This window comes from Callithrix jacchus, chromosome 1 (genome assembly GCF_049354715.1).
Source record: "Callithrix jacchus isolate 240 chromosome 1, calJac240_pri, whole genome shotgun sequence".
NCBI lineage: Eukaryota > Metazoa > Chordata > Mammalia > Primates > Cebidae > Callithrix > Callithrix jacchus.
In genome coordinates, this window is record NC_133502.1 from 147702204 (window position 1) to 148855636 (window position 1153433).

Sequence of the window (1153433 nt, forward strand, 5' to 3'; positions counted from 1 at the left end):
TATACACACCACAACATGGATGAAGGTTGGAAACATTATGCTAAGTGAAAGAAGCCAGACACAAAAGGCCACATACTGTATGATTTCATTTATATGAGATGCTCAGAAAAGGAAAATCCATAAACACACCAAGTTGATTAATGATTGCCATTGGCTTGTCGGGGAGGAGAGGGTAGAATGAGGAGTAACTGCTTAATAGGTATGGTATTTTCTTTGGGCTGATGAAAATGTTCTGGAACCAGATAGTGGTAATGGTTGCAAAACACTGTGAATACACTAATGGCCCTGCATTTTATACCTTAAAACGGTGAGTTTAATGTGAATTTTACCATAATGGTAATAATAAGAAGAAAAAAATCACTTCATGAATAAAGGAAAGTAACAGAGGCAAATTATTTCATTCATCTAACAGGATGGATGATGGAATATGAGTCTGAAAAGCTGTCAGTTACAATCAAACATTCTGATAATATATGGAATTAGAATGTTTATAACACTAGGAATAACAACTTACATTTGTTTCAGGTTTTGCAGTTTTGAACCAATTTCCAAGTGTATCATTTAATTAAACTCTTAGAAAAAAACTTGTGAGATAACCAGGGTAGACACAATTTCATGATTATCTCCACTTTAAAAATGAGAATAATGAGGTTCAGAAAAGTTAAGTCATTTTCCCAAAGCCACATAGCTACCAAATAGTAAAATGAGATTCTAAACCCATGCTTGCCTGTGCTTTTGACAATTTGGTTCCTCCAGCTCTCCTCAACCTTTTACATCTTTCCAGAAATCACAAGTGCTCCTGTGGTCAGACTCTGCAGGTAAGAAAAAATGTCATGTGTCTTCTCTTATGTCTGGAATGACATCATGTCAGTGTGGTCACACTAGGTACCTCAGTGAAAACACTAGGAAAAACTGTGTTTTCCTAATGTTATTACTTAAGCCGTGTTTTTCCTAGTATTATTACTTAATAAATGTACATTTTTGATAGTAAGAATGTTTCAAAATGTGGGATCAATGGCCAAAAAAAAGTATGTAAAGCTAGTAAATGAAAGTATAGATCTTGTCTAACTTCCTCATCTTACCAATGAGAAAACTCGGCACGAAGAGGTTAGTGGCTTATCTGAGATGACACAGAGTTAGTGTCAGAGGTAAGAATGAAACGCAAGGCTTTTAAATGCTCTATAAAAGCATGAGGTAGCCAGCCTTCCAGCAGAGTACCTCAGAAGAGATCATTTAGTTTATGTATTTAGCAATGCAAGAATAAGCCGACGTTTATTGTGAAGACAGAAAGAATTAGGGATTCAGTGGTAATAAACGACCTAAATGTTTAAAACTGGCCTCAAATGAATCCATTTTCTACCTTTTATTGTTTCCACTGTGCTGAAGCACAATGACACAGTGACTTTATAATTTTATCCAGGAGTGGCCAATTATCCAGAGCTCACCAGTCCTATTTTGTAAACACAGTTGGTAGCTGGGTGAATAATACAAGGCTGTAGTGTCATTTTCATGCACTGAGACACTTAAAGATCTTCCAGGCTGGGTTTCCCCAACCACAGTCAGCTGACGGCCAGGGAGGAATGTTTACTGCTCTGAGCAGGTGGACAACTCCACCTTCCTCCTCAGAGAGACACTTAGGCTTGGCTCCCTTCCCCTCTAAGTTAGGCTGAAGGTTTGCAATTGATGTTCCTAAGAAACAGCATTAGCCATCTTGGGGGAGAATACGCAAAAGAGGACCTGTTATAACAAAATTAATTTAGCAAAACTCCTCATTGTCTGCTTTGAGCTGGAAGGAAGACGTTCAAAATCATGTAAATTGAACCTTCACTCCCCCTATGAAGAAACTCAGGCCAGAGATTGGATGTGATGTGCCCAAAGTCACAGAGTCAAGATGTAGTAATCAAGACCAGCCTCAGATCCTTCAATACCTCTTGACATTCTCAGTCATTCTCTTCTAGATAAAATAACCATGATTTATAACACATCAATGCCACATTAGGCACTGAAAATACTACATATCCTGCACATTTCCTTGAGTATATCTGGACTCATATGTGCGAGGTCGTGGGTTTTTGTCCTATGCACCCCTATCTCTTAAGGACAAGTACAGGGCCTGTCTTATAGAAGGAGTGTGTGATCTGTTTGATGACAACATGGATAATGTGAATGAGACAGTGCTGGGTTATCTTGTGACACACCATCCTTTCCTTGGAGTGACAAGCCTTCTCTTCATGTCCCCTTTACATTCCTTTTTCCCACCTGCTGAGATTTTTCAAATCTCAATCAAAAGCTGCCTTCTATTATCGCTAGTGGAAAGGAAACTGCCAAAACTCTGACATCAGACAGCCTTGGAGCTGGGTGCTACCTTGACTATCCTAATGCATGACGCAGGCAAGTTACTTAAACTCTTTGAGGTTCCAATAACCCACTGTAAAAGAGTTAATAATATTGACCTCATTTAATTTTTCTGTTGAAAAAAGTAATATGGGTAAAATTCCCAACACAGCAATGTGCCACATAATAGCTTCTCTTTTTAAAGAAGTTTTTAATTAACAAGTAAAAAATACATATGTTTGTGGTGTACAACATGTTTTGATATATGTATACACTGTGGAATGGCTAAATTAAACTAAGTAACATATGCATTGCCTCACCTACTTTTGTGGTGAGAATACTCAGCTACCCTGTGAGCATTGTTCCAGAATACAATATATTGTTGTTAACTTTAGTCATCATGATGCATAACAGACCTCTTAAACTTATTCCTCCTGTCTAATGAAATTCTGTGCCCTTTGACCAACATCTCCTTAGTCTCCCCAACTCCAGTCGCTGGTAACCACCATTGTACTCTTGGTTTCTATGAGTTCAACATTTGTAGATTCCACACATAAGTGAGATCTTATGGTATCTGTCTTTCTGTGCCTGGCCTATTTCACTTAACATAATGTTCTCCAGGTTCATTCATGTTGTCACAAATGACAGCATTTCCTTCCTTTTTAGGGCTGAATAGTATTCTACTATGCATATACAGCACATTTTCTTTATCCATTCATCTCTTGATAGACGCTTAGGTTGATTCCATGGCTTGGCTATTGTACATAGTGCTGCAGTGAACATGGAAGTGCAGATATCTCTTCAACATACTGATTTCATGGACTTCGCATATAAATCTAGTAGCTTCTTAACAGATGTTAATTCCCTTCACCCAGGAGACTTCTTCTTCCTCAGGGTCCCACGGCTGTTTGCTTACTCTTCATGTGTTTATTATGTATCATTTCATAGATTATCAATGACCGTAGAATACTTCTGTCTTCCTGCTAGGACATAAACTTTCTTGAGGGCGTTACTAGATCAGACAAATCTTTGCCTTTCACCCACCATTATTTCCTACAGCATCTGAAACAATTCCTAGCATAAATCTGACACACAAAATTTATTTTTGTACAATTGGATTGGTTATACTGTAGTGTCTTTGTGTGGTGATGATGGGGCCTGGGGCATACTATAAAAGGCCTTTGTATTATTTGTCTGCAAATAACAACCCTCTGCTGATGTCTTATGTATTTCTTTATGTTATGGCTTCTATTTTTCCTCTAGGATTAGGTGGCTGGGTTTGGCAGTGACACCCTTTCATTGCTAGTGAGCATCTGAAGAGCTGAAGTCCTTCCAAGAGGGACAAAACTGCATTTCTTTGCTGTCTTGTCATGCTCCTACCAAGAGGAAGTGGTATTTCAGGGACAGCAGATGACAGGGTGACATCACCCTTCCCCGTCAGTGCTCATTTCGTTTCTTCAGTTTCAATGAAGACATGATAGAAAAGGTTGTTCCCTTATCATGGGGTTGCCTCCCCGTCTTAATTATTAGCGAAAATAAGGAAGGTTTCCCTCACCCTGCCCTTCATTATAGAGCTTCCCATTTCAGTCCTTACCTTTTGACCTGACTTTCTGGAAGAAGTAAGGGTCAGTAACTGAAACTCAAATCTTAAATTCATAGATCCTTCCTTCCATCATACATCCATATAATAAACTAAAGGAATAAAAGAACTGTAATTTTTTTAAAGAGTCAGGGTATTGAACCTTATACATTCCCAAGAAAATAATTAAGATTAACAAATGCCTGTAGAGTGTTATTACCAGGCAATATTTATGGAGCATTTATTTTGATCAAGTCACTGTGCTTTATGTTTGAGTATCTTGTTCACTACTTGACAACCCCTATGCAGAGGGTAGTATCAACAGAGAGGGTAAGTAATCTGCCCAAGATCCTATGGCTAGTAAGGAGCAGGGCTGAGATTTGGACCTGTGTTTGTCTCAAGAGGCTGCATTCATGATAATTACCTATGCTACCTCACCCATCTGTACCTGTTGCAGTAATAGAATGTGCTCAACCATTATGTTACTGCTACTGGGGCAGAGTAACATGCTCAAAGTCACCATGAGTCATGAGACGGTGATATGGAAGTAGATAATTCATATCCCCCTCCCTCAAGAAGAAGCTAACAATTTAAAAAAAATACATGCATACATATGTGTATGTACACACATGTATACATGTGCATTCTACATATAGAATGTGTGTGTATATATAGATATTATAATTATAATATGCAGTGACTTGATGGTATATTAATGCTACAAACAAAGGTCTATAGAAGCTCGAAAGAGGCAGAAATAAACTTTAAGTTGAAATCTGGGTAGTGGGGAGAACTGAATATCTAATCTACCAGAAGTTTTTCTAGGTTCTTTCACATGGGTTATCTTATATCATTTTACTTAACTACAAAATGCCTCTGTGTGATAAGTGGGTAATACAACCCCCATTTTACAGATGTGGAAAGCAGATCTCATGTAATAAGAGCAAACCCTACTTAGCATATACTAGATATTAGGCACTGTTCTAAACGTTCTGCATTTAATCTGCATAACTACATATAACTAGTGCAACTATACAGATGCAAAGACCATTTTTAAGATGAAGACCCTGAGGTCTAGAGTGCTTAAGTCATTTATTTAGGGTTTTATCACCAATAAGAGGTGACATCAGGTGGAGGGACTCCTGGGTCCTTGCTCTCAACCATCATGTCATTGATGCTGAGGCAGAGTGACATGCTAACAGTTGCCAGCTGAAAGGTGCAGAGCCAGGATTTGGCCCATGTCTGTCTGTCTTTAATAACCACAGTACTCTTTCTAAAAATGTATTATAAAATATTTTATGGCAGAAAAAGAGACTGGAAATGTAGGTTGGAATAAAGTGTCCTAAATGCCATAGCAATGAGTGAGAACTCAGTCTACGTCAAGGAATGCCCTCAAAAGCATTTTGAGCAGAAAATCAAAATGCAATATGTTTAAGTCTGCATTGAGGGAAAAAAAACTAACTAGAATGTACAGAATGAATCAGATGGAATGAGGCAAAAAATGACAGAACTTAGGAGGATGCTGCAATAGTCCCAGGAGGCATGAGGAAGGTCTGAGTAAGAAAAGGGTCACAATAAATAGAGAACGGTGGGGTGAGGGTATTCAAGACAATTTTTAGAGATGGCATTGGCAGGACTTATCCAACGTGCAGGAGAGGGACATGCCCAAGAAAAACCCAAAGTTTGTAATCTTGAGTGATTAAGACAAAGATGATGTTCTTAAATGATTTGGGTAATGTTGCCAGAGAAGAAATTTTAGACAGATTGAGTTTCTGGTACCTGTCAACCCCTTAGTGAAGCAAACCAGAAGACAGACATTATAGGAATTAAGAATTATTTAATACCCTAATAAGAATCTAGTAAGAATTAGTGTTCCAGACTCTGGCTTTCTAAGACACCTTCGGGTTGAAGAAATAAATCTGATCTTTGGAAGCGGTTTTAGCCAATAAAGGAGCAGTTACAGCCTGTGTTCTGCAACAGCACATGCAAAGGATGTCATTAAGAGGCACAGCATCCCCTTAGCCATACGAAGACATCCTAGAACCTTAAAGTTAAGGGAAACAGGTGGTAAATTGTGTGCACTTCCCCAAGTACCAGCTAGAATTCCAGAATAAGACCTTCTCTTAAGAATTTATGGCTGGGCGCGGTGGCTCAGGTCTGTAATCCCAGCACTTTGGGAGGCCGAGGCAGGTGGATCACCTGAGGTCAGAAGTTCAAGACCAGCATGATCAACATGGTAAAACCCCATCTCTACTACAAATACAAAAATTAGCTGGTTGTGGTGGTGCATGCCTGTAATCCCAGCTACTTGGGAGGCTGAGGCAGAAGAATTGCTTGAACCCAGGAGGCAGAGGTTGCAGTGAGTTGAGATCACGTCATTGCACTCCAGCCTGTGCAACATGAGCAAAACTCTGTCAAAAAAAAAAAAAAAAGAATTTCAACTGATGGGAAAATGTTTGGGATATAGTCACGTTAAGTGAAAAAAGCAGAGGAGAAAAAAGTAATATAGTGTTCCAAAAAGTTAACATATATGTATATGAATACACAGTCACGCACTGCATAACAGTGTTTTGGTCAACAATGGATCACATATACAACAGTAGTCCCATAAGATTATAATGGAGCTTAAAAATTCCTATCGCCCAGTAATGTCTCAATTATCCTGACCCTGTGTAGGCTTACGCTAATGTGTGTACTTGCATCTTAGTTTTCAACAAAAGAGTCTTAAAAGTAAAAACCAAAAAATACTTTAAATTTAAAAAGCTTATAGAATAAGGATACAAAAAAAGGAAATTTTTGTATAGCTGTATGTGTTTGTGTTTTAAGCTATTATTTCAAAAGAGGCATAAATTAAAAAAAAATACAAAGTCTATAAAGTAAAAAAGTTACACTAAGCTAAGGTTAATTTATTATTGAAGAAAGACCATTAAAAAAATAAATCTAGTGTAAGTATACTTAGCCTAAGTGTGCAATGTTTATAAAGTCTACAGTAGTGTACGGTGATGTCCGAGGCTTTCACATTCACTCACCACTCACCAACTCACCCAGAGCAACTTCCAATCCTGTAAGCTCCATTTATGGTAAGTGCCCTGTAGAAGTGTATCATTGTTTATCTTTTATGCTGTATTTTTACTGTACCTTTTCTACTATTGTGTTGCAATTGCCTAGAGTTTTCAGTTCAGTAACATGCTATACAGGTTTGTGGCCTAGGGGCAATGGTAGACCATAGGCCCTAGGTGTGTAATAGGCTATACCATGTAGGTTTGTGTAAGTATACTCTATGATGTTCACACAATGACAGAATCGCCCACAAACACATTTCTCAGAACATGTCCCTATTGTTAAGCCACACATGACTGCATATACATAAATATACAATATAAAATATATGTATACATATATTCTGATGCACATACATATTACACATACAAAAAACACTAGCAAAAACATACCAAAATATTAACAGAGGTCCTTCACTATTCAATTATTTATTGAGGACCTATAATATGCCAGGCATTATGTACTTCATTAGATATGGTGAGAAAAAATGGACTAAAATGAGTCCAGATCATTTTAGTCTTTTATAGTTGGCTAAGTCCTTGCTCTTAGTCATCATATTACTGTTTTGTGGGGATAAAGTAATGTGTCCAAAATTACTACCTAGAACGGAGCAGAGCCAGGATTTGGATCATGTCTGTCCATACCCAACTGACACCAATTCTTGTAGTGACTCACCATTATCAAGTGCTTCTAAGACATTCAACTTAGTTTTCATAGAAATCACTCTTTTTTGCACTTGTATTTCATTTACTTAGACAAAATATATAGTTAAATTCTATGATTACAATAACAAGTATAACTGTCATTTCCATATTTTTGAATGAACACAAGTGATTCTTGATGAGCAGGGACCCACATAGGGGAGCACGGGTGCCTGAGGCCACTGGCTGCCAGCATTCAGCATACCATGAGCATTGGTTGGCATAACTTAAAGAAGTAATCAAGAGTATATGTCAATCTAATAAGTCAAGTAAGTGGAAACTGATTAAAATAACATATACTGTGCCATATTTCTAGTCACACAACTTGAGATTGCCATAACATTAGGCAGTGAAATCACATTGATATCCCTGTCAGCTGAAACATCATTTTCATCATTATTATATCTACCTCTAAGTCACAATTTAGCACTTGTTTTGGGCTGAATTATGTGCCTCCAAAATGTATATGTTGAGGTGCTTAAACCCTAGCATCTCAGCATATGACTGTATTTGGAGAGACGACCTTTAAAGAGGTAATTAAGATAAAATAGGGTCACATGAGTTGGCCTTGATCCAGTATGACTGGTGCTTTTATAAGAAGAAGAAATTACGACACACACACATGCAGACTGAGGGGTGACCATGTGAGGACACAGCAAGGAGTTATTATCTACAAAGCCGAGTGAAGAGGCTTAGAAGAAACCAAACCTACTGACACCTGGATCTTGAACTTCTAGCCTCTAAAATTGTGAGAAAATACACGTGTATAGTTTAAGCTACCTGATCTTGGTTATTTTGTTATGGCAGCCCTGGCAAGCTAATACATTATCTTAATGACTGCCACATGTTCAGCACTCAAATATTGATGAAATGAGTAAGTGAATAAGAAACATATATTTCCCTCATCTTCAATGTTTGTAAGTAACCTTTGGGGATTCCTGCTACAGAAACTATAATAATAAGAAGAAGAAACCATATGTGTGTACTAATTATCCACCAGTTCTGAGATTTTAAGATAAGAGAGGATATCTTTTTTTTTTTTTTATCCATTCCTAACTCTTGATCCTAGGACTAGGTAAGGGATTTCTTAAAAGTTACAATTTAGGAACATGTTCAAATGACCAGAGTCAAAAATCCCAGTGCTATTAGAACATAGCCAGTCCTCAACTGCTTCTTGAAAGCCTTAAGTTTGCTTGTGCTGGGCAACCGAGCTCGTGGGGCTTTGCTGAGGTCCCTGGCGCACACAGACAAGGCTGGGATGTGAAAGGGCCAAGAAAGCTGTCAGGCAGCCAAGAAAACCTCCAGAGCCTTTGATATGTGGCATATGAGGTCATGGGAACCAAGGCTGAACTTTCTCCTTCCCTTCTCCCTAAAGACACGAATTAAGGTACCCAAAGAACCTGACATAGCACCTGGATATGCCCTTTGCAACATGAGCACAAAACTAAAAATGGTAAATTACCTGGATTGCTAATGCTAGCACAGAATGCCAGAGCCTGCCCAACCTTTGAGAATCCCTGGCCCAGCCTTCTGGTTTTGAAAGGAAGGAAATTGAGGCCCAGAAAGGGGAAAGGTCTATCCCTGCTCTTATCATCATCGTTTATTAAGCCTTTGCAGTATAAACCAAAGTTGAACATGTCAATCTTTTATATTGTTACTTTTTAAAGAGAATTTCCTCCCCAGTGTCCCTAATAAGCAACCACTAGTCTTTGTCCAAACACTTCTAGGAAAGGGTAACTCACTGTTCCTTGCGGCAGCTAAGTCATTTTTGAACAAATTAAATTGCAGTTTTTTTTAATTAAGCCCAAATCTGCCTCCCTGCATCTTCTACCAATTGGTTCTCATTATGCCTTCTTAAGTATTGTGAAATAAATCCAATTCTTCTTCTCCATAATGGCCTTCATATATTTTAAGATGAAGAGGACTTTTAACAGTATCTCACAGGTCATGGTTTCAGCTCTGTATTCATCCTTGCCACTAACGTCAACTGGTTTTAAACCTCAGAGAGTAGGTCAATGACACGGCAACAAACAGAAATGTAACATTCTAATAAATAAACTTTGGTCCTTTGATTTGGAATGAAATCATATGTGAATCACTCCTAAATGGTGGGAAAGGTGGAATGGGGTTGCTTACTCATAAAGAGAATCCTTCCTCCCAGTTACTTGACGTTCTATCTGAAACCCACTCCTTCCCTGAGTAACTCCTAGGTTTATTGCAGGAAGCCCTGACCAAGTCTTCCCTGGCTTCCTACCTGCATATTGGCCATTGCTCTGCCTGCCTCCTGCCATCTCAGCCCTGCCACTTTTGCCCTCAGTTCTCTAGTAGGTCTTGGACTGGATGGGTGGAAGGACAATCCATGAAGCCTTAAGCACCTGCCAAACTCCTTCCAAGGGAAGCAACCCCAACCTTTCTCTTGCTATTCTCCTCCCAATACATGTGAAATGAAACCAATATTTCTACCCTAATCCTGCTTTCTCTTGCTATTCCCCTCCCAATACACTTGAAGTGAAACCAGTACTTCTACCCTCAACAGAATTGACTGGAATAAAAACTAGTTATTGCTACGGATCTTCAATGAGCTGGACTCATAAAGACCAACTACCCAATAAACAGCTCTTTACTGAGGGAAACTTTCCCTTTACTGAGGGAAAGCTGATCCAACCAAATCTTTGTTGGAAAAAAAAAATGAGCCAAATAAACAGATAAATGGGGCCATCAGACCTTAGCAGTTCTCTTGAACTGCTTCTTATGACTGCACAGGAAATGTATACTGAAGAAATGGAAGCTGAGTGACTGAGTGCTTGACAAAGGGATATTAAGTATTTCTTACAGTAAACCTGCATGTCTAATATGGAAACTCAAGAGTGGAAGGTTTTTAAGTCTTTTTCCCCTATTCTCCCTCTCCCACCCTAAGTTGAAGGGCAAGATGTTTGCACAACTCTTCCTCCATATTTAGGATATTCATAACAGGGATTTGATCTTACCTTGCAAGTGAAATCTATGTTGGTTGGAATGTTTCATATGGACTCTAGATATGGTGAGGACATAAAAGGATTTAAAATTCTTTGAGGTTCAGGCAAGTCTGTATGATTGCAGATATCTTAAAAAACAAATAACTTGTTGAGAATTTCTTCAAGAAAGAAGTTATTGCCCCCACAAAAGTACATAATCAGAGCTTCCCCTCTGGACTCTTTCGTTGTGTTTATTTTGAGATGTGACAGGGAGGAGGGCTGGGTGGGCTTAAAGAGTGGAAAGAATAAGCCCTAACTCCAGAATCTTTTTCTTTTGCAGAAATAAATACCATGCTTTCCACCTCTACAGATATGGCTTATGCCAGATGTGTTCAGATGAGATCGGGTTTAGATAAAAGAAGTCACACAGCAAGTTAATTCAACAACTGTTCAAGGCACTGGAGATGTAGTGATGACTAGGACATGGTTCTTGCCTTCATAGACTTTATAATCAAATGATCATGTTGGTTCCTTCCATTGATTTTGCAAAGAGATGACTCTACAGAATGCAGCAAGGGAATAAAATAATCAGTCATACACTAAACATCTACAAGCACCTAGCCCTGGGTACCCACCATCAGGAGGGAGTAGTGTAAACAAGATACATAAAATGTAGACTCTGAGCTCCAAATCTCATTGGAAAAATAAGATACACATGGGAATTTTAGCTGCAAAGCTCACTGGAAAATAAGACACACATGGGAAAGTGCTGGCCCACAGGACAGTTTAAAATAAAGAGATTGAATGGCACAGATGTTGATAACTAGAAAATCCACAATAAAATGTTAAGTATAAGGTCCTGGCAACAAATTTTGAAGTCATTTAAGGAAAGATGAATATGGGGTGGACATATCAGCAAAGGTTGTATCAAGAAAGTGGTACTGAAATTAGGTCTCCAAAGACGAGTGAGGGATGGGGGACATTCTGGGCAGGAGTAAAGTCATGGAGGCAAAAAAAAAGAACCTGACAGTCACTTGCAGGGATAACGGAGGAGAACCAATTAAATAACCACAAATTGCGAATGTTATAAAACAAAGCCAAACAATTCAGATCACACCTAACAAACAAAATTATAATAGAAATACCATGTCTGCTCCCCAAACACATGCACATTCTAACACATTCTTGGAAAGAGTGCTGTAACGTTGATTTATATCTGACAGTCCAAGTAAAAAATGAAAGAGCTGCCAAATATGCCTATATAAATCCTAGTGATTTCACATGTTTTCATCCTATGAACTGAAGGCAGAAAAAGAGATTTAAGCCTTTGAGACAGCAGACAATAAAATGGTACCCTACTGAAGCTTCTCAGAGGAGCCACTAGAATCATATTTATCATGTCTAAGACTGACATTAATTCTAATGTGCAGACACTCTTCAGCATTCAGATGCACAATGTTAAATAACTCTTACCAAGTGAATTTATTGAGTTATATGGAAGTACACTGAGTTGTACAGAGGGACCTTATAACTGCAGTATTACACAGAATCAAACACTGAATCGGAGCCATGTTGAACTTCTTTTGTCAGCAGCCAGATAACTGACAAGACTCTCCTTCAAAATCTTCCTGGACAAAAGTGTTTCTTTTTGTTTGTGCTGTCAAACCCTTGGGCTGCAAATGCCTTGAGCAACTGATCAGAGCCAAAACTGTTACCTAAATAAGAGATGTTGGGCCATGCTTTTTGGTAACCCTGGCTGGCCCATGTAATGGAGTGATCCTGTCTTGGTGAGATTATAAGTCCACATCTCTAAATGTCAGATAAAAACATCATTACTGCTGCATCCTTGCCCTTATGAAGAACATCTACTGCCTCCTAGCCCTTATCTGAGAGCTCCAATTATTAGCTAACACTAATTTATTAGCAGCTAACACTGCTCTGATCAAACTCCCAGCCAGGCTACGAATGCCAGGCACATGGACCTCTGGGGCAGAGCCGAAATCTGCATTTTTAACAAGCATCCCTAGGTGTTGTTCTAAGGCAGTAGTTCCCTAAACTGCCTGATTATTAAAAGCATCTGGGGAGCAGTTTGAAAGTGCAGGTTCTCAGAACATACTCTAGACCTTCTGAATGGAATCTCCAACAGTTGGGAAATTGTGATGGAAGTCATGGATCATTATACTGTTCAGAATTGTTTATATAATCATGAAAGTGAAAAACAAAATAATAATGAAAGTGATAGAGCTTAGTGTTGGCGTCACTTCTCACTAATGGTTTGCTTCCTTTTATAAGAAAAGGAGAGGTAGGTAACCCATTATGTTTCCATTCTTGCCTTGGACACCAGGAAACCAAAAGCTGATAGTAACTCTTCCTGGCTTAGATTTCTAGGTATACTTATTTCTCTTTCCATATTGGGTCCTTTCATTAAGCATTTTAAAAGATATATAACCTCTAATTAAGTCACTAGAAGTAGCCAGAGCACAAATTCCAAATTGGTGCAATGTGAATTATTCAAAGTCAAGCTCTACCTTAAATCTCAGAAGGTCACCCTTTCTATTCAGCTTACAAATGTTGGTGAATTTTGCATTTCACAGCTCCACACCAATGGTGGGGCTTCCATCAACCTGCCTCATTGGAGAAATGACATAGGATGAAGGACCCAGAAGGGATGCTAAACTTGACAGAGTAGAAGAATCGGGGCCTTATTCCGTTAACCCAGAAATGAAGTGTTTGTCTCTCAACCCAATTATCTGTTAAGGAGAGATGGCTGTTAAGGAGTGAAAACAGGCCTGGACCTTCAGCCAGAGAACTAGGGCTTGAACCCTAACTCCATATAGCATTAGACAAGTCATTACCAGCAGAGGTCCAGTTTCCTCATTTGTGAAATGAGGGAATTGTAGAATGAAGCATTTTCTAAAATGCAAATCATTTAACAGCTAATAGAAATAGCTCAGAAATACTAAATAAAATATATTCAAATGTGATAACCAATCCATCATCTAAGGTGGCTTTCCTGTTCCTAAGGAAAAGAGGTTGATTTTTTTTTTCAGTCTAGAGTATTACATTGCGTTCTTTAAATAAAGGAAAACTTGCAAGAAAACAGTGGGCAGCATGGGGTGTTCAGCTGGGAAGAAGATGATGTTTAGGTTTACCTTGACTTTCTACTGAGCAGATAATGCTTGAAGCATTGTAGTTGATCCTTGACAGCTCACTGCAAGGGTTTTCAGATCTGCAGTGTGTCTAGTGTGTCCAAAAGAAGCCAAGCAGAGTAAGAAGGGACCTGGAAACCATGTCGCATTAAACGTAGCTAAAGGAACTTTGTACACATAGACTAGAGCAGACTCAAGGGACATATCCCTGTCTTCAGATGTAGATAATGACATAGGATTGTCATGTGAAAGAGGGAAATGTTTCCTTCAATGTGGATCTCCCACTATGTGAACGTTGCTGGAGACAAGATGTCAATTCAGGGGTAGAGGAATTTCAGAAAGGAGGACATTAAAAAGTGAAATGGTGAGCTGCTAGAATATCAGTTGTCAGATGTTTCAAAGTGGATCCTTGCCCTTGGTGAGAAGTTGGAATAGATAATATTTGAAATGTTCTGCCCGAAGATGCTACGAGCCAGTCCCTTCATCATTGACAGGCAAAAAGTTTTTCATCCTTGGAAACAAACTGAAATCTTTCTGCTAAAGAACCTAAACTTCACTTCAGGTAGTAGCAGTTGGTAGTTATCACTGAGAAAGCTTTGATTTAGAGACTGTAAACTCCTCATATGCCAACATCGTTGTTTTTCAACATCTTCTAAGTTTGATACTTCACCTTGATTACCAGGCTTCTCAGATCCGTGCTTGATCCAGCACCATCCTCCAACACCGCTTTCCTTGGCACCAAGCCAGAAATCCACTGCTGCCATTTGTGTTTTCATTTAGTAAATAAAGATCAGAAATGACTGCTGCTTTAATAGATTGAAAACTCAGGTCTGCAAATAAATATCTTGGGAGAATTAGAGAAGATTTGGAGAACAACAGTCAATCTCAATATAATTAAAAATAAGCTCTCACCTGCTACTAATTTCCTTCTTGTTTCTTTGCTAACAGAAATCTTTGTTTGAACAAAGAGGTAAAAGGCACAGTTAGAAGCTGTTTACACAGTGCAAATGAGAGTGCTAATTGTAGGAAGCCTGCATGTTAATGAGAAAGAGGTTATTTATCAGTGTGAAATTCTGAGTGCAATAAATTGCAGGTGATATTTCAGGAAACATTCATTTTCTAATGATTTCTTTTCACCTCCAACAGTAGCCCTAAATCAAAGTGTAGAGTGTTGTAATGAAATGAGAATTAGTCTGAAAGCCAGGAGATCTGGTTGTGGTTTACAGGCAGCTGTGTACCCTTGGATAAACTGCTTTGCCTCTCTGAGCTTTGGGCTCAATATCTGTGGAAATCAGACACATCTAGGTTTTCTTCCAGCCCTGGCCGTCACAGTATAACAAGTACTAGCAGGGTAACTAGGTCTACTGAGAAGTAAATTTCTCTTTCTTGGGATAGACTTTTGCTGTGCTGAAATCAACTTATAAAAATACATTCCTGGAAGGGGGCTGGCTTCCTAGTTTCCAGGTTTTCCCCTGCCCCAGCTGTTATGCTTTTATGCAGTTCTTTTTGAGGAACTTATTGAAGATCCCTGGAAGCAAGCCTCCGCAGCAGCATCAGAACATCACATGACTCCAGCTCAGTCCCTTTCACCAAGCTCTGAAGAACCTCCAGGCCTCTTGATGTTCTAGTGACTCATACATTCCACAGATATTCTCTGAGCACCCACACGGTGCACAGCACCAAGCTAAGCACTAGGAATACAGAATTCTGCAAGGCAAGTGTAGGTCATGCCCTCATGGAACTATCTAATGGGGAAAGTCAGATGTCAAACAAATAATTATCCAAATAACAGTGTGCTAAGTGCTGCGTGGCAAAAATGTGGGATGCTGTGATGGGGGACCTCCCTATACTGGAGGGTTAAGAGACACTTAACCCTTCAGTATAGGGAGTGATGTGTGCACTAATACCTACAGTAGACATAAGCTGGTCATAGAGAGAGGAAAGTATGGGCTGAGGAAACACTGTACATAAAGACCCTGGAGCCCAGCACACCCAAGGACTAGAAAGAAGGTGAGTGTGACCAGAGGACCTTGACTTAGCAGAGAATGAACAAATGGAAGCTGGAGAAGTAGGTACAGCCAACCTCTGTAGAATTCTAGAGGTCTCCTTAAGACTTTTGGACTCTGCCCCAAGGCAATCAGAAACTATTAATAGACTTTAAATGGGGCAAAGATATAATCAGACAGAGGAGTTGAATCAACCTCTCTCAATTGTGTCTAAGTTCAAATTTCCAAAGGACTTGGCAGCATTCTGAAACCCTCTTTCATTCCCTACCTAGGCTATATATGTATATATGTCAAGCCCCAAGAGCAAAGGGTATCCCACTGTATCCCAGAAAAATAAATCTACAAATAACACTTCGGTCACAATCCTGCAAGAGCCACTCTCAGAAGAAAGTCCAGCTTCTTTTATTAAGAAGCAGTTATCTGGGATTCAGAGACTTTAGGGGGCCCTCGACCCTCCCTCCTGACCTCCCTCTCAGGTGCACAAGGCAGGATCACAGGTACACAGAAAGGATTTCACTCCAAAGGGAAATACCAGGATGGAAGTGATCACAGCACAAAATGGGGCAGAAGCACAGGAAAGGGTATAGAAAGAAAAGATGTCTGCAAGCTCCAGCCAAGGTCAAATGGAGCTCTCAACTTCACTTCCAGAAGCCTCTGTGTAAACTGTTACCAGGCACTTGTGGGGGCAAATGCAGACCCCCCCCCAACTCCAGATCACTGGCCCTCATAAGTAGTGCAGTGCAGAGGGTCAACACATAGACCCTGAAGTCAGACCAACTGGCTTCAAATCCTGATGCCCCTTCTTTCTAGCTGTGTGAGCTCAAACAAATTGCCTCATCTAGTTTAGTCTCTGTTTCCTGGGATGTAAAATGGCCATCATTATCCTACCTACCTTGTAGGGTTGTTGGGAAGAATAAATGAGTTAAATTGTGAAAACTACTTAGAAACAATGCCCTCCTGGCACTTAGTAAGATCCAGATAATTGGTTTTTTGTTGTTGTTGTTGTTTTTTGGTTGTTGTTTTTTTGAGACGGAGTTTCGCTGTTGTTACCCAGACTGGAGTGCAATGGCGCGATCTCGGCTCACCGCAACCTCCTCCTCCTGGGTTCAAGCAATTCTCCTGCCTCAGCCTCCCAAGTAGCTGGGACTACAGGTGCGCACCACCATGCCCGGCTAATTTTTGTATTTTTAGTAGAGACGGGGTTTCACCTTGTTGACCAGGATGGTCTTGATCTCTTGACCTCGTGATCCACCCGCCTCGGCCTCCCAAAGTGCTGGGATTATAGGTGTGAGCCACCACGCCCGGCCCCAACCCAGATAATTGTTAACTATTATAACTAGTTAGAGTCTATAAGAATGGGCCTGCAAACCTGCATATTTAATAAGTTCCTTAAATGATTCTCAGGACCTCTCATTAATGCTTTACCTTCTTTCTGGGGATAGCTATGTGCCAGACCCTGGTCTATGCCCTGTATGTGTTTTCATTCATTTAGGCACATGAGGTGTTGATAACATTTCTCCACCTTATAGAAAGGACACAGAGGCATAGAGTGGTTGAGCACCTTGCCCAGGGTCAGATTCTGAAATTTTGGATACTCTTTAGGAACAGTGTTTTCCACCAGAATAGAGACTCAAGGGGCAGCCTCAGGGGACCTGGGCAGAGAGTGGCTGTGAGCAGCATCGGCACCTTCTGCCCAGTGGGAATAGGATGGGTTTGAGGAAGGGCTGAAGTGATCCCCAGAATATACTGCGCTTTTGCACAGTGATTCAGGGAGCCTGGGGGAAGGGCTCAGCCCTGCCATCACGCAGCTAACAGCTGCCCCCTTCTCTCCTTGCCTGCCCCAGTCCTCCAGCAGCCTGCATACCCTCTTTATGGCATGGAGCCCCCTGCATGGGGTGGCTGTTGATGAGCGTGCCAACCCCTTGAGGCTCCAGCTACATGACTGAAGTCTGGCTATGTCTGCAGAGCCAAGTACAGTGCCTGAATTGCGGGAGGCAATAAATGAAAGAACCATCAGGGGCAGAGCAAACCCCCAAATCAAAAGCGTTTCATCCTTCAAGTGGTCAAAAAGATAAGGCTGGCAGTCAGAGCCTTGCACTTCAGTTCCATCTCCTCTGTGTTCTGGCTGTGCAGATCTCAGCACATTACCTAACATCTCAGTGTCAGCTTCACCATCTGTAAATTGCCTATGATAATCATTCAAATGAGAAAAATTGATTTGAAAGGTACCTGCACATGATAAACTAATGCACAAAGACATGATCTTTGCTCTATGTGAATAGAGGCATGATAGTGACATGACATTAGATTGGGGTAAAGTTTGTTAAATGCCTAAGAGGTGCTACCTTCCTGGTCATTCCAGCAGACCTGCCCTCCTTTCTTTGTGCCCCACTCACCCTCTGCAGCCTTCATCGTAGCACCTGTGACTCTTTAGTGCATTTGTTAGTTCTCACCTGTTCCCTGCTCCAGCTGAGAGTAAAGCCTCTGAAGAAGCAGCCCTTTGGGTTCACTGTCCTCCAGGGGTAGCAATGGAATCTACCCTAACAGGCCAAGGCATGACCCCTGTGGGCAGTCTGCTCCTTTGGGACTGCCCCAGTGATTGTTTCAACCACAAGATCCTTGGTAAAAGGAATTGAAAATTCTTGCTTCTGATTAACAAGCCTCCCTTGCCATGTAAGTAAAGTTGTCAGTATATGAGGAGCAAATTGCTACACGGTGCAGTCTCAGCTCCAGACAACAAAAGCCAGGTCTCCTGTCATAGCCAAGCCTGACACTGGAGGGTCCATGATGGACACCTGATGAAGGTTTGTTAAATGAGTAAACGAATGATCCCTCCGAAAAGGGAGGCTTTCATTTCAGAAATTCTAGGAGTAAAATTTCACACCAATTACAATTCTCCTATGGACACGCAGATACAAGGCACAGGGGTACTTGTCGCAGTAGATGAATGTCCCCTATTCCTCATGAATCCTAGCAACAACGCTGTGGGGCAAAAACAGCCTTGGTCGGGCATACTCACCACTGTTCCCTGCCTGCCGCCCTGTGCCACTCACCCAACTCCCCAGCCTTTTTGTCTTCACAATTCATCCTTCAGCTCTGATCTGAACTCAAAGGTCAATTATCCTAGAAAGCCTTTTTGAATAAGGGTCCCAGGAAGTAGGATGCTCATATTCTTCCTAAGACGGTACAGCTGCCTATCAATCCATGGCAAAAGTACTGGTCTATAGTGGAGAAAGACAGACAGAGGGAAAGAGAGGTGCAATGGTTATCCCCAGGGTCATGTTTACCAAAGAAGAGAAGGTGAAATCCCTGTTGGACTCATCAGAATTAATTACTAGTCAACCATCAGGTTAACAGGCATAATAGCAAAGCAAGAAGAGTATCCAGGCAGGGTTAAAACCAGCTCTTCTGCAGACAAAGAAATGAACCAAGAGGCAATTTTCTGTGGCAACACACAGGAAAATTTCAGGTAGTTGCTGAGGAGGGGGGCAGGTGCACACAAGTCAGCCAGCTCATTGTGTAGCCAGAAGGGAAGATTTCTGTTTTGGTCCAGTTTTCCTTCCTATTGGAGGTGGGGAGCATGGGGTGCATGGTATAAAGGGTCTCCCCCACCCACCCAGAAGTCATAGTGAAGAGTCTTAAAAAAACACTTTTTCCATGCATAGTCAAAAATGCATCTGAGAATGAAACAAATAAGAAAATTATTTCAAAGAAGGACTTAAAACCAATGTCAGTAGTCTAAAAAACAGGGAAGAAAGGAATGAAACTTTCCCACCAATTTCAGCATGATGGGAAATTCCCAGTTTTTTTAAAAAGGCAAGAATCTATTTTTCTTGTGATGAATTCAGTGAGATCCAGGCAATAGAAAATAGAAAGAATCGTCCGAGTGTGGTGGCTCACACCTGTAATCCCAGCACTTTGGGAGGCCGAAGTGGGTGGATCACTTGAGGTCAGGAGTTCAAGACAAGCCTGGCCAACATGGCAAAACCCCGTCTCTACTAAAAATACAAAAATTAGCTGGGTGTGATGGTGCCTGCCTGTAGTCCCAGCTACTTGGGAGATTGAGACAGGAGAATGACTTGAACTCCAGAGGCGGAGGTTACAGTGAGCCGAGATGACACCACTATACTCCAGCCTAGGCAGCAAAGCGAGACTCCATCACAAAAAAAAAAAACAAACAAACAAAAAAAAAAAAAAAACAGAAGAAAGAAAATAGGAAGAATCTTGTTACCATCCTCACTTCACAGTCTGAGCATTTTAGGGTGGAAAGATCAAGGGCACTCAGACTGGACAGGCTTGGATAGGAATTATTGTCAAGTCATGCAACCAGAGGCAAATTAACTAACCTTTCTGAGCCTCCATTTTTTCATCCACGAAATGGGCAAAAAAATCTTGCAGATAGGGTTGTTATGAGATTTGAAAGATAATGACTAATGTTCTGCACTTGGCACAATGCCTATAAAATGGTAGGGCCTCATAAAATGTTCCAAGCCTTCCACCATTTCTATAGATTTACTCAAGAACAAAGAATTCAAAAAGAAATCTGGAGGATGATTTGGTTTCTGAGTAAAGGAAACTAAAAAACATGTGAAGTCATCTTGTCTTCTAATTAAAAGTTATGAATATTAATATCTTTTCTGACTCACCAAAGGCAGGGTAGAATCCCTCCCAGGTCCCCCTACAGCACCTTCATAACATCCCTCAATCACGGCCCTCGGGCCACTGGTTGAAATACTATCATTGTCCGCTGCTTGTCTCGATCATCTACTAAATTATCAAGTTCAGAACATGATCAGGGACAGTGTGTATCTACTTCATAGATATTTGCCCAGTCCTTTATACAGTGTCAGAGTAGTTGTTTAATTAATTAATCAACAGTAATTTGATTAATATTCATTGTTATTTGGGAGACACGGGTAGAATAAAAATATCTTGCAATAAAAATCTGGATTAAAACCAAAAGTGATATCCATAATGAAATTCAAGAGTAGACACAGAAATAAAAGATAGGTTTAGGGGTATGAAATTCCTTGACTTCAGGAAGGAAAGGAAAGATAATGTCTGACTGTCTTCTATTTGGTTTTTGTTTTGTTTTGTTTACCAAACACGACTTAAAGCAAAGCAACAAAAAAATATAAATAATAAATGAAGGGATATGGAATAAATTTATATAATCATAAAGTATAATATCAATATTATTTCCAGATAATATTGATTACCAGGCAAATGCACAAGTTCATTATTTACATTGGCAAAAGTTACAATTTACAATGAAAATATAACTTTCATAAACATTTATATGTCAATATTGCATTAATGCATGTAAAGCAAAAATTGTCAGAAATACAAAGAGAAAAATAAATGTGATTATATTCAGATGTGCTAACAAATCTGTCTTTGACAGATAAGTAAGAAAGTAACCAAAGATGTAAAGATGCTGGTTAATCTATTTATTAATATTGATTTGATCAACAAATTTAGAAAATGACAATTTGATATGAATGAACAGAAAATATAATTTCTTTCTCCATGTTTATCATAGCATATTATTCACAGTAGCCAAGATGTAGAAACAACCTAAGTGTCCAACAACAAACAAATGAATAAGGAAACTATAGTATATGGTTGAGCATCCCTAATTCAAAAATCTGACAAAAAATGCTCCAAAATTCAAAACTTTTGAGCACTGACATGCATCACAAGTGGAAAATTCCACACCTGACCTCATGTGATGGGTCATATATATTAGTTTAAATATTGTATAAAATTACCTTTAACCTAGTGATATGGTTTGGATATTTGTCCCTGCCCAAATCTCAGCTATATGCTAAATTGTAATCCCAATGCTAGGTGTGGCCTGATGGGAGATGTTTGGATCATGGGGGCGAATGTCTTACGGCCTGGTGCTGTCTTCATGTTAGTGAGTTCTCATAAGATTCAGTCATCTAAAAGTGTGTGGCACTTGCTCGCTCTCACTTGCTCTCTCTCTCTCTCTCTCTCGCTCGCTCCCTCTCTCTTTCTTCTTGTTCCTGCTTTTGCTGTGTGAAGTGTCTGCTCCTGCTTCACCTTTTGCTGTGTTTGGAAGCTTCCTGAGGCCTCCCCAGAAGCACATGCCATTATAAAGCCTGAAGAACCATGAGCCAATTAAATCTCTTTTCTTATAAATTACCCAGACTCAGGTATTTCTTTATAGCAATGCAAAAAGGAACTAATTCACCTAGGTATATACAGTGTATATGTAACATAAATGGGTTGTGTATTTAGACCTGAGTCCCATACTCAAGATACCTTATTCATGGATAGGCAAATGTTCCAAAATATGAAAAAAAATCTGAAATCCAAAACACTTCTTATCCCAAGCATTTCAGATAAGGGATACTCAACTTGTATACATACAATGGAATATTATTCAGGCATAAAAAAAGAATCTTGTCATTTTCCACAGGATGGATAAGCCTGGAAGATATTATGCTAAGTGAAATAAAGAAGACACAGAAAGAAAAATAATTTGCAAGATCTTACTTATATGTGGAATCTAAAAAAAAAAAAATCAAATATACAGAGATAGAAGACAAAACAGTGGTTACCAGGGGCAGAGGGTGGGAGAAAATGGAGAGATGTAGGTCAGAGGATACAAAGTAGCAGACACATAAGATGAACAAGTCTATAGAGCCATCATGCAATATGAAGACTATAGGTAACAAAATTGTACTGTATTTTGGATTCATGCCAAATGAGTATATTTCAGCTGCTCTTGCCACAAAAACAAAAACCAGTGAGTAATTATGTGAGAGGACTGATAAATATATTCATTTCCTTCACTATACTAACCTTTTTACTATCTATATGTATCTCATAACATCTTGTTGTATACATTAAATACATATAATGTATTTAAAAAATTTTTTTGATAAAAAAAGCTGGATACAGTGGCATGCACCTATAGTCCCAGCTACTCAGGAAGCTGAGGCAGGAGGATTGCTTGAGCCAGGAGTTGCAGACCACAGTGAGCTATGATAGCACCTGTGAGTAGCCACTGCATTCCAGCCTGGGCAACATAGTGAGACTCCATATCTATAAATAAATAAATAAATAATAATGCAAAGGTGCTGATGAAGCTATTAAAATTGATTTAATGTAAAAATTTATAAAATTGTATGATTTAATATGAACAATCAGGAAATATACTTTCTTTTCCAAGACCTATAAATTATTTACAATAATTTATCATAGAGTAGGAGAGAAAATTCAAAGTCCCAAAACCAAAGTTTCACAAGCTATATCCCTGAATGTAATGCAACAATATTAGAAATTAATAACAAAAGTTTGAAAGAAAAGTCCAACCACTTAGAAATGAAATTTTTAAAATTACTCTAGGAAACAACTTTTACAGAAGAACTATAAACTATAATTGCAAATCATTTTAAATAAAAAAATTTAAATTCTACATTAAAATGTATTTAAAATACCCTAACTATTTTCAGAAAACAGTGTATGGTCATAAATATTCCAATATTAAATAAGAAAGATATTAATGAATGAATGTCTTATTTAAAATCTAGAAAAAGGCTGGGCACAGTGGCTCATTCCTATAATCCCAGCACTTTGGGAGGCCAAGGCCAGTGGATCACCTGAGGTCAGGAGTTTGAGACCAGCCTGGCCAATATGGTGAAAAACATACTATTAAACATATGTCTCTACTAAACATACAAAAATTATCTGAGTATGATGGTACATGTCTATAATCGCAGTTACTCAGGAGGCTGAAGCAGGAGAATCACTTAAAACCAGGAAGTAGAGGTTGCAGTGAGCCAAGATCATGCCACTCACTGCACTCCAGCCTTGGAGACAAGAGCAAAACTCTGTCTCAAAAATAAATAAAGAAAAAGAAAAAGAAAATCTAGAAAAAGAACAATAGAATACTTTTTTAAATAAGAGAAAGGAATAAATATAAAATAACATGATAAAGATAAAGGAATAAAAAAGACTAAATGTCCAAGTTTCTAACGTATAATTAAGTAAGGGAGAATCCTAAGAAGATGGAAACAACAGTGGTAAGATCGTTTTTAGATATTCCCAAATTGTCACATAAAAACAAAGTAACTACATGGCAAAACCAAAATCTATAAAAAACATTTACAACAAGACTAGGTGACAAGTTATCTCCAGGAACCCCTAAATACAAGTGGTGGCACAAATCAACAAGAGTCAAGACCTGAGTATCACTGGTCCCCATGCAAGAGGGAGCAGAAGGATGCATCAGGGTGGACCCCAGAACAGGAGCCCTCTGAAGGAGTCAGAGGGTTTTTACTGGAAGATACAGTGGGCCAATTTAAGAGCAGCAGCTAAAGCTGGGAGAGACTTTGCTTCCTCCAACACCAGACAAATACAAAGAAGCCAAAGGGGTGGGAGGAGTCTCGCCTCTACGAAACAGGAGAAATGAGAAATGTAGGCATTTACAATGAAAATTTTTCTCTAAACTAAAAGATTAAAAATGTGAAAGAAATGAAACAATTTTTTTAAAAAACCAAATTACTTAAACTGATGCAAGAAAAAATTTTTTTTAATGAATGACTGAAGGAAGACCCATGACATAAATTAGTGTTCACGTTACTTGCTCTAAAAATGATACAGGCATGTATGGTTGTGATGGACAAATTCTTTCAGATTTCAAATAAACATAATTATTTTTCAATGTGTTAGAACAAAGTATATAAATAAATATAAACAAAAGTAGTCACACATACTTTGTTTTTTTTTGAGACAGAATCTCACTCTGTCACCCAGGCTGGAGTGCAGTGGCACAATCTTGGCTCACTGCAACCTCCGCCTCTTGGGTTCAAGAGATCCTCCTGCCACTGCCTTCTGAGTAACTGAGATTACAGGTGCATGTCACTACACCTGGCTAATTTTTGTATTTTCAGTAGAGAAGGGGTTTCACCACATTACCCAGGCTGGTCTTGAACTCCCAGCCTCAAGCAATCTACCTGCCTTGGCCTCCCAAAGTTCTGGGATTACATGCATGAGCCACCACATCTGGCTCACACATACATTTTTAAAAGCCTGTGGAATGAAATTATTTATGAACATGGATTTTAAAAACTCTAAATAACATACTTATAAACAAAATACAATATTATAGAAATCATTAGATCAAAAGATATCTGTGCTCATATGTTTATTGCAGCACTATTCACAATAGCAAAGATATGGAGTCGCCCTAAATGTCCCTCAACAGATGACTGGATAAAGAAAGTGTGTGTGTGTGTGTGTGTGTGTGTGTGTGTGTGTGTGTGTGTGTGTGTCTGTGAGAGAGAGAGAGAGAGAGAGAGAGAGAGAACATGGAATACTATTTAGTCATTACAAAGATTGAAATCATGTCATTTGTACCAACGTGAATGGAACTAGGGGCCAATACCTTAAGTGAAACAACTTAGACACAAAAAGACAAGTACTACATGCTCTCACTTATAAGCTGGAGCTAAATAACAGGAACACATGGACACAGAGTATGGAATTATAGACACTGGAGACTCAGAAGGGTAGGGGATGAAAGGGGGGATAGATGATGATAATTTACTTAAGGGGTACAATGTATATTATTCCAGTGATGGATATGCAAAAAGCCCTGACTTCACCACTATGTGATATATCTATGTAACAAAATTACAGTGGTATTCCATATATTTATACAAATTTAAAAAAGGAACAATAATAGATATCTAAGTAAGATTTAACCTAGGGACCGGGCGCGGTGGCTCACGCCTGTAATCCCAGCACTTTGGGAGGCCGAGGCGGGTGGATCACGAGGTCAAGAAATCGAGACCATCCTGGTCAACATGGTGAAACCCCATCTCTACTAAAAATACAAAAAATTAGCTGGGCACGGTGGCACGTGCCTGTAATCCCAGCTACTCAGGAGGCTGAGGCAGGAGAATTGCCTGAACCCAGGAGGCGGAACTGCGGTAAACCGAGATTGCGCCATTGCACTCCAGCCTGAGTAACAAAAGCGAAACTCCATCTCAAAAAAAAAAAAAGATTTAACCTAGGAAATCTAGTAAGGTAATTTATTCCACCAATAGGCCAAGAGAGAAAAAATACCTATATGATTGGCTTAATAGATGATAATAAGTAATTCATAAAATTCAGTATTTATTCCTCATTTTTAAAATTCCTCATAAATAAAAAAAATTCATCCTTAACATGATACTGTTTATCTTTCTAATATATACAAGTTCAGTTATTATGATCAAATACTGGAAATAGTCTCATTAATTAAAAAGTAAGATAAGTCTTCCCAGTATTACCACTATTATTCAAAATTATTCTGGAACTGCTTGTTAATGCAATAAGTAAAGAAAAGGAAAAAAGTTATAAATTTTGGAAGGAAAAATATTATTCCCTAATGTTGACATTATCTTCCTTAAAAATCTTACAAATTAAAAATAAAAATAGAGATAATTATCTCCTCCAAAGTGTTTTTCTAATTAAACAAACCAAAAAAAGGTGCTTAAAAGTGGTATAATTACATTTAAAAACAAAAAAGATACTCCATAAATAACCTCTATTCCTTCCTTCTCCAATGTATAGGATTAAGTTTTTTCTTAGCTCCAGGTCATAATTTAATTAAAGAGAGATTGATCTTTTGACCCTGACTCGATTTAAAAAAATAAAGATTTTCCTGTTTTTCTCATTATAAATAAACTACCTGTTCATTGTAGAAATTTTAGAAAAATACAGATGAGATTCACAGGTTCTAAGGACTGGGGGTGGGGAGTGGAGAAAATACAGATAAGAAGAATTAAGAAGCAAGTAAACATCACTCTCTAACCATGGAAAACCACTATTAATATTCTGAAATATATAAACCACATATCCAGTTTATTTATCTTTTTTTTTTTTTGAGACAGACTCTTGCTCTTGTTACCCAGGCTAGAGTACAGCGGCATGATCCCAGCTCACTGCAACCTCTGCCTCCCAGGTTCAAGTGATTCTTCTGCCTCAGCCTCCCAAGTAGCTGGGCTTACAGCTGTGCATCACCATGGCCAGCTAATTTTTGTATTTTTAGTAGAGACGGGATTTCACCATGTTGGCCAGGCTGGTCTTGAACTCCTAACCTCAGGTGATTCACCTGCCTTGACCTCTTAATGTGCTGGGATTAGAGGCATGAGCCACTATGCCCAGTCTTATCTATCTACGTCATATAATTATCCTCTCACCTTAACTTCTTTATCATATAAAAGTTAAAACTAAGTTTTCTTATTGCGGTAGGTTGACTAATAGTCCCCAAAGATACCTAGACCCTAATCCCTGGACACTGTGAATTTTAATTTATATGGCAAAAGGGACTTTGCAGATGTGATCAAGTTAAGGGTATTAGAATGGAAAGACTATCTTGATTTATTCAGATGGGCTCTAAGTATGATCAAAGGTGTCCTCATAAGATGATGACACAGAGAAGATGACACAAAAGAAGGTAATATAACAGTGTAACAACTGAAGCAATATGTGACCCAACAGAAGCTGAAACTATGTTTTTGGCTTTGGAAAAGTGAAAAGCCAAGGAATATAAGCTCCCAGTAGGAGCTGGAGAAGGCAAGGAAATGGGTTCGCCCCAAGAGCTTCCCGAGGGAGCAGACTCCTGCTGACACTTTGGTTTGGTCCAGTGCAACTGATTTTCAGACTTCTGACTTCCAGAGCTGTAAGAGAATATGTGTATGTGGTTTTAAATCACCAAGCTTGCCGTAACCTGTTACAGCAGCAATAGAAAACCAACACACTTATAAAATCATTTTTGATTAATAACTCAGGAGCAATATTGTATAGTTAGACACTGGTCTTGTACATTAAAAAAAGCAAACTGCAAAACATCCCCCTACTTTACCCCCAACAAAAGGTAGGTTTCCATGTGTAGTGTGATGGATCCCCCACCAAGTTACTTAACAGTGTATCTCTGCTGCCTAAACCATGAAGGCTGGGCAGTGAGTCAAGGCCATGGTGCCCAGATGAGAAGCAAATGACCCTGAGAACCCAAACATCCCAGAGAGTATCTGAGAACCTACCAAGGGAAACAGTCTCATCATTCACACACAGTAGGTAAAGAGCCAGAAAATTAGCTTTAATTTCCATCTCCATCCAGCTTAGAGATGGAAGGTGGCATGGATTTCTAGAGAGGTCTTGCTGCCATCCAGGAGTTCCCCCTATGTAAGTCCTAATAAATTCATCTGCTCATCAAGGTGGATGTGTCCAAGTCATTGTTTAGTTTCGTGGCTTCTTCCCAGTTTGGGCAGGATGTGTTTCAATCCCAAGTTTTTCTCATCACACCACAGCAAAGACCTCTGAATAGAATGAGGCTTTTGAGAAAGACCAGGTATTTAAATGTTTTAAAATAAATTTACAAGAAAGAAAGAAATAAAGGATAGATGATAGATAATACAACCCATAATAAACACAAAGAAGATGACATCAGGAAAAATAACTATCAGAAAGTAAATTTACAAGAAAGAAAGAAATAAAGGATAGATGATAGATAATACAACCCATAATAAACACAAAGAAGATGACATCAGGAAAAATAACTATCAGAAAGACTGAAATTGTGAATGAGATGAGACTTCTGGGGGAGGTTGGGAGTGAATAATGCTAGACAAAAATATCATTCCAAGGTGTGTTCTAAGCAAAATAAGAAGAACAAGGAAAGGACAGGCCAAGGGATGAGATGGATAGAGTGTCAACTAATGGATGACCTAGAAGTAGCAAGATCACTGAGCCAGTGTGGTTCCTTTCTTGTTTCACAAAAACTGTCTTCAGATAGAAATAGGAAGACAAAAGACTACAATGTGGAATTTATTGTGGTGTAAATACACAATGGAATACTATTTGGCTATATAAAAAAATGAATGAAATTCTGTCATTCCTGGAACGTGAATGAGCCTGGGGGACATTATAGGTAAAATAAGCCAGATACAGGAAGATAAATACTCCAAGTTCTCACTCATGTGTGAGAGCTGGGGGGAAAAAAAAGTTGAGTTCATAGAAGTAGAGAGTAGAACTGTGCTTATCAGAGGCTGGAAAGGGTAGGAGGGAGGGAGAATGGGAGAGACTGGTTAACAGAAACAAACTTACAGCTAGATGGGAGGAATACATTTTAGTGTTCTATTGCATTGTGGGGTGAATAGGGCTAACAATAATTAAGTGCATGTTTTCAAAAAGCTCGGAGAGGATTTTGAATGTTCACAATACAAAGAAATGAGAAATGCTTAAGGTTATGGACATGCTAATTGTCCTCCTTTGATCATTACAAATTGAATACATGTATCAAAATATCACTGTCTCATAAATATGTATAGTTATCCTGTGTCAACTAAAGAAAGGAAACAATGACGGACTGTATGTGATGATAAAGTGACATTAAGAGTTTCTAGTTACATTAAATCAATGCATTCATTCATTTAGTCAACAAATATTTACTTAGTGCCTAATATGTACCAGGCCCTGGCAACACCACAGAGGACAAAAACGCCAAGGTCTTATCTTCATGCAAGTTGTAGATCAGTGGGAGAGATGACATCACAAATAATCACATGAATATATCAGCACAAACTGTGATAAGCGGAGTGAAAAAAGGAAAAGATGACATGAGATTGTACTGAGAACTCACTTTAGACTGGGGGAGAAGTTGGGGGTGTCTAGGAAAGTTTCTCTTCAAAAGCAACATTCACTTCTATGAATGTCATCCAGCCCAGACAACTAGGTGAGGGACTAAAAGGACACCCAAGTGTGACTGCAGAAATATAGTCAGTATTCCTGAAACACACACAAAGAATATGAAAAGGTGGGAGATGGAAAAATATACCCTTTTCCAAAAGTGGAGGAAATGTGGATGCTGGGAACTACAGACTAAAAACAAAAAGCTATGAGCATGAGAAGACAAAGTGGCTTTACCAGTCAGTTCACGAAGAACAAGTCTTAGGAAGGAAGCTCATGCCGGCACCTACCCCTGCCTTCTGCTGAAGTCCACCAGCTCACTATGAATCTTTTATGTAGAGATAAGAGATTTGCGTCCTAAGATTTGCTGAGAAGTTTGGTATGTTTAGAGACTCAAAAACAACTCCACATAAAAAAATTCTTGCACCTTCCATTTGTTGCCTCTGGCTAAATGGGTTTTCAAATCTATGCTTACAGAAGGAACAGGTGTAATTGCTCTCTAAGGACACTGTTTCCACCAGAAACATTCTGCCATGATGCAGCCATGACTTATATCCTCGCTTATCTCCTGGAAAAGTAGAAAGGAAAAAAACCATATGGTGGTATAATTCCTGCTGGCCTGTGTTAGAACTGCATAGTGATCTTTCAACCTGTAGGTTATTTCACTTCCTTGCAGCTTTTGCTGTCACTGTTGTTATATATAGCAGCAGTCCCCACCTTTTTGGCACCAGGGACTGTTTTTGTGGAAGACAATTTTTCCATGGATGTTGGGGACAGGGGATGATTTCAGGATGAAACTGTTCCACCTCAGATCATCAGGCACTAGTTAGATTCTCCTATGGATTGTTCAACCTAGACCCCTCACATGCTCAGTTCACAACAGGATTAAGGCTCCTATGAAAATCTAGTACAGCTGCTGATCTGACAGGAGGCACAGCTGAGGCAGGAATGCTCCATCGCTGGCCACTCACCTCCTCCTGTGCAGCCAGTTCCTAACAGGCCATGGACAGGTACTGGTCTGCAGCCCGGGGGTTGGGGACCCCTGATATATATGATGGTTAATTTTACATGTCAATTTGACTGGGTCACAGGGTGCCCAGACATTTGGTTAAACATTATTTGCAGGTGTGTCTGTGAGGGTGTTTCTGGATAAGATTAGCATTTGAATCAGGACACTGAGCAAAGTACACTGCTGCCCTCCCCAGTGTGGGTGGGCCTCCCTCATCCACTGATGGCCTGAGTAGAACAAAATGGCAGAGGAAGGGAGAATTCACTCTCTGTCTCTACCTGACTGCTTAAGTGGGGACATGGTCTTCTGCTCCAGACTAGAACTATCACCTTCAAGCCTTCGGATTCAGAATGAAACTACACAACCAGCTTTCCTGAGTCTCCAGCTTGCCAATTTACCCTGCAGATTTTGAGACTTACCAGCCTCCATAATTGCATAAATAAATTCCTTATAATCTCTCTCTCTCTCCATATATATATTTATTCATACACACGTAATTTTAAAATATATGTTTAAAAATACATATGTTACATATGTTATATAATATTACACACATATAATATAAAGTATATCTAAAAATAATATCTATAAAATCTATTAGTTCAGTTTCTCTGGTGAATCCTAACTAATCCTACTTACTGTATTTTTATATGTACATTATATATATACAATATTATTCATATGCATATAAAATAATATATTTTACGTATATACAATATTATTCATATACATATAAAATAATATTCTCTTAGCCAGCACTGCCCAACAGAAATATATTGCAAGTCATAAGTAATTTTAAATCTTCTAGTAACTACATTTTAAAAAGTGAAATTAATTTTAATATTTTTATTTAACAATATATCAAAAATACATTTAAACATTAATTAACATAAAAAAACTATTAATGAAATATGTTGCAATCTTTTTTTACTTCTAAGTTGTCAAAATCTAGTGTGTTTATTACACTAACAGCACATCTCAGTTGGGAAAAGCCACATCTCAAATGCTCGGTAGCCACCTGTGGCTACAGGCGACCGTACTGGACAGCACAGTTTTAAACTTACTTTTATGTTCTAGAAAACTATAGGTGTCAGGTGTAGTAAAACATTTAAAGAAAAACATAAAATGGCATCTTCATAGGAGATTCAGTGTATAGGAAAGGTCAGGTTCATAGGGGACTACGGACCCCCACCAGGGCAAAGAAAGTTTCCTGTGACCTGGTGTGGCTTCAGGCAGTGCCACCACATTGGACAACAGCAGGAGATACCACTGATGTGGTAGAGCCAAGCAACTGTGGCAGTCCTGACTTAGGGGTTTGGATCAAGACAGGCTGCCCTGCCCTGCGCAAAAAGTGACCCATACACACAGTGCCTTGGTGCAAAGAAAACTCCACATTACTCACCTTTTTTAGGATTATTCCTTGCAAGAAGCAGTTGAAAAGCAACTTTCCCTCATACTGTTTATATTTTAAGCCATCATCAGCTAATAAGACATTTGTTTAGATTTCTTCATTTGATAGAATAGATTGGAACACCATTGTGTGGCAATATAGAGTTTCAAGTATTTTTCTGTCATTATTTATTTAATCTTAACATAACTGCGTATCATTGCACTGGAGAAAGGGACAAGAAATCAGTAAGTTTTATTGAGTGCACCAAATGATTTGACATCACTTAGTATAATTAAATTATTGAGATAGGAACTCTTATTAATACAGACCACACACACACACACTGAAATTTCTAACTTAGAGGGAGGAAAACGTTTGTTAGTTCATTAGCACATGTTAACATAGAAGAGTCATTAATAGTTTTTCCTTCCTGCCAGTGTTCAAACAACAGCTTTGGTAACCAAAGAGAAAGTTAAAAATCATTTAGAAAGCTCCTTTAGGAAAAGTGGGCAACATCATTTAGTCACTTTTACTTTCCTCAAGACTGTGGTTCTAAAGTGTTCACTCTCATGGAGCAGGTAAGAGTGGAAAGCACTGCCTGGCTGCTATATTAGTGAGTTAAAAAATACCTGTTTTCTCTTTGTCACCATTCCTTCATCACCTATTATTGGAGTGCTTAGACATTTTGACAAGGGTGTTATTTCAGCATGAAGCCTCACAAAAGGGAAGAAGAATATTTCAAAAACTAGGATGAAAACATCCAAGGTGATTATGCTTCTCATCTTGTTGAAATGAATTTATTTCCTTTTGGTATTTTGCTGTACGCACAAAAAAAAAAAAATCTCAATGAACAAGAGATTTATAAGCTCCCGTCTCCCCAAAAGATGAAAATCTTTAAAATCATACATTTACCCCTGTGGCTTGATTTAAGGAAAACAGAAACAAATGTTAAAAATTTAGTGTGAGAGCATTAGCTATGTAAGTGCTCTTGAATAGAAATTATATATGACATTTAAAAAGAAAGTCTAGTCAGTACAGTATAAGCACCATTTATTAAAACAGTTTTTACTACATGTATACATTGTCTCAATAATATCTGTACTTTCCCTTTGGGGATCAGTATATCTGGCTGCATTTGCACTGGGCATACACACACACACACACACACACAATTCTTAAGATATGCCTTTTGAAATTTTTTGCTGACTCAGGCCTGAGCAAGAAAGTAGTAAAGGATTGTCCAATGAGAGTAGCCCACAAGAACAGATAGATATGGAGAGTTCAAGACTAGCAACCTTAGGAAAACTGTGCCCAAAAGAGGAATGATGCTGTTAATGGGATGCAAAGCAGATGGGTCAAGCATCCCAAAAGTTAAATTTCAGTGGGTTGCCATAATAGCATAAATGGAAAGCCAGAAGAATGAGCAGTTCTCAAAATAGAATGAAATGAGACTAAATCTAGAACCGGGTGAATTAGTAGCCAATATGGGAACTGATCTGGTGAGCACAGCCAGTCTGACCTTCAGGCATGGCCTAACACCTGCTGCACTGAGGGCATGTCTTTTAGTGCAGCATTTCTCAAATGCTGGTCACTGGTGGGAGATTCCCCTGGGGACCTTGTTAAAGTGTAGAATCTGATTCTTCTGACTCAGTAGGTAGGATGTCAGGTGGAAATTCTGCATTTCCTAATGACCTCCCAGGTAATGCTGATGCTGCTAATCTAAGGGCTACGTTTTGGGTAGCAAGGAATTAGAGAGTAGAATCTTGTCATAAGTCAAGGATGACGACAGTGGAAATGCATTTTGTTACTCCCATCTTTGCTCTACCTAACCCTAACAGCTTTTAAAACAATTATTTTGATCAACACTCTTTAAGAATCATACATAGTAAACAATGTGTTAAGACTATAGTTGGACAAGTGCAAAGATCTGTTAGGCAATAAACATTCTGTGTCAAGGAGGTCATGTTGTATGGAAAAAGTAGAAGGACCCCTTTATACCCCTTCATGTTTCCGAAGTGACCTGGGGTACCATGATATAAAGACTGTCAAAGATAATGCCCACACAAGTCTTGAAAATGGCATCAGAAATTTAACTCTTTAAAGTGGCTTGATTCCAAGTCTCTGCTTAAGAGCAACTCCGAGTCGAAAGCAAAACAAGAAGAAAAAAATGTCAGGAGCAATGGTAGTCAGGCAGCCTGAGTTAAAATCTCCAAACCAACATCAACATCATCAAACCCAAGTCACAGAACTGAAAACTTTTACTGCCAATATTAATAAACCAATTATGCTAAGGCTGCTCTTCAACTTAAAAGAGGTTAGGAAAGCATATGGGGGTGATAGTCCCCTCTCCTTTGTCAATAAATCACCAAATAATAATAGCTCTTTTATTTCAGCATTTACTATGATCCAGGAGCAATAAGTGCTCCAGTGGTATTATCTTATTTAATCCTTATGTAGTAGGTATTGCTGTTAACCCCATTTATAGAAGAGGGATAAAGTTTCAGATAGATTGAGTAACCCACCATAAGTCATATAGCTAGTAAGAAATAAGCCGGGATTCCAAACAAACACTGGTTGGAATTTTTTCATAATAAAAAGAATTTTTAAAATTAAAAGACTACTTAATTCTAAAGGCAAAAACATAATTTAAAATTATCATAACCATATCTATTCAAGCTACTTCATGGAGTGTTTATGAAGCTGCAATGAAATAAAAGATTTGAAAGTGCTTGAAAAATATCAGCAGCTAAAACAAGAAATAAACACAGAAAGATAGAACAAGAGAGAGAAGCTAGCAAACAAAGGTGTTTTGTAAACTAGAGAGGATAATTTTAGTTGTTCATATGATTTATCATTACAAGGTTCCAAGACTGCAGAGTCAAGTCAAGGCCATAAACATAAATCAATGCATCTTCCAGCATTGGGAGATAAAAGACCTCTTTGAACTCTAAACTTCAACTTCTCTTGGCCTTGATATCACTCAGTGCTAATTCATATAAATAATGCCTAAATATGAGGAAGATTTTGTCCCTGTTCCTTAGGGAAATACCAGTGGCATTCTCGCTTTATCGCTCTCTCTCTCTCTCTCTCTCTCTCACACACACACACACACACACACACACACTCTCTCTCTCTCTCTCTCTCTCTCTCTCTCTCTCTCTCTCTCTCTCTCTTAGATCTAAGCCTAAACTTCCTCTTCTTATACAGGCAAAAAACTGAGATCTGAGATCCAGAGAATAGTAATAGGCCCGAAGCCTAACTAGACAATACAAGAATTAACATTTTAACCATCTGTTTGGTTCCATACTGCCTCTTCTTTAAAAAGGAAACTGCAAGTAGAATGGGCTGTACCTTCATTCATGGAAAAACATTGCTTTATTCATTTATCTTTTAATGCATGTTTGTCAGAGTTAGATACTATGTAAGTGCAGGATCACAAAGGTGAATGAGACATCATCTTTTCCCTCATAAAGCTAGAGTCTAAGACTCTATCTGTGCTGGGCATTATCTTAGCTATTTTGCAAATGCAAAGCTAAGTCAGATCAGTTCCTATCCTCCAGGAGCTATTGCCTAATGAGGAAGGTAAACATATAAAAAATTAAATTTACATTTACATAGACATGTGGGATCCTGAAGAATGGATAAAAGTGACTATAATGGACAACAATGTGTTGTATATTTCAAATAGCTAGAAAAGAGGACTTAAAATGTTCCCAAGACATAGAAATTATACTCAAGGTGATGGACACCCCAAATACCCTGACTTGATCATTACATCAGTCTATGCATGTAACGACATATCACATTTACCCCACAAAAGTATTATATATATGTATAAATGAATTTTAAAAATAGATAAAATTTTGGATAGGAAAGGATAAGATCAAAAGGATAAAGTGTAGAGTTCTAACAAGTTGAGAATTTATATTGTAAGCAATGGAAAACCACTGAAAGTTACTGAACATAGGAATGGAATCATGAACATAGGACTTAGGAAAGGTGGGTTGGAAAAAGGTGAGAAAAGAGAAAGGGAAACCAGTAAGAGAGGCTGTAAATACAATGTTCAGATGTGCAGTCCTGGCATATAGGACCTCACTGACAGTAGTGAAGGAACATGACCAGGACCTGGAAACTTTTGGTTGGGAGGCAAATGTGAGAAGAACTCAAAGAAAACCAGGATTTAGGCTTGTTATTTAGGAAAACAGCAATTCTACCAACATAATAGATTTAAGGAAAAAGACAATGGGTTTGGTGGAAGATGTGTAGACAATCACGTGGCTGTAATGAGATTCCTGAAAACAGACAAAAAATTAATAGAAATTTTATGAACCTAGTCCAGAGTTGAGTGTCCTACTAGCAAAATACATTTCCTTGGATAGGTGATTTTTCAAGTTATATTCTGGGACGTTTCAGGAGCTGGAGCCTTAAGCATTATACTATTACTGGGTTGCTCTTCTGGTGTTATCAATAATTTTTACTATTCATTTTATTCAATGTTTAAGAGTGCACACCATGCAACTGTCTCTGCAAAGCAGAACCAAGCTTCGTATTCATTTTGGGGTGGCTTCTAGGACCCTTTGGGCTATAATATCTTATTTTTGGGAATCTCTGCTCTGGATTAGACTGCTTTGCTGGAAACAACAACAAATTAAGAAGAGAATTCCCCTAATCCTCCCACCCCTGCTCCATCTACCCACACCTACAGCTCCAAAGCCTACCGTAAAGACTAACAAAAGAAATTCCAAGCCTTTCTAGTAAGGGATCTCAGAACTTGACTGATGAGGTTTCCATAACTTGAATTTAATTGATCCAGAATCCCTCCAACATGATTTAAGCTCATTCCCCTTTTACAAGGCTTCAATAAGACAGCTGATGCCCATTCATCTCTTCATGAGGAATCAACCATAAAGTCTCTACCTCTCAAGTCATGCTGTGCTCCAGGGAAGGTCTGACCTGCTCTCTTTATTCATGTCTTCATCAGTGGCCAACATTTCAGAGCACTTTCTACGTGTTAGAGTCTGTGCCAGAGACTGGGCAGATTCAAAGAAAATCAGATGCAGTTCCTGTTCCAGCACTTTACCTTCTAATATGGAAACCATGCAGTAAAATAACTACAGGAACGGAGAGAAAGTGCTCAGAGGCATAACAGAGAAGTATATATAAAGTGCTAAAGAAGTTAAAAAGGAAAAGGTTACTTTCATATGGGGGGAAAGGAAGTTCATGAGAGATTTTGTGGACAAAATGGCACTTCAGCTAGGCATGGAAAGATAAGAAGGTGAATATGTGGATTTGGAAAGGCGCAAAAATGGCCAATTCCATGGGCCAAAAGACAGAGAAGACCAGACTAGAGTGTCTGAGGGAGTATAGGACAGGAAAAAAGACCACTGAAAGGTGGCGTGTTCATGAGATCTGCATACTCATGGGAGAGACACAGTAAGTGAGAGAGAGAGAGAGAGAGAGAGAGAGAGAGAGAGAGAGAGAGAGAGAAAAGAAACTGTTTCTAGTCATACTCAGCATAGATTCTGCCCTAGCCCATAAGCATTTTTCTGTCTATCAACAGTCAACTGGATCTGGATTCAGGAGGAAGATACTTACAGGTTTTAATCTTAGACCTAGAAGAGGAAGTTGTTACCAAATAAAGGGTTGGGGGCCAGTTAAAACAAGGGAGCACAAGAGGAAGAGGTTTGCTCATACATAAGAGCAACACCATGGCAGAGCCCTTATGGTTTTATTTATGTAGCTACGTCAAGAGTCTGTTTAGATGAAACATTATCTTCTAAAATGAAGTCTTTCTTAGATCTTACACTTGGTAGCCACACATAGGGAGAATGTCAGTGCAGTCAATCTGACAGGAAAACAAGCAAACCACCTTAAAAAGTGAATATCAAAAACGGTCATTTCCCCCCACTCTTCTAAACTAAGTAGTGTGCCTGTAAGTTTCACCCTCAAAAAGAGAAAAAACACAGAACAATGAAATTAGGGAAGAGTCTGGCAACCAGATTAAAGACTCACGAGGGATAAAAAGTCCCCAAAATAAATGTGTTGGAAAACCCATTTTGCTAATCATGCCAAGAGCTGAGCCCCACTTGAAGTATTGAAGATGGGCAAACTTGCCTTATGTCATTTACAAGAGAGTACACCTAACAAATGCAAGCTTCCCTGGGAGAATCACAACTGTGCAATGGCATTTTTTGTTTGGTTCGTTAAACTGCTTTTTTGTGTGTGTTCTTTACTTGCAGAAGGAGCTTCTTTTTGGCAAGATATTGGATCCTTTCTTCACCTTTTGCTACTCTAAGCACAAAAGGGAAACAAAACACTTATTTAGAGTCAGAATTAAGAATAAACAGCTAGTATCTTGAACTTGGGTAAATTTGGTGAATATCTAAAATGCAGCAGGACTTAGTAAGAAATATGGATGAAGAGGTCTCATAAAAATAAACCACCTTTAGTAAAATAGACTCGGCTGCTAAAAAAAACACAGTTACATTTCCACTCAGCAACCAGACCATTTCTGACAAAATGATTCTACCTGGGAAATATTGTTGATCTCTGTTGAAATCAACACAGTTAAATAGGAGTGCTCCAAGTGACCCTTCCCTAGGGGCTGCAAGGCAGGTGTGAACCAGAAGAACTTTTCTCTGGCCTCTGTCCCACTAATTCAACTAATAGGAAGGATAGAGAAGAAAACAGATAACTTGTTTGGAGGAATGCACTGAATAAAGCTACGCAAGACCATACAAGTTTACATACATGGACATCTACCTTTCTGTAAGGAAATGGAGATTGGAGATGGAAAGTAGATCCCTTTTATCATATGAACCGGCTGAAGTCAAAAATAAAGGAAAAAAACCAAATAAAGGTGACCAGCAAAGGATCACAACATGTATTTTCATTTGAAATTACTAGAAAAGAAAGTTATAACCACTAAGAACAAATATAAGTTCCATAAAGGTTCAGAAGGCATGTTTAAAATGTTAGCACATACATACATACCTTATACACATTCACACACACACATACATACACAAACACTCATGGCAACTTGCCATTTTGAACACCTGTGATAACACGTCCACCCTGACTTTTTCCCTAGTAAATTGGCCTCTGTAGCCAGGAAAACCATATAATTAGTTGGAGAAGAGGGAGTCTCAGAAAAAAAGAAAAAGCATGCCTTGCTTCCTTAAACCTTTTACTGATGGACAATTGTAAACTCCCTCTTACTTTCTTCACCTGGTTGTGACTCCAGCAAACCTTGCATTGGCAGTGGCTCGTGGCCACTCCTCTGCTGTGTGAAGCCTATCTACAGCTGCATGTACTCCTTGTTTTTCATTTTGAACAACGAAAGGAACCATTGTATTTAAAGTCATTTGGAATGACATCCCTTAGGTTCTGAAGGAACTATAAAACTCACTCACATAAATTTGCTGGCTTTTCTGGCACTGGAAAGTCTAGATCTACAAATTACTTCATCAACAAAGCATAGCACCATCCCGGTACTCTTTTTCAACTACACTCATGCCAGTCCTGTGCCTGTGGTACTATGGGAAGGGAAGATGGAGTCTTCGAGAAGGCCTACACTTCTATTGAGACCTTGCTGAGACTTTATCTTTACTTCATATAACATTTCTCAACCTTCTGTTGGAAAGTACTACATCTTCCTGGTTTATTTATTTTAGAAATACTTTTGATCTTACAAAGCTCAAAGAATAAAAATCAACCTAACAGGTCCAAGGGAAAATAAACTGGTCAAATATTTTAATATAAAAGCTGCAACTTAATCCTCTAATAGCCAGGAAAGAGTCAGAAGATGGCAATCTTTGTGTTCCCTCTATGGAACACAAACATGCATAAGTTCACTAACAATAAGACAGTAGAAATCTCAAAACTTTTTTGATACAGGAAAAGGCCACAGATGTAAAATATCCTCACTCAGTATTATATCTAGCCAAGTATCTTGTAATATATTTATGTAACAGAAGAAGAAATATAGATTGGATGATTATGTAGTTGCCCAATAAGTCTTCTTTAAAGTACCTAGGTCAACAGGAGAGAGATCTCCATTGACGTAAAAGATTGTTTAGCTTCAACTCCTAATAGATTTCTTGGGCCTTACAAATGTAGTGTTACCATGGAGGGACAGGGATCTATGTTTACAAAACCACTACATCGTATCTTTCAAGGTTACTATATTAGTTTCACATTTTCTGTGCTTTTTTATGAAACTATTGAGTACCTAGCCTGTGATTTTCCCCTGGGAATTTGAGTACTCTCCCACTGGCTTCTTCAAGGTCCTGCCTACTGGAATCCATGCTGTTTTTACAATTAGCATGTTGACTCGCCCTTTCAATCTTCAGTTAAAATCCCTCTTGGCTAGGTCAGGTGAGGTGGCTCAAACCTGTAATCCCAGCACTTTGGGAGGCTGAGGTGGGCAGATCACTTGAGGTCAGGAGTTTGAGACCAGCCTGACTAAACATAGTAAAAGCCCATCTCTACTAAAAATACAAAAATTAGCCTGCTGTGGTGGTGTGCACCTGTGGTCCCAGCTACTCAGGAGGCTGAGGCAGGAGAATCACTTGAACCTGGGAGGTGGAGGCTGCAGTGTGCTGAGATGGCACCACTGCACTCTAGCCTGGGCAACAAGAGCAAACAACAACTATACACACACACACATACACATACACACACACACACACACATATTTCTTCTGGTCTGTATGAGAGCTTTTCAGTAACATTAATTTGAATCACTTTTGTAAGTTAAAAACATCAAGGCAACACATCAGTAATTTTACAGTTCTCCACAAAAACCACATCCAAACGTTTCCTGCTAGGAATTCATTGGAAATCATCACAATCAGGGGGAAATAATCAGTTTCTAGAAGTCTATGAAGACAATAAAGAAAAGCATTTGAAGTAGATATTACCAATAATGTTAGCTCTGAAAAAAAAAACATTAATTGGACAAAGTTCAATGAGCTTCAAGCACGTTTTCTCTGTCTCTTCACAGCTTTACCCCTGAAGATGAAGACACTCTTTCTGTTTGACACTGTTGAGGTCACTACTTTCATCAAACAACAATTTACTGTGTTGTACACTAATGTGAATGATTTTTTCTGTCCTTCCTTCTTTAAGGTTTCCTATAAACAGGGTAAAACAAAGAAATACTCTAAGAACTGAAAACATGCAAAAATAAAATAAATCACTGCATTAAAACTGTTAATAGAAATGTTACATGGAACACATCAAATAATATTATAAATGACACTATGCATAAAATATTGCATATCTGCATATGAAAGTAACTTCATAATTTGAAAAAAATATTTATTTATCTACTTCCATTTTCTTAAAAAATTGCCTTTTCTCAAAGAAAAGTATTCTTGTAATTAAAAATATATATATATCTCAGGTCTAGAATCAAGGTATTATAAATATGTGGTCACAAATCTAAATTATAATTCCTAAGATTCCACAGAGAGTTCTGAAAGACTTGAATTATTATAGGATTATTATAAAATTATAGAATGTGTCTTGCCATTAAAAATATCAAGTGCAACTTGCCCTTAATTTCTTAAAAAAAGAAAGAATTATGACCAGATGGAATAGAATATAAATATCCAAAATGCTAACCTATTTATAATATATGACCAGTAAGAAAGATGGGAAAGGGGAACTGAGAACATGTTGCCAAAAAGAAAAGTGACTAAAGGGAGATTTTGATAATTTTTACTAAGTTTCTGAATTTGATCGTTTTCATTAAGTTTCTGAACATTGAGAAGAAATGATGAAAGCCCAATTTAATGAATCTGTAGAAAACTTAAGAGTGAAAGATGAGAGGGAGGTAAGTGACTATCCACTTTCTTCTTAGAGTGCTCTATGTTCATAGTTCCATGTTTTAACACAGTAACATATTTTACATAAACACTATTAGAAGACTTAAAAATCCTGAACACAGAAACCAATGACAATTTCTCCAAGCCTGAATTCTGTTTCTACTGTTTTTTCTCATCTTCATATCTAAGAATCTATGACTTAAAGGTGACTAATTCATTGAGAAAAAAAATGAAGGTGAAAATAGTTGAGATTATTATATTACACCTTTAGCCTCCAATCATACATTCATTTTAGGCAGGTATTATTTCATCTTGCCTAGTTCTGTGAAATACTCTCATAAAAGTCCCCAACTCTCACCGTGTCTATCATAAATGTCCCTACTTCCTATATGCTCTCAGACATAATGGAAGAACTCCTTTTTTGAATATGTGACTCATACAGTTGTAACTTCACTTGCAGCATCAGTTTCAGTTTAAGTTCCCTTTATTGTTTCCTCCGAGGATATGGAAAGTTAGAAGCTATCCAACCATTTCAGACAGAAGAAATATGTATTGAACAGAATGATCAGTATTAGCTATGGGTAAAAATGTAAATTACCATATAAATTATTTATCTGCATGGTTGAATTTGTTTCCACTTAAATAAACAAGTCAACTATGGGCAGGACTCAGTGCAGAATGATTCCGAGAATTAAAAACAGGCGTTTATCTATTTGTCTGTTTTATTCTTGCTTCATTTCACAAGGTAAGCACAAAGAAATGCTTGTAATAAAACTGAAAAATATAAATTGAAAATAAAATAATAGGACAAAGTAAAATATAAATTAGAATGAGAAGTACAGGCCAGGAAGAAAATAAGCACACATGGGCAACTCCAATGCCCTCTCACAGTTATAGACTATAGAGTTCAGTCTGATCTTCCAGAATGTCACAGCAAAAGGAAAGCATTTAGTTATTATTCATGATGCTGAAATGCTGTTATCCTTCTGGAGAAGGAAAACTTTATTACTTACCTGTAATATAAATGTCTCAAAACGGGATTGGGTAACATGGTACAATGCCCTTAACCATGGTGCTGGTTATTTTCTGTTTGTTCCTCCACCCTGACTTTATTCTCTGCCTTTCTCTCTGTTCTGTGCCATAAGAGGCTTATCCTGCAGACCAGCTTTCCCAGGCTCCCTTGCTGGTTGGCTTCAGGTTGGGTTTTGCTGGAGACTGTAAGTCAGGACATGAGGGAGGGAGGAAAATTCCTTCCTTCCTTCTTCTCTGTTTTGGGCCCCACTTCTGTTAGAGGCTAAATTCCTTCAGGACCACAGCTATGTGGGGTGGCACTTCCCACGACTCCAATAGCCCTTCAGCTCTAAATTGTAATCCCTTACCACTTTGCTAAACTCTAGCTGCCTCTACACTTTTTGTTGATTCTCTTAACTCTGCCATCATTAAAGACTCTTCTTTTGAATAAATGGTGTCAATTTGTTTTCTTTCTGGGACCCAACTGATATACATGAGTTCCCATAGCAAAGTATATTTTAAAAGCCTGTTTCTCAAAAGAAAAGAAAGAGCATAACAATAGCCTTCACACATATCTCAATGAATGAAAACACCTCCAGAAGAACCAAGAAAATATTTTCCAAGTATACAAAAACTGGCCATCTAGAGCAGCAATATTCAATAGAACTCTCTGAGATAAGGGATATCTGTGTTGCCCAATATACTAGCCTTAATAGCTTTTGAAATGTGGTAGTAGGATTAAGAAACTAAATTTTTAATTTCATTTAATTTTGATTAATTTACATTTACATTTAAATAGCCACATGTGGCCAGTGGCTACCCTACTGCACAATGCAGGTCTACATTAATCCAAGGACAAAATCTAGAGACTAACTTAATATATAGTACAATAATTTTAAGTGAAACAACTCAGATACAGAAATACAGATACCGCATGTTCTCTCTTATAAGTGAGAGCTAAACAATGTTTACACATGGACATAGAGTATGAAATGAGACTATGAGGCTAGGAAAGGTCGGAGGGTCAAAGAGGGAGTTGGATGATGAGAAATTACTTAATGGGTACAATATACATTATTCAGGTGATGGATACTCTAAAAGCCCTTACTTTATTATGTAATCTATTCAGATAAAAAATCACACTTGTACCCCATAAATTTATAAAAATAAAAATAAAAAAACAAGTGAAGGAGTGTATAGTCTACTAGAGGGTTAAGAAAAGGCACTACTCAAAATAATATAAGGAAAATTAAGGTAAGTGCAATACAAAGAATTCAAATCCAAAAGAAGGAAGTACATACCAAATCACAGGAATCAAGAAAATCTTTGCAGACGATTTTTAATATGAGGTGAGCCCAGAAGGTCAAATAGATTTTGTATTAGTTTTCTATTTGTATTAATGAATTACCATTCACTTAGTAGCTTGAAAGCATATGCATTTCTTATTTATTTTCTTAAAGTTCTGTATGTTAGAAGTCCAATACGAGCCTCAATAGGCTGCAATCAAGATGCCAGTAGGACCATATTTCTTTCTGAAGGCTCTAGAGAAATATCCATTTCCTCACCTTTTCCAGCTTCTAGAGGCCACGTACATTCCTTGGTTTATGACTCCCTTCCTCCAACTTTAATGTCAGCAGCCTTCCATCTGTTTGTGTCTTTCTTCCCCTGGCACATGTCCCTCTGATCACATCCAAGAAAGGTTCTCTGCTTTTAAAAACCCATGTGATTAGATTGGGCCCACCAGATAATTTTTAAAAATCTTTCCATCTCAAGATCTCTAAACTATTCATACCTGCAAAGTTCCTTTTGCCATATAAAGTAACACATGAAGGTTGCAGGGATTAGGATGTAGACATCTTTGAGAGTCATTATTCTGCCTACAAAATATTTTAAACAGCAAGAGGTAGGAAATGAACAGGAAGAGATTGTAGGAGGAGGTGCAGGCCCAAGAAGGCAAGCTAGAAACCGTAACTATTAATAGCTCACCTGATCAGCCAGTGCCTTCTACTCCATCTATAAGACATACTATGATCCATGCTGGATACTCAGACTGGTAGGCTACTCTAGCACACCTGTTAACACTCGCTCCTGCCAGAAGAACTGTATGCTTACCAAAAACCACCTGTGTTTCTTTCTAAACCTATTTAGGTTAGTTGTATTTGTTACTGTTACACATAATTTAATTAAATAGTATAAAAACCAGTAGGACTGAGAAAAAAGAGAATATTTTCATGTAAACTAAATAGAATGGTTTAGAAGGACTCATTAAATGTAAGGTACAAAAAATTTTTGTTGACAATTTAGATTGGACAAGACGATGACAATGATTTTGGAGAAAATAGTAGAAATCTAAAAGGCTCTATAATCAGATTGTCTCTCAAATATGTTTCATGTATATTATGCATTATGGATTAAGTTTATACAAGAAGTATTATGAAGAACTTCAATCAGATGATCCATGTTTTAAAAATCACCGTTATCTCTTCCTCCTTTGAATGTGCAGTCATGTGTTTTCAGTTGGGGAAGGTTTAAGGTGTATATATGTATCATTTCTATACATTTTAACAATTTCCTTCTTTCAATGAATTTTTTCAATAATTTGATCAACTAAAAAAGTCACAAAAGAGGGCTTCTGTTGTATTTAAAAAGCAGAGATAATGCAATCATAGAAGTGGGATAGTGGAAGAAGAATACACGTCAATATAGGTTAAGCCAACATGGAGAAGGACCTCAAATGTCACCGTGAGGAAGTTGAATGTTGCAACAGGCAGCAAGGAAACAGCAAAGGTTGCTGTTTTGTTATTTGATGGGAAAGGTGTTGAGCATATCAATGGGCATGCTTAGCAATTAAAGCATTAAAGAGCATGTTTTACAAAATAATATGGCAAATAGTAGGCTTACTGCTTGTATATTCCATAGCCCAATTCATTTCTCCCCACAGCAGAGGCTGCTTGGGTCCTCTCCACAAGCTCCGCCTTATCCTTTTGGCTCTAGACCTGCACTGTGGAATACTGTAGCCACTGGCCACATGTGGCTATTGAGAACTTAACATGGCTAGTCCAAATTGAGAGGTGCTGTAAGTGTAAAACTCAGATTTAAAAGACTCAGTCCAAGAAAAAGAATGTAAAATACCTCATCAATAAATTTTATTAATTACCTGTTGAAATGATAATGTTTGGTATATACTGGATTAAACAAAACATATTAAAAATAATTTCACTTGTTCCTTTTTACTTTTTTCAATGTAGCTACTAGAAAAATCTAAAACTATATATGCAGCAGATATCTGTGGCTGACATTATATTTTTCTTCTGGACAACAAGGCTCTAGTCTACATCAATCCTAACATGAGACCAGAGGGTTAAACCACCCCATTTACCAGCCCTATCCTTTGGGACTTATATTCCTCTTACTGACTGTCTGATCTTAAACAGGATGTCTGTCACATTTTTCTTTCATCATCTTGGGACATGGTCTGATTTTCTTGATTTTCGCCCTATAAGGTGTAAGGCTCAACTTGCTAGCTCCATTGATTTGCCTTCCCTTGCAGTTTCCAGCCTTCCCAAAACCATGCTTTCAGGATGTTGACTGTTTTCTTCCTCTAGAGAAATGAAGACTGCCAGGAAGAGGAAGACCAAGAATGGGATATCAAATTTGGTGATTAGGGAATCAAAAGTGACCTTCAAGAGAATGACAGTATCAACTGATTGAGTGGAAAGCTGAACAGTTGTCAGAATTGAAACATCAATGATCTCATGGACAAAGACCAGAAGAACACAACAGCACCTAATCAAGTGGTAGAATAATGACGGCAGAAGCCTGTGCACATCCCTGAGCCAGTCCTCATCCACTGTTCTAACTAAAACTTCAAGGATAAATGGCCTCCTCCCTGTCATTTATTACTCCAAAGTGTAGCGTTACCAAGTAGACACTTAAAAAAAGGAGCACACAACTGAACAGTTAAGGATGACAGTGAGTTCAAAAAGAAAAAAGAAATAACATTGCAGCATTGGGACTGTCTTCAGAAGTGAAAAAGATGTCCTTGCAAATTGCTTCACCCTCAAAGCTGAGTATTCCCTGATTTATTGCCCAACGAAGGAACTGCCCAGATTTTTTCTAAAACCCTGGAGGGCAAGCTTTGTGTTCATGTTGCCTATGGACATGGCCTGGGAGACAAGCATTCCGACTCTTTTTTAGAGGCAGTTTTAATTCTCTTGGGCTGCTGGGCAATCTCAACAGAAAAAGTGTTAGTACATATAGGCATATGCATATCTGAGGTTATGTCCATAAGTATCTTATGTGTGTTTATGTGTATGGGCATATTAATATATATAATTCAATAGATACTTAAAAACATTGCACAAAAAAATCAAAATGGACAATTCACTATCAAAGTAATGACAATAAGGTCAGGTGGATAAATCTGTTTTGTTTTTCTTTTTTGTTAAAGTTCCTACAATGAACTGTATAATTTCTAGAGGTGGGTATTACCTCTTTTATTCTCATTCCAAGGTACATCACTGTATCTTGAAAAAAAAATGTTTTCTTCTGTTCCTCGGCCTTGCAAAGTACTCAAGGGCTTTGCTGTTATCATGTGGAACAATTTAAACCTTTAGCATTCCTGGTTCTCAAAGCAATCTTCCTAGTGACCACACTGAAGGCAGTATGGCGTAGTAAAAAAGGCTCCTAACAGTGAGTCAAAGAATGTGATTTTAAGCCAGAACTCTTCTAATTGTAAATGTAGGCAACACCTGTCATACCCCTGAGCCTATTTCCTCATCTGTAAAATAGGGTTAATAACCCTTGACCTGTTTTTCTCACAAGAGTTTAGAAAGAGTATGTGAGAATGAGCTCTATAAACTTAGAAGTACAAGGTAGAAGAATGAATAGCTATTATTATCACTAAAATTGTTACAGCATGTCTCCTGCTTAAGAGGCAGCTCCAGTGATGAGTTCTTCAGTACAGAGATGCAAGGAAAGAAAAATATAAGATTCTAACACCCACCTGTTCCATGACGTACTTCATTCATGAAATTCATGATGGAAATTTAAAATATTTTCTTAGATTTCCCATTAGAAATATATTGGCTTCAAAGAAGGTAAAAGTCAAGATGTAACAGAAATTTTTATTCTAATTTGTTCTGAAATATGAGTTTTCAATCATCATGATTCCTTAAATTAGAATGTATCCGCAAAAATAGATACAGGCAAGCAGTTTTTTCCTAAATTTTTTTCATGTAAGAGTATGCAGCCTGCTATGTAATGTCACACATTAAAATAACATTGGCATAGAGTAGGGGTAAGATCCTTTCTCTGGAAATAAGCATATGCTATTAAAATTATGTATCATTTGTAGCCAACTACTAGAAAAGACTCCACACTGAAGTGTTTCAGTTCAGGATTAATTTGGAGTATTGTGACATTGTGCTAAAAGCATAGGGCTAGGAGGCAAAAGACTCGGGTTCTACTTCCAGATATTTTACTAACTAAACTGGGGACTTGAATAAGGCATTTACTTCCATGAGCCTTAATTTTCTCATGTGTAAAATAGTGTAACACCACATGCCTACTTGCCTGTTTCATTAGGTCCTTATGAGGTTTGAAGTTTTAATAAAAATATCTCTGAAAAGAGCTGTGTCAACCACAATATGAGACACAGAAATAAAAAATTAAGAAATGTCCTTAAATGAGCTTTACATGCAAGTTCATAATATAGCTATTTTCCACAGTTTACCATATGTGTGACTTATGGAGACATGTTGGTAATTCTGCTTTTCATACAACTATCTTAATGATAAGATAATAATAACTTTGACCTTAATAATAAGCTAGATAAAGGAGAATCAAATATGCTTTTCATCTTATCATTCCTCTTCACTGATTTTGAAGAGAGCTCAGCTTCCCCAAATTACACAAACTTTGGATACTCTTACAAGGCTATATTTAGAGAAAGCCACCAATATTGCTCACATACTAAGGTAGAAAGAAAATCTAAACTAAGAAGTATTAATGTTTCATCCTAAAATTATAAAATAAGTAGGTATTGATAAGAAGACTATAAACAAGAATTTTCGTTTTAAAAATTCCTCAAACACAATTTACTTACAGGACTATAATAAGAATGCGAGAGCAGACAATATAGAAAATAGCCTTGAAAAAGCAATGTGTTTGCTAAATGCAGCAAAAGTAACTCTTAGAAGAAAGTTATAATGTCATGCATTTCATCATTTAAAAAATTAGAAAAAAATAGTTAAATATTTTAAGGGACAAAAAAAATCTGTCTTAGTCTTTTTTTGTGCTGCTGTAACAGTTTTGAGACTGGGCAATTTATAAAGAACAGAAATATATATGCTAATCGTTCTGGAGTCTGGGAAGTTCAATATCAAGGTGTTGGCATCTGGCAAGGGCCTTCCCTTCATTCTGCATCATCACATGACAGAAGGAAAAACAGAAAGGAGAGAGGAAGACAGAGAAGGGTTTGAACCACAAAGGACTCCAAATAGCCAAAACAATCTTGAGAAGCAAGAACAAACCTAGAGGCATCATACTTTCTAATTTCAAAATATATTGCAGAGCTACAGTAAGCAAAACAGTATGGCAGTGACTTAAAGTTAGAGACATAGACCCATGAAACCCAATAAAGAGCCCAGAGATATTCCATGAACCTATGGTCAATTGACTCTGACAAATAAGCCAAGAAAACACAATGAAAAGATAGTCTTTCAAAAACTGGGTCTGGAAAAACTGGATAGCCACATACAAAAAATGAGATTGAAACTTTATGTTGCATGACCCACAAAAATCAACTCAAAATGTATAAAGATTTAAATGTAAGATCGGAAATGGCAAAACTTGTAGAAAAAAACATAAGGAAAAGCTTCATCATATTGGTCTTGGTATAACATCAAAAGCACAGGGAATATAAACCAAAATAGAAAAGTGAAACTATATCAAACTAAAAATTTTCTGCACAGCAAATAAACAATCAATAGAGCAAAAAGTCAATATACAGAATGGAAGAACATATTTGCAAACCGTATATCTGATAAGAAACTCATGCAACTCAGTAGCAAAAATAATAATAATAATAATAGCTCAATTTGAAAATGGCCAAAGGAATTGAATAGTCATTTCTCCAAAGAAGACATAAATGGCAAACAGGCCTATGAAAGCATGCTGAATATCACTTAATCATCTGGCAAATGCAAATCAAAACCACAGTGAGAGATTACTTCATAGATGTTAGGACGGCTATTGTCAAAAACAAAAGATAAAAAGTGTTAGCAAGGATACAATTGTGCAACTATTACAGAAAACACTGTAGAGTTTCCTCAAAACATTAAAAATATAATGGAACTACCATTTGATCCAGTAATCCTACTTTTGAATATTTATCCAAAAATTGAAATCATGATGTTGAGAAGATATTTGTATTCTCATGATTATTGCAGCATTGTTCACAATAGTCAAGAAGTGAAAACAAACTGAATGTCTATTGACAGATGAATGAACAAAGAAAATGTAGTATATACACACAATGGAATATTGTTTAGCCTTAAAAAAGAAGAAAATCCTGCCATAAGCAACAAGATGGATTAACCTTAAGGACATTATGTTAAGTGAAATAAGCCAGTTACAGAGGACAAATACTGCATGATTATGCTTATTAATATATGAAATATCTAAAACAGTCAAACTCATAGAAGTGGAAAGTAGAATGGTGACTGTCAGGAGCTGAGAAAGGGGGAAAATGGGAAGTTCCTGTTGAATGGAAATAAGTTTTCAGTTATAGAAGATAAATAATTTCTAGAGGCAGATACAAATGTATTAATATCTAGAGATCTGTTGTACAACATTATGCCCATAGCTAACAACATTGTTCTATGCACTTAAAATTTCAGAGGGTAGATCTCATGTTAGGTATTCTTGCCACAATAATATACATATAGTTTATTATATACTATTTGTATATTATATTACATATAGTTTATTATAAACTATTTGTATATTACATATACTTATGAAGTGTGTGTGGATATAGATATACAGATATCGTCCCATAAGAACAAGGACTTTGTTTAGACACCATTATTCATCCCCTCGCCATGTAGAAGAGTCCCTGGTATATGAAAGACAATTCGAAACATTTTAAAGTAAGTTAATTAGCTTCTATGAGAAAAGAAGACAATCTCAACAAAAATAAGAAAATGAAAAAAATATAATTAAATAAGCATATCAGAAAATTGAATAGGAATATAATTAAAAAATAAAACCAAGATCTGAGTTGTTAAAAACAAACACCAAAAAATTTAATCAAGTAAAACACAAATAGAATAAAGATGAGAAAAAATACACAATCAAAATACAAAATAAAATGTGTGAATATACAGTTGTGTGAAAATGAATTTCATATAATGAATAATTCTTTTTATAAAATATGATAAAAACTGAAAAACAAATTAGAGAGAAAAATCAAAGAAAGCAGAGGGATTATATACTTTTATAGATAAGTTACCTAAAATGATCAGGGAATAATATCAGTATCATATAAACCACTTTGAACACTTTAAAAAATGGTAAAACAGTAAGTAAAATATGATCTAGGATGTAAATAACCTGAAAAATTACTATTTAAGAAGCTACAGCCAATTTTATTTATTAATATACATGCAAAATGGTTAAACAAAATGCAAGCAATTCAGCTATTTACAAAAAAACACACACACCAAGAACAAATGGAATTTGTCACAAGAATGTAAGGAATATTCAACATAAGAAAAATTATCAAAACAATATATAACATCAATAGTACAAATAATAAAAACCATATTTCAATAGGTGCCTAAAGGGTTACCAAGAAAACACCAGAAATTATTTAAAAGTTTTCAACAGAAAATATAAAAATAGAAAGATATTTCATTTAACTTCACAAATATGTTATTAAATCCTTACAATGTGGAAGAATACTCAATACAAATGAGTATCTACTTAAAATCCTGAACCAACATTCTAAGTAATTGAGAAAATACTAGAGGTGTCTCATTAAGAACAGAAACAAAATTTAAATGCCCATTTTCACTGTTTACTGATTAATGCTGCATTTCAGACTTACAAATCCAAAGACACTTGAAAATTTTAGATACCAGGGAGGAAAAATAAAATGTTACTTTCAGGCCATATTATTGTATACCTAGACAAAAATTACAACTCACTTATACAATTATCAAAGCTATTAAAAGAGTTCAACAAAGAATCAGTGATAAATCCATATAAATCCATTATATAAATCCATAGTATTTCCCTATTCCATTTCTTTATTATTAAATTGTATCATATTATTGTATACCTAGAAAAAAATTATAAATCACTTATAAAATTATCAAAGCTATTAAAAGAGTTCAGCAAAGAATCAGTGATAAATCCATATAAATCCATTATGTAAATCCATAGTATTTTCCTATTCCATTTCTTTATCATTAAATGTAGCCAGAAATTAAAATAAAAACAATTTATACCAACAACAAAAATGTAAAATAGAGATGTTTTAAAGGAATGCAAAATTTATGTTAAACTGTGAATAAAAATTCTGGAAAGGAAAGAATAAATATTATAAAGATGAAAATTCTTCACAGGTTAATCTATAAATTAAAGCAATTCAAAAGTGAATCTTAACTATTCCTTATATAACTTGAAAAAATTATTTTTAAATTCATTTGCAATGGAACTTCTTTTTTAAATTGAATCAAATTAGCAATCCCTGATGCAATTACTTCCAAAAACCCAATAAAATTACCAAGAAAGAGGAGAAGCCCAAAATTAAAAACAACTCACAAGACTGAGACATGTAGACAAGCTGGTTGCCAGAATCCAAAAGGAATTTTCACTATCTACAAGTCCTATGGAGCTGAATTGAGAGATAAAACCAGTGGTCCTTCTGCTTTACAAAAATAGTAAACATTTTTAGAAGCCCAAACAACAAATAAAATATAAAGACACTTGTCTCTCATTCATAATATTATCCCTGGCTCAGAAAACTAAGGTCAGGACCAACCAGATTGTTGAGTGGCCATCCCTTTGCTATTATGATATTTCTTTTCTATGACATTTCTTTCAACCTTCTCTTCTATCTATGCCATTCAGAGAAGGCACTTCTAGGAAAATATGGTTACAAAGGGAAAAGTTGTTATACTATAATTAAAAAAGCATAACTAGGCCAGGCGCAGTGGCTCACACCTGTAATCCTAGCAGTTTGGGAGGCCTAGGCAAGCAGATCATTTGCGGTCAGGAGTTCAACACCAGCCTGGCCAACATAGTGAAACCCTGTCTCTACTAAAAATACAAAAATTAGCCAGGTGTGGTGGTGGGTACCTGTAATCCCAGCTACTCCAGAGGCTGAGGCAGGAGAATCACTTGGACCCAGGAGGCAAAGTTTGCAGTTAGCTAAGATTGCGCCACTGCACTCCAGTCTGGGAGACAGAGCAAGACTCTGTCTAAAAAAATAAAAAAAGTATAACTGGCTGGAATGGAAATTCTCCTTCAGAAAAGGACTATAGGCAAGTGGGAAAAAAAAGAAAAAGAAAAAGCCCTGGTACAGCAAATTCATTTGGGGGAACAGAATATGTCATTTATTCCATTAGTTCAGAGTATCAGAAAACCAGAAAGAGAGAACAGAAGATAGCACGTCTGGTGAGCAGAAGCATAATATATGAATGCTGGAAAAAGACTAGAATTAGGCTCAGAATTGAATGCTACCAATCTAAGAAGGGATTTGGTATAGAAGACAGAAGAAGGAGAAGACATGCATTTCAATTTTGTAAATAACTCTTATAGATAACTATCTGATTTAAAAATGAGTAAATAACACACACACACACACACAAAACACAAGCCCTATGAAAAAGAATGCAGAAGAAGTGGGGAAGTCTATTATTCTAAAAATTAAAAGAAGAAGCAATTTTCTGCAGATAGTCTTTACAAGAGACAGAAGCCATTGTTAGAAACTTCTATGTGATATTTTTGTTCAGGTGAAAAAATTAGGTTTTACACAAGATGATCAGACAGCCATAAAAGGGGGGGGGAAGGAGACATGACAAAATAATGAGCGATAAATTTAGATCTTATCAAAACTATTAAGAAAATTGGCATATCCTCTTCCCACAAATGTTGCCTGGCCCAGTTGGTTTTGTGGGTGCATTTCGCCAAATTTTCAAGGAATAGATAATTTCTAACTCATACAGATTGTTTCAAAAATATAGAAAATGAGATAGAACTGTCTAAATCATTTTCTAAAACTAATATAATTGGATTTTCACAACTGGATAAGATCAGAACAAAAAATTAAACTTTTGGCCCCACTACCTCTGAAACTATAGATGTGACATTCTAAATGAAATATTAACTAACTGATTATATATTCTTACAAACTTTAACTACAAATATTAACTAACAAAATATATACTTAAAAACTATACATCATTATCATATGAATTTTTCCATAGGAATTCAAACAAAATATGTCATTGTAATTCACCATACCAAGTAACTAAAGGAAAAATAGCATATGAATATGTCAATGGATTTTTTTAAAGGATTTGGAAGCGACTGACCTCAAGAATGACTGAGTAAAGACATCTGAAAATTTGCTCCTTAAAAAAAGCAACAACAATAATTTAAAAAAAAAAAAACAGAAAAAAATATGAAAAATCAACCTGTGTAGAACATTGGAGAGTAACCAAAGACTTACAACAATCCAAGGACCATTTATTCAAGAAAAATGGCTGGGCTGGGTGCAGTGGCTCACACCTCTAATCCCATCACTTTGAGAGGCCGTAGGAGGACCACTTGAAATTAGGAGTGCTAGGAGGACCACTTGAAGCCAGGAGTGTGAGACCAGCCTGCGCAACATAGGGAGATCCTGTTTATACATAAAATTTAAAAATTCACCAGGCATGGTGGTGTTCACCTGTGGTCCCAGCTACTCAAGAGGCTGAACTGGGAGGATTGCTTGAGCCTAGGAGGTCAAGGCTGCAGTGGACTATGATTGTGCCACTGCACTCCAGCCTGCTAGACAGAGCAAGACCGTGTCTTGAAAAAAAGAAAGAAAAGAAAAATGGCTGAACCTCAATAAGAACAGTACATTTTGTGGTGTTTCCCCTGTCCTGTTTACATCTTCCACTCCCATGGTAGTCTTGAAAACCAATATCCTGACAATCACAGTAACTGTGAAAATCAGTATCCTAGCACTACTGGAGGGTACCAACAGGTTTGGAGCTTCCCAAAAGCCCAACTCCAGGGAATTGTTATTTAATATATCTAACAGTTTCCCTGGTAAACCTCATTTGCTGAACTCATCTTTATCTGACAAGATTCAGAATTTGCTAAGTGAGAACAATCTTTTCCTGAAGCATTTAGTGTTCATCATTTAACATTGCAGCTGCCTGTAGTATTGAGAAGAGTTGAGGCAAACAGAAATCTGGCCAAACAACATAAAAGTAAAATCTGAGGAATGAAATGTCCATAAGGGCTTTGAAAAGCTCCAACTGGATGCTTGAAAATCCAGAAAGCCACATGCATGTACAGAGCAATGCCCAGGAAAGACCTAAGAAAGTCCTGACCTCTGAACCTGAACATGAGGTTCTGTATAAGCAGAAAGTAAAGGCTAAGGTAGAGTTGTAAATTGCCTGGCTGAATGTTAAAGGCAGGCGTACCACACAGAGTCTCTCAACCAAGGCTGGAAATATTACTGACAAGCCATTTAAGTACTGTTCCATAATAGCTAATTATTAAGCTATCTAAGCAGAGGCTTCAGTGGCCACACCCAAGACAGAATATAGATTTTACAGAATTAGTTCGGGAAAGCCAGTAAACAATCAAACAGCAACAATGACAACAAAGAGCAACAACAAACTTTGGAGTGGGAATTGATTTCCAGAGTTGTTACATTACATTATTTTAAACAAATGCACAGTCCTCAACAAAAAATTATGAGACATGTAAAGAAAGTATGGCCCATACAGAGAATAAAAGAGCAGTCAATAGAAACTATCTTGAGGAAGCTCAGGGACTGAACTTTCTGGACAAAGACTTTACATTGGTTATTGTAAATCTGTTTAAAGACGTTTTTTAAAGCCATGTTAAAGAACTAAAGGAAAGTATGAGAAAATGCCTCCCCAAAGAGAGAATATCATTAAAGAAATATGATGAATTGTTTTTTAACACGAAGAGATGTGGGGTATAGGGTATATGAGTAATATCTAGGTCTTCAACTCAGTTTTTCTGTGAACCTAAAACCACTCTAAAAAGTTAATTTTGTAAAAAAAAAAAAAAAAAAGAAAGAAAGAAAAGAAATTCTGGCATTGGAAAATAAAGTAACTTAAAAGAAAATTTCACTAAAGGGTCTTAACAATACATTTGAGTTAGCAGAACAAATAACCAGTGAATTTGAAGTTTTGTCAACTGAGATAATCTAAGGAAATGAAAGAAAAAGAAATGAAGAAAAATAAAGAAATATTCAGAAACCTGTGGAACACCATCAAGCATAGCAACACATACAAAATGAGTCTTAGAAAAAGAGAAAAGGAAGCAGAAAGAATACTTGGAAAAATAATGGTCAAAAACAACAATCTAAACAAGAAACTCAGCAAAGTACAATTATGATCCACTCAAAGATATTCACACCAAGACATAGCATAATCAAACTGTCAAAAGTCAAAGACAGAGAGATCATCTTTAAAACAGCAAGAGGGAAGATATTTATCATATCCAATATATCCTCAATAAGATTAACAATTGATTTACTTTCAAAAACTAAGGAGAACAGAAGGCAATCAAATGACATAATTAAAGTGCTGAAAGAAAGACTGTAAACTGATTGCTGGTCCAAGATGGCTAACTAGATGCAGCCAGGAGGAACATCTCCCACTGCAGGACTGTGACATCAGGAAGACTGATGTACTCCCAGCAGATCTTCAAACATAAGGCACTGAGAGAGAATGGAGGGAGGACACAGATGCTAGGCTAAAGCGGGAGGAAGCTGGGAACCCTACATAAGGTTAACATGCCCTGGAACTCATTCCCATCTCTCAACAACAACTGCAGAAGGGGTGAGTTGAACAGGCAAAGAGCAACTCACCCTCACCATGGCCCTCTGAAATCCCGCCAGAAAGGGACCTCTTGTCCATTGCAGACACTTGCGTTGGCAGGAAGAGCTGCTTAGAGAAGTAGTAAAGGCAAAACGCCAGCCTGTTCAGAGCCCAGAGGGTTTGGTGCAGGAGTGTTTGTAGTGGAACACAGCCAGGGCCCCCCCACCTCCTAGGCTTGACTTACTCCCATAGAAGGCTTTAGCCCTAGGAGAGCTGTTGGATCTAAACTCTGCAGGGCAGTTTTGCCCATGAGATGGGCCAGTCCCAGTGGAAAATCCCCCAGTCTGTTGGTCTCTCCTGGTGCCCCAGCCTGACCATGCCTCTTGCAGTACAGCCTCCAGTTACCTCATGAAGGCTACATCATAGTTCCTGCACTTGAAGACTGGGTCTAACAGATAGAGAGCTCCAGCAGAGCAGCCCTGCATAGACACATCACCAGCCTACCCATGCCCTCCTCCCATTGTAGCCTCCTCCTTGCCTCTTGATCTGCATGCACTTGCCCACAGCCATTCCCCATATTGCTTTGCTGGCCCCTAAGTACACAGGCAGACCTTGTCTTACCTTCCTCACCAGCCCCACCAGTGAGCATGTACACATGCAGCCTGCCCCATGCCACTGCTGCCAGCATGAGTGCACCTCAACTTGTGCCCCACCCCTAACACTGCCATTGTTGTCAGAGTGTTGGCAAGTATGGAGCCCACCAGCCCTGCCTCCACCAGGACCCCTGGCACTACTTGACATTACTGCCAGCATGAAACAGGGCCCAGAAAACAATAGACCAGCACCCACCCTGAGCTGCCACCAGCACCCATGGGAACGTGCACAGAAGGCACATACAGTCCTGAGCCCACCAGCACCCCACCCCAGGGTGAGATAAAAAAGACTTGAGATACTAAAGAGATTAAGACACACAAAATCATTCAGAAGATCAATGTGTGAACACGCTTATAGTTGCTGGTGGGCCCCCTCTCCCTGAAGTCGGGCTGCCACTGCCACTGCTACAAATGCTTGCATAGAGGCTAACACCCTAGCACCCACTAGCACCCTACCACAGCAGACAAGTATGCACCCTACTGCACTGCTGCTGCCACTGCTGCTAGCACATGTGAAGGAGGATGAATCATGTTTCCACTGCCCTACAAAGTACTTGGCTGGCACCAGCCACGGGAGTGTTGTGAGCAGCAGTCTGGGAGTACCTCCGTTTCTCCAGTGCAGCAGGATCCTAACCTCAAGAAGATTAGAACAAAGCCAGGGGCCTGACACAAGTCCCGCAGAATTAGAGCATAAAGTCCAGAAGTTTTGAGCTCAACCTTGGCCTCCTAAAATCTTTCAGAAACAGTCAGTCAGTTGCACCCACCTCATACCACTAGTATACCCCCAAGGTTATCAACTAGGATAAAAGAGAAAAAAAAAACTCCATCCAAAGGACAGTAACTTCAAAGATTGAAGGAATACCTTGAATAAAGATGAATAAGAACCAGCACAAGAACTCTGACAACTGAAAAAGCCAGAGTATCTTCTTTACGCAAAATGACTGCACTACATCTCCAGCAAGGACTCTGAACTGGGCTGAAATGGATGAAATGACAAAAATAGAATTCCAAATATGGATAGGGAAGAAAATCATTGAGATGCAGGAGTATGCTGAAACCTAATCCAAGGATGATAAGAATCACAGTAAAACAACATAGGAGCTGACAGACAAAATAGCCAGTATAGAAAAGAACGTAACTGACTTGATAGAGCTGAAAAACACACTACAAGAATTTCATAAGGCAACTGCAATTATTAACAGCAGACTAGACCAAGTTGAGGAAAGAATCTCAGAGCTTCAAGACAGGCTTTCTTAAATAAGACAGTCAGGAAAGAATAGAGAAAAAAGAATGAAAGGGAATAAACAAAACCTCTGAGAAATATGGGGTTATATAAAGAGACCAAATCTACAACTCATGGTGTCCCTGAAAGAGCTGGAGAGAGTGTAAGCAACCTGGAAAACACACACCAGGATGTCACCCATGAGAACTTCCCCAACCAAGGTAGAGAGGCCAACATTCAAATTCAATAAATAGAGAGAACCACAGTAATATACTCCACAAAAAGATCATCCCCAAGACACACATTCATCAGATTCTCCAAGGTTAAAATGAAGAAAAAAATGTTAAAGGCAGCTAGAGATAAAGATCAGGTCATCTACAAAGGGAAGCCCATCAAACTAAGCAGACCTCTCAGCAGACACCCTGCAAGCCAGAAGAGATTGGGAGCCAGTAGTCAACATTTTTAAAGAAAAGAAATTCCAACCCAGAATTTCATATCTGGCCAAACTAAGCTTCAGAAATGAAGGAGAAATAAGATACTTTCAGGTAAGCAAATGCTGAGGAATTTCACTACCATGAGATCTGCCTTACAAGAGCTTCTGAAGAAAGCACTAAATATTGAAAGGAAAGATTGAAACAAGCCACTACAAAAACACACTTAAATACATAAACTAGTGACACTATTAAGTAACCACACAAACAAGTCTGCCTAATAACCATCTAACATCATGATGACAGGATCAAATCCACACATATGAATACTAACCTTGAGTGTAAATGGGCTAAATGCCCCAGTTAAAAGGCACATAGTAATAAGCTGGGTAAGGAACCAAGGCCCATCGGTATGCTGTCTTTGAGAAACCCATCTCACATGCAATGACACCCATAGGCTCAAAACAAATGGACAGAAAAATCTACCAAGAAAACGGAAAACAGAAAAAAGAGGTTTTTTTCAGGCAATCCTGCTGAAAAATCAATCCTGCTTTTTCAGAAGAATCAGACTTTAAACCAACAAAGATCAAAAAAGATAAAGGGCATTACATAATGGTAGAGAGTTCAATTCAACAAGAAGACTTAACTATCTTAAATATATATGCACCCAAGTGAGGAGCACTCAGATTCATAAAGCAAGTCCTTAGAGGCTTTCAAAGAGAACTAGACTCCCACACAATAATAATGGGAGACCACCACTCCACTAACAATATTAAACAGATCATTAAGGCAGATTCAACATTGGACCAAATGGATCTGATAGACCTTTACAGAATTCTCCACCCCAGAACAACAGAATATACATTCTTCTCATCTGCATATGGCACATACTCTAAAATTGACCACACGCTGTGACATAAAACACTCCTCAGCAAATGCAAAAGAACTAAAATTATACCACTCTCTCAGACCACAGTGCAATAAAAATAGAAATCAAGCCTAAGAAAATCACTCAAAACCATACAACTACATGGAAATTGAACCACAGGCTCCTGAATAACTTTGAAGTAAATAATGAAATTAAGGCAGAAATCAAACAGTTCTTTGAAATGAATGAAAACAAAGATACAATATACCAGAATCTCTGAGACACAGCTAAGGTAGTGGTAAGAGGGAAATTTATAGCACTAAATGCTCACATCAAACAGTTAGAAAGATGTCAGATCAACAACTTAACATCACAACTAAAAGAACTAGAGAGGCAAGAACAAACCAACCCCAAAGCAAACAGAAGATTAAAAATAACCAAAATCAGAACTAAACTGAAAGAGATTGAGACACAAAATATCATTCAGAAGATCAGTGAATCCAGGAGCTGGTTTTTGAAAAAAAGTAATAAGATAGATAGACCACTCACTAGAATAAATTAGAGAAAAGATACAAATAATAAACACAATCAGAAATGACAAAGAGAATATTACCAGTGACCCCACAGAAATACAAATAACCATCAGAGACTCCTTTGAACACCTCTATGCACACAAACTACAAAACCTAGAAGAGTTGGATAAATTCCTAGGCACGTACACCCTCCCAAGATTGAACCAGAAATAAATTGAATACCTGAACAGACCAATAATGATCTCCAAAATTGAATTGCCAAGGCAATCCTAAGCAAAAAGAACAAAGCTGAAGGCATCATGTTATCTGATTTCAAACTATACTCCAGGGCTATAGTAACCAACACAGCATGGTACAGATACAAAAACAGACACACAGACCAATGGAACAGAATAGACAGCCCAGAAATAAGGTCATACACCTACAATCATCTGATCCTCAACAAAGTTGACAAAAACAAGCAATAAGGAAATAACTACCCATTCAATATCTGACGCTGGGTAACTGGCTAGACATATATAGAAGACTAAAACTGGATCCCTTCTATAAACCATGTACAAAAATCAACTCAAAATGGATTAGATACTTAAATGTAAAACTGAAAACTATAAGAACCCTGGAAGATAGCCTATGCAGTACCACTCTGGATGCAGGAACAGGCAAAAATTTCATGACAAAGATGCCAAAAGCAATCACAACAAAAGCAAAAATTGATGAATGAGATATAATGAAACAAGAGCTTCTGCACAGCAAAAGAAACTACCAACTGAGTAAACAGACAACCTATCAAATGGGAGAACATATTGGCAAACTATGCATCTGACAGAGATCTAATATCCAGCATCTATAAGAATCTTGAACAAATTTACAAGAAAAAAACAACCCCATTAAAAAGTGGGCAAAGGGTATGAACAGACATTTTTCAAAAGAAGACATAAATGTAGCCAAAAAGCATGTGAAAAAATGCTGAATATCACTGATCATTAGAAAAATGAAAATCAAAACCACAATGAGATACCATCTCACACCAGTCAGAATGACTGTTACTAAAAAGTCAAAGAATAACAGATGCTGTTGAGGATGTGGAGAAAAAGCCACTCTTATACATCATTGGCAGGAGTGAAAATTAGTTCAACCATTGTCAAAAGCAGTATGGTGATTTCTTAAAGAGATAAAAACAGAACTGACATTCGACCCGGCAATCCCATTACTGGGTATACACCAAAAAAATATAAATAATCCTACCATAAAGACATATGCATGTGTATGTTCATTACAGCACTATTCACAATAGCAAAGACATAGAATGCCCATCAATGATGAACTGAATAAAGAAAATATGGTACATATACACCATGGAATACTATGCAGCTGTAAAAAAGAACAAGATCGTGTTCATTGCAGGAACATGGATAGAGCTGAAGGCCATTATCCTTAGCAAACTATTGCAGGAACAAAAGATCAAATACTGCATATTCTCACTTACAAGTTGGAGCTAAATTGTAAGAACACATGAACGCAAAGATGGGAATAACAGACACTGGGGCCTACTTGAGGGTACAGGATGGAAGGAGGGAAAGAAGAAGAAAAAAATATCTTTTGGGTACTAGGAAATGTACCTGGGTGATGAAATGATCTCTACAACAAACCCCTGTAACATGAGTGTACCTGTGTAACAAACCTGTACATGTAACCCTGATATAGGTTCAAACCTCCACATAGTTCACTAAAATAAATGTAAATAAATAAATAAAATGAATTATTTTACCCCATTAATTATAATTATTTCTAGACTCTAATTGATTTTGACTTTGTTTCTGTTAACTACTCTGAAAAAAAAAATACATTTGAACTAACATTTTTATCCTAAATGACTCATAGTTTTAATGTTATACTTATGAAGGTCCTCCTGATTATTTACAAGAAAAAATACTGTAACTCAATAATTCTACTTGCAGCAAAAATATCTTTCAAGAATAAAGGAGACATTAAGACACTCCCAGATAAACAAAAACAAAGAACTTGTCACTAGCAGAATTACTCTAGAAGAAATACTAAAGGGATTCAGTCCTTCACACTGAAATGATAGGACACTAGACTGTAACCACAAGAAGAAATAAATCACATAAAGTCGTAATATAAAAACTGTCAATTGGCTTATAAGATATAAAGAAGTAATTTGTATGATAATAATGCAAAGGAGTGAGAAGAGCAAAAAACTATATAAAAGAAAACTTTATATGCAATTGAAATTAAATTGATATTAATCCAAAGTAGATTGTTATAAATTAAAAAATTCTCCTCCATGTTTATTGCAGTGCTATTCATAATAACCAAGCTATAGAACAAAATTAAATGTCCATTGTGAATAAATAGATAAGGAAAATGTGGTATATATACACAATGGAACATTATTCAGCCATAAAAATAATAAAATCCTGTCATTTGTGCAACATGGATGGAATTAGAGGCCAGTATGTTAAGTAAAATAAGCCAAGCACAGAACGACAAATATTGCATGTTCTCACTAATATGTGGAAGCTAAAAAAGTTATCTCATAGAGATAGAGAGCATATTTAGTTACCAGAGGCTGAGAAGGGAAGAGGTGAGGGATGAAGAAAGGTTGGTTAAAAGTTACAAACATGAGCTCAGATAGAAGAAATAAGTTATATCTGTATAGTAGAGTGACTATAGTTAAAAACAATTTATTATATATTTCAAAATAGCTAGAAGAGATTTTAAATGTTCTCAACACAAAGAAATGATAAATGTTTGAGGTAATAGATATCCTAAGTATGTTTATTTGTCATTACATATTGTATGCATGTATCAAAATACCACCGTACCACATAAATATGTATGATTATCATGAATTAATCAAAAATTTTTAAATAAAAAGGGTAATTATAATCCTCAGGACAACAACTAAGAAAATAACTCAAAAAGTATATAGCAAAAGCAATGACAAGGGAATTAAAATAGCATAGCAGAAAATATCGAACACAAAAGTAGGAAGTAATAGAACAAAAGAGAAATAAAAAAGACAAGTTATATGGAAAAAAAGTAACAAAAAACCAGAAGTAACTCCTACCTTATGAGCAATTACTTGAATAGTAAGTGGATTAAATAGTCCAATCAAAAGGCAGAGATTGTTAAAATGGCTTAACAAAATAAGCCAACTATATGCTCTCCATAAGAAATAAAGTATAGATTCAAAGACACAGATAGACTAAAAGGAAAAGGATAGAAAATGATAAGCCATGCAAACAGTAACAAAAATAGAGCTGAAGTGACTGCAGTAATCCCAGAAAAAAAGGCCTTAAGTTCAAAATAATTAATAAAGATAAGATAAAATATCTTTAAATGAGATAAGGATCAATTAATCAGGTAGATATAGTTATTATAAACAGAGATGCACCTAACAACAAAATACATAAAGCAATAACTGACAAAATTTAAGGAAGAAATAGATAATTCAACAATATTAGTTGGAAAATAAAGTATTTCACTTTCAATAATGGATACAACAACTAGACATAAGAACAAAAAGGAAAGAGAGTATGATGGCAAATTTTATGTTATGTGTATTTTGCCGAAATTTTTTAAATTGGGGAAAAAATATTAAACAACACTATTAAACAACTAGATCTAACAGGTATCAAAAGAATACTCCACCCAACAACAGCAGAATACACATTAGTCTCAAGTCCATATGGAACATTCTTCAGGACGGGCCATATTTATGGCCACAAAAAAAGTCTCAATAAACTTAAAATTACTGAAATAATATGAAGTATGTTCTCTTACCACAACAGAATGAAATAGATAAACTATTTAGAACTAAAAATAGAATTCAGCAATGTTGTCAGAAACAAGACCATTGTATAAAAATCAGGAGCATTCCAGCACCAAATAGAAACTTTATTTTAAAATAATACATAGCAACAACAACAACAAAAATCTAAAAGGCCTTCTTGTGCCCAATCACCTCTGACTAGCACCCCACAGGCCCCACAGACTACAAGGGCCTCATGGGCTGTGACTACCTCCTCAATGCTGACCTTCTTCTTTATCCCGACTCCAAAGGTTCCACCAGCTCTGGATGCCTTCTCAGGGCCCAGACCTGCTTTCTTGGCCCCAGCCTTGGAACTCCCAAAGTTCTTTTTATCTAAAAGGAAAGGAAGAGGAGGGAAATTAAAGGAAGGGAAGATGGAAATTTCTTTAAGTAATATATGGTGATAAGAGCTCACTAAAAAAAAGACAGACAGAGAGAGAGAGAGAAAGAGAGAGATTTATGTATTGCTGAATTAAAATTGCTTCTGAATTTATACCTTTATTATGTTTCTTTTGAAAAGTAATTTTTAAAAGAGTAGGAGAAACTATAAGGAAAATGTATAAGACTTGGAGGGCTCCTGGTACCAACTTCTGTAATAGTTGGGACTCCTTTGCCAAAAGCTCAGAAAGCAACTTTCAGCATCTTAGGTATGCAAGAAAAAGTAATTAATTGGTTAAGCATCATAGATTCAATGAACCAAGTAATACACAGGCCTCCAGGGAGAATTAGAACCAAAACAGTTCCAAACATCTCATTGGCAAGGCATTGCAAATGGGCTGACTGAACTCCAACGACATTCCATCCTTGGAAGACTTCTCTCTAGATTCAGGATTACATAGATAGTCTGATTGGCCTATGTTGATTTCTATGCTGATCCCTTGGCCAGGAAGGCAGAGAAACACAGTTTTTAAGCGTCACTATTTAATAGCCATGGGACAACTTCTCAAAGGAAAAGGGATAACTTTACTAAAAGGGAAAAGATTTACTGGGTAGACAAAAGCAACAAATACCTGTCACATTTTTTATAACAGTAAATATGCTCACTCAAGGCAGAAGCCAACCCTCCTAGTGGTCAATTGCACACATCATCTATGAAAAGATCACAACCCAGAAGGCATAAGCAACTGCCATGGATCCTACGAATGAATAGATGATCAGAAGACCTCCCAATATTCTTGAAAATACTGAGCACTCATTCCTTATTCTCTCACTTATGACAAGCCAGAAAGAACTATATTTTCTGGACTTTCAGATGAATCCTATTCAAAATATTATTCACTGTGAGGCTATAATTATTAGTCCTTAACTTACTACTTACAAGAGCCCTCTTCTAAACTGTCATCTCTCTCACTGTTGTTTGGCTTAGGAAATTCCTGTAGCATCTGCCTTGACTTTGAACCTTTTTTTTTTTGTTGTTGTTGTTGTTGTTGTTGTTTTGAGGCAGATTTTCACACTTGTTACCCAGACTGGAGTGCAATGGTGCGATCTCGGCTCACCGCAACCTCCGCCTCCTGGGTTCAGGCAATTCTCCTGCCTCAGCCTCCTGAGTAGCTGGGATTACAGGCACGTGCCACTGTGCCCAGCTAACTTTTTGTATTTTTAGTAGAGACGGGGTTTCACCATGTTGACCAGGATGGTCTCGATCTCTTGACCTCATGATTCACCGCCTTGGCCTCCCAAAGTGCTGGGATTACAGGCTTGAGCCACCGTGCCCAGCCGACTTTGAACCTTTTCTGTTTCTCACCTTGTTTCTCTTATTCCCACTACATTGGTTAAAACAAAATTCCCCTTTCCTGCCCAGACGTATCAGACAGATACCACTAATAAGACCCTCTCTACTTACTGGCAAGAGCATATCAAAAACAACTAGACAGTTTTCCTAAAAGGAGACCATTAAGAAATAAATTCAGAACCTAAAGCAAACTTCTAGGTCTAATTCATTTGACCTAGACTTCTTCAATGAACATGCCAAGATCTTGACTGTTATGAATCAGTACTGGTAGATTAAAAGCCATTCATGCCACTCTACTGTTTAAAGCCCTTTGCCAGAAACAGAACAAAACTCAGACTCTTTAGACTGGCATCAAGTTTCTTCACACTTGCACTCTAAACTCTCCAGCCTCATCAACTACATCTCATGCATACTCCAGGCTCACTACACTATTTGTTATGGCCCAACATTGCATGCATTTCACACCTCTCTATCTTCCTACCTCCTGATCCTTTGGCTTAGCCTGTCCTTCATATACTACTTTGACCTAGAAATAATCTTCCCATCTTATATGATCTACTTTGTGTTATCTTTTCTTTATCAGTCATTTCCAGCAGGTTGCTTTCTCCTTCTTCCTTGTCATGCATGTTAATTTGAACATTCTCCTTGTTATTGCACTTGTACTGCTTACAGATCTGCCTTTGTCATCAGATTAGGAATCCCTTGAGGTCAGGCAATGAATTAAACTCACTCTTGAACTTCCAGCATCAAGCACAGTGGTTGGCACATAGTAAAGACTCACTATATATTTGAACAGCAAAGAACTTAATAAATCCAACCTGAGATAAGTTACCACTCAACAAGTTTTGGGGGATCCTAAACACCCTAATAAACCATGAAGGCACTAAACATTCTCAGAAATGAAAATGAACGAAAAAAAGTCGAATTTTTCAGTCTTTTATTTGACAAAATGTTGCCGATATAGACATTACATCTAAACAATAAGCTCCATACTCTAGCCACACTCAGAGATATCTGCGCAGCCTGACACCTCTCCCATAATTCTTTCTACTCACAAAGGAAAAAAAACACAGGATGTTTGGAGCCATTTCTCTATTCCCAGAAAATATACCCCATGCATGTCTTCTCTAATTACCATCTATTACGAGGTCAATTAATCATAGATCCACCGAGCTGGAATTATCGAGACCTTTTATACTTATTTTACAGGCAGAATAACTGGGCTTAAAGAGGTGAAATCACTTCCCCAGGGCCATAAAGCAAATCAGCAGAAGCACTAACCTAAGTCTGTTGCTTCCTAATCATCTTACCAAATATTCCTACAGAGATAAAAATTAATTCTCCCACCCACACATAAGCCTTGCAACCACCGGTTCACTTACAAATTATTCCAGGACAATTGTTAATAATTATTACTAAACATGAACAGATTTGGAAAATAAATTGTAAAATAACAGATAAACCTGCACACACAAGTACTGCCATTAGTACAAAACTCCATGACACAATTGACCAGTGTCTGACTTAATCAATAGAATCCTTTGGTTTGTTTGTGTCATATGTGTGTGCACATGTGCATATGTGATTTTTCCCTGGATTTCTATTAGCATTATACAAAAAGGGAAGTTGAAAATGTGTTCTATTGTTGCACAGACATGTGACTCTTGTCTAAATGGTATTAAAATTGTTCAGACATTGAAATGAAAGCAAATGTGCGTGTACCTATCACATTACGTAGGAAAACCAATGTAGGCTGAGTTGCATGCCACCAAATGCCCCACATGTGACAAACAGAGAAAGTGACATAATCCAAGTATTCAGCAAAAGCAGCCCACAGTAACAAATGCATCATTTCTGAAGAGGAAGAGAGAGCAGATGGCTCAGCAAGCAATTGTAGAACAGCCAGCTTCCCCCTCCGCACCTCCAAAACCAAACTGCCTCCCAGTATCTCATCCTAGGAACTGGAGAAATGCAGAGGCAAAACACTCAAGCACCGCAGTAGCAGTGGCCAGAGCAGGAGTCTCAGATCATATGCCCTAAGCTTGGACCCAGAGGACCTGAGTTCACAGCAAGATTTTGCATCTTGCTTTCTATGTTACCTTAAACGAGCTACTTAACTTCTTTAAATTTTATTTCCCCATCTATGCTATACAGAATCAGTAGGACTCCATAATGTTATAGGAGATATTGACATGAAAGTGCTTCATGAACTACAAAGTACTCAACAAATGTTAAACTTAATTAATTAAAATATACTGATTGGTTAGAACTAATAGAAGCCAACCTGAAACCCAATAGCATGTATCATACACAGTGTATGGAGAGCCCCAGTCCTAGTTGATCATAGCTTCACAGATCCTTTTCAAGAACGGTCAGTGAATTGTGGTTCTCTCTGCTAAAAAGTCATCATGACTATCCTTCTAACACAAGGGTAGGATAAATCGATTCCATTCATTCCTCATTCAACAAACATGTATTGAGCATCCACTATAAGCCATGCACTAGCTAAGTGACAAAAGATATGGTAGCTGAGGTTCTTTGGATGCTAATTTTTCTTAAAGATAATTATCCCTTTTTCTTTTATTGTTTTTGCTTAAAGGGCAAGTACATGGAAAGCAAAATAAATATTTAACTACTCAAGAAAGGCTAGAGTCAAATATTTCTGGATTATATGTTGCATCAGCCTAAGAAATAATAATGACTTACATTGCTAGTACTCAAAAAAAAAAAGCTACCATCGATGTTAACTGACTTAATTAATTATCACACTAGCCACATTAAGTAGGAATGATTTCCCACTCTTATGAAGCCTAAATGCAAATTGAATCTAAAACACTCTCCACTATACCATATAGTCTCTCACATTAGCACCAAGGTTCATCAGGTAGGAAGATAAAAGTATCTTCTGGCAAGATAAATCATAATTATTTTCAATACTCTAGGGTATATTGTTAAGGTAGAGAGATTCCAGGACTGCACTGTCCTCAAACAACTAAAATAACTGTTTAGAAAAAAACAGCTAAAACAAGCATTAGAAAAACCATAAAAGTGGGGGTAATTTCAATAATCCCTTTTGCTACTGTTTTAATCCCACACAGTACATTTATTTTATTTGTCTATTCACTGACCTTCTGCTAACTGCAGGAGAAACTCCCAAAAGCTGAGATTAGACCAAAATAGTAGAACACTACTAATAGGCGGATCAATAAAGTACTCTATTCTGTTTGCATAAATAGACATTCTGATGGCAATCCTTTGCTTTGATGGCAACCAAAATAGATTAACTGGACCTTTAATAGATGTATATAATAAGAACCACAGACAATATGCCCTGAAGATCGTCAATCTTGTATTCCAGCAGATGGTAGAAATGGAGGAAGGAGAAAAGGAAGGGGAAAAAACATTCCTGGAGCAGCTGTTGCATGTGGGTACCACACTAGGCACTTAACGTATTTTAACTCTTTGCAGTTTCATCCTAACCCCCTGGGTACAATTTTACAGATGAGGAAACAGAGGCTCAGAAAAATTAAGACCAGTCTGATCTCTTCACTTGGCCCTACATTATCTTTCAAAATACTGATGTGGAAAGGCCAGAGCACACATGCGTTATAGAGGAGCACCTTGGCTCCTGATATCCCTTAGAGAGGCCAGGACTTGTGTGTCATGATTCAGGGATTGGACTTGCTGCCAAAATCACAGATGGTACACTTGAGATCCCCTAGCCTATTACAGAGTAGTCCCCAAGAGAGGGAAAAATAAAGACGGAGCCTAAGAAACACAAAATTAAGGCTTATAGAGAGGGAAGGAGAAATACAAGATGTGAAAGAACAATGAAAGTGCAAATCCATGGCAGTCAAGGATGTGTTAAGAAAGAGTAGGTGGTCAAAATCTATGATGGTCAATAGAACAAAGGCTAAGAAGTGACGTCAAGTGTTAGGATAAAGTCTCTATTATCCTGCAAGACAAGAATGTCGGTAAAATTGGTGGAATTAACTTTTTTTTTGAGATGAAGTCTTGCTATCTTGCCCAGGCTGGAGTGCAGTGGCGTGATCTCAGCTCACTGCAACCTCCACCTCCCTGTTTCAAGCAATTCCCCTTCCTCAGCCTCCTGAGTAGCTGGGATTACAGGTGCTTGAAACCACAGCCAGCTAATTTTTCTGTATTTTTAGCAGAGATGGGGTTTCACAATGTTGGCCAGACTGATCTTGAACTACTAACCTCGGGCAATCCACTGGCCTCGGCCTCCCAAAGTGCTGGGATGACAGGCATGAGCCACAGTGCCCGGCCAGCATTAACTATTTTTTAATGATTATAAAACATGACAATGCATTTTATGATGGAAAATGGGTAAGCACATAAAAGTACCCTTGAACAATGTGGGGGTTAGGGGTACTAACATCCCCATACAGTCAAAAAGCCACATATAACTTTGGACTCCCCCAAAATTTAACTAGGTTAACTATGTTGACAAAAGCCTTACTGATAACATAAACAATTAACATGTATTTTTCATTTTATGTGTATTATATACTGAATTCTTATAATAAAGTAAGCTAGAGAGAACACATTATGAAGAAAATCATAAGGAAAATAATATATTTACTATTCATTAAGTGGAAGTGGATCTTCATAAAGGTCTTCATCCTAATCATCTTCATGTTAAGTAGGTTGAAAAGGAGGAGGAAGAAGAGGGGTCAGTCTTGCTTTTTCATGGGTGGCAGAAGTGGAAAAAAATCCACCTTTAAGTGAACCCACATAGTTCAGACCTGTGTTGTTCTAGAGTTAACTGTTAAAAGGTGGGGGCAGGTAAAATCACCATAATTCCACCCTGATATGATTGACCTCTTAAACAATTTTTAACATTTCAGCATATTTTCTGCTAATGCTCTTTTGGGAACTTTCTACACAGTTAAAATCATACTGACTATGTAATCTTATGCTATTTTTTTAGTTTAATATTGTCTTGAACATTTTCCCAAGTCTTTAAAAACTCCTATCACTGCTCAATCTTGAATGCCACTGAACCACAGACACTGAGGGTAAACTCAATGCTTTATTCTTTTTGTAGACATCTATAGAAATCAGCACAGTCATTTTCAGAACAGAGATATTTAAAAGAATTGTTGAATGGAATTGCAACACCAGTGCACTCTCATCTTCCCTTAATGTACCAGTCATCTGGTACTGCCCTGTGTCTATGGTTCATTTTATGATACACCGTGTTGGCTCTCATGGTGTTTTATATCATGTTTCAGGCTCTTCCTAACTAGACAGTTTGTGTCATGAGAAAAAGAAATTTATACCTTGAATTCCTCTTCTATCTTTTACTTCTTATCTTCACCAACAGTGCCTACCATAATGTTCCTTCCACAGAATATAATTTAATCTCATTACATTAAGGATGTATCTATAAAAATTCAAAGAGGCAGAATATGTTTTATTTAAACCAGTGATGCTTCTAGCACTAATAAAGACTTTACATGTTTTCCTAAAGCATAGCCCCTAGACTCAAATCCTCTCTATGTTTTCTTTCTCTTCCCTTCACAGTAGACTGTAACTGTACATACATATGTATAAATTAGAAACTATGACATTTGTGATCTTTTTTTGGAGGACCACTTTGTTGAAAAGAGATTACAGAGGGGAAAGAATGAAAACAGGAAGACCAATTAGTAGGCTATTGCAAAAATCCAGAATCTATTACTTCCAAGATCAGAGCTTCACGTGTAGAAGTCATAGGCAGACATAAGGAATGGGCTGCCTCAGGAGGCAGTGAGCTCTCTGCCACTGGGGGTGCACAAATAGAGAACCACTTGGCAAGGACATGGACAACGTTGGCCTTACAACCTGAAAGTCATTTCCAACATTAAGACTCCATGATCATTGCCTACAGTATCTCATACCCTCAACAGCCTAATAACCCCACAAACACCTTCACTCTTTATTTTTATTATACAAGCACAGTATAATCACCATAAAAAATCAGAAGTTAGAGATATCGGGTAAACAAAAAGAAAAGAAATAAAAATATAGTCCCACCATCCAGATATAGTCATAGGTAGGACCTAAGTATGTGTGTCCCTGTGTGTGTGTATCCCCTTCTATTACATTATCTTCAGATGTATCATTAAACACATGATAGAAAGCATGGGTCTTTCCCTAACCAAATAAGATTACCATCTTTATGGTAATTTATAATCTCCTTTTAAAATTCAATATATAATGAATATATTCCCCTGTCAATTTATAGTTCTTGCTAGACTCTGAAACTTCCTATAACAGCCTTGCAGTTATGAATGATGTAAATAAAATAGAAACTGGCAGGATACACATAGTCTTAGGAGATTTAGATAGTGAGATAATATTATTACTCGATGAGTGCCTCACACCTAGCTCTAAGGGGGATATTTGAACTGTCTTCCATTTTAATATTTCAGTCTTCTCCCAGTTTCAGCACTCTTCCCTCCATCATCATAACAAGCTACAGTCCATGTCAAGTGACAGGAACCTAATCAGAAGAGAGTGATGAAACATCTGTCATCCCAATTGAGCCTCAGAGGTCTCATCTTACCTTTCTCTTATAATGTCTCAGCATCTTATGATATTATAATCGTTATTCATCCCATAAGAGCTTAAAAGTTTCCAAATGTCTCAAGCTTATTCATCATCTTAGCACCAAGGGTAACATCTCAGTAGGTCCTCAGATGTAGCATCTGTAGATTCATTCAACAACAAATATTTATTGAGTATCTACTATGTGCCAGGTATCATACTCGACAATTGGGATAAAGCAGTAAACAAAAGATGAAAAATATCTGTCCTCATGAAGCCTTCATTCTTGTTGTAGGAAACAGACAATAAACACTAAGTTGGTTGTACGGTGATAGACGCTGTGGCAGAAATGAAAGTTAAAAAGGAGGATAAGTAGAGACATGAAGGAGGAAAGGAGACTGTAATTTTAAATAGCATGATCAGGAAAGTCCTATATAAAAAGGATGGCTTTAAAGCAAAGATCTGAAGTAGGGAGGGAGGGAGTCCCATGTATATTAAGGGAAGAGCATTCCAGGCAGTGGCCCTGAGGCAGGAAAGTACTTGGGCATGTTCCAGATACAGTATGGAGTGACATGTTGATACAGTATGGAGTGACATGTTGATCCAGTATGGAGGCCAATGTGGGTGGGACAGAATGAGGAAAAAAGTAATAGAAGATGAGGTTATCAGGGTAGCTGAAAGCAAGATCACACAGGACCTTGTGTATCACTGAAAATGTTGAATTTTTCTCTAAGGAAGGTGGAAACCATTGGTGAGTATTGAGCATGAGCGGGACATTATATGACTTGGGTTTTGAAGGACTCCTTTGTTCAAAGTAGATTATAGAAGGCAAAAGTGGAACCATGAAGACCAACTAGGAGGCTGGAAAAATCCAGGAAATTATGGCTTAGAGTCATGCAAGGGGTAAGAGGCAGCCAGATTCTACATAGGTTTTGAAGAAGCAGCCTCAGGATATGGTGACAGTTTTGACATGTGTTGTAAGAAAGAGAAGAGTTAAGGATGTCACCAAAATTTTGGCCCTGGAAACTGCAAGAATATAGTTATCACGTGCTGAAAAGGGAAGCATTTTGAAAAGAGTAGGTTTGCAGTGGAAGAAATTAGGAATTCAGCTTTGGACATTAGAGTTGATAAACCATCATAGAGGAGCTGTTGAATAAATAGATGGATCTGTTAGCCTGAGTCTTGGGGATTTTAGGTTAGAAAGTTGGGAGTTTATCAGCAGATAGATCAGGAATGTCTAAACTTTTAGCTTCCCTGGGCCACAATGGAAGAAGAAGAATTGTCTTGGGCCACACATAAAATACACTAACATTAATGATAGCTAATTGAGCTAACAAACAATCACCAAAAAAAAAATCTCATAATGTTTTAAGAAATTTGTGTTGGGCCACATTCAAAGCTGTCCTGGGCCAAATGCAGCCCATGGGCTATGGGTTGAACATACTTGATATAGATGGTATTGAGAACCACAGACTAGAAGAGATCCCCCAGATAGGAAGTGTAGATTAAAAAAAAAAATAGGTCCAAGAATAATAAATACTGGGAAGCCTGCCAGTATTTAGCGGTCAGAGCCCACGTAGAAGAAACAGAAAGCATGAGAAAACATCAAACAGATACTAACAAGCAAAAAATCTTTATGCAAACTTCAGGCAAGGTGGAATTGAAAAGTTCTAAGGAAGAGGAAAGTAAACAGCAGTTTGGTGATCTTGAGATGTGCAAGATGATACAAGACCGTAATAGTGTTTGATTCTGGAGAATGAAAGGTAAGAAGTATTAACCAGCGCAGATTTGATCCTTGCCATGTAATGGTGCTTCAGGACAGCACCATTAATTCCAGCTAAAGCCACTTCCAACAATATTCAACTATAATGTAAATTTAATAATCACATTATATCCCATTACATGAGTATTAAATAATTTATTTGAATAACTTCCTATTTCTGGACACTTATGTTTCTAAATCTCTTGGCTATTTAAATAATTTTTTTTGAGACAGTCTCACTCTGTGACCCAAGGCTGGAGTACAGTGGCACGATCTTGGCTCACTGCAGCCTCCACCTCTGGGTTCAAGCAATTCTCCTGCCTCAGCGTCCTGAGTAGCTGGGATTACAGGCATGTACCACCATGCCTGGCTAATTTTTGTATTTTTAGCAGAGAAAGTGTTTCACTATGTTGGCCAGGCTGGTCTTGAACTCTTGACCTCAAATGATCCACCCACCTCAGCCTCCCAAAATGCTGGGATTACAAGCTTGAGCCACTATGCCCAGCCTATTTTAAATATTTTTAATGAACATTCTTTTTTTTTTTTTTTTTTGAGACGGAGTTTTGCTCTTGTTACACAGGCTGGAGTGCAATGGCGCAATCTCGGCTCACCCCAACCTCCGCCTCCTGGGTTCGGGCAATTCTCCTGCCTCAGTCTCCCGAGTAGCTGGGATTACAGGCACGCACCACCGTGCCCAGCTAATTTTTTGTATTTTTAGTAGAGACGGGGTTTCACCATGTTGACCAGGATGGTCTCGATTTCTTGACCTTGTGATCCACCCACCTCAGCCTCCCAAAGTGCTGGGATTACAGGCGTGAGCCACCGCACCCGGCCCGTGAACATTCTTCTAACCACTCTTTTGCAGATATTATTATTTTTTTGAAATACTTTTTGTTAAGTATAACTACTAGACAGAAGGTGATATACTTTTTAAAAATGTATTTCCAGATTGGCCTTCATAAAGATGGTACCAATTTACATTCCTATTAATGGGGTATGAGTGTCTTTCCAAACCTTCTCCAATGCTAGTTTATTTTCCTCATTTGTAATTGTTAGAAAATCACATCTCTTTCTTTCTCTTTGAATTTCTTAATTATTGAATTAGATTTTGTTTTTCATATGCTTATCGGTCTTTGTGTTTCTTCTTTTCTAACTTGACCATTTTGATTTATGAGATTTTTTTATAAATTAATGATTTTATCATTTTGACTATCATATATGTTGCAGATATTTTTTCCCAGTTTACTTTTTGCCTTTTTATTTTGTTAATATCACTTTGGGTAGGATAGAGATTGCTAATTCTCATTTAGTTAAAAGTAGCCAATTTTTCCTTTATGATTTCTATTTTTATTTTTGGCATCACGGTTAGGAAGACTTTCTCACATCCAGCATTGTATAAATATTCACCGAAATTTTCTGCCATACCATTAAGATTGCACTGTTTTCATTTTAATCATTACCTCTCAGAAATTTATTTTAGGTGGGGTAGAGGTTCATTAGTCTTGTAAAAGTATCTGAAACATGTCTCAATCAATTTAAAGGTTTATTGTGCCAAGGTTAGGGGCCATGGCCTGTTACACAGCTTCAGGAGGTCTTGAGAACATGTGCCCAAGGTACTTGGGTTATAGTTTGGTTTTATACATTTTAGCAAGACAGAAGTTACAGGCAAAAACATAAATCAATACATGTAAGGTATACATGGGTTTGGCTCAGAAAGACAGGACATCTCAAAGTGGAGCAAGGGGATAGGAGGGGGTGGTGCAGGGCTTCCAGGTCATAGGTGGATTCAGAGATTATCTGATTGGCAATTCATTGAAATAACAGTTAAGCCCTGCATGAAGAGTTGAATTCAGCATAAAGAAATGCTTGAGTTTAGATAAGAGGGTTGTGGAAGCCAAGGTTCTTGTTATGTAGACGAAGCCTCCATGTAGCAGGGCACAGAGAGTATAAATGGTGACTATCTCTTATCAGACCTTAAAAGGTATCAGACTCTCCAGAAAAATCTCTAGAAAGGAGATTTTCTATAGAATGCAAATTTCTCCCATGAGAAACAGCGTTACAGAACCATTTCAGAATATGTCAAATAAACATATTTGAGGGTAAAATACTTTGATTTCTTTCAGGGCCTATTATCTTTCATATGATGCTATACCAGTAGCTATCAATGCTACTGACACCACAGACACAACACAAACTTATTTAGCACTTACTACATAAAAAGCTGAGTTATATAATTAAGCAGAAAAAGTTAAACAAGAGACAATTTCATGAACATTGATCAAAAAGTCTTCAGTGAAATATAGCAAGCTGAATTCAATAGTTAAAAAGATTACACACCATGGCAAGTTGGGATTTATTCCTGGAATGCTATTTGTTGTTTCAACACATGTAAGTCAATCAGTGTAATATACCTCATTAATAGAATGAAGAGAGAAAAACATGTGAATATCCCAATTGATGGAGAAAAAAATGATCTCACAAAATTCAACACTCTTGTGTGATAAAAACACTTGACAAACTAAAAATAGAAAGAAATTACCTTAACTTAATAAAGACCATATATGAAAAGCCCACCGCTAAGATCATATTCAATGGTGAAGGGCTAAAAGCTTTCCATTTAAGAGCAGGAATAAGACAAAGATGCCCACTTTTACCACTTCTATTCAACATGGTACTAGAAGTTCTAGCCAAAGCAATTAGACAAGAAAAATAAATAAAAGGCATAGAAATTGGAAAGAAGTAAAAGTATCTCTGTCTACAGAGGATATGATCTTATATACAGAAAACCCTAAAGACTACACCAAAAAAAAAAGAAAGAAAGAAAATCTGTTAGAACTAGTAAATAAATTCAGCAAAGTAGCAAGATACAAAGTGAAAACACAAAAATCAGTTGCATTTTTATACTGACAATGAACAATCTCAAAAGGAAATTACCAAAACAACCCCATTTACAATAGCATCAAAAAGTATAAGATCCTTATAAATTAAGCAAGGAAGGAAAGTCTTGTACAGTAAAAACGATAAAACATTGTAGAAAGAAATTAAAGAAGACATAAATAAATAAAAACATCTCATATTGATGGTTTGGAAGACTTAATATTGTTAAGATGGTAATTTCAAGTCATGTGTATTTTAACACAATTTCTAAGATTGGTGGAAAAGAGATACAATTTCTATACAATAACAATCTGAGATAGCAATTTACATACATTCCTTTTGGTAATTTCCTTTTGAGATTGTTCATTCCTTATTGATAAACTCAGTGATGTCCACAAAAAGTAAGCATTAGGTCTGAAATCAAAATAACTGGGTTCAAATTTTGGCTTACCAGGTGGACTTATATAAAGTTCTAACTTTCCCTCAGCATTAGTTTAAGTTTAATTATCCATTTAGTTAAAGTAATAATACCTACTTTCGAAGTTGCTTTACAAATTAAATTAAATAATATGCCAGACAGTATATAATATTGATGCTCAAGTTTTGTTAAAGAAAAAAATTAAAATAATTTCATACCTAAATAGATCACTTTTAAATCAAAGCAACATAACACTTATTATTGGGTATCATTAGGTAGGAGAGTTATGAGAAAAAAAAACTTCAGTCTAATGGAAAAATAGGCACAGAAGAGCAACAGTAGGTATGCATTTAACTTATATACAGTTGACCTTTAAACAACAGAGAGGTTAGGGGATCTTCATACAGGCTAAAATCCCATATGACTTTTGACTCCTCAAAAACTTAACTATGAAAAGCTTTCTGTTGACCAAACCCTTATTAGTACCATAAGCAGTTTATTAAATCATGTTTGTATGCTACATGTATTACATGGTGTATTCTGACAACAAAGGAACCTAGAAAAGAGACAATGCAATTCAGAAAATCATAAGAAAGAGAAAAAACATTTACAATACTGTACTGTATTTATCCATACCGTACATTTATGTCATCTGTTTATAAGATGAATCATCTGTCTGAAATGGTGAGTGACTGCAGCTGCAGACCTCAATCTAAGGTACATAAACTATTTCAGTTTTTCTTATATCTATAATCTAGGGTACATAACAAACTATTCCACTTTTTCTCCATGACTCTTCTCTGCTTCCTGCAAGCACTCACAGTATCACTAGTGGCTCTTGTATCAGTCCTACAGTGTTATTTCAGGTTCACAGTATTGCACTAAGTATGGTGGAAAATACATGAGAATCATGAGAGATCACCTTTTGCTGCAATTCACAATTTACTGAAGAGAGAATCTGCCCTTGCAGAGATAATTATTGTCACAAGGTGCTTTAAGTGGATATTTGTAACATTCGAGCTCACCGCAGTAGCAACAGGAGGTGTCTACAAAATTACTGCAGTAGTACCGTATATTGCTGTGAATTTTATGCAGCTATGGTTTAGTACTGTATCTTTACATTTCTTTGGACTATGAATGGTAACATGTACAGTCTGTTTGTATGCCTAAATTTCGGTAAATCTTAACTTCTTATTATAGATTTGTGAGTATTTTATGGTAGTAAATGATAAAATATGTACTATATGTATTTTATGCATCATGACATTCCTAATTTTTCTTAACTTTTTTGATATTTCTAAGCTACGCTGTTTGTGACTTTTTCAAATTGTCACAAATCTCAAAAGAATTTTCCAATACACTTATTGAAATAAATTCATATATAAGTGGATTAGTGCAGTTAAAATTCATGTTGTTCAAAGGTAAACTGCATATTTCTTTATTATTTTATATATACTATTTAAAATACATTTATTCATTTTTATATGCATATGTATGTGCATAATAAATAACAAGGTGTATACACATAAGACCATCCTAAGGCCTTTTTTGTTGTTGTTTTTTGTTTTGTTTTGTTTTGTTTTTTGGAGACAGAGTCTTGCTTTGTCACCAGGCTGGAGTGCAGTGACGCAATCTCAGCTCACTGCAACCTCCGCCTCCTGGGTTCAAGCAATTCTCCTGCCTCAGCCTCTCAAGTAGCTGGGACCACAGGCGTGTGCCACCACGCCCAACTAATTTTTGTATTTTTTAGTAGAGACAGGGTTTCACCATGGTCTCGATCTCTTGACCTTGTGATCTGCCCACCTCGGCCTCCCAAAGTGCTGGGATTACAGGCATGAGCCACTGCGCCCAGCTCATCCTAAGGTCTTGAGTGTTACCCCTTTATAGACAGAAGAATCAAGAAAGAATCTCAAGGAAGTCTTAATCTATTTAAAAAACCACAAATATGTAAAGGAACCTTTAAAGGAATCCTCAAGAATTCTAATAATTTATTTATTATGGTATACAAGATTAAGAGCATTCACTAGTGACTAATAAAAATAGTAAAATGCAACTGTGAATTGTTAGAAATTAAGTATAATTTAAGAGAGTATCCAATCAGAACTATATTATAATTAAGCTGGTAATATAGCTTTCAAGTATAGGAAAGATATGTAGACTTTTACAGAATATAAAAAAGGTACACAGACTTTACTAGAGTATAGAAAAGATATGCTAAGGGCTCAGTCTATGTCTGAGGGCAGAGTCAGTGCAAGGACACACCAGAGGCAATAAATCATCCTTAGCTGCCTCTGCATGCCCCAACCAGAAGCCACATGGGTGTCTGCTAAACAGAGCTCCCAAGGAAGAGAGGTGGAGGGGACAAGCTTAGGTGGCCATTTTACAATGGAATTCAATTATTGAGACCAGAGGGATGACTGACCAAATTTTCCACAGGTCTTTCAGCTGAGGAAATTTGCACTGAGATTACGAATATGATTTGCCAAATTAATTTCTTAGCCCTAAGGGAACCACATTATTTTAATCAGTTGGCCCATCTGTCCTAGAGATTTCTTGGAGAGAAACAGCAGACTTTGATTTATCAAGGAATTGTATGCTTATTGGTAGTCAAGCTTTTAGGGAACCTCTGGCCTTAGCTAGTGTCATAAGCTTCTGAGCTGCCCCTGTGAGATAAAATAAAAGCTGTCCTATGAAAACCATCACCCTTCTAGCAGAATCTGTGTGGGCAGCCTTCATCTGATTCTGTTCTATCTTCTAATATCTAGACACTTCACTGGTTCCTACTCTGGCTTTAGACCTTGGACTTGAGATTTCAGAGTCTTCTCCCTAACTCTACCCTTGATTAAAAAGCTGGAGTCCCCTCCTGTTTTTTCCAATCCCTGAACTTCCTTATCGTTGGTGACCCAAATCCTCATTCCAGACTAGGTGCAATCATCTTTCTGTTATCAATCCAGCACATCTCAGAATTTTCCCTCATTCAAGACCCAATAGCACCAAGAAAGAAAACCCAGCCAATTAAGTGCTCTCACACTGGGAAATGGGGAGATATAGTTGGGGACCATCTGTCCTTGTTGCTAACCCTCCATAGACCCTTTCCAAAAGCTTGTCCACCCACCACTAAAGACTTCCTTTATTCCGGTCATGGAGAAGTGAGTGACTGATTTTCCCCACTCCCATGACCCTGCCTCAACCTCAGTGACCTGGATCAAGAATAAGAAGAGAGAGTAGTGCCTGAATAATTACCTCACCTGAGACTCACAATCACCCTGTCAAGTACATATACATGTACAATCACATCATATGCACTTAAGAGCTGTTATGGTTTGGCCATGTACCCGCCCAAATCTCATCTTAAATTGTAGTTTCCATAATCCCTATTATGGGAGGGAACTAGAAGGAGGTAAGTGAGTCATGGGGGTGGTTATCTCCATGCTGTTCTTGTGATAATGAGTGAGTTCTCATGAGGTCTGATGGTTTTAAAAGGGGCTTTCCCCTCTTTTGCTCAGCCCTTCTCCTTGCTGCCACCATGAGTTCTTGTCCTGGAGATTTTTGAGTCCTCCTCAGCCATGTTTAGTGCAATACTGTGAACCTGAACCAAGTTTCCTGAGGTCTCCCCAGCCCTGCAGAACTGTGAGTTAATTAAACCTTTTTTTTTCTTTTAATAAATTACCCAGTCTTGGGTATTTCTTAATAGCAGTGTGAGAACGGACTAATACAGGAGCTAAGAAAAGCTTCCACTTTTAAATGAAATGTCTTACTCTCCAAAAAAGAACAGTGCTTATTGAAATAAATAAAAAGAGGATGGTTGTTTTAAATTCATATGACTAATGTTTAAAAAAAAAAGCTGGTAAGGAATACTAGGTAATCACATACACACAAGCTACCAACTAGGAACATTACAGTGTTATAACTACCATAATCTACTTCTCCTTCCCCATTTAGTCACTCGGAGTGGCAACTGTGAACTGGGGCTTTGCATATTGGAGGCCATTAGGAAAAGGAGCATGATTCATCATCTTCTGTTTGTGTTACTTTAGCTTAGTCCTTTGGGGGCAGATCTTCTGAGACTAAACTGATTTTTTTTCTTTAAATAACTTGTGTATTTTTTTTTAACTCTTGAAATTTCTGTCATTTCAGGGAAAGATACATAAAATCTTTGAGTGACAAGGGAACTTGGAGGTCACCTAGAACAATCTCTCATCCTCATCAAACTATCCTCTACAACATTGCTGGAAACTATCCAGCGATAAGAAGTTCATGACTCAAAGACCATTCTGATTTTTCAGATAGCTCTAATTATTGCCATGCTTTTCTTTTATATATTCCTATGTAATCAATCAGTAGTTTGTTAAATTTTTTCTTTTAGTCTTATCCAGGAGTGTATTAGTCTGTTCTCACATTGCTATAAGGAACTACCTGAGACTGGGTAATTTATAAAGAAAAGAGGTTTCATTGGCCCATGGTTCCACAGGCTATGCAGGAAGCATGGCTGGGGAGGCCTCAGGAAACTTACAATCATGGGGGAAAGCAAAGAGGAAAGAGGCACATCTCACATGGCCAGAGCAGGAGGAAAAGACAGAAGGGAAAGGTGCTACATACTTTTAAACAACCATATCTCACAATTATTCACTCACTATGATAAGAACAGCACCAAAGGGGAAATTTGCCCCCTTGATCCATTCACCTCCCACCAGACCCTACCTCCAACAGTGTGTATTAAATTTTGACATGAGATTTGAGCAGAGACAAAGACCCAAACCATATTATTCCACCCCTGACCCCTCCCGAATCTCATGTCATTCTCACACTTCCAAATATAATCATGTCTTTTCAACACATTATTGTCTCATCTGAGTTTGCAGGTATGGAAGCTCCTAGTATCCTTTTCAAATAATGTGCCTTGCATTCAGGGTGCCTCTGGTTTTGTCACTTGAGGATTCACTTTTTAGGTCAAATTCATAATTTTATATATTTATAGCTATTAAATTTTATCTTGTAGGCTTTAACCCAATATGGCAGATATCAAGACCCCTTAACCATTATTTACCGTCTTTTCCAAATTGTCATTATTCAAAAATGTGAGGAGTGTTTTCAATGACTTCATCTTTGATGATAATTCTGACTATCCAAGGATAAAACAAAGCAGTAGAGACATCAACCCTTTAATGAATGATCTTTGGAGAAGTTTTATAAACCAGCTGCTGAACTAGAGCCTAATGGTAAAAACAATTCCCAACAATCAGAGAGTTACATATCTTGATGACATTCCCAAGACCCCTAAACCACAACTGCCCATATACGCTTTTTACACAATAAAATATTTTGGCCTAAATAAAGGTATTTCATAAGAAGCAACCCTCAAAACTCACCATTGCATTTCATGTAAGGATGTACTGAGCAGATGGTTTACTGCATGACATAGGTCCTCTTTACAAGGACCCAACAGAAGCTTCTCTGCTCTCAGCGTTGTTTTTCTTTCTTATAGACACTTTTATTTATGATGTTTCCTCTTTGCTTTGACTGTTAGGAAGCCCATACCAACATCTGTAAACTACCTCTAGGAAGTGTACAAAGTACAGAATAACAGAATGTCATGGCATACATTTTATGAACCAACAACACACGCGGTTTCCTCTTATTTCCTTTAAACTTGTTTTTCCTTTACCCTAATTTTCTCACTTTTTTGCTTTATGCTATTAAATTTTATGTATTGTTAAAGCCATCAAAAATCTTTTTAGAACAAAGATAAAAATAGAAGATAGACAAACAATCCAGGCCACATTTTTCTAAAGATTTTATCCACAAGAATGTCATGAGCAATTTGGTTTGCTGCATCAAAATACACTATTTGTACAGCTTTAACATGATCCAAAGGACTTACAATGTTCATTTAATTTTTTTTTTAATTACAAATTACTGAAGCTGGAGTGTAATGGTGCAATCACAGCTTGCTGCAGCCTCAACTTCCCAGGCTCAAGTGATCCTCCCCGCTCAGCCTCCTGAGTAGCTGGGACTACAAGAACTCCACCACACCTGGCTTATTTATTTATTTATCTATTTATATTATTTGAGACAGACTCTCGCTGTGTTGCCAGGGTGGAGCACAGTGAAGCGACCTTGGCTCACTGCAAACTCCACCTCTCAAGCAATTCTCCTGCCTCTGCCTCCCAAGTAGCTAGGATTACAGGCATGTACCACCACGCCCAGCAAATTTTTGTATTTTCAGTAGAAACAGGGTGTCACCATGTTGGCCAGAATGATCTCGATCTCTTGACCCCATGATCCACCTGCCTCAGCCTCCCAAAGTGCTAGGATTACAGGTGTGAGTCACCCATGCCCAGCCAATTATTATTATTTTTTATTTTGTAGAGATGTTGTTCAGGCTCAATTATTTAAAAGGAGAAGGAAAATTAGGAAATACTTTGGTCCTAGTAGAACCATACCAGTTCCTGACAATTACTAAATTCTAATTAGTATTCTAAATGTTTACAAATCACAAGTATAGTTGCCATTTTTAGAATTTTTCCAGGGATTAATATCAAGCTGGATATCCAGGAATTAATATAAAGCTGTCCACTCTGTGAAGGGTGGCATACATATTTTATTTTTTCTTTAGAAATCTGGAATATTTGCTCATTCCAAGTATTCTGGAATTCCTCCTATTCTTTATGTCTTATTTAAAGATCACTGATAATAGCTGTGAATTATTAACTGCCACTACTCTCCGTATTCTGGGACAATTAAGAAATGTAATGAATTTTATATTTGAGCCCCAAAAAATTAGGCATCATTCTTTTGAGAATAAGGTTTAAAGTATGTTACAAGCTGTTCAAATGGTTAAATTACAATAATTAGTATTTTGTGCAAATAATTCTACCCCAAATATAAGCCTCAAAAGAGAGAAATGAGAGAGTTCAGGAAATTAAAATTTATTGATCACTTACTATGTATGAGTACCATACTAGGTGGTTTACATACCTAATTTCACATTTATAATAATCCTGTAAGGATCAAAAAGAATAACTGTTGGGTACTAGCCTTAGTACCTGGGTAATGAAATAATCTGTACAACAAACCCCTGTGAGACAAGTTTACCTATAACAAATCTGCACATGTATTCCTGAACCTAAAATAAAAGTTAAAGAAAAAATCTTATGACCTAAGTGATTGTGTTATTTTACAGATGAGAAAAGTTAAGTTTCAGGGAGGTTAAATAACTGCCTTAGATCACAAAGATAAATTATAAGGCTGGGTCTTGAACCCACAGCTCATGCTTTTTTCCCCATATCAGACATGTTGAAGTAACATAAAATGGTCAGCCATTTATAACCTTTTTTTGATTGGAAAATGACAGTCATGACGTTTATGCCTGTCTTGGTAATCTTGTTTCTTCAACACAAAAGTCAACTTGTAGCTAAGAAAACCTACATGAAAGAAGAGTTTTGTGTCCCTAACAAAAAAAAATTGCAAAGAAAATACACTTTCACCAGAGTACTACGAGGTAGTAAGGCTGTCCTACCAAAGGCTGAGGGGAAAATTCTCATAGTAAGAATGAGATATGGCTGGATGCAGTGGCTCACAGCTGTAGTCCTAGCACTTTGGGAGTCCAAGGCAGGTGGATTTTTTTGAGCTCAGGAGTTCAAGACCAGCCTGGGCAACATGGCAACACCCCATCTCTGCCAAAAAAAAAAATACCAAGAAGTTAGCTAGGTATGGTGGCATGCACTTATGCTCCCAGCTACTCAGGAGGCTGAGGTGGGAAAGTTGCTTGAGCCTGGGAGCCAAAGGTTACAATGAGCCAAAATGGTGCCACTGCACTCCAACCTGGGTGACACAGTGAGACCCTGACTCAGAAAAACTTTAAAAAAAGAGAATGAGATTTGTAATTATAAAAAAATAAGACAACATCCTTAGAGCAAAGTAGAGAAAAGAAAAAACAAAAGTTAGACCAGGCAATGACAGATCATTATCAGGCAATAGCAGATTATAATTAAAGTTTGGTTAAGAAAAAGGTGTCTATACTTAGCTACTTATATTTATTTAAATTTGCTTTAATTGCAGTTGAAGCCATAGTAGTAACATGTGTAGAAGAGACTGATCCAGGAGGCCAGGTTAGGCTCCTGGAATCTTTTTGATAAATCTCTCTAGCTGACTGTAGTACTCAACTCCAAGTGAGAAGTTGGAGCCGCTGAATGTATACATCGTGCTGTCCCAGCATCTGGAGCAAAGGAAAAAAGTCTTCTAAAGTTGAGATTATTAAATACTTAGTATATAAAGAACATATAATCTTCTGAAGAAGTAACTCATAAGAAAGAGTTTATAAATGTGTTGCTGATTAAAAAAAATGTGTTTCTCAAGAGTGTAAATTAATTCAACCATTGTGGAAGACAGTGTAGCAATTCCTCAAAGTCCTAAAGAAAGAAATACCATTTGACTCAGAAATCCCATTATTGGGTATATACCCAAAGGAATATAAATCATTCTATTATAAAGACATATGCATGCATATGTTCATTGCAGCACTATTCACAATAGCAAAGACATAGACATGAAATCAACCTAAATGCCCATCAATGATGGACTGAATAAAGAAAATGTGGTATATATACACCATGGAATACTATGCAGCCATTAAAAAGAATGAGATCATGTCCTTTGCAGGGACATGGATGGAGCTAGAGGCCGTTACCTTAGCAAACTAACACAGGAACAGAAAACCAAATACCGTGTGTTCTCACCTATAGGTGGGAGCTCACTGATGAGAGCACATGGACACATAGAGGGGAACAACCCACACTGGGTCCTATTGGAGGGTGGAAGATGGGAGGAGGTTAAGGGTGAGGATCAGGAAGAATAACTTATGAGTACTATGCTTAGTACCTGGGTGATGAAATAATCTGTACAACAAACCTTCTCAAAATACTTCTGTTTTGAGTTCAGGGGTATTTGTTATATAGGTAAACCTACAGAAGTATTTTGAGTTCATGTACATGTACATGTACCTCTGAACTCAAAATAGAAGTCAAAACAAATGCAGTTCTCAAATTTCCATCAGACACCAGAATATTTCCCAAATTCATTCAAGGTGTCTAATGCACACTTCTTAGTATATTAGTACTTAGGGAGACATAACTACAATGCAGTAAAAGAGGTTGTTTCTGTTGTATATGATATACATTGATTCCTTACGTAGAAGCATGCATACACCAAAAAGGGCAAACCATACAGGTAATTCTCCTTAACAGAAAGAGACCTTAAAAGCATTCAGCATTTTGTTCTCTTTTTGCCTCTTTCTTTCTATTCCAGCTACTCATAATCATATCTGCATTCAATCAGATTTAAACCTGTTGAGATTTCAGGAGCCCCAGCCTATGGAATCCTATCATGTGCCTTTCAGTCCCTAACCATAGAACCTAGTACCTGTCCTCTCCATTTACCTGGTAGCAGCTGTCACTACAAAAGCAATCGTCCTCATATTTTTCGTATCTACAACATACTAGCAGACACTGGGCTGAGCTCATTTCATAATTAATCTCAAACCTCCCAACAATCCTACAAGTTCCAGTAATTTTTCCAATTTAAATTTTAGGAAGCAAGGTCAGACAGCCAATAAGTGGCGAACCAGAACTGAAAACCAGGCAGATCCAACTCTAAAGCCTTGCTCTGTCCAGTAAGTCGCATTGCCCCCCTAATTACAAACAGTGTCCTCTTCCTCCTCAGTACCCACTTCCTTCTCTCCCTGATCTTTTCTGAGTTAAGCACCTTACACCACAGCATTATGTCTTAAATCAATCAGGAGACTTTTACTGTCACTCTGCAGTTCCAAGTAGCAGTAAACTTATCTCAAACTGGCCTGAACACGGAAGCAGCTTTATTTCATTTGCAGAACTAGAAAATCAAGAGGTATGGAAGCATTAAGCATGTTTTTCTCAGGGCTCCAGCTCCATTTCTCTGCTGTTCTGCTAGCTATGCTCGACTCCCTAAGTTGCCTTCAGAAGACAGTTAAAAAACAACTGTCTAATTGCTTATATCTGGGGAGAAGAAAGTACCACTTCAGAGAATCATCTGACAAAAGTACTAGGGTTCCCTCTGATGACCTCTCAAAGCAAGTGACAATGGCCGATGCCAATGATACGCTGTGGCTGCCTTAGGGCTATGTTCTCCAACTCGGAAACAGTTCCTGAACAAAACATTCTAGCAAGAGGAGTAAGATTACCTAGTTGGATTAGAACTATGGTTCTGTATATTAGCATCACCTGGTGATTTGTATGTACACTCCAATTATTTCCTGGCCACATCCCAGATCAATTCATCTCTAGAACTGGTAGCCTGGTGTTTATAATTTTGTTAAACTCCACAAGTAACTGGAATGTGCATCAGAGTTAGAAAAAACTGGCTTGATCACATTCCTGGAGTTAAGAGTGGGATCAATCCCACTCACACTACATGCACTCTTCCCGGGTGAAGTGAAATGGGTGGAATGGATGAAGGAGGGATAGTCTCAATATTCTGCAGCATTTACCATGCCTTCTTTTAAAATGGACTCTTTCCCACGAAACCATTAACTTCATGAAAATATAAAATGTGTCAGGTCTACCCACCATTGCACCTAGCAAGTACCTGGATGTAATGGTAAATATCCATTGAAACTTTGTAATGAATGAATGAATCGCAGACTCTGAATGAATTTAGGACTGGCTTTGCAAGCAAGCACTATTCTCCTTTAAATGACAGACATCCTCTTCAGATTAACCTCTCAGTGTCCACTGTCACTCACAGCTTAAAACTCTCAGGGATTCTCCCCTGCCTGCTTTATAACCTCCAGCTTCTTCACCATGTGTTAAAGGTTCCCCACAATTTATCCTTTATCTACTTCTCCATTGCCATCTCTGAGGATTACCTTCATTCAGAATACCTCATCTTTAGTAAATTCTTCTCAAATGCATTCTACTTATAAAAGTCTTGCTTTTCTTTCCCACATCATCAAGAATGGCTATAAAATAACCTTATTTTTATTCAAAAATTGAACCTAATGCTCTGTGCAAAGTGTCTTGGATCATATGAAGGATAATAATAACACCATAATAACAACGAACACTTTTTCAGCTCCTGCTAAAGCAAGCAACTTCCTCTCTTGTTCTATATTATGGTATTTTATGTGTTACATATTAACATGTTACAGTGTAACATACTAACACTGCAATGACCTTAGGAAATGGATATGTTTATTATCCTTAGTTTCCCAGATGGGAAAACTGAGGCACAAGGAGACTATGTGACTTATCCAAAGCCACACAATTAGTAAGTTGCAGACCCAGGATTTAAGCATGTTATATGACTTCAAACTCCAGGCACTTAACCATTACGACCTTGACAGGCAGGAAAAGAGCAAATAAGCTGGGACAGGGGGCTGGGTCATGATAGTGGCAGTGGGAATGAGGAGAAAGGGTCATCCACGTACTCACAGAGAGCTATCATAAAGGAAAGGCAAGCAGTGAAACCTCAATAATACCATAGCTTATAGCTGTATAATAAAAATGAACCCAAACTACCCTATTACAGGACAACAGAGAAATTTTGGCAGAGTATAGGTTCTCTTAAAAGATGGGCTCTTAAACAGAGATTTTTATGATCTGAAGATTAATAATATGTAAGGGACTTATCAGGAAAGGGTTTGAATATGAAGGTGGCCAGGGATCAGAGCCATGTAAGAATCTGAGGATTGTGGTTCCCCCATCCACTGTTTAATGGCTGAGTCAGGCTGAGGCTCAAAAAATAAAAAATTCAAAAACAGAATCATGGTCTCAGAGACCCAGCCCATGTGGCGTGCATCCTCTTAAGAGAGGCCCCTGGATTTCAGAAGCCTAGAAATGTGTGTAGAGAAATAAGGCAAAACACAGCAGGTGATGCCAGCTGGAACCTTCTCTGTTTTATTCATGCCTCACTGGCAGACGGCTGGTTCCCAGGAGGTGGCTGAATCTCACAAGGTTCAGATGTTAGAGGAAACAAATAACTAATTGTGCTGAACCTCAGCTTGGATTCATTCTGGGGTGTGGACAAGCGTTTGTGTCTCCAGAGACTGCAGTGAAGTGGAAATCATCTATTAGCCAGCTTGATCTGAACTGAACAGAATTGAACTGTTGACAAATCTGTGGGTGACTAGATGTTCTGTGTAAGTCAGGACAATCCTGAAAAATCATGGTCATTGTCAACCGAGGTCTATACATGAAAGGTATGGCATGTCCCCATTTCCCCCTGGAAACACATTATGCATCTCTCTAAACTTGTTTAAGTTTGGTTACATTTCTTATAGGAACTAGGCGTATTTTCATCTCTTATATTCTTATACCTAGGTGACTAACAAGTAAATTCCCTGCTCTGTCAAAGACTTCCCTTTTATATATTTTAAAACTATTTGATGCATCCAGCCTTGCCCTTCTATTCTAGTTCAATTCAGACATCAGAATTAGAACAACTGCTGAGTGCTCCCCTGTCTGCAAGATCTTATGCTCAGAGTTGGGCAGGTGAAGGAAAAAGAATTAAAAGGCTGGTTCTTCCCTTCAAGTAGCTCTCAAATCTTTGGGGATACAAACACAACTTTATATCATAGAAATCTATGACCATAGTGTAATGAAAATTACATAAGATCTCAAGTCATGGTTAGATTGCAGAGAGGTTTCCTAGAGGAGGCAACTCTCAGCTTGGTCTTGAAAGTGGAGTAAGATTTCAACAAGAAGAGAAAATGGTAGTTTGAATCCTCTGAGATTCCCTTAGAAACAAGGTGTGATATGAATAAATAAATAAATAAATATTCAAGTTGTAATATTTTCAGGGAATCTGTATGAAGACAGCCAGAAGGTAGTTAGCAGTTCCAGACTGTAATTACAGACATAGAAGCCACATGCCTATGACGATGAGCAAAACCATGGGATAGATAAGAACATGCCTAGAAAATTGGAAGAGAAGGCTGAGCAAAGAATCTCAGGGAACACCTAAGTGTAAGGCAGAGACAAAAGTGGAGCCGCTAACACAGGATAAGAGCAGTTGTCAGAACAGAAAACTGTCAGCATATCAACAGAGAAGGATTTCTGAAAACACATCAGATAGGATCAAGACTGAGGAGAGGCTATAGGATTTGATATTTAAGTAATTCTCAGCCTTCATAAGAGTAGTTTCAGTGGGGCAGTAAGTGTGAAATGCATCAAGACATGAAAGGGACTTGGGGGATGGTGTTAGGAGCTCCTCTTCTTCAGCAAGTGAGATAAAGGGAAGATGGCATCTTAAATGGAGAATTGGTGAAGAAAAGGATTTTCCTTTCAGCAAGTTAGGCACTACAGAAATTAGTTAAATCAAATGATTTCTCATCTTTTGTGGGTTTATAGTCCTAGAAAGATTTACAAGAGTGCCAAGATGGACAAGTTATACAAATGCATAGGTTATTTACGACATTATGTGTGAGTTACAGACTTATGATTTTGGTAGGTACAGTGGTGTTTTGTTTTATTTGTCCAGCCCTTTTGGGAAGAGCACACCTCTCCTGGTGGACTACATCTCCTCTAAGGGCAGCAGGGGCTACCAATCTCTAGTGCTTATACCCATACACACATACACACACACACACACACACACACACACACACACACACACACACACAGATACTGGACCAAGTGATGGGCATGGAGACAAACTAAGCCAATCAGAGTCTTACTAGGATTTTTCAAATAGCAGCAAGAGGAAGCAATGGAGACCCATTCAAAAGCAAAATTGAAACAAGAACATAGAAGCTGCTAATAGCTATGTTTTGAGCATAAAGGAAAAAATGAAGGGTCAGAGAATAAATCCAACACAGAATGAGAATCAAGGATAGTAGATAAAAAGAAACCAAGACCGCACTCCAAAGATCTGAGTCTCTGAGTCCAGAGATCCCTGAGACCCAGTTCTATCTTTGCCCATCTTGTATTTTCATGAGTCTTTCCTTTGAACTTCTCTTCTCATCTAAGCTAGATGGGCTTCTGTCACATATAATCAAGACTCCTCACTGTTAGGAAATTGGTAAAAGGTGACAAAGAATTTTTAGAAGTTATACTTTGAGATTTCCAAATGATGAAAATAATGTCAAGATTTTTTGTTTAGTTGACAGTTGTGAGTTGGAATTAAGATAACATAGCAAAGAGAAAATATGTCTTACTAGAAAACTTAGAGATAATATTAAGTATTTAACACTCACTAGAGGCACTCAGGAAATGTTTCACAGGCAGAATGGAGTGGGTTTATGTACCCAGACTTTGGAGTCAGACTGCCTTGGTTAGAAGCCTGGCTCCACCACCTACCAGTAGTGTGACCTTGGGAAAATTTGCTTTTTCAATGAGCAAATTGCCATTTTAGATTGCCATAGTATCCATTTTATATATTAATTCATCAATTTCTAGACATTTGAATTATTTCTACCCTTTGGCTGTGCTTCTCTAAGGAATTGTGTACAAGTTTTTGTTTTAATATCTCTTTTCAAATTTTGGTGTATGACTAGAGTAGAATTTCTTTGTGATATAGTAGTTGCGCATTTAACTTTTTGAGAAATCACCAACCAGTTTTCTATAGCGGCTGAACCATTTTGCATTCCCACCAGCAATGTAAAAGGATTCCAACTTCTCTATACCCTGGCCTACACTTATTATTTTCTGGTTTTTTGGTTGTTGCCATTGCTGTTTGTTTATCATTGCTTATAGCTATCCTAGTGGATGTAAAGCGGAAATTCATGTGGGTTTTTCTTATTTGCATTTCCCTAATGATTAATGATATTAAGCATATTTTCATGGGTCATTTGTATATAGTCTCTGGAAAAATATTTATTCAAGTCCTTTGCCTATTTTTAATTAGGTAGTTGTCTTGCTGTTGAATTGTAAGTGTTCTTTATATATTCCAGATACTGGACCCTTATCAGATACATAATTTGCAGACATTTTCTCCCACTCTGTGAGTCATCTTTTCACTTTCTTGATAGTGTCCTTTGATGAACAAAAGTTTTAAATTTTGATGATGGTCTATTTATCTATTTTTTCATTTGTTGCTTGTGCTTTTGTTGTCATATCAAGATAATACCACTGTCAAATCCATGGTCATGAAGATTTATGCCTATGTTTTCTTCTAAGAGTTTCATTATTTTTAGCTCTTATATATTTAGCTCTTGGTTTTTGATCAATTTCAATTGGTATGAGGGCTGTGGGCAAGTTTTTAACCTCTCTGTACTTCAGTTTTCTTATCTGTAAAATGAAGAAAACTATAGTGCCTACCTCATGGGATTTTGTGAGGATTAAATAAAGATGTATAAAGTGCTTAGAATGATATCTAGCATTCAATAAGTAAATATTCAATAGTGCTAATTATTATTTGTGTTGTTGATTGATTGTGGTATGAGATTAATCATCTGAATAAGAGCTCATTAAGGAGATATGAGGAGAAGCAAAAAATAAAATTTATATCTCTCATTAAAACATAAGATATGCAGTATGTTTTTCTTTTAAAAAGTTAGCCAGTATTATCAGTGTGGTAATAGATGTATAAAGTTTTTAAATAAAATGAGACACTGGTCTTTTTCCATCCTAAACTAATCAGAATATACTGGAATCTTGTGCCTATTTCTGAACACATTTACAAAGAAATTTTAAAACCCCAAGTCAAAGCCGGTAAAGCAAGAAAGAAGTAAGAAGCCTCAAAATGACTAAGTTTGGAAAACTGCAGACACAGCTGAACACAGAGGCAAATTTTCTGTGAAGCTGATGAAGCTGAAACTTCAAGGCCCTTCCATTGCATGAAATCCTCCAGAAGTTCAGCTTAATTTTCAATTTAATTTTGTATTTTTTAAATTATTTTTTTAAGGGAGACTCCAAATTGATAAACACTTTGAGACCAACAAAACCTGGATTGCCAGTGACCAACAATAAATAAAACTGCCACCATCTTTAAACATCATGAGCAGACTCAAAATAACTCCTTAGCATTGTAGATGGTTGAACCAAGGCTGGACTCATATGAGAGGATGACATAGAAGGGAATGAGTACCTGGGTGATGAAATAATCTGTACATCAAACCCCGTGACACAGTTTACCTATATAACAAAGCTGTGCATGTACCCCTGAACCTAAAAGTATTTTTTAAAAGAATGCAAAACAATAATGTGTATGTGCTAGAAAAGAAAAGAAAGGAAAAAAAGGCGGGGGAAATGAGTTAACAATCCACAACAGAATGAAGCCAACAGCCTGTAAGCTCCCTCTCAACACAATGGCTCCAACTTTTTAAAGTTCTGCCCCTCTTAAAAGGAACAATTCTTAAGGATTTGTTACTGATATTTTTAAATACAGTAGTTCTTAACCATTAAGATACATACATACATACATACATACATACATAGTAGATATCTAGCACACGATCTTGACATATGACTTCAATATGAAAAAAATGTAGATTTTTTAAAGTTACAAGTTCTAAGTCTGATTCTACTGCCAATCCATTCTATGTTCAGTTTTATTCTACCTTTTAAGGAATGATTCTTACTCTGTCAAGTGAAACAAACAAGTACCTGTCTGCCTGCATCCAGCAGCTTTAATTTTTTAATATAAAATTGATTTGTGTCCATTAAAGTATTTCTAAGGTTTTGGTATAATTGCTCTATTAGCTTTGTGAAATTAGTTGGAAAGTTAACCACCATTTATTAAAGTACAGTTTACACATAGGAATTGACCATTCACTAAAAGTAGTTTAAAAAAATTTGCCTATAAATCTATCTAGCCAAGGGCATTTCTGGGAGCTAGTTATCTGACAATTTTTATAATTTTTTAGTGATTACTGGATATTTTAAATTTTCTTATTTGAGGTAATTTTGGTAATAGAGCTTTTTCTTAAGAATCATTCATTTCATGCAGATTTTTAAAAAACGCTGATATAATATTATCCAATAATTATTTTAATATCTGTATATCTAATTTTTTCTTTTCCATGAATACACTTGCCAAAAGTTCATGCCTTTATTGTTTCTAAAATGGTAGCTCTTTAATTTATTAAGCAATTCTACAACTTTTCCATTTTATAATTTATTAGTGCTATTGTCAACCTTAATTTTTCTGAAATTTGAATGCATCTTTCAATGAATGCTGAAGAAATTTGGCAGTGGACAAGTAGAGATGTAAGTTGAGTCATAGGTGTAGTTGCCACATACATGTTAGGCTAGCTACGCATGCAAGTTGCGTTCATTCAGTTGTCACCTCAGATTATTTATTTGCATTGATAGCCCAACATGGGGTTAAATTTTAGCTTTAAAATAATTTCTTCAATTATATTTCTTAAAATGACCTAAAATATCATACCATGTGGCTGTATTGAAATGAAACTTTTTCTGTATGCAGATGATTTTTCATCTCATACAAGGCAATACAATTAAAGATGGTCAAAGTTGACAGATTTCTCACATAGATAATAGAGCTTCTAAAGCTAGGAATGGGGGTGTGACCAATTCTGGCTCTAGAGATGCTAATTGTGATCCAGCTATATGTATTTCAATTAAGGAAAAAAATTATTAGTTCGACCCAGTAGAAAAAGCAAGTAAACCTCTTTAAATATGATTTCAAATTAAGCTGTTAATTCTAAAGATGAATAGTAGTTATGGCCAGAAGAGCAGGAATGAAAAGCAGTGTGTCACAATGATGTGACACAAAACTGATGATTCCAAAAAGATATGCAGAAAGGTTTCAAACTTCTAGTGTGAAGAGACAGAAACTAAAAATTTGATTGCAATATTCAAAAAAAAGAAGGTAGTATGTAATTGCATTGATAAATATATAGCACTGTATATTTATTTGCAGATTACATGGTCGTATATGTAGAAAATTCTAAGAAATTTACCAAAAAAAAAACCCTACTAGAACTAGTAAGTGAATTTAACAAGGTCTTAGTATACTATGTAATATGCAGAGATTGATTATATTTCCATACGTATGCAATTTGGAAATTATAAAAGAAGACACATTGTAAATATGCAAAATCAATTATATTTTTATATAATAGCAATTTGGAAAAAATAAAATGATACATTTATAGGATCAAAAACATATAATGTTAACAAAATACGTGTAAGACTTCTCTCTATACAGTATACTGAAAAATACATCTAAGAGAAAATTTTACAGCTGTTAAATATATGGAAAAATAAATCATGATCATGGTTTGGAAGACCCAATATTGTTAAGATGTCAGTTCTCACCAAATTGCTATATAGGTATAATGCACTTCCAATCAAAAACCCATAGGCTTTTTTCCCCCAGGAAATTGACAAAGTGATTCTAAAATTTACATGGAATTACCATAAACCTAGAATAGCCAAAAATATCTTGAAAAGGTAGAACCAAGTTAGAAAAATTATAACTGATATCAAAACTCACTACAAAGCTACAAAATCAACAACTGTTTGTGGTGTTTGGTATAAGAATAGGAAAAAAGAAGATCAATTAAACAGGAAAGATCATGTATAAATAGAAATATATGTGTGTGGTCAGTTGATTTTAAACTGTGAAGGAAAATAATTGGGTTAAAAAATACTTTCTAACACTTGGTTAATAAAAAGTATATGACTGCAATAAACAAATTGAACTTCAACTCCTGCCTCACACCAAATATAAAAACTAATATGAAATAGATAATATGCCTAGAATTGAAAAGCAAAATAAAGCTTCTAGAATAAAATATACAATGTGTTTGCAACTTTGGCATAGGTAAACATACGGTACACAAAAAACACTAACCATATAATATTACTAAATTGAACTTTATTAAAATGAAAATTTATGCTTATCAAAAGACACGATTAAATAAATAAAAATGTAAGCCACAGACTGGGACAAATGTAAGCCATAGAAATGTAAAAAATATAAGCCACAGACTGGGAGATAATATGTCTAGAAGTAAAAAGCAAAATAAAGCTTCTAGAATAAAATATACAATGTGTTTGTAACTTTGGCATAGGTAAACATACAATACACAAAAAGCACTAATCATATAATATTACTAAATTGAACTTCATCAAAACAAAAATTTATGCTTATTAAAAGACACTTAAATTAAAATGCAAGCCATAGACTGGGAGAAATGTAAGCCATAGAAATGTAAGAAATGTAAGGCATATATGTTTGTGTGTGTGCTGTAATTATTTCAACACAAACATATATATAAATATATCTTTATATACATGTGTGTTGCAAATATTGTGTTGTAAATATTTACAACACACATATATATAATATATAAAATATATAACAATACACAACACACACATATATAAATAAATATATATGTGTGTGTTGTAAATACTGTATGTGTTATAATATTAGAGATATGTTCTGAATATATTCTATTTCATATGTATTATAATAGTATAGATATATCCAAAGTGTACTACGTTTCATATATATTACAGTATTGTAGATATAGACAGAATGTATAAAGAACATTTATAAATCAGTTATAAAATACATACAGGCATACCTTATTGTGTTGCACTCTGTTTTATTATGTTTTGCAGATATTGCATTTTTTACAAACTGAAGGTTTGTGGCAACCCTGCATGGAGCATGTCTATTGGCACAAATTTTTCAACATAATGTGCTCATCTCTGTGTCACATTTTAAGAATTCTCGTATTTCAAATTTTTTCATTCTTATTTTACTTATTATGGTGATATGTGACCATTCATTTTTGGTGTTACTATTATAATTGTTTTAGAGCACTATGAACCACACCCATATAAGACAGTGAATTTAATCAATAAAGGTTGTGTGTGCTTTGACTGCTCCACCAACCAGCCATTCCCCATCTTGTTCCCTTCTCATTCCCCAAAACAGCAATATTGTAATTAGGCCAAATAATAACCCTACACTAGTTTTTAAGTGTGCAAGTAAAAGAAGAGTCACATATCTCTCACTTTAAATCAAAAACTAGAAATCACTAAGCTTAGTAAGTAAAGCATACCAAAAGTCAAGACAGGCCAAAAGCTAGGATTTTTTATCTAAACAGTTAATCAAGTGGTGAAAGCAAAGGAAAAATTCTTGAAGTATATTAAAAGTGCTATTCCAGTGAACACTCAAATGATAGGAAAGCAAAACAGTCTTATTGATGATATGGAGATAGCGTTAGTAATCTGGATGGAAGATTAAACCAGCCACAGCATTAAGCCAAAACCTAATCCAAGGTAAGACCCTAACTCTCAATTCTATGAAGGCTGAGAAAGGGAAAGAAACGCAGAAGAAAAGTTTGAAGCTATCAGAGGTTTGTTCATGGGGTTTAAGGAAAGAAGCCATCTCCATAATGTAGAAGTGTAAGGTGAAGCAGCAAGTCCTGATGTTGAAGCTGCAGCAAGTTATCTGAAAGATTCAGCCAAGATAACTGATGAAAGTGGCTACACTAAACAACAGATTTTCAATGTAGACAAAACATCCTTCTATTGGAAGCAGATGACATCTAGGACTTTCATAGCTAGAAAAGAGGACTCAATGCCTGGCTCCAAAGCCTTAAAGGACAGGCTGAGACTATTGTTAGGGGCCAGTGCAACTGCTGACTTTAAGCTATAGCCAATGCTCATTTCCCATTCTGAAAGTCTTAGGTTCCTTAAGAATTATGCTAAATCTGCTCTGCCTGTGCTCTATAAATGGAACAACAAAGCCTGGATGACAACACATTTGGTTATAGCAAGATTTACTGAATATTTTAGGCCCACTGTTGAGACCTACTGCTTAGGAAAAAAAGATTTTGTCAAAATTCTTGAAGTATATTAAAATTGCTCATTGACAATGTGCCTGGTCACTTAAGAACTCTGATGATTAATGTTTTCTTCACGCCTTCTAACACAGCATCCATTCTGCAGCTGAGGGGTCAAGGAGTAATTTTTACTTACAAGTCTTATTAATTAAGAGATACATTTTCTAAGGTTATAGTGGCCATAGATAGTTATTCCTCTAGTTGAGCTGGGCAACATAAATTGAAAATTTTCTGGAAAGAATCACCATTTTAGATGTCATTAAGAATATTTGTGATTCATGAGAGAAGGTCAAAATATCAACATGCATAAGAGTTTGGAAGAAGTTGATTCCAACCTTTATAAATGACCTGGAGGGGTTCAGAACTTAAGTAATTAGAAGTGGAGTCCAAAGATCTGACTGAATCACAGCAATCTTATTACAAAACTAATGAATAAGGAGTTGTTTCTTACGGATGAACATAGAAAGTGATTTCTTGAGATTAAATCTACTTCTGATAAACATACTGTGAACATTGTTGAAATGACAACAAAGGATTTAGAATGTTGAATAAACTTAGCTGATAAAGCAGCAGCAGATTTTGAGAGGATTAACTTCAATTTTGAAAGAAGTTTTACTGTGAGTAAAATACTATCAAATAGCATCACGTCCTATAGAGAAATCTTGTAAAAGGAAGAGTCAATCAATGCAGCCAACTTTATTGTCTTATTTTAAGAAATTGCCACAGCCATCCAGGCTTCAGCAGCCACCACCCTAATCAGTCAGCAACAGTTAACATCAAGGCAAGATCCTCCATCAACAAAGAGATTTTGACTCAGTGAAGGCTAAGATGATTAGCATTTTTAACAATAAAGTATTTTTAATTAAGGCATGTAGATTTTTAGATATTATGCTTTTGTACATTTAATAGACCACAGTATAGTGTAAATGCAACTTTCACATGCATCGGAAAACCAAGAAACATGTGCATCTCACTTTATTGTAGGATCTAGAACCAAACCCACAATGTCTGACTTGTGCTTGTGAATAAAAATTGGAATTTAAAACTATATGAATAGCCAATAAGCACATGGAAATGTGTTCAACATCATTAGTCATCAAGAAAAATGTAAGTTATAACCATAATGGGATACCATATCACATCTATTAGGATTAAACATTTTTTTAAGTAAATAGCAAATGTTTGCAAAGATGTAGTACAGCTAAAATTCTCATTCACTCTGGAACAACTTTTGAAGATTGTCCATTCTTCATAAAGCTAAATAAATACCACAAATATATACATTGTCAAAGTACATCAAATTATACTTAATATCTGAATATCATATTGCATGTATAGCCTGACTCAGTACAAAATTTTTTAAAGTAATACTTAGCTAAATCTTTATAACTGAAAAGGCCTGAGTTTAGAAAGCTTGGAAAAATTATTCTAAGCAGTCTTCTGTCTAAAGTTATATTTTTAATTTCTTTTTTGCCAAAGGAATTATTTTGGGGATATCTTGTTTATGTGCAATTATTAATTTCTAGTTTTAGTGCACAGATCAAGAAATTAGTACACAAATCAAGAATGCAATTTGTGTAATTTCTGCTATTGATATCTATAAATATTTTTTCTTCCAAAGCTAATAAATTTCCATAAAGATCCAATTAACAGTTTAAAATAAGGAAGCCTGAAATATCCAAATAGAGAAAATAGATATTAAAAATGGAAAGATATAAAATAATAGAAATGAAACTAGAAAATGTTGGTTGTTACATTTTTTAATATAATCTGCCAATGATTAATTTTTCTTTATTTTTCAAATAAATTTCCTACTACATATTTCAAAGGAATATTATTTGGTCTGCTTAAATATATTTTCATTTGGAATTATGCCCTTATTGAAATAAAATAATTATTTTTAAGTTCTTTGTATCATATTGCTTTAAGTATAATTCCTACAAACAGAATTTAGTTGAATTTCATAGGGCTTTAAATAAATAATCTGAGAATTCAGATCTTTTAATATGTAATGTATCTCAATTATTTACAGCCAAGACTGGTACAGCAGATCTTTATTCATTCCTCTTGTTTTCTGTTTTCAAACTTTCTTACTGTTCCCTTTGCTTTGTAGCTTTTTTTAAGATGGGCTAGTTCTTTTTTTAATTGTAGCTATTTATATTTTTATTTTCAAAGAAGATTTCCTCTAGATAAAGGATTTTGTGATTAAAATACACTTGACTAAAACATATTTGGACATATCTCTACTTTAATCGGTTTCAAACCTAAGGCTAATCCTTTTCTAGCATAAGTTCTCCATTCTTTCCAGCAATTTTTTTCAATGAGGGCATGTATCTCTGAGTCTTTGCGTATTCAATTTAACTTTTTGTTGTTGTTATTTTACAAGTTACAGATGACTAGGCTGGGTATAAAAGCAGTACGTTATAACTTTGGTTCTCAAAACTCTATACAATACTCCATTTTCTTCTAAATTTAAGCTTTTACAGTAAAACCCAGAGAATAGCCAGATTTTTGTTATATTTTTAGGTAGATGTTTCTTCTGCTTAGATGCTTATGAAAGTTTTTTCTTATCATTATGAATTAAAATTGTTGCCAGGATACATCATTTTATGTGACTTTGTTCATTGATTTGTCTGGAACACAATGATTTTTTTCAATCTGGGTCTTACTTCTGCTCATGAATACTTTTCCTGCTATATCTTTAATTATTGCTTTTGTTCCATTTAAGTATTTTTTTCAGAAATGCCAATCATCCACATATGTACTCTTGGCTGTTTAATATTCATGTTTTTTGTATTCTATGGAGAAAGCCAGACAGTTCCCTAAAGTCCTCCAGTTCATGGATCCTCCACTAAATCCTGTCAGAGAAAAAGTGGTCTCCCTCTGTGTCTTCTAAACACTCTAATCCCCTGCAGTAAAGTTTTTTTCAAAGACTTCATGTGACTTTCCCCTCTTATTTAACTTGAATAATGTGAAATTTATTTTGATTCGGTGTTTATCAGGGCAGGAGAGTTCAAGTACTTTTGGCTCTACTTTATTTATTCGATGTGCCCACCATCTGGTCCAAGGCCCAGTGGTCTACATCAGCAGTCCCTAAACTTTTTGGCACCAGGGACCAGTTTTGTGAAAGAGATTTTCCGTGGATGGGGCAGGGGACAAGGGTGGGGTGGTCTCATGATGAAACTGTTCTACCTCAGATCATCAGGCATTAGATTCTCATAAGGAGCAGGCAACCTAGATCCCTTGCATGCACAGTTCACAATAGGGTTTGTGCTCCTATGAGAATCTAATGCTGCCATTTATCTGACAGGAGGCAGAGCTCAGGTGGTAATGCTCGCCTGCCAGCTGCTCACCTCCTGTTGTGCGGCGCAGTTCATAACAGGTCACAGATAGACACCAGTCCATGGCCTGGGGGTTAAAAACCCCTGGTCTACATGACTTCATCTAATGCACCTCTCTACTACGGAGGTTTCATTATGCTCCGTGAACAATCTGATTTTCTGACACTGTGAAACTGCAGTGTGCACAAGAATCTACAATTCCAAGTGTGCTGTTACCAGGTTTGTTTTGTTGTGGTAGTGGTAGTGATGGCAGTGGTGGTAGTAATAGTCGTGTTTTGGTTCCCAACCCAACCTATAAAAACTAAACCTGCAAGAAATTTTCCTCTGAAATGCAATATGCCTCCACCAGCCTTCCCGCCGGTGGCCAAAACTGACCTGACACCCAAGTTGTTTCCTGGGCATTTTAATTTCTCTGAATGAAGGATGCTATCACAACTTCCTCAGATTCACAAATAAATCCACATGGGTAAAAGCCCACCTGTCCAATTTTTAATTGGAGCCAACCCTGAGTCTCTGAGTCTGATAATGGATAGGCAACGAAGAGGACTCCATATCTTCCCTCCTCATTTCAAAGGGTTTCTATGTCATGTAAAGTTGTCTGTTATGCCACAGAAAGAGACCTGAGTAGGTTTGTCTCAATTTTTGCTTTTATAATCAGTATAGATTCTTCCTCAGTGTTGAAATTATGCTGGTCATTGCCTTTATTTTTATATTTCGATTATTATCTTTTTTTCTTTATTTTTATAGGCATTTTGTTAGGAAAATTGAGAAACATTTCACCAGGGGCTGCTAGCCAGGTTCCATTTTTAGCTGTAACTCCTATAGCTTCTTAATGAATAATTAAAACATGTTTGGGGAGGATATTCGACAACTAAATCAATGCTAGAGATTATTTGCTAAAGAAGTATAATCTGGCCATCTAAATGTGAAAAGAGAGAAAATGTTTTTCAAGAGAGAAATAAAATGCCTAACAACTGACTAATATGCCTAATAGAAATGATGACAAAGGATGGTATTCCTAAAATAAAAGGCTTATGCAGAGAGCTCAAGTTGCTCTCCACCCAAGCAGAATTAAGAGTACCATTCTGCAGATTTGGGATTAATGTCACCAGATCGAGTCCTAGCTATAATGCAGGCAATAATGTTTTGTAAAAAAGAACACCATGTGGCGGCCTTGCTAATCTTCTGGATGAGAATCAGTTGGAAGTTGGCAACACATATTGACATGCCTTGGACTAAAAGAAGTTCTTAACATGACACTGCAGTTTTTAGGGCTACTCACAATTAATATAAGAGACATGGTCAAATATAGTGTGGAATATGGGCAACTATAAAATTGTTGAATACTAAGCATTTAAGTCAAATGAAATCTTCAAAATTTGGAATAGTTCAAACAAAAGCCTAGGGGTAACTGGAGATCATAGTTGATGTCTATTTGGATGGAAAATAGGAAAAATGCTGCTAGAGGAGGGTCCATTTAAGGTTGAATTTAGCCATTATTTTTGAAAAGGATTAAGGTCTAAGTTCTTCAGTTCAAGAACGTAGAGAAATGGGTAGATAGCTAATTCTGGAAGCTGAAACTGCTACTACCAAGAATAAAATGTTCCCCCATGAGAAATACGAGCTCTCCATGTTTAGAGCCCTGAGTAAAGGAGGTCCAATCACCTTTTTGAGGTCAATGCTAATATCCTCAGCCTTCCAAGACAGTTTAACAACTCCAAATTCTTTACCAGCCAAATGAGCAAAAACTTAAGAGCTTGCCGTCAACATGGCTAAAGCTACAGCCTGATTTAACCTATTTTCCCAAGTAAGATGTATCATAAAGCAGGATAGGGATCCTAAAAGGGGATGGGAGCTGAGTGACTAAGACTGGAATAGGATCAGGAGGTGGGCAAAATGTTTTTAATAGCAAAACCTCACTACTCTGGCAGCACATCATAGGGAAACATCTTGTCTGAACTAGTCAGCCCTGCCCTTTCAATAGGAGGGGACCTGCTAATCCTTGGATAAAATTAATTTAGAACTAAAAGAGAATGTAGAGATTATCTAGTCTAGCCCCCTTGCTTGAGGACACTTGGGCCCTCAGAGATTAAAAGGCTTGCTGGGCTCACGTGGTAAATTAGTTGCAGAAGTGAAATTATAACTCAAAATCTCCTGATGCTCACTATGATGTTCTTCTTGCTCCTTTTATGGAAATTCTAAGAGAGGCATTATGACACGGTAAAAACAGAACTATTTTCAACCCTAAATTTTGAGTTCTAGTCTTCTCCACCCTAGTTTGAGTGGTAGCATCCTAGAAGCCAAGACTTTATACTCTGAATATCTGAGTATCATTTCCTGCCCTCATAGCATCCTACTATTTTCTTTAATTACACTAATAGGTTTAAAAACTTTTCTCAGAAAATATTAGTATAGTTTTTTTGTGGGGGGGAAGTATTTTTAATCTCTTATATTTTTTCTAGCTATTTGGACAGATTCTTCTTTTTTCATGTTTCTGTTCCATCTGCTACCCTAAGCAAGTATCCGCAAAATGACAGTAGCAATGAACAACTATGTGGGCAGCCAGGCTCTTGCAAACCCCTATCAGGGATGACTTTCTTACTGTCTCAGAAGGAGCTGATACAACTCAGCAGCAGCTTTTCTTGATGTTCTGAAATCTGCTTCCCTGAAATTTTTATTTTGACCTCCAAGAAGGCACCTTTTTCTCTTCCACACAATAGCACTGCTCATTTAATTCAACAAATATTCACACAAAGTCTGTATTTGCTAGGTTGCATTCTGTATTTTGGAACTATAAACCTGATATTGCAGAACACATAATCTATTCAGAAAGATAATCCTTAATCACTATCAAATATGATAATACATGCATATAATTTCCAGGGACATATAAATAATAAATACTAGACATTATGCTTATTAACTATTATACAGCTATTTCATCATTTTGTGTCCAAACTAAATCTCCACTTTCTTTAAGAATGCAACATAGAATGTGGCCTCTAGATCAGGGGTTGGCAAACTTTTTCTTTAACAGGCCAGATAGCAAATACTTAAGGTTTTGCAAACCATACTGTTTCTGCCACAACTACTCAAGCCTGCATTTCTAGCATGAAAGCAGCCATAGAGAATATGTAAATGATGGCTGTGGCTGTGTTCCATTAAAACTTTATTTATAAAAACAGGCAACTGGTTGCATTTGACCCACAGCCCATAGAGTGCTGACCTCTGCTTTAGATGCTTCACTCTCTTCACCACCCTCATTCAGTTTGACAATGGCCTTTTAAATTGGAAAGATACACATTTTTAGGGTCTTCCCTAAAGATGGCAGGACCATTATAAACTACAATAGTGTTATAAATACCATGAATAGGATACTATAAGCCAATTGCTATAGTTCAAGATGGTTATCTTTTAAAGTATGTAGAATTTTTACATTAATTTACCTTTAGTTTCAAATGTGCATTTAGGGATAGAATCATATTTTATTTTATTTGCTGCATCCCATTGTTGGCTTGTATTAATTTTGAGGTCACCCAGTAGTTCTGAAAGTAAAGACGAATATCTGAATGAAAAACATTAGTATTTAAAAATATGACAAATGAAAAAAGTAAATAGAAAACATGGAAGATAAAGTTGGGAAAGTCATACAGTAAACAGAACAAAAAGAAAAAGTGAGAGTATCAGTACAGAAGATCTAACATTTAGTTAATAATAGGAATTCCAAAATGAAAGAACAGAGAAAAGAGAAGAGAGGACATTATCAAAGAAATAAAGCAAGGGAATTTTCTAGAACTGAAGGAAATTGGACTCCACATTGAAATGGCCCATAATTTCTCAGCACAACACACACAGCACCTTCAACAGTCACAGCCCAAGTGGTTGGTTGAAGTATGAAGTTACTCATACAACCAATATTTATTGACCTGGGCCAGCACTGGTGATCCAGCACAGGCAGGAAACATGCAATCCCTGACTTTGAGAAGGCTAGAGGCTAATGGTGGGCCAACCCACTTCATGTCTCCCAGAGACTCTCTTCACTAAAAGACACATTTTCCCCCAGACTAAGAAGTGTTTAGCTCTTAGTAAATCATGATCCCGATCCAGATGATTGTCCTGAACATCATAACTGACAGCCGCACTCTTCATCCTGGAGGGGCTGGCAGAAACTTAACTTTCCTCCTCAAGGAGGATCTTCCTTGCCCCAATTCTCTGAAACAGGTTATATATAAATACTTGTGCATTCTTTGTGCAGTCCACCATGACAACCAACCTTCCCCCAGAGTTGGCATAATAGTAGAAATCATGTTGACCACAACAACAAACATGTGATGTACATTGGCATTCTCAAATCTCTTGATGAGATGTAAACAAGCAAATGAGGATAAATAGATATGTAAAATTCAGCTTAGCACTTTGCTGGCCTTTTTCATACATTAATTACCTTTACAATTTTGTGAAGCACATTTTTGTGACCATTTATATACAAAGTTCAAAAGGCTTTCAGTAACCTCCCCAGGGACTCACAGCTAGGGAATGGTGCAGTTGGAGTCACATTCGAGTCCTCCAACTCAAACCCCAAGTTCTTCCTTCCCTCGTACACACTCAAATGTACAATCAATATTCCTCTTAAACGCCCCTCACAAAAAACTTGTGTAAATCCACCTCTATCTTAAAATCACCTCCTAAATTAATCATTCGTAATCATGTATCACAAATTAATCTCTGAATTGATGCAATAGAACACTTGATATTACCAGGAAGCATATATGAAATACCAAGATCCTGATCTGAGGGAGACAACAAACTAACAGGAAACTCAAGGGGGCCAGACATGCACCAGAGTTCACACAGAGGACTCACGGATTGTCAGTTCTCACAGCACCTCAAATTTGGTCAATTATACACCCTCCCTGGACTTACTGGTCTTCATCTATAAAATGAAAGCTCTAAACTTATTCATCTGACTGCTGGGTTCCCTTCCAACTATAACATTTCTTCCAAAACTGCAGGACTTTAACTACATTTTATTAAGTTGTCGGTGCACATGAAAAATCGTTTAAACTTATTAGTAACCAAAAAGATAAATCAAGAAGTATATTTGTCTATCAAATTAGCAAATATTTTTAACTTTTAATATTTATTTAATTTCTAAGTAATATTGTTTACTGGGGGAGAATTAGAAATAGAGAACCAGCAAAGAAAAATCACCCTTATCCCTAACAGTCAAAAATAATTACCACTAACATTTTAATGCACATCTTTCGAAAACAACTTTATGTTATTCTTTCAATTTCATAACCAATTTACTCCTAAAAACATACTGTGACTATCTTTCCATTTCAATATAGAGCCATATCATCATTTTATGTGGTTGTATCATCATTTATTTAACCAGCTGCCTAGTATTAGATGTTGTTTGTTGCTATTTTGATGTTACAAACAGTGCAGAGGTGAACATCTGTGTACATACAGCTTGCCTGATTATTTCTTCAGGCTGAATTCCTAGAAGTGAAATTGCTGGTCTGCCTATATTTAAGGCTTATGGTGACTTTTGCCAAACTGTCTCCAGAAGTACATTTCACTCTCTCACCAGTCTCATCTGGACTTGCTATTTCCCATAGCTCCACTAACACAGGGTGTAATCATCTTAACTTTGCCAGATTGATAGGTATACCTGTTTAACTTGGAGTTCTTTGTTTATCAAAGAGTTAAACCTTTTGTACATGCTTACCAAACACTTTTACTTTTTTATGTGTGATTATTTTATCCTTTATCCATTTTTTTCTGTTGGGATATTAATGGCTGGTGAGGTGGAAATTATTACGTCCCCTTTGAATTTTTCGCATAAAGAAGAGTTGAAGGAAAAGTATATGTAGTCTGAGGAAAAGAAGCCTCTAGTCAGTTGTGATTATAAACCATAGACACTTAAAGAGCTGCTATTGATATAGGAGACCATGTAGGAAACAAAGTATACACTGTCATTTATTAGGTGTTAAAACATGAAAACTGGAATTTCTACAAACCAAATAGCTGGAGCCACCTTCAAGCTAGTCTGGATGTCATTAGAAGACAGTCTCTCATCCATCTCTCCTGTAGATATCTGGATAGACATGGAATTTTATCCACCGTACCCCAACTCACAGCCGGGGACTAGGGTCTGGGCTTACTTATACCCCAGATCTTCCCAGCTAAGCCCAGAAAATGAAGGATGAGTGGAAGCGAATTCTAGTCTTACCACATTCAAGGGCTGTTAGCCACAGCAGAATTGTACTCATATTTCCTATTACAAATAATACCACAGAACTCCCGGAGATATTGCAGGACAAATGAACCTTAACCACGAATTTTTATCAATGTTTTTTCAGAGGTCTTTGGCCCTGGTTTTAAGAAGTAGTATACCTCTTCAGGCTGGAATTCAATTCTACTCCCCAAGCATCTATCTTAAAATACAAGCCGTAGCTGTAAGTTGATGAGATCACTTAGACCAGTGGTATTTCAGCCATGTTCAAAGCTATATTTCTAAGAACAGAGTCTAATATTTTAAATCTGTACAATACCCTATAGCCCATAATAGCCACATTCAGCAGACAAGTTTCACAATCTCAGAGTTTCAAAACCAATGAAAGTCTCAAGAGTAGATTGTTGACCATAAAGGAAGTAGGAGCACAAAACTAGATCAGGTCCGTTCACACTTTAGGGAACATTTCAGAAATTAACCAGCATGAGCTGGGCACAATGGCTCATGCCTATAGTCCCAGTTTCTCAGGAGGCTGAGGCAGGAGGATTACTTGAGCTCAGGAGTTCAAGGCTGCAGTGGACCATGCCTGCACCCCTGCACTCCAGGCTGGGTGACAAAGAGAGACCCCATCTCTACAAAAAAAATTCATAAATAAATTGAAAGAAGAAATCATCCAGCAACTATGGGTGAAGGGGTCAAGAAGCTTAGAACTGCTGTTTCAGAAACAGAACATCACTCTAGTTGCCCATCATTGGTCTTTCAATTAGGAAAGGACATCTCATCTGCCTACATTCTTCCTCATATATGACCACAGACTGTGCCAAGACCCCAGCAGCGCTGACAGGCAGATGTGAGTAGCAGTCATTCTACCTTCTTACTAGTATCTCTACACAGGAATAAAGCTTGGACAGATACCTATGCTAGCTTATTTAAGAAGAATCTGACAAAGCCCTCCAATAGCTAGGCACCTAAGACACTATCATCCAAGTAATAGCAGCTAATAGTGATCCCCTCTTTACCCTCATCTCTTTACCCCAGTCTCCCAACCAGAGATAGCAAATCTGTCCATGCCAAAATAATGTACATTCATTGCAGCACTTCTAAAGCATAAAAAATTCTCCCATACAGGAAATTTTTCTGGCCTGCAGGTAAACATGACATTTCTCTACCTTCTCATTTAAGAAACACTAACACATTTGACTACTTCTTATTTTTAGATGCTATAAATAAAATCATAGGCAAAACTAAAATGCAAGCAACCAACTACAAAAATTATTTAAAGCAAATATGAAAGAGAAACATTTCATACCTTTGTTGTTTGAGAAACTAATGGGTAAAAAAAAGCACAAAGTCATAAAAAGACAATGAATCAAAGAGAAAATTCAACTACTATAAAACATGCGTGCACACACACACACACACACAAGCCATCAAAAATTTCCATTCAAAGAAAGCATATTTATTTTATTATTTGGTTTCCTAACGAAATGTTTTTTAATGATTTTTAGATTAGATCTGGCTACTACCTTCTTTAGGTCCTTCCCCAGCCCTAGATGTGAGTTCACATCAGCCCTTCAGAGCACATAGGTCCCAATAGGATAGACCAGGGATATCAGCTTCATTTTCTCTCTGAATGCCCCTTTTCTCTTTCTCTGGTATTTTTTTCATAATGAACACAGCCTAGGGAAAACAAGTCTGGAAATCAGATACCTCATACCTGGAAATATATTTGTTTTTTCATAAAGAAAAGCAATTCTAATTGTATAGCATAAAGCGAATGTATGAGATTGGGACGACGTGAACTGGTTTGCTAAGGATACAATTGAACTTGAATTACAAATTCACAAAATGTAAGCAACAATCATTGAAGAGTGTAGAAAATATACTGCTGACCTAGAAAACCCTGGCTTTCATACTTTCACAGCTTTTCAAAACACAAGAATCATTCACTAAATATTGACAAGAATTCTTAGGATAGAACAGAGAGAAAAGACAAATTTGTTCCTGCCCTTTGATGGATCTCTTAGCAGGTCAGTGGATTCTCTGACTAGCTGCTTTAATTAAACCCCAAGCAGCTGAGATCTGACCCCTAGAAATAAGGAAAGAGCTCCACAGACCAGAATGTATCCCAAGAAGAAACCTTGACTCTAGATAGAATAATCGGTTTAGAAAGAAGTGTTCATTCTAGGCAGGAATCATAGAATTTTAGATTGGAGAAGACTTAACAGGCTGTCTTAAGCTCAAAGTGCCTATGTAATGTACAAATGGATGAACATGCAGTTCTCCTGGGAATACACCACCTTACAACTGCTGAATAGAACTTTCTTTCATACCATATACTAACTTGAAATCTTCCTCCCTGTTTAACTTTAGACCTAGGTGGTGTTGCATACATCACTTGGAAATCTGTCCTGGTTGCTTCCATCTAATATTGGACCAGGTAATGTTGCTAATCTGAGTGTGACAGTATAAGGAGTGAATGGAACCTTGTGAGTGGGACTCCTTTTAATGTATCCCCACCCATCCTTTTTTCCTTCCCTCTGGCTCAGAGGAAGATGTTCTCCCTTCCATCAAAAGTTCCTCTTTCTATACGCACTCTATCCCAGTGGCTCTCAAATTTTAAGGTGAATCAGAATTGCCTGGAGAGCTTAATGAAACACAGAAGAGCAGTTACCATTCCAAGGTTTCTGATTCACTAGGTCTGGGATGTGGCTCAAGAATTTGTGTTGCTAAGTTCCCAGGTGATGCTGATGCTGCTGGTCCAGAAGCCACGCTCGAAAAACCACCACTCTGTGTTAGGGGTCAAAAACCTTCTGTCAAGGGCCAGACGGTAAATAGTTCAGACTTTGCAGGTGATATGTTCTCTGTTGCAACTACTCAACTCTGCCATTGTCATGTGAAAACAGACACAATACATAAATGAGTAGATACTCACTGTATTCCAATAAAACTTTAGTCACAAAAAATAGGCCATGGACCAGCACACGGGCGATCATTTACCAAACTCTGCCACAGACCCTTGCAGCTCAGAGTCCTGCTCTCATCCCTTCCCTTTACAGTCAAGTTTCTTAAACAAGTCAACACTCATTGTCTCTTCTATACTTCTCATGCTTTCTGCAACACCCATATTCCAGCTTCTGTACCTTCCATTCCACTGAAATTGCTCTCAGCAGTCACCATTGCTGTCATATGAGAGTTTTCGGTCCTTTTCTTAACTACACTTTTCTCTCGCAATGGTGATGTTGACCACTCTCGTCTTTTTCAGTTTCCTCTGTTGGCTTCTTTGACATCACTCTCTCCTCACTCCCAGCATACTTTTCTTTCTGCTGCTTCTGATTTTTTTCATTTCTCTGACCAGGAACAGCTTCACAGAAGTGAAACCAGTGCAGTGGCAGAAGACCCAGTGCTCAGAAGGGCCTCTGCTTGGAATTTAATGTTTTGTAGTCACTATCTTGAAATTCTTAATTTTATCTTTGAATTTCTGTTTTATAAGCAAAGTCCAGTGGGACAATGAAACATATGCTGGGCTTGGAGCCTCAGCTCATGTTCATCTTGTCTCCTACCATCTCCCAGAGGTGGGTTCTCGTACCTACTAGTATTCCCCCTTTGCATCCCTGGTCCTGCATGGTCTTCCCCTCCCCGCTCCATCTCATGAGTGCTGCCACCCTCTGCCCCTGGAAAGGGCCAGTGTAATATCCAAGGAGTTGAGTGCACATTTCATTCCTGCCTAACATTGGCAGCATTCTAGCACATGTGGCTGGTAATAAGGTGGGGTTGCATGTTGGCACATAAAAAATCTCTTAGCCACCCCCAAGCAGGTACTGAGCATGTTGTGACAGAGATTTAAAGATCCTTAAGGATCACCCATATGCCATAAGTTAGGGCAGCAGATCACGGATAGAGGAGATGCCCAGCTTGATTTCCCCAAACTTCACTGTTGGCCAGGGTATGGGCACCTGTGAGGGTCTCCACTGTCCCACAAGCATTCCTTTGGCCAGCCACATTGTTGAAGCATAGGAGGTCTCCTTTTTCTCCCAACCTTCCCGAGTCTGCCTTGAATTTGTCTCTTCCGTATAGCTCAAGGCACCCTCCAGAGATGAGCTATGAAATATAAATATTCTGATATTTGCATTAAAACTTGGCATTGCTAAAGGAAGCCAGTCACAAAAGACCACATATTGTATGATTCAATTTGTATTACATGTCCAGAATAGACAAAACTACAGAGACAGAAAATAGATTAATGGTTGCCTAGGACTAGGGAAGAGGATAACTGGGCTTGCTAATGAGTACAGGGGTGCTTTTTTTGGTGATGATGAAAATGTCCTAAAATTAATTTGTGGTTATGGTTGTACAACTCTGTGAACATACTAAAAACCACTGAACTGAGCATTTTAAATGGATGAATTTATTGTATGTAAATTTATGTCAATAAAACTGTTAAAAATTGGCATTGCACAATATAAAGATGAACAATAAAATTCAGCTAATAATTTAAAGTTTTAATTTTTCCTTATTCGGAATGATATTGAGTAGCAAACAAAACCACCATGATGGCAAGAGAGAGATCGTGGAAGAAGGAAAATAATTTGCAGCACACTTTTAACAGTACTTTTTTTCCCCTGCATTTTGAACAATGGATTTCATATTTTTATTTATATTAGCCCTGCCTCTGATCTCTTAAATACTGGTATTTTGCCTGGTATTCCATGGTTTTGCCTGAGCCTCTTTTTTTTTTTTTTTTTTTTCTTTTTGTACAATTTCCCCAGGCAGACTTATCCAAGCTACAACATGTTCCCTCATGATTCCTAAATTTAATCTCCAGCCCAGACCACCACTTCAGACACAAATATCTAAAGGTATATATCCAGCGAATAGCTCAAAATATACTTAAAACTCAATGTAAACTTGTAATCATAATCTCCTCCTTCTCTCCATTTTTCATTTTGTTGAAGGATATTACCAACCACTAAATTGCTAACACCAGAAATACTGGAGTTCTCTTGTTATTTCTTCCCATCTACTTTCATCCAATTACTCGGTGAATCCTATGAATTCTAAAACCAAATAAAGAGATTCTCAAACCCACCAGATTAGCAAAAATTATATCTGATAATATCAAGTGAGCAGTGGCAAGGATGTGATGCAACCAGCATTCTTACACATTGCTAGCAGAAGTATAAATTGGTATAACCACTTTGGAAAACAATTTGCCATTACCTGTGTATTTGAAGTGGTACACACCAACGACCCAACAGATCACTCATATATCATAAAGAAACTCTTGGACATTTGTAATAGAAACTATGTGATTAAAATATTATTTACAATAGCAAAAAACTAGAATTTGCCCAAATGTTTATTATGGACAGTAAGTTGTGGTGAATTCATATAATGAAATACTTGACAACCATAAAGATGAATACAAGACAATTACATAGAAAAAACATAGGGATTTAATATTGGGTGAAAAAAAATCACAGAAAAAATGTATTCACATTTTTAGTCCATTTAAATATAGATTAAAATATCCACTAACCTGTATGCTGCTTAGGAACACAACCAAATATAGTAAAACCACAAAGAGAACTAAGATACAATAAACATGAAATTTAGGAGGATGACCGCATGGCCTCTGGATGGGTAATGAAGAAGATGAGGTGGGAAAAAAGAACACAGAGGCCTTCAAAGATAATAGTAATGTTCTCTATCTTAAATTGAATGATAGGCATATGGGTGTTTATTTATGCTGATCTTGCATAATTTTTATAAATTTTTGTATATATATGCAACATTTAATGAACAGTTTTTTTCAAAAGAACATCTGCTGACATGTAAAAATACATGATATTCTGTTAAAATGATCTTTATAAATAATACAATGTAGTGACATGGAAACATGCTTTTGATATGTTATTTAAAAATTAGAATAAAAAATTATATATAAAAAATATGATTACAAAAACACACAAATTATAGTTATAAATGGACAAAAAGTGAGGGAAAATAAAGATATGATTTTTAGTTTTTCTTCTTTATTTCTATCTCCATTAATGTGGTCATAATTCTGTGTCAATAATAAAATGATATATTTAAAACCAAAAATTGATGCTCTAAACAGTTTTCCCACTAAAGCTATTTAGAACAGGGGCCAAATAACCAAGGTACCACCATTCACCTGGTGGCAACTTATCTCAACTGCAATGTAGTCAAGGGAAAAAAATCAATGTCTTGATTGCTGTATTTGTGAGCCTTGCTTTATATAACAACCAAAACATGCTTCATCAGCATATTTCATCCATATTACCTTTAACCATCATCCTTGCAGTCATAGAAACCCAGCACTAGACAGCTGAGAAAGCACAAGGCCACAAAATCTTCTTGAAGGCCAATTCTCCAATCCAGTGATCTCATTTTGTAAAAGGCATTGATAGTAGTTGTACAAAAAAGAAAGATTATGATCAATTTATTCTTTGTTACTAGGGGACAAAGAGAGGAGAATATGACTTAAGAAAGCTGTATCAGGTTCTATTTGATTTGCAACCAAAACTATTCTTACTATTTTACATTTAAGTGTCATGGATAATTCAAAGTCACTAGAGACACATAATCTCAATCACATTAAGAAATAATCTAAATGTTTTATAAAGTGATATAAAAAGGAAACTTGAGGAGTATTATTACTTCCAGTTGTACCTGCCCAAATATCTAAGTTTGCAAAAGAATAGAAAACGAAGTGCAAATTATTCATGTTGAATATGACTTTAAATCACAACTGAAGTGTTCATGCCATCAAACTTGGAAGAAAAAAATCAATACTGCTATATTGAAGTTAAGAATAAATTAGAGGCATGTAAAAGTCTGGAATAACAATATGCTATAAAAATTACTGATATAAAAATATGCCATTTAACAAATTTGATACTACAGAGGCATAAAATTCTACATAGAGTCTGGAAGCAACCATGTGAACATAAGGAGGTAGCTGGGGTAATGCCAACATGGTTAATTCAGAAAGAAACTCAAATTTATAACTGGTTAGGTTTAATTTCTGTTTTGAAGATAAATCACATGCCAGAAATCTATATGCTTCCATTTTTTCTACTGATATTTAAAGGTAAAAACTGGACAATATAAAAATATATATTTTCAGTAAATATTTTCCCTATTTTCTCCTTCAAATCTCATGAATATCTCAGTTCACACACATATGCGCGCACGCGCACACACACACACACACATATTTATATGCATACATCCTAAGTTAGATTTTCAGTAATGAATAATTCCAGGTTACCAGCTATAATGTAATATACAGGTAGAAGGCATTGTAATTGTTTAAAAACTAGTTGTATAATTTTGGTGTTTAAAAGAATGTTCAAAGATCTTTTAAGAAATTTATTTATGAAAAGTTGGAAAAGAAGCCTAAGTTGATTGACAGTTTGGAGTTTGTGTTTCCACCATCTGATCATAGCCAAAATGCAAATGTGATTAAGTTCTGAAAGACAGGAATTGCAAAGTGTCTGCAGCTTATTAGAATCTTCCCTCTAGGTACCATTCAGCAAGGGCATCAAAGGTAACCTCCCGGCTTATTGTATTAGGAGCCTCTTAGATTAGAGAAGGGGAAATATCTGGTTCATTGATGGAATTATTATTGAAAGATCAGATTCTGAATTCATGCCTGGGATCAACAGGAAAAAGGACTGAGGTGGTTTGTCTCATGGCATGGCATACAAGGAGAAAATGGTGGCAGAGGTGCCATATCTTTGTCCTAAGCAAATTCTGCAATTACCTGCATCATTAGGAGATGAAACACACTCACACACATATACACATACCTTTACAAGTACATTTCTTCATGCACATAAAAATTATAAAAATGCAAAGCTCAATGTGTATGATCATTCAACAAAGACATTCAGCAGCTGATTCAGAAAATCAATTTTTATGCATCCATTTGACAAACTGAGTCATAATTATATGTGCCACATGTTGTTCTAGGCACCTAAAGGTACAGAATAAGGAGAATTGGTCATGCTCCAATCTTATTCACAATCTAAAGTAAAAGATATAAAAATCATCTAGTGGAGGAATGTACAAAGTATTATGAAGACATAGAGGAAAAAAATAACTAACTCTTCCTAAAGGAACTCATAGAGTTTTCTCAGAAGAGATGACATTTGCTTTTGGTCTTGAAAGATAGATAAGCATTTGTCAGGTGAGAAGATTGGTAAATACATTCCATTCATCAATTAATCAACAAACAGGGTCTTTTAGTTTTGCCAGGATCTGTGCATGTTACTTAGAATAGAAACACATGCCAAATTGCACATTCCAGGAGATGTAGTCTAGCAGTTTAGAGGCAGGTGAGTAAGATCCCATAAAGAAACAGATTGGAGGGAATGGTAATGGAGATTACAATTCAAAGAAATACTACAGAAAGTTATCTTACTAAATGAAGAATATCTTTATAAATCACTCTCTTGTGAGTTCTATTTCCACATGGAATGTAAAAAGCTGGAAAAATATCTGTCCAAGCTTCACAACAATGAAGCCAGATAGACCACGAATCAGAGCTTTCCTTGAACTATCAGAGAGTTGCAATCATAGGCCAAGTAACCTGAATTCTAAGGAAAAATGGGCCCTTCAAGGACAGCCTGGCCATGACCTCTGGTTCACTGAGTGGAAGCACCAGAGGAAGAGACACTGGGTGGAACAGAAGTAAGTAAGAATTCAGCAGAAAAATTTAACTAATTGCAAAAGGTCAAATGTGACCTAGCTTTTACCTCTCTCAACTCATGGCAGCTACACTGCAACCATTTGAAATAATAGGCTTGGATAGTAAGGCAACAGCTTATTTCTTCAGGAATAGTTGGTTTTTCCAACCCCATCAGCCCCTGAATTTCTAGACTGTCTCTCTATTCGCTCTGTTTTTGCTCTCAAACCAGCTAATTCTTCCCTGATTTCAGCTCATTCTTGGAAGATATTGCTTAAAACAGCAAGTAAAAACCAAAACACACTAACACTCTGGCTCTTTGTAACCACTTCCCTTCAAGCACTCACATAAGAATCAAATAAATAATCTTGTGTTCACTGAACACAAGAAAAATTCTTCAAGTGGTAAAAAAAATGCTTATTGTGGTACTATAATAATTCATAAACCTTTATATATCTAAGAATCCCAATCTATTGCTATTTCAAAATCACTACTAATACTCAGAAAATAAAACAGAACTAAAAACAAAATAGAGAGTACAGAAATACAACCATATATGACTTTTGACAAAAACCAAAGCAATTCAATGGCAAAAGAAAAATCTCTTCAACAACTGGGTTGGAATAACTGGGTATCCATACCAAAAACAAAAACAAAAAAAAAGGAGAGGGAAAGAACCTTCATCCCTACCTCACACCACATACCAAAAAAAAAAAAATCCACAGGAGATGGGTTATGAGTTAAAAGTAAAGGTAAAACAACACAGTTACAAAGGGAAAAAAAGTGGGAGAAAAGTTTTACAATCTTGCAATGAGCAAACATTTTCCAAGAACATACAAAGCATGAGCCATAAAAGAAAAACACTGATAAATTGTACTACCTCAAATTGTAAAATATTTGCTTGTCAAGAAAATAAATCACAATCCACACACTGGGGAAAAAAATACTCACTAGATAGATAGATAGATAGATAGATCTGTCTAGTGAATATTTTATATAAAAAATATAAAATATATATCTATATATAATGAATATTTTATATATAAATATATAATATATATATCTCTGAAAAATATATTGCATACAGAACATACAAAGAAATTCTATAAATCAATAATAAAAAGACAAACCAATTTTTTAAATAAGACTTGAACAGACAGCCCACCAAAGAAGATATACAAATGGCCGACAAGCACATATAAAGATACTCAACATCATTAGTTATGAAGTTCATGCAAAGTAAAACAACATACACACATACAAACACATATACATGACCGCAATTTTTTTTAAAAGAAAAGGTTAACAACATCAAATATTAGAAAGAATGTGGAGCAATCCATTTATTGCTGGTAGGAGTGTAAAACGACGCAATAACTTTGGAAAATTGTTTAGTAGTTTCTTAAAGAGTTAAACATATAGCTACCCTGCAGCCTGGCAATTCTACTCCTAGGTATTTTCCCAAGAGAAATGAAAACCTATACTTACATAAAACCCTATATAAGAATGTTCATAGCAGCTTTATTCATAATAGCCAAAAACTAGAAAAAACCCAGATGAACGTCAACAGGCAAACGTGGTTTTTTTTTAACTGTGGCATATTCAAAGAATAGAATGTTACTCAGCAATAGAAAGAAAGAAACTACTGACATACACAACATGAATGAATCTCAAAAGTATTATGTCCGGTGAAAGAAACAAAACACAAAAGAATATATACTGCATGATTCCAGTCATAAGAAATTCTAGAATAAACTAAACGAATCTATACTGATAGAAATTAGATCAGCAGTTCATTAGGGGTGAGTATGGAAACTGAGTGGGAAGAAGCCTGAGGGAACATCATTTTGGGCTGATAAAAATATTTTGTGTCTTGATATGCAGTTATCAAAAGTGATTGAACTTGAAGATCTGAGCATTTCACTGTATATAAATTATACTTTGATTTTTTTAAAGGTGAATAAATGTTGTTGCTAAAGGATTAGACTTCAAGTAGTGCTTCCCAATATATAATTGCTAAGAATGTGAACTTTTCCAAAAGTCCTGGATCTGCACTGACATTTGACATACATGAAGCTTAATTCTCCTTTAATTTCAACGGACTTCCTATGCTTAGGTCAGAGGAGTGATCATCCTACCCATCTGAAATGTTCACCTCAAATCCTTGGGGCAGAGAGAAGTAGCATGTCAGAAGAAACTATGAAAACAGTGGGATAAATTTGGAATACTACAAAAAGAACAAACCCACCCTACTATGAGACTGTGGTTCAGAGCTAGTTCTCAAGGTGTAAATCACAAAAGGCAGCTACCAGAGGGTGATTCTTCACACGCACCCCTTCTGCGCACAGATGTGGAGGGACAATGAAGAAGTCTTGCCTTATGTTTTCAACTAACCATAAACTGAACAAGTTACCTAATTCACTGGCTTGAACTTTCTGTTTTGTCTTTACAGTAGTCAACTTGAATTTAATCTCGGCTGGATGAAACGACCTGAGCTTTGCTTTCTCAAAAGACTTCCCAAAGAGAGGAACACAATGACTTTCATTTAAATGCCTTGTTTCGCAAGTGCATTAAGTCATTGGCTCCCACCTCAAGTTGGTTTTACATCCAAGAAGAACCAATTTGGCCCATAATTCCTGACAGCAGCTGACACAAACTGAGCATACCACTACCATCTTAGAACCGAAGTCTCTGGGCAAACCTGTAAACGGATGAAAAAAGTTTCAGCAGAGGAAGTCAATAACTTCCTTTTTAATGTGCTTATTCAATGCTGAGACAAATGTTACTGGATTTTAGAGACACTTGGAATAAGAATGGAAGTTTGGTGTACTTGGTCACAGGAACACATTGCAACTTCTCAAACCTAGAAAAAAATTATTTATTAATTTTTTAGGAAAAAAACTATGTTTGGTGACTTTGTCAAAAGTCATTTGAGTGTATATATACATAGTTGTATTTCTATACTCTCTATTTTGTTTTTAGTCCTGTTTTATTTTCTGAGTGTTAGTAATGATTTTAATGGTTATAGTTAGATGATACACTAGGTCCTTGGTTTATTTATTTACAAAAGGATGGGTCTTACAGAATCTGATTCAAGACCACAATACTCACTAGTAAAAACTGCAACCTAAGTATAATTTCTCCAGTCGTGACTAGTGTATGCAGATATAAGAAGCCTCTAGCCTCCTGGCTAGAAGTGGCCATAAGCTTAATTTTTATTTATTCCTAAACAAAGATATATTTTTCGAGCAACCATGATATGATGACTTTGGTACACTTATGGTACACTGCAGTCCACGTAGTAATCTTCTTCCTGGTAGTATATCCTGATAGATACACTGTTATTTAATTCAGGGAAGTTTGTAAGAGGTTATAATTTTAAAACCATGTTTAGTGGCTAATTTTCTGATTTTTCTTGGCGTACTAATACCCTTCTACTTCTGTGGCCACTTGTTGGCATGTTGACATACTACATCAGTTCACGTTACCCAATTGTTCTACATAATTCAGCTCTGAGTCCATATTATATTGCTTCACTAACCCCTCTACTTATAGATTCCTCCAGTCATATTATTGAAACCACCAACAACTTTATTGACAGTTCTCAATCTTACAACTTCAATCCTTTTGTTGTTTTTAGTCCAACTGCTTACTAGATACATTTTCATTTGGATAACTCAACATACCCTCAACCCTGCATATCAAACCAGCACCACCTCCCGTTTCCCATAATATATGTTAATAGTAACACTAGGTAGGAAGACTCCCAAATCTAACACTTTACTTGCTGATTCACCTTTCTCCTTTCTTTATCTGCATCCCATCAGTCATCAAGCCCTGATAAGTCCTCTTCCATAATATTCTCTCCTCACTGCCATCCCTGTTGTCCAATTTGACAAGATTTCTCTCTTGGACTACTGTTAACAAGCTTGTACCAGTTTCCGTGAGTGTCCACTCCCCTCTATTCTCCACATAGCATTAAGAGTATCCATTTCAAAATGCAAAACCGAACATGTTAGCTCCTGATTTAAATGTCCAATATCTTCTTGTTGCTTCTGAAATGAAAACAAAGAACCCAGTATTATCTAACTCCTGCCTTTCCAGCCTCATGTCAGCCACTCTCTACCTTTATTGCCATATACTAAATCTCCTAGTGATCTTTTGCTTTTTAAATGCATGCTCCCTGCCGTGGGTCCTTTGCACATGCTGCTTCCACTGTCTGGAATGCTGTTGTCCCTTTCCTTACCTCCTTTTGCATAGCTTACTCCTATTCACCCTCCCAATCACAATTCGAACATCTGTTGTCATTGCTGTTGTTGTTGTTTTTCCAAAGAAGCCATCCCTGAGCTCTAACTGCACAAACCAGATCACATTCAAATTATGTTATACATTCTCATATCTTCTTATACTTTTCCTTTACAGAATCATCATATATATTTGTCTGATGAATGTCTGACTCCCTTACTGGTCTAAGAACTCTAAAATGGCAAGAATCATGCCTATTTGGCTCACTATTAAATCAGTAGTATAAAGCATAATGCCTTGCACTTATTAAACATTAAAAGAACATCTTTGAATTAATGAAAAAAGATTTTTATATTTGTCTCTCTTTTTTTATCTTCTCATTGTCACCACCATTGCTCTGACCCTTTTTAAGCTCATGTTTTGGTGACCAAAATACTATCTGGTCTTCTGTTCCCACTCTCTCTCTTTTTAAATTTAATCTGTACATTGCTAGATCAATCATCTCAAAATAATATTTTTATTGTGACCCTTTTCTGATTAAGAATCATTCATTGCCTACAGATTGAAATTGAAAATCCTTACTCTAATCTTCCTATCTCTCCTTGATCAGTTATTTGCCCATTTTTCCAGGTTTCTCTCTCTCTTATCTCTACAAAACTCTGCAACTCAGTTTCATTGATGTACACATTCAGGGCTTCCCCCAGACCACTGTACACGCTGTTATTGAACAAGCCCTGGGATGCCATTTGTATCAATGTCTATGTGAATTATGCAGGGCACAAATGATGCAACCAAATCGAGCAGCCCTGTGAACATCCTAAATTTGTTCTCTCTTGTTTACCACCTTTAATACAACTTTTGCTTTGTCTGGAATGCCTTCCTTTGGTCTCAACCCATCAAACTTTAACCTGTCTCCATAGTCCTTTCTTCTGCACCTAGCAGCAGTGATTTGTATTACTGGATTATTACATCTAATCTGTGCCATTCTCTTTATATATGCTATAGTCTTTATAAACTGGTTTTTAACTTTTGTTATGCATTTTAGTGTAAAGTAGTAGAAAGAAGACTGGAATTGGGGTCAGAAGTCATGCCTCGGTCTACTTGAATGGCAGCAAGGGCACTTCAGACAGCACAAATGGATGATCTCAGGTAAGTAAGTTGCTTAACTTGTCAGAGCCTTCATTTTGTCTGAAAAGTGAGAGTAACAGTAGCTCACAGGTTCTTGTAAGGATACTGCATGGCTTTAATCCACAGTCTAATGAGAGAAGAATGATTTGCTTGCAGGCGTTTTGAAAACAATGAAGCACTGTGATGACTAATCTTATGTGTCAACTTGACTGGGCTGTGGAATGCCCAGACACCTGGTTAAACTCTATTTTGGGGTGTGTCTGTGAGGTTGTTTCCAGAAGATACTAGCATTTTAATTGGTGAACTGAGTAAAGCAGATGGCCCTCCCCAATAGGAGTGGGCATCATCCAATCCATTAAGGACCTGAATAGAATGTAAAGGATGGAGAAAGTTCAATTTGCTCCCTACCTGACTGCTGGAGCTGGGCCATGTATCTTCTTCTGCCCTTGGGTTCCTGGATCTCAGACCTTCAGATTTAGACTGGAAGCCACACCAACAGCTCTTTAGCTCTCTTCCTGTAAGAACATTTACCTATCCCATTGGTTTACCTGAGTGTCCAGTTTGCACACAGCAGATTGTGGGATGTACTTATCCTCTGTAATTGCATATGCCAATTGCTATTAATAAATCTCATTTGTCTATGATATATGTACATAACCAATTATGACCTATTGGTTCTGTTTCTCCAGAGAACCCTGACTAATACCAGAACTATACAAAGTGCTTGCTGCTAGCTCATAATTGTCTTCCAATTAGACTAGAAGCTCCTTGCCTGAAAGGGGCAGTGTGTCACACCCCTAGGTGCCTCTCAGAGTGCCTAGCACAGTGTCCTCCACATGATAAGTGGTCAGTAAACATTTTCTGTATAAAGAATGATATCCTGGCAGCTGCAGACAACAGATGACCATAGCTCTGCTGCTCGTGGCTGCCATCCAGTCTGCTGTTGCTGTGTTTAATGCCTCCCTTTCCTGCTATACCCAACCCCCAGTCTGCAGATTCCAGGCCTGCATAGGCACCACATTCTCAATATGCAGCCATGAGCCTAGGAGCTATGTAATATGGAGTCAGTAGCTTCCGGGCAGTTTTCAGTTTTTCCACTTGAAGTACAGAATAGGAGCAATGACAACATGCTAGAACTAGAATTTCTGTGTGCGACGTTAGGTGCCACGGGAGTTGGTACCATGAGTTCTCTCAGAAGGTCATCCAATTCTCTGTGAGTTTTATGCCCCACAGAAGGTGAACAGGGTGGAAATCACACCTTAGTCTAATCAATGGGGAATGTCAGGAGTTCTTATGTAATCATGTGAGAATCTACATCATCAACAGAGCAGGACTGGGGATAAGAATGAGGGATGGAAAAAGCATCTAAATATACAACAAATTTCCTAAAATCTTAAAATTGAAAGAGACTTTTGGTGCCATTTAGGCCAAATTATAATCAAATTCAACATCTACTCTTAATATGTCTTGTGCCCTTTAATTAGACATTTCCAATGACAGGAAACTCACTGTCTAGGAAGACGGTCCATTGATAGACCAACTATAATTTTCATTTTAGAGTACATCTAATCTAAATGCTGATTTCAGATTATGAAACTGAGGCCTGAAAAGTTAAGAGACTTGAATCATACAGTAACATAAAGGCAGAGCTAGAACATGCTTCTGTCATCCTCTGCCCATAACAGAAAGCTACAGCACTTTCCCAACCCCATTCCATCTTTTACTCCTTCTCTTGTTCCTGGATCTGTCTCCAGAGCAACAGGAACTCTAATTCCTATTCCACATGACAGGCTTTCAAATTTTTCATGAGAGCCTTATTTCAGCTCCTGCATCTGTCTCCAAGAGAAGTCATATTCTCCATCCCAGTCCTTTCCATTTTCTCCACTTGGCATGAGTCCACACCCTGTACCACTTTCAGCACTCCATCTCCCACAAGGTATAGACACTTTTTAAATTGGAGACACCCAGAATTGAACACAAAATCTTGACAATGAAAACTACAGTGGGCTATGAATTTCCCTTGATCCTGGTCCCTCGCTTCTACCATTATACCCAAAGATTGCTTTACCTTTTTAGCAATATTGTGATTGCTATAATAATGACCTACCTAACACTTACTACATGCCAGGCATTGCTCTAAGTACTTTATATGTCTTAACTCATTTAATTCTTACAATTCCAACAATGTCAGTTGGAACTAATATTATCATTCTCATTTTACAGGTAAAGAAAATGAAACCGATTTTAAGAAACATACCCAAGATCATACAACTTGTAAATGACAGAGTCAGGGTTCCAACCCAGGCAGATGGCCCTAAAGCCCACAATCTTAATTTAATGCCAATGTGGACTTAATACAAAATAAACTTTTCTTAAAAAAATTATTTATTTTTTTCCTGGCTGAAGGGAGATCTTTCACAACCTGTAAATGGAGATATTTTGCTTTCTTTTGCACACATCCCTATTAAATTTCAGATTGGCAGTTTGGGTTTCTCCTTCTTCTCCTTTTAAACTTCTATTCTATATTTCAATATACTGGCTATTTTTCTCTAGGTTCCATCATCTTCCAATCTAATAATATGCTTTCTAGCTGTTCGTTTAAGTTGTCAACAAAAAAAATTATGAATAACCAAGGGCTTGGTGACATAACAACTTAATTGGTAGCAAAAAATAGTGTAGGGGTTGACCCCTTTTTGCTCTTCTTGTTTTGCCAACTATAAAACTACATAAATGTTCTAGTTTCTGGCCCATAATTCTTCATTTTATCAAAATAATATAATAGAGAAACTTAACAAACACTGCATGAAAATCAGGACATATTAAGGCTGCAGAATTTGCCCAACCTATGTGCCTATAATACCTTTCAAAAATGGAAAGGAATCTAGTATGGTCTTATTTGTTCTTTGGAAATCTATGTTACCTCCAAATTATTACAATTTGCAGTAAATTATCCAAAAGTCATTTGTTTAATGATTCATTTTAGAAATGATTCCTGAAGTTGCCATCAAGCTTACTGACCTTTAGTGTCCAATGTTGACCTTTTGCCCTTTTTTAAGTTTATTGGGACTAATAGGTCCTTCTTACTCAAACCCATATGCACATTCTTTTAGTACCATAGGTGGCTGGTCATCTGAACCTAGGAACTAAAACATATTTTCACAACTTCAGACACTTAAATCCAATTGCCTGCTTGACATCTTCATTTAGATATCTATGAGCCATTTCCAATTTAAAATGTCTTAACCAAAGCTTCTAATTTTACTTCATTCCAAAACCTGCTCCTCCCACAGTCTTCCTAATCTCAATAGACAACTAAGCCAATGGAGCTGTTCTTGATTCTTCTTCTCTTACATTCTGTAGGCAAATCCACCAGCAAAATCCTGTGGGCTCTGCCTTCAAAATATATCCAGAATCCAACCACTTCTCAACACCTCCACTGCTACATTCTAGTCCAAGCCAACTTCATCTCTCTTGAGGACTATTACGGTAGCCTCCTAATGGTATCTCTATTTCCACTCTTATTCTGTGTAGAGATGATATTGGTACCCTCAGTTGGGTCTCTTGGACTCCCTTTTATTAATTTGGTTGATGAGCCCCTTTTCCTGCCGCTGTGAATACCTCAAAGAGAATTGCCCTTGGGCAATGGAAGCCCCCACCTGCAGGTGCTTGGGATTTACATTGCCTATGCCTTTCCCCAGAGTCTTTACCCAATAACCAGGATGAGGGTAAAAAGCCCCTCTTGCTTGTCTCAACGTGGGAAAAACTCTACAGAATAACTTATGCTTCAGAACAAATCAGGCTGAAGTTACCCATCACCTGAAATCACATTCTTCCCCATCCTCTACCCTGTTCCCTTCAGAAATCATGCCCATTCCCATCTTAGGTTATACCTCTAGGGAACTAAGCCTAACATATTTTCCTTAGAGCAGCCAGGGTGATCCTGTCAAAATGTTCACATCATTCTTTTGTTCAAAACTCCCCATTCACTTCCCATCTCACTAAGGGAAAAAAAATCCAAAGTCTTTGCCATGGCCTATAAATATCTACAATTTCTTCCCAAGCTAACTTGTTAACTTCATCTCCTTTCACTCTCCCCTTCCTCCAAGCCACTCCACTCTAATTGGTCTCCTTGATATTCCTCAAAATGCTATGCAACCTCCTGCCTCAAAGCCTTTGTACCCAAGATAGCTCTTCCCCCAGATATCCAGTAGGCTTGCTCACTTCTTTCAAGTCTCTGTTCAAATGTCACTTATTACAGAGGCCTTCTCTAACCACTCTAGCAGAAAACAGCACACACATCTCACATCCTATCACTCCCTGTCCATGATCTATCTCCGTGTTCCCTCCATCCTCATGATCCTACCACGAGAATATATGTTCCCTGAAAACAGGAACACTGCCCTGTACACTCTTGTTTTCCCAGAACCTAGAACAGTATCTGGCATATGTCAGGCACTAAATATATTTGTTGAATTATTTAAGTAGACTTTCTTTTGACTTCCCGCAAACAAACCCCAAAAACACACACACCCAACAACTATCTTTGATTTCAAAGTCCGGTTAACAATATTCATTCTGTTTTTTTTTATAGCTTGGAAACATTACCTGTGACAGAGACAACAGAAGCAAAACAGAAGTTGAGTTGTTATGACGTTTTGCTGCAATCTGTTAATGAACACCTTTAAAAAAGAAAGAAAAAGAAATACGGATAATATGTGGAAGTCAAGAAACAATAGAGCGCTGCAATCCAGAAAGCTTGAGAATTGCACCGTTAGCTGAAATGGCTCATAGTCAAGTTGCTAGGCAGATAACTCCAAAATATGAAGCACAGTTGCTACCATTAGGAAAAACTAAAGAAATGAAATTTAAAGTTAAGAAAAACTTATGTAACGAAGACCATCAATATTTAAAATGAAAGAAAGCCCAATAATTATTCAATTAGATAAAAAGTCCTTTTTACTCACAGGGAGGGTTTTGTGATAGGTTCTTGAAATGGACAAAAGTAACAGAAGAATTTTGGATTCATGGCATTATAAGTTATAAGTGGACCATGGAAATGAAAGTAATGTCTACCCTATAATTTTTTAATGTACAAACTGACCCTTGTAACAGAAGTACTGATGGTATGAGAGGCAGGGGTTGATCCAGGAAGGAATGTCAGACCTCGCTCAGCTTAAACCACAACTCAAAAATCTAGTATAAAGCACTCCTTACTCCACAGCTTAGGACTTCACCTAACCCTATCCCTAAATACTCTTAATATTCCCTTATTTTTTACCAAAAAAAAAAAAACAAATAATAATTAATGCAAAGCATCATCAAAAGTCAGTCTGCACTGTGCATCTCTTAGCAAAGTGGCCTGCAGGCAGTATTCATTCTAGCGTGTGCAGTGATTCAAGGGAAAGGCTTGTGTTAAGCTTCGAACCCCAGGCCCCATAAATAAATAAATATACCCATATGTACCCCCAAATTTAAATTTTTTTTAAGTCACATATAAATTTCTTTTCAAAGCAAGGTATGTCTGTGGCTATATGTTTAGACTCATTTGGAAATAACATCAGATGTCTAAACTTGAGGCTGTTCTCAAATGTGAGACCTTGCTAATGCCACCCTCCTGATGACCACTGTGACTGGCCCTATCTGCCATCACTTTGAAAGTAACAAGAACAACTTCCCTGAACATATCCCTAGACTTGTGTACTGAAGGGGGAGTGCACCCAACATGCAAGTGGAATAAGAATAACAGGTGGGGGGCATGGGGAGGATAATTCAAAAGGCCAGCACTCTTTAATTGTACCCCTTTGTTCAAGGCAAAGCCTGTAGGTGAGGCTGACCCAGCCTAGGGAGAGAAAACTGTACCTACCAAGCCAGACCAGGTTGTGTTCATTACTCTCTGCAGTTGATGCCTCTTTTTTACCCCCATCCTGTACACGACCCCAATCCTACAGTCAAGCCCTGGTCTCCACTGAGTTACAAGACATTAAGAAAAGATGGGCAGCCGGGGTAATGACTACTGAGACTTCCTTGGAAGCACTGGACGGGGCAGGGTCATCCTCCTCAAGTGCCCATTGGCACTCGGGAAGGCTGGGATTTGGTTTCAGGAAGGGAGTCCCTCAGGTTCATTCTAGCTACCTAAATTAAAATTTTCTTTCTTTCATGCTCATCATGTTTTAATCAATAATCTGAATCTTCACAATCACTGACACTCACCCAAGAAAAGTTCTATATGAAAAGAGGTTCACCCTCTTTCTTTGGGCCTCATTCTCATGACCCTGAAAAAGTGGGATTGAAATTTACAATATTTGGCAGACCTTTGGAATTGGGATTGTTTTGTCCATCCATTTTCTCCGCAGGGAAAAATAAAAATCCTTTTTACACCTGAAGGCTTTCTGTTTCCCTGCCACTGTACCCTAGTAAAGCAGCATCTCCTTGGCAACCTGTGCCCAGAGTAAGAAGAGAATACACCCTGGCTGTCTGTGAGGAGAGGGGTCTCCAGACCTACTCCTTCCTCCTCCAAAATAGATGTTCTGGTGTTACTTTCTAACCCTAATGATGTGGATTTATTTAGCTACAATGTTATCATCTCCATTAAGCTGCAAGGAAGAGACAATTCTCTGCTTTTATTTATAACCTGAAGGGATTATTTTTGAGTTAAGGCTTTAAGAATTCAGATCTATCAGGAAAGAACAGCTTGTGTAATGAACTTCCTGTTTTCATCATATTTGGACACCGAGCCTCCTTGTTGCCTGTTATTATTACCCAGTTAATATGAACTGCCTGGAGTTTATTTTTAGCTGTGCTGACTCTATTGTAAGGATGGCATAACTGCTTTCAAAATGGGAAAATGTAATTACGGGATCTAACACTAAGTTGGGGATATTCTTAGGTCCCTTCACAAGGCAATGGCTTAAAAAATGAAAATAGACCATTTTAAATGGCTAAAGAAAACACAATTATTTGATCTAAAATAGCCCATTGATCCTTTTACAAACTAAACACTTACTTCAAAGAATAGAGTCCCATTTTTGTTTAAGTGACCTAAACGTACAAATTTATTTCCAAGTTCAGAGTAGCGGGAGGAGAGTGGGGAGAACTGGTGGAGAATAGAGAGGCAGGAAGAGTGTAAGCATTATTTACCAAAAGAGAGAAAGATTAGAATTGTGCTGAAAGTACCAAAACTCCTACAGGCGTTTGAGGGCTGGGGAATTTAAATCTCAGTTCTTCCTCATGTGCCATTCCACCATGTGCACAAAGTGCCTAAGTCAGCTGCTTGATGGGAATGAAGGGAGTCTAATGTCCAGTGAGCTGCAAAGGACCACTCTTCACATTTTCTGTGGCCGAGGCAGTCATTCATATGGGCCACCACCTCAATGTCCACCTCATCCATCATTCATTCATTCATTCATTCAACAAAAATTTATTGAGCACCCAAAACCTGCCAGACTCTGAAAATGAAATGGTAAATAAGATATCATCTTTGTTCTAAGTGTGATAACAATGGTAGAAAGAATTTCAGGGGGTTCTAGAAGCACAGAAAATAGGATACCTAACCCATCCTGGAAGGGATGGGGGACAGCTTCCTGGAAGAGGTGATGTCTCAAGTCAAGTCTAAGGTATAAGCTGGGCTTATCCTTGTATGCCAAGGAAGAAGCTGAGGCTGAGACCCAGGTGTGAAAAAGACTGTGGCAAGATCAGGTAGCCTCAGAGTATAAGAGGAGAATAAAGAAAACAAAAATTGAGGTGGTAGGTAGGAGCTTTGGAAAGTATCTTAAAGAGTTTTAGGTTTATTCTGATCATGGAGAAAGTTACTATACATTTCTAAGAGTGATAATTTACATTTCTAAGAGTGATAATATTTCAGGGTAGTTCCATCGAGGTGTGGTGCATACATACAGTGGAAAGTTACTCAGTCTTAAAACAGAAGGAATTCTGACATGTGCTCCAACATGGAGGAACCCTGAGAATATTATGCTAAGTGAAATAAGCCAGACATAAAAGGACAGATACTGTATCATTCCACTTATATGAGGTACCTATGGCAGTCAAATTCATAGCGGCAGAAAGTTGAATTGTGGTTGCCAGGGGCCAGGAGAGGGTAAAATAGGGGTTTATTATTTAATAAGTTCAGAGTTTCTGTTTGGGATGATGAAAAAAGTTCTGGAGATGGATGATGGTGATGGCTGCAAAACAATGGGGATGTACTTAATGCTTGTAAACTGCACTTCTCAATTTTAAAATTATTATATATATTTAAAATTATATTTTAATATAAAATTTTACATACAAATGTATTTCCAAGTTCAGAGCAGCAGGAGCAGGAGAGTGGAGAGAATTGGTGGAGAATAGAAGCAGGAAGGGTGTAAGCATTATTTACCAAAAGAGAGAAGGATTAGAATTGTGTGAAAATACCAAAACTCCTACAGGTGTTTGAGGGCTGGGGAATATAAATCTCAATGCCTTCCTCGTGTGCCACTGTAATATATATATACATGTGTGTGTAGATATATAATTGTACAGTGTGTGTGTGTGTGTGTGTGTGTGTGTGTGTGTGTATGATTCACTTGGGCAATAGCACAGGAAGACTTAGTAGCAATTAGAAGCCAGCCCTGTGGGAGAAGAAGCAATTAGGATTAAGTCCAGATTTCTGACCAGAAACTAGGTGAATGGTGATGAAACCAATCACTAGAAAGAGTGAGTGAGTGAAAAAAAGAAGTGTTCAATTTTTCAGACTCATTTAGAAAAGAGATAAAATGATTTTCTTTCAATAAGGAACAAAAGTATCACCGTGTCCATGGAATAAGAAAGATATAAGTAGAATGTAGTTAAACCTACAACCAAAATTCACGTTTCCTTTGTAAACCTTCACAAGACAGCAAACATGACCTCAGATAGGACGAGTGAAGCTCAAGGAGAATAAGGCTCAGAGACAGGATGAAGGATAGAGTGAGGTCAAGGTCCTGAGGATGGACCCAAGGTCAGGGGACAGCTGCAGCACATATTGCTTGGTAGTTTTTCAAGTGCTTTTACATTCAAACCAAGTCATTCACATGGCTGCATCCAGTGGACCCATCAAAATGTTCTGCTTCCTTCCCAAGTCACCACCCATCCCTCTCTTGAATGTTCCCTCCTTGCCAGTCTTCCAAGCCTACTCACTATTTTCCTCAGACGCTACACCCTTAGATGCCTCCATAATTTCTCATGCTCATGCCTCTGTCTTAAATGCCTTTCTCCTTTCTCCTGGGCCTAGAAAATTTCAACTTATTTTTCAAGATTCAATCATTTTGAGTCTGTAACCAACACTTTTTAATTGGCATTGGATACTATGTAGGTATAAATGCCATGAGATGTATAAAACACAATCTCTGCCCTTAAAGAGTCTATGTCAAAGCAGAGTGGGCAGATTCTGCATTGATAATTATAATAAACAGGGTACTAATGTAATTAGAATCTGGTAGCAAGTGGTATGAGAAACAGCAGAGGAAAATAAACTGCCCAGCTGGGTCAGGGAAGAGGATCATTAAAAAAGTTTTAACAGTTCAAATGGCACCTGACTCAGAAAGCCTTCCCAGCTTTCCCAAGAACTTAGCTGCTCTTTCCTCTCTGATCTCATGAAACTTTGTTTTGCCACTGTAAAGAATTTAGCACAGTGTACTATATTAGGTATTCAAGTGAACTTCTTGAGGTCATTGTCCTTCACTGAACTTTTCAGTGTTTAGTCCATAGTATGTGTTCAGTAAATGGGTTTGATGGATGGATGCATGGATGCATGGATGCATGGATGAATGCGCAGGAGGGTGGATGTATGGAGACTAATTATTAATGCTTTAACTTAACACTTTCTGTGGCAAGGAACTCATTGAACATCTGCTAATAATTTTCTGTGAAGTCTATAGACATAAATTAATGAAATTCTATCACTATTGGAAGTATTCTCTGAAAGAAGAAAAAGTAACTATCTTGGATGTTGTCTAATTCTTTGAAGTCACTAATGTATCATTCAGACATTTAGCACTCTAAAATATATTCTTAATACTCCAGTACCACAATATTTGACAGGTATACTTTATACTTGTCAGGTTGACTTTATACACAAGCAGAATCAGCCATCGGCAAAGGTGTGATGTCGGTAAATTTTCCTCTCCTCTTCATTTAACAACCTCCTCAACTCCAGACTCTCAGAATATCAAATATGAAACTGGTTCATTATTTCAGCCACATTAAAGTGTTAAGCTGGGCATGAGTTTCTCTTCTCAGTAGTGTTTATGCTTTAGAGAAGGAGGGATGCCTTGGAAACAAAATTATTCAACCAGCAAAGTATTTTTCTGAGTACTTGTTACACAAAAACTTGTGCCAAGTGCTTCAGGGATTACAAAGAGGATAAAACATGTTCCAGTCCTCAAGGGGTTTACAATCTAATTTAGGAGGAAGTCATAGACCATGAAATCTTAAAATACAAGAAAGAATATTCCTGATGATGCATTGGTACATGGAGTGTCTTGGTCCCTATGAAAAATACACAGAAACAAAAAGAAACGAATCTTAGAGGCCTTCAAGTCTAACTTCCACCCAATTCCCTCTACAATATTCTCAGCAACTCTCTAGTTGAATACTTTCAGCAATAAGAAACCCACTACTTTCGAAGAGAATCTTCCCTGTTATAGGAGAAAATGAAAACTCTCTGTTTGTAAACAGATATGTGTGCACATTTTATATATTTTTACATACGCATGCATGTGCATTTCTAGATATCTTAGACTGACCTGAAATCTGGCTTCCTGTAACTTCTTTTAACTCCAGAGAAATACAGGTGAAATTCACTAGCCTTTTCAGCACGAAAAGAGATATATTAGCCCTAGGATTTCTCTTCTTCATGCTAAACATCTCCAGTTCCTCAATGACTCTTTGTCTAATATAGTTTCCTGCCCTCGCCATCTCAGTCATCCTCTTTAAAATACATGTAATTTGTCAGTGACCCTTTTAAAATGTTGTACCACAAATATTATTCATCTCTAACTATATTACCATTAATATATTATATATATTAAATATGCAATAGATTTATAATAATATTAATATTAAATGTAACATTCATTTTGAGCTAATGTTTATATTATCAAACTACCTGCTAGTTATCACCACTTGGACATCTTGAACTTAATCTGTTCAAAACCAAGTTCTTGGCCGGGTGTGGTGGCTCACACCTATAATCCCAGCACTGTGGGAGGTCGAGGCAGGCGGATCACGAGGTCAGAAGATTGAGACCATCCCGGTCAACATGGTGAAACCCCGTCTCTACTAAAAACACAAAAATTAGCTGGGCATGGTGGCGCACACCTGTAGTCCCAGCTACTCGGGAGGCTGAGGCAGGAGAATTGCTTGAACCTGGGAGGCAGAGGTTACGGTGAGCCGAGATCACGCCGTTTCACTCCAGCCTGGGCAACAAGAGTGAAACTCCGTCTCAAAAAAAAAAAAACAAAACCAAGTTCTTGATCTTCCTCCCACAGCCTTTTTAAATGATAACTCCACCTTTTGTTTTCTCTGAAGGTCTTGCTCAAACCAAAACCTTTCCTTCATATCTTGTGTCCTAACAATCAGCTATCCCAGTGGCTCTACCTTCAAAATACATCCAGAATCTGCCCACTTCTTGCCAGCTCCACTACTACCATCTGTGCCCAGATGACCATTACCTTTTGCTTGGATTATTAAAGTAGCCTCCTGCCTAGGTTTCCTTCTCCCCCTCTTCCTTCATTCCCCTTCCACACTCTATTCTCCAAAAAGCAGCCAGAATGGTGCTTTTAAAACATAAGTCAGATCATACTATTCCTCTGCTCCAACTCTCTTAATTGTTTGCTCCCCATCTCGTTTTGAAAGCCCTTTAAAAGGCCTATATAATCTGGTGACCTCCATGGCCTCCCACTACTCTGCTCTCATACTCTCTTCCTGCCACACCTGTCTCCTTGCTTTCCTCAAACACAACGAACACACACCTGCTTTGGAGTTTTTGCACAAACTGTTCCCTCCACATGGAAACTTTTCCCGGAGAGACTCACATAGCTCCCTCCTTCCGATCTCTGCTCAGATGCCACCTGATCACACTGTTTAAAATAGCAAATTCCACCCCCACACCCAGTGCACCCTCTCTCTCCTTTACCTACCTGACTTTTCTCCATAGCACTGAATACCAACTGTCATACCATGTATTAATTATTTATTTATTATTGACTGTCTCCCCTACTAGACATAAACTCTGTAAGGGCAGAGAGTTCTGTCTGTTCTGTTTACTGATGTATGCTTGACACCTAAAGTGGTCCTTGGAAGATATTAGGCTCACATATTGAATGACTGAGATAATGAATCAGTGAATGAATAAATATATTCCAAACTAGTGAATGAATATATTCTCAATATGTTTGTAGGGGTGAGATCTACAAAAACAATTCTAACAATTGCTCACCCTATTCCTTCTACCTAACAAACCACCATAGTTTTACCTACCATCTTTCACTAATTTCTTCTTAGGATTTGGGCAAAGGGATTGGCTTAATTCAATTAGGAACCTTATGTCATAATTTCCTTAAATAGTGGAGCTGTCGATGCTATAATAAAATAGATCTCTTCAAGGCTTAAAAAAGTCTATGAAGAACATTCTTATCTAATTTTGAATTTTAATGAATAGTTATAACGATGAGTAATTAATTTCGATATTTATAGAAAATGAAATGCAATTTTTTTCTTTATGAAAATCTAGCACTTTAGGAACAACAAATTCTTGGAGAAAAAATTTTTGATGAGATCATTAAAATTGGAAGCATTGAACCTACATACCCATAACAGGCATAGCAAATGAATGGGCACCAAATGGCATCTTTCTCCCTACACCCAACTCTTTCTGAGAGTGTCAATTCCTCTGATATGTAAGAAACTGCCAGAGAGGCATACCAGGGAGAGTTAAGCACAAGTTTCCCAGCAGCTAAGGCATGAAGAAAACCCACAGTATGTCTATGTTACAAGCAAAGAGAAGCTAATGTTCTAAATCCAGAAGAAATTTATCATGTAATTTTTCATAATAGATTTTAGGTGATGTAAGACACAACATCGTTGGCAACAATAGTTACTTGCAAAAAATGCAAAATCATTGTTCCAATGGACAGTTCCTGTATTGATTTTCATAAAGGCTCAAAGTATAATACTAAAATTTTAACTCAGTGAGAGCATTTTTATTAGGAACAGAGGTAATCCAGTCCAGATATATTGCTTCCTGATACAATAGTCTTGTAGAGAGACTAGAAAAGAAAAATGGAGAGATGGCTTCTCCATTAAATTGTCTCTCTTCGATATTATATGTCGTAGGTGAGCCTTTGTCAAGCACATGGTTACGAGTCACTTCAAGATTGAATTCGCTGACAAGTGCTTGAAGTGCCAATAGTCTATGCTGTTGATTATCCATATGCTTTAAACACCAGATGTGCAGGAAGTGAAGCTGACATTCTGATGTCAAATTTTTAAGAACCTGACTTGTACTCTTGCCATTCTATTTCTACACAAAGGTAAGCTGCAGGGGCTCCTGCAGGTGATAGAGTATTTCCTCCAAAATGGAGTTTGAATCTTCTCACATACTTAAACAAACGTGCTTTTGAGGATCCTGAGTTTTTTACCATATTACAGAAGATGATTTGGGCCGAGACCTTTCTTAGGGCAGGTATAAGAGTCAACTTTTTCAATTATTTTTTTAAATAAAAACAACAAAACAATACACCTTCAATCAGCCTGGGCAACACAGTGAGACCCATCTCTACAAAAAAAAAAAAAAGTCAAAAATTTAGCTAGGCATGATGGTACCTGCCTGTAATACCAGCTACTTAGGAGGCTGAGATAGGAGGAGCACTTGATCCAGGAGGTTTGAGGCTGCAGTAAGCCAGCTGAGCAACAAAACAAGACCCTGTCTCAAAAAAAAAAAAAAAAAACCCACCCTGATTATAACCCCAGTTGAAGTAATACCTGGTATGACTGTCAGAATGAGTTAGCTGGGGTGAAAAAATGCTCCTATGCACCAGAATAAGTTGACTTCTTGGTTAAGGTTATCTGATATTATCAACTTAAATGTTGGGGAACATTTGCCAAAAGCAGCAATTTTATCTCTGATACAGTTGATGCTAAGCTGCTCTAACAATAATTAGTCAGAAGGTTCAGCTGCTCCTTTTATAGTATTGTTTATTACAAAACATTACAAAAACATTAGTAAAATTCAAAATAAAATAAAGGAAAATCCACCCAAAATTCTGCCATCCTACAAACCAAACTGTTTACATTTTTTCATGCTCCCTTTCAGTCCCTGTCCATATGCAGACAGAATTTTTATAGTTGTAATCATAGCACAAATACAATTTTGTATTCAGGTTTGTCTCAATTAGAGTTTTTTAAGCATTTTTATAGTCTACTCCATCATCTTTGTTTCTACTACTGGGAATGTTTTACCCCATCGTCCTTAGTGGCCTCCCATGGGATCCAAAGGGGTGTAAAAGGATAATAATCAACATAACTACCAAAAAAAGTTATTTTTAAATTCCCTCTTTAAGGGATGGAGTCCCCAGATTTAAAATTGTGTGGAAAGAATTTCTTTCACCCTTTGTTCCCCTAGCTGAAACCTTTATGAAAATGGTCAATTTCCCATCATCAGGCATGTTTCTGTTATCTTGAGAAAGAGCCTTTGCAGGAATTCCCAATTTACCTGGTTTGTTTTGAAGGCCTGCTTAGCATTTAGGACATAAGCATATAGAGACATCTTTTCCTCCATCTGCTATAAAAGATTTGTATAACTTGGAATTTACAAATTGTGGATACTAGATGCCAAATCCATATGATTGCGAAGTGGCATGTTCAACTGTCCAAATGCTGGGTACCTGGATGCGCCATTTTACATTTTAGTTTGGAGTTCTTTAGTCACTGGCTTCCACACCAGGCTGCACAGTGGACTGATCTGGAGGTAAAAAACACAAATCCCAGGACCCATCCTTGACCTTGTGAAGCAGAATCTCTGGGGTTCATCTACAGACCAATATTTGGTAACCATCGTACATCACAAAATATCAGTGGTCTCTTTTTCTTGATAATAGCTCTGATTAGTATGAGTTGTGGATTTTTATAGGGAGGGAAGGGAAAAGAACTGTAAGGATTGGAGAAGGGATAGTAACATGGAAGATGCAAGTGGCCTATATAAACTTCACTGAAAATTTTTTGAGCTAGGTAGGCCTGAGACATAAATCACCTGTTCCAATAATCCTGGCAAGCATCATGACGTCAATAGTCTCCTATGTTTTGATGAGCCAACCAACCTAATTTCAATCCTCTATACACAACCCTGGAAACCCAAGGGGCCATGGCCACAAAGGAAGAGGATGTCTGATGGTGATAATGTTGGAGTAGTATGTATTAAAAAAAAATCTTTTTAATCATAATGCTTTGATTCTTGAAACTTTCACTTTTAATTCTTATTAAAAGTGATGTTCTTACAATCTTCTATATTTGGATTTTTACAAGCATGGATTCATGTATTAATTGGGCAATTTTTTAAAAAAATTGAAGAGTGGGTTATACCCTTGCATGTATAAGGGTATTGCCATTTTTGGTCTGATAATTCTTTGCTGTATGGACTGTCCTGTGCATCATAGGATGTTTAGCAGCATCCTTGGCCTCTGCCCACTAGATACCAATGGTATTCTCTTTTTCCAGTTATGTCAACCAGAAAAATAGTCATTTTGAAATGTCAGAAGATTTTTTGTTTGGGAGTTTTGTTCTTTTGGTTGACATAACTGGAAGAGGAGAATACCACTGGTATCTAGTGGGCAGAGGTTAAGGATGCTGCTAAGCATCCTATGATGCACAGGATAGTCCACACAACAAAGAATTATCAGACCCAAAATGGCAATAGTGCCAAGGCTGAGGCACCCTGCTGTAACATGAAATAGTGAGCAGCAGATAGGAGCTAACCTGTTGAACCTGAGAGGCTTGTCAAAGCTAGAACATGGGCAGCCTTGGATTTTATATCAAGAAGCTTGGACTTTTTTTTCTTACTGTGGATGACAAAGAGCCAAAGAATGGAAATTATATGATAAAATTTAGGTTTTAAAGATACGTTATCACTCTGAGGGTACTCTGAAGGGTGCATCAGAGGAGGCCATGACTGGAGGCAGAGAAAGCCCTTGGGATGCTGTTATAAAAGCCCATAGAGAAACGCGAGAGCCTAAGCTAAAATAGCACAAGAAGAGATCAAGGGAGAGAACAAAGTCAACACATACTTAAGATGTAAAGGTCAGCAGGTGTTGGGAACTGCCTGGTTATGGGAAAGGCAGGGAGGATTGCAAGATAACTCCCAGATTTCTCTCTCAGATTATTGGATAGATAATGGTTGGAGTTACTGAATACAGGAAGAGAAGATGTATGGGAAAAAACATAATATATCTAGATGACAGTGCACAAAAGTCTCAGCTATTCTTCAGGAGAGATAAGATAGGTTAGAGAATCTACTCATTCAACAAACATTTTAATAGCAATTGTCAGCAGGGGATTTTTTACACTTAAAATTAGTGAGCTCCATATGCAAGCAAACTATTAGATAGAGTTTGCAATTTAAGAAGAAATCTGGTATTATTTTGAAGGGGGTCTCTAAGAGCCTTAATGCTTCTATAATTTCAGGAGATAAAAGGTTTCCCTTTTTGAATCTGGAGTCAACCACACTTAGAGTTCATCTTAAGAGAACCGTATCTGTGGTGTTAAGGTAAATAGATTGGCAAACCACTCAAGCAAGATTGAAATAATCCTGGCATCAGAGATTTTCTTCTGGAGCTCTTGTCAGTCTTGAAAGATTGGATTTTTTTTTTTTTTTTGAGTTGATGGAAATATTGGGTTCCAGCTATGGTCTCGAGACTACCGGAAACAACAAAATTCAGAGAGGTAGAGTAGAAATCGAGATACTTTGTTCAGTAATCAATCCATACCTGTGATTCTGAATTTCCATGTACTGAACTGAGACCAAAGAAGATAAGACCCCAAATCTGCACTGTTAGTGTCCCTGCAGTGGAGCCCAAAACATACCAGGATCTTTTGATGTAATTTAATTTTTGGAAAGGATATGCTGTGTTTAAAAGAATTACAACTTAATGAAGCTTTAGATGACTTGAGCTCAATTGTATTTGAGGTTATAACTTGACAATATGGCCCATAATTTTTTAAACTTATTTTTATTTTTTGATTTCTGATCTCTTTTATTAACAAGAAATAAAAGAAGTAGTTCTTGAAGAGTCCCATGACGTAGCAGTGTAACTACAATTTGTTAATATTACAAATAGTTATTAATGAGCCTTCCAAAGTAAAATATTGCTATATGTTCTCTTTTTTGACCCTTATCCTGTCAGTAGGCTAAATATGCGATTTTTTGTCATAAATTTATTTGTTCATTTTACTTTAACCTTATCCCTAAAATCTCACTGATTAATGTATAGGGACAGACATAAGGACCATTTTGAAAGTTCAGATTAAGTTTAAGGGGAAAATATTTATTTTCAACCATTCTAAAATGTCCAACTTAAGGATGTAGATAAGCCCTGAAGAGCTAATTCTTCAATCATCAATAATGCTGCCTCTGGTTGGAAATGTAAGTGAAAGGCCACAGACTTATCCCACAGCCTGCCATTTACCATTATTGGACTATGATTATAAATGAGTTTGACCAGATATTTTCCTCTTTGATTCAGACAGTTATTCCTGGAAAAGTGCCTTAAAAGGAAGAATCTGACAATTGCAGGTTTCTGATGGATGTAGTTCTCGTGGAACCGCTGCCAATCCAGGCATTCAAGTCCCCTGAAATTATGTCAGCTAATGAATACTTAGAAAACATAAAGTTCAGAAGGCTGTCAAATTATCGTACAATTTGAAATATCAGCATGCATGTGGTAGGAAAAACGTATATGTTAAAGCCCAGATCAGCTTTGCCAAGAGCTGGATTCATCTATAAATTCTATGAAGTCTGTAGATGCGATTTTTATTCACTCAAAAAGTGCCACCTATGTGCCGGCAACCATGTGAGAGGTTTTCACAATATATTTCCATTAATCTATACAACAGTCCTTTTAAATAGTCATTGTGGTTCTCCTTTAGAGAGGAAGAAGAACAGCAAGAGCCCAGAGTCATCCTTCTACTAATTGTTAGAGACAGGATTTAATCCAGGTCTTTTGACAATAAATATGTCTTTTTGTCATTATATTATTCTATCTTCTGCAATTCCAGATTCAAGAAATCAAGCTTAGCAGGTCAATCCGAGTTCACTATTTTCCTTCCCAATTTAGTTCCTTCTATTGAAAACCCACGAGCCCTCTTTTCTCCGCTCATGACCAAGCAATTGTCAAATCCTATCAATCCCACACTCAAAACCCTTGCTAATGTGGTGTGTGGTCCAGCATCCCTGGTACCGCCTGTCTCTTCTCATAAAGCCAGCATCTCAGGCCCTACCCAGACCTACTGAACCCAAATCTGCATTTCAGAAGATTCTTAGGTGACTTATGGGCACACTGAAAGTTGAAAAGCACATCTCTAGTTTAAGCCCTCTCCATCTCAGCTGCCACAATTATTCATCAGCCTCCCTATGTCTCTGAAGGGAAGTGTTTACTAATCCTCTAACTAGTCTACCCCACTATTATTCCCTCCTCAGTCCTTCACTACCCAATTCCTATTTGTAGAATTCCCATTTATAAACCACCAACAGATCAATTTCTCTAAAGAAAAGATTAAGCCACTCTCTGTAACTCCCAACCCCATCCCACCACCCATCTAAAAACCTTTCACTGGCTCCTCAGTGCCTTTGGGAAAAAAAAAATCATAATAGTTAACAAGTGCATACTTTGTGCAACATGTTTTATAAGCACCTCATGTGAACTCATTTACTCCTTACATCAACCTTATGAAATCGGTACCATTATTCTCTTCATTTTATTTTATATTTTTGGAGACAGGGTCTTGCTTTCTTGCTCAGGCTGGAGTGCAGTGTCACATCCCAGCTCACTGCAGCCTTGACTTGCAGGGCTCAAACAATCCTCCCACCTCAGTCTCTCAAGTAGCTGGGACTACACAGGCAGGCCACCATACCTGGCTAATTTTTATATTTTTTTGTAGAGATGGGGTTTCATCGTTTGCCAAGCTGGTCTCAAACTCCTGGCTCAAGCAATTTTCCTGCCTTGCTCGGCCTCCCAACATGCTGGAATTACAGGCATGAGCCACCCTTCCCAGCTTCCATTTTAAAGATGAGAAAACTGAAACTGGGGAAGGTTAAATAAGTTGTCCACACCAGGCACGGTGGTTTACACCTGTAATCCTGGCACTTTGGGAGCTCAAGGCAGGCAGATCCCACCTGAGTTCGGGAGTTCGAGACCAGCCTGACCAACATGGAGAAACCCCGTCTCTACTCAAACTACAAAATTAGCCTGGTGTAGTGGTGCATGCCTGTAATCCCAGCTACTTGAGAGGCTGAAACGGGAGAATCGCTTCAACCCGGGAGACAGAGGTTGCAGTGAACGAGATTGTGCCATTGCACTCCAGCCTTGGCAAGAGCGATACCCCATCTCAACAAATAAGTAAATAAATAAATAAGCAAATTTATTTCCAAGGTCCTTTAGGCAGTAAATGCTGGAAGCAGGATTAAGTCTCCAGCAAACTCCTTGTCGGGGGCAAGGTGGAGGAGGAGGCGTGAGGCTGATGTCCATATTTACATGAAAAAGGAAGAGGAGGTCTTAGTCAAAACCCTCTACCCCACTTTTTGCCAGGAATTTTGCTAAGCAGTTCCACTTGAGTCTCCCATTTTAATCTTACACCAAGCCTGCATCAGGTTTTGATGTTATCACTCCCATTTTCACAGATGAAACTAAGAATTAGAGAAAATTGAACCAAAGTTCAGTTAACTTCAAGACAATATACTTTCTACTATACAGCACTACTGTTCCTCCAAATTAGGAAGTGTCTGCTTCATCTCTGAGTGCCTTAATTTTCCTATCTCTTAAGACCAACAAAAATCTTATAAACAAAATTTTACTGTTTCCTTCAATTTAGAAGTAATCTTTCCTACCTCTGAAATATTAAGAGCTCTTGCTCCCATTTTTCTTTTAGCACTACTTTTTTTTTCTAGGTACCTTTACATATGTACACATATGTACATGTATGACAATGTTTGGAATACTGGCTCCGGCTTCCTCTCAGTAATGATGGTTATTATTCCTGAATTTTTAGAAAATTTTAGAATATTATTCTAAAGAGAAAAGTAAAATTAGAGCCATGATATTAACAAAATGTAATATGAACTCATGAACAGAAAAAATTATAAGTGTAATGGATAGTTGAAAAAAGAATTATTATCCTGGATAAGAAATAATTTGAGAAACAATAAAAATTAACATTTACTATTTAAATTTTTCCCATAAAATCAAGCAAAACCCTGTTATGAGTTGATTTCCATGCAAGATGTTTTCTACTAGCTCATCAGTTATTTCCTGTAACTTTATTTACATATTTCATTCTACTTTTTTTCCTGATAACCATTATGTTATAAACATTTCTTTTAGATGGCTCCATTCTGATAATAGTTCCAAAATTACCTTGACGTTAGTCCAGCCTTTTCTTACTACGTGGCATATTCCATCCCCACAAATAACCCACTTTATAGTAAATGGAAAATAAAGGGAGAGAAGGAGAGTTGGCTTAAGTATCTTTTTTGTTGTTGTTTTGTTTTTTATTTTTGAGACAAAGTCTCACTCTGTCACCAGGCTGGAATGCAGTGGAGCCATCTCAGCTCACTACAACCTCCACCTCCCAGGTTCAAGTGATTCTCCTGCCTCCGCCTCCCGAGTAGCTGGGACTACAGATGCACGCCACCACGCTAATTTTTGTATTTTTACTAGAGACAGGGTTTCGCCATGTTGGCCAGGATGTTCTTGATCTCTTGACATCATGATCCACTCACCTCAGCCTCCCAAAGTACTGAGGTTACAAGTGAGAGCCACCATGCCCAGACTTAAATATCTTTCTGAGGACTCCTTTTGTGATAGTTTCTGTAATACTAATAACCCTCTGGCAAGTGTGTTTAAATGTGTAACAGCAGCATTACTTCTCCAAAGCATATGTTTACATATATTGTCAACCAAATAATAACATGTATACTTTTGCTCTTCATCGTCTATGAATTACTACTGATCCCAGTAAAGAGCTTCACATTCTATAACCGAATACAATCTTATTACTCAATAACTTATTGGCAGCAACCGAAAAAGCTTTCATTTCCTCTTTCACTGATGCTGACTCCCACATCTAAATAAAGGTCAGACACAATTATTCCAGTAATTCTTTTCTTTTTTAAATGTGCTTCAAAAAAAGCAGAATTCTGGTGTCTATTTCCAAAAGTGTTTTAAGATTCACTTTAAGAGGGGGATACAGGATGCAGCTTTCAATCTGAATCCTTTCTAGGTAAGAGCATCCCACACTGGTTTCCATGGAATTCCCCTTAGGACAAACAATAAGACCTTTATTTTAAATCAAAGGAATACCCAAAAAGCCAAAACCAAACTTTAGATAGATTACAGGGTTTGTTTGTTTTCTATTCTGTTCCTAAGAGAATTGGAATTAAGTAGAAGTGTCATACATGCAGCACTGTAAACTCAAAAGAACCCTTGGAGTTCATATAATTTCACAATACAAGAATATACATCTCATGAGGGGAAGCACCTCCACTCTTTCGTTCACTGTAGATTTTCCAGCACCTGGCAGTCTCTAGCGTATAATATATGCCTAATAAATTCTTGCTGAATACATAAATAAACTCCCTTAACTTCACAAAGGCAAAAACTGGAGGCCAATGCCATTGAATTGTCAGTATAAAATGGAACAAATCCATCTTGAACAGGAGCTGGGTCAAATAAGGCTGAGACCTACTGGGCTGCATTCCCAGAGGGTTAAGGCATTCTAAGTCACAGGATGAGATAGGAGGTCAGCACAAAACACAGGTCATAAAGACCTTACTGATAAAACAGATTGTAGTAAAGAAGCTGGCCAAAAGCCACCAAAACCAATATGGCCACAAGAGTGACTTCTGGTCATCCTCACTATGACACTCCCATCAGCGCCATGACAGTTTACAAATGCCACAGCAACATCAGAAAGTTACCCTATATGATCTAAAAAAGGGAGGCATGAATAACCACCCCTTGATTAGCATATCAAGAAATAACCATAAAAATGGGCAACCAGCAGCCCTTGGGGCTGCACTCTATTGAGTAGCCAATCTTTTACTCCTTTACTTTCCTAGTAAACTTGCTTTCACTTTATTCTATGCACTTGCCCTGAATACTTTCTTGAACAAGATCCAAGAATCCTCTCTCGGGGTCTGGATCAGGACCCCTTTCCTGTAACAGAATGACCTAACCAAACCATACAGTGACTTTGTAGCCATCCTAGCACTAGAACTTCAGTCTACTATCTCTTACTTGGTATAATTTCTGCTGATTTCAACATAAGCAAATGCAGGTGTTGGGGTGGGAAGAGAAGTGAATGAAAAGGGAAAATAAAATAGAAATCTGGAGACGGTTTTCAAACACCCATGAGAAGTCACACAACAAAAAAATGAAGTCGTAAATAAGACTAAGAAGGAAGTACCTCAAAAAATAATTTTTAAAAGTAAAAACTCTTCCAAGCATAAACAAAAACTTCAACTGTTTGATGTCCAAAACAACAATTACAGGAGAAAACAAAAATCTGTTTTTAATAATAGAAAATTAGCCTATTCAGGAAAACAGGGAGGTCCACAAAACATAGCAGGTTGGTCATAAATGAAAACTAGATCTAATATCATTTGAGAAATACTTTGAAAAGGACCCCAAAAGCAATACGTCACTTTTTATAACACATTTTTTAAAAACAAAGTCGGCCAAAAAATCCGAATAACAATTTAATAATAAGGATTACAAGAGGAACACTCAGGAAGTTCAGATAGCAAATTGGGTAAATTAATCATTTCTCTTGGTCTTCATGGGGAAAACAATTACTACAGGGGAGATTCATGTATCATGAGTTTCTTTTGAAACATACAAGTCAGGTCTTCTATATTAAATAATGGTATATTAAATAATGGTACATCCCCATGAGTGAGCAGGAAAGAGGCAATGAGGTTTTAATGTGTGTGTAAAGCACATAATTATGCAACTGAGGGAAAAAATATCCTCAAGTTCATATTAAGACACTGTGTCAATGCAGGGAAAGGACACTGCCTCAACATACCAACGCCAAAAAAATCAATTAAAATGCTACTAAGCGGCATCAAGTAGAATATTGAAAAACAGGCAGAAATCTTGCCTACTTCTATTTAAAACTGTGGTTTATCCATTCTGGAAGAAACATACATTTCTGTCTACTGATGTTAAGAATAATATAATAGAACTGGACTAGAAATGGGAAAAAAAAAAAGGAAGGCCTAAAATAGCCAAGGAGATTATGGAACACAAGCCACAGTTTATGTGCTTGAAAGTTGTACTTAGGCTAGAAGTTACACAATCCCTCTAGGCAGCCTGTCTCAGTATGTGAATACGGGCAGCCTGTCTCAGTATGTGAATATGGCTACCAATTTACTAAGCACTTAATCATAGACCAAGCATTGTGCTAATCACTTTATATTCATTTTCTCATTTAAACTTCAAAATAATATTATCACCCCTTTACAGATAAAGACACTGAGGTTGTAGATAGGTTAAGTAATTTGTCCTATTTCACAAAGTAACTAAAAGCCTGAATATGACTTAATGCTAACCAAGCTTCTGGGTAAATATTTTACACACCATGTTACACTGCCTTCCCCACCCTCACTCCTACCCACTAATTGTACTCTGCTTCCCCACCATCCCTTGAGTGAGGCTAATCTAGTTTGCCTACATCTTGCCATGATATAACAAATTAAACAACTATAATTCTAAATATGTGCAAGAGAGACCATGTTTTTGTTTTTGTTTTTGTTTTTTTTGAGATGGAGTTTCGCTCTTGTTACCCAGCCTGGAGTGCAATGGCACCATCTCGGCTCACTGCAACCTCCACCTCCTGGGTTCAGGCAATTCTCCTGCCTCAGCCTCCTGAGTAGCTGGGATTACAGGCACGCACCACCGTGCCCAGCTAATTTTTTGTATTTTTAGTAGAGATGGGGTTTCACCATGTTGACCAGGATGGTCTCTATCTCTTGACCTCATGATCCACCCACTTCGGCCTCCCAAAGTGCTGGGATTACAGGCGTGAGCCACTGCGCCCGGCAGGAGAGACCATGTTTTATTCAACTTTGTGTCCCCAAACTCTAGCCATTCCTTAGCACAAGGTAAATGTTTGATAGATGTTTGGTAAATTGATGTGAGTTAAATAAATACAATGCATATTGTACAATACAGTAAACTTTTGACAAGAAACACAGTTGCTTGTGGATGGATACATGGAGCCTGTATTTTAAAAACTTAATTTCAAGCACGGCAACAGGCAAAGGTTAGACTTTTCTACAATCAACACACATTTGCTGTGACATAAAGGAATGGCCAGTGTAGTACTAGTAGGTATAGAACAGGATCAGTGGATCACAGAAAATCAGTGCATTAAGGAGGGTTCCATGTGACAAACAATGGTGACCAACTCTGGCTAATTACTGAAAAAATGAATTCATTGAAAACTACTGGATAATTCTCAGAATCATCACACAGCCTGAATAACTAGGCTCAAAATACAAGCAGGAAAATATAGGTAACCAGAACCCCTGCGAAGGCCACATGCCAGAAATGTGTGGTTAGATGCTGAGCTGTCACCACTGAACTTTGGGTGCCACACCTGAAACTGGCACCACCTGCGACTTGGGGAACGCTGCTAAAACTGCTGATACAACCACCTGTGGATACTGGATGCCACGGCTTGCACCATCACCTTAATAAAGTCTGAACTGTCCCTGCTTCTTTAGGTTAACTCCCTAAGGATTCGAATTCTTGGGCAGGAGAATCTATGGCTGAGGTTAGCAAACCTAAACTTAAGTTGTGAGGGAGAACAAATGCCTGATTTTTTTTGTTTGCTCTGTAATAAGGTGAGCCCTGCTTTTCCCCAAGATGCACCCAAGATTCCTCAGACATAGAAAGTAAATTGAGATGCTAAGGGATCACAACAGAAAGATATGTATTTATTACAACATCGTGATCTAAGAAAAGGATCTAGAACTAGGTTAGGATTAGTCTGCCAGCTAAGAAAGTTTCCAGAAATCTAGTATGGGAGCTACACCTCCAGGCTTACTCTGTTTAGCAGGAGGGATACATTACTGGAAAAGATAGGGCACACCGAATCAGCACTGTAGAGGGAGATTACCACTGGGATCCTGGGAAGGTGCATTTTCTACATTGTAAATTGGCGATTGTAGTTTTCATTCACTTCAGAGGCCCTGAAGTTTTGACATGCCTGTGGACATAATTTCTTACCACACCTTTAAGACATTTATTAGTTACTTCCTCCCAGGCTGCAATAATTGATGCATGGGATGCCCTTCATAACAGGGATGAGGATGGAGCCAGGCACAGTGGCCTGCAATCCCAGCACGTTGGGAGGCCAAAGTGGAAGGACCTCCTGAGCGCAGGATTTCAAGCTAGTGAGACTTTGGCTCTACAGGAAAAAACAAATTAATTAGATAATTAGCCAAGCATGGTGGTGCATGCCTGTAGTCCCAGCTACTTGGGAGACTGAGGCAGGAGGATTGTTTGAGCCCAACAAGTCAAGTCTAAAGTGGGCCATAATCATGCCACTGCACTCCAGCCTGGGCAACAGAATGAGACCCTGTCTCAAAAAAATACATACACACACACACACACACACACACACACACACACACAGAGAGAGAGAGAGAGAGAGAGAGAGTTCTTAGTATCAGGAGCTGTGCTATGGGCTTTACATGTACTAAATTATTTTATTCTCACAATAACCCTTTGAAGTAGATACGATGATCACATTCATTTTGTGGATGAGGAAAGTGAGGCAAAGAGGAAAGTTAACTTGCCTGAGGACACAGAGCAGCGCCCAGACTGGAACCAGGCAGTCTGCCTGGAGAACCCTACTCTCCATCACCTCTCTGTTGAAAGGATTTCCAGCAAGACTTAACAGACTGATGGTTTCATTTTTTCATTGATTTCCTTGATCAGATCACCCATTACAGAAAATTAGCATTTTACACATTCAGCCTAGTACATCTGTGGCTCCTCCAGCATTCCCACGTGCACATTTTTATCGGCCTTTATATGGATCAAACCAGGGAAATGGGTGGCAAGTCTCACTCACCACCTCTGGCTGGCTAAGCTTTTGATGGATCTCAATCTGCTGCACTTACTGATGGACTCTGAGAAGTATGTATATTACCATTGTCCTCAGCACTATAATGTATGTATGTTTATGCATATGTATTTTTGACATAAAAACATTTATGAGATAACCATCACTATATCAAATCAGCACTGCTTGAGGCAGCCCTAAATGAGGTGTACCTACATATTATTTGTAATTTATCATGTGGTGGTAATATAGTTGTGTTTAAGCTGGTTCCTTAATGAAATGCATTCAGTAATATATAATCAGTTCTCATTATACTTAATGTTCTTTTTTCCATTTTGCTACTTTTTTCAATATTTTATTATGAAAATTTTCAAACATAGAGAAAAAGTCAAAAGAACTCTATAGTGAACACTTATACACCTACCATGTGGATCTTACAATTAACGTGTTGCCATATTTGCTTTTATCACATATCTGTCCATCTATTTGCTTCTATCCATCCATCAATCCATCTTATTTTCTAATGCATTTCAAAGTAATTTGCAATACCAGAACATTTTCTCCCCAAATGCCTTGGCGTGCGTTTATCATTAACTAGAGTTTAACATTTGTTTATAGTTCCTTTTTAAGGCAAAATTTACATTCAGTGAAATGCAAAAATATGAAGTGCAATAGTTGATGAGTCTGACAAATGCATATCTGTATAACTCAACCCCTATCAAGTTACAGAACATTACCATCATCCCAGAAAGTTCCTTTGTGTTTCTTACCAGCTGATCCCAGCTCACATGACCACAGAGACAATCACTATTCTGATGTTTTTCACCATAGATTAGCTTTGTTTATTCTAGAACTTTATATAAGTGGAATCACAAAATATTTACTCTTTTGTATACTTTTTAAATTCAGCATAGCTTTTGAGTTTGGGGTTTGTTTTTATATTTTTCTCATGCTGTTGTATGTCTGAATGATTTGTCATTTTTATTGCTAGGTAGTATTTGTTGTTTGAATCTGGGTTGTTTCCAGTTTTCATTTATTATGAATAAAGCTGTTACAAACATTTTTGCACAGTGTTTTTTCCGTAGGCATATTTTTCATTTCACTTGAGTAAATACTTAGGAGTGGAATTTCTGGATCATAAATAAGTTGTATGCCTAATGATGTAAGAACTTTCAGACCATTTTCCAGAATGGCTAAACCATTTTACACATGTACCAACAATGACTAAGTGTGCTGGTTGCTCCACATCCTATTCAACATTAGGTAATACCAGACTTTTAAATTTCACCCTATTCTATTGGATATTAAATGTTAGCCCATGTGGTTTTAACTTGCATTCCACTGATGACTGATGAGATTGAACACATTTTCATGTCTTTATTATTGACCATTCATATATCTTCCTTTGTGAAATGTCTATTCAAATCTTTTACTCATATTTTTAGGTTGCTTTTCTTTTTATTATCATAATATATTTTATAAGCTCTAAGTTAAAAAATGCTTTCAAGTTCATAATGCAAAATACATGAACTGGGCTGCCCCAGGTCACATTTTGTCTTTATATTGGTACCTATATTAATAAAAATTTTAATTTCTCATTAAAGAAACTCAAACCCAATTTTTTTAAGACAAACACATTTAAGCCTCCTCCTCATAATGAACCTGTACATACAGTGGGTATATTTAGAAATTGAACTCCTAGGCAAATGTTAAACTCCTTGGTCTATGTACACATTTCTATAAAATAAGAATAGATACCTATATATATCACTTCCACCCATTCTACATCAGTGATTATAACCTTCTGATGATCCATTGTGTTTTCTAGGATCTCTGAACTTTAGAGTAAAAATTCCATATCTTTCCATTTTTTTCCAGACGAGACCCTGATCTCATCTTCTAAGGAACAAGTCTTCACTGATCTTGTATGTGAATTAGTTCTCCTAACAAACCTTCTAGGTATTTGTAAATCACCTCACTTAATCTACCTGACTTCCTAATTATATTGCTCACTTAGGACACTCAGTATATAACTCAGCAAAAGTGTTGTCAATGCAAATCCTTAATATTATAAGGACATAAATAAAATAATATTAATAATAAGCACAGAACATGTTATAAAGAAGAAGAGATGAGTAAAGTAGAATGCTTGGGATTCTTTAAGTTTCAAAATAACAGAAACCCAGATGGAATCAGATTAGTCAAAAAGGGAAATGTATTTGTTTGAATGCTATAAGAAGGGCAAGGCTACAACTGGACCTCAAGACAGGGACTTGAATATAAGCAGAAACCTGGATCCCACCAAGACTTCCTGTCTCCTCATTGCTTTTCTCTGCAAGTTTATTTTATTCTTTTAAATTTGCAAGCAGGTGATGAAGAAAATGGCTGCCTAGAGCTACCATTACCTCCAAAGAACAACAGATAATTCTTGCACTGGTTCCTAGTTCAAAAATCCAAACCATGAGTTCTGACCACCTTTTAGCCATCAACTGGGACCAGGTGTAATGTCTGTGGAAACATGGCAGCTCACATTCAAACAAACTGAATGGAGTGTTAGAAGGAGCATTTCTCAAAAGGAATGGAAGGAGAGTGAAACCTGTGAGGCAGACAAAATAATGGAGATTTGCTACAGATAGTATAGCCAGAGCCCCAAAATTAATCAGGCAGATGAAGGAGAATGAAGCTACAAAGGTAGAGAAGGACTGAGGGAAAAATGTAATGTGGGATGATAAGAGCAAAAGCCTATTTCTGTGGAGACAGAGCTCTCTCCATCGCCTTCTTTTAGATAAGATCTTTAAAAAATACGTAATACTAGTCCTAAAATGTTCTGTCTCCTCACTACCCACACCCAACAAAAACACTCGGTATAACACAGGGCAAATCCTAACCCCCTTCACTGACTATCGCTAGCCCATTTTTCTGCTGTTTCTCCTCAACTAATACGCCAAAATACCACACAAGATTTTATGTAGCCCAATAAGCCCAACCTTCCACTTTCTGACATAATTATAAGTAAACAAACAAAAACAAAGGAAGATAGTCACAAGTTTCAGACACATTATTTGCTTAAAACAAAGATAACCACCTTTGAGGTGGAATGAATTTATTTTTCAACAACACTGATGATTTGGAGAAAAAAAATGCAGGAATAGTTGAATCAAACAGAAATTAATTAATTAGGCTGACAGTGAGCTAAAACAGTAACTTACTCCACTCTAAGTGACTACATTAATTTTTTAACCAAAATAAATATATTTATGTGCTGACTCCAATAACGGTTTAATATTTGATTTTTTAAATGTGGTATTTCTACTGTGGTGTACATCCTCAATAGATGTTTGTTAAATAAGTGATGCAGGGTCCATGGAAACAGAGAGAAAGGAAAACATACCTCTTCCTTTAGGAACGATGTCAAGAAAAGCTTCGTGAGTTCATTAAGAGAACAAGGTGGGTAAAGAAACCGTAGATAACTAAAGACTGGAACAACATTGGCTGGGACAAGCCGGGAAATGCCAATTAGTTCACTACAATAAGAATGGAGAGGACAAATGGGAGACAGTGGTGAGAGATGCAGTAAGAAAAGTTGGCAGAGATCAAATCATAAAAGGTTTTATAAGTCATGCTAACAAATTAAATCTTCATTCTAAAAATGATGAGGAGCCTCTAAAGATGTTTAAGCTGAGAGTAGGGGAGAAAGGAAAAAATAATATTCGCTAGTTTTCACATCTTATAAAAATCATAGCAGATGTTGAATTTTGATTTTGAGTCATGAGAAAACAGATTGAAGACTTCTAGGCCAGAAGTTAAGGAGAGTAATTATAGGTGAGTATTATATTAACTTATGAGTTAAATGATGAAAGGCCTAAATTGAGACATCATGAAAGTATTTTGTCAGAATAAATGATAGGATTCGAATCTTGGAAATGAGGGAGATGAAGAGACGAGAAGTTCCTGGCTTCTAGTCTGGTAACTAGACTATGTTGGTGCCACTATCCAAGATCAAGAATATGAGAGAAGAAGGTTTATAAGGGGGTAGTAATTAGCTCAGTTTAGGATGTAGTGTGTCCCCCGAGATACATCCAGGTGAATCACCTGCCCAGGAGGCACTTGGAATTGTGTGTCTATCATTTGAGAGAAAGAACTGAGTAGAGAAAAAAATTTGGAACCACAAGCAGAAAGGTGGTGATTGAAGCTATGAATTTGCATGAGCCAATCTAAGGGAGCAAAAGAAATTTTTAAAAAAGGCTCTAAAACAGAAGCCTGAATTATGTCCAACTTATTTTTTCTTAAGCCTGTTTCTCAATAAGGTACTTATTTATAAAAATTTAAAATATAGAAAAATGCACCTCAACTGAAAAATTAGCATAGGACATAATGGGATAATTTGTTACATGAAAAATACAATACAGTACTCACATAGAAGGTGTGGTTAATTCACTTGGAAGAGGGTAACTACTTTCAACAGCACAACCCCCTCAAAGGATCTTGAGTCAAAACCCTCTACTTTCAGCTCAAGTGGGTAGTGGATGTGGGAAGACACAGACGGCATCTTCCACACAGATATTCTCACTGAAGGCCAAGTACTAACCACAGTATTTTTTGTACTGATGTCTAGATAGCTAGAGAGTGTCCTAAAAGCCCTTCTGAATGGCTGTGAGCCATTTGCCCAGGTCATGATGTGAGAAATGCCCTAAGTTAAAGGTAAGTAGCAGGGCTGCAAACAACAGCGGCAATGGAACAAAATGCCATGGGAGAGCAGCAAGTTGGGGCATGAGTTTCTTACAAGCCAGTAAGAAGGGTAGATCTCAGAATTTCCTGTAGTCTGCTAACGATGACTTGAATGATAGGCAGAATTATATAGCCGAAACATGGGCATGAGCATGAAGCTAACCACCCTTTTACTAGCATGATATACTTCTCTGACATGGCAAATCTCTGAAGGAAAAAATGAGCCCTCCCCCTTGGGTTCTCAGATAAACATTTTTCAGAGTTGGTCTAGATACACTGCAGGATGCTTATAAAACCTGTCCAAAGGAGGGAGTTATATGACAGTAAGTCAGAGAAGTAAATCATGTCACCCAAGAAGACTGTGATTCTTTAGTTCCAGCATTCATCCAACGGGTAATTCATTGGGTTTTGGAAGATGGCTGTGGAGTGCATATGCCAAATAGTCTTACCACCTATTAAGACTCATCGAAATATACCTGCAAGGATGGCATCTACATGCCACCTTTCTAGGAACAATGATAAAACTGTCATGGCTGTCAAATTTTGTAAAGACTTACATCCCATGTTCAAGAAAAACAGTGATAATGATGATACTCTACCACTTATTGAGTACCTCGTGTGCCAAACCCTATGCTGACAACCGTGCATGTATTAGTTAATTTAATTCTCACATCAGCCCTGTGGTAGATAAACAAGACTTCTAGCAACTTCTACAAGGTCACATCGTTAGAAAGTAGTAGTCAGAAATCACAGCCAGATCCTCCTGGCTCCAATGTCTGTGTTTTTCACTTTATATTATATATTGCCTTTTCTACTGAGAGCCAGTAAGTTGTATATGATGAGCATGCTGAAGTAACAGTTGTCTTGCCAGAAATGGTGAATACCACTCCCCCATTCTTTTTCTTATCAAAGTGAACCCATAGGAGATGATAGATCCTCCACCATAAGTACTGTCATATTTGAAAAGGACTTCGGTCTTGAGTTGAAAAGAAAGAACAGCCTTAGTTCGGTGGCAGCAGAAATGTTAGGCTCTATCAACATGCCATCCCAGTGAAGGGCACAGAACGTGGAGGCCAAGGTAGGTCTTCTGACTTCCCACATGAGAATTCTCACCTGTTTGCAGTAGAGTTGTTTAGAATTCCTGGCAGAGAGGAGGCAAATGGAATGGCACATAGCCAGGAACAACCAAATGTTGATGACGGAAGTGTGAAGTGACTTAAAACGTGTCTAGAGCATACTTAGGGAGAAGTTAAAGTAGCTTGAGCATCCAGTGAAAAGTAGACCCGAGCATTCTTGAGTAACTCTTTAGATACAGATTAAGGGGGATATTCTCTTCAGAATGTGGCCTCACAAATAAGGACACCCATGGACAATGTCTGAACTTTTGAGTCAGATAGAGAACCTGGCCTGCTAAAACAGAACTGCCCAATACTGCATCATGGAAGCTGGAGTCCTTGGCTAGGAATACCTCTGAAATGCAGAACACTCATTCTTAAACTGGGACTTAAAAGATGGTAAGGGTGGGAGACCCACTGCCCCAGTGGAATTACGAGTCTGGACTGCCAGCAGCAGTGGATATACATACATGCATACTTACACACCAGTAGAGATGGGTATACCACTAGTATTATATCCACCCTGAGTACAAAGTCTACAAATTCAGTCAAGTGTTAAAGATTTCAGTACTAGTTCAGTGTGAAGAGCTCTCCTGAGACTTCCTTGGAGTTGAGCCCAAGAAAACCTGAGTCATTCCATTCTACCTCCAGGGCGAGAGGCCGGAACAATCACTGACCCCCACCGCATGCTGAAGCCTATGGACCTTACTGATGGCATTCCCATCTGCTGTCACAGTGGGACAAAGAATACTGACAACTACAATGTGCTTTGGAAACACAAAATGTCTAATAAGACTTTCTTCTTTTTTTCTGGAATCACTTCTATTTAGTTTCAACAACAATATATGTGTGTGTGTGTGTGTGTGTGTGTGTGTGTGTGTGTGTGTGTATTATATATATATTATATATAGGGAGAATATTATTATTACCCTTGGCTAGAATATATATTATATTATATATATAAATATATAATTTATATATATTAATATATATATTATTATAAGCCTCATCTGTAAAATGATTTATAGAAATTTAAGGAACAGAGTCTTGAGATCTGGGAATATATATATAATAATATATATGATATAATATTATATATATAATAATATATATTATTATATATATTATGTTATATATATATATATATTCTAGCCAAGGGTAATAATAATATTCTCCCTAATATTGTGGCCATTGTTTGTTCTGTCTATGATTACTAATATTTTCTTCTTCTGCCTTTTAGTTTAGGTTCAGCAGGTACATGTGCAGTTTGTCACATGTGTAAATTGCGTGTCACTGGGGTTTGGTGTACAAATGATTTCATCACCTATGGTAAGCATAGTACCCAATAGGTAGGGTTTTTTTATCCTCCTCCTTCTCCCACCTTCCACTTTAAAGTAAGCCCCAGTGTCTATTTTTCCCCTCTTTGTGACCATTGTACTCCATGTTTATCTCTCACTTATAAGTGAGAACATACTGTATTCAGTTTTCTGTTCCTGCATTAATTTGTTTAGGATAATGGCCTCCAGCTGCATCCCTGTTGCTGCAAAGGACATGATTTCATTCATTTTTATGGCTGCATAGTATCCCATGGTGTATATGTACCACATATTCTTTATCTAGCCCACTCTTGATGGCCATCTAGGTTGATTCCATGTCTTTGCTATTGTGAATAGTGCTGTGATGAACTATGATTCCTTTGGTTATACATCCAGTAATAGGATTGCGGGATCAAATGGTTGTTCCGTTTCAAGTTCTTTGAAAAATCTCCAAATGGCTTTCCACAATGGCTGAACTATTTTACATTCCCACCAGCAGTGTGTAAGCATTCTCTTTTCTCTACAACTTCACCAACATCGGTTGTTTTTTGACATTTTAATAATAGCCATTCTGACTGATGTAAAATGGCATCTCATTGTGGTTTTGATTTGCATTTCTTTAATGATTAGTGATGTTGAGCTTTTTACCATATGTTTATTGGCCACATATGTCTTCTTTTGAAAAGTGTCTATTCATTGTAACTACTAAAATTGCACATGGAAATGACACAGAAGAGTTGTGATTATTTCATTTGTTCCCTAATGGTCACTACTGAAATTCAATATGAAGTTATTGTTTGATTTTGTCCACAAATAAATAAGAATATTATTTCACTCCTACCACCTTGGAAGGAATTCAGCCTTTCTTAGAGCTCTGCTGAAAAAATGAGTCCTCAGAAAGTCAAAGCCTCATCTGTAAGATGATTTATAGAAATTAAAGGAACAGAGTCTTGAGATCTGGGAATAAACTGAATACTTTTAAAAACAGTTTAAATAATGTTCTCATTCCATTACCAGAAATGATTGATTACTTCTGAATATGTAGTAATTTTCCAGATTATCTTCCACAACTGTAACTTTTACACTGAAAACTGGACTTTCATTATAGAATGGCACTGTAACAACTGAGTTTTCTTTGGCTAGTAAGTGAATTGACAGTTATTTTATATCAACCAGACTTCAAATACTTTTATGCAAAATCATAATTAGGTAAACATTTGACAAACTATTCTAACCCAGAACATATACTGGAGAGAATATTCCTGAATCATTTTTTCTGAAGCACTGACCGACTATCGCATTTGTTTAATATATATAGGCACTGATCTTTTGATTGGGTCGATTTTATATTTTCCAGGTTTAGTCAGATTTCAGACTTAATCAATTCCCTAAATTAACTTTATAATCAACTGTCATGTGTCTTTTCATTCAGAAAGGAGGGTAAAAGTTAGAACTCCAACAAACTTACAGTAAGTTGCTTAGCCACTCTGGAATTAAATTCCTTATTTGTAAAATCATGTAGGAGGAGGAGGGAGGAATTCTGTAAAATTCTATGAGTATTGCTAGAACTTGAAATCATTTTCATTTTCTTGATTCATCTTTCAACTTTTCATCTTTTTTGTCTCTTGATTACCACTCAAAAATCCTCTCATTTACCTCTTACTAATTCCCTTTTCCATTCCCTTCAGTGGCATTTCAAAACTTTCTCTTCCTCTAGGTTCCTAAAATCCCCAATCACAAGACTCCACTTCTAGTTTACTACTTTTCTGAGAAAACTGGAGCCATTTGAGGTGTTTTTCTTTCTACTTTCTGAATTCCTTCATACGGGATATTGTATTTTGCCTTGGAATCGTTGGCTCCAGGATGAAATAAATGTCTCTCCTTCTGTCAACTCATGTCCTTCACTTTTACTCTCAATCATGAACCCTCCCAAATCCTTACTTCCTTGCTCCTTCCATTCTCTTTCTTGAATCTTTGATTTCTCCAGACTAGTGATCACTTCTTCTGCCTCCTCATGTAGATGAAGTCTTTAAAAATAAACAAACAAACCAAACCTTCTCTGGACTCTGTCCCCTCCCACAAGTTTCCTCCTCTTATCATCCCTTCAAAACCCAAACTATTACAAGAGTGGTTTGCCTTTGCTTTCGACATTTCTTCACTAGCCCCTTACTCAAATTCTTTCTAGGATCACAAATAACCTTCTACACATCAAACCAACTTCATTCTCTCGAGCTTTCTACAGTGTTTAAAACTATTAATGGCCTTGTGCCTCCTGAAACCCTCCATTCCTGTGGTTTTCTTTTGACCGTGAACCATTCTGATTCTCCTGAGAATGTCCTGGCCATGCCTTCTCTGATTCTTCCTGACTCTCCTGCCCTGTCACACAAAGTCTTCACTGTGGTTTTAGCCTTAGTCCTTCTCTCTGCACTTCCTCAGTCTATCCATTCATGATCCACTTCTTTGGGACGCTATGGACACCTGAATCTCCTGTCCAAAAGTTCTCTCCCAAGCTCCGCGCGTACATCTCTATATGAAAGATAACTTCACCCATAATACTAGGGTTTCTTAAAGCCATAAACCTTATTTTATTCATTTTTGTACTTCAACCCCTCACCTCCACCATCCAGAGCCTAAAACAAGGTTTAGGAACTGAATAAACATTAATTAAGCTGAACAAAACAGTGCTTCCCACCAGCACATGAAACTCAGCCAACACAAAATTAACAGCAGTCTGGTCCTCCTGACTTTCCTATTTCTCTTTATAGGACTTTCCTATTTCTCCTACCAACTTCTAATCCCCAGAATTTAAAATCTGAGCTTTGACTTTGACTTGTTCTTTTCCCAGTCCTTTATAGCTAATAAATTATCATGTTATTGAACCTGCCTTCATTATATATTTTACATCTTTCCACTCATTTTACCTTCCTTCCATCATATCCTCAAAGCCTTAATTACCTCCCACATATTTTCTTGTAATAGCTTCCAGAATCAGTTCCTCCATTTCTCCTACATTGTACTACTAGATTAATCTTCATTTAATTTACTTCTCATATATTACTCCACACTTCAAAAATTGTTAATATTTATCCCTTGCCTAGGATTACAAACATGTTTCCTTAGCATCCAAATTTCTTCATAATATGGCCCCCAAAATGCCTATATGCTTGGAAGGACTAAAGATCTACTCAAGTTACCTCAAAAAGAAAAGACTTTCTTTGAGATAGTCTCACTCTGTGTCCAGGCTGGAGTACAGCAGCACAATTTTGGTTCACAGCAACCTCCATATCCTGGGTTAAGCGATTCTCTTGCCTTAGCCTCCCAAGTAGGTAGGACTACAGGTGCGCACCACCATGCCCAGCTAAGTTTTGTTTTTTTTAATAGAGATGGGGTTTTGCCAAATTGGCCAGGCTGGTCTTGAACTCCCGACCTCAGGTGATCTACCCTCAGTCTCCCAAAGTGCTGGGATTATAGGCATGAGCCACCATGCTGAGAATCTTCTTTTTTAAGAGACAGTCTTGCTATGTTGCCCTGGCTAGCCTCTAACTCCTGTACTCAAGATTCCCCTGTCTTAGCCTCCCCAAAAGATGGAACTACAGATGTGCACCACCACACCCAGGTAAGAAAATATTTAAACCACCCTCATTGATCAACTGATAACTGCCAGAAAACAAGACAGCTCTAAAACTCAACCACTCTCTCTTTCTATCCGTGTTGCTGCTTCTCCTTTCAGTTTCCCTTCTATTACCATGCTTCCTCTCTCATATTACCCTGCAGTTTCCCTTCTCTCATAGTTTCGGCTAACATCAAGCACAATGTGGTCACTCCCAATATCTTTTAAATCCTGACAACTCTCAACACTTCTTTGTAGTTTCTGCCCCCACTTCTAGTTGGTTCAGTCTCTTAAGTTACCAATTCCAAATGGCCCGTCTTTTCATGCTAGACCATAGAAATGTCACAGAACAGCCTCTGGATGCTGTGTACTTGGATCAGAAGCCCGCTCTATTCCAATCAACCGTGATCCAATCACATGGGGAATGGACAGGATAATAGGTTCAGAGAATAGACTCATTGGAAGCAGGGCTGTGGGCAGAAGAGATTCTTTGAGAAGAAGGTGGGGAAGAGCAAGCAACATTCAACACCTCCAAGGCATTACATTCTCCTGCGTATTCTCCTACATGCAAACATACTCCTTTCAAACTGGAATTGCTATCACCCAAACCCATTCCACAATTCATTATCCCATACCTTTGCTCACGCTGTTCTCTCGGCTTTGAGTAATCTCTACCCCCATCTTACCACCTCAAAATGTACTAGCCAAAGGTTGAGTGTATAAAAAAGTAATTCAGAAAACAGTTAATAAACAACACAAAAAGAAAGCGATTAAAAAATCATTTGAGCACAAGCAAAAAATAAAAATAATGTGGGATACTGGCAATTAAATTAGCAAAATAAATTTAGAATGATTAATGTACATTATGATGAGAGTTTTATTTCTTCCTATAAAATATAGCTAAAGGTAAATGCATTTAACTCATGTCAAAATTCCACAAAAGTGTCCAAATATAAATAAAAAGAAGATAACCACATCTAATATCAAGAACCTTGAAAATAATAACATCATATCAAGTAGTAGTGAGAATACAGTATGGGTGATGATATTGCAAAATAGTAGAAGCTCTTTGGAAAGCAATTTACCAATATGATTCATTTTGGAAAATACAGAAAAACCTAAACAGGAAAACCAAATTACTTTCCAATTTGATCATCTAGAGATGACTTTTAACATTTTGGTACATAGCATCCCATAGTCTTGTATTATATACATTTTTTTCTTGTTTTTCTTTTATAAACAAAGTTGGCATCAAGCTAGGTATATCATTAACTGTTTTTATTATCTTTTTTAACTCTGAATATCATGAACCTTTGCCTATGTCATTAACAGTCTTAGAAAAAACATTGCTTTTAATGGTTGCATAGTAATCTATTATATGAATGGGTGTTGATAGACTTTAACAAAAATTCCTAAAGCTAGACTTCAGATTCTGTCTTATTTTTCATTATTACTGAAAGACTGTAATGAACCTCCCTGTACGTAAATCTTTTGTGCACACTTCTGATTATTTTCTTGAATTCTCAGAGTACAAATATTTAAAAGAATTTTTTTAAAGTACTTCTAAATGTCAATTTAACCAAAACTGTGACCTAACAGTAGAATAAGAAAGGCAGGAAGGGAGAAGAAGGAATAGATAGTATAAGAAAACTCCCCAACCTAGCAAGACAGGCCAATATTCAAGTCCAGGAAACATAGAGAACACCACAAAGATATTCCTCAAGAAGAGCAACCCCAAGGCACATAATTGTCAGATTCACCAGGGTTGAAATGAAGGAGAAAATGCTAAGGGCAGCCAGAGAGAAAGGTCGGGTTACCCACAAAGGGAAGCCCACCAGACTCACAGCAGATTTCTTGGCAGAAACCCTACAAGACAGAAGAGAGTGGGGGCCAATATTCAACATCTTTAAAGAAAAGAACTTTCAACCCAGAATTTCATATCCAGCCAAAGTGAGCTTCATAAGTAAAGGAAAAATAAAATCCTTTGTGAATAAGCAAGTACTCAGAGACTTTGTCACCACCAGGCCTGCTTTACAAAAGCTCCTGAAAGAGGCACTACACATAGAAAAGAACAACCAGTACCAGCCACTCCAAAAACATGCCAAATGATAAACAGCATCAACAAAATGAAGAATCTGCATCAAGTAACGGGCAAAACAGCCAGCTAGCATCAAAATGGCAGTATCAAATTCACACATAACAATATTAAACCTAAATGTAAATGGGCTAAATGCACCAATCAAAAGACACAGACTGGCAAATTGGATAAAAAGCCAAAACCCATCAGTGTGCTGTATCCAGGAAACCCATCTCACATGCAAGGATACACAAAGGCTCAAAATAAAGGGATGGAGGAAGATTTACCAAGCAAACGGAGAGCAAAAAAAAGGCAGGAGTTGTAATTCTCGTCTCTGATAAAATAGTTTTTAAAGCAACAAAGATCAAAAGAGACAAAGAAGGACATTACATAATGGTAAAAGGATCAATGCAACAAGAAGAGCTAACGATCCTAAATATATACGGACCCAATACAGGAGCACCCAGATATATAAGGCAAGTTCTTAATGACTTACAAAGAGACTTAGACTCCCACACAATAATAGTGGGAGACTTTAACACTCCACTGTCAATATTAGACAGATCAACCAGACCGAAAATTAACAAGGATATCCAGGACCTGAACTCAGACCTGGAACAAGCAAACCTGATAGACATTTACAGAACTCTCCACCCCAGATCCACAGAATATACATTCTTCTCAGCACCACATTACATCTACTCTAAAATTGACCACATAGTCGGAAGTAAATCACTCCTCAGCAAATGCAAAAGAACGGGAATTATAACAAACAGTCTCTCAGACCACAGTGCAATCAAGTTAGAACTCAGAATTCAGAAACTAACTCAGAACCACACAGCTTCATGGAAACTGAACAATTGGCTCTTGAATGTTGACTGGATAAACAATGAAATGAAGGCAGAAATAAAGAAGCTCTTTGAAACCAACGAAAACGAAGACACAATATACCAGAATCTCTGGGAAACATTTAAAGCAGTCTCTAGAGGAAAATATATAGCAATAAGTGCCTACATGAGAAGAGTGGAGAGCTCCAAAATTGACACCCTATCATCAAAATTGAAAGAGCTAGAGGAGCAAGATCAAAAAAACTCAAAACCAGCAGAAGACAAGAAATAACTAAGATCAGAGCAGAACTGAAGGAGATAGAGACACGAAAAACCCTTCAAAAAATCAATAAATCCAGGAGCCGGTTTATTGAAAAGATAAACAAAATAGACAGACCACTAGCCAGATTAATTTAAAAAAAAGAGAGAGAGAATAACCAAATAGATGCAATAAAAAACGATAAAGGGGAAATCACCACAGATCCCACAGAAATTCAAACGATCATCAGAGAATATTACAAACAACTCTATGCACATAAACTAGTAAATCTGAAAGAAATTGATAAATTCCTGGACACTTGCATCCTCCCAAGCCTAAGCCAGGAAGAAGTCGAAACCATGAATAGACCAATAACAAGATCTGAAGTTGAGGTAGTAATTAAGAGCCTACCACACAAAAAAAGCCCGGGTCCAGATGGGTTCACAGCCGATTTCTACCAGACACACAAAGAAGAACTGTTACCATACCTCCTGAAACTATTCCAAATAATCCAAAAAGAGGTAATCCTTCCCAAATCATTTTATGAGGCCAACATCATTCTGATACCAAAACCCGGCAGAGACTCAACAAGAAAAGAAAACTTCAGGCCAATATCTATGATGAACATAGACACAAAAATCTTCAATAAAATACTGGCAAACCGATTGCAACAGCACATCAAAAAGCTTATCCACCATGATCAAGTAGGATTCATCCCGGGGATGCAAGGCTGGTTAAACATACACAAGTCTATAAACGTAATTCACCACATAAACAGAACCAAAACCAAAAACCACATGATTATCTCAATTGACGCAGAGAAGGCCTTTGACAAAATTCAACAGCCCTTTATGCTAAAAACCCTCAATAAACTCGGTATTGATGGAATGTATCTCAAAGTAATAAAAGCTATTTATGACAAACCAACAGCCAATATCATACTGAATGGGCAAAAACTGGAAGTATTCCCTTTGAAATCTGGCACTAGACAAGGATGCCCTCTCACCGCTCCTATTCAATATAGTACTGGAAGTTCTAGCCAGAGCAATTAGGCAAGAAAAAGAAATAAAGGGTATTCAAATAGGAAAGGAGGAAGCCAAATTGTCTCTATTTGCAGACGACATGATAGTATATCTAGAAGACCCCATCGTCTCAGCCCAAAATCTCCTGAATCCATAAGCAACTTCAGCAAAATCTCAGGATACAAAATCAATGTGTAAAATCACAAGCATTCCTATACAACAATAACAGACTTAAAGAAAGCCAAATCAAGAACGAACTGCCATTCACAATTGCTACAAAGAGAATAAAATGCCTAGGAATACAACTAACAAGGAATGTAAAGGACCGCTTCAAGGAGAACTACAAACCACTGCTCAACGAAATAAGAGAGGACACAAACAGATGGAGAAACATTCCATGTTCATGGTTAGGAAGAATCAATATCGTGAAAATGGCCATACTGCCCAAAGTAATTTACAGATTCAACGCTATCCCCATCAAGCTACCAATGATCTTCTTCACAGAACGGGAAAAAACTACCTTAAACTTCATGTGGAACCAAAAGAGAGCCCACAGAGCCAAGTCAATTCTAAGAAAAAGAACACAGCAGGAGGCATCACACTACCAGACTTCAAACTATACTACAAGGCTACAGTAATCAAAACAGCATGGTACTGGGACCAAAACAGAGATATAGCCCAATGGAACAGAACAGAGGCATTGGAGGCAACACAACATATCTACAACCATACAATCTTTGATAAACCTGACAAAAACAAGCAATGGGGAAAGGATTCCCTGTTTAATAAATGGTGTTGGGAAAACTGGATAGCTATGTGCAGAAAGCAGAAACTGGACCTCTTTCTGACACCTTACACTAAAATTAACTCCAGATGGATTAAAGACTTAAACATAAGACCTAACACCATAAAAACCCTAGAAGAAAATCTAGGCAAAACCATTCAGGACATAGGAGTAGGCAAGGACTTCATGACCAAAACACAAAAAGCATTGGCAACAAAACCAAAATAGACAAATGGGACCTAATCAAACTCCACAGCTTCTGCACGGCAAAAGAAACAGTCATTAGAGTGAATTGGCAACCAACAGAATGGAAAAAAAATTTTGCAGTTTACCCATCTGACAAAGGGCTGATATCCAGAATTTACAAAGAACTAAAACAGATTTACAAGAAAAAAACAAACAAGCCCATTCAAAAGTGGGCAAAGGATATGAACAGACACTTTACAAAAGAAGACATACATGAGGCCAACAAACATATGAAAAAATGCTCATTATCACTAATCATTAGAGAAATGCAAATCAAAACTACATTGAGATACCATCTCATGCCAATTAGAATGGCAATCATTAAAAAATCTGAAGACAACAGATGCTGGAGAGGATGTGGAGAAATAGGAACACGTTTACACTGCTGGTGAAAGTGTAAATTAGTTCAACCATTGTGGAAGACAGTGTGGTGATTCCCCAAGGACCTAGACATAGAAATTCCATTTGACCCAGCAATCCCATTACTGGGTATATATCCAAAGGATTATAAACCATTCTACTATAAGGACACATGCACATGAATGTTCTTTGCAGCACTGTTTACAATAGCAAAGACCTGGATTCAACTCAAATGCCCATCAATGATAGACTGGACAGGGAAAATGTGGCACATATACACCATGGAATATTATGCAGCCATCAAAAATGATGAGTTCATGTCCTTTGTAGGGACATGGATGAACCTGGAGAACATCATTCTCAGCAAACTGACACAAGAACAGAAAATGAAATACCGCATGTTCTCACTCATAGGCAGGTGTTGAACAATGAGAACACATGGACACAGTGAGGGGAGCACTACACACTGGGGTCTGTTGGGGGGAATAGGGGAGGGACAGCGGGGGTTGGGGAATTGGGCATAGATAGCATGGGGAGAAATACCAGATATAGGTGAAGGGGAGGAAGGCAGCAAATCACACTGCCACGTGTGTACCTATGCAACTATCTTGCATGTTCTTCACATGTACCCCAAAATCTAAAATGCAATAAAAAAAAAGAAAACTAAAGCCTCACTATCCATAGCAGAAAGTCGTTGGTGCATAAAATGAGTTTTAAAGTTAGTATGAGTCTGTTGTTTAGAAATAAGGAGATGAAAAACTTAATAAAGTAGAATAGGGAACAGGAATCAGGTATGGGAAAATATGCCACAGGACACTGCTGTATTCATTATAAGTCTTATTCATTTTAACTTTTTAAACTATGCATTTCTGTTGGTTTGATAAAGATGCAAATCAAATTAAAAATAAAAACCAGCAGTGTAATTCAGATATAAAATATAGCACATAAACAAGTTAGTTCAAGTGCTCACAATTCTCATAATTATGGAGGAAAAAAACATATATATAAGCTACAAAGATCTTAAATTGATAATTATTTGAATTTTTACAAAGGACCCTCTGTAAACAAAGCATGTGCATAGGTGCTGTGGGACATACAAATAAATACTTTATTTTTAATGGTTTCCAGAGATAAAACAACTATTATCAGCAGTAGAAATAGTCTCTCCACATGGCTCAGCTAAGTAATACTAGAAAATTGCCTATGCAGAAAATCTTCAAGTTTTCTCTCAAAAAATTATAAAAATAGAGGCAAGTTAACATACCAGCTATTCAAGGTAACGTTTAAGAAAGCAGTTAATTTTTCTTCAGAAAAACTCTTTCATTTTCCCACCTATTAGAGAACCATGCTATAGGCAGTCCTCACCAAAATAAAAAAATTAGAAAAATAACAGGAAAACTAGCATAGTGGGAACAAATGAAGAGTTGGAGATCTTTATTCTTGCCATTTGTACTTGATAAATGTTTAGTTCTTCTTAGCTCACTTCATTCCTGTACCAGGAAAAGAGAAGAAATTCTGTTACACCTCAGAATATTAGTACCTTCAGAAAAAAAAATCCCAATAGTGGCACCAGATCCAAATTATTCCCCACAATTTGGAGGGCACCTGTATAGTAAATAATGAATCAGGTGAGTCTCCACTACCCAAAACTTTGTTTCTGTCTCCTTCACATTGTCTCCAAGCAGTACACAAAATGGAGCTTTTAGAGCCAGACTCCTGTCTCTTGTTCTTTCCACACAGTCTCTTTCTGTCCTTTTCTTCTTCACTACTCCACATTTTTCCCTTAATATCTTCCTCTCATTTTCCACTTCTTTCTTTCCTCAAACCTCATTTCTGGGTTTTCTCTCTTTCTCTCCGACGACCTCACCCTCTCTCCAACCACATCCAAGAACTGAGGTGAAGAAGGAGAACATTTCTTGCTCTTCTTCTATTTCCCTACATAAAGAATAACTGTAAATTTTACCTCTGGGTAAAGGAAATCTGGTAATGAGGGCATCTAACAAAAAGCCAGCGGACATTTTAGGTATATCTCAGACTAAACTATGTGTAAGTTTATTGGAACTTCATGAACACTTTAAGCTTTGCATTTGGGTAACTACCGTTGGGGTACATTTATTTTTATTTTCAATGGTAAACTAAATGTATAATTGTGTTTTCTATTTCTACATTTATTATACTCCCTTTAAAAATGTTTTCTTTAATGACTATCATGTTACTTTAGCATCCACTCACATAATGCTGCCTTCCCAAGTCTTTACCAAAATCTTTGTCTTTACCAAATAATGGGTATTTGGAAGAGAAAGGTGAATGTTCCTTATCCTCATCCAAGTCTCTGTACTGATCAGCACAGGTCTCCATGCCAAGAAGTAAACATTATTATTTCAGTCCTTGGGAGCAGCTACATCCAAATATTATATGGAGGAAAATTCAAGCTCATGTTTAACATGGAACTTTGAACTCTGAAAAATGTGATTTAGAATCCTAACAAATCTGACTTTTGGAATGAACATTCTATCTTCCAGTCATAATGGAGATGTTACAAGAAGAACCTGCAAGGGGAAGATGATATTATTCTATTTGACGACTACATCAACTAAGAAATGGGAAAGGATGCCAAAAATAGTTGGCTAAAAAGTAATATGGCAAGTATTTAGACTGTACAAGCAAGTCTTCACAGAAAATCTAAATTTTAAAAAATTATATTCAAAATTATGCTTAAAGTATAGTAAATCCCAAAATACCACCTTAAGACAGTCATATAAATTAGGATGGCGCCCACGGGTCTAGGACTAAGGCAGAACCCATAGCCAATATTTGTCGTTGAATAGACAAACTGCTGAATAGAGTTAGTACAGAAATTTAGGATTAGAAAGTTCTATCCTCTACCAGAACAACTAGGTCAAACTGTTCCCACTAACAGGTTTTCCAATTCCTCTTCTGCAGTATCATGGGCTAACCAATTCATAATCAATTTTTTAAAACTGTAACAGGTCCACTATATGTTAATTATTGTGTTAGGGTGCTTAGGGTACTTTTGTGCCCTGCATGGTGAACAAAATATCAAAATTCTAAGTAAAGACAAAATTAGTATTGCCTCAGGCTCCAACATGGCTTGGCAAGGTGCTATTACTGGTTCTATCTTTATTTAAAATGTCACAATTTTGTTCATTGTGAATCTTTGTGTTGATTTTTTAAGTACTGCATTAACATGTTATTTAACCTAGATTACTGAGTTTTTCAGTTTCCCTTTAAATTTTACTCCCTAGGTGTGACAGTTAAGTTTATGTCTCAACTCAACTAGGCCATGGGGTGCCCAGATATCTGGTTAAACGTTATTTCTAGCTGTGTGTGAGAGGGTGTTTCTGGAAGAGATGAGCATTTAAATTGGTAGACTGAGTAAAACAAATTGTCCTTCCTAATATGGACAGGCCTTATGCAATCCACTGAGGGCCTGAATAAAACAAAAGGCCAAGTAAAGGAGAATTCTCTCTCTCTGCCTGACTACCTTCAAGCTGGGGCACCAGTCTCTTGCCTTCAGTTCAGACTCGAGCTTGGACTGAAACCTACACCATGGGCACTCCCGCTTCTCAAGCCTTCAGACTTGGACTGGAACTATCTACCATCAGCTCTCCTGGGTCCCCACCTTGCCAACTACAGATCTTGGGACTCCTCAACCTCCATAATTGCATGAGCCAAGTCCTAAAAATAGTCAATAACTAAGTGAGTAAGTAAGTAAATAAATAAATAAATCCAGTTGGTTCTATTTTCTGGAGAACCCTAACTACTACACTAGACAAGTGCCCCACTCTCTTCTTCCTAGTCTCTTAAAGTGATTTCTTTAGTTCACATGTTCCAGATGCAGCTATGAGATGCTAGAGTTTCCATCAGCCTGAGTCTTTGATGTACTAAGCCCCTTGCTAACCTATGATGGACAGGTGGCATAAGAGAGAAATAAAGTTTTGGTGAGTTAGGCCACTGGGATTTGGGGGCTAATTTGTTACCAAAATTGTAATAGTGGTTATTGTTGGATAGTATAATTGTGGGTGAAAAATTCTTCTGAAAAGGGCAGGTTTTGATCAAACCCTGCTCAGAGTTTACAGTATACAACAGGGATTGGAAAAGTTCTTCTGAAAGGCCAGGTAGTAAAATATTTTAGGCTTTGTGGGTCTTGTGGTCTCTGCTGCAACTCTTGAAACATACTATTGTAGCATTAAAACACCATAGACAATACTGAAATGAATGAGCGTGTTGTGTTTCAATAACACTTTATGATAAAAAATAGGCTGTTGGCTGGGCACAGTGGCTCACATCTGTAATCCCAGCATTTTGGGAGGGCAAGGCAGGCGGATCACCCGAGGTCAGGAATTCAAGTCCAGCCTGGCCAACTTGGTGAAACCCTGTCTCTACTAAAAATACAAAAATTAGCCGGGCATGGTGTCACATGCCTATAGTCCTAGCTAGTTGGGAGGCTGAGGCAGGAGAATCTGTTGAACTTGGGAGGTGGAAGTTGCAGTGAGCCAAGATTGCACCACTGCACTCCTGCCTGGCGCCTGGCGACAGAGCAAGACTCTGTCTCAAAAAAAAAAAAATCACACTAATATACAATTTTATTCCTCTATTTGCCCTTAAAATTATATCATATATGATATATGGTATATTATATCATAGGCTTTTCCCCATGCTATTACATCTCTTCATAAACATACATATAAAACCTTCTGCTCCTAAGTCATCATTTCAGGCTTTTCCTAAGTATTGTATATGCATTTTCTTATTTAATTTCTACAACTAGTTTATGAGAAAAATATAATAGTATTACCATTTACAGTCCTGAAAACAGAGGCTTAGTGAGCTTAAGCTATTAAGTGGCAGAGCTGGGACTCAGGGTTATCAGACTTCAAAGCCCATCCTCTTAGCCTATATGAGGATAAACTATAGAACTGTGGTCCAAGTGTGAGACACACCACTACTGCAATAGGTCATTAATCAGAAAGTGCATCACTGGAGTAAAAAAGGGTGCATCAAACTCCAAGGACCCGACTACTGCAATAGGTCATTAATCAGAAAGTGCATCACTGGAGTAAAAAAGGGTGCATCAAACTCCAAGGACCCATTATTGCCAGTAACATGTGGACAACAGAAACAATGGCATCAAAACCAATAGAAGGCTGATCAAATTTTCTAATTCTTTCTTTCTCTATGAGATATTTGGAAAGATAACTGGCCTCTTTGGCTTCATTAAGACAGCTGGATTCTTGGATCATCTTGGAGAGAAGCAGAATCTAGAAATACAATGGACTCTTACCAATCCAGAAATTTGGAGTTAAGCCAAGTTTCAATAGGAAAACAAAACAAAACAAAACAAAACAGAAGGATAGTAAACAGAGGGATCTTTTTAAAACTTAACTATAGCTATTCTGTCTTTATTTGATATGTATTCTCTATTTAAAGTAAGGATTAACATACAGGTTTCTATTGTATACAACCTTTAGTATTTTTTACATATTCATGTCTTGTCATGATAATCCTATAAATTGTAAGGCTCACTGTGTGTTATCACATATCTTAAAATTCATATTGAACTGAAGGATTTATATTAAAAACACTAGCTACCCAGGTGCAGTGGCTCACATCTATAATCCCAACGTTTTGGGAGGCCAAGACAGGCAGATCAGTTGAGCCCAGGAGTTTGAAACCAGCTTGGCCAACATGACAAAGCCCCATCTCTACTAAAAATGCAAACCATAGCTGGGCATGGTGGTGCATGCCTGTAATCCCAGCTACTTGGGAGGCTGAGGCATGAGAATTGCTTAAACCCAAAAGGTGGAGGTTGCAGTGAGCCAAGATTGTGCCACTGCACTCCAGTCTGGGTGACAGAGCAAGACTCCATCTCAAAAAAAAAAAAAAAAAAGCACTAGTAATAAAGTAGTTCAAATATTACCTCCCCAATTGTGTTATAAGATGGCAAACTAAACTACATCAAACTTACACCTGTCAAGTTTTGTTTTAGTAGTAAGTCCCTTTCTGGAGTAATCATAGAGCAGACAGACACATGAGAAATAAAAATGTATTAGCCTTCACAGTTCTAGAGGCTAGAAGCTTAAAATCAAGGTATCAACAGGACGATGCCCTTTGTGAAGGCTCTAGGAGAGGGTCCTTCCTTACCCCTTTCTAGCGTCTGGTTGTTGCCAGTCATCCGTGGCATTCTTCGGCTTGTAAACACATCCCTAATCTCTGCCTCTGCTTTCACATTGCATTCTTCTTGTCTTTATGTCCAAATTTCTCTCTTCTTATAAGGACACCAGTCATTCAACTAGGCCCCACCTTAATCAATCAAATACGACCTCATTTTAAATTGACTGGATGTCAAAGACCCTATTTCCAAATAAGGTCACATTTATAGGTATCTAGGGTTAGGATTTCAACATTTGGGGGAAGGTACACAGTTCAACCCACAACAGTGGGTATAAATGTCTTCATGTCTTCCTTGGGTGTACAGGTGAGGATGGCAGAAAGAGAAAGATCGCTCTCCACTAACTCTACTGGAAGTCTCTGTGTTGAATCTTGATAAATTTTTACCAATAGACTCTGATTTAAATACTCTTATCACAGAGTTAAACAGATAGTTTTCAGCTCTTGAGCAGGCTTTTGGTAGAAAAACTAGGCACATACACACCGTATTTAACAGTGTTCACCAATCAATCAATAAAAGGTGATCCAGGTTCAAACAAACTACCTTACAAACTAAATTTTAGCAACCAATTCATTTGAAATTTAGGAACTACCTATAATTTTGACCATTCTTCATTTTTCTCTCTTTTTTTCTAAGGGCAAAGAGTCTGTTATTTAATATATACTATTTATAGATGCTACTGGAATTTACAATAATCCCTGAACTCAATTGTTAGCAACTAGTACTAACAAATCCTAAGGAATGGTGATGAGGACGATAATGATGATTATGCTAATAATGACAGCAATAAATCTAAGCAGATATTTCTAAGAATGCAGTAGCCTTCTATTTTTATAAGTAACTTTGTAAAAGTAGATAAATACATTCAAGTGTTTATTATTTCTTACATAACAAGTATAGATAGAGATCTGGAGCTTATTTTTAAAATTTTTAAAAAAAAGAACCAAATCTCAAAATAAATATATTCAGTAGAGAGAGAACAATAGTCTTATAACAATGTAGCCTTTAGCAGAGCACCTTGGGGTGATGAATCATTGTACTTGATGATCTTAAACAAGTTTACATATAATTAGAGAGACATGGAAGTTAGGGGGCTGGTATTGCTGTTTTACCCAGAAACCTAGCACCAGACATTTAATAAACATTCAGAGATTGTACTCATATTATGTAAGGATTACAACTATCCTAACAGAAAAAAAATCTCTAGTTGAACTGTAAAATGATTTTTCACTTCCGATTCTGAGTCACTTATTGAAAATAGCAAGCCAAAAATAAAAGCACACAATCAGGAAAGGAATCAAGCTAATTTTGTTTTATATACACACACACACACACACACACACACACACACACACACTAAACACTTCATTTCCAGAGTAGCAGAAGTCCATTTTCTGTCACTCTCTTTCTCCCTGTCTTTATATACATAGAGAGAAAAATCTTAAGATATATACTTATACATACATTGCATATATAATGCATACATACTTATAATTTGAGTAAAGTTTGTAGGGAATATTCACAAATATGCAGTGATAATGTTTCTTTGTGTGCTTGTTTGTTTTTTGAGTTGGTGTCTCACTCTGTCAGGCAGGCTCCCAGGCTGGAGTGCAGTGGCATAATCTTGGATCACTGCAACCTCCACCTCCTGTGTTCAAGTGATTCTCCTGCCTCAGTCTCCCAGTAACTGAGATTACAGGCATGCGCCACTGTGCCTAGCTAATTTTTGTATTTTTAGTAGACATGGGTTTTGCCATGTTGGCCAGGTTAGTCTCAAACTCCTGACCCCAAGTGATCTGCCCACCTTGGCCTCCCAAAGGGCTGGGATTACAGATGTGAGCCACTGTGCCTCACCAGTTTTTAGCTTTATTATTAATACTTACTTTCTAGGGACCAAATTTCATTTAAAATTATCTAGTAGAAGAATCTTTGGGTTTATATGTTATTTGATACATACTACACTTTTATTCTAAAAAATTAAAATCAAGCAGAACTACCATTTCCCCAAATCCTGGCTGCTTATTACTAGTACCCTATACCTATTAGGCATAACCTTGCTTGATTTCAATATCTGGCTGTTCCTCTCTAATCTAAAGACTAGAATTGCCTACTACTTCAAACCCTCTATTCCTCAATCTCTAATCCTGAGTTCCCATCTATACTGCTTTTCTCTTGAGACTTGACGTGATTAAGACCTGATATTCTCAGTTTCAAGTGACATTCCTCCAGTGGAATAAAGTGCCAGGTAAGCACTTACCTTGGATCAAAGGAGCAAAGCAAAACCAAATGCTCCCTTACCAGAATCAACTATAATTGCAAGATTTGAATTTACCAAGTGATGCTTCAGCTCTGTCCAACCCTCTTCTTACTCATTTACCCTCTCTTCTGATCACTTCTTTACCATGGCCTAGGAACCCAACCACAGTTACATCTCCAAGGGGGACCATTCTTCCTGGGTTGCTTGGGTACTACTGCTCAGCCTACAACCCCCATGTTACTAGGCTTTGAAATAGGTTCTATCTATTTCCTCCATTCTGTTCTAAACCCACTGAAACAACCTCTGATACATAGATAAGAGTACAAAAACCTCTCTTCCCCATGAATTCTAGAAAATGCCAAAGCTCCAAAAATATATACCTATTTTTCCTTAAACCCCTATAGTTCTAAACAGCTCTATCCCTTCAGCTACCAATTCTAATTCCTAAATTTCATTTTGCCTGTTTTGCACAGAACCACTCTGTTGCTGTTACCATAACTCACCAAATCTTACAGGCACTGACTCCAATAAATATCATTTGTCCACAGAGCCCATAAATCAAGTATGAGCCAGATTTCCTAACCCATTTGGTATTCCTGCTTCTGTGGAATGAAAGAGGAGGTATAATGGTTTGGTGAATTGGTCAAGTCTGGAAAAATTAGTGCATGTCACACCAGGAAGGTAAGGAGCTAGTAGAAAATTCGGTACCACTTTGCAGAGAAATTTAAGAAACAACTCAGTTGCAATAAATATGATGACTGTATTTCTTTGGATCCCTTACATGTGAGAGACCAAGAATCCAAATGGAGGCAGAAATTGGATAGGATGGTCAAATCTCAAGAAAGCCATGATAGTCTTAGAGCACACCTCTATAAGCCTGAACCCCTGGCATGATCTAACAGTTGTAAAACTCAGCTTGAGTATCATTGGGCAAGCAGGACCTTTGCCTACAGATTAATTAGCGTACTCAAATGGACAAGGTCAGTTGATAAATAACATCTAGAGAATAATGCTAACTAAAGTATTTCTTCTCAAACAGGTCTGAAATTGCTTAAAATTGAAAATACATGCCATCTAAACATAGTCCTATATGTAGATAGACATATAATTGTTAAAGTGAAGAAATAAAATCTATTAGTGAAGTTATTACCAGTCTTTGCCATGTCCAATCTCATAGTTCTGGACACTTGCCTTGGCATGATGGATGGAGCTTATAATGGAAGAATTATATCCACCAACAAGCACTGTATCACAAACTTGATGCAAGAGCAACTTTTCTCACTTGAAAAATTCAATTATCTGACTTAGCAGCCACCAGTTTGTTGGGAGGGTAGTGTAGGAAGGGTATTACTCATTAAGAACAGATATGACATAATAACAACTACTGGCTCTACAAATGCTATAGAAACAGATTTTCCTTTTTAATTCACCTCTCCCTGCTAATGAAACTGAACATGATATGCATTATTTCTTGTCAACACTCGTGGTGTTGAGCTTTGGCCATATGTGGAAAGACTAATATTTATAAACAATGTTGAATGAGCTGTAACACCACTTGATAATTACATTCTGAAAACTGAGTTTATGCTAATGGATAACCATGATATCCAAAGAGATGCCTTGGGTAAATATACAACCCAGCAGTTCTCTGTTCACATCTCTACACTATGAGGCAAAAAAAAGAAAAAAAATCCCATTGATATTCTTGAAATCAACAACAGAAGTTACACATAAACAGTGCTTATTAAACATGAGTTTAATTTATGATAAAGATCACAAATTAGTGCAGAAAAGAAGTAATACACAATAAACAATGCTGTGATAAATGTGCACTATATCTGTATCTCATAAATAGATTTCAGATGAATAGTTACATGTAGAAATCAAACTTCATAATGCCTATAGGAATATATAAATAATTATATGTAAAAAATGTGCCATAGAAAAATGTTACAAAAGTAATCTTAAAAGTCTTGGAAGAGTTTTTGAAGTTTTTAAAGATTGATACATCTAACTCCATATAATTATCAAAGTTCCATATTCCCTAAAAGTGCAAAATCAAGAAGTCAAAGGCAAATGGGAACATATACAGCAAATATGGCTGAAAAGGAGTTGCTATATCCAGAGAATGCACAGATTAGTAAGAAAAAACCTAAAATCTCAATAAATAAATTGTAAGTGGCAGAAGTAGGTAAATTCACAAAGGGAAAAAGGCAAACAGCTTGTAAACATACTGAAAAATGTTAAATCCCACTTATTATCAAAAAATAATAATCTGAATGACTATTTTTTGCCTATCCAGTTAGCACTTTTTTTTTAAAGAATATTCAATTCTACTTCACCCCTACCAGAATTAGTAGAAACAGAGAAAATGCGACATGCTGGTCATAAGGGGAAAATATTTAAGGATCTCCTCTGGCAAAAGGAGAAACACCACAGGCAATTAACTACTGTCTCTCACACTCTAGGCAGTGATGTCAGAGGTGCTATTTTGTTTCCATCTACAATCCTAGGTCTCCTTCCTTCAGAAGCATGTTCTGAACCTTACATTACAAATCCATAACCATCAAGCCTTATCCATACTATACCTAATTGTAGTTTTCTACACTCTTTCACCTTAATACCTGATCTAGTGTCTCCCAGTCATTTCAATGGAGTCCTAACCTCTGCCGTCTGTTCCGAACTTGGCTCCTTTTCCTGCTTCCATGATATATGCTCCTTCTATGTAGTAGAATACCCAGTCTTGGCCTCCCATGCCCAACCTGACATGTTCCTATTCAAATTGTAGTACGGCATTATCTGTACCATAGCGATAATAAAAGTATCTAGCTCTATTGTATACTATCTATGATCTGGGAATCATGTTAAATGTTTTACATACATTATTCAGTTGAGTGTTTATAAGCCTCTAAGATGAGTAGGTACAAATATTTTTTATTTTACCTATGAAAGCTATGTTAAGAGACTTGCCCAGTCTCACACAGCTGCTGATTCCAACCCGAATCCATTTGACTTCAAAGTGCTCCCTACAGCCTCCCTGGGCAGAAGGGGCTTTTACTACATAGAACACAGCTGAAGGCCACAATTTAAGTTACAGAATAAATCTCTGTTATAACAATGTACATGTAAAGCCCTACTGTATTTATAGCATCTAGCTGTAGGGAAATCAAATATTTCCTGGAAAACAAGTCTGTACTGAAATAGACAGTCTTATTTTTCATAAACCCTATTATTTTCTATGGCTTTTCTAGAAATAGGAACTAAGAGATTAAAACAAAAACAAACAAAAAATGCCATATCATCCCATAATACTGAAAGGCTACTGACTGGCAGGAAAACATAGTCAACTATGCCCGGATGTTGAGTGGATCCTTTTCTATGCCTCCAGAACTGGCACAGGAGTTATAGATGAGGTCTACAAGCACTGGGTCTCTATATCTAAAGGGACAGACATATTCCCCCAGTGATTTCTAGTAGGTAAAACCAACCCTATCACTGACAGCCATTAACCCTAACTCACAGTCCACGTAATCTGCGGAGGCAGAGGAGAGTGGTAAGAGTCCCCAGCCTTGGATGAGTATAGTTTGGGCAGTAAGGAAATCTTTCCCCTCTCCCACAAAGCCAAATATGTTCAGGAGAAAGGGAATGCCCTCCTCCAGGAGAATGCCCTGCAGAGTTAGGGGTGGCTTTGAGACAGGGAGCCCATCAGCATCCCACTGCCCAGTGAGTAGAGCAGAGTGAAGCCCAGTGAGAGAGTTCTATGGAGGCCTTGGCCTGAAGATTGAGGCATACACTTGAACACGGAGATTTGTGCCCACTTTCACTCCAGATTTCTGAAGGCAAGAGGCTTATTGGAGTAGTCCTGGAGCAGCACATCAAGGACAAGGTATGGCTTAGTAATCCTGGGAAGAAAAGGGTGTGTGGCATCTCCACCCTGGCTTCACAACAGAAGCTATGGAAGAAAATCTCAGTGGTTTCCATCAATCTACAGCAAGGACTACAGAGCAGAGGAGGGACAAAAAGGGGTACCCAGATAGACAGGGCAAACAAGGTGGCAACCTACCTAAAAGGGGACTGAAGGTAGGGACCACAGTGGTGCTGCCCCCCTCTAAGAAAGCACTCATTGAGACAGGGGATCAGGTTGACCTGAACAAGAAACCATCATAAGGAAACCATTATATCATCAGAGTCCACCAGAAGCAGAGAGAACCAGAGTGATCAGAGTAAGACCAAGGGCACTATCCCACAACTGGCAGGTGGCCAAGTGTCTAAGAGTTTGTTATCTCCTCTCTCTACCCCTAACCTGCCCCAATCCTGGACAACCTACATGTGTAGAGAGAAAGGGAGGAGAGAAATCTCAAATGCAGTCTCGCTGTCTCTCTCCCCTTCTCTTTCTGCATACCCCCCTCCAATCCACTTTTTGGGTCCCTTGAGCAATAACTTAAGGGAAGAGTTTGAAATTGGATATGAATTTGGAATTTTAAACTGTATTGGATGGAACTTTGCTCATCAAAAATGACTGGATTGTCAGTGGTTGCTGGAAGTTAAGGAGGAGAAAGGAATGAACAGGTAAAGCACAGAGGATGTTTGGGGCTGTGAAAATACTCTGTATTATACAATATTGGTAGATAAATGTCATTTTATATTTGTCCAAATCCATAGAACGTATACCAAAAATAAACCTTAATGTAAACTATGGACTTTGGTTGATGATGTGTCAATGTAGGTTCATTGATTGTAACAAATGTACCACTTTAGTGAAAAATGTTGATAAGGAGGAAGCCATACATGTGTCAGGAAAGGAGACATATGGAAAATCATTGTACCTGCCTCTCAGTTTTGACATGAACCTAAAACTGCTCTAAAAAAAACAAAGTCTTGGCTGGGCATGGTGGCCACGCCTTTAATCCCAGCACTTTGGGAGGCTGAGGTGGGTGGATCACTTGAGGTCAGGAGTTTGAGACCAGCCTGGCCAACACAGTGAAACCCCATCTCTACTAAAGACACAAAACTTAGCCAGGTGTGGTGGTGGGCACCTGTAATCCTAGCTCTTCGGGAGGCTGAGGCACAAGAATCACTTGAACCCAGGAGGCAGAGGTTGCAGTGAGCTGAGATTGCGTCATTGCACTCCAGCCTGGGCCATAGAGCAAGACTCAGTCTCAAAAATAAAAATAATGCATAATAAATAAATAAATAAATAAATAAATAAATATTTTTTAAGTAATTTAAAACATGCCTGGCACATGGTTGGCACTCAATTAATATTTGTATAATAAATCAACATATTTTACAATTAATATTTGTAATAATAAAACATATACAATTAATATTTGTATAATAAATCGTCCATAAATAAAAGAATGGATGTCTTTTATGCAAAATTCAACCAAAAACAATAGTTTCAATAAAGTATTAACAACATTAAAGAAAAGGAATAAACTATTGATATATACAAAGTCTCTATCAGATTTTTAAAAAAAATTACATGCTGTATGATTCAATTTCTATAAAATTTTAGAAAATGCAAAGTGTTCTGTTGTAATAGAAAGCATATCAGTGTCTGGGGAAAGGGGTAAAGGGAGAAATGACAAAAGGGTACCAGGAAACTCGGAGGAATAGAAATGTTCATTATTTTTACATTAGTGATGGTTTCACAAGTGTAGACCTATTTCAAAAAACTGTATCCTTTAAATATGTGCAGTTTATTGTAATTCAACCATACCTCAATTAAAAGTTTAAAAATTAAATGATCAGAATGGTGGGTACCTACTTAAGATGCCAGGAAAAGGAGATTCTACAGAGTTTAGTAGGAAGAAGTAATGGGGGAAAAATTAGTTTCTTAATATATCCTAAGTTGTCCATAGACAGGTTACATTATAACACATTCTACTAGAAGGGCCTTTTTCAGAACCTTACCAAAAGTAACCCAGGTTAGAGGACAATGTGCAAGGATGGTTGGGGTGCACTCTAGTTTTCTAGTCTTCTTGTTTGAAAACTAAATTAGTTAATACAATTTCCCTTTCATGATATTCTGTCTGAAATCAAATCAAAGAAATAAGTCATATTTATGCATGGCAGATAAACCTGAAATGGGACCTACATCCCCCTTTCTTGTGAATCATCTTAATAACTGCAGAAAGCTGTGACCTGGTGTTTCCAGGAGAACCATCGCTCTGCTATGTAGATGAGTCATGAGAGACGTGGCCAAGGATGCTTGACAGCTTCAAACCACCTCCCATGGAGCTGGCCATTGTCTTTCTGTTCATTCTTATTCTTTTTTTTCTCTCATATTTCTTTCCAGAATTCATTCGTATTTGAATTACGAATTAGTATGATAAGAATATCCTACCTACTACCCTAAGAAAAAGACAATAAGAACTTTCAAAAATCACTGTAACTACAAAGTGATTCAACTATGTTTCCTACTTATAAAAGTAAAATGGATTTTTTTCCCTCTACCAGAAAACGGTCCAGATTCTCAACAGTCTCCAGTCTCAGTTTGATACCATAATTGCCATAAATAAATTTCTTACGCACTAAAACCAGTTTTGCCCTTTTCCCAGGAGGCTTTTGTAAAACTCAACATAAATTCAGCTATCTCATATGATGCAATTGTGATTTAGGAAAAGCAAAGACCATCATCAATACAGTTTCATCCTCCCACACCAACAGCCCAATCTAACTGCCGCCAAGTCCCCAAACCCTGAAACTCCCACCCACAAGCTGCCAAACCCTCTGGTTGCCCTATCACTGGCAGATGCTACGATGCTCTGTCAGTAAAAGGTTTGTGAGAAACTGAAAAGTGTACAAAATCAAACAGAATGCAGAGACATTTTTACTGAATTTAGTATTTCAGGATTCTAGAATACTTGATGTTTAAGAATTGAAAGATTTGAGGATCCATAGCCCTATGTTTCTATGTTTAGCAACTGCAAAATAGTTACTACCTGGTTACCCCAAAAGGAATGAGAGATGGCAGTTTGTGAAGACTTTGAACTTGCCCCATGCAAAGCATCATATACATACATCTCAGTAAATATAAAATAATTTCAGTCACTGGGAGGATTGCATCTGCCATGGTCATTATTCTACATTTAAGCAGTGCAATGAATACTCATTAAGTAGAGATGTCATTCTGCCTAGGGGGAAGCCATATTCCATGGTCATCACGCATAATAGATCGAGCTGTGCTCACAGTGGCCTAGTGACATAGCAAGCTGAAATGCCATAACCGTAGCCATGTTATTCCTGAAGAACTCACTAAGGTACTTCACCAAATCATGTAATTTTCATTTCATTCTGGAAAGCAGTCCTGATACTCTGAGCCCCTCATTTTACATATGGGAAAACTAAGGCCCAGGAATTAAATAATCAGACAGCAAGATGACCTAAAATCTAGACTTTTAAATTCCTAGCCTTGTACTCTCTCCACCCCCTTTCTCTGTTGCCTAGTATAATACAAACCCACTGTTTCCACCTTTCCCATCGAAGTTTCACTTCTGTGCTACTACCCATATACCTCAAATTGCCAAAGCTGCCTCGGATTTCTTGAGCTGAATGAACATCTCTTTTCCTGATTCTTAATGCAATCTTTGCTGGCACAGCACTGCCTTCTCCTGAATTTTGATGTGAACCTAAAACTGCTCTGAAAAAATAAAGTCTTTTAAAAAGTTAGCGGGCTGTGGTGGTGGACGCCTGTAATCCCAGCTACTCAGAAGGCTGAGACAAGAGAATCACTTGAACCTGGGAGGTGGAGGTTGCAGTGAGCTGGGCGACAGAGCAAGACTCCGTCAAAAAAAATAAAAAACGTACCTGGCATATGGTTGGCCCTCAATTAATATTTGTGAAATGAATCAATGAATAGGTGTCTCTTATGCAAAAATCAACCAAAAACAATAGTTTTATTTAATTAGTTTCAATAAAGTACTATCAGTATTTAAAAAAGGAATGACCTATTGATATATACAACTATAAGGACTTATCTCAAAATCATGATGGTAAATCAAAGTCTCATATTTTAAAAAATAGTACATGCTGTAGGATTCAGTTCTTTTATTTTTTCATAAGTTATTGAGGGTACAGGTGGTATTTGGTTACATGAGTAAGTTCTTTAGAGGTGATTTGTGAGATTTTGGTGCACCCATCACTCAAGCAGTATATGCTGAACCATATTTGTTGTCTTTTATCCCTCACCTCCCTACTATTCTTCCCCCCTGCCAAGTCCCCAAAGTCCATTGTATCATTCTTATGCCTTTGTGTCTTCATAGTTTAGCTCCCACATATCAGTAAGAACATACAATGTTTGGTTTTCCATTCCTGAGTTATATCACTTAGAATAATAATCTCCAATCTCGTCCAGGTCACTGAAAATGCTGTTAATTCATTCCTTTTATGGCTGCGTAGTATTCCATCATACATATATATCACAGTTTCTTTATCCACTTATTGAATGATGGGCATTTGGATTAGTTCCATGATTTTGCAATTGTGAATTGTGCTGCTATAAACATGTGTGTGTGCAAGTATCTTTTTCAAATAATGACTTTTTGCCCTTGGGGTAGATGTCCAGTGGTGGGATTGCTGGATCAAATGGTAGCTCTACTTTTAGTTGTATGATTCAATTTCTATAAAATTCTAGAAAATGCAAACTGCTCTATGGTAATTAGAAAGCTTATCAGTGTCTGGGGAAAGAGGTGAAAGGAGAAATGGATTACAAAGGGCATCAGGAAACTCAGAGGAATAGAAATGTTCATTATTTTGATAGTAGCAATGGCAGTGTTTAAGACCCTTCCCCTTAAACCTTGGGTTTCTTGTCCTTCATAACTGCTATCCTCTGCCTAGAATTTCACTCCACCCAACCCCAGCATCCCATTCTCTGATTCCTCAATCAATACTTACCCTGAAACCTTTTGTACTGCAGTATTATATTCACTTTTTGTTGCATTTCTATTCTATTGTACTGTAACAAATTACTACAAATACAGTAGCTTAAAACAACACAAATCTATTATTTTAGAGTCCTGTAGGTCAGAAACCCAGCATGGGTATCACTGAACTAAAAATCAAGGTGTCAGTAGGGCTGCATTCCCTTCTGGAAGCTTTGGAGAGAGTCGCTGACCTCCCTTGTCCAGATTCTAGAGGCCACCCACATTCTTTTCCTCCGTCTTCAAAATAGCAACATAACATCTCTCTGACCCTGCTCTATTATCACATCTCTTTGACTGTCTTCTTCTCCCTCTTCTGCTTTGAAGGCCACTTGTGATTACATTGCCCCCTTCCCCAGAACAACCCACAATAATCTCCTTATTTAAGGTTAGCTGATTAGCAACCTTAATTTCCCTTGCCCTGTAAACTAATATATTTACAGGCTCTGGAGATGAGGTAGTGAATATCTTTGGAGAGCCATAATTCTGTCTACACAAATGTCACTTCTCAATCCTTCCTCTTCCCTTCAGCACACCCTCCTCATCCCTACACACTCCCCATCCCTCATCTAGAGAAGAATGGATTCTGGATTGACTGAATCTCCAAATGATCAGTGGGGCCCATCTTGTCCCACCTACTCTCCTTAAAGGTCTGGGAGGACCACCAGCCAGGCCATTCCATAGTCTTCTATCTACATGAACTTCCGAGAAATAGGCAAGGCAGAAGACACCAGAACAAGGAAAACAAAGTTGGGACACGGTGTGGAATCCAAGGACCCAGAAAGACCAGTACACACTGCTATTGCTGAGGCTGGCCTTGGTCCTGATCAAACATAACGTGCATGCACAAGCCACTGAACATGTGTGTTGAGACTTCAACCAGAAATTCCTCAGGAACACCCTTCAGAAGTAAAATTGTAAGAATCAATTGCATTGTCAGATCATCTACATTTTGCTTTAGGAAAACAAAAAAGCCAAACTTAAGACAATTGTAAAATATGTCATGGAATCAGCCCTAGAGACCTAGTCACCACCTTGAAAGACTATTTTTTTTAATTTATTATACTTTAAGTTCTGGGATACATGTGCAGAATGTGCAGTTTTGTTACTTAGGTATACACACATGCCATGGTGGTTTGCTACACCCATCAACCCGTCATCTACACTAGGTATTTCTCCTGATGCTATCCCTCTCCTTGAGCCCCACCCTCTGAGAGGCCCCGGTGTGTGATGTTTCCCTCCCTGTGTCCATGTGTGTTCTCATTGTTCAACTCTCTCTTATGAGTGAGAACATGCAGTGTTTGGTTTTCTGTTCCTGTGTTAATTTGCTGGGAATTATGGTTTCCAGCTTCATCCATGTCCCTGCAAAGGACATGAACTCATTCTTTTTTATGGCTGCCACATATGTGTATATGTGCCACATTTTCTGTATCCAGTCTATCACTGAGGGGCATTTGGGTTGGTTCCAAGTCTTTGCTATTGTGAATAGTGCTGCAATAAACATACGTATATATGTGTCTTTATAGTAGAATCATTTATAATCCTTTGGGTATATACCAAGTAATGGGATTGCTAGGTCAAATTGTTTAAACTTCTAAACAAAGATTTAAGGGAAGTTACAGAGATAGATCAGGAAGGTCCCTCATGCCCTTCACCCAGTTCACCAATGGTTGTATACTACATAACTAAAGTACGATATCAAAATTAGGAAACTGACATTGCACAACATGTTTGTATAACTCTATGCCATAGACTTACATTTTTAAAAACATAACTGGACAAATGTATATTCTGACATCCACCACTCAATCAGAACCCTACAAAGATGGTAGCAGCACTCCATGAAACTTGTGGACTCACCTCCTACCAACAAGTCTAGATTTGGTGGCTTTTAAGGAGCAACATAACCTTAAGGTCAAGTAGTCAAGTATACAGTAAAGCACAGAGAATTTGACAAGAACCTACACCAGAGTTGTGAAACAAACATCACAGACTTCCCCTTTCCTGCTGGGAGCTCAGTCCTCATGGCACACCTGCTCAAATGCTCTTTAAACATTTTCATATGGTTTTCCTCAGTGTATGGGAACGCTTTAAACTTCAATGAGGCCAGTCATCTCAGAGAAGAGAGATAGGAGACAGCCGATTGAAATACCATCTCAGGACTTCATTTCTCTCCATCACAGGCAAGAACTCAAGAAAAATCCTCTGAAGCAGCCCCACAAAATACCAGAAAATATTAGACCTACAATGGCTCTTAGAAACTTTCTAGTTTGGTTCAATCCTTTTATTTACAGATGAGGAAACTGAAATCCAGGGAGTAGAGAGATAATCACTTAGTTGTAAGCTAGCTAGTGGCTGTTCTAAGATTAGAACCTGGGTCATCTAATCCTCAAGTTGGCACATTTCTTAGTAATGAAACCGCCTTTGCAAAAATTATAACTGAGGAAATTATGACAATGGAAGAGATCAGATCTAACCAACTTCATTTTGCTTCTAACCTTTAAGCTGCCCTTGTTCATTCCTGGGCATAGGCCGAACTAACCCCGGGAAAATTGATAATAGCCCTTTCCCCTTCGTTAAAAAAAAAATCCTTCTTCCTGGGGGCCAGCCTGCCTTTGCAGAACTAACAAATTAGCTACAAGATTAGAAATGATGGTTTAGGAGTTATTTGGACTCCAGCTTAAAGTCTGAACCTCTCCAAATTGCTCCTGGAAATAAAATCACTATTGTAAAACCTAAGATCCATGCTTGAGATATTTTGTAGACCCTACACTCAGTGTACCAGCTGACACCACCTAGAATGGTAATGTGGCTCAACCAGTTCTGTAATCACACCCAGGATCAGAAGACAGCAAGAAGTATTCACTTCGACCCCCTGTGATTCCATCTCCAATCTGAACAATCAGCACTCCCCACTTCCTGAGCCCCTAGCTGCCAAATTCTTCTTAAAAACTCTGATTCCCAAATGCCTGGGGAGACTGATTTGAGTAATAATAAAATTCCAGTCTCCTGAACAGCCAGCTCTGTGCAAATTATTCTTTCTTCATTGCAATTTCCCCATCTTGATAAATTAGCTCTGTCTAGGCAGTGGGCAAGATTAACCCGTTGGGCAGTTACAGTATCCATATTATCTATCTTCCAATATATGCTCCTGATATTTTAAAATGATTTTTATTGAAATTTCAAGAACATACATTTGAAATTAGCTAAAAAAGGGAATAACACTTTGAGATGCACAATGAATGTGCGTGAATGTGAGTGGGACAGAAATTGTTAAGAGACTGGTAATGAGACTATTGAAATTACCAAAGAATATATATCATGGTGGCTTCAACTCAAGTGATAGCAATACAACTAAAAAGAAGTAAAATAATTCAAGATATATTTTGGAAGTAGAATCAAAATCAGCTGAACTCTGCCATCTGGATCATCAGTTACAAAGTTCTCAGTCTTCCAGGAAAGTCTAAGCATTCAGTCTATGACCACAAAACCGACCAAAGGTGATTAAGAAAATTTGCCTTCGCTTTCACTGTCATTATTAGGACCCACCAACACCGCTTAGTTCAGACTGTTCCACTTGTCTTGGCAAAAAACACCTACTTCTTTCACACATTTTTAGAGTTAGCTTCTCCCATGCACTTAGACAGCTTCCCACCTAAAAAATTAACATGCATATTGTGCCCCAGGATTAGGCTCAATTGAGCACTTGGCATTGGAATATTGCCCATCTCTGTCTATATTCACTTTGCCCTATCTTTCTGTTAGATCTACTCACAAGTTCAAGTCAGCCCAGGTTTAGTTGCACATTAAGAGCTTATTACCCTGTGTTTCCAGAAAGGCAAAGCAGCAGCAGCAGCCCTACTGCTGATGTAAACATGGAATTATCTAGGCTGGTTCATGTATCTAACCCTGCCACCCAAGACCCTCCAGTTCCCTGAAGGACCTAGAATCCAACCCTGAAAACCTAACCTGTCAGCCAGGGGAACCTGAATTCTTGTCTAACATCTGCAACCGTGTCCTGAGACTGGCTTTCCACACCTCTCACTTTGTCTCCCACACTTCTCCCAGGATGGCAACCCAGACACGCACAGACACCCAGAATTATTGCTGACCCAAGACCCTTTTTTGCTCTCTCTGTGCTTCTCTTGGATTGGATACTGGACCAGGTGAGAGTTAGTTTTGCCACATTCCCCTAGGCTTAGTTTTGGTCTTCCCAGAGGGGAAAGAAGTCTTGATTTGTTTACTTATAATGACAAAGAAAAAAGAGAATGGGAAACTCTCAAGTACTGCTAATTGAAATGTAAAGGCATGCATCCACTCTGAAGAGAAATTCAGCAAAATCCTGAGAAGTTAAAGATGCATGTATGGCCGGGCACGGTGGCTCAAACCTGTAATTCCAGCACTTTGGGAGGCCGAGGTGGGTGGATCACGAGGTCAAGAGATCGAGACCATCCTGGTCAACATGGTGAAACCCCGTCTCAACTAAAAACACAAAAAATTAGCTGGGCATGGTGGCGCGTGCCTGTAATCCCAGCTACTCAGGAGGCTGAGGCAGGAGAATTGCCTGAACCCAGGAGGCGGAGGTTGCGGTGAGCCGAGATCGTGCCATTGCACTCCAGCCTGGGTAACAAGAGCGAAACTCCGTCTCAAAAAAAAAAAAAAAAAAAAAGATGCATGTATCCTGTAAACTTACTCCTAGGTATATGTTCCCAGAGAAATAAATGATATGGTCACAATAAATAAATAAATAATGTTCATAGCCACTTTCTTCTTAAATAGCAAAAATTTTAAATAATCCAAATATTCATTAGGCGAATGAATAAACAAACTGCGGTGCAGTTATAAAATAGAATATTACTCAACATTAAAAAAAAACTAATATACACAAAAACATTAATGGCTCTCAGAAATATTATGTTGAGCAAAAAACAAGACTAAAATGTACATACTGTGTGAGTCCACTTAAGAACCCACAAAACTAATCAAAGTAGTGGTTAACCCTGGAAGGATGTGGAGAGTGGGGCTTATGACTGGAATAGGACATAAAGGAATTTTCTAGGGTGATAAAAATACTCTATATTTGTATCTGGGTGGTGGTCACTTGGTCTTATACATGTGTGAAAAATCATCAGATTGTACAGTTACAATTTGTGTGTTTTACTGTATCTAAATTATACCCCAAAGGTATAAGACAAAAGCAAATAACATCAATATGTTATCAATATGTTTTAAATAGAAATAAGCAAAAGGAGTGAATACAATCATTCACTTCCTATTGTTCAAATATTACTAAGTGATTTTTGTAGTTATGTATTTTTTTAATTTTATAAATCACATTGCTTTTTAAATCAGCTCTTTTCTATTTAACATCATTATCATTTAATTGTTTTATAAGAAGTGATCCTCAAATTTTCTAGCAGGAGATATCTTTCCTGAAACAAATTTTTTTTTTTTTTTTTTTTTTTTTTTTTTTGAGACGGAGTTTTGCTCTTGTTACCCAGGCTGGTGTGCAATGGCGCGATCTCGGCTCACCGCAACCTCCGCCTCCTGGATTCAGGCAATTCTCCTGCCTCAGCCTCCTGAGTAGCTGGGATTACAGGCATGCGCCACCATGCCCAGTTAATTTTTTGTATTTTTAGTAGAGACGGGGTTTCACCATGTTGACCAGGATGGTCTCAATCTCTTGACCTTGTGATCCACCCGCCTCAGCCTCCCAAAGTGCTGGGATTACAGGCGTGAGCCACCGCGCCCGGCCATCTCCTGAAACAAAATTTTATGTGAGCCCCCAACATACAGATATTGTTGCAGTGAGAATGTACTTAGGAAATCATGCCTTCCTGCTCGTCCTTTTCTTTGTCTTCCTCTGGCAGCCTCTGAGCCATGATAATGATACCAAGTAGTCTGACAATCATTGTCTCAGTTTCATTTTTAAAGACTGGATTCCAGTTCATGCATGATCCACAATTTAACTCCGAGAGTAACAAAAATGTCAACATCTGAGTATTCGCAGCTTATTCTTTATTTTCCTCCACCTTTGAAGGAAATCCTGCAGTTGTCTGATGAGAATTGATTCCATTCACCCAACTCACCCCAAATATCCCTTAAAAGGGACTGTTTTGTCCAATCCAGTAATAAAGAATGTAATAAGGAATGTTTTAGGTGGTCTTTTTGACATGAGGCCAAAAAGACTTTGTGAGGTCTTACCCTAGAAAGGAAAAGAATTAGCAGCTAGAAAACAGATTCAGGAAATGGAAAGTTGAAGAGGAATAAGATAATGCTGGGTGCAAGAAATAATTTGATATAAATTTTGGGAAAAAGTAATGGAGAGAATTGGAAGCAGCAGCAAAGAACAGGAAAGATATTGAGAGTTAGGAATTTGACATTGTGAAGTACAGTTGAATAAGGAAAGTTCCAAAATGTATGCTTCTCCTCTTTTACTTTCCCATCAAAAATCAATTCTTCTTTATTCATTTATGAAGAAGTACATTTTGTATCATTGCTTGAATCTGATTGCATTTCCATGACTGAAAATTTTTAAGTTTTATTCTTAATTGACAAATGATAATTGTATATATGGGGTACAATGTGATGTTTCTATATATGTATACATTGTAGAAGAATTAAATCAAGGTAATTAATAAATTTATCACCTCATACATTAACCATCTTTGTGGCAAGAACATTTAAAATCTACTCTTTTAGCAATTTTGAAATACACATGGCATTATTAATTATTACAGTCACTATTCTGTGCTATAAATCACTAAAGCTCATTCCTACTAACTAAAAGTTTATACCCTTTGATCAATATGTCCCCTTTCCCCATCCACCTCTGTCTCCCAGGCCCTTCATAACCAGCATTCTACTCCTATGAGTTCAGCATTTTTAGATTCTATATGTGAGATCATACAGTGTTTGCCTTTCTATACCTGGCTTATTTCACTTAGCATAATGTCCTCCAGGTTCATTCATGTTTCCACAAATGACAGAATTTTTCTTTTTTAAGGCTGAACAGTATTCCATTGGCATATGTGCAATAGCATATTTTCATTATCAACTCATCTGATGATGGACACCTAGGTTGTTTTCACATCTCAGCTATTGTGAATAACACTACAATGAACAGGGGAGTGCAGACCTCTCTTAGCATACTGATTTCAGTTCCTTTGATTATATACCCAGAAGGGGACTGCTGGATCATATATAATTCTATTTTTAATTTTTTGAGGAACCTCCATAACATTTTCCAAAATGGTGATATTAATTTACATTTCTTCCAACAACATCCAGGGGTTCCCTTTTCTCCACATATTTGCCAACACTTATCTTTCATCTTTTTCATAACAGCTTTCTAACAAGTATAATGTGATAGCTCATTGTGGTTTTAATTTGCATTTCTCTGATGATGATGAGCATTTTTTGATACATCTGTTGGCTATGCAATGCTTTTTCTAAGTGTTAACTAGTGCTCACTCAACGCAATTTTTTATAATGCAGCATTTTTCCTACTGATTTAAAATGAATTTGTAACATAACTTTTTGTTTGTTAATGTTATACATACTTGTGACTGTTTCTAGACTTCTATTTCTATTCCCATGGTCTACCTCTCTATTTCTAAACCAGTTCTAAGTAGGACAAATAATTACAGCTTTGTGACATTTTAGTAACTTATAGGACAAGTCTCCCTTTATCACTTTTTAAAATATTTTGTTAGGTATATTTGAGTGTTTGTAACTCTAAACTTCAGAATCATGTTGCCAAATTTTAAACATCTGTCATTGGATTTTTGGTTACAATTTAATTTGTAGAGGAATTTAGAGAAAATTTACACTTTCACAATTTTGAGTCTTTTCATCCAGAAATATGATCTGTTTCTCCACATATCCAAATCTTCTCTTGTCCCTTAAAAAGTTTTGTTGCTTTCTTCATATGGTTCAGCACATTTTCTGCTAATTCTCAGGTTTCTGTATTTTTAATTGTGATTGTGTGAGGGATATTTTTTCCATTATATTCTCTAGCTGGTGTTTGTTTATTTCTAAGAATGCTACTACACACATACACACACACACACACACACAATACGTACATGTGCATATGCATATGTATGTATATGTGTGTACATACATACATAACCAGCAGCCTACAAAAAATTCATATTGGCCCTAAAACCTCTTCATTTTATTACCTTATGTATTCTAAATATTTTCTAGGTGATAATCATTGTGCCCTTTCTTTCAAATATTTATGCTTATTCTTAGTTTAAAATAATAACTAAGAACTGCCATAATAACGTTTAATATTTTCAGTGATATTTGGCACCTCTAATGGAATGCGCCTAAGGTTTCATCAAGTTAGATGTTTACTCTTAGTTTCTTACAAATAGTATGTTAAGAAAATCTACGTCTGATCCCATCTTACTGGCAGTTTGAATTAATTGAGAATATATTTTACTAAATGCCTTTCTGGCATCATGTTTTTTCCTCTTTTCGCTCATTAAATGTAGATAATTACATTAATAAATTTCATGTTTATCCAAAAATCCCGAACTAAACCCTACTATGATATACTTAATATAGTATAGAAATCAATTTTTATAATTCTATAGAATATTTACATCCATCTTCATAAGTGAGATTGATACAGTTGCATATGTGTGTTTGTGTGGGCATGCTAGTTTGGTCAGATTTGAATATCAGAATTATGCCTACTTCAGAAAGAAATGAATTGAGAAAATTTCTGTATATTTCTAATATTCCAAATATCTACTTAACAAAAGAGGTATCTCTTCCTCGAACATATTTTGGAATTATCCACAAAAATCATCAGTCTAACATTTTCTGGATAGAATAGATCTTCACCAATGTTTACAATTGCTTGTATAATTCCTGGTGTACACAGAGTTTGTTTAATTAATTTTATAAATTTGATTGTTTTTCCTTTGGAAAACCATCCATTCATCATGACTTTCAGATCCATTAAAGATGAGTGTTATGTTCATTTGCAATTTCTTATCTCCCTCATATCTGTGGTTTCATGCCCATTTCCAGTCTTATATTTTTCTTCTTTGATTTGCCTTATGCTTTATTTGATTTATCTCAACATATAAAATGGACTTATTATTCCATTCTCTGTGTTTACCAATTCTGTAATTTATGCATTTAATTTTGTTAGTTTTTAGAACCTATATTCTCAATTATATTTACTGTTCTTTTTTTTTTTTCTTCAACTTTTAGGCTCCAGGGTACATGTGCAGGATATGAAGGTTTGTTACACAGGTGTGCCATGGTACTTTGCTACATAGATCCTCATCACCTAAGTATTAAGCCCAGCATCCATCAGCTATTCTTCCTGATGCTCCCCCTCCCTCCACCCCACCCCGACAGGCCCCAGTGTGTGTTGTTCCCCACCATGTGCACATGTGTTGTCATTGTTCAGCTCCTGCTTATAAGTGAAAACATTTGGTGTTTGGTTTTCTGTTCCTGTGTTAGTTTGCAGAAGACAACAGCTTTCAGTTCCATCTATGTCTCTGCAAAGGACATGATTTCATTCTTTTTTATGGCTGCACAGTATTCCATGGTGTATATGTACCACATAGATCCTAATTTCTTTATTCATTCTTCTCATTTCTCATCTTTAATATCAAATAGGCTTTTTTAGAATTGCATTTTTTATTGATATATAATAGTTGTACATATTTTGGGAGTCCCTGTGATATTTTTATACCAGTATACCATGTGTAGTGATCAAATCAGGCTAACTGGGATATTTATCATGCAAACATTTATCCTTTCTTTGTGTTGGGAACGTTACAATTCTTCTCTCCTAGCTATTTTTAAATACACAAGTTATTATTAACCATAATAATTCTATTGTGCAATCGAACACCAGAACTTATTCCTCCTATCTAACTGTAGATAGATTCTCCTTATCTCACCTTAGCCAAATTCCCCTTATCTCCCTTACTCCTCAGCCTCTGGTAATCACCATTCTACTCTCTACCTCAGTGAACATACTCTTACATTTTTAGTAGTAATTTTCATTGTCATTAATGTATACATTTTTCTCTTGGCCCCAAAAAGTTATTTAGGACAGTGTTTGTTAAAATATTCAAGAGTTGGCCAGGTGCAGTGGCTAACGCCTGTAATCCCAGCACTTCGGGAGGCCCAGGCAGGTGGATCACAAGGTCAGGAGTTCGAGACCAGCCTGACCAACAAGGGGAAACCCAGTCTCTACTAAAAATACAAAAATTAGCCAGGCATGGTTGCAGGCACCTGTAATCCCAGCTACTCTGGAGGCTGAGGCAGGAGAATCGCTTGAACCCGGGAGGTGGAGGTTGCAGTGAGCAGAGATTGTGCTCCTGTACTCCAACCTATGTGACAGAGTGAGACTTCATCTCAAAAAACTAAAAAACAAAATAAAATATTCAAGAGTTTAGGGGCTTTTTACTCGTTTGTTAATCATCAATTTCAAATGTTTATAACACTGTTGGCAGAAACTGTGGCCTCTACATTTTCTGCTTTTGGAAATTAGTTTTCTATCTGGATTACTATATAATCACATTTTATAAATGTTTAATGTGGACACTGGGAAAGAATGTATATTGTCACTTTGTAGGTTATAGAGTTTAATATTTATCACTGATTTTTTCATTCAAATTGTATATATCCTCATTTCTTTATACTTATTCTGTTGATAATGGAGAGAGTTGTTCAGAAAGTTCTTGCAGTTACTGTGGTCATTGTAAATCCTTCCTGTATTTATAATAATTTTAAAAATATATTTCAGATAGAAACACTTCTAATGAAGTGTATATTTATCAATACAAAATGCATTACTGTTTCATTGCATGGAAAATGCTTTTGCCTTGAAATCTACCATGTCTGATAATAATATTGCTACCCATTTCTTTGTTCTTTACTATAATTTTTGCCCCAATTTGTATTTTTAACCTTCTTAGGTCATTGTTATAATGGCATATATAAAGCTGTTAGTTTTGTTTTTATGGAGGTAAAATATACATACTATGAAATGCCCAGTCTTAAGTATACAATTCAAGTTTTGATAAATGTATATACCCATGTAACCACTATCCTGATCAAGAGATCAAAATGTGCATCACTCCAAAGTTACCACATACTCCCATAGACAACCACTATTCTTTTTTTTTATTGCATTTTAGGTTTGGGGTACATGTGAAGAACATGCAAGATAGTTGCATAGGTACACACGTGGCAGTGTGATTTGCTGCCTTCCTCCCCTTCACCTATATCTGGCATTTCTCCCCATGCTATCTCTCCCCAACTCCCCACCCCACACTGTCCCTCCCCTATTTGCCCCCAACAGACCCCCGTGTGTGATGTTCCCCTCCTTATGTCCATGTGTTCTCATTGTTCAACACCCACCTATGAGTGAGAACATGCGGTATTTCATTTTCTGTTCTTGTGTCAGTTTGCTGAGAATGATGGTCTCCAGGTTTATCCATGTCCCTACAAAGGACATGAACTCATCATTTTTGATGGCTGCATAATATTCCATGGTGTATATGTGCCACATTTTCCCTGTCCAGTCTATCATCGATGGGCATTTGGGTTGGTTCCAGGTCTTTGCTATTGTAAACAGTGCTGCAATGAACATTCATGTGCATACATTCATATAGTAGAACGGTTTATAATCCTTTGGATATATACCCAGTAATGGGATTGCTGGGTCAAATGGAATTTCTATTTCTAGGTCCTTGAGGAATCGCCACACTGTCTTCCACAATGGTTGAATTAATTTACACTCTCAAAACACCAAGAGTATTGGCAACAAACACTGTTCTTACTTCTATCAACATAAATTTTGCTTGTTCTAGAGGTTTATATAAATAGAATTATTCAGTATGTCACTGGTTTCTTTCACTCAATATGTTTTAAAGATTTGCTCTTGTTTCTGCATATGTCAGTATTTCATCACTTTTTCTTCCTGAGTAGTCTTTTATATGAATTATACCACAATTTAACTTCCTGCTCACAGACACTTCCTCCCGGTTTGAGGTTAGTATGAATAAAGTTGCAGTGAACATTCTTATACATGTCTTTTTGTGGGTATACATCTTCATTTCTTTTGGATAAATACCTGGAAGTAGAATTTCTGGTTCACAGCATAGGTATATGATTAAGAGAAACTGCAAAAAATATTTTCCAAAGGGAGGTACAATTTTATAACCTCATCAGAAGCTTCTCTAATTTTAGCCTTTCTAGTGGGTGTAAAATGGTATCTCATGATTTTAATTTGCATTTTCCCAAAGACTAATGGTATTGAGCAATTTTACAAATAGCATATTGGCTATTTGTATATCTTCCTTGATGAGTTACATGCTCGAGTCTTTTGCTCATTTTCTATTGAGTTGTTTGTCTATTACTGATTTGTAGGAATCTTTATTCTGGACAAAAATCCTTTGTCTCCAATATATGTATTGCAAATATTTTCTCTCACTCTTTTCCTTTTCCATTTTTATGGTTACTTTTGATAAGCAAAATTTGTAATTTCAAGTCATCATTTTTTTCCTTTCTGTTTAATGTTATTTATGCCCTCAGAAATCTTTGCCTAACACAAATTTGTGAAGATATCCCCTTGCGTTTTCTTCTAGAAGCTTTATAGTTTTAACTTCACATTGGGGCCTATGACTCATCTCTGAGTACTTTGTGGGTTTTGGTGTTGTCTTATATAATTGTGTTACTCATTGCATTTTCCAATTGCTTGCTGCTAATTTATAAAAATACACTTTTTAAATTGACCTTGTATCCTACAGCCTTTCTAAATTCATTTATTAGTTATAGTTGTTTTGTAGATTCCTTAAGATTTTCTATGTAAAAAATCATGTCTGCGAGAAAGGTGGTTGTATTTTCTTTCCAAGCTTTATAGCTTTTATTAGGTTAGTGCAAAAGTAATTGTGGTTTTTGCTAAATTTTTTTCTCACCTCATTAGAACAGGCAGGACCTGCAGTACAATACAGAATAGAAGTAGTAAGAGAGCACATCCATACTTTGCTCTCAATCATGAGGGATTCCTTTCTGTTTAATGTTATTTATGCCCTCAGAAATCTTTGGCATAAATCTTTTTTTAACACAGAAATATTTCTGTGTTAAACATGATGCCATTATAAGATGTTTTGTAGATGTTTTTTGTCAGGTTAAAAAATTATTATTATGTATTATTATTATCTTTGCCTACAGACTGAATGTCACTCTGCCAACCAGGCTTACAAGCAATCAACCTTACTCAGCCTTCTGACTAGCTAAGACTACAGGCATGCACACCACCATGACTGGCAAACTTTTGTTTGTAGAGACAGGGCATTGCTACACTGGTCTCTAACTCCTGGCCTTACGTGATCTTCCTGCCTCAGACTCCCAAAGTACTAGGTGATATGGCTAGGCTTTGTGTCTCCACCCAAATCTCATCTTGAATTGCAATCCCCAGGTGTTGAGGGAGAGACCTGGTGGGAGGTGACTGGAGCTTGAGGGTGGTTTCCCCATGCCGTTCTCATGATAAGAGTGAGTTCTCATGATAGCTGACAGTTTTATAAGTGTTTGGTAGTTCCTCTCTTGCTCACTCTTCTTGCCTACCACCATGTAAGATGTGCCTGCTTCCCCTGGGTCAATTAAACCTCCTTCCTTTATAAAATACCCAGTCTCTGGTATTCCTTTATAGCAGTGTGAAAGCAGACTATTACACTAGGATGATAGGCATAAGCCATTGTACCTGGCCTCTTTCTATTCTTTATTTGCTGAATCAGGAATAGTTGAACTATTTCTGAACTTTTCTGAACTTATTAAGAGGACTCCATGGTTTCTCTCCTTTATTATGTAAATACATTAAATACATTAACTAGTTTTGGGATTAAACAATCTTGTACTCCTGGGATAAACCCCACTTAGTCATGATGTATTAACCTTTTCATATATTGCTGTATTCAACCTAATATTTCATTAAAGATTTTTGTGTCTATGATCATAAAGAATATTGACTAATTTTCTTTGCTTGAAATATTTTTCTCAAATTTTGGTATCTTGGTATGTTTGCCTCAAGGGGCTCCTCAATTTTCTGAATTTGCTTAACTTTCATATAATTACTTCTTTAATTGTTTGTGCCATTCACCAAAGAAACCATATGGACCTGGAGTTCTCTTCATGGGTTGCGGGGGGTGGGGGGGGGTGGTGGTTGTTTTTTTTAACCACAAATTCAAATTTTAAATAGATACAGGGCTATTCAGATTTTCTATTCCATCTTGCATTAGCTTAATTTGAAAACATGTCTAATTTACTGAATTTATTAGTATAAAATTTTCATAAAATTCCTTTTTTTTTTCTTTTTTGGAGATGGGGTTTCACTCTTGTTGCCCAGGCTGGAGTACAATGGTACAATCTTGGCTCACTGCAACCTCTGCCTACCAGTTTTAAGTGGTTCTCCTTCCTACCTCAGCCTCCTGAGTAGCTGAGATTACAGGCGTGTACCACCATGCCCAGCTAATTTTATACTTCTAGTAAAGATGGGGTTTCACCAAGTTGGTCAGGCTGGTTTCAAACTCCTGACCTCAAGTGATCCACCCTCCTCCACTTCCCAAAGTGCTGGGATTACAGGCATGAGCCACCATGCCTGGCCTCTCTTATTATTCTTTTAATGTTAGTACGATCTATAGTTATGTAACTTTCAATCCCATTTCTGTTTTCTCTTTCCTTATCAGTTTTGTTTGGGGTTCATCATGTTCACGATATTTTTTAAAAAACAAACTTTTGGCTTTGTTAATTTTCTCTATTGTCTTTTTTCTCTTTGGCTGCTTTCTGCCCTTATCTTTACTTATTTTGGGTTCAGTCGGTCTTCTTTTTCTAATTTCTTAAGAAAGTTTAGAGACAAAGCAGGCAGTGAGCAAGATTTGTGTATGAAGCATCCCAAAATCAAGCTTTAGTATCACCATCACTGGAAGTCTTGAAGACTACCTCCAGGTTGCAGTTGCACACGCTCATGCACACACACACACACACACACACACACACACACCATTTGCCTGAGCTTAGGAGCAAATGTTCATCTTTCCCACATTGACTGTTTCTGTTGCATATTGCAACACATTGTACAAGATCCAGGGCCAAAGTTCTGAAGGACCAGGTTCACTGCTTTGAACATGCCTAAAAAGTCCACTAGTGCATCATCATGGCCTAGACTAAACATGACTTTCGGGCAAAGATAAGGTTCTAAAGTTTAAATCTTTTTCACATTTCTAAAGGCTTTCCTAGGAAACCAGCGGGGAGGGGTTGTCTCAGAATCACCATCTACATAAATATGAGCTCTTTAGATATAAAGTTTACTTATTCTGGACCATGGGCCATAGATACCTTTCTTTAGCTGTAATTTTGTAGGTTTTAGCACCCTGATCAACAAGTGCTGTCACCCAATCTAAGCTAATAAAAAATTCTAAAATTTGAGTTGGTGGGAGAAAAGGTGTGTGAGCAGGTTGGGCTAAGAGGAAAATAAGGGAAGAAGACTGCTACAGTTTCAAATACAACTGATAATGTAAGAAAGAATTCAAAAATTGAAAAATAAGAGCTATTGAAAGTCTAAGGCAGAAGGACAACCTGAGTCCAGTACTTCAAGGACAACCTGGGCAACATAGTGAGAACCCATCTTTTAAAAAAATTAATTGGAAAATTAAAGAATTAGGTCTGTTGCCCTCCTGGTTGGAAGTCTGTAGAAGCCAATCATTTCCAAGGAGATTTTAAACCTAGAAAGTAAGTCAAAGCAATGAACTTGGGTTTTCTGGGTATCTTCTATTTTCCTCAGATTTTCTCCACATCTCCTTTCAGTAGCAAGTAGTATATCTTCTATGATTTATTAATTTCCTTTATGACCTTAAATTTGAGGAAACTTTTCCATTGTGAAGTAATGAAAATTGAAAAAAAAATGTGGAGGAATAACAGATACCATGAGATAGACCTGCCTTCAACCCAGACATTTCTTTTCGTATTTGTGAGGCCTCCCTCTAGTTTCTTTACTGCTCAGATCTTAACAGGGTAATGAAACAAACACAGAGGTTGTGGCAGCAGTGGAGGTGAAGGTGAAGCCTGCTTGCTAAGAACAATCTGCTCTCATTAGACATTTAAAGAAAGAAAGGTAATATTTTTGCACATTTTTCTGTAACTGAATATTAAGTTATTAAATATACAATGCATTTTGTCTTTCATCCTTTCAAAATGATTTCCTGAATGTCCACTATGTACCAGGCATTGTGCAAGGGATAAAAAGATCAAATGGTAAGCAAAGAAACTGAGAAAAGAAAGCTTAAAAACGGCTGCGAATGAAAACGGTGGGAATGGAGGATAAAAAGTTAATTGTTAGTGAGCTCCTTTATTACCAAAGACCCTTGAATCAGAAAAAAAAAAGGCAGTTATGCTGGATCTCTGCTGACATGAATGGCAGGGAGTGGTGTGTGTGTGTGTGTGTGTACACGCACACACGCGCGTATGTGTGTGTGTAGTAGGTTTTGGAGGAGATGAGGGAGCATAAGGAGAATACCTCAATTTCTGCCCAATAGAAGTGGGAGGATGGAATCACTGATGTTCCAGAAGCTAAGAAAGGAAAAAATGTAAATTATTTTCTTTACGCATGTGGTTTGCACAACATCCTCCAACATAAGACTCCCACTTGGGTCCTAAAGTTGGAAAAATCTGGGGAGTATAGAGAAGGGGAACAGAGCAACAAGAGTTGACACAGTATGCCAGATGTCAGCACTAGCAGACTGACTTCCAAAGGGGAGCTTTGTCAGATATTCTCCAGATGCATCGGTCATGTGCCTTATGAGCCTGGAACTAATGACATTTGTGTAAATTACAGAGATGTATTTCTCACATAACTCCCTGTGTGCAGCAGGGTAGCAAGGGAAGAGTTCTTTAAGTGGGGATAATCTGAAGAGCCTTTAAGAACTCCCTACTCCAAACAGTATTTCCCATGTTGACTCAAATTCTTCATTTTGTTTCACTGTTTCAGAACCAATCAATCTGTAATCATCTCACGGTAACTGCAGAGGCAGTTATAGCATGGTATAGTAATTAGAGTGTGAATTCTGAAATCAGATTGCCTTGTTCACCCTGGACTTCACCACAAATTGCTCATGTGACTTTGGAGCATGTGTCTTAATAATCACTGAGAATTATATTGACTGAGCGTGTAATCACGTAACAAGGATGGGGTTAAGCACTTTACATGCATTAACATGGTATCAGTCCTCTCAACTCCCTTTGAGGTGGGTATCATTATTATCATTATCATTATCATCTTATGGATGAGGGAACTGAGGCACATATCTAACTTTCGGATCCTGAACAAGTGGGGAAAGTGAAATTCAAACCAAAGCAGACTTAACTATTACAACACAGTCCCCTCATTTAAACCTTCTAAGCCATAATATCTACCTCACACAGTTGTTTAAAGAATTATGTTTAAGGTAATGCTTATAGATTTGATGGAGTGAAACGTGTTCAACATGATTACCGTTATTTCAGATAAATGAATTCTTTTAAAAATTGGAGGAGTATCCAGAAAATCCAATTCAACTTTATTAAGTGCTAAGGTGATACAGTGATAAGACTTGATTCTTGCCCTCAAGAAGCTCACAGAATTCAAGGCTTGATTACATTGCTCCACTACACAGAATCCTAACCATTCTACATTGCTTTCAGAAAGCTCACATCTCTAGGTTGGCACAAATGGCCCAACACAATTGCATGTTTCTTACTCTCTGGCTTCATCTCCTGCCACTTCCCTGTTCACAGTCCAGCTTGAGGCTTACCATTCTTCAGATATGCCATATATTTCACATTTCCCATGCCATTCCATCAATCTGAAAAACTCCCTTCCCTACGTCCATTTCCCCACCTTCAATATTCAACTCAATTCTCTGGAATTCCCCACCTCCGTATGCAACTCAACTTTCTGGAATTCCCCACCTCCTTCTAGATTAGCGGCTCCTTCTCTGTATTCCCACAGAATCCTCTGCACACACATTGCACTTATTACACTATACTGAAACTGCTTATCTGCTTCCTCCATTACCTGTGAGTTGCTCAACGGTAGACTTAGTGGTATTATCCTAGCTCCCAGAATGTATGTACACTAGACACTCAATAAATGTGTACAGAATGGAAGAACAAACTATAATTCGTGTTCTAATAGAGTATACAGGGTTTTTTTTTAGAGGCAGGGATCTTGCTGCTGCCTAGACTGGAGTGCAGTGGTACCATCACGGCTCACTGCAGCCTCAAACTCCTGGGCTCAAGCAATCCTCCCATCTCAGTCTCTTGAGTACTTGGGACTAGAGGCATACCACTACCGTATCTGGCTAATTGTCTAACTTTTCTTTTTGTAGAGAAAGGGTCTCACTTTGTTGCCCAGGCTGGTTGTAAACTTCTAGCCTCAAGCTATCCTCCTGCCTTGGCCTCTCAGTGTGCTGGGATTACAGGCATGGGCCACCACATCCAACAAGTATAATTTAATGAAAGAATGAGAAGAGAAAAAAATTGAGTGTCTATAATGACTTGACAAAGTTGGTTCTTTCTAGAGAACCAGAACCAATAGGAGAGAGATCGAGATAGACATAGATATAGATTGATGATGACGAACTGATTCACCTGACTATGGAGGCTAAGGAGTTCCATAATCTGCCATCTACATGCTGGAGACCCAGAAAAGGTTGTGGTTGTGTAATCTGTCTGGGTCCAAAGGCATAAGAACCAGAACTGACAGTGTAAGTTCTAGTTGAATTCCAAAAGCCTCAGAACTGAAGGGCAGAAAGTGTATGTCCCAATCCAAAGGCAGAAGACCCACAGGCAGGAGAAGACTCAAGCAATCGGGCAGAAAGGGAGAATTCTTCCTTTCTGCATCTTTTTGTTCTATTCATACCCTCAACTGATTGGCTAATGCCTATCCACATTGGGGATGGCAATGTGCTTCACTCCATCTACTGATTCAAACCTCTTGTGAAAACACCCACACAGACACACCCAGAAATAATGTTTAACTAGGTATCTGGGCGTCCTGTGGCCCAGGCAAGTTGACACATAAAATTTACCATCACAGAACTTCCATCAGTGGACACATGCAGAGGACCTCCAATAAAAAGAGAACCTCCAAATAAACAGGCCCTTGGAAAAAACTCCTGAGGTGTAAGCAGACACCTGTGACTACAGCATAAAGAAACACAAATGATAAGGACATAGTTGCAATAAAACAGAAGTACAGAGACCCCAAACCATCAAGTCTATTCTCAGGCAATGTCCAATTAAAAATCTTAGTGCTGCAAATAATTTGTTCAGCTCCCAATTCTTTTATTTGTATTTCTTCTCATTTACTACTAACTGATCCCTGATAACTTACATCTATGTGTGTGCAAGGAGAGGTCATAGCAAAAGGATAGAAATACAGAAAGGAAAATAGTAGGGAAATAAAAATAGGAGAAAACTATTCTAAATTATAATACCAAGCAGATAGGAGTGTATTCACCTGCACAGGAGCAGAGACCAGGTCATCAGCAGGCTGATGTTTTTTAACTTTTTCATTTCTTACTACATATATGTCTATAATAGACCCATGCTAACTTAGGATGCAAAGACAGATCCCTGGAAGCAACCAGTATCATTTTAGAAAAATGAAATCTTTGACCCATGGGACTTCAAACTCCACCTAATAAGCCAATGGCACTGTTAACAAGTCAGTGATATCTGGGGTATAATATTGAACACAGGCTACATCACACAAGAATAAAAAGTGCACACCTACTTTAGCTCATTGTGCCAGGCACGGTGGCTCACACTTGTAATCCCAGCACTTAGGGAGGCAGAAGCAGGAGGACAGCTTGAGCCCAAGAATTCAAGACCTGCCTGGGCAACATAGGGAGACCCTGTTCTCCACAAAAAGAGAAAAAAAATGATTAAAAAAAAAAAATAGCAAGTTGGAACTCATTGTGCTCCCTGGTTAAAGTGCCAATTCAGTATTTACTGCATACCTCTTAGAGGAAAGACACTGTTTTTGGCACAGAGAGGGACACCTAGATGAATTTGGTATGATTCAGGTCCACTAAGAACACAGAGAGTAGGTGAGCCAAATGTGTACATGATAATGTGATTCAGAGTGTGGTATGTGTGAAATCCAGCATGGAAGGAAAAAGAAGCTGTCCATTAAAATCTTAACAGGAGAAATGGAGGAAGTTTCATGTCAGGGCCAAAAAGAACTCCTAAGAAAAGTTTTCACTGTGTTTCTTCACCTTATAATTGTTTTAATTATAAAGTTAATACATGTTTACTATAAAAAATCCAAAAATACAAATAAGCAAAAAAAAGCACACAAACCACTGTATTTCTATACATCCCATTTCTTTATTTATAAAAACGAGACCATATCATACATAATTTTCAGTAAGCTGATTTTTAGGCAACAATATATTACAGCCATATTTCCAAGTTATTTATTATACTTCTACAGCTGACTTTTATATTTAAATAGGTGCACATCAAAAGGTATAAAAGAGTACACAGTAAAAGCCTGCCTTTCTCATCCCATGCTCCACGACTTTATACTTTTAACCAGAAGCAGACAGTTACATTTTTTGTGATCCTTCCAGTTTCTTGTGATCCCTCACAAATACTCTATGAATATATGAGCATACATATATATATTTCTCTTTTAAGTAAATGGTAGCTGTGAACACATAATTTTCTACCTTGCTTTTCTCTCCCCAGTTGGTACATATGACAATGCCTCTCAGTGGCTGCAGTGTTTCACTGCATGGATATACAATAATTTACTCAGTCCCCTTTGATGGACATTCAGAATGTTTCCAATTTAGACCCCTTTGATGGACATTCAGAATGCTTCCAATGTTTTACTCTTATAATATTGCTAGGTATATCCTCCAAATGTAAATACGCATATATTTGTGGGTATATCTGTAGGAAAAATTGCTGTAAGTGGAATTTTGAGGTCAAAGAACATGTATGTTTTAAAATTTGACAGATATTACACAGTGCCCTCCATTAAGGTGTTCCTAATTTCTACTCCTGCCAACTACAAATAAGACTTTTTCCACACCTGTGGCTGCCCAGCCGATGATGTTTTCAATTTCCCTCCCCTGGAACACACACCTTGCAGACAGGTAAGGTAAAGCATCTAGTTCTGGCTGATAGAATGTGAGAATGTGAACAGAAGTTATGTATGTAACATCCAGGCCAGGGTAACTGAGAAGAAAGTACGCATTCTCCACCCTATCTCTGCAATTCTATCAACTGTAAACAGAAGAATTTAAGGCCCTAGGGAATGGTGGATCCCTGTAATGGAAGGAGCCTAAGTCCCTTAGTCACCATACAGAAAAAAATAACTGTACCAATCAGATATATCCACAGTGGACTATTACATGAGGGAAGAATATATTTCTATTTTATTCAGTCACTGAAATGTTGGTATTTGTTGTAACATCTTGCTTTACCTTATTACACCAAGATACCCTTTTTCATATAAAACATCAGATCTATAGTTCTGAAGATACACTTAGGGAATGTTGCTCAAGTATTTCAAAATTAACTTTCAATGTTAACTATGATATTAAGAAAATAGCCTTCATTTCCTGGACTAACAAGAGCTGTTTTTTGTTCTTTAGTTTTTATCAAGAATAGGTAGTGATTTACCATACCTTTGCAATATTTGTGAAAATAATTCTAAGATTATTTCCTTTCATCTATTAGAGTGACATCTTACGTTAACATTTCCTAATGTTGAAATAGTCTCACGTTTCTAAAATAAACCATGTTTAGCTGTATATTTTATTTTGTATATGCTGTTGAATGCCAGGGAATATGTGGAACAAAATAATAGATTAAATAATTTTTAAACATGATTTGTAAATTTTAAATTTCAACTGAGGAAGTAAAAAGTACAAGAGACACTCCACAGAACAAATCTGTTATCCAGAAAACCAGGTGAGTGAGTATCACATTATCTAGAGCAAAAATAAAAAGAAATGGAATTCCTGAATGAAAAGATAAGAGAACTAGGCAGCAGGTCCAGGAGGTCTAATTGGAAATAAAAGGCGTTCAAAGAAAAGAACAAGGACCATAATGGGAAAAGTAATAATCAAAACATAATGCAAGAAAACTTCCCGTAGGAGGAGACCAGGATTATGAAATCAAAAGTACTCACTGAGTGCCAGACAGGGTAAATTTAAAAAGGGCATAAGCCTATATATATCCTAGTCAGATTTCTAATTTCTGAGGTTTAAAATAAAATGGAAGAAAGAAAGAACAGGTTATTTATAAACAAATGAGCATGAGGCTGTCATTGGACATGGTTAAGAACACAGGCACTGAAGCAAGACTACCTGGGTTCAGATTTTGGTGTGAACTTGTTACTTAACTTCTTTATGCTTCTGTAAAATAGGAAAAATGTTAGTATTTAGTTTCTCAAACTGGCTGGAAGCAACATGTGATATAATATATGAAAAAGCCAAACACATACAGTCAGTATACTTCCATCTGTTAACATCAAAAGCTGTATCAGCAAGTCAAAATTTTACACACTTTTGAGAAGACAAAAGTCCAAATCCTCCTCAGAACATAGCGTCCAGCACTGATAGTCTGAAGAACTGCACAACAGCCCCAACCTAACATCTCTAATGGTAGCTGAGCCCCATGCTAGTGAGAAGTGAACTGGTGGGCAGAAGGAATCTCATTGACTTATTTCAATTAACGTGAGCAGGACAAGGATAACAGTTTTTTGGCCTGGAGCTGAAGATTATTGGAGATGAAAAAAGCTGTAGCCCTGTCAGGGTAAATGGACACACAGTGGAGTCTCTTAAAGTCAGTAGGGACACGTTTACAATTAACAGACCTTATTACCATCTAGGACCCTCCATAAAGTAAATTGTAATGAGACTTGTGGCTGCCAGATTTGGATATAATAAGAAGTTATTTCATTCATACAACTAATGTTTTCTGAGCACATCTACCACGTGTCAGGAACTACATTGGGGATCTACATATATACAAGACATGCCAAGTCCCTCCCTCAAAGAGTTTACATACATTGATCATCTTAATTTATACGACAAATTAGAATGCCCATATAAGAAATGAATCATACTAAAATCATTAAAATCTCTCTCTCAAAAACACACACACAGAGAGATACCTTTTATCTCAATTACACAAGAAATGAAAAAGTCAACTTGTAATATTGTTAATAATGAAAAGTCAGCTGCTACTTAATTTAGTCCCATGTTTTATAGTTTGCAAATGTAAAAGTTGGCACAACAGCTTGGTAGAACTCTTAGTAATCACTTTAATTCTTCTTGCTGCCAAAGTAATCAGTGACTGCCTTTTGGAGAAAATATCCTATTTTCCACTTTATACTGATTTACTCCTTCTCTAGCTTGTGTTCAAAATATTTGACCTCTGAAAGTTTAGCAAGCACTTACTAAATACTTAGCACCAACCAGAAATATGTTTAAAGTTCCTTTTTACCTACTAGCTAAAAGTTCCCTAGCCCATTTGCCCATTTTCAAACAGAAGCATATCTCTTCAATCCAAAAGGAAAATAGAGCATTAAATGGCATATAATCAATTTAGTGGGTTGAATGGTGGCTCCTGAAAAGACATGTCCATGTCCCAATCCCTGGAACCTGTGAATGTTACTTTAGTTGAGAAAAAGGTCTTTGAAGATGTAATTAAGGATCTTCAGTTGAGATCAACTTGGATTACCCAGGTAAACCCTAAATCCAGTGACAAGTAGATTCTCTTAAAGTTAGTCCTTAGAAGAGAAAGGCAGAGACAGAGATTTGAGGCACACAGAAGAGAGGACACAGAACAGGAAAGGCTATAATGACCGCAGAGGCAGAGACTGGAATGAGGCAGCCACAAGTCAAGGAATGCCCATACACAACAGAAGCTGGAAGAGGCCAGGAACAGATTTCTCCCCCAAAGAGCCTCCAGAGGGAATGTGGCTCAGCCAACACTTTGATTTTGGACTCTGGCCTCCAGAAGAGTTAGAGCTAAATTTCTATTGCTTTAAGCCACCTAGTTTGTAATAATTTGTTACAGCAACCAACACAGTGAGCAGAAGTATTTTGGTAGGAAGCCCTAGGTTCAAGTCCCACTCCTGTCATTTAGTACTTATCTGCTCTTCAGTAAATCTGTTAGCTTCTCAGAACCTCCAAACCTATACTACTACCCTGAGTTCTTACAAGAATCAATGGAGAGTTTGTGAATGAAAACATTCAGATTATAAAATACCATACAAATATGAATTATTATTCTTATACTTTACCTAGAATCTCAAATGAGTTTGGAGCCTGGGCTCTTTATTCAAGTCCTTTTGTTGCAACCCTTTACACAAATTATATTTGCCTAATTTCAGCAGTGCCAAGATTATATCAATTATCATTATGTCAGAGACAGGGTCTTGCTCTCTCACACTAGAGTACAGTGGGGAAATCATAGCTCACTGCAGCCTCAAATTCCTGGGCTCCAGTGATCCTCCTGGCTCAGCCTTCCAAGTAGCTGGAAATATAGGCACTCACCACAACACTGGGCTTGCTATTTGTTTATTTATGAGTGAATGAAATGGCATGTCACTGTGTTGCCCAGGTTGGTCTGGAACTCTTGGCCTCAAGCAATCCTCCTGCCTCAGACTCCCAAATCTCTGGGATTACAGGTATGAGTCACCACAGGCTCTATATCAATTCTTAATATCAACCTTTATTTATAGAATTAAGCTGTCACTAACGTATACAGTATATCTTTAGTATTGGGATTTAATGAAGAAAGTCTCATGACCACTAACCTTATCATCTATTTTACTTCCCTCCAGATATCCTCTACTATTATCACATCGATTTAGTAGAGAGATCACCTAATTGGTTTCTTGGCCTCATTTACATTAACAAATCAGTTTTAACCAATTTACTTTCAATAATATCTGTGAATTCCTTAACATAATCATAATTCCTTCCCTAACTGATTTTAATTATTCCATACTGAAGTTTTCTCAGCTAAGAATGAGCCATGAATAACTCTTCTTCCTATTTCTGGTTTTCCCTAACAGGTGGATCCTGATCTACTGCCAGACCCAGTTCTTCTTTCCTGAAATAAATTATATTTATGAAATACAATAATAAATTAAGGTTATTAGCTCCACAAGTTATGTACAAAAATTAATTCTGTAACTCTATAATCTCACTTCATCCACACACAAATTTATATTGTCTTTTTTTTTTTTGAGACGGAGTTTCGCACTTGTTACCCAGGCTGGAGTGCAATGGCGCAATCTCGGCTCACCGCAACCTCCGCCTCCTGTGTTCAGGCAATTCTCCTGCCTCAGCCTCCCCAGTAGCTGGGATTACAGGTATGCGCCACCATGCCCAGCTAATTTTTTTGTATTTTTAGTAGAGACGGGGTTTCACCATGTTGACCAGGATGGTCTCCACCTCTTCACCTCGTGATCCACCCGCCTCGGCCTCCCAAAGTGCTGGGATTACAGGCATGAGCCACTGTGCCTGGCCCACAAGTTTATATTTTCTAGGGAATTTTTCCATTATGCCACCAACCATACTCCAAGTTATGGAATGGCTGGTCAACTGCAAGCTTCAATTTTTTTCCTTCAGGGTAAAGAAGTCTGACATTAAAAATAAAGAAGTGGCATGTTGATAATGCAGTCTTGTATAAGAATTTATTTTCTTATGCCTTTTAACCATTATTTTTTGTATTGAATTTGAATAGCATTCAAATCTTACTTAGATCTAACACAGAGTATCATGAAAATATTATTCTCTGAAAGTTTGCCTCTTCAGATATCTTTAAACAAACATAAAAGAATCTATCCCAAAAAGAGGTTGAAACAGTAGAAACTTCAATGGACTTTGAGATTTGCAAATGTAACAATCACAACCATTATCATTAACAACTTATATTTTTAAGACGAAATGTCCTTCAAGAATGCATTAGGTGGCTCAGTGGCTACTGCCTGTAATCCCAACATGTTGAGAATCCAAGGCGGGAGGATCCCTTAAGCCCAGGAGTTCAAGACCAGCCTGGGCAACACAGGGAGACCTCATCTCTACGAAAAGTGAATAAAATTAGCCCAGTGTGGTGGTGCACACCTGTAGTCTCAGCTACTTGGAAGGCTGAAGTGGGAGTATTGCTTGAGCCCAAGAGGTCAAGGCTCAGTGAACCAAAACTGCACCACTGCACTCCAACCTGGGCAACAGAGTGAGGCCTTATCTCAAAAAAACAAAGCATTAGGTGCTCCTTCTGAGCCACTGAAGTATGGGTAATATTATTTTAATATATTTAACTTCACTGCCTTTCCATAGGTTGCAATTAAATCATTCCCAAGATACAAGTTAAAACATCTGGTTCTTAGAATCACTAGTAGCAACTTCAAATCAAAACTTAGGAAATCCACAGCCATTATTTTGTATAAACATATATTAACCCTATGGCATTACCCACAACTTTAAATATTTATCCCCCTGTGAACGGGATTATAAAGGTACCTACTATATCATCTCAGACCAGTAAGAAGTTTAGCAACAACTGCCTCCTAATTTTCATGATCTCCACCTGGCCTATGTAAGTGTAAACTGTGAACTTCTTCCAACCACAGTAGCCCCTACATTTTTCAATCACTTTCACATGAGACTGCCAAGATACTAGTTATCCTGAGAAATGTGTTAAGTTTCCTGACAAGTAAAGCCTGAACTAAGATCTTCCTTAAGAAGTTTAACTCTACAACCTCAGAATTCTTAAGAAACTTAAAAAACATCCTCAGAAGTCATCCATTCCCCTCATCCATCTTAGCAACCAAGTGCAGAACCTGGCCCCTCGCCACTAGAGGGGGGTGTTTCTTCTGTTGGTTTCTCTTCCCCCTAATTTGGCTGACCAGAATTTCTGGTTGAACTAGAAATAAGCCTCAAGATCAACATCCTGACCTTTATTTTAATATCGTGTGGCCTTTTCCTTTTTTTCAGGCCTCAGTTAACACTAAAATATAAATTTCAATCCCTAATTATTTGTATTAGTATGTCCATATCATACTCCATTGCCTTTTACAGAGATTAACAAGCTACACAATTTAGACTTTGACATTAGTTCATTGAAGATAATCAGAAAATCCAACCAAGTTTGAGTATTTTCTTAAAGATTTTTTCATTTGCCAAGTTCATCTGAGTCACAATAATACTATTTTAAAAATTAGACATTAGTAACAAACTTTAAAGAAAATATATTAAAGAAACGCCCAAAATTTCAGTTAGCAAATGGTTAAGCCATAAGGAAGACTCAAATGTCCTGACTTCTAGACCATTTCTGGGTTCTATTATTCTATGCCATTCTTTTCTTCCTTTTTACCATACCATTCTAGAGCAAATAGGTGTATGATTACTTATGTAACTCACTATTGTTCCTGGAAAATACTATACAGCCCATCTGCTTAGAATAGTCTCCATTGGCCACAAAGTCAAGTCACATGTGAGGCGGAGTGGATGAAGGAGATAAGGGGAAAGAGTTGCTGAAGAGAGAGTGAAGAGAAGAAAATAAATCTATCAAACAATCTTGAGGTCAGGAATGGGACACAAAATATACAAAAGAGGGGACCAATATCTAAGCCATAAATCAGAATAAGAATCAGAAAAAAAAAGGAATGAACAACAAGTGGCAGCAGTCACACCACCAGATATTCGAACAACCCAAAAGGCTCCAGAAGAGATAGTGAGTGCTGTTTGATTCCTTGGGGCTTCCTGTGAAGAACCCTAGTCTAAGGCAAAGCCCTTAAGAAAAGACGGAGACAAGACCTGGCCAGTTAGAACCTGCATCCGCCTTATGAAGGCAGAAGACATGGGGAGGGAAGAGCCCCAACAAAAAGAAACCTATCCAAATAATATCAAATCCACCTGACGTGAATGTTTGGGACAAAGTAGGTATTTCTGGCTGCAAATAACAAATTCCCAGATCATGCTTACCTACACAATGAGGAACTGTATTATCTCACAGAACTGGAAGCTCAGAGGTAAAGCAGACCAAGTACAATACAATCAGCAGTTCAGGAAGGTCATCAAGGGCTCAGGTTTCTTCCATCTCTGTTCTGTCATCTAGATCAGCTGCACCCCAAAGCCAGTTTCCCTCATGGTCCCCAGATGGCTACAGCAATTCTAGTTACCATACACAAACATAAAATCACAGGGAAATGAGGCATCATCTCTTTTTCTCTCTGTTTAGGATCAAGAAATCCTTTCCCAGAAGCACTCCAGCCCTCTGCAGACTTCCTTCACATCTCATTGGCCAGAATAGGTTACAGGCCATTCCTAACTCTTCATTGCCAAGGGAAATGGGATTAACCATGACTGCTTAGACTAATCACCTGGAGTGGAATGAATACTGGGGAGTCAATCACCATGACCATACCATGGGCAATTTATAATGAGTATTATTATGACATTGTTTTCACTCCATAACAAATCTACAATGTGATTATGCTGCTTCCATGAGCTTAACTATGAGGCATGTGCTTTGCCTAAGATCCAGATAATTACTCTTTGCTCACATCCTATATTTTTCAACATAAACCTATTTATCAGATAAAAAACACTTTATTAAAACTTTCTCAGTCAGGACAGGCATGGTGGCTCATGCCTATAACCCCAGCACTTTGGGAGGCCAAGGTGCGAGGATCCCTTGAGCCCAGGAGTTCAAGACCAGCCTGGGAAACATAGGGAAACCAGCCTCTACAAAAAAAAAAAATTAGCCGGTTGTGCTGGATGTGCTGGCATATGTCTGTAGTCCAGCTATGTGAAGCCAGGAAGATCACTTGAGCAAGAGGGATCGCTTGAGCCAGGAGGTGGAGGATGTAAGGAGCCATGATCCTGCCACTGCACTCCAGCCTGGACAACAGATCAAGACCTTGTCTCAAAAAAAAAAAAAAAAAAGCCTTTCTTGGTCAATCCATTGTAAGAAAAAACAACAACTTTAATGTAACATTTCAGAAGCAAGAGTAGTAATTAGTTTGTCTCCCACAGCAACTACAGTGGATCCAGTCACCTAGAAGCCAACCTTGAGAAAGACTTAAAGCTGAGTCTGGATCCAGTGAGAAATGGTGCCTTGACTGATCAGTGACTCTACCACAAACTCAGGTTCAGGCACAACACATAGCACATATTTGCCAACCCTATTTTAGAGAAAATCTCCTAAGTAATTTCCCTCCACTGATAATGGGAGTTCTCTGCTGCGATGCCTCTTTATTCTTATTTTAATGAAGACCCAATATAATCCCTCCCAACTCTTCACTCTCCCCATCTGATTTGCATACATATACATATAACATATATCAAGCATGAACTCCAAACATTTTTTTATATATAACAGAGAGTTCCACAGGAATTCTGGAATCAGGCCTCTTTAGTAACCATAGAAAGGCTTGGCAGAATGGTTTCATTTACAAAGTGTCTCACTTAAAGCAGGCAGGGGGTCCTCAGGAGCCCAGGCTGGATGCAGGCCTGGGCAAGACTGAGGGAAAGAAGGGAAAAGAGAAAGGCATCTATTCCCAACTAAAGGTAGCCTGGCCCACAGTTGCACAAAGGAATCAAAATCTGATTCTGAACAAAAGTGACTAACCAATAACTGGAGAATGCTTTCATAAATTATGGCAAATTACAAACTGTAGGTAGAGTTTATGTGTATAAAATGCATTAAAAGGAGAGGGAGGAATAACAGTGGTTATTCCTGGGTCAATTAATTTACAGCTTTTTTTCTTTTTTCCTTCTATTCTTTATCTGTATTTTTGTGAATGTCCTGTACTGCACATCCAGTGCCTTTTTAATGAGGGGAAAAGAAAAATAATACAGGAAACATGTTTTTATCTTATCGCTGGGTGTTTTTTTGTTCCAATTAACCTCTTACTGCCTTTAAGATTACCCGTGTCCAACTATTCTCCTATTACCGGGGTAGCTAGGTTGCTTTAACGTTTTGAAATCATAAGCAGTAAAATGCTGCCATAACTGAAAGTTAACTTGGAACTATAAAAGAAAAAAACAGGAAAGTCCCTTAAAAATGGACCATAAGTATCTAATCATTATACACTAAAATTACCACCACTCAAAAACTATTAACAGGATATTCATTTTGATCAACTCATTGTTTTAACCAAATCACTGTTTCAATTAATAGCTGATTACCACAACAAATCAGTTAACCAGCTTACTTTCAACTAAATTGTACTTGGCCAAATTGCTTTTGGCCAAAGTAATTTTTAAGTCAAATTGGTACTGGACAAAGACCGTACTACCAGCATCAGGGAGAAAGTCTGAAGGCAAAGATAAGAAACAGGATCAAAAGGTAAAGCTCAATAATAAAGAATAGGCAAGATGGCCTAGGGCAATGGTTCAAAGTGGAAGGAATGCTTTTATCAAGTAGTTGTAAAACTAGCCCACATAACTTAAGAGAATGCTAGTAAGGAAAGGTATCAAGTAAATTCAGTTTCTTGGACACTCTCACCTAGTAGAACAAAGCTAGGGTGTTCCCCAGGTTCCACAGATGAAACAGCATCTGCCTGGGGTTCAAACATTTGGAAGAATGTTTCCAAAATCATTCACTCACAGCCTCACTTTCCAAGTAAATGAGTTCTGGAGCTGGCCATTCCATCATGGGGAATCCAATGCCACCTTTTTGGCATTTTATGGTTCCCATCTCAAATTACAGAAAGTAAAACCCCATGCTGTCAGACAGAGCAGAGGTAGCAGATGAGAGTAATTTGCATGGAGGAAAGCAACCCAAATTGGACTGCCTGTAGAGTAAGGGACCCAGGTAGTACACCTTTAGCTTCTGGAATAACTGGTCACCATGACTAGAGAGAGCCCAAAGACATCTCAAGTTTGAACAGTCTTCTAACGAACCTGATTGATTACAGTTAGGATTTCTTTTTAACCAGTTATTGCTGAATGGAAAATCCTGGAGAGCCTTCGGAGTAGCCTGTATTAATTCCAACATTAACTGGCTGTCAGGCTGCATGCGGTGTTGCTGAGGAAAGCAGGGAGGCAGCAGGGAGAAAGACATCTCTGCCACTGTAGAAGGTGTTCTACAAGAAGGAAAGCAGAGAATTGTATTCATATTCAGTCACAGCAGAGTAGGTGTGAAAAAAAAAGAAGAGATGAATCAGTCTTGTTTTGAGTAAGAAGCAAAATAGTATAGAGGTAGACTATTCACAAATGCTGTTGAGACAACTGCGTAGCCATTTGGAAAAAAACAAAGTTGGACCCATCTCTCATACCACACACCAGGAAAAATGGATCAAAAATTTAAATGTAAAATAGAAACCATAAAAGTAGTAAAGGCCGGCATGAGGGAATTCTTTCATAACCTTGGAGTGGAGCAGGTTTTTCTAACTATGACTAAATCCAGAAGTCATAAAAGACTGACAAATTCAAGTACATTTAAAAAAAAATCTACATAGCAAAAACATCGTAAGCAAAGTTGAAAGACAAATGACAAACTACGGGGTAATATGCTGCGACTCATATAACAAAGGGCAAATCTCCATATTATAAACAGCAACTACAAAGTGATTTTTAAACCACCCCCGCCTCCCAAAATAAGCAAAGGATATAAGAGAAACTTCACCAAAAGGAAATATAAATGTCTCTTAAGCATACGAAAAGATGTTCAAACTTACTCATGAGAGAAAGAAATTAAAGTTACACTAAGATAACATTTTCACCAACCAGACTGGAAAAAACCTAAGGTTAAATAATACATTGTTGGAAAGAATATGGGTAACCAGGCACTTGCCTATATTTCTAGTGGAGTGTAAACTCTACAACTTCTATGGAGAGTAATTTGGCAGTACCTGTCAAACTACTATGATATATACCCTCTGGCCCAGTAATTCAATTTCTAGGAATTTACCCTACAAATATATTTTCACAAGTATAAAATAATCTATATAACAAAAGCATTTATTGTAGCATTACTTGTAACTTGCATCCCTCAAGTTCTAGGAATTTACCCTACAAATATATTTACACAAATATCAAGTAATCTATATAACAAAAGTATTTATTGTATCATTACTTGACACAGCAAAAGACTGAAAACTTCCCAAACGTCCATCAATATGGGGCTGGCTAAATAATGATATATTCACAAAAGGACATGAAGAGATCTCCAAGATACATTATAAATGAAATATATCTCAGATATTTTTCCACTGTTAAGAACTCCAAGATAACACTGTTAAGTGAAAAAGATGTTCTCATGTGTCAGCTTCCATTTGTATAAAAAAGGAAAGGGAAACAGAATTTATATTTGTACCATTTTGGAAATGCACTAAAAAACTTTGGAAGGATATCTTGGCACTTTGGGAGGCTGAGGCAGGCAGATCATTTGAAGTCAGGAGTTTCAGACCAGCCTGACCAACATGGTAAAAACCCATCTCTATTAAAAATACAAAAATTAGCCAGATGTGATGGCATGAGCCTATAAACCCAGCTACTTAGGAGGCTGAGGCAGGAGAGTCACTTAAACCCAGGAAGCAGAAGCTGCAGTGAACCGGGACTGCACCACTACAGTCTAGCTTGGGCATCAGGGAGAGACTGTCTCAAAACAAAACAAAACAAAAACGACAACAACAACAACAAAAACCTCTGGAAGGATGGTCATTTAGTAGGGGACAAAAGTACACTTCTCATTTCTAAATGTTTTGTCATCTGAATCATGTAAATGTATTATCTTTTCAAAAATTAAATCTTAAAATGTTTAAGTAGATATAAGTTGAGTTCCTAGTCAATACCCTACATGTGAGCCTCTCAGTCTATGGGTGATAGATAGTAGACAAGTAACTATGAACTTAGAAGCCTTGAATAGTAGCATCCAGAACTGGAAAGCAAAGTGAGGACTACAGTTAGAAATCACATAATTAGAGGTGAGGAACTCACTGATGAATAGGTTATATATTCGCCCAGGCAGAGACAGTGAAGAAAAGAGAAAACAAAATCTTCTGAAAGTATCACAGCAAAAGTGGCATATCAAAATAAAGAGATAAGCCAGAGATTAATTCCTGAGGGTGTCTGGGATCAAAAGGTGAGGTATAACAATTCCTTAGGATACCTGAACTGGTTCTCAGTTCAAATACAGATGTCACAGAGTGCTGTAACTCAGGGGTTCTCCCCCAATCTGGGCAACTGGAAGTGTCCGTAGACTCAGTGCAATGGTGGAAGAGAGTAGTGCGGTAGCAGCAGCACAGCGATATATGTTCTTCTCTTATGTCTTCTCTGCTCGCCTCTCATGCCTAATCTCTGCGTGAAACTATCTCAGAAAAGTTCTAAGGCCATGTGGCTGGTTAAGATAAAGAAACAGAATATTTTTTTTTGGATAAAGCTTCCTGAAAACTGCTTTCGTTTATTCATCAAATACTTACAGAGCACCACTCTTCCTCTTAACACCTATTCTTAGCATGCCAAGAACTGCTAAGTACTCAATAAGTTCACCCCAAAGAAGATTCATCCCAAAGAATACATAGGTCCAAGATAATTGAAACAAAAAGATGTTTTTAAAGACATTGAGGGGCCGGGCATGGTGGCTCACGCCTGTAAGCCCAGCACTTTGGGAGGCCAAAGTGGGCTGATCACCTGAGATCAGCCTGTTTGAGATCAGCCTGACCAACATGGAGAAAACCCATCTCTACTAAAAATACAAAATTAGCTGGGCATGGTGGTGCATGCCTATAATCCCAGCTACTCGGGAGACTGAGGCAGGAGAACTGCTTGAACCTGAGAGGCAGAGGTTGTGGTGAGTTGAGATTGTGCCATTACATGCCAACCCAGGCAACAAAAATGAAACTCTGCCTCAAGAAAAAAAGACATTGAGACAATAGAAGCTATTCTCCAAAAATTTTTAATTGTGGAAAAGTCAATTCGACAACTATAAAAGGCCCTGGTAATTGGATCTCAAATTTTGTCCAGTTTATGCTATTGTTTTAAAAAATGAAACCAGTAATTTAACATGCAAATTTTCAGAAATTAGAAAAGTTAGGTAGTTTATTTCAATTTTACTAAACTTGAGTAGCAGAAATCTTAAAAATATGGCTTTCTATTCTCCTCACCACAATTGATAAAACAGGAAAACATAACTGGAAAAGGGAACTAATTGAGAACAGATGTCAGGGATGAATTTTTCCAGTAGTGAACTATAAACATGCAGAATACTGGAAAATGTATTATGGTAAAAAATCAGTATCAGTTACTAATTACATGATGTAAGGAGGAAACCAGATACCTAAATATGTACAACAGACATTTAAAGGATAAACCATGTTTTTACTATCCAAATCTAACTAAGATGACACCTCAACCTGCAATCTGCTAAAATTCAGATACTTCCAAATGCCTACAAAGTCAGCTCTTATTTATCCATAAGATGTATCCATCCACAAACTTAACAAGTTTGCAAATACTACCTACTGTATTCATCCTGGTTGTTTTGGCAAATTTTTTTTCAACTTAACACCTACTTGGTACTTTTCTTGTGACCTGCCTTCTCAACTATTTCACTTTCTCTATTTATTTACATTCTGAAAGGAGATACAGACTTGCAACCCCACCATCATCAAGCCTTCTCTACAAAGCAGCAGAAAAAGGACAGTTCTGCCTCCACTGCTACACTTAAGAAATGGTTTGTGCTTTGCATGCAGTGAGGATCAGAAAGGAACTGAAGAGGAGCAAACAACAGAATCCATTCCAATGAAAGTTTGCTAATTTGTATGAAGTCAATTTGTGACTCATCCATATTCAAATGAAGGCACAAAAACAAATTCCAAAGCTAAATATAAAATGACTTTTGGACTATCCAGGTTTCTGTTCATTTCTACTTCATAGACAGAAGGCTGTGATGCTGGCAGCATTAACTCTCTCAGGCCACCAAGACCCCACTCAGTGACTGTAGTTCTTTACCATGCAGGCCAAAGCAGTTTAATATAACTACTACTAAAAGCACACGTGTTGTATACAAGAGAGTTCGTAAGTCTCCTGGCCATAGCAACCACTTAGGAGACCAGGGCACAGCTGACCCATGATTCACAATATTTAACATGTCTAAAAAAGCATTCAACTTTAGAACTTGAAATTTCCTTAAAGATCATAAAGTGAGCCTAACACTATCATTTTACAAATAATATTTAGGCCCCCCAAAAGATGAATTTACCCAAGGCTGGGCACCTTCATGGCAGCAAAGCCAGACCCAGGTTTCTGAGAAGCAGTCTAGTGCTTTTTGTGACATCAGCATCTCACTGTTGGAGAATATGCTGAAGGAACTGAACTTGTAAATGTGAGGCAATCTTTTTGATTTTTTTTTTAGTGTTGAAATGATGGGAAAGGGTTATGCAGTTACATTGTAAAGAGGTATTTATTTCATCCATCAATTCTAGTTAAAAGGCAGATCTTGTTTCATAGGAATAAATAATATCCTGAATTGGTTTATCACATGAGTGATGACTTTTCTCCCCCAAATTATTGAGGTCTTCCAGAGTTTACCAATGATTAAGGAAAACATGACCAAGAAATAAACTATCTTTTTAACCAGATGGCATGCCTGTCTTGACTCTTATTATTTCTAATAAATGAAAACACATTATTTAATGAGATTTTAAAGTATTATTGGCACTTATACTGTTATGTAATCTTTCCATCTCAGGTTTCTACTTTTTTCTAAAATTTTCTACAATTTAAAAAGTCTTTCCTGATCTACTATATTATCTTATACTTATTAATATAAATTTTAATATTCAGTCACATAAACTTCTATCTAAAAATTCTAAAAAATCATAATTCCAAAATTGTTTTGCCCACTTTACTTCTACATAAGTAGCAAGCTAACCTATTTCAATATATTTTGGGAAACATAAGAAATTCAATAATTTTTATATTTAATCAGTTATACAAAAATTTCATGGTCCTCAATTTTCCAAACCTTAAAAATTTTTTTCCAAAGAAGTTGATATTAACATTTCCTAACCTACAGCATCTAGTCCATTAGTGAGAGAAAGCACCATAAGAGAAAGTACAAATAGAGGGGAAAGAGGTTAGAATAAGAGTCAAATCAAAAGTCTATCAGGAAAAAACAAATCATAGCAAATCTTCCTACGCAGATACAACAGGTACAAGCCAAACTGCCATTTTCTTGTTATCACCACGCAGCTGTCTGGGCTTGTGGCAGGCACTGTGGTAAGGTACATTCTATCCAGAGTATTAAAAGTTGAAGTAGGCCAGGCACAGTGGCTCATGCCTATAATCCCAGCACTTTGGGAGGCTGAGGCAGGTGGACTGCCTGAGCTCAGGAGTTTGGGACCAGCCTGGGCAACACAGTAAAATCCTGTCTCTACTAAAATACAAAAAATTAGCTGGGCATGGCAGCATGGGCCTGTAGTCTCAGCTACTCGGGAAGCTGAGAGAGAATTGCTTGAACCTGGGAGGTGGAGGTTGCAGTCAGCCGAGATTGTGCCACGGCACTCCAACCTAGGCAACAGAGCAAAACTGACTCAAAAAATATAAAAAGTTGAAGTAAAGAAAGCAAATAATATGCCCACTCATGCCAAAAATACCCTAATCCAGCTAGGCATGGCGGCTCAGGCCTGTTATTTCAGCACTCTGGGAGGCTCAGGCAAGTAGATCACTTGAGGTCAAGAGTTGGGAGACCAGCCTAGCCAATGTGATGAAAACCCCATCTCTACTAAAAATGTGAAAATTAGCCAGGCGTGGTGGCAGGCACCTGTAATCCCAGCTTCTCTGGAGGTTGAGGCAGGAGAATCACTTGAACACGGGAGGCCACGGTTGCAGTGAGCAGAGATCATGCCACTGCACTTCAGCCTGTGTGACAGAGTGAGACTAAAAAAACAAAACAAATAAAAATCCATATAATTTGTTACTTATGTCTATTCTGTATTCATATCCAAATTAAATGAGGCAATATTTTATTGATACAATCTATACTGAACATTCGTAGGTGCACTGGGATTTCAAAGATGTGTGAGGCATGCTTTTAAAGCTTACAGTTTGACAAGGGAATAGACCATGGACACAAGAGCACAAAAAGAAGGCAGAAATATAAGAACTTTGTGAGACTTTGTAAAGTACAATCTGAGTTCACTTCTTGAGCTAGTTTTAGAGGAGAGTACATTTCAATTAGTAGAGAAGAGAAAGGAGGGGATGCCATAAAAAGGAAAACTATGAACAAATGTGGGAAGTTGAAAGGACATTTGAAGAACAGTGAGAATACAAGTTTGACTAGGGCAGGGAAATTCTGTGGAAATAAAGTGGCGCTAGGTTTGACTTTGGAGAAAATATGCAGCTGCTGAAGACTTTTGAGGCCAAAAGTTATATAACAAAATCTAAATTTTAGGAAGACTAACCTGGCAATGATGAAACTGTTAAGGAATGGCAAGCATGTAGGTCAGACATAAACTTACTATAATGATTGCAGGTTACTGAACCAGGTACATCTTAAGTGTATAAATCAATGTCAGCTGAAGTTACTAAATTTTATATATGTACCTTAAAGATAGTATAGAATTTATTTCTACACTGATTCTAGAAAACTTGAACTTACAATTTTTTACTTTTCTTTCTTGTTTTCACCGTAGGTAACAACTTTTGGCTTAGAATTTTTATGTCACCATTCCTCACCCAATCTTTGCATTAACAAGAAATCATCCTCTTTATATTATCAGCAAAAGCAGTAAGATTTTATGTCATTACTTCATCAGAAGAGCATTTAGAGCAATTTAAAACAACTGCTTTATATCACATACGATGAGTTTCCCCCAAATTTCTTATTTTCTTTTTCTTTTCTTTCTTTCTTTTTTTTTTTTTTTTTGAGACAGAGTTTCGTTCGTTACCCAGGCTGGAGTGCAATGGCACGATCTCGGCTCACCACAACTTCTGCCTCCTGGGTCCAGGCAATTCTCCTGCCTCAGCCTCCTGAGTAGCTGGGATTACAGGCATGCACCACCATGCCCAGCTAATTTTTCATATTTTCAGTAGAGACGGGGGTTTCACCATGTTGACCAGGATGGTCTCGATCTCTTGACCTAGTGATCCACCTGCCTCGGCCTCCCAAAGTGCTGGGATATTTTATTTTCTAAGAAAAATAGTTCTTTCTTTTTTGCAGGCAGATTAGGCCTAAGAATCCAAAACAAAATGAAAGGTAACTATCCAGTGAATCTGTAATGGTTAATTTATAGAGTTCTTTAAGAGGCTGGTTGCAGTGAGCATCATGAAAGCAGAAACTTAACTTTGTGTATGTAAACTAACGACATATAATTGTCCCTCTTCTGTTATAGAAAAAGGACTGAACCAAGAAACTTTCCAACGTTTCACAAATTAAGGTAGTTTTATCTGATTTGATTTCCCAAAAGAAGAGATTAAAAAATCAATAAAATCTTAAAAATGAAATTTAGATTACTGAAAGTCACATTACATATGCCTTACAGAATATTATGCCTTATTTCTAATAAAGCTGACTTTTGAAAAGCTATAGAGCAGTAGATACTAATTCTAAAAAAAAAAAAAAAGAATCGAGAAAAACTATGTTTGGGTCACCTAAAGAACAGCACACGTTTAGGGATGTAGGATTCAGCAGAGGATGGTGTCTCCGTCTACAAGAGAGCTGTGTCTCTGCGTCCATAACGTTCCATTTGAGTTTTAAAAGGCTGCCACTTAGTGACCTCTCCAGCTGTCAATCCAGCTTCCTACCCAGAGAAGCACTGAGACAGGAACACTGCATTGGCTCAGGGAGGTCAGACAACAGTCCTCAATCTAACAGAGCAGTCCAGGATCAGAGATTGGCCACTTGATAGGAAGAAAAGGATGTAAAGGAAGAAACGGATGTAAAGGAGTAAGCATGTGAAAAAAAAAGGATGTAAAGGAAGGTGAAGGGGAGAAAGGAGAAGGATGAACAGAAGTAACCAAGATAGAGGTCCAGAAGACACACCCATTCGAGAGTAAACTTTAGAGGTTCTCAGCCAGGGAGAAGAGTTTTCTTTTAAAAAAAAAAAATTACGTAAACAAGGATACTGGTTTGAAACGGTCACTGGAGCCCAATTCATATGAACAATCTAGTAGCATTGTAACAACTCTGAGTTGTCATATGAAAGGCAAGGACCTTTCATATATGCTAACATTTAGAAAATGTAGTTTATTCAATAAATTCATTGAAAGATGTCACGTTTCCTAAAAACTGTACCTAATTTTAGGGTTCCTGCTTACAGTGACTGCAGTTCTGCATGAAAGTTTAAATTGAAGGGGGATTATGGGGAGTGAGGGAGGTGCACAACACAAATGAAATTTTTACAGCATGGAAATAAAAGTATTTTTAAATCTTCTTGGGAGTGAAGAGTTAGGCAAGAAGACGTGGAAACTGTCAAGTGCTTCTCTACACACCCACCCACCAGATACCATCGCAGCCGGCTGGGGGAGTCTCCCTCTTCTTGCCTGACAGCTTCACTTCTTTGAGGTCTGGAGCTGGTGATCACACTGGCCCGTCATGGTATTTTCAGTTAACAAAGCAGTTACTCAACAAGGGAAAAAGCCACAAAGGAGCAGAGCAGCTGCTGCGGCACCCGTGATGCAAGTGCAGGATAAGCCCCGGGCCGCCACCACCGCCTCGGCTCCTCCGTGACGTCCGGGAAGGGTATCCCCGGCACTCAGGAAGTGGTGGCCGCGGGCAGCTCCGCCCCCACGCAACTAGGGGCAGGCCGGGTGGCAGGACCGCCGGGCCTTCCGCAGGGCGGGCGGGGATCACCATCACCCCCCTCCTCGCACACACACGTGCACGAGCCGCGCGCCCGGCTGTAGCCCGCACCTCGCCCCGCTCACTCCTCACAGCCCGCGCGGGACTGAGAGAGCCGCCGGCGGCCCCCTGCTCTCCCACGGCTCGCACCCACTCACCCCGACCCCCGGCGCCGAGCCCGGCCACGCGTCGCCGGACAACAGACAGGGTCGAACCGAGTCCAAGATGGCGACTCCGCCCCCGCCCCCTTCGCACTCCCCGCGGGGTCAGGACGCCCCCTCACGCGACGGGCTCGCGCCCGAGGCCCGGCTAAAAATAGACAGGCCCGACTATATTTGGTTCGGCCGGATCCTAGCGCGGCCGCGCGCACCCCGCCCCGCCCCGCCCCGCGCGCCCTGCCCCGCCCCACGCGGCGCTGAATGGAGAAGGGGCGGGGGTGACCGAGGGGAACCTACTCCGCTATCTGCGGCGCGCGCCGGCGGCTGGGCCCGGCCAACCGCCGAATTTAGTAACATTGCCTGCGTCAATCACGCGCCTCGCGTGCGTCAGCGCCGCGCGGCTCCAGGTCCTGCTCCCCCCCCTCCAGTCTTTGAATGGATACAATGTAGCAGCGCCCTCCTTCCTTCCGAGGCTGGATTGGAACCCGCGGCTGTGCAGAGATTCGGTTGCTTTTGGCTGGGTCAACTTTCCGGGCATCCTCCCACGATCCTCTACGCACCACCCTGTCTGAATTGGAAGTGGAGGCGAAGAAATATATACATGCCATATTTATCTATATGTAGTTTCTTTTCAAGTTTCTGGTTCTAGCTCGAACCTTCTTCAATTCTAAAACGTGTGCTGTCTACAATCTAATCCTTTATCTCCCCTCCGCGCACCCCCTGCCCCCGCCACACGCAAACATTGGGACAAGTCAAAGATACAAAACGGTATTTGTGATTCAAGCGGACCACATGGGGACCACTCCGTCTGCATTGTTTCACTCAAATATTTTCTTCTCTGCAAAAATTCATTTCCGAAGGAGGTTTCGTTCATTCAGCAGCAACCTTTGGCACTAGAAGTCTTTAACTCTGATAAAGTTTGTTTTCATCAAGAAATTTACACTTAAATTTATCTTTTCCAGCAAGAAATTGCTCTCCCTTATACAGTCGCCTAGGCTTTCGGCACACCATTTCATGACAAATGTGTCCCAGGAGACCAAAGCAAATCCCCTAGCGAGGGACTGACTAATAAATCCTGTTGATTGATTTCGAAATGTTTAATTTGGGAGATGTGGGCAGAGGGCATCTACAACCATCAAAAAGTGAAAGTGCTAGTTGAAAGTTCCATTTCTGGCCCAGGACTGGGGAGGAGGAATGATTTGCAATAGTCAAACCCGCTCAGCTGTTCTACACGTGTGTTTGTTTTATACACATTGAGTAGTTTTTGCTGCAGCGCGCGTGTGGATGATGAATGTGCACTTCGCTGGGTTATAACGTGTCCAGTTAAACCCACGCTGTACGTGTAAAGAAATAAAACCTTATCCTCAGAGCCATCTGCATCCCTGTGTGAAACACGCACCCAGTAAATGATGGGGGGAGAGAGGATTAGCGTGGGCGCAGAGGACCGGAGAGAGGTAAACAGCTTTAGAACCTTTACAGGAGGAAAGTGCAACTGCACCTCAGGGCGTCTTCGGGCTGGTGCCAGACGCCTTCTGCATCGGCTGCCAGGTCACTCGGAGAAGCTAGCAGGCGGAGCCTTCCCTTTCGGAAGAGCTGTCCTCTCCCTTACCCCCTCGCCCTGGCTTGGTGCCTCGGGGCAGCCTCGGAGGCGTGCCAGCAGCAGTCCTCCAATTCTACTCCACCCGAGCCTGACAGCTGGGCGGTCCCGCCTGACCCGTGGGCAGGTCGCTGCACCTTCCCGCCGACGCATGCCCTGGCGAGCCGGTCCGCTGCAAAAGGGCTGGCACCGCGGGTCCGAGAAGCCCCCGGGCCGGGGCCGGCCGAGCGACGGAGTTTCCATTGTGTGGCCGTGCGACTGGCCGGGGAACGCGCGCGCGCGCGCGCACAAACACACACACCCTCCCTCGCACACGCGGAACCGGCTGGGCCAAGGGAGGGAGGAGGAGGGTGACGTAGCGTCCCATGGCGTCACATTGACGTCTCGCATTCCAGGCACTCTATGCAGAGGCCGCTAGGGCTCCTGTGGCATAAATGACGTGCCGAGAGAGCGAGCGAACGCGCAGCCGGGAGAGCGGAGTCTCCTGCCTCCCGCCCCCCACTCTTACAGCTCCTGCTCCTCCTCCGCTCCCCATACACAGACGCGCTCACACCCGCTCCCTCACTCTCACACACAGACACAAGCGCGCACACACGCTCCGCACACACACTTCACTCTCCCGCGCGCTCACACCCCTCTTGCCCTGAGCCCTCGCGGGTGCAGCGCGGCGCCGCAGCCGGACGCCCCTCTCGGGCTCACTTTGGAACGCTGACGGTGCTGGCGGTGGCCGTGGAGGTGGGAACAGCAGCGGCATCCTCCCCCTTGGTAGCAGCCCGAGCCAGGACGCCCGCGGAACCTCTCGGCTGTGCTCTCCCATGAGTCGGGATCGCAGCATCCCACACCAGTCGCTCACCGCCTCCGGGAGCCGCTGGGATTGTACACCGCAGCCCTTCCGGGACAGCAGCTGTGACTCCCCCCCAGTGCAGATTTCGGGACAGCTCTCTAGAAACTCGCTCTAAAGACGGAACCGCCACAGCACTCAAGTACGTATGAAATTCGCCCAGTTAATAAGGGGGCTTGTTTAAAAAGTTGGCTAGCTGGGAAGCGTCGCTCCTGAAATTGACAACTTTTGAGTGTGGGGTTCCCTCCCCCACCTCACTGCCAGGCTTTGGCTTTGCTAGCCTAGCGGCCCGTAGGTTCTGGTCTGAAACTTTTCCCCAGTAGTGGGCCCGCGGGGATCTCTGGAGCTCGTGGGATTCCTCCCCCCACTCGAAGAGGCGAAAAGCCTCTAACAAAGAGGAGGACCGGGATTTGAGCTGTAGCGGCTCCAGCAATGTAATTCAGGGTATTTCGGCTGTAGTTGTCATGGTAATGATGCTCTCGGCGGCGGCGGCGGCGGCAGCGGCAGGGAGTTGCAGCTCCGGTGATGAACGGCAGTAATTTTCCTGCCTTTTAAGTAGGATTGAAAATAAGAGCTCTGGTGGTCCAAGTTAATGTACCTAATCGTGGCACGGAGCTGGTTCTCTGGAAGGAAGCTTGGGAGGGAAGGGCCTAGGCAGAGGCGGCCAGAGTTTGCAGAGGCACTCGGAGGACCTCAGGAAAGAGGGCGTAATTGTAGGAATGTGGCTTATTGTATTGAAATGAGCCTGGGGTTCCACTAGGCACGTCTTCCTGGCGTCGCTGACTTGCGGGTTTACACTTTTCCTTTAGGAGGTAAATCGGGTGTAATTGCCGACTCCAGCGGCCTGACACGTGTGGGGACGGTGTCCCTCTCCTCCGGACCTTGGCTCTGTGTGGGAAAGGCATGCTTTACTTTTCACTGACAGAACTAGTGCTTTTGGAGAAGTTGCTCCAAGTGTTTTACTCTTAGTATAAATGAAAGTTCTCGGTGGTGAGACGAGAGCGGTCATGCGAGCGCAGGCTGCGGAGACTGACTTCCAAAGGCACCTCTCCAACCTGTTGGAAGCCTCGGAGCAGTGGCGAGGAAGAGCGCATCTATCCCTTTATTTCCAAGACCGTTCTTGGAGATTGTCTTTTATTTATTTATGCATCCGGATTCTCCAGAGGGAAGAGCTGCGAGGAGTTAGTAATCAGAAATATCAGGCTGTGATCACAGGGCCTTGGGGTGTCGGGAGAGAAGTACAGGGAGCCGTCAGTCATTGTCATTCCGTCGAGAGTCCAACGCCGGATCTCTTTTCCCACGATGGGGAAATATTTTACCGAGCCGAGTTGGGGCGTGAAAAAGCTGCCCAATGAGGCTAATGGGCACAATGAATGAAGTTACTTTATTCGAGTTATTTTATCTGAACAAGATGCTCGCAGTTAGTATCAAAGACTCCTTAAGCCATAGCAACCTCTACGCCCGCTCCCTCCCCCCGCACCCACCCACCCGGTTCCCTGGGACCCTGCGCTCACAGAAATTCTTCCCTGCGGCTTGTCTCGTTTCTCTCGGTCTTTCTGAGAATCTCAGTCTTTCCCTTTCTGTCGGTCTCTTCTCTGCTGCTATTGCCCCCGCCCAACCTCCGCCCCCGCTCCCCAGGGTTGGAAACTCCGCAGAGGAGCTCCGGTCACAATGGTGCGTTTCACGGTTTCCTCCACACACTCCACCACGGGGAGGGGAACACGGGGGTGTTCCTTTCGTCTGCCCACGAGAGAGAAAGGGGCTTTGACGGAGGTAGTTATTTCCTTCTAATTTACAACCCCAAGGCTCTGTGCTCTCGGCCCCGGCTGCCGCGAGCCGGAGCGGCAGAACGTGTTTCCAGGCGCTGAGGCTTTGCCTAGGTAACCGGCCGTTTGCAGGGCGGAGAGAGCGGCAGGGCGCTGGGCTGGGCTGGAGAAAAGGCGGTGTGGGACCCTCCTGCGAACGCTGGGCACTCGAGGGGAACACCTTCATTGGGGAGACGCGGCCCCCGCCCATCCGAGTTCAGAGGCTGCCCCTCAGAGAAAGACTCCGCTTGAAAGGCCCTCGGGGAATGCGGGGCAGGAATGCGGGGAGGGAATGCGGGCACCCACTGAAGAAGGGGCGGGTGGGGCATTGCTGGAGACCCCCATTGAAGATGCGGGAGACGGGAAGCACAGGCTGCTTCCGTGGGAAGATCCACTTCTACCGCACTACAGCGAGCGCAAGCTTTCCGAAGGAGCAGCTCCGGCTGGAGCTAGGGGTGGCAAGGGAATCCCCCATTTCCTGGCCGTCGAGGGTTTCCCGGACCTGGGGGCTCCGAGTCCCTTTCTCTCTTCCTGCAGGCAAGCCCCGGGCTCAGCGGCGCCAAGAGACGACCCTCGTGGCCCCGGGCACCTCAGAGGTTTTGGATTGGTTTGGTTTGGGGGTGTTTCGGTCCTTGTTCCCACCCTTCGAGCTGTGCCCACCAGGGACAAAGGGGGCGCTATAGGCCGGAGTTTGCGGCATCCAGATACTAACGTGAGGCCTTGCTGAGCTGCACTTTCAGCTACAAACTTTCGCAGCGGCTGTGCGTTGGTCCGGGAGCCGCGCTCGGCGCCCTCAGGAATGTGCCCCCTCTGGGCCGCTGGGTGGCCAGGAGCCTCCAAGCCGCCCACCCTCGGAGACACCGCCCTCTGGATGCAGGGTATCTGCCACCGCCCGCCCCATCAGCCGCGAACGCCGTCCGCTTCGTCCCCTAGATTCCAGCGCCAGCCTTGTCTTCGCTGCGTCCTTTTGTTTGCTTGACCCCTGGCCCTCGAAACTCGAGGCTAATAGAAGCGAAGCTCCATTAGCATTTAGAATGAAAAGCGCAGACTTTCTTAATTCCTCGGGGCATTCATGCATTCGTTCCGGACCTTGTGCATTTCCTATGCAACTTGTAAAATTTGTATTTGAGGGGTGGGGGCTGGCGGAGTTGGAAAATGTCTTTTTTCCGCTGGTGAACACTAACCGACCCCCGTATTCGGGAGGAGCTCCTTCCTCAAGTGTTCTGCTTTCTTCGGTTTTCCTGACTTGGCAAGCTCGGAATCAATTGTGGGAGCAGAGAGATCAATTTCTGGGCGATGACAGGCTGCGCGTTTTTTTAGCCTCGGTTCTGGTGCCACAAAACGGCGGTAGGCGCCGTGGGTTCGTACAACCTTTCCTCGGCTTCCCCAAGGCCGTGTGATAATACTTCTTGCTTAAGGGGACTTCTGTACCATTAATCACCCGTAATTTTATGATAATTCTTTGTAATTGATGTAGCATTTCTAGAGGTTCCCAACCAATTCCCCCAGTCCCCAATGCGCCCAGCCCGGGTCGTAGTGATCCATCCTGGTCTCACTGTGACTTATGTCCTCTCCAGAGCCCACTGCGGAAGAGCGCAGCCCGGCAAGCCCGGGCCCTGAGCCTGGACCCTCCGCAGTGCCGGGCAGCACTGCCTGCGCTTCGCCTCGCCGGACGTCCCCTCCTCCTACACTCTCAGCCTCTGCTGGAGAGACCCCCAGCCCCACCATTCAGCGCGCAAGATATCCTCCAGGTAGGTCCGAAGGCAGGACACCTTTCTCCTCCCTAGCTGAGGGAAGCCGGTGGGGGAACCACACACCCAGTGGGCAACATGGTCGACCTGCCCAGTGCCAGGACAGTGACTGGTGGCCAAGAATTTCACAGCACAGGTGGCTTCCTCACGGGAAGCTCCTCTGTATACAACACCCTGTTGCTACTGAGTAGAGCAGCCAGATTAAATTAAGTGTTGCATTGCTCAAAATTAATTTTCCTAAGAGAAATACAAATATGCCAATAGATTGGGGTATTTTATAGATTTTAATTTCATTTTGCTCTTCTTTTAGTGTAAACATGTAGGAGTTATGGAATCACTTAGAGCAATACTGGGCATTTTCATTTATATAAAACCCAAATCATTTGGGTGAAGAAGTTTGGATGATTGAAGCTCAGAGGGAAGGAGAAAAGCATTTGAACTGAAAACCAAAGAGTAAATTTGAGTTTGACCAAAGAACAGATTCTAGATTTGATTTGTACCACCTCTTTACAAATTTGTTAAAGGAATAGTAAGTGCCAAGCCTGTGTAGGCACCACAGATAATGTAGATAAATAGAATACAATCCCAGCAAGGTCATCTTCTAGCTAGAAACCTCAGAAAGACACAAATAAGAGCAATAGGAAGGGATTGGCAGGGAAGAATGACAGAAAAGACTAAGGGAGAAATCCTAGAGGTGCTGAAGTGAGGAGAACAGATGAAAGATCAGGCAGTGTTCTTTCTTTTAAATGATTAGCCTTTCATTTCATCCCAACAATTGGACCGCAAGATAAGTAAACCTTTGACTTCAAACTAGTGAGTGTATTTCTAAAGCACTGCTTGGAAAAGAAAGGCTTGAACTGGCCTCTCCTCATCACTGCTTCTTCCAACAGGCCCTCATCACCTTTTTTCAAGTCAAGATTTCATCCCATACACGCATGACTCAATCAGATTTGGAAATGTGGGTAAGAGAAAGATGTCAAAGGAAATGTGAAGTATTCACTTCTCTGTTAGTCACACCTTTTACACCATAGACTCCAAAGAGGCGTAAAGCACCTGGTTTTCCTTTGGCTCAGAAAAACCAACCACCAGAAACCGCCCCCCCACCCCCTGCCTTTTTTTTTTTAACCATTTATATTTAGCCATAAAGGAAAATAATTAGATATATCATCCACTATGTCCAATAATTCTCAGAGCCTTGTCACTCAGTTCAGCCTCTCTGAACAATGGGAAGCACCCTGGATACCAGCCACTTTGAAGGCAACATAGTCAAACTGGCGGAGATATCAAGTCTATTCAGAAACTGCTTTTTTTAAAAAATCATGGGTACTAATTATAATGTCACAAGGAAATACCTATACTAACTTGTCTATTATGATAGTTATAAACTGTTATCACAAAACAGCCACTTATATGTTTTATTAGTTACAATTGGGATATATATGTGTGTGTGTTTATATATATATGGGTGGGTGTTTTGTTGCAGCTGCTGATCTTTTTCTTTGCAGATGGTACAAACTCCCCCGAGTCCATTTCCTGGGCCTATGTCCCCACCTAGCTGACTGAAGTTATCAACAGGGGTCCAGTTTGTGCGGGCTGCTAGCCCTATTGGAGGAGTGGGGAGGGGGTGGGAGAAAGCAACCACAACATGTGTGGGCAGGCTCAACTGGCACTTACAAATTATTAGAATGTCAACTCTCTCCCTTGGCCACTAAATCTCTCACAGGGTAGCTCTTTTTTGACTAACTCAGGTTTACAAATCAATGTGTATGCCTTATGGGGAACCAATGGCCTCTTTCCCCAAAAATAAACCGACTGGCTCTCTCTTTGTCCTCCTAGGTTATAGCTGAGGAAGCCACTCCAATTAGTTTATCGGACTCAAAGCCACTGTTTAAAACCATGTCTGAACTTATGAGGAAAGACTTCAAGTTTCCCAAATCTGATGGATAGGACAGGGCAAGGGAAGGAAGATAGGTACAGAGGTCCACAGGAGGCTAGGTTTTGGCACCCCCTTGTCAGGAATTCAGCTTCCTTACTAGGGATGAAGAAAATAAGTGTGGGACTTTTTGTCTAAGCTACGAGATGGAGAGGATGTCAGTTCCTTTCTATTTCCCAGATTAGAGAGCAGTGAACCCATTGCTGCCTGTTAGCTAGACAACCAGGGTTAACTTACTTCTGAGAGACCCTTTTCTCTGTCCCTGCAGATATGCCCTGCGTCCAAGCCCAATATAGCCCTTCACCTCCAGGTTCCAGTTATGCCGCGCAGACATACAGCTCGGAATACACCACAGAGATCATGAACCCCGACTACACCAAGCTGACCATGGACCTTGGCGGCACTGAGATCACAGCCACCGCCACCACGTCCCTGCCCAGCTTCAGTACCTTCATGGAGGGCTACTCGAGCAACTACGAACTCAAGCCCTCCTGCGTGTACCAAATGCAGCCACGGCCCTTGATCAAAGTGGAGGAGGGGCGGGCGCACGGCTACCACCACCATCACCACCACCACCACCACCACCATCACCATCACCAGCAGCAGCAGCAGCCATCCATCCCTTCCGCCTCCAGCCCAGAAGACGAGGTGCTGCCCAGCACCTCCATGTATTTCAAGCAGTCCCCACCGTCCACCCCCACCACGCCGGCCTTCCCCCCGCAGGCGGGGGCGCTGTGGGACGACGCGCTGCCCACAGCTCCCGGCTGCCTCGCTCCGGGCCCGCTGCTCGACCCGCGAATGAAGGCGGTGCCCCCGGTGGCCGGCGCGCGCTTCTCGCCCTTCCACTTCAAGCCCTCGCCGCCGCACCCTCCCGCGCCCAGCCCGGCCGGCGGCCACCACCTCAGCTACGACCCGACGGCCGCCGCCGCACTCAGCCTGCCACTGGGAGCCGCAGCCGCCGCGGGCAGCCAGGCCGCCGCGCTCGAGAGCCACCCGTACGGGCTGCCGCTGGCCAAGAGGGCGGCCGCTCTGGCCTTCCCGCCGCTCGGCCTAACGCCTTCTACCGCGTCCAGCTTGTTGGGGGAGAGTCCCAGCCTGCCGTCGCCGCCGAACAGGAGCTCGTCGTCGGGCGAGGGCACGTGTGCCGTGTGCGGGGACAACGCCGCCTGCCAGCACTATGGAGTGCGCACATGCGAGGGCTGTAAGGGCTTCTTCAAGGTGAGCGCACGTTGCCCCCTCCCCTCTGCACCCAGCCCCCTTGCTGAAGGGAGCTTCTAAGTGTGCGGAGGAGCGTCCTGGTCGTTCCGGGTTTGAGCGCTGTAATGCGCACGCTGCGTTCCTACAGTTCTTCCTACTACCTTCACGTCCATTTTCTCAGGGGCTTGCCACCGAGGTCCATGTACAGCCAGCCACCCCAGATGGACTCCGGGGGTCCGTGAACGTCCTGGTCTGACACTGCCCTATGAACATTTTTCCGGAGAGCTCTCACCAGTCTTAAAAGAACCTGTGACTTAGAAAATGCAAAAACCTCATTGCTTTCTTTGTCTATCCAAGGTGTCTGAGGGGATAGGGTGTGTGTACCAAGCCCTGGACATTTGTGTCTCATTTAATCCTTACACTAAGAGCTGGTGGTGCTCTAGAGTCAGACACACCTAAGATTGAATTCTGGACTCACTAGCTCTTTTTAGTAACAGTGTTTTAAAGGTAGATATTAATTATCCTTGTTTTGTAGATGACGATGTTGAGATTTGGAGAAGTTAATCAGCTGCCTCAGGACACACCTTCAGAGAGGGAGATGGAGGCAGGATGCCAGCCCACGTTCGTTTGACCCCAAAGTCCACTCCCTTTACATAGTTCTGCAGCACTGGGAGACAGGGGCAGCTGTCTAGATGCATGTGAGGCAGCTTTTTCCACAGAAGATAGAACTTGGGGTTTTCCTGTCTTCTAGGAACCTTTTACTTCTGTACCACATACAGTGCCAGGCATAAACACAGTTCATTCCATCATAGGCCTAACAGAAATTTTACAGTGGGAGGACCTTCAGCCTCCCCCATATTTTACCTACTAGGAAGCTGAGGCCTGGAGGAACAGTGAAGCCTTACGTAGGCTGTAAGCAGTAATTTAGCTGCCCATGAGATGTTTCCAGCTGATTTCTCCTGACTCCTGAATCTTTCAGTGTTATTTCTGCCACTTAGGGAAAAGACCTTGCTCTTTTGCTGTGCCACCTTTTGCTATTGACTCCCAGACTTTAGCAGACACTTACTTCTGTGTCATCCTTCTCACTCCCCACACTACTGGTCATTATTTCAGGCATTTACAAACCCACACAAATTATTACCTATCCTCCAGCGCTGGACAGGGTAGAGAGAAAGAGAAGGGGGATGCTGATTGGGTAACTGGGATTTGAGAGGCCAATAGAATATATCTGGGAGCATAATGGAATTGGAGAGAGAAGAATCAAATAGAAGACCTTTATCTTTCACCTTCCAATTGTATCATGTTGGGCATGATATTTCATTCTAGGCCTGTTTCCCGATCAATGAATAAAATTCAGAGAAGAGCTGTGTATTCAATGAGATAAAAATACATATGAAAGTACTTTATAATCTTTAAAGGGCCATAAACAATAGCTCATTATTAAACAAAAGCTATAAAGTATTTGTAAAAATGCACATTTGTGGAGGGATAGCAACAGTTATTTTTGATCTTCAGATAGTAATCATGTCACTACCTGAAAGCTGCAGATAAATGAGAAAATGTCTGGAAAGACTGCAGTATGTTAAGTGCCCTATAGATATTTGGGATTATGATGTTTTAAATGCAGAATCTTGGCCATTTTATTTTATTTTTTAGCCACTTAGTTTAGCCATTTTTTGTCTTACTTTCTCAAGCTTTAACAGAACTACTTTCAAGTAACTTCATTCCTTTAGCAGATTTTATTTTTACAGGATTTCAGTGGAAAGTGCTGAAGGACAATGAAACTGGCAGCAGAAAGGGGGAAAAGAAAAAAATAATAATTATGAATAATCTACAAACATAATTATCCCTAAATAATTGAGAATTGACCAAAATACCAGAGTGGTAATACATTCTGAGTCTAGAAATGTCAATTAAGTGTTCCCCAACAGCTTCCCTTTTTACAGCAATCCCTTGAAAACAAATCTATACTTGAAAGGGTCAGGGCAAGATGGGGGAGAACCACCCCACAGATCTGTTAATTAAGGGAACCGGAGCGGGTTTTACCCAGTGGCTTTCTACCATTAAATTGAATTATTTAAAAATGTGACAGGAAGTGCAGTTAATGATAGGAATTCGGTGATTGAACCATAACGATCTCTCCCTGTCCTTAAACTGTGCACACACGCAAATGTCCTTAAACTGTGCACACACACAAATGTAGGGAAGGCTTCAGGGTATTGGGAAAATGTATACCTGAAGCAAAATGCCACCAGCACTCAAACTGGCACATAGCCTTGAGGATGACGGCAAGAAGTAGAGTGTTAGAAATTACTGCATGTTCAATGAAAGCTTTATTCAGGAAACACACGTTTCCTACCCTTACAGACTGCTAAGAATTTAAATGCTGGAACCTCATTAGTGTGTCTGTGTTTCAGAATTTTGCATTTTAAACTAAAATCACCTACCAAGGCAGGGAAAACATGTCTTAGACTTGAGATAGGTTGACATTGTTATGTTAAGTTTTATATAAGCAATCTAGAAACTATCCCCTAAAATGAAATTAAAAGGTAATAGGGTAAAACTGAAACATGGGGGTTAAGGATGACTGAAAGTAAAGGTTGAAAGCAAATCTAGATGTCTGAACACAAAATAGATCATGAAGCCCAAGTTACCTGGATTTCTTTCTTTCTTTTTTTTAATGCAGCCCAGGCTTCCCAAATAAATTCCAACTTTCTGCTCTATTAGGAGTTGTATAGATCCAGGTAATTTCTGAACATTTTCACCCTAAGTGGTAAAATACATTCATTTGCACAAATGTTTTCAATTTTAAAAGCAAGCACTTGTTTAAATTTGGAGGATGAAATATGTTTATATCTCCATGTATTATTTCCAAATTATATGGATTCTGAAAAACACAACATTATTTTTCTATCCAATCTCAAGTTTTATGATATTTTTTACAATATGGTTATTTTGGTGTCTATGTCAAAAGTCATTTATTAAATGACCTATTAATAGGAATTTTCACTGAAAATATATGGCTCTCATATTTCTTCCTTTGTCTTTTTTTTTAATTCCTTGGGGTTGTTTTCTTCCTTGGATATGATAATGATTTCTAATAACTACTTTTAAGATTTTGCTTTGAAAAATCAGAAATGGCCTGTTTATCATATATGGTCTTTAAAGATAAAATAAGCTATACAGGCTGATTATGTGAATTTTTTTTGCATTAAAATATTATTTCCTATATGTTTTAATCAGAAAAATCCTGATTTTGCTTTTTATGATTTCATCTCTGTTGGGTAACAAAGCCAGTTACTGTGATATTTGACTTATAATAGTGATAGCAAACAAAGTACATCCCAGATAATTTTGATTTTATTTTAATAAGGTCAGCAATAATCAGGGGAGTAGAACAAGTAGAAAATTGTTCCCAAAGGGATATTAAAAGTGGAGATAATCTAATTCTCCAAGGTATGATATGTTGACCTGGTAATTTCAGATATGATTTTATCATTCAGAGTTGGGTGTCTCCTGAGACTTGCTTTAGAACAATCCGAGATGATTTTCATTGTCAGCAGCTAACACTAATAAAATTGTTTTTCCTGCAGGCTAGCGTGTTAGGAAATTAAATTTATCGAATTATATGAATTGCACTGTCGCTTTTCACATTGTAATTAAAATACCTCTTGTCAGGTCCTACCTCTTTCCAGAAACTATCAGTTGACTATCTTGTATTATATTTTCTCAGAGAACAGTGCAGAAAAATGCAAAATATGTTTGCCTGGCAAATAAAAACTGCCCAGTAGACAAGAGACGTCGAAACCGATGTCAGTACTGTCGATTTCAGAAGTGTCTCAGTGTTGGAATGGTAAAAGAAGGTATGGTATAATGCTTTTTACCCAGTTTGCTAATTACATATTCTCAGAAATCACTGAAAAAAAAGTTAATATTTACACTGGGATGGTGAATTTTTCTTGTTCCTTTTTCCTTTCAACATTTTATCATATATATCTACATTTTTAAATAATTGAGGACTATTTTAATTTCTCAAAATTAATAGAGAACTTGTATACTTACATCTTTGCTCTATTTTAGAAGGAGACTTTTAGTGCTAATTCATTACCAAATGTAAATATGGGTGGCTTTTATGCTGCTTGCTTCAACTCTCATGAAATCATTGTGTGACTATTATTCCAAACTTATTCCACTTTTAAATAGTTGCTCTCATTAACAATTGCTCAGCTATAATGTGTTTTTATTCCCTTTTGCGATTTATGCTCATTTATAACATAATCTTCGAAAAATTTTTTTTCTCTCTTTTGGCATCAGTTGTCCGTACAGATAGTCTGAAAGGGAGGAGAGGTCGACTGCCTTCCAAACCAAAGAGCCCATTACAACAGGAACCTTCTCAGCCCTCTCCACCTTCTCCTCCAATCTGCATGATGAATGCCCTTGTCCGAGCTTTAACAGACTCAACAGCCAGAGATCTTGATTATTCCAGAGTAAGTTGTATGATTTCCTGCTTTCAAATGAATGATCAGGGTCTCTCTTTATGGCACTTGCAATAAGAGTTGATTGAATGATTTTGTGTCTGGCACCATGATAGGCAGTTTTCAAACCTTTTCTATATTTCTCACTTCATTTAGCAATTCAATGCATCCATTACGCCAAATAATTTTTGCCTTATTGAATCTCTAAATGCCTTAACAAATGACCCTGACAGTGCTGCACCTGTCATACACATTGTTGCAGGATGCCTGGTGTTTGTGCCAATGAAAATGTGCACAGGCGAACTACAATTTGTAGATTTCTCTCATGATCTAGACAAAGTGACTACTGTTTTTTTTTTTCATATTGTGTTCAAACCATCTGGGTGAGCCTCAAGTTATTCTTAAGTAGTGTATGCAATTGCATCAACATTGATTGACCTGCTGCTTATTCCGAGAGATTAGACCATTGATGGTGAGGAGCGAGCTCTGGCTGTGACATCAGATGTCAGGACGACTGGGATGGAACGCCACCTATGCTGCTTCCTGCCTGTGTCACCTGGTTCCTGCTTTGGGCTCTCTCCTTCCTACAATGGTGATGATTACAATATTTAACCCCAGAGGGGTATTGTGAACACCAGCCACACAAGAATGATGGTTGTAAAAACATTTTGAAGATTATAAATGACGATTGGTGTTGTTATAGTTAAGTCAACCAAAACATATCAACATTTTTATTTCCTATGAAATAAAATTTTTATTTCACTCACTAATAGAGTGAAATCCCATCAGTCTGAACTCTGCAAATCCCTCAGAATTTGGGTAACACAGAGAAAAGCCACAAGAAAGGATTTTCTGAGCAAATGAATAAATAGTTCTGTAAGGCAATTTATTTAAAGGACTTAGAAAAGCAAACTTCTAGTAAAACAGGGTCTCAATGAAGAGGGAAGGGAAGGAAAAAAAGTCTACAATTATTGAGCAGTTTCTATATGCTACACATTGTGGTGCATTGTCTCATTTTATCCTTTAAACCACCATGAACTGTAGGCATCATTATCCCTCCTACTTGAAGACAAAAAAATACTCAGAATCACAGCTTGTGCTCAGATAAAGAAATACCAGTCTAGAGGCCCCCAGTCAGTTGATCTGTCTTGGTGGCTACTACCAAACTGCTCTCCCCAGGTCTAATCAGTGTCTCAAGCTTCTGGTCTAATGGCTGGTAAAGAGTGAGTGTGTCCCTGCTATGTACCCTTCTCTTAGGTTGCAGTGTTGATAGAAATGATTAGTGTGCCTGCTGTGATCCTCTTTCCCTCTTCCCTACCCTCATTATAGGCTTCGAAGCCTCCTCTCTGCACCTGATCACAAAACATCATATGAGAAGCATGGTAGATCCTTAGCATCAAAGGTTGAGGACTCTTATTCTGATTATAAGTAGTGGCTCTTGACTAAAATCAAGTTTCAAATAATAGTGTAAGAGAATAAAGCAGAATAATAAGACTAAGTTAACAGTTTAGGCTTCTTTGGAATTATGTGGGCCTAGATGAAAATCCCAACACTGTCATTACTAGCCAAGTGACCTTGAGCAACTGATTATACCTTTTGATGCATGAGGGTAACAATAGTATCTACTTCCTGCGGTTGTTAGTGAAGATTAAATACAATTACACTTGTCAAAGCTTTAGCACAGTGCCCTGAATGTTATTTCCTTGGCCAAACTTTCTTACTCTGCCATTTGTTGAATGTCTTAATGAGCATGAACACTACACATCAGATATGCAGAACACTCTTAAGGTAAGTAGTATGATCTCTGTTTCACAGATAAGGAAATTTAAACTGGGAGAGGCTAAAGGGCTGAATTGCCAAAGGTCATGTAGCAAATATGCAGCAGAGATAGAATTAGGAGCCAAGTGTACTAGGAGCCAAGTATATTGAACCCAAAATCTGTGCTCCTAAATACCAAGCTTCACTGTCTCTCTGGTTCCAGTCAGAGTGGGTGCTAGAAAAGTATTCAGGAATGAAGAGTTATCCTCCCAGAAGCACCCTGGCCTCTCCATATGCAGTTCATCTCAATTAGTGAAGCTTCTTAGCACTGCCTAGGCTAAGGCTAGAGCACACAATTTGACATTGTTCCAGGGCATTTGAAAGCATGATAGATGGCCAGTTCAGATAATTTAGGCCTCAAAAGTGATTTTTTGGCCTCAAATTATCCAATTATCAGTCTACATGGCCTAATTAGTCATTCAATGGCAAACCCTTCCCAGCACTTTGAGTTGTCCCAGCTGGGAACTGTCTCCACACTGAAAAATCAATCTAGTGTGTTTGCTTGCCTTTGCACCATTCAGTCTGTTAGTCTAGAGTCATCATCTTCATCAACAAACATTTATCCAATTTAATTGTTAGCTTTGTCCAAAATAGCAGATTGACCATGCCAGAGTCTGGGTCACATTGGTACTACCTTTGGGGCCTGGCTCAATTTTGCAAAGCATATTTATTTTAATTGCATTATTTTGGAATCAGGTTGAACCTCATAACTTGGATTCCCCTGCTTTTAGATAGCATTACACAATTATCAAAAATTGGACCCAAATCAACTAAATTAAAAGACTTTTAAAAAATACAGTGAGTTTTCATCAGAAACTTGGATGAAAGCATAGGAGCATGCTGATCACATTTGCAGATGACAGAAAGCTGGGAGGGATCGCTAATATGATGGATGTCAGTATCAACATTCAGAGTGATCTCGACAGGTTGGAACAGGAAGGGCTGAAGCCATCACAAAGAAAGTTAACAAAAATAAATGTGAAGCTCGGCATTTAGAATTTAAACAAATGGGAGAGCCTTGGCTCCTCAGTGGTTCGTGTTAAGAAGATCTGGGGAGATTATTCCGTGTACACTCAATATGAACCAACAACATGTGTGGTAGAAGGGAGGGATGCTACATTACCTTCAGCTGCATTAGTAGAAGTATGGGACCAGACCCAAGTTGATGATGGTTGCATGGACTCTGTCCTGTCAGACTGTACTTCACAGATTGAGTCCGGTTCTAAGCTGGGATTCACTGTTTCTGGGAACTTGTAATAGATGATTGGGGGAAATGGAAATAAGTAGGCAGGAAGGGAAAAGATTTGGTGAAATTGGGCCACTCTTTTGCCCTATGGCAAAAAGAACTATTCTCCCAAAGACAGATCTAGAGAGAGAAAGAGTGGGGGGGCCTCTTCCTGCTCACTTGTCTAATGACAACTGTTTGCCATACTGGCTGCTGTGGAAGTGTGAGTTCATCAACACAAGGACGAATTAAGGTCATTTTAGTTTTAGCTTTTTGGGGAACTCCATACTGTTTCCCATAATGGCTATACTAATTTACATTCCCATCAGCAGTTTGAGAATTCCCCTTTCTCTACATCCTCAACAGCATTTTAGTCTTTTTATAATAATCATTCAAATTGGGGATACCTCCTTGTGGTTTGGATTTTCATTTTCCTGTTGGTTTGCGATTTTGAGAATTTTTAAACAAAAATTGGCTGTTGGCTATTTCTGTGTCTTCTTTTAAGAAATGTCTATTTAGGTTTTTTACCTATTTTTTAAACAATTCTTTTCTGCTATTGTGTTGAATTCCTCATATATTCTGGTTATTAATCCCTGTCAGATGGATAGTTTGTAAATTTTCTTCCATTCTGTAGGCTTTCACTTTTTAAATTATTTCCTTTGCTGACCATCACATATATTCTTAAATAATTTCACTTAAGGCATCAGCTCTGTGTGGTATAATTTATGGTTTAATTTTCTTAATACTGTCATTCACCAAAATTCAATTTCCATAATACCTTTTTTCTTAAAATTTTACATTTACAAATTCATAGAACTGGAGGTGATCTTTGGATTGTCTAATCCACCTCCCATATTTTAAGAAGAGTAAATTAAGGATTAAAGGGGTTAACTGGCTTGCCTAATGTCTGTGACAGAGTAGAGGACAAGATCCAGATCTCATCACTCAAAGTATTATGTTTCTATTTCATCATACTGCCACTTTTATTTAATGATGATGTACTATATTTTGAACATAGAAACTTTAAATTACGATAATATATATCCATTGGTTTTTTTTTTTAAGGCATACCGTTCTGAGGTGGATAAAATGAAAAACGAAACTCTCTGCTTCATTTATAGCTCCTTAGCAGTGTTTTAGTGTGTATCCATAATTTATTACATGCTAAATAAGAATTTGCCCTGTCAAGTTTGAGAGTTGATTTGAGCCCTACAATTTATTAAAGATGCTAGCTTCCCCCAATGAGTCAGGTCAATAGAAAAAGGAGGAAATGTGTTGCCGGCCCAGTATGTTTTAATCTTCATGTACCAGCATGTGTTCCTTTAAGGTAGTAAGTGAGCAGTTTTCTCTGTTTGTGGGAATGGGAGGTGGAGGGGTTTTCTTCCAAGTCACAGAGGGAATGAATGTTTTAGAGGCCAGAAAGAGCTCCTGAGTTCTGTGAAGCATTCCTGGCTCTGGGACCTTCACTTCTCCTTTGGGCCAAACTTCTCTCCCTTAAAAGTGAGCTCAGATGATTGTACATCAGTGCAGTCAAAATATGTCATGTTTGATTTGTCTCTCCTCAAAATGTTGCTATTCTCTGCCCCACAGTTGCTTTTAATTTAGCAATACAAGTCCGTATAGATACTGGGCTTGGCATCAGAGCCTGCATAATTACTAATGAGAAAACATACTTAGTGTCTTCATTAGTTGATCATTTCAAGTATTTTTCAGCATACCAGGATATTTTCTGGTAATCAGTGCCACTTAATGTAGTAACAGACTTGCAAATACGAGAGATACTGCCCAGGTAAAACCAGGCATCAGCAATGGCATTTAAATGTGTTAACAAGATAGCCTATGATACAATGTGACTTAAGAGAAGTTAGATCTAAAAGGTAAGCAGAATGAAACTGCAAAAGGAGTGGTTTCATAAAGCATCTCAGAAGACCCTCTCAAACTGTTAGCAATTTACTAGATGATTTCAGGCCAGTTCCTGTCCCTGTGTGGGCCACAGTTTCCTGATCCAAATGGTAAAGAGGTTAAACTAAATTCATTCCCATGATCTCCTCTAACCTTTATTCCCTGATCTTCTGTCCATAATATTAAGCTATAGATCCACTATGGGTACAGGTCAGCATTTCCTAAAACATGGTGCCCAGACTGCTTCTACCAGAAAGAGCTGGTGTATTTGCTTTAAAATGCAGATTCTCAGGCCACACCACTCAGACACACTGAAACAGAACTGGGAAGAAGGGGAGGCAGGCAAAAATCTGTATTTTAAAAGGTGCCATCGGATGATTCTTTGGCACACTAAGGTTTGAGAGCCATGGATATAGTTTATAATAACACCTCGATTTTACCTTGAATTTTCCAGCTTTTCCTGGGGTTGAGAAGGGATGAGCAATAGAGATATAAATTTTCTTGAAAGCAATTAATTCGTTTAGCAAATGTTGATTAAATGGCTACCTTGTAGTAGGCACTGTCCAGGGCAATGGACCCAGTGCTGAACAAGACAAAGCCTTATCCACATGAACCTTACATACTAGTAAAGGAGAAAAAGTAAACGAACATACAACTGCAGTGAGGTCATTGGTGGGAGGAGAGGAGTTTTTTGCTTTTTGCTTTTTGGAGTGAGGAGCATAGAATTAGATAAGAAAAGAAAAAATTGGAGGGAAAATAAAATATATTCATTGAGAATTGTTTTCATTGCCAATTTTTTAAATGTCACTTTTTAAAGTGTAAGAGTCTAAGCATATGCATACATAGTTTGACCTACACAATGATCACATCTAAAATTTTTAGAGCTATAAAGAATTGAGAAAACTAACATTTTAAGAAAAGGAAAAACGTGTCCTTAGCATAGGCTACATATTTAGCCAGGGCTGAAAGTGAAATAGAATAAATATTAGATTCCACTCTATTAAAGCCTCACATCACTAATTTTTGAGGGGTGGTATTTTCCATGGGTCTCACTTAATTTCTACACAGATATCTCATTTTGGGCCTGGGCTGTTGCTGAAGTCTGACTCGTATAGCTGTGCTACTGCCATATGAAACATGCAGACCCATTTTTGTTTAAATAATATCCATTGCTGTTGTTTGCAGCTCTAGATTCTCATTCTAGGTGCTTCAGAGAACCCTTTAGGCATTGGCTGTCAGTAAATGTAATACTGTGTCTTTGACTAGTGAGAAAGCCAGAGTTCTGACAAATGAATAACCCCTATAAGGCTGGAAAAAAATGAGCATTAACAGGAAAAAATTCCATTTAAAGATTTTTTTTTTGCATTTGACCTATGTTTGATTGTCATAATCAGTAAGCAAATATTTCTAGATTTTCTTTTTCAAACACTGAAACCCACTTAGCCCAGAGATAGCACAATCAATGTAGAGCAGCACAGAAGCAGAGCTGGGGGTCCAGTCCTTCTAACTCTAGGACCAGTATTCATTAAGTGAGGTTTTTCTAAACTGGTAGGCCAGGCAGAGAAAGAATAAAATGTTTTGCTCCATTCCTTTAAGTCTTTTCTCCAATAGAGGAGATTTTTCTTTTCCTCCAGCATTGGATGCTGACCCTCCAGTCACCCCCAAGTTACTGGTGGCTCAGGCTGAATTCAGTTTGGCTCCACAATTCTGAGACTTGGACCAAAACTACTGCAGGTGAAGCCCAGAGGATCTGGCTGGAGTCTGGCAGGCCCTGCTGGCTGGCTTTCCTTCTTGCTGTGCTCCATCAGAGAAAAGTACACACACAAGGTGGGCAGGGACTTCACTTCCCTGTGTGCAGGAGGCATGAAATGTGAGCCCAGTAGGGGCAGAAGCCTGCAGAGGACCCTGCGTGAATGCTATGTGCTCTGGTGGATTCTGAACAAATAATGGAAGCAGAGGAATTGTTGAGTTGTGAGCCATGGATTGAGGGGAGTCAGTGCAGGAGGTAGCTGTCATATCCATTCTCAGGGGAAACCATTCTTTAGTCTTTTTCTTTCCATTTAACCCACTATTTTAAAACAAAATAATGCTGAATCAGTGTCAAGTTCCAGGCAATAACATCATACCTGGTGTTATTTAGCAATATTTAGAATCATTTAATACAAGAGCCAGAAAGAATCTTAGGGATCAGCTAGTCCACTTGATTCCTGTTCCAGAGGCTTAAACTGACTCAGAGAGGTTAAGTGACTTGTCTAGAACTGTACAGCAAGTCAGTGCAGAGCCTGGATGAGGACCCCATGACCTGCTGCTCGGTCCAACATACTTTCCTTTACTCCCACTCATTTGGGAATTTCACAAGCAGCTCCCTCAGCTTTTGAAAGGAAGGATCTGCCCTGAATTTCATTCTGCTCTTGGAGAACGTATGGAATTATTAAATAGATTCATAAGTAAGGAGAAAGTAAAAAACAAAAAAGTTAATTCCCTTTTTCCCACTGTCTTCCAGTTAAGAGTCTGTATGCCAAAAGGAGGTAGTGGGAAGTGTCTATGACATAGGATCGTGACGCCATCCTTAAATATCCTTGGGAAGGAGAACTGCTTCCTTCTCCTGGACTTTGCTCCCATGATCTATGACATCACAGAATATTCAGGACTTCATAGAATCCCAGGCATTGGGTAGGATTGTTGGGAACAGAGGAGCCAGGGCTCTGAACTGAACCAGATGTTATAGGAGCTTAGAACATCAGGGCTGAAAATAAAAAACTTTCTACTTCAATCTATTTCATTTCATAAATATGGAAGCTGAGGGATGGTGATAATTTCAGATACCAAAAGTGTTTTCAATATCATCACTATATCACTTGTTAATCATGTACTATATATCAGGCCCTTCACATGTTATCAAATTTAATCATCACAACAAAATTTTGAGGAAGGCCAGGCAGTTCAAGACAGCCTAAGCAATATAGTAAGACACTGTCTCTACAAAAGATAGAAAAAATTAGATGGGTGTGGTGGTTCCTGCCTGTGGTCCCAGCTACCCAAGAGGCTGAGGTGGGAGGATCACTTGAGCTAGGGAAGTCAAGGCTGTAGTGAGCTGTGATCACACACCACTGTACCCCAGCCTGGGCAACAGAGCGAGACCCTGTCTCAAAAAATATTTTTTTTGAGGAAGGTATTATCCCCATTTTACAGAGAAGAAAACTGAGATTCAGAAAAGTAAAATGATGCTACGTTATTTCACATATTAGGGGCCAGAACAAAATTGAGATTAAAGTAGCTGGACTCTCTGATTTTTTTTAAGTTATTTAATACTGCTTCTTGGGAAAACACAAAAAAAGACCCAATTAAATAAGTGTCTCATTTCCTCACACTAGGTAGCTCCACAGTAAGCACCTAGTTGCTTATTAGCTGTTTCTCCTCCAACCAGGTTAGGGTATTACAGCAAACCTAAGCACTCTTCTGACTATTCTTTCATTGAAAAAATATTCAACAATTATTTATTAAGGTTTATGTGCCAGTCACTGTACTGTTGACAGAAACATAGGACCAATGAATACATACCTGGAGAGCTCCAATGAGAGTAAAACAAAATGCTTTTTAAAGATTTCATAGGCCGGACATGATGGCTAACACCTGTAATCCCAGCACTTTGGGAAGCCAAGGCAGGTGGATTACTTAAGTTCAGAATTTGGAGACCAGCTTGGCTAACAGGGTAAAACCCTGTCTCTACTAAAAATACAAAACTTAGCCACGCATGGTGGCACATGCCTGTAGTTCCAACTACTCGGGAGGCTGAGGCACAAGAATCTCTTGAACCTAGGAGGTGGAGGTTTCAGTGAGCCGAGATCTCAGCACTGCACTTGAGCCTGGGAAACAGGGCGAGACTCCGACTCAAAAAAAATATTTCATAAACGATCCCACCAGCTAGTAACATCAGAACATACTTAACAGCTAAGAGGGGTAAAACTTAAAATCACAGGGTCAGTGTAAGTCCTGGCTGTGCCACTATTGGTTGTGTAACTTGAGAAAGTCTCTTAGCTTCTCTGAGCCTCAGTTTTCTCATCTGTAAAATAAAGATTAAAATCCCTACCCCATGAGGATCAATTCAGAAAAGGGATGCAAAATGATACACAGCCATGTTAATGTGAAGGAAATGGTGTGCCTATTTACGTGAGTGTTTCTGCATAATCTCTTAAATCTTTATTGTTGTTGGCTGTCCCTTGATTAGTATCACTGTATCAATCTTCCTGCCTGCAGCAGAAAAGTCTTTCCACCAGTGATTAGAAACAAACCCTGGTTCTACCAGAATATTGGAAAGCTGGGTGAAGACTTTATTCCTACTTATATCTTCCTGCTCTTGGGACTCTAGATCAATGCTGTCCAAGAGACCTCCCCTCAATGATGGAAATATTCTATCCTACATTTGGCTGTTGAACACTTGAAATATCGCTAACCTGACTGAGGAACTGAATTTTTAATTTCATTTAATTTTTATTAACTTAAATAGCCACAAGTCCTGAGTCTGATGGCACACAGTTGTCTGGGTTCTGCCAAGAAGAGCTCCCCTTCCACCACTTCCTGGTTTGTTTTATCTCACAGATATCCATCAATAGCAAGCAAAAATCATCTTTCTCTTACTGTTTCTGTGATTCTCAAACTGTACTGTGTAAGATAATCACCTGGAGATCTTGATAAAACAGTTTGGTGGACCAGGCATGGTGTCTCATGCCTGTAATCCCAGTACTTTGGGAGGCTGAGACAGAAGAGTTGCTTAAGTCCAGGAGATCAAGACCAGCCTGAGCAACACAGTGATACCCACCCCCAACTCACACCCCCATTTCTACAAAAAAAATTTTTTTTAATGTTTGATGGGCCTACCCCAAGAGTTTCTAATTCAGTAGGTCTGTGGTAGGGCCTAAGATTGTCACTTCTTCTTCTTCTTCTTTTTTTTTTTTTGAGACAGAGTCTCACTCTGTTGCTCATGCTGGAGTGCAGTGGCATGATGTTGGCTCACTGCAACCTCTACCTCCCAGGTTCAAGTGATTCTCATGCCTTAGCCTCCTGAGTAGCTGGGATTATAGGCATATATCACCACACCCCATGAATTTTTGTATTTTTAGTGGAGATGGGGGGAGGGGTCTCACCAGGTTGGTCAGGCTGGTCTCGAACTCCTGACCTCAGGTGATCCACCCACCTCAGCCTCCCAAAGTGCTGGGATTACAGGCATGAGCACCGCACCTGGCCGAGATTGTCATTTCTAACACATTCCTGGGTGTTGCTGATGCTGCCAGTCAGGAGACCACACTTTGAGAACCACTGGGTTAATTTAGCATCTCATGGGGAGACAGCTGTGCTATAGTGAAATGAGCAGTAGATCTGGAGATCTACTTGGACACAAAATGCTGGGGCAGTAGTTGTCAACTGGGCTATCCCACTTTGGAGTCACCTGGGGAGCTAATTCTTAACCCCTAGGCTCCACCCCAGACCAATTAAATGAGAATCTCTTGGTGCAGGACCCAGACAAGAGTTGTTTCTTCAAGCTCCCCGGGTGATTGCACAGTCAAGGGTGAAAACCACTTTGCTAATTTGACTTAAGTAAATTTGTCTATTAAGTGATAACAATAAAATTTGCTGTATTTGTATCAGAGGGTCATTGTAAGAATTAGATGAGACTGTGAATGTGAAGGGGCTTTATAAACTGTGACACCTAAAAGGAAGAATTTAGGCATTGATGGTCTTGGAAGGGCCTGTTTGCAATTGATGCCATTATCCCCACTGAAGCAGGATAATGCTGCTCTCTCTGGTTTGCATTCTAGTACTGTCCCACTGACCAGGCTGCTGCAGGCACAGATGCTGAACACGTGCAACAATTCTACAACCTCCTGACAGCCTCCATTGATGTATCCAGAAGCTGGGCAGAAAAGATTCCGGGATTTACTGATCTCCCTAAAGAAGATCAGACATTACTTATTGAATCAGCCTTTTTGGAGCTGTTTGTCCTCAGACTTTCCATCAGGTAATTACTACTATTTTATCTTCAGTCTACTCTTTTCTTTGAAGAAGGCTGAAACCTTCTGTGTTTATAACTGAATCACTGGTGAAACGTTTTATCAAGAAGCAAATGGGAAATATGATCAGGCATTAAAAAAACTGAGCAGCGAGTCATGGAATGAGCACTAGGCTTGCCACTGGGACCCCTGGCTTCTAGTCCCAGTTCTGCTGTAGACTTGCTGTCACACCCTGAGCAGGTCATTTGCATGACCAGAAGTTCAATTCCCTCCTCCTTAAAAGGAAGAGGTTGGATTTGGTGATCTCTTGAAGTCCCCTGCAGCTCCCACATTCTATGATTCTGGAAGGATTCTCATGGTGCATAAGCTATTTCCTGGGAGCAAGTGTTTGCTTTGGAACATTGTATTTACCTCGTGGGTTTCTGTTTAACAAGTTACTATTCTAGCACACCTGAAGGGATCCTAAAGAGTTCCCACAGCTTCTCAATTCCCAGTTTTATTCCAAGAGAACACCCTTAGATTGAAAGATTTAGTCTATCCTGTCATACTCAGTGACACCACAAAAAGGAAAAGTGATTTTTTCAAAAAGATAGAACCTTGGATCTAAGCTTCTCTAGTAAGTTCCACATGTAGACTCTTTAAAGTTTATTTTATTACTGTTTTTATTTACATATAACTTGTTTAACTCATGTTCCTTGCTTCCTTTCAGTTATATATTTTTAGATGATACCGACTTTTAGCCAAATATGATCAGAAAAATTCATCTTTCCCCTCTTTCTCTTTCCTGCCATCCCCTCCCCAGTTTCATATTGTTACCAGAAACTCCTGTTTAACTTTTAAAGTGCAGATTGCCAGGCCTCATTGCCATATATTTTGGTTTGGTAGATTGTAGGAGAAGTCCAGAAGTCTGCATTTTTAACTCATGCTTTTAACTATTCTGATGCCAGTCGTCAGGGTCCATGTTTTAAACTCTGAGACTGAATCATTCTGTCCTGTCTATGCCTTCTGTCGAGGGATCAGTAGGAGAGATTGGGTGGAGTTACAACTAGAGTACCAGTAATACCTTAATTTGTAGCCACTCCAGTATACACCAGAGCTGAGCCAGCAATGTGACTGTCATCTATTAGACATGCAACAAAGGACTGAGTAGACTCTAAGCTCCATGCAGGTGGGTAGCGTATACGGCCTATTCACCAAGTTTTCTCCAGTGCCTGGCTCCAGGAATAACACATACTTCATGCTCATTAGACACTTGGCTGAGTGAAGGAATGAATGAAGCTGTTCATCCAAGAAGCACAAAGAGATATTTGACTTGTTAATACAACAGGCCAAGATAGATAAATACGTGGCAAGAGATTTGAAAGTTAAAGGAAATCTAAGATTAAAGGAAGGACCACATAGAATTCAGCCCATTACTTGTTATACCCAATACTTGTTGAACCATCCTGTGTACTGGGCACCATGCATGGACTTGCAAATCTTTTCTTTAATTCCCTCAACAATCTTAGGTGGTAGCAATTAGAATTTTTGTTTTATAATTAAGGAAAAAGAAGTCCAGAGAGATTTAAGAAGCACCCAAAGCCACACCCCTCAGTCTTGATGTCCCACTGGAAATTCCAGGGCATCGTTCAAGAAACAAGAAGGAGATGATGATGGACTTAATATAAACTACCAGGACAGATTTAGAAATAGCCCTCGCGGCCCCAATGTTAACAGCAGAGAAGGTAATAGAAAATAAGGACTTGTTTTACATTAGGCCACCCTTCTGTTTGTTATTGACTTCTGGCACTTGCAGGGACTTGGGTTTTTTGTTTTTGGTTTTGTTTATTTCTCTGAGACAGAGTCTTACTCTGTCACCTAGGCTGGAGTGCAGTGGCATGATCTCAGCTCACTGCAACCTACACCTCCTGCCTTTAAGCCATCCTCCTGCCTCAGGCTCCTGAGTAGCTAGGACTACAGGTGTGTGCCATCAAGCCTGGCTAACTTTTGTATTTTTAATAGAGATGGGATTTCACCATGTTGCCCTGGCTGATTTCAAACTCCTGATCTCAGGTGATCCACCCACCTTAGCCTCCCAAAGTGCTGGGATTATAGGCGTGAGACACTGCACCCGGCCAAGGACTTGGTATTTTTAAAGTCTGTACAATGGAATTGTAGTGTCTAGCCTCAGACCTTGGCAGTTTTTAACATTTAAGAAAATCAAGGACAAGCTCTGTCTCAGGAGCCCTGGAAGGAACAGTCTTATGGTCATTGCTGAGAGAGAGGGTGCACTGGGTTTCACTTCCGTAACCCATGAGTGCCTGCTCCCCCATGTCCTGTCCCAAGGAAAGCCAATAATTGATTCTAGTAATAAGACAGCCGGTGCCACAGCCCATATCTTCCCCTGGGCTGATGCTCACCAAAGATATTAGCATAGGCAAGTGGTTCATCCTGGAGAACATAGTCTTGTTCATTTCGGGTATCTGGGCATGCTTCATACCACCACACCAGGGTCCCAGTGCTGCTCCGTGGCTGTTTGGGTGCCTGTGTGTCATATGTTATCAAGTTGGACAGACTGGACAGACCTATTTAATGTCTCTCTTCCTCTCACCTGCCAGGTCAAACACTGCTGAAGATAAGTTTGTATTCTGCAATGGACTTGTCCTGCATCGACTTCAGTGCCTTCGTGGATTTGGGGAGTGGCTCGACTCTATTAAAGACTTTTCCTTAAATTTGCAGAGCCTGAACCTTGATATCCAAGCCTTAGCCTGCCTGTCAGCACTGAGCATGATCACAGGTAAGCACCACCTTGCCAGAATTGCATCTTCATTTCTCTCCTTCCCTTTGTTATGGTGGAGTCTGGCCTTGACCACCACATACACGAGAAAATGGGAAAATTACTACCATTTTTCCAAAATCTGGTAAGTTTAACCAAGTTTAAGCAAAGAAACAGGCATCTATAATGTGTCATCATAAACTTCTAGGAAAGAGAATCCCTAGTCTATTGAATTGTTATTGTCAACAAGCCCAATATATGAAAATCTAAGTTTACACCAGAGATCTGTGGACAGTGGGACTAGATGCATCAGGGTTTGTTTGTTTTGAGACAGGGTCTTGCTCTGTCATTCAGTCTGGAGAGCAGTGACACAATCATGGCTTGGTGTAGCCTTGACTTCCTGGGCTCAAGTGATCCTCCCATCTCAGCCTTCTGAGTAGTAGGGACTATAGGCACGTGCCACCAGACATACTTGGCTGTTTTGTAGCCCTGTTTCACTCTGTTGTCGAGACTTGTTCAAAGTTCTTTTTACAAAGCCTTTCCTGGGAAGATTACCTTAACCAGCCCATTCCTGTGGAGCAGAGGTGATGAGGCTTCCCCTCTCCCCAGTTCTTGGCTAGCAACCTAAAGTAAACCAAAAAAACTACAGACATATCAAATACAACTTGATTTAATAACTTTTGATTGGCATAGGACTGAGAAAAAGCAAAAATGGCTCAACTCAGTAGTTTTTTATTTTTTTAATGTTATTATCATTATTTTTGAGGTGGAGTCTCACTCCATTACCCAGGCTAGAGTGCAATGATGTGATCTCAGTTTACTGCAACCTCTGCCTCCTGGATTTAAGCAATTCTCCTGTCTCACCTTCCTGAGTAGCTGGGATTACAGGTGCCTGCTACCATACCTGGCTAATTTTTGTATCTGTAGTAGAGATGGGGTTCCATTATGCTGGTCTTGAACTCCTGACTTCAAATGATCTGCCTGCCTTGACCTCCCAAAGTGCTGGCATTCCTGGTGTGAGCCATCGTGCCCAGCCAACTCAACAGTTTTTTAACCACAGGCATAAAACATATTTGATTTATGCCTGTCTCCCTCTATACGTCTCTCTCTTTCTATCTTTTGGTAGATAAAGAATCCCAAGGTGGGGTGGGATGGAGGAAGGTGCATGTTGGGCAAGGGATGGAATACCATCTCCTTGTGCCCATGGAGGCCCTGGCCCCAGCTCCCTTTGCCCTTTCATCCTTTTAGAGGGTCCTGTTAGACTTCATTCTTTTCAGTCAGACTGGGGCCTGGGGAGGCGGTGACAGAGGGTGAGTGCTCCAGAAGTGGCCAAATGAAGGGCTCATCCTTGTCCTTTTGGTCAGACACAAGCATAGGCTTGGCTGTTGAACTGAGAGTTCAAGATCAGATTAATATGCTCTTGGCTGTAGAAAACATGTTTTTCAGGCAGACAGTGAGTTTCCAGAGCACCAAATGCATCCTCTGGTACAGATGGCCCCTTCTTTCTGTTTCACTGGAATATTGCATTGATTTGCCCAGGCATTGTTTACATGCATTTCTTGTGACATGTCTTTTTAGCTAAAGTTAGATGTGTCTGTGTGCCTTAAGAAGCTAGGCTGGTTCATCATTTGATGGTTAACATTGAAGGCAAAGACAAGTAAATGGTATGGTTGCAGTGAGGATTCAGACACTGGCTGTTTCTTCAGTATTCCTAATGAAAACTGACTTCCTTCTGGTCTTTGGTCCAGGATGAGAAACTCACTTTTTTTTTTTTTAAATGGGGCTGCTAGACTTCTAAGAGAGCCATTAACGAAACAAAAACCAAGGCAGTCTCAAAGAGTATGGATTTCATTTGGAGGGCTTTCAAATGGCATACCGGAGCATCTGAATAAAATAAACATATTTAAGGCACAAGCATATTACTACATCGGGACTGGAAGGAAACTGGTTCAAGGCTACCTTTGAACTAAAGCTCTTTAGCTCAATTTCAGCAATTCCTATGTCAGTTAAACATTCAAAACTAGAAAGTATGGAGTTTAGTTCATTTTTAAAAGACAAAAACAAAAAACTAGATCCAGCTTCGGATTCCTGTAAGTAAAGGCGTTCATTGCCTCATCTCTATGGGAATGAGTGTTGAGTCCAGTTAATCAGCAAATATTCCCTGACCTAGGCACTATGATGCATGTCATTAGGTTTTTCAGAGATGGTAACACATATCCCTAGAGGATAGAGACATGCAAAGTACTACATGTGATGCAAGGTGTTGAGTGCCACTGTGGAGACAAGGGAATGAGAGTCCAAAGTACTCAGAGACATCAGGTGGGGTGGTCCTCTAAGAAGAGATCACAGGAGCTGGTCCTTTGTAAATGTAGAAGATGTCTCTTGGCTAAAATGGAAAAAGTGAAGATCCAGGCATAAATAAACATTTGCCAAAAGCCATTGAAAATATGGCTACATTTCAAAAAGGAAACAGCTGAAAAATGGAATGACAGGAGATATGACTGGTCTGATAGGTCAGGGTGGGGTGGGACATGAAGAACCTTCCACACCTAGGTGAGGGGAGCAGAATTTATCTTGAGCATAACAAGGATCCACAAGTTTTGACCAAAGGAGCTTGATGGTCAGTTTTGCATTTTAGAAAGATTTACCCTGTCAAGTACATTTTGGGCACAGATTAGATTAGAATGGGGAAGAATCTAAGAGGAAAAAGGCCAGTCCAGGTGTGAGAGCCATGATTCAAGAGGAGGGCCCATCCCTGAAGCCCACACCTTCATTTCACTCTTTAAATGGAAATTGATAGAGATATAAGAGGCCAGGACATGTGGGTTCCAGGAAGACCCAACCCAGAGAGACTGGGCAGTTCAGTGCAGAGAATACAGAGTAGAAATTAGGAGAATGGTGGTGCCAGTCCTCTTTCTGCATCCCATTTGTTCTGTGCCCTGCAATTACAGCTCCTTAGCCCACTGCCCATTTATGTGGAGATTGGCTGTGGGAGGAGGCAGTTTGGCATGGCAGAAATAGCATGGACTTTGGAACTGAGCACTCCCACATTTTAATCTTTGGCCCCAAGTTTAATAAGTAGGTGCTATTGGGTAACATGTTTCAGTTCCCTGAAGTTCAGTTTCCCCACTTGTAAAATGAGGATAACCATGTCTATTCCATAGGGCAGCAGTGAGGTTTACAGAAAATTCAGTTGGCATTGTAACCAAACTGGATTCAGGTTAGGCAATTCTGAATTCACCTATGGTCCCCCTTGGAGTGATAGTGACAGATTCCCTCAAGTTAGGCATATGTCTTCCCCTACCCCTTGGAAACATCAAACTCAGTGGCATGAGGAAACAGGTGGTAGCTTCAGAAGGTAGTATATTTGGTGACAGTCACCTTGGATGCTTGAGAGAGTGGCTTAAAGGACAGTGATATTAAAGTAATTAAGCTGCACTTAACAAGCACTTACAATGGGCCAAGTGCTCTACAGCGGTGTCTTGGGGCCTCCTGGACCAGGTATCTCCTGTTCCTGCCCTCATTCCTGCTGTAGGTTTTAGCTTACAACAAGTTTTAGGCCTTCTTGTCTAATTTCTGGACCTTAAAACACTCTGTGATTTACTGGTTGAAAGTGGGTTTGATACGTGTGAAAATATCAGGAAATGTTAGAAAAGGCGATGCTTGGGAAACAGTATGCATTGCTGTGGATATTAATTTTCATTTGAATATGAGCTGCCATGGATCTAGACTTCTGAATAAGCTTCGTTGATGATAAAGGGTGACTGTGGAGTATCAGCTGGGCTATTTACATTAGAAAATTCATCCCAAAATTGTCTTTTCTTAAACCACAGAGGAGAGCTTATGAAAAGGAAATGGCATCTTAGAAGTTTAACTAGGCTTGCTTCCAGGAAAAGTATTAAGAATCTGGACAGTATTCGGTAGTTTGCACGAACATGGCTTTTTTTTTCTGATTCTTTTTTCTTTGTACTCCTCCTCTCTCTGTACACCCTCAAGAAAAACTAGGTGGTGAAGTGGGGCAGGAAATGGTTTCATTCAGATCACTCTCTTTTCCTGCAGTAAATAGGGGGTTTCCCCACAGTGGTTGGTTTTCAAACGTTTTTTAGATTCCCTATTTATCTACCCTAACCATTGCCTTTTGCCAGTGCTGCGTCTCTGAAGTAATGGAAGTGCTTTGAATCTGATGGGATACCAATGAGCTGATATCTGGTTGCAGTTCATGTTTATAACTGCAACCAAATATCAACCTGTTGATAAATAAGAAGCACCACCACCACCAAACAGAAAGTTAGTGTGGAATTTTTTTCATAAATATCCATTCATTAAATAAGCATTGAGGGCCTACTGTGTACCAAGCATTGTGACAGTCTCTAGTGATGCAAAGATGAGCTAGGCATGCATTCTTCTGCCAGGAATTGGGTAGTCTACTAGGAAGCCATAGATTATGATATATGAACTTGATGTATTAGTGATTAGTGCTTAGGTCCTGAAAAGGGACAGATGCAGTGTGATGGAAGTCCCGATTACTGCTAACTTTTCTGAGGTGAAGGAAGGTAGAAGTGTTGGTCATGACTGGCTTCCCAAAGAGGTAGCATCTAGACATGGGAAGATATACAGAACATTCCAGATGAAGGAAAGAGTATAGCAAGGGCATGACAGTTGAATGCCTCAGTGCAGTTAAGGGGTAAAACAATTACAGTGGAATTGCATGCATATGTTAAAATCACACATATGATTCAAGTAGCAAGAGGAGAAAAATTAAGAGTGCAGGCTGGCTTGGCGTGGTGGCTCAAGCCTGTAATCCCAGCACTTTGGGAGGCCAAGGTGGGTGGATCACGAGGTCAAGAGATCGAGACCATCGAGGTCAACACGGTGAAACCCTGTCTCTACTAAAAATACAAAAAATTAGACGGGCATGGTGGCGCGTGCCTGTAATCCCAGCTACTCAGGAGGCTGAGGCAGGAGAATTGCCTGAACCCAGGAGGTGGAGGTTGTGGTGAGCCGAGATGGCGCCATTGTACTCCAGCCTGGGTAGCAAGAGCAAAACTCCATCTCAAAAAAAAAAAAAAAAAAAAAGCGTGCAGGCTATTACATTTGATGACTGTATGTCCAGGAGTGAGCTTAACAGAGAAGATATGAATCCACTACTGGTCATGGTTTCTCTGCCTCTGGTGATGAGTGCTGAGAACATGTCTTATGCTTTTGGGAAAGTTAAAGGATTTTCAGGGATAAAACTAATTCTTTGTGATAATTCTGGCCTGATACGATGACCTAACCTCACAGCAAAATGCATTTCCTGTACAGAAATAGGGGAAATAAGATTGGAAAGGTAGTTTTGAACCAGATGGCAGAGGGAATCTTGAGCGCTCAAATGCCATTTTGCTGTTCCCCATGGCTTTCTTTTCCCTACTCAGGTCATCTGTCAGATGAGAAAATGACTCCTTTCTCTTCTGCCTGTCATCTTTTTCCTGGTCATGTTGAAACATGACCTCTAAGACTGAGGAGGCAGAAGGAGGGCAGAACTGAGGGCAGAAAGCAGTGACACAGTGACACAGCAGGACTAGACAGGTGGCTGACCATGCCACACCCTCTGCCATCTGTCTTTTCAGAGCTCCACTGCGCACTCTAAATGGTTACCTGGTTACCCCTGCTTTTGCATCAAATAAAGCTGTCAGCTACATTGCAAGGAAAACTAAATGTAAAATGTAGCAGGGCAGAATAGTTAAGAACCAAAAAGGTGGGAGAAGAGAGAGGCCACAGGATTTAGAGACTGGAGATCTGAGTTTAGGTCTTTACCCTGAAATGTGCTGTCTTTGCAATCTTGGACAAGTTCCTTACCCTCTCTGAATCTCTATTTCCTAGTTTATCACAGGGATAAAGATGTCTACTTGCAGGTTTCTTATAAAGATTGAATGAACTAATGTATACTATGCAGAGAAAAAAAATCAGACAAACCTTCATTGTTATTATTATATTATTTGTTTTACACACTTCCATGAAGAGCCAGCTGTCTTGCTAAGAATCCATGAAAGTGTTCATGCATCCCTGCCATTGAATATACACATTGTATTAAGGAATTTATTTGTGTCTTTCTTTACCAACTAGACTGTGGGGTTCTTAAGGACAGGGAGAGTCTTATTTAGCTTTAAAATTACTTTAGCATTTACAAGTATCTGGCATATGGCAAATATTCATTGAATGAATGGGCCAATTGTATCACAAAGTCTCCCAAGTTAGAAAAATCTGAATTAATTATTTTTCACCTACCACAGTTATCAGAAAAGTATGAAATCTTGAAAATTGCCTTACTTTGATTCAGATTACTTCAGTAAATATTTATTGAGCATCTACTGTGCACCAGACACAGTCCCTTACCCTCAAAGAGTCTGTGGTCTCACTGGAGAGAGAGACAGACACATACTCTACCAAATCAAAGATAGATTGAAAAGTACTATTTAAATCAGCCTCAACACAGACTGCCTACTGACTTGTGGCTCCCTGACCAGCATGGGCTCAATGTCTCTGGGACTGCCCATCAATAAAGGATGTTGTATATGACATGAGTGGTAGCAGCAAGGTGAATTCCCAGAGAAAGCTGTAGAGCTCAGAGCTGGGAGTTCTGTTTGTTGGTGTTTGAGTTACATATACCTCTCTCCAGGGGCCCACCTTTCCTTTCCCTTTGGCTGGAACCGTATTGTTGTCACCAAGTTAGCCTTTGCCCTAAGACCTGCTCAGACAGGGGAGTTACTTTTCCCCTTGGTGGGGCTCCTGATGGTTACTATCATTCCTTTCTTTATCCCCTACTCCTGCAAAGAAGAGAATTTGACATTTCTCATATAAGCCCAAGAGGCAGAATTGAAAAGTACGTATAGCATTGGTCTCCAACATTTTTGGCACCAGGAACTGGTTTCATGGAAGATAATTTTTACATGGACTGGGGTTGGGGGAATGGTTTCTGGATGATTCAAGTTCGTTACATTTATTGTGTACTTTATTTCTATTATTATTACATTGTAATATATAATTAAATAATTGTATAACTCACCATAATGTAGAATCAGTGGGAGCACTGAGCTCATTTTCCTACAACTAGAGGGTCCCATCTGGGGATGATGGGAGACCGTGACAGATCATCAGGCATTAGATTCTCATAAGGAGTGTGCAACCTAGATCCCTCACATGTGCAGTCCACAGTAGGATTCATGCTCCCATGAGAATCTAATGCCACCACTGATCTGACAGGAGGTGGAGCTCAGGCAGTAATGCAAATGATGGAGAGTGGCTGTAAATACAGACAAAGCTTTGCTTGCTTGCCTGCTGCTACCTCCTGCTGTGTGGCCCAGTTCCCAATAGGCCATGGACAGAAACCAATTGGGGACCCCTGATATGTAGAAAGGCAAATTTTAGCTCAGTATAAGAAAAGCTTTATCATTGAAAGAAACATTTGAAATTGGAATAAGCTGCCTTGAGGAATGAGTTCCTGCCTTGGGGAATGAGATGAGATGAACACTAGGTGTGGACTGAGTCGAGCATCTTATGAGGACTATGATTGACTAGAGCAGAGCTTCGCCACCATTCACCGCACCAGACATCTGATTGCATTGCAGATTCTGGTTAGGTAGGTCTAACAGCAGATACAGGAAGCATGGAGATCAGTCGAGAACTGCTAAAATGATCTAGATAGCACAGATATTGAAGATCCTGGTCCAGAGACTATGGGTATTGACAGGAAGATATAAATGCAAGGAACATCATAGAGATAAGAACTGAAGTGCTTGCAATGGATTAAATATGGTGGGTTAGGGGAAGGGATTGTTAGAGATGATTATGAGACTGATGGGAAAACCTGTAATATTAATAGACAAGCTCAGAGAAGTGGCAGATTTGAAGGGGAAGGTAATTACTTGAGTTTTAGATAGAGAGGATACTTGCAAATATTCACTAAGTGCTCACTATATGCTAGGCATGGTTCCAAATACTTGACATGTATTATTAACTTGTTTACTTCTCATCACAACCCATAGGGCAAGTGCCATTATTAGCACCATTTACAAATGTGGAAACAGACCCAAAGTCACCCAGTTAATAAGTGGTAGAGGCTGGGCACGGTGGCTCACGCTTGTAATCTCGGCACTTTGGGAGGCCAAAGCGGGCAGATAATGAGGTCAAGAGATCAAGACCAGCCTGGCTAACATGGTGAAACCCAGCCTCTACTAAAAATACAAAAATTAGCTGTGCATGGTGATATGCGCCTGTAGTCCCAGCTACTCGGGAGGCTAAGGCAGGAGAATTTCTTGAACCTGAGAGGCAGAGGTTGCACTAAGCCAAGATCACACCACTGCACTCCAGCCTGGGCAACAGAGAGAGACTCTGTCTCAAAAATAAATAAGTAAATAAATAAGTGGTAGAACTCAGATTTACAGCCAAGAAATCTAATTCCAAAGCTTTGATGTGGTAGGTTCTAGAGTTTGTAAAATTCTTTACTATTGTTAGCTTCTTAATAACTCCCAACCTGTATATTTGGTTCTTAGCAACTTACATTTTTAGTACTTATATAATCATTTTTATAGACCCTTGTTCCTCTATTTATGTGTCCACTAAACAGATATTGATTGGGTGTCTTTCATGTACTAGGCTTGGTGCTGGAGATACAATGTTGAGCAAATACAGTTCATGCTCCCATGGTGCTTACAATTAATAGGAGAAGAAAAATCATATAACATCTGGTTCCAAACTGTTATGTCCTGCAAAGGGAAAGATTGGAGTGCCAGAGGAGAACATGATCTAGACTGAGGGTAAATAGGGAAGCTTCCTTCAGGAAATATTTGATCTGAGATCCAAAGAATGAGTAGATCTTAACCAGATGAAGATGGGAAGACATGAGCACAGACGTAAATAGCTCTATTATTTCATTCCATCACTCTCTCCCCGACTCCTTCTTCCCTGGTTCCCCCTCACCCCCAACCCCTCTCTCTTGCTCTAAGCAGAGATGTCTATGCATGGATAGCTAAAATGCACAAGAATCCAATGTTCATACCACACAAAGATTAGGAGTGTGATCTGTTGTCTGTCGAGTCTCTAACCCCAGTGGTTATAACATTGCTTGCCACAGAATAGGTGCTCATAAACATTTGTTGAAAGAAGCAATTAGTTAATTTGGTGTATAGAAAATAGGAGAGAGTTACAGAAAGGCTAGTTAATCTCAGGATGAGAAACTTTCTAACAGTTAGAGACATCCAGAGATGGAAGGCAGCCTGTGAAAGAAGTATAATTAATAGGTATGGAGGGAAAGGAAAGACTTGGAGTGAAAGAAAATAGCCCCTTGCTAATTTTGACTATGGGCACATCATTTAATTGAGCCTTACCATCCATACATATTAATTAAAGATAATCTTTGTCCTGCCTAATTCACAGGATTGTTGTGAGAGTGAGATAAAATAATCTTAAGTAAAAGGGTATTATATAAAGTGCTATTAAATATATTTATATTATTATGGCATAATATTATAGTTAACTCCCAGTCCAGGCACTACCTGACACTCTCTTTATAGTAGCTTTTAGTAGAGATTCTTGTCTTAGATAGGAATTTGAACTAAATAACTCAAACTCTTTCTAATCTATCTATTAGAAAGATAGATTAGATGATGCATAATGATGATGCAAGAATGATGATGCATAAATTACTTAACCATTTCTGTATGTTATAAAGTTTTGACTATATAATGCCCAAGTTAATATACTGAAGCATTCTATGAAAATTATATAGATCAAAATGCAAGAAATACTAAGAAGTTTGTTTTGTTTAATGGTGGACAAAGACCGTAAGCTAAAATCTTCTGTGTATAATTCTCTAGGAAAGGGGATAGTCCAAATGTGTGATTACCCCCAGAATTTATGAACTCTGTATATCAGCTCCACAGTCATGTTTACCAAGCTACAAGAAGAAAGCAGATCCCTTTAACTAAAATGTCAGTGATTGGGTTTTAAGGGATTTCAAATTACTAGGGAAGGACCCAGACACTTGGTGACTCCCTAGTGATTTGAAAATCTTACTGGCTGCTGGCAGTAGTTTGCATGGAGACTGAATATTATCTCAGCCCTTTTGAAAAAGTAAAGAAGCTACAAATCCAGTGGCTGTTCAAAACAACAAAGAAGGGTTGAGGTGCCTTTGGCTTCTAATAGGAGTGTCTCTGAATTCCTCGAGGAATTCCAGGCCTAGAGTTGATCCAGCTGGCAGGAGGTATCGATCTCCACTTGAATTCACTGAATAAATAATGGTTGCCATAGTTATTGAGCAGTCGCAACTGGTTGGAGAGCAGGGAAAACTCTGCAGCACCTTCTGTGAGTTTGGCCATGAGAAAGTCTGGTTACAAGGTTCCACATTAGCCCCTTCCCCAAATCCAGCTAGCATATTGCTCAGTTACTGTATCCTGATGATGAATATGAGCTCTTGAATGTTATGTAAGACATGAGACACTGAAGGGAAAGGAAAGTTTAAATCAATGGACTGGTATTTATTCTGAGAAAGGCGTCTCTCCCTAGGTTATGAATCTAATTGGATATTTCTCAGTATTAATTCAATTTAGTATCAGCAAGGTGATGTTCGATCATGTTATAGCTACTCAAGGGCTTCACAAAGGACAAAATCCATCTTATTCTATTTTAACATTATTATGCAAAGAGCACAACCTGGACATTTTTAAAGGAAGGAAAAAGTTATCCCAAAACCCCATAGGTATTTTCATGTTTATATTTTCTCTATGTAAAGAAATAATTTTTGCATAGATGGAATCACAGCTTAGATAGTATTTAATATTCTGCTCTTTATTTAAACATTTTTTTCATTTTGCTTCATAGTCTTCATATTTGTTCTGTTTGACGTCTCCAGAATCTTCCCTTCTATATACCATCGTTTACTTAGCAGTTCCCCTATTCTTCAGCCCTTTGCCTTTTTCCAGTTTTTGTTTGATTGCTTTTGTTTTGTTTTGTCTTGGTAATAGATAATACTGAACGAAATGTCTCCATGTATACAGGTTTATTCTTCTGTTAAATGTTTCCTTTGGATAAATTCCCAAGAGTGGGATTACTTGGTCAGAGGCTATGAACGATTTATAGCTCTTGAAATTTACAGGCTGCTTTTTTGTTTTGGGGGAAAAATAAAACTTTTGGCGAACACTACTGCATGCAGGAATTCTCTTAAAATTCACTCTTAGGTGCTTCTTCTGAGACTGAAACATGGAGCCTATGCATTTTGTAAAGATAACCCGTAGGAGACAAGCCTGCACCTGCACTGATTAGCTAATTGCTTCTCAGGGAAAGCAAAATGATGCACTGCAAAGCTTGGGAATTAGGCCACTAATTGCCTTTTGTTAGACCTTGTAGTTGCCAGCCACTTGCCCACTGGCAAGCATTGTCTTTGGTGCGGGTTATTCCATGTGTGTAGCCCTCTACAGTTGACAGATCACTTTACCGTAACATTATCTTATTTGAGCCACAACAATCCATGGAGTTGGGTCTTAATATCATTGCAATTTTTCTTTTAATTTATTGCATAACATTGAAGACACAAAGGAAGAATACAGCAAAGGCTGTGTTTCTGCCACCCAATAATTCCGATTTTCCTATGAAGACATCGAGCCTTAGAGAAATTAGGTCACCTACCTAGTGACAGAACCAGAACTAGAACCCAGGTCTAACTCCAGGCCCAGTGCCCTTCTCTTTATAGCATATTGCATTGAGATAAGATGCCTGCAGCTTACAATCCATGGAGATGCCTCTGGCAATCTTCTTCTTGGTTGTATTTTCATATCATTATAACATATCAGGCCAGGTGCAGTGGTGCATGCCTATAATCCCAGCACTTTGCGAGGCTGAAATGGGTGGATCACTTGAGGCCAGGAGTTTGAGACCAGACTAGTTGACATGGTGAAACAGCGACCCTGTCGCTACTAAAAATACAAAAATTAGCTTGGTGTGGTGGCACATACTTCTATTCCCAACTACATGGCATGCTGAGGCAGGAGGATCATTTGAACTGAGGAGGTGGAAGTTGCAGTGAGCTGAGATTTTACCACTGCACTACAGCCTGAGCAACAGAGTGAGACTCTCTCAGACCAAAAAAAAGTAAGAAAGAAAAAGAAAATAACACATCAGAGCTGTTTTGGGACCTTACAGATAATTAAGTTCAACCTTCTCCTTTTACAGGGCCCCAAAGAGGGAAGAACTTCCCCAAATCATACACAACTAGCCAAGCTGAGGATAATGCAGATTTCCTAGTTCCAAGCCTCTTATTTGAGACAAGAGAAAAGTGTCTGGATAATTCTTTATTTTTCGGATTGGTTTTTGATTCAAGGAAATAAGTTTTCTAACAAAACCTTTCCAACTTAAAAAATTAATTTAGGGCCAGGCATAGTAGCTCATGCCTGTAATTTCAGCACTTTGGGAAGCTGAGGCAGGAGGATCACTTGAGCCCAGGAGTTCAAGACCAGCCTGGGTAACATAGTGAGGCCCTGCCTCTACAAAAAATAATTTAAAAAATCAGCCAGGTGTGGTGGTGCATACCTGTAGTCCTAGCTACTTGGGAGGCTAAGGCAGGAGGATCACTTGAGCCCAGGAGTTCAAGGCTACAGTGAACTATGATAGCACCATTGCACTGCAGCCCAGATAAAAAGACCTTGACTCGAAAAAAAATTAAATTAGTAAAAATTAGAAACTATTGCTTCATTTCCCATTAGAAGGATGTCTTCCATCCCTCAAGGTTCATAATTCTACATATAAATATAGTGAGAGAAGAAAAGTGAGATAACAGAGGCCAAGCTCCTCCCTTAGAAGTGAAGCTCTGAGGCCAGGCACAGTGGCTCACACCTGTAATCCCAATACTTTGGGGGGCGAAGGCAGGAGGATCACTTGCGGTCAGGAGTTCGAGACCAGCCTGTCCAATATGGCAAAATCCCGTCTCTACTGAAAATACCAAAAAATTAGCCAGGCATGTTGGTGCACACCTGTAGTCCTAGCTACTTGAAAGGGTAAGGCAGGAGAATTGCTTGAACCGGGGGTGGGAGGGGGGCAGTGGGGGAGCAGTAAGCCAAGATAGCACCACTGCACTCCAGCCTGGGCAACAGAGTAAGACTCTGTCTCAGAAAAAAAAAAGAAAGAAAGAAAGAGAAGAAAAGAGGCTCTGAAATGTAAACGTTGAGGGAGAGCACAGTGATTTGTTGTGGATGTCAGGCTCCCTTCCCGTTGCTCTGGAACAAGAGGCCGGTATTTGCCTCAGAATATTGGGTTCAAATCCGAGTTTTTAGCAGCTGAGTGACTTTGGGAGATTCATTTAACCTTATACATAAAATAGATGATAGTATTTGACGTGGAGATCACTTTACACATTGTTTTATAAAATATAAGATATTGGTATTTGTGTCTTGATACATTATAAAATGTCTGTATCACATCCTTCTGGGCTTCCTCCCCTTCTCTTTTCCATCTCCACAGCAGGAGGACATGTGTATTTTGTACAGAGTGCCAGGTATATGTCAATAGGGGTTTCAAGGGTGGGGGGACAAAACAAGGAAAAGAAAAGCTGAATTCTTCTCAATGCTGGTTAGCATAAAAACACAAGAATGCACTTTGCTCTGCTGAGTCTTGTCAGGCAGTCCTTGGATTAGCAAATGGAACTTACAGCCTCCCCACCTCCCTCAAGTGAATCTGTCAAGATAGAAACATGAATTCATTTGCCTGGATGTGTTTCTATGCCACTCTGAAAAATAGTTGCCTACTGACCATGCTTTCTGAGACCTAAGTAGGATAATGTGTGCAAAATAATAACCACCCTGCCATTTATTACACATGGCTGTGTGCCAGGAGCTGTGCTTCCCTTGTGTTACTTACCTAAGCTGGCTATTGCAGAAACCTTGAATTGAGTATCATCATTTTTTTCATCTCATAAGGAAATTTGTCCTCAGAAGTTAAGAGACTTACTCTAGGACGCACGCAAGTAAGTGTTGGGACTAGGATTCAAACCTTGGTGTTGTTTAATACCAAAGGCCATGAGCTACCTCTAAGAAGGAGGGCACTTCGATTGTAAAAAAAACTGGCAGAATGAGACACAGACCTCAATTAGGGATTCAAAGTGTCTTAAGATATATTTGCCTCCTAAACTTGCCTTTCTCTATCCCTCTGCAGAAAGACATGGGTTGAAAGAACCAAAGAGAGTCGAGGAGCTATGCAACAAGATCACAAGCAGTTTAAAAGACCACCAGAGTAAGGGACAGGCTCTGGAGCCCACCGAGTCCAAGGTCCTGAGTGCGCTGGTCGAACTGAGGAAGATCTGCACCCTGGGCCTCCAGCGCATCTTCTACCTGAAGCTGGAAGACTTGGTGTCTCCGCCTTCCATCATTGACAAGCTCTTCCTGGACACCCTACCTTTTTAATCAGGAACAGCCTGAGCTGCCTCCTCTCCTAGCACCTGCTTGCTACACAGCAAAGGGATACGTCTGGAAACCCATCATTTCCTGTCCTTCCTTAAGAGGAAAAGCAGCTCCTGTAGAAAGCAAAGACTTTTTTTTCTGGCTCTTTTCCTTACAACCTAAAACTTGCGTATTGTGTTGGGGTTGTGTTTTATATTTAGGCATTGGGGTATAGGGTTGGAGGGGGATATAGTTCATGAGGGTTTTCTAAGAAATTGCTAATGAAGCACTTTTGGACAACGCTATCCCAGCAGGAAAAAAAAACGGATAATATAACTGTTTTAAAACTCTTTCTGGGGAATTCAATTATAGTTGCTTTGTATTCAAAAACAAGAACAGCCAAGGGTTGTTCGCCAGGGTAGGATGTGTCTTAAAGACTGGTCCCTTGAAAATACACTTCCTGTATCAAAGGTATGTATGTGGTGCAAACAAGGCAGAAATTTCCTTTTAATTTCTTTCTTCCTTTAACGAATGGTGAAAGATGGAAGATTACCTACAAATCAGACATAGCAAAACAATAATGGCTGTTTGCTTCCATAAACAAGTGCAATTTTTTAAAGTGCTGTCTTACTAAGTCTTGTTTATTAACTCCTCGTTTATTCTATATGGAAATACAAAGGAGGCAGTCATGTTAGCAAGTGATACATGTTAATATTCCTAGCAGAGACTGGGTTCACCTTCCCTGTAGAACCCTTCTGAGGTATGGCCCATTCAAGACTTTTAGGCCATTCTTGATGGAACCAGATCCCTGCCCTGACTGTCCAGCTATCCTGAAAGCGGATCAGATTATAAACTGGATTACATGTAACTGTTTTGGTTGTGTTCTATCAACCCCACCAGAGTTCCCTAAACTTGCTTCAGTTATAGCAACTGACTGGTGTATTCATTCAGAAACCCCTTAAGTCACTGAGTATTTGATCCCTAGATAAGAACATGCAAATCAGTAGGAACTGGGTCATACAGGGTAAGCACCAGGGACAATAAGGATTTTTATAGATATAATTTAAATTTTGTTATTGGTTAAGGAGACAATTTTGGAGAGCAAGCAAATCTTCTTTTTAAAAAATAGTATGAATGTGAATACTAGAAAAGATTTAAAAAATAGTATGAGTGTGAGTACTAAGAGGATTAGTGGGCTGCGTTTCAACATTCCGTGTTCGTACTCCCTTTTGTATGTTTCTACTGTTAATGCCATATTATTATGAGATAATTTGTTGCATAGTGTCCTTATTTGTATAAACATTTGTATGCACGTTATATTGTAATAGCTTTGCCTGTATTTATTGCAAGACCACCAGCTCCTGGAAGCTGAGTTACAGAGTAATTAAATGAGGTGTTCACAGTGACTTGGATACACCAACTAGAAATTAAATAAGCAAATATATATATATATAAATATAGCAGGTTACATATATATATTTATAATGTGTCTTTTTATTAACCATTTGTATAATAAATGTCACTTCCCATGCCGTTATTTTATGGTTCATTTGCAGTGACTTTTAAGGCAGTACTGTTTAGCACTTTGATATTAAAATTTTGCTTATGTTTTGCTAAATTCGAATAATGTTTGAAGATTTCTAGGTCTAAAAGTCTTTATATTATATACTCTGTATCAAGTCAAAATATCTTTGGCCATTTTGCTAAGAAACAAACTTTGAATGTCAAACTGATGTCATAGTAGTTTTTGTTAGCTTTAAATCATTTTTGCTTTAGTCTTTTTAAAGGAAAAATAACAAAACTATGCTGTTTATATTGTCATTAAATTATACAATCAAACAAATGCCAAATGAATTGCCTAATTGCTGCAAAGTATAACCCAGATAGGAAATCATGTTTTTTTTCAAGAGTCATTCTAATATTTCATCATGTGTTAGGTTTATGTGTGCATTTATGAAAGATTATTTTTATATATCAAGATTATAGAACCTGGAATGTTAGCATTTTGAAATGTTAGATTTGGAAGGAGCCTGGCCTGTCAATTAGTCCAACCCCCTAAAATTCAGAGAGGAGCAAACTGGGGCCCATTGAAGGGTGAAGAGTTACTAAAGGTCAAACAGCTAGTAACAGAATCAAGACTAAGACCTAATTTACCTTTCGATAGTCTTTTTTTTTCTCACCTTACTCCATCTACATAAAATCAGGCTTTAAACATAACCACTAATATTTACATTTTACCTGAAGATAACCATGAGTAAAGTAGTACTTCTGCATTAATTTTTTGAGCTTATATGCAAACATAATAAATATTATTAAAATCAGGAAAGCTAACATTTCATACAAGATAGCTTCAGACCAAATTCAAATTGAATTTGAATAAATTAGAAATACTGTGCATACATAACCTTCTTGTGCACCATGAGTATTTGGAAAGTTAATCCTTGTTTTTGTCATGTCTATAAAGAAGAACAGAACAAAACAAAACAAAACAAAAACACAGCCCTAGAAAAATGCTGTTACTTTTTATTTTTACACCCATAGGATTTAAGGAAAAGATTTTTTAGCCATTATAATCTAGTGGTTGGAATGAATGAAGAAGCTTTTTTAGTAATAGGTCCAGATATGAGTGCTAAAAATAAAGATAATAGCATGTTCTTCTGTCCTCCATAGTTATTACAACTATGAGAGCCTCCCAAGTCATCTATCAATTAAACTCCCTTTTTTTTTTGTCTTAATGTTGCACATAAGTTTATACAGAGTTGATGACCACACTAGCACAGAAGAGGATAATATGTATTAAAGCAGGTGATTCCTCCCCTTGTGGGAGAGCTCTCTCAGTGTGAACATGCCTTCTGTGGGCAGAAATCAGGAAGCTACCAGCTGTTAATAGAGAGTGCCTTGCTTTTATTTCAGACAGCAGAGTTTTCCAAAGTTTCTCTGCTCCTCTAACAGCATTGCTCTTTAGTGTGTGTTAACCTGTGGTTTGAAAGAAATGCTCTTGTACATTAACAATGTAAATTTAAATGATTAAATTAAATTACATTTTATCAATGGCTACTGGTGTACTGAATACGCATGCCTCATTTAACAGTCTTCTCTTAATTATTATGTAATAGTATTTGCTGTGAACTCTTAAGCACATCCCCAAAATTGATTTTTAAAGGCTTAGTAATGCTGAAAAATTAATAGGATTTCTGAATTGAATATATATTAAACCTTAATGATTGGAAAGAAGGGCATTCTAAATTCAATAACCATTTATTGACTACTTCCTGGGGCAAACCACTGCTGAGTGCTTTGAGGACATACAAACATGCACAGTGTGTGAAACTCCCATTTTTCTTTCAACTGTATTATAATGTAACTGGAGCCAAAATTAGTTGGCTAAAAGTGTTTCTTACAGGTAAGGAGATTCACTTTTATATCAAGACAATATAATATTAATTGTTTGTGAACCAACATTTCCAAGAATCAGGGTTATAGTTCTCAAAGACAGATATGTGCTGTCTGCCTTTTTGTTTAAGCCATCACTACTACATTACTTAGAAACCCCTTCTTTGTGGACAATACAAATGCAACTTTCATTCAACTCTACCCAAAACATCATGTGTTCTGAATTAGTGCAAATATGCTTTTTGTGTGTTGATGGCTCAAAAGTGTGGGAGTTCTCATGACTTCATCAGTTCATGAATAAAGTATTGTCTGTGACATCTAAGTACAGATGAATAGATAAACAAAATGTGGTATATAAATACAGTGAAATATTATTCAGCATTAAATTATAAATATATTATTTGTGTACTATGCAGACACAGTGTTTAGATGTCACAGACAATACTTTATGCAAGCATTTGGTCCACAAGCCAAACACTTCCTTCTGCTTCTCAACAAGACCTTCATTATTTAACCATAAACTATGATTAGTAAGAAAAAATGACAGATAGAGTGGAGTGCCATCTGATATATGAATTCAAATACAGGTGCTTTTATCAATAAGAAACAACAAATATAAGTGCTTGGCTACAATAAAAAATAAGAGGAGAGGGTTAAGCTCCTCCTCGAGGGACAATAAGGACAAAGGTGTGGTTTGAATGGTGAGGGGGCCACGAAGGACAGGACTAAATATAGGGGCACTTGCCTATAGTTGAATTTCTATAGGTTAAATGCAAAGATAAACACAAAAAACTAATTTCTGACTTTAATTGTGGTAAAATACACATAAGATCTATCATCCTGTTTTTAAGTGTACAGTTCAGGAGTGTTAAGTACATCTACACTGTTAAGCAAGCAATTTCCAGAACTCTTTTTCATCTTGTAAAACTGAAAGTCTATACCTGTTAAACAACTCCCCATTCCCCCTTCTGCAACCCCTGGCAACCACCTTCTGTCTCCATAAATGTGACTACTCGTGTAAGTAAAACCATACAGAATTTGTATATTTGTAACTGGCTTATTTCACTTAGCATAATGTCCTCAGGTCCATCCATGTTGTATCACGTACCAGAATTTCCTTCCTTTTTAAGGCTAAATAATATTCCGTGGTATTTATATACTACATTTTGTTTATCCATTCATCTGTCATTGGCCATTTGGGTTGCTTCTACCTCTTGACTATTATGAATAATATTACTATAAACACGGATGTGCAAATATCTCTTCAAATCCTGCTTTCCATTATTTTGACTAATTGTTGATCTTTAAGCTTAAGTGTGATTTAAGTGCTTTTCAACAACAATCTTGATTTTATGTGGGTTTTTTTTTTGTCTTAGGCACTGATTTCAGAGCCTCCCCATTTCTGATTTCAGAGCCTGCCCCCAACCTCAGGAGGCAACTGAGGTTGCTCCATGAACAAGGCTGTTTACAAACCTTTGTTCCAGGGCTAGGCTGAAAACTGAAAGGACTAAAATCTAAGAGGCTTAAGTGGTTCACCATCTTGTCTGGACGTGCTTTTCTAAGAAGGCCCATCCTTTGCCCAACCAGTTGAAAATCCCATCAGTTTCAAAGGTTTTCGTGCCTTCTATTATTTACCATCCCTCCTTATGAACAAAATTCTTCACGAAATACTTCAGAAAAGTCTTCCTCAGGGTTGTCTCTGAGTTGAACTGTGACACTGACATAGGCAATGCTTGTTTTGTTTGGCTTTTGTTGCAAGTGCACTATCCTTCCTGTTCAGTTTTTCCATCTGTCTGACTCATTTTATGGCTCCATCAGTGAGCTGAGGGATTGTCAGCCCCTCTCTGATTACCTGCTGTGATGCTGGCCATCCCCTATGCTGGGCCTCTAAGGGTACTTGATTTGAGGGGAAGAGAAGAGAAACCTAATGTTACTAAACCAAACTCGGATCTGCTCACTCAGTGCACAGAAAAAGCCAAATACTGACACCAGGATTTGCAGTGACAGAAATAGAGGCATTTATTGCAGGGTGCCAAGCAAGGGGATCGGGCAATTAACGCTTAACACCCGAATTCCCTGATGGCTTACAAGCAAAGGTTTTTAAAGGCAGGGTATATTTCAGGAAAGCAGAAGTTACAAGCAAAATTGTAAGTCAAACATGGAGATTATACATTGTTTGGCCTGAAAAGGTGAGCTATCTTGAAGTGGTGGCTTTCAGGTCATTAGGTGGACTCAGAAATTCTTTGATTTGCAATTGGTTAAGGAAACAAAGTTTTGTCTAAAAACTTGGGGTCAGCAGAAAGGAAGGTTAAGGTTTGGCCTGTAGGTGTGACTCTTAACCAGGTAGAATGGTGGTCAGCATGTAACCTTCAGGTCCCCTTTATCTAAGGTCTCCCTGACAATGGTCAGCATTTTTCATTAGTGGGAGTCTCAGTTTCTAATAAACAACTCAAGAACATATGTTAAGATGTTATCTTTAAGTTTCTAGAGGAAACTAAAACACTTTGTGACTCTAACTTGCTTGAGATTACTGTTTATGCTACTCCCTGCTTATTTATTTCTCAGGGATATCTGGGTGCCTGGAATTTCCCTCGAAGAGATTCAAGATTTTTCTTTTATTTCCACCTAAGAAGGGCCCCTGATCTGTCTCACTAACATTTATTAAAAATCTATGGTGTGCGCCAGATATTCTAGTAAACCCTTTCATTTATGCTCTCATTTAATCGTTACTGCTTCTAGGAAGGAGGTGATATCCTTTGACTGAAAATGGGGAAAGAGGCCAGGAGAGGTTAAGTACATAGCAACAGGACCTCTCAGCTAGTAAGTGGATTTGAACACAAGTCAGTATGGCTCTACTGTCCCTGGCTGTGCTCGTGGAGCTGTGATTAGACCCCCTTTCCTTCCCAGAACACAGGGGTCATCTAATCTCAGTTCCTTGCTCATCAGCAATGGTAAAAACTCTACCAGAGCAACACAGCTACTATCCAATACTCTGACTCAGCTTCATCATTCCTGCCTGTCAAGTGTGTCACCTGTCTTGTGAATTCTTCAGACTTCTGGACTCAGCAGGTCCCCACCATTAGCTCCACGGTACTCAAAGCTTGCCCCTTACCAGCCTCAGTCCCACTGAGGTTTTTAATGACAAGGCCCTGCTCCATTTTTGAAATCCCTTTCTAGTGCTTTCATCTCTAAACACAAACATTCCCTATCCTCAGAGTGGGTTTCAGTCATTCAACCTCTTATAACTCTTTTCTGCTTCTGGCCAACCTCCCAATTTCCAGATGATTTAAAACTTCCACTCAAGCTCTGTAGTCCACCTCTTCCAAGTTGTTCTCCTTTAGACTCTACGACCACCTTTCTGGCCCCTTCTGGTTACTTACATAAAACCCACAAAACCATCACCCCCAGATCTGCCTTCTTTATCTCTGAGAAAAGATGATGGAACAAATGCATCTTTTCTCATTTGTTCTCATTGTACAAGGAAGCAGTCAATCCTTGTACATCTCACAGCTGTTCCCTTCTGGAAGCCTAGCCTCCATCTTACCCTTTGAATTTACATACCCACAAAAACACTTTCTACCTTTTGTTCCTAAAACCGTAGTTTCTTCCCCCAGCCCTTTCATTCCTTGCTTATTTTCTGCTGCCAGTTTTTAATCAATTGCTCAGAACTACATAAAGGTATTTTAAGTATAAACACACATACACATACACACACACACACACAATCCTAACATAGCTGCTTACCTGCTTCCTCATCCATATATAAATATTCAGGAGATTTTTCCTTATTACAAAAAAAAGGATACATGTATATATATATATATATATGTTTTTTTGTTTTGTTTTGTTTTTTGTTTTCCCCAGAGTCTTGCTGTGTCACCCAGGCTGGAGTACAGTGGCACAATCTCAGCTTACTACATCTTCCACCTCCCAGGTTCAAGCAATTCTCCTGCCTCAGCCTCCCAAGTAGCTGGGATTACAGGCACACACCACCACACCCACTAATTTTTGTAGTTTTAGTAGAGATGGGGGTTCACCATGTTGACCAGGCTGGTCTCAAACTCCTGACCTCATGGAGTTTGAGACAGGTTCTCACTCTGTCACCCAGGCTGAAGAGCAATGGTGCGATCATGGCTCACTGCAGCCTTGACCTTCTGAGCTCAAGTAATCATTATGCCTCAACCTCTCAAGTAGCTGGGACTACAGGCACAAGCAACAACTCTCACCTCATTTTTGTAATTTTTTTTAGGTGTGGTGGCTCATGCCTGTAATCCCAGCATATAAATATTTTATATATGTGAAAGAATAATGGAACAAAAAGAGCACAAAATAATTGTTAAATATTTTATACATGTGAAAGAATAATAGAACAAACATATTTGAGCTCACCACCCAACTCAAGAACTATAGGAATCTCTATGCCTCCCCAGTCCCCTTTCCCTCTTCCCTGCACCATTCTGAATTTGATTTATCATTATATATGTATATATTCTTAGACAATTTCTTGTTTAAAATTACATGTCTTTGAGTTTGTTTGTTTGTTTGTTTTGAGACAAAGTCTCACTCTGTTGTCCAAGCTGGAGTGCAGTTGGTACAATCTCAGCTCACTGCAACCTCCACCTCCCAGGTTCAAGTGATTCTCCCACCTCAGCCTCCTGAGTAGCTGGAACTACAGGCACACGCTGCCATGCCTGGCTTTGCATTTTTAGTAGTGACGAGGTTTCACTGTATTGGCCAGGCTGGTCTTGAACTCCTGACCTCATGATCCGCCTGCCTGAGCCTCCCAAAGTGCTGGGATTACGGGTGTGAGCCATCACACCCAGCCATCTTTGAGTTTTATATTTAGTATCATAAAGCATATATTCTTCTGCAACTTGTTTTATCTATGATGTTGTATAGCTTTAATTCATTAATTTTCTCTGCTCTGCAGTACCCCCCTTAATACACTATAATTTCTCTATTCATTTTCCTGTCAATGGATATTTGTTTTCAGGTTCTTGCTATTACTAGCTATGATGTTATGAAATTTCTGTACACATCTCCTAATAAACACAGGAAATAATTTCTCTAGGCTGGGATTTTTCAAAGTGTAGTTCTAAGATCAGCAGCATCAGCATCACCTGGGACCTTACTAATAATGCAGATTCTCAGGCCCCACCCCAGACCTACTGTTTCAGAAACTCTAAGGGAGGGCCCAGCAATCTGTGTTTTAGAAGCCCTCCAGGTAATTATGATGCATACCAAAATTTGAGACTCACAGCTGTAGGCCACCCAAGTAGAGGTTGTAGGATATGTGATATACATGTTGTTTCCTTTACTAGATATGTTAATTTTCTTCAAAAGCATTGCCCCAATTTACACTCTCACCAACGAAAGTTCCTACTGTTCTACATCTTTCCCAACACTTTGATTCATCAGAATTTTTTTTTTTTTGAGATGGGGTTTCACTCTTGTTGCCCAGGCTGGAGTGCAATGGCACGATCTAGGGTCACCGCAACCTCTGCCTACTGGGTTCAAGAGATTCTCCTGCCTCAGTCTCCCAAGTAGCTAGGGTTTCAGGCATGCACCATCATGCCCAGCTAATTTTTTTATTTTTAGTAGATATGAGGTTTCTCCATGTTGGTCAGACTGGTCTTGAACTCCCGACCTCAGGTAATCTGCCCATCACGGCTTCCCAAAGTGCTGGGATCACAGGCATCAGGTACTATGCCCGGCCCGGAATTTTTTATTATTATGGTTATAAAACAGCATCTTACTTTGCTTTATACCTCACTTTTTACAGAACAAAGTCCATATACTCAAAACAGCCCCCTTACTTTTCAGAACTAGCTTTCCTTTCCTTTCTTTTCCAGCTCCCCTACTTCTGAGATGGTGTAATTTCTACCATCTTGAGGGCTAGAAATTTGGGCACTATGTTTTATATGGCTCTCTCTCTTCCAGAAGGCATTGGACAGTAGCTAGTGTCTGGCTCCAGAGAGTGGTTCTATGTATGAAAATTTCAACTTAGAGAGAGTCACGGGTGGTATCATGATAGTTGATATTTTAGGAATGGTTTAGATGTAGGGTTGGTCTTGGAATATGTCTGATTTGTATTGTAACCCATAGGTTGCTGGGGCCTCTTTTCCTTAAGATCCAGAAGGGATTGTTTTAAACACTCTATTTTACAAACAGGGAAGTTGAAAGTCCTCCTCAAGATATCTGTAAATTCTGCCAATTTTTATGTTAGCTCTGGCTTCAGGCTCCCACTTCTCTTTGACATTATCTCTGTTAATTGATTATTTTTATTTTTATTTTTTGCTGTACTGCTAGTGTCATCTCTGCTTCTGGTGCTGCTCTGGAAGTAGAATTTAGATCTTTTCCAAAATTTCCACCCAAACATCATGAGTAAGACTTTCCCAGGTTCTAGAAACCTATCTTAAGTGATGGCTCATGACTCCTGCCCCTTCTTCTTCATCCCTCTCTTCATCCTTTCATCTGGAACATGGATGCAACTTTAGACTATGGAGATAAGAGTATCTCCTAAGAACTGTAGCAAAGGAAGTTGGAAGGAATCAGCCCTGAGGATTTTATGGAGCAGCCATATCTGAGCTGGACTGTGTATAAGTGGACTTCTCATGAGAAAAATAAACTCCTTGTTAAACCACTGTTATTTTTAGTTTTTCCATTACTCAAAGCTGAATTATATCCCAACTAAGACAGACAGGATGCAAGAAACATGGTTCATCTACAGCACAGGTGAAAAAAGTCAGGAGTGTCAAGGATTGTGACTCAGTGTGAATCACTCATGTTTTGAGGATACTAAAAAAGCCAAAGACATCTTAGGTCACAATTATTTGTTTATTTATTCATCCTTTGATTCATTCAACCTAGGTCCTGTGTTTCAGCTTCTTCATAGTCTCACAGGCCTAATGATGCCTGCCCTCTCAAGGTCTTAATTCTTCCTATCTTGTGGTTTTTCTCTTACAGGCTTCTAATTTCACTTTTTCCTCTAACCACCTCATCTAGTATTTTCCAGTTTCTATTCCTGAGAAAGAAAATCTGACTGGTATGGCTCAACTTGTCATGGGAGACCATGTTACAGATGCCTGGACAATCTGAGGATTAGGCATCCTTGAGTAGTCCCTGATCCAGTCAGCTGTGGTTGAGGAGGGATGCATTGGCCATTCAGAAAATACTGTGACTTGAATAATTTCACTCTGGAAGAGCTGAGAATATAAGGGCTCTATTACTGTAAAATCTAATATAGTAGGAAGCTTGACTTGACTCAAGGGGCCAATTGTGGAGGGCAGGTTTGGTAGAATTCTTTCTTGATTTCCTTACTGCCTAGTGCAATACCTGGTTCACTGGAAACCCTTAGAATATGCTTGTTGAGTGAATTCAAGTTAGATATTCATTGATGGGAGTAGGAGCTGGAAAACATGTCAAATTCCCAAGAGATTGTCTATGTCGTGACTTCCAAAATTGGTATCCAGAGCCAAAGTGTCAAGTTTCATCTTTTTCTCATCTTTAATGTAAAAGAAAGAGAGAGAGAGAGAGAAAAAAAAAAAATCAACACAACCCCAAGGAAGGTTTGTTTTTTCCTTTCCTTCAGAAAGCAGCTGTCAGTTTAACTTATCACAAAATACTGTCAGTGATGAGCATGACTGAAAATGCGTTTTATCTGTAATTAGAGAGATTACATTAAACACTATTATTTGCAGACACACATTGAATTAACCCTAATCGAGGCTAGCAAATAGTAGAGCCTGCCTATTTTTTGCCTCAAAATTTTTAGAAAATTGTGACAGTTGACACACAAGGGACAATGCTGACAAGATTTCTTTCCATCAAATGCCAGACAGTAATTGTAATTGCCTTTAAAAATGTTTTAAGCAGTTTCTTTAGTAAATCAGAAGTTGCCACAAATCATGCTGATAGTTTCTAAACATGGGGGTTGTTGACTGTGCATTCCAATATGAGTTTAATGAATTCATTTTCTGAGGAATTTAACTTTGCATCTGTTTTCAGGTGTAATTAATTCACTCTGATTAATGTGATTAGCATAGATATCAGTGGATTATACATGATGCCCTTTATTTATTCACTTATTTTTAATCTGCCATACTGTCCATTGGGAAATGTTAGAAGTGATTTTTGGGAAAACATCTTGCTGGTGGCTCTGATCACATTGGATTTCTGCAAAGCAGAATCCAGGAAGGAATTCACTGATTATTCACAACCTGTGCAGCAATGTACTCTTGTTTGAGAGACTTATTAAAGTTTACACAGTCCCTGCCTTTAAGGAGCTTATAATCCAGAGGAGATGAGACAAACATTCCAATGCAAGTCAGTCACAAGGAAGAATGACTGTCTTCAGATTCTTCATTCTCTCAGCACCCCTACCCCACTCTCTTAAAATAATGCTATGACTTAGGGTAAACTAATGCTTCCCATTCTCCTGAGCAGTCTTATTCATGGCTTCAATTACCACTTCCAAATCTGTATCTCCGATTCAGTCCCATTCTCTGAGTTCCAGACCTAGAGGCTCCAGATGCCTCCAGATACCTTCACGTGAATATTCCAAAAGTACTTCAAATTAAACACACCAGATCCAAATTCACGACCTCCTTCCAAACTTGCTCCTCCATTTGTTTCCCCAATCTCTGTAAATGGCTCCTCCATCTAATCATCCAGGCTAAATTACTACTATGAGTCTCAGGACAGAAAGGTCATTTATCTGTTAAGTCCTCAAACGTTAATGGTCACCTTTAATGTTCATTGGAATCATCTGAAAAGCTTATTAAAACAGTTTGTTGATATTCATGACCAGAGATTCTGATTTGGTGGTCTGAAGTAAGGTCCATTAATTTGTTGGGACAGGGACCACATTTGGAAAACCATTACTCTAGAGAGTGAAAAGAATGAAGGGACATTTCCATAAACCACTGTATTTGTCTGTTTTTACACTGCTATAAAGAATTATCTGAGACTGGATAATTTATGAAGAAAGGAGTTTTAAATGACTCACAGTTCTGCAGGCTTCACAGGAAGCATGGTTAAGCCTCAGGAAACTTACAATCATGGCAGAATGCAAACAGGAAGCAAGCATATCTTTACCATGATGGAGCAGGAGAGAGAGAGAGAGAAGGGGGAAGTGCCACACACTTTCAAACCACCAGATCTCATAAGAACCCACTCACTGTCATGAGAACAGCAAGGGGGAAGTTCACCCCACAATGCAATCACCTCCCACCAGGCCCCTCCCCCAAGGATTACAATTCAAGATGAGATTTGTGTGGGGACACAGAGCCAAATCATATCAGCCACCAAATCATTACTATGTGAATTATTCCTAGAGGATGAAGGCCCAGGAAACAAGTCTCCTCTGCGTAGAGCATCTCTGTATCACCCAGAGGCAATATGAATTAAAGAAACAGCTAGTGATTTAATTATTCCTTCGTCCATCATTTATGTATTGAGTCCCTACCTTATCCTGGACAAAGCATTGAACCAGACTCTGAGATATAATGCTGAGTAAAACCATGACACAATCCATGTTTACAGCCTAGTTTTAATAGGTGAGCTCAGGCAATTCTCTGAGCCTCAACTGTCTTATCTGTAAAACTGAAATAACAATACCATTGTATATAGACTTTATGACAGATAACAAATAGAAAACTGTGTCAAGTGCCTAGTTCAGTGCCTGGCACATTGATTCTCTAGATACTTAATGAATGGTAGTTAGTTCATATTATTTTTATGTTAGAATTATCCACTTTAAAGTGCTATGCAAGTACTAGTTGTTGTTATTATTTTTAGCATTATGTCATAGACTCCCTTAATGAACTTACCCAGGTAATGACTAGGTTTAAACAATTTTGAGAAAGGACCTCAAACAAGTGAAGACAAATTAGAATTTTGAGAGTTGTAGAACTCTCAGTTTCTTTCATTCTCTAAGATTATTAGGGCTTGTGTATTAATTGTAGTTTCCAAACTTTCCTCCAAAATACAATTTTTCCCACATTAGTATATTGTTTGATTAATTGTAAATCTTCCAGATAAATTGGAAGTGATGTAGAAGCCAAGAGGATTGACAAAATCTGATCCTCCCTACTAGATTCTAGGATTTCAAGCATCTCCTTGGAAGGGATACAGATATGGGGATACAAAAGAAGACTCCTCTTTGTTATCAGAAGTTCAATGAAGTATAGCCACACAATGGAATACTATAAAGTCTTTGAAAATAGCCTTGATTTGAATGTGTTGATATGAAAAAAAGTCAAAGATAAAAGGCATATTATACAGCAGTATGTATATCATTTTTGATTAAAGAAAAAGCAAAAGGATATTTGTGTGTATGCATATAGACAAATCCTGGAAGGATATACAGCTAATTGTTAACAAAATGTATTTCTCTGTGTCATAATTATGAATACTCTCCAAAAATTAATGAGTATTTTCTAGATTTTATTCAATGACTTAATATGACTAGTGTAATAAGCATTTAGAAAAGAGAAAGAATGAGTCCACAACCCCTACAAAGAAACTGTGGGTGCCCTCAGGCAATGTTAGAAAATCTTGTTACAGTATCACCCAGGGTTATTTAAAAATATCTAAATGGAAAGCCTGCCCCCAAGACTTTTGAACTAAATCAGAATCTCTGGGGCTGAAACAAAGGCTTCAGTTTTTTTTAAAGCTCCTGGGGTGTTTTCAATGTGTGGTCAAGGTTTTGAACCACTGCCTCAGGAGAGCTTTGCTTGCTTTTCCTTGCTCTTTGTAGGTCCCCTTGGGACCCTGGCTTATAGGGAGCCTCAGTGGATCCCCACAACCTAGCTAGTCCCAGGACAGACATCACTATTCCTTGACTCCCAATATCAACATAGTTTACTCAGTTTTCATAATAATTTTGATGTATATCAGAGATAGAAATTACTTTGGCCCCTGGACAGATACAGGGAGAAAAGGTGGAAAGAGGATAGGAGTTAGAATACCTGGGTTCTTACTGAGGTCTGTCATGCAATACCTGTGTGATCGTGTTACTTTTCTTTCTTTTTTTTTCCCCTTATTCTCAGTAGTGTGATGAAATGAACAGGTTACTTTTCTCTGAGGCTCAGATTCCTCATAGCTGCACCTCTTTTGGTTGCTATTAAAGTGAATCAAAATACCTGAAAAGAGTTTAGTAAAATTTAAAGTACTGTATACATATTATTATTTTTATAATAATATGAAGAATATGTTCAGGGGAATATGGTATCTGAGGAAACTTCAAGAAAGGTTGACTTAGTCTCCCACAGGTGACCTAGGCCTTTGGATGGACAGGGAGACCTAAGTTCAGAGATAATTAAATAAGGGGCAAATCCATGGGCTGAAACTAAAAGCAACTTGACAGGCCAAACATGAAATGCTTCTTTCTCAGAAATTCAGAGAAGAGACTCTGAGAAAGATCTTCCCTTTGCTTTTTTGATGGCTTCCAGGAATTTATCCCAAAGTGGTGATGTCCCAGAATAAATAGGTTTTCTTCTCATAATTAAGCCTGAGGTTCTGGGAATGGGCTGAGCCCAAGGCTGAATTCATTACTGAAATTGCTCACAATTTAATTCAGGACTCAGGGAGGTGATTCCTGCGTGTCCCTGGAAAAGAACCCTTGCATCTAGACAACAGTCTCCACGTGTCTGTAGATTGACTTTGAAATGGGAACATTTCCCCCTCTGCACTTAATTTACTCTCTAAAAAGAAAAGGCCATAAAAGGAACTTCACTACAACACTGTCTATAAAAAGAGCTCAGCATTAAGTGGGACCATCTGGGATATCATTCAACTTGGGTAGTGACTGAAGAAAGTTGAGTGTCCCTTAGGAATGGAGACCATGAATTTTTCATCTTTGTATCCTCTGCATGTCACATAATGCTGGGCCCAGAAAAGAGTACACAGTGAATCAATGCCTTGGAAGCTTCTCCTGCAGGCACAGTTCCTAGTGCATGGTGAAAATTAATAAATATTTGTGAAATGGACAGGATCATCACCAGGTCTAACACACAGAAAATGTCCACTATTGGGCAAATGTGTTTTCTTTTTGTTCATTATTTGTTTCAACTGCTCCCATAAAATTGATTTATTGCCCACATTCTCAAAGCAGGCAATAATCCATATAATAATATGGGTCTATACTGAAGATGAACCATAATGTATGTATGGTACCTTCTAATTGTATTATATAATTGGATCTGCACAACTTCAGGAAGAACTACTGCATCCTTCCAGGCAAGAGACAAAGGAAATCTAAACTAGGAAAGTGACAGTGGGAGGAAGACACGTGGGAGTTTTCAAACCTGATTTCTGGTTTGGAAACCTGAGTGGATGATGGTACTATTCACTAAGATATGAAGAAGGTACAGTTTTGATGGGAAATATGAGTTTAGTTATGAACATTCTGAGTTTAAGCACTTGTCTACCATCCAGGCAGAGGTGGAGGTCATTAGATATGAAAGTATGAAACTCAGAGGAGACATCTGGGTAGATAAATTTTCTCTCTTTCTCTCTCTCTCTTTTTAAGACAGGGTCTCATTCTGTTGCCCAGGCTGGAGTACAGTGGTGCAATCACAGCTCACTGCAGTCTCAATCTCCTGGGCTCAAGCTATTCTCTTGTTTCAGCCTCCTGTGTAGCTGGGACCACAGGCACATGTAACCACCTGCCTAAATTTTTCTTTTTTTGGATGGAATCCATTCTGTCTCCAGGCTGGAGTGCAGTGGCATGATCTTGGCTCACTGCAACCTCTGCCTCCTGGGTTCAAGCGATTCTGCTGCCCTCAGCCTCCCAAGTAGCTAGGACTACAGGCACCCGCCACCTCACCTAGCTAATTTTTGTATTTTCAGTAGAGATGGGGTTTCACCATGTTGGCCAGGATAGCCTTGATCCCTTGACTTCGTAATCCCCCCAACCTCGGCCTCCCAAAGTGCTGGTATTACAGGGGTTAGCTATTGTGCCCGGCCCAATTTTTAAATTTTTTATAAAGATGAGGTTTCATCATGTGGCCCAGGCTGGTCTCCAACTCCTGAGTTCAAGTCATCTGCCTGCCTTGGTCTCCCAAAGTGCTGAGATAACATGTGTGAGACACTGAGCCCTGCCAGTAGACATATTCTTGAGAGCCATCAGCATATGATAGTAATAGACATACAGAAATAATGAGTATGGGGGAAGAATGGTGAGAACAATTTTAAGGGGAAGGAGGTGGCAGAGACCCATAGCAGAGGATAGAGCAGAAAAATGAAAATGAACACAGCTAGCATGAAAGAAAAGAAGGTAATATAGGAGGAGACATGAGTTTAAAGGTGAGATTTTTTAAAGATGGAAAAGACATGTTTACATGCAAATGGGAGAGAAACAATAAGATGGACCCACTGGGCACCTCTGAATCTGTCCATCACCACATCTGACTACAGCAACCTTAAGACAGTAATGACAACAGCTTCACTTTTGCCTTTCAAAACTAACACAAGTTCCTCTCTTGGGCAATCATATAAAAAAATGGGATTCTAGGAAATTTAGTTCTCAGTTTATCCATGTTGACATAACACAATCCTGCACAATCCACCACTTGTCAACTTGGTATTCACATACACGTCTTGAACCATATTTAATTTCCAAATAAAAACAATTACAAAACCATGCCTCTAGATAAATTGATGCAACAAATGAGTTTTGTCACTCATCTGGCACTCAATTAAGTCTTTTAAAGGCATTGCAAAAATCTATCAGCACTGGTACTGGAGTATGCCTGTCTAATTCCAGGTATGGCTGAGGTGGGAGGATTGCTTGAGGCCAGATTTGAGACCAACCTGGGCAACAAAGGGAGACCCCCATCTCTAAAAAAAAAACATCTTCTTCTAGGTAGGGAGAAGACTATTCTCCCAGGTTAGATAAAAACTGGCACTGGGCTCATTCTCTATAAAATGAGTGCAGAAACAATGCTGTATGAGATACTATGATGACAAATAAAGGATTCAATAAGCACAATGCATTTCCTCTTCCAAGTAGAAATGGTCCAACATAATCAGCCTGAACTAGGTGGCCTGAAAAAAGGTGCTGTATCTCCAGTTGGCATTGGTGTTTGCTAATCACAGTTGGAGACTCAGCCATGGAGGTAACCAGACTGGCTTTGGTGTGAGAAAGTCTGTGTTGCTGGATAACCTTTGTCCCTACAGCCACAGCCTTTTATTTATGAGTGCATTGGGCAAGGACAAGAATGACTGGGGAAAGAGGATGACCAACATCTACAAAACAGGTCATCTTGTCTATCTTATTGGTAAGATCCTTCTATTGTAAGGCCACACTTTGGTGAGCTTTCACCTCAGATACAAATATTGTCATATTTTGTAATCATTTAGAGAGGTCTACCCCCATATCTCTTTTCCAGACCTCATTGCCTCCATTTTTACAACCATCTTTCTTCCAACTAAGTTCATAACCAATTAACCAAACCATTAGTCACATCTCATGGATTAATAGATCCATACTTTAGTCTTCTCTCCTTCCAGGCAAATTAACCAAATAAGTGCACTACCCATTGGAAATGTTTCCTTTCAACACTGTCCTTCATGGCCACACCTAAATAGGGCATTCAATGCAGCTTCTTTCAGCAAATTTGGTAGAAATATTTGTAAACAAGATACTATTTTTTCTTCTTTAATCAAACTGTTCATAGGGAGCATCCCATGAAGCCATATGTGCAGATTGAAAAAGGAGAGGCAAGGCAGAAGTAGGATTCATAGGAATCTGAGACATATGTTGATGCAATTGACTTATGTCTTCAGGACCTGGGTGAGCCTGATCTTGTGCATTTCACCACCACTTAATGATGAAGTGCTGCTGTGCACACTCAACATTATAGCTTGTTGAGTCTGACATCACCTACTTTGCAATGGGCAGCTCAGATTGTATGCTAACTTCTTGGTTCATGGTAAAGTATTTAGTCTCTGTTAGGGTCCAGTAGCAAGTCAGAAGCTGTATCTCAAAAGACGCATAGCAACTGGGAGAGGGGGACATAATTTTGCTCCAAAATTCCAAAAAGTCTGAATTATGATTCACTCAGAAAGCTTGCCATGTGCTTTATAATGCATCTCTGTCAAGATGCTCCAAGAACTATTGGATCTGCTGGGTCAGACAACTGCTTCTGGTGGTCTTTACTAATGGGCATTGAGAAAAAAGCATCTGCTACATTGATAGCTGCCAGAGGGTATGCTGTTTTGCTTCAGCCAGGAAACCATATTTGGAGTTGTAGCAGGGTAAGCAGTCAAGAACAAGATGTATTAACAAAGTGGAGGAAAGCAGAGCAGGACAAGTAGGAGCCCATTTGGAAACTCTGTGTCCATCCATCACATTTTACTATAATGACCTTCAGAGAATAATGGCTGCTGCCTACTTCTATCTTCCATATTTACGCACATTTCTCTTTTGGGCCAACCCTAACCCTGAGTCACAGGGTAAATGAATACTGGGAAACATTGTTCCCAGCTTAACCAAGTTGATCCAGCACAATACAGTACACTGGTTTTGTGCATTATTATTTTTTATTCATTCATATATATAGATTGTATTTATTTTTCACATGTATAATTTAGTTCGTAATTTAAAAAAAAGATTTTAATACCAATATAAAAGTTGACGTTTAGAAGCTCCCACAATGGAGATATGTGTAACAAAATTATTTATGAATGGAAAAAATTATGTTTTATGTATACCACTCTTCCCTCTTCTAAAGAGGGGACTCCTTTTCTAAGTGCTGAGATGGGTCGGAGAATGCAAACTGGAGAGAGAACTATGAGATGGGGGCAAGATGATGAAGATGACTTGGGATGAGAGGCTGAAGAAAAATGTTCATCTGGAGAATGATTATGGAAGAACAGGGAAAATTTTTGAAGAGACAAGAGAGCTGCTATCCATAATGGAAAATTGGGGAAAGAGCATATTTAAATGGAATTTTATTAAGTTTTAAAATATGATTTTGCAATATAAAACCTCTTCTACTATCTACATGGAATCTTCAGTAAAACATCCATTTCTCATCCACGCATGGAAGAGGTGGACTTATGCTGGAGATATGTCAAAGTGCTGAATGCAGTCTCAATAGCAGGCCTGGAGCAAGAGCTATGGCTGCTCCCAGGAAGTCTGCCACAGCTCAGTTACATTGGTGACTAAAACATTGCAAAATACTGTTATTAAAGAATGGTAAGCAGTTTCTGTCCTACAAAAAGGCACTTTGAGGCAGACTATCTTTATTTCAGAGGGCTAAATCTCTGGCCCTTTAAGTCATACAGATATGAAGCAAGCTTTTGCCTATTGTTCTTGGGAAGATCTGTGATGCAACCTAAAGTAGATATTTTAGCCTAAATGCTAAGTGACTGTGCTAAAATATAAATTGTCCTAGCTAGGTTTAGCAACCAGAATTATGCATCTGCAGGCTTTGTTGCTTCTTTGGGAGAAATGTTTATTTTCTCTGCTCAAAATTAAACTGGATGTTCTTCACCTAGAAGCAGTTGCTTATTTCTTGTGGAGATGTGTGTACCCTTATGTGCAGAAATGGGAAGTCGTCAGGAAGAGAAAGGCAGGGGAAACATTTAAGTAAGATCTTCACCTTATCCAATAGTCTTTTAAATGACTAGGCTTGGCTCAATGCATGCCCCTGCTTAATGTTCTAGACATGAGACATGTGGTTAAGAGCATGGGTTCTGGCTGGGCATGGTGGTTCAAGTCTGTAATCCCAGTGCTTTGAGAGGCTCAGGGAGAGGAGTCACTTGAGGCCAGGAGTTCAAGACTAGCCTTGACAATATTGCAAGACCCTACCTCTGAATAAAAAATAAAGAGCATAGGCTCTGGAGATATACTGCTGACATCCAAATTCCCCTCTACCATATACAAGGCATGTTGCCTCACTGTCTTTATTTTAAAATAGGAAGGAGGATAGTTGTTACTTTATAAGGTTGTTAAAAGGATTAAGGATCAAAAGGGGTATAGAGACAGTTTAGCACACTACTTGGCATACAGTAATATCTTCATAAATTTTAGATATTGTTATTATCTTGAAGTTCAGGCCGAATAACTTAGAAAATTATGATACTGGGTGTCAATGATAAATAACTGTCTTGTTGAAACCAGAAGGTGAGGCCACACTCCTGTGCATAGGTTGGAGTCTCTTTAGAGGAAGTAAAATTCCCACCACCACTCATCCCAAGAAAATGTGAATCCCAGGGGAAGCGGATGGAATGAGAAACTATAGATAATGTAAGAAACGGGCCAGAAATGAATGAGACAGAAATACTAGAATGCCAAGTCCCAAATTAGTAATGGGGCTTCTGGGGTGCCAAAAATAAAATTCTCAAAATCAGAATAGATGAAGGCTGCTTAAGCTCTGATTCAGGGAGATTCCGCAGGATGACAAGAAACTTATATATGAACTAGAAGAAAGTTGGGCTTTGTACCTATCTTGGGATACTTGCTCACAATTTGTGAGGAACTAAATAGAATACCATTTCTATTGTTCTTGCTATGTAACAAACCACTCTAAAACTTAGTGGCATAAAACAACAATCTTACTGTCCTCATGGTTTCTATAGATCACGAATATGGACAAAGCACAGCAAAGATGGCTTGTTTACCTTCTCTGATATCTGGGCCTCAGCTGGGAAGGCTTGAAGACTGGGAATGACTTGATGGCTAGGGTTGTGGTCATCTGGAGGTGTCTTTGCAGTTGATGCTGGCTGTGGCGGGGACTTCAGTTAGGCTGTCAGCTGGAAAAAAATACAGTGGCCTCTCCATGTAGTATCTCTGTATGAGTCAGTTTGGTCTTCCTCACAGCTTGATGGAAGTGAAACTTTATCACTTTTTATCAATCCACCTAAGTCACACCTAAGTGAAGTCACACAGCATCACTCCTTCCAAAGTCACAAGCCCACCCAGATTCTAGGGAAGAGAGTTTAGATTCCACCTCTTTATGAAAAGAGAACAGAAGTCATATTGTTAAAAAAAAAAAAGGCATGTGGAGTGGGAATTATTCTTTTGATCATCTCTGAAAAATATAATCTGTCTTAGATGAATGGTCCTATTGAATTTCTCTTTTGCCTGAACCTTGGGGAATTCTTCTTATGTCCCTCAACAGCTGGGACTCAAAAGCCAAATGAGTAAGATATTGCTGTATTTGGGAGTCCAACAGGACAGTATTTCTGTAAAAGTTCCATTGGGAAAGGTTGGCTGGACAGTATGTAATCACCAGGAATATTAAAATCTCACAAAACAGAGAGTTAAAGAATAGGAACAAAACAATTTTGGAAAAACCAAAAGCAATGGAAGCAGATCCTGCTTGGAGGAGCAATGCTGGCAGAATGAAGAATGGAGAGAAATGGCAGATTGATAAAGCCACAAAAGAAAAAAAATAATTTCTGTGAAATATAAATAAACTTTGGGCAAAATTAACCAATCTTCATTTAGAAGCTGGCAGAAAACTTTTTTCAGTTAGGGAGGCCATTAACTGAGAGAAATTATTTGTTGTCAATGTGTATTAACCCTAAGCATTCTATCATATTTGAAAGTGACAGCTCAAATGGGGATTAGACATGGCCCTTCCCTCCTTCCCGCCTTCTCGCCTTCCCTCCTTTCCTCCTTCCTTCCTTCCTTCCTTTGCTTCCCTCCCTCCCTCCCTCCTTCCCTCCCTCCTTCCTTTCCTCTTTCTGTCTCTCTATCCCTTTCTTTTTTTGAGAAGAGTCTCACTCTGTTGCCCAGGCTGGAGTGCAGTGACTTGATCTCAGCTCACTGCAACCTCTGCCTCTTGGGTTCAAGTGATTCTCCTACCTCAGTCTCCTGAGTAGCTGGGACTATAGGCATGCAACACCATGCCCAGCTAATTTTTTACATTTTTTTAAGTAGAGACAGTTTTCACCATGTTGGTCAGGCTGGTCTCGAACTCCTGACCTCAGGTGATCTGCCCATCTTAGCCTCCCAAAGTGCTGGGATTACAAGTGTGAGCCACCATGCCCAACCCTGACATGGACCATACTTCTAAGAGATGGTGATATCTCAGAACCACACAGTAATTTGCTATTATTACATCTTATATATTAGTTCATAGGTATAACACATTATTTATTATGCTAAGCTATTGTTATTTTTTAAATGTTATATCTTTTATTTATTACGTTAAATATTCAGCCTCCTAATCAGTATGTGTTATCTCTGAATCTAGGTGATACTTTCTGGAGTTTGTCAAACTATTTAGTCATCACTACTTGGAACATTTTAGCACCAGGTGGCAGCAGGATCTGAGGGCTGAGAAAAAATACTTGGGAGGGAACTAAATACCTAATTAAGGATGGTCAATATGGAGAAGCAATTGCATTACTTCCTACTCCCCATGGTTAGATATCTCTCTCTCTTTCTTTCTCTCTCTCTCTCTCTCTCTCTCACATTTTAGTGAGTGACGATTCAAATTGAGCATACATCCTATTCCACTCCCCACCAAACACTCACATGTACTCTTACAGACACAGAGAAGAACCAGCCAGCTAAGTGGAGTATGCTGAAAGTTAGCCTCAGAAAAGCAAGAATGAGGGTAGTCTAGCTCATAGTCAGCCATAGACACAAAAAGCAAGATAAACCCAATTGGAATCTGTTAGGAAAATCCAGGACCTAAAGAACAGAGACTAAGTTCAAACACCAATTCCAAAGGGCCAGAAGCAGAACCAAAGTCGGGTAGCAGAAAGAGACAAAGAGATGTCAAGCAAGAGCCAGTAAGACTCTCACTTTGGCCGGGCGTGGTGGCTCACGCCTCTAATCCCAGCACTTTGGGAGGTGGAGGCGGGCAGATCACAAGGTCAAGAGATCGAGACCATCCTTGCCATGATGAAACCCCGTCTCTACTAAAAATACAAAAATTAGCGGGGTGTGGTGGCACGCGCCTGTAGTCCCAGCTACTCAGAAGGCTGAGGCGGAAGAATCTCTTGAACCCAGGAGGCGGAAGTTGCAGTGAGCTGAGATTGCGCCACTGCACACCAACATGGCAACAGAGCAAGACTCTCTCTCAAAAAAAAAAAAAGACTCTCACTTTAACAGTGTTACCTTTAGAGGTCAGTGAGGGTATGTGCCTGGTTATTCTGAGCTGGCCTAGAGACAAAAGAAACTAGACTCAAGCTGTCTTCTTAAATGTATCCAAGTGTTGAACACATCACCTCTTCAAAATTCTCCATTCTATACAGGCTGGCTAAAGAACAGAGGCCTGGGAACCCTTTGCTGGTTTCACCCTGCCCTTGCTGGGTAATCCAAACTGGCTGTTTACAAGCTTGAGGTGACTCCCTCATCAGATGTGAGTGTAAGTGCTAATCTTGTCTTGCCAGAAGACATGGTAGTGATTTGAGATGGCAGTTCCAACTTGCTCTTATTTAAGAAGCAATGCCTTAGTCACTTCAGATTTTGTTTGGCTAGAGCCAGGTATTTAAGCTGTCAACCTAGATAGAGATGCAAATTTTTTAAACACAAATACGAAATCATTTCAAAGTTCATTAAACAGATGTTTTTAGTTGGAGAGTAACTAAAAATTGCCAAGCTACTTTATTTTCTGATGATTCCTTCATGATATAGTTCCAAATAGTATTTTTCAATAAGTATAATTTTGAAGCATTTTTTTTAGTGGGTGTTAGAGCTTTTAGGCATTTTCAGTCTGTTTTCTGGTTGCTGTAAAGGCCCAGGTTTCAGCCTTGAAACATGTATCAAATTCTCCAATTAGTTATCATTATTTAAAGAATTCCTAAAAAGTTTTAAATGAAGTCTATCATAATTTTTTTTTATTCCTGAAGCTTTCCACATAGCTGTATATTTCACTGCAAGGCTATAAAAATAGATTTTCATGTCATACATCTAAAGAAGAAACAACAGTCTTTGTTCCAAGGAGTATTTCACAAGATTTACAGGGTTAACAGGTGGAAGGATTCAGCATTTTGCCTCTAGGAAGAAAAGACCAATGGGGTACGGTGGCTCACACCTGTAATTCTGGCACTTTGGGAGGCCAAGGAGGGTCAGACCACTTGAGGTCAGGAGTTCAAAACCAGCCAGATCAACATGGTGAAACTCTGTCTCTACCGAAAATACAAAAAAAAAAAAAAATTAGCTCGATGTGGTGGAGGGCGCCTGTAATCCCAGGTACTCGGGAGGCTGAGGCAGGAGAATTGCTTGAACCCAGGAGGTGAAGGTTGTAGTGAGCCAAGATCGTGCCACTGCACTCCAATCTGGGCAAAAGAGCGAGACTCTGTCTCAAAACAACACAACACAACACAACAAAACAAAACAAAGCAAAACAAAAAAAACAAAAACAAGAAAGAAACCTATTGTTCAGTAACAGCCTCTTGAGAAGTGTCTGTGTTTATGACTGGCCTTATGAACCAAGAGGTGGACTGTCTCACGAAGCAGGCATTTGTGGACAACTAGCAACAAGATGGAGTCAAGGTACACTATGGAGAAGGGTTGCTAGGTGCCAAAAGAGGCCTCGAAGGGATAGTACCCTGGTGTGATCTCCATGTTCCAGGCACTATCCCTCAGGAACCTGATTCAGCAGCATAATGGTAGTGGATGATCTCTCCCTCTCTCCTATCCCCTCCTTCTCTCAGATGAACATCCACTAACAAGCTCTGAGGTATAAACCAGGAAGTTCATCTATTAACTTATAACTAGGGTCTCAGATCTTCCGATAAGTATATATATTTTTATCTACAGGCAGATCTATATAGAAAGTGAAATTACTATCAAAAGTCTGCTGCACATAAGCATAGACTCAGAACAAGGGGAGTTAGTGATTCAATTGAATCATAGTTTTATCTTGGATCTAGCCTCATGTACTTGTCTTAGTAAGGAAGAGGGCAGATTAAATCCCTCTCATTTCTTTATCTGGACTTGATCTAAAAGCTTTTCTAGTTCTGACTTTTACACTTAATTTCACTTGATTTCCAGTGTTTTCTGGTACAAATGGAAGCATAACAGGAACCCAAGAGGGTCAGACAAACCACAAGGACAGAGAACTGTGTCTTAAGATATGTAAGTAAGAAGAAAGAGTACCTTAACTACTTTGCCTGACTTCGGATCTCTAGACACAGATAAATTACACCATAATATGCAAGAAATACAGATACTATTAGGAATCCTCTGAGACATTTGGAGACATTATAGAGATGAGAAGAGGTACTTGAGCCCTAAAAACAAGCAAATGTTCTGATTTTCTAAATAAAGAAATAATCTGAGCCAGAAAAGACAGGAAAGTAAATCTCAGACAAATCTCTGACATAGTTTAGGTAGATTACTGAGCCCAGAAAAGAATGCAGTGATCTCCAGGAAGCAGCATGAGTTCACTACAGATGCCTCAGCCATACCATTTGGCCATTTACTGTTTACTTTTCAGACATATTTATTTCTTGGTTTGTCACATTTAAGATTGAGCCCATGTTTAAATAATAAAATCAACGGGATGATATTTTATTTCTTTGTTGTGAATCAGTTAATGTAGCAGCAATATTTGTTCATCAGAAGTCTGGGTTAAATCCTTTAGTGAGTCCATCCTGACCAGGTGCCACATGTGCCACTCTTCCTTTTGTAGTAGAACTGGAAGGCAAAATTTCAGTTTCAGTGAGACTATATTGCTTTTATTTGAAACATCTCTAAATTCCTCTCTCAGAATTTTCTTCTGAAGTTTACTTTTTTCCCCACAGGTAGAAAGTCATTGCCCTTTGAAGAATAGATTTTTACCTTTTTCAGAAACAGTCAGTTCTATCAGAAACAAAAAGAGATGAACTTTGATCAGCTAGTCAATTGAATGATGGGGTAGAGGGAAAGAGGAATGCAAAGATGAGGGTATACAAAACTGAAACAAAAATTTAGTTGTAGGTCTTGTAAACTGGCCCTGAAAGCAATTTTTTTAATGGATAAAAATGTACTTAATACTTTTACAATTCTTAAAAATTATCTTGTTTCCAAATGTTTAAAAATGTAAGTTTATGCCGGGTGCGGTGGCTCACGCCTGTAATCCCAGCACTTTGGGAGGCCGAGGCGGATGGATCACAAGGTCAAGAGATCGAGACCATTCTGGTCAACGTGGTGAAACCCCGTCTCTATTAAAAATAAAAAAAAATTAGCTGGGCATGGTGGCGTGTGCCTGTAATCCCAGCTACTCAGGAGGCTGAGGCAGGAGACCTGCCTGAACCTGGGAGGTGGAGGTTGCGGCGAGCCAAGATTGCACCATTGCACTCCAGCCTGGGTAACAAGAGCGAAACTCTGTCTCAAAAACAAAAAATGTAAGTTTAAAATGATAAGGCAGATTGAACATAGAAATACATACAGACTTTTCTATACCTTCCTTTCTTCTGATCTAGCAATGTAATCCAAGCATTGTAGGTAACTTTTAGTTACAGAACAGATTTCATTTCATTTCAAATGCATTTTGATATGTATGATTTTTTAAAATCAGGATAGCAGATTTTATCTTCTAATGTTCTGATAGGCTACAAATCGTAGCTCCTTTATTTAAACTTAGAATTTTAAAAATACACGGGAACAAAGATTTAGGTAGTTTTAAGTTTATATCTTTTGTTAAATTCTTTTGAAAACAGAATTCAAACTTTAAATGCAAACATATTGTTGCTGATACATTTACATCATATTTAAGTATTATGTTATACGTGACTTTAACAGAATTTTTAAAGTTAGGAGATCAGCAGTAATGTCAAAAAGTAACATCTGCAACATTACTTTTCCAAACCTCATCCATGCAAATTTCTCTGGGGACATTTCAAATAATCTTCACCAAAATTAACTAAATAAGAAATAAAAAATAAGAAATATTTTTCTATTTATAATTAATCTTTTTCCTGATTTACAAAACTACATATAATTCGACAACATTTTATAAAAGCAAGGGAAGGATTAAAAATAAAGTGAATGTAGGAAAAATTATCCAGGGCTGAAGCAGAGATTCACATTCATGCTTCGAAGTCATATGTACTTGGCTAAATTTAGCTTAGGCTTTCTAACAGTCATTGTCAAGAAGGAAACAATCAGTTCCATTATTCACATGTGTTTTTTTTTTAAAGCACTATTTAGAGGGGTACAACATTTTAGGTTCTCGAAGCCTGGGGCTTGAGGAACTCAATCATCTGCTAGACAAAGATATTTCCTGGTGGTAAACTGGTTAAAAGCTGAATTAAGTACTGTATTTTGTCAGGAGGGCCCAAACCATGTCATTCCTCTGCTCTAAAACCTTCAGTGGCTCTCTACTGCCTATACATTAACTATACATTTCTTAATCTGATATTTGAAGCCATCCTCAAAACCAAGTCAGGATGAACTCCCTAAAGGCAGATAGCATTTCTTACTCAATATTACTAGCATTGTAACAGGTCCAGTGACAGTGTAGGTGTCAATAGATGCTCAGAAACAACTCTTTTATACAGGGACTCTCAATCACCCAAGAAAATTGGCAGAAACTTCTCCAGTCCTCTTTTCTCTACCTGTAAGGCCTTCCCCTGCCAGCTCTTCCAGTTAAATGCTACCCAGTTTCTTCAAAATCAATAATATCCTCATCACCAATAGTGGCTACAATAACATCACTTTGCATTTGCATTGTGCTCTACAGCTCACAAGTGCAGACACAAAAAATCCAATTCTATTCTCATAATCAGTCTTGCTTTATAGTCAGGGCAGGGATCATGGTCCTGGCTCCACACTGCAGAAACCACATCTTGTACAATATCACATCCTTATTGAATGGGAGATACTATTTCCTTCTGATTTCCACAACAGGTCGTGGTCTCTTTCTCTTCTTCAAACCCTTGTGGCATTCAGTTTGTGCATCTCTTATCAAAATAACTCCATTCATTTTACATAGTCCTTTATAGTTTATAAAAAAGTTTATCATGAAAAATTCTTATATTTTTCATTTTTACAACTTCATTTAGAAAAAGAAATAATCCTCTCCTTACCATGAGGCCCCTGCTGCTTCCTCCGCTCTCTCTAAAACTATAAAAAGTAAAAGCTACCCAGTAGATTTCATCACCATCACTGCATTCATTTTATCATCTACCAAGAACAATAGAAACTAACATTTCCAAGGTTCCTACTCTCTGGAAGGTGCTGCCATAATTTTTAAATAGATAATACTGCTTCATTTTACTTCTTTGCCCTTAGATTGTTAAATTCTCTCTCTCTCACGCGCGCGCGCACGCACACACACACACACTCACACACTCACACACCCAGAAACGACCCTACCTAATCTGAAAATAAAGTATGTACTCCTTCTCTATGGAGGAGTACTTTGACAAATGGGGAAAGAGAAGAGGAGTAGTGGTGATGAAAAGGAACTTAAATCCTTTCTGCAACTCTGCTACAGTGACTGATTTAAGAACCAAGTCTAGCTGGAGTCCATCGGGGGATCCAGAATGTGTTGACAACAGCTGCCAGTTAGGGGAATTTCTAGTGAAGATATCCTCAGGCAGGAAAAGACTCCAGCAGAGAGGTTTTGATGAGGAGACTCTTCTTCTTTCACCTTGGTTCTGAGTGACAGCTCCAAACCAGAAAAAGGCTGGAGAACAGAACCAAAGTGGAAGCCACCACCAGAAATCTTTTGGGTCTGAGGACTGGAAAGTCCCTGTGCTAAGATGCAGCATTCCACAACTCCAGGGGTCGCTCTTCACATGCCCCATACTGTGCACATGGCCTTGGAGTTGTGCAACATGGGGTCCTCCTCAGAGTATCTGGCTCTATCCTCGCATTCCACTGACTGCAAGTCACAGGGGACATCCATGTGGAGACCCTCAAGGGACCAGGGAACTTCCAAGCTTTCATTACTCATTTGATGATTGGGTGCTTGGCGTTTTGATTTCAGTTCACTTTACGGCTTCCAGTAATTTCATGTTAAAGGTGTCTATGACACACACTGGGATTCTCTAGACATGCTAAAGAGGAACTCAAAGGTGCGTATCATGCCAATTGTATGATCCCTCCTATAGCGTGACTCAAGCTTCTGATGGCAAAGATTTCTCTGGAAAAAAGATCAACTTCATCCAGACTGTGTGGTCTCCATTCTTTTAGCTCTGCTTTTCTTTGAAAAGCATTACTTTTTGAGAAAAGCAAATTAAGACATTATTTTAACTTACATATGAGGCCCAGTGACAATTTCCCATCCACCTTTCAGGTTTGTAGTTCCCAGAACTGACTGTACCTTAGAATTACTTATAGAAAATATATTGACACCTGGTTTCTACCCTAGGACAGATAAGCCAAGGTCTCTGAAGGTGCGGCCCAGGCAACTACATCTTTTTTTTTTTTTTTTTTTTGAGACAGAGTCTCACACTGTTGCCCAGACTGGAGGAGAGTGGCATAATCTTGGCTTACTGCAACCTCCATCTCCTGGGTTCAAGTGATCTATCTGCCTCAGCTTCCTGAATAGCTGGGATTATAGGCACATGCCACCATGCCTGGCTAATTTTTTGTATTTTTAGTAGAGATGGGGTTTCACTACATTGGCCAGACTGGTCTTGAACTCCTGATCTCATGATCCACCCCCCTTGGCCTCCCAAAGTGCTGGGAGCAACTACATCTTTTAAAAGGTTTCTACGTGATTCATTGTGCTGTCAGGGTGGTGAACCTGCTGTGCCTTGGGTAGTTTTCTTATTCTTCCTCTGATCTCAACCTCAGTGATCTTCAGAAGGTTTGCTCAGCTGGAGAAACTCAGTTATGAAACTGGAGAGGACACCAATGAGATCAAAAAAAACAATGAGATGCACAGGTCATCTAAAACAAATATTTATCAAGTGCCACATTCCTGGTCACGTAGTAGGTGCTGAAAACACAAAATAATTATGACAAAGTCCCTGCCTTCGAAAAGTTTCTGCTCTAGCTGGAAAGACAGGTATGTGAATTACTGTAATATAGAGCAAAATTAAATCAAGGTATTATGGGAGCCCAGGATGGGGGAATAAGGGAAGGTTTTGGAAGAGAAAATACACTTGAGGTAGGTGTTCAAGGAGGAATAAAGTTCTGATCAGTGGAAAGGAGGCAGAAGGCATTGCAAAGAGAGATGTAGCTTGAGCAAAGGCATAGAGGCAAGAAAGTGGATGGGATATTAAGGAATTACAGGAACCTAGTTCAGAAAATAGTAGCCTATGAGGCTGGAGGTTTTTTTATTTTAATTATTACTTTCAAAATTTTTTGTAGAGATAGGGACTCATGTTGCCCAGGTGGGTCTCAAACTTCTGGGCTCAAGCAATCCTCCTGCCTCAGCTTCGCAAAGTGCTTGGATTATAGACATGAGCCACTGCACCTGGAGCGAGGCTGACGATTTAAATTTAAATGTGAAACCAGGCACATTGTTTCTATGATTGTACCTGTGAATAGCCACTGCAGTCCAGCCTGGGCAATACAGTGAGACCCTGTCTCTTAAAATGCTTTTGAAATTAAAAAAAAATTGGTGGAAGGCCTTAGAAGCCCTCATAAGTAATGTGTAGGTGTTATGAATTTGTGAGTCTATATGGCCTGTGTCTTAGATGGAGAGAATACAACAAAGATTCAAAATCAAATAGTGCCATGATAAGATCTGAAACAAATAGAAACAGGATCAATATGAACTTTGATAAATACATCTGAGGTAGTTACTCATCCTGTTCTCCAGCAGCCTTCTCTGTTTTTATGCTTTAGCACTTGTAGGTGCTAACCATGAGGCAGAAAGCTGCAGAAAAGCCACTTAAATTATTCATCCTAAATCAAGCTGGGTTTAAGAGTCTCCTCTTGCTGTTCCCACTACTCAGAGGGACCTGGATATACCACTGCTGCATTTTTTTCTGTGCCTTGTACATATGTTCTCTCTGTTCAGAATGCTATTTTTTCCCTTCTGTGATAATGCCCATGTACTGACTAAACTCTTAAGTTGCCAGCTGTGTGTGTCTTTCTATAGCATTTTTGTAGGGACAGCGAATATAACACTTATTGATTACATTATATTTAGCAACATGTCTGTCTTTCCCCCAAGACTGAACCCCTGGAAGACAGAAACAGGATCTTTTTAAACTTTCCATCACCAGGACTCAGCACAGTGGCTAACACGCTGGTTGTGCAGACTGAATGAATGAATGAAGGAGAAAGCACTTACCAGATGTTGGAAAGATTCAAACTTACCAATTATGTTCTTTAATGTTTAGGTATTGGGATTCAGGACATTTTTTTCCATATGTAAAACCATTTGCTCAGGTCAAAACACTTCTCTTCTAAAGTGTTCACTTATCTAAGCAAAATGACAGTTGCTGAACCTATCAATTTATTTCCATGAAACATGCAACATTTCTCTCTTTAGTACTCATCTGCCAAGGAAATATTAAAGTTAATGTATTGGGAAATACATTAATATAGGAAATATTAAAGTTAATAGCTAGAAATGTAAATATCACTCAAAAAGCACCTGAAAGCCACTGAAGCCTACAAAAGGGGAAAAGTTCCCGCAGGGCTATGACAATAGAATTTGGGCTTCCTGGGATAAGAAGAGAGAGGGTGGTGCTCTTTGTGAATTTTGATGATTTCATGGGCATTATCACAGTTCCTTAAATGTATTCCACTAGTTGGAGGATTAAAAGGTTTACTGGTGAGAGTGTCAGCTGTCAAAGGACAGAGGATAGAGTCTACAATCTTGTAAAAGAGAGCTCCAGCAGCTTCTCCAACAGGAATCTTGAAATATTTGTTATTTCAGGAATAATTTTGCCCTACTGTTATACTTCCTTGGTTCTTTAACAATCCTCTTGCCCCTGGAAGAAATAACAGGTTTAAGGAACTTAATTTTTGCACTGTTGCTCCCAAACTCTATTTGTGAGGTGCCTTGTCTATTTCTCCTTACATTTGTATTGGCTTTTGCCTCATGTATTTTGATGCTCTGTTGTTAGGTGTGTACACATTATGGATTGTTTTGTCTTCTTGGAGAATTGAATCATTTATCATTAGGTAACATGTTCTTCTTCATCCTTGATAATTTTCCTTGTTCTGAAGTCTACATTGTCTGAAATTAATAGAGCTACTCCAGCTTTCTTTTGAATAGTGTTAGCGTATATTATGCTGAATTGTGTCCCCTCTCCCAAATTTTTATTGTTGGAATTCTAATCCCTAATACCTCAGAGTGTGACTTGTATATTTGGATACAGGGTCTTTAAAGAGGCATAAAATTAAAATAAGATAATAAGAATGGGCCCTACTCCACTATGATTAGTGTCCTTATATGAAGAGGAAATCTGGACACAGACATGAACAGAGGGAAGCCTATGTTCTCAAGAGGGAGAAGATGGCCATCTACAAGCCAAGGAAAGAGGCTAAGAACAGTTCCTTCCTTCATGATCCTCAGAAAAAATTAATTCTGCCAACACCTTAATCTCAGATTTCTTTTTTTTTTTTTTTTTTGAGACAGAGTTTTGCTCTTGTTACCCAGGCTGGAGTGCAATGGCACAATCTCGGCTCACCACAACCTCCGCCTCCTGGGTTCAGGCAATTCTCCTGCCTCAGCCTCCTGAGTAGCTGGGATTACAGGCACGCACCATCATGCCCAGCTAATTTTTTGTTTTTTTAGTAGAGACGGGGTTTGACCATGTTGACCAGGATGGTCTCGATCTGTTGACCTCGTGATCCACCCGCCTCAGCCTCCCAAAGTGCTGGGATTATAGGCTTGAGCCACTAAGCCCAGCCTGATCTCAGATTTCTAACCTCCAGATTGAGAGAACATAAATTTCCCTTGTTTAAGCCACCTAATTTCTAGAACTTTCTTATGGAAGCCCTAGCAAATGAATACAACATGGTATCTCTTCATCTATCCCATTACTTTTAACTTTTTGTGTCTTTTTAGAGTGAGTTTCTTGTAGACAACATATGGGTCTTGTTTTTTATTGTGTGACAATCACACTGAACAACAAAAAAAAAGATATATTTGGACAATTCACACTTAAAGTGGCTATTGATGTATTTGGTTTAATATCCACATATTTCCAGTGTTTTTACTCATTGCACTTGTTGTTTCTTTTTGTTCCCCCTTTTTTCTCTTCTTTCGCATATCAATTACACTTCCTTTTGATTTTTTTTTAAGTAGTTGCCTTAGAGTTTCCAATATACATTCACAACTGATCTAAGTCTACTTTCAAATAACACAACGCCACTCTAGAGGTAGTGCAGTTACCTTACTCCCAATTCCTCCCTCCCAACTCTTCGAGCATTTATGCCATTCATTTGACTTATCCATATGCTATCATCACCAACTATATTATTACTGTCATTACTTTAAACAGAGAGCTGAAAGGTTTAAAGCATGGGAGGGGCAACAGGACACATACCAAATTACTGTACTAAAATGTAGACTAATGGATAAAAAAACCCAGAAAATCCACATTATAAGGTAGTCATTTGGAGGAAGAAGGCATTAAATCTAGAAATATTAGGAAAGGCCACATTTGGTATGAACATGGAAAGATCAGTAGGATTTGGACATGCATAGAGGAAAGAGCAATTGGTAGAGAATATCCCAGGTGGGAGGCAGAGGGTGGGGAAAGGATTGGGATTAAAAAACACTGAGAATTTCAATTTGGTTAGAACTAAAGATGTGTGATGGAGAGTAATTGGAAATAAAGTTAGGAAGCAAGGTTGGGCCCATGTGGAATTTCTATTAACCTGCATGTCTGTACATCTGTCATGTGATATTGACATTCATAATAATAACTAAGATACTACAAAACCCAAGGTGCTAAAGCAAAAAACTAAAATACTACAAAACCCAAAACTGCTAAAGTAAAAATAACATTTAATGTAATTTTAATGCTATTTGTTTACTGTGTTCTCATTGTAACCATAGTATAAAGTTCCGCTTTTGAGGAGGAGTTAGGTTGGTAAGGGACATAAATAAGAGTAATTAAAGTCAATGAACAAAGCAAAAATTGCATAGTCAAAATTATCCTTGAAAATTCTTTAAATTGTCCATAAGGTTCATTAAGCATGACTTTATAAATACTATTTTATACAATAATTATTAGGCACACTAAGTTGTAAGAATAACTAAACTAGATAATCTAAAGAACAAAAAGAGGGAGGGGAAAAAAGGGAATGAAATTTATAAGCACATTTCTGGGCATTTAAGTCACTCCATATATAAAATGATCATGAAATTCCTATGTAGTGAATGAGAGATAAGTGGAAAATCCTAGCATTCCTGATTATCTGCAGTGTTTACTCCTTTGGGTTTGAGATAAAGCCTTTTAACCTTACTATATATATATGAACAGACTGTTTGATGATGGTGTGTGTGGTGGCAGAGGACAATAAAGCAGACAGTGAGGTTTAAGTACTAAAGTCAGTGGATTCATTACATATATGTTTAAACTGATATAAGATAGTAGGAACATCAACTTTTGTGTCTACAATAGTTAGAATTCTCTTAGTGAAAGTAGTAGAAGTTCAAGAGAAAAAAAAATAGTAGAAGTTCATCTGAGCTAGTTAAAGCAATTAAAGAAAAATGAGGGATAGATTGGAGGGAGGTGGGGCCAGATGGCTGAATAGACACCTCCAGTGAACATCCCTCTGCCAGGAATAGCAAATTAAAAAACTATCCAAACAAGAAAGCCCCTTCATAAGAACCAAAAATCAGGTGAGTGATCACAGTACCTGGTTTAAACAACTTATCAAGGTCGGGCACTGAAGAGGGTAGGAAGGACAGTCTTGAATTGCTGAAACCACCCCTCCTTCATTCTCCAGCAGCAGCCATGTGGTGAGAAGAGAGAATGTGTATCCCTGGGGGAAGAAAAGCACAGTGATGGTGAGACTTTGCACTGGAACTCAGTACTGTCACAGTGGAAAGCAACGCAAGAAAGAATTCGGCTGACGCTCACAGAGCACCATTTAGACCAGCATTAGCCAGAGGGGGATCACCCATCCCAACAGTCAGAACCAGAGTTCCAGCAAGCCACACAACCATGGGCTAAAGTGCTCTAGTACTCTAAGTAAACTTGAAAGGCAGTCTAAGCAACAAGGACTGCATTTCCTGGGAGAGTCCTGGTACTGTGCTGGACTCAGAGCCAGTGGACCTGGGGTGCATGTGACCTAGTGAGACCTTAGCTGGGGTGGCCAAGGGAGTGCTTGTGTCAAAACTCCCTCAAGCCTGGGAAGCACAGCTTGCAGCTCCAAAAGAGACTCCTTCCTTCCACTTGAGGAGAGAAGAAGGAAGAGTAAAGAAGACTCTGTCTTGCAACTTGGATACCATCTCAGCCACAGTAGAACAGGGTACCAGGAAGAGTCCTGAGGCCCCCAAACCAGTTCTAGTTCCTGAACAACATTTCCAGACACACCGTGAGCCAGAAGGAGACCCTCTGCCTTGAAGAGAAGGACACAGTTCTGGCAGGATTCATCACTTGCTGACCAAAGAGCACCTGGGCCTTGAATAAACCCCACCAGCAGCAAGGCAGTACTCTCACAGGACTTGGGTGAGACTGCTAGCTTCAGGTGTGACCCAGCACCTTCCCAGCTGTAGTGGCTATGAAGAGAGACTCCTTTGGTTTAACAAAGGAGAGGAAAGAGTAAGCCTTGCAACTTGAGTACCAGCTTGGCCACAGTGGAGTAAAGCACCAAGTAGGCTCCTGGGGTCTCCGATTCCAGGCTTTGGCTCCTGGATGGCATTTAGATCAACCCTGGGCCAGAGGGGAGCACACTGCCCTCAAGAGAGACCCAGGCCTGATAGTATTCACTGCAAGCTGACTGAAGAGCCCTTGGGACTTGTGTAAACCAGGCAGTACTTGCCATAGGCCTGGGGCAGTGGTGGCCACAGGGAAAAACTCCTTCTGCTTAAGGAAAGGAGAGGTAAGAGTGGAAAGGACTTCATCTTGTGGCTTAGGTGCTAGCTCAGCCACAGTAGAATAAAGCACTAAGGAGCCAGGCTCTGGCTCCCAGATAGCATTTGTGGACCTGTCCTGGGCTGAGGGGAGCTTACAGTCCAGACAGGAAGGACACAGGCCTGGCTGGATTTGCCACCTGCTGACTGAAGAGCCCTTGAACCTTGAGGAAACACATGCAGGAGCCAGGCAGTGGCTGCTGCAGGCCTTGGGCGAGACCTAGCGCTGGGCAGACTACAGGTATAACCCAGCATAGTCCCAGTGGTGGTGGTCATGGGGGTGCTTGTGTCACTCCTCCCCTAGATCCAGGCAGCTCATCATGGAGAGACTCCATTTATGAAGAGAACGAGAGTCTCTGCCTGGTAATCCAGAGAATTCTCTCGGATCTTACCCAAGACCACCAAAGCAGTACATCTACAAGTCTCCAAGAATCACAGCATTACTGGGCCTAGAGTAACCCCTAATCCAGATATGCTTGCAGTGAACAGAGACTTAGATCACAACACTCAATTCCCTCTGAATACTCAGAAATCCTTCCCAAGAAGGATAGGTACAAACAAGCTCAGGCTGCAAAGACTGCAATAAACACTTAACTCTTCAATGCCCAGACATTGCTGAATATCCACAAGCATCGAGACCATCAAGGAAAACATGACCTCACTAAACAACATAAATAAGCCACCAATGACAAATCCTGGAGTGACAGAATTATGTAAACATTCAGACAGAGAATTCAAAATAGCTGTTTTGAGGAAGTACAACAAAATTCAAGATAACATACACATATAAAGAAGGAATTCAGAATCATATCAGATAAATTTAACAAAGAGATTGAAATAATGTTTAAAAACCAAACAGAAATTCTGGAGCTAAAAAATTCAACTGACATACTGAAGAAGGAATCAGAGTCTCTCAACAACAGAATTGATCAAGCAGAAGAAAGAATTAGTGAGCCTGAAGACAAGCTACTTGAAAATATACAGTCACAGGAGACAAAAGAAAAAAGAATAAAAAAGAAGAAAGCATGCCTACGAGATCTAGAAAATGGCCTCAAAAGGGCAAATCTAAGAGTTACTGCCTTTAAAGAGAAGATAGAGAGAGATTGGGGTAGAAAATTTATTTAAAAAGATAATAACAGAGAACATTCCAAACCTAGAGAAAGCTGTCAGCATTTAAGCACAAGAAGATTATAGAACACCAAGAAGATTTAACCCAAAGAATACTACTTCAAGGCATTTAATAATCAAACTCTCAAAGGTGAAGGAAGGAAAGAACCTTAAAAGCAGTAAAAGAAAAGAAGCAAATAACATACAAAAGAGCTCCAATATGTCTGGCAGCAGACTTCTCAGTGGAAACCTTATAGGTTTGACATGGCAGTGCATATGGCATGACAGAGTGGCATGACATATTTAAAGTGCTGAAGAAAAAAACTTTTATCCTAGAATAGTATATCCAGCAAAAATATCCTTCAGCCATGAAGAATAAATAGAGACCTTCCCAGACAAACAAAAGCTGAAGGATTTCATCAACACCAAACCTGTCCTACAAGAACTGCTAAAGGGAGTTCTTCAATCTGAAAGAAAAGGATGTTAACAAGTAGTAAGAAGTGATCTGAAGGTAAAAAACTCACTGGTAATAATAAGTAAACAGACAAAAACAGACTTTTTTTCTTAAGACAGGGTCTGGCTTTGTTGTCCACCCAGCATGGAGTACAGTGGTACTATTAATAACATAGCTCACTGCATCCTCAACTCCTGAGCTCAGGTGATCCTCCCACCTCAGCCTTCTAAGTGGCTGGGACCACAGGCCCATGCCACCATGCCTGGCTTATTTATTTAAAAAATTTTTTGTAGAGACAGGGTCTTGCCATATTGTCCAGGCTAGTCTCAAACACCTGGGCTCAAGCTGTTGAGACTGCCTGCTCAACATGGCCAAGACTGCCTTGGCCTCCCAAAGTGCTGGGGTTATAAGCATGAGCCACTGTCCCCAGCCAAACAACACTGTAATTGTGGTATGGAAGTTACTCATATCTTGAGCAGAAATACTAAAATATGAACCTATCAAAAATAATAATTACAACAACTTTTCAACAGACAGTATAATAAAATATAAATAGGAACAACAAAAAGTTAAAAAGCAAGCAGTTAAAGTGTAAAGCGAAGTGTAGAGTTTTTATTACACTTCTCTTTGCTTATTATTTTTACAACCAGTGTTGTCATCAGTTTAAAATAATGGGTTATCATGAGAACACATGGACACAGGGAGGGGAGCACTACACACTGGGGTCTGTTGAGGGGAATAGGGGAGGGACAGCAGGGGTGGGGAGTTGGGGAGAGAGAGCATGGGGAGAAATGCCAGATATAGGTGATGGGGAGGAAGGCAGCAAATCACACTGCCATGTGTGTACCTATGCAACTATCTTGCATGTTCTTCACATGTACCCCAAAACCTAAAATGCAATAAAAAAATAAAAAATAAAGAATAAAAAAATAAATAAAATAATGGGTTATAAGTTGTTATGTCTAAGCCTCATGAGAACTTCAAATTTAAAAACCTACAGCAGATACACAAAAAGTAAAAAGCATGAAATTAAAACATACCACCAGAGAAAATAATCTTTACAAAAAGGAAGGAAGGAAGGCAGGAAGGAAGGAAGAGAGGGAGAGAGGGAGCGAGGGAACAAGGGAAGGGAAGAAAGCACGCAGAGCAGGCAGGCAGGGAGGGAAGACCATAAAACAACCAGGAAACAAATTATAAAATGGCAGAAGTATGTCCTTATTTATCGATAGTAACATTTGATATAAATGGACTAAATAAAAAAGACATAGACTAATTGAACTAATTAAAAAAGATCCAATGATCTGTTGTCTACAAAAAAACACACTTTATCTGTAAAGACACAGGGACTGAAAATAAAGATATGGAAAAAATAGTCCATGTCAATTGAAACAAACAAACAAGCAACAACAACAACAACAAACAGAGCAGGAGCAGCCATATATATATATCTATATACCTATCTATCTATCTATTTTTTTTGAGACGGAGTCTTGCTCTGTTGCCTAGGCTATAGTGCAGTGGCATGATCTGTTTACTGCAACCTCTGCCCCACTGGGTTCAAGCAATTCTCCCACTTAGCCTCCTCAATAGCTGGGATTATAGGCATGTGCCACTGTGTCTGGCTAATTTTTGTATTTTCAGTAGAGACAGGGTTTAACCACGTTGGCCAGACTGGTCTTCAACTTCTGACCTCAAGTGATCCACCCGCCTCAGCCTCCCAAAGTGCTGGTATTACAAGCAGGAACAGCTATATGTTTATTAGACAAAAGATTTCAAAACAAACACTACAAAAAGAGACAAAGGTCAAGTCAAGTCTATAGGAGGCTCCCAACTTTCTCACATTTTCCTGTCTTCTTCTGAGCCCTCCAAACTGTTCCAGCCTCTGCCTGATACCCAGTTCCAAAGCCACTTCCACATCTTTGGGTATCTTTTCAGCAACACCCCACTCTACTGGTACCAATTTACTGCATTAGTCCATTTTCATGCTGCCAATAAGGACATACCTGAGACTGGGAAGAAGAGGTTTAATTGGACTTATAGTTCCACATGGCTGGGGAGGCCTCAGAATCATGGTGGGAGGTGAACAGCATTTCTGGCATGGCAGAGGCAAGAGAAAATGAGGAAGATGCAAAAGTGGATACAACCATCAAATTTCATGAGACTTATTCACTACCATGAGATTACGATGGGGGAAAGTGCCCTATCAATCAAATTATCTCCCATGATTCAAATTATCTCCCATCAGGTCCCCCCCCACAACATGCAGGAATTATGGGAGTATAATTTATAATGAGATTTGGATGCGGACACAGAGGCAAACCATATCAGTGGGGGAAGCTTCCTAGATAAGATGACTTTTGAGTCCAACAAAATAGTTATTTCTTTACTTTGGGGTGAGGGAAAGGGATGGGGAAAAGCAAGCAAAAAATGGCATTCTAAGAAGAAAGAGTAATAGTTGCAAAATCAATTTGGATTTTAAAAAATGTTTTATTATAGAAATCATAAAGAGGGCCTGGTGTGGTGGCACACGCCTATAATCTTAGCACTTTGGGAGGCTGCGGTAGAATTGCTTGAGCTCGGGAATTGCGGATTAGACTGGGCAACACAGGGAGTCCCAATTTCTAGAAGAAAAAAATTTAAAAATCAGCCCAGTGTAGTGGCATACACCTGTGGTTCCAGGTACTTGGGAGGCTGAGGAGGGGGCAGGTCAAGGCTGCAGTGAACCATGATCACCCCCACAGCACTCTAGTCTGAGTGACAAAGCAGGTCCCTGTCTCAAAAATAAATGAATGAAAGAAAGAAAGAAGAAGGGAAGGGGAGGGGAGGGGAGGAAGAAAGAAAATCATAATGGGATTTTGATAAATTTTTAAATTAGTTTGGTGGAAATGAACAACTTTACAATATTGAGTATTTTTTTATATACTCAAGTCTTTATTTGTATCCTTTATGGAAATATGGAAATCAAGTTAAAGTATAAATATTGTTGTTAGGTAAGATTTGAGTCTTACTCCTGTTATGCAGTATATGAGACTTGGACCTTGGTCAAGTTACTCTCTAAGCCTCAATTTCCTAGTTTGTACAATAGGGGTGATTGTAATGTCTTTGTGGGGTGCCATTAGTATTAAATAACATATTGCATGTAAAGTGCCTAACCAAGTGCTTTACACATCACATACAATCAAATAAAAAGCTACTTCTTCCCTCTTCCCTATAGTAAGCACTTATACAAACACATATTTACAGTATACAATTTGGTAACTTTAGACATATGTATACACATCCATACAACTACTACCACAATCAAGATAATGAACATTTCTATAACTCCTGAAGTTTCCTCATGCCCCTTTGTGATCCTTCCTTCCACCCCTATCCCTCATCTAGCTATTATTCTCAATTTTTCAAATAGGTCTCATAATTCCTTATAAACACAAACTTGATATTTGTTATTTTTGAAAGTAATCTTTCTCCCACTACATTTTAATTTTTATAAATTGTTGTTGCTGTTGTTTTTAGAGACAGGGTGTCAGTCTTTTGTCCAGGCTGGAGTGCAGTGGTGGGATCATAGCTCATTGCAGCCTCAAATGCCTGGGCTCAAGTGATCCTCCTGCCTCAGCCTCCTGAGTAGCTGGGACTATAGGCACATGCCACCATACCCAGCTACCTTTAATTTTTTTTTTAAGAAATGGGGTCTCACTGTGTTGGCCAGGTTGGTCTTGAATTTCTAGCCTCAAGCAATTCTCCCTCATTGGCCTCCCAAAGTGCTGGGATTACAGGTATGAGCCATCACACCTAGTCTTCTTCCCGCTACATTTTAAAATTGATGATTGTTGTTTAGGAGAGGTATTTTCTAGCCACCTTATTGAATTAATTTCAATTTGTTTCATGGATTTTCAAAGAAAGCAATCAATCATAATACCCTAAAAGAATTTTTTTTTAATTTTCTTTCCAACATACATACTTAATGTTTTATTTTGTTTGGTCTTGCTGGTTCAGTTAGAACTTCAGGAAAATGTTGGCCGGTAGTAGCAAGCCTGTGCCTAACAACTTGATAACCCAGAGTACAAGAAGAGGTTCACACACCATATGTTTGAATATTTAAAGATTATAAATCAAGCTAACCAACTGTTAGATTAAAAAGTTTTATCCAACTACATTGACACACCTAATTTATAGCAAACATACATATAACTACCTAGAAGCCCAGATCCAAATTTAGAATCTTTGAGTACCACACCTGATTTTGGACCTGAGGTAGCTTGCTCAGAACTTAACACAAATGATCTTTACCTCAAAAGATCTTATTTAACTAATCCTTGCGTGAAAAACATTTTCTCATGGTATTGCCTAACACTTTAATATTTCTCCTTAGAATCAAAATTTGATAAATACATTCTGGAGCTCAAACATCAGCATACATTATACCCCTAAAGAAAATCCAGATTGCTTGGTAGATTTGGTGCTTTATTTTAGAAATTGTCTTTCAAGGCTGATCTACAGGCCCCTAATCTTCCCTGTTCTACAATTTCTACCTCCTACTCTACTGAAAGACCCTAAGAACTGTGTTTCCTTAACTGTGGTTTGAATATCCCGATCACTTCTGAGACAATAAAATTAGTGAATACTTTCTAAGCAGGTTATCTGAATATTCACAGATATATTTTTAAAAGGGCTGGATCTGCATGTTAGGCCATGAAGAGAGGAGAACCTGTGACTTGGACAAGGCTTCAAAGCCAGCCACCTGCTTCTTCATGTGGTAGCAGCTGGTCTAACTGGAATAACTTGGGAAGGAAATTAGGACACCCAGTTGGAGTTCCAGCTCTGTCATAAGCTGGTTGAACTGGAGTGAGTCACTTAAAACTCTTTGTTAAACCCCAGAGTCATAATCTATAAAAGCGGGATAAAGACGTTTGCCTTAAGCCCTCCACCAGTTTTTGGAGGAAACCACAATTTGTCTGAGCTTTAATTTCTGCACCTGTTGCAATTAAGGTGACACTCCTGCCCTGTCCACTTCACAGGGCTTTTAGGAGCAGGATGGGGAGGCACAACCTTTCTGAGCTTCAGTTTCAAAACAGAGCTAAGAACACATGCCCAACCTGCAAATAAAATTCTAGGAAGAACAGAGGAAAACGGACAGGAAAACTGCAAAATGCAGTCGGATATACAAGCGTGAATTGTCTTAAACACAAGCAGACCTAAACGGCGTTTGTCCGTCTCTCTCCTCTTTCTTCGAGTCACAATCCCATAATGTAAATCATTTTGAAAAAGACTTTCGCTGTTCAGAGCGACGTCCGCCTTTGTACTCACCTGTTTGACCCGCGCACCCCGCCCGGCGGCCTCGCGGGGTGAGGCGGGGCGGAGTGGGGGGGTACATCCCAACCCACCCCTCGCGACGCCCCGCCCCGTCGCTCCTGCGCCTGCGCCGTGGGCACCTACCGGCCTCAAGCGCCCTGGCGGGAGGTAAGGGGCTCTCTGGAGGCCTCCTCTGGGGCCCGAGACCGGCTTGGTGGGCTGGGCGCCCTTGTGGCGCGCGCAAGAGGCGCTGGGCGGGAAGTGGGTATTGGATCAGAAGTGCGAGTGCCATGGTGGCTCCTCTTGTCTTTCAGAAGTGGCGGAGCCTCTCTCGGTTTCGTTTTTGGAAGCCTTATTAGAAGCTGGTATGGGGAGGCCTCAGACTGTGCGAGCGGGACGGCCTCCCGGGGTCGCCGGATGGAAAAGTTTCCCGGGCGCGTCCTGTTTCTGGCGCGCAGTGGGCCTCGGGTCTGCAGGGTCGCCGGCGTCTGGGTCTCGGGTGGATCCGCGCATCTGTTCGCTGGTGGGCGCGTTTGTTGTGTGTGGCCCAGGTGTCCCGTGGGTGACACTGCGAGGAATGAAGCGACGCTCGAGGGTAGTGAGTGGGGGACAGGGAGCCGGAGGCCGGAGCCCCCAGCCCGCCAGACCCAGAAGTGGTTCGCAGAAGGTTCCACAGCTGGCTTCCACCTTTTAACTATCCGAGGTTCAGAGAGGAGACCTTACAGTGCGATTAAGGGCGTTGACTTTCTCTTCAAATTCAGTACCTTTTCCATAAGTCAGAAACACAAAGCGGCGGGCCGGAAGAAATTGGGCGCCACCAGTATCCCGAAAAGTGGGACCTCTGGGCCACCCGAAAAGTGGGACCTCTGGGCCGATGGAAGGTGTTCATACCATAGTGCAATTATTAAAAGCAAGAAATTGATGTTAGTATAATACTATTAACTGAACTCCTGACCTTCTTCTGATTTCTTTTAATCCCCCTGTATGTAATGTCTTTTTTCTATTCCAGGATCTACTCATAAGACCCGACATTGCAGTTAGTTGTCTTGGGTCCTTGGGCTCCTCCAGGCTGTGGCAGTTCTCAGTCTTTTCCTGTCTTTACAGTGATAGTCTTTTTCTGTCTTTATACTCTTTCTGATCTTTACAGTTTTGAAGAGTGCTGGTCAATTATTTTGTAGAGTATCCCTCAAATGGGGTTTGTCCAATGTTCTCTCATGATTAGATTAAGGTTGTACATTTTTGTTAAGAACATAAAAGCGTATGTGCCCTTCTCAGTCCATCATATGAGCATAGCTGATATATATGACTTATTGCTTGTGAGGTTGATCTCGATCACTTGGTAAGAGGGTGTCTGCTGGGATTCTCCAATGTAAAGGTCTTATTTTTCTCCTTATAATTAATTGACATCTTAGGAAAAGCTTTTAAACTGTACACATATCCTGTTACTTCTCAGACTTTCCCTTGCTAAATTTCGCATCCATTGGTGGATCTTGCCTTCAACTTTATGACTATGGTGTTGTCATGAGGATTTCCTACTTTCCTCATTATTCATTGAAATTAATCTGTAAGGATGAGCTGCCCAGTTTCTCCCATTTGTTTATTTGTATTCTGTTATTAATCTGTATAGATGTGGACTCAGATATTTTTCTCTTGTTATCTTACGCTTGTGTTATTTATTTATTTATTTTGAGATGGAGTTTCGCTCTTGTTACCCAGGCTGGAGTGCAATGGCGCGATTTTGGCTCACCGCAGCCTCCGCCTCCTGGGTTCAGGCAATTCTCCTGCCTCAGCATCCTGAGTAGTTGGGATTACAGGCACGCGCCACCATGCCCAGCTAAATTTTTTTGTATTTTTAGTAGAGACGGGGTTTCACCATGTTGACCAGGATGGTCTTGATCTCTTGACCTCGTGATCCACCCGCCTTGGCCTCCCAAAGTGCTGGGATTACAGGTTTGAGCCACTGCGCCCGGTTCACGCTTGTGTTATTTTATGTATGAAATTGTTCCAGCTTTGATCATTGGGAGTTTTTTTTTTCAGGTTGCTTTCTGTAGCTTTTCATCATATTTCCATCCTTTTTTCTTTTTTGGAACTTCCTAATTTTCTTGTATCATATGATGATGGCCCAGGCTCATCTTGTGTTTTCCCTGCCTCAGCCCTGGTATCAGCCACTTCTCCGAGGACCTGTAGTTTCTTTTTTTGGAGAATAGTATTTAAACACAAAGATCTGTGCTCTAGGGATGCTCACTGCTACTAGGGTAACATTGCTTCCGGGGCCCCACAGAAGACACCAGTCTATACATATGCAAACCCATGCATACACAAAGATCTATATTTATCTATCCATATATATAGATATAGCTTTTTTTTTTTTTTTTTTTTTGAGACAGAGTCTTGCTCTGTTGCCCATATTGAGTGCAGTTGTGCGATCTCAGCTCACTGCAACCTCTGCCTCCTGGATTCAAGCAATTTTCCTGCCTCAGCCTCCCTGAGTAGCTGGGACTACAGGTGCACGCCACTACACCCAGATAATTTTTGTATTTTTAGTAGAGACGGGATTTCACCGTGTTGACCAGGATGATCTCCATCTCCTGACCTCATGATCTGCCAGCCTTGGCCTCCCAAAGTGCTGGGATTACAGCTGTGAGCCACTGCGCCTGGCCCCATGTATTTTTCAAAACAAGTTCATCCTAGTAGCTTTGCTTCTAGTCTAACACCACAGGGTTCATTCTAGTTTTGTCCCTTATTTTTAACTTCTTTATCTGACAGTGAGAAATCTGGCTCTTGCATTCTACAAAATATTTTTTTATTTCTTCAGTCCTAGTATGCACATAAAGTAATTTTAGGATTTCTGACCTACATTCCTGTGAGAAACACATTTACTAAATAGAGTATAGTGTGGTTCTTTTTGACTCTAGCCTTATAGTATTCAGTTAAAATATTGTTTTCTAAAGTGGCCTAGATTATTTTTCTGCACTTCTTTCAGCGTGGTTATGCTATTCATTTATAATACAGTTTGTTTTTATAATTTATATTCCATTTTGGAGGGAAAGAGTCCAAAGGCAGACTAAGTTCCATTGTTATGTGCTATGCATATTATGCTATTTGACTAGAGTAATAGAATTAGAAATGGTGAAGAAGGGACATGTGAAGAAATATTTTAGTTCATGCAGCATCTATTGAACAACAGGTATGTTCAAAAAACATTTTGATAGGAATGATGTAGATATAAAGATATCTCTCTGCAGTATAGAAGAAAACAAAAGAGGCAGTATGATAGATAGGGAATTGTTAATGTTCGACAAATAATTGATATATTCAACATGTAATAGTCTTTTATGAGTCAATAAGAGAAAGACATCCCCTGTAGTCAAACAGATGTGATGACATGAGCAGGCAATTCATGAAGGAAGAAATGAAATGGGTACAAAAAAATAGTGAGAAAGAATGAATAAAATCTAGTACTTGATAGCAGAACAGGGTGACTATAATAATTCAGTGGTGTATTTAAAAATAACTAAAAGTATAATTAGATTGTAACACAAGAATAAATGCTTGAGGTGATGGATACCTCATTTACTTTAATGTGATTATTACAAATTGTATGCTTGTATCAAAATAACTCATATCCCATAAATATATGTACCTACTATTATATACCCACAAAAATTAAAAATTAAAAAAAGAAATGCAAATGGGTGATAAATCCACACCATTAGTAATTTAAGGAATACAAACTAAAACAATAATGAGACATCGTTTTTTTTACCAATGACATGTCTAAGAATGATAATACTAAGTACATTGGTTGGAATATGGATAAATAGATATTGTGTTACGTTTCTGGTAGGAGCATAATAGGCATAACATTTTGTGGGATATGGAAATATGTATATTAAAAAACCTTGAAAAATCTGCTTAGTAATTCTATATCCAGATATTTATTTTTTATTTTTATGTTACTTCTTTCAATTACTACACAAGAATTTTACATATTTATAGGATTCATGTGATATTTTGATACATGCATACAAAGTATAATGATCAAATCAGGGCATTTGGGATATGTATCACCTCAAACATTTATTATTTCTTTGTGTTAGGAGCACTTCAGATCTTCTCTTGTAACTATTTTGAAATATGCAATAAATTATTGTTAACTATAGTCACCCCACTGTGTTATCAAACATGAGAAATGTATTCCTTCTATCTAACTGTATGTTTGTGCCCATTAACCAATTTCTCTTCATCCCTCCTGCCCTTTCAATCATTCTACTCTCTACCTCCAGGAGATCAACTTTTTTTTTTTTCTTTAGAAATGGGGATCTCACTATGTTGCTCAGGCTGGCTTCTAACTCCTGGGCTTAAGTGATCTTCCTACTAGCTGGGAGTACAGGCTAGGTGTTCCATCCATGTTGCCTATAAATAGCAGGATTTCCTTCTTTTTTTTAATGGCTGAACAGTATTTCATTGTGTATACATACCACATTTTCTTTTTCCATACATTCATTGACAGACACTTAGGTTGATTCCATATCTTGGGTATTGTGAATAGTGCTGCAGTAAACATGGACCTTCAGGTATTTCCTTAGTATACTGATTTTCTTTCCTTTGGATAAATAACCAGTAGTGGTATTGCTGGATCTTATAGTAGTTCTATTTTTAATTTTTTGAGAAGCTTCTGTACAGTTTTTCTTTCTTTTTTTTTTTTTTTTTTTTGAGACAGGATCTCACTCTGTTGTCTAGGCTGTAGTATCGTAGTAAGAACGCTGCTTCCTGCAGTCTCACACTTTGGGGCTCAAGGGATCTTCCCACCTCAGCCTAACAAGTAGCTGGAACTATAGGCACACATCACCACACCCAGCTAGTTTTTAATTTTTTCAGAGAGGCAGGGTCTTGCTTGTTGCCCAGGCTACCCTCAAATTCCTGGCCTCAAGTGATCCACCTGCCTCAGCCTCCTAAAGTGCTGGAATTACAGCTGTGAGCCACGGTACCCTGCTCATACTGTTTTTCATAATGGTTGTACTAATTTACATTCCTACCAACAATGTGTAAGAGCCCTGTTTCTCACCAGGCGCCATGGCTCACGCCTGTAATCCCAGCACTTTCGGAGGCCAAGGCGGGCAGATCACCTGAGGTCAGAAGTTCAAGACCAGCTTGGCCAACTTGGTGAAACTGTGTCTCTACTAAAAATACAAAAATTCGCTGGGCATGGTGGCACACACCTGTAATCCCAGCTACTCTGGAGGCTGAAGCAGGAGAATTGCTTGAACCTGGGAGGCAGAGGTTGCAGTGAGCCCCGATCATGCCACAGCACTCCATCCTGGGCAACAAGATCAAAACTCTGTATCCAAAAAAAAAAAGAGTCCTTTTTTTCTACATCCTCACCCTCACTAACATTTGTTATTTTTTTATCCTTTTGGTGATAGCCATGCTAACTGGGGTGAGATGTTATCTCATTGTGGTTTGATTTGCATTTCCTTGGTGATTAATGATGTTGAGCATTTAAAAAAATACTTTTAGGTCATTTGTATGTCTTCTTTTGTGAAATGTCTATTCAGCTTCTTTGCCAATTTTTTAATGAAACGATTTGTTTCTTTGCTGTTGAATTGCTTCAGTTTCTTATACATTCTAGGTATTAGTCCCTTGTTGGATGATTAGTTTGCAAATATTTTCTCCCTTTAAACAGGTTGTGTCTTTGTTGATTGTTTTAAGGAAATAATTATAGGTGACAATATGGATTTATGTATAAGCAGGGTAATTACACTGTAGTTTGTAATAGTGGACAATTGGAAACAACCTAATGGCCAACAGTAGCCAATTTGTAAAATTATGAAGCATCTACGTAATTATAGAAAATTATTTACAAGGAAACATTTTTATTATACTTCATCACACTATTCAAAATAAATGTTTTATTTTCTTTGTTGTTTCATCCACCCATTTATTCTATCCGGTAACAGTTTATTCTGTTCATTGCTTCTTGCTATTCTACTCTTTTGGGTTTATTTTCTTTATTGTTAAAATATTCCTTTTAGTAGTTCTTTTAATGAGGGGCTTGGTAATAAACTCTCTTAGTCTTTGTATGTCTGAAAATGATTATTTTGCTTTCATTCTTAATGATAATTTACCTGGGTATATACTAACTCTCAGCACTTTGAAGGTATTTCTGTCTTTTAATATCTTGCTGTTAAAAGCAAGATATTATTGCTTTACATCTTTTATCTCTCATTTGTTTTTTCTGATTCTTTTTCTTTAATGTTTTGTAATTTCCTTCCATATATTTAGGCAAAATTTTTTTTTAATTTATGCTACTTGAGGCTGATGTGCTTTTTCAGTTTGAGGTCTTACATTTTTATTCTCAGTATATTCTCTTTGAATAATTCCTGTTTATCATTTTCTTTGTTCTTTCTTTCTGGTACTAGTACTTGTTATTGAGCTTCTCATTTTATCCTTTATATCTTTTATCTTCTTTTTTATACTTTCCATCTTTTTATTCCTCTGTGTTCTGAGTGATTTCTTCCAACCAGTAATTGTCTCTTAGCTATATAGTTTACTGTTTAACACATCTTTGGAGATTTTCATTTCTAGAAGTTTTACTTGGTTTATATTCAGATTGGCCTCTTATTGTTTCATAATATATATTTTTTAAGGATTCCATTCTTTCCTTTATGTCTTTGGATATTTAAAAATATACTTACTTTAATTTCTTTTTAAAATTATTATCTTTAGTCCATTAGCTGTGAATTTTCCTGTTTGTTGGGTCTGTGGATGGTCTCTTTTGGTAATGAATTTCTCCATATGTCTCCAGTTCCCATTCACTGTTGCACTTGTTTTACCCTCTTTGTTTTTGTACCTGGAGATTTTCCTTTTTTACTTTGGAGCTTGTATCAAACATAAAACCAAGTTACTAATGGATAGGCATTGGAGGCAGTCTTTATAACCAACATGTCAAGATTTTCAGCTGTAAAAGAAAGGGGATAAATATTTAATGTTTTGGGGATGATAGATCTCTGAGAATCTCTTGAAACAATGGACTCTATTCTCCAAAATAAACTACATTAACTTTTTTTTCCCCCTTTTGGTAGAGATGAGATTTTGGCATGTTGCCCAGGCTGGTCTTGAACTGCTGGGCTCAAGCAGTCCTCCCGCCTTGGCCTCCCGAGTAGCTGGAATTACAGATGTGAGCCACTGTACCCAGCCCCTTCATTCACAATTTTTTATAAAGAGTCAGGGACTCCACAAAGTCTGTATGTGAATTCCTAGCTCTATGGACCCTGGACTAAGACAGCATAACTCAGCAGTATTAACATGCTCAAAATTTTTTAAAACATGGGAGAAGCTGTACCTAATGAAATGGCATGAAAGCATGGTGTACAATGGTGGCTTTCAAGCTTGGTTAAGCTGTGAAGCCCATTATTTATATAAGCTCTGACAAGCTCCAATTCATAAAATAGTAGTAAGTAAAGTTTCTGCAGTTGAATTAGGGGGTGGGATCCTGAAACCTGCTCTCCTCCAGCCCCTACTCTTGTACTCTGGCCCCAAATGCATACCCTTGGACTTTCTGGAATGCTAGTAGAAAACTATAGGTGAAGTGGAAAAAGTATTTCAATGTAATTTCAGAAAACATGGGTTCTTATTCCAGCTCTGTCACTGGTTATTTGACTCAGTTGTAGGCAGTACTAATCACTTTATTGAAAATGGAAGAGGCAATTTAAATCAATGAGAAGCGTTGCATATCATGTTATATTTGAAATTGTGTAATTACAAAGTTACATTATGATGACATTAGACATGAAGTTTAATACAAGCATCAATGTTAAGCCATTTGACAACTTTTTTAAAAAAAGTTATTCAATGTCCAAGATCGATCAGAAAATTAAAACTTGGACAGTACTCCTATTTTTTTTAAGTATTTATATACATACATACTTACATAGAAAAAGTCCTGGAGAGACATATGCCAAAATGTAGAGAGTTCATTTTGTACTCTTTGTAAAAGGTGAGGAGATGACTGTTGACTTTATTTTATTCCTCATTTATTTATATTGTTCTGAACATTCTAAAATATACATAATTTTTGTAAAGGGAAAAAGATTTAAGAATCAGTGGTTTTATAAAGAACCACTCAAGCTCAGCATTAAGTTGATACATATTTAGAATAAATTGTAAAACTAATTGTTGGCTTTTAAAAATAATAGAAACTGATAGCTAAACATTCTTAAAGAAATATTTTTCTTTTAGGTTTTTCTATATGAGTGGAGAAGACAGCTATTACCAGCGAAGTCATACAACATTTTTTTAGGATGTCTGAAGATGAAGAAAAAGTGAAATTACGCCGTCTAGAACCAGCTATTCAGAAATTCATTAAGATAGTAATCCCAACAGACCTGGAGAGGTTAAGAAAGCACCAGATAAATATTGAGAAGGTAAGCTGTTTCATTTACTACCACAAGAAATAGTTACATAGTCTGATTTATATTGGTTGTTCATTTCAGCTAAATTTAGAGTATTAGGTAAGTTGTTTTTTTTTTTTTTTTTTGAGACGGAGTTTCGCTCTTGTTACCCAGGCTGGAGTGCAATGGCGCCATCTCGGCTCACCGCAACCTCCGCCTCCTGGGTTCAGGCAATTCTCCTGCCTCAGCTTCCTGAGTAGCTGGGATTACAGGCACGTGCCACCATGCCCAGCTAATTTTTTTGTGTTTTTAGTAGAGACGGGGTTTCACAATGTTGATGAGGATGGTCTCGATCTCTTGACCTCGTGATCCACCCGCCTTGGCCTTCCAAAGTGCTGGGATTACAGGTGTGAGCCACCGCGCCTGGCCCAGTTTTTTTTTTTTTTTGAGACAGAGTCTCACTAGTCACCAAGCACCAGGCTGGAGTGCAGTGGCCAGACCTTGGCTCACTGCAACCTCCGCCTCCTGGGTTTAAGCAATTCTCCTGCCTCAGCCTCCCAAGTAGCTGGGACTACAGGCAGCGCCACCACACCCAGCTAATTCTTTTGTATTTTTAGTAGAGACGGGGTTTTACCATGTTGGCCAGGATGATCTCAATCTCTTGACCTTGTAAACCATCCGCCTCAGCCTCCCAAAGTGCTGGGATTACAGGCTTGAGCCACAGCACCCGGCCTAGATAAGAAATTTTGCTGAGACACCTAGCTCGTACTGATTTAGCAACATTATTCATTTTTTAGCTGTTTTTTCTGTTCTACATATATACCTTATATATATTCCTTTGTTCTAGGAAGGGATATAGGAATAGAGTCTATACTTTTTTGTTTGTTTGTTTAAGAGACAAGGTATTGCTCTGTTGCCCAGGCTGGAGTGCAGTGGCATGATCATCACCCACTGCAGCCTCAAACTTCTGGGCTCAGGCTATCCAAACACCATCATGCCTGGCTAACTTATTTTTATATTTTGGAGAGACAGGTTCTTGCTTTGTTGCCCAGGCTGGTCTTGAACTCCTGGCCTCAGGCTGTCCTCCTGTTTTGGCCTCCCAAAGTGTTGGGATTACAGGTGTGAGCCATTGTGCCTGGCCGAGTCTACATCTTTTTAATTGCACGTATTGAGGTTTTAGGCAGTTAGTAATGAAGATACAAACTGATTGACAATGCACTATAATGTAAAGGCAGAGAACTTTGACTGATGTACCTGCCTTAATTTCTTTCACCCCATGGCAAGTTTTTGAACTTTGAGTATGTGTCTTTCAGTAACTCGTATGCTCTTTAGGTGTACATATATTAAAGAAGTAAATCACTGGGAGATATGAGGGAATTCCCTTACTTCAGTGCTTCCCTTTGAGGAAAGCTCACAATTGAGAAATACTGCTTAGGTCAGTTGAGGAAATAGGTAGAGGGAAGATGAATTTATCTCAGAGACTATAGTGGAGGTTGCATAGAACCTGCCCTGGTCAGTAAAGTGGTTGTGGCATTTTTTGAAATAGCAAGTTTACTGAGTACTGAGCATTAATTGGCAAATTACACTGTCTTATTTGTTACGGGACAGGTCAGTGTTTTTGCTTGAAAAAGACCTTTCCCAGAATAAGTCTTAAGCTGCAGAACTTCATTTATTTATTTTTTCCTTTGAAGGTTGGGAGCGGTGAATATGGTCATTAAGCCTTTCAATATAAACATTCATTACTCAACTCAGTAGCTTATAAAAGTCAGAAGAGTGTACCTTTTTCTTCCATAGATACCATCTGTTTTCCTAGAATTCAAGTCCTTTTAAAAGTGGAGAAAATCAGTTCTGAGAATATTAAAATGAAAATTTTAATGCAAATATGTAAGTCTTTCTATAATTCAGGATTAGGATTTTGTCCTCCCTGGATTTCTTTCTTCGTTACTTACTGTGACTTCTAAGGATGGATAAAGAGTTGTTTAATAACTGGTTTCTTTTTAACATGAGAAGCAAATTAAGGCCATTTCTTACCTTTATTGTCCTCCTTTTCCTTTGAGGTTTGGCATATCTGTCTTAGATTTTCCTTTTCTTACGTTTATTCTATAAAAAAGTGCCCACTGTCAGTACCCACAGATCCTTGCTACATGTATCACCCAATCAGTCATCAATGGAAAATCCAGGTGGGTGGGGATAGAATGGTTATATTACTGATTTGATTAGTTGTACCATATGTCATAAGAAAATTATTCCAGAATTATATCCATCTACCGCTGCCAGGCATTTTTTCTTTAACATTTTATGAAATTGTTACTTACTGTGGAATTTTTAGACAGTATCAGAGTAATTATAATTTAGGTGATATCATCTGAAGCCAAACAGTTAAATTTATACTAACCTATGTTTTATTCCATGTCCTTGATCATGCCACTGTCTCTAGGATGTCTAATTTAATTATGAAAATGACTTTTTATCTATACAGAATTGAATAGCTTATTTTAATAGATACGTTTCGGCAATGTAAAAACATTTAAAAGCTGCAGGGCTCACTCTGGACAAAAGAGTTAAGAACTAAGTTTGGACTCCAGGTGTCTGACAGTGCCTCACTTTCAGAAAGGCATATTATTCTTGTGGAAAAGGTGTAGAAAGATAAAATATTTATTATGCTGGACATCAGTCATCCAATATGAATTTGAAAGAAGAAAGTCAGACTGAAGGGAAATTGAAGGTAAGCCTTAGTGGAGTGATTCTGCAACATCTGAAAACAATGAGAGTAGTGTGCTGTGGACACCTGGAGCCGTATTCCATAGGTCCTTCATTTTATTATACATGATAAACTTGATTAGAATGTAATCCTGAAATTTGAAGTGTTAGTATTCAGCTTTCTTGGCTAATGTAAGATAGACTAAAGCATTGTTAAAAGGAATGACAAGATAGTAAGCCTGGAACATAATTTTCTTTGTTTTTTATTGTAGGGATTTGGGGAAAAATTTACTGTGTAGCACATACTATATTAGTTATATGGATAAGGTACAAGAGGCAGAAAACCCAAAAATCATATATTAAATAAGACAGAGGTTTTTTGTTTTTGTTTTGCTTTTGTTTTTAATCTCATAGCAACAGAGGTAGTCAAGGGGTACAGTGGCCGCTCAGCAATCATCAAAGACCCATGCTCTTTTCATCTTGCTCTCCCATCCTCAACTTGGTTCTACGTTGTGTGTAAGATGGCTACTCCAGCACCAGCCATCACATCCACATACTGGCTGGATGGAATAACCAGAATCATACCTTTTTTAGGTTATTTTTTAATCTCAGTGCATTTGTTGTGTGTGTCTCTCTCTTTCTTTTAAATGGAGACATAGTCTCACTCTGTTGTCCAGGCTGGAGTGTAGTGGGGCAATCACAGCTTACAGTAATGTTACACTCCTGAGCTAAAGCGATCATCCGGTTTCATCTTCCTGAATAGCTAAGACTTCAGATGTGTTCTACCATGTCCAGCTAATTTTAAAATATTTTTGTAGAGACGGGGTTTCACTATGCTGCCCAGGCCCATCTCGTCTCAAAGCCTCTCAAATCACCTCAAGTGATTCTCCTGCATTGGCCTCTCAAAGTGCTAGGATTACAGACATAAACAACCATGCCTGGCCTCTGTTTTTAAAGAGAATTCTGTTTTCATTTCGTGGATGCAGTATCATAACATCTTTCTTTTTCTTTTTTTTTTTTTTTGAGTTTTCTTCTCCTTTGTCCTGTTTTTCCCAAGTCCCTTTTTCCTTTCTTTCTTCTCTCTCTCTTTCTTCTGTTTCAGCATATAATACTATATGCTTTTCTTGACTGGCTGTTGATATTTAAGAGTACTTATTGGAAGGTATGTGTGTAAATGTGTTTGTGTGTGTGTATGTGGGTAACAGGTTAGAGTAGGGGCTATGCTATCTGGAGGGGTAATAGGTGAGAATCTATTTTAATGGGAGAACCACTAGATATCAGTAACTCTAGGTCTTGTTAGCTGCTCAGTTTTAAGAAAGCAATCCTCCATCTCCTACCTGTTGGGGTGTGTTTATTTTTTCAGAGGTGATAGTTGTGGTAGGGATTGGGGTGGAGAGATTGGAGGGGTGGATTTATTATCAATTTTGTGACCAGCCTTGTAAGCCAGGGAAAGGAAAGCAGGTGAGAAGGCGAGCAGGTTCACCACCATTCAGAGATTTATTGTCCAGTCTTAATCTTCCTAGTTGTGGTATAGTAACGGATCCCTGCTTTAGCTGTGCTTGATGTCTAGAATCCTTAGCTTCTCTAGCCTCTCCAGAGGCTGTCTTCTCTAGTATTGTCTTGTGCAGTGATGGAATAGGGAGGTTGCTTGGAAAAGAATAGAGGGGATCTGGTGGACTACCTGTTCATTACATAAATTTTCAACCAATCCTTCTGCTTTTTGCCCCACCATACACTTCCGTCTGGTTACCTGGTAGCTGGTACCTTCAGTTACTTAGTCCTTCTGAGAAGTGTTCTGTCTGTGGCTTGCTTCTCATTGCCACTCTCCCCTGCCATACACCCCTTCTGTAGGCTTACATTTTAGCTTTCTTTGGTTTGCTGAGTCAGTTACAACATATCCATACTCTTTCTAGCTTCTAAAATGTTGTTGTTGGTTTTTTTTCGTTTGTTTTTTTTTTTGAGACGGAGTTTCGCTCTTGTTACCCAGGCTGGAGTTCAATGGCGCAATCTGGGCTCACCGCAACCTCTGCCTCCTGGGTTCAGGCAATTCTCCTGCCTCAGCCTCCTGAGTAGCTGGGATTACAGGCATGTGCCACCATGCCCAGCTAATTTTTTGTATCTTTAGTAGAGATGGGGTTTTACCATGTTGACCAGGATGGTCTGGATATCTTGACCTCATGATCCACCCGCCTCGGCCTCCCAAAGTGCTGGGATAACAGGCTTGAGCCACCACGCCTGGCCTTTTTTTGTTTTGTTTTTGGTTAGTTGATGTCTTCTGTTCTCATTATTCTTGTGAATTTATACTTTCTAAAGTTCTTTGTTGTCATTTAGTGGGGTTTTGGAAAAGAGCAGAGATGAATATTTGTGTTCAATCTGTCAGGTTTAATGAGAAGGGAGATTATTTATTATAGGAAATAAATGTTAGCTTTTCATAAGTATTTGTTGATGTTTGCTATTTCTTAGATTGCTAGCATTGAAGAATATGTAAAAGATAGATTTTTAATTTTCAAGAAGTTTGCAGTCCAGTTAAGGAAATAAGATAGGAAATATTCGAAGACTGATAAGAGGCAGCATATAATTAGGTATGAAAATGGATGGCATGGTCTATTGAACCAACATGAAATCTGAACTATATAGTATAAAATCAGACATAATCACTCTTATTTATTGTTAATCTGTGATTATAATGCAAGTCTTTTCCATTTCTCTTTTTAGTGTGTGAATATCTGCTTTGATCTTTTAATCACCTTTCCCAACCTCGTTCCTTTTTTTCTGACAGAACCCCATTCAGTTTCCTTCCTTTGTGTTTCAAGGTAGGCAAGCCTCAGCACAGGTGGTGAATGATGATGGTCTGATGAACGAGGGCATTCCAATCTTGCCAATGTTTGTTTACCAGGGAACAATAGACATATCCTGTAGTTCTAGCCAATTATACCTGAGGGAAAACCTGTTTGGGATATGGAAACTGGAAAGATTTTCCTACTCTTATGAAGATATACAGATATACATGGAAGGAAACAGTCCCCTTCTTCTTGGTCTTGTGTGTCTTCCTGTTGTATCTGGAACTGGAACCAATCCTCTTGCAGCCATTAGGGGACAAATCTGAGGACAAAAGCTCCTTATTGAAAGTAAAGCAGCAACGTAGAACTTGGACACTTGACTTTGTAAGCTTCTGAGCTAAACTAATGTAGAATTATCCTACTTCTAGACTGCTTTGTATGTGAGATAATAAATAACTTATTATTAAAAGCCATTTTAAATTTTGGGTTTCCTGTTGTTTGCAACCCAAAGCATAGTAATTGGCTAAAATTATGGCACTGCTTTAACCTACCTCTCTAGTGCCACCATGCAAAGAGACAACACCAAAAAGATGCTTTGTGAAAGTAGTGCTGTTTAGCAATGCTTGGTCTCAACTAAATTTCTTAGGACGTACTTGTAATTTTTTTCACACATATCATTAAATCATTTTAAGTTTTTTCTCCTCTTCAAACATTTGGATTGATAACTTTTAATAGTGTATCCTAATTTAGTTACAAAATCATGTAGGAAACATGAATTATTACTTATTTCTCTTGTAATTTGTTGTGATAAGAAATAAGGTCATCTAGTTCATCCTCCACTTGAAATAGTAATCTCTTCTAGTTTTCTTGACAAATGAAAAAATAATAACAGTGAAGGTAGTCGTTATTTTCATTTGCTGAGTGCTATGTTAGGTGTTTTTATATATCATAGCATTTAATCCTTATAGCATTGTTATAGGTTAGTTATTATTATTGCCTTCACTTTTTAGGTGGAGAAAGATTTAATTACTTGCTTGAGATCCCTGTGTTAGTAAATGTGTTAAACTTCTAATGTGCTTGAAATGTAGTGTGCTTCTGAAAAAAAGTGGGTTGAATGAATGAATATACATATGCATGTACAGAACCTAAGATTACATCAGTCATTTTAGAAGCCATTCTATACTGCCAGCTTTTTAAATTGACTTTGTAATCAACTAAATAAATTCCACAAGACTTTTTTTTAAAAATATGAACTACAGCTGTTGAACCAGATCATACCTATTTCTTATACTGGTGCAATTGCTCTTTTTAATTTAAATACTGGACTTTACAGTTATCATTGTTATATTTGTTATTATGTGGAATTGTGATCTTTCATCTATGTTAATCTTTCTAATTTATGTTATGTGTAATTTTGATAATTATGCATTCTTTGTTTTGAAGTCATTGATGAAAATGTTGGACAGGAAAGGGCCACAGCATGCTGGTATACTGTCACCATTTCTACATGTTCTCCCAAATCATCTCTCTAATTACCTAGTACAAAATTTTCTCCAAGACTCTCATTAAGATTTACAGCCTGCAGTGTTTTAAATATACTTTCTTTTGTGAAAATTGGGTCAATATTTGCAAGTCTCTAGGAACCTTACCAATTCTTCACAGACAAGCAGAAATATTTCTGTGATCACATTTGCAAGGTCTTTTGGTTCTCTCGAATGTAATTTCCCTGGGCCTGTTGACTTGGACTCATTTGAAGTATCTAGATTTGTTCTTAATCTTCCTTTGTTTTTATTTTCCTCTTAATCATTTTATTTTAGATTTTTATATTTGGAAGTTCATTTTCCTCAATAAAGAAGGAAAGTGGGAAAAATTTGGAGTCGAATAATTTTGCTTTCTCTTTTGCATCCATTGACAATAGCCACCCTATCATCTGTCACCTTTCAGACACTGTTTATTGCACAGCTCAATTGCTCCCTATTCCACATGTCCTGAAGATACCATCCCCAGTTAGATATAAACATACCACCTTTACACAGTCCTGGGCCACAGACCTTAAGGTTTATAGATTTAACATTCACATGTTTTTTGTTTTTGTTTTTGCCTTTCAGATTATTTATCTCCTGATCATCAAAGATTTTAATTTTTTATTTACCCAAAGGGGTCAGGAGTTAATCTGTGTATTGGAAGATGTGACTGTATCTGGCGAGGGTGGAAGGGTACAAAATATTGTGCAAATGAGGGATATTTACTGCCTTCCTGACTGTAGACTGAAGGAGGCAAGGACTTTGACATTTTCTCCAGTGCCTAGCTGTATTTCTAATGCCTGTCACATAGTACATGTTCAATAGGTATTGATTGAACTAATTAAAATTGTTCTTCTCTACTGTCAAACTATAACAACCAAAAAGGGCATATTCTTGCTGGATGAGAGCATCAAGGAGACAAGAAGGGAGCTGAAGATATGTCTCTCAAGTCATCCTCTCTCCCTTCTTTCCTTCCTTCCTTTTTTAACCTTATTGCACTGGCTGGGGCCTCCAGTAAGAAGCTGAGTAAGACTGGTGAGATCAGACAACCTTACCTTCTTCCCAATATTAGACAATGGTCTTTGACCACTAAGTATGATGTTAAGTGTAGGGTTTTTGTAGATGCTTGCTGTCAGATTGAGGACATTAACTTCTGTTTTTTAGTTTGCTGAGAGTTTTTATTAATGAATAAATATTCAATTTTGTCAAATGATTGTCTTAAATCTACCATGTTGCTATTTTTGTCTCTTTGTCCATCTGTTCTTTGTTCCCTTTTCCTTCTTTCCTTTGGATTAATATTTTTTATGATTCAATTTTTTTCTTTGGCTGGCTTATTATACCTCTTGGTTTTTTACTTTTATTTTTTAGTGGTTGCTTTATGGTTTAGAGTATACATCTTTAACATCAAAGTCTACCTTCAAGTAATATGTTTCATTTCAAATATGTTATAAAAAGCTTTTGATAATATACTTCCAGTTCCTCTCTTAGGGTCTTTATACCATGGTTGTTACACATTTTACTTCTGCATATATTGTCAACCCCATTTGTTGTTGTTATTTTTGCTTTACATTGTGTTATCTTTCAAAGAGATTGTAAAAATAAGGAAAAATATTTATATTTACATATATATCTGTATGTGCCATTTTCAGTGCTCTTTATTCTTTTGTGTAGAACCAGGTTTCTGTCAGGTATCTTGAAGAACTTTTTTAAACATTTCTTGTGCACACCTTTCTGCTGGTGATGAATTCTATCAGCTTTTTAATGTTTAAAAAATATATTTTGCTTTCTGCCTCCACTGCCGCCATGGCTCCCGTGAAAAAGCTTGTGGCAAAGGGGGGCAAAAAAAAGAAGCAGGTTCTGAAGTTCACTCTTGATTGCACCCACCCTGTAGAAGATGGAATCATGGATGCTGCCAATTTTGAGCAGTTTTTGCAAGAAAGGATCAAAGTGAACGGAAAAGCCGGGAACCTTGGTGGAGGGGTGGTGACCATCGAAAGGAGCAAGAGCAAGATCACCGTGACGTCTGAGGTGCCCTTCTCCAAAAGGTATTTGAAATATCTCACCAAAAAATATTTGAAGAAGAATAATCTACGTGATTGATTGCGCGTAGTTGCTAACAGCAAAGAGAGTTACGAATAACGTTACTTCCAGATTAACCAGGATGAAGAAGAGGAGGAAGACGAAGATTAAATTTCATTTATCTGGAATATTTTGTATGTGTTCTTGAATAAAACTTGGGAACCAAAATGGTGGTTTATCCTTGTATCTCTGCAGCGTGGATTTAACAGAAAATGGAAATCATAGTCAAAGGGCTTCCCTTGGTTCCCCACTCACTTATTTGTAACTTCTTTTTTTTTTTCTGCTTGAAGATTTCAATTCTCAAGATAATACCAGAGTAGGAGGGGGTGACTTGACTGAACTGACAGCCTTGGGGAGGCAGATGAGGGTGTGGAGGTGTGGGCTGAAGGGAGTGGCCGTTATTTTAAAAAGTGTGACAGTTGTATCTGTTGCTGTTGGCAAACAATGATTCAGGATAGGAGTGGGCTCCTCTCATTCATTAACAGAAAATGTGACATCTTTCTAAGATTCTCTGTGGGAAAAAGTGTCAATAAAATACGGGTTTTTGGGTCAAAAAATATATATATATATATTTTGTCTTTATTTAAAAAAAACTTTCTCTGGGTATAGAATTCTAGGTTGCATTTTCTATTGTTTTCAAATACTTTCAAGATGTCCTACTGTCTTCTGGCTTACATTGTTTCTCACAAGAAGTCTTCTGTCATTCTTATCTTTGTTTCTTGGTACTTTGTGTGTCTTTTTTCTCTCTGTTTTAAAATTTTATTCATTTATTTATTTTAATTTATTTTACTATAATGTGCATTAGTATAGTTTTCTTCATTTTTCTTGGATCTATGATTTTTATCATTTTTCTCAAATTTGGAAAAACTTTGGCTATTACATTTTCAAATTATTTTTCTCTCATGGAGTCTAGTTACATGTATTTCACATTGTTTTCATTTGGCCCATGACTTACTGATCTTTGCTCATTTATTTTCAACTTATTTTTCTTTGTGTGTTTCATTTCGGATAGTTTCTATTGCTGTGTCCTTAGGTTTACTGATCTACTACATTGTCTTATCTACATTTAAAAATGCTATTGCATTTTTAAATTTCAGGTATTTCTTAAAAAAAAACTATTAATTTAATATTTAAAAATATCTTTTATGTCTGTTCTTCTAATGTGCTTATATTTTCTTCTACCTTCTTGAATACATGGAACACATCATAATAACTGTTTTTAATATCCTTGTTTATTGATTTCATCATCTCTGTCATATCAGGGTCTATTTCTATTTATTGGTTTTTCTTATTGCAGATCATATTATTCTGCTTTTTTGCATGCATGGCAATTTTTTTTTTTTTTCGAGACCGAGTTTCGCTCTTGTTACCCAGGCTGGAGTGCAATGGCGCGATCTCAGCTCACTGCGCGATCTCAGCTCACCGCAACCTCTACCTCCTGGGTTCAGGCAATTCTCCTGCCTCAGCCTCCTGAGTAGCTGGGATTACAGGCACACACCACCATGCCCAGCTAATTTTTTGTGTGTTTTTAGTAGAGATGGGGGTTTTCACATGTTGACCAGGATGGTCTCGATCTCTTGACCTCGTGAACCACCTGCCTCGGCCTCCCAAAGTGCTGGGATTACAGGCTTGAGCCACCAGGCGATTATTTTTTATTGCTATTAATTTTAAAGAATTTTTGTTTTGTTTTGTTTTGTTTTGTTTTTGTTTTTTTGAGATGGAGTCTCACTCTCACCCAGGCTGGAGTGTAGTGGCATGATCTTGGCTCACTGCAGCCTCTGCCTCTCTGGTTTAAATGATTCTCCTGCCTCAGCCTCCCAAGTAGCTGGGACTACAGCTGTGTGCCACCACGCCCAGCTAATTTTTGTAATTTTTAAATAGAGATGGGGTTTCACCATATTGGCCAGGCTGGTCTTGAATTCCTGACCTTGTGATTTGCCCACCTTGGCCTCCCAGAGTGCTGGGATTACAGGCGTGACTCACCATGCCCAGCCTGTTGCATCATTCTTTACCAAATTTTAAGAATGTGCAGAACAAGGAATATAAAAATGCCCTAGAAATTTTTTTAGTGTTCTACTCTTATAATCTATATTTTCCAGGCATATGGGGCATATTCTTTCATATTTCTGTTTTTTCTAATTATTTATAGGTTGATTTTTTGGGGGGGATGTGTAAAGTATCAAAAGCATGTTTAGTGTATTCACATCTGCTAATATTTTAATTATTTGATTTTTAAATTTCAACTAAAAATAATATAGTTGGTGTTGATGTTTAAATTCCATGTAAATGTTTTGCTGTAATGTTATCACATATTCTAATGGTTTTTATCAAGTAAAAAAATTCCCATAATTATGTTCATATATTTTTTTGTATGATACTCTGAAAGCTATAAATTGCCTTGGTAAAAATTAAACATGTATATTAAAAGTTGAGTCTCATTTTTATTTACTCTGTAGTCTGTAGTTACAGTGTTACTTTTTTAAAATTCAGATTTTAGTTTTCAGTACTTAACACTATCATTGACAGACATGTACAATTCTTCATATACAGTAAGAATATCTTACGAACACTTTTTTTAAATATTCTTTTACATTCTCATTCTTTATATTTTCCGTCTCTAGGGAGTTTGCAACATAGAAAAAATACAGACTCTTTTTTTAGTAAAATAAAATAACCTGATCTAATGGGGGTTCTTTGGTTTGTTTTCAATTTCTGTAGTATTGTGTGCAATATTCTTAATAATTTCCTATTTGTATGTGTTTGGAAAGTTAATTACCACTACTACATCGCTATCTTTTCTAGCTGGTATGTTTAAATTTGGATAGGTGAGTGGGGGTTTTTGTGGTAATGGGAAATAACCCGGTAGTGATGAAAAATTTAATACCTCTCCCCTCTCTTTTATAGTATCAAAGGTGCAGAATCTGGGATAAGTTACATGAAGAGCATATCAATGCAGGACGTACAGTTCAGGTAAGGCTGTTATATTTTTTCTGCTAAATCAGTATGAAAAAGACAGTCTTTAGACAGTTTTGCTAAAATATTTCCTTTGCAGATGAATCCTTTTATACACATTATTTTTAGCAGAACTTGCTGAATCACATGTTATACATATTTTTAAGGTTTTGTTTTATTACCAAATTTTCCTCCAGAAATGACACGTTGACTTCTATACTCTCACAAGCAATGGATTTTCTAAAAACCTTTTAAATGCATTGCTTGTGAGTGTATATCATTGGTATTACCCATTTCTTAAATTTTTGATAATTGATAGGTTAAAATAATGCCACTTTGTTGTTTTAATCTGAATTTGTAAAAGCTCTGAAGGATGAATTTTTTTCACATGTCCTGGACAGTAATTTTTTTGTTGTTAATTGCCTGTTAATATATTTGTATATATTATATTATGTTGATGTCTTTTGTGAGAGCTCCTTGTAAGTTGAAAGATATTGATCTTCTGTCAATAATTAGTATTGCAGATATTCTTCACTAGTCATTTTCTAGGCTGGAGTGTGGTGGGGCTATCTTGGCTCACTGTAACCTCTGCCTCCTGGGTTCCAGCAATTCTCCTGCCTCAGCCTCCCAAGTAGCTGGGATTACAGGCACATGCCACCACGCCCAGCTAATTTTTATATTTTTGGTAGAGACAGGGTTTCACCATGTTGGTCAGGATGGTCTCCAATTCCTGACCTGGTGATCCACCCACCTCGGCCTCTCAAAGTGCTGGGATTACAGATATGAGCTACTGTACCCCACTGTTATTTGCTTTTTAAAAGTAAATTTTAATTATTTTAACATAATTTTTAAAAATAATATGTTTACATGGTTTTAAAAGCCAAATACAAATACAAGTTTTATAATATCCCATATTCTCCACTTGCAAGTCCTCCTACTTGGAACAAACCACTATTAATCCTTTTGACCATTCCCCCTGCAATTTACCACTTTATTACTAAATCACATGTGTAGACTGATATTTCTTGATTAATCAGGTTTAGATTTTTTTTTTTTTTGAGACAGAGTCTCACTCTGTTGCCAGGCTGGAGTGCCATGGCACCATCTCTGCCCACTGCAACTTCCACCTCCTGGGTTCAAGCAATTCTCCTGCCTCAGCCACCTGTGTAGCTGGGACTACAGGCGTGCTCCACCACGCCCAGATATTTTTTAGTAGAGACAGGATTTTACCATATTGGCCAGCATGGTCTCGATCTCTTGACCTTGTGATCCACCCGCCTTGGCCTTCCAAAGTGCTGGGATTACAGGCTTGAGCCATTGCGCCCAGTCTTCTACTTCTTTTCTTTTCTTTTTTTAGGGGGATGGGGGGTTGGAGTTTCGTTCTTGTTGCCCAGGCTGGAGCGCAATGGCACAATGTCGGCTCACAGCAACCCCCACTTCCCAGGTTCAAGCGATTATCCTGCCTCAGCCTCCCGAGTAGCTGGGATTATAGGTACATGCCACCACGTCCAGCTAATTTTGTATTTTCAGTAGAGATGGGGTTTCTCCACGTTGGTCCGGCTGGTCTCAAACTCCCAACCTCAGGTGATCTGCCCCCCTCGGTCTCCCAAAGTGCTGGGATTACAGGCGTGAGCCACCGCACCCGGCCTATTTATTTATTTATTTATTTAATTTCTTATTTTAGATGGAACTCTGGCTTCCCAGCTTGCTCTCCTACTCCCCTTCCCCTGTATAATTACATATATTACAATTTATGGTTAAGTTAATGTAATATAAACTCATACTGATTATGAAGATATTGTTTTCTGCTAAGTCAAACAGTGAAATATAGTACTGCCTTTTACTTTTTAAAAAGTTAGGCAGGGTGCGGTGGCTCACGCCTATAATCCCAGCACTTTGGGAGGCCAAGGCAGGTGGATCACGAGGTCAAGAGATCGAGACCATCCTGGTCAACACGGTGAAAACCCATCTCTACTAAAAATACAAAAAATTAGCTGGGCATGGTGGCGTGTGCCTGTAATCCCAGCTACTCAGGAGGCTGAGGCAGGAGAATTGCCTGAACCCAGGAGGTGGAGGTTGCAGTGAGCCGAGATTGCGCCATTGCACTCCAGCCTGGGTAACAAGAGCAAAACTCCGTCTTAAAAATAAATAAATAAATAAATAAAATAAAAAGTTAGTAATTGCCTCATTTTTTAGTAGCCTGGTGTTCTCTGTATCTGTGGTTAATTTTCTCTAAATGCTCTGCATCTCTGTCACATACTATCAATAATATTTCTTATATGCTCAAATGTATCAGTTCGATTCTTTAAAGATATTCTTCTAAACTCTTCTTCCCCTAGTTCCTATGTGGACTTCCTAGGCTTGTTGTACAACTCCTGTTCTGGGACTTTCCTTTGCTGCTTTTCTATGTTAAGTCTCTATTTTCCTAGGCATTATGTCTTCCTCATTTTTGGTTTATTCTATTTTTTTTTATTGGAGTAATCTTGCAGTAGCCCTCTAATTAAGGGTATCTTGGAGATAAATATAAGTAATTATATTTCTTAAAAATGCCTTTATTCTCCCCTGACATGTGATTGCTAATTTTGCTAGGTATAGAATTCTAGTTGGAATTCTCTTTCAATATTGAAGCCTTTCTATCTTTTTTGGGTTCTACTTTAAAAGAAGCTAGTATGATATGATTTTCCAGTCTATGTACAGGACCTGCTTTTGTTTTGTTTTGTTTTTTTCCTGTTTGGGAGGTTTTGAAATTAGTTCATCTCAGGTATTCTGAAATTTGATGATGATGTCACTGTGTTAGACTCTTTCTACAAACTCATGTTCTTTAGTTCTGGGTAATTTTCTTAGATTTTTCTTTGGTCATTTATTCTTCTGTGTTTAATCTCTGCTAATTTTTTTTTTTTTCTTTTTCTAAGGGTCAGCAAACTTTGGCTCAGAGGCTATGTCGGCCTTGTGTCCATTCCATTTGCTTACACATTTCTTTGGCTGCTTTCACACTGTAACAGCAGAGTTAAGTAGTTGCAGCAGAGACTGTATGGCCTACAAAGCCTGAGCTGTTTACTTATGGGGACTTTGCAGAAAAAAATTGCCTGTTCTATGGGATGTTGGAACTCTTGGGTTACTTGTCCGATTTTTGCTCTATTTTCTAAAAGATTCCCTCAGCTTTATCTTTAATGTTTTTCTTTGAATTCTTTTTTTCTGCTATTATGTTATTTAGTTTACAAGAGCTTTTTCTTATTCTCTTTTCCTTTCTTTATAGCATTTTGTCCATGGGTGTAATCGGTTTTTTTGTTTGTTTGTTTTTCTGAGATATTAAAAAGTGGATTGCTTATCTTCTGATGGACTTAAGGATGTTTGGGCAAGCTGGTATTTTCCTTAGGGATAAGTCTAAATATCAGTATCTGGAGATTGTTCTTATTTGGTTTTCTGAAGAAGAATCCTCATTTTCCCCCTAGGGCAGGTAAGCGCTTGTCTTACAGAGTTATAGAGGCAGATTAGATAAAGGCTTCTGGGCTTTCATTGTTCAGTACAGGCTTTCCACAGATCTCTGTTTTTTAGCCCTGTGCCTGCTGGTGTTTCTGAATCTAGAGTCAGTTGCTTCAAAGAATACACCTGTGGTCCTCTTGAATTTCAGAAATGTTATTATAGCTGCAGTATAGTGATTAAATTGGGATAGAATGAAATGAATTCAAGAGATCATTAGGAAGGGTTACAGAGGTCAAGAAATAGATGTTAGTAGCTTAGTGATAGTGGAGATGGAGGAAACAGATTGATTTGAAATTTAGGTGGAAATTTGACTTATCTCTCTGTATTTACTGCTTGCTAACTAGATTATAGACCTAATGAGCAGAGACTATGTCTCTACTATTTGTATATTCTGCAGCATCTGGTACCCAGCAAGATATGGTGATCATTGAATGGTACTGAGCATGTTAATGATTTAATGAGATTATTATGACTTAGATTTCTTACCATCTTCACTGTTTAATCTATCATTTATAAATCACATGATTTGCTTGAGACATTGGTTATGGTCAAAGTATTTGTTTACTGATTTTTTAAAATATGCATATATATTTACCATATTGACCTCCATCTGGCATAAAATATTTATGGGTGCTATTGAAGTAGTGAAATTGAAGCTATTATTAGATGTAGATATTTGCTTAGTTTTTTTCATGCCTGCTCCGAATTTTGGATATAGATTTCTTTGCTACTTAGTGTAAAAGTTATTTTGGGACAAATAATTTCATCAACAATTATCACAGATTTTCTAGATTTATCATCATTAGATTTACATAGTAAAAGCTATATTGTCACATTCATTATGGTATCTTGATAAAAAGAGGTTCTTAATTTAAATGTAGTTTAAGTTACCAGTCTTTTATGGTTCCTACTTTGGTGTCTTGTTCAAGAATTCCTCTCGTGGAGGAGTCAAGAATATATTTTTTTATATATTCAATTGAGTGATTTAAATATTTAGCTTTTAGCATTCAAGTTTTTAATCCATCTAGAATTGGTGGTATCAGGTAGACATAAATAAAATTTTATTCCATTTTGAAAATCACTTGTATGTCACTATTGCCTGATTTCTATGGTGCTACTTCTGAAGCATATTGTAATTCCATATGTCTCTGATCTTTATATTCTATTCCATTGGTCAGTCTATTTCTGCACCAAATTCCAAATTATCTTAATTATGACAGTTTTAAGATAAGGCTTGATATCTGATTGTGCAATAGTTCCACAGCATGCTTCCTTTTCAGGAGTATTTTGGCTATACTTGACTCTTTAGTCCTTCACATGAAATTCAGAATCAGCTTTTCAAAGCCCATACACAGTCTTTTTGGGAAGTTGAGAACTGCATTGGATTTATAGAAGAAATTGACATCTTCACAACATCTAGTTTTCCTACCTGTGAATATGGAATATTCTTGCATTTGTATTCGTCTTCTTTAGTATTTGGGAGACTTTACAGTTTTTTTACATATGGGTTATGGCAATTATACTTTCTAAAGATACTCACAAAAATATCCCCCATTCCACCTTGCTTCTCCTCCACCAATAGTTGGAGTCTAATTCCTCTTCTCTTGAATCTGGACAGAAGTAAAACTGCTTATTTGTTGACTTGTTATTAGTTTATTTTAAAACACATTGTAATTGCGTTATTTTTCCCATTTTTGTCACTTATCAAAGTATAAAATTAATATTTTACAAAGCTGAGTCTTCCTCTGCTCTCCTTCTCAAATACTTAATATTTAGTAACAACACTAATTGATCATAGAGGATTCTGAAAAGTACATCACAGTTTCTACCTTGAAGGAACTTACCTAGACAGGAATTCACAAAAAGTTAAATTAAATATTTAAACAGTAGTTTAAAACCTTAGTAAAAGTTAATATAAGTCAGAATATGATTGATTGACAATTGCATTATAGAGACCAGTAAATGATATAGTACCTGCTATCTGGATGCTGGATAAGGGGGTATTATCCTTATTTTCAGTTACTAGAAGGCTGAAGAGATTTAGTATTAGTTTAAGAAGTAGTAGGAAAGCAGTTTATCTGGCATAGCATCAGTGCTCTTAGTTGGCACTTAGTAAAATCTTTAATGAGAACCAATTCCATTGTTGTATTCTAGTGTTTTTATTTTAATCTGGAAACATTTTGAATAATCAGGTGGATAGGGACTCAAGTACTACACTTAGTACCTGTATAAGATGCTCATTAGATATTTGTTAAATAAATGGACGGAGACCTTTTTTCTATTGATTTTTACTCTTTTTGGTGATTTAGTTAATGCTTGTTAAGCGATATATATTCTTTTTGGTGACTTTTGATGTTGAAATAAGTGTGAAATCATGATACTAGTATCAGTGCCTTAAGTATAGTAGTTAGATAATGAAAATAAAGAATAGTCCAGATTTATTTTAATTAAATAGCTATGACTCTGGAGCCCTTAATTGTAAATTATATGCTGTCTAGAATGTGTTGACTCTGTTATTTAAATGTTTACCAGTGGACTTCTGCTCTGTGTTTGTAAAGAAATCAGATTAATTATTATGATACCAAATGTTTTCTGCTATACACAATTTGTTCTAAATTACATGTTGTAAAAACACAGTAGGAATCCTTAAATCAATATTTTAAAAAGGCGAATATATGCATAGCCACTCTTAATCATTAAATACATAATTAGCCATTTTTGAGAATTTTCAATTAACTTAAAATAATTACTTTTTACATTTATCAGTATTGATAAGTATATATTTGAATATATATTTTAATCTTTAGACAGAAGTTTTGGGACATTTCTGAAAGAAAGAGAAAAGCCATAAGTAGTTATAAAATTTAGTTTTAAAACTAAAGAGAACAAAAGAGAGAAGTTGTTTTTATTTTATTAAAAGTTTAGCTATAGTTTACAGTTCACTATTTGTACACTGCAAAACTTCTTAAATATTAAATTGATATGTATTCTTTTTTTTCTTTCTTTTTTTTTTAATTTTTTTTTTTTAAGAGAAGAAGAAGGGGAAAAAAAGAAAAAGAGGGAAAAAGGAATATTACTTCATTCCTAAAATGGGTTTCAATAATGGCCGATCAATATTTTGAGTGTTTAAAGTGGTTAATGCATATTTTATGTGTTTAAAATGGAGACCTCTATTGTGTTTATTTGTTCTGGCTCTGAGTTCAAAATTGATATGTATTCTTTTTAAAAAATTTTGGTCAGTGATTATAGACCCCTTGATTAACTGCTGGAGAGTTCTGAAAATTTCCAGAATTTTGTACAGTATGCTTTTCTGACCTGATTATTGGAAAAACAGAAGCATTTGAACATTTACTATATTCTAGATACTCTCTAGACACTGGGCATACAGCTGTGGGGATGGCAAGTGGAGAGAGAAGAGAGAGATTTTTTTTTAAAGTAAATAAATATGTAATATGTTAGATGATTATAAGTTCTATGAAGAAAAGTAAAGCAGGTTAAAGGGAACAAAGAATCACAGAAGGTGATGAGTGTTCTTTTAAGTAACTGGTGGTTGTGGAAGGCTTCTGATGACATTTGAGCAGAGAGCTAAAGGAAGTGAAGGCATAAACCATGGGAAATAGAGTTTTCCAGGCAGGGGGAAGTCTTGAGGTGAGAGGATGTGGCATAGTCAAGGAATAGTAAGGAGGTCAGTGTGGCTAGTGTGAGCAAGGAGAGTACAGGAGATGAAGTCAAAGAGATCAGCGGGTCAGATCGTGGAGAGCCTTGCAGGATGTGGTACATCAGAGTTGGTAGACAGCTTTTGGAAGGTTCTGAGCTTCTTCCACTCTGCATAAATATTTTGAAATTCATTTATTTTGTAATGTTTGTCAGTGTTTTATTCCTTTTTATCATTGAATACTATTTTGTTGTATGGCTATATGACTGTTTGACTATTACTAATAACGCTGCTATGAACATTTGGGTACAAATATTTGTGTGGACAAAGGATTTCATTTATTGTGAGTAAATACTTAGGAATGGAATGGCTGGAACATATAGTAGTTGTTTTTTAGGAAACTGCCAAATTGTTTTCCAAAATGATTATATCATTTTATATTCCCACCAGTTCCTCTGTTGTCCTTGCAAGCAGTTGATATAGTCAGTCTTTTAAATTTTGACCATTCTAATTAAGTCTGTAGTGGTATCTCATTATTTTAACCTTCATTTGCCTAATGACTAATGATGTTTCTGTTTTCTTTTGAATGGAGTATTTTTATCAATTTGAAATGAGTATTCCATTTTATCTCCTTGCCTAGCTAGGTATACCTCTGTTATTTTAGTGTTCCTTTAGGGTTTTTAGTTTACATCTTATCACAGTTTATTTGTAAGTGGTATTATTCTATTTCACATATGTTTAAGAAACTTAAAATACACCTCTCTTTCTCCTCTACTAGCCTATATGCTGTTGTTCTCATATATTTAATTTTATACATCATATACTCATAATATTTAACTAGCCATTTATTTTTTAAAGTGATTTAGATATTAAAGGAAAAAATCTTATATATGTACTGGTGTTGTTTCCATTTCTAGTGTGTTTAATGCTTTTATGCAGATCCATATTTCCATCTGGTATGGTTTTCCTGTTGCTGGAAAGGTTTCCCTTAACATTTCTGGGAGTGTGGTTCTGCTGTGACAAAACTTTTGAGTTTTTGTATATCTGAAAAGTTTTTATTTCACCATTGTTTTTAAAAGAAATTTTGCTGTATATACATTGACTTTTGTCTTTCAGCATTTTAAAGATGTTTAGCTGTCTTCTCACTTACATTGTTTCTGATGAGAAATCTGCGTAATTCTTATCTTTGTTCCTTTCTATGTAATGTGTCTCATTTCTCTCACTGCTTTTATGATTTTCCTTTAATCACTGGTTTTGGGCACTTTGATTATGATAGGCTTTGATGGCATTTTCTTCATGTCTTGTGTTTTGAATTTATTGAGCTTCTTGTTTTGGGCCTCTGTGTTTATTATTTGCATCAAATGTGGAAATTTTTTGGCCATTATTTCTTCATATATTTTTCTGTTCCCTCCCTTCTCTTCTTTTTCAAGGACTCCAGTTACACGTGTGTTAGATTGCTTAAAGTTATCTGACAGCTCACTGATGCTTATTTTAATTCTTTTTGATTCTTTTTTATCTGTGTGTTTTATTTTGGATAGTGTCTGTTGCCATGCCTTTATGTTTATTAGTCTTAGCAGTAGCAGTGTCTAATCTGCCACTAATCCATTCAATGTATTCTTCATCTCACATATTGTAGTTTTCCCCTCCAGAATTTTGATTTGAGTCTTTTTTTAATATCTTCTATGTCTCTTCTTAACTTTTTTGAATACATGAAATACAATTATAATAGCTATTTTAATATCTTTTTCTACTAATGCTAATATCTGTATCACTAGGTAAATTTCAATTCAGTAATTATTTTCCTCATTATGGGTGATGTTTTCCTGTTTCTTTGTTTCTAGTGATCTTTGATTGGGTTCCTTTTAGATTGTTAGGTGCTGGGTATTTTTATGTTTTTATAAGTCTTATGTTTCTATAAAATAATGAGCTTTGTTCTAGAATGTAGTTAAGTTGCTTGGAAACTGTTTGATCCTTTATGGTCTGACTCTTATGATTCATTAGGCTTAACTGCAGCCTGCTTAGTCTGTTGCTAATTATTTCTCCTTACCAGGGCAAAATGTTTTTGAGTGCTGTACCCAATTCCCGGTGAATTAAGAGTTTTCCTGTTTTGACTGGTGAAAACAGGTACTGTCTTCAGTGTTGAGTGAGTGCCAGGTACTAGTCCCTCTAACTTTTTCAGATGGTTCTCTCTCCAGCTTTTGGTAATTTCCTCACATACATGTTCTGATCAGTTCTTTGCTGAATTCTGATACTTAGTGACCTCTAAATACCGATGTATCGCTGATCCCTCTGCATATTTCCAGGGCTCGCTCACTCTGTGCTGCTCTCCCCTCTCCAATGTTCTGTTAAGAGAACTGTGCTCACCTTGGACAGAAACAGAAGTCATCTATTATTGTTTTGAAACTGCAAGTATAGTATACTTAACAATTTTCTTCTCTGGGATAAGAAAACATTAGGATTAAGAAACATTTCATGATCAAAATTTGAAACTAAATGAAAGAGCTAGAAATTGTTACTCCTGTAATAATTCACTGAAGAACATTCACTTGGCTTTTATAGAAATCTGATAAAGGCCAGGAGCAGTGGCTTATGCCTATAATGCCAACGTTTTTGGAGACCAAGGTGGATGGATCGCCTGAGCCCATGAGTTCAAGATCAGCTTGGGCAACATGGTGAAACTCTGTCTCTACAAAAAATACCAAAAAATTGGCCAGGCATGGTGGTGTGTGCCTGTAGTCCAGCTACTTGGGAGGCTAAGATGGGAAGATCTGTTGAGCCTGGGAGATTCAGATTGCAGTGAGCCATGATCATACCACTGTACTCCAGCCTGGGTGACAGAGTGAGACCCTGTCTTGAAGGAAGGAAGGAAGGAAGGGAGGGAGGGAGGGAGGGAGGGAGAGAGGGAGAGAGAGGGAGAAAAAGAGGGAAAGAGGAAAAGAGAGAGGGAGGGAAGAAGCTACCTGATAAGCCTCGCTTTTTCTTCATAATAGTGATGATGTGGGACTTGTTGAGGTCACAGATTTCTGGGATCCACATTATAGATTTTGATTCAGTAGATTTCAGACCACATTTGGAAAGATACTGCTTTGGAGAGTCTATCCCAATTTTGTAAGTATACAGATGTACAAAAGTAAAATCAGCCATGGAACTTGTAGATGTGAGATGTGACTTTCATGATTTTACTAGGAAAAATATAGAACACTTGAGCTATCTACTTTTCAATTTTTTTTAAAAAGGGGATGATTTAAGAGGGAGAAACAATAGAAAAGAGAGGGAATGAGGAGGAGAGTGGAGAAGCAAATGTAGTAGACTGGTTAGGAGAAAAGAAGAAATGATTAAGGAAAAGCAAAGCCAGGTAGAGAATGGAAAAGAAGATATAAGAGTAGATTCCAAAATGAATGCTATTAGGATATAAACTGCTTTAGGTTATTGTGAGCTTTAGAGGAATTTATAACTTAAATTTTGCCTTAAAATTCTTATGAGTTGATTAATCAGGATTTAGGATCCTTGACCTCTACTCTGATTGGTATAGGTTCTACAGAATCTCAGGGATGAAATTAAATCTGAAACATTATCAGTTGTAAGACATACTATTATTTTGTATACCTCTAAGACAGAAAAAGTACTGCCAGTTAACTATGCACAATTCTTTTTGCCATTTATTTTAAGATGCCTTTCAAATTTAGAGATGTTAAAATGTGGACAAGATACTGTGTTCTAAAATTGATGAAATGTAGTATTTAGAAGGCTGCTACCCTACTTCAGTCTTCCCAATCTATTCTTCCTATTTATTATGTTCTGTTTTCCCAGTATTATTTTTCAGAGACAGCACAAGTTTCTCCTCCTTTATGAAGCCTACCTGGATCCTTACTGTAAAATATGTTTCAAATTTCCTTTAAGCATGTTTCTTCTGCCCCTTTTGTTTTGAAAATGTCCCCTTAATAGAGAATCAAAAGCAAAATAGGAGTTACATAGTTCTGCTTTCTCTGCATCATCTGCTAACACTGTACCATCTGCCCCAAGCAGTAGGCCTGAACTTTGTTTCTTGTTCTTAATCTACATGTATTTTTTTAAGTCCTTTTTATTGTTCTTAACATTTTTCATCAGCCTCCGCTCATTCTGGGTTCTTACTTTACTTACAAGATACTTCTTGTTTCACAAGTCTCTTAAAATTCTGAACTTATCATAGCACACCTTACACAACAACCATATTGTATTCTTTAGATGCCACTTTCTTTTCTTTCTTATCAGATTAACTTTAATTTTTCTTATTTTTTATTTTTTGAGAAGCAGTCTTGCTCTTATCACCCAGGGTGGAGTGCAGCAGAATGATCTTGGCTCACTGCAATCTCCAACTCCTGGGTTCAAGTGATTCTCCTGCCTCAGCTTCCTGAGTAGCTGAGATTACAGGCGCCTGCCACCACACCTGGCTAATTTTTGTATTTTTAATAGTGATGGGCTTTCACCATGTTGGCCAGGCTGGTCTCTAACTCCTGACCTGAAGTGATCTGCTCGCCTTGGCCTCCAAGAAGCTGGGAATACAGGAGTGAACTTAACTTGTTTTTATAGTGTCAAAATTTTACTTTTTAGAAATGTTATCTCTTTTTCAAAAAACTTTATTACAGTATGATTTCTGCTATGGCATCATAGAGCTTTTTTCTTTAAACGTTATACAATTCACTTTCCTAAAGAATTGCTAATCCTAGTGTTCCTTCTAACGCTTGGGAACTTCAGGACGGTATCATGGTTTCTCGCTCATGCATCTCACTTCCACCTCACTATTTTATGCTTGTGTGTCAGAATTAATTCCAAAGGAGTAGTTCTTTTCATTATTTCTTCCACCTAATGAAAGATGGAATGTTTCATATGCTAATGACTTACACTTTTCTAGAGAAGAATTTTCATTGGTTTCTTGATAGTTGGAGATCCATGTTGTCGGACCACTACTTTGCCACTTTGAGGAAAGTATTAAGAAAGCATTCATTCTTTTACCATACTGATTGAATCGTACCATATACCAGGGACCAAACATGGCCTTGAAGATATATGACAAAGAAATTAGACACAGTCCCTATCTTAGAAACTTTACAGTTCATTTGAATTAATTAATTAACATCCAGTATGCTTCCACAATAAAATCCCCACTCAGTTTTACCCCTACTTAATGCTTTCAACCTTGTTTCTGTCCTAAGGTTAGTTGACCATACAGGTCAATATAATATTCTTTTCCAAAAGTATTATTTAAATTTTTTATTGTGAAATACAGCATGCATACTCTAAAAATGTCTAAAACATAAATATACACCTAAATTATTATACTGTGAATACTCATATACTACTCAGATCAAGAAATAGACAGTTGCTGGTATCCCAGAAGCCCATAGCCTCTTCCCAATTATAAGCACCTTTTCCCCTGCAAAAATAATCACTGTCTTGATTTATGTGGTAAATACTTTGTAACTTTTCTGTATAATTTTACTGCCAAAGTGTATTCTTAAGACTGTAATTTAATTTAGCCTATTTTTGAACATTATATAAATTGAGTTAAACAGAAGATATCTTTTGTGTTTGGCTTGTGATTTACCTGTATTTTTGCCTGTAACAATAGTTCATCTATTTTCATTGCTGTATATTTTCTATTTAATGAATATACTATAGTGTATCTATTGTACTACTTATGAACATTTGAGTTGTTCAATTTATATTATACCTATTATTAACATTTTAATGTATTTTTACAAATGTGCACATATTTCTGTTGAGTATATTCCTAGCACAGGAATTTTTAGTTCATTGTGCATACTTATTTTCAACTTTAGTAAGTAATGCCAAGCTGTTTTCCAAAACAGCAATGTTAATTTTACATTCCTTCCAGCAGTGAATACAGTCCTGTGGGTACCACATCCTTATCCATATCAGTGTTTAGCATTGTCAGACTTTAATTTTATTTGTTCTGGTGGGTAAGTTAATTGTGGTTTTAATTTAGATTTACCTGATTATTCATGAGATTGAGTAACTTTTCATTTGTTTGTTAGAAGTGCCCATGTAGCGTTCTTACCTACATTTCTATGGGTTTTTTGTGATTTTTAAATACTGATTTGTAAGACTTCTTTATATGTTCTGCTTATGACCCTTTGATTAGTTATATGTTTTACAGTTGTCTTTTGCCACGCAGTGGTTTACTTTTTCACTGTCTTAGTGGTGTCTCTTGATGACTAGAAGCTCCTTTAATTTAAATGTTATTAGTCTTTTATGGTTCGTGATTTTGTGCCATGTTTATTTTTGTTTTTATTTTTTAGAGACGGGGTCTCCCTTTGTCACCCAGGCTGGAGTGCAGTAGAGGGTTGTGCCATGTTTAAGAAATCTTTCCTACCTCAGGGTCACAAAGACATTCTTGTATTTTAAAGTGTTATTGTTTTGCCTTTCACATTTAAGTCTATAGTCCATCTGGTTGATTATTATATATGGTGTGAAGTGGTATATTCAGCTTTATTTTGTTTTTCATAAGGATACCCAAATTACTAAGCATAATGTTTTGAAAACTTCATTTTTTTACCCAGCATTACTCTGTAGTGCTACCTTTGTTATAAGTCAAGTGCATATATGTTTGGGTTGTTTCTGGACTGTTTCACTGTGTATTTGTCTATTCTTGCACTAATGCCATACTCTTTTAATTACTGTGGCTTTATAATGAGTTTTGGTATCTAATAGAGGAAGTTCTCCTACTTTCTTCTTCAGAAGTGATTTAGGTAGCCTCAGCCCTATGCATTTTCATATACATTTTAGAATCAGCTTATCAAGTTTCACCAAAACAACACAAATTTTTAATTAGTCTTTTGCAAATTTATTTGAATTTATTGAATCTATATTTATTTTTTGTTTGTTTGTTTGTTTGTTTTGAGACGGAGTCTGGCTCTGTCGCCCAGGCCCAGGCTGGACTGTGGAGATGCAATCTCAGCTCACTGCAAGCTGCACCTCCTGGGTTTGAGCTATTCTTCTGCCTCAGCCTTCCGAGTAGCTGGGATTACTGGCGCCTGCCATCATGCCCAGCTAATTTTTTTTTTCTTTTTTTTTTTTAGTCGGAGTCTCACTCTGTGTTGCCCAGGCTGGAGGGTAGTGGTGTGATCTTGGCTCACTGCAACCTCCGCCTCCCAGGTTCAAGCCATTCTCCTGCCTCAACCTCCCAAGTACCTGGGACTACAGACATGCACTACCACGCCCGGCTAATTTTTGTATTTTTTAGTAGAGACAGGGTTTCACCATGTTGGCCAGGCTGGTCTTGAACTCCTGACATCAAGTGATCTGCCCGCCTTGGACTCCCAAAGTGTTGAGATTACAGATGTGAGCCACCATGCCCAGCCAAATCTCTGTATTCAAATAAAAGTGACATCTTTGCAATATTGAATTTTTCAATCCATGACCATATTCTATCTATTCATTTTATTGTTTTGTCTTTTGTATGCTGCTAGTTTTAAATTGCTGGCATTTCTTTAGGATTTTAAAATCTTGTTTATAGTGCATGCAACTAGTCTAAATTTTTCTTTATTCTTAATCTTCTTGTTAAGTTTCGTGTCAAGGTTCTGCTGTCATAAAGAGTTAGATGATGGTCTTTTTCTGTACCTTTGAAGAATTTGTGTAATTTTCTTTAAATGTTTGGTAGAATTGGCCAGTAAAACTATCCATACTGGGTTCTTTGTTTGTTTGTATGTTTGTTTAGTTGGTTTTGGTTTTCTGTGGGGAATGTGGGGAGGAAGAGAGACTTCAAAATATACATTTAATTTCTTTAATAATTATACTACCATTTTGGTTTCTATTTCTTGTCAGTTTGATAAGTTACAGTCTTCTAATAATTTACTCCATCTAAGTTTTCTAATTTATTGGCATAATTTTTTTCAAAATCGCTTATTTTTAATTCTGCAAGATCAGTAGTAATGCCCCTTCTTCATTTCTGATTTTGGTTATGCCAAAATTTCTGATTTTGCCTTCTTTCTTTTTACAAATCACTTCTTAATGAGGTTTATCAATTTTGTGAGTCTTCCCAAAATCCAATTTTGGCTTTGTTAATCTAGTGTATGCTTGTATTTCTGTTTCATTAAATTTATGTTTACATCTTTATTATTTTCTCCTTTCTACTTTATTTTGCAATTGTTTTTGCTGTTTTTCTAGTTTCTTGAGATGGCTGTTCAATTTACTAGTTTTCAACTTTTTTCTTTTCTCACATATACATATATATATATGTATGTATGTATATATGAAGTTACAGCTATAAATTTCTATTCCTTTCGCTGCCTGTATGTTTAAATATGCATGAGTTTTCTTTTCATTCAGGTCCAAGCATTTTTTTTTTCCTTAAGATGAAATTTCTCTTATTGTTCAGGCTGGAGTGCAGCGGGTTCAAGAGATTCTATTGCCTCAGCCTGGGATTACAGTTGCCTGTCACCATGTCCAGATAATTTTTATATTTTTAGTAAAGACGGGGTTTCACCATGTTGGTCAGGCTGGTCTTGAACTCCTGACCTCAGGTGATCCATCTGCCTCTGCCTCCCAAAGTGCTGGGGTTACAGGCATGAGCCACTGCACCCAGCCAACATTTTTAATTTCGATTGTGATTTCTTCTTTGACTTGTGGGTTGTAGAGAAATATGTCTTTCTGCATTACTGAACATGAAATGTTTATAGATATATTTTATTAATGATTTTGAGTTTTACTTTTATTATGATCAGAATACATGGTCTGTATATCAGTGTCAATATTTTTGAAATTTGTCAAAACTTGCTTTAAGACTCAATATATAATTAATTTTTATAAATGTTCCCCATGTGTATTTGCATGTTTTTTATGTGTGTATTCTCACCTTGTTGGGTATAATGTTCTATGTAATTTATATCTAGTTTATGTTAAAGTTATTGTTCAAATCCTTTATACTAACTTATATCCTTTGTTCATTTGTTCTGTTAATTATTTAAAGGTGTTAAAGCCTTCCCTTGTGATTGTGGATTTGTTTAAATTTTTCTTTACAGTTCTTGTCCGTTTTTGCATTATATGTATCATGGGTATGTTATTAGGTACATTTAACTTTAAAGTTATTATATATTCCTGGTACAGATATTATAAAGTGGATTTTCTTTATTTTTAGTAATGTTTTGGCTTTAAAGTCTATTTTCTTCTGATACTGTTACAGCAGGTTTCTTTTAGGGAGGAGTTGTTAAAGTGGTTTGTCTTTTTGACCTTTTTACATTGAGCCGTTCCTTATGTTTTTGGTACATTACTTATGTTTTTTAAATTCAGTCTATAAATCTTTATTTTGTAACTGGAATATTTACTTCATTTTTATTCAGTGTAATTATTGATATATTTAGGTTTAAATCTTTCACCTTATGGTGTGGTTTCTATTTCTTACACATATTTTTAAAATATTCATACTTACTTTCTTTTGTATTGATCCCGTTTTTTTTAAAATTTATCCAATTTTCCCTTTCTAGTTTAGGAACTACATTTGGGCCTCTTCCATGGATTTCACCAACTGTGGAACAAAAATATTTTTTTAAAAAAATGGATAGTTGCATCTGTACTGACTTTTTTCCTTGTCACAATTCCCTATAAAAGTACATTATAGGAACAATCCAAGATGGCTGATCGCTAACATCTCGGGATTGCAGCTCCCAGTGAAAGCGCAGAGAACAAAGCAGAAGATTCTTTTTGTTGCTCACGGAGCAGAAGATTCCCAGTGGAGGCGCTGCACGGGTCACCAGTGCGACTCTTGTGGCTGGCGCAGTGGTTTTGCCGGCACCTCGGCGCGGCAGCTCTTGGTGCAGAGTAAACGGGACTGGTTCCCCTTCTGACAGACGTTTGGAGCTCCGGGAAGGCAGAGTCACCTATTACGGACTCAAGAAGGAAGCCAGACTGGAGATTCCCAGGCAGAAAAGCACCGTCAGTCTTAACGCCACTGTTTTGGCCCGCACAGTGGGTTTCTCATATTTCAGCCCTGAGAATTAACAACCTGGACGTCCACTCAGAGACCTAATTTGAAACTTGGTAATTACAAAGACGACAGGTGGATAAATTTACAATGATGGGAAGAAACCAGCGTAAAAAGGCTGAGAATACTCAAAATCAGAATGCCTCTCCCTCTAAAGAGGATCACAGTTCCTCATCAACAAGGGAACAAGACTTCATGGAGAACGAGCGCATCCCATTAACAGAATCAGGCTTCAGAAGATGGATAATAAGAAACTTCTGTGAGTTAAAAGAACATGTTGTAGCCCAATGTAAAGAAACTAAGAACTTTGAAAAATGGTTTGACGAAATCCTAATGAGAATAGACAACTTAGAGAGGAATACAAGTGAATTAATGGAACTGAAGAATACAATACGGGAACTCCGAGAAGTATGCACAGGTTTAAACACTCAAATTGTTCAAGCAGAAGAAAGGATATCAGAGGTCAAAGTCCAACGTAATGAAAGAAAACAAGAAGACAAGATTAGAGAAGAAAGGATATCAGAGGTCAAAGTCCAACGTAATGAAAGAAAACAAGAAGACAAGATTAGAGAAAAAAGGATAAAAAGGAATGAGCAAAGTCGCCAAGAAATGTGGGACTATGTGAAAAGACCAAATTTACATTTGATAGTTGTACCTGAATGCAACGGAGAGAATGAATCCAAGCTGGAAAATATTCTTCAGGATATTATTCAGGAAAATTTTCCTAACCTAGCAAAGCAGGACAATATTCAACCCCAGGTAATACAGAGAACACCACAAAGATATTTCTCAAGAAGAGCAACCCCAAGGCACATAATCGTTAGATTCACGAGGGTTGAAATGAAGGAGAAAATACTAAGGGCAGCCAGAGAGAAAGGTCAGGTTACCCACAAAGGGAAGCCTATCAGACTTACAGCAGATCTCTCAGCAGAAACTCTACAAGCCAGAAGAGAGTGGGGGCCAATATTCAACATCCTTAAAGAACAGAACTTTCAGGCCAGAATTTCATATCCAGCCAAACTAAGCTTCACAACTGAAGGAAAAATAAAATCTTTTATGAACAAGCAAGTACTCAGAGATTTTATTACCACCAGGCCTGCTTTACAAGAGCTTCTGAAAGAAGCATTACACATAGAAAGAAACAACCAGTATTAGTCTTTCTAAAAATATACCAAAAAGTAAAGAGCATCAACATAAAGAAGAATTTACATCAACGAATGGATAAAACAGCCAGTTAACATGAAATGGCAGTAATCCTAAATTTAAATCGACTAAATCCCCCAATCAAAAGATACAGCAAAACCCAACGGTATGCTACATTCAGACCCATTTCACATGCAAGGATACACAAAGACTCAAAACAAAGGAATGGAGAAAGATTTACCAACCAAATGGAGAGAGAGCAAAAATAAATAAATAAATAAAAAGTGGGAGTTGCAATTCTCATATCTGATAAAATAGATTTTAAAGCAACAAAGATATAGTGGTAAAAGGATCAGTGCAACAATAAGAGCTAACAATCCTAACACCCAGATATATAGAGACTTAGACTCCATGAGACAGAAAATTAATTAGGATATCCAGGACTCGAACTCAGATCCGGAACAAGTAAACTTAATAAATATTTATAGAGCTCTCCTCTTTAAATACACAAAATATATATTCTTGTCAATACCACATCACACCTACTCATAGGTTTAAATAAAATATTGATTGGCCATTATTAATACCCATTTTTTTAGAATAAAGCAACATTTCCATTCTCTCTTCCTCTTTTTCTTCCTCTTTCTTCCTCTCCTTCACTCCTTTTTTTTCTTTCCTTCTCTCTCAAAAAAAAAGTACAGTATAACAACTATTTATATAGTATTTACATTTTATTAGGTATTATAACTAATTTAGAGATGACTTAAAGTATACAGGAGGATATGCATAGGTTATATGCAAATACTATACCATTTATATAAGAGTTTATACATCTATGGACTTTTGGTATTTGCAAGGAATACCAAGGAATAAATGTATATATGTTTGCTAGAAATTACAGCATACCTCTTCGACTTCAAAGTACAGATAATACAGGTTCCTTAGACTTTTAGTTCCATGTATTCCCGGAAACTCAAATGCTATTTTAATATAAATATTTCTAAACCCCACAGACATTATTATTATTGTCTCAGTAGAGTTACTGGTCATTTGGATTTACCCACCTTTTATCTTGCTTTCATTTCTGTTCATTTCTCTTTGTATTTTTCAACTTTATATCTAGTATTAATGCAGCATATGGAACTTCAGATTGATAGTAATTTACTTTCTATACTTTGAATATATTGTTCAATTGCTGTTGAGAAGTCATATTATAATCTTATTATTTCTTTGCAAGAATCTCTTGTCTCTAGCTGCTTTTAGACATCTTTTCTCCCTCTTTTTCTCTCTTCTGGCTAGGTGTAGTTTTCCTTTTATTTATTCTTCTCAGGATTTGTTGACCTTGAATTGTGGATGGATGTTTTTCTTCAATTTTTTTGAAAATTCTCAGTCATTATCTATTCAAATTTATTTTTTCTTTTCTTCTGGGAGTCTAAGTAAATGTATATTGTACCTTTCTAACTATATCTTCTGTATTTCTTAACTTTTCTTCTATATTTTTTTACCTTCCTTGTTTCTTTTTTTATATAGTTTTAAATAGTTTCTTCAGATCTGTTTTCCAATTTACATCTTTCTTGAACTGGGCCTAATATGAAGCTAAACTCATTTATTAAATTCTTTTGGACACTATTTTAAAATTATAGAATATTCACTAAAAAACTATGTTGCTTTTTATAGTTTCCAATTGTCTGCTAAGCTTTATTTTTATATCTTTGAACAAAATAACTATAGTTTTATAGACTACATTTGCTCATTCCCACATTGCATGTCCTTTTGGATGTTTCTGTTGCCTGTTGTTTTTGCTGTTTCTTCCTCATGCTGCATATGTCCTCATGTGCTTAATAATCTTCGATTGATTGATGGACATTGTATTTGAAAAATTATGGAAATTATTTGAAGATAGGGATGATGTTATATTCCTCCAGAGACTTTCATTTGTTTTTCTAAGACCTTGGGTGCACTAACTTTCCAAGATTATCTTTATCCAATTTTAGAACTTAAGGTTTTTTTATGAACTACTCAAGACTGGAGGCCAGTCTATAGTTCATGCAAGAGCTGCTTTATTTTAGGATTACCTGTGTTCCTAGGGTGGAGCCCTGATGATCCCAACCTAAAGTACCAGAGTCCTTATACTTTGCAGGTCTTGGCATCAAATTTTAATCCAAGCTTGTGAGTTTGGACTCTGGTATACAAATACTCCCAAAGCAAAAGTGGCCCTGAGTTCAGGATTCACCTCTCTAGAATTCCATCTTTGCTCAATTCTTATCCTATAGTTACTATTTTGTTTGCTTTCTGATACTTTTGAAATTTTCTTTTCCTTTTGGTTTGTTTTGTGATTCGATTTTTGTTCAACATTTTAAGTATCCATTGGTGGGAAGGTTAGTCTGAATCACCTACTCTGCTATTTTCAGAAGCAGAAACACCTAACTTTATGTTCTTTACATATGGTTTTACCATCCTGTTCCCTTTATTGATTTTAGAGAGACTCTGTAGTTTTAGTAGCTCCTAACAACACATGACTGTTGAGCACTTAAAATGTAGCCAGTTTGAACTGAGATGTGCTGCGAATATAAAATATATACCATATTTCTAAGACTTACTACAAATAAAATATTGTATTAATAATTTTTATATATTTATTCATTTTTATTATTATATTTTAAGTTCTGAGATACATGTACAGAACATGCAGGTTCGTTACATAGGTATACACATGCCATAGTGGTTTGCTGCACCCATCACCTCATCATCTACATTAGATATTTCTTCTAAAACTATCCCTGCACTACCTCCCCACCCCCCAACAGGCCCTGGTGTATGATGTTCCCCTCCTGTGTCCATGTATTCTCATTGTTCAACTCCTACTTATAAGTGAGAATATGTGGCATTTAGTTTTCTGTTCTTTTGTTAGTTTGCTAAGAATGATGGTTTCCAACTTCATCCATGTCCCTCCAAAGGACATGAACTCATCCTTTTTTATAGCTGCATAGTATTCCGTGGTGCATGTATGCCACATTTTTTTTTATCCAGTCTATCACTGATGGGCATTTGGGTTGGTTCCAAGTCCTTGCTATTTTGAACAGCACTGTAATAAGCATGTCTCTTTATAGTAGAATGATTTATAATCCTTTGGGTATACATCAACTATGGGATTGCTGGGTCAAATAGTATTTCTGGTTCTACATCCTTGAGGAATTGCCACACTATCTTCCACAATGGTTGAATTGATTACACTTCCACCAACTGTGTAAAAGCGTTTCTGTTTCTCCACATCCTCTTCAGCATCTGTTGTTTCCTGACTTTTTAATGATCGCCATTTGAACTGGAGTGAGATGGTATCTCATTGTGGTTTTGATTTGCATTTCTCTAATGATTGGTGAGGATGAGCTTTTTTTCATATCTTTGCTGTCTGCATAAATGTCTTCCCTGTTTAATAAATGGTGTTGAGAAAACTGGTTAGCCATATGCAGAAAACTGAAACTGGACCCCTTCCTTACAACTTATACAAAAATTAACTCAAGATGGATTAAAGACTTAAATGTAAGACATAAAACTGTAAAAATCCTAGAAGAAAACCTAGGCAGTACCGTTCAGGACATAGGAATGGGCAAAGAGTTCATGACTAAAAAAGCAAAGGCAATGGCAATAAAAGCCAAAACTGATAAATGGGACCTAATTAAACTAAAGAGTTTCTGCACAGCAAAAGAAACTATCATCAGATTGAACAGGCAACCTATAGAATGGGAGAAAATGTTTGCAGTCTATCCATCTGATAAAGGGCTAATACCCAGAATCTACAAAGAACTTAAACAAATTTATAAGAAAAAAACAAAAAGTCCCATAAAACTGGGTGAAGGATATGAACAGACACTTCTTAAAAGAAGACATTTATTAATAGTTTTTTTTTTGTTTGTTTTGTCTTTTTTGTTTGTTTGGTTTTTTTGAGACAGAGTTTCACTCTTGTTACCCAGGCTGGAGTGCAATGGTGCGATCTTGGCTCACTGCAACCTCCACCTCCTGGGTTCAGGCAATTCTCCTGCCTCAGCCTCCCAAAGTGCTGGGATTCCAGGCTTGAGCCACTGCGCCCAGCCTATTAATAGTTTTTATAATCACATATTAAAATAGTATTTTAGCTGTATTAGGTTAAATAAAAATATTATTAAAATTAATTTCCCTTGTTTCTTTTTATTTACAGAGTTTTGCTATTGTTGCCCACGCTAGAGTGCAGTGGGGTGATCTGGGCTCACTGCAAGCTCCACCTCCTGGCTTCTAGTGATTCTCCTGCTTCAGCCTCCCTAGTAGCTGGGATTACAGGCACCCACCACCATGCCTAGCTTACTTTTTGTATTTTTAGTAGAGACAGGGTTTCACTATGTTGGCCAGGCTGGTCTCAAACTTCTGACCTCAGGCAATCCACCTGCCTCAGCCTCCCAACGGGCTGGGATTACATGCGTGAGCCACCGCACCTGGCTTTTTTTTACTTTTTTAATGTAAATTTTTAAATTTTTAAATTACATGTGTGGCTGTGTGTGTGATTTATATTATATTTCTGTTTGATGGTGTTTGCTATGTAATAAAGTAGTTAAGAACAAAAGATATGTGGCCTGGATTTGATTCTTGCCTATACCACTCACTAGCAATGTAATCTTGGGCTACTTTTTTTTTTTTTTTTTGAGATGGAGTTTCGCTGTTGTTACCCAGACTGGAGTGCAATGGCGTGATCTCAGCTTACCACAACCTCTGCCTTCTGGGTTCAGGCAATTTTCCTGCCTCAGCCTCCTGAGTAGCTGGAACTACAGGCTCGCACCACCATGTCCAGCTAATTTTTGTATTTTTAGTAGAGACAGGGTTTCGCCTTGTTGACCAGGATGGTCTCGATTTCTTGACCTCGTGATCCACCCGCCTCGGCCTCGCAAAGTACTGGGTTTATAGGCTTGAGCTACCTCGCCCGGCCTTGGGCTAATTTTTTGAACTTCTTGTTTTAATTATCTCTTCTGTAAAATGAGAATATAATCATATCCTTTTCAAAGATATGTTGTGAAGGGAAAAATAAAAGACGTAAAGCAGTCAACACAATGGATAACTTTAAGTGTTGATTAAAATTTAGCCATTATCGGGCCGGGCGCGGTGGCTCACGCCTATAATCCCAGCACTTTGGGAGGCCGAGGCGGGTGGATCAGGAGGTCAAGAGATTAAGACCATCCTGGTCAACATGGTGAAACCCCGTCTATACTAAAAATACAAAAAATTAGCTGGGCATGGTGGCGCGTACGTGTAATGCCAGCTACTCAGGATGCTGAGGCAGGAGAATTGCCTGAACCCCTGAGGCGGAGGTTGCGGTGAGCCGAGATCGCGCCATTGCACTCCAGACTGGGTAACAAGAGCGAAACTCCGTCTCAAAAAAAAAAGCCTTTATCTATGTTTTTGTTATTGTTGCTATTATTATAGTATCAGATTTTATACTTCAGTGCGCTTTTTCTTTCTCTCCCTCAAAACTCTATTACCCTATTACACATAGTAATAGAGTTCTTAGCTGGATACTGTAATCTGACTGGGGACAGGCATATATACAAATTGTATACGAGAGGAAGATGTCACAAACAAATGCTCATTAGGTTTGGCTGTAGAAAATTTTTAATGCTTCTCCAAGATAATATTCACTAAAATATTTCTGTAGACTGTGTGGCAACTATATAACCAAGCTTTATAATTGTGGTCCAGAAAATAATCACACAGCCAGGAAGTGATGGTGTGTTATAAACAGTTTTGTTCTGGGATTTGAGGCCTGGGCTGTCGTCCTAATTTTGCCACTGTGTTTGTCTAGACTCCAGTTTCCTTATTATAAAATTATGAGGTTAGATTAGATGCTCACCTAGGCCCCCTTTAAGGTTATATAATTTTAACGTATTAATACCTACATTTTCACATATTTTGAATCTACAGTTTAATTATCCTTAGGTTTTTCAGCTCATATTAGAATGCTAAGAGACTGAAGATAAGGTTATAGGTACAGAGTCATGGTAAGATAGAGGGACAATTTTTCACCCCCAAAAATCTTAAAAAATGCTTTAGGTTGTAACTAAATTAGTTTTTTTTTCTAGAATTGACTTTAATTTTACTACAGTAAAATGGAAATTTAGATTGTATTATATTAGGATAATATGTAGATAGGCATTATGATTGTAGTTTAGTTGGAAGATTTCTGGCCATATAGGAGTACCTGGGTTTTAACCCCAGTTTTGCCACTAGGTAACTAAATCCTAAACAGATTTTTTTGTTTTGCATTTTCCATATGTAATAATTTGGACTGTAATAATGTAACATCTCACTTAGAGTATACCTTTGAGAAATTAAAGAAATTAATGCTTATTGGTCTGTCTACCGTATAGGATTTACATTAACATTTGTGAAAATACTTTAGGGAAAATAATTTAAAATACATTAATAGACATATAACTTTTTTGAAACATCTTACTTTGATTATTCTTGCAAAATTGTTCTATTTAATCTTCAAGGGATAGTTTCTGGGTTTTCAAAGTATAGACCATTGAGAAAGAGAAAGCTCCCCAGTGTATTTTATGAAGCTAGCACAACCTTAAGCCTGTTAAAGTGAGTTTAAACCTAGTAAAGATAGTAGAAGTACACAGACTGTTTATGTGCACATACGTACACACACACACACACACACACACACGTGCTAAAGTTCCAAATAAAATACTAGCAAATGAATTCAGCATTGTATTTAAAAAGTATATATATTGACTAGAAAGGATTTATCCCAGGAATGTAAAGATGACTCTACACCACAAAATCTGTACATAATTCATTATAATAACATATCAGAGGAAAATTTATGACTAAGCCAGTAGGTACCTCTTCAGAAGAAGGAAAATCATTTGATAAAAATATGAACAACTTCATTCATAGAGAAGTGCAGAGTAAAGAACAGTGGGATAACATGCAGGACTGGCATCATGTGGAGAAATAGGCATTCATACTTTGGTACTAGTATGAATTGAACCTTTTTGGGAAAAAAAAACAACAATAGCTTCTGAAATAAAAATGCACATTATCATTTGAATATTCCAGTTTCTGGGAGTCTTTCCTACAAAAAATAACATGTTTATATTAGTATGTACTATAATGTTAATATATACTAATATAGTAAATTAGGACTTATTGCAAGGATATTTGTTTCATAGTTTGTAATAACTAAAAATTAGAAACAATGTGAATGACTGTTGATCACCAAAGGAATGATTAAATAAATTATTCCACACTTACACCATGGAATATAGTGCAACCATTGAGCAGGAGGGATATCCATGATAATACTGTTAAGTTGGGTATGGAATGACAAATTATAGATTACTGTGTATAATGTAATCCATTTTTTAAATAAAAAGTCTCCCTTTTTATATGTTAAATGTGTGAATGAGCCATGAGAAATGTGTGGGAGGATTGGGTTAAGAGAGCGGGTGGGATAAGTAAAGTGAGAAAATCATTTTTATTTCATATATTTCTGCATTGTTTGATTTATTGTGAAGAGGATTTATCTTTGTAATAATCACATTTAATGAAGGAAAAAATGCTAAATAAATTCAAAGTATGAGGATGTGGGTTCCAAAATTGCCAGATTTGGCCAGCCAGAGACATGGAAAATGTAAAAGTATTATGCTACACCTTCTATTGTGGAGGCATTTGTAATAATTTCCATCTGCAACTATTATATCATTACTTCTGAAAAGAAAGATATTTTATACTAAGACATGGTGGCATTAATGCTTTTTTTCTTTTATAGCAACTCCGATCCAATATCCGAGAAATTGAGAAACTTTGTTTGAAAGTCCGAAAGGATGACCTAGTACTTCTGAAGAGAATGATAGATCCTGTTAAAGAAGAAGCAGCAGCAGCAACAGCAGAATTTCTTCAACTCCATTTGGAATCTGTGGAAGAACTTAAGAAGCAATTTAATGATGAAGAAACTTTGATACAGCCTCCTTTGACCAGATCCATGACTGTTGGTGGTAACGTATTGTACTAAGTCTTCTTCTCAATTACAGTAATGCAGTTAATTAAAGCTCACCTCCTTGAGTAGATACTGAATTATCTATAGGTCTTCATGGATCATTCACTGTCCCAATATGCTGACTCCTTGAACCCTGATCAGTGTGCCTGGAAATGTGTACCCTGGATATTTTGCAGAATAAAAAATCTGAGGCTATGCTTATGGAGTGGGACTTCAGGGCAAATTCCCATTTGTCTATTTATTGAAGAGAAATTTAAATATATTTCCTAAGCATAATGTCATTCATGTCTGCAGAGTATTCTTTACTCCTTTCCAGGTACAGGGGTGACCTCTTCAGGCATACACATTTTTTCATAAGCATTCTGGTTTTCAGAGGGGATGTTAGATCTGTTTTTTAACCATGTTCTCTGAATAACTGACAACATTAAGAAATCTACAATGGGAGTCAAGCCATCATCCTCTGTGAAGTGATACTCTAAGGAACAGCTCTGTGAAATTTGTCATTACATCTCTTCTAAGGATGTAATTGATAATTGCCAATCATAGGATAATAACGTCTTTAACTCTGAAAATATTCTTGGCTTAATACATAGTAGTTCTTCAAAGTAGTTGATCTTTTTTTATCTTTTGGATATTGAATGGAAAAACTGATAAGGTTTTCCTACTTAAATTGTTTACTAGAAAGCTTACAGCCAAAATTTTTAGCCACAAAAGTCAAATATTTAAACCTATCCTAGCTTTGTTTTATAACTACTGCCCTTGTTTTCTTTTTTGTTCTATTTGTAATTTGTCTCATTTTCTTATATTTTATAAATTATTCTAAGCTACCTTTAATCCTATGGAAAAGATGAAGTATAAATAAGTAAATTACAAATTAGAATAGAATCTTAGAGATGTTACACCTGCCCATTTTTTCTCTTTTTATTTACTCAGAGCACTCCTGTACGACTCACTATCTCCAAAGCCATATTATTTTTAATTTTATATTTTTTATTTCCATGCTAATTTATCTCTCTATAACATTTATATATATTTATAAATGACATCTATATAAATGACATTTATTTCTCAGTCATTTATAGAGAGATAAAAACTGTTGGAAGAAACATTTAGGCCACTGTTCAGAGTTTCTGGGTAATCTTGCTTTTGTTGCAGCCTTAGTACCTAGCACAATGCCTGACACATGGTGGACCATTCATAAATGTTTTATAAACATAAATAAAAAATATCTTCTTAGAGACAATTTTATAATTTCACATGTGCTATAATCACCTCACTCTGTGGATAATAAGTACCCTAAATGTTTTTGAGAGAAGGAGATGCTAGCACTCAATCCTTGGTTGAAGAGTATTTGGAAAGAATGCTTTTTGATAGTTTGTAGTTACCATTTCATTATTCTGTTCACCCGTAGTTATTGTTGCCATATTGGTGAGGTTGAAGGCTGTTATTATCGCTTAGTGCAAACTGATGCTTTATGTGCACATGTAGAGAAACTGGGCTTTATAGTTCTGTGTGATTAAGGTCCCATCTTATGTACTCAGACATTGTAATAGTTGTGATGGTAGTAATAACTGTGAAGATAAGCTGGATTTTCTGGAAAGAGTAACTAGAATCAGTCTCTTTGCTGCATAGCTTTCAATTAAATATCTCTAGCAAATCTATTCAAACAAAAATTTTAAGTTCTATCTGAGCGTTTTCTCACAATATGATAATACTTGCTTTAATTTGCATTTTATTATGCATTATATGTGTTTCTACCAGTAGAACCGTTTGGGATCAACAACTTTGGGCTTATATATCATCAGAGGAATTGCGTGATTATTATCATTAATAGAAGAAGGCAGCTTACCCAGTTTACTGGCAATTAACTTTCTCTATAAGAAGCTGATTGGTGTAAAAAAAAAAAAAAAAAGAGTTGGGCAGGTTTTGAAGAAGTGTGTGCATAAAGGAAATGAAAACATTGGAGCAGAGCCAGAGAATGAGGGAGAAGAAATAGCAGTGAAATTGACTTCCCACTTCTCATGATTCTCAACCTTCTGAATTCACCAAATAGGCTACTAAAGGCCTAATTACTAGGAGAAAACTACAAAATTAAATCTCTGTAACTAGTATTGATTTGGTTGAGATAGTCATTCTATTAATAAAATCAATACCTAGGTTATACCTAAAACAGTGTATAGAATTTCAAATTCTGAATAGTCTGCTTATCATATGGTACTTTCACTATGAATCCATTGCGAACATAAAGCAATTTAAAAACTACTGTCTCACGAAGTGCCCGAGTATTTCACCAAATGTGAGAAACATTTCTACTATATTGCGTCAAATCCAGAAATATTATTAATAAATAATCAAGACGATGGGAAAGGAAATGAATAATTAAATGAAAGCAAGTAGCTAATTTACATAACACTTTAATAGTGGGGTAGGAATTGAGTTTGCTCCACATTTGGTCTTATTCTAGCTACAGACTGTTTTTGTTATTCTACATGTTTTTATTCTGTGCTCTCCAGTTTTTCCTTATCTTTGCTTTAGATACTCATTATAGTAGCAACAGACTATATGGAAAATCTGTTTTATTTCATAGAAGTTAAATGCATTAAGATACTTTTTACTTTACAAATTCAATCTGATTCAAATAAATTGGTTGGAAACATCAGCAGAGATTCAGGAGCAATGTTGCCACGTTTCCATGAGTAAGATCAAAAATAAAAAATAGTTTTTCATTTACAGATAGAAATAACAAGTAGAATAGGACATTTTATATTCTCTGGAGAATGAAAGAAGTGTATTAAGTTTTGGAAGAAGCTGTGATGATTTTGCTGTGTCTTTTGTCCATATTCTGAGAGTTCCTAAAGCAAATCTTCTCTGCAAGTCTTCTTGATCTGAGAAACTTCCTTCTGTCTCACTTGTGTGTCTGGTTTCATTTTTAGCATATTGCTTCCCACCAAGAGAAGTGAGGAGCCTACAAATCTGATTTGTATTTAGAAAGGTGATTCAAGTCGTTGAGTGAATCAATGGTTCTCTCCATTTTTGTCTTTCTTTACTCTCAGGACACACACTTCAGCAGTGCAAAAGGAACAGAATCATATTACATTTTAAACAAATATTCACAAAAGAAAAGAATCTAATCTTAAAGCTGCTGGGAACTTCAGACCAGCATATTGAATTTGATGAAATTTAGATTTTTATCACAGGTATATACATGCACTGAACAGTTTTGTGAAACATGTAAATGGTTTATATTATGTGATTCAAAAGATGTATTTTCTATTGGTTTTAACTTTTTTAAAGTCTTCATTTGCAGCTAAGTTAAGCCATGCTTAGAAGTAATTTTATTTGATAGATAGGCTTATGTAGATGATCAATAAATTAATTTCACTATTTTTAAACTATCAGAACTGGAAAACATTTCAGGAAAGCTTTTGAATTAATTTAGATTTATAATATAACTTTTCCTTATGTGGTGAAGTTTAGTGGAAATTTTTTATATATTATAATTCTTGGTAAAATGATTACTGTTCATGAAGTATGGAGAAAGAGGTAGAGAATATTTGGATATATGTAAAAGGGAAAAGTCTTATGTTATTTAGTTTATTTCTCACTTTGATGAAAGTGAGCCAGTTTTCTTAATGTTTGAGTTTACAGCCAACAATAAGGTTTTATAACCAGTTCTGGGTTTTAGAAAACAGTCATTAGTGATAGGCACTATGTTCTACTTGCCTTTATGTTTTCAGTTTGTGTGTGGGTTGGGAGTACCTGAGATGATTATGTTATATAAAACAGTTAACATTTTTTTGCTTCTGTGGACAAAGCTAAAGTTCTTCAGCCTTCTTTCCTGAAACTATAATCTATCTCAGTGTTTTGCCTTACCATGATTTGTAAAAGTTCAAAGTCAAAAGATCATGATTGAGGCAGTGATTTTAAATGCAAGCTGGAATAAATGAATTATGCAAGTTGTAGAAATTAAAAGGTTTGCTTTAATTGATTGTCATGTCTTGAACTGATTAGTGGGGTTTAGAATTTTAAGTTTACAGCAGGGTTTTTTAAATGGAAGACAACAGCCCTCTTTGTTCTAAGACTCTGTTTGAACTAAGATGCATACGTAGTTTGGTTTCAAGTTAGACGTAAATGACTTAAACATTTTTATTCTTTACTGAGGGAAATCTTTTATGTTTATTTAAAATGTCAAACATTTCCCATCCCTTATTTTTTTAGATTAAGTATGAATATATGATAACTTCTCCTCATTTTGTTGTGTACCCTCAAATACTTCATTTGAATCCTCTTTAATAGTACATAAATTATGGCTTTAAAAAAACCTTTAGAATGGGCATGATTATAAAGTTCCCCTTTATATTTGATTTGTTAATAATAATGAAGTTTTCATTATTCATTATAATGTATAAATACCTGGAAATATTAAATTGAAGAAAGGTAATAGAGTAATTCATTTATCTTGGTTGAAGTGAAAATGAGAGTGTCTTTATGGTGATAATGTATTGAGTAAATAACTAGTTCAAGCATTTGTAAAAAAAACATATAGAGCTTTCAAAATATTACCTATTTGCCATAACGTCTTAATGTAAAACTTACTCTATATCGGCTGCCTTTGCTCTTCCTTTAAGTTAAATAAATATATTCAGATAAGATTCAAAACATTGTCAGTCCTGATAAATCTACAAATTACTTTTTAGTCTACTGACTATGGCCTTCCTAAACAATTTAAACATTTTTTCCTGGAGAGATAAAGCATTAATAAGCTTTAAAGGTAAAATACTAACGCAGTTTTATAAAATACTGTTTCAATTATAGGTTTGGCTGAAAAGAACATTGAGAGAATAGGGACTTCGAGTTATAATTGCTTACTTTTAGGAGTAGATCAGGTGCCACATGTCATCATGGCATTTTTCTGCTTATAACTCTCCAACAGCTCTCCTTGGTGTGCCGATGAAGTCCAAAGTCTTTAACTGGTCTACAAGGCCCGTCCTGACCATCCATAGGCTTATACTTGTAATTTGTCTTTTACTTCTTGCTTTGTTACCATCAAACTGCTGATTTACATAGCTATATGGTTTCTTCCTTGAGGGCCTTTGTTCTTACTGGTTTTTATATCTAGAATGTATATTCTTCTTTTCGTTGCCTAGTAACCTCAAGTTTTTTAGAAAGGCTTCCCATAAACTACATACCATATCAAACTGGATCAGATGCCACCCATAGCTCTGAACTCTCATAAAATACTTATGTATCTATGTCTGATTCTAGATAGATACCAATGCAGTCTCCTATTGTTTTATGATTTTTTTTTGTATGTCTGGCTCTTCTAGAATATAAGTTTCTTGAGAATATATACTCTGTGTTAATTACTTTTTATCCCTGGTACCCTAAAACAATACTCAGTGGGTACTCAGAAAATCTAAGTGGTGTTTTGAACTTGAAGTGAAGGGGAGATAGTAACCTTCAGATCTCTTGTTTCCATTTCTACTGTCAATATCTTAGATCACCATCACTTTACACTGGATGTATTAGAAAGCCTTCAGACTGGTTTTTTACTCTCTAATTTTGTCACCTTTCAACTCCATCCTTAATGTGTTTTTGCACTGTGGCCATAGTTTCCTCTGTAAATGTAAAATCTGATTATGGCACCTTCTGTCTCCATCTATTTTTAATAATAATGTATTGATCTTTTGTGAAAAACAAAACTGTTTAACATAGTTTACAAATGCCATGAATAATCTCAAAGTAGATTTCCAGCCTTAGTTTTTGCTTTTCTCCTTATCATAGTCAGCTATACTAAACATTTCTCAGTCCCTAAGCTTATACACATACTGCTCTCTCTGAACTGAATACTCTTTGCTTATCCTTCCACCCCTGCTGCAGTTCACCTATATAGTAATTTCAGTTCATCCTCAGGCTTCAGCTTCAGAGCCTTCTCTGACCACTCTCCCCTCCAGCCTAGGTTAAATACCTCTCATCTGTACCCACCTAGCACTTTGTACTTACCAATATTACAGTTCTTATTAGACTATACTGACTGAACTTGATTATTAATATGTCTCTATCACACATTTTATGGTAAGATCTGTTAATAGTAGCAGCAGTAGTAACTAATTTATTGAGCACTTATACTTTGTGTATAACCCAGGTACTGTGCAAAGTAAATATCACCTTATTTTACAAATGACAAAAACCAGCTGAAGAGATGAAATACCTTCCCAAGGCAAACAGCTAATGAATAGCCAAATCAGAATTCTGACTCAAGTCTTTCTGACTAGGCCTAGGCTCCTAACCACTGTACTATGTTGCCTTCTCCAAACTTTTTATGGTTTGCCATTGTGTCTGCAGCACCTCACCACACTGATGGGCATGTAGTAAGCACTTAATAAATGTCAACTCAGTTAATGAATGATTGGTAAAACCAATATGAGGAAATAAAGACTTGAAGGTATATTTTAAAGTGTGAATTAATTTATTATCATAGCAGTGTTTAATGGGGAAAGAACTAGTAGGTTGATCCCTTTTTAAAACTCAAAAGAAGTAGAAGCAATGGTGGCATGGGCCAAAAGATTGACTCTGAGGAGAAGAGTAGTGACAAAAAGGACACATATGGTAAGAATATTTGGTGACAGTCTTATTGTTACCAATAGTGACTGATTTCCTTAATAAAAACACATTACTTTCTGGTTTTAAACACCTTCTGTATCTGTTATTTACTACTGAAATAGCCAAATAGAAGTTTAAGGATGAAAAGTATTAAACCTATTTATATAGGTATGTCTCCTTGGAACATTGGCCAAGTAGAATAGTTTTCCTTTGGTGCTGCTTCTACATCTGCCCTAGTTATTAAGATTGGATAGATGTTATTCATAGCCATACTTTAGATGACTGTATAAATTTAAAAAATGTATATGTGGGGCCAGGCGCAGTGGCTTATGCCTATAATCCCAGCACTTTGGGGGGCCAAGGCAGGCAGATCACGAGGTCAGAAGATTGAGACCACCCTGGCTAACATGGTAAAACCGTGTCTCTACTAAAGATACAAAAAATTAGCTCGGTGTCTTGGCGTGTGCCTCTAGTCCCAGCTACTCAGGAGGCTGAGGCAGGAGAATCGCTTGAACCTGGGAGGCAGAGGTTGCAGTGAGCCAAGATCACACCACTGCACTCCAGCCTGGGCGACAGAGCAAGACTCTGTCTCAAAAAATATGTGTACAGTGTGTGTAAGCTTGGTGTTGTGGCATACGCCTGTCATCCCAGCACTTTGGTAAGCTGAGACAGGAGGATCACTTGAGGCCAAGACCAGCTTGGGCAACATAGCAAGACTGTGTTTCAATTAAAAAAAAAAAAAATTCTTTTTAAGAAAAAAAAAAATGTGTTAACCCTAGGAGCAAGATGCCCCATGGATAAATCTTTTTCTTTTTTTTTTTTTTTTGAGACAGGATCTTGCTCTGTCACCTAGGCTGGAGTGTAGTGGCATGATCACCACTTACTGCAACCTCGACCTTCCAGGCTCAAGTGATCCCCCCATCTCAGCCTCCCAAGTAGCTGGGACTATAGGCGTGTGCCACTACACCTGGCTAATTTTTTAATTTCTTTGTAGAGATAAGGTCTCACTGTGTTGCCCAGTCTGGTCTTGAACTTCTGGGCTCAGGTGATCCTTCTGCCCCAACCTCCCAAAGTGCTGAGATTATAGGTGTGAGCCACTCCACTCAGCCAAACAATTCTATTTTTGTAGAATAATCAATTTCCTTTTAGCCTAAATTTAATTATGGCATTTTATGTGGCATTTGTTTTATGAAATCAATTTATGCTATCTCCTTTCTAACAAGGCAAATAAACTCTAAACATGGGGTTATTATGTTCATCCAGGAGCATTTCACACTACTGAAGCTGAAGCTAGTTCTCAGAGTTTGACTCAGATATATGCCTTACCTGAAATTCCTCAAGATCAAAATGCTGCAGAATCATGGGAAACCTTAGAAGCGGTATGTTAAAAAATATTTTCTTTTTGGTAGCTGTGAGGCATAAAAGTAACTTCCTCTCCCTTTCTTTTAAAGGACTTAATTGAACTTAGCCAACTGGTCACTGACTTCTCTCTCCTAGTGAATGTAAGTATATAACTGTTTGGATGCAGAATTGTTAGGTTATTAGAATGAGAAGCTTTTGTAGTTATTAGGCTTTTAATTAGAATTTTAATAGAACTTAAAATTTTTAAGACTGGTATTGAGCCATAGGTAGAAGTTTAACTGTTCTCAAATTCCAGATTAATTCAGTAAACATTTATTAGTCACTTGTTGTGTAAAGGCACTGTGTTAGATGCTTAACATTGAGGGTATATTCAGATTGAATGTAGAAATAAATGAAGCCCATTCTCTGCCTTTGAGGATTCTTTTTTGTTTGTTTGTTTTTAAGATGGAGTTTTTGAGACTCTGTTACCCAGGCTGGAGTGCAGTGGCATGATCTCGTCTAACTGCAACTTCCACCTCCCGGGTTCAAGCAATTCTTCTGCCTCAGTCTCCTGAGTAGCTGGGGCTACAGATGTGCACTACCATGGCTGGCTAATTTTTGCATTCTTAGTAGAGACAGGGTTTCACCATGTTGTTCAGGCTGGTCTCAAACTCCTGACCTCATGATCCCTCAGCCTCGGCCTCCCAAAATGCTGGGAATACAGGTGTTAGCCATCATGCCCCGCCGCCTTTGAGGATTCTAACAGTGAGTAGAAATAGGCCTGCACCCCAGAAACTGAGCTTTCAAGCATAATGACCAAATGCAAAAGCAAGAAGGAAGAGAAGTATTATTAGCTCCAAGGAAAAGCATTTAATTCCAAGGGAGAGAGGGAGGGGTCATGAGGTGGAAGCATTAAGTATAGCTTCACACAGGTAGACAGTATTTGTATGAGCCCTGAAAAATGAGTACATGTCCACAGGTGGGAGTTATGGGTATATTTGAGAAGCTGAACAAAGATATGGAGTAATGTATGGCCTGTTCCAGAATGACAAGTACTGCTGTATAACCAAAGTATAAGATACTATGGGCAAGATAGGAGGGTGAGGGCCAGATTGTGATGGCTTTGAATGCCATGCCAAAGAATTCGTACTTTACTTTGTAGGCATTAAGGAGCCTAATACGGATTCTTGAGCAGGTTAGAGTCGTGAAATATAGTCTGTGCTTCAGAAAGATCACTGTTGGCTTTGTTAATAATGGCCTAAGAGAGGAGGAGGTCATGGAAAAGATGACTGGCTAGGAAGCAATTCTAAGAGTTCACCTGGAGCAATGACAATACCAGTGTAAAGGTAAAGGACAGCCGGAAGATATTTCTGGGGGGACTTAGCAGAAATTGGTGGAAGATGGAGCCAAAGCTAAGGCATATCGCCTTTATTCTGCACAATTGGGTGTCATTGATACTGTTAACATAGATTAGGAAGCACAAAGTGGATTTGGTGGGAAAGACAGATTTTCCATCATTTTTCTAAACTGTTCCTATTTGTCTTTCCCAAGAGTTATGGGAAGGTAGGATGTATGAATACATGTGTGTATGTATATTTATCTATGTGTGTCCACACAGACATACCTGTTTCTGCTTGCAGTTCTGTCTAGGTTTAGTTCTTTGTTCTCCATTAAACCATGATTTTGGGGTCTTTCTTTGAGTTATGGTTTCCCTGAGATCTAGTTTTAAATGAGAAGTTCCTAGATCACACAATCACAATTGGAATGGGAAAAGCCTCAAGAGGCCAACTAATCTAATCTCTCTACTCTTGTCCCAACTTCTCAAATAAATGGTCTTCTAGCCTCTTTTGGAACAATTATAGCACAAGGATATTTGATACTTAAACCGTTATATTTGGAGTCTGTAACTCTTAGAAGAGTTAGGGTTAGAAGTGTCTACCCTATAATAACTTCTTTTTGGCATTTTTGGCCTCAAAACTACATACTGACCAAATTTTGTCTTATTTCCACGTGAAAGTTTTCAGGGTTTCGAAACTGTCATCCTTCCTCACTCTACCCAACCCCCACCATATTTTCTTCTCTTCAGAACCTTGCTTCTTTTACATTCCTTCTACAATATAATTTCTAGGCTTTTCAATACTGGCTCCTTACTCTGCTTATGTTCTATATGGTGGATATTTTCTTGAAATGTGTTACCTAAAATTGAATTCAGTAAATTGTTTGAATTGTTTTTGATGCCTCTAACTTCGAAGCACCAAAATGTTTGAAGTTTCTGGAGTAGGTTTCTGTGCAATATTAATATACTCACAAACAGAAGGAAGTAATAGAACAAGAATCCCCAAATATCTGTTGTTTCAGAATCAATATTTATTCAACTACTGTAAACTAATAATCTCTGAATCCAGTGCAGTTTGTAAAAATGTATACATGTATGGTTACACAAATATATACACTTGCCAAGTCATTGATCTGTACACATAAAATGTGTTTTAATGTATGTAAATTATACCTCAATAAAGCTGATTTTAAAAAACAAACTACACATGTACAAAGTTCTTACTTGATACAAACACATTTCTTTTCTTCTGGGTTAGGCACATAAAAGAAAAATTAAAGATTTGTGACCATTTGATAGTTACATGTTTGATCATATTATGTATGCAGCTCATAACCTCTAATCTAAGGGAGATTTGTGCAGGAAAACTCTGGCTGTAGCCATAGCTCTATACAAATGTCCTATTTATAATAATCTTTATCAGTACATGAGACAGAATGCTAATAAGCAAAAGCTCAAAGGAGAACCCCTGATTATTATTCCCAGGGTGACTAAGTTCTCATGACCACATGGTCAAGGATTCACAGAAGCTGTATTTAAGCACAGAAGGACCTGGGAACATAACCAGAGTGACCACATCCTTTCATTATTATCACATGGACGTGATAGCATCTAGGCAAATTAACCATGTATTTAAGGAATACTTTCTATGTACATAGCACTGTGCTAAACTCAATGAAGAATAGGAAAAAACATTTGAAAAAACCTACAAGATAGTAGTAATGGTTGCACAACATTGTGAAGGTGCTTATTGCTACTAAATTGTACACTTCAAAATGGTTAAAAAGGGAAATTTATGTTATATTTATTTTACCACTACAAAAAAAACTTACAAAGCCATTGACAGATCAAGGGTATGGTCCAATAAATGTTAATAAATTAATATCTACTAGGCATCCTGCTCTATTTTTCTGCAGACTTTGTTGTTCAAGTGCCCTCTTTTCTTCCTGTAACTTTGTAACTAGCTCTATTTCTAGTCATGGAGAATTTAAAGAACCCTGGGCCAATAGTTCAGTAACAACTCACCCTTGCTGCTAGTCAGTTTTGACTTCTACCTTTTGCCTTATTCCTATGGTTTTTGTAATACAGTTTTATTCTGGAAGCATAAAAACCGGTTGCAATGAATCAGATCAGATTCCTTCATTTGTTACCTTTGTGACCTTCAGGGTGTTATTTGACAACAGTGACCTTTATAACATTGATGGGGAGGACTAAGTGAGATAATGTGTGTTATTAAGTACTTTCTATTCTCTTCCCTTCCGCTGACCCCAACTGCATTCCCCCTTTTGTCCCTCCTTTATTTTGATTCCTTCTTTGGCTCCTTGCAAAAATTTTGCTTTTTCCACCACTGTTATCCTTCAGCATTTTAGTACTGGAATTCCTTCAGTTCTAAATCCTCTGATGAATCCTCTGATATCAACGTCCTACTTATTTACTCTGCTTATTGCCTACTTGAGGCCAGTATAATCATTTATTTTGCCAGTATGTCATAGTATTTGTAAGTTTGTTTGTGGGTCTTTTTGTTTACATGATTGCATATGATTAAGGAGTGTATAGAATATACCATAGGATTTTAGAACCAGAATAGCTCAATGTGAACTGGATTGGTCAAGATCTAAGATTAGAACTTGGCTTTGAAGGCTGGCTAGAATTTAGAGAGGAATAAATGGAAGTACATAGAGTTTTGGTATTACCCTCTTAATAAACTCATAGCTTTCCAAGAACCTTAAACTTTACAACTACTGTCAGAACTCTCTAAGGAAGACCATTGCTAATGATATAAATGGATTTGGGGATTAATTTGTTGAACGTATTACTGTTGCTTGACATGGAGGATGCTAGGCCTACAAGTGTCCCCAGCAGGCATTCAAGGACAAAACAATTCATTGGTTTTGAATTTATATTCCCAAATTGCATTCTGCTTGACAAGTATAATAAACCACAGTTTATACAGAAACTTAGGAACTCCTATAGCTGTTCATCAAGATTTGTTATTTTCAGGCCAATAGGGGGACTTAATTCAGTGTTCCTTAAAATGAAATCCATAGACATATTTTTAAAGTCATTTGAGATTTTTTTTTTTTCTGTAAAAGGGGGTCTATATATTACTCTAGCTTGAGAAACACTGCAGTGTAATGAGCAAAACATTTATATATAGTTCAGCTCATTGTTAAAGGAATACTGAGAACATATATGGGGTGCCACGGGTGCCAAACTATAAAATGTCAGTCATGGAATTTGAAGATTGTCAAATGTAGGAGGCCTAGGCAGATGAAAATAAACATGAGCAAATCAGAAGCAAAAACCTCAGGGGACATTGGTAGATAGAGGTGAGAACCACCATTAATGTCTGGAACTAGATTTCACAGGCTGGGTCAGGGTTGTATATGTATCTTTTGGTCCCACAAAAAGAGCCAAGGACATAGTGAACAGGTAGTGACACCATTCAGCTCTGCATGGAGTCTAGTTTGGCATTCTACTGATGATGATTGACAACTTTGTGACAACAGTTTGCTGCCTAACTGAAACCTTTGTGGGGGTCGTTGAGTCCTCCTTACTCAAGAAGCAGAATTTGAAGTCGCAAACCAAGCAAAACATGGACAAGAGAAAGGCAGATACGCACAATCGAAGGGTGCCTATTGATTCCAGGATAGGGGCTGTCTGCCCTCTGCCTCCTTCCTACACCCCAGCCCCATATTTTAGCATGCTTTCTGATGGCATGAATAAATACTTATAAATGTGGGCTAATCCCTAAGGTGGGATGAGCCTCATCAAATGCTGGTGATTGCAATAATGAGGAACTTTGTAGTTCAAATAATCGGTGATCTCAGGATTGGTTTTTTCTTGTGGTTGCGTCTTCAGTTATTCAAAATTATTTTGATGAAAAAATATTTAAATAATTTTTAAATTTTGCTTTAATTTTAAAAAAGTCATAGAAGTACAATATCCAACCCCCCTCCTTTTTTTTAAATATATCAGCAACTGCATCTGCAATATCCAACCCTTTTTTAAGGAAGGAATATTAAAAAGTATTTCCCTGAGGCTTTACTATCACACTTGGGGTACAGAAATGGCAATAATCCTGGCAGGCTCCTCCCTTTTGCTGGAATTATTTTAGGGCTGAAGGAAGGAAAACACATTGACTATTTTTCCTCTACTCTTCAACTCATCAACATATAACAGCTGATGATAAAGTTTTAAGCCTGTGATTTATCTGCTGGCATAGACTTTTCCAGGCAAGAATGGAAAGTGTTGGGGGTGTCCTAAATAGAAACAATGATAGGGTGTCAGAAATCTAGACAAGTTGTTTATTATTAGTGCTGGTACTTTTTCTTCTGTGAGTCAGAAAAAGAAAGCCGACTTAAATAAGTTTTGCTATTAAGGAAAATAAAAATTGAATGAATGCTAAAAGATATCTAATGTTTTAGTGCCATAGAATTTTCAAGCATCAAAATAAATAGTTAAATCTATTTTTTGATAGAAAGATGAGAGTTAACACTTCCTTAGGGAAATCAGGATGAGTTTTTCTATTTTTCCCCTCACACTTTCCAAAAACATTTTATCTCCACTTCAACTCTATGAAGGTATAAGTTTCATCATTCTCACTTGATAAATGAGAATACTGATAGCTAGAGAGCTTGAGTAATTTGTCTAAGGGTACATAGTGGCATTAGCTGAGATTTGAACACAGATTATCTCACTAAGGGTGGTGCCCTTGATCTGAGCACATATAGTAGTGGTTCTCAAAGTGAGAATTGTGGACTGGCAGCATCAGCATCACCTGGGAGCTTATTATCTCAGGCTTCATCTCAGGCCTACTGGATCAGAAACTCCAGGCACGGGGCCCAGCAATCTGTGTTTTAAGAAGACTAAGAACCATTGTTAAACTTGTCTCTGACAGAGACATTCAAAGGAAAACCAATAAGGAACTTCCTTAGAGATTGTGTTAGAGATGTCAAGATAGTGGTGGAGAATACTGGAATGAAGGGGTACCACGACTGTGAAGAAAGATATTTTATGTATGAGAAGGGAAGGAATATCAGTAATGCTAAGAGGAAACAAACGTGGGAAAAAATAGCTGTGTTGTTTGGGCTTCATGTTTTCAAATGAAATGATGGTTGGAATTAGAAAAGTGTTATTTGTATCTGCGTCAATATAAATGAATAGGTCAGTTATATAAGGGCAATCAAATACTTCAGGATTAAAGTTGAATTATTTCACCCTCATTGTAGGTGGCATCTGTCTAGGATCAAAGAGAGATTCTTTTTTTTTCCTGCCCATTAAAAAAAAATAGTCTGTAAACAGTTTGTGATTGTTGATTATATGTTGGCTTATACATTTGTTGTTTATACATTTGCTAAATTTCATCATACTATTCCATTAAAAGCAGTACCTGTTATATGTAAATTCTATCTAAAGTTGATTTAAAAATAGGAATGTGTTCCTACAGCAAGTGATGAATTCGTGTCACTGGAGGTGTCTAAGCAGAGCTTCAGTAACCACTTGTCAGGAATGTTATAGTAGGACTTCACACATCAGAGAGGAGAACTGACCCGACCTCAACATTCCTTCCACCCAGAGATTCCATGAGTCACAGTTGCTGTTGTGCCAGCACAGGTGTTGCCGTTTTATGTAGGATGCTTTATTAATATATTTGATCTGAAGCATTTTAAACTGTCATGATTTTACAATGTATTCAGATACACAGGTGTAAAACACAGAACAGTGAATTCATTCACTGATCCCTACTGCATGTTACAAATGGAAAGAGCTCATAGTAGATCAAACCATATTCTAGTCTTGCTCCTGAAACATAACAATTTGTATTTATTGGACCAAGGGCATTTTACTCCTAAGGTAAATGTGCCTGATTTAAACTGAATCTTCAAAGAAGCTAAATTAGGGAGGTGTTTTGGGGGTTTGATTTTTTGTTTTTTTCCATCAAACCCAATATGACGTGTAAATGCTTATTTGGACTTTTTTTCTTGTACGTAGATTCATCTGGAGAATAATATGTTTGTATGTTTGAGTGAATTTTAGTGTGAGATGCTTTTTGCTGTAAAGTTGCCACCCTTTTATTACCTAATAATTAAGACCCCCCCCCTTTTTCTTATGAAAGTTAATTTGTCCTTTTGACATGGTTTATCAGATGCTATTAATGAACCATATTAAGACGGCAAGGCTGCAGTACCCGGGGACCTGATTACAGGAATTAAAATAGTGTGTGTTGGCTCCCTGCTGCTCCCCAGCAGGACCGCTCACTCATAATTCCTTTGCATCTAGTCTCAGCAGGAGAAGATTGACAGCATTGCAGACCATGTCAACAGTGCCGCTGTGAATGTTGAAGAGGGAACCAAAAACTTGGGGAAGGTAAGATTCTGCTCCTGCTGACAAATCAATGGTACTTTGGCTCCCAGGAATCTCTAGTATTAACCCAATTGATCTGCTCTCTTCAACGTTCAGGGAACCAGCAATTAAGGAAATAAGGAAGAAATGACACATAGGTAGTGCAAGAAATCAATGTTGTAATATTCTACTCTAACATTCCTTCTATCAGGAGAGTAATTTCTTCAAAGAGAGAATAAACAGTAGCTGTGCTATAAGGCATTTGGTGTTTCCAGGGAATATTTGCAGAGGGTGAAAGTGTAAGTATGTGACAGCACACATGGAGTGGGACCATCTATTTTCCATAGGATGTTGCTTTTAACCCCAGGCACACAGCACAGAATAATCTCTGTGCAACATAAAAGCTTTGGGGGGAATCTGTGCCTGCCAAAACAGTTTAAATAAGCCAGCTAGATAGTTAGTGAATTGATTGTTTTGCAAGTAAAATCAATTTCCTAGCTCAGTTCTCTAAGTTCTGAGATCTGGAGCAATTGTAGTACCTGTGGAATACTTTCTGTTTCCCCCTACAAGTTCAGTCTGTAAGGTTAATTATGTACCAAGAGTTAAAGAGGCATTGCCAGGAGTAATGAGAGGAAAACGTACATCACCACAGGCAGATATTCTCAACTCAGTTTCTAAATTGAATTTTTTTTTTTTTACAGGCTGCAAAATACAAGCTGGCAGCTCTGCCTGTGGCAGGTGCACTCATCGGAGGAATGGTAGGGGGTCCTATTGGCCTCCTTGCAGGCTTCAAAGTGGCAGGAATTGCAGCTGCACTTGGTGGTGGGGTGTTGGGCTTCACAGGTGGAAAATTGATACAAAGAAAGAAACAGAAAATGATGGAGAAGCTCACTTCCAGCTGTCCAGATCTTCCCAGCCAAACTGACAAAAAATGCAGTTAAAAACCAAACTTCAATATTATTGGTGCCAACATGTCTCTCCTAATGAGGACCTTTGCTGCTGTTGGACACTCCATCACCTTTTGGAACACAAGTATATCAAGATAGTGGCTACTGATGTTCAAGTGGGATTGAAGTGTGATAAGCGGATATATTTTGTTGTTTGCTGGGGTGTTCATGGAGATGTTAGAGATTGAGGCCCTGGGCTGAGGGTGTATAATGTATATGTCAGGTAATGTTTGAAGACTGCCAAGGAGCAGATTTTCTCCCTGGAAATGTGAAAACTGAACCTATAACTCTGATAAGGACTTGAGATGTGTAGAAAGGTTGGGTTATGGAAGACTAGTTTCTTCCATAACCCTGAATTGGAGCCCTTAAGGCTAAGTGTAGATTACCGAGGTTTGTTAGAGAGAAAAGAGTAAGAGTTCAGGAGCCTTTGTTATCAGATGGGGAAATAAGGGCCTAGTGAGGATTACAGGTGAACTACATAGTGGAGTCAATTGGCGAACCCTATTGCAGTTTGGTCCAACTATGTTTTCTGGTGAAGGAAATTAATGATGTAAGAAAATGAAAGTGGCTCAACTTCTCTTCCAGATATCTTCATTTGTGACACTGGCTTCTGAACTCTTCCTCTGCCTCTCTTTAAATAAATAACACAGAATTTCAAGTGGTAGGAGACTTATGAAGCCAGTCATCAAGCTCGCTCTGTCAGCCTGTCTCCTAACACCTTAAAGATCTTGTGCCCTGTGCCATCCCTCCCTTGTCATTATGAAGTTCTTTGGTTTCTGGGGTGAATTCTACCCATGTATAATGAGGAATTCTCTCATAACACTTTTTGTCTTGTCTCTCATCTCTGTTCATCCCTTCCTATAACCTCTAGATAAAAAGAAAAGAAAAAAATTTCCAGATATTTTCAACATTGTTAGAGTTTGGGCTAAAATGAGCAAGGAGAAAAAAACACCAAGAACATTTCCTGGCATGTTCCAATTGTAAGGGCTGATGTATCTGCCAGATAGGGGGTCTCTGACTCAGTCTTCTTTTTAGCTGGTCTCTGGGGGGAGCTGAGAATTTACTTGCTACCTCACTTGTGTTACTACCATCCTTTTCCCCAGACATTTTATCTCCTATGCATTCCTTTGCTTTTTATAGCTGCTCTTTCTTCCCCAAAGTGGTGTTCCCATGCTTACTTTTATCACATTCTAGACAATGATAGACAAAGCCTCATGCAAGACTCAGACCCAGGGAAGGGTGTGGTGCTAATCTCAACACCTGACATTGACAGCAAGGATGGTTCAGACCAACCTTATGTCTATCTCAAACTGCAGAAAGACTTTAAATTTGGAAAAAAGAATTTAAGATTACAGGCAGCCTCCCTCTATACCCAACCTCATTTAAAATAGTAGGGAATCATCTTTTGCCTTAGTCTTTACTCTTTTCTGAGCACAGGAATGGGCACCTGCACCCCAGAAAGTGTGAGCTGTCTTTCTGACAGGAGCTAAGGATTATCAGGCCATTGGATGGTTTATCACTTCTTTCTGAGTTTACTTTTTTTTTTTTTGAGATGCAGTTTCGATATTGTTGCTCAGGCTGGAGTGAAATGGCATGATCTGAACTCACCACAACCTCCGCCTCCCAGGTTCAAGCAATTCTCCTGGCTCAGCCTCCAGAGCAGCTGGGATTACAGGCACCTGCCACCATGCCTGGCTAATATTTTGTATTTTTAGTAGAGATAGGGTTTCTCCATGTTGGTCAGGCTGGTCTCGAACTCCCGACCTCAGGTGATCCACCTGCCTCGGCCTTCCAAAGTGCTGGGATTACAGGAGTGAGCCACCGCTCCTGGCCTACTTTTAATAACTTATTGATTGCTGCCTTTCATGTCCCTGTCTAATCTAAAGAGACTTTCTCTTTCATACTTCTTGAATCTCACCAATAAATTCCAGTGAAACAGCACCATTTCTTAGTATCATTAAAAAACTAGAAAGTATGAAGTATTGCTCTCTGCTGCTATGTATCATTAACATAATAATACCAAGACGGAAATACTTTGAATAAGTGTCAGAGTCTGATCCAGTATCTGATATTGGACACCTGTGAGGCTGGGATAATTGCTTTTGAACTACACCTCTTCTCTAGTTTCTGGACCTTGCTCTGTCCCTTTAACACAGGATATTCAAACCTGAATGAGGATCAGAACTCACCCAGGCACTTAACTTAAAGCAAGATTCCTAAACTTCAGTTCCAGGGGTAATTCTGACATCACTAGTCCAGCATAGTCAGCTGAGATTATAAATATAAGAAACAGTTACATCAAGATTCAGCTGTGTCATTTAATTCTGAAATTGCCAGTATTCTACCCTTCTTCATCACTGCATATGACCCCACTCCTCCAACCCCAAATTGTCTATCCTTTCAGCCCACCAACTTAGCAGCAGCACTAGGGATTCATTATGAGGTCAGTCTGGTTTACACAAGGACCTGAAGGAGAAAGGAAGCCTGTATTTGAAGCTCTCACTTTGTGTTGGTATCTCTCATTTTTACTGAGCCAATGTGGAACACCACTGTTTGTATTTGTATAAGCCCTTGACTTTTACTGCTCATCACGATTGGAATATTACTCTAGTGGTCTTCACACATAGCCAAGTTATAGTCCTTTTAAAAAGTATCTCATTTCCCCATAATGGAACCTAATAGCCAACTTTTTCATAGAAATTGGTAGAAGAATTTGATCAACTATAAACAATAAAGTGTTTATAAGTAGTAGTTAGTACGATGCAGAAACCAATCTTAAAATTGAATTCAATGTTTTATCATATCCAATTAAATATCTTCTCCAATTCATGTGTAATTTTTACTACAACAAGTTAGAAAATAGGGAACTCTTTGATTAAGGTCTTATTTTGTGGGCCTTCATTTGGATAAAGGCAGCAATCCTAAGGCCTTTTTCCCATAATCTGAGAATTTCTCTGTAGAGCAGAGACTTTTAAGCCATTTGGCTGTAACCCACGGTAAAAAAAAATGCATTTATATCAAACCTTAGCATATGCTTAACAAACAATACTTACCCTTCTGAGGTTTTTTTATTGTTTCAGTTTTCAAAATATGCCAGTCGCAACCCACTAAATTGATTTAATAATCTGCCAATGGGTTGTAATCCTTAGCTTGAAAAAAAACAGGCTCACAAAAGAACTGATATTTCTTGAATACCTTCTGTTCACCAGACATTTTACGAGTAAGGAAACTGGCCTCAGAGAAATAATTTGCAGAGGTTTACTCATCTACAAAGGTGTGAAGCCAGGAATGTTAACTAGGTCTGTTGAGCTACAAAAACGGTTTTATGTCTCTCATACTATACTGCCCCTCTACAAAATTGAGATGGGGTTGGGTGCAGTGGTTCATGCCTGCAACCCCAGCACTTTGGGAAGCTGAGGCCAGAGGATCACTTGAGCCCAGGAGTCTGAGACCAGCCTGGGCAACATAGTGAGACTGTGTCTACAAAAAAAAAAAATTAAAAATTAGCTAGGTGTGGCATAGCACACACCTGTAGTCCCAGCTACATTGGAAGCTGAGGTGGGAGAATCACTTGAGCCCAAAAAAGGTGGGCCATCCATTCTGCTTTATTACTTTATTACTTTTTTTTTTTTTTTTTTTTGCCAAACAAGCTTTGAAATAACACATTCCATTCATTTGCATCTTTTAAAAAAAAACTTCTGATTCCTCACCAAGTGTCCAGCAGCCTCAAAAGTTTTTAATGATAGCTGTTGCAGACGTACATAGTGCTCAATTTGGCCCTTAAACTATAAAATCAAGAATATTTCAGTCCCACCTACCTGCCTACAAGTTTTCTTAAAGTTCACTGGTTATAAAAAGCACCATTGTTTAAACAGTTCTTTTTATGTAATTTAAAAATAAACTTGAATGCTTTTAAAACAGTTTATTATAACTCATAGATTAAATGATTATTATCCTTTAAAATGATACCCTTGGGAAATCAGATACTTACTGTAGTGACGCTAATACTAATGTTACTTAGACTAATTTTGAAACTATTTTTTCAGAATTGCCTCTAAAGACATTTTGCAAACCATCCCAGAAAAGGTGGTATGATGGTGCTTTGTAGAACTGGCCAGAGTTCCTGGAGGATTTTGAGGTTATACTGAAACAGAGTGCTGTACAGGGAGAATTCCATAAGTCCAAAAAACCTCCTTCTGTGGGCTGCCTGCCTGCCTGCCTTCCCTCCCTTAAGTGCTCTAAGTTGTTTGTACAGGAATAAGAACCAAATACTGGTAACATTGATCACAAGAAGATGAGGAAACCTATAAGTATATAATGTAGATATTTTCCTTCCATTAAAGTAGAGAAACCAAACCATGCTTTTTGTTAACCTTACATATGAAAGGTGTTTCTCAGGGTCCCCTTTGTCCTTTACTTCTGCCATATGAAATCTTACAAGGAAGGATGAAGGAAAGCCTGGGGAAAAAAGTTCTCCTGGGAAATGAGGTGTTTTCTTGTTATAAAGTAGAAAGTGTCTGTGGTTCACAGGTACTTATGAATGTTAGATAATATTCTTAAGTAATCAGAAGCCTAGTAAAAGGTAGGGGAGTTGTTTTTCCTCCAGCCTAAATTAATATTAAAAGTTTGGGGGTATTTTTTGTTTTTAAATTAACACCTTATTGTTTTTAACAAGTGGTTCTCACAATTTACATTCATTAATTTGATGCCCTTTTACAAAGAAACATCTTAGGTATTATAAACAATGTAAAGGACCCACATGGTATGTATCCACATTGCTACTCTCAAGTAGAAATGGTAGTTAAGAAATACATCTGTGCAATATTCAATTGAAAAACCATAAAAGCTGTCAAAGGCAAATGATTTGCTCCAGATCACAAAACTAGTTAGCACAAAAGCTAAGACTATAACCAGGATCTAAGAAAAAAATCCTGAAGGTAATATAAGTGAGTGTTATACCGTATCAAGTTACCTGCTAAGGCTTGTAATCTTTCAGACTAGCTTTAACATTCCAAATCAGGCAGTAGCTACAATGAAAAGAGAATTGGTTGGGAAATCCTGAGATCAGAGTTCTGCTTTGGCTTTGACTCTTATAGCAAGATTTTTTTTGAATCAGGGGCAGCTATCTCCTCCCATCCCAGTCATGAATCTTCCAACCTTAGTGGTCACCAGCTTGACTCCATTCCTTATATCTAGCCTGGTGCTGTCAATTCTCCATTAAATGTTAGTTGCATCCATTTCTAAATACATATCCATCACTCTAGTAAAAGACTTTTACGTCACACCTTGCACTTGATCTTCCCCCAACATTAAGTGGCTCAGTTCCTCATATCACAAGAATTAACCACCAAGTCCATCTTTCACTTTTCTACTGAAAAATTTTCAGTGACTCCCATTGAATACCAAATAAAGTTCAAATCCTTTAGATTGGCATTCACAGCTTTCTATGTTCTGGCTCCAGCTTTATCTCTTCAAACTCACTACTCACCATCTGACAATGCCACTAAAAATCCACAAGAGTGATTTTAAGGTTTATATATGGTGAAGGATCAAACTGGTAGTAAACCAGGTTTACATTTTTCTGGTCTAAAATTATTTCTATATTACTTCACTTTATTATAGTCAGCTGGGATTTATTTAAGCTCCTGGGCAAGCCTAAAACTTGTATCCTGAAGAAAATATTTTTTTCCACCAGAAGAAATTGCATTCAATTTCTTAACCTTCAAAACAATGTCAGTCTTGTCACCTGTGCATTTGGTGGCCAAAGCGCAAGTATTCTTCAGGAGCATAAATACTCCAGCCTTGAATGGACTACTGTCCAGCTCCTGTGAAAAACTTAGTATTTGAGAAAGATATTCAACAGTATGTGTTTTCTATATACTTCACAAGTAGTTGAGATTTTCTTGTATTAAGGTTAATCACTAAAAAGATGTTTACTTGGGTTTCATTAACCCTCCTTTAGATGTTTTACATTCTATTGTTAAACACTTGGTGTTAGCAAGGGTCAGCACAAGAAAAGGCTCAATGGCAAGAATTTCTGCAAATTCTGTAAAGCTTACTGAATTCATTTGTCATTTATTATGTTGCTGAGTGGTGCTTGAATAAGGAAACATGCAATAAATTTACTCACTCAACAAACATTTAACTGAATACCTGTTGTGTGTTGAGTGCTAGGGCCATACATAGAAAAATGCTAGACCTATAGAATCTACCCTTGTAAACCATTCAAATACCTAAAGCAAGTAAATCACAGTAAAACATGGTAAGTGCCCTAAGAGAGGAATGAACAAAGTAATAAGAGGGCACACAGAATGGAGGACAAACTCGGCTTGGAAAAGAAGGGGCAGGCTTTGTGGAACATGTAGTATTTGAGCAGTACCTAAAGAAGAATATGCCCGATTGAAGATGGAGTTATGGACAAAGGGCTCAAAACATAACATGGTGGGCTTACAGAAAACTAAGAAATTAAACACACCTGAGTGATGAAGCTGGTTGGATGGAAATACAAACCAGGGTGTTACCTATTTAAAATTTAATAATTCTTTGTTCATAGGAATTGATGTACTGCTTTCTGTCAGATAAGACTGTTATTCCTCCGAGTTCTTCATTTTGCCTTCTTGCCAGGGAAGTTAGTATTAAACCTCACATTTGGTGGAGTTCTTGGTATATTTGCCTTCCTTTCCCAAATACTGTGCTTTCTTCCCTCTCTGCTTATGAGATCCTCTGCTTAACACTGAATGCCCTCTTTGTTCCTGTCCTAATAGTCATTCTGTATTTATTGAAAACCCTCTGAGAAAAGTCATGAAATTTACTTCTTAGTGTCAAAGTCCTTCACAATCATTTTCCATCTCTACATGAATATTTCTTGACCACTGAAATTCAGTGGCTCCCATTTTCACTTATGGTTAATTCTGCAATGTTCTCCAACTTCAGAGAGGTAAAATTCTTTCACTGGTGATGGTGTGATCTCCCCAACTAGAATGTAAGCTGCTTTCAGGGCAGGGATCATATCATCTTCTTTGAGTACTTCTTGCCATGAAATACAGTGATGAGAAGGAAAAAAGAAACTACATTCCTGTTAATGACTGTTAGATGATGAGTGATGAGGTAATAACATGTGAGTTCTATCTTTTGGAGACATGTATTGAAATATGAAATCGCTTTCTAAGACATATCAAATCCTTGCTTAGTACCCACTTTTGTATATTAACAGGAATGAATGATGCAACAGAAGAAATCTAGACAACTCTAGGACTTGGAAATCATGAATTTAAATTTTCATAATTTGAAGGTGAAGATATTTCTATCTCTTTTTCCAATTAAAAGTCATGACTTGAAAGAGGATATAGGACCTGAATCACTGAAGAAATGCTGTGAGAAAATTTGGACTGATTTATCTTCCATCCTACCACAGGATTGCGAGGTCGGAATAGCAAGAATCCAAGAAGCATTGATAGTCTGACAGACTAGTATTGAAACAGGGTGCAGCAACAGGAATTTAATGGCTGTATCAAGCAAGCAGATATTGGCATTAGGCAAGGGCAGGACTGAAGAGATAAGCATTTGACAGGATTCGAACCTAGGTCTCTAATGTTAAGGTTCATATACTTATTACACCAAATAGCCTCTCAATGAGCTGTTAGGAATGAAAGGAAATCAAGTGGCATTTACTACTTCTCCATAATTCTCTGTCTTTCCTCTATAGGTTTTAATATTCATAACAGGTTGCTACTTAGCAGGGTACAATAGGGGTCAACAATTCAGGACATCCTTAACTCTTCCTCCTTCCTGCCTTGACACTTTGCTATCTCACAGAGTGGTTATGAGGATTAAAAGACAATTCTTGTCCAGTGCCTAGAATAGTGCCTGGCTTCTAGTAACTGCAAATGTTAGTTGCTGTTAGTTAGAATTGTTATTTTTTCCCAAAGTTTAAAGGAAATGAACATTAATTTTAAAAAGGTATGTACCTACAAGAATAGTGTTAGGGAGGCACCTAAAATGAGTGGAGACTTGAATACTAAGAATCCTTAAAATGATTTTTTTTAAAAAAGGCTTTATTAAGAATGATATCCAAACATGAAAATATGTAAGATCCAGTTAGAAGCAGGGTGGTCATACATCCCAGTTTGTCTAGGATAGTCCCAATTTACATCTGTTGTCCTGGTGAAACTATTACTAATGCTCCCTTTTCATCTCAGTGTCCTGGTTTGGATGAAAAAAATTACAATGGTCACCCTAGTTATAAGGGCAATGAAAGTAAGTGTGGCGTTACCAAAAACAAAGAGCATCTGTGTTTTAAAAGGATTGATCATTTCTAGGCCCAGATAAAAAACAAAATCCCGGGCCGGGCACGGTGGCTCAAGCCTGTAATCCCAGCACTTTGGGAGGCCGAGGCGGGTGGATCACGAGGTCAAGAGATGGAGAGCATCCTGGTCAACATGGTGAAACCCCGTCTCTACTAAAAATACAAAAAATTAGCTGGGCATGGTGGCGCGTGCCTGTAATCCCAGCTACTCAGGAGGCTGAGGCAGGAGAATTGCCTGAACCCAGGAGGCGGAGGTTGCGGTGAGCCGAGATTGCGCCATTGCACTCCAGCCTGGGTAACAAGAGCGAAACTTCGTCTCAAAAAAAAAAACAAAAAAAAAAAAAACAAAATTCCAATGTTAGTGGGAACATAAACATGCAAGTTAAAGCGCTACCAGTAATTGCAAGGAACAAGAAAATAGGAAATGTTCTAGAACACTGAGCTTGGGCAAAACGCTACATTTAAGGCGTAAAAGCTGGATTCCAGAAGCCACAGACCAGGAAATTTACGTTTGAATCCTGGAAAATTTCTGAAATGGACAGCTAATATTTTAAATCAAAAAGCCATGCTCATTCTGGACTCAGAATTGATAACCTGTTCTATTTCCTTGCTGTGTGCACAGCGAGGAATCCCATGTTCTAGTCCCCTTCCTGGGCAGTAGTTAGGGCAAGAAAACAAGGCATCAGTATTCTAAGAGTAAGCTAATCCTATCTAGGCCAGTTTACACAGGGCACCAAGGCAGTGGGAAAGCAGTTTCTTCCCTGGTAGTCATGCCAATAAGTAAAACACATGGGATATGCTATTATTACCTGAGAGGACCAGAGTTGTGAGAAAAATCACAGGTCGGCAATACCTAACAATACTTTTATTACAGTAAGATAGAATAATATTGACAGCCTCTATTAATCCTCGTAGAGAAGAGCCTGATGTGCTTAGGAAAGTATAGCTCTTTCTGAGCAAGAAAGCACTTCTTTTAGGAAGGCTCCCCTAATTCCCAAGACTGTGCACACCTCCATGTTCTCTGTGACTAACTCACATCCTAGCACCTACAACATTTCATTATAATCACCTTTTTACACATCTGTTTTGCTCCTTCACTCAACTTTGAGCTCCTTGATGGTAGGTGCCGTCTCCTGTTAGATCAGTGGACTGGAAACAATAGATAATGCTTGCCGAATGGTAAATGGTATTTGTAAACCATAACAGGGTTATTTTGTCAAGTCTGTTGCTCCATGAGGCTAAGCTAGGGGTCAGGTTCACCTCATAGCAAATGTGTGGAGTGCAGAAATTTTCCAGCACCTCTGCAGCACTCTGCATTACCCAAGAGGGTATTTAAGTGTCATTCTGAGAGTTATGTATCACTGGATTGGTGTGCACTGTTAAGATTTTAATCTATTCTAGACAGAAAATCTTAGGACCCCAAAGCCAGATTTAGATATAGGATTAAAGGTGACTAGATTCACCTAAAAACGTTTGTGATGGACAGAATCATCAGATAATTGAGATTTGCAGATTAACCAGTAGAACTCTTTCCACTTGTGGTGATGTTTTCTTGTTCTTTAATCATTTGCTCACATATTTATTATTTAATTTGGCTTTTTCACCATCAGAGATTTCCCGAGTACCTTCAGTGTCACAAGTGCTGGGATTACAAAGATAGACGAGTTCTTTTAGGGTATTCACATGTAGTGATAAGGAAGAGAGATACATGTATTTGTAACTCTGAATTAGACCGGGTACTCTAAAATCCACACAGGACTGCGGGACCACAGGGAGCAACAAGCATTATTAGGCATTGAAGGATGAATAGGAGGAATTTACTAAGCAAGGTGGGGGAAGGGGTATTTTAGAGAAGCAATCTGTAAGCTGCACTTTTTCTCCTCTGGTGACTCTAAAACCTATTGTTTAAGGGCAGGCCAGCCATTCCCTAACGCGTTCTTCAAGAGGGAACTTTGATGCTTGCTTCAACAAAAGGCTGGGTTTGAGTGATCACATGGATTCATACAGCTTTCCATTCTGATTTGGTACAATTAAATTAGCTAGGAAATAACTTTAAACTGAAAAAGCCAGCAACTTTGGTCATCTATATTCTGAGTAAAGTGTTTACAATATGATGTTATTTGTAACAGTAAATTAGTAAAAAGTCTCAAATATAGAAATTTTTATAAATATAATTTTATTACTTGGAAATACATACAAAAATTCAAACACAGCTAAAAAACAGTTGCTAAGCAGAGGTCCTATCCAACCTGCTTAATGAACACATAAACAGTTATTATCAGCATAAAACTTGAGTCCTGAAACAACTGTCTTCAGGGTCGTTAAATAATGGGTTTAAAAACAGGTAACTGTTTTGTTCTTTACACCTATTTAAATCTTTCCCCCAAATAGAGTACTAACATTTGTTTGGTTCATGAGGTTTTACTTTAGAAAAATAGCTAAAGCTATAGCTAATTATTTTGAAACCTGCAATACGTTTGCCCGTTTTCAGTCTTCTGTCACCTTTCTCCATGGTTTCTCAAAAATTCCCAATAGTTGTTAACAGAAAGCATTTGCAACCTCCAGCAGCTCTCTAGAATACAGAAGTGTGGGTCTAACAGCCTTGAAATCATTTAAGGTGGCAAGATTTTTTTTTGCTTTTCATTTTTGCAATTTCCTGTCATTTTATTTTGGTCCAGTGATATCTTCTTGTAAGAGAAAAAAAAACTGAGTTATTCTGCTCTTCCTGATTGTCAATCCGTTACAATACTTTATCCATTCTTTTTGCCCTTACTCAGGTTTTAAAAAGAAAAAAAAAGCCTTGACAACTTTAGCATTTTCTATAAATTTAAGCTTATTCTGAGCTTGAACATTTCAAATACTTTTATATTTCACTCTCCTCTCTGTAGTTTTGTCATGCCAGTTTTCCCCTCTTTTGCACATGATCTTTGGCAGCCTGGTTTTATCAGAGATGCTTTACATGCCCATTCTCTATCTTATTTCTCTAGGCTCTTTTAACTTACAAAAAAATAATTTTTAGAATGTCATTTAAAAGTTTTGATCCTTTTATGGTCCCCCTCACAATTTGCAAAACTGGAAAAGGTAGCTGGCTAAGAAGCAGAAAGGCCTCCTTTTGGTTTTGGGACTCAACTGTGTTCTTCAGTCTAGTCTTGCATCCCGTCTTCCTAGCTGAGGAGCCTGAGGCCCCCAAGTAGACTGGATAAACCAGGGAAGACTTCTACCTGTAGTGGTCTCTGGTTCATGGTTCAGAGGGGAACAAGCCTAAATTTGAGACTTGCTTCCACAGTATTCTTTCTGAAACTTAAAAGTGAACATACTTCCCTGCTTGCAGTCTGTTGATGGATCTCTGCTGCCTACAATATATGGTACAAACCCCTTAGTCTGGCACACAGGACCTGTGTGACCAGCTCCCATTTCTTTCCCTAGCTTCCTTTATCATTTCCTCCCAACCCCAAATGCCTTACTACAAGAACTTTTTTCTCTAATACGTTAGCCTGTTTCACACTTTTGCTCAGATTATTCCCTCAGCCAGATCCCTACCTCCTGAGAAAACCTATTCATCTTTTAAATGCTCAAAATATCCTCAAATCTCTGCTACTGAGTGCTCCCTTATGCCCTCATTAACCTTTACTTTCTTCTATCTTTACATCTATGTTAGTCATTGTTTACTAACAATGTCTATCCATCTGCCTGACGAGATTGTAAACAAGGGCAGAAAGTGTTTTATTCAGCGTCACATCTTTCATCATATACTACAACACCAAAAAAACTTGGACTGAATAAAGTCAGACTGAAATCTGCCTCCCTGTGACTTCCTCAAATCCTAGTTCAAGCCCTAGGATACAGATAGACAATGCCGGCCCTTGAAATATCTAAAGACTGTCCCAGTCCCAAGTCTTCTCCAAGCAAAACAGCCATAACACCCATGTTTTAAAAACCTCTTTTTATCCAAGCTGCCCTTTCATGGAGTGCACTTGAGCTTAATGACTTTTTATAAAATTAGGCACCAAGTCGTAATGAGTGAGTGCTGAGTCCCTCGGGTAAAAAAGTAACCACGGGCCTGGCGCGGTGGCTCAAGCCTGTAATCCCAGCACTTTGGGAGGCCAAGGCGGGTGGATCACGAGGTCAAGATATCGAGACCATCCTGGTCAACATGGAGAAACCCCGTCTCTACTAAAGATACAAAAAATTAGCTGGGCACGGTGGTGCGTGCCTGTAATCCCAACTACTCAGGACTCTGAGGCAGGAGAATTGCCTGAACCCAGGAGGCGGAGGTTGCAGTGACCTGAGATCGCGCCATTGCACTCCAGCCTGGGTAACAAGAGCGAAACTCCGTCTCAAAAAAAAAAAAAAAAAAAAAGTAACCACGGTCACTTTGCTTCATTCATTAAACAAATGCCTGATGGTGACTACTAAGTGTCCAGAAATTCTAGGCACTAGTGATGTAGACATTACATTTAGTTTCCTTGTCCTCAATGGCTTTACAGTCCAGAGTTATGGTCTGGCAGGGCCAGAGCCTATTAGTGGCAGGGCTAGAGCCTAAGTCCAACATGTATGAATGCTAAATCATACTTCCTCAAATCGACTCCCTTAACAGCCACTCTATTATCTTAGAACATAATGAACATGTACTCCTTGAGGTCTTTTTTATAATAACTACTCCCAAGCCACCTCTCTGCAACCTAACTCTTGAATTTATCTTTTGTTGATTATTTTTTTCAAACCCAATTACAGGATTACAATATTATTCCAGTTGATTGCATGTGCTGCTTTTGGTCCTGTGTGCTATCTTCAATATTTGTGAATTTCCATGCTGACCCTCACAGATCTGGTCCATCATCTAACCTGAGGACCATAACTCTAACTTCATTCAACTGATTGGTTAAAAGCAATGAAGATAACAGAACTAAGGCCCAACTGCTAGAAAGCTCCATCCTACTTTCTTAGTCACAATCTGGTACAATATGCTAAATATATCCCTTATCACCTTATTAACATTTATTATTCTGAATAAAACTATGTAAACTATAAATCATGCATAACTAGGAATTATAAGCTGGTTTTTAAAAATAACAATCATTAAATATCCATTATAAATATTCATTTTATTTTAAAAGAACTGGAAGATGTTACATATATTACATACTACATATAATGGCACATGTCAGCCTTTTAAGCTTAAAAATCATCTCTCCCCAAACTGGGATTGATTTATACCCAAGTATGAAATGACCCTTGGCCTATAGCACCAACCCAGGACCAGAGGAAAAGCCAATTTTGATCCTGTCTGTCCTCTGGCATTGGGCTTCCTGATACGACACTGAGGGTCTCCTCCCTCTGGTTTTAGTCCCTGGCAGTATTAAGGCCTGGCACAGGGACCCATCTTACTGTATGCTGCAGGCCTGGGAAATCAAGGAATCTAGAGGGGGTAGGGTCCTCTAACCATTTTATAACAGAAAAAAAAGTAAATATGTATGTTCCTTGTTTTTGATTTCTACAACTATAACAAGACTCTACAAGAAAGAAGCAGGTTAGAATTACTGAAATACAATTTATCTGCTGGTTTTTCCCTTTGGAAATTGAAGTCTCATAATAGGAGGAGCCTTAAAAGTCATCTAGTTCTGACTGGTAACCTGTTCCACTGTCACCTCCCTTTCCCAGCTTTACATATAATTCATTCAAAGTTTTAAATGCCATCCATATGCCACATTTTTAGACAAACACAGAAGCTTAGTAATACTTTTCACTTTCTTTTTCTTGGTTCATAAGGACAATTCCTGCCAAATGTTCTGTCTTATAATTCTCCTCCGCTTCAAAGTATGTTTAAGTTACACATTAAGAATCCAAAAAATACCACTATGGAATTTTCATAAGTAATATCCAACCAATCAGCAAAACACAGTACACAGTGTGAAAATTTTAATTTATTCCCCTCCCAAGTATCCAGAATGTATATCCCTTTAACTTTGAGAAATGAGATACTAAAAATACCAACAGAATTGATCGTAAGAAAAGAAAGAAAAGCACATACGACACAGAAACATCCCTAAGTCCTCCCTACCCTAGTAGTGCAAGTTAATGGTCAGTTTCTGGCAATGTCACCTTTCACTTGATTTATTAAAATTTTACAGGACAGATTTAAAGTGGATATAGGCTTCTGATTTTTATTTTTTTAACACTAGCAGTTTTTTGTTTGTTTGTTTTTTAAAGAGGCTATATTAAATGACAATGCATTTTGAGTCGGGGAGAAAAAAATTAAAAACCCAAAACTTCTTTCAGTTTATTCAAAATAAAAATACACATAGAATTATGAAAATATAGGTTTACTATTTCCACCATGTAGGTTGATGCTGCTGTTGAAAGGCTTACAAACTGTTTTTCAAGTTTTTAAAGCTCATCTCGATCCCTCAATAGAGTATACCTATATTCACTGGGTGCTAGTTTCTGGAAGGAGCTCTCAGGTGGACTGCTTGCTACATCTTGGGCTTGCTACAAAAGAAAGAATAAAACATTTTTATACCAATATAGTTTATGGTGCAATAATATTTTAATAATAGTATTCAATGAATGGTAGTTCCCCAATTATTTGCTTCTTAATCAAAAAAAGATAGCAACCATGTGCCAAAACAAGAGATTTAAGTGTGAAATCTTGCTTTCCCCATTTCAAATGCTCTTCTTCAGATTCTCCAGGGCAGGGTTTGCCACAGGGCCATTAACTGTGGACTTGTTTACATTTACTGAGGTGTGGTGGAAGGAACCAAAATACTGACACCTGGGTGCTTTCCTAGACTAGTCTGCAGAGGCAGCAGAACCTTAGGTTGGCCCAAACCCTTTCCTATTGTGCATGCCTGCTAAGAGAATTAACAGCACCCACTCTAGATATTGGCTTAGTTATCAATTACCAGGATACCAGAAGTTATTACAGCTTAGTTGAAATAAAGAGGAAAGCAAACAGTTCAATACTGAAATAAGTTTCTGTAGTATTTTACTTGTGTACCAAAAGTAGACAAAAATACACAGTGAAACAAGCTACTTCCAAGAGTTTTAAAGAATAGCCAGTGCAGTATATCCTCTATTTCTAAATTGTGAGCTCAAGAGCAGGCCTGATTGTTCTCCTCATTTTAATATCCCCTGTAGTTAACATAGGCACACAGTGCATATATTACATACTATATGTAATGGCACATTAATTCTAACAGGAAGCAATGTGTCTACAAACTATCATGTTCCTTTCACAATACATTTTTAATTTTTTTAGTGAGATATATGTTTGGATTAATAAGGCTGAAATTAATTATATTACTATAAAAGAAACATTTATTTGGTACCCTCTGTTAGTACACAAAGATGAACAAATATAAGTTCACTGTCTAATGAGAAAATTGAAACCAATCAGGATAATACAATAATGGTAAATTACATCTTTTCCTAATCTAATAAAGTATTATGCAGGCCTTCTTTTCTGAGGAAAATAATCACCTTTGGGTTATACAGCCAACAAGTTTGACTCCTACAGTTTCTTAATTATAAAACATCTGATCTCATTTTTAAAGGAAAAAGCATGATGTTGGATTCCTATAGAGAACTCTTGCCTCTGAACCTAATCTGACTCTTAAATAAGGTAAACAAAAATTCACTCAGTTTTTATTTTCCTTTTATTAACAGAAGTTCTACAGGCAAAATAATGGATTTAAGTTCCAAGCTTATGAAATAGAGGGTTTTCCCTCTCGGTATCATGGTAATATGCATGATAGAAATCATAATGCATCAAAATGCAAATTTAGGGCTGTTTAGTACAGTAGGAACAGAAATTACTTGTAACAGAAGTTACAAGGTAGAAATAGTAAAATTCTCAGGTTAAAAAAAAAACCATAAAATTTTGATGAAACAGTTGTCAAGTATTCTAAATTACAAATGGGAAAGCTGCATTAAACTGGAAAGTTTTGAGCATTATGAACAGTGTATTTGTCAAGGCTCTTAGAATGATTTAGCAAGAATAACAAATCATTACTTTCTTTATAGTGTGGTCAATCTTCCAGCCACAGAGTAAGGCTTGGACAATTATTGGAATCCACTGATTTCTTCACTGATTTATCTGCTTTAGATTCGTATTTCCTATTCCCATTTAAAGCCAAATGTATTTTAACCCTGTTATAGCCATATTCCACAGAGGTCACATTCAGAACACTTTTATATGATCAAGAAACCACATTATAATATTCTTTCAACTTTTCTGAGGACCTAACATTTTAAAAATTAATTTGAAAGGATAATTTCTACTCAGAATTTCTTTACAAAAATATTCAGAAGCTCAAGCTCAAGCTGATGTGAGAACTTCGGACCCTCTTCAAGGCTAACTGAAAAAGGAAAAAAAAAAAAAGAGTTCCCATTGAAAAAGAAATAGGAGTCCTACCTCTCCTGGGGCTGTATCAGTTGGGTCAGGTCCATGATGGAATTCTCTGTGCAGTTTTCCAGAATGTAAGTCAAATACGAATTGTTTGAGTTTTCCAGGAATTCTGAAACCACAGTCAAATAAAATTTAAACTGTTAAAACAGCCTTACCTCTATTTTACTAACTTCACAGTATTAATTTTGCTAACCTATGATCCCACCATCCTACCACAACTACTGTACACCAGGTGTGTGTCAAACATTTTTACACGGTTGTAAGCATAGTATCCAGATACTCAGTTTTGTTTTCCAATTCCTGTACTTGTTTCATAGAAAATTTTCCATGCTTATCATTAAGGCACATTATAGTCTATCAAGATGCTGTACCCTAAGTTACCTAACCATTTTTTCTTATTGGGCACTTATATATTTTCCTAAATTACATACATGTAACTAAAAAAACCTTTTGTTCTGCAACATCACAGTAAAAATAACAGGGCTCAATGGAAAAACAGTTAGGGGCTAACTACTTAAAACTATGCAGCTTTGTAACCAAAGTACCATTCTGAAGCTATAACAAAAATACTAGCACCATCCAATGTCCACCAGCATTGAAACCAAGTGTCCACCAGGTGATACTCTGCAGCCTTACATAAAGCTTGTGAGCCCTCTTTTGAGGTTCAGTTCCTTGAGGGCATTCACTAGACAGTAAAAACCGATTTCATAAAATTAACCGGAACCAAGGCATAGCATCTTCATGCTTTTCTCCTAAACGGGGAAATGTCTTCACGACTCCTTCAAACCACACATGCAACTTCATTGGATAGCTTAACATTGTGAAAAGCAAAGCACTTCTGAAGATCATTAAACTAGCTTTTATATACACTAAGAAAGGCACTTCCCCAGGACTCAGTTGTTTTGGAGGTCTTCATATACTCCTATGCCATTCTCTTTATGACAAAGCTTATTCTGATGGCTTCTGGACAATCTGAGGATAATGATATATGAAACGACACAACTTTGCTTTCTGTGGACATTATTCTCTTAATTACCAGTTATGTATGAGCACATATGCAGCACAGAAATATGCACTGTGGCAGAAAACACCATATTAAGCTAAGCAAATTTATATATCAGGCTTTCTTCTTTGAAGTATTTCCCTGAGTTGTATATAATAAAGTAGGATTACTGGGTTAACAAATAAGAGCTTTTCACCAAGTGTGAGCAAATTATACCTACAGAACATCATCGGTTTCTACCATCTGTTCACCTATTTGTTCTTTAAAGTCTTGCCAGCATGTTTGTCTTTTTAAAATTAAAATTGGTTTTGCTAATTCTATAAGGAAAAGAATACCTGCATTTTAATTTACAATTTCTTCAAAAATTAAGCATTTTTTCATTGCTTGTATTTACATTTCTGTTCATAGGAATTGTCTGCCTTCTAATTGAGATCTTGGTGCTTTAAAACTTATATATTTTAAATAGAAACACTTTTTTATTCTGTTACAAGAATTAAAATGCAGGTCCACATACACTTTAATTCCTTGGGTAGAATTTATTGACTTTTAAAACCATTATTTTTTTTTTTTGGTAGCAAAGAATAGCTGGCTTGTAGTTAGTATTACCAGTTTTTCTTTTTATCCTCTCCTGAGGTCCCGGAAGTGCTGTTTCTTCCCTTCAATAACTCCCACTGAGATGTACCAACCAAAAACTTCATTGTATACCCATTTTGGCTCCCCACTAGCTCCAATGCAACAGAGACCAGCAGGTGCCAAATGCACAGTTTACAAATACAAATGACTGTCAGGTAGCTGTATTGACAGAATGCCTCTGAAAGGTTCTCTGGTGCTGAAGTAATTGCACATGCACCAGAGATAAACATTGAGAGGAGATCAATTTAAATTTAATCTGACATCATCTGTCACCGACAGCAAGTGGTCAAATATATCCATTCAATCCATAGCATTGCAAATGGTCTATAGTGTTTAAGATAAAGCTTTTGCTAGTTTGTTTTATGAGGCCCAAAGATTATCACAACTAATACAGTATGAACTGCTTCTTCTAGTCAAGAAATAATTTATGAATGATTAAATCTTAAATGTGACAAATTCATTGAAAACACTCAAAACACATTTTTCCAAGTTGATTTTTTTCCCTTGTCAACAGATGAAAGAAAAAATTGTGTGCAAAAGGAAAAGATGAGAGATAGGATGAATCTGAATTGATGCAGTAGAAAAACAGATTATAAAACAGCTCTTATCCAGCTTGTGTCCAGAAACTAGCCATCATTATTAAGAAGTAACATTCAGTGAATCAACAATAAATTGTCAAGAAAACAGACAACGTGGTAATCTCCTAAGCAGGAAAATATATAAGCCCTTACCATAATAAATATTTTATATATATCACACTTTAGGGTAAAACTGTTCTAATTAGAACACCTAAGTGTTTCCCATCCTATAGTTACTTTTTTGTTTATTTACAATTCTTTATTTTTAGGTGAGTCAAAATTTTGACACAGTGAAATGCACAAATGTTAAGTGTATGAACAAACTTTGACAAATGCATACAAGGTAGTAAGTATTTTTATTTCCTAAAATTTATATACAGCAGAATTCACTTTTTTAGGCTTAAGTTTTATGAGTTTTAACATGTGCATAGCATTTGCTACCAGCTCTACAAACCAGGTACAGAACAATTCCAACACCCTTTTTAAGTCAGATCTTCCCCTTTCCCACAACCCCTAGCAACTGCTGACCTTCTGTGATGTCATTTGTACAAAATCACAGAACATGTAATTATAAGAATGGCTGTTTTTTCACTTAGCAAATTGCATTTGAGACTCATTCATCTATTTTTGTATTATAAAAAGATCTGTTCCTGTATTCATTGCTGGGTATATCCCATCAAGTAGATACACAATTAGTTTATTCATTCATCAATTCAAGGACATTCAAGTTCTTTCCAGATTCTGATGATTATCAGCAATACTACTGCAAACATTTGTGCACAAGTGTTTGTGTGAACTCTGTCTAGAACAAATACCAGGTTATATGGTAGGCATATGTCTAACTTTTAAAGAAACTGCCAAACTGTTTTCTAGAGTGGCTGTTTCATGCTGTAATCCACCAGCAATGTATAAAACTTACAGTTGTTCCACATCCTCATGAACACCTCATATTATCAGTAATTTAGGCATTCTAAAAAATATATAGTGACTAATGATGCTGAGCACCTTTCACGTGTGTTTATCTGCTATCCATATATCTTCTTCACATTCTATCAGTATCTTTCACAGAACAAAATTTTTAGTTTGATGAAGACCAATTTATCAATCTTTTTCTTTTATGGGTAGTGCTTCTGATACTGTAAGAACTCTGTGAAACCCCAGGTCATGAAGAGTTTCTCCTATGTTTGTTTCTAAGAGTCTTCTAGTTTTATCTTACATATAGGTGCATGATAAGTTCTAAGTTAACTTTTCATAGAAGGAAATTCTTTTTTGGTATGAGGACATTCAGTTGGTCTAGCACCATCTGTTGAAAAAACTATCCTTCCTCCACTGAATTGGCTTTTCACCTTTAAAAAAAAAATCAATTAACCGTATTTGTATGTCTATTTCTAGACACTCTCTCTCTTCTCTTCCATAGTTCTATGTACCTACTCTTTCACCGATACTACAGTGTATTAATTATCTTAGATTTATATTATGTCTTAACACCAGATAACATGAGTCCCCCAACTTTATTTCTTTTTTAAAAATGCTTTAGCTATTTGGTTTAACTTTTCCATATAAATTTTAGAATCTGGTTGTCTACAATGAGATTTTGACTGGGATCACATTAAATTTACTGGTCAATTTGACTGTATCAAGTGTTGTAATCCATGAATACACTATGCTTGTTTATTTTGGTTGTCTTTGATTTCCTTCACCAGCATTTTGTAACTTTCAACATACAGATCCTGCACATGTTTTGACTTATAACTAGGTGGTTTTTTTTACCCTTCCTTTTGGAGCTATTATAAATGGATTTTTATTAAAAAAAATCCTGGTTTCCAATTGTTCATTGTCCTTGTATAGAAACACAAGTGATGGTTTAAAAAGTTAACCTGTATGCTGCTCAAATCACCTATTAGTTCTAGGAGCTTTTTAATAGATTTGCTGGTAATTTCTACACAGACAATCATGTCATATACAAAGAAAGTTTTATTTATTTCATGTCTGAATGCCTTTCATTTAATTTCTTGTTCTATTGTACTTGCTAAGCCTTCCAGTACAATATGAAAAGAGGTGGTGAGATTGGACATCTTTGCCTAGTTCTCTATCATACAAGAAAGGCATTCGGTCCTTTATCATTAGATAATGACATTAGCTGTAGGTCCTATATAGATGCCCTTTAAAAGACTGAAGTTTCCTTTTTAAAAAATCTCCCCAATCTCCATAACCCCCAGCTTCTGGTAACAACCATTCTACTCTCTACCTCTATGAGTTCAACTTTTAGTACTCTGCATATGAGTGAGATCATGCAATATTTGTCTTTCAGTGCTTGGCTTATTTTACTTAACATACTGTTCCCTCCTGGTTCATTCATGTTGTTGCAGATGACAGTATCTCATTCTTTTTTAAGGTTGAATAGTATTCCAGAGTGTATATGTAGCACATTTTCTTTATCCATTCATCTGTAAACAGACATTTAGATTGATTCCACATCCTGCCTATTGTGAATAATGCTGCAGTAACATAGGAATGTAGATATTTCTTCAACATACTGATTTCGTATGTTTTAGATAGATACCCAGTAGTGGAATTGCTGGATCATAGGGTAGTTCTATTTTTATTTTTTTGAAGAAACTCTGTAGTGTTTTCCATGACTATACTAATCTACAATTCCACCAGCAGTGTGCAAGGGTTCCCCGTGTTTTGTTTTGTTTTTTTTTTTAACACATCCTCACCACCACTTTTGTCTCTTATAATAGTCACCTGCTATGGTCTGTATATGGTTGGTCTGTCTCCACCAAATCTCATTTGAAATTTTATTCCCAACATGGAGGTGCTGGTAGGTGGGACCTAATGAGAGGTATTTGGGTCACAGAGGCAGATCCCTCATGAATGGCTTGGTGCCATTCTCATGGTAGTTGAGTTCTAGCTCTAGTGAGATGGGATTAGTTTTGCTGGGATTGAATTAGTTCCTGTGAGTGGATTGTTACAAAGTTAGGACGCCCCTCAGGCTTGGCCTCTCTGCATGTGCCCACTTCCAATCTGACTTTCTCTGCCATCTTTTAAGGCAGCATAAAAGCCCTCACCAGAAGCTACACAGATGCAGGCGTCATGCTGCTTCTACAGCCTGCAGAACCATAAGCTAAATAAACCTCTTTTCTTTATAAATTACCCACCCTCAGGTATTCCTTTACGGCAAGACAAAGACACAATTCTTTTTTTTTCCCCCATAGGTTATTGGGAGTACAGGTGGTATTTGGTTACATCAGTAAGTTCCTTTAGCGGTGACTTGTAAGATTCTGGTGCACTCATCACCCAAGCAGTATACAATGCACCTTATTTTGTCTTTTATCCCTCACCTCCCCCTCCCACCATTCCCCCCAAGTCCCCAAAGTCCATTGTATCACTTACACCTTTGTGTCTTCATAGCTTAGCTCCCACGTATCAGTGAGAACTTACAATGTTTGGTTTTCCATTCCTGAGTTACTTCACTTAGAAAATAGTCTCCAATCTCATCTAGGTCACTACATATGCTGTTAATTATTTCCTTTTTATGGTTGAGCAGTATTCCATTGTATATATGTATCACAGTTTCTTTATCCACTTGTGGACTGATGGGCACCTGAGTTGGTTCCATGATTTTGCAATTGTGAATTGTACTGCTATAAACATGCATGTGAAGTATCTTGTTCATATAAATGACTTCTTTTCCTCTGGGTAGATACCCAGTAGTGGGATTGATGGATCAAATCGTAGTCCTATTTTTAGTTCTTTAAGGAATGGCCACGGTCTTCCATAGTGGTTGTACTAGTTTACATTTCTACCAGCAGTGTAGAAGTGTTCCCTGATCACTGCATCCACACCAACATCTACTATTTTTTTATTTTTTTACTATGGCCATTCTTGCAGAAGTAAGGTGGTATTGCATTGCAGTTTTGATCTGCACTTCCCTGCTCATTAGTGATGTTGAGCATTTTTTCATATGTTTGTTGACTATTTGAATATCTTCTTTTGAGAATTGTCTATTCATGTCCTTAGCCCACTTTTTGATGGGATTGTTTTTCTTACTGATTTGAGTTCGTTGTTGATTCTGGATATTAGTCCTTTGTCAGATGTATAGATTGTGAAGATTTTCTGTGGGTTGTCCAAGATACCATTCTAACATCTCTGATGATTAGTGATGTTGAGCACTTTTTCAGGTATCTATTGGCCACTTGTGTGTCTTCTTTTGAGAAATGTTTATTCAGATGCCTTACCCATTTTCAATCAGGTGGTTTTCTTACTATTGTTTGGATTCTTTATTTTTTGAGTATTAACCCCTCATCAGATGTACGGCTTGGAAATACTTTTTCCCATTCTGTAGGTTGTTTTTTTTCCATTTTGTAGATGATTTCCTTCACTGTGCCGAAGCTTTTTAGTTTGATGCAATCTGATTTTTCTATTTTTACTTTTATTGCTTGTGCTTTTGGGGTCCTATCCAAAAATTTGTGGCCCAGACTAATGTCATGAAGCTTTTCCCTGTTTTCTTCTACTACTCTTAAAATTCCAGGTCTTACGTTAATGTCTTTAATCTATTTTGGGATGATGTTTGTATATGGGGTGAGATAACGGTCTAACTTCATTCTTCTGCATGTGGATATCCAGTTTCCCCCGACTTTTCCCAGCTCCATTTATTGAAGAGATTCTCTTTTCCCTATTGTGTGTTCTTTGTACTTTTGTCAAAAATCAATTGACCATAACCAGGGTCTCTAGTTTGCCAGGATTTTGTTGAGGAATTTTGCATCTAAGTTCATGAAGGATATTACACTGTAATTTTCCTTTCTTGTAGTGTCCTAGTCTGGCTTTGAACGTGTTTAAAAGTGTTCTCTCAGGCTGGCACATGTCTATAATCCCAGTGCTTTGTAAGGCCCTAAGTGAGAGGATCACTTGAGGCCAGGCCAGGAACTTGAAACGAGCCTAGAAAACAGCAAGACTCCATCTCTACAAAAAGTAAAAAAAAAATTAGCTGGGCATGGTGGCACATGTAGTCCCACCTACTTGGGAGGCTTGAAGTGGGATTACCTCTGCAGTGAGTTATGATTGCACCACTGCACACCAGCCTGGGTGATAAAGCAAGATCCTATATATAAAAAAAAAAAAGTTTCTCCCTTCTTGAATTTTTCAGTAGTTTTAGAAGGAATGGTCATCAGTTCCCGGGCTTTTCTTTGATGGGAGACTTCATTACTGATTCAATCTCTTATTTGTTACTGGTTGCTATTGGTCTGTTCAGATTTTCTGTTTCATGATTCAGCCTTGGTAGACTATATGTATCTTGTATTTTCTTCTAGGTCATTAATTTGTTAACACATAATTATTCATTGTAGCCTCTTATCCTTTTGCATTTCTGTGGTATCAATTGTAATGTCTCCTCTTTCATTTCTTATTTTTTGAGTCTTCTCTCTTTTCTTCTAGCCAAAAGTTTTTAAATTTTATCTTTTATTATTATTATTATTATTATACTTTAAGTTCTGGGGTACATGTGCAGCATGTGCAGGTTTGTTACATAGTTATACACGTGCCATGGTGGTTTGCTGCATCCATCACCCCGTCATCTACATTAGGTATTTCTCCTAATGCTATCCCTCCCCTAGCCTATAGTTTTGTTAGTCTTTTCTATTGTTTTTCTTTTCTTTTTTGAGCCGGAGTTTCGCTCGTTACCCAGGCTAGAGTGCAGTGGCGCGATCTCAGCTCACCGCAACCTTCGCCTCCTGGGTTCAGGAAATTCTCCTGCCTCAGTCTCCTGAGTAGCTGGGATTACAGGCACGCGCTACTGTGCCCAGCTAATTTTTTATATTTTTAGTAGAGATGGGGTTTCACCATGTTGACCAGGATGGTCTCGATCGCTTGACCTCGTGATCCACCTGCCTCGGCCTCCCAAAGTGTTGGGATTACAGGCGTGAGCCAACGCGCCCGGCCTCTTTTCTATTGTTTTTCTAATCTCAATTTCATTTATTTCTTCTGATCTTCATTATTTCCTTCCTTCTGCTAAATTTGGACTTATTTCTTCTTTTTCTAGTTCCTTGCGATGTAATATTAGGTTGTTTGAGATCTTTCTTGTTTTCTGATGTAGGTGTTTACTGCTATAAAACTTCCTTCCTAAAACGATTTTTGCTGCTTCCCGTAAGTTTTGTTTGGTATGTTGTATTTCCATGTTCATTTTTCACAAGATAATTTAAAATTTCCCTTTTAATTTCTTCTTTGCTCCACTGGTTATTCAGGAACATGTTTAATTTCCATGTATTTGTGAATTTTCCAATTTACTCACTGTTAACAATTTCTAGTTTCATACCATTGAGGTCAGGAAAGATATTTGATACCATTTTAATCTTCTTAAATTTGGTAAGACTTGTTTGTAGCTTAACACGTGATCTATCCTGGAGAATGTTCCATGGGCACTTGAGAACAATGTGTGTCTTGCTTCAGCTGAATAGAATGTTCTATATATGTCTGTATGTTAGGTCCATTTCATCTAAAACAGTTTACGTCCAAAATTTCCCTATTTTTCTGTCTGGATGATCTGGCCATTGCTGAAAGCAGGGTATTGAAGTCCTCTACTATTACTGTGTTATAATCTCCTTTCATATATATTACTATTTTCTTTATATATTTTGGTGTTCCAATGTTGGGTGAATATATAATTACTATATTCTCTTGCTAAACTGACCCCTTTATCATTATATAATGACCTTGTTTTACAGTTTTTGATTTAAATGCTATATAATTATAGCTGCCCTGCTCTCTTTTGGTTTCCATATGTCCAGAATATCTTTTTGTCTCCCTTCACTTTTAATCTACCTGTGTCCCTTATAGGTGAAGTGAATCTCTTGTAGGCAATTTATAGTTGGGTATTGGTTTTTTATCCATTCAGCCACTCTACATCTTTTGGTTGGAGAATTTAAGCCATTTACATTCAAAATAATTACTGATGGGTAAAGACTTACTACTGCCATTTTGTTAACTGTTCACCAGTTGTTTTGTAGATCCTTTGTTGCTTTCTTCCTCTCTTTCTTTTCTTCCTTTGTGATTAGGTCATTTTTTTCTAATGATATGCTTTATTCCTTAATTTTTATCTTTTGTGTATTTACTAAAGTTTTTTGCTGTGTGGTTACCATAAAATATAATTATAATAGGGTTTTAAAAATTTTATTTTGTGTATTTTTTCGCTGTGTCCTGTGCTCATAACAGGTTATTTTAAGCTGATAAAAACTTTAATCACCTTTAAAAAAAAAAAAACCTACACTTTTACTCTACCCTCTTCACATTTTAAATCCTGGTGTCATAATTTACATCTTTTTATATTGTGTATCCCTAAAATCATTTTAGCTATTAATAGTTCTGTCTTTTATCCTTCATACCAAAGCCATAAGTGATTTATATACCACCATTACAGCTTAGAATATTGTCAATTTGACTGTATACTTACTTTCACCAGAGTTTTATACTTTCATATTTTCATTTTATTACTTACTGTCCTTTTCTTTCAGCCTGAAGAACTCCCTTTTAGCATTCCTTTTAAGACAGGTCTGATGGTAATGAACTCCTTCTGCTTCTGTTTGTCTGGGAAAGTCTTTAGCTCTCTTTCATTTCTGAAGGACAGCTTTGCTAGGTATTAATATAATATTGCTGGTTGGCAGTTTTCTTCCTTAAGCACTTTGAACATAATTGTCCCATTCTCTCTGGTCTATAAGGATTCTGCTGAGGAAACTGCTGCTAGCTATACTGGAACTCCTTTACAATTTATTTGCTTTTCTCTTGCTGCTTTCAGAATCATCTCTTTATCCTTGATTTTCAATAGTTTGATTATGTGTTGGTGTAGTCTTTGGCCTAAATCTGATCGGAGGTCTTTGACCTTCCTGTACCTAAGTACTTATACCTTTCCTCAGATTTGCAGTGATTTTTTTTTTAAATGAGCTTTCTACCCCTTTATTTCTCCTTTCTCCTTCATTTATTCCTATAACTTGAAATATTTCCTCTTTTAGTGCTGTAAGTCCATAAACTTCCTTCATTCTTTTTTTCTTCTTTGTATGCAAATAAGCTATATATTTGTTTTGTTTTTCAGCTCCAGAATTTGTTTAATTTTTAAGAAATATATAATTTCAATCTCTCTGGTAAACTCATTTTGATAACTTGTTTTCCTGATTTTATTGAATTGTTTCTCAGTATTTTCTTGAAGTTCATGGATCTTACTTTTTAAAACAATTATTTTGAATTCTTTGTCAGGCAGTTCATATATCTCCATTTCTTTGGGTCAGCTTATGGGAGATTATCGTGTTCTTTTAGTGTTATGTTTATGTCTCCTTGGTTTTTCATTTCTTGTTGCCTTATATTTATGTCTTGGCATTTGAAGATTTAGAGACTTATTCCAGTCTCTGAGTGGGTTTGTCTGGGAAAGCCCTTCACTAGTCAGTCCATTCAGGGATTCTAGTCCAGCTGCCTGGTATAGTCCATAGTTTGGCTTGCTCTTGAGTCTTCACACTGGCTGACCTAGTGCCTGGATCAGCAGGTGGGTGAGCTTGGTGCCTGGGTCCCATCAAGGTAAGCCTAAAACTTGGATACACTGGGGTGAACCTGTTGCCTGGTTCTGTGGAATGGGCCTGAGTCTAAGAGGGCTGGCCTGAAGCCTGGATCCACTAGGGCTGACCCGGAACTGGGGTGGGCCTTGAGCCTGAGTCTGCAGGGGCCAGCCAAACAGTGGGATGAGCCTGGTGCCTGGGTCTTCCTGGGTCTGCAGAGGTAATCCTTGGGTCTGCAGAGGTAATCCTGGAGCCTTAGTCAATGGAGACTGGCCTAGAACCAAGGCCTGCTAGGCTGAACTTGGACTCTGTGTCTACTGGACCAAACCTGTATCTTGGGTCCTTGGAGCCTGCAGCTGGCCTAGTACTGGGGCAGGTGTAGAATCAGGGTCTGTCAGAGCTGGGCTGGAATGTAGGGTCATGATTGCTGGCCTGGTGTCTGAAGCCATTGAGGCTGGTCAAAAGCCTAGAGCTGTGAAGTCTGGCTAGAGCCTGGGTTCACTTGTGTTGGCCTGAAGGCTGAGTGTGCAGGTGCTGGCCTGGAGGTCAGGTCTGCAAAGGCTGCCCTGGGTCCTGGGGCTTCAGGGGCCAGTCTGAAACCTGGGTCCACAGTATAGTCCTAGAGCTTAGGTCCATGGAGGCTGGTCCATCACTAGGATAAGCCTAAACCCTGGGTCTGTGGTGCTAGCCTGATGATCAGGGCTGTGGACAGCTGGTCTGGAGCCTGGAGCAACTGGGATTGGCCTGGTGCTGAAGTAGGTCCAGAGATTGAGTCTGCTAGGCAGGCCTGGAGCCTGTAGTTTTGGAATCCAGCTTGGGGCTTTGAGATCTAGCCTGGCACCATGGTTGGACTGAATGCTCAGTCCATGGGTACCAGCCTGGAGTCTGGGGCCGCAGAAGCCTTGCCAGCACTGGGTTTTATGAGGACAAGCCGAGTGTTAGGGTCTGAGGAAAAGTTCAGTGCTAACATCCTTCTCCTTCTCCCATATGAAGGGTATCTCTCTCTGCCCTACGCTGCCTGGGGTTGGGGAAAAGGTGGTGTAAGTAGTATGAATCTGTCCTTTTTAGCCTCTTCAGTGCATTACTTCTTTGCTACACTCAGATACTATAATCTCTGACATGGTTTCCTTAGCTCTCTTGAAGGTATTTTTGTGCATGGATATATGTTTAAATTCATGTATCTGTGTGGAGAAGAACATGGAAAGTCCTTTTCTGTCATCTTGCTGACATCCATTGAGATTAACTTTTATAATCAACTCTTAACTAGATTAATGAACAGTCTCCCAGATTTTATTTTGACCCCCTCAAATCTATTCTCCAAATTGCACCAGGAGTAATCTTTAAAAAACAATCTGATTATGTCACTCCCTGATTAAAACCTTTCAGTGATTTGTCATGGTTTTCAGGATAGAGTTAAAATTCCTTAACACAGCATATAAGAACTTCCAGAGTGAGTTCTCTTGACCTCATCCCTCAGCACTCACCCTTTCATTTATATTCACCAACAGCCCTTGAACATGTTCCTGCCAATGTCACCTTTCTCTAAGCCCTGTCTCCTTCTCACCTCTGGGCAAACTTTAGTACCTACCTTGGGCATCAATATTTCCAGAAATTCTGGATCATATAATATTCTGTTGATCTCCGTCAAAGCACTTATCCCTTAATAAAACATAATCGCCTGCTTGTCCCTTTCCTCCACTTGGTTTTGAGTTCTTTGAGGGCAGGGACCCAGTCTCAATAAACTTTAAACCCTTGGTTCTTAACACAATGTCTGTCATACAGAAGAGGTAGCTAAATAATTAATGAATTAATAGGTTGAGTGGTACCTTTCTGAGCACAGGTAAAGTAAGAACAACTAAGATTTGTTACCACTTTATGGTTTATAACATAATCATCATATCCCATTAATTTTTATAACAATCCCATTAGGTAAGTTGTATCATTGGCCATTTTTTATACACGAAGAAACAAGAACAGAGGAGTTAAGTGAATTTCCCAAGGCAGGACTCAATTCTAGGCTTCCTGCATAATTTTAGGATTTGGAATCTTCTATCAAACAATCACATCTCCACTGAAATATTTACAATTTAGTGGGGTAATTTCATTCTGCAATAGGACTACAAATCACCCTCTAACTGTGTAATTTAACCTTTTGAGATAAAAATGGCATTTAAATGAATTTTTAAAATGTCTAATTTGAATACTTGTATTGCTTAAATTTTTCATAAGAAACATTACATTTTAACCACTGTATTTAACATCTCACAAAGTTGACAAAAATTCAGTATCTGTAGTAGCTACAAAGTTTATACATATATTAATACTATAAATATCTGAGAATAAAATCAGAAAGCTTACCTATTCTTGGAACAGTTCATAGCTAGATGCCATAGAAATGCCTAGTAATAGCAAAATTCATTACTACTACTACTATTTTTGTTAGGTACAGTCATGAATGAAGAGCAATATTACCAATTTCCTTTACCCCAGCCTAAGGTTATAATCTATTTTTCTTTGATGTGCTTGGCAAAGACCAAACTCAATGAAGAGCTAATTTCTTGTAAGACATAAATTTTATTTGAGAGATTGACTCCCAAGCATTAATCATGAATCACCCAAGCATTCATTATCACTCCCAATCACTTAATGTTGGTATTTCTACAGGGGTATATCATAAATGGTCACAATTATACCACACTCTATAGTGAAAAAAAATCAGCAGTCACCCAAACCTCTCCCATCCAGTTAACAAAGTCTTACAGTTCCAACACAGGATTATTTAAAATATTCAAACAACTATTTTAAGTTCATTTTTGAGACACATATCAGTAATTTTTAAAAAACAAAATGAATACTTACAGTACATCTTTGAAGTCTCCAAACACATACATATGCCTAAAGCTGTCAATAGCGATGACAGGACAATCTGCTGGAGTTTTCTGTATGTGCAGAAGAGGATGTCTAAATTTGTCACAATCGGCATGTAAAAAGTTTATTGTACCTTTAAAAGAAATAGAATTCTGAGAGGTAGATTCATATTTTCTTGATTATATTTTCATAAAATTGCAAGGTTACGAAACTTGACATACTAAAAAAAAAAAAAAAAAACCTCAACATTCTTAAGCATAATATAGATCAGAAAAACTAAAACCTAAATATTATGACACCTAAAAGAGGTAGGCTTTTAGTGCTTAGAAATCATATTGACTTAACCCAAATTTGAAGGCGCTAATGAATTTTTTACTTTCCTTAAATGGGCAATCATTTACCTTGTAGATTACCAGGTTCTAGGCAGGAAGCTCAAATTGATATATGAGCCATTCTCATGGAACCATTTTCATTCCAGCCTATTCCAGTCATACTGGTTGATTTTTAGTCTAATTCAACCTGCAAAATAGCAGGTGACTAAAATGGGCAGTTCTATACAGTATCTTTAGTTTATTTTGTTTTACTTTCTTCCCTAAGTAAAGAGGAAAAGCTGGAGATAACTTAAATTCCATTAAATGCTTTGGAGAAATCCACAAACAACTACTCAACTTTCTTTCATTTAGAAATAAATGTTAATCAGACTGTTTAAGCTCTCTCAGCAATATCTCTGGGAATGGCCATTGGAAAGGGAGTCAGACAAGCAATGAAAGAAAGTACCCAGAACTAATATTCATTCATAACCCTGCTTTTCATGCTTATTTTTCTCTCCAAAATAGTAATAGTCCGAAAACAAACAAAAAACACTACTTCATATTATCTCTCTACTAATGCCTCCTTACCCTCACATTTGAATGTAAATGTTAAAATTAGTTTTCAACCCAAATATGTTTATCTGATTTGAAAGTAATGGGAGGGGAGAGGATGAAACGGGAAAAAAAGAGAGAAAGAAATGATGAAAATAAACACCTTAATCTGTCTACCTTTTTCACTTATTAATTGCCGAGCTACTTCATTCTGGAATATTTCTAAACTTTCTGTATCTTCTTTCATGTGAAAGAGTATGAGAAAAGGCAGTCCTTCTTCTGTCAATTCCTGTAGAGAGAAGCATTCAATAAGAATTATCAGGCTTCTCCATTCCATTGTAGCTATTTTCTAGGTAGGAACAATTTTGAACCCAACCCATGTAATGTAATAGCTGCAATATCCCAGGGAGGAAAGAAAGGCCCAGTGGTGTGAATAAACATTAGCATGAGCAGAAGATTGAATTTACTCCCCTCCCCACCCCAAGTACCCAGAAAGTCAGAGGACCCATAGGCCCTGCTTCGCTACAGACACTGATCTGGCTTAAAGAAACCACTGTCTATTAGCCAGTATGGGATATGAGGCTTTAGGGGTAGGCTGTTGAACTCATGACATATAGAGTTGAACTGTGCTGTTCTTTACCAAGGTGTTAATTTTAGGTAAACATGACTAATATTTTCAGTCTTCACAAGTAACACTGAAAACTGAGTATATCAGCAATAATAAATGTGATTTGCAAACTTATACTTATTCTAAGGTTGTGAAAACCATTACACTTCCATATAAAACTTACCCAAAGCTGAAGTGTTTTATTCACGGTAAAAGACAAAAATTCTTATTATTTTATTTTCAACTGATATACAATTAACATTATTAATACCTGACCCTATATATTTTTATATACCTCTTTATACACACACAAAAGCACCTTGAAAATTATAAAGTGCTATTAAAATTTTTAATGTTGTAATTGGAGAATATAATGGGTAGACATGGTTAAATGAAATGTGATATGTAGACAGGTTTAATCATTTATTCTCCCCAACAAATGCTAAGTTCTGACTTATCAGAAAAAGTCCAGAAAGGGTCTCATAACACAATTATTTTCATCAACTATCCTTTTGAGGATCTCTCCATACATTTAGGAACTACCTCAGCAGAAAGTACAAATGTCTTTTATTCTTAAAAAAACTGACACTGGGAGCTACTTTACAGAATTATGTTTTCTTCTGGTTATCATCTCCATGTTTCACTTGTATATAAGATCAATTATTAAGCCTCTTGTCACATTTATTTAAAAAAAAAAAACAACTAAGATACAATTAGCATACCATAAATTTCAGCATTGTTTTTTGGAGACAAAGTCTCACTCTGTCACCCAGGCTGGAGTACAGCCTTGACTTCCCCAGGCTCAGGTGATTCTCCCACCTCAGCCTCCCAAGTAGTGAGCACTACAGGCATGCATGACCATGCCCAGATCATTTTTGTTATTGTAGAGATGGGATTTTGCCATGTTGCCCAGGCTGGTCTCTAACTTCTGGGCTCAAGTAATCTGCCTGCCTCACCCTCCCAAAGTGCTGGAATTACAGGTATGAGGCAACACACCTAACCCACCATTTTTAGGTGTACAATTTTGTGGTTTTATGTTCACAAAGTTGTACAAACACCACCACTAATTCCAGAAGTTTTTTTTTTTTTTTTTTTTTTTGAGGCACAGTCTCACTCTGTTGCCAGGCTGGAGTGCAATGGCACGATTTTGGCTCACTGCAACCTCCACCTCCTGGATTCAAGCAATTCTCCTGCCTCAGCTTCCCAAGTAGCTGGGACCACAGGCATGTGCCACCATGCCAGCTAATTTTTTTGTATTTTTCGTAAAGGCAGGGATTCACCATGTTGGCCAGGATGGTCTGGATCTCCTGACCTCATGATCTGCCCGTCTCAGGCTCCCAAAGTGCTGGGATTACAGGTATAAGCCACCATACCTGGCCCCAGAACATTTTTTTATCACTTCAAAAAGAAACCCCATACCCATTAGTAGTGACTCCCATCTCCCCTCTCCCTACCCCCTGGCATCACATTAATCTTTTAGTAAGCTGACTTTTTCTTCCTCATCTTTTATCTCTTGGACTCACATTTTTTTCTTGCCCCATCCAGTAACTGATGCCAGTCTTAAGGGTTGTCTTTGGACTTCTCTGCTCTAGCCTGACAACTTCATGTAGTTCAACAGTTTCAATCACTACTTCTAACTGATCCCTTATCTGTGTCTATAAGCACAGCTCCAGTACAGAATTCAATCCTAGGTTTCCATCTGCCTGCTTAATATCCCCATTTCAAATTCTAAACAAGTACCTTAAATACTCAAAACTAATGCCTAGTCCCCTTCTCTCTAACCCCCTTCCTCTACCTCCCTATTTTCTTTAGTACTTCTACTGCTCTCTTAGCACTTTTCATTTCAGGATGTAATGCCTCTTCTCTAAAGTCATCTCTCATTCCAACCCATATCTGTCAAAGGAAAATTCTTTTTTCTGAACTCCAACAGCACTCCACATGAGTGGCCCTCATGTGGCATGAGCATGACTTTATGTTACGTTATCTGTACATATATTAAACTGAAAACCCCTTGAAAACAGACAATTTTATTTCATTAATCTTTTGCTCACAATCAGCATATGCCAATAAATAAACAAATGTTGCTCAATAGATGGTAATTTATGCCCCTTAGGCTTCCAATTTTACCTGTGTCCATACCAGCATATTCTTTACCAAACAGATATTAAAAGATTAAGAAGAACATCAAGACAACCAGATTTACAGGAAACAGATCTTTCCCTGCAGACTAAATGATTTATGGTGGTCGGTTACAACATAATAAATCTCAAGAATTATTAAATGTGCCGACAACCATAGCTTCGGAGGTACCCTGTCTCATTGTTTAAGATTTCCAGGTCTATACCTTTAAATCCTGTTTTAAAACTATCCCTGCAAGAACTGCCAGAGCAGGTGAATAGTCAGGACAAATTCTTAAAATTTCCTGGGCCTCTGAGGACTAAATGAGCAACTACAATTTTTTTTTTTTAAAAAAAACAGTGTAAGTAATCCAACTAAACATATCTGATGCCTACAGAAGTAAGAAAGCCAGGGACAGGCTGGGTGCAGCAGCTCACACCTATAATCCCAGCACTTTGGGAAGCTGAGGCGGGGTGGATCACCTCAGGTCAGGAGTTCAAGACCAGCTTGACCAACATGGTGAAACCCTGTCTCTATAAAAATACAAAAATTAGCTGGGCGTGTTGGTGGGCGCCTGTATCCCAGCTACTCAGCAGGCGGAGGCAGGAGAATCCCTTGAACCCAAGAGGCCAGAGGTTGCAGTAAGCCAAGATCATGCCATTGCACGCCAGTCTGGACGACAAGAGCAAAACTCCATCTCAAAAAAAAGAAAAGGAAAGGGAAACCAGGGTCATTCATTTGATAAACTGTAACAAGAAAGAGTCTAATCTACCCTCTCTTTCAAAACCAAGTTTAATATCAAAATAGAAAAGACTATAAACAATTCAAATATAAAGAAATAAATATTGTTTAAATGTTTACTTTGATTTAAACATTCTCCTTTACACTTGCTTATACTTAACTATTCCATTAATAAATTCTAAGTTAAAAAAAAAACATATGAATGTGTATTAAAAAGCAGAGGAAGCTTAAATCCCTCTCTTCTAGGCTTCTGGTACTATAAAACTATGACACACCACTGGCACCTTGTGGCCAAACACTCAAATTGTAGGAGCAGAATTCTGTGAAACGTCTTAGAGTCCACTTTATAATGTTATTAATGATAGGAAATAGTTGGAGGCAAGATGAGATTATGTATGCTAGGTCCAATCTATATGTCCAGTATTAAAAAGAAAAGAAGAGAATACAAAATTGAATGCATTGCTCATAGAAGGGTATTATTCAATGAAAAATGAGTATTATCTATATACTAGTGAATTTTTTTTGGCCTTGGAATGAAACATGGTTTGAAAGACGCTATTTGATCCAAACATTTGAACTCCTATACCTGAGCATCCAGTGTCTCATGAAAAGTATGACACATGATTAAAGATTGAAAGGCACCCAATCTGAGCATCATTATTCTTGCTGCTTTTGTCTGCTTAGACCGTCTCAAAAAACTACATACAAAACAACTACAATGACTCAAGATGCATCTTAAAGAATAATATGAGTTACTTGGAATCCAGAGAAATACTACTTTGAGAAGCAGGTTCAAAAACAACACTGAAAGAAGCAACAGAACATTACTGAACAACAACAAAAATACTCTGGTAACTAAGAATGGCCTCAAAATGTCAAGGTGTCACACAGAAGTAAAGGTTGAATCAGAAGTGTTTTGGATTTTGAAATATTTGCATTATTCTTACCAATTCAGCATCCCTGATCTAAAAATCTGAAATGCTCCAAGAGTATCATGTTGGTGTTCAAAAAAATTTGGATTCTGGAACATTTCAGATTTCAGATTTTCAAATTAGGAATACTCTCAGAAATTATAAAAAACTGGGGAAAAGGAAGTAGAATCAAAGAATTTTAGGAACAAAATAAACTAGAAAACTTGGTAAATCAACTTCATTGAACCAAAAAAAGAGACTTTCTAAGAAAAGTCTTGGAAAGAGACTGTGTTAGAATTTTCACTCAAGTCTTCTATGACTCAAAATTCCAAAATATTTTAAAATATAGCATTGCAATAAGATAATATCTAGTGCAAAGAGCCTGATAAGTTTATGATATTTAAGCTTGTAGGCTTAAAACTATATTAATCACATTTCACGAGAAGCCATTTTTAGAACGCTGATTTGAGAAATAGCTATTATAAACAAGTAGGATGTCCCAGTGGGGTATTCTGACATGTTTAACTGGATTCTGGCAGCACTAATCCTCTTTCCATGCAGACACTCAGCAAAGAGCCATTGTAAGATGATTTAGGTTTGCAATGATATGTCCAAGCAAACACACGCAGAGAATCTCATACAAACATTCATACATTTGATTTGAAATTGCTACAAGCTTATAAGGATTATTATTATTTCATGGTGGAAAAGGTAAACCAAAAATGTTCCATGGTGACATAAAAATACTAACATTTTTATGTGCTAAAATGCAAAGGCAACATTTAAATCAGGTAAAAAAAAAAGTTATAAAAAATTTTTAAATTCTGTTGGCATAGACTTCTGCTTACACAAAGACGAAGCAGATTCTTTTCTCTATCTCCCATGAAGTTCACCTAAAAATCCTGGACATTACATAACAAACATAAGGCCCTAAAAAGCTAATAAAAGAAAGCAGACTGGCTAAGGACTTAAGGACCCAAGAAATGGCATTCAGTTCCTTGGGTTTTCTTTTTGCCTTATATATCCCAGTCTAAGTGTTGGAAATGCCAGTGGACGCACAGCAAAAATACCCCAAGTATGCATTCTCAAGATGAAGAGGGGGCAAAGAACATTCTGGTTTGCTCACGATGGCCAGTCCCAAAAGTTAGGTATTGCTCTCTCTTCTGCAAGAAAGGGGAAAAGAGATACTAAGATCCAAAAGCTGGAAGCCTCTGGAAAGATTCAGGGAGAGTTTCAGGGAATCTTGGAGAGTTCACATACATTATCCCCAAATCTTAAAGCACTTACCAATATACATACACCCTTAGTAACAGACGGCATCAAATCTGAGATTATATTCCTTCTTAAAAACTCCAGGTTTTCAAACACCGCATGTTCTCACTCATAAGTGGGTGTTGAACAGTAAGCACACATGGACACAGGGAGGGGAACATCACACACTGGGGTCTGTTGATGGGTAGGGAGCTGGGGGAGGGACAGCAGGTGGTGGGGAGATTGGGGAGGGATAACATTAGGAGAAATACCTAATGTAGATGACGGTGGGGAGAGATGCAGCAAACCACCATGGCATGTGTACACCTATGTAACAATCTTGCAAGATCTGCACATGTACCCCAGAACTTAAAGTAAAATTAAACACACACACATACACACAAAGAACTCCAGGTTTGTTGGGTTACAATTAGATTAAGCTACAGTGCTAAAAATTGCATTCTGGAGTAATAGTGGATGTAATTTGGACTAATCTTACTACTGGGAAAATTAGAAAAACTAGAGTAATAATAATAATAATAATAAAACACCTTTTGAAGGCATCCAAGAGTTAAAAAAAAAAAAAAAAAGGAAAGAAATTATGGGCCAAGACTGGAATAGAAGGAAACCCAGAACATTAAGCATGGCTTTGAAGCTGCTTTTCTCCTAGACCATCTGTCTTTCCAGAAAAGGCAACTGATAGTGCTCAATCCCACTGATCATCAGGGAAATATAAATTAAAACCACAATGAGACTCTACTACACATACACCAAAATAGATTTAAAATGTAAATGGCTGATGTCAAATGTCAGTAAGAATGTGGAGCAATGTGAACTTTGATATTCTACTGGTAGGAATGTAAACTGCTACAACCATTTTGGGAAAACTTGTATCATCCACTAAAGTTGAATGTATATATGCCCTATGACTCAGCAATTCTATTCATAGGTATATATATCCAGTAGAAATCTGTGCATATATTCACCAAAAGACATATATAAGAATGTTCATAGCAGCATTATTCACAGTACTCAAAAACTGGAAGCAGTCTAAATGTCCACCAACAGTAGAATGGATACATTGTGTTATATTTATATAACGGAATTATATTCAGCATGAAAATGAATGAACTACAGCTTCATGCAATATGAATGAATTCCATGAAGTTGAGTGAAAGAAGCCAGGAACAAAAGGCATGATTCCATTTCAGGTTCAAAAACAGGAAAAACTTAAGACAGCCCTATTCAAAATAGCTGTGATGATTACGAAGATGGTAAATGGGGTAATGATTGAGAAGACAAGGGGTTTGGAAATATTTTATTTCTTGACCTATCTCAGGGATTGGCAAATTACAGCCATGTGTCTAATCAGACTTGCTGCCTGATTCCGTTTGGTCCACAAGCTAAAAATGGTCTTTACTTATTATTATATATTTTTTGAGATGGAGTCTCACTCTGTTGTCCAGAGTGCGGTTACTGGAGTGCAGTGACAGATCCCAGCTCACTGCAACCTCCACCACCTGGACTCAAGTCATTCTCCTGTCTCAGCCTCCCGAGTAGCTGGGATTACAGGCGCCCGCCACCATGCTGGCTAATTTTGTATTTTTAGTAGAGATGGGGTTTCACCATGTTAGCCAGGCTGATCTTGAACTCCCAGCCTCAGGTGAACTGCCTCCCTGGGCCTTCCAAACTGCTAGGATTACAGGTGTGAGCCACAGCATAGGGCCGTGGTCTTTACATTTTTAAATAATTGGGAAAAAAATGTAATATTTCATGTGAAAACTATGTGTCCAGAAATAAAACTTTATTGAAACACAGCCACATTTATTTGTTTACATATTGTCTTAAGGTTACCTTTGTGTCACAACTGCAAAGCTGAGTAGCTGCAACAGAGATTATATGACCTACAAAGCCTATCATATGACAAACCTGGCCCTTTGCTGAAAAAAATTGTCCACCTTCTCTCTGTCTTAGTTTGGGCTGCTATATTAAAGTACCATAAACTAGGTAGCTTATAAATAACAGAAGTTCGTTTCTCATCATTCTGGAGGCTGGAAGTCCAAAATAAGGGTGCCAGCATGGTCAGTTCTAGTGAGGGCTGTCTTCCAGGTTGCAGACTGCCTACTTCTCATTGTATCCTCACATGGTAGAAAGAGGGCTACAGAACTCTCTGAGGTCTCTTTTATGAGGTCACTAATACCATTCATGAGAAGGATTCATTCCTTAATACTACCACATTGGGGATTAGGATCTCAACATATGAATACTGGGACACACAAATATTTGTTCCACAACACTAAGTAGTGATTATATGGATATGTTTACTCTGTGATAATTTTGGGAGGTCAGATATTTCAACTGTGATTTATATACTTACAATTCTTTGAAATGTATATGCATACATATACATTTTACAAAGTTTTTAAAAACTTGCATTCTTAGGCTGTTGGTTTAAAAAAAAAAAAAAAAAAAAAAGACCTGAAATTGACTATATATCTAACAAAGTAAAGAAAGGAGAGAGGTCCTTACAGACATAACTCTTTGTACTTGTTCCTCTAGCCTCTTAGGTTTTGGAGTTTTGTTTTTGTGAGAGTTGTACACATTTTGATTGGCCTGATTTCAGATACATGGGATGACTGAGGTCAGGTACATGATCACTGATAACCGCTTTCATTATTTATAATGAAAAAGACAACATAACTGCCTTAAAAAAAAAAAACAGAAAAATCTTTTAGTGCCAAAGTATTATTCATTGTCTACAAATAATTGCAACTAAAATCAGCAAAGCATTGCTCCTAAAGCAGTGGTCCCCAACTTTTTTGGCACCAAAGCCCGGTTTCATGGAAGACAATTTTTCTACCAATTGGGGTGGGGGAATAGTTTGATTTTGGGATCAAACTATTCCACCTCAGATCATCAGGCATTAGTTAGATTCTCATAAGGAACATGCTACCTAGATCCCTCCATGTGCAGTTCACAACAGGGTTCACACTCATATAAGAATCTAATGCTGCCACTAATCTGACAGGAGGCAGAGCTCAGGCCATACTGCTCTCTCACTGGGCAGTCCTGTTCCTAGCAGGCCATGGACTGGTACTGGTCCGCTGCCCAGGGATTGAGGACCCTTGTTCTAAAGGACATCCACCTAAACAGAATCCTCAACCAACAGCTGGGTATCAGAATCACCTGAAAGGAATTTTCAAACTCATTTTCAAGGCTGTAGTGAACTGCTATTAATGGAAATGTAACAGAGGGATTCTGGGACAGCAAAGGTAAAGAATCACTGGCTTATATTACAGAAATAGCTATGATATAGTTATATACACTATATGATTCTTACAACTGATAACTCTGTTAACATAGTAAGACAGGTGGAGGAAGCTCGTGATTTCAGACATTTAAAGTAACAATACACGGTAGAAAGCTCATACCTCTCCATTTTCAAATGTTATTTCTCGGACAAGAGGAACACATTTATCTTGAATCCAATTGTAAGTCACATCAAAATTTGTCATAGCTCCCAAGTACACCATATCCGGAGCAGAATGCTATTACAAAACAGGAAAAAAAAATTAAATCTGACCTGTGCTCGTAAAAGTACATTGTATTTATTTATTTTTCTTTAAAGCAGGTCTCACTCTGTCACGCAGGCTGGAGTACAGTGACATGATCATGTCTCACTGTAGGCTTGACCTCCCAGGCTCAAGCAATTCTCCTACCTCAGCCTCCAAAGTAGCTGGGACTACAAGTGTGTGCCACCACGCCAAGCTAATTATTTTATTTTATGCAGAGATGGGGTCTTGTTATATTGCTCAGGCTAAAAAGTACATTCTTAAAACTATCCATGTACCCAGAAAATCTACTGGTGATACAGAAGAATCATAAATCATAGAACTTCCAAGAAAGAGAATCATAGGTGGTAAAAGGCAGATAATTCTGTGATTACCAGGGAGTTAATAATCCAACCTGTGACACCCAAGCCTATTGCTTTTCCTTGGATTTAGGTCAATTAACTCTTTATCAGTATCTTCACCAAAGGCAGGAAGGCAATTGCAAAGAAGAATTCTCCAAATGAATTAATTTAGCTACTCCTTAGAGTTGAAAATTTTAGAAATGTCTTCTTTCAGCAGAAAGTATGAATAGTGAAAAGGCCTTGAAAAATACAAGATGCTATATGAATGTAAGGCAAGACTATTACTTTTTTTTTTTTTTTTGAGACGGAGTTTCGCTCTTGTTACCCAGGCTGGAGTGCAATGGCGCGATCTCGGCTCACCGCAACCTCCGCCTCCTGGGTTCAGGCAATTCTCCTACCTCAGCCTCCTGAGTAGCTGGGATTACAGGCACGCACCACCATGCCCAGCTAATTTTTTTGTATTTTGAGTAGTGATGGGGTTTCAACATGTTGACCAGGATGGTCTCGATCTCTTGACCTCGTGATCCACCCACCTCAAGACTATTACTTTTATTACCTACATATCTTGTTCCACATTAACTCAAAATCATTATGAAGTGTCTAAAATGATAATAATAGCTAATATTATTGAGTAAACTTAATGTGTCTAAGCATGGTTCTAAGCATTTTACATGTGTTGATTTATTTAATCCTCCCAACATTCCTATAAAGCAGGTACTATTATTATCATCCCACTTTTACTAATTAGGAAAGTGAAGCAGAGAGAAGTGAAGAATCTTTCCCAGAGTAACATACCTAAGAAGGTGGCACATTTGATGTTCAAACCCAGTCTGATGCCACCAGAACCCATCCTCTGAACAACCACACTACATTGGGAGATATGTACTGGATTGACAATCTAGAGATGATGATACTAAGGTAAGCTACTCAAAGAAATGCGCTTGCAAAAAAAAATAGACAAACACCTAGGTGAATTCAAAATAGGATATTTTCTAAGCAAGAAATTGATTTATCTGACTGCATAAAAATTCAAAATCTCAGTGTCAAAACACCGTAAACATGAAAATGAAAGCTATGAATTGAAAAAATATCCATAAATTTCAATTTTTTTTGTATGTAAAAAAAATGGCAATGGCAGACCCTTGGGAAATTTGGGATAACACTATGACTTTTGCCTCTTATTTATGGCTACCATCACCTGGTAGGGCCTAAGCAGCTACTTAAAACTTCTTACCCCACAGGTTCAAAACAACCTAGCTGTTCCTTATTGTCTGGCAGGTACCTAGTAAATTTATACCCCAGAAGATCTGGGAGTTTGGTTTGTACAATATAGGTAGAAGTAACAATCACGGACAACTGGAGCATTTTTAAAATTTGGCTCCCAAACCGAATGCCAGAAAGGTAGAAAAGGCCTGAGAGTCAGGGGATCCCTATGCCAGCTCTGCCACTCTAATGCCTGTGTGACTTTAGACTTTTGTGGTTCCATCTTCATTCTGAAGGGTTTAGATTAGCATAAGATGATGCGTCAAAGGTACTTTCAATTCTAAAGTTCTATGATTCTATGAATATTAACACATTTAAAACTACATGTTATACATGTATTTAAATTATATCTTATCATACACATTAAGAAATAGCAACTTACCCCTGGTGGTTTGTAGATTATGTTGTCTCCACTGTATCTTTCTGGCTTTGAAACATCCCTATAGGAAAGGAGAAATAGTAATAAACCTGAATGACAGAATGCAATGTATGAATTACTGACAAATATATACTTATCAATAATCTTTCCTATTATAAGATTATGCAATACCAAGAAAAGCAAACATTTAAAGAAAATCTTTAATATGAGGCAGACTTTTTAATGGAAAATTTTAGTCAGTTGTTTTTGTGTTTTGTATAAGTTTAGATGGGGAGTTTTAGCACTAAAAGGTTGTGTTTGACCTCAGACTGTTGTCTAGCAACTAGGGATCAAGATCACTGGTTTGGTCACATGGACTAATTAAAAAAAAAAAAAACAGAAATAACCCACATCACTCAAATATAGTTCCATAAGTTGGCTCAGGCTAAAAAGTACTTTCTTAAAACTATCCATGAACCCAGAAAATCTACTGGTGATACAAAAGAATCATAAATAATAGATAATTTTTTCCATAAATCAAGTAATTTTTTGTTTATTTGTCCATTGTTATTTCCTAAACCTAGTACAGTATCTGGCAGCTGCTCAATAAACATTTGTAGAGTGACTACTACAACAGATTATTTTTGTAATCAATTATTTTTAGATTAATTGAATACTGATTTATCTCCAATTTCTAACTAGAGTAGTCCAGGAGATAGGGAAAAGGGCTGCTAACCTAGATTGATGACAGAAACAGAAGGAATGTGTTCCATTAATTAATTCATTCATTCAGTAACTATTTACTATGTGCTTCCTTTGTATCAGGTATGGTGTTGGCACTGAGTAAACAGGAGTGAAGAAAACTAACAAAACTCTCTCTCTCGTGGAGTTTACATTTTGGTGAGTAAAGATAGACTAACAAGTAGATATATTTATCTTGGGTGGTTACAAAAAAATACTATGAAGAAAGTAAGTGGAATAAGTAGATAAAGAATGACAAATTAAATGATGGTAATGCTACTTTATATAAGGTTATCAGGCAAAGACTTTCTGATGAGATGACATCTGGGAGAAGCACTTCCAGATACAGGAACAGTAAGGTCAAAGGCTCTGGTGCAGAAGTGTGCTTGCAGCATTTAATTAATATGGGTTGGGCATAGTGGCTCATGCCTGTAATCCCAGCAGTTTTGGAGGCAGATACAGGAAGATCACTTGAGGCCAGGAGTTCAAGACCATCCTGGGCAACACAGTGAGACCTGTTTGCTTCAAAAATAAAAAATAAGAAACTGATAATGCACACAATATAATATACAAACAAAATCTTTAAAAAGCATTAAAGCAAGGACAAATAATAAAGGTCAAAAAATGGAGAGGATATGCTGTGCCACAAATCTGGGCTCTACTCAAGATGGCAACTACAATTGAGCCTAACAGTCATGACCCAATGAAAAGAGAAATAATACTGCATGGAAGTCAAAGGATGGCTGAGATAACCTTCAATGAGGAGACAGGGTCAAGAACAGAACCACAAAAATGACTGCATCTTGAGAAAAAAAGAAGAAAAGGAGATAAAGTGAGAGAATTCAGACAGGTAAGGAGCAAACCAGGGGGTTCAAATTTAAGTGTTGACACAGCAAAAAATGGAAAAGATAGTTGACTATCATACCCTTCAGAGGAACTGAATAGTATTAAGATGTTTAAAAGGCCACTTGATTTGGTAATTAAGAAGTCATTTTGTGACTGTGCAGAGACAAGTTTCATTAGAGCAATGGAGGGTGAAAGTCAGCTTCCAAAAGGTTAAGGTTTTTTACTGATTAGAGTTTGAGAAAATCAAAGTAGCCAGGCATAAACTAATCTTTGGGAAAAAAAAGAATAAAAAGAAAAATGAGATTATAGCTTAAGAGATAGAAGAGGCAGGTCAGAAAAGAAAGAAGTGTGTTATCAGAAAAGGAAAGCAGTTCTTGAAAAGGGTCAGGTTGAAAACATAAGAAAGCAGGAACAATTGATGTATCAAAGCCCCAGAGGAGTTTGAAAGGACAGTTACAAGGACACCAGTGAAAAGGTTAGACTTAGAAAGAATTGTTCCTCTGAGACAGGGAAGGTGTAAGAAAAGGTGGTGGAGAGATGGAGATGAATGAAGACGATAAAACTCATGCTTAACAAGAAAAACAGTATATTGTTTCAGTGTGGTAACCCCACAGATTAGCATTTTGCCTGACAAAGGATAAGTGTTAAGAAATTAGTTGAATAAAAGCACGAATGAGTTAATTGTTAACTTGTCCATTTTTTCCCTCTTACCCACATTCTGAAATAGATAATACTACAGAAAGAAGAACAGACTTTTAAACCCTTAAAAAGAATTCAGAGACAGGTATACAGACTGCTTGGTCATTTTAAAAGGACAGAGGGTATAATCCTAGCACTTTAGGAGGCCGAGGCAGGCAGACTGCCTGAGCTCAGGAGTTTGAGACCAGCCTGGGCAACATGGTGAAACTACTAAAAATACAAAAATACAAAAATTGGCTGGGTGCGGTGGCGTATGCCTGTAGTCCCAGCTACTCGGGAGGATGAGGCAGGAGAATCGCTTGAACCTGGGAGGTGGAGGTTGCAGTGAGACGGTATCACGTCACTGTACTCCAGCCTGGGCAACAAGCAAGACTCCAGAAAAAAAAAAAAAAGGACTGAGATCATCTTTGGAGAGATCATCTTCAGAAAATGACCAAATACAACAGTAATTTAACATGTCAGCCAAACCAACCCATTAACATACTTTTAAGTAAGATACTTACCCAAATGCAGAAAGAAAGGCACAGTCATCATGCAAAATATTCGCTACTCGTTCAAAAACTCTATAGTTGTCTGAGTCCTTTTGCTCAAAATATCCAATGATATTTCTTTTGCTGCGCTGTAAAATAAAGTATCTAATTTTGCAAACATATATAGTTTTATAAACATGTTATTTCATTTACCCCTTATCTTAGTACCTAAATAGATCAAATTATTGTTCAAATGAAGTATGACTATAAATGCATAGTTTTTATTTTATTATTTTTTTTTGTTTCTTTGTATATTTAGTTTTTAAAACCTAGTCCAAAATGATTAAAGATTATATTAGGTTGAAAACAATCTTAACTGTAATAAATATAATTATAAACATTTCCATCTAGCATTTTAAATTTTTAAGAAATAGAGAACTATTTGATTAGTGACAATCTTTTCCTAAGTAAGAAGACTAATTCTAAAATGTGTTAAAACAATGTATCGATCATAACTTGTGACTGTCGAGAGACTTCTCCATGGCCCTCTCACACTCCTACCCATCTTACTAGGTATACCAAAAAAGGAGAGACCCTGACTACTCTCTATCCAGGCCATTTCTCAGAGTTGTGCTTGCAGCAAGCAACACTGAGATATGAGGTAATTCCTTCTGACAGGACAAACAGCAGGGTTACTACTTGCTCTGAAACGGTGAGCTCCCTAAACCCAGTGTCCCTCTCCTGTGACATTCCCTGCGTGTGCAATGGGTTATGTGTTGCCTCCATAGGATGTGGAGGGCAAGGAAACAAATGCAAACATGCTCACACTGCTTGCTGTGATGTGAGTAATAAAGTCTTTTGTCTCTGACCCAGAAGTCTCATGTCTTCTAATAGAATCCATGTAATGGTAATTGGTTCGCTTAACTTGCAAGTAGGGTAAAATCAAATCTCAAACCTGACACTGCTGATTGATGACTGTGTTAGTCACCAATGACAGTGATGAATAGTAACCAAACTCAATTGTTTTGCTTTTGTTGTTTTCTGTTATCTTTAAAACACTACAAAGAAAGGGGTGTGTTAAACTTATTATTATGAAGAAGCTCTTTTAGAGGACATTAAAACTTTAAAAAGAGCTAACACAAGAGTACAGGAGATACCTTGAAGGTCTCCACAAGAAAAATACAGAAGCTCTGGTTGTATATGCTTGACTTTAACTTCCATTTCTTTGTAATTGAGGCTTTTCTTTGTGCTCAATTAATTCAAATGAGTACAACTTTACTGTATGCAGTATCTTTTATCCAGAAGTTCAGTATAACATAAGCATTTCCCTTATGATTAATTCAAAAAAATTCAGCTCATTATGTATGTCAAATCCATTGCAATAAACTATAGGAGAATGTCCAGATTTTTTGTTTGCATTAGAATGTTTACATTAATCAGGCAGTGTTCATTTAATCTAGCAAAAGTTACAACTTACATCAAGAGTGGTGATTTCTGCTAAGTCCCGAATTTCTTGAATGGGGTCACTTTTTTGTTGCCTGATGTAATCTGCCAGTGCTTTCACTGATCGCTGACCCCTATATTCTCTCTTCATCATCATCCCATTACGAAACAATTTGAGGGTTGGATATTTGCTTATCCTGTATCTCTGGGCTATGTCAGCTAAAAGAATGAAAAAAGTTATTTACTTTCATATGTAGTCCGGGTGAGACCATTAGCCTAACAGCCAAAAACCCTACAGTTGCTTAGTGAGAACTTTTTGGTTCAAGTCATTCTTTTTCAATGAGAGAGAGAAAAAATATAATAATAATCATGACGGTTTACATTAGTTGAGAGACCAGAGTCTGGACTGGGTTTAAATCCTAATTTGTGACTTACTGGCCATGTGAACATATAAACTGCATAAACTCTCCATGCCTTGGTTTCTCATCTATTACATAAGAATAATCATTTCTACCACATAAGATTGTCTTAAGCATTAAATTAAGTAATACAACGCATGCCACAGTAAGCATGGCACATGAATAATGACTACAAAAAGCAGCAATAATAATAATGCCTTATGGGGTTCAACAGACATTAAAATACATGACAGCAGCATATAAACTGGGGAGGGGAGGTAAGCAGAAGGTGAATTACATTCTAAAGTCTTCGCATGGTCCAGGAAGAGACAGGCAAAAGTACTTACAATATTTTGATAAGGTTGTACTTTATTCTCTCTAGTATAAGCAACTTTATTCTCTCTAGTATAAGCAATCAAAAATACTAAGTATATTAGAGGTTAAAATGGAATATGAGCTCTCAGAAGGGAGGCTGGAGAAAAGATTATATAACATTTTGGCAAACTAAGTAACTAAGTCTAAATAACACTGGCATACTCCATGTGAATTTATAAAGTAGAAATCATGATTGATTACTAAAATTATTTAAACAGAAGACAACTATGAATAAACAATGAGAAGAACTGGTCATACTGAGATTGAGAATGCTTTATTCATCAAATCACAGAAATCTGAAATAAGACATTTTAATTTATACATAATTAACACAGACAATAATCTACTTTAGGAGCTGGTACTTCCTTGAAGCAGATGAACAAAAGATACATATCAACTATAAGCCCTTTTTCAACCCGATAAATTACTAGGAGAGACTATGTCTTTGGGGTGTTACAAAGATGATCGGTTCTATCACCTGAGCAAGGATTTAATGAGATTAAATTGGTACTACAAATTGAGAAATGAGAGAGTGGTACCATAAACAAGTAGCAGCCTTTTAAACAAAATAGAGACACCTGAAATAAGGCAAAAAGACTTGCAGTTGTCCTACTTACAATGATGAATAACCTGATAATCATTTAAAAAGAAACTTTGATTTTTTATTTTTTTTTTTAAGACAAGGTCTTGCTCTGTCACCAGGCTGGAGTTCAATGACACAATCAGAGCTCACTGCAGCCTTAACTTCCTAGACTTAAGCAATCATTCCACTTCAGCCTCCAGAGTAGCTCAGGCAACATGTGTATGCCACCATGCCTGGCTAATCTTAAATTTAAAAAAAAAAAAAAATATATATATATATATATATATATTTGTAAAGCTGAGATCTCACTATGTTGCCCAGGTCAGTAATGAATTCCTGAACTCAAGTGATCCTCCTGTCTCAGCCTCCCAAAACTGGGATTACAGCTGTGAACCACTGTGTCCAGCCATAAAATGAATTTTGGCATGATGTATAAACAAAAAGTTTTATAAAATTAGATCAAATAGCTCTACTGGCCAACACTACAGTGTTGCAGTCTTGAGAATGAAAAATGTCTTTTTAAAAGTTACTATTTTGGCCGGGCCCAGAGGCTCATGCCTGTACTCCCAGCACTTTGTGAGGCGGAGGCAAGTGGATCACTTGAGGTCAGGAGTTTATGAGACCAGCCTGGCCAACATGGCAAGACCATGTCTCTACCAAAAATACAAAAATGAGCCAGGCCTGGTGCACACGTCTGTAATCCCAGCTATACCTGGTGGCTGAGGCATAATAATCTCTTGAACCTGGGAGGCGGAGGTTGCAGTGAACCAAGATTGTACCACTACACTCTAGCCTGGGTGACAGTACGACCCTGCCTCAAAAAAAAAAAAAGTTACTATTTCTCCAAATGTCCATCAATAGGAGACTGGCTGAATAAAGTATGGTACCCATATAATGAAGTACTAGGCTGTAATATAAAAGAATAAAAAACATCTCTGTATGCTGCTAACGAGCAATCTTCAAGATATACTTAAGTTAAAAAAAAAAAAAAAGGCCAGGTGCAGAAGAGTGTGTACAGGTCAAATATGTTGTATAAGAAATATGAAGAAGAAACTTGGGGAAGAAATAGAAATACATACATATATACATGCACACATATTTACATGTATATATATGCTTGCTTATATAGTTGTCTCTCCCTCACTCACAAAAAAAAAAAAAAAAAAAAAAAAAACCACACCAATGGGAAAAAATGGTGGGTGGAGAGGTCAGGTATGAATTCCCTGACAATACTTTGTTTTTATAGTTTTGACTTTGGAACCATGGAAATGTTTAACATTAAAACAAAACAAAATTTAAAAAAATATTTAATACTGGCATTGTTATTCTGAAATTAATAAATACATGTGTGTTACAGATAAGGCACATGAGTAATCATGCTAATGCCATTAAGAATCAAGACTTTTTGAATTAATTGCTTTAATTTTCCAGGGCTTAAAAACAAAAAAGAATGAAGACTTTTGGCATAAGGAAAAAATATATAAAACTGAGATAATTAAGTAAAAACCCTATAATAATTTGAATTGAAAGTAATGGCATGACCTCAGGTTTTTCTCTTTCAAAAAATACACTTCTAAGCTCATTCCACTGACAGCTACTATCAGTAAGTTAGTGCCATTAAGTTTGAAGATTCATATAAAATGAAAGAATTCCCATGAAAATATAACTTATCAAAACTGACACTAGAAGACATGGAAGATATAAATGGCCCTAACATCATTGCCAGGTACAGTAACGAACACCCATAGCTCTGGCTATGCATAAGACTGAGGCAGGAGGATTGCTTGAGCCCAGGAGTTCAAGACTAGACTGGGCAACACGGCAAGACTCCATCTAAAAAAAATCCTAAAATTATTAAGGAACCCAAATCTAATTCAAAGCCTTTCCACAAGGAAAACTCCATTCCCAAACATCTTCACTAGTAAGTTCTACCAGACATTTAAGGAGCCAATAATGGCAATTTTACACAAACTATCCCAGAGAATACAAAAAGAGGGAACATTTCCCAACTAGTTTTCGAGCTCAACATAATCTTTATGGGAATCCTGACAAGAAAATTATGAGAAAAAAATAAGTATGTGTTAATCTTACTCAAGAACATAGATGTAAAACTTGAGAAATATTAACAAACTTAGCACTACATACAAAGGATAATACATCACAGTAAAGCTAGATTTAGTCTAGCACTTCAGTTTAAATTTTTGAAAACCAATTAATGTACATCACAACACTGACAGAATAAAAGAAAAACATTTAATACCTCTCAAAAGCAGAAAAACATTTGCTATCCATTCGTGCTTAAACACTCGTAGCAAATTAGGAATAGAACTTCTGAAAAAAGGATATTTAAATAAACAAATACCAAACAACTGAATGGTGATATACCAAAAGCTTTCATGCTAAGATCAAAAAAGAAAAAGAGATGTCTGCTATCCCTTCTATATAACACTGATTTGGAGTTCTTGGTCAAAATAACAAGAAAAAGAAAAGACTGGAAAGGAAGAAATGTCATTATTTGCAGATGATTTTATTGAGTTACAGAAAATATAAAAGGGAACCTACAAATGGATTTCCATTTCCAAACAGGATGTCGTGGGTAGGAGAAATGTATTGTTCCTATTGCAACAACTAAAAAAACCTTCAAATCTTATTTTTAAGATATCAGAAATCATGAAAGCAACAAAGACTAAAGGAACTGACATTCCAGGAAGGGAAGAACCAATCCTAGGGTAAGCAAAGATCACTGACTGTTTTCTTTCCTACAGGTTTCCTGTGTAATTGGTTTTGGAAAATAAGTCTGCAGTTGCAGATTCATGGCTGAGAATTATACCTGCATAGGCAGGAGAAATGTCTCCGGGGGACATTTGCTGAGCACTGGGGTGATATAGGAACCTGGGGAATTGGGTCACAAAGATGAAAAATCTCATATGGCCTCATGGTACTTAGGAGACAATGATGTCTACTTTGGAAAGGACCTGTAACCCTGTATCAAGACCATGTGCAGCCAAGACATTTGCCAGATTTTGAAGCCACATAGGCCAGGAAAAACCTACACACATACACATAAATTTTTAAGACAAACAGGAAGAAAGGTACTTGTGACATGTACTAGACACAACTGATTAATATACAGAATAAAGAATTAGCTTTAAAAAGACTACCAAAAAGATAAATTGGCTAACAATATCAGTTTATGAAAGAAACACAGATTAGCAATAAACATATTAAATATGTTCAGTTACAGAAAGTTACAAATTAAAACTCCCAGATAACATTTTGTCTTTCACACTGGTGAAAAATCAGTAATAATAACAATTTTTAAAACTAAAATTCAATAGTATGAAGCCCTATGAAAGTAAAATATTCCTACTAGGTTTAATTTAGGTCCAATATTCAATGTTAATAAAGGTAAACTAGCCTAGTTGGTGCTGAATTTGTCAAGAAGAAGTCAAAGAATCTTTTTAATATCCAGAGAATCTGGCAGAGAGGATATGAGATGGTCTCAGAAGGAAAAAAACTAGTCTAATAGAAAACATCTATTTTCCATTTGTGCCCTACGTACCAGTATGAAAATGGACAGCAAGATGCACTACCAGACACAATATAATGCTTTTAACTTTCTAAACTTGATGAATTCATGGGCACAATGAGAAAGCAGTGCTAATAGCAAGTATGCATAAACTAGGAGTAGAATAAAGTTAGAAACGCACTCTAGAAGGTCCTAAGTGCTAAGTTAATGGAGTTTTAATTTTATCCTGTTTGTGATAAGCAGCCACTGAGCTGTAAGAGCTGGGCTTTCAAAAAATTCACCTGGCAGTAGTAGAGAACCAGGGAGACTAGTAAGGAGGCTGCTGTAATAGTTGTGGCAAAAATCACAAGAGTCTATTAACAAAAATTATAACCTTTAGATTGCTTTAAAATTCTGGTTATGGACGGAAAAACATTTAAAATATTTGAAAACCAGTAAGGGATCCCATATTCATTTGCTTCGTTCTCAAAAACCATGGCAGCAGATATGCTGCATAATGCAGTGGCATTTAATTATTAAGAAGCAAAAATCTCAAAATTACGTTGATCAATAATCTCAGACATAATGCTGACTTTTTTTTTTTTTTAACAAGCTTTGGCCAAAAGTGATTTTAAGATAATTAGAATGTGACATTTTGACAATGTAACAAAGAATGACTTAAGGGGTATAATAAATGGGTTTTTTAAATTAACTGGATAGATCAAATGTTAAAATGGATGTCAGAGGAATTATACATCTCAGAAGGTTAACAGCTCACTGATTGGAAAATTAGCATGTATTTTTGCTCCAATGGTCACTTACTTTTCTTTGACGGGTCCTGCCTGCCCGCCTCACTAATGCCCAGCAGGGTTCCAAACGGGGAAACTGCCTCATGCTCTTGTTTCAGCAGCGTCTCTCCCTGCTGTGGATATCCATGACAGAAAATACAAAGAGGCAGAACATTTCAACAGGAAAGTCTTACTGTTCTTCTGGTTTTAGAAGAAGAACACTGCTGCCTATGTACCTCTTTCTATTCCCAAACTGCACCCCTCATAACAAACAACCAAACAAAAAAACCCCAAAAGACAAACATCCCCAAAAAAACAAAACAAAATACCTCAACAGAAAACTAATAAGCAAAACCTAGAAGCTCACTCAGAACTCAGGCTTAACTGCTTATATAAATTCTGTTCTATGCACATAAATTCTTCACTTCATATTTTCTTGTTCTTATTATGGTATTTATTTATAGTTCCTATAAAAAGCTTCTTGGTTTCCAATAAGTAAGGTTCAAGTTGCACTGGAAGACAGACAGGTAAAAGCAACTTAGGTATATGGGGGCATGTGCTACCTAATCAAGGACAATTACAAAGTACCGAGTGTGGGTCTGTTTGAAAGTTCTGCGCTGACCAGCAAACACATGAATGCCTCTTGCTTAGTGCCATACAGCCTATGGCCACTGGAGGTCAGCAGAGAACCTGGTCCCACCAGGGGCTAACTGATGGGACTTTCTAGATCCAAGACAGCAAGCATAACCACCAAAGAGAAAAATGAATTCTATTCCCAAAATTCCCCAAATGGTAAGACTGCAGAAGATGACATATAATGATTATCCACAGTTGAAGCAAGGCCATGATCTAATTGTGTGAATGTGCATATGCATGTGTACACATGTGTCTATGTGTGTTTAGAAGTTTTGGAAAACAAACATGTATAAAGAAGAAAACAAGACCCACTTCCAACCACCACTGGATAAAACCATTATTAACATTTTGGTTTATATTTTGGTAACTTTGAAGAAAAGTTGCTTAGGTAGCCAGATATATTTCAATTCAGAAAAAATAAACTCTGAGGTTAGTCAAATAGGAAAGTGATAGCATCAATACTTGCAGAAAGCGTTTAGCAGCTTGGGAGAAATTCCTAGAGAGAGTAGAGCATTACCAACACTCTTAATGGCATGGAGGTCAATATTGTATAGAAAAAATAAAACTCGACTCAGTTGAGAAATGATGCACAACAGTCAGTTTCTGAGTGTAAAGTTGTTTAGGAATTACTCGAACAAATTTATTTTCCTTTTAAGGCACACACATTAATGACACGATTTTTAAAAATCTATTTCTGAGTCTAAAATAGTTTTCACAATAGGTATAAAAAATTCTAAGTGCCCATATCTCTCACCATAAACAAAAATATAGGGGAAATGCTTCAGAACATTGGTCTGGGAAAAGATTTTAAGGATACGCTTTAAATGCACAGGCAAAATAAGCAAAAATAGGCAACTGAGATTACATCAAACTAAAAAGCTTCTATAGGGCAAAGGAAACACTCAACAGAGTGAAGAGTCAACCTGAGAATTAGTGGTGGAGATATCTGTAAACTTATCATCTGACAAGAGATTAATATCTAGAATACACAAGAAACACAAGTAACAGCAATAAAAAAAAAAACTCCAATTTTAAAAAGGGCATAGCACCTCAATAAACATTTCTCAAAAGACATACAAATGGCCAAAAAGTATATGAAAAAATGGTCAGTATTACTAATCATGTAGTTACATGCAAATTGAAACCACAATGAGATATCATCTCACCCCAGTTAGAATGGCTACTAACAAAAATATGAAAATAATAATGGAGAGGATCTGGAGAAAGGGAAACACTCATATGTTGTTAACGAGACTGTAAAGTAGTATAGCCACTACGGAAAACAGAATAGGGGTTCTCAAAAACTAAAAATAGAACTACTATATGATCCAGCAATTCCACTAGTGAGTATTTATCCAAAGAAAAGGAAATCAGTATAGCAAGGACATATCTGCACCCCCATGTTTACTGAAGCACTATTTACAACAGTCAAAATATGAAATCAACCTAAGTGGCCATCAGCAGATGAATGGATAATGAAAATGTAGTACATATAAGCAATAAAATACAACTCAGGGCTGCTCTGCCTATGGAGTAGCCATTCTTTTATTCTTTTACTTTCTTAACAAACTTGCTTTCACTTTATGGATTCGTCTCGAATTCTTTCTTGAATGAGATCCAAGAACCTTCTTTTGGGGTCTGGATCAGGACCCCTTTCCAGTAACATCCTCCTGGCGAACCATGGAGGGATGATACTGAGGAAACCCCCAAACCAAAAGGAAACAGACTGCAGCACCAATTGGCCAACTCTGGGTAAGCAGTAGGGTACCTGGGTAAAGGATGAGATTGGGTTAGAGTTCCAACTTAGGGGAGTTAGAGTATCTCCTAAAAGAGAGTGAATTAAAGGCCCCTCTTAATAAAAGGTGAAGAAATTTGATAGAATTGGGGTTCAAGGCCCAACTTAGGATAGTTAGAGTCCTTCCTAAGATTTAGGGAGTGAGAGGTCCCCCTCAGTAAAGTCCCTCTCAGCTAAAAATGGATTTGGCATTACGGGATGTTAACCCACTATTCTCTTGCCTTATACTCTTCACTGACAGCTGTGGGTGACAGGATTATGTACAGGATCACTGGACATGGCGAGCTTTTTTAATTCCCAAAAGGGGAAACTTGAGAGCTGATAAGACTGCAGGAAAACATCTCATTGCAACTGACAAGTGACTGTCTGAACTTCTGATTCAGTGTCGCTGCAATGAGGGGGTCTTTCTCTGGCCTCCCTGAGCTCCTTGCCTTCCCCACCTTGCAGGAAGCAATGCTTTTCTCCCTTTCCTATCTTTTCTGTTACTCAAGATGACAATCTTACCCAGGGACCACATAAGGGCAGAGGCTGGATTAAAGATGACAGGGCCTATCCAAGGGCAAGTTTGAGCCTTCCCAATTCCATATTGCATACTAAGCAGAGTGACTACTGTAACGAACCTGGTATACTTTGTGCTACAATTTTGTCTTTCCATATTGCTCTGTCATACAGAAGAATACCTTAGCACAGAACACTGGCTTAGGATCTCATAATCTCACTGTTTAAGCCAGCCTGGAAAACTGGTCAGTTACAAACGTTGCTGCAATTCCCTGGAAAAAAAAAGTTGTTTCTTTTTCATCTTGTTCTATGTCTTCGGGAGCTTGACCTCGTAAGAATAGGACAGTACTTTCTCTTGGTCTCTGCCACCCAGGGAACAGGAATTTTGGGGTCCATGTCACAGTTTGCTCAAAAAATTATCTTAAGCAGTTAAAAGCCTTTGCAAGCTCAAAGCTGACTGCTCTAGGCTCCTTCAGGGAAGAGCAATGGAAACTGCCTAGTGCTGTAGCTTAGTAGCTAAGGCTTTCTCTTTTCACAATGGTGGCACAGGTTCAGAGTTCAATTCCTGGCTTAGGGAATGAGTCCTACCTGGTTTGATATCTGCAAGGTCTTTTCCATTTGTTGACTCCCTTCCCCTCCACAAATAATCTTGAATTTTCCTTTCTCTGAGCACCTGGAAGGTTACCTTTGGTAAAGTTCAAAAGCCAGAAATACTGGCCACTTAGCCTGGCTAAAGTCAGGTGATAAGAAATTTAAAAAAAATTTTTTTTAAGAGTGCTATGGTTAAAAGTCAGCTTAATTAAAAGCAGATATTCAAGCTAAAACAGCCTGAGATTCCTTGAGAAAAACAGAGGTGGCACTACGGAACCTGTTTTGGGGAAAACCTCTGTGTTCCTCATGAAATCCTAGAAATTAGAAGCAGACAGATTCCTCTAGAAATCAAAGGATCTTAAGAGTCCTCTCAAAATCTAAGGCTCTGTTCTGTTTTGCATTGTGTTATCTGACATTTTTTACTTTGGAAGGTATCAGAAATTATTTTTAATTATGAGAGAACTAGGCATGAAATGTATTTTTGGGCATGGTTAATGGCAGACACAGATGTCTCCAACAGAGGTGTTCAAACCAGAATGACTCTGCACATTTGGATTAGAGAAGCATGCTCTTGACCCCTAAAGTATGGAATGTCCCCACACCCCACTGAGAGGGAACTCACCACCCTGAAGTAAAGAACATAGGGCTAACTGGCTTTGCCACCTACTGATTGTGCTCACTTCAGGGTCTTCACTTACTCTAGAGCCTTGAGTGAACATAGGTGGTTGCCAGGGTGTGGTTACAGCAGGCCTTGGGTGGGACTCAGTGCTGTGCTACCTCAGGTCTGACCCAGAGCAGTCCTAGTGGTGGTAGTCACAGGGGTGCTTGTGTCACTCCATCCCCAGCTCCAGTAGGTTCAGAACAGAGAAAGAGACTCTATTTGTTGGGAAGAAAGTAAGAGAACAAAAGTCTCTGTCTGGTAATCCAAAGAATTCTTCCAGAAGTGCAAGGCCATCAAGGTGGTACCTCTATGAGGCTGCAAGAACCACAGCACTACTGGGCTTGGGGTGCCCCCAATGCAGCTACAGCTTATATAACACCACCTGAGTCCTTATGAATACCTGCAGAGTCTTCTAAAAAAGCACAGACACAAACAGGATCAGACTGTGAAGACTACAATAAATACCTAACTCTTCAATTCCCAGAGACAGACAAACACCCACAAATATCAAGAACATCCAGGAAAACAACCTCAATAAATGAACCAAATAAGGCACCAGGAACCAATTCTGGTAAAATAGAGATAGGTGACTTTTCAAGCAGAGAATTCAAAATAACTGTTTTGAGGAAACTCAAAGAAACTACAGATAACACTGAGAAGGAATTCAGAATTCTATAAGATAAATTTAACAAAGAGATTGAAATTTTTTTAAAAAATCAAACTGAAATTTGGGAGCTAAAAAATCTGACATACTGTAGAATGAATCAGACTCTCTTAGTAGCAGAACTGATCAAGCAGAAAAAAGAATTAGTAAGCTTGGAGACAGGCTATTTAAAATACAGTCACAGGATACAAAAGACAAAAGAAAAATATATTATAATGAAGCATGCCTACAGGATCTAGAAAATCTGCAAACAGGAAAAATCTACTCTGGCCTTAAAGAGGAGGCAGAGAAACAGATAGAGGTAGAAAGTTTATTCAAAAGGATAATAACAAAGAACTTCCCAAACCTAGAGAAAATATCAATATCCAAGTATAATAAGGTAAGAGAACACCAAGCAGATTTAACCCAAAGAATACCACCTCAAGATATTTAATAATCAAACTTCCAAAGGTCAAAAGTTTCCAAAAAGATTCTAAATTCAGCAAGAGAAAAGAAACGAATAGCATAAAATGGAGCTCCAATACATTTGGCAGCAAACTTTTCAGTGGAAACCTTATGGGCCAGAAGAGAGTGGCATGACATATTGAAACTGCTGAAGGAAAAGAACTTTTATCCTAGAATAGTGTATCCAGCAAAAACATCCTTCAAATATCAAAGAGAAATAAAGACTTTCCCACACAAACAGAACCTGAGGGATTTCATCAACGGCAGATGTGTCTTTAAAGAAATGTTAAAGGGAGTACATTAATGAGAAAGAAAAGGACATTAGAAAACAACACAAAATCATATGAAAGTAAAAAAGTCACAAAGAGAAAACATTATAACAGTAATCATGGTGTGTCAATTACTCTTAAGTAGAAAGACTAAATGAGGAACCAATCAAAAATAATGACCACAACAACTTTTCAAGACATAAGAAGTATAAAAAGATATAAACAGAAACCACAAAAAAGTTAAAAAGCAGGGAGATGAAGTTAAAGTGTACAGTTTTTATTAGTTCTCTTTTTGCTTGTTCATTTGTTTATGCAAACAATGTTGTTAACAGCTTGAAATAGTAAGTTTTAAGAGTGTATCTGGAAGCCACATGGTAACCTCAAATCAACAAACAACAGATATACAAAAACCAAAAAGCGAGAAATTAAGTCATATCAACAGAGAAAATCACCCTCACTAAAAGGAAGACAGCAAAGAAGGAGGAGGTAGAGAAGACCACAAAATAACAAAGAAAATAACAAAGTGGAAGGTGTATGCCTTTACTCATCAGTAATAACTGAATACCAATGAACTAAACTCTTCCATCAAAAGACAGACTGGTGGAATGGATTTTCAAAAAACCAGACCCAAAGATCTGTTGCTTACAAAAAACACACTCTACCTGTAAAGACACACATGGACTGAAAATAAAGAAATGGAAAAAGATATTCCATACCAACAGAAACCAAAAAAGAACATCACTATACTCACAGCAGACAAAATAGATTTCAAGACAAAAACTATGAGACAAAGAAGGTCACTATATAACGAGAAAGGGGTCAGTTCAGCAAGAGGATACAACCGCAAATACAATGTATATACATATGTAATGCATGTAATACAATGTAAATATATATGCACTCAACACTGGGTGCAGATAAAGTATTATTAGAGCTAAAGAGAGACAGACCCCAATACAGTAATAGCTGGAGACTTAAATAGCCCACTTTCAGCCTTGGACAGATCTTCCAGACAGAAAATCAACAAGGAAACATCACACTTAACCTGCACTACAGACCAAATGGACCTAACAGATATTTATAGAACATTTCATCCAATGGCTGCCAAATACACATTCTTTTCCTCATCACATGGATCATTCTCAAGGATAAACTATATGTTAGGTTACAAAACAAGTCTTAAAACATTCAAAAAAACTGAAATTATCTCAAGCATCTTCTTTGACCACAGTGTAATAAAACTAGAAGTTGATAACAAGAGAAATCTTAGGAATTATGTTCCTGAATGACCAGTGGGTCAATGAAGAAATTAAGAAGGAAATTGAAAATTTTCTTGAAATAAATAATAATAGAAATACAACATACCAAAACCTATTGAGATTCAGCAAAAGTAGAACTAAGAGGGAAGTTTATGGCTATAAACGCCTACATCAAAAAATAAGAAAAAACTTCCAATAAACAACCTAATGATACCTCTTAAAGAATTAGAAAAGCAAGAATAAACAAAACCCAAAATTAGTAGAAGAAAAGAAATAAGATCAGAGCAGAAATAAATGAAATTGAAATGAAAAAGACAATACAAAAGCTCATATAAGAAAAAGTTGGTTTTTTAAGAAGTTTAATAAAGTTGCAAACCTTCAGCCAGACTATGAAAAAAAGAGAGAAGACCCAAATAAATAAAATAAGAAATGAAAAAGGAGACATTACAACGGATACCACTAAGGCTCATTAGCCACTACTATGAGCAACTATCTGCCAATAAATTGGAAAATCTAGAAGAAACAGACAAATTTCTAGACACATACAACCTACCCAGATTGAGCCATGAGGAAATCCAAAACCTGAACAGACCAATAACAAATAATGAGATCAAAGCCATGTAAGAAAGCTTCCTGCAAAGAAAAGCCCAGGACTTGATGGCTTCACTGCTGAATTATCCCAAACATTTAAGATAGAACTGATACCAATCCTATCAAAGTATTCCAAAAAACAAAGGAGGAGGGAATACTTCCAGACTCATTCTAGGAGGCCAGCATTATTCTGATACTAAAACCAAAGACACATCCACAAAAGGAAAACTACAGGCCAATATGCTTGATGAATATTAATGCAAAAATCTTCCACAAAATACTATCAAACCAAATTCAACAGTATATTAGAAAGATCATTAATCATGACCAAGTGGGATTTATCTCTGGGATGCAAGGATGATGGTTCAACATATGCAAATCAATCAATGTGATACATCATATCAAGAAAATGAAGAATAAAAATCATATGATCATTTCAATTGATGCTGAAAATGCATCTGATAAAATTCAACATTCCTTCATGATAAACACCCCCAACAAGCTATGCAGAAGAAGAATATACCTCAACTTTAAAAAGACCATATACAGTAGACCCACAGCTAATATCATACTGAATGGGGAAAAACTGAAAGCCTTTCCTCTTAAGATGTGGAATACAAGGATACCCACTGTCACTCTTATTCAACATAGTACAGAAGTCCTAGCTAGAGCAGTCAGATGAGAGAAAGATATAAAGGGCATTCAAATTAGAAAGGAAGAAGTCAAAATATCCTTGTTCATAAATCATATGATCTTATATTTTGAAAAACCTAAAGACCACCAAAAAACTATAAGAACTGATAAACAAATTCAATAAAGTTGTAGGATACAAAATCAACTTACAAAAATCAGTAGCATTTTTATATGCCCACAGTGAACAATCTAAAAAAATAAAAATGTAATCCCATTTATAATAGTTACAAATAAAATAAAATACCTAGGAATTAACCAATGAAAGATCTCCAGTGAAAATTATAAAATATAGATGGAAGAAACTGAAAAGGACAAAAAAGGGAAATAAATTCTATGTTTATGAATTGGAAGAATTGATATTGTGAAAATGTTATTACTACCAAAAGCAATCTACTTATTCAATGCAATCCCTATCAAAATACCAATGACATTCTTCACAGAAATAGAAAACCAATCCTAAAGTTCATATGAAGCCACAAAAGACACAGAATAGCCATAGTTATCCTAACAAAACTGGAAGAATTCCATCACCTGACTTCAAGTTATACTACAGAGGTATAATATTAGATTGGCAACAAAGTAAATGTAGTTTTTGCCATTAAAAAAAAAAAAGGGCAAGGCTGGGTGCGGTGGCTTATGCCTGTAATCCCAGCACTTTGGGAGGCTGGGGCGGGCGGATCATGAGGTCAAGAGATTGAGACTATCCTGGTCAACAGGGTGAACCCCCGCCTCTACTAAAAATACAAAAAACTTGGCTGGGTGTGGTGGCGCACACCTGTAGTCCCAGCTACACGGGAGGCTCAGGCAGGAGAGTTTCTTGAACTCTGGAGGCAGAGGTTGTGGTGAGCCAAGATCACGCCATTGCACTCCAGCCTGGGCAACAAGAGCAAAATTCCGTCTCGAAAAAAAATGGAGGGGGGGAGGCAAAAATCGCAATTTCTTTTGCACCAACCTATAACCATAACAGCATGGTACTGGCATAAAAAACAGGCACCTAGATCACTGCAACAGAAAACCCAGAAATAAATCCATCTATCTACAGGGAACACATTTTTGACAAAGGATCCGAGAACATACATAGGGGAAAGGACAGTCTCTTCAATAAATGGTACTGGAAGAACTGGATATCCATATGCAGAAGAATGAAACTAGACCCCTATCTCTTGCCATACACAAAAATCAAATCAAAATAGATTAACAACTTAAATCTCAGAGTTAAAACTATAAAACTACAAGAAAACATCAGGGAAACTATCCAGGATACTGGAGTGAGCAAAGACTTCTTAAGCAATTCCCCTTAGGCACAGGCAACTAAAGTAAATAAATGGACGAATGGGATCACATCAAGTTTTAAAAAGCTTTTGCACAGCAATGGAAACAATCAACAAAGTGAAGAGACAACCCATGGAACAAGAAGAGAAAATATTTGCCAACTACCCATCTGACAAGGGATTAATGACAAAAATATGTAAGAAACTCAAATAACTCTATACTCAAAAATGTAATAATTCAATTAAATAATGGGCAAAATATTTGAATAGACATTTCTCAAAGGAAATACAAATGGCAAACAGGTGTATGAAAAAGTGCACTACATCAATGATTATCAAAGAAATGCAAATCAAAACTGCAATGAGATATTATCTTACCCCACTTAAAAAATAGCTTTTATTCAAAAAACAGGCAATAAAAAATGCTGGTGAGTATAACGAGAAAAGGGAACTATATTGCACTATTGGTGGGAATGTATATTATAAAGAACAATACAACCACTATGGAGAACAGTTTGGAGGTACCGCAAAAAACTAAAAATAGAACAACCATATGATCCAACAATCCCACTGCTAAGTGTATACCCAAAGGAAAGGAAATCAGATCAGTATATCGAAGAGACATCTGCACTCCCATGTTTACTGCAGCACTATTCAAAATAGGCTAATTTGGAAGCAACCTCTGTGTCCATCAACAAGCAAATGGATAGAGAAAATGTACATACACTAACGGAGTACTATTAATCCATAAAAAAGAATGAGATTCTGCACATCCATGTGCAACAACATGGATGGAACTAGAGGTTACTGGGTTAACTGAAATAAGCCAGGCACAGAAAAACACTGCATGTTCTCACTTAACTGTGGGAGCTAAAAGTTAAAACAACTGAACTCATGAGATACAGCGTTAGAAGGATGGTTACCAGAGGGTGGAAATGGTAGTCGAGGGTGGGGGAGAGATGGTGAATGGGTACAAACAAGTAGTTAGAAAGAATACATAAGACATAGTATTTGCTAGCACAACAGAGTGACTATAGTAAAAAATAATTTAATTGTACTTTTAAAAGTAATTTAAACAGTATGATTTGATCCCAATCGTTTGAAAGATAACGGATAAATGCTTGAGGTAACAGATATCCTAATGTGACCCATAGGCACTTCAAAATATCTCTTGGCTGGGCACAGTGGCTCACACCTGTAATCCCAGAACTTTGGGAGGCTAAGGCGGGAGAATCACTTGAGGTCAGGAGGTTGAGACCAGCCTGGCCAACATGGTGAAACCCTATCTCTACTAAAACTACAAAAATGAGCTGGGTGTGGTGGCGCACACCTATAATCCCAGTTACTTTGGTAGCTGAGGAAACGAGAACCGCTTGAACACAGGAGGCAGAGGTCGCAGTGAGCTGAGAATGCGCCGCCACCGCACTGCAGCCTGAGAGACAGAGCAAGACTGTCTCAAAAAAAAAAAATCTTGTAATCCATAAAAATATATACCCTACTATGTACCCACAAAATCTAAATAAAAATAAATTACCTCTAGACAGGAGAAATAAGTTCTAGTGTTGTTCTACAGCACTGTAGGGTGACTACAGTTAATATTTTATTGTCTATTTTGGAGTACTAGAAGAGAAGTTTATCCTGATGTGACCATTAAACATTATATACATGTACTGAAATATTACACTGTATCTCATAAATATGTTTATCACATGTGAATTTAAAAATCTAAATGATAAGAAAGCTTTGTGTTGTAATTCATTTTTTCTTTGTTTTTTTCAGTTGTACCTAACATGGATAGAGAAAATGTACATATACATAATGGAGTACTATTAATACATAAAAAAGAATGAGATTCTGTCATGTGCAACAACATGGATGGAACTAGAGGTTACTGGGTTAAGTGAAATAAGCCAGGCACAGAAAAACACTGCATGTTCTCACTTAACTGTGAGAACATCATTGATTGCCTTACAATCAATGATGAGTTAGATCAGGCGAAATATGGCAGTAAATATTTATTTCATTCTTAGGAAATAATGAGATAACGATAGTGCCTACAAAACAGTTCACAAATGCTGGTACTGTTTATTATTCATTTATCTATCCATCTGTTCAACAATTACAACTGAACACCTACTATGCGCTAGATACCATGCCAGTGTGAGGAACAGAAGAGTAAAAACATAGGGTCTCTACCCTCACGGAGCCATTTTATCATTATTATTTTTATTATTAACATAACTACTGCTACTACTACTTCTAGTTGTTTTCAAAGGCTAGAATATTAAATGAAATTCTTTTAATGGACAGAATGGTATGAGCACATTAAATGAAAATCTTAAATGAATGAAAATGAAAAACTCAGAACAACCACACAGAGAACTGTGGGTCAGTTTCCAGGAGCCATCAAGTAACTCTAAGCATTCCTCAAAATGCTGACAAAGGCCTATTCAAAAAAAGTTTTTAAAAATTCAGTAATTGTGTTGAAGGTCGTCAGTGAAAATAAGCAAATTACAATTAACAATATCACAATACCCCTGTACAGGGCAGATTTCTAGCTTCTTACACACATTTTCTCAAAAACTCTAAGGCAGTAAGGCACTCCCATCTGCTTCTTCCTTAATCAATGACAAACTGTAGGTTCAGGATTTTAAAATACCATGTTTCTAAAAATTTGTAAAATTTCAAACTTATCAAAAAATAAAAATAAATCACCTAATTTTACCACATATGGTTACCACATGTCTTTTTCTCACTGCACACATACGAACACATACTTTTTATAGACAGTACTGAAATCAAGTTCAGTGATTCTTTAAGTGACATGTCCAATTGTATATGACTTATTAAGTCTGAGGCTTCTGGTCCTAGAACAAAGGATTCTACCTTAGAAGACTGGGCCACACAGTACAAAAACAATAATATCACATACAAGCAATTGTGTTTTTATTTATATAATGACCCATTAGAGAGTATTTAAATAGACTATTTTATAATCCGAAATAGGATATTTTAAGTTGTTTTTATTCAGAAATGGGCAAATTCTCTATTTCTATGGGGAATTTAATTTATCTTATTTTGACTTTCAAATAGCGTAGTTAGCTGATAAAAGCTATAGTGTCCTGGGTTCCAGTCTGGCTCCCTCCATTTACTATGCAGGCTTGGGAAATCACCTAGCCTCTCAGTATCTTTCAGCTTCTCCATTGGTAAAATGGTAACACAGTCCAACTCTCTGAAAGGTCAGTGTTCTTTCCTACCTCAGAAACTTCACATCTACTGCTAGTTCTGTCTAAAACACTCTTCTTCTCCTACTTTACTTGAAAATTCCTAATCTTCCTTCATTTTTATCATTTCCTCAAAAAGGTATTCCCTATTCCTGTAGACTAGGTCAGACTCATCATTTCGTAGCATTTAGTACCTTCTCTTCAGAATAGTTATCACAATACACAATTATGTATTGCTCTCTCTTGCCTTTCTGGGTGTGTTCAGTTCATGGCTATATCTATAGACCCTTCCATATAGCAGTACATAAGGTAGCCATAAACTTTTTTGTTGTTAAATGAATACTACTACTTAACTCGAGGTGTAATGAGTTGTGGTAAAGATAATTAAAATATGCAAAAGAACATGTCTAAATCCAAGTAAGCACTCAATAAATAGTAGGATTTTTTCCCCAGGCAATTTGACTAGAAACTTTTTACAGGAACTTTTCTAAGAAATAATACTGCGACTCCGGATAAAAGCTCTCAGTGAAGCAGTGAGCTGAAAGCAAGGCAGACAGACTGAAGTATTCAAGGGCAGGACACAGTAGGCTAACATAATACCAGAAAGGTGATTGATACGAACAAGACATCTGTGGGCATGATGATATCTTGATTCTGAGGCCACCTTCTGTCCTTGCCAGGAAGCTTCTTACAGATATTCTGCCTAACAAAAACTAATTCTAAAGCAACAAGTAGTTGCACTTGGTTGGAAAGAATGCTGTAAGGAAATAGAGACCACAAGAAGTAAAACATTTTATTTGCAAACAAACCTAACCGTCTAAGTAGAAAATCCTATGGACTCTATTTACAAAACTCACTGGAACTAATAAGTTTTAGTATACAGGGTCAATATTAAAAAAAAAAAATAGGGGGTCCAAAGTGGCTCCCGCCGGAGGTCATGGCGCTCACGAAGGCGAGGTCATCAGTTCAAGGCTAATCTGAGCAACCTCATAAAGCTCAAACTGATTGGCAAAAAAAAAGAAAAAAAAAAATTTTATTTCTATAAACTAGCAACAAAAAAACTAAAAATTAAAATTTAACAATCAATGCCATTTATAACAGCACCTCAAAATAAGACATACTTACTGAGAGATCTCACAAAAGATGTCCAAAACATGAGGAAAAAAATACCAGGTGAGCCCAAAATGAAGAACAGTCTACAAGATTCTTGAATACTACTATAACTATAAAGGTTGTGAAAAATAAAGGAAGACTGAGAAACAAACAGATCAGAGGTAAACAAGAAGACATTATGACTAAAAGTGATATCCTAGAAAAACAACAACAAAAAGACAAGTGGAAGAGGCATAAAATCTGAATAAAATCCATACTTTAATTAATGCACATGTACCAATGTTAGTTTCTTAGGCACTGACAAATATGCCATAGTAATACAAGGCATTGTGGTTAGGGTGAAATAGGCAAGGAATATAAAGGAAGTCTCTAATATTTTTGCAACTATAATCTACATATAATCTATAATTACTCCACCAATAAAGTTTATTCTTAAAGTATCATTTATAATAGCATCAAAAAAAAAAAAAGAAATACTTAGGAATAAATCTGACAAAGCTATCCAAGACATGCAGGCTGAAAAACCAAAAAACATTCCTGGGAGAGACTGCAAATGCCTAAGTAAATGGGGAGATATACAATCTTCATGGATTCAAAGACTCAGTATCATTAAAATAACCATTTTCCACAAATTGCCCTGAAGATTCAAAGTGAACCCAGTTAGAATCCCAGTAGCTTTTTATGTTGTCATTAAAAATTAACAAGTTGATTCTAAAAGTTAAATGGAAATCTAAAGCAACCAGAACTGCCAAACAACTCTGAAAAAAAAAGGACAAGGTGAAAGCTTTGCCTGACCAGACTTCAAGACTCTTCATAAGCTACAGTAATCTACAAAGTACTGGAATAAGCACAAACAGATCAACAGCACAGAAGAGAGAGAACAGAAATAGACCTACACATACAGTGACAGTTTATTTCCACGAAGATGCAACGACAGCGAAGAAAGGATAGTCTTTTCAACAAATAATGCCAGAATCCTATGCAAAAAAATGAACTCCAATTCATACACTGTGCCACATGTAAATGGATCACAGACCTATATATAAACCTTCATACTATCATATTTATAAAAGAAAACATAGCAGAATATCTTTGTGATCCTGTGTGGGGAAAAGACCTCTTAGATACAACATCAAAAGTACAATCCATTTAAAAAATTGATAGTGAGACTGCAGCAAAATTAAGAACATCTGCTTCAAAAGACACTCTTCAAGTTGGAGGTCTCATACTTCCTGATTTCAAAACATACTACAAGACTACAGTAATTAAAAAGTGAAACTGGCATAAAGATGGACCTACAGACCATGGAACAGACTAGAAAGTCCAGAAATAAACCCTCAAATATATAACAAAATGATTTTAGACAAGGATGCCAACACGATTCAATGAGGAAAGAACAGTCTCTTCAATAAATGGTGCTGCAAAATCTAAAGTACACATGCAAAATAATAAAGCTGGCCCTTACCTTGCACCATATACGAAAATTAACTGAAAATAAATGAAAGACCTGAATATAAGACCTAATGCCCTAAAACTCTCTAAATTCTCTAAACACTCTAAAACTCTTAGTAGAAAATATAGGAGAGTAAAGTTTCATGACATTAGATTGCAATTATTTCTTGGATATAACACCTAAAGCACAGTCACCCAATGTAAAAATACATAAGATAGACTATATTACAATTAAAAATTTCTATGAATCAAAAGACACAATCAACAGAGTGAAAAGGCAACGTACAGAACGAACAGGAGAAATTATCTACAAATCAGTATTTCCAGAATATACAAAGAACTCCTACAACTCAACATCAGCAACAAAAACCCAAATAACCCAATTTGATTTTAAAATGGGCAAAGGAGTTGAATAAATATTTCTCCAAGGAAGATATACAAATGACCAATAAGCATATAAAAAACACTGAGCATCACTAGTTATTAGGGAAATGTGAAACAAAACCACAATGAGCTATCATCTCACACACATTTAGTATGACTGCTATTAACAACAACAAAAAAACATAAAATAGAGTCCACACAGTGGCACACACCATAGTCCCAGCTACTCAGGAGACTGGGTGGGAGGATCCCTTGAGCCCTGGAGTTCAAGACCAGCCTAAGCAATGTAGTTAGACCTCATCTCTATTAAAACAACAACAACAAAAAGAAAATAAGAAATGCAGGTGAGGGTGTGGAGAAACTGGAACCCCTAGGTACTCCTAATGAAAATGTACATGAACTAGCAATTCCACTGCTGGATGTATATCCAAAAAAACTGGGAACTTCCTTTAAAGGTCTCAAAGAGGTATTTGCACACTTATGTTCATAGCACCATTATTCACAATAGCCAAGGGGCAGAAGCAATGCATGCCCTCTATGGATAATGATAAACAAATCATGGTATACATACCATGAAATATTATTCAGCCTTAAAAAGTAGCAAAATTCTGGCAAATGCTACAACATCAATGAACCTTGCAGACATTATGCTAAGTGAAATGTGACAGTTACAAAAAGACAGATACTGTATGATTCCACTTATGTGGAGTACCTAGAGTAATCACACTTGTAGAAACAGAAGATAGAATGATGGTCGCCAGGGGCTGAGGAGAAGGGGCAATGCAAGCTGTGGTTTAACGGGTATAGAGCTTCGGTTTTGCAAGATGAAAAACTGGGAGACTGGCTGCACAGCAATGTGAATACATTTAGCAGTATTAAATTGGCTGGACGCGGTGGCTCACTTTGGGAGGCCAATGCGGGCGATCACAAGGTCAAGAGATGGAGACCATCCTGGCCAACATGGTGAAACCCCATCTCCACTAAAAAACACAAAAATTAGCTGGGCGTGGTGGTGCGTGCCTATAGTCCCAGCTACTTGGGAGGCTAAGGCAGGAGAATCACTTGAACCCGGGAGGCGGAGGTTGCAGTGAGCCGAGATTGTGCCACTGCACTCCAGCTTGGCAACAGAGAGAGACTCTGTCTTAAAAAAAAAAAGTATTATGCAATTTAAAATAGTAGGATAGTCATTTTATGTGTAGTTTATAATTTTTAAAAAAATACACACAAGGGTAGAATGGCAGAAAACATCTGCAAATTACACATGTGAAAAAAGACTTGTATTCACAACATATAATAATTAACTCTCAAAATTCAGTAAGAGGGCAGGGCACAGTACTCAGGCTTGTAATCCCAGCACTTTCAGAGGCCCAGGCAGAACAATCACATTAGCCCAGGAGTTTGAGACCAGCCTGGGCAAGATAGGGAGACCTATCTCTAAAAAAAAATTTTTTTAATTAGCTGGGTGTGGTGGAACATGCCTGCGGTCCCAGCTACTTGGGAGGCTGAGGTGGGAAGGTCACTGCGGCCTGAAAAGTTGAGGCTGCAGTGAGCCAAGATTGCACCACTGCATTACAGCCTGGGTGACACAGTGAGACCCTGTCACAAATAAATAAACAAACAAACAAACAAATAAATCAATCTATCTCAATAAAAAAATAAACAACCCAATAAAAAATATGTAATATTTGAACAGGCACTTAATCACACATAATATGAATGTCATAGAAACGTGAAAATATTCTCAACATAATTAATAGAAAAATCCAAATTAAACCACAAGGAGATACCACTTCACATGTATTAGAATATGTAACATTAAATAGACTATCCCCACTCCAAGTGTTGACAAGAATATGGAACAACTAGAACTCTCATGTACTACTAGTGGATATGTAACATAGAAGAAATATCTTGGAAAACAGTTTGGCAGTTTATTTAAAAGTTAAACATGGACCTACCATGTGACCTAGCATTTCATATCTAGGTATTTTCTGAGTAAAAAGGAAAGCATATGTATAAAGACTTATATCTGAATGTTCATAACAGCTTTATTTGTAATAGCCAGCAAATAGAAACAACCCAAATGTCTGTCAGGAAGTGAACAGATGAATTGTGGTATATAGCCAAACAATAGAATGCCACCAAATAATACGGAATAATATATGCAACATGAAACAATCTCAAAATAAACATACTGAGTCCAAAAAAAAAAAAAACCTCATACTGTACGATTCACTTATATAAAATTCTAGAAAATGCAAACTAATCTGTAGTGATGGAAAGTAGTTGGTCTGTAAGGATGATGGAGATGGGGAGCAGAGGCAACAGACAGGGACCACAAAGGGACACAAGGAAAATTTTGGGGAATGGCAGATACGCTCAATATCTTGATTGTAGTGATGGTTTCATGGATATATACATGTATCAAAACCTATTAAATTATATAATTTAAATTTATGTATTATATATCAATTATATCTCAATACATCTCTTTTAAAAAGCTGCTTTAGGATTGAACAATCTATTTTTCAAAGCACTGATATGTATATGAGTTTATAAATTAAAGTTGTTTAAATGGTTAGAAAAAAAAAATTCAACCATAGAATAATCTGCCTAAAGGGCATTTCTTTTCAGAACACAAAATTCTTAAGGTTCTTCCAATTCAAAACCTCTACAGTCTAACTGGCACATATGAGGTGAACAAAAGTACAGTTTGTCTTACAATCTCTAAGGAGACTGTGGAAAATGTAAATACATTAATCAATAAAAATTTCATAACATCATTTCTTTAAAAGTGAAGAATTACATAGAAGAGAAAAAATATTCAGAGAGATGCATAATACCTCAGATAACTTTCAGGTGGACTGAAAAGCATCTGAACTGTGTTATTTGCTCCCACAAAAAGAAAGCTAACTAGCAATGATGTCATATTTTCTTCAAAAGTTATCTGTTTAAAAGATGGAATAAATGATATTTATGGTTCAAGGACATAAGTATTAAATTTTCTTCCCAATGACTGTAAGCTTTAGAGTATAATTTCGAATTTTATGGCTCAAATTCAGTAAAAATAGAAACTCTTATCTGTACTGTAATATCTAATTAAATACCTAAAGAATAGAAAGATTTGAAATGAGAACCCACACCAAAAACATCATATTCTCTGTTAATAAAAGGTTGGAGAAAAGATCTGGAAAGCAATGTAAAAATGCAGCCCATGCCTGTACTGACAACTTTTTATTGTTCCCTTTATCCTATCTAGTAATGAATCTCAGCAGGCAGAAATATGGGGTGTGGCTTAGAAGAAGTCTGTGAAATGATTTACTGTTGGAAAATGACTTTTTGCCTAGCCAAAGCTATATCGATAATTCCCAAAATGTTTGATCAGAAAAGAGCAAATGAAGGCATCTGGTCAGATCAGGATTCAGATTCTGGCTTGACTAGAGAGTGAGCTGTGTAACATTGATTAAGCCATTTCATATCCATTTCTCAACAGTAAAATGAAAAGTTAGGTGTGTATACACACATACTAATTTTAATCAGTAGGTTAAGTACAAAAAATAAAAAATTTGAAGAATGGGGGACAGTTCTGTATTCACGCCAACTTACCAATAACTAAATGCAAAAGCTTTTTGTGAGCAGTCTCTGTCTCCCAGAAACTGTCAGATGCTTGAGACACAGAGATTAATAAATTGTTTGGTCTCCTCTTAAAAGTAAGCATTAAAAAAGAAGAAAAAAAAATTCCTGCCCTGATGAACAGACAATGCAGCTGATAAGGCAACTAAGACACAATGAACCAGAACTACCAAATACAATGAGTTTAGTACGATGAGAGAGGAAAGTTCAAGGATAATGGGAGCGCACAGGAAGAAACACCAATGGCAAGATCACTAGCTCAAGTTAGAGAAATCTGTCATGTATACAAAAGACCATGAGGATTTTATAGAGAATGCTCCACTGTGACAAGCAAAATGCAAGAGGTTGGATTTTAAGAGTCTAAGCTCAGTTTTTTAAAACTTCTCATAATTATAATCAGTTGCTACAGTTAATTAGACCTCAAAAATAGCCTAAACCAATTTTCGCAGAATCTTTAAAAAACAGAAACACACAAAAATCTGAGACTATCTTATTCAAAATGACTATAAATGGTATTTTCACATGATTCTAAAACTAACAAATCCATTTTTCTTCTATTACTGTATTCCAATTTTATGTACTGATTTTGGTATTTGCTTTGGTAGAAAACATTGCTACTTTTGATCCCTATGCTTGACCTATTGTAATTTTTAAAATAACAACAAAAAAAAACCATCACACAAGCAAAATGGAAAGTAGTGTTATAAGTACATAAAAATTAAATTGTAACAATTTAACCAAGGTCACTAGAACCTTTTCGGTTCTGCACTTAAAGTAAAGTATTTTTAAAAAAAAGAAAAGAAAAAATGTGTTGTGGGCCTGTGTGTGGGATGGGACAGTTTCTTCTAGACTTCTTGTTGAGATACTTACAGTGCTGATCACAATCAACTCTGGCAAACACTACTTGATTTTCATTTGGAAATTCTTCCTTAATGACATCGGAAGCTTCCTCAAAAATTGGATGCAACATCTGACTGAAACGACACCTATACACAGAGAAGGATGCCAATTAGAAATGAAAAGCAGAAGTAATAAAATCTTATTTCAGTTATCACCCATTGACATTTGATATAGGTACAGTAAACAACTTTGTGAGATAATCACACACTTGATTTAATCAAGGACCCTGATGTCATTCAATGGAGATGAAGACAATTTTGAATTCAAAGATTGTATACGGATTCTAAGAATGTCTAATAGATTTTGGTTTTATTGATCTTAAGATAACTGCCAGTGTTACAAAGCACACAGCTAAGGATCTCTTGCAGAGGTCATAAAACAAGGCTGAAATAAGCCCTGTAAGAAGTACTATTAGGATTTGTAACTACTGAAGCTTGAACATGTATAAAAGAAATTGGCTTTCTCTATTTTATTAATTTTTAATGGAAGGCAGGGGCACAATCTCAGCTCACTGCACCCTCCACCTCCAGGGCTCAAGCAATCCTCCCACCTCAAAATAATGAAATTTGAGACTACTGAATAAAATCTTTTAACTGTATTTTGAATATCAATCTCATAGGCAAGTTAGCATACTAAGTAAGTTACATTAAAAGAATATATGGTATTTAATGAACTATTTCCCTTCAAAATTTATCCTTTGTTAAAATGGGCTTTTATATCAATAAACATACTAAATACAGTAAGTCCAGAAGCAAGTATTTTAAATCCTAACCAAGACTTCCTGTCTATATTTTCTTTTACTTTAAACACAATGCACAAGCCCCACAGTATTACTATTAACTTGTTACTTCTAACTGTCCCTTAATCAAGCCAAACATTTGACAAACACAGTCATGTGGTGTTTAATGACAGGAATACACTCTGAGAAACCATTAGACGATTTCTTCACTGTGTGAATATCATAAAGTATATTTACATAAACCTAGACAATATAGTCTAGCACGCACCTATACTATATGGTATACAGCCTCCTATTGCTCCTAGGCTACAAACCTGTACCACATGTTAATATACTAATTACTGTAGGCAATTGTAACATGATAGCATTTTTGTATCTAAATGTATCTAAACGCAGAAAAGGTACAGTAAAAAATATGGTATTAAATAATCTTATGTGACTTCCGTCATTGACCCAAACATCATTATGTTGTGCATGACTATGTGGCAGGTCATTAAAGGGGCACAGTAAGAAGGGGAAGAATCAGAATCAGCAAATAACCAGCTGGGTTACAATGGCCATTGTCTTACAGAAGAAGTATTAGGATATGTAAACAAATTGCTACTCTTGCTTCCAGAGCCGTTTTCCACCAAATTTACTTAAATAATGCCAGTGAACAGTTTAATCCACACGTAATTAGGTCATATGTATTAGCTATAATACAATAAAAATATTGGAAAGCCTGTGAAAGGGTGCAAACATTATACTTCCTCCCTATTTCTTCTTGTATATATCTCTTCTAACCCACTCACCTGACTTCCTAAGGAGATGTCCTAGAATATATCAAGGAGACACATCTGTATCTTCAATCTCTTGCTTTCAAGTGGCTCTTTCCTCTTAGCATTCTTAAATCTCTCCCATCAGGGATAAGTGGGTGGGGTCTGTGGACATCATGGACCGTGTCTTATTTGACTACGTATTCTAATAAGCATTTCGTTTATGTGTGTTAAATGAATAAACTGATAGAATGGAGGAACTGGAGCAGCTAGGACCCCAGGTTTGTGGGTTCTTACAGTTTGCTGAAAATAAGGTAGCTGGAGGGCAAGAGAATCAAAGAGTAGGGGCTGATTAATGGTTTCTTGAAAAATTTAGATCTGACATAGTAAAGAATGAGTGGGCAAGCCTCTTTATGGCTTAAGGGCAACGTAAAAAAAACACATCAAGGGTTTCTTTTCTCTAGATTGTCCAGTTTGCTACCCAGTAAGTATTTAAGCATGGTTTATGTTTAAAATAGGACCTGTCTTAATACAGGTTGAATGTCCCTAATCCGAAAATTCAAAATGTTTGAAAATCTAGAACAGTTTGAGGGCTGACAAGATGCTCAAAGGAAATGCTCATTGAAGCATTCTGGATTTCATATTTTTGGGGTTAGGGATGCTAAGCCAGTAAGTATAAAGCAAATATTCCCAAATCTGAAAAATTCCAAAATCTGAAACACTTCTGGTCCCAAGTATTTCAGATAAGGGATACTCAACCTGTACCAAAAGGCAAAAAGGGAAAATGAAATAAAAGTTGAATTCCAGTATTACTGTACCTTCATACACATATATCCATACACATGGAAATGATACATTTATAAAAGGACAAAAGGAACATCACAAAAGCAATGAATCTATTAAAAGGGCCTAAGGGTTATCTAAACCTAATCTCCAATCTAGTGCTTAAATCAATCTTTAAGAAATCTATCACATAGATAAATCTTTGCAGAGACATTTTGAGTACACTACTAATATGATCTAGTTAGAGAAAAAAATAAGCTTTGGAGTCAGACATACCTGAATTTAAATCCCAGTTCCACCACTTACTAGCCATATGACCTTTCTGAGCCTCAATTCCTCAACCTAAAATGGAAATTATAATACCTACCTGCAGAGTGGTTCTGAGCATTAAAAACAATGTAAGTAAAGAGTCTGGATGGAAATGGTTAATGGGTACAAAAATATAGTTAGAATGAATAAGATCTAGTAGGGTGACTACAGTAAACAGAAATTTATTATACATTTTAAAATAACTAAAAGAGTATAACTGGAATATTTGTAACATAAAGAAATGATGAATCCTTGAAGTGATGAATACCCCATTTACCCTGATGTAATTATTATTATTATTATTTTTTTTTTTTTTAGACAGAATCTCGCCCTGTCACCCAGGCTGAGACAGGGTGACATTCAGGCTGAAGTGCAATGGTGCAATCTTGGCTCACTGCAACCTCTGCCTCCTGAATTCAAGTGATTCCTGCCTCAGCCTGACAAGTAACTGGGACTACAGGCAGGCACTACCACGCCCAGCTAATTTTTGTATTTTTTAGGAGAGATGGGGTTTCACCATGTTGACCAGGATGGTCTCAATCTCTTGACCTCATGATCCACCCCCCTCGGCCTCCCAAAAGTGCTGGGATTATAGGTGTGAGCCACTGTGCCCCACCATGTGACTATTATATACTGTATACCTCTATCAAAATATCTCATGTACTCCATAAATATATATACCTACTATGTACCCATAAATATTAAATAACTTTAAAAAAATAGTCTGGCACAAAACAGCGTTATTAACCACCTACTATGGTATTTCTTGAGGAGTAGCAGTATTTTTAATCACCTCTACTACGGAATTATTAAACGGTGCCAAATCCCTAACTTCCAGGGGGAACTCAGAGTCTAGACTATGAAACCATACAGTATAAGTCTATGTCCTACAGCCAATTACCCAGTTAGTTCAGTTGTATAAAAGAGTATTAATTCATTAAGAAGATATTCTTTAGGTAATGTTTTCCCAAATAACTTAGTCCATGTTTCCAATTCAGCTTTTTCAACATACAGAATTTCTTGCAACATACAGAATCTCTCAGGAGAATGTCATTCTAGCTTTTCTTGAGACATCATCTAGTCAGGTAACCTTGGGAAAGTACTTCACTCCCCTGGATCTCAGTTTTCTTATTTTAAAATGGATTGGATTACACAATCTTCTACCAAATTTTGTGGCTATTAATAAATCTTGACAACCCTAATTTTACTTTGAAAAATGCTACCTTTGTTACATATTTTATAAATAGCATTTTCTCTGTGTATCGTCAACTTTTTACTAAAGTTTTTTAAGTAATGATACCATATATATATATTCATTCTGTAGATATTAGGTACTTATCAGCCACATATTAAGCAAAGTGCTTGGGGATTAATGTTAAAAATAAAACTATGGTAACCATTTTCACAAAGCAAACAATGTAGTAGAGAGTCACCAACTGGATTATAGCCTACAAGAGTTATGATTGGGTAAGTATGGGGTGTATGGAAAATATCAGAAGGGCCCCTTATCAGAGTCAAGAGTAGGAGTAAATGTATTGATCTAGGAAGACGACCTGGAGAAAATGGCATCTAATCTAAGACTTGAAATATTAGGACTTAACTAAGTAGAGAAGTGGGTGACAGAAGAATGATCCATCCAGGCAGGGGAAATATCATGCCTAGCAGTCCAGTGACGAAATACAGAATTTTACAGGAATTGAAAGAAGCTTAGTATAACGGAAGCAGATTGTGGAAGTGGAGAGAGATAAGACATAACAGCTGCAGAGGGCATAAGAGACCAGCTCGTAAAGGGCCTTCTGGGTCAAAGTAAAGGATTTAAACTTTAACCCAAAGGTAATGAAAACCCTTTGAGGGTTTTAAGAAGGGGTATTAACCAATCTTATTTACACTGTAAGAAAAAGAACTCTGGCTTACATCGTAGAGAGCAGAATGGAGATATGTAAGACTAGAGGCACAGAAAAAAAATAAGGAGACTGAGTAATGAATTCTAAGTAAATGACAGGACTATGGCCTGGAGTATGGTAGGTATTAAGCCTTAATGGGTCAGGTAAGATACAGAGTGTCTAGAAATAAAGATTATGCCAGTGTTTCAGAATCTTTCTAGCTAAATTTCCCTTATTCCTGTCTCCATGCCATATTCTGTAACATCTACTATACACCGAATTGTTCTAGACGCTGGGAATACTGAGTAAGCCATTATCTCTGCCCTCAAAGTTTGTTTGCTAGGGCACAAATAAGAAAAAACAAAACATTTAGTAAGGAAAAAAATAGTACATAGAGTACTATATAAACACAAAAGACAGACTCTGATTCAGCCCGGGGAAGGAGTAAAGGTATCCTAGAAGAGGCAGCAGATTGTATACATTTTAAAATGTCAACATTATTTTTCCTTCTAAACTTGCCATACCCAAATCATGACCTACAAACACTACCATCCTTCCAGTCAGGACAAATACAGAATCCCCTTTGAGTGGGGAGGGGTGGAAGGAGTCATATTTGAGTTTTGTGTTACTTGTTCTTAAGATATGAGATAACAGAATCAGCACTATTTCTTTCTTAAAACAGAAATCCTTACCAAATTAAACTGCTTTTTTGTGGATGAACCTTAATTGACTTTATGTATGGAATACTGTCTTGAAATAGAAAAAGCCTTCCCTTCCCCTTTCTAGCAAAGAAAAATTAACCTTTAGCAAGTAAAAACAAACACACACAAACCCAAATACTAAGATTACTTACCAGTCAGCATAAAAATTTACTAAAGCAACATCAGCATTGTCTGAAATTGAAAGACAAAACCAAATAAGTTATTTGTAATAATTTTGACACAATTAAAGATACAGTTTCATTATGATCTTGTCCATTATAAGGGTCCACTTAATAAAACACAGTAACTATTATCTCTCACTCAGAAACCTAGAGTCATGTACAGCTTATATAATTTATGGGAGACTTTTTCTCTTCTCCATCCATGCTTCATCTTTAAAAGATCACTGCAGCTTTTATTTTTTGGAGACTATGCTTCACTGTTGCCCAGGCTGGAGTGCAGTGGCATGATCAAAACTCACTGAAGCCTCAAACTCCTGGGTTGAAGTGATCCTCCTACCTCAGCCTCCCAAGTAGCTAGGACTACAGGCACACACCACCACACCTGGCTAATTTTTGTATCTTTTTGTAGAGACAGGGTCTGGTTATATTACACAGGCTGGTCTCGAACTCCTGGCCTCAAGCAACCTCCCAACTTAACCCTCCAAAGTGCTGGTATTACAGGCATGAGCCATCACACCAGACTTCCTTCATTGCATCTTAAATGAATTTAAAGCAAATGGGAAATGAAGTCCAGATAAGGCAAGTAAGCTACTATCATAAAAAGTAAAGAATAATCTGTATTTTTATTTTTTGATCTTCCATATCCATTAATAACTGAGAACTAGTTCTGCAAATAAAATCCCACATAATAGAAAAGACCTGTATAACTTAAGTTATTTCTAAACCTCACATATCCCACCTAGTTACAACAAGTAATCTCTACAATAGTGTTGCACAATACATCAATTTTTTGGTTCCCATCCATTCAACAGTTATTTCCTGCTGCAAAAATAACAGCATTATTTGCATATCGGGATGTAAAGACATGAGAAAGATGTAGTGCTTTTTGCCTAACCCTACGAGAGAAACTTAAACTCCTCAAGCACTCATGAAAATAAAACACAAAGATATTCTAGAATTTGAAAGATGACAGAAATGAGAATGACATGTGAGTTTCAATTCCTTTCTTCCCTTTTTACCTTCAAGTTACTTTTTATCCACTTGCTTATTTGCTCTAAAGCAGTGGTTCACAAACTGTGGTTCGTGGACCAGAAACACCAACATAACCTGGTAACTCACAGAAATGCAAATTCTTAGGTAGGGGTCTAGCAATTTCCTGGCAGTATGTATATTAATAAGTGTTCCAGGTGATTTTGATACATGCCCAAGTTTACGAAACCACTTCTCTAAAGAGACTCCATAAGACAGGAATAGACTTTTAGCATTTAAAGGTCCAGAAACATAATATATTACACTCAATGAATGTTGTAACTCCTTTTTTGTCTATTACTTTTGATTTTGTTATGTGCAAACCAGTACATAAAACAGAGGGTTAAAAAATCATTTATGCAAACTGTATATTTTCTTAAAGCTCCTAAGTTGTGATTTGCTATCAACCACATCTTCATCTTTCCTTTACTATTTTTAAAAAACAAGAAATGGTTTCCCTTAATTATATCTATAATCACATTGTCAGCAAACAAAGCATTCAGTAAAAAATTTATTAGGCCAAGTGTGGTGGCTCATGCCTGTAATCCCATCACTTTGGGAGGCCAAGACAAGAGGACTGCTTGAGGCCAGGAGTTCAAGACCAGCCTGGGCAACATAGCAAGACCATGTCACTACAAGAAAAGTTTAAAATTAGCTAGGTGCAGTGGAGCACACCTGTAGTCCTAGCTAACTTGGAAGGCTGAGGAAAGACGATTGCTTGAGCCCAGGGGTCAAGGATGGAGTGAGCAATAATATTATCATGCCACCACACTCCAGTCTGGGTGACAAAGCAAGATGCTTTTTCTAAAATAAAAAATGAAAAAAACTTACTGAACTTAACTGGACCAATGACAATGAAAGAGATCAGAGTAGGTGATCTAATTAAAGGGAAAAAAGAAAAAAAATGTCTTGGCTGTGTCCTAAGGTCATTAACATTTAGTAATACACAGTAAGAACTACTGGCCTCTAAGCAGGTTTATCAACACATTTCATGAATTGTTAAGAATGATATCTATATCAAGTCAAATAAAATAGACTAAAAGTAACAAAAAATGGTTTGATAATTCAGAAAGCCATGGAATTCATCAGAATGCAAGCTCTTCATCTGCACTAGGTAACTGAGATTTTACTTTTTGTATACGTAAACTAACTCTATATAGAGAAGAGTACACTTTAAAAATATTGAGGTACTTACTTAAAATTTCATCTATATTCTCTGTATCGAGACTTGTTATTTCAGTTGTTACAGGAGTAAAAACCCAAGTTACCTGAAAATTTAAAAAATGAGAAATTAATAAATGTGTCCACAAAAGGCAAATATGTAAAAGCAGAAAATCCAAAAATAAAGTTGATTCCACTTGTTCCTTAAAAAATTATCCATCAATTGAATGAAATCTTTATTGCCTAGTCTAACCTTTTACCAGATAAATGAAATAGAACAAATAAATATCAGCTTCTTAAGCCCAGAAATTGGTCAAATAAAACTTTCTATACTTTCAAATACAAAATAAATTGCTTCTAAACAATTAGGAAATCTGATAATATACATATCTTTTCAAATTAATACTTTTAAGAACTTTATAACATCACAAGAAATAATTTGTGAGATTATCAGTTTTTAAGGTATAAATATAAAAACCAAAGCCAAGTTTGCTGATTCTATCCTGCCATGTTTCTGAGAAGAAAATAATGAAGAATGCAAGAAAGATTTTTGCAAGTTATAAACCAAAAGCCCTTCCAGTATCATTTTCACTTACTGGTGATAACAATGTGTTACATGAGAGGCTACTAAAATAAGAATTGAACTGAAATCCAAAGTTCAAGTTTATCAAAGAAAATCTTAGCCTCTCATCTGCAAAACAAAGAAAATATAAAAATTTAAACTAAACTAGCAAATGTCTCCTCATTTCAAAAAGTAAAATTTAGCGTATTTTATTTTTAGTTTCCAACTTTAATCACTTGGTGTTTGCTCACTGGAGGGTTTTTTGTTTGAAATAGATTTCGTGTATAGAAATTCATTTACTAAATCATTGCTTTTTACTGAATGACAACTAATGTCAGGCTCTGATCAAAGACCTGAAGACTACTCTTTTGCCCACCCATTTCCTGAATACTTCAGCACTTGTAACAGACTCAAAACTTTTATAATTCACCAACAATTCAATGTAAATGCTATGGAGACACTGATGCTAGTATATTAATAAGCCCAGCTAATTAAAAAAATATTTCTATAGATTTATTATTTTCTTTTTTTTTTTTATTGCATTTTAGGTTTTGGGGTACATGTGCAGAGCATGCAATACAGTTGCATAGGTACACACATGGCAGTGTGTTTTGTTTGCTTTCTCCCCTTCACCCACATTTGGCATTTCTCCCCAGGCTATCCCTCCCCACCTCCCCCTCCCTCTGGCCCTCCCCTTTTCCCCCCTATAGACCCCAGTATTTAGTACTCCCCTCTCTGTGTCCATGTGTTCTCATTTTTCATCACCCGCCTATGAGTAAGAATATGCGGTGTTTCATTTTCTGTTTTTGTGTCAGTTTGCTGAGAATGATGTTCTCCAGATTCATCCATGTCCCTACAAACGACACGAACTCATCATTTCTGATTGCTGCATAATATTCCATGGTGTATATGTGCCACATTTTCCCAATCCAGTCTATCATGAATGGGCATTTGGGTTGGTTCCAGGTCTTTGCTATTGTAAACAGTGCTGCAATGAACATTCGTGTGCATGTGTCCTTATAGTAGAACGATTTATAGTCCTTTGGATATATACCCAGTAATGGGATTGCTGGGTCAAATGGAATTTCTATTTCTAAGGCCTTGAGGAATCGCTACACTGTCTTCCATAATGGTTGGACTAATTTACACTCCCACCAACAGTGTAAAAGTGTTCCTTTTTCTCCACATCCTCTCCAGCATCTGTTGTCTCCAGATTTTTTAATGATCGCCATTCTAACTGGCGTGAGATGGTATCTCAGTGTGGTTCTGATTTGCATCTCTCTGATGACCAGTGACGATGAGCATTTCTTCATATGATTGTTGGCCTCGTATATGTCTTCTTTCGTAAAGTGTCTGTTCATATCCTTTGCCCACTTTTGAATAGTCTTGTTTGTTTTTTTCCTGTAAATCTGTTTGAGTTCTTTGTAAATTCTGGATATCAGCCCTTTGTCAGATGGGTAAACTGCAAAAATTTTTTCCCATTCTGTTGGTTGCCGATTCACACTAGAGACTGTTTCTTTTGCTATGCAGAAGCTGTGGAGTTTCATTAGGTCCCATTTGTCTATTTTGGCTTTTGTTGCCAATGCTTTTGGTGTTTTGTTCATGAAGTCCTTGCCTACTCCTATGTCCTGGATGGTTTTGCCTAGATTTCCTTCTAGGGTTTTTATGGTGCCAGGTCTTATGTTTAAGTCTTTAATCCATCTGGAGTTAATTTTGGTGTAAGGTGTCAGGAAGGGGTCCAGTTTCTGCTTTCTGCACATGGCTAGCCAGTTTTCCCAGCACCATTTGTTGAACAGGGAATCCTTTCCCCATTGCTTGTTTTTGTTGGGTTTATCAAAGATTACATAGTTATAGATATGTTGTGTTGCCTCTGATGCCTCTGTTCTGTTCCATTGATCTATATCTCTGTTTTGGTACCAGTACCATGCTGTTTTGATTACTGTAGCCTTGTAGTATAGTTTGAATTCCGGTAGTGTGATGCCCCCCGCTGTGTTCTTTTTGCTTAGAATTGACTTGGCTATGCAGGCTCTATTTTGGTTCCATATGAAGTTCATGGTGGTTTTTTCCAGTTCTGTGAAGAAAGTCAATGGTAGCTTGATGGCTATAGCACTGATTCTGTAAATTACTTTGGGCAGTATAGCCATCTGTTTGTGTCCTCTCTGATTTCGTTGAGCAGTGGTTTGTAGTTTTCCTTGAAGAGGTCCTTGTGAGTTGTATTCCAAGGTATTTTATTCTTTTTGTAGCAATTGTGAATGGCAGTTCTTTCTTGATTTGGCTCTCTTTAAGTCTGTTATTGGTGTAGAGGAAGGCTTGTGATTTTTGCACATTGATTTTATATCCTGAGACTTTGCCGAAGTTGCTTATCAGTTTCAGGAGTTTTTGGGCTGAGGCGATGGGGTCTTCTAGGTATACTATCATGTCGTCTGCAAATAGAGACAATTTGGCTTCCACCTTTCCTATTTGAATACCCTTTATTTCTTTTTCTTGCCTGATTGCTCTGGCTAGAACTTCCAGTACCATATTGAATAGGAGTGGTGACAGAGGGCATCCTTGTCTAGTGCTGGATTTCAAAGGGAATGCTTCCAGTTTTTGCCCATTCAGTATGATATTGGCTGTTGGTCTGTCATAAATAGCTTTTATTACTTTGAGATACGTTCCATCGATACCGAGTTTATTGAGGGTTTTTAGCATAAAGGGCTGTTGAATTTTGTCAAATGCCTTCTCTGCATCAATTGAGATAATCATGTGGTTTTTGTTTTTGGTTCTGTTTAGATTTATTATTTTCTTAGGAAAGGCCTAACGATAACACTGAGTCTTATTTTTTTTTAATTACCATAATGGTATAGCCAATAACTATCATGTCTGTCAGCAACCAATAAATTACACTCTCCTAAAAGTAGGCTAAATAATTGTAAATCTCCACAAATATCTGACTTATTAACTAATTTCATTATTTCAGTGCCTCAAACATTAATTGGAAAGACCAGACTTCCCTCACTAGTCATTACTTACTATTGATGGGGTTTAGGACACATTACCCCAAAATATGGCACATTGGCATTTGAGAAAATGGCAGAAGCAAAAAGTTCTCTTTGACCTTCTGCCCTTCTCCCCTAAAACAGGTCATAAAATAATTCTGTGACAGTCTTCTAAAGGAGGTCATAAGACCCCTCTAACAGACCTAGCCTTTAGACCCTGAGAAAAGGAACATCCCAGTCTCTGAGGACACAGAGACACCAAGAAGAATCTGAACTAACAGTTCTCCCAGTTTATTACTGTTAGATCATACCCTCTCTGTCCAGTTGTACGTGGGTGCAACTGTCTACTCTTCATCAACCTATGCATAAAAATAAAGTTTTTCCCACTTCTTTGGGTTGTAATTTCTGAAGGCTCCCATGTCATGTAAAACTTCTATTAAATAAATTTGGATGCTTTTCTCTTATTAATCTATCTTTAATTTTATAGGGGTCTCAGATAGGAACCTAGAGATGGGTAAGAAATCCTTTCTACTCTATATTATGAATGTCTTAATAACAGATCCTGTCTTCATAAGCATCTGACCAGTTCTCGATAACAGTGGAACTCAATAATATTGGTAATAGCAAGATTTTACGCGTGTGTACTAAAGAAAAACTCAAGAAGGCAGAAAAATATTATCATAGAACAATGAAGTTGGCATTATCAAAGTCAGTCATTAAAGAACTCAATAAGGGGCAGAACGATCCAAGATGGCCGATCGCTAACATCCCGGGATTGCAGCTCTCAGGGAAGGCGCGGAGAACTAGAGGACGCCACACTTTCAGACAAAGTCTGGTCGCTCACGGAGCAGAAGATCCCCCAGTGGTGGAAACACACGGGTCACCAGCGCGACACTCGTGGTCGGCGCAGCGTTTCCGCCGGCACCTCGGCAGGGCAGCTCTCGGAGCAGAGTAAACGGGACCGGTTCCCCTTCTGACCGAGGTTTGGAGCCCCGGGAAGGCAGAGTTGCCTACTACGGACACAAGAAGGAAGCCCGACAGGAGAATCCTGGGCAGAAAAGCACCGTAAGTTTTAACGCCGCTGCTCTGGCCCTGGGAACTAACAACCTGGATGTCCACTCAAGAGACCTAATCTGAAAGTTGGTAATTTCAAAGACGGCAGGAGGATAAATTTACAATGACGGGAAGAAACCAGCGTAAAAAAGCTGAGAATACTCAAAGTCAGAACGCCTCTCCCTCTAAAGATGATCACAGTTCCACATCGACAATGGAACAAGGCTTGATGGAGAACGAGCGCCTCCTGATGACAGAATCACTCTTCAAGGAATGGATAATAACAAACTTCGGTGAGTTAAAAGAACATGTTGTAGCCCAACGTAAAGAAACTAGGAACTTTGAAAAAAGGTTTGATGAAATCCTATTGAGAATAGACAACTTAGAGAGGAGTATGAGTGAATTAATGGAACTGAAGAATACAATACAGGAACTCCGAGAAGTATGCACAGGTTTAAACAGTCGAATTGTCCAAGCAGAAGAAGGGATATCAGAGGTCAAAGTCCAACTTAATGAAATAAAACGTGAAGAAAAGATTAGAGAAAAAAGGATAAAAAGGAATGAGCAAAGTCTCCAAGAAATGTGGGACTATGTGAAAAGACCAAATTTACGTTTGATAGGTGTACCTGAATGTGACGGAGAGAATGAATCCAAGCTGGAAAATACCCTTCAGGATATTATTCAGGAAAATTTTCCTAAACTAGCAAAGCAGGTCAACATTCAACCCCAGGTAATACAGAGAACACCACAAAGATATTCCTCAAGAAGAGCAACCCCAAGGCACATAATCGTTAGATTCACCAGGGTTGAAACGAAGGAGAGGATACTAAGGGCAGCCAGAGAGAAAGATCGGATAACCCACAAAGGCAAGCCTATCAGACTTACAGCAGATCTCTCAGAAGAAACTCTACAGGCCAGAAGAGAGTGGGGGCTAATATTCAACATCCTCAAAGAACAGAACCTTCAGCCCAGAATTTCATATCCAGCCAAACTAAGCTTCACAACTGAAGGAAAAATAAAATCTTTTATGAACAAGCAAGAACTCAGAGATTTTATTACCACCAGGCCTGCTTTACAAGAGCTTCTGAAAGAAGCATTACACACAGAAAGAAACAACCAGTATTAGCCTTTCTAAAAATACACCAAAAAGTAAAGAGCACCAACATAAAGAAGAATTTACACCAACAAATGGATAAAACAGCCAGTCAACATCAAATGGCAGTAACCCTAAATTTAAATTGACTAAATTCCCAATCAAAAGACACAGCCAAAACCCAATGGCATGTTACATCCAGACCTGTTTCACATGCAAGGATACACAAAGACTCAAAACAAAGGGATGGAGAAAGATTTACCAACCAAATGGAGAGCAAAAATAAATAATAAATAAATAAAAAGCAGGAGTTGCAATTCTTGTATCGGATAAAATAAATTTTAAAGCAACAAAGATATAGTGGTAAAAGGATCAATGCAACAACAAGAGCTAACGATCCTAACACCCAGATAGGAGACTTAGATTCAATGAGACAGAAAATTAATAAGGATATCAAGGACTCGAACTCAGATCTGGAACAAGTAAACTTAATAAATATTTATAGAGCTCTCCACTTCAAATACACAAAATATACATTCTTGTCAATACCACATTACACCTACTCATAAGTTTAAATAAAACATTGATTGGCCATTATTAATACCCAATTTTTTTCAAAATAAAGCAATATTTCCATTTACTCTCCCTCTTTCTCTTCCTCTTTCTTCCTCTCCTTTACTTATTTTTTTTTTTTTTTTTCTTTCCTTCTCTCAAAAAAAAAGAAATCAACTTGTAAACCTCTAGATCCAGGTCGGCAATGTCTCTTTCATTGCTTGATTTCCTTTCTTCCCTTCCCTCCCTCCCTCCCCGCTTCCTCTCTTCCTTCCTTCCTTCATCCCTTCCTTCCTCCCTACCGTCCTTCTTCCCTTCCTTCCTGCCTTCCTCCCCCCTCCCAAAAAAAAAAAAAAAAAAAAAAAAAAGAACTCAATAAGGGTAAGTGGGATACCCATTCCGGAAACATCTCTCATTTCTTTGTGTTGGGAACACTCTAAATCTATTCTTCCAGTTATTCTGAAGTATTTTTGAAGAGTGAGTTATCATCTATCAAAATATGTAAAGAGAATATATGTTTAAAGTCTAAAGTTAATAGCTTTTTACTAGCTGGGCACAGTGGCTTACGCCTATAATTCCAGCACTTTGGGCGGCCAAGGCAGGAAGACCCCTTGAGGCCAGAAGTTCAAGACTAGGCTAGGCAACATAGCATGACCCTGTCTCCACTAAAAATTTAAAAATTAGCCAGGCATAGTGGCATATGCCTGTAGTCCTAGCTACTGGGGAGGCTGAGGCCACTGGATTACTTGAAACCAAAAGTTTAGAGTTTGCAGTGGGCTATCATTGTGCCACTGGCACTCCAGCATGGATGACAGAACAGAAACCTGTCAAACAAACAAACAAACAAAAGGCTGGGGAGGCGGGGCAGAAATTGTATGTACCTTGAAATACTTACATGGCAAAAACATTTACATGCTATGTAATGGCAAAAATGAGGCAACGATCAATTTGGTTGTATTAAACAGGTAACTATTTTAAAATACTGTGCTAATAAATATGCAAGTGATAAGACTGGTATTTTGCTAACAGTTGTGTTTGTTAAGAGGTCCCAAAGCAAGAAAACTGTCTCTGACCCAGTAATCTCGGCTCCCTGTAGGGTGTAAAGAAGGCAGTTTCCTGTTAGCTTATCATTAACGTTTCTATTAATATGCAGTATGAAGAGAAAGACGGTTGTTTATTTGAACTGTTAGTAAGCTCCACTAGTCTGACAAATTGTTTCTTTTCATGTCAGCCCTGGGCAGCAACAAGATTCTCCCGGGGAAACATTTTCATGTGTCAAATACTATAGTGCTTAAGTAAAATAAAGTATGACTCCAGACCATAAAGCTTTTGATAAGGATCATTAATTTTTTTCAATTTAGAATTGAATAAAACTTTTAAATTTATGTTAAAAACGAAACGAAGACTAATATGGAAATTTTCATAGATCTTAATAGTCATGAAGAATATAGTCTCTAATGATGAACTATTTAGACAACATATACAAATATATAGATAAGAACTTAGGAAGTATTTTACAACTTGGTCATTCGCTTCAGTTTATTAAGCTCATTTACTTGCCAAGAAAGCAGAGTAGAGTGGCATCTTTAAGACTGTATTACAATTGCCTACAATATTCACTGTATTAAGACACTATTAAGGTAACCTAAAAGTAATAGGCTATTATTTTTTGGTTATAGTAGGTGTGTAGTAGGCTATACCATCTAGGTTTGTGTAATTATATTCTATGACGTTTGCACAATGATAAAATTGCCTAATGACACATTTCTCAGAACATATCCCCATCATCAAGCATGACTATACTGTATCCTTGAAAATTGCTAAGAGATTAGATAATATTCTCACAACAAAAAAAGAGTATATGAGGTAAAAGATATGGTAATTAGCTTGACATAATCACTTAACCATATATATATACATATATCAAAATATCTCACTGTACATCATAAATATATACAATTTTTGTCAATTATACCCTAATGAAGCTGGGGAGCAGAATGAAGAGAATCATCCATAAATTACCACAAAACAGAGGAAGAATTATATTATGTTAGTGAATAAAAAGTCAACACTTTTTGTATGGTGCTATAATTTAAGGTTGTTAGTTCAGTCATGAAAATGAATAATTTGAGACTTTCAGGACTAGAGGCTAAAACATCAGGTAAAGAGGTTATCAAATATTACTTCAATTAATAAGATTCCTAATCCATAGAGGCATTAGCTAGGTGTCAAGTGTTGTCTTAAAATATCTTAGTAAATGAGTTTAGAAAACAAGAAGTATTTCTAGTGAGTTTGTTTATTTAAAGCTCACTATCTGAAAACCTTGATATTTAAAGTGTGGCCTCTGAAACTGCTGCACTGGTATCACCTAGAAGCTTGTGAGCAATAGAGAATACTAGTTCCCATCCCAGACCTACTGAATGAGAAGCTCCATTTTAATACGATCCTCAGTTGATTCCTATACACACTAAAGTTCAGTAACACTGTTTTGGAAAGCAGATTTTTACTCTAGGAGCAAGTGTGTAAATTCAGTTTAAACTCTGTACAATGTTTTTGGTCCTCGAATATGAACACAAGTACAAGTAAGACCCATTTGTGACAATGCATTGACATGCAAATTGCTGTGCTTTTAGCAAAATGTAGAATGAATCTGTAACCTATCAGAGGTACACTGATGCTAATTTTTTTTAAAGTATACTATCTTCTGTTCAAAAAATAGCTTTAACAGATATTTCAGCCTGAAATCACTGTCATAAAATACAAGCTTCAATAAGGGATGTTTTGTTTCCTGTGGCATTACTGTTCTCTGTTGGCAGTACATCTGCTAGGTATCCTGCTGTAAAGGCTTAGTGTATTTTTGCTAAATCTTTCATTTGCTTGCCTTTCTGTTGGGAGATTCTCAGATCCCCTTTTTTAAAAACTATGTCTCTCCTATAGCAAAAAATAAGCAATGTACCAGGCAACAGCTCTCTTCCATTTCTAATCTAGATTGACAAATCAGCCTACCATCTGTAGTCCCAGTGCCCTGGGACCCAGGCTGCTTCTCTTCCCTGGGGGCCACTTCTCTGACTCCAATCAGTCCACTCTTACTTTCAGTTTTGCATTAAGCTGGCAGGCAACAAAAGTATAAAGGTTTGCAGTTGGCTTCAAGGAGCTGGGAGATGTTGAAATGTCCCTAGAGAAAAGAAGCTGAAGCTGACAGGAACTAAAAGGGCCTTGAAGTTGGGTATCAATCAAGGCGTATCTCACACTATTCACATTCCCAGAAGAATTATAATGAACTAGAAGTTCAAAGAGAGGGGAAAAACAGGACTAAGTATAGAATAACACTGAGAAGCTACTTTAACCCTTAAATTGTTCAGTAGTACAACCTTCCTATAGCATCAGTGCAACCCATCTTGGTCATGTTGATAACCAATCTGCATTTATAAAGAAACACTTGAAGAATTATAAGATTTCTTCATTAAGTCAGTCAAAATATGGTGCAGAAATGTTTGAGAAAACAAATTCTCTGCCCCCAAAAAGTTCAAATATAGATAATACAAATTCTTAATCTCAAATTAAGGCCAGTAAAAACGATCACGGACAAATAAAGAGAAACAAATGTGTTGTAATTCATACTTTTTCTTGAATTTTAGTTATTTGATCACACATGAATTTCCATTAACAACTGTCGTGTTTCGTTCTTCAGTGTATTAAAATGGGATTAACTAATTTACCTGTAATAGGCAATAAATTTTTCTCTGACCTTTGAAGAGGATATTTTTGTTATAAAAAACTTTTCAGAGCTAGGGGTGAACTTCTCAACTTCTGTGTGGAAAAAATTATTCTCTTAAAATCACCACATTTTGCTCTTCCAAACTCAAACTTCTAGCAATGGTAGCACTAACAAAGCATGGGAACTAGAAGAAAAGTTAAGATAAGAATTGTGACCATTCTACTTTGTGCTGCACTGTAATTCTTACCCAGGATACTTTATGAGAGAAAGTTACCTTAAGAGAGTCTACACACATGTTGGTATCTTTTGTTCACTTACTCATTCCACAAATATTTCACTGAGTCATCGCAGTGTCTACATGCTAGACACCGAAAAACATAATGTTGCACATGGTTACACTAATTTTACAAACTTCATTTTTACATTAAAAATGAAAGAGGGAAAGAAGGTTATCTCATTCAAATATTTTAAGAGTCATCTATCATTCTTGCAAAGTCATTATGTATTCTCTAAAGAGGGTAACTGCTGGGCATTAAACAATGAGATTACTTGTATGTCAGTACTCTCTTTTTGCCCGGGCTTTTATGAAGCTTTAAATTAATTTTAGTGCAGAATGAATATATCAACACTGTTACTGAGCAATCTTTTAACATCACCAAAAGTGGGACAACCAAGTATTCTGCTTCTTGATGGGATGCAATACAAGACAGAAAGCACCACTTGTAAATATTCTTAACAAACAATTTGAACGTGATCTCAATCTAATCAAGCCCAAGAAACTAGTGTATAAGAAACACTGGCTACAGAGGAACATATAAAATGACACAATGAAAGAGGCAAGCTGCCATATCAGAATACAGGAAATTTTACAGAAAACAATGATAGCCTGTCTTCCTTTGGCCTCTAGCCAGAAGTGGACTCCAAGACAAGGAGTCAGTATTTGGGAGGTAAAGGAGGAAGAGAGAAGTGAGACAGAAACAGGAACACAGGCAATATACTATAGCTGGTGAGCTATAGTACTGACACTAAATTGGAAATACCAACGTTTTCACTTAACTGTTAAACAATTTTTCAAAGTTTATACTTGACAGATTGTGGTACCTCTAAATTATATAATTTTTTTTTTTCTGGAGACAAGGTCTTGCTCTGTCATCGAGGCTGAAGGACAGTGGCATTATCTTGGCTCACTGCAACCTCTACTTCCTGGGCTCTCATGATCTTCCCAAATCAGCCTCCCAAGTAGCTGAGACTACAGGCATATGCCACCACATCCAGCTAACATGTAATATTCTTTAGCCCTTTCACTAGCTGTTGCTGTTGGTACACACATTTTTACACTGCAAAGTATGAGGAAAATATCTCCTACATGTCAAAGAATGCCTTTATTTCATTACTAAACATGTGGCCCTGACTGTTTTTGGGTGAGTAAACAGGCTTCAAGGAAAAACTGTCTTCAGTGAAACCTTGGGTTATTTATTCACCATATTCACTTAGTTCATACCTTTGGTTACTTGTCTTCCACATTCACTTAGTTCCAGAATCACTCTCAGACTTCCTAGTTTCTTATTCTTAAGTAGAGTACTGTGTGCATTCTTGGGTAAAAATGTTTTTATTACCAAATCCCCTAATGATTCTATTACTATATACATCCAAAGTATTAATCCACTACTTACTTTAAAGATCTGTATTTTTTAGCCAGGTGCAGTAGCTCACGCCTGTAATCCCAGCACTTTGCAAGACCGAGGTGGGGCAGATTACCTGAGGTCAGCAGTTCGAGAGCAGCCTGGACAACATGGTGAAATCCTGTCTCTACTAAAAATACAAAAAATCGTCTGAGCATGGCTGCAGACACCTGTAATCCTAGCTACTCAGGATGCTGAGGCAGGAGAATCAATTGAACCCAGGAGGCGAAGGTTGCAGTGAGCTGAGATCATGCCATTGCACTCCAGCCTGGGCAACAAGAGAAAAACTTTGTCTCAAAAAAAAAATAATCTGTATTTTAAAAATTATATTGTTCTTTTCCAACTTGGACTTGGCAGAATGGCTCCCACAAAGAAGAGTGGTGAGAAGAAAACAGGCCATTCTGCCATCAGTGAGGTGGCGACCCAATACACCATCAACATTCACAAGCACATCCATGGAGTGGGCTTCAAGAAGCATACCCCTCAGACATTCAAAGAGATTTGGAAATTTGCCATGAAGGAAATAAGAACTTCAGATGTGTGCACTGATACCAGGCTCAACGCTGTTACTGAGCAATCTTTTAACATCACCAAACAGATTTGTCTCTCATTTGGTCTAAAATACCTTCAGTGACACTCTCAAAGCTTTCTTATATATTAAGGGTCACTAAGGTCAATCTTCATCACTACCATGTAGCAGTTCAGCTTTCTAAGCACTTTTACCAAAAAGCTAATCGGAGAATGACCTTGGTGTGTTAAAAGGAAATCTGAATTTAGGAATCTATCTCCTTTGCTCACGTCTGTCCTCACTTTTATACTTGCTGTGAGATGGAGGTACAGAAAGAAGAAATAAGCATTTGGCACAATTAGGAATATACTGTTTACTTTAATCCTCAATACAATTTGGGAGGTAGAGAGAGAACACCAACAAGCAGAGACAAAAGAAGATAACTAAAAAAAAAAAATTCTCTATCTTCTGGAGTTTTGAGGCAGTCAATCAACTTTAGAGGTAAGAAGGGCAATTTTCCAAGTCCCTAAGTCATCCAAAGCCTTAAAAACCTTGATTCCTTCTGATTTTTAGATTTTTACAACATGTATTAATTAAAATAATGGAGTATAAGATGTCCTTAATTTCCTAATGTTTGAACTTCATTCTGATTCTTTGAAATTGCCCACTGAATATATACCCATTTGGGATTTAATGAAGCAGTTGGCAAACATTGCAAGCAATTTTAAGTGGTGTCTGTGAGGGTGCTGCCAAAGGAGATTAACATTTGAGTCAGTGGATTGGGAAAGGCAGACTCACTCTTAATCTGGGTGGGCACCATCTCATCAGCTGGAGGGGTGGTCAGGATATAAACAGTCTTTTAGAAAAACATGAAAAAGCTAAACTGGTTAAGTCTCCCAGCCTACATCCTTGTCCAGTGCTGGATGCTTCCTGCCCTCAAGCACCAGACTCAAAGTTCTTCAGCTTTGGCACTGACTGGCTTCCTTGCTCCTCAGCTTGCAGACAGCCTATTGTAGGACCTTGTGATGATGTGATCATTATTAAGTCACATTATTAAGGACCTTGTGACTCCTTAATAAACTCCATATATGTATATCTTCTATTAGTTCTGTCTGTCTAGAGAACCCTGACTAATACAGATTTGGTACCAGGAGTGGTTCTAGAGGAACAGAGTATTAAGGATGGAGTTCTTTTGTTGGTTTTGGGGTTGCTAGAGTTGGCTGCTTAATATGATTAGACCCAAAAATGCTAAGGACTCTACCTCTAATAGTGTGGAGAACACTGATAGTCCTTGGCATGAACTATTTAGAGTTACGCAAATAAATGCATTTGACACTCCTGATTCACCGCTCATGAAAGGCAAGGAGTTTAGTGACTCTATACATAATACCTTTGACCATACATGGAGAGCCAAGTAACATAATAAAACTGATTAGTTGCTCCTAAGTTCATTGGACAAGCGATGAAAGAAAATAATGAACTCAGGGACTCTAACTCCCAGCTTCAGAAGCAGATACTGAGCCTCAAATCTTCTAAGATTGCCCTAAGTGAGAGTCTTATCCCCTGTAGAGAAAGAGCTGAAACTGTGGAAAATTAGACATAAGCCTTATCATACTAGTGACTGACCTGCAACAAAAGGTGCACTGATGGCCTTGTCAGGTGTCTACTGTTGAAGTGAGGGCATTGATTGGAAAAGAAAGGGATCCTGCAACTTGGAATGGGGACATGTGGGAGGACCGTGATGAAGCTGGGGACACTGGACTTGTAAACTCTGATGAACCTTTTTTTGCCAGACAAAACAGCTTCCCCATCTCCAATAGTGGCAACATCCCCTCTCTGACCCATGCTGCCATCAGCCTTTCCACCTTTGTCTGAGGAGATAAGCCCTGCACCGACTGAGACAATAGTGATGGCCTCCACTGAGGGAGCTGCTAGGCAAGGCAATGTTGATCCTCCTCAGGACCCACCTCGAACACCCCTGTTTGCTTCTAGACCTGTAACTAAAATCCTGGCAAGCCCCTAGAGGGGAGGTTCAGAGTATGACCCACAAGGACGTGGGTTCAGAGTATGACCCACAATATCGCACCCCTGGAGGGGCTGTAGAAATTAGTACCACCATGTAGGACTTGAAAGACGCAGAGGTGGTGATTCCCAGCACACCCCCATTCAACTGGCCTGTGCAGAAGGAAGACAGAGAGATCTTGGAGAATGACCGTGGATTATCGTAAGCTTAACCAAGCAGTGATTCCAACTGCAGTTGCTGTACCAGATGTGGTTTCACTGCTTGAGCAAATTAACACATCTCAAGGTACCTGGTATACAGCCATTCATTTGACAAATGCTTTTTTCTCCACTCTTGTTCATAAGGCCCATCAGAACCTATTTGTGTTCAGCTGGGAAGGCCAGCAATATACCTTTACTGTCCTATCTCGGGGGTATATCAACTCTCCGGCTTTGTGTCATAACCTTATTCGAAGAGACCTTGATCGCTTTTCGCTTCCACAAGATATCACACTGGTCCATTATATTGATGACATGTTAACTGGATCCAGTGAGCAAGAATTAGCAAACACACTTGATTTATTGGTGAGACATCTGCATGCTAGAGGATGGGAAACAAATCCAACTAAAATTCTGGGAACTTCTACCTCAGTAAAGTTTCTAGGGTTCCAGTGGCCTGTTGAGATATTCCTTCTAAGGTAAAGGATAAATTGCTGCATTTGACCCCTCCTACAACCAAGAAACAAACACAATGCCTAGAGGGCCTATTTGGATTCTGGAGGCAACACATTCCTCATTTGGATATGTTACTCCAGCCCACTTATCCAGTGACCCAAAAGGCTGCCAGTTTTGAGTGGAGTCCAGAACAGGAGAAGGCTCTGCAACAGGTCCAGGCTGTTGTGCAAGCTGCTCTGCCACTTGGGCCATATACCCCAGCAGATCCAATGGTGCTTGAGGTGTCAGTGGAAGATAAGGATGCTGTTTGGAGCCTTTGTCAGGTCCCCATAGGTGAATCACTGTATATTAAAGAGCATGCTCTAAATCATCATGAGATATACTTCAGATAAATCTAAAGATTTACATATTTCAAATGAAACCACACAAGTAGCCAAAAAAAAAAAATTACATAAGAATTACTTTCCAAATCTTGGAATGGGGAATACATTTCTAATTATGAATCATAACCCAAAGTCATAAAATAAAAGATTGATTAAACCAGACACAAGCACACTTATTATACAAAAGAACAATAAAAAGAATGAACAAAGAAACTGAGAAAACATATAAAAAAAAATTTCCCTAAAATAGAAAAAGCTCCTGCAAATGGATAAAGACAACCTCCCAATTAAAAAAAAAATGAACAAAGATGACGAACATATAATGTTATTCACTGTAATATTATTTGTAATAGCAAAAGATTGGAAACAACCTGAATATTCAAGTGGAGAGTAGATAAATTATAATGCAGCAATACAATGGAATTCTATGCCACTAAGAAAATTAAAATGAGGACATTCTCTACATAATAATAGGAAGATCTCCAAAATACATTATTATAGGAAAAAAGCAAGGTATATATAAAATAGACCACCAGAAGTCAGATGAGGGGTTGATAACAGCTATAGCAAAAAAATAAGAAGCCATGAGAAGGGTTGAAGGTACAATGAGTCAAAAACCATAAGACTTCAAATCTAGGTGACTGAGAACTGAAAGGGAAGACTATTTGAGAGAAAATAATTTCTGTGCAGTCACAGATCTACTTCAATTTCAGTAGTACATGCCTTGCTCCAGTCAATGAGAAAATAGCTGTCAGAAGATGAGATGCCTTCTACCAACTAGCATGTGAAATTTGGAAATTGTGTTTCACTACGTTTTTTACCCAGGACTAATGGACCAAGAGAGTAACACTGCCCAAGGCACTAATAAAAGCAGTAGCAGGTTCCCAGCTACTCCAACCTATAGAGATGCAATAGTGAAATTGAATAGTATATATGAATTAAAATGTTTGGATATCAAGATGTAATGGGAAGGGAGAAAAGCTCTAAGATAGTACATTAGAGAGTATCCACATTTATCTCCTTACTGTCTTCTGTCCCTTAAATGTAGATACTTTTCCCTTTCTCTGCCCAGTGCAAAAAGCCATATATATATATATATATATGGAGAGAGAGAGAGAGAGAGAGAGAGAGAGAAAGAGAGAGAGACATATGGATGGAACTACTGGAGCATAAAAGAACCAGAGAAAATAGCATATCAGAGAAGAATGAGGTGGTTAACAGTATGAAATGCTCTAAGAGTTTTACAGAAGAAGACTTACCAAAGGATATTATAATTTGTGATTAGGAAGCTACTGCAACCTAAGGAATACATCATAGTCACTTAAAAAAAGTTAAATCACGTATGATAGCTTCCAGTATGTCAGACAACAGGCTCTTCTATTTAGTTTTTCTATCTATACCCTTAAAAGTTTTCACAGATGCAAATCAAGCAAAACCACATTGACTCTGCCTGTCACCAACAGATAAAATTAGCCATCCCTTGTATGATGTGCCACTCTGGATTTATGCACAAGGGCATTAACAAACACCATTTCAGGATCTAAACATAAAGAGGATGGCTGTGTATGCTTTTAAATGATTTCCAACCAAATTTGTTTTGCTTTAATGGTATTGGTTTTAATTAGCTAAAATATCTGACTGATATGAATTACTTCAGTACCTGACAATGGGTTAAAAAACTGATCATAATACAAGAGTCCATATTTCTCTTAAAAGAAATTGTGCCCTGAAGATACCCTTGTTCCTTCTTTAAACTAAAAACAAACCATTTAAACAACCTGAACAAATTGCATTTAAAGCCATTAAGAAAACATTTCTTATCCTCCTTTTACAATATTCCAGAATATTTATTAACTAATGCTTCAAAGTAATGTTCAAAAATAAGTGACAGACTCTTAGAACATCATATCATATGGAACTATGGAAAAGCTCTCTGCTTATTTTCTTAAATACCACAATCCATTTTGCACCAGAAGAGCTAAAGATGATCTAAAGACACTAGATACTACTGTAGAAATGGGTAGTCCCCAAATAAAGTAAATTAAGAAAGGCATCAAACACCAAAAGCTAAGGCAACAAACACAATAGCTTTACCACAATTAGTTACTTCAGTCATACTAGCCAGGTGGTTTCTCTTGCCTCATGCTACAAATGAAGAAGAAAAACAGAACCCTATGATTATTTTGCTACGGGATATTAGATACTTCTCATAATTAAAAGCTGCTAAATTTATTAAGGGTTTATGCTATCATATATTTTAAAGCATTTTTTATTCAAGACAATAAGTAGTGTGTATCAAGGGAGTCTTTATAATTGTACTTATATTGTAGACTGGAAGATACAATTTCCCCTTCTCTTTTAACCAACTCCGCATCTTTCCAATGGGAGGTATATGTGTAACTATTAATGAGATCAGAAAAGCGAGACCATATAATGAGCTTTTCTTGATCCAAATTAAAATATCCATCATAATCGATCTCATCTGCCAACAGGTTCTCACCAAATACCTTCATTATAGTACTAAATTTAAATAGATTTGTTAAATCTCCCATTTTCATCAAGTCTATAAACAGATTAAGCTTAAGAGCCAAAACTTACTAAAAGTAATAAATACTACATATGCTTCTGTGTAAAAAACTTTATACTCCAATAGAAGCAATATTCCAGACCACAGAACTATGGTAACTATGGTGTATATAAGTTCAGCTTACAGGAGCAAATGAAACTACATTAACTAGCAATTTGAAATCTTCCACACTGGACAGATATAGTGGCTCACACCTGTAATCCCAGCACTTTAGGAGGCCAAGGTAGGTAGATCACCTGAGATCAGGAGTTCGAGACTAGCCTGGCCAACATGGTGAAACCTTGTCTCTACTAAAAATAGAAAATTAGCTGGGCATGGTGGTGCATGCCTGTAATCTCAGCTACCTGGGAAGCTGAGACAGGAGAACTGCTTGAACCTGGGAGGCGAAGTTTGCAGTGAGCCGAGATCACACCACTACAGTTCAGCCGGGGCAACAAGAGCAAAACTCCCTCTCAAAAAAAAAACCTTCCACAGTTAAACAGAATTTTTTTCTTTTAGTAACGAGAAATCTGCACTATAATCTACTCTTCCCTTACTAAATTCAACTAAAGAAAGATTATATATTTCTAAAGAATCATCATCATTTTCCATATACCTAGCCTATTACAACAGTCAGAGATATATTTTTTGAATGATTTTGAATGTTCAAGGTAATAGAAACAATGTTTTTCTATGTGGAGCAAATGATACCTTTCAAACAGCAAGGCATAAAGCATTTTTCCTCACTTTCATTTACCACTTAACAAGAATTTATTTGCTTTTGATTTAAAAGCTGAAATGCATATCCAGCTAGATTTTTATTTCTATCAACAATAATTATATTTGTCACTATTTTGATAAGACTATGCCATAACTTACCAAAGGAAAGAGACAAGTTAATAAACACTTTAAGAAACCACTAATATTTATAGGGAGGCCGAGGCAGGTGGATCACGAGGTAAAGAGATCGAGACCATCCTGGTCAACACGGTGAAACCCCGTCTCTACTACAAATACAAAAAATTAGCTGGGCACAGTGGTGCGTGCCTGTAATCCCAGCTACTCAGGAGGCTGAGGCAGGAGAATTGCCTGAACCCAAGAGGCTGAGGTTGTGGTGAGCCGAGATCGCGCCATTGCACTCCAGCCTGGGTAACAAGAGCGAAACTCCATCTCAAAAAAAAAAAAAAAAAAAAAAAAAAAAGAAACCACTAATATTTAGACTTAGACTTTTAAAAATTAAAAGCCTAACCCATTTACTCATTTCAGAGGGTCAAAAGATAACACAATCAGAGAAGGATGGTCAGCACGAGCACTATCCTCTTCTAAGGTGTTTCATTCTAAGTCATTTCACAATTACTTCATTCGCTTAACAACTTTTCCTTCTCTACTATTACATTACAAACAAGTATCTTCTACATGCCAGACATCATGCAAAGTCCTTCATATATATTATATCTTAATCTTACAATCTTGCAGAATAATTATTCCCACTTTTAAAAAAATTGATACTCAAAAAGATAAAGAAATTTACCTACTATCACAACAGCTAAAAAGAAAGGGAGCTAGGAATGAAGCAGGTCTTCTAGCTTCAAAGTCACTCTACCCTTCTAATATGGTCAGTTATCCTAGAAATCCAGACCACAGAACTACTTCCATAATTGATCAACTCTCCCTGAAAGGGAAATATACTGCATACCTAGCTTTCTGGGGAAAGAATCCACATAACAAACACATGTTTGAAGCATGCACAAATATTTTAACCTAATAGTATCTTCTATTTACGGTTCACAAACACACATATTATCTCTTTAAATCATCACAGCAACTCTGAACCTGAAGTAGGAATATTATCCCTATTTTATAAATGAAAAAAAAAAAGAACTTTGCAGTCTCTGGCATATAGTCAAAGGGAAACTATTTATTAAATGAATAAGATTCAAATAAGTGAAGTGACTTGGCCAAACTAATGATAGAACAGGATTCAAACCCTGATCACCTTTAATTCTAAAATCAATGAACTATACAACAAAACATAACTGCCTCCATAAGCTTTTTGCAAAATAAAAAAAAATTTTGTATAAAAATTATATAATTAAAATAGTTATAAAACAGAGCTTAGCTGATAACTTATTCACTTAACAGCCACATTTTTAAGCTGTTTTGTTGGTATAATGACAATGTAATTATTTGGATAAGAAGACCACAGACCACATGGTTAGAAGCTGGTCATGTGAACTCATCACATCAGTGCACAAAATTTTAATAGCATTGGACAGACAACTTGAAAGTTTCAAAAAAAGGGATATCTATTTAGTCATTCATTCATTCACTCAGTCCCTCGTCTTAACATTTATTGAGCACCTATTATATGGCAAAAACCAGAAAAGTTTAGGTCTCTATAATGTACTAGAGACGCATTCACATTCTCATGTTACCCCAGAACTAAGCAAGAGAGGTCTTTATCTCTGATGTGTAAGAAAATGTAAACTCAGAAAGGTTAAATAACTTTTTGAAGTTAAGTGGTCAAGCTAGGAGTTATTTCCAACTGATAGAATACATCTACGCATGTCGGTATCTTTTCTTTCTATATTTCTATGAGTCAGTAGTCTACCACTCTACACCAGGATTAAACAAAAAGGGCCCAATCTTACATTGTTCAAAATATACACAACTATTAAAAATCCATACACAAATATGCACAGAACAAAACTGAAAGGAAATACACTAAAATGTTATCAGTAGTTAGTATATGCATTTTTTTCTTCATTATGCTTTTCTGTACCATGAAAGTGACCACTTTCAGGAATCAAAACATATGTCAGGAAATATTTTGGTTTAACATTTTAAGTTACAACAACAGTATTTTTCACACTGCAAGTTGGGACCCCTCCCATAACACACAGAAAATCAAAACAATCAAGGCTACTCCCAACAGAGGCAAATGGAGCCAGGCTGAAGAGATCAGCAGTATCAGTCACCCTCTTAGAAGTTCTTCCCTACTGAGTCAGATCAGCAATTTTTAAAAAATAAAAGACAAACAGTATCAGTAAACAACATACATAGGGTAAGTACAGTTCTGCAAAATATGTTTTAGCTGTATGACTTCATCTTCCAATATGCTATGTCTTATTGACTTTATGATAACCACACTGCTCTCCTTGCTATTTCTTGAATATGCCTGGGACTCTCCCATATTAGGAGCTTTGCACTGACTAATGGCCCTGCCTGGAAGGCTCTTCCTCCCAGAAATCCAAATGACTAACTCCCTCACTTGCTTCAAGGCTCACTTGTCTAGGGATGCTAACAAACTACAGCACCCCTAATACACTCCCAATCCTTCTAACGTAAGCTCTACCTTTTCTTTTTCCACAGTACTTAAATTGTTATTGGCTGGACACGGTGGCTCACACCTGTAGTCCCAGCACTTTGGGAGGCCAAGGGAGGTGGATTACAAGGTCAGGAGTTTGAGACCAGCCTGGCCAATATGGGGAAATCCTGTTTCTACTAAAAAAAAAAAAAAATATATATATATATACACACACACACACACACACACACATACATACACACACACATTAGGTGGCTAGGCGCACACCTGTAATCCCAGCACTTTGGGAGGCTGAGGCAGGCAGATCACGAGGTCAGGAGTTCGAGACAAGCCTGGCCAATATGGCGAAACCTTGTCTGTACTAAAAAATATATAAAAATTAGCCAGGCAGGCAGGCATGGTGGCCTGTAATCTCAGCACTTTGGAGGCCAAGGCAGGTGGATTATGAGGTCAGATCAAGACCATCCTGGACAACATGATAAAACCCCGTATCCAATAAAAATACAAAAATTAGCCAGGCGTGGTGATGCATGCCTGTAATTCCAGCTACTCAGGAGGCTGAGGCAGAAGAATCCCTTGAACCAGGGAGTAGGAGATTGCAGCAAGCTGAGATTGTGCCACTGCACTCCAGCCTGGGCAACAGAGTAAGACTCCGTCTCAAAAAAAAAAAAAAAAAAAAAGAAAGAAAGAAAAGAAAAATTAGCCAGGTGCAGTGGCACACGCCTATTGTCCCAGTTACTTGGGAGGCTGAGGCAGGAGAATCTCTTGAACCTGGGAGGCAGAGGTTGCAGTAAGCCAAAATCAGGCCACTACATGCCAGCCTGGGTGACAGAGCAAGACTCCAGAAAAAAAAAAAAAATGATTGAGCACTTAATCTGTGATAAGGCATTGTATTAGAAACAGATCTACGAATGAGGAAAAAGTGATAATTTGGCCACTTTTTTTTCCATAAAATCGTAATAGTAGCATGGAATAACAACACCATTTAGGAGTCAGACATAATACCAGTATTACTCCTCAGAAGTTAATAGGAAGATAGAGATCTTAAGAAGAAAGAGGGGTGGTGAGTAGCAGAGCCAAGATTTTGGCCCAAATCCCTGATCCCTAAACTAAACATTCTTCTAAATATTTTCTCTTTAGTTTATATGTAGTCATCATTAAAAGAAAAACATACTTTGAATCTTCTAGAAGACATCCTAAAACCAGTGTATAGGTACAAATAAACAAACTGGATGATTTCTGAAACAAATAAGAATACATGCTTTAAAAACGTAGCACAGTCTTTTAAATTAGTTCCCTAAGTGGAAAATTCCAGAAATAAACACTTTATAAGTTTTAAATTGCATGCAGTTCTAAGTAGTGTGATGAAAGCTCACACCAGTTTGCTTCAGATTAAGTGAGATGTGAATCATCCTTGTGTCCAGCATATCCCCACTGCAGATACAACCCATCCCTTATCAACTGTAGTGGTACTGGAATCACAATACTTGTGTTCAAGAAACCCTTACTTTACTTAATAATTGCTGCAAAGTGCAAGAGTAGTGATACCGGCAATTAAGACACGCCCCGATGGCTCAAGCCTGTAATCCCAGCACTTTGGGAGGTCAGGGCAGGTAGATCACCTGAGGTCAGGAATTCAAGAGCAGCCTGGCCAACATGGCAAATCCCTATCTCTAACAAAAATACAAAAATTAGCTGGGCATAGTGGCAGACGCCTGTAATCCTAGCTATTTAGGAGGCTGAGGCAGAAGAATCGCTTGAACCCGGGAGGCGGAGGTTGCAGCGAGCCGAGATCACACAATGCACTCCAGCCTGGGCAACAGAGACTCCATCTCAAAAAATAAAGATATGCCAATGAGAAGCCATAAAGCACTTCCTTAAGTGAAAAGATGAAAGCTCCTGATGTTATATGGAAAGAAAATAAATCAAATGCTGAGGTGGCTAAGATCAAAGTTAAGAATGAATCTTTATTATGAAACTTTGAACAGTATATTTTATTATTAGTTACTATTGCAGATCTCTTATGGTGCCTGATTTATAAAGGAAACTTTATCATAGGTATGTATGTATAAGAAAAAACACAGTATATGTAGGGTTCAGTATAATCCACAATTTCAGGCATCTACTGAACATCTTGGAACATATCTCCTGTGGATGAGGAGAGACTACTGTAACTCTACAGAAAAATTAAGAGTCTCTGAAATTGTTAATTTCATTCAAAGGTTAAACTAAGAAAGAACTAAGTATTTTACAACATTGTAGTACTTTTGTTGTTAGCAGACTTCAAGACATCCTGTTAGAAATAGTATCCATTCCTATAGTAAAAATTTCTGCTATTTAGAAAGTTTGGGGAATGAATCCATTTAAGTAGCTGTTTTCTAAGAAATCATTTTGACTAGCAAAAAAAAAAAAAAGTAGCTCTTCTTTATTCTCAGCCCTTTCAGAGGTTAAATCATTACAAGAGTGAGCTTATCACCAGCTGACATTTTACTTTACTTGGGTCAGAACTCCAGTAATAAGTCAAAGGAACTGAAAATGTGCAGGTTTCTTCTCTCAAGGTAATGCCAAATCACAATACATATCTTACACCTGAAGCTGTTCGTAAGCAAGGAAATAAACTTCAATGATTAGTTGGCAATTTTTAAAAGCTGGCATTTCCCCTACATTATTTAAAACTTCAAATACAACAAAACAGGCCCGGCACAGTGGCTCACATCTATAATCCTAGCATTTTGGGAGGCTGAGGTGGGCAAATCACCTGAGGTCAGGAATTTGAGACCACCCTGGTCAACATGGTGAATCCCCTTCAGTACTAAAAATACAAAAATTAGCTGGGCATGGTAGCAGGTGCCTGTAATCCCAGCTACCTGGGAGGCTGAGGCAGAAGAATCGCTAGAACCAGGGAGGCAGAGGCTGCAGTGAGCCAAGATCATGCCACTGCACTCCAGCCTGCCAACAGTGAAACTTCATTTCAAAAAAAATACCACAAAACAGCTAAACAGCAGTCTTGTAAATATGAGTGCATCTTCTCTAAAGGACAAGAATTTTTAACTCTAACATTTTATTTTGTAGACGCATTCATAATCTATATTCCTAATGACCGTTTTTCTTTTTTTAAATTTTTAAAAATTTATTTTTCCCAGAAGAATGTCAAGCATGACCTAACAGCCTTTTTCTAAAGTCTCTTAAATCCACTCACCAAAGTTCCCACCACCAGACTGTAATAAACAAGAAACAGAAAGAGTATTGGCATTATAATACTCAGCCTACACTTTTCTTTAGCTCAAATAGTACTACAATGTTTTTCTGAGATGGTTTTCTTCTGCTTTTCTCTACTATATTATAACGTTTGTGTCTACAAATTCAGGTAACTTAAAATTAGAGTCCAATATAATGCTCAAAGTTCTACACAATCATGAAAAATCTCAGGGTTGTAAGAATTGCAGAGATGAATGTGGTGACCACAATATCACCAAGGATTCCCAAAGCAGTTAAAATTTGATTTCATTCTTTACAAGGACAGAATCAAGATCCACAGCATTACAGAAGAGACCTCTTCAAAGAGGCATTGTATTCCTCTCCCCTCTTGAATGAACTAATCTCAATGCTAGTTAGAATCCACTAAAGAACATGACTTTTATTTTTGCTAAGTTGGTAACAAACTGTTTTAATGAAGTTGGCCAAGGATTTGCCAGCTTCTTTGGAACCAAGTCTAACATCTGGCCATGCTAGCCAATCAGACAAGATGACTTCTTAAAATCACAACAATTTTAAAAAAAACAGATATTCTATTGATATGAAAGATTAATACAGTATTGAAAGGCACAGCCCTTTTCTTCATTCCATTCAGGACTGAAAATAGGCTGATCCATTTAACGATTCAAGGAAATATTCAAATTCATCTTTTTCTAAGACTACTCTGATTCCTCCATTGAGAAATAATTTGTTTCTTCCAAACATCCAAAGCAATACTTCTCAAACTTTTATGTGCATATGAATCACCTGGGTATATAAGTTCTTAAAGCGCAGGTTCTGATTCAGTAGGTCTGAAGTGAGGTGATCTAAAAGGTCTCTCATGATGCTGATGCCTGGGCTCACAACCACCCTTCTGAGTAGCAGGATTTATAATCCACTTCTACAAATACCTTTGGCATCCATTACCTTCCTTTTGATATTCTAATTATTTACACATATATCTTCTCTCCTTATTTGAATTACTCATTTCTTGAAGGCATGATATGCATCTCAATGATTTTTTTCTCCTCGATAGCAGATTGCAAATAGGCTTTCAAATGATAGGCAGAGAAGAAAAATAATAACAAAGATACAGATTAAGTTCCTGCAGCCTGAGCCACAGATGAGTTCCTCTCTATGGAATCAAAGTTAGGCTAAAAATCAATCAATGTTGCAGAATGTCAAAGTGTTTTTAATCACTTCCTGGGTTAGAAGAAATAGAGCACAGCAACAGTCAATATCACAAAAGCTGTGACCAAAGCATGCTAAGCATGCCCCGTACACACTTGCAACATGTTGACAAACTAGCAGATTTTTAAAGGAACTAGCCAATCAAATAAGTCTGTAATCAGGAGCTAAATGAATATTCTTTTGCAGTCTGTCTTATTTTTAAGACAGACTACACAAAGAATCACTGAATCATCAAATCCATGTGCTTACCTACCTTATAGACAAGAAAAATAGGTAGTTTAACCAAGGTTACGGTGGTTAAGTAAATGGAAGAGTTGGAACTTATATACATATAAAGATGCCATGACATCTGCTTTCGTATTACACTGACTTCTGAATGGACACTAATGAATAGACAAAAGAATAATATCTTCCATTGTTCTTAAACTCTGTCTTGTGAGTAGAGTTATTCTGAATTACTAGAAAAGAGTAAGCAATTTTTGAAGACACACACAAAAAAAGAAAAGACACATAACATGAACACATAATACAAACAGGCAGACAAAAACACATATTATCGATAAATATGAAAAAAATATTCAACTCTAGTTGTAATCAAAGAAATGTAAATTTAAATTGAGATACCATTTTTGGTCTACTAAATTGGCACAGATTACAAAAACACCCACTGTTGATGAGAGTGTGAGGAAGTGGGCATATTCACACACTGTTAGTAGGAATACACATTGGTACAAACTTTCTGTAGAGCAATTTAGTACAACGTAGCAGAAATTCTAAAAATAAGAAATACCATATAACCCCAAAAATATAATTCTAGAAAAGTATCCTGAGGAGGTATCTGGACATTTCCAGTGAACATTATTGTATGCATACCTTTTGTACATTTTTTTTATAACTGAAAAACAGGAAATAACCAGTAACCAAATGTCTTAATAAATAATGAAGTAAGTTACAGTGCATTTAAAGGTTGAGCTACTATAAAACCATTAAAACTCACAGCACAGTTTAGAAAAAATTTTCAGTAACTATAAGCAATTAAACATCTCCAAGGCTATTACAAATTTTAACCTATCAGACGTATGACTAAATTCGCATATGGTTGTGTATTCCAGTGCTTCTCAATCCTGTGAGCATCAATACAGAGTCAACTAAGGATATAAAGGGTTAAGAACGCTGGGTGGGCTGGGCACAGTGGCTCAGACCTATAATCCCAGCACTTTGGGAGGCCAAGGCAGGTGGATAGCTGGAGTCCAGCCTGTGTAACATGGCAAAACCCCATCTCTACTAAAAACACAGAAATTAGTTGGGTGTGGTGGCTTGTGCCTGTAGTCCTAGCTACTTGAAAGGCTGAGTTGGGAGGATCACGTGACCTGGGAGGTTGAGGCTATAGTGAGCCAAGATCAGGCCACAGCACCCCAGCTTGGGCTACACAGCAAGACCTTGTCAGAAAAAAAAAAAAAGAACTCTGTGTGTGTCTGTGTCTGTACGGTCTAGAAATAGAAGACCAACAATTCTACAGAAAACCAGGCTAGACAGGAAGACAGTTCACACAAAAACAAATGCAAATGACTTTTACACATAAGAAGCTTATATTAAAGAGAGGCAAATTAAAATACATTGAGATACCATTTCTCACTCATCAGACTGACAAATACCCAATAATCTGACATTATACCTTTTTACCAAGGCTAGAGGGAAACTATTACATTGTTGGTGAGGTCATAAAATGTCACAACCCCTATACAGAGAGTAATTTCAAATATATAGCAACACCTACAAAGCTATATATATATTTACCTTTTGCCTAGCAACTTCTAGTGCAGAAAGCTATCTCAAAGATATATTATCAAAATTATGTAAGCACAAGCTATTGTTTGTAGAATTATTTGTAACAGCAAAAGAATGGTAACAACAGTGAATTGGCATCCATGCAGTGAAGTATAGCAGTCAAAAAGAAACAGGCAAAATTTCTATCCCTATCTCTGGAATAAAATTTTAACTTAAAAAAAAAGGTGGGAAAAAGTGTGACAAATATACTACAATTTCATCTAAGGGGAGAGAGAAACAAACAGATACATAAATAAATACAAAGAGCCTGCACATTAAAAAAAGAAAAAAAGGAAGAAAGGAACATAAAATTGAAGAAGTTTTTAAAAAAGTTTTCCAGGCTGTAGTTGCAGCACACTGGGAGGCCAAGGGGGGTGTATCAACTGAGGTCAGGAGTTTGAGAACAGCCTGGCCAACGTGGCAAAACTCCATTTCTACTAAAAATATAAAAATTTGCCAGGTGTGGTGGTGGGTACCTGTAATTCCAGCTACTGGGAAGGCTGAGGCAGGAGAATCACTTGAACCCAGGAAGCAAAGGTTGCACTGAGTCAAGTTGGTGCCACTGCACTCCAGCCTGGGCAATAGAGTGAGACTCTGTCTCCAAAAAAAAAAAGTTTTTTTCCTAGGCCTGGCACAGTAGCTCATCCCCATAATCTCAGCACTTTGGAAGGCAAGCAGATCAATTGAGCCAGGAGTTCAAGATCAGCCTGGGCAACATTGTAAGAACTCCGTGTCTACAAAAACTAAAAAAAAATTAGCCAGGTGTGGTAGCACACACCTGTAGTCCCATAGTCCCAGCTACTCGGAGGCTGAGGTGGGAGGATTGCTTCAGCCTCGGAGACTGAGGCTGCAGTGAGCTGTGATCATTCCACTGCACTCCAGCCTGGGTGACAGGGCTACACTTTGTCTTGGGGGGGAAAAAGTGTTATTAGGAGGGAGATAAGACAGTAAGAGAGACAAACAGAAATTAGACTTATACAAATACAGTTAGCTTTATAGATTTGGCTTTGGAAGCAGATTTAATATCATTATAAAATAAAAGGTAAATTTTTTAAAACTAAAAATTAAAAGATAAATGAAACAAATCAGCTTAACAATATATATGCAGTTGGTGGTTAAAATCACATAAATTGAATTACAAATGTATAGGAAACACAAGGAACAGAGAAACATAAAACCAGACCACAAGGATGCAATCAGCAATATCCAGAATATGGCAAATGGTACAGGACAGAGGATCAGTTTCCTAAATAAATTACAAGGAAAATTATGAGATGGAGAGAGCCTATGGATTTAAAAAGTTTTATAAGTGACATATGAACCAATTGGAATACATGGATTTTATATAGCCCTTGCTTTGAACAATTTTTTTAAAAAAAGGAAACAATCAGGAAAACCCAAAAACTGAGCAGATAGTTGATGATAGGAAGATATTTGTCAATTTTTCTAGATGTGATAATGGTATTGTGGTTTTTGTTTACTTTTTACCTTTTAGAGGGACACACTTTAGTATGTTAACTGGGAATTTTTTTTTTTAATTAATTTCTGGGGCCACAGATATAACTGATCTGGTATAGGGTCCAGACATCATTTCATTAAAACTGCCACAGATGATTCTAATGAGCAGCCAGGCTTTGTCAACTACTTAACTAGGGCAAGTTAAATTAACAGGATAAATAAAACTCACCTAGTTATCAATCAAACTGCATGCCTCCAAAAGTACTCCTCTTGAAGACTGGAATCTGCATATACTATTAACATTAAAGGATAAAACTGACATATCTGAATTTTACTGTGCTTATTTTTAAGGTACTTGTAACGATTAAATAAATGCTTACTTAGCTCTCTAACTTACATAGCTTCCTAAACTAAGCAAACTTTTCTTGACTTCCTATACATACTGAACAAACCAAGAACAACAATGCAAAACCCTTAAGGACTAGTAACAATTGTGATCTATAAACATAATTATCAAGAGATTAATGAGAGCACATCGTCAATAAAACAAGTGGACTGGAGTGCTACAAATCTGAACTACAGAAGAGGTTACTTAGGGTGTATGAGACAATTTCTTTCCAACTTAGTTTTATTTCTCTTACCTTGCCTTTTCAAAACTTGTACACAAACAGAGCAGGAAGAACTGGCAAGATTTCTATTCCCCTTACTGATTTTCCCTTGGGAAAATCCTGAATAAACCCACCTTAGATAGGAAGATAAGCAGAAAAGGGCTAATTAAATCTATGTATCTATCTAAATATATGTAAATAAAAACTATACATACGCAAATGAAAAATATATATAAAAGCTCAGTAAAAAAAAGTTATCACATTGAGCTTTTGTGTTTAGTTACCTATGCAGAAAGGCTTTGTGGCAGAGTGATATATTCCAAAATGTTTGAGATCAGGGAAAAGATAGCTACTTGCCTCCAGAAGTTTGGGATTATGTTTCAGCTGTTATATGAACACCACTAAATTTGAACAGGTCTAGTTCTTTAGGGTTTAGGTATAAAGTGTCTGAAGAAAATTACTGTAATAGGAGAATACACAGCTCTTTAGAGGAGGCAATTTAAGGAAAAAATGATGACCTCAGCTAAATGGGAACTTGGCTTTGCTGTTATCTGTATGTGAGAAGGAATAAATTTGAGGTCTGAGAGAGAAAGTTGGAGGAGTAGGAAAAAAGTACATAAGGGAACAAAGAGGACAAACTATTAAACAGCAATACTGAGTAAGCAAGTTTCATCAATAGGACAGAATTACCAATTAAGTAAGCAATTCAAAGTTGTGATTAGACAGGATGGATGTTTTCTAAATATTTGCTAACCAGCATATGAGTATTAAAAACTAGGTAAACACTATAATCTAATTGAATCGAGTTTGACCTGTAATTCTAGTTTATTAAACCTTTTCTGGGGCTTTATTTTCCATCCTTTTCATATCTACAGGTATTCTCTAACATATTTTCTAGATTTCTATTCCTTTACATTTGCTTAGAAAGACAAAAAACAAAATGCTAAGATTTTAGTTAAATCTAGATTCTATTTGGAAAAAAACTCATATTTAACCAGGTTAGGTTTCCTATACAAAGCATGAGTTATTTCAAAATAAATTATTTCTTCCTCATAACTTAGCTTTACAACCAAACATACCATTTGAGGAAAGTGCATCTGATATAGTTTGTCTGTTCAGTCTCAACTTTTCTTTCCAATGTCTTAAGATTTTTGCCCTTTGTATTTTTTGATACACTAAAAGTAATTTCTAGCACACAATTCATAACTCAAGCCAATTTGTGGATAAGAAAAAGATTAGTATCTAGTCTTCTTAAGGAGAGAGTGATCTCTAATAACGGTATTATTTTAATACTTCAAGAAGGAAAAATGTATCACAATGTATAGTGAACTCACCAAGAAACAGCACTATACATAATTTTTTCCTTGATACACAAGTCATACACTATTGTATTCTTATAAGTGGCAATAGGACACTCTATTATTTAATATTACAATGTTTATACACAACTTTTTCTTCTCAAAAGTACTTTGACATTCCATTTAGCATTTTATAGTGCTTTTTCTGAAAAGGTCGAAGTGACAAAAGAGAGAACTATTTCAAACACAAATAGTAAACATTTAATTAGATATGGCAGAATAAGCACTGCAAGTCAACAGACCTGTTTCTAATCCCAGCTCTGCCTATAGAGCTATGTAACCTCATATGAGTCACTAAATTCTGTTTCTTAAATTGTAAAGTAGTACTTAATGTTTAAATCTGAATTTCTAAAAATCCACTACAATTAAAGTATTTTCAAATATTACATTATAATAACAGCCCAATTAAATGTATGTCATTTTGCCATATGCTTCTAGTCCTTCACTTGTCTCAATTTGACCTGAAGCCTGGATCACTTAGTCTGCATACTCAAGACGTACTTTGGAGCTAAGAGGGACTAGGGCAAGATTCTTTTAAGATGGGATGACGCTGAGCAGGTTAGGCAGTTAGCAATGAGTGCACACGTATATAGGAGACCTGGTCATTCTCAAATAAGGCGCAATGAAGAAGAAATCTGCTTCAGTGGGAATTGTGGGGTGGGGAAATACGTTGCAACAAGATGTGAGGAAGGCCTTGAGCTGAGATTGTCAAGTAACCACACCTTCCACCCTTCAAACTATTCTCCCAGTGGAATCCAAACCAGTCTCCAGTTCCGGGTTCCCAACCAATCGCATCAAGCCACAACAGAGGGCTCTGCCAACCCGGGCACCGCTTCAGGGATCTAGAGTGAGATTCACACTACCCCAGCACCTGTCGACCTCATACTCTTCCCAAATGGAGAGGGTGGGAAGAAACGCTAGGTCTATGCTTGGTTTCTTCCGATTCAAGCTACCTCCAGATCCACTGGCCCTCGAAAATTAAACCCCTGGACTTAGGGGCGAAGGGGAACCTCCTCCGCCGTGACCCTCCCACGTATCACTCCCTCAGGGTTAATTCTCCGATTCTCCACCGACCCTGGTTTCTCAGGCCTCGGGGACCCCACGCCTGGGAAGCAAACAGACGGATGACAAGACTAAAGGCAGCAGGGGTGGGTGTACTCCAAAAGAGTGGAGGAAAAAACGGGAAAGCAGGGGCAGGGGTAGCAATGTTCCCCCTGGGCGAGGGCGGGAGGCCGTTCGTGCGTCTGTCGATGGGTCTGTCATTCCCTCCCTCACTCACCAGGAGCAGCAGGGAGCATCTGAGGTCGGGTAAGGATAGGAAGAGGGCAGGATTCATGGTAACGCTGGGGTCCGCGGCACGGACAGGCGTTGGCGGCTGGGACTGGGCTGGGCTGGGTTAGGAAAGTGCTGGGCTCCGGGAGCCGACAGCAGCGGAGGATTCTCTAGGCAGCGGCACCCAGTCCTCTCGACCCGAGCTCCAGCAGCGAACACCCGGGACAACTTCCAGAGAGGCCTCTCACACCCTCACTTCCGGGTCCTGCCCACCTCGGAGCACTTCGGGAAATGTAGTCCTATGTTGGCCTCACCCCGAACGTCGTCGGTCATCTAGAACTCCCTTTCCCATTGGGCTCTCGGCCCAGGACCACCGAGTCCTCTACGCGCAGGGTCCTGTGGGATGGAAGGGCGGAGGGCGGGTGTATGCCGTGCTTCGGCGTATGGGAACTACAATTCCCAGAAGACTGTGCGGCGAGAGCCTCGGGCGGCCTGCTGAGGGGGCTCTTCTAGCTTCACCGCCGTGGGGTCTGACCTGGCTCGGGTAGTGTCCCGGCCTCGCGGGAGGGGCAGCCCGGTCCGGGTCGCACCTCCTGGAGCCATCCCCGGGACGTCAGTCCTGGAGGAGGCGAGGGTGAGTAGGAGGGCGCCTAGCTGGGGAGGCTAGGATCGATCGGTCTGCACCGCCTTGACCTCTGCTGCAGACTCATGGCCCTCCTGGCCTGGGCTGTGGCCTGAGCCTCCATCATTGGCCTCCTCGCCCGTTGCCTCTTCTTTCTGCGCTAATTCCTGTATTATAACGTCAAAGTCACCACTCGGGGCCTCAGTTGAATGGGTCAACGACTTATCCCTAATTGTCTCAGAGGGCTTCGGTAAGGGGGAGATGTAGTAAGGGATGGGATAGCAGGTCGTAAACTGGAAAACTCTGCGTGAGTGATTGTTGCTAAGGCGTGGATTGCTCCTCCAGTATAAATACGAAATTCCTTTGCCAAGCAGTCGAGGATCTGCACCTGGCCTCAGGTATTCTGCGGTATCTTCTGCAAACACTCAGTGAGATCCAGGCGCCCACGCGATCTCTGCTTAGTACCCAGGAGGCACACCGTGCTTTTGTGGTTCTCCCTATTTCCGCCTTTGCTCCAGCTTTCCTGCTGCCTGGAATGGCCTTACCCCGTTCTCTCTCTGGAATGCTATCTTAAATGTCACCATCTCTGAGAACTTCCCAAGCAACCAACCTTTTAGTCCTAATCAGAATTACTCTTCCTAAGAGTGTGACTGGAGTACCACTAGTATTGTACGGTTATTATTAGAGCATTTATTACACGGGCTTGTATAATTAGGCAAGGATAATGACGCTTTTGTGTTTCATAGCACCTTAACAGAATGGTTTTGATTTTTGTCTATTAAAAATGATTTATTTTTTTAAAGAGGCAAAAAAGTACATTTTTTATTTAAAAGGCCCTAGAGAATGGCTTTCTCACGGTGACAAAATTAGACAGTGGCAGAGCCAACACTCTTAACAAGGCCGGCTGATTCTTACACTAGTGCTCCTATCTCTTGTCCATGTCCCTGACAGAGCACAAAGATAGCTGAAATGGGAAATTTTAAAAGAACATTGAATAATGTGAACTCATTATTCAAGAAATTAAACTTTGATCCTGCTCATTGTTTGGACTTAGCACTCAGCCTGTGATCTTTTCATCCAACAAACATCTACTGGGTACTGGCTATATACCTGTTACTGTGTTGAGTGCTAAGGATTATGAGGTAAAAAGTATATGTATATATATGCATATATATATATATATACACACACATATATAACAGAGATCACATTTTTAGTGTATTTTTCAAAAGATATAAAGAACTTTTTTTGTGGTTCTCATGTGCCTAAAACTCTGTTCACTTAGAATCAAAAATGGCAGGTCTTAGAATTCAGAACAGTGCCTAGCACATAGTTGTCACTCAGCTTGTTGAATGAACGTGAACGTGGTCCACCCTTATTATTTTTTGCATTTTACAGAAACCCAGAATGCTGATGTAGCCTGAGGACACACTGCTTATTATTATTATTTTGAGACAGAGTTTTGCTCTTGTTGCCCAGGCTGGAGTGCAGTGGTGCAATCTCGGCTCACTGCAACCTCCACCTGGGTTCAAGGGATTCTCCTGCCTCAGCCTCCCGAGTAGCTGGGATTAAGGCATGTGTCACCATGCCCAACTAATTTTGTATTTTTAGTAAAGACAGGGTTTCACCTGGTCAGGCTGGTCTCGAACTCCTAACTTCAGGTGATCTGTCCACCTTGGCCTCCAAAAGTGCTGGGATAACAGGCGTGAGTCACTGTGCCTAGCCACACTGCTTATTATTAATACAGCTGGACCTAGAACCCAAGTGCAGTTACTCCCCTTCCTTGTTTTTACCTCCGCCTCTGTTTTGTAGCTTCTCTCAAGTGACCTTAATAAAATTCTGCATGTGACAGTGGTTCTTCTGACATGACTGTTACATTCAGACATGACTGAAGTGTCCCACAACACCCTCTTCCTCCATATTTTCTGCCAGCACCTTAACTCAAATTGTCAGCAAAATAAAGACATAAAGAGCTGTCCTTTGCCATAATTAAGAAAGTATTTATATGTTCTCTCTAGGGCAGAATATGAACGAATAATCCTTGTTGATGACAAGACAAATACTAGCTCATCCGTTATAAATTTATCTTACAAAACTCCCAGATCCCCAGGAGTAACAAATTGGTATGACCTGCTTTTTGATGAAGTCAGAAAAGGACTTGCCTGTCCTGGTGGTAGCAATTAACTGGAACTGGTTAACAGCTGCTCCCTTTAGATAAGGGCATATGTTTGAGTTTACTGTGATTCCCAAATTTACGGATTCCCTACATTTCTAACAGTTGTTACCTCTCTGATGCTTGTATGCATTCAGCCTCGGAACTTTGATAAAGCAGCTTAGGTTTAGGAAGGATGTTTAAGATCATTGATGCAACTATTCCTCTTTTCTTCTCATCAGATGTTTGAATTCTTGAATTTCTGACATAGTCCAACCTCTGCTTGCTTAAACACTCTTATGATAGGGATCTCACTATCTTCCTATGCAGCTGATACTTGTTTTTTTTTGTAACAGGGTCTCCTTCTGTCCTCAGACTGGAGTACAGTGGTACCATCTTGGCTCACTGCAACCTCTGTCCACCTCCCAGGTTCAAGCAATTCTCCTGCCTCAGCCTCTTGAGTAGCTAGGATTACAGGTGAAGACTACAATAGCCCAGCCAATTTTTGTAATTTTAGTAGAGACAGGGTTTTACCGTATTGGTCAGGCTGGTCTCAACCAATATGGTGAAAGGTTCTTATAAGCTCCCTGAGGCTACCAGTCAGAAGAAAATTGTCTTTAATGAAATATGGTTCATCTTAGTGATAGGGTGTTCCAAGTAAGATCTTATGGTTAAGACCTCAATCTAGGTGTATTTTCCTGGTGTACCAAGGAGAAAACAAATAAAAATTTCACTTTTTGTGGGAATGAGGGAAAGAACTAGGTACCTTTTAATTTAGTACTTAGCCAGGTGTGAGGGCACATGTCTGCAGTCCCAGCTCTTCAGGTGGCTGAGGTAAGGAGGATCACTTAACTCAAGAGTTTCAGCCTGTAGTGCACTATGCCATTTGGGTGTCCACTTTAAGTTTGACCTCAATATGGTGATCTCCCAGGAGTGGGAGACTACCAGGTTGCCTAAGGAGGAGTGAACTGGGCCCAATCAGAACTTCTGTGCTGATTGTAGTGCGATTGCACCTGTGAATAGCCACAGCCCTCCAGCCTGGGCAAGATAGCAAGAAAACGTCTTTAAAAATTTTTTTTTTTTTTTTTCTGAGACAGAGTTTTGCTGTTGTTTACCCAGGCTGGAGTGCAATGGCGCGATCTCGGCTCACTGCAACCTCCGCCTCCTGGGTTCAGGCAATTCTCCTGCCTCAGCCTCCTGAGTAGCTGGGATTATAGGCACGCGCCACTATGCCCAGCTAATTTTTTGTATTTTTAGAAGAGACGGGATTTCACCATGTTGACCAGGATGGTCTCGATCTCTTGACCTCGTGATCCACCCGCCTCGGCCTCCCAAAGTGCTGGGATTACAGGCATGAGCCACCGCGCCCAGCCAAAAAAATTTTTTTAACTGATTTTTTTTTTTCAAATGGAGTCTTGCTCTGTTGCCCAAGCTAGAGTGCAGTGGCATGATCTTGGCTCACTGCGACCTCCACCTCCCAAGTTCAAGCAAGTCTCCTGCCTCAGCCTCCCGAGTAAGTGGGATTACAAGCATGTGCCATCACACCTGGCTAAGTACTAAATTAAAAGGCACCTAGTTCTTTCCCTCATTCCCACAAAAAGTGAAATTGGTAGGGACAAGGTTTTGCCATATTGGCCAGGCTGGTCTGAAACTCCTGACCTCAGACGATCCACCTGCCTTGGCCTTCTCCAAAGTGCTGGGATTGCAGGTGTGAGCCACCACACCTGGCCTTAACTAATTTTTAAATTTTTTTTTAAGACAGGGTCTCACCCTGTTGCCCTCTCTGGAGTGCAGTGGTATGATCTCAGCTCACTTCAAACTCTGTTTCTCAGGTTCAAGCCATCCTCCCACCTCAGCCTCCCAAGTAGCTAGGATTACAGTACATGCCATGGTGCTCGGCCAGTTTTAAAAAACCTTTTGTAGGCAGGGCATGGTGGCTCACTCCTGTAACCCCAGCACTTTGGGAGGCCAAGGCGAGCAGATCACTTGAGGTCAGGAGTTCAAGACCAGCCTGGCCAACATGGCAAAACCCTGTCTCTACTAAAAATACAAAAAATAGCTGGGTGTGGTGGCACATGCCTATAGTCCCAGCTACTGAGGAGGCTGAGGCAAGAGAATTGCTTGAGCCCTGGAGGCAGAGGCTGCAGTGAGCTGAGATCGAGTACCACTGCGCTTTAGCCTGGGTAACAGAGCAAGACCTTGTCTCAAAAATAGGGGAAGGGAGGAGATGGGATGGGATTTCTAGAAATGAGTACTGACTATATTGCCCAGGCTGGTCTGGAACTCCTGGGTCCAAGAAATTTTCCTGTCTCTCCTGTCTTAGCCTCCCGAAGTGCTGGGATTACAGACATGAATCACCATGCTCAGCCCTAATTAATTTTTTTAAGTTAATTTAGTGCTTAAATCCAGCTAATTCTGATTTCACAATTAAGTTTATATTATACTCTTTTTGTGGCTTGGGGACACTTTTATTCCAAATATCAATTATAATGTTTAATATTATGTGGCATCATATTACTTGTATTAACTTAGATTATGTGGCATCATATTGCTTGTGTCCCTGTAACCCTGAGCCCTGTGCCTAATGTTAAATATTGTCTTTGTTTTTTCCTCAGATAGCCCTAAGAAGGCTCTGAGAAGGACCTAACCCTCTCATTTTACAGATGTGCAACTTGTACAAAGGTCACCTAGTTTGCCACCTAATACCAATTCTAGGACTAGGACTGTAGCTTTTTTCTTCCCCCCACCCCCTTTTTTTTGAGACAGGTCAAGATAGACAGTCTCACTATCTTACTCAGCCTGGTCTCAAACTTCTGGCTTCAGCAACCCTTCTGTGTTGGCTTCCTGAAATGCTAGTATTAAAGACATGAGCCACTGCCTCCAGCCAGGACTATAGGTTTTTCTAATCCTAGTCAAATATTTCTAGTAAATCATATTTATAAAATACCCACTTGGAACTGATGAGACAGGTTTCAGAAATGTTTGCTGCATACGCTTATTGTCTGAATCATTGTTTCAGGTTGCTCCAGTTGCTAAGAAGACTATGAACAAGTCAGAGAACCTGCTCTTTGCTGGTTCTTCATTAGCATCACAGATCCATGCTGCTGCCATTAATGGAGATAAGGGTGCTCTTCAGAGGCTCATTGTAGGTAAGTACTCCCTTAAGTACAGAAACTTTAAAAGCAACTGTTTGTCCTGAGGAAGTTTGTTAATGTTAGTTTTCATTTGCCATGTACTCATGCATTTTAATGGAAATGTATTATTATTTATTTTTTTTTCCAACGCATGGACAAGAAAGGAATTAAGTCCTAAAACTTAAAAATATGGGTTAGGATTAGGTGAAAAGTATTTGAGAAATTTCTATGTATTTAGCACTAAATTTGGATAGATATTCTAAGGTATAAAGGAAACGAATTAATCTTTATGTTAACAAAGATCTAGAACGACACCACGGATAATAATTTTTTAACATGTAATATATACCCCAAATACTAAAGTTTACAAATAATTTAATTTTTAATGATTTAAAATGGATTCAATGTTTCCCCTGTCATTTGCATGTGTAAATGATATATAGAGATGTCCAATGTAGGAGTTCCAGAGGAGACAATAAAGTATATGGGAAAAACAGAATGGCTAAGAATTTTCTAGAATTTTAGCTTCCTGCTAAAACAGAGCGAAGATCCGTCTATTGCAAATCCAGATAGTCACAAGTCCTAAATCCCAAAGAGAATAAAATGAAAATATTTTCTTTGTAGTCTTTATTCACACCAGTGTCTGGGGATTATGACTGACACCTTGGGCTACAAAATGAAGTCCAAATTACTTGAACTTTCATAGCTGTTTCTTCCGTCTTTGTTTTTACCCTCCTTTTGCAGTTTCTCCAGGAACTTCTGCTGGTGTACGGTAACCTCTGGCTAGGCTAAAGATTACTTCTTTTTCCCAGTAAGCTATGAATTTTGTTTCCCTTTCTCCATATGTTGTGTTCCCCCACTTTTTTTCTATCTGCTACTCTGTTACCTTCTTATGCCCTAAACAAACTCCTACTCATTGTTAAAGACAAAAGTATTTTATCACATACTCTGAAGATTTCTCTCCCTCTGCTTATCCTTGATTTACCTCAGCTGTCTATTTGCTTGTCTCTCCCTCTGCTTATCCTTGATTGACCTCAGGTAACTTTCCAGTTCACTAGAACGTCACATTTTCCCCCACCTCCAAATCACTCAAACATTCTACCATTCAACAAAAACTCTTTACTTTCAGCTCACTTACCAATGACAAACAATAGTTTTCATGCTCACTGAGACCTCCAGTCCACTATCTTCTCTAGTTTTGACCATCAATTTTTCTTCTGTCTTTTCCTTCTTCACTACTTAGCCCTGATTCTTTGTCGGTTATTAAAATTCTTCTTTTGGAAAAATTCCACACCCCCTCCTTTTTTTTTTTTTTTTTTTTTTACCTTCTGTTGCACTTGACTGTTGCAATCCTGACTCTGGATGTACCAAACCCTTGCTAAGCAGTTGAATTCAACTAAAAGATAGCACCCCAAATTCATGATTACCCACTTCAAAAAGGCACTCATCATAAAATGTAGTAACATTTTATACATAATGAGTGTTTCATACCTCTCACTCTACTGAATATTCTGACTGCCAGTTCCCCCTCCTTTCATTCTCTTTAATTCCTCTTCCTAGAGAAAATGAATACAATAAGTAGGAACTCCCTCATCTTTAGCATGACATCTACAGATCTACCTCTGTCTGTACCTGTCTTCTCTCTTTGTCTATCTGCTAAAACAGAGCAAAGATCCGTCTTTCTGTTAAAGGCCAGTTCTTCCACACATGCTCTGTATTTTATCTCCTCCTGTCTTCTTAGGGTCATTGCTTCTTTTGTTTTTCTCTTTGATTACTATATCTTCAACCTTTCTTCTATGCTAAATTACTTCCATCAGCACTTAAATGTGCTTGTTTCCATTATTTAAAAATCCCATCTCTGTTTCTTCATCTCCCTCTAAGTATTGCCATTCTCAACTTTCCCTCACGACTGAATAGTGCACAGGCTAAACTGTGCTATGGCTGTTTAGATAGAAGTATATTTATGCCTATGACTTGAATAAGATAGAAGTATATTTCATTCTCATAATATTGCAATCCCAACTCTGGATAGATCAAACGTATCTTCCTGGCAACTGCTAGAACCCAGCAGTGTAATAGTACACAGGCATGTGGGCAGTCTGGATTAGATAGATGTCTTCATTTCACAAAACTATTCAGGTATGCTGCCGGGCCTTGGCTCTTCCATTCTCAACATGATGTTTCTGTTTCTGGGTCAAAGGCAGATACTTTCATTATAGTCATAGCCCAGTCAGCAGGAAGGGGAAGAGAGAGCACAGGGAAGGCAATTTGTCATTAAGGAGGTAGACTAGACTTAGACACAAAGCCACACCTAGAATAAAAGGAGCTGAAAAAAAAGTCTTTCCCTAAATGGTATCACACCAAGCTAAAACTCACAGTTTTAGCTTGAACTCTTCTTCAATTCCTAAAAAGAAGAATGAAAGAATGAATGGGGGCAAGTATTGCTGCCTGTCACCAAAACCAAGATTCTTGTGCCAGCTGTACCCATTCTCCCCACTTATTTACCTTAATTCACTCTTTTATTACAACAAAACATACTTTCTTATTTTGAAGTATACATATAGAGAACTACATACAACTTAAATGTACAATTTAACAAATAAACATAAAGCAAACATCCACTTAAACCACCTAGGTTAAGGAACAGCACATGGTCAGTAACCCTAGAAGCCCCTAATGCATCCTTCTCTCCCCACTAGAGTAATTGGCTATCTTGACTTTTATAGTAATCATTACATTGTAGTTTTACCACCTACATATACATCCTTAAACACTTTAGTTAATTTTGCCATTTTTAACTTTTTGCTAAATTTTCTATGTTCACTTGAACTAAAAAATGTGTATATATTATACTTTTGTCATTTTCCTGCTCTTTTTCATTGTTTCCCATTATACTTAGAATAAAATTTAGCAGGTTACTTATATCTCTTTACATGTCCATCCTCGTATTTTACCACTCTCTTACAAGAAAAACTTGCTTTCTTTCAATGTCTCACACCTGCCTAGCCCTTTCTCATCTCAGGGCTTTCACCTGAAAGGCTGTTTTCCCCATTCTCTGTCTGACTAACTCTTAGTCATCCTTTAGGTTTCAGTTTTAAGGTCACTTCGTCAAAGAGGCCTGCTAACCATCCAGCCTCAATTAAGTTTTTTCATTGTATTGTTCCCTCTTGGCCCTCTGTAGTGTTTCTTCATAGAACTTGTTTCAGATTATCACTGTATATTTATGTGTATGGTTATTTCAACATCTCTCTCCTCCGTAAGTTAATGGCCTCTATGAAAGCAGACTGGGTCTGTTTAATTTATCACTAAATCCACAAAATTCAGCACAATACTTGGCACATAGTAGGCACATAAGAAATATATTTGTTGAAGGAATGAATAAATATTATAATCATTCTTTAAGTATCTTTTCTCCCAAGTAGTCTGTAACCATCGTGAGGGTCAGAACTAAAAATGAATTGAGTTGGATTAAATTGAATAGAGGAATAAGTTAAGACTAAATTCCATGAGGAAAAAAATTTAAGTCAGAATATATCAAGAAAAAGTACCATGTAAAATGAATTATTTATTGCTTTAATTAAAAATATAACATTTAAAGAAAAAGTGCAATATTGTCATAAATTAAAAACACTTATATTTATATGGCTCAGTCATACAGATTAATTAATGTGTTATTGTTAAAACTCAAAACCTTGAAAAGCCCCAAAGAGAATATCCTTTAAAAGCAATCATGATATGAAACCAGTATATAGCTAATAAACTTATTTATAAATTGTTTTTCTGTTTTCTGTTGTCTTGTCTGAGGAACTTCTTATTAATTACTGACTGAGGGTACCTCTCCTCATCTTTACAGAATCGTGCCATTATGTTTTCTGTGCACAGACAGTAATACCTTTGCTCTTGAGTATTTTCCAGCATTTGTATATTTGTACGAAAATAATAACTGTTTCATCTTAAATTTCAATGTATGTTTTTTCTATGCATATGAATGCCAGGTCATAATTTCACTGTATTTTAAACATCTGTTTATGTAGCACATGTTTGATGATTTCTAAATATATGCTATTTCTCTTTCCTAAACTAGTGACATAGTACTACAGATGAAATTTTTTTTCTTGAATCTTTGTTCACCAACTGCTCAGTGAATTCATTCACTTTAGCATTTTCTGTTTTCCCCTCTCTGTTTCCATGGTGAAGTATGTCAGTGATGTGTTTGACTCCATGGAAACAGATGAGTGTCTCTTTCTACATACACAACTAATTAAATCGAACACTTTCTATATTGCCCATTGTCCTGGAGGAGGACTGAAGAGGCTTTTCTGAATGAAACATCATTTCAGTAGCAATTCTTAGTGTTTAACCTAATACAGTGGATTAATGTTTTACCATAACTCACCACTTCCTAGATTCAGATGTATGAGGGCTTACTTCTGAGCATTAAAAGCATAAACATACATAGTAAAAGTTTTATATGCTATGGTTCTCATTTTTAGATACTTAGCTTTTTATCTTAATACCAAACTCATATAATTTGTATGAATACTAGAAATGTAATTGATAATAGAATTTAGTAGATTCATTTTATTTTATTTTATTTTATTTTTTTATTTTTTTTTATTGCATTTTAGGTTTTGGGGTACATGTGCAGAGCATGCAATACAGTTGCATAGATACACACATGGCAGTGTGTTTTGTTTGCTTTCTCCTCTTCACCCACATTTGGCATTTCTCCCCAGGCAATCCCTCCCCACCGCCCCCTCCCACTGGCCCTCCCCTTTTCCCCCTTATAGACCCCAGTGTTTGGTACTCCCCTCTCTCTGTCCATGTGTTCTCATTTTTCATCACCCGCCTATGAGTGAGAATATGCGGTGTTTCATTTTCTTTTCTTGTGTCAGTTTGCTGAGAATGATGTTCTCCAGATTCATCCATGTCCCTACAAACGACACGAACTCATCATTTCTGATTGCTGCATAATATTCCATGGTGTATATGTGCCACATTTTCCCAATCCAGTCTATCATCGATGGGCATTTGGGTTGATTCCAGGTCTTTGCTATTGTAAACAGTGCTGCAATGAACATTCGTGTGCATGTGTCCTTGTAGTAGAACGATTTATAGTCCTTTGGATATATACCCAGTAATGGGATTGCTGGGTCAAATGGAATTTCTATTTCTAAGGCCTTGAGGAATCGCCACACTGTTTTCCACAATGGTTGGACTAATTTACACTCCCACCAACAGTGTAAAAGTGTTCCTTTTTCTCCACATCCTCTCCAGCATCTGTTGTCTCCAGATTTTTTAATGATCGCCATTCTAACTGGCGTGAGATGGTATCTCAGTGTGGTTTTGATTTGCATCTCTCTGATGACCAGTGACGATGAGCATTTTTTCATATGATTGTTGGCCTCATATATGTCTTCTTTCGTAAAGTGTCTGTTCATATCCTTTGCACACTTTTGAATGGGCTTGTTTGTTTTTTTCCTGTAAATCTGTTTGAGTTCTTTGTAAATTCTGGATATCAGCCCTTTGTCAGATGGGTAAACTGCAAAAATTTTTTCCCATTCTGTTGGTTGCCGATTCACACTAGAGACTGTTTCTTTTGCTGTACAGAAGCTGTGGAGTTTGATTAGGTCCCATTTGTCTATTTTGGCTTTTGTTGCCAATGCTTTTGGTGTTTTGTTCATGAAGTCCTTGCCTACTCCTATGTCCTGGATAGTTTTGCCTAGATTTCCTTCTAGGGTTTTTATGGTGCCAGGTCTTATGTTTAAGTCTTTAATCCATCTGGAGTTAATTTTGGTGTAAGGTGTCAGGAAGGGGTCCAGTTTCTGCTTTCTACACATGGCTAGCCAGTTTTCCCAGCACCATTTGTTGAACAGGGAATCCTTTCCCCATTGCTTGTTTTTGTCAGGTTTATCAAAGATTGTATGGTTGTAGCTATGTTGTGTTGCCTCTGATGCCTCTGTTCTGTTCCATTGATCTATATCTCTGTTTTGGTACCAGTACCATGCTGTTTTGATTACTGTAGCCTTGTAGTATAGTTTGAAATCCGGTAGTGTGATGCCCCCCGCTGTGTTCTTTTTGCTTAGAATTGACTTGGCTATGTGGGCTCTCTTTTGGTTCCATAGGAAGTTCATGGTGGTTTTTTCCAGTTCTGTGAAGAAAGTCAATGGTAGCTTGATGGGTATAGCATTGATTCTGTAAATTACTTTGGGCAGTATAGCCATTTTCACGATATTGATTCTTCCTAACCATGAACATGGAATGTTTCTCCATCTGTTTGTGTCCTCTCTGATTTCGTTGAGCAGTGGTTTGTATTCATTTTAATACTATATAATATAGTATGGTAGAAAAAGGTATGATTTTACAGTCAGATAAACCTGGATTTTAAATTCTAACTATTATTTATTAGTAGTATTATCTTAGCTAAGCCATTTAATTTTTAAGTCTCAGTTTCTTCATCTTTATAGATTATAATTAATTTCACTTGCATGAGAGTTAAATGAAATAATGACAGTAAAATATCTACCATGGTACTTGACACATAGTAGACAATAAGCTAATATCCTATTACTGTTATTGTTATCTCAGCTTAGACTAACATAAGCTTTTCATAGTTTCAGAAATGTCTCAAGATGAAAAAGCACTAAATGCAACAAAGATTAAAATTATGGGTTTTTTTTTGTGAAAACCAAACAAAATAATTGTAAATATGCACAATGTGTAATGATCAGTATTGTCACTGCTGCCAATAATATTTGAGGTCATTTGCAGTGGTATTGTGACCAGGAAGCACCATTCTGATTCTACTACAACTTTTCTTTCGCTGTTCATGTTCTGAGCAAGCATAATCTCTCTAAATCATTTCCTCTACTTGTTTTTAACATCTTCTGACACAGTGTTTAAATATGGAAGTAAGCCTCATAAATGACAGAGTAGAGGTACTATTTCAGGTTACTTCTTCCTTTACCTTAATCCATACCTTTAAATGTTGGGGTCATTAAATGTTTTTTAAATGCTTGCTTATAGGCCAGGCTCCATGGCTCACGCCTATAATCCCAGCACTTTGGGAGGCCGAAGTGGGCAGATCATGAGGTCAAGAGATCGAGACCATCCTGCCCGACATGGTGAAACCCCGTCTCTACTAAAAAAAAAAAAAGAATCGCTGGACGTGATGGCGCGTGCCTATAGTCCCAGTTTCTCAGAAGGCTAAGGCAGGAGAATCACTTGACCTGGGAGGCGGAGGTTGTGGTGAACCGTGATTGTGACACTACACTCCAGCCTGGTGAGATCGTAACACTGCACTCCAGCCTAGCAACAGAGCAAGACTCTGTCTCAAAAAAATAAAATTGCTTATACACAAATGTGTTTATAAATATACTTACATGTTTATGCATCCATACCAATAATAGTAATAAAATTAGCTAACATTTATATGTTATGTTTTACATGCCAGCCACTGTATTGTTTAGCAACTCATTAACTTATTTAACAGTAAAATAATATGAAGAGTTTGAGGTATTAGTATTCCCCTCATTTTATAAGTAAGAAAATTAAGATGCAGAGAGAGTTAATTAACTTGTCTAAGAAGTGGCAGAACTGAGATTGAAACCCAAGTCTGATTTCAGAGTCCATCCTTTTAACTACTAAACTATGGGACCTCAATGTATGGGTAGATATTTTTGTACCCACATGCAGTTTCACATGTATGAATAAATAGGCATGAGAAAGATAAGCAAGAAAGAACTGATTAGGTCTGAACCTTGAATGATGAAATGAGTGATTATCTAGATGGGATTTTTCTTAACATTTTTGTGCTATGAGCCATTTTGGCAATCTGGTAAGCCTCTGGACTCCTCAGGAGAAAAAAAAATATTTTTAAGAGCTGAAATGCAATATAGAGGATTACAGAGGAAACCAGTTTTATTGAAATATCAAATATTTTTAAATTGAGACATAGCAATATTCTGCCATAATTTTTTATAAACATATTAAATAGCGAGGTATATGGGCAGGTCTAACAGCTATGATAATTTTGAAATAGCAGTGAGTGAAAATGATATTGTAAGATACCTGCACAAATTATGTTATAAAAATATTTTGTAAAATCTCAAGTGCTGTCAAAATACAATATGTCTCATGTTACTATTCTCATATTATATGTTAGGACACTGAGACTCAGAAGTTGAGAAATTTAGTTGCACAGTTAATAACTGACAAAGTTGAGCCTCAAACCAAGTTATTTGACGACGAATCCTATGTTCTTTCCATGGTTCCCATTTGTTGCTCTATAACAATAAGCAAATATTTTTTAAGAACAGCAAAATGCCTTCCCAAGATTGTTACAGTATAAAATATGTGAGATAAAAAGTGGGTCTGGGCGCGGTGGCTCATACCTGTAATCCCAGCATTTTGGGAGACTGAGGCGGGCAGATTGCCTGAGCTCAATGGTTCACAACCAGCCTGGGCAACATGGTGAAACCCTGTCTCTACTAAAGAAATACAAAAAAATTAGCCGGGTGTGGTGGTGTGCGCCTGCAGTCCCAGCTACTCAGGAGGCTGAGGCAAGAGAATTGCTTGAACCCAGGAGGCAGAGGTTGCAGTGAGCCGAGATCGTGCCACTGCACTCCAGCCTGGGCGACACAGCTAGATTCCTTCTCAAAAAAAAAAAAAAAGTGGGTGAAATCAGATGAAATAAATACATCTTGGATACCATGCAATTACAACATTTTAGAACAAGCAAATAAGATATAGATAGAGACTGCTTTTGTTACTTGTATTGGACATTGTGTTGCTGAAGCTATTGTGCAGACTAGTACAACTCACTGCAAGTGACAGTCATTTCCTCTAACCGCTAGAGTTGGAACTCTAGTTTCTGCACATACCAGCCTATTAACCGTACAGACTCTTATGCTTCAACAAGCCCTAAAATAACTGAATGCAATAGAGCAGTGGCTTTCCAATCATGCTTCCAGCTCAGCTTTCTGGACTGTGTTGAGACAGAGCACATGCAGAATGCCAGCCCCACTTGAGCAAGCACCAATTGGTCATGGATTAGAGGCCATCTCCACAGTTGCCAGAATAATTAGCACAACACAGCACAGTAGCCAGCTGCTTTCTATATTAACTGTTCTTGACAGGAATGCAAATTTAAATACACTGTCATCCAGTGAATATTAGTTACATCATAAGCTCTACATTTGTACAACATGTTGCAATTACCAAATATTTTCAAACAATACACTGTTTTATTGGATCATCGAAACAAGTTATGGTGTAGATTGAACAGGTATTAGCTGAATGTTAGAAGTGAGGAAACTAAGGAAGAAAGTAGGATGGATACATAAAGGCACAGGCCTTGCTCAGTTACTGTCTTTCAGCCCGGAAGCCCAGAATCTAATGGTATCCTCATTATTCAGAAACTAGCCATGAAGCTGCTGTCCCCCTAGAGCTACTCAAGATAGGACCTAAGAGAGGCTAAGTGCTGCTTTTTCTAATCATTTTGGAGACATATACTTTTTTTTTTTTTTTGAGACAGAGTCTCACTCTGTCACCCAGGCTGGAGTGCAGTGGCATGATAGCAGCTCACTGAAACCTCCACCTCACAGGTTCAAGTGATTCTCCTTCCTCAGCCTGCCTCCCAAGTAGCTGGGACTACAGGCATACGCCACCACACTCAAGTAATTTTTGTATAATTGGTAGGGACAGGGTTTTGCCATGTTGGCCAGGCTGATCTCAAACTCCTGACTTCAGGTGATCCACTCGCCTTGGCCTCCCAAAGTGCTGGAATTATAGGCATGAGCCACCATGCCTGGCCAGGGGATATATACTTTCAATTTCCTCAAATAGACAATTTTTGTCTTATAGGCAAAACGTATTGAATTGCGGTGACATAACCCAATAATGTCTTCTCTTCTGAGAAATACATATACCAGTTACATAGAAACAAGGTATGTCAGGGAACAAAGAGAAGGCTTGAAGTTTCCCTGTATCTTACATAAGACTTAGGAAGAGGACAGGATTTGCTTTAAGTTCTATGTTCTAGAAGGTGAGTTAGTTACCTGTTAACCCCATGATGCTGACTCTACTTTGGCCCTGAGGAGCCTAATCACTTAGGACAGGGGTGTTCAAGCTTTTGGCTTCCCTGGGAATTGGAAAATCAATTATCTTGGGCCACACATAAAATACAATAACATTAACAATAGCTGATGAGCAAAAAAAAAAAAACAACAACAAAGGCTTAAAATGGTTTAAGAAAATTTACAAATTTGTGTTGGGCAGCAATCAAAGCCTTCCTGGGTCACATGTGGCTCACAGGCCATGGGTTGGACAAACTCGAATTAGGATTATCCCAGAATGTAAAATGACCTTTGTTATTCAGCAGTTATTCTTGTGACCTTAGTTCCTAATCTTCTCCTTTACTAAAGCTTCCAAGGATGAGTGTCTCCCTAGGCAGAAAGGATAAATTAATTACTGTTATCTTACTAATACTAGCTACTACTATCTTTGCTTAGCCTAACAAGATTCCAGTAGAGACTGCCCTTTAATCATGAAAGACAACTGGAGACTAGCCTTATTATGGCATATTCTCTGTAAGTATCATTTTGGCTCCAGAAGGACTCAAACCGATAGAAGGATTGTGCTCTCTTGTGCTGTATTTTAGTTCTGTTAATGAGTCTGGGTTTCAATAAATCTTTATCTATAAATACAGTGATAGAATCTTTGGAATCTTCTAGATTAGATATTGGAGGCTCTAGTGGAAAGAATATACTGTTGTACCATGCAGAACCTTTTGCATAGGGGCTTCTGTTATCAGATATGTTGAATACAGTGTAAAATTTGCCTCTATCTTCAAAACAAAGGTACTAAAAAAGAATACCTGCTTTCTCTAGGTGTTATACACAACCTGAATACATGTATAAGGCTCTTTCAAATTTCCAGACCAATGACCTTTCTTGGTTTTTACCAGTATATATATGGAAGCATGGATTAGCAAAGTAAATTGCTGAGAAGCTAGGAAGTCTTTCTTTCAACATTAAAATATATGTTGAAGTATTTCAAACTAAAACAATAGCTTATTTTCATGCCCAAAACAACCCAGGCATTTATCTGGTGTCTTTTTTTTTTTTTTTTTAGTTTTAATTGATGCATACTGATTGTATTTGTTTATGGGAGTAGAGTGATGTTACAATACATGTATACATTGTGTGATGATCAAATTACGGTATTTAGCATATGCATTACCTCAAACATTTATCATTTCTTTATAGTGAAAGCATTCAAAATTCTAGTTTTTTTTTTTTGAGATGGAGTTTCGCTCTTGTTGCCCAGGCTGGAGTGCAATGGCGCGATCTCGGCTCACCACAACCTCAGCCTCTTGGGTTCAGGCAATTCTCCTGCCTCAGCCTCCTGAGTAGCTGGGATTACAGGCACGCGCCACCATGCCCAGCTAATTTTTTGTATTTTTCGTAGAGACAGGGTTTCACCATGTTGACCAGGATGGTCTCAATCTCTTGACCTAGTGATCCACCCGCCTCAGCCTCCCAACGTGCTGGGATTACAGGCTTGAGCCACCACGCCTGGCGTAGCTATTTTTAAATATGATATTTTTAAATATGATATTGTTAACTATAGTCACTCTACTGTGCAATAAAACACCAAAACTTATTTCTCATATCTAACTGTACCCATTGACATTTCCATTTTCCAAAGAAAACATTTTATTTTGTCAATTCACTTCCTCCATTAGCACAGTTCAGGCCAAGATATCTTAGAAGTAACTGGCTTTGTTGTTCAACCCAGATGTAATTACCCTCAGCTAGTAAGAGGTGAATACTTAATGATTATCTGTAACAAAAGTGGCAACCTTGTTTTCACTTACAGTACATGACTGGAGCCATGGCATCTTTTGTAGTTATTGTTTTTACCTAAAATGTATTGAGGTATGATACAGTAAATTTCACCCTTGTTAGTATACAGTTATTTAATTTTGACAAATATATAATCATGTAATCACCATGACCATCAAGTCATAGAACAGTTCTATCATGCCCCAAAATGTTAGAACTGTGTCCTTTTATGGCTAGTTTCTCCCCTCATTCTACGTATTCCAGTCTGTGGTAACCACTGGTCTGTTTTCTGTCTCTTTAGTTTTAACTTTTCTACAGTCCCATGCAAATATGTCACATGATATATTTCCCTTTGAGAAAAACTTTTTTTTTTTTTTTGAGACAGAGTGAGACTCTGTCTCCCAGGCTGGGAGTGCAGTGGTACAATCATGGCTCACTGCAGCCTCAACCTCCCAGGCTCAAGTGATCCTCCCATCTCAGCCTCCCAAGTCGTGTGTGTGTGTGTGTGTGTGTGTGTGTGTGTGTGTGTGTGTGTTGTAGAGATGTGGGTTTTGCCATGTTGTCCAGGCTGGTGTCAAACTCCAGGCTTCAAGGGATCCTCCCCCTCAGCCTCCTAAAGTGCTGGGATTATGGGTGTGAGCCACTGTTTCTGGTGAAGTGGATTTCTTTCACTTGACATAAGGTGAAAGACTTTTTGAGACTTTTCCATGTTGTTGAGTCAATTATTCCCTTTTTATTAGTGAGCTATATTCCATTGTATGGATGTACTACAGATTATTTTCTCATTTTCCAGTTGAAGGACAATTGGAATGTTTCGGTATTTAGCAATTATGAATAAAGCTGCCGTAAATATTCACATATAATTATTTAAATAAACTTAAGCTTTCAAGCTTTTATTTCTCCTTAGTAAATACTCAGGTGAAAAATTATTAGGCCATCATTATTTGGCTACAATTTTTATAGTAGTTATAACATTTTTGCTTTTCTACCAACTACGTTCTAGATCCTTAATAGCATTTGGTATTGTGAGGTTTGCTTTTGACTGTTTTCATTTTAGCCATTCTAATAATAGATATATGATGGTATTGCATTATAGGTTAAGTTTACGTTTTATTATGTATAAATGATTTCGAGAGTCTTTTCTATGCTTATTTAGTGAAATGTCTATTAAAACCTTTTAATTTCTTTTTTCTTTCTTTCCTTTTTTTTTTTTTTTTTTTGAGACAGGGTTGTACTCTGTCACCCAGGCTGAATGGAGAGCAGTGGCACGATCTTGGCTCACTGCAACCTCCACCTCCCAGGTTTAAGCGATTCTCATGTCTCAGTCTCCCAAGTAGATGGGATTACAGGCAGGAGTCCAGCTACTGCACCTGGCTAATTTTTGTATTTTTAGTAGAGATGGGGTTTTGCCATGTTGCCCAGGCTGGTCTCAAACTCCTGGGCTTAAGCAATCCACCTGCCTCTACCTCCCAAAGTGCTGTGATTACAGGTGTGAGCCACTGCATCTAGCCTTAGTTTCATTATCCATCTTTTTATTGTTCTATTGTAAGAATTTTTTTATTTATCCCAGAATAAAAGGACTTATCAGGGCCATGCACAGTGGCTCACACCTGTAAACCCAGCACTTCGGGAGGCCGAGGCAGGCGGATGATGAGATCAAGAGATGGAAACCGTGCTGGCCAACATGGTGAAACCCTGTCTCTACTAAAAATATAAAAATTAGCTGGCGTGATGGCACATGCCTATAATCCTGCTATGTGGGAGGCTGAGGCAGGAGAATCGCATGAAACTGGGAGGTAGAGGTTGCAGTGAACCGAGATCGTGCTCTAGCCTGGTGACAGAGTGAGACTCCACCTCAAAAAAAAAGGCCTTATCAAATATGTATTTTGCAAATATTTACTCCCAATTTGTGTGTTTTTTTTTTTAATTCTTAATTGTGCTTTCAAGCACATTTTTTTATTTGGATAAAATCTAATTTATTAATTTTTATGGATTATTCCTTTGTATCATATCTAAGAAATCTTTGCCCAACACAAATTACAAAGGTTTTCACCTTGAATTGCTTCTAAAATTTTTATATATATTCTCCAGCTTAGCCTCCTGAGTAGCTGGGATTACAGCTACCTGCCACCATGCCTAGCTAAATTTTGTATTTTTAGTAGAGATGGGGTTTTACCATGTTGGCTAGGCTAGTCCAAATTCCTGGCCTCAAGTGAACTGCCCACCTTGGCCTCCTAAGGGCTGAGATTACAGGCATGAGCCACCATGCCTGGCCTTTCCAGCACCATTTATTTAAAAGACATTGGTTTGCCTTTGCATCTTTGTCAGTCAATTATCATATCTGTATACATCTATTACATACTCTCAAATCTGTACTATTTGGTTTATGACTGTTTTTTTGCCACTACCACATTCTCTTCATTACTGTGGGTTTACAATATGCCTTCATGTCATACAATGTGAGTTCACCAACTTTGTTCTTTTTTTTTTTTCCAAAAACTTATTCTTCTACTTCTTTTGCCTTTCCATAACAATTTTAAAACTGCACATTCATTTCTACAAAGATCGCTCTGGGAAGTTTTAAGAAATTATTCTTAGTAGTACTTTATAGTCAAGATTAACTATGAATTTAATTTTTTAATAAATAGAGTATTATATTAGGTTTTTATTGCTGTGTAACAAATTGACACAAACTTAGCTTACAAACAACAAACATTTAGTACTTTACAGTTTCTGTATGTCAGGAGTCTAGACACTGCTCAAGCTGAGGCTTTTGCTCATGGTATCACTAAACTGAAATCAAGGCATCAGCGAGGGCTAAGGTCTCATCTGAGATTTAGGATTCTCTCCCCACAGCACATTGGCAAAATTCATTTTCTTTCTTTTTTTTTAAGTTAATCAAATGTGTCAACTTTATTGTTTCTCTATACACATATTTATTTGTTACTGAAAATTGAAAAAATAGTGTGTTATACTGCAGTAAAACTACTCAATGTTTTCTTTTCATTCTTTCCCCACAAGTTACCTTGCTTCAAATTCTAGATGTTGGGTTTCATCTCACTCACTTTTGCTTCTAAAACATGGGAGGCCTGTGTGGTGGCTCATACCTATAATCTCAGCACTTTGGGAGGTCAAGGCAGGCGGATCACTTGCGCTTAAGAGTCTGAGACCAGCCTGGACAAAATGACAAAACCCTGTCTCTTCAAAAAATGCAAAAATTAGCTGATGCAATGCATGTGCTTGTAGTACTAGCTACTTGGCAGGCTAAGACAACAATTGCTTGAGCCCAGGAAGCGGAGTTTGCAATGAGCCGAGATCATGCCATTGCACTCCAGCCTGGGCAACCGGAGTGAAACCCTGTCTCAACAAATTAATTAATTAATTAAAACATGGGAGAATACTTCAGACTTACTGGTGCTGCTTTGGGGTCAAACCAAAAAGTGGAGCTAACGTATATTCAAGCTATTAAAATACATTCAAACTTACACAGATTCCTTATAAATTACTGTTATCAAGGTAGGAAGGAAAAGATACAAGAAGAAAAAGACATCACTCATCATAGGCTATCGATATCATTGGTATACAGTCTATCCTAGCATATACTGCTACATAAAATTACCAGCAAGAAAGAAAAGTACAAGAAAAGGTTTATGACTAAACCAGCTCATTGTCATAATTTCCTATTCTAGCATTCTCAGAAGGATCCCATCTATGATACATGTGGAAACTGCACCCATATTTGAATGGTTCAATTCTTGATTCATTCTGAACCCTCTTTGGCCCAATATTTGTTAGCTCTCGTTTAAGCTGAGAAAATCTGTTGAGTAACAGGTATCTTAGTTTGACCATTCTTTCTTTCCACACAGATGACAATGCCCTCACTCCTCTTTTCCTATAAGGAAAACCGTCTCTGATGTCCTGGAAGGTCTTTGCTCTTCTATCTTGTTGGGGTGAACCTTCTGGTAGAGGGTAAGGGAATTTGATATGTGAGTGGAGAATCCAGTTACCAAAGTTCTTTATTAACGTTTTGGAGCAGAAGTTATGAGAGGCCTCTAAATCATCCTGGGAGTCTTTCTTTGGTGAGCATCTGGGATCAAGGTGCACATTTGTTGATGGATCAGTTAATGGTCTAGTCATAGCTCTAAGCTCCTCCTGGATCTTTGGTCCTGGCAGAATGTGATGCTGAACTCTCAGATGGGTACAAGGTACCCTGGAAAGAACTATGTAGCCCAGAAAGAACCTGAAAACCTTAAGTCCAACCAATAGGGGTGAATGAGCTGACTACAGGGTTTTTTTTTTTTTTTTTTTGGTATAATTTTAAAACTCACGGCAGTTTGCTTCTTAAAGGCCAGCAGGAAAGTATCTCTGCTGCTTCAGATCTCGCTGGTTTCTTCCTCTGACCCCGCCACTCTTTTGAAAGGCTCACCTGATTAGGTCAAAGCAACCCAAACTAATCTCTCTTATGATTAATTTGAAGTTAAAAGATTAAGGGACCTAATTACATCTGCAAAACCCTTCACATTTGCCACATAAGAAAATCTAATCATGGGAGTGACATCATAGTTCTACCCACAGTCAAGAGAAGGGGATCATACAGGGCATGTATACCAGGGGCTGGAAGTCTTAGATGCCATCTCAGCATTCTACCGCAAGTACTGTTGAGAGTATCTGTATCTTTTTTTTTTTTTTCAGACAGAGTTTCGCTCTTGTTACCCAGGCTGGAGTGCAATGGCGTGATCTCGGCTCACTGCAACCTCCACCTCCTGGGTTCAGGCAATTCTCCTGCCTCAACCTTCTGAGTAGCTGGGATTACAGGCATGTGCCACCATGCCCAGCTCAATTTTTTGTATTTTTAGTAGAGACGGGGTTTCACCGTGTTGACCAGGATGGTCTCGATCTCTTGACCTCATGATCCACCCGCCTCGGCCTCCCAAAGTGCTGGGATTACAGGCGTGAGCCACTGCGCCCGGCCAGAGTATCTGTATCTTAAGTGGACTTTGAAGGATTATATCTTTTAAGGAATTTATCCATTTCACTTAAATTGTGAGTTTATGGCTTATGACATTCCTTATTGCCTTTTAATATCTGCAGGCTTTGTAGAGATGACCCCTCTGCCATTCTTGATACTGGAAATTTGTGTCTCCTCTGTTTTTAATGATCAATCTGATTAGAGATTTATTAATTTTATTTTCCAAGAACCAACTTTTAGCTTCATTGATTTTCTCAATTTTTTTCTGACTTTAATGTAATTGCTCTCTGTTCTTATTTTTCTTATGTACTTCCTTCTGCTCATTTTGGGTTAAATTTGCTCTTCTCTTTTAGTGTTCTACGTTAGAGGCATAGATAATTGATTTGAAATTATTCTTCTATTCAAATTAAAAGCATTCATTACTATATATTTCCTTCTAAGCTTCCTTCATGGGTGGTGCAAGAACCTTAAAATAATATGTTTTTATTCATTTAATTATACTTTGTAATTTCCTTTGAGATTCTCTTTAATCCATGGATTATCTTAAATATTTCACTATTTCCTGTTATCATTCCGTCATTGATTTCTAGTTTAATTATATTGTCATCAAATAACATACTTTGTATGACTTCAGTTTTTAATCTGTTAGTATTCATTTATGATGCAGTTTATTAAGTATTTTGGTGAGGGTCCCATGGGTGTTTTGAAAGACTGTATTTCTGGCTGTCATTAGATGAAGTGTTCAATAAATATCAGTTATATCCTGTTGCTTTTTTTCAGTGTTCAGTTCTTCTGTGTCCTTGCTGATTTTCATTTTAGTGGTTCTAGAAATTATTGAGAGAAGAGTGTTGAAGTTACCAATTATAATTGTGTTCTCAAATGTTTCTTTCTGTTCTATCAGTTTTTGCTGCCTGGATTGTGAAGCTCTGTGATTTAGTACATATACATTTAGGAATTGTATATATTCTTGTTGAATTGACCCTTTTATTGTTATATAATATTTCTATTTGTTTCTGGTAATTGTCTTGTCCTTAAAGTTTACCTTATTAGATATTAATATACTTACCTCGAGCTTTCTTTTCATTAGTATTTATTATAGTTTTGCTCATTCTTTTACTTTTAACCACCTATGTTATTGTATTTTAAGTGAGTTTCTTATAAATAGCATATAATCAAGTCTTCTTTTTTATCTCAGCCTTTTTATTGGTGTGTTTATACCATTTACATTTAACGTAATTATGAATGTTAAGATTTAAGATTTCCAATTTATTGTGTTGAACACTGAATGTTCCTTCTGTTTTTTATTCCTGTCCTCCTTTCCATTTCTTGACTATTTTTAGTATTCCATTTTAATTTATATATAGTAGAGCTTTTTATAATGCTTTATTAAGATATAATTAACATACCATACAATTCAAAATTTGAAGTGTACAATTGAGTGGTTTTGCATATTCAGTGTTGGGCAAACATAACCACAATTGATACTAGAATGATTTCATAACCCCACAAAGAAACCCTTCACCCTTTAGCTGTTACTCCTCAAATTTGTGCCCTACCCCCAGTCCTATCCAACTATCATCTGCTTTCTGTCACTATAGATATGCCAGTGTCAGATATTTCACATAAATGTAATTATACAACATGCGGTAGTTTTTGACTGCCTTCTTTCACTTAGCATAATGTTTTCAAGGTTGATAATGTTGACTGAGCATCTATTAGACCTTCATTTTTTGTGCTGAATAATATTCCACTGTAGAGATACACAACATTTTGTTTAACCATTCATCAGGTGATGAACAGCTTATGGACATTTGGATATTTGTGTATCAGTTTTGTGTGAACATATATATTCATTTCTCTTGGGTACATACTTGGGAGTGGAATTGGTGGGTCAAATGGTTACTTAATGTTTTGTGGAACTGCCAGAATATTTTCCAAAGTGACTGCATCATTTCAGATTCCTACCAGTAGTAGATGAGGGTTTTGACTTCTCCATATTCTCATCAATGCTTGTTATTATATGTAATTTTTTATTATAACTATTCTAGTGCATGTGAAGTGATATCTTATATTGTGGTTTTTGTTCTGTCACGAAGGCTGGAGTACTGTGGTGCGATCTCAACTCAGTGCAATCTCTGCCTCCTGGGTTCAAGTGATTCTCATGCTTCAGCCTCCCAATTAGCTGGTATTACAGGCATGCGCCACCACCACACCCGACTAATTTTTGTATTTTTGGTAGAAACAGGTTTTTGCCATGTTGGCCAGCCTGGTCTGGAACTCCAGGCCTCAAGTGATCGCCTCCCAAAATGTTGGGATCATAGGCCCCTGCTGGGCCTATATGGTGTTTTTAAATAAATAGGCCCATGTTGGGCCTATATTGTGTTCTTAAATAAATCTCTTTGTATAGTTTGTTTTTGTTGGAGGTTTTTTGTTTGTTTCTGCCTGTGTGTGTGTGTGTGTGTGTGTGTGTGCGTGTGTGTGTGATCTAGGTATTAGAATATATATACTTATTATATTACAGTCTGTATTTTCCACTTTTAGTGCGATACAGAAGCCTTATTACTACTTAGGTCCCTTTACCCTTCTTTTTGATGTAGTTATCTTAAAAATCACCTCTACATAAATTGAGAACCACATCATACAACAAGGCTATTTTTGCTCTCAATCATCAAAACATAATTCTAAAAACTAAAGAGGATAAGCTGGGTGCGACTAGCTACTCAGGAGTCTGACTCAAGGAGGATTACTTGAGACCAGGAGTTCAAGACTAACCTGGACAGCACAGTGAGACCCTCATTAAAATAAAAACAAAAAACTAAAGAGGATAAAAACAGTCTATTTTTCAGTTATTTACATTCTGCTCTTCTTTTCTTTCCTTCTTTTTTCCAGATGAAGTCTAGCTCTAAAGCCCAAGCTATCTTGGTTCACTGCAGCCTCCGCCTCCCAGGTTCAAGCCATTCTCCTGCCTCAGCCTCCCCAGTAGTTGGCATTACAGGCACCCACCACCATGCCCAGCTAATTTTTGTATTTTTAGTAGAGACAGTTTCACCATATTGGCCAGGCTAGTCTCAAACTCCTGAATTTGTGATCTGCCTGCCTCCCAAAGTTCTGGGATTACAAGTGAGCCACTGCCCCTGACCTCTGCTGTTCCTTTTTCATTCCTGATGTTCTGTTGGTTTCATGAATGTTCATAGTTGATTGTTAGAGCATTTTTATAAGAGTTGCTTTAAAATCCCTGTCACATAGTTCTAATACATCTGTGTCATCACAGTGTTGGTGCCAGTTGATTGTCCTTTCTTGTTTAAATTAATATTTTCCCAACTTTTGAGTTGTTTTGTCATTTGGGATTATATCTTTGACATTTCTATATTATGAGACTCTGGCTCCTATTTAAATATCTTATTTTAGTAAACTGACAAGCTGTTAAGATTCAGAATGAACATTCTCTTTCGATTTTGTGGTTCAAATTTCAAGTTAGTTTTCAGAGATCTTGCAGGGCTTTTCTGGTTTGCCACACCTCTGGGCTACTCAGGCTCATTTAGAACAAAGGCAGTAATCTAACTATAGTTTAATTCTTAGAGCTTTTGCTATCTTGATTCTGACCAGTTTCACACAGGAGCTGCTCAAAAGCATCCTGACATTATGCCAATTTAAAGAATTACTTCCTCCAACTTCATCCTCTTCATAATCCTCTTCTATTCTCTAGTTTGAAAGGGGTAAAATACTACCTTGTTGCTATCCTTTGCTTAATTCAAGTCACGATAGTTTGACAGGGCTCCTCCGAACAGTTTCTGTAATGCCCAGTGGGGAAGAGGGGTACAGTTTCTTTTGTTGTATGTGCTTTGAGTAGAGCATAGCCAAATGGTTCACTCAGCAGACCTACCTGCCTCCCAGCCTTTTTACTAGAGAGAGTAGGCTTCTCGAGAAATTTGGCAACCGTGCGCCTTCGTGTTTCTGGATTATAGGCTACTCTGGCCCCTAATTTACTATAGATTGGAGGCAAAAACAAACAAGCAAACAAATAAAAAACTCTTCAGGGAACTTACCACCAGGTTGTCTCTCAAGTTCCAAAGTTCCTGGTCAAGGTTGCCTTCCCTTCTCCACTTGTCATTTATTTTGTCTTTTGCCCTAGGGATTTCAGTTGTAATTAGCAGGAGGATGACAATACTATGTACTGGCTCTATCTTGTCATCTTGTCTAGAAAGGAATATCAGCTGTGATTTGTTTTTTTTTTGAGTTGGGGTTTTGCTCTTGTCCAGGCTGCAGTGCAATGGTACGATCTTGGTTCACTGCAACCTCCGCCTCCCAGGTTCAAGGGATTCTCCTGCCTCCATCTCCTGAGTAGCAGGGTTTACAGGTGCCCACCACCGTACCTGGCTAATTTTTGTATTTTACATAGAGACAGGATTTCATCGTGTTGGTCAGGCTGGTCTCGAACTCCTGACCTCAGGTGATCTGCCCACCTCAACATCCCAAAGTGCTGGGATTACAGGCATGAACAACCACACCCAGCCTTTGATTCATTTTTATGTCAGTCATAAAACATACTACAATGCCTAGTGTGCAATTGGCACTAATTAAATATTTGTTTCAAAAGACAAGAGTGAGGGAGGAATATAAGTAGCTCTGAATCTCAAAATGTTAGTTCAGCATAAGATGATTGAGTTATCAATCAGTTTGAATTCTAATTCCACCTACTTTCAGTGTGAACATAGACTGGCTACTTCTTTGAGCCTTAGTTTCCTATAATATGACAATGGTAATATCTACTTCCTAGGACAAGTAAAAATAAGATGATATTTTTAATGCATTTAGCACAATACTTGATAATAAACAGTAAATATCATTCCTACTTATATTAGTAATAACAATTATCAAATATCATTATCTGTTTCTTATCCTCATAGGAAATTCTGCTCTTAAAGACAAAGAAGATCAATTTGGGAGAACACCACTTATGTATTGCGTGTTGGCTGACAGATTGGATTGTGCAGATGCTCTCCTGAAGGCAGGAGCAGATGTGAATAAAACCGATCATAGCCAGAGAACAGCCCTCCATCTTGCAGCTCAGAAGGTGAGAAGTAAAATTTCCTTGAAGAATGAATGTTTTATATGATGTCTGCTAGTTGATTAGTGGAACTATGCAATGGAAAGATAATAAAGAAATCTTAGCCAGGCGTAGTGGCTCACACCTGTAATCTCAACATTTTGGGAGTCCAAGCTGGGTGGATCACGAGGTCAGGAGTTCAAGACCAGCCTGGCCAAGATGGTGAAACCTTGTCTCTACAAAAATTAGCAAGATGTGGTGGCAGGCACCTATAATTCTAGCTATTCAGAAGGCTGAGGTAGAGAATTGCTTGAACCCAGGAGACGGAGGTTGCAGTGAGCCAAGATTGCACCATTGCACTCCAGCCTGGGTGACAGAGCAAGACTCCGTCTCAAAAAAAAAAAAGAATCTCAAAAGCATGACTCTTAGGTTTTATACATTTTCTCTAAAAGATGTCTTTAAGCTGCAGAGAGTAAAAGCATATATAACCATCAGCGGCTGAATTTCAGGTTCCTTGAACAGTAGAATTTATTCTGTGATCTAAAGTTTATTGGAAAAAAAAGATCAAATTTATATATAAAATGTGATCAAACTATGTTACCAGTCTATATATAGGGAAAAATAAAGACCAAAAAGAAATACACAAAGATATTAATAGTGGTTGGGTTCAAATTTGGGGAGTATATATGGATTTTTTTTTTACTTTTCACAGTTTAAAATTTTTTTCTTAATGAGTATTACTTTTACTTAAAAAGCTGAAATCCCAGCCTGGGCAACGTAGCGAGACCCCCATCTCTACAAAAAATTAAAAAATTAGCTGCAGTCCAGCTACTTGTAGGGCTCAGGTGGGAAGATCACTTGAACCTGTGAGGTTGAGGCTGCAGTAAACCAAGTTTACATCACTGTACTTCATGTTGGGTGACAGAGCAAGACCCTATCTCTAAATAATTAAATAAATAAAAATCAAATCAGATAAAATTTAAAAAGTTGAAATGTCTCTTGACATATGTAGCATTAAGTGGCATAAAATAAATTTATTTTCTGAATGTATTTTCAACTTTTTAAAATCTAAAACTATGTTGCCAATATCAATGATTTTTCATTTTTAAAGGTATTATTAAGAGCTCAGATTTTTAAGATTGAACATATCAAACAAATAAAACAGGAAGCTTCTACATTTATTTAAAGACTTATTCACCTAAAAACTATTTTCCGTCCATAAAATTTTGGTACAAAAAATAGGTTTCCAATGCCTGATATATTTCTTTTTGTTATTTCAGATTTCTGTATTTTTTGAATACAAAGCAATGAAAATGAGTTAGATCCAGCAGGAACTATTAGCGTTATTTTCTATTTAAAAAATGTGAACCAGATATAGCTAATAAATTAAGGGGTTAGAAAAATACCTCTCATTAGTCGAATGCATAAAAAGAGGCTGACATTAATATATACTACTGAATATGCTAGTTATATGCTCTTCTCAGTTAGGTCTGTTAGGTTATTTTCAAAGTTACTTCTCTTGAATTTGGTTTTTATTATAGTAATTAAAAAAAATCTCCCTCATTTGCAATCTCAGTTTTAACTACTGCTCGGGTATGTATATTATAACCTTTCACCTGAGCTTGTCAGCTGATGAAATTATTCACTCAGGAAGGGTAATTCCATTTAACTTGTTATCATAAAAAAGCAAACAGTTCAGATTGGGAATAGCCCCAAAATTAATACTTTGATACCCTTTAGCTTTTTCATTATGATTGATTTAGGTGTAAAACTCAGCTTCAAAAATGTAAAGTGAAGGAACCTAGCTTAACATCGAGTAGATTATGTGGAGAAAGTGAGGATTTCAGTTGATGATCCAACATTACAACATTTTTGAAGTATTATATGATCAAGGTAATTGAAGGAAGGGGAATGTAAACCAGACATGTTAGCTGTAAATCTTTTCATCAGATAACATGCATTGTTTTCTTTTGCTTTTCTGTTTCTACTTTGATTTTTTAAATTACAAGTTTTTCATAGTGTCAAAGAATAAATCGAACTATGATTTATATGGCAGTATTTACATAGTTGATTTTGTAACAGATCTCATGTTCTTTCAAGTATCTGATAATTATGCATTTCCTCCCTTTCTCTGTGTGGCTGTTTGTTTTTACATGCTTGCCAAAAGCAGTAATGATCACACTAACACTAGAATTCCCAGAAAAGGATAGTAATAATTCTTTAGTATTCTCCTCTGTCCAATTAAATCTGGGTATTGTGTTAATTCATTTGTGCTTTATAAAAAGCGCCAGCATTAAGAAATCAAAGGTAGTATACAACAGTCAGGAATAAGATAGTAAATGATCTATGAATAATTTTCAAAGAATAGTTGGAGATAATATGTTCCAGGTCAGTGATACTTTTTGCCTCCAAACAGACACACACAAATTCTCTTCAGAAAAAAATCTTTACCTTAAACTTCCCAGATTTCCCCATATTACACAAACCAAACATGAACTCACAATGAAAGATCACCAAACACATAAGGGATCAGTCTACTGTGAATGAGAGTCAGCAGAAACAACAAACAGATTTAGTCTATGAAAAACGTCAGGGATTGGCATCATTAGAGACACCATATAAAATAACCACTGATGAAATGTTTGAAGATACGAAAGAAGAAATCAGCCAAGAACAGTGGCTCACACCTGTAATTTCAGTACTTTAGAAAGCCCAGGCAAGAGGTTCTCTTGAGGCCAGGAGTTCAAGACCAGCCAGGGCAACATAGAGAGACTCCATTTATTTAAAAAAAAAAAAAAAATTACACTAGCTCCTCGAGAGACTGAGGCAGCAGGGCTGCTTGAGCCCTGAGTTTGAGACCAGCCTGGACAACAAAGCAAGATCCTGTCTCAAAAAATCTGTATTTTATTTAATATTATAAATAATTAAAAGAAGGAATCCAGCCAGACACAGTGGCTCACACCTGTAATCCTAGAACTTTGGGAGGCCAAGGCGGGTGGATCACTTGAGGCTAGGGATTCAAGACCAGCCTGGGCAACATGGATAAACCCTGTCTCTACTAAACAAACACAATACACACACACACACACACACACACATTAGTTGGTCTTGGTAATGAGCACGTGTACTCCCAGCTACTTAGGAGGCTGAGGTGGGAGAATTGCTTGAGCCTGGGAAGTCTGCAGTGAGGAGAGATCACACCACTGCACTTCAGCCTGGGTGACTGGAGTGAAACCTTACCTCAAAAAAAAAATGGAAATAAATTTAAAAAAAATTTTTTTAAACAAGGAATTAGAAAAATGAGAAACCAACAAAACTAGGCATCAGTTCATAACTAGGCATCAGTTCTGGCCAGGATGGCTTATTTTAAACTAACTTGCCTGCCAAAAAGCCTATAAAAACTGAATAAAATACTATATATACTGTTTGAAGGCATTGAGAAGAATCAGCACAGGCAGGATCTAAGAGACTACAATCATTCAGAGAAGAGAAGCACATGAAGTGAGCACCACATTCATCTGGCCTTTTCCTTTATGACATTTTCCAAATTGGAACGCAAGAGAATACAACTCTTAACAGGAAGCAGCAGTCTTACTGGGCTGAAGAAACTGAGGCAGTTTCGAGATAGTAGTGGCTGGAACTTAAAGGTCAAAATCCTGGAGAGGAGAAAATTGCAGAGAAGGAATGCAAGAATCTGGATACAAATTCCTCACAAGTTTTTAGCAGATTCCTAAACTGTGCTTGTATAGGGAGTTACGCTAAGAAACTCAGTAGTAAACAACAGCTGGGAGACTAGAGGGCTAAGTAGAGATGGTTTTAAATTATCATATGTTTTCTTTTATGTTTAAATCTCTTAATACATAACAAATTGATTTTTGTGTAGGGATCCATTCTCATTTTAAAACATATGGATAACTAATTTTCCAACAGAGCCGAGTTCATTAATTTTTGACCATTTAGTATCTGCTCTGTGTCAGCTCTAGGCTTTTGTACTATGAACTCCCTATGCATTTTTTTTAAATGAGGGATCCTGAATACTAGGGAGCCATTTGGGAAATTCGAAAATAAAAGTTACACGATCAGTGTGTTTTAGGGGGACTAATATGGCAACTAAAGCTACTTTGGAAGAGAAAGAGTGGAGATACATAGAATGCTATTAAAGTTCAGGCCAATAGAGAGGAGTTGGGTTCAAGACATATGTTATGGAGGTAGAATTATTTGGGGCCGGGCGTGGTGGTTCAAGCCTGTCATCCCAGCACTTTGGGAGGCCGAGGCGGGTAGATCACGAGGTCAAGAGATCGAGACCATCCTGGTCAACATGGTGAAACCCCGTCTCTACTAAAAATACAAAAAATTAGCTGGGCATGGTGGCACGTGCCTGTAATCCCAGCTACTCAGGAGGCTGAGGCAGGAAAATTGCCTAAACCCAGGAGGCGGAGATTGCGGTGAGCCGAGATCCCGCCTTTGCACTCCAGCCTGGGTAACAAGAGCGAAACTCGGTCTCAAAAAAAAAAAAAAAAAAGAAGTGTTCATTCAACAAGCATTTGTTGAATATCAACTATGTAGTTATGATTATACAACTAGAGAGAATATGAAAAAAAAAATTAATCACATACGTTAGCTTATAGATAGGTGCTCTCAGTACCCATCCTATTAAACTTCATTTCCCTTTGTTTAGTGAACCTTCTTATATATTGGATATCAAATATCCTTTCTAAGTATTGTCTGTCCCACTTAGTTCTGGTATCCATGAATGCAGAAGTGTGCTATTTATATAATCATGCACACTCATGTATATGTGTATGCATTCATTCATTCAACGTGTTAAAACTATTATATAACAGGTATCATGTTAGGCCTTGGAACACAAAGGTAAACAACATGATTCCTGCTCTTAAGTTGCTTACAATGATCATGGATAAAGATATTAAATCATAATTAAAGCTGATTGATCTACCTTATAATACATAAGTGTTACATAAAATATCTATAGCCATAATATATAGTCATTGTTATTACTGACCTAAGAAGACCAAACATTCTCATACATTATTTATTATGTGTTTAGTTTTTACATGTGTGTGATAGTGAACTATATTATTGTGTTATCTTTTCTTGGGTTCATTTGAGGGAAAAGCTCATATTCTTACAGCATTTTGCTCACATCTCTATTAGGGCCACATTACCTTATACCGTAACTATTGCTTACTTGTCTCTTATCTACTAGACTGGAGCTCCAGGTAAGAAGCTTTTTTCTTTGGTTTTGAATCTCTCTGAATCTAGTAGGGTCTGATGTGTCTTGGTTGAATGAACTTTATTTTACTTATACATTACTAATACAAATGTCATTACTAATACAAGTGTGAGACCTTTTGTTTATTGGAAACATTTATCTACTTTAAAAATACATGTACGTGTGGAAAAACTTACTGAACTGTGCTACTTGGCTTAGTTATTTTGACACATGTTCACTTCTGTGGAAACAAATTACTGTTAGTCCAAGAAACTGAAGAAATGTTACCCATGAGAATAAAAATCTCAATATACTGAACATCTGCACCTAATTTGGTTTTCATTTAGAACCATCAGTTTAATCCAAGAAAACAATCAGTCATACCTTTTCTGGACTTCTCACAAAATATATCTAATTGTTAGAAATGTGGTGCTCCAGGGAGCCTACTATTTCCCTGACTTCTACAGATAGATTTGTTAATAAGGATAAAAAAGCTTTAGAAATATTTCTAAATGTTAATAGTTATAAATGTTTAATCTTCCAGGAGGTTATTCATTTGACTTCAAGAAGAGTAAGACTACCCACTTTGAAAAATCACAAAAATTAACCTTTGGGTTGTAGCTACATTGTGCTTTTTTAAAATTAATAAACAATAAATAATTTTCTGTTCATCTATGAAAATTGAATACTAATTTTCAGTTTTCAAGATATGCTGTTTCCATATTAATGATTTACAAAAAGGAAAAAGACAGAATACCTCTGAAACTTTTCAGGAACACTTATAGCAGGTAACACTGTTAGGTTTTCTTATTTTGCACTTGCACACACAAATACAACAAACAATACATGCCCCAGTCCCCTTCAACTCTATATTCCCTCTCAGTTTATATGTAGCTCTACTCACCACAGTTTACTGGAGATTTTGTTTATCTAGATCTCACCCCCAGTAAAACTATTTGAGGGCAGAGACCATATTTGATTTTATAGTTACAGTCCTATCGTAGTTTCCTCCACTTAATAAAGACAGTAATTTATTTTAAGGAATACATGAATGAATGAATAAATTAATCAGTAAATGTGAATATTAAATAGGCATGGCCTTCAAAACTGTTGAAGTTTAAATTAACAATTATATTTATTCCTTTTCATTATCCACTCCCCCCCTTACAATTTTGCAATCAGGATGTTTAAAGATTTTCTGTGAGCTTAATTTCTCAATAAATAACACTCTTGTATGCCTCAATTTCTTCATCTATAAAATGGAATAATACATCCTATCTTCTATGTAGGGATAATGAGTCTGTAGATATAAAGCATTCTGTTTGTTGGAGTAATTTATTCTCAAGGACTGCATCATCAATATTATTGCTATTAGTCACACTACAATATAGGTAGAAACATCAAAGTACTCTTTAAGGGATCAGTAGATGTCAGAGATAGAAAAGCTCTTTAGGATCTTGTCCAATTTGTCCTTGAATGAAGAAACTAAACTCTACTCCTTTTACCTCTCTTCCCTCTGTAAATTACTGTGCTCATTATTCTCTTTGCCTTTGCATATGCCTGGAATGTTGTTCTTTGTTTTTAGTTATTTTAAGTATAGAGATAAGAATGGAGAACAGGGTAGGGCACGGTGGCTCAGGGCTGTAATCTCAGCACTTTGGGAGGCTGAGGCAGGAGGATCACAAGCTCAGGAGTTTGAGAACAGCCTGGCCAACATGGTGAAACCTGGTCTCTACGGAAAATACAAAAATTAGCTGGGCATGATGGAGCATGCCTGTAATCCCAGCTACTCAAGAGACTGAGGCAGGAGAATCACTTGAACCTAGGAGACGGAAATTAACAGTGAGCCGATATTGTGCCACTGCACTCCAGCTCCTGGGCAACAGAGTGAGACTCCATCTCTCTGAATATTCTTGACAATCAATTATAAAATATGAAAATTGGAAGGGCCCATGAAAATTATTCTTGTTTTACAGATGGGAAAACAAAGAGCTCTAGGTTCTCTTTTGATTAGAGGGAGATGTTTTGGCCCTAAAGTAGGGAAGACTGTATAGGAAAGGAAACCTTAGGGATATAGGGGACCACTGCTGCTCCTCTCACATCTCACCAGACCCTAACACCCTTGGTTTCATTAAACCCCTAAACTCCGACTTCAGAAACAGAGGAAGTGAGAAAGTTAATGTTTAATGATAACTTGTTTTTTTGCTACATAACAAGGACCTTGTTATTTTCCAGTGCTCTGCAGAGTACATACAGCATAATGAAAAAAGCGGCATCTGAATTTATAAGATCTACATTCCAGTCATAATGCAAAGACATTTAGTGCTCACTAGATTGTAACCTTGATGCCTGTAATCCCAGCACTATGGGAGGCTGAGGTGGACGTATCATTTGAGGTCACAAGTTCAAGACCAGCCTGGCCAACATGATGAAACCCCGCCTCTACTAAAAATACAAAAATGAGCTGAGTATGGTGACACATGCCTGTAATCCTAGCCACTTGGGAGGCTGAGGCATGAGAGTCACTTGAACCCAGGAGGTGGAGGTTGCAGTGAGCTGAGATCACCCCACTGCACTCCAGCCTGGGTAACAAAGTGAGACTCTGTCTCAAAAAAATAAACAAAAAAAAATAGTAAAAAAATAAAAAATATATATATACATATATACAGGTACATATATATATGTATATAACTCCTTATACATTTAACCTTCAGAGCAATGTCTTAAGTTTTATTCTTTAATTGAAAACATTAGATTTGCGTTAAAGAAAGATTATCATATACTTCAACCATTAATGTTTCTGTACCCAGCTCCTACCCTTTCTGGATCTGACATTTGCTCAAACAAATCTGTCTTATTTAAATGAAAAGAGATGTATATAGGCTTAGATCCTAGTTAGATTTTTTTAAATTATACTTTAATTTCTGGGGTACATGTGCAGGTCCTGCAGGATTGTTACATAGGTATACATATGCCATGGTGGTTTGCTGCATCATCACCTACATTAGGTATTTCACCTAATGTTTTCCCTCTCCAGTCCCTCCACTCCCTACTATTCTTCCCCTAGACCTCCCCACCCCTCAGCAGGCCCCAGGGTGTGATGTTCCCCTCCCTGTGTCCATGTGTTCTCATTATTCAACTCCCACTTATGAGTGAGAACATGAGGTGTTTGGTTCTTGTGTCAGTTTGCTGAGAATGATGGTTTCCAGATTCATCCATGTCCCTGCAAAGGACATGAACTCATCCTTTTTTGTGGCTGCATAATATTCCATGGTGTATATGTGCCACATTTTCCCTGTCCAGTCTATAATTGATGGGCATTCAGATTGGCTCCAAGTCTTTATTATTGTAAACAGTGCTGCAGTGAACATATGTGTGCATATGTCTTTGTAATAGAATGGTTTATCATCCTTTGGATATATATGTAGTAATGGGATTGCTGGGTCAAATGGTATTTCTATTTCTAGATCCTTGAGGATTCACCAGACTGTCTTCTACAATGGTTTAACTAATTTACACTCCCACCAATAGTGTAAAAGCATTCCATTTCTCCACTTCCTCTCCATCATCTGTTGTCTCTAGATTTTTTAATGATCGCCATTTTACCTGGCATCAGATGGTATCTCAATGTGGTTTTGATTTGCATTTCTCTAATAACCAGTGATGATGAGCATTTTTTCATGTTTGTTGGCTGCATAAATATTTTCTTTTGAAAAGTGTCTGTTCATATCCTTCACCCCTTTTTGTTGAGGTTGTTTTTTTCTTTTCTTGTAAATTTCCTTTAGTTATTTGTAGATTCTGGATATTAGCCCTTTGTCAGATGGATAGATTGCAAAAATTTTTGCCCATTGTGTGGTTGCCAGTTCACTCTAATGATTGTTTCTTTTGCTGTACAAAAGCTCTGGAGTTTAATTAGGTCCCATTTGTCTATTTTGGCTTTTGTTGCCATTGCTTTTGGTGTTTTAGTCATGAAGTCCTTGCCTATGCCTATGTCCTGAAAGGTATTGCCTAGTTTTTCTTTTAGGGTTTTTATGGTGTTAGGTCTTATGTTTAAATCTTTAATTCATCTGGAGTTAATTTTATTGTAAGGTGTAAGGACGGAGTCCAGTTTCAGCTTTCTGCATATGGCTAGCCAGTTTTCCCAACACCATTTATTAAACAGGGAATCCTTTCCCCATTGCTTGTTTTTGTCAGGTTTGTCAAAGATCAGATGGTTATAGATGAGTGATGTTACTTCTGAGACCTCTGTTCTGTTCCATTGGTCTGTATCTCTGTTTTGGTACCAGTTCCATGGTATTTTGATTACTGTAGCCTCGTCTGAAGTCAGGTAGTGTGATGCCTCCAGCCTTGTTCTTTTTGCTTAGGATTGTCTTGGCTATGCAGGCTCTTTTTTCGTTCCATATGAAGTTTAAGGTGGTTTTTCCAATTCTGTGAAGAAGGTCAATGGTAGCTTGATAGGGATAGCATTTAATGTATAAACTACTTTGGGCAGTATGGCCATTTTTATGATATTGATTCTTCCTAACTATGAGCATGGAATTTTTTTTTATTTGTTTGTGTCCTCTCTTATTTCCTTGAGCAGTGATTTGTAATTTTTCTTGAAGAGATCCTTCATGTCCCTTGTTAGTTGTATTCCTAGGTATTTTATTCTCTGTAGCAATTGTGAATAGGAGTTTGCTCATGATTTGGCTCTCTGTTTGTCTGTTATTGGAATAAAGGAATGCTTGTGACTTTTGCGCATTGATTTTGTATCCTGAGACTTTGCTGAGGTTGCTTATCAGCTTAAGGAGATTTTGGGCTGAGGTGATGGGGTCTTCTAAATATACAGTCATGTTGTCTGCAAATAGAGACAATTTGACTTCCTCTTTTCCTAACTGAATACGCTTTATTTCTTTTTCTTGCCTGCTGTCGCTAGGACTTCCAATACTATGTTGAATAGAATTGGTGAGAGAGGGCACCATTGTCTAGTGCCAGGTTTCAAAGGGAATGCTTCCAGTTTTTGCCCATTCAGTATGATATTGGCTGTGGGTTGGTCATAAATAGCTTTTGTTATTTTGAGATATATTCCATCGATACCTAATTTATTGAGAGTTTTTAGCATAAAGGGCTTTTGAATTTTGTTGAAGACCTTCTCTGCATCTATTGAGATAATCATGTGGTTTTTGTCTTTGGTTATGTTTGTATGATGGATTATGTTTATATATTTGCATTTGTTGAACCAGCCTTGCATTCCCGGGATGAAACCAACTTGATCATGATGTTTAAACTTTTTGATGTGCTATTGGATTTAGTTTGTCAGTATTTCATTGAAGATTTTCGCGTCAATGTTCATCATGGATATTGGCCTGAAATTTTCTTTTTTAGTTGTGTGTCTGCCAGCTTTTGGCATCAGGATTATGTTGGTCTCATAAAATGAGTTAGGGAGGATTCCCTCTTTTTGTATTGTTTGGAATAGTTTCAGAAGCAATGGTACCAGCTCTTCTTTATACTTCTGGTAGAATTCAACTGTGAACCCGTCTGGTCTTGGACTTTTTTTTTTTGGTTGTTAGGCTAGTAATTGCTGCCTCAACTTCAGAGTTTGTTATTGGTCTATTAAGATATACAGCTTCTTCCTGGATTAGTCTTGGGTGGGTGTAAGTGTCCAGGAATTTATCCATTTCTTCTAGATTTACTGGTTTATGTGCATAGAGGTGTTTTTAGTAATCTTTGATGATAGTTTGCCTTTATGTGGAATCGGTGGTGATATCTCCTGTGTCATTTTTTATTGGATCTATTCGATTCTTCACTCTTTTCTTTTTTATTAGTCTGGCTAGTGGTCTATCTATTTCGTTGATCTTTTCAAAAAACCAGCTCCTGGATTCACTGATTTTTTTGAAGGGTTTTTTGTGTCTCTAGCTCCTTCAGCTCTGCTCAGATCTTAGTTATATTTTGTCTTCCGCTAGCTTTTGAATTTGTTTGATTTTGCTCCTCTAGTTCTTCTAATGTGATGATAGGGTGTCGATTTTGTATCTTTCCTCACTTCTCTGGGCATTTAATACTATAAATTTCTCTCTAGACACTGCTTTAAATGTACCCCAGAGATTCTGGCATGTTCTTTAAGCCTGAAAGTTTATTCATTTCAAGTTTTGTTTCCAAATCTTTTTTTTTTTTTTTTTTTTTTGAGACAGAGTTTCGCTCTTGTTACCCAGGCTGAAGTGCAATGGAGCGATCTCGGCTCACTGCAACCTCCGCCTCCCGGGTTCAGGCAATTCTCCTGCCTCAGCCTCCTGAGTAGCTGGGATTACAGGCACGCACCACCGTGCCCAGCTAATTTTTTGTATTTTTAGTAGAGGCGGGGTTTCACCATGTTGACCAGAATGGTCTCGATCTCTTGACCTCGTGATCCACCCGCCTCGGCCTCCCAAAGTGCTGGGATTACAGGTGTGAGCCACCGCACCTGGCCCCTCCAAATAGGGGTTTCGCCTTATTGCCCAGGCTGGTCTTGAAGTCCCAGGCTCAAGCTATCAGCCTGCCTCGACCTACCAAAGTGCTAGGACTGCAGTCGTGAGCCACCATGCGCAGTCACAATAACCATTTTAAAGTGAATAATTCAGGGAAATTTTGTACATTCATAATGTTGTGCAACCACTACCTCTATCTGGTTCTAAAGCATTTCCATCACTTAAAGTAAAACTTCTTATCCATTAAGCACTTTGTTCCATTGCCTTCTCTCCCTAGCCCCTACCAACTACCAATATGCATTCTGTTTCTATGGATTTATAGGTATTTCACGTAAAAAGGAATTATATATGACCTCTGTCTCTGACTTTTTTTTACTTAGAATAATGTTTTTGAGGGTCATCCAAGCTGTCACATGTATTAGTACTTCATTCATTTTTATAGATGAATAATCTTTTCTTTTATAAAATCAATGAGACCGTCTTTAATTATTACATTTTTTAATGAGTCTAGAATTTAAGGTGAAATTAAGTGATTTAGAAAGGAAAGAGAAAATAACAGAGGTAGTTAATAGAATAAGCTTCTAGTTGACAGTATATAGCTAACTTTTTTTTTTGAGATGGAGTTTCGCTCTTGTTACCCAGGCTGGAGTGCAATGGCAGGATCTCGGCTCACCACAACCTCCGCCTCCTGGGTTCAGGCAATTCTCCTGCCTCAGCCTCCTGAGTAGCTGGGATTACAGGCACACACCACCATGCCCAGCTAAGTTTTTTTTTTTTTTTTTTTTTTTTGTATTTTTAGTAGAGATGGGGTTTCACCTTGTCGACCAGGATGGTCTCGATCTCTTGACCTCATGATCCACCCACCTCGGCCTCCCAAAGTGCTGCGATTACAGGCCTGAGCCACCGCGTGCAGCCAGTATACAGTTAACTTATGGATGAATAATATTTTCTATTTTGTGTATATACCACAGTTTATTTATTCATTCATCCAAGTGGTGTTTCCACTATTGTGAATAGTGCTTCTGTGAACATATGTGTACATATACTTGTTTGAGTACCTGTTTTCAATTTCTTCATTTGCAATTTATGGTACTGTATTCTTTTAGTCACTCAGGTTTAAAAACTGCATGGCACATAGTAGGTGCTCAATTTATATTGATTGAATGTGTTTGTTAAATTAACATGTTGAATTAGTTTTTGTTCACTTCTTTCTCCTTTACCTCTTCTGCCTAATCACATGTTAATTCAGTTATAGACTAAACTCTTCCACGAACTGTATAACATGGAGCAAAACACAACTATATGCTTAGTTTTTTATGCATAGTCTACTGTAGGCCTCTACGAGACCTCTTATATTTATCCTTTTGTAAAATGATGTTCTTGAACCACAAACATAAAGTCAAAGACAACCTGGAAAATACATTTGAACTTAAAACAGAGAACAAATACAAATTGCTCCTTGGAATTGATAAGCAACCTAGAGAAAAATCAGCAGACAGTTTACATTAAAAGAAATTCAAATGACCCTCAAGCATATGAAAATATGTTCAAATATGCATATAAAAGTTATGCAAATTAAAGCAATGCTAAGATATTTTTCCCACCTATCACCTCACTATGTTGGTGAGGCTGTGGATAAATAAGTTTTTTCATACTCTGCCCCTGGGATAGTTATCTAAATTGCAAACGCATATACCCTTTGACCAGGCTATTCCATTTCTGGTAATTTATCCTAAAGACAAACCTGCACAAGTAAGAAATGACATATGTAGTAGGTTATTTACGGGAGCAATATTTCCAAAAACAAGGTGGAAGCAACTCAAATGTCCATCAATAGGAATCTAGTTTTTAAAATGGAAATACCTTCAAGATATATTGTTAAGTGAATAAGATATGGGTTAAAAATAAGACTATGTAAAATTAAGACTATAAATTGCAAAGAAAAATTTAAAAAGGCCAGGTGTCATGGCTTATGCCTGTAATCCCAGCACTTTGGGAGGCTGAAACAGGAGGATTGAGATGGCATTACTAGACAGCTCTTGCAGTTTACTTCAACGCTAGCTAGACTACTTTCTTCAAGCAGTGAGAAAGTCCTAAAGAGTCTTGCTTCATTTTATTCCAACTTCTGGAGTTTTTAAACTAACATTGTTTGTCTTCTTCCATGTATGTAGAAACTATCTCTAAACCTATCCTCTCATTTTCTAGTTTAGAAGCTGCTTCCAAATATATATATTTTAATATATATTTGATTGCACTTTAGGTTCTGGATTGCACTTTAGATTCCACATGTGAAGAACATGGAAGATTGTTGCATAGGTACATACATGGCAATGTAGTTTGCTGCCTCCATCACCATCACCTATATCTGGCATTTCTCCCCATGTTATGCCTCCCCAACTCCCTACCCCTCGCAGTCCCTCCCTTAGTCCCCGCCAACAGTCCACAGCATGTGATGCCCCCCTCCCTGTGTCCATGTGTTCTCATTGTTCAACACCTGCCTATGAGTGAGAACGTGCAGTGTTTGATTTTCTGTTCTTGTTTCAATTTGCTGAGAATGATGGTTTCCAGATTCATCCATGTCCCTACAAAGGACACAAACTCATCATTTCTTATGGCTGCATAGTATTCCATGGCATATATGTGCCACATTTTCCCTGTCCAGTCTATCATCGATGGGTATTTAGACAGTTTGAGGTCTTTGCTATTGTAAACAGTGCCACAGTGAACATACGTGCGCATGTGTCTTTATAATACAATGATTTATCATCCTTCGGATATATACCGAGTAAAGGGATTGCTGGGTCAAATGGAATTTCTATTTCTAGGTCCTTGAGGAATCACCACACTGTCTTCCACAATGGTTGAACTAATTTACACTCCCACCAACAGTGTAAAAGTGTTCCTGTTTCTCTACGTCCTCTCCAGCATCTGTTATCTCCAGATTTTTTAAAGATAGCCATTCTATCTGGCATCAGATGGTATCTCAGTGTGGTTTTCATTTGCATTTCTCTAATGACCAGTTATGATGAGCATTTTTTTCATGTGTTTGTTGGCCTCATATATGTCTTCTTTTGAAAAGTGTTCATATCCTTCACCCACTTTTGAATGGGTTTGTTTGTTTTTTTTTCCTTGTAAATCTGTTTTAGTTATTTATGGATTCTGGATATTACCCCTTTGTCAGATGGGTAGATTGCAAACATTTTTTTCCATTCCATTGGTTGCTAGTTCACTCTAATGATTGTTTCTTTTGCTGTACAGAAGCTCTGGAGTTTAATTAGGTCCACTTGTCTATTTTGGCTTTTGTTGCCAATGCTTTTGGTGTTTTAGTCATGAAGTCCTTGCCTATGTCTATGTCTTTAATGGTTTTGCCTCAGCTTTTCTTCTAGGGTTTTCGTGGTGTTAGGTCTTATGTTTTAATCTTTAATCCATCTAGAGTTAATTGTATTATAAGGTGTCAGGAAGGGGTCCTGTTTCTGCTTTCTGCACATGGCTAGCCAGTTTTCCCAACACTGTTTATTAAACAGGGAATCCTTTCCCCATTGCTTGTTTTTGCCAGGTTTGTCAAAGGTCAAATGGTTGTAGATGTGTGGTGTTGTGTCCGAGGCCTCTGTTCTGTTCCATTGGTCTATGTCTCTGTTTTGGTACCAGTACCATGCTGTGTTGATTACTGTAGCCTTGTATTACAGTTTGAAGTCAGGTAGTGTGATGCCTCCAGCTTTGTTCTTTTTGTTGAGAATTGACTTGGCTCTGCGGACTCTCTTTTGGTTCCATATGAAGATAAGGTGAGTTTTCCAGTTCTGTGAAGAGAGTTATGGGTAGCTTGATGGCGATAACATTGAATCTATAAATTACTTTGGGCAGTATGGCCATTTTCACAATATTGATTATTCCTAACCATAAGCATGGAATGTTTTTCTGTCCATTTGTGTCCTCTTTTATTTTGTTGAGCATTAGTTTGTAGTTCTCCTTGAAGAGGTCCTTCACATCCTTTGTTAGTTGTATTCTTAGGTATTTTATTCTCTTTGTAGCAATTCTAAATGGCATATTGTTCTTGATTTGGCTCTCTTTAAGTCTGTTATTGGTATATAGGAATGCTTGTGATTTGTGCACATTGATTTTTTATCTGAGACTTTGCTGAAGTTGCTTATTAGTTTCAGATTTTGGGCTGAGACAATGGGGTCTTCTAAGTAAACAATCATGTTATCTGCAAATAGAGACAATTTGACTTCCTCTTTTCCTAATTGAATACTCTTTCTTTCTTTTACTTGCTTGATTTCTGTGGCTAGAACTTCCAATACTATATTGAATAGGAGTGGTCAGAGAGGGCATCCTTGTCTAGTGCCAGATTTCAAAGGGAATGCTTCCAGTTTTTGCCCATTCAGTATGATATTGGCTGTGGGTTTGTCATAAATAGCTTTTATTATTTTGAAATATGTTCTGTCGATACCTAGTTTATTGAAAGTTTCTAGCATAAAGGCTGTTGAATTTTGTTGAAAGCCTTCTCTGCATCTATTGGATAATCATGTGGTTTTTGTCTTTGGTTCTGTTTATGTGGTGAATTATGTTTATAGACTTGCGTATGTTGAACCAGCCTTGCATCCCCAGGATGAAGCCTACTTGATTGTGACGGATAAGATTTTTGATGTGCTGTTGCAATTGGTTTGCCAGTATTTTATTGAAGACTTTTGCATCTACGTTCATCATGGATATTGGCCTGAAGTTTTCTTTTCTTGTTGAATCTCTGCTTGGTTTTGGTATCAGGATGATGTTTGTCTCATAAAATGATTTGGGAAGGATTCCCTCTTTTTGGATTGTTTGGAATAGTTTCAGAAGGACTGCTATGTCTGGTAGAATTCGGCTGTGAACCCATCTGGACCTGGGCTTTTTTTTTGGTAGGCTCTTAATTGCTGCCTCAATTTCAGCCCTTGTTATTGGTCTATTCAGGGTTTCAACTTCTTCCTGGTTTAGGCTTGGGAGGGTGCAAGTGTCCAGGAATTTATCCATTTCTTCCAGGCTTACTGGTTTATGTGCATAGAGTTGTTTGTAGTAATCTCTATTGTAGTTTGTATTTCTGTGTAATTGGTAGTGATATTCCCTTTATTGTTTCTTATTGCATCTATTTGATTCTTCTCTCTTTTATTAATCTGGCTTGTGATCTATTGTGTTGATGTTTTCAAAAAACCAGCTCCTGTATTTATTAATTTTTTGAAGGGTTTTTTGTATCTCTATCTCCTTCAGTTCTGCTCTGATCTTAGTTATTTCTTGTATTCTGCTAAAGTTTTTTTGATCTTACTCCTCTAGCTCTTTCAATTTTGATGATAAGGTGTTGATTTTTTATCTTTCCTTGCTTCTCATGTAGGCATTTATTGCTATAAATTTTCCTCTAGACATTGCTTTAAATGTATCCCAGAGATTCTGGAATGTTGTGTCTTCATTCTCGTTGGTTTCAAAGAACATCTTTATTTCTGCCTTCATTTCATTGTTTATCCAGTCATCACTCAAGAGCCACTTGTTCAGTTTCCATGAAGTTGTGTGGTTCTGAGTTAGTTTCTTAATTCTGAGTTCCAATTTGATTGCACTGTGGTCTGGGAGAGTGTTTGTTATGATTTCTGTTCTTTAGCATTTGCTGAGGAGTGACTTACTTCCAAGTATGTGGTCAGTTTTAGAGTAGGTGTGATGTGGTGCTGAGAAGAATGTATATTCTGTGGATTTGGGGTAGAGAGTTCTGTAAATGTCTATTAGGTTTGCTTGGTCCAGGTCTGAGTTGAAGTCCTGAATATCCTTGTTAATTTTCTGTCTCATTGATCTGTCTAATATTGACAGTGGAGTGTTAATGTTTCCCACTATTGTGTGGGAGTCTAAATCTCTTTGTAGGTCATTAAGAGCTTGCTTTATGTATCTGGATCCTCCTGTATTGAGTGTGTATATGTTTAGGATTGTTAGCTCTTCTTGTTGCATTGATCCTTTTACCATTATGTAATGCCCTTCTTTGTCTCTTTTGATATTTGTTGGTTTAAAGTCTATTTTATCAGAGACTAGGATTGCAACTCCTGCTTTTTTTTGTTCTCCATTTGCTCGGTAGATCTTCCTCCATCCCTTTATTTTGAGCCTATGTGTATCCTTACATGTGAGATGGGTTTCCTGGATACAGCACACTGATGGGTTTTGGCTTTTTATCCAATTTGCCAGTCTGTGTCTTTTGATTGGGGCATTCAGCCCATTTACATTTAGGGTTAATATTGTTATGTGTGAATTTGATCCTGCCATTTGGATACTAGCTGGTTGTTTTCCCCTTTAGTTGACGCAGTTTCTTCATTGTGTCGATGCTCTTTACCATTTGGTACATTTTTGGAGTGGCTGGTAGTGGTTGTTCCTTTCTATGTTTAGTGCTTCTTTCAGGAGCTCTTGTAAGGCAGGCCTGGTGATGATGAAATCTGAGCAATTGCTTGTTTGTAAAGGATTTTATTTTTTTTTCACTTATGAAGCTTGAGTTTGTCTGGATATGAAATTTAGGCTGAAAGTTCTTTTCTTTAAGGATGTTAAATATTGGCCCCCACTCTCTTCTGGCTTGTAGGGTTTCTGCCAAGAGATCTGCTGTGAGTCTGATGGGCTTCCCTTTGTGGGTAACCTGACCTTTCTCTTGGGCTCCCCTTTGCTTTTTTTCCTTCATTTCAACCCTGGAGAATTTGGTGATTTTGTGCCTTGCAGTTGCTTTTCTTGAGAAATATCTTTGTGGTGTTCTCTGTGTGTTCTGGACTTGAGTGTTGGCCTGCCTTGCTAGGTTGGGGAAGTCCTGGATAATATCCTGAATAATGTTTTCCAGCTTGGATTCATTCTCTCTGTCACATTCAGGTACACCTATCAAACGTAGATTAGGTCTTTTCACATAATCCCATATTTCTTGTAGGCTTTGTTCGTTTCATTTCACTCTTTTTTTTCTCTGATGTTGCCTTCTCATTTTATTTCATTGAGCTGATCTTCAATCTCTGATATCCTTTCTTCTGCTTGGTCAATTCAGCTATTGAAATGTTTGTATGCTTCACGACATTCTCGTGCTGTGTTTTTCAGCTCCATTAATTCATTTATATTCTTCTCTAAGCTGTTTATTCTTGTTAGCATTTCATCAGACCTTTTTTCAAAGTTCTTAGTTTTTTTTGTATTGGGTTACAACATGTTCTTTTAGCTCAGAGAATTTTGTTATTACCCACTTTCTGAAGCCTGTTTCTGTCAATTCATCAGATTCATTCTCCATCCAACCTTGTTCCCTTGCTGGTGAGGAGCTATGATCACTTGAAGGAAGAGAGGCATTCTGGTTTGGGGTGTTTTCATCCTTTTTATGCTGGTTTATTTTCATCTTTGCGGATTTAATCTTCCTGTGGTCTTTGTAGTCAGTGATTTTCAGATGGGGTCTCTGAGGGGACGACCTTTTTGTTGATTATGAAGTTATTTCTTTCTGTTTTTTAGTTTTCCTTTTTATAGCCAGGTCCCTCTGCTGTAGGACTGCTGGAGGTCCACTCCAGACCCTGCTTGCTTGGGGATCACCTGCAGTAGCTGCAGAACAGTAAGAGTTGCTGTCAGTTTCTTCTTCTGTTATATTTGTCCCAGAAGGATACCCATCAGATGTCAGCCTGAGCTCTCTTTTATGAGGTGTCTCTTTGGATATACAGGGGTCAGGTAGCTACTTGAGGAGATAATCTGTCCCTTATAGGAGCTCAGGTGCTGAGCTGTGAGCTCCTTTGTTCCATTCAGAGCTGCTGGGCAGGTACATTTAAGTCTGCTGCAGCAGAACTCCTAACCGCCTTTTTTTCCCAGGTGCACTGTCCTGGGAAGGTGGGGCTTTATTTATAAGTTCCTGATGTGCTGCTGCCTTTTTTCAGAGATGCCCTGCCCAGCAAGGAGGCAGCCTAATCACAGTCTGCCAGTAGAGGCATTGCTGAGCTGCCATGGGCTCTGCCCAGCTGCTGTGTGCACTTCCTTGCAGTTTTGTTTACACAGGTATGGTTGGAACCACCTTAGTAATGGTGGATTGCTTCAGTAATAGCAGACTGTCTCTGTAACGGCAGACTGCCTTGGTAATGGTGGACTGCCTCAGTAATGGTGGATGCCCTTCCCCCCTATAGAGCTATACTGTCCCTGGTCCAATTGTGCTTGCTGTGGAACTCAATCCAGAGGTTTCAGATTTCTGGTCTTTGTGGGAGTGGGACCCACTGAGCCAGATCACCTGGCTCCCTGTTTTAGCCCCCTTTTTTTCAGTTGAGTGGATGACTGTCTCCCAGGCATTCTAGGCGCCGGTTGAAATGGCACCCAGATTTGTTTGAGTTTTTTTTTTTGCGCTGACTGAAACAGCCATGGTGGAGACTTGTGATGCTTTTCTGCCTTAGAATTTCCTGGTCTCTGGGCGCTAAAAATTCATTTGGAAATGTGATCACTCACCCTCTGCGCTCTCGCTTGGAACTGCTCTCCAGAGCTGTTCCTATTCAGCCATCTTGGATCCTCTCTCCTGCTTTCAAATATTTAGGCTCTTACATTCAAATTACTGTTCCAATCAGAACCAGAGTTAAAATAAAAGCCTGTCTGTCCTTTAACATTTTGATGATAGTTTATGTACTTCTGTTTACATGGATAAAATTTATAGTCACCAAGAATAACATGTCAACATATCTTGACTGAAATTGCCACTTTGAATTTTTCTAACGTGGTTCTAGTATTAACGTGGTTCTAGTATCTACTAGCTTCATAGTAGCTTCATAGCAGTTAGAATAGTAGTTGTATATTAAGTGTTTAGTATATAAATAAACTGAGGTATAGTTTGAAAAAGTTCTTCAAGTCACCTTGTCACTCGCAGAGTGATGAATTGTTCTGATTTTCCGATTCTCATCTTAGTATTCTTGATACTGCTGTACTGGGAGAAAATTCACATACTATACTAAAGCTTACTTTCTCAGACTTCTGGTCCTGTTGGCCATGAGTAAAACCCAGATCCAGTTTTTCTGTTTAAACTCCAAAGAAGCACTGAAGGGTTTCTTTCTCATAGGTCAGATTCAGGATTTGAACCCAAAGCTGCTTTCTTTAAATCCAGTGTTTTTTCTTTATCATACCTCTCAAACACTGTAGAGCAGCCTTGAAGATTTTGTTGTAAAATCTACATCGTTGTGGACTTTTCTTTTAAATATTATGTTTCCCACAGTTGTATTCATTTTCTAATCATCTTCATCTCTTCACTGACTCCCATTTTTACAAAGTCATGAAAATACAAGCATCTGCTTTCCATGAATAGATTCAGAGATCTCACAAGCCTAGATTCCCATGGAAACCAATCAAAAACTAAAAGGAAAAGAAAGAGTATATATTGAATTTCCATGAAACCTACAGCTTGTTTTTCATTAGACTCATGCTGGTTTCTTTTAAACTCCGGGCACAGGGCCAGCGAATATTTTTATGGCTGGTAAAAAGGAACTTCAAATCCATTTACTTTTATTTAACCTTTTAAAAATTAATTTTGTGTATAACATCAATTCTAAAGAAAATTTGAGCATTAATTTTCTAATTACCTTCTTATGTCATAGGGCAGTATTTGTTTACATAATTTCCTGTTCTTGTTTTTTTCCAACTCATATTTTGTGACTCAAAAAAGAATGAGAGGGAATCAGGATGATTATTATTCCTATGGTGTGAATACTGTCAGCTCTTGGGCACGACATTTTCACTATGACCAATCATAGGACTAACATAGGGAGTCTTTTTGTACCTTCTTTAGCTGTTAAGCTTTTACAAGGTGCAAATGACTAAAATGCCAAAGTAAGGGGGATTAAGAGACCCAGGGAGGGGATAACTAGTGAGGAAAGTTTGTAATTTTAAATGAAGCAATCAAAGTAGTATTCATTAAGATGGTTACACTTGAAGGAAGACTTAAAGGAGGTGAGAAAGTTAGCTATGCAAACACCTGAGGGAAGAGCATTCGTCGCAGGCAGAAGGAACAGTCAGAACAAAGGCCTTCAGATGGGATCAAGCCTAGAATGTTTGCAAAATAGCAAGAAAATTAGTATAAATTGTCTTCATGCCTGTAGTCCCAGCACTTTGGGAGGCTGAGGCGGGTGGATCATGAGGTCAAGAGATTGAGACCATCCTGGTCAACAAGGTGTAACACCGTCTCTACTAAAAATACAAAAATTAGCTGGGCATGGTGGCATGTGCCTATAGTCCCAGCTACTTGGGAGGCTGAAGCAGGAGAATTGCTTGAACTCAGGAGACGGAGGTTGCAGTGAGCCGAGATCATGCCATTGCACTCCAGCCTGGGTAACAAGAGCAAAACTCCATCTCAAAAAATAAATTAATAATAATAATAATAAATATATATATATATACCTTATAATGTATGAGCAAAAGGAGAGCTATAGGAGATGAGGAAAGAGAAGGAATGGTGGCCTGATCCTGTAGGGCCTTAGAGGCCATTGTCAAGAATGTGTTTTCACTCCAAATGAGATGAGGAAGGTTTGAAGAAAGGAGTGACATGGTCTGACTTATGTATTAATAAAAGAATCATTCTGACCAAGTGAGGAAATTTTCCTCCAGTTTTAGTACTATCTATTCCTTCACCCATTCCTTATATAATATGCTTTCAACCTCCTCATCCTGAGCAGTTTCACCAGATATGCACATATTTGTCTAAATTCTCTTCAAAACGTGATACCTCCAACAGAATACGATGCCAGTCTGATGAGCCCAGAGTGTTACATGACTATCACTGTTGACATTTTGGTAATGAAATACAGTTGTTTCATATTGAAGATTTTTCAAATAAAAGCTCTAAATCTGCTTTAACTACATCCTGTATTAATATGGCTGTGGTTTTTGGACCCAAATGTAGCATCTTACTGTATCCATACTTTGAACTTTCCCAGACATACTTAGCTAAATTGACCATTCCATCCTTTGTTCCTCCAGTACCTTGTGTACTCAACCACTATTATACCACCTCTTACTCTGAAATACATTTATTTATTTACATGTTTTATTTCTCCACAGATGATGAGCATCTTAATGTAGAAGAGTATCTTAGTCATCTTTTTTATTTCCAATGTCTAGTAGTACTTAACAACACTCAATCCATGCTTGCTGATTTGAATTGGGTTCATCATGTAACCTACTCAGGTCCTCTTGATTCTTGAGTCTGCCATTCAGTATAGTTGTCATCTCTCCCACTTATGAGTCACCAGGATTCTCATCCTAACCTTTGTTATTAAAACAGATCCTGCTTATAGAAAAGCTTAATCATTGAAACACTAGTACTGAAACAAACTTCACTAATTTAAAAAGTTGTTTTATTCTTTTATTATACTTGTCTAAATTATGTCATCAGTATTAACTCAACCTCTTGAAAAATTTTATATAATCTATCAGAATCCACTTGTTGACCATTCCAGTTCTGATGGGTATATTATTCATTTATTCATTCATTTGTTCAACAGATAAATTTTTAGTATTTAATATGTATCAGGCATTATACTATATCTCAAAGTACTTTAAATTTAACCTATGTCTAAATATGTGGTCTTTCAGATTTTATTATAATAAAACTAACATTTCACAATATAACTACTCATTTTCAGGCAATTTATTAGACATATACTCTTAGTTTATCTTAAACAATTATAGATTTCAGAAGACATGGTTTGGGTCCTTTCATTCAAGTCTTTCCTATCTCTTTGTCATTTATCTCTTTGTAAGCCATTTTCTCTTAAGGAATTTGGGCTAAAATATTAGACTGTACTTTGAAGTAATGATTGTAAACTTCATGTATATAACTGGTTATTTCAGTGTCATAGAGATTGCAAACTAATACTGTGTGTGAGTGTGTGTGTGTGCGTGTGTGTATATACAGGTATACACAGGTGCATGCTTTAAATTGTTATTTAATTGAATGGTAATGCTTATACATATTATAAAATGTTAACGATACCAAGAAGTTTTGCAGTGAATAATCTCAGTGTTAGGAAAAGTTTCTATCTGTGAGTCAAAATATAGAAGCAATAGGGAAAAGATTAATAAATATGGCAACATAGTAATAAAAAATACTTTTTCTTTCCAGAAAATATGGTAAGCAATGCTAAAAAAAAAAAAAAAGACAAATTGGAAGCAATATTTGCAAATTATATCATTATCAAAGGTTTAATACTCCTCATATGTAAGGTGAAGAAGAAAAACACTACTGACCCAATAAAAATGAGCAAGAGTATATCTGGATAGTTCACAGAAAAGAAAACGGCCCTTAAGTATATGAAAATATGCTCAATATTATCATAAAAGAAATACAAATTAAAATGAGAAAGAGATAACATGCTTCATCTCTCAGACTGGCAAAACTCCAAAAGTTTGACAACATGTTCTGATGGCAAAACTGTAGGGAAGTGAGCATTCACACATTGCTGAAGGAATGGTTTTCTTAGTCTGTTTTGTGTTGCTATAACAGAATACCACAGACTGGGTAACTTATAAGGAAGGAAATTTATTTCTCTCAATTCTGGAGACTGGGAAGTCCAATATCAAGGTATCAGCATCTGCTGAGGGTCTTCAAGCTGTGTCATTCCACAGTGGAACGCAGAAGGGCAAAAGAGGGCAAGAACAAGTGAGGAAAAGGGGGACCAAAATCACTTTTATCAAGAAGCCACTTTCATGAAAACAGCAGTAATTCATTCATAAGGTCAGAGCCCCCATGGCCTAATCACCTGTTAATGTTCCCTCCTCAATACTGTCATAATGACAATTAAATTTCAACATGAATTCTGGAGGGGCATTCAAATTATAGCATTGGTACAACTCTTATGGAGGGAAACGTAACAATATCCATCAAAATTAACCAGAATATGCATTTACCTTTGATCTAACATTGCCACTTCTGGAAATCTAGTCTATAAATATGTGGTAAAAAAAATAAAAAATGTATACATGAGGTTATTTAATTGCAGCATGATTTATAATAGAGAAAGCTTGAAAGCAAATGCAATTTTTTTGTTGTTTTTTTGAGACAGGATCTCACTCTCCACGCAGATTGGAGTGCACTGGCACAATCATGGCTCAACTGCAGTCTTGACATTTTTGGGCTTAGGGAATCCTCCTACCTCAGGCTTCTGAGTAGCTGGGATTATAGGTGTGTGCCACCACAACCAGCTAATTTTTGAATTTTTTTTTTGTAGATATGGGGTTTCATCAGGTTGCCCAGGCTAGTCTCAATCTGGGGCTCAAACCATCAGCCCTCTTCAGCCTCCCAAAGTGCTGGGATTACAGGTGTGACCACCATGCCCTGCCTGCAAACGTACTTGTAGAGGACTGGCTAAATAAACAAGGGTATATTCACATAACAGAATGCTATGCATCTGTAGGGAGTAATGAGAAATATTTTTGTATAACATTATAAAATGATCTGGAATGAAAAAAGCAAGTGCAGAATATTGTGTATGATATTCTTTATTTTATATATAGCTGTGAATTGGCCTCCAGGTTTATTATTAAGAGAAAAAAGTAAGGTGCTAATGAGTATGTGTAACCTTTTTTCCAGGAAAGAGGAGAAAAACATTTTCTTATATTTTTAAAAGATGAAAAAGTAAATGAAAAATGAATAAAGACTCTTACATAAAGGCAGAAGGAGATAATGTAGAGGGGACAGGAATGGAAGCTAGTCTTATCTGAGTATATCTTGTTCTATAGTTCTGATTTTGGAACTTTGTAAGTTATTTCCATAATGATAATAATTTAAGTGTGTACAGGTTAGGCACAGTGGCTCATGCCTATAATCCCAGCACTTTGGGAGGCTAAGACAGGCGGATCACCTGAGGTCAGTAGTTTGAGACCAGCCCGTCGAACCTGGTGAAACTCAGTCTTTACTAAAAATACAAAAATTAGCCAGGCGTGGTGGCACACGCCTGTAATCCTAGATACTCAAGAGACTGAGGCACAAGAATGGCTTGAACCTGGGAGGCAAAGGTTGCAGTGAGCCAAGATTATGCCATTGCACTCCAGCCTGGGTGACAGAGTGAGACTCCATCTCAAAAAAAAAAAAAAAAAATTTAAGTGTCTACAATGAGCAGTCCATAAAGATTGATAACCAAATAAAACAAAGACACCTGTGTATTAAGTTGGTAGCTTAACTGCAGAAAGAATTATTCAAATGACTTTATTATTTTTGTTTCTACTTTTTGAGGTGGAGTCTCACTCTGTCATTATGTTATCGGAGGTAAATGGGTATTCATCACCTCAAGCATTTATCATTTCTTTTTTGTTAGGATTACAGTTCCATTTTTGGCAAAACTATTTTATTATTATGGTACATTCATTCTTAGGAGGGACATAATGTTTTGTTGTATCTATTTTTATGATGTTAGCAATTAGTGATGCTCAGTACCTAGAGCTCATTGTTCATTAGGAGTTACAAAATGATGACATTCTATTTCTATCATCGATCCTACAGTTATTAGCTGGAATAATTCATTAAAGAGAAATTTCCCCTTATATACATATATATTACTCACAATCTATGGTCTAGTTCATATAAGAAAGGAAGAAATGAAGGAAGAATGCTTGATTCTCTCACATTATTTACCAATTTTCAAAATAATGAGTTGATTTCCTGGCATCCTCCTAGTATAATCAATTTTTTTCATTTTTAATATCATTATGAACAAGGCCTAGAATTTTTTAGTATCATTTTAACATTTGCTGTATCAATCCATTGAAGTTATTATCCTTAATTAATATTCAGATTACTCTATTTTTGGCTTGTGGGAGGCCATTCAACTAGACTTCTGGATCCACTTGACATGGTCCTAGTGTTTGATAGCTTACTTGCTATCTGCTATGTCCAAATATTCCAGATTCATTTCTGTATTTTTTGCTTCAGACCTGGAATCAGCCATTTCTCCATTTGCTTTACTTTTGGTAGGAAAAAGTATTTGGAGAACACAATCTAGGATCTAGGGAGTTCACTGCTACTGGGTTGGTGATTATTTCTAGGCTTTTATAGTGGGCAGAGCTTGGAGATTTTTTTGTTTTGTTTTGTTTTTGAGACAGAGTTTCGCTCTTGTTACCCAGGCTGGAGTGCAATGGCGCGATCTCGGCTCACCGCAACCTCCGCCTCCTGGGTTCAGGCAATTCTCCTGCCTCAGCCTCCTGAGTAGCTGAGATTACAGTGCCCAGCTAATTTTTTGTATTTTTTTAGAGACGGGGTTTCACCATGTTGACCAGGATGGTCTCGATATCTTGACCTCGTGATTCACCCACCTCGGCCTCCCGAAGTGCTGGGATTACAGGCATGAACCACTGCGCCTGGCCGAGATTTTTTTTTAAGCAATAAACGTATTATTTCATCACCTCCTATTCTAATTTGGGGCTAAAAGGTTTTAAACTTAACCTCTTTTTACATTTCTACTCCTTTTGCTCAGCCAGTCAAGAATGATAGAGTATCACATTGTCTAGATGAAAAAACCTGAGACTTAAGAGCTTGAGTAATTTGTCACTAAGTGGCAGAGTCAGGGTGCAAATATAGATGTTTGACTCCAAAGTTTCTGCATAAAGTCATCTTTAGAAAAATTGTGTTTTAGCCAGACCTCCTTTGGGAAGCCGAAGCAGGATGATGGGTTGAGCCCAGGAGTTTGAGACCAGCCCTGGCAACAGAGCAAGACCCCATCTCTACAAGCAACAACAAACAAAACAAAACTAGCCAGGCATGGTGGTGCATGCCTGTAGTCCCAGCTACTCAGGAAGCTGGGGCAAAAGGATCACTTGAGCCTGGGATGTCAGGGCTGCTGTGACCCATGGTCGCACCACTCCAGCCTGGGCAACAGAATGAGACCCTGTCTAAGAAAAAAAAAAAGAAACCACAGATCCCTTGCTGCAAGGAGTAGCATTTTTAACAGAACTGCCAGGTAGATAATTCAATTCAACTAACGTGTATTAAGCACTTATTAATATTTTTATAAGTCCTATTCACCTGTATGATACTGGTATCTGTAAACAAATTTGATTTGTTGATTTATATACAAATCTAGATTTATCCAGAATGCAACCACTTTCTCAACATTCCCTTTACCACCACTTTGGTCCTAGCCACCATCACGTTGGGTTGGATTATTGTAGTAGCCTTGCTTGGATAATTATAATAGTGTCCTAACTGGTCTCCTGGTTTCTTCTCTTACCCCCTGCAGTCTATGCCCAACATGTAAACCAGAATGATCTTTTAAAATGTAAGTCAAAGCATGTCACTCCTCTGCTCCAGACCCTTTAAAGGATTTTCTGGCTGAGCGCAGTGACTTACACTTGTAATCTCAGCACTTTGGGAGACCAAGGCAGGCAGATCACTTGAGGTCAGGAGTTCAAGACCAGCCCAGCCAACATGACACAACCCCATCTTTACTAAAAATACAAAAATTAGCCAGGCATGGTGTTGCATGTCTGTAGCCCCAGCTATCCCTGGAGGCTGAGGTGTGAGAATCACTTGAACCTGGGAGTCAGAGTGAGCCAAGATTGCACCACTGCACTCCAGCCTCGGTGGCAGAGGGAGACCCTGTCTCAAAAAACAAAAACAAAAAAAAGATTTTCCATCTCGGAGTAAAAGACTAAGAATTTCCTGTGGCCTCTCAAGCCTTTTATGTCATGTTCTGAATTCTGTTGTTTGTATGACCTTATTTCTAATCTTTCCCTTATTTCCTCTGTATAAACCACTCTGACCTCAGTGCTGTTCTTCTAATAAGTGAGTAAAGCTCTCATCACAGGTTTTTACATTTGCCCTTCCCTCTCCTAGGAATGCTGTTCTAGTAGGAATCTCTGTGTTGAACTCCCTCACTTTCATCAGTTTCTTACTCAAAAGTCACTGTCTCAGTGAACCCTTTTCTGGCTATCCTGTCTCATACCTGCCTCACCTCACACATTGTATTCTCCCTACTCTGCTTTATGTCTTTTCTTAGCCCTTAGCACTATCTAAAATACTTTATATATTACTTATTCATCTTGCTTATTGTCTTTGCCCCACTAGAATATAAACTCCATGCAGTCAAGGATTTATTTTTGGTCTTTGTATTCCTAATTTATCCTCATTACCTAGAACAGGTAGTGCTCAAAAAATATTTGTTGAATGAACGACTATACTTCTGAAGTTATAGCTTTATTAATTCTCCCAGGTGGTCCAGGATTTCCTGCATTATGCATATATTATAGTCAAAAACAATATGATGAGATTCCAGTTATCTAATACTAGAATATATTTTAAAGGAAGAATAGACCTGTTTTGCTATCTTTCTTTTTCTCATACGGTCCTTCCTCCCCACCCCAGCGACTCCTGCTTGTACTTCATAGAATACTTCCTCTCTTGGGACTAGATATTTCTTTCTCTTTTCTTTTCTTTCTTTTTTTTATTTTTTCTCTCTTCTGGTTAAATAGCCACAGACTGTCCATTTGAGCTGACTCTCGTTGGAAAGTGAGTCAGTGCAGCCTAGTGGAGAGCAGAAGCTGGAGCATTTGCATCTCCAAAATGTTTGTATTGACAAATGGCAGTCAGTTATTGGCATTTTTATCCCTTGGTGATACTTCAATTGGCTTATCTTTGCTGGTCAAATGCCTTAATTGTTCTGGCCTTTAATTCAGTCAAAGTTGGAGCTAGAGCAGAGGGGAAAGAGAAGGAGCCAAACTAACACAACATCAAGCTTGAGCTGGGAGGCTACTGGCAACGATCAGCCTGTCATAATGTTATGATTTGTTCATTTTTATACCATTTATTAGCCTTTACTTGTTGTGCCATTTGGCCTCCAGGGCAGATAAAGTGCTGTCTAATTTGGTAGGTTTGCTTCTGTCAGAGCAGCCTCGACAGGGAAGGTGTTAGCTGCAGTGACAAATAATCAATAGCTGTCGTTGTCATGAGGAACGTGAGCAGTTGGGCCTTTCATCTGGAGGATTAGAGGTCTAATTGGATTGAGAATAGGGAGGGTGGGCTGTTGGGTAACCCTGTCAGCCTTGTGAAGCTGTCAAATGTCGGCCTTATTCATGGTGAAGGGAATAAGGAACCTTGTGCTTTCAGAATTGAGGAGAAAGGCATGTGAAAGCCCTTTATACAAAGGAATAGATCCTGAAGTTGATTCAGCTAACATATGCTCCCTTTTAAACTTAATTAAATATCCCTTTAGATAATAAATCTGTGGAACTTTAAATGATATTTTTAAGGTTGGATATATAATATACATACACATTCACACACATGCTATACAAATCCAGGTTGGTTCTTTTGTCTTTAGTGATGCCAGAAGATAAGCCACTTGAATGGAGATGAAAAATGAAACTTTATGAGAGAATTGCATAAGTTGTCATCTCATTGTCAGAATTAACAAGTGATAAGCATTTTTAATACTATTAATAGAAAAAATAAGTGAGACATTAAGTTAAAAGGATAAATGAGTTAATAATAAAGTATGGATATTTGACAGTTGTTTTTCTCCCATGCTCATTTAGAAATGTGATTTCTTATAAAACAAAATCTTTTATTTATTCTAACCCGAAGTAATCCAAAAAATGAAGATTTATGCATTGGCTAAATTGCTTCTTAAAGGAATGCCCAATTTTTTCTTCCTTAGCAAGTGACAGAATTGCATTTAAGTGATATCAATAGTATTATATCCAATTCAGTCCCAAAATGTTTTTTTAATATACCGCTACATGCTGTACTCCTTTATATTTATATTATCATGCCATCATTTGGAGTATGAATGGAGGAGATATTTGAGAAAAATGAGTTAACTTGTTCTCTATATCGCTTTTAATACTGTCTCTGCAAGGCCAAGTAAATACTTTAAATTCCACCAAATTTCTTAGAAATTGAACAAATTTAATAATGATCAATATTAAACACAATTTCCTAAACAAAATTTATAAACTTCTTTATGAATGCATTCTCTATGTACAAATTCAGTACATTGCTGTTGTCCAAAAGCACGTAAAATTTTTAAAAAATGTTTTTACAATGTGGTAGGTATTAAGCATTTGTAAGCATCATCTATACAGTATATCTTTATGAAAGCCTTGAATAAAGGTGAGTTGACAGTAATGCCAAGAGTATGTGAATAGGCATTTTTAACTTATGGATTGTATATTCAGTCCATCTCTATAACCACATGGTCCCTATTCTATAGTCATTCAAAGCTGAGCTAACCAATTTGAAATGACTTCAAAAAGTACTCTAAAACAACTGTACAAAAGACACTAGATGGATGAACCAGGTTATCTCATTGAGCCCTTCAAACCCTGAGGTTCGTGCTATTTATTACCATTACAAATATTTCAGTAAGTTCTTCCTATATCAGTGCTAGCTTGAAAATTCTATGATTTTACTCACTTGTGTAATCCACAGTGAAGATCAGCAAAATTCTCAATACTGCTGACTAATAATTTAGAATTATGGTTATCTAAAGTACTTGCTTTACTTGATCTAAGCTAGAAATATTTAAAATTTCAAATGGTTTATCGTGATTACAGAAATCTCTCAGATTTCATGCAGTTCTTCTAGAGCTCTATCTGTATAATTGTGAGTACACTTATACTGAAACATAATTACTCATAGGAAGTGCTAAGGTCAGCCAAGCACAATGGCTCACATCTATAATCCCAGCACGCTGGGAGACCAAGGAAGGAAGATCACTTGAGCCCAGGAGTTTGAGACTAGCCTGAGCAACATAGTGAGACCCTGTCTATATAAAAAAAAAATTTTTTTTTAATTAGCAGTCATGATGGCTCACAGCTGTGGTCCTAGCTACTTGGGAAGCTGAGAGGAAGGATTGCTTGAACCTAAGAGGACAAGGCTGTAGTGAGCTGTAATCACACCACTGTGGTCCAGCTTGGGTGAAAGAGCAAGATTCTGTCTCAAAAAAATAAAATAAAAAAGGAAATGGAAGATCAGATTTCAAAGTTTAAATAGGTTTGCGTTTGGAGTTTTGATCAGAACATACTTTCTATGACCTATAAACAAACTTATTGCTCTTGAGGTTAGATTAGAATATTTTGCTGCTTTGTAACTCCTTATAATTCTTATTATTCACTCAACAAATATTTTTGAAAAAGCCACTGTGCTAAGTTATGGAAATACAACCATGACAGGGACTGTCCTGCCCTCAAAGAAGTTCATAGTTTAATGGGGACAACAGACAAGCCAAATGGGTAATTAAAATATAGTATTCCTGTGTTCAATGCTAGAAAAGGAGTAAGCCTAGGTATATCATGGGAAAATGTAGGAGGGGCATCTAAGCCATCCTGGGGTGTTGTGGTCAAGAATGACTTCCTTCAATAGATAGCAACTATGCTAAGTGGAGAGGAGAAAAGAGATGGGAAGCCCATTCCCAAGGACTATTCCCTCCATTCCCTTGTAGTATTCTCAAGGAGAGAGAGAATATGTATAGTCACGTGCCACATAATGACATTTTGTTTAATTTCAGACCACATATATGATGCTGCTCCCATGAGCCACCACACCCACCCCATTTTTTATCTTTTATAGCATATTTTTACTGTACTTTTTTATATATTTAGATACATGCATACTTACCATTGTGTTATTTTTACTTAGAGTATTCAATACACTAATATACTGTACATGTTTGTAGTCTAGGAGCAATAGGCTATTCCATATAGCCTGGGTATGTAATAAGCTATAACATCTAGGTTTCTGTGTAATATGATGTTCACACAATGACAAAATCGCCTAATGACACATTTTCCAGAACTACATTCCTATTGTTCAGCAACATATGACTATAGTTCAGTGTGTCTGGATCATTGACTATGAGCTGGAAAATATAGAGAGATGATATTGGACAAGTAAAGTAGGATCAGACCATGAAATGTCTGTCCTACATGAAGGACAATAAATACATTTGAATGTTTACTGAAGAGTTAGATTCAAAACTTGAATATTGATTAAATAGGACTAAATGAAAGGAATTGATAACTAACTCACCACTGCCCTTCTGATCACCAAATTCATATACCTTTCCTACTTGCTTATATCCTTTGACAAAATTGGTACATTTTACCTTCTTTATAACTTTCTCTATACATCTCTTTCTTTTCTCTGATGTATATCAGGTATAACATTGGCAAAAGCATTAGACTGATATAAATCAGAAGACCTAGATTCACGACTTAGGCTCTGCTTCTTTCTAACAAGTGATTTTAGGCAAGTTTTAAGTTTAAACACTTCGGGCTTCTGTTTCCTATTTTTTAAATTTGTAGCAGTTCTTAGGTTCTTACAGGGATTAAATAAATTAATAAATTTGAAAGGACTTATAAAACCTTTGATTATATTAAGAAACACATAGTCTAAAGAGCTCTGACTTAAATCACAAAATGATAAGTCACATAAAAATTAAAATTAAAATTAAGAAATGTCAATCAAAACCCTTAGGTAACAGGTCTAAGAATAACACTGGACCTTTACTTATGAATCTTAGCCCTTTTTATCCTATAATTATTCATGAACAAATTTACCCCTGTTGTTCTATGAGCTTCTAGAATACAGAATCCTATCAAATTTATCTTTGTATCTTTCTACAATGCCTTGCACAAAATAGATGCTAAATAAATATCTTCAGGTAATGAAACAATGAATTATTATAGTATCAGAATTCTTTCAGGGTAGTTTAATATTCAACATCCTTGATTCATTTTGTTTTCTATTTTTCAGTTTTATAGAGATGTTTAAAAATACCACTAATTCTCTAAAATCTTTTATTGTTCCAACTTTGGAATCTATTAATAAGATATAGCATTTGACTCAGTGAGAAAGGACAGAAGCTTGGTACTGGTCTCATCAGCTGGGACGAGGAAAGCTCTAAGAGAAGCTGGTTACAGAGGTTCAGCAGGAGGGGACATTGAGCTACTATTGTTAGCACAAGCTTTAAAAACAAGTAGATAGAGAGTCAGATGATACTTGTGAGTCCACTGCAGGTAGGCAGTGGGCAACTTGAAATTCTGTCCAAGTATAGGAGGGTTCCAATCACCAGACAGAATAGAGCTTAAGATTGAGTATCTATTCCACCCAGTGAGTCAAATCATTTGTTCAATGCAGTGAATTGGCTGCTTGGGGGAAAATATGAAAGCCCAGTGATAATCACTAGGATACTAAGTCCCAGGTTATATAGTTGAATGGATAGTTCAAGATATATGCTTTCTTAGTGATCAGTCCAGGGCTACCATTGTCTTAGATTAACTTAGAAGGATGAGGATGATTGAGATGGCGTAAGTACTTCTCACATCATCAAGATTAATACAACAGTTCCAGCCATCTAGAAAGCCTTTTAAAGTAGCAATGGCTTTTGAAACTGAAGTAGTAGCTCCTATTGGATCAGCCCTCCAGTAGATAACATTTATAAACTCTGAACAAAATATAAAAACAACTATCTGGAAGAATTGAAGAGTGACCAAGGAAGCAGAAATTGTAGTGTAATTAGCACTTGGAAGACCATAAATAGAGAATAGCACTGGGTGAGTTTCCATTTGTATAGCAGGGTCTACTCATTCTTCAAAGAGGATGAAAACTGAACAGAAATCTGCATTCTTACTTTTTGGAGAATCAAAGGACAGCATTTGGGGCATGGCTATAAGTCAGAACAGATGTTTCACGCCAGGTGCAGTGGCTCACGCCTGTAATCCCAGCACTTTGGGAAGCTGAGGTTAGTGGATCACTTGAGGTCAGGAGTTCAAGACTAGCCTGGCCAACATGGTGAAACCCTGTCTCTACTAAAAATACAAAAAAATTAGCCAGCTGTGTGGTACACACCTGTAATTCCAGCTACTCAGGAGGCTGAGACAGGAGAATCACTTGAACCCAGGAGGCAGAGGTTGCAGTGAGCCAAAATCGTGCTATTGCACTCCAGCCTGCGTGACAGAGTGAGACTTTGTCTCAAAAAAGAAAAAAGAAGAAAAGATGTTCCAGAACAGAGAAACTCATATAAGGGAAGCCTGAACCTCTACATATAAACTGCCAAATTCTCTGACTAACCCCTAACCTAAACATAGACTGGGAAAAATGTAGGGAGCCAAGCTAAGGCTAAAATAACTCATCTGAGATTTAGCTGCTGCCTGCCCATGCAGGAAAAACATAATTTGGAGTTGGGTTCAGCCAAGATATCTGCCTGCCAAAACAAAAAATGAGGAGTCTTCAGCATAACATAACAGAATCCATAATCTCTACAACACATTACTTTCAATGTCTAAGATACTCTCAAATATTGCTAGACATGAGAAAAAACAGTAAACTGTGTTCCATACTCAAGAGAAAAGGTAACAATGGAAAACAGTCATCATTGTTGCTTCAAATTTTGATGAGCAGATGAGGAATTTAAAGCAGCTCTTTTAATTCTGCTTAAGGGTGCAAAGAAAGATATGTTCATAATGAATAAACAGATAGGATGCCTTGCAGAAAAATAGAAACTATAAAAAAAGAACCAAATGGAAAATCTAGAACTGAAAAATACAGTATATCTAAAGTTTTATACTAAAATATCTAAAGTTTCACTAGAAGGGCTTATCCGCAGATTGGAGATAAAGAAGAGTCAGTAAATTTGAAGACAGATCAATAGAAATTAATCAATCTTAAAGAAGGGACTATACTAAGAAAAAAGTGAGTCTCAGTGATTTGTGGGACAATATTGAAAGACCAAATTGTTTGTAATTAGAAAGATAGGAAAGAGAGAATGGGGCAGAAAAATAATTAAGAAAATGATGGTCAAAAATTGCCCAAATGTGGTGAAAGACGTACATTTAAATATTCAAGAAACTTAATGAACTCCAATAAGATAAATTAAAAAAAAAAATCTCACCTAGAAATACCATAATCAAATTGCTGAAAACCAAAGATGAAGAGAAACTCTCAGAAGCACCCAAAGGGCTTAACTGAGCTGGTTGCCTTCTGTTACTGTCATGGGGACTCACTTCATCCCAACTTCTTGATACTTTCATTTCTGGAAGTCATATTCCTTTGAGATCTGCCAAAAAAAGGCAGAGGGGGGCGCTTAAAGCCTTTGCCTTTTTTACAGTCCAGCTTTTAAATTTTTTCCTCCCCTTTTTCAATTATAACATGAGTGTGCATCCAGGTTGTCCCCAAACCCTGCATTGCTCTGAAGCATCCAACTGTAAAGACTTCGCCAATGCCTGTGATTTGTGGGCCTGAAGAAAACTATCCATCCTTGCATATATCTTCTGCTGAGATGCCTCACACGGAGTCTGGACAGCCCTAATTCTTTCACCAGTGCCAAAGGCAGACAACCCACTTCTGCAGAGAAGAGTGCCACAAAAAAGGAAAATGAACCCACTTCTGCAAAGAAGGGTGCCACAGAAAAGGAAGTCCTGGTCAAGCAATAGACCACTAGAACTGTGTTCTCTTGTACCCAGCTATGTGTACTCAGTGATAGATTTCAGAGACAGAAATACCTCAGCCTCCAGCAGATGCAAGAACTTTACAGCAGCCCGAACCTTAGCTACAAACAGGTTCCAAAGCCAGAGAATGAAATGTAAGAGGTGGCAGAAAAACAACTGACCAAAGAATAGCAGTGATGTGACTCTGAAGGCCTCAGCACCTATGTACCCCAGCCTCTACTCTTCTTGTCACCAGGAATGCTTGGCAAACATGTCTGGAAACTTTTCAATGCAGAGCAACCAGATCTGGAGCAATTCAACCTGGAGCAACCAGACCTGGAACAGCGAGCCTTAGAGCAGCCATTCCTGGAACACTCAGACCTGGTATACCCCATCCTGGAACAGTGAGACCTGGAACAATCCATTCTATAACTGTGGAGAGGAATCTCTGCAAGTGATGCATGGAGTTCAGCGAAATTCTTCTGCCAGTGGCTTGGAGGCTGCCTTGGAAACTGCCAAGGAAAGCTATAATGTAATATAGCAGACCACTAGGTATTTTAGTACTACCTCCACTCACCATGGATTTATTCCTAAACTATACTCTGAACATGTAGCCTGAAGATGTGTAAAGACAAGTGAAACTGATATTATTCAATTTCAGTCTGGACCCTGGGTGAATCCTTCCTCTCCCCTCCTGACTCCCTCATAGGATTTTTCTTGTTTGGAAGCTACATGTTCTGCCTTCATATCTTTGTTTCCTTTTTGCAAATCAAGTCGATTTTGTGGAGGGTGGGGTGTGATTGGAACCTAATCAGAAAGGTTTCTTTATTTTTTATTTTTATTTTTTTTAGACGGAGTTTCGCTCTTGTTACCAGGCTAGAGTGCAATGGCGCTATCTTGGCTCACCACAACCTCCACCTCCTAGGTTCAGGCAATTCTCCTGCCTCAGCCTCCTGAGTAGCAGGGATTGTAGGCATGCACCACCATGCCCAGCTAATTTTTTGTATTTTTAGTAGAGACGGGGTTTCACTATGTTGACCAGGATGGTCTCGATCTCTTGACCTCGTGATCCACCCGCCTTGACCTCCCAAAGTGCTGGGATTACAGGCGTGAGCCACCGTGCCCAGCTGAGGTTTCTTTTTTTTTTTTTTATCTTTTTTCATATGGGATCTTTTTGTATAAAAAAAAGGTTTTAATAACCTAGAAGATGTCTCTGGCTATACATAAGTAGATATAATACTAGTTTGAATATTTTTAGGATTTAGAATCTAGCCTCAAGAATAGGAAACAAAAGTACAAATTGGCGTGGTGAATGTATATTCCTATTTTCTGGGATTGACAGGCTTGACTTATTTTTTAACACTCAATTATTGTGGTGAACGGTTAAGCTCTAACATGCTTCATTGATTTTATTAGCCCCTTTGGCACTGTGTTTTACTGTAGCCCCTAATTTGTTGATTTTGCTAATATTTATAGACAGGGGTCTTGTATGTGCTGCCTCATGATGACATCAGTACTAGTTTGGCTGGATTAAGTACAAATGAATAAAGCAATCATTTCACCTTTAAAAAGAAAAGCAGCCAAGTAAAAGACATGATCCCCTAGCCAAAGGAAGCCAAGGGAGACTGTGCTGTGACGAGCGGTGCATTTGGGCCCAGATACTATGATTTTCCCATGATCTTTGCAACTGGCAGACCAGTGGATTTTTTTGGGTGCTTATACCACCAGGGCCCTGGGTTTCAAGCACAAAACTGGGTGGCCATTTGGGCAGACACCAAGCTAGCTGCAAGAATGAAACTGGTGCTAAGACAAGGATGCCCTCTCTTACCATTAAAATTCAGCATAGTATTGGAAGATCTGGCCACAGCAATCAGGCAAGACAAAGAAATAAGGGGTGTTCAAATAGGAAGAGAGGAAGTTAAATTGTCTCTGTTTGCAGATGACATGATTGTATATTTAGAAAATACCATTATCTCAGCCCAAAATCTCCTAAAGCTGATAAGCAACTTGAGCAAAGTCTCAGTATACAAAATCAATGTGAAAAAATTGCAAGCATTTCTATACACCAATAATAGACAAACAGAGAGCCAAATCATGAGCAAACTCCCATTCACAATTGCTACAAAGAGAATAAAATACCTAGGAATACATCTTACAAAAGGGATATGAAGGACCTCTTCAAGGAGAACTACAAATCACTGCTCAAGGAAATAACAGAGGACACAAACAAATGGAAAAACATTCTATGCTCATGGATAGAAAGAATCAATATCATGAAAATGGTTATACTGCCCAAAGTAGTTTATAGATTTAGTGCTGTCATCATCAAGCTACCATTGACTTTCTTCACAGAATTAGAAAAACAACTTTAAATTTCATATAAAACCAAAAAAGGGCCCATATAGCCAAGACAATCCTAAGCAAAAAGAACAAGCCTGGAGGCATCATGCTACTTGACTTCAAACTATACTTACAAAGCTACAGTAACCAAAACAGCATGGTACTGGTACCAAAACAGACATATAGACCAATGGAACAGAACATAGCTCTCAGAAATAACACCACACATCTATAACCACCTGATCTTTGACAAACCTGACTAATGGGAAAAAGATTCCCTATTTAATAAATAGTGTTAGGAAAACTGGCTTGCCATATCTAGAACAGTGAAACAGGACTCCTTCCTTACACCTTATACAAAAATTAACTCCAGATGGATTAAAGACTTAGTTTAAGACCTAAAACCATAAAAACTCTAGAAGAAAAGTTAGGCAATACCATTCAGGGCATATGCCTATACCTATGGACTTCATCGCTAAAACACCAAAAGCAATGGAAACAAAAGCCAAAATAGACAAATGGGATCTAATTAAACTTAAGAGCTTATTTCTTCTGCACAGCAAAAGAAATAATCATTAGAGTGAACCAACAACCAACAGAATGGAAAAAAATTTTTGCAAGCTACTCATCTGACAGAGGGCTAATATCCAGAATCTACAATGAGCTAAAGCAAATTTACAAGGAAAAAAAACTCCATCAAAAAGTGGGTGAAGGATATGAACAGACGCTTTTCAAAAGAGGACATTTGGCCAGATCCAAGATGGCCAATTAGGAGCAGCTCAGGATTGCAGCTCCCAGTGAAAGCACAGAGGGTGAGTGGACACCGCATTTCCAGATGGATTAAAAATCCATCTGTTTTGGCTGGCACAGCTGTTTTCGCCAGCAAGGCTGTTTTGCTGGTGCCCCGGCACAGCAGTTCTCCATACAAAATACGCCGTTTTACATGGTGATTGGAGCTCCTGGGAGACAGTCACCCATTCATCTGATTAAAAAGGGGAATGAAACAGGGAGCCAGGCCAGGAGATTCCTGGGTTTAAAAAGTGCCATTTCAGCTGGCACAGGTGCAGTGGGTCACTGCACAGGAAATCACACAGATCCCAGCACCTTTTCAACAGGCGACTGGAACACCTGGGAGACAGTCGACCATTCAACTTAAAAAAGAAAAAAAAGGGGGCTCTGAGGCAGGGAGCCAGGTGATCAGGCTCGGCTGGTCCCACCCCCGCAAAAAAACAGCAATTGTAAATTCTCTGGATCGAGAGTTTCACAGCAGGCACAGCTGAACATGGGATGGTCCAACTCTGTGGGGGAGGGGCGTCCACCATTACCGAAGCAGTCTACCACTATAGAGGTAGTTTGCCATTGCTGAGGCAGTCCGCCATTACAGAGAGAGGCCACCATTATAGAGGTGGGCCACCATTGCCTAGGCAGTTCGAACTACACCCGTATAAATAGGACTGGAGGGAAGTTCACATGGCAGCTGGGTGGATCCCACAGCAGCTCAGCAAAGCCTCTGCAGGCAGACAGTGACTAGGCTGCCTCCTCGCTGGGCAGGGCAGCCCTGAAAAAAGCCAGCAGCACATCAGAAACTCATAAATAAAGCCCTAGCTCCCTGGGACAGAGCACCTGGGGGAAAAAAAGAAGGGGGTTATGAATTCTGCTGCAGCAGACTTAAACGTACCTGCCCAGCAGCTCTGAATGAACAACAGAGCTCACAGCTCAGCACTTGACTCCTATAAAGGACAGACAGTCTCCTCAAGCAGCTCCTTGACCCTCGTATATCCAAAGAGTCACCTCATAAAGGAGAGCTCAGACTGACATCTGGTGGGTATCCTTCTGGGACAAAGATAGCAGAATAACAAACTGGCAGCAACTCTTACTGTTCTGCAGCCCCTGCAGGTGATCGCCAGGCAGCCAGGGCCTGGAGTGGACCTCAGCAGTCCTACAGCAGAGGGGCCAGACTGTTAGAAGGAAAACTAAGAAACAGAAAGAAATAACTTCATCATCAACAAACGAGACTTCTGCTCAGAGACCCAATCTGAAAGTCAACAACTATAAAGACGACAGGTGGATAAATCCACAAAGATGGGAAGAAACCAGGGCAAAAAGGATGAAAACACCTGAAACCAGAAAGCCTCTCCTCCTACAAGGGATCACAACTCCTCACCAGCAAGGAAACAAGGCTTAATGGAGAATGAGTGTGATGAATTGACAGAATCAGGCTTCAGAAGATGGGTAATAAGAAACTTCTGTGAGCTAAAAGAACATGTTCTAACCCAATGCAAAGAAACTAAGTTTCTTGAAAAAGGACTTGATGAAATGCTGATGAGAGTAAACAACTTAGAGAGGAATATAAGTAAATTGATGGAGCTGAAAGACACAAAAACACAAGAGTGTGGCGAAGCATACACAAGTTTCAACAGCCAAATTGACCAAGCAGAAGAAAGGATATCAGAGGTCGAAGATCAACTCAATGAAATAAAACGAGAAGGCAGGATTTGAGAAAAAAGCGTAAAAGGGAATGAACAAAGTCTCCAAGAAATATGGGACTATGTGAAAATACCTAATCTACATTTGATAGGTGTACCTGAATGTGATGGAGAGAATGAATCCAAGCTGGAAAATACTCTTCAGGATATTATCCAGGAAAATTTCCCCAACCTAGCAAGGCAGACCAATATTCAAGTCTAGGAAATACAGAGAATACCACAAAGATATTCCTCAAGAAGAGCAACCCCAAGGCACATAATCGTCAGATTCACAAGGGTTGAAATGAAGGAGAAAATGCTAAGGGCAGCCGGAGAGAAAGGTCGGGTTACCCACAAAGGGAAGCCCAACAGACTCATAGCAGAAACCCTACAAGCCAGAAGAGAGTGGGGGCCAATATTCAACATCCTTAAAGAAAAGAACTTTCAACCCAGCATTTCATATCCAGCCAAACTAAGCTTTATAAGTGAAGGAAAAATAAAATCCTTTGCGAACAAGCAAGTACTTAGAGATTTTGTCAACACCAGGCCTCCTTTACAAAAGCTCCTGAAAGAGGCACTACACATAGAAAGGAACAACCAGTATCAGCCACTCCAAAAACATACCAAATGGTAAAGAGCATCAACACAATGAAGAAACTGCATCAACTAACAGACAAAACAGCCAGCTAGCATTAACATGGCAGGATCAAATTCGCATATAACAATATTAACCCTAAGTGTAAATGGGCCAAATGCCCCAATCAAAAGACACAGACTGGCAAATTGATAAAAAGCCAAACCCCATCAGTGTGCTGTATCCAGGAAACCCATCTCACATGCAAGGATACACAAAGGCTCAAAATAAAGGGATGGAGGAAGATTTACCAAGCAAATGGAGAGCCAAAAAAGCAGGAGTTGCAATTCTTATCTCTGATAAAATAGACTTTAAACCAACAAAGATGAAAAGAGACAAAGAAGGACATTACATAATGGTAAAAGGATCAATGCAACAAGAAGAGCTAACAATCCTAAATATATATGGACCCAATACAGGAGCACCCAGATACATAAGGCAGGTTCTTAATGACTTACAAAGAGACTTAGCCTCCCACACAATAATAGTGGGAGACTTTAACATCCCATTGTCGATATTAGACAGACCAACCAGACCGAAAATTAACAAGGATATCCAAGACTTGAACTCAGACCTGGACCAAACAAACCTAACATACATTTACAGAACTCACCACCCCAAATCCACAGAATATACATTCTTCTCAGCACCACATCACACCTACTCTAAAATTGGCCACATAATTGGAAGTAAATCACTCCTCAGCAAATGTAAAAGAACGGAAATCATAACAAACAGTCTCTCAGACCACTGTGCAATCAAGTTAGAACTCAGAATTCAGAAAGAACCTCAGAACTGCACAACTTCATGGAAACTGAACAACTGGCTCTTGAATGTTGACTGGATAGACAATGAAATGAAGGCAGAAATAAAGATGTTCTTTGAAACCAATGAGAATGAAGACACAACATACCAGAATCTCTGGGACACATTTAAAGCAGTCTCTAGAGGAAAATATATAGCAATAAATGCCCACGTGCAAAGTAAGGTGAGATCTAAAATCGACACCATATCATCAAAATTGAAAGAACTAGAGGAGCAAGATCAAAAAAACTCAAAAGCTAGCAGAATACAAGAAATAACTAAGATCAGAGCAGAACTGAAGGAGATAGAGACACAAAAAACCCTTCAAAAAATCCATAAATCCAGGAGCTGGTTTTTCAAAAAGATCAACAAATACACCACTAGCCAGATTAATAAAAAAGAAAAGAGAGAATAATCAAATAGATGCAATTTAAAAATGATAAAGTCGATATTACCACAGATTTCACAGAAATACAAACCATCATCAGAGACTATTACAAACAACTCTATGCACATAAACTAGTAAACCTGGAAGAAATGGATAAATTCCTGGTCACTTGCATCCTCCCAAGCCTAAACCAGGAAGAATTTGAAACCCTGAATAGACCAATATCAAGGTCTGAAGTTGAGGCAGCAATTAAGAGCCTACCACACAAAAAAAGCCCGGGTCCAGATGGGTTCACAGCCGAATTCTACCAGACATACAAAGAGGAGCTGGTACCATTCCTTCAGAAACTATTCCAGATAATCCAAAAAGAGGAAATCCTTCCCAGATCATTTTACAAGACCAACATCATCCTGATACCAAAACCCGGCAGAGGCTCAGCAAGAAAAGAGAACTTCAGGCCAATATCCACGATGAACATAGATGCAAAAGTCTTCAATAAAATACTGGCAAACTGATTGCAACAGCACATCAAAAAGCTTATCCACTGTGATCAAGTAGGATTCATCCCGGGGATGCAAGGCCGATTCAACATATGCAAATCTATAAATGTAATTCACCACATAAACAGAACCAAAGACAAAAACCACATGATTATCTCAATTGATACAGAGAAGGCCTTTGACAAAATTCAACAGCCCTTTACTCTAAAAACCCTCAATAAACTAGGTATTGATGGAACATATCTCAAAATAATAAAAGCTATTTATGACAAACCAACAGCCAATATCATATTGAGTGGGCAAAAACTGGAAGCATTCCCTTTGAAATCTGGCACGAGACAAGGATGCCATCTCTCATCACATCTATTCAATATAGTACTAGAAGTTCTAGCCAGAGCAATCAGGCAAGAAAAAGAAATAAAGAGTATTCAAATAGGAAAGGAGGAAGTCAAATTGTCTCTATTTGCAGATGACATGATAGTATATCTAGAAGACCCCATCGTCTCAGCCCAAAAACTCCTGAAACTGATAAGCAACTTCAGCAAAGTCTCAGGATACAAAAGCAATGTGCAAAAATCACAAGCATTCCTATACACCAATAACAAACTTAAAGAGAGCCAAATCAAGAACCAACTGCCATTCACAATTGCTACCAAGAGAAAAAAATACTAGGAATACAACTAACAAGGAATGTAAAGGACCTTTTCAAGGAGAACTACAAACCACTGCTCAATGAAATAAGACAGGACACAAACAGATGGAAAAACATTCCATGTTCATGGTTAAGAAGAAGCAATATCATGAAAATGGCCATACTCCCAAAGTAATTTACAGATTCAACACTATCCCCATCAAGCTACCAATGATCTTCTTCACAGAACTGGAAAAAAAAATACCTTAAACTTTATATGGAACCAAAAGAGAGCCTGCATTGTCAAGTCAATTCTAAGCAAAAAGAACAAAGCAGGAGACATCACACTACTGAACTTCAAACTGTACTACAAGCCTACAGTAATCAAAACAGCATGGTACTGGTACCAAAACAGAGATATAGACCAATGGAACAGAACAGAGGCCTCGGAGGCAACACAACACATCTACAACCATCCGATCTTTGACAAAGCTGACAAAAACAAGCAATGGGGAAAGGATTCCCTGTTTAATAAGTGGTGTTGGGAAAACTGGCTAGCCATGTACAGAAAGCAGACACTGGACCCTTTCCTGACACCTTACACTAAAATTAACTCCAGATGGATTAAAGACTTAAACATAAGACCTAACACCATAAAAACCCTAGATGAAAATCTAGGCAAAACCGTTCAGTACATAGGCGTAGGCAAGGACTTCATGACCAAAACACCAAAAGCATTGGCAACAAAAGCCAAAATAGACAAATGGGACCTAATCAGACTCCACAGCTTCTTCACAGCAATAGAAATAGTCATTAGAGTGAATCGGCAACCAAAAGAATCGGAAAAAAATTTTGCAGTCTATCCATCTGACAAAGGGCTGATATCCAGAATCTACAAAGAACTAAAACAGATTTATAAGAAAAAAACAAGCCCATTCAAAAGTGGGCAAGGGATATGAACAGACACTTTACAAAAGATGACATATATGAGGCCAACAAACATATGAAAAAATGCTCGTCATCACTGATCATTAGAGAAATGCAAATCAAAACTACATTGAGATACCATCTCATGCCAGTTAGAATGGCGATCATTAAAAAATCTGAAGACAACAGATGCTGGAGAGGATGTGGAGAAATAGGAACACTTTTACACTGTTGGTGGGAGCAGAAATTAGTTCAACCATTATGGAAGACAGTGTGGCGATTCCTCAAGGACCTAGAAATAGAAATTCCATTTGACCCAGCAATCCCATTACTGGGTATATATCCAAAGGATTATGAATCATTCTACTGTAAGGACACATGCACACAAATGTTCATTGCAGCACTGTTTACAATAGAAAAGACCTGGAACCAACCCAAATGCCCTTCGATGATAGACTGGACAGGGAAAATGTGGCATATATACACCATGGAATATTATGCAGCCATCAAAAACGATGAGTTCATGTCCTTTGTAGGGACATGGATGAACCTGGAAACCATCATTCTCAGCAAACTGACACAAGAACAGAAAATCAAACACCACATGTTCTCACTCATAGGTGGGTATTGAACAATGAGAACACTTGGACACAGGGAGGGGAGCATCACACACTGGGGCCTGTTGGGGGGAAAGAGAGGAGGGACATTGTGGGGTAGGGAGTTGGGGAGATAGCATGGGGAGAAATGCCAGATACAGGTAATGGGGAGGAAGGCAGCAAATCACACTGCCATGTGTGTACCTAAGCAACAGTCTTGCATGTTCTTCACATGTACCCCAAAACCTAAAATGCAATAAAAAAAAAAGAGGACATTTATGTGGCCAGCAAGCATGAAAAAATGCTCATTGTCACTGGTCATTAGAGAAATGCAAATCAAAATCACAGTAAGATACCATTTCATGCCAGTTAGAATAGCAATCATTAAAAAGCCAGGAAACAACAGGTGCTGGAGAGAATGTGGAGAAATAGTAATGCTTTTACACTGCTGGTGGGAGTGTAAATGAGTTCAACCATTGTGAAAGATAGTCTGGTGATTCATTAAGGATCTAGAACCAGAAATCCCATTTGACCCAGCAATCCCATTACTGGGTGTATACCCAAAGGATTATAAATCATTGTATTATAAAGGCACATGCACAGATATGTTCATTGCAGCACTGTTTGCAATAGAAAAGACTTGGAACCAACCCAAATGCCCATCAATGATAGACTGGATAAAGAAAATGTGGCCTACATACACCATGGAATACTATGCAGCCATAAAAAAGGATGAGTTCATGTCCTTTGTAGGGACATGGATGAACCTGGAAACTATCATTCTCAGCAAACTGACACAAGAACAGAAAACCAAACCCAGTAATGGGATTGCTGGGTCAAATGGTATTTCTGGTTCTAGATCCTTAATGAATCATTGTAGTATTCAACATGTATAAGTTTGTGTATGTCTGTATGCAGTAAGTCTGTATTCCTGTTACTGCATCTCTTGAAAATAGCTGGGTGGCCTTTTGCTACATTCAAAAGGTATATTTAGAATAATATGACTTTAAATAGAGGCTACATGGTATACAAAAAATGCATGTGGGGGAAAGTAATGGGAGCACTCAGAGATCTTCCAAAACATCTCAAATGGAGATTCAGTAACAGGCCTATTTAAGAGGTCATTGGAAGGAAGATGCCATAATTTTTAAAAACATTGCATGCAGAAAAAAACAGTGGTTTTAAATATTTGCCACAAATGGAAAATGGTAGGAGTAGATACTCAAGTTACAATTAATTTGTGATCATTTGCTATAAAGCTCTTTCTTCCCTGGGTAACTCTGTGTAATGCATTCCATAGATTTGTTGATTGTCAATCATTAATGTTTTTCCTCAGGCACAAAAGATTTCAATAGATGTTGTTGAAAAGCCACCAGCTGTCCTTTCACAAAGGACAGTCCATTATTCCTTTTTTGAGGGCTAACACTTTTTATGAAATGATATTGATAATAGATTTACTTTTTAAAATGAACTTACATTGGAAAGACATACACTTTATACTGTCATCTTTATATTTGTCTCTAATATTTGTTTTTAATGATTATTATTGAGTTAAAATGTGTGTACAAGGATGTACAGAAAAACATACAATTAGATAGGTGTTAATAAATGTACCCACTCATGTCACCACAATCAGGACATAAAACATTTCAGCAACACCAAAAAGTTCCTTTTTTGTGTGCTTTCAACCAGTCCCCACCTCCATGGTTAACTACCATTATGATTTTTAACACAAAAGGTTAGTTTTGACTGTTCTTGAACTTTTTATAAATAGAAAAATTTTTGCTATCTACAAAAGATACACTTTATTTTGTATATGCACAGAAATATATATATTTATATATAAATTAAAAATATATATTTATAAATAATATATATATATTTTAGTTTATCAGTTTTTATAGTGCAAGTGGTTTTTGGTTACATGGATGAATTATATAGTAGTGAAGGCTACAATCAGTGCACCCATCATCACCTGAATAGCCTATGTTGTACCCAATATGTAGCTTTGTATTCCTCTGCCCACTCTCACCCTTCCCCTTTCTGAGTCTCCAAAGTACATTATACCACTATATATGCCTTTGGATAACCATAGCTTAGCTTCCACTTATAAGTGAGAAGATACAGTATTTGATGTTCCATTCCTGAGTTGCTTCACTTAGAATAATGGCCTCCAGCTCCACCCAAGTTGCCACAAGGACATTATTTCTACCTTTTTATGGCTGAGTAAGTATTCCATTGTGTATATATACCATATTTTCTTTATCCACTCCTTAGTTGATGGGTACTTAGGTTGATTCCATATCTTTGCAATTATGAACTGTGCTGCAATATACATATACACATAAATGTCTTTTTAATATAATGACTTACTTTCCTTTGGGTAGATGCCCAGTAGTGGAATTGCTGGATCAAATGGTAGACCTACTTCTGGTTCCTTGAGAAATCCTCACATTGTTTTCCATACAGGTTGTACTAATTTACATTCCCAGCAGCAATGTATAAAAGTGTTGCCCTTTCACCCCATTCATGCCAACATCTATTTTTTTTGACTGTTTAATAATGGCTATTTTGGCTGGGCTATGGTGATATATTGATCATTGTGGTTTTAATTTGCATTTCCTAATGATTAGTGATATTGAGCATTTTTTTCAAATGTTTCTTGGCCATTTGTATATGTTTGTTGAGAAATATCTATTCATGTTATTTGCCTACTGTTTAATGGGATTATTTGGGTTTTATTCTTGCTGATTTGAGTTTCTTGTAGATTCTGTTTATTTGTCCTTTTCAGATGTATAATTTGGAAATATATTCTTCTATTCTGTGGGTTGTCTGTTTACTTTGATAATTATTTCTTCCACTTTGCAGAAACTTTTTAGTTTTCTTTTTTTTTAAGCGATGGAGTCTCTCTCTGACACCCAGGTTGGAGTGCAGTGGTGTGATCTTGGCTCACTGCAACCTCTGCCTCCTGGGTTCAAACAATTCTCTTGCCTCAGCCTCCTGAGTAGCTGGGACCACAGGTGCACACACCTGGGTAGTTGTTTTCGTATTTCAGTAAAGATGGGGTTTCACTGTGTTGTCCAGGCTGGTCTGAAACTCCTGAGCTCAGGCAATCAGCCCACCTTGGCCTCTCAAAGTGCTAGGATTACAGGCATGAGCCACCATGACTGGCCAGCTTTTTAGTTTTATTGGGTCTTATTTACTTATCTTTGTTTTTGTTAAATTTGCTTTGGGGTCTTAGTCATAATTTTTTGCCTAGACCAATGTCCAGAAGAGTTTTTCTTAGGTTTTCTTCTAGAATTTTTATGGTTTCAGGTGTTAGATTTCAGTCATTCATCCATCATAAGTTGATTTCTGTATATGGTGAAAGAAGAATCCGGTTTCTTTTTTCTACATGTGCATATCCAGTTTTCCCAGCATCTTTTATTGAATAGGGTGTTTTTTCCCCCCAGTTTATGTTTTTGTGTGCTTTGTCAAAGATCATTTGTAAGTATTTGACTTTATTTCTGGGTTCTCTATTCTGTTCTATTGGTCTGATATCTATTTTTACACCAGTACCATGCTGTTTTAATTACTGTAGTCTTATAGTATAATTTTAAGTCAGGTAATTGTGTTGCCTCCATATTTGTTCTTTTTGCTGAGAATTGCTTTGGCTGTCCAGGCTCTTTTTTGATTCCACCTGAATTATAGAATTGTTTCTTATTCTTTGAAAACCATGTTGGTATTTTTATAGGAATTACATTCAATCTGTAGATTGCTTTGGACGGTATGGTCATTCTTACAGTACTGATTCTCCTAGTTAATGAGCATAGAATGTGTTTCCATTTGTTTGTATCATCTGTGATTTCTTTCAGCAGTGTTTTATAGTTCTTGTAGAGATCTTTCATCTTTCTGGTTAAGTATATGCCTAGGTTTTTGTTTTGTTTTGTTGTTGTTTTACAGCTATTTTAAAAGGGATTGAATTCTTGATTTGATTCTTTGCATGGTCACTGTTGGTGTATAGCAGTGTTACTAATTTGTGTACATTGATTTTGTAACCTGAGACTTTATTGAATTCATTTACCCAATCTAGGATTCTTTTGGAGAAATCTTTAGGGTTTTCTAGATGTACAATCTTATCATTGGCAAAGAGAGAGAGTTTGACCTTCTCATTTCCAATTTGTATGTCCTTTATTTCTTTCCCTTGCTGATTGCTCTGGTTAGGACTTCCAGTACTATGCCGAATAGAAATGGTGAAAGTGGGCATCCTTATCTTGTTCCAGTTCTTGCGGGGAATGCTTCCTACTTTTCCGCATTCAATATGATATTGGTTGTGGTTTTGTCATATGTGCCTTCCCTTTATACCTAGATGGAACATACCTCAAAATAATAATGTGTTGAGGGTTTTTATTATAAAGTAATGCTGGATTTGATTGAATGCTTTTCCTGTGCCTATTGAGATAATCATATAGTTTTTTTAAAATTCTATTTATGTGATGAATTGTAATTATTGATTTGCATATGTTAAACCATCCCTGCACCCCTGGGATGAAACTCAGGGTGAATTATGTTGGATTCAATTTGCTAGTATTTTGTTGAGGATTTTTGCATCCTATTCATCAGGGCTATTGGTCTGTAATTTCTTTTTTTTTTTCTTTTCTTTTCATTTTTCCTTTTTTTTTTTCTGTTAGATAATTTTCTGGTCTTGGTATCAGGGTGATACTGGCTATATTGAATGAGTTAAGGAGGATTGCCTCTTTCTCAGTCTTTTGGAATAGTTTCAATAATATTGATACCAATTCTTCTTTGAATATCTGGTAGAATTTGGCTGTGAATCCATCTGGACCTGGGCTTTTTTTGTTGTTGTTGGCAATTTTTTAAATTACTGACTCAATCTCACTGCTTGTTATTGGTCTGTTCAGGATTTCTGTTTCTTAATCGAAGATGGGGGGTTTTATATTTCCAAGAATTTATCCATTTCCTCTAGATTTTCTACTTTGTGTGCATAGAGGTAATCACAGTAGTCTCAACCGATCTTTTGTATTTATGATGTCTTTTTGTATTTCTGTGTTACAGACATTGCTGTAATATCTCCATTTTCATTTCTATTGAGCTTATTTAAATCTCTGTTTTTTTTCTTGGTTAATCTAGCGAATGATATCTCAATCTTGTTTACCTTGTCAAAAACTCAGCTTTTTGTTTTATTGGTCTTTTATATTGTTTATGTTTGTTTCAATTTCATTTGATTCTGCTCTGATCTTTGTTGTTTCTTTTCTTTTGCTAGTTTGGGGTCTTGTTTGTTCTTGTTTCTCTACTTGAAGTGTGACAAGAGGTTGTCAATTTGTGATCTTTCAGACTTTGTGATGTAGGTATTTAGCACTACAAACTTTCCTTTTACTATTGCTTTTGCTGTATCTCAGAGGTTTTAATAACGTGTCACTATTATTCATTTCAAAGAAGTTTTAAATTTTCATATTGATTTCATTGTTAATTCAAAAATCATTCAGAAAAAGATTGTTTAATTTCCATTACTTGTATAATTCTGAGGGGTTCTTTTGGAGTTGATTTCTAGTTTTTCTCCACTATGGTCTGAAAGATACTTGTTTACCTTATTAATACTTGATTACCTTTGATATGATTTTTATCTTTAAAAATTTAATGAAACATTTTGTTGCCTATTATATTCTATCTTTAAGAATGTCCCATTTGCTGATAACAACTATGTATATTCTTTTTTCTTTTATTTGTTTTTATTTTATTATTATTTTTTTAATAGACAGGGTCTTGCCATGTCGGCCAGTTTGGTCTTTAACTCCTGGTCTTAAACAGACTGCCTACCTCAGCCTCTCAAAGTGCCAGGATTAGAGGTGTGAGCTGCCGTGCCCAGCAAAGTGTGTATATTCTATAGTTTTGGGATAGAATTTTCTGTATCAGTTAGGTCCATTTGTTGTAGAGTGCATTTTAAGTCCACTGTTTCTTTGACTTTCTGCCTTGATGATCTGTCTAGTGCTGTCAGTGGAGTGTTGAAGTCCCCCACTATTATATGTTTCTGTCCAACTCTGGGAGCTCCAGAGTTAGGTGCATATATATTTAGGATTGTAATGTCTTCTTGTTGGATTGATCCTTTTATCATTATATAATGACCTTTTTTTTTTTTTTTTTAAACCATTGTTACATTAAAGTCTGTTTTGTTAACATCAGAATAGCTGCTCTTGCCTGTTTTTGGTTTCCATTTGGTTGGAATATCTTTTTCCACCCTTTACCTTGAGTCTGTAAGAATCTTTACATGTTAAGTGAGTCTCTTGCATACAGCAAATAGTTGGTTTGTAATTTTTCATCCATTTTGTCAGTGGAGGATATAGACCATTTACATTTAACATTAATATTAAGATGTGGGCCGGGGGCGGTGGCTCAAGCCTGTAATCCCAGCACTTTGGGAGGCCGAGGCAGGTGGATCACGAGGTCAAGAGATCGAGACCATCCTGGTCAACATGGTGAAACCTGGTCTCTATTAAAAATACAAAAAATTAGCTGGGCATGGTGGTGCACGCCTGTAATCCCAGCTACTTGGGAGGCTGAGGCAAGAGAATTGCCTGAATCCAGGAGGCGGAGGTTGCGGTAAGCTGAGATCGCGCCATTGCACTCCAGTCTGGGTAACAGCAGCGAAACTCCATCTCAAAAAAATAAAAATGTGAAGTACTATTTCAGTTATCATTGTTGAGTGCTACCTACTTTGTTTTCTTCATGTGTTATTGTTTTATAGGCTCTGTGAGTTTTATGCTTTCAAGATATTCTTTTCTGGTGCATATTGACCTTTTGTTTCAAGATTCAGAGCTCCATTTAGCATTTCTTTTAGGGCTGGTCTCATAGTGACAGATTCTCTCAGCATTTGCTCATCTGCAAAAGACTTTTTTTCTACTTCATTTATGAAACTTAGTTTTGATGGATACAAAATTCTTGGCTGACAATGATTCTGTTGAAGGCTACTAAAGATAGGACCCTAATCCGTTCTGGCTTGTAAGGTTTCTGCTCAGAAGGCTGTTGTTAGTGTAATAAATTTTCCTTTATAGGTTACCTGATGCTTTTGTCTTACTGCTCTTAGAATTTTTTTTTCCTTCATGTTGACTTTAGATAGCCTGATCACTATATGCCTTGGCGATATTCTTTTTGTTTTCTTTTTTTTCTTTCTTTTCTTTCTTTTGAGACAGGGTTTCACTCTGTCACCCAGGCTAGAATGCAGTGACATGATTATGGCTTACTGCAGCCTTGACCTCTTGGGCTCAAACAATCCATCCACTTCAGCTTCCTGAGTAGCTGGGACTACAGGCATATGCCACCACATCAGACTAATTTTTAAATTTTTGGTAGAGATAGGCTCTCCCTATGTTGCCCAGGCTCGTCTCAAACTCCTAGTCTCAAGTCCTCCCACCTCAGCCTCCCAAAGTGGTATTAAAGGCATGAGCTACTGTGTCCAGCTGGTGATATCCTTTTTGTAATGAATCTCCCAGGAGTTCTTTCAGTTTCTTGTGTTTGGTTATCTAAATCTCTAGCAAGGCTGGGGAGGTTTTCCTCAATTATTCCCTCAGATACGTTTTCCAAATTTTTTGTTTCTCTTCTCCCTTAGGAACACTAGTGATTCTTAGGTTTGGCCATTTTACATAATCCCATATTTCTTGGAGACTTTGTTCATTTCTTTTAATTTTATTTTCTTTATTTTTGTCTGATTGGATTAATTCAAAAGCTTTGACTCCAAACTCTGAAGTTTTTTCTTCTACTTGGTCTAATTTATTGTTAAAACTTTCCACTGCATTTTGAGATTTCTCTAAATGTTTCATTTTCTGAAGTTCTAATTGGTTTTTCTTTGTTTTTTTGTTTTTGAGATGGAATCTCACTTTATTACCCAGGCTGGAGTGCCGTGGTGCGATCTGGGCTCACTGCAACCTCCGCCTCCTGGGTTCCAGCAATTCTCCTGCCTCAGCCTCCCAAGTAGCTGGGATTACAGGTGCACACCACCACCCCTGGCTAATTTTTGTATTTTTAGTTGAAATGGGGTTTCCCCATGTTGGTCAGGCTGGTCTCGAATTCCTGACATTGTGATCTGCCCGCCTCAGCCTCCCAAAGTGCTGGGATTACAGGTATGAGCTATCACACCTGGCCCTGGTTTTTCTTTAAAATATCTATCTCTAGAAAATTTTTCACTCATATCCTGAAATTTTTTTTAGCTTCACTGTGTGGGTTTTCACCTTTCTCTTGCATTTCCTTGAGTAGCTTAACAGTCATCCTTTTGGATTCTTAATCCGGTATTTCAAAGATTTCATCTTGGTTTGGTATGATCTTTTGTGGGTATTATAGAACCCAAAATAATTTTGTCATATTGCCAGAATTATTTTTCTGGTTCCTTCTCACTTGGGTAGACTATTTCTTCTAGTATTTTTGAATTTATTTTTTATTCACCTATGTTTTTAAATATTTTTTTGTTCCCCCTTAAGGATGTAACTTTAATGTTTATAGTTTATTATAGCCTAATTTGGCTCTTCCGATTTCTGGTGTGAAGACTGTGAGTTCCTTGGTTATAGAGAGTCTTTGTATGATGGCTTTTTCAGATGCTGTTTGTAGTAGCAGTGTGCTTGGTGTGTGAGCAGGTTCACTGTCTAAGTTTTCCACCTGGCTCACAGTGTGTAGACTGCAGCCTACCATTTCTTTCAGAGGATATGTGGTTTCTTTCCGTTTTCCTGTTGAGTTTCTGTATTGCTTCTGGAACAAAAAGTTCACAGTGTGAGTCTCTATACACTCTTGTCTTTCCAAGTGGGAGAGGCATGCTAACACTGCTTCTAGTCCACCAACTTGGGCAGGAAAAAATGTCTGTGTGTGTATAAATGGAATAATGCAGTATGTATTCTTCTGTGTCTAGGATCTTTCACTCAACATAATATTTTTGGGATTTATCCATATTGTTGCACATTTCAATAGCATATTCTTTCTCTGTTACTAAATTGTATTCTATTGCACAAATATATAATAATTTGTTTATACATTCATGTGATGTTGGACATTTGGGTTAGTTATAGTCTTGTTTATGAGAAGAATCTTATGAATAAATTGAAAAAATTAACATTTTTGTACAAGTCATTTTGTGGATATTGTGCTTATCAAATAAATACCTAAATGTGCAATGCTCTTTAATAATTTCTGCATATTTTTTGCTTTAGTAGATACTGCTTAATGGTTCTCCAAAATGTTGCTACCACTTTACACTCTGACCAACAACACAGTATGTAAGTTTCAGATGCCATGTATCTTCAGCAATATTTGGTTTTGTCAGTCCTTTTACTTTTAGCATTTCTAGTGTGTATCTCATTTTTGTTTTAATTTGCGCTTACCTAATGACTAATGAAGTTGACTCCTTTTCATATGATTAAAAATCATGTGTATACTTTCTTTTATGAAGTTGTCTGCTCAGGTCCAGTTCCCATTTTTTCTGATTTATTTTTAGATGCTACTACAATAAGACACTAAGCAACGTTTTAAAATAAGATTTCAGGTTAGATTACCTATGATAGCAATGTCTTTTTTTTGTTTGTTTTGTAAGACAAGGTTTCGCTCTGTCACCCACACTGAAATGTAGTGGTAAAGCATAGCTCACTGCATCCTTGAACTTCTGAGTTCAAGCATTCCTCCCACCTCAGCCTCCTGAGCAGCTGGGACTACAGGCATGTGCCACCATACCCAGCTAATTTTAAAATTATTTTTAAAAGATGGGGTATTGCTGTTTTGCCCAGACTGGTCTCATACTGCTGGCCACAAACAAGCCTCCCACCTCAGCTTCCCAAAGTGCTGGGATTACATGAATAAGTCATTGCACCCAGCCAGCAATACATTTTGATTGACTTTTTAAAAATCTTTTTTGCAATGATTTTATAAACATTTTTAAACATTTATATACATTATAAACATTTATAAACATTTTTCCAAAATATACAGAAAATAAAATTTGCCACTTTAACCATTTTGGGGTATACTATTCAGTGGCATTAAGCATATTCACAATGTTGTGCCACCATATCCACTATTTCTTCCTTATATTATTTTAGTAATTGATTGAATTTAATTTATATGTAACAAATTGCATATATCTCAGGTGTATAATTTGATAACTTGTATCGGCCGGGCATGGTGACTCATGCCTGTAATCCAAGCACTTTGGAGGCCAAGGCAGGTGGATCACCTGAGGTTGGGAGTTCAAGACCAGCCTGACCAACATGGTGAAACCCCGTCTTAAAAAATAATAAATAAATAAATATAAATATAAAATAAAATTGATAACTTGTAGCATATTTACACACCCATGAAAGCATTACCACAATCAAAATAATGAACGTAACTATCATCTTCAAAAGTTTCCTCATGGCCATTTGTTATCCTTTCCTTTTTTTTTTTGAGACAGAGTCTTGCCCTGTCGCCCAGGCTAGAATGCAGTGGCACGATCTCTGCTCACTGCTGCAGCCTTTACCTCCCATGTTCAAACTATTCTCCTGCCTCAGCCTCCTGAGTAGCTGGGATTACAGGTGCCCACCACCATGCCCAGCTAATTTTTGTGTTTTTAGTAGAGACAGGGTTTCACCATGTTGGCCAGGCTGGTCTCAAACTCCTGACCTCATGATCTGCCTGCCTCAGCTTCCCAAAGTGCTGGGATTACAGGTATGAGGTACCACACCCCGCCCATTTGTTATCCTTTCTTTCAACCACTCTCTGCTGCCACCATCCCTCCCCAAGCAACCAGCCATCTGTCTTATGTCACGACAGGGTGATTTGCATTTTCAAGAATTTTATGTAAGTGATATCATATAAAACTAGTCTTTTTGCCTAGCTTCTTTCATTCAGTATAATTATTTTGAAATTCATTCATGTTGTTATTGCATACCTCAATTATTTATATATTGTCATTGTTAAGTATTATTCTATTTAATGGATATATTACAAATTGTTCTCAAGCTCCTGGTCTCAAGTAATCCTCCTGACTCAGCCTCCTAAAGTACTGGGATTGCAGGCATGAACAATATAAAAGTTTAAAGTTTACAGGCGTATGTTATACCACCTAGCCTTGGAGACGCTACAGATTGTTTACCTGTTTGCTTGATGGTAGACATTTGGGTTGTTTTCAGTTTTAGGTATTACTAATGAAGATGCTAAGAACATTCATCTGTAAGCATATGCTTTCATTTCTCTTGGGCAAATCATTAGAAATGGAATGGCTGGGCCACTTAACAGGTTATACACTTAACTTTTAAGAAAATGCTGAACAGTTTTCCAAAGTGCTTGTACTATCTTACTTTCCCACTGATAGTGAATGAAAGTCCCATTTTCTCCATACCCTCACTTTTTTATGAGGATACTTTGTATAGTCAGTCTTTTTCTTTTGAGCCATTCTAAAATGAATACATTTATTCCATTGAGGTGTGTAATGGTATTAATCTGCATTTCTCTATTGACAAATGATGCCGAGATCTTTTCATGTGCTTGTCGTTTGTAGGTCTTTGATCTTTTTGCATTGATCTTGTTTCTGCAAGCTTGCTTAAGTTCCTCATTAGTTTTATTAGTTGTTTTGTAGATTTTTTAGGCTCCTACATAAACAGTCATGCCATATGCAAATTAAAGTGAGGTATTTTTTTTTCAAATCTTTTTGCCTTCCCTTCCTTCCTTGTATCATTTCTTCCTTCTTTCCTTCTTTTCAGCCTTATTTCACTGGCCAATGCCTTCATTACATATTTAAATAGAAGTGATTAGAGTAGCCATCCTTGCCTTATTTCTGATCTTAGGAAGAAAGCATGTAATATTTCACCACTAAACATGAAATTAACTTCAGTTTTTAAAAAATGTTCTTGAGCTAAAGAATACAGGAATAACAAATATGGGGGAAGCTACTACCCCTGAGGCTAAGGAGAGTATCCAAGGGAGGAACGAACTTGGAAGCTGAGATTCAGGCCTTATGGGAATGAGTGTAGTTGTGGCCCTGGATGGTGAAGTTCACTGGAATGTCAAGGGCCAGAGCTAGAGAGCTGGGGCTGATGAACAGAAAGTTGCCCACTGTTTTAGTGGTGAGACTTACTGGAGTGTGAGATCCACTGAGTCTCCTGTAGACCTCTAACATCTGCCTCATAGGAGCAAGAAGAGAACATTGGAACCAGTGTGAAGAGCCCCTTCTTCTGCTATTACTTGCAGTATCCCTGCTGCACCTGCTACTGATAAAGTCAAATATTGTGGCAACTGGCAAAGGAGAAATGTTCACAGGGTCTAGTCTCACAAAACAAGGTAACGAAGCTGATTTGGAGCTGAGAGGCAGAAAACTGACAAATGACACACTGATCGAGGAAACTTTCTTATGATTTTAGTTTGCTGAGAATTTAAACCAAGAGTTGGCGTCACATATTGTCAGATGCTTTTTCTACATCTGTTGGAATTATCATATAGTTGTTGTTCTTTATTTATTTTACTCATTACATCAATTGTTTAAATAAAATTTAGAGATGGAGTCTCACTGTGTTGCCCAGGCTGGACTCGAACTTCCAGGCTCAAGCAATCCTCCTACCTCAGCCTCCCGAGTAGCTAGGTCTACAGACATACCCCATCACACCCAGCACATCAATTGTTTTTTGTTTTTTGGGTTTTATTCCTTTAGATGGAGTCTCACTTTGTTGTCCAGGCTGGAGTGCAGTGGTGTGATCTCGGCTCATTACAGCCTCCACCTCCTGGGTTCAAGCAATTCTCCTGCCTCAGCCTCCTGAGCAGTTGGGACTACAGGCATGTGCCACCACACCTGGCTAATTTTTGTATTTTTAGTAGATAGGGGGGTTCCATCATGTTAGCCAGACTTGTCTTGAACTCTTGACCTCAGGTGGTATGCCTTCCTTGGCCTCCCAAAGTGCTGGGATTACAGGTGTGAGGCACCGCAGCCACATCAATTGATTTTAAAATATGAAACCAACCTTGCATTTGTGGGACTAAGTCCTAGTTGGTCATGACATTATGCTTTTTATATATTACTCAATTTAATTGGCTAATACATTAAGGATTTTTGCAACACGATTAAAAGAAATATTGGTCTATAGTTTTGTTTTCTTTTCTTATAATGTCTTTGTCTTTCCTATCAAGATTTGCAGACCTAATAAAATAAGCTGGGAAACTGTCTTCTTCTATTATTTATAAAGTTGAGTAAGATTGGTCAGATTGGAATTATTTATTTCTTAAATTTTTTAAAGAATTTACCAGTGAAACTATTTTGTTTTGTTTTTCGGTAGGAAGGTTTTTTGACAACAAACCTACTTTCTTTTATAGATTTTGACTTTCCAGATTTTATTTCTTCTTCCCTCCATTTTAGTGTGTTGTCTTTTTCAATGATTTCTCCAGGCCCCTCAGGAAGAAATTTAGAACAAAAAGTGATGGTCAGAATTCAGTCCTCAGTTCTCCTTTATCTGAGGCCTGTGTGATAACTGTTGGCATTTTTCCTCTGGTGCGGTTTCTGAAAAACAACTCAAAAACATGTGTTAAAATGTTATCTTTTAGTTTCCATGGGGTACCAAAATACCTTATGACTCTGGCTTGTTTGGGAAACTGTTTTTACTATATTCTTGCTTATTATCAGGTTGCTCATTTACTTTTCCAGGCTAGCTGGGTGCCTGGACTTTGCCTTGAAGGGACTCAAAATGTTGCCTTTATTTCCATGCCAAGAAGGGACTAGCAGGTCCCTGAGAGGGATCCCTGCTCTATCTCAATCTTTTTCTAGCTTCTTGTTTTGGAATCTTAGGTCAATGATTTTATATAATCATTATGATAAAATCATCATAAGGCATTGTTGTATATTTATACATATTATATAAATATATTATTTATAATTACCTAATTGTATATATAGTTTTCTTAAATACATATAATTATTTAAGTCTATGGAATTTTCCTAACCACTGCTTTACCTGCAACTCACAAGAATGTTGCATTTGCTTCAAGTTTGAAATTCCAAGGGGAGAAAACACACTCTACCTGTTTGGGGTTTTTTCTGTTCTCTCACTCAACACAACAATCAACACAGAAGACTTCGGTGACCAAATATGTGGAGACTTCACCAGCAAGCAAGCAGTCAGTTCTTCAACAGACGCGCGCCGGAACACCCAGCTAATTTTTGTAGCTTTTTAGTAGAGACGGGGTTTCACCATGTTGGCCAGGATGGTCTTGATCTCTTGACCTTGTGATCCACCCGCCTCGGCCTCCCCAAGTGCTGGGATTACAGGCGTGAGCCACTGCGCCCGGCCCACCTAATTCACTTTTAACACTATCTACCCAGAGATAGTATCAGATCCCACAGATTGAGGGCTCAGTCTCCAGACTGCCCCATGCTTTAGACATCAGTTACAATGAAGGCCTACCGAATGTCTGACTAAACTGGCTTCAAGTTGTGGTTCTTAGGTTTAATTAAACCCTGTTTAGGTTTAATTACTTTGCTAGAGTGGTTCACAGAACTCAGGGAAATATGTTTATTAGTTTATTATAAAGGATATATTAAAAGATAGAAATAAAAAGCCAGATGAAGAGATACATGGGCTGGGTACCATAGCTTATGCCTGTAATCCCAGCATTTTGGGAGGTCGAGTTGAGAGGATCTCTTGAGCCCAGGAGTTCAAGACCAGCCTGGGCAATATAGCGAAACCCCAACTCTATCAAAATAAATAAATAAAATAGAAAAAATAAAAAGGTAAGCTACATAATGCAAGGTATAGAAGGGTCCCAAGCACAGGAGCTTCTGTCTCTGTGGAGTGGGGTGCACCACCCTCTCAGCATATGGATGAATTTCTTGCTCAGCTTTCTATAAGCCTCCACATGTTCTGCTGTCCTCTACCCCATCCTCTTGGGCCTTTTATGGAGACTTCATTGGACAGGCATGAGTAACAACCATGTAGAAATGTGATGGTGCCAAAAGGGTGTGATCTAATTTTAATAGACTGAGGGGGAAAACCCATCAAGGCCTGTCTATTCAGATTCATCTTGGCCTTTCTGTGCAGCATTCTTTCCTCCAGGGTATGAGGCAAAAGCTCTTTTTTTTGGGGGGGTGTTGCTTGTTTTGTTTTTTTTCTCAGAATTATTTATTTTTATTATACTTTAAGTTCAGGATACAAGTGCACAATATGCAGGTTTGTTACATAGATATACATGTGCCATGGTGGTCTGCTGCACCCACCTACCTGTCATCTACATTAGGTATTTCTCCTCATGCTATCTCTCCCCTAGTCCCCCACCCCCTGACAGGCCCCAGCCTGTGATGTTCCCCTCCCTGTATCCATGTGTTCTCATTGTTCAACTCCTACTTATGAGTGAGAACATGTGGTATTTGGTTTTCCATTCCTGTGTTAGTTTGCTGAGAATGGTGGTTTCCAGCTTCATCCATGTCCCTACAAAGGACATGAACTCATCCTTTTTTATGGCTGCATAGTATTCCATGGTGTATATGAGCCACATTTTCTTTATCCAGTCTATCATTGATGGGCATTTGGGTTGGTTTCAAGTCTTTGCTATTGTAAATAGTGCTGCTATAAACATAAATGTACAAGTGGCTTTATAGTAGAATGATTTATAATCCTTTGGATGTATACCCAGTAATGGGATTACTGGGTCAAATGGTGTTTCTGGTTCTACAGCCTTAAGGAATCACCACACTGTCTTTCACAATGATTGAACTCATATACACTTCCACCAACAGTATAAATGTTCCTATTTCTCTACATCCTCTCCAGTGTCTGTTGTTTACTGACTTTTTAATGATCACCATTCTAACTGGCGTCAGATGGTATCTCAATGTGGTTTTGATTTGCATTTCTCTAATGACCAGTGATGATGAGGTTTTTTTCATATGTTTGTTGGCTGCATAAATATCTTCTTTTGAAAAGTGCCTGTTCATATCCTTTGCTAACTTTTTGATGGGGCTGTTCATTTTTTTTTCTTGTAAATTTGTTTAAGTTGCTTGTAGATTCTGGCTATTTGCCCTTTGTCAGATGGATAGATTGCAGAAATTTTTTCCCATTCTTTAAGTTGTCTGTTCACTCTGATGATAGTTTCTTTTGCTGTGCAGAAGTTCTTTAGTTTAATTAGATCCCATTTGTCAATTTTGGCTTTTGTTGCTATTGCTTTTGGTGTTTTAGTCATGAAGTCTTTGCCCATTCCTGTGTCCTGAATGGTCTTGCCTAGGGTTTTCTTCTAGAGTTTTTATGGTTTTAGGTCTTGCGTTCGGGTCTTTAATACATCTTGAGTTAATTTTTGTATAAGGTGTAAGGAGCCTTTTGAAACAGAGTTCTTGTAACCTATAGTCAAAGTAGGTCAGAGAATTTCTTTATGGCTAGAGGCAGAGGAAAAGTAGAGTATATTTTTAATTCCTATGACCTACCTTGGGGAGAAAAAGGAGCAGGTAAAAGAGGACAGGAGAAGATCAGAGAGAGAAATTATTTTCTGAGGCCTGTTTCTAAAGCCTAAAGCACCCAACATTTTAACAAAAGACTGTAACAAGGTCTATGGGTGTTAAGAGCCAGGAACCATGGACAGAAGCCTATATCTATTGGCTAGGTGCAGTGCTCACACCTGTAATCCCAGCACTCTGGGAGGCCGAGGTGGGCAGATCACAAGGTCAAAAGATTGGGACCATCCTGGCCAACATGGTGAAATCCCATCTCTACTAAAAATAAAATAAAATTAAAATTAAAAAATAGCTGGGCATGGTGGAGCATGCTTGTAATCCCACCTACTTGGAAGGCTGAGGTAAGAGAATCCCTTGAACCCAGGAGGTGGAGGTTGCAGTGAGCTGAGATTGTGCCACTACACTTCAGCCTGGTGACAGTGAGACTCCATATGAAAAGAAAAAAAAGCCTATATCTATATCTATACCTATATCTATATCACCACCATTAAAATCAGATAATTAACATTTATATATTACTATCCTCAAATCCTATTATCCAAATAATATCCTTAAGTAGTAAGTTGAGAATCACATGTTGCCTTGGTCAAACCTATTTAGTCTCCTTCAATCTAGAAAAGTTTCTTAATCTTTCCTCAACTTTAATGGTGTTGACACATTTGAAGATTACTGGATAAATTTTTATATAATGTCATTTGATTTGGATTTGTTAGGTACATTTTTATGATTAGATTTGTGTTGTTCTTTGGCAGACATCATAGTAGTAATGCTGTGTTCTTATTGAATCCTATGGTGTGTCACAAAATTTTTATGTTTTTCATTACTAATTATGTTCACTTTCTCAATTAAGGTACATTGTAGGCTTTTCATCTTTGTAATCAAAAAATATTTTGAGGGGCAGTACTTTGAAGCTATGTAAATATTTTATTATTTATCTGCTACTAATGTAGCCACTCTAACTTTCTTATTACTCACTTCAGACAAATATTTTTCTGTTCCTACTTTCAACCTATCTGTGTCTTTATATTTAAAGTATATCTCTTGTAGACAACATAAGCATCACTTATAGACATTCTTTTTATCTAGTCTGACCATATCTGCATTTAAACTGAAATATTAGTCCATTTACATTTAATGAATTATTGATATGGTTGGGTTTAAGGTTTTTATCTTATTTTTATTTTGAGCCATCTGTTATTGTTTCTTTCAATCTGTTTTCCTATTCTCTTTTACATTAATCAAATTTTTTAATTTTTCATTTTAGTTCGTCAATTGGTTCTTTACTTATACCTATATATTATTTTTAGGAGGTTGCTTTCAGTATGCATCTTTCACTTTTCACATTGGAATATTATACTATGCCTCGTAAAACATAAGTTAAATATGTCATTTTAGGGCTGGGTGCAGTGGCTCATGCCTGTAATCCCAGCACTGTGGGAGGCCGAGGTGGGTGGATCACGAGGTCAAGAGATCAAGACCATCCTGGTCAACATGGTGAATCCCCGTCTCTACTAAAAATACAAAAAAAATTAGCTGGGCATGGTGGCAGGTGCCTGTAATCCCAGCTACTCAGAGGTTGAGGCAGGAGAATTGCCTGAACCCAGGAGGCGGAGGTTGCGGTGAGCCGAGATCGCACCATTGTACTCCAGCCTGGGTAGCAAGAGCAAAACTCTGTCTCAAAAAAAAAAATGTTATTTTATTGTTTTCTGGTAGCCATCGGTTCCGATGAGAAGTACCCCATCATTCCTGTTGTCCATATGTGTATAAATGGTTGTGGTTGTTTTTCTGAGACTTCTTTCAATATTGTCTTTTTAGCTTTGGTTTTCAACATTTGCCTATCATGTGCGTAGAGGTGCTTTTCTTTTTTTTTTGAGACGGAGTTTCTCTCTTGTTACCCAGGCTGGAGTGCAATGGCGTGATCTCGGCTCACTGCAAGGTGGTTTTCTTTATATTAACCATGCTTTTGATTCACTGAGATTCTTGGATATAAAAGTTGATATTTTTACCAAATTTTAATTATTTCTCAAATATGCTATCTGTTCCATTCTCTCTTCTTCTGGGATACCAATTAGACATACATTAGATTTTTCTACATTGTCTTATAGGTCATTGAGGTTCTGTTGATTTTTGTAAAATCTTTTCCTTGTCTTCAAATTAAATTGTTTCTATTGATCTAAACTGAAATTGATTGGCCTGTTCTTCTGTTATTTAGTCTGCTATTAAGTCCATGCTATGATTTTTACATATCAGATATAATACTTTCCAATTCTAGAATTTCCAATTGGTCCTTTTTATGTAATTTTTCTCTACTGAGATTCCCTTATTTGTTTGATAATTATGACCATCTTTTTTCTGTTAAGTCTTTGACCATATTTATAAGGCTGTTGTAAAGTTCAACATCTGGGTTAAGATCTATTTATTTTGTGTTTTTCTCTTAAAATTGAGTCCTGTTTTTCTGTTTGTTTGCATTGATAGTAATTTTTTATAGTATAGAAGTGTGGATAATACCTTGTAGGGACTCTTGATTCTGTTATCTTCCTCTAAAGAATGTTGACTGTTTCCTAAGGAAGTTAAAGCTAATTACACTGAACTTGTTGAGTGTCTTGGTTTTTCCCTTGGTTGTAGTTGAAGCTATTAGACCAGGTCCATAGTCTTGGTACATAGTCTATACTATTAAGGCATGGCCCTTCAGAGATTTCAATGAGAAGTCTGAAACATGTACCAAGCCCTCTGACTAGGTGAACTTAACCTCCGAATTCTACCCCTATGCCTTGGGTAGTAGCTAAATCACTGATCAGCTTTTCAACTTTCCTTTTGCAGGTTTCTGAAGACTTCTTGGAGTCTCCCATACATTGTCAATTCAGGGATCAGCCAAGGATTTTAAGGGGTCTATATATATATTTGGGGCTTCCCCTTTTTGGCCCTTTTACCCATCTCTTTTATTCCATCATTCTAATTTCATCTACCATATCTGTTACCTAATCAACCGAAGTAGCCTACCTATCTTCCAGATTCAAGTCTTTCTCCTCTTCAAAGCATTCTTCACACTGTAGCCAGATTTCATTCACTCATTTACGCATTTAACAAATAGTCAATGAGCACTTTCCTAAAAGACAATACTTTAAAGCAGTCAGACTACTGCAGCTGCTAGGCTGGCTTGCGCATAGATTCAGCTGGAAGACCATAAGTCCAAATTGATTTATACAGTTTATTGCTTATGGCACAGCAGGCAGCATGAGTTTCATGTTTGCATTGGTTCTCCTTGCCCACAAGTCCCATAAGGGTGATATGGAGGCAGGTCCAGGTAGATCCTGAAAAGGCAGAGGAGTCAGTGTCACACCTGAGAAAACTTGAACTTAAAATCTTCCAATCTTACATCAAGGCTGTGAGGAAACCTACCTATCCTTTGCCACCAAATGAAACATTAACTTTAATATCCTGGTTAGCAAACAAATCTGTCCTCTCACCTGAAGGGAAGTACCGTTTCTAGCTTCCAAAGCAACTAGTTACGTAGACGTCTTTGAAAAGATAGTCCAGATTACCATGTATGCATGTTGGAGAATTGCTTCCAAACAAGTACAAGGAGAAATCAAACCTACCTTAGGACAAGTTTTGAGATTGATTTCAGAGATATCAGAAATGTGTCCATCTGCTTCCCAACCCCAGTTATTGTTCTCTTTTCCATCTGCAAAGATAAAAGAATCTCAACCACTTGCTAATTATAGACATAAATTTCCATAAAAGGTTTTAAATATTTCATCCCACAACCAGATATAAGACCGGAAGCCAGAATTACCTTACAAGGGTTGGGCTAGCAATCCTTTACACTAAACTGGAAAGGTGTAGTCTGCAAAAGCAGGCACTACCTGTTTACTACTATCCAAAGGAATTGAGTTAGGTTTAATCAGAGGAGGAAGAGACTAGAGATAAGTACTATGGTTCTAGCTGCAAGGGCCTTAAACGCAAGATAAGGAGAATGGGCATATACTTTAAAAGAGTATACTCTTACAAGCTACTGTTAGTATGCCGAGTGCCCTGTACAAGCAAGTCTAGCCGTATTGCTTCTCATATTCAGAGGTGGGAACAGTCATTAGGGGATGCTTTTATAGGACATTTCAGTTTCCATTACTCTTCCAGCTGGGTGTTAAAAAGCAGTTATTACAATAGTGTTTTTTTGTTTTGAATTCCTGATGGCATCTACAGATGTGCACTGAACTTAACACTGTAGTCACAATGGTGACTTTACATCATTCAGGGAGTCATTCCTTAAAGCCTAGCTAGAATCCTTCCACTTACTTTATAAGCACATAATTCCCTGTATTAAAATCTTTCCTGCCTAAAATACCTAAATGGCTTCTGTTTCCTGTACTGAACCTGCCTAATACATGGAAGAATTGAAATTTCAGGTGGGTCTTAAAGAAATGGTCAACTTTTGACATAGAATGAGAACCCAGAGAGAACTTCAGGCAGAGGAAATAGAGTAAACAAAGATAAAAGGCAGAAATGGCCATGGCATTTTTTTTAGAAACATTGAGGAAGTTGTTAGAGAAGAGAATGATAGAGTTTCCTATTATACAAATGTCTTTCTTTCCTATCGAATCCTGAATTTTTTCATTTCTTTTTCTTTTTCACTTTCTTTCTCTCTTCCCTCTCCTTTCTTTCCACATATCACTTGTCTGTCCTTTCAGCCTTCGATGTCACACAGTAGCATTCATAGACATTGCTTACTTATTTTGGTGGTCTTCAGAATTGAAGAAGTTGCTTCACCTCGAAAGTTTTCTTCTTTCCATTTCATATTCCACTATTAGGTCAGCAGACTCATTCTTGAACTTGGCTCTATTACCAAGCAGACTCATTCATAAATTTAGTCTCCTTAGACTAACAGGATTTATTGTGGGCTACCAGAAATCCTCCCCAGATGTGCATGACTGCACTTGGAAGCTTTGAGCTTTACAGCCCTGTTTACTGCCACCTGATTCTAACCAGAGCAATATCTCTTATCCACTGGCAGAAAAGAGTTAAGGATGTGATAGGGAATTTGAGTTAGTGGTAGTCATGAAAGTTATGTGATGGGCTTGTAGAAGATGAGAGCAAGGCATGTTAGAGGCAATAATACAGATATTTCACCATAGCTCTCAACAAATTGTGTCTCCTGAGGTACAAAACATAAAGTTCAACATACACTGGATGTTTAACATCTATAGCATTTGGTGAGCCATTGTGAAGCAAATACTGGTTACTTTGATATAAGCAGCTTGGAAGAAGTCTTGATTTTTAAGAAATCCTTGCTTCAAACACCCTGTAGTGTTTTTTTTTTTTCTGCCCCATTTTCTGTTATTCATTCTCAGTGTTTTATATTGCCTGTTACTCAGTAGGCCAACTTCTTGTTAATAACTGTAGTCTCAAGTAACTTTTTCTTTGGCTTTGTGAAAATTTTTTTCTCAAGTTTATTTTATCCAGGCTAGGTATTTAGCAGCTCTGTGTTTCTTACAAAAAGAAATAGAAATTATAAAAGCTAACTTGAACCTTAGAAAGCATTTAGTGCAGGATTTCCCAAAGTTTCTTTTGTTTTTTTGTTTGTCTTTTGGAGACCAGGTCTCACTGTCGCCCAGGCTAGAATGCGGTGGCATGATCGAGGCTCACTGTAACTTCTACTTCCCAGGTTCAAGCGATTCTCCTGCCTCAGGCTCCTGAGTAGCTGGGATTACAGGCATGCACCACCATGCCCGGCTAATTTTTGTATTTTTAGTAGAGAGGGAGTATCACCATGTTGGCCAGGTTGGTCTCGAACTCCTGACCTCAGTTGATCTGCCTGCCTCAGCCTCCCAAAGTGCTGGGATTACAGGCATGAGCCACTGCACCCAGTCCCAAAGCTTCTTTCCTAAAATAATATTTCCATGTAATGTTGTATAAAAAAGTGGGTTCCATGGTCAAATAAGAGTAGGAACTACTGCATGTTCCTCCTTGAAAATTCAGTGTGTATAAGCATTCTAGAGGCTCTGAGAAGTTGCACAGTAAAGAAACCCATTAATTTTTTTAAATCCAAAATTTCTCATAATCATTTGATCCCAATACTTTTTTTTTTTAGCATAAACTAACAACATTTAAGGAAACAGTGTTCTGTAAAACACTTTGGTAGATAAAATACTAGTTTATAACTTAACTGAATTTCCTCATTTCACAGTTGAGGAAACTGAGGCCCAGAAAGTTGTTTTACTCATCACATCTAAAAACAGTGCCTTGCACAAAGTAGGTACTCAATAATTGTTTGGCAAATTGAATGATATGTTTATATTCACATAACTAGTTAGAGCTAGGACTAAAACCCAGTTGTCCTGACAAGTTAGACCTATAGCATGTAATAATGATAATGCAGTTCATATCTATTCACTGCGATTTAAGCTGATGATAAATAAAAAACACTTTATAATTGCTATAAAAAAGCATCATATTCTGGTTTAAAGGGCAAACTAAAAAAGTTGAATGGTTGGCTGATGTTTTAAATCGTTTTAGACCACAGTTATCTATCGCTTTAGTTTTTAACAGTGTCAAATATTGGTCTCTTGATATTGTTCGGAGCACTCTGGGTTTCGAAAAACCAGTTCAAGTATGTGTAAAGGCATCTGAAAGGAGAATTTTCTGAAGCTTTTTCTATTCCCATGATTCTCACAAAAGTCTTCAATTCATTCTAGTCTAGAAAGTAATGGATCTTCCATAAAGATGTGCTAATCCCAAGGTGATCACACACACACACACAAAAAGATTTTCCCACCTCCGAACGGCTTTCTTTTTTTTTTGTGGTTTTGCTACTTTTTTTATTATGCTTAATATGTTATGCCCAAAATAATGTTTCTTTTTTATATAAAATATTGTGCTTTATATAAGAAATACCTCAGGATTTTTGTTTTTTGGGGCTCCATTTTGGCATGATATTATTTGGTTATTACCTACTTAGCCATGTCATATTTTAGTATCACCAAAGAAAATATCTTAAAATGAAGTTCTTGAATTGTTCTTGACCTTTCTGGTTGACAGTCAGCTTAAATTAGATAGTATCTCCTATTGTCTCATAACAGATGTCATCTCTTAGAAATGCTTCCTTTTGTTGAAGAAGACACTGACAAAAGGAAAGGGATATGAGGTGAAAAACAGTCATGTATCTTGTTTATCTGCAAAAGTCTGTGCATAGTTTTTATTGCTGAAAATAAACATGTATCATTCATGTATGGGGGTTCACATTAGTATCAGAAGTTTTTATGGCCATTCTGCTGGTTATTTGATACAACCCAGTATATTGTGCTGTGTTTTCTCAGCTGCCTTTGTAAACACAGTAGCCTTAATAGATCATTTTGAAAGAAGCTGCCATCCTGCTGCATCTGTTGGTAGCCTTTCTCGGGTTTCTGACATATCCTTAATCTGATGCTCAGCCTTGTCATTTGGATCAATAGTAAACTAGATAAGATGTCTTCTACTTGCAAGGCTATGGCTATAAAAGGTATTTGAAAAATAAATTCACTTTTTATGTCCATGCCACAAACCTGGGGAGTACTAATTTGTCATTTGTCTCTCTATCTGTCTGCAAACAGTCAGTTAAATTGGTTATTGATGAGAATAAGGTGAATTATACTTGAAACAAGCGTAATATAGAAATAAACTTCATAGTAAATGTCTTAGATTCCTACAAAAAGGTGACATCTTTTGGTTGTTGTCCTAACTTTAATCTCTATTTTAGAATAATAAGCAATTTGTTTTCTATTCAAAACCATCAGTAATAATAAATTATATTTATACTTTAGAAACCACTCACATCTAATATTTAATCTTCATAACCTCTATAACTATCCATTTTACAATTCGTAAAGATTTGTTATTTATTCAAAAAATGTTTATCTAGTGCCTATTATAAATGCGTCCCTGTGCTAGGCACTACAAATTTCTCTATACAAAAAAATTGTGATAATAGAGCATGTTAGAATTGTAGCATTTTAATATTAGAAGGAATCCTAGAAATCATATACTACTACTCATTTTACAGAAAACTAAATTGCAGACAGTTTGTGAATCATGCTCAACCAGCTGTTTGTGACTTTTTTTTCTATTATGGGATATAAACAGATAATCTTTTAAAAGTAAACCTATAGTTTAATCTTTTTGAATTTGTATTTCCTCATCTACGTAATGAGAATAATTCTGGCTTTCACAACAAGGATATTGTGAATGTTAACTAAGGCATGATTAGGGAGCATTTTGAAATTTAAGTGTAATCTGAGGATAAGAAACAACTCCTTGTAGACAAGAGACAGGAAAAGAGTATGTCAAAATGTAAACTATGCTTACCTCAGGTTTAAGGTGTGCAGGCTGAGCCTGGGCACAGTGACTCACACCTGTAATCCCAGTACTTTGGGAGGCTGAGGTGGATGAATCACCTGAGGTCAGGAGTTTGCGACCAGCCTGGGCAACATATTGAAACCCCATCTCTACTAAAAATACAAAAAATTAGCTGGGCGTGGTGGTGCATGACTGTAATCCTTGCTACTTGAGAGGCTGAAGCAGAAGAATCACTTGAACCCAGGAAGCAGAGTTTGCAGTGAGCTGAGATCACACCATTGAACCCCAGCCTGGGCAACAAGAGCAAGACTCCATCTCAAAAAAAAAAAAAAAAAAAAAAAGAGGTGCAGGCTGATCATTGTTTTCTTCTTTATACTTTATTTTTGAAATTCCTGTAATGGATATGTTATTACTTTTATAACAAAAATTTTAAGTTTTGCTTTTTTTTCTATCTTTATATTTTGACATAATCTCAGATTTACAGAAAAGTTTCAAGAACAGTGCGAAGAATTTTCATATAATCTCAAATTCCCCAAATGTACACATTTTGCTGCGTGTGCTTTATCCTTCTCTCTACCTTCTCATGATATATGGGAATGTGTAGACATTGTCTTCTGAATCATTTGGAGTAAATTGCAAGTGTGATACTCCTTTGCCCCTAAATATTCAGTGCATAGTTCCTAAAAACAAAGACATTCTCTTACATAACCACAGCTCAATTATCACAATCAGACAGTTAACATAAATAATGTTATCTCATCCAGAAATCTTACTAAAATTTTGCCCATTGTCCCAACAGTGTCATCTATAAAAAAAAATTCAGGATTAGGCATTGCATTCAATCGTTGCCTTTTTAGTCTTCATTAATCTGCAGCAGTCCTCAGCTTTTGTGTATGTATAATGTGTACTTCATTACATTCACATGTTCTAAGTGTACAGGCCAGTTAAATTGTACAGTAGCTTTCCTTTTTAATTTGTCTGATATTTCCTTATAATTATGTTCAGGCTATGCACTTTTGGTAAAAATACCACAGGAGTGATGTTGTGTTCCTCTCAGTGCCTCATATCAGGAAGCGTGTGACTATCAATTTGTCCCAATATGGTGTTAACTTTGGATTGTTCACTTGAATAAAGCAGCTCCTCCCAGGTTCCTTTGCTGTGACATCACTATTTTTTCCTTTGTAACTATTAATAATAAGTATCTTGTGGGAGCTAATTTGAAACTGTGTAACTATCCTGGGACTCCTCAAACCCACTCTCTCTTGTCAGCATCATTTGACCACTCACACCTGAGTTGGTTATTATGATGGTGGCTAATGACTAATTTTTGTATCTTTAGTAGAAACTAAAATTTTGCCATTTTGGCCAGGCCAATCTTGAACTCCTGACCTCAAGTGATTCACCCGTCTCCACCTCCTAGAGTGCTGGGATTACAGGTGTGAGCCACTCTGCACAGCTGCACAAGTTATTTTTAGAACCATTGCTTACTTAAGATATAAAATTAGATGTATAGTTTGATAAAAACTATAAAAATCCCCCCACATCTTAAACAAATAGCTCAAAAGGAATAGAGGAGTTTTCACGGAAATGCTAGTGGAGCTTGTATTAGGCTTAAGGTAATAGAATTGTTGATAACCTTTTTTCTTACTTTATTTTCCCAATTTTTAATCATTTTCCAAAATGTTCAATATATATAAAATATATGATTAATAATTTTTGAATGGCTTTCTAAAATGTATGATTGTTATTTCCATTTGTCCACAAAGGGCTTCTTCACTTCAGCCACTAAGCTGTAGCATTATGCTTTCAACTCAGTGCTTCTCTTAGTTTCAAATAAAAAGGTCTAGAAGGTAGCAGACAGATAAGGAGCAGTATAGAATTCAGGGATTGATTGATTTGCAGATGGTGGTATGTTTTGCTATAATTTTTAAAAGATGGCTAAATTTGAGACTAGAAGATACAGGTTTGAATTCAAGCATCACTGCTGTGAGAATTTAAACTACCATTTTGGAATAGATAATAGTTACCAATTCAGATTACTAGTTATGCTCAGCATTGGATTAAACCCTTTAATGCATGGCCTGAATGAGGTTCATTAAAGGTTTTTTAGTATAATTGAATTTACTTATACATTTGTCTGTATATTTGTCTTTTTCTACCATCTAAGAAATCCCATCCATAGTGTGGAACTGAAGTAGAGAAGGCAACAGATGGATTCAATCAGTTGTTTGAAATAGTTCCCCCAAAGGCACACATCTTTGCAGAGTAGGTGAATTGATTTTTCTAAACTGCATGCTAGGATCAATAAAACTAAGGTATATTGTTGGAAAACTAAAGCTGGAGCCTACAAGACTTGGGGTGCTTCAAAGGAACCAGGTGTTAAACAAGATTTGTTGCATTTAGCTTCTGAGTTTAATATTGAAACGTGATGTTTTAATAACTTTGCTTGCAGTGTAACTGAGAAGGCTGGTCAGAATCAGTAAGGAGAACAGGCTGCACAGATTATCATGGACATCAAACAATGAGAACATTAGGAGCAAATGAAAGTTATTTCATTTACAGAGACTACTTTTATGATGAGAGGAGAGCAATGATGTTATCTGAAAAAGAAGCCAATATTTGTTGAGTACTCACTGGGCACTGGGCATTTTTTTTTTTTATTTTTTGCCAATGGGAAATCTGGGCTTTGAGAAGTAACTTGCTCACAGTTATTAATAATATAGACAATGAAGTACCCAGATCTGACTGGTTCCCAGATCCATTCTCATTTAATTACACCACACTGCCTCCCCATGGGTTAGCATTTCTGGATCCCCTAAAGCGAACATCAGTGTGCTAGGAAAATGAATTACTTGTACAGTATTGGAAAAAAGGAAATGGATGTAAAAACTATTACCCTGTGGTTAAGGAAAGTAAAAATTATTAGAAATTAAGTTATTATTGAGTCAGTTAGAATAAAAAACATTAAGTTTTGAAGTAGCTGTAGAGAGTGGGTCTTCTGCCTTTTAGAATCATGGAGTCAAAGAACATTAAGCTGAGTGGGCTTTAGATCATAATCCACCCTCCTCATTTTTCATGTGGGAGGAAACGGAGGCTAGGAAAAATTCAGTGATTTGCCTTTGGGTGTGGGGGTGATCTGGCGGAGACTTCTCTCATGTCACTCCCTTACTTAAATCCTTCAGTATTGCTTCAGAAGACTGAAAGGAAAAGCCCAAACTCCTTCACCCTGTACTTTTCATCATCGAGTTCTTGCTTATCTTTTTGGCTTCAGTGTCCTGTGTCCCCAGATCTACTCTAACTTCAGACATACTGTGTATTTAAACCTCTTCCGCATCTTCCACACAAGATGCCCTTGCACATTCAGCTTCCTTCCTACTTTAAGCTAGCTTAATTGTATACACTTTCAACATGCAACTCAGGCACTGTTTTCTCCAAGAAGCTTCTACTGATCCCTCAAGGCTGGGTTAGGTGCCCCTCTACAGAGTTCTTACTGCCCTGTGTCCTTACCTCTATCATAGAACTGCTCTTATTGTATGACAGCAGTGAATAGCATTGCATATGGTTTCACTTTCTATTATGGTCAAAATGAGGGATAGCGTGGGAGTTATTGGAGCATGTAAGAAGTGGCTCCAAGAGTTGTAATATACACAACTTCCTAATGTTGACTTTAGAATATCCATATAGGTGGAGCTTATGGGGGACAAATTGATTAGAAGGGGTGCAAGTAAGAGTTGAAGCTGTCTTTATATAGCACTTTACATAAAATTCAGAAAACATTTATTGTCCTCCATATCAAAGAAATGGGGAGCAGGAACAAGGTGGAGACATCGAGGAGTGCCAAAGTGTTAGTGATCCTAAGATCCTGTTCAACTGACATCTCTTTCATGAAGTCATTCTGTTCTAACCCCTTCCCCTCTTCACAAGTACATCTTGGGGAAGTCACTTTTAAGTACATCCTCTATCCTGTCTCTGGGGGATGACTTTTAAAACATCCTCTATCCTGTCTCTGAGGGATGACTTTTAAGTACATCCTCTATTCTGTCTCTGTGGTCTGTTTCTGTATCCTTTTTATGCATTTACCCTTCCCTGCTTATATATTGCATTGCATACAAGTGCACATCTGTATAAAGCTTCCCAACCCTTAGCATAGAGTCTGATACAGAGTCATTATACCAAAAATAACCATTGAATGTTGAGTGAATGGTTGAATTAGGTCAGTGCTTCTCAATCCCGACTGCATTTTTTAATCACCTACCGAGAATTTAAGAAGTATGAGTTCCAAAGTCCCAGAAATTCTGATTTTGTTGATCTAGGATGGGAGCAGACATTATTTTTTATGCTCCTGAGGATTGAGAACTCCTAGATTAAGTTCTTGGTTTCAATATTGGTTCTCAAAGTGTAGAATTCGAGACAAGCAGCACCAGCACCTCCCAGAAACTTGCTACAAATGCAGATTCTTGGTCCCCACAGCAGACCTAATGAATGAGAAACCTTGGGCGAGGGTCTTCTCAGTCTGTGTTTTCAAGCCCTCCAGATGATCTTGATGCATGCTAGAGTTTGAGAACTACTGCTTTTGCTAGAGTTTAAGACCAAAAAAAAAAAAAAAAAAAACTGTTGCCCTTAAATAAAATAACAACTGTGAGAAACCAAATATATTTTATAATCATCCCAAAAGGTTGTACCAATTTAAAGCACCACTCTAAATAAATGAGAGTACCTCACAAGCACAACAGAATTATCCTTGCAGAAATACACATCCCAGCATTTTATAACTTTTTTCTATATTTATTTTTCATTAGTTTCCTATATATAAAAGATTCTTCACTGAAGGGATTAATTTTCATGATAATCTAAATAAAATAGGCTATCTTAGGAAGAACACATGAAAAATCTGGCATCAAGTAAGGAAGCTTCAGAGTCAAGAATACCTTTTCATAGTTTCCTCTCACAGAGAAAAGCCTTTTTTTTTACAGCAACATTTTCTCCTTTCATTTGTGCTATTTGACTATGTGCCACTTGATAGCTCTGTCTATTCCTATGGAAACCAAGTTAGTGGAAGGAGCCAAGGCTTGGATAAGGCATTGGGGAGAAATATTAGAAGAGTTCAGCCACAGAGCAACTAAAGATGTTGCCTTTCCCTCAGTCAAATCCTCTTTGAGAGCCAGGACCTATTTCAAGCCAGAGAGATGTTCTTGGCTGATGTATTGTCTAGCTGCTCTGCCAGAAGGATGAACATCTTAAACTTGGAAAATAGCAAATAAAGCTCCTATTCTGTCTTTGGAGCACATTCTTAGGCTTTGCTTAGAGAATTGTCAAATAACTAAAAAATATAATTTTAAAGATTTGCTTAAGATGGCAGGTTAGTGATGTGGTTCTCATCATATTTGTTAAATAAATAGAAATTTTAGCAATAAAGCACAGAATTAAGCCTTGACAATCAGAAGTTTAAGGAAAGAGGAAGAATGTTGGTCACTGGAGAAAGCAATGCAGATTTAATTTCATTTCTGTAGTTCAGTGAATTTATGTCTTGCATGACTTGATTTTTGTAACTTTGCTTCCCTATAAAATCACTTTAAAGACTAAGAAGCCAGAGTACAAACAGACATCTAAATCAACTGAGATAAGAAAATTATCCAAGCATGTAAGAAGGCACTCTCCTTTCTAATCCATTTTTACTCCACATTTTATATGGCAGTGGTATCTAACTCATGACTACATTGTACTGAGCCATTTATGTGGATATTTATATTATGTTTATATTTCAAGAAGGGTGCAGAGATTCATATTTCCAGTTTATATACTTTGATTTATGTTAGAAAATTAATGTCTTCTGAGAAAAAGTTGAGGCAACTGTTAATATAAATGCCTTGTAAATCTATATCTTGAATCTAGCCATCTCTTCTAATCTTCAGATCCATATATATCCACCCCACCCCTGCCACCTTTTCTTTTTGCTAGACCTCTCTGCATAGATTCCCTTCAGGTGCCTCAAACTCCACTTTAGAAAAAAAAACAGAACTCAAAGGTTTTCATCCTTCACCCTCTTTTTCCTTCCATCTCTTCGATTCTTGGCAACACCTTCATCTGGTAGTCATTCAGGAATCTTATGTATTTCACTGATCTGTTCCCTTATTTCTATTTAGCTCTAAACATTTCTATTGTGGATTGCTGTAATAATGCCCTTACTGCTCTGCTTGCCTAAAGATTTGTTCCCCTCAAATCAGTGCTTCACACAACCTCCAGTGTCTTTTCTAAAAACACAAATCCAGCCATGTCATTTCCTCCTCTGGTCTTCCCTGTTCCCTTAGTCTGCTTGGGCTTGTATAACAAAAAATACTTTATACTGGATGGCTGGAACAACAAACATTTATTTCTCACAGTTCTGGAGGCTGGAGAGTCCAAGATCAAGGCACCGGCAGATTCAGTTTCTGGCAAGGGCCTGCTTTCTGGTTCATAGATGGCTGTTTCTTGCTGATTCCTCACATGGCAGAAGGGAGTGAAAGAGCTCTTTTTTTAGGAATACCAATCCCATGTATGAGCTCTACCCTCATGATGTAATCATATTCCAAATGTCTGGTATCCTAATACCACCTCACTGGCAGTTAGAATATCAACATATGAGTTGCTGGGGTTGGGGGTTGGGGGACATATACTCAGTCTGTGGCACTCCTTTATACCAATATGATAAACTTTAGGCTTCTTATCATAGCATATCAGACTACCCATTTTATAACCCCTGCCCACCTCTCTGATCTTACTTTGTACTTCTTCTTACAATGCATTTCATTTTCTTTCTTTGTTTCTTTCTTTTTCTTTCTCTCTCTTTTTTAATTAAGGACAGAGTCTCACCATGTTGCTCAGGCTGGTTTCTAACTCCTGGGCTCAAGCGATCTGCCCACCTCAGCCTCCCAAAATGCTGAGATACAGGCATGAGCTGCCATGCCTGGCCCTTATAATACATTTCATATTACAATGATACTTAATTATTTGCAGAGTTGGAGATGTGATTTTACCCTAAGTATAAGCTAGGAAGTTAGTCTGTTAACTGTTTCATGCTTGTTGACAATAGATATGAGACTCCGAGGTCAGAGACAAAGTAGTTTATTACTCACAGCACATCAGAAAGAATGAGCACCACTTATATTCTTCCCTTGCCCCCAGAGAACATGTGGAAGTTGCAGACACTGTGCACAGTGGGTTTTCATCACAACTGAGGAACATTGAACTTCAGGAATCTACATTTTTATAGTAAGCAGTTAGTAAGCCCAGAGGAGGACATTACCTCATTCCCCTCAGTTGCTTGTTGCAAACACAACCCTGAAAAATTACCTAAGTAAAGAGTGGCCAAGACTTTTCATTCTTGGCATACCCAGTAAGAACCTTTAGGAATGCTTCAGGCCCAAGGTAGATTGACTCTTCCAACAACCCATCCTTCAGCCCAGCATTATCTTGACATGCGTATGCCACTATATCAGCTACTCCTATTAATCTTAACAAGAAAGACTAGGACCATCACTTTAATTTGTCTCATACAGCACTTAATTAACAGGACTCCAAGTGGCAAGATAAAAACATCCTGCAATATTGGCTTCAACTATGTCCCTCAGTATCTTGGACTACATCGACTACATTAAGCACCAGAGGAGAAAGAAGATCTTCCTTTAGACAGCTAGGATGTAATCTAAGGCTGATCTGTTGTCTATTGTGACCCATGCAAGGGAGTTTAGACTGACCTGCTGCTAATCTTTGCCCTCACTGCTGACAGTTACAGGCAGCACTAGGTTACATGGGCCAAAAAAACAACCCCCACACTCAATAGTAGAATATACCATTGCCTACTCTTTCCTTCCTACAAACATATAGCCTGAAGAGGCACAAGTCACTTTAGGTTAGGATTTGTCATTAAACTTGGATCACTATTACATTGATGTGTCTAAGTCATATGGGCAATATCACTAAGTAGTTGTTACTTCACTTGCCATGCAGGGCATAATCCAAAGTTGCTCGCACATCGGAAGAAGAATATGGATTTGTATACATCAGATTAAAATAAGGTTGGGCCATTCCCTCTACTTCTATATTCAGGAGTTGTCACTGATGGTATTAAGCACAGCAAAAGAATTAAGAACCACCAATGCCCATGTGAATTTTTCTGTTTCATAGCAAGCACATGGTCAGCGATGACACAGCAGCAGGTCAGATGGCTGGCCTCAGCTGTTGTTTGATTCAGGTAGCTAACTATATCTTTGTTTTGCCAGGATCCAGAGGACAAAGAAAGTACTAATTGTCCTCCCCATCCCTGTAACTCCCGAGGTCTCATGTGTTCCCTTCCTAAGGGATGAAGTTGTTGCTTTCCTTCTTTGGCCACAGAGTTATTGTGTCCCATTCCAGTAGCTATAACTTCACCTTTTCTCTAATCATCTCTGACTTGTGCCTATGCCTTATAGAAAGGTGAGTGCATATGGGACAAATTTAAAAACCTATTATGTCTTCCACTTTGACCTATGTGGACCACTATAGAAGTACTCAGTGAATACGGCACTCAATCAGATGGTCATTATGGACATTTAGGGTAAATCAGAATTAAGCTTGAATTTCTAAGCCCCTTTTGACTGGCTGCCACCCAGGGATATGTGAAACAACCCAGCCTGAGATTGCTTTTAGGGAAAAGGAAAAAGCATGATAACTAGGGATAGGCCAGGCAGAATCCCAAATTTTCAAAATAGATTTATATAATCCCCTACTCCTTTTATCCTGATTATTTCCCAGGAGCCTTCATGGATGAAATGAACCCTTTCTGAAGGTGACCACAGTTAGTAAGCAAACTGCCGCATACAGGGGTGTGAACGAGGAGGTAAGAGAGGTAGAGCCAGAAACCTTTTTGAGTTGATTTTCAAGAAGGCCATTTCAAGCTCTCAACAATTCCAGATACCTGAGGGAGCATGGAATGTCCATTAAATACCTAACTATTGGCTCATTGTTCGGTATGTCATGGTCAGACTATTGAAGGTCTAGGAATCCCAAAACATGGTCCTCAGTACTATAGTTTGAATAGGCTAATCAGACTAGAACAGCAACTCCATATGGTGGAACAGCAACATCATAACCTGAAAAATGTCTATGGTGGAAAGGCAAGAGGTGAGCCCAAGAGGAGGTGACAGAGGTCCCTGATGGCAAGGGCAATCCTCCATGTAATGTGGACTCCTTCACAAGGAAAGTAGGCCAACTTGGCAAGATACACAAGTCTGGTATATAGTGCTATCTTCTGCATGAAAAGCATACCTTTTACTTTGTATTCAGTCTATCATGGTGGATTCATTGCCTTATCTAATGCAGTGATGAATCCTAGTGGCAAATCCCAGTGATCAGGCAAATGCAGACTTGCTCAGCGACTTGATTCTAGTTGGTCTTAGCAGAGAGCAGGCCCTTACTGTTACTGTTGGCATCTACATGAGTGACCCAGAGTGTTTCATTGACAGCCAGAATTTGTTTCTAGTTTGTGGCTCCAAACAGGCATATGTTTAATTTACCAACTAGAGTCTTCCAAGTGGCAGACCAGGTGACTACAGCACTGTTAGCAGACCGAGAATCAGTAAAAATATGGCTAGTCTTTGGGAATATTGCCTAAGGTAAGGGTGATGGCTTTCATTTCAGCCCATTGAGCTAATTGGTCATTACCGCTCAGTCTCCTGGCGCTGTCATTGAGGTTGGACAGCTACTGCCTCCTACTGGACACCATCAGGTTTTAACTTAGCCAAAGCATCAGTAAACCAGGCTGAGGCATTTAAGGGACCGTTAAGCCAGCAGCTTTGCTTCACACAGTGGCCACCTCTACACTAGTGTTTTGTCCTCAGTGCCAAATAAGTCAGGCTGCAGCAGGGATGAGGAACATAGAACAGTTGACTCTGTGCTATTAGGCAAGGTTTTGCATTCACATTCACTTTTGAGCAACTGCTTACTCTTGTCTCAACCAAATGAACTTCTAATATTTTCAGTCCACCTAAAGTTCCATGTCAAACAGCAAGATCTTCATTGTCTCTCCATTGATTTCTGTTTTGGAGATTCATGGCCCAGCAGCCACAACCACATGGTCTTTCAGCCTGCTGCCCCATTCCTTCTTTTGCCTGCCCAGAGGAAGGTGAGCAAAGACAAAGGCACTATTTGGGCAGCTTGCTTTAATCCCACCTCTCACCATTCAGACTCATTAACAGAAAGAATACTGGGGTCACTTGTCCCCAGCCTTGCCCACCACTTGGGCATGAGTTCAGGGGGTTCTTCTCATCCTTGAACCTGAAGATACCTGAGAATGGGCCTGTAGGGTTCTTGTCATTACTCCTCAAGAAAACTATGTCTCTGCAGCCAGTTGCAGTGGCTCATGCTTATAATCCCAGCACTTTGGGAGGCCAAGGTGTGTAGATCACTTGAGGTCAGGCGTTTAAGACCAGCCTGGCCAACATAGTGAAACCCTGACTCTACTAAAAATACAAAAATTAGCCAGGTATGGTTGCACATGCCTGTAGTTCCAGCTACTTGGGAGGCCGAGGCACAAGAGTTCCTTGAACCCAGGAGGCAGAGGTTGCAGTGAGCTGAGACTGCACCATTGCACTCCAGCTTGGGCAACAGAGTGAGACTCTGTCTCAAAAAAAAAAAAAAATGAGCCAGGTGCGGTGGCTCAAGCCTGTAATCCCAGCACTTTGGGAGGTCGAGGCAGGTGGATCACGAGGTCAAGAGATCGAGACCATCCTGGTCAACATGGTGAAACCCCGTCTCTACTAAAAATATAAAAAATTAGCTGGGCATAGTGGTGCTTGCCTGTAATCCCAGCTACTCAGGAGGCTGAGGCAGGAGAATTGCCTGAACCCAGGAGGCAGAGGTTGCAATGAGCCGAGATCGTGCCATTGCACTCCAGCCTGGGTAACAAGAGCGAAACTGTCTCAAAAAAGAAAAATGAGAGAGAAAGAAAAGAAAACTATGTCAGCATCCTATCATCTTTTACTGTCTTGTCAGTAATTGCATTTAATTTAACCCTATTTACAAGGTTATAAGTTAGCTGCAGATGCTGGCAGAAGACCCAGGACTCTCATCAGAGACAAAAAAACTTTATTACTGATGGCATAGCTAAGGAGCATGAGTACTTACCTGTTGGTAGCAGTTTCCATTGCCTTCAAGGATCATGGGGGTAATATAAAGGACTCAGTTGGGCACAGCACACAGTGGGTTTGCATAACATATGAAGAGTGCTAAATTTTGGGAATCTCCCACTTTTAGTAAGTAGAGTACTAAGCAAGCCTGCTTCTTCTTTGCCCCAGTGGGTGACATGACCTCATCACTTAAGATTGTTCACTGCAAACCTCACTCTGAGAAATGGTCCCAATAAAGAGGAGTCAAGCTTTTGCATTCTTGGCACACCAGTAAGTACATTCAGGGACACTCAAGGCCCAGGGCAGGTTGCCTCTCCCAACACTATTGTGGTATTTCCAAAACTCATTTGTGTCTGCAACCACTCAGAAAAGTTTGATAGAATGAAATTACTGATATTTGTGACCTATTTACTTCCTAGGGATAGTGATTCTTTTTAAAAATTAATACAGTAAATGCCTTGAGAGTTTATAAATATATAATTATATAGCTATCATTAGACTTAATAACAAATCATGTTTCTATTTTTCCATTTCAATTTTAAGTAATGTATTTTGGGTATATAATATAGTTAGGATTTAGAATGAACTATGACAGAGTACCTACTTAGCATTTGTGTGTGCTATTATAAATATATTTCCAGGCCAAATTATATACCAATTTATAAATGAACAAAAAAGTATAGTGAACATTCGTATATATGCGAGCTATTGTTTTTCTTCCCAAGTACAGTGACAAAAAATATAAGCACTGGGGACAAAGAGAGAAGATTGGAAAACATGTAAGTCCCAAAGTATTGGTTTTGGGACAACATCTGCCTTCTTCAGTACTCTAGTGGGGAGAGAGGGCCGCTCTAGGCAGTTTTGCCAAGTCTTGGGCATTGAAGTCTGTTAAAGTAATTGCCTCAGCTGAAGAAGCAGCAAATAGCAAAGGCCCTAGGGAGACAGATAGAAAATATGGTAGCCATTTTGAGAAGAAAGGTAGAGGTGGGATCCAGAATATTTTGAGGATCAGCTGCCAATTGTCTAGAAGTTAGTAATAAAGACACTTACTGGGAACAAATAGCAGTCTTGTAGAATATTATTTCAGAATAGGGTTCAGGAAGATGCTTCCTTCCTTTCACTGAGTAATTAAAAGATGGTCATATTTGTGCAAAAGGCAAGAAAATTCTTAGAATTTTGGAAAATTCATTGCCTCCTTATGAGGCTACAGCTTTACAGGAAGCTGTTTGTCTAGAGAAATGGCAGAAGCGGGACACAATCCAAGCCTCAGGTCAGGAAGCTACTCACTAGTTCACTGACAGTAATTGTAACATCCCTAATATCACTGGAGACAGGGCTCCAGGAGATCCTTGTAAGATCAGATTGTTATAATGGACTAGGAGCTGGGTAGAAGACTCTCTATGGGTGAACAGGAGAAAAAAGGAAGACAAAGCAAACAAATGAAAAGCAAAAATGAACCTGCAGACAAAAATTTCAAAATATTTGAAGAAATCTAATGCTAACAAAGCTAACAATATCATCATTTACATTGTGAATTCATTCCTAGTGGAAGAGCATAAAGAAAGCAGATAGATAAGCCACACAAAGAGAGAAGATATTTATAAAACTAACCAAGAATTAGTATCTAGAATACATAAAGAACTCCTATAGATCGGTAAGAAAAAAAAAAATAGCCAAGTTCGGAAATGAGTAAACAACACTAAAAGGCTATTTACAAAGATACAAATATCCAACAAACATATAAAAACATTCCACCTCAATTTGGGAAATGCAAATTAAAATACGACTGTAAGCCAGACACAGTGGTGCATGCCTGTAGCCCCAGCTACTTGAGAGGCTGAGGTGGAAGGATTGCTTGAGCCCGAGTTGAGTCCAGCCTGGGCAAGCTATAGCAAGACCCCTTCTATTAAGAAACAAAACAAAAAAACTATTAACCATCAGACTGGCAGAATTAGCAAGTCTGACAAAAGCAAGTGTGGTGAGGATGTGGAGAAACAGGAATTTATACATTACTGATATGAATGTTAACTTGGAGTAGCTATTTTAGAGAGCAATTTCAACCCAGAAGTTTCAGAAATTCTTACGTACTTAGCAGGAGATATGTATGATGATATTCATTACAATATTGTTTGTAATTGTGAAAAATGAGAAACATGTTAAATATTCCTCTAGAGAAGAGGAAATATTTTCATATGACAGAATACTCATTCCATTGAAAATATATGAACTCAAGCAACTTGAATAAATCTAAAAAATATTGCTTTGAGTAAAAAATGACACATGATTTATACAGGACCATTTATATAAAGATTGAAAACATGTAAAACAATACTATGTCCTTTATGGATATATATATATGTTTGTATGACATAGAAGTATAAAAACATTCATTTGAATAATAAACACACAGTTCAGGATAGTAGTCTACAAAGAGGGAGAGAAGGTAATGGAATTGGGGACACAAAGGAAATATTAACTGTATCTGTTAGGTTTTATTACTTAAAAATGAAAAATCTAAAGCAAAATATCAAAATATTCTGCTCAAAATCTTTATATCATTGTTATTACAATTAAATAACTATATACTTTTTTTAAAATAGGAGTTCATCTTACGAGAACTGGACAGACACAAATATAAAGTTAAAATTCACATTTGGGGCTGATTTGTTTCCCAGATTCATTTCAAGTGCTGTTCTCTGGGTCAGAGAACATTTCATTCTCTTTCACCCTTTTCATACATTTGGAGAAAAATCTAAATGTCATAATCTTTATGTGACAGACAAAAGAAGCTCTTGCTTTTAATTACAGGAATATTTAGAAGAGAATTATGACCACCTAATGAAAAACAAAAAATTTATTTTCTGTTTCAAAGATATTGGGAAATGTTTTCACATTTCAGAGGTATGATGGACCTGATCATAGCAGAGTAATGTCCTTTTAAATGATCAAATCAAGACCTTCCTGTAATTTCAGCTCCCTTACTTCTGCTTACCTACCATCAGAGTTTTCTTAAGCATATATACTCTTTTGATCAATTATCTCCTTCACTCTTATTCTGTTTCCTACCACTCAAAGATTATAAAAGCAGACCCTAAAACAAACAGTCCTTACCACAGGATCAATATCTGGATAGCTCCAACAGGTTATATTAAATGATTAACTTCCAGGCCAGGTGCAGTGGCTCACACCTGTAATCCCAGCACTTTGGGAGGCTGAGGCAGGCGAATCACTTGAGGTCAGGAGTTCAAGACCAGCCTGGCCAACATGGCGAAACCCTGAGTTAACCAGGCATAGTGGCAGACACCTGTAATCTCAGCTATTCAGGAGGCTGAGGCAGGAGAACTGCTTGAACCATGGAGGCAGAAGTTGCAGTGAGCTGATATTGTGCCACTGCACTCTAGCTGAGCAAGAGTGAAACTGTCTCAAATAATAATAATAATAACTGTAGTCTCAGCTACTCAGGAAGCTGAGGCAGGAGAGTCACTTGAACTCCAGGAGGCAGAGGCTGCCATGAGTCAAGATCGTGCCACTGCACTCCAGCCTGGGCAACAGAGCAAGTCTCTGTCTCAAAAACAAACAAACAAAAAATAGATTAACTTCCAAATCCTCCAACAAGTAATTGCAATATAAGAATATTCTTGAAAACATAAGAAGTCCTTAGTACGAAAAATATTGAGGAAGTGTTTAGACTTTCTCTAATGAGGTTTTATAGGAAGCAAGTGGCCTATAACATGGGTCTTCAGGATCATATAACCTTCAGAAGGTTGTCAAATTAGCTTGCTGCCTCAAACTAGTATCTTCCCCATTCCACTGACACTAGACATATTCTCCTGATTTTAGCAATTAAAGTTCTCTGTCCCTTCTGCACATTCCCAAAGATTGATTTTGCATACAATGGGTAATTTTTTTTTTTTTTGAGACAGGGTCATCTCTGATACCCAGGCTATGGTGCAGTGGCATGGTCATGAATCACTGCAGCTTTGACCTCCTGGGCTTACTTGATCCTCCCACTTTGGCCTCCCAAAATGCTGCCATTACAAGTATGAGCCACTATGGCCATCCAGTTGCTTGTTTAGGAGAACAAGGAGGTTGGCCTTGGTCTAAGTAAATTATATTGTTTCTAGCCCAGCCTTCATAGATAATTTCTGATGGGTCTCTGTCATTTGAAATAGGAGATGCTGGACTTATATAGCTGACCCCTCCCCAGGGTACCTGCTAAATTCCTATTGCCTATCCCTTTGTTGGTTCTATTTCATCATTATCTATAGGTGGAATATAGACATCTTTTTCAGTGTAAAAAAAAAATCAGAAAAACCACTACTGTAGTCCCCCATTATCCACAGTTTTGCTTTCTGTTATTTCATCTACTGTAGCCAACTATGGTCTAAAAATACTAAGGTATTTTGAGAGAGATCACATTCACATAAATTTTATTACAGTATGTTGTTATACTTGTTCTATTTTATTATTACTTATTGTTAATCTTTTACTGTGCCTAATTTATAAATTAAACTTTACCATAGATACATGTGTATAGGAAAAAAATATGGCATCTATAGGGTTTGGTGCTGTCTGCAGTTGCAGATTTTCACTGGAGATGTTGGAATGTATCCCCAGCAGATAAAGAGGGACTGCTCGATTTAGAACATTCTAACTATTGTTATTTTTCCTTTTCCTAATCTTGGTTCTTAATCACTAGCTGAACTGTGTATATTACAGTCAGATCTTTCTATCTGCATGCCCTCTGTCATAGGCCATTCTTGATTCTGTCTGACCGTCTATGTGTTGTTGAATACTTCACAAAGGAGAACTATTTATAATAATAGCAAACATCTACTGAGCATTTGCTTTGTGTACTGTTCTAAGAACTTTACAAATATCACTGATCTTGTTTCATATGCATAATAATTTCAGGTACTATTATTACCCCTGTTTTATAGATGAGAAAATAGAGGCACAGGAGGATCATTTAATCTGTGAAAATTATCAATGATACTTCTGTGAGAAGCAAAGATAAAATTATGTCAAAGAGCTTTGTAATAAGAAAATGAAGTACAAACACTGTACTGTTATCCGCTTCATAACAAGGCTCAATGAATGTTTGTTGAATGAATGAATGAATGAATGAGTAAATATCATTACTGGGATGTACTGTGTTTTGTGTAGGTAGAGTTCTCAGAATAATGTAAAGTGTAAATATGCCAAGCACTGTGTCTGTAACTCAGTAGTTACCCCACCAACATATTACTAGTTTCCTTCTTCTTCCCTTTTCCTCTAATTTCACAATCAAAATGACTGTCTGATTGAATATCTTTAAAAGGTCATGATGAATTATTCTGTAATATTTGAAATGTTATGTTCAGAAAGGTCAAACCTTATTTTTCAGTATGAAGTGTCACACAGATTTGTTTTTCCTGGGCACTTTTCTTTTTTCAAAGAAAAGATGGCAAGAAATTTAGAGCAGGGTGCCCTCTTGAGGAAATTTTAGCATCTTCCTTCTTAAAAACTGACATAGAATGAAATGAGAAGTCCAGATAAATGATGTACACTATTAATGAAGCTCAGAAAAATGAAACATTAAAAACTAAGAATAACCAAATACCAGGTATTTGAGAACTAGGATTCTTAACTGTTATGATCTAATATAGTGACTGTAAATAAGAATTTTTATTATTTATTATTACTTTTATTTGTCTTTATTTTGTTTTTGTTTTTGTTTTTTGAGACAGAGTCTCACTCTGTCACCCAGGCTAGAGTGCAGTGGTGCAATCTCGGCTTACTGCAACCCCCACTTCCCAGGTTCAAGCAATTCTCATGCCTCAGCCTCCTGCATAGCTGGGACCAAAGGCTTGCACCACCATGCCCAACTAATTTTTTTTTTTTTTGTATTTTTAGTAGAGACAGGGTTTTGCCATTTTGGCCAGCCTGGTCTCAAACTTCTTATTACAAATCCTTGTAAATAATTTTTTAATGAAAACAAAAACCTCTAGAAGACATTTTATTTCTTCTTATTCACTCATTTCTTCAAGTAATATTTATTAGACACCTACTCTGTGTCAGGAACTATGCTAAGCACAGGGATCAATAAAATTTGGTCTCTGCCTTCATGGAGCTTACCCTTTGTGAGGGAGATCACACTGAAGAGAAACAAATATATATGTAATTACAAACTGAGAAAAGTACTGTGAAGGAAATGAATAGGTACTAGAATAAAGAATAACAAAGTAAGTTCTATTTGGGGTCTTTAAGGGAAGCCTCTCTGAGAGGAATTATCCAGCAGAGTCCGTTAGCTTTTCCACCTATTCCAAGTCTTCCTGTCTAATATAGACCATCTACAGATCCTCTTCCCTAGCCATGGTCTTTCTTATCTCCTCTTATTTCTGTCCCAGTGGCAGACTTAGTCAATCCTATCTCTGCTTCTGTGGGCAAGCAGTTAGGTCTCATTCGTCCTTCTTCACCTTATTGTCACTCTAGTAATCCCCTTTGCCGTACAGCAGGGATGTCCAATCTTTTGGTTTCCCTGGGCCACATTGGAAAAAGAAGAATTGTCTTGGGCCACAGATAAAATACACTAGTACTAATAATAACTGATGAGCTAAAAAAGAAAATTGCAAAAAAAAATCTCATAATGTTTTAAGAAAGTTTATGAATTTTACTGGGCTACATTCAAAGCCTCCCTGGCCCGCATGTAGCCCGGGTGCCTTGGGTTAGACAAGCTTGCCATAGAGCCTCACATTCTTCATAGTGGGTCATCTGCTTGATTACAGAATATCTTCCTTACTAATATAGATAGTCCCTCATAGGAGAACATCAATGCATTATCATGCTAAAAGGGCCCACGTCTAACAAGGTTAAGGATGACAAATGGACAAATAATTCTGTCTACCATTATCCTCTGAATAGGAGGAGATAAATAGGCATGAAGTAGGCCAAGAACTTGATCATGCAATACTGTTTGGTCACATTGACCTTGAAATATCTGAGATATCAAGCACATAGATGCCTCCAACTGGAAGTAAAAATGAGAAATTAAATCTGAGAAAAGAGCCCAGAAGAACAATATTTAGAGTCTTATTTTGTTCAAAGCGCCCATGTTACACAGACTTACTATGTAATGTTTGGCCTGATTCCTTAACACTCTTGCTGTGGCCCTCGTTATTTCTTGAGGTAGGCTGATTCTACCAGACTGGAGGATTTAACTGACATGGAGAGTATTGCCTGCAAGTAGATGGGCCTACCATGACTTCTGAGTTGGCATTTAGGTGACCATTTGAGTCTGGGACCCAAACTTTGAATAAGCTGCCTTAACCTTAGTTGTACCCATAAATAGCTCTCTTTAAAATAACTAGGCGGCCGGTTAGCTCAGTTGGTTAGAGCGTGGTGCTGATAAAATAACTAATCATACCTTCCTTATTAACTAGAGGGCCCTAAATGAAACATTTAATTTCTTTGAATTTCAGTTTCCTCACTTGTAAATTGGGATTTAACATATCTGCTTATTTTACATTATTACACTTTGAGTATAAATAATAGGTACTATATTGGTCAGAATGTGCCAAAAGTAGTACACCTAAACATTGCTGCTGTTAGGTAGCATTTTGGAAAATACACCAAACACAGTAAAATATACAAACTTCTTTGACCCAACAATTTGGTTCCTGACCATTTAGTCTTATGAAAAAATTAAGAAAAAAAATTTTTATAACAAGTACATCAAAGCATTTTCTACAAAAGAAAATATTAGAAACATTCTAAATATCTAACAATAAGAGACTGTCTAAATAAAACATGTTGATTTTATTTGCAGTAAACTATTGACCAACCACTGTGTAAATTATTTTCATGTAGAACGTTCTTGGAAAGAAACATGAAAAATGAAAAAATAAAATAATTGATATCTCAGTATAGTGGAATTATAAATATATTTCTTTATCAATTTCTCTGAATGTTATTACTCTAGGAAAATAATTAACATACTTAAAAATTTTTTTGACCCCAAAGTAAATTTTTTTAATCATCTCTTGTTTTTTATTTAGGGAAATTATCGTTTCATGAAACTCTTACTTACACGCAGAGCAAACTGGATGCAAAAGGATCTAGAAGAGATGACTCCTTTGCACCTGACCACTAGGCACAAGAGCCCTAAGTGTTTGGCACTTCTGCTGAAGTTTATGGCACCTGGAGAAGTGGATACACAGGATAAAAACAAGGTAATGGATAGTCAAAATCAAGGACTAATAAGACCAGAAAGCAAATGTTTCCTTTTATGATGTGAAATTTCAAGAATGAAGACCTAAATTACCACCTATATACATGGTAGAACGATTCCAAATCTCCATACATTCCCAGGGAAGTATTTCACTTAAATTCTGTCATTTTATCCTCTCGGCAACCATGTGTGTTAGGTAGTATCATCTGCTTTAGACAGATGGAAAAACTGAAGCTCAGGAAGATTAACATTTTGCCCAAGATGCAAGTGGCAGAACTAGAATTCAAATCCACTTCTGTCAGCCAGGCAAGGTGGCTCATACCTGTAATCCCAGCACTTTGGGAGGCGGTAGTGGGCAAATCACCTGAGGTCAGGAGTTCAAGACCAGCCTGGCCAACATGGTGAAACCCATCTCTACAAAAACTACAAAAATTAGCCAGGTGTGGTGGCATGCACCTGTAATCCCAGCTACTCGAGAGGCTGAGGCAGAAGAATCACTTGAACCCGGGAGGCAGAGTTTGCAGTGAGCTGAGATCATGCCACTGCACTCCAGCCTGGGTGACAAAAAAAAAAAAAAAAAAAAAATTCAGTCCTCTCTAACTCCAAAACCCAATATTTGACAGAGTCATAATAGTTGCTATAGGAGGTTAGACTCATGATGGCCAAATGCCCATGCAATGTCCTAAGTACATAGTAGTCTAGTAGCCTGGGCTTTGGTATCAGACCTTTCAGTATCATTCTTCCAGAATCCACTACTTGTTCTGTGTCCTTGCACAAATTGCTTGACTCCTCTGTGCCTCAGTTTTTATATGTATGAAAAAAGGATAATATGATTACTGAAGATAAAATGAGATGATACATATAATTTGCTTAGTACAAATTCCATAGTATCCTCTCAATAAATGTTAGCTATGAAATAATTATTAGTTTTATTTCAGGTCTAACATCTGCTCTGTCATTTGTTACTAAGAATCATTATCTTCCTAGCCCTTAAATTGTAATGTATTATACACACTAATCGTTGTTCTGCTTGATGCTCTGATGATTCTTTACAAGGAAAAAAATTTGGTATTTAGTTAGACAAGTGCAGTAATCCTCTTCTTTCCACCATGTACTTAGTCACAGAGTCTTGCTAACTCCGGTGCTCCTATATAATTACAACTTTTTTTTTGGAGATAGAGTCTTGTTCTGTCACCCAGGCTAGAGTGCAGTGGCGTGATCTTGGCTCACTGTAACCTCCTCCTCCCAGGTTCAAGTGATTCTCCTGCCTCAGCCTCCTGAGTAGCTAGGATTACAAGCACTTGCCAGCTCACCTGGCTAATTCTTGTATTTTGTAGAGATGGGATTTCACCATCTTGGCCAGGTTGGTCTCAAACACCAGACCTTGTGATCTACCTGCCTCAGCCTCCCAAAATGCTGGGATTACAGGCGTGAGCCACTGCGCCCAGCCTATAATTAAAACTCTTATGAACAAATCCCCTCTGTTTATGTTCAATAATTCTTTCATATTTATATTATTCTTTATGTAGTTTTCACATTTTCCTTAGTAGTCACCCAGAGTTCTGAGACCAACTTTAACTTTACAACTCCGGTATGTTAACATTGTTCCTAATTCACAACATTTGTAGTGTTAATACTTTACTGAAAAAAAGCACTTTGATCCACAAAGATCGATTAATCACTTAAGAAGCTATAAATACCTTCAGGCTTTATAACGTATTCTCCAATATATTCTAGAAACTTCCTGCTTGCTGTTCTCTGATATCGGAACTTTCTTCTGTTGTTGAACAGAGAGGGAAGAGTATCTAGTAAGACAGATAAAAAACAGATCTGCATGGTCCAGACAGGCACAGAGAAAACAAGACAAAAGGCAGGAGCAGTATTATAATTTTATATATGCAATGCTTATTTATTTTTACTTGCATGTTAACTAATTTCTTTGCTCTGCATTTTTTGTATCTAAATTTTCCTTCTAAAGTTATTATTTTACATCCTGAATATAGTTCTTAGACTCTCTCTCTCTTTTTTTTTATATACTATAAGTTGTGGGATACATGTGCAAAACATGCAGGTTTGTTACATGGGTATACATGTGCCATGGTGGTTTGCTGCACCCATAAACCTGTCATCTACATTAGGTATTTCTCCTAATACTATCCCTCCCCTTGCCTCCCTCCCCTCAACAGGCCCTGGTGTGTGATGTTCCCCTCCCTGTGTTCATGTGATCATTTTTAACTTTTATCTGAAATAAAATATTAACATTGTTAAAATCAAAATGGAGTTGTTTTTGTTTCAAACAACAAAAACAAAAACTGAGCTAGAGAAGGCCATGACTCATGCTTGTTAGCCTGATTAAAAAAAAAGAAAAATCACAGACTGTGCAAAAGCCACAACCTTTCACAAAGGCCATTATAACCTTACAAAAAAATTGCTTCTTCAAAGACATTTGCCCAGCAACTGCCTGACCAGCCTTGCACTGGCATTATCTTTGTTATTGATCTTTGTAGCCAAGGATAATCATTTTAAAAGAATTGTGTAATCCTCTTCATTTTTCTTTTAAAAACTTTTATCTTCCTTTACTTGAGTACACATAGTTTACCTTGACACACATATTCCTATTGCAATGCCCTATTCCCAGATACCAAACAAACATTATTTTCTTTCTTTCTTTCTTTTTTTGAGACAGAGCAGTGGTATGATCTCAGCTCACTGAAACCTCCACTTCCTGGGTTCAAGCAAGTCTCATGCTTTGGCCTCCCAAGTATCTGGGATTACAGGCATGTGCCACCACGCCCAACTAATTTTTGTATTTTTAGTAGAGATGGGGTTTCACCATGTTGCCCAGGCTGATCTCGAACTCCTGACCTCAAGTGATCCACCCGCGTCGGTCTCCCAAAGTGCTGGGATTATAGGCATGAACCACAGTGTCTAGCCAAACATTATTTTCTTTTAGAGAGACTCTCTGTTGTTTAGGTTGACAAAAGCAGGTGCTGCTATCTTTTCAAAATATATCTTTTTGTCAATAACTGGGTTTAATAATTTATCCTGTAAAATTATAGCTAAATTGCTAAATTAAAATTTATCTTCTGATATATGGAATGAGTTCCAGATGCATTAATTTCCTATGCATGGATTTTTTTTATGGATATTAAAATTCAAAACATCCTATCAAGTTCTTAAGGTACTTGGTGATAACCAAGTGTACATTATCAAGATCATCACCTACTTTATTGATGATTATTCATAAATAACTGGGCCGCTTTCTCTTTCTCAGTGTTATCAGTACCAGATGAACTAAATAACTGTCATGACTAAGAGGTCAGATTCTAGAATCAGACTGCCTGGGTTAAAATCTCAGTTCAGCCACTTATGTCCCTGAGTGGATTATTTAAGTTCCATGTGCTATTATTTCCTCAGAAATCACATGCAAATTTTAAAACATACTCGTCTCCCAGAGATAGTAAGATGACTATGTGCAATTAAATAGACAATAGTCTCCTTTATTCAAAGGAAATATATTCCAACACCCCCAGTGGATACTTGAAACTGCTGATAGTGCCAAACCCAATTCCCATCAATAGGAAGACATTTGTGTCCATGTCTCCTACCCACAAATTTAGTGCTTTTTCCATCTTAACTAAGCACTTATCAGGTACTGTGGCCATAATTTTTGCAGTTGATGTGCAACAGCAAAACCAGCATGAATTTATTCTTCCTTCTTCACAGTTTCGCAGATAGATTTGTTTTTGTCATAGATCTTAACAAACTCAACAAACAATTTTATCTTTTTAAGTTGAGAGTTTTCACCTTTTCACTTAGAGGAAACACTTTATAGCTGCTCTTTGGCATGTCTGAATCACCAGTATCAATAATTTTGAGCTTTGGGGCCATTAAGTAGGAGAATGATGACTTAAACACAAGCACTGTGATTCTAATATCGTGACAATGGATGGGATAACTGAGTTGGCTGCTAAGTGGCAGGGAGTGTCTGCAGTGGGGATATGCTGAACAAAGGAAGGATTTGTGTCCTAGGTAGGATAGCTTGGGATGAAGCACTATTTCATCATGCTACTCAGAATGGCACATCATTTAAAACTTATGAATTGTTTATTTCTGGAATGTTCCATTTAATATTTTTAGACTTCAGTTGAACACAGGGACCTGAAACCATGAAAAGTGAAACAAAGGATAAGGGGGATGTACTGTATAACATTCTTATAACAGTGCCTGTCCCACAATAAAATCTTGGGGAAAGTTAGTTGTTGTTCTTACTGTTGTTATTTGAAAAACCTCTCAATTTTGCAGCAAACAGCTCTTCATTGGAGTGCCTACTACAATAACCCTGAGCACGTGAAGCTGCTCATCAAGCATGATTCTAACATTGGGATTCCTGATGTTGAAGGCAAGATCCCACTTCACTGGGCAGCCAACCATAAAGATCCAAGTGCTGTTCATACAGTCAGATGCATTCTGGTGAGTTGAATGGTACTGCTAGAACTGAATGGCTTTTTTAAGAAATGTTTTTATTATGCATTAATCAATATATACAAAAGCATACATATGACATACAAGCAAATTATTAAGCAAAAGAATACAACAGACATGTGGACCCATCCCCCAAGAAATAGAACATTTTAATACCACTATTTAAGACCACATAGAGTCCCATTTTTTTTTTTTTTAGACAGAGTTTCACTCTTGTTACCCGGGCTGGAGTGCAATGGTGCGATCTCCACTCACTGCAACCTCTGCCTCCTAGGTTCAAGCAGTTCTCCTGCCTCAGCCACCCGAGTAGCTGAGACTACAGGCTGCACCGCCATGCCCAGCTAATTTTTGTATTTTTAGTAGAGGCGGGGTTTCACCATGTTGACCAGGATGGTCTTGATCCCTTGGCCTGATGATCCACCTGCCTTGGCCTCCCAAAGTGCTGGGATTACAGGTGTGAGCCACCACGCCCCTCCCCAAGTCCCAGTTTTTAGATGCATTCATTTCCCCTATGCCATGCTCATTGCTGTACCCCAGCAACTACTTCCCTAAATTTATTTACTTACTTTGTTTCATACTTGTTTTTGTTAAACAGTGAATAGATATAATTATCATTAAAATACGTGTAAAATATAAATAATAATGAAACAACAAATACTCATGCACTCACTATCGAGTTTAAGAAAAAGTATATTACCATTACGTTTGAAGTCCTCTGAGTGGAGTACCTCCCAGTCTCATTCTTTTCTCTCCTTTCACAGAGGCAACAACTGTCTTTAGTCTTGTGTTTATCATTCCACTGATTTTCATTACCACATTTATTTGTATCCCTAAACAATGTATTGCTCGTTTTTAATGTTTTTAAGTTAATATACAAGGAATTATATTGCATGGTTGTTTGGCTTTTTTTGCAATACCTTTTTCTCCCTCAACCTTATGCTGGTGATTTTTTTTTTTTTTTTGAGTTGGAGTCTCACTCTGTTGCCAGGCTGGAGTGGGTTTAAGTGATTCTCTTGCCTCAGCCTCCCAAGTATCTGTGACTACGGGCTTCCCAAAATGCTGAGATTAGAGGTGTGAGCCACTGCACCCAGCCGCTGGTGATTTTATCTATGTTGCTCTGGGTAGCTATGATGTATTAATTCTTACTGCTATATAGGATTCCATCTTATAAATAAGCCACACTTTATTCATTCTGTTACTGACAGATACTTTGACTGTTTCCAGTTTTTGGTTATTTACAAACAGTGCTGCATTGACATTTTTTAACATATCTAGGATATATATTTAACTGGTTGTTATGGGTGTATAGGAATTCAATTGACCTTTTTGTTTATTGATTATATATCTAACCAATTCGCTAAATTCCTTATTTATTTTGAATATTTATCAGTAGATTCTTTGAGGTTTTCTAATCACTCTGTCCCAGCTTCTAACTTACATGCTATGATAGTCCAATAGCTAGTCATATTTGTTTTTAATACACAAATTAAACTTTAAAGTATTATTTTTTCATCCTTTTTACAACCTCTGATACTAAAGTATTATTATTTTGTATATGCAGTGCTTATTTTTACCTGCATGTTAACTAATTTCTTTGCTCTGCATGTTTTTGTATCAAAATTTTCCTTCTAAGGTTATTATTTTATGTCCTGAAATATAGTTCTTAGACTATATATATATACACATATACTGTAAGTTGTGGGATACATGTGCAAAACATGCAGGTTTGTTACATGGGTATACATGTGCCATGGTGGTTTGCTACACCCATAAACCTGTCATCTACATTAAGTATTTCTCCTAATATTATCCCTCCCCTTGCCTCCCACCCTGCAACAGGCCCTGATGTGTGTTGTTCCCCTCCCTGTGTTCATGTGCTCTCATTGTTCAACATCCACTTATGAGTGAGAACATGCAATGTTTGGTTTTCTCTTCCTGTGTTAGTTTGCTGAGAATGATGGTTTCCAGCTTCATCCATGTCCCTGCAAAAAAAACGTGAACTCATCCATTTATGGCTGCATAGTATTCTGTGGTGTCTGTGTGCCACATTTTTTTGTCTAGTCTATCATTGATGGGCATTTGGGTTGGTTCCAAGTCTTTGCTATTGTAAATAGTGCTGCAATAAGCATACATGTTTATGTGTCTTTATAGTAGAATGATTTATAATTCTTTGGGTATATATCCAATAATGGGATTGCTGGGTCAAATGGTATTTCTGATTCTAGATCCTTGAGGAATCACCACACTGTCTTCCATAATGGTTCAACTAATTTACACTCCCACCAGCAGTATAAAAGTGTTCCTATTTCTCCACATCCTTTCCAGCATTTGTTGTTTCCTGACTTTTTAATGATTGCCATTCTGACTGGCATGAGATGGTGTCTCATTGTGATTTTGATTTGCATTTCTCTAATGATCAGTGACAATGAGCTTTTTTCATGTTTGTTGGCTGCATAAATGTCTTCTTTTGAGAAGTGTCTGTTCATATCCTTTGTTCACTTTTTGATGGGATTGTTTCTTTTTTTCTTGTACATTTATTTAAGTTCCTTGTAGATTCCAGATACAAGCCCTTTGTTGGATAGATTGCAAAAATTTTTTCCCATTCTGTAGGTTGCCTGTTCACTCTGATATAGTTTCTTTTGCTATGCAGAAACTCTTTAGTTTAATTAGATTCCATGTGTCTGTTTTGGCTTTTGTTGCCATTGCTTTTGATGTTTTAGTCATGAAGTCTTTGCCCATGCCTATGTCCTCAGTGGTATTGCCTAGGTTTTCTAGCATTTTTGTGGTTTTAGGTCTTATATTTAAATCTTTAATCCATCTTGAGTTAGTTTTTGTATAAGGTGTAAGGAAGGGGTTAAGTTTCAGTTTTCTGCACAAGGCTAGCCAGTTTTCCCACCACCATTTATTTATTTATTTTTATTATACTCTAAGTTCTGGAGTAAATGTGCAGATCTCACAGGCTTGCCACATAGGTATACACATGCCATGGTGGTTGTTTGCTGCATCCATTGCCCCATCATCTACATTAGGTATTTTGCCTAATGCTATACCTCCCCAATACCCCAAACCCCTGCTACTCCTCTGCTAGCCCCCCACCCCCCAGGCCCTGGTGGGTGATGTTCCCCTCCCTGTGTCCATGTGTTCTCATTGTTCAACTCCCACTTATGAGTGAGAACATGTGGTGTTTGGTTTTCTATTCTTGTGTCACTTTGCCGAGAATGGTTTCCAATTTCATCCATGTCCTGCAAAGGACACGAACTCATCCTTTTTTACGGCTGCATCGTATTCCATGGTGCATATGTACCACATTTTCTTTATTCATTCTATCGTCGATGGGCATTTGGATTGGTTCCAAGTCTTTGCTCTTGTGAACAGTGCTGCAATAAACATACGCGTGCATGTGTCTTTATAATAGAATGATTTATGATCCTTTGGGTATCCAGTAATGGGATTGCTAGGTCAAAAGGTATTTCTGTTTCTAGATCTTTGAAGAATCACCACATTGTCTTCCACAATGGTTGAATTAATTTACACTCCCACTAACAGTGTAGAAGTGTTCCTTTTTCTCCACATCCTCTTCAGCATCTGTTGTCTACTGATTTTTAATGATCACCATTCTAACTGACATGAGGTGGTATGACCAGTGATGATTAGCTTTTTTTCATATGTTTGTTGTCTGCATAAATGTCTGCTTTTGAAAAGTGTCTGTTCATATCCTTTACCCATTTTTTGATGGGGCTGCTGTTGTTGTTGTTGTTGTATGAGATGGAGTCTCACCCTGCTGCCCAGGCTGGAGTGCAATGGCACAATCTTGGCTCACTGCAACCTCCACTTCCTGGTTCAAATGATTCTCCTGCCTCAGCCTCCTGGGTAACTGGGATTACAGGCACCCACCACCATACTCAGCTAATTTTTTTGTATTTTTAGTAGAGATGGAGTTTCATCATGTTGGTTGGCCAGGTGATCCATCCTCCTCAGCCTCTGAAAGTGCTGGGATTACAGACGTGAGCCACTGCGCCTGGCCGGGGTTGTTTTTTTCTTACAAATTTGTTTAAGTTCTTCGTAGATTCTGGATATTAGCCCTTTGTCAGATGGGTAGATTGCAAAATTTTTTTCCCATTCTGTTGGTTGCCAGTTCACTTAACTGATGGTTTCATTTGCTGTGCAGAAACTCTTAAGTTTGTCTACTTTGGCTTTTGTTGCCATTGCTTTTGGTGTTTTAGTCATGAAGTCCTTGCCCATGCCTATTTCCTGAATGGTATTGCCTAGGTTTTCCTCTGGAGTTTTTATGGTGTTAGGCCTCATGTTTAAATCTTTAATTCATCTAGAGTTATTTTTTGTATAAGGTGTAAGGAAGGAATCCAGGTTGAACTTTCTACATATGGCTAGCCAGTTTTTTCAACACCATTTATTAGATAGGGAATCCTTTCCCCATTGCTTGTTTTTTGTCAGATTTGTCAAAATCAGATGGTTGTAGTTGTATGGCATTCTTTTTGAGGCCTCTATTCTGTTCCATTAGTCTTCTCTGTTTTGGTACCAGTACTGTGCTGTTTTGATTACAGTAGCCTTGTAATATAGTTTGAAGTCAGGTAGTGTGATGCCTCCAGCTTGGTTTTTTGGCTTAGAATTGTCTTGGCTATGTGGACTCTTTTTTGGTTCCATATAAAGTTTGAGGTGGTTTTTTCCAATTCTGTGAAGAAAGTCGTTGGTAGCTTGATGGGGATTGCGTTGAATCTATCAATTACTTTGGGCAGTGTGACCATTTTCATGATACTGATCCTTCCTAACCATGAGCATGGAATGTTTTTCCATCTGTTTGTGTCCTCTCTTATTTCCTTGAGCAGTGGTTTGTCATTCTCCTTGAAGAGGTCCTTCACATCCCTTGTTAGTTGTATACCTAGGTATTTTATTCTCTTTGTAGCAATTGTGAATGTGAGTTTACTCATGATTTTGCTGTTTGTCTACTATTGGTGTGTAGGAATACTTGCAATTTTTTGCACATTGATTTTGTATTATGAGACTTTGCTGAAGTTGCTTATCAGCTTAAGGAGATTTTGGGCTGAGACAATGCGGTTTTCTAAATATACAATCATGTTATCTGCAAACAGGAACAATTTGATGTCCTCTCTTCCTTTATTTCTTTCTCTTGCCTGATGGCCTTAGCCAGAACTTCCAATACTGTATTGAATAGGAGTGCTAAGAGAGGGCATCCTTCTCTTGTGCCAGTTTTCAAAGGGAATGCTTCCAGTTTTTGCCCATTCATTATGATATTGGCTGTGCATTTGTCATAAATAGCTCTTATTGTTTTGAGATATGATCCACTGATACCTACTTTTTTGAGAATTTTTAGCATAAAGGGCTGTTGAATTTTGTTGAAGGACTTCTCTGCATCTATTGAGATAGTCATGTGATTTTTTGTCTTTGGTTCTGTTTATGTGATGGATGACATTCATAGATTTGTGGATGTTGAACCAGCCTTGCATCCCTGTGATGAAATCAACTTGATTGTGATGGATAAGCTTTTTGATGTGCTGTTGAATTCAGTTTGCCAGTATTTTATTGAAGATTTTTGCATCAATGTTCATCATAAATATTGGCCTGAAATTTTCGTTTTTAGTTGCATCTCTGTCAGGTTTTGGTATCAGGATGATATTGGTCTCATAAAATGAGTTTCGAAGGATTCCTTCTTTTTGTATTGTTTGGAATCGTTTCAGAAGGAATAGTACCAGCTCCTCTTTATACCTCTGGTAAAATTCAGCTGTGAACCCATCTGGTCCTGGACTTTTTTTGGTTGGTAGACTATTAACCACTGCCTCAACTTCAGATATTGTTATTAAGCTATTCAGGAATTCTGCTTCTTCCTTGTTTAGTCTTGGGAGCGTGTAAGTGTCCAGGAAATTATCTATTTCTTCTAGATTTCCTGGTTTATTTGCATAGAGGTGTTGGTAGTAATCTCTGATGATAGTTTGCATTTCTGTGAATCGTGGTGATATACCCTTTATCATTTTTTATTGCATCTATTTGAATCTTCTTTCTTTTCTTTTTTATTAGTCTGGCTAGCAGTCTATTTTGTTGATCTTTTAAAAAAAACAGCTCCTGGGTTTATTGATTTTTTGAAGGATTTTTTGTGTCTCTATCTCCTTCATTTCTGCTCTTATCTTAGTTATTTCTTGCCTTCTGCTGGCTTTTGAGTTTGTTTGATCTTGCTCCTCTGATTCTTTTAATCATGACGTGAGGGTGTCAACTTTATATCTTTCGTCACTTCTCTGGTGGGCATTTAGTGCTATAAATTTCCCTCTAGACACTGCTTTAAATGTGTCCCAGAGATTTTGGTACATTGTAATCTTTTTTCTCATTGGTTTTGAAGAGCGTCTTTATTTCTGCCTTCATTTCATTATTTATCCAGTAGTCATTCAAGAGCAGGTTGTTTAGTTTCCATCTATTTGTGCTGTTTTGAGTGTGTTTCTTAATCCTGAGTTCTAATTTGATTGTACTGTGGTCTGAGAGACTGTTATGATTTCCAGTCTTTTGCATTTGCTGAGGAGTATTTTACTTCCAATTATGTGGTCAATTTAGAGTAAGTACAATGTTTCTACCACCATTTATTAAGTAGGGAATCCTTTCCTTATTGCTTGTTCTTGTCAGGTTTGTCAAAGATCAGATGGTTGTAAATGTGTGGCGTTAATTCTGAGATCTCTGTTCTGTTCCATTGGTCTTTATATCTGTTTTGGTACCAGTACCATGCTGTTTTGGTTACTGTAGCCTTGTAGTATAGTTTGAAGTCAGGTAGTGTGATGCCTCCCGCTTTGTTCTTTTTGCTTAGGATTGTCTTGGCCATACAGGCTCTTTTTTGGTTTCATATGAAATTTAAAGTAGTTTTTTCTAATTCTGTGAAGAAACTCAAATGGTACCTTGATGGGAATAGCATTGAATCAGTATATTACTTTGGACAGTATGGCCATTTTCATGATACTGATTCTTTCTATCCATGAGCCTGGAATGTTTTTTCCATGTGTTTGTGTACTCTCTTATTTCCTTGAGCAGTGGTTCAAGGACATCCTTGAAGAGTTGTAAGTTGCATTCCTAGGTATTTTATTCTTTTGTAGCAATTGTGAATGGGAGTTCACTTGTGATTTGTCTCTCTGTTTGTCTGTTACTGGTGTATAAGGATGCTTGGGAGTTTTGCACATTGATTTTTGTATCCTGAGGCTTTGCTGAAGCTGCTTATCAATTTAAGGAGTTTCTAGGCCGAGACAATGGGGTTTTCTAAATACATAGTCATGTCATCTGCAAACAGAGACAATTTGATTTTCTCTCTTCCTATTTAAATACTCTATTTCTTTCTCTTGATTTCCTTGGCAAAGACTTCCAATACTATGTTGAATAGGAGTGGTGAGAGAAGGCATCCTTGTCTTGTGGCAGTTTTCAAAGGGAATGCTTCCAGCATTTGCCCATTCATTATAATATTGGCTGTGGGTTTGTCATAAATAGCTCTTATTACTTTGAGATATGTTCCATCAGTACTATCAATATGTTCCATCAGTACCATCAATATGTTCCATCAATACTTTTAGCATGATGAAGTGTTGTTGAATTATATCAAAGGCCTTTTCTGCATCTATTGAGATAATTGAGATAATCATGTGGTTTTTGTCATTGGTTCTGTTTATGTGATGCTTTTTTTTTTTTTTTTGGAAAGAAAGACAAAAAAGGAGTGAGGGAGAGGAAGAAAGAGGGAGAATGTAGCTTTATTCTAAAAATGGGTATTAATAATGGCCAATTAATATTTTGTGTATTTAAGGTGGAGAATGTATATTTTGTGTATTTAAAATGGAGAGCTCTATAAATATTTATTGAGTTTACTTGTTCCAGATCTGAGTTCAAGTCCTGCATATCCTTATTAATTTTCTGTCTCGTTGAGTCTAAATCTCTTTATGGGTCTTATGTACCTGGGTGTTATGATCGTTAGCTCTTATTGTTGCATTGATCCTTTTACCACTATATCTTTGTTGCTTTGAAATCTATTTTATCAGATGCAAGAATTGCAACTCCTGCTTTTTATTTATTTATTTATTTTTGCTCTCCATTTGGTTGGTAAGTCTTTCTCCATCCCTTTGTTTTGAGTCTTTTTGTATCTTTGGATGTGAAATGGGTCTGGATGTAGCATACCATTAGGTTTTGGCTGTATCTTTTGGTTGGGGGATTTAGTCGACTTAAATTTAGGGTTACTGCCATTAGATGTTAACTGGCTATTTTGTCCATTCGTTGATATAAATTCTTCTTTATGTTGATGCTCTTTACTTTTTGGTATATTTTTCGAAAGGCTAATACTGGTTGTTCCTTTCTATGTATAATGCTTCTTTCAGAAGCTCTTGTAAAGCAGGCCTGGTGGTAATAAAATCTCTGAGTACTTGCTTGTTCATAAAAGACTATTTTTCCTTCAGTTGTGAAGCTTAGTTTGGCAGGATATGAAATTCTGGGCTGAAAGTTCTGTTCTTTAAGGATGTTGAATATCGGCCCCCACTCTCTTCTGGCTTGTAGGGTTTCTGCTGAGAGATCTGCTGTAAATCTAATAGGCTTCCCTTTGTGGGTAACCTGACCTTTCTCTCTGGCTGCCCTTAGTATTTTCTCCTTCATTTCAACCCTGGTGAATCTGACGATTATGTGCCTTGGGATGGCTTTTCTTGAGGAATATCTTTGTGATGTTCTCTGTATTACCTGGGGTTGAATATTATCCTGCTTTGCTAGATTGGGAAAGTTTTCCTGAATAATATCCTGAAGAGTATTTTCCAGCTTGGATTCATTCTCTTCGTCGTATTCAGGTACACCTATCAAACGTAAATTAGTTTTCACATAGTCCCATTATTTCTTGGAGACTTTGCTCATTCCTTTTTAATCCTTTTTTCTGTAATCTTGTCTTCTCGTTTTATTTCATTAAGTAGGTCTTCGACCTCTGATATCCTTTCTTCTGCTTGATCAATTCGGCTATTCAAACTTGTGCATATTTTGCTAAGTTTTCGTGTTGTGTTTTTCAACTCCGTTAGTTCATTTATATTCCTCTCTATATTGTCTATTCTTGTTAGCATTTCATCAAACCTTTTTTCAAAGTTCTTAGTTAGTTTCTTTACATTGGGTTAGAAAAGTTCTTTTAACTCCCAGAAGTTTCTTATCATCCACCTTCTGAAGCCTACTTCTGTTAATGGCACACAGTCCTTTTCCATCAGGGCTTGTTCCATTGCTGATGAGGAACTGTAATCCCCTGTAGAGGGAGAGGGGTTCTGATTTTGGGTATTCTCAGCCTTTTTAGGGTGGTTTCTTCCCTTTGTTATAAATTTATCCATCTGTCGTCTTTATGATTACCGCCTTTCTAGTTGGGTTTCTGAGTGGATGTCCAGTTTATTGATTCCCAGCGCTGGAATCTGAGCAACCCACTGCGCTGGCCAAAACAGTGGCGTTAAGACTGATAGTGCTCTTCTGCCCGGGAATCTCCTCCTGTTTACTCTGCATGAAGAGCTGCCGCGCCAAAATACCAGCAAAACTGCTGCGCCAGCCACAAGAGTTGCACTGGCGACCCGTGGGGCTCCTCCACTGGGAATCTTCTGATCCGTGGGCAACGAAAATTCGTCTGAAAGTGTGGCGTCCTCTCATTCTCTGCACTTTCACTGGGAGCTACAATCCTGAGCTGTTAGCGATCAGCCATCTTGGATCAAGTTCATAATGCTTTCATTTATTGATTTGCATATGTTGAACCAGCCTTCCATGCCAGGGATGAAGCTGACTTGATCGAGGTGGATAAGCTTTTTGATGTGCTGCTGGATTCAGTTTGCCAGTATTTCATTGAAGATTTTTGCTTTGGTGTTCATTAGGGATATTGGCCTGAAATTTTCTTTTTGTGTGTGTGTCTCTGCCAGGTTTTGGTATCAGAATGATTCTGGCCTCATAAGTGAGTTAGGGAGGAGTCCCTCTTTTTCTATTCTTTGGAATAGAAATAGTTTCAGAAGCAATGGTATCAGCTCCTCTGTGTACCTGTGGTAGAATTTGGCTGTGAATCCATCTTGTTCTGGACTTTTATTTGTTCGTAAGCTATTAATTACTGTCTCAATTTCAGAGCTTGTTATGGGTCCATTTTGGGATTTGGCTTCTTCCTGATTTAGTTGGGTGGGTGTATGTGTCCAGGAATTTATCCATTTCTTCTAGATTTTCTAGTTTAATTGCATAGAGGCATTTATAGTATTCTCTGATGGTAGTTTGTTTTTCTGTGGAATCAGTGATGATATCCCCTTTATCATTTTTTATTGTGTCTTTTTGATTCTTCTCTCTTTTCTTTATTAGTCTGGCTAGTAGTCTATCTATTTTGTTAATCTTTTCAAAAAAACAGCTACTGGATTCACTGATTTTTTTTAAGGGCTTTTCATGTCTCTATCTTCTTCAGTTCTGCTCTTATCTTAGTTATTTCTTGTCTTATGCTAGCTTTTGAATTTGTTTGCTGTTGCTTCTCTAGTTCCTTTCATTGTGATGTTAGGGTATTGATTTTAGATCTTTCCTGCTTTCTCCTTTGGGCATTTAGTGCTATAAATTTCCCTCTAAACACTGCTTTAGCTGTGTCCCAGAGATTCTGATACATTGTGTCTTTGTTCTCATTGGTTTCAAAGAATTTCTTGATTTCTGCCTTAACTTTATTTACCCAGGAGTCATTCAGGAACAGGTTGTTCAGTTTCCATGTAGTTGTGCAGTTTTGAGTGAGTTTCTTAATCCTGAATTCTAATTTGATTGCCCTGTGGTCTGAGAGACTGTTTGTTATGATTTCCATTCTTTTACATTTGCTGAAGAGTGTTTTACTTCCAATTATGTGGTCAATTTTAGAATGAGTGCTAAGTGGTGCTGAGAAGAATGTATATTCTGTCGATTTGGGGTGGAGAGTTCTTTAGATGTCTATTAGGTCTGCTTGGCCCAGAGCTAAGTTCAAGCCCTGAATATCCTTGTTAATTTTCTGTCTCATTGATCTGTCTAATATTGACAGTGTGGTGTCTCCCACTATTGTTGTATGGGAGTCTAAGTGTCTTTATAAGTGTCTAAGAACTTGTTTTATGAATCTGGGTGCTCCTGTATTAGGTGCATGTATATTTAGTATAGTTAGCTCTTCTTGTTGCATCGATTCCTTTACCATTATGTAATGCCTTTCTTTGTCTTTTTTTAATCTTTGCTGGTTTAAAGTCTGTTTTATCAGAGACTAGGGTTGCAACCCGTGCTTTTTTTTTTTTTTCCTTTCCATTTGTGTTGTAAATATTCCTCCATCCCTTTATTTTGAGCCTATTTGTGTCTTTGCACATGAGATGGGTCTCCTGAATACAGCACACCAATGGATCTTGACTCTTTATTCAATTTGCTGGGTTGTGTCTTTTAATTGGTACATTTAGCCCATTTACATTTAAGACTAATATTGTTACATGTGAATTTGATCCTGTTATCATGATGCTAGCTGGTTATTTTGCACATTAGTTGGTGCAGTTTCTTCATAGTGTTGTTGCTCCTTATATTTCGGTATGCTTTTGCAGTTGCTGGTACCAGTTTTTCCTTCCCATATTTAGTGTTTCCTTCAGGAGCTCTTGTGAGGCAGGCCTCGTGGTGACAAAAATCTCTCAGCCTTTGTTTATTTGTAAAGAATTTTATGAAGCTTGGTTTGGCTGGATATGAATTTCTGGGTTGAAAATTATTATTTTTTTAAATGTTGAATATTGGCCCCCACTGTCTTCTGTTATAGAGTTTCTGCAGAGAGAACCGCTGTTAGTCTGATGGGCTTCCCTTTGTTAGTAGCCTGACGTTTTGTATGGCTGTTCTCAACCTTTTTTTTTTTTGGTTTGAACCTTGGTGAATCTGACAATTAATTTGTCTTGGGGTTGCTCTTCTTGAGGAGTATCTTAGTAGTGTTCTCTGTATTTCCTAAATTTGAATGTTGGTCTGTCTTGCTAGAATGGGGAAGTTCTCCTAGATAATATCCTGAAGTGTGTTCAGGTACACCAGTCATAGGTTTGCTCTTTTAAGATAGTCCCATATTTCTTGGAGGCTTTATTCATTCCTTTTCATTCTTTTTTCTGTAATCTTGTGTTTATGCTTTATTTCATTAAGTTGATCTTCAATCTCTGATATCATTTCTTCCACTTGATTGATTTGGCTATTGATATTTGTGTATGCTTCACAAAGTTCTTGTGCTGTGTTTTTCAGCTCCATCAGGTCATTTATGTTCTACTATAAACTGGTTATTCTAGTTAGCAGTTCCTGTAACCTTTTATCAAGGTTCTTAGCTTCCTTGCATTGGGTTAGAACATGCTCCTTTAGCCGAAAGAGTTTGTTATTACCCACATTCTGAAGCCTACTTCTGTCAATTAGTCAAACTCATTCTCTGTCCTTTTGTTCTCTTGCTGGCAAGGAGTTGTGATCTTTTACAGGAGAAGAGGCATTCTGGTTTTTGGAGTTTTCAGCATTTTTATGCAGGTTTTTCCTCATCTTCATGGATTTATCTACCTTTGATGCTGATGACCTTTGGATGGGGATTTGCATGGGCATGCTTTTTGTTGATGTTGATGTTATTGCTTTCTGTTTGTTAGTTTTTCCTTCTAACAGTCAGGCTTCTCTTGTAGAGGTCTGTTCGAGTTGGCTGGAGGTCCACTCCAGACCCTGTTTGCCTGGGTATCAGCAGTGGAGGCTTCAGAACAGTAAAGGTTACTGCCTGCTCCTTTCTCTGGAAGCTTCATCCCAGAGGAGCACATGCCAGATGCCTGTCAGAGCTCTCCTGTATGAGGTGTCTGTCAACCCCTGCTGGGAGGTATCTCCCTGTCATACAGCACAGGGGTCAGGGACCCACTTGAGGAGACAGTCTGTCCCTTAGCAGAGCTCAAGCACTGTGCTGGGAGATCTGCTGATCTCTTCAGAGCTGACAGGAGGAAACATTTAAGTCTGCTGAAGCTGTGCCCATAGCTGCCTCTTCCCCTAGGTGCTCTGTTCCAGGAGGATGGGAGTTTTATCTATAAACCCCTGACTAGGGGTGCTTCCTTTCTTTCAAAGATGCCCTGCCCAGAGAGGAGGAATCTAGAGAGGCAGTCTGGCTACAGTAGCTTTGCCATGCTATGGTGGGCTCCGCCCAATCCAAACTTCCCTGAGGCTTTATTTACCTGTGAAGGAATACCGCCTACTCAAGCTTCAGTTATGGTGGATACCCCTTCCCCCACCAAGCTTGAGTGTCCCAGGTCAACTTAAGACTGTTGTGCTGGCAGGGAGAATTTCAAGTTGGTGAATCTTAGCTTGATGGGCTCCAGAGGGGATGGGACCCACAGAGCAAAACCACTTGGCTCCCTGGTGTCAGCCCCCTTTCTAGAGGAGTGAATGGTTTTGACTTGCTGGGGTTTGAGGCATCACTGGGTTACAAAAGAGAACTCCTGCAGCTAGCTCAGTGTCTGCCCCAAGGGCCACCCAGTTTTGTGCTTGAAACACAGGGCCCTGGTAGTGTAGGCACCTGAGGGAATCTCCTATTCTGCTGGTTGCAAAAACCATGGGAAAAGCATAGTACATGGGCCAAATAGCACCCTCCCTCATGGCACAGTCCCTCACGGCTCCCCTTGTCTAGGGGAGGGTGTTCCCTGATCCTTTGTGCTTCTAGGGGTGGGGGCAACACCCTACCCTGCTTCTGCTCACCCTCTCTGGGCTACACCCACTCTCTAAACAGTCCCAATGAACTGGGTACCTCAGTTGGAATTACAGAAATCACCTGTCTTCTGCATTGTTCTCACTGAGAGGTGCAGACCAGAGTTTTTATTATTCTGCTATCTTGCTGAGTTATCCTCTAGATTCTTTTTAGTATAGATCTTTCAGTAGTATTTTTGTTTGTTTGTTTTTGAGACAAAGTCTCACACTGTTGTCCAGGCTGGAGTGCAGTGGCGTGATCTCATCTTACTGCAACCTCCACCTCCTGGGTTCCAGTGATTCTCCTGCCTCAGTCTTCTGAGTAGCTGGGACTACAGGCGCATGCCACCACACCCAGCTAGTTTTTGTATTTTTAGTAGAAACAGGGTTTCCACCATGTTGGCCAGACTGGTTTCAAACTCTTGGCCACAAGTGATCCACCTGCCTCGGCCTCCCAAAGTGCTGGGATTACAGGAGTGAGCTACTGCACCCAACCAACTCTGTTTTTAATTGTTAAGAATGTTTGCCTATTAACCTCACTCTTGAAAAAAAATTATTATCCTCTGTACACAGTCCTAGGAATCTATTTTTCTCAGCTCTTTCAGGATATTATTTTGCTACTTTCTGCCTTTTATTATTGCTCATAAGGAGTATGTTATTGGTCTTACTGTCATTCCTTTATACATGATGTATCTTTTCTCTCAGGCCACTTTTACATTTTGCTCTTTGGGATTCTGCAGTTTTTCTACAGTATGTCTAGGTGTTGCCTTTTTAAAAAAAATCCCATTTGGTATGCATTCTAACTATCGTATCTCAGTTCTGCCAAACATATGTAGCTGTTATCTTTAAATATCACCTCTCCTTCATTCTCTCTACTCTTGCTTTTAGTGTGTGCAATTATATATATTTTAAGCCTTTTTATCTTATCCTCCATGTCTTTTAATTTCTCTTTTATATTCTCATGTCCTTGTCTCTTTCTGCTGCATCCCAGGTAATGAAATCAGATCTGTCTTCCAGTTTACTAAATCTTTCTTCAAATAAGTCTATTCTGTTGTTTACCCTATCCATTGAACCTTTAATCTAAATGATTCTATTTTTCACTTCTGAAAGTTCTATTTGGTTCTTTTTCAAATCTGCCTGGTAATTTTGATAATGCCTGCTACAAAGATCCAGTCAAAAAATTAATTAATGTTGTAAACTGTCCATTTACAGAGATATCAAACTGAATCACCAGTAAATACGTGATTTTAAAATCTCAACCCTGTTCATAAATGAACTACAAGTTAAAACAGCAGTGAAATGTCTTTCATAACCATAAGAGAAAAATGCAGTCAGCTTGATAATACCAAATGATTAATTTGTGCCAGCAGGAGGGAAATAAAAATTTTTACATATTTTCATGGGTGTGTTAATTGATAAGACCATTTGGAGAGTGATGTGACAATATCTATTTGAAGATATCCTTCATCCCAGTACTTCCCCTTCTGTGTATCTAGGCTATGGAAAAACCTCACACATGTGCCAGCCACAAGGGACATGTAAAGGAAACATTAATTGCAGCATTATCTGTAATAGTGAAAGAAAAGTGGCAATAGCCTAAATGTCCATCAGTAGGAAAATAGATAGCTAAATTATGGTTTATTTAAGCACCTTAATAATTGAACCAGTACCAACATAGATATCCAAAGTATATTGTTGAAAGAAAGAATTGCCAAAGGATGTATGTACATTGCCATAATGTAAATATTGAAAACACACATACAAAATTTATGTATTGTTTATGGATACATATGTATGTACAAAAGTGTAATATATACATCCTTAGTTGAACCATAACAGAAACTAAAGCATATCAGGCAAAATGTTGACACTTTTTAATTTAGATAATTAGTATAAAATGATTATTATATTCTTTTTTGTACTTTTTATAATTTAATATGAAAATAATTTTTTAAAGATTTAGGCTTTGTACTTTTTTCTGAATTTATCACTTGTGCTGAGAGAGAATGTAGTGGTCTTATTTAGAAAATTCCTCAGTTAATATTTGTGTCCATAATCCCAGCATTTTCGGAGGCTGAACTGGGGGCATTGCTTAAGCCCAGGATTTCAAGACCAGGCTAAGCAACATGGCAAAACCCCATCTCTACAAAAAAACACAAGAATTAGCCAGGTGTGGTGGGGTGTGCCTGTAATCCCAGCTATTTGGGAGGCTGAGGCAGGAAGTTTGCTTGAGCCCAGGAGTTTGAGGCTGCAGTGAGCTATGATCATTCCGCTGTACTCCAACCTGGGTGACAGAACGAGACCCTGTTTCTAAAAAAGAAAGAAAGAAAAATATACTTATGCCTAATGTAATTTATTAAGGATTCCATGTATGTCTGAAGTCTCTGGTTCCTTCAAATCAGGATGCTGCTCCAACAGAGTCTTTACTGAACTGGCAAGACTACGAGGGTCGAACTCCTCTTCACTTTGCAGTTGCTGATGGGAATGTGACTGTGGTTGATGTCTTGACCTCGTATGAAAGCTGCAATATAACATCTTATGATAACTTATTTCGAACCCCACTGCACTGGGCAGCTTTATTAGGTATGTGCCTCAAAGGATTAACAGTAGAAGGAGCTTCATTTGTATAGGAATATTTCTGTGCCTTCTCTTCCACCATTCACTCCCAACTCCTAGTTAATTATTTTAATTTCTAACTGATATGTTGTATTGTTTTGTAAACTAAATTATAGTAATATAAATTTATTTTCTGTTAAATATTAGTTTTAATTTCAATTTCATATCTTTAAATTTTTGTAATAAAAGTAATTCACATTTATTGACAACATGGAAATGTAACATAAACCTCTTTTCACATTCAATGCCTATATTTTCAGGGAGAAGGGCTTTAATTTTATGCTTGTGCTAATACTATGATATTTGAGTTTTTTCTTTATATTTTCCTGATATGTCTTTTACTTAACCTTTTTGAAGATCACTTTTATAGATGAGAGAGTGTGTATATGTGTTTTTGTGTGTGGAGCCAATCTGAAAGTCTTTCTCTTTCAATAAAGTAGTTTTACCTATTAATGGTCATTGTTATAAACTAAATAATCTGGTCTTTTTCTCCTGCTATTCTGCTATTATTAGTGTTTTCCATTAAAATTTTGTTTGTTTGGTTTTTTCCTGTTTCCTTTGCTTTCTGCTCTTTGGTATATGGATTAGATTTGTTGTTATTTGGTTTTGAATTGCCTAATGTTTTTAGGAGGGTTTAGGTTCTGTTTGTGGTTACTTTTAAATTTATCAAAAACTTTTTAAAACCTGAATCAGAGTCAAGAGCAAAAATGTATCTATTGATTCCCACCTATTCAAGATAAAAAATTTAGTGCAGCTACTCATCACTCTTTTGGTAATTGTTAATGTAATCTGAGGTTTCCCCCCTAATTATTATAATCTTGATCTTAGTTTTTAAATTATACAGTGTCTTTTTTTAAAATGATGTATATATGTGCACTCACTTTTTTCTTTTTTTTTTCTTTTTTTTGTGTGTGTGCACTCTTATCATCAGATTTATAATTATTATTCAGATTTATTTTACATCTCTTTTTCTTTTTCCTCTGAATTCTGGACTTACTTGGCAAATTTGTCTCTACATAACTAAATTGACTTTCTGTTCTGTAAGTTCTACTTTCTTCCTGCCTCCTCTATAGATTGCATTTTGGGTTATATTTTTATTTCCTTCTCTTACCTATATATTTTTTCTCATTTCATTTCCTTTTAACTTCCTTCCATTACTTTTTTGTTTCACTCTGTTTTCTTCTTAGAATATCCTGTTTCTGTTTCATAGAAGCATCTCTTTTTGCACTAAGTCGAGGATACCAGTTCCCTGAAATTCTCCTCTGGATCGTTCTCTAGATCATATTCAGAGGTATGCAATTTATCTTTCTGACAGTGTTTCTTTTTCCCTTTCCTATAGTATGTTTTATGTAGTCTTTACTGAATTTTTCCTTTTATATGTCAAACAAAATGAAATGTGTTTAGAGTAACTGTGGCAAAGATGTCTTTGAGTCTACATTTGTGTTATGGAGAACTTCATTTTATACCACATCTGGAGAGCAGATAGATGAACACAACTTCCACTCAAATTACTTTTTTCTGCCTGGCTTTTATGCAGTATATCCTTGCTCTATTAATGTGACATCTTCTTCCTTCTCCAGTATCTGAAACCAATAGAGTGTATGAAATTTCAGGTTTCCTACGTGCACTACTACCAGGTTTAGTCATTTTTAAATCTTTTCTACAGCTCTTCACTTGGGGAGATCACATCCTCTAGAATGCACTGTATTGTCTTCATTGCTACCTCATCATACCTGCCCACTTGTTTTCTGGGATTTGAAATCACTACCTAGATGTTATAAAATATAAATATAATAAAATATTGTGGGAGGGAGAATATAGGGAAGGGAGGCCTCAGAGACAGAGGAGATTGTATTATAGTTTGTCCACCTGAATAGTAGAAGAGAACAGCTGTACAATTGTTTGGTTGGGCAATGGAACCTTGACAGTAGGAGCAGTGAAGCCTAAGAGGGCCTGGCTCTAAAGCACCTTCCCCTCCTTTGCTTTAGGCAGCTTTATAAAGTGAAGCCAGGGAATGCAATGAGGTGATACCTAATAAGTTTTTTCTCAGTCTGACAATTATACTTAATGTCATTTTTACCTGATTGAAGCATAAAGTTTTTGGTAAGTTTTAATTTTGTTCTACCTCATATTAATATGTTAGTGAGAAGCTAGAAGAGGCTGCCCTGGGGGCTGCTGTTCAGAAATCATTTTGAATGCTATATTATGTGTTAGTGATTTTTCTTACCTTTTTTATTTAAAAAGATTATAAATTAATTAACGTCCTTTATAAGTGATAATTACCTTTTTGTGTCTTTTCTCAGGCCACGCACAGATTGTCCATCTCCTTTTAGAAAGAAATAAGTCTGGAACTATCCCATCTGACAGCCAAGGAGCCACACCTTTGCACTATGCAGCTCAGAGTAACTTTGCTGTACGTAAAACAAGACAATGCCCTTTTTTCTTAGTGAAAATTTTTATTTTTATATAATCGTAGATTCATATGTAGTTGTAGAAAATAATACAGCAAGATCCCATGTACTCTTCACCTAGTTCACTCTGTTATTTATTTGTTTATTTTTCCAATAAGCTTTTTGCACTCCTACACCTAATTCACTCTAATGGTAACATCTAATACAATATCATAAACAGGAAATTGACATTGATACAATCCACTGACCTTATTCAGTTTTGCCCAGCTTTACTTAGACTCATTTGTCTGTGTTTGTATAGCAATTATCTCTTAACAATGGTTCATGCTGTTCCCTCTGTGATGCAAATGATAGTCTGTTTTTTTGTAACTTGTTAGTCACATCTGAAGTTGTATACAGTTTTTATTTTAATGTTAAGCATAACATTTTACTTTACTGTAAGAGTACTTCATCTTAGTATTACTTTAATAGCACTGAGAACATCATAGTGTTCAACCATGTGTAATTGTCCAGAAAGCAGGGTGGCAAGGCTTTGGAACTAGCACAATCTCAGCTAGAATCCTGTCTGTGCAATTTGCCAAACTGTATTACCTTACCAAGTTTCTTAATCCTAGTTTCTTCATATGTAAGATGAGGATAATTATACCTTTTTTTTCAGGATTGTTGTAAATATTAGAGAAAATTTATGACAAATGTCTGATGTATACCTTGGCATAGAGCGGTTAAGAAATAGAATGTATTCTCATTACTACTAGTGCTGATAATTATGTATATTATACATCTGAGAATGTAAAAATGAATTATTTCCAAAAATACTGAATATTATTCATAGTTCTTCCCCTCCACTTTCTCATCATTATGTCCTCAGTTCACCCCACACAGCATGATAGTGTCTAGACTACTTCAGCTTCCTGAGTATGAATGGCTATCAAGAACCAGATTTGGCCAGGCACAGTGACTCACGCCTGTAATCCCAGAACTTTGGGAGGCCAAGGCGGGCGGATTGCCTGAACTCAGGAGTTCGAGACCAGCCTAGGCAACACGGTGAAACCCCGTCTCTACTAAAATACAAAAAATTAGCTGGGTGTGGCAGCATGCGCTTGTAGTCGCAACTATTCGGGAGGCTGAGGCAGGAGAATTGCAAGAACCCGGGAGGCAGAGGTTGCAGTGAGCCAAGATCATGCCACTGCACTCCAGCCTGGGCAACAGAGCAAGACTCCATCTAAAAAAAAAAAGGCAAGAAAAGAACCAGATTCATCTAAGGATGCACACATTAAAGCAGATTTTGCTGCCTTCTACATGGGTATGCATAGTGAAACCCCTTGTTTAATTAAATTATAATAATACTATCAGGCTGGGCATGGTATCTCACACCTGTAATCCCAGCACTTTGGGAGGCCGAGGCAGGCAGGTCACCTGAGGTCTGGAGTTTGAGACCAGCCTGGTCAACATGGCCATCTACTAAAAATACAAAAATTAGCCGGGCGAGGTGGCCAATGCCTGTAGTCCCAGCTACTCGGGAGGCAGTAGAATCACTTGAACCCGGGAGGCAGAGGTTGCAGTAAGCCAAGATGGCACCACTGCACTCCAGCCTGGGCAACAGAGCAGGACTCCATCTCATTAAAAAATAAATAAATATATCATCAAGCATAGTATAATTTCATCTTTGTGACTTCTCCAAATGCTCTATTAAATACTTAGATCTCTAAAATATCTTATCTTCACACCCTGCCTACTCTGTAGTATCCAGAACAACTATTCCTATAACCCTTCCTTCTTAGTATTCCTAACAACTTATTGAATTTACCACCTAGCATTTTGACAAATCATTATCTGTTATCACCTAACAAAGTAGTATTTTAGGAGAAGCTTTTTCTTATTACAAATAGATAGGAAATTAACTTGACCCAGTCTAGTCAATCTATGGAAATTAGAGCTCAACCCATAAATCAACACAAGCCTCTTAGATAAGTCAAGTTATCTCCTGTTTACAGAAAGCAAAACAAAACAAAACAAGGTTCTGTGAGATTACATGACTTGTTTATGGTCTTGAACACAAAACTTAGACCCCAAATTTAATATATATGCAGGCAACAATAATAAAATAAGTGTGCTAGTGGAAACAAGAAAAAATGGTAGAACATTATTCTTTATAATGATTCAATACTGTAATAATATAATAATTTTATTCAAAGAAATATTTTGTTGGATAATCTGCCAATTCCAGAGTTGATTTTAAATAATTATACAAATTTTATAAGCTCAGTTTCAAGTCCCTTGATCTTCTTGTCCACTATTAACTGACAAGAAGTTACAACTCGCTCCGTGAAAAATACAGACACTTCCTTACACACACAGAGCCCTGTAAACATTTATCATTAAGTAAAAACAGACTCCCCAAAGACATGTTTGCAAATTAGTAAAGAAAAACAAAAAAATCACAAACTATTAAAGTTCATTTCTTTATGCAAATAGGTTATTATGCTTAATAAGCATATCCATTAGACTTTAGGAGCACTAAGTTAGTATACCTCAGTAACTCAACTAATAGTCTTAAAAGTAGAAAGCAATGTATGAGGCAGTGGAAGGAGTGCTATGATTTAACCCTAGATTATATTACTTTATCTGCCACCAATATTTATATGACCTTGGAACCTAAATTTCTTCATCTGTAAAATAAGGGACTAGATTAGATGAGGCCTCGAAGTCTTCTTTCTGTAAAATACTGAGCCAACATGTTATACATTTTTCATCAGCTCACAGCATCCAGAATTTTTTGTCTGAAACTCTTTTACCTCCATTCAAGCAAATGTTTCTAGGATCTTTCTTTTTTTTCTTTTTTTTTTTTTTGAGATGGAGTTTTGCTTTTGTTGCCCAGGCTGGAGTGCAATGGCGTGATCTTGGCTCACCGCAATCTCTGCCTCCTGTGTTCAAGTGATTCTCCTGCCTCAGCCTTCCACATAGCTGAGATTACAGGCATGCACCACCAAGCCTGGCTAATTTTGTATTTTTGGTAGAGACACGGTTTCTCCATATTGGTCAGGCTGGTCTCAAACTCCCAACCTCAGGTGATCCTCCCACCTCGGCCTCCAAAAGTGCTGGGATTACAGGTGTGAGCCACCATACCCAGCCAGTTTCTGTGATCTTTCTAAAAGTTTGTATGAGTCTGAGTTCTGAGGAAAGAGGCAATGTAAAATGCTGGAATATTAACCCCCATTAAAATTCTGAGGCACTAATAGAATTGTCAAGGGTCCTAATTTTTACATGATTCCATAGGAGGACAATTCTGTAATAAAGGAATTGCTGAATAAATATTTCTTTTAATGAATTGAGCACTGTATTTCTCAGTAACCATCAATCAGTATTCAATAAATACATTAACCATTTAAAAAATGTTTAGTAACTAATCACATAGTTCCAATCAGTTCCTGGATTTAAGGCAAAAACAAACAAAAAATGCAATGAGAGAATGCAGACCCTTTTCTGGAGGCATGCCTGAATAGATGGGTCTCATGTCAAATGTCCAAGAATACGTATTTTATGGACCGGGTGCAGTGGCTCAGACCTGTAATTCCAGCACGTTGGGAAGCCAAGACAGACGGATAACTTGAGGTCAGGAGTTGAAGACCAACTTGGCCAACATAGTAAAACTCCATCTCTACTAATAATACTGCAGTTAGCCCAGTGTGGTGACACATCCTAGCTACTGAGGAGGCTAAGGCAGAAGAATTGCTTGAACCTGGGAGGTTGCAGTGAGCTGAGATTGTACCACTGCACTCTAGCCTGGGTGACAGACTAAGACTCCCTCTCAAAAAAAAGAAAACATATATTTTAATTTTGGTCATTAATAAATAAAACACTGAATACTTCGAAGTCTTTGACTGTCACTCAAACAATGACCTATAAAATTTCCAAGCTTGATTGAAGATGATTATTTTCCACTTTGAGGATGTTGAGTGGGAAAGTTAGGTGATGTTTGTGAAGTGTTATGGAAACTACAACTAATTTGTAAGGACAGAGGATTGATATCTTCAGTGGAAATTGTAGTTCTGTCATTAATAAAAAGATAATTTAATTAGATTCAAAAGCAAGGAGAAAATGCTTTGCTTCTTAATGGAAGTCACATATTATATGACTTTATTACCATAGAAAATACTACTGTTTTGTCTCCATTTTTTAAATCAAGTTTTCTTACAGGATACAGTTAAAGTGTTCTTAAAACATCCTTCAGTGAAAGATGATTTGGACTTGGAAGGAAGAACATCCTTTATGTGGGCAGCTGGCAAAGGCAGTGATGACGTCCTTAAGACTATGCTGAGCTTAAAATCGGACATTGATATTAACATGGCTGACAAATATGGAGGGACAGGTGAGAACTGGTAGACACATTCAATTTGCTTTTGTTCAGGTTCCAAAGTGTCGATGGTGCTATAAAACTTATAAAATAGCAACTTGAAATCATTGTTTCTAATCTAATATTGTTTGACTTTGGTCTAAAGTTTTTAAGTTTGGGTTTGCCAGGCTGTAACTCCAAAGGCTTTATTGCTTCTAAGTATTATGGCTAAGAGTAGCATATGTTTCTACCAAATCAGTGGTTGCATTTGGTTATCTGGTTGCTCCTTAGACATGATAATGGGGACTCTTCTGATCATTTATGTTTTTGTAAAAAAAAAAAAAAGTGTACTTTATGCATATTTAGTAGTTATTATAGTTTCAAAAAGTTAGAATTATATTTAAGGAATGCACACATCTAAGTGTATTCTCACCAGTCTCCTTTAATGGGCTCTTTTCTCAGATTTGAATAGCATTACCACATCCTGAATCTCCCAATTTTAGAGATAACCTCCCATGGCTCTAGAAGCTTCAAAGCTTCAAATCAACCTTGCATCGAAAACTCTTGTTAGATGCTTCTTTTAATTTCTTTCTCTAATAGGAGAGGCCTTTAACTACATGTTGGTTAATGAGGTAGTTTTTCAGCCTCAGTGTCAACCTGGAGGTCTCTTCCTTGTGTGTACTGTATCCTATTTCCAACTCAGAAAGAGAAGGAGAAATACCACCACAATAACACCAAATAGAATAAAAAATCAGTAAGGGGCCTCTCCATGTTATTTTTTTTTTTATTAGTAGAAACATACTCGAGCCATTTATATTACTGTTATCCTGAATAAGATTTTTCTTGGCCACCAAAACTATTGATGCAGCAGTAGGGGGAAAGAAGGGAGGGGAGTTGCTACATTTAAAATCTCCCTCCCTATACCAAGACAACCACAGCCTCAAAAAAATTATTTTAAGATGACAATTCAATTTTATGATAAAGACTATGACTTTCAAAAATATTTATCAGCCAGGCACCATGGCTCACGCCTGTAATCCCAGCACTTTGGGAGGCTGAGGTTAGCGGATCACGAGGTCAAGAGATTGAGACCATCCTGGCCAACATGGTGAAAACCCGTCTCTGCTAAAAATACAAAAATTAGCCGGGCGTGGTGGCACACGCCTGTCATCCCAGCTACTCGGGAGGCTAAGGCGGAAGAATCGCTTGAACCCAGAGGCAGAGATTGCAGTGAGCCAAGATTGCGCCACTGCACTCCAGCCTGGCGACAGAGCAAGACTCCGTCTCAAAATAAAAGTATTTATCTATCAAAGCCTGACAACAGTTCTTAAATTTCTTAAGGGGTATAGTGTAGACACATAGATATTGACCTTATAAACGATCTGAACATTTAATTTTGTCAGATTTCCATTATATATTCTTTATCACTAGCTTTGATTTTAATTTAACTTTTTCAGGTATTTGAATAGCATATGGGCAAGAATACTTACATTCTTTGACCAAAAGTATCTTTCTCCTGTGCACCATGGTTGAAGTTCAGACATAAATTCTTCTCAGATTCATTAATTTGCTGGGTTCTTTCTTCTACGGGGATTTTATTATGTCAGAGATGCCTTCCTGACATTTCTTGTCTATGAAAGTGAGTTCTTCTCCATCATCCCTCTACAAATTTGTTTTTTCTTCCTTCCTATTAAAAAGAGGTCTTACCAATAGCAATGTATGGACATTATTTGGATCCTGACTCAATAAACTATAAAAAATTTTAAAGCCATCAGGAAAATGTCAACATTACTGAATATTACAGAATTTCTGTTAGTATCTTTTAGGTGTGATAACACCATTATGGTTTTACCAGTGATGAAGCTATTCTCCTTTCTTCGCAGTGCTGGGCCTGGGGCTCTGCAAATCATATTTCCCCTTTGCCACAGGTGCTTTTTTAAAGTCGGCATTAGAGAGAATTGGAGGGAGACTGGAAGGCTGGAAGAGGGACAAGGGATTACATCTTTCTGTTTGCTTCCTGCTCTTGCTTTTTTTTCTTTTTCTTTTTTTAGAGAAAAAAAATGAAGTTAAAGAAATAATAAGACAGGATCTCACTATGTTTGTTGCCCAGCTGGTCTCGAACTCCTTGACTCAAGTGATTCTCCCACCTCAGCTTTCCCAATGTGCTTAGCTTACAGGTGTGAGCCACCTTGCCCAGCCTGTTCTTGTTTTTATTTCCTGCTATGGTCAGCATCACCCTAATAATGCTTCTTCAACACAGCAATGATACTTTATTTCAGCAACAATGGTTAATTTAACCCTGCAGTTTTTTCCAACATTTATAGTTTCACTCTGCAGTTTTGCCAACATTCACAGCCTCAGCACACCCTTCTCAGAGACAACAGCACCAGCCAAGCAGAGACATTCCTCAGAGATCTGAGTTTTCATTCTGCATGGCTCTTCTAAGCTTTTAGGTTTAAATAATTTCATCCTTTTCTTTTTATACCACCCCCCATCCCTGCAGTGCCAGGATTGGTAGCTATTTCCTGCATTTGCTACCTCTGTGGTACCTTAGAGTTCTCTTTTTGCCTTTTTACTTCTTCAATACAAAGCCAATAATTATTTATACTGAATTCTATCTATTATATCTGGTATGGTTTCTGTCTTCTGACTGGACCCTGACTGATATAGTGAGATCTATATCATTCTCTTTAAAAAAAAAAAAAAAAAAAAAAGAATCCTTGTCTTTCAGAAATACTAAAATATTTACAGATGAAAAGATATGACTCTAAAATTTTTTTCAAAACAATCAGAAGTGGAGGAAATGAATAGTGTTTAAATAAAACAAGATTAGCCACGTATTGATAATTGTTGAAGCTGGGGATAGCTATATTGAGTTCACTGGACTGTCTACTTTTGGATATGTTTGAAGGTTTCCATAATATAAAGTTACATTTAAAAAAAAAATTTTAAGATTCTATATAAACTTGCAGCACTGTTCAGAGAGGGAGTAACAATAGTTAAGTCCAAGGTTATTTTTATGTTATTTTATTTTTATTTTTTGAGATGGAGTCTCACTCTGTCACCCAGGCTGGAGTGCAGTGGCTGGGTCTCAGCTCACTGCAATCTCTGCCTCCCAGGTTTAAACTATTCTCCTGCCTCAGCCTCCAAGATGCTGGGATTATAGGCATGTGCCACCATACCCAGCTAATTTTTATAATTTTAGCAGAGACAGGTTGTCACCATGTTGGCCAAGTTGGTCTCAAACTCATGACCTCAGATGATCCACCCACTGTGGCCTCCCAAAGTTCTGGGATTACAGGCATGAGTCACCACACCCGGCCTAAGGTTATTATTTTTTTCTTCGAAGCCTTCACCTAGATTTCAGAGGAAAGTTTTTTAAATAAAGTAAATTTGGGCCAGGTGTGGTGCCTCATGCCTATAATCCCAGCACTTTGGGAAGTTGAGGTGGGTGGATCATCTAAGGTCAGGAGTTCGCGACCAGCCTGGCCAACATGGTGAAACCCCACCTCTACTAAAAATACAAAAATTAGCCAGGCATGGTGGTGGGTACCTGTAGTCCTAGCTACTTCAAAGGCTGAGACAGGAGAATTACTTGAACCGGGTGGTGGAGGTTGCATTGAGTCAAGATCACACCACTGCACTCCAGCCTGGGAGACAGAGTAAGAATCTGTCTCAAATACATAAATAAATAAATAAAAATAGAGCAAATTTAAATAGATATAAATGGGGAATTTCCTTTCATTTGATCATTAATTTTATCTTTTACTTTATTGAAATTTTATCTTTTAAAAAAATTTGACATTGATATTGTCTATACAGTATATCTCATACGTGATGCCACATCACAGAATTGTAGCATTTCAGAATTAGAAGTCATCTTAAAATTAAATATAGCCCTGGGTTTTCCAAATCATGTTCTTTAGAACAACAGCTTTCTATGGAGGCACCTGAAATACTTAGCTGAGGGAATATGCAGTCGAGTGAGTAATGCTCTACTTCTAATTTAGTCAGAACCACTCAACTCTTACTTGTCTTATGTGTTATATAAATTTTCATTTGGGGTAAAGGGTTCTTATGCTTTTAAAATGTGAAGTAACTGAAATATCACAGATATAATATGATGTTTTCATCTGCTTTATAATATTCTCACCTGTGGTTTTTCAGCCTCTTGTTGAACAGCTCCAATAAAGTGAATCCACTATCTTCATCTTAACTCTATTAGAATGTTCTTCCTTATACTGAGCCAAAATTTGTCAAACTGAATGTTCTGTCCTGTGCTATCTTCTATGTGATAGCACTCAGATATTTGAAGTTACTCACACCTGTCTGAATCTTGTCTAGGTCAAACTAACATTCAGCCATTTAGGTCAGTGGTTCCCAAACTCAAGAATGGCATAAGAATTACTAGAGGTGTTTGTTTACATTCAGATTCCCAGGCTATATGGACAGATTGTGTTTCAAATCCTGTAGCAAGTCCTGTTGACTCCACCTCTAAAACATGTTCTAAATCATTCTGTTTCTCTCCATCTTCGTTCCAACCATCCTAGTCAAACCACCATCATTTTTCACTCAGGCTACTGCTAAAATGTTCACCAGTCTTCCTGCTTATATTCTAATCTACTATGAAACATTCTCCTCAGAACAGCTAGAGTGATCTGTTTAAAGCATAAATCAGATAATATCACTCCACTTTAGCCCTTCAAGTGTCTTCCATCAGTCTGATAGGACCATTTGTGATCTTGCCTTTTCTACCTTTCTGGCTTACTCCACAGTCGCTTACTATGGTGCAACTACCCTTCCTTCCTTAAACACACACAATCATTCCTGTCCTGTATGAACTCTTCCCTTTGCTGAAAATACTCTGTCTTTTTTATGGTTCAGGTCTCAACTTAATTGTCAGCTCTTATGCAAGGCTTTCAGTAACCACCAATCAAAAGTAGTCCCTAAGTGACTCTACATACCAAAATACTTTTTATTACTTTAATTATACCAGTTGTCCCTATATAATACTTTATCGATGGGGAATTGTTTTGGGCTTTTTTTGTTGCGCTTTGCTTCCCTTCCTAGAATGTAACCTTACCTGTTTTATTGCCTGCTAAACACCTAGCATTATAACAGTACCCAGCCCAAAAATGTACATCCCAGGTTTGCTCCATGGATCACCCTTTATGAAAGAGACACTGTTCTAGGCCGTATAGAGCCACAGTCCTTAACTGGCCCATGCCTCTAAAATGTTACTGTGCCCAATTCAAAACTATAGAGGGATGGCATAAGCCAAGCATTACAATGGAGTAACATAGGCATGAGTCAGTGTAACATGAAACACATGTAGTCAAAAACCTCTTTTTAAACCTCCGGAAGGCACCAGAGAGGAGACCATATTCCGTCTCAATTTTTCTCCAGTGAAACAAATTCCCGTTTTTCTTCTTTCTTTCCTTTTTTTTTTTGAGATGAAGTTTCTCTATTTTCTCTAGACTGGCCTAGACCTCTTGGGTTCAAGCAGTCCTCCTGCCTCAGCCTCCCAAGTAGCTGGAACGATAGGCACATGCCACCTCATTGTTTCTTTAATTGAGCCCTGGGGAAGTAGCTGGCTTGTATTTGGAGTGATATAGTATTAAAAATGCACTCAATGCAGCAGGATGTGCATGCTTTTAGTACCACTGGGGTACACAGGCCAACAGCACATGTAACCAATAGAATAAACAGTAGATTGATGTCTCCAGTCACATGACCCCTTAGGGGAATATGCTTATTGAGTGGGTTGTTGGGCAGAATTGTGTACCTCATTTAAATCATTTACCTTTGTTATTATTTGTTCTCTTGCTCTCTTGAAAGAGAAAAAGAGAAAACTAGTAGCTGAAAAGAGAAGACTAGTAGCTGAGAAGGGGATACCATTTCAGACCAACAGGATGGAAGGCAAGAAAACAGCAAGAAGAGAAAGATAGAAGGCAAGGGGAAAGTGTGAGTAATACTTATGAAAAGGAAGGAAGGCAGAATCTATAAAAGTGAAAAATAAACCAGGGAATCTTTAAAAATCAAGATTGCATTTATTCAAAATGATGGGGAAATCAAGAAAGGAAAGGACATATAATAATTTAAAAGGTGAAATTGTTATTGACTAGTTCATTACTCTCCTTTGATTCCCTTTTAGCTTTGCATGCTGCGGCCCTTTCTGGCCATGTCAGCACTGTGAAGTTATTACTGGAAAATAACGCTCAAGTAGATGCTACCGATGTTATGAAACATACTCCACTTTTCCGAGCCTGTGAGATGGGACACAAAGATGTGATTCAGACACTCATTAAAGGTGGGTTAATGAGTACTCCTAATAAGTCTCTCTTAACAGGTAGGAATTGTTGCATACTCTGTTTGAGATAAAGCTTTTCCTAGCACAGAGCTGCACAAGTACAAGGATCACCCAACGTGGTATCAGGAACCTCAAGTTCTACTCCTAGCTCCACTTGTTGGGAGCTGCTTGATATAGGAAAAGTTACTTCACCTGCCTGATCCTCAGTGACATTTTAAATAAGGGGGAGTGATTTCTATCTAGTTTATTGTAAAAATATGAAGTAGATGATGTATGTGGAAGCATTTCCATAAGAATAAAGCATTTAAGGAACAATTGTTATTATTTTACTTCTATTCGTTTTAATAAATGCATTTAAGGAACAATTTTTTTTTACTTCTCTTCATTTTAATAAATGTTATTTGTATTAGACATTTTCATTATATTTGTGCTTTTCCAGGTAGAGCAAGGGTAGATCTAGTTGACCAAGATGGACATTCTCTTCTACATTGGGCAGCACTGGGAGGAAATGCTGATGTTTGCCAGATATTAATAGAAAATAAGATCAATCCAAATGTCCAGGATTATGCAGGAAGAACCCCTTTGCAGTGTGCTGCCTATGGAGGCTATATCAACTGCATGGCAGTTCTCATGGAAAATAATGCAGACCCTAACATTCAAGACAAAGAGGTAAAAATTCTATGTCTTTTCTATATTAAGTTTGTTCCAAAGAATTTACAGTATTTCTTCTTTGTTGTAAACATAAGTAAAACAACAGTTTACAAGATGAAGAGACCTCTCACAAATCCATCTGTTAATCATGACTATAATTTGTTCATGTTCTCTTCCAGTCTTTTTCTATATATACAATTTAACATAGTTATAATATAGGCTGGGAATAATTTTATAACTTTTATAAAAGATTACATGGTATACATATGTATGCATGTATAAAAATATATTACATGGTTTTCTTTCTTTCCTTCTTTCTTTCTTTCTTTCTTTCCTTTCCTTTCCTTTCCTTTCCTCTTCCCTTCCCCTCCCCTCCCCTCCTCTTTTCTTTCTCTCTCTCTCTCTTTCTTGACAAAGTCTGGCTCTATCCCCCAGGCTGCAGTGCAGTGGCGCGATCTTGGCTCACCGCATCGCTTGCCTCCCAGGTTCAAGCCAGTCTCTTGCCTCAGCCTCCCAAGTAGCTGAGATTACAGGTGTGTGGCACCACACCCAGCTAATTTTTGTATTTTTAGTACAGATGAGGTTTCACCCCACTGGCCAGGCTGGTCTCTAACTCCTGACCTCAGGTGATCCGCCTGCCTCGACCTCCCAAAGTGCTGGGATTTCAGGCGTGAGCCACTGTGCCCGGTCTATTATATGATTTTCAAACCACATTTTGTTTATGTAAAATTGTCACCATTTTCTCATGTGATATATAATCTTTTTAATAATCATGAATGCTTAAAATTCCAAAGTTCTAAGAACTTTATGTTTTTAATAGCTTATTCAATCCTTGCAATAATCCTATAAAGTAGTTACTATTATTATACTCATTTTATAGAAGAGGAAATTGAAGCTTATGTAGATTAAGTAGTTAGCCTAAGGTGACAACAGGTGGGGGGAGCTGGAGGGAGATTCAGGATCCAAACTATGCCTTAACCCAAATATTAGGTTAAATAAGTAACTTCCTATTGCTGGTCACTTTTTTACCATTATAAGTAATATTTCAGTAATTTCCTTTGTGCATTTAACTTTTTTCCTTTGGGATTATTTCCTTAGAATAATTCCCCCTAAGTGAGATTATCAGCTCAAAGCAACCAGTCCTTTATTAATGTGATTAGGCTCTGATATATACTGCCAAACTGATTTCTAAAAGGTTCAGGTTAATCTATACTTTCCCCAAATGTATAGTATCAGTTTCTCTCAGTTTAGCCAGTATTAACTTTTTTACTAGTTAAATTATTTTAACTCTTTCAAAATATTTGCATTTTAATAATGTTTTCCAAGTCAGAAAATTAATTGTCCCTATTATCTCAAGTCCCTATCAAACTAATTGAACACGATTTATCAGGATTGTTACTGTATGTAAAAGTAACATAAAGAAAAGTATGCAAAATGTGGTCCTTATCCTTATGCTACCAGGAATGCATCTTTTTAAATTTGTAGTACTTTTAATGTTTTACTAGATTGCTGGTTTTTTACATAAGTAGCATATAAAGCATCTTTCTGCTTCTATTAGTTGTTATCTGTATTGTTTTGGATTATCTACATAAGCAATCATGCATGCTATCTATGAATAATAACATTTTTATTTCTTCTTTCCAATCTTTATGCCTTTTGTTTCTTTGATGTGCCATATTGAATTAGAACCTTCAATACAATGTTGAATAGAATTGGTGATAATTAGCATCCTTCATTCACTCTGGTTTCTCAGATGGCAAGTTTCCAACATTTTACCATTGAGTAAGATGTTGCTACAGATTTCCTTATATTCCTAATTGCTAACAGTTTTTAAAAATCATAATTGGGCCAGGCGAGGTGGCTCATGCCTATAATCCCAGCACTTTGGGATGCCAAGGTGGGCAGATCACCTGAGATCGGGAGTTCAAGACCATCCTGACCAACAGGGAGAAACCTAGCCTCTACTAAAAAAAATACAAAATTAGCCAGGCATGGTGGCACTTTCCTGTAATCCCAGCTATTTGGGAGACTGAGTCAGGAGAATCACTTGAACATGGGAGGCAAAGTTGCAGTGAGCTGGGATCACACCGTTGCACTCCAGCCTGGGCAACAAGATTAAAACTCCATCTCAAAAAAAAAAAAAGAAAGAAAAGAGTAAAATCAAAATTGGCTTTTCATCAAATACTATTTATGCATTTATCAACAGATATTTTTTTCTCCTCTTTTCTGTCAATACAGCAAATTACGTTGATTGATTTTTTTTTTTTTTTTTTTTAGATGTTAAACAACGCTTGCATTTCTGGAGTAAGCCCCACATATATTATGCACTTTTATGTACTAATAGATTTTACTTGCTGATATTTTAAGATTTTTGCATCTATGTTTATGAGAGAGATTGGCCTATAATTTTCCTTTCTTGTATTATAGTTGTGAGGTTTTGGTAGCAAGGTAAGGCTAACCTTGTAAAAAAAAATTTAGAAAGCAGTCCCTTGTTTTTATTCTCTGGGAGAATTAAATTGATATTACTTCTTCCTTAAATATTTGGAAGAATTTCCTCTTGAAGTTATCTCGTGTTGGAGTTTTTTGTGTGTAAAAGTTTTAAACAACCAATTCACTTCATTAATTATTCAAATTTTCTAATTATTTTTCTTTCAGCTTTGGTAAATTGTACTTTTTTTTTTTTTAGGAATTTATTCATTTTATTCAAAATGTCAAATGTATTTGCATAATTTTGTCACACACATATTCTCTTATCTTTCTTATGTTTATAGGGCCTGTAGTGAGTTCTTGTTTATTTCATAAATTGTTAATGTGTATTTGTTTTTGCTCTCTTTTTCTTTTTTTAATTTTCTTCATTCCTTACCTAGAGCACCAAAAAAAAAAAAAAAAAAAAAAACTTGATATTCATCTCTTCAAAAGATTTACTTTTGTCTTTATGGATTTTCTGTGTTTTGAGATTTTGGTTTGTTTTTTGTTTTTTGTTGTTGTTCCTTTCTAAGACTGTATCTCACTCCTCTGCCCAGGCTGGAGTACAGTGGCATGATCATGGCTCATTGCAGCCTCAACCTTCCCAGGCTCTGGTGATCCTCCCACCTTGGCCTTCTGAGTAGCTGGGACTGCCACCTGCCTGGCTAATATTTTTGTATTTTTTTGTAGAGAAGAGTTTTCACCATGTTGCCCATGACTGGTCTTGAATTCCTGGGCTCAAGCGATCTACCTGCCTCAGCCTCCCAAAGTGCTAGGATTGCAGGCTGAGCCACCACACCTAGCCTGTATTTTGAGTTTGTTTACTATTTCATTGGCATTTGCTCCTGTCTTTTCTGTATTCTAATTTATTATTTCTATTTTGGTTTATTCTCTGACACATAGATTATTTAGAAGTGTACTGTTTAATTTTCAGTCAGTTGAGTGTTTTCTCATTTTTTTTTGAATTGATTGTATTAGTTTTTTATTGCTGCTATAACAAATTACCACAGATTTAGTGGCATAAAACAACACAAATTTATTTTCTTACCATTCTAGATGTCAGAAATTCAAAATGAGTCTTACTGGGTTAAAAAATCAAGGTGTCAGCAGGGCTGCTTTTCTTTTGGTGGGTGTAGGAGAGAATCCATTTTTTACTTTTTCAGTTTCTCAAGGCTGCCCACATTCCTTGGCTGATGACCCCATTCCTCCATCTTCAAAGCCGCATTGGCTGGTTGAGTCTTTCTCTGTATCACTTATCTATATAACTCTTACACTTACTCTCTTGATAGCCTCTTTCCCTTAAAAGGACCCTTGTGATTAGGTAAGGCCCACCCAGATAATCCAGGATAATCTTCCCATCTCAAGATCAGCTGATTAATAATCTTAATTCCATCTACAACCTTAATTCTTAACATAACATATTCATAGGTACCAGGGACCTTTATAGTCCAGCATATGATTGATTTTGGTAAATGTTTTGTATACATGTGAAAAGAGTACTAACTCTGTCCTTGTTGGATGCAGTGTTGTGTGTGGCGGGGGGGGGGCATTTTTTTAAGTGTGTTGCTTAGGTCTTATATATCTTTACTGCTCTTTTGACTGTTCTATCAGCTGTTTTAAAAGGTGGGTTAAAATCTTCCACTATGATTAGGGTCTTGACTCTCTCCCTTTTCAGTTTTGTTGATTTTTCCCTTGTGTATTTAGAAGCTTTGTTATTAGATCCATACAAATTTGGCATTCTGGTATTTTTCTTTTTGATTCCTTTAACACTATAAAGTGTCCCTCTTTATGTCTAGCAATGCTTCATCTTTATCTTTCATGACATTAAAATTTTTAACAAATACAGGCCATTTATTTTACAGAATTTGACTCAATTTGGGTTAGTCTTATGTTTCCCTATAATTAGAGTCAGGTTTCACATTTTTGGTTGGAATATTACATAAGTATTCTGAATCCTTCTCAGGGTATTACCACTGGAGATATATGATGCCCCTTAATATAGTGTTAAGTGGCTGGGTGCGGCAGCTTACGCCTATATCCCAGCACTCTGGGAGGCTGAGGCAGGTGATCACCTGAGGTCAGGAGTTCGAGACCTGCCCGGTCAACATGGTAAAATCCCATCTCTACTAAAAATACAAAAATTAGCTGGGTGTGGTGGCAGACACCTATAATCCCAGCTACTCGGGAGGCTGAGGCAGGAGAATCTCTTGAACCTGGGAGGCCAAGGTTGTAGTGAGCCAAGATTGCATCATTGCACTCCAGCCTGAGCGACAACAGTGAAACTCCATCTCAAAAAAAAAAAACAAAACAAAACAAAAAAAACTGGAGTTAATTACTATCAATTGGAACAAATCCCATTTGCTTTCTCCACTGTATACTTAATATTTTCCCTTTTGGTAAATAAGCAATTTGAGAAAATAATTGCTTGTATTGATTTTGAGTTAGCCTAAATAACCACATTTCCAAAATACTTTCTCCAGATGTACTTGATTTTTGTTTGTGCTTATAGGGAAGGACAGCTTTGCATTGGTCCTGTAACAATGGATACCTTGATGCCATTAAATTACTGCTAGACTTTGCTGCTTTCCCTAATCAGATGGAAAACAATGAAGAGAGGTAAGTTGTTGACTTTTTTTTTTGAGACCGAGTCTTGCTCTATTGCCCAGGCTGGGGTGCATTGGCACGATCTCAGCTCACTGCAACCTCCACCTCCTGGCTCCCATCAGGAGGGCAGGACACACGCGTAAAATATCAGGGTCAAGAAATGACCAAAGTGCAGAAAGTATTTTTTAAAACAGTGCAACAGCTACTTAAAGCTATTCAGTGCACTGTAGAGCCTGGAGCTCTACACAAGCTTATGCTCTTAATACAGCAGGAATGCCCTTGGTTTCCTGATCAGGAACCTTAGACTTAGAGTTACAGGAGCAGGTAAGTTGCTGCCTGAAAAGGATATGAGCAAGGTCACTTTACTAATGTTACTATTTTGAGCACCTGAGCGCTGTGGTGCGTATGCTCTGCCTTGTATCCTGTTTATCTGCCAAATTGTGGTGAGTCAGACCACCATCTTCTACACCTGAAGGGAATTCAGGAGATTTAAAGGAGAAGGAAAAACAGGAACCAGAAGAACAGGGAGAGGCTTCTCTCCCCACTTCATTCCTTCTTGTGAGGAATAAGGAAGATTTTTTTCTAGTGAGGATAAGGACAGACCAGAGCCTTTTCCTCCCCCAATAGAAAAGCTATTGCCCTATTTTCCTCCACGCTTAAAGGGACCTGCATCTGTTGGCTCCATTCAGCCAATATCACCCCCCACAATGGGATTTTATAGCTCTTCAGGATTTTATCTATTGCCTAGGGCAAGCACACATTTTGCAGATGAGAATATTTTAGTCCTCCTTCTGACTTCTGGCTAACATTAGGTCAGTGAAGTTCTGATTGATGGAGCCAAGGAGTTCATTTAGGGCAGGGGAATGTATTACATATTTCAGAGGTTTCTCCTGATGGAAAGGATATTATCAGTCAGTGGACAAAGAGATGCCACTGTGTAGCATGAAAACATAAGGAGAAGCTAAGATGAAAGTTCAGGGTTTAATCTAAATGCAGATTGCATGGCTAATATAAGGTCAGTAGAATTATGTTAGGGTTATTTCCCAAGAATCCAGGCCCCATAAAAAGGACCAAGCAGCATGTGAAATCTAAGGAAGAGTGATTCTTGGTGGTCTTAGATCTAGGCATATTCTCATAATTTGTAGGTAACAACTGAGTTTGTGATCAGACTTCCATACCTGAGGTCCTGTTACAGGAAAAGAGTCTCGATACAAACCCCAAGAGAGGGTTCTTGGATCTTATTCAAGAAAGAATTGAGGGCGAATCTGCCGTGCAAAGAGAAAGCAAGTTTTTTAAGAAAGTAAAGGAATAAAAGAATGGCTATTTAAGAAAGTAAAGGAATAAAAGAATAAAAGACAAGAACACCCCCCTAGGGATGCTGGTTGCCCATTTTTATGGTTATTTCTTGATGATATGCTAAACAAGGGGGCATTATTCATGCCTCCCCTTCTTAGACCATATAGGGTAACTTCCTGACGTTGCCATGGCATTTGTAAACTCTCATGGCACTGGTGGGAGTGTAGCATGAGGACAAGCAGAGGTCGCTCTTGTTGCTATTTTGGTTTTGGTGGGTTTTGGCCGGCTCCTTTACTGCAACTTGTTTTATCAGCAAGGTCTTTATGGCCTGTATTTTGTGCTGACCTCCTATCTCATCCTGTGACTCAGAATGCCTTAACTGTTCGGGAATGCAACCCAATAGGTTTCAGCCTCATTTTACCCAGCTCGTCTTTAAGATGGAGTTCACACATCTCTGACAGTCACTCTGACCTAGGTCTTTGTGTTAGTTTTCATGTTTCATGGATGCTGAAACTAAAATGGCTCCTGCTAAAATACCATCCCCATCCTCTTAGCCACCACTCATTCTTTCTTTCTATTAGTTGGTGGGAAACTTTATTGAGAAGGGATTTCTCTAGGTGCATCTCAGAGGAAACATGTTTCTGTTTTCTAGAACTGACCCCTGTACCACTTCTTTCAGAAACTCTCCTCATTAGAGGGAGAGCTGAAGATATCTGTCTCCCATTGAAACTCTTAAAAAAAAAAAGAGAAAGTTTAATAATCCTCAGACAGTGATGATTTGATTTGTTTCTATAAAAATGTATTCTGTATAACAGCATTTACCATCTGACTGCTATATTTTTAAGGAAACAATGAAATTTTTTGTAACTCAGTTTCCATTTATATGCTAAACCTTGAATATGAGACGTAAGTAACTGCATGAATTAAGATGTGTACTGCCTCCTGGAATAAACATATGTTAATTACAAACCAAAAGACCAAAGGAAAAATTGTTCTAACTGTACTTGCTGATCTATAGATAAAAAGAGATAGTAGCAATAACCCAGTCTCTGTTAATGTTTCATCAGCAATGCACCTTGATGTACAAATGTCAGAACTTGGCACTGCCTTTTACATTTATTGACATTCCAGTCTAGGCATTCTACCATCCCATCAGACCATTCCCACATGGCAGGTCCAATTGTATCTTGTCTGTTGTCTATATCCACCTTGTTTCTTGGTTGGTTACCATCAGTGTAGTGCTAATTTTTACTTCTCATACATTGACACTAGTCAGTTGATGAACACCGTGTAGACATAATTTTTGCCAACTTCTGCTGACTTTCAGTTAATAACTATCTGACAGACTCACCCCAACACTGATGGAATATTCACAGTACTTGAATTTTTCTAAATTGAATTTGGGATAAAGAAAGATTCAGTAGTAATAATCACAGTGTGTTTTATGATCACAGTTGTTTTAAACACTGAGTATAGACTTCAGTCTTAAAATGATGTTAGATATTTGGATTATGTCTCTGAATAAAAATTGAGAATCCCACTTTGAATAAACCAATTACAAAAATATGTTTTAGAGAAAATTGGGGACATTTGATTATGAAGTGGTCCTTAGATTTTACTAAGGAATTCCTATTAACTTTGTTAGTATAATAATGACATTGTGGTTATGCCCATATTCTTTACAGATGAATACTTAAACACATAGAGATGAAGATGTTATAGGAAAGTGGTCCTGATCCCGACCCCAAGAGAGGGTTCTTGGATCTCTCACAAGAAATAATTCAGGGTGAGGCCACAGTGCAAAGCAAAAGCAAGGTGTTTTGTTTTGTTTTTGAGACAAAGTCTCACTCTGTTACCCAGGCTGGAGTGTAATGGCGTGATCTCAGCTCACTGCAAACCTCCACCTCCTGAGTTCAAGCAATTCTCCTGCCTCAGCCTCTTGAGTAGCTGGGACTACAGGCGCACACCACCACACCTGGCTAATTTTTTTTGTATTTTTAGTAGAGACGGGGTTTCATCATTTTGGTCAAGTTGGTCTCGAACTCCTGACCTCATGATCCGCCCGCCTTGGACTCCCAAAATGCTGGGGTTATGTAGGTAACCCCCATCTGGGTACCAAGGAAGAAGAGCTAAGCAGATCCCTGGCACAATTATTGCCTGAAGAATATCTTAGTTTATAGTGTTACTACTCAGTTATTTCTTTGATATAATCCTTTATATATAATCATGTATTAGTTTATAGTTGGAACAATTAGTGCCTGAAGAATATCTTACTACTCAGTTATTTCCACAGATATATATAATTATATCTTAGTTTATAGTCAGAGGAAGGTCTAGAGCAGACATGGTACAGAGCATAATTTAAGGGAAAAACAGACCAGGACAAGAATCTATGGCCTATGCGGTAGTGCCCCTGCCTAAAAGGGCATGCGCTACATGGCAGGCTGGCCCAGACGTCAGCATTCAGTATCGTAAAGATACCTGCTGTATGGCAGGCTTGGAGCAAGAGTCACTCCTCCTGTAAGGGAGTTGTAGTATCTCACGTCCAGTTCTTGTGGAAAGCTGGCCTCAGGTTGGCAAGCCTGCAAGCATCCGAGGGCTTAAAACCCCTCCGGTATAATCACACCTAGGTGGCTTGTATATCGTGTCAGCTCTGTTGCTATGTACTGACTCAAAGCATTCTTCTATAGGAATCATTGGAAGCTGCCAGCAGGTGACTGTATACCTTGTCAGCTCTCTTGCCACTCTGCTGACTCAGAGCATTCTCCTATAGAATTCCTTAGAAGTAGCCTGCCCTTAGATAAGAGATGTTGCACACTGGAACCTCTTCACTGTGCACGGCCCAACTCCTTGCCTCGGTGAACTAACGGGGGTGGACCCTTGCTGTGCACTGCCCACCTCCTAGCCTAGGTGACCTAATGGGGGTGGGCCCCTTGCTTACCGCTCATGTGAATGTCTTGACCCTATCACTATCCTTAAGATGACCTCCCTCACTACCCTGCCTCCTAACCTATACCCAATAAATACAGACTCTCCTGGACGTTCAGGGCCTCACCTGTCTCCGCTTAAGTGGTGTTGTGCTTTCTTTGTCCTTCTGTGTCTTGTCTCTTTATTTCTCAGATCCAGCGCCTCAGCACAGTGATAGGGGACACCCCACGACCCTAGTAGGGCTGGACCCTGCAGATTACAGACGTGTGGCACTGTACCAGGCCACAAAAGCAAGTTTATTAAGAAAGTAAAGTAGTGAAAGTACAGTTACACCATAGACAGAGTAGGGTGTTCCCAAAAGTAAGAGGAGGAACGCATCCACCCTAGGTACAATATTTGTTTATGTACAGGATAAAAAAAGATTATGGGGAGATATGCTCTGCTACAAAGGTTTGTGATAAAGGATTCGTTTTCTTAATTACTATATTTTGCAAGAATCAATATTTAAAGCAAAATTAGGAATGCCTTTGTTCTCAAGATATCAGGATATTAGGATACTCCCAAGTCTGAATCTGTTTAGTAAACATTCTCTATCTGTTCCCTTCAACATCTAGAGACTAGGAATAGCTTTCTGGGAATGCAGCCCAGCAAGTGCCAACCTCATTTTCCTAGCCCTCACTCAAGATGAAGTGAGTCCTCTGGTTCCAACACCTCTGACAAAATGATAGGAGTTCCAAGATTAGCTGTAAAATACTCCAGCAAAAATAAAAAGGAAGGGCTAGATGAAGCAAATGTAGCAAAAAATTGTTAAATTTAGGTAATGAGTATGTAAAGGTTTATTATGTTATTCTCTCTACATTTTTTATGCTTAAAATTTTTCATAAGAAAATATAATTTTTTTCAGGAAAAATGTTTAAGAGATAATTTTCAATCCAGAAGTAGCCTGAGAGGTCTAGTTCTTCCCTTCTTCCTTCCCCTCAGAGAAGTTAAGAGAATGCCCAGGGTCACACAGGCCCCCTGACTCCCAGATCAGCATTCTTTAGGGTATATTAAGCTACATGTTATTTCCTTCTATAATATTTGTAGGTAAAGGAATAATTTTGGCCCTACATTTTATAAACCAGATTTGTTAACCCATGTTTATATATTATGTAAAGGATACTACATATCAATAATTATAGAAAAAAATGGTCAGACTTACCAAATACGTATGTTGTTTGCACATTGATTTTAAAAATCATCTTATTCTATAGGAAACATATTAAGTAATAGATATATGTGTTGTGGAAGGATTACTGAACTGGGAAACATGTTATCTTAGTTCTAGTCTGCATTCTGTAGAAACAGTTTACATAACCTTTGGTAAGTTGCTTAACTTACTTTCTGGATCTGTTCATCCATTTATAAAATGAAGGTATTGAACTAAATGAGCTCTAAAATTTAATTTAGCTCTAGTATTACTTGATTTAATGACTCCATGAAAATTTTTTCCATTAGAGAAAGTATAGTCATGAAAGGCATTTCAGAACATGTAGCAACAATTTTTTTAAAATTCTCCTGAATTTAAAAAATGCTATCTACTTATAAATAATGTTTTAAAGTTTATATAGATGCCTCTACTTACAGCCTTCTGGTCCCTGAACAGTAAGTGACGAATGAAGCTATCCTAAAATGGAGGTTTCTTAATTTCAACGTTTGGGGTTTCCTCCCAAACTCAGTTTCCTTACTAAAGTGATCAAAACACTCTTAAAGTGAAAACCTCTTCCTTTTATGTTTTAACTGTGACTGTTAGGTAAGTTTTGAAGAGAGATCATTTCTTTTCTATAATTGGATGATTTTCTGTGACTAATCATGCATCTATATAATCATCCTTTTTTCTGCCTCATCTGATGTTTTCTCCTAAGACCTCTGATGGCACTGGTCTGGTCAAAGTCATCCTGAGAGGAATCAGCATCAGTGGTAATCATGGGATGGTCATAGATACTAGTTTGGGTCCTATGGAGATCATATTTTTGATAAGCAGCTGTGGTATTGCAAACCATACAGCAGTAAATTTCCTATAATAATAACAATCAGAGGTGACATTTATTTACTGCTTCCTTTGGGCCAGGAACGTCACTAACCTCTTTACACTTATTATTCCATTTTCTCCTCCTACCAAGATTGCAAAGTATTACATTGTTTAACAGATGAGGAAAACTAAGACTTAGAGATGTAAACTAAATTGTTTAAAAAGTGACCATCATTATTGCCATTGTAGGATGGTAGAATTTTGGGGATTTTTTTACTTCAATTTTTGTATTTTTTTTTTAGTGTTTGAGTTCTTAAAATCTATATAATTTTGCAGCCAGGCGCAGTGGCTCATGCCTGTAATTCCAGCAGTTTGGGAGGCCGAGGCAGACGGATCACCAAGTCAGGAGATCGAGACCATCCTGGCCAACATGGTGAAATCCCGTCTCTACCAAAAATACAAAAATTAGCCAGCCATGGTGGCATGCACCTGTAATCTATCTCAATTACTCAGGAAGCTGAGACAGAAGAATTGCTTGAATCCAGGAGGCAGAGGTTGCAGTGAGCCGAGATCATGCTATTGCACTCCAGCCTGGGCAACAGAGCAAGACTCCGTCTCAAAAAAAACAAAACTATATCATTTTGAGAAAGTAATTTTTCTTTAAAAAAGGAAATCATATCTCCCAAGATATGAACAGTGGTTAATTCTCAGGGTGGGAATATGGATGATAGCTATTTTCTTCTATGTATTTACCCAATTTTTTATGTTTCCAAAATTTAAAAAGAAATATTTTTTAAAAAGAATGAGCTGGGTGCAGTGGCTCATGCCTGTAATTTCAACACTTTGATAGGCCAGAAGGATTGCTTGAGCTCAGGAGTTTAAGGACAGCCTGGACAATATGGCAAAATCCCCACTCTACAAAAAATATAAAAATTGGCTGGGTGAGGTGGCTCACACCTGTAATCCCAGCACTTTGGGAGGCTAAGGCGGGCAGATCACAAGGTCAGGAGTTGACCAGCCTAACCAATATGATGAAACCCCGTCTCTACTAAAAATACAAAAAATTAGCTGGGTGTGGTGGCATGCACCTGTAATCTCAGCTACTCAGGAGGCTGAGACAGGAGAACTGCTTGACCTCAGGAGGTGGAGGATGCATTGAGCTGAGATGGCGCCATTGCACTCCAGCCTGGGCAATAAGAGCAAAACTCCATCTCAAACACACACACACACACACACACACACACACACACACACACACACACACAGACAAAAATTAGCCAGTCTTGGTGGTGCATGCCAGTAGTCCCAGCTACTTGGCGGTCTGAGGTAGAAGGATTACTTGAGCCCAGGAGGGGTCAAGGCTGCAGTAAGCTGTGTTCGTGCTACTGCACGCCAGCCTGGGCAACAGAGTGAGACCCTGTCTCAAAAAAAAAAAAAGAATGTGCTGAAAACAGCACACCTAGAAAGTTGCCATTTGAGATTCAAATATACAACAATATGGCAATAATATTCATTCTTTCTAAATAATGTATTTATCAAAACAATGATGTATGTACACTGCACAAAATTTAAAATAACGTTCACTGAAGACTCAATGTGCCTCCTGCCCCTGCCTCTGAGACAGCCAGTTTTCTCCCCAGAGGCATCACTGTTAGCAGTTTCTTAGAAAACTTCTGGAAGTGTATTTTTCGTAGATAAGCATACAGGAATATTTTTTTATGCAGATAGAACATGCCATAAAAACTCCTGTTTCTTGCTTTTTTTTTTGTCTTCATTTAACAAGGTGTCCTGGAGATTGTTCCTTATTTATTCATAGATAGCAGTAATGACTGCATATTACAGATGTCCTCATTATATGGACAGCCTGTGCATTGTTTAAGCAGTCCTCTGTTGATAGATATTGAGGTTGTTTCTCTTCTTTTACTGTAACTAACTGTACTTCCATGAGTAATCTAGTACATAAAGCATTTCACATGAGAGCAGATCTGTAGGATAAATTCCTAAGAGTAAAATGGCTATGTCAAATGGCATATACATGAATAATTTTGATAAACATTGCCAAATTGTCCTCCCTAGAAGTTGAAGTAGTATATGAGAGAGCCTGTCTCCCTCTGTCCTTGCCAGTGCAGTGTGTTAGCAACCTTGCTGATTTTTGTTAATCTGATCATCAGTGAAAGGTACTCTCTCATGTTAGTCTTAATTCATATTTCTTTTAAATGAGTGAGATTGAAGTTATCTTTATATGTTAAGAAGTATTTGTATTTACTCTTGGGGGAACTATTGTCTTTGTCTTTGATGTTTTCTTTACCCTGTAAAGTTTTGTTATTTTTATGTTGTCAGATTTGTCAGTCTTCTGACAACCAAAGCCAAACCTTTTATGGTTTCTGAATTTTTTTTTTTTTTCTTTTTTGGAGATGGCATCTCATTCTGTCACCCGGGCTGGAGTGCAGTGAGTGGTGTGATCTCGGCTCACTGCAACCTCCACCTCCCAGGTTCAAGCAATTCTCCTGCCTCAGCCTCCTGAGTAGCTGGGAATATAAGTGTGCACCACCACGCCTGGTTAATTTTTGTATTTTTCATAGAATCGAGGTTTTAACCATGTTGGCCAGGCTGTCTCGAACACCTGACCTCAAGTGATCTGGCTGCCTTGGCCTCCCAAAGTGCTGGGATTATGGGCGTGAATCACTACACCCAGCCCTTTTATAGTAGCCACTATGCCCAGCCGTTGTATGGTTTCTGAATTTCATATCCTTTTTTTAATAAAATACTTCCTGTATCATTTTTTTAATCTTCCTGGCTTCTTCTGGTACTTTTATGGTTCCTGTTTTAAATATTTAGATCTTTGCTCTATCCAGAATTTATTTTGGTATAAAATGTGGTATAAGAATCTCCTTTTTTTCACCAGATGGCTACCTGGTTGTCCATCACTATTTAGTAATCTATCTTTTCTGCAAAGACTTAAAGGGCCATTCTTATCATATACTAAATTTCTCCATTTGAAACTCTAATTAACTATCAGTAATCATGGGCTCAAATTTATGAATCTCACAATTATGATTTTCACTAACTTTTTAGATATGGACAGGGAATTATTTGGCACACAGGGAAGAAGGGAAGAGATCATGTGCTTCTAATAGGCCCCTCTTTGTGTGCCAGGGAGTAAAACCTGGGAACTGACATGGTTAGCAGCACAAAGCACCTGACTCACAGTCATAGTCAACCCTATTTTGTGCCCCTTGGAGGAAAAGAAAAACAGCCCTGGTATAGAGAAGGTGGATTTGCTTGGGGAATATTCCGCATGTTAGAATGAAGTTTCCTTCTGCTGCATAATATTTTCAGTTTAACTGTGCCTTGAACTACATTCTGAAATTTAAAAAAAAGGAAATCTTCCTCCCATTTCAGATACACACCCCTTGATTATGCTTTGCTTGGTGAGCGTCATGAAGTGATCCAATACATGTTGGAGCACGGTGCCCTGTCCATTGCAGCCATACAAGACATCGCCGCCTTCAAAATCCAAGCCGTCTACAAAGGGTACAAGGTCAGAAAAGCCTTCCGAGACCGGAAAAATCTCCTCATGAAGCATGAACAGTTGAGAAAAGATGCTGCTGCCAAGTAAGTGTGAACTATGCAGATTGCGTTCTTGCCACCCAGAATCAGGGTGGAAGCAGGGCTGGGTGGTAGGGGTGGCCAGGAGAAGGAAGCAGATGAGAATCTGAATTACTGTTGGTCCCTGCAACCTGGTCACCTCCTCCTCCTCAGCACTCCGTCTTCCAGGTCTAAGGCTGCAGTGAAGGACATAGGCCTACCCTCTCTTTGGTGTTGATTCTTCTAAATTAGTTTCAGCCCAGGGACAAACCACTGTCACTCCCACCCATGGCAGAGAGTTGGGGTTGGGACTGCTAGAATAAGAGCTGAAAAGAGATAACTTCTTTTCTTGCCCTTAAAAGAAACATATTAATCTCTGGCCTACTTTCACTAGACCAATCTAAGTCTGGTTTTAATTTGATTAAAGCAACCAACTTGTATAAATAGCTTACTCTCCTTCACTCATTTCTTAATACATCTGTACTGAATAATTTACTCAAGAAATATTGATTGCTTTGGGAGGCCGAGGCGGGTGGATCACAAGGTCAAGAGATCAAGACCATCCTGGTCAACATGGTGAAACCCCGTCTCTACTAAAAATACAAAAAATTAGCTGGGCATGGTGGCGCATGCCTGTAATCCCAGCTACTCAGGAGGCTGAGGCAGGAGAATTGCCTGAACCCAGGAAGCGGAGATTGCAGTGAGCCGAGATCGTGCCATTGCACTCCAGACTGGGTAACAAGAGCGAAACTCTGTCTCAAAAAACAAAAGAAAAAGAAAAAGAAATACTGATTGAATGCTTACTATACAGACAAAAGGCTTGGCTACAGCCTAGAGAGAAAATGGCAACTAAAAAAGCAACCTCTGACTCCAGGTTCAAGTGATTCTCCTGCCTCAGCCTCCCGAGAAGCTGGGATTACAGGTACCTGCCACCATACCTGGCTAATTTTTGTGTTTTTAGTATAGATGGGGTTTCACCATGTTGGCCAGGCTGGTCTCGAACTCCTGACATCAGGTGATCTGCCCGCCTCGGCCTCCCAAAGTACTGGGATTACAGGTGTGAGCCAATGAGCCCGGCCTAATTTTTGTACTTTTAGTAGAAATGAGGTTTTGCCATGTTGGCCAGGCTGGTCTCGAACTCCTGACCTCAAGTGATTTGCCCACTTTGGCATCCCAAAGTGCATGAGCCTCTGTGCCCGGCCTAGGCAGATTCTTGAAGGATAACTTCTTGGCTGTATCTCAAATGTTTCTAAATCTTGAGTTCTTCCAGCTCTTAAATCCTTCTATATCTTACCTACAAGGGGGAAGCATAAGTGTAGTAAATAATCATTAAAAGTAATAATAAGAGGCAAAATAAGTCATTTTAATGAGAAGTTAAATACCACTATGTACTGGAATGCTAATCATCATGTCAGCCTTCAGTAGATAAGATTTACAGAAACACACAATTTTCTGTGACTCTGAAGCTACTGAAGTAGATGGCATCCCAGGAAATACTATTTTGCACTCTTCTCTTCATGACCCCTCCCTTCTCTTCACTTTTGCCAAAGAATCCAGTATCAACCTAAAAGCCTCTGCACACCTCCCTTTCCAGCCTTCTTATAGAAGTTCTCTGCGTGTGAGTGGCAACTGTAAGTAGATAATACACATGACAAATTATCCTGAGTTGCAGGATAATTTGTAAATAGATGGAATGTTATACTTCCTTCTACTGATGTTTCCATAAACTCCAGTTTAATGTGTGAGAATCTATTTTCAGAATTTGAAGTCAGATCTATCTGACTACAAGGTGGGACTCAACAAAGGCAACACAACTGACTTTGTCCCTTAAGGGAGGGTGTAGATCTCCAGGAGTTAGACTTAAATGCAGAGAAACTGATTTCTTTTATTTCTAAAAAGTTATTTCTTAAAATCTAAGTCAGTGTTTAATTTTGCTTTTAATTCCTGTGTTAAGAAACAAACATCAGGATGCGAAATCAGTCCTTGCTGCTGCTGCCTTATTGACTAAGGTGGTCCAGGCACAGCATGTCACCTTGGTGTACCTTTCCGAGTTTATTATGTTAGGATGGCAGAAATCATCTTCCTTAAAATGAGGATGTGAAAAGAACTTATTAAACTTAAGTAAAGTGATTTCTAATTTACTGAAAGAGAATCCGGGAGAGAAAAAAGTTATGGTGATATTTACTAAGACAGGTAATGTTGGAAAATGCTATTTAAGGAATATCTATAATCCATTTAAAAGCACTTCATAATTCACACTGCACTGCCTATGTTGTTGCCAAAATGAACATTACTATAATTTACCTGCCAAAGCACACAGTTGAGTGTACGCTAAAATAAAACCATATTTATGTTGATCACCCTTCTTCCTTGAAGCTTGCTTTTTGCCAGTTTCTTATTTCACTTGAATCTCAGATCTCCTGCAACTCTCTGACTTTTCCTTCTCACGGCTTTTAAATTATTCCATCTCCACACTGCGGTCAGCCCTGGAGGCAAACTTCTTAGATCTACTCATGTTATACTTTTTTCCAATGAAAATCTATCTACTCTTAAATTTTAAATTAATTCATTCCTGTACGTAGCCCCCTAATCTGTCTCACATCCTGACCTCCCGGAAGTCTCATATCTTCAGTTGCCTACTGGGCATTTCTGCTATGCTTTTGTCACTTGGCAACACTTTAGATTGTTGGACATTTCCATTTGCATGTCCTGTTTTCACTATAACTTCAGACTCACTGTGTGAGTCTGCAACACACAGACATGCAAATGGAAACAGCTCATACCGCAGCCTGTCTCTCTTCTGGCCTTTTTATGTGCTTGCTAGTGCTGCTAACATAGATTGTGTGCATTCCTCCTTTGATATCCTTTTGCTTTCATTCCTCTGTGCCACCACCGCTATATACAAGCCCTCATTCTTTTTTTTTTTTTTTTTTTTTTTTGAGATGGTATCTTGCTCTGTCGCCCAAGCTGGAATGCAGTGTCTTGATCTCAGCTCACTGCAATCTCCATCTCCCGGGTTCAAGCCATTCTCCTGCCTCAGCCTCCCAAGTAGCTGGAATTACAGGCATGTGCCACCACGATTGGCTAACTTTTGTAATTTTAGTAGAGACAGGGTTTTACCATGTTGGCTAGGCTGGTCTCAAACTCCTATACTCAGTCCACCCACCTCGGCCTCCCAAAAGCACTGGGATTACAGGTGTGAGCCACCATGCCCAACCCCCTTGTTCTTTTTTTTTTTTTTTTTTTTTTTTGAGACAGAGTTTCACTCTTGTTACCCAGGCTGGAGTGCAATGGCGCGATCTGGGCTCACCGCAACCTCCGCCTCCTGGGTTCAGGCAATTCTCCTGCCTCAGCCTCCTGAGTAGCTGGGATTACAGGCACACACCACCGTGACCAGCTAATTTTTTGTAATTTTTAGTAGAGACGGGGTTTCACCATGTTGACCAGGATGGTCTCGATCTGCCGACCTCGTGATCCACCCGCCTCAGCCTCCCAAAGTGCTGGGATTACAGGCTTGAGCCACTGCGCCTGGCCAACCCCCTTGTTCTTAAATACCAGCCATGGTGCTCTGTAAGATCCTTCAACATTTCACTTCCACTTAAATTTCCAAGTCCCATTTCTCTCCACTACCACCACCCTCCCACTTGATGTCTTAGCCATCCTGAACTTCCTTCACTTCTTCACTTACCATGCTGTCTGGAAGACATGAGCTCCTTCCTGGCTAGTATATGTGATTGAGTATGTGTCTTAGAGTTACATCATCACGTCCAGTTTTGGTCACCCAGTTCAAACTCTTGTGATGCTTAAGTCCCTTCTACAAGAGGTTGTTCTGTGTCTCAAAAAAGTCAAGTGACAAGAAATCCTGTACCTCTCAAGACAGCATATTCCATTAGTGGAGGGCTCTGTCTAGCAAAAGTTATTTTCTACCCTTTGGTCTTGAAGCTACCCCTGGAAGCCAAAGAGAAAAATCTAAATACTTTTTCATAAATCAACTTTCAGATTTTTTTTAAATGCTTGTAACACTTCCATTGCTACTGCAGGTCTCCTTTTCACTTCTTAGTTAGTCGATGCTCCCTGAACATCACCAGATTGTTAATGGTTGGCCCATGCGTCTGGCTCATCTGCTCACAAAGTCATCTGGCCTATAGGGAATTACTTCCATACTTCTATTTCACGCCATTACACTTCTCAGAGCCTCAGATTTTCATCAGTAAAATGGAAAGAAGGTTTCTTAATTCAAGGTGGGCTTCAGGGATCCACGAATACCCTGAAATTGTACACAGCATTTTGTGTGTCAGGAGCACATATGCATTTTGGGGGAAAGGATCTATCAATTTTTTTTTTTTATCACATTCTCCAAAGGGGAACCATGACTCACACACAAAAAGACAAAAACCACTGGACTAAATGATCTCTGACATCCCTCCCAGCTCTAACATTCTGTAAATCAAAGGTCCTACAGCACACAACATTTTCTTATTCCCTTGAGAGGGAATTAAAGATCAAATATTTCTATGCCTGTTATTCAGCGACAATGAAGAGATAGAATCTGACAAACCCCTAGACACCGTGCAACACCAGCTGAAAAGGTTAGAGCTAAATCTTTTTTGTCTCACGAGGTAGTATTTTCCTCTCACTGGAAATGATCCAACAGAAGTGGAATTATCATCTCTCCAGGATAGTATATAAGGAATTTTTTAAATCATGAGGAGATGCCTATAATTGCAACACTTTGGGAGGCCAAGGCAAGAGGATCGCTGGAGCCCAGGAGTTTCAGACCAACCCAGGAATTAAGACATAGTGAGACCCTATCTCTACAAAAAAATTTAAAAACTAGACAGCAGGCCGGGCGTGGTGGCTCAAGCCTGTAATCCCAGCACTTTGGGAGGCCGAGGCAGGTGGATCACGAGGTCAGCAGATCGGGACCATCCTGGTCAACATGGTGAAACCCCGTCTCTACTAAAAATACAAAAAATTAGCTGGGCACAGTGGTGCGTGCCTGTAATCCCAGCTACTCGGGAAGCTGAGGCAGGAGAATTGCCTGAACCCAGGAGGCGGAGGTTGCGGTGAGCCGAGATTGCGCCATTGCACTCCAGCCTGGGGAACAAGAGCGAAACTCCGTCTCAAAAAAAAAAAAAAAAAACTAGACAGCAGTGGTGGCTTTTGCCTGTAGCCCCAGTTACTAGGGAGGTGAGACGATCACTTGAGCCAGGGAGGTTGAGGCTGTAGTGAGCTATGATCACACTGTTGCACTCCAACCTGGAAGACAGAGAGAGACCCTGTCTCAGAAGAAAACAAACAAAAATTATGTGAGGAGCTGGTTTCTTTCTTTTTTTTTTTGAGATGGAGTTTCGCTCTTGTTACCCAGGCTGGAGTGCAATGATGCATCTCGGCTCACCACAACCTCTGCCTCCTGGATTCAGGCAATTCTCCTGCCTCAGCCTCCGAGCAGCTGGGATCACAGGCACGCGCCACCATGCCCAGCTAATTTTTTGTATTTTTAGTAGAGACGGGGTTTCACCATGTTGACCAGGATGGTCTCGATCTCTTGACCTCGTGATCCACCCGCCTCGGCCTCCCAAAGTTCTGGGACTACAGGCTTGAGCCACCGCGCCCGGCCAAGGAGCTGGTTTCCGAGATCTCTTCTGAGTCTCTCCTCATGCATGTTTGTCCCTCTGCCTGAAATAACGTCTCAGTTTACACCTCTGTCATTCTTCATCTGTAGCCTTTTTTCTCCCCCTGGGTTTAATTAGTGACTGCCTCCACATCCTCCATAGCTGTGTGTGGTTACCTCTCCTTTAGCACTCATCACATCTAGAACTCACTGTTGGCAGGAGTGTAGGGTCTGATTCCCCAACTCGATTGTCAGTTTCTTGAGAACAGGAACTGTGTGTTACATACCTCCACATCTCCAGTGCCTGAGAATGTTTGGTATATAGTCAGCATTCAATAGACAAATGTTAGTAAATGCCCCTACAGTGGCATTTTTTATGTAAGCCGTTGAACACTGTAGGCCTTAGTTTTCCCATCTGTCAAATGGAAGGGTTGGACCAAATACTCTCTTAGGTCTCTTTCAGTTCTTATACTGTGACTCTCTGTAAGTGTACAACTTTAATTTGTTTGCCTTACTCAAGGCAGCATACACAGTATGTACCACTTATCCTCACAACACTCTGACACTTGTATATATGTGTTCATTTGGTTTTCCAACTCCCCAAATATTGGCCATGAGCAAATTATCATTTGACAGGTTTATGACAGTCTGTGTTCTGATTCTAAAAAGAAAGACTAGAGCAAAGGGACACACCGCTGTCTGTACTTAAACATGAAATCATGATTCTGAAAATTCTGTAGACTCAAACTGTTTACAAGTCTTATCCCTGCCAGATTCAGAGAGTATTGGGAAGAGCCACTGCAGGAAAATACCCTGTTTCTTGCTTAGAAGATATAAGGAAGCTTAGCCAAATAGTTGATGTTAATTTGTCTCTAAGAACCAAAAATATACTCATAAGAAATGGAAGCCCCATTGAATAATGTGGATTTTAGATATTATAAATATAGATAAATATTAAAAAGTAGACATGGCAGCTGACCTTAATCTCATTTCATAGATGCAGAGAAGGGCACACAAAAATTAGCCTGCCTGAAGTCACACAGCTAGTAAGGAAGAGAGATGGTTCATCAATCAGTCTCAAGGCCAAGCTACCTACCATTACTTGGTTCAAGGAAATCCTCTCACCAGCCAAGCCCATGCTAGAAGCTGTCCCCAGATGCTGGCAACCATCTGATTGAATAACCATCTAGCTCATTCAATTATGCTACTGTTGATTCCATTCGTTGTTAAGAGAGTGGTGCCAAGCTACCATTATCAATTCTATAATGTAATTCAATAACACTTCCTATTACTCTCAAAACTAACAGAACAGAGCACACCAGCATTCTCCTAAATCCTTGAGAAAGTTACAAATATTGATTGATCCCTAGCCTATATCAGGACTATGACCTAGAATGGCAGCATTAAGTCAAAGCCAGGTTAAATCAGTACAACAGGACACACTAACAAGGTTTCTCTTTTCTGTGGAAGCATTTTAATCACATCTCTTAGATCTCACTATGTCTTGTATTCATGGCAGTGGAAACCTGAATATTCATGAGATGGGAAAGAGCCTGCCTATTTCTGCAGTGTCTGATAGAATTAATTTCTTCATGTCAAAAGTGAGCAAATACAACTCTCTTGTAGTTCACAGTACTTAAAGCCACATAGTGGGATAAAAAAAATATCAACTTCCATAACTCCAGCTGTGCAGGGTCAGAGTTGAGCGCCATATTGCACAAACAGATACATCCACTCCTGAGATGCTGAAGCCATGGTACATTCAAGTCATTAAAGTTACTGCCTTGATCAGCTCTCTGTACATCAAGCCATCTTTTGATCACTCAACTTTTTTTTTTTTTGAGACAGAGTTTCGCTCTTGTTACCCAGGCTGGAGTGCAATGACACGATCTTGGCTCACCACACCCTCCGCCTCCTGGGTTCAGGCAATCCTCCTGCCTCAGCCTCCTGAGTAGCTGGGATTACAGGCACACACCACCATGCCTGGCTAATTTTTTGTATTTTTAGTAGAGATGGGGTTTCACCATGTTGACCAGGATGGTCTAGATCTCTTGACCTTGTGATCCACCCACCTCGGCCTCCCAAAGTGCTGGGATTACAAGCGTGAGCCACTGCACCCGGCAATCACTCAACTTCTTTTTAGCCCTTTCCTTGCTAAATTTTCCTCCAGGCTCGTAATTTGTAAAAATTGCTATCTGTGGGTGTTAGATTTAGTTTGGGGGGTCTTTGGGGGAATATCTCCACCCCACAATGGCCCTCCAGCCATGTGAAGTAGCATTGTGTCCTGTAAATTTTTTCTTCCCTGGGGAGACAGCCCTAGTCCCATCAGCTCATAGTCTAGAGACCCCTCTTCATCCTGTGGAGCACAGGACCTGAAACAGATGTTGTCAAAAGATTTGATCTCCAGTTGACTTTCTCACTTTTTTATCTGTGAGCATCTGAAGAGCTGCAAAAATTGCTCTAAAAAAGACAGTCCAAACCGACTAAATTGGCAGCCCATTAGAAGCTATTGTCTAGCCAATTACTCTTCACATAGTAGGAAAAAAGGAGAGAGAAAGGCAGGACTATTTTATCCACTAATATTCTGCCATGTTAATAAATTTCCTGCTGAAGTGTTGCTTGCTGTGTCATATAACTTTTTTAAATTTTTCACATCAACTAGAATAATATTGGTTCTTTTTCTGATATTTTTTTCTAAACTTTACAAGTAAAATAGATCTTTTATAACATAGCCCACCTTAAAGAGTAAAGATCTAGGCCGGGCGCGGTGGCTCAAGCCTGTAATCCCAGCACTTTGGGAGGCCGAGGCGGGTGGATCACGAGGTCAAGAGATCGAGACCATCCTGGTCAACATGGTGAAACCTTGTCTCTACTAAAAATACAAAAAATTAGCTGGGCATGGTGTTGCATGCCTGTAATCCCAGCTACTCAGGAGGCTGAGGCAGGAGAATTGCTTGAACCCAGGAGGCGGAGGTTGCGGTGAGCCGAGATCATGCCATTGCACTCCAGCCTGGGTAACAAGAGCGAAAGTCTGCCTCAAAAAAAAAGAGTAAAGATCTTTGACATTTCATAGCAACTTAAGAAAAAACGTTTAAATTCCAGGACAATTATTGAATCTAAGAGTTAAGGACTAAACATTGAAAGCTAGTTTAGCTGAGTGTGGTGACTCACACCTATAATCCCAGCCCTTTGAGAGGCTGAGGTGGGAGGATCACTTGAGGCCAGGAGTTGACAAGCCTGGGCAACTTTGGGAGACCTTGTCTCTACAAATTTTTTTTTTTTTTAATTAGCTGGGCTTGGTAACGTGTGCCTATGGTCCTAGCTACTTAGGAAGCCAAGGTAGGAAATCGCTTGAGCCTGAAACTTCAAAGTTACAGTGAGCAATGATGGCACCACTGCATTCTAGCCTAGGTGACAGAGTGACACCCTGTCTCTAAAAATTAAAAAGAAAGCTCATTTTTAAATGTTGCTAATGGTTAGTTTGAAGTGGCATCTCCAGCTTCTTCATATGACCCAATTAATTTATTAAATAATGGAAGAAGATTAGGTGAAAATTTTAAAAACAATTCTGTCATTGGGATGAATTTTACCAGGAGATAAAGCAGCTGAATTCTATCTTGGCTCTGCTGTATTTTACCATGTAGCCTTGGGTAAGTCATTTACTCTCTGCCTGTTATCTACCAAATGAGGGTGTCACCCTCAATAAACTGACGTTTCTTCAAACTCTTAAACTATGAGCAATGGTTTTGTACCTTTTTTCCCAGAGAGACACATACATGTGGGGTCACGTTCAACTCTCAGGAGCTAAATTGTATGTGTTGTTGTTGTTGCTGCTGCTGCTGCTGCTGCTGCTTTAAGGCAGCAATCTAGATAAAATAGGATACAGGTGATGCATAATTTCCAGTTGTAATCTCACCCCCTTTTTTTTTCCCCAATGATCACTGCTATTACATCAAGAACCACTGCTCTGAAGAACTTCACAGTCGTGGGCCATGTGCCACCTGGAAGATGGTTTTTAATGCAAAATGCATCAATTAAAAAATTAATTATGTTTATAAGACCAGGGGCTAATTATACATTCAGATGCTTACATTCTGTCTCCCAATTCTCCTTACTTAGTTCTACCAAAGAAAAGAAATACCCCTCCAAGGAAATCTCCAGAAGCCAAAGCCCTCCAGGGAAATCTCCAGAAGCCAAAGCCCTCTTGCTTTCTGGACATCCTGATCCCTTTAAAAGGCTGGATCCCCTATTTGTCAAGTGGCTGCCTTTGTTGAAAAGGCCCAGAAAGGTCTGCAGTGATAAGGTTTGCTCCAGGGCTGGCTACAGAGAGGCTTCTTGGAACTGAACAAGAGAGCTGTTTGGTTTCCTAAAAAGAAAGAGGAGACTGCTCAAATAACAAAGTCTAATTTATCACCTCAGAGTCCCCCTTAATGGCAGCGAGATCCATATAGGTGCCAACCCAGACAACCACCCACATGTGTCTAAACAGCCAATATCATTCTCTTAAAACAGCCCTGCTCATCGGTGCTAATAAAAAGTACAGCACTTCCTCTGCCTTCCTGGAGCAAGGCTTTTAAATCTATTAGCAGCACTTCAGCTACCCAGATGCTTCCACCTTCTGAAAAGCAGCCTTGTCCCAGAGAGATCACACTGAAATGGCACCTACTCACATTCATATGAATCTCAGGCTCTGAGATGACAGGCTGTCCAGCTGGCCTATAGACCGCAGTGCAGGACGCTCAGTCGTCAGCAGGTGGCAAAGATGTCACAAAACCAGCGTCGAATAAAAATATTAGAGCTGTACAGGAGTTAGCACGACCCATCTGGCCATGCTCTAGGTAACGGGACTCAGTGGAAAACTATTAGATAAGCAAGCTTGGACCCCAGATCACGGGCTACTCCATACAGGAAGAAAGATCTTCAGAAGGGGAATTTAACAAGTTGACAAGGTTTTAAGTGAAAGTGTAACCCAGATATCTGTCAGCTGGGGCTTTCCTGTCCCTTGAGATCTAAATGAGCTTTGCTTCAAATGCCGTAGTCTATGGCAGTCTGGTTCTTTGCAGTTCTTTGACTGCTTGGAGGCTTAGGGCCTCTGCCTTGTCTCATGCTTCCGTGTCTGATACCTTAGCCCTGCAACTTGTCAGGTTGCCTATAAAGAAGGCATGCTCATTTGTGAGCAAGGTGGACCTTACAAAAAGTTGGTGTCATTGTGGAGAATCACATTTCATATTGTACATTTCATTCCATCTAGTGGTATAGTGAACAGTCCATATTAGACTTTCCTGTGCTCTTAAGCCTGGCTACTCAAGGTATGGCCAGAAGACTAACACCTGGGTGTCTGTTAGAAATGCAGAAACTTGAGTCCTCCCCAGATTTCGTAAGTCAGAATCCATAATTACCAAGACACCAGGTGATTCAGCCCAGTAAAGTATGAGGAGCACAGATCTAAAGTCCTTTTCAGCTGGGTGCAGTGGCTCACACCTCTAATCCCACCCCTTTGGGAGCCCAAACCTGGGGGATGGCTTGAAGCCAGGAGTTCAAAACCAGCCTGGGCCACAAAGCGAAACCCCCACCCCCCACCCCCACCCCACCCAATCTCTACAAAAAATTTAAATATTATTCAGGTAGGCTGAGGCGGGAGGATCACTTGAGTCCAGGAGTTCAAAGCTGCAGTGAGCTAAGAAGGTGCCACTGCACGTTGTACTCCAGCCTGAGTAAAAGATCCTGTTTTTAAAGTCTTTAAAAAGAGAAATGAATAAATACAAAATACAACATTTCTTCCATTATAAATTAGGTCTTTGTTTTCCTAGCTGTCCCCTTCTAGGTAGAATATTCCTCAGGGGAAGACCTGAAATCTGTGGTCGTCATTTCTGTTTCCTCAGTACCCTGCAGAGAGATACTCAGAAATTAAGTATTTTTCCTCCTGTCTTTCCCTTGGAAATCCCTACAAATTAACAGCAGTGGTCAAACAAATCCTGGCCCTAACTCAGCCCCTTGTCCTGAATCAGGGGCCTAGGCTACCTTTCTGAGCTACCTCAGACCCACCTGCCTCATCCTGCTACTCATCTTTAGATAGGCCCCTCCTGCCCAACCCTTATCTGTTCTTTTGCTACCCAAGGGTTCCAGCTTTGCCACCAGCTACTTGAGTGTGACTTTTTGAAAATCACCCTACCTTCTGGGCCTCATCTGTAAAATGAGTGGATTTGACTTATTAGCTAGAGCTCTCAGCGGCAGCATTGCAACTCACAGGTGTGTTTTAATCACTTGCAAGGTGCTTTGCAAGTGACTTTTTATATGATCATTAAGGTTTGCCAGTGGGCTTTTTCAAATGAATAGAGCAGATTCAAGGTTATCCCTACGACTGTCATTCTCAGTAGCATTCTGGTGTGCTTTCTGAAACAGGAGAAAATGAATGGAGTTACAGGTAGCTCCAAGGATCACACACAAGCTTGGGACATATACAGCCTTGGAAATGTGTTATGTTTCCTACAGAAAAGTCACCTGGTTATCTGTCATATGTTTCAACAGCACAAAGACTGATCTACAAACTTTTCAGCTCCATCATCTTTTGGGTTATCAGGTGGTTTTTATTTTATCTGGAGAAAAGACTGCTCTTGAAAAATGTGAATTTCCAAATAGTTCCTGTGATGTAGTAGCTCCTTTGAAAATTTAAATCTCACGCAGAGACACTTGAGCAGGTGATGCTCTTTAAATTTTTTTTCTCTTCCTCTTTGGCTTTGCTTGCAGAAAGCGAGAGGAAGAAAACAAACGAAAAGAGGCAGAACAGCAAAAAGGAAGGCGGAGCCCAGATTCCTGCAGACCCCAGGCCCTTCCCTGTCTGACGAGCACCCAGGATGCGCCCAGCAGGCAGAGCCGGGCCCCCAGCAAGCGGTCTCCTGCTGGCAATGTGAGCCGGGGGCCTGAGCCAAGAGATAGCAGAGGGTCCCCAGGAGGGTCTCTGGGCAGAGCCCTTCAGAAGGAGCAACATGTTTCCTCAGATTTGCAGGGAATAAACTCCAGAAGGCCAAACGGTAGGTGTATTTATTGCCTTTGTCACCTGCTGCCAGCCCATGGACTGTGGGCTCGACCGCTGTATTTAGACCAAGTACATTTAAAGTAATTGTCATATTAGCACTTAGGACCACCACTTTATGATTTGTTTTCTACTTGTTTCCTCTTGTTCTCTTTTTTTTCTTCCTTCCTACAGGTCACTTTAGCAGTTTTTAGGATTCCATCTTGATTGATTTATTACTTTTTGTTTTCTTTTCTTTTTTAAAGTGAAATGTGTAAACCTCGCTTCCATTTGTCTTGTCCACTTTTAAGTATTATGGCTTAGGTATCGGATGGTGTTATAAATTTTGTTTCAATCATGAAATACAATTTATAAAATTCACAAAGAAAAGGACATTTTCCACACCCGTATTTCTGCTCTTCTCGTTTCTTCTTCCTGATGCTCTAAGATTTTTGTATTATTTCCTTTCTGTCGGAAGAGCTTTCTATGGCCAATCTTTAAGGGTATGTCTGCTAGCAAAAAATTCTTTCAGTTTTCCTTTGTATGAGAATGTTTTTATTTCATTCCTGAAGAATCATGAGCCAGATGTAGAATTCATGGTTGGCACTTCCTTCCATTTAGCACTTGAAAAATACTGTGCCATTTCCTTCTGGCTTCCATGGTTGCAGATGAGAAATCCACTGTCATTCAAACTGGTATTTCTCACTAACGGTCCTAGGTAATATGTCATTTTTCTCTGGCTGCTTTCAATATTTTAATATTTATCTTTAGCTTTCAGAAGTTTAATATGATGTGTCTTGGCATGGGTTTTTGCAGTTTATCCTATTTTGAGTTTACTTGTGTGCCAGGAATCCCCACCCCCAAGACTACCCCAGGTTAGGTGATGTTGGAGGATTTACTAGGGAGACTCAGCATATAGTTGTACTCCCAGTTTGGGTTTATTATAACAAAGGGACACAAAGCAAACTGAGCAGAGAAAAGGTGTATGGAGCAAAGTCCAGAGAAATTAGGCATGAGCTTCCAACAGCCCTCTTCCAGTGGAGTCACACACAACGCATTTGATTCCTTCTGCAATAAATTGTAACAACCAGTCAGACAACCTTTTATTGACAAAGAAAGCTCATGTGAATCTAGGACTCGAGGATTTTTATCTGGAGTCAGTCACATAGCTACTCTCTACGTAGCATATGCCAAAATTCCAGACTCCCAGAAGGAAAGGTGTGCAGCATAAACTCTGTTGTTTGACAAAGCAGTTTAAACACACTAAGCTACCCTTAAAAGCTAGAGAATGGTGGGAGCTTTCCCTAGATCTAAGTGCAAATGCCAACACAATGAAAAAGACAAATAGTGTCTTAGTATTTTTATGAAAATAGCCCTGATCTTATGCACTCTGTCAAAAGGGGGTTCTGGAACTTCATGATTATGGAATTCAGGGCTTGGACAGTTCAGTCTGTTTCTCTGAACCTTAACTTCCTGAGCTAAAAAGTGAGGGTATACTTTCTACACTGCAAGGTAGCTATGGATAGCAATAGTTCATGTAGAGTACTTGTTATAGCCCATAACTCATTGTAGGTCTTCAGTAACTATTATTATTAAGCCATACATTAACCAAGGACAATTACAGAAAAGTATACATGAAATGACTACAGGCCAGGTGTGGTGACTCACGCCTTGTAATCCCAACACTTTGGGAGGCCAAGGCAGGAGGATCACTTGAGGCCAGGAGTTCAAGACCAGCCTGGCCAACATAGCGAAACCCCGTCTCTACTAGAAATACAAAAATTAGCCAGGCATGGTGGTGCATGCAACTGAGGAGGCTGAAGCAGAAGAATCGCTTGAACCTGAGAGGCAGAAGTTGCAGTCACTGCAGTCCAGTCTGGGCGACAGTGAAACTGTGTCTCAAAAAAAAAAAAAAAAAAAATATATATATATATACACACACACACACACACACACACACAAAATGACTGTAAACATTTCTGGAATATAATTCCATAATCTGTTTTACAGTATAATCCTTAAAGATTACTTACCCTTGCTGGGCGCGGTGGCTCACGCCTATAATCCCAGCACTTTGGGAGGCCGAGGCGGGTGGATCACAAGGTCAAGAAATCAAGACCATCGTGGTCAGCAAGGTGAAACCCTGTCTCTACTAAAAATACAAAAATTAGTTGGGCATGGTGGTGTGCGCCTGTAGTCCCAGCTACTCGGGAGGCTGAGACAGGAGAATTGCTTGAACCCAGGAGGCGGAGGTTGTAGTGAGCCGAGATGGCGCCATTGCACTCCATCTGGGTAACAACAGCAAAACTTTGTCTCAAAAAAAAAAAAAAAAAAAAAGATTACATACCCTTGATGCTTTGCTACATATTCATTCATTTATTCATCCAACCAGCTTTAATTAAGGTCTCATGATGTGACAGCCATGTTGAACTTCCTTGAGTTCTTTCTTAGCCTGGAGCCTTTGCAGATGCCATTGCCTCTACCTTATTTTTTAGATATCAGGGATGGTGTTCCTTCTTCTGTTCAACCATTATCACCCCAGTAAAGGAGGCTACAGTTTCCTGCTATCTGCTCCCATACTTCTATGCTTCCCTCTTATAAAGATCATCACTTTTTACTGTTATTACTGATTTACTTGTTATTTTTTCCACTAAACTGCAAGATCTGTAAGAGCAGGGTTGCTTCTGTTATCTACTGCTGTATAACAAACCACACAAAAACAAAGTGACTTAGAACAGTGACAATTTATTTTTTATGATTGTTTTGGTTGGGAAGTTTCTTTACAGGCTTCATCTGGTCTCATGTGTCTACATTCAGGTGGACAGTGAGTTGAATTGCATGTCTAAGATATACTAACTTGAATGTCTAACAATTGATGCTAGCTATCAGATGGGATTCCTTGACTCTGTTTTACATGGTTTTCATCCTCTGGCAGACTAGACTGGCTTCCTTACATCATGATCTCAGGATGGCATTCTCAGAAAGCAAAGATAAAAGCCACAAGACCTCTTGAGAAATAGACTTAAGAATTTGCACAGATTGTATTGATCAAAGCAAGTTATAAGACCATCCCAGGCCAAATGATGCGGAGAAAGAGTCCACCATTGTGCGTACTAAGATGGGAAGAATTTGGGGCTATTAAACAATCTGTCGTAGTTCCTATGTGGTCACAGACTATTCACATTCCTCCCACAGGCAAGATCTTCTTACCTCTTGATATGGATTGGCTCTATGTCCCCACCCATATCTCTTGTTGAATTGCAATTCCCAGTGTCTGGGGAGGGACCTGGTGGGAGGTGATTGGATCATGGGGCGGATTTCCCCCATGCTGTTCTCATGATAGTGAGTTCTCACAAGATCTGATGGTTTAAACGTGAGTGGCACTTCCCCCCTATCTCACGCTGTCTCCTGTCACCATGTGAAGAAGGTGCTTGCTTTCCATTTGCCTTCTGCTACAATTGTAGGTTTCCTGAGGCCTCCCAGTCATGCTTCCTGTTAAGCCTGTGGAACTATGAGTCGATTAAACCTCTTTTCTTTATAAATTACTCAGTTTCTGGTAGTTCTTTATAGCAGTGTGAGAATTTACTAATACATCTCTATCTCAGTGCCCCTAAAATCTCGTCCTGATTATCGCATCACACTTGATGTCTGGGATTTTAAGACATGAACCAGATGTGGTTCAGGTTCACCAGGTGGGTCTGTTTTCTGATTCAGAGACCATTCAGCCAAAAGATACATTATCAACCCCCCACACCCAACAAACAAGTGTTGAGACAGGAACAGAATAATGGCAGGAGACAAAACGAAGTGGAATAAGAGGTGCATAGCAGCCACTAGTCCATAGCAATTCTGAAAGCCAGCTGGTCACATTTTACCGGGGCCCTTATTCTGAGGTAAATATTCCTTGATTAGGGTCTCATTTTATTCCTGGTGGCTTCCTATTCCATTGTTCTCCATGGCTTTGGCTCTGCTACCTGAATGTTTGTTTGGCTCTGCTCTCTGAGAATTCCTTCCTTTTCCTAAGAAATGCCCGTGTTTGCAGCTGAGTAGCTTTCGCAGCCTATTTCCTGACTATAGGATATTGGGGCCCCGGAGGCTTCTTTTTGTTTTGAACTATGTCACCAGTTTGTGGTACTCTCAATGACATGATTATCTCAAAAGCTTCATGGTTTCTTGTGAATCTGACTGGATTCATTCCATGTTTCAAAAGCCACATCCATTATTTTTCTTTTTCTTTCTTTTTTTTTTTTTTTTTTTGAGACAAGGTCTTGCTCTGTTGCTAGGCACCAGGTTTGGAGTGCAGTGGCGTAATCTCAGCTCACTGCAACTTCCGCCTCCTGGATTTAAGGCAATTCTGCCTCAGCCTCCCGAGTAGCTGATATAGGCCCATGCCACCATGCCCAGCTAATTTTTGTGTTTTTAGTAGAGACAGGATTTCACTATGTTGGCCAGGATGGTCTTGATCTCTTGACTCTGTGATCCACCCGCCTCAGCCTTCAGAAGTGCTGGGATTACAGGCATAAGCCACCGTGCCTGGCCCACATCCACTATTTTCAAACAAACTTTTCTCTATGTTGAGTGGCTCAGACTTCTGTGGGAAAATGCCCTTGCCATTCTTAGAAACTGTTTTGTCAAGCTGAGGGGGCCTATTATATTATGTACCACCTTAAATACTTTTGAGTCTTAATAAAGGATTATACAAACATACTTTTTTTGTTTGTTTTTGAGACAGGGTCTTGCTCCGTCACCTAGGCTGGAGTGCAATGGTGCATTCATGGCTCACTGCAGCCTCCTTCTCCCAGGCTCAAGTGAGCTTCCCACCTCAGCCTCCTGGGTAGCTGGGACTACAGGCGTGTTCTACCATGCCCGACTACTTTTTTTGCATATCCTTTTCATAGAGATGAGGTTTCATCATGTTGCCCATGCTGGTCTCAAAATCTTTGGCTCAAGTAATCCACCATCCTTGGCCTCCCAAAGTGCTGGGATTATAAGCGTTAGCCACTGTGCCTAGCCTGACTTGATCTTTATGCTGAGGCCGTATCTTACTATGAGACTCTTTTGCTGGCTGGAAAGAATAAAAATGTTAAACAGTTTTATTTTCTAACCCAGCACATCCTAGGATCTTTACATTATCTCTAAAGTTTGATTGTACACTGAGCAGTTTTTTTCTTCATTTTATTTGATTTTCTCCCCATACTTTGTCATATATATATATATTTTGAGATGGAGTGTCGCTCGTTACCCAGGCTGGAGTGCAATGGCGCAATCTCGGCTCACCGCAACCTCTGCCTCCTGGGTTCAGGCAATTCTCCTGCCTCAGCCTCCTGAGTAGCTGGGATTACAGGCATGCAGCACCGTGCCCAGCTAATTTTCTGTATTTTTAGTAGAGACGGGGTTTCACCATGTTGACCAGGATGGTCTCAATCTCTTGACCTCATGATCCACCCGCCTCGGCCTCCCAAAGTGCTGGGATTACAGGCTTGAGCCACCGTGCCCGGCCTTTTGTTTTTAAAGAGCAGTTGATATTTTGTTCTGCATTCCATCTGGAAACCTCCTGAGCTGTTTCTACAGCTTCATTAGGTATATTTTCTATCTTCTAAGTTACTGCAGGTAACAATTTTGCCAGTTAATTCTGCCACTGATTAACAAGGTTCACTTCTCTCTAGATTCCAACAGCAGTTTCTTCCCTGCTCTTCCAGCCTTCACCAGCAGTCTCTTCATTGCCTTCCCAGCTTCTGCTCGCCAACCAGTTCAAAGTCAATACCATGGATTTTCTATTACAAGACAGCACCTCTCTTTTATAGATGTAAATATAAGTGGCTTAAACAACAGAAGTTTATTTCTCACAGTCCCATGGGCTAGCTGGGCAGTTCCTCTACTTGATTACCTGGGCTTACTCATGAGTTGATAGGATTTGCACAAGATGTACCAAGATGGCCTCCTTCATATATCTGGCAATTGGTGGTGGCTCTTGGCCATCTCCATTCTCTTCTTTATGGCCTTTTGTTCTCCAGTTACACTATCTTCCTTATATATATTGTTCTCAGGGCAGTACTCTTGACAGAGAAGGCAGAAACTGCATGTTACCCTGTTTATCCATTCACCTACTGAAGAAACATCTTGGCTGCTTCCATGTTTTGGCTATTATGAATAACGCTAATATAACATCTGTGTGCAACTTGTATGGACGTAAGTTTTCAACTCATTTGAGTAAATATAAAGGAATATGATTGCTGGATCTTAGGTAAGAATATGTTTAGTTTTATAAGAAACTGCCAAACTGTCTTCCAAAGTGGATGTACCATTTTGCATTCCTACCAGCAATGAACAAAAGTTCCTATTGCTCCACCTCCCCACCAGCATTTGGTTTTGTCACTGTTTTAGATTTTTGCAATTCTAATAGGTGTGTAGTGGTATCTTGTAGTTTTAGCTTTTTTGGGGGGGCATATATGTGAAACATTATAGTGGCTCTAAGAGTCAGAGCTATACAAAAAGGTGTAGGTAGAGAAGGGTCACTGCCTCTTCATCCCTACTATCCAGCTCCCATTTCTCCCTTCTTTCCACCTCTTTCCCACTCAACCCCCCACCCCCCCGCAGGTAACCAATATCTTTGGTTTTTGCTTTATGTTTTCTGTATTTCTTTTGCACAAATGAGCAGATACTCGTATATTTTCTTATATCCCTCCCCCTCTTTTTTTTGAGAAGTCTCACTCAGCCAATTTTTGTATTTTTAGTAGAGACGGGATTTCACCATGTTGGTCAGGCTGGTCTCAAACTCCTGACCTCATCATCCACCCATCTCGGCCTCCCAAAGTGCTGGGATTACAAGCATGAGCCACCGTGCCCGGCAGTATCCCTTTCTTTCTTACATGAAGAGTAGCATGGTTTAGATAACTCTTTTGCACTTAAGAATAGTTATTCTATTTTATCGAGACATAGTCTGACTCTGTTTCTCAGGCTGGAGTGCAGTGGCAGAAACAGCTCACTGCACCCTCAACCTCCCAAGCTCAAGCAACCTTCGTCGCAGCCTTTTGAGTAAGTGGGACTACAGGTGTGCACTACCACATCTGGCATTTTTTCTTTCCCCAAGAAATGGGGTCTCATTATGTTGTCCAGGCTTGTCTCAAGCAATCCTCTTGCCTCAGCTTCCCAAGGTGCTGGGCCACTGCACCCAGCCAGAATAGTTATTTTAAAGTCTGTTTCTGAAAATACATTGTCTAGATAATCTGTGCCTGTTTTATTAATCGTGTGTGTGTGTGTGTGTATGTGTGTGTATGTGATGGAGTCTTGCTCTGTCACCCAGGCCGGAGTGCAGTGGCACAATCTCAGCTTGCTGCAGCTTCCACCTCCCAGGTTCAAGCGATTCTCCTACCTCAGCCTCTGAGTAGCTGGGACTACAGGCATGCACCACCATGCCCAGCTAAATTTGGTATTGTTAGTAAAGACGGTTACATGAAGTCAGGCTGGTCTCGAACTGCTGACCTCATGATCCACTCGCCTTAAGCCTCCCAAAGTGCTGGGATTAGACATGAACTACCACGCCCGGCACATTTTTCATTTTAGATGTTATGTCATTTTTTCAACTCTATCCTTTTCTCATATTTTAAACTTTAGTGTGTTTAATCAGTCTGTGTGTGCTAAAGTTTTGGGAGATCTGATCTTGCTATTGGGTTAATAGTTGCTTGTGGTAGATTGTTTCCTCATGCATTTGTGATTTGGGATCGTGAAGTCGTTTTCAGAGGACCCCTTTGTGGAACCTGAGTTAGGGGTATGTCACACTAAAGCAATATTGTGTTTGCTTCTATGAGGCATCCTGGGATATCTCTATCCTAAGTCCAGTTTTTATATTAATGTCTCCTATGGATTGAGAAATGAATACCAAGCCCACGTGAGGATGACGACTTTGGTTTTAAATTCTTATGGGAGACTCTTTACCCCATCCAGAACTTAGACTGAAACAAGATTCCTTGTCATCTCCAAGTGCTGGAGAGTAGATTTTAAAATCTGGATTATCATTTCCAAAAGGTATATCCCTTTAAAAGTGTGGCTTCGTGTAGAGTTTTTGTTCCAGTTAACTTTCTTCCTGCAAGGCCTTATGTTCTGTTCTGATGCAGATGTTAAAACACAGCCGGACATTTAATGAGACCATCTGTTGCCCACTCTACCACTGTTACCTGCCTAGACAGTCACTGCCTCAGCTCACACACTTCACTGCTTTGATTTTCTCTTTTCTTTGTTTTTGGCCTCCAGAGTTCCTTTATTTTCTTAAAGGTATGACGGTGCTTTTCAAAGGATGGCCATTATACTTTCGTTAAGGTGAGAAGGTCTTCAGGTCATCTAACCTACCATATTGCTGGAAATGAAAGTTAAACAGTTTTTTTCCTAGTCGTAACTGCTACTATTATGGTGATGATATAGGCTAAGTCTGAATATTTTATGTGAACATATTAGCAAAATTATTCTATGCAAGTTTTTTACACAATATTTTTTGTTTCCCCAAGAAACAGCCAGAGAACATTCTAAAGGCCAATCTGCCTGTGTCCACCTCAGACCCAGTGAAGGCAATGATGGAAACAGGCATCCAGGAGTTCCCTCTGTTGAGAAGTCCAGAGGTGAGACAGCTGGCGATCAGCGGTGTAAAAAGGGGAAAGGCTTCTTGAAGCAGCCCTCCTGTATCAGGGTGGCTGGGCCTGATGAGAAAGAAGACTCCAGGCGGGCAGCTGCAAGCCTTCCACTACATGGTGGCCACTGGAAGCCCAGCAGGCGGCATGAGACAGAACCCAAGGCCAAATGTGCCCCCCAGAAAAGGCGCACTCAGGAGCTCAAAGGAGGAAGGTGCTCCCCGGCTGGTTCTAGCCGGCCTGGCAGTGCCCGGGGGGAGGTGGTCCATGCTGGGCAGAATCCTCCCCACCATCGTACACCAAGAAACAAAGTGACACAAGCCAAGCTCGCAGGAGGGCTCTATTCAGATCTGCCACAGAGCACAGAGGAGTTGAGGTCAGGAGCCCAGAGGCTGGGGACATCCACCCTGTCTGAGGACTTTCAGGAATCTAAGGAGACTGATCCAGCACCTGGTCCCCTCTCTGGGCAGAGTGTGAATATTGACCTTCTCCCTGTAGAACTCCGACTGCAGATAATTCAGAGAGAACGGAGGAGGAAAGAACTGTTTCGCAAAAAGAACAAGGCAGCAGCAGTTATCCAGCGCGCCTGGCGAAGGTAAGAAAATGGGATGCTGCTGCGTCTTTGGTTCTTTGGTTGTTGGTATTCTCAACATGGCATCTGTGGTCTTTGTTTTCCCATGAGTTTCATGTTGTGGCAGGGTAAGGCCAATTTTATGGAGCCTACCCATGAAATTCACACAGGATCCTAGTAATTTACATTGTGTTAACCATTTGGAAGATGTTTTTACCTAGAAAGATGGGAAAGTGCTCAGGACAGCATGGCGTAAAGGAAAAAGCCTTGGGTTTATAACCATGATATGTGAGGTTCAGGTAAGCTCTAACAGATTATGTGACTTTGCGCAAATCACATGGCCTCCCTGACCCTCTGCTGCTTCATCTGTAAAACAGGATTTAATAATAGTTGCACATGTCCTGTTTATACAACAGGTTGCTGGAATGAGACGATGCACGCTCCATTAAATTCTAAATTACTACACGTAGGAGCTATTTTATGTTTATTCTTATGTCTTTACTACCAGGACCTAGTCATACTCCAGACACCTAAACCAGGGTCTGGCTGTGATGGATTGAGTGACTAAACTTTATTGCATGAACCTGTCTGAGCATCTGCCTAGCTCAAAATATGGCGTAGGGACTGGGAGTTGGGAGTGAAGGCTGTCCTAAACCCTGAAACAGTGTCCCAAAATAGTAGAGACAAATGCCTCCAGGGGGTGATTATGGAAGGACTAAATAAGTCTTGCTACAAATGTTAATGTCTCATAATATCTTTCATCCTGAAAGCCTCACTAGAGCCTAAATCTAAATTAGGGCTTACAGTGATGAGTGTCCAGAGAGGAGCTGGACCCATTGCCAATAGGTAGGAGTTGGCTGAGCGTGGTGGCTTACACCTGTAACTCCAGCACTTTGGGAAGCCGAGGTAGGAGAATCACTTGAACCCAGGAGTATGAGACCATCCTGGGACACATGGCAAAACCCTGTCTCTATGAAAAATACAAAAATTACCCAGGCATGATGGTATGTGCCTGTAGTCCTAGCTATTTGTGAGGCTGAGGCAGGAGGATCGCTTGAGCCTGGGAGATCGAGGTCACAGTAAGCCATCATCATGCCACAGCATTCCAGCCTAAGCAACAGAGTGAGACCCTGTCTCAAGAAAAGAGATAGGTGGAAGTTACGTTGCCACCATCACTGGGGAGAGGATGACCAATGGGGAAACAAGGTAAGCAAATGATGCATGCACAGGTGTGCCAGATATGGAGGGTCCTGTCAGGAGAAAAAGGAAAACATTCTCTCCTTAACACTGGCAGGGAGAGAACAAGATAGATTCCTGGGGGTCCAGAGAGGGACCTCTGAGTATCATACCAGAGACTTCCTAATCCAGAGCTGCGTGATCTGCTTTGTGCTTGCAGACTTTGCTATGTGTTCTTCCTCATGTCTGTTTCAGCCCTTGGCCATTGACAAAGTCCTCTCTTGCCTGATCCCATGTGATCTCCCAACCACACTCAGACGCTATCAGGACAGGGAGCAGGACCCCATTTTTCAGACAAGAGAGGAAAAACTGACTTGTCCTTGTGGTGCAGATCCAGCAATTGGACCTCTGGATGACTCAAATTATTAAGTTAGTTTTTGCTGTGGTCAAACTAATGGAGGTGGAGGTGGGCCCCATGCTCCTTGCCTGAGAATAGGATGGAGAAGTCTGCCTTGGTGGTGTCACACACACCAGGGTAACCAAGAGAAGGGTGATATTACTCCCATTGTTAACATACTAGTTAGTATGTATTGGACACTTGGGCCATACACTGTTCAAACTAGTTTTACCTGGATTAACTAATGTAATCATTACCAATAACCCTGCAAGGTAGGTACTGTTCTTATCCCCGTTCCACAGATGAGGAAACAAACACAGAGAGGTTCATTAACTCACTAACATTACAGAGCTGGCAAGCACCAGGGCTGGCTTTGAGCCAAGACAGTTGGCCTCTAAAGCCACAGGTGGAAATGGGTATTGCATCCCCTTGTTGGGGAGTTAATGCTGGGACATGCACTGGCTACCATCCAGAGGAACTTTTTAAGTATTTTGGCTGAAATCTAGGATCTAAACGACCCAGCAGGGATTACCACGCCAGACTCACAGCTGCTCGTATCTGAAATGTCTCCCTCTTTGACTGTCTGTTCTTTGCCTTCTTTGAAGAGTCAGAAGCTGACAGGTCCTGTCAGTAAGTGACCAGAGTAGCAAATGAGCCTTCAGTCATTCCCCCAAGAACAGGGGGCTTATAGTCGAACATACCCACCTGGGTAGGCAACTACGCAGGCCCGCTCTGGATGTGCCATTGTGCAATTCTGAGGCCCAAAGGACTTCTGGGATTGTTGCACATTGCAGAAAGCCAAGTCTGGTGACAGTAAAAATACTTTTATTGATTCTATTATATTTTAACTACATTTTCTATTGTAAATACAGGAGCCCAAGTGCTGTCCTGAAACAGTATACATGATAGCAAACCTAAGCAGTGAGGGCTGGGGCAGGGCGCAGAGCTGGACATGTAATTGCTCAGTGCAGGCTGTGGTTATGGGGAACAAGTAGAGGACGGAGAAAAGGAGCTGGAAAACAGGGAGGGAAGGAGTGGGCAGAGTGAACCTTGGGTCCTGAAAAAATGAAACTTGATCTTAAAATTGCCAATTTAATAACCAAGTAAGATGACTATTTTAAAGACTGAAACAGGATACTGGACAAGCTGAGCAGGAAAGCTGCTGCTGGGCCCACCAAGGGCTGACACGACTAACAGTTTCAGCCACTACCCGCGCTTCCCCACAAGTTCTGTGCCCACAAGAGCAGAAGGTACAGAAGACAGCATTTCAAACAGGAAAAACTGAATTATAGAGTGGTAGTGCATACTTTTCTCTAGACTTGGCTTTTTGGAAATGTGGTATGTATTCTAGTAGAGGATGCCATGTTATTACTCTCCAGGAGAAGAAAGAAGAGTCATGTAGGCTGACTGGAATCAGCCTTTGGGGAAGGAGGGAGGGGCTGCACCAATACTGCAAAGAGCTTTTAGCAGGAAAAAAAGATTACTTCCCATTTGGTGCAGCCCAAATGGGATCACTGTAAAATCAGACATGAAGCCTGTTGCTCTCTGCAGCTACCTATAGGCTCTCTGGGAATAAAGACAGATAGATAATTAACATTGCTGCAGCTTTCCTCTGGAGGCCTCAAAATAGTTGTTGTGCTAAGTTTGAAAGTGCATGTGGGATAGAAAGCATCAAATAAATAAACCCTAAATGTAAATATAGCCATCATCCCCATCCCTCACCCACTCCAAACCCACCTCCAACAGATGTATCTTAGTAAGAGGCAGCTTGTACTTTTACCACTCTAAAGCCCCCTTTCCTCACAAAATACACAGTGCTTCTACCACATTGCATTACTGACTTTCTGGCACAAATGCCCATAACTCTGCTGATGCCATTTCTGCTGCATAGAATGCCCTTCCCTGCCTGGTAAGCTCCTATTCATCTTTTAAAATCCAACACAAATATTAACCTTATGAAACCTTACCAAACCATCAGTCAGTCCTGTATGTTTGCACAACCAGCTCCTTGTTCTTGCTTAGTACTCTCATACCACACGTACTCTTCACACAGCAGCCTGTCCCACTAGTCTGTGAACTCCCTGAAGGCAAGCAATCATGATTGAATCCTAGTTCAGGAATTGTTTGATGGTGGAAAAAGAATTTCACATTCAGCATGCTGCCGCTGAAATTAGAAATGGGAGCTTGAATGGACCTACCAGGAATTCAGCAAATACTATTTCTCTAGCTTCTAAGAACCTTGAAGAAATTTGGTTTTCTCAGTACTGTGATCTTAAAGCCTCTCTTCTCCTCTGACCCCACCAGCTACCAGCTCAGGAAGCACCTGTCCCACCTTCAGCATATGAAGCAGCTTGGAGCTGGAGATATGGACAGATGGAGGCGAGAATGCACAGCGTTACTCCTCCAGGTTTGGAGGAAGGAACTGGAAGTAAAACTCCCCAAAACCACTGCAGTAAGCAAGGCCCCCAAGAGTCCATTAAAGGGCACCACAGGCACAAAGTCCACCAAGCACTCACTGCTTAAGCAAATCTACGGTAACTATCCTTCTGCCTACTTTGTAGTTGACAAGTACCCGCAGAGTGCCACAGCAGAAATCTGAAATGGAATTTAATTGCATTGGGCAAACTTCAAGATAAATCTATGCAGTTGGTGCAAAATTGTGTAAAAATTAATGGCCAAAACCGCAATTAATTTTGCGCCAACCTATTATTTTTCAAGCACCAAGAAAACGGCACCATTTTGTGCCTCCCTCCCAGCGATACTGGGTCAGAACTGGTTTTGTGAGGCATTCTAGCATCTCAGCCCAGAGTGCCCTCAAGCTTTTTCGAAACCTCTCCAGCTCCTGCTTGAGCCTCCCCCTTGCATTACCCATTTAGAACATTCAAGACTTAGCTAGACCCTGCCTGCATCACTTTGACTTCTATGCTAAGATATAGGGCTGCCCACTATGAGAATGCTCAACACCCATGCACTATAGTAAATATTTGTTCAGCAGATTAACTGCTGTAAATGGAAACATTTTCAGCTCTGCAAAGAGCCCATCCAAATAAACCCAGTAGAGTTCCAGAAGCCTTGCTGGCTCAAGAGAAAAAAAGATAAGGGCACCTTTAGAAAGATTTCCTACAGTCCAGGTAGCAAAATCTCAGGACTTTGCTCTGGGCCTACGGGGTTCCACACCATACCTAACTTATCTTGACAGACACCTCTAAGCTCAAGCCTTTACCATAATAAGGAATTCAGAAATTGGTGAAGCCAAAGCTATCCCTGGCCAAAGAAAAGTAACAGTCTTTGGTTCATTTCAGGTTGTTCTCAAGAAGGGAAAATACATCATCCCACAAGATCTATAAAAGCCCCTTCTGTGCTGCGTCTCAACTCAGGTAAGGCAGCCACTGCAAAGCAGATGGTGGGGGAGAATATGGAAGTATTTTCCTTTGTTTCATCACCAAAGGTAGAAAGAAGACATTAGAACAGAGATGGCCAGGGTTTTCCAATGGTTACCTGATTTCAGGTTTTATCCCCTTTTCAAGGGATTATTACTGTAGTCAACATTTATCTCCCTAAGAGGCAAATTATTTTCACAACTAAAAGCTATTATTAACTCCAATAGAAACAATAAATGGTAGCAATTATTGGTCACTTTTACACACTTTTCACTAAAGGAGGAGATAAATGAAAATACTGTCACTCTTCAAAGGAATACCTTGGGAATCCTTGCTTCATTTTGGTGACACATTATGATCCTCTATTTCCTACTCCAAGATGGAAAGAACACCATGAAGAGGTCACTGAGAGTATATACAGCCCAGGCTCAGCTATGCACACGTTCCCTCTTACAGGGGAAGCTCAGGGAACTTTCTTTTCAGCCACAAGACAAGAGTGTTTTGCTTAGGCCCCCTCATTCACGCCAGCATTAAATACGGGTGATAAGTTCATTGCTGTCAGCAGCTAATGCCAGGTCCAGTGTTTCTCATAGGTGGCTATGGCAACACGCTCCCCACCATCCTCCCTGATCCACACAGTCATCCGGGAGGAACAGAGTGCAGCTGGGAAGGTGAACAATGACTGTCAGCATGAACTTTAACATTCATTTAGTTTTTGATGAGGGGCAAAAACCTGGAGGTGGGGGACAGAGTAATTACTGCCAAATCTTTATTAAGAGTTGGACAACTCATGTAATACAGACAGGCTGATCAGGGAGTGGTAGGTGGGGTAGTTAGAAACTTTCAAAGGAATCAAGGCCTACAATTCGTTCAAAAACAAAAAAACCCTTTCGTTATAGCTGAGCAAATTGAAGAATCATTTCAAAAACAGAATTGTGAGATATCACTACCAGAGAAGCGGGATTTAGACAATCAAATACTAGCATAAATTAGATAATCAAATTGTTTCCCACTGTCTTAAGAGAAAAACAAATCCAAGACTACCAGAAATCTTTTAAAATGGTGTTTAGCAGCATAAAGTTTTTTAGTTAAGGGACTCACTCAGAAGGGACAGAGTAAATAAATTTAAATCAATACTTAATGGTTTCTTACGACTTCATATGAACAAGCAACTTATTTGTCTTACGCATATTTCTGACTGGTTTAAAATCAGACAGGGATAATCTTTTCCTAACCCCAAATCTGGAAAGAACACAAGATTTTGTTAGGCTCAAGCCCACCCACATTAAGCATTAACCAGTTAATAACTATTATTGCTCTCACCCTCCAACCTGGAGAGATACCCCCTGAGGTTCCTTTACCACTTAAAAAGGAAGAAACAGAAAGGAGGATATAGCAAAATGCCAGCCTTCTTGGGCTGTTTCTTCACATGTATTTGGGAGGCAGCAAAACAATCCCTGCTCACTCCAGTCTTCTACAACCACCCCTGCAAACCTCCCACCAAGAATCTCAGCAGAGCTTTTTATTGATACACACATGTACACACACACCTGGGCCTATCTCTTTAACAATAAAAGAACACCCTTTAAAATTCCATTCCAGTGAATGGAATAATTTTGATTAGTATTGGTACCCCTGTACAAATCCAGTTTCTTCTCATACACCTACAGAGGGGTACATAGGTGACAACTCAATTCAAGATAGTGAAGGCGGCCAAAAACAATAGTTCACATTAAAATAATTTTGTGCAAGTTAAAACTTGAGACATATGTTTGTTACATTAAAGGTTGAGTAGTTTAAAAAGTATTTGCTTATATGCTCCATAAAAAGAAGCAAAATTCAGCAATGTCTTCAGCAAGGTCTGTCAACTATATGGAGCCTCACTATCATTTGTCGAAGTATATCACCAATGTTTTCTGTGGCACCCTATGAATGTTAATTCAAAATCATAAATGGCCTCAAAAATCCATTTTATAAGTCTGATATTCCCATCAGCTTATCATTCATGAGGATCCAAGTATTTTCTAACAAACCTATTTTCTAGAACAGACTATTCAAAGTGTAATAGGAGAGTTAAAAGATGTGTTATGTGTTTATGTAATGTGTTACATGAGAGACAAAGAGAATATATTAGTTCTTTCAGGCAGACTGATGACCTAGGTGCCACTACTAGCTCCCCAGGTGCCTGCTCTCTCTTAATCAAGTCTCCCTTGAAGAGATATCCCATATCTTCAGACTGCAGAAAATACAAAGCTATTCTATTAAGTCATCCTGCCTCTACAGTAAACCTGCCTGTCATCCCAGGGATAGCCTATACCTAAATCCTCCTTCGTCACCACCAATGAACTGTTCCCTTCAGCATTAAAATTAGTAACTTAAATATCTATCTGGTATTTGTTTTTAACAGTGAGCAACCTACAGTGTATACATCTCCTTGAGAACAGTGGAAGATCAAAGAACTTTTCCTATAACCTGCAATCAGCTACTCTGCCAAAAAACAAAACCAAACCTCGAGTACCTATGGAGGAAGACTGTGTTCAGGGGATCTGGCATAGCTAGTGCAGCATTCGAATTTCCTGCTGATAATCTTGTACACCTTGGGAAAACTCTAATATTCATACCTGAAGGCATATTCACCTAAAAATGTATTAACTGAAAGAAAACGCCAGAATGTTTCCTTTCTGCTAACACAGCATTGTTTTGTCAATCATCATAGCCTGCCTGGAAATGACCAACATAGACTACGTCTGTGCAAAGTCCCAGGCTGTCTGCTTTCACCTCAGGCTATATGGTTGGAAATGAGAATTATAATTAACCGTAAAATCTAAGGAAAACTCAGGCTGCCAGCTAGCTCATACTGATTTCTTGGCTCAAGAGATGAACCTAAATGAGATAGGAAGCCTGTCCCATAGCAGCCTTCATCTCACTTTCCTAGAATCTAATGCAACAAACTTACACACACACACACATCACATCCCACTGTTACTTCAAAATTAATCAGGTTTAAATTTTAGATCAGAATCATGCCTACTGTTTTTGCATTTAGAAATTATCCAAAAAACGATAGATATATTCTGGTGATTCCTTACATTTTACAGTTACTCCATTAGTCTCCCAAGGCCACAAGTTGCCGCCATGTCTTCTCTAAATGGCTTTCTCACTGCTGAACACCAACAGCCCTATTACAGTATCAAGGATTCTGTCAGGTAGGGTTTACAGACCACACTGTTCATGCAGCAAGGTGCCAACTGAGGCTTCAATGTTCTACTTGTATTTTCTGACCAACTTGAAGTGAGCAATCTTCTTAAAATGCCATTCCTGTTGGCAGAGAAGAATGTAACGGCACACATCCTAGTGTTCTAAGAACACCTGGTTTAAATAAAATCCAGCAATCTTGGGCTCTTTCACATTGTTTAAGGGTAAAGCTGCTGTGGGAATATAGACAGTAGGCATAAACAGTGATTGATATATAAGACTCACAAATATTTTGGGAGTTGCTTTCATTTTCTTAAGATCAGTGCCACTCGTGTGCTAACGATAAAAGACAGGAGGCAATGAAATGTTCGCTTACTACCTTGATTTTTAGTTTGCTAATTATTATATTCATCATTTTCGTGGTAGTGAAAACACAAAGAATGAGGTCTGCTTAGATGGGATTACATTTTTTAGTAAATAACAGAAGGTACCACAGTATCACTCTCTATATTGTAAATATTCAGCTCCTATGAAATGCAAAATGCACAACCGCCTATGACCATGTATCATGTACTTGTCTAGGAAGCCAGCCTGCACATCAGTAGGAACTCCCAAGCATTATTTTCCTACATCAGTGCAAAGTAAGGTTCGTAAACTTCTTTAAAAGTTCAGCTTTAATGACAAAGATCTATTACATTAGTCTTTCTTCAAAATAAGATAGATGTGAATAAACAACTTCAAACAGGAGGTACCATGGACTCTTCAATACACCGTACTCAGTGCACTGGGCCCCTGGGGATGCCCAGTGATATACACGTTGAAGCAGTAATGTAAGTCTGTGAGCCACTGTTCCTGAACACTTCCACTCTTCAATGTCTGGAGAGAAAAACAAGAGTAATTTGACAATTGTACCCAAATCACTATGCTACCTGACAGCATTTTTAACACCCAAACACGATTTCCCAGAGCTTTGGCAACTGTATCCCCGTCTATAAATTACCATAGGAAGAAGTCTTCCAGGAAACAGGGAACTATTAATCAGGCATTATCACAGGCAGTGAAAATTCCTAGTAATATCCGCAAATGCTAACGGTTTCTTGTTACATCTGTTCCCTCCTGCACATGCTAGAGACTAATGAAATGTCACCACCAACCATCCTTTCACCCTTGCCTCCCTCTTGGCATTCTGGTGTCTCCTGATCTTTACACCAACACCAAATGAGAATAATTCTACAGGGCCAACCAACAATTTCTGTGAATCTCTTCTTTACAAAGATGGGCTGATTCTCCAATCTGGAAATAATCGAAGCTCTTGATTTTCTTCCCTTCACTCTTTCCGAATTATTCCACTGCCACTTCTATTACCTCTACAAAGGCTACTGAGAAAATTCTAATGAGCACCTGTATTATATGCATGTAAAAGCATTATTACTTCAAAGTATCACTACAAATCTCAAGGGATAATCTGCAAATCACACTATATAAAACACCTTTTTAACCCCCACAAACTAAAATCACCAAAGGAATCCTAAACATAAACAGAGCTGCCCCTGCCAAACAGACACAGCTGAAGGCAGAGAGCCATCCATTAGACAAAGCTGAAGTGTGCAACTTCTGATTTTCTTACTTTCCAGTGAACTAAGTGACTAGAAATTGGCCTGAAGCTTATTCCTGCTAAATAATTTCCTTAATGACAATATTTATTGAGCACTTAATATATGTCAGGTGTACTAAAAACTTTACTTGGGTTATCTCCTTTAATGATCACCGAAACACAATAAAGTTGGCATTATTTCCATTTTTACAGATGGGAAAATAAGCTTGGATAGGTAAGAAAGAAAAACCTTGCCAAGATGTCTCGTTCTTTAATAGATTCTGTATCAGAGTCTAGGTAGGGATGACTCTGATGCCCTTTTGGCACCTTCATTCAGTTTGATTATTTTAAGACTTTTATTACCGATTCTGGAATCATAGACACACTCCCCGTTAAGTCACCATCAGGTGCAGAACAGCAGGAGAGACCCTGAGAAATTACCACATTGGGCTTAATTCCTAGACTCAATGTATGGAATCTCTTCCCTCCTTCAAAACACACCCCCCTCCCGAGGTGGGTGGATCACGAGGTCAAGAGATCAAGAACATCTTGGTCAACAAGGTAAAACCCTGTCTCTACTAAAAATACAAAAAAAATTAGCTGGGCATGGTGATGCACGCCTGTAGTCCCAGCTACTCGGGAGGCTGAGGCAGGAGAATTGCTTGAACCCAGAAGGCAGAGGTTGCGGTGAGCCGAGATCGTGCCATTGCACTCCAGTCTGGGTAACAACAGTGAAACTCCGTCTCAAAAAAAAAAAAAACCCACCCACACCCCCTCATGCCCCTGTCAAAAATTCACTTTTATGCTAATAATACAAAGCCTCTGGTACCATGCTTCTTACCGTGATATTCTTGATGATCTGCTGCACCAAGATCGCGTTGGTCAACATATGAGTCCTGAGGGGTGCATGCTGAAGCAGCAGTCGAAGCAGCTGGCCCACAACAGGCAGCTCCTCCGGCCCAACTCTGTTCACCCGCAGGCTCTGCAGCATCAACCTGAGTACTCGAGGCAAGAGAGCAAGGATGGAGACACAGACCCCCCATAGCTTGTCCCTACAATGAGAGAGACAGAAATGAGTCAGTGAGCAAATGCCCACAGGAAAAGCCCCCTTTCTATATTCCCCCAAACTGAAATGTCCTTTAAGAAATATGTTTTCCAATAACATTTAAGCTGAGAGCCAAATCAAGAATGCGATCCCACTTACAATAGACACACACAAATACACAAAATACCCAGGAATACATCTACCCAAGGAGGTGAAAGATCTCTACAAGGAAAGCTACAGAACACTGCTGAGAGAAATCACAGATGACACAAATAGATGGAAAAACATATGGATTGGAAGTATCAGTACTGTTAAAATGGCCACAATGCTCAAAGCAATCTACAGATTCAACTGTATTCCTATCAAACTACCAACGTCATTCTTCACAGAATTAGGAAAAAATATTGCAAAATTCATATGGAATCAAAAGAGTCAGAATAGCCAAAGCAATCCTAAGCAAAAACCACCTCACTTCAAACTACACTACAAGGCTACAGTATCCAAAACAGCATGGTACTGGTAGAAAAAGACAGACCAACAGAACAGAAAAGAGAACTCGGAAATAAAGCCCCATATACCTACAACTATCTCATCTTCAACTAAGGTAACAAAAACAAGCAAAAAGACAAGGACTCCTTATTCAAAAAATGGTGCTGGGACAACTGGCTATACTTTTGCCAATAATGAAACTGGGTCCCTATCTTTCATCATATACAAAAAATACCTCAAATTATAAAAATCCTAGAAGAAAACCTAGGAAGTATCATTCTGGATACAGGCCTTAGCAAAGAATTCATGATTAAGTCATCAAAAGCAACTGCAAAAAAAAAAAGACAAGTGGGTCCTAATTAAACTCAAGAACAAGAAAAACTATACAAATTTCACTAGACATGGGTGTTTTTCACTAACATTCAAGCTAAGAGCCAAATCAAGAACAATAAACATCATTCACTTGGCATCTTTATAAAGCAAGAGCAAAATGTTTATGGCAGAGACAGGTGAACTTGCAGCTAGCTTAACCATATTCTGGAAGTGTTAATTAGATGGTGCAATATTCATTTGGATCTAGAGTCTACTGACTATGATAGGCTCTGACCTTTTGCAGCTTCTTTACCAGAATCATGTAACCCTCCTAGTTCCCAAATCTTACTAAGAGAACCTGACTACCTCCATGTCTAGAAGGACCAGCCCTTTCACCATGTAACCAATTTCCCTGACGCCACATACGATAATTACATCTATGGTGAATAATCAATCCATTCTACTAGGCCAAACAGATACTCTTATGCAGAGCCCGGATCAGACAGTCATGTACGAGGAGAAAAGAGAAAGCCAAACTGCAGGCATAGCTAACGCAAAGGCACAGAGATACAGACTACAGAAACTAGAAGAAAAATAGAGTAAGCTGCTTTGTCTCTTGCTAAATTTCTTTTTTTTTTTTTTTTTTGCCAATCAGTTTGAGCTTATGAGGTTAGCCTTGAACTGATGACCTCGCCTTCGCGAGCGCCATGACCTCCGGCAGGAGACACTTTGGAACCCTCTTGCTAAATTTCTAATTCCTAGCCCTTGAGTTTTACAAATTACTCCTGTAATAACTAAATATTTTCATTTTCTATTTCTGTGAATGTGAGTAGATTTCAAATAACCACAGACCTATAAAAAAAGACAGCAAAGCTCAAGGCCAGATGGGTGAAACCACTATGTGACAGAAACTATAACAAAATTAATATAAAGATACCCAACAGTCATACAGAACTGCATGTGGGATTTTAGGGCTAGGATTTTCAACAGTCAACAGTACTGGAAGCTGAGGCTTCAGAAGCCAGGTATGAAAGGCAGGGAGTTTGAACTATGATCCTTGCACAGAAGGAGAAGCCAGAAAAATGCAAATATAAAACTATCCTACAGGAAGTCTCTATAAGCCTCCACAGAACTCCCACAAAAGACACACTTAGGGAAAAGGTAGGCAATCCAAAATATGTAAGTCTGTTCAACTTGCTCCCTAACATAAGGGAGAATTCCCACACCAGAGAAAAAAGGAGCTAATGGAACAGGAAGTTTAAAGAAGCATCAACAAACCAAGAACAAGCAAGAATGACAAAATAACAAATAAAAATCCAAAAGAAAATAAAACAATAGTTGATGAAATAAAATCTCAGTAGGAGGATTAAGTAAAAGAATTAGCAAATTGAAAGATTTTTATGAGATAAAGAAGACAGAATAAAAAGCTCCCTATGTTTAAAAGGAGTTTTTAGAAGATCTCAGTAGGAGGATTAAGTAAAAGAATTAGCAAATTGAAAGATTTTTATGAGATAAAGAAGAGAGAATAAAAAGCTCCCTATGTTTAAAAGGAGTTTTTAGAAGAGAATAGAACAATGGGAGAAGATGGTTCGAAATTAACAACTTTCCAGACCTGAAAAAAAAAAAATTTACATCTATTACAGAAGCACAAAACCTACACTTGGAAGCATCCTGATCTGCAACAGACCAGAGATAAAGAGGAAACAGTAAAAATGTAGATTACTACCTGTAAGATCACTGCCTACAAACCAAGAGGGCTCAGACTAACAACAGATTTTTCATGAGTAACACTGAGGCAAGCAGACAACAGAACAGTATCTTCAAGGCACAGCAGACAGTACTAAATAACTCGACTTGGTCAGACCTAACTTTCTGGCCAGCATTTGTGAAATCAAAGGCTCCTCAATATATTATTTGACCAGCATTCTCATCAGTTTATAATCTTATAAACACCTTTTCCACTGGGGGAAAAGGGAATTTCAGGTACACCTAAGACTTCGGCTGCCAACTGTGCCTGATACCCTAAAATATGTACAAGGTCCTAGTAACATCAACCTTTCCAATACCCAGTATAGAACACCTCTAAAACTGGGCATTTTAATCAGGCAACAAGTATTATGCACACTTAATTTTGTTCGGTGCAGCCACATGACGTCAAAGGATGTTTCTCTATAAGAGACTACAACAGATCTTTGAAACTGCATCAAGTTGTTTTAGGGGCTATACTTCAAGTGACAGGAAATGACAAATAGCAATATACACATTTCCTAAGTGGGGAGTTTATAAAATCTCTAGAATCCTGAGAAGTTCCTTGCTACTTACAAAGACTTTTCTTGATCTGTCAGACCTAAAGTTTGATGATGTATAAGAAAAATATCAAATTTATGTTATGTATAAATTTTATAGCATATTTAAAGTGGAATATACATTTTTTTCCATATACACCTCTTTTACCAGAAAAAATTTGAATGCTGACAATAAAATGGCTTAAGTTATGATACATGCATGTAACAGAATACTATTGAGCAGACTAAGCAAAGTATGGCCACAGGTCAAATCCAGTCCATGACATGTATTTGTAAATAGTTTTACTGGAACACACTGTACTCATTTATTTACATACTATCTATTGATGCTTTCACACTACCATGGTAGTGTTGAGTAGCCATGACAGAGACCTAATGGTCTGCAAAACCTCAAATATTTACTAACTGACCCTTTATAGAAAGAAGTTTACTGAACTTGGTAAGGAGAAATAAAAATGAATGAAATACAGCTAAATGAGTCAACTTCAATTTCAAAAACAATGCTGAGAATCAAATCACAAAAAAAATACATGCAATATAATTCCCATAAAATTCACAAATATACAAAACAAACATGATACTGTTCACGCATGCAAATAAACCATTTTTATTATTGTATTTAAAAAGTCAACGAAGTTGATCAATACCAAAGTGATCTGGGGCAGAAGGGTACGTAGAAGACATTTAACTGTGCTAGGTACATTAACAGTACATGTGCTATGATATTCTATATCCGAACCTGGGGTTGGTCAATTGGAGGTTCAGTTTATAATTATCTTATAAACTATATAAATGTGCTTATACGTTCAGTATATGTATCTTCATGTCATTTACAAGTTCAAAAAAGGCCAAAAAGGCACACATCAAAACATTTAACAGATGACAGAATATTTTCTCATGTTTGCCAACCTGTTAGTTTTTAAAACCTTCCACAATGAACTTTTAATAGGCACGCCAATAAGAATATAAACATAAAATACTTTTTAAAATTAAAGTAAAATCTTCCCAACTATGCTAAAAGCTCTAGCCTGTTATATATGAGCAAAAGTACTAATTAAAAACACTAGCATCTTAGAGAAATTTCCTTAAATCCAAGATTTGAAATTCTACTCTGGCAAGCTCTAATGAAGCTCAAAACAAAATACAAAGGTTTGTACTAATAGCCCATTCTCCTAAGGATAGAATTATTTTTCTTGCTAGACTTATAGCAATATTAATAAGAGAAACCTCTCAAGAAATTGTATAATGCCATCTAACTCTTCAAATTTGTAACTTAAAGGGGAAAAAACAAAAAACTAAAAATTAATTTTCACTGAAACACAAAGGGGATTCATGAAGGAACAAAGAAAACGCTGGCTAGGCTGACACAAACTCTCTGAAAGAGAATTTAATATCTTTGTATAATCTAATTATCGTTAACTATTATTATTTTGGTTGGGGGAGGGGAGACAGTAGAAAAATTAAGGTTGAAGAATTAAAAATAATTACCTCTTTCTTAGATGTTCTGCTTCCCCTTTCTCTATAGTGAGTAGAAAATAAAGAAGACTGTAGCAACAAGAAGCCAGAAATGGCAGTAGAGTCTCACTAACTACACAAGTATGATCCAGGAGCTTACAGATAACACCAAAAACACAGCCAGCCGTGCTGTCGGGAATTACAGTCAACCCAACCTAAGCAGAGAAAAACAAGATTAATTACGGCTTCAAAACAGCCCCCCTCCTCCAAATAAAACCAAAACCTGTTAAATCATGATTAATTTTACATCAATTCTACTGAAAACTGATACATACCTAACACATGCCACCTGCCACACCTTAAGGTCCTGTTTTCCCTTTAGAATTTAATCCCTAAATGACTACGAAAACATGCAAATGCAAGAAGTGCTATTAACCCAATCCACTGCCTCCCCTTCATGACAAAATCTTCTAAAATCTTCTGTAAAATGTCTATTTATGGTTAGAAATAACTGCTTAAAGGGACTGTTTCATGCACTCAAAGAAAATCTTGCAACAATCATACTTAAAAATGTTTAGATTATTCAGGCTAGAAAACTCGTATCTGGCACCACTTCTATGCCAGGTAATTAAACGTATAAATAGTTCATTTAAAAATTAGCCTTCCCCTGCACTTTGATTTCGTCATTTAGACATAAACAAACATATCTCTACTGGAGTCAGTAAAAGATATTACTAAAGTTAACACTTGACTGCTTCACTGCCAAGAAACCCTGGCAGGGTCATTAGGGTTTGCTAATTCATCTAGAATATACTGTATGCATTGTTAAGGCAGAGTCTAACTTGTAACTGCATATATACATGGTTTCAATCTCCTGGAGACTACTGTTGAATAATTATCTTAACAAGTCTGCAAATGATGTCTTAACTTCCTCCACAGGCTGTCTGAAAATAGTGGCCAAGACTTACTGGCATATTGATCTTTTACTAATGAATGTATTCAAAGGAGAATGTAATCTATGGAGTGGAGGTGGGGGAAAAAATTTGGCATCGTTGATGACACAGGGATAAGGACTGGAAGTTTGATGGCAGGGACAAAGTACTAGGAATTCAAAGCAGTACTCTCTTCGAACTCAAGAGAAATAACATTTTTAAAAGAAAAAAAGGGGTCTGGATGTGCCTATATTTTATCCAAACAAGTGTGTTTCCCAAAGATATAATTTGGGAGCCCTCTTTTGTACTACAATACATTATAATAAAAAGCCAAATATAAGAATGTAAACACTGGAGGAAGTTAGAAGCCACTACAGAGGTATACCTAATGTGAATTTTATACCAATGAAAATGAGACACCCAATATCAAATAACAGGTCAGTCTCAGGGTTGAGTCTCCAGCTTCCAGTGACCACACCTTGTGTCGGGTTAGATGATGTCCCTACTTTGGACTCCAAACCTTCTAGATGTTGAATTCTCAATAAACTGAGGCCAAGCAACTATGAATTACAAGAACATTCAAAGTTAGAAAGTATTTCAAGTTTAATTTTCAGGTCCCTATTTCACTGATGTAGAAAATGAGGTCCTAAGAAGAGACTTTTCTCAAGGTCACACCATTAAATTAATAACAACCAGGAAAAATACCAAGATTCCTTAGTTCTTGCCAATGCATCATGCTGCAAGAGGCTATGGTATCATTAAGCTTAGAATTCCAGACATGGTTTTTCTGTGGCTATGGTCAACTTTATCCTAATCAATGCATCTTGTGCTCTTTCCTGACAAAGTTTAAGGACACTTACCAAATGTTTACTGATGGCACTTTGCAGGATGTCAAAGCTCTGACTTCGGGCAGGAATAACCAATAGACTGTGGAAAACTGCCTATCAGAAAAAGAGAAAACCAGCAACCAAATCAGAATATTTTAGGTCAGAAACAAGTTCAATACACTCCTTTTTTTTTTTTTTTTTGAGACAGAGTCATGCTCTGTCGCCCAGGCTGGAGTGCAGTGATATAATCCCAGCTCTCTGCAACCCTGGTGACCCAGCTCAAACCACCACACCTGGCTAATTTTTGTATTCTTAGTAGACATGGGGTTTCACCATGTTATCCAGACTTGTCTTAAACTCCTGGATTCAAGCAATCTACCTACCTCACACTCCCAAAGTGCTAGGATTACAGGTGTAAGGAATAGCTTCTTTTAATACTTACTTGCTCTGCATATTAATAGGAAGCACATAACAAATTACTTTGAAGATGCAAATGTCAAAGATCAAAGTAATAGATCTTATATATGGCCTAATTTTCCAAATAATTCATCCACTAATCATGTACTGAATATTGAGCTATCCCGTGTTAGGTGCCATGCACAGGAACAAAAGGAGGAGAAACCTCCTGTTTCTCACAACTCTCAAATACCTTATGGAGACTATACAGTAAGTCCTCACTTAACTTCAGCAGGTTCTCGGAAACTGTGACTTTAAGTAAAACAATATATATTGCAATCATTTTTTTCCCTAATCAGTTTTATTAAGAAATGTTTTTCACCTAGGCCTGGTGGCTCATGCCTATAATCCTAGCACTTTGGGAGGCTAAGGTGGAAGGACTGCTTGAGCCCAGGAGTTTGAGACCACCCTGGGCAACACAGTGGGACCTCATCTCTAGAAAAAAAAAAAGTTGGTCAGATATGGTAGCATGTACCTGTGGTACCAGCTACTCGGAAGGTTGAGAGAGGAGGAACATTTGAGCCCAGGAGATTGAGGCTGCAGTAAGCCATGATCATGCCAGTGCACTCTAGCCTGGATGACAAAGTGAGACACTATCTCCAAAAAAAAAAAAGTTATTCAGGGACCTGCCATGTATGTTATTTCAGTTTCCTAAGCAACCTACTGATGCTGTATTTCTGTTGAGTACTCCAACAGAAAGATCTGAGGGATGTGAACAAAGGGCTAACAAAAGCTTTTTTGCCCACCTCATAGAGAAATGTATCACAAAAAAATATTTATGACCCAGAAAATACCAAGATCCTGTTCAACCTAATCGTAACACTGCCTCCTACTCTCTAAAGGTAAAGAGAAATCTGCACCAAAAGTAGTGACAAGTAAAACTCTAGTTTTTTGTTTGTTTGTTTTGAGACAGTCTTGCTCTGTTGCCCAGGCTAGAATGCAGTGGCATTATCTTGGCTCACTGCAACCTCCACCTCCTGGGTTCAAGCAATTCTTTGCCTCAGCCTCCTGAGTAGCTGGGATTACAGGTCACCACCACCAGCACCCAGCTAATATTTTTGTTTTTAGTAGAGACAGGTTTCACCGTCTTGGCCAGGCTGGTCTTGAACTCTTGACCTCATGATCCACCCACCTTGGCCTCCCAAAGTGCTGGGATTACAGGTGTGAGCCACCACATCCAGCCAACCCCTAGCATTTTTAATTTCCTAAGCTTTTGGAAAAACGAGAAAAGTCAAGAACAGTACTAAGTCCTTCACAAATGTCAGTCATGGCACAAACTCCAGAATCTGATACAGTATGCTACCAAAAATGAAATATGTAGAAAAATCACATGAAAAAACAAAAATGTGGAAGGAAGAATGTCACTCTAGGAAGAGATAAGTCATTTAAGTTCAAGAGAACTGTCATCTAGCCCTGAAAAATCGAGACTTTTCATATCTATTATTTATAGATTTTAGAGTGGAGGGAGAGAAATCAACAGATCTATATATTATTTCTCTATAAAATATCTTGTATATTGATATAACCCAGAGATTCTACTTGGCAACTTTTCCTTTTATACCTATAAGTAACAATAAGAAAAACCTCACTTCCAAGGCTATCTTCCTACTTCAAAGCAAACACGGTGAATATTTTCATCAATCAAAGGTAAACCACATTTGAAAAGTACACATTCAATAATGGCCACTTCACTTCCCTTCTGCCTCTGCTTGCTGTCCTAAACAATGCAGTTCTAAACAATGGGTGGAGCCGAGCTAGGTAAACTCTGGCAATGGATTCAGTGGGAATACTGAGATGGCCCAGAATCGACTGCCCCCAAAAAACCAGAGTCCAAATGGAGATGAGAGGGGTGGCAGCAAAGGAAGACTGACTACAGAGAAACTGATCAGGTAAATATACTAAGTGTAACTGGAGGCAGAAGAAGGCAGTATCCAAAAAAAAGGAACAGGATGTAACTAGAATAAATTCTGTGGTGGTGAATGACTATTTTATGTCCAACAGGAGGATACAGGAAAAACAACACCAAACAGCAGTGAGCACACCTAAATTCCACATGTTGGTTTCTAAATACCATTTTCCACTGTTCTTTGTAGAAAACTGGTCTGCCACAACTACTCTAATATAATCTCCTCTTTCACAAATCAGAAAACACTTGAACTTTCCACAAGTATCATACCAAGAAAGTTACATGTGTTACCATAATCATCAGACGTTGAGCTTTCCTTAAGAATTTACAAGTCACCACACTGACCCTGAGAGATAACAGCAAGCTGAAAACCTAAAATGAATGTAAGATTTCAAGACCTGTAAGTAAACACAGTACCAGGTACTAATAAAAAGAGGACATCATTGGCACGACCCTAGCATTATGACCAGAGTCAAACAAAGCCATGAGAGAAATAAGTTAAGTATCTATAAAATATATAGTGCCTAGAGACAGGAGAGCATGAAGAGAATTCAAAATAGAATGAATACCAACAACAACAAAAGAATTAGGTTGTAACTTGAACCTAGAGACTACCCTGTTGAGAACACTGTCAAAACTGTTTAACAGGCTGGGCACAATGGCTCACGCTTGTAATCCCAACACTTTGGGAGGCCGAGGCAGGTGGATCACGAGGTCAGGAATTCAAGACCAGCCTGGCCAACACAGTGAAATTCCGTCTCTACTAAAAATACAAAAATTAGCTGGGTGTGGTGGCAGGTGCCTGTAATCCCAGCTACTTGGGAGGCTGAAGCAGGAGAACTGCTTGAACCTGGGAGGTGTAAGATGCAGTAAGCCAAGATTGCACCACTGCACTCTAGCCTGGGCAACAGAGCCAGACTGTCTCAAAAAAAAAAAAAAAACTGTTTAACAAAAAATAAAATCAGCTAAGTGAGAATATTACTTCAGATTATGCTTGAAAAAATGAAACCAAAATTGCTTAGGATGACGTATCTTTGCATTTTCACTGGAAAAACACCTTTGAATGTTAAGAAACTTAAGACATAAAGAATAGGGCTTGACACGGTGGCTCACACCTGTAATCCCAGTATTTTAGGAGGCCAAGGCATGCAGATCAGTTGAGGTCAGGAGTTCGAGACCAGCCCGGCCAACATGGTGAAACCCCAACTCTACTAAAAATACAAAAATTAGCCATGTGTGGTGGTGCACGCCTATAGTCCCAGCTACTCAAGAGGGTGAGGCACGAGAATCGCTTGAACCCAGGAGATGGAGGTTGCAGTCAGCTGTCACTGTGCCACTGCACTCCAGCTTGGGTGACAGAGCAAAACTGTGTCTCAAAAAAAATGAAAATAAAAAGAGAGAGAAATCAATAGGTATGTAGTCTTCTTGTATGGTTTTGTTATCAGGTGATACTGGTGTCACAGAATGAATTAAGAATTCCCTCTTCTCTCCTTGATTTTTGGAAACAATTTCAGGAGAATTGGTATTAGTTTTCTTTGTAAATTTGGTAGAATTTAGCTGTGAATCCATCTGGTCCTAGGGTTTTCATTCTTTGGAGATTTTTTAATTACCAATTTAACCTTACTATTCATTACTGGTCTGTTCAGATTTTGTTTCATCCCGGTTCAAACCTTGGGGAGTTGTATATTTCCAGAAATTTATCCATTTCCTCTAGGTTTTCCAGTTTGTGAGTGTATAGTTGTTTGCAACAGTCTGTGTGCTATTAGTTGTTATGTCTCCTTTTCATTTCTGTTTTTGTTTATTTGGATCTTCACTATTCTTGCTTAGTCTAGCTACTGGCTATCAATTTTATCTTTTGCTTAGTCTAGCTACTGGCTATCAATTTTATCTTTTTGAAGTACCAATTTTGCATCCTGTTGACCCTTTGTATTGTTTTTGATCTCTATTTCATTTAGTTCTGCTCTAATCTTTGTTATTTCTTGTCTTCTGCTAATTTGGGGCTTGGTTTGTTTATACTTTTCTAGTTCCTTGAGGTGCAATGTTAGGTTGTACTCTACTTTTTTGATGTAGACATTTAATGCTATAAATTTCCCTCTTAGGACTGCTTTTCCTGTATCTCATGGGTTTTAGCATTGTTTCCATTTTCAATTATTTCAAATTTTTTTTGAATTTCCACTTTAATTTCTTCATTTACCCAGTAATCAGGTGCATGTTGTTTAATTTTGCAATACATCAACACAAAACAATGTGTTTGCATCATTTCTGACGTTCTTCTTGGTACTAATTTCTAATTTTATCCCACTTTGGTCTGAAAAGATACTTGGTATGATTTTGATTTTTTAAAATTTGTTGAGATCTGTTGTGACCTACCATATGGTCTATCTGAGAGACAGACAGTTCTATGTGCTAATGAGAGGAATGTATATTCCGCAGTTTCTTGAGTAGAATGTTCTGTAAATGTCTGTAAGGTCTACTTGGTCTACAGTTCAATTTAAGTCCAATGTTTCTTTGTATTTTCTTTCTCAATGATCTAATGCTGAGAGTGGGGTGTTAAAATTGCATGCTGCCGGGAACGGCAGCTCACACCTGTAATCCCAACACTTTGGGAGGCTGAGGCGGGCAGATCACCTGAGGTCAGGAGTTCGAGACCAGCCAGACCAACATGGAGAAACCCCATCTCTACTAAAAATACAAAACTAGCTGGGCATCATGACGCATGCATGTAATCCCAGCTACTTAGGAGGCTGAGGCAGGAGAATCACTTGAACCTGGAAGGTAAAGGTTGCAGTGAGCCGTCATGCCATTGCACTACAGGACTGGGCAACAAGAGAGCAAAACTCTGTCCCCGCCCAACACAAAAATATATTGTATTGCCCTGTATTTCTTCCTGTAGGTCTAGTAATACTAATGGAATCTGGGTGCTCTGATGTTGGGTGCATATATATTTAGAATTGTTATATCCTCTTGCTGAATTGATCCCTTCTTCATTACATAATTTTCTTTGTATTTTTTGAAGCTGTTTTTGATTTGAAGTCTGTTTTACCTGTAAAGTATAGCTACTCCTGCTCACTTTTGGTTTCTGTTTGTATGAGTATCTTTTACCACCTCTTTAATCCTAACTTCCAGCCAAGAAAGTACTTTTTGGCTTTCAGGATTTTTTTTTTTTTTTTCCTTTCAGCACTTTGATTATGTTATCCTATTGGTTTTTGGCCTGTAAGGTTTCCACTGAAAAGTCTGCTGTTAGTCTGATGAGATTTTCTTTATAAATGACTAGACACTATTCCCTTGCTGATTTTAGAATTCTCTCTTCCATTTTGACTTTAGACAGTTTGATTATAACACGTCACAATGAAGTCCTTCCTGCGATGTATTTTCCCGAAGACTGCTGGGCCTTCTGTATCTGGATGTCTAAATCTCTTGCTAGGCTTGGAAATTTTTCATCAATTACTTTGTTGACTAGGTTTTCTAAGCTTTTAATCCTTCTTCCCCTTGGGAATACAAATAATTCATAAGCTCAGTCACTTTACATAAGTCCCAAATGTCCTGAAGGTTTTGTTCATTCCTTTACTCCCTATGAACACAGACACAAAATTCCTCCACAGAATACTTGGCAAATCAAATCTAAAAGCACATCAAAGATACTACACCATGATGAAGTAGTTTCTATCTCAGGGGTGCAAGAATACTTCAATATACACAATCAAAAAATGTGATAATTCCCATAAACAGAATTAGGACAAAAACCATATGATTATTTCAAAAAACACAAAAAATCCATTTGTTAAAATTTAGCATCCCTTCATGATAAACTCTCAACAACCTAGGCATACAAGAAACATACCTCAAAATCATAAAGGCCATATGTGACAAATCCACAGCCAATATCACACTGAATGGGGAAAAGTTGGAAGCATTTCTTGTAAGAAATGGAATAAGATTTCTTACAAGGATGCCCACTTTCACCATTCCTTTCAACATAGTACAGGCAGTCCTAGCCAGAGCAATCAGGGAAGAGGAAAAAAAAGACATCCAAATTGGAAAAGAATAAGTTGAATTATCCCTGTTTGCTGATATGATTATTTTTTAAGAGATGAGGTCTCATTCTGTTGCCTCAACTGGAGTTCAGTGGCACAGTCATAGTTCACTGCATCCTCAAACTCCTGGGCTCCAGCTATCCTAGTAGCTAGGATATCCAGCCTTCCAAGTAGCTTGCACTACAGGTACATGCCACCACATTCAGCTAGATGGTAGTATGATCTTTTATCTAAAAAAACTTAAAGATGCCACCAAAAAACAGATTTGAAAATGAAATCAGTAAAGTTTTCAAGATGTAAGATCAACTTATAAAAATCAGTACATTTCTATGTATCAATAACTATCTAGTTGAGAACAAAAATCAAGAAAGCAATCTCACTTATAACAGCTACAAAAAAAATAAATAAATAAAACCCTAGGAATAGGGGTGGGGGTGGAGAAAAAAGAAAAAAAAAAAACCTAGGAATATATTTAACCAAGGAGGTGAAAGAGCTCTACAAGGAGAACTAGAAAACACTGATGAAAAAAAAAATGTAGATGACACAAATGGAAAAACATCCAATGTTCACAGATAGGAAGATTGATATCATTAAAATGACAACATTATCCAAATTAATCTTTAGATTAAATGAAATTTCTATCAAAATACCAATGTCATTTTTCACAAAATTAGAAAAAAAAATCCTAAAATTAATATGGACCCAAAACAAGAGTCTGTAGAGCCAAGCAATACTAAGCAAGAAGACCAAAGCTGGAAGTATCACATTACCTGTGATACTTTACCTACAAGGCTGTAGTAAACACAACGTGGTACTGGCATAAAAACAAATGCATAGATCAATGGAACAGAATAAAGAACCCAAAAATAACGGCTCACATTTATAACCAACTCAGCTTTGACAAAGTCAACAAGAACATACATAGGAGACAGGACAACTTTCACAATAAATGGTGCTGGGAAAATTGGATTGCCATGAAGAATGAAACTGGATCTCCCTTAATATATAAAAATCAACTCAAGATGGATTAAACACTTAAATATAAGACGTGAAATTATAAAAATACCAAAAACCTGGAGAAAACTCTTCTGAACACTGATCTAGACAAATAATCATGACTAAGAGCAGAAAAGCACAAGCAACAAAAACAAAAGTAGACAAACAGGACTTCATAACACTAAAAAATTTCTACACAGAAAAATAATTAAGCAAACAGAAAACCTGCAGAATGGGAGAAAGTATAGGCAAACCATGTTCGGACAGGAGACTAATATCCAAAATTTACAATACAATGAACTCAAACGACAACAAAAAATCAAATAATCCCATTAAAAAGTAGGCAAAGGACATGAATGGGTATTTTGCAAGATGACAAACTGGCCAAAAAAGCACATGAAAAAATGTTCAACATCATCAATCATCAGAGAAATACAAATTAAAACCACAAAGAGATACCACCTTACACCAATCAGAATTGCTGTTAAGACAAAAAATAACAGGTACTGGTGAGGATGCAGAAAAGGGAACACTTACACGCAGCTGATGAGAATGGCAATTAGTACAACCTCTGTGGAAATCAGTATAAAGATTTCTTGAAGAATTGAAAATAGAACTACTACTCGATATAGCACTCACACTACTGAGTACGTACCCAAATGAAAAGACATAATTGGCTGAGCATGGTGGCTCAAGCCTGTAATCCCAGCTCTTTGGGAGGCCAAGGCAGGCGGATTACAAGGTCAGGAGAGTTCAAGACCAGCCTGGCCAAAAGAAGGAAACCCTGTCTCTACTAAAAAATACAAAAATTAGGCAGGCATGGTGGCAAACCTGTAGTCTTGGATACTCAGGAGGCTGGGGCAGGACAATCGCTAGAACCCGATGCCGGGGGAGGGCGGCGGCGGAGGTTGCAGCGAGCCCAGATTGCACCACTGCACTCCAGCATGGACAATAGCAAGACTCCGTCTCAAAAAAAAAAAAAAATTACATCAAAAAGATTCCTATGTTTATTATAGGACCATTCACAATTCACAATAGCAAATATATGGAATTGACCTAAATGTCCATCAACATATGCATAAAAAGTGATATTTACATACAATGAAATACTAAATTTACATACAATGAAATACCATTCAGCCATAGAAAAGAATAAAATCATGCCTTCTACAGCAACACAGATATAACTGAATGCCATTATCTTGAGTGAAACAAGTCAGACACAAACAGGGCATATTCTTCTTTGTAAGTGGGAGCTAAATAATGTCTACTCATGCACATAGAGTGTGAAATGACAAACAATAGAGACTGAAAAAGGTGAATGGGTGCGAGTGGTGAATGACAGATTACTCAATGGGTACAGTGTATGTACATTGTTGGGTGACAGATACTCTCCGATATCTGATCTTGCATGTAACAAAACTGTAATTGTACCCCATAAATTTACATACACCTACAAGAGAATAAAAATAAACTTAAGAACTTAGAAGTGAAATAAATCCTTAGTATTAATGTTTGTGCTATTTTCAGTGTGTTTAGTGTAAGTATTTATAACATTTAAGACAAAATTTTGCCTATTAGGGTAAAAGATCAGCCTTATAATTCCAATTTAAAACATGTCTGCAGCTGGACATGATGGCGTATGCCTATAGCCCCAGCTACTCAGAAGGCTGAGGCAGGAGAATCCCTTAAGCCCAGGAATTCAAGGCCAGCCTGGGCAAAAATAGCAAGATCTCTAAAAAAACAAAACACCAAACCAATCCCCAAAACAGAAATTAAAAACTTTTTATAGTCAGTAGTCAATTTAGACTTGTGGTTTTAATTTGAAGTTTCATTAAGTAGTACTAAAACATATGATTTCCCACATTTATATGTTTAATTTATTAGGGATCTCTAAGATTTACTTCAATCATTTGTGAAGGTTTGTCAAGAAACTGAAGTATTTGACAAATACTGTTAAAGTTATTTAAGAAAGTAAAAAAGTTAAGTTTGTAAAAGGAATAAAATTAAAGTCCTCTTTTAAATGTTTAAATTTACTTAAAAAATAAGACTTGTAGGCGGCCAGATGTGGTGGCTCACACCTGTAATCCCAGCACTTTGGGAGGCAGAGGTGGGCAGATCACCTGAGGCCAGGAGTTCAAGACCAGACCAGCCTGGCCAACATTGTGAAACCCTGTCTCTACTAAAAATACAAAAAATTAGCCGGCTGTGGTGGTGCATGCCTGTAATTCCAGCTACCTGGAATGGAGAGGCTGAGGCAGGAGAGCCACCTGAACCAGGGAGGCGGAAGTTGCAGTGAGCCGAGATAGCACCATTGCACTCCAGCCTGGGTGACAAGAGCGAAACTTGTAAACCAAACTTCAAAACTTAAAGAATTTGGGTTTTAAATTTAATTTTAATAAGCTACATAGTAATTCTTAAAACCAAAGGAACTGGTGAATAATCTTCCATTTAAAAAGTCACCTTCAAGGATACCAACTCTTACTTAAGTTTTACCTTCAAAAACTCAAATTCTTCCTCTTACATAATGTTTTCCTCTTTTAAAAATATGGATCTATCATTCAAATTGCTGATTTGTTCTGTTCTAGTGGCATAATTTATAAAAGAACATTTTCCTTTTCAAACTTACTTCTCCTACCCAAGATTATAAGCACTTTAAACAAGTATCTTTGAAAAGATCTCACACAAGGCAACTGATATATAGTAACTACTGCTGGTTGATGAACTGAATTTTAATAATTACCAGTTTCTTTTTAAATGAGCTATTACCTCTGTTACATCCCAATGGTGTAAAAATTGATCCAAATCTGTAAGGTAGAGGAGCACAGGGGAAAGCTGTGTCTGGATGACATGAGGAACTCCTCGAAGGCTCTGAAGCCAAGTCAGCTCCTCTTTTGAAAACCCTAATTCAGGTAACAAAGAAAGCCAATTAAAAAAAAAAGCAGTGACATTTTTCATAATTTTTTTGAAAACAGAAATGACACGTCTTCAAGTGAACATTCTTTAAGCTACCTTGTTTACTCTGAGCTTCTGCCTTTCATGCAATATTTTAAAAAAATAAAATGCTAGCAAGGGAGGCAGTTAAAAATCATATAATTATATAAAAGATGTGATGAGACTCAATCTATACTATAGCAAGAAACAGGTTTTACCCCTTCTACTAGGGTTTTGACACTTTTACTTAAAGTGAAAGACATAGTCTTTCCAATTAATGGTACGTTTAAAAGAGCAAATGTGCAAGTTAAAGCAATAATATACTTCTACATATATATCAAATGCTTTAGGTTCTTAGATAATAAACCTTCAAATGTCTTAAAACTTCCCTATCCTCCTAAGTGTTTTTACTTTGACAATATGTGTACAGTTCATTTAACAATTTCTGGTTCCTCTTACCACCTCTATTACATTTGGCCTGACCTACACAACCAACCTGCCAAAATCCCTCCTGAAAGGCAGTTCTGAGAATGATCAGAATATCACCGATGTCGCCCAGCCTCATCTACCTTGATGTTCAAATACTATACTTCTGTAAGCACAACCTAAAGAGGCATCGTCTAGTTTGATAGCCACGCCATAGTACTGACTCTCAATGAGCTTTCTAAAACCACTAAAAACTTTTTGACAAGTACTATTATTAACAAAGCCATCTCAAATGTATACTTTCAAAAATATACAACAAACATATAGTTTATGTTTATCTTCTGAAATATTTATCTTGCTAGATTCAGCACAGTATTGGAAGTGTCAAGTTCTTTTTGGATTCTGACACTATATTAACTCTCCTAATTTCAAGTCTTCAGAGAATTTCAAAGAACCCCATTATTATCCAAGCATATAATGAAAATATTCAAATAATACAATTATTTAAAGTAACAATAATACATTGAACTTAAAAATACAGTAACATGACATTCAAATAATGTTCAGGGTTTTGATACTCATAAGAGATTTAAAGACAAATCATCCATCTTCTTGCCTCAGGAGCCTAACAATGTAGGTTAGAAATACTCCTTCAAAGATTTCCACTTACTAATCACAAAAATCATTCCAAGATAGAATATTTATCATCTTCAAAACTGAACCAAACCAATAAAATGGCAAATCTTAGGAGGAGAATTATGATTCATATTAGGTTTTTTCTTTTTTAATCCGGCACGTGAATGTGGTTACCTGTAAGTGTGGAAAATAAGAAGCTGAAATAGTCCACATCACTCATCAACCAGTCTTTAGCTGAATACTTCCACCCAGAAAATGACGATCTATAATAAACAATGGGAGAACTATTACCAGAAGTGATCAAGCTGACAGACTTTTCAAAGGTAGCATAGTACATAAACATTTTTCTGTATTGAAAACAAGTTTCATGTAGTAGCTCAAAATAAAACCATAATATGCACTGTATTAATTGTATATCCAAGGGCTCAAGTACCATAGTAGGAAAGTTTGAAATTCAAGCATATTAATATAAAGTTCCGTTAAAAAGCATACTTGATCAACATATATAGTACAACAGAAAATTTCCATCCCATTTGAAAATCAGACTCTAAGGAGCCAAGATAAAGTTTTGCTCTTCAGTAGTAGGTTCAGCAGCTATGTATTTACTATTTGATTTTTATAGTCTTAGCCTCAGTAAGTGAGTTAAGTTTAAATAAGCTTCAGCTTCCTACATAACTAAGCAAAAGTATCTTAATTAGGCAAAGAAAATATAAGGCAACTATGTGTTCTTATTCTTAGCAAAGTTGTAACTAGGTCTATTTCACAATAGTGCAGCTAAGGTATTGGCAGAGGACTCAAAAGGAATTGCTAAATGTAAAGCAGCTTCTCATTAAATGAGGATTATTTGGTTCCTGCTATGAGATCAGTTTCTAGTGTCTCCTTTAAAAATTCCCTTCACAGTAAGGCTGGGAAGAAAGAGAACAAATATCAACTATGGGTATTGCAAAAACACTGAGAATATATACACAAGCTGATACTAAAAACTTCATCACAGATATCTGAATAAATATCAAAATTAGGAGCTTCTAATTCACCTATAAGTGCTTATTCTTTTTTTTTTTTTTTTTTGAGAGGGAGTTGCGCTCTTTTTGCCCAGGCTGGAGTGCAACGGCACGACCTTGGCTCACTGCAACCTCCACCTCCTGGGTTCACATTCTCCTGCCTCAGCCTCCCAAGTAGCTGGGACTACAGGCGCCTACTAGCCCACCACCACGCCCAGCTAATTTTTGTATTTTTAGTAGAGACAGGGTTTCAACCACGTTGACCAGGCTGGTCTTGAATTCCTGACCTCAGGTAATCGGTCCACCTCGGCTCCCAAAGTGCTGGGATCGCAGGCACGAGCCACCACGCCTGACACTGGCCTTATTAATATACTTAAGGAGGGGACAGCCGTAAAATAACGAAAACATTCTTCCTAAGTGTGATTCCCATGTGATAAGCAAAGGTCTATGAAGGCAGTAACACAGGCTAAAGGGGTTATAAAAAGCATAGATGCTCAACAGAAAGAAGTACAAAATAGTGGTTAGAAAACAATTATTCTCTTGAACCCAATGAAAACAGGAAACAATTGTGCCATCTAGCGGCCAAAAGGGGAGCAAACTTATTTAACAGCCTATTTAAAATTCTGACCCTGTGAAAAGTGATAAATGACAAGCAATATATCATACTTTCTTTAAAACTATGAAAACCATACACACTTTCCAAACCTGAACACTTCTGCAGTAAAAGAGGGTGCCGGGCCAAAAGGAGTAAAATGGAACTGTTCCCAGCAGACCAGGTCATATATTCACCCTATTTAAAACCGAAGCCAACTTCTTAATGCAAGCCAATCTCTCCTTCCTCAGAGATTTTATATAACACCAAAGAGCATCTTTCCATATTTATGCTTTATGTTCCCCCAATCTGGCTATAAATAACCAGGGTAGAGGGGTAAGAACTGAGAAAAGGCCACTGGATATTGTTATGGAACACCACAAGTAGCATGGTATGAGGAAAATGTCAGATTCTAAAAAAACTGTAACTGGTTGGTAAAAAGGTAGAGACAGCAATTCTAAACACATTTTTGAAAAGCTGAGAGCAAATAAACACGAACGATTTCTAGCTGATGGGTTTTTAACGCATGGAATCCCTGCTTAAGTGGTACATGTCCTGCCATTAGACAAATGCTTTAACAGAGATGGCAAGGTATCAGAACTACAAAAATTGAGTTAAACTTGATCTCACAGACCAATTAATGTGACAAGATAAAAATCAGAAATGAGTAAAGGGGTATTTCAGAAAAATTAATCTGGCAGCAGTGCACACGATGCATGGGACTGAGAAGCAACATTTTAAGAGTGTTAAGTGAGAAATAATTTAAAAATGGGCTATTTTATAGTCATGGTCAAGAAGATGAGGTATTATAAAGAGAAAACTAAAAATATGAAGTAACCCAACATATATCTGAATAAACTAAACTTAGTCTTCTTTTTTAAGATAGAATCTCCCTCTGTCACCCAGGTTGGAGTGCAGAGGGGACAATCTCAGCTCACTACAACCTCCGCCTCCTGGGTTCAAGCAATTCTCCTGCCTTAGACTCCTGAGTAGCTGGGATTACATGCACAAGCCACCATAACCAGCTATTTTTGAATTTTTAGAAGAGAGGGGGTTTCGCCACATTGCTCTGGCTGGTCTCAAACTCCTGACCTCAAGATGTTCTGCCCGACTCAGCTTCTCAAAGTACTGGGCTTACAGGTGTGAGCCACCACGCCTGGCCAGTGTTAAATTATGACCCTATGAAAAGTGATAAAATGATAATGCCATGGGCTCAAGAAGGCTGAAAAGTCCTAATTTTGTATTCTTTTTAAAAAGGGACTACTTGGGCAGGTGCTCATGTCTGTAATTCCAGCACTTTGGGAGGCCAACGCAGGCAGATCATCTGAGGTTGGGAGAGTTCAAGACCAGCCTGACCAACATGGAGAAACACCATCTTTACTAAAAATACAAAATTAGCCAGGCGTGGTAGCGCATGCCTGTAATCCCAGTTACTCAGGCAGCTGAGGCAGGAGAATCGCTTGATTCTGGGAGGCAGAGGTTGCAGTGAGCCGAGATCCCGCCACTGCACTCCAGCCTGGGCAACAAGAACAAAACTCCACTTCAAAAAAAAAGAAGAGGTGGTAATAATACCTATATAGAGAGAAGTCTACTAATGGACTCTGTACAAACACTAAAATTTAAATTTGGTACTTTGAACTATAATGAAAATCATTTATGAGTCCATATTATCAATATTTGTCAAATTAATGTATTTTCCCAACTCTTGCCACAAATCTCTACAAAAATAAGTAAAAAAAATTTAACAATAAAAATTTTTTAAAAACATCCTTGACAAAAGTTACTAAACATAAGCGAACAAATGTTGATGAAGACATTAAATGCATCTTCCAATGCATCTTCCAAGGAGAATCAATTTCAAGAATTCAAAGGGTGATTGAACTGAACTGAATGTTAAGTTACATCAAGAAACAGAGTGCCCTCTACTGGAAGTCAAATAAAAAACCTCTTAAATTATAGGAAAAAAACATTTAATTTTTAAAAGGCCTAGCATTTTGCTTACATGAAACAAAGTGCAGTTTTTTCGTCTCTAAAAAGAAAAAAACGTGAGAAACTAATCAGTATTTAAAATTCTTTTAAAATATGATCAGGCCCCTCAAATGTGCATATACAAGAAAGAAATAGGCAGGGAGCAGTGGCTCACGCCTGTAATCCCAGCACTTGAAGAGGCTGAGGCAGGTGGATCATGAGGTCAAGATATTGAGACCATCCTGGCCAACATGGTGAAACCCTGTCTCTACTAAAAATACAAAAATGAGCTGGGCGTGGTGGCACGTGCCTGTAATTCCAGCTACTCAGGAGGCTGAGGCAGGAGAATGGATTGAACCTGGGAGATAGAGGTTGCAGTAAGCCGAGATCATACTATTGCACTCCAGTCTGGCAACAGAGTGAGACTCCATCTCAAAAAAAAAAGAAAGAAAAAAACTAAACCTTGAATTTTTAAATACAAACAATATTCTATTTATATGTTTTGCTCTCTATTTTGGTAAAAGGAAACTTTATTGTCAGTTATGAAGCACACCTCCAGGGACCAGAGCCAAATGTCTGTCCTATATAGATATAAAGAAAGTCTATTAAGAGTAAGCTACTCTTAACTACCTGAGATAGGGGATCTAGACAAGAACTTTTCAACTGCAGCCTAGATTTCTTTTTTTTTTTCTCTAGATTTCTATTTCTGCCTAAAACCACATCAGACCCTTCCCATGAGCCACAACCAGTAATACTGCAGAATACTAAGATATTATGACCGAAGATATATATAAGAGGATACTTCCAACACAAACAATATAAAATCTTTCAGAGTAAAACAGCACAGCCGCTATGGAAAATGGCATGTAGAGCTAGCTACTTGGAAGACCAAGGTGGAGGATCTCTTGACCCCAAGCCTTCAAGGCTGCAGTCAGCTATGATCATGCCACTGCACACTCCAATCTGGGCAAGAGAGTGAGACCTCATCTCTTAAAATATTAAAACTTTTTAATAAAGGTTAAAATGGTAAATTTTATGTTTATTAAACCACCAGAAAAAAAAAAAGTGAGAGATTACAAGTGATTCCTGGTGTCAGTTCAGGAGCTTATTTAATTCACCAGTGATATTTAATTCTTCTGTATTGCAATTCCGTAACACCAAAAGTTTGAAGTAGGACACTCTCACCTACCAAAAAACCCCTTATTATGCACACTTTTGAAAATTCTATTTCAACCCTCATTCCAACCTATCTATAAAAATCATTAAACAAGTAACTTCAGTCTTACTCTTATGAACTTACTCTACCTAGTGATATCAACAGAGTTGTAATTGTTGCATTAAGAGTAAATGGCTGGGCACGGTGGCTCAAGCCTGTAATCCCAGCACTTTGGGAGGCCGAGGCAGGTGGATCACGAGGTCAACAGATCGAGACCATCCTGGTCAACATGGTGAAACCCCATCTCTACTAAAAATACAAAAAATTAGCTGGGCATGGTGGCACATGCCTGTAATCCCAGCTACTCGGGAGGCTGAGGCAGGAGAATTGCCTGAACCCAGGAGGCGGAGGTTGCGGTGAGCCGAGATCGCGCCATTGCACTCCAGCCTGGGTAACAAGAACGAAACTCCGTCTCAAAAAAAAAAAAGAGTAAATGAAGGTGTAGTGTATGTGACTTCAAAAGCCTTCCGTAATTCACAAATTACCAGTAAAAGGGGGAGAAGATAATACACTTAAAATATAGCTCACTTGAGCATTCTACCTCATGTGCAGTATCCCGATAAGCATGGCAGCCAAACTTGAACTGAGTCTTCCCATAATACAGCAACGACTTAACCGAGAAAGCAAATCAGTAGGCAGACTGGGTAAGAAATATACAAGCTGAACCAAACGCTGCTGAGAGTCTGCAGGAAGAACCACCACAGTGCCTTCTTGTGGATCTGGTGAGGTGAACAGACATATTAAACTCAACTATGAAAGATATATAAACCAGATATTAATAAAGCAGATCAATGACTTCCACTGAATTATAGGCTAACATTTTATGCTAAATATCCATTACTTAAAAGCATAATTATATTACTATTATAAGGCACATAAGCACAGCTGCACAAAACATCAAACATAATTTATTTAAAGATTTAACATCCAAGTATCTTTTTAGAAATAAAAACTTTCATGTGAGTAAAGAGGAAAAGAGATTGGGCACAAAGAAAACAAGCAATTTTGCTAAACAGTGACAATTACATCAACCTGACTTATAGCAAAAGAGTTTGTGTGCTGTATGTATATATATATCTATACACACATATATATGACCAATATTAAAAGATACATAGTTAAAACTACAACCCACAAAAGTGGAAACCACTCAAATGTTCATCACTAGACAAATGGATAAATACATGTGGCATATCCACACAATGAAATACTACTCAACAATAAAAAGGAATACAGTATTAATAGTTACTGCAACATGGATAAATCTTGAAAATATTATGCTAAGTGAAACAAGCCAGACACAAAAGGCCCCATTTCATATAATTCCACTTATAAGAAATATCCACAATAGGCAGATCCATATAGACAGAAAGTCGGTAAGTGATTTCCAGGGGCTGAAGGAAGGAAGGAATAAGGATAAACTACTTACCAGTACAAATTTATTTTGGGAGTGATAAAAATGTTTTAGAATTAGATAGTGGTGAGAGTTGCACAATCTTAGGAATGTATTTTTTTCTTTTTTGAGACAGAGTCTCACTTTTATTGCCCAGGCTGGAGTACAAAGGCATAATCTCGGCTCACTGTAACCTGTACCTCCCGGGTTAGAGCGATTCTCCTGCCTCAGCCTCCTGAGTAGCTGGGATTACAGGCACGCGCCACTACGCCCAGCTAATTTTTCTATCTTTAGTACAGACGGGGTTTCACCATGTTGGTCAGGCTGGTCTTGAACTCCTGACCTCATAATGCACTGGCCTTGGCCTCCCAAAGTGCTGGGATTACAGGTGTGAGCCACCATGCCCGGCCACGAATATATTTTTTAAAATTCATTGAACCATACATTGTAAAGCGGTGAATTTTATGGTATGTGAATTATATCTCAATAATTATATACATACATACATCCCAGTTATGTTTTAATTAATAATTTTGCTTAAAATATTACTTAAGTCAGTTCCAGAATAAAGAATATATGAAAGTCATACAAGATATTCATTGATTAAATAAGTAATAAAGATATGTTTTGCCAAAATAATTTTAAAGTATCATATTAGTTTTGAATTTATGAATAGCAAGTAGTTTAAAAGACAATTTAAGAATGTAATAAGCATCTACAATCATTAACCTTTTATATTCTAATAAATAATACTGAAAATGAATTTACTGGCTGATGTTTTGTTTTGGCAATGGTATCACTAATTTACACTAACAGAGAGGCAAACCTACAGAGCTCCTCTTAAAAACTTCTTTCGTATATCAGGGTAGACCAATGACTACCTACACCATTAAATAAACTCTTACCATAAATTCGGAGGGCAGTAGCTTGTAAACTCTTTAGTAATTCTTTATTTGCTCGTGCTGCAGCAGTATGAATGATATCAAGGAGCTGTGTAGAGAGCTCAGGATTTCGGGAGCCAAGATGAGCAAGTTGCAACGGTAAACCAGCCAGCCAACGGGATAACACTTTACTACGATATCTTAGAAAGGCCAAGGAAGAATAAAATGTAATTCTCAAAGACAAGGAAAATAATTTAAACAACAAAAAAAAGTTAAACCAACACATCACAAAGTGACTACTTATGTACAAATAATAATACATTATTCATTTAAACATTTGAGAGCCTACAAGAAGCCAGCATCACCTTCCAAGGCTTTATCCACTAAATTAATGTTAATTGGGGGTAGTATCTAAGTTATATTTTTGTTTTGAAGGATAAAGACGCTTAACTGAACTATTTATCCTAACTGGTGTTATTGTATATTAACAAATGTACAACACATTCACCGTAAGTTGCTTTGACACAAAATGGCTTCAAACTTGTACTATTTTATTCCTTTAGAAAACTTGGTGGAGTACAAATGTCTTGAATAATAGTAAACATTTTTACTAGGTCCCCTGAGAGGTTGATGATTCTATCATGGACTCTGCTGTCAAGACAGACCTGAACTTAAGTCTCAGCTCTGCTACACATTAGCTACATAATATTCACCAATTTATTAATTTTCTGCTTCCTTCTGTAAAATGGGAGCTAACAGTATCTACCTCACAGTAGCAGCATGAAAATTACCGAGGTAATGTAAAGTACTGGCTTAAAGTAAATACTAGATTATGTTACAACTACCTATGTATGTTGAGGTATCCCAAATCTTTATCTTCCTCTCAAACATTTCTGACTATGCCAAATAAACCTCAAACTCGCCTTACTGAAAAATTCCTGAGTTTCACTCTTTTGTTGTCTCTCTGATAGCACCAAGCTAGGCCAGAAACTTTCTCATTTTCTACTACCTTCACTCTTATCCACTAATGGCTAGAAATTCAACCTCCGTAATTTTTAAGGAAAGAGAAAAGGCTGGGGTTGTTCCAACTGTTCCTTAGCTACAAGTGGACAGGTAGAAATGCATGCCTAAGCAGTCTTTTATTTGTTCAAATATGGGTATAAAGTTTACTGGCACTATTATGTAGGCTTCTTTTAAAATTTTGTATCATTTCTTAAACGCAAGCAAGTAGGATTAAAAAGAATAAACTTCTCCAAAGACTTAATCTCTCTAAAATTATTTAAGTATTTAAGTAAACTACAGAAAAACTCAGCAAGAGAAAAGGAAAGGAAAAATAACAAGATTTTACCTGAATCTACAAGACCTCAGTTCTTCTGTCTGATAGATTTTACTGAAAAACTTCAATAACAAAGTTCGAACTGGAAGGATAAGGCCCCTCTGCTGATATAATGTATAAACTGCCTTAATAAGAGTCTCTGTGTCCTCTACAAACAGAAAGAAAACAACTTGCATAAGAATCAAAAAATGTTTCTTTAACAGCCCCCAAATTCCTCTGAATGCACAGAAGTACTTTACTTTGTTCCTATGGCAAAGCCAATTTTAGCCACAAACTGACAACTACCATTGAAGTACTACAGCAATGGCTTAATTAAAATATCAAACCAATCAGTAGCTACAGTATAAATTTTCTTAAAAACAAACCTAGAACAACAAAAAACAAGATATTAGAAACACGATTTAGATGGGAACCAAATAGGAAAGCTTTGTTTTGAATCAAAGTCACTCTAAAACTGACTTAATATAACTTAACTTCAAGTTAGAAGAAAGGTAAAGAGACAGGGAAGATTCATTCCACATGAATCAATGGGAAAAGTTCTCAATTTCTAGTCAAACTAGATCAGAAGATGGTAGAAGTCTTTATCAATTTGCTTCAGAGTAGACCTACCCCCTTAGAGATACTCTGAGCCATAAACAATTTTAGTGTTCAAGTAGACAGTAGCTACCTTTTATGGCTCGAATATAATTAGCCCGACTACATGGAATATTTAGAAGTTGTCATTTCAAAGCTAGACCTTAATATAGCACATATAAAAGCTCTACTCTTAAATAAGTGCAAAGTAGCATCACGTACCTCTGTGTGGTTGTATTTGCATTAACCTCCAGGATACTCCAAGCAATCTGTTCAGTTGCTTACTATTTAGCCTAGAGCCATCTTCAAGGGTCTCTGTTACAAATTTCCTTATCATTTCTATCCAACTGCAATCCTTTTGCAAAGTTGTGGCATTTGCCAGGGAGACCATGATATCAGACAGTGTTAAATTCAGTAAGAGATGATCTATGTTATTGGAGAGAACTGTGCAATGCTTGATGCTAGAAACAAACAAAGACACACACATCTATAAAGTGTTACATCTACCATACCTGCTTCATTAGGATACTTAATATAATCTATCAGTGGATTTTTTAAAAATTCCCTTCTAGAATTAATAGATGGCAAGAAGATAAGTACATAAACAAGATTTAGGCCACAGTTCTCTAAATAAACCATTTCATTATGGAATCAGAGTTGTTCAAAGAAGGTATAAATTAAGAGTGTATACAGCTCAATTCATTACTTAAGGTGCTATTCACACAAAATGTAAATGCCCTTATGTTTTGCTTGGGAACACTAAAGATAAGACTTAAAAACCCTGACACACCTGATTCGTTTTAAAGGAGATACTTATATTTGGATGGAAATCACAGTAGATCTTGGTTCTGCTTTTAACTAATTATCTGACTTAAAAGAATCAGTAGACCTTCCTGGCCATAACTTTCTCACCTGTGTAATAAGGATACAAATGCAGGTAAGCACTGATTTGAAACAATTTTATAATTCACATATGAACATCAGTTTATTCACTCTAGCCAAACAAAACACAATTTCAAAAAACCTCAAGTATTTAAATAAAAACAAAATTTGCAACTTATACTCATTTCAGACTGTAGTATATTCAACAGCAGAGCTTATTTCTTTCATGTTTCAAAAACATAAAGCTGGCTGGGCATGGTGGCCCATGTCTGTAATCCCAGTGTTTTGGGAAGATGAACTGGGAACACTGCTTGAGGCTAGGAGTTAGAGACTAGCCTAGGAAACACCTCGAGACTCCATCTCTCCAGAAAATAAAAAGAAAATTAAGGCCAGGCACAGGGGCTTGCTTACCTGTAATCCTGACACTTTGGGAAGCCAAGATAGGTGGATCACCTGAGGTCAGGAGTTCAAGACCAGCCTAACCAACATAGTGAAACCCCATTTCTACTAAATACACACAAAAAATTAGCCAGGTATGGTGGCCCATGCATGTAATCCCAGCTATTTGGGAGGCTGAAGCAGGAGAATCACCTGAACCCAGGAGGCAGAGGCTGCAGTGAGCCAAGACTGTGCCATTGCACTGCAGCTGGGCAATAGGAGCAAAACTCCATCTCGAAAAAATAATAAAATAAAATTAGTCAGGCATGCTGACAAATGCCTCCTACCTACTCAGGAGGCCGAGGCAGAAGCATCACTTAAGCCCAGGAGTTTGAGGTTACAGTGAGCTATGATCAAACAAGTACACACCAACCTGGTCAACAAAGAGAGACCCTATCACTAAAAACAGAAAATAAAAATGTAAAGTTAAGTAAAGCCATAAATATCACAAGTCAATCAATTTTTGTTTTTGAGATGAAGTTTCAACTCTGTCTCCCAGGCTGGAGTGCAGTGGCGTGATCTTGGCTCACTGCAACCTCTGCCTCCTGGGTTCAAGCAATTCTCCTGCCTCAGCCTCCTGAGTGTGGGATTACAGATGCATGCCACTATGCCCGGCTAATTTTTTGTATTTTTAGTAGAGATGGGATTTCACCATGTTAGCCAGGATGGTCTCGATCTCCTGACCTTGTGATCCGCCCACCTCAGCCTCCCAAAGTGCTGGGATTACAGGCATGAGCCACTGTGCCCAGCGAAGCCAATCAACTTTAAAGGAAAAGATTAATCCCAGTTAGGCTTGAGCAAGGACACAGTAGTAAGGAATCACAAATATATGAGAAGGGAAATAAAAGAAATCTGGCATTATCGAGCATCAAATATAAGACCAGAATTGACAAATGAGACCGGAAAGGTAAAATGGAACCAGATTATAAAGAGCCAGAGGCTAAGGACATCAAAATTAATTCTGTAAGCAAGGGAATAACATGGTTGCAGACTTCTTTCAGAGAGATGATTGTGTGGATACAAAGGGGAAAATCAGAGTTACAGGCTAGAAACAAGCAGTCGTGGGGCTACTACAGCACTCTAAGCAAGAGATGGCAAATCCAAGAACCAGAGTCAATACTCATATGAACTGGGAGAAGGAGGGCATTTAGAAAGAACAAAAATTAGCCAGATTTAAAATGTGCTTAAATATATACAAATATATGAGCCTGAAGATGGTGGAGACAGGAGGAGTAGTCATCAAGGATTCTAACATTAGTGATTAAATTGATAGAGATGAAGAAAAAGGGGTAGAGAGATTCAGAAATTAATTCTACGTTGGATATGTTGAGCCTAAAGTATCTTCATCAATTCCAGATGAAGATGGCCAACAATAATAACTCAATGTACAAGTCTCACACTGAAAGTAGTATGAGCTATTTAACAGAAATTACCCATATGACCACTCCTAGTGGCAAAGAAAGCTAGGAAATCTAGTTTTTATTTTGTGTAGTGATACAACCAGATGAAAATTAGGAGTCCTATCTTTAAGAAAAGAGACAATAAACACTGGGATAGACTTGCAACATTTCTTCTACACAGGTAGAGCTTTGAAAATTTTACCCTAATTTTATCCCCAGCAGCATAATCTATTATGATCCAGAAAGTCTCAATGGACATCTGCAAACCTGAGAGTTCCTTCTGCTCCTCCAATAACATATACAGAAATTTTAAAGACTAAATATACCAACCAACAATTCTAGGAGGAAGGTATATCTCTGATGAAACTTCAATTTCCAGTAAAGGTACTATAGGTAATTATAATATTGCTGAAAATAACTAGAAGTGCAAGATTCTAGCACTCAAGGTTTAGTCCTGAGGGCAACTGCCAGTTCCAAAGAAAAAAGCTGCAAAACTAAGGCAACCTTTTAGTGGCTTCACGAGAAAAGGAAGTCAAATGTCAAAGCCTAGGACCTGAAAAGACATCTCTTTTTTTTTTTTGAGAGAGTGTTGCTCTGTTGCCCAGGCTGTAATGCAGTGGCACGATCGCCTACCTCAGCCTCCGGGGTAGCTGGGATTCCAGGAACACCACCACACCCAGCTAATTTTGTATTTTTAGTAGAGACGAGGCTTCACCATGTTGGCCAGGCTGGTCTCGAACTCCTGACCTACAGTGATCTGCCCGCGTCAGCCTCCCAAAGGGCTGGGATTACAGGTGTGAGCCATTGTGCCCGGACAATGTCCCTAACCTAAGCTTGGCCCTTAAAGGTTTCTCTCCCAGGGAAGTAAAAACCAGTCTTAGGATAAACCTGAATCCTAGTTCTGCATCATTCTAGCAGTTTAAGGAATAATTATTCCTCATTTATAGAAGATTCAACACAATCCCAATCAAAGTTCTAGCAAGCTATTTAATTTAATCGTTGACAAATTGATTCTGAAGTCTATGTGGAAAGGTCAGAGACCCAGAATACTAAACACAAGACTAAAGCAAAACAAGCTGGGCATGGCGACTCATGCCTGTAATCCCAACACTTTGGGAGGCCAAGGCAGGAGGATCTCTTGAGCCCAGGAGTTCAAAATCAGCCTGGGCAATGCCACCATTAAAAAAAAAAAAAAAAAAAAAAACCAACACACTAAAGCAAAACAAAGCTGGAAGACTCAAACTCTCCATTTCAAGACTCACTGAAAGCTACAATAAGCAAAACAAGATGGTATTGGTGAAACAATAAACACACATAAATTAATGGAGTAATGTTCATAGCAGCATTATTTACAACAGCTAAAAGACAGAAAAAAACCAAATGCCCATTGACAGATAAACAAAATGTTAATGTATATGTATTAATACAATGGAACAGTATTCAGCACTGAAAAATTATCAAGCCATTAAATGAAATGGAAGAGCCTTAAAATGAGTATTTCCAAGTGAAAGAAACCAACTGAAAAGCATATATACTGTATGACTCCAACTATATGATATTCTGGAAAAGGCAAAACTATGGAGACAATAAAAAGTTTGGTGGTTACCAAGAACAAAGGTAGGTAGTTACCAAGAGTTAGGATGGAGGGAGGGATGACAAGCTAGGCAGAACACAGAGGATTTTTTTTTAGTCGATGAAACTATTCTGTATATTAATATGGTGGACACATGTCATTATACATTTATGAAAATTCACATAATGTGTAACACCAAAAGTGAACCCCAATGTCAAGAAGTATCACTTTAGGTGGTAATGATGTATTAAGAATGGAGGTTCATTGACTAACAAATGTACCGCTCTGGTGCAGGATGTTGGCAGGCCACACAAGTGTGGAGGCAGGAAGTACAGTACACCTTACGATGTTCACAAGATGGTATCACCTAATGACACATTTCTCAGACTATATCCCAGTCACTAAGTGTCACACAATGTACATGAGAACTCTGCTTTTTGCTCAGTTTTGCTTTGACCCTAAAACTTCTCTAAAAAATAAAGTCTACTTAAAAAAAGAAATGAAATTTTAATACATACTACAATATGAACCCTGAAGACCAGTTAGACACAAAAGGACAAACGCTGCAATATTCTAACTATAAAAATATAGGCAAATTCACAGAGACAGAAAGTAGAACAGAGTTACCAAGAGCTAGAGGGAGAGGAGTATGTGGGGGTTATTTGAGTACAGAGCTTCAGTTTGGGATGACAAATTCTGGCAATAGATGGTAGTGATGATCACACAATAATGTGAAAGTACTTAATGCCACTAAACTGTACACTTAAAAAGTGGTTTAAAAGGTTAATGTTTTATATATATGTTACCCCAATAAAAATAAATTGTATCTTTTTTAACTCTGTATTTCAACCTGAGATTTAAAAATGTAGACATCAGATTAAAAATACAGACTGGGCATGGTGGCTCATGCCTGTAATCCCAACACTTAGGGATGCTGAGGTGAGGGGATCACCTGAGGTCAGAGTTCAAGACCAGCCTGGTCAACATGGTGAAATTCTATCTCTACTAGATACAAAAAATTAGCCAGGCATGGTGGCACATGCCTGTAATCCCAGCTACTTGAGAGGCTGAGGCAGGAGAATCACCTGAACCCAGGAGGCAGAAGTTGCAATGAGCCAAGATTACACCACTGCACTCCAGCCTGGGCAGTAAGAGTGAAACTCTGTCTCAATAAATACAATAAAACATAAAAGTAACATTAGTACATGAATAAGCGGACCAACACTGGCCTAGATCAGGGGTCCCCCAACCCTGGGCCTTAGACTGGCACTAGTCTGTGGCCTATCAGGACCGAGGCTGCACAGCAGGAGGTAAGCGGCGGGAGAGTGAAGCTTCATCTGTGTTTACAGCTATTCCCCACTGCTCACATTATTGCCTGAGCTCAGCCTCCTGTCATATCAGTAGCAGCATTAGATTCTCATAGGTGCACAAACCCTACTGTGAAGAACTGTGCATGCAAGGGATCTATGGTGCATGCAAGGGATCTCTATGGTGCATGCTCCTTATGAGAGTCCAATGCCTCAAGATTTGTCACTGTCTCCCATCACCCCCAGATAGGACCGTCTAGCACAGGAAAACAAGCTCAGGGATCCCACTAATTTTACATTATGGTAAACTGTGGAATTATTTCAATACATATTACAACATAATAATAATAGAAATAAAGCACACAACAAATGTAATGCACTTGAATCATACCAAAACCAACCCTCCCACCTCAGGTCCGTGGAAATATTGTTATCCATGAAACCAGTCCTCATAGCAACATGGTTGGGGACCTCTGGCCTAGACCACTGTTGACTTCCCTAACTTTGATTTGTGCCGCTGTTCACAGGCTATTTGCTAAGTATTTAATGCACTTACTACAATAGCAGTCTGTAGGCCCTCCAAAAATCAGTCACTGGTGGAAATCTTATGAAAAGTAGGTTATACTGTCAATCCATCTTTGCTAAAAATCCCTCAATTTCATCATCTCAACCTCTTCATAAAGTTAATTCCTTTTCTTTTTTTCCCCAGTCGTATCTCAGCACACTGTCACTTCCATCAGGGCAGCCTCCTCAAAGATGGTCTTCCTTTCATGAAAGATCAGGACCAACTCCTTACTACATACTCTTGTATTAACCTAAACTCTTCCTTCACTATATTTATCAAAATCAGTCACCGATTAAAGAATCAGGTGAAATAGATGTCTTTCTAATTACACTGTACTCCATGAGAACTAGTACCCTATTTCCTTTACCACAAAATGCTCAGCAACTAGTACAATAAGAGTCCAATAAATTTCTTGAATGATACACCAATATACTCTTCAATAATTTATTTACACTGAATAATTTATTTACTAAATCCTAAACACCTTAACTACAATTTAATCACATTTTGACGAAAAGTATATATGGAATGCCTTATCTGAAAAAATACACATGTAATTCTCTATAAAGACTTCAAGTGTTCATGGACTTTCTGAAGCTTACTTACGAACCCCAGAAAAAAAATTCAAGTAAGAAAATTGTATGGGGTAAAAAAAAATCTAACATTTTGCTCAATAAAGTATCCTTTGATTCTGTCCCAACTCGAGAAGCCCCCTAAAACCGTTCTGACTGAACCAAAAGTCTTTAATGCCAAAAGGATCTGAAAGATAGATGAACTCTTGAGTCAAGAAATGACTTCCACATCAAGGCCAGTGAAGAAATCAGACTGGACCCAGATCCATGCTCTCCATCCACTTCCTAATCCCGTAGCTTTCTTACATGCTATCTCCTCCAGTTACAATAGTCTCATCCCTTGCATTTCCACCTGTTGAAACCATTCACATTCAAACCCAGTTCAAATACTACTCTTCCATTTAGCTTTGTCTGTTTATCCTAACAAGAAGTGATCTGTCTCTTCCTATGAATTCCTATAGCACTTAGTTGTACAGTTCTAATATATTTATATACTGCTTTGTGTTACATATGTACATTTACTTCTCCTGCCAGTTACTGAGCTACTGTTTCTTAGCTTGAAAGTCACCCTCTACACACTGCTTTGTGACCCTGGGGTTAGGACTCCGTGACCCATATTTTTCCCTTTACAGATGGCTTATTAGGCTCTGCCAATAAAGAGGCAGTAGAAAGAGACTAAAAAACAGTAAGAGGAAGATGGGACACTTGCTTGCTAGTTTTGTTTTTGTTTCCTATTGCTGCTAGTGTCAATCAGTAGCTCTTCTTCAGTTCATTATAGCAGCCATAGCAGACTCTATTTTGTAGTTTTTCTGACACAGAACCAGAATCATCATGCCTCTAAGAAACGTCAGCACCAGCCAGCCAGCACTCCCTTTTCAAAGTACTGGGCCCCAGCCCTAAGGAACCTTGCTCTCAGCTCAAAATAATAGTACCCACTGAGGAGCATCCCCTTCTCAGAGGTTGAGTTTTGGCTCCTTTCCTCCAAGCTTCTTCCTTGTTCTCCCAGTTGTACAGGTACTATCTGCTTCCTGTAGTTGCTACCTCCATAATACCTAACTTCCTTTGTATACCTAGTTAATAATTCTTTATATTAAATATCTTGTTAAAAAATCACTGTTGAGGTTTCTGTTTCATGACTGGATCCTTACACTCTTATGATTTAGAATATAACTCCTTAAGGGCAGGCACAGTGGCTCACACCTGTAATCCCACCACTCTGAGAGGCTGGGGTGGGCAGATCACTTGGGGTCAGGAGTTCAAGACCAGACTGGCCAACATGGTGAAACCCTATCTCTACTAAAAATACAAAAATACAAAAATTTTTTGAGCCAGGCATGGTGGTGCACACTTGTAATCCCAGCATCTTAGAAGGCTGAGACGGCAGGATCACTTGAACCCAGGAGGCGGAGGTTGCAGTGAGCTGAGATGGTGCCACAGCCTGGGCAACAGAGTGAGACTCCATCTCAAAAAAAAACAATATAACTGCTTAGGAGAACAGGTTACATAGCTTAAAAAATCTCATTCTTTCTATCACAATACTTTGTTCTACCTTGTTTACAGTAAGCAACCAAAGTAAATATTTAGTAAATGAATGAAAAACTCTTATGCCTGAAATATTGCTTCCAAGCATATCCTCTGAACCCTATTCAAAAAACTTCAATGATTCTCTAGCTAGTGTATTCCCTTTGACATATTTAAGAGCCTCTGACAGACTTTAAGATCCCTTGCAAGTGTTTGCTTATTTATGGGAACTACATTATTAGTGTTTCAGCTTGTACCTGCTTGTCAAATTTTATTACATAAGTTGTTCTCACATTTATCTGCTCTTACTTGACTTAGTCACTTTAAATAATTTCTAGGCTTACTATTTTTTTTTTAACCATCACCTTCTAATCAGTTACCCTTTACTTCTGATTTTTCTCCAATTATCCTTCTTCCTTCAGGATACTGATATTAGTTTCACTACCAGGTTCCTCATGTATAAATGAGAGCAAAACTAGATGATCATCACAATCTTGCTTAAGAGATTCAATAATCTCACAGTGCCTCACCCAAATAAACCATCCACCTTGGCAACTTACATTAAATTTGTTTTTACGTAAGTTGATACACTCATCTAGCACAAAAAAAAAATCATTTTAGACTTAAACAAAATTTAAAAACTGTTAATCACAAGGCTCAAACTGACTTGTCCAAAAATCAGCCACACTACTTTTATTTTCAAAAATCTAGACATAAATATGCAGCAGCATACAAAGTTCCATATTAAGGCTAATTATCTTCTGATAATTTCATGTTAAACAGCTTTTCAAGGTTATATAGTGAAAAAGAATCAAAATACCTTTTATTTGCCTCTTTCCTTTTGTGCTTGGTTATTTCTTTTAAGGCATATGGAAAACGACTCATAAAATGGTGTTTGAAATCAATAAGGTAGTTCTTTCGAAGCCATGACTCCTATTGAAATAGCAAAGATTAGTAAAATCTACAAGAAAAAAATGTAAAATAACCAATAAAACTGGAAGAAAATTGACAACTTGTCAAATAAATGTCCCATCACACAGTACACTTTCTACCAGTAATATGTAAATCAATATCAAAATCAGAATGAACTGTTAAAGCAACCAGTTTTCATCCATAGATCCTTTTGGTGCTTAATAATTACTTTTACTTGCATTCTGTCTGCTGCTTAAGAGAAAAAGTGAAAATATCTGAGACTTAAGAAAATTCTGAATTTGGACACCAATGCAATGTTTACAAAATACACAAGAAAGTCTTTCTTCCTGAGGTTCTATCTGTACCATAACTCTATTCTCTAGCAATTCCATTATTTCCCATTAAAGGTTAACAATTTCACAAAGCAATGCATTTCCTTAAAATGCTTCAGTAGTTTTGGTGAATTTATCATTTCTCTCCTATGGAAACACTGTCTAATTCCAGATCAGAGTATTCTTTATTTCCTCTTATCCAGGGTAACCCAACAATCCCATTTTGTCAGAGACTGAGAAGATTCCCAGACGTGGGACTTGACGTGCTAAAACAGCTGGTTACCCTACAGCTCAATTTTTCTTTTCTGAGAACGAAGTCTCATTGTGTTGCCCAGGCTGGAGTACAGTGGCACCATCTCAGCTCACTGCAACCTCCACCTCCCAGGTTCAAGCAATTCTCATGACTCAATTTCCTAAGTAGCTGGGATTGATTACAGGTGTCTACCACCATGCTCAGCTCATTTTTGCATTTTTAGTAGAGACGGGATTTCACCATGTTCACCAGGTAGGTTGGTCTTGAACTTCTGACCTCAAATGACCTGCCCCGCTTGACCTCCCAAATGCTGAGATTACAGGCATGAGCCACCACACCCAGCCTTACAGCCCAATTATTGTTCCTCCTTAGTATCTTTACTGGGTTCTCTTCTTCCTGACTTCTAAATGTTTGGATTTGCCTAGTAATAGTACTTGAACCATTTCTGCCTGAGCTCCTGATTTTATATACAAATGTATACTTGACATTTCCTCAACTTCTGATAAGCATCTTAAAATTTAACATGAATAAAACCAAATTCTCCCCACCAAATGACCTTTCTCATTTGGGCAATGTAACGTTGGCATCATCCTTGAATCCTCTTTCTTTCATTACACATACCAGCACTCCTGCTGGCTTTACCTGGATCCAGCTACTTCTCATTACTTCAACCACTAGACACCATTCCCCACACAACAGCAGGGTGATCTTTTAAAACATAATCTCATGTTTCAAAATGATACAGGAAAGGGGAAAGGGTGATGGTTACTAGAGTTAGACTGTAAGCATCTGGGAATTCACTAGTGTTCTATTTTTATAAATTCAGCATATTAAAGTTTAATAAATATAATGCAGATCATGCCATTCCTCTGCTCAAAACCTCCAGTGGTCTTTTTGCCACACTCAGGATAAAATCCAAACTCCTTACAAGGGACCACAGAGTCCCACATAATCTGGCTACTCTAACTCTTCTCCCCCAACTTCAAATATTCTCCTAGTACCTCATTTGCACAGGCCCTCTTGTCATTCTTCAAATATGCAAACCTGTTCTCACCCCAAAGCCTTTGTACTTGCTGTTTCCTATGCCTGAATATTCTTCCCACAGAAGTTGACAAAACTTGCTCCTTCACTTCATTCAATGACACTCAACTATCTTATTCTGAGACAGCATTTCCTGACAACCTATCTAAAATAGCCCCCCCTCACTGTTCCTGCATACGCTCTCCTTATACCATTTCACTTACATCTTTCTTCTGAGCACTGACACTGTATGTTTGTTTACTGTCTACTGACCCCACCAGAAGGTATACACCATGAGGACAAGCACCCTATCAACCATGTTTATCTCTGTAGTCCAAGTATAGAATAGTACTACTCAAAAGACCCTTCTGTAATGATCAAACTGTTCTATATCTGCACCATCCAATACAGCACCCACTACCCATGTGTAGCTGTTGAGCACTTGAAACGTGGCTAGTGTGACCAAGGAATTGAATTTTACATTTTAATTAAGTAGCCATATTTATTGATGCCCAATAAAGCTTTGAACAAATGCCTTAAAAAGCATGACTGCATCAGTGTTTGGTTACAAACTCTAATCCTCATAGGAAAAGGATTAAAGCAATGAGACACAAAGAAAAAAAGCAGCAAGCAAGCCAAGCATTAAATGAAAAGCTAAGACACAATTTTTATAACATATAATACTACCCTATTAATATAGTACCCGAAAAACCATAGTAAATCAAAATTTAATGTTAAATTGTACTTTTATTTTCAAAACTAGCTGTTATCAAGGATGCAGGTAGCTAGCTATTAAGGAAACGCCCAGTATTTCAGAAATAAACAACTTCAGTTGATTATTAAAGGATCTGACTATTCAATCACTTCAAGGAAGACTTAATGTACCCTGAGACTTCTTTTCAAAACAAGGATCAAAGCTTTAAATTACTAAAAAGTTTTTTTTTTAATCACTTGAATACAAGTGAAATTTCTCAACTGTGCTGTAAATACTAGCAAACTAAATGCATTAAGCCGCAGCACCAACATGTAAAAGCAAGCAGTCAGTGGTCCTAAGACTAAACCTAATAAAGACACCAATTTACCAATAGAAAAATCTACAGATTTTCTGAGAGAAAAGTTACAATTCAGTTTATGGTACATGATTTGAGTTTAATGCCAAGGAATGCTATTTGGTTCCTCCTAAAGATTAAGCTGTGGCCAGGCAAAGTGGCTCATGCCTGTAATCCCAGCACTTTGGGAAGCCAAGGTGCAAGGATCATTTGAGGCCAGAAGTTCAAGATCAGAACTCTCATTTTAATGTCATTTTGTATAGAATCGTACTAACAATCTGTCATTTTGAAGAGACTGTACCAATAATCTACATTTTATATTCTGTCTCTAAGTTAATAGCTCATTTTTTTTAAGATAATGGTTCTTATCAAATTATTACAAATCTGCCAAGGTGAATTAAGAGAATTCTACCAGTGGATGTTTTTATATAGCATTCCTATCTGAATTAACCATCCTCTCTCAATTTATTTCAGTTTTATACAGTATCTCAATTTAATATTCTCATCAACAGTCTATGCAGTCTTTTAAACTTACCATTGTATGTTAATGAGCTGCTAATAAGCCTACTTATGTTATAACAGCACAAAATAGTTCTAAATCTTACTATTTAACTACCCATAAAATTAAAGCAGTATTTAGATCCTCTGTTAGTGTTATCCAAACGATAGGATGACCCAAAACTTGCATAATTAATGGATTTTCAGATTTTGTATTTTGGTCCTACTATTCTATCTAAATACAAACACTACTAACAAAGCAGTAACCAAAGTTTACTGGTGCTTATATGTAACCAAACGCCAAAGGAGCTTGGAATTTTTACTTCTTGGCTCTCTAAAAATGAAAAGAATAGGCTGGGAGCGGTGGCTCAAGCCTGTAATCATAGTACTTTGCTTTGGGAGGCCAAGGCAAGCAGATCACCTGAGGTCAGGAGTTCAAGACCAGCCTGGGCAACATGGCAAAACCCCATCTCTACTAAAAACACAAAAAATTAGCCGGGCTTGGTGGCGCATGCCTGTAATTCCAGGTACTTAGGAGGCTCAGGCAGGAGAACCTGGGAGGTAGAGGTTGCAGGGGGCTGAGATGGCACCACTGCTCTCCAGCCTGGGTGACAAGAGCCACACTCCATCTCAAAAAGAGAGAAAAAAAAAAGAAAAAACTAGCACTCAAAGTCTATGTTGAATATCATCACTTTTTCTTTTCCTTTTTTATAGGACATCTTAAGGACTATCACTTTTATTTTCTATCTCAACCTTTCAGATGATAATAGACTATAAGTAATACTTTGCTTTTTAAAGGAGCTGTATACCTTCTTACTGTCTCTAGCCTATATCACAAATTAATTGCCATATGAGAAACAAACTTTGCTTTCTCAAAATCATACGTTATAGTCCTGATCAATGTTTTGCCAATGCATTCAATGAATCATAAAACAAAGTCTCAAAACTGTAATTGACAAAATGCCACCTTATTTGAAAAAGCAACTCACAAAACATCCCTACAGATGATGGGTTAATAGCAATAAAACACGCTTTCAAAATACACACCTTATTAAAATTCTATAATGCTTTTCAAGATTACCAAATACTACTTAACTTATCCCCATCTTATTTTATGCAGCATACTAACTCATTCTAAACTTCAACTTGAAATAAAAAGAACACAAAAACAAGAAAACTACCTTCTCAGTTTTATATATACACAGAAAACTTCAAGGATTCACACCTGCCTTGTCAAAAGTCCTTACAGCAATTCTTCTGAAAACCAGATGCTTCTCTTTGAAATCTTGCTTCTGCAGCTGCCCCTTTTAAGTGTGTTACCATATTAATTAAGCACCAACTTAATCTCACGGCTTGTTCTTCCTTGGTTGCACAGAAAAAGTGTAGCATACACTATGCACTACATTCACTATAACACAACACTTAAAACAATTCAAGTCCGGCTATGAGCTCTTCAGTTTTGTCCATTTCTACTAGGCAATGTGGAATAAATTCAAAGAGACAACTTACTTAATAAGCAACTTTTTAAATCCTGTAAGAGACCTTCAGAAACTAGAATGTTCTAAAACAATCAATCCGCCATAAACAATACACCATAACACTAATGTGAATTATACCTAATAAAAATTAATGGAATCAAGCATAATGAGTTATGCATTTCATGCTAAAAATATACACATTCACAAAAAACCTCAGAAAACTAATTTGTAGTTTAATGCAAAACAAACCCGGGGTACTTTTGAGAAAATATATAACCAATTAGTAGCAATGAGCTCATCTCTAATCTTCCCATTTATGATAAAAGGCAATACTAAGAAAATAAACAACCATTAGTTCTCACCAATTTATGGGTTTCATCCTGTTGTTTAGAAAGTTTCCACAGAAGGGAAATAATATTAAGAATTTGTTGCATAACTTGTAGAGGCTCTCGTTCTATACCATTTCCAACAGGAGTTGCTAGTTGTGGAGGTACAGCTTCAACCCAGCACTCAATTAGCAATGGAATTATTATCTCAATAAATCCTTTCAGGTTTTCAGTAGATGATAGGCCTTCATCCGCACCACTTAGTCCTCCAACTAGATACCTAATAAGGGTAAAAAAGAAAAAAATTTAGTGATTAAAAATGTTTATTATCCCTTGCTAATTTAATCTTAAATATAAAGTACTAGTAAAATGAAGAACCATAAGCTGATAATTACATCAAAACTAGTATGAAATATGAAACTCAACAAAGATGACAAAGCCAAGAGATATTATCAAGTATAGGCTTTGCTATAAATTAATAAATTAACATACAAATGACTCTTCCCATCAGTAAATCAAATCATGAGTAACTATATGAAAACTATGAAAGACAACTGCATGTATTCCCACCAACAGTCATCAATGGTCAGCAGTTATAATTCAATACAGGAAAACTGAGTGTGGACATAACTGAAATCCTTCTTACCGTAGCCTGAACTGTGAACTGACATTTGGCTGTGAACCCCCATTTTCATAAACCTGGATGTGTTGCTGGTCGTTGGCATGTTCCTTCCAGTTGATAAAAATGGAGTTGCTAGTGGCATGGGGATTTTCTTTTTGTTCCTGAAGTCCTTCACTTTCTCTCAACCTACTGGATCCATCTGCCAAGGCCTGAAGGAATTTACTGAGTCTCACTAAGACTTTCAGCCTCCATTGCTGAGAAGTGAGTCTCCGATTAGGATTTACAGAAAGTATCCAGGACTGGGATCTGTCTCTATTTATCAGTCCTTTGGACAGCTGCTGATGAGAAATAAGTTCTACAAAATTCTTAAGCAATATACTGCTACGGCCAGTAATTAGAGCTGGGTACTGTTCCAGCAGAATGTCCAAAACTTTTAAAGAGTCCTCCTGAATTCCTTCAGTAATGTGAGTCATGGCACTAGAGAGATGGGCACTTACCAAAGGAAAAAATGGAGAAATTTGTTCAGCTCGTATTTTAGGGGCCAGGAATTGAAGAAGTTGAACTGCTGCTAATCGTACATTAGCATCTTTATCTGTAAACACAGCAGTCACTTCACTTAATATGTTTGAAAGGTGTGCATCAATTATAAATGGGTATTGAGACAAAAGTTCTTTAAGTCCAAGAAGAGCACTTTGTTTAACCCCAGCATTGTAGTGATGCATCTGTGACAGCAAATCCTATAAATAAAAATACAAATGTTAGATGTATACTTATATACATATATCAATTTGAAATAAACATGCTAACACTATACTAGTAAACTGACACTCCTTGGGGAAACTGCTTCAATAAGTACTTTTTAAATGTTATTTAGCTTTCATTAGAATCAGAAACAGAAAAATACTTTCAGCTTAACAAAAACATAACATAATTTTTAGTTAGAATTTTCTCTCTTTACATTAACCTACATGTAGGCTTAGGCACTCTATGATTTAAAGTGACAGCAATCATACCATCATTTATTGAAAACATACTATGTACCAAACATCATGGAAGGTTCATTTACATACTCTTGATCTGGCAGGCCCTTTCTGCTTGTTTTAAATGGTCTTTCAAAGGGTGTTTGTGTTTTATTCAGAGTATACTACTTCACAATTTTATTTGTGGAATAATATATGTAACCTTTGAAAAAAAAAACTTCACATAACCCTTTAGTATTGTTTAACTTTGAGGGCTTAAAAAGCAAAACAGAAATATGTATATATCCTCACAAAGACCTATACACAAATGTTCATAACAGCATTATTCATAAGAGCCAAAAACTAGAAACTAAATTTTCATCAACTGCTGAGGGATCAACAAAATGTGGCCTAATCATGCAATGAAATACAATTCAACAATACAAAGGACTGCACTATTGTTCTGATATATGCTACAAGCTACATACAATCAGGAGGAACCTCCAAAACATTGTGTAAGTAAAAGACCAGTAAAAAAGGCCATGTATTGTATGATTTCATTTATATGCAGTTTCCAGAAAAAGCAAATCTACAGACATCAGAAGTAAATTAGTGATTGCCTAGGGCTGGGAGAAAGAAATGAGGGTGATTCCTAATGGGTACAGGTTTTCTTCCCCGAGTGATTAAAAAAAAGTTCTAAAATTAGATTATGATGATGGTAGCATAACTGTAAATATAATAAAACCAATAAATTGTATATTTTAGGTGAGTGATTTTAATTATGCCTCCATAAAGTTGTTAAATCGTTAATCAAGCAACACTTGTTCAAAATTCAATTGACTTCGAGTATTTACTATGAACCTATAATAAGCTATGTGCTGTATGGGTTCAAAAGTGAATGACAGGACTGTATCTTAATTAGCTATAAAAACAGCTAGAAAACTGTTCATCAAAAATTTGACATTATCAAAAACATGTAAGGATTATTTGCAGATCCAGCCAGGCACCATGGCTCACGCCTACAATCCCAGCACCTTGGGAGGCTTTGGCCAGAGGACTGCTTGCATCCAAGAGTTTGAGATCAGCCTGAGCAACACAGTGCAACCTTGTCTCTACAAAAAATAAATTAGCCAGGCATGGTGATGCTTGCCTGTAGCCCCAGCTACTTGGGAGGCTGAAGTAGGAGGATCACTTGAGCCCAGGAGGTCATGGCTGCCGTGAGCCATGATAGCACCCCATTGTGCTCAACCTGGGTTGTGAGACCTGTCTCAAAAAAAAAATAATAATAATTAAATCATCAAATAAGTATACCAGGGAGAAACAACTGCATTTAGTTTAGCAAATCTTTCTGGAGGAAGTGGAAAGACACAGCTGTATGATAAGAGATCAGATTTGGGTAAAAGATAAACTCCAAACATCAATAAACCCTATGACCCTAGGCAAAGTATTTAAGAGTTGAAACAAATTTTCATAAAATATAACATTCCACAATTCCAAAGAAAATCTTATTTTATCAAAACAAGACATATGGTTTACCTTTATGTTAAGTTTTCTATTGTTTGTTGGAAGTGATCCATCCTCTTTGAGTTGCTCAGGCAGATGTATAGTCTTTGTTTTAAAGTTTGTAAGAGTAGCATTTTGTAATTTGAGCTTCTTTTTACCAACTTTCAGTTTTACTTTTTGAAAATCATCTTGGCGTTTTCTTTTTTTAGTCATTCTCGACTACTATATTGAAAAGAATTAATTAAAAGCAATGGATAAAGACAAGGATGAATGATAAAAGAAGAAAAAGGCATTTACAAACACATTATGCTAACATTTACTTCAATCATAATCAAGAATCCGTGAGCATACTGAAAGATCAAAATACTAAAAAAGACTGTTAAGAACTATTAAAAACTCAGTCATAAAATACTGTAACAAGGCAACAGTCTTGCCACTGTTTTGAAAAGTTTTTTGGGTCAGGGAACCTTTTGTCAAGCTATGTACTAAATGGAAACCTTTTGAAAAGTGTTTTTTTCTTTTCCTTTGTTCCTGTGTAGGAGTGCAGCACAGACTTGCTAGAGATATAACTTCTATCTGCTGGTGAGCTCCTGGTATTCGTAAAAGCCCTGGAGGAACCTCTCTAGCAATAAATATCAAGCAAAGTTGGAAAACCAATGTCATTATTTAATGCAGTCTATAATGGTTAGAAAAAGATTTATGAACCTAAGCTGAGCATTTGAAAAATGGGTAAGATTCAAATACACAGCAAGGAGATTAATAGGCCTATCATGAGCAAGGAAAACAAGGTAAAGATCAGGTGTAAGGGATAAACCTAGTACAGCAAAAGTAACATTCAGACTAGATATAAACAGAAAACAGTATTCCTCTTTGCTCACCAAAAAGGATACAAAGCAGCATAAACAGAAATATGATGTAACAGGGAGATAAGGAACAAAGACCAGCGAAGCCACTATTAAAATAACTCAGGCATAACACCATGCCATCTTGTACTCCCTCCCCTGCTATACCACATTCCAAACCTTGTACCTACACATGAAATCTTTGATCTGTGTCTCTTACCCATTTCCAGGCCACAACTTTAAAGAAGTCCTTTATTTCTACCTTTCAATACGTTCTCCACTGGTACTCTTGCCTACTATCTAGTGTCTACTCTGTAGTCCACTGGCCCTTTACAAGAGAGCCCTCTCTAAACAGAGCTCATGACCAAGGCTCAAGAGTTCTCAGCTGTTCCTACTCCTCACACACAGTAAAACCTCCTTAGCCTAATGTGACCCCATCCATCCTCTCCAGCTTTATCTTCCCATAAAGTAACCTCTATCTAAAAAAATAGCCTCCTCTACCTAGAAGCAGCTAAATGATTCTTGAAGCCTCTTCCACACCTGCAAAAATAACGAGCTCTGCCTTCCACTGTACACCACTCGAATAGAGTAAGTACCTCTGAAATAAATAAAACTTCCCCTTATCTCCTGGTCTATCATAATTATCCTGTGCCTGTCCATAAAAAGCGGCAATGCTATACATGAGAACATAAAGAAATTGAGTAAAACGAAAGTTTCCATTATTACAATATTAACAAAATGACCAGTGCAATACTGAGCAGCTCAAGTTCAAGGAATTCCGAAGCCAATCAGCTATTATAGTATATCCGAATTCACTTAATTACAGGGTTATATTAGATCGCCATGAGCTAGGATTTCTCACAGGTTAAGAACCAATTCTACAACCATATTGATTAGGTTCTTACCCAGACTCATACTCTTTCTACCTGTACATTGTCCCAATCTCTATCTACAAAACAGAGATAATCATAGGATGAGGTACTACAATAAAGAGTGTTTTTACACAACTGCAAAACACCAGAACTGTCCTGGCACATAGTGGTTATGCTCTAAGCGTAAGTACGTGCGTGTCCCTAAAGTCTCAGGATCAGTACATACCAAGACCGGTTCTAGATGCATTGTGCACCTTTGCATGCAATCCGCACAGAACCATGCAAGATAGGTGGTACTAAACCCGTTTTAACAATGCACGTCAGAAAAGTTTGGAAGACACTCCTTTACCAAGAAGTTGAAGAGGGATTCATTGACAGAACTGAGCTCTGCAAATAACCTTGAACACACCAGAATTGACTTCAAGACTGCAAGTCTTCGTGGCAAAATAATTTACCTTATTTCATTTGTCCCTATTCCCAAGTTTTCATCTCACCCACATCTCTAGTTACCTTAGTCTTTAAAAGAAAAGGCGGAAGGGGGGGGGGCGGGAAAGGAATAAGGCCTAAAAAGAAGGCCATGATACTCACCTGGCCTCTCTTAATACAAAAATGGTTTTAATTAAGCAAGCACACGTTGTGAGTTTTTCCTACAATTTTATTACTAGCTGGTACCAGAGACAAAAGTAAATGGTACAGGACATTCAGAAAAATTAACTCGCTTCCTTCCCCACTCCTCTGGGTTCTATTTAGCCATTAACCACCTGATGAATCTTCAACAGTCTACTGTCAACTTTATGTCATATTATCTATCGCATTGTATTAGTCATACTAATGCTTTCTCTGTTAGGAAAATTAAAGAGGGCTGACTGACCTTTCCTTGACTTTTTAAAACTAGTAGTATTATTACAGTACACAAAGCCTTTTTACACGCAGAATTCTGAAAGTTCTACTAGTAATTGACTTTAACTTATAACAAAAGATTTTCCTAACAGCAAATCAAAAAGTGCCACTAAGCCACTTTTACAGTGGCCGGTTTTTAGCAGAAAGTAGGAACGCCAGCCTCAGGGGCGGAACTCACATCACTAGTCCTTAGGTTTGCGACCCCAACAGTTTCAAAGTTGAACGTCATATATTCCTACTGCAGGTTTTTCCTGCTAATTCCAACAAAAGGCAGATCCTAGCGTTATTAGGATTTCAACTGAACTAAATTCCAACTTTTAATAGTTTGCCTGCCACCTTCTTACCCTTTCACATTTCCACCTTCTTCCCCCCCCCCAAAAAAAAACCCCAGAGAAGAAGAAGCATACTGCACTCGGCTTTTGACAATTTCCTCCCAAATCCTTTAAACTCACGAGTTCCTCCAAACTCCACGGAGGGGCCAACCAGGGGCGATAGACTTCCCAAAAAGCAAACGCCCAAGGTAGGGGCGACTCCAGAAAACTGTGGTCCCCTTCCGCTCGCTTAACTCTCCCGCCTGGGCGACCAGAGGGCGGAACACAGGACGCCTGCTCATCCCCACCCCGCCTTCGATCCTGCATCCTTCCCAGAAGTACTATACACCGTGCTCCTACTCCAGTGGATGCCGGCCAGGACCGGAGTCTGGGAAGTGGGGACCGATTCACACACCCGGGCCTAAAACTCTCTTACACCCGAAACTGGGCGAAGCCGCTCAGTCACCTGAAGCTCCTCAAACGCCCGAAAGGGGCCCGCCCCCGCAGTGCCTGCTGCACACCCAGGCCCAGCTCCGAGGGACGCCGTGGCCCATACCCGGGGAGCACATCGTCCACGGCCAACCCTGCCCGCTTGGGCCGCGGACCGGGGGCAACAGCCCCACCACGCTCAGTCCTGAGCCCCGGGAGAACCCAGTCCGACGGGCGACGACAGCTCACCTGAGGACCCGGCCGCGGCCGGGGCTCGGAGCCCGAAGAGAAAATCCAGCGACCAAAAGCCCACAGGGCGACAGCGTGCACCGCCGGCCTCACGCTCTTGCTCCCGGAGCGTGTTTTCAAATAGCCTCGTCCTCACGCGGCCGCGTCTCCTTCCGCCGCCCGGAAATCAAGGCCCCTCCCCCGCCCTCCTGTGCTCACGTGACCGCAGCCCGCAGCCGCGCGCAGCCCGGGAGGCGGGAGCGGGAGCAGTATAGGCCCCGCCCACAGGGGAGGGGACCGCGCCGGAAGACCCCAGCTCTTTAGGAACCGGAGAGAAGACAGCGCTAGGTCCACGGACAAAGCGTGGCACTTGACTCCACTCTATAACTTCATGGGCCAGCAATTTAGGGGATGTGGGCCTGGTTACAGCTGAGCATGCCTTTTCTCTTCCCCCAGGACCACGGTTCTTCAGACCTGGAGCCACTTTCAGAAAAGGTTATTAAGTTGGACTGAATAGAAAAAGGGAAAAGTTTGAGACTGCAGAAAATGGAATTCCTGGGGACGTTAAACTGGGCTATGATGAAGCAGATGGGGTTTCCTTAATTACAGCAGGACACACCTAGTATCTAGAGCCTGGAAGTCTTGGTCAATGATTCTTCCTAATATGTCGGTTTCTCAGCACTAACGTTCCTGCTACTAAAATGAAGTGAGAAATTAATTTCTGAAGTAAATAAACTAAAATTCCTAGAAAAGAGATAAGGAAGCAAGGAGAATGAGCCTTTGAAAAATAGTCTTGACAAAGATTGGCATGACGGCATGGAAGAAAGAGCCCCAGATAAGGACTAAAGACCTTGATTCAAATTGGTCTTTACACCTCACCAGATATAAGACTTAGTAAAGCTGGCGAAGATATTGACCCTCATTATATTGGGTAGGAATTCAAAGGAATGAATCCAGGGAGACCCAAGCATTGGAACTAAAACCATGCCTGTTCCATAATCGGAGATAAAGAGGCAGCGCTAGAAACCCTGCCCTCCTTTTGCTGGCAATAGGCACATCGTCACCATCTGTCTAGAATCTACCATAACCATAAATATTTGGGAGTCATTGGCATTATATGGTATTATATTCTATTTAAAGCTATGAGACTAGATTAGAAGATGAAAGATTTATTGCCAACTAGACAAGTCCCCAGAACTCCAAACTTGTATCTAACAGTTTATTCAATGTTTCCTTCAGATATCCAATATACATCTCAAGGTCAACTTGTCCAAAACAGAACTACTGATTTTCCCCTTGAAATCTACTCTTCCTGCAGCTTATTCCTCTCAAATAGTAAGTCCATCCTTGCAGTTACTCAAGCTGAAACCTTTGGGATTTTGGTTTGGCCTCTTTCACACCTCACATCTAATCCATCTGGAGATTGACTCAACCTTTAAAGACATCCTTTCACGTTAACACGTCTCCCCTGCTACCATTCTGGTCCAAGCCACTTCTTGATCATTGCAGAAAGCCTTCAGACACATGTCTCTTCTTCCCTCATTGTCCCTCTTCGCCCTACAGTCTGCTATCAGCAGAGCAGCTGTGCAATTATTTCAACATCTAAATTAGATCAGATCACTCTTCTGCACAAAACCCTTTAATGACTCCTATTTCATTTAGAGTAAAAGCCAGAGTCCTTATTAGGGCCTTCTGTTAGGCTGTTCCATCATGACTGTAAAGAAATGCCTGAGACTGGGTAATTTATAAAGAAAAGAGGTTTAATTCACTCATGGTTCTGCTGGCTTTACAGGAAGCATAATGTTGGCATCTGCTTGCTTTTGGTGAAGTCTCAGGGAGCTTTCAATCATAGCAGAAGGTGAAGCAGAAACAGGCATGTCACATGTTGAAAGCAGGAGCAAGCAAGAGAGAAAGGGACAGAGAGAGAGAGAGGTGCCATGCACTTTTAAACAGCCAGATCTCATGAGAACTCACTATCACTATAAAAGCACCAAGCCATGAGGGATCCACTCCCATGATCCAAGCATATCCCACCAGCTCCCACCTCCAGCACTGGGGATTACGACTCAACATGAGAGTTGAGTGGGGACAGATATTCAAACCAAATCAGTTCTCCTCTTTCATATTCTGGCACAGCCCCTTACCCTCTGAGCTCTCCTCTGTCCACTCTCCCCTTTTTTACTCTGCTCCAGTCACACTTGCTTCTTTGCCTTCGTCAAACACCAGTAACACCACACACTCATGCCTTTGGACCTTTCCTTTAGCCTTTCTGTATGTCTGAAACACTCATCCCGAGTAAGTTTGTATGACTAACTCCCTCTCCTCCATTGAGTCCACTCCAATATCTTCTCAGGAAGGCCTACCCTGACCGCTTCATTTAAAATCACAACTTACCTTCTCCCAAAACTTGGAATTCCCCTTCTCCTCTCTACTTTTTTTTTTTTTTAGAATGTATCACCTTCTAATATACCATGTGATTTGCTTACTTATCATAATTATTATTTGATTCTGTCCTTCATCCACTTTAATATGTAAGTTTTACATGGGTCATTTGTTTTATTCCCTGGTATATTCCAAGTAGTTAGAGCAGTGTCTGGCACCTAGTAGGTCCTCAATAAATATTTGTTGAATAAATGTCTAGGAAGCACCTGTTACATCGTGGTGCTGAGCAATCACTAGCTTTTATTATTTCCCTACTTTGCTGCAGGAAGGGGTTTTTAGACTCAGCCCAGTAAGTGGGCTTGGTGGCTGTGTAGCTGACAGAATTACTCTTGGCCTGACGAAAGGAAGCAGCAGATCTTCAGCAATGCCAACTGTTGTCATGAGGAAATGCAGATCTTTTCATTTTTCAAGCAAAACCAGAAATCCAGTGTTTAAGTCCATTCTCTGCTGCTATAACAGAATACCACAGACTGAGTAGTTTACAATGAACAGAAGTTTATTTGGCTCATGGTCTGGAGCTGGGAAGTCCCAGAGTGTGACATCAGCATCTGGCGAAGGTCATCCATCCCATGACAGAAGGGCAGAAGGCAGAAGTGAGCTCTAGAGACACAGAGAACAAATCAAGCCGAATTCATCCTATTTGTCACCCTATACACCGGGGATAACTAACCCACTCCCACAGTAACAATTAATCTATTCATGAGGGCAGAGCCCTCATAACCTAATCACCACTTAAAGGCCCCAGTTTGCACTGTAAGAATGGCAATTAAATTTCAAAATGAGTTTTGGAGGGGACATTCAAACCATAGCATCCAGAAATGTTTATAAGAAATCTGATCTTTAAATATCGGCAAGTACATTTTTCTCCCTATTTTTGAAACACTGTGTAGGCCCAACAAAATACTTATGAATGAGGTACCAGTTTACTTTCTCTGGTTTAAGACATAAAAAGTGTTTGTACATAAAAATCGGCTTTTTCCAACTCTAAGCGATGAACTCAACAATTATAAGGATTGTTCACTTCCTGAGCCTGAAGAGATCTTTGATTTGATAAATAACAAGCCTCAAGTTCCTTAACCCATGCCAGATAAACATTATTTACAATGAACCCACATTCTGGAATGTGTAGGACACTCCACTTCCAAAATTCTGTCCAATTGGCCACATAGGTGCTATATTTAGTTTCTGCAACCATAACAAAGTACCAGAAACTTAAATAACAGAAATTTTAGCTTAAATAACAGAAATTTGTTGGGTCTCAGTTCTGAAGACCATGGAATGTGAAATCAGGGTATCAGCAGGATTGGTTCCTTCTGAGGATTCTGAGAAAGAATCTGTTCCATACATCTCTCCTAGCTTCTGGTAGCTTTAGACATTCCTTGCAGACATTCCTTCTGTGTCTTCACATTGTCTTCCCTGTGCATATCTGTTTGTGTTCAAATTTACTCTTTTTATCAGAACTCCAGTCATAGGGGCTGCCCTAATTACCGCATTTTAACTTGATCACCTCTCTAAAGACCTTATTTCTAAATAAGGTCACTTTCTGAGGTACTAGGGGTTAGAACTTCAACATATCTTATTGGAGGATATGATTCAACCCGTAAGAGCCACCAAGATCTGTGTCCAGAAATGTCTACATTTCATCATCCAAACAACTCCTTTTTGTCTATGCTCAGATGCAACACGATATTCTAGGTAAAGTAGCTTCCTCATATGTAATCTACCTGACCTTTGCAGTGTCCCTTTAAAATGTGTTTCATTCTGTGCTTCCAGGATTTGCTTTGGGAATAAGGTATATTGCTTTAAAAAAAAAAAACCTGAAACACTCTTAACCTAATAAAAATTGATTTTATAACGTCAAAGCAAACAATAAAAGCATACACATATTAAACCTTACATTTTAGAGCTACTGCTAACACAAAAAACAGTCTCTTTGAAGAAGTTGAAATGATGAGTTCAAACTTGATAGTATAACCAGAGGCACATTCTCTAGGAATTGATTGATATTATATATACAAATGACTTGGCACACTGCCTCAATAACCCTTCAATAAATGACAACAGATATCACTATTTATAATGCATGATTGGGCACTATTTTTGCAAAATCAACTTTTAATCAGGCTTCTTAGATAAAGTAGCAGGAAACCAGTTCTGACATTACATAAAAAGAAATTTATTGAAAGTGCATTGAATAACAGAGAATGGCCAGGGAGGCTGCCAGTTCAGGCTTAGAAAAAAGACAGGAAGGAAAAGACAGGCAAGGCCAGGAGTACAACCACCATTTCACCACAAAATCAGTCTAAGACATAAGGATTAGAAATGAGGAAGTTAAATTATCTTCATTTGCAGATATCACTGTATATCCCCAAAAAAATCAACTGAAAACTTACTATAAACAAAAAGAATTCAGAAAGAAAGGGCGAGGAGGTAAAAATTAACATTCAGAAATCAGTACAGTATTCTTCACATATACAAACAATAACCATTTAGGAGATACGATGGAAAAAGAGGCCCCATTTAAAATAGCAGTGAAAACAGATAAAAATTCTAGGACTGGATTAGAATATTCAACATCCTGTATATATCAATTCTCTCTTAATTAACTGGTAAATTGAATGAGATTCCAATAAACATATTAACAGGGTTTTTTCCTAGACTTGTATATAAAAAATTAAACAAGCAAGACTAACCAAGAAAACTTTGAAAACAGAACCAGTGAAGTTAGATGTAGAAAAATATTATAAAACATCAATAATTTGACATTTGAATAGACAAAACCAATTAAACAAAATACAAAGTCTAGAAATTGACACAAATAAATACACTTACCTCATTAGAAATGCAACATCTCATATCCGTGATATAAAGATAAATGGTTTGCACAAATAAGGAGCCATTTAGAAAAAGATAAAGTTGGATCCATACTTCACATATCACCACTTCACATATCACCTTCAAAGATGTAAATTTAAAATACAAATCCATAAAAGTATCAGAAAATAAAACAAATTAATTATTGTATGATTTTGGACTCCTACTAAGCCTTTAAATTCCAGAGAAAAAAATGTTTTAAAAACTTGATTATAAGATTTTCCCAGGTCAGACATGGTGGCTCACGCCTGTACTCCCTGAACTTTAGGAGGCTGAGGCAAGAGGATCACTTGAGCTCAGGAGTTTGAGACCAGCCTGGGCAACATAGCAAGACTTCATCTCTACTAAAAACCAAAAAAATTTTCGACATTGCTTATAGAAAACAAAAAAATTATCTGGGCACAGGGGCACACACCTATAGTCCCAGCTACTCAGAGGGTAAGGTGAGAGGATCACTTGAGCCCAGAAATGAAGACTGCAGTAAGCTATGATTGTACCACTGAAATCCAGCTGGGCAATAGCGCAAGACCCTATCTCCAAAAAAAAAAAAAAATTTGCATAGCCAAAACTAAACAAAACAAATAAAGGTAAAGTCAAAAGACAAATGACAAATTTGAAAAAAGTGTTTGAAACTCATATCACCTAAAGAAATAATTTTCTATATTTTTTTTCCCCAGTGTTTAGTCCTAATGTAAGTTTGGCTTGAAGATTTTTTTCCCCATATAGGTAACTGCACCTAACTGAATGTGTAAATGGACTGCAACCAAATCTTGTAACAAATAGTGAAGTCTTGATTAATCATAGAAGCCATATTTTAATCACTCACAGGTGGCCAACTGTTCAAAAAGTGTTTTTAAAAGGGAAATTTTGAATTGTAACTAATCTGGCTGTTTTTGTATTTTATTTTTGTTTTTCACATGTCACTTTTTTTCTATGAAATTTTTTGGACCATGCAGCTGTGCCAGTCTCTCTCAACCTATTTTGATTTGGGGAGTTGTGAATTGTTTTTTGTTTAATTAAACTTTGTTAAATTTAATCTGCTAAATTTTGTTTTATTTTTGAAAGCTGGCAAATGAGAATTCCTGATGAAAGCTGTAAGACCTGCTGTGTCTATGTGTCTGTATGTCTGTAGCTCAATATGTGTTACATGTATGTGATAATATTTGGGGAATGAAGCTACTTTTAAAATAGTTGGTAAAATAAAATAAGAATGACTTCAGAATTGTCAGTTAAATATAATTCAGACATTTTTGCCTGGATATACTCATCAGATGGGTTTATAATGTCTCTACTACATGTTTCAAAGTCATAAAATGTGGCTTCTTTAATTTTTTATACTTACTGATTTGTCTGTAAGCTTTTGGTTTTGCATTTGAACCTCTGGATTCTGGTGTCTGGACAGGTAGCTGTGGTGAGGACTGGGGACATATTCTCGGCACCTTGACCACCAGCTGTAAGGCAGTCAGGCCCACTATAGCCTCTTCCTACCTGTCCCAGTTTTGCCTCCGGCTATGTTAAAGGAGTTGGATCCTCCAGGCATTGTCTTCAGAGTTGTCTTCTATCCTGTGCCTACCCCTGGTATGTAAGTTCAGGAACCAGATGCGCCGTGCCCTTCATAGGCCTTTTGAGTACCACATGGCTACTTACGACCCAGGAAAGACATTAGGGAGGATACCTGTGTCATAGTTTCAGTAATTTAAAACTTTAAAGTTCATATTAAGTAAAGTAATAGATAATCATAAAATGGCTGAATCATTTCTAAGTCAGTTAAAATATTAAACATTAATTATCAAACAAATTTAAATGTGTATACTTTAACATCTTATGGTATTTAAAAAGCTAAATATATTTAGAACTGATAAACAAAAATGTGAGAAAGCAAATCTAATAATTATAAAATGTTTTCATCTATAAATACTGATATAAAACAACTCAAACTTATTTCCTAGGTTTTCTCTAGAAATTAGGGTTAACGGCCAGGCGTGACAGTGCATGCCTGTAGTCCCAGCTACTTGGGAGGCTGAGGCTGGAGGATCGCTTGAGTCTAGGAGTTCTGGGCTATAGTGCACTATGCCAGTCGAGTGTCTGCACTAAGTTCAGCATCAATATGGTGAACTCCTGGGAGCAGGGGACCACCAGGTTGCCTAAGGAGGGGTGAACTGGCCAAGGTCAGAAACGGAGCAGGTCAAAACTCCCTTGCTGATCAGTAGTGGAATCATGCCTGTGAATAGCCACTGAACTCTAGCATGGGCAACACATCGAGACCCCATCTCTTAAAAAAAAAAAAAAAAAAGAAAAGAAAAAATTAGGGTTACTTGTTGGGTGGCTCACACCTGTAATCCCAGCACTTTAGGAGGCTGAGGCAGGCAAATCATGAGGTCAGAAGTTCAAGACCAGCCTGACCAATATTGTGAAACCCTGTCTCTAATAAAAATACAAAAATTAGCTGGATGTGGTGGCACGCATCTGTAGTCTTAGAAATTAAAGAGGCTGAGGCAGAAGAATCGCTTCAACCTGAAAGGCAGATGTTGCAGTGAGCCGAGATCATACCACTGCACTCCAGCCTGGGCAACAGAGCAAGATGAAAGAAAGAAAGAAAGAGAAAGAAAGAAAAGAAGGAAAGAAGAAAGAAAAGAAAGAAATTAGGAATTCCAAAAAGCAGACATAGACGTGACCAACATCAATATAATCATTAGAGAAATCCAAATCAAAACCACAATGACATCACATCTCACATCAATCAGAATGGCTACTACAAAATAAAAAAATAACAGATGCTGGTGAGGTTGTGGAAAAAAGACAGTGCTTATACATTGCTGATGGAAATGTAAATTAGTTCAGCCACTATGGAGAGCAGTTTGGAGATATCTCAAAGAATTTAAAATAGAACTATCGTTCAACCCAGCAGTCTTATCATTGGGTATACACCCAAAGGAAAATAAATTACTTTACCAAAGCGATACATAAACACATATGTTAATCACAGTATTGTTTACAATAACAAAGACATGCCCATGAACAATGGATTGAATAAAGAAAATGTGATACATATACACTATGAAATACTATGCATTCATAAAACATAGTGAAATCATATTCTTTTCAATAACATGGATGCAGCTGGAGGCCATTATCCTAAGCAAATTAATGCAGGAACAGAAAACTGAATCCTGCATGTACTCACTTATAAGTAGGAGATAAACATTGAGTACATGTGAATACAAAAAGGGGAGCAATAGACACTGAGGCTTACTAGAAAGTGGAGGATAGGAGATTGGAAAACTACCTAATGGGCACCATGCTCACTACCTGGGTGACAAAATTATTTCTACACCAAACCCCAATAACATGCAATTTACCCCTGTAACAAAACTGAACATGTACTGTCTAAAATGAGGAAAGTTGGAAGGAAAAGTAAAAGAAATGAAGGTTACTAAGAGTATACTAATTCTGTATACAAACTGTAAAACGAAAAGCAAGGGCTGGGCATGGTGGCTCATGCCTGTAATCCCAGCACTTCAGGAGGCTTAGGTTGGAGGATTGCTTGAGCCCAAGAATTCAAGACCAGCCTGAGCAACCTGGCAAAACCCTGTCTCTACAAAAAATACAAAAATTAGCCCAGGTGTGGTGGCATGTGCTTGTAGTCCCAGCTACTCCAGAAGCTGAGGTGGGAGGATTGCTTTAGCCTGGGAGGTTGAGGCTACAGTGAACCATGATCATGCCACTGCCCTCCAGCCTGGGTGACATAGCAAGACTCTATCTCAATAATAATAATAATGGAAAAGATAGATGGGATTTTAGTGAAAAACTTGGTAAAAACATGAAAATGGCCTTGGATGATGGGCACTATGAAAGCCCAGACTTCACCACTGTACAATTTATCTATGTACCCCAAAACCACTCATACCCCTAAAGCTATTGAAATGATAGAGACATAAAAATGTGTGTTTAATGAGAAAAAGATAATTTCATCTCATTTAGAAGTTACTTAAAGATTATTTCAAATTTAAAAAAATTGAAATATATTGTTAAAGCTAAATAAATATAAAGTGAAAAAAATTAATTACAACATGTTATAAAAGGTTTATAAAAGTCTTGTGTAGTCAAAAGATGTCTGAGATCAGATAATTTGGTTTATAAGCTTTTAGTAAAATTAGCTTTCCTATTCATAATATACAAATACAAAAGTAAAATATGGGTTTCTCTTTTAAAGAAAAATTTTCATGTAGTATTAATAAATGGTAAAATTTTTCTGCATCTTTTAAGTAAATGACAAAAAAAGACAAGAAGAGAAAAAGAGAGAAATTGTCTGTCTTATGCTGTTTCTTAGGTCTGTTGATTGTTTGGAAAACTGAGTCACCTCTCAAAAAATGTTTTTTGCTTTTAAAATCTTTTATCGTTTTGACTACATGAATATTATTTTACAGTGACTTGTGATCCTATTTGGATTGTTTTAAACCTTTGACCTATTTGATGTTTCTCAAAATCAAATTTTGAATTAGAAATTAAGTCTTTTTGACCTCCAACTAACTTTGAGATGCTACAGAGGGCTCATACAAGATTCAAAAAAGAGATAAACAGTTTATTTGATATGTTAAACTATGTGAAAAGTATTGTGAAATAAAGAATAATGTTTAACCTTCTTCAAGTTACATTTTAATAAATATGTTTTTCATATATGTTCCAAAATTATATGAGATTCCTAACATTCTGATATGTCTTGATATGTTATCAGTCATAATTATGATTATTATGTTAAATTATTGTAGGCCACAGAAGTAACCAAATTTCCTTGTCAGTTGTGTCTTTACAACCATTTGAAGTCATTTTCACAGCTAGTTAATTACTTAATTCTGAAAGCGTTTCTAAAAACTCTTTACAAGCAAATGAAATTCTAGTGTATTGTGTCTTCAAAGTAGTTCATGGAAAAGATCAAAAGGACCCTAACAAACTTACTTAAATAGTTTTCTGATGACTTTGAAATCAGATCATTTGGACTGGGAAAGAATTTCCAAAAACTCTAAGAAAGAGACTGGTTTAAAAACTGATAACCCAAGCAGGACAAAAATTAGTTGAATACCAAAAAAATACTTTGCCAGTTTTTCACACTTAAGCAGCTGGTACTGAAATTGTTTAGAAATGCAATTTGAATGAATTCCATGATCCATATCAAATCACCTATGATAACCCATCTAATAAACAGTGGTAGGCACCTGAACTAGAAAAACAAAATTAGAATTTAAGAAGATGTAAATCCAGTGTTAAGCATAGACTCAGAACCTAGATGGCTGTCTAGTTATTCCTGAGTCCCTAAAGCTTTCATTATTAAAAGCTGTGCATTCCAGGCTGGGCACAGTGGCACACCTGTAATCCCAGCACTTTGGAAGGCTGAGGCGAGTAGATCACAAGGTTAGGAGTTCGAGACCAGCCTGATCAACATGGTGAAATCCCATCTCTACTAAGAAAAAAACAAAAAACAAACAAAAAAAGCTGTGCATTCCATGACTCTTCAAGAAAGAAATAAGATGATCCAAATAGGATATATATTGGCAGCTGGGCATGGTGGCTCACACCTGTAATCCCAGCACTTTAGGAGGCTGAGGTGGATGGATCACTAAGTCAGGAGTTCCAGACCAGCCTGACCAACATGGTAGAACCCCATCTCTACTAAAAACACAAAAATTAGCCAGGCATGGTGGCATGCACGTGTAATCTCAGCTACTCAGGAGGCTGAGGCAGAAGAATCATTTGAACCAGGGAGGCAGAAATTGCAGTGAGCCCAGATTGTACCACTGTACTCCAGCCTGTGCAACAGAGTGAGACTCTGTCTCAAAAAAAAAAAAAAAAAACACAAAGAATATATATTGGCATGGTGACTATTCTAAATTGCTAAAATTGTTTATGACCAATGTTTGGTTTCTCAAATTCATAATCCTGGAAAGACAATCAAAATTTCAGGTACTTTTTTTTCTACCTGATGGGCCATTTAAAGAGTTATAGCAGAATTTTACTCATCATTTTCAATGTATCTTTTCTGGTGATATAAAAGATCTCCCATGCAAGGGGGCTGATGTTATAACAATAGATAGAAGGTTATTTTTAAAATGTGTTTTCCTTCTGGGACATTCCTGAAGAAATTCAGGAATGGACAAGTTGTAAAACAGTTAAATAAGGTATTACAGATACAGTAACATTAGACAAACTAACTGACTTGACTGGATTTCCTTGGTCAAAGATATTACAGATTAATGACAATCAGATCTACTCCCAGTGAAAACATAAGTGGACCTCTTTTACAGTAGTCACTAAAAGGCCTAGACTTCTAATAGTAAAACTTCAAATATCTTCTGTTTCTAAAGTCTGACATAACTAAATGCTACAAGTCTTTAATGCTCATGTGGTTTGGATATTTGCACCCTCCAAATCTCATGTTGAAATATGATTCCCAATGTTGGATGCGGGTCCTGGTGAAAGGTGATTGGATCATGGGGGTGGATCTCATGAATGGTTTAGCACCTTCTCCTTGGTGATAAGTGAGTTCTTGCTTAGTTACTTCACATGCAACCTGATTGTTTAAAAGTCTGGGAACTCTCTCTCACCTTGTTCTCCCTTGCTCCCTCTGTTGCCTTGTAATACCCTGGCTTCCCACTTTGCCTTCCATGACTGTAAGTTTTCTGAGGTCCTCAGCAGAAGCCAAGCAGATACTGGCATCATGCTTGTACAGCCTGCAGACCATGAGCCAATTAAACTACCTTCCTTTAAAAATTACCCAGTCTCAAGTATTCTGTTATAGTAATGCAAATGGACTAATTCAAATGCATTATGCCTAATATGGTTTGCATATTTTCCCCCCCAATTCTTATGTTAAAATGTAATTTCCGGTGTTGGAGGTGGGCTTGGTGGAAGGTGTTTGGATCATGGGGGTGGATCCCTCATGAATGGCTTTGCATCACCCCTTTGGTGATATGTGAGTTCATGCAATATCTGGTTGCTTAAAAGTGTTTGACAACACCCCTGCTTGCTCCCACTCTTGCCATGCAATGTGTCTGCTCTGCCTTTGCCTATCACCATGACTATAAGACTCCTAAGACCCTCACCAGAAGCTGATGCTGGCACCATACCTCCTGTACACCCTGCAGAACCATGAGTCAATTAAACCTCTTTTCTTTGTAAATAATCCAGTTTCAGGTATTTATTTCCTTTATAGCAACACAGGAACAGCCTAACACAATGCCCAAGTGTATTTTCATCAAGTAAAGAAAGCTTTTCATGCTCCATGGACTGAAGACAATCCAACCCTTCATGATCTAAAACCCAGAGATCAACTCTTCTGAAAATGTTCAGAGAAAGACTGTCCTTGCCACTCACACTACAGCAAAACTTTGGAAGCTTGAAACTTGGGTTTGTAATCTCACAACTCAGAAAGGCCTCTTCCCACTCTGGGAACTATGTACCCATTAGACACCTTAAGGTGAAGCTAACCAGCAAAGTTTCTCCTCAGAAACAGACAACATCCTAAATCTGGACAGCTTTCCCAAGATGACAGATTAATGATCAAGGCTTCTCTATCATGAAGCTCTTACCCATCAACTTTTCCCTTGCTCACACCTCTATGAACAATAAAACTAGGCTGGGTGCAGTGGCTCATGTCAGTAATCCCAGTACCTTGGGAGGCCAAGGCAGGAGGATTGCTTGAGGCCAGGAGTTGAAAACCAGCCTGGGCAACACAGTGAGACAACTGTTTGTGGTCAAATTATAGGTTGACTCCCCTATTCCAAATATATAAAAAATAATTTGATGGACTTGGTGGCATCCACCTATATTCCTACCTACTTAGGAGGCTGAGGCAAGAAGATCACTTGAGCTCAGGAGTTTGAGGCTACAGTGTGCCATAATCACAACACTGCACTCCAGCCTGGGCAACAGAGCAAAACCCTGTCTCAAAAGAAAAACCCATAACAGAGAGGAGAAGATGGTGCTATAGCAGCAACTCAGGATTGCAGCTCCCAGTGAAAGTGCAGAGGGTGAGTGGACACCGCATTTCCAGACGGATCTTTATTGCCAACAGACCAGGAGATTCCCAGGTGTAGGGGCCCCAGAGGACACCAGCGCAGTGTTTTGGCCGGCACCGCAGCGCAGCAGCACTCCATACAAAATACACTGGTCTGGTTGCCCTGTTAAACCAGCAATTTGAGATTAGGGAAGGCAGATTAGCACATTGATCTGATTAAACAGGACTTAAACAGAAAGCCAGGCCAGGAGATTCCCGGGCAGCGACATTGTTTCAGCCGGCACAGTGGGTCGCCACATGGGAAATCACACAGATCCGGGCACCCTTTCAGCAGGTGACTGGAACCCCTGGGAGACAGTCAACCGTTCAACTTAAAAAAAAAAAAAGAGGGCTCTGAGGCAGGGAGCCAGGTGATCAGGCTCGGCGGGTCCCACCCCCACAAAAACAAACAAAACAGCAATTGGAAACACTTGAGGTTGAGAGTTTCATGGCAAGCACAGCTGAACCCAGGACAGTGCAGCTCATGGGGGAGGGGCATCCGCCATTACCGAGACACTCCACCCCTACAGAGGTACTCTGCCATTGCTGACGCTGCCTGCCATTGCTGACGCTGCCTGCCATTGCTAAGGCAACCCACCGCTGCCGAAGCAACTGGCCATAACAGAGACTCCGCCATTACAGAGGTGGGCCACCATCGCCATGGCAGTTCTAACCACACCCATATAAACAGCACTACAGGGAATTACACACGGCAGCAGGGCAGAGCCCACGGCAGCAGGGCGGAGCCCAGAGCAGCTCAGCATAGCTGCTGCAGACAGGCAGTGACTAGACTGCCTCCTTGCTGGGCAGGACAGAGCAACGGATACTCATAAATAAAGTCCAAACTCCCCAGGACAGAGCACCTGAGGAAAAAAAGGGGCTTTATGAGTTCAGCTGAAGCAGACTTAAACGTTCCTGCCTAGTAGCCCTGAATGAACAACGGAGCTAACAGCTCAGCACTTGAGCTCTGATAAAGTACACACTGTCTCCTCAAGCAGCTCTCTGACCCCCATATATCCAAAGAGTCACCTCACAAAGGACTGATCAGACTGACATTTGGCAGGCATCATTCTGGGACAAAGATAGCAGAAGAAGAAACTGATAGCAACCCTTACTGTTCCGCAGCTGCTACAGGTGTTCCCCAGGTAAGCAGGGCCTGGAGTGGACCTCAGCAGTCCTACAGCAGAGGGGCTAGATTGTTAGAAGGAAAACTAAGAAACAGAAATACTTCATCATCAACAATCTGGATGTCCACTCAGAGACCCAATCAGAAAGGCAGCAACTACTCAGACAACAGGTGGATAAATCCACAAAGATGGGAAGAAACTAGTGTAAAAAAGGAGGAAAACACCCGAAACTGAAACAACTCGCCTCCTACAGGGGACCACAACCCCTCACCAGCAAGGGAACAAAGCTGGACAGAGAATGAGTGTGATGAAATGACAGAATCAGACTTCAGAAGGGTTAATGAGAAACTTCCATGAGCTAAAAGAACACATTCTAACTCAATGCAAAGAAACTAAGAACCTTGAAAAAAGATTTGAGGAAATGATAACAAGAATGGACAACTTAGAGAGGAATATGAGTGAATTGATGGAGCTGAAAAACACATGAGAACTTCACGAAGCAGGCACAAGTCGCAACAGCCAAATTGACCAAGCAGAAGAAAGGATATCAGAGGTTGAAAATCAACTCAATGAAATAAAATGAGAAGCCAAGATTAGAGAAAAAAGCGCAAAAAGGAATGAACAAAGTCTCCAAGAAATGTGGGACTTTGTGAAGAGACCTAATCTACGTTTGATAGGTGTACCTGAATGTGATGAAGAGAATGAATCCCAGCTGGAAAATACTCTTCAGGATATTATCCAGAAAAATTTCATCAACCTAGGAAGTCAGGCCAATATTCAAGTCCAGGAAATACAGAGAACACCACAAAGATATTCCTCAAGAAGAGAAACCCAAGGCACATAATCATTAGATTCACCAGGGTTGAAGAGAAGGAGAAAATGCTAAGGGTAGCCAGAGAGAAAGGTCGGGTCACCCAAAAAGGGAAGTCCATCAGACTCACATCAGATCTCTCGGCAGAAACCCTACAAGCCAGAAGAGAGTGGGGACCAAGATTCAACATCCTTAAAGAAAAGAACTTTCAACCCAGAATTTCATATCCAGCCAAACTGAGCTTCATAAGTGAAGGAAAAATAAAATCCTTTGTGAACAAGCAAGTACTCAGAGATTTTGTCACCACCAGGCCTGCTTTACAAGAGCTCCTGAAAGAGGCACTACACATAGAAAGGAACATTCAGTACCAGCCATTCCAAAAACATAACAAATGCTAAACAGTATCAACAAAATGAAGAATCTACATCAACTAATGAGCAAAACAGCCAGCTAGCATCAAAATAGCAGTATCAAATTCACACATAACAATATTAACCCTAAATGCATCAATCAAAAGACAGACTGGCAAATTGGATAAAAAGCCAAAACCCAATGGTGTGCTGTATCCAGGAAACCCATCTCTCATGCAAGGATACACAAAGGCTCAAAATAAAGGGATGGAGGAAGATTTACCAAGCAAATGGAGAGCAAAAAAAAAAAGCAGGAGTTGCAATTCTCATCTCTGTTAAAATAGACTTTAAAGCAACAAAGATCAAAAGAGACAAAGAAGGTCATTACATAATGGTAAAAGGATTGATAAAACAAGAAGAGCTAACGATCCTAAACATATATGGACCCAATACAGGAGCACCCAGATATATAAGGAAAGTTCATAAAGACTTACAAAGGGACTTAGACTCCCACACAATAATAATGGGAGAACTTAACACTCCACTATCAATATTAGACAGATTAACCGGACAGAAAATTAACAAGGATATCCAGGACCTGAACTCAGACCTGTTACAAGCAAACCTGAAAGATATTTATAGAACTCTCCACCCCAAATCCACAGAATATACATCCTTCTCAGCACCACATCACACCTACTCTAAAATTGACCACATAATTGGAAGTAAATCACTCCTCAGCAAATGCAAAACAACTGAAATCATAACAAATAGTCTCTCAGACCATAGTGCAATCAAGTTACAACTCAGAATTCAGAAACTAACTCAGAACCGCACAACTTCATGGAAACTGAACAACTGGCTCTTGAATGTTGATTGGATAAACAATGAAATGAAGGCAGAAATAAAGAAGTTCTTCGAAACCAATGAGAACGAAGACACAACATACCAGAATCTATGGGACACATTTAAAGCAGTCTCTAGAGGAAAATATATAGCAATAAGTGCCCACATGAGAAGAGTGGAGAGATCCAAAATTGACACCGTATCATCAAAATTGAAAAAGCTAGAGGAGCAAGATAAAAAAAAAACCTCAAAGCCTAGCAGAAGACAAGAAATAACTAAGATCAGAGCAGAACTGAAGGAGATAGAAACATGAAAAACCCTTCAAAAAATCAAGAAATCCAAGAGCTGGTTTTTTGAAAAGATCAACAAAATAGACCACTACCCAGATTGATAAAAAAGAAAAGAGAGAATAACCAAATAGATGCAATAAAAAACGATAAAGGGGAAATCACCACAGATTCCACAGAAATTCAAACCATCATCAGAGAATATTACAAACAATTCTATGCACATAAACTAGTAAACCTGAAAGAAATTGATAAATTCCTGGACACTTGTGTCCTCCCAAGCCTAACCAGGAGGAAGCCAAAACTATGAATAGACCAATAACAAGGTCTGAAGTTGATGCAGCAGTTAAGGGCCTACCACACAAAAAAAGCCCAGGTCCAGATGGGTTCACAGCCGAATTCTACCAAACACACAAAGAGGAACTGTTACCATTCCTTCTGAAACTATTCCAAATAATCCAAAAAGAGGGAATCCTTCCCAAATCATTTTATGAGACCAACATCATCCTGATACCAAAACCCGGCAGAGACTCAACAAGAAAAGAAAACTTAAGGCCAATATCCATGATGAACATAGACGCAAAAATCTTCAATAAAATACTGGCAAGCCGATTGCAACAGCACATCAAAAAGCTTATCCACCATGATCAAGTAGGATTCATCCTGGGGATGCAAGGCTGGTTCAACATACGCAAGTCTATAAACGTAATTCACCACATAAACAGAACCAAAAACAAAAACCACATGATTATCTCAATTGACGCAGAGAGGGCATTTGACAAAATTCAACAGCACTTTATGCTAAAAACCCTCAATAAACTCGGTATTGATGGAACATGTCTCAAAATAATAAAAGCTATTTGCAACAAACCAACAGCCAATATCATACTGAATGGGAAAAAACTGGAAGCATTCCCTTTGAACTCTGGCACTAGACAATGATGCCCTCTCTCACCACTCCTATTCAATATAGTACTGGAAGCTCTAGCCAGAGCGATCAGGCAAGAAAAAGAAATAAAGGGTATTCAAATAGGAAAGGAGGAAGCCAAATTGTCTCTATTTGCAGATGACATGATAGTATATCTAGAAGACCCCATCGTCTCAGCCCAGAAACTCCTGAAACTGGCAAGCAACTTCAGCAAAGTCTCAGGATACAAATTCAACGTGCAAAAATCACAAGCAATCCTATACAACAATAACAGACTTAAAGAGAGCCAAATCATGAACAAACTGCCATTCACAATTGCTACAAAGAGAATAAAATACCTAGGAATACAACAAACAAGGAACATAAAGGACCTCTTCAAGGAGAACTACAAACCACTGCTCAATGAAATAAGAGAGGACAGAAACAGATGGAGAAACATTCCATGTTCATGGTTAGAAAGAATCAATATCGTGAAAATGGCCATAATGCCCAAAGTAATATACAGACTCAACACTATCCCCATCAAGCTACCAATGACCTTCTTCACAGAACTGGAAAAAACCACCTTAAACTTCATATGGAACCAAAAGAGAGCCTGCATAGCCAAGTCAATTCTAAGCAAAAGAACACAGCAGGAGGCATCACACGAATGGACTTCAAACTATACTATAAGGCTACAGTAATCAAAACAGCATGGTACCGGTACCAAAACAGAGATATAGACCAATGGAACAGAACAGAGGCATCGGAGGCAACACAACATACCTACTACCATACAATCTTTGATAAACCTGACAAAAACAAACAATGGGGAAACAATTCCCTGTTTAATAAATGGCGTTGGGAAAACTGGCTAGCCATGTGCAGAAAGCAGAAACTGGACCACTTCCTGACACCTTACACTAAAATTAACTCCAGATGGATTAAAGACTTTAACATAAGACCTGACACCATAAAAACCCTAGAAGAAAATCTAGGCAAAACCATTCAGGACATAGGAGTAGACAAGGACTTCATGACTAAAACACCAAAAGCATTGGCAACAAAAGCCAAAATAGACAAATGGGACCTAATGAAACTCCACAGCTTCTGCACAGCAAAAGAAACAGTCATTAGAGTGAATCGGCAACCAACAGAATGGGAAAAAATTTTTGCAGTTTACCCATCTGACAATGGGCTGATATCCAGAATTTACAAAGAACAAAAACAGATTTACAAGAAAAAAACAAATAAGCCCATTCAAAAATGGGCAAAGGATATGAACAGACACCTTACAAAATAAGACATACTTGAGGCCAACAAACATATGAAGAAATGCTCATCGTCACTGGTCATTAGAGAAATGCAAATCAAAACTACATTGAGATACCATCTCACACCAGTTAGAATGGCGATCATTAAAAAATCTGGAGACAGATGCTGGAGAGGATGTGGAGAAATAGGAACACTTTTACACTGCTGGTGGGAGTGTAAATTAGTTCACCATTGTGGAAGACAGTGTGGTGATTCCTCAAGGACCTAGAAATAGAAATTCCATTTGACCCAGCAATCCCATTACTGGGTATATATACAGAGGATTATAAATCATTCTACTATAAGGACACATGCACACGAATGTTCATTGCAGCACTGTTTACAATAGCAAAGACCTTGAACCAACCCAAATGCCCATCGATGATAGACTGGACTGGGAAATTGTGGCACATATACACCATGGAATATTATGCAGCAATCAAAAACGATGAGCTTGTGTCCTTTGTAGGGACATGGATGAATCTGGAGAACATCATTCTCAGCAAACTGACACAAGAACAGAAAATGAAATACCGCATGTTCTCACTGATAGGTGGGCGGTGAACAATGAGAACACATGGACACAGGGAGGGGAGCACTACACACTGGAGTCCATTGGGGGGCTAGGGGAGGGATAGCGGCGGGGGGAGCTGGGGAGGGATAGCATGGCAGAAATGCCAGATGTGGGTGAAGGGGAGGAAGGCAGCAAATCACACTGCCACATGTGTACCTATGCAACTATCTTGCATGTTCTGCACATGTACCCCAAAACCTAAAATGCAATAAAAAAAAGAGAAAAACCCATAATAAAACCAGAAAATGGGGCTCTTATGTGCACTCATGGAGTATACTTTTATTTGTAAAGGATTTTATAAGAAACTATAAACTTATACATGGACAAAATCATGTATTGATAAATAAAAGATAAAGGACCAACATAAGCAAAATATTTTAAGATATATTTGTTGCTTTATAATTAATCAAAAATAAAATATTGGTCCACTCCTCTTAGCTTGCACCATAGGTTAAAGAGAACATTGCCAGAAGACCTTTACTCTTTTGGATGAACATCATTCGCTAGGTCTTTTTTTTAACACGATTTGGAGTAAATGAGACAGTGATTAAACATTTATCCCTCCTGATAGACATTATAGCAGATTCTGCTACAAAGTCCGTGGTTGCACAACAGACTTTTTAAAATTTTCTTACAGCCATGCATAGAATGTCAAATGGGCCCTGTGTTAGTCCATTCTCACACTGCTATGAAGAAATACATGAGACTAGGTAATTTATAAAGGAAAGAGTTTTAATTGACTCACAGTTTCACATGGCTGAGGAGGCCTCAAAAGCATGGCAGAAGGCGAATGAGGAGCACAGTCTCATTTTACATGGCAACAGGCAAGAGAGCTTATGGAGGGGATCTCCCATTTAAACCATCAGCTCTCATGAGACTTATTCACTACCACAGGAACAGTATGGGAGAAACTGCCCCCATGATTCAATTATCTCCACCTGGCCCTGCCCTAGACACATGGGGATTATTACCATTTAAGGTGAGATTTGGGTGGGGACCCAGCCAAACCATATCAACCCACTCTAACTAGAATGACAAAAACTCAAAAAAAGTATGACCATGAAGGTGCCATAACCTATGAATGACATGCTGAAGCCAGAAACCCAAAATGACGGTAAAACTGAGAGTGGTACTAAAGTCCTAAATTACGGTCTCACCTAAGTGAGAACCTGACAAAAAGGAGAAATTTTTTAACAAAATTATGGGAGGCCATTGTTAAGGACTGAGCTCACTCACTAGGTCCCAACAGATCAGACCTAACCAAAATGAAGTCACTCATACTAAATACAGCAGAATTAAACTAAAACTTTAAGAAAACAAGTAGATCCTAAAATAGATTAGGTTTTGTTTTCTCCTGAGAACAAGATTCCAACACAAGGAGATCCCCTCCACTATAACCCTTATAAAAAAGTGGCCATGTGCAGTGGCTCATGACTGTAATCCTCGCACTATGGGAGGCCAAGGCAGGTGGATCACCTGAGGTCAGGAGTTCAAGACCAGTCTGGCCAACATGGCAAAACCCTGTCTCTACTAAGAATACAAAAATTAGCCAGTATAGTGGCAGATGCCTGTAATCCCAGCTACTTGAGGCTGAGGCAGAATAATTGACTTGAATCCAGGAGGTGGAGGTTGCAGTGAGCCAATATTGAGCCACTGCACTCTAGCCGGGATGACAGAGTGAGACTCTATTTCAAAAAAAAAAAAAAGGTAACATGAAGCTGAAGTCTGTGTTCTCATCTTACAAAGCCCACTATTCTACTATCTCTCAGTGGGATTTGAAACCAAATAAGAACATTACAGTGGTGACAGAGTGACATCAATGCCTAAAATTTCGGTCAACCTCTCAAAATTGAGAAGTTGACTAAGAGGTGAAGAGGTTGACCACAAGGTAGGAATTGTTAAATTAAATTTAGCCTAAAGCTGCTTCCTCCTAAGTTCAGCCTAAAGGTTTTTCTGTGCATATTGAACTGTATCTTAACTGGACATGTAAACAGACTATAACTGAGTTTTGTAACAAGTAGCCAAATCTCAGCCAATCACAGAATCCATATTGTAGCTATTCATAGACAACCAACTGTTCAATATTCAAATAAGTCAAATGCCAAACTATAACCAATCCAACTGTTTTTGTGCCTCACTTCTATTTTCTGTACATTGCTTTCCTTTTTCTGTCCATAAATCCTTTCTGGCCATGTGGCAGCACTGGAGTCTCTCTAAACCTATTCTGCTTCAAGGGGCTCCCCAATTCACAAATCATTATTTGCCCAATTAAACTCTGTTAAATTTAATCCATCTAAAGTTACTTCAAACAACAGAAAAAGAAATATAATGGATGACCCTTCAACATACTAAAAGCTGTTTAACCTGACAGGTGATAAGAGAAATGCAAATTAAAAGCTATTATTTCTCACTTTCAAGATTATCAAAATCCAAAAGTTGACAACATACCTATGGTGAAGCCGTGGAGAAATAGTGCTCATATATTATTGGTGGAGATATAGACTGGCATAAATTCTATAGAAGATGTATTTGTAAGCATTAACTTTGGCTAGGAGTAACAGTAAAACACAAAACAACAAATTAATTTTTCATGTTAAACTTCAAACGTAGTCAGACTAAGCATCAAGTGGCTTGATTCCAGAAAGTCCTCACTCAGACTGCTTCAAGGTGCAATTATAGCTCAAGCCATCCTGCCCACATTTCAGTCAGCAAGTAAAAGAAAGGAGAGGAAAGGGAAAATGGAAACCTCCATTTAAGGAGGCTTCTTGGAAGTTGTAAGTAGTAAAAATCTCTGCCACAAATACTATTTTGTGAAATTTTTGTTTCAATTTTATATAAACATATATATATATATATATATACTCATTGACAGAGCAAATATATATATCTGTATATATATGCATATATATATGTATATATATATGCGTATATATATGTATATATATGTGTGTGTATGTATATATATATATATATATATTTTTTTTTTTTTTTTTTTTTTTTTTTGAGACAGAGTCTTGCTCTGTTACCCAGCCTGGAGTGCAATGGCATATTCTAGGCTCACTGCAACCTCTACGTCCCAGGTTCAAGCAATGCTCTTGCCTCTGCCTCCAGAGTAGCTGGGATTACAAGCACATGCCACCACGCCCGGCTAAGTTTTCTGTTCTTAGTAGAAACGAGGTTTCACCATGTTGGGCAGGCTGGTTTCAAACTCCTGGCCTCAGGTGATCTGCCTGCCTCGGCCTTTCAAAGTGCTGGGATTACAGGCATGAGCCACTGAACCTGGCCACAATATATTCTTACAGTGAATCTCAATTTTTAAAATGTTGGAAACTACTATGCTAAGTAAGGCAGTATAATATAGTACAAGAGTGGCTGGGTGACAGAGTGAGACTCCATTAAAAAAAATATATATATATATATATAGTACACGTGCATAGAAAGAAAACAGGCATGATTATTGTCTGAACTCCAGATGTGTCTTAGTTCACTGCTGTTGTAACAGGCTACCATATACTGGATAATTTGAAATGAACAGAAGTTTATTTGGCTCACAGTTCTCGAGGCTGGGAATTCCAAAAGCATGGTGCCACCATGTAGCAAGGGTCATTTCATGGTGGAAGGTGAGAGAGGGCATGACGCAGAGAAATGGGACTGAACTTATCCTTTTTATCAGTAACACCAAAAAAAAAAGTCATAAAGGATAAATTGATAAGTTTGACTATACAAAAATTTTAAAGTTCTATGTATCAAAACATTTTAAATCAGTAGGGAAAGATGAAGTAGACAATAAATGCTGTAGGGACAATTAGTTAGCCATTTAAAGAGAAAAAAACACTGGCATCTGTGAAATTCCCAACATCAAAAGCATGTCACAACATGCAAAAATCCTAAAGAAAAAGATTGATGAATTCAACAGTAACACTCAAGGCCCAGGCAGGAAACAGAAACCATACCAGTTATTTTAAGAAAGAGGATTTAATATAAAGAGTGTTAACTAGGTGCTCAGGGAATAAAAAGGCAGAAAGAGGATACTGAGATATTATAGGGAACATGTAGAGGTAGCTACTATCCATAGGACTGGAAGAACAAAGGGAAGGAGTGGGGATTATTAAAATTTAGAAGGTTGGAGATGGGGCTCATTGAACTGGAGGTCAGACCTCTGAAAGCATAAACAGGTGGTGCCCATTGGCTGGCATTTCTGAGGGAGTGCAATGAGGATGTTCCTGCAAGAGTCGGAAAAACCACAAACTGAAACCCACTGCCACTCCAGAACCAAGTACCACTGCGTGAAGATTTTTGCTTAAGTGATGTTGACAGGAACAAAGAAAAGACAAAAAAGATCAAGTCCCGTCTTCCTCCTTTATCCATCCAGTCCCCCTCTCCTGCCTCTCGTTGACAGGATTTAGCTGGGAACCAGCTGGCAAAGCAGAAATGTGGTTTGCAGAGTCCCCAGACCCTCATCACAAAGCAGAATACAGAAGGGTGGGTTTGAAGCTGAATGATGATAGCTTAATAATCAGCACATCAGCTCTATATGAATGTAATATAACTAAATAAAATAACACAAGCATCAGAAAAAAATACATAATACATGTATAATTTGAGAGTTGGAAAGACTGTGAAAAAGGGGAGGAAACTAAGAAGACAATAAAGAAAAATATAGACATATTTCATAACACTTAAAAATTAAAGTGGTATAGCAAAAGATATCATAAACATAGACAAAAGGCAAAAAAAGAGCTTAGAGGAAATATTAGCAATACATGTGAAAGATGCCTAATTAATATATGTAATATATTAGGAGCTCTTATGAATTATCAAGGAAATGGCAAATACAATCTAACAGAAAAAGGGCAAAAGTGGCTGGCACGATGGCTTACGCCTGTAATCCCAGAACTTTGGGAGGCCAAGGCAGGTGGATCACGAGGTCAGGAGTTCAAGACCAGCCTGGCCAACATGGTGAAACCCCAGCTCTACTAAAAATACAAAAATTGGCTGGCGTGGTGGCAGATGTCTGTAATCCCAGCTACTTGGGAGGCTGAGACAGGAGAATCACTTGAACCTGGGAGGTGGAGGTTGCAGTGAGCTGAAATTATGCCATTGCACTCCAGCCTGGGTGACAGAGTAAGATTCTGTCAGAAAGAAAGAGAGAGAGAGAAAGAAAGAAGGAGAAGGAGAGAGAGAGAAGAAAGAAAGAAAGAACGAAAGAAAGAAAGAAAGAAAGAAAGAAAGAAAGAGAAAGAAAGAAAGAGAGAGAGAGAGAGAGAGAAAGGAAGGAAGGAAGGAAGAAAGAAGGAAGGAAGGAAGGAAGGAAGGGAGGGAGGGAGAAGAAAAAGAAAGAAAGAAAGGAAAGAAAAGAAAGAAAGAAAGGGGCAAAAGTTATGAATAACAATTCACAGAAAAATCCAAAGGATCAGTAAACGTTGCACTGTTTGTCAGGGAAACATAAATTAATATATTAGTGAAATGTAACTTCTCACTATGAACACACAAAATATGGATTGTATATAACACCTACTGGTGGTAGGGATGCAGGAAAAAGTGGTCTCCACTTCACTGCTGAAAATGTGAAATAGTGAAGCCATTAGGAAAGAAGTCTGAAAATACCTTAAAAAATGTTTAAATCATATTATTTCAATCTAGTAATTCCACAGATAAATCCCTGAGAATTTATCCAACAGATATAAAAACATCAGTCCAAAATATACACTTGTAAAATATTTAGTATAAAAATATTTGAGTAGCAAAACATTGTGAAGGAAATAAACATCAATCAGTAGGGGAACGGTTGAATAGCTGTGATTCATTGACTACAATCAAGCCATTAAAAGGACAGTTTCATCTATACCAAGTAAATTGAACAGATTTTTCACAATGTATTTCCAAGTAAGAAAAACAATCTGCAGGGAAGTATATACAATTTAATCACATTATTATGAAATAAATGAAAATGTAAACACCAATATACCTGTTTATTTGTATACTATTATATAAACATAGAGAAGAGTGTGAAAAATAACAGGTCAGAGAGTTATTAGTGACCTGGAAGGATCAGAAGGAAAGAGGAACATGTAAATAGCATAAAGAGATGATTAGAAATCCAGTTAACAGGCTGGGCATAGTGGTTCATGTCTGTAATTCCAGCACTTTGGAGGCCAAGGTGTGTGATCACTTGAGATCAGGAGTTCAAGACCAGCCTGGAAAACATGGTGAAACCCTGTCTCTTCTAAAAATACAAAAATTAGCCAGGCATGGTGTTACTCACCTGTAATCCCTGCTACTCGTAAGGCTGAGGCACAAGAATGGCTTAAACCCGGGAGGTGGAGGTTGCAGTGAGCTGGGATTATGCCACTGCACTCTAGCCTGAGCAACAGAGTGAGACTATGTCTCAAAATGAAATAAAATAAAATAAAAACAAATAAATAAAAGTCTAGTTAACAAAATATAAAATAAAATGATATTTAACACCTTTATGTCAAGCATTGGCTGTTGTTTTTTAAATATTATATTCTTAAACAGTTTGAGTCACAAGAATTTGCAAACGTAGTACAGCAAGTTCCCTTGTACTCTTCATCCAACTTTTACTAATCTTACAAAACCATAGTAATATGGGATTTTTTGCTCCTTAGTTCAGCTAAATCCAGTTTCTTGTCTCACAACCAGGAAAAATTAGGCACACGGACACGTTGAAGGGTAAGAAGGATGAAATTTTTTAAGTGAAAAGAAAGTTCTCAGAAAAAACAGGGGGTCCTCTAGCAGGCTCCCACTTCACAGATTGAATACCAGGCTGCCACCATGAACTGGGAGGCCAGCCTGCTCCCCTGCATACGGTATGAATCCTGGTGGCTCCCCACCACTTCCCCAGTGCATGTGGGCCTCCAGTCCATTGTGGGCATGCCCTGGCAAGACCCTGTGCAGGTTCCCTTATCTGTACAAAAATATCTGGCGTAAAATATCTGGGGCAGGTCGGAGATTCTCCAGAGACCCTTTTTCAAAATCTGCTTAGGCATTTGTCTGCCTCTTGCCTCTATCAAGAGTATATTGTCAGAACCATATTGTCAGAACCAGAAAATTGCAGTTGGTACAATACTATTAACTCAGGTGCAGATCTTATTTGGATTTCACCAATTTTTATAACAAGAATTTTTTTTTATTTTATTTTGTTTATTTGTTTTTGAGACTAAGTCTCACTGTCTCGCACAGGCTGGAGTGTAGTGGTACAATCTTGGCTCACTGCAGCCTCCACCTCCTGAGTCCAAGCAATTCTCCTGTCTCAGCCTCCCAAATACCTGGGACTACAGGTGTGTACCTGGCAAATTTTGTATTTTTAGTAGAGACAGGGTTTCACCATGTTGGCCAGGCTGGTCTTGAACTCCTGACCTCAGGTGATCCGCCCACCTTGGCTTTCCAAAGTGTTGAGATTACAGCCATGAGCCACCACACCCAGCCCAAGAATTGATATTTAAATGCATATTTTATTATTTCCCAGAACTTGAGACAATAGTAAACCCATAAGTTCCATTACAAAGTTCTGCAGAAGACTCATCTTGAGTAGTAAACTTCCCAATTTTGTCTTCTGAAAAGCTAAAAAGCAAATAATCACTTAAGTAAGGAAGTATATCCTTTTACAACTCTTTTTGTAAAAGTCATGTAATCATCGGAGGTTAAATTGCAACCTCCAGATCCTACACAGACTTTATTGGGATTTAGAAAGGCATCCTTGAACCCACAACAAAAGTAAGAAACTGCAGCTACTACATTGATATTCATATCAGAAGGATGGTACTCAAAAGGTTTAACAGCTAGTGTGGCCCAACAACAATCAGCATTGAGGCCATCTTTAAGCTACTGAAATAGCTGTCCTAGTGCCTCCTAGTTGAATTTCAGTCCTAAGGAAGGTAAGGCACAGAGATATACATATTTATTAATCTGTAAAGTTAGATTCTGATCCAGACCTTAAAATGCCTAAATTTTCAGGCAAAGAAATAGGGTAACTGATATGGTTTAGCTCTGTGTCCCCACCCAAATCTCATCTTGAATCGTAATCCCCATGCGTTGAGGGAGGGAAGTGAGTGGATCCCGAGGGGGTGTTTTCCCCCTTGCTGTTCTCATGATAGTGAGTTCGTTCTCATGAGATCTGGTGATTTTAAGTGTTTGACAGTTCCTCCTTCACACACTCACACTCTCTCCTGCCCTCTTGTGAAGAAGGTGCCTGCTTCCACTTCCACCCTGATTGTAAGTCTCCTGAGTCCTCCCCAGCCATGTGGAACCGTAAGTCAATTAAATCTCCTTTGTTTATAAATTACCCAGTGTCAGGTAGTATCTTTATAGCAGTGTGAAAATGGACTAACATAATAACCTTCCTTATGATAGCCAACTAACGAAAACTTTTAAATTATAAAATCACAATTGCAGAGCCTGGAGCATTACTTCTAAAAGGCTATTCCTCAGAGCAGTATTTTGTTATTAGCATATTACATTTATAGTCTGAAATTTCCATTTTAAAAACATTACTTCAACATTTTTAGAAAAATAAGTCACACATACACACTCTATAATTACCATTAGTTCCTGAAAACAATAAATGAATAATCATGAGACCTACCAAGTAGCTCAATACTTCTTCATGGTTTTGAAGTTCTACAGATTAATTTTTTATTTTCTCATATGTGAGCAATTGCTTTGTCTCATTTCTCTGTACTCTATAAAATAAAATACCAAACCTTGAATTTTCTCACTGTATAGTAGATGCATGCCTAATTCAAACTGTTTACAGTTAACATAAAACATGGAGCACAAACACATTAAATATGTGGGAATGGTAAGGATTTAGAGAAACAGGAACTATCAGTGGTAGAGGGAGTCAACTGGTGTATTTTGGGAAGAAACTTTTTAATATTTAGTAAGAAGCTACAAAATGGTTTATCCCTTGGACTTCCACTGGTAGGATTCTATTCTAATTGAATAACCAGATATCTAAATAAAGATGTATGTATAAGAAATATATAAGAATGTTGACCCCATCAATGTTTACAGAGTGAAAAATCAGAAACATTATAAATTTCCAGCAGTTAGGAAGTGGGTATATAAAGTATGGTACATACTTAAGAAAGAAAATACTGCAACTTTTTTTCTTAAGACTGAGTCTCACCTCTGTTCTCCAGGCTGGAGTACAGTGGTGTGATCATGGCTCACTGTAGCCTTGACTTCCCAGGCTCAAGTGATCCTCCTACTTCAGCCTCCCAAGTAGCTGGTACTTTACAGGTACATGCTACCATAGTTCACTAATTTTATTTTTTATTTTTTGTAGAGACAGGCCTCACTCTATTGCCCAGCCTGGTCCTGAACTTCTGGACTCCAGCAATTCTCCCACCTGGGCCTTCCAAAGTCATGGAATTATAGGCGGCAGCCACCATGCCTGGCCTACATTTTTCTAAACAGTAATTTAAAGAATATTTAAGGGTATGGGGAAATCTTCAGTGGAAAAAGTTAATAAGGGCAGTTTTCTCTTTACAGAAATATTCCAGCTAATAAATGAAGAGGGAATGATAAAATGAAAACATCACCACTTTGCAGCCCCTAGTAAACCAAATAGATCTGGGCAATGATCATCAGTAGCATCTTAAATCACAAAGAGCCAAGCAGACATTATGAACCTTCTTATTAAAGTACACAATATACTTTTTAAAAAGTCTTGCCCCCTCACCACCAAAAAATAAAAATCAAAACAGAATCTAATCAAGCCTAGATCTAACTACCAGTTTATGGAAATTAAGGGCAGGGGAGCATATTAAACTATGCTGTGGCAAAGTAGTCAGTAAAATCTGGATGTAGGAAACTCAACATGACAAAACGATTTCTGTTAAAAAGTCATTTTGAAGGAATAAAAGAGATTGAGTAGGAAGCAATAGATTAAGAGAATCTTAAGTGATATGTCAATGAATTATTAATATAATGTATGGACTTTCCAAGAATCCTGATTCAAACAAAGAAACTGTAAATATATATATTTATACAAAAAAAATTATTCATGACACTTTTTTTTTTTTTGAGACAGAGTCTCACTCTGTTGCCCAGCCTGGAGTGCATGGTGTGATCTTGGCTCTGCAACCTCCACTTCCTGGGTTCAAGTGATTCACCTGCCTCAGCCTCCTGAATAGCTGGGACTGCAGGTGCATGACACCACACCCAGCTAATTTTTTGTATTTTTAGTAGAGATGGGGTTTCACCGTGTTAGCCAGGATGGTCTCGATCTCCTGACCTCGTGATCCACCTGCCTCAGCCTCCTAAAGTGCTAGAAATACAGGCGCGAACCACTGCACCGGCCTGATATACAATATTAGTCATCATTATTATTATGTTCAAAATAGATGCTGGAAATAGATGCTCCATGCCACAAAGAAAAAATAGCACTGAGACAAAAGATCTTTCAGCAATGCAATTTTTACTTCCTGGACTGCAGGAAGGGTACTCTCGCTAGCTATCTTGCCACAAGAGTACAATGAACAAAGGAAAACACAAATTTATTCATTATGCCTTTGGGGTCGTCCTTACTGCTGTGTCTGATCTCTGCTGGCTGGAGCCAGACCTCATGATTTAAAACCCAACTGGCTAACAATTTAAAGTTTTCTAAACAGGTAAAAGCAATGGAGAGCTGGGACATGTCTGTGAGCATGTCCAGCACAGATATCTTGGTTAAAGTACAAGGACATAGAAGGTAAACATGCCTGTAAGCATGGCATGTTTAACAGCTACATAGGATAGGGCTTAACCAAGAGTTATTAGCACACTTATGATTTATTCTTTAACAAGAAAGGAAACTTTAAAAAGGAACTTTTCTATTTCCCACAATTATCTCTTTCATTTTACTTGTAATTATCACCACTTCCAAATTTAGCTTCTGCCAAATTTACGTTTTCTCCAATGAACAAACCTACTACAGATTCTCACATGCAGTATGATTGTCCAAGATTCCGATTTTGATATTTTCCTTAGGGACATATGCATTAAAAACTTTTTTTTCAAAGAACTAGAAGAGGAAAAAAAAAAAAGTTTTACATAGCAATTGCAAAATAGTTTGATTTTAATATTTCTCATGTATTTGAAACATTTAAATGATTTTCAAAAGCTCCCAAATTAATTTTTCTGTGGGTTAAAAATACTTTCTAAGAATTTAAATATTTTATCAATTTTATTTCCATCTAAATTTTAAAGTTACTTTAAAGATACGGTTTCCTTTTCAACATTAAAGGTGATTCCATCTGCAAAATAAGTATTTTATAACAGCAGAACAAAATTATTTGTGTTCCCAGGTCAAGGCCTATTCCCATTTATCCTATTAATTTGATTTTGTAAATTAACAAATGGAAATCGTTTTTCTTTCCTGGGAGAGCAAAGCTCTTTATAAATATTATTATTATTATTTAAGACAGGGTCTTGCTCTGTCACTCAGGCTGGAGGGCAATGGTATGATCACAGCTCACTGTAGCCTCAACCTCCTGGGGTCAACTGATCCTCCCACGTTAGCCTGTTGAGTAGCTGGGACTACAGGAGTATATTACCATGCTTAGCTAATTAAAAATTTTTTTTTGTAGAGACAAGGTCTTCCTGCATTTCCCAGCCTGGTCTCAAACTCCTGGACTCAAGCAATCCTCCCACCTTGGCTTCCAAATTATTGGGATTACAAGGTTGAGCCACAGCCTCTATGAATATTATTTCACAGTAACTCAATTGATTCTTGAAATAAGCAGCCATTGCTCTCATGATACGTTGACAGAAAACTGTGCTCCATTATGCAGAGGTCTTTGGAGAAAATATATTAGTAATTTGTGCCATTACCTTGATAACTTCACTAAAGTGCCTATAAGATCTTACTCCCCAAGGGCTTAATGATTAGTGTAGGTATGCTTAGAATAAGCTCCTATTAACCAAGTTTAATAGGAGCTGATGCATAAAGACTAAATATCAACATTTGGATTTATAATGAAGATATTCCTGTTTGAGAGAACAGAATGCTCAAGTTAATATGTCTATTACATATCCTCTCCCTATGGGTACACCTCCATGGGAAGATAGAAAAATTACAATCACGAGGTTGAATAACGGATGTGAAAATGGAACAAAGGGAATAAGTTAAATAACCTGAATGATTATCAGTAAGAGATATGATGCACCCAGTTTCAAAATTAGGTTACATTTGCCACTGGGAAAGTGATTTATAAAGTTTTCCAAGTCGCTTTCCCTGCTCAGTGTTGGATGAGCATACCCAAAATGTTCTTCAGGGATTTTTCTTTTCCTTTGTTTAGGAGATAAATCAATTCCTCTCTGACTGACACTTGTTTATTTAGCTATAAAAATAAATTCAGGCCAAATGTGGTGGGTGGCTCAGGCCTGTAATCCCAGCATTTTGGGAGGCCAAGGTGGGAGGATCACCTGAGGCCAGGAGCTCACGACCAGCTTGGGCAACATAGCAAGACCTTATCTTTGTAAAAAGAAAAAAATAGCTGAGCATGGTGGTATATGCCTGTATTCCTAGCAACCTGGGAAGCTGAGGAGTATCACTTGAGTCCATGAGTTTGAGGTTTCAGTGAGCTATGAGTACACTGCTGCACTCCAGCTTGAGTGACAGAATGCGACTCCATCTCTAAAAAATAATGAACAAACAAATAAATCAATTTAGCTTCAGGCTTACAATCCTAAAGTCTTAAAATTCTGTCTTCAGTTTTACAATCCTTTCTTAACTGTCATATCCCTACTTGAAACCAGTATATGTTGTTTTCGTACTTTAAAATAAAAAGGAACCTTATTTCCCCTATTTACAATTTGTAATTGGTCCCCCCATCACCACCACCTCTCACATACATGTAAATTCACCCTTATGACATGATTATCTCCATTAATTATACAATTGTACAAAACCAGAATTGGGAATAAAAACATTTCCTTTTGAATACTCAAACAAAACAAATTGATTGATTGTGAGATAGAAGATTTTCTCAAAACTGCTAAGGTCTTATAAAAACATCATCCTTCAGGCTAGGCGTGGTGGCTCACGCCTGTAATCCCAGAACTTTGGGAGGCCAAAGTGGGTGGATCAACTAAGGTCAGGAGTTCAAGACCAGCCTGGCCAACATGATGAAACCCTGACTCTACTAAAAATACAAAAAATTAGCTAGGGATAGTAGTGGGCACCTGTAATTCTAGCTACTTAGGAGGCTGAAGCAGGAGAATTGCTTCAACCCAGGAGGTGGAGGTTGCAGTGAGCCAAGATTGTGCAATTGCATTCCAGTCTGGGCAACAAGAGTGAAACTCCATCTCAAAAACAAACAAACAAACAAAAATCTTTCTAATGTATGAACTTTAATAGCTTTTTATTTTACTATCACCAAACCTATATTTTATATTTTGATTCTTTTTCCAGCGTGGCCCTCAGAGAATAGAAAACCCAAGTGCACTCATTTGTCTTCATTGCATATAGGAAAGGACAAAGAAAAACTTCTAGCAAAATAGATTTTTCAATTCAGTAAATATATAATATATATATACTAAGTGTATTATATTTACTATATATATTATATATAGTATATATTTACTAAATTTAAAAAGATGTAATTATTTATTTATTGTATATTTATATACAATAAATAGTATGAATTTACTAAACTTAAAAAGATAATATAACCATGTATTATATATTTACATGCAATACAGTATACATATATTTATGTATGATGTATTTAGTATATTTACACTAAATATACTTATACTATATATAGTAAATATATATTTACATGTAATATATAGTGTATATATACTATATAGTTACTAAACTTAATAATATATACTATATATTATATATTTATACACTATATATAGCATAAATTTATACCATATATCTAGTATTAGAGGTGTACTCCATATATAGTATAAATGTATTTGTATATAAAATATATATGTACTGTATATTTATACTATATATAGCATAAATATATTTATCTATCATATATTTAGTATTATGGGCATGAGCCTGTAATATATATGTGGTATATATATATGCTATATAGCACATACATATTATATAAATATAGTTATGCTATATAGTACATATATATGATGTACTATATATTTAGTATATAAATATATGCTAAATATAGTGTAAATATATAGTAGACATATATTTTATATAGAAATATATTTATACTATAGTAAATATGTAGATACATTAAATATATAAATATATAACATATAGTAAATATAGATATATAAAATATATAAATATATATTATATGATAATATATATTTTAATATATATTTGGTAAAAGATATAAAGTATATATATTACTATATAGTACATATATAGTATATAAGTATATATACTATGGTATATATATAGCATATATATTATATATATGGTAAATATATACCATAGTATATATAGTATATATGGTAAGCATCACCTAAGGTCAGGAGTTCGAGACCAGCCTGGCCTGGTATGGTATATATATATATATGGTTACCATAGATATGCATACACATAAATATTTACACACACATTGACACACTCACAAGTAAATGCACATTTATATCAGTTGTGATCTAAAACCAGAAAAAAAATTTTGAACTTATGTTCTCTCTTTCTACACCCCTTATTTTTTTGTATGAAGTATGATTACAAGGGCTAATAGTTACAAAATAAGTAAGCTAACTTTTCTATAGTAAATAGTTCACAGATACTTTCTATTTATATAGTAGCTATTTTCTTTTTAGCAGTGCTATGGTTTCACTTTCCCCTCTGAAACTCATGTCAAAACTTAATCCCCAATGTGGCATTATTGAGATGTGGGCCCTTTAAGAGGTGACTGGATCGTGAAGGTTCCACCCTTGTGAATGGATTAATTCATTCATAGATAATGAATTTTAAACTGCCTTTACAAAGTTTATAACAGTGAGAAAATTAAGGTAGTAAAAGAGATCTGATCAAACCAACCCCCATCTTCTCTTTAGCTCCCAAACTGCCCTCAATTATTTCTGGACTTGGGCCAAGCTAACTTTGGAAGACATTCCATTTATAGTTTGTGATAATAACCATTCCCCAAAACCAAACTGCCTTTGTAAAACTAATGAAAGACCACTAGGTCAGGAGGATGAGAGGAGCCTGCATTCTGCTAAGTTATAGATGTAAACAATTATGAGCTATTATTCTGGAGGTCACAAGATTTGCAATTTCCCCAGTTACTCTTGCAGATAACACCACTATTGTAGGACCTAAGACTGGCCATTTGAGTTGTCTTTTCAGGTTTTTGGATTTGTGACCAATGGCTCCACCCAGACCCAACAATGGTCCTGTTGCTCCACCCAGAAGAAGATTCCACATACACAAGGACCATTTTCCACACCCCAATGATTGCATCCTCAACCAATCAGAAGCACCCATTCCCTGGCTCACCAAACTATCCTTGAGAAACCCTAGCCTCTGAATTTTTGGGGAGGCTGATTTGAGTGACAATAAACTCTGGTCCCCATTCAGTCAACTCTGTATCATTAAGTTTTTTCTCAATTGCAATTCCCCTGTCTTGGCAAATCAGCTCTTTCTTGGTAGTGGGCAAAATGAACCCACTGGGTGGTTACAGATTAATAGGTTAATAAATTAATGGCCTTTATAAGAAGAAGAAGAGAGACCTGGGCTAGCATGTTAACACACTCAGCCCTCTCCCCATGTAATATCTTACCTTGCCTCGGGACTCTTCGGAGAGGCTCCACCCGTAAGATGGCTTCCACCAGATGTTGCCCTTCCTTGGACTTCCCAGCCTCTACAGCTATAAGAAATACATTTCATTTCTTATAGATTACCCACTTTCAGGTATTTTGTTATATGCAATGGAAAATGGACTAAGTCAAGCAGTAAACCAGATGTCTGAAGTTGAGAGAACACCTAAGAGTACTGTCACCCTACCCTATACAACAGTTGTTCTTCAATTCTCCTTTCTCCTTGCGAATCATCCATGACCCAGGATAGAAATATACACCTAAACATCCAAAGCTCTGAAAAATAACCAGGAAATTTAGGAAGAGCCAAGGACACAAGTGCCAAATTAATATAATTATCTATTTAGGGCAATTATTTTCATTTGTACAGTAGAGTGAAGTAACTAGATTATATAAAATACATTACATATATAATACAGTTACAATATAATTAGAACTCTCTCTGTAAGTAAAAGCTCCATCTGAAGAGGTAGTATGTAATGAATGAAAGTGTCTTAGAGGCGTTTGAACCAGAGCAACTCCATCTTAAATAGGAAGTGGGTAAAGCGAGGCTGAAACTTAGGGGGCAGCATTCCCAGATGGCTAAGGCATTCTAACTCACAGGATGAGATAGGAGGTCAGCACAAAATACAGGCCATAAAGATCTTGCTGATAAAACAGTTGCAGTAAAGAACCCAGCCCAAACCCACCAAAACCAAGATGGCAACAAGAGTGACTTCTGGTTGTCCCCACTGCTACACCCCCAACCAGCATCATGACAATTTAAAATGCCATAGCAATGTCAGCAAGTTACCCTATATGATCTAAAAAGGGGAGGCATGCATAATCTACCCATTGTTTAGCATATCATCAAGAAATAATGATTAAAATGGGCAATTAGCAGGCCTCAGGCTGCTCTATGAAGTAGCCATTCTTTTATTCCTTTACTTTCTTAATAAACTTGCTTTCACTTTACTGTATGGACCCACCTTGAATTCTTTCTTGCATGAGATCCAAGAATCTCCTGGTGGGATCTGGATTGGTATCCTTTTCCTGTAACAAAAGCAGTACTGGAGGAGGGCTACCAGATAAAATTCCCTGCATCACAATTTGAAAATTGTGTGATCCTGGGCAAATTATTTCATATTTCTGTTCTTTTGTTTCCTCATCTATAAAATTTGGGTGATACTAGTGTCTGTCTTATTGGGTCCTGGTTAGGATGATATAGGAGAGAAAAAGAGAGAGAATTATTAGGCACAGTCTCTGTTATGTAATGTGACACCCAATGGTAGCAAGGAGGTAGAATAACAGGAACCCTGATAGTGTTATGTTTTGCTTACATTTTATAGTCAGGACTATAAAATGGCATGTACACTTTTGAAAGTTCTTCTTCAGTTTCTTATCAAGTTCAGCTTACACTTACCATATGATTCATCAATCCATTACTAGGCATTTACCCAAGATAAATAAAAAATTAAATTTACAAGTTCTGTTAAACTGTTTTCACAGCATGTTTGTTCATAACCAGAAACAACCCAAATATTCATCAACACGAAAACTAATCAACAAATTGTGGTATGTTCACGCAGTGGAAAATGACTTAGCAATATAAAAGAATGAACAACTGAAACACACAACAATGTGGATAAATATCACAGACACGTACAGATAATGAACTTAGCCACTACATCAAAGAAAAGGGATCAGATAGCATTGACAGAAAAGGTTTCCTACACATTTTCAAGAAGGAGCAGAATGAGAATAAATATAAAAATAGATAATACCAACAAACAAGTTAAAATTAAATGCTCCATTTCCTCCTATACTCTGCACATTCATAGCTTACTTGATAAAGTCCTCTAAACATATGGTTATGTAAAAGCTATGCTGTTTAGGATTTTTAAAAAATCTCTAGAGTGGCCACACTGGGGGAAAACAGGTAGAAGGGGTACAGAGTAGTACTTTTTTTTTTTTGAAGTGGAGTCTCAGTGTCTTCCCAGCTGGAGTGCAGTGGTACAATCTCGGCTCATTGCAACCTTGCCTCCCAGGTTCAAGTGATTCTCCTACCCTGGCCTACCAAGTAGCTGGGATTACAGGCATGTGCCACCACACCCAGCTAATTTTTCATTTTTTGTAGAAACAGGGTTTCACCATTTTGGCCAGGCTGGTCTCAAACTCCTGACCTCAGGTGATCTGCCCGCCTTGGCCTCCCAAAGTGCAGGGATTACAGGCATGAGCCACCGTGCTGGTCCAGAGTAGTACTTTGAATTAAAAGAAAATTTACAGGTCTTTATGATGAACTGGGTATAGGGATGAGAGAGAATAAGGAATTTCATACGATTCCCAAGATTCTAGCTTCTCTATAAGCTTCAAGAGGACAAATGCAGAATTTTTCTTTTTGTTTTCATTGTGTCTACAGTGCACATAGTAGATGATCAATAAAAGCATCTACTTTTGTTGTTCAGTTATAGAAACCACTGCATTTTGTTCTTTTTTAACTGGGAAATGATATGGTCAGATTGGGGAATCAGGTAGCTAGCTTGTCAGCAGCATGAACGATGAACAAGGCCCAGAGAATATGGCAGAGACTGAGAACTGTCTATCAAAATCCAGTCTCTTCTCCTTCCTGAGCATATAGCTAGCTGACAGAGCATCCCCTTAAGTTAGGTGTGGCCATGTGAGCACCTTCTAATCAACGGAATGTCAGATGGAGGTGATGGAAGTGACGCACACCACTTCCACACCAGCACCTTACGACCAGGCTGAAACTTTTCCTGCTTTCCCTTTCCACCAGCTGAATTCTGGCCATGGTGACCCTGCCTCAACCATGCAAATGAGATGAATGTCCTTGCAAATGGCAAAGGCCCAAGATAGAAGGAGTTTGGATCCGTGAATCACGACATGGAGAAAAGCCACCTGCTGACCTAGAAGCCTACCCTGGAATGAGATGAGAAATGAATTTATTGTTCTTTAAGATGTTGAATTTTGGAGGCTTATTTTTTTCTATCAATATAACCACACTTATTAACATTGGGTGGGAGTCAGAGGGTGACTCTGACTAGAAACAGGACTATTTTAATAAACCAGGTAAGAGATGATGAATACTTGCCAGGCATGGTGGCTCATGCCTATAATTCCAGCACTTGGGGAAACCGAGGTGAGTGGATCACCTGGAGTAAGGAGTTTGAGACCAGCCTGACAGCCTTTCACCCAATATGGTAAAATTTCATCTCTATTAAAAATATAAAAAGTTAGTCAGGGGTAGTAGTAGCATGTGCCTGTAGTCCCAGCTACTCAAGAGGCTGAGGCAGGAGAATTGCTTGAACCTAGGAGGTGGAGGTTGCAGTGAGCCAAGATTGCCCCATTGCATTCCAGCCTGGTTGACAGGTGAGACTCCATCTCAAAAAAAAAAAAGAGAGATGATCAATACCTGTGATGGGATTGGTGGGGGTAAAGAAAAGATATGAACAAATTTATAAAATACAGTCAATATGATTGCTTTACCTTCAAATTTCTTAAAATCTTGACACTTCTGTAGCTTACTACATGATTTTCTGCAAGGAGACTTTATTCTCACCAGTTAACTAAAACTTCGTTTTCCAAATTTATTAGAGACCTAAAACCAACAAATCCAATCTGGCCTTTTCTCAGTCTTTACAGTTTTATCCTCTCTCTAGCATATGGCACTTTTGATCACCCCACCCACCCCATGGCTTTTTATATGCTGGCTCCAATACCTTCCATCATTTCTCTGGTTTTTTTTTTTCATTAGCTCATTCTTGTTCCATGCCCTTCTAAACATAGGTGTTCCCCAAGGTCCTGCCCATAAATGCATTCTCCTGTTTTTATCTGGACACATTCACTGTCATGGCTTCAACTAGGCAGTATGACTGACCAACAGGGTGGCTCATCCTTATGGAGAACAGAGGCCAATTAATTTGACATGCACATATCCAACCCAGGAAGTGGGTGGCAGGTAGGAGGGCAAATGAGCATCTCTCTCTTCCTGTTTCAGATATGAGTGGGTCGTTTCCTTTGATGGAAAAAACATGCAGAACTTTCAACTTTCCATAAGTGAAGGAGTGGACTGTAGAGATAAGCAGGATTGTCCAATAAATGACCTAAGAACACTTTCTGTGTTGCTTGCCTATGAACAGTTTGTTCCCTGTCCCCCAGGTGGAAGGGGCTGTGCCTGACCTCAACTTCCCAAGAGACCTGATGGTTGAGCTGCTAATGTTTTCCTGAATCTGCATGAACAGGAGCTGTCTAACCTCACACTTTCAAATGCTAGAGCCTGGATGGTTTACCTCTCACCTTCTAGGTCACTCTTATATCCATTCATAAAAATGGAGAGGACTGGTGGAGCAGGATTTGACTGCTGGAGCACAACCCAGCTGCTGAAACTGCCTGCTGCAACCTGAAATCAGTTTTATGTAACAGATACAGAAACAATCTACTTGATTCTAGACTTGTTTTACTTACTGCTGTCACTCACCAACCAGAACTTGTCAGCTCCTCAACATTTTATTAGTGCCTATGAATTTTCTTTCAAAGTCATACATAACATTTTTCCTTTTTTAAAACCTCCAACCTTCCCTTTGTTCTTGAGACATACCCAAAACTGCCATGCCTGTGTTTATACCCTGAATTGCAATTCCTGTGTCCCAAATAAAACATTTTAAAATTAGTCTATTTTATTTGACTTGGGCAATCTCATGCAATTTATTGAATATTGTGCTGAAAGTTTTCTGAGCACGTTTAAGGTAGGCTAGGTTAAGCTATGATGTTTGGTATGTTAGGTATGTTAAACATATTTTCAACTTATGATGTTTTCAATTTAAAATTAGTATATTGGGATGTAACCCCATCATAAGTCAAGGAGCACCTATAGTTTTGCAATAGTACGATTACATTATGAAGAAAGGTTTAAATCCCCGATATGCCTGCAGTTTGTCTGAGACTTGGTTGAGACAATTGCCTGTACTTATTACACTATAGTTCACTTTCCCACCCTTCCTAGGCAATAAAATGGTGTTCCCTTCAGTCTATGTTATCCAGGAGGGTTGGAAGACTGGGTGGTAATCATACGTGTGATCAATGCTTGCTGAAATTTTGTTTCTTTAGAGAAACCAAAAATATACCACATTTAATAAGAGAAAGTCAATATATTAATTTAGAGGAGAGAAGAGGAGAGGAAGGAAATTGACATTTGCCAAGAGTTTACTTTGTGCCAAACTTTATGCGAGAGTCTACTTTTGTGCTAACTTACCCTGTGTTAGCCTGACAGACTCCATCTTGCTGAGAACCAGACAGACTCCATCCTAACCTCTGCCTCACCCCTCCCGCCATTTCTCCCTTGAGTGCAAACCTGGGTCATGTTACTGTGCTGGGTCATGCTGCACTTAGAACTATAGAGGCATATAACCATTGTAACTATATCCTGCTTGGCAAGCCCACTTGCTATTGTGAATACCCCCTTGATTGATTGTATGGCAAGTACCGAATACCCTCCTTGGAAACCAGCAATCATGGGAACTGCTTGTGTATACTCTCCTTAGTAATCAATAATCATGGGAACCTCCTGCCTCCTAGTTGCCAGCCTCCATATCTAACTTGCTTGTTCTGCTTCTGTAAATTCTGCTTCAGCTAGACTCCTCCTCCCCTCTCTTAAGCAAGATATAAAAAGGAATCAAACTCCCTTCTTCAGGGCAGAGAGATTTTTGAGCATGTGCTGACTCTTGGTCGCCAGCAATAAAGGACTCTCAATTGGAACTCAGAGTGTGGCGCTTTCCTTCCAACTTGCCTGGGTATAACACTTTAATATCAAGGGGTTTTTGTTACATAATGCTTAACCTTTCTACTTTAATGCTTGTTTCCCTGTTTGGTATAGAGAAATGTATCTATTTATTGTATGTTTACTAAGGGAAATTAAATTTACTCATCAATTTTATGATATTTAACAAGCTACTCACAACTTTACTGATACTGTTATAACTAACATAACCAATGTATGAGCGTATTTAGACTACCTTTTCTTAAGGCAGAAAGTACATATATTTCTTTTAAAGTCAATTATGGTACATGTGAAAACAATAATGATTAGAGCAGAAATACATTTTGAAACAGAATCTCACTCTATTGCCCAGGCTGGAGTGCAGTGGCATGATCATAGCTCACCGCAACTTCTATCTCCTAGCTCAAACAATCCTCTTACCTCTCAAGTAGCTGGGACTACAGGCAGGTGCCACCATGACTGGATAACTTTTGTATTTTTTTGTGTTTAGCCATATTGCCCAGGCTGGTGTCAAAACTCCTGGGCTCAAGTGATCCCCCATCTTGGTCACACAAAGTGCTGGGATTACAGGCGTGAGTCAGCACATACTGCCCCCAAAATATTTTTAAAATACATTATACAACTACAATTTTCTGTGACTGTTTTCTGAACCCATATCCCCCCAGCACAATATTTATCTATTAGCTTTTTTCCGTTGTATATATTTAAGGTGTACATCATGTAATTTTGAGACACATGTACACAGTGAAATGAATACTACAATCAAGCAAATTAACATATTCATCATCTCACATAGTTACCTTTTATGTGTGTGGTTCTATAAACTATTACTTGAAATCTACTTAATTATTTCATCACAGGATTTTGTAGAAAGTTAATGAGTAGGAGGCCAGGTGTGGTGGCTTAGGTCTGTAATCCCAGCACATTGGGAGGCCAAGGTGGGGGAATCACCTGAGATCAGACCAGCCTGGGCAACCTGGTGAAACCCCATCTTTACCCACTCCAAGAAAAGAAAAAAAAAAACTACAAAAATTAGCCAAGTGTGTTGGTGAGCACCTGTGGTCCCAGCTACTGGGGAGGCTGAGGTGGGAGGATTGCTTGAGCCCAGGAGGCAGAGGTTGCACTGAGCTTAGATCACACTACTGCACTCCAGCCTAGGTGACAGAGTAAGACTCTGTCTTAAAGAAAAAGAAAGAAAGAAAAGAAAAGAAAGAAGGAAGGAAGGAAAAGAAAAGGAGAAAGAAAGAGAGAAAAAGAAATAAAGTTAACGAGTAGGAATATTGCCTACCTATGGAATTTATGTGCCAATTAGGTGTCATCTAGGGTAGGCTAATCCCAATGTAGCCTATTTTTTTGTTACAATTAAATATTGATCATAATAGAATTTTAAATGTAGGTTGAAGAAAAGCACTGCTAAATGCAAACCATTCGAGCAATACCTCAGTGTCTTCCTCCTCAGACTGATAACAGCCACATTATAGCACATGTCTAAGACAGCAGCAGTTCATATTCTTTTTGGTTTCTCTTGGGAACAATGCAATTTAATTTTTCACTTAGAAACCCCATTAATCCAACTTTGTTACCATTATTTCAAGTGGCCTGCACACTGTAAAAACATGTCCAAAAAATAAACAGAGTATATCTATCCACAAATTACATGCTATTCACAAAGCAACCATACCAATATCAGATATTAAGGCACTTAAAAAATACTTTTTGATGAGTAGATGTTGTTCAAATGGCATCAAAAATAGTGAAATAAGTAAATCAACATTGGAAATGACTTTCAAAGGTGAAAAAGAACTTCCACTAAAAAGTTGTTTCTTCTAATCAATATTTCTGAGAGATTCAACCTCTAATTTTAAATCTCTTTCAGTTTGATTTCCTCTTTTACTGTCTTCCCTAAGGTGATTAGCATTTGTAATTGCCAGAAGGTATTAAGACCCCAAACCCTAACCTGATGAATCACAGATAATAAGGTCAATCACCAGCCTTATTAAATATTCACTTAAAAGTTTAAGTAGTTGTATTTCATTATCTAAAAGTTATAATTCTACAGTACAAAGAACTTTTTCTTAAATTACATGAATAACCAGTTATGTGATGATAAACTCTTTAAGTAACGAATTATCACTCACTGGCCAAGACTCTACTATTTTGAAATCATTAAATGAAAATAATAAAACCTTGCAGTCATCAAGTAATTAATATGTATCAGGCACCATTCTAAGACCTTTACATGAATCAACTTATTTCATTCTTGTAAAAATTCTATAGTGAAGCTTTATACTACTATTGTAGTTTTATGGACCTAGAAATTGAGATTAAGTAACTTGTTCAAGGTCATGTAGTTTGTAAATGAAGGAGCCAAAATTCCATCCTAGGCCATTTTATTTTGAGCCTGTGGCCTGGGATGGAATTCTGTTCTTAGCCACTAGAGTATAGTGCCTTTACAATGTCATATCCACAATTGTTTTCAAATTGAGTTACTGAGGAATTTACCACCTTGTGTTTGGCACCAAAAATATATCTGAAATATAATAATGTTAAGAAAATACAAGGGTTTGTTTCAACAGCAAAATTACACTGAAATTATCTTTCACCACACCTCCTCCTGCACACCTATATCTCCTACCTGAAGTAGGTATCCCATGTCAATCAGGATTCTTCCACAATGAGCCCAGGCTGGGTCTCAGAATCCTTCTCAACACAACATATAATACTCAACAGTTGGCATGAAAGAGCAAACCTGCATACTATGTCTAGCAGTACACTAAAACGTGCAGTTTCACATAGCATGTTATGTGCCAGTCTTTTCCCTTTCTTTTTGTAATGTCTCTTAGGGAGACATTGCAAGCTCGGAAGAATTACTTCCCTTACTGGCAATCCCATTTCACAATGTAACTCGGTAAATTTTCTTTCTTTTTTTTTTTTTTTAATTTTTTTTTATTGAGTAGAGGTGAGGAACTAGGATGTTGAAAAGTAAAAAAAAGGAGACAAGGAGAGGAAGAAAGAGGAAGAAAAAGAGGGAGAGAGAACAGGAATATTGCTTCATTCTAAAAATGGGTATTAATAATGGCCAATCAATATTTTGTGTATTCAAAATGGAGAACTCTATAAATATTTATTGAGTTTACTTGTTCCGGATCTGAGTTGAAGTCCTGAATATCCTTATTAATTTTCTGTCTCGTTGAGTCTAAATCTCATTATGGGTCTTAAGATCTCTTATTGTTGCATTGATCCTTTTACCACTGTATCTTTGTTGCTTTGAAATCTATTTAATCAAATGTGAGAATTGCAACTCCTGCTTTTTGTTTATTTATTTATTTTTGCTCTCTATTTGGTTGGTAAATTTTTCTCCAACCCTTTGTTTTGAGTCTTTGTGTATCTTTGGATATACCATTAGGTTTTGGCTGTCTCTTTTGATTGGGGGATTTAATCGATTTAAATTTAGGGTTGCTGCCATTTGATGTTAACTGGCAATTTTATCCATTCGTTGATGTAAATTCTTCTTTATGTTGATGCTCTTTACTTTTTGGTATATTTTTAAAAAGGCTCATACTGGTTGTTCCTTTCTATGTATAATGCTTCCTTCAGAAGTTCTTGTAAAGCAGGCCTGGTGGTAATAAAATCTCTGAGTACTTGCTTGTTCATAAAGGATTTTATTTTTCCTTCAATTGTGAAGCTTAGTTTAGCAGGGTATGAGATTCTAGGCTGAAAGTTCTGTTCTTTAAGTATGTTGAATATTGGCCCCCACTCTCTTCTGGCTTGTAGGGTTTCTGCTGAGAGATCTGCTGTAAGTCTAATAGGCTTCCCTTTATGGGTAACCTGACCTTTCTCTCTGGCTGCCCTTAGTATTTTCTCCTTCATTTCGATCCTGGTGAATCTAACGATTATGTGCCTTGGGGTTGCTCTTCTTGAGGAATATCTTTGTGGTGTTCTCTGTATTACCTGGGGTTGAATAGTGTCCTGCTTTGCTAGATTGGGAAAATTTTCCTGGATAATATCCTGAAAAGTATTTTCCAGCTTGGATTCATTCTCTCCATCACATTCAGGTACACCAATCAAACGTAGATTGGGTCTTTTCACATAGTCCCATATTTCTTGGAGACTGTGCTCATTCCTTTTCATCCTTTTTTCTCTATTCTTGTCTTGTCGTTTTATTTCATTAAGTTGGTCTTCAACCTCTGATATCCTTTCTTTTGCTTGATCCATTCTGCTATTTAAACTTGTGCATATTTCACTAAGTTCTCGTGTTGTATTTTTCAACTCTGTTAGTTCATTTATATTCCTCTCTATATTGTCTATTATTTTCAGCATTTCGTCAAACCTTTTTTCAAAGTTCTTAGTTTCTTTACATTGGGTTAGAACAAGTTCTTTTAATTCCCAGAAGTTTCTTATCATCCACCTTCTGAAGCCTACTTCAGATAATGGAACACAGTCCTTTTCCATCAGGGCTTGTTCTGTTGCTGATGAGGAACTGCAATCCCCTGTAGAGGGAGAGGGGTTCTGATTTTGGGTATGCTCGGCCTTCTTAGGCTGGTTTTTTCCCTTTATTATAAATTTATCCATCTGTCATCTTTACAATTACCACCTTTCTAATTAGGTTTCTGAGTCGACATCCAATTTATTGATTCCCAGTGCTGGGATTCAAGCAACCCACTGCACCAGCCACAATAGCAGCGATAAGACTGATGTTGCTCTTCTGCCCGGGAATCTCTGGTCTGGCTTCCTTCTTGAGTCCACAACAAGCGACTCTGACTTCCTGGAGCTCCAAACACTGGTCAGTAAGGGAGCTAGTCCCGTTTACTCTGCATGAAGAGCTGCTGTGCCAAGGCGCTGGCAAAACTGCTGCGCCGGCCACAAGAGTCGCGCTGGTGACCCGTGGGGCTCCTCCACTAGAAATCTGCTGGTCCGTGAGCAACGATAATTCGTCTGAAAGTGTGGCGTCCTCTCGTTCTCTGAGCTTTCACTGGGAGCTACAATCCTGAGCTGTTAGTGATCAGCCATCTTGGATTGGAATTCAGATCCAAAGTTCTCTAGAAATACTGCCTGAGACAGAAAATAGCATGCATGTGGTTTATTGAGGAAATGCTTTCAGGAGAAAGTGAGTAAGGAAAACCGGATAAAGTAGAAGTTGCTAAGCAAGACTATTGTCTCAGAGTGTTACTTCAACCTGGTCATACTGTAAAAGCAGGAGCACAAATTGCCACAAAGGGTTGGTCCCTACTGGAAACAAACGAGCTGGGCTTTGTATCCCTACACTGGATCAATCATTGGTTGTGAGTGCCCTCTTGGGGTGAGGGGTAAGTTTGGCCAGAGCAAATCTCTAAAGGAGGGTGTAGCTTCATGTCTTAGTGAAGTGGCGTCATTGTCTAGGGTAAATACCCAAGGTTTTTAGTCTCACACCGAGAAGATTAATGACACAACGAACACAAGGAGTGAGTTTAGGAGTGGAGTTTTTTTGGTTTTTTTTTTTTTGAGACAGAGTTTTGCTGTTGTTACCCAGACTGGAGTGCAATGGCATGATCTTGGCTCACCTCAACCTCTGCCTCCTGGGTTCAGGCAATTCTCCTGCCTCAGCCTCCTAAGTAGCTGGGACTACAGGCGTGCACCACCATGCCCAGCTAATTTTTGTATTTTTAGTAGAGATGGGGTTTCACCTTGTTGACCAGGATGGTCTCGATCTCTTGACCTCGTGATCTACCCACCTCGGCCTCCCAAAGTGCTGGGATTATAGGTGTGAGCCACTGCGCCCGGCCATGGGAGTGGAGGTTTAATCAGCAAAAGAAAGAGAAAGGAGAACATCTCTTTGTCTTGTGAGAGAAAGGATGCCTGAATGTGAATTCTGGCAGGCCAGAGTGCACCAGATTTTATAGACAGGCTTGAGGAGGTGGTATCTGGTTTATGTAGGGTCCACAGATTGGTTGGACCAGGTGTGACATTTACATAGCGCTTGGGCAAGGCTTGCCACTCCACCCTAATCTTATTATGCAAATGGGCTTTCCTCTAGGCCAGGTGCCATTTTGTCTGCTCCTTACTGTATACATGGCTGGCAAAGAGAAGGGGACATGGAGCCACCATTTTGAACATGCCTAGTCCCAGGTAGCCTTTTCTTATTGGCACAACTGCCAGCATTCACCTGCACAAGCTTCCAGCTTGCTTGTCTATGCCTGCAACTCGATTTTACAGGCTGCTCTTTGTTAGAAAAGAAAATGACTTTGGGGCTGGTTTTCATTAAAAAGAAAACCTTACTGAGGACTTCCTTACCCTCACTATGAGCCTAAATAATTTCTTTTTAACTCCTATATTGTTAGGGGACAACACTTAGCATCTGGGAATGGGTGTACTGGCCTGATAGAGGGTCTAGATGGGCATGAATATTGTTGACAACAATGTCCTTTAATATTGTTTGAAATTTTGTCCATGTACACATATAACCTATTTGAAATAGCAAGTATTCTATACACCAGCAACAATCAACGAGAAAAGCCATGAAAAATGTGGCCTCTGAGCTCCTCTGTATCAAGATGTTGGAAGGACAAATAATACGAAGAATCACTAGAGGGACATTTTTATAGACAAGGTCTGCTGGAGGAGGTGCACTTCACTTCTGCTCACATAAGGGTAAATACAAATTATATCATATTATTGTTCCTTGATATCCTTGGGAATTGGTTTCAGGCCCTTGCAGATATCAAAATCCTTAGATGTTTAAATCTCTCATACAAAATGGTGTAGTATTTGCATATAATCTACTAGCATCATCCTGTGTACTTTAAATCATCTCTAAATTACTTATAATACCTAATACAAGATAAATTCTATGTAAATAATTATATACTGTATTGTTTTAAAATTTATATTATTTTTTATTGTTTTTATTCAGTTATTTTAAACATATTTTTAATCTGAAGTTGATTGAATCTGAGGATGCAGGACTCATAGATATCAAAGGCTGAATATGTGTGTGTGTGTGTGTGTGTGTGTGTGTGTGTGTGTGTGTGTGTGTGTTACTTTCTTTAAAATTTTCCCTGGTGCTAGAAGGAAAAACATTTCTCCCATCTTCCTTCTATTTAACATTTCCTTTAGAAAACTTGAAAGTATAAATGCTCTCTCTTCCCCTTCTTAAAAGGTTATTGTCCTACAGGATCTAGGATCCCATGCTTATGATCTCATTTAACCTTAATTTCTTCCTAAACAGCCTGTCTCTGCATACAGTCACACTGGAGGTTAGGGATTTAATATATGAACTTGAGGGTGACACAATTTTGGTGTATAGCACATGAGAACTCCAGCTAAAAGAAATAAAAAGACTCTGCCCTTGAAATTCTTGAGCTACTTTACTAGTTCAGATAAAAATTTCTTCTGGACTTTCTTATTTAAGCCACTACTTGACTTTTCTATGACAAAACCTGACTCCTAACTGATAGTTTGGTTATTCAAAGGGCCTGCATTAGTCTGCTCTCACACTGCCATAAAGAACTACCTGAGACTGGGTAATGAATGAAGAAAAGAGATTTAATTGACTCAAGGTTCCACAAGCTTGAAAAGACGCATAACTGGGAGACCTCAGGAAACTTAGAATCAGAAGGTGAAGAAGCAGCAAGCATGTCTTACCATGGTGGAGCAGGAAAGAGAGCAAAGGAGAAACTGCCACACACTTTCAAACAACTGGATCTTGTGAGAGCTCACTCATTTTATCGCGAGAACAGCAAGGGGGATGGATGTCTGCACCCATGATTTAATCACCTCCCACAAGGCCCCTCTCCTGACAGTGGGGATTATAATTCTAGATGAGATTTGGATGGGGACACAGCCAAACTATATCTGTTTCTTAATGAATTGCTCATTCAGACTAGGCTATTCTCTCCATTGCTGATCTCCAGCCTCTCCATATCAATGTTGGATTAAGTTAATATAAAACACTGTTTTGGCCAGGCATGCTGGCTCACACCTGTAATCCTAGCACTTTGGGAGCCCGAGGTGTATGGATCACCTGAAGTCAGTCTCGTCTTGAACCAGTCTGGCCAACATGGTGAAACCCTGTCTCTACTAAAAATACAAAAATTAGCCAGGCGTGGTGGCAGGCACCTGTAATCCCAGGTATTCGGGAGTCTTGGACAGGAGAATTGCTTGAACCCAGGAAGCAGAGGTTGCAGTGAGCCGAGATCATACCATTGCACTCTAGGCAGAGCAACAAGAGCCAGACACTGTCTTAAAAAAAACAAAAACTAACAAAAAAGAAAAAATAAACACTGTTTTGTACAAGTCAGTGTTTTCTTTATGAGTCCTAGCTGTCTACAAAATAATATTATTTGGTTTTAATTCACTTATTCAATGAACTCATCTCTTACTAATTCTTTCTTTAGTGGCATAATATGATTTTCCTCTTTGCTAACCCCTTTGTCTAGAATACCTCTCCCCTTCTGTTCTACATCTAAGGGCTACCTATCCTTCAAGTTCATGTTCAAACTTTAGTTTTTCAAGAAAGCCTTCCTCTGCTACTCCAGAAAATAGTGTCTTCTTTCTCTTTGAACTTGGTGACATTTCTTTCTTTTCTATTTTTTTTTTTTTTTTTTTTTTGAGAAGGAGTCTTGCTCTGTTGCTCAGGCTGGAGTACAGTGGTGTAATTTCAGCTCACTGAGACCTCTGCCCCCAGGGTTCAAGCGATTCTCTTGCCTCAGCCTCCCTAGTAGCTGGGATTATAGCTGTGTGCTACCATACCCGGCAAATTTTTGTATTTTCAGTAGAGACGGGGTTTCACCACATTGGCCAGGCTGGTTTCAAACTCCTGACCTCAAGTGATCCACCTGCCTCAGCCTCCCAAAGTGCTGTGATTACAGGTATGAGCCACCGCACCCCACCAGTGACATTTATTTTCTATGCTTCTAATCTTCCATTTACATCACATTTACCTCCAACATTTCCTATCATCCTGGAAAAGAATGTAAATATTCTGAAACTTGGATCTGAGTCTTATATGCATAGCAGGTGCCTAATAAGTGTTTGCTGATGGTTATGATCATGAAAATTGTACTATAGACATCTGCTATGCATGCTGACAGGGAAGTGGGGCTCAATCTGCTGTCAGTCTGCTCTTTAATGGGTCTCCACTTACTGGAGAATAAGGTCCAACCTACATAGTGTAGCATCCAAGTTTTGAGCAAAGGTCACCTGTCAGAAGAATTTTTTGTCTTCCAGGAAAGTTTTGCTTTAGTGTCTCTTCAGTGTTCAATCACTGAGTGGTAGCAGCCCATGGGAAGCAAGGCCTTAGAGTGAAAACACTGATGGATTTCAGAGTGCAAGAAGCGGAGTTGGTAATTGCTCTCCTTTCAGGAGGAAATCTGAGATCTCCACATATGGCGTGCATAGATATACAGATATATGTATATTTAGTACATGATGAATGTGACATTTCAAGTCAGTGAAGGAAAATATGATTCAATAGATGGTGTTGAGATGATTAGCTATGGGTCTGGATATCAAAATTTTATTTATATCCAAACCTAACATCTAAATGTTTAAAAAAAACTATAGAGGGCCGGGCACAGTGGCTCACGCCTATAATCCCAGCACTTTGGGAGGCCGAGGTGGGTGGATCACGAGGTCAAGAGATCGAGACCATCCTGGTCAACATGGTGAAACCCCGTCTCTACTAAAAATACAAAAATTAGCTGGGCATGGTGGTGCATGCCTGTAATCCCAGCTACTCAGGATGCTGAGGAAGGAGAATTGCTTGAACCTAGGAGGTGGAGGTTGCGGTGAGCTGAGATCATGCCATTGCACTCCAGTCTGGGTAACAACAGCGAAACCCCATCTCAAAAAAAAAAAAAAAAAAACTGTAGAGAGAATATAAAACAATATTTTGGGGGGCATGTAGAAGGCTTTTACAAGCAAATTACTAAACCCTAAATCCTTTGACCATTAGATTTTATAAAAATTTCAAGCTTTGATATGATAAAAAATATATAATGATAGATAAAAGACAAGCATTAGACTATTGCACGTGCGCGCGTGCGCACACACACACACACACACACATCATGCATTCAAAAACTAACTCCCAAAAAAGTGGGCCTGAAGGAAAATTCAAATTCACACTTATGAAATATCCTTCTTCCCAGCAAGTAGAAAAATGTAACTAAAAATAATAAAATATCACTTTTATTATTGATAAAAGTTATCCATGATGCAGGCAAACTTTTTTCTTTTTTTGAGACAGAATCTGGCTCCATCCCCTAGGCTGGAGGGCAGTGGCACAATCTCAGTTCACTGCAGCCTTCATCTCCCAGGCTCAAGTGATCCTCCTACCTTAGCCTCCCAAGTGGTTGAGACTACAGGTATGTGTGACCAGATCCTGCTAATTTGTATATTTTTTGTAGAGATAGGTTTTTGCCATGTTGCCCAGGCTGGTCTTGAAGTCCTGAGTTCAAGAGATCCACCCACTTCAGCCTCCTGTAGTGTGGGAATTACAGGCTTGAGCCACCACACATTTTAAAAATTGCAAACACCCAGTATTGATAGGAGATAGAGCAAAAAGCACTCAGATACACTGTTAGAAGGGTACACTGGTGCAGGTTTCTGAGAGGGAAACTGGACCAGAAATTGTGAGGGAAGTGGTAATTAAAATTTGAAGTGCCCATGTGCCTTTACTCAGAAATTCCAAATCTAGAAATCTGTCCAACAAAAAAATATTCACAGATGGCCCAGCACAGTGGCTCATGTCTATAATCCCAACAATTTGGGAGGCTGAGGCAGGTGAATCACCTGAGGTCATGAGTTCGAGACTAGCCTGACCAACATGGTGAAACCCTGTCTCAACTAAAAAATATATTAAAAACTTAGCTGGGCGTGGTGGCAGGCACCTGTAATCCCGGCTACTAGGGTGGCTGAGGCAGGAGAATCACTTAAACCCGGGAGGCAGAGGTTGCAGTGAGCCGAGGCATGCCATTGCACTCCAGCCTGGGCAACAGGAGTGAAACTCCATCTCAAAACCAAAAAGAATTCACAGATGTACAGAGATATATGAACAAAGACGTTTAGTATGAGTAATGCTTATAGAGCAAAACACTAGAAACAACTTAAAATTTGTTTTTAGAAAAATGGTAAAGAAATTTTAGAGGATATCAATGGTTGTGGTTATATACAATGTATCTCCTATATAGTAAATGGTTATAGTTACATATAGTGTATTCCATATTATGAAATATATGGATCCATTAAAAAGCAAAGAATGCTATCGTTTCAAATGGGGTAATATGGAAAGATCTCCAAGTTATATTACTAAGGTAAAAATCAACATGTGAAATAATGTTATGATTCCTCTTCTTTCAAAACTTTAAAAAACTGAAGAAGGGATTAGGGAGGGAAGGTAGACGGGAGACTCCCGGACAGAAAAGCACCAAGAATCTTGATGCCGCTGTTTTAGCCGGCGCAGTGGGTTACTCATATTTCGGCCCTGGGAATTAACAAGTTGGACGTTCACTAAGAGACCTAATTTGAAAGTTGGTAATTACAAAGACGACAGGTGGATAAATTTACAATGAGGGAAGAAACCAGCGTAAAAAGGCTGAGAATACTCAAAATCAGAATGCCTCTCCCTCTACAGAGGATCACAGTTCCTCATCAATAGGGGAACAAGGCCAGATGGAAAACGAGTGCATTTCATTAACAGAATCAGGCTTCAGAAGGTGGATAATAAGAAAATTCTGTGAGTTAAAAGAACATGTTCTAGCCCGATGTAAAGAAACTAAGAACTTTAAAAAAGATTTGACGAAATCCTAACGAGAATAGACAATTTAAAAAGGAACATAAGTGAATTAATGGAACTGAAGAATACTATACGAGAACTCCGAGAAGTATGCACAGGCTTTAACACTCGAATTGATCAAGCAGAAGAAAGGATATCAGAGGTCACAGACCAACTTAATGAAATGAAACGAGAGGACAAGATTAGAAAAGAAAAAGTAAAAAGGAATGAGCAAAATCTCCAAGAAATATGGGACTATGTGAAAAGACCTAATTTACGTTTGATAGGCGTACCTGAATGTCATGAAGAGAATGAATCCAAGCTGGAAAATACTCTTCAGGATATTATTCAGGAAAACTTTCCTAACCTAGTAAGGTGCGACAATAGTCATCTCCAGGTAATACAGAGAACACCACAAAGATATTCCTCAAGTAGAGCAACCCCAAGACACATAATTGTTAGATTCACCAGGGTTGAAACAAAGGAGAAAATTCTAAGGGCAGCTAGAGAGAAAGGTCAGGTTACCCATAAAGGGAAGCCTATCAGACTTACAGCAGATCTCTTAGTAGAAACCCTACAAGCCAGAAGAGAGTGGGGGTTAATATTCAATATCCTCAAAGAAAATAATTTTCAACCCAGAATCTCATATCCAGCCAAACTAAGCTTTAAAAATGAAGGAAAAATAAACTTTTTCATGAACAAGCAAGCACTCAGAGATTTCATCACCACCAGGCCAGCTTTACAAGAGCTTCTGAAAGAAACACTACACACAGAAAGGAACAACCAGTATCATCATCCCAAAAACTTACCAAAAGATAAAGAGTATCTCCAGAATGAAGTATTTATATCAACTAATGGGCAAAATAGCCAACCAGCATTAAATGACAATATTAAACCCACAAATATTAATATTAATCCTAAATTTAAATGGATTAAATGCCCCAATCAAAGACACAGACACGCAAACTGAATAAAGTCAAAACACATCAGCACTCTGTATCCAGATCCATCTCATAAGCAAGGACACACAAAGACTCAAAACAAAAGGTTGGAGGAAGACTAACCAATCAAATGGAGAGGAAAGAAAAACAAAACAAACAAACAAAAAACAGGAGTTGTAACTTTCATCTCTGACAAAATAGACGACAATAGTAACCAAGACTAAAAGAAATGAAGGACATTACATAATGATAAAAAGATCAATGCAACAATAGGAGTCAATGATCATAAATATATATGTACCCAATATAGGGGCGCCCAGATATATAAGACAAGTTTTCAATGACTTATAAAGAGACTTGGACTCCCACACTAATAGCGGGAGACTTTGACACCACATTGTTAATATTCGATGGATCAACGAGATAGAAAATTAACAGAGACATTTATGATTTGAACTCAGACCTGGAACAAGTAGACTCAGTGAATATTTATAGAATTCTTCACCGCAGGTCCACAGAACATACATTTTTTTAGTATCACATTACACCTATTTTGAAAGTGACCACATAAATGTAAGCAAATCACTCTTCAGCACTTGCACAGCATTTCACAGATTTAAACAAAATATTGGTTGGCTGTTTGTTTGTTATTTTTTTTCCTTATTCCTTCCTGTCTCCGCCGTTTGAGCACAATCATCAGCATAAAAGAGGTTTTTAATACCTATTTCAAGATTGCATTCCAACCTGGGCAATAGAGCAAGACTCCTGTTCTCTCTCCCCCTTTTCTCTTTATCTTTCTAAAAAAAAAAACTTTTTAAAACAAAAGAAAAATCCATATAAACAACATTTTTTTGTGTGTGTCTTGGTTTGTTTTGTTTTTGAGACGAAGTTTCACTCTTGTTGCCCAGGCTAGAGTGTAATGGTGCAATCTCGGCTCATTGCAACGTCCAACTCCCAGGTTCAAGCAATTCTCCTGCCTCAGCCTCCTAAGTAGCTGGGATTACAGGCCCCTGCCACCACGCCCAGCTAATTTTTGTATTTTTAGTAGAGTCGAGGTTTACCATGTTGGTAAGGCTGGTCTTGAACTCTTGACCTCAGGTGATCCACCGGCCTCGGCCTCCCAAAGTGCTGGGATTACAGGCATGACCACCACACCTTGCCAATAACATATATTCATAAATGTATAAACAGAGGCCTGGAATAATAAATAAATAAGCAGAGTTCTGGGAAAAAAAACACGTTATATTTAAAGTTTTTATGTTTTTCTGAACTGTAAAAAAGTTTGCTAGCTATGAATGTTTATTTCTTTTACTATTTAAAATATCAACAGTGGTATCTGAACAATGGGATTATGAGTCTTTATTTTTCTCTGACATTGAAAAAAATTAAATATTATTTTAAAAATAGCATTTAAAAAGGAAAATTTCACAATTTAAAAAAACAGAGTCACATGTAAAGATCTCCACGGTTTACTGCTACATGAAAAGAGAACATTACACAGAAGTTACGTTGTATGATCCCTTTTATCAATTCAAACAAAGCAAAAACAGATGCATAACAAATTGCATAATATATTTGCATAAATATACAGTTATACATGTGCACCCATACATCAAACTTTTATTAGCGATTTGTGGAGCAGGACATGAGATTAAGGGGATAGATAAAGAAGGACTTCCAATGCATGTACTCTCTACTTCTGTGTTATAGTTTTTAATAGTTTCTCATTTATTTTGCAGATTCACTAGAGTGTATCTAGAGCTTTCTCTCAGAGAACTTGGACTTTATTCAGTTCTAGAAATGATCAGCAGCTGTATACTCAGTATCATTTTTCCATCATTCCCTTTATTCTGGAATTCACAGACAGATGATAGGTAGGTAGGTAGGTAGGTAGATTAGATAGATAGATAGATAGATAGATAGATAGATAGATAGATAGATAGATAACTTTTAAAACAGTTTTATTGAGGTATAATTAACATAATGTATACTTTATTCACTATTAAATATACTTTGAAATGTCTCAAACTACTCTCTGTGTTTCTTAACTGCTTTTTAAATTTTTTTAAAAGAATCTTTTTTTGTGTGGATGCTTTCAATGAATTCATCAGTACTATTTCCCAAGTCTTTTTTTTTTAAGAATTCAGTCTATAGTTTACCTTTCTTTGAGATTTTGTTTTATTATAATTTTCATTTCCAGTAGTTTTCTTTCATTATTTCGTTTCTCTCTCTCTCTCTCTCTCTCTCTCTCTCTCTCTCTCTCTCTCTCTCTCTCTCTCCCCTTTTTTTTTTTTTTTTTTCCAGACAGGGTCTGGCTCTGTTCCAGGCTGGAGTGCAGTGGCATGAACATGGCTTACTATAACCTTGACCTCCTAGGCACAAGCAATTCTCCCACGTCAGCCTCCCAAGTAGCCAGGACTACAGGCAAGCACCCAACACCCAGATAATTTCTGTATTTTTTATAGAGACAAAGTCTCACCATGTTATCCAGGCTGGTCTCAAACGCCTGGACTCAAGTGATCCTCCTGCCTCAGCCTCCCAAAATGCTGGGATTATGCATGTGAGCTGCCACACATGGCCTATTTGGTTTTCTTTTATGGATTGTTTTTCATTTATTTGAGAATATTAAATATTTTTATTTGCTCTATCCATTTATTTCTCAGGAGTAGATTTATGTTTTGGGTTTTGTTTGCAGGCTCATTTTGTGGGAAGTTTCTTGTTGCTATTGCTGTTTTTCATTGTCTGGTCCTACCGCTCCATGTCTCCCATCCAAGTACTAACCAGGCCCAACCCCGCTTAGCTTCCAGGGCGCGTTCAGGGTGGTATGGCTGTAGACCTACCTCTCTATGTCTGGTGACTTTGCAGTGTTCTCTCTGTGACTGGCCAGGATAGCTGATCAACAAAAGCACCCAATTCCTAGGATTTTTTTTTTTTAAACAGTGTTTTTGCTTTGTCACCCACATGGGTGTGCAGTGGCATAATCCTAGCTCACTGCAGCCTTGAATTCCTGACTCAAGCTATCCTCTTGCCTCAGCCTACCAGAGTGTTGGGATTACAGGCATGAGCAATCACACCTGGCTCCAATTCCTAGTTTATCTCCCTTCTCCTGATACTGCCTCAGAAACAGCAGCCAATCCAGAACTAGAGGTTTAATTATGAGCAAGATTTAGTCTGTGCCCACAGTGAACTTGCAGTCTAGTGGAGATTACCAACAACCAAACTGGCAGTTACAACACATTTTAAGAGCTGATGGGTTTAGTACAGAATAGTGTGGAAGACAGTGGAGGAAATCACACAAAAATTCATAGATTCAAAGGATATACGTGGTATAGAGTCTGTCCTGAGTCCCCTTTCCCTGGTAAGTGTATTTTTGGACCATGACCTACACCACCTTATTCCATAATCCCCTTCCCCACCTCAGTCCCCACCCTAACCCCTACCAGCATTTTCCTCTGTTGTACTCACTGCAGTGCATTGTAATGCTGTCCCTACCATGCTTTCAAATGTAGAGGCAAAGGGAAGGTAGTCCTCTTGCTTGGTGGGAGCCTGCTCATTTTAGACAGTAATGCAGATTTCTTGAATGATAAAATGAAAGGAAATATATATGGAATTACAGCTTTATGCCATTCCTTCAGCATAGAAACTGCTCCCAGCCATTCCACAAGCCCACGGCTACTCTGCAGTCTTAACCAAAACGCTGATCACTTCCTGGCGCTTTCTCTAACCACATATGGGGATGAAAGTGCTTTTAAACTGGATTATGGTGATGGTTGCACAATAGTATACATTCACTAAAAATCATTGAATTATACACTTAAAATGGATAAACTGCATGGTACCCAAACTACATCTCAATGAAGCTGTTAGAAGTTAAAAAGAAGAGAGGATTATAAATGGCTCTGGTGGGTCAATCTAGAGTGTCTGCCATAGAGACTCTTAGTTTTTTCTTTTATAGCTGGAATAATATTGTATGTATTTTATGCAAATTGCTATTTTCATTTAATATGTACTTGAAGAGATATTTCTATATAACACACATATTTCATCAATTTTTAACATACAAATTTTCACATCTTAATGTGAAAACCTCTGATATGATTTGGATCTGTGTGCCCACCCAAATCTCACATCTCACATTCAATTGTAATCTGCAGAGTTGGATGTGGGGCCTGGTGGGAGGTAACTGGATCATGGGTGATTTCTCATGAATGGTTTAGCACCATCCTCTCGGTGCTATTCTGGTGATAGTGAGTGAGTGAGTTACCGTGAGATTTGGTTTTTTAACAGTGTGTAGCAGCTCCACCCTCTTCGTCTTCCCTCCTGCTCCAGCCGTGTAAAATGCTGGCTCCCTCTTCGCCTTGCACCATGATTGTAAGTTTCCTGAGGCAGATGCCACCATCCTTCCTGTAAAGCCTGTGGAACCGCGAGCCAACTAAACCTCTTTTCTTTGTAAATTACCCAGTTTCAGCTATTTTGGTATTTCTTTATAGCAATGTGAGAATGAATTAATACAACACAGACTTTACATGTGCATCAAAACCTGAGAATGGGTGTCAGTTTGCTAGAAAATTCAATGGAAACTAAAACAGAGGAACACTTTTTAAAGACATGCTGTATCACCAATGCTTCGGATGGCACATGGGACAACTTCATAGGGAAAAAGCACATCACTGATGACTCTGACTCAAAAGGGATTCAGAACAGTCGGACTTAACGTAATGTGAAGTTGTTTTGTTTTGTTTTGAGACAGGGTCTCACCATGTTGCCTGGGCTGGAGTACAGTGGTGAGCTCTCGGCTCACTGCAACCTCTGCCTCATGGGTTCAGGTGATCCTCCCGCCTCAGCCTCCTGAGGAACTGGGACAACAGGCGTGTGCTCATGCCCAGCTAATTTTTTGTATATTTTATAGAGACGGGGTTTCATCATGTTGCCCAGGTTGGTCTCAAACTCCTGAGTTCAGGCGATCCACCTGCCTCAGCCTTCCAAAGTGCTGGGATTACAGACGTAACCCACCATGCCCAGCCTGCGAAGTTGTTTTAAGAGTATTTTAATTCATTTATTTCCTTTATATTTTCCATTTTATGAGTGCAAAAAAGTGATATATGACTTATAAATCTAGGTCAAATAAGTCTAAAAGATCTATTTCATTAAATATAAATATATAGTCTACGTAATATTGTGTCATAGTTCAATTGGCAGAATTATTTGTTTTTCTTATTGGTATACAAAATAATGGTGGGTCTTACAATTGATGTCACATTAGAATCCATGAAATACAGTATTATACAGTATGTTTATTACTTTTTTCAACTTTTTTTTTTAAATAGAGGTGGAGCCTTACCATATAGCCCAGGCTGGTCTGGAACTCCTGGGCTCAAGCAATCCTTCCACCTGGGTCTCCCAAAGTTCTGGGATTACACGAGTGAGTCACCATGCCAGGCCTACTTTATGACTTTTAAACATTTATCAAAATTAATGTTCTAGTGAACTCCCTCACATATGCCTTTTTATGTACATGTATATCTCTAGAATATATATGTAGGTGTGGAATTTCTAAACCAAAAGGATTGCACATTTAAAATTCTAACTGCTGTCCTTCAAAAAGATTATACCAATATAAATGTGCACTAATAATGTACCAGGGTACACATTAAGTCACACAAAGAAGTTTTGTTTTTGTTTTTTTTTTTTTGAGACGAAGTCTCACTCTGTTGCCAGGCTGGAGTGCAGTGGCATGATCTCAGCTCACTCCAACCTCCACCTCCTGGGTTCAAGCGATTCTCCTGCCTCAGCCTCCCAAGTAGCTGGGACTACAGACATGTGCCATCATGCCCAGCTAATTTTTGTGTTTTTAGTAGAGACAGGGTGTCACCATGTTGGCCAGGCTTGTCTTGATCTCTTGACCTCATGATCCACCCACCTTGGCCTCCCAAAGTGCTGGAATTACAGGTGTGAGCCACTGCACCCAGCCAACAGTGTTTTTTATTAATAATTTTTTCCTAATCTGATCCTGCAAAATTGGTATCTCATTTGTTTTGTTTCTCATTTATTTTTGCCTATTACTCAGGCAGAAGACAATTCTTACACAGTTAATCTGTCATTATTTTGCATTTGCATAAGATATTCATTAAGATTACAATTTTCATTTTCGTTTTTAATATTCATATGATTTCTTAATGTTAAGCTCCATCTGGAATTTATTTTTGCCTTAATATATGGTAAGGATTTGATTTATTTTCTCAATGACTAAATAGTTGTTTCAGTATCATTTATGGACTTGTACATCCTTGGCCATAAGCTTAGAAATACCTATTTATATTTGAATTCTATTCTGTTTCTTTGCTAAAAATTTATCTGGAGTAACCTACATTTAAAATTATGTATTTTATACATTTTTTTTTTTTGAGACAGAGTCTTGCTCTGTTGCCTAGGCTGTAGTGCAGTGGCACAATCTTGGCTCACTGCAACCTCTGCCTCCCAGATTCAAGCAATTCTCCTGCTTCAGCCTCTAGAGTAGCTGGGATTACAGGCACCTGTCACCACACCTTGCCTGGCTAATTTTCGTGTGTGTATATATATGGTTTGTATTTACATATAAATATAAACATATATATGTATTTTTATATATAATCAATATATATGTATTTGAGATGGAGTCTTGCTCTGTCGCTAGGCTGGAGTGCAGTGGCACTATCTCAGCTCACTCCAACCTCCACCTCCTGAATTCAAGTGATTGTCCTGTCGCAGCCTCCCTAGTGGCTGGGACTACAGTTGCATGCCACCATGCCCAACTAATTGTTTTGTATTTTTAGTAGAGACAGGGTTTTACCATGTTGGCCAGGCTGGTTGAAATCTCTTGATCTTATGATCTGCCCACCCTGGCTTCCCAAAGTGCTGGGATTGCAGGCATGAGCCATCGGGCCCAGCCAATTTTTGTATTTTTTTAGCAGAGATGGGGTTTCACCATGTTGGCCAGACTGGTCTCAAACTCCTGACCTTAAGTGATCCACCCACCTCAGCTTCCCAAAGTCCAGGAATTACAGGCATGAGCCACTGCACCCGGCCTCTTCATACAATATTTTAATATCTAATAGAGCAAACCCCATCAATTTGTTCCTTGCAAAAGTCTTTTTTGGGGGATTGTGGGGGTCATGCTCTGTTACCCAGGCTGAAGTGCCATGGTGTGAACACAGCTCACTGCAACCTCCATTTCCCCGGCTTAAGCAATCCTCCCATCTCAGCCTCCCAAGTAGCTGGGACTATAGGCATGTGCCAACATGCATGGCTAATTTTTGTATTTTTGATAGAGATGGGATTTTGCCATGTTGCCCAGGCTGGTCTCAAACACCTGCCTTCAAGTGATCTCCTCGCCTCGGCCTCCCAAAGTGCTGGAATTACAGACATGAGTCCCTGTGCTGGGCCAGATAACTGTGTCTTATAACACAATTCACTACAGTCAATAAATTGGACTTCATAAAAGTTAAAAATTTTTGTTTATTAAATGACACTTTAAAGAAGTGAAACAGCAAGCTACAGACTGGAAAAGATGAAGGACAGGTAAACAGAATATCTAAAGAACTCTTAAAAATCAATAATAAAAAGACAACTCAAGTTTTTAAGTGGGTAAAGATTTGAACAGATATTTCACACGCACAAAATATATCTGCTAAATGTATGAAAAGTTGCTCAACAAATTAAAATCATAGTGAGAGACTAACACATATTCACCAAAATTGCTAAAATTTAAAAGACTGGCAATTCCAAGCATTGGTGAGGATGTGGGGTAATGGGAAAGAATATAAAATAAACAACCATTTTGGAAAACTGGTAGTTTCTTAGAAAGTGAAACATGCACTTACCTCATGATGGAGCAATTCTACTCCTGGGCATATCCAGGTGTGTTCAGTCTTTTGGCTTCCCTGGGCCACATTGGAAGAAGAAGAAGAATTATATAAAATAAAATGAACACATAAAATCACTAAAAAAAAAAAAATCGTGAAAAGACACTCATGTTTTAAGAAAGTTTACTGTATGTCCAAAAATGATTTGTGCAGGAATAGTTATAGTAGCTTTATTTATAATAACCCACACTGGAAATAACCCAATTGTCTATTGACAGAACAAATAAATAAATTGAGGTATATTCACAGAGTAAGATACTATCTGGCAATATAAAGAAATGAACAGCTTATACACACAATGAAAGAGTACACACTGTATTATTCCTTATATAAAGGTCAAGAACAGACAAAACCAAGCTATGGTGATAGAAATCAGAATAGTGGGGTGTCTCATGGGGTCTGGAAGGAAGATGACAGGAATGAGACATAAGGGAATTTCCCGAAGTTAAGGAAATTTCTTTACCTTGATCTGGGTAATGGTTGCACAAATGTATATATTTGTCAAAATTCATCAAGCTTTACACTTAAATGTATTCATTTTTAATTCATAAGTTATACCTTACAAAAGTACTGTTAGTAAAAAAAAGGTGGAGAAAGGTGATGGTAGGCATTTGTGTGATTTCTGAAAGGGAGTACAAGACATGGTAATTGGCTCTAAAAGTTGATGGCATTCATGTGGAATCCTAATTAGGGAAAAGGAGTCAGGCTGGAAGGAGCAGGAAAAAGCAAAAAGAAAAAGCAGATAAGCTGTGAGTCTGCCTGTCTTCATGGTCCAGGACACATAGCCCTCCTGCCCAAATAACTCGCAATATTCCTGCACCTAGCTATCACCAGACACTCAGCTGATAGAAAAATGCAAGTCAGTTCACTGCAACCTAGGCATTATCAGTTCCGCACATAGCCCTCTCCAGCACAAGCACCATCCTGTAAAACCCCAGAAAAGCCTGTGTCTCTTTGCAGTCAGCTCCTCTCTTGCAGATCTGCTCATTGCTTTCTTGCAATGAATTTTACTATTTTCTCTCATACTGCCTTGATAAATTCTTTTTTTTTTTTTTTTTTGAAATGGAGTCTGATTCACTCTGTTGCTCAGGCTAGAGTGCACTGGCATGATCTCAGCTCAATACAACCACTGCTTTCCTGGTTCAAGTGAATCTCCCTCCTCAGCCTCCCAAATAGCTGGAATTACAAGCATGTGCTGCCACACCCAGCTAATTTTTGTATTTTTAGTAGAGATGGGGTTTCACCATGTGGGCCAGGCTGGCTTCAAACTCCTGAGCTCAAGCGATCTGCTGGCCTCAGCCTCCCAAAGTGCTGGGATTACAGGAGTGAGCCACGGTTCCCAGTGTGCCTTGATAAATTCTTTTTATCAACTGCATCACCAACCTCAGATAGTTGCTACCTGCAACAAGTCATTCTTAAATATAAATTTATTTTGAATCTATTTTATTTTCTTTCACTGTTATGTATTATTAGCATTCATTTCACTTGATAACATCTATTTCCAGAATCAAAATAGAACTGAGACAAGGAGAGAGAAGGAAAAATATATATAATGTAGTATTACAGAGTTAGACATAGGGTTAATTACTAAAAAAAAATGTGTAATAGAATTAACTAAGTTGAGAGTAGTGACAAATATAGAAAAAGAAGTATTTCTCTGGAGGAAAGGAAGTAGATCTTGGAGGAGGTCTTTAGAGAGAAAAAGAAAAGGGCTGAGAGCACTAATTAGTTGTCTATGACCTCAGGGAAGTCACTTAACTTCTCTGGGGATGATTCTATTTTACAGATTGTTTTTCTTGGTATGTTAAATGAAAGAACTGAATTAAATGAGCTCACAGCATCATTCTATTAAAGTACAATATAATAATTAATATTCCCAAGCATCCAGAAAAGGTTAGTTTTTGTTCTCTGTATTTTGTTTAATAAAGCAGAGAAATTTGGAAAACATTTATTTGTCACAATAAATTGTTATTGACAGTGAATGTCCATCTTGTACAAGTAGTGTTCTATGCAATATACTTTATTTGTCTTGTTTAATTTATACTTTAATTAAATAATGAATTTTATAATTTGAATAATTGGATCAATTAAAAATGTTTTAAAATAGCATGTATGTATGTATATATATTATATATACCCTTATTATTACTGTAATAATGTAATATTATTGTAGAAAACCAGAAAAACAGAGAAAATAATAGACAAAAAAGTAATCCTGTCACTCTGAAAGCAACTATTAACATTTTGAAGCATATCTGTTGACTATAGACACACATTAGTGATAATTTTTAAAAATAAACTTGAGACCAAATTCAACGTATTTATATCCTGTTTCTATTTTCAAAAACAACCTTTTTCAGTAACCGTATAGTGTTCCATTTTATAAATATAAAAGACTAGATAATCCTTTTTCGTTGGCCATAAATAAAAGTTTTGACTCCAAGGATGTAAACTTTAGTTACACCCAAAATTCCCCAGGGCAATGTCGCAGTCAGGGTCCCAGAGAAAACAGATGGTACATATAGCAAGAGGGTAATTTGAGAAGTGTTAAATACATGAACTATTTACAAAGGAGTGGGCAGGGATTAGGGGAACCAGAAGTAATAATGTAGTATGTGACCGCACTGTTGATGGCACCCCTTAGCCTGGAGGAGAAAGAGGAGGGAGCAGTGCCTAGAACTCCACGACAAAGAAACCTCCATGGAAACAGCTGCCTGACAGAAGCTATAGCGGTCATTTGGTTGATGGAGTAGCCAGACTGCAGCGACCCAGCTTGGGGGTACAGAAGATAAACACCTTGACACCCTCATTTGCTTTGAGGGCCAGGGAGGCCAGGGAGGCCAGGGAGATGTTGGTGTAGTCCACACAGATCAGCCTCCTTGGCCACAGAGCATGGCAGAGAAAAGTGAAGAGTGCACCAGGAGGAGCAAGTGGAATTCTGAACACCACTTTTGCTTTAATCATGCTTACTTAGGCAGAATTCATCTTTGTCATGACTTGGTCTGGAAGTCAGAGATAGTTTCTCTTAAGAAGTGATGTTAAATCTGAGACCTAGAGGATATGCAGGTGCTAAGAATTTGAAGAACAAGGAAAACAATAAATGAAGTAGGGGGATAGCATGTACAAAGTCCCTGAAGTAGAAGGGTGTTTTGAAAGAACTGAAAGGCCAGTGGGTAAGACAGAAAGAAAAAGGGGAGAGAAGAAAGTAAAATAGAGTGGAGCTTTTGGCAGGGCAACACCGTAGGTCCCACTGATGATTTTGGTCTTTATCCTCGAAACAAAAGTAAATCATTGAGAGGTGTTAGGATCAAATGACAGATTAGATTTCCATATTAAGAATATTATTATTCTGTTCTGAGGAGAATGGATTGGTAGACAAGCAAAAATGAAATTGAGGTAGGTATAGCATTAACCCAGGTAAAAGTTTGGATTAAGGTGCTGGTGGAGATGGTGTGACACAGACAGGTTTGAGAAATGAGGGGGACATAAAATTGACAAGACTTGATAATATATTGGATATGGGAATGTAGGGGTGGGGATAGTATCAAGGAACCTACCAGATTACTATGCTTGCTTATAAAACTGGATGGATGGAGCCAGGCATGGTGACTCACACCTGTAATCCCTGCGCTTTGGGAGGCTGAGGACACAGTTTGGCCCAGGTAAGATTCAGATTTACCTCAATATAAGATACATAAATGAGCAGCTACTCTGTACAGTGGGCTATGTGACATGTAGCATACAAAGATGGGCTAAGTCCTGCTTTCTAGTAGCTCACACTCTAGGAGGGTTGGAACTCTTTACCATAAGATAAGGAGAGGAAAGAGAGTCTCCTTCCTGTCGAAGGCAGACCATTGATCCCCACACTGGTTCCCAGGGTAGAGAAAAGAGAAGGGGGAGCGAGGGAGGGAAAGAAAGGAAGAAAAGTAATAATTTTGTTTTGCTTGCTTATTTGTACATTTTTGTGCCAAACTATTTTTTTATCTATTCTGTTTTCTCAAAAGTTGAATAGTTTCCTGCATTTGCAGCAACCTGAGCTATTATCGCATGAGGAAAGAGCCATCCTTTTTCTTCAATGTCTGCTTCATGTCGCTCATCCTAGTTCTTCCTCCCGACACCTACCACTCCTCTGATTATTTTACAAATGTTAAAATGTAGAAATGGTTTCTGCTGCCATTGTTCAGCTTCACAACCACTTTATTCTAGAATATATGGTCTTTAACTCATTAAGAAATAGCCAGACTATCTATCTATACACACTATTTCATAATTTCCCAGTTTCAAAAAGCTTTTCATCCATCCTTTTTTTTTTTTTTTTTTTTTTGAGACGGAGTCTCGCTCTGTTGCCCGGGCTGGAGTGCAATGACATGATCTCAGCTCACTACAACCTCCACCTCCCAGGTTACGATCTGGGTATTCAACTGTGAGGAGACTCAACTGTGAGCAAGACCTTGTCTCCACCTTTCTAGATCATACATTCTTAAGAGGACATTGACTAAAAAAGACCATTACAGGACCCTGAAATGAATGCGGATGGAGTAAGTACGGGTCCTCTGGATAACAGAGGAGCATGGAATGGTAACTCTAGAGACAACCTGATGCCATTCCTGCTAGGTGCAGACATCTCGTATATGACTTTTGACGGTGGAGGCGGGAGGATAGGGAAGTGGGGGTTGTGAGCAAGGGGGGAGGTTCAAGGAACATCTTTCACATCCCCTAGTCCCCCTTTCCTGCCTGAACTGCTGATCTATCAAGTGCGGGTACGCAGGGAGCACACTCTTTGTGCTAGATGGGTGCCCGCACACAGCAGTCATTGATACTGTATGCATATACTTCTGGAATGAATGGATGGATGGATGAAACAATAGCGCACTAGAAACTTCTTGCGACTCCTTCCATTTGAGAAGTACGGTCCACGCCATTCATTCCGTAACCCAAAGCCCGCGAAGCCCGCAGCTTAGGCAGAAGCCCCGCCCACCTTCGTGAGTCTCCCGGCTCCGCGCGCTCCCTCCGCGCTCGCGCCGCCGCTCTGGGAGACTCGCGGAACGGTGGTCAAGTTCCGGGTCAAGGTGCGCTTGCGTACGAGGAGCCAGTGGCTAAGAAGGGGAGGAGCCCGCGGAGCTTAGACTGCGGTGACAAGGAAAACACGGAAGGGATTGGAGCAGGAGTCCGCTAGGGTTCCGAGGGGTTAGTGCTCGTGGGGCCGTTTAGTGGGTGTCCGGCGGGTACTCAAAGAGAATCCATAAGAGACTGACCTGAGTTTACACACGATGCGTTTTTTACTGCTCACATGAAGTCTATTGATTTTGCTTTTTTTCAGTTAACCCTAGTGGTCAAGAACTGGTGCTTTGCAGTGAGACAGACCCAGATTCCAGTGTCTGGTGTGACTGGGTGGCCTTGGGCAAGTTACCTGCCCAAGTTTCAATCTCTACCTGTTTAAAATGGAGCTGATTATAGTCGTGTGCATCACAGAGATTTTGTCAAGATTAAATGACGTAGTACGTATCAGGGCTTAGCGCAGTGCCTGGTACGCAGAAAAAGCCCAGTAAATGGCAAGTGCTATTATAATCATTATCATGAGGTTGGAGGATCGCTTGAGCCTGAGAGGTTGAGGCTGCAGTGAGCTGTGATCGCGCCACTGTCCTCCAGCCTAGGCAACAGAGCAAAACCCTGTCTCAAGAAGAAGAAAAGGGGGGGAGGAGGGAAGAAAAGAAAAAAAGCAAAAAAAAAAAAAAAAAAAAAGCCCCGGGGGGAAACAAACCAAATGTCCCTATATAAATGATTAAAAAAAAAAAATGAATGGATAAACAAATGTGGTATACACGGAATCTTATTCAGCATTTAAAAGAGTGAAATTCTGATACAAGTTACAACATGGATAAACCTTGAAGACACTGTGCTAAGTGAAATAAACCATACACCGAAGAACACATGTTGTGTGATTCCAGTTACATGAATTACCTGGAATAGTCAAATATTATACACAAAGACTGAACATAGAATAATGGTTACCCGAGGCTGAAGGTAGGGCAGGAATGAGGAGTTAGTGTTTAATGGATGCAGAGTTTAGGATGATGAAAGCGTCTGGCTGGCGAAAATGGTTGCACAGCAATGTGAATGCACTTAATGCTACTGAACTGTACGCTTTAAACTGGTTAAAATGGTAAATGTTATGTTATGTATATTTTACCACATAAAGAAAAGGAAAAGAAAGATGCCCAGGAGCAGGCAGGGCACAGAGGGCGTGCATAGCAGCTCAGCTCAACAATGGCCTCAGGGGCTTAGGGTTCCTTCTATCTTTCAGTTCACCACTCCCAGCATCTGACTTTTGTCTTCGTGGTCATAAGATGATGGCTGCTTCTCAAGGAATTGTGTGCATGTACTGGATAAGAAAAGCCCAAAAGTCATCTTCTTGTGAAGTTTTACATTTTCATTCAAGAAAAGGAGCCTAAGGGAATGTCTGCCTACTGCTCATTGACAAGAGCTTTATCACATGACCTCTTAACAGGAAGTCTGGGAAAGTTACCTTTTGAGTATCTAAAGTACAGAATTTTCAAGTATAGAAAAATTGAGGCCAGGTGGGGTGGCTCACACCTGTAATCCCAGCACTTTGGGAGGCTGAGGTGGGCGGATCACCTAAGGTCAGGAGTTTGAGACCAGCTTGCCCAATATGGTGAAACCCCATCTCATTAAAAATACAAAAAAATTAGCCGGGCCTGGTGGTGCACTCCTGTGGTCCAGTTGCTCTGGCAGCTAAGGCAGGAGAATCGCTTGAACCTGGGAGGTGGAGGCTGCAGTGAGCCGAGATTGTGCCACTGCACTCCAGCCTGGGCGACAGAGTGAGACATCGTCTCAAAAAAGAAAGAAAGAAAATTTGAGTAGCCAAATTTTCAGTGAATGTCCCACAAATATAGAGGTTTGTTTTGTTTTTTCTCCATAAATGTGCTCATATAGCATATTATTTTTAGCAACCTGCGATTTTTTCTTAGCAACATGAATTAGAATTCCTCAGTTCCTTTAGCTGCTGCAAAATACTCTTGTTTCATTATTCTAAAGCACACTTTTTTATTCACATTTTATGATCTCTCAAATTGGTATACATCTTGCAGTTGCTGTCAGCTAGCCAGGCAGCAATAGTGATGTAGTTGTCATTGCCTGCTGGGAATGCATCAAAACTTGCAGAATGGAGGTTAGCAGCCTGGCATATTGATGATTCTGAGTCTAAACATTATACAGAAGGGTCAGACTCTAAGAAGAGCATTTAGCTATGTGGTAATCAATTTATTTCATGAATACTTTTAATTTATGTATAAGGATAATATGGAACTAAATATGTCTTAAGCCTTAATTCGCTTTTTCAATAAGTATAAAATAAAAACTATAAATGGAAAAAAGCTTTGTGTCACAGCTTAATTAGGAACATTTTTCTTTCTTAATGATGTATAAAATAATAAAGGCTATAGTGGGTCACATCCTCGAGTCAATAAAATATGGTGTTCTAGGTGTTCTAAATATGACTATTGCATAGCTTATTTAATTATTTCCCTTTTGATAGCTGTTAGGTTTTGCCTTTTTTAAATGGTGCTTTAGGAAACCCTTGTGCATGCCCTTTCTTGCATACGTGAAAGTAGTAGTTCTCTAGATACCTAGGGTTACACATTTTAACATTCTGACAGAAACTGCCCTTGGAAAATTTACACTTCCAAGAAAGAACCCACTTTTTCCAACCAGTTTTAAATTTTGGCGAATCTGACATCTGAAAATAGTACTTCATTGTTTTGATTTTGTCTTTCAGTGTTGTTAAGGGTGTCTATAACATAGAAGTCAATTTTTATAAGTCAACTTTTTGTTTTTGTGTAGTTTTAGGTTTATGGAAAAACTGAAGATAGAACAGTGCTCCCGTATATCCCACACCTAGTTTCTCTATTGTTAACATCTTACATTAGAATGGTGTCTTTGTCACAGTCAGTGAACCAATTCTGACACATTATGAACTAAAGCCCATATTTTATTCAGATTTTCTTCATTTTTGCCTATTGTCCTTTTCGTGTTGAGCAGTCCCATTCACAATAGCACATTAAGTATAATCATGGTGTCTTCTATGCCCCTCTGGGTTGTGAAAATGTCTCAGACTTTTATTGTTTTTGATAGCCTTGATATTTTTAGGAATACTCATTAGGTATTTTGTAGAATGTTCCTCAGTTGGGATTTGTTTGGTGTTTTTCTAATGATTGGACTGGAGTTTGGGTTTGAGGGTGGAAACCCGAAGAGGTAAGTAGTACCACTCTGATCATACTATTTCAAGGGTATAGACGGTCAACATGACTTGTCACTAGTGATATCAACCTTGATCATCTGGCTGAAATGGCATTTGTCAGGTTTCTCCAAGGTAAAGTTATCCTTCTTTTTTCCCCCTTTTCTATACTGTACCCTTTGAAAAAAAAGTCACTGTACAACCCAGATTTAAGGGTGGGGAGTTATGTTTTGTATCTTCACACATTATTTGGAATTCTTCTGCATGGGAGATTTGCCTACTCTTGCCTATTATTTTATTTATTTATTTATTCAATCATTTATTTGTACAGTATGGACTCATGGTTATTGATTGTATACTTTGAGTTACATTAATAATTCAATGCTACTTTATTTTGTTGCTCAAATTGGTCCAGTTTTGACCATTGGGACCACCTTCAATTAACTCCTGTGTCCCTTCAACACATCTTCATAACCGTGCATGTATTTTAGCTCTTCCTTACTTTCTAACACACTACAAAATGCACAATGCTTATCCTGTATATTTCCTAGTCCTAGACTCAGCTATTTTTTCAAAGAATCCTGGTCCCTTAGCATCACACACTGGGGTCTGTTGGGGGGATACAGGGGAGGGACAGTGAGAGGTGAGAAGTTGGGGAGAGATAGCATGGGGAGAAATGCCAGATATAGGTGATGGAGAAGAAGGCAGCAAATCACACTGCCATGTGTGTACCTATGCAACAATCTTGCATGTTCTTCACATGTACCCCAAAACCTAAAATGCAATAAAAAAAAAGAATCCTGGTCCCTTTTATTGGAGAATGTATATTAGAAATCAATATCTGGGCACTATGTGTGTAGAAAGGAATTTTTACATAGGTATATTTATTGTTCTGTATGTCTTTGCTTTTAGTATTTTACATAAGAAAATACGTTAAGTCCTCACTTAACATTGTCAATAGGCTCTCGTAAACTGCAACTTTAAGTGAAATGACACATAAGAAACCAATTTTTGCAGGGCGTGGTGGCTCACGCCTGTAATCGCAGCACTTTGGGAGGCTGAGGTGGGTGGATCACAAGGTTAGGAGATCAAGACCATCTTGGCTAACGTGGTGAAAACCCGTCTTTACTAAAAATAAAAAAAAATTAGCCAAGCGTGGTGGCGCACACCTGTAGTCCTAGCTACTTGGGAGTCTGAGGCAGGAGAATCGCATGAGCCTGGAGGCAGAGGTTGCAGTTAGCCAAGGTCGCACCACTACACTGCAGCTGGGCAGCAGAGCAAAACTCAGTCTCAAAAAAAAAAAAAAAAATGAAAGAAAGAAAGAGAAAACCAATTTTTTTCTCATCAAAATTAGAAATAAAGTAAAGGATGTTGAAGGACAGGTTATTCAAGGACCAGATGTCTGTATTTCCTTCTCTGATAACACAAACAAGTGCTGTATTTTATTTTAATACCTATTTTTTTTTTTACAGGTAGCTTTAAAATCCATCTGAAATCTTTCTTTTTACATGATGCAGCATAGGAATGTTATTTCTCTATAAACAGGTAATTGATTATCTAAACTCCATTTGTGGACTAATTAATCTTTTCCTCTATGGTCTAAATGAATGATATTTCTGCATGTTCAAGAGTCTTTCCAGGGCTCTATTATATTTTTTGAGTTTAATTGTCTAATCCTGCATAGTGACATGCAGATTTAATTTTGGTAAGTTTATAGAATACTATCTGATAGGGTGAGTGCCATCTTGAATCTTTTGCAAAATTTCTTCACTATTCTTGAACATTTTCTCTTGCAGATAAATTTAGATTCAACTTGTCAAATTGCACATTTACCATGTGCAGTTTTAGCTATTGTCAATTTTATTTTGTATTAATTCTTTCTACCAGAAATATTTATTATAAATTAGACACAGTACTGATAGTTTGTTTTAATTCTTAACTTATGAAAACACTGTAAGCAAATCCTTTCAGATGCTCCAGAAGAATCACACCATCTTGTCATCTTCCATTGGTCTCTTGCTGTTTTAGCTTTGTCTTTATGTGCTAACTGCTCATTTTGTGGTAGAGTTAACAATAGGTTAATATGTCCTTTGCTGGTTGGCATGGTGCTTTATGCCTCTAATCCCAGCACTTTGAGAGGTAAAGGCAGGAAGATTGGGAGGCCAAGGTAGGAGGACTGAGGTCAGGAGTTTGATACCAGCCTGGGCAACACAGCAAGACCCTGTCTCAGTGGTATGCTCCTGCAGTCCCAGCTACTTGAGAGTCTTGAGTCTAAGAGTTTGAGGCTTCAGTGAGCTATGATCATGTCATGTGCCACTGTACTCCAGGCTGGGTGACAGAGCAAGACCCTGTCTCTAAGCAAATAAAGTCCAGAATGTCCTTGTGTGGGAATGTGCCCAGGACTAAAATGTTTACCAGGTTTAAAACTGTGGAGTCAAAATGGCTTGGCAAAACCAAACCAAACCAACAATCATCAAACAAACAAAAATGCACATCAATACAATGCTTTATCAGTCCTATGAAATACCACAGTTTATTGATGCATTTCTCTATCGGTGAACTTTTAAGTTGTTTCCAATGTTTCTCTCTCTTTCTTGCTTTCTTTCTCTCTTTCCCTCTCTCCTTCTTTCCTCTCTCCCTTCCTCCTGCCTCCCTTTTATTTTCCATAATCAAAGCTGCAATGAACATGCCTCTTGGTAATCACAGGCAAGGTTTTCTAGAAAAGACACTGAGAAGTAAAATTGTTGAATTAGAAATTTGAGTGAAAAGATGAGGATAGTAGTAACTAATGTTGAAACAGCTGGATCAAAACCAAACTCTTTGTTTTTCAGACATCAATCCTCTTACCCAAGGTTTCACAGGCTTTTAGTGGCAGAACAGCTCTAGAAATAATGAACAGTTTCAAGCAGCTTTATAGAAAGTAACATAGGTTTGCAGCAGCAGTGGTGGCAGTCTGTGTAGGCTGCTGTTGCCTCTGAGTCTAATGCTAAGCCTGAAGTTGCTGTGGGTGGCCCAGATTGACAGATGGGAAGGAAATTGAATATGGACACAGTCACGGACAAACTAAAACCTGTGAGGACAAACTGTGGCCCACAAGGAACACTAGAACCTGCCTCTGTCTCTCACCAACTCTAACCTTGATGTTCATGCTTTCATCGTGGCTCAGGACTCAGAGAAGCTAAAGGAGCTGCATGACCCAGTGCTGCCCCACAGCATAAGGTTAGCCAGTGATCATGACACGACGTCCCACTGCCTATTGTCCAGGAAGACCTTCAGAGTGTAGAAGACATGCCTCCAGCTTCGAAATCTCCACCTTCCAAATGTTACCCAGAATGTCTATGTCCGTGGCTAAGCCAGAACTATATGTGAGGAATAGAATTCTGGGAAACAGGACCAGGTTAGCTTAGCTAACCTGACATAGTACAAAGCTGCTGCATCTAGTGTGGGGTTCTTAAAATTTGTCTGTGAATACTTTGCTATGGGGAAGGACGTCACCCTTTTGTGAGGTTATTCAAACAGTCTGGGGGAAGCTGACAGGGAGGACTGATGTCTAAAAAACAAAGAGTTTGCTTTTGATCCCGAACAGTTGTTTCAACATTAGTCGCTGCTACCCTCATCTTTTCACTCAAATTTCTATTTCAGCAACAGATAGATGGAGAGCAACTAAGCACTCGTGCTAAAAACCAGCACTAACTTGACAGCTGGGAGTGTGTGAACCACCTTGGAAGTCTATACTCCAACCCCAGGCAAGACTTCAAATGACTCTTCCCCCAGGTGACATCTTGCTGGCTACCTTAGGAGAGACCTCGAGGCAGAACTGTTTATTTAAGCTACTTCCTGATCTTCAGAGCCTGTGAGATTATAAATGTTGGTTGATTTAAACTTCTAAATTTTAGAGTAATTTGCTGTACAACAATAAATAACTATACACCTAGATACCAATCATTTAGAGTGATCAAGTACTCCAAAAACAAATAGTAAAAGCTTAAGAGTCCATGTATTATGGGCTTGGAATATGTTCACCAAAACCACCTCAACATCAAATTGCTGTGGCACAAGCAAGTCCAGTGGCCAGTACCTTGCAAGTCTAGCCATTTACAAAGTGGGCCTCAGGAAAAGGTGGGGTGTAGGCATTTGAAATGCGTGAGTCCTGGAATTTTCGTGCAGCCTGGATTTCATTCTGACTCTGTCTCCCACGACCTCCTGGCCAGCCACTCTTCTAGGCTGCTTTTCAGCTCTGGCTTTTGGGCTTCTCAACAGTTCTACCTGTAGCCTCTTGTTCAGCGCTCCATGCTCTTCCTCTCATTTGCTCCCTGGACAGCTGGATTCTGCAGGTTGAGGTATTTTAATTTCTTTCAATACTCATTTATTATAAAAGATATTTGGATATGTCTGGCAATCTGAAGAATAGTTTCAACTTATGGAAGGGGATGTTGAGATAGAAAACTAACTCTATGCATACATTGGTAAGATCATAGAGGGCATCACTGCTATTTCCTGAAGCTTCCTAAAAGTGATTTTTCTGCTTGGCTGTTGTTTGATGTTGCATTTGTGAGAAATCTGCAGAGACAGATTGGCAGTCAGAGATTACCTAACAGGATAACTGTACCTACCTTGGTGGAGTAAGCACAGATCAAAGATTATCCAGTTCTCCAATATGTGATGATGATAGTTAATATTTATATAGAAAACATCAAATTGATTTATATATATAAATTCATTTCATCCTCTCAACAATTCTGTGATGTAGGTACTCTGCTTTATAAGATCACCTACTTTTTTTTTTGTTACGAAGTCTCTCGCTGTATCCCAGCTGCAGTGCAATGGCGTGATCTCGGCTCACTGCAATCTCCACCTCCTGGGTTCAAGCAATTCTCCTGCCTCAGCCTCCTGAGTAGCTGGGACTACAGGCATGCACCACCATGCCCAGCTAATTTTTGTATTTTTAGTAGAGACAGGGTTTCACCATGTTGGCCACTCTGGTCTTGAACTTCTGACCTCAAGTGATCTGCCTGCCTCAGCCTCCCAAAGTGCTGGGATTACAGGCGTGAGCCACCACACCTGGCTGATACCTACTATTTTGTAGTGACAGATTTTCCAGGAAGTCTCAATTTCAAAGATCTTGTTTCTTTATTCTTATTAGCTTTCAAAATACTTGAGAAGGTGCAATATTTCAGCATCTGAACTGCATCATCCAGACTGCCTCTACCATCAGAGTGGATCCCAAATAATTTTTATACAACTTCTCCTAATTTTTGGCTCAGAAAATATGGGCATATTAATAGAATGACTTCAGTGTATCTACCTACCCATGCCAACTTCTGGTGAATACCCTCACAGCCCTTGCTTGTGCCAGGTGGCTATTTTTGTACCAGGTGATACTGCCTCTCCATCTCATAACATCTGATGGGATTAGAAGTGGACTTCTAATCTGAAACTTGTCAATTCATAGGTTGCCAGCTTACATCCTGGCTTGAAACGATGGATTGTGCCCATAGTTTTTGTCTGGGTAAATATGAACCAAGAGACAAGGAGGAGGTTCCCTTGTTGACCTTGGGCTGGGGTATCTATGATGACCAAGTACAGCAACAGTAAACAGAGGGAGAGCAGTGTAACAACACAAAAAGACTGAGAGACGGCTGGTTGCGGTGGCTCATGTCTGTAATCCCAGGACTTTGGGAGGCCGAGGCGGGAGGATCATGAGGTTGGGAGTTCAAGATCAGCCTGATCAACATGGTGAAACTCCCATCTCTACCAAAAATACAAGTGGTGGCGTGCACTTGTAATCCCAGCTACTTAGGAGGCTGAGGCAGGACCTGACACCTGAGAGGCGGAGGTTGTAGTGAGCTGAGATCACGCCACTGCACTCCAGCCTGGGCAACAGAGTGAGACACCATCAAAAAAGAGAAAGAAAGAAAGAAAGAAAGAAAGAGAGAGAGAGAGAGAGAGAGAGAGAGAGAGAGAGAGAGGGAGGGAGGGACAGAGGGGAAGGAAGGAAGGAAGGAAGGAAGGAAGGAAGGAAGGAAGGAAGGAAGGAAGGAAGGAAGGAAGGAAGAAAGAAGGAAAGAAAGAAAGAAAGAAAGAAAGAAAGAAAGAAAGAAAGAAAGAAAGAAAGAAAGAAAGAGAAAGAAAAAAAGGCCAGCACAGTGGCTCACGCCTATAATCCTAGCACTTTGGGAGCCTGAGGTGGGTGGATCACCTGAGGTCGGGAGTTTGAAACCAGCCTGACCAACATGGAGAAACCCCGTCTTTACTAAAGTACAAAAAAATTAGCCAGGTCTGGTGGTGCGTGCCTATAATCCCAGCTACTCGGGAGGCTGAGGCGGGAGAATCGCTTGGTTGTGGTGAGCCGAGATAGTGCCATTGCACTCCAGCCTGGGCATCAAGAGTGAAGACACACTAACCTCCCAGTGCCTTTTTTTTTCTTTAGAGACAGGGTATTTTTCTGTGGCACAGGCTGAAGTACTGTGGCACAGTCACAGCTCACTGCAGTCTCCACCTGCCTGGGCTGAGATGATCTTCTCACTTCAGCCTCCCACCACACCTTGCTGATAGTTGTATTTTTTGTAGAGAGGGATTTTGCAATGTTGCCAAGTCTGGTCTCAAACTCCTGGGCTCAAGAGATCCACCTGCCTCTGTCTCCCAAATGGTTGGGATTACAGGTGTGAGCCACTGCACAAGGCCCCCAGTGGCTTTTAAGTCCTGTGAAGTCCTTTTCAATTTGGATTCCTATCTTTCAATACCTAAGATGAAATAAACAGCCTTCTGCTGTAGCAAGTTTGGATGAGTCTCTGTTCTTTGCCACCAAAAGAGCCTTTTGGAAAGAGTCTCTAACATCCATGTGTAATTAGACTTTGGGGAGACTGGATTTGGCAAGTTAAAATCATAACAGACAGATAGATAAGCTAAACACCAATAGATAAATTTTCAAAGACAGCTGTACTGTCACAGAATTCTAGAGTATTCAGAGTTGGATGTTCAGGGCATTTTCCCTTCTTTAAGAAAATTTTGTTGAAACCAGGCTGGGTACAGTGGCTCATTGCCTGTAATCTCAGCATTTTGGGAGCCCAAGGTAGGAGGATTGCTTGAAGCCTAGGAGTTCAAGACCATCCTGGGCAACAAAACAAAACCCCTCTCTACAAAAATAAAAATAAAAATAAATTAGTTGGATATGGTGGTGTGCTCCCGTAGTGTCAGCTACTAGGGAGGCTAAAGTGGGAGGATTATTTGAGCCCAGGAGTTTGAGGCTGCAGTGAGCTATGATCATGAACTGCACTCTGGCCTGAATGACAGAGCAAGATCCTGTCTCTAAAAGGAATAAAAAGAAAAAAAAAAACTTCCTTGAAATCAACTGCTATATCAAGACTCTTTGGTGAGCCTGGATCCTAGCAAAAAAGAGACAACATGTAGAGTTACTCTCAGCAACCTGTGAAGTATAATGCATCGTCAGTCATCTCCATCATGGGAATGGATCTCCTGAAGGAACCCTCCAGCATTTGAGGAAGGGACAAGTCACGTGGATGAGTTCTTTATGGTTTTCTTTTTCTAGACTCTGTGCAGACACTGCCTTTCTGTTAACACTTTCTATAGAGAAGTTATAATAGCTTTATTATTGATAAAATAGCTCACATTTATTGCTTTCCAAAAACCTACTTAGTTTGATTTAAGTGATCCAAAGTAAAAAAAAAAAAAAAAAAAAGAAGAAGAAGAAGAAAGTTGTCCAAGGTAGCATGCAGTACTAAGTCATGGAACAAGGAGAGAGCTGGGGAGGCAGCCACCACATTGTAGGCTTGAGTAGTTACCCTGCCACATTAGTTTTAAAGATAATCTGCTGTCTTAATCTGAGGAGGAGATACATGACTCAAGATGAATTTCCTATGTCTCCTTAGCAGCACTTCTACATGTAGCTCATGTCAATCATCATTATTTATTTATTTATTACAGCATAATTTTTTTTATTTTAAAAATTTTATCTGTTTATTTATTTTGAGACCAGGTTATGAGACTGGCTAGTCTTTGTATTTTTGGTAGTGATGGGGTTTTGCCATGTTGCCCAGGCTGGTCTTGAACTCCTGGTCTCAAGCGACCCACATGCCCTGGCCTCTCAAAGTGCTGGGATTACAGGCATGAGCCACAATAATCATTATTTAAATCAATAAAATAACACTGATGATTTGTTGAAGTTAAGACTAAAAGCTTTTATCTATCCAGCCAGGTAGGCATAATAGTCCTATCTTAGAAATGAGAAAACTGAGATTCAGGAGCTTAACTTAGTTCACATAAATCTAGTGCTTTTTCCACACTGCATCACTTTATCAATCAAACTTCCAATCTGAATTGACCTTCTAATTTCTCACCCAATAGTTTTCCCTTGACTGTATCTGTATTTAAGAAGGGAATCTTCATGGACTTATGGCACTAAGTGGAAAACAAGTGGAAATGATGTACAGTCTTGGCTTTCAGTGTGGTATCATAATTTGTTTACCAGTATACTGTAGCAACTCCCCTGGCATAATCTTAATTTCCAGGCTCTCTGGACAATTTCAAGGTCTTCTGGACATCAGAAAAATTATGATTAAAATAACTAATGAGCTGCCTGTAATCCCAGCACTTTGGGAGACCAAGGTGGGAGGACTACTTGAGGTCAGGAGTTCGAGACCAGCCTGGCCAACATGTCGAATTCCCATCTCTACTAAAAATACAAAAATTATCTGGGTTTGGTGGCATATGCCTATAGTCCCAGCTACTCGGGAGGCTGAGGTAGCAGAATTGCTTGAACCCGGGAGGTGGAGGTTGCAGTAGGCTAAGATTGCGTCATTGTACTCCAGCCTGGGGTACAGAGTGAGACTGTCCCCCCCCCCCCAAAAAAAAAAGAACGAGGACTAGCAAGTATAGGTCTTAGTCTAGGGTCTTTATTTTTATTGGTGCTTCTGCCACTGATTGTTTTTTGGGGGAAGAAAGGGTTAGGTGATTCTTTGTACATCGTGAAGACCTAGATCAGCTTTTATTTTGGGGCTATGGATGGTGTGAGTCAGGAGGGCAAGCAACAGTCTCAAAAATGCTCAAGGAATTAAAACACAAAAACGGAAAATAGCAAGTGTTGACAAGGTTGTGGAAACTTGGAACCCTCAAACGTTGCTGGTGGGAATGTAAAATGATTCAGCTGCTGTGGAAAACTTTTTGGCAGTTCCTGGAAGAATTAAACATAGAATTATCCTATGTCCCAGAAAGTCCACTTCTAGGTATATATCCAAAAGAACTGGGAACAGGTACTCAAATACGTGTACAGGCATGGTCAGAGCAGCACTATTCACAATAGTCAAAAGGTGGAAATAACCCAAATACCTATCAAGTGATGAATGAATAAACAAATTGTAATATGCACATACAATGGGATATTCATCAGCCATAAAAATGAAGTACTGATCCACGCCTCAACATAGAGGAATCTTAAATACAGGGTAAGTCAAACAAACCAGACACAAAATGCCGCATATTGTATGGTTCCGTGTATATGAAATATCCGGAAAAGGTAAACTCATAGAGACAGAAAATAGCTGAGTGGTTGCCAGGGTCTGGAGGAAGAATGGACTGGAGAATTACTACTTAATGGAGTGATGGATGTTTCAGAACAAGTTAGAGGTGGTGGTTGCTTAACGTTATGAACGTAATAAATGCCACTGAATCGTTCACTTTTACTAAGGTTTATGTTATGTGAATTTCACCTTGGGGAAAAAAAAAGTTAAAAAGCCCTCTCTGCCCTTATCTGGGCTTGAAATCTTCCCCACGGATCCAGGGCAAAAGAAACACCCAGCCACTCTGCTTGCGGGAGGAGTAAAGGGTGCCTTGTCCCGACAGTTTGAGCTGTTGTTTTCACACGCATTAATTCCCACTTAGTCAGCACAGTGTCCCGGGCTCCAGTGGGCACAGTCGCGGTCCTGGGGGAGGCACATTCCGCAAATTAACATAAGTTTATGATAAACTTAGTACAGACGGATTGGCTGTCCCTAGAACCTCGGAGTCCTAAAAGAAAAGGATCTATTTCAGTTGGGGGACTTGGACTGAACTAACTCGTGTCCATGGCCGCCAAATCCCATGTGACAAATGTATTGTTTTGTTGTTCGTAGAAATAAACTGTTTTTCGGGCCCCTTCAGGAGCTCCTCTGCAAAGGTGGGGAAGAAAGGTAACTAAATCAGCACGAGGACGTGAGCCCGAGGAGGTCAGCCGTGCGGTCTGTGCAGACCGGCAGGTGGGCGGGGGACACCCCGTGCCCCACCCCAGTCCCCGGGAGGCCGGCCGCCGCAGCTCTGGGAAGTGGGGACTGGCACGGGACCGCGCTCCCGCCCTCCTCGGCGGCGCCGACGGACTGGCAGGCGGCTGGCGATCCGCGAGGGGGAGGCGGCGCCCGGGCTTTGTGGCCGCGGCGCGCGCGGCGGGGCCTGGCCGGCCGGGGGCGCGCCGCCGCCGCCCGGCGCTCGGGAGCCCGCGGCCCTCCCGGCCGCACTGCTTGAGAGAGGAGCCCAGGCCGCCCGCACTCGCGCCTCGCCGGCCCCTCCCCCGGTCGCCGCGGCCGCCGCTGCAGGTAGGAGGCTCCCTTTCCGGGCGGGCCGCAGCGGGGCGGGGGCGCCGGTGGGGGGTGCGGGCTGGGCGCGCGGGGGCCGCGGGCTGGGGGCCGGCATGGCGGGCTTTCCGGCCGCGCCGCTGCGACCCCCGCTCTGCAGGCCGGGAGCCGAGCGGCCGCCTCCGCGCGCCGCGATGGGACTCAGTGAGTAGGGCAGGCCTGCTGCCTACAAAGCCCCGGGGCGCGGGCCTCTGGGGGACTCAGTGGCGCGCTCAGGGTGGGGAGTGGGGTGGGCTTTGGACTCCCGGGCTCAGGGAGCTGCTTGTGGGTGACCCGCAGTACCGCGGTCTTCCCATCCCAGCGTCCCCACTGTGTGCTGATCACTGTGCTCGGTGCTTTTCCATACTTGTCTCCTTTAAGACCCCCAGTGCCCCCTCCCCTGTCCCGAGTGTAACGGGAGGGGTCCCTTACTTGCTGGATGAAGGCTGAGCATCACATCCTTGCTTGACTGACCTTGGGAAAGCTCCTTTACTCCGAGCCTGGGCTACTGTTTCTGTAAATTAGAGGCGGGGGTGGGGGGGGGCGTGGTATAATATCTACCCTCAGGTACTATTGTGAAATATAACGTATGTAAATAATAACAGCTAAATTTTGAGCACTTTCTGTGTACCAGGTCCTAGGTACTAAACAGTTGGCGTGAATTATCACTGAATCATCACACTGGCGGTATGAGGTAGTTACTGTAAATTGCATCAATAATCTTTATTTAGGAATACGAAATAGTGAAGAATTTAGTCTCTCTATACCGATTCAGGAGATTAGGTACTTCTTAGGTGTGATATAACATTTAAGATTACAGACGTTCCTGCAGTATCGAGGAGAGTGGTTATAGGATGCAGGGATATATTTATCATACAATTAAAACTGAAGAGAGGATAATATCAGGGCTAAAGAGTGTGCCTTTCAGCATGTCAGAGAAGATTGTTGTATTCCAAGGAAATTGCTGAATACTAATTCAAAAACAGTTTCTGAGTTAGGATTAAGGACGGCCGTGGGAGTTTGGGGACAGAGAGAGACATGGGTGCACTGAGGGGAGAAGAAGGATTCTGAAGTCCTGGTAGATGTAGAGGAAGGCACCAGGGTTCACCATCCCTCCCCTGTAGCATTCTGGACCAGGATTGCTGGCCAGCTGTCATCCATCCCTTAGAGACTCGGGCTGGGGGAGGAAGGCTGCTGGGTCAGGGGATGGGGAGGGATGTCTCTTTTTACTCTCAGGCCAGGCGAAAAATATTCAGATTGATGGAGGGTGAGGTGATTGTGGGGGCCTCCTAGAATGCCATTATTGCTTCTCACAAAATTCTTGTGTTTCAGGACACGGGATGCTTGCCAGCCCTAATGTTTGATGAGATGCTTAAAATACAAAGGCCTCACTAGTATAATGGAGAAGTGCATTTTCAATACTGTTCACTGAGTCAGAGAAGTAATGGGCCTGAGGAGATTATTTTGGGTTTCAGTTTAGAATGGGGAGAACTAAAAGGCTTTGGATCCTGAAGAAGGAAGAGAGAGGGAGGAAGGGCCCAGGTACTGCACCTGTGGGGAAAGGCAGGAGAAGGAGGAGCTGAGGACTTCACCCCATCATCTGCAAATACCCAGCAGGCTATTCAGTTCTCAGCTACCAAAGGGGTACCCTTTCCTCTCCTGGTTTGTGATGATTTGCTATTTCACATACTGTGGAAGATCAGGGGCTGGACTCAGATACTCCTGTCCTGAGCGAGTAGGAAAGACGTCTGGGAGAAGAGTGTTTTGTTTTGTTTTTAACCAGGCATTGAAGCAGAGAGTATGTGGGTATGTAGCGATGGTGAAGGTAGGGAAAACCATGCATAGTTGGAAATGCAATTGCTTTGGAGAGATAGTTTGGGGTTTGAATCCTAGCTGAACCATTTGTTAGCTTCGTACATTTTTTGTGAGGGTAAGTAATGTTTTTTCACGTATCTGGCATACAGTTCAACAAGCACTAGTACTGTTTTCCCTGTCTGTGATAACATTCATTTAACAAATGTCTGCTGAGCTCCAGTCGTGTGCTGAATCATGTGTTACATTCTGGGGATACAGCAATGACTCAGAAATTATGTATTTCCCTAGGGATTTCCCAGTCCAGTGTGGGAGATGGACGCAAAGAGCAAATTGCAAAAAATATGGGAAGTGCTACATACAGTACAGTCATGTACAACTGGCAGCAAGCTCATAGAAGAGTAACTCATTATGAGCCAATGAGAACTCAGGGCCAATCTATAGCTAACAAGATGAGTATGAGACCTTATGACACAGGTTTTTTTTTGTTGTTCTTATTTTTTGAGACAGAGTCTCACTCTGTTGCCCAGGCTGGAGTGCAGTGGTGTGATCCTGGCTTACTGCAGTCTCCTCTTGGGTTCAGGCAATTCTCCTGTCTCAGCCTCCCGAGTAGCTGGGATTACAGGCGGCCACCACCATGCCTGGCTAATTTTTGTAGTGTTAGTAGAGATGGGGTTTCACCATGTTGGCCAGGCTGATCTTGAACTCCTGACCTAGGTGATCTGCCTATCTTGGCCTCCCAAAGTGCTGGGATTACAGGCATGAGACACCATGCCCAGCCATGACACAGGTTTTGAATGCTCCTGTACCACCTAGCTTTGATCTCTTTTACCTCTGTCTTATCTTTGCCCTGATAGTAGCTTCTCTTTCTCTCTCTCAAAAAAAAAGTAGTTGCAGTGTGTATGTAATTTGTAAGCTGCTTCAAATTCATGTTAGAAAGAAGCTGTTTTGAAGAAAATAAGCATAACAGACTGAGTATTAATTGAGGAAGATTTCACAAAAATTACATGAAAGTTGCGCTTTGAAGATTGGAAATGGGCCAGGCACGGTGGCTCATTCCTGTAATCCCAGTACTTTGAGAGTGAGACTTTATCTCCAAAAAAAAAAAAAAGATTGAAAATGGGCCCTTGGTGGCCTTGGGGTAAAGGATTCCAGCTAAAGGAAACCACATGTATACAGAGGTATCAGAACATCAGAACACAGCAGATTCAAGGGCATGAAGGTGAGTTTGGTCTGGTTAGGTTGAAAAATACATGGCGAGGATAAGGGGCTGGAGGCAGTGCTATAATCAGGGCCAGAGCCACAAAGGCCATGAATGCCATGTGAGGAGTTTAGACTTTTATCACTTAGGCAATGGGAGAGACATCTGAGGTTTACAAGGAGGCCTGTGGCTTGATCACTGCGTTTTAATAAGACCCTTGTAGTTGTGTGGAAAAAGGGCTGAAAGTTTGGGAGATCATTTTGGAGATTAGGTCTGACCTCAGAAGTGGACAGTGAGAATGGGAGAGGAGGGAACAGATGTTGGGGTAACAATAGGTCTTGTTAATTAGTTGCATGTGATTGAAGATTGCACTGATGCTTTTGCTTTGGGAAGCCAGGTTGATGTGGCTGACATCATCAGAAATCAGGAGATCTTGGTGTAGGGGAATAATTAGTTTGTTTTTGGGTATGGAGAATTGGGAGTTTTCTGAGATGCCTATGATGGGGCGTAGAAATGGTTTCTAGATGATTGGAAATGTGTTTGATGCTAAGGAGAGAGGCTGGGGCTTGGAAGAGAGGTTCTTCCCAACACTGCCACTTTATTGTTTTTTTTGAGATGGTATTTCACTCTTGTTGCCCAGGCTGGAGTGCAATGGCACCATCTCAGCTGACCACAACCTCTGTCTCCTTGGTTCAAGCTATTCTCCTACCTCAGCCTCCCAAGTAGATGGGATTACAGGCATGCACCACTACACTCGGCTAATTTTGTATTTTTAGTAGAGACACGGTTTCTCCATGTTAGTCAGGCTGGTTTCGAACTCCCGACCTAGGTGATCTGCCCACCTCGCAGCCTCTCAATGTGCTGGGATTACAGTCATCAAGCCTGTTTTTTTTTGGAAAGAGACAGGGTTTGCTCTCTCACCTAGGTTGGGGTATGATAGTACAATCATTGCTCACTGTAGCCTCGAACTCCTGGGCTCAGGTGATCTTCCCATCTCAAGCTTCCCAAGTAGCTGGGATTATAGATAATCATGCCTGGCTAATTTTTAAATTTTTATTTTTAGAGATGGAGTCTCACTGTGTTGCCCAGGCTAGTCTCAAACTTCTGGCATCAAGCAGTACTCCTGCCTCGGCCTCCGAAAGTGCTGAGATTACAGATGTAAACCACTGTGTCTGGGTCCCCCCTCAACTTTTTTTTTTAAACAAACATTGCGAATTTACTATGTGCTAAAGATACAAATAAAATGTAGTTCCCTGCCTCAGAGCTCACCGTCAGATAGGGAGAGCCTTTAGAAGATGGATAGATCTCAGTGCAGAGTAATTCTGAGTGCTGCGAGAGGTAAATACTTGGTACCCTTGGCCTAGAGAAGACTTGAGAGCTGGTGGTTGTAGCTGAAATGGTGGGAGTGGAGAAGAGTGCACTTAGTAGACAAGAAGCAGGTTGGAGTGGGAACACCTACAGAAGGGGACCTTCTGTTTTTCAGCAGTGCTTTCTGTGGAAGATGCTTTAATAATGATTCCAAAGGCATTTCAGGGAAGCTGTGGGTGGGGATGGTTTAAGATGGAGTGTGGGGGAAGGGAAGGAAGGGGTCAGGACTTTTAAGAACTCTCATCTGGTTTAGAGGGGACTGTGAGTGTGGGAAAGTGGGGGAGCCCGGGCTTCCAACAGAAGGCTAGTTCTGCATGCACACAGTCACACTCAGGCACAGATGATGAAAATAAACACTTCCTAGTTACATGGCCGCTTGGAGTGGGTGGAAAACTGGTAGAGAGGTAATGCATTAGACGAAGCAAGTTCAGTGCTAGATTTGACTGGAAAACTCCTGAAAAGGAAAAAAAGGTGGAGAGGGAGAGAGGGTTTCGGTGAGTGGCCATCCTGGGCAGACAGGTATGTACATGTGTCTGCATGTAAGAGTATCGTGTGATTACTCTTACCTCTGGATAGAATGAAATCCTGAAGGGATTCATACCTCATAGTGGTAGTGAGGTTCTTAAAACATTGCCATTTCTACCTCCTTTGAACTGTAATAATATTTGCAAGAAGGAGACGATTATTTTATGATAAATCCTTTGTAAGAGGAGAAATTTAAAATAATAAAACATCTAGCAATAATTAGTGAAAAAATGCAAATGGCAAGCAGGTTGGTTACGGCAACAAATTCCACAAATATTTATTGAGTGCTTGATGTACACCAGGCACTCTCGAGGAGCTGTGGCCAACAAATCAGATCACCTGCTTTTGCCATTTCACCTGGAACTGCTTAACTTGCACAGTTAAACCTGTGTATGGGCCTTAAACAAAATAGCAAGGTCATCTAAAGTGCTGAGATCACTTCATTCTGTTGTAATGCTCTCTTTCATTGGCTAGTAGTTCCACCAGCCTCACAAATAATCAGAAAATACCAACTATGTGTCTTTGGCAGTGAACTGTGGAAATCAGGTTGCAGAAAAACCATTTTAATGGCAGTGCTAATGCCGATGAACAGTACTGCATAGGACTTTAGAGAATACCCCCTTGAGCTTTCTAATTTAGAGATGAGGAATTGACAGCAAGTAAAGAAGTCATGCCAAGACAAATGTCACAAAATGAATGACAGAGTTGAGAGCAGTGCCCTGGAGTTTTCAAATGGTACAGTGGGGGAGGCTTGAAGATACCTAGCAAAAAGGGCATCTTGATGGTGAGGGGGTTCTGAAGTGGGAGAGCTAGGAGAGGGGTTGGAAAGCAAATGATGAAGGCTTGATTTCAGACCCTCCTCTGTTACTAGGGCAGCCCTGTAACCTCTGTTGCAGGGAAGCCCTGTTTTGTTCTGAGCCTGTTTCCTCAACTATAAAGTGAGAGGATTAAATTGAGGTCCTTATTTAAAATTTATTTTTATTTTTTCTTTTTCTAAAGCTCCACTCTCAGAAGTAGTGGTGGGGTTGGGATCTGAGGCCATGGGTCCAAGCCCATGTCTTTAACCTCTGATACTTCCTTTTATTTTTGGAGCCAGGGTCTGTCACTGGCTGGAGTGTAGTGGCATGATTATATCTCACTGCAACCTTAAACTCCTGGGCTCAAGGGATCCTCCAATCTTAGCCTCCCTAGTAGCTGGGGCTATAGGCACATGCCACCTTGCCCAACTAATTCTTTAATTTTAATTTTTATAGCAATGGAGCCTTGTTGCCTAGGCTGGTCTTGAACTCCTGAGCTCAAGAAGTCCTCCTGCCTTAGCCTCTCCAAGTTCTGGTATTACAGATGTGGGCCGTCACACCCTGCCCAAGTCCTTTGTGGTTTAAAAGAAATGCTATTTTTGAGGTGTTGAGTCAGGAGACAGGCAACAGACCAGGGTAGGAAATAGCTTTTCTCTCTTTAGAGCAAACGGATTGCCTGTTACTTGCCAGGCCTTGCTTGTGGGGAGGGCTGCCACATGTCCTTCGGTTCACCCACCACTTCTGAATATGCTCTTTAAGTCCTTCCTTCCCACATTGTGGCCCTGCTTTGTTCTCAAGCTAATCTAATTTCAGTCTATTCAAGTGGGAATTAAGGTTCCTGTTCTAGATTCCCCCCAATTTTGGAGTATGTCCCTGGGCTCATCTCTGTCACTGTGCTTATCACACTGCCTTGCACCAGCCTGTCCCACAATGCACGTGGTACATTATGTCTTCACAGGACTGTGATGTCCTCATTGGTCTGTGATCTCCTTGACTTTAAGGAATACTATTCTCCTTGATGCCTGCAGGGTAGGTGTTCGGTTAATCCTTGTATATACTCCCTGCCTCTGCTTTCTGTTGATCCCCCTACCCTTCTGTGGACACATATACATCCTGTTCATTTCTTCCTTTGAAACAATCTTTGGCTGGGTGTGATGGCTCATGCCTGTAATCCTAGCACTTTGGGAGGCCCAGGCGGCTGGATCACCTGAGGTCAGGAGTTCAAGACCAGCCTGGCCAACCTACAGTGAAACTGCATCTCTCTAAAAATACAAAAATTAGCTGGGTGTGGTGATGGGCACCTGTAATCCCACCTACTTGGGAAGCTGAAGCAGGAGAATTGCTTGAACCTGGGAGGTGGAGGTTGCAGTGAGCTGAGATCACGCCACTCTACTCCAGCCTGGGCAGCAGAGCTAGACTCTGTTTCTCAGAAAAGAAAGAAAGAAAGGGCGGGGGAGGGGAAGAGGAAGGGGAAGGGACTTTGGTGTGTACTTCCTCCTTTCCAATAACATCCCCACTCAGAGTCTGGGCCTTTTCTTATCAATTATGTATCTGATGATCTCCTTCAACTCTCTCCATTCTTATCCTATACATTCTTAAAGATCTAGCTCAAATGTCCTCTTGTTCATGAAGAATGCAAGTGAACCTCTTCCCTCCTCTGCGTGCTCAAGGCTCTTTGTCCTCTCTTCTGGTGTCTGTTTCAGCGTGCCTCTCAGTTTGTGCATGTCAGCGCTCTTTCTAGGCTGGAGAGTTCAGCCTGTCCCTGTATCTCCCACATACTCTAGAATGGTGCTGAGCTTTTGGCAGGAGTTCATTAATATTTGTTGAATTGTGTGTGTATGAAATAAAGAGCCGATAACTGTGTGTACACGCACACACACGCACACACACCCCATATATATATATACACACACATACACACAAACACACAGAGCATTATTTTACTTTTGGAAGCAGTTTAATGTGGGTGGGAAGAGTGGAAAGAACTAAAAGTGATTGAAGCTCTAGTCTGTGCTTCTTTCTTCATGTTGTGGAACTGTTGTGCAGAGGGAATGGGGCAGGGTCGGGGTGGCAGGCGAGTAACTCCATTTCACAGATGAAGTATTAGAGATCGGTTGTCCAAAGTCACATGGTTGGGTGAGGGCTAAAGTCTGGATTTGAGCTCAGGTTTTCTGCATCCAGTGTCTTGGTTCATTTCACTTTACTTTAAGATCAGCAGTCCATTAATATCCTGAAGTCTGAGTTTCCAGTGCCACGCTCTTCAGTCATGGTACCCATTCTGAATATTAATTTCAAAGAACTGTTTCCACAAAGGGTAAGAAACATGAAATGTTGACAAGTTTCTCTAGTCTTTGCTCAGACTTTAGGATTTAGTTTCACCCTTGGTGGACTTAAAACTCACTAGATGGTGGGCCAGGCGCAGTGGGTCACACCAATAATCCCAGCACTTTGGGAGGCCGAGGCGGGTGGATCACGAGGTCAAGAGATCGAGACCATCCTGGTCAACAAGGTGAAACCCCGTCTCTACTAAAAATACAAAAATTAGCTGGGCATGGTGGCGTGTGCCTGTAGTCCCAGCTACTCGGGAGGCTGAGGCAGGAGAATTGCTTGAACCCAGGAGGCGGAGGTTGCGGTGAGCCAAGATCACGCCATTGCACTCCAGCCTGGGTAACAAGAGCGAAACTCTGTCTCAAAAAAAAAAAAAAAAAAAAATCACTAGATGGTATATTAGTCTGCTCAGGCTGCCATAATAAAATACCACAGATTGTGTGGTTGAAACAACAGAAATTGGATTCTCATAGTTCTAGAGGCTGAGAAGGCCAAGATCAAGGTGTAGCAGGTAGGTTTCATCTTGAGGTTGCTTCTCTTGGCTTGTAGGTGGTGGCCATCTTGCTGAGTTCTTACATGACCTTGTCCTCTTTGTGAGCCATTAAGGGTGGGGGGCATGCCAGCTTCCTGGTGTCTCTACTTAAAAAGGCACTAAGTAGAGACACCAGGGCCCCATACTTATGACTTTATTTAACCTTAATTGCTTCCCCGGATGTCCAGTCCCCAAATACAACCACTAGGGGGTTAGGGCTTCAACATGAATCTCGGAGGACACAAATATTTAGTCTATAATCAGATGGATTTTTGTTTTAAGTTGGATAGTAAATGTATGCATTACTGTTTCTGGTGGTTTAATATTAGTGTTTTGAAATTGCGTTAATTTTTTCCTTTTTGTTCTTCTATGGGTATTGGAATTGTGCCTTTTTATTTAGGCCTATCTATGGGTCTTTGCCTAGCCCAAGGGGAACTTCCATTTCATTTGGATTTTGCTATTTTATTTGACCATTTCTACTTTAATGTACCTTTTGTTATTTTAAGAGATGGAGGTGTCACTATGTTGCCCAGGCTGAGGTGGAGTGGCTATTAACAAGCACAATCATAGCTCACTATAGTTTCTAACTCCTGGGCCCAAGTCATCATCCTCCCTCAGCATCCCAAGGAGCTGGGACTACAGGCACTCCACCGCACCCAGCTAATGCAGCATCTAACGTACTGTTTTGTCATGTATGATACCGTGTGCACGGTAGGCTATTTTATGCCTGTATGAAAATGTCTACATTTATAAAATGTTTACTGAGAACCCACTTTGTGAGGGTCACTGGCCTCCATGTTGCCCTACAGTCCTGCATAAGAATGGGTCACACACTGTCTAGCAGAACAGCAGACACAAGAGATGATGGCTCCTGAGCAGAATTGGGGGACATGGAAGGCTATTCCTTTCCTAATAAAAGCTGAGGCAGCAGGGAACGCTTGTTATGTTGTCATCTGTAACCAATTATGGACATTGCTGAATAGTTTTAAGCTAGAGTATGCTTTTGAGTCTCAAAGTTTCTATTAATAAGCATTAATAAGCTTTGCTGGGGAGATCTCTTACTTTGGGAAGTATTTGTTTACATGCTTAGGTGGAGTGCCAGCATTCCCGAGGCACGGACCATGCATGTTAAAGCTCTGTAAGATCTCTACAGTTATTCTTCAACCATACAGTCATTATGATTATTTTTGAGAAAGAGTCTCACTCTGCTACTAAGCCATAGGCTGGAGTGCAATGGCTTGATCTTGGCTCACTGCAACTTCTGCCTCCCAGGTTCAAGCGATTCTCCTGCCTTAGCCTCCTGAATAGCTGGGATTACAGGTATGTGGTACCACACCCAGCTAATTTTTATATTTTTAGTAGAGATGGGGGTTTCACCATTTTGGCCAGGCTGGTCTTGAACTCCTGACCTCAGGTGATCCACCTGCCTTGGCCTTCCAAAATGCTGGGATTACAGGCATGAGCCACCACGCCCAGCCCAAACATACAGTCTTATTGGATCATGGCAGAAATTATTTCAGAGCTCTGGTTAGAGTGAGGAAGGTACATGTGGGAGGACTATGGGCCCTAAGTTTGAAAGTGGGAAAAGATGATGGAGGGAGGGAAATGAGTGGGGAAAGAGCCAATAGATGGAGATACACCCCACCTAAATTGCCCTACCCTGGGCCCTTTCCCAGCTGATTAGATTAGAGTGTTAATGGCCATACTTTGAGCTGGGGAATAGAGGCTGTCACTAGGTCTGAAACAAGACAGCTAAGGAGCATGGGCATTGGAGTAAGTCAGACCACTTAATATTTGTGTGACCAGAGTAAGAGCCACAGTTTTCTTATCTGGGAAATGGGAATAGTAATTGGTTAAAGGAGACAAGCAGCCTATTTCACAAGGCTGTTGAGAATCCATAAGGAACCTTTAGGTTACATTGCCTTGTATCAGAATCCCTTTATAACCAGGCAGAATGCAACCACAAGGCCCAAGGAACTCTGCTGTTCTACGAAATTAAGCAAAGTAAATTGGTAACTTTGGATTTACTTAGCTAGTGATTAAATAACAGTTTACTTAATAGGCTATTAATGGTCCCCAGGTGTTGGTAATTGCAAATATTTGCTTTTGAGAGCAGTTGTATAATTTCTTCTGGTACTTTATGTAAATATATGTATGCATATATGTGCATGTATATATATGTATTTTTTAACAGAAAACATTCAAGTATAACAAATGCTCTCAGAGGCTGTTTTTGGGAGGGTAAAATGATATTGTGCATTTTAAATATTTGTTATGTTTAGCCTACAATAAGGGCTCAAGAAAAGTTATCTGCTGTTACATTATTGCTATCATTATTGTTACTTTGAGACTCAGTTGGCCGCATGTAGGGCAAGAGCCTTTGTGAAATTTAGACTCCCCACAAGTCCACTACCACCCGGTGGCAGCTAGAGGTACTGCACACATCGTGAGGAAGAATTACATTGCTTGAAATTCATTCCATGTAATTTCAGTCCCACCAAGGATCACAGGACCTTTGTTCAGAGTGTGGCTTGCTTACCTCAGAGCTGAAATTCATATACCATTAATCGATGAAGTGACATTTTTTACTTCCACAGTTGGCACAGAACAAGAAAAAAAAAAACGAAATAGGGAAATGGATATGCTTATGTGCTGTTACTAGAAATGTAATTGGTGCACTAGTTTACAAGGACAAGTTGGGGATATAACATAAGTCTTAAGTGTTTTTATCTTTTGGTGCAACGGTCCTAGGAATTTCTCTTGAAGAAATAAGATAGAAGAAAGATATTTATTTGGAAAGTGTGTGTATATACAAATATAATGTATATGTAAAGTAGCATCACATACAACAACAAAATAGGGAGTAATACTTTTTTCATTTATGAATCAGAGTTCTTAATCCTTATAGCAGCAATTCTTAGGAGTGGGGAAAGTTGGCATATTGACATCTGGAGCAGAGGCGTTGGTTGAGGTTGGGGAAGTGGATCAGAATCTGCTGTGCGAGCTGTGTAATTTAAGAACAGTCAGTGTGTCTATTCATTTCCTAACAAAAACTACAGAAAGTAAAGTTGGACATAGATATCTTGGCAGACAGAGATGATATAGAAGAGATAATATTGTACAGGGTGTATGTTAATAAATTTCAGTTTGGGGAACATTGATTTATAGGGAATGGAAATATGGATGAGGGTAAAAAACTAATTTGGGACCTTTGAGGAAAAAGGATCCTGGATTGGGTATCATTGTATGGATATTAGAACAACATAATCAAAGCACGAGCATGGGAATTTAGCGTTATAGGGACACATCCCCAAAGATAAATGTCCACTCTTTTAGCTTTGCTCAGGACCTGAGGGCCAAACCACCTTTGACATATGTCTAAACCTCTCAGTCTCTGATACCTGATGTGTCCAGTTTGAATGTAGAGCAGGGTACCTAGTATTTGGAGACACAGGTTACCCTAGTACTTCATTCTAGTAATGACAACTTTTAGGATGAGGTGGTGCAGAGTGAGAGACCCTGAGCAGGTTCTATCACCCTCATGTAAAGCCCACACTCCTTGGCCTCAATTTAAAGGTTCTCTGATCTGTCCCAGTCCTCTCCTGTCTCAGTCAAACAGATTTCAGCCATCCACAACTACAGAAACCCCTTCCTAGGCATAGTGTGTGAGTAGCTGGCTGGAAATAGTGTGATTTAAAATTAGTGTACCATAAATTTAAAAGTCACAGCCCCCCCCCCACTAATTTTTTATTATGGAATTTTGAAACATACAAAGATTGAGAAAGTAACTTAATCCTTGTGTACCCATGACCTTTGATTTCAAATGACACCATTTTTGGCTAGTGGGAATCTTTTCAAGTTGGTTCCTAATTTTTTGACACGATTGGTCAGTTTTAAATGGACTGCCTCATTAGTATCTTGATGCTTGCCTGTTACTCTGAGAAATCAGAGGCTTGGAGAATGTAAGAAGGACTGGGAATACATTGGCCCTTTCCAATAATGCTTACTTTATTGCTGCAGTCAGCATAGATTAGCTATGTTTTTGATGTAACATATTTGAGAAGTTAATTTTATAGGAAACTCTCTGTGATTAAAAGATGTGGGCAAAGTGTGGAGTCCTAAAGCACACACAGATTTCATACACTTCACTGGAATAAGACATTCACTAAGCACCTGTTGTGTGAAAGATGCTGACTCAGCACTGTGGAGGATGACAAGGTGACTTACGGGAATCATAGTGGAGTCATTTGGAGTCACCCAAGGCGAGAGGCTGAGAGACAGTTGTGGAATGATTCTAAGAATACCAGACTCCTAGGGCAGTCCAAGTTCTGCACTTTCCGTGTTGCCATCTTTGTGATCTTGTGCAATCCACGTCACCTTTCTGACCTTTACTTCTCTCAGTGGGGAAAAGACTTGGGGGATGTAAAGAGGAACACTGGACTCAGTGTCTAAGTGCCTAGGACCTTTACATCTAACATTATATACATTGTTTATTTAGGATTTTTAAAAGCAGCCCTCAGACTTGTGGGATCACAGTCTCCAACCTTTCATTTTACAGATGAAGAAACTGAGGTTGGGGTTGCTCCAGGTACATGACACAGAATGATGAAAACATCATTTTTTTTTTTTTAAGAAAGTGTCTCCTTTTATCATCCAGGCTGGTGTGCAGTGGTACAAACATGGCTCACTATGGCCTCGATCTCCTGGGCTCAAGCAGTCCTCCTACTTCAGCCTCCCAGGTAGCTGGGATTACAGATGCGTGCTACCACACCTGGCTATTTTTTTTTTTTTTTGGTAGAGACAGGGTTTTGCCATGTTGCCCATGCTAGTCTTGAACTCCTGGGCTCAAGCAATCTACCTGCCTCAGCCTCCCAAAGTGCTGGGATTACAGGTGTGAGCCACTGCACCCAGCTGTACATCATCTTTTATATTTGATTACATGATGGCTTCTCTTGTTCTCAGCTGTGACAAAACTTTGAGAAAGCTGTTTAGTTCTAAAACTGGCTAACATGATTTGGGGGGAATAATCAGTTCCCTAACATTAAAGAAAAATAAATTAAGAAATCAGAGTTCTCTATAAATGTTCAACTTTTCTTTCCTTTCTTTTTCTTTTCTTTTTTCTTTCTTTCTTTTTTTTTTTTTTTTTTGCCGTTATATACCAGATAGTCCCAGTATGGCCACAACAATCCACTTTGAGGTAAAACCCCATTCCTAGTATATTTCTAAATATTTTTCTGAGTCCTGAATATCATAATTCAACAATAATGGAAAAGAAAGTACTGTATTTCAGACCAGGGAATCAAGTCAGGAATTAAGCTTCAGTGATTTGCGGGTATTGTTCTTGCTAGAGTTGGTAATCATTGCTTCAAACTTTCTTTTTTACAGGATAGTTAGCGGCCAAAAGAAATATAGTGGAAAATGCAAAACAACGAAATTATAAAGCCTGCCAAATACTTCTCAGAATTGGAAAAGAGCATCCTGCTGGCTTTAGTAGAAAAGTACAAATATGTGCTGGAATGTAAGAAAAGTGATGCGCGAACTATTGCCCTTAAGCAGCGTACCTGGCAGGCGCTGGCCCACGAATACAACTCTCAGCCGAGCGTGTCCCTGCGGGATTTCAAACAGCTGAAGAAGTGCTGGGAGAACATCAAGGCTCGGACCAAAAAAATTATGGCCCATGAAAGGAGAGAGAAGGTGAAACGGAGCGTCAGCCCGCTGCTGAGTACTCACGTCCTAGGGAAGGAGAAGATCGCCAGCATGCTTCCGGAGCAGCTCTACTTCCTGCAGAGCCCCCCGGAGGAGGAGCCCGAATACCACCCCGACGCGGTGGCCCAAGGTATCTGTTCCTGATGCCAGTGTGCATGCTTTCACGGGGTACCTGTTTGACATTTTAATTTTAAAACCCCCCTTTTGAGGGAACTTCTAAAAACGAAACTTTTGTATCAAACTCAATTTTCCTAATTCAAAATCTCAGGATTATATAGGACATTCAGAGTCATATAGAGGTTCACGCCTGTAATCCCAGCACTTTGGGAGGCTGAGGCGGGAAGATGGCTTGAGCCCAGGAATTTGAGACTACCCTGGGCAACTAAGTGAGACCCCTGTTTTTACAAAAAATAGAAAAAGATAGCTGGGCATGGTAGTGTGCACCTGTAGTTCCAGCTACTCGGGAGGCTGAGGCTGGAGGATCACTTGAGTCCAGGAAGTGGAGGCTACAGTGAGCTGTTATTACGCCACTGCACTCCAGCCTGGGCGACAGAGTGAGACCCTGTCTCAAAAAAAAAAAAAGTCATACAGTATATAGAAACAAAAATACTTGTTTACATCATTGTGCTAGCTCTTTTAGACTTTATTATTACTTAAACATAAAGAAAAATATGTTATCAGTTAACTAATAATGCATTAATGGAGTTGTTATTAGTGAGGCACTGCAGTTGCCTATCTCAACCTATCTCAAATATGTTAAGGAGATTTTTATGAAGATTTATATTCATCTACTCAATTTCACTTTTTTCAAAAAAAATTTTTGGATATCCTTATGTTGTTCACAGCACCACAGTAGGCCACTCAAATGGCCATATTAAGAAAGTGAACTATTTCAAACTTAAAAAAAAAATTACAGAGACTAATATGATAAACACCTGTTTTAGCATTCATCCAGATTAAAACCCAGCATTTTTAGCCATTGTAATATTGTGATCCACAGTTTTGGTTTGTGGTACCCTAGGGATCTTGAGAAACTCTGAAGAAAATTAACTTTAGTATACTTTCATTAAAAAGTGAAGAAGATGTCATACATAATTCTTAAGGGAAAAAAACACTCATATAATGAAGGATACAATGATAGTGTGTCATAGCTTCAAAAGGTTGGAATTAGGGGATGTCTCTAGGCAAGAGTAGGGTAGAAATGCACATTGATAAATTTCCTGAAATTCCTGCTTTTCAGACAGGAAGTAGCCAGTTTATGTAAAAATTCATTCTTAGAGACTTTATTTTTACTTAAACATAAAGAAAAATAAGTTATCTGTTAACTAATAATGCATTAATGGAGTTGTTATTAGTGAGGTGCTCTTTGCAGTTTGCAGAGGAAAGAAACCGAAGCAGAAAATGGTTCCTGGTGGGGGACAGAGGATTGTTCATAAGGTACCTCGAGGACCCAGCAAGCACTTCCCCAGGAGAGTCTGGTTCTCAGCTTGCAGGAAGGGAAATTCACTTGTCAGTCTCTCTAGAGTAGACTGACTCTGAGGGACTGGCTCCTGTTAATTAAAAGTAACAAGAAGTAGTCTAAAGCCAGGAATGCTATCTGTATAGAGTGGAAAAGATAATTATCAACTGCATCAAATACATGTTTTTGATTAGCACCTTTTTTTCTGTCCTGTAGGCAGACAATCCTGGAGAAGCAAATTACAATCAAAAGTTTGCTTACTGATCGTTTGACCAAGGTTAAGTCCAGGAAGCTAGTTGGGTAACCATAGTGGTTTATGTTATGCACCTCATTCGTTAATTTCCAGTGTATGAATCTTCTGTCTGGGTTTTCATCCTGGAGCTCCCAAGCCAGGGTACCTCCTAGCAGACAGGTCATAGGGACACTGCCAACTCTCGATTATCTCTCCTCATTGCTGCTTCTGTAGTGCACGGCTCCCCGCTGCTAATTAATGGTGTCCTTGTTTTGGAGATGATGATAGCTTCAGCGAGTTACTGTCTATCTTGCTGGCTTCAGAGCCATTTAGCTTCTGTGAGGCTGTGGAGGATGGAAGGAGTGGATCAGCAGGGCTTCTCTTTATGTTGCTTATGTTCACTGGGAGATACTGCTGGGGAACATGCTGTTGTGAGCTGATTTCTGTTTATTTTTTAAACCTGTGATCTGGATTATTGTGTATTGGACCCAGACAGTCTTATTTCCCCATTTTCAAATTCTGGGGTAGGATCTAGGAAAGTTCATCTCACAATTTTTTTTCTCTTTCTTTTTAGAAGAAATGATGTAATTTATTTATTCATAAACATAATTTATAAATTTTCAGCAAGAAGGGAATAAAGGTAGATTCTCAGTGTTTTCCTTGTAGTGCCATTTAATAGTGATTCAAGTGTGAAGGGATTTATTTTAAATTGGATGTTTATACATAGATGACACTGGGGACTTCCCTTGTTGCTGGTGGTTATTAAAGCACAGTCAAATGCTCCTTGCTCCTGTGTCTAGGTCCCATCTGGAGGGTGGTAGAGAACCTTGGTGCTTTGTCACCTGGGAAATGTGTCCAAAGGAAATCTGTTAATACTAGTAGGTAGGGTACTGGAACTCTTTCTTTACAATGAAAACAACTTTGAGTTCATTTCAGTCATTTTGCATTTCAGTTTTCTTTCAAGAAAGAAAAAGAAGTCTGGAATTGTCAATCATTCTTTCTTGGACTTGGTGGGAAAAAGGTGGAAAATCTGCTATAGGGTTATGGCCCTCATTACATCTTGTGTATTTGACATAAGGAATGTGTATGTGTGACTTTTGTATTTCTAACACTGTGCTGTTTAATACAGTTGCCACAAGCCACATGAGGCTAATAAGCACTTGAAATGTGGGTAGGCCACATTAGGATGTGCTATAATTGTGCACACCACATTTTGAAGACTTAGTACCAAAAAATGTAAAAAAAATCATGAAATAACTTTTATAGTTACACGTTGAAATGATAATATTTTAGATATATTGGATTTAAAAATATATCACCAAAATAAATTTTACCTTTTTTTTGTTTTAGTTTTCTAATATGGCTCTGAGGATATTTAAAATTATATAAATAGCTTATATTGTATTTCTGTTGGACAGTACTGCTCCAACACCTTACAGGGTGCCTGTTACAGAATTAGGTATTCAGAAATTTGTTGGAATTTATGATAAAACTGTTAAACAGGATGGACCTTAGTAGTATTCCACTAGAGGCCTCTCTCCAACTACTTTTTGGTATGAGATAGTTTCAACTGTGTCATCTTGATCACTGTCTCTTGGATATACTTAGCTTTGGTAGTGACTTTCTGAAAGTGTCCATCTGCATTTGAACATACTAGTCTTAAAACTTAAGTATAACACTTAGGAATAGATTAATATTTTCAAAAAAAAAAAAAACCCCAGTATTTCCTTCTTAAATATGTTAAAACAGTTTACACCCTGCAGATTTTATGATGTATGATAATTTGACTTTGCACTTATCTTCCATTATTTTGAGGACAACTGTGTGCAGAACCAACTAAGGGAGCCAAAAGAATTTGCTAGGAGTGGCTGGGAGGCTAGAATGACCAAAGGTGAAATACATTTAAGAAAACTAAGCTTTGGAGTGGCACCCAAATGTCTTAGGATAATTTAAATTTAATTTCACATTCTATGCTATAAAGTGATACTTGATAACTGTGAACATTTCTTTTTTTTTTCCCCTCAAACACTGTTCAGATCTTTTTTTTTTTTTTGAGACGAAGTCTTGCTCTGTTGCCAGGCTGGGATACAGTGGTACTATCTCAGCTCACTGCAACCTCTGCCACCTGGGTTCCAGTGATTCTCCTGCCTCAGCCTCCAGAGTAGCTGGAGCTATAGGCTTGCACCACCCCACACGGCTAATTTTTGTGTTTTTAGTAGAGATAGGGTTTCACCATGTTGGCCAGGCTGGACTTGAACTCCTGACCTTGTGATCTGCCCACCTTGGCCTCCCAAAGTGCTGGGATTACAGGCGTGAGCCATTGTATCCAGCCAGACATTTTTTAAATAAACTCCATTATTATTACTATTTAGTCCAATCCTAATCTTTTGGGGTAAGAACTCTGGTACCAGAGGACTGAGTTACATTTCCTCAGCCCTGGCACACCAGGCTCTCTGGTCTGTGAAAAACCTTTCTTTTGTATTAGTTATGTGTTTCTTATATTTTTATTCCATTCTTTCATTCTCTTCTCCTGCACCTGAATCATTGTAATGTGCTTGTGTATTCTTTTACATGTGTTTTGTGTGCATCTCTTCTAAATTTTATGTAGATTAAATTAGTGCTAGAGATACCATTTTCTCTGCTTTTTTCACTTAAAATATTGTTTTAAAGATCAATTCCTAGGCCGGGCCCCGTGGTTTATGCCTGTAATCCCAGCACTTTGGGAGGCCAAGGCAGACAGATCACCTGAGGTTAGGAGTTCAAGACCAGCCTGGCCAACATGGCAAAACTCTCGTCTTTACTAAAACTATAAAAATTAGCCAGGCAGGGTGGCACACACTTGTAATCCCAGCTACTTGGAGGCTGAGACAGGAGAATTGCTTGAACCTGGGAGGTGGAGGTTGCAGTGAGCCAATATCACACCACTGCACTCTAGCCTGGGTGACACAGCCAGAATTCATCTAAAAAAAAGATCAGTTCCCTTGCAATGTGTAAGTCTAGTTTCTTTCTTTTAGTTAATGTATTATACGCCATAGCATGCATCCACATATCTTATTTATCCACTTTCCCAGTCAGCCCTATTTCCTATATCTGGGATTTGGCCTGTTTGCAGTTTCCTTCCCATTCTTTTATTGTCATAGTAGGCTTTTCCTGCTAATAATAAACTTTCTCCAACTGTCCAAGTTAAAGAATATCCCCTTGGCTTTCCAGATCCCAGGAAATCTGCTGGACTTTCCTACCCTTTTTGCGTAAGATTGAGTTGTTTTCTCCTTCAGGTGGCTTTGTTTTACCTTGGAGAGAGATTACATGGTGTATATTTGCAGCACAGTGCCATTCCTAGGCTAGTCGTTTTCCAATTAAGAGAAGATTCTTCCCATCTGAACAGTAGTTTCTATTCATTGGAACTAATATGTGTGTGAAAGTTACTTAACTATACCATTGGGCTTCACTAGTTTGAAGCCCTATCTTCTTCCAGAGTCTTCTTAAGAGGCCTGCCTTTTTTTCCTTTAAAATTTGTATGTTAGCACACATTTAAACCAAAAGGAATAGTTTTTTGTTTTGTTTTGTTTTTTTTGGAGTTTCGCTCTTGTTACCCAGGCTGGAGTGCAATGGCGCAATCTCGGCTCATTGCAACCTCCGCCTCCTGGGTTCAGGCAATTCTCCTCCCTCAGCCTCCCGAGTAGCTGGGATTACAGGCACGCGCCACCGTGCCCAGCTAATTTTTTGTATTTTTAGTAGAGACGGGGTTTCACCATGTTGACCAGGATAGTCTCGATCTCTTGAGCTCGTGATCCACCCGCCTCAGCCTCCCAAAGTGCTGGGATTACAGGTGTGAGCCACCGCACCCAGCCAAGGAATAGTTTTTAAAGAAGAGTCATTTTTCTGCTCCTAGACACAAACATACTGTCTTTATGTTCACAGATCTAGAAACTTAGAGATCAAAATGCAGGATACACACCCATATTCTTAATAAGAGATGGTTTTGTGGTGGATACAAATTGGAGGCTGCATTTTAAGATACATAAGTGATCAGCTGAACAAGTGGAAGAGTCGGAGGCTGAGTATTGTAGTGGTTGAGTTGGATTTTGGAGTCATACAGACTTAGATTAGAATCCTGTTTCTTTCAACTAGTCATGTGACCTTGGATATTGTATTTGGTTTTCTCTAATAATACCTCCTTCATAGGGTGAGGATTAAATGAGGTAATGCTATAAAGCATTAGCCTAGGACCTGGTTAGCTGCTCAAAAAACAGTGGGTGCTGTCATCATCATTGTCATCATCAGGTACCTGACGCCTGGAATTGTTGAAATGAAAGTGAGAATTTAGAAACTAGAAGAGGCTGGTGCAGTGGCTCATGCCTGTAATTCCAGCATTCTGGGAGGCCAAGGCGGACAGATCGCTTGAGCTCAGGAGTTTGAGACCAGCCTGGGCAACATGGTGAAACCCTGTCTCCAGCAAAAATACAAAAAATTAACCAGGTATGGTAGTACATGCCTGTAGTCCCAGCTAGTTGGAGGCTGAAGTGGGAGGATCACTTGAGCCTGGGAGCCAGAGGTTGCAGTGAGCTGAGATCATGCCACTGCACTTCAGCCTAGGTGACAGAGTGAGCCCATCTCAAAAAAAAAAGAAACTAAAGAAATTGGGCAAGACAGCAGCATTATGAGGGGATGAACTTTAAGGACTCAGAGGAGTATCCAGTACTATCCCCTGAAATGAAATCAAAGAGAAAAGAGACTAGAGTTACCACAAAATGTCTAATGTGTCCAGTCTTCAAAGAAGACATTTTCAGATCCCAAACGAGAAAGGAAACAGGTGAGGTAATGCTCTTTGCAGTTGAAGCTCACAGCTGAGGGCTGTATTCTCGGTGTTCACCCTCTCCCATTCCTTTGTCCTTTGTCTTGGTTACCCACACAGATCACTGTTCCTTCCCCATGGTTGGGCTATGTTGAGAGGGATGTGACCCACTGCAGGTGATTCATCCCATACACATTTCTTACATGCCCAGCACTATGCCAGGCCCTGTGTTGGATTCTGCGTGAGGAAGAGCAGAAGCAGTTTCTGTCTTCAAAGTACTCAGAGACTTGAAAGGGAGGTAAACTGCCAGTTTTCACAAGTGTTCTGCCAGAGATAGGCCCAGGAGGTGATGGGAGCATGAAGGAAGAACATGTACGTGAGGCCAGAGCTGTCTCTAGGAAAGATTTCCAGGAGACATTTTCATTATTTCTGGATGGCACAGAGGTACTCTTTCTTTTTTTTTTTTTTTAACCTTCTCTTCCAGAAGTAAGATTTTTACGTTTTCTTTAGTCATAATTAGGGACTAGTTATGGTTGCTACTTTACCTCTTTGAGTGGAATAATTAAACAGTAGCCATTTTCCTTTTATTAACAGGGTATTATCAATTAGGTTTCCCCCAGTAGCCGTTAAAATTCGCAGCATCCCATCTTCCAGAATAATAGAGTGGACATAATCATGTAATCAACTCTGTTAATAAATTGGCATTGTTTTTCTCCAAGGAGATGATTCTCATTATTGGAAATGTAAAGCTTCTCAAGAAAGCCTTAGAGTCACAGCTAGAAGACTCCATGGGTTAGTGGAGTTAGTGGTTTCCTTATTGAAACTCCCTTAATTGACATGAATGTTACTGCTCTATTAAAAAATCAGGGCAAACATAGCATCTACCACAGGTGGTATCCTTTTGCATCCATACTCTCTTCCCTTTATATTCAAGGGTTCATCCAGTAAACATTTACTAGGCATCTATTGTGTACCAAACTAAGCAACTGGTACCAAAGGATTAAAAAAAAAGGATTTCGTGGTGCCGAAACAATACTGTGTGTGTTAAGTGTTGTAAAGAAGAGTACATATAAAGGAGACAGCTGAGGTTTCACAGGGCAAGTGGCATTAGTGTTGAACGAGTAGGAGTTGAGGGAAAGTAAAAAAAAACAAGACTATAGTAAGTGGAGGGACAGGCAGCCTAACTTTAAGCAGAGGGAACCGTGAAACAGAATTATGAAAAAAGCATCTTATAAAGGATGTGAATAGCTTGTGGTAGGATTGACGGTTGTGCAAGTCATTTGGAAGAGTCAGACAAGAAAGAAAGGTCAGGACAGGTTATGAGTTTACTTAGGATGGATTAAGAACAGAGCCACAGACAGGAATTCCCAGGAGAATATGAAAAGGTAACAGGTGAGTAGAGCGAGAGTCTCAGTACATCAAGAAGACTTGAGAAGGAGCAATCAGAGAGGAAGGCAGCTCTAGAGAAATTAGGAGAGTTATTGTTTAGAAGCTAATGGAGGAAAGAAATTTCAAGGATAGTCAAGTACCAGGGAGAGATTAAATAAGAGGGACATTGATAACTCCCCAGTGGCAGTGCTGGAGAGTAAAGAGAAATGGTATGTGAGGCAGTTAAGCCAGGGAATGTGACTCATCTTTCAAGGAAGAACATTTATAAGATGGCGCTCCAGGGTAAGGGCTAACACCTGTGACCAGAAACCAGCACTAGCACTCTTGCAAAGATTACATATAAGTGTTCGTGGCTAAATGAGAAGTTGGCAAAGGGTGATGAGACTGATAGAGAACCTAATCTGAAGATCCACACTGGCTTTGCATTGTGGTCCTACACTGTCAGAGTTGGGCACATTTCAATTTAGAATATCAACGTAACAAGATCTCTGTTCTTGATAAGCATGGTTTCTGACCATGGATCCCATACTTGGAAGTTCTAGAAATAACCTAACAAAACCCCTTGTCATTATTTCTTAAGAAAATGTTGCTTTTGATTTGTGGGTTTTTAAAAAGACAAGTGTGGCCAGGGTCCCTGTAGACATGAAGGCCAAAGCAGACATGATTTTAGATACATCCTGTAATGAGGGACCCTGTCATTTGAAATAGGATTGATTTTTTTTTCTCTGCCTGTAAAATCTTTGAATATATGTTTTCTGCTACTGTTTTTCAGAATCATTTGCTGTTTCAAATAGAGAACTGTGCGATGATGAGAAAGAGTTCATACATTTTCCAGTATGTGAGGGGACCTCTCAACCTGAACCCTCGTGTTCAGCTGTCAGAATAACAGCCAATAAAAACTACAGGAGCAAAACCTCTCAGGAAGGTGCTTTAAAAAAGATGCATGAGGAAGAACACCATCAACAAATGTCCATCTTACAACTGCAGCTGATACAAATGAATGAGGTGCATGTGGCCAAAATCCAGCAGATAGAGCGAGAGTGTGAGATGGCAGAGGAGGAACACAGGATAAAAATGGAAGTTCTCAATAAAAAGAAGATGTATTGGGAAAGAAAACTGCAAACTTTTACCAAGGAATGGCCTGTTTCCTCATTTAACCGGCCCTTTCCCAATTCACCCTAAGACTTTGGGGGTGGCTGTCTTGTAATTAATCTGTGTTGGCAAAGAATGTCTGGAACATGGACTTGCGGTCAGTAACCTGTAACAGAGTTACAACTAGGAACATTAGAGTGGTAGTAGTCACTTATTTAAGAATTCATTCAGGTAAACAGCTGCACCCTCTGTACCCCTTAAGTGGCAAAGAAGCTGTTATAGTCTTCTGAAAATTATCACTATGAGTGCTATAATTCTGAATGTAATGTCTCTTAATTAGAATTCATACAAGAACCATGTGTGAGTGTTGTTGTTGTATTTTTTTTAATCAAATGCAAGTGTGACTATAAAGGAGTGTGGCTGATACTTTTTTTCTTTTTAAACAGACAACAGAACTTTTCTATCCAAATGAATGCCCTCCCATCGAAAGTGGCTGTCCCGGGAGGCTACATGTTTCTCCAGTGGTGATGCTGTTGCTCAGAACTTGGTAGAGGTCTTTCGGAAACCTCCGTGAGAGCTGCAGCAGCACCTTTTTTATTTTCTCAGTGGAATCCTCTGAGTATGGATTTTCTGTTTTTAAACAGCCCAGTGTTTAAAAGGGTATTTTCTAATGTGGGTCATAAACCACCTTTTAAGGCTTTTCCCCAAAGAGGGGTGTTCTAAATAAGTTTCCAACAATGGTAGTTTTGTTGGAACTAAGGATGTAACTGCTTTGAGGGAGAAATGTTTGTTTAGATTTCTATATTCTGTTATGTTGGTTTTATCTAAAAAAAATAGAATTGCAATTTTATAGTCACACTGTGTATGTTTTTTAAAGATGCTGCCTTCCCAGCTGAGCTCCAGTTTTGTCTTCTCTGTAGTTTCCTCACAGCTTTTACTACTAAGTTGATGGCTGCCCTTGCTTTTAGTCTTTAGCCACCGAAGGAAAGGCCCTTCCCTCGCCATGCTCATGGTTCTAGCCAGTAGTAATGCTTTGTAGCTGGCTTTACATAGTTAGCATTGGGCCTTTTAAGGATCCATTACCAACATATTTGGAAATATGGATTGATAAATGGATATTTTGATTGAGCTGCAGTATAGCTTCTCCTGTAGCCTCCTGTTACAAACAGCCCTGGGAGTTGGAGACAGCAAGACCTGGAAGCAGCAAAATGACACGTGTCAAGGCAGATCAGCAGTTTCTGACAATCAGAGTTCAAGGTCATGTGGTGGGGAAAGAGGAGTATATGTGGCAGAGTCCACATAAGTGGGTATAGGTCTTGGAGTCAGGGCCTGAATTCTAAGCTTGACTCTCCTTCAAGTTGCTATATAAATGTGGGTAAGTCCTTTTAACCCTTGATGTGGTGTTTCCTGTCCACAGAACAAGGGAGTTAGGCTAGATAATGTTCCAAGACTGCTACAGCTCCATGGTTATGTTGTCTGTATAGTCTTGGATGGGTACTGCCCACATCATAATCAGCTGGAGAGCATGGGTCAATTAGGGAGAAATTGTTTACTACAATGGCTAAGCTTTCCTCCTGCATAATCTTGGAATTTGGGGGCTGTGGACTGTAAGTTCGGTAAGGTGCACATATACTTACTATTTATGCACTGCACACAACTTAAAATGGATATGAATTTATTTTAAACACTGAATTATATTTTCAGTGTCTTAGAGGAATTGGTTATTTGAAAGAAGCCTGTGAAGACTAGTCTTCTTTGAAAGAAAGGATCCTTTTATAAGGATTTATGTTCTTAATTTAGTTTTTACCAAATGGACCCTTTAGAGAAAGAAGCATCGGGATAAAGCCCCAATCTTCAGTGGTTTGTAGAAGACAGAACCCAATGCTTCATGCCCTCTTACCTTTTCAGGATTAGGACAGGGAACAGCAGACCCTAAACATATATATGAACTGAGCAAAGACTGCCTTTGCTTCACCTATTGACGCATCTAAGAACCTCGTTAATATGCAGGGTACGGAGTGGGGTCTGAGATTCTACATTTCTTGCAAGTTCCTAGTTTATGCCAGTTCTGCTTGTTTGGTCACCATACTTCTGAACAGCAAGGTTTCAGAGGACTCTGAAGTTTTTATTTTTTCTCAAAAATTTGGTTTAGGTATGTCTTTATGTACAGTGGTGCTAGATATAATTCTCTCTCTCAGAACTTATAACCATACAGAAAACAATGCAGAAGAACACAAAAAATGCTTTCACACAGTAGTGTATTTTAAGGAACTATAAAAGCATTGAACTAATTTCTAACTTTACACATAGAGGATAATTAAACCAGCAGCCTAAAGCACCTTGCTCTACTGTTAATGGTACTTATGAGTTTATAACAGTAGCTTCTAACCTTGGCTATGCATTAGAAACAGCATTTTATAGATAATTAGTCACACTGCGTCCCACTTCCAGAGGATTCTGATTCAATTGACCTGGGCTGGGGAATTGTCCTCTGTACTTTTCAGAAGCTTTACAGGGGATTATGATGCATAATTGGGATTGAGAATCACTGATGTAGCATTCACAAATGTGTCTCATTTTATTCTTAATCCCGTGAAGCCATGCAGAAGGAAGGAAATGATGCTCAGAGAAGAACCACCTGGTGCCAAGCCGTAGCTAGCAAATGACAAAAAGCAGAACCTCAATCCCAGATTTCTTGACTCAAAAATGTGTAGCCCAAACTGCCTGCCCTTGTCCCATTCCTTGAGCTTTATCATGGATTGGTTTTATCCTGAGAGCCAGGTCACATTACAGGGTACTTGTTGCAGTGTCTCCATTTGTGAACTAGTATATCATAATTCATTTCACTTTTGAGCAGTTTCTGACCTGAGGTAGAAATGCAATAACCGTCTCTTGGTAGGTGCTGTAGGGAATAGACAGGTAAATATTAAGACACAGTTCATCATCCTTCACCTTGGGAAGTTATGGACACAGCCCAGTAGGGAATGTAACAGCTATCATGCTTGATCCGTGCATGTTTTCAAAGTGCACTTGTACCTCAGCAGAGAGCTAAGAAGCTTGAAGGAAGTCTTCATGGAGGAAATGGCACTGGAGCTAAGTCTTCAAAGTTGGCATTTGGTAGGTGGAGATTTGGAAACCAGAGGAATTTCACTAGATGCAAGGTCCTGTTGAAGATTTAAGATAATGAGACACATAATTGAGAGGCAGTGAGAGCATGGAGAATTTCCAAATTTGGGCAGTAACATGATCAGAACTGTACTCGAGGAAGAACAGTAGAAGAAGGAATTGAGTGGAGAGAAGACTGGAGTCAGGGATACCAGGTAGCAGGGTTTGTCCCTGGTTAGGTAGGATGAGTTGATAACAGGGTCCAGAAGAGGTTGCAGTAAAAACAAGAGAGACATCTGGGCACGGTGGCTCAGGCCTGTAATCCCAGCAGTTTGGGAGGCCAAGGTGGGTGGATCACCTGAAGTCAGGAGTTTGCGACCAGCCTGGCCAACATGGTAAAAACCCTGTCTCTACTAAAAATACAAAAAATTAGCCGGACATGGTGGCGGGTGCCTGTAATCCTAGCTACTCGGGAGGCTGAGGCAGGAGAATCACTTGAACCTGGGAGGCAGAAGTTGCAGTGAGCCAAAATCACTCCATTGCACTCCAGCCTCAAAGTAAGATTCCATCTCAAAAGAACAAACAAACAAACGAGAGAGACCAGTGCAAAGGGCATTTATTGCCAAAGCAGAATCAGTAAGGCGTGGCAGTTGACCATGTTTGTTGGAGAGAAGGGATGAGATTTTAAAGCCACATGTCTGAAAGAATGATGCCGCTGACTGAAATAAAGGAAGAAAGGATGTATTTCTGGCTCCAACATGTCCTAGGAAGGCCTAGACACAGATCAGTGCTATGCCTCCCTCTCAACCTCAAACACCAATACCTCCATGCTTCTCTTTGGCTACTATGTCTTTTCTCTGACTTCTGCCTCTTCAGCTCTCTGGGCTGCTGCTTCCACCTGTTCATCTGACTTAGACCCTCCCTGCTGGGTCCTTGGTCACCTACTCATTTGGTGCTTCCTCTGCCATCAGTACCTCCATTGCAGCCAGTGGGATGTCATTCACCATCCCTTATATTTGCTTCCCACTAGGAAGACGAGGAGAAGTTATTTCTTTCTCTTGTGCTCCAATTTATCTCTAGAGAGTTGGTATCCACAATTTAAAAAAATGTTCCATATTGTATAAATAAGCATTTGCTGAGAGGGGCTGTTAATCCACATCATGCCCTTTTTATAAAAATTCAAACATGGAATCCTACATTATTATGCATCACAATCTCTGAAAATGTCTTAGGATTTTTGCAGGGGGAATATTAAATGCATTGTTTTGTTTTGAAGAGACTTGACATGCAGAGGAAGAGAGGTGGCATGGTGGGAGGGTACATCTGAGTTGTCAACAGCGTCTTGAGTGTCAGGTCAATTACATCAGCACTTGGACTGGACCAGAGGAAAGGAATGATTCTGCCTCCTGGGAATGTCAGAAGGACCTGATGATTATATTTGGCAAAGCCACGAGGAGTGACTTTGAATGTCATTGCTAAGAATTACCCTTTGAGTAGCATTTCTGGATGTCTGGGCTTTTCAAATCAATGAATCTTCTCTTTTGCTGTGGCTTTTCTTTCTGTTGGACTGGTTCCCAGGGGGTCCTCTTGTTTGTTATTGCCTTTGCTTTTATATCAGTTCATGTTTTCTCTTCTGTCATCTTCTTTCCCAGCCCTGTTCCTCCGCCCCCTCCTTCTACACTCACAACAGCTTCCACTCTTTCCTGTTTCGAGGTGGAAGCATGTAAGAATGCATGTGAGGGGGATGCTTGCCAAAGGACAGCATATTCAACATCTGGTATCAACAAGGTAATGTTTAGCTTTAGGCTAGCCAGACTACTGATGACTTGCTTCTATGCTGCATCTGCTGCTTTTTGTGTTGATGGGACTCAGAAATGGTAGGAAAGGTCATCAGTGATCCATGACTACAACAAATTCTTTTCCTAATTATGTCATATGTTATTCCCCTCAACACAACTTACTAATCTCTGTCTCAGTTTCTCCATCCGTGAAAGTGGTGTAATACTTATCTACCTCCCTCGAATGTTGTGAAGATTAGTATATGTTGGTAAAACACTTTTAAAATAAAGACTGATATAAAGCATTTTAACATTATTGTTGTCTTTGGGATATGGGTGCCCTCCTTTAAAGAGGCTGCCCTGTAGGGGAAGTATCCCAGGTGTACCGTGGTTTAGGAACACTCAATATCTAAAATTTCCATAACAAATACAAGAGTGTGATTGTTTCCCTTCTTCTTTTTTAACCTCATCTCAGGCTCTACTTTCAGATTATTTTCTTTATGAAAAATTTCAACATGGTATTTCTTTAAATAGGCTTCTGGTGCATTTAGAATGAGTTTCAATTTATAGAAGTGATTTATGCAAGATTTAAAAGAACACATCTATTGAACCTCTATTACCCAATACAACTGTTAGGTTTGCAAGCTGATTATTAACCTAACAGCGAAGTTTATCATCATTAGGTGGAAAACTTTGGTTTCTGCATTATCTAGATGTCCAGATTGCATATGAAAGTTCTCTCACTGTAGGTACTGATTGGAATGGACAGAATGGTGATCTTTTTATTTCTGAATTAGAGGATCTGTAGTGCCACTTCTAAAATGCCTTTACAACACAGACAGTTTTGGGGGAAAAGGCTAACCATGCATGCTTACTAAAGGACTGACACAGTCAGTCCATGAGATAGGGAAATGGAATATGGGTTCTCTTTCTTAACTCCTGGTGACTGCTAAGAGGTTTAAGCAGGCTCTGGTTTGTTTTCTTTTCTATGGGGAAACTTCAAAATCTTGTTATTTTAAGACATTTTTTTTTTTTTTTTTTTTTTTTTTTTTTAATCAAAAGACTACTTGCTATGATGGAAATACTCTAAGTGGCAGTGGAAGGTAAGGCTCTAATTCTTTTTCTGTCTCATCATCTGGTTCAGCTTCCAGCATAAACAAAAAGGAAATTCAGAGGCTGATGCTGTGCTGGTGAGGTGCCTATAGATTTAGATTCTTATCTATGAGTCTCCAAAGAGTTTCTTGGAATGGGCTGGGTGGTCTTCAATATTCTGTGGGACTGGAGGGCAGTCACTACAGTCATTCAGGCATTGAGAAATCTGGGGTATGACTGTGCAAATGTCTCCTGTGGTCACCCTTATTCCCAGGCTGGACGGGCAGGAGTTATCCAGGGGAAGCTTTTCTCAGGGCAGAAGTACAAAAGGGCAAGCCCAACTATAGAAGAACATTTATGATTCAGTGTTACATCTGCTAACATCTCCTTGGCCACCGCATGAAGCTCTTAGTCAAGAGGAGGGACGTCGACTCCACCTAAGAAGGTGAGGAGTGGAGGAACACTAATCTATCACAAAATCACACCAAGTGGGAAGGGAACTAGGGAGATACCAGGGAGTTGAGATTATATTGCAAATCAAGGAACAGGGAACCCAGGGAACAAATGCATCCCCATTTCTCATTTTCTGCTGAGACATTTCTTCATTACTTCTTTCCTTCCTCTAAATTTGTTTTTCATTTGGTTGGGGAGGCTTTAAAATGGTGATAATAATAGAAGACCCTTCAAAGCGTTGTTGGATTAAATGAGTGATGTATGTATTTAGAATACTGCCTGGTATAAATAATATACATTTTAGCTATTTTCTTTTTCAAGGTCGTATGGCTTCTACGTAGGGATGGCGAGATCTGAACCCAAGTGGTCTGGCTCGAGAGTTCATGCTTTTAAGAATCACAGTACATGCCGGGCGCGGTGGCTCATGCCTGTAATCCCAGCACTTTGGGAGGCCGAGGTGGGTGGGTCACGAGATCAAGAGATGGAGACCATCCTGGCCAACATGGTGAAACCCCGTCTCTACTAAAAATACAAAAAATTAGCTGGGCATGGTGGCACATGCCTGTAATCCCAGTTACTTGGGTGGCTGAGGCAAGAGAATCGCTTGAACCCAGGAGGCGAGGTTGCAGTGAGCCAAGATTGCACCGTTGCACTCCAGCCTGAGCAACAAGAGCAAAACTCCATCTCAAAAAAAAAAAAGAATCACAATACAGGTCTGGTGTGGTGGCTCACACCTATAATCCCAGCACTTTTTGGGGCCAAGGCAGTGGATCACCTGAGGTCAGGAGTTTGAGACCAGCCTGGCCAATGTGGCAAAACCCTGTCTCTACTAAAAATACAAAAATTAGCCAGGTGTGTTGGTGTACGCCTGTAATCCCAGCTACTCAGGAGGCTGAGGTGGGAGAATGGCTTAAACCTGGGAGGCAAAGTTTGCAGTGAACCTAGATCGCACCACTGTACTCCAGTCTGCGTGATGGAGCAAGACTCTATCTCAAAAAAGAAAAGTAAAAAACAGAAAAGGAAAGAAAAAAGAATTGCAATACATCTGGGAGTGGTGGCTTATGCCTGTAATCCCAGCACTTCGGGGCACTTTGGAAGGCAAGGGCGGGAGGATCACTTGAGCCCAGTAGTTCAAGGCCAGTCTGGGTAACATAGTAAGACTCTATATTTTTTAAAAAACGTTTAAAAATATTAATAAAAAAGAATTATAATACATAGCCCTTTTTTTTTGAGACAGAGTCTTGCTTTGTCGCCAGGCGCCAGACTGGAGTGCAAATCTCAGCTCACTGAAACCTCTGCCTCCTGGGTTCAAGCAATTCTCCTGCCTTAGCCTCCTGAGTAGCTGGGACTACAAGTGCACACCACCACGCCCAGCTAATTTTTGTATTTTTTAGTAGAGACTGGGTTTCACCATGTTGGCCAGGATGTTCTCGATCTCTTGACCTCATGATCAACCCACCTCAGCCTCCCAGAGTACTGGGATTACAGGTGTGAGCCACCGTTCCTGGCCTATACACGGCCTTTATATTCAGCATCTGAGTTCAAATCTTAGCTTTGCAAAGATGTGACCTCCTATTAGACCATCATCTGCAAAATACCTACTTCTCATGATTTCTATGATCTCGTGAGAATGTCAATATAAAGAGCCTTGAAAACTGTAAAATCAAACCCCCTAAAATCCCACAAAAACAAACCCACAAAACCTCTAACCCTCTATTCTGTTTTTTTGTGTTACAAGAGCCTAAGACTATCTCTTCTCCCGTCACAAAACCTCATCTTAATTTGCCTCCCAGCCTTCCCACTCTGACACTCCTTGAACACAATCATCAGTCTCAGTTTCAAAGCCAGGTTCTGTGAAATTTCTACTGTCAATCCTCTACCTGGAATGCTCTTAGCTTCTCTGCAACCCCTTCCCATCACCTATACTGCTGAAGTGTTACCCATTCTTCAAGGTCAAGTGAACAACTAGAACCTGGGCTCTGGTCCCAGCTTTGTGGTCAAGTTACTAGGTCTCTCTGGATACTAATTTCTTTGTGAGATAAGGGTGTTGGAGAAGATCCCTAGATTCATGTTTGAATTAGTCTAATTCTGAAATTAAACTAACTTTTTCAATTTACTACATGTAACCCAAGTTTTCAATTTCACCTCCTTAAAAGGTAATGTGTACATAAATGAATTCAAATACTATCTGCAAGTGGATCAGCCCCAAGGTTGAAAGCAACATTCTTGAATGTTACTGATAGGAGGATAATTATTGTATTATACTTAAACTGTTTATAAATGCAATCTAAATATAGGCAATACAAGAATTTCTATACAATGGGAACAGAAAGGTTGCTGCTCCAATTGTCATTTTCCCTACAAAATGTAATTGACTACTGTTTATTTCAAACTGTCCAATTCTATAGATTATAGGACACTTCTATTTTATAAATTTCCCCATTCTAAGGCAATCATGGGCCCAGAATATGTAGATTTTTGTATGTCCTTTAAAAATTCTAATCAATTGATTATAGTAAATGATTTCTATTGTAAAACTAGGGCTAGCTGAAAACCTACTTCAAATGAAGGAAGTCAGATTTATTGAACATCTGTGATCTTTAGGCATATTCATGTACTATTTCATTTAATTCTTAAAATAGTCTGCAGATGTAAGTAACAATATTCATATTTTATAGAGAAGTAAGTGAAGCTTGGAGAGGTTAAAGTGACTTGTTCAAAATTATATACCCAAAGTTCTGGAGATGGATAGTGGTGATGGCTACACAGTGACGTGAATGTACTTAATGCCACTGAACTGTACACTTAAAAGTGGTTAAAATGGTAAATTTTGTGTCATGTTTCACCACAATAAAGAAAAAGAAATCACATAGCCAGTAAATAGCTTAACTAGATTTAGATTCCAACTCAGTAGGCTTTGACTGGTCTGCTTATGACATGGGAGAAAATCAGCACACTGATTGGGTGGTTATGTTCGTAAAGATCTGCCAGGAGACTGAGGGGCCTGAAGCAAAAAAAGGCAGAGAGAATAGCTAAGTGAGGTTGTAAGTGTCAGCAACAGCTAAGATGGCAACCCCAATTCCATCTAATAGCAAACTGAGGACTAGTGAACAAGGGAAAAAAAAAGAGATAGTCGATTAGGTTTGCCATTTAGATTAGTGTTTCTGAACTGTTAGTATGCATAGGAATCATCTGGATATCTTACTAAAATGCAGATTTTGATTCAGTTAGTCCATGGACTAACTGATATATATCAAGAATTGAGATCACTCTAACCTCCTGTGAGGCAGTTATCTAAGTGTGGCTGTCAGATCACTTGCAACAGAGAATCTGGGGTGCTTTCACAAAGCAAACTAGACCTACTGAATCGGGATCTCTGAGGTGGGATTGGAATGTACGCCTGTAACAAGCTGCCCATTTACTTGTTATGTATATGATGTTTGAGAACCACTGCTAATAGGACATTATCATGTCGTGATAATTAAAATCTTTTCACTTGCATACCCATTGCTAGTTTGTAAATGCTTTTCGTATACTGTTTCTCCTGTACCTGTACAGTAGGCTGATGAAGCTGATACCATTAGCCCCACTCTGCAAATGAGGAGAATGGCATCTCTAGTCTTCAGTGCTGGACTCAAAGGTTTTCTGACTCCCAGGAAAGCATTCTTATTATTTTGTGGCTTGCTCTCCCACTTTACCATATCTTTACTTATACTCCTACACAAATTATAAGTTCTTTTATGTCTAAAAAGCTTTGCAGAGCAATTTTCTTGCTATGATGCTTTTAAAGATTTCAATCTAATTTAGCACATTAAGCAGCACAGTTCATGCTTATAAGCATAAAGTTATTCAAGGTCATGGCAAAAAAATGTTTGGTGAAGTAATTAAGAAATAGTTTGCACAGAGTTTGTTTTTATTTTAATCTTTTCTTAACCCTTTACCTACATTTATCAATGAACGGTTCGTTTTCCTCTCTTTCTGTCTTTCAACCATTTGAAAGAAAGTTATAGACATCATGACACTTCACCCCTAAATACTTCAGCATGTATCTACCAAAAATAAGAAAATTCTCCTAGATTACTATAATCCCATCATTACACCTAGGAAAATTAACATTAATTCAGTATCATCTAATAGTCTACACTCATATTTCTGCAGTTACCTTTTTTTTTGAGACGAAGTCTCACCCTCACCCAGGCTGGAATGCAGTAGCGCCATCTTGGCTCACTGCAACCTCTGCCTCCTGGGTTCAAGCGATTCTCCTGCCTCAGCCTCCTGAGTAGCTGTGACTACAGGCCTGTGCCACCACAACTGGCTAATGTTTTGAATTTTTAGTAGAGACAGGCTTTCATTGTGTTAGCCAGGATGGTCTCGATCTCCTGATCAAGTGATCTGCCTGCCTCGGCCTCCCAAAGTGCTAGGATTACAGGTGTGAGCCACCGTGCCTATTTTAATATCTTTTATTGTGGTTTATTTTTTTCTAATCCAATTAAGGTTTATTGTATTTGGTTGTTTTGTCTCTTTAGTCTAAATAATCTAGAACAAACCTCTCTTCTTATCTTTTGTTTTTCATGACATTAAATTTCTTTTCAAGTCCAGGCCTTATAAAGTACCCTCACATTCTAGATTTATTTGATTACTTCCTCATGATTAGATTCAGGTTCAACTTTGTCAGCAAGGGTATCATGTAGATAAATGTCACAAACCTCTCATTGCATCATTTCAGGAGACCCATGGTGGCAAATTGTCCCTAAGTTTGATCACCTAGTGGAGGCAATAGTAGTCAGATCTCTCCATTATAAAGTCATTTTCACTCATGGCTAGTAAGTTAAGGTGGGGTGATGCTTTAAGCCAGTGAATGTTGTCTCCTCATAACCTTTCACCCAATGGTTTTGGCATACACTGATGATCCTTATCTGATTCCGTCATCTCACTGAAGTTTGCAAAGTGGAGATTAAATCAGTCTTGACTATTTGTCAGCATTCATATGGAAAGAAGGTATGCTGGGTCTGAGAACATCTGAATTTAGGTTACCTCAAATCATGCTGGCTACTTAGAAGGCAAAGACTCCTTTTACCACATGTTTCTTAAGAGATCATCTCCCGGCCGGGCGCGGTGGCTCACACCTGTAATCCCAGCACTTGGGGAGGCCGAGGCGGGTGGATCACGAGGTCAAGAGATCGAGACCATCCTGGTCAACATGGTGAAACCCCGTCTCTACTAAAAATACAAAAAAATTAGCTGGGCATGGTGGTGCGTGCCTGCATCCCAGCTACTCAGGAGGCTGAGGCAGGAGAATTGCCTGAACCCATGAGGTGGAGGTTGCGGTGAGCCGAGATCGCGCCATTGCACTTCAGCCTGGGTAACAAGAGTGAAACTCCGTCTCAAAAAAAAAAAAAAAAGAGATCGAGACCATCTTGGTCGACAAGGTGAAACCCCGTCTCTACTAAAAATACAAAAAATTAGCTGGGCATGATGGCGAGTGCCTGTAATCCCAGCTACTCAGGAGGCTGAGGAAGGAGAATTGCCTGAACCCAGGAGCGGAGGTTGCGGTGAGCCGAGATCGCGCCATTGCACTCCAGCCTGGGTAACAAGAGCGAAAACTTCGTCTCAAAAAAAAGAGATTATCTCCCTTAGAACTCCTTTGCTGGGGTGGGGAGTACAGGGGACAGTTTTTTTCCCCATGCCAGCCAACACCCACCTGAGAGAAAAGACTCCTAACTTCCTCCTCCTAAGCATCAGGGCTTTAGGTTGCCTCTGGTGCTATCCATCTCTCCTAAGCTCTGCTGGGAGAACATAGAAGCTGTGATCCAGTAATTTCCTCAGAATCTCAGAATCCTAACTACAAACTACCTCCATCAGCCCCCATTCTACCTTCCTTCTTACTACAAAGAAGAAAGTGTCTTCTATCTGTGCTCTGAATTCCACTCCTTCTTGTCTTCTCAAGAATCTTATGCAACTGATTATCCTTTTTCTTGTGTTGTTATGTTCAAGTCTCCCGTTGCTTCCTTATTGGATTTTTATCATCATCATTTAAATATTTTATAGTCTTATCTTAAAAAGTCCTTTCTCTTCCCAGTCACCTTTAGCTTTGTTTCTCTTCTTCCCTTAACAGCTGAGCTGTCTAAACATTCTGTCTCTACTTCCTACTTCATTTTTTTTTTTTTTTGAGATGGAGTTTCCTTCTTATGCCCAGCCTAGAGTGCAGTATCGAGATCTTGGCTCACTGCAAACTCCACCTCTCAGGTTCAAGGGATTCTCCTGCCTCAGCCTCCCAAATAGCTGGGATTACAGGTGCCTGCCATCATGGCCAGCTAATTTTTATATTTTTAGTAGAGACGGGGGTTTCACCATCTTGGCCAGGCTGGTCTCGAACTCCTGACCTCGAGTGATTCATCTGCCTCAGCCTCCCAAAGAGCTGGGATTGCAAGTGTGAGACACTGCTCCTGGCCTCTACTTCCTACTTCTTACTCAGTCTCAACAAACTCTTCTGGATTCTGCTCCTACCACTTTACCAAACAGCTTTTACTAAGATCACTGATGACTTGTAAGTAAGTGTATTCACTGGACTCATTTTGCTTTACCTATCAGCAGCATTTGACCAGTTGACCACATCCTGCTTTTTGAAACACTTTTGTTCCTTGGTCACTATGACACTGCTCTTTCCTGCTTTCCTTCTGAACTTTCTGACAGTTCTGTCACAGTTAGTTACCTCTGTCGGTGTTCTTCAGCTTCAGCCTAGTCCTCTTCTCTGATTCTATAAAATCTCATTAAATCATCACACTCACTTTCATGACTTCAATTAATTTACCCTCTGATGCCTTCCACCTTTATATGCCAAGCATAAATCTCTCTTCTGAGCACCAGGCCTATAAATTCAACTGCTACTGGACACCTCCATCCAGATGCCTCACTGGCCCCTCAAATTCATTGTGACTAGAACTAAACTCATCATTTTCTTGCCAAACCTGCTTTTTTGTCCAGAGTTTCCTATTTTATTAAATGCCACTGAATCTGGAGATAACCCTTGCTTGATATTTTTTCTTCCTCACCTCCCACATCTAGTCAGTTACCAAGTTCTGCTGATTTTACCCCCTAAATTCAATTCATTTACTTTTCCCCATCTTCCCTAGTCCGAGCAAGCATCCTCACTCATCTGGACCACTGTGATAGCCCCCTCATGGTTTCCCTGCATATATTCTGCCTTTCCAATCCATTCTGCATACTGCAGCCCAAATGATTTGTAACAGCTTTGATAAGATGTAATTAACATAACTTATAGTTCACCCATTTAACCAAGTGACCTTTTAAAAACACAAATCTGAGCAGGTTATTCCCTGCTTATGATTTTGAAATCAAGTCTGAATCCTTATTCTAGCTTAAAAGGTCCACATGATCTGCCTCTTGCTTCCTGAAGTCCCCAACTTCATTCTGTCATTCACTTTCCAGACTTCATCCATGGTTGCCTTTTCTCTATTTCTTGAACTTGCCATATTCTTTATTGCATTTTTACACATTGATCTTTTTTCTTAGAATACTGTTCCCTCTCTACCACTTTCTTTTTTTTGAGACAGAGTTTCACTCTTGTTACCCAGGCTGGAGTGCAATGGTGCAATCTCAGCTCACTGCAACCTCTGCCTCCTGGGTTCAGGCAATTCTCCTGCCTCAGCCTCCTGAGTAGCTGGGATTACAGGCATGCGCCACTGTGCCCAGCTAATTTTTTGTATTTTTAGTAGATGGGTTTCACCATGTTGACCAGGATGGTCTCGATCTCTTGACCTCGTGATCCACCTGCCTCGACCACTTTCTAACTCTTTAGTCTTCGCGCTGCAGCTTAAATATCACTTCTTCTGGAAGCTTTCCTTGATACTCCCAGTGCCTGGTATGGTATGGGGTCGGATACATTCACAATCATTTGCAAAAGCCTTCGCATTTAAAGTTTGACTTCCCTGTTAGACTATAGGACAGGGATGGTGTTTATCTTGTTCACCTTTGCATCCTCACTGCCTAACATGGTTACCGAGCACATAATGTGCAATCTCTAAACATTGTTGGATGAATGCTGGGTGAATGGGGGTATTGTTACCAAGATCCATGCCCTGCCCTGCCCCCTGCTCTCATCGTTGTTGAAGTCACCACTACCAAAGCTGCCTTATGTATTATTACTATTGTTCTGTGCTGAGAGAAATAGCTTCAGAATTTGGTCATGTTGTTTCACTTCTACATCTCCCTTAATCAGGAAACTAGACTAAGTGCTGAGTCCAACAATATTGACCCTTATGCTGAACCCCCAGGCCATTAGACTTTAGGTAATAATTTTTAACTGGGAGCAAGGGAGAATAATTAAAAATCTGTTGATTCAAGTTTACATGTACATACACAGATGAGTTGATAAATACAGTAATGGATGCATGAATACACACATGTAAATGTGCATGTACAAACACAGGGCCCAGCTGTCATACTCCAATATACATACATACACTTTCTCACAGAGGCAACCTGATATATACTCACTCCTTACATATGTACACAGAGTAAAATGACATATGCTTGGCACTTATGCATATGTACAGAGGCAAGCTGATACACTCATTACATATGTACACACAGGCCAATGGCATATGGTCAATACATATGTATACATACAGAGGCAAGCTGACATACTTAAACACACACAGTGGTAAAATATAATTATTTAGTTCCATTTGACTCACTGCAATTCCTTCAGGTACCTAGCTCCTTGTGTTCTCTCTCTTTCATAATTCTTGGCTCAGTGGATGCCATTCTCAAGTTCCCAGGTTCTCAGCTGAAACCTCTTGTCCTTCCCTTTGACCCACCTGGCTTTTTGTCAGAACTTTTCCTCCCAGCAGCTTGATTGCCTCTGCCAGTTACCAGGGTGCCATCCTGCAGGTCTCTCTAGTACCCAGCCAGCCCAGATGAGCTCTTTTCACTGTTGACTTTAACGTTTTGGGTTTTGATTCAAAGTGTAGGCTAGGCTTTGGAGTTAGACAGACCTGGTCCTAGCCCTGTTGCCCATTAACTATGTAACCTTGGGCAAATTACCTAACCTCTCCAAACCTCAGTTTTCTCATCTATACAATTAAGATAATAGTACCTTCTCAGGCCAGGCAAAGTGGCTCACACCTGTAATCCTAGCACTCTGGGAGGCTGAGATGGGAGGATCAATTGAGGCCAGGCGTTCAAAATCAGCCTGATCAACAAAGTGAGACCGTCATCTCTTAAAAAAAATTAAAAAATTAGCCAGGCATGGTGGTGCACACCTATAATCATAGCTATTCAAGAGGCTGAGGCTGGAGGGTTGCTTTAGTGCCCAGGAGTTCAAGGTTACAGTGAGCTATGATCATGTCACTGCACTGCACTCCAGCCTGAGTGACAGAGTATGACCCTGTCTCTAAAAAAAAAAGACTAGGTTTTTTGTTGTATTACATTAGATAATACATGCAGAGTTCTTAGTTTGGTATATAAGTACAGTTAATGGCAACTGCCACTAACAATAACTAACATTTATTATGTGCTTAGTATGCGACTCCCACTTGTAGCTAATGATTGAGTACTTATGAGGTAATAAACATGGTTATAAGCACTTCACACACATCACATCTATGAACCCACTTTATTCTTACAATAACCTTATGAAGCAGATAAAAATTTGATCTCCATGTTACAGATGATCAAACGGAGGCACCAAGAAGTTAAGTAATTTGGCCAAGTTCATATTGCTGGCAAATAGCAGAGCTAAGATGCAAACCCAGATGGTTTGGTTCCAGAGCCTACACTCTTAATTACTATGCTATACCTCCTACTTCCATTTACATGTGATTGTCTTGCTCAGAGAAGCTATTTCTTTGGTACACTCCTTTATGAGGTAAAACCCTTGGAGAAATTTTTGAATTGCGGCTGAAAATTTCCATTTGCTGACAGATCAAGAAAAACGTTACTTCTGTATTCAGAGCAATGCTGAACAATTGAATGACAAGAAGACCTGCCGGAAAAACCCAGAGATGTCTCCTCGGTTTCTCTACCCACTCACAGGGACTGTTTGGGTGAGAAGCGACAATGACAGTGATGAAGCCTGTTCTCCTTCAGGCAGAGTTAGGATGCCTTTTTGCATTCCCATAGCGCTTTTGTTCTGTAACCCTTGCCTTCTTGGCTTCTACCTTGTCTGTGTAATTGAGGACCAGTTAGGGGAAGTGGATAAGAATAACAGTGATTTCAGCCAGACTCCCCACCAATGTCATCACAAGAATCTTTGAATAGAATCACAAGAAACACAAGAAAATCTCCTGACACTCTTGCAAGGGGGTCAGGATGGCTTGCGAAGACTCTTTGGTGCCTGCAGTCTTGATAATGCCAATTTTTTGCTTCAGATTTTTTGTGTTAGATGATGATGCTTCTCCATCTTCTCCTGCTAGTGATGTGGTGGGGCTCTGTAGTCAGAACGAACCAGGTGACTCCAACTTCTTCACCTTGTGGCCTTGGGTACTTGACCTCATTAGGCCTTTGTTTTCTTATCTATAAAATGGAAATAATACTTACCAAAAAGGTGGGTGGGAAGATTAATGACAACAAATGCGAAGTGCCTGGGACATAGACATACCTGGGTCATAGCAAGTCCTCGGTGTATTATGATCACGGCTCAATCCAGCAATTACTCTCTCCCACTGATATTATTATCAGGTCTCCCCTATTAGACCATAAGCTCTATGAGAATGAGGGACTTTGTTTTGTTCACTGCTGTTTCTCTGTATACAGTGCCTGGATCACAGTAGGTGCCCAGTAAATATTGGTTGAATCGATGAATGAAGTCCTAAACAAGTTGACCTTGCTTTTGTAGGTTTTTAGTAAACTGGCTGGCATTCAGATGCTCTTGCTCACAGGAAAGTGTTCCTTCTGCCTGGAGCACTCCCTCTTCACCTGGTTAAGTTCTACTCCTCCTTCTGATCTTAGCACAAGCATCACTCCTTTAGAGCAACTTCTCTGACCTTCCACTTCATTGTATTTGTTAACCATGTTGCAATTTTACTTTTATCTGTATAACTGATTCATATTTGACTGTAAACTTCCTAAGGATAGGGATCAGGTCTGTTGTACTTACCACTGTATATTACCAGGCACTAGGTAATTTGTACCTTCAGTACAAATTTGCTGAATGAATAAATCACATATCCATTTTGCAAAGATCCCCCCTCTAGAAATTGGGGTCCAATTTCACAAATTGGATCAGAGGTCAGTCCCTGGCTTTGCAGTGCTGCACCATAAATCATTGCTTTCCCCTGTTTCTGGGGCAAGCACTGTGACTCCTACTGGGGCCAATTTGTTAGTCCCAAAGTGTCTCATTACTGTTTATCAGGACTTCGTTATGCAGCTGGACCCTCCAGCAGGAGGTCTAGGAAAGCCAGGATATTGGCAGGGCTGGGAGTATGGGATGGGATTTGCCATTTACATCTATCCCACCCTCACTCCATTTATATTTAGTATTTATCATACTGAGTTGTAGTTGTTAATTTTCAGGTGCCTCCCTCTCTCCCACACAGTGAGGGCAGGATCTCTTGCCCCCAGAGTCCACTGTGGTGTGCAGCAAATGCTCATAAGGTTTTCTTGAAGGAATGGAATGTTTTCTATGAGTGAAGCTTAATTGAGAACAGAAATCAACTCATAAGACTATCTCTGACATTTAAAAATAAAAAATCTGAGCCAATAAATCCCTTAACCTGGATAGGGTTTTCTGTTACTTGCAACTGAAAGTACTCCCGTAGAGCATAACTAATGATGTTCAATATAACATCATATTTTTAAACAAAAATCTTGGATCAATTTTCGTTTAAAAATATTCACTTCCTATCCACTCCCTTTCACTTACCTGCATAAGAGAATAAATCTCCTTTGAGCTCAGTTCTGGGACTGATTTTAGCTAGTGAGTTGTTAGCAGACATATACAAGCAGCATGTACAAAGTGCTAGCACAGTTGAGTATGCTGCCTTGTACCACTGCCATCTTAATGACAAGAGTTCGTCCTGGGTATCTACTGTCCCATCAGCTGTGGCCCCAGAATGAATACTAGAATAGTGAATCAGAGCTCAACCAGCACACAGGAGCCAAACCCAGCTGAACCTTAGCTTGAAGCAGAGCCCTCCAGTCAAGCCTAGCCTAGATCAACCAGCCAATCCCCAGCCAATCTCTAGACCTTATGAGAAATGAATGCTCATTGTGGCATGTTGCTGAGATTTTATGGTGGTTTGTTATGGAGCAATAACTGACTGATCAAGGTTAGGTCAGGGTTTTCCAGACTTGACAGTGCATCTGAATTGCCTAGAGAAGTTTAAAATAAATAAGAGATACTTGGGCATTACCTAGACTGTTTAGAGTACTGTTTGGAAATCTACATTCTTTTAAAATTCTCTGGATGGTTTTTATGTAGTGAGTCCCACAGCCTTTTGCTATCTGATATTTTGGGGTCACCAGTATTAAAGCATGTCATGGGTGTTATATTAATTCACCTCTAACAACCTTTACCTCTCAGAGATTATATCATCAAAGTCAGACAATTCTGTTTCTGATGCAGAGTTCTTTTCTAGAAATCTGTGTTAGCTGATTTGGGGAAAGATGCAGATGTAAATTAATTTGTGACTTAGGGCCCCAGGATTTTTTTTTGCTTTTTTTTTTTTTTTTTTGGCAGTCTAGCTCTGTTGTTGCCCAGTGCCCAGGAGGAAGTACAGTGGCATGATCATAGCTCATATGTAACCTTGAACTCCTGGGCTCAACTGATCTTCCCACTTCAGCTTCCTTAATAGCTGAGACTACAGGTGCATGCCACTATGCTGGCTAATTAAAAAAATTTTTTTGTGTGTGGAGACAAAGTCTATGTTGTTCAGATTGGTTTTGAACTCCTGGCTTCAAGCAATCCTCCTGCCTCAGCCTCAGAAAGTGCTGGGATTACAGATGTGAGCCACCCACCTACCCGCCGATGTTTTGCTTTTTATTTAATAATTGACTTCTCTTAGTATTTCTTCCTGGGCTATGGTTAGCAGTGAAATGAAAATTCAAGGCAGAATACTGGGGCTTGGAGAGCCAAAACACAGGTCAGGAAAGAAGTATGGAAGAGGTCAAGTTTAGCAGAGAAGCTGCTGAAGGAGTGGTCTGAGAAGCCTTAGCTGTGGTCTAGCAGTTAGGAATCTGAGATCCCATAGGATTGAGCAAAGCCAGAAGTTCAATTTTTGTAACTATTAGCATGCAGCTAACAGTTTATAGAGATAATAAAATGTTAAAAAATGTAAATTTATTTATATAAAAAGTATGATGAAAGTACAATTTAAAAGAAAGTAGTGGTTTTTTTTTTTTTTTGAGACAGAGTCTCACTCTGTCACCTAGGATGGAGTGAAGGCAAGATCTCAGCTCACTGCAACCTCTGCCTCCCAGTTCAAACAATTCTCATGACTCAGCCTTAGTAGCTGGGATTACAGGCATGCACCACCACACCTGGCTAATATTTTGTGCATTGTTAGTAGAGACAGTAGGAGAATTGTTGGCCATGCTGGTTTTAAACTTCTGGCCTCAAGTGATCCACCTGCCTCCATCTCCTAAAGTGCTGGGATTATAGGTGTGAGCCACCGCACTGGCCAGAAGGAAGTAGCTTTTTGAAATGATAAGCCTGGGCAACATAGTGAGACCCTGTTTCTAATAAAAAAAATTAGCTGGACCTGTTGGCACATACTCATAGTCCCAGCTTCTCAGGAGGCTGAGGTGCAACGATTGCTTGAGCCTGAGAGGCTGAGGCTTCAGTGAGCCATGATCACGCCATTGCATTCCAGCCTGGGTGACAAAGTGAGATACAGTTAAAAAAAAGACAAAAATATTTCATTGAAAAAAATTCAGTTCATATAGAAAAATATAAAGAACAGGTAATTATTACTTATAAGCTGGTCTTTCAGGCATAACCACCATTAATGTATTGCTGGATAGTGTCCTTCACATTTTTTCCTATGGATGTGTACACATATATATTCTAGAAAAATAGGGTTTTCCTATTACTCATTAGTATCCTGCTTTCTCCACATCAGTAAACACTAACCTAATTGTCATCAATGTTAAAGCTGTATAGCACTCCATTGTGCTAAGATGTACCATACATTAGTCTCCACTGATGGACATTAAAGTTATAAAGACTGTGATGAACATCCTAATGCATACACTTTTGTGTGCTTGTCCAGTTATCCTTTAGATAAATTCCAATAAATGGAATTGCTAAAGAGTAAACACATTTTAAAGGTTTTTGATACACAAATTGCCCTCCTGAAATATATAAATAAGTAGTGCTTAGTCTGCCAATTCTTTTAACTCTTGTTAATCATCCAAAGGGAAAAAAATTTTGTGGGTTTTATTTTTATTTTGATTTTTTTTGAGATGGACTTTCACTCTTGTTGCCCAAGCTAGAGTGCAATGGTTTGATCTCGGCTAACTGCAACCTCTGCCTCCTGGGTTCAAGCAATTCTGCTTCAGCCTACCAAGTAGCTGGGATTACAGGCAGTACAGGCATGCGCCACCATGCCTGGCTAATTTTTTGTATTTTTAGTAGAAACGGGGGTTTCACCATGTTAGACAGGATGGTCTCTAACTCCTGACCTCAGGTGATCCATCCACCTCGGCCTCCCAAAGTGCTGGGATTACAGGCATAAACCACTGTACCCGGCCAGGATTTTGTGGTTTTAATCTTTTATTACTGGTGGGTTCAAATCTGTTTTCATGTATTTATTGTTTGTAATTTTTGTGAATAAGAGTCAAGCTTCCCATTTTTCTATAATGTCAACTTTTTCTTCTTGACATACACCTTTATATTAAGTATACTGTCATATTTGCACTAAAGACATTTTTCCTAATGTGGCTTTGCTTGTAGTGGCTTTTCACACATTTCTTAATTTTATGAATCAACTTGATCAGTTTTTCAATAAGACTTAAAATTTCTTCTGGGGTGGGAGGCAATATAATAGTATGAAAAAGGCAGAGGACTTTCACAAAATTCAGCCCATGATCTTATTACCTATGTCTGGGTATCATTTAGCAGGATGTGGTAGGAAGAGCACTGGACTGGGAGTCAGATCACTATGCTTCTCTGGGTCCCAACTTCCTCATCTGTAGAATGGAGATAAGAATGAAAACTCCCTCCTAGGCCTGTAAAAAAAGAATTGAAGAGAATGCACATTAAGAGCTTTCACTAGGCCTTGTATATAGAAAATCCTCTCTAAATCTCAGCTATTGTTGTGGGGAGAGGGCAATACAGACTTTTATAAAACTATCTTCAACTCAATTGTATGTGAGTCTATGGGAATGAGGTGGGGGGTGAGGAAACTAGAAATGTAACCATTCACCCAACATCTCTGAGAACTGCCTGGCAGGAGTCAGAACTTGGGCTCCCATCCTGGTCCTGCCCATTTCTTGGTGGGCGACCTTGGACAAGTCACCTTTACCTCTTCTGCGACTGTTTCTTTACCTAAAAAGTATTGCAGATATTTGACAGACCACCTGCCCTCATTCCCAGTCCTGCTGCTGGGCGAAGGAAACGCTTCAAAAACGCTCATAAAGGGCGGCAAACACGTCAGTTACAGAGCTGCCTACTGCCGAGGGGTGGCCACAACCCCGGCCCCCGCGCCCCCGCCCCGCCGCAGGAACAATAGCTCCCCCGGAGGCGGCGCCGGTCGTGGCCGGGGGCGGAGCTGTCGGCTCGGGCGCTGGGGGTGTGCGCGGGGCGGGGTCGCAGCCACCCCTCCCGCCGGCGACTCCGTCAAGCGCCCCTCACCGGGCGGGCCGGGGTCTTTGTGACGCGGTGGCAACGGCCACGGACACAAAGGGAAGGCGAGGAGGCGAGCGAGGGGCTGGGCCTGCCTCGGGCCCGCGACCCTCGCCCGCCGCGCGCGCGCCCGCTCGCTCCCCTCGCCGCGGTCTCCCCCACGCCGGCTCGCACCCTCGCGCGCACCCTCGCGCGCCCGCGACCCTCGCACGCGCCCAGACCCACCGACTCCGTCCCGAGCGCCGCGGGCCCGGGCCTGGCGGGCGCTGCGGGTGGGGCGGGGATGCTGAGGGGCTGCTCTCCGGCTCCGCGGCGCGGCTGCTAGGAGGCGCCGAGGCAGTGGCGGGGCTGTGGGCGCGCGGCTGGATGCCCCCGGCCTGCGGCTCCCTGCGCTTCCCGCCGTCCAGGGGCGCCAGCCATGGGCACCGCGGCCGCTGAGGCGCCGCTCCGGCTACCTGCCGCGCCCCCGCTCGCCTTCTGCTGCTACACGTCGGTGCTTCTGCTCTTCGCCTTCTCTCTGCCCGGGAGCCGCGCGTCCAACCAGCCCCCGAGTGGTGGCGGCGGCGGCGGGGACTGTCCCGGCGGCAAAGGCAAGAGCATCAACTGCTCAGGTAGGACGGGTCGGAGCCGGCCCTAGGTCTCACCACCTCTCTGTTGCCGCTTCCCTCCTGGTCCCTGCGGTCGGCCAGGCTGGGAAAGACACCGGCGTGGGGGTCCCAGGGATCTGGGCCGGTGGGTGAGCGAGGGCGGAGGGCAGGGCGCGAGGGTGCGGTGTGGCTTGGGGACCGGCGCTGGGGATGGGAGTGGCCGTGCGTGCGTCCGAGTGTGTCGAGTGGCCGGGCGAGGGCGGCCCGGCTCGTGGGGAGGCGGTGGGGCCGGGGCCGGCGAGGCAGAGCAGCAGACAGGGGCTCCCGGCGTGGTCGTGGGTGTGCTCGCGGGAGCGCGTGTTTGTGTTGTGAAGGCTCAGGGGAGGGAGGGCGGCCCCAGGCAGGGATCTGTGTGTGTGTGTGCGCGGAGTGCGGTGGGTGGGAGAGGGCGAGGGGCTGGGCAGGGTAAGGGCGGGGGAGTGACCATGTGCTGGGGAGGGTCTTCCTTAAGGCACTGGGGTCTGGGGGGGGGGGTGTCGTGTGAATAAAGGGAACGGGTTGCCTTGAGGATGCGGGTTGGCGATGCAGAGTGACTGTGTGAGTGTGTGTATGCGGGTGCGTGTGTGTGTTCTTTGGGTTCTGAGATGGGATCTGGGGTCTTGGAGTGACCTCGGGTCTGTGGATATGAGAGGGAATGTCCCAGGGCCTAGAAAGTGATCCTGTGTTTTTGTGTGTTGTGTGTGTGTGACACACCTGGGGCTCAGTTAGTCACCCTTGGGTATTCATTGAAGAGGAGGGATGGGTGCCCTGTAATGAACCCCATTTGTGTCTTTTCAAAGGGAGGGGGTTTGGGAATCATCATCCTGTGTAGGCTTTGGGTGTAGAAAGAGGAAATTAGGTCTCAGGGAGTGCCCTTGTGTAGCAAGGTGTAACCCTGGGTTATTAAAGTGGTGTGGAAAGAGAGAACTGGGTCCCAGGGAAGATGCCTTGCCCGTGTTTGTGTGTTTTGCGGGAAGGCCTGGATATTGGCAGTAGTGGGAGCAAGGGAGTGACCTGTCCCCTCTCTCCAAGGCCGCTTGCCCCCTCACAGCTGTTGGAAACAAAGAGCTTGCTGGGGCTTTAATGGATAACACTGGGGAGGAGGGTCCCGGCAGTAAAGTTCCCTCTTCCTTTCTAAAAGGGTCCCAGAGGCAAACAAGGATTAAGGCCCTGGGGCACAGAGAGGCATTCAGGTCTCCTGGGACGGGGGTTGGGGGGGGGGGGGGGAAGTCCACCTGGAGCTGGCCTAGCAGATGCTAGTGATCATAAGCCACATTCTTGCTAACTTACCATTTTATCATTTCGGAGCCTTCTCTTGTCTTCTTTAAACCAAGGTGGAGTAGGGGGAGGAAGGAGGGACGTCAGGCCAGTAGGAATCTGCCTGACAACCTTTGTACCTTTGGGCTCTCGAAGGGGCATTATTTCTGGAAAAGTGAGGAAGGAGCATAAGCGCAGATGCTTATGCTACCCTAAATGAAGCAAGCCTTTGGCCTGCTGTTTAGATTTGAAGGCCATACATCTTTTAATAATTTTCATATGGTGATGTTTTATGAGGGGAAGGGCAGTTTTGAGCACAGTGAGCAATGGCATGTCCATTAAAAGCATTTCCATCCGTGAAATAACTTTTCCTTTATTTTTCTGATGTTGTGTGAGATATGGGGTAATGCTTTCTTACATAATCACACTTTAAGAATAAACACCAGTTGTATATTAGAGTGCTTTTTATGTAACAAATATTATCAAACTTGTAAGTGATCACATCATGTCAATAGTTTTCTGGCTGTGTCCTGGGTATTTGTTCTTGCTAAGCTAATTTGTTCTTAGCAAAATATAGTGTGTGTTAATGGGATGTTTTTGTGTACGCTTTCTAACTTGCATAGTACAAGTTTTAAGAAAGGAAATAAAGGGAATAGAAGGTTGGATACCTTGAGGACACGTGTTGGCGATGCAGAGTGACTGTCTGTGTTTAGGCGCGTATGTGTTCTTTGGGTTCTGAGATGGGATCTGGGGGCTTGGAGTGACCTCGGGTCTGTGAATATGGGCAGGAAAAGTCCCAGGGCCTGGGAAGTGAACCTGTGTTTTTGTGTGTTGTATGTGTGTGTGAAGCCTGGGGGTCAGTTAGTCACCCTGGGGTATGCATTGAAGAGGGGCGGGCGCCACATGATGTGGGAAAAAGGGGACTGATCTAGGGGTCATGGCCCTTGCTAAGCAGCTGTGTAATTTGGGGCAACTTACTTAATTTCTCTTAGTTTCCTTTCCTTTTAAAAAAGAGACTTGGATTTAGTAATACCTGAGTCTTCTTTCAAGCATATTTATCACTGATATAAATGTCAATAAATTAAGCTGATAAAATAAAATGTTTTCTAGCAATGAGATATACTTGAATAACTGGGTCTAAAGTTAGAGTTTTAACTAAATGATACTTGTAGATTCTTGTAACTTTTTTTTTTTTTTTGAGACAGTGTCTCCCACTGTTGCCCAGGCTGTAGTGCAATGGTGTGATCTTGGCTCACTGCAATCTTCGCCTCCTGGGTTCAAGCAATTCTCCTGCCTCAGCCTCCCAAGTAGCTGGGACTACAGGTGTGGGCCACCATGCCTGACTAATTTTTTTGTATTTTTAGTAGAGATGGGGTTTCACCATGTTGGCTAGGATGGTCTTGATTTCCTGACCTCGTGATCTGCCCACCTTGGCCTCCCAAAGTGCTGGGATTACAGGCATGAGCCATGGCACCTGGCTGATTCTTGTTACTTTTTAGGATAAAGACCTGGGAATGATTCATATGGCAAAAAAAAGTTTTAGTTGCTAAATTTGAGAATCATAGTAATACAGTCTGGACACACACATCTATTAATGCAGCTTGAAATTGTGCATAGTTTTTTTTTTAGTAGCTTTTATTATCTAGATTTCCCCACACAAACTGAAGTTTACTGTGTCATCTCTTTTTTTTTCTTTTGAGATGGAGTCTCACTCTCATCCAGGCGGAGTGCTGTGGTGCGATCTCAGCTAATTGCAACCTCCGCCTCCTGGGTTCAAGTGATTCTCCTGCCTCAGCCTCTGGAGTAGGTGCGACTACAGGCACCCACTACCACTCCCAGTTAATTTTTTTGTATTTTAGTAGAGATGGAGTTTTACCATGTTGGCCAGGCTGATCTTGAACTCCTGTCCTCAAGTGATCCACCCACCACAGCCTCCCAAAGTGCTGAGATTATAGGTGTGAGCCACTGCGCCCAGCCTATTTCAGTTTTAAAACTAAACGCTGCCATTGACTCCCTGTAAATTTTCATTTTTGGTTTTGGACTATCATTTCAGCCTACTGTGACCTTTCTGGAGCTGATTCTGTCAGGCTGTGTGTGTTGGGTCACTCACAGGTTTTTTTTTTTTCACTTGCAAATATGAAGAGGTCTATGGGTTTACTACATTAATACAAGTTGTCTAGATTGTGAAAAAGGATGGAACACTGTGATATATTACTGGAGACTTTTTACCAACTTGGTTGATGTTGTTACGTTAGTCAACCAGATGTTCAACTAGCTATGCATCCTGTTAGTTGAATTTAACAGATTTTTGAGCTTCTGCTGTTCAACATTTTCCCATCTTGTTCAGCAGCCTATTATTTAGAAGATTATTTCAGATTGTCTTATTAGATTCAGTTATGTATATGTATCATCCTCTCGTCCTCCCTCTTTCCATTTTAGTAATCCTGCAAAATAAAAAGCACATGTTACATAGCCTGCCTTAATAAAGAGCTGTTGGTGGCTTTCTCTTTTTGCCCTATTCAAAAACTTATTTATCCATTTTAGAATTTTTCAGCAGTTGCATGGCAGGTTTACCCATAGATGTTTTTCTGGATCTGCATTCTGCCTTTTTTTTGTCGGGGCGGGAGACAGTCTCAGTCTGTTGTCCAGGCTGGAGTGTGCAGTGGCATGATCTGGGCTCACCATAACCTCCGCCTCCTGGGTTCAAGCAATTCTCCTGCCTCAGCCTCCCGAGTAGCTGGGACGACAGATGCACGCTGCCACAACTGGCTAGTTTTTCTGTATTTTAGTAGAGAAGGGATTTCATTGTTTTGCCCATGCTGGTCTCGAACTCCTGAGCTCAGGCATTCTGCCCACCTCAGCCTCCCAAAGTGCTAGGATTACAGGTATGAGTCACCACGCCTGGACTGCATTTCCCCTTTTTTGAAATTTGAGGACGAATTCTTTTATTTCTGGTCATCTGGCACCTTGTCAGGGTAGCTTAGGTAATTAGTGGTAGATTTTAAGGCAGATGTAAAAGTTTTTTCAGTATCATGGAATGTGAGTTCTTTTGAACTAGCTCTATATTCTGTTACTGTCCCCTATCCATGCCACTTACCTTAGAAGTAGTTGGTTTCCTTTTATCAGATTTCTGTCCTCCCTAGCTTGAAGGTCATGTTCCTTGATGAAGATGAAGCACAGGGAATGGCCCTGTTGTCTCTTGATATTGCATCTTCCCTAAGCAGCGGGCCTTTGGTTTATCTCTTCTTGTTCTAAGCAACACTTTTTTGTCTGTTTGTTTGAGAGAGGGTCTCATTCCTGTCGCCGGGGCTGGAGTGTAGTGGCGCAATCTCAGCTCACTGCAACCTCAGCTTCTTGGGCTCAGGTGATTCTCCGCCTCCTGAGTAGTTGGGACTCTAGGTGCGTGCCACCACACTTGGCTAATTGTTTGTATTTTTAGTGGAGAGACGCCTTTGGCATGATGCCCAGGCTGGAACAAGACTTTTTTTGTTGTCCTCTTGCCCAAGTTCTCCACTCTCATTCTGGACTTTAGATTTACTGCGATTAATAAAAAAACTTTGATTTTATTTATTTTTTTGTTATGCTTATTCTTTTAAAAGCTAACTTACCAGAAAGTTCCCAGTTATTCATGACATATATGAAGAAAGATAAAATTGAATTCAGGAGACCAGGTAACCTTAGACTGACTTGGTTTTCATTTATAACCTGAAGATGATAATAGTCCTTTTTGGCTCTAGGGTATTTGAGAAGAACAAATGAGGCTAAATGTAGGACATTTCTATCCTGGGGAATATGGTTAAAGAGGTAGAAGGACATACTGAGAGATCAATAAGTGGCATTTGGTGATAGATACAAGGTGGAGAATTTGAAATGGGTTTTAACTAGAAGTGGGTCCTCTGGATTGTTATGTGGTGGTTGGAATGGTATAAATGGATAATATCAATGTCAGATTACGAGAAGTGCCTTATTTGTGGCAATTTAAGATTCTCGGGAATAAAAAGTAAGGTTTTCTAATCAATGTGGAATCTTGGGCAGGGCTTTTTTTCTTCCAGATCCCTGATGTGTAAAGTGTGGATGGATAATAATTAATTTAGCAAACCTTGATTGAATACTGCTTAGCGTAATCTAATATACTAGATGTTAAGGGAAATATATGAGAGGGCTTCCCTGCCTTCAAGGGCCTTATAATCTTACAGAGGTGGTTAGCCTGTTACAGAAATATACAGTGGACGTTTCTGTTTACTGTGTCTGGGCTTGCTTTCCTTGCATTCCCCATCAATAAGCATTTATTGGGCACTAACAAGATAGGATTTTTTAAAAGGTATACAGTTAAGTGGTTTTGTGTATATTGACAAAATTGTCTGTTACCACTCTCTAATTCCAGAAAATTTTCATCATCCCAAAAAGAAACCCTAAAACTGTTAATAGTCACTCCACATTCTTCCCTTCCCCAACCCCTGGTTACTGCTAATCTGCTTTCTGTCTCTATGGATTTGCCTATTCTAGATATGCATGCAAATGGAATAATATGAGATGTGTTCTTTTGTATCTGGCTTCCTTCCCATAGCATTATGTTTTCAGTGTTCATCCATGTTGTAGCAGGTGTCAGAACTTCATTCCTTTTTATGGCTAAATAATATTCCATTGTATGGATAAACCACATTTTGCATATCCATTTCTCTACTGATGGATATTTGGATTGTTTTTAGTTTTTGACTGTTGTGGATAATGCTGCCGTAACATTCATGGACAAATTTTTGTATGGACACATGTTTTCAGTTCTGTTGGGTATATATCTCGGAGTGGAATTGTTTGGCCATATGGTAACTCTGTGTTTCACATTTTGAGGAATTGCCAAGCTGCATCATTCTACATTTCTACCAGCAACGTTTGAAGATTCTAATTTCCCCAACATCTTCTCCAACACTTGTTATTATATGTCTGTTTGATTTTGGCCATCCTAGTGGGTATAAAGTTATGTATCAATGTCGTTTTTATTTGTATTTTCCTAATGACATCTTTTAATGAATGTATTGGCTATTTATATATCTTCTTTGGAGAAATGTCTAATCAGATCCTTTGCTGGGCTTGATTTTGACATCTTGGAGTAACCATTCCCTTAGTAAACGTACTAATCAATTCCCATAGCAAGCGCACAGATACTCAAATACTAGGTTAGCTTTCGTTGTTTGTGTAACATTTGATTTTTCTGCTTACTAAGCAAGAGTCAGTTGTATTTGTTTTCAAACTTATTTATACCAGTGGTACTTATGAGTATAATTTAATAAATATTACTCCAATCAATGAAATATGAATACAAAAAGTTGTTTTTACGAAATGCTTTGGAAAGACTTGATAAAGACAAGAAGCTGAAAGAATTGCCTCTGAATGAATTAAATTATGATCAAGACAACTGAAACAGAGTGGAGAAACCCTGTAAACTTTTGGAAGGATTTCTCAGAAAACATTGCAAGTGTTTTTAAGCCTGTGTTTTACTTAAAGGAAAGGAAAATGGACATTGTAGATCTAATGGATTATGCATATGGCTTATCCAAGGGAGTGGGGAACTGCGTTTGGCAGACTCATACCCAAAAAAAAGGTCTTGGTGCTACACTAGGAAATGAATGTATAATTATGTATTTAAGGCTAAAATGGTGAAAATAGGTATCATTTTAAATGGATTCTGCTTTAACTTTTTTGATTAATAGATCAATAATCACTCTTGTATATGTTTGAAAAGAGGATTTCCACTGTACAAGATGCCCTAAGGAAGATGCAGATATGGTGTCATGGGAATGAATAATTCTGATTTGTAGGAATCAAAACTGGTTTCCTGAAGTAAGTGGCACTCGAGCTGGACTGTATGGGAAGAGTAGAACAGCACCTTGAAACATCAGACACACTTTTGCCTGAGGCCTTTGCTGTTGTTACTGTTCCTTTGGCATGGAACCTTCTTGTCCCAGTTCCTACAGGTGTTGTAGGAACCTTCTTGTCCCAGTTCCTTCAGGCGTTCCTACAGCTCTAATGTCACCTTCAGTGGTGCCTTAAATTACAGCCTTCTCCACCTTCCATCTACAATATCTCTCTCACACCCTAACCTCTCTTCCTGCTTTTTCTTTTCTTTTCTTTTTTTTTTTTTTTTTGAGACAGAGTCTTGCACTGTCACCTGGGCTGGAGTGCAATGATGTGATCTCGGCTCACTGCAACCTCCATCTCCAGGGGTTCATGCAGTTCTTCTGCCTCAGTCTCCCAAGTTGCTGGGATTACAGGCACACACCACCACACCAGCTAATTTTTTATATTTTTAGTAGAGACGGGGTTTCACTATGTTGGCCAGCCTGGTCTCGAACTCCTGACCTCATGATCTGCCTGCCTCGGCCTCTCAAAGTGCTGGGCATGAGCCACTGCGCCAGGCCCTTTTGTTTCTTGCTCCAAAACATCTTTTCCTGTGTGGCTTACTATACATCTTACTTGTTTTCTGTCTCTGCATGTAGCTCTATAAAGGCAAAGGTTTTTGTCTGTTTTGTTTACTGCTGTATTGACAGTGCCCAGATTGGTGTCTGGCACAAAGTTACTTGCCCATTACACATTTATTTGTGGAATGGATTAATGGCTGAATGAACATAGAAGCCGATGAGAGTTGGGAAGGGCTGAAGGAATAGCTTTGGAAAGGCACAAAGGTGGGAAAGAGAAGGCAGTCTTTTCGAAACACTAAGTTGCAGGGATTAAGGCAGGAGATTCTGCAACCACATTAAGGTCTTCAAGGCCCATCTGAAGGTTTGGCATTTGGTAAAAAGACATCACGAAGCTTTTAAAGGGTTTGTGTGACATTGTGGTTTTAGAAAACAAAGACTGAAATTGGTAAAAATGGAACAGAGAAGGGAAGAGACTGGTGGTATGAGGAAAGAAAACAGTAGAAATGGGAAGAAAGTTACATTCGTTGTTAGCCATTAAAAATCTGGAGGTTTTGGCTGGGCGCGGTGGCTCACGCCTATATCCCAGCACTTTGGGAGGCTGAGGTGGGTGGATCACAAGGTCAAGAGATCAAGACCATCCTGGTCAACAAGGTGAAACCCCGTCTCTACTAAAAATACAACTAGCTGGACATGGTGGTGCACGCCTGTAGTCCCAGCTACTCAGGAGGCTGAGGCAGGAGAATTGCTTGAACCCAGAAGGCGGAGGTTGTGGTGAGCCGAGATTGTGCCATTGTACTCCAGTCTGGGTAACAATACCTAAACTCCATCTCAAAAAAAAAAGAAAAAAAAAATCTGGAGGTTTCACTTGGCAATCTGTTTTTCTGCCTTCTTCTCTTGTTTTTTTTTTTTTTTTTTTGAGACAGAGTCTTGCTCTGTTGCCCAGGCTGGAGTGCAGTGGCTCCATCTTAGCTCACTGTAACCTCTGCCTCGCACGTTCAAGCAATTCTCCTACCTCAACTTCTGGAGTAGCTGGGATTACAGGCACACACCAGCATGCCTGGCTAATTTTTGAATTTTTAGTAGAGACAGGTTTTTGCCATGTTGGCCAGGCTGGTCTCCAACTGCTGACCTCAAGTGATCTACCTGCTTCCGCCTCCCACAGTGCTGGGATTACAGGCACGAGCCACCACTTCTGGCCTGCATTCTCTTCTAAACTTGGAGGTACTGTCAATATTGGGCTCTCGTTTCCACATAGCAAAAATCAGTCAGTGCTGTCTACTGAGGCACGAGCTCTTTACTTTGCCCAGTCCTCAACCAGCCAGCTCTTTCATTGATCTTTTTCGGCCTTAACTTCTGGATCTCCTCCTATAGACGGTGGGGTGAATTGTGATGCTCTTAATTTGAGATGGAGAGCCTGTTTGAAGGAGAGTCAAATTGGTATACATTCCCTCACTCCTGTTATTCACAATTACAAAGTTGAATTGGAGACCTTATTTCTCCAGAGCCTAGTTCTTCTGGTTTCAACTCCTCTCCTACCTGTATTCCTAGTAACTTCCACTGTATTGTTCTTAACGCTATCCTTGAATCCACTTCCTTCTTTTTTATATTTGAAACCTATCCTCCTATCTCTGATTATACCATTGTCTCTGATGTTTTTCCATATCTTTTTTTTAATTTCCTTAATTTTATCCCTTAGTTTTAAACTTCCCCTTTTGTCTCTTTCTCAATTTTTTAGGTGGTTATAGATCATTATGTTTCTTAAACTCCATAGATATTTATGATAAAATTTTTCTCATCATTGTGAAACAAATGAGTTTATATATGTTACAGACAGGTTGTTTTATGATTTTGCATTATGGTCTAAAAATGTGTTATATGTAATCTCTAGGTTTTCATATTAAAACTAGGTGTGGCCAGGCGTGGTGGCTCAAGCCTGTAATCCCAACACTTTGGGAGGCTGAGGCGAGTGATCCAGGAGTTTGAGACCAGCCTGGCCAACATGGTGAAACCCCATCTCTACTGAAAATACAAAAAGTAGCTGGGCATGGTGTCACATGCCTGTAATCCTAGCTACTTGGGAGGCGGAGGCAGGAGAATCTCTTGAACCCAGGAGGTGGAGGTTGCAGTGAGGCTAGATCATACCATTGCACTCCAGCCTGGGCAACGAGATAGAAACTCCATCTCACAAAACCAACAAACAAACAAAAAACAAAAACAAACAAAAACCTAGGTGTATCTTTGTATTCTAGTATGAAAACAAGTTTTGTGAAGGATTCAACTCCAGAAGAGTTATTTCCTGGACTTCTCAGTCTCCATGTTATATTCACTATTAGTTTTACTTAAATTTATTTTCATATAATTTCAAACTTAGAAAAATGTTGTAATAGTACATCCAGATTTCCCAATTAAGATATTACCACATTTTCCATAAGTCTCTCTTCCTGTATCTACTCTTTCTCTCTCTATCATCTGTCTATTTTTTCTTTTTTTTTTTTGTGAGGTGGAGTTTCGCTCTTGTTACCCAGGCTGGAGTGCAATGGCGCTCCGCATCTCGGCTCACCGCATTCACCTCCTGGGTTCAGGCAATTCTCCTGCCTCAGCCTCCTGAGTAGCTGGGATTACAGGCACACACCACCATGCCCAGCTAATTTTTTTGTATTTTTTAGTAGAGATGGGGTTTCACCATGTTGACCAGGATGGTCTTGATCTCTTGACCTCGTGATCCACCCGCCTCGGCCTCCCAAAGTGCAGGAATTACAGGCTTGAGCCACCATGCCCGGCCAGTCTGTCTATTTTTTCTTTTCTTGAACTTGGCTCTGTCAAGTTGGCCCCTAGCAAGGGGAGAGGGTTAATTTGTGTTTAATTTTAGTTCCATATTTAAAATTTTTTGCTTTGTCCTTTCCTCTTAAATAGTGAAACTTCTGCTTATAGTGATAGGTTTATTTTTCACAGTTTTTTAGTTTTTTCTTATATTTTTGTTATTCTGTGAAGGACATATACATTGAACATTATTTTGTATTATAATTTGTTGTACTTACCTTTGTGTATAAAGTAGATTTAAAGTGTCTCTTCAAGTTATCATAGGACCTGTCCTTTTCTAGATTTGTGTTTATATTTTAGTTTTTAAGTGTTGGGATTTGTTTCCCAATAGAGTTATAGATCATTCTGCTTTCAGTGGCATTCAACTCATTTACATTAAATTAAGTAATTGATACCTGTGCTACTTTCCATCATCATCTTTTTTTTAAAGTGCACAATTCAGTGTTTTTGATTGTAGTCACAAGGTTGTGCAGCTGTCACCACAATCAATCTTAGAACATTTTCATCTTCCCAAGAAGGAACTATTTTTTTTTTTTTTTTTTAATGGACCGAGTCTTGATCTCTTGCCCAGGCTGGAGTGCAATGGCGTGATCTCGGCTCACTGCAACCTCTGCCTCCCAGGTTCACGTGAGTCTCCCTGCCTCAGCCTCCCAAGTAGCTGGAATTACAAGTGCCCGCCGCCACACCCAGCCAGTTTTTGTATTTTTTAGTAGAGATGGGGTTTCCCCATGTTGGCCAGGCTGGTCTTGAACTCCTGACCTCAGGTGATCTGCCCACTTTGGCCTCCCAAGGTGTTGGAATTACAGGCTTGAGCCACCGTGCCTGGCCAAGGAACTTTGCATTCTTAGCAATCACTCCCCAATCCCTACCTCTCCTCATCCAGAGGTTAAAAACATAGGTTAAACTCTATGTTTAACATCCAAAATATTAAACATAGAGTTACCACTGAGCTACTATCTTTTTTTTTTTTTGAGACAGAGTCTCTATTGTCTAGGTTATCAATGTCAGTTCATTGCAACCTCCGCCTCCCTGGTTCAAGGAATTCTTGTGCCTCAGCATGAGATTCAGGTGCCTGTCACTGTACCTCGCTAATTTTATATTTTTAGTAGAGAAGGGGTTTCACTATGTTGACCAGGCTGGTATTGAACTCCTGACCTCAAGTGATCTGCCTGCCTTTGCCTCCCAAAATGTTGGGATTACAGGCGTGAGCCACCAAGCCTGGCCATGATTTACTATCTTTTGCTGTAGATTTGTCTATTCTGGACATTTCATATAAATTGAATCATATAATATGACCTTTTATAGTTTGCTTCTTTCACTTAGCATGATGTTTTTAAGGTTGATCCATGTTATAGCATGTATTAGAATTTCATTCCTTTTTATGACTAATATTTCATTGTCTCGATGATACCATGTTTTGTTTATTCAGTATCTATTCATCTGTTGATAGACATTTTTGTTGTTTTTACTTTTTGACTGTTATGAGTAATGCCACTGTGGCTATTTATGTACAAGTTTTTGTGTAAACATATGTTTTCATGTCTCTTGGGTGTATGTATTCCACCTAGGAGTGGAATTGCTAGGTCACGTGGTAACTCTATGTTTAACATTTTGAAGATTTGCCAAACTGCTGTCCAGAGTTTTTCCAGATTGCTACCCGTGTAAAACTCTGTTTAACATTTGAAGGTTTGCCAAACTGCTGTAAATGGTTGCACCATTTTACATTTTCATCAGCTACGTGTGAACATTCCATTTTCCATATCCTCAAACATTTGTTATTGTCTTCTTTGTTATAACCAGCCATCTTCATTTAAGTTCATATTTGTTATCTTTCATTTTCCCTATAAGTGTGGTTTCTTTATGGAATTTAAATTCTCAGTTTCTTTTAAGCTGGACTTCAACCTATTTATCCCCCCCATTTTTTACATTGTTACAGACATTGTTTTAACTTAACTATTTTCTTTATTCATATTATTAATTCTCTTACGAGCTTCTTGAGTATTTAGGAGCTTGGCATACTTCTCATGTACTTGGAAATTCCATGCTTAAATCTTAAAATTCTCTCAGTATATGCTTTTGGATTATTAGGTGACTTAATTTATTGTAAATCCTTTGTTACAATTCAAATTCATTTGTTTTTAAAAAGTATCATTTTCCATGGCTCAGTAGTCTTGTCATTTTTTCAGAAGTCACTTAAGGTTCTAAAGTTCTTAACATATTCTTGTACCTTTAAAAACTTTGGCAGGTTGTTATATTTTCAACCACAGCTCAATTTCTCTCATTTTTGTACAGATATTCTGAGTCTTTAGTTTCCATGGATTAAAAAAGGGAAAAAACCCACACCTTTTTATCTTTGTTACAAAAGCAGTATATAATCTGTGTAGAAAATTTAAGAATATGGAAAAATATAAAGAGGAAATCTGTGATGATTATGATTCTTTTCTTTAATCTCAATGTTTATACTGAATTATTTTGTTTTTCATCAAAAACATTTTGAACTTTTTTATTTTTTTGAGACAGGAGTTTTGCTCTTTTTGCCCAGGCTGGAGTGCAATGGTGAGATCTTGGCTTACTGCAACCTCTGCCTCCCAGGTTCAGGGATTCTCCTGCCTTAGGCTCCTGAGTAGCTGGGATTATAGGCGTGCATTGCCACGCCTGGCTAATTTTGTATTTTTAGTAGAGATGGGGTTTCACTATGTTGGCCAGGCTGATCTTGAACCTCTGACCTCAGGTGATCCACCCATCTCAGCCTCCCAAAGTGCTGGGATTACAGGCATGAGTCACAAAAGTTAACTTTTAAAAAATATTCATGTTGTTTTACTTTGCATTTTCTGTTTATGCTGAAGCCACTGTTGTTCAGAGGTCAGATCTCCTTTTGGGATGTTTTATTTTTATTTTTTGAGACAGGATCTCCCTCTGTTGTCAAGGCTGGCGTGCAGTGGCATGATGGCTCACTGCAGCCTTGACCTCCCAGGCTCAATTGATCCTCCTGTTTCAGCCTTTTGAGTAGCTGAGACCACAGGCACGTGCCACCACATCCAGCTAATTTTTTAAAATTATTTTTGTAGATACGGAGTCTCCCTGTGTTGCCCAGGTGGGCCTTGAACGCCTGGGCCCAAGTGATACTTGTGCCTCAGCCTCTCAAAGTACAGGATGAGCCACTGTACCTGGCTAGGGATTTTTAAGTTCAGTTTATTTTTGCCTTGTCAGATTTTATTTAATATAGTTTTGCAAATGAAACTAAACTGCTGATATTGCTGTATCAATTCTGTTGTTTATAGCCCAATTGATATATTTAGATTATTACTCACAAGTCAGCTCAATCTTTCAGTGTCCTGTATTAATTTTCTATAGCTTTTTTTCCATTTTCCTCTTTAATACTTTCATTTAAAAAATTTTTAAACATTTTATTTATTAGTATTTTTTGAGACAGGGTCTCACTCTGTCACCCAGGTTGGAGTATAGTGGCATGATCTTGGCTCACTGCAACCTCCGCCTCCTGGGTTCAAGCAATTCTTGTGCCTCAGCCGACTGAGTAACTAGAATTACAGGTGCCTGCCACCACAGGGCTAATTTTTTTGTATTTTTAGTAGAGACAGGGTTTCACCATGTTGGAGAGGCTGGTCTCGAATCCCTGGCCTTAAGTGATCTGCCTACCTTGGCCTCCCAAAATGTTGGGATTACAGGCTTGACCCACTGCACCCGGCCTGCTTCTCTCTCTAAAGTGGTTCGCGATGTTTTCCAGGTGGTACATTTGTGTTTACCATTATTGTTTACTTCAAGTTTATACCATAAGCACATCCTAATTCTCATTTCTTTAGACTTAGTCTTTTTTTTTTTTTTTTTAAATCACTGTTTTACAACAGAATTTGTTAGTGTTTCTAGTTATGGTAGTGTCTTTTTAAGTTTGTTTTTGGTGGTTTCAGTCAAAGAGTAGCAGTTTGTTTTCTTCATAGTTTGCAGTGTTCTTTTGTAAGGATCTCTTATAACCATTGCAATCCAATGAGGGATTATTATACTCATTTTTTTTTTAATTCTAGGAAACTGGGATTCTCAGATTAGCACTTGGCAAAGATCATATAGTTACGTTTACTTAATCAAATAATTGTAACTCCAAGTCTGGAACTCTTCGTAATGTACCAGAATTTTGTGATGTCTTTAAAAAAATTCTCTTTTCAAATAATTAATACCAGGTTTTCCAGTGTCAATATGCAAGTTGTTATATAGATTTTTGTCTTTGTGGGTGATTTCCCTGGATTCTAGCTACCTCCTGTTCTACTTAGTATTGCAGACACTAAGGGATAGTGGTTAGAAATAGAACCAGAGGACATTGGTCTTGTGTTTGGATTTATTATTGATTTAAAAATAGTTTAATAAAGGAAATATATTGAATATGCCTGCAAAATCTTATATATGGGAACATGTGTGTGTTGCAAAATAATGGGATTATAACTATATGTGTAGTTTTACACTGTGGTTTTTTTCTCACAATAGGTCTTAGTTGTCTTTGCATATCACTACATATGTTTATACAAATGTCTGTGTAATATTATGTCAATAATTTAATTCCCAATAGATGGACACTTAGATTGTTTTCCAGAAAATGCTGATGTTAACAATCTTGGACATGGGTTTTTGTATGTTTTTCTTTTATATCTGTTATAATTTCCTGGAAATGTTGGATAAAAGGATTAAGACAATTAAAATAGCAGTACATATGGAAGCATGAGAAGTCATGCCACTATGTGCTTCCACAGTTAGAGTGCTCATTTTTCTATACCTATATATTAGAACTGGTGCTAACAGAAAACAACAGTAGCTTATGCTTAATTGAGTGCATTATTATTTTGTGCATTATTTATTGCACAAAATTATTTAATACACATTATTATGTGCATTATAATGTGCATTATTATTTTGCTCTAAGTACTTTAAATATCTTTGATCCTCCATCAGAATTTTGAGATAGGTATTGTTATTGTCCCCATTTTGTAGATGAAGAAATGGAGGCACAGAAGTGGCAAATTACTAAGCTCACACAGCTGTGATAAGTGATAGAGCCAGGATGCTGAATGAACAAGGTGGTCTGATGCCAGGGTGTGCCCCTTAAAAAGCATATTTTAATGCCTGCTTTTAATTTTTTTTTTTTTTTCAAGACAGAGTCTTGCCCTGTCACAAAGTGCTGGGCTGGAATGCAGTGGTGTGATCTCGGCTCCCTGCAACCCCCAGGTTTCAAGCAATTCTCCTGCCTTAGCCTCCTGAGTAGCTGGGACTATAGGTGTGCGCCACCACACCCAGCTAATTTTTGTATTTTGTTTTAGTAGAGATGGGGTTTCACCATGTTGGCCAGGATGGTTTCAATCTCTTAACCTCATGATCCGCCCACCTTGGCCTCCCAAAGTGCTGGGATTGCAGGTGTGAGCCACTGTGCCCAGCCTAATTTTTTTTGGTTTCAGTTTCTCCAAAATTTAAGTAGCATGATTTATATGATTTTAAATATTATTTTTATTTTTTTTTTGAGATAATTTTCATAATGTAAAATTCAGCATTTTAAAGTATACAGTTCAGTGGTTTTTGTACATTCACTATATTGTGCAGTAATCATCACTATCTACCATCTAATTATAGAACATTTCTATCACCCCAAAAGGTTTCTACTTGTTAACAATCAGACCCACTACTCCCCACCCCTATCTCCTGGTAAGCACATAGAGACTTTCTCTGTGGATTTATTTATTTTGGATGTTTCATATAAATGGAATAATACAATGTATAGCTTTTTGTGCCTGACTTCTTTCTTTTAACATAATATTTTCCTCTCTTTTATTTTTTTGGAGACAAGTTCTCTGTTCCTAGGCTGGAGTGCAGTGGTACAGTCATGGCTCATTGCAGCCGTGACCTCCAGCTCAAGTAATTCTCCTATCTCAGTGCCCCAGTAGCTGGGACTACAGTCATGTGCCACCATGCCTGGCGAATTTTTGCATAGGGGTTTCACCATGTTGCCCAGACTGATCTCAAGCTCCTGGGCTCAAGCAGTCCTCCTGCCTTGGCCTCCCAAAGTGTTGGGACTACAGGCATGAGGCACTGTACCCTGTTTGCATAATGTTCTAGGTTCTTATATGCTAGAGCATGTAATTGCTTTATCTGATTTTAAAATTAATACAAGTTTAAATTGTAAAACTCAATTCAGAAAAATACAGAATAATGAAGATTTAAATTCTACCAAGAGGTAACTGTGTTTCATATTTTGGTGAGTATACCTTCCAGATTTTTAAAATAGGTATTAAAAAAAGTTTGTGTTACATACATTTTAAAAAGTCTGCCTTTAAATGTGTCATGTCAGGAACTGTAGAGATTTTTCATCATTAATTTTAATTACTGCACCATAACAGATTCAGTTTATGGATCTGTATGAAGGAAACATACTGGTTTGCCAAGCTAGTGTCAGAATCCCAGAGATCAGAAACACCTGTGAGGGAGTGTCACAGCTCTGAGATCTTCCGCTAGGACTGGCGAGGCCTGGGAATACCCTGGGAGCCTTCAATGCTTAACTCTGTATCCCGGCCTTTTCTTCCATCTGATCTTGCAGTAGTTATTCTCCCTGTCACCTTGCCTGAAGAATCCTGATAGTGGCATTTAGAATTGAAGTAGGCAGCGGGGAAAGATTGCAGGAGTGGGGGTGGAGGATTGACAGGAGCAAAGTATGGTTTAACAAAGGGTGGTTGGCAGTAGTATGCAAAATGGAATGAAAAATATCGGAGTCAGATGATTGTGTGACATATGTGAAATTTCTTTTGTTAAGTATAGCTTAGAGAAGTTTTAGTCATCTCGAAGTTGATGCTTTTTAATATTAATGTAGACTGTTTTTGGTTTTGTATCATATGATATTAAGTAAAGTTTCTTTTTCCTACTCATATCTTTATACTAGAAGATGACTAATATGATTAGTAAACAAGATGAAGAGGATTTAACTTTTAATTCTTCTGATTTCCTGAAACTTGACGTCAATATTTGCTAAATCTATTGCTTGATTTTATACCCTGAAATGAATTTTCAGTGACTTGTGTCATTAGAGGTACCCCTCAGATTGGTTGGGGAGTTGGAGTCATAGCTGGGAAATGAAAACAAGTGAATCTTTGTTGTATACCTATCTGTTCTAGGTCTAGGCACAATTGCTTTTGAATACATTGTCTAATTGCTATAGTATCAAGGAAAAGTATTATTCTGAAAGGAGAACTAACATGTGAATTACTGATCTCTAAACTTATACTTTGTTGCATAGCTAACTGTCTCTGGGGTTCTCTTTGAAATCACATTGAGTTTTTTTTCCCCGTTAAATAATAACCAATATAGAAACTTAAAAAGGGGAGACATCACTCACTGTTCAACTGCTATAACAAGTTACTGTTAGGAGAAATCACTCATTGTTCAACTGCTATAAGGAGGTACTGTTACCAGTTTTTAATCTGGCTGGATTATTGTGTGTGTGTGTGTGTGTGTGTGCGTGCTTGTGTGTGTGTGTGTGTGTGTGTGTGTGTGTGTGTGTGTATGTAGTTGAAATGAATCTCACTATACTGGCCCGGCTGATCTTCAGCTCCTGGGCTCAGATGATCTTCCTGCTTTAGCCTCCAGAGTAGCTGGGACTAGAGGCTTGCATCACAGAGCCTGTCTGGTTTTTTAAAATATATAATCATAGTCTATGTGTATAGTTTTGTGGTCTGCATTTTCACTTTAACATTCAAAAGCTTATTTCCATATTGCATAATATATATCTTTAAATAGCATTATAATATTCCGTGGTTGTATCACACCATTACCTGGTGTGCAATATTTTAAATGTTTAAATATTTTTAATGTTTCTGCTGTTTTCAATGTAGAGATCATGGAATTGTTTTGTAGGCAGTTGGGTACAGGTTTAAGAACAAACTGGGCTTGTTCTGGGAGTGAAACCATCCAGCAGGGTCCTATCAGATTGGATTGGTTTGCTTTTCTGAAAAAGGGAAGATTTCTCCAAATACTGTTAACATCTAGACTGTATAAACGCATCAAAATTTTTTTTTGAAGGACAAGGTGAAAAGTTTGAACATGTTCTGTGGGGAGTCAATACAGAATCTACTCGAGATGAACTAAAGGTTTTCACATGTTAATAAGGCCTTAGGGAACATTAATTTATAGGACTTTCCCCAGCGATGCTCTGAAGACTGGAAATAGCACTAGCAAAAACGGATGACATGGCTTTAATAGGGAGGGGAAAACCAGGTCTGAAGACTTGAAGTGGTGGGTGTGAATGAGAATACTGCCAGAGAATGAACAAAATGACATGACACATAGGATGGCTGAAGGCGGAACATTTACTATACAGTAAGGATCTTTTGTCTTGGTCCCATAAGAATCTGGTAGTTATTTGGTTAATTGAGACAGTTGTTTAAAGTAGGGAGTCACAAAAATGATTCATAAATGCATGTAACATTTTATTTTAACTTAGCATATACATATTAAATATTTTGAAAGAGGGCCCGTAATTTTTCTTTGGAATAGTTTCTACTTTCTTGAATAGACCACTTGTATAATAAACCACTTGTATAATGCATTGATCACAAATTCCAGTTTTAATCCCTTTAAAAAGGAAACTAAAGACTTGTAGATGTAGAATTCTAAATGTAACTGCAGGTTTTTAAAAAAGAGTAGCTCACCTTATTCAAGTCTTTCAGTTTAGTTTTTACAGAAGTAATTTGTTTTCACTCATATGAAATGTTGAAATCACATAATTATAGTAGCAACTACATAGGCTGGGTAACATATATATAACTGACTCGAAGCACAAGAACAGCTACCCTAGTTGGAGCTAAAGTGCTCATGGATATTCTAGAGAGGGCCTAGTAGCCTTGAGAATTCATTGTGCCAAAGGCATTCTTCTGTAGGTTTTAAAGAGAATGCCACATTTTGGTGAATTTGGAGAGTTGACTAAGTTGGAGATAAGTTCTAAGATGTTATTGACAAGTACTGCGCAATAGGAGAAGGAAAAAGGAGTGAGTAAATGAAAGAGATCAGAGAGTTGGGGGGATAATGAAGACTATTGGTTGTAAGGGGAGGCCAGAAGTGTCAACTGCTGTAGATAGGTCAAGAAAAGGATTCAAGGACTTAAGAAAAAAGCCACTGGATCTTTAGAATAGGTGGTTGCTTTGACCTTGAAGAAGAGGAGTTACTATAGGAAGAAGAAAGAAGCGAGGCCTACTGGAGGTTAAGGTACTATTAACGGAGGGGAATTTAACATATACTTGGAATCAATATATTTAGGTTCCTTTATTGAAGTAGAGAATAGCTGTGGAAGTGTGTTCAGCTCTTTTGAGATTGCCGATTATTTGATTAATTTTCCTTATAGTAATTGTGTAAGAGAATTAGATATAAAGTCTTTGCTTTCCCTTTACTGTGGTTTTTAACTGGGGACAGTTTTGTCCCCCAAGGGGGTGGTTGCTTATGTCTGGAGACAATTTTGGTTGTCACAGCTGGTGTGGTCCTACTGGCATCTAATGGATAGAGGCAAGGGCTATTGCTAAATATCCTCCAGTATACAACAAAGAATTATCTGGTTCCAAATGTCAGCAGTGCCCAGATTGAGAAACCCTGGATTGTATTGTAACATCTAATGAATTTTATCTCCTTTGGGCTCTTCATGAGTGTTAACTAACTCATAAGATCCCCAGAACTACATTCTTCTCAATGGAGGGATGGAAGGAAAGTCATATCATTCTGGAAGGCTGTGGGATCTCATTTTGAATCACAGTCTGAACCTAGTTGTTTCTACCAAAAGTTGGGAATTTGGGCAGCTCAGGTTCATAGAAAGCAGGGTTTCTGCTGCTAGTGTGTATTGTTTCTGAGCTTTGAAATGTTAATGAAATCCTCAAGACAAGTTTTACATTTTGAGAATTGTGGGGCAGATTTGCAAGAAGAACAAAATATTTTTGTTTTGAGCAACTCTATGAGTGCTTCTTTTTGTAAAATGTTTCTATTTGGAGAATTGATTTTTGAGGGCCTTAGTAATGGCTCATCCATTTTACTGGACTTTCATTTTGGTTTCAGAAAGGCATGTCTGTAATCATCATAATCATTGACACGTAGCAGAATGTCCTCTTGATGCCTGGTACTATACAGAATACTTGAAAAGAAAGAACATTCAGAAGATTATCCCAAAATAGATTCCCTCTGTATTGGGTTTAAGCTAAGGCAGTGATTCTATTCTCGAATTTGTTAGAAATCAGCTGGGTGTGGTGCCTGTAATCCCAGCACTTTTGGAGGCTGAGGCGGGCAGATGGCTTGAGCCCAGGAGTTCAAGATCAGCCTGGACAAAATGGTGAAACCTCATCTCTACAAAAAATACAAAAATTTTTTGCATGGTGGTCTATACCTGTGGCCCCCAGCTACTCAGAAGGCTGAGGCCCAGCTATCTGGAAGGCTGAGGTGGGAGAATTGCTTGAACACAGGAGGCAGAGGTTGCAGTGAGCCGTGTTCACATCACTGCACTCCAGTGTGGGAAACAGTGACAGCTTGTCTCAAAAAGAAAAAAAGTTCTTAGGAGACAGAGTATCAGCAAGTCATGGTTCTCTTGATAAATTAATTTGATCACGTGGACTACGATGTAGCATAATTTTTTTTTTTTTGAGACAGAGTCTTGCTCTGTCATCTAGACTGGAGTGCAGTGGCCCGATCTTGGCTCAGTGCAACCTCTGCTTCCCAGGTTCAAGTGATTCTCTTGCCTCAGCCAGAGATTACAGGGTAGCTGAGATTACAGGCGCACATGCTTTTTGTATTTTTAGTAGAGACGGGGTTTCACCATGTTGGTCAGGCTGGTCTCGAACTCCTGATCTCATGATCTGCCCACCTCTGCCTCCCAAAGTGCTGGGATTATAGGCGTGAGCCACTGTGCCTGGTCAACACGAAAATTTTTTAAGACCATTGCTTAGAAATAGTTATCTTAATTACATTTACACACAATCATTCTACTGGAATTATGTTTAACTGCCTGTATCAGTGGTGTGACCAGTGGTGGCTTATATGATAAGGGCTTTAAAAAAATGTATTCATTTATATATATTATTTCTGTAATGGAAAGTCTAGAAGGAGGAAATCCACAGGAGGTATGGTGATTTTATGATTCTTCCATCTTACTCTCTTGCTTCTGGTCTTTTTGCTCTGTCATCTTTAGGCCACTGCAACTTTAGGCAATAGGTTTGCTCTCCAGTTAAGAAAAAAAAAAGGAAGAATGAAGGAGGAAGGGACATTGTCTACATATGAACACAGAACAAGGAAGGCTGAGAAATACAGTTTATTTAGTTGGGTACCTTGTTTCCCTGAACAAAATTGGAGTTCTTTTACTAAGTAAAAAGGGGAGAATTGATGCAAGGTAGGCATTCAGTAGTGACCGCCATAACTACAAAACAATTTAAAATGTCCATTCATGAGCTGTGACATTCATGACCTGTGTTCTCATGAAACATTGTTGGAATATTTGTATTAATATTCCTTAACTATTTGTTGAACATACTTTTGCTGCTAGCTAGCAAAATATCTGAAATCATCTGATGTTAGTTGATAGCCAGCAACAAACCTGAAATAATCTCAGATATTAAAGGTTTAAGAAACAAAGGAAAAAAATAACCTTAAAAATGAGAACAGTTTTTTTGTTGTTGATTTTTTTCCTTTGCAAATGAGAAGATTTCATATTTGATTTTAATGAAGGTCGACCCTACTCCAGGACACCAGTGTTCCTGAGGAACATAGTTTTGGAACCATTGATATTTATATTGTTTGTATGTAGTATGATATTTATATTGTTTGTGTGTACTATGAAATGACTTTCTCTCTACTTTCACTTAGTTATTTTCCTAAATGAAAACATTCTCTTTTCTTTTTTGTCTAATATTACTTGTATGTTGTGGGCAATTAGAACATTGTTTGTTTAAAATACCTTTTTTAAATTCTCTATAATGATCTTATATTAGTTTTATTATAATAAAAAAGGCTTACTAATTTTTCAAGGTCAATACAAGTCTTGCTTTTTCTGACACTGCACCCAGTGCTTCAAATCCAGTTTTGTTCCCTACCTCTTGAACTCCTACAGCAGTCATAGACTGTATGACACGTTTATCCCCTTAATTATAGACTGTATTGAATTCATCACTAATTGTCGCATTTATTAGTGAGATCATATGCTCCCTGTTACATTATTTTTCTGTGTGTCCAAAATTCTTAGCATAGTATTAGGTACCTAATAGATGCTTAGAATTTGCTTTCTGATGATAAACTAATTACATTTACACTAGCATGCATTTGATAGCAAGATAGACATAAAATAAAATATGACTAACCAGAGTAATCAGAATTTCATGACTTTTACCCTTACCTATTAATATAGGGCATCTAGCTCCCTCATAAATGCTTCCCTCCAGATTTATTCCGGAAGTCACCAAATTGTGTTTGATGTGGGCTCACTAATGCATGCTGGCCACTGCTACATGACACCTGTCTTTTTCTTCCTGTGGTGTTTGCTGCCTCTGTAGTTGCACATTGGTACCTCCTGTCAGATAGCTGAGGTCTACCTCTTTGCCTGACAGTACCATCTCCTTGGTCTTGTGCATCTGCTAGATGCATTGTGGATTTTCAGGGGCCGTTGATGTGTCCCAGCTCCTTTCTCTCCACATATTATGTCTTATGAGCATCAAAGCAGAACTTGTCACTTCAGTTTTTAGTGAAAACCATTCCTTAGTTTCTTTGTTGTAGCTCCTCTGTCTCTGTTTTGAGTTCTTGGGGCTGGGCTGAAGGAGCAGACCAAGTCTTGGGAAGGGGCTATCCTTGGGATTGCTTCTCAAGCTTTTTTTGCCTTTTTTTTTTTTGAGACAGAGTCTCTTTCTTTCACTCACGCTGGAGTGCAGTGACACAATCTCTGCTCACTACAGTCTTCACCTCCCGGGTTCAAGCGATCGTCCTACCTCAGCCTCCCAAGTAGCTGGGACTACAGGTGTGCGCCATCATGCCCAGCTAATTTTTGTATATTTAGTAGAGGCGGGGTTTCACCATGTTGGCCAAGCTGGTCTCAAATTCCTGATCTCAGGTGATCTGCCTGTCTTGGCCTCCCAAAGTACTGGGATTACAGGTGTGAGCCACCGTGCCTGACCAATGGGACCAAGTTTTGTGCCTCACTTTAGCAGGGATGATTATTCCCCTAAAGTATTCTGTAGTCCCTCATAAAAACATTCATCAGGATTACCAAACATGAATCTTCGTGGCAGGGATGGTTTAGTTTCTAGCTTGCAATCCTCTGTACCTGTCAAGTACAACAGGTAAAACATTACAATTAAGAGTCTTAAGGTAGCAAGTCATAACTCAGACCATCATCTTGTCTCATAGACAAAATAAAAACTTTACTTATTGTTGTTTTTATGTCTTATTGTAATAGAAACTGGTGTGAACTTGAAGCCTACAAAGAAAGGAGAAAAGACAAATGCACTGCATTTTATTAGTCAAATTGTGCAGTTCTTATTTCTCTGGCCCCTAAACTTGGTTAAGCTCTTAGTTGAGCAGATATTGTATGTTCTTACCCTCTTTTCCAGGACAGCTCTTTATTAATATTTTGTAATCTTCCTTTGGTCTAAAGATATGTATTTTACAGTAATTGGAACCAGACCTTGTCCAAGTTCCTAGCAGAAGTGTGGGTCACTGGGGGAAAACCGTATACCTAGGATTGAGCCTCAAGAGCTAAAGCAAATGATCAAGGGGAAAGGGGAGAGACAGCAAAGATGAGGAGAACCAAGGACATAAAACTTCCACATGCAGGATGAGGAGGAATGAAAAGATGGCCTTCTCTACCTGGAGTAGTTTGTGAAACAGTAAGAATAACGAAATGCTTCTGTTAGCTTTCTCTTGCTTTAAGTTTCCCCTCATGTCCCCCCCCTTTTTTTTTTGGTGAATGTTTGAACTTTAATCCAATTCTGTGCACCTGAGATCATTTAAGGAAAGTAATTTTTGTAACCCACCTGAGATTATTTAAGGGAGACATTATTTTTGTAACCCATCTAGATGTGATCTTGCCCTCATGCAGTACTTAGTTGATGGTGACTTCTCAAGTCAGTACTGTTGATTATCAACTCCTTAGGGATTCAGGTACTCAAGTACTGCCAGCTCCTCAGAGGGTCAGTTGGGAGTAGGATACCCAAGATACCACTGCACAGCAGTGAGAACAAATGGGGTAGAGAGAGGTAATGAAATGTCACTAGGACAGTTGTCACTGGACATAGAATTCCCTTGATTTAGTTTACTGAGTCCTGCTTTGAAATCTAAATAGAAAACCACCAGGAATGGGGTAACTGGAGAAGTGCTCCCTTAGATCTCTTTGCCAAGATCTCATCGTGATCTGGAGTTACAGGAATCCTTGCTGTTCTCCCAGAGTCTCAGCTTTCGAGCAGCAGAATCAGGAGTTAATCCAGGACTCTCTGTGCTCCCAGACTTATGTGTTCAATCGATACACTGGGATGGGTTTTTTTTTTTTAATAGACAGTCATTTGTTTCTTTATTATTTGCCTAAGTGCATTTGTTTTTGTAAGTTCTCATTCCCCATACAAAGGACATGAAAATTGCAGTGTAGCAATTTTCACCCAGTTTCACATGATTGGTGGCTTTACTTCAAGCGTTAACTTTGAAGCTTAATTTGATGCTTAGTGTCAGAGCAGGAGCAAAATGATTACAAAATTCTGGTATTGTTGATTGGCTCTGCTTGCTTTGGTAGAGTCAACTTAAATCAATCCATTAAAAGTTTTAAGTCCATTAAGATTTTGAATCTCTTTAATTCTGTGTACATAAATACTCCATATATACTTATTGTATGAAATTCAAATTCATTGTTCTTTTTTAGTTAAAATAGTTTGTCTAGAATGAATAATGATCACCCAGAATTTATTCTGCAAACAAAAGAATTAAGATAACTTTTTATCTCGTTTAATTAATAATACTCTTAATTCTCATTAGCCTTAAAAGTAACTTACTAGAAAAATAATTGAAAATCTTAAATAAGAAATAGTAAGATTGTTATCTTAAGGTCTTAGAAGGCAAAATAGAAAAATTCTACAGATTTACCATTGGAAATTATGTTAAGTCCTGAAATTTTGAATTTTATTTTGAGTTACTTTTAGGCTCATTATTATGCAGGATTTTGTTTGGGGAATACTGAGCATTTTGTGTCTTATGGAATTTCTTTTTGTATATTTATATCTTATTACACTTCTGAATGGGGGGACTCAATACATTTTAAGGACTTTTTCACATATATGTATATATATACACACACATATATATATGTATAAACACACATTTGTATATAGAAAGCCAAATATATATGTCAAACAATTTTTTTTCTTTTGCAGAATTAAATGTGAGGGAGTCTGATGTAAGAGTTTGTGATGAGTCATCATGTAAATATGGAGGAATCTGTAAAGAAGATGGAGATGGTTTGAAATGTGCATGCCAATTTCAGGTGAGGAAACCCAACCTCTTTTGAAAAGTTTTATATTCATATTTTGTAATTCTAAATTCTTCAAATTAAAAACCCTAAAACACCTTGAACCCCATAAAGAAATTGGGTTCACAGCCCCTCAGTTCTTTTTTGTCAGATGATGCCCTGCTAGTTGTATCTTCCATGCTCTTGCATGGAATTGAGAGGACAAATTGACGATAGTAGATATGAAAATTCTTTGAAAAAATATCAAATTTCTATTTAAATGTAAGGCATAATTGTCACTGAAAGGAAAGAAGGTACAGGTTGAACTAGAGTCTCTTATTTTAAATGTTGGCATCTTTTTCCTTTTCTTCTCCTTCTAGTCTGTCTCTTTCCCTTCCATTCTTATTTGTTGCTGTCTCATCTCTTCTGGCCTCAGAACTTGACTGACTTGGAGACTCGGGTAAGTCAAGGTTAGAGCTGGAATAGCAAGTGGAACCTCAAACTAAGAGTGTAAATATTTTTGCTTTTCAGATGCTCTTTTAGTTGTGATTCTGTTGTCTAAAAAAGTAAAACAAGGGAAATATGTTATATTTAATTCTTTCCTTTTATTTTCTGCGATTAAATTTTAATCAGACTTCAGAATGTTTCTTACAAGATAGTCTCTGATGGCAGATTTAATATGAGACAAACAAGGAACGAGAATTTTTTTTCCACTTACAATTTTATTCTAAAGTTACCCACCATTTGGATTTTGAGGGTAAGAAAGGGTACAGAAATCAGGAATGACAGCATGGGAGAGTTAGTGTTTCTAGTACCCTGTGACCTCAGGCAAATTTCTGTATGAGCTCACGTAATTTTCTTTGCGTCAGTATTCTGTCAGAAAAGAGAAGGCATGTTTCCTACCCTTACTTAGGATACTGTAATGAGAATCAAAATTGGAAAGAGAGCTTGCATATGAAAAGTCTTTGAAAACTGTAATTTAAAAAAGTGTACAGTTTAGGTAAAGAAGGAAGGGTAGGTAGGTATACTGTTGTCCAGCCAGTTTCTTCATGGTCAAAAGGGACTTTACATTCAATTACACAGAATCAGAGGAGGGTTTCTCTTGGGCGTTTTCACATCAGCCACCTTCTGCCAAGCTTTCTTAGGTGCTTTTGGCTGGCTTCCGATTCCTGCTGCCTGTTGGCTGGAAACATCATTTCTTTGCCAGGAGTGCCTTTCCATAGAGTTCTGCATAACATGGAAGGTGACTTTAGCCAGAATGAAATGAGAAGTTGGTGATAATTCAAACTGTTTTCCCCCTGAACCTAATGTGTCACTTTTCTCTGGCTACTTTCAAAATTTTCTCTTTACTGTGTTTGACTATTAAGTACTATGGTATGGTATTCCTTGAATTTATCATGCTTGGGGTCGGCAGATATTCTGAAATCTATAAATTTGTTAGTCATTCAGTTTGAGAAATATTTTGTCATTATTTCTTAAAATATTTTTTTCTGCCCATTATTTCTTGTAATCTTCCATGACGTGTGTTAGACCTTTTGATACTGTCTCAAGGTCTCTGATGCTCTGTTCATTTTTTCCTGAATGTTTTCTTTCTGTTCTTTACATTAGATAATTTTTATTGATCTGTTTTCAGGTTCACTAAACCTTTCTTCTGTCGTCTCCATTCTTCCCATCTAGTGAATTTTTAATTGCAGATTTTTAATGTTTTGAATCTGCAGTTTCTATTTACCTGCTGGGCTTTCCTCTTTTCAATGACTATAAGCATATTTTCCTTGAGTGTAGGTGTTATTGTTGCTCTAAAATATGTCTGCTCAGGTCCATTTCTAGGACATCTCGGGTATTGCCTTTGTTGATTGTTTTCTCATGTGAGAATGGATCATATTTTCCTGTTTCTTCATATTAGAGTAGCTTTGGATTTACCCTATACATTGTGAATCATATGGTTTAGAGTGTGTGAGTTCTGTTATGTTCCTTTGAAGATTATTATTATTTTTGGCTGAACTTAAACTGCAGATTCTGTTTTACTTGTGTTGGGCAGCAACACGAATATCAATTCATTTCTTTTAGCTTCAGTGGGGCTACTTGGAGTCCGCCTCATGTGTGGTTCAGGGGTCAGCCAGAGATGTGCTCTGTGTTTATATGCGGAACCTGGGACTCCCCTTGAGATTTCCCTCTCACTTTTTAGTGGCTGTGGTTGTCCTCAACTCTGTTCTCTGATTCATTAAAAGAAAGATGGTGGGATTTATTGATGGACATTTAGCTACCCTGTGTGGGGAAGACCTGGGCTGTTCCCCTCTTCAGCTGCTGTATTTCCTTAGATTAAATTCTTTGAGGTGGAATTGTTGGGCCAATGGATGCTCGTGTGCAGATTAACATTCTCACCAGTAGCCTCATATCAGATGGCCGATTTCCCCTCAACCTTTTGGTAGTGTCCTTTCAAATTTTATAAATCTGAAAGGCAAAAACAATTTTTATTTGCATTTGATTACTAGAGAAAATGAAAATGTTTCGTGTATTTGTTGACCATTTTTTTGTGAATTAATATTTCATATTCTTTGTCTAGTTTTTGAAGTATTTTCTTCTTCCCTCATGTTGATTTGTAAAGACATATATGTGTATGCATATGTATATACTCTGTATAATACAATATTGGAATATATGTATATATATATATTGCTTACTGTGCTGAGCATTTGATATTCATTAATTCATAAACTCAAGAGAAGCTGCTGCTTTGATTGATTGATTGATTGATTGAGACAGAATCTCTATCTGTTATCAGGCTGGAGTGCAGTGGTGTGATCTTAGCTCACTGCAATCTCTGCCTCCCAGGTTCAAGTGATTCTCCTGCCTCAGCCTCCCAAGTACCTGGGACTACAGGTGCGCACCACCATACGCAGCTAATTTTTGTATTTTTAGTAGAGATGGAGTTTCACCATGTTGGCCAGGATCATCCCAATTTCTTGACCTTGTGATCTGCCCGCCTTGGCCTCCCTAAGTGCTGGGATTACAGGCATGAGCCACTGTGCTTGTCCACTTTAATTTTTTTTTAGAAAGAGTAATGTATGACCATATTAAACAACTTGAACAATATAAGAAGGTATATAACAAAAAAGCCTTCCCCTCCAGACTATCAGTTGCTTTTCTCAGCGGCAGCATCAATTACTTCTTGCATTCCTTCTAGAAATATTTTGTGTGTATATAAACGTGTGTTTTAATTCCCCTTTTAAGTATTAAATCATTTAATAGTATTTATCTCAGAGATTGTTTTTTCTCAGGAAGAATAGATTCCAAAAAACTATATTTTAAACTCTGTATTTTGTATTTTAAACAAGTTATTCTAATTTCATTTTTTGTTTTTCTTTTTAACACTATATATTCTTAATTGACAAAAATAATTGTACATCTTAGTTTCATTTTTATTTTGTTTATGTTTTAGACACAAAGACATTTTAGATTTTCACATCATATTCATCTGTCTTTTTGTTTGGGATGGAGTCTCACTCTGTCGCCTAGGCTGGAGTGCAGGGGCACAATCATAGCTCACTGTAGCCTTGACCTCCTGGGCTCAAATGATATTCCCACCTCAGCCTCCTGAGTAGCTGAGACTACAGGTATGCATCACTACGCCTGGCTAATTAAAAAAATTTTTTTTGTAGAGCTGAGACCTCGCTAGGATGCTCACACTGGTCTTGAACTCCTGGGCTCATGCAATCTTCTGACCTTGGTTTCCCAAAGTGCTGGGATTACGGGTGTGAGCTACTGCCTCCAGCCCTGCTTTTCTTCATTTTTTGAGAAAAGTATTTCCCTGACACTCTAAGATTATAAAAAATAGCCTTTTTGACCTTTTAGGAAATATACTTGAACAACTAGAAAATCCTTCCATGATCTGTCTGAAACCTTTCATTTTTACCTTGTGGCAAAGCAGGGAAGGAAAATATGTTAGGAGTTGAAATAATTAGACATTTATCTAGTGCTTACTTTGTGCTAGGTATGAGACTAGATGCTGAGGATGTAAAGATGTTTAAAGTCTGGTTCCTTGACTTGTAGGAGCAAACTGCCTCAGGGTTTACAGTATAGTTTGATCTTGCTACTGAGTGAACCTTCCTTTGACCATTCTCCTTCTTTATAAGATTATAAATCTGTTCAAGGTAGACTTAGGTTATTGCCAGCTTAAAAACAATGACCTTACATGCCCATTAAACCCTTCTCTGCTGGATGCTTCAGCAATATCTTTCAATTCATTTTAAAAACTTGCTTGTGATTCAGCATGCTTTTAGTACTAAATATAAGCTTTCTGGGACATTGTTTAAATACATTTTAACAGATAACAGGATTTTAAATAAAAATTAAGATTGTTGTTTTTCAGTCTGCTAAATAAGAGCTATTATCTTGTCACATATATAAACAAAGCCACTTTTGTTAACTTGGTATACAGAAAAATGATTAATACTGCATCTTTCCCTGAAAACTCTGTATGGAGTAGAGTCTATGACTTTTTTTCCTGTTTTCTTTCTTTGTCTTTGTTCTGGAGTTCTCTAACTATGTGACTTTCTTCCTGTATTTATCAATGTCTGCTCTTGCTAGGTGCCATGCCTGAGTCTTGTTAGCCTTTTATATTAGTCACAGTTCTCCAGAGAAACAGAAACACACACACACACACACACACACACACACACACGAATGTGAGAGTGAGCGAGCAATAAGGAATTGGCTCATTTGATTATGGAGACTGAGAAGTCCGGCAGTCTGTGATTTGTTACTAGCCCAGGAAAGCCAGTGGTATAAGTTCCTATCTGAGACTGAAGGCCTGGGTACCAGGAGAAGATCAGTGTCTCAGCTCAAGCGGTCAAGCAGAAGGGGAGAAGAATTCTATTTAGTTTCTCAGTGGATTGAATAATGCCCATTCACACTGGAGAGGACACACTGCTTTGATACACTTGATCCACTGATGCAAATATTAATCTTGTCTAGAAATACCTTCACAGATACACCCAGAAATGATGTTTAATCTGCACACCATGGGGGCCAGTTAAGTTTACACATAAAATTAACCATCACAACCTTGTTATTATTTTCTACTTGCTGTATTCAGCAAAGTTCCTGATACCCAGTGGGTACACAACAAATGCTTGAATGGATGCAGTTCCGGAATTGTACACTGCTCCATCTTTCTAAACTACTTAAAATAGCTGGCAACATCATCACATTCTTCTGGCTTAAGAAAAGGTATAGGGGAGAGTTCTTCCTCCCAGCAAGGTGGCAATATAGAGGAAGCAGACTGTAGGTTAGAGTTAGAATCCAGCATCAGTGCATAAGTCAGAAATTGCAAATTGTTAAAATTGTCCAAATCCCATAATTTGTCCATTAGCATAATTAGAGGCTTCCGGGAGAGACCCATGGAAACTGAGAATGACCAACAGCAGGTCTACTTCTCCCATCTCACACTCACTCCTAGGTATGTGCCTGTGAGGGTAAATTTCAGAGATATTAAGTCCTCTGCTCAGTATCGCCATGTTAGAGATGACAGTACCATCTCTAACTAACTTGAGTGTGTGGTGGTTAAAATACATCATTTGTGAGGAATTGTGGCTTTTCCACTTATTAGTGACTGAGAAATGATAATAGCAATAGCAAAAATAGCTAATGGTTATTGAGAATGTACTATGGTCAGATGGAAATGCTGATGGTAGATTCTCTTATTTAATCCTCCTAACAGCTTTGTTAGGTAGGTACTATTGTAATTACCATTGTACACCATTGAACACGGTGATGGTGCTAGCCTATTGTCACACGGTTGGTGGGCCCAGGATTTGAATTCAAACATTTTTGACTTCATAACCTTAGCTCTAAGCATTAAGCTATGTGCTTTACATGGTTATGATATTTAAGTTAGGACATTTAAAATTTTAGACTAATGCTTACTAGATAAAAACTGTTTAATAAATGTTAAGATTCTCAGCCCTATCAGAATTAATGCTTCATTTTAATATTCAATTTCTTTACTGTCCTTAAAAAATTTATAGATAAACGAACCTATATAAACACATGATTAAAGAAACAGATATAATGCATGATTGCAATATAAAGGAGAAATAAAAGTAATTTATAATAAAATAAATATTTCAGAATGTAAATGCTTGAGTATGATTACCCTAGAAGAAAACACAGTCATCAGATGTTTATGTCTGCTTATGATGAATGTTTGCATTTAAAAAATTAAAAGCAATTTCATACCAGGAGTACATAAAAACAAAAATGTAAGTGTACATTAGATGCTAGAATAAAAACCAACATTAGAATAAGGTATAACAGATCAGAGTTATTTGTAGTATTATGAAAAGTCTTGTCAAAATTCCTACGTGAATAGCCAGAGAGACATTCAAAAGTTGTATGGAACTGTCCTTTCCTTTGCAGTACTTCAGGCATCCTTGGAATCTTTGCTAAATGACAGTAATGTCCCTCTGTCAGTGCAACAACCAAAAATGCCTCTACAGTGACAGGCACCGCTAGGGGGCGATATTGACACCTTTGTGAGCATGACATTAGAAAGTCAGTAAGCATTTGTTGGCAAATGAAAGTGGGATATTGGAAAGTTCATAGATTTAGCACTTGATATTCTTGGAGCTCACAGTAGTTTTCTTGGCTAATTATCTATTGTATAATTACAGAGTAACATATTTACTAATGCAGACATCATGTTAGTTATTGTGCAAATTTTAGGAAAAGAGAAGAAAGGAAGATGATCCATGAAAAATTGGAGAAATATGTATATAACTGGAAGCCTTCCTAAAATAAAAATATAATTTTAATAAAAGTTGTTGTAAGATTCTGCTGATACTGAATGTATAGCAAAGTCGACTAGGTTATAAAATATTTTATTAGAAGTTTTTTTTTTAACCAGTGCTTGACCTGTGATAGCATGCCATAAGTACACTTCATAAAGTAAATCTGATCACTTTTTAAAAGTAAACAAATGATAGAGGTAAGTTTTGCTCATTGAAAAAAAATAGGGAAATACGGAAAATCTTAAATAGGGAACTAGGAAACCATGAAGACAGGTAATGTGAAAAATTTATTGACATTTTATTCCAGGATTTATTTTATGCATATCCATTTTTTTCTAAATGGGCTATAACTATACTTTATTTTCTTGCTATATTTTATTTTATATTATCATATTATTTTAAAAATTCACAGTTAGCTCTTTGGAATATGTAATACATTTAAAAATAGCACAGAATTCCCAGAAATTATATATGTGCTTTTTGCCTAACTTTGTTAGCTTTTCTTGTCATACAATTTTTTTTAAAGGTAATTCTTTTTTACAATTATTATTTTTAAACCCCAACTTTTATTTTAGTTTCAGTGGGTAGATGTGTAGGTTTGTTACATGGGTTTATTGCATGATCCTGTCACCCAGGTAGTAAGCATAGTACCCAATAGGTAGTTTTTCAGCACTTGTCCTTTTCCCTCTTTCCCCACTCGATTAGTGCCCAGTGTCTGTTGTTCCCATCTTTATGTCCATGTGTATCCAATATTTACTAACATTAATGAGAACATGAGGTATTTGGTTTTCTGTTCCTCAGTTAGGATAGTGGCCTCCAGCTGCATCCATGTTGCTGCAAAGGACATGATTTCATTCTTTTTTTTTTTGAGACGGAGTCAAGTTCAGGCTGGTCTCAAACTCCTAACCTCATGATCTGCCCTCCATGGCCTCCCAAAGTGCTGGGATTACAGGCGTGAGCCACTGCGCCCAGCCGATTTCCTTCTTTGTTATGGTTGTGTAGTATTCCTTGGTGTATGTATACCACATGCTCTTTATCTAATTCACCATTGATGGGCACCTAGATTGATTCCATGTCTTTGCTATTGTGAATAGTGCTGTGAAGAACATATGGGTGCATTTGTCTTTTTGGTAGAATGATTGATTTTCCTTTGGGTATATATCCAGTAATGAGATTGCTGGTTTCAATGGTAGTTCTGTTTTAAGTTCTTTTGAAAAATCTCCAAACTGCTTTCCACAGTGGTTGAGCTAATTTACATTACCACCTGTGTAGCATTCCCCAGCATCTGGGGAATTATTATTATTGTTTTTGACTCTTTAATAATAGCCATTTTGACTCTTGTGGGATGGTATTTCTTTGCGGTTTTGATTTGCATTTTTCTGGTGATTAGTGATGTTGAGCATTTTTTCATGTTTATATTGAGCATTTTTTTATGTTTATATGTCTTCTTTTGAGAAGTGTCTGTTCATGTCCTTTGCTGTCTTTTTAATGGAATTATTTGCTTTTTGCTTGTTGGATTGTTCAAGTTCAAAAGGTAATTCTAAATGACCGTAATATTAATGTCTTGAACAGATACAGCATACCTCAATTAAACATTGTCTTGTTAGATATTACGATTTTTATATTATTGATGTTATAAATTTCTGTTGGAAATGGCTGTAATAAATGTTTGTCTACATAGATTTCTAACTGTGTAATTCTGGGTCAAAAACCACATTTCTTTTTTAAGTACTCTTGAAAGATATTCTTAAATTATGTTCCCCCAAAGTTGAAATTTAGTTGACCAAAACTGATGTAGTGGGATGCCCACCTAATTGAATTTTTTAATAGCCAATTTTGTAAGTTAGAAATAGCATCTTAGTGGACAACTCTGATTGCTGGTGAAGATCAGTAATTTTTTATACATTAACTGGCCATTTGTAATTTTTCTGTAAACATTTCATGTCTGTCTTTGGTCCCATTTTTATTAATTTGTATGATCTATTTTTTAACTAATAATAATAACTTGTATTATGTTGTTGTAGTATTTTCCCCAGAATTGAAAACTTTAGTCACTTATGATACTTTTAACATGTAGATGTTTTAACGTTTTTTAAACATGCAGGTACAGTGTCATTTCTCAAACCTGTATCACCTTTTTTCTTCTTTATCTGTCTTATTTCTACTCATCCTTCAAGGCTCAGTTTACATTCCACTTTCTCTGAGGATGCTTTTCTTGAATACTGAAGCCTGCAATAATAGGTATTAGGCATTACATGCTTACTGATTTGGTACATGATTTAGCTTTGCACAATTGGCTTTTTACCTACTTGTATGTCTCTCTTACAAGATTGTAAGGTTTCTGAGAGCAGAGATCATCTTTTATTTTTTTGTGTCTTCTATACTATTTACCTTGGGACTTTGCCTACTAGATGTTTTGAATAAATGAATTTTTTCTATTTTTATGATTAGGTTTGAATGAATAAATGAATTTTGATAATAATAAAATGCTATTACATATGTAGCACACTTTACATTTTCAAGAATTTCCTCTTATTATCTTAGTGGTTTTTCATAGCAAGCAAATGAAATAGGTAAAGATTTTCATTCTCATTTTTATGGACAGGCGGTAGTTATTTTCCTGATAAATGTGAAAAAATGTATGAAGAAGTAGCATAATTCTTTTTTAAACCAAAAAAAAAAAAAAAAAACAGCCAGACTATTCAGTAGTGAAGTTTGTTATAATGCTATGGTATTGCATTCATGAATGTGAAATAAACTATTAATATTCATGCCTAGTTTTGAGAATTTATTTTTGTTTCTTTTGCAGTGCCATACAAATTACATTCCTGTCTGTGGATCAAATGGGGACACTTATCAAAATGAATGCTTTCTCAGAAGGGCTGCTTGTAAGCACCAGAAAGAGATAACGGTAGTAGCAAGAGGACCATGCTACTCTGGTATGTATGATATTCTTCTGAATACATTTTGGAAAATATGGTGGAGCCATTTTAAAAGGGAGTTTTGAGTCAGAGGTATATTTCTATGACTGCTGCATGGATTGGTGGTGGTTGTGGAGAGGAGTGGGGGAAATCTTTTTTGCCTTCATTTCACATTGTTGCTTTTTAACCCCAGGTGGTCTTATATGGACTTAGGTTACTCCTTACTACATTGTTAAGGCTTAACACCCTTTTTGTAGGGACTTACTTTTTTTGTATGTCCTTTGTTCTATGATTTAAACATTAGAAGAATGAGTTTTGAGGTGGGGAATGATAGGGGATCTGTCTTGATGATTTTTTAAAAAGAGGTGAGCAATTTCTGTGGAAAGTCATTTGCAGTATCACAGATTGTTGCTTTCCAAGTTTATTTTCTCTGCCACCGCTTCATCCCACGTAGTTTGTATTTACTTCATTTTTTCTCCTTGCAGAATTGGTTGTGGTCGATTTTGGGAGCTAGTAATGTTATTTTCTGACTTGTGTTTGTATTAATGTTCGGGGATAGAGATGCAGGTGAGGTAACTTGAATTATTGTAGTGAGGTTAGTAGGTAAAGGTAAAGGTGATTCTTATGGGATTTCCATTTCCTTTCTTTCCCTATATGTTACAGTGCTCAGAAATTTTCCCTTTTACTAAATGCGACCATTTTAGGGTCAACTGCAAAGTCAAAGGGACAGTCCCCAAGGCTGTTCTCACTTCTGACACCAGCTGAGATCAAGAGGTTCCCCAGCTAACCCTAAGCTCAATAATTTGCTAGAAGTGATCACAGCCTCACTGACAGCTTTTATATGCGTGGTTATGAAGGGAGAGAATACATGTTAAAGTCAACCAAAGAAAGAGATTCCTAGGACAGATTCTGGGAAGGTTCCAAACATAGAGTTGCTGGTTTTCTCTCCCTGTGGTCATGGATGGTGTTAACTCCTCCCAGTTACAGTGTGTGGCAGTGCTCATGGAATATTGACAGCCAGGAAAGCTTGCCTGAGCCTCAGTGTTCATAGTTTTATCTTTTTTTTTTTTTTTTTTTGAGATGGGCGTCCCATTCTGTCCCTCAAGCTGGAGTGCAGTGGCACGATCATGGCTCACTGCAGCCTTGACCTCCCAGCCTCAAGGGATCCTCTCACCTCAGTCTCCCGAGTAGCTGGGACTACAGATACATGCCAACACACCAGGATCATTTTTTTTTTTTTTGTATTTTTTGTAGGGACAGGGTTTTGCCATTTGCTCAGGCTGGTCTTGAACTTGTGAGCTCAAGCAGTCTGCCTGCCTTGGCTTCCCAAAGTGCTGGGATTACAGGTGTGAGCCATCGTACCCTGCTATTCATTGTTTTTATTGGGGCTCATTAACATAAGTATGATTGATTAGTTGGATGTGTGGTTAATTGAAGACTCTGGGTCCCCTAATACTGTGTGACCCATAGCCCCCACTCTGCTCTACATGATTGGTCTTTCTAGTGTAACCACCCGCATTCCAAGACTTAGATGTGGCCCAACCTCCAACACTAAGTTCCACTGTGGTCAGTACCCTCCCTTAACAACTATGCTCTGATCAGGTATGACATAGGTTAGCTTTGGGAAGCAGAGGGCAAAGCCCAGACCTCTCTTGGAGTAAGGCCAAATTCTTTCTATACACACTAAAATAGTCATGTGCTTGGAGAAATTATTATGTTTTTAGGTTAGTAGACTATGATTTGGTGTGGTTCTCATATGCTTTTTTAAGTACATTGTTTCACAGAATCATCTAGAAATTAAAGAGGAATATGGAGGTTCTTTCTTTTTTTTTTTTTGAAATGGAGTTTTTCTCTTGTTACCCAGGCTGGAGTGCAATGGCGCGATCTTGGCTCACCGCAACCTCCGCCTCCTGGGTCCAGGCAATTCTGCCTCAGCCTCCTGAGTAGCTGGGATTACAGGCACGTGCCACCATGCCCAGATAATTTTTTGTTTTTTTAGTAGACATGGTTTCACCATGTTGACCAAGATGGTCTCAATCTCCTGACCTTGTGATCCACCCGCGTTGGCCTCCCAAAGTGCTGGGATTACAGGCTTGAGCCACCGTGCCTGGCCAGAGGTTCTTTCTAATCTCAAATTAACTATCCTTCACTTATGAGGAGCATATGCTTAAGACACTAAGTGCTTTGATAAGCAGTCAATGTTAAACATTAGGTGGCAGAGTGGTAGATTGGAAAGAGCACTACACTGGGGTTACAAGACCTCGCCTTATTTACTGTATCACCTTGGACAAATCACTTAGCCTCTCTGAGCCCCAATTCCTTAACTTGTTAAGTGGGTATCATCTCCTGGGGTTGTTAAATAAGGATTGAATGAACTAAATAATAAGACGCTATGTTGATTTTATTTTCTAAGTGGGCAGTGTTTTATGTTATTTGGTCTTTTGTGGATACTATTCCTTGAACTAGAAATACCATTCTCCTTTCCTTTCTTGAAAACTTTTTTCTTATGCTTAATGTTGGTCTTAAGCCTCTTCTCAGACTCTGTGAAATCTTTCTTCTGTGACATCTCCTGGCAGAGTTTGTTTACACCTTGGATGTATCGCTATATATATACCATATTGTATTTCATTCATCTGACATAAGTGCCTCCAGCCAGATCAGTGCTTTCTCAGTGGGAAGGTACTGTCTTGCCTAGGGATGTGTTTCACAATCTCCGGGTGGGATGGAATCGTGTGGGTTGGGGAAGGTGTGCGTACCATTTACAAAATATAACCTACAGGGAGAACTCTATGTTGTTATCAGAGTAGCCACAGTATTTAATTTATTTAAGAATTCTAAATGACAAAGGAAGGTATGAGATTTTTATATTTATTAAAATTAGACATGGTTTGAAAAAAAGATTGGGAGTATCCCATGCACTGAGAATATGTCTTATTTATAATTTTATTTCTCTCATTTACCGTGGTGCCTGGTACAAAATATGTGCCCAATCATTGTATGTGGAATAGAAAGAAGAAAGGGGTGTTTTCCTAAGAAGAATTTGGCCATAAAAACAATTTTAAGTTGAGTTTCCTTCCTCCTCCTTTTTTTTCTGCTCCATTACTCTTTCATTTCCTTCTTATTTACTCAGAGAAAATGTCATTTTATGGTTGATTCATCAAAATAGAACATAGTTTAAGGTTTTCCATAAAATCCCATGAAGATTTTACAATTGGTACTGCATACAATATATATTTTCTGAACTTCTCCTGTTTCTGCAGTATCTGGGAATTTGATTATTGTCTGAAGGAGCTTGAAGGGAAGGGAACAATATTGTTCTGAGTGTTGTCTTCTGCTCTAGAGGACAATTTGGAGGGCTGGCATGGGTTCTTTAGGATCCAGGGTATCCTCTCCCCTGGAAAGTGCTGAAGTGTCAAATATCTCACTTGCTCTCTCTGTTTTTTTAAATGGCTTCATGCTGATGATTTTACATCATTACCCTGTTTTCAACATATTCTGTACTAATATGTTGGTTCGTCTAGGATTATAGAATACTTTTTTTACACTAATTATACTTGAGACTGGCTTCTTTCTGGTAATCTTGAGGAAGGCATTTTAAAATTTCACTAGAAACAAGTTAGTTGAGATTCCATTTGATTAGATTTTCTAGAGGAAGTTAATTTCATTGGTAACATGAAAACCTCAAGCCTTTGCTTCTTTGCTTCTTAAACCTTTGGACTTTTCCTATCTTTTGGCTTTTAGTCTTTATCCACAGATTTCATTAAGAAGATTTTTTTAGAGCAAGACTCAAAGCTCTTTTCCTGCCTTTCTAATAAAAGCAGCCTATTCATTATTTCTTTCAAGCTTTAACAAAACTAAAATTTTTCTCCTACCTTTTAAATGAGTCGATTAAAGTTATTTATATTTAGCCATTTGCTTTACAGTATTTATTGTCTTTACTCTGCAAAGCATCTGGGTATGTCCTTAATTGGATGGAAAGATGTATGAAATATAGATGATTATATATCTAAGCAATTTATATTTTGAGAGCAGCATAAAATAGGTATGTAAGAATAAGTTATAAGATATCAAAAATATGAGAAAAGGACTATCTGAGAATGGATATCACAGTTTTATTTTTAGGAAATTTTATTATTTGATAAGATGAAATTTCCAGGAAAAAATGTTCATATTCATTCTTTGTTTTCCTTCTCAGATAATGGATCCGGATCTGGAGAAGGAGGTAAGTTACAAGTACCTCTTAGAGGGTATTTGCTTTTTTTTTTTTCTTTCTTCTTTTTTTTTTTAAAAGCAGCTTTGAGTTATAATTCACATACCATACAATTCGTCACTTGAAGTGTACAATTCAGTGACTTTTAGTATATTTACAGAGTTATATATTTATCACCACAGTCACTCTTAGAACATTTTAATTACCTCAAAAAGAAACCATGTACTCCTTAGCCATCACTCCTAACCCAACTCTTCCTCTCAGCTCTAGGCATTCTTATTTCTTGCATTTTTCTCTGGAAGTTTGTTGTCAGACAAAGGGAAAGATGTTGTAGTTTCTGTTAAATTGAGGTTGCATCAATTTAACTTCTTCTTGGGATCATCCCCCCAATGATTTTAGCTTGGACCAGAGTATTTGTAACTCTTTCCCGCCCCTTGCTTTCAAGGTTTTGCTCTTAAGGAATTTTCAATGTGCAGGGTTAAAAACTCCAGAAAGAGTTGTACATAGAAAAAGGAAGACTTGGAGAAAAACTTGTGGAGTTTAGAGCTTAATTTAAACCTTTAACAATTTCCTGTCTATGTTTTTGATTTTATTTTACAAATATATGAATTAATTATTTCTGTTGTTTAAAAGATTAACATTTGGTAAAGCATATAATGGAATTTAAATGATCAGAATTGAGATTGACTAATCTATGTCATTGACTAATGAGACTATAATTCTTAGTGAGTATGTACTGTATACCAAATAATGTTTGAGGTATTATGGGGATACACCAAAGAACACCCACTTTGGTACAACTCACACTTAAGCAAATGGAAACTCAGTTCTGATCCTTTCAAAACTGCCTGAAACCTCACTTCAGACTTCTGCATTTTATAGAATCTTAAAGTTTCAGAGTTAGAAGGGACTTTGAAGATCTAGAGAATAGGAGAACTGTCATAAGGAGAAGTTCAAGGATGACAGTTTCAGCTAAAACAAAAAATGATTATAGCTGTCAAACAGAATTTGATTTAGATGGACATATTCAAGCAGAAGCTTTATAATCATATCTGAAGAGTCTGATAATAAATTCTGGATCTTAGAGCTAGAACAGATTTTAGGCGATCATGTAGTCTAGCCCCTGTGGTTAGGTATTCAGTTAAGAAACTGTCATTCCTATATTATATATTGCTTATATAATACAATGTTGGGCTGGGTGCAGTGGCTCATGCCTAAAATCCCAGCACTTTGGGAAGCTGAGGTGGGAGGATTACTTGAGTCCAGGAGTTTAAGACCAGACTGGACAACCTAGTGAGACCCTGTCTCTACCAAAAGAAGAAAAGAAAAAAAAAATAGGTGTGGTGGCATGTAATCTTAGCTACTTGGGAGACTAATGAGGGAGGGTTGCTTGAGCCCAGGAAGTTGAGGCTGCAGGGAACTGTCATCACACCACTGCACTACAGCCTGGATGACAGAGTAAGACCCTGTCTTAAACAAAATAAGATGAAACAATACTGGATATCTTGTCCTGAGGATGTAGGTTGACAGTTTTTTTTAGGGAGTATAAGTTAGAAGGGATAAGCAGTTTGCTCCAGTTAATATACGGACCTTAGTAAGCTCATGGTAACTGTAGTATTTCTGAATATTATGTTTGGGGGCCTCAGAATTATTTAGGGTGATAATCCCTGGAATCTGTTTGGGAGTATTAATGAGAGTTTAGGGGAATACTTGTACTTAAGGTACAGGCAGACACCAAACAGGCATGGCAGATCTGTGTACCTTTTTAACACCTTCTTTGTTACAGGACACCTCCTGAATAGTATTCTTTTTCAACCCCAATTCAAGGGAAATCCCTTGAATGAACTGAAATCCTTAGGTTGATCTCAGACTTGATCTCCCTGCCCAGTTTGTGATTATCAGGATATAATTCACTCTAGTTAAGACGCACAAAATGTAAGGCCCTTTTATTGTGAGATGTGATGAGTTTGGGGCTGAAAGTATTAGGTCCTAGGAGACCTGCATACTTTCGTATCTAGGTATTTTTGGCTGTGCTAAGTTGCCAAGTAGAAAAATAGGAAAAGTCCTTTTTAAAGAGACCCTTTTGCATTTTAAAATTTGGAGATAAGTATTTCTTTTAACTCTAAAATTAGTTTTTATGTAGTTAGAAAGACAGGTATGAAACTGATGTGAGGGAAAGGTGAGAGTTACGTTCTACTGTGGTTAGGCGCTTATCTGCTGACCAGTATTGCACAGGCTGATCGAAACGGGTGGGTAATCACAGGAGTAAAATGTATTGCTCATGTCTCTTTTCTTTCTCTCTTATTCAGAATTATATGGCAATTTTTTAAAAAAGCAATTCGTTGTCAAACCTACTGTGTTGTTCCTGCCTACAGAGTTTAAGGGATTATTTTGCCAGCACCAATACTTGCTTTTCCTCACAAAATATGCTGTACTCAGTACTGGCAACATTTTTGAACTTAAAGCATTGGTAGATTTTAGAAGTGACTGTCTTCAAGAGCTGAGGTACATTTTCCCCAGAAACAGGATAATGACTACTGAGAACATGAAACATCTGGAAAGAATCCCAACTTTTGGTTGAACATTTGATTTTTCTTTTTAAACAGAAGAAGAAGGGTCAGGGGCAGAAGTTCATAGAAAACACTCCAAGTGCGGACCCTGCAAATACAAAGCTGAATGTGATGAAGATGCAGAAAATGTTGGGTGAGTTGGTTGAGGGGAGGGGACATAGTTATTTAGAGCTTAATCACCACTGTGATTATATTGTGAAAAGGTATCATTTACCTGGTTCTGCATCTTTTGTGTGTTTTCAGAATTTTCTTTTTGTTTAATGCTAGTCTATTGACTTTTCTCTTTAAGTTGGTATAATACTATGGCTATTTAGATCAGTGTGCTATATTTTAGAATGATAATCCATTTATACTTTTCCTGATTTTATCTATGCCTTTTTTTCCCCCAATAGTTTTATGTATTTTATACCAAATGCTTTTCTCACTCATTTTTGGCCTTCATTAAGGTGGGTTTTGTAGCTGACAACATTGTCTGTCCAATTTCCCATTCACTCTGTGTAGGAAATGGTGTTCTTTTGTAGAACAGTTAAGGCTGCAGACATTTATCAACAGTCATGTTTGATGTTTCCTTTCATCAGTATTCTGTTCATTTCCAATCTCATCCTTCTTTGATTTTCCTGTGGTGCTTGCTTTTTGCATATTTGATTCTAAAAGCTTTAATGTTGACTTTAGGACTTGGGAGCATAAATGGATCTTTACTTCCTCAGTTTCCACTTAGTGTCTATTTTAGAAGACTTATTTATCTCTATAAGATATTTGTGCTTTCTTCCTTACTTGTACGTATTTTTGGTGTGTATTTTCCAGTTCCATATTTATTCAGCCCTTAACTGCATATTTTAACCTTTCACTGAACAGTAGTAATATGATCTAATTAGCATTAATGCCCAAAGTGAGTTTTACAAATTAAGCACACTCAATTTTCAGTAATATGTACAAAATCAGGTATTTGGGTGGCACTTGATAAAACTGTGTTAATTTACTTGGTCTATATTTCACAGTGGGTGAGAATTGGCAAAAGACAAGTAAGTTCAGTAAAAAGTGAACTAAACAAAACCTGAACTTAATGTTTCTGCACAGTGGTCACATAGATCTGCCTATGCTCATTAATTTCATTCAGAGTGGTTTGATTTGGAAGAACATGTTTTCCAAAGCAGAAACTGGCCTAAAACAAGAGAGAAATGACGAGCAGTATGTACACAGAACAGACGATAGATATTATGCTGTTTCTTCCTTTATTTTGTATTAATGATATGGCATGATGAAACACCTTAATATATGTGTATGTGTCTGTATTTGTCCTTAGTACTGTTCTGTAGTGGTCTTCAGAGTCAAAATAGCTGTCAGTGATTGACTGGTTTGGTCTACTGGTCTGTTTTTATTCCTTTGACGGTCCCTCTATTCAGCCCTATTTGATGCATTTTTTGTTATCATTTTTATGCCTAAATTTAAAAAGATGGAGGTCTTTTGCCTAGAATTGAAACATATTCCATCTTGTCTCAGAAGTGTTTCCAAATATGACATCTACATGATAGACTGGGTTCAGTAGCTCATGTCTGTAATCCCAGTCCTTTGGGAGGCTTAGGTAGGAGGATTGCTTGAGGCCAGGGATTCTAGACATCTACATAATAAAATATATATCTTTATGTAAGCACCTCCTCATAATGTAATGTGTAGCCTATTCCCAATCAGAGCAACTCTGTTGTGTGTACTAAATTAATTTTGTGTGTGTCTATTTATCTGAGAGCTTGCAACCTCTATTCCAGTAGATACCAGCTCTAAGCGTAAGGAAGTGGTCATAGACCATGGAAGGGCTTACCAATAGTAAGGAGCATGCAGATTCTTAACAGCAGGCTAAGGAGTACATAGACAGTGGCAAACAGCCAACATCAGGCAAGGAAATTGATGCAATAAGAGGAAAGCATTAAGGAAGCAGTTGATACTGAGGGAATGTGTTCTTTTTCTGGGTCCACAAGCTGGAGTAGTTTTAAGGGCAAGAATTTCCCAGCGCCATGCCCCCTTCGCATTGCTCTCTCCATCTGGGAGATTTAATGGTTTATGTTTGAATTTCACGGGTGCCGGAAGAAACTAAAAGTCAGTCATTCCAGAGGAAACTCTAGGGAACTCTTTTTATTGGCCCAGGGTCTGGGAGAAGGTGGAGGTTCCTCCCGGGAGAAAAGTGATTAATCTAAAGTGTTTGATCCTTCAATGGAAAGAAACAAAAGGAAGTTTTGGAAATATTGAATCTTTTCATCTGTAAAACAGTTATTACTGGTTGCAGTTGTTTTACCAATGTATCTCAGTGGTTATTTATTTATTTTTTTTAACTTTTAAGTGGGCCATGGTACTAAGAAAGTTATATGCAGTTATATAACTCTCTCAGGCACCTTCCATGTGCTTTTCATGGTTGCTACCAGGTGAATAGTAATGTATCTAAGGGTAATTTTTACCCATCCAGCTGGGCTGTTTAGATCTGGAATATGGAAAGAAGCAGAAATATGACATTCGCCATTAAGTCTTGATTTTTATATAAAAACCTATTATTTATTAAGATGTTACATAATTTTCTTATTAAAAGATAACTTTTTAGTTATTAAGAAGAAAAGCTCAGTTGTAATTTAAGTAGTTCTGTTATGACTTAATTATTATGAACTCCATTGGAATCAGAGTGTTAAGTTAGGATCTTAATATTTATCTTCTAGTCTGATCCTCTCATTTTAAAGATGAAACCATTGAGGAGTAAAGTCAGAGGGTTTGATGGGGCATATTCTTCTAATTACCAATACAGTGCTTTTCTTACCATCTGCCTCTCTATAATTTTCTTTTAAAGAAAAAGTTCCCGGATGTAATGCTGTTGTGTTTTTCCTACTTTGAGGACTGCTGCACAGTGACTTTTTTTTTTTTTTTTTTTAAAACACTGCCCTCTTCATCACCCTGGTCCTAGCTGTGATTTCTTTACTTCTGTATTAAGTTTTGGTCACTCTGAGTACTAGCTGCTTTTAAATTCTGTTCATTCTTAGCTGGCATCTAGAAACTAAATACCTTTTTATCGAATTTCTTACCAGTGGCTTTCAGTCTTTTTTGATTACACCTCATGTGAAAAATACATTTACATTGCTATCCAGCAGTCCTGTGTATATGCACATGGTACTAATACATATTAAGTCAAACAAAATTCTCTGGAATAGTACTTACCTTTATTAAATGCAATGTACCCTAATATTTTCTATCCTATTTTCTTATGAAATACTGGCAGTGAACCACTAAATTGACTTCATAATCTACTAGTGATTATGACCTACAGTTTGAAAAGTATTGCTCTATAGTATAACTATAATAGATGTGTATTGCATGTATTTTTTTAGGTATAAGTATTCATTTAAAATGTTATTTTAGGCCAGCTTGTGGTGGCTCACACCTGTAATCTCAGCACTTTAGAAAGCTTGAGCCTGGGAGATCTAGGCTGCACGATTGTGCCACTGTGCTCCAGCCTGGGTGCAGAGCAAGACCCGGTCTCCAAAAACAAACAAACAAACCAACCCAGAAAATCAAACATACTTTGTCTTTACTCAATCTGATATATCTTTCCTGTCAGAAGAAATGTTATCTAACCTATCTGATTTGCAAATAATGACTAAAATCTTTTTTTTTTTTATTTTTTTTTAGACGGAGTTTCACTCTTGTTACCCAGGCTGGAGTGCAATGGCGTGATCTCAGCTCACTGCAATCTCCACCTCCTGGGTTCAAGCAATTCTCCTTCCTCAGTCTCCTGAGTAGCTGGGATTACAGGCACGCCCAACCATGCCTAGCTAATTTTTTTGTATTTTTAGTAGAGATGGGGTTTCACCATGTTGACCAGGATGGTCTCGATCTCTTGACCTCGTGATCCACCCACCTCGGCCTCCCAAAGTGCTGGGATTACAGGCGTGAGCCACCGTGCCCGGCTGACTAAAATCTTTCTCTTGCTTTTAAAAATTCTTTCTCTTGCTGATAGTTGTTAAAAAAAAATCTGGCATTTTGGTGAGAGGATAAATGGTACTGTGTAAGTTAATTTTCTGCTATTAAGAGAAGTACTATTTTTTATTTAGCCATTTAAGTGAAATTGATTTAAATACATTACATACTTCTTTGCCTTCTTAAACAGAATATATAGAACATATTAACATATTCTTACTGTTACATATCATGTAGTATGTTACAGTTTTCAGAGCATTTTTTACACGTGTATATTTTTAAGCTGTTCTGGGCACTTCTGTTTGGTAGAAGGGCAAGGAAGTATTATCCTGATTTTATAGGTGATGGTGAATTCAGAAAAGGCTGAATGGAGAACCAGAACGTAGGTCTTATGACAAGGAATCAATCTATTGTGTTGTGCACACACATGTAGAGGTCAATGATGTGTGGTAGTTGTTTCCCTGCTGCACTTAAGGCTTCATTTAGCTTTGTGTTTGGGGTTCTCATATCTGTTTTTTAAAAATAAGTTTTCTTTTCCCTAATAAGGCCATTAGCTGCTGCTTATGGTACTGTCAGTGTGCCTTGGCAATGAGTTTGACTGTAATAGATGTCCTCAACTTTTAATTTGCTTCTCTGCTTCCCTGTAATAGGAAACAAACACTGTTTCCCTGGAATAGGAAACTGTATCTCAATAGAGATAAGTTCTAAATGTAAAATAAGAGTGTATAGGTTCTTCTGAGTGAAGTGCATGAACTTTATTTATTGCATGTATTTTATCTTTATTGTCTGCTCAATGGCTATTTTAATTTACTTATAATTTAAATTACTTTTGCTTCTAAGAGGCTTCCCCCCCACAACCCTCCCTTCCTGAAACTCACTGCATTTCTTCAACGACATTGTGGGCTTTGCATGAGTTTGTGACAGTTATGTTCATCAATGCTTACCTTTAAAATTTATACCTAGAGGTGTAGGTGGTTGAGGTTCCAAGAAATATGACTCCCCATATTTCACTCCCCATATTTCAAGACCCCTTGAGTGGTGGGTCTTGAAATAAGTGGGTTTCAGTATTTCACTGTGGGTTTCAGTATTTCACTGTGACCACTGTGAAACAGTGCATAGACTTCCTGCTTGGTCTTAAAACTTGAAAACAGCACTTCCTGTACAGCAACTTATATTCTTTAACCATATATTCTTAGTACCACACTCCCTCTGTTTCTAAACAGTATTTCTAATCTGTCCAAGGCTGAAGTTATTGCTGTAAGATGGCCATCAGCTGTTTCTCTGGACAGTGGGGCCACATAATCATAGGACTCCTTCACTTTGGTGCTTTTTATATACTCAACCTAAATCCCTACCCAGGAATGGTGTGAGGAATCTATAGGATCATCAGGCCTAATGCCAATGCAGTTGAGTTATAAAAATCCTCCAGTTATTCCTTTTGAACTTTGTCTGCAATGCACTTTATGGAACTAGCCCCTGCTCTTCTGCCTCTTTGATGTCAGTCTCCTTTTTGGAGATGCTATTTCCATTTTTTTCCCCCTGAGTGATACCTATATTTCAGAGTTGCTCAGAGAATCACATAGGTGCAGAGTGTGACAGACAACATGGATAAGCAGTGTAATCCCCCTGCTGGACATCTTAGTCATTTGTGGTCCCATTTTCTGTTTTGATGCAGATTCCTCGTCAGTACTACAATCTGACGAGTCTGTCCCTCAGAAGGTACAATGATATCTTTTCTCCTGTGTAAACAGAGTAATGCAATACATTTGTGTCCTGCAATATATTCTCCTTTCTGGAAGCTTCATGTACTTAAAAAAAAAAAAAGAACTGAAGAAGTACCTTTTCTATTCTTCTGCTCTTATTTCCTCCTAATCAGAGATGGCAGTAATTTTTGTCATTAGCACTCCCTTATTCTTATATATAAGAGAGAGATATATACTTTTTTTTTTTTTTTTGAGACAGAGTCTCGCTCTGTCGCCCAGGTTGGGGTGCAGTGGCATGATCATGGCCCACTGCAGCCTCCACCGCTTTGGTTCAAGCAGTTCCCCTGCCTTAGCTCCTCAGTAGCTGGGACTACAGGAGGGCACCACCATGTCCAGCTAATTTTTTTTGCATTTTTAGTAGAAACGGGTTTTCACCATGTTGGTTAGGCTGGTCTTGAACTCCTGACCTTGTGATCTGCCCACCTCCGCCTCCGAAAGTGCTGGGATTACAGGCGTGAGCCACTGTTCCTGGCCTGGATATATAGTTTAAAACTATTTTTAGGTTTAATAAGTTCCTTCTGTAGCCCCTTATATTATAATGAAAAAATAATTTTTTTTTTTTAAAAACACAAACATTATTTTGTCCAAAGTATAATCTGGATGTTAGTAATGACAGGCTTCTTTTTTCAGAAATATTTTCCTAAAGTCCTTTGACAGTTACCAGTAAGAGAGTTTTGCCTTTAAAATCCAAAACTGATTCTCCCTACATTCTCTTGCAGTTTTCTGAATGCCCTGTTATTATTGAACACTTTCTTACCCATTTTTCCTATTATTCCCTCTTCCTGAAGTCTCATTTCTGTTTATCAGCTTGTTTTAACTCCTACTTCTCCTTCTAGACTTAGATGCTGCATGACTTAGGTCAGATTCACTACCTCTTCTTGGAAGCCTAGGTACTTTCTCCCACAGTACCTCTAAGTTATATGATCATATTCTGTGTTTCTTCTTGGTCTTGAAAAACTACCTCTGTGTAGCACTAAGTAGACTGTGAGCTTCCTGAGGGCAGGGACTTTGTCTTGCTGATTTCTGTCTTGGGTAAACTGGCCATAAGGTTGGGTATCTTAGGATGGGTCTTTTTATAGGCCTTTGTTGAATTAGTGGCAATCAACACTAGGCCTTTATTGAATTAGTGGCAATCAACACTAGGCCTTTATTATTCACTTAGAGCTGCTTACATGGTGGTTGTAAGGATTTAATATGTGTGAAAAGACTATATTGAATTTGTTGCAGGCTTTATTAGGTGTGTGTTAAATCTCAGTAACCTGACATGAATTAGTTTAAGCCAATGTTTTCCTAACTGCTAAATAAGCTTACTATATTGAGAAGAAATGGCACTTTCTATTTAGGGTTAAGAAAAAAGGAAGCAAAAGGATGGATTTTTTCAGAAATAATAATACAATTCAGATATGCACAGAATTTGATAGATTTCAAAGGGCTTTTTACAAAATCTTATTTGATCCTGTCAGCAGTGTTTTGAGATATTATCCCTATTTTAAAGACTTGGAGTTGTGATTTGCCAGAATTATAGTGCTAAATCATAGAAGCCATTGAATTTATGCATTCATTTATGTATGTATATATGCATTTATGCCTTTGAAATTTAGTGTTGTCAATTCAAAAGCTTAAAAAGGCTCTAGAATGAAAGGTATCATTTCTACCCATGTTCCCAGTCACTCAGTTGTCTTCACTAGAGGCAGTTACTGTGATCTGTTTCTTGTTTAATCTCCCAGGGCTATTTTATGTACGTGCAAGGAAATATGTACAAATATTTTTTTCTTTTTTAAAACTAATGGCATCACACTATACACATAGTTCTGTACCTTATTTAAAATCTTTGTTGTAAAATGTATACTGCATACAGAAGTGTTTAAACATACATGTGCAATTTAAAGAATACTAATTAAAAACCACATATGTACGTAATACCTAGGGCACAAAATAGAATACTGCTATTATTTCCAGTACCTTGTGTTAACCTAGCCATGGAAGGAAAGGACAATAGTGCCCCCTTAGAGAGGAAGGCTTACAGAAGACATATTGAACAGCCTCCGGGGCAGAGTCTGGTTTTCAGCTGCCCAAAGAGTTTACAAGGTTCCCTTTGGGGAAGTCAGTGGACGAAGCCATGAGTATTGGAGTCACAGAGTCATGGAGAGTGTAGGCCCACTACAATTGAGGCATCTGATAGGTAGGCTCACTACAGTTGAGGCATCTGAAGGGATTCTAATGTATGGATCACTGGTAGAAATGTGATCAGAATGGACTGCTCTGCTCTGTGTTGTTTACTTCTAATCTCCCCATAGCACACCTTCAGCTGTCAGGAGTATGTCAATTAAGTGAGTGTGCTGAGTTGGTTCTTTCAGCAAAATGTGAAGGGGAGAGCAGGGACTTCATTATCTTATGTACAAGACAAACCAACTACAGATAAGAATCTGGGCCAGGCTTATCTGGGCAGTCTGCCTTCTGACTGGAAGTTGGGTACGATAGCACTAGGCACCTTGGTAGTGCTGGCCATCCACACAGCTGTCTACAGAGTTAAACTATTTCATTGTGGACTGATTACCCTCTGCATCTTGTATATAGCTGTTATCCCAGGATCTCCCTTCAGTATGATATCTTTTCCAACAACAATCGATTCTCCAATTCTCTGACATTACGTAGATGTCCAACAATTCAGTTAAATTCTCACAGTAACTACTTGGAGTTAGTGCAGACCTACGGTTAAGGACTCAGTCCCATAAGACTGCCCCCATTTTATAACCAGCTGCAAATGAGGTCCCCAGGTTACCCCCACTTCTGCCCAGATGACCATAAATCTTGAAGTTCCCATGCCCTACCTAATTTGCTGAAACAGCTGACAGAACTCAGGAAAGCACTATACTTATTATTTATTTGTAAAGGATACAAATGATCAGCAAGGTGAAGAAGTACATAAAGCAAGGTCCAGAAGGGTCCTGAGTGCAGAAGCATCTGTCCCCATGGAGTCAAGTGCACCACTGAGATGTGCTCGCCAACCCGGAAGCTCCTGAACCCCCCTTATTCTGAGTTTTTAAACTGAAGCTTTATTATGTAAGCATGACTGGTTAACTCACTGGCCATTGGTGATTGAACTTAATATCCAACCCCTGTCCCCTTCCCAGATGTAGGAGAATTGGGGTGGGGCTTGGAGGGAGAAGTTCTAACCTTCTAATCACTGTGTTTGGTTTTTCTGGTAACCCCCTACCCCCTCACCCTATGTGTTATCTCACTAGAATATAAGAACTGTCCTATCACTCAAGAAATGTCAAGGGAACTCTATAGCAAGAACTGGAAACAAAGACCAAGGATATTTTTTGTTATACCACTAGTATCCTCCAAGAAATTCCTTTGTCTCTCCCTCCTATATAGGATACTGTGTTTCTTCTATTTTTGCTTTTAACTTCTTGGTTTTACTCTCCCATTTTATTGCTTCTTTAAGCAGCTTCTTATGAAAAGGTATAAGATTTTAAAAACATTTGAAACCTTGTTTGAAGTGTTTAAGTATTTTTATTCTACACCTAATATTTCATTTAGAACTTTGCAAGTGCATAATTCTAGGTGTGAGACAAATTTCCTTGAGAATTAAGAAAGCATTGCTTTCTTGTCTTCTAGCTTCCAGTGCTGCTGTTAAAGCTTAAAGCTATTGTAATTCTTGATCCTTTGTATATAATTTTTTCTCTCTTGAAGCATGTAGAGTCTTCTTGTGGTCTCCAGGGTAATGATATTTGACAATATTATGCCTTTTCCTACATACTTACTATCTTCTCTTTTGAAAAACTTTCTTTAATTAGTTCTTTAATGATTTCCTTTCCTCTTTTTTCTGTTTTGGTACTCCTATGATTTGGATGTTGACATGCTGGACTAGTCCTTATTTTATCTTTTTTCCCCCCTGGTTTCTGTTTTAAAGTTTTTTTGCTGTACTTTTTGAGAGATTTTTTCAACTTTATGAGTTTCTCATTTCTGTTACAACTTTCGATTTCCAGGAGCTCATTTTTGTTTTCAGAGTACTCACTTTTAGAGCATTTTACTTTTATTTTATGATTGCAGCCTCTTTTTGTACCTATGCATTATTAGTTGGTATTCTGTCTATTGAAAGAGTGAGATTTTCTTTTCTATCAGTCAGGACTCATGGATTTCTCTTTGATTCATTTGTAGTCAATGAATTATAATTATTCTTTGTTTACTTTTTAGTGTTATGTGGCCTTTTAAAATGAGTTAGGGAGTGTTTTTTTTCTAGTCTCTGGTTGACTTTGTGTAAGAGTGAAATTATCTACTTTTGGCTGGGCATGGTGCACATACCTGTAATATTAGTGCTTTGGGATACTGAGGTGAGTGGATCACCTGAGGTTAGGAGTTCGAGACCAGCCTGAACAATACAATGAAACTCTGTCTCTACTTTAAAAAAAAAAAAAATTAGCTGGGTCCATGGTGGCACATGCCTGTAATTTCAGCTGCTTTGGATGCTTAGGACAAAAGAATCACTCAAACCCCTCTGCATTGCATCCTGGGAGACAGAGAGTGAGTCTGTTATTTATTTTTTTTTTAATACCTACTTTTGAAAAATTAGAATGGATGTGTTTATAAATTGTCTTTTTAAAAAAAGCCTGGATCCGATGCTATCTTTAAGGGACTTTTTAAGAACAACTGATTTAGTTTCTTTAATGATTAGGGTACCCTTCAGCTTCTGTTTCTTTTTTTGTTAGAACTTAATCGTATTTTTTAAAAGTTATCATTTCACCTAGGTTTTCAAACTTGCTGGCATAATGTTGTTTACAATAACCTTTTATTATCCTTTTTTTTTTTTTTTGAGACAGAGTTTTGCTCTTGTTACCCAGGCTGGAGTGCAATGGCGCGATCTCGGCTCACCACAACCTCCACCTCCTGGGTTCAAGCAATTCTCCTGCCTCAGCCTCCCAAGTAGCTGGGACTACAGGCATGCACCACCATGCCCAGCTAATTTTTGTATTTTTAGTAGAGACGGGGTTTCACCATATTGACCAGGATGGTCTCGATCTCTTGACCTTGTGATCCACCCGCCTCGGCCTCCCAAAGTGCTGGGATTATAGGCGTGAGCCACCATTTTATTATCTTTTAAATCATTATCCCTGTGAAATTTTTAGTCTTTTTCATTCCTGATACTGCTTTTTCTCTCAGGAAAAAGCCTGCAGAAAAGCTTGCATTTATCAGTTCGAAAGTCTTTTCAAAGAACCAACTTTTGGTTTTATTAACCTCTGTTGTAACTTTTAAGTTTCTGTTGATATGTATTTTTCTTCCTTTTGTTTTTATTTGGATTTTTTTTCTGTTGTTCATTTTCTAACTTTTTAAATGAGTGTTTAGCTTTATTTTTGATTCTTTTAAGATTTGAGAAAAAAACGTTGAGGGAAGGGATGTAACCAGGAGGCTGTCTGGGGAAGAGTGTTTCAGGAAGAGAGAAGGTCTTGAGGCAGGAGTGTCTCTGGTGTGTTAGAAAGAAAAGTGGAAGTGTTAGAAGTGGATGTGGTAGAGTTTAATGAAAAATTTTATGGTAAACATGAAAAATACCTTTTCATATGGCAGTTCCATGCTTAGACATTTATTTGGTATAACTGCTGTAATGAACAGAGAAAACACTGGTCTCGGCCCCTCACTAGTTTTTTTTTTGATCTGGGGCTTTTAGATTTCCTTCATATTCAGTTTCCATACTGATAATTTATAGTTGTCAGGGTTAGATGAGGCAAATGTGACTATACCCACACAGTAGGTGCAGAGTAAATGTAATTAAATGCTTTGAATTTAGCATATTTACTGAAGAGTGATTTTTATTCATTTGAGTGCACGCTTCTGTGCTTTGGGCATCATGACCTCTGCTACGCTTGCCAGTCTGCAGACAGCTGTAATCACTATAATCAGTAGTATCCATGGCCTCTGTAATCTAATATTTTTTCCTTTGCTTATTGTTTCACTGAGCTGGACTTTACTTGAGATGATAATTTAATCTTCTTTCTTTGTATGCCATTGAAAACAGCAGTGATTGTTTTCACAGTTCTTAGTCTTAGAAGCAGTGGTACCATCCCACTGAGGAGCACTGTCTTTTTTCATACATTTGAACAAGGCATTTCCTGGTTGAGCTGCAATGCCCACTATAACAATGGCACTTGTTAAACAAGTAATTACTTGTTTCTTATTGGACTGGTATGTATTTTGCTATGTTGCTGACATTGTCTTCCATTAACTGCCATTTCTATTTTATTGCCATCCCAGTTTTGCCTACTTTCATTGTTTAGACTGGGGTGGGCAAAATTTTTTGTAAAGGGCTAGATGGTAATTGTATCAGGTTTACCAGGCCACATGTGATCTTCACCATAGCTAACTCTTTAAAAATGTGAAAACCATTTTTAGCTTCTGGGTGTGCAAAAACAAGCATAGGTCTGGATTGACCCACTGCTGTAATTGCTAGGATTGATCCCTGCTTTAAACCATCCATCTCTCTATATATTTAATATATGATAAAGTGACAGCAAATAGTGCCTTTATTCTAGGTTGAGCTCTACTTTTTCCCCCCTTGTTTCTTAATTCATTTTTTATTACTTCTCCATTTTCTTCACCTTTGTGTTTTTGAACTGTGTTCTCCATGAATCAAGAAATTGGTTTTGCTTAGTGAAGGCTTTGTCTTTATCCCTTTCCTTAATTACTTAATTCATATCGTTTATAAATATTTCTTATTCCTTGGGGCATATTGAAAGGAAAGAAGCACTTCCCTTTTTTGGATCATCCCTTTTATTACCTGTCTTTCATTTTCCTTTACTAATAGGAATTTACCAGAAAATCTAACCAGGCTGGGCGTGGTGGCTCATACCTGTAACCCCAGCACTTTGGGAGGCCAAGGAGGGGGAATCACTTGAGGCCAGGAGTTCGAGACCAGCTTGGACAACATGGTGAAACCCTGCCTTTGCCAAAAATACAAAAATTAGCCGGGTATGATGGCATGTGCCTGTAATCCTAGCTACTTGGGAGGCTGAGGCGGGCTTGGACCTGGGAGGTGGAGGTTGCAGTGAGCTGAGATCATGCCACTGCACTCCAGCCTGAACGACACAGTGAAGCTGTGTCTCGAAAACAAAACAAAACTCAACAACTAAAAAGATTGTTGTCTTTCCCATCTTGCAAGATGGCGGGTGAAAAAGTTGAGAAGCTGGATACTAAAGAGAAGAAACCTGAAGCCAAGAAGGCTGATGCTGGTAGCAAAGTGAAAAAGGGTAGCCTCAAGGCTAAAAAGCCCAAGAAGGGGAAGCCCCATTGCAGCCGCAATCCTGTTCTTGTCAGAGGAACTGGCAGGTATTCCCAATCTGCCATGTATTCCAGAAAGGCCATGTACAAGAGGAAGTACTCAGCGGCTAAATCCAAGGTTGAAAAGAAAAAGAAGGGGAAGGTTCTTGCAACTGTTACAAAACCAGTTGGTGGTGACAAAAACGGCAGTACCCGGGTGGTTAAACTTCGCAAAATGCCTACGTATTATCCTACTGAAGATGTGCCTCGAAAGCTGTTGAACCACGGCAGAAAACCCTTTAGTCAGCATGTGAGAAAACTGCGAGCCAGCATTACCCCTGGGACCATTCTGATCATCCTCACTGGATGCCACAGGGGCAAGAGGGTGGTTTTCCTGAAGCAGCTGGCTAGTGGCTTGTTACTTGTGACTGGACCTCTGGTTCTCAATTGAGTTCCTCTGCGAAGAACGCACAAGAAATTTGTCATTGCCACCTCAACCAAAATTGATATCAGCAATGTAAAAATCCCAAAACATCTTACTGATGCTTACTTCAAGAAGAAGAAGCTGCGGAAGCCCAGACACCAGGAAGGTGAGATCTTCGACACAGAAAAAGAGAAATACGAGATTACAGAGCAGCGCAAGATTGATCAAAAAGCTGTGGACTCACAAGTTTTACCAAAAATCAAAGCTATTCCTCAGCTCCAGGGCTACCTGCGATCTGTTTGCCCCGACAAATGGAATTTATCCTCACAAATTGGTGTTTTAAATATCCTAATAATCTAATTAAATGACTGGTTACCTTTTAAAAAAAATTGTTAACTTTACCAGATTGCTCTTTGAAATTTTGTCTTCTCCTTTGCCTGATTTGACCCTCTTTATTCTGCTAGTCTCATGTTATTTCACTGCAGCTTACCTATAGCCATGATAATAGTCATTGTCAAATATTTTTATGATTGTATTACTCCTTTAAAGACAAATACATATTTAGATTTGACATTTAATATAGTAATTTGGAATTTGGAGGGTATCTTAAAAACCTTGTTTTATTTTGATATATTAAAAGACAATATCTTCTGTAGAAATGAGCGTGGGCTCTCTAAAATGTAGCAGTGTGTATATAGATCAGGCTATGTTTATTAGTACTAGAAGCGTGTCATTTATTTCAAAAGTAAAACTAATAGTATGTGTATATCAAGACCCTATTGAGAGAATCAGAAATACTCTTCTTTAGTAGAAAAAATAGATTGAATTTTTAAAAGCCTATTTCTAGGGATAATATCCTGGCAGTTTTTATGCAAACCTTGCATCATATTGTAGGGCTCAGAAAATTGTTAAATGAAAGTGGTTGTTGTGTGATTTTTTTCCCCTTTATGCTGAGCCTTGAGGAAGAGAAACTGGGAACAAAGAAAATGAGGAGAAATGTGGTCTTTCCTTGGAAAATCGAGCAGGATGGTTTCAAAATTAATTTAATACCTCAAGTTTTATTTAAGTAATGGGAAAAGTCTTTGTACATTTGTTTAACATAAAAAAGCATTGTCACTTACTTTGGTAACGGGGCCAAAGTGACCTTTTAGCGTTACATTTCTTTTTAAGTCTTCTGTTTTATTAACTTTATTTCCGAGTGCAAGCTGAGATTGTTAGTAAGAGCATGCTAAAGCTACCTCATTTTCTTTTTTGATAGTGTGATAAGATTACGGTACCAGAGCTGGGCCTTAATTGTACTGTATATGAACCTAAGCAAGATAATCATCAATCTGGCTTGGTATACATGACATAGGAAGTCCGGTCAGATGATAGCTGCAATTCTAGCTGCCAACAACTTTCCTTAAGAGATGTTCAGTAATGGATTAATTTTTTTTATAAACATGGAAGGTAGGTTTCTTCGGATGTGACACATGGCTCTCTTTATCCTGTTCTAATCAGTGCTTTTATTGATGACTTGTCAACATGATGAATATGTCAATCTAGAAGAGATGTTAGATGATAAATTAGAGTCCAAAAGATTTCAGCATGCTGAGATAGATAATCTAAAATATTAGAGATAAATGTGAAGTCCTAACCCTGGGTTCCAGACAATAGTGGTCACATGTTTTGCAGGCCATACCTACAGAGTTGAGTATATTAAGAACTTGCGTATGTGTCTAAAGTTTGATGTGGTTACCAGAAATTTAATGCAATCATGCCTGTGTTATGTAAACATAGTGTCCCGAACGTTAAGGTAATAGCTTCTCTGTATTGTAGTCCTTGTTTTGTTCTTGGCCTAGTATTATGACCTACTGAATTTGGAGGGTGATCAGGATGATGGGGAGGTTTGGATACTATAACAAATAAGGAATCATTCAATAAACTTGACGTGAAAACTTATATGCAATATGATGATTATCTTTGAACATTTAAATGATATTTTGCATTTGTTACAAGACCAGAATTAGAGTCAGTGGGTGGAAATTAATTAGGATGCATGTTTGGGGCTCAGCCCAGGTAATAACTACTCACCCATGATGTGTACTGCCTCGGTGAGATAGCAAGTTGTCTATGGCTGCAAATGCTCTGGAAGGAGCAATGTAACAATAAGGTCACAAATACTGCTGAGAGGATCCCTGCACTGAATAGATGGATTAGAATAGATGGATTTCTAAAGTCCTTTTCAGCATGGCATTCTTTCAGTATTTGTTTAGATACAGAGATGCTATGACTAAATATTTGTTCACATGTTTTCACCCATGCATAGTAGATTGTTATTCTCTGCGTTTATCTGTGCCCTTTTCTTATGCAAAACTTTTACCTGAACTCACCTTCTGTGATTAGCTAACTTTCCAAAACATTCTTTGGTCCTTTCACTTCTTGTTTTCCAGAAATTAAATTTTTGGTACAATATATCTTTTTTGACTTTAGTGAATATTCTTATGAATTTAAAATTGTTTTCTGCTGCCTTAATTTTTAAATTTTAAAATATATATTCATAAGTGTATGAAAGCTGAAACTTACACATTTGGTTTAATGTGCAAAATAAAATGAGCTTTTGTGAATCTGCCTCCCAAGGCAAGAAACAGAATTTTAGCAGAACAGTATTTGTCAGTATTTGTGGAAAACTGGTCTGATACCCCCCACAGATACAAAAATCCAAGGATGCTCAAAGTCCTGCAGTCGGCCCTGAGGATATAGAAGGCTGACTGTACTTTAGGGCCCCCCATGTCCCTCTCTAATTGCATCTCCTCTCAGCCACATGGTATACTGCACTTTGCAGAAATTATTCCCTTGCTTTCTTTATAGTTTTATCACATGTGATAGATCCCTTAATAATCTGTAATCTGGCTTTCGATTGCTTTTGCATTTTGTATAAATTGAATCAGCTGTATGTATTCTTCTTGATCTTCTTTTACATAGCATTATGTTTTTGAGATTCGTTTATGTTGATGCACCTAGCTGTAGTTAATTCAGTTTCACTGCTCGTTGAATTTGATTGTTTGCCTGTACCACATTCTTTTACAGTCCATTTTACTGTTGGACATTTTGATTTTTCTAGTCTTTTGTTCTCATGAATAATACTGCTGTCAACATTCTTACACATTTTCTGGTGTACATGTGTAGGAGATTTTCTCTCTCTCTCTCTGTTTTTTTTTTTTTTTTTTTTTTTTTGAGACAGAGTCTTGCTTGCTCTGTCACCCAGGCTGGAGTGCAGTGGCTCAATCTCCACTCACTGCAACCTCGACCTCCCGGGTTCAAATGATTCTCATGCCTCACAGCCTCTTGAGTAGCTGGATTACAGGGACCTGCCACCATGCCTGGCTAATTTTTATATTTTTAGTAGAGGTAGGGTTTCATTTTGTTGGCTAGACTCGTCTTCAACTCCTGACCTCAAGTGATCTGCCCGCCTCGGCCTCCCAAAGTGCTGGGATTACAAGCATGAGCCATCATGCCCAGCCTATATGTAGGAGATTTTCAAGGCCTTGCCTAGTAGTGAAATTGTTGAGCATGTGCAAGTCTAGTTTTTCATCAGAATGCCTGTTTTCCAAAGTTGCTGTCCTGGTAAGCTTTCCCACCAGCAGAGTATGAGAGTTCCCTTAGTTCCTCATCCTTTCTAGTACTTGGGTTTTGTCCTTGTTTTTGATTTTTGCCAATTTTGTGAGTGTGGATGGTATCTCATTGTGATTTTAATTTTAATTTTTCTGATTCTTAATGAGGTTGAATATCTTTTCACATATGTTCTTGTATGTTTCCTTTGTTATTTCTATTTATTTATTTGCTCCCCTTTCCCATTGATTACTTATATTTTTTAAAAAATTGATTTGTATTTATATATTCTGGATACTACTTCTTTGTTGATTATATGGACTATAATTATCTTTTTGTTTGTATCTTCTTATTCTCTTTATGGGGCATTCCTTATTTCAGATTTCTCAGTCTTATATTTGTTCTCCTAAATCTTTAATAGTTTTTGACTTTCACATTTAGGCTTTTAATTCATCATTAATAAAGGAAATCTTCAAACAAAAGAGGAGAAAATCGGTGGATTCCTCCCCATTTATTCATCTTCAGAAGACTAATTCTGTTACATCTTTTCTTCCTTCCTTACCTTTTTTGGGAAGTATTTAAAGCAAATCCCAGCATTGAGTCATCTTACCTGTAAAGATTTCAGTTTTGCTGATATTTATCTGTTTGGTATATGAGTTTTTGAGAGAGGTATGTTAAAATCTATCATGGTGGATTTGGCAATTTCTTCTTTTTCAGATAGTCTCATACTGCCACCCAGGATGGAGTACTTGGCTCACTGCAACCTCCCCCTCCTGGGTTCAAATGATTCTCTGGCCTCAGCCTACCAAGTAGCTGGGATTATAGGTGCCTGAAACCACACCCAGCTAATTTTTTGTATTTTCAGTAGAGGCAGAGTTTCACTATGTTGGCCAGGTTGGTCTCAAATTCCTGACCTCATGACCCGCCCACCTCAGCCTCCCAAAGTGCTAGGATTACAGGCGTGAACCACTGTGCCTCTTCAGATTTGGCAATTTCTTATTGTGGTTTTATCAATTTTCACTTTATAGATTTTAAGACTATCTTAAAATATTTAGAATTATTATATTATCCTGTTGAGTAAAATATTTTTATTATTATGAAGACACTTTCTTTATTTCCTATAATCCTTTTTGCCCTAAAGTCTTTTGTATCAGATATTAAATATAACAATACTAGGTTTCTTCTATACCGAGGGCAATATATCTCTTTCACTTTCCTATTATTTTCAACTTTTGGTATCATCATTTTAACATGTATCTTACAAGCAACATAGAGCTGGCTTTTGCATTTTTATCTAGCCTAACTACCTTTGTTATTTAACTGGAAAATTTAGTCTACTTAAATATAAATACTGAGCTATTTTAATTTTTTTCTGATTTTATACTTTTGTCTTGCTTTTCCTTTTTTTCCCTCCTTTCTTGCCTTCCTTTGGAGCTTATCACAATCTAAATCTCTTAATGTCACTGTTCTCCTTAATTACTTGAATTTCAATTCCTCTTAACGTGTGTGCTATCATTATCATCATGTATTTTAATTTCCAGCTTAAAAAAATTTAACCATACAGAGCACTGTTGTTCTTATACAACTGGTGTTTTGTTAACGTTACCCATGTATTTAGACCTTTGTTCTTCATTTGTGTTTGCGTCTCAGACTTTCCTTAAAGGATCATTTTTCTACTACCTTTAGAATAGCACATAGCAGATACTATTTTACTTTTAGCTATAAACAGTTTGACTTCAGTATTGCTTTTGAAAAGTCAGTTTTCCTTCTTATTCTTACTCTCTGAAGGTAATCTTTCTATTCTTCCTGGCTGCTTTTAAAATATTCTTTCTCTTGTTATAAAATTCCACAATGATATTTCAGTTTGTGGATCCATTTTTAGTAATCCTGTTTGGGATTCATTGGGCTTCTTGGATATTTAGATAAGTATCTTTTTTAGTTTTAGAAAGTTTGAAGAGAAGTTGCTGAGAATATTTTCATGCCTGATTTTCTTAACTCCTGGAATGCTAATCAGATTTTTGTTAGATCTTCTGACTCCTCCATTTCTCTTTATAAAATATGCACCATGTCTTTGACCGTCTTCTGATTCTTCTGAGTCTCTTTTTAAAATATGTACCACGTCTTTGACTCTCTGCTGTGGTCTGGTTATTTTCCTCTGACCTGTCTTCCAATTCTCTAACTCTCCTTTGATTTCTCAAATCTGCTGTTAAACCTGCCTGTTGAGTTTCTTATATCCAGTGATACATTGTTTATTTCTGGAAGTTCTGTTTGGTTCTTTTAAAAATTGAATTGTGGAGACCGACTCAAGATGGCGCAGTGAGAACAACCCAGGATTGAAGCTCTCGGTGAACGCACGGAGGATGAGTCAGGGCCGCATTTCCAGACGGATCTTTGTTGCCCACAGAACGGGGAAATTCCCAGGTATAAAAGAGACACGGGAAGCCAGTGCAGCGGTTTTGGCTGGTGCAGCCGGCGGCCGGTTCAGCGGTGCTCCACAGTGCTCCGCACAAAACACACTGGTCCGGGTGCCCTGTTGAATCAGCAATCTGAGACTTGAGAGGGCAGATTGGCATATCCATCTGATTGAACGGGACTTGGACAGTGAGCCAGGCCAGGAGATTCCAGGGAAGTGGCGTTTGGGCCAGGGCAGTGGGACAAACAAAACGGCGATTCCAAACCCTCCGGGTGGAGAGTTTCACTGCGGGCACAGCTGAACCCAGGACGGTGCAGCTCGGTGGGGGAGGGGCATTTCCCATTACCGAGGCAACCCACCCCTACTGAGGTACACTCCCATTGCTGACGCAGCCTGCCGTTGCCAGGGCAACCCGCCACAACAAAGAGACTCCGCTGCAGGGCATACCCCGTGGCAGCAGGGCGGAGACTGCAGCATCAGGGCAGAGCCTGCAGCAACAGGGCGGATCTCACACCAGCAGGGTGGAGCCTCGGCAGGCAAATAGTGACTAGACTGCCTCCTAGCTGGGCAGGACAGCGCAATGGACACTCATAAAGAAAACCCCAACCCCCCGAGACAGAGCATCTGAGAAAAAATGTTTTTTTTATGAGTTCTGCTGCAGCAGAATTAAATGTAGCAGCCTAACAGCCCTGAATGAACAACAGAGCTCACAGCTCAGCACTTGAGCTCCTATAAAGTATAGACTGTCTCCTCAAGCAGCTCCCTGATCCCTCTATATCCAGAAGACTGACATTTGGCAGGCATCATTCTGGAACAAAGATAGCAGACACAGAAACTGGTAGCATCCCTCACTGTTCTGCAGCCGCTATAGGTGCACCCCAGACAAGCCGGGCCTGGAGTGGACCTCAGCAGTTATACAGTGGAGGGGCTAGACTAGTAGAAGGAAAACCAAGTAACAGAAATACTTCATCATCAACAACCTGGGCGTCCACTCAGAGACCCAATCGAAAAGTCAGCAACTACTTAGATGACAGGTGGATAAATCCACAAAATGGGAAGAAACCAGCGCAAAAAGGAGGAAAACACCTGAAACCAGAACACCTCGACTCCTACAAAGGACCAAAACTCCTTACCAGCAAGGGAACAAAGCTGGATGGAGAATGACTGTGATGAAACGACGGACTTAGACTTCAGAAGGTGGATAATGAGAAACTTTTGTGAGCTAAAAGAACATGTTTTAAATCAATGCAAAGAAACTAAGAACCTTGAAAAAAGATTCGAGGAAATGATAACAAGAATGGATAACTTAGAGAGGAATATGAATGAATTGAAGGAGCTGAAAAGCACAATACAAGAACTTCGCGAAGCATGCACAAGTTTCAACAGCCAAATTGACCAAGCAGAAGAAAGAATATCAGAAGTCGAAGATCAACTTATGAGATAAAACGAGAAACCAAGATTAGAGAAAAAAGCGCCAAAAGGAATGAACAAAGTCTCCAAGAAATGTGGGACTGTGTGAAGAGACCTAACCTACGTTTGATAGGTGTACCAGAATGTGACGAAGAGAATGAATCCAAGCTGGAAAATACGCTTCAGGATATTATCCAGGAAAATTTCCCTCACCTAGCAAGGCAGGCCAACACTCAAATGCAGGAAATACAGAGAACACCACAAAATATTCCACAAGAAGAGCAACCCCAAGGCACATAATTGTCAGATTCACCAGGGTTGAAATGAAGGAGAAAATACTAAGGGCAGCCAGAGAGAAAGGTCAGGTCACCCACAAAGGGAAGCCCATCAGACTCACAGTAGATCTCTTGGCAGAAACTCTACAAGCCAGAAGAGAGTGGGGGCCAATATTCAACATCCTTAAAGAAAAGAACTTTCAACCCAGAATTTCATATCCAGCCAAACTGAGCTTCATAAGTTAAGGAAAAAAAATCCTTTGCACACAAGCAGGTACTCAGAGGTTTTGTCACCACCAGGCCTGCTTTACAAGAGCTCCTGAAAGAGGCACTACACATAGAAAGGAACAACCAGTACCAACCATTCCAAAATCACACTAAATGCTAAAGAGCATCAACATAATGAAGAATCTACATCAACTAACAGGCAAAACAGCCAGCTAGCATCAAAATGGCAGTATCAAATTCACACATAACAATATTAACCCTAAATGTAAATGGACTAAATGCACCAATCAAAAGACAGACTGGCAAATTGGATAAAAATCCAAAACCCATCAGTGTGCTGCACCCAGGAAACCCATCTCACATGCAAGGATACACAAAGGCTCAAAATAAAGGGATGGAGGAAGATTTACCAAGCAAATGGAGAGCAAAAAAAAGCAGGAGTTGCAATACTCATCTCTGTTAAAATAGACTTTAAGCAACAAAGATCAAAGAGACAAAGAAGGCTATTATATAATGGTAAAAGGATCGATACAACAAGAAGAGCTAACAATCCTAAACATATATGGACCCAATACAGGAGCACCCAGATACATAAGGCAAGTTCTTAATGACTTACAAAGAGACTTAGACTCCCACACAATAATAGTGGGAGACTTTAACACTCCACTGTCAATAATAGACAGATCAACCAGACAGAAAATCAAAAGGATATCCAGGGCTTGAACTCAGACCTGGAACAAGCAAACCTGATAGACATTTACAGAACTCTCCACCCCAAATCCACAGAATATACATTCTTCTCAGCATCACATCACACCTACTCTAAAATTGAAGTAAAGCACAACTCAGCAAATGCAAAACAACTGAAATCATAACAAACAGTCTCTCAGACCATAGTGCAATCAAGTTAGAACTCAGAATTCAGAAACCAACCCAGAACTGCACAGCTTCATGGAAACTGAACAACTGGCTCTTGAATGTTAACTGGATAAACAATGAAATGAAGTCAGAAATAAAGAAGTTGTTTGAAACCAATGAGAACGAAGACACAACATGCCAGAATCTCTGGGACACATTTAAAGCAGTCTCTAGAGGAAAATATATAGCAATAAGTGCTCATATGAGGAGAATGGAGAGATCCAAAATTGACACCCTATCGTCAAAATTGAAAGAGCTAGAGGAGCAAGATCAAAAAAACCTCAAAACCTAGCAGAAGATAAGAAATAACTAAGATCAGAGCAGAACTGAAGGAGATAGAGACACGAAAAACCCTTCAAAAAATCAATAAATCCAAGAGCTGGTTTTTTGAAAAGATCAACAAAATAGACAAACCACTAGCCAGATTGATAAAAAAGAAGAGAACAACCAAATATGCAATAAAAAATGATAAAGGGGAAATCACCACAGATCCCACAGAAATTCAAACCGTCATCAGAGAATATTGCAAACAACTCTATGCACATAAACTAGTAAACCTGGAAGAAATGGATAAATTCCTGGACTACTGTGTCCTCCCAAGCCTAAACCAGGAGGAAGCTGAAACTATGAATAGACCAATAACAAGGTCAGAAGTCGAGGCAGTAATTAAGAGTCTACCACACAAAAAAAGCCCAGGTCCAGACGGGTTCACAGCCGAATTCTACCAGACACACAAAGAGGAGCTGGTACCATTCCTTCTGAAACTATTCCAAATAATCCAAAAAGAGGGAATCCTTCCCAAATCATTTTATGAGACCAACATCATCCTGATACCAAAACCCGTCAGAGACCCAACAAGAAAAGAAAACTTCAGGCCAATATCCATGATGAACATAGATGCAAAAATCTTCAGTAAAATATTGGCAAGCCGATTGCAACAGCAAATCAAAAACTTATCCATCATGATCAAGTAGGATTCATCCCGGGGATGCAAGGCTGGTTCAACATACACAAGTCTATAAACATAATTCACCACATAAACAGAACCAAAAACAAAAACCACATGATTATCTCAATTGATGCAGAGAAGGCATTTGACAAAATTCAACAGCCCTTTATGCTAAAAACCCTCAATAAACTCGGTATCGATGGAATGTATCTTAAAGTAACAAAAGCTATTTATGACAAACCAACAGCCAATATCATACTGAATGGGCAAAAACTGGAAGCATTCCCTTTGAAATCCGGCTCTAGACAAGGATGCCCTCTTTCACCACTCCTATTCAATATAGTACTGGAAGTTCTAGCCAGAGCAATCAGGCAAGAAAAAGAAATAAAGGGCATTCAAATAGGAAAGGTGGAAGCCAAATTGTCTCTATTTGCAGATGACATGATAGTATACCTTGAAGGCCCCATCGCCTCAGCCCCAAAACTCCTGAAACTGATAAGCAACTTCAGCAATGTCTCAGGATATAAAATCAATGTGCAAAAATCACAAGCATTCCTCTACACCAATAACAGACTTAAAGAAAGCCAAATCAAGAACGAAGTGCCATTCACAATTGCTACAAAAAGAATAAAATACCTAGGAATACAACTCACAAGGAACGTAAGGGACCTCTTCAAGGAAAACTACAAACCACTGCTTAACGAAATCAGAGAGGACACAAACAGATGGAGAAACATTCCATATTCATGGTTAGGAAGAATTAATATCGTGAAAATGGCTATACTGCCCAAAGTAATTTACAGATTCAACGCTATCCCCATCGAGCTACCAGTGACTTTCTTCACAGAACTGGAAAAAACCACCATGAACTTCATATGGAACCAAAAGAGAGCCTGCATAGCCAAGTCAATTCTAAGGAAAAAGAACACAGCGGGGGGCATCACACTACTGGATTTTAAACTATACTACAAGGCTACAGTAATCAAAACAGCATGGTACTGGTAACAAAACAGAGAGATAGACCAATGGAACAAAACAGAGGCAACATATCTACAACCATACAATCTTTGATAAACCTGACAAAAACAAGCAATGGGGAAAGGATTCCCTGTTTAATAAATGGTGTTGGGAAAACTGGCTAGCCATGTGCAGAAAGCAGAAACTGGACCCCTTCCTGACACCTTACACCAAAATTAACTCCAGATGGATTAAAGACTTAAACATAAGACCTGGCACCATAAAAACCCTAGAAGAAAATCTAGGCAAAACCATCCAGGACATAGGAGTAGGCAAGGACTTCATGAACAAAACACCAAAAGCATTGGCAACAAAAGCCAAAATAGACAAATGGGACCTAATCAAACTCCACAGCTTCTGCACGGCAAAAGAAACAGTCACTAGAGTGAATCGGCAACCAACAGAATGGGAAAAAATTTTTGCAGTTTACCCATCTGACAAAGGGCTGATATCCAGAATTTACAAAGAACTCAAACAGATTTACAGGAAAAAAACAAACAAGCCCATTCAAAAATGGGCAAAGGATATGAACAGACACTTTACAAAAGAAGACATATATGAGGCCAACAATCATATGAAGAAATGCTCATCATCACTGGTCATCAGAGAGATGCAAATCAAAACCACATTGAGATACCATCTCACGCCAGTTAGAATGGCGATCATTAAAAAATCTGGAGACAACAGATGCTGGAGAGGATGTGGAGAAAAAGGAACACTTTTACACTGTTGGTGGGAATGTAAATTAGTTCAACCATTGTGGAAGACAGTGTGGTGATTCCTCAAGGCCTTAGAAATAGAAATTCCATTTGACCCAGCAATCCCATTACTGGGTATATATGCAAAGGACTATAAATCGTTCTACTATAAGGACACATGTACATGAATGTTCATTGCAGCACTGTTTACAATAGCAAAGACCTGGAACCACCCCAAATGTCCATCGATGATAGACTGGATTGGGAAAATGTGGCACATATACACCATGGAATATTATGCAGCAATCAGAAATGATGAGTTCGTGTCGTTTGTAGGAACATGGATGAATCTGGAGAACATCATTCTCAGCAAACTGACACAAGAACAGAAAATGAAATACTGCATATTCTTACTCATAGGTGGGTGATGAAAAATGAGAACACATGGACACAGGGAGGGGAGTACTAAACACTGGGTTCTATTGGGGGGAAAAGGGGAGGGCCAGCGCAGGGCGGGGGCCTGAGGAGGGATAGCCTGGGGAGAAATGCCAAATGTGGGTGAAGGGGAGAAAGGAAGCAAAACACACTGTCATGTGTGTACCTATACAACTGTCTTGCATGTTCTGCACATGTACCCCAAAACCTAAAATACAATAACAAATTAAAAAAAATAAATAAAAATTGAATTGTTCTCCTCATTATGGTGTTTTATCTTTCTGTTGTGGGTATGTGACTGAATGTGTCTCTGTGGGCTGAGCTGCTTATTTTTCTCAGAACTATATCTGTGGAAAATCATTGAGTTCTAGGATAAAATTGAGTTTCTTCAGAGAAGATTGCATTTGCTTCTGTCATTTGCCCGCAGCAGAGGTGTCCAATCTTTTGACTTCCCTGGGCCACATTGGAAGAAGAATAATTGTCTTGGGCCACACATGAAATAAACTAATGATAGCAGATGAGCTAAAAGAAAAAAAAAACCCACGAGAAAACCTCATAATGTTTTAAGAAAGTTTATGGATTTGTGTTGGACTGCAATCAAAGTCTTCCTGGGCTGTGGGTTGGACAAGCTTGGCCTAGAGCCTCTTCCAGTCATTGACCCCTAAGACTTAATTCTGGGTTTGAGATTTTTCAGAACAACCAAGTAGTATTTTAAGTTGTAATTATCTATGTGAGGGCTAGCTTGTGACTTTGAGTTCTCAGGGGAGATGATTTTTGTTTTTCAAAGCTATGGCTCAGTACAACTTTTTTTTTTTTTTCCTTTTCGAGATGGATTCTGGCTCTGGTCCCCAGGCAAGTGTGCAGTGGTGTGAGATCTTGGCTCACTGCAACCTCCACCTACCAGCGATTCTCCTGTCTTAGCCTCCTGAATAGCTGGGATTATAGGTGCCTGCCACTGTGCCCGGCTAATTTTTGTGTTTTTAGTAGAGAAGGGGTTTCCCCATCTTGGCCAGACTAGTTTCGAACTCATCACTTTGTGATCCACCTGCCTTGGCCTCCCAAAATGCTGGGATTACAGGTGTGAGCCTGGCCTCAGTGCAACCTTCCTTTAAAATTATTTAAATAGTCCCTTTGGAGTAGGAGAGCTCATTTCAGTTTACCTTCATGCTGAGGGATATATATATATATATATATATATATATATTTTAATTTTTTGTTATATTTTAATTTTTTTGTTATTTTATACTTTTGTCTTTTCCTTTTTCTTTCTCCTTTCTTGCCTTCTTTTGGAGCTTATCACAATCTAATTTTCCTTAATGTCACTATTCTCCTTAAACATTTGAATTCCAATTCCTCCAAACTTATTTGCTATCATTATCATCATGTATTTTAATTTCCATATCTTTAAAATGTACATTTTAAAGATCCAACTTTTCTAGGGTCTCCAGGCTCCCTACCTTAGGTGGGTCAGTGTTCTTTGTCTTCTGTTCTCAGAGCCTTGTATTAGTCTGTTTTCTTTTTTCTTCTTTTCTTTTTTTTTTTTTGGAGACTGATCGCCTAGGGGCTCTTTTTCTTTTTCTTTTTCTTTTTTTTTTCTTCTAATGCAACATCATGTCAAATGAAAATATTTTCTTTTAGACAGTGAAGATCTTGCAGATTATGCCAGAGAAATTCAAGGGAATAGACATTCAATAGTCTGTTTTTATACTGCTGATAAAGATATACCCAAGACTGGGCAAAAGAAAGTGGTTTAATTGGAGTCACAGTTGCATGTGGCTGGGGAGGCCTCACAATCCTGGCAGAAGGCAAGGATGAGCAAGTCGTGTCTTATGTGGATGGCAGCAGGCAAAATGAGAGCTTATGCAGAGAAACTCCCATTTTTAAAATCATCAAATCTCATGAGACTCATTCACTATTATGAGAACAGGGCAGGAAAGACCTGCCTCCATAATTCAATTACCCCCCACCAAGTTCCTCCCATGACACATGGGAATTGTGGGAGCTACCATTCAAAATGAAAGTTGGGTAAGGATACGCCGAACCACATGAGGCCCAAAAAGCCAAAAAACTGGTAATTACATTTACCCAGTTTGGCAAATGCCTTCAAAGTGAAAATCAGCTTTAGAGAGCTCAATTGACCTTTCTCTGTTCCTGTGTTCCTATAACTTCTGTCCTGAATATTCTTGGCTTTCTTACCAACTTATGAATGTATTTAAGAGAACGTTTTAAAGTGTTTGTCCAGTATTTTTTTGTTGTTTTTATCAGGATGGTCAGTAAAGGTTTCTAGTCCTCTGTGTTGCCATACACAGGAAAGTCTCCATATTTTTATTTTTGTTTCTCTATTCCCAATTAGATTTTACCATTCTTGAGGGATGTGACCTTGCTTTGGACTTCTTTGGCCTTCTCTGTAGTATCACACTCAGTGTTCAGTGGACACTCATTTACGTAGGAAGATATGTAGCTAGAAAACACTTTTGAGGGTTTCTGTTTTACGTATTTCATATCTATTATAGTTTGTAACCTTCCCAGTTATTTGGTAAGGTAGCTTATTTATTTATTTGAAACAGTGTCTCACTCTGTCCCCAAGGCTGAAGTACAGTGGTGCAATTATGGCTCACTGCAGCCTCAACCTCCTAGGCTTAAGCGATCCTCCTGCCTCAGCCTCCCATGTAGTGGAGACCACAGGTGCACACCACCATGCCTGGCTAGGTTTTTAAATTTTTTTGTAAAGATGTGGTCTTGCTTTGTTGCCCAGGCTGGTCTTGAACACCTGAGCTCAAGTGATTCTCCTGCCTTGGCCTCCTGAAGTGTTGGGATTATAGGCATGAGCCACCATGCCTGGCCATTATTGTTACCTCTGTTACACTGATCAGTAAACTAAGACTTAGAGGGAGAATTTGGACACAAATCTGATTATAAATAGGGGTAGAATTTAGAATCATGACTGTTGACTCATAATTGTGTTCTTTCCCCTATGCCATTTTGCTTTTTAATTAATGTCATTGATATTTGACATCTCCTGATTACTTTATCTAGATTTGAAAATTCTGGAGAAACCACTGGATTCATAGTATCGTGATGAAATTAACTCTAAATCCTCACCTAAAATACATTTTTTTTAGGTATTTTCTTTGCTTAAGCTTTCACCGGTGACTTAAAACAATATATTGACTTCTGTTACAGAAAACAGAAGAAAGAATTGGTCCTTTTTTGCTGTTGCAGCATTGTGAAATATTTTTATTATAAAATGTAGGTAATTTTTGTCTTTTCCAACAGGTGTGTATGTAATATAGATTGCAGTGGATACAGTTTTAATCCTGTGTGTGCTTCTGATGGGAGTTCCTATAATAATCCCTGTTTTGTTCGAGAAGCATCTTGTATAAAGCAAGAGCAAATTGATATAAGGCATCTTGGCCATTGCACAGGTAAAATCCATTTTATTTATTCAGAGACCCGTCTTTATTATTGTATGCATATAATCTTATTTGTACATGTGGTAGTATTTCAAATTTGTAAAATGGGAAATCCTTGAAGCTTTATTTTCTTTTATTACTTCATATTTCAGAATTTATTTTTATTACTAATTTAGACTTTTTAAAAATTTATTTTCATCTTCTCAAGACACAAACCGTGCTTCTTGGTTTTTGTTTAGTTCTTGGTTGCTAGCTGATCCTAACATGAAATTATGAGTATTATTTATAGTTCTAAGGTCATCTCAAATTTGGAATGATTATAGCTGTTTAAGAGTTTGATAACTTATTTTAATTACAGTAAAACTATGTTATTGCCATAAATCTGTTAAACCTCTTTTTATAGAACATAATAGTTTACTTTGTTTTCCAATTATCTGTGTCATTTTTCCCTGTGCATATTATGTGCGATTATAGATTTTGGTGTGAAGTTAGAGAATGTAAAGAAAAATTATTGGTTTTAGCTTAAAATTCTTTTTGCCCTTCTTGCTTTATGTTTTAGCTTAGAAACCATGATACCATATAAGAAGGGAGTTTTTGTTTTCCACCCCTATTAGAAATATTCAGTCTCTAAAGCAAGAGGTTCTCAATCTTCTTTCCTCAGTAATACTCAGATGAGCTGGGAAGACGGATCATTTCCTCAGAACATTTCCTCAGAACATATTTACATATGTAAATATGTGGGCCTTGTGCATTCTCATGGACTAGAATTGTACATCTTTCTTGCTTACTAGTTCCCCACTTCTTCCCTTTTTAGACTTATTAAAGGGATATTATGCTTTTATCTGAGCTAAGGGGAAAAGGTTGTAAAAAAGGTTGTAAAGTACCAAAATTTGCTACTTTATATTGGTAACAAATTATTTGTGACACACTATACAGTTACCTCTGGTCTAAACTACCAACGAATATCCAAGAAGCTCATCAGACAATTTCTAGGTAGGAGTTGAGCATGGGCATGATAGAGCAACACCATTTGCTGACGGGGATCCCTTGGGGGCTGATGTCCTACTTAGCCTTTATCTTGAAGTATGGTCCCGCCACCCCAATGGGTTGGCATTTAGAGCTTGGGTGGGAAGGCTAGCTTAGAGAAGGACTATGTTCTCCGAGGAAAGATGCATATTTGAATGGTATTCTTTGGAATTTCAAGTTTAGAGCAGTTGGTCAGTGTATTAATCTGTTCTCACATTGCTGTAAAGAACTACCTGAGACTGGGTAATTTATAAAGAAAAGAGGTATAATTGGCTTACAGTTCCACAGGTTGTACCAGAAGCATGGCTGAGAGGCCTCAGGAATCTTAAAATCATAGTGGATGGGAAAGAGGAACATCTTACATGGCCAGAGAAGGAGGAAGAGAAAGCGAAGGGAGAGGTGTCATGCACTTTTGTAAACAACCAGATCTTATGAGAACTCACTCACTATTATGAGAACAGCAAGAGGGAAGTCTGCCCTCACGATCTAGTCACCTTTCACAAGGCCCGTCTTCCAACATTGGGAATTATAATTAGACATGAGATTTGGGTGGGGACACAGACCCAAACCATTTCAGTCAAGCTTGAGAGTTTAATTAAAATGCATCTTTTGGAGTGATTGGTCCTTAAGTTTTGTCTTAGTCCCCTCTGTAATTTTTCATCCACAAATCTAATTATGTCTTTTCTTTGCCTCCCTAACTAGTATTGGGAAGCTTGTGCCTCTATACACGTGGTTATGGCTCATTTATAGTCTTCTCAGTCCAGGTGCAGTTCTCAAATCAGGGGTCATTTTTTATAGTAAGTGTTTCATAACACAGCTGAGATTCCCCATTTATCTTAATCTGATGTTTCCAGGGAAACAGTGGCAGGAGAAGGTAAATCTTGAGGCAGTTGTCCTTTGAGAAAGAAAGGGTTAACCCTTTATTCTCAGAGTGTGTGTTGCTTTAGTTTGCATAGGAAAGAGTTTTTAAAGGAGGTAACTTTGGAGCTGAAGTATAGATGAAATTGACTATTCATCATGCAAAGAGCACTTACACCTAGGATGCCTCGAGGCATTTAGAGAATGGTAGACAACATGAGCAGGATAAGTGGACAGAGGTTAAGAAGAACTTGGAATAATTTGGAATTATTGGGAATATCATGATATGGCCTAACCATTGTATATACCTTAATTTGAAAACCTTTTCTCTTATAGATACAGATGACACTAGTTTGTTGGGAAAGAAAGATGATGGACTACAGTATCGACCAGACGTGAAAGGTACTGAATCATGCTTCTCCAAATTTTGGTCAACTATGGAAATATGGTCATTAGCTGTCCTTATTAGTTCTGTTTCCATTATAATAACACCCCTAACTTTGCTCTCTATAGTAATATACCTAACACAGTCAATTATTACTTTTAATAGTAACAGAAACAGTTGAAGTTCATCTCTTCATATGTAAGGTACTCTCATATATGCTTTCTTTGATTAAAATTTTTATTAAGATAATTTTAGATGTACATGCAGTTGTAAGAAGTTATACAAAAAGATCTCTCAATATGTTTTATAAAAATCCTCTTTTACTCCTCTAGAATCTCCTGTTAACACTTGCCCTGTGCCCAGGTCTTTGAACCTTGTTCCTTTTGCCTGAAACTGTTTATTTCCTTTCATGACTAATTCCTTTTTATCCTTTTAATCTTAGCTTGGAAGTAATTTTCTTTTGGGAAATATCCCTTGACTCTGAAGTCTATATTAGGTACCTTTCCTGTATACTCCCCTCTCTGAACACTTAGCCTACTCTATTATAACTGCCTTCATATTTGTCTGTAACCCTCTCTAGGCTATGAGTTCTGTGAGGAGTGGAGAACCTGTCTGTCATGTTCACTCTGTATCCCTAACTCTAGCAGAATATCTGGCACTTAAGTAGGTACTGTGCTTGTCTAAAGAGTGGATGTGGCTCAAAGAAGCAGTGGGTTGTATTTACACAAGGTCTCATGTAGTAGAGGTCAGAGCAGAGGCTGGATTCCAGATTCCTTGACTTTGAGGCCATTGCTCTTCTTGCTTGTTTTCACATCCATTGTTTTGTTTGATTCTTATAACTGGTCTGTTAGGTAATGATCAGTGGGAAGATTGAAGATCAGTGAGGTTGTATCTAGTTAACTAAAACAGGTCTATGCCTTTAGCCTTCTAGACCAAGACCTCTATATAATTGCAGTATCACAAGTGTATCATTTATGCATTTGTTCGGTTATACTATTAAAAGATATGTGATCTACATTTTATACCTAATTTCTAAACAATATGTAAAATGGGAGTGATAATAATACCTGTTTCATAGAGATTCATAAAAACTAAATGAGATAATACACGTCAAGTGCTTTGAACAGTGTCGGACATACTCATAAGTGTTCAACGATTGGTAGCTGCTATTATCATTGAGTAATTTGTTACTTCTCTTACTGGAATCATATCAAACCTACCTCAGTTATAACCCACAAGCTCCTGAAATATGTCTCCTATGTTGATACAAAGTGCTGTATTTAAAATAGAAAATCTCCTGTATTCTCATAGGAGACAAAATAGATGAGCTTCAGTTTTATTCACTATATTGATAGTACCTGACTAGAATAGGAAGGCTGTTTTTCAGCATTTGGAAGCTCATACTTACGAAAATTTGGAGAATTGTGTGTTCCGAAGCACTTGTGTGCCATTGATAATGGATAATTTAGAGCCTAGGACACTTTTGAGGTACTGGAAATCTTTTACACATAAGAATTGATCTGTAATTTAGATAAAATTATCATAGTAGATATAATTTAGTATGTACCTAATTTATACTGGTCATTTTACTGTTTGTGGTTAGAAAGATAGCTAAAATATATGGATCTTTAAAGAGCTTGTGATATAGTAAATGCAGATAACCAACTTCTAACAAAATAGTAATTGATTATTGCTATAAATGTAGTACAGTTTAAATATACAACGGGAATTCAGAAAAATCGAGATTAATCTTTGGTGGGGAACAGTGGGAATCTGTGAAATGTCATGGAAGAAGTGGAACTTGAATGAACCATGAGGGATGGTTAATTTTGAACAGGAGTCAGAAGGATATATAAGGAGGATAGGAGAGCATGAGCATAGATATGCATACAACGTTCTGACAGGATGTGTTGGAGAAAGGTAAGGAATCCTTTGGGCTGGAGAGTAGGTGGCTTAACAGGTAGAAGTGGAAGGCAAGGCTAGAAAGATAGCTTGGGGCCAGATTGTGTAGATCGTTGAATCCTATGCTACTCTAGGGAATTTAGACTTTATTCGTGGGCAGTGGGGAATCATTAATATATTTGAAAAAAGCAAGACTACACAGTTAATCATTTGAAAGCATGATACCTGGCGGGAACATGATGCTTATTATACACAGTGGAATGGAGGCAGGGCTATCAGTTAGATAAAGTCAAAAGGAATAGACATCTGCTTAGATATGAGAGATAGAGAGTTAAAAATGACTTAAGACTTCAAGCTCGATGACTTAGATGATGAATTCTCTTCACAGAACTAAAGATATTATGGGTAGGTAAAGGTTTTTGGAATAAGGTAAGGAAGGAATTGATGGTGGAGGTGATTGATTGTATTTTAGAGTTTGAGGTGCTTGTGGAACTCATCTAGATTACTTTGTTCAGTATAAATTTGTGAGTCAGTCTTTGGATATAGAGGTGATAACTGAAGCCACAAGAATGAATGAGAGAGAGAGAGTTGTATTATCTGGTGTAGTAGCTACTGGCCACATGTAGCTATTTAAATTTAAAATCAGCTTTGACAACATGGTGAGACTTTGTCTTTAAACAAAATTATCTGGGTATGGTGGTATGCGCTGTGGTCCCAGCTGTTCAGGAGGCTGTCTTGGAGGATGGCTAGAACCCAGGGGTTGGGGCTGCAATAAACTGAGATTGCACCATTACATTAAGCCTGAGTGACAAAGCAAGACTCTATTTCAAAAAATAAAAATTAAAAGTATACTAGCCCTGTTTCATATGTTCAGTAGCCACATATGACCAGTGACTACCATATGGGATAGCACAGATGTAGAACATTTTTAGAGTTGAAAGTTCTGTTGGACAGCACTATTATTTAGAAGGAAGAGAAGGCCCAACTTGGGATGAAGCAGAAGGAGAACTGAGAGGAAGAAAATCAAGAAGAGTACACAGAAGCTACAAGGCAAAGGATGGCCAGTAGCTTAAATAGCTACAGAAAGATATTAGAAGACCAGGACTAAACTATGCTTGAATTGGAAGACAAGGGTATCATTGAACATCTTGGACCAAGGAGTTTCTTTCATGAAAGATAAAAGATGAAACCCAAATTGTAAAAATGTTCTCCTAGGAAATAGAGGTTAAAAGGTAACTCTATTTTTATTGTATTAATTAATTTATTTTTGCCTCATTTGCTTTTTGTTTTTGTTTTTTGTTGTTGTTCTCACATCATTTATAGGAGGCCCTTAGTAAATATCCACGTCTGCAACACACAGCAAAGATTGGGTAGGTAAGGCAGTGATCTGGGGATGGAGGCTACAAAGTGAAAAGCAGGAACACAGTACCAGCAAGAAGGTGGGAAGATAGTGCTCAATAAGAAATGTCTTTTAAAGCTTAGTTCTTAGGGAAGAGTGCTTGTGAGATGGAATATTTGTATGGCTAGAATAGATGCTGAATTAGAGCTTTTCTTGGGCTGTCAGAAAACCTGTGGTAAATATTGAAATTGGAGTGTTAGAAGCTCTGTTGTAGATGCTAAAGTCATAAAGGATATGATGATTGAGCATGAGTTGTATGGGAGATGGGTATGTGACATTTAGAAAACTTATATCTATGATACATAAATAGAATAGCCTAATAAACCCTCATATACCCAGAACCCACCTTCAACAGTTGTTAGCGTTATCATTCTTTGTTTGTATACCTCCACCCATGTGATTATCATTATTCTCTTTTTATAGTTTTTAAAGGTGAAATTTATAGCACTGAAATGCACAAATCTTGACCAATGGATGCACCTCACATATATCACATCTTATATCGATACCATTTCCATCACAGAGGAAGTTCCTTTGTGGCATATGTCATTTTAATGTGACCATTTAGATTCAAAGATATGCTCATATAGCCTGTAATGTAACCATATCACCCTTTTTATTATTATGAAGACATTCTCACTTCGTTCCTGAGCTTCACCTTTTCCCAACCCCCTCCCCATGTTTGGTCTCATCCTTGAGCCTCATTAGTCTTGCCTCCTGCTTCTGGCAAGGGATACCTGAGATACTGAGATATTGATATCATTTCCATTACTGGTGACTGTTTAGATATTTCAGTCCAGGTCTTTTGAGATGCCCTTTTAAAAATGATTTTGACAAATGTGCCTCATCAAAAGAAAAGACCATGAGCCAGGTGCTAAGATCAATGAAGGAAATCAGAGAATGTCATGGAGTGTGTTGGAGTGGAGAGTCATGCAGAGGATGATTAGCAGGCCCCTAAGAGAGTAAGGTGGTGGGGAGCTGAGGGTGGAATGCCGGCCTGTAAGTGACAGTGGTGAGCACATCAGGGGAAGAGGGAAGGAAGGGAATCTAGGAAGTAATGTGGTCTTGGTAGGTCAGGAAGATGAAAGGAGTATTTTCTAAGGGAGTAGTCAAGGAGGTAGATAAACTTATTCATATTAAAAAGGTGTTTCTCTGGGCAGAGTGAGCAGGCTAGGAAAGGAAGAATCAGGGCTGGTATGGAGGATAGTGCGGCTTAGAATTGGGAGTCAGGGGCATTGGAGTATGGGTTGGAGTTTATATAGAGGAAGACAATTCCTTAATGGAGTCCAAGCAGACTGTGGTTAGGGAAGGATATGTGGAAGGATATGTTAGTGATGATGGCTGGGGAGCTGCAGGGTAGCATATTTTGAATTTTTTTTTAAACTATAGAGATTTAAAGAAATAATGAGCCCCCTAGTGTTACTGATGCAGTGTTGATATAGTTGTGGCCTCAGTTTACCTTCCAGGTGCATGTCTCCATTGCTAATAGCAACTCCTCATGCTTTATTTTGGTTGTACATTGATGAACCAGGATAGATAGCTAGTGGAACAAGCCTTTGCAGATAAGCCATCTGGTACTGGGTTTTCTCATAACATCATCCCTTAGAACCATAACTATCCTTTGTATTTGAAAACACTGCAGCTGGTGGTGGAATTGTTTCTGAATGCCTCTGTGGGTGAAAGGAGCCATTTGGTGACCAAGTATACTTTTTATATTACACACACACACACACACACACACACACACACACACTCTCTCTCTCTCTCTCTCTCTCTCTCTCTCACTCTCACACACACACACACATTGTTCAGAGCCTAGCAGTTGCAGTTGTTGTTCTTAGAGCCTGTCACCACTTGCCTAAGAGCTTGTTTAGGCAGGATCATTCTGTGCTCAGCTCTTACTGTGTGCATGTTACATCTCTGCTGTGGTTTCTGAAACCATGGTATGTTACATCTTTTGAGCCTTTTTATCTTTCCTTTTTGAAGTTGGCTAATTTACTTGGCCTGGAGAGCAGGTGCTTGGCCATTCTGCTTTTTATCTTTTCTTACACATCTTTTTTTATCTTTTCCTAGGATAGCTTGGAGAAATGATACTGTAATGGCTAAGAGCTTGCCCTCTGGAGTCAGACCTGGTCTATGCCTAATAGCTGTGTGTCTTGATTTCTCTGAGCCTCATTGATCACATCTGTAATTAGGAGCAGTAATATCTACTACCTAAGATCACTCTGAATATTAAACACTATGTTACTGAGTTCATTACCAATGTTATTATGGTTATTTTTAATACTTTTTTTTCTAGTTTCATGTTCAGTAACCTGGCTGTGCTCAACAGCCTCACCATTGGTGAGTTAGTTATCTGTCTGGCTATTTAATATTATGGTTCATAAGTAACATCAGTAGGATATTCTTTCACTTAGCAGTTATTAATCAAGTGTATTATGAGTTCTGGAAGTGTTCAAGTAGACATAGGCTCTGAGGGTTATAAAACTAGAGAGATTCCTTTATCAAACCAGATGGCCTCCAAGGACCCTTCCAGATCTGAGTTTCTGAGCTCATTCACTTTTCAAAACATCTTCAAATCATGTTTATTTTTTCTGTGTCTGCTATCTATTCCTACTGCTGAGTGTTGCCTAGGGTGGAGTGCAGTGGCATGATCTCAGCTCACTGCAACTTCCACTTCCTGCGTTCAGGTAACTCTTGTGCCTCAGTCTCCCAAGTAGCTGGGATTACAGGTATGTACCACCATGCCTAGCTAGTAGTAACCTTTTAATTGGTCACCTGATATATATATGGTCTTCCTAGTTCCCCTGCTCCATTATCTTGTATGGTGGTATCCAGTTAATTATTTTGACATCTTTATTGAGATACCATTTGCATGCCATTAAGTTCACCTGTTTAAAGTATACAATTCAGTGTTTTTTTTAGCATATTTACAGAGTTGTTAAAGTGTTATAATAATCTAATTTTAGAATATTTTCTTCACCCCTAAAGGAACCTCCACACCCATTATTAGTCACTCCCCATTTGCTTAACCACCAGCTCTAGGCAACTACTGTAAACTACTTTTCATGTAAAACCGGGCTTTCCTTGTGCTGCTCTTCAAAAGGCCTTTATCTTCCTTGTATATATGGTGAAGAAAACATTCTCACCTAGAATTCAAATTTTTTCATAATCTAGTTTCAGCCTACTTTTCCAGCTTTGACATCTACCCTTCTCCAGTCTGAATGTATCACTCTACATAGGTTCCTACTCTTTGTTCTTGAGAATGCTGTATGCATTATACCTTCCCTTTGGCTTCTACCACTCCTCTGTCTAAATCTATTTATGCTTTGAGTCTTAACTTGAGTCCTGCCCTATCAATAATCAATAAATCTTTTAGTCTACAATGAGTTCTCCTTTCAATTTGAGCTTCCTTAGCACCTAGTGTTATAAAACCATCTTTTGCCATTTAATTGTAAACTGCCCCATGGGTCCCCTTCCCTTGTGTTATTCAGCTTTTCATATGTGTATGTTGATTTTCTAAATTGATTATAAGCTTCTTGAGGGCAAGGACCACGCATGCTCTTTCTTTATATTCTCTGTAGCTTAGCTGAGCATGTGGCTATGCCCAGAAATAGTATGTATCCCTAATGGGATGAATAATGTTGGCATTGAGTGGAATATTAGACTCTGAATTTGTACGTTGTCACAGGGTTCAAAGCCTTATTAGACATGTTCATGTTTTATATAGCTTCACTTTGCCTACAGCTTGATATCACATTCTTTCATTAATTTATTCAGTATATGCTTATTGGTGCCATGCTTTTTCTATTAATTTCTCAAAACCTTGTTTTTAATGTAGTTAACTATTTCTGTTTTCACCTAGCTGAGTCCTCTGATAGCTTTCAGCTCTGCATTATTTTTGAAATTCTTTGCCGTTTAAAGAACTTTCTTATGGTAGATTACTATGTTACCACAGCCTCTACAGACCTGCACAGTCCTATTGCTATATACCCTATAGGACTTTATTATTGTAGGTTGGTGCATAACGTTAGTCTCTGTAGTTCTGTTGTTACACACTTTCATGGCCATGTTTTGAGAAATGCTATGGGAGATGACCACTTTCCTCAGTTTACCTGTGGCCTGATTGGGAATGTAGAATAGCATTTTTAGTTTGAAACTGTAGCAAGAAAAGTATATTTGATTTCAGTTATTTGGCTTCTGATAAACTATTTCTCATCAAACCTAAATTACTTTAGGAAAGTCTTCTGCTTGGATCACAAATATTAATAAATAAAAGATATGTTAATTAAGGTTTGACCTCTTGTGAAACACAGGATGGGACTACTACAAACAGTCCAGTTCACTAAGGGATTCAAGATGGAAACCTTTAATTGGATAATAATTTTGTCAATGGAAAACAACAAAGTTATAATTTATAACTATTTTTTTCTCCCTTTACCAGGAGAAAATTAGAATTTATTCATTTAACAAACATTTGTTGAACATGTAACAATACTTGGTAATATTTATTTATTAAGTACTTATTGTTTTCCAGGCACTGTTTTAAGTTCTATACACTTAAATATACACTTATTATATTCTTAATACACGAAATGTATTATCTCATTTAGGCCTCAAAACAACACTATAAGAAGCAGATATCATTGTCACCTTCATTTCTCAGATGAAACTGAGGGCCAGAAATGGTTAGGTAACTAACTGCCTTTAGGTCACACAGCTAGAGAGTGTTGTAATCAGGAGTCAAACCTAGGCAGTCTGACTCTAAAGCTGTGTTCTTAGCCACTGTATGTACTACATGCTAAGTGTTAGGAGTTATACAGAAATGAATAACACAAGCAGCTAGATTCTTAAGGAGCTCACAATCTTATGGTAGAGGCTAACTTAAAAAACCCAAATAGCAATAAAACAAGCAGTATTGTGAGTGTTATAATAAAGGAGTAACTGCTCAGGATCATAGCAACTCAAAAGAGGGCCTTTGCCATGACAGAATTATAGTCTGGGAGCTAGATGAGACCTTATAAGCCCTTTGATGACAGAATATGTTTTCCCAGCACCTAGCAGAGTACCCAGCAGGTACAAGATGATCAGTAGATGATAAATTAGTGATCTGTTTTTCACTTTCCAGTATGATAGATACTAGGCTTGTGTGGCTATTGAGCACTTGAAATGTGACTAGTCAGAATTTAGATATTTTGTGGGTGTAAAATATCAGAATTTAGAGACTTATTTTAAAAATTAAAAATATTTCAATTTTTAATATTGGTAATATGTGAAAATGATATTTATTGGCTATATTGGGTGAAATTATATGATTAAAATTTATTTACTTGTTTCTATTTACTTTTTAAAATCTGGGCTACTAGAAAATATAAAATTACATGTCTGTCTTGTACTATACCTATGTTGGGTAGTGCTGGTCTCATTCAGTTCCCTCAGAGAGAACTGATTTGAACGAGGCCAAAAAGCAGTAAGGACATTTTTAAAATTGAGAATTTATATGTAAGGTTCCCTGACTTTTGGATCTGTTCTCTTTCTAGGCATAAATTAAATTAGCACAATGTAAATATATATACTTTGAGGAAAAATAACATCATTTTGGTCTGGTTTCTCTCTGCTTTAGTTCCACTGTCCCTGAGCTTAATAATCATTAAGGTTTTTTTTCTGTCTGTATGTAAATTTTAACCTCAGAAAATCTGCATTTTTAGTTCTCAGGGTTTTTTATACTTGGCACCTCTATCTATTCTCACTTCTCCCTTGATCTTCCTCTTGATCTTCCCATACACATACATATAACTCACTGTTTCATTCCTTTTTAATTTGTTTCTATTAACATTTAAAATTTTTATTAACACCTTTTATTTATATTTTGGGGAGATAGACCCTGTGATGTTACATGATGTGCTATATAAATAGCTGGTTGTTTTGGTACATGCATTTGTTATCTCCCTCATTCCTCTCAAAACTGCATGAAATGTAGGTCCTATTATTCTGAATTTACAGTTATGAAGTCTCAGGTTTACGAGGGTAGTATGCTGAAGGTACAGCTGTAGTGCACAGAATCTGTGTAAGATAGAAATGGCAGGAAGCCTGGGGATTTTTCCTGCACATGGACAGGCCTGTAAATATCAGGGAACTATGGGTCCATGGAGCTTAGGATTAATGTACTGGTGCATATGCCAAAAAAAAAGTACAAAAATCCATTCCCAAATTTATTTGTGTGTGTGTGCTTATGTCCGTGTGTGATGTATATGTAATGACTAATGAGTAAATTAATCTGATTGATTTTGAAGACCAAGTTTCTATGTTTCCATCTTTCCTGACCCATTCTCTCTCTCCTTCTTGACTCTCTTCATTTTCTTCACTTCAGTTCAGTTCAAATCATTAAACCTAAGTCTGAGCAGGTGTTCATCAACATGTTGACAGGTTTTTGGAGGTCGAGATCTCAGGTTATTTTGAATTTCTTTTTTAACTTCTATATTATTTGAATTTTTAAAATAATGACCATATACTAAGAAAAACTGTATGAAAAGAACAGCAAAGCTACTTCACTTGGGAAAAAAATCAATATGCTTGATAATTTTCATTCCAAAAATAAACCTTTCATTCTAAAGTTTCAGAATCTCATAACTTGCTCTCTGTCATTCAGTGTTCTTTGGCCTCAATTTCATAACCCTCAAATAAATGATTAAGTTCATTCCCCAAAAGCCAATTCTAAATATAACATCTCTCTGTCACAGAGGTGAACTTTCTTCTAGAGTTGGCATTTATTTCTTTAGATAAGATGTTTAGTTTTCTTTGCCAGATTGTTTTTAAACAACAGTAACTCCTAGCGGTCACATCTTGCAAATATTTTTAAATGCTTTGAATCTACACAGTTTACCTGCTGTATTTATGGCGTTATATGAATTAGAAGGGACCCTGGATCTTATCTAACCCTTTATCTGAAAAATTTCCCTTTCAAATTGCCCAGTAGGTGGTTGATGGGGTGGGGGGGGTGGGGGGGCGGTGAATTCATTTGCTGTTGCAGAACATTTAAAAAGTCTGTATTTTTCAGTCTGCATTTCATTTTTGAACCATCTGCTTTATGTTCTTTTAAGATGCTAGTGATCAAAGAGAAGATGTTTATATTGGAAACCACATGCCTTGCCCTGAAAACCTCAATGGTTACTGCATCCATGGAAAATGTGAATTCATCTATTCTACTCAGAAGGCTTCTTGTAGGTAAGTCAGTGTCTCCAGATCAGTGGTGAGCATTTTTTTGATCAATGATTGTTGCTCTATAGAAGGGAATGAAATGTAGACTAAATATTACCAAAAAGTAGTATTTATTTGTAGTAGACAAGTAAAAAATCAGCAGCATCATTTGGAAAAAAAAAAACTAGCAAGTAATATGCAGAAAACAAAACCAATTTTTTTTAGAGCTTTGAGATTATGGGCTTAACATTTTAAATATAATATACATTTTTTAATATAAAAAACAAATGTGCCATATTTTAACACTATTTTGGTTTTTAGGCAATCTGTCACAAGGTGGTTGAGTGACTGAAGACTGTATTAAGAACAGAGAACATGTAACTCAAATAAAATATGTGCCAAAATAGATTTCTAAAAATATGGGGATGGGGATGAAGAACCAGGTGTGAATTGAGAGATGGAAAGGGCGTAAATCCTCAACTCCCTGATTCCAGACAGGTTATGTAACTTGTTCAAGGTCAACAGCAAGTTAGAAATAGAGCTGAAAAAAAAGAAAACGAAGTCTCAGACTTTCTGATACCCAACCTAATGAACTTAGTGTTCTTTGGTGCTCTTGCCTGTCTGTGGAAACACCTTTTTGCTGCTGCTGCAAGGAGCTCATCACATACTTGACATTGGTCCAGCTGAACAGGTGATGTTTCTGGACAGAGAGACATTGCTATCATTTTGCTCACCCTTGCCTCCTAGAATTTGACCAGATCCTTTTTTCCTTTCTTAGTCAACACATCAAATCATGGATAAATATTATACTTTTCTTTTGCTCTGTCCACCTAGAAGCTAGTGAATCTTTCTTTCCAAAAAATAAGAAGATGCAATTGAAAATACAGTCTCCTGGATCCTTCTACTTCTTTAGTTCCCTGCTCCTGTTTTTTTCCCTCCTTCTCCTCCTGCTTAAATAACAAGAAACAAAACAAAACACTGTAAACTGTTAATGGTTGAATACTTCTTTGTAAGACTTTTGCTTTTTCCTGATTGAAAGTTCTCCTTGTCTTTGAAGGGGGCTAGCCTCCTCCTCCTCTTCTTTTTTTTTTGTGAACATTTAAAAACTTCAGCTGTATGAACAATAACAGACCAAGTTTTCTTTTCTTTTGTTTTTCCTTTTTTTTTTTTTTTTTAAAAAAAAAAAGACAAAGTCTTACTCTGTTGCCCAGACTTGGAGTACAGTGGTGTGATCTTGGCCTACTGCAACCATGACTTCCTGGGTTGAAACGATTCTTCTGCCTCAGCCTCCCAAGTAGCTGGGATTACAGGCGCATGCCACCATGCCCAGCTAATTTTATATATATATAAAATTTTTTAATTTTATTTATTTTATTTTTATTTTTATTTTTTTGAGACAGAGTCTTGCTCTGTCGCCAGGCTGGAGTGCAATGGCGTGATCTTGGCTCACCTTCAACCACCACCTTCCAGGTTCAAGTGCTTCTCCTGCCTCAGCCTCCCAAGTAGCTGGGACTACAGGCATGCATGCCACCATGCCCAGCTAATTTTTGTATTTTTAGTAGAGATGGGGTTTCAACATGTTGGCCAGGATGGTTTTGATCTCTTGACCTCATGATCTGCCCATCTCAGCCTCCCAGAGTGCTGGGATTACAGGCATGAGCCACCCTGCTTGGCCTAATTTTTTTTACATATTTAGTAGAAATGGGGTTTGCCTTGTTGCCCAGGCTGGCCTCAAACTCCTGAGCTCAGTCACTCTACTTGCCTCAGCCTCCCAGAGTGCTAGGATTACAGGTGTGAGCCACTGCTCCTGGCCCAGGCCAGTTTTAAAATCAAATCTTACAGTTGACTCCATGTTTGTGCCAGAGTGGCATGGATATCTTGATAGAAGTTTGGATCTGGTTCTCTTAGGATGGTGCATCTTTCAAGATACTTAAATGAAGGATGAGAGAAAGGATCATATTCTGATAATGATGTGATACCAGGTCATTTTCTAGTATTTTACTAATTGAAAGTAAGAAGATTGAATGGTATACAGGTTAAAGGCTTTGGAATTGGATACACTGACTCTGCCAGTTATTGGCTGTGTGTTCTTTTGAAGTTACATAAAATATCTAAGCCTCATTTTCATCTTGCTTAAAGTAGAATAGTTATAGTATCTATCTCATATGTTGTTAAAATTAAGCATGATAATATGTGTAAAGTGCTTGCCTAATACCTGGTATGTATATCTGCTTAGTGAATAGCAGTTGATATTACTAGACTGTGAGCCCATTAGTCAGGGGCTCTTTGTTTTGTTAACCATTGTTTCCCCTGTGCCTAGTGCAGGACCTAGCCCACTAGGTACTCAGTAAATATTTTTGAATGACATGTAATGATGATACATTTTTTCCTTTTTTTCATACCAGAGGAGTATCTTAAATGCCAAAGAATCCCTTTTTTACACAACTATAACTCCTTAAAAGCAGTTGATCTTTTTCTTTTGTCTGAGTCTGCGCAATATCTGTAGGAATCAGGCCATGATATCATTTGCACTTCTGCTAGTAGGGAGATGTGTTTGCATAGCAGTAAACAGGCAAGAATAAACAGTTTTGAGCCACAGTCCTATTATTAGGTTAAAATCTTCTAGCATTATGGCACCATTGATTTTTTTTTTTTTTTTTTTTTTTGAGATGGAGTCTTACTCTGTTGCCCAGGCTGGAGTGCAGTGGCACAGTCTCGGCTCACTGCAACCTCCACCTCCCAGGTTCAAGCGGTTCTCCTGCCTCAGTCTCCCTAGTAGCTTGCATTACAGGTGTGTACCACCATCCCTAGCTAATTTTTGTATTTTTGGTAGAGACAGGGTTATGCCATGTAGGTCAGGCTAGTCTCGAACTCCTGACTTCAGGTGATCCACCCGCCTCAGCCTCTCAAAGTGCTGGGATTACAGGCATGGGCCACCGCACCCCACCTGTTTTTTGATTCATTGATTGATTGACTTATTAATGCCAAATTCTCTCTGATATTGGGGTGTCAAATTCAAATATGATGGGAATCCAGGGATCTTGCCTTTAAAAAGCATATGGTCTGGTGGAAGAGACTGACAAGTAATTATATATGAACAATGCTATCATACATAGGTATACATGAGGTGATTTGGGACTTCAGAAAAGGCACTTCAGTCCGAAGATGGGTGGGGGACATTTTTGGAGGAAGGGTCAGGTCTTACAGGAACGTCTGGGCCATCCCAGGAGCTTGGCTTTTATTTTAAAGGCAGTAAGACACCATTAGAGGATTTTAAGTAGCAATGAAACGATCAAGTCTGAAGGCCACTCTGGTGACATTGTGGAAAGTAGATTAGAAAATTTAGAAGACTTAATAAGAAGTAAGGGCCTGAATTAAGTATAAAGGAGTTGTTGAGAGGTTGAGAAAGTAAATGGATTGCAGAGAGATCATTAGGTGGTTGAACTCACAAATGTCAGTGACTGACCCATTCGGTTGGATATGAACATGAGAACGTGAGGGTTGGTAGAGGTTAGCTGGATAGAGGTTAGTCAGGAGACTAACTGGTAGAGGTTAGTCTACTAACCTGGTAGAGGTTAGTCAGGAGAATCTCCTGGGATTCTGGCTAAGGCAAGATTGAGTGGGAAATGCATTGGAAAGAGGGAGAAGGTTTTGGGGGAAATGATATGTTCAGTTTGATGTGCTTGGTCTAAGATGCCTGTGGGATATCTGCTTACAGATATCTAGTGGGCTGCTCTGGATATATTTTGGTTTTGGAACTGATGAGAGAGATGTAGTTGAAGACATACATTTGAGAATCATTCCCTCTGTAGCATATCCATTCTAGTTTCTACCTAGCTATTCTATCCCACTAGCCCTTCAGTTTATTGATCCTTTCACCTTTTCAGTGTCCCTCACTCCCTGGATGTTCTCTTCCCCTCGTTGGCATAAATTCCATGGCCAATCATTATAGTTCCCTTTTATTTGAATCCCTCATTCCTCTGTTGCTTCATCATACTTACTTGATAAAACCATAGTCCTAGTTCATCCCAGCTCTCCACACACTGCATACCTGTACATGCAGCTGCACATGGCTGTCGGTGAAAAGCACACCACCAGATTAACTTCTTACACTGACATACCTATAGGTCTCAAGGTGGGCCCATTGTTCTGCCAGGGCAGTCATTCTACAGCTGCAGTTGATCCATTCCCCTCCTCCCCTATAGGATTACTTTGTACCTTCTCCTCTCTCCTCAGATTGGCAGTACCTGCGCTCTCATCCTCACTCTTGGCTATTGATCTTCTTTCCAAGTTCATGGAGAAAATGGAACAATATGAGGAGAACTTCCACACCCTTTCACTGTCACCTACCAGCAATCTTCTCCCTTTTTCTCTGTATCATAGAACTTGATATCAGTATATATCAAGTATATAAATTGATAAACTTTTATTTCTTCCATCTTGGAAAAAACTCATTCTCATTCCCACCAGCTACAGTCCTGTTTCTTTCCTTTCTTTCATAGAACTTGAAAGAGTTGTCTAAAGTCTATCTCCAGTTCCTCACTTCCGATTTCTCTTGAACTCACCCCAACGAGCTTTTGTCCCTAACACTTCACTGACACTGTTCTCATTTCTAAATTCAATGGTCAGTACTTACTGTGACATTACTTTTGAATGATCAGTAGCATTTGACACAGTAGATCACCCCCTCCTGTGTGATATGCATTCTTCACTTGTTGTCAAGAATTATACTGTCTCTTGTTTTTCCTACCTTGCTGGACATTCCAGTTTTCTTGGCTGCTTCCCACTTTGCTCCCTGACCTCTCAATGTAGTAGTGTATCAGGGTTCAGTCCTAGTCCTCTTCTCTTAGAGATTCTGTCCAGTCTCAGGGCTTTCCATGACATATGCTAATAATTCCTCCTAATTTACATAAATCCCAGACTTCTCTCCTGAATTTGAAACTTGTAGATCCATATGCCTCCTTTACATTTCCACATGGATGTCTGACACCTCAATCTCAACAGGACTAAAGCCGATCTTCTGATCTGCTCTCCCTCCTTAAACCTGCTTTACCTGCCACCTTCTTCATCTCAGTTGATTCCAACTTCATCTTTTCAGTTGCTCAGACAAAACACTCCTCTGATATATCTTTGACTTCTCTTTCTTATCCAGTCACCTGGGAATTCTGTTTCAGAATATCTCCAGAATTTGATTACTTCTCTCCATTGCCAGTGCTATTCCTAGTGCAGGCCAACATTTCCCTGGAATTTTTGCAATAGCCTCCGTGATTATATTCTACAGTCCATAATCAAAACAGCAGACAGAGTGAGCCTTCTGCCTGTTTTCTTGAGACAGGGTCTCACTCTGTTGCCAGGCTGGAGTACAGTGGCCTGATCTCTGTAGCCTCTGCCTCTTGGGTTCAAGCAATTCTTGTGCTTCAGCCTTCTGAGTAGCTGGGATTATAGGCATGCACCACCTTTAATAGAGATGGGGTTTCACCACATTGGCCAGGCTGATTTTTGCATTTTTTGTAGAGATGGTTTCATCATGTTTCCCAGGCTGATCTCGAACTTCCAACCTCAGATGATCCACTTGCCTCACCTCCCAAAGTACAGAGTGAGCCTTTTAAAATAAAAGTCAGTTCATATCATTCCTCTGCTGAAACCCTTTCAGCAGTTCCTTCATCTCACTAAATGCAGAAGACCCTACGCAGTTTTGTCTCTTCACCTCTCTGTCTTGCTCTCCTCCCAGCCACACCTACTGTTCTTGGGCATGCCATGCATGCATGGATGCTCCCACCTTAGGGAACTTGCGCTGGCTCTTCCTTTGCCTGATACGCTGTCCTCCCATTGTCTGCATAGCAGACTCCTCACCTCCTTCAAATCTTTACTTACAGGTCACTTTCTTAAATAATCTACCTGCCTTATTTAAAATTGCAACCCTTCCTTCCTGCAATTTTCCTGGCTATCTGTTGTTTGCAGTTTCCCTTAACACCCCACAACCTACATCCCCTGTAGTACATATCACCTTCTAACATAACCATTTAATTCACTTACTTTGTTTACTGACACTCTTCTCCTGGTAGCTGGTAAGCAGGCCAGGGATCTTTTATCTGTTCTGTTCACTGATACATCCCAAATGCTCACTACAGTAGGTGGCACATAGCAGGTGCTCAATAATTGTGGTAAATGGATGATGAATTCACACATGAGACAGTGGGAGTGAATAGGATTGCCTGTGGGAGGTGTGTGGGTTGAAAGTGGAAGGTGGAGGACTGAACCCCTGGATCTGCCTTTAAGCAGTAACAGAATAAAAACAAATAACCTAGAAGTTAGTACTGTAGGTATTGGGAGAGTGTTTCCACACTGCTGATAAAGACATACCTGAAACTGGGCAATTTACAAAAGAAAGGGTTTAATTGGACTCACAGTTTGATGTGCTGGGGAGGCCTCACAATCATAGAGGAAGGCAAGGAGGAGCAAGTCACGTCTTACTTGGACAGCAGCCAGCAAAGAGAGAGCTTGTGCTGGGAAACTCCTGTTTTTAAAACCATCAGATCTTGTGAGACTTATTTACTATCACAAGAACAGTACAGGAAAGACCCACCCCCATAATCACTTCCTACCAGGTTCCTCCCATGACACGTGGCAATTGTTGGAGTTACTATTCAAGGTGGGATTTGGATGGGGCACAGCCAAACCATATCAGATAGTATAACCAAAAGTCAGTTGGAGAAAATAATATCCAGGGAGAACTGCAGGAATGATACATGGCCTATACATTCTTTTTGATTCTCTGATTTTAATCTTTGGCTTAAGCCAAACCATTAGAGTGCTGCATATCTAGGACATTGTTACAGCTCCCTATGGAACCATTTTTATTTTACTGAGCTTTGACTATTGGCCATTAGCATACCGTGAAGGACATTATTTTAAAAATCCCATGAAACTTCATTATATCATTGAGTTTACTGCAGTTGTGTTGTTGAGGATAATGTTCTTTATGTTAGAAGGTGCCCTCTTTAAATGAGGACCAATGAGATAAAGTTCCCTTAACTTTCATAACAGTAATAACTGTGCTTCTTTTGAACAACTTGGTTGATTTTATTTTATGTAGATTGTATTTTGTATCAACTGTCCTATTCCCTCCCCTCCCCTTCCCTCCCCTCTCTCCCCTCTCCTTTCCTCTCCTCCTTTCCTTTCTTCCTTCCTTCCCAATCCATTGGTGTTTAGTATATGCACAGAGTTGTACAACTATCACCACAATCAATTTTAGTACATTTTCATCTCCCCAAGAGGTTACCTCATACCCTTTAGCTTTTACTCCCAAATCTCCTCATGCTCCCTAGCCCTAGGCACCCTCTAATTTATTTTCTATCTCTATAGATTTATCTATTCTGGATAGTGTATATAAATTGAACCATATAGAATGAGGTCTTTTGTGTCTAGCTTTTTTCACTTAGCATAATATCTTCTAGGTTCATCCATGTTACAACACATATCAGTACTTCATTTTTGTGGCTGAATACTATTCCACTGTATGGATAATACCGTATGTATTTAATGTACTCATCATCAGAAAAATTTAGGTTCTTTCCACTTTATGGTTATTATGAAAAATGCTGCTCTGAATGATGATTTGCAAGTTTTTGTGTGAACGTGTTTTAATTTCACTTGCGTAAAGCTTAGTGGTAGAATTGCTGGGCCAAATGGTAACCCAGAGTTTAACATTTTGAGGAACTGCCAGACCATTTTACATGCCCTACAGTACCTTTGTCAACTGCTTGTTTTTTTTTGTTGTTGTTGTTTGCTGGGAAGCGTAGAGCCCAGTGTGAAACGTACTGGGAGGTGTCTAGGAACCTCAGAGACTGGATTGATAGACTTACACCTCCCCTGGATTTTCCTGTTTTCCTCCTCTCACATTATTTTTTGTGTGTGTGCTTTATGATAAACTGCCTCAAATTATTTTTTTAATGAGTTGTGGGACATTAATACATACACCATTTTTACACTTCAAATGTTTTTTTAATCAATTATAACTGAAGGCTGGGTAATTTGTACATTTCACTTCTGTCAGCTTAAAAATGTAAATTGTCTGTTAAGTGTCTTAAATATTTCTCTCTGTCAAATTATCATCAGCTGATGCAGTTGCCTTTTTATCTACTTTTAATTGAAATTCAGATAATTTCTGAGATTAGCACCTCCTTGACTGCTTGACATTGTTTCTGTCATTAATAACTTATTTTCATCTTTCCCCTGCATCTTACATGTTTATATTTTATACACTGAAAAGTGTCTTGAATATAATTTGGTGCTCCATTTAGAGAACTGTAAATGTTTATATCTACTTTTTCAATAGTCTAACTTTCAGGTATTTAGGCCTAAGGAATAACACTAAATATAGAAAAGTGCATATTCACTAAGATGTTTACCACATGTAATTTATAATTGTGAAAAATTGAAAATAATGAACATGTCTTAGAACTGGGAATAGATAAGCTAGCTATAGTACAGTTACTGGATCGAGTATTATATTTCTGTTTAGAAATTATATGTATCTATTTTTTTAAAAATGCTAAGAGCAGATTTTAAGTATTCTCACCACAAACATGGTAACTGTACGAGGTAATGCATAGGTTAATTAGCTTGATTTAGCCATTCCACAATGTCTATATGTTTCCAAATGTCATGTTGTACATCAGCGGTCCCCAACCTTTTTGGTGCCAGGGACCAGTTTTATAGAAGAAGATTTTTCCATGGACTGGGGGTTGAGGGTGGGGGTGATGTTTTGGGGCTGATTCAAGTGCATTACATTTATTGTGCATTTTATTTTTATTATAATTACATGGTAATACATAATGAAATAATGATACAACTCACTATAATGTAGAATTGGTGTGAGCTCTGAGCTTGTTTTTCCTGCAATTAGACTGTCCCATCTGGGCCTGATGGGAGACAATGACAGATCATCAGACATTAGATTCTCATGAGGAGTACATAACCTGGATCCCTGTGTGTGCAGTTCACAATAGGGTTTGTGCTTCTGTGAGAATCTAATGCCACTGCTGATCTGACAGGAGGTGGAGCTCGGGTGGTAATGGAAGTGATGGGGAGTGGCTGTAAATGCAGACAAGCTTTGCTTACTTGGCCACCATTCACCTCCTGCTGTGTGGCCTGGTTCCTAACAGGCCATGGACCAATAGTGGTCATGGGCCAGGGATAGGGGACCCCTGTTGTACATGATAAATATATGTAATTTTATTTGACAATTTTTAAGTAAGTTTAATTTAAAAAATGAAAAAAAATTAGTAAATCGTTGTGGCCTTAGATTAGGCAGTAATTTCTTAGATATGACACCAAAAGCAAAAGCAGCAATAACGAAAAAGAGATATATTAACAATATTTAGCAACTTTAAAATTATTGTGATATAACTTAGGTGAAAGAAGCACCATGTAGATATAACAAAAAGACAGTAGGGAAATATACAAATGGCATTTTCCCCCTAGATTGTACGAAAATGCTTGATTTCCTATTCCTGTTTAAATTTTATTACTATTTTGTATATTTTAATGTAAAAACTTGGGAGCATCAAAATTTGTAATTTTCATAGGAATATATATTTTTTTCCTTTTCAGATGTGAATCTGGCTACACTGGACAGCACTGTGAAAAGACTGACTTTAGTATTCTCTATGTAGTGCCAAGTAGGCAAAAGCTCACTCATGTTCTTATTGCAGCGATTATTGGAGCTGTACAGATCGCCATTATAGTAGCAATTGTAATGTGCATAACAAGGTAGGTAATGATGTAAGAAATACCACTTAAAATTAGAGGCAGGCAGCTGTTTGTTTATAGATGCTCTGAGGCCACCAATCTGTTAGGAAAAATCCTATGATCAGTTCCCTGAGGTTTTCAGTGGCCTCTTCCTATCCTTCTTTAGAATATGGGTAAGAACTAATTGCCAGTGTTACAGGTATATCTTGGCTACTGGCAGAGAGGGAGTGAGAATAGTTAATGAGATAAAGGAATTTAGGGATCTGAGAATTGTATACAGTCTTTGAGCACTGAATTCTGGGAAAATAATGTTAGTAGCAGCTTTTCTTTTCTTTTTTTTAAAGAGTCAGGGCCTCCCTCTGTCACCCAGGCTGTAGGGCAGTAGCAGTTAGAGCTCACAGCAGCCTCGAACTCCTGGGCTCAAGTGATCCTCCAGAGTAGCTGAGACTATAGGCGTGAACCACCATGACTGGCTCAGAATTTCTAGAATGATCTGCACATGTGTAGAAGAGCCACGCAGAAAATTTTTATGGCCTGCACAACTGCGAGGTATTTTATGCCCTAAGAATGCACTTTACTCACAGTTGATATAGTAAGAAAGGAAGAAATCAGATGCCGAAGGTAATTTTATTGTGGTATTATTGTGTTGGCATTACTTCATTTTCTGGATTGCAGTGATAAGTAATAAGCTTTAAAATTCTCTATTATAAATAAAATAATTTGCCACAAATTAAATGGCTTATTTGGAGTACAATGGCATAAAATGGGTCTTTGCTAAACTGAGTGGAAATACGTAAGTCAGACTGAACTGGACTTGAGAAAAGTCAAAGTAAATCCAGCAAGTTCGTGTTGTCTTTGTGCTTCCCAGTCTAATGTCTTTTCTTCCTGCTTACCTTTTTCTTTAAGGTTCAGTTCAGAAGTCTCATAGGCTTCATCTCTCCACTTCCCTGAATTATTCTGGGCAGAGGGTTGAAGCATATCAACTACAGATATTGGCAGGTCATAATGGATTTATGGCCCTTCTATCCAAGGTCTGGATAGAAGCCAGACCGTCAGTAGTCTCAACCACCTGGGAACTGAAATGATAAATCTAGAAATGATTAAAAACAAGTTCTCCGAGTAACAGATATTTTTCATAACACCTAGGCACTAAAGTCATGCGCTTTATTTCACAGAACAGATGATCTGCCCTTAGGCAAGACTGCTGAATATAAAATTGGGTGGTAGATTAAAGTAGGGACATAATGAGGTAACAAATAATGATAACAGAGAAGACAGGGAAAAAACATTAAACAGCAGGACTGGCTATAGCCATTTAATATAGGCTCAGAGGTTAAATAATTTGCCTGTGATCATCCAGCTAGTAAGTAGAATTGTCTGGGTTTGGATTCAGATTGATTCCCATTCATTCCTCTTTCCACTGAAAGGTTCCATGCTAAGTCATCTTGGGAAAGATGTTTGCCCAGTATGACCATTGCATAGGAGCAGGGTTCAAACTTGATTTTGTAGCAGTTTAAGGTTTTTGAGCAGGAGAAGGACTTGGTATTTTTTTTAGAGTATTAATGGGTCATCTGAAAAATTCACTGGAGTAGTGGACATGTGAGGTAGGGGGAAGACCATTTAAGACATTAGAGTTAAATAGGAGTGAGGTAATAAATGATTTGGAAGGCAGAAGAAAAATTAAGATAAAGTAAGGGATGATGTTTGAGGCCTGGAGATAGTGCCTTTATTTGAGACAGGGTCTCACTCTGTCGTTCAGGCTGGAGTGCAGTGGCATGATCTTAGATCATTGCAACCTCCACCTCCTGGGCTTACCTCAGCCTCCTGAGGAGCTGAGACTACAGGCATGCACCACCATGCCTGGCTAATTTTTGTATTTTTTTTGCGGAGACTGGGTTTGGCCATGTTGCCCAGGCTGATCTTAACTCCTAAGCTCAAGTGATCCACCTGCCTTGGTCTCCCAAAGTGCTGGGATCGTGCCTAGCAAGATAGTGCCATTTTTAAGAGGCTCAAAGGATGTTAGAGTCAATGGGAAGCCACTTTGAGTTCAACCCCTTCAATTAAAAAAGTAGGGAAACTGAAGCCCTGAGAAAAGAAGTACCTCGGTCTAAGGTCCTAGAGCTAGGAAAGGCCTCTTACAACAGTCTTTTACCCAGCTCTGTCCTTCTGTTCCCATTGTGCTGTACTCCTCAACTACTCAATTAAAATTACCTGGCAGGCAGTATTGAAGTACGTACCTTCTGTTTATACTCCAAATCCCTCCTCTTTGCCCTCATAGCCACTTAGACATCACAGTGTATTTCTAACTGTGTCACAGTGTCTTCACTGCCCACTGTCTCTGTGATTGAAGAGCTATCTCATTGAATTGATCACAGATTTCTCCTTGAGGCTTGTCTTTTTACTGTGGTATTTCCTCCCCTAGAATATCTTGCTATCTTGGATTTAGAATATTTATGTACTTGGATTTATTTCCATTGAATTTTTAAGTATCTCTCCCACACAGTCCATTATGGGACAGCTGTTGACATATACCATGGTGGCTGTTACAATGTAGGAATCTTCTTTAAAAGGATGTTCCCACTGACCTGTTTATCAAGACTGCATGAGTCACTTTTTCTTCTTTTCTTCTTGGAATCTCCTTTCATGTTTTCGGTCTCATGGAATGACTGATTGGCAGAAACCTTGAATATCACCTTAACTAAACGCCTTTGTTTTATAGATTTAAAAACCATGGTGCTAGGAAATTGGAGGTCATTGTGAGTTAGTGACAATAAAAGAGGGTTGCTTGATCTGTCAACTAGTCTTCTCATTTGTGAAATGGAGATGATTCCAACTTTAACTACCTCAGACTTTTAAAAGAGGATTAGTGAGGGAAAATTGTGAAAACCATAAACAAAATGGAAGTATCATCAACGCTTTTAGTTCAAGGCAAAGCTGTACTCTTTGAAGTTGAACAAAATGAGGAGTGCTTATTGCTGTAAGACTTGCTTTTCATTAGGTTGTAAATTTCTTGCTGGCAGAGATTTTAGAAGCTAGTCCAACTCCTCATTTAGTATTTTACATGTAGGAGAATTGAGGTCGCACAGTTAGTTAGCAGAGCCCAGAATTCATCTCAGCCCCTTTATTCTACATTGCATACACAGCACCTTGTGTTTGCAATCTAGTGTACAGGCACAAGAGCAGTTCCAACACAGTGAGATTTGTGCTGCTGTGGAGAAACATGGAAAATGAGAGCAGAGTTAATGAATGTCCCTCATACTCAGTGTGACAGTTCCTTATGGGCTTCTGTGATTTGCCCCAGCAGGGTGTGGACAGCTTCTTTTGAATCATTGTCTAAAATCAGTAGACATTTCTATGTAGTCATAGCTGAGGTTAACAAGCACACTTCTTCCTGATTTCTTCCTTCATCTAAGTTGTTCTTGTCATTCTAGAGCTGTCTTGTCATAATGCTCAGGGAAAGTACATAGGCCAGAGTCCTTTTTACTGTCAGGGGTTTCACATGTGAAAGCCTGGGTGGTGAAGCAACAAATTCATGTTAAAAAAAGTCACTGTGACTAGGGAGTTCTAGGCTGGAGGAAGGGTGAGATATCTGCAGGGATGCATACATAGTAGAATAGACACTGGGAATGAGTTTTGCTTGTGCCAGTACCTATATTACATATCTAATCCTCTCAACTCCCAGCTTTGTAGGGGAGGTAGCAGTCTGAATTGTGTTCATTTTCACCTTGTCTGGCAACAGATACCATCTCATTTCCCTTTCATGTAATTGCTTGCACCGTGGCTTTATGTGAGAAATATGTATTACTTTGGAAACATTTGAAATATCCTAAACAAAATCATCAAAACAATATTTTTCTCTCTCTCTCTTTTTTTTAATGCAACAGAAAATGCCCCAAAAACAATAGAGGACGTCGACAGAAGCAAAACCTAGGTCATTTTACTTCAGATACGTCATCCAGAATGGTTTAAACTGATGACTTTTATATGTACGCTGACCATGTGATGTACATTTATTATGTCTTTTTTTAAAGAATGGAAATATTTATTTCAGAGGCCTTATTTTTGGACATTTTTAGTGTAGTACTGTTGGCTCGTATTTAGAATATTCAGCTACAACAGTTTGGGACTGTTTAGTAGTCTTTGTTTTATGTTTTTAAATACAGAAATTGCTTTCACAAATTTGTACCACATGGTAATTCTAAGACTTGTTCTTTACCCGTGGAATGTAATATTTTTACAAAGATGGACCACTTCACAAATGGTTATAGTCATATCCACTTCTTCCACAATGACCACAGCAAATGACCAAGCATGAACTAAAGGTAAAGATGTTTACAGATTACTTTTCTTACAAAAAAATCTAGAAGACACTGTGTTTAAATAGATATTTAAATGTTTTTGAGATTTAGTTACTGATTTTTTAGACACTGCCAATCGCATGAACTGTAAAGCTGTGTGTGTTAGGTGTAAAATACTTATAAGATATATGGACTGGGGAATTTGGTTATTCCTCCCTTTGAAAAAATAATTCTAATAATTTGAAAAAGTATGTTAGTAATGAGGGAACAGATCAATGAAAAATAGATTTAGATATTGTGAAAATAGGCTATTTAACAAACAGATTGGAATAAAGCCTATTCTACCCATTAAACTACTTTAATACACATTCATTTTTAAAGAAAATATTTGTTTTAACATAAACAAATTGTATCAGTGTTTGTGAATAAAATACAAAAATAATTGTTAATGATTGGTGCTCTTAGAGTGAACTTAAAAATTATCTAAGACCTCTATCCAAATTTGTCCTGTAGTAATAGATTAATATTCATAGATTATTGGTGTTTAAAGATCTGAAGTGTGAGTAGAATGTATTAAGCTGTTTAACAAGTAGTTTAGATATTCAAAAGTATGCATGTAGAATTTAAAGAATATGTTAAAAATTATTAATTTTAATATTTTGTTTGGAAAGGCATGTTATAATATAATGTTTTCACTATATGGCCTCTGTTTTGGTGTGTTTATTTACCAAATTTTTCAATATTAATGTTTCAGTATATTTAATATGTGAAATTAGTAGAAAAAGCAGATTTTAGTTAAGAATTCCCCTTTGCTATTACAAATACTGAATGAAATGATCTAAAGGCAAAAGCTTTACCCAACATTCGGAGTTAGCTTTTTTGATCATTTGGTTTCTAGGTTTAATATTAGTTGCATAGTGGCTTTAGTGAACTTTAAAAAAAAACTTTTCCTCTTCTACCCACGCAGTCTTATTTGAGTCCCTTAGTCAGTCAGCAAGCATGTTTGGAACAGTCCCTTGTGCTTTGCAAGGGTTCAGATTGCAGAACAGTCACATATGGGCATTTGTAGTTATAAATACTTGACCATTCTCCAGGGGTGGGGTTTCCAACTCTTTAAACAACCCTGTTGCCTGTTATCAAGCTGACTTTTTGCTCCAAGTGCCAGAATTGATTGTGGTTAGGACATCTTTCGCTGAGAAATAAGTAAAATGGAACATAATGGATCTGCTTCAAATGCTGATAAAATCCACCAGAATCGCCTATCAAGTGTTACAGAAGATGAAGACCAAGATGCTGCTCTTACCATTGTGACTGTGCTGGACAAAGTAGCCTCCATCGTGGACAGTGTGCAGGCAAGCCAGAAGAGAATAGAAGAGAGACACAGGGAAATGGAAAATGCCATAAAATCCGTCCAGATTGACCTGTTGAAGCTTTCACAGTCACATAGCAATACAGGCCATATCATTAACAAGCTGTTTGAGAAAACCCAAAAAGTCAGTGCTCACATTAAAGATGTGAAATCCCGGGTGGAGAAGCAACAAATTCATGTTAAAAAAGTTGAAGTCAAGCAAGAGGAAATAATGAAGAAAAACAAATTCCGGGTGGTAATATTCCAGGTAAGCTTGCACTTGTGTTCAGCTTGCTTGTTATAATCTCTTGCATCTTTTAATTGCAAAAAAGTCATAGCCCGGGTTTCCAGTGTCACATCTTAACTATTGTATATATTAATACAATGGGGTTCTGTATTACAGAGATCTCAGGGTAAAACCATTGCTGTGTTAACCGAAGTACTATCTGTCATTTTGGTATTTTGAACTTCTCAACCATTTTGTGTAATATGAACTGTGGCTCATAGCTTAGGCTATTTCTTGCATTTGAAAGTTAATATTGGTAAGGCCCTTTCTGCATATTAGCCTTATTAGCATGGTGCCCTCTCACAGACGTTGAAAATGTTCGAACTAAAACAGGACTCAGAAACCTCTAGTTTAAAACACTTCTTTGTTCTCTAAAAGAAGAGACTGACAACCAGTAGCTCCACAGTGTATTTTTTTTCCCACTTACATGGAGCGCCTGTAAAGCCCTAAACAGCCCTAAACTTTTCAGAACGTGATTTGTATATTGGAATTTTTACATACAGATCACAATAATAGCTATTTCCCAGTGAACACTGAGGCAGTTATTCTTATTTTTCTTATTATTATAGTAACAATATATTATACAAATATATGAGTCACATAAATAATTACTTATGTTTGATTACAAAATCTTTTTACTTAACTGATTTAATATAATTTTTGTGTGTGTGTGGTATTGTGTATTGAGCTAAGTTCCCATATTATTCTGTGCTTGGCACTCATCTTTTTGGAAATAGGAACATATTCATGGCAAATGCATAATATCTATGGTGTATTTTTAAAACTCTTACAGTTAAAAGGAAAAAATGGAACATTCCTTCAAGTAGAAAAATGGGAAACTGTCATTATCAGGCAGTGTACAAAACACAAATAAGAATAAAATTCTACTTTCACCTATTTAAATGTTGGCAATTATTAAAACCTATACTTACAGGTTAATTTAAGAATTGGAAAAAAACATTTTCATATTCTGTTGGTAGAAATATTGATATAACATTTTCAAAAGGCAAATTTGGTAGTACATATTAAGAAATTTAAAAATTCACAAACTTTTTGGGCCCAAAATTTTATGTCAAAGAATTTGTTCTATGCATAAAATCAGGAATGTGTACAAGGATGTTTCCTGGTGCATATAAAGTGTTGTTTTTTAAAATGACACCTGTATTTTAAAAACAAGTACTTATGTACATAGGGGAAAAACTCTAGAAGAATATAAACTAAATGAAATAGGAACACAGTTGGATTATGTAGAAGATAATTTGTAAAACATGAGGGATGTGGCCCATAACTCCCCATGGCATTCTTTACACACTAGGCAATTCTCCATAGCCCTCTGTTGACTGATAAGGTTACACTGTGATGGTGGAGTGGTATTTCAGATCTGTTTTAAGAGCCTGTAGGTTATTCGGAAAAAATAATAGGGAAGAGAGTGAAGAGTTGCTTATTTCAAAGGTAGATAGGGCAGACTATGCCATTTGAAATTCTTTGTCATTTCCCTTTCCTTTCATGTCCCTAGAAACCCTTCTATAGGCTTAACAATTTGGGAAAAGAAGACAAAGCCTGGGCAATGTGACAAAACCCTGTCTCTATAAAAATTACAAAAGTTAACCAGGTATGTTGTTGTGTGCCTGTGTTCCCTATTACTCAGGAGGCTAAGGTGGGAGGGTCACCTGAGCCTGAGGAGGTCAAGACTACAGTGAGCCATGACTGTGCCACTGCACTCCTGTCTGGGTGATAGTGAGACCCTGTCTTAAGAAAAAAAAAATTGAAAAATTGAAAAAAATCAGTCACCTGATTTTTAGAGGCCAGTTCCCAGTTGGTATATGTAGTGGGAAATGTAGTATCCATTCTTTGATTCACCTTCTGAAGGCATTCACAATTGTGGGTGTATCTTACCCTCCACTGGCATGGGCGCATGGCCAGGAAACATACTTGACATTCACCACTGCTGAGAACCTTTGTGCAAAGCAGTGGACTAAGTGCCAATCAAGATTTACAAAAGCAAGAGCAAAAAAGTTTCTGAAAAGTTTCCATTGACTCTGTTCATTGACATAACTCTTTTTTCAACTTTAAGATGTTTCTATGTTCACCTGTTTAGTCCCTGTGACTTACTGCTAATTGTTCCTTTCTTTGATCCCCTGTAGTTATTTAAAGCAGCTGAGGGGTGCTAGTTTAGGGCACATCTCTTTTCTTGTAAGAAATAAAGATTCTGTATAATTAAGCTGTTCAGAGTAAGCAGAAGTTCATCAAAAAGTAATTGCTATCATTTATAATGGGAGAGCTTGTAGAGAAAAGATAAATGGACATATAACTCTGATTCAAAGATGCCATAGATGTTAGGACACTGTATACATGGTCACATGGTTATTCTTGGCAGTTAAAATTAGTTATAATTAATCATCATTGTTAAGGTGTATAAGTGGTTATATTCAGATTGTCCTTCTACTAAAATTAACTTGAAACCAAGCAATTCAGCCATAATTACTTTGAGAGCTTGTTTGGAGGTTCTAGCAGGGGAGCACAGCTACTTGTATACCCTTGACCCAAAAAGACCAGTCCTCCTCTATCGTAGATGGTCGTCCTTTTTGACCAAGTGTGTGGCTTCAGGAGGGACACATATGGAGAGGCGAGGAAGGAAGGGTCACCTGCCTAGCCAGCCAGATCAGCTGAATCAACCTTGGCCATCAGTGAGGTGACAGATACTGCAATCAGATCGCCTTCACACCACCTAGCTATATTACTTTGATGTTCAGTCCAGCCCACAGTACTCTGATGCACAGTATTTATTCTGTTACAAAAATGGTCTTTTTACCTGGAGTTTTATATTAAAAGACAAAATTATATTTGGAAATCAACTATAATTCAACATCTGCAATCTTCAATTATTATAACAGTCTGTTCACCATTAGTTCATATCTCAGTCTCATTGGAGTTGCAACAAATAGATCCACATAACAAGTACTTTTTTTTTTTACTCTACCCCTGTTTTGTTTTATTTTAAAGCCTGATTTTATATTATTTGTTGTGTACTTAAAGAGGGGTATGTGATTCCTGGGTTAAGCTATATCTGATTTCTTCACAGCAAGATTGTGTTTTTTCCCTTACCTAACAGTAATTAACTTTTGGCTCTTTCCTTTTCTAATTATACCTTCTCAGGCCGTACCAACCCACATTGTGTTGCTGAAGCTACTCCCTGCAGCAGGTGTCAGGAAAGGAGAGGAATAATTTCACTGCTTCTAACTGATTCATCAGAGAGTTATGAGACGCCTACCCCTGCCTTTTTTTAGCTCCTAAACTCTCTAATCCTATAGCCAAAGAATTTAATTTTAAATAAATATCCAAAGAAATAAGGTTCCAGGGATATATTCTTGACTATCAGGCTGATAGGTTTTAGAATATGCATAAATGTGTTTTGTATATATTTATATATTTTTTGATTGAATAGATTTAATCTGGATTTCATGTGGGAGCACAGTTTCTTTTAGAAATTTTAACTTGTGGTTCCGTTAAAAATCTCTTAATTTTTCAAGTTTCATCTGTTTAGTTTTGGATATGCTCCCTAAATAGTCAGTTGGGTTCCTCTAGCTGCTGCGGTTGGGCTGGCTCTCAAGGCCTCCAGTGTGTGTCATGTCCCAAATCCAATTCTCATCCTTATTTTTTTGACCCATTTGGCACAATTAGACCTCCCTCTCCCCACTCCGCCTCTCTCTCTCTCAAGAGACAGGGTCTTGCTTTGTTGCCCAGGCTAGAGTTCTTTCTTGCAATCATAGCTCACTGCAGCCTCCAACTCCTGGGGGCAAATGGTCTTCCCTCTTCAGCCTTCCAAGTAGCAGGGATTACAAGTGTGCACCACCTTGCCTGGCTACACTTTAAAATTTTCATAGTGATGAGGTCTCACTTTGTTGCCTGGATTGGTCTTGTCCTCAGGTGATCCTCCCATCTTAGCCTCCCAAAGTGTTGGGATTACAGGCATGAAACACTGCACCCAGCCCCTCCCTTTCTTCTTGAAACTTTTCCCTGACTTCTGGGATTACTACTCACTTTGGGAGTTGCCCCTGCCTCACTGGCTAGTATTTGTCTTTTTTGTTTTTGTTGTTCTCATTTCTTCTTTTTACCAGTCCCAAATCCATGTTCAGCACTCACATTAAAAAATTCTTAAAAATATTTTTTTAATAACATATTTGACAGGAAGACCTAAGTTGACCTGAAATTGTTCCGTAAAAAACTTGACCTAAATTAGCCGGAGGCTATAGTTTTTATCCCATCTTAGTGTGAATATTCATATATTTTTTTTGCCACAGAAATGTTTCTTCCAAGATCTTGCTGGGAATGTTATGTAATAAATCATATTATTTCCAAAGTCTGAAATATTGTGAATTCTGAAACACACCTTGGTGCCAAGGAGTTTTGAGTAAAACAGAGCATAGACCCATTCACTCAGTTTCTTGGCGATCTCTTTCATTTCGTCTCATGACTTTAATTCTGTCATTACGTCAATGACTCCTAAATTTGGGTGTCTAGCCCAGCCCTCTCTTCTGAATTCCAGACTCGTCTGCTCAGCTGCCTGCTCAGTGCCTCTGCTTGCATGGCTGGTGGGTGTCTCCAAGACAGCATGTTCAGACCCTATCCTTCCCCTCCAGTCTTCTTCCTGCCATCTCCCCCATCTTAGTTAATGGCAGATCTATCCTTTATCTGCTCAGGCCATGTACTTGAGGATTGTTCTTGACACTCTGGCACTGCACATCCAAATCTAGTGACAAATCTTGTTGGCTCCTACCTTCAAAGCAGCTCCAAATCAGGCTGCTTCTCTTCCCCACCCTGTCAGCACCCTTACCCAGTACTCACTTGCCTCAGTGCTCTCCACCTGTTCTCCCTGCTTCTTTTCTTGCCCCTACACACTGTTTTCAGCAGAGTGATCCTTTTATAATGTTCAGATCCTGGCACTATTCTCCTGCAAGCCATTAATCAATCAATCAATTAATTATGGAGTCTTGCTCTGTTGCCCAGACTGGGGTACAGTAGCATAATCTCAGTTCACTGCAACCTCTACCTCCCGGGTTCAAGTGATTCTTCTGCCTTAGCCTCCTGAGTAGCTGGGATTACAGGTATGTGCCACCACACCTGGCTAATTTTTGTATTTTTAGTAGAGACTATTTCACCATGTTGACCAGCCTGGTCTTGAACTCCTGACCTCAGGTGATCCTCCTGTCTTGGCCTTCCAAAGTGCTGGGATTACAGGCATGAGCCCCCGTGCCCGGCTTCCTGCAAGCCATTGAGAAGCCTTCCTTTTATGCTCAGAATAAAAGTCACTGTCCTCACCATTGGATACAGAGCCTTGCATGACCTGGGCCACCTGCTCTCTCTCTTAACCTTTTGTCTCCCGCTCTTGGCCCTTGATCACTCTGCTCTGATCACACGGCCCTCCCCACTGTTTCTCTATTATTCCCAGATCTATACACAGCCTTCAGGTCTAGGCTCAGGTGTCACCATATGAGTGAGGCCTTTCTGACCACTGTAGTTCAAACAGCACCTTTTTGTCACTGCATGTACCCCTTCCCTGCTTTCGTTCTCACCTTAGCAGGTATCACCATCTAACATGCTATATAGATTTTACTTGTTTGTCTGTCTCCAAGAATATAAGCTCTTTCACTCTTCTGTCTTCAAAGAAGTTTTGCAGTTTCTAGAACCAGAAAATTTACTGGTTTGTGGTGGTGCTTAATAGCTTGGTTGAAGGAGGCTGTACACCTGTTTGGTTCAATAATCATTTATTGAGTGTGCTTACTATGTACAAGACACTCTGATAGATGCTGGGCATAAAATGTAACATGATTTCTGCTTTCAAGGAATCTGGAGGCCTCCAGGAGACACATATTTTTGAGTAAAGCTCCAATTCAAACTGTGATAAATGTTATAAACAAAGGTATGTATGTGTAAATTTGAGATAGAGTTAGCCATGTGGGGAAGGTGGGGACGTTTGAATTGATTCTTGAAGAAAGATTTTATTTACAAAGCCAAAAAGAGGTAAGGGGCATGTGAGATATCAGAAACTTCTGGGCATGGTAACATGTGCCTATAGTCCCAGCTACTTGGGAGACTGAAGCAGGAGGATTCCTTGAGTCTAGGAGTTCCAGTCCAGCCTGAGCAACATAGTGAGACCCCGTCATTATGAAAAAAGGAAGATATCAGAAATCACTTATACATAGGCATAGAGGGATGAAAACATCTTGTGCTTGAGGAATTGAGAATGATTATATGTTTCTGGGCTGGAAGAGTGGGAAAGTGGGTTTAGCTAAAGCTGAGGAGCCTTCTAATCATACGGAAAAATTTGAACTTTCTTCTTTGAGTATTGGTGAGCTTTCCAAAGTTTAAAGCGGAGAAAAGATGTGATCAAAGCCATGCTTTAGTAATATTTTTCAGACAGCACTTAGGTGATGTTCTGGAGGTAGAAGGATCAATGAGGAGGCAGTATACAAGTTCAGGACTGAGATGACAAGGGCCACAATCAAGACATTGGGAGAAGGAATGAGGAAGGAGGAGGAGCAGATGAGTTGTTAGGTGGTATTATCGACAAAGCTTGGTGACCAGTTGGATATGGAATGAGAGGGAGAGGAAATATGTGGGATGATGATTCAGGAGTTTCTGTGTTATTTGGCACCTGGATGGGTGTTAGTTCTGAGAGGTACAGGGAAAGAAGTAGAAATGGAGAGGATGGTGAATGGGCCTTGATTTTTGGACTTGCTAAGTTCGAGGTGACTATGTTACCTCTCAAACTGTGGAGCAGCCTGCCTATCATTCACACCTGCATATTCATCTTAGGAGATAGGGGAAGTGAAGATAAAATACTTGTGAGTTTACTTACAATTGGATCTGAAAAATGGAGTGGATAAGGTTGCTCAGGGTGAGCCTGGGAGATGAAGAAGAAGAAAGGGCCAAGGTAAGATAAACCCTAAGAAATGCTAACATTTAAGGAGTGGACAGAGGATAAATGGCCCATGGCGACGATTTACAAGGCATGGCCAGAAGGTAGAAGACCTGATCTCTAGTGCAAAGGAAGGACTAATATGCTTTGTTTTTCTCTCTCCTTCAGGAGAAGTTTCGGTGTCCGACATCCCTGTCTGTTGTTAAAGACAGAAACCTCACTGAGAATCAGGAAGAGGATGTTGATGATGTCTTTGATCCCCCAGTAGACCTCTCCTCGGATGAAGAATATTATGTTGAAGAAAGCAGATCTGCCAGGCTTAGGAAGTCAGGCAAGGAGCGCATTGATAATATCAAGAAGGCATTTTCCAAAGAAAACATGCAGAAGACACGGCAGAATTTTGACAAGAAAGTGAACAGAATTAGAACTAGAATAGTGACCCCGGAGAGGAGAGAGAGGCTAAGGCAGTCAGGGGAGAGGCTGAGACAGTCAGGGGAGAGGCTGAGACAGTCAGGGGAGAGGTTTAAGAAATCTATTTCTAACGCAGCTCCCTCCAAGGAAGCTTTTAAGATGCGTAGCCTCAGGAAAGGTAAGGACCGAACAGTGGCAGAAGGTGAGGAATGTGTCAGGGAGATGGGCGTGGACATCATTGCCAGGAGTGAATCTGTGGGTCCCATCAGTGAGCTCTACTCTGATGAGCTCAGAGAACCACAACACGAGGCAGTCAGGCCGGCGTATCCTGCCCAGGAAGGAAGGGAAATCCCCACCCCCGAGCCTTTAAAAGTTACTTTTAAACCTCAGGTGAAAGTAGAGGATGATGAATCTCTTTTGTTAGATTTAAAGCAGTCATCATAAAGAGGAATTAAATCTATCCTAAATATGAATCTCCTAATCATGCAGTTTTAGTTTGAATAGTGTGTAGTCATCTATATTTCTGTGCCATGTAAGAAAACATAAATGGTTTTTTTCTTATATTTAAAATCTTGAGGGTAGTACAAATATTATATACATTTCCTTGTGACTTCCTTGGGAATTCTTCCCCCCACTGCACCGCCCTCCCACTGTCCCCCACTGCCCTACCCCCAGGTTATGTGATTCCTGCAGCTTTTTCTCTTAGGTCACTCTTTCTCACGGCAGCTGTGGATTTTTTAGTTCTTTTCTCTTGTTCACCAGAAAAATAGTTTCCTAGGGCGGGCCAGTTACATGTTTGGTAAGGGCAACTTTGTGGCCATCGTTTGCAAGTGAACTCTAAATACTGGTTAGGATTAATATTGTAGCCAGCCTCAAAGGGGAATAACTCACGTGTGGGTTATATTATCCAAATGTTCGGATCAACAGATTTATTAGTAAATTAGCAGTCACACCCCTTTTTTGATGTTTTCACATTAAATGATTGAAGTTCTGGACTTGAACATCTGGCTCTAGTATCCTAGCTTTACTTACAAGAAAACCCTTGGCAAGTCATCTGTTTATTCTCATCAGTAAAAATGGAGAGGGTTGGCTGTGCTGTCCGCCTCAGAGGACTATTGTGAAGATCAAAGGAAATGGTACACGTTCTGGGGAATAAGAAGCACACCCAGAGAAAACAAGCCTCACCAGTTCTTCAAAAACAGAATAGAAAGAATTGCACCCTCTGAAAAAGCCCTGAGCACCAGTTGATGAGGTCCTAGGTTGGACAGAAACTAAAGTTGGTCTTCAGAAGACTTTTCACAGAATTAAGAGTGAAAGTGAAAAATAAATAACTGTTTGGGTGACCACTTTTTCATCAAACTAAAACTAAACCTTGGGTTTTAGTTGGGTCTCAAAGTGTTCCTTGGCTAAGTCCTTTCTAACTTCCTTTCAATTAAGATCTTCGGTGGACTGTAGCACTGCATTTGTTTGAGCAGTATGAGGCATAAAATTGTGGCTGTGTTGTCAAGTGAGCCTTTCTAAAGTTGGCCCTGATGCACTGGGTTTGGAAATGACCTCAAATATTCTTGTTTTTCTGAGTGTGCTCTTCAGGGCCCAACTGTCCAAAACAGTGTTCATAGGAGTTAATCGTAGCTGCTTTGGGAGGAACCCAGATTCCCCTTGTCTGTTAGCTTTAGCTTGTTGAAGCCAGAGATTAGAACAATGTCTGTTGTTGCTACAGACAGAAAGAAATAGGGCTGGGTGCGGTGGCTCAAGCCTGTAATCCCAGCACTTTGGGAGGCCGAGGCGGGTGGATCATGAGGTCAAGAGCTCGAGACCATCTTGGTCAACATGATGAGATCCCATCTCTACTAAAAATACAAAAAATTAGCTGGGCATGGTGGCGCGTGCCTGTAATCCCAGCTACTTGGGAGGCTGAGGCGGGACAATTGCCTGAACCCAGGAGGCGGAGGTTGCGATGAGCCGAGATTGCACCATTGCACTCCAGCCTGGGTCACAAGAGCGAAACTCCGTCTCAAAAAAAAAAAAAAGAAAGAAATGGGCTGGGCACAGTGGCTCATGCAAGCAATCCCAGCCCTGTGGGAGGCTGAGGCGGGTGAATCACTTGAGGTCAGAAGTTCAAGACCAACCTGACCAACATGGTGAAACCCCGACTCTACTAAAAATACAAAAATTAACTGGTTGTGTGTGTGTGCCTGTCCCAGCTATTTGGGAGGCTGAGACAGGAGAATTGCTTGAACCCAGGAGGTGGAGGTTGCAGTGAGCCATGATTGTGCCACTGCATTCAAGCCTGGGCGACAGAGCAATACTCTGTCTTAAAAAAAAAAAAAAGGAAAGAAAGAAATGGTCGTACTGGTTCTGTACTTGTAGGATGTTCAATGTAGCATGTAGCATGGTGTTGTAAGAGAAGAAATGATGGAATTGTTGAATTTGAAGGATTGAGACAATCAGCTATCCTACTTTTTTTCTCACTTTCAGATCAGTTTTTGGATAATCCTATGGTAGTTGGAATAAGTGTACACATCTACACACAGGCATACATAAATTGTCTTTAAAATATTTGACTCTGTTACCCAGATGTTTGGGTTTTGGGAGTCTGATTCAGCATCATTTCCTCTTCAACCTGCATGAATACATAAAATCATAAATTGTTCATCTTGTTACCTTTTTATATTGAAAATTAAAGTGTATACAACATTGGATAACACTTTCAAATGAATAATTTTAAAATGTTTTTATAACATTTTGGAAAGCTCTTAGATGCTTAATCACATATTTTATAGGAGCCATAATAAATTAGAATTTAAGAAAACATTATTACAACTTCGATGTTAGTGTCCTATAAATATTTTTACTAATAATGCAAATAGTGAATATAAAGACGGTACAAGCTTTTTCTTTTTTCTAGCCCTATGCAGAATAAATATCAGTTGGCTGGAAATATTTTTCTGCAAATATTACTGTCATGGAATTTTTGTAGTCAGTTTGCTTACTGACTCATTATATAACCAGACTTGACATTTTATGGAACATTTCACATATAGCTATATTTGAATTTTGATGAGGAAGGAGTTATAACCTGGTCAGCTCTTCATCATGGTAGACTTTGTGCAACCCCAAAACACTAGGCAGTTTCATGTCCCTGGAGGTTTACGGTGACCTTGTGCTGCTCTCTTGGTACTATCATTTTCCCTCCTCCATATTGCTTCTGTCTCTCTTCCTTTCTTCCCACATTTGGGACATTCTGAAATTCTTCATTCATAATTTATTATCCCTTTAACTTAATTTTCTTGATATAAAATAATGGGCTGCAAAATCACATCTCATTTGATATAAAGAATATTCTAGTCAGTGTTCCTATTTTAAAAGTTTTAGATAACAGGGACAGATTATTTTACTTATTCATCTGTATTTTAGAAATTTTATGTACCAGATTTTAAACTATGTATTCAAATTAAACCATTAGCAAGATTCCGTGCTCTGAGACAGAACAGTGCAGCATCTATAGACACCAAGGGGCATGGAGCTACTCAGGATCTTCTGCATAATAAACAGGATAGGGGAGGGGGTGCAAGTCTGTCTTTTGAACTCGATGATCCACGTCTTTCCTCTGAGCAGGTGATAGCCTGATTCTAGCTTATTGGTTAGAGAAGCAGGGCAAACAACAAAATACATGAAAATTCAAGGCCAGACATGGTAGTTCATACCTGTAATCCCAGCACTTTGGGAGGCCAAGTCAGGCACATCACTTGAGGTCAGGAGTTCAAGCCAGCCTGGCCAACATGGTGAAATCCTGTTTCTACTAAAAAGACAAAAATTAGCTGGGCGTGGTGGCAGGCGCCTGTAATTCCAGCTACTTGGGAGGCTGAGGCAGGAGAATTGCTCGGACCTGGGAAGTGGAGATTGTAGTGAGCCGAGATCATGTCATTGTACTCCAGTCTGGGCAACAGAGTGAGACTCCTTCTCGAAAAAAAAAAAGTAAATTCAGCTTGCTGAAAGTGTACTTGTTGGGTGTGTGTGTGTGTGTGTGCGCGCGCGCGCGCGTGTGTGCGTGCACGCACGTGTGCCCTCAAGCCTCCATAAACTAAAAATATAAATCAAAATAAAAATACAAAACATTTCGATTTCATTCTTTGCCTTTCATGCACGTTAAAGGGTTTGGTTTATTGTGATTCCATCAGCTAAAAGGCATGGGTCATGTTATGTAAAATATTCCACAGAACCGTTGTTAACTGTGCAGTTCTATTACATGAAATCACTGAGCTCGTTTTTCTTCTGAGACATGTTTATTATAGCTTCTTTTATTGAACCCTGCTAAGAAAATTATAGATCATGATTCCCAAATAGGCAGAATGACCATTATGGTCTCACCCTCAATTCTATTTGAATTTGGGGCATGCTATTCCCTGGTCTGTAGTGAATAAAAAAAAAACTTCATGCTAAATTTTGTGTGTTGTTCTTGTGGCCACCTCTGAGTTATGTTGTCTCAGGATTTATAGTTGTCCTTTGTAGATCAGGATCCGTCAGTGTATTTCATAAGCAGTGACTAGGAGATTAGGGTAACCACAACTCACTGTGCCTCTCTTAGGATATCCAAGGATCCCTGAGAGGGTAGACTGGAATGGCAGAATGTCCTCACACTTCGAATTTACTTTGGGCATCTTCCTAGAATCAATTGCTTTTGTCAAAAGGCCCTCCCCAAATGCTCTGCCACTTGATGCCTTTGCCCATGCTGTGTGTCTTGGAGCACTACTTTTCCCTTTCATTCTGAGAGATGCCTTTCAAGTTCACTGAGAATGTCAATTTCCTAATTTTAGCTTTCCCTGGTTCCTTCATCCCTGAGGAAGGGCATGATAAATTACTACACACACACACACACACACACACGTGCCAGATTCTATGTGAGGCACTCAGGATTCAAAGATAAATACAGGTTCCTACTTCCCCACCTCTTCCTACCCCATATCTCAGGCTCATAGTTCTAGGAGACAAACAAACATTCAGTAGTGTGACTAGTGTTATGTATCAGATGATGGAACCGTGGAGATGGAAGCTGCTTAGATTTGCATCTGCCCTAGTACTTGCACTATATTGCAGTTTATTTGTGTAACTCTATTCTAGACTAGACTGTGCTTCTTAAGGTCAGGGACTCATTTTACTCATCTTTGGGTTGCCAGCACTTGGAGAGCTTCCCCTCTTGTGCTAGCCATCTGCATTATGAATCCAGAGATGAAAGATGTGGTCCCTGTGCTTAAGGAACTTTTCCCTTGGTGGAGGAGATAGATACATCATGCTCAGATTGAAGAAAGGATGATAGGGCAACATAGAGGAGAAATATCTCACAATCTGGGGAAAGGCTGTCGGAAAACTAGAGAAAGTGTTGCTTAAGTTGGCATTTGAAGGCCATTTGAGTCAACTGAATAACAGAATTTAAGGCAAGATGCTGCTAGAGATATTGAATGATTTTGATATGACATTTATATCAAAGGTCATAGAGAGCCACTGAGATATTTTAAAGGATACTATGTTAACAGACCAGAGGCAGATGGACCATTTGGTAGGGCCCTTGAATTTTTCCAGGTGAGAGGAGTACCTAAACTAAAGCAGTAACTGAGCTATTGAGGGTCAACTTGTCTGTGGGTTGTGATGGGAACAAATGATTGCCAGGTTTCTGAGTTGGGCAAGTCACAAGTGGTGCCAGTGACTGGGACAGGAAATACAAGAGTGTTCTAAGACCGCTCTCTCCGGGTGCTTCTCTGTCTCTTCTCTGACAGCCTTGATTACTCGTCCTTCAATGTGGCTGATTAATGAAAGGGAACTATGCCCATTCTCCAGAAGCTTCCCCACTAGAAGTCTGCCCAGTCTAGCCATTGTGGCTCTCACTTATGCATGAAGAAGCCTCCTTTGAGGGGACCCTTTCCTGGTTCTAGCAGGTGCCTTGCCCTCTCCACCAAGATGTCAAAGTCCCTGGGAAGCAGAACTGCCTTGCAGATAGATCTAAGGCCATCTCCCATCTGTGTCTTTGCTCCAGGCCAGATTTCTATTTACTGATTCTGTGGTCCAAAGAAAAGCTACTGAGTCTTAGAATGGATTGTCAATTTCACAAGAACAGAAAACTGCATGTTCTCACTCATAAGTGGGTGTTGAACAGTGAGAATACATGGACACAGGGAGGGGAACATAACACACCAGGGCCTGTTGAGGGGATGGGGGGCTAGGGGAGGGGTAGCATGGGGGTGGGGATATTGGGGAGGGATAGCATTAGGAGAAATACCTAATGTAGATGATGGAGTGATGGATGCAGCAAACCACCATGGCACGTGGATATCTATGTAACAAACCTGCATGTTAGGCACATGTACCCCAGAACTTAAGTATAATAAATAAAAAGAAACAGAGTGGATTGTTATTTTCTAGTCTCATTTGTCATTGGGCACCAGAGGATTCCAGACAAAGCTGTGCTTTATTCCATCTGACATCACAATAACAGTTGTTGTGACCAGCTGCATAGGCCAGGGCCAACTGCCCAAGTTCATGTAGCTTCTCCAGTCAGCTGCCGTGTTGGCAGCAAGGGCCTCGATCTCATTGTGGGTACTTGTTTTCAAATTGAATTCTTTTGTGTCTGTCACATTAGATCTGAGTCATAGCATAAAAAATGTATCAGGGGTTCAAGGTGGGTTTGATGCAACCCATTCTTCTTCCCCTCCAGTTTAGCGGTTCATGGAGAGTTCATACAAGGATTGTCAGCAAGTGGAGAACAAAGTGTCACCTTTATTATAGGCTGAGCTTGTGTTCAATAAATCCCCCCAAAGTAGGGCATTTAGTAAATTTGGCTGGCGAACGTGGCTTAGGCCCTCCTGTCTCCCTGGGACCTGCATGCTCTGATGTGGTGGTAGGTGAGCAAGGTTTGCTGAACAGGAGTAGAGTCCATTTTCTCAGCTAGCAGTGAAGCCTGCAGGCCTGGTCACATCCTCAGCCAGGAAGAGCAGTGGGATGGAGTGCCTTCCCTCTCTGGTCACCTCCAACTCAAGTGAGCAGGTAGCAAGGAGAGGGGAGGCAGAGAAGCCAGGGCCTCTGGGTCAGAACATAGGGTCCAGTTTGAAGCCACAGCCTCGTTTGCGCTTCTGAGGCCTAATATGCAGAGTTAAAACAGAGCCCACTGAACCTGGCTGCTCCCTGGTGAGCATCCCTAATCCAAAAATCTGAAACCTGAAATGCTCCTAAATTCAAAACTTTGTGAGCGCTGATAAGACACTTTAAGGAAATGCTCAACCTGTATAATGCAAATATTATAAAATCTGAAAAAACATCTGAAAAACTTCTCTCAAATACTTAGTCCCAAGTATTCAGTTACAGAATACTCAACCTGTACTGCTTCTGAGGCCTGTTGTAGACACACTGAATTGAGGTATGTGTATCTTCAGTAGGGACCAAGTGAGGACCACGTGGAAGGTAGGCAAGTTGGGTATTACAGATCCCAGCCCAGAGACAAAGGCTGGATAACACATTTGTTAAAGTATAGGTAAGTCCAATTGTGTCATGTAGTTTGAAAGGAGTGGATGAAGATCTTTCATTTGCCAAATTTCTAAAATAAGATATTCTTCTGAACAATTGTTCTCTTATTTCAAAAATTATATTCTGCTGATCAGTCTGTGACTGTCATTACCTTTGAAAGGGCAGTCTCTATCCTCATTCTGGTTTCTAGCTGCCTGATAGAATCACTTAAAAGGAACATTAGGCCGGGTGGCGGAGGCTCACGCCTGTAATCACAGCACTTTGGGAGGCTGAGATGGGCAGATCATGAGCTCAGGAGATCAAGACCATTCTGGCTAACATGGTGAAACCCCGTCTCTACTAAAAATACAAAAATTAGCCAGGCGTGGTGGTGCACGCCTGTAATCCCAGCAACTCAGGAGGCTGAGGCAGGAGAATTGTTTGAACAGGGAGTTGGAGACTGTAGTGAGCTGAGATTGTGCCACTGCACTCCAGCCTGGCCAGAGTGAGAGTCTGTCTCAAAAAAAAAAAAAAAAAAAAAAAAAAAAGAGGAACATTACATATTGTTCTAGGCTGAAATTAGAACTACAATAAACACTTCAGTCTGAAGAGTTTGGCCAGTTTGTTACTGAGAATGCATTAAGGTGTTACTCCTGGCTGAAGTTTGCTTACAGCCTAATATTGTAAGGCAGCTAAGGTCACCTAATAATGTCATGGGCCAATATTCATAACTTATTAGGGTGTAATTAGGCTTTTTATCTGAACAGGCTTTAAATTCTCAGCAAACTGGTTATGTAAATATGTTGTTTTAGGGTAAAATAAAATCGATTGAAATGAGTATATTACTTTAATTGTATTGGCACCTTTCAAGTGACCACATTTATTTGGACAGTTTCCATAAGGAAAATAAATAAATTAACAGAATTATGCATGGGATGTGTTCCATTCTGGTTGAAAGCAATAGAGAAGATTTCAGAGGGAAGCATTCATGTGCTGTCAGCTGCCAAGAAACAGGACTATATTTTCTTTAGCAGGAGAGAAAACATCTCAATAAATCATAGGTTGTAGATTTATTAGGAAAAGGTGCCAAAATATTCTCTACTTGAAACTCATGCATCTTACATAAAAGGAAGTCATCAGCATTTCAGACAAACCGTTTTGGAGGGCAAAATCACTTAATATTTGCTAGTCACCTGTATTATTTTTAAAGAAAATCATTGTATCAAGTGATAATCTGCTTAAGCATCTTCCCACCCTCTTTGTTCTCCAGAATACCAGCCCCTCTCAAGGTAGAGGAGCTGGAGAAGCCTGCATTGGGCTGGGTCCAAGGCAGCCTATGATTCACTCCTATGGCTTGATGAGACCAAGCCATGTGCATATGGTGAATTATTTTTCCTGACTTTGTCTCAAAATATTTTGTAGAAAGGATGAGGATTATTACATTTTTCCAAGGGCATGAGGTATAGGAATGGGGTAAATGGATATGGCAATCATGAAACTTAATTATGAGTTTTGGCATAAAACAATTCTCAACTGAATTGAAGATCAAAGGCAAGAACACTGTAAAATGTGCATGAGGAGGAATCTGGAGAAGGGTAACCCATGGTCTTTGTTGTCATTGAGGACAAAGCAAAATAAAATGCAAAAGAAAATGCATTTAATGCAGGAAAAGGGAATCTGATTAATCACAAAGAAAGGTTTCTACCCCAGAAACATCTTCCTCTGGAGGTTTTAAGAGCTGAATGAACAATCGTTTGGAGGCAGGGAGTAAATGAAGTGCCTAGAGAGATGCTGCATGCATCATGTTTCTGCTGTTTCACAGTTTTTCATAGTGGGCAGCCATAACTGTTATATTCACCTCTCTCCTGACCGTTTTTTTTTTTTTTATTTTTTGAGGTGGGGCTTGCTCTGTTGCCCAGGCTGGAGTGCAGCGGCACAATCATTACTCATTACAACCTCCATCTCCTAGACTCAAATGATCCACCTCAGCTTCCCAAGTAGCTGGAACCATAGGCATATGCCACAATGCTTGGCTATTTTTTTAAAATTTTTAATAGAGATGAGGTCCACTATGTTGCCCAGGCTAGTCTCACTCTCCTGAGCTCAAGCAATCCTCCCTCCTTGGCCTCCCAAAGTGCAGGAATTACAATCATGAACCACTACACCTGGCCCATATATCTCTGTCTTTGTAAAGCCTTTTAAAATTGTGCAAGCGTTCTCCCCGAGATTCTTTAAGGGCAAACACTTACTGTGTTTCTCATTAATAAGAATAATAGGTATTTAATAAGTATCTACTGAATGAAAACAAATGAATGCCTCTTTGAACTGGCCTCTTCTCTGAATATCTTTGAATTAAGATCATTTATTTGATGAGGTTTTTTTTAATAGTTTAATGTATTTTAATAGCAAACTTACAGGAACAGCACAGAAGACAGACAACATTAAAAACATGTACTTGCATGTAGGACAACTCAGTTAGAAAAGTACAGTGAATGGATTGAATCTACTGTGTGATAAAAATGCTACAAACACCATTTAGTTGCTGTCAGTAAGAAATATACTTGTTTTAAAAAAATCCAAATGCTGGCATTGTCCAGAAAAATTTAACAGGTTTATTTATAATTATTATAAAGTTGAACCGCTGAAACTTGTTCACTGAAACATTTTAATTTGCATTAATGCTTTACATCTCCGCATTTATATTAAAAATTCACACACAAATGAAAATGGAAAAACTGTCAATACCTGATTTCTGTCCCCTATTTTTCCACTCGCAATCATATACTTAGGTACCTTTTGACCCCATGGAAAAAATATTATCTAATGGGGCCGTGCGCGGTGGCTCACGCCTGTAATCCCATCACTTTGGGAGGCTGAGGCGGGTGGATCACGAGCTCAAGAGATCGAGACCATCCTGGTCAACATGGTGAAACCCCGTCTCTACTAAAAATACAAAAAATTAGCTGGGCATGGTGGCGCGTGCCTGTAATCCCAGCTACTCGGGAGGCTGAGGCAGGAGAATTGCTTGAACCCAGGAGCGGAGGTTGCGGTGAGCCGAGATCGCGCCATTGCACTCCAGCCTGGGTAACAAGAGTGAAACTCCGTCTCAAAAAAAAAAAAAAAAAAAAAAAAAAAAAAAAAAATTGTCTAACGTTCGGAACTACCAATAACAGAAAGAAGAGATTTTTTTTTTCTTTTGAGAATGAAATGTTTCCCATCATAGTGGATTCTTAAGCACGCTCTCCACTTATGTGGCATGCTAGCTGGATGTCTTTTGCATAATTGTTACACGTTTGACATGGATAGCACAAAGGTTGGTATCTTCAAAAAGGCAAACCAGATAGGCCTCACTTGCCTCCTGCAAAGCACCGATAGCTGCGCTCTGGAAGCGCAGATCTGCTTTAAAGTCCTGAGCAATTTCTCGCACCAGGCGCTGGAAGAGAAGTTTGTGAATCAGAAGTTCAGTGGACTTCTCTGATAACGTCTAATTTCACGGAGTGCCACAGTACCAGGCCTGTAACGATGAGGTTTCTTCACCCCTCCAGTAGAAGGCGCACTCTTGCGAGCGGCTTTTGTAGCCAGTTGCTTCCTGGTGCTTTACCACCGGTAGATTTGCGGGCAGTCTGCTTTGTACGAGTCATGGTATAGAGACCTCCTTACTTACCCCGCTTCTCCTTTGGCTGGAGCTCAGCGAGGGAGAGGCGGCTGGGCGGCGGCTGCGAACACAATTTGATGAGTATTTTTTAAGCGCCTAATATAAGCCTGGCACTGTTTTAGGCTCTGGGAGTAAAGCAGTGAACAGAGTTTTTTCTTTCAGAGATTCCAGAGGAAGACTAGTAACTAAGTAAATATCGTATGTTAGGTGGTGATAAGTGCTTTGAAGAAAAAGAAGTCAGGTAAGGGGGCAAAGCATTATGAATGGGGGTGTGCAGGCTGGCGCTATTTTAGAAAGGGTGTCTCGGAAGGCCTCTGGTAAGGTGACCAGCATGTTTTGAATCTGATAGTCAACCATACAGGTGTTTCTAGGAAAAGTTTCAGTTGTGTTCAGGAGACAGTGTGGTTCAAGTGGGTGAGGCGGGAAGAGTGGGTGCAGTGGGGTGTCACAGGCAATTCTAAGGACTTTGGGTTTTACCCTGAATGAGAAGGGGACCCATAGGAACAAAAAGCTAACTACAGTTCCTGCCTTAGTTCACAGTGCAAAAGAAATCACCCAAACCCCCTAGTTTTCCACTCTTTGTGCACTCCCTAAGCCTCATTGCAGCTCAAGGCTGACATCTAGTGGATATTTTCCTAATTGTTTATGCACAGGCAGTTTGGAACCTATACACTCTTGATTAAGAATAGACGGGGAGATTTAACATAGAAAAAGCACTATCTGCATGATTAGTAGACTACTATAGTGGATTTGCCTCTTTGTTTTTCTTTGGCTCATATTCAGGAAAATTTACATTTCTTTAGCATATATTAGTTAGCATATATAGTTAGAACTGGTGGGTTCAGCTGCCAGAGATTAGAGCATCCGAATCATGGATTGGTAAGGAGGAGAAAAAATACCCGGTGGGATCAGCCAGAAGAAAGGGCCCTGGTTCTAGTGGTGGCCCTCAAAAGGTAGCTGTGGTTCATTGTATGGTGTTTAAGGACATGTGTATTCCAAACCTGGGCTGGCGTCAAGTTGGCATTGATTTACAAAGGGAGTCTACTGCGTAGGGCATGGTGGAAGGAAGTTCAGGGCAGCATGGAGATACTGAAAGTCGTGAAATTGAGTATTTCCCAAAGCTTAAGTGGGTACTTCAATGTGGCAATCAAGAACTTTAGCTTTATAATTGTACAACTGGCTTCGTGCCTGCCATTTACTGACTGTGAGAACTTGGGCAAATTATACTATCTGAACCCAGTTTCTAAATAGTACCATCTAAAGGTGTTATATTAAGCCAGATATTTTATGGAACACACTTAGCATTTAGTAAGTGATGAAAAATAGCTAGGTGTTATTGTTTAGAGCGACTACAAGTAGCCTCTAGAGAAAGAGAAGCAGGTTATTGTAATAATGATATCTGCATTACAAATTTTTTTTGCCCCTGGCATTTTACATGAACAGAATTTAGTTTGAAACCATTTTGCAGATGTATATGATCCATTTTATCTACTTTGATTGTAGGCAGTTGAATATTCTGCTTAACTAAGACATAGCATTTGTACTACATAGAGATTAAAACCATCCAGTGGCTTTCATAACTTTTAGGAAAAAAAGGCTCACATATAAACTCTGCAGGATCTGGCTCCTGCATGCCTCTTTATCCTCATCTTTTATTCTTCCTCCTTAGTTTCTGCATTCCAGAGACACTGGCCTCTCAGGTCCTTGAACGCCTTACCCCTCCTGTCTCAGGACCTGTGCACAGGCAGTTCCGATTGCCTGTCTACACTTTCCCACTCCCCTCCCACCCAACTAAGCACACATCTAGTTAACTGCTGTTCATCTTTAGGATTCCAGTGAAAAGCATACTTATTCAGGGAACCTTTCCATGCTCCTATGTCACTCCCTGACAGGGACAGCCTCCCCTGTTATACAGTAAGAACACTTATTGCAGTTTAAAAATATATGTATAGGTGGTTATTCACTCAGCTAGACTGTAAGCATCTTGAGCACTGGCACTGTGTCTGCTCAGCCCATTCCTCTGTCCTGGCCACAGTGCCTCAGATAGAGTGGTTTGAAAAGGGAGGAATTTTATTTGAAAATTAAAATGTAGAAACAGGTAAAACACTTAGTGATGAGTATGAGGGGTGTAGTGGGTTCTATGCTGTGACACTTGGATTCCCTCTAAGACTTGGCACTCATCCCTCCAGATGCTGGGAGTTTTGATGGCTGATGGCTCTTAACCCAAGTCTATCTCCAGGAATTGCCCTCAGCAGAGAGAGCCACTTCACCCAGGGTCATGCCCCCTCCCAAAAGTAGCCCACACTGAGTGAGAGGTTGACTGGGCAGTGTGTGTGTGGCTCCTGGCTTCAGCATGGAACAACTCTGAAGGACCTTCCTGGGTCCAGAGCTTCCCATAGGATTGAATGAGGCCCTGGTTTAAACCTTACTAACTGTTTAACACCCATCTCTGTCCTGTGTCCTTCAGCCCTCACAGATACTGTTCATGAGTGTGTCACTCAATTAAACCACCTACAAAGTCTCGGAGTCTGCTTCTTAGGGAACCAGACTCACAACTGGTCATGATGGAGAGGGAGGAGTTTAAGGTTGCTCCTGGGTTTCTGGCTTGAGACAGCACATGAGGCTATCCAGTGAGAAGAGGGACCAAGAAGAAAGTGTACAGAAGTTGAAGCAGATTTGCTAGAAAAGATACGTTTTGGCGGTGCTAAGTCTAAGGTGCCTGTGGGATAGCCCGGAGTTTGAAGCTCTGAAGAAAAATCTAGGCTGGAGGTACAGATTTGGGAATCATCAGCATAGCAAAAACAACGATATTAAAGAGATCTTCACCCCATAAAAGTGTGGGGTGTGAAAAAAACAGGAAGCACATGTCCAGAGAGCCAACAGAAACGAGCAGGGCAAGAAAGACACACTTGTGGCAAATAGAGTGAGCAGGGAGGCTGGAAAACCAGGACTGCGAGTGTTGAGGATGACAGAGGGACAGCAATTTCAGATAGATGTGTCACGAGCTGCAGAGAGGGCAGCATGGAAAACTGCTCATTGAGTTGCATGACAAGGTCGCTGAGGACCTGGCCGGGAGCCAGTTTGAATGAGTGGGTAGAAGCAGCCAGATTCCAGTGAGTTGGGTAGATGGGGTGGGAGGAGAAGAGACAAATGTGATAACCTTTGATAACTCTCATGATGGGGAAGAGGAATAGGAGAGGTAGGAACACAGAGAACAGGAGGGTATTTATAAATGATTGGGGAGATAGGCTGAAGGAGAAGGCCCAGCCAAGAAGGGATAAAGTGAAGGCCGCAGGTGTGGCAACTGGTTAAAATTCTTGAGCAGGTGGAAGATGACTGAGCAAAGAAAATTAATCCTGGAGAGGAAGAACCAAATCTCAGGCACCGGAAGTCACGGAAGCAGGTAACAACAGCCACGATTTATTATGCTCTTTAAGGCAAAGAACTTTAGGGTCTTTAACCCTCACAACAAATCTACACTCGAATACCACGCACCTCGCCGGAGCAGGTGGGGCTGCGGAGGCGGGCCCTCAGCTCTTTCCCTGGAGTCCCACCCAGTCCCCAGGCAGGCGGGGGTGCGTAAGCTTCCGGCGGGGCCTGGTGTTTCCAGAAGCCACCGCTCACCCTCGGGAAACCGGCTCCGCAGGCAAGGAAAAGGCAATTTTGCATTTCCCGCGGGAGGCGCGCGGGACCGGGGAAGAGCCACGTGAAAAGCGGTAATGGCGTAACGCATGCGCGCCGCGGAAACCTGCGGAGCCGGCTCCACGGCGCAAGCGCCGAGGTCTTCAGGGCGGGCGTTCTCTCCCTGCGTTGGTCAGCATCCAGGTTCAGGGGCTGGCTTGAGTCTGGTGGTTTGTTTTGTAGGAATTCCTGTTAGTAAAATATTGGTCGCAGTCTAGCTGTCTACCAATAGGAAATTTGTTAAAATATGGTTGTATATCTGATGGGCTATTTTTGCAGCCCCACTCACACAAACAAGAAATGTAAATTGTTTCCTTGTCTTGGTCTCCTTATAGTTGAAACATTATTCTCCCCTGGCACTGTTATTTATGGCTGGCGACTGAGCTGTTAAAACTTTGCAGTTTCTATCTCGTTGGTTGAATTAGACTTAGGAACAAATTGTCCATATGGCAAAGGGCAATGATGAGTGAGTTTTTCGTGGGCCAAGCGGGTCAGTGGTAGGGAGCTGGCCACTTGGAAAAAAAAATTTTTTATTTATTTCTTTTTTTTTTTTTTGAGACAGGGTTTCGCTCTTGTTACCCAGGCTGGAGTGCAATGGCGTGACCTTGGCTCACGGCAACGTCCGCCTCCTGGGTTCAGGCAATTCTCCTGAAAAAAATTCTTAAGACACTTCCTCTCGAAGGTGAGAGCCCAGCAGAAGCCGGCTAGAGCCTCACTGTCAGATGCATAAGTTGAGGGGGTTGTTGTCAGGAGTCTGCTGGAGGAAAGGCATTGCTTAAGGAAACTTTGAAATGGCTCCACAAGAAAAAAAAAAAAATCCTTGAAAATTTGCCACACCTGAAAGGCACCATTGTTCTCCACGTTTCTTGGATGAGAATCAAACAGCAGCACACTGCATTCCTTGGACTGAAAGCTCCCTCAGTGGTCCCTTGGAGGCCCCCTTTGGTAAGCTTGAGGTTAGAGGCAGGCCTCTCACCACCTCCTTTGGTTGGGGGTTCAGCATATCTCTTCAAAGGATCCTCACCTGACCTCTCTTCCCATCTCTACTCTTTGACGACTTATATCTTCTTTATGGGCAGATGATGTATTCAAGGTTTTAGCCAAGTCCTCCTTTGCAAATTCACCAGGATGGTCTGTTTCACTATTGATTTTGAGATATGGATTCACACTTCCAAAATGAGAAGAATCTTACTTAGTTCGGTGCTGCAGCATTATGCAAACCAGTCTACAAGCAAACAACGCTTTCATGGAACAAAAGAGCTTACTCAATTCTCAGAAAGGACAACTATCCCTGCATTCAGATATGTCGAAATCCTGGTTCCACCAACCAGCAGAGCTCAATTCGAAGCCATTCTTTCTCAGCACACTTCCTGTGTGTGCCATTATTTTGAGAGAGCTGAATTCAGAGGAGTACCAGCAGAGGCAAACTTCTTTCCCCACTGACCATCTCAGGCATATCCTATAACTTCTTTGGTCACTCTCAGATAATAAAAAGTCTTCGACTTACTTTTAGATCCAAGAGTAATCTTATTTGAGTTATTAAAATTCCAATCCAATGTCAAAATCACGTAACTTTCTCTATCCGATTGAAAACTCCTCTCCGCTTTCGGTGAAGTCATGAAAAAAAATCAAACTGGTGCGGGGTGCAGTGGCTTCCGCCTGTAATCCCAGCACTTCAGGAGCCGAGGCAGGCGGATCATGAGGTCAGGAGATTGAGACAAGCTTGACCAACATGGAGAAACCCCATCTCTACTAAAAATACTTAAAACATTGGCTGGGTGTGGTGGTGCATGCCTGTAATCCCAGCTACTCCGGAGACTGAGGCAGGAAAATGGCTTGAACCTGGGAGGCAGAGGTTGTGGTGAGCCAAGATCATGCCATTGCACTCCAGCCTTGGCAACAAGGGCAAAACTTTGTCTCAAAAAAAAGAAAAAAAAAAAAAAATCAAACTGCACCGAATGGTTTATTTAAAAAGCAATAGTCACTTGCCCTACTTTTCTCTCTATCCATAGTTCCATTTCCTAAAGGAAGTCATTATGAAGGCTTATTTTTGTGTTTAAGTAGTAAATTATAGTCATTGATAAATTTACATCAACCCTGGCTTCTCAGTGGGTACTCACATTCTTACGCCTGGCGATTTAATGTTTTGGAGACATGAGAAATGACTCAGACATGCTGTGGCACTTCACCTCCTCTCCTGGACCCCCCCACCCCATTTTCTTGAGATAGCAGGTAGGCTGAAGGCCTGTATGAAGCCCCAAAAGGCCAGGATTGCTGGCTGTTAGCCAAAAGGCCTTATTACAAGCCATGCTCGCTGTTGTCTAGTAATTTTTTAGATCCAAAGGTCTGCGCTCGTGGGCCTGGCTTTGGTGATAGTGTTTGCATGGATTGGGCGTGGCTTTTGTTACAACTGATGTTCTTGTGAAGCCTGGCAAGTCTGTCTTTCAGGAGCAATACTACTACTTTGCCGTTTGTATACAAAGAATGGACTCCACACAGATGATACTGCCAATCTCTTGTCTTAGGACCCATGTATGACAGCTGACTCTCCTTGCTCTCTTAGCCATGCCTTCCGAGGCAGCTCTTCTGCAAGGTCAGTAAGCACAGGGCTATAAGCCATGCTATTTGGTGTCCTTCCCGTAGTCCATGGGGAGCTTGCTCATGTATTTGTTCCAGAACCTATAGGTTATTATCACCTTTTCTTCCCTCTCTTGGGCTACTTAAGCCCCTTCTAAATGGTCTATTTGCATCCACTCTTACTCTTCTTCTAGAAAGCTTTCCATGTATGAGGCCAATGTTTGCTGGTTATCAATTTATGGCCCCTCAGTTTCAAATACACTCTGCATTGCCTTCTCTGGCTGGGTCCTTTAAATAGGTTTCCTTTGCCAGCTGGCATGTTGCTAAGCTTTGTCAGCAGAGGGCACTGGAGAGACACTGGAGGAGGAAGGAGTTTTCTCTCCTAGTTGGGCTGTCTGACTCTCTGGCTCTCTGGCTCTCCACAGCTTCCTGAAGTGTGTACGGATTCCCCATCGCCCAACTCCTGTGGGCAGCTTCTCAGGCACCAGGATCTTGAGGCCAGCTCCTGTAGTGCACCATGGCCAGCAGCACCCAGTGGCCAGAAGCTTCCTGTGGCACGAAACTGCTCTTGGGCAGTTTCATAGTGAAGTGCCTTCAGGGAGTTACCTCCTTTTGAATGGCTTTCGCTGGTCCCCTGGAGGGTGCATCTTCAATAAGTTCCACCACTGAGATTTCTGTGTCCAGTAAGCCACGGCCATGGCATTTCCAACAAGCTCTAGATTTCAGTAGGAGGCTCCTCCTTGGTTAGTGGCCATCCCTTATATTTGCTATGTTTGTCATTCTTTCTCTTGTCTCCAGTTTTCTTTATTTCTCACAGACGATCCCTTGTGACTCCAATTTCCTATTAAAAAGTTAATAATCTTTGATGTTAAATTTTCCCTGTTCAAATTGCTGCATAGTTTCTGTTTCCTGATTGGACCCTGATTGATACAGAGTGTGATCTTTGAAATGTAAACCTGATTCTGTCACTCTACCTTGCTTAAACAATTTTTGAGGTTCACTCTGATTATGGGATTAAGAAAATCACCCCCTTTCATGCCTTCTGAGGCCCTGCACCATCTGACCCTTCTTTACCTCCTGGCCTTATCTCATACCAGAGTCCCCCCTAGATTTTCTCTGCCACATGATTTTTTATAGTTACTGTTTCTCTCTCTGGAACCATCTTCTCTCACTTGTTCACCTGGTAAATCCCTACTCATCTCTGACCTCAGTTGAATCATCTTACCCTCAGGGAAGTCTTCTCTACCTTTCCTGCCTAGGCTGAATCCCCTTTATCCACTTTACAAGCATGCTAGACAACTCCTTCAGACCATGGTTTCACAGTTGTAATTTTACTTATGTTCATGTGATTTTTCGGTTTAATATTTATCTTTTCTCCAAGAGTCGTAAGCTCCCTGAGGGCAAGGGACTATGGCTTTCTCGTCTCCTTGTAAAGCCCCTGAGTCTAGCACATGTTACAAAGAGCCTGTAGGCATTCCAGCTTGTTCCAGCCTTGGTCCACTGATTTTCCTGTCCATATTCCAATTTGCCACAAGATGGCAGCCTAAGATACCCTGGTACTTGATATCCTTTGAGAAGGAAGTGGCACTTCAAGTTAAAATGCCTTTAAGCCAGGAAATCTCTTTGAAGTGAGTATGATTGAGTTGCTTAATACGGAAGACGTCTCTGAAAACGTCCTCTGCATCTTCACTTCTTCACTGACTCAGAGGAACTGTATGGAATATTATCAAGCAAGACAGAGAGCTTCTCCTATGCTTGCTTGAGAAGCTATTGCATGATTTAGAAAACAGTTTTAGGGAAAGCACAAGAAACCTGAGCTCTGAAAATAGGGACACATAGGGAATATAATATTTACTGCTCTTCTTCTCACACCTGGTTTTGCATGAACTGTGAGTTCTAGAAGAAAGGCCTAGAAAAAGAGGTCAGCAAACTGTGGCCCCAGGGTTAAATTTCTCTCTCTCTACCTGCTTTTGTAAATGAATTTTAATTGGCACACAGCCATGCCCAATTGTTGGCATATCTTAAGTCTTTTGCACAACTATGAATAGTTATTATTACCAGAAAGGGGTCCTGATCCAGACCCCAAGAGAAGGTTCTTGGATCTTGTGCAGGGAAGAATTCCAGGTGAGTCCATAGAGTAAAGTGAAAGCAAGTTCATTAAAAAGGTTAAAGAATAAAGAATGGCTACTCCATAGGCAGAGCAGGGCATTCCTGAAAGTGAGAGGAGGGACGCGCCCGCCCTAGGTAACACGGCTTGTTTATATTATGGGGAGATGTATTCTTTTATAAGGGTTTGTGATGTGGTTTGACTGTGCCCTCACCAAATCTCATCTTGAATTCCCATGTGTTGTGGGAGAGACATGGTGGAAGGTAATTGAATCATGAGGGCAGATCTTTCCCATGCTGTTCTTGTGATAGTGAGCTGTGAAACTGGATGATTTTGAAAACGGGAGTTTCCCTGCACAAGCTCTCTTTTTGACTGCTACCATCCACGTAAGATGTGGCTTGCTCCTCCTTGCCTTCTGCCATGATTGTGAGGCCTCCCCAGCCATGTGGAACTGTAAGAATATTAAACCTCTTTCTTTTGTAAATTGCCCAGTCTTGGGCATGTCTTTATCAGCAGTGTGAAAATGGACTAATACAGTTTGTGATAAAGGATTATTTTTTCTTAATTACTATATTTTACAGTAATTGATATTATTATCTTTAAAGCAAAATTATGAATTTTTCTGTTCTCAATATATTGGGATATCAGAACCTTCCTGAGTCTAGATCAGTTTAGTAAATGTTATCAATTCATTCCCTTAGCTGTAAATATCTCGAGGCTAGGGATACCTAACTTCCTGGGACTACAGCCTGGCAAGTCCCAGCCTCATTTTACCTAGCCCCTATTCAAGATGGAGTTGATCTGATTCTAACGCTTCTAACATTATGACAGAGACTATATGGTCTCCAAAGCCAAAAACACTATCTGACCCTTTAAAGACAAAGTTTGGGAACTTCTGGTCTAGATGGATATAAACTTTTGAGAAGCCTTAATATCTGGTTAGCATTTAACTGGATTTCATGAAAAATAGTTGTTTGATCCTTTTGGGGAAAGACTTGATTTCTTTCTGAGAAGCGAATGTTCTGGGTAGAATGATATATATTCTTAAGGTTTCTTAGAAATGGAAATATGAATCAGAATTATATTTATAAATTCATTTCAAGAATTAAATATTCAAGTGTGGTATATCTTTTTCTCTTTTAAGTGGGAAAAAAATGGGCCTATATGATGTGAATTCCTTGTAGTTTCTTAGGATACTTTCCTACAGCAGGGCTAGTGAGTCACTGTTATACTAATTACAGTATTCCCACCTTATCTGTAGTTTTGCCTTCTGCAATTTCAGTTACCTGTGGTCAACCACAGTACAAAAATATTAAATGGAAAATTCCGGAAACAATTCATAAATTTTAAATTGAGCACTGTGCTAGTAGTATGATGAAATCTCATACAGTCTGTTTCCTTACTTCATTTCATCATGTAGGCATTTTATCATTTCACATCAATACAAGAAAGGTGAGTATAGTACAATAAGATATTTAGAGAGGGACCATATTCACAGAACTTTTATTACAGCGTTTTACACACACACACACACACACACACACACACACCTTCTTTTTTGAGACAGAATCTTGCTTTGTCACCCAGGATGGAGTGCAGCGGCACAATCTCAGCTCACTGAAACCTCCACCTCCTGGGTTCAAGTGATTTCTTTTATCTCAGCCTCCTGAGTTGCTGGGATTATAGGCATGCGCCCACCATGCCTGGCTAATTTTTGTATTTTTAGTACCGATGGGGTTTCACCATGTTGGCCAGACTGGTCTCGAAATTCTGACCTCAAGTAATCTGCCTGCCTTGGCCTCCCAAAATGCTGGATTATAGGAATAAGCCACCAGGCCTGGACTATTATAGTATATTGTTATAATTGTTCTGCTATATTATTGTTTTAAATCTCTTATAGTGCATAATTTGTGAATTAAACTTTATTGTATGTATGTATAGGGAAAAAACATAGTATATATAGGGTTCAGTACGAGTCACGATTTCAGGCATCCACGGGTGGTCTTGGAATGTATCCCCTGCAGATAAGCGGGGGACTACAGTACTTCATTTGTCAAGATACTGATCAAAGGCCCTGTCCTCCTAGAGCTATTTACCTTTCATTCAAAAATTAATCTTGGCATGGGTGGTGTGCTTATTTATGGATTTGTAAGTGCTCAGACATTGCTGAGTCACAATCAGGTTAATTCGTTTTGTAAGTCTTGTATAATCTACTTTAAATCCACTTTATTCAGAACCTCTTCCTGCCACACATTTTGAGGAAATAGTGGATATTCCTTACCATTTCTTACTGCTGTTATAAAAACGGCCAAATCTGAATCAAGCCAATTATCTTTCAGCATACACAGATAAGAGATTAGCTAGACCCTGTTAGATCCCTTAGTTTAGGCAGATGATTGCTATGGCTCAACAAGAAGGCCTGTTCTTAGGCAAGGTCTGCAGAAAGGAGCTGCCAGAGGGAAATTCTCTGCTCATGAATATTTGCGAGAACAAGGAGGTACGCTGTCTGTCCTCTCCTTAATGGTACCTTTTTTGTAGAAAGTTTTTCAGGCATGTAGGAGAAATCTCTTTCTTATATTCCAAAGTAATTATGAAATCAGATTTCCTGCCTACTAAAGGATTGGGCATGGAAGGGTTTTAGAGACTTACCATTGTAGTTAAATTTATTTTAAAAATATTATGTGTTATTTCAGAACCTGTTTTCTTTGTATTCATAACCTAGAGCTGTAATTATTTACATGATACAGATTTATGGTATTTTAGTGTTTAACTCCAGTTCTTGGTTGTTGCCGAGTTCTTAATGTTGATTTATGCTGATTTCTTCAAGTATGCTGATTTCTTCAAGCACTTTTCACAATGAAGGTATTTGTGTTATATATTTCACATATATTCTGCACAGTTGCCTTGCGAGAATATCTTTGTACATATAAAGAAGTGGGCATACATTCTGATTCACAAGCATTCTTCTTGAAAAAAACCCACTATAATAATAGTGTTGAAATGTAATTAAAAAAATATATGTATAAAATCGTGACTCTAGGCCCGGCGCGGTGGCTCAAGCCTGTAATCCCAGCACTTTGGGAGGCCGAGACGGGTGGATCACGAGCTCAAGAGATCGAGACCATCCTGGTCAACATGGTGAAACCCCGCCTCTACTAAAATTACAAAAAATTAGCTGGGCACGGTGACGCGTGCCTGTAATCCCAGCTACTCAGGAGGCTGAGGCAGAATTGCCTGAACCCAGGAGGCGGAGGTTGCAGTGAGCCGAGATCGCGCCATTGCACTCCAGCCTGGGTAATGAGAGCGAAACTCCGTCTCAAAAAAAAAAAAAAAAAAATCGTGACTCTCATACAGTTATAAAATGAACATGTATAAAGAGTTTATTTACCTCATTAATTAATGAAGGAGGCAGTTAAAATGTTACAGTTGGTTCAAAGGGAAATTAAAAGAACCACACATTATATAGAAAAAGAATACTGGAATGAATTTACAAATTGATGTAAAACAGATCTATCTATGAGGGAAAAATCAGTTAGATTCTACTAGACAAAATTAATTTGCATTTTTATGGACAGAAATAATTTACATTGTTTTCTACTTTCTACAACTTAGTAAAATAGCTCAAAGATGATGAGAGTTTAATGTAACCTGGAAGGGTGTGCTAGACAGACACTTAGTAATTTCTTTGGCTCATTTCAATGTCTTTAATAACCTTTTTCCTACAATAATAACATTAGTGTTTAGTATAACTGGTATAGTTATTAACACATTATACATCTTAATAAACTTTCACCAAATTTCTTTTTGTAGAGAATGGAAAATGAAGGCATTGAGGTTTTAATTTGCTCATGGTAAAAGAAAGGAGTCCGAATTTAAAAATAATATGTATGCTATCATATATGTAAAATCATACATGTATGTACAATTATACAGATACGTAAAATCAAACATATATATAAAATATATATGCACAAAATTATTAAGACAAAAGAATGTCTTTATCAGTGGTTTATGGGATATCGATGATTTGTATTAAGAGAAAAAAGGAGGATGTACTGTGTGTAGAATTATTTTATTTCTATAAAATCAAACTTACCTGGGGCAACAGGAACTCTTGTTCACAGCTGGTAGAAATGCAAAATGGTGCAGCCACTTTCTAAGATGGCTGGGAGCCTCTAACAAAACTAAACATTCTGTTGTCATACGTGACAGCAGTTGCATTCTTTGGTATTTCCAAGTAAGTTGAAAACCTAGGTTCACACAAAAACCTGCACATGGTTGTATATAGCATCCTTACCCATATTTGTGAAAGCTTGGAAGCAATCAAGACGTCCTTCCTAGGTGAACTGACAAACTGTGCTACATCCAGACAATGGAATATTATTCAGCACTACAAAGAAGTAAGCTGCCCAGCTATGAAAAGACATGGAAGAATTGTAAAGCCTTATTAAAGAAGCCAATCTGAAAAGGCTACATAGTGTATAATTCCAACTACATGACATTCTGAAAAAGAAAAACTATAGAGACAGTAAAAAGATCAGTGATTGCTGGCATTTAGGAAGGCAGGAGGGATGAAGCAGAGCACAGAGGATTTTTAGGGTCATGAAATGATTCTGTACCATACTATCACTGTGAATATTATATTATGTGTGTCAAAACCTATAGAATGTATAATACCAAGAGTGAGCCCTAATATAAACTATGAACATTGGGTGATAATGATATGCCAATATAGGTTCATTGCTAACAAATGGACAGCTCTGGTGCTGGATGCGGATAGTGGGGGAGGCGATGTTGGGGTGGGAGGAAGAGAGCATATGAGAACCCTGTGTATTTTCTGCTTAATATCTCTGTGTACCTAAAACTGCTCTAGAAAATAAAGCCTATTGAAGAAAACAACCAACCAAACAAACAAACCACACTGACCAAATAGCTAGACAGCAAACAAGCCAAACCACTATGTATGTATTTACATGCTTGTGCATATTTTTACGACTGGGAGGAAGATGTGGGAAAATATTTCACTGGTTTTTATTAAGGATCAGAGGATGGGGGTGGGCTACTTGATCTGGATGATTGTTTTCTTTGTATACCTTTTGTTTTAGTTATTAACAAGCAGGCATTATTTAACCATGTGAAAGTTATTAAAGAAAAGGATTAAAACAAGTACAAATCTGTGGCTTTCTTAGCAAGCTTTATGTATTACGATATTTTCTTAACATCTACATTTAGTACTTAGCTTTGCTAAATTTTTGTTGTTGCTCTGTAAATGTGACTGCAAGCTATTTTCAGTTGGAGTTTTTGTGATAAGGTGACAGTTTTTGTAATTTCTACATTCACTTTTTTTTTTTAAAGGGAAGATGGGCAATCATGACAAGGTGATTGATTTAAGCTCCTTGTGGAGATTTTTCTAGTTTTCCATTCCAACTGGATTTTGACACGGTGACCATTGTTGATCTTAGTGATAACTGTTATAGAGGACTAGTAAGAGTAGAACTCAGATTGGAAAGAGTGGATGGTGATGAATAGAGATCGTAAATGTTTCTAACTATCTGGAGAAGTTTAACTGTGAAGAAGGGAAAAGAGAAGACAGTAGATGAGGCAGGAGTGGAGATACACACACACACACACACACATATACACATATATGTATATGTGTATATGTATATATTTGTAAGATGAAAGATATATTAGATATAGACAGATAGATACAGAGAAAGAGATTTATTATGAGGATTTGATTTTTTGATTATGGAGGCTGAGAAATCCCAAGATTTGTCATTGGTAAGCTGGAGGCCCAGGAAAGCTGCCAGTGTAACTTCCAGTCTAAGCCCAAAGCCCTGAGAACCAGATGAGCCAATGATATAAAGCCCAGTATGAGTTTGAAGGTCTGAGAACCAGGGACTGATGGTGTAAGTCTTGGTCTGGGTTCTAAGGCCTGAGAATCAGGTGCTGATGTCTGGGGACATAAGAATCAGGAACCCCAACATCTGAGGACCAGATAAAATGGATGTCCAAGCTCAAGCAGTGAGAGAGTAAATTCACCTTCTGCCTTGTTATTCTCTTCAGGCTCTCAGTGGACTGGACAATGCCTACCAAAATTGGGGAAGGTAATCTTTACTTTCCCAGTTCAAATTCCAGTCTCTTCCAAAAACGCCCCCCAGACACATCCAGAAATAACATTTAACTACCTATCTGGGCATCTCTTAGCCCAGTCAAGTTGACATGTGCAATTAACTATCACATTAGAGAAAGCCTTGGATCTGCTCAAATGCTGATCTGAAGGAGTCAGTAGAGAGATATGGGAAGTGAGGTTGGAGTGAGGGTGGGCTGTTATTTACCAGCTGGAAGACTCTAAGATGTTGGGGGAATGGGTTCCAGAACATAGGTTAGAAGCATAGTTTTTAGACAGGAGGCGAGAGTCCTCCTAATCCTCCTAATCATAACAGGAGGGGAGGAGGAAAGGAAAGTTGATGGAGTTTTCATTTGATAGTGTTTTTTCTCTGTGGTAAGAGGTGAGGTTATCTGCTAGGAGTGAGGAGGTTAAAGGGGAGATTAGATGTTTGAATAAAGTGGAAAAATGTTTAAGGTTTAAGCAGTTGTAGGGTCAGGGTTCTTCAGAGAGTCAGAACCAATAGAATATGTATCTATATATTAATATCTGTATAAATATAAATATACAGTTGTCTTTGGTATGTATTCACAGGGAATTAGTTTCAGGACCCCCCCATGGATACCAAAATCCATGGGTGCTCAAGTCCTGCACTTGGCCTGGCTGAACCTATAGTTACAGGAAGTCAACCCTCTCTACCCACGGGTTCTGCATCCTGCAAATACTATATTTTCAATCTGAATACTATATTTTTTGTCTGCAGTTGGTTGAATCCACAGATTTATAACCTGTGGATACAGAGGCTGGCTGTTTAGATATATAGATATTTGATGAGGGATTTATTAGGGGAATTAGCTCACATGATTATGGAGGCTGTAAAGTCTCACAATAGGGTACCTGCAAGTGGAAACCCAGGGATGTGGTAGCATGGCTCAGTCCAAGTCTGAAAGCCTCAGAACTAAGGAAGCTGATGGTAGCACAACTTGGTATGAAGCTGAAGGCCTGGGAACATGGTGGCGGTGGTAGGGATGCTGGTGCAGGTCCTGGAAGCCCAAGACCAGAGGGCCTGGAGTTCTGATGTCCAAAGGCAAAAGAAGAAGGATGTCCCAGAGAAAAAGTGAATCTGCCTTTCCTCTGTCTCTTTGTTCTGTCTGGGCCCTCAGTTGATTGGATGGTGCCTACTCATACTGAGGGTGGATCTAACCCCACTCAGTTCCTAGATGCACACACCAGTCTCCTCTGGAAACACCTTCACAGACACACCCAGAAATAATGCTTTATCAGCTTTTGAGGTATAGTTAACACCTAAAATTAGCCTTCACAGTAGTGATAGTGCAGATCAAGCTGACTAGAGAAGAGTTTGGGGATTTTTCTCAAATATGATCAGAAGCTCAGGTATGTGCATAGGGCAGGTGGGTGACTGGATGTATCCAGCACTGGAGTTTAGTTAGGGAAATGTGAGGAATTGAAAGAAATATGGAAATGTTAGTTCTTGGAATGTGAATTGCATAGGACGAGCAGGAAGCTAGGATAGGCTGATGTCTGGGGAAAGGTGGATGAGCCAATGGATTGGAATTTCTAATGAGGTCAGAAGACTAGGAAGCTATGGTCTAAATCAGTGAATGTTGCTTTAGGAGATGACTATGGTGTGACCATAGGAGTGATGGAGGAGAGAGGGACTCTGAATAATGTAATTCATAAGGGCTATTCTGTTTCAACACTACCGCATACATTTTTCATAGTTTATTTATAACTTAAAAATCCCCTCTGTGCTTCCCCACATATTGTTAAATACATAACATTTAAAATTTGCATAGTTCAGAAACATCCTCACAGGGAATGACACTAAAGAAGAAATAGAAATGTTATCTTTATCCAGTGGCCATGCTCAGTTCTCCATGGTAATATGAACAGTGGGAAAATAGTATGAAGATGAAATCGACTTCCTTGACATTTGAATCTTAAGACTGTCTTATTGGCTTTGAGAAAGAGGAGAAATGAGTGGACAATGATCCTTGGTGGCCTCGCTAGGAGCTTTGCAGCTCTGCATGATGAGTGGTTCCTTCATCTTTTATTTCCCATGGCAAATCTGCCCTTCTAACGTGGTTATCTACCTGGATCAGTGCTTGTTCAAAGTAAAATAGAGATATAGAAAGTATTTTGGATGGCTTTTATTTCCCATTCTGGGGTCCTTCTCATCCTGCAAAGTCTCGTTGCAAGGGAGCATAGATACTGGGGTGGAAACAGTTTTGGCCATTTTTGCAGTTCACCACACTGTTAATCCCATCTCTCTGTTGTAGTGTCAAGAGGTCTCTGACCACTCGGGAGCATTCTCCTGGTGCTCTCCCATGCTTGTGTCACATTTTCTATCTCACTATCCTTTCCTATTCTTAGGGAACATCCTTTCAAGAGCATACCTCAAAAATGCTTCCAGAAAGAACTTTTTCTTTCACTTAATGGAGACAAAATCTCTCATTAATATTTTGAGAATTTATAACAAGGGCCTCATTTAAAACATGTATTTATAGATTTAAAAATAAAGATGTAAATAATATGTTTAACTCACAAAACCTAAAAAATGGACAAGCACAAAGAAAACATTCACCTACAAACATGTCTGAGTATCTATCTGGTTGTTATTCCGAAGAGTGTGTGTGTATTTGGGGTAAAGAATGGTATAGAATAGAGGCCAAAAACAGGGATTAGAATTTGCCAGATTAGGCAAACTACAGAATCTCTTTGTTCCTCCATTTCTGCACTTGTCAAATAGAATGATATCTACTCACAGTTAGAGGCATAAATGTAAAGGGTTTAGAACAGTGCATGGCTCAGGTGAGTGCTTTGTAAGTGTTAGCTTTTATTTGCATGTGTATCTAATTTCCTGCTCTTGGCTTGTCCAGCCCCAGGGCATGCCTTCCCCTTTCAAGCCTGCTTGAGTCTGTGCATTCAGTCTGCTGAACACACTGTAAGTGTGTCATTGACCATGTTCACCTCCCCTAGTCATTTCTGGGACTTTAAAGGAATTGTAACAAATTCCACAAATCCATCGTATCACTTTTGTCTCTACCGCCAGCATGGCAGAGCTCCTGGCTGGTGCTCAATTTTCTATCAGCAACTGCTGTGTGCTTGCTATTGGCCACCTCCTGGGGTTCCTAGACCACTGTCTCCATAAAAATGAGGCTGCACCAATATCTTCTCTGTATTAGTCTGTTTTCACATTGCTGATAAACACATACCCAAGACTAGGTAATTTGTAAAGAAAAAGAGGTTTAGTGGACTCACCGTTCCACATGGCTGGGAGGCCTCATAATCATGGTGGAAGGTGAAAGACATGCCTTACATGGCAGCAGGCAAGAGAGAGAGAGTCAAATAAAGGGAGACTCCTTATAAAAACATAAGCTCTTGTGAGACTTATTCACTACCACCAGAACAGTATGGGGGAAACTGCCCCCATGATTCAATGATCTTCCACCAGGTTCCTCCCACAACACCTGAGAATTATGGCTCACTGCAGCCTTGACCTGGGCTCAAGTGATCCTCCTGGCTCAGCCCTCCAAGTAACTAGAACTACAGGCACACAACCATGCCCAGCTAATTTTTTCATTTTTTTTTTTTTTTGCTATGTTTCCTAGGCTGGTCTTGAACTCCTGGCTTCAAGTGATTCTTTTTCCCTGGCCTCCCAAGGTGTTGGGATTATAGGCCTTAGAGCTATAATTCAAGATAAGATTTGGATGGGGACACAGCCAAGCCAGATCACCCTCCCAACCATGAACACAATTCGCTGTCTTAATGTCCCAAATTCCAGTTAGAAAAAGGCTTAGCATTTCGTAAAGATGCATTGATGATGTTGAGATAGAAAAACATGAAAGTATTTTTGTGTCACTCCTCAGACCACTGCAATTTGGCTTCGGTCTCCTTTTGCCTCAGTTTTTAAGCACATGTAAAAGTAAGGAGCATGTACAGCCATGCATTGCATAATGACGTTTTGGTCAATGATGAACTGTATATTCAACAGTGGTTGAATATAAGAGTATAATTTTATATTCTTACTGTACTTTTCTATGTTTAGGTATTTTTAGATATACAAATACCATCATTTTATAATTGTCTACAGCATTCTGTACAGTAACATGCTGTACAGGTTTGTAACCTAGGAGCAATAGCGTATACCATATAGCCTAGATGTACAGTAGGCTATACATCTAGATCTTTGTTAAGTTCACGCTGTGATATTCACATGACCACAAAATCACCCAACAATGAATTTCTGAGAATCTATCCCAGTGGTTAAGTGATCCATCACTGTATAATGATCACTATGTCCCATTACCCATCCTCAATAATTACTAGTGTTTTGCCAATCACTTTTTATTTATCTTATCTCTTTTCTGGAATATTAGAAAGCGAATCCTAGATATCATGTTAGTTTACACCTAATGCTTGAGTCTGCATCTCCAGTTAAAACTTTTAAATAATTATTTTTATTTTATTTTTTCATAGAGACAGGGTCTCACTTTGTCATGCAGGCTGGAGTGCAGTGGCATAATCATGGCTCACTGTAGCCTTGACCTCCGGGCTCAAGCGATCCTCCTGGCTCAGCCTCCCAAGTGGCTAGAACTACAGGTACACAACCACGCCCAGCTAATTTTTTCTTTTTTTTTTTTTTTTTTTTTTGCTATGTTTCCTAGGCTGGTCTTGAACTTCAAGTGATTCTCTTTCCCTGGCCTCCCAAAGTGCTGGGATTACAGGCCTTAGCCACCATGCTTGGCCTTAAATATATTTTTACATACCACCATGGCATTATAACATCTAACAAAATGTCTCAAGATTATACAATACCACCAGTCCATATTCAAATTTCCCTGCTCATCTTAAGAAGGTCTGTTTACAATTCAGGATCCAAACAAGACCAAATCAGGATACAAACAAAGTCATGTGGGAAGGAGTATTCTTCTCTTTTCCCTTCTTCTTTGGCCCATTGTTCCTTTCCCTCTCCTTCCTCACTTCCTCCTCAGAAACACTTTTACCATTTATAAATATGTCTGATACAGGAAAAAGGGGAGCATCCACAGCCAAAAGCTACATGTCTTAAATCATGAATTATATGGATTACCTTTAATTCATGGTTATAACTAAAAATTCCCTGCCACTTCCTTCCTTTCCAGAAATTGCTTTGGGATTCACAGATGAGGGAAGTCATTGTACTTATAACAATCTTATACATTCAAAAAGTGGCTTACTTTCATAAAGCAGATTTTGTGAAAATAGGGGGAATAGCGACATTTGAAGGGAGACTCAAATATAACTTTTGAAAATGGGAAACTACAGTAAAGAAGATTAAGTATGCATTTGAAAGTAAATTCAGATATGTATTTATAAAAAGAAGTCATCACAGTATTCCCATGGTTTATAACTTTTAGAGCAAGGGCTATAAAACTCTTGATTATGGCATGCTGATTTTTCCCCTCATTCTTCCTCTGTGTAAGGTCAGCTCTGCTCTGTACATTTATGTTTATGCATTTGTTAGGCTGTAATTATACTTAAGAACATTTGAGGGAGGTTGTGATAGTTTAACTGTTCTCCCCACATTGATTCTGACCACCTCCTCTGCCTTCCAGGAATGCTGTGGCTAGAGTGATTGTATAAGGTAAATAATTTAATCACCTCTCTCTTATTAGTGGTTTCTCATTGTGCTTGGAATAAAACCAAAATTTCTTAGCTTGGCTTATAAAGCTTGGATTATAAGGTTTACCCCTGCCTGTCTCCCCAGCTTTAGTTTGTATCATTTTTCTTTTCTTTTGCTTTGGGTCTGATGGTCTTCTCTGTTTCTATGGAATGTCATGCTGTTTTTGCTCAATCTTCTGATTGGAATAGTCACCCCACCTTCCATCTTCCATCTAAGTGGGGTGACTTCTTAGAGAACCATGTTCTTTTTTTTCTGAGCATTTATCAAGCTTGCAATAATTAATTCACTAATGGGATTATTTGGTTAAGCCCGTGCTCTCCACTCAGGCTGTGCATTATATAACATATGCAAATGGTGGCCCTGCTGGCTAGACCACAAATTTTCAGAAAGTCAGGACAGTGTATATTTTTGCTAAAGTGATTAAGCAGGGGTATCTGATCTTTTGGCTTCCCTGGGCCACATTGGAGGAATAAGAATTGTCTTGGGCCACAATAAAATACATGAACACTAATGATAGCTGATGAGCTAAAAAAAAAAAAAAATGGTAAAAAAAATCTCATAATGTTTTAAGGCAGTTTATGAATTTGTGTGGGGCCACATTGAAAGCTGTCCTGGGTTGCATGCAGCCCATCGGCTGTGGGTAGGACAAGCTTGCATTAGAGTGTCATACCCAGCACAGAGTAAGAACTCAATTCATACTTATTGATTGAATGAATGAACGTCTACCAGAGATGGCTCTTATTCAGATTCAGACTAATTTCTCCAGCTTAAGAAATTAAAATTCCTAAAGTTTTTTTGATTCATTTGTGTATATCATCCATTCTTATTATTTACAGTAGTAATAGTTTATAAAGTTGCTACAAACACTGAATTAGTAAATACTGAGCCATTGCTACTAGAAGAATACAGAATTAGGATCTTGTGAATTTCTGCTCACAACATTTTTGTCAATCAGTCAATATATAACCTTGTTTTATGTGTGTTCTGTTTAAAGACACTGTTTAATATAATTTTGGTTTATTAACATGGAACTCACAGTCAGTAGCACCATAGCTCAGGCCTGATGGAAGCTTATCTAACACACATTTTCTCTGTAAGGCACATCATATCCTTCTTCTTCAGAGCACTAGATAGCTCCTCAGTTTTATGCTTGGGGGCCATTTTAGACAGTGACATCACCAATGAAATGCACAAAAATATGGCACTAAATAAAATGTGAAAAAGACATTTGTTTACAAATATTTGCCTTAAATATTTGGCAAAATGTATCAGACATTTGTTTACAAATATTTTTTTTTTACAAAAAAAGCTGAAACAAGAAGGCAGAATATTGCCTTGTTTGACCTCAGCTCTGAACATGAGTATGGGGGACTCAAATTTTTATCTGCTCTGCATATGTCTGAGAGTGATCAGGAAAGTGTCTTGAGTGTTATTTTGGGGTTATAAGTAAACAGTAGCAAATAGGTGATTTCACCAATATGGAATCCATGAATAATGAAGATTGACTGTATACATATATATAATGACAAAATATATACTATATAAATATATTTTATAGACTTTACACATAGATTTCATCTGCAAAATATATACTATATAAATATATTTTACATATATTTATATTTTATATATAAAGTCTATATAAAATACCTGACATAATTATTAATATATATAGTGTTCCACTACTTGGCAATATATTTTAAACTGGTTAATACTCTTTTACAAAATGTAGTCTAAACAGTGTTTCCCAGGCCACTGTTATGTCAATTTGGGAAATGATGAGATCAAGGAATCCTCTATGCCTGTGGCATCTGAAAAAGCCAATGCCTGAGATTCTTAGGCATTGGCTTTTTAAAGTTATGCTTTAGAGGGGACAGGGTAACTTGAAAAAAGCTGAAATCAGTATCCCTCTTGCACTTGCATATTTTGCCTGTGTTTTGTTACTTTGCTTCTTTTTTTTTTTAAACTCTCATAGCCTATTTGCTGTATCTCATTGGATAAGGCATAATCTGATCCCTTTGACATGATTATATACCTACTCATGAGAGAGCATATTAACATTTAATTTTGTAATTAGGATTTTTCTCTTACGTGGTACAGATTTTACACATAGCTTTCATCTGCAAAGGTGCAATGTAAAAGTTTTAGTAAATGCCTTGGTTCTGTCAGTGCCTCATTCCTACAGGCCTGTTCTGGGCTTCATCCTCCCTCTCTAGGCATTTAACATGAGCTTAATTTGACAGGAAGCCAAGGGTGATCCTCAGTTCAAATAATTTCAAAATCTCTTATCAGATGGCTCTTTTAGAAATGTCAACAATTTCTAAAATGTCAATGCTACAATATAAACAATGCTACATACATTGTTAATCATGGAAGTAATTTCTAATCCCAATAAAACGGACCCCAGGGAAGTTGGTTGTGATGACATGTTTTCCACTTGACATCAGTAAAGACCCAGCTGCAGCTGGTGCCTGTCCATGACCTGGCATTGGAATTGTCTCATTTTCTAAGCTTAAGCATTACAGATTATATCTGGTATGTTGGAACATTTGATAAAATAAAAATGAACATTATTTGATAATGCATACAGTATTATTGCAACTGAATATAACTTTTAAAAAGTAAATATGCATAATTTTTGCCCTTTAGAACTTACATACTCTCCCTGTTCCCATATTTTTTCTTTAACTTTCGAATAGAATAAGCAAACAAAAACCCTACTCTAGTCCAAAATATCCTTTAGTATGGTTTTTATGTGCTTTGTTTAATATTCTACAATGATCAAAACCCAATAGATGAGTTAGTAATTGTGTTGTTCTGATTTTTTTCTTACATACACATATTTATGTGCTAAATTCAGATATGATGAAAAAATATTACAGATGCAAAGATTTAGAAAATAATGATAATGAGAAAACTCCCTATAAAAACCCTTAGACAGCTGGGCACATGGCACTTTGGGAGTCCTGTAACCCCAGAACTTTGGGAGTCCAGGCAGGAGGGTTGCTTGAGGCCAGGAGTTCAAGACCAGCCTGGGATAGAGGAGAAGATGGCACTATAGGAGCAACTGAGGATTGCAGCTCCCAGTGAAAGCGCAGAGGGTGAGTGGATGCTGCATTTCCAGATGGATCTTTATTGCCCACAGACCAGGAGATTCCCAGGTGTAGGAGCCCCACGGACCACCAGTGCAGCTGCTGGCATGGCTGTTTTGACCAGAGCCACAGTGCAGCGGCACTCCGTACAAAATACACTGGTCTGGTTGCCCTGTTAAACCGGCAATTTGAGATTTGGGAAGGCAGATTAGCACATTCATCTGATTAAATGGGACTTAAACAGTAAGCCAGGATGGGAGATTCTTGGGCAGCGACATTGTTTCAGCAGGCACAGTGAATTGCCGCACAGGAAATCACACAGATCCCGGTGCCCTTTCAGCAGGCAGCTGGAACACCTGGGAGAGAGTCAACTATTCAACTTAAAAAAAACGGGCTCTGAGGCAGGGAGCCAGATGATCAGGCTTGGCAGGTCCCACCCCCACAAAAACAAACAAAACAGCAATTGGAAATGCTCGGGGTTAAGAGTTTCATGACAAGCACAGCTGAACCCAGGATGGTGCAGCTCGGTGGCGGAAGGGTGTCCGCCATTACAGAGGTACTCTGTCATTGCTGACGCAGCCTGCCATTGCCGAGGCACCCGCCATAACAGAGAGAGTCAGCCATTACAGAGGTTGGCCACCATCACCACGGCAGTTCTAACCACACCCTTATAAACAAGACTACAGGGAATTACCGCAGCAGGGCAGAGCCCATGGCAGCAGGGCGGAGCCCACGGCTACAGGGCAGAGCCCATGGCAGCAGGGCGGAGCCCATGGCTACAGGGCAGAGCCCACAAAAGCAGGGTGGAGCCCATGGCAGCAGGGCAGAACCTAGAGCAGCTCAACATAACCTCTGCAGGCAGGCAGTGACTAGACTGCCTCCTTTCTGGGCAGGACAGTGCAATGGATACTCATAAATAAAGCCCTACCTCCCCGGGACAGAGCAACTGAGGAAAAAAATGGGCTTTATGAGTTCTGCTGCAGCAGACTTAAACATACCTGCCTAGCAGCTCTGAATGAATGACGGAGCTCACAGCTCAGCACTTGAGCTCCTATAAAGTACAGACTGTCTGCTCAAGCAGCTCCCTGGCTCCCATATATCCAAAGAGTCACCTCACAAAGGACTGATCAGACTGATATTTGATAAGCATCATTCTGGGACAAAGATAGCAGAAGAAGAAACTGGTAGCAACCCTCACTGCTCTGCAGCTGCTACAGGTGTTCCCAGGCAAGCAGGGCCTGGAGTGGACCTCAGCAGTCCTACAGCAGAGGGGCTAGACTGTTAGAAGGGAAACTAAGAAACAGAAATACTTCATCATCAACTATCCAGACGTCCACTCAGAGACCCAATTGGAAAGTCAGCAGCTACTCAGACAACAGGTGGACAAATTCACAAAGATGGGAAGAAACCAGCACAAAAAGGAGGAAAACACCCGAAACTGGAACACCTCACCTCCTACAAGGGACCACAACCCCTCACCAGCAGGGAACAAAGCTGGACAGAGAATGAGTGTGATGAAATGACGGAATCAGACTTCAGAAGGTGGTTAATGAAAAACTTCCGTGAGCTGAAAGAACACATTCTAACTCAATGCAAAGAAACTAAGAACCTTGAATAAAGATTTGAGGAAATGATAACAAGATGGCCAACTTAGAGAGGAGTATGAGTGAATTGATGGAGCTGAAAAACACAGCACGAGAACTTCGTGAAGCATGCACAAGTCTCAACAGCCGAATTGACCAAGCAGAAGAAAGGATATCGGAGGTCGAAGATTAACTCAAGGAAATAAAATGAGAAGGCAAGATTAGAGAAAAAAGTGCAAAAAGGAATGAACAAATTCTCCAAGAAATGTGGGACTATGTGAAGAGACCTAATCTATGTTTGATAGGTGTACCTGAATGTGATGAAGAGAATGAATCAAAGCTGGAAAATACTCTTCAGGATATTATCCAGGAAAATACTCCCAACCTAGGAAGGCAGGCCAATATTCAAGTCCAGGAAATACAAGAACACCACAAAGATATTCCGCAAGAAGAGCAACCCCAAAGCACATAATCGTCAGATTCACCAGGGTCGAAATGAAGGAGAAAATGCTAAGGGCAGCCAGAGCGAAAGGTTGGGTCACCCACAAAAGGAAGCCCATCAGACTCACAGCAGATCTCTCGGCAGAAACCCTGCAAGCCAGAAGAGAGTGGGAGCCAATATTCAACATCCTTAAAGAAAATAATTTTCAACCCAGAATTTCATATCCAGCCAAACTGAGCTTCATAAGTGAAGGAAAAATAAAATCCTTTGTGAACAAGCAAGTACTCAGAGATTTTGCCACCACCAGGCCTGCTTTACAAGAGCTCCTGAAAGAGGCACTACATATAGAAAGGAACAACCAGGTACCAGCCACTACGAAAACATACCGAATGGAAAAGAGCATAAACAAAATGAAGAATCTGCATCAACTAATGGGCAAAACAGCCAGCTAGCATCAAAATGGCGGTATCAAACTCACACATAACAATATTAACCCTAAATGTAAATGGGCTAAATGCACCAATCAAAAGACACAGACTGGCAACATGGATAAAAAGTCAAAACCCATCGGTGTGCTGTATCCAGGAAACCCATCTCACATGCAAGGATACACAAGGGCTCAAAATAAAGGGATGGAGGAAGATTTACCAAGCAAATGGAGAGCAAAAAAAGCAGGAGTTGCAATTCTCATCTCTGATAAAATAAAGTTTAAAGCAACAAAGATCAAAAGAGACAAAGAAGGACATTACATAATGGTAAAAGGATCGATACAACAAGAAGAACTAAGGATCCTAAATATATATGGACCCAATACAGGAGCACCCAGATACATAAGGCAAGTTCTTAATGACTTACAAAGAGACTTAGACTCCCACACAATAATAGTGGGAGACTTTAACTGTCAATATTAGACAGATCAACCAGACAGAAAATTAACAAGGATATCCAGGGCTTGAACTCAGACCTGGAACAAGCAATCCTGATAGACAATTACAGAACTCTCCACCCCAAATCCACAGATTATACATTCTTCTCAGCACCACATCACACCTACTCTAAAATTGACCATATATTTGAAAGTAAATCATTCCACAGCAAATGCGAAAGAACTGAAATTATAACAAACAGTCTCTCAGACCATAGTGCAATCAAGTTATAACTCAGAATTCAGAAACTAACTCAGAAATGCACAGCTTCATGGAAACTGAACAACTGGCTCTTGAATGTAGGCTGGATAAACAATAAAATGAAGGCAGAAATAAAGAAGTTCTTCAAAACCAATGAAAAGGAAGACAAAAAATACCATAATCTCTGGGACACATTTAAAGTAGTCACTAGAGGAAAATATATAGCAATAAGTGCCCACATGAGAAGAGTGGAGAGATACAAAATTGACGCCCTATTGTCAAAATTGAAAGAGCTAGAGGAGGAAGATAAAAAAACTCAAAACCTAGCAGAAGACAAGAAATAACTAAGATCAGAGCAGAACTAAATTAGATAGAGACACGAAAACCCCTTCAAAATAATCAATAAATCCAAGGCTGATTTTTTGAAAAGATCAACAAAATAGACCACTAGCCAGATTGATAAAAAAGAAAAGAGAGAATAACCAAATAGATGCAATAAAAAAACAATAAAGGGAAAATCACCACAGATTCCACAGAAATTCAAGCCATCATCAGAGAATATTACAAACAACTCTATGCACATATACTAGTAAACCTGGAAGAAATTGATAAATTCCTGGACACTTGTGTCCTCCCAATCCTAAAGCAGGAGGAAGCTGAAACTATGAAGTGACCAATAACAAGATCTGAAGTTGACGCAGCAATTAAGAGCTTACCACACAAAAAGAGCCCAGATCCAGATGGGTTCACAGCTGACTTCTCCCAGACACAGAAAGAGGAACTGTTACAGTTCCTTCTGAACCTATTCCAAATAATTCAAAAAGAGGGAATTCTTCCCTAATCATTTTACGAGACCAAAATCATCCTGATACCAAAACCAGGCAGAGATTCAGAAAGAAAAGAAAACTTCAGGCCAATATCCATGATAAACATAGACACAAAAAACTTCAATAAAATACTGGCAAGCCAATTGCAATAGCACTTCAAAAGCTTATCCACCATGATCAAGTAGGATTCATCTTGGAGATGCAAGGGTGCTTCAACATACGCCAGTCTATAAATGTAATTCACGACATAAACAGAACAAAAAACAAAAACCACATGATTATCTCAATTGATGCACAGAAGGCCTTTGACAAAATTCAACAGCCCTTTATGCTAAAAACCCTCAATAAACTTGGTATTGATGGAACATATCTCAAAATAATAAAAGCTATTTATGACAAACCAACAGCCAATATCATACTGAATGGGCAAAAACTGGAAGCATTCCCTTTGAAATCCGGCACTAGACAAGGATGCCCTCTCTCACCACTCCTATTCAATATAGTACTGGAAGTTCTAGCCAGAGCAATCAGTCAAGAAAAAGAAATAAAGGGTATTCAAATAGGAAAGGAGGAAGCCAAATTGTCTCTATTTGCAGACGACATGATAGTATATCTAGACCCCATCATCTCAGCCCAAAAACTCCTGAAACTGATAAGCAACTTCAGCAAAGTCTCAGTATACAAAATCAATGTTCAAAAATTACAAGCATTTCTATACACCAATAATAGACTTAAAGATAGCAAAATCAAGAATGAATGGCCATTCACAATTGCTACAAAGAGAATAAAATACCTAGGAATACAACTAACAAAAAATGTAAAGACCTCTTCAAGGAGAACTACAAACCAGTGCTCAACGAAATAAGAGAGGACACAAACAGATGGAGAAACATTCCATGTTCATGGTTAGGAAGAATCAATATCGTGAAAATGGCCATGCTGCCCAAAGTAATTTACAGACTCAATGTTATCCCCATCAAGCTACCAATGACCTTCTTCACAGAACTGGAAAAAAACTACCTTAAACTTCATATGAAACCAAAAGGGAGCCTGCATAGCCAGGTCAATTCTAAGCAAAAAGAACACAGCAGGAGGCATCACACTACCAGACTTCAAACTATACTACAAGACTATGGTAATCAAAACAGTATGGTACTGTTACCAAAACAGAGATATAGACCAATGGAACAGAATAGAGGTATCAGAGGCAACACAACATATCTACTACCATACAATTTTTGATACACCTGACAAAAAGAAGCAATGGGGAAAGGATTTCCTTTTTAATAAATGGTGATGGCAAAACTGGCTAGCCAAGTGCAGAAGGCAGAAACTGGACTCCTTCCTGACACCTTACACTAAAATTAACTCCAGATGGATTAAAGAGTTAAACATAAGACCTGGCACCATAAAAACCCAAGAAGAAAATCTAGGCAAAACCATTCAGGACATAGGAGTAGGCAAGGACTTCATGACCAAAACACCAAAAGCATTGGCAACAAAAGCCAAAATACACAAATGGGACCTAATCCAACTCCACAGCTTCTGCACAGCAAAAGAAACAGTCATTAGAGTGAATCGGCAACTAACAAAATGGGAAAAAATTTTTGCAGTTTACCCATCTGACAAAGGGTCGATATCCAGAATTTACAAAAAACTCAAACAGATTTACAAGAAAAATAAAAAATAAGCAAAGAATATGAACAGACACTTTTCAAAAGAAGACATACATGAGGCCAACAAACATATGAAAAAATGCTCATCATCACTGGCCATTAGAGAAATGCAAATCAAAACTACATTGAGATACCATCTCACGCCAGTTAGAATGGTGATTATTAAAGTCTGGAGACAACAGATGCTGGAGAGGATGTGGAGAAATAGGAACACTTTTACACTGCTGGTGGGAGTGTAAATTAGTTCACCATTGTGGAAGACAGTGTGGCAATTCCTCAAGGACCTAGAAATAGAAATTCCATTTGACCCAGCAATCCCATTACTGGGTATATATCCAAAGGACTATAAATCGTTCTACTATAAAAACACATGCACACGAATGTTCATTGCAGCAATGTTTACAATAGCAAAGACCTGGAACCCACCCAAATTCCCATTGATGATAGACTGGACTGGGAAAATGTGGCACATATACACCATGGAATATTATGCAGCAATCAAAAACGATGAGTTCGTGTCCTTTGTAGGGACATGGATGAATCTGGAGAACATCATTCTCAGCAAACTGACACAAGAACAGAAAACAAAATACCACATGTTCTCACTCATAGATGGGTGATGAACAATGAGAACACATGGACACAGGGAGGAGAGCACTACACACTGGGGTCTATTGGGGGGAATAGGGGAGGGACAGTGGGGAGGGAGCTGGGGAAGGATAGCATGGGGAGAAATGCCAGATGTGGGTGAAGAGGAGGAAGGCAGCAAATCACACTGCCACGTGTGTACCTATGCAACTATCTTGCATGTTCTTCATATGTACCCCAAAACCTAAAATGCAATAAAAAAAAGACCAGCCTATCCAACATAGCAAGACTCCATCTCTCCAAAAATAAACAAATAAAGAAAGAACCCTTAGGATGTGATCAAAGCTACAACCAGAGATCAATCCATGGCCTTCATACTTTAACATTTTTTTAAATAGGTTTTTTGGGGATCAGCTAGTGTTTGGTTATACAGATAAGTTCTTTCGTGGTGATTTATGAGATTTTGGTGCACCCATCACCCGAGCAGTATACACTGTACTCAGTGTGTAGTCTTTTTTTCCTCACCCCCTGTCACCCTTTACCCTCAGTCCCCAAAGTCCATTTTATTATTTTTATGCCATTGCGTCCTTATAGCTTAGCTTCCACTTATGAGTGAAACCATGTTTGGTTTTCCATTCCTGAGTTACTTCACTTAAAGTAATTGTCTCCAATTCTATCCAGGCTGCTGCAAATGCCATTATTTCATTGCTTTTTATGGCTGAGTAGTGTTCCATTTTGTGGGTGTATGTGTGTGTGTATGTGTGTGTGTGTGCGTGTGTGTCTCTCATCAAAAAAATGGCCTCTCAAAGTGCTGAGTTCTTTTTTTTTTTTTTCAATCAATTCTTGGATAAAAAACCCCACATTTAAAAAAATCCACTCATTGACTGATGGGTATTTGGGCTGCTTCCATATTTTTTCAATTGCAAAATTGTGCTGTTATAAATATGCATGTGCAAGTATCTTTTTTGTATAATAACTTCTTTTCCTCTGGGTAGATACCCAGGAGTGAGATTGCTGGCTCAAATGGAAGATCTACTTTTAGTTTTTTAAGGAATTTCTGCACCGTTTTCTGTAGTGATTGTACTAGTTTACATTCTCACCAGTATAAATGCAATCACTTTTCACCACATCCATGCCAACATGTATTATTTTTGATTTTTTGATTATGGCCATTCTTGCAGGAGTGAGGTGATATCACATTGTGGTCTTGATTTGCATTTTCTGACAATTAGTGATGTTAAACATTTTTTCATAGGTTTGTTGGCAGTTTGTATATCTTCTTTTGAGAATTATTTATTCATGTCCTTTGCCCACTTTTTGATGGGATTGTTTTGTTCTTTTCTTGCTTATTTGTTTGAGCTCGTTGTAGATTCTGGATATTAGTCTTTTGTCATATGTATCGATATCAAGAGTGCCTAATCGCATCTGGCCTTTGTATTTTTATTGTTAAATAAGAATGAAAGTAAATAAACACCAGCTTAAGTAGATTTAAAAGAACCAACAGCCATATAAGGAGCCAAGCACTTTGGTAGGCCAGGCAGGAGGATTGCTTGAGGCCCTATAAAGAGCTCTGATAAATAAATATTCAAAGTTAAAAGTATCTTAGGCGAAAATGGATGGGAGAAGAAGGCCCATGTGCAAACAATTTTTGAGTCCTCAGAAAGGGAAGACTGGCTAAAAAATCTTCAGATGGGATTTGCTTTGTGACTCCTTGACCACTGGGCCTTGTTATTTGCACCAGATTTACTTTCATCTCTTCTGGCAAAAGATATAAAAAGGCAATTTATTAAAGGACCACTACAGATACCAATAGATCTAATAAATGCCATACTTACTAAATAATAAAGAGTAAAAAAATAAATAAAATATGAATCTGCCACATTGTCCTAATAAATTGGCAAAAAAGGATAATATCTAGTTGGGTATGGGTGTAGGAAAATGAGCATTTTCATTCTGTTTGTGGAAACATGGGCTGATTTAGCTTTTCTGAAGCAAAATTGGGCCCTATGTATCATGAATGTCATCTGATTCATCAATTTTATTACTGGGATTTTATCCTAAAAAATAAGGATATTTGTAAAGGTGGATAAATAAGGATTTTCTTTTTAAAAAAAATTTATTTATTTTACTTTAGGTGCATACTATATCTGGCATTTCTCCCTAGATTATCCCTCCCCACCCCCCACCCCCATTGTTTCTCCCCTACCCCCCCAACTGTCCCCTGTGTGTGATGCTCCTCTCCCTGAGTCCACATGTTCTCATTGTTCAACACCCATCTATGAGTGAGAACATACGATGCTTGGCTTTCTGTTCTTGGGTCAGTTTGCTGAGAATGATGGTTTCCAGATTCATCCAAGTCCCTACAAAGGACAGAAACTCATCGTTTTTTTATGGCTGTGCAGTATTCCATGGTGTATATGTACCACATTTTCTTTGTCCAGTCTATCATTGATGGGCATTTGGGTTGGTTCCAGGTCTTTGCTATTGTACACAGGGCTGCAATGAACATACGTGTGCATGTGTCTTTATAGTAGAATGACTTATAGTTCTTTGGGTGTATATCCAATAGTGGGATTGCTGGGTCAAATGGAATTTCTATTTCTAGATCCTTGAGAAATTGCCACACTGTCTTCCACAATGGTTGAACTAATTTACACTCCCACCAACTGTGTAAGAGTGTTCCTATTTCTCCACATCCTCTCCAGCATCTGTTTTCTCTCAATTTTTTTTTTTTTAGGGAGGGAAGGAAAAAGGGAGGAAGGCAGGAAGGGAGGGAAGGAGGAAGGAAGGGAGGAAGGAAGGGATGAAGGAAGGAAGGGAGGAAGGGGGGAGGGATGGAGGGAGGTAAGGGAAGGAAGGAATTCAAGCAGTGAGAGAGACATTGCCGACCTGGATCTAGAGGTTTACAAGTTGATTTCTTTTTTTGAGAGAAGGAAAGAAGGAAAAAAAATGAGTAAAGGAGAGAAAGAAAGAGGGAGAGAGTGAGGGAGGGTGAACGGAAATATTGCTTTATTCTGGAAAAAAAAATGGGTATTAATCATGGCCAGTCAATGTTTCATTTAAACCTATGAGTAGGTGTCATGTGGTATTGACAAGAATGTATATTTTATGTATTTGAAGTGGAGAGCTCTATAAATATTTATCAAGTTTACTTGTTCCAGATCTGAGTTTGAGTCCTTGATATCCTTATTAATTTTCTGTCTCATTGCATCTAAGTCTCTATGTGTCTGGGTGTTAGGATCGTTAGCTCTTGTTGTTGTATTGATCCTTTTACCAGTATATCTTTGTCGCTTTAAAATCTATTTTATCTGCTACGAGAATTGCAACTCCTGCTTTTTATTTATTTATTTATTTTTGCTCTCCATTTGGTTGGTAAATCTTTCTCCATTCCTTTGTTTTGAGTCTTTGTGTATCCTTGCATGTGAAACAGGTCTGGATGTAACATGCCATTGGGTTTTGGCTGTGTCTTTTGATTGGGGGATTTAGTCGATTTAAATTTAGGGTTACTGCCATTTGATGTTAACTGGCTGTTTGATCCATTCGTTGATGAAAATTCTTCTTTATGTTGGTGCTCTTTACTTTTTGGTGTATTTTTAGTAAGGCTAATACTGGTTGTTTCTTTCTGTGTGTAATGCCTCTTTCAGAAGCTCTTGTAAAGCAGGCCTGGTGGTAATAAAATCTCTGAGTACTTGCTTGTTCATAAAAGATTTTATTTTTCCTTCAGTTGTGAAGCTTAGTTTGGCTGGATATAAAATTCTGGGCTGAAGGTTCTGTTCTTTGAGGATGTTGAATATTGGCCCCCACTCTCTTCTGGCTTGTAGAGTTTCTGCTGAGAGATCTGCTGTAAGTCTGATAGGCTTGCCTTTGTGGGTAACCTGACCTTTCTCTCTGGCTGCCCTTAATATTTTCTCCTTCGTTTCAACCCTGGTGAATCTAACAATTATGTGGCTTGGGGTTGTTCTTCTTGAGGAATATCTTTGTGGTGTTCTCTGTATTACCTGGGGTTGAATATTGACCTGCTTTGCTAGTTCAGGAAAATTTTCCTGAATAATATCCTGAAGGGTATTTTCCTGCTTGGATTCATTCTCTCCGTCGCATTCAGGTACACCTATCAAACGTAAATTTGGTCTTTTCACATAGTCCCACATTTCTTGGAGACTTTGCTCATTCCTTTTTTCTCTAATCTTGTCTTCTCGTTTTCTTTCATTAAGTTGGACTTTGACCTCTGATATTTTTTCTTCTGCTTCAACAATTTGAGTGTTTAAACCTGTGCATACTTCTCGGAGTTCCTGTATTGTATTTTTCAGTTCCATTAATTCACTTATATTCCTCTCTAAGTTGTCTATTCTCAATAGGATTTCGTCAAACCTTTTTTCAAAGTTCCTAGTTTCTTTACGTTGGGCTACAACATGTTCTTTTAACTCACAGAAGTTTCTTATTATCCATTCCTTGAAGAGTGATTCTGTCATTGGGATGCACTCATTCTCCATCAAGCCTTGTTCCATTGTTGATGTGGAACTGTGATCATCTTTAGAGGGAGAGGCGTTCTGATTTTGAGTATTCTCAGCCTTTTTACGCTGGTTTCTTCCCATTATTGTAAACATATCCTCCTGTTGTCTTCGAAATTACCAACTTTCAGATTAGGTCTCTTGAGTGGGTGTCCTAGTTGTTGGTTCCCAGGACCAGAATGGCAGCATTAAGACTGATGGTGCTTTTCTGCCCAGGATTCTCCTGTCTGGCTTCCTTCTTGTGTCCATAATTGGTGACTCTGCCTTCCCCGGGCTCCAAACCTCGGTCAGAAGGGGAACCAGTCTCGTTTACTCTGCGCTGAGAGCTGCCGTGCTGAGGTGCCATCACAGCTGCTGTGCCAGCCTCAGGAGTTGTGCTGGGGACCCGTGTGTGTCCTCCAAACCTCGGTCAGAAGGGGAGCCGGCCCTGTTTACTCTGCTCTGAGAGCTGCCATGCCGAGGTGCCAGCAAGACCACTGCGCCAGCCACAAGAGTCACGCTGGCAACCTGTGTGGTTCCTCCACTGGGGATCTTCTGCTCCATGAGTGACCAGAATTTGTCTGAAAGCGTGGCATCCTCTAGTTCTCTGTGCTTTGACTGAGAGCTGCAATCCCAAGCTGTTATAGATTGGCCATCTTGGATCGTTCCACTCCCGATTTTTTAATGATCGCCATTCTGTCATGAGATGATATCTCAGTGTGGTTTTGATTTGCATTTCTCTAATGACCAGTGATGATGAGCATTTTTTAAATGTTTGTTGGCCTCATATATGTCCTCTTTTGAAAAGTGTCTGTTCATATCCTTCACCCACTTTTGAATGGGGTTGTTTGTTTTTTTCTTGTAAATCTGTTTTAATTCTTTGTAGATTCTAGATATTAGCCCTTTGTCAGATGGGTAGATTGGAAAATTTTTTTCCCATTCTGTTGGTTGCTGATTCACTCTAATGACTGTTTCTTTTGCTGTACAGAAGCTCTGGAGTTTAATTAGATCCCATTTGTCTATCCTGACTTTTATTACCATTGCATTTGGTGTTTTAGTCATGAAGTTCTTGCCTATGCCTATGTCCTGTACAGCTTTGCCTACGTTTTCTTCTAGTGTTTTTATGGTGTTAGGTTGTTTTTTTTCCCCCCGAGATGGAGTTTCGCTCATTACCCAGGCTGGAGTGCAATGACTTGATCTTGGCTCACTGCAGCTTCTGCCTCCTGGGTTCAGGCAATTCTCCTGACTCAGCCTCCTGAGTAGCTGGGATTACAGGCATGTGCCACCATGCCCAGCTAATTTTTTGTATTTTTAGTAGAGATGGGATTTCACCATATTGACCAGGATGGTCTCGATCTCTTGACCTCGTGATCTAACTGCCTCAGCCTCCCAAAGTGCTGGAATTACAGGCTTGAGCCACCATGCCCAGCCTATGGTGTTAGGTTTTATGTTTAAATCTTTGATCCATCTGGAGTTAATTTTAGTGTAAGGTGACTGGCAGAGGTCCAGTTTCTGCTTTCTGCACACTGCTAGCCAGTTTTCCCAACCCCATTTATTGAACAGGGAATCCTTTCTCCATTGCTTGTTTTTGTTGGGTTTGTAAAAGATCAGATGGTTGTAGATGTGTGGTGTTTCTTCTGGGGTCTCTGTTCTGTTCCATTGGTCTGTATCTTTGTTTTGGTACCAGTACCATGCTGTTTTGATTATTGTAGCCTTGTAGTATAGTTTGAAGTATGGCAGTGTGATGCCTCCTGCTTTGTTCTTTATGCTTAGGATTGTCTTGGCTATGTGGGGTCTCTTGTGATTCCATATGAAGTTTAAAGTGTTTTTTTCCAGTTTTGTGAAGAAGTTCATTGGTAGCTTGATGGGGATAGCATTGAATCTATAGATCACTTTGGGCAGTATGGCCATTTTCACGATATTGGTTCTTCCTAACCATGAGCATGGAGTGTTTCTCCATCTGTTTGTGTCCTCTCTTATTTCCCTGAGCAGTGGTTTTATAGTTCTCCTTGAAGAGGTCTTTACATCCTTTATTAGTTTTATTCCTAGGTATTTTATTCTATTTGTAACAATTGTGAAGGGGTGTTTGCTCTTGATTTGGCTCTCTGTTTGTCTGTTATTGGTATATAGGAATGCTTATGATTTTTGCACATTGATTTTGTATTTTCAGACTGCTGAAGCTGCTTATCAGTTTGAGAAGATTTTGGGCTGAGATGATGGGGTCTTCTAGATATACAATCATGTCATCTGCACATAGAGACAGTTTGAATTTCTCCTTTCCTAATTGAATACTCTTTATTTCTTTGTCTTGCCTGATTGCTCTGGCTAGAACTTCCAATACTATGTTGAATAGGAGTGGTGAGAGAGGGCATTTTTGTCTAGGTCCTGATTTCAAAGGGAATTCTTCCATCTTTTACCCATTGAGTATGATATTAGCTGTAGGTTTCTCATATATAGCTTTTATCATTTTATGATACATTCCATCAATACCTAGTTTATTAAGAGTTTTTAGCATGAAGGGCTGTTGAATTTTATCGAAGGCCTTCTCTGCATCTATTGAGATAATCACTTGGTTCTTGTCTTTGGTTTTGTTTGTGTGATGGATTACACTTAAGGATTTGTGTATGTTGAACCAGTCTTGCATCCCTGGGATGAAGCCTACTTGGTCATGATGGATAAGCTTTTTGATGTGCTGTTGCAATCGGCTTGCCAGTATTTTATTGAAGATTTTTGTGTCAATGTTCACCAGGTATATTGGCCTGGAGTTTTCTTTTTTAGTTGAGTCTCTGCCTGATTTTGGCATCAGGATAATGTTGGTCTCATAAAATGAGTTAGGGAGGATTCCCTCCTTTTGTTTTGTTTGATATAGTTTCAGAAGGAATGGAACCAGCTCCTTTTTGTATGTCTGGTAGAATTCGGCTGTGAACTCGTCTGGACCTGGCCTTTTTTGGTTGGTAGGCTATTGATTGCTGCCTCTATTTCAGCCCTTGTTATTGGTCTATTCAAGGTTTCAGCTTCTTCCTGGTTTAGTTTTGGTAGAGTACAAGTGTCTAGGAATTTATCCATTTTTTCCTGGTTTACTGGTTTATGGGAGTAGAGCTGTTTGTAGTAATCTCTGATGGTAGTTTGTATTTCTGTGGGATCAGTGGTGATATCCCCTTTGTTGTTTTTTATTGAATCTATTGATTCTTCTCCCTTTTCTTTTTTATTAATCTGGCTAGCATTCTGTCTGTTTTGTTGATCTTTTAAAAAAACCAGATCTTGGATTTATTGATTTTTTTTGCAGGGTGTTTTGTGTCTCTATCTTCTTCAGTTATTCTCTGATCTTAGTTATCTCTTGTCTTCTGCTAGCTTTTGAGTTTTTTTGATCTTCCTTCTCTAGTTCTTTCAATTTTGATGATAGGGTGTCAATTTTAGATCTTTCTTCTCTTCTCTGGTGGGCATTTATTGTTATAAATTTTCCTCTTGTTACTGCTTTAAAGGTGTCCCAGAGATTTTGGTAAGTTGTGTCTTCATTCTGGTTGGTTTCAAAGAACATCTTTATTTCTGCCTTCATTTCATTGTTTGTCCAGTCAACATTCAGAAGCAAGTTGTTCAGTTTCCAGGTGTTTGTGCAGGTTTGAGTGTGTTTCTTGATCCTGAGTTCTACTCTGATTGTTCTGTGGTCTGATAGACTGTTATGATTTCTGTTCTTTTGCATTTGCTGAGGAGTGATTTGCTTCCAATGATGTTGTCAATTGTAGGGTATGTGCAATATGGTGCTGAGAAAAATGTTTGTTCTGTGGATTTGGGGTGGAGCATTCTGTATATGTCTATTAGATCCACTTAGTCCAGCTCTGCATTCAAGTCCTGGGAATCTTTGTTAATTTTCTGTTTCATTGATCTGTCTAATATTGACAGTGGAGTATTGAAGTATCACAGTATTATTGTGTGGGAGTCTAAATCTCATTTTAGGTCATTAGGAACTTGCTCTATGTATCTGGCTGCTCCTGTGTTGGGGGTGTATATATTTAGGATCGTTAGCTCTTCTAGTTGTTTTGATCCTTTTACCATTATGTAATGTCCTTCTTTGTCTCTTTTGATCTTTGTTGGTTTGAAGTCCATTTTATCAGAGACTAGGATTCAACCCCTGCTTTTTTTTGCTCTCCATTTGCTTGGTAAATTTTATTCAATCCCTTTATTTTGAGTCTATATGTGTCTTTGTATGTGAGATGGGTTTCTTGAATACAGCACACTGATGGGTTCTGACTTTTTATTCAGTTTGCCAGTCTGTGTCTTTTGATTGGGGCATTCAGGCCATTTACATTCAATGTTAATATTGTTATGTGTGAATTTGATCCTACCATTTTGTTACTGGCTGGTTTTCTTTCTCATTAGTTGACTCATTTTCTTCATTGCATTTTGGTCTTTGCCAACTGGTTTGCTTTTGCAGTGACTGGTACTTGTTTCTTTCCATGCTTAGTGTTTCTTTCAGGAGCTCTTGTAGGCCAGGTCTGGTGGTGACAAAAATCTCTCAATAATTGCTTGTCCATAAGGGATTTTATTTCTCTTTCACTTATGAAGCTTAGTTTGTCTGGATATGAGATTCTGGGTTGAAAGTTCTTTTCTTTAAGGATGTTGAATATTGGCCCCCACTCTCTTCTGGCTTGTAGAGTTTCTGCTGAGAGATCTACTGTGAGTCTTATTGGCTTCCCTCTGTGGGTGACCTGACCTTTCTCTCTGGCTGCCCTTAGCATTTTTTCCTTCATTTCAACCCTGGTGAATCTGACAATTATGTGCCTTGGGGTTGCTCTTCCTGAGGAATATCTTTGTGGAGTTCTCTGTATTTCTTGAATTTGAAATTTGGCAGAACTTCCTTCCTTCCTTGCTAGGCTTGGGAAGTTCTCCTGGATAATATCCTGGAGTGTGTTTTCCAGCTTGGAGTCATTCTCCTCATCATATTCAGGTATACTGATCAAGCGTAGATTAGGTTTTTTACATAATCCCATATTTCTTGGAGGCTTTGTTCATTTCTTTTCACTCTTTTTTCTCTTGTATTGTCTTCTCTTTTTATTTCATTGACTTGATCTTCAATCTCTGATATCCTTTCTTCTGCTTGATCAATTCAGCTATTAAAACTTGTGTTTGCTTCATGCTGTGTTCTTCAACTCCATCAAGTCGTTTATGTTCTTCTCTAAGCTGGTTATTCTAGTTAGCATTTTGTCTAACCTTTTTTAAAGGTTTTTGGTTTCTTTGCATTGAGTTAGAACGTGTTCCTTTAGCTCTGAAAAGTTTGTTATTACCCACCTTCTGAATCCTTTTTCTGTCAATTCTTTGCACTCTTCAGTCAAGTTGTGATCCTGTGTTGTTGAGGAGTTGTGATCCCTTGAAGGAGAAGAGGTGTTCTGGTCTTTGGTGGTTCCACCATTTTTGTGCTGTTTTTTCCCCATCTTTGTGGATTTACCAGGCTGTGATGTCAGAGAGCTGCTCGTTGAGGTTGCTTGTCTGCCTGCGGGGTGCTACTGAGTTTCTAGGGACTCCTTCAGGTTACTAGGGAAGCTTCCTGTGCCTTTTTTGTTTATGCTGGGAGATTAGGCCCACCTCTTCTGCTGACCTGCAGGTCTGCTGGGTTGTCAAGAACGCCATCCTGTTGCTATGTAGGCTTCCTGTGTTTTTTGTTAAAACATGTAGCCCAGTCCCACCCCTCTAGTGGTGGTTGTGCCCTTCTTCCACTAGGCTGGATGATTCAGAATTCATCTCAGACTTGGCACTGGCTATGCAACCCACTAGGGTCAGAGATTCAGCCCTCTGGGGTTTGTGGGGGAGGGTAGGGATCCACTAAGCCACACCCAGCAATCTCCCCCTTTCAGCTTTCTCTCTCTCCAGTCATGGGGTAGGGACCACTCAGCTGCTCCCACTTACAGCTCCCTCTGTCTCCAGGCATTATATCTGGACCAGAGCTCCAGAGGTGGAGCTTCTAATTCACTGGTCAGATGCACTTTCTGGGTGTAGCAGCAACCCTCCCCACCTCAGTCTGCCCTGAGTGGGCTTTGCTCACCCTTGGACCAGACCTGTTGAAATGCACCTAGTACCTCGGTTGCAGGTAGGAGGTCTCTGGTTTCTGCATCTCTCTCGCTGGGTGTTGTGCGCTGGACTTGTGTCTAATCTGCCATCTTGGATCCTCCTTCATAAATAAGGATTTTCTTATAGCACTTATAAGAGGAGAAAATAGGCTACCATGAAGTCATTAAAGATACTCATAGCTATCCTTATCAAACATTTACTAAATACAAGGCAATCTACTAAGTATATGATGTGCTATCTCATCTATGAGATCGATATTTAAAAAAACTGTGTGACCTCTGATAAATAACATAAAGAGGTTATGTAATTTATCAGAGGTCACATAGTTAAGAACTAGCAAAACTTAAAACTCAATCTTACTACAATAATAAATCTCCTTTATCACTGAAGAACTATATTAAATGACATGGAAATATTTATAATATATTGCTATTAAAAATTAGGCTATCTTTAATATCTATTAGTTATAGGACTATTCAGATTTTCTGTCTCCCCCATACTTTAGCTAAGTTATGTTTTTCTAGGAATTAGTCCATTTATCATTTCAAATTTATTGGCATAAAGTTATTAATAATATCCTTATTATATTTGAATGTTTCTAGGAGCCATACTTGATGTTCTTTTTTTAATTCCTGTTTTTTTCTCTTTTCTTGGTCTTGATAGGTATTTGTTAATTTTATTATTAGGGCTTTCAGAGAACCAACTTTTTGCTTTGTTCATCTTCTCATATGATTTTTAATTTTATCTTTAATATTTCCATGTTTCTACCTTGGAATTAATTTGACATCCTTTTCTCTTTCCAACTTAAGATGAGTGCAGAGAGTACTGATTTTTAGCCTTCTTAATTTTTCTAACATATACATTTAAGGCCATAAATGTCCTTCTACATGTGGCTTTAGTTCTTCTTCACAAAAATAGATATATAGCTTTTTTAAAAAAATTATTGCCACTTCAGTTATCTTCTTTGACCCATGGCCTATCTATAAGGGTATTGATTAATTTCCACACATATGAGGATTTTAAAGTTATCTTTTTCTTTTATTTTGAAACAGGGGCTCACTTTTTTGCCCAGGCTGAAGTGCAGTGGCACAAACACAGCTCACTGCAGCCTCCACCTGCAGGGCTCAAGCGACCCTCCTGCTTCAGCCTCCTGAGTAGCTGGGACCACAGGCACTCACCACTATACCTGGTTAATATTTTAATTTTTTTGTAGAGACAAAGTTTCTTCATGTTTCCCAGGGTGCTTTCAGACTCCTGGGCTCAAGTGATCCTCAAGTGATCCTGCCTTGGCCTTCAAAAACGTTGGGATTATAGGCATGAGCCACTGTGCCTTTTTGATGTTACTAGCTTAATTTTACTGTGGTTAGTTAAGACATAATTTGCATTATTTAAATCTTTGGAAACCTGTTGAAACTTGAATTTTGGCTCAGATTTTGCACAATTTAGTAAATATTCAGTGATATTTGAAAAGAAGTGTAGTTGACACTAATTGGGCACACTGTTCTATATCTGTCCATTAGGTAGTTTGTTATTCCTGTTCAAATCTGTAGTCTTACTGATGTTTTATTTGAATTTCCTGTCAATTACTGAGAACAGTGTGTTAAAATCACCAACCATGGTGTGGATTTCTCTATTTTTTTTATTTCTGCCAGAGTCTTTGCTTTATATATTTTCAGGTAATGTTCTTAGACTCAAACAAATTTAGAAATTATTATATTTTCCCTTTGGATTTATTTTTTATCCCATTAAATGTACCTCTTTGTTTTCAGTAATACTTCTTGCCTTAAATCTGCTTTGCCTTATATTACTGAGGATTCACCAGCTTTCTTTTCGTTAGTGTTTGCTTGGCATATGTAGTTTTTCTACACTTTCACTCTCAACATCATTTACTTATGGTGTATATTTTAAATAATTTAGTTAATTATTTTTAATCCAGTCTGACATTTTTTCTTTTAATTATGCATTTGATTTATTCACATTCAATGTGTTATTTATATATTTGAGTTTAAACCTACCATTTTAATACATACTTGTCCTGCTAGTCTATCCTCTTTTTTCTCCCTTTCTTGCCTTCTTTTTATTAGTCAGTTTTTATTCCATTTTGTCTCTTTTACCACTCATTTCGGGATTAAATGATATATTAACATTCATTTTGGATTTATACAAGTATTTTCTATATTATTACTTTTTTTAGTTTTAGGTAATGCAGAGATGGAAGAACAGCTCCCACCTGCCTTGTATACTACTAATGTCAAGGATTCTAATAATATATTTTATTATTTAATTTTTATTTTAAGTTCAGGGGTATATGTACAGGTTTGATATCTAGGTAAGTTGCATATCATAGGGAGTTGGTGTACAGATTATTTCATTATCCAGGTAGAAATCATAGTATCTGATAGGTAGTTATTTGATCCTTTTCCTATTCCTACCCTGCACCCCAAAGGAGGCCTTGGTGTCTATTATTTTCATTTTTGTGTCTGTACATATTTGATATGTGAGAACATGTAGTATTTGGTTTTCCATTCCCATGTTAGGAATAATGGCCTCCCACTTAGGATAATGGCCTCCAGCTCCATCCATGTTGCTGCAAAGGACAGGATCTCATTCTTTTTTATGGCTGAATAGTATTCCATGGGTGTATATATACCACATTTTTTTAATATTCAGGCAGCAGTTGATGGGCATTTAGGTTGATTCCATATAATGACATATTTTAAGCTCCACGTGACATTATTACTGTTATTTTGTAGTTAACATGCACTTGATATACTGACATCATTTACTGTTCTTATCATTCTGTATTTTGTCCTATATCTCAAAGTTGCTTTCTGAGATTATTTTTCTTTCCCCTTTTATATTAGTGCACTTGTGATTACAAATTTTTGCAGTTTTTGCATTAACTGTATTTTACTTTAACTTTCAAATGATATTTTGGTGGAGTTCTGTATTCAGAGTTCTTTTCCTTTAGCACATGGAAGACACTATTTTATCATCTTCTCCTCCCTGCCTCCCCACATCACTGTTCAGAAATCAGCTGATGGTTTTATTGTTGTTCTTTTACATGTAATGAATTGCTTTTCTTCTGGCTGATTTTAAGGTTTTCCCTTTGTGTTTGTTTTCCAGCAGTTTGATGATGGTGTGCTAAGGCACCATTTTCTTTCTTCTTCTTCGTACTCTTTTTATTATAATTTTTTATTTTATTGCACTTTAGGTTCTGGGGTACATGTGCAGAACATGCAGGATCATTGCATAGGTACCTACATGTCAATGTGGTTTGCTGCCTCCATCTCCCCTCATCTATATCTGGCAATTCTCCCCATGTTATCCCTCCTCAACTCCCTATCCACTGCTGTCCCTCCCCTATTCCTCCACAACAGACCCCAGTGTGTGATGCTTCCCTCCCTGTGTCCATGTGTTGTTCTCATTGTTCCACACCTGCCTATGAGTGAGAACATGTGGTGTTTGATTTTCTGTTCTTGTGTCAGTTTGCTGAGAATGATGGTTTCCAGATTCATCCATGTCCCTACAAAGGACATGAACTCATCGTTTTTTATGGCTGCATAGTATTCCATGGCGTATATGTGCCACATTTTCCTTGTTCTGTCTATCATTGATGGACATTTGGGTTGGTTCCAGGTCTTTGCTATTGTACACAGGGCTGCAATGAACATATGCGTGCATGTGTCTTTATAATAGAATGATTTATAATCCTTTGGATATATACCCAGTAATGGGATTGCTGGGTCAAATGGAATTTCTATTTCTAAGGCCTTGAGGAATCGCCACACTGTCTTCCACAATGGTTGAACTAATTTATACTCTCACCAACAGTGTAAAAGTGCTTCTATTTCTCCACATCCTCTCCAGCATCTGTTGTCTTCAGATTTTTTAATGGTCACCATTCTAACTGGCATGAGATTGTATCTCAATGTAGTTTTGATTTGTATTTCTCTAATGACCAGTGATGATGAACATTTTTTCATATACTTGTGGGCCTCATAAATGTCTTCTTTTGAAAAGTGTCTGTTCATATCCTTTGCCCACTTTTGAATTTTTTTTTTTTTTTTTGGTACATCTGTTTTAGCTTTTTGTAGATTTTTGATATAAGTCCTTTGTCAGATGGGTAGGTTGCAAAATTTTTTTCTCATTCTATTGGTTGCCAGTTCACTCTAATGGTTGTTTCTTTTGCTGTGAAGAAGCTTTGGAGTGTAATTAGATCCCATTTTTCTATTTTGGCTTTTGTTGCCAATGCTTCTGGTGTTTTAGTCATGAAGTCCTTGCCTATGCCTATGTCCTGAATGGTTTTTGCCTAGGTTTTCTTCTAGGGTTTTTATGGTGTTAGATCCTATGTTTAAATCTTTAATCCATCTGGAGTTAACTTAAGTGTAATGCATTAGGAAGGGGTCCAGTTTCTGCTTTCTGCACATTGCTAGCCAGTTTTCCCAACACCATTTATTAAACAGGGAATCCTTTTTCCATGGCTTGTTTTTGTCAGGTTTGTCAAAGATCAGATCATTGTAGATGTGTGGTGATGCCTCCAATGCTTCTGTTCTGTTCCATTGATCTATATCTCTGTTTTGGTACCAGTACCGTGCTGTTTTGATTACTGTAGCCTTGTAGTATGTTTGAAGTCAGATAGCGTGATGCCTCCAGCTTTGTTCTTTTTGCTTAGAATGGACTTGGGTTTGCGGGCTCTCTTTTGGTTCCATATGAAGTCTAAGGTTTTACTGTTCTGTGAAGAGGGTCATAGGTAGCTTGATGGGGATAGTGTTGAATCTATAAATTACTTTGGGTTGTATGGCCATTTTCACAATATTGATTCTTTCTAACCATGAGCATGGAATGTTTTTCAATCTGTTTGTGTCCTCTCTTATTTCATTGAACAGTGGTTTGTAGTTCTCCTTGAAGAGGTCCTTTACATCCTTTGTTAGTTGTATTCCTAGGTATTTTATTCTCTTTGTAGGAATTGTGAAAGGGTGTTTGCTCTTGATGTTGTTCTCTGTTTGTCTGTTATTGGTGTATAGAAATGCTTGTGAATCTGCATATTGATTTTGTATCCTGAGACTTTGCTGAAGTTGCTTATTAGTTTAAGGAGATTTTGGGCTGAGATGATGGGGTCTTCTAAATATACAATCATGTCATCTGCAAATAGAGACCATTTGACCTCCTCCTTTCCTAATTGAATGTTCTTTATTTCTTTTTCTTGCCTGATTTCTCTGGCTAGAACATCCAGTCCTATATTGAATAGGAGTGGTGAGAGGGGGCATTTTTGTCTAGTGCCAGATTTCAAAGGGAATGCTTCCAGTTTTTGCCCATTTAGTATGATATTGACCGTGGGTTTGTCATAAATAGCTTTTATTATTTTGAGATAAATTCCATTGATACCTAGTTTATTGAGAGTTTTTAGCATAAAGGGCTGTTGAATTTTGTTAAAGGACTTCTCTGCATCTATTGAGATAATCATGTGATTTTTGTCTTTGGTTCTGTTTATGTGGTGGATTACGTTTATAGACTTGCATATGTTGAACCAGGCTTGCATCCCCAGGATAAGCCTACTTGATTGTGATGGATAATCTTTTTGATGTGCTGTTGCAATCGGATTGCCGGTATTTTATTGAAGATATTTGCATCTATGTTCATCATGGATATTGGGCTGAAGTTTTCTTTTCTTGTTGAGTCTCTTCCAGGTTTTGGTATCAGGATGATGTTAGTCTCATAAAATGATTTGGGAAGGATTCCCTTTTTTTGTATTGTTTGGAATATTTTCAGAAGGAGTGGCACCAGCTCCTCTTTGTATGTCTGGTAGAATTCAGCTGGGAACCCATCTGGATCTGGGCTTTTTTTGATTGGTAGGCTATTAATTGCTGCCTCAACTTCAGCCCTCATTATTGGTCTATTTATTTAGGGTTTCGACTTCTTACCGGTTTAGGCTTGGGAGGGTGTAAGTGTCCAGGAATCTATCCATTTCTGCCAGGTTTACTGGTTTATGCACATATAGTTGTTTGTAGTAATCTCTAATGGTGGTTTGTATTTCTGTGGAATCTGTGGTGATATATCCTTATTGTTTTTTATTGCATCTAGTTAATTCTTCTCTCTTTTCTTTTTAATTAATTTGGCTAGTGGTCTGTCTATTTTGTTGATCTTTTCAAAAAACCAGCTCCTGGATGTATTGATATTTTGAAGAATTTTTTGTTTCTCTCTCTCCTTCAGTTCTGCTCTGATCTTAGTTATTTCTTGTCTTCTGCCAGCCTTTGAGTTTTTTTGATCTTGCTCCTCTAGCTCTTTCAATTTTTATGATAGGGTGTTGATTTCAGATCTTTCCTTGCTTCTTATGTGAGCATTTATTGCTATAAATTTTCCTCTAGACACTGTTTTAAATGTGTCCCAGAGATTCTGATATGTTGTGTCTTCATTCTCATTGGTTTTGAAGAACATCTTTATTTCTGCCTTCATTTTATTGTTTATTCAGTCAACATTCAAGAGCCAGTTGTTCAGTTTCCATGAAGTTATGTGGTTCTGAGTGAGCTTGTTAATCCCGAGTCCTAATTTGATTGCACTGTGGTCTGAGAGACTGTTTGTTATGATTTCCATTCTTTTGCATTTGCTGAGGAGTAATTTACTTCCAATTATGTGGTCAATTTTAGAGTAGGTGTGATGTGGTGCTGAGAAGAATGTATATTCTGTTGATTTGGCATGGAGAGTTCTGTAAATGTTTATTAGATTTGCTTGGTCCAGGTCTGAGTTCAAGTCCTGGATATCCTTGTTAATTTTCTGTCTTATTAATCTGTCTAATATTGAAAGTAGAGTGTTAAAGTCTCCATTCTATTGTGTGGGAGTGTAAGTCTTTTTGTATGTTGTTAAGAACTTGCTTTATGTATTTGAATCCTCCTGTATTGGGTGCATATATATTTAGGATCATTAGCTCTTTTTGTTGCATTGATCCTTTTACTATTATGTAATGCTCTCCTTTCTCTGTTTTGATCTTTTTTGGTTTAAAGTCTATTTTATCAGAGACTAGGATTGCAACTCCTCCTTTTTTTTTCTCTCCATTTGCTTGGTAGATCTACTTCCATCCCTTTATTTTGAGCCTATATGTATCCTTGTGTGTGAGATGGGTTTCCTGGATACAGCACAGTAATGGGTCTTGACTTTTTATGCATTTTGCCGGTGTGTGTCTTTTGATTGGGGCATTTAGCCCATTTACATTTAGGGTTAATATTGTTATGTGTGAATTTGATCCTGCCATTTTGATGCCAGCTGGTTGTTTTGCCCATTAGTTGCAGTTTCTTCATTGTGTTGATGCTCTTTACCATTTGGTATGTTTTTGGATTGGCTGGTACTGGTTGTTCCTTTCTATGTTTAGTGCTTTTTTTTTAGGAGCTCTTGTAAGGCAGGCCTGGTAGTGATTAAATCTAGCAATTGCTTGTTCCTAAGAAATTTATTTCTCCTTCACTTATGAAGCTTAATTTGGCTGGATATGAAATTCTGGGTCAAAAGTTCTTTTCTTTAAGGATGTTGAATATTGGCCCCCACTCTCTTCTGGCTAGTAGAGTTTCTGCTGAGAGATTTGCAGTTGGTCTGATGGGCTTCCCTTTGTGGGTAACTGGACCTTTCTCTCTGGTTGCCCTCAGCAATTTTTCCTTCATTTCAACCCTGGTGAATCTGATGATTATGTGCCTTGGGGTTGCTCTTCTTGAGAAATATCTTTGTGGTGTTCTCTGTATTTCCTGGACTTGAATGTTGGCCTGCCTTGCTAGGTTAAGGAAGTCCTCCTGGATAATATTCTGAAGAATGTTTTCCAGCTTGGATTTAGTCTCTCCATCACATTGAGTTACACTTATCAAACACAGGTTAGGTCTTTTCACATAATTCCATATTACCTGTAGGCTTTGTTCATTTCTTTTCACTCTTTTTTCTGTAATCTTGCCTTCTCATTTTATTTTATTGAGTTGATCTTCAATCTCTGATATCCTTTCTTCTGCTTGGTCGATTCAGCTATTGAAACTTGTGTATGCTTCGTGAAGTTCTCATGTTGTGTCTTTCAGCTCCATCATTTCATTTATATTCCTCTCTAAGCTGTTTATTCTCATTAGCATTTTTTCAAACCTTTTTTCAAGGTTCTCTGTTTCTTTGCATTGGGTTTCTTCCCATCTTGGTGGATTTATTTACCTATGGTCTTTGTAGTTGTTGACTTTCAGATGGGGTCTCTGAGTGGACATCCTTTTTTGTTGATGATGAAGTTATTTCTTTCTGTTTTTTAGTTTTCCCTCTAACAGTCAGGCCCATCTGCTTTAGGACTGCTGGAGATCTGCTCCAGACCCTGCTTGCCTGGGGATCACCTGCAGTGGTTGTAGAACTGTAAGCGTTTTTGCCAGTTTCTTTTTCTGTTATCTTCATCCCAGAAGGATACCCACCAGATGTCAGCCTGAACTCTCCTTTATGAGGTGTCTCTTTGGATATATGGGATTGGGGAGCTTCTTGATGAGATAGTCTATCCCTTATAGGAGCTCAAGTGCTGAGCTGTGAGCTCTTTTGTTTCATTTAGAGCTGCTGGGCAGGTACATTTAAGTCTGCTGCAGTGGAACTCATAACTGCCTTTTTTTCCCAGGTGCTCTGTCCTGGGAAGGTGGTACTTTATTTATAAGTTCCCAAAATGCTGCTGCCTTTATTCAGAGATGCCTTGCCCAGAGAGGAGGTAGCCTAGTCACAGTCTGCAAGCAGAGGCATTGCTGAGCTGCCATGAGCTCTGCCCAGCAGCTGTGTGAACCTCCTTGAGGATTTGTTTAGAGGTATAGTTAGAACTGCCTCAGTAATGGCTGTCTTCCTAAGTAATGGTGGACTGTCTCTGTAATGGTAGACTGTCTCAGTAATGGCAGATTGCCTTGATAATGGCTGACTGCCTTGGCAATGGTGGACTGGCTTAGTAATGGCAGACTGCCTCAGTAGTGTTGGGCTGCCACAGTAATGGAGGATGCCCTTCCCCCCACAGAGCAGGACCATCCCAGGTCCAGCTGTGCTTGCTGTGAAACTCTCAATCCAGAGCGTTTGGTTGCTGGTCTTTGTGGGAGTGGGACCTGCAAAGCCAGATCACCTGGCTCCCTTTTTCAGCCCCCTTTTTTTTCAGTTGAATGGGCACCTCTGTCTCCCAGGTGTTCCAGGCGCCAGTTGAAATGGCCATCCAGATTTGTGTGAGTTTTTGTGTGGAGACTCACTGTGCCAATGGAAACAGCCATGCTGGAGACTTGTGGTGCTTTTCTACCTGAGAATCTCCTGGTCTGTGGTTAGTAAAAACTTGTTTGGAAATGCAGTGATCACTCACCCTCTGCATTCTTTCTGGGAACTGTACTCCAGAGCTGTTTCTATTCAGCCATCTTGGATAATCTCTCCACTCAACTCCTCACCATTTTCTTTATATTTATTCATCTTGGAGTTTTTAGCACTTGTTTTTTTTTAATCATTTTTTGGGGAAAAGTTTTGCCATTATGTTTTCAATTTTTCCTTCTGCTTTACTCTCCTTCTCTTCTTCTTGGACCATTTTGTCATATTTCATGTGTCTTTTATGTTCTTTGCTGCATTTTTTCATCATTTTGATTTTCCATGCTTCAGCCTGTATATTTTCTTCTGATATTCTACCTCACTAATTATCTCTTCAGGTATATTCATTCTGTTAAATCTATCTATTGTACTGTCAATTTAAAATGTTTATTTTTCACTTCTAGACTTTCTGAGAATTTTCATTTGATTTATTTTTTGCTTTCTAGTTTCCTGCTGAAATTCTCTATCTTTTCATTTAATTGATTGAACATAGTAATAGTTTGTCTGTCTTTGATACTCCAATATTTGTATCTCTTGTGAGTTTGTTTCTAGCATGTTTTTTCTTGATTTTCACATAGATCTTATCTTTTGACATGCTCCTCTCTTCAACCTTTTTCTCATTGAGTGCCAGATATTTTTAATAAAGAATTTTAGAGAAAAATTGAGGTTTTGGGCATTGTTTTCTTTCTCCAGGGAAGATTTCCTTTAGCTCTTGCTATAGCTTGTCTGGATAGATCAACTTAATCCTTTCAGAAGTTGAGAGGACTCAAATCTGGGCTTCAGTCCTTGGGTGGGTTAGTTTGTAGTTCACCCTTATTCTTTGGGTGCAAGCTTTCAGAACCTCACTGAAAGTGTAGGGTATATGCTGGAGACCCTTCTCTTTGGGAAGCCTTGAACTCAAATATTTATTCTCTTAGTCCTGTGAAAATGAAGAAAATTGTGCTTACTTTCTTGCCTCCCACTTGTCATTTTCGTTTTCAGAATTGGCAATTTGCCTGGAGGGGAAAAATGCTCTAAATTCGGGTGAATTATCTCTTTGGTTTCCTTTATCTCCTAGATCTTGGCCGCCAACTTCTCACTGTCTTGGTAGTTCTTTGAGGCCAATATCTTTTAAAACAGCTTGTAGTTGTTCTCCACAGGAGGGTTATTCTAAACATATGCATCATCCATTGCTAGAAGCAGAACTCCACTTTTTTCCCTACTCATATAAAAATGCATAATCAAATGGCTGGAGGAATTTGGAATTTTTGTAGTTCTATAAATGTTTTTGTCTTCTTTTTTACTCCCTTATGAGATATATTTTCTGAAAAGTGCATGAATTGTGCTTAAATGTTTATTAAAATGAAAATATGTGGAACATTAAAATCTGTATATAAATTAAGATACTAGCAGCAGCATTTGTTTATAATCGTTTTAAAATATAATAATAATAAAGGATATTAATATATAAACCAAGGCATCACCTATGATCTCCTTATGTAGGCTTTCCTTTTTTATTTTCTGCTCTGTGTTTTTATTTTATATACAGAAATTACAGTGCACATGTTAAGTGAGTGTTCATAGCACTGAATTTTAATGATGTATTTTGAGAAAAAATAGCCTTCATGTATTTTTTTCTAATATCATATTTATAATTATGGTCCAATATCCTATCATTCTTTGCCTAAAAGTAAAAAGACTGGTGTTTACAGATTTTTGTTCTATTCTAAAGTTATACAGTTAAAATGTCAGATAAATGGTTAAGATATTAACATCATTAGAAGATGTATATGGCGTCTTTCTTCAGATGTTTCACTTTCAAATTAGAAAAGACATAAGGTGAATTTTTAATTTCACCTTAAAATTGAAATGTCTTTAGAATATTACAATTGGTTTTGCCTGCTTTTAAAAGCTTTCTTCGAGCTTGTATGGATTGTTTTCTGCTCTTCTTTGTTTGAAATTCATTTATCAATCTCCAGACATAGTGTTCTTCCCAGAATGATACCTATGTGTCATTAATGGTGAAGGTATTGATCCTGAATGATATGAGACTGATGACTTAGAATCCTTTGATGATATCTCTGATATGCTTTTAGAAAAGACAAATTATTAACTCCACACCAACATCATTATACTTATAGATATCTTAATCAAATTCTTGACAAAAGGGGAAGCCAAATTTTAATTGAACATTGTCCTTAAAAATGGAGGAATTCCAAGATTTTTGGTAGCTAGGTAATATTACACAGGTGAAAATAGGAAATAAAAATGCGTCTATCCTTGGAAATAAAGTGTTTCAGGCCCTAGTAAACTGGAGAAGAGAGGACTTAGTAAACTCAGAGAAGAGAGTCTTCTTTGAAAATGGTGCTAATAATTCTTGCTATGTTTAAAATATCACTATTATGAAAAAACACAGGGATTAATCTAGGTCACATGTCCACCCCTTTGAAAATGTGGCAACTCTAAGTTATGCAGTGAACTTTATTTTTATGAAAGGCTCTGGTAAAGAACTTATATGGAGTTCTAACTCTGGTAACTGCCCTAGAGGTCACAGAACCCTAGTTACTCATTTTCTCTTTAGATTCTTTACTTTAAAATCTGTTATTTTAATCTGTTGAGTAGTGAATACATTCACAGATAAAGGGCCAAGAGAGAAAAGAATAAAACTTCAAAAGATATAAAAGGAACTGTAGGGAGAAATCTTTTTGCCATGGATCCCCAGGCACCCGGTTCTCTTCCATTGAGACAAGCTGTGTTGTCTGCTTCTAGCATACCTTTCTAGGAATATTTTACACATTTACAAGTAAATACATTTAAGTATCCATTTCTCCCATCTGTACACAAACTCTATCTGTTCTACATTTAGTTTTCACCTAACATATCTTGCAGATCATTTCATACAAATATGCAATAAGCCCCCTCCACCTTTTCCCTCTCTTTTAAGGTAGTTTGAGCCTTATTTTATAGAGATACATACATACAATAATCTACTAAATGGTAGTGCATTTTTTTCTTTCTGCAAACATATATTGAGTCTTCTCTATACCAAGAACTGTGCTCTACCAAAAGTACAACTACTAGAGGACCTCAGGGGAGTCTTAACAGTTTGTAGTTTATATGTATTTGTTGCTTTGGTGAACTCTTGTTTTCTCATAGTGATGAACAGAAACACCCTAAAAAAATGCACCTTGTACGTACTTTGAGGTATCACATAGAAGGGAAGGTTGAGGATGAGAGAGACAGGGAAAGATTACATGATACACAGTCCCAGTGATAGTAACTAAAATAGAAAGGAAAGCAGGAAAAGCCCTGGCATCAGGCAAAATGGGCTCACAGAGGCAGAGAACGAATGGAAGCAGAGTGCAGTTAAGGCTGGGGATCTGGGTGGTTTCCCAATGCCTTCTTCTTCTCATTCTTCATCTTTCAGAAGAGCCATACTGGTGGAAAGAGAACTTGCTGTGTTTTTGAATGTAAATAGAAAATGTATATCTGTTCAGGGTGCTATTAAAAAAAGCACCACATCAAATTATAGAGAATGAAATGGTAATGTCATTTGAGTAAGTTACCTATTCAATGTCAGCCATGACCTAATAATATGTTTTATTTATATATAAAGGCAATGTCACTCCTCTGCTGTCAGTAGGGCTGTTTCCTCCCTCTGTCTTGCTTCACTTCCCTGTCATGCTGAGGTGAGGGGTCAGGTGGAAGTCATGAAGCACAGTAACCCTGAATAGCTTTCACAACAAATGATTCTTGCCATGGCTTCCTTAACATCTTGTCTGGTGTTCTGAGATTAATTGGCCTCAGGCAATAATCTGATAGTTTGATAATTATATCACATTTATTTCCACAATAGTCAACAGCATTAATAAAGAATTAATGTACAGTTTTCTGTAAATTAGTGTACAGTTTTCTCTCTTAATTGTTCTGGGCAGAACTTTATAGATGGCAAATGGTTGCCCAAACAGTTAAAATGAGATTTTCAAGGTCGTATAACATATTCTATTTAGATATAAGATTTTTACAATATTCCATTTAGTCTGTGTTTTTGCAAAGATCTTTTATTTACAAGAAGTTGCATTTGCTAGTAAGTGTTCAGAAACATCCTTGATTTTTTGTGGCATGGATCATCTACTTAACAACTTCAAAGTACCATTCAGAAGCTCATACCCTCAACCCTTTCCCTTAGCTTCTCATGCTTTTGACACAGCAAATCTTCCTCTGAACCTGTCTTTTTTTTCCCCAGGGACAGAGTTTCACTGTGTCACCCAGGCAGGAGTGCAGTTGTGCAATCTTGGCTTACTGCAGCCTCCAACTCCTGGCCTTAAGCCATCCTCCTGCCTCAGCCTCCGAAGTAGCTGGGACTACAGGCATGCACCACCACGCTCAGCTAATTTTAATTTTTTGTAGAGATGGGGTCTTGCTGTGTTGCCCAGGATAGTCTTCAACTCCTGGGCTTATGCAATCATCCTGCCTTGGCCTCCCAAAGTGCTGGTATTATAGGTCTTCTGTTTAAAATTCAGGAAATTTAAAATTTTCAGAGCTATGTCCTCTAGACTTATGTGGTGGCATTCTCAAATACCACAGTACATTGGGAACATGCTGATTTCTTCATTCTAATAGAGTATTAATAGATGGGTTTTAGCATCATCAGTAAACTCTGGTGTAATCACACTGTCTGCAGTGCTTTTGTGTCTTCCCTAAAGTCTCTGACTATTTTCTCCCTCAGCTCCCTGCATCTGAACTCCTAAAGCTCAGGGCTGTTTCAGCTCCTGAGTCTGTTTGGATGGGGCCATGGGAAGCAGCAGCCTGAGACTCCCTATTTTGTGAACCTTGGAATAAAAACTTGCATTAGTCCAGACCTTGGATGTGTCTTCCTTGAGGCCAGTTTCCACAGCAGGTTCCTTACCCCCAGCCCTTACTTTATTTCCAAGTGAATAAGGAACTCTCGATCTCAGTTTGGTTCCTCTCCTTATCGGCTTTATTTTGTTACCTTTGCTTCATGCCTGAGCCTGTATACTTTGAAATTTATGTGTGGCTATGATAAGGATAAGAGTTTGAGTTCTCGAGTCAGATGACATAATTTTTAATTCTGGCTCTACACTTTACCAAAGTGACCTCAGAAAGCTTATCAACCTCTCTACAAGCCTCAGCTTTTCCCTTCTAGAAAATGTAGATAACAGTATCTCCCTTGTAGGATTGTTGAAGGATTAAGTGAAGTAATGTATGTCAAATTCATGGCATCCAATAGTTGCTTAATAAGTGTTAGCTATCGCTATTATGGCTTAGATGTTGACTGTTTGATATAACCAATACAGGTAGCTAGAACTCTAAGGCTCCTTATAGGTGGAGACTATGATAGGTCCCTCAGCATACTAATTAATATTTGTTAAATGAGTAGATGATGGCTATGCCCTTTTTATACAGTTAAATTTCAAATAAAAGTTTTAAGAAAGGGCCAGAGTGGTTTGTCCTTTCAAAAAAATAACCATATGATTTTTTTTTTTTTTAAAGAGATGGGGTCTTGCTGTTTTACCCAGGCTTGAGGGCAATGGCATGATCATGGCTCGCTGCAGCCTACAACTCCTGGTCTTAAGTAATCCTCTGGCCTCAGCCTCCTGAGTGGTTGGGACTCTAGGCACATGCCACCATGCCTGGTTAATTTTTTTATTTTTTATTTTGCAGAGACAATTCTTGCTTTGTTGCCCAGGCTGGTCTCAAACTCCTGGCCTCAAGTGATCCTGCTACCCTGGCTTCCCAAAGTGCTGGGACTACAGGTGTGAGCCACTGTGTTTAGCCTCTGGAAAGATTTTTGAATGCTTTCTGCACATAAGATCTTGTCAGTGATAGAATAAAGTACAGTTTTCTGCACCAGTCTTCTTTTTTAAAGTATCTTAACATGCTTTTAAATTTTGTATTCAAATACAAGGGGTTGTAGAAAAGTACTATAGTATGATAATACCTTGTTTTCATTCTAGATTTTTTTCAGGTGGAAGTTAGTCTATGTGTCCCCATCTCTAAAGACCAAATAGCAAGCTTTCCAAGTGGTCTTTTTAAAGCCCCTCTATTTTTATTTGCAGGGATAGGGAAAACATCCTCTAGTTTACCATCTTGGGAGAGGAGTTAGGCCTCTTAGTATACACTCCAATAGCTTTCTCCCAAATCTCCTAATCTGTGACTTCTAACCCTTTTATATCCTGATGGAGCTGAGGGAGTAGGAAACACACACAGTTGATTTTGTTGGTTTTTTTGTTTGTTTATTGAGAGGGAGTCTTGTTCTGTTGCCCAGGCTGGAGTGTCGTGATGCAATCTTGGCTCACTGCAACCTCTGCCTCCTGGGTTCAAGGAATTCTGCCTCAGACTCCCTAGTAGCTGTGATTACAGGTGCACTCCACTCTGCCTGGCTAATTTTATCTTTTTACTAGAGATGAGGTTTCACCGTGTTGGCCAGGCTGGTCTTGAACTCCTGACATCAAGCAAACCACCTGCCTTGGCCTCCCAAAGTTCTGGGATTGCAGGCATGAGCCACTGCACCCAGCCTACAGTTGTTTTTAAATTAAATTGTTTATTTGGAGATGGTTGTAGATTTCACACGCAGTTGTAAGAAATAGTAGAGATACATCCCTTCTACCCTTTACCCAGTTGCCCTGCAGTGGTAACCTTTCACAAAACTATAGTGCAATCTCACAGCTGGGAAATGGTCATCAACCTAGTCAAGATACAGACAGCTGTGTCATCATAAGGTCCTTTGGCTAGACGTGCAGGCTGTTGGGGGCCTTTTTAGTCTGCACTCATTGGTGTTTCTGGGTTGCCAGCTCCTCCAGCTGCTAGTCTGGGATGTATGCAGCAAAAAGGAAAGCAAGCAGACTCCCCTGTTATTCCCTAGCTGGTCTGTCTTCTCTCCAACTTTCAGAACTTTTGATTGTTTTAGATATAATTTCCAGGATTTTTAGTTGTGCTTAGTGAGAGGGATAGGAAAAAATATGTCAACTCCATCTTCCCAGAAATAAAAGTCTAAAATCAGCCATTTAGAATCACCCGTTTTGCCAGTTCATGGCATAGCCTTATGCCTCACTTGAAATTTATTATCTCAGTGCTTCAGACAGAATTTCCTATTGGCATCTAGTTACATGCACATGAAGAAGAAAGCGCTGCAAAATGCAGTATGTTTGCAACACAACCAATTATGAAAAGAGCCTGGGTTTTCTTTGTCTTAGTAACAATGCATAAAGATGTTCCCAAATTACTCTCTTTCTGGCTTCAGGGAGATCATTCTGGAAATATAGGTCTTGGGAAAATTATTAAAGAAGTGATGGAGTTCCACTGCTGAAGAAAATGAATATTGTTGTTGTGTTTTTTTTCCACCTGTTATAACAAGAGGGCTATTTATTCTAGTAACAGGGCAGCCAGAGTGTAGAGAGTGGGGGGCTGCAGCCAGTTTGCACAGCTTGTGAAATATGATTGTTTTCAGAAATTCTTCAAGGTGGTAATTGAACATAGCCATTATAAAAAATTGAATTACATAAAGTTTCAATAAATTATATCACAAACAAAAGTAATAAATATTCAGAATTCACTACTTCTTAGTTGTTTTACCACATTTCACTACTATGTCCTTGAGATTATTTCCATCTGTATCTGTGTAGAGGAAAGACTATATAATGGCATCTGACTGTGCATCTCTTCTCACTTAATCTACTGTTAAGATTCTCAGCATTCAATGATGCCACATGGGTAGCTTGCAATCAGCCATGGTGGGAGTACTTATGCCACAGAAATTGGAAAAAATGTTACAAATCAGGGCTTTACCTCTGGACAGTGTGTTGTTAAACATTTTCTAGAACACCACTGAATATAAGCCATTTTTTCCTAGATTCTCTCTGTTCCTAAAGATTATTACTTTTTGTATTCTTCAAAACCTGCCTTCTTCTCAGGACCTTTTGAACTTCTAGACCTAAATTATTTGCATTTTATATCATGTAACAGCAAGATAAGAGCAAGTATTTTTTTAACCTTCATAATCCACAGTGGGAAACAGATAGATGTTTTCTATTACTCTCCTTTTGAAGAAGCCTTGCCAATGGAGCTGATGCTATGTTCAGATTAACTATGTGAACAGAAGGGGTTGGGGAGGGGGAAGACAAATGACTTGCTTCTCCAATACAGCTGCTCTGGCTATTGTCTTTAATTACATTCCTCCTGGACTGATAAGGAACAGGGCTCTGACAGCTGTGAGAAGCTACCACACCACCAAACCCTATATTTCTTTTTGGATATAAGCAATGTCTTGTGTATTAAGCAACATGGACATGAATTATTTTTGATAATTGTGATTGGCTGTGTTGCTAGTATGCCTAGGGCCTCAATTTTCTTTAAGTGACATGGCTTCTCTTTAGTTTACCCTCATGCCTTCAGTGAGGGAGGAGGTCGTAGTGGTTTGAATGTAGACGTGTTTTTCTAGCTTTTCAGCATATTCCTTATTCACATGTCTTTTTATTTGTCATGTAAAAATATGCCTGTATCTGTTTAAAAACATGACTGATAGCTATGACTTATCTAGGTGAATTTTCCTTCTCAGTTTAGCAATAATTCACTGAGGCTTTTTTGAATAACCCCATAGTATTGTGAACCCAAAGCAAAGGCATATGACATAGAGGACATGTGGTTTTTATTTTTTTTTTTAGTAGGAAGAAAAGCTAGCAGAACTGTACTTTTCGCCTTTTATCGCTGTCATCCTCACCTCCATTGTGGCAAATGGTCAAATGCCAAAGCAAACAATGTGACAGACAAATGTATTACTGTCTGTTCCAGGGGAGTATTATCTGAGGGAAAAGGTACAACTATGCTCTTGTTCTGAGCTACAGGATTGAAATGTTTAAGAAATGGAAGTTCCTGATGAGTTAGTTAACTGTAGTGTTTCAATTAAGAATTACCAACTGTGATTAAAAAGACCTGTGTCCTATTATAGTATTCTAGAATAACCTATACAAAAGTGGGCAGGAAGTAATTAAACATTTTATGTTGGATTAATAGAGGGTTTTTCAAAGGAAATGCTCTTCCCTCTGTATTTTTCTCCAGTGAGGGAGTCATTTTAAGTTTCCATTGAAAGTGGATATGCACTCTTCACATCTCAGTGTCTTTGAAATAAGCTAATCCTGCTGCCAGAGCTCAGCTACAGAGCAAGGGATAAACCAGGGCCAAGACAGCCCAGCGTGGAGAGCCAGGGAGCTCTACCTCAAGCAGCATTGCCCAGAACCCATAAGAGGGAAGCAAAGCCAGATGTGTAGGGATTTAGGATATGACAAAATCAGCTCTTTGAATAGGCAGAGAGTCAAGTCCTCATAATAAGAGCCCTGGAGTAAGCATAAGACATCTAGACATCCCAGCAGGGAACAGGCCAGCTGAGATGGGCACCACACCTACCAAGCCATTCAGGGGAGGGTCCAGAGAGAACCGCTTGAAAAAGTCTGGTCAGTCCCTGGTCCTGCTAGTTAATTCAGGCAAGTGTACTCGTTAAGCTTGTGGGCTCAAGAGTCAGATTAACAGGTTTATGTCCTGGAACTGCCAAGGAATAGCTGTGTGAACTTGTCTTTTTTAAACTCAGTTATGTTATCTATAAAATAAGAATAATGATATAACACACATCATGTAGAGCTTTTAGAGAAGTTTTGGAACCTAGTAAATTCTCCATAATGTTAGCTATACAAATGCTAATGCAATTATTTTATTATTAGTTTCATAGTGAAAGGAGACATCAGAATCCATTCTAAAATTTTATGGCTTTTAATATATTAGTATATTTAGTGAACTGTATCTCATTCTCATTACAAAATGAAGGTTTAAGAATTCCCCACAAATCCTTTTAAACTCTTTATAGTGTTCCTAAGCAGAAAATCCTTAGGGTGTTATTCTACATTGATATCTGCTACAGGTGGATCTGCCCTGAGTATTGGACTGGCCAGAGTGGAAAAGTAGAGTCATATAAGCAGCCTCCTTACAGAATGCAGACTTAACAAAGCTTGTTTTGGTCTGACTTTGCTACCAGCTAATTTAGTTTGTATCTTTATGTGTCCATCATGTGTAGTGAGGTAGCATCTGAGACTACAGTGAGGATACAATGACAAAGCAAGAAGTACCTTGCTCTCTTTTCCTTATTCATAATTTATTCATTGTCTCATGGATTCATTAATTGATTGATTGATTCATTTATTCATTCACCTATGGTGTCTGACCAGTCACTCCCTGCATTAGTATTATAATTTCTATTTTCAAGAATTTCACATCCAGTAGAGGTGACAGAAAGAGCAAGCATGGAAATAAAATATAGTGGTACTTGTTACATATAATGACAGTGAAGACATCTGGTAATAATGACTAGATAAGAGTGGCTCCTAACTGTAATGACAGGTCCTGGCAAAAATTTCACTCAGACAGCAAATACTTGTTGACTGCCTACTATGTACCAGAAAAATTTAAAAAGACCTGGGCATAGAACAGTAAAGAAGACAAGACCACTGCTGTCATAACTTTTACAGTCTTCTAGGGGGAAGCAGAATCAACTACCAGAAAAATATCAAATAAGAATATATATTATACAAAGAATTAAGGGAGATAGTTCGGGGAATAATTGGATAGCTGTTTTATATAGAGTGGTCAAAAAAGCCTCCCTGAGATGGTGACATTTGAAATGAGACCTAAAGGTTGAGAAAGAAAATCAGGGGAAAAGCATTTTAGGTGGAGAGAAAAGTTAGTGAAAATAGTCCTGATGCAAAATGGAGATTGACATGTTCAAAAAGCCAGTGTAGCTGGTGCAAGGCAAGCCAGGTACAAGACAAGAATAGAGAGTGAGGAGGAGGCAGGAAAGTCTGTGAAAGGTGGCACAAGGAGGTTGACTTTCATTCTAAGTGCAATGGGAAGCCATTCGTGGGTTTTAAGTAGGGGCATGACATGGCCTCATTTGCATTTAAAAAATGTACATCTAGCTGCTGTGTGGGGAATAGATTCTTATGGTGGTTGCAATATTCCATATGAGAAATGGTGGTAGCCTGGACTGCTGAGGAAGCAATGGAGATGGAGAGATGCAAATGCACTTGGGGTGTGTTTTGAAGGTAGAATTGAAAGGATTTGCTCATAGGCTGGATGTGTGGACTGAGGGAAAGAGGAATGAATGCAAGTAAGTTTTTAGGTTTTTGATAGGAGCATCTGGTTGGGTGATGGTACAGTTTCCAGAGATGGGGAAGCCTGGGGAAGAAGCAAAATGTGTGTGTGTGTGTGTGTGTATGTGTGTGTGTGTGTGTTTAGGAGGTGCTAGTGTGTGGGATGAGATGGTAAAATCAGGGGTTCTCATTTGGATATTGGCTGTGTGGAGTTTAGGATATTTATTCAACACACAAGATGGAGTATGCCTTATCCACTTTTGGGACTGGCATGGGAACTGGCACATTCTAGGTTGGGTCAATAACCATGATTGGATGAAAGAATGAATGAAGTGGATGGTGGCCTACTCTGGACCCTCATTCTTGTCAGATGCTGCCTTATCACACGTGAGGAGTACAGGAAGATGAAGACAAACTGAAAAGGCAATATATTCAGACAAAAGTAGGCTCAGGTATGTCTGCATTTTGTAAAGGGGTTGCTACTTTTTTTTTTTTTGCTCATGAGTAGTAATTTGGATATATGAATCTGGAATCCTGAAGAGAGGTGAGAATTGCTGAGATAGATTTGGTAGTCTTATAATACAGATTTTTTTTTCAAGCTATAGAACATTGTGAGGTCCCTTAGGAAAAATATATAGATAAAGAAGGAATTGGAGGCTGGGCATGGTGGCTCACACCTGTAATCTCAGCACTTTGGGAGGCCAAGGTGGGTGGATCACCTGAGGTCAGGAGTTCTGCACAAGCCTCGCCAACATAGTAAAACTCTATTAAAAACACAAAAATCATCTGGGTGTGGTGGCACATGCCTTTATTTCCAACTACTCAAGAGGCTGAGGTAGGAGAATCGCTTGAGCCCGGGAGGTGGAGGTTGCAGTGAGCTGAGATCGTGCCATGGGACTCCAGCCTGGGCAACAGAGTGAGATTCTGTCTCAAAAAAAAAAAAAAAAAAAAAAAAAAGGAAGGAAGGAATTGGGACCTGTAGTAGCATCCTATTGCTGCTGCAACAAATTTAGTAGCTTAAGACAACACAATTGTGTTATTTTATAGTTCTGGATGTCAGAAGTCCCAACTGTGTCTTACTGGGCTGAAATCAAGATGTTGGCAGGGCGGAGCTCCATTTGGACACATTAAGGCAGAATCCTTCTCACCTTTTGAGGCTACCTGAATTCATTGGCTTGTGGCCCTTCCTCCATATTTAAAGTATATCATTCCCACCTCTGTTTCCACTGTCACATCTTTTTCTGACTCTGACTCTGACTCTCCTGTTTCCCTCTTTTCCTTATAAAGATGATTATGATTTCATTGGGCCCACCTGGATAATCCAGGATTATTTCCAATTCTCCTTAACTACACCCACAAACTCCCTTTTGCCATGTGAAGTAAAACATTTACATGTTCTGGGGATCAGAATGTGAATAACTCTGGGGGCCATTATTTTGTCTGCAACAAGACCCAGGACTGATTCCTGGAGAGCTCCTATGAAGCTGAACAGAGAAGCATCCAGCAAAGGAGAAGGGTCAGTGAGAGTAGAGGAAATCCAGGAGTACATGGTGCCACAAAAGCCAAAGGTATCCAGTTTTAAGAACCAGGGAGTGATCTGCTGCTGATGGCCAGTGCTGCTGACAGGTCAAGCCAAAGGTGACAAGGGAGCTTGGATTTGGCCATAAGAAGACCTTAAGTGACTTGGCACAAGTGGTCTTATTTGAGTGATCTAAATCAAAGGCTGAGAAATGCCTCAAGGTGAGAATGGGAAGTGAGGAAGTGAAATAGCAACTTCAGAAAAACTTCAAGAAATGAGGTGGTAGCTAGAAGGAGACACAGAATCAAGAGATCCTTCCTTCCTTCCTTCCTTCCTTCCTTCCTTCCAACCCACTGCTTCTGTCCCTCCCTTTCTCATTTCTTTTCTTTCTCCTCCCCTTTCTTCCCCTCCCCCTCACTCTGTCTTTCTTTGTTTCTTTCAAGACAGTAGTCACTAGAGGATGCTCATGCTAATGATAATGATGAAGTAGAAAGGGAGAAATAGAAAATGCAGGAGAGAGAGAGGAATTCCTTGGGAAGGTAAGGAGGAGGAAATCCAGATTCCAAGTGGAATAAATGGCATTTGTTAGGAGTTGGGACACCACATCTGTTGCAATGGGAGTGAGGGCAGAATGTAACTGTGTCAGTTGGCTTTGAGTTTGGCTGTAAATAATGAAAACCCCTATTAAAGTGGTTTAAACAAGGAAAGGGTTTAATTTTCTGCTGTAACAATAAGTGTAGAAGATGCCATTCTTGGCTGGAGCACTGACTCAAAGTGCCTTCTGTCTTCCTTCTCTGCTGTTTAGTGTGTAGTTTCTTTATAGCCACAAGACAGTGGCTCTATTTCTAGGCTTTGAGTTTGCCTTTTAGTTAGAATAATGGGCAAAGACAGAGCAAAGGGCAGAGGGTAAAAGGAGTTTGCCAGCTGAGTCTGGTTCTTTTTTGAAAAGCATCCTCAGAAGCTCCTCCCAGTTGCCTTGCTTACATCTTATTGGTCAGGTTTCATGACCATCTCTAATAGCATGGGAAGAACTTGTTAGCTAGGAAGAAGGAAGAATGGATATTGAGTAAGCCATTAGCCATTTCTGCTGCTTTAATATTGTCAACCGTAACATTTTTGTGTAGAAAAGGATTAAGAGGGAACGATCCAAGATGGCCGATCACTAACATCTCAGGATTGCCGCTCTCAGTGGAAGCGCAGAGAACTAGAGGACGCCACACTTTCAGACAAATTCTGGTCACTCACAGAGCAGAAGATCCCCAGTGGAGGAGTCACACGGGTTGCCAGCATGACTCTTGTGGCCAGTGCAGCGGTTTCGCCGGCACCTCAGCGTGGCAGCTCTTGGAGCAGAGTAAACAGGGCTGGTTCCCCTTCCAACTGAGGTTTGGAGGACCCACACGGGTCCCCAGCATGACTCCTGAGGCCGGTGCAGCGGCTGTGATGGCACCTCGGCGCGGCAGCTTTTGGCGCAGAGTAAACGAGACTGGTTCCCCTTCTGACCGAGATTTGGAGCCTTGGGAAGGCAGAGTTGCCTATTATGGACATAAGAAGGAAGCCAGACAGGAGAGTCCTGGGCAGAAAAGCACCATCAGTCTTAACGCTGCCATTCTGGCCCTGGGAACTAATAACTTGGACGTCCATTCAAGAGACCTAATCTGAAAGTTGGTAATTTCAAGGACAACAGGAGGATAAATTTACAATGATGGGAAGAAACCAGTGTAAAAAGGCCGAGAATACTCAAAATCAGAATGCCTCTCCCTCTAAAGATGATCACAGTTCCACATCAACAATGGAACAAGGCTTGATGGAGAATGAGCGCATCCCAATAACAGAATCATGCTTCAGGGAATGGATAATAAGAAACTTCTGTGAGTTAAAAGAACATGCTGTAGCCCAACGTAAAGAAACTAAGAACTTTGAAAAAAGGTTTGATGAAATCCTATTGCGAATAGACAACTTAGAGAGGAATATAAGTGAATTAATGGAACTGAAGAATACAATACAGGAACTCCGAGAAGTATGCACAGGTTTAAACACTCAAATTGTTCAAGCAGAAGAAAGGATATCAGAGGTCAAAGTCCAACTTAATGAAAGAAAACGAGAAGACAAGATTAGAGAAAAAAGGATAAAAAGGAATGAGCAAAGTCTCCAAGAAATGTGGGACTATGTGAAAAGACCAAATTTACGTTTGATAGGTGTACCTGAATGCGACGGAGAGAATGAATCCAAGCTGGAAAATACCCTTCAGGATATTATTCAGGAAAATTTTCCTAAACTAGCAAAGCAGGTCAATATTCAACCCCAGGTAATACAGAGAACACCACAAAGATATTCCTCAAGAACAGCAACCCCAAGGCACATAATTGTTAAATTCACCAGGGTTGAAATGAAGGAGAAAGTATTAAGGGCAGCCAGAGAGAAAGGTCAGGTTACCCACAAAGGCAAACCTATCAGATTTACAGCAGATCTCTCAGCAGAAACTCTACAAGCCAGAAGAGAGTGGGGGCCAATATTCAACATCCTCAAAGAACAGAACCTTCAGCCCAGAATTTCATATCCAGCTTCACAACTGAAGGAAAAATAAAATCTTTTATGAACAAGCAAGTACTCAGAGATTTTATTACCACCAGGCCTGCTTTACAAGAGCTTCTGAAAGAGGCATTACACACAGAAAGAAACGACCAGTATTAGCCTTTCTAAAAATACACCAAAAAGTAAAGAGCACCAACATAAAGAAGAATTTACATCAATGAATGAATCAAACAGCCAGTTAACATCAAATGGCAGTAACCCTAAATCTAAATTGAATAAATCCCCCAATCAAAAGATACAGTGAAAACCCAACGGCATGTTACATCCAGACCTGTTTCACATGCAAGGATACACAAAGACTCAAAACAAAGGAATGGAGAAAGATTTACCAACCAAATGGAGAGCAAAAATAAATAATAAATAAATAAAAAGCAGGAGTTGCAAATCTCGTATCGGATAAAATAGATTTTAAAGCAACAAAGATACAGTGGTAAAAGGATCAATGCAACAACAAGAGCTAATGATCCTAACACCCAGATACATAGAGACTTAGATTCAATGAGACAGAAAATTAATAAGGATATCAAGAACTCGAACTCAGATCCAGAGCAAGTAAAAATAATAAATATTAATAAATATTTATAGAGTTCTCCCCTTCAAATACACAAAATATACATTCTTGTCAATACCACATCACACCTACTCATAGGTTTAAATGAAACATTGATTGGCCATTATTAATACCCATTTTTTTTCAGAATAAAGCAATATTTCCCTTCACCCTCCCTCTTTCTCTTTCTCTTTCTTCCTCTCCTTTACTCATTTCTTTTTCTTTCCTTCTCTCAAAAAAAAGAAAAGAAAAAAATAAAGAAATCAACTTGTAAACCTCTAGATCCAGGTCGGCAATGTCTCTCTCATTGCTTGATTTCATTCCTTCCCTCCCCTCCCTCCCTCCCTCCCTTCCCTCTTCCTCCCTTCCTTCCATCCTTCATCCCTTCCTTCCTCCCTCCCTTCCTCCTTCCCTCCCTTCCTGCCTTCCTCCCTTCCTCCCAAAAAAAAAAAAAAAAAAAAGAAAAAGGATTAAGAGGTTTTTCATTCAAGACAAGATCACTTCTTCCAACAAAGCTGGGGCTTTAAAAATAGAGTTAACTCTTTTGTAAAGAACTATGATGACTGGTGTTCTATAACCTTTATAGAAACCATAGTAATGTTTGATTTATACACTCAAGAAGCTTTTCTTCTGTCTCAGAATTTCCTCTCAGATGTGATTTAATCCCATTTCTTTTTGTTCAATCTTCCAGAGAGATGGAGTAAAACCAGTCAGCATCAATCAATTACTTGGACCCTTGAAATAGCATGAACTAGCAATCCTCCAATAAATCAGTGAAAAGAGGCATTGGGAGATGAAATATAGGTATAATTCTCTTACAGCTTATTGAGGGAATTAGGGAAATACAAAATGAGGAAATGTGCACACTGCTTCTATTGGAAAAGAACTGTTTGGATTATATTTTTGTACAAATAGGGAGAGGGTATTATATATGGCTTTTATTGATAGATATGAAAATTTGAACACATATAATAATGAAAATATTCTAGATATTTTAAAACACTGCAGAAAGACAATTGCAAGCCAAGAGAAACTAATTTGGCAGCATTGAGGTGTCACCCCAGGAGGAAGGAGAAACAAGAGCATGGTGCTTTAGTAAAGGCGTTTCTGTGTCTGAATTAACTGAGGTTGCCATGTGTCAGTTTCTTCTGACAGTTGGTGTTTTTCTGGATTGGTGGTTTTATCTCCCGTGTATGCTCATTGGCAGGGTAAAGGCTAATATCAGGCAGTCATTATAAAAGAGAAACACTTAAAAATGTCATCTTTTGGTAGATTTTCCAAGTGTGCTTTAAAAAATGGAAACCAATGTCCTTTGAAATTAATATTTTTCCTTTACATGCTATTCTTGGCCCATCTACCAGACTCGAAAATTACTACTCTCTTCTCTCTCATTACAATCTTCAATTTTGGAACTCTTTAAAAAAACACTAGGAAATGGTTCCACAATCCCAGAAAATTCTAGTTAGTATGAACTATTCTTCCTCATCCCCTACACATGCGCACATGCTGCAGCAGAGTTATGGCTACATTCACTCTGAACCTGAACCCCCATGTTACACACGCATACATGTGAGCATGCACACCTCTATCACAATGGAGTTGAGTGAACCTCTCCCAGGTAAAAAGCCTGTCTATCACTTGCTCACAGTAGATTCTAATTAGAAGGCTAATGAATATCAGACACTTTGATTTTTGATTGATTTGATACCAGACATTAAATTCCTATTTGGAAATGGAAAAAGGCTTTAATTTTAAGCATTCTCCAGACTGCTTTTCATCACTGACCACATCTTCATGGCCTTGAGAAGGTGGTATTTGAGCTAGTGTTGAAGGATTTTGACAAGAGGAAAGGGAAAAACAGCCTTTCAAGCAAAGGCTGAAGACAGTGGGTCGGAGATGTGGACATATGTAGGAAGACATTGCATGGTATACAGAGCAAATGGTAAGTAATCTGATGAGGCTTTGGGTAATACAGTGATGGGACAGGAAACTGGGGATATACGTTAGAACAAGGTTTTGGAAGGCCTTGAATAAGACTGAGGAGTTTAATTTTATTTGTTAGGCAGAAAGATTTTTGAAGGTAGAAGTGATCTGATTCATATATTGGGAAGATAATTTATAAAATAACAAACTTAATTATAGTGTACAGAATTCTCAGACATGTATGGAGTTTTAGAGTTTATGTAGCTTTTCTACCTACTTTAAAAGCATTTGGTCCTGCAGAATGAAGTAGATAAAGCCCTATATGGAATTGGGATTGAGAATGCATGCTGTATGAAGACTGATCACTGGAACCGACCCTGATTATTTGACGGGTTCTATAGATGGTGTAGATATATATTCTCTCCACAGGAAAGGCAGAAGCTTTGAATTAATTTAATTCCTCCAAAAAGTCTTGAAAAGTTATTAAGATGGGAAACATAAGTAAAGAACTACTTAGCAAACATCAAAATTATCATCTCTGAAAATAACTATTTAAAAAATTTATGTATTACTTTTTATTCTTTCTGCTACACATATTTATCCATCCATCCATTTCATCTGATACTACAAAAATGTATAGCTATTATGGTAGATTATATAGATACAAGGTTATAAGAGCTCAGAATATGCCATTTCAAAATGTGCCACTCCGGTATGAGGATTAATTTGAGCTGAAGGCCATAGGGAAGAAGCAGGTATCTGAAAAACTCTCTGCTTTCTCCCTATTTTCTTGGAAGGACATAGATTATAAAGACAAAGTTGTCTTCCCTCTCTAACAGGGAGGACAAATATTAGCCACTGAAGACAACTTTTGAGTTTTAACAGCCTGGAGATGGCACCAGAGGAATCTATAGAACAAACTTTACTAACTAACCTGTATCTGCCATTTATTTGCCTTCCCCAAATTTGCCACCCCTAGAGGCTCAAAATTCTTTTCCTTTGTCTTGGCACTTCTCTAAAAATTTGCTGTTCTCTGTTAAAGATACTCTATGAGCTGGAATTTAAAGGCACTTTTTTGAGAATCCCTCATTCCCTGGGTATTTCCCATGTATATGTGAAATATACATGTGAATAAATGGCTTTATTCCCCTCTCGTTAACATTTTTTTTTTACATGGGTCCATTATAACTAATAACCCAGAAATGGTAGAGGAGAAAATTATTTTTTTCTCTCTTGCAAGGTAGGTAAGACAAATATAGTTCCTGTTCTTCGGGGGCTTACGGCTTAATTTATTGTTTTTGCACAATCATGAATAACCACATCTGTTTATTTAAATTGACATTTTCTAATTATTATCATTATATCATTTGCACTTGCCATGCCATTATAGATGTATTATTTGCATATTATTTTACCTTGTAGGTGTATCATGTATTTTTCCTGTTGTTAGATATTTAGATGGCTCTCCTTTTTAAAAATTGTAAGTGATGTGACAGTCAACAATATACATAATTTTTTCCTACATTTTAGACTTTTACCCTAGAAAAGATTCCCACAAGAATTACAGAGCCAAAGGGAGTAAATATTGATTAAGGTTTTATAGGGAGCATTGCTTAAGTAAAGGTTGGTGGACACGGATTCTTTATTCAGCAGTCTACGAATAAGCCCATCTTACAGCAACCTCACCATACTGGGCACTAATTACTATTAAAAATTAATTTGACAAGTGAAAAAAGGTAGCCAGTAGTGGCAGTATCTTCATTAGAAAGGATTATTAGATGACTCCATTTGTCAGAAAATGCAAAGGGAGATCTTGTGCTTTTGTGAACTTCTTGTAAATGGGGGTATGCCAATTCAGCCTATACAATTAAGGCTATCATTATTAGTCTAGAACCACTCTAAAGTCTTTATTCCTAAAGTATTTTTATTCTCTTCTGTGGTAGTGATCCGGCGCGGTGGCTCACGCCTATAATCCCAGCACTTTGGGAGGCCGAGGTGGGTGGATCACGAGGTCAAGAGATCGAGACCATCCTGGTCAACATGGTGAAACCCCGTCTCTACTAAAAATACAAAAAATTAGCTGGGCATGGTGGCGCGTGCCTATAATCCCAGCTACTCAGGAGGCTGAGGCAGGAGAATTGCCTGAACCCAGGAGGCGGAGGTTGCGGTGAGCCGAGATTGCGCCATTGCACTCCAGCCTGGGTAACAAGAGCGAAACTCCGTCTCAATTAAAAAACAAAAATAAAATAAAAAATATAAAGTGAGCTCTATGAAAATGTGCTATTTTATTAATAATGGAGAGAACGTTATTTGATAGGGAAACAAAGTATATGTAAAAAAACTTTAAATAATGCAAATAGTATGTATTAGTTTGATGCAAAAGTAATTGCAGTTTTTGCTATTACCTTCAATAGGAAAAAACAGAAATTACTTTTGCACCAACCTAATAATTAGAAACTGTAAAGAGGCTTGTTATATTTAGTGAAAAGAACCGTCAAAAAGAAACAGAAGTACCTGCAAAGCAGAAAAGAAGCAAACCAAACACTCAGCAATTCCAAGGAAAACAATGGGTCACCATCACCAGGCCTTCAGATACAGATATGCAATAAGTATTAATTGCTATGTTAGAAGAGAAACAGCCAAAAAATATGTGAACAAGGCTGGGCCCTAGAGGTACTAATGGCAGTGGAAACGGTTGCCATGACAACAGCAAGGAAAAGTCAACCAAAGGGATTACTAATACACATGAGTGTAAATGTGCCTGACATTGAATAATGTAAGCCAATTCCCTGGCAGATTCCAGCACTATTTTTGAACCTGAAAAAAAAAAGTTTTAGCATTTATCACATGCAGATTTTATTGTGTGGATTTTATGGCAAGGGGTAACTAACTTTTTCATAAGAGGTGGGCTTAATTTTAAAAATAGCTTTTATTATAAGAATAACCTAGGAACACTAAAGGATATTTTCAAAAGACAAAAGAAATTGCTTGTCATCCTCCGCATCAATACAGCAGCTTACCTTTTTCTTCTCTTCTCTATTTCCAACTGCATTTTTATATAACTGTAATCCTAGTATTCTGACAGTTTTGAATTCTGCTTTTATTATTTAACCTTATATCTATAGCATTTTCTACATTTTAAATTCATCTTCATAATTATCAGTTAAAATTTCTACACAATAGTTAATCAGTTGCATTGTGTCATATACCCAGCCATTCACTAATTAGAAAGTATGTATTTTTGACAAGTTGAGTTATAGACAATGCAGAGGAAACAGGTAAAGTTTAGATTAGCATTACTGAAATGCTGGCTTTCAACATTGCAGAGAGTTGAGCTTGTGTTTGGGACATCATGCGTTACAATATGCAAATATCTGTGAGCTGGAGAGTGGGAGGGGTCAGCAGTTCTCGATTATTAAGTGGTGCTAACAATTAATAGGATAGGGAAGAATGCATTTCTCATTATGCTGCATATTGCTTTATAATGCACATCTGCTCCCATACCTTGGTCTCTGCTGCAATCCCCCAGTGTTTTTCTGAAAGACCATTTTTTACCCCAAATGAATCTGTCCATAATAATTATTATGGTAAAAGTAAAAAAAAAAAAAATCCCTCAGCTAACATGATTGAAGTGTTCTCTTATAGTCTGCAGTGAAGAAAAATAACCATATATCATAGAATGACAATTGTCCCTTGCATTTACAGTAAATCAGGTATCTTTTTCATCATGTATTGGAAAGGTTTCTGCTTGGCTTCATATGTTGTACCATTCATCTTGTTTTGTGTACATAATGGCACTGTTGGCTCTGAATGACTGCATCAGTGTTTCAGGTTGTTAATAGATCCATTTGCTTCTGTGAGTAGGCCTTCTGAATGTATGGCAGTTTCTACTATCAGCCTGCATGATTAGCAGATCAAAGGACAGCCCCATAAGTCACGACATGTAGATGTACTACTTGAACTTGGGAAATTCAATGCCAGCTTAACACCACTGATGATGGATAAATGGCAGATGGAAAGTGGAAGCAATTGTTATCAAAACTACTGTTTTGACAACCACCCAATTACTAAAGAGTTGGGCTAATTCAAATTGACTAAAGGATGTTGGTTTTGTGTAATTGTCATTAAAATACATGATGAATAATTATAAATCAGCATTTTGCATTCCAATTAGTTATTTGGCTCAAAGGAAGAATAGAAAGATTTGAGGAAGTACAGGAATAAGTGAAAAGCGGTTGGAAGAATGGGATATACACTGAGGAAAGCGAACAAAGAAACAAGGCCAGGAAATTGGTCCCAATCATCAGCCACACTCATTTAGGAAATTTTTTTTGATACTCAGAGTTGTTAGCTAACTGTGCTGGGATTTGAGATCTGTGCTGGGATTTCTACTATGTTCAGAGATGCCTGTGGACAGCATTTGAGAATCTGACTTTAAATTTCTGCCACTTTGTTTAGGACACTTTGAAGTCAAAAAATTAGTGCTTCTTTTTCTCAAACCAGAAAGGCCCATAAAGAAGACTTTCAATTTAATGTGATGAACATATTCTTGTCTTAATTTACACTGCTATAACAAACTACCTTAGACTGGGTGGCTTATAAACAATAGAAATTTATTTCTTGTGGTTCTGGAGGCTGGGAAGTCCTGGATTTGGTGTTGGGTGAGAGCTTACTTTCTGGTTCATAGACACTCACGTTGTTTGTGTCCTGACATGACAGAATGGGCAAGAGAGCTTTCTGGGGTTCCTTTTATAAGGGCACTAATTCTAATTCCACCCCCATGACCTCATTACTTCCTGAAGTCCCACCTCCTAATGCTATTACATTGAGGGTTAGGAGTTCAACCTATGAGTTTTTGGAGGGACACAACATTCACTCTACACTCTATCCTAATGGCTATGGTAGGAAGCTCAAATCCTGAGGATAAGGTGATTCTATTTCTCATCGCGAGACAAACAGCAAAGAGTGATCAGGGACCCCAAAGATCTCAGATGTAAGGGTTGGGAGGAAGGAAGGATTAGAGCAGTGATTTTCAAACTTTGGCTACAACTCACAGTCGCACATTTTACATGGCTATCCAATGTGGGTGTGCATGCATAATACCAGAACAAACATTTTAAATAAAAATTCTTATCCTTACTATTTAAGGGTGGTGTCTTTTCATCAAACACAGCACCATCAGTATACTGACAAGGCAACATACATTAATTAATCTGATTTTTCCTGACAATGACTCTAAGCAGATAGTATTATACTCTTTTCCACTTAGGGAAACTGGGACTCTGAGAGGTGAGTTAGCTGGCAGTTAAGGGAAGGAGCAGAGGTATGGGTCTGTCTCTGACTAAGAGGTAAGTATCTGCTTACTATCTGAGCTGAGCCATCCTCCACTGTGCGAACTGGTCTTTTCCCTCAGTTTGGTTCTGACTTCTTATTAGCAATGAAAGGAGAGAAAGATGATCAGCTAACTGTGATATTCAAGGAACTTCTCAGAAACCCAGGCTTTCACAGATAATATGGCAGCCACAAAGCCCTGTGATTCAACACTCAGGCTCCATGAGGCAGACTGCCTGGTCTGACTATTGCTGTCCCACAATGACCAGCTGTTGGACCTTGGGTAGGTTAAAACTCTCTAAACATCACTTTCCTTATCTACAAGCTGCTAATGTTAATATAGCCTCCTTCTCAGTTTGCTGGTAGATATGTTAATTGATTTCATTATAGTAACAGATATGTTTTGGTTGTGTCCTCACCCAAATCTCAATTTGAATTGTATCTCCCAGAATTCCCACATGCTGTAGGAGGATCCCAGGGGGAGGTAACTGAATCATGGGGGCTCGTCTTTCCCATGCTATTGTGGTGATAGTGAATAAGTCTCATGAGATCTGATGGGTTTATCAGGGGTTCCTGCTTTTGCTTCTTCCTTATTTTTCTCTTCTGTCCTCCATGTAAGAAGTGCCTTTCACTTCCCACGATGATTCTAAGGCTGCCCCAGCCATGTGGAACTTGAATTCCAATTAAATCTCTTTTTGTTCCCAGTTTCATGTATGTCTCTATCAGCGGTGTAAAAATGAACAAATATAGTTAATTGGTACCAGTAAAGTGGGGCATTGCTGAAAAAACTCCCAAAAATGTGGAAGCAACTTTGGAACTGGGTAACAGGCAGGGGGTGGGACAGTTTGAAGTGCTCAGAAGACAGGAACATGTGAAAAAATTTGGAACCTCCTAAAGACTTGTTAAATGACTTTGACAAAAATGCTGGTAGTGATATTAACAATAAGGTCCAGGCTGACGTGGTCTCAGATGGAGGTGAGGAACTTGTTGGGAACTGGAGCAAGGATGATTCTTGTTATGTTTCAGCAAAGAGACTGGAAGCATTTTGCTCCTTCCCTAGATATTTGTGGAACTTTGAACTTGAGAGAGATGATTTAGGGTATTGGTGGAAGAAATTTCTAAGCAGCAAAGCATTCAAAAAGTGACTTGGGTGCTGTTAAAAGCATTCCATTTTAAAACGGAAACAGCATGAAAGTTCAAAACATTTGTAGCCTGACGATGCAGTAGAAAAGAAAAACCCATCGTTTTGAAAATAAATTCAAGCCAGCTGCAGAAATTTACATAAGTAGCAAGGAGCCTAATGTTAATCCCCAAGATCTTGCGGGAAAATGTCTCCAGGCCACGCCAGAGACCTTCAAGGCAGCCTCTCCGATCACAGGCACAGACACTCAGGAGGAAAAAGTGGTTTTGTGGGCAGGTCCCAGGGTCCGCATGCTGTGTACAGCCTAGGGACTTGGTGTCCTGCATCTCAGCTGCTCCAGCTGTGGCTGAAAGAGGCCAACGTAGAGCTTAGGCTGTGGCTTCAGAGTATGGAAGCCCCAAACCTTGGCAGCTTCCATGTGGTGTTGAGCCTGCAGGTACACAGAAGTCAAGAATTGAGGTTTGGGAACCTCCACCTAGATTTCAGAAGATGTATGGAAACACCTGGATGCCCAGGAAAAAGTTTACTGCAGGGGCGGGGCCCTCATGGAGAACCTCTGCTAGGGCAATGTAGAAGGGAAATGTGGGATCGGAGCCCCCACGCAGAGTCCCTACTGGGGTACTGCCTAGTGGAGTTGTGAGAAGAGGGCTACTGTCCTCCAGACTCCAGAATGGCAGATCCACCCACAGCTCACACTGGATGCCTGGGAAAGCCGCAGACACCCAACATCATCTTGTGAAAGCAGCCAAGAGGGAGGCTGTACCCTGCCAGGCCACAGGGGTGGAGCTGCCCAAGACTATGGGAATTCACCTCTTGCATCAGTGTGACCTAGATGTGAGACCTGGCGTCAAAGGAGATCATTTTGGAGCTTTACATTTTGACTGCCCTGCTGGATTTTGGTCTTGCATGGGCCCTCTGACCCCTTTATTTTGGCCAATTTCTCCCATTTGGAATGGCTGTATTTACCCAATGCCTGTACCCCCAATGTGTCTTAAATGACCACTGTGACTAACTGCCACCAGGATTTTTTCTGCAGATATACTGTCAGAACAGTATAGGGGCATTTTTCTTGATTTTGATTGTGCTGTAACCAGCTTATCAACATCTGGGCACCTGTGCTAAGTATTAGAAGAACTTAAAGACATTCTGTAGAAATGAGAACAGTATCTTTCTCTCTTGCAGTTCCTCCAGTTTTGTCAGATAGTAACAACTCAACCCACAGGGTGTGGAAATTATCAAGACTCAAACTCAGTGATGTTGTTGTTGGTCAAAAGGAAACCAAGCAGCTGAGATAACTTTATACATGAAGTTTTAGTTTTTGAGCTGAATCTTACCAGATAATATTCTCATTTCTGTCTCCATCTCTATAGCTAAGATTCTTGGGTAAGTTATACATATTTCGGTTCATAGGAGTTCTTAGTCACCCAACAGGTTTACCAAAATATATGTTTTATCTTCGATTTTTTACTATCACATGGGGATCACTGACAAATACTGTGGATGAAAGCCATAGACTGAATTGAGCCATTGGTGCCAGGTCTCCTGCCCCATACAGTGAAGTATCTGCTGACATAGGCTTCTGCTAGATGCTGGATTCTAGAACTTAGAAGTCACTGAGTCCTACAACATGTGCCTAAGGGCACAGTAGCATCTCAGTGATCTCTGTATCCATCAGGAGCTATCCATCTCCTTTATTTTTGGACCCAAACAAGGAACTCTGCCTCTGTAACACCTTCCCTGTCCTCTCCATGTCTTCTGCAGCTGAGGTGACAGCATGCACTTTGACAAGCATATTCAGGAGGGCTGTCTGGTATGGTTGGATCATAGAGTACTTGGGGTCAGGGTGAGACAACACCAGAAGGGAAAGAAAGTTATTGATTAGGGAAGGCCTTATATACTGTTAGAGGCAGTCAGCATCTTATCTAGAGGGCTAGAGGGAAGCACTAAAGGATTTTATGTTGGGGAACTGACATAAGCAATATTTGAATTTAGGAAGCTCATTCAGCAAAGATGCAAGGGGAAGGAGGCAAGACAGGAAGCAGGGAGATTCATTAGGGGGCTATTGTAATAAAGTAGAAGTCCTCCAGCTACTACACACAGAACCTCCCAGAGAGCTTGTTAAAATATGCATTGCTGGGGCCACTCCAGAATTTCTGATGTAGTAGGTCTGGGGTAGGGCCTGAGAATTTGCTTTTTAAAAATGTTCTCAGGGGATGCCCACATTACTGGTCTGGGAGCCCTGTTTTGAGAACAATGAGAGAGTTACTGTTGAAAAGAAAGAACAGTGATTTGAATCAAAGCATTGACAGTGGGGTTAGGGATGAGGGGACACATTTAATACATATTTAAGAGATAAAAGGTGACAGTTTTGGTGATGGGGTCGAGGGAAGTTAGGAAGAGAAAGGTTTTGAGCTGGGTGGCTGGGTGGGTAAAGGAACCATGCCTGGCTGAACTGGGGCCTCAAGAAGGATGTATTAGTTCATTTTTAAGCTGCTGATAAAGGCATATCTGAGACTGGGCAATTTACAGAAGAAAGAGGTTTAATGGACTTACAGTTCCATGTGGCTGGGGAGGTCTCACAATCACAGTGGAAGGTGTAAAGGCACATCTCACATGGCAGCAGACAAGAGAAAAGAGCTTGTGCATGGAAACCCCTCTTTATAAAACCATCAGATCCCATTCGACTTACTCACTATCTTAAGAATAACACAGGAAAGACCCACCCCTATGATTAAGTTATCTCCCACCAGGTCCCTCCCACAACTTGTGGGAATTATGGGAGCTACAGTTGAATATGAGATTTGGGTGGGGACACAGCTGAACCATATCAGAGAAGCAGAATCCTCCAAAGTGCAGTACTCTCAGGGTTAATACATTTTGCTTCATCTCATAATGAGGGTTTCCTTTAAAATATGGATCAATTTTTCCACTTCAGTAATTTCTACTTTTCTAAGTACTGTGGAAATATTTTGTGAAGACCTTTCAATAATTTAAGCATCTTCTGTGGATGGTTTTATGGTGCAAAGTAGAAATGTGTAAGGGAGAGGGATGCCAGGTGAAATGAATGAGGCTGTCAGAGCTTGTGCATTTGGGGCTGCGTCATGTTCTTTTTCCTCGCTTGTCCCCTCCAGTGCTGTGGTTACAGCTGCAATAGGAAATGCCCACAAATGGATTCTCCTGATTGGCAACGATTATGAATATTATCACTCAGCAGCGAGGGAAGTTGTTTGCCATTTTTAAAAAGGATGAACAATAATTTTTCTTCAAATATGTCATAAAGTAAATGGAGCTTGAAAAGGGAATTGTAAGTGGGAGAAGTCAGTTGCAGCAGGATTTCCTTATGTTTGCTACCAAGCAGGAAGGAAAGAAAACTGTGTTAATCTTGGCTTTGAGCAAAGATTATAAATACATTGCCTGGTAAAGTCTCAGGCAATGGATTGGTCAGCAGATGCAGAGGCTGCTGGTATCTTCTGACCCTGAGCGCTTTCCACCCAGTCTGTGCCACTGGAGGCACTACCGTGACCCTAAATTAGAAAGAATGTGCTCCTAGAAAGATGCTCGTGGGCCAAGCTGGTCATAATTCATGCTCTGGCAATACTGTGCCTGGAGGAGGGAGAATGAAACATTTATGAAAATGGCTCCCAGCCACACATCACATTTGTCAAAATGAAGAAGGCAGGAAAGCAGGTATCATTTCCCCCGAAGAGGCCATGCTGGTTTTTTTTTTTTTTTTTGACTAGATTGCATGTGTGGGTTTTTGAAGATGAACCCATGGGTGGTTCGTATCTACAACTCAGTTAGTTGTTAGTGCCTTATCAGATTTTACGAGATGCCAGGTGAGCTTTCTTGCAAGGTAACGGGGAAGGGTTGGGGCTCCGTTATTCAATAGGCAGACTAGGCATGTGTTTAGGGCACTTGCAAAATTGGAGCAAAAATTTTCTTAAGGTAAGGATAATATCTAAAAACTGGAGGAAAGCATCTCAGTGGTCATGATGTGTAGACACAGAATTTTTTTTAAATTATTGTACTTTAAGTTCTGGGATACATGTGCAGAATATGCAGCTTTGTTATATAGGTATACATGTGCCATGTGCCATGGTGGTTTGCTGCAACTATCAACCCATCATCTAGATTTTAAGCCCTGCATGCACTAGGTATTTGTCTGAATGCTCTTCCCCCCCTTCCCCCCAGCTCCCTGACAGTCCCCAGTGTGTGATGGGGTCAAGGGAAGTTAGGGAGAGAAAGGTTTTGAGCGGGGTGGCTGGGTAGGTAAAGGATCCATGCCTGAGCTGAGCTGGAGTCTCAAGGAGGATATATTAGTCCGTTTTCACGCTGCTGATAAAGGCATACCTGAGACTGGACAATTTACAAAAGAAAGAGGTTTAATGGACTTACAGTTCCATGTGGCTGAGAAGGTCTTACAATCATGGTGGAAGGTGAAAGGCACATCTCACATGGCAGCAGAGAAGAGACAGTGCCCCTGTCTCTGGGTGCCCTGTGTCCATGTGTTCTCATTTAGACTCAGAATTTTGTGAGATTTCTTTATGCTCAAACACTGTTGGGCAAATATAACTAAAAACAAAAATTTCCAGCTCAAGAAATCTTTTCCATAAAGGTTGAAGAGGAAATCAACTGTTTCATTAGTGAATAAGCTTTAAATCCAAATGTGATGTGCATCACAGGAAATCCTCCAAGAGACCACAAAGATGGAAAGAAATCACACCTCTTTCTATAGCCTAGCAGATGCAACCCATTCCAGATATGTTCTCAAGATAAATAATACCTGACTAGTCCCCAGGTCAGAAGAATTGACAGCACGATTTGTCACACATCATTCGTTCTAACTTTACTTGGTAATTGAGGTGACCATCTGTGTTAGCTAATTGGCTTTATCCAGAGGAAAAACAAACCTCTGATATCTTGATGACAGGAGGTAGTTTTGTAGCTTGGAGGATTGTGCCTGCCTAAATTAGGCTCCTACCTGCCCACAGAAACTGGGAGATAGGGGCGCTGTCTCCTTCCATGTTTACATTTCTAAGAAATGGTTCCCAAGTCTTTGAGAAAGATTTTCTGGGTCATAAAGCTGACAAAAACCTTTTTAATTTTGGAAAAGATTTATATACATTTCAAAGAGAGGAGACTATGCTTACAATTTTAAGGTTTCTAAAGGAAATGGTCTAAGAAAAAGGAGAGGAGGAAAATCTTTCCTTATTTATTGATTTATTTAACTTATTTATATTTTTGAGACAGAGTTTTGCTCTTGTTGCCCAGGCTGGAGTGTAGTGGCACAATCTTGGCTCACTGCAGCCTCCACCTCCCAGGTTCAAGCAATTCTCTCACCTTGGCCTCCTGAGTAGCTAGGATTACAGGCACATGCCACCATGCCTGGCTAATTTTTTTATTTTTTTAAGAGAGATGGGGTTTCACCATGTTGGCCAGGCTGGTCTCAAATGCCTGACCTTGTGATCCACCTGCCTTGGCCTCCCAAAATGCTGGGATTACAGGCATGAGCCACTGCACCTGGCCCTCATTTATTTTAAATAAAAAAATTGACAGATAAAATTGTATGCATTCACCATGTACAACATGTTTTATTGAAGCATATATACATTGTGGAATGACTAAATCTTGCTAGTTAACATATGCATTACCTCACATAGTTATCATTTTTTTTGCTGAGAACACTATATTCATTCTCTTAGCATTTTTCAAGCATGCAACATATTATTAACTATAGTTACCATGTTGCACAATAAATTTCTTAAGTTGATTTCCCCTATTTAACTGATCTTATTTTAAATACGGGGAATTAAGCCTCTTATTGTGAAATTCTAAATGTTCTTATGTTTATTTTATAGGTAACATTGTTTTAATTTTGATTTACATTTTTTTTTGGTGGGTGTGGGGAGGGGAGGGAGAGTAAAATGTAGTATTTTCAGAAATTAGTTTGGCCCTAGAATGAGGCAGAGCCTGGTATCTGTCCCTGGCTTTGAGGGGCAGACTCAGAGTGGGGAGTGGCAGTGGGATCCAGGGACTTTAGTAATCTGTAACACTTGATTAGCACCAGGAGGCTGGGCTGAGGGAGCTGGAGGGCTCAGCATGAGGTGGAACTGAGGAACTGAGTCAAGAAAGGTTTTGGGGATAAGCCTTAGGTCTACAGGAGCAAGCAGACTTGTCATTCTATCTGTGGTTCTCAAGCCCCGAGTCACTGGAAGGAGACTCAGACAGGACTCCAGACCTTCCTGTGAAATTCTAATGAGAGCAAGGTGGTGTATGGTTAGTGGAGGGAGACTGAGAGCTCAAACTCAAGATAGGGTTGGATGTAACTGGTAACAGTTGCCACTCTGTATGCTGCCATCAGTCCATCATCAGGAGCATCAAGCTTGCTTTGTATTGAGTTCAAATGGCAGTTTTACATAGTGACTTATGTGCTGCCCTTTGAATTACTACTCATGTTTTCTGATTGTAGAACTACCATATTTTTAGAAAATATCACTGTGGAAACAAATGCTCTATTAACAAGAGGAAACAACTCAAATTGGCCTAAGCCAGAAGGAAAATTGGTTTAATAAAAGGCAGAGAAGATCTGTCTTCAAGAATAAACCTAGGGGTTTAGATGATGCCATCAAATTGCTGTCTCCCCTTCCTGTTTCTTTTTATTTTTAACTGATATACTAATTTTATAGATTTATGAGTGTGATATTTGTATATACATTGTATGATGATTAAGAGCAATTAGTATATCCATCACCTCAAATATTTATAATTTCTTTGTGGTTAATAACATACATAATTCTTCTAGCTATTTTGAGATATACAATACCTTATTGTTGACTCTAGTCACCTTACTGTGCAACAGGATACCAGGATGTATTCTTCCTTTCTCATTGTAACTTTGTTCCTGTTAACTATCTTCTCCCTATTCCCGCCTTCCCCACCACTCCCAGTCTAACCACTCTTCTATTCACTAATTCTATGAGGTCAACTTTTTTAGATTCTGCATATGAATGAGAACATGTAAGTTTTATCTTTCTGTGCCCGGCTTATTTTCCTTAATATCATGAACTCCATGTTTATCCATGTTGTCACAAATTACAGGATTGCATTCTTTTTTTAATGGGTGAATAGTATTCCATCATGTATGTGCATCATGCTTTCTTCATTTATTAATCTATTATTGGACTCTTAGGTTGATGCTGTATCTTGGCTATTGCATATAGTGCTGCAATAAACACGAGAGTGCAGATATATCTTCAACATACTGATTTTATATTCTTTGGATATTTATTCAGTATCAGTATTGCTGAATCATATGACAGTTCCATTTTTAATTTTTTCAGGAACCTCCATACTGTTTTCCATAATGGTCATAGCAATTTACATTCAAATTAATAAATGTGATATATCACAATAACAGAAACAAGGACAAAGACCATATGATCATTTCAAAAGATGCAGAAAAAGCATTTGACAAAGTTCAACATCCCTTCCTGGTAAAAACTCAAACTCAACGGATTAAGAATAGAGGAATATATCTCCATACAGTAAAGTCATATACAACAAACCCACAGCTAACATCATACTAACTGGGGAGAAGTTGAAAGTGTTTCCTTTAAGATCTGGAACAAGACGAGGATACCCATGTTTACTACTTCTGTTCAACATAGTACTGAAAGTCCCAGCCAGAACCTGGGGGCCAGGCTGCCAGTTCCATGGACCAGAGTGAGAACTTGTGCTTTTTCTGGGCCCACCCATGGCCACCTGTGGACCAGTCAGTATGCACTTCCTCCTCTCTGAAGCCCATAAAAACCCTAGATTCAGCCAGATTTGGGCAGATATTGGGACAACCCACCTGTGGGGAAAAGCTACCCACTGTGGGTCTCCTCTCAGCTGAAAGTTGAGCAGATGTCAGAATGATCTGCTTAAATAGAGGAGCTGCTCATGGTGGACCACCTCCCTGCTGGGAGCTGAGCAGATATAGGGTCGACTTTCCTGAGGAGAGGAACTACCCACTGTGGATCTCCTCTCAGTTGAGAGTTAAGCTGATGTGGGGATGACCTGCCTGAGGAGAGGAGGTATGCACTGTGGATCTCCTCTCTGCTGAGAGCTGAGCAGATGTGGGGACAACCTGCCTTAGGAGGTTGTCCTCCTGTGGGTCTCCTCTGAGACCCACAGGCTATACCCACTGTGGGTCTCCTCTGAGCTGTTCTGTCACTCAGTAAATCACCTCTTCACTGTGCTCGCCCTCCACTTGTCCACATAACTCATTCTTCCTTGATGTAGGATAAGAACTTGGGACTCACTGAATGGTGGGGTTGAAAGAACTGTAATACAAACAGGGCTGAAACATGCCACTTGCTCAGCACATTGTGGGCAATGATAAGGAGAGAAGAGAGAAGGAAAGAAAAGCTGTGGCCCTTTGGGTATCCGAGACCTAAGAGCTCCCCAAGCTAGAGCTGTGACACCTGCTTTGGGGCTCTGAAATTTCTGGCATTTCTAAGCTCCCAGGTGCCACTGCAATCCCTGGTGCCAGCTGTTGAAGCTGCTTGCCATATGCCTGGTCCAGCCACAGCCTCACAGGGAGCTGGTGTCCATGCTGGCACCTGGAACTGCCTGCCCTGCCACAGCTGGCATGCCTGGCTGTGCACAGTGGCCAGACCCTGTGCTCACTTTCTCATGCACCCCTCACCACTCTGTGCCTGGCTCACCCTTAGCAGGTGTGGGATATGGTTCAGTAGTGTGAGCCAGGGACAGCTTGCCAGGCTGAGTTGGTGGAACAAGCTCAGTGGGCCTGAGCAAAACTTGGGCAAAAGTGCCACCAGCCACAAAGTTTTCAGCTGGTGAATCAACACCCCACGGATGTGTGTGGAAGGGAAAGGGGGGATGTGGGATGGTTAATGGATACAGAAATGGAAAGAATTAATAAGATCTGGTATTTAATAGCCCAACAGGATGACTATCATTAATAATAATTTAATTGTATGTTTAAAAATAACTAAAAGAGTATAATTGGATTTTTTTTTTTTTTTTTAGACGGAATTTCTCTCATGTTACCTAGGCTGGAGTGCAATGGCGTGATCTTGGCTCACCGCAACCTCTGCCTCCTGGATTCAGGCAATTCTCCTGCCTCAGCCTCCTGAGTAGCTGGGATTACAGGCACGCGCCACTGTGCCCAGCTAATTTTTTGTATTTTTAGTAGACACGGGGTTTCACCATGTTGACTAGGATGGTCTCGATCTCTTGACCTTGGGATCCACCGGCCTCGGCCTGCCAAAGTGCTGGGATTACAGGCGTGAGCCACCGTGCCTGGCTGGATTTTTTATAATTTAAGGGATAAATGTTTGAGGTGATTTTTACCTAATTTACCCTGATGCAATAATTACACATTGGATGCCTGTATCAAAATATCCCGTGTACCCCATAAACATATATACCTGAAATGGCATCATTGTCTGGGGTAAATGCCTGAGGTTTGTCATCTTATGCCAGGGAAATTGGGGACAGAGACACACAAGAAGTGAGTTTAAGAGCAGGGGTTTAGTAGGCAAAAGAAAGAGAAAAGAAAATAGCTGTCTTGCAAAGAAAGAGGAGCTCCTGAGTTGGTCTTCCATTTCTGTGGTGAAATGCATAGTGTTTTATAGACAGCTTGAGGAGGCAGTGTTTGATTTACATAGGGCCCAAGAGATTGGTCAGAGCAGGTGTGCTGTTTGCATAGCTTAGGAAGAAGCTGGCCATCCCACCCTAATCTTTTATTATGCAGAAGGGTTTCTTCCTAGCCCTTGCCATGTTACCTTCTTTTTTACTGCACACATGGCCACAAAGAAAAGGGAAGAGGAGACTTCCATGTTGAGCATGCATATCCCCCAGGTAGCCTTTTCCTATTGGCACAGCTCCCGGCATTAACCTATGCAAGCCTCCAGCTTGCTTATTTATGTCTGCAGCTCGATTTTACGGGCTGTTCTTTGTTCAAAAAGAAATGATTTGGGGACTGCTTTCGGTTAGAAGGGAAGGCTTACTGAGGAGTCTCTCACCTTCACTAATTGCCTAAATAATTTCTTTTTTTGCTCCTGTATCATACCTACAATGTACCCACAAAATTAAAAATTAAAGAATGAGCAAAAGACGGTAATATGCATTTCTTAAGAGAAGACATACAAATGGCCAACGGGTATGTTAAAAAATGCTCAACATTGCTAATCCCTAGGGAAATGCAAATCAAATCCAAGAGATGTCACCTCATTCTAGTTAGAATAGATGTTACAAAAAAGACAAAATACAGCAAGCATTGGTGAGAACATGGGGAAAAGGGAACACACACTGTTGGTGGTAATGTCCTAAGTTAGTATAGCCTTTCCCATTTTCTATCTGTTTTCCTTCCTTGGTAGACAGGTTCTCTCCTCACAAAGTGATTACCAGCTGCTCCAAGTTTACATGCATGGATGGTCTTCAGTGCCTGGGATTGTGGAAGGGGCATAAAACTTCTTGTCCTATGTATTTCAGTTCCCCAAATCAGATTTCTGATTCACCTCACTTGGGTCACATGCTCATCTCTGAAATAATCACTGTATAGACAGAAGAGCACTTTGGGGGTAGAGTTGAGGCCACATGACTTACAGTCCCAAAGAGGTTCTGTTAACAGAAAAAGAGGAGGGAAAACAGAGTTGATGAAGCAACTGTCATCCATTGCAACTGTGTCCTCCTGGAGGGGAAGAACAGTGATTTGCCTTTGTAACTCCAGTGTGTGGCAAAGGCTCAGGACACAATGGACTTTCAGTATGTATTTGTTGAGTGCATGAGCTTGCATTCTTCCTTTTGACACATCTTTATTGCCTAAGTATACTGATCTGATGGTAGTAACAGAATGGAACAGTAGATTTTTGATAAACAGAATAAAATATTTACATTAGAACTAATTTCTGTGCTTGAAAGTTGGTTATCTACAATGCCAGCAGCCAATTTAAAGAATGCATGTGAGTAGTGCTTAAACTAGCACTTGTTTAGAACAGTGCCTGTTGAATAGTAGGTGCTGTAAAAATGTTAAAGAAATAAACAAATTCTGTGTAAAATGTGGCTTTAACTAGATCCAGCAAAAAATGTTAGTGATTCTGTATGTTTAAAGTATATTGGCCTAATTACAGTTATTTAGGGAGGCACCAACCTCCTATAGGTCTTCAGGCAGACTTAAGTACTTATATATTTTCAGGCATTTTGCACCTATCCCCAGTAAATAACTTATTGTACTGTTTTCACTAAATCTTAAAATGTCCCACTGAAGTACCTCTAGGGGCAGAAGTCATGAATTTGACCTCCAGAAAATGGAGGTATTGCCTGAAGTATCCTCAAATGTGAGAAATTTCTTTGCAATGTCACTTGTAACACAAAACAAAAGGCCTGCACATTCTGCATTCTGTTTCATGATATCCCCATGTTTGTTGTAATATGAACAATCATCTGTCATTTCCCTTTGGAAGCATAGCATTGAAGAAATTCTCCCCAGATGACACGAAGGCAATTTCACATTCTGTAATTCTTCCTGCCACTCATTAAGCAATTTGAGGCATTTTCTAAAACTCATGGTAATTTTTATCCAAGGAGAAGGGCACAATAGTTCACAAGAAGGAGTGGAATCTAACTCTGGTTAAAAAATAATGAGGTCTGTCTGTTTTGCATAAGAACAGCTGCTAATCAGTCTTGGCTCTGTGCTCGCACAAGTTTTGCTTACTTTTTCTTCCAAATAATTTTAACAATGGACACGCTTTCTGGTATTGCCTGAGAATGTGTGGAAAGACACTGGGTTGGCAAATGAAACCCTGTCGTGAATGAGCCCTGTGGCCTCTGAAAATCACTTCATCTTGGTTTTCTTACCCAGTAAATGAGAAGCTTAAACTCAGTGATCTTTAAAATCAATTCCATTTACAAAATTTATTTTAAGCCTCGGGAACTATATTAGCTGTCCATATGCACTCACTGGACAAATACCTGGTTAAAAACGACTGGAAGGAAAAGCAGACTCAAGAGTTTCAGTGTGGGCTGTCTGCTCTCTTTTGAATGGTGTGACATGGATGTAGGTTTGAATCAGTTACTTTATAAATATTTAAAAACATTTATTTAGCACCAGGTACTCTTCCAAGATCTTTAGAAATCCTACTTTATTAAATCATCATAATATCACACGATGAGATGAGTACTATTATTACCTCCATTTTACAGATGAGAAAACTGAAGCATGAAGCGGTTAATTAACTTGTCAAAAGTCACAATTGGTAAAGGCAGAGCCAGGTTGGAATCCAGGAAATCTGGCTCCAGAGTTAAACTACCACATTATGCTACCTCTCTACATAATAACAGAGATGATATATCTTCTCCTGCTGTGAGGTTTAGCTGCAAACTGTGCCCTGGCATTTGTGCTTATGATGTAAAGATAAATAAGATTTGGCCCCTGACCTCCTAGAACTTATAATTCAGTGCAGGAGAGAAACTCATAAACAGCAAATTATAGGAGTGCCTTCGGAGGCAGAGGGAGGTGGAGGAGGGAGTGGTTCTGTCTGATTAGGTAAAGATGGAGAGCAAGGGGAAGTCATACAGGGGTGGTGTTGAAGGAACTTGGACTAATTGTAGGATGTGTATGAATTTACCAGGGAGAGAAGGGAGTTTGGATGAATCTGGAAAGGGATTCTAGCCAGAAGGATCAGTACACACAGAAATATAAGAAGGCCCATGGTGGAACTGAAGCTTGGAGATTCTCACCCAAGTTGTGCTTAAGTGGGAGTGAACATTTCCTGTATCATTTAAACTTTTTAGATTCAATATTCATTCTATTTTTTAAATAAATAAAGCTATTATATATATTTTATTATTTATTTATATTTTATTTTTAATTGCATTTTACGTTTTGGAGTACATGTGAAGAACATGCAAGATTGTTGCATAGGTACACATGTGGCAGTGTGATTTGCTGCCTTCCTCCTCTTCACCTATATCTGGCATTTCTCCCCATGCTATCTCTCCCCAACTCCCCACCCCCCACCGTCCCTTCCCTATTCCCCCCAAAAGACCCCAGTGTGTAGTGCTCACCTCTCTGTGTCCAAGTGTTCACATTGTTCAACACCCACCTATGAGTGAGAACATGCGGTATTTCATTTTCTGTTCTTGTGTCAGTTTGCTGAGAATGATGGTCTCCAGGTTTATTCATGTCCCTACAAAGGACACGAACTCATTGTTTTTGATGGCTGCATAATATTCCATGGTGTATATCTGCCACGTTTTCCCTGTCCAGTCTATAATCGATGGGCATTTGGGTTGGTTCCAGGTCTTTGCTATTGTAAACAGTGCTGCAATGAACATTCGTGTGCATGTGTCCTTATAGTAGAATGATTTATAATCCTCTGGCTATATACCCAGTAATGGGATTGCTGGGTCAAATGGAATTTCTATTTCTAGGTCCTTGAGGAATCACCACACTGTCTTCCACAATGGCTGAAATAATTTACACTCCTACTAACAGTGTAGAAGTGTTCCTATTTCTCCACATCTTCTCCAGCATCTGTTGTCTCCAGATTTTTTAATGATTGCCATTCTAACTGGCGTGAGATGGTATCTCAATGTAGTTTTGATTTGCATCTCTCTAATGACCAGTGATGATGAGCATTTTTTCATATGTTTGTTGGCCTCATGTATGCCTTCTTTTGTAAAGTGTCTGTTCATATCTTTTGCCCACTTTTGAATGGGCTTGTTTGTTTTTTTCTTGTAAATCTATTTCAGTTCTTTGTAAATTCTGGATATCAGCCCTTTGACAGATGGATAAACTGCAAAAATTTTTTCCCATTCTGTTGGTTGCTGATTCACTCTAACCACTGTTTCTTTTGCCATGCAGAAGCTGTGGAGTTTGATTAGGTCCCATTTGTCTATTTTGGCTTTTGTTGCCAATGCTTTTGGTGTTTTGGCCATGAAGTCCTTGCCTATGCCTATGTCCTGAATGGTTTTGCCTAGATTTTCTTCTGGGGTTTTTATGGTGTTAGGTCTTATGTTTAAGTCTTTAATCCAATCTGGAGTTAATTTTAGTGTAAGGTGTTAAGAAGGGGTCCAGTTTCACCTTTCTGCACATAGCTAGTCAGTTTTCCCAACACCATTTATGAAACAGGGAATCCTTTCCCCATGGCTTGTTTTTGTCAGGTTTGTCAAAGATTAGATGGTTGTAGATACGTTGTGTTGCCTCTGAGGCCTCTGTTCTGTTCCATTGGTCTATATCTCTGTTTTGGTACCAGTACCATGCTGTTTTGATAACTGTAGCCTTGTAGTATAGTTTGAAGTCCTGTAGTGTGATGCCTCCTGCTGTGTTCTTTTTGCTGAGAATTGACTTGACTATGTGAGCTCTCTTTTGGTTCCATATAAAGTTTAAGGTGGTTTTTTCCAGTTCTGTGAAGAAGGTCATTGGTAGCTTGATGGGGATAGTGTTGAATCTATAAATTACTTTGGGCAGTATGGCCATTTTCACAATATTGATTCTTCCTAACCATAAACATGGAATGTTTCTCCATCTGTTTGTGTCCTCTCTTATTTCATTGAGCAGTGGTTTGTAGTTCTCCTTGAAGAGGTAATTGTATTTCTAGGTATTTTATTCTCTTTGTAGCAATTGTGAATGGCAGTTCATTTTTGATTTGGCTCTCTTTAAGTCTGTTATTGGCATATAGGAATGCTTGTGATTTTTTGCACATGGATTTTGTATCCTGAGACTTTGCTGAAGTTGCTTATCAGTTTCAGGAGATTTTGGGCTGAGACAATGGGATCTTCTAGATATACAATCATTTCTTCTGCAAATAGAGACAATTTGACTTCCTCCTTTCCTATTTGAATACCCTTTATTTCTTTTTCTTGCCTGATTGCTCTGGCTAGAACTTCCAGTACTATATTGAATAGGAGTGGTGAGAGAGGGTATCCTTGTCTAGTGCCAGATTTCAAAGGGAATGCTTCCAGTTTTTGCCCATGCAGTATGATATTGGCTGTTGGTATATCATTTACAGATTTTATTATTTTGAGATATGTTCCATCAATACCAAGTTTATTGAGGTTTTTAGCATAAAGGGCTGTTGAATTTTGTCAAAGGCCTTCTCTGCATCAATTTAGATATCATGTGGTTTTTGTCTTTGGTTCTGTTTATGTGGTGAATTACATTTATAGACTTGCATATGTTGAACGAGATTTGCATATCCGGGATGAATCCTACTTGATCATGGTGGATAAATTTTTTGATGTGCTGTTGCAATGGGCTTGCCAGTATTTTATTGAAGATTTTTGTGTCTATGTTCATCATGGATATTGGCCTGAAGTTTTCTTCTCTTGTTGAGTCTCATCCGGGTTTTGGTATCAGGATGATGTTGGTCTCATAAAATGATTTGGGAAGGATTCCCTCTTTTGGATTATTTGGAATAGTTTCATAAGGAACGGTACCAGTTCCTCTTTGTGTGTCTGGTAGAATTCGGCTGTGAACCCATCTGGACCTGGGATTTTTTTGTGTGGTAGGCTCTTAATTGCTGCCTCAACTTCAGATCTTGTTATTGGTCTGTTCAGGGTTTCAGCTTCTTCCTGGTTTAGGCTTGGGAGGAGGCAAGTGTCTGGGAATTTATCCATTTCTTCCAGGTTTACTAGTTTATGTGCCTAGAGTTGTTTGTAATATTCTCTGATGATGGTTTAAATTTCTGTGGAATCTGTGGTGATATCCCTTTTATTGTTTTTACTGCATCTATTTGGTTATTCTCTCTTTTCTTTTTTATTAATCTGGCTAGTGGTCTGTCTATGTTGTTGATCTTTTCAAAAAACTGGCTCAAGGATTCATTGATTTTTTGAAGGGTTTTGTGTCTCTGTCTCCTTCAGTTCTGCTCTGATCTTAGTTATTTCTTGTGTTCTGCTAGGTTTTGAGTTTTTTTTGATCTTGCTTCTCTAGCTCTTTCAATTTTGATGATAGGGTGTCAATTTTGGATCTCTTTGCTCTTCTCATGTGGGCCCTTACTGCTATATATTTTCTTCTAGAGACTGCTTTAAATGTGTCCCAGAGATTCTGGTATGTTGTGTCTTCGTTTTCGTTTGTTTCGAAGAACATCTTTATTTCTGCCTTCATTTCATTGTTTATCCAGTCAACATTCAAGAGCCAGTTGTTCAGTTTCCATGAAGCTGTTCAGTTCTGGGTTAGTTTCTAAAATCTGAGTTCTAACTTGATTGCCCTGTGGTCTTAGAGACTGTTTGTTATGATATCAGTTGTTTTGCATTTGCTGAGCAGTGCTTTACTTCCAATTATGTGGTCAATTTTAGAGTAGGTGTGATGTGGTGGTAGGAAGAATGTGTATTCTGTGGATTTGGGGTGGAGAGTTTTGTAAATGTCTGTTAGGTTTGCTTGTTCCAGGTCTGAGTTCAAGTCCTGGATATCCTTGTTAATTTTCTGTCTGGTTGATTTGTCTAACATTAACAATGGGGTGTGAAAGTCTCCCACTCTTATTGTGTGGGAGTCTAAGTCTCTTTGTAAGTCATTAAGAACTTGCCTAATGTATCTGGGTGCTCCTGTATTGGGTCCGTATATATTTAGGATCCTTAGCTCTTCTTGTTGTATCAATCCTTTTACTTTATGTAATGTCCTTCTTTGTCTCTTTTGATCTTTGTTGCTTTAAAGTCTATTTTATCAGAGATGAGAATTGCAACTCCTGCCTTTTTTTTGCTCTCCATTTGCTTGGAAAATCTTCCTCCATTCCTTTATTTTGGGCCTTTGTGTATCCTTGCATGTGAGATGCGTTTCCTGGATACAGCACACAGATGGATTTTGGCTTTTTATCCAATTTACCAGTCTGTGTCTTTTGACTGGTGCATTTAGTCCATTTACATTTAGGGTTAACATTGTTATGTGTAAATTTGATACTGCCATTTTGATGCTAGCTGGCTGTTTTGCCCATTAGTTGATGCAGATTCTTCATTTTGTTTATGCTCTTTTCCATTTGGTATGCTTTTGTAGTGGCTGGTACTGGTTGTTCCTTTCTATGTGTAGTGCCTCTTTTTGGAGCTCTTGTAAAGCAGGCCTGGTGGTGTCAAAATCTGTGAGTACTTGCGTGTTCACAAAGGATTTTATTTTTCCTTCACTTATGAAGCTTAGTTTGGCTGGATATGAAATTCTGGGTTGAAAGTTCTTTTCTTTAAGGGTGTTGAATATTGGCCCCTACTCTCTTCTGGCTTGTAGGGTTTCTGCTGAGAGATCTGCTGTGAGTCTGATGGGCTTCCCTTTGTGGGTAACCTGACCTTTCTCTCTGGCTGCCCTTAGCATTTTCTCCTTTATTTCAACCCTGGTAAATCTGACGATTATGTGCTTTGGGGTTGCTTTTCTTGAGGAATATCTTTGTGGTGTTCTCTGTATTTCTTGGACTTGAATATTGGACCACCTTGCTAGGTTGGGGAAATTTTCCTGGATAATATCCTGAAGAGTATTTTTTATCTTGGATTCATTCTCTTCGTCACATTCAGGTGCACCTATCAAACGTAGATTAGGTCTTTTCACATAGTCCCATATTTCTTGGAGACTTTTTCTTTCCTTTTTGCGCTTTTTTCTCTAATCTTGCCTTCTCATTTTATTTCATTGAGTTGATCTTTGGCCTCTGATTTCCCTTCTTCTGATTGGGCAGTTCAGCTGTTGAAACTTGTGCATGTTTCGTGAAGTTCTCGTGTTGTGTTTTTCAGTTCCATCAATTCACTCATATTCCTCTCTAAGTTGTCCATTCTCATTAGCATTTCATCAAATCTTTTTTCAAGGTTCTTAGTTTCCTTGCATTGGGTTAGATCGTGGTCTTTTAGTTCACAGAAATTTATTATTACCCACCTTCTGAAGTCTGATTCTGTCATTTTATCACACTTATTCTTTATCCAGCCTTGTTCCCCTGCTGGTGAGGAGTAGTGATCCCTTGTAGGAGGAGAGGTGTTCTGTTTTAGGGTGTTTTCCTCCTTTTTGCACTCGTTTCTTCCCATCTTTGTGGATTTATCCACCTGTTGTCTGTGTAGTTGCTGATTTTCAGATTGGGTCTCTGAGTGGATGTCCAGTTTATGATGAAGTTATTTCTATTTCTTATTTTTCCTTCTAACACTCTGGCCCCCCTTCTCTAGGACTGCTGAGGTCCACTCCAGGCTCTGCTTGCCTGGGGATCACCTGCTGCAGGTGCAGAACATTAAGGGTTGCTACCAGTTTCTTCTTGTGCTATCTTTGTCCCAGAATGATGCCCATCAAATGTCAGTCTGATCAGTCCTTTGTGAGGCGACTCTTTGGATATACAGGGGTCAGGGAACTGCTTAAGGAGACAGTCTCTCCTGTATAAGAGCTCAGGTGCTGAGCTGTGAGCTCCATTGTTCAGAGAAGCTTGGCAGGTACTTTTAAGTCTACTGTGGCAGAACTCCTAACCCCCACCTTTTTTTCCCCCAGGTGCTCTGTCTCGAGGAATTAGGGCTTTATTTATGAGTTTCTGTTGTGCTGCTGCCTTTTTTTCATGGCTTCCCTGCCCAGCAAGGAGGCAGCATAGTCACTGTCTGCCTGCAGAGGTTTTGCTGAGCTGCTGTGGGCTCTGTTCTGCTGCCCTGTGAACTTCCCTGCAGTCCTGTTTATATGGGTGTGGTTAGAACTGCCTTGGCAATGGTTTCCCGCCTCTGTAATGGCAGACTCTCTCTGTTATCGCAGGTTGCCTCGGTGCTGGTGGCTGCCTCAGCAATGGTGGACTACCTCCATAGGGGTGGAGTGCCTCAGTAATGGTGGATGCCCCTCCCCCACAGAGCTGGACTGTCCCAGGTTCAGCTGTGCTTGCCATGAAACTCTCAACCTGGGGCATTTCCAATTGCTGTTTTTTTTTTTGGGGGGGGGTGGGACCTGCTGAGCCTGATCACCTGGCTCCCTGACTCAGAACCTTTTTTTTTTTTTTTAAAGTTGAACAGTTGACTCTCTCCCAGGTGTTCTAGTCACCTGTTGAAAAGGTGCTGGGATCTGTATGGTTTCTTGTGCTGTGACCCACTGTGCTGGCTGAAACAAAGGTGCTGCCCGGGAATCTCCTGGCCTGGCTTCCTGTTTCTGTCCCCTGTTTAATCAGATGAGTGGGCGAATCTGCCTTCCCGGAGCTCCAATCACCAGCTTAAAAGGGCAACCAGAGCAGTGTGTTTTGTATGGAGAACCACCATGCTGGGGCGCCAGCAAAATAGCAGCGCTGGCCAAAATAGCTGTGCTGGTCCGTGTGGGGCTTCTCTGCCTGGGAATCTCCTGGTCTGTAGGCAATAAATATTTGTCTGGAAATGCGGCGTCCACTCACCCTCTGTGCTTTCACTGGGAGCTGCAATCCTGAGTTGCTCCTAAACTGCCATCTTCAAAGCTATAATATTTTAAGGGACAATTGTTCACTTTTGTAAACACCAACTTTATTCTTCTGGAGAAATCAAGGCCATGTTTCGTATTTGGCTTCCATAAAATATAAGCTTTGAAATCAAACCTGGGCCCTGCTGCTCATTGGCTGTGTGTCTCTGCCTTTTCTGTGCTTCATCTTACTCTTCTATAAAATGGGATAGTCAGAACTACACTGCTGGCTTGATGGAAGAAATGTGTAAGACAATGACCATAAAATATCAAATAACTACCAGAACTTGGCACAGAGGGGATCAAAAGCATTATTTCCTCACCTTTTATCTTTGTAAAATAGTTTCCTATGTATATTAGATCACATTTAGGATAGTTAATGTAGTTGGTTGAAGAATATTGAGAGAATACCTTCATAAACACACCACAGGTGAACTTTTCCTACTAGATGCTTGGCTCCTATGGTTTTGGATGAATGACAGCTGGTGTTTGAGATGAAAATATATTAGGTAGACTCTAATTTTCCTTCTCAGCTTGGTATGGTGTAGTTTAGGGAAAAATTTTGACATACGGCCAGGAGTACTTTTCAGCAACATTTTCCAATACGTGAGGAAGTCTCCTGAATCCCATCCTATACAATGACATAAGACAGACATCAGGGTGTGGTAGGACAGTCTTATCTACTCTGTTAGATCCACATCCACACCGCTCAGCTTCCTCATGCACAAGCAGTAGAGAAATGTTCCAGATTTTTTGGGCTTGTTGACTTGACTTCTGTGTCCTTTCCCCAAGTCTGCAGTAAGAAAATACATTGGATTTCCTTTTAATCATTATTCACTTTTATATTTTAGGGTTATTTTCCCATATGCTCTTAGGAAAGACTGATATGGTCCAAGCCATTCTCATGTGGACTATTTACTCTATGGCCTCCTTCTGAAATCGTCATCTATCCCTACCGTCTGTTCTCCCCTCTGTAGCCTGAGTGATCTTTCAGAAAGCTCCACTCTACTTACAGTACTCTCGTGGCTTCTCATGACATTAGAAAAAAAATTCTGAGCACTTTACTCTGCCTTACAAGGCTCTTACCAAGTTCTTTTAATATTATATTTGGGAACTTGGAGTAGGACAGTGGTCGATTTTCTACCCTGAACAATAATCAAATTCAAAGGAGGTCTATTTTGGTCCTAGAATAAAGACGATTTTGTGAAGCTACACCTTTTCCTTGAAGAGTCTATTTTTGGACAAGTGGGAAGAAGCTCTAGACATAGAAAGAAAACACACACACACACACACACACACACACACACACACACACACACACACACAATTACTTGCTTACTTGCTAGGTCCTGTTAGGACAGCATTATAGAAGATGAGCATTTAGAATATATTGCTAAAGTGAAAAATATGTGATAATGAAGTGCCAGATATAAAAGATAGAGACTCAAAGGCCTGTATAGATTGCCTGAAGACTACTAAGAAGAAAAAACTGCTTCGAGCTTTGGCTGATACATTGTGAAATGTGATGTCTGAATGGTGACAGCTTCACTGAGTTTTTACTATATACAACATAGGAAAATTGACCATATGAGGAAGTGGAAGTGTGTCCAAAAGATAGAACAGGTGTTTTTCTGAAGGGATTTGTAATTGAGGAGATATAAAATATATGTGTACCACAAGCAGACTATAATGAAAGGAAAACGACTATAATGAAAGGAGATTAGAAATATCAGTGTGTCTAGCACAGACCTAGGATATGTGTACTGAGGGGTGAAAACAGATGGAAAGGGATGGCAGGCCCTGGGAAAGATTCTCATGAGAGACAAATTTTGAGCTGGGACCTAAATGAGGTGGATCGTTGTAAAATGATAAGGAGGTCATCTGGGGCAGAGGGCAAGGTTTGAGCAAAGTTAGTGAGAAGGATCCTAGGGAGAAATATACAGGATAAGGTCTTTGTGAGCAGGACAGAGCTGTGTTGGCAAAGAAAGTTGTGCTTCCATAAACTACAATCAAATATCTAGGTAAGGATGAGCATTATGAAAATAAACAGGAATTATACAAAAAACATACTGGTATTGAAAATAAGCCAATTGCTTCAGGCACTGAGAATTTTGCGATATAATTCCTGGGAAAGAGAGCCTGAGTTGCTTTGCTGAATCATTAATTCCTTCAACATCTGTTTGGTACTGTGGTTCACGAATCAGGTGCATTTAGATGCTCAATCCAAAAATATGGTGTAAACATAAATCTTAGTTTTTGGAAAAAGGAATGGTACAAGAGATAAACAAAAACACATACACATCCTATGGTTGGTAGTGATGTATTCCTTCTCAGAATAATATGGTGCCTGTGTGAATAAGGAAGAAAGATATTTTTAGACAGATTCTCTCCTCACTTTGGAGCGTGAAGACACCACCTGCCAAATTTGGCACAAAATGATCATTGCACCCTAGCAGACATGCACATGAACAACTGACTCAGCGAAGAGGGTGATTTCAAAAGCAACAGCAGTTTCTGGGCATAGGATTTCAGCTCTGAGCATCTGTTGTAACCCTGTGCTACTTCCTTCAATATTTTTAGTAACTTGTAGTTGCAAATACAAGATTCCGAATAACCATATCCATAGGACAGATTTTATGACCCTCAGAACTAAACAGTGTGCTTCAGTTATTGAAGAACCAAGTCAAATATTTTTAAGAGAATATTCTTTCCCAGATTACACTTGGAAGAAGTAAAATGTACTTTTTTTGTCAATTGTATCTAGCTTATTAATGAATAATCTTCATCATTTAATAGTATAAACTGCTAGTTCATAACCCAGATTATATTCTGCTCTTTTAGCATTGTTTTATAGAGTTAGTATTTTTTTCTAGGAAAAATATCTTAGGAACACATTTACACCTGAAAAGGGATGCTGAACATGGATACTAGTTATTTTATTTTTTTAACTTCTTTGATTCAAGCATTATAAAAAGCCCACATAAAGACAATTACAACCAGCAAATATAAAAAGAGTAGAGTGACATTAAATCTTTGCTGTCACCTTTAATGACATGCTCTGAATGATTGTTTCCTCCAGTTAGAGGAGGTATTTGGCCTAGTGACAAAACTCGTCCTCTTAATTAACCTTAAATAAATGCAAGGCGTATTTTAAAAATTGTGGCTGATTGTAGCCAACTTTTCCCACTTGACATCTGTGAATTCCCAGGTTAGCATTTCTACAATTTGTGTGGAATAAGTTCACGTGTGGTGTAGGGGAAGGATGGGAAAGTCAGTGTGTATTATATTTGTCACTGGCTTTCATTGGGCCTAATTATTGAATGTTGCAATGTTTAAAGTTGTATTAGGTTAGCAGCCTCTGACATAGCCTTCCCCAAATTTGCATGAATATGTGTACAGATGCACAAAAGAAAATCTTAAAACTGTTATACCACCTAAGAAGATAAAAGAAAAAAGCTAATTGAGAGAAGGTGGATTTAGAAACACCTCATCATTTCCCTTACTGGCACACCCATACTTTACCATATGAAATAGGTATTTGAAAAAAAAAAAAAAGAAAATGCAGCATACTCTGATTCCTCTTCCTTGACATCTGTGCCATCTTAGGGACCCAGAGTCTTATATTTTTTCTGCACAATCAATGATTTTTTTAAGACAACAGAAGTATCTACCCTCCCATATTTTTATATTTGTTTATACCAAAGGCTACTGGAAAACAACAGAGTTGGAAGAAGGAGGCGGGTGCTAGCAGGGGGCACACTGCCTGTTATAGAGGAACAAATGAATGGATGGACCTGGTTAGAATCTTTTTTTTTAATTGCATTTTAGGTTTTGGGGTACATGTGAAGAACATGCAAGATTGTTGCATAGGTACACATGTGGCAGTGTGATTTGCTGCCTTTCTCCCCTTCACCTATATCTGGCATTTCTCCCCATGCTATCTCTCCCCAACTCCCCACCCTCACTGTCCCTCCCCTATTTCCCCCCAACAGACCCCAGTGTATAGCGCTCCCCTCGCTGTGTCCATGTGTTGTCATTGTTCAACACCCGCCTGTGAGTGAGAACATGCGGTATTTCATTTTCTGTTCTTGTGTCAGTTTGCTGGAATGATGTTCTCCAGGTTCCTCCATGTCCCTACAAAGGACACAAACTCATCGTTTTTGATGGCTGCATAGTATTCCATGGTGTATACATGTCACATTTTCCCTGTCCAGTCTATCATCTATGGGCATTTGGGTTGGTTTCAGCTCTTTGCTATTGTAAACAGTGCTGCAGTGAACATTCGTGTGGATATGTCCTTATAGTAGAACGATTTATAATCCTTCGGATATATACCCAGTAATGGGATTGCTGGGTCAAATGGAATTTCTATTTCTAGGTCCTTGAGGAATCACCACACTGTCTTCCACAAGGGTTGAACTAATTTACACTCCCACCAACAGTGTAAAAGTGTTCCTATTTCTCCACATCTTCTCCAGCATCTGTTGTTTCCAGATTTTTTGTTTTGTTTTATTTTGTTTTTTTTGAGATGGAGTTTCACTCTTGTTGCCCAGGCTGGAGTGCAGTGGTGCAATCTCGGCTCACCACAACATCTGCCTCCTGTGTTCAAGCAATTCTCCTGCCTCAGCCTCCTGTGTAGCTGGACTCAAGCGATCCTTCTGCCTTGGCCTCCCAAATTGCTGGGGTTATAGGCATGAGCCAATGTGCCTGGAACAGTTTACTATTGATGGACATTTAGGTTGATTTCATGTCTTTGCTATTATGAATTGTATTGTGATGATTGTGCACTTGCATGCATCCTAATGGTACAACAATTTATGCTCCTTTGGGTATATATCCAATAATGGGATTGATGGGTCAAATGGTAATTCTGTTTTAAGTTCTTTGAGAAATCGTCACACTGCTTTCCACAATGGCTGAACTAATTAACATTCTCACCAGTAGGGTATAGTGTTCCCTTTTCTCTGCAACCTCAAAAGCATCTATCATTTTTTGACTTTTTAAAAATAATAACCATTCTGATGATGTGAGATAGTATCTCATTGTGGTTTTGATTTGCCTTTTTCTAATGATTAGTGATGCTGAACATTTTTTCATATTATTGTTGGCCACATGTATATTTTCTTTTGTAAAGTTTCTGTTCATGTCTTTTGTTTGATTTTTTTTGTTTTTGCTTGTAGATTTGTTTAAGTTCCTTAGAGACTCTGGATGTTGTTGTCTGTTTCCTCTGTTGTTAGTTTTTTTTTGCTCTGTAGAAGCTTTTTAGTTTAAGTCCCATTTGTCAGTTTTTTTTTTTTGTTGCAGTTGATTTTGGTTTCTTTGTCATGAAATCTTTGTCAGGGTCTATGTCCAGAATGATATTTCCCAGGTTTTATTTTGGAGTTTTTATAGTTTTAGAGTTTACGTTTTAGTCTATAATCCATTGAGTTGAGTTTTGTATATGGTGTAAGGAAGGGGTGTAGTGTCAATCTTCTGCATATGGCTAGTCAGTTATCCCAGCACCATTTATTGAATAGGGAGTCTTTTCTCCATTGCTTGTTTTCACTGGCTTTGTTGAAATTCAGATAGTTGTATATGTGTAGCATTATTTCTAGGCTCTCTGTTCTGTTCCACTAGTCTATATGTCTGTTTTTATATCAGTATCATTCTGTTTTGGTTTCTGCAGCCTTGGAGCATAGTATATTGATAATTCCTATCCATGAATTTTTTCAATTGTTTATGTCATCTCTGATGTCTTTGAGCAATGTTTTTAATTCTCATTTAGACATCTTTCACCTCCTTGGTTAGCTGTATTCCTAGATATTTTATTCTTTTGGAGGCTATTGTGAATGGGATTGCATTCTTGATTTGGCAATAAGCTTGAATGTTGGTGTATAAAAATGTTACTGATTTTTGTAGATTGATTTTGTATTCTGAAACTCTTCTCAAGGTGTTTAGCAGATAAAATTGTTTTGGGCAGAGATTATTGGGTTTCGTAGGTATAAATCATATGGTCTGTAAACAGAGATAGTTTGACTTCCTCTCTTCCTATTCCAGTGCCTTTTTTTTTTTTTTTTTTGAGATGGAGTTTCACTCTTGTCACCCAGGCTGGAGTGCAATGGCATGATCTCGGCTCACGGCAACCTCCGCCTCCTGAGTTCAGGCAATTCTGGTGCCTCAGCCTCCCGAGTAGCTGAGACTACAGGCACATGCCACCATGCCCAGCTAATTTTTTTGTATTTTTAGTAGAGACGGGGTTTCACCATGTTGACCAGGATGGTCTCGATCTCTTGACCTCATGATCCACCTGCCTCGGCCTCCCAAAGTGCTGGGATTACAGGCGTGAGCCACCGTCCAGTGCCTTTTATTTCTTTTTCTTGCGTGATTGCTCTGGCTAGGACTTCCAGTACTAAGATGAATAGGAATGAACACCACATTTTTAAAAGAGAAATTATATCAATTGATAACAGTTGTCTTCAAACTATTTGGAAACACTTTCTAAAAGAATGATAATTTGACAGAGTTTTGTCCAGTAACATATTACAATGTGTTACAAATCAGAATATGGAAAAAGGTGTGTTAATGGACTAATAATAGACATATTAATGAAATTGAAGGCAGAGACTTCAACAGACCCATGTGGTAAAAATCACACTTAAAATAAGTAGGAAGGAAGAAATATATCATAAGTCATGCTAGACAGCAGAGGAAAAAACTGTTTGGAAAAAAGTTTTACCTAAAATAAATTCCACCTGAATTGAAGATATAAATGTTTAAAAAAAACTGAGGTAAATCAGATATAGAACAAGTAAATAAATACAGAAGAACTGGCCTTAATGTAGGTGACTATGTCTATATTTATACCTATACTTATTTACATTTATATTATCTTGAAGTGTGAAAATCTAAGGATGGCACAACAGGCAGAAGCCATGATAAATGAAGGAATATTTGGCACATAAAGAATAAAGCCATAAATAAAAAGAAAAGACATATGCATGAATGATGTATTACTTTTGCAATCTGCTTCCTGATTTTTCCACAAAGGGAATGGTACTTGGTGTTCTCTATGAGGGCCAGATACACAGTTGATGACAAAGAGGCAGTAGAGCATGGAAACTGAGGGGACTTCAATTTCATATAACCTCTGCTTTAATCCTGGGATACTTTTTGTGTCACATTAAACAATTTAACCTAGCTTGTCTCTGCCTCAGTTCCTTGATCTTTGTAATGAGTAGTAGAACCTAACTTAGAGTTGTAAGAATTAAATGTATTAATGTATATGCATGGCTGTTGGAATAGTGCCTGTTATTGAATGAGCACTTAAAGTGATAACTCTTATTATCTAAGATCTTTTCTAGTTTCAACATCCTACAGTCCTGCAGAGGACAAAAGATAGAATGGGAGCTTGAAGCAAACAATTTCTTTCCCAATAGAATAACTAACTTTGGAAGGGGGTATCACATCCTAATAAACTGTGCTTTTTAGCTCAAGGTTTAAAAGAAGCTTGTGGTTCCAGGCAATGGTCAAATGTGGTCAGTTGTTAGGGCTAAAATTATACTAATGACGTTACATAATTTTATGTAATAAAAACAAAGCAAGAAACATGCACCTTTTATTATTTGTGTAAGCAAAGCAAACATAAAATAATGGCAGAAATTTTTTGGGGTGAGAGGGAGTTGGGAAGGAGACAAGTTCTCTTTTTTCTAACACATGGACAATAAATGCAATTACAATATTCCCTTGATTTCTTCTCTACATGAAAGCTGAAATCTGGGATATACCTGCTACAAATGATCCTTGTTCTCAGTTTAGTCTTTTATCTTCTATTTGACTCTGTGGTGACATTGATAAGCTGCTTCATCCCTTTGCTATTGCTGTCCACGTGACACACACCTTCTAGAGTTGTGATCAAAAGAATAGATGTGCTGAGGAGAGGATGAGGAGTTGTAAGCCTACCACAAATCCACATGATATCTGCACCAGGGAAAAGAGTGAGGAAGAGAAGTAGCAATTAACTGAAAGACAGCTGTTTTGAAGCTAATTGGGTGGAAACATATGACCAAAATACATACTGTGTTTGGAGTCTCCCATTGTTTCTCTTAAAATTATGTTTTTCTTCCTAGTGACAAAAGCAATATTCACTAATGGTAGAGAAAAAAAGAACTGTAGGTAAGCAAAATAACATTACCTGTAATTCCAATCCCCAGTTTTATAGAGAATAAAAGAATGAATGGGTATAAGGAACAAACTGCTCTTGAGAATACAGCATTTTGATGTATCTCTGTGATTTTTAAAAAATTCATCTAGAGCTACTTTTTGTTTTGTTTTTTTAAATCAAAGGCAGGGTCTCATTATGTTTCTGTGTTGCTCAGGTTGGTCTTGAATTTCTGGGCTCAAGTGATCTCATCTCAGCTTCCTGAGTACCTGGGACTACAGGTGTGTGCCACCACCCTCAGCTAGAGCTATTTTTTAAGATGTATTCAAATACTATTTGATGTTTTATACTTCTTTTTCACTTACTATATTACAAATGTATCTGTAAAGAACAGTAAAACATTTATGAACCAAATTTTAATAACTGCATAAAATTCTATTATACAATTCCATTATAAACATCATAATTTATTTTACTTATTTCTCAGTTTTGGACACTCACATTACCTATATTTTGTACCTGTTTTTATGTAGAAATCTTTGGGCACATGAATTATTTCCTTAACTTTGTACCTAGTAATAGAGCTACAAAATTTCTTGAAATGAAATTGCTAGGTCAAAGTTTATGCATATTTTAAGGCGCTTGACACTGTGCCAAATTGCTCTGGAGAAAGGTTTTATCAGTTTATACCCCCACCAGCAGTGTATGTAAGAGTGCCTAATTCTTTTTGTCTTTGACAATTCCTAGGCATTCTAATTATTTTTATCTTTATGTTTTTATTGAACTAATCCTACCCTCACAAAGATTTCATCTAATAGGAGATAAGATAATATATAGACAGTTTCATTTTACAGTGATTATCTCTGTAATAAAGGAAGTATAGGGACCTGTCAAAGCCCCGCAGAAGCACCTTAACTAGAACTTGCAGTTTTCTCATTATGGTTTTAAGTTTCTTTGATTATTAACAGGTTTAATTTTTTAAAGTAGGTTATTCACAATTTTAATTTCTTCATTTGTGAATTACAGGTCTGCCAAAATAAACTCAGAATCTGTCAACTAAAATCACATTGAGAGGGGAGGACTCAAGATGGCACTGTGAGAACAACCCAGGATTGAAGCTCTCGCTAGATGTGTGGATAGGGTGAGTTGGGGGCGCATTTCCAGATGGATCTTAGTTGCCCACAGAACGGGGAAATCCCCAGGTATAAAAGAGACGCAGGACGCCAGGCAGAGGTCTCGGCTGGTGTAGCCGGCAGCCGGTGCGGCTCTGGCCCGTGCCGGAGCACAGAGGCGCTCCACAGCACTCCATACAAAAGCGCACTGTTACGGGTGCCCTGTTGAACCAGCAAACTGAGACCTGGGAGGGCTAAACTTGAGACTGAACAGGACTTGGGCAGCAAGCCAGCCCAGGAAATCCCAGGGACAAAGCGTTTGGGCTAGCGCAGTGTGACAAACAAAATGGCGATTCCAAACCCTTCCTGTGAGGAGGTTTCTTAGAGTGCAGCTCTGTGGGGGAGGGGCGTCCGCCATTACCGAGGCAATCAGCCCCCACTGAGGTACACGCTCATTGCTGACGTAGCCTGCCGTTGCTGAAGTAACCCGGTACAACAGAGAGACTCCGCTACAGGGCGTAGCCTGTGGCAACAGGGTGGAGACCGTGGCAACAGGGCGGAGACTGCAGCAAAAGGGCAGAACCTGCAGCAACAGGGCGAACCTCACACCAGCAGGGTGGAGCCTCGGCAGGCAAATAGTGATTTGACTGCCTCCTAGCAGGGCAGGACAGCGAGGCAGACACTCACAAGGAAAGCCTCAACCCCCCACCCCAGACAGAGCATCTGAGAAAAAAAGGGGTTTTTTTCAGCCTATCAGCCCTGAATGAACAACAGAGCTCACAGCTCAGCAAATGAGCTCCTACAAAGTACGGACTGTCTCCTCAAGCAGCTCCCTAACCCCTCTATATCCAAAAGACTGACATTTGGCAGGCAACATTCTGGGACAAAGATAGCAGAAAAAGAAACTGGTAGTATCCCTCGCTTTTCCACAGCTGCTATAGGTACACCCCAGACAAGCAGGGGCTGGAGTGGACCTCAGCAGTCATACAGCGAAGGGGCTAGACTGGTAGAAGGAAAGCCAAGTAACAGAAATACTTCATCACCAACAATCTGGGTGTCCACTCAGAGACCCAATTGAAAAGTCAGCAACTACGCAGACGACAAGTGGATAAATCCACAAAGATGGGAAGAAACCAGCACAAAAAGGAGGAAAACACATAAAACCAGAACACCTCGCCTCCTAGAAAGGACCAAACCTCCTCACCAGCAAGGGAACAAAGCTGGATGGAGAATGACTGTGATGAAATGACGGAATTAGACTTTAGAAGGTGGATAATGAGAAACTTTTGTGAGCTAAAAGAACATGTTTTAAATCAATGCAAAGAAACTAAGAACCTTGAAAAAAGATGTAAAAAAAGATTTGAGGAAATGATAACAAGAATGGATAACTTAGAGAAGAATATGAATGAATTAAAGGAGCTGAAAAACACAATATGAGAACTTCGCGAAGCAGGCACAAGTTTCAACAGCCGAATTGACCAAGCAGAAGAAAGAATATCTGAAGTCGAAGATCAACTCAATGAAATAAAACAAGAAACCAAGATCAGAGAAAAAAGCGCAAAAGGAATGAACAAAGTCTCCAAGAAATGTGGGACTATGTGAAAAGACCTAACCTACGTTTGATAGGTGTACCAGAAGGGGACTAAGAGAATGAATCCAAGCTGGAAAATACTCTTCAGGACATCATCCATGAAAATTTCCCCCACCTAGCAAGACAGGCCAACACTCAAATGCAGGAAATACAGAGAACACCACAAAGATATTCTGCAAGAAGAGCAACCCCAAGGCACATAATCGTCAGATTCAACAAGTTTGAAATAAAGGAGAAAATACTAAGGGCAGCCAGAGAGAAAGGTCGAGTCACCAACAAAGGGAAGCCCATCAGACTCACAGCACATCTCTCGGCAGAAACTCTACTAGTCAGAAGAGAGTGGGGGCCAATATTCAACATTCTTAAAGAAAAGAACTTTCAACCCAGAATTTCATATCCAGCCAAACTGAGCTTCATAAGTGGAGGAAAAATAAAATCCTTTGCGAACAAGCAAGTACTCAGAGATTTTGTCACCACCAGGCCTGCTTTACAAGAGCTCCTGAAAGAGGCACTACACATAGAAAGGAACAACCAGCAACAGCCATTCCAAAATCACACTAAATGCTAAAGAGCATCAACATAATGAAGAATCTACAACAACTAACGGGCAAAACAGCCACTTAGCATCAAAATGGCAGTATCAAATTCACACATAACAATATTAACCCTAAATGTAAATAGACTAAATCCACCAATCAAAAGACACAGACTGGCAAATTGGATAAAAATCCAAAACCCATCAGTGTGCTGTATCCAGGAAACCCATCTCACATGCAAGGATACACAAAGGCTCAAAATAAAGGGATGGAGGAAGATTTACCAAGCAAATGGAGAGCAAAAAAAAGGCAGGAGTTGCAATTCTCATCTCTGATAAAATAGACTTTAAAGCAACAAAGATCAAAAGAGACAAAGAAGGCCATTACATAATGCTAAAAGGATTGATACAACAAGAAGAGCTAACTATCCTAAACATATATGGGCCCAATGCAGGAGCACCCAGATACATAAGGCAAGTTCTTAATGACTTACAAAGAGACTTAGACTCCCACACAATAATAGTGGGAGACTTTAACACTCCACTGTCAATATTAGACAGATCAACCAGACAGAAAATCAACAAGGATATCCAGGGCTTGAACTCAGACCTGGAGCAAGCAAATCTGATAGACATTTACAGAACTCTCCACCCCAAATCCAGAGAATATACATTCTTCTCAGCACCACATCACACCTACTCTAAAATTGACCACATAATTGGAAGTAAAGCACTGCTCAGCAAATGCAAAACAACTGAAATCATAACAAACAGCCTCTCAGACCACAGTGCAATCAAGTTAGAACTCAGAATTCAGAAACCAACCTAGAACCGCACAGCTTCATGGAAACTGAACAACTGGCTCTTGAACGTTGACTGGGTAAATAATGAAATGAAGGCAGAAATAAAGAAGTTCTTCGAAACCAATGAGAACGAAGACACAATATGCCAGAATCTCTGGGATACATTTAAAGCAGTATCTAGAGGAAAGTATATAGCAATAAGTGCCCATATGAGGAGAATGGAGAGATCCAAAATTGACACCCTATCGTCAAAATTGAAAGAGCTAGAGGAGCAAGATAAAAAAAAACTCAAAACCCAGCAGAAGACAAGAAATAACTAAGATCAGAGCTGAACTGAAGGAGATTGAGACACGAAAAACCCTTCAAAAAATCAATAAATCCAAGAGCTAGTTTTTTGAAAAGATCAATAAAATAGACAGACCACTAGCCAGATTGATTAAAAAGAAAAGAGAGAACAACCAAATAGTTGCAATAAAAAATGATAAAGGGGAAATCACCACAGATTCCACAGAAATTCAAACCATCATCAGAGAATATTACAAACAACTCTATTCACAGAAACTAGTAAACCTGGAAGAAATGGATAAATTCCTGGACTCCTGTGTCCTCCCAAGCCTAAACCAGGAGGAAGCTGAAACTATGAATAGACCAATAACAAGGGCAGAAGTCGAGGCAGCAATTAGGAGCCTACCACACAAAAAAAGCCCAGGTCCAGACGGGTTCACAGCCGAATTCTACCAGACACACAAAGAGGAGCTGGTACTATTCCTTCTAAAACTATTCCAAATAATCCAAAAAGAGGGAATCCTTCCCAAATCATTTTATGAGACCAACATCATCCTGATACCAAAACCCGGCAGAGACCCAACAAGAAAAGAAAACTTCAGGCCAATATCCATGATGAACATAGATGCAAAAATCTTCAATAAAATATTGGCAAGCCAATTGCAACAGCAAATCAAAAAACTTATTCATCATGATCAAGTAGGATTCATCCCGGGGATGCAAGGCTGGTTCAACATACGCAAGTCTATCATCGTAATTCACCACATAAACAGAACCAAAAACAAAAACCACATGATTATCTCAATTGATGCAGAGAAGGCATTTGACAAAATCCAACAGCCCTTTATGGTAAAAACCCTCAATAAACTCTGTATTGATGGAACATATCTCAAAGTAATAAAAGCTATTTATGACAAACCAACAGCCAATATCATACTGAATGGGCAAAAACTGGAAGCATTCCCTTTGAAATCTGGCACTAGACAAGGATGCCCTCTTTCACCACTCCTATTCAATATAGTACTGGAAGTTCTAGCCAGAGCAATCAGGCAAGAAAAAGAACTAAAGGGCATTCAAATAGGAAAGGTGGAAGCCAAATTGTCTCTATTTGCAGACAACATGATAGTATACCTAGAAGACCCCATCGCCTCAGCCCCAAAACTCCTGAAACTGATAAGCAACTTCAGCAAAGTCTCAGGATATAAAATCAAGGTGCAAAAATCACAAGCATTCATCTACACCAATAACAGACTTAGGGAAAGCCAAATCAAGAACAAACTGCCATTCACAATTGCTACAAAAAGAATAAAATACCTTGGAATACAACTCTCAAGGAACGTAAGGGACCTCTTCAAGGAGAACTACAAACCACTGCTCAACGAAATCAGAGAGGACACAAACAGATGGAGAAACATTCCATGTTCATGGTTAGGAAGAATTAATGTCGTGAAAATGGCTATACTGCCCAAAGTAATTTACAGAATGAACGCTATCCCCATCAAGCTACCATTGACTTTCTTCACAGAACTGGAAAAAACCACCATGAACTTCATATGGAACCAAAAGAGAGCCCGCATAGCCAAGTCAATTCTAAGCAAAAAGAACACAGCGGGGGGCATCACACTACCGGATTTCAAACTATACTACAAGGCTACAGTAATCAAAACAGCATGGTACTGGTACCAAAACAGAGATATAGACCAATGGAACAAAACAGAGGCAGTAGAGGCAACACAACATATCTACAACTATACAATCTTTGATAAACCTGACAAAAACAAGCAATGGGGAAAGGATTCCCAGTTTAACAAATAGGGTTGGGAAAACTGGCTAGCCATGTGCAGAAAGCAGAAACTGGACCCCTTCCTGACACCTTACACTAAAATTAACTCCAGATGGATTAAAGACTTAAACATGAGACCTGTCACGATAAAAACCCTAGAAGGAAATCTAGGCAAAACTATCCAGGACATAGGAGTAGGCAAGGACTTCATGAACAAAACACCAAAAGCATTGGCAACAAAAGCCAAAATAGACAAATGGGACCTAATGAAACTCCACAGCTTCTGCACAGCAAAAGAAACAGTCACTAGAGTGAATCGGCAACCAACAGAATGGGAAAAAATTTTTGCAGTGTACCCATCTGACAAAGGGCTGATATCCAGAATTTACAAAGAACTCAAACAGATTTACAGAAAAAAACAAAGAAGCCCATTCAAAAGTGGGCAAAGGATATAAACAGACACTTTATGAAAGAAGACATATATGAGGCCAACAGTCATATGAAAAAATGCTCATCATCACTGGTCATCAGAGAGATGCAAATCAAAACCACATTGAGATACCATCTCACGCCAGTTAGAATGGCGATCATTAAAAAATCTGGAGACAACAGATGCTGGAGAGGATGTGGAGAAAAAGGAACACTTTTACACTGTTGGTGGGAGTGTAAATTAGTTCAACCATTGTGGAAGACAGTGTGGCAATTCCTCAAGGCCTTAGAAATAGAAATTCCATTACTGGGTATATATCCAAAGGACTATAAATCGTTCTACTATAAGGACACATGCACACGAATGTTCATTGCAGCACTGTTTACAATAGCAAAGACCTGGAATCAACCCTAATGCCCATTGATAATAGACTGGATTGGAAAAATGTGGCACATATACACCCTGGAATATTATGCAGCAATCAGAAATGATGAGTTTGTGTCGTTTGTAGGGACACGGATGAATCTGGAGAACATCATCCTCAGCAAACTGACACAAGAACAGAAAATGAAACACTGCATATTTTCACTCATAGGCGGGTGATGAAAAATGAGAACACATGGACACAGGGAGGGGAGTACTAAACACTGGGGTCTATTGGGGGGAAAGGGGGAGGGTCAGTGGGAGGGGAGGTGGGGAGGGATAGCCTGGGGAGAAATGCCAAATGTGGGTGAAGGGGAGAAAGGAAGCAGAACACACTGCCATGTGTGTACCTACACAACTGTCTTGCATGTTCGGCTCATGTACCCCAAAACCTAAAATGCAATAAAAAATAAAAAAATAAATAAATAAAAAGAAAAAAAAATAAAATCACATTGAAAAATACTTTTCATGATTCGGAAATTTGGACATGATGAATGTAACCTTTTAAAAGACCTTACCTTTTTTCAAATATTATTTAATAATTTAGTTAATTGTATTTTTAAAATAGATCATCTTTATCACATTGAAGATTTAACTATTCCACCCTTTGTTCCTGTTTCATATATTTTGTAGTTCTGTCACTAGGTATGGAGATAAAAGGGACATTAGGAAAGATAAAATGGCCAGGGGCAGTGACTCACACCTGTAATCCCAGAACTTTGGGAAGCCGAGGTGCGCAGATCATGAGGTCAGGAATTCGAGACCAACCTGGCCAACATAGTGAAACCTCATCTCTACTAAAAACCCAAAAATTAGCCAGGTGTGGTGGCACATGCCTGTAGTCACAGACTTGGGAGGCTGAGCCAGGAGACTAACTTGAACCCGGAAGGCAGAGGTTGCAGTAAGCCATGACTATGCCATTACCCTCCAGCCTGAGTGACAGAGCAAGACTCAGTCTCAAAAAAAAAAAAAAAAAGAATAATAAAGAAGATAAAATGTTGGTTAATCAGCAATAAATGTAACATTCTGAAATGTGTTTGTACCTGATAACTTTCACCCTTTTTAGTTTTATTCTATATTTTCCTGGAGAGCCTAGCCAGTACAGTAGGTCAAGTAAAAGAAATAAAAGGCAAAAAAGATAAGAAGTAAAATAATCTTTATTTGCAGACAATATGACTAGGTATATAGAAATCCACAAAGCAACTATTAAAACTGATCATTGAACACAGCAAGGTAACAGAGAGGAAGATTAATATACAAAACTACATTTCATACTGGAAGCAAATAAGCAATTCTATTTGTAATAGAATATACAAAATGTAAAATATATATTTTATTTAAATAAAATATATAACAATAATTAAAAAATATAAAATATATAAGAATAAATTTAACAGAAGTATAAAACCTGTGGGCTGAAAATTATAAAACATTGCTGAGAAAAATTAAAGAGAATCTAAATAAAGAAACACCCATTTCATAAATTGGAAGACTCAATATTGTTAAATGTCAATTTTTTCAGAACTTATTTATAGAGTGAATGTAACTCCAATCAAAATTTTAGAGCCCCCTTTTTTTTGAGGGGGGTAGAAATTGGCCTCTTGATTCTGAAATTCACAATTAAGGCAAAGGACCTAGAATCACGAAAACAAAGTCTGATTTACAGACTTACTATAAAGCCATGATAATTAAGCCTATAGTATTGGCCTGGGAACAAGTAGATAAATAGATTAATAAATGGAGAAGCACAGATGTCTAGATATAAAGCCACATATACAATCAATTGATTAAAAAAACTTTTAGAGATGGAGTCTCACTATATTGCCCAGGCTGGTTTTGAACTCCTGGCCTTAAGAAATTCTTCTGCCTCAGCCTTTCAATGAGTTGGGATTACAGATGTGAGTCACCTGGCCACAATTAATTGATTTTTGAAAAAAGCACCGTGAGTATTCATGAGGAAATAATTCTTTTTCAGCAACTGGTGCTGGAATAACTGAATAGACATGGGAAAAAAATGAATTTTAACACTTACCTAACTATAAACAAAATTTAAGTGAAGATACATAATTGACCTATGTTTAAAAGGTAAAATTATAAAGTGTCTATAAGGAAACAATATCTTAGTTAACTTGGAATACACAAAGATTTCTTATGAAAAGCACTAATCATAAATAAAAAAATAGACAAATTTGACTTTATCAAAATTTAAATGTTTTCTCATTAAAAGACATTATTAACAAAATAAAAAGATAAGACAGAGATGGGAAGGAAGATATCATATATCATATCACAATACATATGTCTGACATAAATATAAAGAACATATATTTACATATAAAGAACTCATACAATTCAACAACAAAAGAGAACCCCATTTAGTGGCACTAAGGGCATGAAAAGGGACAAAACATAGTAAATTACAGTATTAAATAAATGTAAATTTAAATAACAATAAGAGACCACTTCAAACCTACTAAAATGTCTAAAATTTCTTATTTTTATTTATATTATATATTTTATTGCATTTTAGGTTCTGGTGTACATGTGAAGAACATGTAGAATTGTTGCATAGGTACATACATGGCAATGTGGTTTGCTGCCTCCATCCACATCACCTATATCTGACATTTCTCCCCATGCTATCCCTCCCCAATTCCCTACCCTCCACTGTCCTTCCCCTAATCCCCCCTACCTCCAAACACCTCAGTGTGTGATGATCCTCTCCCTATGTCCATGTGTGCTCATTGTTCAACACCCATCTATGGGTGAGAACATGTAGTGTTTGATTTTCTGTTCTTGTGTCAGTTTGCTGAGAATGATGGTTTCCAGATTCATCCATGTCCCTACAAGGAACACAAACTCATCATTTTTTATGGCTGCATAGTATTCCATGGTGTATATGTGCCACATTTTCCCTGTCCATTCTACCATTGACAGGCATTTGGGTTGGTTCCAAGTCTTTACTATTGTAAACAGTGCTGCAATGAGCATACATGTGCATGTGTCCTTATAATAGAATGATTTATAATCCTTTGGATATATACTCAGTAATGAGATTGCTGGGTCAAATGGAATTTCTATTTCTAGGTCCTTGAGGTATCGCCACACTGTCTTCCACAAGGGTTGAACTAATTTACACTCGCAACAGTGTAAAAGTGTTCCTATTTCTCCACATCCTCTTCAGCATCTGTTGTTTCCAGATTTTTTAATGATCGCCATTCTAACTGGTGTGAGATGGTATCTCAATGTAGTTTTGAATTGCAATTCCCTGATGACCAGTGATGATGAGCATTTTTTCATATGTTTGTTGGCATCATGTATGTCTTCTTTTGTAAAGTGTCTGTTCATATCCTTTGCCCACTTTTGAATGGGTTTGTTTGTTTTTTTTCCTGTAAATCTGTTTCAGTTCTTTGTAGATTTTGGATATAAGTCCTTTGTCAGATGGGTAGATTGCAAATTTTTTTCCCCATTCTGTTGGTTGCTGGTTCACTCTAATGATTGTTTCTTTTGCTGTACAGAAGCTTTGGAGTTTAATTAGATCCCATTTTTCTATTTTGGCTTTTGTTGTCAATGCTTCTGGTATTTTAGTCAAGAAGTCTTTGCTGATGCTTATGTCCTGAATGGTCTTGTCTAGGTTTTCTTCTGGGGTTTTTATGGCATTAGGTCTTATAATTGAGTCTTTAATCTATCTGGAGTTAATTTTAGTGTAAGGTGTCAGGAAGGGGTTCAGTTTCTGCTTTCTGCACATGGCTAGCCAGTTTTCCCAACACTATTTATTAAACAGGGAATCCTTTCCCCATTGCTTGTTTTTGTCAGGTTTGTCAAAGATCAGATGGTTGTAGATGTGTGGCATTGCCTCCGAGGATTCTGTTCTGTTCCATGGTTCTATGTCTCTGTTTTGGTACCAGTACCATGTGGTTTTGATTACTGTAGTCTTGCAGTATAGTTTGAAGTCAGGTAGCATGATGCCTCCAGCTTTGTTCTTTTTGCTTAGAATTGACTTGGCTATTTAAAAGAGCACCCAAAGTTGGTGAGGATGTGAAGCAGCAGGAGATCTCATATTTTGCTTGTGGACATAACAAATGGTGCAGGCATTTTGGGAAAAGTTTTGACACTTCCTCAACCTTTGCCTATCCTAAGACTTTGCAAATCAACTCCTAGGTATTTCCCCAAGGAGACATGAAAACATATATCCAGTCTGTTCACACAGAGATGTGTATATGAATGTTCATGGAAGCTTTCTTCATAAGAGCTCCAAACTGGAAACAACCCAAATGTCCATTGACAGGAGAACTAATAAACAAAACCTTGTATATTGAAACAATGGAATACAGGTTGGCAATAATATGGAAAAACCCCCTCAAAAACATATAGACAGAACAAAAGTGAAACACAAAAGAATTCCCACTGTGTGATTTCATTAATATGAAGTTCAAAAATAGACAAAATTAATGTATGTAATAGAAATCTGAGCAGTTGTTGCCAATGAGGGCTGCAAATTCAGTACAAGAAGGTCTACAGAAATTCTCTGGAGACATGGAAATGTCCTCTAGTTCAACAGGCTTTGGTGGATATATACATTTGTCAAAGCTGATCAAATTTTACCCATAAGAGCTGTGCATTTCTGTGTCTGTGAATTTTACCTCAACAAAAATGTTTCTGATATATTAAAGATTTCAGTGTAGAAAGGTAAAATAATAAAATTTAGGAGCATATTTTCACAACCTTGGGTGGGGAAAACTTCCTAAGTCAGATAAGAAACTGTGCTGCAATAAGAAATAGATACATTAAACTTCAAAAAGCTTACAAATATGTAAGGTTAAATATCACATCAATGAAAGCAAGAGATCAGAGACAAAAAGAAAAAAAAATTTCAACACCTATGAAAGGCAGAATTTAACAACTGTAATAAACAATGACTTCTTATAAATGGATATGAATAAGGCAAATAACCTAGTAGAAAAAATGGGCAAAATACACCAAAAAGTCACAAAAAGAAGAATGCAAGTAGCCAGTAAATTCATGAAAAGATACATTATTTCAGTAATACTGAGGGGAATAAAAATTAAGCCATTAATATGGTAAAAATGGGAAACTCGAGAAACACTGTTAGTGAAAAGGGAAAGTAGGTAATTGCACATTGCTGGTTGAAATGTGAATTGCTACAACCTTTTGGGAAAACATCTGGCAACATCTGACAAGGTTTAAAATATGTCATGTCGTTTGACCTTGTAATTCCTTTTCGGAATCTATGTTATAATAAAAATCACAAGTATTTAAGAAATTGCCAGGCACCTGTAGTCCCAGCTACTTGGGAGGCTGAGGCAGGAGAACTCAGAGGTGGAGGTTGCAGTGAGCTGAGAATGCACCACCATACTCCATCCTGGGTGACAGAGCAAGACTCCATCTAAAAAAAAAAAAAAGACAAGAAAACACAGAAGTGTTTAAGGATGGATGAGAAAGGATGTTTATTTGTTGTTTTATAGCGGCAAGAAGAAAAGAACTGAAAACAATCTGAACATTAATAGGTGAATAGATGAATTAGAATAATCCTCACTACAAATTGTATGAATATTAAAAAGAGTGAATCAGATTTACATATACTGACCTGGGGGATTCCAGTGACACATTATTCAGGGAAAAAGGCAAATTGGAGACTAATATGTAACAGATTATAGCATTTCAGATGAAAAAGAAATACAAATATATACTTTATTGGAGTGTAAACATAAACTACTACTGTTTTCTTCAATATTTGTCACTTTTATATCTTTTTCAAATTTCCTCCCTGCTAACAGGAATGCTTAGTAATTTCAGCCCAGTTCTGTAACTCTTCAGTTTTTAGTCTCATTTTGGTTCTCTGGGCTCAGCAAGAGATTATGTATGAGTGGTGCATTTTTGGCCCCAATCTCAACAATCAGATAAGTGGTTCCTCTTCTCCTCCAGAACAAGAGGGTTGAATTACTAATGGAAGTTTCTCAGGAGGGTGGATGTGTTGGTGGAAGCTTCTATTTTATCAATCCAGGCAGGACCTCAAGGGGAGAAAGAGGTTGGCTCACCCTACACCGATTCACATCCATTATTGATGAAAGATAGAATTCATAGACTGCTGCCAGTCATTCTACTTGTTTTTTCACGAAATCAGTTTTATTAACTTCTTGTTAAATTGAGATTAGAGTAGTAAACAATAAAAAACTGGACAACGGGTCCCATGGCAGTATGAGAAAAAGACTATTCAGTAGAAAGAATATTAGTGAAGTTGAAAAAACTGCCTTTCTTAAAACCTTATGTAGAAATTATGACTCCTGGAGTCCAGACTGTCTGTCTAGAAATAGAGGCCCCTTTGTGCTTTAGGGGTTCCCAAAGAATCAGAACTGATCTTATTACTGTAAATTTACTGTTTTTTCATAGGACATTTGGACTATTTTTAAGTCAGGCCTAAAATATACATGCAGGAAGCCAATTATATCTACTCACCCCTTTTCCCTCTAAGCTGTTTTCCTCTGGTTCTCGTGGTGACCCTATTCCCTCCTCAACTATATGTTGCAGTTGCCATTTTCTTCTTAGCCAAATTCCATACCAGTGGTCGGGTATCTCTGTTGACTTCTCTTGGGTCTATTTTACTTTAGTCCATGGATAAAACCTCTTTCCCAGGAGTCTGTTTTTATTTATACATGGTTAAGATTAATTTACTCCCTCCTCCCCACCCTGAAATGTCTCTCCCCAAGGTAGCTGAGACCTTGGCACAGTAGCTGAAATCTCATGTACCTGATGTTGGCCTTGGCCATGATTCTGATTTCAGAGAGTGGTCCATAAAGCTGGCAAGCTGCACAGTGGTGAGATGCCCCATAAACAAAATTCACATACCAGTATCTCTTCATAAGCAATTACCTTCACTCTTGCCTTGATCTTAATTTCCACTGCTTCCGCAAAAGAAACAAAATCTCAAAATGTTTTTTGAAAATTCATGATTCATAAAATACATATCATAAAGCAAAGATGCTTAGAGCTAGAAGGCACAGCAGCCAGCCCACTCATTTTACAGTCAGGGAAGCCCAGCCTCAAGTGACTTATCCAAGGTCACACAGCTGGTTTATCAGCAAGGTCAGAACTAGACCATAGTATTTGCTGTTGTTGATTTCTTTGTGAAATCAAAAACAGAAAGTATAGGTAAGAAAATCATGATAGCTTATGATTCTTTCTGCTCACTTAAAAGTATATCCCCAAGCAATCTGAAACTTAAAAAATTGTGCCTAGTCACACTGTCTGTTCTATCAATTTGAGAATTACAAGAAGAAATTTCTTCATAAAATACTTATGTCTTTGGTGTGTTAGGGTGCAATAGGTCTTTCACAGATGACTGTAACTTAGTTGATCAATGTTTCTGTTTTCCTAATACCTTGACATCTTATTTAGGGAGTAGTTGGTAATTTTGTAATGGGCAAGTGCCTGGCTGCACACTAAAATCACCTGGGGAGCTTTTACAACACGCCAGTGCCACTGAGGACCACCCTTACAGACTGTAACTTCATTGGTCTGGGGTGAGATCCGGGCATCACTATTTTAAAAAATAATGCTAGATGATTCTAGGGTACAGCCAGAGTACAAAACTATTATGCTAGAATAATAGTTCTCAAAGTGTGATCCTGGGTCCAGAGGCATAAGTGTCATCTGGAGACTTGCTCAAATGTAAACTCCCAGATTCTTCCCCAAACCTGAGACAGACCGAAGCTCTGAAGGTGGTGCCCAGCAAGCAGTGTTTTAAACAAGCTCCCCAGGTGAGGGGAGTGAATACTAAAGTTCAAGAAATCCCTGTCTAGCCCAGGGATGGGAAAAGCATGGGGCCTATTTTTGTAAATGAATATTAACTGGAAATGACCACACCCATTCATTTGCATATATTACAATGATAGGGTTCAGGAGTTGTGACCTAGACCATATGACTCTCAAAGTCTAAAATGTGTGTTCTCTGGCCCTTTAAAGAAAAAGCTTTCTGATCCCAGAACTGTGCTTTTTAAATTCTAATGTACATATGCATCACCTGGGGATCTTGTCAAATTGCAGACAAGGATAGGATCTGGGATTCTGCATTTAACAGCTCCGAGGTAATGCGCAAGTTGAATAGAAGGGTCTAGAGCAGTACTTTCTAGTAGAAATACAATGTGAGGCCAGGTGCAGTGACTCACACCTGTAATCGCAGCACTTCAGGAGGCTGAAGTGGGTGGATCATCTGAGGTCAGGAGTTCCAGACCAGCCTGGCGAACATGGCAAAACCCTCTCTCTACTAAAAACACAAAAATGAGCTGGCTGTGGCGGTGCACGCCTGTAATCCCAGCCACTCAGGAGGCTGAGGCAGGAGAATTGCTTGGACTTGGGAGGTGGAGGTTGCAGTTAGCCAAGATCCCACCACAGCACTCCAGCCTGGGCAAAAGAACAAGACTCCTTCTCAAAACACACACACACACACACACACACACACACACACACACACACACACACACATTCACCCAACAACGTGAGCCACAGACACCAGTTTAAATTTTCAAGTAGCTGCAATAAAAATGAAGACAGGTGAAGTTAATTTGAATAATATACTTTAACTCCATGTATCTAGAATATTATTTAAACATCTAATTAATGTTCAGTATTAATGAGATAGTTTATGTTCTTTTTTGTATTAAGTCTTTGAAATCTAGTATTTTACACTGACATCTCAATTGTAGCTACATTTCAAGTGCCATGTGTGACTGGTGGCTACCAAATTGGTCACTGCAGTCTACAGTTCAACTGGTGTTTGGGGTGATGGGGAGTTTTTGATTTAGTTAAGTATGAAGGCAGATAGAGAAAAGGGACTAAGAGAAATCAAATACAACTTAACTCACTCAGAATCTTGCCCAAACCTGACCTGGAGCTCAACAATCTCTTTCTGTTTGTGACTTTGAAGGCAGGGGAATTCTGTAGCTTGTTTATATTACAGGCAAGTGATGTAAGTGATGTTTTTAATGGACTGAGCCAGTCCACTGTGATTTAAAATATTATCATAGGAGAATATGATAGGAATTTGAATTCTCAGATACTTCTGTGAATAAAGAGGATATATTCCAAGAACACTTAATTTTCATCATCTGTAAGTCCTTGAATTCTTTCCAGCTGAGCTGAGATGGTGCCAGGGATTAAGATCAGTTTCCATGAAATGGGGAGGGGTTCCAGGCTTGGATTAAGGGGAGTTTTACTTCTGAGTTACCAGTTCGTGGAAACACCACCGCAGGAAGGAGCATGCTAGATGGAGTTTAAAGAAAACAAAGCCAGAAGAAGATCAAGAGCCAAAATATCAGATGGGTGAGTCAGTTGGCCTAGAAAGTCAAAGTAGGAGGGGAGACAGAGAATGAAAATTGGGGGGACAAAAAGAGTTGGAAGTGGGATATTCAGAGGCAGGTTGAGGCGGAACAAGTTGGAAGGAAGTCTGGTCTATGTAACTACAGGCTGCTGTGGTTACACCACTACCCCTTTCACTCTACAGGGGAACAAAGAGAATGTTGAGGAGTACCAGATGTAACAATAAGACGGAGGGATGGGAGTCCCCTGCAAAATGTGGATTCCCTGCTTGCTCTTGCTTGATCCCCTGTCATAGAATTGAAGTTAATATTTTAAGCAAAAACATAGTTCTTGGTCTGAAGAGCCTGATTACAAAACTTTAGGAGGGGACATGGCTGGTTCGAAAGACAGAAGAGAGTTTGGGCAGAGGGAATATACGTGTTAGGGAAGGGAATTTAAAGTATAGTAATTTCCTGTGGTGCTGTCACATATTATCACAGACATCATGGCTTAAAACAACACACATTTATGATCTTACAGTTGTGGAGGTCAGAAGTCCGAAATGAGTCTTATGGGGCTAAAATCAAAGTATCAGGAAGGCTGCCTTCCTTCCGGAGGCTCAAGAGGAGAGTGTTTCTTTGCACTCCTCTGTTTCTGGAGGCCAACTGTGTTCCTTGCAACATGGTGCCTTTTGATCTTCAAAGCACATCACTTCAGCCGCTGCTTCTGTCTGTACACCTCCATCTTCTGACTCTGATCCTCTCACTTGCCTCCTATGAGGATCCTTGTGATTATATAGAACTCACCTGGATAATCTAGGATAATCTCCCCATGTTAAATTCCTTAGCTTAATCACAGTTGCAAAATCCTTTTAACCATGTAAGGTAACAGGTTCTGGGGATTAGGTGTGGACATCTGCGGGGGCCATAGGAGATCGGTATTGTGTCTGTTTCAGTTTTCAGTGCTCTGATCAGCATTTTAGAGACTTGTGTCTGAATCTCAGGGAAAGAGCCTATGAGAAGGGGTTTAAACTCAGAAACCTGCAAGAGTCAGGAAGATAATAAAAACAGAAGCAAAGTGCAAAACAGTAGGCAGAGGTGGGCACTGTGCATGAACTAGAGAGAGTGCATGCCTGTCTAAAGGGGGATAAGCCATCTTATCTATCTAATGAGGTCAAGGATAAGGTGAGCCTCAACTTCAGCTACTAGGTGGGCAGATAGGCAATAATATTAGATTCAGTTTTTCAAGAGAAGCCTTGAAATCAGGACTTTAGACAATGGTGTGCTGGTAAGTGTTCAATAACAATGTGTGTGTGTGTGTTGTGTGTGTGTGTGTGTACATAATTTTACTGAATTTTAGAATGCATAGTAGCATACAGTTTGCAAATACTTATAAAATTTACATGTGACTTGCTATTTCTTACTAAATCTATTATCAGGTTTTATAATTCAACCGCCAACAATAGGGTCACATAACCAGACTATGAATAAAAGCTTGATTATTAGGGAAGTTCTAATATATTTGTTGTTTTGCTTTTGTTGTTTTGTTATGGTTCACGAAAATATCAACCAACATTCATATTATAACTGTACTTGTTTAGCAGGGACGTGAGTGACTTCTTTTCTGAAATGGATAGTAGTTTTTAGATACTGGAAGAATATTTTGTCCATTTTTTGTGCTATTCTCAATGTAAAGACTACAGGCATAACACAGGTTTAAGTTTAATCTGCATTATTAGGATTTTCTCCACTACTTTCTTAAGTATAGACAATCAAAAAACAATGAACCAAGTCCTTATTTATAATATTTACCTATTTCTATGGTGTCGATATCCTCAACTTTACTTAGTTCAAGCCACCAAAGGATGTTATGTGGAATCATAAGAGACAGGCAATGGCATTCCATTAGATAGCATTTTCACTCTACATATGCAGTAGGTATGAATTACCACAAGAACATAGGCCACAGTAAATTGTAATAAAATAATTAGCAAGGGATGAATTTTGAGTATTTGTTACCTTTACAAAATTTTATTTTTTAATAGCTTTAGGATGAATGTGGTGGCTCATGCCTGTTATTCCAACACCTGTAGTCCCAGCTACTCTGGAGGCTGAGGTGGGAGGATCGCTTGAGCTGGGAGGTTAAGGTTGCAGCGAGCTATGATTGTGCCACTGCACTCCAATCTGGGTGACAGAGAGCGAACCTGTCTCAAACAAAGCAACCCAGCTTTACTGAGATGTAATTTCTATACCATAAAATTCATCCTGTGTGTTCTCAAAATGTTAGTATATTTACAAGTTGTACAACCATCATTGTAACCTAATTGTTCCTTTGTTTTTCATAGAATTTATTTAGATATATGTTTATATAACTTAAGTTTTAATGGCAGTTATGTGTAATGGCCACTCACAAAATTCTTGAAAATGTAACCTTTGGCTCTTGTGAGTGGTTCTTCAGCACATCAGTGATTTTATGTAAAATCAAATTCTAAAACATTGGCTCAACGTAAAAAGCAAAAACAAAAACACACCAGCAATTTAGGTCTGGCTGAGAGGTCATGATTTTGTGGTCTCTGTAAAAGGAGAAATCAGCAGTGAGGCTAGATGTTATGCAAGAATGACCCCTGGGAGTTGCTGGGGGCCTGAGTGGGCTTTGCTGCCTACGCCTCCTTCCTGAGCACAGCACAGGAGGTAGGTGGGACTCTCCCCCTTCAGTATGCAGAACTGGGGGCAGTGAAGGTGCTATTATGTCAGGCCTTGGAGGAGGCCTCCGTGGGCGGCACCCTCAGTGGTGGGAGAGGCAGAGGCTATGGCAAGGGGTCTTCACATTCCCGTAGCTTTTCTAGGAGACTCTGGGGAAAGGAGAACAGGAGGGAGGAAGAATGGAAGCCGCCACGTGAAGGCTGAGACGTTTATGAGACATCCCAATTGGGAATCTCAAAATAGTTGGGGAGATTTCTTTGGGGGAGGAGGGAAGATTCTGAAGCCCTGGCATCTTTGCGAGGGTGTGTTAAAGTCACAGTATATCTAGAAGTGTTCTTTTATCGAATGACTAGATAATTTATATCCCAACCTGAGGTACTTTGGAGAGTCAAAGTGAGTGTTATTAATAAAATAGCCAGGATATCTGGCATAAAGGATCTAAGCTTACAGTTCTTGAAGGGGTGGAGCTATATCCAGTGAGGAACTTTTCCAAAATAGGATGCAATTGGGAGTGGGATGAGCTTGGGCTGCAAAGGGCAGTTGTTGGCCAGAATTCAGTGCCAGGAGGGTGTGTAGTTCTCAGCAGCTCTCCAAGTGACTTTCTTGTCTCCTCCACCCCGAAGCCTACTCCGTATAAGAATACTGAGGATCACAGGGCACAAGAATCATATGGTGGCTGAGCTTGGTGCACAGCCTGGCAGAGAAGGTGTTGATTATTTATTTATTGTTTGACTGCCTGAAAGAACTTGCGTGTTCTGATTTTTGGTCTGCTATTCCTTCTAGGAATTCTGTCAGTTTCTGAAGCAAAGCAGCTGGAAGCTTCTGTGTGTGCATGTCTGTGTGTGTGTGTGTATGTTTGTGTTGATTACATGCACAGAATCCAGGGAGAGAGGAGGTGCTCTCACAATCCTCCAGACAATTCCTGCCTCAACTGTGACCTTGTCTATTCTTCCCTTGCCTCTGTGACTCACCTGTGCAGTTCCGGAGGAGATGGATACAACCCCATCCCAGCATGACCAGGCTGCCTTTGTGAGAAATTACTTTCTCCAGGAAACTCTGAGCACAAACCTGTTCTTAAGCTTGTACTGGTACCCCCATGCTTATGACATGCTGGGGAGAAATACCACATGAGAGAGAGAGGTAGCCTGGAAGCAAAGGACCATAAAATAGTGCCTCCAGTCACGCTGTAACAGTCCACGTGATGCGATACAGGCGCCATATTTTCTGGGTCCAGCATGTCAGTAAATAATATGCCACAGCTGTTGCTGAATATTTTATGATTAACGTGCCCCAGGAGTTCCTAAATGTTTTATAATTTCTGGGTAAAGAAAGCAAGCATCCAGGGCTGTGCTCTTAGCAGCAAGTTCAGAATCATTATGATGCCCAAGGTAGAAGGCATTCCCTCTTCTCATAATCACACTTTCAGTGGTTATAAAGGCTAAGGCACCAGTTCAGGGTGAACAGCGCAAACACAGCAACGTAACATCTAACAGCAGGTGGGGAGACTGACTTCAGGACCACCATAATGATTTCATGGCTTGAATTTGGATATAATCCATCTTGAAAAATGAGATTGATGCCTTTGGCTTTTTTGGGTTGAAGTCGTTTTTGGGTTGATCTGTCGAGCAGGAGTGTTTTCTTTATGATGGGGAGGTACAGTTGTTTGTTTATAAGGGATATATTGATCTCAAGAATCGGTTTCCTCATGAGAAGTGAGTTTTCATGGTCCTCTATTCTTAACACATATCTACATTGTGTAAACGGCAGAGGGCGCCCTATTGACAGCAAACTTGTAGATCACCCAACAGCGGGGACGGTCTCAGGGGTGTGTGTACCCTTAATCTACCTCTGCATGTACCTTCAGTGAACTCAGAGTGGAATCTGGCTCCACGGGTTAGGGTAGGACACAAGATAAAATTAGAAAGCTGTGAAGGAGGGCTGAAAGAGTGTAGGGTCATGGTGAATGAAGTCCATGGTCTTAGGGGGCATGATTGCAGACTCAGATTCCAGCACTGCTTCTTACTAGCTAGGCGTCCTTGCGTTATTTGTCCTCTCTTCAGTTTGCTTATTAATACAATGGTGATAGATACTTATTTGTAAAGCCCTTGGCACAATGCCTGGCCTATGCGAATTACCCAATAAATATTAGCTTTAGAAAAACAAGCAAGAAAGTAAACACCCTCAGGTTCTGACTAGAAGACAGAGGCAGCAAATGAGCAGGGAGTCTGCTCACCCACAAGCCTGGGATGACTCACTCTGGAAAATGTTACACAGACTAAGGATTGATATATATGCCCATTTACTGATTTAAAGCAATCCTTTATTGGTTGTGAATTGGTTTTGTTTATTTTATATTTGTTTTCCATTAATTTGGGAGGTGCTGGTATTTTTTTCACATCAAAATGATTTGACAGTGTAGAATTCTATAATAGGAGTTGGAATATGAAATAATTCTATACTTTTTCAGGGAGAAACTAGATATGATCAAGAAAAACAGCAATTTAAAGAAGAGTGACATAAGCTGTTGGGACATCTTTCTAAACCTTGCTTCTGGTTTTGGGGTTTGAAGATGCAAAGGAAATGGCTCTTCACCATTCTTCAATATGAATGATGGGGACCTCCCTTGACGTAGTTGATAGAATTTCAGAACAAGAAGAGACTTTGAGAGTCTCACACTTTAACAAGCACCCCTACCTGCCCCTTCTGCCCCCCATACTCCTCACCCAATTAAATAAAAATCTCTTGGTATGAGGCTAGGTTATCAGCACTGTTACAAGCTTCTCATGTGATTCTTTTTTTTTTTTTTTTGAGACAGAGTTTTGCTCTTGTTACCCAGGCTGGAGTGCAATGGTACTATCTCGGCTCACTTGCAACCTCTGCCTCCCAGGTACAAGCGATCATCTTGCCTCAGTCTCCTGAGTTTCTGGGATTCTAGGCATACACCACCACTCCCAGCTAATTTTGTATTTTTGGTAGAGACAGGGTTTCTCCATGTTCAGGCTGGTCTGGATTCCTGACCTCAGTTGATCTCCTGCCTTGGCCTCCTAAAGTGCTGGGATTGCAGGTGTGAGCCATCATGCCCGGTCTCATGTGATACTTATATGCAAACAGTATTGTGAACCTTCAATCTATGCCCATCATTTTACTGCTGTGGAAAGTACTTTTTGCTGGTGGGGAACGTATTTGCTCATCCTCCATGCAGCCTTCAAAATGATGGCCTTAAAATAGAAATTTAACAGATTAAAAGCCCTCAATGCCCCTCCCTGCTCCCCCATCTGTCTGCAGCTTTCAGGACAAAGTTCAGGGCCTTCAGTTAAATCACAAGTCCTTTCAGTATTTGCCTCAGTTTTTCTCTTCCGCTTACCTGACTTCCTACACCCTTCTCTGTAGTCAGGCCCAACTGCTTGCAATTCCAGAATGTGGAGTGACACTGCCCCGTGTCGTATCTTATTTATTTCCTTTCTCCTGCTAGGCTACCTTTATCTCTTTCTTCATTTTCAAAATGAAGCTCAAGCTGAGACATCCAAGTAGTGAGGGAAAGAAGGAGCATTAATGGTTGATACCATGTGTCAAAACATTGTGGATTTTTTTTTTTTTTAAATGGGGAAAGATCCTTGAGATTCTCTAAGTTCAAGCTCAAATGCTTTCAGGGCTAGGCTGGTATTGTAAATGTGTATGGGAGAACCAGGTATGAGCCAAAAAGGTGACAGGACCCTGGCCACCTGGAGAGCAGATGTCCCATTTAAAGGTGATTAAATTCACCAGACAGGAGCTGCCGACCTGCCACCTTTCCAGTCACCCTGGTTTACAGAGAAGCTGAGAGCCTATGTGAGTGAGCTGAGGGCTTGGTTGTATACAGCAGTGGGAGAGCCCAGGCCTCTGAATCCAGGTTTAGTCTTCTTCACAGCATGCAATAAACCTTTGGCACATTTTCCTTCTCAATTTTCTTGCATGTACTCCATATAATAATAGTGACCAACATTTAGACAATGGTATACAATTAGAAAAAAAAGAACCCTCCCTTTTATTTTAAAAACTGCAGATCAGGAAGGTGCTATAGAAATATGAATCTTACTTCCTGTTGGACTTCTTGTCTGCAGAGGCAGAAGCCAACCTTCATAGGTCTGCCTGGAAGCTAGTCTCAGCTCCAGCGATATTCTAGTCTGAGACCATGCAGGGGGAAAGTGAATGCTTGCCATGCTTCTCTCCCCGCTCACAGTTATTGTGCAATGAAATCTTAGCTCTGATGTCTGATTTATGGATTACCCTCTCTAGGCTGCCTGGATGGATTTTATCCCATAAGGATATCTAAAAATAAAAACATCTTAGCCAGCCTTATTTTCTGGAAGAAAGGGGTTTGTTCAACCAGACAAAAGTATACACTAAAATGTCAGCATTATTTTCCCTCATGACTGAGACAGAGACTGAACGTTTCCCCTGGCTCGGTGGATAGCTACTGTACTTGCTGGGTACTTGAAGCATCCTTGCTGGGAAAGAGAGAAAGCTTTGCTCTCACACGTGGACACCCTGGACTCATTGGTCTGCTTTAGGAGTCATGGTGCAAACAAAGGTGTGGAGAGTACGTGGATCTGTTCCTGGCTTTTCTGAAAGAAGTTGCTTCTAACTCCCAGTTTCTGTTTACCTCAAGGCACAACTATAAAAATAGCTACGTTGGCTTCTTTGTCAAGGAATTCACTCTAACACACATCATGCCACAACAGGAGTCGGAAGGAGATAGCAGAAATAAGGGGAAAAGGGAGTGTGGTGTGCAGGGTATTATGTCTCTTGATTGGTCAATAGATGGCACAAGCTTGGAGTGGAGAGGCTGAGATTTAGGGATATCTATTATTTATCAAGGTGACTCTCCCTTTCTACCACAATAGAGTATCTTATAATGGATAGGAGACTTCCCTCCTAGCTCCCAGACACTTAGCATCTGTCTTTCTTGTTGGTATATCGTAGTGACCCATAGTGGCTTATGAAATACAGACAACTCCCCTGTCCAGTGCTGCTGAATGGACAGGTGTGTCTTTATTCATGCTGTGGTCACAGAAAGGGAAAATTCTCCTTGGAAAGCAGGTGAGTCTGTTTAAGGCAAACTCCTTAATTTTACTTTCTTGCCTTGAACATCTAGATTGAAAAAAATACAAATATTTTCAATCAAACAAAAAATTTAAATTTAAAATAAAAATAAAATGTAAGAATGAAGGAATAGTAAGTTATCTTTTTACTTTATAGAGGGAAAGCACAAATTATAGGGTTATTTTAAATAGCAAGATGTCCAGTAATTTTGAAAACATTTCCCTTTCGATGCAACTTTTAAGAAACACAGTGTTATTTTATTTGTGTAGTATTTATATTCTTTTCACTATTCATTTTAAATACAAAGTAGATCTTAGATATATAGAAACCTTAGCCATCTTTAAAGATAAAGTTCATATTTATAAGGTCCTCCTCTCCATTCTGATTTAATGATTTTCATAATTATAACTTAACTGTGATTTGTCATAAGCCAAAGTCACAAGTTGGACTTGTAACTGCAATGTATTACATTTGTATTTAGGCATTACCTTTCTGTATCACTGTGTCCTTATGTGTCTGATATGATGACATCGATAAAGCCTGGAGAAAGTGCTGGAGACACCTTCCTCATAGTCTAGTTCTTAGAAAACCCTCAGTATTCGAAAGGAATTAAAGAGTGGGAGGCATTACATTTGTTCCTTAGAACATTTTAAATAGGAAATGAATCCATTAAACAATCCACAAAGAAACCCACCTCTCTTAAAGCTTTCCATGTTCATAAAAGTCTTGAAGTACATAGTTTCTTTTTTTTTTTTTTTAATTTTTTATTGGATTATAGGTTTTGGGGTACATGAGCAGAGCATGCAAGACAGTTGCGTAGGTACACACATGGCAGTGTGCTTTTCTTTCCTTCTCCCCTTCACCCACATTTGGCATTTCTCCCCAGGCTATCCCTCCCCACCTCCCCCTCCCACTGGCCCTCCCCTTTTCCCCCCAATAGACCCCAGTGTTTAGTACTCCCCTTTCTGTGTCCATGTGTTCTCATTTTTCATCACCCACCTATGAGTGAGAATATGCGGTGTTTCATTTTCTGTTCTTGTGTCAGTTTGCTGAGGATGATGTTTTCCAGATTCATCCATGTCCCTACAAACGACACGAACTCATCATTTCTGATTGCTGCATAATATTCCATGGTGTATATGTGCCACATTTTTCCAATCCAGTCTATTATCAATGGGCATTTGGGTTGATTCCAGGTCTTTGCTATTGTAAACAGTGCTGCAATGAACATTCGTGTACCTGTGTCCTTATAGTAGAACGATTTATAGTCTTTTGGATATATACCCAGTAATGGAATTGCTGGGTCAAATGGAATTTCTATTTCTAAGGCCTTGAGGAATCGCCACACTGTCTTCCACAATGGTTGAACTAATTTACACTCCCACCAACAGTGTAAAAGTGTTCCTTTTTCTCCACATCCTCTCCAGCATCTGTTGTCTCCAGATTTTTTAATGATCGCCATTCTAACTGGCGTGAGATGGTATCTCAATGTGGTTTTGATTTGCATCTCTCTGATGACCAGTGACGATGAGCATTTTTTCATATGATTGTTGGCCTCATATATGTCTTCTTTCGTAAAGTATCTGTTCATATCCTTTGCCCACTTTTGAATGGGCTTGTTTGTTTTTTTCCTGTAAATCTGCTTGAGTTGTTTGTAAATTCTGGATATCAGCCCTTTGTCAGATGGGTAGACTGCGAAAATTTTTTCCCATTCTGTTGGTTGCTGATCCACTCTAGTGACTGTTTCTTTTGCCGTGCAGAAGCTGTGGAGTTTCATTAGGTCCCATTTGTCTATTTTGGCTTTTGTTGCCAATGCTCTTGGTGTTTTGTTCATGAAGTCCTTGCCTACTCCTATGTCCTGGATAGTTTTGCCTAGATTTCCTTCTAGGGTTTTTATGGTGCCAGGTCTTATGTTTAAGTCTTTAATCCATCTGGAGTTAATTTTAGTGTAAGGTGTCAGGAAGGGGTCCAGTTTCTGCTTTCTGCACATGGCTAGCCAGTTTTCCCAACACCATTTGTTAAACATGGAATCCTTGCCCCATTGCTTGTTTTTGTCAGGTTTATCAAAGATTGTATAGTTGTATGTATGTTGTGTTGCCTCCGGTGCCTCTGTTTTGTTCCATTGGTCTATATCTCTGTTTTGGTACCAGTACCATGCTGTTTTGATTACTGTAGCCTTGTAGTATAGTTTGAAATCCGGTAGTGTGATGCCCCCCGCTGTGTTCTTTTTGCTTAGAATTGACTTGGCTATGCGGGCTCTCTTTTGGTTCCATATGAAGTTCATGGTGGTTTTTTCCAGTTCTGTGAAGAAAGTCAATGGTAGCTTGATGGGGATAGCGTTGATTCTGTAAATTACTTTGGGCAGTATAGCCATTTTCACAATATTAATTCTTCCTAACCATGAACATGGAATGTTTCTCCATCTGTTTGTGTCCTCTCTGATTTCGTTGAGCAGTGGTTTGTAGTTCTCCTTGAAGAGGTCCCTTACGTTCCTTGTGAGTTGTATTCCAAGGTATTTTATTCTTTTTGTAGCAATTGCGAATGGCAGTTCGCTCTTGATTTGGCTTTCTTTAAGTCTGTTATTGGTGTAGACGAATGCTTGTGATTTTTGCACATTGATTTTATATCCTGAGACTTTGCTGAAGTTATTTATCAGTTTCAGGAGTTTTTGGGCTGAGGCGATGGGGTCTTCTAGGTATACTATCATGTCGTCTGCAAATAGAGACAATTTGGCTTCCACCTTTCCTATTTGAATACCCTTTATTTCTTTTTCTTGCCTGATAGCTCTGGCTAGAACTTCCAGTACTATATTGAATAGGAGTGGTGAGAGAGGGCATCCTTGTCTAGTACCAGATTTCAAAGGGAATGCTTCCAGTTTTTGCCCATTCAGTATGATATTGGCTGTTGGTTTGTCATAAATAGCTTTTATTACTTTGAGATACGTTCCATCGATACCGAGTTTATTGAGGGTTTTTAGCATAAAGGGCTGTTGAATTTTGTCAAATGCCTTCTCTGCGTCAATTGAGATAATCATGTGGTTTTTGTTTTTGGTTCTGTTTATGTGGTGAATTACGTTGATAGACTTGCGTATGTTGAACCAGCCTTGCATCCCTGGGATGAATCCTACTTGATCATGATGAATAAGTTTTTTGATTTGCTGTTGCAATCGGCTTGCCAATATTTTATTGAAGATTTTTGCATCTATGTTCATCATGGATATTGGCCTGAAGTTTTCTTTTCTCGTTGGGTCTCTGCCGGGTTTTGGTATCAGGATGATGTTGGTCTCATAAAATGATTTGGGAAGGATTCCCTCTTTTTGGATTGTTTGAAATAGTTTTAGAAGGAATGGTACCAGCTCCTCCTTGTGTGTCTGGTAGAATTCGGCTGTGAACCCATCTGGACCTGGGCTTTTTTTGTGAGGTAGGCTCTTAATTGCTGCCTCAACTTCAGACCTTGTTATTGGTCTATTCATAGTTTCAGCTTCCTCCTGGTTTAGGCTTGGGAGGACACAGGAGTCCAGGAATTTATCCATTTCTTCCAGGTTTACTAGTTTATGTGCATAGAGTTGTTTGTAATATTCTCTGATGATGGTTTGAATTTCTGTGGAATCTGTGGTGATTTCCCCTTTATCATTTTTTATTGCATCTATTTGGTTGTTCTCTCTTTTATTTTTAATCAATCTGGCTAGTGGTCTGTCTATTTTGTTGATCTTTTCAAAAAACCAGCTCTTGGATTTATTGATTTTTTGAAGGGTTTTTCGTGTCTCAATCTCCTTCAGCTCAGCTCTGATCTTAGTAATTTCTTGTCTTCTGCTGGGTTTTGAGTTTTGTTGATCTTGCTCCTCTAGCTCTTTCAATTTTGACGATAGGGTGTCAATTTTGGATCTCTCCATTCTCCTCATATGGGCACTTATTGCTATATACTTTCCTCTAGAGACTGCTTTAAATGTGTCCCAGAGGTTCTGGCACATTGTGTCTTCATTCTCATTGGTTTCGAAGAACTTCTTTATTTCTGCCTTCATTTCGTTGTTTACCCAGTCAACATTCAAGAGCCAGTTGTTCAGTTTCCATGAAGCTGTGCGGTTCTGGGTCGGTTTCTGAATTCTGAGTTCTAACTTGATTGCACTATGGTCTGAGAGGCTGTTTGTTATGATTTCAGTTGTTTTGCATTTGTTGAGCAGTGCTTTACTTCCAATTATGTGGTCAATTTTAGAGTAGGTGTGATGTGGTGCTGAGAAGAATGTGTATTCTGTGGATTTGGGGTGGAGAGTTCTGTAAATGTCCACCAGGTTTGCTTGCTCCAGGTCTGAGTTCAAGCCCTGGGTATCCTTGTTGATTTTCTGTCTGGTTGATCTGTCTAGTATTGACAGTGGAGTGTTAAAGTCTCCCACTATTATTGTGTGGGAGTCTAAGTCCTTCTGTAAGTCATTAAGAACTTGCCTTATGTATCTGGGTGCTCCTGTGTTGGGACCATATATGTTTAGGATCGTTAGCTCTTCTTGTTGTATCGATCCTTTTGCCATTATGTAATGGCCTTCTTTGTCTCTTTTGATCTTTGTTGCTTTAAAGTCTATTTTATCAGAGATGAGAATTGCAACTCCTGCTTTTTTTTGCTTTCCATTAGCTTGGTAAATCTTCCTCCATCCCTTTATTTTGAGCCTTTGTGTATCCTTGCATGTGAGATGGGTTTCCTGGATACAGCACACTGATGGGTTTTGGATTTTTATCCAATTTGCCAGTCTGTGTCTTTTGATTGGTGCATTTAGTCCATTTACATTTAGGGTTAATATTGTTATGTGTGAATTTGATACTGCCATTTTGATGCTAAGTGGCTGTTTTGCCTGTTAGTTGTTGTAGATTCTTCATTATGTTGAAGCTCTTTAGCATTCAGTGTGATTTTGGAATGGCTGGTACTGATTGATCCTTTCTATGTGTAGTGCCTCTTTTAGGAGCTCTTGTAAAGCAGGCCTGGTGGTGACAAAATCTCTGAGTACTTGCTTGTTCGCAAAGGATTTTATTCTTCCTTCACTTCTGAAGCTCAGTTTGGCTGGATATGAAATTCTGGGTTGAAAGTTCTTTTCTTTAAGAATGTTGAATATTGGCCCCCACTCTCTTCTGGCTTGTAGTGTTTCTGCCGAGAGATCTGCTGTGAGTCTGATGGGCTTCCCTTTGTGGGTGACCCGACCTTTCTCTCTGGCTGCCCTTAGTATTCTCTCCTTTATTTCAACCCTGTTGAATCTGACGATTATGTGACTTGGGGTTGCTCTTCTTGCAGAATATCTTTGTGGTGTTCTCTGTATTTCCTGCAATTGAGTGTTGGCCTGTCTTGCTAGGTGGGGGAAATTTTCCTGGATGATGTCCTGAAGAGTATTTTCCAGCTGGGATTCATTCTCTTCGTCCCCTTCTGGTACACCTATCAAACGTAGGTTAGGTCTTTTCACATAGTCCCACATTTCTTGGAGACTTTGTTCATTCCTTTTTGTACTTTTTTCTCTGATCTTGGTTTTTCGTTTTATTTCATTGAGTTGGTCTTCGACTTCAGATATTCTTTCTTCTGCTTGGTCAATTCGGCTATTGAAACTTGCGTTTGCTTCGCGAAGTTCTCGTATTGTGTTTTTCAGCTCCTTTAATTCATTCATATTCCTCTCTAAGGTATCCATTCTTGTTGTCATTTCCTCGAATCTTTTTTCAAATCTTTTTTCAAGGTTCTTAGTTTCTTTGCATTGATTTAATACATGATCTTTTAGCTCACAAAAGTTTCTCATTATCCATCTTCTGAAGTCTAATTCCGTCATTTCATCACAGTCATTCTCCGTCCAGCTTTGTTCCCTTGCTGGTGAGGAGTTTTGGTCCTTTCTAGGAGGCGATGTGTTCTGGTTTCGGGTGTTTTCCTCCTTTTTGCGCTGGTTTCTTCCCATCTTTGTGGATTTGTCCGCTGGTCATCTGCGTAGTTGCTGACTTTTCGTTTGGGTCTCTGAGTGGACACCCAGAATGTTGATGATGAAGTATTTCTGTTGCTTGGTTTTCCTTCTACCAGTCTAGCCCCTTCGCTGTACGACTGTTGAGGTCCGCTCCAGACCCTGCTTGTCTGGGGTGCACCTCTAGTAGTCGTGGCACAGCGAGGGATGCTACCAGTTTCTTTTTCTGCTCTCTTTGTCCCAGGATGATGCCTGCCTAATGACAGTCTTTTGGATATAGAGGGGTCAGGGAGCTGCTTTAGGAGACAGTTTGTACTTTATAGGGGTTTAATTGCTGAGCTGTGCACTCTGTTGTTCATTCAGGGCTGTTAGGCTGCTATGTTTGATTCTGCTGCAACACAGCTCATTAAACAACCCTTTTTTTTTTCTCAAATGCTCTGTGTTGAGGGGTTTGGGCTTTATTTTTGGATATCCGATCAGGTGTCCTGCCCAGCTCAAAGGCAGACTAGCCACTGTTTGGCTGCCGAGGCTCCGCCCTGCTGTTGTGTGATTCGCGCTGTTCCTGCCGGCTCTGCTGTGGTCTCCGCCACGCCCTGCTGCGGAGTCTCTTCATTGTAGCGTGTTGCCTCAGCAACGGCAGGCTGCGTCAGCAGTGGGCGTGTATCTCAGTAGGGACGGGTTGCCTCGGCAACGGCTGGCTGCGTCAGCAGTGGGCGTGTATCTCAGTTGGGGCGGGTTGCCTCGGCAACGGCTGGCTGCCTCAGCAGTGGGCGTGTATATCAGTTGGGGCAGGTTGCCTCCGTAGTGGTGGACGCCCCTCCCCCACAGAGCGTCTCGGACCGTCTGCCCGGGATAGTTTGAAATCGCGGTTTTGTTCGTCCCACTGGGTATCCCAACCGATCTGTCCCTGCAATCCCCTGGGCTGGGCTACTGTGCAAGTCTCGTTCAGTCTCAAGTCCAGCCCTCTCAAGTCTCAGATTGCCGGTTCAACAAGGCACCCAGACAAGCGCGCCCTGTGGGGATTGCTGGGTAGGTCCAGCCGCCGCCGCCCCGGCTGCCGGCTTCGCCAGGCAGACCTACTGCCTGGCGTCCCGTGCCTTTTTATACTTGGGAGTTTCCCCGTTCTGTGGGCAACAAAGATCAGTCTGGAAATGCAGCACTGACTCACCGTTTGCGAATTCAACGCGGGCTCCAATCCTGGGTTGTTCTCACAGCGCCATCTTGAGTCCCCTCTAGTTTCTTTGGTAATTTAATATCTGCTGCAGATGTCTATCCAATTTCTTTGTGATTTATCATAGATTTTAATTTATAGTGAAAGTACTGGGCCAGATTTGCAAAGAGATAATATTTTTCTCCTCACCTCATTCTAGATTCAATGAATAATTGGTATTTCCCATTATTATTAATTTATCTTTGCACACTAATGGCTTGGAACAATGATAAGTTTCACTAAATTCTTCAGCTGTCACCTGGAACCTTTTTGTGTGAACATTATTTTAGATTTATGTTAAAAATTTATCCTAGTTTAAAGACTTCAAATCCTCCTACATTAACTTGCCAAACACACCTTGTGAGTCTTTTAACAAGTTTCCTACTTGCATTAGTTCATTTTCATTCTGCTGATAAAGGCATACCCAAGAATTTACAAAAGAAAGACGTTTATTTGTTTTTTGTTTTTGTTTTTTGAGTTGGAGTTTCGCTCCTGTTACCCAGGCTAGAGTGCAATGGCGCGATCTCGGCTCACCGCAACCTCAGTCTCCTGGGTTCAGGCAATTCTCCTGCCTCAGCCTCCTGAGTAGCTGGGATTACAGGCACGCGCCACCATGCCCAGCTAATTTTTTGTATCTTTAGTAGAGACGGGGTTTCACCATGCTGACCAGGATGGTCTCGATATCTTGACCTCGTGATCCACCCACCTCGGCCTCCCAAAGTGCTGGGATTACAGGCTTGAGCCACCGCGCCCGGCCAAGAAAGACGTTTATTAAACTTACAGTTCCACATGGTTGGGGAGGCCTTATGATCATGGTGGAAGGCAAGGAGGAGCAAGTCACATCTTACATGGATGGCAGCAGGCAAAAAGAGAGCTTGTGCAGAGAAACTCCCATTTTTAACACCATTAGATCTTGTGTGATCCATTCACTATCATGAGGACAGTACAGCAGAGACCTGCCCCCAGGGTTCAGTCATCTCTCACTGGGTTCTTCCCACAATATGTAGGAATTATGGAAGCCACAAGATGAGATTTGCGTGGGGACATGCCAAACCATATCATTCTGCCCCTGGCCTCTTCCAAATCTCATATCTTCACATTTCAAAACCAATCATGCCTTCCAGTCTCCCAAAGTCTCAATTCATTTCAGCAGTAACTCAAAAGCCTAAGTCTAAAGTCTCATCTGAGACAAGGCAAGTCCCTTCCACCTATGAGCCTATAAAATCAAAAGCAAGCTAGTTACTTCCTAGATACAATGGAGGTACAGCCTTTGGGTAAATACAGCCATTTCAAATGGGAGAAATTGGCCAAAACAAAGGGGCTACAGGCCCTATGCAAGTCTGAAATCCAACAGGGGAGTCAAATCTTAAAGCTCCAAAATGATCTCCTCTGACTCCATGTCTCACATCCCAGTCATGCTGATATAAGAGGTGGGTTTCATGGTCTTGGGCAGTTCTGCCCCTTGCTTGGCAGGGGATAGTCTCCTTCCTGGCTGCTTTCATGAACTGGCATTGAGCTTCTGAGTCTTTTCTGGGTACACAGTGCAAGCTGTTGGTAGATCTACCATTCTGGGGTCTGGAGCATGGTGGCCCTCTTCTCACAGCTCTACTAGGTGGTGCCCCAGTAGGGATTCTGTGTGGGGGCTCCCATCCCACATTTCCCTTCCCCACTGCCCTAGCAGAGTTTCTCCATGAGGGCCCCACCCCTGTAGCAAACTTCTGCTTGGGCATCCAGGCATTTTCATACATATTCTGAAATCTAAGTGGAGGTTCCCATATCTCAATTCTTGATTTCTTTGTCCCTGCAGACTTAACACCACAAGGAAGCTGCCAAGCTTTGGGGCTTCCACCCTCTGAAGCCACAGCCCAAGCTCTATGTTGGCCGATTTCAGCCATGGCTGGAGCAGCTGGGACATAGGGCACCAAGTCCCTAGGCTGCACACAGCATGGGGACCCTGGGTCTGGCCCCCAAAACCACTTTTTTCTCCTAGGCCCCTGGGCTTGTGATGGGAGGAGCTGCTGCAAAAGTCTCTGACTTGCCTGGAGACATTTTCCCCATTGTCTTGGTGATTAACATTTGTCTCCTCAACTTATGCAAATTTCTGCAGCCGGCTTGAATTTCTCCTCAGAAGGTGGGATTTTCTTTTCTATTGCATTGTTAGGCTGTGAATTTTCCCAACTTTTATGCTCTGTTTCCCGTTTGAAGCTGAATGCCTTTAAGACCACCCAAGTCACCTCTTGAATGCTTTGCTGCTTAGAAATTTCTTCCAACAGATACCCTAAATCATCTCTCTTGAGTTCAAAGCTCCACAGATCTCTAGGGCAGGGGCAAAATGCTGCCAGTCGTTTTGCTAAAACATAGCATGAGTCACATTTGCTCCAGTTCCCAAGAAGTTCCTCATCTCCATCTGGCACCACCTCAGCCTAAATTTCATTTTCCATATCATTATCACCATTTTGGTCAAAGCCATTCAACAAGTCTCTAGGGAGTTCCAAACTTTCTCACATTTTCCTGTCTTCTTCTAAGCCCTCCAAATTGTCCCAACCTCTGCCTGTTACTCAGTTTCAGAGTCGCTTCCACATTTTTGGATATTTCTTAGCAGCACCCCACTCTTTTGGTACCAATTTACCGTACTAGTCTGTTTTCATGCTGTTGATAAAGACATACCTGAGTCTAGGCAATTTACAAAACAAAGAGGTTTATTGGACTTCCAGTTCCACATGGCTGGGGAGGCTTCACAATCATGGTGGAAGGAGGAGCAAGTCATATCTTACATGGATGGCAGCAGGCAAAAAGAGAGCTTTTGCAGAGAAACTTTTGGTTTAAAAACCATCAGAACTCATGAGACCCACTCACTATCATGAGAACAGCATGGGAAAGACCTGCCCCATGATTCAATCATCCCTGCTGGGCCCCTCTCACAACATGTATGAATTATGGGAGCTATAAGATGAGATTTGGGTGGGGACACAGAGCCAAACCATATCACTATTACATGAGTTAGAATTTCCTTGTCTATATAGTGAAAATGTAATACTTATCTTTCTGCTTCAGAAGAAGGCAATGTAGCCCAATGGTTGGGAGAAATACTTACTGTAGTCACATGGGCCAGTGTTCAGTCTTAGCTCTGCTAATACAATGTGACTTTGGGAAGTTTTCTTAGTCTTTCTGAGCCTCAGTTTCCTCATCCAGAAAATGGAGAAGTAATAAAACTTATAGGGTTGTTATGAAGATAAAATCCAGCCATTATTTTATGTGCTTAGTATAATGCTGGATATATTGCATGTTTCTTCAATTAGCTGTAGCATATTTACGCATCTACAGGTACATATTCATACAGATTAAATAAAATATACACAAAATTGGTTTATAAGTGGTAAAGAGCTATTCAGATGTGCTGGTATCATTATCTGAGCATTGTAGTATATTTTTTGAGCCCAGACTTTGAGTTAAAACCTCCTGGGGACTTGAATGAAGCAAGCACTGAGCCACTAGTGTCCACAGGAAGGCCTACCCTTGTCCACCTTCTGTCTCTGGCCCCCAATAGCACCCTCCATCTACTGTACAGCCACTGTATTCAAGGTCCTGTGCTTCGCCTACCTTGTTATTAACCCCCACAACAGCCCTTCAAGGTAGAAGAAATGATTTATGTTTTGCAGATGAAATGGAGCTTGACTCACTTAAGTAACTTAAGTTGCTCTGGTGTTAAAATGCATGCATTTTTTTGTACCTTGTCTTCAAACAACAGTGGCAAACCAGACGGACTCGTGACTTGTCCTGGATCTGACACTCCCATACCATAGCGACTCTAGGTAAGCTGGTTTACCACTAGAGGATAGGTCTCTTCATACACAAAATGATAGTAGTAAGACCTACCCTGTAGGATTTGTAAGTATTAAACAGGAAAGCATACAGTCAGTGATAATAAGAATAGTTCTTCATATTTTGTCTTCTGGTACTTTCCATCTCCCAAAGAGTGTTGGAGAGCCGCTCCTCCTTCCCCAGGACAGCAGGGGGCAGTAAAGACCATAAAGGATCTGACCCAACCAGGAGCACCTCCTTAACCAACTTCCTCTGGGGTCCTCCACCACTGCAAGGAATCTGAATCAGATCAGGTCCTTGGTAGTCTCTGATTCTGGGTCTTAGAATAGAAAAGAAAGGGAAATTTGTTATACACAATAACAGACACAGCTATTACAACAATAGTAAACCCTAGTGCTTGCATAAGACTCCAAATAGAAAATTTTCATATTAAACAGGAAGTGATTCACATTGGCCTGGGTTAGCAGTTTCATTAACTTCATGAAGACGTTAATATCATCAGGAAGGCAGAAGGAGAATACCTCCAACTCCTCCATTAGACTGAATTAGAGAGCGCTGCTGCACAAAGGAGGCTGCTGCAGAGCTTGTCTGTGCTCAGGCTCACAGCTGCTGAGATCCCATTAGATCGCCACTCACTGGAATCATTAAAGCAGCCTCATTTGTGGTACGAAGCCATCATTCCTGAAATAGGTTGCTTTTAAGAAATGAATATGGGTAAGTGATAATGATGACAAATTAACACAAGATGATAAAGTAAAAGCAAATGTGGGTTGGACCAAACATTGATAGATGGAGTGGGGGGTGGTATATTCCAGTTGCTCTACTTGTGCTTGATTTCTTACAGCAACACTATGAGATCCACATTATTTAAGTTTCTATTCTGATTTCTCTGGCTCTGCTCCAACTTTGCTGTCATGAACCCTGCAAAGTTCTCTCTGTATTTTTTCTGATAGTTCTCAAAGGCAGCAGTGGTGCAGAGCATGTCATGCATATGTCTAACAAGCACAACCAGTTTCCACTTGGTGTGCATCGTTTTACTGCCTTTCTCCTGATCTCAGGTACCCATATACAGGGGTCACCCATTGGCCACGGTCCCCTCTGCTCTGTAAAGTGGCTGTTGCTACTGATGGTTATTTATTTCTGTGGATGCTCCCTAGCTCTGGAGGTGCCAAACCTGTGGTGATTTATGTGCAAGTGTGTGTGTGTGTGTGTGTGTGTGAGAGAGAGAGTGTGTGTGGATGTGCATGTGTGTGTAAGTATGCCTCTTCCTTTTTTTTTTTTTGAGATGGGCTCTTTCTCTGTCACCCGGGCTGGAGTGCAATGGCATGATCTCGGCTCACTGCAATGTCTGCCTCCTGGGTTCAAGCAATTCTCCTGCCTCAGCCTCCTGAGTAGCTGGGATTACAGATGCATGCCTCCACACCTGGCTAATTTTGTATTTTATGTAGAGGCAGAGTTTTTCCATGTTGGTCAGGCTGGTCTGCAACTCCTGACCTCAGGTGATTCACCTGCCTTGGCCTCCCAAAGCTAGGATTACAAGCGTGAGCCACTGCGCTTGGCCGCCTCTTCCCTTTTAAAAAAGAATCACAACCTACTAGACACTCTTAACACAGTACCAAGAGGACCCTGGGTTCTTTATACAAATAGACCTCTTTTTGTCTGCCCTGTCAATATATCATTCTTCAAGACTGAGTCTAGATATCCTATTCTCCAGGAAGACTTCCCCAAACACCCACATTGCTATATGAGTACCTCCCATCCCTTTATACCCACACACCACTCTGCTTGCTGCTATCTTGGCACTTGATATTGACCACAGTCTAATGGGGCAGATGACACATGACTCCTTGGGGGCAGGGTATGACTTACTCACCTTTGTATCCCCAGCACCTAGGAAAGTGCCTAGCCCACAGTAGGAGCTAAATCTGTGTTTATGAAGTGAGCCTGCTTTCTCTCTGTCTTTATGTTTGGTCCCTCCCCCAATCCCACCCCTGCTCCTAGCATTCTAACTTTCTTTAGTCAGCTTTTTCTGGTACCTCTCTTCTTTGGCGCGATATCTTGAACGTATCTCTTTACCTAGGGCTTGGTTTTGTGGTTTGGTTTTGAATTGTTCACTAGGTTTTAAACCAATACTTTTTTGGATGCTGTATTACTTTCCCAGGGCTGCAATAACAAAGTACAACAAACTGGGTGGTTTACACATCAGACATTTGTTTTCTCACAGTTCTGGAGGCTAGAAGTCTGAAATTAGGGTGTCAACAGGGTTGGTTCCTTCTGAGGGCTGTGAGGGAGGCATCTGTTCCAGTCCTCTCCCCTAGCTTCCAGTAGCTTCTGACATTCCTTAGCAGGTAGATATTTACCCTGTGACTTCACATTTTCTTCCCTTTGTAAATGTCTGTCTTTGTGTCCAAATGTCTCCTTTAAGTAAGAACTCCAGTCATATTAGATTAGGGCTCCCCTGATGACCTCTTCTTAACTTGATCATCTGCAAGAACATATTTTGAAATAAGGTCACATTCACAGATACTAGAGGACAAGACTTCAACATCTTTTTTGGGGGTACAATTCAACCCATAACAGATGCCTCATCTAGTAACACCTCAAGGGTAAATAGCACCATGCAGCTGGTGCAGGTTTCACTAAAGCTTCCCATAGCAGCTTCTATTTTTCAAGAGGGAGTTCATTTGGTATCCAATAGTTGCTAGTTCGCTTTCCTTTTCTGTATTCTCAAGGAGAATGCCGTACTCAGACTAGGAGGTATTTTTAATCTTTCACTCTTCGAATAAACTGAACTGTTCATTTATTTTTGAGAAGTGAAAAAAAATTGGCTCATTGGCATTGGCATCCAGCTGAAATCAAGTTCAGTCATGCTCCAGGCTAGTCAAAGCTTTTGTCCCTGTCACCTGTTTGTGGGAAGATAATGTATTAATAACTGTGATGTTACAGCAGCCTCCTGATAATATTCCAATACGTTATGGGTTTGCTATCTCTGAAAGAACTGGGAACCCCCTCAACAATTCCACTGAAGCTAGATAATCTTAGCAAGTGTCTGAACAGCAGTGAGTCAACCAGAATAAGCTTGTTTGGTACAATCCACAGGGATCCCCTCTAGAGAGAAAACAAAATCAAAAGCAGCAGAAAGAACTGAGTGGAAGAAGTGAAACCAGTGGAAGATTTAGGCAATTTTCATGGTAGATTTAAATAACTGGTTTAATGTTGGTTGAAGTGGTGTTTTTGGAGTTGGCCTGCATTGCATTGCTTTTCATTTCAATGCTTAGATTATGAAACATCTATGTGTCTTTCATGTATTGTTAGTTTTCTTTGGTCTTTTGCTCCCTGGAATGAGAGTCACAAGAGAGGCTATAGCAGAGGTAGTAGCCCCTTTATTCTGATGCAGCTGTGCAAGTTTTCAGTCCCTTACTCAAAGTTATGCCTTTATGCTATTTGCTTTCAATCCTGGCTATACCCCTGTAGATTCTGCTGCAGTTGGTCTTGGCTGGGCCTGGGCAGTAGTGCTTTTTAACAGCAGCACTGGTGATTCCAATATGTTGCCAATATTGAAAACAATGGCCTCCATCTTTTTGGCTTGTTTGCTTTGAAAGACAAAAGAGCACAGTTAGGGGAATATTTGCCGTGTGAGGTCTGCCTAAATCCTTTTAGGACACATATATGTCCTAAAAGGTCCCTAACCACTGTGCCCCTCTCTATTCCCTGTGCCTCATCATGGCCATGGGCATGAGGGAATGATGCAGGAATATGACCATGAAGAAACCATGCAGCTCTATGGGCATGAGGAATCCATGCAACTTGATGGCAATGAGGAAACCATACAGCATGATGGCCATGAGGGAACCATGCAGCTCCACTGCCATGAGGAGCCATGCAGCTTCATGTGCATGAGGTAGTATGTAGCTCCAAGGGCATGAGGAAACCATGCAACACCATGGGCATTGGTGAGCCATGCAGGCTCTTGGCCTGAGAAAATCATGTGGCATCATGTGCATGAGGAAACTGTGTAGCTCCATGTGCCTGAGGAAACCATGCAGCTCCATGGGCATAAGAACCATGATGCTACATGTGCATGAAGAAGCCATGCAGCTCCACAGCCATGAGGAAACAATGTGGCACCATGGGCATGAGGGAACCATGCAGCTTCACAGGCTTGAGAAAACCATGTAACTCCATGGACACAAGGAAATCATAGCTCCATGGCTATAAGGACAGCAAATAGCTGCATGGCTAGAAGGAAATCATGCAGTGCCATGATAGTTGCTTACTGTTCACAACTTTTAGTCTATCTGGTAGTCTGATTCTTTAGATACTGTATTTGCATTTCCTAGTTGAATTACTCTATTTCATGTCTTTTAAACCGGGTTCTTGCCTTTTGACTGGGTTGGTAAGTTGGACCACCTAAGCCTTTTTTCTTATCAGAAACAGTGGCTTTTCTTCCTCAGTATTGTGAAATGAGTGCAAATAGCCTGTGTGTATTAGTCTGTTTTCACACTGCTGTAAAGAACTACATGAGACTGGCTAATCTATAAAGGAAAGAGGTTTAATTGAATCATAGTTCTGTATGGCTGGGAAGGCCTCAGGAAACTTACAATCATTGTGGGAGGTGAAGGGGAAGCAAGGCACATCTTACATGTCATCAGGGGAGACAGTGGGAGAGTGTGGAAGTACCACAGTTTAAAACCATCAGCTCTCATGAGAACATGTTCACTATCATGAGAACAGCATGGGGGAAACTGCTTCCACGATCTAATCACCTCCCACCAGGACCCTCCCTCAGCATCTAGGGATGACAATTAAAGATGAAACTTGGGTGGATATACAGAGCCAAACTGTATCACTGTGCTTATAGAAATTGTTTGAAAATCTTTTCTTCTGTTCTCATCAATATACCGCTGAAAGCCTGATTTCTTTTTTGTGTTCTCATAGTGGAAAGAACTGCAACTTGGAGTAGATAAATTAACAGGGAATAGCCAGTTCATTGATATCATTAAAGGGTATAAATATTGATGTACACAATGGTGGCTCAAATAATGCCTATAGGTTTTTAATATAGAGAATATCTATTTCATAAGAACTAATGAGATGATGTATGTGACTGTACGAAGCACAGTTCATGGAATTGAACAGGTGCTCAATGTGTTTGTGCTTCTTCATCTGTTAACTCCTCATCAAGCCAAGACTCTTGATGAGGGCTGCTAACACAACATGCTGGGAGTCCTTAACTATGTCAGTGATAACAGTATGACCCATTTCACTGACTGTGGATTACAACATTTTCTTTTATTTTCTAAGTAATTGAGATCTTATTAGCAGAAAGTCCAGAGTTTGTTCTGATCTTTGCTCATTTATGTGAGTATTAAAAATCATTTAAACATGTTTTTATACTAAGAAATATTAAAAAGTACCTACTTCCATGAATGGCCATACAAAATATGGTGGGCCATACAAACAATGGAATACGATTCAGTCTTAAAAATGAAGACAATTCTGACACATACTACAACACAGATGAATCTCGAAACATTATGCCAAGTGAAGTAAGTCAGATACAAAAGGATATTGTATGTTCCACTTATGTGAGGTGTGATAACAGCCAAATTCAGAGGCAGAAAGTAGAACGGTGGTTACCAGGCATTGAGTGGAGGGGAAGAAGGGGAGTTATAGGGAATACAGAGTTTCTGTTTGGGATGATGAAAAAGTTCTAAAAATGAATAATGTTGATGGTTGCACAACATTGTGAATGTGATTAATACTATTGGATCGCATGCTTGAAATGACAAATTTTGGTGAGGTGGATCCAAGATGGCCAAATAGGAACAGCTTTGTAGTGCCGTTCCCAGTGAGAACAATACAGAAGGCGAGTGATCGCTGTATTTCCAAACGAGTTATTACTGCCCACAGACCAGAAGATTCCCAGGCTGAAAAGCACCATGAGTTTCCAGCATGGCTGTTTCACCTGGCATAGTGGGTCTCTGCATACAAACTCACAAAAACTCATACAAATCTGGGAAGCCATTTCAACTGGCACCTGGAATGCCTGGGAGACAGAGCCGCCCATTTAACTGAAAGGGAGCCAGGTGATCTGGCTCGGTGGGTCCCACCCCTACAAAGACCAGCAATCTGAAATGCTCTGGATTGAGAGTTTCATAGCAAGTGCAGCTGGACCTGGGATGGCCCAGCTCTGTGTGGGGAAGGGGCATCTGCCATTACTGAGGCAATCCACCATTACCAAGGCAATTCACCATTACTGAGGCAGTCTGCCATTACTGAGGCAGTCCGTCATTACCATGGCAGTTCTAACTATACATCTATAAATAAAACTGCAAGAAAGTTAACACAGCAGCTGGGCAGAGCCCACGGCAGCTCAGCAATGCCTCTTCTGGCAGACTGTGACTAGCTGGGCAGGGCATCTCTGAAAAAAGCAGCACACCAGGAACTTATAAATAAAGCCCCTCCTTCCCAGGACAGAGCACCTGGGAAAAAAGGCGGTTGTGCATTCCACTGCAACAGACTTAAACGTGCTTGCCCAGTAGTGCTGAATGAAACAACAGAGCTCACAGCTCAGCACTTGAGCTCCTGTAAGGCTCAGACTGTCCCTTAAGCAGCTCCCTGTCCCCTGTATATCCAAGGAAACACCTCATAAAGGAGAGCTCAGGCTGACATCTGGGAGGTATCCTTCTGGGAAGAAGATAACAGAAGAAGAAACTGGCAGAAATCCTTACTGTTTGGCAGCTGCTGCAGGTGATCCCAGGCAAGCAGGGTCTGGAGTCCTCCAGCAGTCCTGCAGCAGAGGGTCCTGACTGTTAGAAGGAAAACTAAAAAACAGAAAGAAATAAATTCATCATTAACAAAAAGGATGTCCACTCAGAGACCCCATCTGAAAGTAACCAACTACAAAGACCACAGGTAAATGAATCCACAAAGATGGAAGAAACCAGTGCAAAAACAATGAAAACACCCCAAACCAGAATGCCTCTCCTCCTCCAAGGGATCACAACTCCTCACCAGCAAGGGAACAAAGTTGGATGGAGAATGAGTCTGATGAATTGACAGAAACAGGCTTCAGAAGGTGGGTAATAACAAGCTTCTCTGAGCTAAAAGAACATGTTTAACCCAATGCTAAGAAACTAAGAACCTTGAAAAAAGGTTTGACAAAATCCTAATGAGAATAAACAGCTTAGAGAAGAATATAAATGACCTGATGGAGCTGAAAAACACAACACAAGAACTTCACGAAGCATACACAAATTTCAATGCTGAATCAACCAAGCAGAAGAAAGGATATCAGAAATTGAAAATCAACTCAATGAAATAAAACTAGAAGGCAAGATTAGAGAAAAAAGAGTGAAAAGAAATGAACAAAGCCTCCAAGAAATATGGGATTATGTGAAAAGACATAATCTACGTTGATAGGTGTACCTGAATGTGACAGAGAGAATGAATCCAAGCTGGAAAAAACTCTTGAGGATATTATCCAGGAGGACTTCCCCAATCTAGCAAGGCAGGCCAACATTTAAGTCCAGGAAATACAGAGAACACCACAAAGATATTCCTCAAGAAGAGCAACTCCAAGGCACATAATCCTCAGATTCACCAGGGTTGAAATGAAGCAAAAAAATGCTAAGCACAGCCAGAAAGAAAGGTCAGGTTACCCACAAAGGGAAGCCCATCAGACTCACAGTGAATCTCTCAGCAGAAACCCTAGAAGCCAGAAGAGAGTGGGGGCTGACATTCAACATCCATTGGTGTGCTGTATCCAGGAAACCAATCTCACATGCAAGGACACACATAGGCTCAAAATAAAGGGATGGAGAAAGACCTACAAGCAAATGGAGAGCAAAAAAACAGGAGTTGCAATCCTAGTCTCTGATAAAATAGACTTTGAACCAACAAAGATCAAAAGAGACAAAGAAGGGCTCTACATAATGGTAAAAGGATCAATGCAACAAGAAGAGCTAACGATCCTAAATATATATGCACCCAATACAGGAGCACCCAGATATATAAAGCAAGTTCTTAATGACCTACAAAGAGACTTAGACTCCCACACAATAATAGTGGGAGACTTTAACACTCCACTGTCAATATTAGATCAATGAGACAGAAAATTAACAAGGATATCCAGGACTTGAACTCAGATCTGGACCAAGCAAACCTAATAGACATATACAGAACTCTGCACCTGAAATCCACAGAATATACATTCTTCACAGTACCACATCACACCTACTCTAAAATTGACTACATAATTGAAGTAAATCACTCCTCAGCAAATGCAAAAGAATGGAAATCATAAGAAACAGTCTCTCAGACCACAGTACAATCAAATTAGAACTCAGGATTAAGAAACTCACTCAGAACTGTACAACTTCATGGAAACTGAACAACTGGCTCTTGAATGTTGACTGGATAAATAATGAAGGCAGAAATAAAGAGGTTGGGGAGGGATAACATGGGGAGAAATGCCAGATATAGGTGTTGGGGGATGGAGGCAGCAAACCACATTGCCGTGCAGGTACCTATGCAACAATCCTGCATGTTCTGCACATGTACCCCAGAACCTAAAGTGCAATACATTATATATATATATGGAAGTGACAAATTTTATGTTAGGCATCTTCTACCACCTCCCCTTCCCCTACACACATAACTACTGACTATATCCTGGAGGAGAGTAGTGACTCTGGAAAATAAACAAAAGCCTTATCTGTAGAATTGGCTGATTTCCATGGTGTAAATGCTTCCTCTGAGGCAGATTTCAAGCTATCAACACAATAACTGTGAACTTGGAGTTGGCAAGAGAAGAGCAACATCAGCTCTTCTGAGTCAGTAGGACCTGACTCCAGCCTACTCCTGACTGTGGAAAATGAGAAATTTGGAATTACTTGACTTTCTCACTGCTTTTCCCCACTTGCCACTTTTTGTTTTACATTGGGGCTTTAAATTAAGATTAGAAAATTATAATTTTTATGTTAGGTAGTGTAATGATAATTTAAAATTTGTACTAAATTTTACTGTATATGTTAACATTGGTGACTACATTTTACTGATCACCAGTTTTTCTTTCTTTCTTTTTTTTTCTGAGACAAGACCTAACTCCAGCAACCAGGTTGGAGTGCAGTGGTATGATCATGGCTCACTGCAGCCTTGACCTGTCAGTTTAAAGCAATCCTCTCACTTAGCCTCCTGAGTAGCTGGTGCCACAGGTGGGAGCCACCACACCCAGCTAATTTTTAATTTTTTGGAGACATGGAAGTCTCACTATGTTGCCCAGGCTGACAACTCCTAGGTTCAAACAATCCTCCTGCCTTGGCCTCTCAAAGTGCTGGGATTATCGGTGTGAGCCACAATACACAGCCCCAACTTGTTTCAGAGGGGTGCTTTGTCCTAGTTCTTCAGGTTTCCCCTTATCTGATTTGCTTTATCACTTTACATGTTTAGTGATTTTTTTTTTCTTATTTGCTCATCTTACAGAGTGATGTCAATTTCTCTGTTGGTAGTTGAAATAGGTCTGATGAAGGGAATTGTTAGATTTATGTTTATTTCAGGCACATACAAAGAAGAAAGAGAAAAGGAAAAGGTTAGGTTGTCAGGAGACTTTGACTTACCAATTAGTCCAGAGATCTAGCATGCTAGTGGGTAAAGCCTGGGAAGTAGAACCAGCATTTATTTCCATGTTTGTTGAGGCAATCAGACTTCAACAAGGGCAATGCCACTTTTCCTGATGTGGCAGGGGTGTTCTTAAAATGGGCTACTGATGGCAGTGCTCCTATACTTGGCCAGCATGGCAACATGAGCTGATTTATTCGGTACATTCGTCCAACACATGAGAGAAGTCATGGGAACAGCCTGCTCTTCCCCTATCTAGTTCCCTTTGTGTAATGATTTGAAATACCTCAATGTTTCTTGGTTGTAGGTATCATACACTATTCTTACCTAAAATTTTCCTTTTATTATTTAAATTGGCCTGGGGAGTGGGACATCACAAGATTTCTTTATCTGGAAATCTAAAAAAGAAGATAATAAACTAAGTGTCTGGGGTCAGAGGAGGCGGTTCCATGCTTCTAAGAGCCTGATGCCTGTTTCTTACTACGCTGGCTTCTCCGACAGGCTGGTGCTTGCTCTTTCTGTTTGGATCCTGTGTGGGGCTGTGTGGATCCTACTGTTGCATCAGTGTCACTGATACCACTTCCTTCATTCATTTGGGGTACAAATATCCTGTCACCTTACTATTGTCAAACTCTTTAAGACCCCAGGTATCCTGGTAGGAAGATAGCCAGTGTTTGCCTTAAGGCTTCTGCCCCTACTTAAAAATTTCCAAGAACTCCAAAGCTTTACTCTGCCCAAATTTTGGGGAGGATTATTTCTCCTTCTATTAATAATACCAGAATTAGAGGGGAGTGGGAACCCTGATCGCTGCTTCATATTAACTCATGGCACTGCTGCTGAAACTGGGTCCCATAGATGCTGATGTTTCCCTTTGCAATATGTTGAATGTTCAAGTTCCTGTGCAGACCCCTGTGGTATCTCAAAGTTGGGCTCAAGATCATTACTGCCATAGTCCCTACTTAAACATCTCCTAACAACACTGTCTAGGATGGCTGAGTCCCAAGAGGCTCTGGCATCAGTATGCATTGTGCTGTTACCAGGCCTCCTGACTCCCAAGTCTCAGGCTTGTTAAGCCCCAGTCACTGGCCTAGATTATATCTTTCCACGGTTAATTTTATTCCAGAGGCCTTGCCTTTCTTTTCTCTGGGCCACCCTAGTCTACCCTCTTGGTTCTCCCTGACTTTGATTAAGGGAACAGGGTTTGGGGATCAGATCCCTTTCTCCTGGAAGATACAATATACAGATTGGTCCACTTTCTTCAACAGACACAGGTTCTGCTTGCAAGTGGATGTTGTGAGGGGTCTGACTTGGCAAGGCACAAATATTCCTATTGTAATTTTCACCAGAGTAAAGTTGCATGCTCATTATTCACAAGAGAGAACACTCAAGTGATTCTTTGAAGAACAAATGTCTAGTTCAAGGTACTACTCTGCTCCTGCCTATGCTGAAAAGCAGCTGGCAGAGACTTAATACAAAGGCAGATGCAATTCCTTTTGTGGTATTCTGTTTCATCTTTATGTTTATTTTGTGCTATGAGAGAGCATGGCTAATGTGGGCATATGGAATCACAGTATTAGAAAAGGCAAACAGGTAAGTGGTAGAGTCAGAATTTCATTCCATCTCCCTGACTCTGAGGCCAGTGTCTATTCTGTCAATTGACAGTCATTATTGTGCACCTGCTGTGTGCCAGACACTGCACTTGGTAGGTGCTGGGGATACAAGGAGAAGACATGGTTCTAGAGAGTTAAACTGAAAGAAAGAAAATGTAAAGGTGTGAACAGGGCACTATGAGGGCACATGAGAGAGGGCACTTGAGGGGGTGTTTCCTGGAGAAGGAGATGTCTAAGCTGAGTCTTGAAGGAAAAATTGTGTAAGGTGGGTAGAAGAAAGGAAATAGGCTCCTTACAGTGAGATAAAGCAGCTGAGACAAAGTGCTGACTGCAGAGCTTTCTGGTTACCATGATGTATTTTGTTATTGGGATAGAGAGCAGATGCTGTGTAGAGGCTTTCTAAGTGTTTCTGTTTCTTTCTTCTTTCTCTCTCTTTTTTTAAACACAGCTTTGTTGAAGTGTAACTGATATCCAGAAAGCTGCACATATTTAATATATAGAATTTAATGAGTTTGTACATATGCATGCACCTGTGAAACTATTACCAATATCAAGATAATAAACATATCCACACTCATTTTTTATGGTAAGAACACTTAACATGAGATGTACCCTCTTAACAAAATTAGGTGTGCAATGCAGTATTGTTAACTATTGTACCATGCTGTACAAATGCAGAACTCTAGAACACATTCATCTTGCATGACTGAAGCTCTATACCCATTGAACAACAACTCCCCCTTTCTCCCCTCTTCCAGCCCCCAACAGCTACCATTCTACTTTCTGCTTTTATGAGTTTGACTATTTTGGATACCTCATATAAGTGGAATCGTACAGTCTTTCTTTTTAAGGGCATATTTATACCCACTGGAAGCCAGTTTGTTGCAACTCATTACCATTTGAACTTATAAGACAAATTAGTCTGTAAAACTAAAACAATCTGAACCCATTATTGTCTGGTTTTTAATCAAAGTTATAGTTATTCTAACATATTTTTGAGCAATGTTTATAAATGGACTGATGTTAGTTGAATACATGCCATGTGTTATATTTTTTATCAATGTTCTCATGATGTGTGTGTTATTACCTTTTACAAACAGGAAAACTGAGGCTTAGACAGATTAAATATGCTGAAGGTCGCACAACTAAATGTATTAGCTGGAGCAATAAGTGTGTCAGCTGGGACACAAATTCAGACCTGGCTGCTCATTCTAAGGCAATACCCAGAGCTCTTACCACCATCCTCTGTGTAACTGGAAGTCTGAGTTGCTGACAGAGAACACTGTTAATTACTTGTGTGTGAAAATAGACTGGGAACATTAAGCAGGTGTGGCCATAAAAACTGCTTCTGTTTCTGTGAATTTAATTATCTCCCACGATTGGCTTGAATTGGTTGCGGACGTTCTGATAGAAGGTAATCAAAGAGCTGAATGAACCTAACAGTTGTAAATGGAAGCACAGGGTCCCCATCAGGCCAGTACAGAAGTGAATGCATCCATTGTTTTTAATAGGCCAAATATTTCTGTCTTGTTCCCTAGGAGGCAATTAAAAGAGATGTGCTGATAGCTCCCCTTTGGGATACTAACCGGAATAATATTTGTAAAGTGAAGCTTAAGTTGGGCATTTTATTCCCAGTTCACAAAAATAGGGAGAGAATATGGTAGTGGGAGCAAAGACACAATTTCTAGTTCATCACATATTCTATTAGTGCAATATTTTATTGTAGTTCTTATTTTGTGGCATAGTGATATAAAATTTTCACTTTAGGTAAATCTCTATTTTCTGGCATGTGTGTGTGTTTTTAAGGCAGATCTTTTCTACTGTAATGATTATTTTAATGACCAATGTGGACATTTCTCCTTGCCTAGATTTCTGATTCCTCAACAATATAATCCCATGATCCACATTTAGTTTGTACTTTACAGGTGATCAGCACAGCTGCTCTGTCTGCAGGATGTGGGTAACCTCATGAACTTCTGACCCATATGTTTTAAGTACCTTATGGTCATGACTTAATTTTGAAGATAATATTTGGCAAGTCAAAGAAAAAGAATGAACTAGCCCAGATGTTCCTTTAATACTACTTCCCAAGGTAAAGAAAGATAAATATGCTAAGTCAGAAAGGAAATTCATGTCAATGGAACCAGTTTGGGATACTGCTATTCTGAAAGTTCGAAGATGTACTTATTTCCTGGAAGTTCACATTGCAACTGTCAGTTAACCTACAAGGATCCTTTATCAATGAGGAGAGAAGAGAAGAGGAAAAAGATAGGTTTTTAGTGCCTCAGTGCTTTGTGCTATACTCAACTACCACATTATGAATTTAATGAAGTTACTCAGATAACTATAAGTCAAATTAGAGTTCAGTGTGTTTTAAATTGAATTATCCGGTTTGACTATTGACATGTACAATATTTAATTAAATGTATTACAACTAATACAGTATAAATGAAAATCTGGCTGCATTTTCAAAGCAATAGTTTCACCTAGAAATATGAACAATAAATGGATGTGAAAGTTCTCAAAAAGAAAAAAAACCTTCTTTTTTCACAGATATCTCATTCGATGTCATAACAACATATATGACTGTTTAATTTGGCAACCATTTGTTTATAAAGCTATTGTCATGTTCCTAACACTGTGCTAGAGTCTGGAGTTCCTGTAATGAGTAAGATAATCCCTTGTTTTCAAAAAAGTTCAGAGTCCTTTATTGAAGGGTTGAATTGTCTTTAGTAAATCAAAATGTGTTTTAAGTGTGCTAACCCAGTCCATGAATTAAAGTTCCGTGTAATAAATTATTCTGTAAAGAAAGAATTACTTTTGCCATAAGAAGAGCACTATAAGTTTACTCTTTGTGTATCCCATTTATTTATTTATTTTTTATTGCATTTCAGGTTTTGGGGTACATGTGAAGAACATGCAAAATAATTGCATAGATACACACGTGGCAGTGTGATTTGCTGCCTTTCTCCTCTTCCCCTATATCTGGCATTTCTCCACATGCTATCTCTCCTCAAATCCCCACCCCCGCTGTCCCTCCCCTATTCCCTCCAACAGACCCCAGTGTGTAGTGCTTCCCTGCCTGTGTCCATGTGTTCTCATTGTTCGACACCTGCCTATGAGTGAGAACATACGTTATTTCATTTTCTGTCCTTGTGTCAGTTTGCTGAGAATGATGTTCTCCAGGTTCATTCATGTCCCTACAAAGGACACGAACTCATTGTTTTTGATTGCTGCATAATATTCCATGGTGTAGATGTGCCACACTTTCCCTGTCCAGTCTATCATCAACGGGCATTTGGGTTGGTTTCAGGTCTTTGCTATTGTATACAGTGCTGCAATAAACATTCATGTGCATGTGTCCTTATAGTAGAATGATTTAGAATCCTTTGGATATATACCCAGTAAGGGGATTGCTGGGTCAAATGAAATTTCTATTTCTAGGTCCTTGAGGAATCGCCACACTGTTTTCCACAATGGTTGAACTAATTTACACTCCCACTAGCAGTGTAAAAGTGTTCCTATTTCTCCACATCCTCTCCAGCATCTGTTGTCTCCAGATTTTTTTATGATCACCATTCTAACTGGCGTGAGATGGTATCTCAATGTAGTTTTGATTTGCATTTCTCTAATGACCAGTGATGATGAGCACTTTTTTCTATGTTTGGTGGCCTCATGTATGTCTTCTTTTGTAAAGTGTCTGTTCATATCCTTTGCCCACTTTTGAATGGGCTTGTTTTTTTCTTGTAAATCTGTTTTAGTTCTTTGTAAATTCTGGACATCAGCCCTTTGTCAGATGGGTAAACTGCAAAAAATTTTTTCCCATTCTATTGGTTGCCAATTCACTCTAATGACTGTTTAGTTTGCCATGCAGAGGCTGTGGAGTTTGATTAGGTCTCATTTGTCTATTTTGGCTTTTGTTGCCAATGCTTTTGGTGTTTTGGTCATGAAGTCCTTGCCTATTCCTAGGTCCCGAATGGTTTTGCCTAGATTGTCTTCTAGGGTTTTTATGGTGTTAGGTCTTATGTTTAAGTCTTTAATCCATCTGGAGTTAATTTTAGTGCAAGGTGTCAGGAAGGGGTCCAGTTTCTGCTTTCTGCATATGGCTAGCCAGTTTTCCCAACACCATTTATTAAACAGGGAATCCTTTCCCCATTGCTTGTTTTTGTCAGGTTTATCAAAGACTGTATGGTTGTAGATACACTGTGTTGCCTCTGATGCCTCTGTTCTGTTCCATTGGTGTATATCTCTGTTTTGGTACCAGTACCATGCTGTTTTGATTACTGTAACCTCGTAGTATATTTTGAAGTCCAGTAGTGTGATGCCTCCTGCTGTGTTCTTTTTACGTAGAATTGACTTGGCTATGAGGGCTGTCTTTTGGTTCCACATGAAGTTTAAGGTGGTTTTTTCTAGTTCTGTGAAGAAGGTCATTGGTAGCTTGATGGGGATAGTGTTGAATCTGTGTATTACTTTGGGCAGTATGGCCATTTTCATGATATTGATTCTTCCTAACCATGAACATGGAATGTTTCTCCAACTGTTTGTGTCTTCTCTTATTTCATTGAGCAGTGATTTGTAGTTCTCCTTGAAGAGGTCCTTTACATTCCTTGTGAGTTGTATTCCTAGGTATTTTATTCTCTTGGTAGCAATTGTGAATGGCCATTCATTCTTGATTTGGCTCTCTTTCAGTCTGTTATTGGTGTATAGAAATGCATGTGATTTCTGCATATTGATTTTGTATCCTGAGACTTTGTTGAAGTTGCTTATCAGTTTCAGGAGATTTTGGGCTGAGACGATGGGGTCTTCTAGATATACTATCATGTCGTCTGCAAATAGAGACAATTTGGCTTTCTCCTTTCCTATTTGAATACCCTTTATTTATTTTTCTTGCCTGATTGCTCTGACTAGACCTTACAGTACTATACTGAATAGGAGTGTTGAGAGAGGGCATCCTTGTCTAGTGCCAGATTTCAAAGGGAATGCTTCCAGTTTTTGCCCATTCAGTATGATATTGGCTGTTGGTTTGTCATAAATAACTTATATTATTTTGAGATACGTTCCATCAATACCGAGTTTATTGAGGGTTTTTAGCATAAAGGCTGTTGAATTTTGTCAAAGGCCTTCTCTGTGTCAATTGAGATAATCATGTGGTTTTTGTTTTTCGTTCTGTTTATGTGGTAAATTACGTCTATAGACTTGCATATGTTGAACCAGTTTGCATATCCGGGATGAATCCTACATGATCATGGTGGATAAGCTTTTTGATGTGCTGTTGCAATCGGCTTGCCAGTATTTTATTGAAGATTTTTGCATCTATCTTCATTATGGATATTGGGCTGAAGTTTTCTTTTTTCGTTGAGTCTCTACTGGGTTTTGGTATCAGAATGATGTTGGTCTCATAAAATGATTTGGGAAGGATTTTCATTTTCTGGATTATTTGGAATAGTTTCCGGAGGTATGGTACCAGCTCCTCTTTGTGTGTCTGGTAGAATTTGGCTGTGAACCCATCTGGACCTGGGCTTTTTTTGTGTGGTAGGCTCCTAATTGCTGCCTCAACTTCAGACCTTGTTATTGGTCTATTCATGGTTTTGACTTCTTCCTGGTTTAGGCGTGGAAGGATGCAAGTGTCTAGGAATTTATCCATTTCTTCCAGGTTTACTAGTTTATGTGCATAGAGTTGTTGGTAACATTCTCTGATGATGATTTGAATTTCTGTAGGATTGTGGTGATTTCCCTTTATCGTTTTTTATTGCATCTATTTTGTTATTCTCTCTCTTTTTAAAAATTAATCTGGCTAGTGTTCTATTTTGTTGATCTTTTCGAAAAACCAGCTCCTGGATTTATTGATTTTTTGAAGGGTTTTTTGTGTCTCTGTCTCCTTCAGTTCTGCTCTAATCTTAGTTATTTCTTGTCTTCATCTAGGTTTTGAGTTTTTTTGATCTTACTCCTCTAGCTCTTTTTCAATTCTGATGATAGGGTGTCAGTTTTGGATCTCCCTAGTCTTCTCATGTGGGCACTTATTGCTATATATTTTTCTCTAGAGACTGCTTTAAATGTGTCCCAGAGATTCTGGTATGTTGTGTCTTCATTCTCATTGGTTTTGAAGAACTTCTTTATTTCTGCCTTCATTTCATTGTTTATCCAGTCAACATTCAAGAGCCCGTTGTTCAGTTTCCATGAAGCTGTGCGGTTCTGAGTTAGTTTCTGAAGTCTGAGTTCTAACTTGATTGCACTGTGGTCTGAGAGACTGTTTGTTATGATTTCAGTTGTTTTGCATTTGCTGAGGAGTGATTTACTTTTAATTATGTGGTCAATTTTAGAATAGGTGTGATGTGGTGCTGAGAAGAATGTATATTCTGTGGATTTGGGGTGGAGAGTTCTGTAAATGTCTATCAGGTTTGCTTGTTCCAGGTCTGAGTTCAAGTCCTGGATATTCTTGTTAATTTTCTGTCTTGTTGATCTGTCTAATATTGACAGTGGATTGTTAAAGTCTCCCAGTATTATTGTGTGGGAGTCTAAGTCTCTTTGTAAGTCATTAAGAACTTTACTTATGTATCTGGGTTCTCCTGTATTGGGTTTGTATATATTTAGGATAGTTAGCTCTTCTTGTTGTATCAATCCTTTTACCATTATTTAATGTCCTTCTTTTTCTCTTTTGATCTTTGTTGCTTTAAAGTCTATTTTATCAGAGATGAGAATTGCAACTCCTGCTTTTTCTTGCTCTCCATTTGCTTGGTAAATCTTCCTCCATCCCTTTATTTTGAGCCTTTGTGTATCCTTGCATGTGAGATGGGTTTCCTGGATACAGTACACTGATGGGTTTTGGGTTTTTATCCAACTTGCCAGTCTGTGTCTTTTGATTGGTGCATTTAGCCCACTTACATTTAGCATTAATATTGTTATGTGTGAATTTGATACTGCCATTTTTGTGATAGCTAGCTGTTTTGCCCATTAGTTGATGGAGAATCTTCATTTTGTTGATTCTCTTTAGCATTTGGTATGTTTTTGGAATGGCTGGTACTGGTTGTTCCTTTCTATGTGTAGTGCCTCTATCAGGAGCTCTTGTAAAGCAGGCCTGGTGATTACAAAGTCTCTGAGTACTTACTTGTTCACAAAGGATTTTATTTTTCCTTCACTTATGAAGCTTAGTTTGGCTGGATATGAAATTCTGGGTTGAAAGTTCTTTTCTTTAAGGATGTTGAATATTGGCCCCCACTCTCTTCTGGCTTGTATGGTTTCTGCCGAGGGATCTGCTGTGAGGCTGATGGGCTTCTCGTTGTGGGTAACCTGACCTTTTTCTCTGGCTGCCCTTAGCATTTCCTTCTTCTTTTCCACCCTGTTGAATCTGATGATTATTTGTCCTTGGGTTTCTCTTCTTGCGGAATATCTATGTGGTGTTCTCTGTTTTTCCTGGACTTGAATATTGGCCTGCCTTGCTATGTTAGGGAAATTTTCCTGGATAATATCCTGAAGAGTATTTTCCAGGTTGGATTCATTGTATTTGTCACATTCAGGTACACCTATCAAATGTAGATTAGGTCTCTTCACATAGTCCCACATTTCTTGGAGACTTTGTTCATTCCTTTTTGTGCTTTTTTCTCTAATCTTGCCTTCTCATTTTATTTCATTGAGTTGATCTTCGACCTCTGATATTCTTTCTTCTGCTTGGTCAATTCGGCTGTTGAAACTTGTGCATGCTTCACAAAGTTCTCATGTTGTGTTTTTCAGCTCCATCAGTTCACTCATATTCCTCTCTAAGTTGTCCAATCTTGTTATCATTGCATCAAATCTTTTTTCAAGGTTCTTAGTTTCTTTGCATTGAGTTTGAACATGTTCTTTTAGCTCACGGAAGTTTCTCATTACCCACCTTCTGAATTCTGATTCTGTCATTTCATCACACTCATTCTCTGTCCAGCTATGTTCTCTTGCTGGTGAGGCATTGTGATCCTTTGTAGGAAGAGAGGTGTTCTGGTTTCGGGTGTTTTTCTCCTTTTCGTGCTGGTTTTTTCCCATCTTTGTGGATTTATCCTCCTGCCGTCTGTGTAGTTGCTGATTTTCAGATTGGGTCTCTGAGTAGACATCCAGGTTGTTGATGATGAAGTTATTTCTGTTTCTTAGTTTTCCTTCTAACAGTCTGGCCCCTCTGCTGTAGGACTGCTGAGGTCCACTCCAGGCCCTGCTTGCCTGGGGGTCACCTGCAGCAGCTGCAGAACAGTAAGGGTTGCTACCAGTTTCTTCTTCTGCTATCTTTGTCCCAGAATGATGCCCACCAAATGGCAGTCTGATCAGTCTTTTGTGATGTGACTCTTTGGATATACGAGGGTCAGGGAGCTGCTTGAGGAAGGAGCTCAGGTGTTGAGCTGTGAGGTTTGTTGTTCGTTCAGAGCTGCTAGGCAGGTACGTTGAAGTCTGTTGCAGCAGAACTCATAAACTGCCTGTTCTTCCCCAGGTGCTCTGTCCTGGGATGTTAGGTCTTTATTTTTGAGTGTCCGTTGTGCTGCTGCCTTTCTTTTTTTTTTTCAGGGCTGCCCTGCCCAGCAAGGAGTCAGCCTAGTCACTGTCTGCCTGCAGAGGCTTTGCTGAGCTCTGCCCTGCTGCTGTTGAGCTTCCTTGTAGTCCTGTTTATATGGATGTGGTTAGATCTGCCTCTGCAACAGTGGCCCGCCTCTGTAATGGCCGACTCTCTCTGTTATGGTGGGTTGCCTCGGCAACAGCAAGCTGCCTCAGCAATGGTGGACTAACTCTGTAGGGGTGGAGTGCCTCGGCAATGGCAGACACCCCTCCGCCACCGAGCTGCACTATCCTGGGTTCAGCTGTGCTTGCTGTGAAACTCTCCACCCCGGGCATTTCCAATTGCTGTTTTTTTTTGTTTGCTTTTGTGGGGGTGGGACCCACCGAGCCTGATCACCTGGCTCCCTGACTCAGAGCCTTTTTGTTTTTTTAAGTTGAATGGTTGACTCTCTCCTAGGTGTTCCAGTCGCCTGCTGAAAGGGTGCCAGGATCTGTATGATTTCCTGTGTGGCAACCCACTGTGCCGCCTGAAAGAATGGTGCTGCCTGGGAATCTCCTGGACAGCTTAAAAGGGGAATCAGACCAGTGTATTTTGTATGCAGTGCCGTCAAAACAGCTGCACTGGCAACTCATAGGGCTCCTCCACCTCGGAATCTCCTAGTCTGTGGGTAATCAAGATCTCTCTGGAAATGCGGTGTCCCCTCATTCTCTGCACTTTCACTGGGAGCTGCAATCCTGAGCTGCTCCTAAAAGGGCCATCTTGGATCTTCCTCTGCAAACTCTGTTTCATGTGTATCCCATTTCTTAATATGGGGCTCTATAGCTAGTGTAGTTGCTTCTTAAAACAGGTATTTCAAATAATGAATTGTTGAGCCTTGGGTCATCTGACCACTTAGTTCCCACTTTTCCCCAACTCAGCCCTCCACTTTCCTAGCACTTCTTGCATTGAGCTCATTCTCACCTTCTTTGATAATTTGCTTGTTATGTCCCCTTCACCCAGAGTTTCTTCTTTTCTCTGATAATACAAAGTTTTCGTTTTTTTTTTTTTTTGAGACAGAGTTTTGCTTTTGTTACCTAGGCTGGAGTGCAATGGTGCGATCTCGGCTCACCGCAACCTTCGCCTCCTGGGTTCAGGCAATTTTCCTGCCTCAGCCTCCTGAGTAGCTGGGATTACAGGCTCTTCTTCCTTCTTAAAGCTTTCCTCATCCAGAACTCTCTTTTCATTTATTAAATTCTAGGAGCAACGTCAGGGCAGTTAGCACTTGGTCAGTTTCTAGTGTTTCAGTAGTATTAATAACAACAAACAGCAGTTTTCACTAAGTGCTTACCGAGTACAATGTTATAACCACCAGACATGTATGTACTATTATTATCTTTATTTTATAGACAAGAACATTGAAACCAAGAGGACTTTAAGTAGCTTAGTTAAGGCCCTAGAGCTGGCGAGTAGTGAATCTGAGTAAGCCCAGACCATTAGATTCTAGAGCCTGAGCTATTATCCACTGGCATTTCTGAATGTGTGGTCTTCCGACCATGTGTATTAGAATCACCAACATGAATACGGTTAAAAATGCAGATTACTGAACCCACCCAGATCTACTCTCTTAAATCTGTCTGTCTAGGTGTGGAGCCTGGGAATCTGCATCTTTAACAAGCTTCCCGGGTAATTCTTACAAACTATACTTTGAGAATTATTTATATATTTACCTTCCTAATCTTACTGTAAACTTCTTGAGTTCGGAGATTATGCCATCTACATGTGATCTTTTAAATCCCAAAGTCTACATAAACATTTAGACATTGATTGCAAGCTTAATCAATACTTGCTTTTTCTGATGTAGGCAGCAAAATTAATTTTTTTCATACAACTATGGGAAATATTTATATGATGGAACTTCACATGAAAGCATCTGGTAATAACCAAAGACCCTGTAGTTAGAACCAATCTCACAAATGCTTGTTTTCATTCTGACACTGACTTGGTACATCTTTTCTTCCTGCCTCAGTTATCCTGCCTTTGAAGTTGAGGAGATTTTAATAATAAAGGAACAGAGGTATTGGTGGGAGCTAATAATTGTAATTAAAATATAGAATTTAAAAAATGATAAGATTAATGTCTCATTTAGAAATTTAAAACATAAATGAAATTAGCTTATTATTGAAGTGAGATCACACATGGCTCATTTCTAATTCACTGTGACAAGACTTCCACATCAGTTCAATTAGATAGATGTTGAAGGGTCACACAGGAGCTTTTCTGTATCCTCTGATGTCTATTGACAATTGCTGAGCCAACCACTAGTGGCCTTGCATTATTCTGTGATAATAGGATACTCACACCTTCCTGTCCAGCCTCCTGGTTTCAGATGAGCTATATAATTTCCTCAGGTCAAGCCAGAGTTTTATTGCAGATCTTAATATTCCAAATTCAATGTTTCCTATAACCTCATGCTGTTTCCTCTGCATGGCATGCTACTAAACATATGAGTCAAAGAGTAGCTTAGGTCATATGTGAATAAGGCTGGTAACAGAAAAGAGAAGACTTATTTTGTGCCCCTTGACTTTTTTTTTTTTTTTTGGCTAGTCAATCTCTTATGCAGCATCAGCTCCTGAAGGACTGCTGACAGCAGTGTATTAGCTATTTACATCTTATCCATTTACAGTCAGAATTTTGGCAATCCACATCTTTACTTTTAATATGAATACCAACTGCATCACCAGGCAATTGTTACCATTAAACCCTAGCAACTGGCAAGTGTCCAACGAATAATTTAAACTTTGTGGAACCTTATGGGTTACTGTCCTGCCTAAGTGTGTTATTAATTCTTATCAACATTTTGTTTAGGGTAACAGTTTTGGAAGCAACAACAAACAAAAAGTATAAGCATCACCTACCTATCATACACTACTGAGGATAGAAAACATCTAATATTTATTTGGAGGTCTGATGGACTGGGGATGAGTTGTCAACAGGGACAGCACCTATAGATGTGTCCTTTGTTTTTCTAAAAAAGTCATTTGTTAGGAATCTATTTATTTAAATAAATTTTGTTGTGTATATTATGTTTGTTTATAAATAAATTATATTGTGTATATTTATATATAGTATGTTTATATATATAGTAAGATGATTACTATAATGGAATGAATTAACATATCTATCATTCCTCACATAGTTGTCCATTTTTTTCCCTCTGTGGCAGGAGCCTCTATAGTTTACTCATTTAGCAAAAATTCTAAATACCATACATTATTATTAACTATAATCTTTATGTTGTTCATGGATCTTATAGGGCTTCACCATGACATATTACCTGTTTATTACCTGCCTGTAAATAAGTTTTTGGATTGCCCTGACAGGAGAAGGTTAGACTTTGTTAATATTGTAAAAATGTTTAACTTTCTCCTTAAACATTGTAAAAATACGTTATTAGATAATTTCTTAAGAAAGTACTCCAAAAGCTTCTCTTCTCCTTAGAGATATTTTATGATGAGTTAGTCAGTGTAAATGGGGGGTTGAAGCCCATCCAAATGAAAGATGAATTCTGCTGCCTCATTCTTTTAATGGCCTCCTGCCCAAAATAAAACTAGCCAGCAAGCAGTATTTATCTTAGCGATGCTGCCATTTCACATCACAAAGTGACCATGTAGTCTCATAAACATAGTCCAAAAGTGCTGACTTTTAAAGGCAGTTGAATTTTTTTACTTGTTACTGTTTTATAGCTTTGCATAAAGTGCTAATGCCATGACATTTGTAGAACTATTAAATCATTTTAATGAAAGAGTAACAGTTATACAACTAATTCATTTTAGTGCATTTCACTTGCAGAATCCTTTAGTAGTTGATTGTAATGGGAAGAAGCACTTTTTTTTTGTAGCTCCATAATTTTGTTCTCACATGGAACCAAATCCTATTATTTTGGTGTAGTTTATACCCAAGTCTAATGGAGCAAATCCATTGACAGAATTTGTTGTCCCAAATCTGGGCTCATTTGCCTGATGGCCCCCACTTAATGTGATCTATAGTCTAGCCAAGCCAAGTGTGCTTCTCTTGAAAAATATGGCTTTCTGTTTCCCTTTTAAGTGTTTAGGGGTAAATATATAGTCATGTGTTTTCATCTACTAAAAAATGAGCTCATTTGCCATAACACCAAATAAAGGAAAATATCTGGGCTTTAAAAATTATCTTTGATCATATAACAAGACAGCTGGCATTGATTATTATCCTCGTCCCACATTTTCTTGTTAATGGTCATCCCACTCAGTATATGCTGTCATGCCAGGGCCTCTGTGGAAGAGAATGGCCAGAAATCCCTGGAAATATTAAGCACCATGAGCAGTGGAAACAGATTTACATTTCTAAACAGATCCTTTGTTAAAGATCACCAGTGCATAGATCTGCAGCTTTATTCTAGAGTAAAATGATTCTCTGTTTCTCTATTCCTGGCCCCCATGTTTTCAGACAAAACTTCCATTAATAGGTAATTCTTTCTTAAACAAAAATTTCTTTTAAGAAATTACATTTCCTGATGTCCTTAAATGCTTGGGTTACCCAGAGAGTTGACTTTGTTGTCAACATATTTTTTCCCCTTACAACCACGTGTGTTCTCTTTAATGTTTTTTCTCCTTACTAACATGTATTATTCCTCTTAAAGATGTGTATTCTTGTGAAATATGAATTCATTTTATTTACCCTTACTGCAAATTTTTCTTTACTTCTGATTTCCTTCTGAATCAACTGTCTCATTATTATTCTACCATGAGTTTAAGGGTTTTGCTGCTAAAGTGTTCATTTTCCTTCACCCAGGCTTCTCTTGAGCACAGTTGTAAAATATTGCAAAGATATGAAAACTAGAATGTTTTCCCTCCAGGTGAACTGATTATCAAACTTAGAGTCTCAAACAGCAGCACTCTTCTGCATTTTATCTGGCTTCGATTGATCATTTCAGAACAGAATTTTCTTCTAAAACAATGCCCGTACAGTATCACTCCAAATACATAACAGTGAAATTAATGCCTTTTTGATTCACACAATATTATTGATTGGGAGAAACACATCCATTTCAATTCTCATTAGCAGCCTAGTTTTCTTTATTCCATTATTTACAATGAAAGGGTTAGAATTTCTGTTTGTATTTATGTAGGTACTACATTGAATATGTACAATTTTATGAATATTATTCAGCCAGCTCATCAGAATACAAATTTTGTCTGTTAAAATATCATATATTTCTGGCTGAGATTGCATCCGCCCCAGCAAACACAGAGCCTTGCTCTCGCTGCTCTCTAGCTGATCCACACCTGCCACCAGCTGACCATGAGTGATGATATATCGTTGCACTCCTCATTGACAAAGACTCTGGCATGTGCAAGGCTGGCTTCACAGGCGATGATGCCCCCTGGGATGTCTTCCCCTCCATCATGGGGCACTCCAGGCACCAGGACATAAGGTGTGGGCATGGGTCAAAAGGACTCCTATGTGGGTGACAAGGCCCAGAGCAAGAGAGGCATCCTCGCCCTGAAGTACCCCATTGAGCATGGCATTGTCACCAACTGGGACAACTTGGAGAAGATCTGGCACCCTTTTACAATGGGTTGGATGTGGCTCCCAAGGCGCACCCCATGCTGCTGACTGAGGCCCTTTTGAACACCAAGGCCAACTGTGAGAAGATGACCCAGGTTGTGTTTGAGATCTTCAACAACTCAGCCATGTATGTGGCCATCCAGGCTGTGCTGTCCTTATATGCCTCTGGCCATACTACTGGCATTGTGATGGACTCTGGTGATGTGGGTCACCCACTCTGTGCCCATCTATGAGGGGATGCCCTCCCCTATGCCATTCTGCATCTGGACCTGGCTGGCCAAGACCTGATTGACTACCTTATGAAGATCTTTACCCAGTGTGGCCTTAGCTTCACTACCTTGGCTGAGTGGGAGATCATGCGTGACATGAAGGAGAAGCTGTGCTATGTCACCCTGGACTTCAAGCAGGATATGGCCATGGCAGCCTCCAGTTCCTCCCTGGAGAAGGACTATGAGCTGCCCAATGCCCAGGTCATCAGCATTGGCAACAAGCACTTCTGCTGCCCCAAGTCACTCTTCCAGCCTTCCTTCCTGGGAATGGAATCCTGTGGCATCCTGGAAACTACCTTCAACTCCATCATGGAGCATGACCTGGACAACCACAAAGAGCTGTATACAGTGCTGTCTGGCAGCACCACCATGTACCCTGGCATCGCTGACAGGATACAGAAGGAGATCAGCACCCTAGTGCCCAGTGTGATGAAGATCAAGATCATTGCTCCTCCCAAGGGCAAACACTCTGTGTGGATCAGCAGCTCCATCTTGGCCTCTCTGTCCACCTTCCAGCAGCTGTGGATCAGCAAGCAGGAGTATGCCGAGTCTGGCCCTCCATTGTCCAAATGCTTCTAGGTGGACTGTTACTTAGTTGTGTTACACTCTTTCTTGACAAAACCTAACTTCCGCAGAAAACAAGACGAGATTAGCATGGCTTTATCTGTTTCTTGTTTTGTTTTTTTTTGGCTTGACTCAGGATTTAAAAACTGGAATGGTGAAGGTGACAGCAGTCGGTTGGAGCAAGCATCCCCCAAAATTCTACAATGTGGCTGAGGACTTTAATTGTATATCATTATTGTTCTTTTTTTAAATAGTCACTCCAAATATCGTGAGATGCATTGTCACAGGAAGTCCTTGCCCTCCTAAAAGCCACCCCACTTCTCTCCAAGGAGAATGGCCCAGTCCTCTCCCAACTTCACATAGGGGAGGTGATACCATTGCTTTTATGTAAATTATGTAATGATATTAAAAAAATCTTTGCCTTAAGATTTTAAAATTTCATTTTATTTTAAATAATCAGCCTTCATGGCAACCTCATGAGATAAAAATCATTTTGCAATTTAGTCCTATGTATCATTAAGTATACATTAAACTCGAGATCTGATACAGTTAATAACAACTAACAACTATGTAGTAATTGAAAATTTACAGAACACATCCACAAAATCAGAACTCACCTCTGCAACAACCCTGTAAGGTAGATTTGTTATCTTATTTTTCTGTTGAGAATATTGAGGTTTTTGAGAGCATAATAATGGAGATTTGTTTCTGATCAGTGTAATAGAAAAGATCACTTTCTATATGTAGCTGGAAATAAGGATGAATCTGGAGACTTAATATGCATGGGGTATTTGGCCACAACAGAGCCAGTATGTTTCTAGGAAGCTGTGTTCCAGGACTGATGCATTATTTTTTAAAAGTTTTAAACTTTTTGTGGGTTCAGAGTAGTCGTATATATTTATGGGGTACATGAGATTTTTTTAAAGAAAAATTATTTTTTGTTTTTTATTTTTCCATAAGTTATTGGGGTACAGGTGGTATTTGGTTACATGAGTAAGTTTTTTAGTGGTGACTTGTGAGAATTTGGTGCACCCATCATCCAAGCAGTATACATTGCACCATATTTGCAGTCTTTTATTCCTCGCCTTCTTCCCACTCTTCCCCACCAAGTCCCCAAAGCCCATTGTATCATTCATGCCTTTGCATCCCCACAGCATAGCTCCCACATATCAGTGAGAACATTTGATGTTTTGTTTTCCATTCCTGAGTTACTTCTCTTAGAATAATAGTCTCCAATCTCATCCAGGTCACTGCAAATGCTGTTAATTCATCCCTTTTTATAGCTATGTAGTATTCCATCACATATATATATATGGCACAGTTCCTTTATTCACTCTTTGATTGATGGGCATTTGGATTGGTTCCACAATTTTGCAATTGTGAATTGTGCTGCTATAAACATGCATGTGTAAGTATCTTTTTTGAATAATGACTTCTTTTTTTCTGGGTAGATACCCAGTAGTGGGATTGCTGGATCAAATGGCAGTTCTACTTTTAGTTCTTTAAGTAGAACGACATTGTTTTCCATAGTGGCTGTACTAGTTTACATTCCCACCAGCAAGTAGAAGTGTTCCCTGATCACCGCATCTATGCCAACATCTACTGTTTTTTGATTTTTTTGATTATGGCTATTCTTGCAGGAGTGAGGTGGTATCACATTATGGTTTTGCTTTGCATATTCCTGATTATTAGTATTGTTGAGCATTTTTTTCATATGTTTGTTGGCCGTTTATATGTCTGCTTTTGGGAATTGTTCATTCATGTCCTTAGCCCACTTTTTGATGGGACTGTTTTTTCTTACTGACTTGTTTGAGTTGTTTGTAGATTCTAGATATTAGTCCTTTGTCAGATGTAGATTGTGAAGATTTTCTCCCATTCTGTGAGTTGTCTGTTTACTCTACTAACTGCTCCTTTTGCCGTGCAAAAGCTCTTCAGTTTAATTAGGTCCCAGCTATTTATCTTTGTTTTTATTGCATCTGCTTTTGGGTTCTTGGTCATAAAATACTTGCCTAAGCCAATGTCTAGAAGGGTTTTTCCAATGTTATCTTCTAGAATTTTTATAGTTTTGAATCTTAGGTTTAAGTCCTTAATCCATCTTGAGTTGACTTTTACATAAGGTGCCAGATGAGGATCCAGTTTCATTCTCCTACATGTGGCTAGCCAATTATCCCAGCACCATTTGTTGAAAAGGGTACCCTTTCCCCACTTTATGTTCTTGTTTATTTGTCAAAGATCAGTTGGCTATAAGTCTTTTGCTTATTTCTGGGTTCTCTATTCTATTCCATTTACCTATTTTTATACCACTACCACACTGTTTGGTGACAACGGCCTTGTAGTATAATTTGAAATCAGGTAGTGTGATACCTCCAGATCTGTTCTTTTTGCTTAGTCATGTTTTGGCTATACAGGATCTTTTTTGGTTCCATATACATTTTAGAATTGTTTTTCTTAATTCTGTGAAGAATGATAGTGGTATTTTGATGGGGATTGCATTGAATTTGTAGATTGCTTTTGGCAGTATGGTCATTTTCACAATATTGATTCTACCCATCAATGAGCATGGGATGTGTTTCCATTTGTTTTGATATCTATGATTTCTTTCAGCAGTGTTTTGTAGTTTTCCTTGTAGAGGGCTTTCAACTCCTAGGTTAGGTAAATTCCAAAGTATTTTATTTTATTTTTGCAGCCATTGTAAAAGGGGTTGAGTTCTTGATTTGATTCTCTGCTTGGTTGATTTTGGTGTATAGAAGAGCTACTGATTAGTGTACATTAATCTTGTATTTGAAAACTTTGTTAAATTCTTTTATTAGTTGTAGGAGCTTTCTGGAGGAGTCCTTAGGGTTTTCAAGGTAAATGATCTTATCGTCAGCAAACAGTGACAGTTTAACTTCCTCTTTACTGATTCGAATGCCCTTTATTTCTTTCTTTTGTCTGAATGCTCTGGCTAGGACTTCCACTACTATGTTGAAGAGGAGTGGCGAGAGTGGGTATCTTTGTCTTGTTCCAGTTCTCAGAGGGAATGCTTTCAACTTTTCCCATTCAGTATTATGTTGGCTGTGGTTTGTCATAGATGGCTTTTATTACATCAAGGTAAGTCCCTTTTATGCTGATTTTGCTGGGCGTTTTAATCATCAAGGGATGCTGAATTTTGTTGAATGCTTTTTCTGCATCTATTAAGATGATCATGTAATTTTTGTTTTAAATTATGTTTATGTGGTATATACCACATTTATTGACTTGTGCATGTTAAAGCATTCCTGCATCCCTGGTATGAAACTCACTTGATCATGGTGGATTATCTTTTTGGTGGATTGTTGGATTTGGTTAGTTAGTATTTTGTTAAGGATTTTAGCATCTATGTTTATCAAGGATATTGGTCTGTAGTTTACTTTTTGGTTATGTCCTTTACTGGTTTTAGTATTAGGGTGATGCTCTCCATTTGCTTGGTAAATCTTCCTCCATCCCTTTATTTTGAGCCTTTGTGTATCCTTGCATGTGAGATGGGTTTCCTGGATACAGCACACCGATGGGTTTTGGCTTTTTATCCAATTTGCCAGTCTGTGTCTTTTGATTGGTACATTTAGCCCATTTAAATTTAGGGTTAATATTGTTATGTGTGAATTTGATTCTGCCATTTTGATTCTAGGTGGCTGTTTTGCTTGTTAGTTGATGCAGATTCTTCGTTTTGTTGATGCTCTTCAGCATTTGGTATGTTTTTGGAATGGCTGGTACTGGTTGTTCCTTTCTATGTGTAGTGCCTCTTTCAGGAGCTCTTGTAAAGTAGGCCTGGTGGTGACAAAATCTGTGAGTACTTGCGTGTTCACAAAGGCTTTTATTTTTCCTTCACTTATGAAGCTTAGTTTGGCTGGATATGAAATTCTGGGTTGATGACGTTCTCCAGATTCATCCATGTCCCTACAAACGACACAAACTCATCATTTCTGATTGCTGCATAATATTCCATGGTGTATATGTGCCACATTTTTCCAATCCACTCTATTATCAATGGGCATTTGGGTTGATTCCAGGTCTTTGCTATTGTAAACAGTGCTGCAATGAACATTCATGTACATGTGTCCTTATAGTAGAACGATTTATAGTCTTTTGATATATACCCAGTAATGGGATTGCTGGGTCAAATGGAATTTCTATTTCTAAGGCCTTGAGGAATCGCCACACTGTCTTCCACAATGGTTGAACTAATTTAAACTCCCACCAACAGTGTAAAAGTGTTCCTTTTTCTCCACATCCTCTCCAGCATCTGTTGTCTCCAGATTTTTTAATGATTGTCATTCTAACTGGTGTGAGATGGTATCTCAATGTGGTTTTGATTTGCATCTCTCTGATGACCAGTGACGATGAGCATTTTTTCATACGACTGTTGGCCTCATATATGTCTTCTTTTGTAAAGTGTCTGTTTATATCCTTTGCCCACTTTTGAATGGGCTTGTCACAATAACAGAAAATGAAACACCGCATATTCTCACTCATAGGTGGGTGATGAAAAATGAGAACACACGGACACAGAAAGGGGAGTACTAAACACTGGGGTCTATTGGGGGGAAAGGGGAGGGCCAGTGGGAAGGGGAGGTGGGGAGGGATAGCCTGGGGAGAAGGAAAGAAAAGCACACTGCCATGTGTGTTCCTACGCAACTGTCTGACATGCTCTGCTCATGTACCCCAAAACCTAAAATCCAATAAAAAATTAAAAAAAAAAAAAGAAATTCTGGGTTGAAAGTTCTTTTCTTTAAGGATGTTGAATATTGGCCCCTCACTCTCTTCTGGCTTGTAGGGTTTCTGCCAAAAGATCTGTGAGTCTCATGGGCTTCCCTTTGTGGGTAACCCAGCCTTTCTCTCTGGCTGCCCGTAGCATTTTCTCCTTCATTTCAACCCTGGTGAATCTGATTATGTGCCTTGGGGTTGCTCTTCTTGAGGAATATCTCTGTGGTGTTCTCTGTATTTCCTGGATTTGAATATGGGCCTGCCTTGCTATGTTGGGGAAGTTTTCCTAGGTAATATCCTGAAGAGTGTTTTCCAGCCTGGATTCATTCTCTTCATCACATTCAGGTACATCTATCAAATGTAGATTAGGTCTCTTCACATAGTCCCACATTTCTTGGAGACTGTTCATTCCTTTTTGCGCTTTTTTTCTCTAATTTTGCCTTCTTGTTTTATTTCATTGAGTTGATCTTTGACCTCTGATGCTTGGTCAATTCAGCTGTTGAAACTTGTGCATGCTTCGTGAAGTTCTCGTGTTGTGTTTTTCAGCTCCATCAATTCACACATATTCCTCTCTAAGTTGTCCATTCTCATTACCATTTCCTTAAATCATTTTTCAAGGTTCTTAGTTTCTTTGCATTGAGTTAGAACATGTTCTTTTAGCTCACAGAAGTTTCTCATTACCCACCTTCTAAAGGCTGATTCTGTCATTTCATCATGCTCATTCTCTGTCCACCTTTGTTCCCTTGCAGGTGAGGAGTTGTGATTCCTTGTAGCAGGCGAGGTGTTCTGGTTTCGGGTGTTTTCCTCCTTTTTTGCACTGGTTTCTTCCCATCTTTGTGGATTTATCCACCTGTCATCTGTGTAGTTGCTGATTTTCAGATTGGGTCTCTGAGTGTATGTCCAGATTGTTGATAATGAAGTTATTTCTGTTTCTTAGTTTTCCTTCTAACAGTCTGGCCCCTCTGCTGTAGGACTGCTGAGGTCCACTCCAGGCCCTGCTTGCCTGGGGGTCATCTGCAGCAGCTGCAGAACTGTAAGGGTTGCTACCAGTTTTTTCTTCTGCTATCTTTGTCCCAGAACGATGCCTGCCAAATGTCAGTCTGATCAGCTTTTGTGAGGTGACTCTTTGGATATACGGGGGTCAGGGAGCTTCCTGAAGAGACAGTCTGTTCTTTATAGGAGCTCAAGTGCTGAGCTGTGAGCTCCATTGTTCATTCTGAGCTGCTAGGCAGGTACGTTGAAGTCTGTTGCAGCAGAACTCATAGACCGCCTGTTTTTCCCCAGGTGCTCTGTCCCGGGGAGTGAGGGCTTTATTTATGGGTATCTGTTGCATTGCTGCCATTTTTTTTTTCTTTTCAGGGCTGTCCTGCCCAGCAAGTAGGGAGCCTAGTCAGCAGAGGCTTTTCTTAGCTGCTGTGGGTTCTGCCCTGCTGCTGGCTCCACCCTGCTGCTGTGTGTATTTCCCTGCAATCCTGTTTATATGGGTGTGGTTAGAACTGCCTCGGCAATGTTGGCCCACCTCTGTAATGGCGAACTCTCTTTTTTATTGCAGGTTGCCTTGGCAATGGCAGGCTGCATCAGCAATGGCAGAATACCTCTGTAGGGGTGGAGTGCCTTGGTAATGGCGGACACCCCTCCCCCACAGAGCTGGGCCATCCTGGTTTTAGCTGTGCTTGCTGTGAAACTCTTAACCCTGAGCGTTTCCAGTTGCTGTTTGTTTTTGTGGGTGTGGGACCCGCCGATCCTGATCACCTGGCTCCCTGCCTCAGAGCCCTTTTTTTTTTTTAAGTTGAACAGTTGACTCTTTCCCAGGTGTTCCAGTTGCCTGCTAAAAGGGCACCGGGATCTGTGTGATTTCCCATGAGGCAACCCACTGCGCCGCCTGAAATAACATGGCTGCCCTGGAATCTCTTGGCCTGGCTTTATGTTTCAGTCCCATTTAAACAGATGAATGGGCTAATCTGCCTTCCCAGATCTCCAATTGCCAGTTTAACAGGGCAACCAGAGCAGTGTATTTTGTACGGAGAGCCGCTGTGCTGCAGTGCTGACCGAAACAGTCACGCTGGCCAAAACAGCCACGCTGGTGACCCATGGGACTCCTCCACCTGGGAATCTCCTGGTCTGTGGGCAATAAAGATCCATCTGGAAATGTGGGGTCCACTCACCCTCTGTGCTTTCACTGGTAACTGCAATCCTGAGCTGCTCCTATAGTGTTATCTTCCCCTAAAAAAGTGCTTCTTACCATATTATGTGCTGATCATAGTAGAGAATCCAAAATTCTTCAAGTACAATGTATACTTTCAAACCTCTTTGCCTTTGTTCTTGCTGTATCCCACTTTAGAAAGCCTTTATTCCTATGACCAATATTTTATTTATGCACTATGATCAAGCTCAAGTATCATCTTCTTTGTGAAACCTTTCTTGACTATCCTTCTCAATTCCCCATCCAACTTTCTTCTGTAAGGTGGGATTTATCTCCATGCTATAGAATGCACTTGACCATTACATTTAAAATGGCTTCAGTCTTTATGTTTTTGCCTATACTAAAAATTTGGACTCTCCTGAAGGAAGGTAATAACTAAGGTTTTTTAACCAGGCTTAGGCCATGATTTTACTAACGTAAGTCCATTATACACTGTCTGGTGTCTTCTCACTTGAACTTCTTGCATACTATCATTTTCAGGACTCTGGAGATTAACCACATCTGGACAAAGCCATTCCAAAGCTGGAGGGAAATAATACAGTAATGCAGCCTTTTTGCAAAACCATTCTGTTTCTATTGATTCCTTATTCCTATGACTTCCATTGTTGCTTTTTTGACCCTGTGCTGACCTAACTTCAGGCAGCTAAGCCTGTGCTGTTAGCCACCTGCCTCGTTATTTTCTCCTGTCAATTAGCTGCCAGCTGAATCCCTGGGTGCTGGATGCCTGTCATCTGTACCTGTCATTGTCTCTGGCCATTTGCCAAGTTTTGCTCCTTTTGTGCCTCCATGGTCACCTGAAATCCTTTACCTTGACTCTCTTTGTTCTGATCAGAGACCTCTATTCCAATCTTAGAAGACAAACTGATAATTTGTTACCTTTGAGGAGAGATATACTAAGGAACTTATACTTAAAAATTTTACGAATATCTCTTTTATGGCTGAAAATACAGAATATGACTAAGAAAATGAGACTCTGAACAGATAATTACAATAGGGACAAAAATGGGGAATGAGAAAATTCTGGAGTTTAGGGGTAATATGGTTTTGCTGTGTCCCCATCCAAATCTCAGCTTGAATTGTATCTCCCAGAATTCCCACGTGTTGTGGGAGGGACCCAGGAGGGGGTAATTAAATCATAGGGCTGGTTTTTCCCATGCTATTTTTGTGATAGTTAATAAGTGTCACAAGATCTGATGGTTTTAACAGGGGTTTCTGCTTTTGCTTTTTCCTCATTTTCTCTTGCTGCTGCTATGTAAGAAGTGTCTTTTGCCTCCTGCCATGATTCTGAGGCCTCCCCAGCCAGGTGGAAATGCAAGTCCAATTAAACCTCTTTTTCTTCCCAGTCTCAGGTATGTCTTTGTAAGCAGCATGTAAATGGACTAATACAAGGGGGATCCATGGGAAGCTCTGAGTGATACATGACAGTCATAGAATGTCTAGGGATAAGGCACCACTGAAGGGGTGAAGAGACATTAAAGACAACTTCAGACTTGGACTGATTGCTGTGTTGTAATTGTGCAACATAAATGAAGGCTTTCTTACAGTTGAGGCAGGTACACAATTTACTAGTAGCAGATTTATTCAAACTTTGGATTTGGGAGCATTAGATTTGAAAACAGTTTTAATAATTTAAATACATAATTAAAGATCCATGTGTCTGTTTGGGTACATGACTTTACTCTCCAGGACCTGGCATTCAAGATGTATTATTGAAAAAAAATCATAAAAAGTTCTTTGGAATGTTCTGTTTTGTAGAAAAACTCACAATTAATTATATCAAATCATATCATGCAATTTGTTTTTTGTTGTTTAAGGTGGGAAAAATGCTCTTCTTTCTTCCTGGTAGAACTATGCATTCAGAGATTTACAATGCAATAATGTGGCTCAAGTACACATGGTTTGGGTATAATAGGTATCCGGAAACACTGGGCTGTTAAGAAAGGAGTGGGATCTGTTTACCAAGGTACGCAATAGAGGGTGGAGATGTTATCCAGGGATAGAGGCTTGGTCTGGAACAAGCAGCTAGGCTTCTCAAACAATATGCTCAAGTCTCATCCAGGAGGGAAAAGGTTCCAGGTAATCCAGAATCAATATTTAGATGTCAGAGTATCCACTGCTAAGTGGTGACTATTTTGGGAGTTCCTCCCATACTCATATGGAGAAATTGGAGATAAATTCATTCTTAGGGAAGAGCTGGAAAGAACTAGAATCCAAGAGGAATTATGGTACAGTGGAAGGAACATTGCTCATTACCAGAAATGTTAATTTGATTAAGTTTTAAAAATACTCTAAGCTTTAGTTTTCTTGTGTATAAAATAGTGATAAAACATCTGATGATACTGTTGAGAGTTAAAGGTGTAATATGTGATAAGATATTAGATATATGAAGAGCTTTGCATAGTGCCTTGCTAGTAGTAGTTTTGTTCACTAAGTCATTCACTGCCTAGCTATCCTCAAGTCTCTTTCTTTTTCATTCTTTTAATTTTTATGAATATAAATAGTTGAATATATTATTGGGCTAATGTGATATTTTGCTACAAGCATAAAATGTGTCCTGATTGTTAAAACACGCATGCTGAATGAAGAGACTCCCCCCGCCCCATGCCCAAACAGGCTTTGTGTGAGCGATATGGCTGTTTATTCACCTGGGTACAGGTGGGCTGAGGCTGAAAAGGGCATTAGCAGAGGGCGATAGGATAGGACTTGGTTTTATAGGTTTGGGGTGAACAGTGGAAAGTTACAGAAGTTACAGTTGGCAGTTTTTTGCAAGCTGGGAGGGGGTGTAAGTTTACAAGCCAAGAGGGGGTCATAGGGTGTGGAGTCAGGAGGTTGGGCCAAAGTCAGTTACAAAGTCCAATGACCTTGTCAATTGAGGCCAGAATAAGAAACAATAGAAGAATGTCTCAGGTTAGTTAGGAGCGCAGGGGTTGATCATTTGTCCTTCCAGCCACTTCAGGTTTTCTAATTCTGAAAGATCCTCCAGAGGTGTACATGTGGGTCAGGGAGGTAGCCATGCTGTCCAAGGTGTGGTTAGACCTTATACTAATGAAATCTGGGTAATCTTGCCTCAAACATTTATTATTTCTTCAAGTTTGGTACATTTCAGATCGTCTCTTCTAGCTGTTTTGAAATAAACAATAAGATATTGTTAGCTATAGTCACCTATTGTGCTACTAAACACTAGATCTTATTCCTTCTAACTGTATTTTTGTACCCAATAACCAATGTCTCCTTATCCCCCCTTCTCCCCTACCCTTCCCGGCCTCTAGTAACCACCATTCTACTCTCTACTTCCATGAGATTTACTATTTTAGCTTTCACATGTTTGTCTTTCTGTGCCTGCCTATTTCACTTAACATAATGTCCTCCAGTTCTATTCATGCTATCACAAATAACATTTCATTATATGTTTTTTTATGATGGAATAGTATTCCATCGTGAATATATACCAATGTTTTCTTTATCTGTTCATCTGTTGATGGACACAGGTTGATCCCATATCTTGGCTATTTTGAGTAATGCTGCAATTAATGTTGAAGTGGAGATATCTCAAGTCTCTTTCTTAATCCTGAAAATCAAAGTCACCTTCATTTAATAGGTGACTTTGATTTCCAGCCAAAAATAATAGAAATGTGGGCAGAGCTCCAGTCCCGAAAGGGGGTTGTGCCAGGGTTATAGGTCAGATGAATGAGACAAAAGTGGTGTTGGGGGAAGAAGATGCTCAAAGCTCTTTCATAATCTGCTGGTTTCTGTTTCTGTTCAGTAAAATGAAGGAATCAGAAAATACTTGATCATACAAAGACAATTTGTGTTAGTTACTGATGTGAAATGTGCATAGAAGCTGGTCTTAATAAATACGACAATAGTAAAAAACAATGCCTGAGTCATTCTTTGAGGTTTTGCTGCTGAGCCCTAGAATGACAAGAAGCATCATTTTAATATACTCTACAATTAATGTTGTCTTGTCTTTTTTTTTTTTTTGCTGAGGAATGCTAAAGCAGTGTTTTTTCTGCCTGGTGCTATTTTATTATTAAAAAACCTTGATGTCCCATTAGCTTCTATATGAATGATGAAACTATGTAAATCTCTCTAGTGGCCAGACTAAACTCAAGGAAGTCACTTAAAATCATGTGCTAACCAAAGAATGCCTTCCTTTATTACTCTGCCAAGGTTCTTATATGACATGAGAAAACCAGCCGGTGATGGGGTGAGCTCTGGGGGAAGATAACAGGGTTGAGCACAGAGATAAATGGGTACTCCCTGGTGCTATGGAGGCAGCTTCTGTGGGGATTATCAGCTGTCAGTGCAAATGTGATTTCAGATCATAATGCATCCATGGTAATTCTGCCTATTGCTATGCAACAAGGCTGATTTCCTCCACATAAATGAAAGCTGGAATTAAGAAATTTAGAATCACTGATTTGTAAAGCAGTATACTTCAGAGATTCTCTTGAACACTTTATTAGAGCTACACAGTGAAATATTAGTGAGGTTTTGAAAGTTTCCCCTTGCTTATTTTGTAAGGCATAATCAGGTGACTGAAGCATTTAGGGGAAAAGTGAGAGGAGGATTTATTTAAATATGGCTTGCAGGCCAAATCTGGTTCACTCCTGTTTTTGTATGACCTGTGAGCTAAGAGGTTTTTTTTTTTTTTTCACATTTTTATATGTTTGAAAAAAATCAGAAAGAAGACTAGTTTGTGACACCTGAAAATTACATAACATTTAAATTTCAGTGTTAATAAATAAAGTTTTATTGCAACACAGTGACATTAATTCATTTACATATTATCTATGGCTGTTTTTGTGCTAAAATGACAAAATTGAATAGTGGCAACATGGTGTATAAAGGCTGACATTTTTATTATCTGGTATTTTGCAGAGTAGGTTTACTTTTCCTTCATCTAAACTTTTAGTATTGCTAAAATAACTTGACAAATCATAACTAGTTCACTTCCTTCGTATCATGACAATGTAGTTTTAGAGTTTAAAGCATATTGGATGACAAAGATTGACAAATTCCTGTACTTATCCATTGAGAATATGTGAGATATCAGTGTCTAGTAGGCATTTTAACTATTTATTAAATGAATGAATGAATGAATGAATGAATGAATGAAATGACTATGACTTTTGAGGTAGATAACATGCAAATGCCAAATATTTATATGTGGTCCTTAGTAGTAGGAAAGACTTATTACTATGGCTTTGATCATGACATACATACAAATCATGTATTTATGTGTTGTTTATCTGAGATACAAATATATGCTAATATTTCCTTCTTGAAATATTGATGGAAACCAAGACTTGTTTAACCAAGCCCTTTTAAATAATGATGGTCTTCTTAATACTAAGAAATATTAATGATCAATTTTAATTGTTTGGCAAGCAATGGACACATTCTCAAACTAAAAGGCAATTAATCCTTTCTTTAAGACTACTGTGTTAAAGAGGAATAGATTCTGCTACAGCTAGTAGACAGGTAGTCTACTACTTAGCCTGGCTAATGGAGGCTTAAGCAAATAACTGTTTATTTGCTTATTTATCTTCTTGAATCAGTTATGCCAGTCAGGACCAAAGCCTTTTCTATCTTTTCCCTCTTCTGTCCTTGGCATATTGACATGTAATTTCATTGTTGTGCTATAGTTGCTGTCAGCCCCAAAATCACACCTGTGTTCAGTGTAGGAAACAAGTGTTATGGGGTGGGTTGAGATGGATAATGGGGGTGTCTAGGCCTCATCAGAAAAAGCAAAAGTTCCCCAAAGCCCCAGTCTGACTTCTCTTTATGTCCCAGTGGCTAGAATTGTGTCATATAGCCACTTGCAGCTTCAGGGATAGGCTAGGAATGTGTTTAACCTTTAGTGAAAGCAGGCAGGTGAAAGAGGAATGGCTCTTGGGAGTATCTGCCACACCCACCCATAAATCTAGGTAACATTCTACAAAAACTTTTTTTTTTGAAACAATTGGTCCAACCTTTTGTTTGTTTAAGAGCCAAAGACAAAAGAAGAAATGAGCACAGTAACATTCAGCAGGCATTTGCTAAATTAGATACCAGTGATAGCTATTTCAGAGAATATTGTTCATGTTCATTTTCTAGATTATCCCAAAACATCATGTTTTCTATATTCTACAAGCTGAGTTAATAGTTATACACATTTGGAGAGGAAAGAGGCATTTAATCATCTTTGTGACTTCTGCAAAGCAATTAAACATTTTTGTGCAGAAACATTTCACATTAAACTGGGACTGGGTGTGAAAAATGTTCATCTGTCTCCATTTTAATCCTTACTCTACAATAAAAATGCAAATCAGAGAGTGCTGGAGCAAGAAGGAGGGCCTTCACAGGCCGTTTAGTCCAAAGCCCTGATCTGTGATTTAAAATGGGCCTCATTGTGCCAGCCCTGTGTGCATTTGTCTGTGTCTTACCCAGGATGACAGGGCAGAGCTGCCTGCTTTGTTACTGTAGCCTTAATGACTTCCCTGATTTGCTGTCCAATCTACAGGTCCCTACTTTTCCTTTTCTGATTGTCTTTGAATGTACAGCAGGTGGACACTTATGGACTCAGTGCCAAATATTCTTTCTGTTTTCATTACTCCTGTTTTTATTTTGAATGGTAGGTGATTTAATCATGCCCAGATGCAAGTCCTGCTGTTGCTCTGGAATCAGTTTTGAGGGGAAGTCTTTCTGTGGTACTCCTGATCTAATTTGTAGGAAAGCATAGATGCTGAAGAAATTTAAGAGATCATGCAGTCCAACCTGATTTTTTTGGATGAGAGCAGTGAATTCAAGAAGGTTTAAGTAAAGTGTTCAGTGTTACACAGCTATTTAGTACAAAAAGAGAAATTTGATTTGGATAAAAATCACAAGTTCTTATTTATCTGTGGGAGCTAGAAATTAAAATAATTGAACTCGTGGAGATAGAGAGTAGAAGGATTGATACCAGAGGATAGGAAGGGTAGTCAGTGGTGCAGTGTTAGAGGGGAAGGAAGGATGGTTAATAGGTACAAAAACATTTAGAATAATAATTCTAGCACAACAGGATGACTATAGTAAAAAGTAATTTAATCGTTCATTTAAAAATAACTGAGAGTATAATTGGGTTGTTTGAAACACAAAGGGTAAATGCTTGAGGTAATGGATACTCCCCGGTTATCCTGATGTGATTAGTTTGCATTGCATGCCTATATCCAAATATCTCATGTATCCAATAAATACTTACACCTATTATGAAACCACAAAACATAAAAATAAAAAAATTTAGTTCTAACTTCTAACCCAATACTCTTTTTATTATACCAGCCTACAGAGAAGAAAGACTACATTGTCTAAGATTATGCACAGAAGCAAAGGCAATATAAAAGAAAACAAAAAGGCATTCTGAGATTTATGATAGAGATGAAGACCTATGCTCATGTCTTTAACCTGCCCTTTCAGAAAGGGCTTTATTGAAAGAACAAAATAATCTAACAAGATTTTAAAAAGAGCTTTATTTGGGGTATACTTGCCATACAATAAACCACACATATTTTAAGTATACAATTTCAAGTACACACACACACACACACACACACACACACACACACACAGAGAGAGAGAGAGAGAGAGAGAGAGAGAGAGAATGAAACAGTAGCTACAATCAACATAATGAACATATCATATAGTGAATGTGTTTTTTAATAGCTTCTCTTTTTTAAAAAATAGAAAAATGAAGGTTTTTAAAAATCTTTTTTGAAATTTTAGGTTTGGGGGTATATGTGAAGGTTTGTTACATAGGTAAACTATTGTCACAAGGGTTTGTTATATAGATTATTTTATCACCCAGGAATTAAACCCAGCATCCAATAGTTATCTTTTCTGCTCTTCTTTCTCCTTTCATCCTTCCCCCTCAAGTAGACCTCAGTGTCTGTTGTTTCCTTCCTTGTGTTCATAAGTTTTCATCATTTAGTTCCCACTTATAAGTGAGAACATGTGGTATTTGGTTTTCTGTTCCCGTGTTAGTTTGCTGAGGATAACAGCTCCATCTGTGTTCCCACAAAAGACATGATCTCATTCTTTTTTATGGCTGCATACTATTCCATGGCATATATGAACCATATTTTCTTTATTCAGTCTGTCATTTATGGGCATTTAGGTTGATTCCATGTCTTTGCTATTGTGTATAGTGCTGCAGTGAACATTCTCATGCAGGTGGCTTTATAGTAAAATGATTTATATTCCTCTGGCTATATATCCAGTAATGGGATTGCTGGGGCAAAGAGTTCTGCTTTTAGCTCTTGAGGACTTGCCATACTGCTTTCCACAATGGTTGAACTAATTTACATCTCCCACCAATAGTGTATATTCTTTTTTCTCCACAGCCTCACCAGCATGTGTTATTTTTTGACTTTTTATTAATAGCCATTCTGACTAGTGTGAGTGGTATCCCATTGATGTTTTGATTTGCATTTCTCTAATGATCAGTGATATTGAGCATTTTAAAAATAAGCTTGTAGGCTGTCTTCTTTTGTTGTATGTCTTCTTTTGAAGAGTGTCTGTTTATGTCCTTTGCTCATTTTTTAATTGGACTGTTTCTTTTCTCTTGCAAATTTGTTTAAGTTTCTTTCTTTTTTTTTTTGAGACGGAGTTTCACTCTTGTTACCCAGGCTGGAGTGCAATGGTGCGATCTCGGCTCACCGCAACCTCCACCTCCTGGGTTCAGGCAATTCTCCCGCCTCAGCCTCCTGAGTAGCTGAGATTACAGGCACGCACCACCGTGCCCAGCTGAGTTTTTGTATTTTTAGTAGAGACGGGGTTTCACCATGTTGACCAGGATGGTCTCGATCTCTTGACCTCGTGATCCACCCGCCTCGGCCTCCCAAAGTGCTGGGATTACAGGCTTGAGCCACTGCGCCCGGCCCTTAAGTTTCTTATAGATACTGGATGTTACATCTATTAGATGCATAGTTTGCCAGAATGTTCTCCTGTTCTGTAGGTTGTCTGTTTACACTGTTGATAGTTTCTTTTGCTGTACAGAAGCTCTTAAATTTAATTAGATTTCACTTGTCATTTTTTGCCTTTGTTGCAATTGCTTTTGGTGTCTTTGTCATGAAACCTTTGCCAAAATTGTCTTTAGGGTTTTTATAGTTTTGGGTTTTATATTTAAGTCTTTAATCCATCTTGAGTTGATTTTTATATATGGATAAGGAAGGGGTCCAGATTCAATCTTCTGCATATGGTCAGCCAGTTATCCTATCATCATTTATTGAATAGGAAATCCTTCCTCATAACTTGTTTTCTGATCAGTTTTGTTGAATATCAGATGGTTTTGGGTATGTGGCCTTATTTCTGGACTCTCTGTTCTGTTCCATTGGTCTGTGTGCTTGTTTTTGTACCACTACCATATTGTTTTGGTTACTGTAGTCCTGTAGTATAGTTTGAAGTCAGGTAACATCATGTCTCCAGCTTTGTTGCTTTTGCTTAGGATTGCTCTGGCTATTAGGGCTCTTTTTTGGTACCATATTAATTTTAAAATAGTTTTTTTCTTGCTCTGTGAAGAATGTCACTGGTAGTTTGATAGGAATAGCATTGAATCTGTAAATTGCTTTGGGCAGTATGGCCATTTTAATGATATTGATTCATTCTATCCATGAGCATGGATGTTCTTCCATTTTTTTGTGTGCCTTCTCTGATTTCTTTCAGCAGTTTTATAATTCTTACTGTAGGTTTCTTTCACCTCCTGGGTTAGCTGTATTATAGGTATTTTATTCTTTCTGTGGCAATTGTGAATGGGATTGCCCTTCTGACTTGGTTCTCCACTTGGTGGCTGTTGGTGTATACAAATGCTAGTGGTTTTTGTATTAATACATTGACTTTTTTAAATCCTGAAATTTTGCTGAAGTTGCTTATCAACTTAAAAAGCTTTTAGACCAAGACTATGTGATGTTCTAGATATAGAATCATGTTGTCTACAAATAGAGATAGTTTGACTTGCTCTCTTCTTATTTGGATGCCATTTCTTTCTCTTGCCTGCTTGCTCTGGCTGGGACTTCTAAGACTATGTTGAATAGAAGTGGTGAGAGAGGGCATCCTTGTCTTGCACCAGTTTTCAAGGAGAATACTTCAAGCTTTTGCCCATTCAGTGTAATGTTGGTTGTGGGTTTGTAATAGATAGCTCTTACTGAGGTATGTTCCTTCAATACCTAGTTCATTCACGGTTTTTAACATGAAGGAGTATGGAATTTTATCAAAAGCCTTTTCTGTGTTTATTGAGATAATCATGTGGTTTTTGTTTTAGTTATGTTTATGTGATGAATCATAAATACTGATTTGCGTATGTTGAAACAACATTGCATCCCAGGGATGAAGCCTACTTGATTGTGTTGTGTTAGCTACTGATGTGCTGCTGGATTCAGTTTGTCAGTATTTTGTTGAGGATTTTTGCATTGATATTCATCAAGGATATTGGCCTGAAGGTTTCTATTTTTGTTGTGTCTCTGCCAGGTTTGAGTATCAAGATGAAGCTGGCCTCATAGAATACGTTGGAGAGGAGTCCCTCCTCCTCAATTTTTTGGAATAGTTTCTGTAGGA

At 38.7% G+C, this 1153433-nt stretch overlaps 9 protein-coding genes, 2 long non-coding RNA genes and 5 pseudogenes across 32 annotated transcripts; 10 read left to right on the plus strand and 6 right to left on the minus strand.

The window, feature by feature from the left end:
• Positions 1-224298: 224298 nt before the first annotated feature.
• NR4A3 (nuclear receptor subfamily 4 group A member 3) lies at positions 224299-267005 on the plus strand. 4 transcript variants are annotated; one of them, XM_078373351.1, is made up of 9 exons: positions 224299-224821; positions 228062-228235; positions 229126-229197; positions 230437-231386; positions 235099-235228; positions 235680-235852; positions 246602-246801; positions 249391-249569; positions 263727-267005. In XM_078373351.1, the coding sequence occupies exons 4-9, from the start codon at positions 230439-230441 to the stop codon at positions 263972-263974; spliced, it is 1878 nt and encodes a 625-aa protein (XP_078229477.1). In that variant the 5' UTR covers positions 224299-224821; positions 228062-228235; positions 229126-229197; positions 230437-230438; the 3' UTR covers positions 263975-267005. The 4 variants fall into 4 exon arrangements, with proteins under 4 accessions (XP_078229477.1, XP_008998451.2, XP_035108957.3 ...); XM_035253066.3 differs by lacking the exon at positions 224299-224821 and adding an exon at positions 226296-226353; XM_009000203.4 differs by lacking the exon at positions 229126-229197.
• Positions 267006-274079: 7074 nt separating this feature from the next.
• On the minus strand, positions 274080-307153 carry LOC103794196 (uncharacterized). Of its 2 annotated transcripts, XR_008482398.2 has the most exons (5): positions 307109-307153; positions 303805-303893; positions 299022-299147; positions 284975-285106; positions 274080-274847 (listed from the first exon to the last, which is right to left on the minus strand). It is a non-coding gene; the product is annotated as an uncharacterized LOC103794196 (long non-coding RNA). The 2 variants fall into 2 exon arrangements; XR_008482397.2 differs by lacking the exons at positions 274080-274847; positions 284975-285106 and adding an exon at positions 289797-289952.
• Positions 307154-307208: 55 nt separating this feature from the next.
• Positions 307209-378663, plus strand: STX17 (syntaxin 17). 4 transcript variants are annotated; one of them, XM_017975027.4, is made up of 8 exons: positions 307209-308016; positions 315335-315519; positions 327473-327538; positions 353582-353807; positions 361676-361791; positions 361864-361914; positions 369372-369458; positions 370136-378663. In XM_017975027.4, exons 2-8 carry the CDS (start codon positions 315397-315399, stop codon positions 370373-370375), a joined length of 909 nt encoding a protein of 302 aa, XP_017830516.3. In that variant the 5' UTR covers positions 307209-308016; positions 315335-315396; the 3' UTR covers positions 370376-378663. The 4 variants fall into 4 exon arrangements, with proteins under 4 accessions (XP_017830516.3, XP_078229522.1, XP_002743184.3 ...); XM_078373396.1 differs by having other exon boundaries at positions 307209-307458; XM_002743138.7 differs by having other exon boundaries at positions 307209-307261.
• Positions 324269-324736, plus strand: LOC100414453 (large ribosomal subunit protein eL22 pseudogene; annotated as a pseudogene).
• Positions 378664-383772: 5109 nt separating the features above from the next.
• ERP44 (endoplasmic reticulum protein 44) lies at positions 383773-482474 on the minus strand. Of its 3 annotated transcripts, XM_002743139.7 has the most exons (12): positions 482263-482474; positions 450243-450315; positions 447989-448028; positions 442637-442752; positions 416971-417155; positions 415527-415642; positions 412762-412819; positions 410635-410751; positions 401753-401864; positions 400704-400845; positions 387100-387202; positions 383773-385175 (listed from the first exon to the last, which is right to left on the minus strand). In XM_002743139.7, the coding sequence occupies exons 1-12, from the start codon at positions 482317-482319 to the stop codon at positions 385074-385076; spliced, it is 1221 nt and encodes a 406-aa protein (XP_002743185.1). In that variant the 5' UTR covers positions 482320-482474; the 3' UTR covers positions 383773-385073. The 3 variants fall into 3 exon arrangements, with proteins under 3 accessions (XP_002743185.1, XP_078229506.1, XP_078229500.1); XM_078373380.1 differs by lacking the exons at positions 450243-450315; positions 482263-482474 and adding an exon at positions 444197-444325 and having other exon boundaries at positions 445220-448018; XM_078373374.1 differs by lacking the exons at positions 450243-450315; positions 482263-482474 and having other exon boundaries at positions 444197-448018.
• Positions 482475-482716: 242 nt separating this feature from the next.
• Positions 482717-679563, plus strand: INVS (inversin). 6 transcript variants are annotated; one of them, XM_078373324.1, is made up of 19 exons: positions 482717-482889; positions 485386-485506; positions 488049-488178; positions 509886-510052; positions 599302-599475; positions 603780-603947; positions 620039-620219; positions 622556-622665; positions 626861-627032; positions 633151-633306; positions 633746-633975; positions 638933-639039; positions 648665-648877; positions 661212-661495; positions 669978-670088; positions 670596-670692; positions 674546-674775; positions 675544-675618; positions 678029-679563. In XM_078373324.1, the coding sequence occupies exons 3-19, from the start codon at positions 488073-488075 to the stop codon at positions 678178-678180; spliced, it is 2733 nt and encodes a 910-aa protein (XP_078229450.1). In that variant the 5' UTR covers positions 482717-482889; positions 485386-485506; positions 488049-488072; the 3' UTR covers positions 678181-679563. The 6 variants fall into 6 exon arrangements, with proteins under 6 accessions (XP_078229450.1, XP_078229429.1, XP_078229446.1 ...); XM_078373303.1 differs by having other exon boundaries at positions 669978-670692; XM_078373320.1 differs by lacking the exon at positions 485386-485506 and having other exon boundaries at positions 633151-633310; positions 633750-633975.
• LOC144582601 (homeobox protein NANOG-like) lies at positions 515874-555361 on the plus strand (annotated as a pseudogene). Its single transcript, XR_013535638.1, has one exon. The product of XR_013535638.1 is annotated as a homeobox protein NANOG-like (transcript).
• Positions 679476-729108, minus strand: TEX10 (testis expressed 10). 4 transcript variants are annotated; one of them, XM_078373335.1, is made up of 15 exons: positions 728938-729108; positions 725368-725553; positions 722897-723609; positions 722287-722530; positions 717203-717315; positions 708347-708585; positions 707564-707699; positions 706240-706415; positions 704483-704660; positions 699339-699427; positions 697938-698071; positions 687810-687890; positions 686051-686232; positions 681252-681405; positions 679476-679692 (listed from the first exon to the last, which is right to left on the minus strand). In XM_078373335.1, the coding sequence occupies exons 2-15, from the start codon at positions 725545-725547 to the stop codon at positions 679579-679581; spliced, it is 2733 nt and encodes a 910-aa protein (XP_078229461.1). In that variant the 5' UTR covers positions 725548-725553; positions 728938-729108; the 3' UTR covers positions 679476-679578. The 4 variants fall into 4 exon arrangements, with proteins under 4 accessions (XP_078229461.1, XP_017830538.1, XP_078229458.1 ...); XM_017975049.4 differs by having other exon boundaries at positions 681252-681462; XM_078373332.1 differs by having other exon boundaries at positions 725368-725556.
• A 2728-nt stretch (positions 729109-731836) lies between these two features.
• LOC144578705 (uncharacterized) lies at positions 731837-808965 on the minus strand. The gene is made up of 6 exons (XM_078345990.1): positions 808956-808965; positions 795609-795751; positions 790589-790648; positions 765232-765295; positions 764227-764313; positions 731837-731958 (listed from the first exon to the last, which is right to left on the minus strand). Exons 1-6 carry the CDS (start codon positions 808963-808965, stop codon positions 731900-731902), a joined length of 423 nt encoding a protein of 140 aa, XP_078202116.1. The 3' UTR covers positions 731837-731899.
• A 369-nt stretch (positions 808966-809334) lies between these two features.
• Positions 809335-833078, plus strand: MSANTD3 (Myb/SANT DNA binding domain containing 3). The gene is made up of 3 exons (XM_009000289.5): positions 809335-809467; positions 823434-823884; positions 832402-833078. The coding sequence occupies exons 2-3, from the start codon at positions 823467-823469 to the stop codon at positions 832809-832811; spliced, it is 828 nt and encodes a 275-aa protein (XP_008998537.1). The 5' UTR covers positions 809335-809467; positions 823434-823466; the 3' UTR covers positions 832812-833078.
• Positions 833079-847480: 14402 nt separating this feature from the next.
• LOC118143577 (uncharacterized) lies at positions 847481-855759 on the minus strand. Its single transcript, XR_013526898.1, has 3 exons — positions 854658-855759; positions 854208-854338; positions 847481-849685 (listed from the first exon to the last, which is right to left on the minus strand). It is a non-coding gene; the product is annotated as an uncharacterized LOC118143577 (long non-coding RNA).
• On the plus strand, positions 854976-954306 carry TMEFF1 (transmembrane protein with EGF like and two follistatin like domains 1). 2 transcript variants are annotated; one of them, XM_054258361.2, is made up of 11 exons: positions 854976-855565; positions 881487-881596; positions 881941-882020; positions 891158-891287; positions 895465-895491; positions 898086-898182; positions 926652-926800; positions 929009-929074; positions 939459-939582; positions 949171-949329; positions 953193-954306. In XM_054258361.2, the coding sequence occupies exons 2-11, from the start codon at positions 881578-881580 to the stop codon at positions 953275-953277; spliced, it is 936 nt and encodes a 311-aa protein (XP_054114336.1). In that variant the 5' UTR covers positions 854976-855565; positions 881487-881577; the 3' UTR covers positions 953278-954306. The 2 variants fall into 2 exon arrangements, with proteins under 2 accessions (XP_054114336.1, XP_035108967.1); XM_035253076.3 differs by lacking the exon at positions 881941-882020.
• LOC144579421 (large ribosomal subunit protein eL6 pseudogene) lies at positions 900616-921858 on the plus strand (annotated as a pseudogene). The gene has a single exon (XR_013526890.1). The product of XR_013526890.1 is annotated as a large ribosomal subunit protein eL6 pseudogene (transcript).
• On the plus strand, positions 953191-967014 carry CAVIN4 (caveolae associated protein 4). Of its 2 annotated transcripts, XM_035253081.3 has the most exons (3): positions 953191-953630; positions 954860-955222; positions 962328-967014. In XM_035253081.3, exons 1-3 carry the CDS (start codon positions 953610-953612, stop codon positions 963012-963014), a joined length of 1071 nt encoding a protein of 356 aa, XP_035108972.2. In that variant the 5' UTR covers positions 953191-953609; the 3' UTR covers positions 963015-967014. The 2 variants fall into 2 exon arrangements, with proteins under 2 accessions (XP_035108972.2, XP_002743189.2); XM_002743143.6 differs by lacking the exon at positions 953191-953630 and having other exon boundaries at positions 954750-955222.
• Positions 967015-973215: 6201 nt separating this feature from the next.
• LOC118143572 (histone H3.3A-like) lies at positions 973216-973705 on the minus strand (annotated as a pseudogene).
• A 161148-nt stretch (positions 973706-1134853) lies between these two features.
• LOC100388869 (actin, cytoplasmic 2 pseudogene) lies at positions 1134854-1136414 on the plus strand (annotated as a pseudogene).
• The last annotated feature ends 17019 nt before the right edge of the window (positions 1136415-1153433 follow it).

What these genes read in the sequence shown, in the direction of transcription:
- INVS (XM_078373303.1), top strand. Translation starts at nt 488,073, where the DNA reads ATGAACAAGTCAGAGAACCTGCTCTTTGCTGGTTCTTCATTAGCATCA. An exon ending in ATGGAAAACAATGAAGAGAG is followed by an intron (nt 639,040 to 648,664) that starts GTAAGTTGTTGA and finishes CTCCCATTTCAG; the next exon opens with ATACACACCCCTTGATTATG. An exon ending in AAACTCCAGAAGGCCAAACG is followed by an intron (nt 661,496 to 669,977) that starts GTAGGTGTATTT and finishes TGTTTCCCCAAG; the next exon opens with AAACAGCCAGAGAACATTCT.
- NR4A3 (XM_078373351.1), top strand. Translation starts at nt 230,439, where the DNA reads ATGCCCTGCGTCCAAGCCCAATATAGCCCTTCACCTCCAGGTTCCAGT. An exon ending in GTCCTCAGACTTTCCATCAG is followed by an intron (nt 246,802 to 249,390) that starts GTAATTACTACT and finishes CTCACCTGCCAG; the next exon opens with GTCAAACACTGCTGAAGATA. An exon ending in AGCACTGAGCATGATCACAG is followed by an intron (nt 249,570 to 263,726) that starts GTAAGCACCACC and finishes ATCCCTCTGCAG; the next exon opens with AAAGACATGGGTTGAAAGAA.
- MSANTD3 (XM_009000289.5), top strand. Translation starts at nt 823,467, where the DNA reads ATGCAAAACAACGAAATTATAAAGCCTGCCAAATACTTCTCAGAATTG. An exon ending in CCCCGACGCGGTGGCCCAAG is followed by an intron (nt 823,885 to 832,401) that starts GTATCTGTTCCT and finishes ACTGTTTTTCAG; the next exon opens with AATCATTTGCTGTTTCAAAT.
- STX17 (XM_054258342.2), top strand. Translation starts at nt 344,728, where the DNA reads ATGATGGGAAGAAACCAGCGTAAAAAGGCTGAGAATACTCAAAATCAG.
- TEX10 (XM_017975049.4), bottom strand. Translation starts at nt 725,547, where the DNA reads ATGACTAAAAAAAGAAAACGCCAAGATGATTTTCAAAAAGTAAAACTG. An exon ending in ACCATTGGGATGTAACAGAG is followed by an intron (nt 687,891 to 697,937) that starts GTAATAGCTCAT and finishes TTTTTCTGATAG; the next exon opens with GCAGTTTTCCACAGTCTATT. An exon ending in GCAGAACATCTAAGAAAGAG is followed by an intron (nt 681,463 to 686,050) that starts GTAATTATTTTT and finishes CTCTCATTGTAG; the next exon opens with GGACAAGCTATGGGGGGTCT.
- TMEFF1 (XM_035253076.3), top strand. Translation starts at nt 855,373, where the DNA reads ATGGGCACCGCGGCCGCTGAGGCGCCGCTCCGGCTACCTGCCGCGCCC. An exon ending in AATGTGCATGCCAATTTCAG is followed by an intron (nt 881,597 to 891,157) that starts GTGAGGAAACCC and finishes TTTCTTTTGCAG; the next exon opens with TGCCATACAAATTACATTCC. An exon ending in ATTGTAATGTGCATAACAAG is followed by an intron (nt 949,330 to 953,192) that starts GTAGGTAATGAT and finishes TTAATGCAACAG; the next exon opens with AAAATGCCCCAAAAACAATA.
- LOC144578705 (XM_078345990.1), bottom strand. An exon ending in TAGAATTGCTCCATCATGAG is followed by an intron (nt 765,296 to 790,588) that starts GTAAGTGCATGT and finishes CTTTTGTTACAG; the next exon opens with GAAAAGGATACCAATCCAGA. An exon ending in CATGCAAGAAAGAATTCAAG is followed by an intron (nt 764,314 to 765,231) that starts GTGGGTCCATAC and finishes TATTTCTTATAG; the next exon opens with CTGTAGAGGCTGGGAAGTCC.
- CAVIN4 (XM_002743143.6), top strand. Translation starts at nt 954,815, where the DNA reads ATGGAACATAATGGATCTGCTTCAAATGCTGATAAAATCCACCAGAAT. An exon ending in TCCGGGTGGTAATATTCCAG is followed by an intron (nt 955,223 to 962,327) that starts GTAAGCTTGCAC and finishes TCTCTCCTTCAG; the next exon opens with GAGAAGTTTCGGTGTCCGAC.
- ERP44 (XM_002743139.7), bottom strand. Translation starts at nt 482,319, where the DNA reads ATGAATCCTGCCCTCTTCCTATCCTTACCCGACCTCAGATGCTCCCTG. An exon ending in GATGCTCCCTGCTGCTCCTG is followed by an intron (nt 450,316 to 482,262) that starts GTGAGTGAGGGA and finishes TTAAATTTTCAG; the next exon opens with GTAACTTGGGTTTTTACTCC. An exon ending in CAGAAATCACCACTCTTGAT is followed by an intron (nt 415,643 to 416,970) that starts GTAAGTTGTAAC and finishes TTTATTTTACAG; the next exon opens with CGCAGCAAAAGAAATATCAT.